Source organism: Podarcis bocagei, assembly GCF_964188305.1.
Source record: "Podarcis bocagei genome assembly, chromosome: 8".
Classification (NCBI taxonomy): Eukaryota; Metazoa; Chordata; class Lepidosauria; order Squamata; family Lacertidae; genus Podarcis; species Podarcis bocagei.
This window is the reverse complement of record NC_138133.1, coordinates 10,411,220-11,389,583: the sequence shown is the minus strand read 5'-3', so window position 1 is coordinate 11,389,583 and position 978,364 is coordinate 10,411,220. Positions and strand designations below refer to the sequence as shown.

The window sequence follows — 978,364 nt, the reverse complement described above, 5'->3', positions numbered from 1 at the left end:
CAACAAGGACAAAGAAAAGTTGTTGTGTAGTGTGCCTGCACCATCGTCTACATACTGCAGCACAAAGCCCTGCAGAGCATTCAGTCAAGGGAGCAGACCTTCTCTTCCCGTAACTGCCTGTTGAGATTTCCATTCCACCTTAAGGAGCAGACATGGATCTGTTGCGGGTCACATGTCTGTTTATATACCAGCACAGTCTGCTGGGAACTTCTGTTGTGTGTATAGCTTTTGCTTTTCTCTGTCTCTCTGAGAAGACAGAGAGACGATGTTTCTTTGTCCTGATTTATGATTAATAACTCCATAGTTGTAGTATGCTTCCACAAACCTCATGCCTATTCTGTGTGTGAGGTTCACTCTGCTGAAACAGTGTACCCTGGGGCTTTGAAGCCCGGGTTGCTGATTTACGTCGGAGCAGAGGCCGACGGCTGGAAGGAGACGACCCAGCTAGGGCTAGCCAGTTGGCCTTGCGACCCTCTGCATGCCGACACTGCCTACATAAGTGTAAGGAAGCTGTGACCCTGTGGCTGTTCACTGGACTACAACTCCCATCATCCCTTGCCACTGGCCGTGTGTTAGCTACAGGGCTGATGGAAGCTGGAGTCCAGCACTATCTGGAGAGCTACAAGTTCCCCACCCCTAGCCTAGAAGCTACTTTTTAGGATGATATCATGTACCATGGAGGTCCTTACCATTCCCAGGGTGAGAGTGGTTGGATACAGTGTGGAAGTGACTCTCCCGTATGCCGCCATGGTTCTGATCTCAACAGTCTGGTAATGGCAAGGGGACCTGCACAGAAAGACGGAATTAACAGTGAATGTGGCCTTTGTGTATTTTAATGTATTATTTTTAGAATCGTTTGTTGCAAAGTGGGTACAAATGTATTACATGGCAAATTGTACGCATTTCTGAACAGGGTTTTTGTTTGTTTTTTAAATAGCATGTATTAGCCCATGCTGTCTGTGACTTGTAGCAATTCTAAAGCTCCCTGTCAGGAAGAAGGACATCTTGGGTTATAAATCCCAATACACCAGAAAGGGAAAAGGGACCACCCAAGGCCCCCCAAAAAACCTATAATTTACTACATTTGTTAAATTGATCAGCATCAGCTGCTTTTATAATGCTGTTTTCCATAAGGGAAGAGGCACTATGGACCACAACTTCATTTTAGGCTAGTAGATACATCATGGGATTTAAATAAGTTGTGTATTGCCTTTGATGATTTTACAGCAGCCTTCGTTCTTAAAGACAGACAACGTTTATGGGACAAACTGCAGCAAACCAATATTAATGAAATGTTACTGGTGTTAATAAGTATTTTGCATTGCGATGCAAATTGATTGCTCAGATTTGTCCCCATCTACTTAATTGAATAGGCTTACACTTCCATGAGGAAAGAAACAACTATGGCAAAGATATTGCTCTCCATATATGTAGGAACTGAGATGAACTGTGTTAAATTATTTGAAGCATTGCCCAAGCTGAAGGTAGATGACACTGATGCTCTCAAACAGCAACGGAGTTATCAGAGATCTGCTTGCAAAGTTGGCAGCAGTGATCCCTGCAAACAACTCGATGGGAGCTGTCATAACCACATTGCAAGACATGGATATTCTCGGTTCTCCCATATCAGAGTTAGAAAATGTCTTAACTTTTGAAACATGTTTATTATGCCTTTCAGAAAAGTCGACAATAGCTGCATAGGAATTACAGTGGTACCTTGGGTTAAGAACTTAATTCATTCTGGAAGTCTGTTCTTAACCTGAAACTGTTCTTAACCTGAGGTATCACTTTAGCTAATGGGGCCTCCCGCCGCCATGTGATTTCTGTTCTCATCCTGAAGCAAAGTTCTTAACCCAAGACCTCCGGAACAAATTTAGTACTTAACCGAGGTACCACTGTACTCCGCAAAGCGGATGATAGCGCCCTATAAATTGTCCAATAACACAGCGTCCCATTTCTTGGGCTGCAATCCAATACCTAGTTAACTGGAAATAAGCCCCCTTGAACTCAATGGGACTAACCTCAGAGCAGACAGCACACACTGATTAAAAAAATATACTCAGGTTCCCAGTTGTTTTCCTAATGCGAGATGATATGAAGTTGCATTTCAACGTATGTTGCCCTGGTTTTTCAGACATTAGTCATGACCAGTGGAAGTTTAAAAAAATCAATGCTGCTTTCAAAACAACTCCCTGCATGTTTCTTCAGCATCCTTCCCATTCACAAATGGATTTTCACTGTTCCTTTACAGGCATGTTTTTCTTTTTTTAAAAGTGGCTACTTCCCATGAGAAACTCTGGCCTCAGCTACCAGGCCATTGCTTTTGAAACCGGTAAGACATCAGAACTGCCTTGCTGGATCAAGCCTAAGGCTTACCTAGTCCTGTTTCCCAAAGTGACTAGCCAAATACCCATGAGCAATAACCCTTTCCAGCTGCCATTTTTCCAGCAATTAATGGCATTCTCCCTCCAATCTTGGATGTAGGATAACAGACACAGAAAGCATTATCCTCTGTTAATTTTGAAGGGGTCTACACTGGTGGCCATAACTATTATTCATGCTTAGGAATTATTTCCAGAGGAAGAATGTAGCAGCTCCTACAAATACAAAGGTTCTTACCGTCTGGGGGAACGGCAGGCTCAGTTTTTGCTGGGATGACAGAAAATATTTTCAAGAGGGAGTGAAGACTAATGTGAGCATTGATTTCTTGATGAGGAAGTCAAGCCAACCCGTTAAAAAAATTGTAAGCTTAAATTATATATATGTAACACTAAAAATGCTCATGTGCCAGGACACATTTACAATGGAAGCTACTCACCCATTTTCTTGGCCTGAAGTGCCATTTTGTTCTGGTTCCATACACTGAATTGACTCTTGCCCAACTTGCAAAGGAGGTCTGGCCATTCTTCTCCACATCTTCAGTGCTTGCTTCTGATTTCATCCAGAGATAGGAATCCAAGCACTCCTCACTTCAATGTCTTACAATACCTGTCAGCACAGGCTTCAAAATAAGCACTTGCTTGGCCGCATATCCCGGTGACTGGGTGTATTTTACTGGAAAAACTTAACAAGTATTAAAATTGCTTCCGCCTCTAACCTCGGCAGACTGTTCCTAACAAGATGCAAAGGTCTCGAAGGAACCTGGTTCATTTACACTGTGGCCTCAGAACCACGAACTGCCCCAGCTTCCTAAGGATAGATGACCTCATAGCTATGCTTTATAAACATGTGAATATATGATGACTGACACGGTGTCAGACCCATTATTTTATCAAGCCTGGTGCTGTTTAAATCTGACTGACAGAAATTCTTCAGGGTCTCGGGCAGAGGCAAGCTGGTGGTGGTTTACTTCTGAGCTCTCCACTTGAGACCCTTTAACTTAAGATACACAGGAGTGAATTGCTCTATTGCTGAGGTTTCAATTTTTTAAAAAAATAAATCATGTCAATTTCTTTTTACAGAAGCAATATAGGAACGACTTTGTTAAGGAGATGTGTTGGTTAAATTTTCAGCAATGCATTAGAAGCTCTCCAAAGAGGCTTTAAGGTTTGCTTAAGCATAAAGGACAGAATGAGATATCAATCTCTGCTACAATTGCTATGCCACTGCTGCCAGCTTGATATCTGATCCACTTATAAGAAGGGTTTCTAAAATGACTGGGCTCACTTTCCTGGGGGAAAAGAAGATTGCACTGGTTTTAACAATTAGTCTGAGAGTTTTTTAGTTGGCCGTGTGTGATTTAGAGAAAAATTGACCCAGCACAGGCTATTTATGGAAAGACATCTAAAACCTTTCCCTCTCTGATTTCAGCACCACACAGGCAAGAGTCAACAAAAAGGCCAATGCCTTAATTTATTTTATCATAGGTAAGCTGCATTTTGCTTCCATGATGGAGCTTAAGGTGGTATACATAAGGTGATCCCCCATCTGAACATTATCCATTAGATAGTGAAATGGTTGAAAATGAAGAAACTGTGCAGGTTACACTAACGGTAAAGGTAAAGGTACCCCTGACCATTAGGTCCAGTCGTGGACGACTCTGGGGTTGCGGCGCTCATCTCGCTCTATAGGCCGAGGGAACCGGCGTTTGTCCGAAGACAGCTTCTGGGTCATGTGGCCAGCATGACTAAACTGCTTCTGGGAAACCAGAGCAGCGCACAGAAACACCGTTTACCTTCCCTATTTATCTACTTGCACTTTGACGTGCTTTCGAACTGCTAGGTGGGCAGGAGCTGGGACTGAGCACACTAGTCCTATTCATTTTCCTCACACGATTGTGCACCACCACACAAAGACTTTCAGTAGTTGAAAAAGTTACCCACTTTTAACAAAGAATCAGACAAATATTGCAAAATAATGAATACAGTAGTACCTCAGCTTACAAACACTTTGGGTTACAGATTCCACTAACCTGGAAGTAGTACCTTGGGTTAAGAACTTTACCTCAGGATGAGAACAGAAATTACACAGCGGTGGCAGCGGGAGGCCCCATTAGCTAAAGTGGTACCTCAGGTTAAGAACGGACCTCCGGAAGGAATTAAGTTCGTAACCAGAGGTACCACTGTACTATACTCTCAGAAAAAACTAAATTTAATGGAACTGGAATCACACAAGTTCCGTGGCACAATAAATCTGATCTCAAGCCACCGCGTTTAACACGCATTATACGTAACAGAGAAGGAAAGTTACAAAGAATTTCAAAAGGTCATCTAAATCAGGGGCCCAGAACCTTTTTCATTCTGAGGGCCACATTCCATTCTGGGGGCCGCACGCCTGTGGAGGACAAGGAGAAAGGCTGTGAAGTGGACAGAGCAATTAATGTGAATTTTACCTTTGTCCAATAGTCCAGTTGACAGGCATTCTCACACCCCTCTTTCTATCCTTAACCTAAGGAAACAAGAGGCATTATCAGAGTTCAGAGACACATTCCAGCTAGGCAAAAACAACCAAGGAAAGTGCAGAGTGGGACAAGCAGGGAATGTGGCTGGGAAGGGCCATGGGAGAGTACTAAGAGTCAAATAGTGAGGTGCAGAGGGCAAAATGCAGCCCCTGAGCCTGACATTTTCCATCCCGACCAAAATGATTTAAAAACAAAAACCCTGCATTGGTTGAGGCTCAGGCACATTTAGAGACAAAACTTCGTTGAGGCCCAGGCTAGAACCACAAATGAAAATGATGTTGAACACAATGGGGGGTGGGGAATAGGCAATTTTAAACAGGAATGTAATTTCCGAGAAGGTAAAGAAGTGAGTCCGTTCTGCCCCAGCCACTTCTGTTCTAGGGAGATGGTTATCTCAAGGAAAACACTAGCGAAGGACAGCAATGTACTCGTGGAAAATAACCTTTTCGTGAGGGAAGGCCAATAGTAAACACATGTTTTTATACAAACCGCTTTAATAATTAAGCTCCAGGTAGACACATAGTTTTCAGAAAAAGAAGTGCTTTTAAAAAAAAGAAGTTCAGAAAACAGGTACTATTCACATATTTCATGAAGTGTAGTCGAAAGTAAATTGCTTAAAGACTGTCTCTGTTAATGCTGAATATCTTGACAGAATAGTCGGCCCCGCAGCTCGCCAGCTGCAGCCACCTGCTGCTCTCCGCTGTCCCTTGCCCAGCGCGGCCCACGCACTTTCTCCAACACAGCTGCTTGACAACAAGAGTGTGGCTTTGGCTGCAAAAAGACAGAAGCTATTAGGGGGGAAGGAAACCCAATTCATCTCTCACAACCACAAAATGTCAAACTCAGCTGGACTTTGTCAATTCCAAACGTCAGCATTTAGCTAATTAGTGCACTCCTTTTCAGCGCTGCCAGCTTGGGGGGGGGGGACTAAACTTGTCACTGCCTGTAGATATTAAAGATGCTGGAGCTATTCTGAGTTCAAGTGGCATTTCTCTGCTTCATCCCATAAATAATTCAAACAGAAATACACCTATTTCCGCTGTAATTTCAGGTCAAACGTTGCCCTTAGCCATGCAAGCTTCTTAACAGAAAGTTCCAAAACACATCACTTAGAAAGTTTAAAGAGAAGCAAGGGTCAGAGAGTACAGGAGCTCAAGGGAAAAGATGCCAAACCATGGGTTGATAGTCAGGGGTGCCTTCGCAAGCCCATGGGTTCACTCCCTCCAGCCTCGTTTCACAAATTACCTTCTTACACTTTTAGGGTGTGGATTCCCCCCCCCCCATTAATTTTCACTTCTAGTTTTCACTAATCATAGTTTACCATGACATCCGCATTGGCAACCTGTCGTTAACTCCTTATTTCCAAACCAAAGTTTATAAACAAACTATGGGTTCACATTATGAGTTCTGGGCAAGACGCTAACCAATAGGCTACCAATATGGTTATCTCAGCAAATTATTATTAACAAAAATCAGGACGGGATGATGCAATTGACCCATAAGTTTGTAGGGGCAATCCTAACCACTGAACTATGATTAGCCGCCGCATCGAAAGGCAAAATCCAGGTGCGCAAACAACTGCAATCAGAAGCACGTGTGGAAAATGTTAATTGCCCAACTAATATTCACATTTCCCAATGCTTTTTGAACTATAGACATGTTCTTCCTCAGAGTAAACAACTCAAATAAAAGCAAATATTAGCTCCAATTCAATCTCCTTCTGTTGGCACCAGAGCAGGTAAACTTGTTCAAGAATTAAGTAGCTACTGCTGACAATTTGCAACACTGAACTCTTAATAAATGTAAAGACTGTTTGGTGAAACAAACAAGACATACAGAAGTCAAGGTATGCCAACGGAACTGTGTAAAGTCTTATCTAGCTACTGTGCTGGCAATAGATGTCCCAGAGGGCTCTGGACTGTGTGAGAGATGTTATGTGGAGCCGGGCAAACCATCTGAAGGGCGAACAGATGCTGCTGGTACACTAGTAAGCCCTTTGGGCCAATCTAGATAAATGGAAAAGTTAATGGCATAGTGAGAGATTCAAACATTCATGGTCTCATGGGGCTTTAACAAGCCAGATCCCAAAAGGCACAGAACTTGAAATCAGCATGGATGTGCCTCCTCTATTCATTGTTCATGCAGTAGTGATACTATAATTCTTATTAAGTATTGCATTATTTTATTTTAAAAAATTATTGTCTGCAAATTGCTTTGAGCACAAATGTGGCAGATTATGTATTATATAAATAAAACTGACTCCAACTATATATTCCTCCCTCCCATCAGATTCCAGCTTTTAAAAATTCACCCTTTATGCATTTCTACATGTCCCATTGAGGTCTTTAAAGTTCAGCTTGCACATGCAAGCACATCAAGTTCTTTGCATCTGATTTGGAAAGGCTTAACCCACTAGGCATATAGCTGCAAACAATTGTAGTAACTGATTCCAGAGCTAAACTGAGTTTTGGTTCCATCTTTTACCTAAGGCTTAGTTGTATCTGAATTGAAATTCAGGTTGCTAGTTCCAAACATGGGTATAATTTTTTTAAAGGGGTGATATGGGGATACATGCACAACAAGAATGGCAAGTGAATTCTATATATGGGCTAAAGCTTCTAATATAAGAGCTACAGTAAGAGACCGGGGCTACAAACCAGGGAGTCCTTGGTTCACAGCTACTTGCCTCCTACCACTCAAATCTGTAATATCGTCAGAATGATGACCCATTTTACAAGGTTACTGAAAGGATTACAACCAGATAATGTAATGTGCAGTGCTCTGAAAGTGCTATATAAAGGCCAAGTATTGCTAGCACACTGCCCCCTTCCAGGGCTGAGAAACGAAATAGGCAGAACAGAGGACATTTGCTGCTATAATTCTGCAACCGACCATGATGATAACAGTGCAGTGAAAGAAGGAGGGAAGGATATTTTTTTCATGCACTACACAGAAGAATTCCACCTGTGCTGTACTGTCTTCCCTCTCACTATAGGAAAATGAACGGAGTGCAAGGATGTACAGGGGAAGCTGATCTCTAGGATCAGCTATGAGTCAAAAAGCATGGACCAGGAATTGCATATGTAACACAGTGACCAAGACCATTGTGATAGTGTATGGCCAGGGTATGGCCTGAATCTAAGCAGATCTGGTTCTGGCCGCAGGACTTGAGGGATGACTGCCTGGGAACTGCAGTGAAAGGCAGGATATATTGATAATAATGATAAAAACATCGCAGGGACCTTTAGCCTTTCACACAGAGAATTTGGTATCATATGACATTCATCTGAAGCTGCTAACAAACCTTTACTGGGCTGAACCAGAATCAAATCAGAACAAGTTTAAGAACCACAGAAATGGTTTGACTCGTTTAATGGCACTCCCAAGAGCAACAGGGTCTGGAAGAGCTCTTGTGCAACACTTTCTGAAATTAAGCAGTTCTTGAAAAAGAAGCAGAGAAAGGACTATAGCAACCATACAAAGACACAAGCATCCACTACATTTTCACCCTGCATCCCCTCCAGTGCACATCTTGCTGCTACGATATCATGGCTCACCACAATTAAAATTCAGCTACTGGCTGGGGGCAAATCTGAAGCAGAGAATTCCCAGCTCACATTTCTAGCAGCTATGCTGCATCAGCTCTATAAATAAGGGTTTCTACAAATGCAGGTCCCTTAAGGCATCATTATAACAGGTGCCAAAGGGGCCTCACAGAACCAGTGCAAGAACCCTCACACAGGCAAATGCTAAGGCATCTGTGAAATAGTGGCTTTCTGTATAGTTGCTTTGAGACACAAGAGGCTTGGGATAGGGTTACCTGTTGTCTGTTTCAGCACATTTGGTCCAGTCCGAAAGTGGCAGCCTCTTGTCGCTTGGTTTCCACTTATACAAGTGAATCTTCCCACTTTCTGTGCCTATTGCAACGATATAGCTATAGAAAAAGGACAGTTCTGTCAGTAATTAAAGCTCATTACCCAGTCAGCAAGCTTGTTTTCTCCTGCTCCAGAGCGTAAGGCCCGAACCACTGGCTTCAAGTTACAAGAAAGGAGATTCTGACTAAACATCAGGAAGAACTTTCTACCAGGAAGAGCGGTTCCACAACGGAATGGTCTCCCTCACCAGACTGTGGACTCTCCTTCCTCGGAGGTTTTTAAGCACAGCTTGGATGGCCATCTGTCAGGGATGCTTTAGTTGTGATTCCTGAATTGCAGGCGGTTGGGCTAGATGACCCTCAGGATTCCTTCCAACTCTCTGAAAGCTGATAATCCCAGCTCAACCACCACATATTGGACATCACATCTAAACTGCACATAAAGGTAAAGGGTCCCCTGACCATTAAGTCCAGTCGTGGCCGACTCTGGGGTTGCGGCGCTCATCTCACTTTATTGGCCGAGGGAGCCGGCATACAGCTTTCGGGTCATGTGGCCAGTGTGACTAAGCCACTTCTGGTGAACCAGAGCAGCACACGGAAATGCCATTTACCTTCCCGCCGGAGCGGTACCTATTGATCTACTTGCACTTTGACGTGCTTTCGAACTGCTAGGTTGGCAGGATCAGGGACCAAGCAACGGGAGCTCACCCCGTCGTGGGGATTCGAACCGCCGACCTTCTGATCAGCAAGTCCTAAGGCTCTGTGGTTTAACCCACAGCGCCACATACAAGCAATTTTTAAGCCTTCCCCCATTTTAAGACTTGTTAATCGAGCCTGTGGATATTACAACGTACATCCTATGTAGAGCAACACCTAGAAGGGGTAGAGGCAGGTAGAACAAGTGACTGTCTGAATAAGAGATAGAAATACAACAAGGCGAATTAAACACAGTCCACAAAAGCCACTAGTAGTGGCTCTGTTTCAGGGAATCAACTGCCACGAACGTTCGGCTTCTGAGCACATGGCTTCTTCTTCAAGGACTCAAGGGCAACATACCTCCCATCAGGAGCAAGCAGATAACTAGCACTAAGGGCCGTGACAGAGTCCCCAACATCCAGGACTGGCGAACAAGGCTGGATCTCACCCGGGTCGTTTTCTTTATTCTCCTCTGCTGAACAACATTCGCCCCAAATAACAACCTATTTCAAGTGAAAGTAGAGTATCAGCCAATGAGACAGTGAGGACTACACACTTGGATCAGGTGGGAGTTTCCACCCCTGCAGTGCTTCTTCCCAATGCTGCGAGAAACTAACTGTTCTCCATGCATGGAAAATGTTTGGGGATGAATTTAGTACGTGAAAGTCCTGTTTTTCTCCCCACCTCTTCCCTTGTTTGGGGTCCAGGTTTGTTGCGAGCCCTCCAAAGAAAAAGACCTATATATGCTATTGAAAAACTGTTAGCCACCCTGAGTTCATGGGAAACAGAAGGCTATAAACCCATATAAATAATAAAACTAACCATAAAGGCAAATCTCTCTCTCTCTCTCTCTCTCTCTCTCTCTCTGTGTGTGTGTGTGTGTGTGACACACAGAACACTACTCTGTGCAGGAGAAGTGATTTCACTCTTCTTCCTGCTAGGCCTAGGCCCATCCTTGAGGTCCAATGACCTCAGAGATTGGCTACTGCAGTTTCAGAAGTGTTCAAAGGCAGAGCTTGTGCTGGTCAAATGTAAAACTGATCACTGTCTTAAAGCTGCAGCAGTCCAGTAAGAAATAATCATATGTTGACTTTTTTGCCATACTGAAAAGTGAAGTGTGGGGGAGCTTCTGGGGGAATCTGAAGTTAGGAGAAAGAAGAAGGCACTCCCAACTTTGCTCACAGCAATTCTGAAATGTTTACAGGGATGATTAAAAATTATAATCCAAGGCAAGTGTTGATGTACTTTATGGAAATTAGTTTTACAGCAGAGGCTTAGGCTCTGGGAAAGCCACTGCTGGTTAGCAAACAGTGTACAAAACACATAGTAAGTTCTACTGCTGTACAAAAAACATTTAGAAGCATGGATTAACTGATAAGGATTATCTGGAAAACCTTCTTTGCCGGGCTGCTCGCCACCAGCAAATAAAGGATATTGCAAAAAAAGAGAAAAGAACCTGTATGGGGGCTTAAGAAAGGATAACAACGAAGGCGATGGAAGGTTTTTTTTCCCCATGTGAAGGTGGGAATTTACAAAATAGCTTATTATAGCCACTGGTACATAAATAAGGCAAGATCTAAAGCTCTTGTTCACTTTGTTAGCAGCAAGGCAAAAGCCACTCTAAGCCAGGACTGCAAAACAGAACCTGACAATACGGGAAGAGGCATAAGAAACAGAGTCGTTACCATAAAAAAAATACTTTTTGCACTTTAAAAATTTGATTATAGACAACCACCGCTCACTTTTCATTCCCAACTACCATGAAATCAGAGTATGTGTAACTACAGTTGCTCACATTTATCTTCTGTTATCCTTGCATCTTTCATCCCTGATCTTCCTCTGCTCTCTCTCCACTGACAAACCTTAGACTATAAGCTCCTTATAACAAGGAACAGTGATTTTCTGTCACTTATACTGTGAAAGCTTTATATATACTGATGGCACTGTACTAAATTATCACAGATGACCACCATATGCACAGATATGAAACTAAAATGATTACCAAGTTCTTAGGATCTGGGCAAGACTCTATGCGTGGCTACACTTCTGTAGGAGCATAGAAAACCCACAATATGTGCTATGGAGAACAGAATTGAGCTTCCAAAGAATTTCATCTCTCTTTCTCTCTCCCCCCATTTTATTCCCACAACGACCCTGTGATGTGGGTTAGGTCAAGAGAGAATGACTGGCACAAGGTGAACAAGTGAGATTCAGTGCAGATTTCTTCCTAGGCTCAGTCCAACACTCTAACCACTACTGCACCTGTTCTTATAATAAATTATTTGAAATAAGGTAATTTATGCCAATTTTTCAATTTGCAGAATCCACAGATAGCATAAATTTCTAATTACTTAGCACATAATTTGGAAAGCCTAGGAATACATTTGATTGATTGATTGATTGATTGATTGATTGATTGATTGATTGACTGATTGAAGTACACACTGCCTGAATTCAGGCTTCATCTTTTTCAAAATAAATGCCTTAAGCAGGTTCCTGCCCCATCATAGTACACAGAATATTGCTATAAGAGATTTCCCACTGCATAAAACTATTTCTAAGCTAACATGCAATATCTTGCTTCAGTCCTATGCTCACTAACAATGAGCATGTTAGAATTAACAGCAGCTGGGTAAATAATATTTTGTGCAAAATTCCTCCTCTGCTTTCTAATACACTCAGCATCTTCCATCTGCATTGAATTAGGACTTTCAGTAAAAGATTGTACCTATATATAAAAAAATAGGTAGTCAAGTTCAGTGCCAAACAAATTTACTGAAGGATGGATTTTTAAAGCATATTAATTTTAATGACACATTCCGCATAAACATACAAGAACATGCTCCTTTGGTTCTTGCCCCAAATAGGAGTGAAGTATTGGTTTTCTTTAAACGTTTCTGTACTTTTTAAACAATTACATGGATGGAACACTGCCTTGGACACACTTTTTAAGGAAGATGGTGGGGTATAAATGCTTTTAATAAATAAAAATTGATTTGTGTGAATTAACTCTGTGAAGCTGGGTAAGGAGCAACTGATTATTTACTTACCTTTTTGTCTCTGCTTCCAGTAATGAAATACTTGCTATCAGGGGTCCAGTCGCAGGACCAAATGATGCGAGTGTGCACAGCCGTGCTTTGATTTGTGTAAGCAAAAAGGCTGAAAGCTGGGTCTGGAATGACAAATATGAAACAGAAAAATGTTGTAATTTATTCCTGCAGGCAGACATTGCCCTAGAAAATGGTGGGGTGAAAGTTTAAAAGGAGGGAACAGTAATCTAGAGTACAGATGGCCAACTGATGGCTGACAAACTGCATCCAGACACATACCCCATTCCTACTTCCTGGTGTTCTGAACACTAAAGGCAGCCCTCTGCATAACTGCAGAAGCTTCTGGGGCAACTCAGTTTGCACTGAAAGATCACCTACTACTCGGTGGGCACCTTTAGCGCCCCCCCAACCCACTAAGGAACCCAGAAACGGGCTCCGAAGTGAAGAGGGGGAAGTGGCGCGGTGCTGTGAGTCGATTGCTTTTTCTGCGGAGCGAAGCCGCACAGCCGTTGCCGGAGAGCGCTGCCTTTTTCCTGGGACAATTTGGCATCGAAAATAACTAACCGTGAGTACTGGAACGCTAAATACCTGGATTTTAAACAAGAATTGGCGAAACAAAAGGAACTTGGGCTCTAAAATTTACCCTAATTTGGTACTGAAACGGAAAGGGCTAAACAGGAAGTCACCCTTCCGTTCTCTTGTAGTTATAACAAAGCAAAGACAACGTAAACTAGAGCCTTAAAAATCACTTTTAAAGGATCGTCTCTCATCATTCAAAAGTTGTGGAACCCCCCTTCGGAAGCAGGAGAAGAAGGGGGACGTTTTACTGAGTTGTTTAAACCTGTGGAAATAAAGTTAAAGTAAAGTAATTTTCCACTGTCCTGACCCTGGAGCAGGGTGCCAGATTTGATGATTGAAGCTCATTGACCAGAAACAAATGCTTTGACAGTTAAAAGGAGGGAAATATTGTGATTCCATTGTTTCCTTTTGTCTTTCAAAAGAACAAATATGGACAAAATATCTTAAAGAAGATACTCTGTTGCTATTGTTTCCAAGGAAAAGGACAATCTGAAGTTTTTCCCCCTAGAGGGGAACTATGAAACTGTAACTAAATCCTGGGAACTTGTGGCTGTTTACTGATTACAACTGTGGGAAAGACTTCTGTGACCTTGCAGGACAATGCCTTCAGAAGCACTGTTGGGTGCTTTCTGTAAAATAAGTGCCCTATTGGATCAGTTAAGTCAGAAGATGGACTTTATGATTAATGCGGCCAGAACCTTCGAACAGGTAGTGGGAAATCATATGGAGCCCACCGAGGAACCAAAACAGGAGCGTGCCATGACAGAACCACTGAAAGAAGAGGACCTTGCTGAATCTGGGACTTTTGGCCCAGCAGGAAAATTAGCCTTTGGATCTTATAAATGAACTTGGAAAAAACCAGATTTGGAAAGATAAAGTTTGGATGGAACTGGAAATGGGGGGTTGGACTGACCCCCCTTTGCAGGGATGGTTGGACTTTCCGAGTCTGGTAATGGGCCATCAGAGGTTTGGAGTTGTTGGGACTTTCAATTTTGGAGGGAATTTAAAACATGTTTTTAAACATCACATGGAGCTTAGTCTGGACTGTGAGAAAAGGGCTGATTTGCTGAAAAGGGTCAAAAACACTATTAAGCTGGAGTTCCCACGAGTGAAAGGAAAATATGAAGAAGAGCTGCGAAAGGGACATGGAAAAGATTTAAAGGCCTCGGATATAAGAGCACCAGGTTAATGTGCCAGACTAATGGGACAAAAAAAAAAAAAGACTGACAATCCCGGGACCGGGGGGAGGGGACGCTGGAAGAAGATTGGATTGCTTTTATTTTATTGTATCTTTTTTATATTATTACTATTAGAAATGTTTTATGAATTTTGGGAAAATGTTGAGATGAAATTACTTGGCTCTTGTAAAAATGTTTAAAGAATCTGGCAAAAAGGTGATGGTTATGAGAAGTTGGCAAAAAATATTTAAGTTTTAAGCTCTAAGGTCGTTTTTATAAGACAAGATGATAATAGAGTAAGGTAACGTAATGATAAAATATTATGAATTATGGAAAGGATTTGCTGTGACAATTATTAATTAAGATACAAGAGATGGGAGGAGGAGGAGGTCATGGAAAGAAGGTAACGGAAATTGGAGAATTTAAAAGTGATGGTTTTGTTTTCTCTTTTTCTTTTTGTGTTTTTGTCTTTTTTCTATTTTTTGTGATGTTGTGTTTTTTTCTGTGTAATTTTAAAAATTTTTGTGTTCCAATAAATATCATTTTTAAAAAAATGAAAGACCATCTACTAAGATTGCTCAGTCAAGGAGACGAGACCTTCCCAAGACAAGCTGCTTGGGCAACTACAATGGCTAGTGAGTTTGGGGGTGGAGGGGTGTCTGCCAACATCCACCAGCTGAAAAACTGATCTACTGCATTCAAATAGCCTTCTTTAGGGAAGATTGGACTTCACCAAACACACATAACCTACAAACCGGTTAAAGAAGTGGCAATCATTTCTAAATCCCACAAGATTGTCAGGAACAGCAGTACTCATATTTGGATGGTTCAATAGAACAGAATACATAATATCCACTTTTCCCAGCACATTTACAAGCTTTCTTTAACAGCCAGTGTTAACTCTCCTGGAATGCCATCCCTTTGCATATGGAATACAAAGATACCATTCTGCAGTCAAATGTTACCGGACCATGTATTTACAGGAGAAATGTCCGACAACATTTTATCAAGAGAGTTGCTACTAAAAAAAGAAGACAGGTTGCTATAGCTTTTACAACTGCTCAGCTTCCTGAGCCCTGCTCAGTCCATAATGGTCAGGAGCAGGGAAACTATTTTGCCATTTCATCAGAGTAGGGCATAAACAGACATACTGTACGTTTGTCCAAAAGTTCCTTTTCCACAAGAAACAGGAAGAAGCAAACAAGACAGCTTCCACCACCCTCATTTGGTTAATAGATTGCCATGAATCAGCAGCCTGAAAGTTTCTGCTGCCCAAACGTTCTCTCCCCTGGAAACTGTATGATGAAGGCCAGATTTGTAAATCAAAATATGAAGAATAAGTTTGCAAAAGGAGATGAAGTTTAAGAAGAAACTAAAAGAGAGTTGCAAAATGGATATCTGTGTGTTCATTCGTAACACACCTTAAAAAGCTGCAACGTTAGTTTTCAGCCAGTGACACCAACTGTTAGCTAGCTTACCTGGTTGCATTGAACTGATGTCATTACACTTCCAAAGTGACCACTGCCTGTCTCTTGAAACTGCTAACAAGAATTTATCGTTGGGGGAGAAGGAAATCTGTGTCACTGTCAGGTTGTGGAAAGGTAAGCTCTGTATCTGCTTCCACGTTGTGGTGCTCCACAAAATAATGGCTGCATGTTCTTTTTTAGAAGCCTGCGAAATGGGGTGGGTGGGGGTGGAGGAGAGAGAATAAATACTGAGAATGAACAAAAGCAGCTTTGAAAAAAACAACCATAAGGGCAGATAACCAATTTACAGAGACATTTGCCGGGTAAGATTGTGTTTAGGATGCTTGATGTCATTATTGCAGTGGTTTTATTGTTGCTCCAGTTGGTGTTATTTATCCACTCTTCTTTTGTATTACCGTTTAAATTGCTTTAATGTTTTTCAATGGTCTTATCATGTCGCACCCTGGGACTGCCTGCCAATGAAGGGTGGCCAAAAAGATTCCTAAATAAAGCCAGCATGATGTAGTAGCAAAAAGCGCTGGAGGAAATAATGAGTCTTAACCCATCTTTTTTGGATGAATAAATATTTACTTTGCAAACTGTCCTTCGGCAGGAATCTTTACTTCACTAGATTCTCTCTTTTTGCTTGCATTACGGAAATGCCAGAAACATTGACCACCGCCACAAGTGGCTGACTCCACTACTATTACAATGCAAGAACTGATTGTATTTCTTACAGTCCTTGGCTTCCAGAAGCTCATGTTCTGCATATGTCGGCCCAGGACACCATTCTACAATAAAATGGCCAGGTTTGCCCCGTCCTTCGAAAAACCTATTTTGATTTTGCTGATTAATCAACATGCCCCATGTACAACAAACAGCCTATATGAGGAATCATCCACTAATTTGCATCTGTGGAGTCTCTCCGCACATTAATTTTAAAAGTATGCATTTGATGTAGTTAAGATACTATCTTCATTTTTTTAAAAAAAGAGGAACAGTTCCACGCAATGAGATCACTCTCCCAAAGCAGCTTTCCTGAACACCAGTTGCTGCCACAGGTTTGTGAAACTCTCTAGCTGGTGGGCCTCTGGTCTGATCCGTCAGGATTCTTTCAGGTGACTCAGGCCACCCAGATCACTGTGATTGACATTTTAGAGCCACTTTTTACTTTTTCTTACCTTACATGCTGAGGCAATCACAGTTTTCGCATTATTGCAGGCAACACAAAAAACTTCATAGCCGTGTCCATACCTAAAATGACAAAGACTCCAAGGTAGTAAAAAGGCAAAGATAGCAAAAAATGTCTGGTGGGCCACAGTTTGTTGCAGTATACACACACCCCACTGGCCTGCGAGCGCTCCAATTGGAGAACAGCCTTTACCAAAGGTGTCATGGGCTTTGAAGACACTCAAACTCAGGACGCAAGGGAGAAACGTGCTAGGAGGAAGGCACGCTTGGCAAATCCGCACCGTGATCAGCTCCCGCCCGGAAGCCAATGTCCCCACTGTGGAAGGACGTGTGGATCCAGAATTGGCCTCCACAGTCACTTATGGACTCATTGTTAAAACCGTGTTTATGGAAGACAATCTTACTTGGCTACAAGTGATCGCCAAAGAAAAGAAGAAGACACACACCCCAGTTCCTATTCATTTCCATATAACTTGGCTATTACTGGTATGGAGGTATCAAAGCTCTGCTGTCTTGCACCCAAAGCAACATTGAGCTAGATAAGATTCAATGCGATCTCAAAGCGAAGGCCCTCCTAAAAGCGTTGGTGTTTGATTCAGAGTGTCCCAAAACATATTCTGGGAACACACACACCTTGCAGCCTCTCCGTTCTTCCTCTCTCCTTCCTGTGCGGTTGCATAGCCAAGTAGTGCCTTCATCATCCAGCTGGAAGGAAAAGCCCTTGCGAGAGGGTCGTCTTCCTTTTCTACATGTAAGGATGTCCGGATGATTAGGAAGCAAGGGTGGAGTGCTTTGCATGCTGACGACCACGGGTTCAATCAGCAGCAAGCTCTCCTGTGACAGACTCCCTTCCTGACACCCTGGAGAGCTGCTGCCAAGCAGTGTAGACAATACTGATTTCGATGGACCAATTATTATTATTATTATTATTATTATTATTATTATTATTATTATTTATACCCCGCCTATCTGGCTGGGTCCCCCCAGCCACTCTGGGCGACTTCCAACAAAACACTAAAATATAATAACCTATTAAACATTAAAAGCTTCCCTAAACAGGGCTGCCTTCAGATGTCTTCTAAAAGTCTGGTAGTTATTTTTCTCTTTGACATCTGGTGGGAGGGCGTTCCACAGGACGGGTGCCACTACTGAGAAGGCCCTCTGCCTGGTTCCCTGTAACTTGGCTTCTCGCAGCAAGGGAACCGCCAGAAGGCCCTCGGCGCTGGACATCAGTGTCCGGGCAGAACGATGGAGGTGGAGACGCTCCTTCAGGTATACTGGACCGAGGCCGTTTAGGGCTTTAAAGGTCAGCACCAACACTGACCAACAACCTGACTTGGCAGAAAGCAGGTTCCTGCAGCTCCTATGCAGGAGCTGCTGCTGCCAATTGATCTCTTATTTGGCCTTGGAAGGAGCACAAATGTGATGTTCAACTAAGAAGCCATATGGGTCAGAAAATGGTGGGCTGGGGAAGACGGAGGGGCAGGTAGGCACCAAGCGGAGAACTGGCAGACTTGACTTAGCATCATAGAACAGTAGAGGGCCTTCTCAGTAGTGGTGCCTGCCCTGTGGAACGCCCTCCCAGCAGATGTCAAGGCAATAAGCAACTATTTGACTTTTAAAAGACACCTGAAGGCAGCCCTGTTTAGGGAAGTTTTTAATGTTTAATGCTGCTTTGTGTTTTTAATATTTGGTTGGAAGCCGCCCAGAGTGGCTGGGGAAACCCAGCCAGATGGGCAGGGTATAAATAATAAATTATTATTATTATTCCCTAATCATTTCTTTATAAATCAGCTATTAGTGGCAGGTCACTTGAAGAGGCCTCAGCAACCACATGGGGTCTATGAAGAACCCACAGCAGAATGGTCTGCAATGCCTTGAGTTATCACCTTTATTCACCCTGCAGGAAGACCAGCCCAATAAATGTGAGGTAAAAAAGCAAACACATTTTGCATGAAGCTAGACACTGCAAGTTTTAGTATGTTGCCTGATTATTCCTGTAATTATTTTAAAGTTCAACCGTTCTATTATTGAACTATAAAATGTAATCTTTGCAATGGAACACTTCAGTAGACTCCTATGCACAATTATCTCCTTAAATATTTATCAAAGTTAAAAATTTATTCTGAAATCTAAAGCCGAGGTGACAGTATTTCACACAGAAATGCAACTGCCAATTGGTCTATTTTTAGCAAGCCGGTTCCTGTTTTTCTTGCTGCTATGGCAACATTAAACCTACATTTTCTATTATTTCACATTGCTTCTTTCAAGATTAATACTGCACAAATACAATTGGGAACCGACAATATTTTCTTTATCTCCTGTCAAAATACATTGCTTTCTACAAAAAGGGGGGGAGAGATGCTGTAGAACTCAGTCTTGGAAAAAGTCTTCCCTAGCAGGTTTGAGGAACTTCATCTTATTAATAGGAAATGCCACGGCCTAAATCATACTCTTCATTGGGCCAGTGATCCTTTTTGCATGCCTTTGAACATTTGAACCTAGACTGGGTTCTGATATAACACAAAGCCAAGCAGAGTTTAGCTAAATCAAAACTTATTTTAATGTCTGTACCCAAACTGTGGTTTGTCTAGGGCCAATAAACCACAGCTTGAAGCTGGTTTGTAAAATGTAACATTTGGAAACAGCTGCTTGCTGTTTCGAAGGACCTCACAAGCCACAGTTTGGGCAATTGATCCACCTCAAAGATCTGCTATACTATGGCGATAGTTCTGAACTTATAAAAAGAGCAGATGGGAAACAAAAGTAGGCAAGCAGATCTTGGATCACAGTTTGTTGTTGTACCTCTCAGAGCTCAAACTATGGCATGAATTCTTAATAATGGTTAGCAGAGACTGGCATTTTAACTTCACACCAGATGTGGAGAACCAGTTCCAGCTCGGTAGGCCTGATCCTTTCATTTCCCCATGCCATGGGCCAACTTTGACAGGTGGGAGGGACCGCTACCTGACATTCACCCAACTTCATAAAAGGGCCACAATACCTCAAGGACCGCTTCTTTCCATATGAACCTACCCAGACCCTGAGATCATCTTCCGAGGCCCTCCTTCGTGTGTCTCCTCCTCGAGAGGTTCAGAGGGTGGCATCATGAGAATGGGCCTTCTCTGCAGTGGCTCCCTGTCTGTGGAATGCTCTCACCAGGGAAGTTCGCCTGGTGCCTTCAATATACACCTTTAGGTGCCAGGCAAAAACGTTCCTTTTTAACCAGGCCTTTGGTTGATCCAATTTACATCCTATGCCCTTTTAAAAAAATTGACGGGGGGGGGGGTTTGGGTTGTTTTTATTTTTATTAGGTATTTTGTGGTTTTATATATTGATTTTATTCTGTGAACCGCCCTGAGACCCTTGGGTATAGGGTGGTATATAAATTCAATAATTAAATAACAAAAGCAGCAAAAATAGGTGATTGCCAAAGGGACTTGTTGTAACCTCCAATCAGCTAATCGGAAGTTACAGTGACCTTGAAGGCACTTCCAGCACCTATCAGCTAATGAGTGGTTCCAGGGAGTCCCCTCTGAAGTTCATTTGTAGGAAACATTTGGATACAAACCATTTCCTGCAAACAGGGTATTTTCTTTTCTTACAGAGAACTCCACTTGCCAAAAACAACAACAACAACAACAACAATTGGGAGCTCACTTAATAGCTACAGCCATACCTGAGCTACACCTGCCATCCCATATGCGCTCAGGTGTGAAGGTTTGCGGGGAACAGCCTCATGGGCCAGACGTTCCCTACCATTTTTTGTTATATATTTTTTCTAAATTAATGTAACTTATTTAAATTATATATAAATTATGTTATTTGTGTGATGGAGAGGAGAAGAGCGTACACACACACATCCCTCCACAAACACGAGTCAAGTTTGATGATGAGGTATATAAGAATTGTCCAAGACAAAGCAGCAAGTCCAGAAACAAGCCAGAATTTGAAAATTTGGGTCTAAAGTTCAATGCATTATTCTGTGGATCAGGCTGCCTCCACACTCATAATTATTATAGTAACATTTTTCTATTTAAACATCAGCAAATGGATCGTGAGACATAATCAGCAATTTTCTCAGTACTGAAGATGTTTCATATCTCTAATCAGATGCAAAGTTACATGAATCAAACATTAGATGAAATAAGACTCCAGATATTTGTTATATTGTATTTAATTGATTTTATGGTTGTTTTTAAGTGTAACTCACACTGGGATCACTGCTCTTAAATGGGGCAGTCTTATAAACGGACTAGGCACACACACACACACACACACACACACACACACACACACACAGATAGTATATGTATCTTGATCCAACAAAACATCTGTTTGGTGTGCTCTTTGCTAAAGTACAGCCTTGGTTAGAGAAATAATTCTCTTTCCTTTAAGAAAAACCTATGATGAGCAAACGACTTCACTGGGGATTCACCAAGCTTATTCAATGTGCGCTGCTGCTACCTGTTCCGCTTGCCATTCTCTCAATAATGAGCTTGCAGCCGAATGTAACAATTGCCCTCTCAGAGCACCTTTAGCCAGCTAGCAAAGAGTCTCTCTCCTGAGTTTATGAGAGTTCACTTCGAAAACCTACTAAGATTACTACAGATTTAAAAGTCCTTCCCTTTAAAAAATAAAAATAAAACCTGCTGCTCCCTTTCCTCCAAATACAATGACAGCACTTATGTGCCTTTAAAAGTTATTGATTTACTAAGTGTTTTCGGTTACTTGGTTATTGGTTACCTATTATACTGACCTTCAACAAAAAAATTTGCAGGCAAGGGTGAGGTGCAGTAACAACCACCCTAGTTAGGCTTAGAGAGAGAAAGGAAATTGGTTCTTACTGTGAATTTCTATTTACTGATTGTGTTGAGAGGACAGTCTCTAGATAGGATGACGTCCTCAGGATCTTGAGCAGAGCGACACATCCCATCTACACCCACAACCAAAAATAAATAACTCTCTCTCATTACAAACGGAAAAGAAGTAGTGAACACTGAGTTCATAAAATAGAGGAACTGTCAAAATGTAGATCCCCATGGCAATCTGCCCACCCCAGGGAGAAACAAGAGTGAATGAGGACCCTCCAAATCCCAGCCAACAGTCCCAGACACTGGTGGGGAGTTAAACAGGGTGGACAACAGAGTGGATAACACAAGAGGAATTGTTTTTATTCCTTTTTTTAACTGTAGAGCAGTTAAAAGTACTGCACTGGAAGCCTTTCCCCCTAAGGAACAAAAGACTCGACCTAACCCATCATGGGGACGCGGGTGGCGCTGTGGTCTAAACCACAGAGCCTAGGACTTGCCGATCAGAAGGTCAGCAGTTTGAATCCCCGCGATGGGGTGAGCTCTCGTTGCTTGGTCCCTGCTCCTGCCAACCTAGCAGTTCAAAGTGCAAGTAGATAAATAGGTACCGCTCCAGCAGGAAGGTAAACCGCATTTCCGTGCGCTGCTCTGGTTTCGCCAGATGCTGGCCACATGACCCGGAAAAACTGTCTGCGGACAAACGTTGGCTCCCTCGGCCAGTAAAGAGAGATGAGCGCTGCAACCCCAGAGTCGTCTGCGACTAGACCTAATGGTCAGGTGTCCCTTTACCCATCATAAGGCAGGGAAGATTTGGAGGGTGGGATGAATTCTCCTCCCCAGAAGAGGCAAAGCTTTCAAGACCCGGCACTTCATGTCCAGAGGGAGAATGTCATCCTGTCTAGAGAACATCCTCCAACATAACTGGGTTTTTGGCTTGGCCACTGAAGGCCATATGGTTGACTGAATGACTGACACCTCGTCACACCGTTCTAAGAAGCAGACTGAGCTACTACCTTCCCTCCACCAAAAACATGCAACAAGCTTCTTCCCCCTGCCCCTGCCCTTAACACTGAGCCAGAGGGAGAGTTTTATGAAACTCTAAAACCCATCCGTGTAAAGCTGGTCATACTGCAGATTTCTAATTGCTTTGTTTTTGCTGTTCACTTGTGGCTACAAAAACTACATCTGGCAGCTGGCAATACATGGCCTACAGGCTGCATTCTGCTTGGTGGGTCACAAGGCGTGCAGGCCTGTGGACAGGGCTCTGGCAAATGGTCTTGGCAAACCATGCAAGGATTTCCCCCCGGCCCTGAGAATATTTCCAGGCTTCCCTGCTCAGATTCAGCAGAAAGCCAAATTGCTTGGAATCACGGTACCTCTGCCACCTCCAGCCTGCCAAGAATGAGAGACTGTGAAAAACTGGCACACTTTGCAAAGAGAGCTGCCACAATTTAAAGCGCCTTTAAGGCAACTGCAGCGAGCAAAGAAAACAGAGGGGAAAACAGCCTCCCTGGGAATTGTTCCAGGACAGCAGACCTCGCTGAATCTAAAGGCAAAAATCTATCTCCTGACCTCTGCTCAAATGCACACATATTTGATGCAACTCAGCAACTCCTTCACTGAACACAGAGCTGCCTCTGGGTTACCCTCTAGCTCCTAAAAGCGCTTGTTTCAGGAGAGCAGCCACTCATTCGTCTATTGTTTGTTTCTCAGTTTCAGGAGGGAGCTATACTCAGGATCAATAAAGCAACTGCTCCATGTTTACCAAGTGATATAGTATAGCAGCTAAAAATGCCATTAGTAAGCCAGAAGGTCACAGGTTCAAGTCTTATCTCAGCCACTAACTCTTAGTAGTTAGGAACCTACACCCTTCGGGAAGCCACTCTCTCTCAGTCTCCGTTCCCATTGCCCAGATTATATTAATAACAGAAACATTTTATAAAAAATCACCACCACTACTACTACTAGGGATGTGGGTGGCCCTGTGGGTTAAACCACAGAGCCTAGGATTGCCAGTCAGAAGGTCAGCAGTTCGAATCCCCGCGACGGGGCGAGCTCCCATTGCTCGGTCCCTGCTCCTGCCAACCTAGCAGTTCGAAAGCACGTCAAAGTGCAAGCAGATAAATAGGTACCGCCCCGGCAGGAAGGTAAACAGTGTTTCCGTGCGCTGCTCTGGTTCGCCAGAAGCGGCTTAGCCATGCTGGCCACATGACCCGGAAGCTGTACGCCGGCTCCCTCAGCCAATAAAGCGAGATGAGCGCCGCAACCCCAGAGTCGGTCACTACTGGACCTAATGGTCAGGGGTCCCTTTACCTTACCTTTACTACTACTACTACTAAATAACAACAGCTGCTTATGGGGTTTTGAAAAGGTTGCGAAGAATTCAACTAAAACTTGCCAAAGCCTAGGCCAGTAGGTCTTCCAGAAGCATCATCCAGCCTTTTTTAAATTCAAATTGACTGTCAAGCAGCTAATTGATAGGGCAGAGTAATTCGCATACTGTAACTTGCCCCAAGCCTTTTGGATGGGATAGGACATAAAATCAAATACATACATAACATATACATTAGATGCTAAACGTTCTTACTAAGTATCTTCAAACCTGGCTAGAGACCCAGGTTCAATCCCCACCCATTCAAGGCTGTTGTGGGAACAAGATAAAAGATGATTTTGCATGCTATTCTGAGCTACCTCAATAAAGAATAGGATGCAAATGTGGTTTTTAATAAATGCCATTCATTCATTTGGCCCACATTTAGCCCAGAACAACTCCAAGTTTAATGAGGAAATGAGGACAACTCGTGGGAAGTTGACTTTAAACAAATGAGTTAAAACCTTTCCCCATATTTTTTCCGTTTATTTCTCATCTGATAAACAAAGCGACTTACAACTTTTGTGTTTCAGGCCATAACGTGTTCTGCAAGAGATGATCTTCTGTGGGAGGTTCTGGAAGATATTAATTGGTTTAGAACCAAGAGGTTTTTTTCCTCATACTGCACCCCTTCCCTTTCATCTGCTCTCTTAATTTACATAACAAAATTCCCAAACACAGCATTTTAACATGTTGCATACCTGTAAGACTACATGGCTGAAAGTAATTTTCATGATACTGACTGGAAGCGTTACTAAGTTTTTCTTCTTCTTCAGTTGTCTGGGCTGCAGTATCTTCAGCTGTAAAAGAGGCATATTTTAGAGTCCGAAAGTAGCATGCCAATCAAAGAATGGTTAACAAAATACTGAACAGAAAAGAACAATTCTGTTTTCATCTTAAATTATCTAAAAGAATATTTGGTCCATAATCCAATTATGTTAGAAAGTTTAGAAAAATTTTACAATGCAAGGTAAACTATTTGGGCCTCATGACACAACTCCTGGCAGGACCTAGAGAAAGCTGAAAGAAACTGGTATGGCGTTCTCCTGAGCTCACCCCATAACTCATCTTCTTGGTCAGCTTTCTACAGACTTTTCTGCCTTATACTTTTCCCAGCTGCAACTCAGCATTTGGCAAAGTAGGCCATCACCTACAGAATTTAGTCTCCAGATGCCATCAAATTTTTGGTTTTGCTTTTGTTAGATACCCCTGCCAATTTGAGCTCCCTCGACCGACTTCTGTAGGAAATGAAGTTTGCAATTTCATAACAATTGCACTAAATTTATTAATCAAGAAGATTTGTTCGAAAAAAGGGAAAGCTTAAAATATACACTCTATTGAATAAGTTTACCCAGCCATCAAGTATGGGTGTGAGCCATGAAGCGTGGCATTCAGAGACTTTAACCAGTGGAATCCGATTAAGTTTTTAGGGAAACGTATGTTACCAGATCTGAACAACACGGGAACATACAGCACCCAAGACTTCCAGTTACATCTCCTGCCATCTTGACACCAACAGCAGGGTGGGCTATGCACTGAAATAACGGCAGTAATTTAACTGCAGAAAATGAATTCTTGAAAGGACTTAGGGACAACAGCTCATGAATTCTGGTATGACACAGCAGACTATGCATAGGCTTTATCACAGTACAGTGGTACTTCGGGTTACATACGCTTCAGGTTACATACGCTTCAGGTTACAGACTCCGCTAACCCAGAAATAGTACCTCGGGTTAAGAACTTTGCTTCAGGATGAGAACAGAAATCATGCTCCAGTGGCATGGCAGCAGCAGGAGGCCCCATTAGCTAAAGTGGTGCTTCAGGTTAAGAACAGTTTCAGGTTAAGAATGGACCTCCGGAACGAATTAAGTACTTAACCCGAGGTACCACTGTACTGGGTAACTGACAAATGTCCTAACAGAAAGAAGTGATATACTGGAATAAGGACTGCAATCTAAAAACCCTATCCACCATGCTTGGGGGGGGGGGCGGTTTGTTGTACAAGATGAAGCAGAGGGCTCCCTCTGCCCAGCCCAAAACAGCTCCGCCAGTCTTTGTCACAAAATGACAGCCGTGTCACACCTCTGACACACCTCCCCGTTCATCTTACCAAACATACAGCCAGGAGGACTTCCGCCAGAGGTAGCCCATTGAAAGCCCCCCAAACAGGGCATTCAGGAGCAGGCAGAGGGGAGCCTAACCAGCCTAGGATCCAGAGCCAGCCCAACTAGTCACTTGACTCCAGGCTAACATAGAGTGGAGCAGTGTTCTGTCTGCTCACCCCATACACCCCCCAGCTTCTACCCCCGTTGGCATGAGTGGTGGGCTTGCAGAAGCAACAGTGGCTACGCCACTCTTGGACCACTGCTGCCTGGACGAAGGTTAGGACTGCTCTTCCAGTGTCATTTTGTTGACAAAATAGCTTCAATCATAATATCTCTTTAGAGACAAGAGCCAGCCAATTCCTGGTTTTTTAAAGCTACCTTACACCCTGTCAGAATATTTGTCCATCTAGCCCAATATTATCTTGTCCTCTGAGTGGCAGAAACTAGTCTCCAATGTCTTAAAACACTTTCCCACCAGCTACTATCTGATCCCAGAAAGGAAATGTTTCCAAATTCCTCCAAATGGCTAGGCTAGACTTAGCAACTTCCCAGAATTCAAACCAAGGCTAAATAAGGACCAGCCACCTAGTGCCTCCCCTCTCATCAATCTAAACAACACAAATCTTTTTAAAAACAACACACACAAACATTTTATTAGTCACATATGAGTATATATGTATATATATATATATATGTGTGTATATATACACACAGGTGTAGATAGATAATGATTTGCAAATCACACAGACAATGCACACCTCTTACCTTGAAAGACAGCCTTATTAGACAGCCCCAAGGCTGGCACAGTAGCTCCTTCTGGAAGATCAATCATTTGCTAAAGAGAAAAAAGAAAAAGTTATGTAGAAGTTAGCTGCATATTTGCTTTCCTTGGGTGGGTGGAGGAGTTACTCATATAAGCTTTGAAATTTCTTGATGGTCCTTCTTTAGTGTACTTTCAGCCTGACCTTTCATGACGTAAAAACTCAAGCTTGGTAATACATAATGCCCTATTCCAATTACTAGGAAAATACCAATCCAAAACTGTTAAAACTTAAAACTACATGCTTCAACTTTATAGGTAAGGTGAAAGTACCAACACAAATTTGGCTCCCCTGTGAGAAAACTACTGTAGTTCCAGGCCTCGTGTCTTTTAGTCTGGATTTCTCAAAGGAGGAACCGTAGTTCAGCTGTAAACAATTCACATAGTGAAGATCTCCGGTTAATGGATTTCCAGTAAGAGAGTTAGGAAGCTCACACACTTTAAAAGAAAGTAAATACACACTTACTCCACTATTTAGTTCCTCCAGAGATATACCAGAAATGCTGCTGAAGTTTTCCATAAAATTCCTGGGTGCAGTAAATACTCGAAGCACCTTCTCATCTGCTCCAGACACAAACTGAAATCGGCCGGTCATCGCTAAACACTGCATGTCATATCCATGGACCTGGGGTCTTGCTATTTCATGCCATGATGCCTAGTAAAGGGACCATTGACATGTAAGTATGTGCCAGTATTGTCAGCTATAGGAAAGAAGCACTGAAAAATTGAGAACATTTAGCCTCAGTCCATTCTAAGTAGTCAGTTTTGCTGAAAATGGACATTCAGCCCATTCCCCAGAAAAAGCATCCTTGCCCTCGACTTAGTCCTCACTGGAAATGCTAGGGATCTCTTTGCATTTATAAGCAATGGAGAAAAGATTGCTGTAATTTTTATCAAGGCTGCAGGGAAGCATCTCTGCCGAAAGTTGAACAGGTATCCCCAAGTTAAGTCTAACTCCCTCCACTTACTGGTTCTAAATTTCTCTTTAATATATTTTATTCCTCTAAAGGAAACAGAACAGAGCAAGGGAATGCTGCATAAACAATGACACAATTAGCAGGAAGTCTGCAAAAAGCAAGATATAATTTTTGAATTGCTCCTTTTAGTGCAAGAACTGGACATTTTTAGACATCCGCAATACTGTAATATCATAGTAGCAAACTAAAGATCAGTGTAAAGCGTAAATGGTTTTTGAGAAATTAGAGACCAGCCATTGTTCCAGTTTCACATTTTGTGACCTATTGACTTACAGATGATTTTGCAAGCTTGTAGAAAAGATTAAATAAATAAATACCTCTGTTTTGTTCTCCCTTTTCCACGGAGCAAAGATTCTTGTAGTTTGGTCAGAACCAACAGAGATGATGAATTCTCCTTCTGGATCCCACATCACATCTTGCACGGCATCGAAATGCCCTGAAATAACCACTTCCGGAGCCCATTCTCTCTATTAAACCAAGACCACTAATATTATATAAAATGTGAACGAGCTATCTGTTAAATATAGAGATATAATATAAATGAATATAAATGAAGCACCCAGCTAAAAAGAAAAGCCTTGGCACTCGGGGGCGGGGGGTGTCAGCAGATCTGCTAACGGCAGCTGATAGTCCGATGAAGGATGAGAGTAAAGTATTACAAGGTTGGGAACCACATTTCCTTGGAGACCAATAATGGACACAGCCAAATGTCTAACTAATCCAGAAGAAAAACTGCCCTGCCTCAATTTTCACAATGACCATCTCAAATTAGAATACCCAATGTTAGGTCTACTCAAAAGCAAACCCCACTAGGTTTTTGAGAAATGAGTATACAAAGGATTATTATATTTACAATAGACCAATATAGCTACTGTTCTGAGAAAGCAAGAAAAGGGCATTCCTTTTGAACTTTAGCAGGCTATTCACAAACACACAGCAGAAGTCTGAGCTGTAAAAAACAGTGGCGGGGGTGGGGAATAATAACACACACCTCATCAATTTATTTTTCTCCAATAAAATATTGCCCCTTCCAATTGTTCTGATGCTACATAGGGGGGGGGGGAGGGGGGGCTTTTAAAAGCCAGGAAAAATAAGGAGGAAACAAACAGGAACCTAGGAACTTAATGGGATTCAAGCCACATAAAATGAAGTCATGGACATATGCATGCCCGCTGGTTACAATGAAGGGCATCTTTGGCCGTGTTTTTATACATTTAAAAATGCTACGTATATTGAAGGCAAGGTGATCCTCTCTTTCAATAGCATTTTACCCGCCCCCCCTCATACCTACTAAGAGCTAGCATGGAAATGGCATGTGCATTTCGCAAGCAGAAGATCTCAGGTTCAGTCCAGTCATCTACAGTTACAGTGGTGCCCCACAAGACGAATGCCTCGCAAGACGGAAAGCCCGCTAGACGAAAGGGTTTTCCGTTTTTGAGCTGCTTCGCAAGACGAATTTCCCTATGGGCTTGCTTCGCAAGACGAAAACGTCTTGTGAGTGTTCCGATTTTTTTCGCTTCCCCCCCACTTTTTCTAAGCCGCTAAGCCGCTAATAGCCTTTTAGACGCTAAGCCGCTAAGCCTTTAATAGCCGCTAAACCGCTAAACCGCTAAGCCGCTAATAGGGTTGCTTAGCAAGACGAAAAAACCGCTAGACGAAGAGACTCACGGAACAGATTATTTTCGTCTTGCGAGGCACCACTGTAAAAGGCTGTGAAAGATTTGTCTGTCGCACAGATCTTGGAAAGATACTTCTGTGGGGTAGACCAGAGTGGGCCAGATGGACTGACCCAGCACAAAGCAATATATATATATATATATATATATATATATATATATATATATATATATATGAATGATATTGATATATGTTTATATATATATGATGTTTACTACCCACAGAGCCCAAAAGGCACACCCCAGTGATCCCATCAGATTTAATCTTGTTTGCTACTAATTGTGGTAGGAAAAAAAGAAAATTAAGAAGATCAATGCTTCAGCTTAAATGAGGTGTTCAGAATAGATATCCAATCTAGTGTATCTTTTGAGCACAAAGCCATGGCTTGCTATACAACAACAGTCCGTGAACATTTTCCTCTCTAGCAACATAAATAAATTCTCTTGCCTTGTTTGCTGAAGTCTGTTTCCAAAGATGCAGCGCTCCGTGGAAAGCATGAGCAAGAATCATTGAGCCATCTGGGCTGAAGTGACAGTCAAAAAACCCCAGAGTATTTCCGCCCACTTCTCCTACTCGGACCTTTTTTGAAAAATTGAACACAAAATACATGAGCCAGCCACCAGTCAATCTGCTCATTGATGGCTAAAGACTTAATCCTAAACAAAATAACAAAATTTCATCTACAGTTTAGAATTACACCCAAAAGAGAAGCTAAAAGAATGCAGTTACAGCAGCATTAATGTGCTATTGATCTTACAAAATTAAGAAGCCATTAGTTCAGGGTCTAGGCACACACCTGTTATATGTACAAACAACACAGAAAAATAGATTCAACCCCCCCCCCCATATTTATCACCAATATATCCTAATTTTAAAAATGGTTTGATATGTTTATTTGCCAAGTTCACAAGCAGTCTGCAATAAAAATAAAACATTCCAAGGTGAAATGATGATTATTGGCTTAGCTGGCTTAAATTCTTTTTTTTAGACAAATTCATAAAAATCAGAATTTATTATCCGTAACAGCTAAATTGAACCTCCATGTACTGGTGCAGGGTACTAGATGCTGGGAACATCTGGTTGTGCCATCAGAGATGCCAAAGGTTTATTAAAAAGAAAAACACCAAGTTTCCAGCATAAGGCAAGTACTTAAGTTTTAGTTCAAATCCATGTGTAGGCAGACAGGCTGGACGGGTTTGAAATGTGTGTGGCCTCTTTGCTGCAAGCACAATCTCCTCCTTTCCCTCATATGCACACAGAAGTCTTTACTGCTTTTAAGAATCAGTTTTTGTGGTTCTAAATACAGCAGAATGTTGCTTGTTTGCTCTTCCACTGAAGGAACAGCCTGCTACAATTACAATACTTTCCACCTGAATTCTTTTTAGGCTTGGATATGACCTCATATTCCCTTTACTTAATTTCTAAAGCCGCGGGGGGGGGGGTGGGCAGGGAAAGCAAGAGAGGAAAACGTATAAAACATGCCTACCTGTTCCAACCACACCCCAGATTCATCATCTGGAGCCCAGAGGATCACAGTTTTGTCCATTGAAGCAGACAACAACCTCATTGGCTGTTCCATCCTGCCATCTACAGTGCAAGGAGAAAATTTACCTTTGCGGAAGATGCTAGCATGCTTTTTTGCGTCTCACATATTGTATTCGGGATAGCAAAGGTAAGATAATTCTACAAAGGCATGCTGCAGAACAAACTGTGTTGGGCTGAAGAGGAGAGAAATGTGTAGTTGCAATTTACAGTATTCCAAAAAGGGTGCAGAGACAAAAGTCTTGTATGTTGGATACTAGGTGCCGTAGTAATTGTCTACCGCCCCTGCTTTAAAAGGGAATGTTTGCAGATGGTTCTGGGTCCATACATTTCAAACTGCACAAATTCAGTTCCAATCACAAGAGAAAACATTACACCCAGAAGTGCCAAGTGTAGTCACTATTTGGAAATGGAGCACTTTGTGAATCATTGGTCGTTAACTGGCGACTCGTGACACATTAAGTGGTAAATCATAGGTTGAGATGAAACTTAAGGCAGGCCGCACTGGCAAAGCAATGGCGATTTTCCAAAAGAATCAGTATTTGTGATTCCAAATGTCACTGAATGTTGCTATTTTCAATAGAAGAAAAGGGAGAGAGAGAAAGACAAATCTGGATGCATATTTTAAAAGGCAAAGAAAAAAGGAGCCCCCTTGTCAGTGTTAGTGGCTCCTTGGTCTGAAAAGGCTGGTGGTCACTGTAATCATTGCAATAATTCAGCAACTGGCAATGTTAGGGCTGGAGCAACCCTAAGGACAGACAATGCAGAATAACCAAAATCCATACCCACACAGAATCAGGACTATAGGAAAAAGTTAATGAGCTACAGGTAGAATCAATATCATTTCCTGCAATTCCCAGCCTCTACTCCACATCACTAGCTGCCACACTGGAATGGGGAAATGCACAACACACAGGTAAGGTATGGGAGAAGTCATTATGGGTGTTCCATTACCCACAGCAATCCAATGTTCTTCGCTATGCCTAGCTGTCCCCCAATTTGCGGCTCACGTACTTCTTACCTTTGGGAAAGGAAGGCTGCCAATGAACAGCAAATACCCAGTTTTCATGTCCAGCTAACACAGAGTCCAGCGTAACAGCAAAAGATGCATCTGAACCTACCACAGAGCAAAAAAGATAATAAAAATCTTCAAAGCTTATATCTATAAAAGAACCAAGGAAATACCCCCACATTTCCGTTCCTGTCATTGATGTGAGGCTTGCATACAGCAGGGGAGGTTCTTCTCAAACCTTACCTTATTTGTCTCTTTTAGCTGCTTTGCAATGGTTGCGGCTGTTTCAAACAGAATGTTACTTTGTGTGCATTTCGTGTGTGTGTGTGTTTAGAAGTATAGCAAACAAACTACAGTTTTGCATGGAAAAGCAAGGACAGTATGGAGTTATGCTATAGGGACACGGGTGGCGCTGTGGATTAAACCACAGAGCCTAGTACTTGCCGATCAGAAGGTCGGCGGTTCGAATCCCCGCAACGGGGTGAGCTCCCGTTGCTTGGTCCCTGCTCCTGCCCACCTAGCAGTTCGAAAGCACGTCAAAGTGCAAGTAGATAAATAGGTACCGCTCTGTGGGTAGTAAACATCCCTGACAGGTTGGTACAGCATCACATCTAAAAATCCTGGGTTCTGAATTCAGGTACGCCTCTCAAATATACACAAAACATAGCATCCTATTGATAATGGAGATATGTGCAAACAAACTCGTTTCCATTCACAAATATGTCTCACTAGACTGAGCTGATGCAATATATTTTTCTGTGCAATTTCTGTACTCTGCTGCTGACTTGGCTATGCAGTAGGAAAGGTTAAATCCCTGCCCAGGAATAGGAACGGATGATGTAACAGGAGTGGGCTGAAGTTTATGAGGTTAGCTGAAACAAAGCACGCAGAAACACCACATCTCTCTTGGCCCTTTTGCTAGTATAGTCATACAGCATGAGTTCAGTGAATTATTCTCAGGAAAGGAGAATCTGAAACTCAAGAATGGCAAACCAGGACTTATGTTCACATGTGGTGGAGGTGTAAATATGTGAAAGAAATTTGGCAAAGGGTGTTTAAGGAGATAACAGAAATCGATGGGTTAAAGCTGACCAAAAGTCCAGAGGTAGCATTATTATCAATTTACGAGGGGGTGGAAGGTTCACAGGCTATGAAGGACTTGCTCAGAGATTTGTTGACAGCTGCACGACTTATTATAGCTAGGAAGTGGATGTATACAGAGTTTATTTAAAAGAACATTGCAAAAATATAAATCTGTTGGCAGGTCTGGATTGACTTTCTGCATGTAATAGAATAATCTTACAAAACTAATGCAACTGAAACAACCTAGAGGAGACAAAGTTTAGTGCGCAGATAAAAAATGTAATCTGGGAACCAAAATGGGGAGACCGGAGGTCATGTTGAATCCAACTAAAATTGTTACATACAACAAGCACCAACTATGGAATGAATGTGGGTTTATTTTTCTTTTTGTTTTCTGTTGAATACTTATGTTACACAGTTTTTAAAACCAATAAAGTATATATTTTTAAAAAAGGAAGTGGAAGGAGCAAGATGAATATAAAGAGGTGTGGGATATAGCTATTAATGATAAATTAATATGTGCTATTAAGGTAAGACGGGGAATATGCAGGAGAAATGATTTTGAGGAGATATGGAAGGTATTTGTAGAATTTGCACTGTTAAAATGGAAAGGGGTCAAACTATCGCAAGAGGTGTTGAAATTTTGGGAGATTGGATATTGACAATGGAATGGTCTTGTGGGTGGGGTGCACATTTTTATTCTTATTTATTATTATTTTGTCAAAATAAAACATAAAATAAAAATAAAAAGAATGGCAAACCTCAGGTTCAACACTTTCATTTAACCCTACTGACAACAATTGCATATTGCCTCAGAAAAAGCAACAGCTATTCATAAAGTAGAGACTCACCATTGTCATTTTTCACGGTGAAAATGTTCTCCTTCAGCCTTATGGTTTCCTCATCTTGGGCTTCCACAAGCAATGAAGTTGCATGCATCTTCCAGATCCTTATCAGACAATCCTGGGAACAGCTTGCCAAGAAGAGATCTCCATCTTTTGCAAAATTAAATAAATGAAAAGCAGGAAGATTTTAAAGATGGGAAGTTCATTGCCCAGGGAAATCAGTATTGCCATGAGCAGGTTGCTAACGAATACCAAAGTAAATACTTTTCTGTAGCGCATGTCAGCACCATTCAGTGTGGAGAAGGATGAACATCACACTGTCATATTAGCTACAATACTGAAGAAATGCCTCACATAATCTAAGGAAAGCTCTGTAGGTTGGAATACCTACCTGAATATAGGATGGAATAGTTTGGCAAAATCATCTGTTTGTGGAAAGATAGTGCTACGTGGTTTCTCGGGGCGGGGGGGCGAGATTCAGTATCTTCTAAGATTCTCTATTTCTAACATGTGCTACACAGAGCAAGGCTGTAAGTTATGGGCAAGGTTACATATATGCTGAGATTCCACGGAGGAGCAGAAAAACCGAAGAGTGTAGAAGTGGGCATAGAATCCAGTTTCCCTAGAACAGAGGTCAGCAAAGTTTTCCACTGGCGGGCCGGATCGCCCGAGCGTGGGAGCATGCGTACAAGCCCGCCGCTCTTTCCCCGCTGGCTTTCAGAGCCATGGCGGGGGGGGGCGGGGGGGCATCTGTGGCTTCCTATTGGCTGCAGGAAATTCCTGCAGCCAATAGGAAGCCGTGGCTGCATCCCGGAAGTCAGTCCCCATGCGGAGAAACCAGCGCAGCACGCCGGTTTAGCTCCTCATGGGGACTGACCGAGCGGGCGGTTTAACGACCCCCTTAGGCCATATCTGGTCCATGGGCCATAGTTTGCTGACCCCTGCCCTAGAACCTCAATTACCATTTTTAAGATGCAAGTGTTGAGGCCTTGATCCTTCTAGGCCAAGCACCTGCATTGGAAGACACAATTGTCCCTCTTTGTTTCAACAAAGGCTGAACTCTAGGAAGCAGGCTACTCCAGACTGAAAGGACCATTCCCTTACTTCATTATCCAAAATGGAATACTTGCCTATTACATTAGAATCATAGAATCATAGAGTTGGAAGAGACCACAAGGGCCATCGAATCCAACCCCCTGCCAAGCAGGATCCTCTGAAATTATCTTTCCCTATTAGCAACATCACCTTCAAAATGTGGAGAAGAAAATTCATGCCAGCAGAATTATAAAAATAAACATCTAAGTATAGTGTTAAAAATTACAGCACTCTCATTATCAAGTTCTGCCATCTTACTTGTTTCTGCACGCTGTCCCGCTGGGTCTCAAATACTATGTTTGCATATATGAAAGGGGGATTAAAACCATCTCAGATGCTTGGCTTTTCCTAGTAATCTTGCTCTATATGGCACATTAGATTATTAAAAATGCCTTGCTGCATGCCCTACCTACCGCAAACTGCCCATTCAATCCCTCTTATCCAGTCTTCATGGCCATGAAGCAGCAAAGTCTTCTGAAACTGAAACAAACCAGTATCCTTATGTAGCACAAATATCTGTATTTTGATGCTCCGCATTACAGCCTGGGGGTTCTCCTGGATTCAGCTTTGTTGCTATGAGCTCAAACAGCACAGGGTGCCTTTTGGCAGCCTCAGCTGGTTTACCGGCGAGGTCAGAGTCAGCCATGCCCTGGTAACCTCTCTCGAATGGATTACTGTAATGCATTATACATCGGGCTTAATTTGAAGATTATTCAGAAGCTTCAGCTGGTACAGAATGTAGCAGCCCAGATCCTGACAGGCAGAGCTTATTTGAGATAGCTCCAATGGCAGCCTCTCCAATCCAAATTTGATTCAAAGTGATCTGGAGACCCGAAGGAGTACCTTCTCAGATAGTTAGCTGAGGGTTTTCTCTCTGTTCCTCTTCATTTAAGATGAAGCAGGAGACAAACACAATGAGGAGCATTTTGAGCTTGTAGGATGCCTTTCCCCAGCAAGGTTGCATTCTTTCAGGTGCCAGGCAAACCCGCAGGCTTTTAAAGCTTGCTGTCTTATACTCATTTACCTGAAAAATAAACTTTATTGAGAAGGGACGTGGGTGGCTCTGTGGTCTAAACCACTGAGCCTAGGGCTTGCCAATCAGAAGGTCGGCAGTTCGAATCCCTGCGACGGGGTGAGCTCCCATTGTTCGGTCCCAGCTCTTGCCCACCTAGCAGTTTGAAAGCACGTCAAAGTGCAAATAGATAAATAGGTACTGCTCTGGCGGGATGGCAAACGGCATTACCGTGCACTGCTCTGGTTCCGCCAGAAGCAGCTTAGTCATGCTGGCCACATGACCCAGAAGCTGTCTGCGGACAAACACCGGCTCCCTCGGCCTATAGAGCGAGATGAGCGCCGCAACCCCAGAGTAGTTTGCGACTAGACCCAACGGTCAGGGGTACCTTTACCTTTAAACTTTATTGAACACATTGGAACTTACTTCTGAGTAAATGTGTATAGGGTTGCACTGTTTGGCATTTAAAAGTATATTTTTGAAGGCATTTTGATATTTTTAATTCTGTAAACCACACTGAAGCCAAATTCAATGAAGGGTGGTGTATAACTAATTGGAATAAATAGGCACATCGGTCACCATGAATTGGCAGGCATGCTGAACAATTCCACACACACAACCTGTCTATGATGAATGCTAGCACAGATGTCAATTATAGAATCATAGAATCATAGAGTTGGAAGAGACCACAAGGGCCATCGAGTCCAACCCCCTGCCAAGCAGGAAACACCATCAGAGCACTCCTGACATATGGTTGTCAAGCCTCTGCTTAAAGACCTCCAAAGAAGGAGACTCCACCACACTCCTTGGCAGCAAATTCCACTGTCGAACAGCTCTTACTGTCAGGAAGTTCTTCCTAATGTTTAGGTGGAATTAACATCAAATGTGAACTGGAAGGAACACCACTAAACCCAAAACACATTATTTGTCTAAGCTCAAAATCCTCCGAATAGAATGGAATATAAACAAATTAAAAGTCATTTTGAAAATTCAATATAAAGGCACACCACAGCAATATTTGTAAACACTTCTCCCATGTATTCAACTTCATTTTTCCTGCCTTCATTTTCTCCCCATACAATCACAGTCACAACAAAACACCTCCAAAATTTCATACTATTCATGGGATAGGAGACAGAAGTAATAGTTACCTGTCCATCCTGCTGCACATATAAATGAATTTTGCAGTCATCCCCACCGCAAGCCAGTACCGGTACTGAAATGGCAAAGCAGTCAATGGAAATTTGCTGTTTCATTATTATTTTTTTAAAGAGAAAAATAAAATGGACACAAGGGAGTACACCACATTTACTAAAGAAGGAAGAGAGAGAGAGAAAGAGAAGGAAGGAGGGAGAGAAGGAGCCTAAGGCTGCAATCCCATGCCAAAGTACCAGGAAGCCAGCACACCTTGAATGCTCTGGGACTTACTTCTAAGGGTGTGTTACACAGTTCCAGGACTATAAAAAAACTCATAATCTGTAGAATATCCAGTGCTGCAGTAATTATAATTTCAAAAATTTCAAAAATAAGGAATTATGCTGCTTTCCACTCTGCTAAAAGTCAAATTACAAAATTTTCTGCCTTCCTGTACTATGCTCCTGCACTAATGTATCTATTTACACTAGGGCAAAGAATGGCTTTTTGGATCTCCATAAACAGCACCGTGAAACACATGCTGAGCCTGGGAGGAAGATAATATATCAGGATTGTCTATGCATCATTCCAGTGTTTTGGAAATCCAACTCCTATGAACAGAATCACTGTTTTATATGCATGCAACCCACATAATCCCAGTACTAAAAGGTACTTTAACACAACAGGTGAATGGCAACTCCTAATTGATCCTGACACAACACCAATAACTTCCCAACATATTCACTTCCACTTTAGCAATTACCTGCTCATCTGCAAAGAGTTAATTTCATAGGTATTTTCTCAAAAAGGATAATGTATAGATATTGACTTATAAATACAATAGAACTTAGAAGCAGACATTCGCTACTAAAGACTTGGGTCAAAGGGAACCTTAAAATGCATCATTCTGACAAGTCTGATAATCCCAAAAGTCAGTATTGATTTTGGCATCAGGCATGGTGGATACAATCACAAGCATCCAGCTGAGCTGAATTTATTTGAATGGGCTCTATCCCAGACCCTGCACCACAATCCATTTGCAGCAAACATGGGGATACTTGGTTGCAACCATAAAGGAGGTACCATTTTCCAATAAAACACACAACATCTGGAGCAGATATCCCTCCTCTCAGTTCCATCCTTCCACCCAGGTAAGGTAAGGGAGGGGTGTGAACAAACCTAAAACTCCTGCATCGCTGAGAGGCCATCATTTAAAGACACACCAAGCAATAAATTGTTTTGTTACCATAACACCATTAATGTGCATGGTGCTTTAACAGAGTAATAGCCAAAAAGGCAGGGGCCTGTCCCAACCTAACATTCAACACATGGGAGACAACAGAGAGAAGGAGGAAGGTGAAAACAAACAGAGGGAGAATATTCAGCGTTTAGGGATAGAATCACAGCTCAGATGACCGACTATGCAATTTTTGCTTGCATTTATTCTCAAAACACTGAATGGAAAACTGAAAGTGGAAAAGTAACATTCACTCTCTCCTTTGATACATTTACCTATAAATGTGGTGCACACAAGAAAAAAAAATTCCTCTAAACATATTGAGCAACATGGCAAAGAAAGCAGTACTGAAATCAAATTAGTGTCAAGTCACACTGGTGTGGGTGGGTGGGAAAATGGGCACTCACAGGAGCAGATATTAGGAGCCCAGTACTGCACTTTTGAAATATACTTTAAAACAAAATGTTTGAGTCAGTATTTGAAATTTGCTGCCATCCATCAACTACATCGACTAAAATGCTTAAGACACCAGTTAAGCATCCCTTTAAATGATTAAACAGTTTCACAGACACACTTACTGTTTCTGTCTGGCAAGAAGGACAAAGAAACATCCATAACAAATCCATTTCCAAATAGCAGTGTCTGAAGACATTTAACTGAGAGGGAGAGAGAGAGAATAGTTTTGCACACCAGCAGTCAACATGACAGACAGCCAATGTAGAACCAAAGAGATAAGCTGCTAATTACAGCTACAAAGAATTAAAACTCACCCAAGATTAACCTAAAGGATTATACATCATAAAAAAATGCAACAGAGAAACTGACTCAGGTATAGAAAAACTGATAAGGAAAGGTTACAGTAGATCAGAATGAAAGAACTCACACTGACCTTGACACATTGAGAGGTGGTTCCTAATCTCAGTGGGACAAAATTCCTCTACTTCTCTTATTATAGGAAACAATTTTAAGGGCTCATGCACTGTGGCATGTAGCAAGGCAAGTGACGTAAAGGTTCAGCATAACACAACATAGCTATCGCCTTTGCCCTTTCTTTGTCAAGATGTATAGCTTGTGGGAATCCCTTGCAGATGACTACAGTGCCTGGAGACAGACAGTCAGGTCATGGACCCACAGCAGTGACTAGAGGAGGAATGACTGCTAGGAGGAGCACAGAGGGAAGAAATGCCATGGTGTATCTGGAGCAGCACAACTGGGCACCTTCATCTGCCCCAGCTGCAACAAAACATGTCTCTCCCATACCTGCCTTTACAGCGACAGCAGGCACTGTAACTTTCCAATCGTTTGACTTCGCTCCCAAAGGCACACTCTTCCATTGTCACCCAGGACAGATGAATGTCGGTAACATCAGATATCAAAAGTATTTAAGGTCTGAGCCTTATTCAGGTGTTCAATATTGAATGTCCTGAATGCTTGAAGGGGCTCTCTAGAACAGTGTTCCCCAACCTTGGGCCTCCAGCTGTTTTTGGACTACAATTCCCATCATCCTTGACCACTGGTCTTGCTAGCGAGGGATGATGGGAGTTGTAGTCCAAAAACAGCTGGAGGCCCAAGGTTGGGGAACACTGCTCTAGAATATACAAGCTAGCCTCTCTCCTAGATGCTGATGCACATACCAGCCATGACTCCTAACTTGACCTGCCTGAAGTGGGGCATTCATGTATGGAGGAACACACACACAAATAGGGCTCCAGGAGGGATCTGGAGTTTTTTTTGTTCAGGCCATGGGTCCAGGATTCCATTTCAATATCAGCTACCCAGATGCCTTGGAAGCTCACAGGTACAGCACGAAAGTAATTGCCATCCCCTATGGCTTATCCTCAATCTCTAGCACTTAAAGGTATATTGTTTCTATTAGCTATCATGCCTAATAATCATTAACAGACCTATTCCCCCAGGAATTTGCACAACATTAATTTGTTCTCCAAGTTGATGAAAGTATGACTATGATTTGTGTTTGTTCAGCATGCCTAATTATAATTGAGAACTTCTGTTCTAACATATCCTGAATACTTTCCTAACTTTGACTAGCCACTGGACTGCCACCTTTCTGCTATTTTAAGTGTTTTTATATCACTCTTCAGTTATATTCATAGCTAGCTTTACAAAAAGAAAACAGACACACCAAAAACTGTTTTTTAAAAATGTATTTTTGCTAGGTAGACAACTGGTGGCTATTCGAAACCAGTGTATTCCAAATGGAAGAAATCCAGATTCTCCTAAAGATATGGATACTTATCACTAAACTTTGCTACATGAATGTGACTTCTTGAAAGAATCTGTTTACAAAGCACAATAGTTACCTTCTGTTCCTTGTTTGGACCAGATTCTCACAGTAGAGTCAGAAGCCGCAGAAGCTAAAAGTATATTTAAATCTCCTGTAGACTCATTCCTCATGTATACAGTATCCAAAGAGCAAACTGCTTCAGAGTGGCCTTCAAGACGAGTGCAGTTCACAAGCTAAACAGAACATTATAAGATTACACAAAGGAAGGACAAGAACCTTGAAGTCCAAATCAAGCTGCCATGCAAAGTGTGCAGTTTTCAGAACTGTCCAACTACGGAAGTGCTAAAAACTGTAACGGAAGTGAAATACAAAAGCTTTAGTTGAGAACATTGGTAAGCAAATTACATTGCTCTCATTTTTGTCCAGGGCATTAGAAAATATGCACTTTATACAACATTCTATTTGTAATAGAATAGAATAGAATAGAATAGAATAGAATAGAATAGAATAGATTCTTTATTGTCATTACACAAGTGCAACATTGTACAAAGTGCAACGAAATTGGATGCCATCCCTTAAAACATCAAAAGCAAAACAACAACAACCAAACAAACCACATTCCAGCCACACCCACACCACACCCATCAAACTCCCAGGTCACACTATCGAGTTACAGCATTCAAAAAGGCCACAGCTCTTGGATAGAAACTGTTTTTCAGTCTATTTGTCTTTGACTTGATGTTTCTATATCTCCTGCCAGAAGGCAGTAGTGCAAACAGACCGTGTCCCGGGTGAGATGAATCATGCAGGATGTTATTTGCTTTCCTAAGACAACGGGAACCGTAATCTATGCTGTTCTGTGTTCTAATAAAAATTAGAACTCTGTTAAGTTCACAAAAAGCAACACCAATGGGTTTTTCCATCCATTTTCTAAATCTACTTTAAATGGCTTGGTATATGACAAAAATAGTAATAATTAAGGTTTAAACTAAATTGAACACAACGGAAAAGCATTCAGGCAGAACAGAAAACAAGTGAAGGGTAATATTGATTAAAATAATTTTATTCCAAATGCTATCAGAAGGGTCATTTAATTTCACCTCCTGTATAGCACAGGGCAAATCCAATTTGTTTTCTGTGGAGTCTTCCAGGTTCCATTTAGTTTAAGCATTTCTTTTTATAAGAGTGTCTAATCTCAATTTTAAAAACTATAAGTACTTGACTATACCAGTTCACTTAGCCTTCTGTTTCACCAGCTAATAACACTTTTACAGTTAAGTACATGAAGTGCTTTGCAATCATTGGGATTGTGGACATACCAGCCGTTTTTCCTGGAATATATCCTCAAAACAGCAGGCACAGCTTACACCTCATCCTAATAGTATTTCCGATTAGGGATCTACTTCTAGGTGCTATTCCAGGCAAGGTGGTACCTCATTAATGAGGTATTTACGTCCACTGCCAGCACATTGCCTCCTTCAGTCTGTAGATAGGCTCAAGATAGTGGAAAGAGAAAAACTTTGGGGTGCCATTTCATATTCAAGCTACTGTCACGAGAACATTCATGGTTGTGGAAGAGATTTGACCTCACTGCCTTCAGATTTGCAAGGAAGCATCCCAGCAATTTGTTTGCTCACAAAGAATTCCTGCATTTCGGCAAAGGAATTTACCATGCCAGGTGGATCAAAAGTTAAGTTTGTTTGTCTACTACAAAGAAACAAGATTCATGTGGATACAACCTTGATTATTCCTCACCCCTCACTTTTACAGAGAACAAAGACTGAGATGTGCACTTGCATCAGAAAGGTGATCCATGGTGATATATGGCTGGATAGAAACTCTCTCAAGCCCTCTTGTAATATCACTGGTTTCTTATTCTATGTTGTCATGAAAAGCTATTTTTTCTTTCTTTCTTTATATAGGTAAATTATAGTGACAAAGGAAATCTCATTCACAATGAAGTAACATTGTAATACTGTATGTCTTCTTTGCTATATCAGGTACTAGGCTCAAGAAGAGAAGAAGAAGAGGAGGAGTTTGGATTTGATATCCTGCTTTATCTCTCACTACCCGAAGGAGTCTCAAAGCGGCTAACATTCTCCTTTCCCTTCCTCCCCCACAACAAACACTCTGTAAGGTGAGTGGGGCTGAGAGACTTCAAAGAAGTATGACTAGCCCAAGGTCACCCAGCAGCTGCATGTGGAGGAGCGGGGAAGCAAACCCGGTTCCCCAGATTACGAGACTACCACTCTTAACCACTACACCACACTGGCTCTCTCTGGTTCAGGAGAGAAGAAGGAATTATCTCATTATAAAGAAAAAGAACACCACAGGTATTGCAAATTTGTGTTGGGTCAAAACGTAGCATTGGTATATCATGATAGAAATTAGAACCTTTGGATCTCCAGATGTTGTTGAACTACAACTCCCATCATCCCTGGCCACTGGCCATACTTACTAGGGCTGATGGGAGTTATAGTCCAGCAACATCTGATATAAATTCTCAGCCTTAAGTATTTCTGGGTGGCACTAATTGTCCAGTCTGTGGCAGGTGCAAAACTTGAAAAGACAGGGCAAATTGGATTGGTGAATTTGTGAAGTGTGTGTAATTAAATATGATACAGTAAACAGGACGGGAGCAAATCTTTTCTTACAAGATGATGTAAGACCTCAGTCTTGGCAGAAGTGGGCAGAGGATGAGGAAAGAAACACCAGCTGCAGCTCACTGCCTGACTTTCAACCCAGAAATCACTATTTAAAGAGCACTGCTGCTGCAGCCCTTTTGCTCAAAGATGCTCACTGGTGTTTTTCCGCAGTCAGTCAGGAGCACAGAGATGAGTGAGCCCAGCAAATCCTCCTCCGTAATCCTCCCTAGTAGCCCTATCAGCCTTAAAGCCTTTGTTTGGACAAGAGGGAAAGACAGACTCCAGCTTGTTTTGCCTGTAGTGTGGCAGAAGCAGAGGAGAAGCACTGCAGAAACTTTTTAAGCAGCATGTGTGGCTCGTTTATGTCAAGCCATAATTTATTTTAAACTATGATTTAATTGGCATGTGAACCAGGCCCCTGAGTTAAACAGAGCTGTGGCATTAAGGCCGAGTACTAGGCATGTATCATGCCTAAATAACCACAATTTCTTCTCTGCTAGGGCAGTGTATTTCTGAGTTTCCTTGTTAAGCACAAAATGTGCCATTGACTGCAAAATTCAGCTTCCTCAGAATCTCTGGTATCATTTTAGTAAAGACATGTTTGCAGGCCTTAATTTAAGTGTGTACTGTAGACAATGGATGACAAAACCTAAGAATCCAGAGAGATAACTAAATACGATTTTCAGTGGGATGGGCTTCCAGAACTGATATACCTTCCAGTCTTCCAAAAGACAGCATGCATGGAAAATGTAACATAATACAAGCACATTTGTTCAATTATGCATAATGTAAACAGGCCACAGAATTCTGTTTTGTTTACAGTGCAATCCAAAGCAAGTTTCCTTGGAAGCAAGTCCCACTTTCCTCAGTGGCACTTACTGCTTAGGAAGTGAATATAGTATTGAAGTCTTAGTATAGATTTCCCCCCTTTACACCAAGTACTACACAACACGTACAATGACAGATCCTTGAACAGATCTCTTTTGCTTTCATTGTGATGCTCTTAAATTTTGAATCCAGATTACTAGCAATGAATTTGTTGCAGTATAGAATTGCTTAGTACAATAGTTAGAGTGGAAAGAATGGAAAGATTCAGAAGTCGTTCTAGGTTTTATTTTTTAAGGGGGGGAATCATGCTTACAATTGTTTTATTCTCACATATCACAATCGCTCTACATACCTTCTCATTTTGTGTTTCCCAAAGAATAAGTAGTTTGTCAGACCCTCCAGAAATTAATTCTGTTTCATAAGCTGTGAAGGGGGAGGAGGGGAGAGGGAGAGAAAGGTTGAACAATGGAAAAATTGAATAATTCTGATTCAAGATGACTTTTGGTTTGTTTCAGTGGCAATTCTTCCCAAAGGTAAAAATCTGCAAATAGATTACTTTTTTAAAAAAGCACACATACACACACACACACACACTGATGTCTGTAATAATAGTTTCAATTTTTTCCTAGGTTCCATCTTTCCAACAGAGGAGCAAGTAGGGACACTTTCAACTCCAGAAACAGACTCTCCTTTACTAGGAATTCACCTGAATTTGTGGTTATCATCAAGTGCCAGTTCTCATGTAATTGTAAATTCTCAGTTCCCTACATTTACATTATACATAACTTTTCATTTTCACAGTGATCCTCATGTTTTTAAGACTATAATCTTTAAAGAACCTCTTTCATTTCAGGAGTGTTTAGCTCTACTCTTTAGCACTCTTTTAAGATGCATTTTTGTTTTGCAAATGGCAATATGTACAACGGAACTAGAACTGTAACATGGTAAAGAGGCCTCACTTTAGACACTGTTATACATTATACTTTGTCCCTTTCCTCCTCAATTTGAAAACTGGGTGCATAGGTTGAGCTGATGTTTTAACCTGAAATACAGAATTGTGTCCTGAACATATTTCAAATTTTCTTGGTATATCTCTATGCTCAAGAGACAATCCCCCCCAACTAAAGTACTCACTTTGTTTGGTCACCTAGGACTACACGGTCTTAAGATATTAAAAATAACATTAAAGACCATTGGCCATGCTAGCAGACAGCTGGACTCCTTGCCCTCTACTGTACAGTTTACTGTATCTTGAAAAAGTATGGGGAAGAATAAACTTCAAATGTAGAACATGCCCACCAGAGGGCACTGCAACAGCAACAGTCATAACCCAGGTAATTCTTCTGGCTACCTAGCAGTGCAGAAAATGCAGATCTATGGCCTGGATTCAAAGAAATACGTAACTATTTCTTTGTATCTAATAAAGTATTGGACTTGCACTTCTCACACATCCTCCATGACATAAAACAAGTCACATCTGAAATGGAGTTTCAAAAACTATGGTTCATAAGGCACAGGAGTCCACTGTTCAAAGGAGGAGCAGGAAGAGTCAAATATCCCACCTGGTGGGTCCAAGCCTGGTGGGCCAAGCATGCTGATGCTCTTTGCACCCTGACTTGTGTAACCAAGCCGGCAGGGCACAACAGTTTTTCCTTTTATCCCCTTCATGCTTCCCATTGTCATGTATTATTGCACAAATAAATTAACTGCATCCCCAAACATATTAATTACAACAATAACAATATAAAACATTTGATAGCCACGTAAAAGTTGCATATATATATATATATATATATATATATATATATATATATATGGTGTGTGGAAAAGAGAGGCAACTGCTGGCCCAGAAGTCCTGGGCAACTTCCCATGTAGCCTGACCATAGCCCCTGACCAATATTAAATGGACAGCCTCTCCCTTTTATAATGTACCTCAGCAACTTTCTAACAACCAACTCTTCTGTGTCTTGGAAAGTACAGGTGAGGTGCACAAAGTCTCGGCTGGTTCAGACGCAATGCCAAACCATGGTTTGGTGCTATGTGAAGAAAGACCCTTGAGCTTCCATGCTCCCCACTTCTCTCTCTAGCACACAGCAATTCTCTGCCTTCCTTTCTTAAGCCCAAACCTGCCAACTACGGTTTTAACCACTGTGGTTTCTGAACATGGTTTTCATGGAAAGCACATACCATAGTTTGTCAATTCAGACAAAGTGACCCAACTACTGGTTGCCTCAAATCGGAAAGGGAGTAAGAGAACTGTGTCATGCAAGGGCAAGTAGGAATACACAAATCCAAAGGTCTCTAAAGACTGATTTACACAGCATTAAGCCTCAGTTTGTCATTGTGAGGTCTCTCAGTTTAAGTGCAATACTGTCCACTCTAGAATTATAGTATCTACTGATTGCATTTCAAACCTGTTTCCAACTCCAACAACCCTATCCTATACATCTAAAATGGATTGTAAGTTTTGAGGTAAAAATATATTATCAGTACTCTGTACCGATCCAGGTGCATATCCATGGCATATATTTTTTTTAAAAAAAACACTCAGTAGAAATAGGCCTCTTACTCCAATTATACTTACATCCATCTTTTCTGCGAATCCACTGAACACAATTAACTCTTCCAGTGTGTCCATTCAGCGTGCCAACTACTTTTCTTCTCTGGAAAAAAAATACACAACCAAAACTGTCTTAAGTCATGAACGCTTGTGGTGGGTTTGAACAGAATTCTGATAAGGAAAAGTTATTTATCCAGAGATGCTCTCAAAGAGACTATTGCAACATTCTTTCAGTAACAGCACTAAAAGGGCAAAATATTTCAGAAGTTTGTTAGAAAAATTTAACCATTCACTAACTGTAGCCAGAATACTCCCCAACTGGCTGACACTAGCAAAGCACAGAAACCATAGGCCATATTCACCAGTGGAAACCCATTATTTGTTAACTAGTTACACCTTTCTATTACAGGGTGGGGTTGATGACTCACACCTGAATCTGAATCCAGGTGAAGCGAGTATTTTGGTAATATGGAGCCCTCAGGGAGGACAAAATTTGGAGTCCCCACACCTTAATTAGTTCTTATTTTCAGAATAATTCATTTTGGTAAAGTTGCTTTTTATGGAACTTCTCGGCGGGTTGAATAAATATAAATTTATCATCATCATCATCATTATTTAGCACCCGTTTTAAGCTGAGCGCCCTGAGCGAGGGCAAATTTTGCCCCCCGCCCCACCCTCAGTATTTATTTCCACAACAATTCCATTCGGCACAGCTACTTTTTATGGATTTTCTCAGTAGCTTTATTAAATAGGCTTTATTTTGATTTTGATTTTATTTTTTTGCGCCTCCAGGGTTTCAAACTTGGGCTGCCTCAGCTGCTGTCGGACTACAACTCCCGCCATCCCTGACCGCCGGCCCTAAAAGCTAAGCATGATGGGAGTTGTAGTCCAACTGCAGCCGGGCCTCCCGCGTTCGAGAACCACCACCCTAGCCGAGCAAGAGCGAGGGGAAAGCCCGCCGCCTCACCTGCGGGTCGTAGAGGACGACCGAGTGGCACGAGCCGAAAGCCACCAGGCCGCCTCTCCCCCAGGAAACCACTCCGGGACCGGCTCGGTTGGCGCAGCAGGCGACATGGCACACTTCGAAGGGCGCCGCCATCTTGTCGCAACCCCTCGCCTTCGCTACGGTAGATGTTTTGCCTCAAAGCGGCCGCCGTAGGAAAGAAGGAAGGCGGGGGAGGCAGCGGGGAGTTGCAGAATTAGTACCAGCTGATGTTGCTGGTTATAAAAAAATGTGCATATATTAGATTAGAATAATAAAGCAAAACAAAAAGCTGGGTAGAGTCCCTAGAAGCTTCCTTTCCTTGCAGAGTTTTAAATGTTTTTTTGTTTGTGTTGGTCTGGCAGAGTTGGAGTGATTTAGAGGAGGGACAGCAAGAGTGTGCAAACTAATATGAGCTGACGTTGCTGGTCTGAAAAAAATACACATATATTAAGATAATAATATGAAATAAAGCAGGGTAAGGTTACTAGAGGCTTCCTTTCCTTGCAGGGTTTTAAATATTTGAGATGAGTATCCCGAAAACAGCAAAAGAAACCAGTTTAAATATCTCATTTCTTTTTTGCTTTTTGGTCTGGCAGAGTTGGAATGATTGGGGGGGGGGGTAGTCTTCATTTTTAAACCTCTCGTGAGAGGCAAAAAAAAACCAACACAGGGAGATGATGATGATGTGATGAAAATACTGCACCGGTTGAATTCCTGTCATTTTTTGTTTTGCTATGCAGTCTTCTGGAAGGTGCAACGGATTTTTCTCCCACGCTCAGAAGTAGGATGGCTAACTTGTAAAGAAGGCTGGGCTCCTCTCTACACCTTTAATAATTGGCATGTGAAATTCCCTTTTCTTGCACAACTTTTAAGGGTGCAGAAGCCTCACTTGAGGGTGCTCTGGTAGGAAAATAATGGACGGGGGATGCTTTTTTGTGAGAAGACAGTCTTGCAGCACCTTTAAAGACTAAAAAAATATGTTACGGCATAAACGTTTGTGGTTATATTACAGATTTGAAAAGAACCTTTGTATGTTGCTCTGCTTTTCTGATTTTTTAATGTTGCACTGTTTTCTATGTACACAATATTTGCCTCACATATTGAGGATTGCAATCGGAGCTGGTGATGGACAGCAACTGAAACCCAGTTTGGTCTTTCCATTCCTCAGGCACAGGCACCAATTTGTGGGAGAGGTTAACTAAGGGTCAGGGCCTCTGCCTTAATGTCCTTATTGTCACTTTCCCCAGTTTCCTGTGCCTCCAGGCCCTCCCTCTTTGTGAATCCATAACTTCTGTGTGTGTGTGCAGGGAGCTAAGCAACAGGCATTGCTTGGCAACACCTTCCATTTGTGCGGAAAGAGTTTGTTGGCTTGACAAGGAGGTAACGTGCTTCGAGTAAATGACTAGCTCCCCATTTAAAAAGGATTCCCAATCCCATTATAAAGTATTGTGCCCATTATTTGTATCTGTTATCTGCCCAAATCAGATACCTTTCTAGAGGACGCTGTGCAAACAGAGTCGCTGTTCTTTTCAACTGGCTGTTCTACTATGGCGTAGCCAGACACAGGATTTCCATAGGTGAGCTTTTTCCTACCTTCTATGCTTCACTTGCTAAATTTAGTCAAGTTTTGTTGCAGGAACAGAAGCAGGGCTAATAAAACTGAAGTCAGAAGCCCTAAACCAGTCAAAGGCAATACAGAATACAGTGGTACCTCGGGTTACGTACGCTTCAGGTTACAGACTCCGCTAACCCAGAAATATTACCTCAGGTTAAGAACTTTGCTTCAGGATGAGAATAGAAATCGTGCAGTGGCGGCACAGCGGCAGTAGGAGGCCCCATTAGCTAAAGTGGTGCTTCAGGTTAAGAACAGTTTCAGATTAAGAACAGACCTCCAGAACGAATTAAGTACTTAACCTGAGGTACCACTGTAGACTGATGTTAAGAACACTGTACCCATGATGCCACATGTGTGATTTCTCACTCCTGTACTTCCCCCCGTGTTGATAAAAACATCTTGCATAGTTTGTTCCCAGATGTATACGTTGCTAACATAGGCTAAAAAGTGGAAGATATTTAAAGTGCTTTGTTATGTGTGAATACATGCAACATTTCTCCTCTTGTGTTTTAAGGAAAAGTTATATACCGTTTTTTGTTTGACAGGCTTACATTTTGTCCTCTTTAGGGTATCACAGGACAGGGGGGCAACTTTTTTTCAGGCATATCAACACTTTAACCTAGTTTCTCAGAGCCAGTGTGGTGTAGTGGTTAAGAGTGGTAGACTCGTAATCTGGTGAACTGGGTTCGCGTCTCCACTCCTCCACATGCAGCTGCTGGGTGACCTTGGGCTAGTCATACTTCTTTTAAGTCTCTCAGCTCCACTCACCTCACAGAGTGTTTGTTGTGGGGGAGGAAGGGAAAGGAGAATGTTAGCCGCTTTGAGACTCCTTAGGGTAGTGATAAAGCGGGATATCAAATCCAAACTCCTCCTCCTCTTCTTCTTCTTCTTCTTCTTCTTCTTCTTCTTCTTCTTCCTGTAAAAAGAAAAAAAATCCAGGTATTTATTTATTTGAGGGCCAGGTAAAGTACTCTTAATTTTCTCACAAATAACAATGCAGCCCCAATTTTAAAAGTCCTATGACTTCTAAGAGATTCTTGGACTGTATCTGGCATGTGTGGAAGGGAGGAAAGTTCTGCCAATAATCTCCACAAATGCCTGTCAAAATAATAGATGGTCCTGTATATCTGAAGGAGCGTCTCCACCCCCATATACCTGAAGGAGCGTGTCCACCCCCATCGTTCAGCCCGGACACTGAGATCCAGCACCGAGGGCCTTCTGGCGGTTCCCTCACTGCGAGAAGTGAGGTTACAGGGAACCAGACAAAGGGCCTTCTTGGTAGTGGCGCCACCCTTCAGATGTGAAGGAAATAAGCAGCTGTCTTCTCTTTAAAAGACATCTGAAGGCAGCCCTGTTTAGGGAAGTTTTTAATATTTAATGCTGTATTGTTTTTAACACTTGATTGGAAGCCGCCCAGAGTGGCTGGGGAAACTCAGCCAGATGGGCGGGGTATAAATAATAAATTATTATTATTATGGTCATCTCTAGGATTTGCAAAAAGAAACTGTATGATGATGATGTCACTGCCATTTCACTCTGGCACATGGGAAGAGTAAAGCCTGTCTTGCTAGAGTTCCTCTCCCCCGTACAGACAGGTGAAGGGAACATCAAGGGATCAGCTCGGTGATATGTGTCCTGTACAAACACACCCTTTGGCTTCCTACAGCCAAGTAAGTATCATCAGTGAAAATAATACAGAACTAATGACAAGCATCTGCTAATTATGGCTGCCTGTAGTACATTAAAACATGTTCTCAAAATCTCATGCTGGCAGGGCACAGATTACCCTCCTGAAATAGAACATGTCAGCTCAGTCAACAAGTTTAGTTTATTGTTAGCTGCATCTGTAACCAAACACTTCTTTCTAAACAATTTCTTGTGTTGGCACTGTGATTTGAAGGATGTCTGCTGCTATTAATTGCAGGGCATTGCAAATCAAGCTTTGGATGCTGAATTTTTTGGCCCTGGTTGTGTCATTAGCCTTGTAACAGGCCAAACCTTGAGAAAGAAGTTATTGCTCGAGTTAGATGATAGTCCTCATATACACTGGATGAAATAAAGAGTTTTATGATGGCACAAATAATTTATAACAAGGAACATCTTGTTCCCGAATGCCACAAATGCTTTATCTCCTGGGGTTTGTGTATCCCAGGCATCTTACTTTGTAATGCAAAGCAATCAATCAGATTACCAGTTCAAATGTGGTCATCTCAAACTGCTTGCTTCTCCCATATAAAGCTATAAGACAACATCATAATAAAAAATCTAAGAGTTGTCATTAGCAGGCCAGTAAAATCTAATGTTAGAGATCAGGCCATGGTTGTAAAATAGGAAATAAAGCAACTTATTGGGAAGTTATTTTTGGTCATCTTTTTCTCTTCCCCCACCCCATGGAATAAAATTTAGGTAACCAGTTAATCAGGACAGAAAACTCCCTATTTTGTGCTTATTTTTCTGATATTGCAGTGTTGTTGTTCTGCGTGTTACAGTTTCTGATTCTTTATTGTATCCACTGAATATGTGAACACTTGTGCATAAAAATAACTTATGACAGCAGAAGGATGTTTAGTCTCTGTTTCCCTGACATGGTTAAAATCTTGCAGTTATTTTTATTGCATGCATTCAACTTTGCAAAGTATTGTATCCCAAGTTTTGCAGATGCTCTGTGACAAAACATCAGCAGTGTAGATGAGCTCAGAAGTAGTCATATGTTCACAATACAGTGCTCTCAGATAGCTGATACAATGCTGTATCTGTTCAGGGTTATTTATAAGCTATTTAGGGCACAATCTACCAAAGCTCAGTAGTTATGACTACACCTCAATTTTCAGTGACAGAATGGGAAATCATTGTGATTAATTAATCACTCGTTGATTCATTAATTTTAATGGAAGTTTTGTTGTGGCTCACTTTTGCTAGTTTGTGAATGTAGTGATTTTGTTTGGAATCTTACGGAGGCTGATGAAATTATACCACTGTATAAAGCCAATAAATAAACTCATGTTGGAATACATGTATCCCCCCCCCCCATTTTATCCCCACAATGCCCCTTCTCCGGTGAGACAGGTGAGGATTTGAACCCAGATCTCTCAGGTCCTGCTTTCGTCACACTAGCCTCTTACATTGCCGTTTGCTTGAATTCCGTTTCAGTATGTCGTATTCCCAGTAAGTGAAAAGAGACATCCCCCCACACCCCATTTCCCCTTATATTTATGTAACACATTCCAAGCTAAAAAGCTGACCATTTTAAAGGGCTCTATTTAGCCCACAGAAGGGCATTTATATTTGGCAGAAACTTTCAAGAGGCAGGCTGAAATGTGACCTTTCCTTTACAGCTTGTTTTTCCTTCTCCAAAATGACAGCCATGTTTATTATTGATTTATTTAGATTTGTAGCCCAAGTATCCTGAACATTCGAGGTGCAGTAATAGTACTGCAATTTCCAAATTAGGAATGTACTAAGCATTGTAACTCAAGCTTAGGGAAGCAAAGTTCTTTAAACACAGGGCATGTGAACCTATCTTTTTAGCATTACACGATTTTTAAATTGTGCAACTTCATTTTCAAATTATACACTTGTCAGCAAACAACAATAAAAAATAAGAACCTGAATTCCTCATAAAACCAAGAGGAGTTTCCCAAAGAGTACTGCTTATAGCCATATATTTTTTAAATCTTGTTGAATGAAAGACACATTTGACCACCTCTCTTGCCAACTGCAACCTGTGAATGTTAGTGCAAGACAGAAAGTGTTAAGGGATGTTTATTTAAAAGTATGCATACCACTTAACAGGTTTAAGTATCAGGTGTAGAACTTGTTCAGAGCCATGGTTTTGGTTTCTGAACATCACCATTTAAAAAAATACCTCAGAGTTTCTTCAATTAGTGTTAGGTGAGAGAGATAATCAGTTTGGTTCATCTTCTTTCAGCTAGTACTAGGAGCAACTGCTAATAGAAGTAAGGAATGGAAAACTAATAATAAAATGCCAAAACCAATATAAAGACATTTTATGGGTGTGTGGTTTTTTTCCATAACAGCCTAACGATGAAGCTGTGCATCATTAAAATAATAATTGAGAAGCCACTAGTGGAGATATTCTTTTAGAACAACATAAGCCAGACAAATCCTGTTGCTCTGCAACCAAGAGACGCCTGCTATCATTCATAATCATATGAATTATATTCATAATCATATTTTCTCAGCATAATGGCAATTCATGTTTCCACTGTGAATGGAAAGGTAAGGGCCCATTAATGTGCAGGCAGCTTGCCACTTTCTTATTCTGGTTTTAGACTGCACTTCTGGCAATCCATTTGTGTAATGCAGTCATGCTTCAGGCAAACCAGAATTTGGAAACAGGAAGAATATAACACTTTTTAAAATGCCAGAGCTTTTAGATTGAAAATACTCAGCACCTGACCGGAAGATCATAGATACTGTGTATTCCTGCGTTGTATGGGATTGGAACAGAAGACTCTCAGGGTCCCTTGCGAATCTACAGGGCTTTGATTCAATGTGGACATAACCAAACTGTAAGGATATCAGGGGGTTACTCGAGAGCAATCAGGCAAATGCCTCCCTGGTCGGCTGTAAAGCCTCGTTATTGGTGCCAAAAACCCTTCACCATGCAGAGCGCCACTATTCCGTGCAGAATCTGTGAGTGGGCGGTCCTTAAGCCTTCCCCAGCAGAGTACAGTGGTGCCTCGCAAGACGAAAAGAATCCGTTCTGTGATTCTCTTTGTCTAGCGGTTTTTTCGTCTTGCGAAGCAAGCCCATTGACGGATTAGCGGATTAGCGCTATTAGCGGCTTATCGGATCAGATGAGAAGCGGATTAGCGGCTTAGAAAAGGGGGGGGGGGGAAGGAAAAAAAACCTGCAGGAACTCGCAAGACAGTTTCGTCTTGCGAAGCAAGCCCATAGGAGATTCGTTTTGCAAAGCACCTCCAAAACGGAAAACTCTTTCGTCTAGCGAGTTTTCCGTCTTGCGAGGCATTCGTCTTGCGGGGCACCACTGTAGTTTCTTGACGCCCAATCTGCGCTTCCTCTCTCGGCGTGGAAGCCTACTGCGCAGGGAGGGCGTGGGTAACGGAGGACCTCTCTCCTCCCGGCTTTGCTCAGGCAAGGAGTCCTGGCACCGCCTCGCCTCCTCCGAGCCCTGCATCTCCTCTCCGCTAGAGGTGAGGCTGACTTCCTCCACTGAGGAGGTGCTGCTTCCCACGATCTTTGGGGGCTTTCTGTAATCCATCCGGCTTTTCCCCTCTCGCCCCTGAGCAGATGGCAGTTCCCTGACATGAACATAGGAAACTGCCTTCTAATGAGTCAAACCATTGGTCTACCTAGCTTCTCAAAAAAATTCCTACCTGAAAACATGAACACAGGCAAGCATCGGTAGCCCTTTTAAAGCTGTAGAAAAATGCTTATACCAGAAGTAGTTAGTGACCCAGGCGATGTTTTGGCACTTAGAAGGGCAGGAAAGAAAATTTTATATGAATACAAATCAATAAAGATTTTGCCGCTCTGCTCATTTGCAGGGGATATGGGAGCAGCCAGGATTGAGAATTTGGATGAAACAGGCCATTTGCATCACACTGTGATCCAGCTCCTTTCCTTTTCTATGAAGTTTGTACATATGTTAAGATAATGCAAGAGACTAAAGTAATGTTTTGCTTCAGGGGAAACATAATTCATGTACAGTAGGAGCCTCCAGTGCAAGGATAACTTTGCTTTTTTATTCTGGCACTGAAAAGTCACTCCCAACCCTGAATAACTGTTTTTTTGTTCAAGCAACATCTTAAAACCTATCTCTTTCTTCAAGCCCTTGCCACATAGCTGGAGAGTTGTTTTTTTAAGTGGTCTAACGATTAGCCTTCTGCAGTTTTTTTAAAATGTTATTGTTGCGTTATTATCATACATTGGTTTTAACTGCTGGGTTAGATTGTCTTTTATGTGATCGTTGTTGGACAATCTGGGCTCCCTTTGGAGGAAGGTTGAGATACCAGAACATATAATCAGAATACAGTGAGTTTTCCATAACTCACTAGCACTAGTGCACCCCCATACTGGCAGAAAATGGTGGGATGTGCTTGAAACAAGAGGACTTTGCCCCCACTTGTATTATAAAAAATCCCACTTTAGCTCATGTAATGCAAAAATCTGCACCACAACATTTATAACCCCAGATCATATAAGCAGGATTGTGAGACTGTGGACCACAGTTCCCAAAACCCCTGGCAATTATGTTTTTTATATATAAAAAAAAATCAGTGTGACCATCTCCTACTTTATTTTTTTTACACAGCTATGTTATTCCTAAATGGGTAATTGTTTACAAAATATTTTGATAAATCTAGAAATCCACATCTCTAATAATAAAGGGTCACATGTATCCTGCACGGAAGACACAGTTGTCAAGTCAGCATGCAATTCCCATTTCACTTATCTACCTATTCTCACGCGTACCCATCTCTAAATCAGTTACTTAACTGAAAATGCTGGTAAGTCAACTGATTTTAATTCTATAAAATACTTTATTCAATTAAAAAAAACCAAAAAACCCTTTGGAAGGCCACCGCAACAAATTACTCTCCGCACTTTGGAAAGCCACTGCTCCAGTAACACGTGTCCCTCGTTCCTCTAGCCTCATGCGATAGGCAAGATAATTCCAAGTGTGTTGTGGTTTCCATCGCTCTGCATTTCTCAAGGCTGCACAGTTCTCCCAACTACACTTTGGACCTTCTCCAACCTGAGGAGTCCTGATGCTTGCCTTACTCCTGGATTCAACTACTGCATGTTCTATAATTACCTTAGTCTTTCCCTCCAGTGGAAGGCTGGAGAGCTCCCAACAAGGATGAGTCCAGGTTCACTTAGATGCTAGACCTGGTGGTGGCATTGATGGAGCCTGAAGTGGAACAGATGGGATATATCATAAAAAGAGGATGGGTCCCTGTGGCGATCACACAGGGTCCCCGGACATTTGACGGTCTATTGACCCTGTGCCACCACTGTGATTGGTTTCTTTGCTGCCACCAACCCGTTTCTCCTCACGGGTACACATGGAGACCAGACAGTTGTTAATATTAACAAATAATCAAGTTTATTTTTATAGGCATGAACAAGCTTATGGTTTCAGTTAATTTTTCTTGTCAGTTTCTTAATCTTAGTTCCTTAAATGTCCTATGCGTTCCTAACAACTTCAAACTGATTATTCCAATCTGACTCCACCTAACAATTCCTCTCACTCCCTCACCACACAACTCGACCAACCCACAGACTTATATCCTCCCTCTTCCTTCTTCAACTCCCCACTCTCAACTAACTTCCACACACTCCAACTCTCACCCTAACTCCTCCTATCAGTTTCCACTGGCCAATCACATCACACTCATTTTAACCCTTTCCTTATGACCCACCTAGGAGGCAAACGCCACAGTCCCTACCCTCTACCTCTACCCAACCCTGTATAAATGAAGCGGCCTTTTACCAAAACAGACTGTCTGTTCATTTGGCCTAGGGACTTGCCTGAGGTCCTCCAGATGTTATTGGTCTGCCAAACACTCATCAGCCCCAGCCAACGTGGCAAAGAGACAGAGATGATGGAGGCTGTCAGCACCTGGAGTGCCACAGGTTAGTCACCCTAGCCCAATAGTGCCTACTCTAACCTATTCTGACTGGTAGTGTCTTAGCAGAAGTCTTTTTCAGCCTTGCTTCCTTGACATCTTTTTAACCACAGGTTGTTGTTGTTGTTGAGTCGTGTCCGACTCTTCATGAACCCATGGACCAGAGCACGCCAGGCACTCCTGTCCTCCACTGCCTCCCGCAGTTTGGTCAAACTCAGGCTGGTAGCTTCGAGAACACTGTCCAACCATCTCGTCCTCTGTTGTCCCCTTTTCCTTGTGCCCTCAATCTTTCCCAACATCTGGGTCTTTTCCAGGGAGTCTTCTCTTCTCATGAGGTGGCCAAAGTATTGGAGTCTCAGCTTCAGGATCTGTCTTTCCAGTGAGCACTCAGGGCTGATTTCCTTAAGAATAGATTAACCACAGGTACTGGGGATTAAATTGGAGCCCTTCTGCACGCAACAGTCACTGATGGTCCCTCCTCAAGAAGGTACTGCAGTAAAACCACTGCCTACACACCCTGCAAACTCTACATAGGGCACAGCCAAATGGACCACTGGTTGCCTCGCAGGCAGGCAGGTAAAGGAGCAAGACCAAGTCAATTTGGCCCCAGTGCAAGTGGAACGCCAACCTGACCTCAGCCATCAGATTTGGCCAGGGGACCAAATGAGAATCACTGCTGTCCTTTTTCCATCCTCTCCATTTGTCAGTACTGTGTTTTGTTTCATTGTGATTATTTTATCTGCTTTTTAATGGGTTTGTTTTCAGGTGTTTTATTATTGCAAGCTGCCCCAAAGACATTTTAGGTGCCAGCTGCTCTCTGGATCACTCCCAAAGGGCACAGGCTATTTTGAGAGCATCAATTAATATTTTTAACCCTGTCTCCTATTTAAAAATTTAATACTGAAACATTTATTTCCTCTCTTTGTTAGCCAGTTGTCCTTCCTGTACATGCTGCTTAATTCCTGTATTTGCATTTGATTTCTTGTTGCTACAAAAAAAAAGGACCTTTTATAGGTAATAATGTCTTAAAACAATGTAAATATTTATGCAGGTGACTTACAGCTGTAACAACAGCGTGAACAAAGCCAATGATTTCAAAGCAGATAAAATAATAAAATGTGCCAGCTGGCGATGTTTAATTGGACTGTGATTCTGTTGCCTTTTTTAAGAAGTTGAGATCCTGAAGCCAGACTTGTAGCTGAACAGATAAATTCCATAGCTGGTCTAATTGCAACCATACCAAAGTTGCACTATTTCCTAGAAAGTATGCATTATGTCTCAATCCACCCTAAATGTCCATTTCAGCATCTTCTACAGCTGTTAACCATGTACATGGCAAGGGGGGAAATAATAAATATAGAAAGGAGAATTCACTGGATTCCAAGATCCAAGTATGGGACAAGTACTTGCAGAACCATAGAACTGTAGAGTTCGACGGGATCATGAGGGTAATCTAGTCCAACCTTGTGCAATGCATGAATCTTTTTTCCAGTGTGGGGCTCAAACCCACAACCCTGAGATTAAGAGTCTCATGCTCTACCAACTGAGCTATGCCAATGAGAGACCCCCTTGCAAAACAACATCAAACCTAGCATTACATAAAATACATCCAACAAACATACAAAATGTAGCTGGCTGTGCATTCCCATAAACAATGCTCTTATGTATTTATCACAGTATCTTGACAAGGATTTCCAGAATTGAAAACAAGGCATTATTCTGTGGAACTGTAGTAAGCTCCCATTTGGATTTTATGAACATACAAAGACATACGTGGAACAGAAACTAGCAAATTTTTGGACTCTATGAATGAACTATTCTATTGGGACTTCCTTTTACTTTGTTGTACTTTATGTGTTGATTATGTGCAAGAGAAATATCTAATACTCTGATAAATACAGAAGAGCAGTGAGAGAGCCCCAGCAGATATTTAAGATCACAAAACATGCAGCAAAGTAAAGCATGAAAAATATGCTTTAAAATGTGCTCTTCTAAGTTCCTTCCAAAGTTCCCCTCTTCCCCTAGCATAGAAAAAGATTACACATTTGTTAAGATAAAAATTGGTTTACTTACAAACTCTTCAAAGGTCAGGTTCATGTGCTTTTCCATACATCAGTCGGAAAACACTAGGAGTAAAACCTAGCTGAGGAACTTTCTTCACTGTAACTAAGCCAAGTCCAGTAATGTTAGCAACCATTCCTCCACGGTAGGTAATGATGAATCTTTCCATCTCTGTGCATATAAAAGTCTTGCCGCTGTGTTCATATATTTAAATAATGTTCAGTGGTCCTTCTGATTGTCCAGCCACTCCGCGATTCCTCCACCACCACTATAAATGCCTTGGCATCTCCCAATAGAAGTTAAGGCTTTTTGAATGTGACATAATGTGGGGGCCCCTCCAGCTCATCTTCATTCTAGAAGAGCACCCCTGTGTGCCACCACTTTCCATCTGAGTCCTTGAAGGCTGCCTGCCACCAGTGACTGGGGTTGAAGGGTGGGCTTAAGCATTAAAGAAATACCTGTGGGCAGTGCTTTTTTCTAGAAGAAGAGGTGCAGGAACCCTAAGTTGTCGAGCTTTTCTTAGGGGGGAGCCAAAGTTATTGAGCTTTAGGGGGACAAACAACGCTTTTGGGGGGTACTGTGGCTGCAAGGGACGTGGGTGGCACTGTGGGTTAAACCACTGTGCCGCTTGGGCTTGCCAATCAAAAGGTCGGCGGTTCGAATCCCTGTGACGGGGTGAGCTCCCGTTGTTCAGTCCCAGCTCCTACCAGCCTAGCAGTTCGAAAGCACACAGTGATAAATAGTTCCTGCTCCGGCAGGAACATAAATGGCATTTCCATGCGCTGCTCTGGTTTCGCCAGAAGCGGCTTAGTCATGCTGGCCACATGACCCGGAAAAAGTGCGGACCAAACGTCGGCTCCCTTGGCCAGTAAAGTGAGATGAGCGCCACAACCCCCCAGTCGTTCATGACTAGATTTAATTGTCAGTGGTCCCTTTACTGCGGCCACATTTCAACATTGCACCTCATTTCAGCCTCAACATCCTCACTGAGGTGTTTTGTGTGAGGGAGGATCTTTATGGTTTTGGGGTATATATGTGTGTGTGTGTGTGTGTGTGTGTGTGTGTGAGAGAGAGAGAGAGAGAGAGAGAGAGAGAGAGAGAGAGAGAGAGGGAATCTGCAAGCATTAAGGTCTCCCCAAGTCTGCTGGTATCTTATTCTCTTGGGTAATTGAATAATTTTTGGCTCCATAAGGATCCTATTAATCCTCCCTTCTGTTGCAGGATAATGGGGCCCTTTGTCCTAATATTTGCTCCTCTTACAATTCAAAGAGAATATAGGCAGTTAAGGGTGTTCTGTTAGAGATTGATGGTAAAGATTAGACCAGGCCTAGGCAAACTGGGCCCTCCAGATGTTTTGGGACTACAACTCCCATCACCCCTAGCTAACCGGGCCAGTGGTCAGGGATGATGGGAGTTGTAGTCCCAAAACATCTGGAGGGCCAAGTTTGCCTATGCTTGGATTAGACCAAGGTCCTCCAACCAGATCTGGTATTCTGTTTCCAATAGAGCAGCCTTTTGGCAGTGCTCACCAGCATATGAAGGTGATGGCCTGCCTGAATTCTCTCTTCCTAGTACTTGGCATAGGGAGATAGAGTACTTGTGTAGATGGAAGTTCCATTTAGAGAAATCTACCACCCACAAGCTTGTCTAAGTACCAAAATTAACAATGTGCTGCGTGAATAGCTGTAATTATATGAAAACTGCTACACATTTTTGCTCCTTAGAAATTGTAATTTCCTGGCTCAATTAGGCGTTCTAACACCGAACTGTCTCTTATATTAAATTTCTTCTGGAGATTTATTTACCACTGTGAACGTTACAGCTCTCAGTCCATCTTTAAGAAAACCTTCTAGAAACTAAGAGCATTCGTAATCTTTTCCAGTGGGAGACAGTACTACTTAGCCAATCTCTGAGAAACTACTGTATTAATACATATATAAACAAGTCAGTTTAAATGGGAGCCAGTTGAATGCAATGCTCTGTTAATCCTCAGCAGGGCTTCACCTAATCGCTGATCAAATATTTAAGGTCCTCTAGTGAACATGCCGTGATCAATGGAACTGACTCCCATCAAGTTAAGTGTGTATAGGATTTCAGCTACACAGAAAACGTAATTATATTTTTTTACCGGGTCAGTTAATGACTGTGTAGTGCAAGTGTGAGAACCTGTGTCCAGCAGACTAATTTCACAGGGAGGAAAAGAAGGAAGGGAAGGTGTTATGTACTGAGTTGAATAGGATCCAAAATGCAGCAGTCTGATTGGTCCTAGAACAATAGGATTCAGAATGCAGCAGTCTGATTGGTCCTAGAACAATGCAGCAGTATGATTGGTCTGCAGGAGCCACCCAATCCAGCTCCAGATGGAAGTGAATCCACAACCTGATTGGCCTACAGGAGCATTCCGGAATTAGCCAATCACGTGCAGCCCATTGTGTAAATAATGTATATAAAGCAGATACTTTGAGGGAACTTTCATTCCTCCTCACCATTATGAGCTGAATAAAGAGCATGAAATCCACTCTTTACTCTGAGTATATTTCAGAAGGGAACAAGAACAGAGGGAGTGATGAAGAGCAGTGTGAAGCAGGGAAGCCCTCTGTAAGGAATCAGTTCAAGAGTGATCTGTGCCTTCCTCCACAGCCCACTGGGAGGGGCATCAAAGAAAAGAAAGGTGCAAGAATGGGTGTTCCCACCCACCACTGGCATGGAAGTTGCACCTCCGATTGCACCTGAGGGAATACAGCCCTCCAAAAATGGTCCCATTCTTGAAATTTAAGCTTTCAAGTTTCTAAACTCTTTTGTTGTGGTGTTGGCGGTGGTTGAGAATGAGAAAACAGAGGTAATTGGGTAGGAAAAAAGAGAGAAAAATATTCCCCAAAAGCTCTAGTTCCAATCAACTATAACATGAGTAGTCTTGGTTGCTTTCTCATAATTTTGGCACCGTTGCGTGTAACTGGTCTTTGAGTATTTGTACAAAACCTTGTCCTTCAGCGTTTTCTTCTTCCCTCGTACTAAAAAACGAGAACTAAAACCTACTGTCTTTTCAATAAGATTCATTACTGTGTATGCTTGTCCTTTACGTGTGGGAGTGTCACTCTTTTACTTTCACATTTTGACGCCATATTTCTTCAAGAAAGCAAACAGCCCCCTGCCAATATTATATGCACTGCATTCTGAGATGTAATGGGAAGAAGAATCCTAAAGCATGCATACAGCGTGAAAATGAGACAGTACATCCTCTCCTTAAATGAACATTCACATAACTTCATGTATTTCACTAGTCTTCAATATCTATGCTTCTCTCACAATTGTACCCCACACTTTTTCCAAAAAGCTCAAATTGGCATACATGGCATTACTCCATTTTATCTTCACATCTGTGCAGAATGTTAACTCGACCAAAGTCACCCCAGGTCAGGACCTGACATATCACGCCTTGGCAGGGCCTACTGCTGACAAAGTTCTAGGGACTCCCTTTTGGGAAAACAAATCTGGCTCATCACTTCTAAGCAATGTAGTTAGGACTACCTACCATTCTAATTTCCCACAATGCCCTGCATCAATGCTATGTAAGATATTTTAATGGTCGTGAGACCCAGTTTCCCAACACTGCTTGCAGAACTGCTACATGTGATTCAGTGGGGGTAACACATTTTAGGGGAAGTGTTCAGTGCCGTACCAAGCAGCTTATCTTTTTGAAATAACAATAATGAATTTAATTAGTTAATTAATTTCGATTTATATCCTGCCCTCCTTCTCAAAGGAGTCCAGGGTGACCAACACAGCAATGGAAAAACTTCTTTTTTTCAAACACACAACTAAAAACAGTTTTAAAAATTATTAAAAAACCAGCTGAAAACATTCCAAAACAGTTTAAAACATTCTTAACTGGTAACAAACCATTTGGCATTCAGCAGAACATATCATGAATTAATCGGGGTGGTCAACTGTTTTAAGATGTGAGGGACTTCCATGCAATGCAATGCAATGCAATGCAACCTGACATTTCTATGGAATTAACTAAAACAACTTTATAAACTGCTTAATATTTGACAATCTCTAGGTGGTGTACAACAGAAAAAACCCCGATATCATTAAAGCAAAAATTCAAACTAAAAGCAACAAAACAGCAATATAAGAGCATCTAAAAACAAATAAAACAGGACTCTGGGCGATTCACTACGTATGTGCAGAATGCTGTATTTTATCATTCTTAACAGTGTTGTGTATGATAGTTTGACAGTAACTAGAGGAGTTTCATCAAGGTTCCTAAAGAAAAAGACAACATTTGAAATATTATCACTCATATAAAATCACCTAATATCAGAGAGTGCAGATGAGTCTCTGAGCACAGCGGAGTCTGCATTCGTTTGTACCAGAGGAGATCTAATCACTAATGAAAAACCATCAGTCTGACCTGGAGACAACAATGATGTCGTCACAGCTAGCAGTGTCTGTGACTTTAATAACGTTGGTGTCTGCAAGCCCTGCCTGAACTGATCTTGATAACAAAAGAGAATGCTTTCTTAACTGACTCCAAAAGCAAATGGAAGAGGAGAGATGGTTTCAAGACAAACCCGCTGCGTTGTGTGCCAGTTGTTTATAGACTGGGTTTCAGGAGTTGTCCATGCTGTGAGATTATAGACACTTTATCAATAAAGGTTGCGGGGCCCTTCTCCTCACTAGAGCCCACAGCCTCTCTCTCAATGGAGTACACCTCTAGGGGTGAAGTCAAACCGCTACCTTGGCAGCACCGAAGTGACCCTAGCCCAAAAGCTTTGCCTAGACAACAAGACCCTCCTTTTGGCCTTGCTGATGTGGTCCAAAGGAAAGCAGAGCAATACCCTTGGCACCAGCTTGGCTTCAGGAATTGCCAGGATGCATACAAGGTGCCATCCAACCATCTTAGGTACTCCACTCTGGATTTGTGTAGGGCTTAATCCATAGCCTTTTCTCCTCCCACAGATGTCCCACAAGGCAGCAGAGGTTTAGGATCAGAGTTTTCCTTCTCCTAGATCTACCTTCCCAGGCTGACAAGCCCCATCAGCCTCCTCTAAAGCACGTGCAGAAACCGGCTTCTTGACTGTTGGACCCACTATTGGTCTCGTCCTTGCAATCCGCCATGGCCTGTCTTCACATGCAGGGGAAGTCCCTAACACACCGAGGGGTTGAGACCCATCAGCTACCCTCACCTGGTTTAGCTGGCCAGTCAAAGCCATATGTGAGAGCTGAGTGCAGGTTAGGGACCAAAGGTGGAAAAACTACCCCAGAAGGAGCATGATGTGTCCCCCAACCAGGGGTTCTACCCCTCCCCAAACACCCCATTACACCCTTAAGGTGTTATTAGTCCCCGAGTAATCAAAGGGACAGAGAAATCATGTGATATACAGGCAGTGTGAAGAGAAGCGCTTTTGCATTCCCCACTTAGCAGAAGTGCCATTTAGGAAGCCTTGCAAGACAATGTGATTATAGGTTTAGCAAGGCATTAAAAGGCAAGCGCTCTTGAAATACCCCCACATTTTGCATCCAAGTGCAGGACTCTCGACTGAAACTTGAAATGGTGTTTCTGCCAGGGAGATAAAATATAACAGACAGAAACAGGTGCTGAGGACCCCTTCACACATGCTTGCATATGTGTGGTGTAGTGGTTAAGAGCGGTAGTCTCGTAATCTGGGGAACCGGGTTCGCGTCTCCGCTCCTCCACATGCAGCTGCTGGGTGACCTTGGGCTAGTCACACTTTTCTGAAGTCTCTCAGCCCCACTCACCTCACAGAGTGTTTGTTGTGGGGGAGGAAGGGAAAGGAGAATGTTAGCCGCTTTGAGACTCCTGAAGTGGAGTGAAAGGCGGGATATCAAATCCAAACTCTTCTTCTTCTTCTTCTTCTTTCACCATTTGATGACTGGCAGCTGAATGTGTGAATGGACTCTGTTCGAAAGCACTGTATAAGAGTTCTAGGCATGCTGTTTGATCTGGTAAAGTTCACTCAGTCCTACAAAGTGACCACAGTGGTCCAGTATCCAAGTGGTGAACTTATGTACCTGTTTGAACTACCTTAGTTATGAGTCCCTGCTTTACTTTTGGTGCAAGCACCCACCTCCTCTCCCAGTGCGACAGTTGTCGCCCTTAAAAAATACCTGACACCACGTAACTTTAAGCATCTCAAGCCATCCTATTCTAACTAGCGGTACTTCGAAATAATTGGCTGTTAGTTTACCAGGCATTTATATCAAAAGTCCTCCCCACCCCAAGTGCCGGGAACAATAAACCCTCTTGAGTCACTTCCCTGCAACAGCTTTCTAGCACACCAAATAAAAATTTAATAGTAGCTGCAGCAGCTGTTATTATTTCAGAACAATTCACCCCCATAAAATGTTCTCGATGGACCTGATCCTAAGGCTGCTGCCCTATGCACACTTACCTGTGAGAAAGGCCCATTGAATAATCAGATCAGATGGGTAATTTTGGGTGCCACCAAGGTTGTTGCTCTGTTAGATGTGGTTGACACGACTGCTTCCAACATCCCTCCCCACTAGTTCGTCTGCTCTGAGCCGCCACTGCATCCTTGCAGTACTATCCAGCAGAGCTGTTCTGTGTCGTTCAACTTTTCTTCATGTTGGGGAGATGTTCAGGAAATCCTGGTCCTGTAGGTAGGGTTGCACTCCACAGAATTAAGGAGGCAGATGGGTATTTAGTGTTCCTATATGACCTGCTGACCTTGCCCTTGGAAGCCCAAGTAGTCCCTGTAACACAAGACACTTTTCACCCTGGTATCATCTTGTTTGGATTACAGTGGTACCTCGGGTTACAGACGCTTCAGGTTACAGACTCCGCTAACCCAGAAATAGTACCTCGGGTTAAGAACTTTACTTCAGGGTGAGAACAGAAATCGCGGCGGTGGCAGCAGCGGGAGGTCCCATTAGCTAAAGTGGTACCTCAGGTTAAGAACAGTTTCAGGTTAAGAACGGACCTCCAGAATGAATTAAGTTATTAACCCGAGGTACCACTGTACTCAATGCTTTATGCTTGCAGCTACCTCTGAAATCTGCCTTGGAAGTCAGCACCTGAATTCCAGACTAGGACAAGGCATAGGGAACACATTTCACCAATTTTTAAAGAACTCCACCAGATACCTGTCCATTTTTAAATACATTTCAAACATCTGGTTTTAAGACCTTTCAAGACCTGAAAGGGAGCCAGTTGTGTGAAAGACCATTGTTTCCCGTTGTGAATCAAGCCTTAGCTATTAAGATTATCCTCAGAGGCCCTTCTTTGCAGCAGTGACTGCAAAGAACTAACAGTAGAGAGCTTTTCCACTTGATAATACCTTTCTACAAAGGTGTACCTGCCACTGACTGACTGTCAATTGTTGTTGTTTTGGTACCTGGTGAAAACTTTTATATTTATCCATTTCATTGAAAATTTACCTGCTCTACTGCTGTCTTCTGTTCTGCTCTGTAGTTTTATTGTACTTTTTTATTGCTTTACTTTTTTATGTTATCTGCTTTGGGAGCCTCACTGGTCAAAAAGAAAAAGAGCAAATATATTCAATGAATGAATGAATCCATGTCACGAACATTAAGATGCCAAATAGCACACAGCCTGCCATTTCAGCGGCTGCATTGATGAGGCTCATGTTGAACTCCTAAGTGTCATACCATGTTATAGGACAGCTATGTTTTTCGAATCAGTCTGTGACAAAAGGCATACAAATGCTCTCTGCATTAAATCAGCACAGGACAGGCCATTGGAGAGGAAATTACTGCAGTATACAGCATGAGGAAAAGAACCAACAGCACTAGGTAGAGGTGCTTTGGCAATTTTCCTTGGTATGAAAACAGGAGTGTCACAAGCAGTGTTCGAAACTCCCATTGTTCTAGGCGCGTTTTGCGACACGGAATTTCATAGCGCGAGCCGTTTCTGAGCTCTGGGTGCAGTACTGTGCCTAAGATTTCAGATTAAAACTGCAGAGTGGAAGAAAAGGGTACCTTTTTCTGCCTCCCCGCTTCCAGCTCCTCTCTAAAGACTGGAGAAGAGACCCTCTTAAGAATATTAGCGGGGGGGGGGAGGCAGGGGAAGCATGGCTTTGTTTTTTGCAGTCTTCAGATGAGGACTAGACGATGTGAAAAATGAATATAGGATTTTAGCTGCAGTTCATTCATTTTCAGCTTTGCATTCTTGTTATTAAAAAAGCATGCCTAGACATTCTGTTGTTGCACCCATAACCTAGGTTTAAGGTGCCATTTAGCTCCTAGTGTTCATTAAACCTAGGTTTAAGGTGCCATTTAGCTCCTACCCTAGGGTATGATACCATTACTCAGAATCCACCACATAGTTCAGGATGATTAAACCCACTAGATTGTGGCCACTATAAACTTAACAAAGAGAACTTGCTGAAAGTAAAAGCTGTTCGAGAGTGGTGGACTCTTCTTCCTTGGAGGTTATTAAGCAGTGTTTGGATGGTAATCTACCATGTATGATTTAGTTGAGATTCCTGCATTTCAGAGGGTTGGGCTAGATGTCCCTTCCAACACTGCAATTCTAGGATTCTACAATTTTACGATTGTGAGGGGGAAACAGGAGAGAGACCCTGTGTGTCACCCAGCTCTCCTTGGAAGAAGTTGGGATAAAAATACTGCATAAGATTTATCTTCCATCTCAATCGTACATACAGAAATAGTCACACTAGTGTTTTTACAGCAAAACTGCAGAGTCCTTGGAGGCTAACAAATGTATGATGGTATTTAATCCACTAATTAAGTGGATTGTAATCCACTTAATTAAATGCATAAAGTGTTAATCCTGAGTTGCAGGTACATGGTTAGAGGGAGGGATTGTAAGAAGTTAGAAGGAAATTAAATGCAGCAAAGTAACAGACACTTATGATCAGTGCTTTTTTCTTTAAAAAAAAATGTTTAGGGGTACTCTCATTTTCCCACTCATATTGAAATACTGCCCCTCAATGAGGCCAAACTTAGATTCACAAAATGTTTTGGGGTATGCATAACCCTACGTACCCCCAGAAAAAAGCACTGCATATTATGATGGACGTAACCCTAAACTACGGAAATTCACAAAGCAGTTGGCTTGATGGCAGACATCCTGGCACTGCTAAATCAAGCAACAATACATAGAAATCCCTTGTGTGACTTCAATCCACAAGTGATAGCATTGGAATTCTTGATGCATTGTTATCAAGCAGGTTTCACTTGACAGCCTCCCTTTGAAGCGGATTTGCTCCAGGATGGCTACTTTTAAGTTTACTGAGTATTCGCCAGATAGATCTGATGAAGTTAAAGACACAAAAACCTCATGACATAACAAATGAGCTCGTTTTTAAGGTGCCACAAGGCTCTTTGCAGTTAGGCACCCATCTAACCCGTGTTAAAAGCTAATGATCTCCACGTCTGACAAGGCAGTTTTGGGTGGATCAAAACTGGCCTTGCCAGATTATATACATTTCCCCCCTTTTTTCCCTCATGGACCAACACGACCGGCTTACTTTGCTTTTGGGGGGGCCCAACGGCAGAAGAAGAAGAAACTGAATGTAATGTTTACACTGCCATCTTGACGACTCGCCAGTGTGCGAACTAAAACTGAAGGGAAAATGAGTAATGGAAGTGCCCCAAAGGGAGAAGAAGCCCTTGCCCGTGGCGACGATTCGCTCGCTCGCGCGCAAATAACCAGCACTACCAGTCGTCGGGATGCGATGACACGCGTGTGTGGCCGAAAACTGGGCGGGCTGGAGGGCGGGGGCACCGGGGCTTTTCGGCTGGAGAGGAGTTATATGCGCTGCGAGGAAGAGGGGGTACCTCCAGCTCGGCGGCTGCCATTTCCCAGGGCAGAAGGCGGGAAGGCGATGAGGAGGAGACAGGGGAGGAGCGCGCCGGAGCCGGAGAGCTCCAGCCGCCGCCGACACCTCCTGCTCCTCCTCTCCCAGGCGGGAGAGCCGACGAGGAGCGAGCTGCGCGGCTCCGGAGCAATGGCCGCGTTCCCCGGCGGCAGCGGAGTGTCGTGGCCGCGCTCGCCGCCCGGCGCGGCTCTCGCCACGGCTTTGGGATGGGAGCCGCTGCCGGGGCTGCAGATCCGCTCGCGCTCCGTGGAGCAGACGCTGGTGCCGCTCGTGGCGCAGGTAGCAAGCTACTCGCGGGCGGGCGGGCGGGCGCTCCGTCCTTTCTGCCGGGATCCCCTCTCGCTGCTTTCCTCCTCAACCCCCCACCCCACCCCCGATCCTGATTTGATACGAATGCAATCCGGAGCCGCTCCGCATCGGGGCCGCCTCCCCCAGGGCGGGCTTTGCGCGCGCAGAAGTCCCCGTTTCTACTTTCGCCCGCTGCTTAGCCATCGCTTTCCTGGGTAGAGTTTTAAGGTGTTGGGGGTTTGGTGGTGGTGTTTTGTTTTTTGGAGGGAGGGTGTTTGCATAAAGCTTGCATAAATGCATGCCTTGCTTGCAAAAACCCTCCCGATTTCCCCCTTTTCCCCTCCCGGCCAAGAAACTGCAAAGAGAGCGATTCGGAACATCGGTTTGTCCGCACGGGAGCCGCTCGGCTAAATCGAGACCCTTTTTTAAAATAAATAAATAAATAAATAAATAAATGAAGGCGCCCCCCCCCCCCTTAACAACATCCGACTGAAAGAGTTTTGTGCTCAGCGGGGGAAACCTTTTGGATTCCCAGCCCGGCCTTTGTTGTGCTTTTTCTTTGTGTTTTCCGCTTTCCTGGGGCCCAGGACTTCGTTAGATCCATCGCTAGCTGTGCAGGACTTTAAAAAAAGAGAGAGTTTCGACTAACTTCCGGAGGATTAGCAGCGGCGTTCAGCGCAGCCTTGCACTTCGTCGCGAAGTTTTTGCACGACCGGTTGTGTATGTGTGTGCTTTAGAGTTAATATTGCATGGCTATGTTACCTTATCCGAGAACGATGTGCAGCACGTATCCCTTGTAGGCTCCCTGCAAGGCTGCAGGGCAGGAATTTCAGCAAGGACAAATGCGGTGCACGAGCCACTTCAGCGCCCAAGTGCTCCACAAATAGTGCCATAGAACTTCCGTAGGTGTATTTACTCCCATGCGCTTTACCGCAATGGCTCCAGATTAAGGAATGCCGTGCTTTATTTTAAGTTAGGACCAAGTTCTTCAACAGAGGAAGGGTGTATGAGCAAGCCGTTACCCCCTACTTAAAACAAGTGCGTCTGAAAAGAGCAAAACTTATTACCGAGTAAAAGTATGCACTAAGAAATTCACTTGCACGATAACAATGGAAAAGGAGGAGGAGCTGTACAAAAGGCATCATCTTGTTCTTGTGCTGTGGAAATGTTCTGTTGAGCACCCTGGTGGGTTGTGTCCAGTGGTATCAACCTTAGAAAACAGCTAGGTCTGCTTACTGCGGACCAATCCCTTTCCTGCTAGTCCACTTGAGCAGGAGAGGATTGTTAAACCGTACCATTAATTTTGTAGAATGTTATGTCTGTGGGTGTGCAGGGAATTTCAAATATCTCACTTTGGCAGCCAGAAAGAGTGGGAAATTGGAGCAAAACAGTAACGGAACCATACTTGGAAACATCATTTTTGACATTCTTTGTGAATGTATTGCTTTTAAAAGCTGTGCACATAAGAGACTGCTGACAACGTTGTAACTAATCAATGCTTAGGAAATGAACAGTATAGGATTGCATTGTACATGGTTTGTTGCGAACAAAGTTACTCAGAGTGATGCTTGCTCTGCTGCTTTGTAAACTGGAGTGTTATCAAGTTCTGCCTAAATTTGCTTAGTTTTGACCATTGGCCATCATGGCTGGGGTCAAAAATATCTGCGGGGCAACCAGTTTGGTAAATACAGGTTTATTGTTTAGAAAAGAAGCCCACTAAGCCCACAAAATTACTAGCCCATATATTTTTTTAACTGTCCTCTCTGCCCATACAAATTCCCGTTACTAATTTGTGGCTCATTACCACGAGAATTACCGTGCCAACTTGCTTTGAAAAGCTACCGTACTTTGCTTGATCATCTGATGGTGAGACTCAATTTCCATAGGCAACCATGCGGCAGGAATATTGGGTGCTATCCAACCAGCCCTTTAGTGCGAATATTTCTGCTTGCACAATGTCATTTCCCTGTGTCCTCTTCCTACATGCACTCTAAATCCTACCCAAATCTGCTCTGGAGGGGGTGGGTGGCAGAAAACCAGAACAGATGTGGGGGCAGTTCCCCTGTGGAAGCCGAAATCCTTGCGCTGACAGAACAAGTCAGTAGAATCCCATCCATTGAAACCATTGACATTGTGCAATGTGGTCTGCAGTGTGAAGTTACAGCCTAGGTTGGTGAGAATGGAGGGAAACAATCCAATAGTTGTGAGGCTGACCTTAAAAAAAAAGGTAGGACAGCTGGAAATAACAGAAACAAAGTATATGCAAAACCCAACTTTAGGAGAGAATCCCTTTAGTCTTGTTTCTAAGTATAGTGGTACCTCAGGTTAGGTACTTAATTCATTCCGGAGTTTTGTACTTAACCTGAAACTGTTCTAAACCTGAAGCACCACTTTAGCTAAACCTGAAGCACCTCCTGCTGCCACCGCACCGCCGGAGCACAATTTCTGTTCTCATCCTGAAGCAAAGTTCTTAATCCGAGGTAATATTTCTGAGTCTGTAACCTGAAGCCTATGTAACCCGAGGTACCACAGTATTACCTTAGTTTGTAAGTTTTAAACAGCTGGAAGCTGTAATTCTAAGTATTTCTGAGTAAATAAGCACAGGATTGAGTTACATGCAAACCTTTCCCAGTAATTCCCATAAAGTTAAAAATAGTTTAAATTGGGGTGGTAAACTTGTGACCCTCTGGAAGTTGTTGGGCTCCTACTTCCCTCAGCCCCAACCATCATGGCTAATGATCAGGGGCGATGAGAATTGCAGTTCAGCAACCTTTTTCCATCCCTGGCTTAAAGTATACACTAGTTAGATGTGTATTGATGCGCAGGCAGCCACTCACAGAATTCCAGACCCAATAATGGGCCAAATAGATCTTTTACCATGCATTGGACCAAAACTTTTTGTTCTGAAAACTTTGGAATACTTAAAGTAAAGGTAAAGGGACCCCTGACCATTCGGTCCAGTTGTGACCGACTCTGGGGTTGTGGCGCTCATCTCGCTTTATTGGCCGAGGGAGCTGGCGTACAGCTTCCAGGTCAAGTGGCCAGCATGACTAAGCCGCTTCTGGTGAACCAGAGCAGCGCACGGAAACGCCATTTACCTTCCTGCCGGAGCGGTACCTATTTATCTGCTTGCACTTTGATGTGCTTTCGAACTGCTAGGTTGGCAGGAGCAGGGACCGAGCAACGGGAGCTCACCCCGTTGCGGGGATTTGAACCGCCGACCTTGTGATCGGCAAGTCCTAGGCTCTGTGGTTTAACCCACAGCGCCACCCACGTCCCTGGAATACTTAGCCAAGATTAAATGAGTAGCATATACAGGTGGCGACCAATTGTTCAGGCGCGTCCAATTGATGTGCGGCAGCCTCCCTGTGGAAATGGGGAGTTGCCTGTACACCATGCTTACTGGCAGCTCAAGTTTGGACTGAACTGAAATGCTCCCTTTCCCTAATGTGCATATCCTCTTTTTTGTCACAACAAAGCCAAATAGGAGTGAGAACAATGCTTCTTGCACATAGTTTGCTATCTTGTGGGGAGGAAATGGTGTCTTGTGACAGTGCGAGACACCGTGCCTATGAACAAATTAGTCTTGTGGCACCCTAAAGACTAACAAATGTATTATGGCATTAGTTTTCATGGACACAAGACCACTTTCTCGATGAGGGCAGCAAATGGAGGTGGCAGTAACAAAAGATGATTGGGGAGTTTTGAAGCTTCATTAATGTTTGGAAAGTTGACCTGGGAATTTTTGACTCTACTTAGAGGTCAGGCACTTTGATGGAGCAGTAGAGTTGTGGGTCTATGAATTTAGTACAGGACCTAAGATGGCTCACAGCATGAATGAAAACAGACACAACTAAACCACACTAATCAATGTAAATATTTTAAAAACTCTATCGGACAATGTTTCTCTGTCCTCCTGTTCCAGCTACTCCATTCTGTTCCACTAGTTGTCATGTTTTTGTCTCCTCCCACTCACTTAACATTTCGTGTCATCGAGTAATTATGGGCTACCTTGAGTCTCTCTGTATTTCTCTTGTGTATTGGTAGTGCAGTTTGGCTACAAAAACATAGAAGAAGACTCTAGTTTGCATTAGTACATAGAGTGGCAAAGCACAGTCTAGAAGCACATACCCGGGAGTTAGTTCCGTTGAACTTAGTTGGATTCACTTCTGAGGAAACGTGCAGCATCAGGTGGTTCTTGCTGAGCTTTATATGGTAGCAATGAATAATATTTATATGAGATTTCGCCTGCTATTGCTATTGATTTTGGTTAGTGTCCTGTTTAAACTGGCTTGATCACATTCATTTCTCTTGGAGGGAAAGTGTTTAAATGCAGGTAGGATGTCTTAAGTGAGTTGTGGTTTGTGGTGCAGTTGTGGCATCCCCAAATCACTTACTCGAGAAAAACCCACAGAAATATGCTTAGTGACTGGGCCAAGAATAGGCAAGAGAGATGATCTGTAGCCGCAATGCAGAATCAACTTTCTCATCATCCCTGGGCTGAACTCTTGTTGGTCCATGTGATATGAAGAGTCAAGCACTTGCCATAGTGAGTCATTTGTAGTTGCCCACAGGAATATATTCTTCCACCTTTCTTACTTAGGGTAGTGTTGTGGCATCAGGAATAGCTTCAGATCTAATGAGACTGTGCAATTTAGGGAGCTGTTGTTGTTGTTTAGTCGTTTAGTCATGTCTGACTCTTTGTGACCCCATGGACCAGAGCACACCAGGCACTCCTGTCTTCCACTGCCTCCCGCAGTTTGGTTAAACTCATGCTGGTAGCTTCGAGAACACTGTCCAACCATCTCATCCTCTGTCGTCCCCTTCTCCTTATGCCCTCAATCTTTCCCAACGTCAGGGTCTTTTCCAGGGAGTCTTCTCTTCTCATGAGGTAGCCAAAGTATTGGAGCCTCAGCTTCACGATCTGTCCTTCCAGTGAGCACTCAGGGCTGATTTCCTACCTCATACCAAACATGGTCCATTTAGCCTAGTATTGTCTGTCCTGACTGATTGCAGCTCCGCAGGGTCCCAGGAAGAGAGAAGATTTTCCATGACCTGCTACTGGATCCTTTTTTAAAACTGATGATTGAACCTGAGAGCCAGTGTGGTGTAGTGGTTAAGAGCGGTAGTCTCGTAATCTGGGGAACCGGGTTCGCGTCTCCGCTCCTCCACATGCATTCCTGGGTGACCTTGGGCCAGTCACACTTCTCTGAAGTCTCTCAGCATCACTCACCTCACAGAGTGTTTGTTGTGGGGGAGGAAGGGAAAGGAGAATGTTAGCCGCTTTGAGACTCCTTAAAAGGGAGTGAAAGCAGGATATCAAATCCAAACTCTTCTTCTTCTTCTTCTGAGACTTTCTGCATGTGAAGCATGGGTTCAAGCACTTAGCTGGGCCCAGTGTCTCCCAGATACCTAGCTGTCTTTGATTGAAGTGGCAAGGCTGACTGCTTTCAGCTCAAAATCTTTCCCCAACTTATTTGTCACTGTTAGATATATAACAGTGTGTAGAATATTTTTCTCCCTCCACATCCAGGTGCTCCTCAATATGTTCAAAATCTACCATTTTCTTACAGAATATGTTGTTAAAGACCTTATGTGCATCCTGGTCCTCTTTTGTCTAAGTTACAGTGTCAGCCCTCCTGCCTGTTATATCTGCTCCTAGATCTTTTCACAATATCACCGTTGTCATATTACTTCCCCTCCGTCTGTTGCTGTGATCCTATCTCGTGCTTTGACTCTTGTTGCTGGCTTTTAATCCTTGGCTGCATCAGCTTCAAGTTTCTAGTCTTACCTTTAAGAATTTCCATTAGTAGATCTCTTCTCCCATCTCCACTTATTCCAAGGTATTTCCTCTGGAAATGACATAACTGCGGGATCTCCATCAAGTTTAGAATATGGTAGAATACGATCTTGGCAATATCAGCTGCCATGGGTACATTAACACAACTTGATTCCTTTGCTGTGGTGATTATTTCTTACAAGCTATAATCAAAATCAGGGCTACAGTGCTAATTTTTCAAGGCATCTACCAGTTTGGGCATGAGAGGTTGAAAGGTCAGATATTCTAGGTGGAAACATTTCCACTAATGTATTTTTCAGTGGAAAGAAAAATCTCATTTCTAAAACTGCATTGTTTCACAGCTTTTATTGGAATATAATTGGATACAGTACCAGTAAGATTGGGCCATTTCAAAGTTGTACTTTAACTTGTTTCAGGTCACTATCCCTAGGAAGCAATTATGCATAGCTCTTTGGGTATGCTAAAATTACTACGTTAATAGCTTTCAGTGCCTTAATGTTATTCCCCCACCCCCAAATTCAAACATTGCAAAGGAAGTATATGCTATTGAGCTGTCATGCATTTGGATATTCTTGGATATAAATATTCCAATAAAAAAAAATTCCAAGCAAAGAATTGAATTGTTTGAATATATTCAAATAATAACTTCCAAGTAATAATTTTCAAGTAAAGCATTGAATTAAATTAGACTAAGTGCACTTTATGAATTTCCTCCCTATAATCAGATATTGCAGTTTAACTACTTTTGATAGGTAGAAGGGCTTTTGAGATCCATATACTGTACCTCATTACAGTGTACTTTTGCGTGTTTACTTACTACATGCATTACAACAAAAACATGCTGTACTGGATCACAGTTATATAGGGTATTCAGAAATGTTAAGATTTAAACATTTCCAGAAAAAACACACCCCACATCACTGGGACTCAGAATCATGTATTCCCACCATGTATAGGAAGTTAAATGTGACCCGAGATACATACATGCAGATGATTTCTGATTTGTTTGATTTTAACTTTCCCTTCTCCCCTTTCGGGAAGTGGAAGGTCTGTGTAAATTAGGCAAAATGCAGAACTGTGCATAGGATCTAGGACAGGGGTAGGCAACCTAAGGCCCATGGGCCACAAGTGGCCCACAGGGGTCGTTTAACCGGCCCCCAAGCTGCCCCCGAACCAAGCCGCCCACTCGGCGAGTCCCTGCGTGCTGCGCTAAACTGGCGCGGCGCGGGGACTCGCTTGCACGGTGCCGGAAATCGCGTCTGCGCATGCTCAGATCCTGAAAACCATGTCTTCGTAGACGCCGGAAATCGCGTCTGCACATGCTCATGTGCACGTGCGATCCAGCCCACAGAAGGATCTCTGCTGGAGTGAACTGACTCAGGCGAGGCAAACCTTGCCGACCCCTGACTAGGAGTTCAGGGTTCAAATCCCTACTTAGACCTGAAGCAGTCACTAACTCCCAGTACCACAAGGTTGTTGTTAGGATAAGAGGGGAGAAAGCCATGTACAGTGGTACCTCGGGTTAAGAACTTAATTCGTTCTGGTGGTCTGTTCTTAACCTGAAACTGTTCTTAACCTGAAGCATCACTTTAGCTAATGGGGCCTCCTGCTGCTGCCACGCCGCCGGAGCACGATTTCTGTTCTCATCCTGAAGCAAAGTTCTTAACCCGAGGTACTATTTCTGGGTTAGCAGAGTCTGTAACCTGAAGCGTATGTAACCCGAGGTACCACTGTATAACCTTGGGCTTCTTGCAGGAGAGGTAGGTTTGAATAAATGCGGTGAAATAAAAGCTCCCATGTTCCTTCCTTCTGGGTGGAAGTTGTTTGCAGTTGAGCCTTGCAGCTGCAATTGCCTAGGATGGGGTTTTATCCCCTGGAAAAGAAAGCATTCTTGCAAGGTGTGGAGCTTCTGTTCACCTTAGGTTCCTACCTTATTGCAACCACAGGAATCCTCTTGTTGTTGATGGAGAGACAATCCCTGTCCCTGGGGGTAGTTTACAATGAACATTCCAAAGTATCAGTTACCCTTTCTAGGTATGCAAGAGCAATGTAGAGCAAGAGGAATGTAGGAGAAACAGGAGATTTTACTGGGATCGGGGAGGGGAGGTTGCCTTGTCAGGTAGGTACAGGTTTTGTTGAGGTTTCTTTTTTCCTGGTATGATACAGTAGAGGAATTTAGCAAGTGGACTTAGCAATAATTGCTTTATTGTTAAAGAACCATACCTGAATCATTCTTTTGTCTGAATGGGGTTATTAGATGAACCAGTAGTTATAAGTAGCATTAATCATGAGTTCGGTAAAACAAAGCTACTACAGAAACACAACAGGACATGAGGTTAAATGCTGGCAGCCTGCTTCTTGCAAAGCGGGGGCGGGGGGGGGGGGAGAAAGGAGGTCTGCAGAACAAGGCCACCTGGAGACACAGCCAAACCGGATACAGAAAAGGAGGCTGCTTCTCACAGCTGATAGTGATGGTGTAAACTGAAGTTTGAAAGCAGATGAGGAGTGTGCATTCCCTTGCTCTCAGTAAATAATATATTATAATAATAATAATAATAATTATTATTATTATTATTATTATTATTATTATTATTATTATTTATTTATTTATTTATTTATACCCCGCCCATCTGGCTGAGTTTCCCCAGCCACTCTGGGCGGCTCCCAATCAAGTGTTAAAAACAGTACAGCGTTAAATATTAAAAACTTCCCTGAACAGGGCTGCCTTCACATGTCTTTTAAAGATAGGATAGCTGCTTATTTCCTTCACATCTGAAGTGAGGGTGTTCCACAGGGTGGGCGCCACTACCGAGAAGGCCCTCTGTCTGGTTCCCTGCAACCTTCTCACAATGAGGGAACCGCCAGAAGGCCCTCGGCGCTGGATCTCAGTGTCCGGGCTGAACAATGGGGGTGGAGACGCTCCTTCAGGTATACAGGACCGAAGCCGTTTAGGGCTTTAAAGGTCAGCACCAACACTTTGAATTGTGCTCGGAAACATACTGGGAGCCAATGCAGATCTCTCAGAACCGGTGTTATGTGGCCCCGGCGGCCACTCCCAGTCACCAGTCTAGCTGCCGCACTCTGGATTAATTGCAGTTTCCGGGTCACCTTCAAAGGTAGCCCCACGTAGAGCGCATTGCAGTAGTCCAAGCGGGAGATAACTAGAGCATGCACCACTCTGGCGAGACAGTCCGTGGGCAGGTAGGGTCTTAACAGTGCTTTGTGCCTGTTTGACTAGGGGATGTTCTAGAAGCAAAGATCACCAGTGTCAATGATTCTTCAACATCAACTTTGTTGGACTGGTCATGTTGTGCGAATGCCTGATTATCGCCTTCCAGAGCAACTACTCTATTCCAAACTTAAAAATGGAAAGCGTAATGCTGGTGGTCAACAAAAGAGGTTCAAAGACCCTCTCAAGGCAAATCTTTAAAAATGTAGTATAAAGACCGACAACTGGGAAACACTGGCCTGTGAATGATTGGAGAAGAGCCTTTACCAAAGGTGTATTGGGTTTTGAAGATGCTTGAACTCAGGACGAAAGGGAGACATGCGCTAAGAGGAAGGCACGCTTGGCAAACCCTCACCTTGATCAACTCCCGCCCAGAAAGCTATGTCCCCACTGTAGAAGGACATGTGGATCCAGAATTGGCCTCCACAGTCACTTACGGACTCACTTTTAAAACCATGTTTATGGAAGACAATCTTACTTGGCTACGAATGATCGCCAAAGAAGAAATAAGAAGATATTGCACGTATTCTAGGGGTTGCCAGCTTGGTGCCTACAGACACATAATTCCCACAGAGGCCTTCCCTTCCTGGCACCCTCAGAGCTTGAAAGATCTGAAGTATTGGTCCTGCTGTTGTTTTTGAGTCAAAGAATATGAGTCCACCACCCAAACACATTCATCATTTGATAAATGCCAAGTTGTGTTATAATGTTTATGAGCAGCCATTGTAAATCAATTCCCACAGATGACTCGTATCTTTCAACTCATCCCAAACATTTTCTCTCACTTTTGATAATCTGGGTAACAGCAAACAGCTCTGTATCTTGAGTGGTTTGATGTTCCCCTTGCTGTGCTCTGCGCTTAGATTAACGGAGCACTTCCTCGATTTTTAACATAGACTTAATCTATCAGGTATGCAGCTAAGTAACAGATTTAACTCTTGGTTATATTAATACCACTTGAAGAACTCTAGACTCGTGAGGCTGTATGAGGAAAGAGACACTTGGTAATAGAATGTCAAGGGTCAGTATACTAAGATGCGGTTAAAAAAGAAGCGTTCAAAATCAGCATTATATATTCAGGGCGTTATTCATTAAAGTGAATGCCCTGGCCCCAAGATTCAGGCTAAATCATGGCAAAGTATGAAGTTTACTTCTGTGTGTGCGCGCAAGCACGAGGGAGAAAGAAAGAGAGACAATTTATGTTAGACTATAAATGATCTGTTAGACGTAGAATTGGAAATTTACATGTGCTATAATTATAAAGATGCCATTGTATTATAAAGATGCAAGCAGACTCTTTACAGTCTGCTTATTTGTTTAAATGGAGTGGTGATTTTCAAATTGCAATGTAGGGAAAAGCGAAATCATTTGGGAGTGGGGTCGTTTCCTCAGTTGGAGGATTAGTAATGGTGGACAAACTTTCTGAATTACAGTTTTGAAACTCTTTTCTTTATGAAATAGTGTGCAACTGCAGGATAGTGTTGAGTGGGTGGAGCTGTGGTCTAAATCACTGAGGTTGGCGGTTTGAATCCCCGTGACGGGGTGAGCTCCCGTTGCTCGGTCCCTGCTCCTGCCAACCTAGCAGTTCGAAAGCACGTCAGTGCAAGTAGATAAATAGGTACCGTTCTGGCGGGAAGGTAAACGGTGTTTCTGTGCACTCTGGTTTCCGTCACAGTGTCCCGTTGCACCAGAAGCGGTTTAGTCATGCTGGCAACATTATCCGGAAAGCTGTCTGTGGACAAACGCCGGCTCCCTCGGCCAGTAAAGCGAGATGAGCGCCGCAACCCCATAGTTGCCTTTGACTGGACTTAACCATCCAGCGGTCCTTTACCTTTTACCTTAGTGTTGAGTACCTTTGATTAGCAGCAAAACACGAGCGGTTGCCAGGAGTTTCTCTGCATTTTGCAGATAAACTGTTCAGAACCTGAGGCAGTCTGAGTACATTTTATGGGAGTTCTGACCCCCCACAGGGGCCTGTAAATGGGAAATACCTGAATTGGGGTTGCATGTTTGGATTGAATATGAAGCACTGGCTGAGCAAAGGGATTGGAGAGCTAATACGGTGTGGTGTGGTGTGTCTTTGGCTGGATTTAAATTTCCAATCCTCCATCATGTTTGTGGGTGACCTCAGCCCAGCCTCCCCCAACCTGCTGCCCTCCAGATGTTTTGAACTACAACTCCCATCAACCCCAGCACACCCATTGTACAGGAGCTGTAGTCCAAAATATCTGAAGGGTACCAGGTTCCAGTAGGCTGCCTTTGCCAGATCACATGCTCTCAGCCTAATCTGAGAATAATTGTGAGAATAAAAGAGGGGACCGTGTGTACCATAATAAATGCCATTTATAAGCAGGTTTTCATGTATAAATATATTTACGCCTTATAAAAAGAAAAGAAAAAATCTTTTTTCTCCCTGGCCTTGTATTTTTCATGAAAGTAACAAAATTTTGTCACAGCCCTGAAATAAATATGTCATTGGAATAGTTTTAGCTTCACTTCATGTGCAGCTGTGTTATGATTTAGACACAGTTGCTGTCGTTTTTTAAGAAAAGGGATATAAAGCAACTTCATGTGTAAACCAGTATCTGAGATCTGGTTGTTCTGAAATTCCCCCTTTTTGAAGACATTACATGATTTAGAGATATCACTGATCTATTCTCAGCTTTTAAAAACGTTTTGTTCCTAGCAGAGCCTGGGTTATTTAGCAGTTGGTCAGAAAACAGGCATTCTAGTTTGGTATCATTTCCTCCTGGGCGCATGTGATAAGCTCTTGTCTGCTGTTCCAGAAATGGGAAGAGCTATGTTCTGTGTCATAATTTTGGCTGAGTGCCTGGAGGGGCAATGAGTGGTCTGCATATGTGAGGTTTAATTCTGTAAACTACCTTAAAGTTGGTTTTATTATTCCCTGGTGAGTAGCGGGAGGCCTGGGCGTGAGAATGTGGAGCAGATGGTTTATTCTGCCTGCCCTGTGTGAAAGAAACATTTCCATCCCCTTTCTCTTGAGTGTATTGCTCTGCTTCTTCAACTTTGGCTGGTAGGAGATTTTCGAAGGATTTGGTTGATTTTGAGAAGCGGCTTTTGCCTCACGGCACAAACACACAATGGCTGAATAAGAGGCCAGAAATTTAGTATCAGTTACCAGGAGGGCATATAAACAAACAAACAAACACGACACTTTTATTTATGTTATGTACTGAGTTGAATAGGATCCAAAATGCAGCAGTCTGATTGGTCCTAGAACAAAAGGATTCAGAATGCAACAGCAGTCTGATTGGTCCAAGAACAATAGGATTCAGAATGCAGCAGTCTGATTGGTCCACAGGAGCCACCCAATCCAGCTCCAGGTGGAAGTGAATCCGCAACCTGATTGGCCTGATCCGCAACCCGGAATTAGCCAATCACGTGGGGCCCATTGTGTAAATAATGTATATAAAGCAGACACTCTGGGGGAACTTCCATTCCTCCTCACCACTATGAGCTGAATAAAGAGCACGAAATCCACTCTCGACTCCAAGTATATTTCAATTTACATGTCATTAGAATGGGAGACTCTTAATTTCAGGGTTCTGGGTTCGAGTCCCACTTTGGACCAAAGATTCCTGCATTCCAGGGAGTTGGACCAAATGACCCTCGTGCTCCCTTCAAACTCTATGATTCTGTGAACCGCAGGTGAAAGTGAACAAACTATACTGTGGACATTCAGTGGAGATACCCATAGGGTCGTAAATCCCAGAGCTTAAAATAGCCAGTTGCTTTGTTTTCCCTTTGCCATGTTTTGGACGCACCAGGGCTCTTCAAGAAAATGCATAATTCTGGGTTTCTTTTAGGATGAAGGTCTTTTGTTATGTGTTGCAGTGGCTGAATCAGGGGGACGGGGACCGGGGGGGGGGAGTTTCTGCTCCTAATTATCATCTTGCCTCCTGAGTTTAATTTTGTCGTTGTCTTTCCCCATTAGCTCTGCAGCTCAAGGCTTTGGCTGGCAACAGACTGTTTAACACACTTGTCAGTTTGAATGTTTCCTTTGGGCTTCCCAGAGTCGTGCTAATTTCGCTCTGTTGGCGGTTCTTAATTGTGTGAGCAGCGGCAGAACAACTGAAGAGTCACCCCTCGAATGTGCTCTCATCTGGCTGATACAGTGATGCACCCGTACAGCAGAATCGTTGCTAATGGTTGTGATAACTAAAAGCACTGATTAGCAAGTTCCATTCATCTCAAAAGAGAATTAGAAGAGTTTCTAATTAGGGTTGAAGTGTTTAGAGCTGGAGGTGAAATGTTTGAAATCAGGATGGGGCAACTTGAGCAACGCTGGCAGTGCAATCCTATATAGTCCTGTACTCAGAAGTAAGTCACGTTTAATTCAGTGGGGCTGTGGGCCTCTTGGGCTTGCCGGTCAGAAGGTCGGCAGTTCGAATCCCCGCAACCGGGTGAGGTCCCGTTGCTCTGTCCCAGCTTCTGCCAACCTAAGCAGTTTGAAAGCACACCAGTGCAAGTAGATAAATAGGCACCACTGTGTCGGGAAGGTAAATGGTGTTTCCATGCGCTCTGGTTTCCGTCATGGTGTTCCGTTGCACCAGAAGCAGTTTAGTCATGCTGGCCACTTGACATGGAAAGCTGTCTGTGGACAAAGCTGGCTCCCTCGGCCTGAAAGTGAGATGAGCGCCGCAACCCCATAGTCGCCTTTGACTGGACTTAGCTGTCCAGGGGTCCTTTACCTTTACTCCCACAGATAAGTGGGCATAGGATTGCAGTCTAAGAGTCCTGTCAGAAATGTATCCTGGGTAGAACCACAATAATGCGCTACTTTTTAGTCCCATAAAATTAATAAGCTGTGCTGTCACTGTCACAAACATTTTGTTTATTACGGTTCTCCCTTCAAGGACCTTGCAGTAGGCTGGTATGGCCTTCCATCTAGGAAGATCTTAAGGCCAGACCTGTTTAACTGCCTTCTAACCATTCTCCAAAACACAAGTATATCTTGTGGACTAGAAACTTCAGTAATTAAAAACCCCCCGATGTTTACATTCCTAGAAATGTTGGACTCCATAAACCACATGCTGCCTGCAGCTATATGAGATCATGCACAGGACGCAGGAGGCGTAAAGATCATTGCAAAAAAACAACCCTGAATTGGTCTGTAACAAATTTTAATAGCTTGCCTACTTGCTCTGAAACAAATGTTAACGTGGCCTAACTAGATATTTGTTGCAAAGAATAAGCGCTTTTTATTTTTTAAAAATAAAACCCATAAAGTTCAGTAGATTTTTTAATTTTTAATTTAATTTTATTTCTTTTGGTCTTTGGCTTATCGCCAAAGAGAATTTCCTCCTTGTCCCTGTGATCTGGGGCAGGGGTATTGAATAACGTGAAGATAAGTTAATTTGTGCCTGCACAGACTTGCCCACGCTTGAGAGGCAACCTAATTATTCTTGCTTGATTTTGGAAAGGTTCATTAAACCTTACCACGAACAAGATATCTCAGGGCAGCTGCTGTTGTATCTGACACCTTCCTGGATTTCTTAAAGCCTTCAGTTCATCTTTATGGTTTCGTGCTTCCTGTGGCGATGGAAGGACACACAGTTCTGTATCCCCATGTCCACTCTGCTGTACAATGTCATAAATGTTTGGTTGCTCCTCTCTCTCCTCTTTCTGTAATGTGAACACCAGCCACCAGCGCATGTCAACATTTGGCCTATTAGCAGTGCCATTCCTCAGCATGTTTACTCAGAGGTCGGCCCATTGAGTTCAGTGAGACTTACTCTCATTAAGAGTAAACCAAGAGCACAATCCATTGGGAAGCAATGCCATTGAAATCAATGGGAACAGAGCAGCACTGAATTCTTGGGCTGCCTCCATACATTTTAGTAGTGTTTGTTCAGGAGAGAAAGCCCGGGAATTGTGCTCTGAAGATCACAGCCTCCTCTCTTTCCTTATTTCTAGAAAGGAATTAGGCTTCCCACAATTTACTTCAGTGTAAGTTCAACCACAGAGCCTACGGCTTGCTGATCAGAAGGTCGGCGGTTCGAATCCCTGCGACGGGGTGAGCTCCCGTTGCTCGGTCCCTGCTCCTGCCAACCTAGCAGTTCAAAAGCACGTCAAAGTGCAAGTAGATAAATAGGTACCACTCAGGCTGGAAGGTAAATGGTGTTTCCGTGCACTGCTCTGATTCGCCAGAAGCGGCTTAGTCATGCTGGCCACATGATCAGGAAGCTGTATGCTGGCTCCCTTGGCCAGTAAAGTGAGATGAGCGCCGCAACCCCAGAGTTGTCCGCGACTGGACCTAATGGTCAGGGGTCCCTTTACCTTTACCTAAGTTCAACCAGCTTTTGTGTGTGTGTAAAATAAAGCCAGCTACATTTACTACAGGGATTGGCAACTATTTTTTGGTCAGTGGGCACCTTTGGAGTTTTGAGAAAGGGCCATTGGTGCGCACACTACATGGGGACATGTGCTCAGAAGAAGCAAGCACGAACTGAACAGGTAAAAAGCAACGTTCATTTGCACAGCAACTGATTGGGTGCAAGGAACCCACTGCAATGAAATCTAATTTACAATTAATATACATTTCAGATTTGCATTCTTCTGACAAGGCAGTGAATCTTTTTGCCATGATTGGGAAGTGGGAGTAGAGCTGCCTGTTGGAGGGAACCATATGTCATGAGCTGGGCCCTGAATTCCTAATGTTTACTGTTCATTTACTCTCCTTTCAACTTCTTCCCTCTTCTGAGATGCTTTGTGAAGTTGTGAATTCAGGACTTACTGCAGGTTTCCTTATGTAGGTAAGGAATCCCAGGTGAAATGTTTTCTGTTGAAAGACACTCCAAGCTAAACATGTGCTTGCAAGTGAATTGTGAAGTCAGGCCAACATGGTGTAATTTGACATAATTCTGTTTACATGTGACGTCCTGGCATGAAACTGAGATGAAGCAAAAGCCTGTGATTTTTAAGGGATTATTTTACTTATTTTTAACTCACTTTAAGCTTGGATTCAGCATTTGGTTATGCACATGTGGTTTTAAGAAGTTGTGTGTTTTTCTAGAACAGTCTATGTAAACTGGTATGCTGCTATTATTATTATTATTATTATTATTATTATTATTATTATTATTATTATTATTATTATTATTATTATAGGTTTGCCAGCAGGCTTCAGCCAAGTAAGCTTAAAGGTAGATCTCGTATTCAGAGGCAGTACACATCTAATTCCCAGATGATGGAGGCAAGACAGGAGTGAGATGAGCCTAAAGAGTGAGATGAGCATCACAACCCCACAGCCGTCCGTGACTGGACCTAACGGTCAGGGGTACCTTTACCTTATGAATGTGAAGGTTCCTGTGAGCTTCAGGAGACTAGTGGTTATCCAAGGATAGCTGATCACATAAACAACATATGAGGTTCTACCACTCTGTTGTCTCCTGCCAAAGAAAGAGGAGATTTATTTAAGAAAAACTTTTGCCTATTAGCGACAGCATGCGTAACAAATAAGCTACTGGAAACAAAACAAAAAAATGACACTGAAACATTGAGATAGAGATTATTAGAAGCCGTTAATTCATAATGAATATTCATCTGGAAATGTGTGAACTTTATTTGGTTTGCACCCATAAATGCTTTGCTTATGCTTTTATATACTGCTGGTTTCTAACACATAAAGTTATTTTAGCTTTTAGGTAATAAACGTAACCCATGGGTGCAAACATAAACAGAGATCAGGTGTTATTCTTGTTGCATTAAGCTAAAATATTGTGTTAGAAGGGTTCCAGTTATAGTTTTAATCCCAGGAGTGTAGCTCATGCAAGGGGTTTTTGTCTAGGAAATTGTGTGATACCTACATGCAGACTGTAGCATACAAGAGTTGTGCAGCCCTCTTTTTCACTGCCTTGGGAAGCCACGATTGCCTACGGCTCCCCAGAGTTTGTGTCACTTGCACACAAAATGTTTACACATTATTTTAATAGGGGAAAGGGGTTGACACATGAAGTAGCCCTTAGTTTTCAGGTGTAAAAAGCCACTGAATTGCTTTAATCACAGTACAGTGAGCTCACGCACATTTAACTTGTGCATATTTAGCTTTACACACTTGGCAAAAAAAATAAAATTAAAAGGGAGGCAGAAAGGGAAGCGGGCACCCGGAAGAAAAGACTTTGGCAATCCCACTCACTGTTGCACCTAATGTGTTTTGACCATACACAATTTTGGTGTGATCCCTGGAACGTAACCCCTGCGTAGGTTGAGGACTTCCTGTGCTTGAAAGACACATCATGTACAGTGGTGCCTCGCAAGACGAAATTAATTCGTTCCGCGAGTTTTTTCATCTAGCGAATTTTTCGTCTTGCGAAGCACGGTGTCGGAAAAGTTTTGGAAAAGCTTCAAAAATCGCCAAAAACCTCAAAAAAGGCTACCACACCGCGTTCTATGAGTTGCTCCTCGAAGTCAAGTCGCAACTGTATTAACGGTGTTAAGAGAAAGGAAACAAACTTGCAAAAAACGCAAGACGTTTTCGTCTTGCGAAGCAAGCCCATAGGGAAATTCGTCTTGCGAAGCAGCTCAAAAACCACAAAACCCTTTCGTCTAGCGGGTTTTCCGTCTTGCGAGGCATTCGTCTTGCGGGGCACCACTGTACATTCTGGAAGAATAGCTATGTTAGGCCCAGTTCATACATTTCCTGGGCCAATGATTCCCTTCACAAGGAGGAATAAGTGTATGTTCTCCCTAATGTCAAATGTCAAGTCTAAGTTGTGAAAACTGTGTGCATGTATGCCAGATCTTTTTTTGGGGGGTGAGGAGACATCATCTGAATTGGGCCTCCATATGGACCATCAACATCATGAATTATATTACTTGTGTTCTAGAGGCATAACTAGGCACCCTTGGCATGGAGCTGTATCAGCACATGCACCTGTTCCTTGTGCCCTTGGCAGTTGCTGGCTCTCTCTTGTCTTCCTTCAAGATTCTTGAGTGCTACTGTGCTTCTTGCGTCCTAAACAATGACCTAAACAACCCCTAGATGTGCCCCTGGTGATGCTGAGCCAACCTGCTACCAGTCAGTATTAGGCCACTTTCTAAGTTCCCAAAACGTTTGTTGTGGCACGGTCTAAAATCTTACTTCATCAAATGATGATGATTAATTTGATTACAGTGGTACCTCGGGTTACATACGTTTCATTGATTACAGTGGTACCTCGGGTTACATACAGACTCTGCTAACCCAGAAATAGTGCTTCAGGTTAAGAACTTTGCTTCAGGATGAGAACAGAAATCGTGCTCTGGCGGCACAGCAGCAGCAAGGAGGCCCCATTAGCTAAAGTGGTGCTTCAAGTTAAGAACAGTTTCAGGTTAAGTACAGACCTCCGGAGTGAATTAAGTACTTAACCCGAGGTACCACTGTACTTAACCACCATTCACCGTAACGTTCTAGGGTGGGTTGCAGTGATTTTAACAATACAATACAGTGGTACCTCTAGATGCGAACGGGATCCGTTCCGGAGCCCCGTTCACATCTAGAAGCAAACGTAACCAGTGACAGCATGTCTGCGCACACGCAAGCAGCGAAACCCGGAAGTTAACGTGCTCTGTTACTTCTGGGTTGCCGCGGAGCGCAACTCAAACACGCTCATCCCGAAGCACATTCAACCTGAGGTATGACTGTATTTAAAAACAGTTTAAAACATCACAGTCACACAGCTAGGGTGCATCCTAAAAAATAAATATCTCTCAGGTAAATATAGTTTTTCTGTTCCTCCCCCCCACTGTCTATTACTGTTTTGAGTTGAGCTTCTCAAGACATGCTGACACACTGTTTAATGTGTAATTTTAACTGATAGATGTTTTTGCTTTCAGATAACCACCCTCATTAACCATAAGGATAAGCCAAAAAAGTCAGACAAGACTTTGAGAGCGGTCCAGCAAGTGGGCCAAGCCGTAAAACTGGCTGTTGGGAGATTTGTCATGGTAGGCGAAGCTATAGCCAATGAAAACCAAGAGCTGAAAGAGGAAATGAAGGTTGCTTGCACTGAAGCAAAGCAAGCAGGTAAGTGGGTATTTATAGAGCATCAGAGGCTTGCCATCATCTCTGCCGTGAGAACCCCAGAAAATGCTTCCTTCTTCCAGCTGCTAAAGATAGCTTGAGAGGTGGTGATTAAAGCCATTGGGTGTTGATTTGGTCTGCAAGGAAGAATTGCAATTTTTTAGTATTTGGAGCAGCGCTCATATCTCCCTATTGGGATTTCTTCTAGCTAGGATGTCTACTTTTTTGCTGAAATTGTACTAACTCCTTCTGTTGATTACTGGCATATAGCCAGTTGGGTAAAGTGAAGCATTAACCTGGAGAAATTGTGGAATGACCCAGCTCCTCAGGAATAATCCTTATGTCATTATGTAAAATAGAGACTGTGGTAATGATTGCGTTGGCTCACTGGAGAATCCTCTGCGGCTTCTGGAAGGAAGTCACAGGTGTCTAGGCACCTAAATTGGGGGTGACTGCATTTTGTACTCTCTAAATGATGATGTAAAAAGGTGGCCAGTCAGAGAGTGAAGCACTAGAGAATAAAAAACTTTGCCAACAGCCCCCCCCCCCCAAATCTTGCCCCAGCTATAAAATGATAACTTGAGACCTCAGCTATAAAATGCCCCAGCTATAAAATGATCACTTGAGACTTCTGCTCACAAAACAGCCTTGCAATAAACACCCCTTCTGATGTTTAAAAAGATAGAAATAGAACATTTTCTTATATTATTATTATGATTATTATTATTACTATTATTATATTGAATTTGTTAGTCACTTAATCTTGCCCAGGGCAACCCAAAGCGACATACAACCAAACAAATAAGCAGACAAAAAACAAAGCTCCACATAAATCAATTAAAACCAAGAGGAAAAAGAAATACATTTAAAACATCCTACCCACAGATAATTACAAGGCCAAGGCCTGGATATAGAGGAAAGCTTTTGCCTGTCATGCTTCCTGGACCTGAGAAAATAATGGAGGAAACCCTAGTTTTATACTTTAAAACAATAGAAAAAGAAGGAGGCGTTATTGAGCCTCCCTTCATCAATAATAAAAACAGAACGGCACCTTATTCTTCCAAACATCCCTTCCCAGGGATTTTCAAACTGATGCAGAATGAAACTTTGCAAAAGGACTAGCTGCTCAGTTCCAGAGTTTTAAAATAGAATTGATGGAAACTGGGAAACAACTAGTTCAGCTCGTAAGAAGAATTTTTATTTTATTTTATTTTTTTACAAACAGGCACTTGGGACTGAAGATATTGCAAAAGTGGTGTTAGAAGTAGAGTTGGTACCTGACAGTACTGTCAAAAAATTGAAAAGAGAGAAGCAAGTAATAAAATACCAACTGTGGGAGGCAGAAAACCTAGTCTTCATCATGACGACAGATGGAAATGAATGATGGGTTGAATTAGAAAACAGAGAAATACCCGGTTTCCCAATATACATGCTTGCATTGTGGAAGGAAAAACTAAGAACATTTCCAATGACTTAAGAGGATTCATCTATCCCCTGGTCTTAAGTGTGGAGAACGAGAAAAGAAAAAAATGTCGCCGTTTGTTTCACCTTTTAAACCCCTTGCTATTCACACAGCTCTCCCGCCCCCAATCCAAACAGGCATTGTGAATATGTCCTTCTGGAAAACAAGGGGTTGTACAGTCTGTGAGACTATACTGCGGTATCTGAATAGGAATACAAAGACAAATTTCAGGGGGGTGCTCTCTGTGACGGCTTAATTATCATCATTCGAGCATTAGAGTGATTTGGGAGTGGGCTGGGAATCATAGGGGATGAGGAGATTTGCATTTCCTTCGGCAGTTATTTGACCCTAGACCTTTAGCGCTGTTGATTTAAGACGGTGTACACTCTTCAATACAGCCGTACCTTGGTTTTCGAACAGCCTAGTTCTCAAACATTTTGGCTTGCAAACAATCAAAACCCAGAAGTGACTGTTCCAGTTTTCGAACGTTCTTTTGGAAGCTGAACGTCCAGTGGGCCTTCCACAGCTTCCGATTGGCTGCAGGAGCTTCCTGCAGCCAATCAGAAGCCGCGCTTTGGAAGTCGAACACTTTGGAAGTTGAACGGACTTCCGGAACGGATTCCGTTCGACTTCCAAGCCACGACTGTACTCAAAATAGCTCTGAATCTGTTTTAATTGCGGTACTTTGCTTAATTTGTAGGTGAGACGATAGCACAGCTTACAGATGTAGCTACCATGGACCATCCAGAATCTGATGGCCAGATAACAATTTTCACGGACAAAACAGGAGTGGTAAAAGCTGCAAGACTGTTGCTTTCTTCAGTGACTAAAGTGTTGGTGTTGGCCGACAGAATAGTTATTAAGCAAATTATAACTTCTAGAAACAAGGTATTCAAGGTTTTCTGAATATGGGCACTTCATGCTTGCGTGACTGAACGAGTTGAGTGAGAATGAGGCTTTGTATAGGACTGATAGCATTCCGTTTTATAGATTTTTCAAAGCTAAATGCTTTAAAATGCTGTTGATTTCAATGGGAGCTAGTTAAATAAATTGGACACAGATGTACAGACGGTGATCATTTTGCGCAGGGGTTCCATTCCTGGTTCCCTCGTGCATTAGCAGAGTGCACTTTATACCTGTATTTAACTCAGATTAGACTGTATCAATTATGTATTAGCCATTTTTTGAGCAATAATAACCACCTCCTTAATATGTAACTGCTACACAGCAAACCACAGAATTGGATTTCTTGGTGCTACAATAGGAATAATTGAACATAAATGACCAGATAGGTTGGGAGTTGAGCTACATGTTGGAATCAAAAGATGAGAGGAGACTTGCAATAGGAATAACTGACTTGAGTTGGGTGGCCAAATAACGTAAGAAAAGATTTCTTGCGTCTAAAATGCAAAACTAAATGTTTCAGAGATATTTTTTTCTCTTTACCAGTGATATTATAGGTATGTCATTGATAGCTTTCTTAAATTTGTTTGGTAGGTCCTTGTAACAATGGAACAGCTAGAAAGAGTGAGCAGTTTTCAGGAATTTGTGCAAATATTCAGTCAGTTTGGAAATGAAATGGTGGAGTTTGCCCATCTAACTGGAGACCGACAAAACGTAAGTATTGCGAGAAAGCCTGTTGCCCTGTGCTTTAAAAAACAGTAAATAAATGAAGTGTATTTAAGCAAAGTACTGCATTTTTCCCCTGCCTGCTTCCATAGGAGAGGAACAGTCATCTGTTCTGCCACATTAAAAACTCACACTTGCTATTTAGTGGCTGTATTTGAATATCCATTTCTCAGCATATGAGCTTTATGTACCTACACACAGCTGTTTCACTGCTCCCTTTATGCTGGAGGGACAACAAGCCAGGAAGCTGCAGTCAACCATGGCTTCCTGTTAGGCCCAAGCTGCCAGCATCCCCGAAAGCCATTAACCATAGTTTGCTGGGTTAGATGTAATGAGAAGCTATAGTTGGCTGCGGTTTCCTGGCTTGCTTCCCCGCTCGCCTGAAGGGAGGAGCGAAGCAGCAGTGTGCGGGTGCAGGTAGTTCATCCATACCTTAGCTTACTACGCGAAGATTTCATCATCTGAACACGGCCATTGAATGTAATAATAATAATTTATTATTTGTTCCCCGCCCATCTGCCTGAGTTTCCCCAGCCACTCTGGGCAGCTTCCAACAAAGATTAAAAATACATCAAAATGTCACAGATTAAAAACTTCCCTGAACAGGGCTGCCATCAGATGTCTTCTAAACCAGTGTTTCCCAACCGGTGTTCCGCGGCACACTAGTGTGCCGTGAGACACCGGCTGGTGTGCCGTGGGAGGGAGGCGGGCGAGTCGGGCGCCTAGGAGAGAACAAAACCAAGTGAGCAGCGCGCGAGAGGGAAGCGACCCGAAAAAGAAGCGCGTTCGGAGTCCGGAGGCACTTTTGGGGCTGCGTACGAAGGGAGGGGGGGCACGGACGGCGGAAGGGGGCGGGGTGCGGTTGCAGAAACCCGCCAATGCTTCCACCTCATTGGGAAAGGGAAGGGGTTGGGCCACCTAAAACTCTCCGCCGGGGCCACATCCTGCCTCCCAGCCCCCTTTCCTCCACCCACGGAGGGAGGGATGTTTTTAACACACACACCCCCCCCCGCTCACAACCCTTTGGTAGCGTTTCTCCAATCTGAGGCGAGCGCCCGCCGACGCCCCCTTCCCCTGCTCAGTCGCGCAAAAACCGAAGTCTCCTCCCTACCCCTTATTCCCTCAAACCCCGTTTCCATAAGGGGGGGGGAATAACCCCTTCCGTCGCGCGCAAAGCCCAGCTCCCTCCGCCCTTCGCGGTCTCCTCAGCACTTCAGCCAGCCGTTTACACTCTCGGAGCCACTGCGCAAAACTCGCTCTCAGAAGCGCGCGCGCGCGGAGAGAAAGAGAGAGGGAAACAAAGTTAACTTGTGGGGAGAGAGAAAGAGCGAGCGGGAGCTAACTTGTGTCCAAAGGCAGATACAAAGTAGCCCCCCCCCCCGCCCCGAAGGCGACCTCTCTTGCTCTGCTCCTCTGGGGTGGGGAAACCAACTCCACCACGCGGAGCAGCCCCGAGGCGGGGAATTTCGCCCCTTCGTAATGGATGCATGTAAATGAGGCGGGCGCAAGGGGTGGGCGCGGAGAGGAACTCGCGCCTCTGAGGCCGCCGCCTCCTTCTCCTCCTCCTCCGCCCCCCCTCAAACCCAGGCGGCGGCGGCGGCAGGAGGCAGCAGCGGCAATAACAGAAGCAGCTGCGCTGACAACAACACGTGTTCGCTCGGGCACCATGGAATTCGAGGAGCTGGGGATTCGGGAGGAGTGCGGCGTGTTCGGGCGCATCGCCTCCGGCCTGTGGCCCACGGAGCTGGACGTGCCCCATGTGATCACGCTGGGGCTAGTGGGGCTGCAGCACAGGTAGGGGACACGGCGGTGGGGGGGGGAGACGGTCTGGGGAAGCGGGGGGAGGGTGGGTTGCTTGCGAGACAGCGGAGGAGGCCGGCATGTCCGGGCAGCAGCAGCAACAGCAGCAGCAGCAACTCCCGGCGACGGCTCCTCCTCCGCCCGCTATCGCCGCCACCAGCACAACAGCCGCCGCCGCCTCAGCTGCCGCCGTCCCTCAGTCCCTCGCTCTGCTGCCTCCTCCCACCCCGGCAAGGGGAAGGGAAAAAACTTTCACTTTTGTGCGTCCCTCCCGGCGTGACGCTGCGCGCTGACGTCACGGGGCGGGGCTTTAATGGTGGTGTGCCGCGAGATTTTTTTCCGGTAAACAGGTGTGCCGTTGCCCAAAAACGTTTGGGAAACACTGTTCTAAACGTTAGGTAGTTGTTTATCTCTTTGACATCTGATGGGAGGGCGTTCCACAGGACAGGTGCCACTACCCAGAAGGCCCTCTGCCTGGTTCCCTGTAACCTCACTTCTCGCAGTGAGGGAATCGCCAGAAGGCCCTCGGCGCTGGACCTCAGCGTCCGGGCAGAACGATGGGGGTGGAGATGCTCCTTCAGGTATACTGGGCCGAGGCTGTTTAGGGCTTTAAAGGTCAACACCAGCACTTTGAATTGTGCTCGGAAACGTGCTGGGAGCCAATGTAGGTCTTTCAAGACCGGTGTTATGTGGTCTTGGCGGCCGCCCCCAGTCACCAGTCTAGCTGCCGCAGTGTAGGCTACTTTGCACAGATGGGCAACGTATTGGGTATCTTAAGGCATAAAGCTCATTAGGAACATTGAGATTTCATTTGGCTGTCATTGGCTGAGAGCTAAGTGCAGCCTTCACAACTGGTGCCCTCTATCTGGGGCTGACGGGAGTTGCGGTTCAAAATATTTGGTGGGCGCCATGTTAGGGAAGCCTGCTAAATGGAACGGTCAGGTTCATAGGCAGTATACCTCTGAATGGCAGGTGGCCGAGACAAATAGTTGGGGAAGGTAGTTTCTGCTTCCATGTCCTGCATGCGTATATCCTAGAGGCATCTGGCTTGATATTTTTAGAAACAGGATGTGGCCTGGATGGACCTGGGATCTGATCTAGCAAGGGGGTTCATACATTCCTACAACCATTTTTGGCAAGGGATATCTGTGTATGAAGTGGACTTCTTTAGAATGAGACAAGCTGGTGAACGGGCCTTGAAATGGAACGAGAGGTGTGAGTCGCCCAGATCAAATAGACATGAATGAAAACAGCTCCAGCGTACTCTAGGCGACCTTAATAAGGAAATCAAACTATTTGTGCTCCAATTACGGAGGGTGACTTTACATAATCAAAGACCCATGTGGGTTTGTTTCCATTATCTGGATTCCATATTTGTCTTTGATTGCTGGTAATAGATCCCACGTGGATTGCTAGTTCACAATAAACAGTGGAAGCCACAACTTGGCAGGATTCCTATATCACGGGATCGGCCTAGCAGCCATTTCCTTCAACCTCCCTGCCTCTTGATCACCTAGTACAGTGGTACCTCGGGTTACATACGCTTCAGGTTACAGACTCCGCTAACCCAGAAATAGTGCTTCAGGCTAAGAACTTTGCTTCAGGATAAGAACAGAAATCGTGCCCCGGTGGCAGCAGGAGGCCCCATTAGCTTCAAGTGGTGCTTCAGGTTAAGAACAGTTTCAGGTTAAGAACGGACCTCCGGAACGAATTAAGTACTTAACCTGAGGTACCACTGTACTCTTATTCCCTACCCTCAAACCCCACAGCATATAGCTTCTCCTGAACCCAAGGTTTGTGTATTTTGTTCGGTCTCTTCTGTATGATTTCCCCCTTCCTGTGTCTTTTCCTTGCCCCATTTCCTGCAAGACACTTACTCCTTCCTTTGGGTCAAGGGCAGCCCATCTTGTTTTTGCCACCTGAGGCAAAACCAGAAGGTTGCCTCCACCCCACCCCCGCAGCCTTGCTTAAACAGGGTCATGTGGCTGTGGTTGCTTCCGGAGAGATCCCATGGAATGCAAAACAAGGCAGACAAATATGTGATGTTTTATATATTTCCTGTGTGAAAGAACATTTATGATTCAATGGAGATTACGCATTTCATGGTAGTTTGGCGATTTATATGGCAAAGGCACACATGCTCAAACTGATACAGCTTCAAAGACAAGACAGTTGAACTGCATCAGTCAATCTTAAAACAGTGAAGACCCAGAAGTCCAAAGGTGTCAGTAACATGTTTGCCTTATTACAGCACATTTTACATTTTGAGTCTTTTGGATTTTATTTATCAGTAGAGTCTATCGTATTATAGGAGGACGTTTTGAGTACAGTGGTACCTCGGGTTAAGTACTTAATTCGTTCTGGAGATCTGTTCTTACCCTGAAACTGTTCTAAACCTGAAGCACCACTTTAGCTAATGGGGCCTCCTGCTGCTGCACAATTTCTGTTCTCATCCTGAAGCAAAGTTCTTAACCCAAGGTGCTATTTCTGGGTTAGCAGAGTCTGTAACCTGAAGCGTATGTAACCTGAAGCGTATGTAACCCAAGGTACCACTGTATTACCTTAATCTATCAGATGCTTTCAGGTGTCAGAGATATGGGATCTATCTCAGATGAGTTAATTTACAGAGTTAAGCTGGTTTAACAGTTATCCTCTCACCACAGATAGCCAAGCCTGTGAGAGGGCTGGGGATCTCTAATACAGGATTAACACTTCACCAGACTACAGTTCTCTGGGTGCTGGGCTGGATAGCCACAACAGTTAATCTACACTAAAAACTATGTAGGTTGATAGTGTAGATATATATGAAGCCTGCAAACAGATAATAGAGTTCAGCTGTAATGTTTAATTCCACCCGAATTTTACAGAAAAGCTGTCCAGATACCTCGTCATTACATAAGGAAGCAGCTAAGCTCTTTGATTGGCTATCCACCAAGAGTGTTTTCATTTTCTTTCCTTAGGATCTGAAAGACGAAAAGAAAAAGGCCAAGATGGCAGCGGCAAGGGCTATTCTCGAGAAATGTACCATGATGCTTCTCACTGCTTCCAAGGTAACTTGTTTACTCATGTGACATTAGCAGAGCAACGACTTTGGGAGCCTTTTTGCTGCAGCAGAGAAGAAATTGACTGAAGCAACACCAGCCAACGCATAGGGAGGCTAGAGGGCTTTCCAAAAGGCAGTGTTGACAAATGCAATGGCTGACTAACTGGTGGGATTGATAAGCAGCCTTGACTGTTTTGCTTGAGGGAAGGAGGCAGAGCATAGAGAGAGTCTTCCCTGCAGCAGAAGCTGATTTAGGGCAGTGCCTCTGGTTCCCCTGTGCCGGGAGCTGAGCTGGGCCGGGGGGCACAGGGTGCCACAAATCTTAAAGGTGTAGTTCACACGCAGAATTGGAGGCGAGAGGCTAGAAGGCACAGAATTTTGGCCTTGCACAGGGCGCTGCTGAAATTTGAAAGGCCAAAGTCTTCCCCTGCCTGCAGACTGCACAGAGACGCCTGGATAATACCTGAAGGAGCGTCTCCACCCCCATCGTTCTGCCCGGACGCTGAGGTCCAGCACCGAGGGCCTTCTGGTGGTTCCCTCATTGCGAGAAGCAAAGCTACAGGGAACCAGGCAGAGGGCCTTCTCGGTAGAGGCGCCCGCCCTGTGGAACGCCCTCCCATCAGATGTCAAAGCGATAAACAACTACCTGACATTCAAAAGACATCTTAAGGCAGCCCTGTTCAGGGAAGTTTTTAATGTGTGACATTTTAGTGTATTTTTGGTCTCTGTGGAAGCCACCCAGAGTGGCTGGGAAACACAGCCAGATGGACGGGGTACAAATAATTCATTATTATTATTATTATTATTATTATTATTATTATTATTATTATCAACCTTTATTTCCAAGACCTGTTTAAGACATCCTGACTGTGAATCAGCACGTGTAAACAAAGGAGCCGTGTTCCACAGGATGAGACTAGCTTTGGAGCAGGTAATAGAGATTGTAACAGACTCTCGACCCAGTGGAGAGAATGAACCAGGCCCAGTGAGCATCTATACTGGCATCAAGGAATTCAAGGTAAGGACAAAATAGTGTGGGGGGTTTTGTTTTTGTTTTGAGAGTGTGGCTTAAATCCCTAGACATGAAAAAAAAATTCTGGGAATCTATTTATAATGAACTAAAAAAAATCTTTAAATATACCTTTATAAAAAAACCCGAAGCCTTTTTGCTGGGGATAATTGGAGAGGAAATCAAAAAGGAAGATCAAACACTCTTTCAGTACGCGACAGTGGCTGCTAGAACTCTAATAGCGCAGAATTGGAAGACACCAAAAATCCCAACTATAAATGAGTGGCAATCCAAATTATTTGATTATTTGTTTGATTATTTAGAATTTGCAAAAATGACACATAAAATAAGAAATCAAAAAGACATAAAGTTTAACAAAGAATGGAATAAATTTATGACATACATGGAAACAGAGGTAAAAAATCTAAAAATTACAGTAGGTATGACGTAACACTTGTGATGTAAAGAGTTTTTTAAGGAAAAGAAACTGCAGATAAAAAATCATATAATATATTCTGAAACCGAGATGAAGGGAAGTCAATTAGTGTTGTGTGTTATTTAGTAAATGTAACCTAATTTGTTGGTATCTTATGTTAGGAGATGTTTTTTCTTTTGTTTTCCTTATTATTTTTCTTTTTTTATGTATTTCTTTTTTGTCTGTATGTGTGATGTATGCTTTTTTGTTTGTTTTAATGTTTGATGTAGCAAAACAAATAAAAATCAATTAAAAAAATCCCTAGACATGAGCAGAAAACCACCTTCTGTATACTTGGATTGAAGGGCGATAGACGTTTCCTTTCCTCCAAGGGAAAACAGGAGGCACTTTCATGGAACCACACCGGTACTAAGGGCCCTTTATATATTAAGGAACTCTATGTGTAGAAGTAAAATGAATGCTGTTCAGTTTCAAATACCAGATAACTGGCAGTAGGTGCCAGAGTTTTGTCTGCCTTTCGTGCAAAAACAATTCAAAAAAATTAACCCAAGAACACTGGTAAGTATTTAAGGTCCCCAACCCTAATCTGCGGGTTGCCATCTGATTGGATTTTATTCTGACCCTGATCTGATTTTAGGATGTATTTTAATTGATTGTCTGATTTTATGTTAATGTGTTATATATTTGATGTTAGCCGCTCTGAGCCTGGTTTCGGCCAGGGAGGGCGGGGTATAAATAAAAATAAAAATTATTATTATTATTACTACCACTACTACTAGTTTCTGCTGTGAATGATATTACTGAAGGTGTTCTGAGTTAATTTAAAGACAAATCCAATTTGAGAGGCTTTTGTACAGTGGTACCTCAGGTTACATACGCTTCAGGTTACAGACTCCGCTAACCCAGAAATAGTGCTTCAGGTTAAGAACTTTGCTTCAGGATGAGAACAGAAATCGTGCTCCGGCGGCACAGCAGCAGCAGGATTTCACTGGTGTTATACACCATCTGTACATCGTTTTCATTATATTTCCTTTAAAGCACTGCAGGCAGTGAAATTTATTTCCTCTTTCCATAATTTCCCCCAATCTTCTAATTGTATATTATGACCAATATCTTAAGCCCAGTACAGTGGTACCTCGGGTTAAGTACTTAATTCGTTCCGGAGGTCCGTTCTTAACCTGAAACTGTTCTTAACCTGAAGCACCACTTTAGCTAATGGGGCCTCCTGCTGCCGCCGTGCCGCCGGAGCATGATTTCTGTTCTTATCCTGAAGCAAAGTTCTTAACCTGAAGCACTATTTCTGGGTTAGCGGAGTCTGTAACCTGAAGCGTATGTAACCTGAAGTGTATGTAATCCGAGATACCACTGTACTTGGTTCACAGCTCTTAACCATTACAGTACACTTGTTAGTCTTCTATGATTTTTTGAGATGTCTTTATGGTTCTCCCCGCCCTGTTTCTCAGAATAAGGTGGAAGGATTGCGGGAGAATCTTTATCTTCTGTCAAAGGAAAATCTCCGGGCAATGCTCCGTGTTGTCCTTGAGCACACAGAGGACTTTACTGATTCTGCTTATACTAGCCACGAGAACAGAGAGCGCATCTTGGAACTGTCCAAGCAAGCAAAGATGGAACTGGAGCAGCTGGTGTCAGCGTGGATGTATGCTGTAAGATTTTTTCTCCCCCCCCCCCCCTAGCATTGCTGATTCATTTACGTTTGCTTCAAAAGAAATACACTTCAAGGGCAATTTGCAGAGAACAGCTTATCTGATAACCCTAATAACATCCCATTACAATATTGCAAACATCATAAGTTAATTATAATCCTTGCCATTGGTTTTTTGAAACGTCGTTTTGTTTAGTTGTGTTTTGCAGTCGTTTACAAACCAGATATAAACACACACTAATAATTGGAGATGCACAGATATACACACACACAACACACACACCTCTCACTGTTGGCTAATGTAGAAAAATACACTTGTATTGGACATATTTATTTGTCCTCTGGAATCTGATTAACCTTTCCATTAACATTGGCTTGGTAGCCCCAACATCTGGTTTGGGAGCACCAGATGTTGCAGCATGGCTAATGCTAAATACCGTATTTTTCGCTCTATAACACGCATCTGACCATAACACGCATGTAGTTTTTAGAGGAGGAAAACGAAGAAAAAATATTCTAAATGAAACAGTGGATGTATGATTTTTATGTTTCATGCTGTGGCCACAGACATGTGATCTGACAGTGAGTTTGGGGTAGCCCAATGCAAAAATCCTGAGGATCCATGTGGATCCGTGCTTTGTAACCACGTTTTAAGTGGGGAGGGAAGGAAAAGAACTCAAGGGACAAGGAGCTTTTCCGCGGGGAGGAGGGAGGGAAAGAGCACTGTTGCTTTAAAGGTATACTTAAGGTATTTGCCCTGTGCCTGGGTTTTTTTTCCCATTTAACAGTTTGCAGCCTTTTCCTTCCGCTCCCTGTTTTGAGGCGGAATAGATTTGAGCAAGTGAGGAGGACTTTGATTGCAGGGGATTCGCCATTAGCTGTGTAAAAGCGCTCCTCCTTGCAGCCTGAACGATAAGCAGCCACCAGCAGCAATAGAATGGAGCACAACAAAGCGGTAGGGGCACTAGGACCCAGACAATGCTCAAATCTATCCTGCCTGAAAACAAGCTGCTCCGTCCCAGCCGATCAGCTGAGACGCGGGGATTTGCGAAGTTTTCCCCTCTCCCTCATGCCCTCCCCAGCCTTTTTTTTTACTTCCTGGTTTTCACTGCGCTGGCTCAGAGCTCGAGGTTGGTTTTATTTTGCTGCAGGTTGCTTAAATTTTATCTTTCCTGCCGTCTCTCTGCAGCCTCATTGCTCTGTTTAGAGAGCGCGCAGACCTTTCCCTCCTCCCGTGTAAGCGGCTGCTGCCGGCTTTGCTGCTATGGCTCTCCTTCCCTCCCTCCTTCCTGGCTCCAGGTCACTTTAAAGAAAGCAAAGTGAGAGCCTCGTAGAGCGTGTAAGTGGCTCCCGCTTTGCCTGACTGACGGCAGCCATGGCTCTGATCCGTGCATTCACTCCTTAACACGCACAGGCATTTTCCCTTACTTTCTCGGAGCAAAAAAGTGCGTGTTTTGGAGCGAAATTTACGGTAGGTGTGAATCTGGCCCCTTGGATGGAGGCCGGATTAAGATGGTTGCGGGCTTTGGTGCAGTTCCCAAAATAGGGCCACTTTCCCCCCAAAGTAAACATAGAATAATGTACCACAAAATAAGACTCGTGGTATCTTGAAGACAAACAAATTTTTATCTTCAGGTTTATGGTACAAACTTTCATGAGCTAAAAATAAATATTGTGAGCATGTACAGTTTTGCATTTAAATTCACATAACTCAGTGTTTTGCTCACTTGGGTCAATATCCAACTCTCGGCCTAACCTGCTTCACCAGTTGTGAAGACACAACAAAAGGTGTAAAATGGCGGCACAATGGGTGCTTGTGTCATAGGCAACAAATTTTGGTTCCTTTAACCAGAGTGATGCATATTTGTACTATAAAGGACCACTATTTTTCTGACTGCCCACCACCACCCCCAGTCTTAATCTGGCCTGCTGGTTGGTTGCTTTAGATCTGTAAGTCCAACTTGTAAAATCGTGTTTGAATTGAGCTTACCCCTAGGTTAGTTTGCACAGGGGGTTGATTCCTCATTGGACTGGGAGTGGGGACTGCGGAACGTAGAGCGATCTTTCATTTTATAAATGTTTTTGTTTACTTTTTACTATTTTACCAATGGACTGTGGGCCACACCTCCAGTAAGTAGACATGGCCTGTTTCTTCCCCAATCTGTCATTTACAGAAACCCTGCAGGATAGGTTTGGATAAGAGAGCAAGTAGCCTAAGGTCACTGATGCACATAATGTCATAGGTTTCCAGGACGCTTACCTTTTATGCTGCACTGACTTACACAACAAACAGAAGGGACGTGGGTGGCGTTGTGGTCTAAACCACTGAGCCTCTTGGGCTTGCCGATCGAAAGGTCGGTGGTTCAAATCCCCACGACGGGGTGAGCTCCCGTTGCTGTCCCAGTTCCTGCCAACCTAGTAGTTCAGAAGAACGCCAGTGCAAGTAGAAAAATTGGTACTGCTATGACAGGAAGGTAAACGGTGTTTCCATGTGCTCTGGTTTCCGTCACAGTGTCCCGTTGTGCCAGAAGCGCTTTAGCCATGCTGGCCACATGACCCAGAAAGCTGTCTGTGAACAAACGCCGGCTCCCTCTTCCTGAAAGGGAGATGAGCGTCGCAACCCCATAGTCACCTTTGACTGGACTTAACCATCCAGGGTTTTACTTTTTTTAAAAAAACACAACAAGCAAGTCACATGGTCAGGACTGGCTAACAAATTCTTGTCTAACAGAAGCAAAGTGGATTGCTCTATATCTTTAATTCTGTGACAGAGAAGCATGCCGGAAAAAGCAGAACATATATAGTCAAACCCTAGTATCATGGAATTGTAGAGTTAGAAGAGACCCAGAGGGTTTAGGGAAGTTTTTAATATTTAATGTTGTATTGTTTTTAACACTCGATTGGAAGCCGCCCAGAGTGGCTGGGGAAACTCAGCCAGATGGGCGGGGTATAAATAATAAATTATTATTATTATTATTATTATTATTATTATTATTATTATTATTATTCAGGAATCCCTGTCCCTGCTTACTCCAAAGAAAAGTCTTCCTTTGTTCAGGGAGCTTAACTTCCAAATCAGTATGCATAGGGCTGTACCTTTTACTTGCAAACCCATGTTTGAATTATGATTATGACGATGAATTGCTTAAACGACCGAATTGCCTAAAAACCCATCCTGCGGGATTGGGAATTGTTTCTCTCCAGCAAAGTCAGAGGAAAAAGGATGTCACGGAAGACCTGGAAGTAGCAATATTAAAAATGTGTCAGTGTATGACCGAGCTTCAGAGAGAAGTAAGTGCAATTCAGTACAATCTGCAGTAAATTTTGGGAGCTTCTTGGGCTTTGATATGTGTAACTTTCTGAAAAACAAATCCTTGGCTCAGCAGATATATAATCATGTGATGGTAGTTCCAACTAATTGAATCTACCACTTGAGCCTTTTTTTATATTGCGAGATATAAGTAGGTAGCCATGTTGGTCTGCTGTAGTCGAAACAAAATTTAAAAAATCCTTCCAGTAGCACCTTAGAGACCAACTAAATTTGTTATTGGTATGAGCTTTCGTTGTGCATGCACACAAAGAAGTATCTGAAGAAGTGTTGCATGCACACGAAAGCTCATACCAATAACAAACTTACCGTATTTTTCGCTCTATAGGACGCACCTTGTTTTAGAGGGGGAGAACAAGAAAAAAAATTCTCCCCCTCTCTGCTCAGCGCACCTTCAGCGAAGCGGCAGGAGAAACGGAGCCCCTTCCATTTCTCCTCCTGCTTGGCTGAAGGGGCGCTGCGCAGCTCTCCCTCTCTGCTGAAGCCAGGAGAGTCTTGCTCTCCTGGCTTCAGCAAAAGGAACCTGAAGCCTGTGGAGCGCAGCGGGAACTCACGCTGTGCTCCACAGGCTTCAGGCGGCTGTCCCTGAAGCCTGGAGAGCTAGAGGGGTCGGTGCGCTTCTGAGGCTTTATGTTGCTATCGCTGAAGCCAAGGAGCCTGCATTCGCTCCATAGGATGCACACACATTTCCCCTTGATTTTTGGAGGGGGAAAAGTGCATCCTAAAGAGCGAAAAATACGGTAGTTGGTCTCTAAGGTGCTACTGGAAGGATTTTTTTTACTTTATATTGTGAGGTTATCTTGAAGTAATTACCTGCAGAGAAGCCTGCTAGCGTGACCTGAATACAAGAACACACATTGCTAAGTAATATTTTAGAATTCGGCCTGTCATGGCTTGGGTTCATTCTTCTTATGTACAGTAATCTATTGCCCAGTCAATGTTCTGGTAGCACCTTGAGCTGTGGCATTATTTAACCTAAGTGCCGGTCAGGGTGTTTCTGGGAGCCCCAGGTAAGCTGCTCTGAGCCCACTTAGGAAGGACAGCTAGACATATGCATGGAAAAATAAGACACATCCGTTTACAGTTAAACACAACTACCAGTAATGGAGGGAAGGTTGGGTTGGAGGTGCTTAACTGACCTGGGAGGTGAGTTGCTGCTGCTGACTGGGAGGGATGGTTCGGTGGGGAAGGCAACTCAGCGCAAGTGCTCTGGTGGAGCCAATCCGTTGTTCCTGTTGTTGTGCAGGCACAACAATGTCCCCAATGCACTGCTGCCTCACCCCTCGGCTTCTGGGGAGCCAGCAACAACTCCGGGAGGTTGGGCAAACATCTCTGCTCCACCACGCTCTGTGAGACTGATCGCAGTTCTTCAATTCTTTTTTTGTGATGAGGAATTGGAAAAAAGAATGATGCGTAATGATGGAAGTTTTGTACATCTCGCCCAGTCTTAATTTGCTCTGAATTGTCCACCACAGGCAATCTGGTGTTGTAACCTACTGCTTTCTTTCTTTCTTTCTTTCTTTCTTTCTTTCTTTCTTTCTTTCTTTCTTTCTTTCTTTCTTTCTTTCTTCTCCTCCCCCCCCAATATATATATATCAAAGCTTCACAGTGCAGCAACATCTGTCGCAGCAGACGTGATAAAATACCATTCTGACCACCTTGTTTTGAAAGCTCTGAAGATCTGCGGGACAGAAGGAAACATAGAAGCAGTTGCAGAACACAGCTGTAAGCTCTCCGAACAGAAAGAACAGTTGATTGAAGTAAGTTGGCGTCATGTTCATGAACATGTTCAAAAATGCTTTAATATTAAGATTTAAAGCGGTCTTGAGTTTTTGTCAGTTTGGGGCACACCTGTGAAATGTGTGCAGGTTCCGACTCCACAAACATGCCCATGCCCACACCCCAGGGTTGGGGCATCAGTTGACTAGGCTGCTAGGCCTTGCAGTACCACGGTTCTCAAGTTTGCCTGTTCTGTGCTTTGCCTGGACTCAGGGATGGGGAAGCACATTAACGTAAAGGTAAAGGGACCCCTGACCATTAGGTCCAGTCGTGGCTGACTCTGGGGTTGCGGCGCTCATCTCGATTTTTGGCCGAGGGAGCTGGTGTACAGCTTCCAGATCATGTGCTAAACCGCTTCTGGCGAACCAGAGCAGCGCACAGAAACGCCGTTTACCTTCCTGCCGGAGCGGTACCTATTTATCTACTTGCACTATGACGTGCTTTCGAACTGCTAGGTTGGCAGGATCAGGGACCGAGCAACGGGAGCTCACCCCATCGCGGGGATTCGAACTGCCGACTTTCTGATCGGCAAGTCCTAGGCTCTGTGGTTTAACCCACAGTGCCACCCGCGTCCCTTCCCTAGCATACATAGCATAGCGTTAAAAAAAAAGTAAGAGGAGCCTGGTATTAGACCAGTGGTTCTCCCCAACTTTTTTCTTTTGGCCACAGCATTAGGCCAGTGGCTCACCTAGTCCACTATTCTGGTCTCACTGTGGCCAAACAGATGCCTTTGGAATGCCTAACAAGCAGGAGTGCAACACGTGTGATTCTGAGCAACTGTCACTCAAAAGCATACACAATCCGACAGCGGGACGTGGGTGGCGCTGTGGTCTAAAACACTGAGCTTCTTGGGCTTGCCGATCCGAAGGTCAGCGGTTCGAATCCCCGCAACGAGGTGAGCTCCTGTCGCTCTGTCCCAGCTCTTGCCCACCTAGCAGTTTGAAAGCACGATAAACTGCAAGTAGATAAATAGGTAGGTACCACTCCGACAGGAAGGTAAACAGTGTTTCCGTGCGCTCCGGTTTCCACCACGGTGTTCCGTTGCGCCAGAAGTGGTTTAGTCCTGCTGGCCACGTGACCCGGAAGCTGTCTGTGGACAAACGCCGGCTCCCTCTGCCTGAAAGCGAGATGAGCGTCGCAACCCCATAGTCGCCTTTGACTGGAGTTAACTGTCCAGGGGTCCTTTACACATTCTGACAGTGGAGGTAGAACGCACTATGCTGGTAGCTGTTGCTGCCTCTTGTAATGCATATCAGAGTTGCAAATCATGTTCTTAGGGCATGTTCCTGGTCCAGATGTGGCTTCCTAGGAGGTACCACCCTTAGAGTTGAAAGGGGAAATCTCATATGGGGTAACAGACCTTGTAGGTGGGTCACCTAAGTTGGGGAGTGGTTTTTTTTAATAAATTCTGCCCCTCTGCCTTGTTCTACAAAGTGCTGCTGTAGTGAAACTAGTTTCTGACCTCAGCCTTGGGACGCGGGTGGCGCTGTGAGTTAAACCACAGAGCCTAGGACTTGCCGATCAGAAGGTCGGCGGTTCGAATTCCCGCGATGAAGTGAGCTCCTGTTGCTCAGTCCCTGCTCCTGCCAACCTAGCAGTTCGAAAGCATGTCAAAGTGCAAGTAGATCAATAGGGACCGCTCCGGCAGGAAGGTAAACGGCGTTTCTGTGCGCTGCTCTGGTTCGCCAGAAGCGGCTTAGTCATGCTGGCCACATGACCCGGAAGCTGTCTGCAGACAAACGCTGGCTCCCTCGGCCTATAGAGCGAGATGAGCGCGCAACCCCAGAGTCGGTCACGACTGGACCTAATGGTCAGGGGTCCCTTTACCTTTACCTTTAAGATTAGCCTTTCGCCTGGCTACCCAGCTGCACATTTGCACCAGCTGAGGCAAAGAGAAAGGGCTAAGGGACCAGAGTTCAGGAGACAAGTGATGGAGGGGCAGGGAAGTCAATCACTCCTCCTCTCCCCTTAGCTTTTAGCCGTTCAACAGAGATCCAGGTTTCCATCAGCAGTTTCTGAATTCTAAAAGCTTTCATTTGGCACCAATGTAATTTTTACGTTGTCTTTCCATAACAATCCCATAATTGGTAGGTGGGTTTTCCTGCTTCCTTTCCTAGATATGTCATTTATTGAGGCATGTCTCCGGAACAGAGCCACTGGAAATTACTTGTCTACATGCAGAAGACACTTTTCACGTGACGGGGCCTCAGGTAGGTGTGATTTTTACCTTGCGGTGTTGAAAGAGATGTTTTCAAGGCAGACGTGTGCTTGCGGCATCTCATTTTGGACACATCCAGCTTTGGAAACAGCACAGCTAGGAGGCATTGAACTGCTGTGCCAGAAGCTTTTGGGTGATGACCACTAGCAACAGCTTAGCCTCTATAGCTGCTACAGATTATTTTTTTCCCTGTATCAAATTGATGAGTTCTGATGTTACCTTTTAATTAGTCCGCCTTTTAATCAGTCATTACACATTCAAGCTGATTTCCTTCATCTAGCAGACAAATTAAATGGATTTATACAGTGGTACCTCTGGTTACGTACTTAATTCGTTCCAGAGGTCTGTTCTTAACCTGAAACTGTTCTTAACCTGAAGCACCACTTTAGCTAATGGGGCCTCCTGCTGCCGCTGCACGAGTTCTGTTCTCATCCTGAAGCAAAGTTCTTAACCTGAGGTAATATTTCTGGGTTAGCGGAGTCTGTAACCTGAAACGTATGTAACCTGAAGCGTATATAACCCGAGGTACCACTGTATTAATGTGCATCAGTATTACTCCCAGTCTACATGGACTTTACAAATGGAGGCCAATTTAATATCTCTCCTCCTATTTCACTATCTCGTAGTTCCTTTCGTAATAGTATGCCATATTTTTAAGTGGCATCCTTTGTGAAGGAGGCTAGCAGTGAGCACTTTTGCAGCTGTGAACAGATTCCGTACCAGTTCTTGGCACTCTGAACTAGTGATGTTAAATTCTCAAGAATAATCCTTTGAAGAATATTCTCAATTAATAAGAATATTAGGGAATTTTCATTTTAAATAGGAGAATATTCATTTTTATGCATTGAAAATGATATAATTTTAATGCACTTCAAACCATTCTAAGGTGATGGCACCAGTAACTGGCATGTTAAGGTTTGGTATAAGGAAACTCAGTAGCTAAATCATATTTTATTCTTCCATTAGAACATGTACGTGTTATAGGACAAGTCAAAAAATATAATTGGCATGTTAAGGTTTGATACAAGTAAATTCAGTAATAGGCTATCTTGTACTTCTAATAGTTCTAACACTTAATAACTGTTTTGGTGACTAAAACACAGCTTGATGAACAAAACTATGTGCATACATATAAAAAAGAAGCCATTAAACTTAAATATATTATCATTATACGATAATATATTTCAGTATGTCAATCTCTGGTAAATGGCACCTTGTACCATTGAATGGCACTGCAAAAACCAGTTACTGGCACTAAATAAAAATATAGAAATGTCAACTGTTTAAATCAAGGCCACTTCATATGCTGTTACACATAATTGTATAGGCCTAGGTACTTTAAGTGTATAAAGCATTAAAGCTACTTTCTGTAAAAAATAAAATAAAATAAATCACACTGTATGGCCAAGGGTATAGAATTGCTGAATAAGATCACACCAAAATAGAAAAAATGCTATTACATGTAGCTGAAACACATACGAATTCAAAAGTTCATCAAATTAAATGAATAGCATTTTTAAAACTAAAAAAAAAAAATGTTTTCTGTAGCTCACATTTCAGAACTGCCAATGGTGAATGACACAATGCCCAGTAATGTAACTGGATTAAAAAAAAATCATTATTCATTACTTAAACTGGCAGTATCACAGCTTGACTTACTGTTCACTAGATTTTTTAAATGTGGGTTGTAAAACTGGTTCTTACATTAGAATTTACAGTTTGTGGAGAATATTCTCACCTCACATCACTACTCTGAACACACGACATCCTTTGCAAAGCATTACACTTTCAGCACTGACCCAATCCCATTTTTATTAATCTAATTTGATTTTGCTGGGGTCAAGTACCGGTGGTATAACCCTTTGGAATCATTTTCTTCAGTGTTACAGTAATTTTGCAGTTAACACCCACAGGGAATTCTCTCCACAGAGAGAAGAAAGAATACCTATCCAAGGCTAGTTCCTGATTCACAGGCTGTAGTTTATTGTAAATATCTGTACTGGACCATAGTGGGAGGCCAGAATTTAGACTTGCTCTGAATAAATGAGGCTACTTTACACCAATCAGACCATTGGCTCATATAGCCTGATACTGCTTTCTATCCAAAGCGTTGGCAAGTTGTCTTTGCTGCAAATCCTCTGTGCTAAATGCTATGTGAATTCCACATTAGATGGATTTCATGAACATCTGAGTAGCAAAATTGCTTTGGGAGAAAAGGGAATGTTAGTTTTAGGATCATTTTTAGTAACCAGTGTTCCACAGGTGCAGTATAGTTTACGTGGAACAACATCTGGGCTCGCATCTGCAATACTGCACATCTGTGATGTGATAAAGCTCTTCTTACAGACGTTCTACCAATTTCGGTGAACCTTTTTTGCCTTTAATATGAATGCATTATGTAAATTAATAATAATCTGTGAAATTGTCGTGATTAATTATATTAAGTGGTTTTTCTCAGTTCGCTCAATTTAAGAAAGCTGTTTGTTCAGAACAGTTTTGCACAATGTGCTCCCGATGAATGCCCTTAGTGTTTGCAAAGCTTTGCCAGGCAAATGCTACAGCGGCCCTTTTTAAATACAAATGAGAGGCTGTTTATTCTTTGCCTCTGGGGGTGGATGCTGATTAGCAATTTCTGGTTACATGGCAAGATCTGCTTTGTTTCCTTCAGATAATTTCTGCTGCAGAAACCCTGACGCTGCATCCTTCCAGCAAGATTGCAAAAGAAAATCTGGATGTGTTCTGCGAAGCCTGGGAGTCACAGCTGACTGACATGTCCTTGCTCTTAAGAGAAATCAGTGATGTGTTTGAAGGAAGACGAGGTGAGAGAGCTGTTCTTAGATGCAGACAACCTACTGTCCTTAAATACAAGCTACCAACTTACAGCACACGCGTATTCTGAGTACTCTGGCTGTTACGCAAGATGGGTTTGAGGATCTAAGTTGAATCCTTTATAAGGTCAACAAAGGACAACTTGGGGCCACTTAACATTTTACGCAGCTCCATAGGTACCCTCGTATTTGCTACGTTGCAAATTGTGAAGCCTGCAGAGCAAATGCGCAGCTCCAAAAGCAGCAGATACATGACATGGAGGTCCAGTTGGCAGAGCTTCTTGGCGTATGTCGACTGAGTGTTTAGAAACACGTAATTTACTATTGCATTTATTAGCCCAGCAAACTTTGGAGTACCCATGATGCTGTGCTAGTGTGAAGTAGTTAAATAATAACTCTAGATAGTCACTCTGAATCAGTCCGGTTTCACCTTTTTAGGGAAATATTGGCTGTGCTAGCACGTAGCGCTAAACCATGGTTTAGTCTTATGAGGACGAGTTGTAGGGAGCCATGGTCTCAACATGCTCCCCGCTCCCCTTGTGTGGCTGAAAGGAGCAGCTTAAAAAGTTTTCATATCTGCTTTAGAGCTTTTTATGATGTCCGTACGTGGGGAGACTGCATTTAGTTTTAGCTATGGTGATGATGATGATGGTATATAAATATGTATGTTCATCTGAAGATTACAGGGTGGTTCATAACGTAAATATACAAAATGATAACACAAAATATATAAAAACAGACCAATAACCCCTCTCCAAGGGCCTGGTTATAGAGAAACATTTTTGCCTGGCACTGAAAGATATGCAATGGTTAGTGTGAGCAAGCCAGCTCTGAACCCATAGCTTATAAAGCTGACTTGCTTTCACTAAACATAGTTAACAAAATTTACGGTTTGGACAGAAGTGGAAACTTCTGGCCTCCTCCTTGCAGCTGCGCCAACAGGGAGTGGGTAGCAGACAAATCTTAGGCTCACTGCAGCTCATGCTCATAATTCTAGCCGTGGTTTGTTGTTCACGTGCAAACCAGGCTAGTGAGTATGATTTTGAGATTGAGCCTTTTGTAAATTCGGGGTTCCTTGAATATTGACAAGGAGCGTTCCATAAGTCTGGTGTGATCATGCTCACAGTTAATGCTTTAAAAGAAGTGAGTTCGAGCTTCGCACCTCAAGGAACCCTATCTCTTTGGATTGGACAACTGAGGAGCCCTTGCTTGTCAGCCTTGGAGCTTCTGCACATTGCATAGGATTCTGGGGGATGTTCCTGGGTGCATTTTCACTTCTTGGGCCTAGCAGTTGCTCCCTGTTAATTGGGGTTATATTGTATGATGTACCCTGCAGTTTCTCCCAAGGCTGCGCTTTGCAAGGAAGGCTTTTAAAGTAGCTTGTCCAACACTGAGGAGCCCTGATAAACCTTTAAAGAGCTCCCGGGTGGTACAGTTTGAAAACCACTATTTTAGAGGGATAAATGTTATACAGTGAGAGTACTTTATAGGTTTTGCTCTTTATGGAGATGCAGCAATACACTTTCAAGCCTTAATTTCAGGAAATGCTTAGTAATACAAAACAATGGAAACATTCATATTTTTTTTGCGAGGGGGTTGTAAAGAGACGCCTTTCTTTCTGTCTGACCTAAACTGTCCAGTGTTCTTGCAAAAGAAACACCCTTTTATTTCTGTACTGTCTGCTCTCATACTTCTCGCTCCACAATGTAGTGAATGTAGCTATTTGATTTTTAAACTGCTATCCTTTCTGCTTGGATGGGATCTCTCTGATGACTCTACGCAACTTTTGGCCTATTTTCTGTGGTGGGTAAGTCACCTGGTATTTGTATGGCATGTAGAAAAGAAACTGTGAAAGAGCAAATCTCTCTCTTAATGTCTTGCCCGAGGCGTTGTTCGGTGTTAATTTATCAAGAGACTTCTCATTTCTAAGCATAATTTTAATTTTCTTCAGATAAGTTTAATTCCAGCTTTTCAGTTTTAGGGAGGGTTTCACCACCACCCCACTGAATTGTGCCACACTTCATTTTATAGAATTGTAGCATTTGATGTATTGATTCAGTTGTGCGTTTTATGGAAAACTCAGGGCAAAGGTTCGATATTAGAGCAAAACCCGACATAAAATGGTAGCTTTTACTGCAGAGTGCCAAAGGGGAAGTCTGTGTTTAGTCTTTTATCCTCCCCAGTTTCCTATTGCATTTCTGCTAGGAGAGCCAAAATCTACAAGTGTCCTAACCAGTGCTTTTTTTCTGGGGGGGAGGAATACCCCTAAACATTTTGTGAATCTTTGTAAGGTAAAGGTAAAGGGACCCCTGACCATTAGGTCCAGTCGTGGCCGACTCTGGGGTTGCAGCGCTCATCTCACTTTATTGGCCGAGGGAGCCGGCGTACAGCTTGCAGGTCATGTGGCCAGCATGACTAAGCCACTTCTGGCGAACCAGAGCAGCGCACAGAAACGCCGTTTACCTTCCTGCTTGAGCGGTACCTATTTATCTACTTGCACTTGATGTGCTTTTGAACTGCTAGGTTGGCAGGAGCTGGGACCGAGCAACGGGAGCTCACCCCGTCGCGGGGATTCAAACCGCTGACCTTCTGATCGGCAAGTCCTACGCTCTGTGGTTTAACCCACAGCGCCAACCGCATCCCTTTTGTGAATCTTTTTACTTTTGTCCATTTACTGTATTTATTTTTCCCGATTTGAACTACAAAATGGTGGTTTTCTTGAGTCAAAATGAGAGTACCCCTAAACATTTTTAAGAAGAAGAAAAAAAAGCACTGGTCCTGACTATCTTGGACTTGTATACCTGTGAAGGTATAGGAACTGTGAAGTGTGGCTGGAAGCAGAAGCCATATAGAAACAGAGTTCACAGCAATGGAGAAGATCCCATTGTAGCTTCTGCTTCAATACTGCATCAGCCTTCACCCATAGTGACATATACAAGTAGACTTCCTCCTAGGTTGCTGTAGGGCAGGATGCCTTAGCAGTTCTGTAGAAGAAGAATTTCAGCAAGCGCAGCTTTTCTGCAGCACTACAGCAGTGGGTTAAACCACAAAGCCTAGGACTTGCCGATCAGAAGGTTGGTGGTTCGAATCCCCGCGACGGGGTGAGCTCCTGTTGTTCAGTCCCTGCTCCTGCCAACCTAGCAGTTCGAAAGCACGTCAAAGTACAAGTAGATAAATAGGTACCAGTCCAGCGGGAAGGTAAACGGCGTCTCTGTGCGCTACTCTGGTTCGCTAGAAGCGGCTTAGTCATGCTGGCCACATGACCTGGAAGCTGTATGTCGGCTCCCTCGGCCTGTAAAGCGAGATGAGCGCCGCAACCCCAGAGTCGATCACGACTGGACCTATTGGTCAGGGGTCCCTTTACCTTTACCTTTACCTTTACAGCTGCAGGACAAGCAGTTGCAGCCTGCCAAAATTATTCCCTTTTTGCAAAGAGCCCTTTTCCAAAGCTCCCAGTCAAGTTCTCTACAGCAGAGCTCTCTTGCATCCTTAGCATAATGATTGACCCTGTCCAGGCAGGAGGACACTTTGATGCCCTGCTTGGAAGTTTGGTTTGAAAGAAGAACTGTGCATTACCCAATCTGGCTGGCTAGTGCTGCAAAACAGCCATTTGTCATGATGCATGCTTTGCTTGCTAACAATGGGATCCTTCTTAAATGGGTATCTATTCCTGTTTGCCCCATGGTGGGCTATTGGATCAAATAGATATTTACAAAAGAAAAAGAAATGGCTTGAGGAATATGAGTGAGTGCTCTTCGGATACGGCATAGTGAACAGGAGATTGTGTTCCTCTTTCACCTGTTTTGTCTCATTTCTATTCCTGAAGTATATTTAAAAGAACCAGAAGCACACTCGAGACAAGCTTCCGTTTTGTCCTTTTGCTGCCTTGGTTCCATCTGTTGGGATCTAACATTGTAGTTCTGAAACTGTTGGAAGTCACATCAAGAAGACTAATCATAGCCTGCAGGCATTGCTAGATGCTTAACACCCCGATGAGCCCTGTCTTTTAGGTGGAAGGAACTATTTCCGACTCATAGAATCAGGTTTCTTTTGGAATTATTGACTCTTCATCAAATCCAGAATAGTGTTTTCCCATGTCGAACGCAATGGCTGCAATCCAGAGAGAGAATTGGTCATGTTGAGGTTCCTCTGAAATCAGTGGGGAAAGTTAATATAGTCATATTTAAGTTTCATTAATTTCAGTCTGAATCTTAATGGACTGAGGCACAAAGTGTAAAGGACAAGGTGTTGTGTCTCCTAACTCTGCAGTGAGCACACACAAGAAAAATGTGACCGGTCAAATACTGCTTCCCATGACTATAGGGACTATTTCATACTTTATGTGTTTTCTGTGGACAGAAACAGTAACAAGCACAATTTTTGCTTAAAATTTGAAGCCGGTCTAAGCATTTGATTTGTCCCAGCTGACTCAGATGCACATTGCCCTAGAACAGGCATGGCCAGACTCAGCCCTCCAGCTGTTTTGGGACTACAATTCCCATCATCCCTGACCACTGGTCCTGTTAGCTAGGGATGGTGGGAAACAGCTGGAGGGCTAAGTTTGGCCATGCCTGCCCTAGAAGAAGAGACTATCAGTTTTCTTTCTAAACCCAAAGCACACCTCTCCAGTTTAGGAGTGAGTAATGCCTAAATGCCCTTAAACTTTCCAATTGGTACAATGTTGTTGCACTTTAAATTATATTGTATGAAATTGCCAATGGAATGTTTGCTATAATTTCATAGCAAACTTAGAAAATATTACATACTATGCAGTTATCTTTTTTTGTGCATTCATGAAATGGCCTAAATTTCGTCCTCCAGGGGAATGGGGAAGAGGGGTAGAAATCTAAACCAATTTGCAACATTTAGACTTTTCCTACCAGAGCAAAGTGATTACTTGGCATTCAAGGAAAAATTCAATTCAAAACTTAAACCTGGGTGTGATTTATGCCCTTCCCCTCTGTATTTGCAGGGTAATATAGAGTCGTGCGTATGTGTCCCCATTTGGCAACACACACAAGTTGTCACATGCTTAAAAGAAAATCCACACAACCAATTTATTATGTAAATATTGAGGGAGGAAAATTAACCTGCAGCACTTCCATCTCGCAAATTCTACAGGGACCTGGTTCAGCCAATCACAGATTATTGTGAATGAGCTGCATGGGACTTTGTCCTGCTCATTCCAACTCCCCACATAACATCTGAGAGATGGAGAGAGAAAGCTTCTGTTCCCACTTTAGGACAAACCACAGTTCTTTGATGTGTATGGGTTGTCAAAGCCAGTTAATGCATACAAACTGCTTTCTAATACCACAACTGGTCCTGGTTTGTTTTAACTAACTGCGGTTAGACCATAGCACACCCTTCTGAGTTTGAAAGTAACAGGGAACGGTGCTTTTCTCCAAAGTGAAAATGGAATATCTCTCTCTCTCTCTGTGTCTCTCCTCTTCTTGCTCCTAGGAAAGGAGGGATTGTATCTGAGGCTCACACAGACTTGGCCACAGTTGATCTTAAAAATGGTTTAGATCCGTGGTCCTCTAGATGATGTTGTAGTCCCACCAGCATGGCCAAAACTCAGTGATGGTTGGAGTTGTTGCTCAACAACATTGCTACCCAACCCTGATTTAGATGATGCTCTGAATTGAGCCTGTCAATTATATATCATGTGGCAGAATTAATAAGTACCACAGGGTAAGGACCTAAATTAGGCTTGCATAGCAAATTTGTCTTGAAAGAATGTAATGTAACACCCTTCCTCTCCCTCTTTATGAATTGTTTGTTTCATGTATCTGTTTATCAGCCAAATTATGTTGTGGCTAGGACCTACAACGTAGCTCTGATTCTTAGTTTAAACTTAGTATGAATAACGTTATCTGGCCTTGTTGGAAGCTGCAGCAAGTCAGCACTAGGAAAAAGCTGGATTCAAACACAGCAGAGGACATAGCACTGCCAAAGTGAAACGCTTTTAAGTCCCATTGACTTCTTAAGGGTGGTTTTCAGCACGTGTCTTAATTTTCCCATTCAGATTAATGGGATTGAATGTGTTTAACCAGGTCAATATGGCTTTTATCTTGAAAGCAGCAGCTGGCATTAGTTTCCAATTCAGCATATTACATTGGGTTGTTGTGGCTTGGTGTTTTTTGTTTTTTTAAAAAAGAACATATTTATGCTCAGTGACAGAGCAAAATATTTCACCCTGTGGATTTATACAACATAAACTTCCTGGGTGTTCTCTGAATTCTTTTATCACAAAATTGAGCCTGCCTTCGCCATTGCTAGAGAACAACAACAACAACCCAATAGTAGCATTCTAGATAACAGGAGGAAACATCCCTTAATTTCTTTGATAATAATTAAAGTTGCAGTTAACACTTCAGTTTGTTCTTGTCAGGAAGATAGCTAAGCCTATATACTAAGTGGACTGAAAGTTTAGCGGGCTAGTCCCCTCCACCTGCCCCTTAATTTACAAACTTCATATTTTTTACGGTAATGTAATTTTTTAAGCTGTCACTTTACAACGTGGGGGATGTGATGGGAAAGGTATGTTTTTGATGTCTGCGAGGCAAACGCTCTCTGCTTTTTGGTGATGGTTAAAGACTGAAGAGCAATCAAAATGTGCTGGACACTTTCTAATAAACCAAGTGTATTTTTACAACGAACTGCTTGGCTCCAATCTGATTTGTGTTTTCTTTCCTTCGTGGAAGAAGCCGGAGTGCCGTGGGCTCTATTTCAGCAGCGACTCCGCAACTCCCTCGGCTGACGCCACCCCTGTTGAAATGTTTCTCAGCTTCCTCCTCTGTCTCAACCACTTCCATCTTTCCACTCTGCTTTCCCTTTGCCAGACATTCTGCCCTTTCCTCATACCATGTTGAGGGACTCTCATCCTTTGATTGACAGTAGCCAGGGGTGAGCGAAGGCACCATGAAGTACTTGGAACACTGAGCTGGACTGATCTTTGGACATCCACAGTGGCCATGCCTCAGCCACCCCCTTGTTGGAAATAACTCACACAAGGATGCAGATATTAGGTTTATGTTATTGGGCAAATTTTGGCCACAACTTTATTGAATTACAGAATGTGAGTGGTATTGGCTTAGGCATTGAGTGGACCCAACTATATTTGACTCCTGCCCTCTGTGCAGGAAGTCCAGTAAGGGTAAACCACCGGTAGGGGGAGCCCTGTCAATGCGAACCAACTCAAGCTCCCCCTGGTGTTCCCGTCGGGGTCGTGTCAAGGCCTTAGCCCCCCAACCGGGCTTCGGACAAGATCAACACCCCTGGATTCCTTTAACGGAAAACCCTTAAGCATGGAGGGGCAGGTGATGGCCACACCTCACCTCCCCCACACAAGGTCAAACAATGCCTAACCGCAACCCTAACAAAGTTGTGGTGATTGCTACGGGGTAGGCGAAAACGAAGTGGCCATTTGCCAAGTGGGAAAATTCCTACCAGGCTCCTCGGACAACCAAGGCGACCAACCGAAGTCATAGCAAGGCCAGTGCTAAGCTGCAAATAGGGAGGGAGGGCGGGTGATTGAGGAAGCAAGCCAAAGAGGAAGTCCTCTGGCTCGCTCCTCCATTTAAACGGACCCGGCCACGCCCCCCGGCCAGCGGGTTGGCTGGCCGGGCTCTGATGTGGCCGGGATCCCCCAGGCAACGAGGGACAAAGTCCCCTGCCCCCGGTAGGGAGTGGGTGGCCATGCGGTCCACCTCAACTCCTCCCCACTGGGAAGTGGAGCAGATCTACCACCTAGTAGAGCAACACCTGAATCGCATGGCCTGGGATATTCTCTCCAGTCTTCTGTACATGGGTTGGTCCAGCAGACCAAATTGCTTTACTTGCTCCATTGCCTGCCCTCCGTTCTGTTGCACAGATGTTGATAGATCATGTCACAGATCTTCCAGATCCTCTCCGTTTTTGTGGGCATGAATGGGCTTTGTGCAGAGGGCTTGCAGCACATGAGATTATCTGTGCCCTGGAAGGGGTGTATGCCAACCCTTCCTCTCTGATAGAGCACCTCCTGGGAAGCATGTCTCAGTCACGATGGTGGCTAAACTTTTAAGGAGTACAGTCGTACCTTGGTTCTCGAATGGAATCCATTACGGAAGTCCATTCGACGGTCGAAAACGAAAGCGCGGCTTCTGATTGGCTGCGGGAGCTTCCGGCACTCAGTCGGAAGCCATGTCAGACGTTCGGCTTCCAAAGAACGTTCGCAAACCGAAACACTTCCTTCCAGGTTTGTGAGCCAAAACGTTCGAGTCACAAGGCGTTTGAGACTGTACAGCATTTCTGGTTCCCAGTATAACTACAGTGGTGCCTCGCAAGACGAAAAGAATCCGTTCTGTGATTCTCTTCGTCTAGTGGTTTTTTCGTCTTGCGAAGCAAGCCCATTGACGGATTAGCGGATTAGCGGCTTTTAGCGGCTTATCTGCTGATCGGATCAGCTGATAAGCGGCTTAGCGGCTTAGAAAAAGGGGGGGGAGAAAAAACCCAGCAGGAACTTGCAAGACGTTGTCGTCTTGCGAAGCAAGCCCATAGGAAATTCGTTTTGCGAAGCACCTCCAAAACGGAAAACTCTTTCGTCTAGCGAGTTTTCCGTCTTGCGAGGCATTCGTCTTGCGGGGCACCACTGTAGCTATTTTACTAGCATGCTAACACAGATTGTGACTCTCCAGATAACGCCACTCCAAATACTCTTTCTTAATCATCTTGGGGGATGCCATTCAGTCGGTTTTGCTAGCAGATCTCTCCATTCGATGACACTCACAGCAGGTCAGATGTTAATTAGATGTGTGTTTAAACTTTTCTGGTTTGAACGCCAAGCTCTTTTGGGCCACCCAGGTGCCATCAGAATCCTCTGAATAATGCTTCCGTGGACATACAACCACCTCACCCCTCCTTGAAAACTACTGATGTAGGGCAGGAAAGACAACTAGCTGAGATTATCAGAAATTACCAGGAGAAAGGCAGACTCCCAACTCATTTCTGCACTTGCTTGTGTGATGTGGGCGTTCTTTTCCCCATGAAATAGTTCCCTCCCTCTCCTTGGGCATTCAGAAAGGTATTAGAAGATTTTAGAAAAGGAAGGGGGCCTACTCAACATGCCAGGTCTACAAAGAATCAAATTTAAGCAGTAGCAGAATTTCCCTTTTATATACTGAAAGCCATGGCAGAATCCGTGAAGAGGAATTGTTAAAGGTAGGTAGCTCTTTTCTTTAAAAAGATTTTTTTTAAAGCCTAAAGAGACGAAAGAAGTAAGTCTGAGGTGTGCATGAAAGCTACATGACAAATCTTAATGTGTTGTTCTTAGGAGAGAAGCGTGTGTACCTGTCGCTGCCCAGGCCGGGGGTAAGTTCACTTTTGTGGGGTTGCTGCATTTACCTTTTTTTCATACAGTGGTGCCTCGCAAGACGAAAAGAATCCGTTCCGCGAGTCTCTTCGTCTTGCGGTTTTTTCGTCTTGCGAAGCAAGCCCATTAGTGCTATTAGCGGCTTAGCGGATCAGCTGATTAGCGGCTTAGCGGATCAGCTGTTAAGCGGCTTAGCGGATCAGCTGATAAGCGGCTTAGCGGCTTAGGATCAGATGATAAGCGGCTTAGCGGCTTGGGAAAAAGGGGGGAGGGGAAAAACCCCGCAGGAACTCGCAAGACATTTTCGTCTTGCGAAGCAAGCCCATAGGAAATTTGTTTTGCGAAGCACCTCCAAAACGGAAAACCCTTTCGTCTAGCAGGTTTTCCGTCTTGCGAGGCATTCGTCTTGCGGGGCACCACTGTACACTAAAAATTAATTTGCTCCATTCCACATACCTCCTCCTTATTTGCCACCATACTCTTAATTTTTAAAAGTCTAGTTTTCTTTTGCCCCCTTACAGAGGGTTGATGAAAACCTCATATAGCCATCCTGGCTATAGAAGGTAGTTTTCTTTGAGGAAGCAGCGGTAACTAAACAAAAAAGAAAGTTGGGTAATCTTCTCAACTGCAGTGCTTTGCCTAAGACGGGGGTCAGCAAACTTTTTCAGCAGGGCGCTGGTCCACTATCCCTCGGACCTTGTAGGGGGCCAGAATATATTTTTTTGGGGGGAAATGAACAAATTCCTATGCCCCACAAATAACCCAGAGATGCATTTTAAATAAAAGCACACATTCTGCTCACGTTCATTCCCGGACCATCTGTGGGCCAGATTTAGAAGGTGATTGGGCCTTAGTTTGCCTACCCATGGCCTAAGACCCCTGTAGTTCAGTTCATGACGTTGCCTACTGAAGTCAGTATGCAATTGCAGGTGATATAGGAGACTGTTTCATAACCTGGAGAACTGCCAATCAAAGTTGAGAGTTTTGTGCTAGCTGCCTAATTTACTCACATATTTAAAAATCTGAAATTTTAGCAACAGCCATGGGTCACTTCTATTGTGTTCAGTGAGCCCATAAGGAAGGGGTTTTAAATAGCAGGAAGTCCATGAAAGGAGAACAGCAGTTGGTTCATTCCAACACTGACCCAACAACATAATCCTTCCTTGAATTCAATCATTTTGAGTCTGGGGTTGGAGGGAAGAGCTTTATTGAAAAAACACACATTCTTGGGAATCCACCTGTTGACTCCATTCCTCATCCCTTTGATGGATTCATAGTAACACTTAAAGCAAATTCCATTCGGTAAACCTTTTCTTCTTCTTTTTTAACAGAAGCATAATGCAAACATGAAAGCCTTAAAGCCAGTCAGGCTTGATAGTGAGGTAAGATACTACTTCTTAATCCACTAGTACAGTTTTTCTGTACAGTAGTTGTGAAGCTGAATGGTGTATTAAGCAAAAAGGAAGTAACTTTTATCACTTGCAGGAGCAAATGAAACTTGGGAAACTAGGCTTAGAACTGCATAAACTGACAGCGCGCGTCGACTCCGAGATGGAGAAGTGGGATGATCCTGAAAACGAGATTGTACGGCATGGGCAAGGCCTGTCTAGCATGGCCTATTCTATGTTCTTATTTACAAGGTAAAAACAAAAGGGTCAGGGAGGGAGGGAGGGAGGGAGGAATATTAAGGAGAGAATGGTTTGAAGAAGAAATCATGGTTTGAAGGAATATTCTGAAGAGAACCAGTTTGAGGAAGCTATTCTTGTTAGCCTTCATCTTTCTGCCCTCCTCTTGCCAGACTTGACACTGTATTTTCCTTGGGGCTGAGACCTCTCTTTGCTCATGTTAATTTGAAGGCTAAACAAGAAATTACACTAAACATGCGGCTGAACGTGAAAATGGCCACTGTATTCCCTTCCCCTCTCCCTTGTATCATTGAGTGAAAGCTCCTAGAACTTGACTCAGATTATAATGTTCTTTTTCTCCACAATGCTGGCAGGCAGGCAGGGAAAGGGGATGGCGGACGTCATAATATTTCACAAGCCCTACTTTGATGCTATAAAGGGACAAAGGGAGCTAAATGCGCCGGTGGTGCCTTTTGCAGCAGATGCATATTCAGCATAGTGCCCTGAAAAGCGCCATCGTGTGCAGTGATTATGCTGTGTAAAAATATATACATTACAGCTTTTTGGTGTTGAGGTATAGCGTGTGCCATCTGGCTGCAGAAACGGCTGCCTAGGACAGAAGCTCTTTAGGGGCATTAATGAAATACCACGCAGTCCTGTCAGGTGGGTCCTAGGATCTTTTGCAATGTTGTAGGGGATGTTGTGGGGCTGCTGAGTTGCATCTAAGATAAGGCTACCAGTTTGTTTTTTTCCAAAGAATCCGGGAACACTTTTTTTTTTCTTTCGAAAAGAGGAAAAAAATTATTTAAAAAATTAAAGAAGTAATATCTTCTCTTCTATAGTCTCCTCTGTCGCGCGGCCTTCCTCTGGGCCTCAGCCTGCTCTCTTGGAGAGCTAGCCACCATGGAGTAGGCTTGGGTCGGGCCTGGGCTCGGCCACATATCCTTGCCCTCCTCCTCAGTGGCAGCAGCGGCAAGGGCACAGCAAGGTCAGGGCTCCCCTCTTTTTCTCCTTCCTCTTTCTCTGTCTCCCTTTTCCTTCTCCTCTCCTCCTTCTCACTGCATCAGCTCTGGGGTTTTTACTGGCCCTGGAGCGCCACTGGGCAGTTGGCCGGGTGGCCGGATACACTCTCCCAGCTCGATTTGGGTCACACGGGGTGTGTGTGTGTTTCAGCGGTTCCTCCAGTTGACGCGCCGGGCGTCCCCGGTTCCCCCTCGGCAGCGGCAGTCTCAGCAGCCCGGAGCCAGCCTGGTAGTGCAGTTGGCTCTGGCTGGCTTCAGGAGCTGCTCGCTGCCGTGACACCCGCCATTTTGCCTCACTCAAAGTCCCCATATGATGTGTCTTGTTTGTTGAACCAATCACGAAGCATTCATTCCCTACTAATAAATTGACAACACTTAAAATATAAATTCCAGGACATTAAATGAAATCCAGGGACATTCCGGGGACGGATTTTGTCCGGGGACAGGTTTATAAAGCCAGGGACTGTCCCTGGGAAACGGAGACGCCTTGTAACCATAATCTAAGAGTTGCCCCCCCCCCTGCAGCATTGAAAGAGATTCCCCCCCCCCCATCCGCACTTGTGTGTACTTGGTTTTGTATCCTGGGGAAGGCGGCCATCAGCAAAGCCTGAGAAGTGTCTAGCTGGCATTTTTAAGGTCACTGTTCTTTCATCTTCTGAACACTAGCAAGACAGGAACAACTTATTTTTTTATTAAAAAAAAACTCATTACACTGGCCTTCCATGTTTCACCCTTAGTTGAAATCTTACTTTGCACCTTCAAGTTAAGTAACCTTGATGTAGTTACAGCAAAGATAGCTCGTTCTCATGTCGCGAGGGATGTTTTGATAAAAAAAAATCCCTGTGCTCCTGTATCTTCAGCCAAAGCGATGCCCAAGTCTGGAGCAGAACCAAGAGATTGAGCTGTTCTCTCATTGGCAGAGCCTTTTCTGGACCACTCAAGCACAGATAGAGAAACTCCAGAAGTTGTCCAACTTGCAGCTCCAATCAGTCCCAGCCAGGAATAGTGAGACTTGCAATCCATCACCTGGAGGAGCACAAGTCGCCCACCTCTGCACAACGTCTTCAGCTTCTCTGCCCCAGCCCTCCAGAGCCCTAATCACAGGGCTTTGTAGATTAAACTGTCTTTAGTGTGTTGGAATTGTTATTATCATTATTATTATTTCTCTCTCTCTCTCTTTTCTTTAGAGGGGAAGGGCTGCTGAAAACCACCCAGGATTTATTTCAGCAGTCAGAGGTAATGAACAACCAAGAGAGAGTTCGCAAACTACTTTCAAGATGCTGTCAGCAAAATGTTTTAATTAATTCCTGGAACAACATGTTAGCAAAAACACCGAGCAATTAAATCATGGGGCTTTTGGGTTGCCTAATGAATATAGCACTTTTTGTCTAGGTTAATATTTTCCCTAAACCTTATTCCTCTTAGGTATCATTTATAGGTGGGGGAAATCTAATAAGTACATTTGTATGTATCTTGAGGGTTTTTTGTTTTTTTTAAAAAGGATTTCCGTATATGTGAACTGTGTATTGATTGTAATTTTGGGAGCGGAGAAGAGAAGTGGGGCTTGCTTCATTCACCCCCAGTTGATTTTTAATCTTTCCTCCCAGTTTTATTCTGGTGGGAGACAGTAAGAATATTGCTGTGTTGCCTCCCATATATATCATTCAAACTGTGGACATGTGATCCTGGATATACCCATGCCTCCGTTTCTCTTTCGGAGCAGGTCTTTTCGAGTCTGCAGGTCAGAATAGGCTACAAGGAAAAGGGAGGGGACTGCAGCCAGCCAGTGGATGTATTATTAAATACACACACACTTACACCAGTGTATTTATTTTAAGTGAGCTGTCTCTCTTAAACAACAGTATTTTAAAGTGTATTCCTTTTGAGCTGCATTTGACTTGTTCAACAGGTTTCCAGGCCTGTTGTTGAGAGTAGGACCTCCCCTCATCTCTTGTGTTGACTGTTTTTTAGGTTTGCATTTAACTTTCCCCCTTCTGTCTTAGGCCTTTGCTGCAGAAGGACTTAAGCTCGCCTCGGCTCTCCTTGCGTTTTCTAATCAGGTACTGTACAAATTCCAAATATGAAAAGAAGTTGCGTTTAAAAATTTATGTTCTTGATGCTTCCATGCCTGGTTTCTAGCCTTTTCCCCTTATATAAATTCCATCGTGTTTAGCTCTCCTATCTTAGAGGCATCTATGTGTTCGTTTCAGCTGGAAGATGATGACAAGCCGTTGGTTCTACAGGAGATTGACAAAATGGTCCCTGCTTATCAGCAGCTTCAGGTAACAGCCAAAACCCCTGTTCAGGGCAAAACTGCAACTTTCACAAAGGTAAGCTTCTAAATAAATTTTAAACACAGTTTTGCCAAATGAACTTGCTCTTTCAATCTTCTCTCTTTTTTGTAGTCGAAGGAAGAAAACCTAGTGTTAGTCATGCCGAGAGTAGACTCAGTGAAATCAGTAAGCCTGCTTTGAGTATGACTAATGTTGAGGATCACACATATTATTTAGCTGTGTGTATTGAATAGAGCAGGCAGAGGTGGTATGGTGCTATTATGTCGCTAAAATTAGCCAGGTCTCAACTTGGGAGGCCATTTTACAATTATACGGTGATGCTTAAAAAAAATCGTAGCCAAACAGGTCTTCTGGAAACAAATGTGGTGCTCCAAAAAGTTTCCTTGCTCCTACAAAGAAATAGGGGTCCCAGATTTTTAAAAAGCAAGGACAAATCTTGTTATGCTATCAGCACCTTGTAGAATGTATGCTCAGGCCTGTTTTAAAAGCATGTCTAATGTAACACAGATACCATGAATTGTCTTCTTTTTAAGCTCACTACAAAGTATTCAGCATATTGCTTGCTTCCCAACCCTAAAGAAAACAAAGATGCCTGTTTTCCTTTCTCAAAAGTAATAATAAATGGTGGGCTGTCTTAAATTTGCGCATTTTTTAAAAGAGAGAGGTTACCTTTTTAAGGACTCTTCCAAAAACAATACAAAAATCACCTTTAAGGCATTGAAAAAATGTAACAGGTTCATTGCTTGAAAGCCAGACAGCTAGTTCTTTGATTAAAGCCTTTCAATCCAATTCAATCCTGCAAGAGAGCAGTTTAAGAGAGTTGGGACCATGCAAGTGTGCTATTGTGTCTTCATGTGATTCTTGTTCCTTTAATTAAGCCTCGTGCAGGAAAACTTCCTACTGGATTGCGCTCGTTATCCTTAAAAGGTGACGGTGGAGGGAAGAAATCGTAGTGGAGTTTGAGCCACTAATAAATGTGTTTGAGAAAAGTGCGAAAGCAATTTTCACAGGTGGCATTTCGTGAACTTTTTTGTGATGCCCAGATTTACTCTGTGTTTAGGTGGACGCGTGCATTCACAAAGCAAAGTATATTCTCGATCTGCTGGCCCACGTTCTTCCGCTTAGCTGCAGGTTACTAAGAAAGGTGAGTGGGCATGCACACATTATCTAAATGTAATAATAATAATAATAATAATTTTTATTTATACCCCGCTCTCCCCAGCCAAGGCCGGGCTCAGAGCGGCTTACAAGCAATAATAAAAACAACTTGAATAATTACAACTTAAAAACAAAATTAAAAGACAATATTAAAATGTAGCCTCATCGCAGGAGGAGGAGAGGAAAAAAGAGAGGGAGGGAATCAGATTGGCTCCAAGCCAAAGGCTAGGCGGAACAACTCTGTCTTACAGGCCCTGCGGAAAGAAATCAGATCCTGCAGGGCCCTGGTCTCATGAGGCAGAGCGTTCCACCAGGCCGGAGCCAGAGTTGAAAAGGCCCTGGCTCTGGTTGAAGCCAATCTAACTTCCTTAGGGCCCGGGACCACTAGGGTGTTGCTATTTATGGACCTTGAGGCTCTCCGTGGGGCATACCAGGAGAGGCGGTCCCGTAGGTATGAGGGTCCTAGGCCGTGAAGGGCTTTAAAGGTCAAAAGCAGCACCTTAAATCTGACCCTGTACTCCACCGGGAGCCAGTGCAGCTGGAAAAGCACTGGGTGAATATGCACCCATGGCAGAGACCCCGTGAGGAGCCTCGCTGCAGCATTCTGCACCCACTGGAGTTTCTGGGACAGCTTCAAGGGCAAAATGAACCCATTTCTGGATGGAGCAACAACTTGTATTTATAAATTACGTTTATTGCAGCACAGAGGAGGAAATGACTATCTTAGAGCCCATCATCCCTGGAGAGAAAATGGCCTGCAGACCGTAGCAAGAGAAAGTGGTGGCCTGGCTGGGAGAGCAGACTCCTTTGGGATAAAATCCTTGGAACAACACGTCGCATACCTCAGTGTTTTGGAGAACAAACCGTTCTAAGGCGCTTTTTGGGAACAAAAAGATTTCCATATGAGAGTTTGTACACTAAGCCTCTCCTAATTGCTTTCTTTTGAGAAAGGTGAAACCAGGATAGAAAAAGCTCTTGTAACCTTTTCACATCTAATAGATGTCATGGTACTTGGCAGTTAACAAAAGCAACACACAGCTTTAAATGGCTGCATATTTTTGTAAAATGAATACGTTTTTTGTTCACTATTAATATATACCGCTATTTTTGTAATCCCGTGCATTTATGAATGTCTTACTCTACAACCCCAAAGATGCTGCTATAGATCTTTATGCACATGAACTGGATAGTCTTTTGATATGCTACATGGAGTGGACGGACAAATACTGGTATTTTGTTGTTTGTTTAACAGTCACCACTAAGGACCCTGGTCTGAAAATAGGTATTGTGGAAGAGTGTTTTTGAAAAGGGAGTAACGGATGGGACTAGAATCTATCCCCGTCCCTCCTAAAGTGACCTGCAAACAGGTTCTGTTGCCACAGGTCCCACTCTTACCTTGAGAGGAGGAAGGGAAAGAGGCAGGCATAGTCTCTTTAGGGGCAAGATTTGGTCCCAAGGTCTCCATGCTGCTGTTTCTTCTGAAAGCATTTGTTAGTTACAAGAAAGCTTTAAGGATAAAAGCCTTCTGAAAACCTCACTATTTTTTTTTAAAGAACACCACCAAATTTACCAACTTACAAAGCTAAAAGTAAAGGTTTTTGTTAGTGCTGATGAAGCCAGCTAGTTAAGAGCTTGTGTTTGTCTTGTTTGTTTTTATAGTACGCTCACACAGTCAGTAAAATTTGTGTCGTATGCTCTAAGCTATTTTATCAGAAATATCTCCCAGGGAGTTTAGTGAGATTTCCCTCCCTAGTGAGTGAGCTTAGGACTGCAGCTTTAAGTGTAAAATTTTATCCCTCAGTTTTAGGTAGCTAACAAAGGTTATATAATTCCACTTGGAAGTAAGTTGTAGCTGTTAAAACCAGTCACTACAAAGAGGGCATTACTTGTTTTGTAGAAACTAAACATTCTTCATTCTTGTTTGAGATGTATATATGTATGTATGTATGTATGTATGTATGTTTGCTGTAGTTATTGAAGTGCTCTGGTCTGAAGTCTTGCTATTATTCAACCCCTATTTAGAGTCCTGCAAACCTGAGAAACTTAGGCAATGACTGATGTGGCTGTGGTTAATTTCTCCTTTTTATTCTCTTACCTTAGGATAAAAATTAGACATTTAATGGCAAAAAGAGAATTCCCAATCTCATTACTCATTACTTTGCACATTACTCTGATGTGCAAAGTATGGAATAAGGGCTTCCCCGCCATCTATTTTCTGTCCTTGTCCCCTGCTTGCCTCTTTTCTTCTGCAACGCCAGTCCTATCCCAAACTCTCAATGGAGGCAAAAAGCTGGTTGTGTAGAAAAGGGGCAAGTGAGGAGAAAGGTTAAGCATCCTTCTCAAATTACCATGTGACTGAAAAGGCCATATTAGCTAGGGAGTGTCTAGTTATTGCATTAGCTCACAGAATCACAGAATCACAGAGTTGGAAGAGACCACAAGGGCCATCGAGTCCAACCCCCTGCCAAGCAGGAAACACCATCAGAGCACTTCTGACATATGGATGTCAAGCCTCTGCTTAAAGATCTCCAAAGAAGGAGACTCCACCACACTCCTTGGCAGCAAATTCCACTGTCGAACAGCTCTTACTGTCAGGAAGTTCTTCCTAATGTTTAGGTGGAATCTTCTTTCTTGTAGTTTGGATGAAAGAACCATCCACAATATTTCGCTCAGGTGTACATTTCAACATTAAACTCTTCCAAATAACAAACTTGTTAATGGTAGATAGATGCCACTCTGTCAAGATTTAGTCTTCACTTCATAAAGTAGAGGGTGAAATGATAAACTATAGGTAAACAAAACTTCTGCTGATACTGGAAACACGGTTGTCTTTTGGCAATTCCCCTTTAAATGCCACAGTCAAAATTAAGTTCTCTTGAAGTTCCACTGATATCACTGGAGATTTAAGTACTAAGTTGACAGTTTGTTAATAAAAGAACCTTCAAAGTGCTTTTTTTTTTTTAAATTGCTTGCTTGCGCTGAAAAAAGAACAAATTCTCAGACCTGTTGCTATTTGAAATTCAAAGCGTTTTTATTCAGTTCTCCTTTCCGCGTTAAGTACGAAAGCAGAGAAGTCACTTTATTGTGGGGTATACTGGAAGCATTCTCGCTCAGTTCATGCGACTGCTAGTAAAATGATGAGTTCTCATTCTGTGCATCTTATCAAGAAATGGAATTAAAGCGTTTTGACAAAACATCTTCGTATTCTTTCCTCGTCAAAAGTCCCCGAGTTATGCTTTTACTTTCTTCAAACTTTGGCAATACAACTGCTATGTACCCATCTGTGGAAGGCTAGAGGGGAAAACATGAGAAGTGAGACAAAAAGTAAGAGAGAATGCAGAAGGAAGAGAAGGGCTAAGAGCTAGCTTAAAATTCTGACCTTGGCTTGCAGCAGAGGTGGACTGTCCAGAATGTTTTCATTCACCTCTATCAATCTCCCTCTTATACAGCTGCAAAGAATTTCCAGTTTAGTAAACTCTCGAATGGTAGAAGCAACGCAAGGTAAACAAAACTCTCTTGCTTACCTATATATGGTATACTCTTCTCCATCTGAGCAGAAAACTCGGCACAAAGGGGAAAGTTCTGTTAGGAACTGAGCACCCTAGGGAGAAACAGAGGTTATACAAATTAAGACTCTGAGAAAAGGAAACTCTGCAATAGCCTGACAGCTTTCATTGCCAGCAGTAAAAGTCCAGGGACCTTGTTTTATTGTTCTGAACAAAAAGCTTCTAAATTAAGCAAGATGCCGTTTCCTTCCTTAATGTGGACAAAACTGATAGGCATTAGATTCTGAATGCCAGGAAACCCATTTTCAGATCCAGGGTCCTTTATGAAACCCATTAGGCTGCCAGTATAAACTTACATCTGTTGTAACCTGACATTAAGCCTTTGGGATGAGGGGGAATGATAGCATGATTTTTGCTGAGGACACCCTTCTCCTTCAGAGAAATGCTTACAGTGGTGCCCAAGTCAATTGACACCAGGATTAGAAATGGGGGGGGGGGAGGGGGGCCGTCTTCTGTGGTCTCTGCAAGCAACTTGTGGTTCGCGGAGACAGTAGACAAAACAGCAATGGATGTGTCTCATTCCTTATACAGTATGCTGCAATCTGGCTCCAGAGATTCAGAGATTTTCACACCCTCTCAAGATAAGCAGAAGACATCATCACACTTCAAGGACAAAGTCTAGCCAGGCCAAAACAAGTGAAGTTGAAACAGAGCAGGACGGGTGGAGGATGTGGTTTGGAGAGGGTTTTGTGAGAAGACAGGGAGGTTTAGAGCATGGGTAGGCAAATTAAGACCCGGGGGCGCGATCCGGCTCAATCGCCTTCTAAATCCGGCCCGCGGACGGTCCGGGAATCAGCGTATTTTTACATGAGTAGAATGTGTCCTTTTATTGAAAATGCATCTCTGGGTTATTTGTGGGGCCTGCCTGGTGTTTTTACATGAGTAGAATGTGTCCTTTTATTTAAAATGCATCTCTGGGTTATTTGTGGGGCATAGGAATTCGTTCATTTTCTTCTTTTTTCCAAAATATAGTCCAGCCCCCACAAGGTCTGAGGGACAGTGGACCGGCCCCCTGCTGGAAAAGTTTGCTCTAGGCTCTAGGCCCTGACTTTGTTTCAGTAAACCTCAACTGGCATTTAGTAACTGGCAGCCTGGCCTCTCCTTAGCGGTAAGGTAACGCCTCAGACTATTCTTGTTTTCCTTCTAGCAAGAATATGGGAGGGAATTCAAGTATGATGGATCATACCGACAGGCAGAGACCCTCTTCTTAATGCAATCTAATCTTCCCTAAGTCAGAAGAGGAAGCAAGCCGCGCAGGTCACTAGGAAAAGGGGGAAGATGGGCTTCTTTCAAACAAAATAGCTTCATAAATACATTTGCCAACAATAGACACATACTATTTTAGTCTATACCATATTAACCCCTCTCTGTAAGTACTGATAACCCCCTTACAGATAACAATATTTTAAAAACTGTTCCTCCTCTAAGTTCAGCAGAATCGGTGTTTTTTTTTTAAAAAAAGAATTATTACTAGACAATCACACTAAAGCCAAGTTAAAAAATGGAATGAGACATACCCGTTTAGACTTCCCAGAAACTTTATTTTGCAGCCTGCTGCAGTTGGCACTGATCTGGTAACTAATCCTCTCAATGGATTTTCCTTTTTGAAGAAGAGGATGAGCCTCTGCGAGAGTGACAACACAGATTCTACAAGAAAAGAGGTTAGAACAATGAACTGCTTGGACTTCTCTAGAGCCAACTGCTAGGGAAATTACTGAATACAGTAAATTATGTTACTTTGGGAAGCCCCGCTTTATTATGGATGAGTTACTTTGACGAAGCCAGAAGCCTTCTCAAAACAGTTTTCCAAAAGTACAAAGAAATAACCAGTACAAAAATTAGGTAGGAAAACATTTTAAAGTTACAGGGTGTATCCAGCTAAATTAAGCTGCAAAAATTCTTATGTGTAGTAAACCTATCGCTTTTGTTCATGAGAGCAAGTTTTTGCCCTAAAAGGCCTCAATCCAGCGCTGGCTGCGAATAAGTAAGTTAATGCACATTTTATTTAAAACAATACAACGTAGATCAATTGCACCATCCCTTAGATGTGCGCCTGACTGCAGCTAATCTCAACTGACTCAATGTTGAGGCAAGAATCTCTTAATAAGTAAGAGCTATTGAGCAAATCCTTTGCTCACTTACTTGGAGTGACCCCCCCCCCCCCGCTGAACACAAAAGCCGTTCCAAGTTAACATGTAAATAAATGGGCTGCAAAAAGGCTTACCTGTTAGAATGCTGCAATATGCAATGGTCCTCACATGGATTACCTTTGACATCTGAGGAGGAGGGAATTAACCATCAAATAAATAACTTTCCAGACAAAAAAAAAACAAACATGCAGAGATGAGGTTGGGTGAAATTTGTTGAAATTATGTAAACACAGTTCTTGGCCCAAGAAGCTGACCGTTTTTGTTTCTTATAGCAGGGGAGGCAACAACAACAAGGAAGTGTGGAAAGGCTAAAGCCTGGTTGAGAGGGGATTAATTGCAAGAAATGCAGTTGCAAACCTTTTGCTTTTAATTTTATAAAACGTATAATTTATTAAAAAATGATTGTTAAAAAACAACAACCTCAAAGCGATTTACCAATGGTAAAACAGTAAAATCAAGAAAAATTCACAACCGAACTTTAAAACATAGAAAAGCTAAAACACTAAAACATTAAAATTACTGCAACCTCGTAAGCATCTGGGTAGACCCAAAAATGAATGCTCTTAGGTGCCAAAAAGTTCTTCAGTTCAATAAGCAGGGAGTTCCAAAGTGTAGGCACTGCCACACTAAAGTTCTTGCAAACACGGAATGGGCATTAGGCGTCTTATATTGTTTTTAATGCTGCAACCTGCCCTGGGATCAGTAACATAATGGGAATCATGGGATCACAATGTAAGTCTTCATTTCAGAGTAAAAGGGATTGGCCTTGGAAGAGGTGGGTCTGGATGAGGCCAGCCCAAGGCTATGTGCTGCTGCAGTTCCAATTACATAAATTACTATTCCAATTAATGGAGTCTCCTTCTTTGGAGGTCTTTAAGCAGAGGCTTGACAACCATATGTCAGGAGTGCTCTGATGGTGTTTCCTGCTTGGCAGGGGGTTGGACTCGATGGCCCTTGTGGTCTCTTCCAACTCTATGATTCTATTCCTATTCACTAAATTTGTTAGCCACTTTCTCTTGCCCGAGGCAACCCAAAATGACTTAGAAAATCAGAGAGTGAGTCAGTTACTACTGGACTAGTGTGCATATGTGTCTATGCATCCTGTAAAGCAGGGATGGGGGACTTTCAGTCCTCCAGATGTTGGGAGTGGAACTCTATCATATGGTGCGGCAGTGCCTGAACTTTGGAACTCCCTGCCTGTTGAGATGGAGCCAGGCATCTTTGCTGCATAGCCTTTTTGCTGCCTGCTTAAAAACTTTAAGGCAATCCTATCCAGATGCTAAAGGACGTGGGTGGCGCTGTGGGTTAAACCACAGAGCCTAGGGCTTGCCGATCAGAAGATCGGCGGTTCGAATCCCCTCGACGGGGTGAGCTTCCATTGCTCAGTCCCTGCTCCTGCCCACCTAGCGGTTCAAAAGCACGTCAAAGTGCAAGTAGATAAATAGGTACCGCTCCAGCAGGAAGGTAAACGGCGTTTCCGTGCGCTGTTCTGGTTCGCCAGAAATGGCTTAGTCATGCTGGCCACATGACCCGGAAGCTGTACGCCGGCTCCCTCGGCCAAGAAAACAAGATGAGTGCCGCAACCCCAGAGTCGGCCACGACTGGACCTAGTGGTCAGGTGTCCCTATACCTTTATCCAGATGCTTAGAGAACTGGGACAATCTTCATGCCGTTTAACTTTTGCCATGTCTTAAAGTAGGGTTTTCCCTGGTTTCATTGCTCTTTCTGTAAACTGCTTTGAGGTTGGGGTTTTTTTTAACAATCAAGTGGCAAACACATTTTATGAAACAACCTACCACCAGTCGCCCCTGTTCCGTATTTGCAAAAGCTTGGTCGTTTAGCCTGGCAAGCACCTACACTTTTGGAACTCCATGCCTATTGAGCTCAAGCAGGCCTGCTTAGAAAAATCCCCGTTTAGGCAAGCCTATGACTTACTGATCAGAAGGTCAGCGGTTCGAATCCCCGCAACAGGGTGAGCTCCCGTTGCTTGATCCCTGCTCCTGCCAACCTAGCAGTTCGAAAGCACACCAAGTGCAAGTAGATAAATAGGTACCACTCTGGTGGGAAGGTAAACAGTGTTTCCGCGTGCTGCTCTGGTTCGCCAGAAGCGGCTTGGTCATGCTGGCCACATGACCCAGCTGTATGCCTGCTCCCTCGGCCAATAAAGCAAGATGAGCGCCACAACCCCAGAGTCTGTCATTACTGGACCTAATGGTCAGGGGACCCTTTACCTTTTACCCAAGATGCTTCAATCAAGGCAGTTTTGATCTATTTTTGTATTTTAACTTTTCCATGCTTTAAAGCAGGGCTTACCATTTTTTCTCGATTTTATCCTTTCGTCTTTTTGCTTTGGAGGGGCTCCCCCCCCCAATCAAGCGGGGTTTCATAAATTTTAAATAAACCCCCCCAGCACCCCTTATAATGTCTGCAAATTCGACCCCCAACCCCCATCTCTGTTGCAAACCCTCCTTCGCGCCGGATCCATATTTTATCTTTTTGCAAACCGCTCTGAGCTTTGTTTGGTGTTTTGTTTTGTTTTTTGCAATCAAGAGGGGTTTCATAAATTTCAAATAAAAATCCCACCACCCCCAACCAGCAGCCCGGAGAAAAGGCCGCTCGGGGAGCCACCGCCCCGAGACAGAGCTTCCGCGGCGCTTCTGCTGTTGCAACTTTACCGGGTTTGTACCAGCGGGTGAAGTAGCGCTCCGTCACGCCGGGCGCCGCAGCCGCCATTGGCAAGAGCGCAAGGGAAACGAATCTGTAGAGTGGTTCACCTTTAGGACCGCGCGGACGTCGCGCGCCGAGGCGGGAGCGGAGGGGGCGGAGCCAAGGGCGGCAACCCGGAACCGCCTCGCGCCCGGGCATCCCCTGGCAGAGATTGGAAAAAAGAATAGATCAGTGCATCCATAAGGAGCTTCCGGGTTCGCATCTGCCAGATTTCCCCACGGAGTTGAATTTTTTTTTTTAATCGGGATTTTAGCGTCGCTGCGGTCAGGCAGAAGCTAGGCCAGACCCAAGCTGGTGCACACTTTTCCTACCCCTATATTTCGCGAGAAATGTTCGTGAGAGGGGAAATAATAAACCTCCGGCAATGCTACATTTTTAACGCCAAATGCAGACCGTTCTGAATTGTGGCCGAGAAATAAATAGCTTACCAACAGCCTTGCAGTGCAGTCCGTTATCCGTCTTGCAGGTTGACAGGTGAGGGCAGTGAGGTTGATTTGCGTTTCTGACTTGGAAATGCAGCAAAGAAACTCCTAGCTCTGATCCCTCCCAGGTTCAGAATTCAGTTGCGTCCAAAACTGCATTGCTCTCCGTTGACTGGCTGGCATACAGGCGCGCTGCATTTTTTAAGTGCTCGAAAACTCAAAAAAAATCACGAAATAAGAATCGAGGCTTGTGAGCAAAAACTTTGCTGCGTCCTTTGCGGGAGGATTGCGGTTGCTGCCCAAATCACAGCAAACACTGCCTGGGTTCACTGGCCGCTTGACTTTTAGTTAAATATTTAAAATTCACATCTCTATCTTCCATCACTCCCTGTGGAACGCCCTCCCACCAGATGTCAAAGAGAACAACAACTAACAGACTTTTAGAAGACATCTGAAGGCAGCCCTGTTTAGGGAAGCTTTTAATGTTTGATGTATTACGGTATTTTAATATTTTTTTGGAAGTCGCCCAAAGTGGCTGGGGAAGCCCAGCCAGATGGGCAGGGTATAAATAATTTTTATTATTTTTATTATTATTATTATTATTATTATTATTATTATTATTATTATTATTATTATTATTATCATCTTTCATCACTCCCTGGCCACATCCCATCAATCAGCCTAACCAACCAAGAGGCAGAGGGTTGTCGAGTTGCCTCCATTCTGTCAAGTGTTTAAACCAGTGGCGGATCCACTATGAAACTAATGAATGAAGCTTAAGTTTCAGGGCCTCTAATCGCAGCGGGGGACCCCCCCCCCAGCGACTTTAGTCCACATTGCTTAAACGTTTTGGGTCTAGTAGACTCAATTTGAGTCGCACAACTCAATTTGCTCTATGTTGTATATATTTCAACAATCCCAACACTTGAGTCAGTAGCACAGATGTTGCAAAGGCATGGTGATCTGTTCTGGAACATAACCCCATTGAAGAAGGCAACTGGTTACCTAGACCTCATTGCTGGTTGTGAAGGGACCTACATTTTGGGGCCTTGAAGCTTGAACTGTCAAGGGGTTTAACCATAAAATTTCCCACATTCTAGTAACTTTCCACAAAGTATTATCACATGCAGAGGTTGGATGGCCACCTATCACGTATGCTTTATTGGAGTTTCTTGTATTGCAGGGGTTGAACTAGATGACACTCGATATCACTTCCAACTCTACAATGTCATGACCAAGATGACGTTTTCCTTTAATTTTTAAGTCTGCTGCATGGTATCGTCCGCATTAAAAGTCAGTGAAGTTCACTTCCCAGCAAATGTGCACAGAAGTACCTATTAGTCTGGGTTTCTCACTGAAGTGCCCCTGCTAAGAATGTGCAAGGATATCCTGTATCCTTCCCCAAGCTGGTGTCCTCCAGATATTCTGACTACAAGTCCCATCAGTTGTCCCATGGACTTTTCAGCGATTATGGGAATTGTAGTTCCAAAAAAAATTATGAACAGCAGCAACTAGTGGGAGGCTTCTCTACACACTTTCCTGATTCATGGGCAAGTTGCAAATCTCTGAACACAGATGTTCCGTGACTCTAGAATCGGACTTCATGCTTAAAAATAAAGAGCAGCTAAGTAGTTTCAGCAACTTTTTTTTTAAAAAAAAATCTATCATGGAATTAAGAGCTCAGACTAATTACTTAACATTCAGCCTCAGTAAGTAAAATATTCACCAGCTTCCAATATTAAGAAAGTACATGGGAGAGCCCTTTCCTGACAAAGCAGGGTGGTGATGCCAGAAGCATTCAGCATGGCATTCTTATTTATTAACTTATGACTTACCTCATTGGGGTGAATCTACATGAAGCATTTGTTCCTGAAAGTATGACAAATTGGAGTTAATGATGCCTCTTGTGTGAAGCTTATTTCTCTTCTGAATCAGTGCTGTCAAATTTCCAGTTCTGAGGATAGGCTTCTAGACGTGACAAAATGTGACTTTAAGCAATAAAATATGTAGGCATGCATACGGAAAATGCTCGTGTATTTTAGTGGTATGCACACTGAGTGTGAATTATAATCACACAACACTAGGCAGTTATGTATTTTCTTTTCTAAAAACCTTGCAAAGATGTAGTATCTCAGCAGAGCTCTTCTGCAAGAAACTCTGAAACCCATCTTTTCTCAAACAGGCAACATGTTACTACCCAAGTTCAATGACTTCCCCCTCCCCCCAAAAAATATTTCTACTTTGACATTTGGCTTTAAAAGGCATTTCCCTGGAATTCTGTCCTAAAATCTCCATGCGTACGACATAGTTGAGCTACATTCTTGTGTAATCAACTGTTTTGCAAGGTTCTCAAAGTTCTGTGTCCCCTTTTTGCTTTAGGAAATTAAATTAAAATATCCTCTTAGGTTTCTCTCCCTGCCCAGGAGCTGGTCTGAAAGGTTGTGTAACTTTGATAGCAGAACTCAGGATGTTACCAGACAGAATGAACACCCCATCAGACTTAAAAAAAAAAGAAAAGAAAAGAGGCAGGAAGGAGATTCTTATGTAAAAGGAGTCTGCCAGTTAGGAAAAATTCCCTTCCTCAAATCCATCATCATACCCCTTCTTTAGATGTTCCCAATGTTGGATGTGCTATATTCAGATAGGAAGTACTGTGCAACTTTTCTTTTTACTCTTCCTGCCACCACACAAGAAGAGTTAGTACTCAAAACTTGACTGAAGCAAGCAGTACTACATGTACAAATTGCTAGCCAGTATGGTAGAGGTTGATTTAAATAGCAACTGTTAGTTGAATGAAGACAGGCTACTAGTTCTATAGATATACACCAATTTCATTATTTTGAACAGAAAACTATTTGACAAAACATTAATCATAGTGGGGTGGGAGCACTCACCTGTTTAAACACACAGGAGCCCTAGCCAGGAAAGAGATTATAGCCCAAGACATAGGAGACACTACCCTTTTCTAGACCAAAACTATCATTTACCTTATAAAAACTATTGCAAAAGCTATTATTGTGCTTATTTCTTCAAATAAATGCTTCGATCCGTTTAATTTTAGATGGTATCCAGTTCAGTAGAAAGGATTGTACTGGACTTGAACAAAGAAATCCTGTATCTAAATTCACAAATATCATCTCAAAAATATTTTTATCAGCTTTACATACACACATAAAATCAAAGTGTTTTGTGCAGCAAAGGCTTTTTTGAGATGGATAAAGGACTGTGAACTAATTTTTTCAAGAGAAAGTGCTAAAATATTGATATTTGAGACTAATGCTCAATAGCTGTAACTTTTTTTACGAGACTGAAGACCATAACAGCATCTATATTGAATATGCCCTTGGCACCTTCCCTGCTTTATCAGTCTAATTGCTCTGCATGTAGAGAAAGCCTGAAAGTAACAATGCTCTGCAGAAGTAACAGGTCTGTTCTATAATACCAATGAAATCTACATCTTCTGAAACTGCTGCTCCGGGTCTGAAACCAATGCCGGGAAACTGGTGAGAAGCAGTTTTTGCCTTATCTTTAGGAGAAACATGTCCATAAGGGCCATTTAACAATGGAATAGGCTGCCTCAGGAGGTGATGAGCTCTGTTTTGCCAGGTGTTTTAAGCACAGGTTGAACATGCCAGGGATACCTCAACTGCATCCTGCACTGAGCAAAGAGTTGGAAAAGATCATCAAGTCCTACTCTAGAATTCTCTAAAAACTGAGACGATCAGCAAAAAAGTAGATTTAAATTAATTGAATCCTAGAGTTGGAAGGAACCACAAGGGTAATTTAGTCCAACCCCCTTCAGTGCAGCAATCTTTTGCCCAATGTGAGGCTCGAACTCAATCATGAGTCTCATGCTCTACTGACTGAGCTATCAACCTAAGTTGATATGATCTATCAACCCAGATCATATGGAACTTTATGAGCAAGGTTGGGCCAGCAACAAAATACATTTTAAGGAGCTTCTCGCCTGAAGCGCACATAAAGGTAAGCTATCCTGGTAAAATATATAGCAAAAGCTAGTATTATAGAATTAGGAGAACTGCTACTCTATCCAAACTATGACATGCGTCTTAGCAGCTGATTTAGGCCTGTGACACTCCTGTTGCACACATGCTTTTCATACCACCAAGCTCTTAAGAATCCAGTTCTCTAGGAAGTGAAAGATGTTCTTTCCAACACTAGTTTCTATTTTAAGCATATGTATGGTGTGAAAAAACAATTCCGATTCAACTATTCACTCTGGCTCATGCACTACTAAACTTAGAACTGTTAAGTGTGCACGCAATACAGTTCAGAGCAGAATTCTACAGTCTCCCCGTACTTGTGCTCTTTTGTCTGTGCAGTTCATTCCTTATAACCTTCCCAATATTGTGAGGCACCTCTGGTAATTGTTTTGTCCCCCACTGGTTTTAGATTTCTGTCAACACTTTCACTTAAATACACAGCATAGCTCTTTTTGAAAATATCGTCACATTCCAATTTTTAAAACTACATGCATTTGTTTGACGTAGAACCTTGACTCGATGTAGATTTGAGGCCTTGAAGTGGGACATTTCACAACTTTTTACTGTAGTGTTAATAATTTTGTGAACATAAACACAAGTGAGCATGTAATTTTAATGGTAAGCCAAATATTTAATCTCTTCTTTAGAAAACTTGTTTACAGTAGCATAATTGGTCATGAATGCTCTGAGTGCTTGTTCCCCCTGCAATAGCAGGAATGAAAATGACAGCTTTTGGTTTTTCTCTATCATATTACATCAAAAGCAATACAACTTCATTTTGGGATCACTTTGTTAACATATACAAGACTAAGACAAAACCTCACATTGCATGCTATTAAGTATCCTTACAATATTAAATAACTTTTCAAAATAGTAAAGAAACACTTCCCTTACAGTTTTAGCTTTGGCTATGTTAGGCAAAGTGTGCTATTTAATATGCCAGTTTCCCCATAGTGCTACATACTATATTGGTAAAGGTACCTTTTTTTAAAACCTTTTTTACATACCATATTCTTGCCATGTATGCAAGCAGTTAATACTACTAAAAAGGCCTAATCAGGAGGCAATTAAGAGGTAAAAAGTGCCCACAGTTAGTTTTCAGTACCATGTCAGTATCAGGAATGTAAAAAGAAAGAAAGAAAGAAAGAAAGAAAGAAAGAAAGAAAGAAAGAAAGAAAGAAAGAAAGATTACAAGTTTATGCTGAACACAATTTTATGCTCAAACACAGAGATAAGTAGCATAATACCAAAACCTAACAAAATCCCAGCATTCTGTAACAGAAAATACCCCCAGCGACTACATCCATGATCACTAGCGTCATTGTGGAGCATTTCAGGCACCTGAATTTAAAAAAGAGAGAGAGAGACATAAACAAAATTAATCTGAATACTATAGAAAGAACATGTTGATGCTGAGCCATTAAGTTGTTCAAGTTGGTAATAATTCCCCTTCTGTGAAGACGAGAGCAGCTATAAAATACTGCAGTATATCCCCAATTTCTAACCTAAGTGCTCTTGTGCAGGGTTCCAGCCAGACAACCATGCTATCTTATGAAGCTCAAACAAGCCATTTTACCCCAATCCACCCTATCCTTCAACATGCCATGGCTCCTGGTGTCCATTGAGCATGCAGAGTCCTCACCGGGCTGTTTGAATGAGGGAGCTGCTGTATTTCTGCAAAGCGTGGGGTTCCCCAAGCATGCTGATAGTTTTCCTCTTGTTTCTCAGTGGACCTGTTTTAAGCTTGCTATTAGGGACAATGAGAGAAGACTGCTATGTCAGCTATAGAAGCAAGCAGACTATGTTCCTTCATGTCGTACTTGTAGCTCTCCTTGGCTGAATTTAAGTAACCACTGCTAGGATGCTGAACTAAATGTACCCTTTGCCTGATGAGGAAAGGCTCTTATATACAGCAATTCAGACGCTGGCATCATCTTTGGTTAAAGTTCTGTTGCTGCAACTATTTCGTACCAGAATGCTAACAATATCCAATGATACTTATATACAGTACTTACCATATCAACAAGGGCCACATACATAAACAGCCCAGCCGTAAGTGCAAAGATCCACATAGATACATTGTCTGCATAGTGGCCAATGAGTATCCCAGTAGCCATTCCAAGATAGGCCAGCATAGCTGAAAGCGCATTATAAAGAACAGCTTGTTTGACAGTCATGCCAGCTTTGAGAAGTACAGCAAAATCTCCTGCCAAGAGACACAAAACATTTTTGGTCATTTGTCAGCATACTAAAAGTCCACCATACTGCTTCATTTCCCCTGATTCCCAAGAAATATTTTTATGCCTTAAAATCTCATTTGCTTTTGTTTTTGTTTTTTAATGTGGTCAAAACTTTTGGAGGACAGGAGCGCCAAGCAATCTTAGCAGCCACAATGAATATCCTGCATATGTATACACACTTGAAATGTATTTGGTTTTTTCCACCACTCTACTGGAAATGGACTGGGACACGCTCATAAAGTTTACATTAAACTGAAATAGTACTATTCAAGAGTCCTCACAATGGCTCTTTATAGTTAGAATTTACTGTGTTTTCAATCAGTGGAAAACTCGTATCATTTCACTATACTTCAATACAACTTAATGTAATTGGTTAAACAACATCAAGAAAAGCTGAGCTAATTTGCATTAAATTGACAATATATTGTCAAAAACCTCCCATTCAGCAATGCATATTGCCATATTAAGTGCACTGCCAACGGTGTGTAAAGTAAGTATTTGCATCATTCAAACCATTTTGTTTCCTTTGTTGGTCTGGAAGCAAGATAGAATTCATTTGCTTGAAACGAAGCAATATTAGATAGCCACGTTTTAGTTGATTGTCGTGCTTTTTAAAAAGAGCACTTTCCTTTGAGCAGTTTATTGTACAGGAGCCCAAGAGGATGGGATATCACTGTTATTCACACATACTATGAAATACCTCAATTTAACTGTGACAGTGATCAATCAATCATAGAAACAATACCCTACCAGTAACCAAAATTGGTTCCCTCTTACCCAGTTCATGTGGTAACTCATGACAAAAGACTGCAACCGAAGTGCTTAAGCCACTAGATAAACCTTCAGTAAAAGCAGCCCCTAGGAGAAGACAAAGAAAATTAAAGAGAAGCAACCTCGCTTGAAGAATGCAGTTACATCCACATATAAATATATGATGACCTAGTTTGCGCTACTGCTAAGCCAAGCCATGACTTAGCTCTGGGTAGCATAGCAACAGCAGAACTGGGAGAGGAGTAAATCAGGGTGATTTTTCCTCCCATGCTCCCTCTAAGCATCTATATCTCACCCTTTGGACTTGCCTCAGGCCATGTCCCCTTGAGTGCTTTTGCCTGGCTGGAATGCATCCTTAAACTGTGATAAGGCTGCTTGCTTGCCTGGATGTAGATGTGTATGTATAAGCCTGTACCTTTCATGTAGCAAGAATGTAGCCCACTGTACAAAGCAGTGTTAGAAACTGAGATATGAAAGCTAGGAGCTAAATGGCACCTTAAACCTAGGTTATGGGTGCAACAACAGTATGTCTAGGCACTCTTTTTTATAACAAGAATACAATGCTGAAAATGAATGAACTGCAGCTAAAATCCTATATTCATTTTTCACATGGTCTAGTTACTTCCCCTGCCCACCCCCCTAATATTCTTAAGAGGGTCTCTTCTTCAGTCTTCAGAGAGTTGTTGGAAGTGGGAAGGCAAAAAAGGTCCTCCTTTCCTTCCACTGTGCAGTTTTAATCTGAAATCTTAGGAAATTCCCTGTCGCGAAAAGCGCCTAGAACAATGGGAGTTTCGAACACCGGTACTAAGTTAAGAGTAGCATCTGTTGCTCTACTCACTTTTGCCCTTGGCTCCATCCACTGTTGGCATGCAGCCTTCAAACCGAAAAAGTTTTCAACTATGGCTGTTATAGAATCTATCATCAGAAAATGGTATGTACTTTTAACCTGGTTCGATTAAAGAAGTTCACTATAAACCTTAACACACTTTGGATCTGCAGTATATCCACCACTGGGTAGGGAATGTACTGTGAGCTTCACACATGACAGGATTTTGAGGAGACTAGTCAGAACAACCATAGATGAGAAGAGCCTTCTAAGCCATCTGGTCCAACCCCCTAGCGTCCAATGTCACTGCCTAAGACAGGCTCAACCTCAGCCCTCCAGATGTTTTGGGACTACAACTCCCATGATCCCTAGCCAGCAGGACCAGTGGTCAGGGATGGTGGGAATTGTAGTCTCAAAACATCTGGAGGGCCGAGGTTGAGGAAGCCTGGCCTAAGACCTCTAGTACTGGAGAGTTCACAACACCTCTAGGTAACTGATCCCCATTATCAAACTGCTCTTTCTGTTAAGAAGTTTCTCCTAATGTCCCACCATTATTTACCCTCCTTTTAAACCCATTAAAAGAAGCCCTGCCTTCTGCAACAGCAGACTACAAGGCTTCTGCCTTTCTACTTTTATACTAATACCAGAAATGAAGAGGTAACAGCACAGAAAAGAATTGGATCGGCCACCAATATGTATGGGACTAATCAAGAAAAAACATCAAGATACACTAACCAATTGCGAGGCCATCACTGAAGTTATGTAGTCCATCACCCATAATTACCATCCAGGCTAGAGTAGCTATACCAGCATCTTTCAGTTCTTCACGTGAGTAGCGCTGGCTATGGCTATGTGGATGATGGTTCTGATGATGATGGTGATGCAAAATGTGATGGTAATCATGGTGATGATGACTGAGATGATCCGACTGTCCTAGGGTGTCATGTAAATGTGAATGGCATTTATTTCTACACCCCCTGGATGCATATTCATGGTCAGCAGGCTCATGGTGAGCTATCATAACTTCTTCTTCTTCTTGTACTACTGGCTTCTGGGAGATGAAGTTCGAAGGCTCTTGTGAATGTGCCCCCAAGTAAGCTTCTGGCCCTTTGTGAAACACAGGAAAAGCAGATTACATTCTCAAAACAAAAAGACCCCACAGAACATTCAGAACACTTTTGCCTACTGCAACATTTTCGGTACTTGAATATCTTACTCATAAAATATTTTATGTCAGAGATGGGAAATCTGTCACCTGTCTTCTCTCTCCTGGTCTTTTGTCACGTAGGTTGGGACTGATAAGAGATGAGTATCCATAAATATCTGGAGTGCCACATATTACCCATTCTAGTTTTAGATATTTCTATTACCGTGGGTCTCGGGAGAGATGTGTAATGCACTTGGTGAAACACATTAATTTCAGATCCATTTTTATAAACATCTTCTGCCAGGCACATTTTCTTGTTGCAATACTTCCCGTATATAGGCTTGTATTAAGAAATTCAAATAATAATAAAAATAATAATTTATTATTTATACCCCACCCAACTGGCTGGGTCCCCCCAGCCACTCTGGGCAGCTTCCAACAAAACACTAAAATACAAGAAATGTGCAACCCTAATGTACAACCTGCCACCTTGCCTTTTCTACAGATCTGAAGGCTGGAAGGTGTGCTGCTTATGACCGCAGAAATAGATTTCAGTTACTATAGGATGAATCCATAAATGAGCCAGGTGAGAAATTTCTCCATACAACCCTGAGCCAAGACACTTTCCATCTTCAAATTACCTTCCCTATTTGGAGCCCAATGAAGTATTTTACTCTACTGGAGTGGACGTGCTGAACAAGATAATATTGCGGGCTTATGCTCGGCTAGCCCCATTTTACATTGACAACAGAATTCATAACATAATTAGACAAGTGAAAATAAGTTCTTGGTCTTATACAAATACTAGGAAAATTATCACTATGAAAAACGCATTTAAACTTGAAACCATTGCTTACCCATTTGCTTCTGCCCCCACCCCATTCCGGGCTCCTATTTAAAAAGTCAACTGATGCAATACTCAGTGTCGCACTATTAACCACACAGAAAAGTGGTTCCTAAATTTCCGAATTGCACAAAAATAGAACGTATAATTAAGAAATAAATGGTAAATTATGCTGGTAAGGCAGTATGAAAGTGCTCTCTTGCAGAAAACCAAGCATAACAGCATTTGAAAACTGGGCTGTTAGAAACAGCTTTAATAGATAACTTAAATAAGCAATTCCACAAGCTGTTCAAACCTTAAGCAGCAGCTACATGTCAGAAGTGAATTGTTATTCTTTCCTGCTTTGAAAAGCAGATAAAGTGAAGTATTATGATTCTAGGCAATGGGATAATGGATTAGTACAAGATACAGTATAAACATCGTCTTGTATCGATGAGAAATTGCTCTTGGATAATAAGATCTCTTCCATACAGTGAACCCTACTAGAAAGGCACATTCTAAGAATGCATATTCATACTGCTCATATAAGCTATAAGTTAGTGTCAACTTTTGTAGCCATTTCCAGAGCATCTTAGATTATATGAATATACTGAAGTACAGTGGTACCTCAGGTGAAGAACTTAATTCGTTCCAGAGGTCCGTTCTTAACCTGAGGTACCACTTTAGATAATGGGGCCTCCTGCTGCTGCCGTGCGATTTCTGTTCACATCCTGAAGCAAAGTTCTTAACCTGAGGTACTATTTCTGGGTTAGCAGAGTCTGTAACCTGAGGTACCATTGTATCAAAAGTAGCAAAAAAGGGTGGTTCATCAGACCAGAAACAATAATCACCTTTTAGCTATATGTGTAGAAAAATGCACAATACACTTAGATACCAATTTGGCTGCATGGAAACACAAAGAAGAACCCATAACATTTTGAATGACAATGCTGTACAACATTTATTAAAACTTACTATCATCTGTGTCTATTTTTTCTTCATTTGTTGAAAGCTGAGAGTCATATTTAGATAGTTGCTTCTTGATTTCTGCTTCATCATCTTCATTTTTTTTCTGAAGAAATACACTAAGTTATTAACATTTTAGGTACACATCTTGAACACTATATATCTCGTAGACTATTATTAATAAAAACATGAAATGGATTAAGAAAATCAGAAGTTGAAATACAGGAAAGAAACTGCACATAAGTGATAAAATTCACAACAAGCAACCCAAGTCATTTTGCTCATTATTAAAAGTTTCAAGTCTAAATGAAACATTTCAACCAATTCTGATTCACTACTTATCCCATCAACTTTTAAACCCTTTCAACACAATTTTATTTTTTAAAACTCTCCCTCCACAGTGCTGCAATTCATCTAAGTGCTTCCTGCTCCCTCACCAAGGACTGCTTATACTGTTCAAGCTTTGTGTAAACCATCCCTTAAGATTTGGACACAGAAAAACTTAAATTCACTTTTCAATACATGATTTCTCTACCTTTTTCTTCTTGTCTTTAAACTGTTTAATTAGTGTGATCAGGTGCTCAACAAGAAACATAAAATATAATCCACCAAGGGCTGTGAGGCCCTTCCACGTAGAATCCAAGTTAGCACTGTCTTCTGCACTTTGAAAAACAAGATGCTTAAAAGTGGGGTCTTTATTGTGTTCCAATAACGGTTTCTCATGATGATGATGATGACTTCCATGAGACTAAAAGTTGGGGGGAAAGAAGGGGGAAAAATTACTTCAGACACCTTTCCATACACAACAACAAGACGTGGGGAGTGGAAGAGTCTGCCAGCATCAGTTTATTTCAAAATCTGGGAGGAGTATCTGCGGCAGCGTTCGAAACTCCCATTGTTCTAGGGAATTTGTGACAGGGAATTTCATTAGTGCTAGCAGTTTCTGAGCCTAAAAATTCAGATTAAAACTGCACAGTGGAAGGAAAAGAGGACCTTTTTCTGCCTCCCCACTTTCAGCCATTCTCTGGAGACTGGAGAAGAGACCCTCTTAAGAATATATGGGGGGTGGGCAGGGGAAGCATGGCTTTGTTTTTTGCAGTCTTCAGATGAGGACTAGACCATTTGAAAAATGAAAGTAAGATTTTAGCTGCAGGTTCATTCATTTTCAGCTTTGTATTCTTGTTATAAAAAAGTGTGCCTAGACATTCCATTGTTGAGCCCATAACCTTGGTTTACGGTGGCATTTAGCTCCTAGCTTTCATATCTCAGTTTCAACAGTTGAACCTATGTCTGATTTGATGAAAAGTGACACTGATTAAAGCCTGGGTTACACATGTGGAAGGCTTGGATCTCAAAGGGGGTAGAGTGGACTGTACCACTTCAGACTAAAAGAAGAGCACCAGTTTCAAATGCTTCCTCCTGTAAAAACAGCTCCCTGCAAATAATAATTGCACATCAGAGGTTCTAGGCTCGTTCATTAGTTTTATTTGCATGGAATGTTCGCATAGAGGAGCATTAAAAAATAAAAAAGCTTACCTTAGTCTGAAGTGGTATGAGGAAGGTTCACAGCTCAGTGACAGAACATGTGCTCTGAATGCAGGTCGCAGCAGCAATCCCTGGCATCTCCAGGTACAGCTGAGAGAGAAGCCTTGTCTGAAACCCCAGAGAGCCACTGCAAGGCAGTGTAAACAGTACCAAGCTAGCTGAACTAACAGTCTGACTCAGTGTAAGGAAGCTTCCTGTTTCCCATATCATAACATCTCATGGTATTATGGCCGTGTTTGCATGCAACACTAAGCCAACTCGTGGCTTAGTGCAAACATGCAGACTCCCAAGAAGCTTGTTGTTTAGCTTCTTAACAACAATCCCAGGTTAAGACAAAACTTGGCTTAGCTGCTGTGCTGCACTGAGCATTCTATCTGTATAATACCAAAGCACTGTGCTACCAGTGTCTCTTCTTATGTTAGCAATGCCAGATCTTCAGATTGCAGTGATGGCCTTGGGTTCTATAGATTTTATACTCAGTTGAAAGAAGGAGGAATTTCAGCTACAGTAGCACAGCTATGGCACAAAAGGATTTGTTTTGGCAGATTTATAGTTGGATCTTATAAACTGCTACAGTAGCAAGCAAACATTTACAGCTGGGCACAAACTGGATTACCAAATCCTACCTGTGGTATCCCCAAAAGCATCCTAGTTCAGGATACTGAACTAGATTTGCCTTCAGTCTGATTCAGCATGGCACTTATTAATTACTCTAATTAACCTAAAAGCATATGTAGTTAATAGCAGAGCTAGAGCAGAGGCAGCATTAGGCAGTGTTGAACAGTATTGGGACAATGGGCAAGTTTCCCCTTCTCCTCACCTGCCATGACCCCAGTGATTATTCTTTCCCACCCGAAGCTGTTAATTTGCATTGGTAGGGAATGATGGCTTTTCACCAGAACCACAGTAGGGTGGCTGTGGTTAAACTCCTTCTTTCTACTTTCTCAGGTCCCCCAGTGCTGCTCCCTTTCAATCCCTATTTATTTACATTTTAGAAAATGCATACATTGCATGCATTCATGAAATTAATGTAATGTTTAGTTTGGCCCTAAGACTGTAAGGAAAAATACACCACAGAGTAGTTTGATGTGGAAACTGAGTTGTTAAATTAAAAACTTTATTATACTGAGGTGTGCCACAAGTAGGATTATTATGGTGCAATTACAGACATTTCCTGATCATATTTACAGTACAGTGGTACCTCTGGTTACGAACTTAATTCATTCCGGAGGTGCATTCTTAAGCTAAAACCGTTCTTATCCTGAGGCTTTTGCCAATGAGGTTTTTCACTGCGTGCGCGCGCGCCTCTGGTGCACAATTTCCATTCACATCCTGGGGCAAAGTTCGCAACCAGGAGCAGCTACTTCCAGGTTACTGGAGCTCGTAACCAGAGGTACCACTGTTATACTATGTCCTAAAGTGACTCATGCCTAGTAAATACAATGAAAAAGAAGATACTTACATGTGGAAGAAGATGTAAAAGAGCATCTCCGCTTAGGGTACCAACTGCTAATGCTACAAGGAAACTTAGAAGGAACTTGAAAAATACACGATTCATAAGAGGGACCAGTATAACACCCAGTAATGAAAGGAAACTGATGATAGAAATGGATATAAATCCACCGATCCAAGCTGAAAAGAAGAAGAAAAAACAGCTTGATTTCTTGAGTAACCAATTTCTTCCACCTTATGTCAGGGAGGGAAGTTTTATTTTGTAAAGCACTCAGTGGGAGGAATAATTTCTATGTAACACAAAAGATTGCATGCTGCATTGTGAACACTAGTTCACCTAAATAAAAACAGGTATTGTGACCCTTGCTTGAGGTTTTCTTGCACTTCAAAACAAAACCACAAAGACTTCAAGATAGCAGAATCATCCAAAACAAATTAGTGTTCAATATTTTGCTTTAAGTAGAGCATCAAAGAAGAGATTAAATAGGAAATGTTTGACTTCACCAACAAACGTACCTACTTGCAATGAATAAGTTTTTGGAGGAGTTTCTGTCTTTTCACTTGTTGCATGAATTACACAATATCTGCCATCAATCTGGTTAACGATAGCAGGGCAAATATAACTAAATTCTATGGCTGTCAATGGAACTCTTGTACTTATTCCATGAGAAAGCATCAGTTTTGAAGCATTGAAGCACTATAAAAGAGACAAACACATTTCAGGAAAATGCATACATAAACGTTGGGAACTTAACTGGAAAGATTCAAGTGCTATACCAAAAAAAGCAAAAAATCACAAACAGGCAAAACGGAACAAAATTTGTCATATATATAGGGTAGTAACAAATGTATTTATAAGCAAAAATTCAAAAGAAATGTGCAACTAATTCTCTGATTTGATTTCCCCATGCCACCACTTAAAAACCCAAAACACACAGCTATCTGCTTTTGAAACAGGTGGGGTTTCTTAAATAATGCACAATATGGCACAGACGCATGCCACCCCTATCAGCCTAAGGAGATGTAGGTTTGACATTTCTATACCAAAAGAACTGGGAACAAAGGAACAAGTTAGGTAGAAATTATTTTGATAGGCCAGCTACAGAGAGGCCAAAGGGTTTCATAACATAGGTTTATTTAATAGCATTCCAATTAAGAACTTATCCAGACAACTTGATTAATGAAGGGAATTTTTATAAGCAGTGGACAGTCATTCAAAAATGTTTTTAATGATGAAGACGAAAACTAAAATCATTGGAATTCTAAAAATATGGCTTGAATTTTAATGTCAACTAAAGGTAACCACATTGGTTGAAAAAAGGAACATATAGTTAAACTAAGCTTTTAAATAGCAACCTACCAGATAGTGAATAAAAATTATTTCAATACAACCAGGTGGAGAAGAGTATTGTAGAAGAGAATAAGTTCTTTTCCCCCTTGTGGCAGATATGTCAAAAATTACTTTAAAATGAACTTTGGACTAATAAAATGTTGAGGCCTGGAAAAATGTGTTTAGTTATTTGCAAGGCTACAATCAAATTCACTACTTTTCCATCCTGTCTGAACGATTAGAAAGCTTGCCTACTCCTCCTTTCAAAAAACGGATGCCACAAAAGTAGATATGACCTGGCCCACTGGAATATGGTATTAGCATACTGGCAGCACACCCATGAGACCCCTGATTGCTGGTACGCTAACAGAAATGCACTTATGGCAAATACATTTAAATAACAGAATGCATGTTTAGAAATGTATTCTACTTTATTGCGAGCCACTATACTGTAGCATCTCTCAATAAAGTAGCCACTATACTGTAGCATAGGAACGCGGGTGGCGCTGTGGGTTAAACCACAGAGCCTAGGACTTGCCGATCAGAAGGTCGGTGGTTCGAATCCCCGCGACAGGGTGAGCTCCCGTTGCTCGGTCCCTGCTCCTGCCAACCTAACAGTTCGAAAGCACGTCAAAGTGCAAGTAGATAAATAGGTACCACTCCAGCAGGAAGGTAAACGGCGTTTCTGTGCGCTGCTCTGGTTAGCCAGAAGCCACTTAGTTATGCTGGCCACATGACCCGGAAGCTGTACGCTGGCTCCCTCGGCCAATAAAGTGAGATGAGCACCACAACCCCAGAGTTGGCCACAACTGGACCTAATGGTCAGGGGTCCCTTTACCTTTATACTGTAGCATAGCAAAACGCTAGGAACAAATAGACTCATCAACCGCAAAGCTGGGGCATGTCAATGTCTCTTAACCTAAGCTACCTTACAAGGTTGCTTTAAGGTTAAAAACAGGAGGGGAAGAACATTTTCTGCTGTTCTGAAGGAGGAGATAAATCTGTAGATAATAAAAAGTGTTAACTTAGAAGTGCCCTGTCCCCAAGGTTTTCAGCAGCCCCAACCCAAATGCCCCATGCAAGGTTCAAGTCAAATCTTAGACTTGAACGGTTTCATAACTCTTGACCCTTATACAGCAATTCTATGAAGTGGAAAAGCAATGTAGAAAATATGCAGCAGGGGGTGGTCGAAAAAGTGCTCATAAAGAATAAGAAATACAACGCTACCAAACATCACAACTTTCCTTTCAATAAAAAACAATCTCCAAGTACCTCTTGTGTAATTTTTCTTATTTTCGAATACATGTAACTTCCTCTTTCTGATTCCCTCACGAAAACAAGCGATTCATTTGTTTTTCCATTTACAAGTGAACTCACATTGCTGCTTTCTAGAACAATGTTAGGATTGGGGCTGGCAAGGCCTATACGTGTAGACTTCAATTCTGCAGTTTCTGAATGCTGTATCAAAGGATCGCCTTCTGTGGTCGTGGTGTAGGTGGATGCAGCTATAGCAACCGTTGTACTCTTGCTATTCACAGAGCCCTCCTGGTGTTCTGTATTCTGTTTGCTAGACAAATCCTTTGCCCAATTATTCAAATGATTTTTGCTTCCACCGACAGGTTCGTCACTAGGGCAACCTATTTTCTCAGAATTTGTACTGAGGGTAACATGATTATGGTGGTGACGGTGGTGCTCATGATCTTGGGAAATTCTTTTCACCTTCTCAATGCCCATACTCCGTAGAAGTTTTCTAAATCCTTCTATAGTCAATGTATTGTTCTCCCCATAACGAGAGAAGAGTTCCTGAAGGTGATGTCTCTGCATAAGCGTGGCCAAATCAACATTGATACCAGCTGCCTTCTCAGGTATAAGGTTCTCTGTAGTTTGTGAAATAGTGGTTGATTCCAAGCCATGGTGGCGAGCTTCAGAAAACAAGTATATGAAAAGAAAAGTCACATAAAGCTTATTCGCCATAGCAGAGTCCTGTAAGGAAAATGACAAAAGAAAGCAGTTAAGTAAACGATTCATGTATCACATACTGCAATTTACTCCAGAGCAATTAAAACAAATATTTCACAGACATTCTGCTAATTTAAAACACTTTTTCTTTCTTAGTGTTAACATTACTTGATATAACATTACTTAATAATATAATATGTAATATTATATGTTTTATTCTATTCTAATAATATAATACAATAATATTTCTTGATTAGAAGTGGAACCTGCAACAATATGTATAGTGAAGTGTTTAGAATTCCTGACAGGCTACCATGCCCTGTTCCAGGATACTCCGTTCAACTCCCCATTTCCTAGGTTTCTGTTTCTCCTATCCCTAAATTGCCACCAGCATTCCACATCCACTGAACATACTCAATTTGCTCACTGTGTTGCTTTTGAAGTCCACCCCCACTTCACTGCATTTCCCCCAGGAAGCACTCAAAATTATATATACCAGGGATGTCCAACTTCCAAGAGACTACTCTACTCACATGATCTACTCACATGATTAAAATCTGGCAGTGATGTACCCCTCGGGGGGGGGGTTCAGGTAAAAGCTGCTGAGCTTTTTTTAGGGAGGAACATCCCTTGTTTGGGGGAGGGGTCAGGTCTAAAAAATGAACACAAGGACTCACCAATAAATCACTAAGGAGACAGTCCATCTTCCGTTCTAGCAATCTAGAGGACGGGGGGCGGGGGCGGGCGCAAGGCCGGATGGAGGAGCCAGCGATCTACCAAAACCTCCCAGGGATCAACCAGTCGATCCCGATTGACCTGTTGGACATCCCTGATATATACTTGCCACCATTAATCTTCAATGCTGTCTAAACAAGTAGGCCTATAAAAGATTTAGGCTCAAGTTGACATCTCCCAGGGAGGAAATTTTAAAGTCATTGGTTCTATGATGCAAGAGGCCTTGTTCAACAACCTCAGAAGTTTAACCTTGTGAGATGAAGCAGAACTTATTGTAGTTGTTGGGAATCTCTGGCCCTCCAAATGTTCAGACTCCAATTCCCATCAGCCTCAGCCAGCATGGTCAGGGATTATGAGAATTATTAACCAACAACCTGGTTCCCTAGCCCTACATTAACAGCAAGGAGGAAGGTCATACTGAAGAAGGCACAGCCAAAAGGGCCCAAGCTATTAAGAGCTTTACAGGTAAGAATTACCACCAGTAATAACATAGTATGTTGCACTAGGAGGGGAAATGTCATTAATTTAAGTTGTGTCTAGACACGTAGAGAAACACTGTTTTGGTTTAGTAGATGTGAAGGAGAAACTATATGGAAAACATGCAAATATTCCTCTTCAAAATCCTGTGTGGCAATATCTTCAGGGAGAATCAAAAAGTCACAAAATAGTAAGCGCCGCTTCCAAGTCATTGAGAATGCTTCACCAGGCTGGATGTTACATAATACAGAGGGCAGGGGCAAGGTGGTGTTGGCCCAGTGCTGAAGCCTTAAGCCAAGGTTTGCATCTAGACTTGATTCAAGACAGACATTGCAGAACTAAAGATGTTGCTGAACTACACCTTCCATCAGTCCCAGCTTGCATGTCCAGTGACCAGCTCTGGATGAGATAGCCAAAGGTTTTCCATCCCTGCCTTATGGCTTCACATAAAAGTTGGGTATTTTTTGTGTGTCCCTCTCTTCCACTCTTCCCCTTATTCCTTGTTGATAAAGATTAACGTGTAATGAAAACCCATTCAAAAATAAAAATCAGACAACAGCTTGTGATTTGTGGGTGAACATTTCTCTCTCTTTGAATTCATCCTTGTTTTTATATTTTTTTAACAGCTTAATAAACATAGTAGATAAAAATACACAGAACAGAATCTTGGGACTCTGCATTATTTGAGCAATATACAATATAACAAACTTCTGATCAATGGTATGATACATTTAAGGAGCTATTTTTTTAAGAAATCATGTATTTGCAAGCAACTTTGCATTCTGTACAGTAGAGGTTTTGTGTGCTTCATCAACAAAGGTTTTGTGTTAAAGGCCTACACTTTCCTTTACCAATAGGATTTGCTCGCTAAGATATGTATCTCCTATTTTGTTTTTTCTCTAAAAGGGGGTTAATAGTAACCAGATCCAAAAATGAGCAATAGAGGGGAGGAGATGGCGGCTTCTTGCGACATGCAACAAAAAGCACACAATGCAGGTAACACAATGGCCTTGCAGCATTCTCACAAGCCTGTGACTCTTTCCGACCAATTCATGCTCATTTATTTTGCGCTCCCACTGAGTTCGGTACGAGATACTGCATTACAGCCGGGAGGATGGCAGTCTGCTCAGAGGATCAGCAAGTCCTTGATTACATAGGTAATTCCCCTTAAACACCAGCAATGGGTGTGCCAGCTCTTTTCCACCTGCTGCTTCAACAGCTTGTTATATCTGGATCTCAGGTGAGCAGCAGACATGACAGGTTACCCCTTAGCAGAAGGGCGGTGATAACATTGTGGGTGGGTTGTGGCTACTGTTTTAGGGGAGTGGGGGTGACACAGCTTAGGAATTATGGCGCTTCAACCCCCCAAGGTATGACCGCACAGGACTCCAGCAAATAATACGTTTCGACAAGCTTCAGCTTGCTTGACACAGAGGTGAGAGAAGCTGCACCTGCAGGAATTCCCCTCCTACACACCTGTAAAAAAGATAATTGTGCTGCCCTTTGTATTTTGCGTAAGAACTGCTTTGCCCAGTTAAGGCCAACTGGTCCAGCCTGACGCCTCAGTGACGTGGGGGTTGGGGAGGGGGTGTCACAATAAGGGCCCCGCCAGCACACAGCCTCCTTTGCCTCCATAGGATCCCGAGGTAGACTGCCTCTGTCAAGAGAGGTTCGTCCACATTTACTCCCACTCGCCATCCTGTGTGGGGAGAGGGCAAGGGAGGGGGGGCGCTGATGGAACGCGGACGACGTCAGAGGACGACCGTTACTGACCGCAACCGCCACTCCGAACGAGCGCGAGCCGGACGCTCTTCACGCGCATGCGCCTTCTCTCGAACAGAGGGGGGGTCGTCTGCCTGAGACCTCCCTCCCGTTTCGTCGCCAAGGAAAACAGAGCGCTGAAGCGGGGGGGGCGAGGGGGGCAACGCAAACAGACACACTTACCGGACACCTTACCGCGAAGCCCCTCGCCAGCCCCTCATGAGCCGCCTTCTATTTTCCTCCCTTCCCAAGTGAGGAGCATCCCAGCGAACCGGCCTTTCGAGCAAGAAGAGGAGCGCGAGAGCCCCCCCGTTTCCCCACCCCTCACCCCCGAAACAGCGAATCAGGCTGCGGGGTTTCTTGTCACGAGGGCTGCCGAGAGCCAATGAGCACTTGCGCGGCCTGCCTCACGCCTCTTCCCCGCCTCAGCTTCGGCCCGGGCCTTTTTACTTAGGAGCGCGGAGCTAGGGGCGGGAGGGAACGAGACAAAAGCGTCTGCACCGGGGCCCACGTGGTTGAGGATGGCGACGGGCCCTTTGCACATGCGTGACCGAGGGAGCCTGTTTAAATGCGGGTGGGGGGGCATAGCTGTCAACTTTCCCCTTTTCTTGTGCGGAATCCTATTCGGAATAAGGGAATTTCCCTTAAAAAAAGGAAAACGTTGACAGCTATGGATGGGGGGGGGGGGGAGGCGGGCGTGTTGCATGTCAGGGCGACCGCCTTCTCTAATGCCTGTTAATGTACAAATTTAATAATTTCTAATAATGATAGTAATAATAGTACAGTGGTACCTCGGGTTAAGAACTTAATTCGTTCTGGAGGTCGGTTCTTAACCTGAAACTGTTCTTAACCTGAGCCACCACTTTAGCTAATGGGGCCTCCTGCTGCCGCTGCGCAATTTCTGTTCTCATCCTGAAGCAAAGTCCTTAACCTGAGGTACTATTTCTGGGTTAGCGGAGTCTGTAACCTGAAGCGTCTGTAACCTGAGGTACCACTGTAATTGGCTCTGTTTGGGCCCCTTGTTCAGTTATTCAGTGGAAATTAAAAGTATACAAACGTTAATGAAAAACCATAACGGAATACATTACAACGCGACACAAAACCTAAATGAGGGGAAATTTTGAGGCATTTTTCAAGCTGAATGCAGTATTTACCAAGAAGCAGGAGGTGCAAGCATCTTTTAATTTTATTGAGCTGCCTTTCCTCTACAGAGCTACAAGATGCACACCTGTGCTTTCATTCTCGTGACAACCCTATTGGGCTTTTCCAAGTTGACTCCATTTTATTTTAAAGGTTGTGTAATCAGGGCCATCTTAAGCATACCTGCCGCTGTAGTGCAAAGATCCCTCCGGCACCCCTGTTTCCCAGAGCTGTTGAACTTTCTTAAGGTGGGGAACCCCAAAGTTGTTGACCTTTTTTAGGAAAGGTTCCCCAGAGTTGTCAACTTTTTTTAGGGAGCTGGCACCACACTTACACATTATCTCTGCTTGGGAAGGAAAAGAAAACAAGAAACATAAGAGCTGGGGTTTGTGGTAGTTCCCTTACTTGAACTGGACAGAATGGTGGTGGAATATTAAAGGAAAACATTAAAGTTTGGGGTTTTTTCCAAAAAAATGTTTTTCTGCAGGTTAAGGCACCGAGAGCTGATTTTTGGTCTATGATAAAATGTTCTTTTTGCACCACAGAACCTTTCAGGGGAGAATTTGCAACAGTTTGGTGCCATTTTTGAGGGAATTGGATAACGTCAGATGTTTGATGAAATTGTGACCCCGCGACAAGGATTTTTTTTGAAAAAAAAATTTCCCGCAGGTTAAGGCACCCAAGGGCTGATTTTTTGGATCTATGATAAAACGTGCTGTTTGTGCTGCCAAGCCTTGCAGGGGAGAATTTCCAAATGTTTGGCACCATTTATGAGTGAATTGGATAATGTCAGATTTTTGTTGAAATTAAGAGGCAAATGACAAAGGGAACTTTTCCCTTTATCTGAAGGGAAGGTGGTAATTTTTATTCAATTTAATTCATTTTACTCAGTACTGTGAGTAAAATTTGGCAATGGCGCCCATCAGAGAGGTGCTGGAACACCAGTGAGTTCCGACTGGAAAAAAGCTGTAATTCTACTTATTTTTACATTTTGCATCCTACCAAGGACCTCAAGGTGGCGCACTTCTCCCTCTCCATATTTTATCCTCACAACCTTCTTTTGAGGTGGATTAGGATGAGAGACTATGGCTGGCCTAAAGTCTGTTAGTGAGCTTCAACACTGAGTGGGGACTTGAACTCTGATATCCCAGGTCCTAGTCTACACTACACAGGCTCTGTCATTTGTAGTTTTAATGTTTCAGTTGGTTTTTTTTTATTATTTGGTTATTAACTGTACTGTGTTTTCTCTAGGTGCGGCAGCTCGGAAACTGGCTCAAACTATGTTTCAATCTTGTCTTCAGAAAAACCACATATAAATGATCCCAGAGCAAGGTATCTTCAGGATAATGAATTCTGTGGGAGGCTCTGTGTGACGAATAACTGAAGAATGCACAGTAAGGAAAAAATATGGCAATGTGTACTTTTCCTGACCCTACTGTGGTCCAGCCTTGTCCTGCTGGCCTCATTGATTCCTCCTGACCCGATCATAAATATTTCCAGATGTTTGCTGCATATCTGCTATACTTTAAAAACCCATCCTCCTATTAAGAACAATGTAATCCCAGAAATGGTAGCGTATCCTTCACAGAGCTACAGTTCCCAACATCCCTAACAAACTGCAGGTCCCAGGATCCTTTGTGGAGGGAGGAGATGTGCTTTAAAGGTATGGTGTTGTCCCCAGCCATTGTCCTCGAATTCCTTCTCTGTTCAACCCATGTTTTCTACTTCCCAGTTCTCTAGCCCTCCCTTGGATGGATTACCTAACTCTACACCTCCCGATTCTAGGTCTGGTTCTCTTTTGTATTGCTTGCTGTGGATAAATTCTGTGCCTTAAGACCTCAGCTCCTGTTCTCCATAGCACTTGACTAACCCTTATTAAGGGGAAGGACTGTAGCTCAATGCTAGACCATCTGCTTTGCATGCAGAAGGTTCAATTGCCACCATCTTGGAAGACACCCCAGTCTGCACACAAGGAGAGCCATTGCCATACTGTATAGACCAGCCATTCTTAACTTTGGATTCCCAGATGTTGTTGAAATACAACTCCCATCATCTGACCACTGGGAATGATGGGAATTGTAGTCTGACAATATCTGGGAACCCAAGGTTGAAAGAGGCAGGTGCGGTCAGTGCTGAGCTAGGTGGACAAATAGCTTGACTCATGATTTCATTGCTCAGTGGCAAATCACATGCATGCAAAATACCTCAAGATCAATATAGTTGTACCTCCATTTACGAACTTAATCCATTCCAGAAGTCCGTTCTTAAACCAAAGCCATTCTTAAACCGAGGCATGCTTTCCCTAATGAGGCCTCCTGCCACCAATGCCCTTCCACCATTTGGCTTCTGTTCGTAGACTGAGGTAAAGTTCGCTAACTGGAACACTACTTCCGGTTTTGCGGAGTTCTTATACCGAATAGTTCGTAAACAGGACTGTTCTTAAACTGAGTTACCACTGTACTGGTATCAGACCCTGGAGAGCTGATACCAGTCAGAGTGGACAGTACTGGGTTAGCAGATGGACAAATAGTCCACAGTTTCCTGTGTTTTGGAATCTGTCTCTCCACTGTCTCTGCTTCTATCTTTGCCATTTCATGATTTCCAGTGGGCTCCGTCTCTCTTCAGTTGCGATACACCTTGGCTCATTCATATTATCCTGATTGCCGTGGCTCCAATACTGACATCCTGAAATAATTTGAAGAGGTGCATGATTTGGTCAACAATAATAACAACTAAAAATAAACAGTAAGACAAGGCTATTTAACACAGTGACTAAAGTAGCCAGGTGCCTTTTATTTTAAATTTAAAATAATTACTTTTCTCACCCACCCTCATATTGGAATCCTACTTATTTCACAGCATCCTATCTGTGCCAAGCTTCACACTTACCTATTTCAGAACATCACCTTAGCTTCACTGAATCTGAACAGAACTTTAGTAAAGGCATTTATGATGTGTTAGTACTCACCAATAATTAGAGACACAAAATATATAACGTGATAGTTTCTGCAGCAGGCTTAATTTGCCTTTTCTTGGAAAGCCTTTCAAAAGTCAGTAGGTGTAATCCAGTAAAGTTAAGCATTTTTAAATCCCATTTATATCCACGGGAGAGTTAAACATATGCTTAGATCTTTCTCATTGCAATAACTGGGTCTTAAAAATGCTTAATTTTGGTCCATTGTTTGTAGCTAGATTTTAGGAGCTTCAATTACACTGATGTAGTATATCGTTTTAAATTCTGGTGATTTGGTTTAGCAAGGCTATGGATAAAACCATCAGAGAAATGGTAATTGATAGCCTTTAACAAAAGCAGCCGTCCAAAGTGAAGGTTTGATACTGGTGTTCCTTTAAAAAACTGTTATTCAGCTGTTTTAAGCCCTAACTTTCAAAGGAATGTGCATTCAAAACTGCTAAAACGCATGGTATCGATTAAAATATAGAAATTTTGTGATCTTGTTCGAGGTGCTGACATCAAACAAGTCTCAACAGGTCTTTTCTCTAACATCTTGGCACAAACTATAGCATAATCATTTACTAACGAAATGAGCCAGTGGAAGGAACAGTTACTAGAATCTTTATTTTCTTTTTTAGCAACTGCAACATGGCACCCCTTAGGAGAAAATAATCAATAGTCACCTCTTCTCTCATCAGTTCCATGACACAAACATTTTTTTTATCCCTATCTATACATTTTTTCCTGGTGTTCTGCCTCATGTGAGGTTTAGCTAGTCAGTTTGAAGCTTAATGAAGTAACTTTGTTATATATATACATATATATATATGCAGGTTTTGGTGTCTTCGGGTGTCTTCCCGTGTAAGAGTTGGGGTGTCTAGGCGACGTTTCGACGAGGTCTCACTCGTCATCTTCAGGCTGGTGCTTTCGGCTTCTTGTTACTAGAACAGAGCAGGATCTCAGTGTTTGAGTTCCTATAAATACTGTTGAGGGGGTGTGGTGTATAGCCTCCAACGTTCTGGGCAGAGAGGAAGTTCCCAGGTTAGTGTGCCTTTTCTTCTTTTGTTCATTAATTACTTGAGGGATATCTTGAGTGATTTCTTGAGTGATATTCTGAGTACCACTTAGGCGGGTCATTAGGTGTGGATTAGTTGCTAAAGCTTTCGTGTCTTGACCTCTTGAGCTTGTGAAGAGTTTTTCTGAGAAGATGGCTGTACTGCACTTAGTTGTGCTCTGGCTTGGCTTCGTGTATAGGGGCGAGCTGTGGTTTTGTGCCCTGTGCCAGCCAGATCTGTGTAGGGATTGCAGGGGGGTGCAGCATCCGGAGGTGCCACTATGGTTTGGCTACTGGATGGTGTCTGTAATTTATCTGTGGAGAGGGTCTGGGTTTGGGTCTGGTGTGGTTGATTGGAGATGGCGTTCTGTGTGCCTCTGGTTCTGGTGTCGGTTTTTGTGGGGAGGGCTAATTTCCAGATGTCTGGCAGGCGGGACGTGTCGTCACGCTTGTTCATGTTATGAGGGTGTTTCTCTATCTCGATGGCTTCCATGATTATTCTCTTGTGGTGATGTTCCATGTTAAAGAGCAATTTGGAATCTGCAAAATTAATTTCGTGTCCTGTTTCTTTCATGTGTTGGTAAAGAGAGGAAGTTTTTTCTTCTTTTTTGACGGCATTCTTGTGTTCTGCGATACGTGCATTTATTCGTCTGTTTGTTTGTCCAATGTACGTGGCTGGGCAGACTTTGCAGGGTATTTCATAGACCCCTTGGTTTTCTAACTGGATTTTATCTTTTGGGTTTCTGAGGATATTGGCTATTTTTTGGTTGGTGCAAAAGGCTGTTTTGATATTGTGTTTATGGAGGATTTTGCTAATTTTATCTGTAGTGCCCTTGATATCAACATCCTCTGCTCCAGCAAACCACCCAGAAGCAATTTACACAAAGAAGAACAGAAAGCACTCACCAACCTGAAGAAAGACAACAACATAATCATTCTCCCAGCAGACAAAGGTAATGCCACTGTTGTGATGAACACATCGGACTACCAAGCAAAACTATCAAATCTACTCCAAGACCCTACCTACCAACCTATAAAAACAGATCCCACCACCTATCTGGAAAAAACCACCAAATCCAAAATAAAAGCCTCTCCTATCAGTGAAGAAATCCAGCTAAGAATCATCCCCAGAGAAAAATCATCCAGATGCCCCAAACTCTACGGTCTCCCCAAGATACACAAAGAAGGAACACCACTCAGACCAATAGTCAGCTCCATAGGCTCACCTCTACAAAATCTCGCTAAATTTCTCGCTAAGCAACTTCAGCCCTATGCAGAATCTATCGCTTCACACGTTACAAACTCCTTCCAGTTCATAGAAACAATAAAGAAGCAAAACCTACATCCCGATGACCTACTTGTGAGCTTCGATGTTGTATCTCTCTTCACACAAGTGCCCATTAATGAAGCCTTGACAGCCATTCAAAACAAATACAATCCCCCCGAATACATCCTGGACCTGACCAACCACTGCCTAACCAACACGTACTTCATCCACAATGGACAAAGATACAAACAGATAGAAGGAGCACCTATGGGATCACCCCTCTCACCGGTCATCGCAAATCTGTACATGGAACACTTTGAAACCAATGCTTTAGACAAGTCAGAACACAAACCCAAACTTTGGCTCAGATATGTTGACGACACCTTTGTAATTTGGCCACACGGGAAGGAAAAACTAGATAGCTTCCTCACACATCTCAACAGCCTACACCCCAAAATACAATTCACTATGGAAATAGAAGCCAACAACCAACTTCCCTTCCTTGACGTCCTAATCTACAAAAAACCTGATGGCTCCCTAGGACACACTATCTACCGGAAAAAAAACACACACCAACCGCTACTTACATGCACAATCACACCACCACCCTGCACAAATAAACTCCGTAGCCAAGACTCTCATCTCCAGAACCAAACGCCTGGCTGACAAAGACCACTTGACAACTGAGTTACAGAATCTCTCAAATGTGTTAATCGCCAACGGATACCAACAAAACAGGGTTACGAAGCTAATCCAAAAAGAAACACCCCCCAAAAACCAAGACACAGAAGAAAACAATGGCATGGCCCTCCTTCCTTATATCAAGGGCACTACAGATAAAATTAGCAAAATCCTCCATAAACACAATATCAAAACAGCCTTTTGCACCAACCAAAAAATAGCCAATATCCTCAGAAACCCAAAAGATAAAATCCAGTTAGAAAACCAAGGGGTCTATGAAATACCCTGCAAAGTCTGCCCAGCCACGTACATTGGACAAACAAACAGACGAATAAATGCACGTATCGCAGAACACAAGAATGCCGTCAAAAAAGAAGAAAAAACTTCCTCTCTTTACCAACACATGAAAGAAACAGGACACGAAATTAATTTTGCAGATTCCAAATTGCTCTTTAACATGGAACATCACCACAAGAGAATAATCATGGAAGCCATCGAGATAGAGAAACACCCTCACAACATGAACAAGCGTGACGACACGTCCCGCCTGCCAGACATCTGGAAATTAGCCCTCCCCACAAAAACCGACACCAGAACCAGAGGCACACAGAACGCCATCTCCAATCAACCACACCAGACCCAAACCCAGACCCTCTCCACAGATAAATTACAGACACCATCCAGTAGCCAAACCATAGTGGCACCTCCGGATGCTGCACCCCCCTGCAATCCCTACACAGATCTGGCTGGCACAGGGCACAAAACCACAGCTCGCCCCTATACACGAAGCCAAGCCAGAGCACAACTAAGTGCAGTACAGCCATCTTCTCAGAAAAACTCTTCACAAGCTCAAGAGGTCAAGACACGAAAGCTTTAGCAACTAATCCACACCTAATGACCCGCCTAAGTGGTACTCAGAATATCACTCAAGAAATCACTCAAGATATCCCTCAAGTAATTAATGAACAAAAGAAGAAAAGGCACACTAACCTGGGAACTTCCTCTCTGCCCAGAACGTTGGAGGCTATACACCACACCCCCTCAACAGTATTTATAGGAACTCAAACACTGAGATCCTGCTCTGTTCTAGTAACAAGAAGCCGAAAGCACCAGCCTGAAGATGACGAGTGAGACCTCGTCGAAACGTCGCCTAGACACCCCAACTCTTACACGGGAAGACACCCGAAGACACCAAAACCTGCATTCCTGTACCCGTGAAAACCTACGAAAGCAAATATCTCACCTCTACGGGGAGGAAACCTTCCAGCTGACAAGAACCTACGAGAAACTAGAAATCCGAAGAGCCACCATCTTATGTGATCTCTTGTTCCTACGCAACTGCCGAGACAACAACTTAATTCCCACATGCTTCCAACTTAAATTCCACTCTAAAACCCCAGCTACCGAAAGGATCCTGAAACGAACTGAACTATCCCTAATCAGAAACGAACTACATAAGAAAAGATACCTACTAAACCAAACCAACAAAGATCTGCTCACTCTTCACCTCAAACTCTGTAACAAAATCCACCCTGCACTCTGGGACAAATGCAAACAACTGGCCGTTTGGAGAGCTGAAACAGAGTCCTCACATAAGACAGACACACACACCAACAAACTCCACAAACTAGAGAAACGCCAGAAGCCCAGCCACCCTCCACAACAACCCATGAAACAAACAGTACATAACATATCAGACAGGATCCTCACCTCAACTGAAACCAAAGTACTCTCCAAAGGTTTCAACTTTGCAGTCGCCCCGAGACGCATCCCCACGGAAAACATCATATGCGGAGTCGAAGCTAGCCTAACCAAAATCAACCCAGATGAAGCCAATAAAATCAGACTTGAAGTCACCAACATCCTCTGCTCCAGCAAACCACCCAGAAGCAATTTACACAAAGAAGAACAGAAAGCACTCACCAACCTGAAGAAAGACAACAACATAATCATTCTCCCAGCAGACAAAGGTAATGCCACTGTTGTGATGAACACATCGGACTACCAAGCAAAACTATCAAATCTACTCCAAGACCCTACCTACCAACCTATAAAAACAGATCCCACCACCTATCTGGAAAAAACCACCAAATCCAAAATAAAAGCCTCTCCTATCAGTGAAGAAATCCAGCTAAGAATCATCCCCAGAGAAAAATCATCCAGATGCCCCAAACTCTACGGTCTCCCCAAGATACACAAAGAAGGAACACCACTCAGACCAATAGTCAGCTCCATAGGCTCACCTCTACAAAATCTCGCTAAATTTCTCGCTAAGCAACTTCAGCCCTATGCAGAATCTATCGCTTCACACGTTACAAACTCCTTCCAGTTCATAGAAACAATAAAGAAGCAAAACCTACATCCCGATGACCTACTTGTGAGCTTCGATGTTGTATCTCTCTTCACACAAGTGCCCATTAATGAAGCCTTGACAGCCATTCAAAACAAATACAATCCCCCCGAATACATCCTGGACCTGACCAACCACTGCCTAACCAACACGTACTTCATCCACAATGGACAAAGATACAAACAGATAGAAGGAGCACCTATGGGATCACCCCTCTCACCGGTCATCGCAAATCTGTACATGGAACACTTTGAAACCAATGCTTTAGACAAGTCAGAACACAAACCCAAACTTTGGCTCAGATATGTTGACGACACCTTTGTAATTTGGCCACACGGGAAGGAAAAACTAGATAGCTTCCTCACACATCTCAACAGCCTACACCCCAAAATACAATTCACTATGGAAATAGAAGCCAACAACCAACTTCCCTTCCTTGACGTCCTAATCTACAAAAAACCTGATGGCTCCCTAGGACACACTATCTACCGGAAAAAAAACACACACCAACCGCTACTTACATGCACAATCACACCACCACCCTGCACAAATAAACTCCGTAGCCAAGACTCTCATCTCCAGAACCAAACGCCTGGCTGACAAAGACCACTTGACAACTGAGTTACAGAATCTCTCAAATGTGTTAATCGCCAACGGATACCAACAAAACAGGGTTACGAAGCTAATCCAAAAAGAAACACCCCCCAAAAACCAAGACACAGAAGAAAACAATGGCATGGCCCTCCTTCCTTATATCAAGGGCACTACAGATAAAATTAGCAAAATCCTCCATAAACACAATATCAAAACAGCCTTTTGCACCAACCAAAAAATAGCCAATATCCTCAGAAACCCAAAAGATAAAATCCAGTTAGAAAACCAAGGGGTCTATGAAATACCCTGCAAAGTCTGCCCAGCCACGTACATTGGACAAACAAACAGACGAATAAATGCACGTATCGCAGAACACAAGAATGCCGTCAAAAAAGAAGAAAAAACTTCCTCTCTTTACCAACACATGAAAGAAACAGGACACGAAATTAATTTTGCAGATTCCAAATTGCTCTTTAACATGGAACATCACCACAAGAGAATAATCATGGAAGCCATCGAGATAGAGAAACACCCTCACAACATGAACAAGCGTGACGACACGTCCCGCCTGCCAGACATCTGGAAATTAGCCCTCCCCACAAAAACCGACACCAGAACCAGAGGCACACAGAACGCCATCTCCAATCAACCACACCAGACCCAAACCCAGACCCTCTCCACAGATAAATTACAGACACCATCCAGTAGCCAAACCATAGTGGCACCTCCGGATGCTGCACCCCCCTGCAATCCCTACACAGATCTGGCTGGCACAGGGCACAAAACCACAGCTCGCCCCTATACACGAAGCCAAGCCAGAGCACAACTAAGTGCAGTACAGCCATCTTCTCAGAAAAACTCTTCACAAGCTCAAGAGGTCAAGACACGAAAGCTTTAGCAACTAATCCACACCTAATGACCCGCCTAAGTGGTACTCAGAATATCACTCAAGAAATCACTCAAGATATCCCTCAAGTAATTAATGAACAAAAGAAGAAAAGGCACACTAACCTGGGAACTTCCTCTCTGCCCAGAACGTTGGAGGCTATACACCACACCCCCTCAACAGTATTTATAGGAACTCAAACACTGAGATCCTGCTCTGTTCTAGTAACAAGAAGCCGAAAGCACCAGCCTGAAGATGACGAGTGAGACCTCGTCGAAACGTCGCCTAGACACCCCAGCTCTTACACGGGAAGACACCCGAAGACACCAAAACCTGCATTCCTGTACCCGTGAAAACCTACGAAAGCAAATATATATATATATATATATATATGCAGGTTTTGGTGTCTTCGGGTGTCTTCCCGTGTAAGAGTTGGGGTGTCTAGGCGACGTTTCGACGAGGTCTCACTCGTCATCTTCAGGCTGGTGCTTTCGGCTTCTTGTTACTGGAACAGAGCAGGATCTCAGTGTTTGAGTTCCTATAAATACTGTTGAGGGGGTGTGGTGTATAGCCACCAACGTTCTGGGCAGAGAGGAAGTTCCCAGGTTAGTGTGCCTTTTCTTCTTTTGTTCATTAATTACTTGAGGGATATCTTGAGTGATTTCTTGAGTGATATTCTGAGTACCACTTAGGAGGGTCATTAGGTGTGGATTAGTTGCTAAAGCTTTCGTGTCTTGACCTCTTGGGCTTGTGAAGAGTTTTTCTGAGAAGATGGCTGTACTGCACTTAGTTAGAGAAGATGGCTGTACTGCACTTAGCCATCTTCTCAGAAAAACTCTTCACAAGCCCAAGAGGTCAAGACACGAAAGCTTTAGCAACTAATCCACACCTAATGACCCTCCTAAGTGGTACTCAGAATATCACTCAAGAAATCACTCAAGATATCCCTCAAGTAATTAATGAACAAAAGAAGAAAAGGCACACTAACCTGGGAACTTCCTCTCTGCCCAGAACGTTGGTGGCTATACACCACACCCCCTCAACAGTATTTATAGGAACTCAAACACTGAGATCCTGCTCTGTTCCAGTAACAAGAAGCCGAAAGCACCAGCCTGAAGATGACGAGTGAGACCTCGTCGAAACGTCGCCTAGACACCCCAACTCTTACACGGGAAGACACCCGAAGACACCAAAACCTGCATTCCTGTACCCGTGAAAATCTACGAAAGCATATATATATATATATATATATATATATGCAGGTTTTGGTGTCTTCGGGTGTCTTCCCGTGTAAGAGTTGGGGTGTCTAGGCGACGTTTCGACGAGGTCTCACTCGTCATCTTCAGGCTGGTGCTTTCGGCTTCTTGTTACTAGAACAGAGCAGGATCTCAGTGTTTGAGTTCCTATAAATACTGTTGAGGGGGTGTGGTGTATAGCCTCCAACGTTCTGGGCAGAGAGGAAGTTCCCAGGTTAGTGTGCCTTTTCTTCTTTTGTTCATTGTTCATTTTGTTCACCAAAACCTGCATTCCTGTACCCGTGAAAATCTACGAAAGCATATATATATATATATATATATATATATATATATATATATATATATATATATATATATATATATGGCTGTGCTGTTTCTCCTCTTCTCTTTCTCCAAAATTTCAGGGCTAATATATCACAGAAACAAAAATGTATCTTTAACACATTATTTAGGGTCATAATATAACCTGAAATTTCCACGCATAGGAATTCAGTGGAAATTGAAGAGTTTGAATTTGTTCTTGAAGAGTTCATCTAACTTATTGGAAGGCATACTTCTTTTTAATATAGTGCCATGCCATTGCCCAAGGGACGCGGGTGGCGCTGTGGGTAAAACCTCAGCGCCTAGGGCTTGCCAATCGCATGGTCGGCAGTTCGAATCCCCGCGGCGGGGTGAGCTCCCGTCTTTCGGTCCCAGCTCCTGCCCACCTAGCAGTTTGAAAGCACGTCAAAGTGCAAGTAGATAAATAGGTACCGCTTTATAGCAGGAAGGTAAACGGTGTTTCCGTGTGCTGTGCTGGTGCTGGCTCGCCAGAGCAGCTTCGTCATGCTGGCCACGTGACCCGGAAGTGTCTGCGGACAGCGCTGGCTCCCGGCCTCTAGAGTGAGATGAGCGCACAACCCTAAAGTCGGACACGACTGGCCCATATGGGCAGGGGTACCTTTACCTTTACTTTTACTATGCCATTGCCAATGCTGTTTATACAGTACTATAGATTATATATCCTGCATTCTTTTGATTTTTCACTTACTTGCCTGGTTTCTGATAATGTATCCTGTATTGCTTCAGTTGGTTTGTGATGTGAATGTAAAGCCCACATTAGACAGAATGCTCATTCACATTATAAATGCCTCTCTCCTACTTTCCCTTTCACATTAATAATAATAATATATGAACATAAATATAGTGGGAGAGGGGTGAAAAAGTGGAAGTGCTCTGTATTCCCTTTTGGTATGAGAAATTCTGACTCACTCATCTTGGCTTTGGGGCTTCCAGCAGTGGCATATAAAGCATGTAGATTTCTCCCTTCTTAAATGTCTCTTTGCAAATATTTTTTCTATGATAATTTGATTATGTATATTTAAAAACAAACAAACCCACTTCTGCTTAGTTGAACTAATCTTTTCCATATACAGTCACCTATCCCCAACCTGTGCATTAGGAAGTTAATGATATTTTCTGGCTTTGTGGCAGGCCAATTTAAAACAACATAAAACTCATTTCATTATTTTTTTTAAAGCAAAAAGACCAAAGAGCTGCTACTTTGGTTGTGGTAGGGAAGGTAAAATGCTGAAGCCCAATCAGGGTCACACTAAAATCCTGGATTTCATCATTACCTTCTGTTTAATTTTTAAAAAAATAATGACCGGTGGTTGCAAATTTGTTTTAAAAAAGGATAAGTTATCACCATTTCCGATAAAGAAATATAGGATACAGCTATGTGATTTACTGTGCTGTGTTGGCATCTGTCTGTCTCAGGGGAGTGCCCCTCTGTTGGAAGGTTGCAGGACATGCTATGGCTGTAGAGACCAATGCGGGAGAGACATGTTTTGTTGCAGCTGAGGCAGATAAAGGCATCCAGATGTACTATGCCATTTCTGCGATCCTCTCAGCAGTTATTTCTCCTCTGGCCACTGCTATGGATACACAACTTGACGGCCTGTCTCCAGACACCGCGGTCGTCTGCAGGGGATTCCCACATGGCAGGGCTGATGTTGACAGCCTTCATGTCACATTTTCAGAGATCTTGGTAAGGCAGAGTTGGTCTGCCAACAGGCCTGGTGCAGAAGCCATAGAGCATGTCCTTGGGAATCCTGCCATCTAGCATTCTGTGGACATGACCAAGCCAGCACTAAGTCAACAATAAAACATGCCAAGAGGGAAAGGATGTGTGATCTATATTTACAAGGTCTAAATAAAAAAGAGACTTACCAATTTTTATTTCAAAAAAGAAGGTAAAAAGTAGCCTTAAGTAAAGGGTAAAGGGACCCTTGACCATTAGGTCCAGTCGTGGCCAACTCTGGGGTTGCGGTGCTCAGCTCGCTTTATTAGCTGAGGGAGCCAGCGTACAGCTTCCGGGTCATGTGGCCAGCATGACTAAGCCACTTCTGGTGAACCAGAGCAGCACATGGAAACACCGTTTACCTTCCCGTCAGAGCGATACCTATTTATCTACTTGCACTTTGATGTGCTTTCGAACTGCTAGGTTGGCAGGAGCAGGGACCAAGCAATGGGAGCTCACCCCGTCGCGGGGATTCGAACCGCCGACCTTCTGATCGGCAAGCCCTAGGCTCTGTGATTTAACCCACAGCGCCACCCGCATCCCTAAATCCAGATACTTTCATAGACCTGTGGTACCTGACACTTCTCCATTATATTTTATAGGCAGCTTTCACCTCTGCCCTGGAGAAGATCTCTTGTGTATGCAGCAAGTGGCTAGGAAGTCTAAATCATTATCATTTTCAGATAGGGTTAGAAGTGTCCCCTATTTGAAACGCATAAGAGCTGTTGTCAGTCACTGTCAACAATGCTGTGCTAGATGGACTCAGTATCAGTATAAGGCAACTACCTATGTACCACATTGTAAGTGTGGCTAACTTTGAAAATGGTCTGGAAACTGCAGTTAGTTCAGGGTAGGGTCACACAATGTTCAACTCAAACTGGACAGTTTGACTGTATGATCTGCATGGTAGACATTAGAAACAATATATACTTGTCATAGTTTGCTAGTTACTTCCAGTAGATTTTTATTTTCTTTTGATGGCTGTTCCCAACATTGCAACACAAATTATTCCATACATTTCCTCTCCACAGCTCATAGCTTCTCTTGGCTTACACATCCTAATTATTAGCACAGACTTTCATAGCGGACAAAACAGGGATTTGATCACCATAACCTAATGGCATTTGTGAATCGTTGGAAACATTATTATTAGCTCTCATAACACAAACATTCTTCATTAATCGTCTACTCTCTCAAACTTCATTATCAGCTGTAATTAGAATAACCTTTATGCTGGTCATGTATTCTGCTTGCAACCTGAGCTGAGTTTTGAACTACTGAACAATCTCCGTTCTTATTTATAATGATGGCCCTACATGAAAATCTGCTCCCCCGCCTATTTTCCCACCGTGCCTTTCTCATGACGGGTAATGAATATTTTAAGTGTTTCATGTATTTCCTCCTCAGTTCTATTAGCTAAGATGCCATGAACAAATTCCTGAGTCCTTAGGATGTGCTATCGGTGTAAGTTCATTATACTTAACGTGTTTCATTCATATCAGGCAACAACAGTGAATGAAGCATATTCATTATAAATATGTTTTCCTTGCTTTTAGCATTTGCCCATAAGACTCTAATTTTATAACATTGCAGTTGCTATTAATAATGCACTTTATACTCACAGCTGTAATTAACTGCAAAGCCCAGGCTTGCTCCATAAATCTGTGTGGCCATCATGAGCAGTGACTCATGCTTGCAACAGGAATGGTTCAGTGTATGATTCTCCAACATTAAAAAAAGAAGGCACACAACAATGGATTAATGATTTGCATTATTTGCCCCTATTTGGCAAAGTATTGACATATGTGCAAAGAGGACAAATGTGAAGACATTTGCTCAGCTTTTATTGAGACATGCTCAATAACAGAAGCACCAATGGTCTGACTTTGCATGAGGTAGCTTCCTATGTTGCTATTGTCATCTGTTTGCTGTGTGTTGCTTCTTTGAAATTCTACAACCCTTCAGGACTGGTGCCACCATTAGGTAGAGTGAGGCAGCTGCCTCAGGCAGCAGATGCAGGATGTTTGGGCAGTGAGCACTGGCAAGATACTGGAGGACAGAATGAAGTGTATGTTGCACAGTCTGTCATATACTCTCTAAGCTAGCCTGCTGTCCATCTTGCCCTCTGTTTCCTAAGCTACTCTGCTGTCCTCAATTACATCAGACGATGCTATCCCATCTCCAGTGTTGAATCTTACTTTAATCCACTTGGAGGCACACCACCTTGTTGTTTGATTCAGGCACCAACATTCCTTGGGTCAACTTTGTCCACTTTTTTCTCCCTCCCTCCTTTTTATTATTTCCTACTCCCCCCCCAAAAAAATATTACTTCATTCATATAGGTAACCACCTCCTTTTTCCCAATTTGGGATTAATTTTTAAACTGCAATAATAAAATTGGGTTTAAAAAGCTTCTGGTGACTTTATTACATACATGAATAATGAAGAGGAAGTCTGTACAATTCCTGCCCTGGACACAAGTCTGTGAAATTCACAAATGAGCCAGATCCTCGCCTTCAGTTAACAGTAGAATAATAAAAAAGGGACACCTAGTCCAAACCCATGAAATACTGAAATATTTTGCCCAATGTGGGGCTCAAACCCACAACTCTGAGATTAAGAGTCAAATGCTCTACCGACTGAGTAGAACTGCAATTCTCCTTTATCGGTCTCTACAGCCACAGCAGGCGCTGTAACTCTCCAATGGGTTCACTTCACCCCCAAAGATGCACTCCTCCATTGTCTCCCAAGACAGACCGATGCCAACACCAGTGCTGTTAGGATAGCATGCAATACCAATGCAGTCCAGTGAAAAAACCAGAAAAGCTTGAGATGGATATGCCCTTCATGCACATAACACCATTTACTAATTTAGGTATGGCTTCTGTATTTTGTGATATGCAAAATGTTTATTCTTATTCTTATTTAAAAACATCCACTTAAAATACAGCAAAATACATACTTTGAAAAACAACAATAAAAGGGGGGAGAGAAGAACCCACAGAACCATGCAGCAGAGCACTGCAAGGTGACCCACCAACCCCTGATCCCTGGAATGTTCCAGGCATACCTGAGCCAGAGAAATTACACGTCCCAAATGTTGCATGACAATAATAAATTCTGCCGCATGACTGATGGGGCCAGTTGTAATAACACCTGCTGAGGAGCCATACGCCTGCAGCATCCTCTTCCCCAGCTTGGAGACGTAGTTGTTGCAACCAGATGATGTGGCACTGGAGATTTGTGATCTCTCAACCCCAGGTGTGGCTGGGGTTTGACAAGGTTCAGCTACCTGTGCAAACTACAGCGGAGGAATAAATGGAGCACTGTACCCGTGGGCAGTAGGGAACTTTTATGGATCACAGCCTTCATCTGCAAAATTACACAGCTGTGATTATTTTTGTCTGTGATTAATATTTCAGACTGGATCATTTTCAAATTAATGTTTCATTATAATTTCTTTTTAAAGAGCTTCTTGCAGCTTGGGAAGAATGTCAGTCTCCAAGGTGAATATTTTAACCATTTTAAGCATGGTCTCTACATTTTCCTTTCCAGCATTTTAATGCCACTGTATTATCACACCAAGGAGGCTTTCCAGATTATGTTCAGGCACTCAACATCTTCAGAGCTCTGCATTCTTTGTACCACCCATTTATAATAGTTAGCAGGAAAATAATAGATCTTGGGCACATTTTCTTTTACAAAATGTAGGGACACCAACTGAATTATTGGGATGAGAATACTGAACAAAGCAAGGTTTCTTTTGCCAGAAGGAGGGAAATGTCACATACATTTCTACATCTTCATCTTTGTTGTTGTTGTTTGCTTTTTTAACATAAGTAATTACTTGTTCCAGTCCAGAACAAATACATATAATGTCCCTATATTTAAGATCAAAAACAAATCCCCTCAAAACACCGCTTCCACACATTTGGAGAGTTGAGAATTAGAAACAGCAATTTAGTCTCCCGTGCTTTCCTCGGATTCTTGTCATAATGACAAGCTTTTCTATTACCGTCATTTTCTTTTCTGGAGAGTTAGGTGCATCTGAAACTACATTTTTGACAGGTTTTCCAAAGAACAGTGAAGACTTAAAGAGTTCCACCCCCCCTGCCCCACAATTCCTTGGAAGGACCGTCATTTACAGTAGCATGAAGCTGTTTGCTTCTTCGTTCTGTAGAACTGCTCATATGCTCTGACAAAGCAATCTTCTTGATCTCAGCTTTCTGTAAAACATTGCATTTCTTCATCCTTTCGGTGTTTTTAAGATTAATCTTTCTGAGACTCTGCTTGTGGCTTTGTCTGATGAGCTTACAGTAGATGTCAGTAATGAAAGTTGCACTCTATTGATACCCTGTTTCTTTGGCATTTGGATCATTAGATGTTGATAACTAATTTGGGGGAGTTGAAGGTTAAAATTGGGGACAGGACATTCATGGGACTGCTTTTGAGTAGTTATTCTAGTTTCTGGTAGAAAGACCACAAAAAGTAATGATGGATGAGAGCTCATGTTACCTGCACTCCCTTCCTTGTATAATCTTCTAGAGTTCCATCTTGTCTCCTCTGTTTTACTTTTAATTTTCTTTGTACCAACCACTGTTGTGTTCTGCCTGGGGCTGATAGAAGTTGTAGTTCAAAACATCTGGAGGTTGGCAATGCTGAAGACTGATTTATACAATAATAACAAATAATATAGTACAGTGGTGCCTCGCAAGACGAAATTAATTCGTTCCGCAATTCTCTTCGTCTTGCGGTTTTTTCGTCTTGCGATGCACGGTTTCCCATAGGAATGCATTGAAAATCAATTAATGCGTTCCTAGGGAAACCGACTTCAGACCAGGTCCGGGGACAGTCTGTCCCCGGACCTCTTCTGAAGGCTGGGGGGGGGGGGGACAAGGGCTTTTCTTCCCACCCCCAGCATTTTAAAAAACCCTGGGACAGCGGAGGACTTCTCCGCTGTGCGGGGCTATCTTAAAATGCTGGCGGGCGGCATTTTAAAATCGCTCCGGACAGCGGAGGACTTCTCCGCTGTCCGGGGCGATTTAAAAGCCCCTGGGAAGGCAGGCAGAGGGGACAAAGACTTTCGCCCCCTCCCCGCCTTCAGAAGGTGTTCCCGCCCCCCGCCCCACTTCGGAACAGCTTTCCGAAGTGGGGCAGCGGGGCCAGGTGTTCCCGCCCCCCCTCCCCACTTCGGAAGAGCTTTCCGAAGTGGGGCGGCGGGGCCAGGTGTTCCCGCCCCCCCTCCCCACTTCGGAAGAGCTTTCCGAAGTGGGGCGGCGGGGCAAGGTGTTCCCGCCCCCCCTCCCCACTTCGGAAGAGCTTTCCGAAGTGGGGCGGCGGGGCCAGGTGTTCCCGCCCCCCCTCCCCACTTCGGAAGAGCTTTCCGAAGTGGGCCGGTGGGGCCAGGTGTTCCCGCCCCCCCTCCCCACTTCGGAAGAGCTTTCCGAAGTGGGGCGGCGGGGCCAGGTGTTCCCGCCCCCCCTCCCCACTTCGGAAGAGCTTTCCGAAGTGGGGCGGCGGGGCCAGGTGTCCCCGCCCCCCCGCCCCACTTCGGAACAGCTTTCTGAAGTGGGGCGGCGGGGCCAGGTGTTCCCGCCCCCCCTCCCCACTTCGGAAGAGCTTTCCGAAGTGGGGCGGCGGGGCCAGGTGTCCCCGCCCCCCCCCCACTTCGGAAGAGCTTTCCGAAGTGGGGCGGCGGGGCCAGGTGTCCCCGCCCCCCGCCCCACTTCGGAACAGCTTTCCGAAGTGGGGCGGCGGGGCCAGGTGTTCCCGCCCCCCCTCCCCACTTCGGAAGAGCTTTCCGAAGTGGGGCGGCGGGGCCAGGTGTTCCCGCCCCCCCGCCCCACTTCGGAACAGCTTTCCGAAGTGGGGCGGCGGGGCCAGGTGTTCCCGCCCCCCCTCCCCACTTCGGAACAGCTTTCCGAAGTGGGGCGGCGGGGCCAGGTGTTCCCGCCCCCCCTCCCCACTTCGGAACAGCTTTCCGAAGTGGGGCGGCGGGGCCAGGTGTTCCCGCCCCCCCTCCCCACTTCGGAAGAGCTTTCCGAAGTGGGGCGGCGGGGGCAGGTGTCCCCGCCCCCCCCGCCCCACTTCGGAACAGCTTTCCGAAGTGGGGCGGTGGGGGCAGGTGTCCCCGCCCCCACTCCCCACTTCGGAACAGCGTTTTAAAATGCTGGGGGTCGGGAGCGAAGCGCTGCCGACCCCCAGCATTTTAAAATCTCCCCGTGTCCCGGGGAGGTTTTAAAATGCTGGGGGTCGGCAGCGCTTCGCTCCCGACCCCCAGCATTTTAAAATCTTCCCAGGACACGGGGAGATTTTAAAATGCTGGGGGTCTGCAGCGCTTCGCTCCCGACCCCCAGCATTTTAAAATCTTCCCAGGACACGGGGAGATTTTAAAATGCTGGGGGTCTGCAGCGCTTCGCTCCCGACCCCCAGCATTTTAAAATCTTCCCAGGACACGGGGAGATTTTAAAATGCTGGGGGTCTGCAGCGCTTCGCTCCCGACCCCCAGCATTTTAAAATCTTCCCAGGACACGGGGAGATTTTAAAATGCTGGGGGTCGGCAGCGAACGCTTCGCTCCCGCCCGCCAGCATTTTAAGATCGCCCGGGGCAGGCGGGGGGGAGGCAGGCGGGGGGGGGAGCAAAGACTTTTGCCCCCCGCCGGCCTTCAGAAGAGGTCCTCTTCTGAAGGCCGGCTGTGGGCGAAAGTCTTTGCTCCTGACCGCCAGCATTTCCCTATGGGCTTTCGTCTTGCGATGCAAGCCCATAGGGAAATTCGTCTTGCGAAGCGCCTCCAAAACAGAAAACCCTTTCGTCTTGCGGGTTTTCCGTCTTGCGAGGCATTCGTCTTGCGGGGTACCACTGTAATTATATTTCATTATAGCAAAATAAATTAATAAAAATAGTCAGTAAAAGCCAGCCTCTTAATGAAGATGGATGGTACTATGGACCAGTGGAAACAGAAGCTCCATCTCTGATATCAGAGGTCTAGGCAACTAATCAGAAGAGTTATTTAGACATTGTTGTGAGCTTAATGGTTCTAAATGCACACTATAAAAGAGGTGTGCTGCATAATTCCTACTTTTGGCTGGACTGTTTTCATAGTATCTATAAAGCTACAATTAAAATCTGAAAGTATAATGTTATATAGCTGGGTACAGATGACTGGAAATCTAAAGTTCAAGTGGTGTTTGTGCATCCCCTATAAAGCACACTCCACTTGTGTGGGGTCCTCTGTATCGTATCACAAGTATATATTGCTCCTTTTAATTTTTCTTCTCTTTAAAGGGTTATGAGGAGTATGATTAATTTTATTGATAAAGTTCTTGACAAGAAGTTTTCTTTGGAATAGTCATGCCTATTTTTCTTGGCAACCTGCACAGCAGATCCTTAAAGTGTCAGAATGTTCTGTGCATTATCCAGTGAAAAAACCCAACTGTTGTAACTATATAAAGATGAAGCATTGCAGTGAATGACTTGATGTCACTGTCAGAGCTAGTTCCCACTGAGCTGAAGGGTGGTGTGAGGTGAGGCAAGCAGAGAGTGGGAGGCAAGGGAAAGTGGTCTATCATCGGCAAGAAATAGCAAGAGCAGAGTTTCAGGCCCACTATAAACATGACAGATAACATTAAAATATAAAGTAAATTGTTGATATCACACTTCATTAACACTGAACAATATCATATTCCAGGACATCAGTGAACATATATGAGACAGGTTAAACAAGTGAATTTATTATTCAGCAAAGAAGGTCTTTTAAATTCCTGAAAACTCAATAAATCTATTATTTCTGACTCTTGGTTTGCTCCACTGGAATAATCTCATTATTACTTTAATGCAGAAGTGCAGGATTTGCATGAAAATTTTGATTGCTTTCTGTGTCGTTGTGACCAAAACAGATAATGATGAAGTATAATTCTTAGTTGTCATTATGACTAATCCTTAATCTCTCATTAATCATAATTTAGTTGGTGCTTAGCTTCTATCTTCAACGTGCAAGCTGCAATTACCTCCGGGCTTATATATATTACAGGCAAGCTAAAGACATGGTAGAGCTCACTACATTAGATCGGCAGTTTTTGTTAAGGTGTTTAGTTACTACTAAGTAGTCATGATATTTTATTATGCTGTCACATTGTCCTTGGAGGTGGGCCCTCTTGAATCTTAAAGCAGGGAGAAGAATCGAGACTGCACATGGAGTCACTACTCAGTTATTTTTCCCTGCAGGTGTGTGCATTTGGGTAAGAGGGACAGTTCAGATATTGCAATAGCCAGCTGCATATGCAAACTGACTCTGCGGAAAAGGATTGTGATTGGGGTGTTGTGATCAGTGATTAAAGTTCTGCCTTTGAGGAGATGTTTGAGACAATCCATACATTCAGTCAGTTCTGGTGCCAGCAGCCAGCTAGGTTGGGCACAGGCTGAGGGTCCCAGTAGCTCAGGAGGATTTGACCTGGTTCTGCCATCACTTACCATACTCCCCAGTGGTCCCCAACAATCATTTTAGTACTGGAAGGGCAGTGCTGCTGCTTCTGAATAGGAGTCAAGCTCACTCCCTTCCATAGTTGCTATCTGCCAATTGAATTTACCCAAAATGTAATGCCCCGGCCCACAGATTTACATTGAGAGTGGCATGGGCAGCTGGCTGCCAAGGGCCTCCTGAAGTCTGGGATTGACTCTGCATGCAATACATGCAATATATGTACAACTTGATGTGTGGCTCTCACTTTACTTTATGTGCAACATGTTACACATGTTCTCAAAACCTGGCTCCATACTTCACTATCTTAGGGTAGCTATTGTGTATAAACACTTGAATAAAAAATAAATTAAAGCCTCATTGGACTGTTATCCTATTCTACTGCAAACTGTTGCTTAGTGTCACCATCTGGTGAGACAGTAATCTTTCTTTCTTTCTTTCTTTCTTTCTTTCTTTCTTTCTTTCTTTCTTTCATCAGAAAGACCAATATATTTTGTCTGCAGTGCTATGCACACTTACCTGTGACTAAGCTCAGTTGAAAATTGTAGGGCAGACTTTGCCAATCTAGTGTTCTCCAGATGTTTTGAACCCCAACTAGTCACAGGCAACATAAACATCTGGAGGGCACCAGGTTGCCAATGCCTGCTGTAGTGCTTATTTCTGAGTAAACATGCAGAGGCTTAAGCTTTATGTCAGCTTATAGAATCAAATAGTCAGCATGCATGCATGATCCAGTCACAACAGCACATCTTACGCATGGCGACAGATGTTCCCAAAGCTATTGCCAGGTCTATCAACATCTGAACCAGAATACAAAAAATAGATTTATGTTTATTGCTGCCCGCCTTGCTGGGGGAAAAGAAGTACTGTACACTTAAAAGTGAACATCTTTAGATGTGGCTTTTGTGTCTGTGGGGTCTTATTTATTGATCTCAGGGGCAAATAGCAAGGGTCTTTGCCCTGTTGGCAGAATGGTGCCTCTGTTTTTTTTTCTATGGAAGGAAAGGAGGGAGGAAATAAAATTGACTGATGTCAGAATTGAGCTGTGGGCAGCTGTCAAGTTGGAACCAGGAGTTGCGCCAGGGGTCAACCAAGAGGTCAGTCTAGGAGTCAGAGCTGAGGGGTCAAGCCAGGAGTCAGCACCAATGACTCAACTGGGAGACAAGTCAAAACTAAGAATGCTCCAAAGTCAGGAAAACAATAGTTGCCTGTGCAGAGTCTCAGCCCAAAATGGAACCCTTTTACAGCCCTTCAGTTTGGTTTGTTAGCTTCCTATATGTCCCATGGTAAATATTTAAGAGTGTAAAGCACAGTGAGCAGAGCTTTGTAACTACATGAACTGTCAGAGTAGAGTTTGCCACAATGAAGGGAATGTAAGTCAGGTAATAGTGGAAGGAGGGAATTATCCACTTAATGGAGAGGGCTTCTTCAATGTTGGAACATCCTCCTCCTGCACATTTGGTCAGTGTGCTACTAGTCATCAGTATATATGAAGATAAGGAGGTTTTCCTGAGAAGCGTGGTGTTTGGGGAGACTAATGAGGCCAGGCCTGAAGGTGATTGGCTTTTTCATAGAGTAGGGTCTCCTGAACGGGATTATGTTTCCCTTCCTTAAGCAGATCTGCTTTTAGAGCTGTGCATTGGGTAAACAGTGGTAAAAAGCATTGGTAGAAGCTGGTAAAGTCAAGGGCTTGACAGCTGGTTTGGTCAGGATCACTGCCATGCCCCGCCAGTTTCCAGGACCAGATGAGGCCTCAGAGGAGGATCCTACTGTTGACTCCATTGTGTCTGGAGCTTAAGCTGAGTCAGTGGAGATGGACAACCCCCCTGAGATTAACATACAGAGGATTACATTTTCAGGGGACCCAGCATGCTCTGGTCCCACCTTCCAGGTTCAGATCCCCCAAAACCATTTGCAGGAGCAGAGATGGCAGCTGATGTGACTAGACCAGAACAGGCACTATGCATTTGGCAGCATGAGTCTTTCCCTGGTCCCTGTTTGACCAGAGGAAGCCAGAAAAAGGAGTCAGAGCCCTGCTGGTGCTCCAGAAAGGGCTTGGGCAGCAGAAACAGCTGTTTGTGCCTAGCCATTTTTGAGGCAGCACCTCACCTAGCAGCTTCCTGTATCTGTACTGGACAGCTCCCTTGCTGTGCTGGAAACATTGCACTTGGACAGCTCCCTAGCCTCACTGGCAAAAGGAGAGTCTAAGCCACGCAGCCATGGTCATGGGACAGTCACTTGGGCTGGGCTTGCTCTCATGATGGCTTTGCACCACTGGTTCATGAAATCCTCTTTTCTTAGGAGCAAAGTAAGGCTCAACACCTTTTGTTTTCACTTCTCTCTCAAGCCTTCCCAAATTAGTCTATTTCATTTCTGCAGGTTTTAATGCTTGCATTTTTATATTTTAATTATATTTTACCATCTGTATTGTTTTCTGTTCTGTGTACTGATCAAGTGTTCTCCGAATGTAGCATAGTTGATAAAATATTAGATATATACATATATATTTTTCAAAACCTCCTTGCCTGTCTGATGCCTGAGAACAGGTGATAGTTTTGGCCTTGATTTGGCATTTGAGTGTGGTGGCAGTGATGTCTGTAGCTTCTAAGGAAGCGCAGATGACTGCTTGGTGATTATTTTCCCAGACGCAGCCATAGATGACTAGGTTGTCAATACATGCAGTGACATAGGCAGAGTGTGGTGCTGGGATATTGTGCACCACTTCTTTGAAGATAGCAGAAACTCTGTGGAGCCCCAAGGATAGAATCTAATCAGGGTGGCAAAGGCAGTCATCTAGATCAGTGGAACATTTCTATAGCCTTTATGTACATCAGATAATTGGCTTTGTTCTGTTATGACCACATGCCCTTCCGTGATTGCCTCCATTTGTTGCAGAGTCCTTTAAACCCAAATAGATTTTTTTTCTTTAAGTAAGTCCAACAGGAGACATTACAAAATACGAGAGACATTACACATACTTCTGTAAAACAAGAAAATCTTTAATAATAATAATAATAAATAAAAAAGTAGAAAGTAAGTCCAGCAGGAAACCTGATCTTGTAAAAAACATTGTAACTCTCCTTCAGCAATGGTAGCACATCTACCCAGCACATCTCCTGACAAAAAGAAAAACCACACAACCCACCATCCCCATCATCTACAAAACATCAGATATTGAATTCTGAATAAAATGCATAATTGAGGTTATTTATGTGAGGCGTATGGTATTGATTTGCATAATTAAAAATGTGAATAGTTCAGTCTTGTAAAAACCAACACTGTATTTAATTTTTACTTTAATAGTCTTCCTATACAAGTACAATGTTTTGCATCAAACACCAATAAAATATTGTTTACAAATTATCTCAATACTGAAGCTTTTGAAAAGCTAAGCAATATTTAAAATGTTCCACTTCCTAAAAAATGTTTGTGCAATTTAGTTTTTGCATAGTATAACATCAGCATAATTTCCCTTGAATAATATCAAATTTTCATTCTTTCTCCCAGTCTGTCTCGTCATACATTCCATTCTGGACTGTAAATCATTTTATTTAATTATGTTTTAAAGAAAAAAATCAATATTTTTATAACACTTTATAATATACAAATGGTTCATAAAACATTATAATATTGTTATTTTAATTATATTTGCAGACCATGATCCCAGGCACAGTTATGCAAGTGTGGCTTTAAAAAAAAACCACACACTCCTGTGTGTGCAGGATTGCAGCTATAAATATTAGATATTACTCACTTCACACAACCTATAATTTGTGTTTAATAAAGCAGTCCAGCCTAATAGCTTGTTGTGCTAAATAATCAATGTTTAGGGCAGGTGAGGATGAAAATAAGTGGATACCAACAGGTAGGAGTGGTGGTGGTGAAGGAGAACCAAGAAGGAGATGGCAATGCCAAATACAAACACCCAACCCAAAGAGATATCCATCCACAAAGATGCGAGGAATCCTTTTATCTGAGCCATACTTTAAAAAAATCACTGTGCTTTATGTTTTTCAAGTGGGAAATATTCTTAATAGGCAATTATAAAATAAATGATACATAAATATTTGAGGCAAGCATGTAATATGTACTGGAAAAGCAACAGGCCTAGCTCCAAGAGTGAAAAGTGAAGTCATGGGTGCATATAATACCAAACACCTTTCAAATTTTGTGAGCTTGCAATAGGTTTGCAAAGCCTTTAAGGACAATAGGTCATAATGTTATGAACAGCCTTGTGATCTCTGGATGACAAATTTGATAATAAATAAAAATAAGTTGGATCTTGTTCTATTGTCCAAGACTGGATTGTGTGTCATACTGAAGTTTCCCCCTATCTGCCTCCACAAAAGCTTGCAATTTATTTAAAAGAAGGGCAAAAAAGACCATTGTTTCACACTGATGCTGCAGTCAGTAAAATTTGTCTTTGGCGCAGCATCATAACAGGAAAGCCATTATAGGCAAAATTTTGGTGTTCTTGGGCAGCTGTCGCCAGCTCGTTTTTCACTGTAAAAAGCTATGACAATGCCCTTTGTTTTGGAGAACACTGAGTTTCATTAGGAGGTCCCTGCTGTGGGTCAGAATTTTGGACATCCTGTTTGTCAGGTGGGCCCCAGTTTCAAAAGTCTTCTCAATTCCTTGATTTTTGTTCAGTTCTGTCAGCTATAGTGGTTTGAAGGGGTTGCAGTGTTGTCTTCCAGTTGTCCTCCTTTTGCTTCGTGAATTGCTTCTCTGTTTCATTGCTAAAAATGGCTAGGAGGGCCTTTGCTATTTCCTTCCCTACCAGTGGGGTCCCTATTGCCATTTTTGGAGCTGCGGAGAGATGCCTGTTAACTGGGTGCACTTCAAGGTCCTTCAGGAAATAATACAAGGTGATATTGTGTTCCTTAGCCCTGTGGTCCCCCCTTGATATCCCACTCATCCCTGGTGTGGTGGATTTTTACAAAAAATGAAGCTACAGACACCCCATTTTTAGCGGGATTGGTTGCAGAGTTCAGAATCAAGCACCTGCCATTATTGCAGGTTAGTTCTTATGCTCTTGACATGCCATGGAAGCACTTAATATGCTATGGAAAATCTGATGTAGCAATTGAACCATTAGCATCAGTAACTTACTATATGCACTCAACATAATTACAGTCAATGCAGATCAGTCGCAATATAGGTTTTATGGCACTTAGGGGGGTGGTTTAAAGTAGTGATAGCCATGCCTGAGCAATTATTGAACTGGGAAAAGAAAGAGAATAATTGGAATGGGAAACTCTCTTCAACATGAAAGTAAGTAATAAGAATTACACCTCAAAACACTGCAGCAGCCAAAAGTGAGGTACCCTAAGCAATTAGTATATGATGGCTTTAAAGATATAATTCTTCATGTCTCTTAACATTTACTCCCTTCCATTGTCTAGCTTGTAGATTTTATGTAGCTGGTGGATGGCTGCCAGAGTCTGCACTTACAAGCAATAAGTAAATACCAGATGAATTATTCAATAAAATATTACAGAAAGAAATGTAATCCTAAAAATACCCTAGTAAGGAGTTTGATAGTATCTATCTCAGAAACTCAGTACAGTGGTACCTTGGGTTACATACGCTTCAGGTTGCATATGCCTCAGGTTACAAACTCCACTAACCCAGAAATAGTGCTTCAGGTTAAGAACTTTGCTTCAGGATGAGAACAGAAATCGTGCTCCAGCGACGCGGCAGCAGCAGGAGGCCCCATTAGCTAAAGTGGTGCTTCAGGTTAAGAACAGTTTCAGGTTAAGTACGGACCTCCGGAACAAATTAAGTACTTAACCCGAGGTACCACTGTACTAATAGGTGCTAGCTATTTTTTACTACCCATACCCTTTGACATTGATTGACAACTCAGTCTACATCTGAAGAATAAAGGCAGAACCCTCCCATCTGGACTACAAGATGCAGCAACCCTTTCTTCCTATCCAAAACGCATTACAAACAAATCCACATCCACTCTCACTCCCTTTGATTTTATGTCGTACAGTGGTGCCTCGCAAGATGAAAAGAATCCGTTCTGTGATTCTCTTCGCCTAGGGGTTTTTTCGTCTTGCGAAGCAAGCCCATTGACGGATTAGCGCTATTAGCAGCTTTTAGCGGCTTTTAGTGGCTTATCGGTTTATCGGATCAGCTGATAAGCGGCTTAGCGGCTTAGAAAAAGGGGGGGAGGAAAAAAACCCGCAGGAACTCGCAAGACATTTTCGTCTTGCGAAGCAAGCCCATAGGAGATTCGTTTTGCAAAGCACCTCCAAAACGGAAAACTCTTTCGTCTAGCGAATTTTCCGTCTTGCAAGGCATTCGTCTTGCAGGGCACCACTGTATTTTTAAAATTATTTTTATTACTACTGCTACAAACCAATCAGCATTCTTATCAAACCAAGACACAATTCGCAAAGGAAGTGTTTTATTCCAATATACCTGACAGAGACTTTTTGCAATAAGGAAAATGCATGGAAAATGTGGGCTAATGCTTGTGTTGATGAAGGGTTGTCTAATCTCCCTGAAGACCAATCAGGTGCATGCTCAAGAAATAGGTCATTTCAAAGTGCCCTTACAATGGAAGACTCCCTCTGTGTGTGTGCATGTGCAGGTGTGCACGGAGCATCAAGCAACGCTGCTGGTTCCTGAGATGGAGAGAGGTCACTTGTGGGGAGCTCAGTGCACTGCAGGCACAGTGGTAGAGCTAATCCAACACTCCTGCTGCTGTGCTTGTACCATGCTGAGCTTCCTGAACGTTTCACCTCTCCAGCTTGGGAACCAGCAGCGACACCTAGCATTGGGAAGGACAGATAACCGCTACTGGTGTACACCCATGCCTCCCCCTGGTAAATAGGTTTTGCAGGGTTTTGTATCGTTGCTAGCACCTGTCCATGCAGGAAATGGAGGCCCATTTTATACTGCCATTTGCACTTTGTGCAGGATACCTGGGAAGATCAGATGCATTGAGGAACCATGGTTTCCTTCTACTTGTGTGATCCTGCATGAGCCTTCGCTCGTATGCTCTGCCTCCATCCCCACCCCAGAAGAAGGAGATGAGCTTTACACTTGACATTCTGCAGTGATTTCCCTGAATCTAGGGGTTCCACTAAAACATAGTTACCTGCAGCAGCCACCCAATGGCTTCTATAAAGACATATTGCAGTCCCACCCCCTTTACTGTTTTACTTGATGTTTCTTATTGGTGAATACTCTGCCACCAATGAACATATTTATTTAAAAAAAGAGGTGAGCTTTTGCTTTTAACCAAACCACAGTTACCCATTACATCTGAACATGTGGTTTCTTTAAATGGTGGTTTGTTGAAACAGGCTAGGATCAAACCACAGTTTAAAGCAAAGTGGGGAATCTTTTTCTCTGTCAGGGGCTGTAATTCCTTCAGCAATAACATACCAGGGGCTGTATGGCCGTGGTGAGCAGGACTGGAGCCCCAAAACAGCATGGCATTCCCCCTTTCTTCTCTTTTTTTCTTTTCCTCCACCCCTTTTCTTTGCTCTCTGCCACCCACTTCCCCCACTTTTCCTTCCTTGCTACCTATACAAAATTTGGCTGAGGGCTGCAGGAGGAAAACCTTCCCATCTCTTCCTTCTTACGACCACACAAGGGGGAGCTCAACCTTGGGGCTTATGCAGGTTCAGGAACTTAGCAGGCATCCATGGTTTCCTGCTATGTCTCAACAGACCCTAGGTCAACCCTTCCTGAGCACTCAGAGTAATTTTCACTTTACACTGGGCTCCCAGCTCCAAGTAGCAGGACTGACACAACTTTTAGTTTTTCTAGCCATCCACTAGAAAACAAGGGACAATGCTGCCCCAGAATCTTCTGTGACATGTAGAGGACTCTGGGACATTAGTGTAAATACCAGAGGATAACCACTCTTTCCATTTATCGTTCCAACTCTTTTGTTTCCATTGCTAGTTAAGGGGGGGCAATGTATGGGCGCTTTGCCCAAAGGCTCCCACAATCATGCCCTAGGTGGTTAATCACCTCTGTAAGTTTTGAAAGGCATTTGCCTATCTGGAAAGATCTGGCAGATGTGTCTCCAGGAGCATCAGTTTGCAAAGGCGCCTAAACACATGGTTTCCATTGTCTTTCAGACACGTGGGTGTCCTTTAAGCATGAACTGAGAATGCAGAAAATCGTCTTTTGCTCCAACGCGTGACACACAGATTCAAGTGCCTTCTTTTTATGAAACCCTGGCCTGAGCCCTTGTGATTGCAAATGTTTTAAATGCAGGAACAAATATAAGTTGTTTCCTTTTGATGAAGTTGCACACAGCATGCCATGTGATGGATTTTGTGGGGAGGAAAGTCGATAATCTAATCTATATGAGCCTGGCAGTAATTACGAGTCACTGGAACATGTAAACAAAATCTGAGAATAGCAGCAGACGTTGCTAGTGTGCCACCGAAAATGTAAAGCATATTGTTATGAGGTTGGGTGAGTGGTGAGGAAGTAGTCTGTATGCCAAGACCCTTCTAACCACTAGATCCAGCAAGTGTTAAAATATAAGCCAGGCTAGCTTTCTGTGCTGATGAGCCATTAAGGGGAACAAGGAAAGGGGCTCCCTCAACTCGCAGATAGTTAAAAGGACAAAGCCAGAGTTGAGACTTGAAAGTTTCAGTGATGTGAGCTAGAGGCTAAGTAGCAAACCGGGAGCCAAGGGAGAGAGAGGGACGTTGGATTTCTGTTTGAATCCAAGGCTGCTGCTATGGGGGAAAGCAAGGCCTTCTTGGGGTGTTAATGCTGTGAACCCCTCCATTGCAGGCTAAGGATGTATATATGTGTAAGTAAACCACATATCCTAAAAGACACCACAGCCAAAGGAAATATAAACCAAATATGAGCCATTCAAAATCCCTGAAATCTCACAGTGCTTGGAGATTGGGGTGGCATGCAACAATATATAATTAAGCCTGTGCTCATGCTACAGGAATCAGTTACCCAAGCCCCACTGAACTCTATGGGGCTTCTAAGTGTCTATATACAGTGGTACCTCGGGTTACATACGCTTCAGGTTACAGACTCCGCTAACCCAGAAATAGTGCTTCAGGTTAAGAACTTGCTTCAGGATGAGAACAGAAATCGTGCTCCGGCGGCGCGGCGGCAGCAGGAGGCCCCATTAGCTAAAGTGGTGCTTCAGGTTAAGAACAGTTTCAGGTTAAGTACAGATCTCCGGAACGAATTAAGTACTTAACCCGAGGTACCACTGTATTACTTTTTTATTAAGGTGTATTTAGCTGGATTCTATGGGACTTCTTTATATATATGTATGTGTATTTATTTACATAGTACTTTTTGTCTATATAATTCTAAGCATCATATCATGGGTTCCCTCAGCAGACCCGCCAAGTGTCCCTATTTTCAAGAGACAGCCCCAGATTTACAGAAGCCATTGTGGCACCTCCCTCTGCTGGCTCACTGGTCACCAGAGTACTAAAAGGCCTGGTGAGCTCCTATGGTTGGATCATTTCCTCTGTGTGGGAGAAAGGAGATGGAAATGTAAGTAGGACTTCTCTCAACATCTGAATACTGTGATGATAGTGAATTCCTTTTGAGCTTTGATGTGTGAATGCCAAAACCATTTTAGGGACAGGAGAGTACTAACTGTGAGCCTCATTTCTCACATTTTTCTCCTTCTTTTCTGGGCTTTCAAGGCTGGGGAAAGTGTTTTCCTGGTTGGGAAGGAGAAATAAGATTTTGCCTCACCCTGAGATCACCCCCTCCACACCCCTCTTTCAGAGGACAGAAAAGGTAAAACCATTCAGCATATAGATGTTGCTTCCATGGTATTATCAGTCCCTAAGGTTTCTTAGGGACGCGGGTGGCGCTGTGGGTAAAACCTCAGTGCCTAGGACTTGCCGATCGTATGGTCGGCAGTTCGAATCTCCGCGGCGGGGTGAGCTCCCATCTTTCGGTCCCAGCTCCTGCCCACCTAGCAGTTCGAAAGCACCCCTAAGTGCAAGTAGATAAATAGGTACCGCTTTATAGCGGGAAGGTAAACGGTGTTTCCGTGTGCTGTGCTGGTGCTGGCTCGCCAGAGCAGCTTCGTCATGCTGGCCACGTGACCTGGAAGTGTCTTCAGACAGCGCTGGCTCCCGCCCTCTTAAGTGAGATGAGCGCACAACCCTAGAGTCGGACACGACTGGCCCATACGGGCAGGGGTACCTTTACCTTTACCTTAAGGTTTCTTAAGAAAGGTCTCTCTGTAACTGTCTGAGGCCTATTTCGAGGTTCTGAAAAATAAAAACATTCCATGTTGCTCTTTGTTCCCCTGTAGGCTCTGCATACTTCCTGCCAGAGGAGGATGGTGGAAGAGGATGGCCCAGGAAAATATGACAGTAATGTCTATTTCCAAGGATATGTTCAGTGTATATAAGATGACATAGTAGTAGAAGACCTGAAGGGAGAGGAGGGGCCTTGAAGTTGCCCATCATCAGTGAGCAGCAGGACAGCAGATTGAGAAGACAGACAGGTCACCTAGTCAAAGTCATCGCTGCTAGGGTGAGAGGTATCCCTGCTATATCTTCCAATAAAAAATTCGGGGGGGGGGGATAGCCAGAGCCAAAGCATGGCAGTAGGGATGATAATTTAGGTAAACTGATTTCCTCTCATGTGCTCCTTTGTAGTAAAATTTCAGGGTAAGGAGCCATGGAACTTCTTGGAACTTGTGGAAGGGCTGTACCTCGGGGGTAGGCAGTCTGATTTACATACAGAAAATGAACTGATGGAGAAGGGATGGGGCAGCTGCCCCTTCTCAAGTGGGCTCCAAGAGGAAGGATGCTCCCTCCTTTCAAATCAGCATAGAAACACAGCTCTCCACCTTTCCGCTGCCAGCTCCCGACAGGCTAATAAGACTTTTTGCAGACTAGTAACTTTTGTGGGTTATTCATAGTGCTGTGTTCGTATTTGGTTCGATTGTCATTTGTGCTGGTGACTCACTTTCCCCATTGCAGGTTGCAATGTAGGCTTGAGACCATCTTTTGACAGATCTGCCTTCATGCTGCCCTTTTCCATCACTACCCTCTTTTTTCTTTTTGTTAAATTTTGTATTGATTTTACATTTTCAAAACAAATTTCCAATATCAATACTAAACATTCATTTTTCAATTCCCCCTCCCTGTTGACTTCCCTCAGCTTCCATTTCTGGTTTATTACATCAAATGATACATTCTGCTGTTTGTATATAATGTTATCACATTGTTATATATATATTTTGTGTGTAAATAAAGTTGTAAATGTTTATTTAAATCCTGCCAACGAGTCCATGTTTTGTTTTATTTTTGTTTCTGCAAATATAGTGTAAAAGGTTCCCATACTACCCTCCTTCTGTCGCTTGACTCCTCGAACATCGGAGGCTGTGAGCGCAACCATGAAACACAGAACCTGAACACAGAGTTTGCCCTCACTACCAACGCTGGCTAGAGCTCAACCACGGAATGAACCTCGCCATTTCCCCAGTGACTGTGTCTCTTTCTCTGGGGTTCAAGGCAGCACATTGGCCCAGCTGCAGCATGCTCTGAGATACAGCACTCATGGTACGGCAACCCTCTGAGAAACAGCTTTTCGGTCGTGAACTTCACCTTACAGCTCAGACTGTCAGGCAGTGGATGGTATATGCTAGGTCAATACTGACCATTGTCTCTCTTCAGCCACACTTGAACAGTTCTTCCTCCAAGACAGCCGCCCTCCTGGAGCACCAGGGACACCAGTCTCACGGTAAGCTCCAGTGAGTGGGAACTAGGGAAGAAGCACAGGCGCCGCCATGGGGGACCAAGGGGCGGAGAGCATGGGACTTCTGATTAAGCCAATTTAAGGCTGATTTTAAAGTGTGTATGCACATTCCAGACTTAAAACTGGTTCATCAGAAATGTTGCCTTCCCATAATACACCAGAATCTGTCAAGCAGAGGGAGCTTTAGGGCTGGGCATCTCTAAAATAATTCTCTGCACCCTCATCCAAACTACAATTCCCAGGGGTCACTGGAATACATAAAACCAATATACTGTATGTTTATGGTGTAGATACGCCCCAAAGGAGAGAGCTGTGTGACTCTAGCACAGAGACTGGTGTCCACCGCAATGTTTCCCTACCCAGCTTTGGCTGGCATGTAAGAGATACGGTTGTACTGACTGACTGCTGGTGTGTGAGAGACGATGGGTATGATGATGGAACATTTGTTGTGCAGACATTCCCTTTCCCTCCTGGCAATCCGATTTCTCCTTTTGGCTAACAGTGTCACTGTTATCCCACACCATTTTCACGATCACTTCTTTCTCTCCTTCTGCTCATACTAATATTTCCCATTGTTTTATAGTTATACCTGGCTGGATATTGGATCGTTGTGTTTTAAACTTAAGATGCAGAAGGCAGAATTTACTGGGATTTCCCCAAACCTTCACTTTTGCCTTCTCTCAGCTTGCATCATCTCCCTTGAGCCTTCTCAGCAAATTTCAAGAGTTTGCCATACTCTTGCCATACATTATGAATGGCTTTCCACAAAGAGTTGTGGGAACTGTAGTGCTACAACTCCCAACACCTTAAAAAACTACAGATTCCATGATTCTTTGGGGAAAGCCATGTGCTTTAAATGTATGGTGTAGATTTACAGGGGACAGGTTCAATCCTTGGGGAAAAGACCCCTGTCTAAAACCTTGAAGAGGCATTGTCGGTCAGTACAATATGGATAGAACTATAATCAACAATTCCTACATTCCTACTGATGCTTTAAAGACTGTCAGTTTTCTTCCTATAATATTTCCAAAATTCTAATGACTCTAACCCTTATTCAAAACCTTGTCTTCTCTCATCTTGATCACTGTGATGTTTTCTTAGCCCTCCTGCAATTTTTTTCTTTGCTATACTGTAAATCAGTGGACTTACATGTATGTACAGCATGCACAGAATTAGAGAGCCCTGCATTTAAAAGCTTCCCAAGTTATTAGTATGTACTGGTAACTGAGAGGATACCTTTGAAACATGACTACTATTGCCTTTGCTGAATTCAAGTATTATCAGTTGCTGCAGTGTTTCTGCTCTTCATTTCTCCTGCTCCTCAATTAAAGTCAGTGGAGGGAGATTAATTAGGACAGGTTCACCAACCCAGTGCACAAGAAGGCTTCAGACTCTGAGGTAAGTTGGCCTGCCTATCTAGAAAGCAAGCTAGGAAGCATAACCTAAGCAATTTCTGTTAAATGAGCAAGGCTGTCTTCTCCTGCCTGTCAGAATGTTTAGCCAATGCATTAAGTCAGCGCTGTGATTGATAAGTGACTTGTTTGGACACCAGGCTACAGGAATTCCTGGGATCTTAACCAGGCCGGATTTATAATGGCGCAATTGAAGTAATTGCACCTGGGCCCATGCCAGCAGGGACCCCCGACTCTGAGCTTTCATTTTTAAAAAGTCAGTCTCTAGCTTCTAGAAAGAAGTTATGTGTCATGGACTGCCCAAGTCAGGATGGCACTGATGGGTGGTTTGCAGAGGACCTTGGGGAGGGCTCCAGCGGGCTGGCTCACAGTGGGGTGATGCCCCATCTGCCCCCATCCACTTTGCAGGAGGCAGTGACATCGACCCCTTCACCTAGGTCCTGAAGGCATGAACAGAGGTGTGAACAGATGGAGCAGGTCCAGTCGCCCAGGCAGAACATTAGCAAGGACTAAAGAACAGAACAGCAGGCTTCGCTAAACTGTGCTGGCCCTTTCCTTTATACCAGGATTGCATGATGGGGCATCAACAGTAGAACAGTGTCCAGATCAAGGGAAGTAATAGTCCCAACTCTATTCTGCCTTGGTCAGACCTCACCTAGAGTACTGTGTCCAGTTCCAAACACCACAATTTAATAAGGATATCGGCAAGCTGGAATGTGTGCAGAGGAGGATGACCAAGATGATCAAGGGTCTAGAAACCAAGCCGTATGAGGAACGATTGAAGGAGCTGGGCATGTTTGATAGAAAGAGTTTGAATTGATAGAAAGAGTTTGAATTGATAGAAAGAGTTGGAGATAATTGGAAGCTCCAAAGCCAGGACAAACTAAAAAGTAAGGTGCGAGATTGGTTACATTATGCTCAAATTCAAGAGGTATTTAAAATGGATAAAAAAGTGGGTTTTCAGTTGGAGAAATCGAAACTGGAGACGGAGTTACTAGAACCAAAGACTAAGGTACTTTCGAGGATGTATGACTTGCTGCTTAAATGGAACACACAGGATGAGACAGTTAAATCTGCTATGATAAAATGGGCACAGGATGTAGGACACAACATTATGTCTGAGGACTGGGAAAGGTTATGGAACACCGGTATGAAATTCACGGCATGTAGTGCCTTGAAAGAGAACATTATGAAAATGGTATACCGGTGGTACATGACCCCAGTCAAGTTGGCTAAAATATATCATCTTTCTGATAATAAGTGTTGGAAATGCAAGGAGGCAGAAGGGACATTCTTTCACCTCTGGTGGACCTGCCCGAAAGTAAAGGCCTTCTGGGAAATGATACATAATGAACTGAAAAAGGTATTTAAATATACCTTTTCTAAGAAACCAGAGGCCTTTCTCCTGGGCATGGTGGACCGGAAGGTGTTAAAGAAGGATAGAACTCTGTTTATGTATGCAACTACAGCAGCAAGGATCCTTATGGCAAAGTTCTGGAAAACACCAGATTTACCCACACTGGAGGACTGGCAGACGCAGCTGATGGACTACATGGAGTTGGCAGAAATGACTGGCAGAATCCGAGATCTGAGCGAAGAAACAATTGAGGAGGACTGGAAAAAATTTAAGGACTATTTGCAAAAATACTATAAGCTGTTTGAATGTTAAGATTTTGCACGACTAAGAAACGTTATGCTTCTGCAATTTATTTAAGTAAATGATAAAGTAAATAATGACGGAAAAATGAGACAAATTAGAAACAAAATATTATGTTTATTAAAAGTTTTGAAACTAAATTACAAACTTCTGAAATTGGTAACATAATAAATTCAAAGGTACAATAAGATATGAAACAAGATAACAAATTGCTGAATTGGCCAGAATAATGAATGCAATGTCGAGAGGATGTGAGGAGGTCCAAAAGAAAATGAATTGTTGATATCTAACTTCTGTTTCTCTTTTCTTTTCTTACTCTTCTTTATATATATATAAAAAAATGTTTCTTGAATGTTGCTATGTAAACAAATCTGTTAACCTATGGAAAGAAACGCAATAAAAAATTTCTTTAAAAAAACAAAACAAAAAAGAACTTTCTGACAGCAAGAGTTGGAACAGACTCCCTTGGAAGATTGTGGAGGTTTTAAAGCAGAGGCTGGATTGCCATCTCTCCTGGAAGTTTTAGCTGAGATTTCTGCACTCCAGGGGGCAGGACTATGATCCTTGGGGTCCCTTCCAGCTCTACAATTCTGGGTTTCTATGTTGTTGTTGGATCAATGTCGTCTTTGCTTGAGTGGCCATATCTCCCCAGCGCTGTTGGGTAACTGCACCTTTGCGAAGATATGTGTGTTGCCTGCTACGCCTTTGAACAGCGTTTTTGCATATGTATCACAGATCTCAGCACTAAAGCTTTTTTTTTGGGGGGGGGGACATCATCTGAGTCCATGTTCTCCCGTGACTGGTAGCCAGGACATTATGAAGCATAACGCAAAGGCAGCTATCTAAGCCAGGGGTCCCAACCTGATGCAAGCAGAGTTTCTGCAGCACAGACCACTTGCTGGACTTCACAGGGCCTCTTGCAACTCTAATTCCTCCACTCCTTTCTGCAACGAAGGGTTTGCCTGGGCAGCTGTGATGGCACAAAGTTGGACAGGAGAAGGAGGATAGATGCCACATCTTTAGGCTTTTCAAGGATGTTGGGAGAAGTTCTGAGGCCATTCCACCTCCTCTGTTTTTGCTGTTCATGGAAGAACTCCCCCCCCCCCAAATCAATTGAGTATTTTTATTATTTTATTATCACTGACCGCGATTCTTCCTTTTCTCAGTACATTTGCAAAAATTAAAATCAAAGAAAGGAAGGACAGCTCTTATTAATGAAGTTGCTCTGAAATGACAAATGATTAACCAGCAGAGGCTGTTACCAAAAGCATGAGTGGAAAGTTGACTAGGCCGTTCCAATGCAGCCTCAACCTCACAAGGTCCCCGGTTGGAAGGGAGGAAAAGCCCCAGAATGGAAAAAGTGCTAACTCTGTTCCCTTCCCCTTTTGCAAGATTTGCACAGCCCATGGAAGAAATATTTGAAAAGAGGGAGGGGGAGCTAAGAAGTGCCATGCCTGTTTGCCTTCCCTTTGCTTTTCTGCCCATGCAAAGGCATATTGAAAAGGATCGGGAGAGAGAAACTTTCTTGTCACTTATATGCTGACCAAGCACTGGATACCGTTTCCATTCAGTTCAACAGCACTTCTCTCTCTCACTAGTTCGTGGGCCCCACTTGGGGTTTCTGGTGAGGACTACCTCTAAGGCACAGAAATTTTGTCTCTCTTCTCATTAATAATAAAAATATTTACAAAGTTTTTAAACACTCAGGGCTATTCCCCCCCCCCCGAAAAGTTGGAAAGCTTAGGTATTTAAGTTGGCAACTGGTTTAAGTTTTTGTTTCTAATTCAATGCAAGGAGCCTCAAAGTAGACTTGTTTACCCCAACCTCTCTTCAGGTGGCAATTCAACAGATGTTTACCTTGAAAGAAGAGCTTGCTAACTTCCAGGGAAACATGCCTAGGGACTAGGCTGCGTGTTTTTTTAACTGTAGCAGTAAAAGGAGTTATTCTGCAGTAGCAATTGGACAAGGTTTGAGGCTTCCCCAGTGTAAAATGTTTGGCTGGTGGCAAAGCACAGATGTAACCCAGGTACAGGGCTCACCCGACAGAAACTGGAAGGCACTTGGTTTGTTTAAAGAAGCTCAGAGGTGGGAGTCCTACAACAGGGAAGAGAACTGACATTTTTTTCTCCAACAACACACACCTCTCCCTGACAATTGGAAAGACACTCAGTCACTTATGCTCTATTGATTGGGATAATGAGGCAAGATGTGGCGTGTCTGTGCATTTACCTCTTGGCTGAATGAAGAGAGACCGGTATCTGTTTTGTGCCTCCTCTAATAAACCATGCAGCAGTGTGGCACAATGGCTGGGGAGCTGAACTTGGATCAAGGAAGTCTTGGTGCAAATCCCAGCTCAGCCACAAATGACATCTGGCGGCCTACCTCACACTCCCCAGAAAACCTTGCCTCTGTCTGAAACTGAATGCTTCTACATTCTGCCTCTCTTCTCCTTCACCACCAGAATCTTACCAACCTGAATCATATTCTGCTATCATACGAAAATCAAGTCTATAGGCCACAAACCAGCACTGAACTCCAGACAAAACAAAACAGCCTTAACCCATCTGAATTGCCTTCTTAATCTGGCCCAGGAATCAGCGTGTTTTTACATGAGTAGAATGTGTACTTTTATTTAAAATGCATCTCTGGGTTATTTGTGGGGCCTGCCTGGTGTTTTTACATGAGTACAATGTGTGCTTTTATTTAAAATGCATCTGTGGGTTATTTGTGGGGCATAGGAATGCGTTGATTCCCCCCCCCCCAAAAAAAAAATAGTCTGGCTCACCACATGGTCTGAGGGACGGTGGACTGGCCCACGGCTGAAAAAGGTTGCTGACCCCTGGTTCAGATCATCTGATTGTGCTAATGTTAGCTCCATGGTACAGCTGTGTGTCCTTTCACTTGAGCCAAGCAGAAACTACCAAAGCAGCCCCCCCCCCCAGGCAAGCAACTTGTTTGCAGGGGTGTACTAGGGGGTCACAAAAAATGCATTTCTCTACGCTAGCTTGGAATGGCTAGGAGCCCACCCATGTACAATTAGATGTGTTCACGGGTGGAGTGCAAAAGGTGTCAAAAAGTTTCTGGTGGTGGGGAGGGACACAAAGACAGAGTGGGGGTGCAGCATCAGCTCCTTGTCAAGGGTGCAAGGGAGCCAAGGGGCATCTCTGCTTGTTTGCCCTGACCTTTTTGCCTCTGCCAAACTTCAGGAGGAGTAAGTTACAGAGCACTCACACCTGAATCCTGAACCTACTTATATGGAAATAGCACATGGCAGGGAGTTCTCCAGGATAGGCTTCCTGCTGAGGGCAATGGGCTTTGCTCCTCGCCCAGAGCTAAGTGGCGTTTCTTCATTGTTGTTGTTTAGTCTTGTCCGACTCTTCATGACCCCATGGACCAGAGCATGCCAGGCACTTCTGTCTTCCGCTGCCTCCCGCAGCTTGGTCAAACTCATGCTGGTAGCTTGGAGAACACTGTCCAACCATCTCGTCCTCTGTCGTCCCCTTCTCCTTGTGCCCTCCATCTTTCCCAACATCAGGGTCTTTTCCAGGGAGTCTTCTCTTCTCATGAGGTGGCCAAAGTATTGGAGCCTCAGCTTCAGGATCTGCCCTTCCAGTGAGCACTCAGGGCTGATTTCCTTCAGAATGGATAGGTTTGATCTTCTTGCAGTCCATGGGACTCTCAAGAGTCTCCTCCAGCACCATAATTCAAAAGCATCAATTCTTCGGGGATCAGCCTTCTGCCTTGGGCGTTTCTTTACTCCCAAGTAAATGAGAGCAGGGGGGGGACAGACAACCAACCAACCAAAAGGGAGGAGGGGGCAAAAGTCTGTGGCAAGCCATCGCTCCCCTTCTCCCCCAGCGCACCCGTGGCGAGCCTGCTTGCTTTCGCGAGGAGAGACTCCTGCTCTCCCCAAGTGTGCCTAAAGACGAGGTGGGAGAGCCGGGCTCCCGATTACCGTCGATGGCTTGAGCGGCGGCGGGTGGGGAGAGATCGTTCTCCCAAGGCGGGCGCGCAGGCGGAGGAGCGCGCCCCGACTCCACGGGGGTGTCGGCGTGGTGGCCGGCGGTCCGGAAGAGGGGGGCGTGGCAGCCCGGCGCCGGACCCCCTATCCTGCCCCGGTCCCGGGGGAGGAGGCTGGCGGCGGCAGCAGCAGCGTCACGTGGCCCCCACTCCCTGCCTCTCCCCCTCCCCTCCTCTCCATCTCCCACCCCCTCCCATCCCTTTGTTGTAGCCGGAGCAGTAGCAGCGGCAGCATCGCCCGCGACGGCAGCAGCAGCGAGCAGCAGCAGCAGCCGCCACCGAAGCGCACAAAGGGGCTCCGGGAAGAGGCAGGGCGCCGGGGAAAAGGAGGAGGAGGGTCGAGCATCAGCAGCCGCGGTTCCGAAGAGCCCAGAGGCGGCCCGGGATGCGGAGGGCTGGTTGGCAGCAGCAAGGCCGGCGGGTCCGCGCTCCTCCGGGCGGCGCCCGCTGATCCCCAGCTGGGCCCTGCGGCAGCGGGCCCCCTCCCCGGCCTCTCGCCAGCCCTCGCCATGGCGGCCCCCGCCCGGCCCCGGGCCTCGCCCGGCTGCTGCAGCGCCGCCGCCATCCTGGCGCTCGCGGTGGCCCTGTGCGCTCTGGCCCCGGCGCGGACGTCCAACCCGCTCTCGCCGGCCGCGCCGGCCGCGGATTGCGCCGCCGGCAAAGGGAAGGCGGGCAGCAACTGCTCAGGTAAGCGCCCAGGACGACGACGCCCCCACCGGCGGGCAAGGCAGGGCGGAGCGGGGCCGCGGCGCTCAGCATCCTTGCTCCCTCGCCACATGGGCTCCTTCACAATACCCGCCGTCTCTCTCTCCCCCCGTGCGCGCCTCGTGCACCTTCCCCTCCCTTGCTCTCCAAGCTCCATCGCCAGCCCCATCTTTGCCTCGCTGTCAGTCGCTCATTTAAAAAACCTTCATGCACCTACATTATTTCCCTTTCTCCTTCTCCCCCCCCCCTCTCACTCAGTCCAATGTTGCGCGCGTGCTTGGTCAGAATGAATTTGGTGGGACTTGTTTCTAAAGAAACGTGCATTGGATCGAAGGCGTCGTGGCGAGGAGCGTGCGCCTCTTTTTCCCCCCCGCGCGCGCTCACTCCCACCTTCGCTTTGCTTCCTTCGCGCTTCTTTTATTTTAGTGAGTTTGTGTTTCTCTCCCGCCCAGTTCTAAGGAAATGGGTCAGGTTAGCCATAGTAGCGCCCAGTGAGGCAGGCAAGTCTGAGAGACCTCTGGAAGGCGAACCAGCCAGTTTTATGGGTAAGCAGGGACTTTTTATTATTTTTATTTTTAAGGTTCCAGGTTTCCTTTCGTTTCAGAGCCTCGAGCTACTCTAGGCTGTGCTTTTAAATACCGGAGTGCCTTAGGCTGCAGACCCCAGGAGCAAGTCTCATTAAATTCAGTATGCCTTGCATGGAATAGAGATATGTGTAGGATTCCTCTGTTAATCTACAAGAGGCTTTTCATCAAATCAGAGAAGTGTAATGTAGTTCTCACCTGCTGGTAAGCATGTTTACTCAGAATACATTCCTCTGAGTTTAGTGGGACTTGAATTATGATAGTTTCCGAAGTTGGAAGATGTGAATTTCAGGCGGGGGGGGGGCACAGGGACTCTCAAGCCCCAGTACCAGTTATTTCAGAAATTGAATGCTGTCTGGTTCCAAATGTGATATGAAAAACACTGGCAGTATAACCGCATGCACATACAAGCACTCTTTCTCTTCTCCTCTTGCACAAATTCTCTATCCTTGTGCATATGTGGTTTCCCATACATATATATTATCACACGTGCATTTCCTTCCTGGTGCAGACACACATGTAGGACTGCTGTGCATACATCCATGCAATGCATCTGATCTCTTCGGTGCACGGTTGAGGTCATGAAGGCGTCCAGCAAATCTGGGAATGAGAGCACTGACCTTGTGTGGGCAGTGAGGAGTCAACAGTTCATGTATCCGGAACTGGTGGCGATAGGGGGTGCCAGTTCATTTCATGCTTCTGGGAACAAAGACCTTGCAGCCCTGGTCTCAGAATGTGTATTTACTTCAGTTGTCACACAAGGAGGGGAATATTTTTTCTTGAAAGTAGGAGCAAAGTGCCAGCCCCAAAATCAGGAGGTAGAATCGGCTCTTTTGTTTCTGTCTCCTGAGTTCAGGCCCATCACCCCAGCTAATGAATGCAACCCATACCTTTCTTTCCCCCCTCCCTTTTGTCACCTCTCTTGCTTAAGAGAATGGTGTGAGAAGCAGAGAATGCAGAGGTGCTCAGGTATCTGTAACCCATTTAGGTAGTCACCTTGCTTTTTGTCTGCTTCTTAGTGTTCCTAAATACAAATCCTAAAATCAAATCTGCCTGTGCTGTGAAGCTGGTCACCAAGAAAAAGGATTGTTGCTGTGAATGCATTAGAATCAAAGAAAATATTATATTTTTAAAAACAATATTAGAGCCATGTCACTTGGTTGCTTTATCCTGTCTTTCCATGTGTTGTGTAAATGTCACAATACTCTCTTTAAAAATGTAAAAAATACCCACCCACCCCCCATAATAGAAATCTAAACAGGAACACTTAGAAAATACATAAGCTTATAACTGGGATTGTGCTTCTAAACTAATATTTTTCTTAAGGATATTTCTGTTTAGTTCCTCCTCCAGACTAGGTATTTTACCTTCCTCAAAGCGTTCAAGCTGTTTCTTCTCCCTTTCTCATCTGAAAAGCATGGATGATTGCTCTGAAATGATTGCCAGTGGAAATTACGTGCAACTGCTAGTGCCAGATTGATGAGAGATTCATGAGAGGTACTTGGTGTCTTCCAAACCCATTGTCTTCCCTGTGAGATGTAGGCAGTTGCCACTTTGTAAGCAGCCTCTGAGCACCTCATCCTATGTGGTCCTTTTTGTACCATAAGCACAGACCACTTTCCAGTGGGGCTTATTCCCTGGCAAGTGTGCTGGGGATCGCAGTCTTAAGGCAGTTTTGTGCTGGGAGTTTCCTTCTTCATTTATATTTAAACATCATTTTATAGTACTTCCAATTTAGAGTACCGTCACTAGATTCTGCCAATATTGATTAGCAAATTTCTCAGAGAGGCACATGACGCAAAAGTCACAATGTAAATTTCATCTTTGTTTGTTCTCTGTTCGCTTGTTGGGTTCTTCATGCTCCAATACCAGACATGTTGGTGGTGTTGGGGAGTAAATCACTGTTCTTCCATCCTTGACTCCTACCCCTTTTGCATTCCCTGAGATGACTGTTTGAGTTTTATGCAAAGAAAGATTAGTAGGTTAATGTGCTACTGCCAAATACCAGCTTACTTGACAGGTACATATTACCACGTTGGGGGGGGGGAGGGAACTCTGTAAGATTCACTTTAGAAAGCTAGCAAACAAATCTAGTTTCCAAAATAAAGTGTAGAACATTAAAGTGATGTCCTTGTATCACAAAATAATAGTGTTCTAAAAGCAAAGAGGTGAAATGACACCATATGAAACATGCAGAGTGATGGGAACCAGTAGAACATGCACAAAAATATAAAATGAAAGCTAGGAGTGGAAAGCAGTGTTGTTTGCTTTTTTCAGGTGAAGATTTTCTTTGGCAAGCTAGGATCTTCAGCCTGCACAATTCCACAGACTCTTCCTTAGATTGAAAGTTACTTCGTTTGACTACAGTTCAGATTTCCAAGCCTAATTAATTCATCTGAATTGTGCCACTGCGTAGATGCTCTTTTCAAGGTTTAAGTGCTGATCTTTTTGTGTGCGGCCTCTACTTCCCCAAACTGATAAACTAGTCTTGTGGGAACCATGTTTCTCATCTTTCCACTTTGCTTCTTCAATGTGTTCCTGCCATGTCATACTGATGCCAATTTACTGCAACTGCTGTTGAGGTTGTCCATGTGCTCCTGAAACACACATTATTACTCATTTTGTATGGGTCTCCCTTCCCTGTACCAGAAATAACCAAATGACAGAATCACATAACCTCACCAGGATTACATAGGTATAACCCACATTGACATTCTTTTCCCGTAAAAGCCAGCCGATGTTGGCACAAGCAGTTCTAATGAGTTCCCTGAGATCCTGTGTAGTTGTTTCATCCGGACATGATTTGGTTTGCTGTGAGATCGAGTCACCAGACAATCCTACCACAATAGTTACATATTAACTGGATCTTTAACAGAAAGAAAATAAGGTAGAAGTTAGCTGTGGAAGCTTCATCCCCTTCCTCTGTCTCTGGGCTTTTGGTTGAATGGGATAGAGTGGTGTTTGTATAGTGGCATAGATCCTAAAATAAGTTTAAAGGAAGTTCATGGAAATAAGATTTTCCATCTATTCCTCCCTGACCCTGTACCCCATCCTACCTTGTTCAGGAGGACACCCCCCCCCCACAGAGGCATGCAGGTTGCTGCAGGGGGAGGAAGGGGACAGGATACTTTAGTCAGATTATCTAAGGACACGAGACCATGTATTCATTTTGAGATAGTTGTTCAGCTCTGTTGCTGCATCCGGGTGGAGATGCTGTACATCAGAACATGGACCTGCCTGCTTTGTTTAGGACAGAGGTGGGAAACCTGTGACCTTTTGTTGTTTAGTGGTTTAGTCGTGTCCGACTCTTTGTGACCCCATGGACCAGAGCACGCCAGGCTCTGTCTTCCACTGCCTCCCACAGTTTGGTCAAACTCATGCTGGTAGCTTCAAGAACACTGTCCAACCATCTTGTCCTCTGTCGTCCCCTTCTCCTTGTGCCCTCAATCTTTCCCAACATCAGGGTCTTTTCCAGGGAGTCTTCTCTTCTCATGAGGTGGCCAAAGTATTGGAGCCTCAGCTTCAGGATCTGTCCTTCCAGTGAGCACTCAGGGCTGATTTCCTTAAGAATGGAGAGGTTTGATCTTCTTGCAGTCCATGGGACTCTCAAGAGTCTCCTCCAATACCATAATTCAAAGGCATCAATTCTTCAGTGATCAGCCTTCTTGATGGTCCAGCTCTCACTTCCATACATCACTACTGGGAAAACCAAAGCTTTAACTATACGGACCTTTGTTGGCAAGGTGATGTCTCTGCTTTTTAAGATGCTGTCTAGGTTTGTCATTGCTTTTCTCCCAAGAAGCAGGCGTCTTTTAATTTTGTGACTGCTGTCACCACCTGCAGTCATCATGGAGCCCACCATCCTCAGCTTAGCATGGCCAATGTTCAGGGATGATGGCAACCTCAGATCACAGGTAGGACCGCACTGTTCCCATCCAAATATAGGAAGCTTTGTTTTGTGCATTGCTTGCGCATCTGGAAGATGAAGTTGGTTTTGCATTTAGCCGCACTCTTCAGCTCAGAGCTACAAGAGTTCCTTCTCCACTGAAACCACCTTTGCTTTTAACAACCCTGCTCTTCTGTCTTTTAGCAGAAGTCAGCCTCTCAGAAATTTAGCAGGTGAAGTTTTTCCCTGCCACTTATTTCCACAAGGAAGAGATTACCCTACAGAATTCCTTCGGGTCGAGCTCCTGTTAAGTTCATGGGGGCACAACTAGTAAACAAAAAGGGGCAATGAGACAGACATAGAAACCCAGCATGGTGACCTGCTTGTAACTAGGTGATTAGTTACCTAGGTGTAACTAGGTGGTATCCTTCATGTGTCCTGAAAAGGAGAGGAAAGTTCTTATTTTCCTAAAGAAATGAGTGATTTGGTGAATCTGCATTCACCTGCACTCATATTAACTTAAGCAAACAAAATTGGCATCTTCTGTAGGGATCATTCAAAAGGACACGGCATCTGTGCTGCTGCTATTTATTTCTTGTGTTAACTGGTACATAAATGAAAATAAGGCACAGGCCCTACCCTCGGGCTTCCCTGCTATAGAAAAGCAATACACAAGGGAAGGAAAAGGAAAAGGTAGAAAAAGAAGGGAGATCTGAACAGAAGAGGAAAGGAATTAATGGTCCTTAACATCCAGTAGGGGGCAGGCCTGTGCCCTTGCTAGGTATGAATTCCCCATCCCTGCTTCAGCTCCCTAGCTGCCCTTCATTCTTTGGCCAGTAACTGAGACCAGTACAACCTTCTCCTCTAGGGGAGCTGACGATTGGGGCAGTTCTTTCTAGCGGAGCAGGGGGCAGATTGGAAAGCAAAATCCCTGCATCTGTTTCTTATCCTGCCAATGGCTGGAGCCAGGCACATTTCCTCCCTTGCTGTGATATTCTTCCTGAGAAGGGAGAGAGCACAACCTTCCTGGGCCTGGTGTGACCTTTCCCTTGTTTCAAAGCTGTCCTGCTTTTAAAGAACTGGTGTTCCTAAAGCAGCTGAAAGGATGTAACAGCTTCAGGTTGCTTTCTGGCTCACCCTGTGCTTTTCAGCCAGACGGCCCTCTTTTTTTCATGCTGGATTGGAGGGGGGGGGGGAGAGAAGTGTCCCCCTACTGTTTTGAGCACACATGAGAGATGTCTTTCTGCCACCAATTCTGTGAGCAGGAGGCAGCTGGTCTCCAAGGAACAATTGAACAGCAAAACTGCAGAAAAGCTGCAAAATGTAGCCTTGGTAGCAGAATTCAGTTTCCTAAGTATCTCAGCTATTGTTCTGTATATATATGCAAACCTCTTCGAGAATCTTGGGTGCCAAAGGAGGGACTAAGTTTTTCCCTCTGCTACTTTTCTAGAAAAAGAGGCACCAGAACTCACAATAAACGCCTCCCTTGTGCTCTTATAATGCCAATTGCACCCACCTGTGAGGTGCCAGAACTGAGTTCTGGTGGATTCTGATTGGGAAAAAAGCCCTGGCTTTTCCCATCTTCAAGTAGAGTCAGTGTTCTGCATAGCTTATTACTCCTCCTTTTGCCTAATGGAAGAAGACTAAATTATGCAAAGTAAGAGTAATCATGGGCATTTAAAAATGCAGATACTTTATACAAGTTGCTGAACAGAGGATTAGCTATGATAACCCCTTGTAACCAAAACGACCAAGAGTCTTGTGGCACCTTAAAATGTAACCAATTTATTCTGGCATAAGCATTTGTGGACTGCTGTTATCCATGAAAATGTATCCCATAATAAGTGGGTTAGTTAATTTTTAATGTGCCACAGATAACTGGAGTTACCTTGGGGCAGATTTTTTAAAAAACCTAAATGCTCAGTTCCAGTACCTCCCCCTCCCCCTGCTGACCAGATGGACTGAGGTGTAAAAAACTCTGTTGGATGCAGTCAGATTATGAGTCCATCTAACCCAGTATTGTCTGCCCTGACTGACTAGCACTAACTCTGTGGCAGAAGCCTTTCCCAGCCACATTAATTGTGAATCTTTTGCTGGCCGAGCCTGGGAATTTCTGAATGCAAAGCCTGTGCCCTTTCAGCTATGAGCCTTACCCAGATTTTCTTGAAAGCCTTTTTTCTTCATTATTTTTTTCCCCTTATAATTGATTTTGTATGCTGTTCTTACATAGTTCATCCAGTGGTTTCCCATCCAAAGGGCTGATTAAGTCCACACCTACTTATCTTCAGCAACATCAGTTGCTCTGAAACCACTTACAAATTCCCTCCCTCCTCGATGGAAGCTACTCTTTGCAGGAAAGAGCCTACCCAATGAACAGTTCAAGGAGCATGTTTATATGGTGGGGGGGGGTGTGCCAGTGGAATGAAGGCGTTCATTTCACTAAACGTTTGTCTTGGGCTTGACAAATGTTCCAGGATGTAAAGAATCATAAAAACCCATTATAACACTTCAGACATCTCTTTCCACCCCCTGCAAATGCATGGAAACAGAAGCAAAAAAGAGGAGACATTCAGCAATGGTGTATTAGTAATGGCGTATGGGAAATAAAAGTAATGAAATAGGTCTCATAATAATGAAATACTAGGGAAGATGGGAAGTAAGGGAATCATGAGCTTTGCTGACAGATGATGCCAGTAATGCAAAGGCAGCATTGATCATCTTAATGGACAAGTAGCCCCAGCTTACTGTCATAGAATGGGCTTCCCTTAGCCTGCACCTGCATTTTCTTGATCATAGACATGCTGGAAAGCATTTATAGTTCAAATGAAATTGCAAACTATTTCTGGGGTTCACGTTTCAGCTGAAAGAGATGTTCTGCTACAAGCAGAGGCTGCCGAACAATTGCAAAATAGCAGGGAAAGGGTGACATTTGCTGGGTAGCACTGACAGGAGAGGGGTGTTTAACTCTTCCCTTCCTCACTGCTTGTCTCTGCAACCCTTTTCCTCCCCCAGCTACTTTGCTGTATGATGCAAGAAATGCATGCCAAGGAACAGCAGCCAGAGGGGATTGTTAAGTGCCTCTCATGCAGTTTGCCTAGTTCTCCATGCAAATTTTCCTCCTTCCCCCTCCTGTTTAGCAGCAAGTGGTATTCTGAGCCTTTCAAAAGACCTCAGAAAAACATGGTAGGCATATAATGGCAACTTGCAGGCTTATAAGAACAACAGGGAGAAAAGGCATGACAGCTTATTTAAAGAGGACAGCTAATCTAAAACAATACAAAGAGTACTTTCAGATATATCTTGCTTGTTGATTAGTAATTTAATCTACAGTGACAACTTTACTCTGTGTCTATTTAGATACTGTATTTCTTTCCTGATCTCATACCTCCTTGACTGCCATAGTTGGATTCAATGTACATTAAAATTAGTTTGTGTCTCAGTAGTCAGAGCAACTATGTGTATGGGGTGTTAGGAGAGGGGAGTACCTCTGGTGGGGGACATGTTGTGCTTCTTCTGGGGTAGTTTGTCCACCTTTGGTCTCCATCCTGTACTCGGCTCCCACCTGTGGCTCCTAGAAGCCATCAACATGTAACAGAAGCCACACCTCGGGAAAGGCTGGCTAAACCAGGTGAGGGTAGCTGATGGCTCTCAAATACTTGGTGAGTTAGGGACTTCTCCTGCATGCAAAGACAGGCTCTGGCAGATTGAGACCAATAGTGGGTCCAACGATCAAGAAGGCAGTTTCTGCACGAGCTGTAGAGGGAAGTGGGGACAGATGGGGCTCATCAACCTGGGAAGGTAGCCCATCTAAGAGAAGGAAAACTTGGATCCTAAGCCTCTGCTGCCTTGCAGCTATACTCATTTGTGAAAAAGGCTTCGGGAGTAAACCCTGTGGAAAAATCTGTACCTGCTGACTTGCAGGACATCTTTGGAAGAAGAAAATGCTAAGGAGTAAATCCTACACAAATCTGGAGTGGAGCCCCTAAGGCAGTTGGATGGCATCTTGTATGCCGCCTTTCAGCAACTCCTGCCAGCAAGCTGGTGCCAAACACATTGCTCTCCTTTGGATTGCATCTGTGAGGCAGGGGTTTGTGGGTTGCCATCTGGGCAGCCCAGGACCTCCATACACCCTGCCCAGGCTTGTGTCCCAGAGAGGTCACTTTGGTGCTGCTAACACAGCAAAAACAATGCGGGAGGCAGCAGTTACAAATTACTGGTCTCTGCAGCCACAGCAGTTGCTGTGATTCTTCAGCGATTTGACTTCACCCCAGGAGGTGCACTCAGTTGTCTCTTAAGACAGATGGATGCCAACAAAAAAGTCAGAGCAACTGAGGACACATTGTGAAGCCATCAAACTACTGGGTGGTTTTGGAGAGTAAATATGTCTGAGCAAAATTTACAGCTCTAGTCTAGGACTGAATGGAAATCCACAATGGGCCAGGTCTGAAAAGCTTTCTTCTGGGCTGTGTCTTATCCTGCAGAGTACAAAACAAGCTCAATGCTTTTTATTCTGGACTAGAGTTTGCCAAGCAAGCATGTTATCACATGTTATCCAAGCAAGTGATCACAAGTTGTTATTAAGTGCAGGGTTTAGGGAAACATCTTAATCAACAATCAAGCAGCTTCATTTGCAAGGAGTCTTCCCTTCAGCTTGAAAACCTTGTCATGCATTAGTATCGGTTGGATTATGTGTGGGAATTATTAATTGGTTGTTATTCTGAAGCGTGTTCATAATTCTGATATGCAGTCTAGACTGAAACAACCAAACAGACTAGCAAAACAGGATAAAATTACGGTAGAATTTGACAGTGTAGAAATTGCAGGCTACCTAGGAAGAGGCTGCTGCTACCAGTACCATATTGGAGCCTTTTCCGTGGAAACTTGGCTACCATTTTTCAGGAATACTAGGTGGGTTTTTGCACTATTATAACACCACCACCTCGTGCAGTGGTGCCTCATTTTCTCCCATCCCATAGGAGTGAATGGAAGCATTCTATAAAATGGGAGAAATTCTTATTGCTGGAGATGCCAGTGTTTGGGGAGAAGATAATGTTTTACCTTCTTTTTACCCTGGTATGTTCCTGATTGTAACCTATTTACTTTGACCCACAGAACTGAGTTAGAGGCACTTGGAAATAAGCTAGCTCCTGTCTGCATATCCAGACCTCTTTCTCTACATGTTCCATTTCGTGTTGTCATGTTAAAGTGTTTTGGAAATAAAAACTAGATGATATATCTGTAACATGATGCCATCCATTATGAACCCAGTGCTTAATATGTTTTTAGTGGGACCTGCTTCTGAAATTCCTAGTAAATTTGCCGTAGCCTCACAAGCTTCATCAGACCAAATAATACTTTATATATCAGTTTTGTATGAGCTTGTCCAAACTGAGCATTAAGTAAATTCAGATCCTGTCATTTTTTATTGGCAGAAATGTAAAAAAAGAAAGAAAAAAAGAAGTGTTTTTCGTTTATCAGTTTTAGATCCCTCCTATAGAATAAGGTTTTCTTGGTCTTATTTGTATCAGTCTGTTGTGTGAACAGGCTTACCATTTGGCTACTGAAATACTTTTACCAGAGCTCTGGTTACATGAGAAACTCCTTAAACAGAATGAGTTAACAGAAGAATAAACCGGATTGTAAAACTATACAAAGCAATAAAAATAAAATAAAATAAAATAAAATAGAGGTTACGCCTCTAGCATGCTTGTCAGGAAACCTAGGGTGTATTCACAGTTAGTGTCTTCAAACAGGAATATGTACTCCAGCAGTAAATTCAGTGCTAAGCTGATTCCAAGTTGGGTAGCTGTATTTCATCTGTTGCAGCAGAAAAACAAAGCATACTATTGCACCTTAAAGACCAACAAATTTATTGTGGCATAAGCTTTCATAAGACTACAACCATCAGAAGTGTTATTCTCAGCTTGGAAGATCTGCACAGGGGCACAAAGAGGAAAATAAAAACAGTGAGGGTAGATGGCTAGGAAATGCTAAAAGTCCATATTATCTCTGATGTTTTCATGCAAAGGTCCGAAGTATACGATATAAGAATGGCGACCCATTCAAAAGAGCAACAATTGTAATACAGTATGCCTTCCTGAATTCTAAGATCCTTCTTGGAGGTCCTGCTCTCCACATGAAGTGAAGCGGGTGGCTGCCAAAGAGAGGGCTTCTCAGTACTGGCACCTCAGCCATGGAACATCCTCTCCAGATGGGTGGACCTTCATGGTCCATCTCTCCATGGACCTTCTCCATGATCCTTTCAGCAACAGTTGGACTTTTAAAAATTCACCTATGCTTCTAAATTGTGTTTTAATTCTGGTTTGTAAATTATTGAATGTTCCCTGTATGCAAGGAATTTTTTTTTCTTTTCTTTTGCTGGCCTAAAAAAGAAAATTATTGTATGGTGTGTTTTTAATATTTTCTTGTAAGCCACCAAGGACATGTTTATTAAGGGGCAGCTATATAAATCTAATTAAGAGTAATGGTGGTGATAAATATTTCTACCAACCATGCTATGCTCATTTAACACCCAGCACAGAATAAAAAATTATGATGAACCCATGCCCCTGATTAAGAACTAAATGCACTGAAAAAATATTTCTGAAGAATGGTAGTTTTACGATCTCATGGTGAAAGAAGTATTGTTACCCTGAGATCATCAGCTGAGTATCCTAGGAGACTGAAATGTTCTCTTGGGGGATTTTCATTTTTGCCGGGTTTTTGGGTCAGATTCGTGTCCACTCCTTTTGTGCAGACTTTTTTTGTCCTATGCAGACAGCGGAAGGGCATTGTTAAGGCATTGAAAGATGACCAGGTGAATGAGCCCATGGTGCTTGGCTTGGCTTGGCTTGACCTCCCCGCACCTGGGGGGCCTGGGAATAGTCCTGGGGGCCAGATAGAGAGGCCTTCTGTTCCTGGCATATTTTAGTTGGAAAATGGGCAAGATGATGATGATGATGATGTTTCTAAGGAGATTCTTGAAGCTGGCTTTCCTCTTTTTAACCATGATAAGCGGTTGACTTTACAGATTATTTTATGCGCAAACAGAAAAGATTTTGTGTGCCTTATTAAGTGCCTGAGATGTTGTGACATGCAACACTGTGTACCTCTTTGATCGGGATTCCTGTCAGCACTGCTGCAAAGAGTAAAAGGCAGCAGTTATGGCGGAAAGGGTTGTGTTTGTGGTTGGGGGGGGGTTAGGAGAGGCTCAACTAAGAGACTCCATTTGAACCCAACTAAGAAGTTTATACACACATGTATGTTTTGTCATTTGAAGACTCATAGTCACTGCAGAAAAAACATAATTGAAACAGAAGTGATGTGAGGTGGTTCGGTCCTGGGCTTATTCCCACATGCAAGTCACCACTTGATAGTAGGGTCATCAGGTGACAAGTGTGTATGTGTGAACCAGACTTAACTCTGGTTAGTAGAATCATTTTTCAGAAATTTAGATTGGGCTCGGGTGTATAAATGAAACAGTTTGCTCAAATCGTAACATTTTTGGGTGCCCTAGGCTGTCTTCAGAACCTACAAAATCTCATGCTGGCTAATGTGATGACTTGCATGTAATCTGAGGGAGAAATCAAGAATGATATTAATATTTTTTATCTTAAGGATGTCAGGTGGAATAACTTTACTCAAAGCCTGAAAGTTATTTCCCCCTAATATATGCATTTTTGTAAATACTGGAGGAACTGCATAACAAGATTTGGTTAAGTGTGGATTTAAATGGATAGCTCTGTCTTCAGTTTGCATATTATTTTGGAAAGTGCAGATCTGACAGAGTCACCTTTAAATGTGAACTGAATTTAATTTCTAATGGAGTATAGCACTGGTGCCTAAATCCCTACATTTAATCAAGCAAAAATAAAGCATTTTGTTTTTAAAAATCTCAAGCACACTGAAAACATCAACAGGTCCTCTGCTTTAAAGGAGAACAAAACATAGTCAGTAGAGCATGAGACTCTTAATCTCAGGGTTTGAGCCCTATGTTGGACAAAAGATTCCTGCATTTCAGGGGGTTGGACTAGATTACCCTTGTCGTCCCTTCCAACTCTACAATTCTAGGATTCTGTGTATTTGTGAACAAGCAGTCTGTTTTGATGCCGAGAGATACTTGTGCCATTTAGACATGGATTGCTTGGGTTTTATTACCACTATTCAGAGCCTTTGTGATGCAAGAAAAGTCTGTATTGTTTCTCAATACTATATTTGGAACCTGCTCTTTGGGCTGGTCACTGTGTCTTTATTGCAGAGGAGCAGTAGGAACTTGCAAGCAGATCATGTCAGTAAATGTATAAAAGCCCAAGAGACACCGGGGGATTTCTCAGGGAGATACTTACCATGTCACGAAGTGAGGCAGAAGAAAGGCTTGTGAAAAGATTTACTTTCTGAGGTTTTCCATCAGTGCTACATAGAGTTACTGCTATATAGAATACATAAATTCTACATTAAAATATTGAGGGAGCTATCCAGATAAATTAGTCTTGTTCTAAATAACACCATTTGTATCCATATGATATAAAGCAGTGACAAACTGGCCTTTATTTAGATATTATAGATGAATAAACCTGTCAGGAGAATAACTTAATTACATATGCCTCCCATGTATACAGAAGTTATAATTTAGTACTTTCGGGTAATTGGAATACAATGTAGAAGAAGCACATTGTGTTTTGAATTACCATTTTAATATTCTTTTTAGAGATTGAACACTATTGTTCAAAAGGTTTTGTTCTCTTTTATTCTCTATTCATCTTGACTTGAATCGGCGGGGGGAAACAGGGTTAGTTACATAAGATGGAAAGTTTGTTACCTTTTTCAGCGAAAAGAACAGCTCCGTCACTGGGATATGTAGCAGACAGAATTTAAAATTGGATTTTTGTATCCATTTTCCTCATAGACATGTCTGTATTATTAAGCAGCAGAGTTGTCAAAGGAGCTTCCAGACTGACCGCTTTTAAGTTGTCACACAAACTTTATTCTTCGTCTTCGTAAAAATCTGTTAATTTGTTGGTCTAAGGCCTGTTCACATGTATGGCATAGAATGGGGTCTGGAGGCACCAGAGACTTGTGAGACTGCTGTTTGTGGATGGAACTGGAGGTAGTTGAGCTGAGATCCTATCTTCACAGCTAGAGAATCCTCTTGGGCCTGAAAATCAGGGGACACCAGTGAGTGCTTCCTGCATGGAATAAAGCCCCCAGATTGGTAATTGCTGCTCGGTCTGGGCAGCGTGTTGAGGGAAGCCACCACGCTATCCTCATCTCCTGCAAGACTACTTGACTGCTTGTCTGCCATGGGAGTCCCAGCCTGCCTTCCATCTTGGTGTGGCTGGTCATCTGCCTACCTGTGGCCTGATACTTGCCAGCCCTAGGGTGCCTAATAGAACCTCAATTACTCCATATTCGGTGTGACATGCAAATGGTTCTTCTCTTTAGGGGAAAAATATCTGTGGAGAAAGAGTGATGTGCCCTTAGAATTTCCACCGAAGTTTACATGGATTAGGAAAAGATTTGAGCCAGGAGTGGGGAGCCTTTCTCAGTCCAGAGTTAGTATTCCTTTATGGGGAACCTTCTGGAGACTTCATGCAGGTGATGACTAGGGCCCTAGGCAAACATGGAAGGAGCAAGAGATATGGGTCTTCCCGTTGTTTGGTAGGTTACATTCCATTTTTTAAAAAATAATATTTATTATTTTTCCAAAAACTTAAGCACTAAAAAGACAATACAATACAACACATCAAATTAACAAAACAAAACAAAACAATAACAATAAAATAAATCAAACAATCTCATTATCCCATCTTTCATTCACTTATTTCCACGACCTCCTCACACCTCCCTTTTTGTATTCCACTTCTGTTAATTATTTCAGCAATTCCTTTCCATCTTCCTCTGTTTTCTATCCTATAATTATCTTAATTCATTCTAACCTTATTTTTCCTTTAATGCTCTATTAACCTATCTGTACTTAATTCCTTATAACATTTCTACTAAAGTCATATAACTTCATTCCAACATTTTTCTAACATTCATTAATTTTACAGTATTTCTGTAAATAGTCTTTAAATTTTTTCCAATCTTCTTCCACCAACTCTTCTCCCTGGTCTCGGATTCTGCCAGTCATTTCCGCCAGTTCCATATAGTCCATCAACTTCACCTGCCATTCTTCCCGGGTGGGTAAATCTTGTGTCTTCTATTCCAGCCACACATAAATTGGAGGTTTCTATCCAACTATCTTTCTATGGACTCAGGCAAGCAAGATGCATTATCACAGTTAAGCAATCCAGTAAGGTAAACACACTTAAGAGCAATGCAGCACAGGACTGGTGAAGGATGTGGTCTGGGGACAGTGGGAGACACCTGAGGGACAAATAGAGAGGCTTGGAAGGACATATCTGTCGCCTCCAAACTTCCTCCAACATGCAGGATCAAAGGTTTGGATTACTCTGTTGGCTTCCTTTAAGAAAACAGAAACAGTAGATTTATAAAGCAAAAACTGAAAACCTTTTTTGATTAGCAAATAAATACTGCTTCTGTCCTTTGGCTCTCTTGTTATACCTCAATTCTATAATTTTTGCTTGCCATTTTATTTTGCTTTGGTCCTAAAAAAATCCAATAATTTGTGTTCACCTGGTGCTTCAGCACGCTCAAAAAGTGCTGTCCGATGTATATCTATTCTATGAGTTCAGTGGGGCTTCCTCCCGGCTTTGTGGATATAGGATTGCAGCCAAAGTGCTTAGCACACATGATCTTGTAATTCTTGCAAGGAATCCATGCCAGTCCTGCATGGTTGGGCAATACCATTATCCCAAACCCCCAATAGTAGTGGTGGTGTGGGAAGCTGAGGAAAACAGATTTGTTCTAAAGCCATCTAATGAATTAATGACAGAAGAAAGATGCAGACGGGGCCATTCTGATTCATAGTTCAGTCTGCTAATCTAGTCACTACTCTTCTTCCAGCTCATATGTGAAACGTCTGCATAATGGGAACCCGTATACCTCCACAATTCTCCGTTCACAGAAAGAGAGGCTCATGGCTCCCTTGATGCAAAAAATGCACTTTAAGCTGTAAGAGCATCTTTATAAATGCCACTGTGCCCATCTGCAGGTTTATCTCTCCTTCTCCCCCCTTATAGATTTCAAGCTTTTCCAGTGCCATTTCTGTCCTTCATCAATTTCCATGTAGCTTTTTTTTTTACCTCTTCAGGAGGTAAATGTCTTTGCCAGTCAATGAGAATATGCTACTTAGCTAATGCTCTTGAAGCGTTACACGTGGGAGACAGCTGAACAAGTAATAATGGCAACGCATCAGACCAGAAGAGAGAGCAAGACCGATGAGCAGGAATAAAGTGAGACTCTGATAATAAGAAAAGGCAGAGAGCTGGTATTGGCGTGAGAGAAGGAGCTGAATATGAAAAGATGCCTCTTGAAAGCCACTTTGAGTTTCTTAAGTTCTAGTTAGTTTCTGGCTTGGGCACCCATTGCTTTAATTAGGGGACGTTCAGAGGACTGACAGTTCCTCTCTCTTGCAGAGCATACTCCATTAGCAGCAGGAAGAATTTCTCCCTCTCTGATAACACAAGAATGGGGAAGCCATTCGATGAGGCTGATTGGGAATCGGTTCAGTACAGGCAACAGGAAGTACTTCATCACGCAATGCGCAATGCACTCGTAGAATTCACCACTTAAAGATGTGTGGTGATGGCCGCTTTGAATAAGGGACTTTCTACTGATTTGTTGAGACCTCTCATATTCTTCTTGAGGGAGTTTCTCTCCCTCCCCTGATTTTATTTTACTGCTTCCAGAGATTTTGCCAGTCTCATTTGCAAGTCTTCTAGATCACTGGAAATCATAAAGGCCAGCAGGTACTCCTATCCGCACTATGAATAAATGCTCCAGGATTTTTGCGTCCAATTGGCATTTGAGTGACTAGAGTGGGGCTATAGTTAGCACCTATCCTGGACACAACCTAGGTAAGGGTGCAAAAGGTGAGCATCAAGTAATAGCTGTCAGAATGAAGCCAACTTGTGTAATGTTTGCTTTTCATACAGAATAGTAGATGAAAAGTTGTTTTTTAAAAGATAATATTTGTAACAATAGCAGGACAAATGTAGGCTTGTATCTAAAGCTGCCCTTGTACAAGTGAAATGGACTTCCACTTCCCTCTCCTCTCCTCTCCCCTGTAGATCCTTCCCTGTGCTCCATTAAATGAGTGGAGCTTCCATCCATAAACACCAAACACTTAACTATTCAAACCAGTGCAGGATCATCTTGCACACTGAACATACAAAACATTACTACATGCAAGGCATATTGATTCATGTACCCTTAGGGAAACCACTTATTGAGGCTTGTACCCAGAAACCAAATAGATGACTGATTATTTATTGGCAAAAATATGGATTGTAGAGGATTCTGACCAGTGCCACCTCTATTTATAGGTTCAATAAAGCTATTCCAAGTTGCATTGCTGCTTTGAGGTTTAGTAGGGACAGCAGATTAGGCCAAGGGATAGTCCTGTGCCAATAGATACATGGATATGTGTCTACTCAGATGCAATTCCTGTTGAGGTCAGTGGCGTTTACTCCCAGGTACATTGGTATAGGATCACAGCCTAAAGTACACAGATACTGCTGTTGTAGGAGGAGAAAAGTGGAGTTATAACATTAGGTTACAGCCAGCTGTCTTTCTGCACAGCAACTTCAGAGGAGAAGCCTCAGCAATAAAAACTTGCAAGTTTCATCAACAGTTCATAAGCCATTCTTAACTCGTGCCAGCTCTTATGTGCGTGGAATTGAGAGGCTGCCTCTGGCATTGAAGTGACTGGTTACGGCACTGCAGACAGATGAGATACATTATAGCGCAAAAGTGCCTGGAGACAGCCATCCAGAGGGCATCAGTCTCTTAGGATGAAGTTCCGATGGCTGGGCGGGAGACTTGAGTAGTCGGGACAGTTGTTGAAGCCTCTGGTGGGTAGGCAGAGTTGTTGATTATTAAGTACACCCCCTCCCCCCCAATTTTGCATGCTCCAGTTAGAGAGACTGCCAAGAAATTTGCAAAACGGAGCGATAAATACCGTAGAAACTTTTATTTTATTTTTAAAAGAAACCTAAGAATTTTCATATATAGTTTAACTTTCATTTGATGCTTTGCTTGTTCTTTCAGAAGAGAAAGAAATGGCCAGCTTTGTGAGAAGTATTTCAGTGCAGAAGTGTTTGTGTATGTGGGTCTATTTCTGCAGGAAATACCAAGCTCTAAGCAATAAAACTCTGAACTGAATTAAGGTACTGGAACATTTGCTAATCCAAGTACATTAGGACATAACAGGAGCCCAGAGGTGTCATTTTTGTTAGTATTCAAAGCATCTTTCAGTAGTACTGATGTTGCTTTTTACAGGCATATTAAGACCTGTGAAAGAGACTTGAAGCTGAGAGGCCAGAATTTTGCTTAAAGTTGACTGGATAAAGGTGATATTGGAGAATGTGCCTTTCTTAAAACCCTTTTATCCACCTGATGTTATGATACTGATCTTGTGGAGAGCTCAGGAGACACACCTTATCCAGTTGGAGAGCTTTGCTAGACACGACAGAGGTAGCCCAGAATGTTTTGTCAGAGGTAGTCCAAGAAAACTGAAATCTCATCCAAAGGTCTTAAGAAAGGGCAATGAACTCCCTCAGAAGATGGTGGACTCCATTTCTTGGAGGTTTTTAAGCAGACATCAGATGCTCACCTGTCACAGAAGCATTACTTGAGATTCCTGCATTGCAGGGGGTTGGACTCGATGACCCTCAGGGCCCCTTCCAACTCTACAGTACTATGATTCTGTGAAATATATAATAATCTACATTGGAAAGCCAGTTACAGGCCTTTTGTTTCGCTCTGTTAGGGTGGCAAACTATGACCAAAAGAAGCAGAACTTGCAGCAACTGTGCCCTCCAAATGTTGTGGACTTAAACTCCCATGAGCGCCAACCAGCAGGTGCTCTTAGGAGTAGGAGTCCCAAACATCTGTAAGGCACCAGGTTGGGAAAGAACGACTTTCAGTATAGAAAATGTGCATATTTTGCAAATTCTTTTTTATTATTTACTTCTTACATAATGTAATCATGTTTCCTTTACAAAGAAAAATCTAACCTGGGTTTTTCCCTGTTAGCATGGCTGTCGATGGTCTTCTAGAAGAAGAAAGAAAGAGGTAGAGGGAAGGAAAACTCCTAGGAGATTTCCAGAGTTTTGGACCATAGTACAATTGGGAAGAAGATTGTGGGTATTGGATAATATTTGGTCATTGAAGGTTCCATAGTCTTATAAGGAGGAAGTTAAAATGACCAGAGACTTTTAACAAGAAAATCCTTCTTTTCCTCTGGTGCTGTTGACCCATAGTACAAGGAAGATTTTTTAAAATGTTTATTTTTTGTCTGTGGGGCGGTAATAGAGCAGTGCATTAGAAGGGCTTGAGATCTAGCAACTTGAGATGTCAGCCTGCATGGAATTTTCTTCAACAGGTAGAACAGGGGGTGTTTTGCCACAGCCTCATGAACATTGTCATTTCAACTTATCCACTATGGTGGTAAACGGAGCTGGGGGAGGGATCTAGAAATCACCTTCACACCCTTCACCCTTAACAGGGCTTTAGCTAGTAAAGTCAATGATGAACTGAAGGTGAAGGTCTGCTCCCCTGGGTACTAGTTTACTGCTTCCGCCACCTCCCACATGGTGGGCATGGCCCAGTAACCAGTTAGCAGATACAGTGGTACCTTGGTTTACAACCATAATCCGTTCTGGAGGTCCTGTTGTAAACCAAAACAGGTTGTAACCCAAGGCGCGCTTTCGCCAATGGGGCCTCCAAAAATAAATAAATAATGGTTTTAATAATAAAAAATGGGTTGTCATCCAAAAAAAGGGACACGCACTTCCGGGTGTGACATGGTTGTAATCCAAAACAGTTGTAATCCAAAACAGTTGCAAACCAAGGTACTAATGTACTTCACACGCCTTTGCTACCAATGGGCTAGGAATGACCCTGGATCCTGTACTTCAGCATGGCATGCTATAATTTCTGCACAGAGTCTGGAAATTCCAACAGGCTTAAGATTTGCTCATTAGCAAGTTAACCATGCTTCTTCAATCCCATTAAAATCAAAGGAACCTTAAGTGCTGCTGATTTAGTGGGGCTTAGGGTCAAACTACACATTACAGTGAATGCACAGCACTCAACAGCATCTTTTTTCTTTTCACTAAATTCAGATGTGGTTGGGGGAGTAGTTGGGACCACAGCTTGCAGGGAGAAGAGGTTTGCCCCTCCCACCCACACCCACCCTGCAAGGCGCAGCCTTGAGGCTGAGGAAAAGGTTCCCTTTGGCACTATCAAGAACTTTCCTCCTAAGCATCATAGCTGTGCGGGAGTGAGGTATTTTCATTCCAATTGTAGCTGGAGAGGAGAAGAAGGAGCTTTCTCTCCCTACAGACTGTACTCTCCATGCCCTCCCCATGCCTGTAATTAAAGAAAAAACGAAGATGTAGCTGTCCATTATACATATAGCATAATATGGAGTTTGGTCCTTTAAGAATGCTTAACTTCTTCCAGATTTAGCTTTCAGTTTTTATCCTACCAGACCATTGCTAAGGTGGCTAATTCATTCTTTAAAATAAGATTATTAGGATTAATAAGAAAATATGAATGCCATTTTCTCTGATTAAGAGGACGAAAATGATACAGTATTATGTTCCAAGATTTACTTTAGCAAAGAAGATATTACTGGCTCTTAGCCAAAATACTTTCCCAAGATAAAAGTCGTCTTGGCTTTACTGGGAGCTACGTGCATGTATTTAAGAATATGAATTGAAGAGTGCAGAGTCTGACATTTATGCCTTGTATTTTCAGAGAAACATCAAGCCAAAATCAAGCCAAATTATTCCCTCTCCGCAGTAGTGAAGGGAATTAAATTGCCTTTCACAGTCTAAGTTGGCAAATGAAGCATTTAGATACGAGCATAAATGAAAAGGCACACCATTTTAAAAAGCATGTCGGAAACAACACATTTTGGTTGCACAGAAATAAGTGATCACACAGTGCATTTCTGGGAAGACATATTTTCCATGTCTTGAGATATTTTTACTCAGAAGCAATGAAGAAGGCAGTGGATGTTGTATTCAACAACTTTTACACATTAAGTAGGTTTAAAGGGGTGTACATTGGGCTTCCTTGCGAGTCTGCCCCCCCCCCCCAAAGTTTGGAAGCCAAGTGTTGACTTCACAGCTAGATAATAGAAATGGAGTCCCACTATGGTAGGGCAACAGTATCATATGCATATATCGACACAGATATTGTCTGTTAAAGTTTGACTCGGGTTCTAATATTATATCCACAAGTGGGAGCAAGCTCTCTAATTTAGTGGGGCTTATTTCTGGATAGGCACGTGCTGGATTGTATTCATAGAGTCTAATCAAATTGAGGAACCTATGAAATCCCTTTTTTTAAAAAAAATCAACCTTCAATTCTACAGATTTTGACAGGTTTTTTTTTCCTTTTTTAGAAATATCCATTCCTTTCCTATAAACATATGTTTCATACAAGCTCAAATATTAAAACAAATTTACATATATCAGAAAACAAAATAAACATTTTCATCAAAATTTTCTGCTTTTTGTATTTTTACTGTTGCTACAATAATTGCTTTTGTTTCTGATGTTTTTTTATCTATTTTATATTTTATGGTTCTCTTTTGCGGGCTATCTTGAAAATCTAGATTAATAATAATAAAATGTGGGAAAATACAATTTTTGGCTAATAAGATACCAATTTTAATTTTCTGTCCAATGTATTTTACTAGAGAATTGAAGGAAGAATGGCTAATTTTTCAAGAAAGAGTCTAGTAGCACTTTAATGATTGTGCATTTATCCAACGAAGTTCTACTCCGTGTAGACCCAATGAAATTAATGGACCTAAGTTAGACATGTCTATTCTTTTTATTAAATTTTTATTAAAGATTTTCTTTGGCTGCAAAGTACGTGCTTTGTCTCTTTTTTCAGGTTGTAGAGTCTTTTCTACAAATCAGTTACATTCGATGTGAGACTTTAGTGTTTGATACAGTATAGGGTTGGGGGGAAAGAGAGGGGGTGAGTTGGTAAAACTTATATTCTTTGACTTAGTGTATGTGTGGGGGTTTTGTGTCAGTGTCATTTGGGTAGGTTCTTTTTCTATTCGTTTATTATTATTTTTTGGCAGTGAGAGAAGTTGAGTGGAGCAAGCCAGGGCATGGTTGGTTGTCTTTATTTGACTGCAGTGATAATTGTTTACGTGTGTTTGGGATGGAGGGTAGAGAGAGATGGTTGGGTCAAGTTAGCCATATTGATTCGTATGCTTTCGGTGAATTCTTGTTGTTGGCCTGTTGGGCTACGTATGTAATAAAGGAGAGCAATAATACGGTGAAGGCATTCTCTTTTATTTGTCCCAGTGTCTGTTTCAGTCTGTTGGTTAGATTTTCCAGTAAGGCTGTTTCCCATACGGTTTGGTACCAGTTCACTCCTGACAGGTTCCCCCAATGCTTCTGGCTGCTGAGAGTAGGTGGGTTATAAGCTCTTTATAATATGAATGGGTGTTATCATTTTGGGAAATGTTCAATAGTTAGGCGTGTCCATTAATTAAAATGGGTCTATTCTGAATAAAACTAAAGCTGGTTAGTACCTTAAACCTCTTTTCGTGACATAGCTACAATCCTATGCACCCTAGGATAAGCTCCGTTGAAGTCCGCAGTGCTCCCTTCTCAATGTGTAGGTCTTGCCAGTAAAGCACATTTAAGTTTCAATGATGTGTCTTCTTTAGTCAGTTGTAATGCAACCTTTAGTTTTTAATTAGAAATGCAAACAATATTACAGACTATTTAATCGGCTAGTCTGGGGAAGGAATCACATCAGTCAGTGAGAAGCACCTTGAGTTTTGTCTGTGACCATAAGAGCTGCAGACTCAAAGAGAGTCTGCTTGTTCCAACGGGTCAATATAAATATGTTAACTGAACAAGTATTATCCTACTGAGAGACTGGCTCAGCTTCCTCTGTCTCTAGACCTAATCAGACTAATCAGACACAAAACCTGAAAGCTCCATTACAGTGGTACCTCGGGATAAGAACTTAATTCGTTCTGGAGGTCCGTTCTTAACCTGAAACTGTTCTTAACCTGAAGCACCACTTTAGCTAATGGGGCCTCCTGCTGCTGCCGGAGCACAATTTCTGTTCTCATCCTGAAGCAAAGTGCTTAACCCGAGGTAATATTTCTGGGTTAGCGGAGTCTGTAACCTGAAGCATATGTAACCTGAGGTACCACTGTATAAGCATAGTGAGCATTGAGTTGAAGCCTTGATGTTCTCTCTGTACTTGAGGGGCAGACATAATACTAGGGCTCTTGTAATTGCAGTTAAGGAAAGGGGAGCAGGCAACCTTGTTGATGTGTCTCTCTCCAGGAGTAGTATATCCCTCTGTCTTACCTTAACCATGGCTAAGGGAGACGTCAGCATACCCTCCAACATTCTTCAGGTATAAATTTGGACATTTCTCACCCCCCAGACCCTCCTTGACCCGTCTCCCATTTTTGCTCCCCCCCCCCCCAGCATTTCCACCACCACTACACCAACGGGGCACAGCACACATACCCTCTACGAAAAGAACCCACCTCTGAATCCTGGTTTTATTTTATTATTTGATAATTTCCAAAAGGAAAACACACACCAATAAATAAATTTTAGAAAGGAGCAAGTGGACACACAAAGCACCCCCCACAAGACTCTTGCACCCCACTCCCTCTCTTTTGTATGTCATTTCCTTTTCTTTTTTGTTTGGCTTGTTTTCTTCTTTTTACATGAGAAGCAAGCATGTTTGATGTACAGTGGTTTTGCTACATATTGTTAAAACATAATATTAATTCAAAAACATTTTTAAAAGAGTTGCTTTCGGGGGGTGTACATGAACCAGACTTTTGAATTACCAGACTTTGGGGAAGCCATAATAGTCTTCATAGCCTTGAATTAGAGGACCTGGGATTCTCCATTCCTTAACTGCATTATATATACGTAACTACATATTATTTTGTCACTAGGGAAATGTGAGAGCATTGTTTTGTAATTGTGGTGTAAAACCTGGTCTTGACTTCCAAATAGTAGCAGTGCTTTCCTCTTTCTGTTTTTGCTTGGATATATTTTTGCCTCATATTTTATTTACTTTTGTGTGTGCGGTTGGCCTAGTTTTCCACTCATTGGAAAATTTCCCAGAACATGCTTTTTGCAAATCTTTGCTGAGGAACTGTCAAACTTTCTCATTGCAAAATGGAATTGACAGACTGGCTGTTTGCTGAGTTTTTGGAATAAAGATGTCAAGCTAACCCTCTGACACCTTGCTAATCAGATGTCCTTCCCTGTTTATCAGTTTTTAGGGTAAAAATGTGAACTAACAATCTGTTTGTGAACACAAAGTAACATTTTTTCTCCAGGTTGTGTACCCGGGGTGACAACACTGGTTTTTACTGAGCACTGGGATGGCAGTCAGGAGGTAAGGCAAGGTGATACAAAAGCAGTTCAGTCTCTGTTTGAGCAACTCATTGTTCAGACTGAGGAGCTGGGGCAGAATCAGCACTTTCATTGGACTGGATGCCCTGTGTGCCTGTTCTGTTTCAGTAGCCACCTGCCATGTTGCTTCTGAAGTACAACAAGAGATTGGGGTAGTGCCCTCCTCTGGTATGCTACCATGTTTGGCACCAAGAGTAGGGCTGTTCCTACAGAGGTTGAGGTCAGATTCTGATAGGCAACATAAAGATAAGTTTGGACAAAGCAAAGTCTTCATCAGCAAGCTCTGGACTCAGCAGGTGGAGCATAACTATACTGCTGCTCAGGATTTTGGAATTATCACTGGTTTTAGGATCCTCACCCAGTAGCAAGGGAGGCTGTTGTTTCAGCAGGGTGCAAATGCCTTCTGAGACTTTATGTGTTTCAACTGAGAAGCTACTTGGGATCTTATAGGTTTGTTGCCATATTGCATAGTCGTTGGCTCTTTCAGCAAGGGGGTGACAAGGATTGCATTGGAAGAGTTCTCTGAATCCAGTGAGTCCAATAAAGCCATGTTTGGTCTGGAAGGCCCTGGTAGTGGGGATGGAGACACCTCATCCAGGTTGTCTTCTGAGCTTGGAGTTGGTGTGAGGATGGAGTCAACAGCTGTGGAAGATCTCCCTCTATGCAGCCTGTTGGAATGGCTTCCAACAGAGGCAAGGATGAGGTGGCAGCAAATGGTAGTTTTGTTTCAACTGAGCTGTTGGCGTGGGCTATACTATCCCACCTCTGGAGCAAAAGAAACAGGTTTTCACCACTCTCACAAGACTACAATGTTTTAGAGAGCTGAGCTAAGAGCAGACCCCAACAAAGACGGTGCAACTCATTTCTGTGTGCCAAAATGTGACTTCCAAGCCATGTTCAGAGGGAGGTCAGGTCCCCTTTTTCCTGTTAGGTGTGGAGTAAGGCTGCTCTTCTTTGTGAGAGCGAATTAGATACGAACCTGCTGCACTCAGGAGCTGTAGCGGCATGTCTTAAACCACTCAGGGGCTGCACTTTATTAATCTCTGAGGAAGATTTTGCCGGGTTCTGCTTTACATACATTTCAAAAGGACCCTGGAGTAGTCTTTGAGGGATTAGCTTGTTAAATTTATCCTTTTTCTTCTTCCTTGTAAATGGAGGCCTTTCCTGCGGAAAGGCAGTTCATGGTAGCCTAATTTTCTGCATTTAAAACACCAGCAGTCACATCATTAGGTATGAGGACTTCTTCAGTGCCTTTCCCTTTGCCTTGTTCTTCCATGGCATCTTCCTTCAAGGCATTTAGGTTCCCTCCCCCTCCCCTCCCTGTACCTTATTAGTAGCAGCTCAAGCACACTTTGAGACAGTGATACTAATTCCCCATCATCTGGTCAGGCTAAAATCTGGCTATCAAATATGTAACTTACCTGCTGGTATAGCTCCCATTGTTAAAGCAACACTGAATCTTACTTATTTTAAATACTTTTATGCCACCCTTCCTTGAAGGTCCCAAGGCAGTTCATGGCAATGCAAAGCAAATTCAATAAAATTAACATCAAAACAAGAATACAACAAGATTGGAAAAACGAGAAGCTGAAAGAACCAAAACTGGGAACCTGCAAAGCTTCATTCCCAGCTGCTCTCCTCACCCCTGGGTTTTCCAGATATGTGTTTGTCACACTATAGGCGTGTTTGCTTGGCTAAGTGGTGGGTGGCTGCTCTTACGCTGGCTGATAGATGAGAGACGAGTGCTCTTTCCCCCTTGACTTCTGCAGTCCAGAGCAACTGACAGTTGAAGCAGAGTGTTCGCCATTATTGATATTTTCTCTTTGAGAAAGAGGGTTTTCCAGATGGTTTGAGGGTCAGAGGGGGAAGTGCATTGGCAACTGACAGGCAACCGTTGTGTTTGAATGTTTTATACATGCAACTTGTGCGTAACATTTCAAATCCTAACAGGCGCTGTCTGTCTCTGTAAGATACGTCTCTGGTTCTCATTAGCCACAGTATTTGGCAGCTTGTCAATTTTTAATGTTTTTATCCTTCAAGTATTCCTTTGAAATAGGGAGACCTATTATCTTGCTTGTATAGGCATGGAACTGAATGGCAGCACATATTCCTGGCCTTCTCTCTTTCTACTTTCCTGCAGCAAGAAATGTGCCTGCTTCTTAAAAGTTACCACCCAGCTTACTTTCCCACCTTGCTTCAATGCTTCTGCTAGCCAATGAACAAACTGAAGTTCATAAGAAGGTGTCTTATTCCAAGTCAGACCGCAGGTCCATGTAGCTCAGGGGTCGGCAACCTAAGGCCCATGGGCTGGTAGCGGCCCACAGGGCTTGTCGACCACTCTTACCAGCGTGGCATGGGGACCGACTTCCGGGTTGATGGTGCCTGTGCGCATGCGAACGGGCGTTCCTCCGACCTGGATGTGCGCCAGAAATAGTGTGCATGCATGCGTGCGGGACGGAGAAGCACCCATGCACATGTGCGCACGCTATTTCTGGTACACGTCTGGGTCGGGGGAGCACCGGAAAGAGCATGTGCTCACGGGCGCTCCTCCGACCCAGAAGATGGATGGTGCATCATCCTATAAGCTTGTAGACCCCTGATCTAGTTGCATATCTCTAGGGTTTCAGCCCTACCTTGAGATGCTCTACCACTGAACTAGGAGTCTTCGCTTAATGTGGGGGCAAAGAGCACATTATCAGGAAATTTGTGCAATAAATCCCCAAATGTATTTTTTTGTTACTTGGCTTAAATGAAAAGCAATATTGGGAAACAATTTCGAGCAAGGAATCAGGCGCGTATCACTTCCCTGCCAGCCATTTTTCCATTTCAAATTAACTCTTTCCCCCCAAGTTGCTCTCCCCTCCCACAGGTTTCAGGTGCACGTTTAAAAATTGTGCTTAAGCCTCTAGAATATGGGGATGGGAACAACTTGGAGCAGATTGGTTTTGAGCAGCAAAATGGCATGCAGGGGGAGAGTTAAGCACTTCCATCATCTATTCCTCTGATAAAAAAAACAAGTTCCCAAAGCTGCTTTTTATTACAAGGGGTGGGGGGCTGTCAAGTGCCTTTTTGCACAACTGACTTTGCTTTAAAAAAGCATAGCACATAATCTATTTAAATCTTCTTTCCTTTTTCAGAACTAAATGTAAAGGAATCGGATGTGAGAGTATGTGATGAATCATCGTGTAAATATGGGGGTGTTTGTAAGGAAGAAGGAGATAGTTTGACGTGTGCATGCCAATTTCTGGTAAGGAATTTTCACCTTTGTTACCTAATATGACCAAAAGTAATGATATCCTCTGAAAAACTGTCAGTTTGAGAGTTTTACTCATGTACCCATTTGTATGATCTGGGACTCAGCCAGTTTGGTAAAGAAAAAGTGTTTTATATGTGTTGTATATGCGATGTAATACTGTGACGACCAGATGGTGCTGTGTCTTTCCCTACTGGATTTCCCTTTATGAGTTTACAATGGGCTTAACTGAAACGCTTCTTTGATGTGTCTAGATCCAGCCCTGGTGTAGCCTGTTCTTCAGAGGCTGAATAGAACAGTTAATGTGCATAACAACTGACTGTTATGCACATTTTCCGGGCCTCATGGAAAATGTGCACATAACCTGCCCATGAAGAGGGAATTGTACACATTTCCTGATCAAATATATAAAACCTTCAAGAGGCCCCAAGGAATGTGCGTATTTCAACAGCATTCTATACATCCACTGGCCAGTAGTGAATTGAGCACAACAGAAGGCAAGAGGAGGGGACACACACACTGAATTTTGGCCTTGCACAGGGTACTGCTGAAATTTGAAAGACCAAAGTCCACCCCTGCTTTGGGCCACAGTGCTAAGAAATATTCTTCATTCCATTAACATCTGGAGAGAAGAAAATACTCTGTGTTCAGGTTTTCATTATATCTTTAAGAAACGATGCAAACGATGCATCTGTAATATTTTGCCCATTTTTAATTCCCTCTTTTGAAATGTGTGGTCGGCAGGGTCCTTTGTTGTTTAATAATAATACTTTCCTTTCCTGAGTGTCTTATTTGTTCACTTTTACTGTTGTATTATTATTAAACAACCATAACACTTTAATTGGGGAGTAAGAGCAATTAAGTGTGGAAACAAAGCAAAAAAACCAAAATACGAAAATTCCAACAATAGCAAACTGCCGCTTGGTATCATATTTATGAACACATTCCATTAGAAAGGAAGAATTCTTTTGCGACTTGTAAACCACCAATGAACAGTATATTTAGATTTTATTTTTTTATTTTTTTTGCAACAGTGCGTTGTGGATAGGCACTTTAATATTAAACAAAAAACTTTCTGGACATTGTTGCCATTCTATTCAGTCCTGTGGCAGCCAGGCTGCCTGCAGCAAGTGTGCTGTGCTTTCTTCATCCTGGGAACATGAAAATACAAATTTCTGCTTGTGCATTTCTGTCTCGCTGCTGTAGCTGCTGCTCCTTGGGCTGCTGTGGTTTGTTTTTGCAGCTGAATGGAATGGGCCTCTGGAAGGAAACCATGAGCCACGAAATCAAACTCTCCGATTGCACCGTTGCCACCCCAGTTGAATACCTGTACACGGGGTTGCGTAAATAATTTCTTTTCCTTGATTTTTCTCTCTCCCTTGCAGTGTCACACAAAATATATTCCTGTTTGTGGTTCAAATGGAGACACTTACCAAAATGAATGCTTTCTCAGGAGAGCTGCTTGCAAGCATCAGAAAGAGATAACGGTGGTGGCTAGAGGGCCTTGTTACTCAGGTGAGTAAACAGCAGTTAATGGGACAGCCTTTCTTATTTCATTTGTTGGATGTTTCAGTGTTTTTCCTAGGACCAGGATTCACTGATCAAGGGCCCACTTCTGTACTGAATTGTCATGTCCAGTCTGGTCCCTCGGCCTCTAGGGGCTAGAGGAACTAGATACAATTTTCAACTGCATGTCAGCACTGGTCAGCTTGAAAGCAGGAGGTCACATAAAATGGCAGCCATCGAGGGATGCTGAACTATTCCTCTGACTGTCATTACCTCTGTTTAGCACTATTCTTAGATGTTTCCTTTCCCCAATATTTTCCTAACTGTTCATTTCTACATTATATTTGATCTTTCACATGAAATGAAAGCCACTTCAGAAAACTAATAGAATATAGTGCGTGTTTAACATGAGTTGCTGATTGATAAGGGTTGCCAGTTTTCTTTGCTGATTGATAAGGGTTGCCAACATTTCATTTCTTTGTTGGTAAAGATTTAATAAGGTCAAAAAGGCACTAAACGAAAAATAGCAATTAAAAATCAATAATAAGGTATCTTAGTCTTAAGTGTCCATTACAGTAGTCTTAAGTCATACATGTTAAAGGAACTACAGTCATAACTCTGGTTAAATATGCTTCGGGTTGAGCGCTTTCAGGTTGCGCTCCGTGGTGACCCGGAAATAACGGAATGCGTTACTTCTGGGTTTCACCGCTTGCGCAGATGCTCAAGATGACGCCACATGCATGCGCAGAAGCAGCAAATCGCAATCCGCGCACACGCAGATGTGCAGACACAGGTTACGTTTGCTTCAGGATGCAAACAGGGATCCAGAACGGATCCCGTTCGTATCCAGAGGTACCACTGTAGATGATTTTATTTAAGAAGCGCATAACCATTCATTCAGAAATACTTACCGTACTTTTCTCTCTATAACACGCAGATTTTTTCTCCTAAAAAGTAAGGGGAAATGTCTGTGCGTGTTATTGAGCGAATGTGTGGTCCCTGGAGCCGACTGGCCCGAGCGCAGGGGCAAAAATCAGGCAAAAATCCAATTGCGGCGCGTCAGGGGGAGGGAGCTCCGTGAGACAGGAAGCTGTTGCTTTCCTGCATTCTGCCTCAGGGTCTTACTGCCCACCCGCTTCTGTTTCGGTTGCTGTTTGCTCAAACGGAACAAAGAGCAGGCAAATCCCCTCCCCTCCAGGCAAGCAGAGAGGAAAGGAAAGGATCGCGTCCTTCCTTCTAATTCCTCTCTGTGCTCCGGTGCTGCCGCGTCCAGGGAAGCATTTTAGGGACTTGCAGGCAGCCGGAAAACATGCAGGTGAGGGGGGGGGGCTGGCTTGGGTGGGTGTGTGGGGGAAAACTTTTGCCTTCCTTTCCTCCCTCCCGTTAAACCCCTCTCCTGCATTCTTGCATTCTTAGCCAGCTGCATTCTTAGCCAGCTGCTTCTCTGCACACCCCTCTCGTGCTCCTTGTCCCTTCTGTGTTTTTCCTTCCCTCCCCACTTAAAACGTGGTTACAAAGCACGGATCCACATGGATCCTCAAGATCTTTCATTGGGTCACCCCAAATTCACCATCAGATCACATTACATGTCCATGGCTACAGCCTGCACCAAAAAAATAACGCACCCACTGTTGCCTGGGGCTGCAATGGTGCAAAAACGTGGTTACAAAGCATGGATCCACATGGATCCTCAGGATCTTTGCATTGGGCTACCCCAAACTCACCATCAGATCACATGTCTGTGGCCACAGCATGAGGCACAAAAATGATACATCCACTGTTTCATTCAGAATTTCCCCCCCTTGTTTTCCTCCTCTAAAAACGATGTGCGTGTTATGGTCAGGTGCATGTTATAGAGCGAAAAATACAGTATTAGGTCATAATGTAAATAAGAACTCTTGAATCTTACATTAAAAATCAACTCAACAATTGCCAGTAATAAACCTACTAAGTTGGCTTATTTCAAGGCATTTTCTGCATTTTTTTCTTTAGTATGTAAACCAGTTATCTAAAGAGTCCTTTTTTAGTTTTAGACTTCTCCCAAAGTCTCTTAAAGTAAGTTATTTCTTACATTAAAATCCTACGGGTGAAATACAATATAGGACAAGGAGTTCCTACATGCACTGCAAGTATTCTCCTTCCTCTCCTCCCTACCTGCAGCCCCTCCAAATCCTATCCAAGGATCTGAGGGGCTGCAGCAGGGAGGAGAGGAGAGGGTAGTCCCATTGCAGAAGAGGAAGCCAGTTTTGCTGGTGGATAGATGTATCGCTCTATGCCATGATTTTCTTTTGTTGGTAGTTGGTATTGGGCCACTAGCAAGCAGACTGCAATCAAGATTTTACCTATTATTTTGCAGCTCTTAATATGATTCACATCACTGAGCTTGCCTAAAAGCAAACAAGATATTCTCTTGGTGATTTACACCCTGTTATCTCTTTTCTATTTTCAAGCACATCTGCCTAGTGCTTTTATTATTTCCTTGCAATGCCGTGCTATCGTCCTTGCACCTCATATTATCTTCATTGCAGGAGAATGCCATGGGAAGTTGATACGTTTTTGTAGCCTTTGAGGAATATAATATAATAAATACAAGATCTTATAAAATATTATTTTGACTTCAGCATCCATTAAATAACTGGGCTCATCTCTGCATATAATGTTGCAGTGCAGAACTAAAATGCCAATCTTGTTTTAAAAACAGCAACAACTATTTTTAATTCCACTTTCAACTTCTTGTGAGTCAGATAATAAAGATTGATTTTTTAAAAAACCCCTTTGAGACTGAGAATCAGCTAATATGCTTTTAAAACTTTGTATTGCGGTAGCAATAGTTTGCATGTCACGGTAAGCACAACACCACAGTCCTGTTTTGATGCTGCACCATTTGTTCTAAGTCAAGGTTTGGTTTAATGTTGTGGCCAAGCTCTTGGCTTACTAAGCATAAGGTGTGGCTAGGAACAGTGTGGTATGGGAGCAAAAGGTGACCTGGCAGAAGCAAAGTGGCGGCAAGCTCCTTTTCATGAGTGTGTCCATTTGCAAGGTACCAGTAAGCCACAGTTTGGCTTACGGTGTGTGCATGCCAGGTAATTGTGTTAGAGGCAATTTTAGGGCAGTGCCCACACTGGGCATGCAGCTGAGCAGGGCACCTTCTCAAAACCTGATAGGCACTTAACAGGCTTTGGGAGGGAGAAAGGAGGACTCTAGGACCTTGCCTCACACCTTCTTCCCAAAGCCCAGTACCTCTTACCTAGCTTTAGGAAGGCGGGTCAAGGACTGGAGACGGTGTCAAATTTTGCCTTTGCCCAGGGTGCCATATCACCAAGGTCTGCCCTGATTGTGTAGACAGTGTCATCATATACCGTATTTTTTGCACCATAACACTCACTTTTTTCCTCCTAGAAAGTAAGGGGAAATGTCTGTGCGTGTTATGGAGGAAATGCCTACGGGTGGCATGCCTACGGATTTTCCTCCTCTAAAAACTACGTGCGTGTTATGGTCGGGTGCGTGTTATAGAGCGAAAAATACGGTAGTTTAGTTGAGTTAGTAAGTGGCTCTGGACTTCGTTTTATCTGGATGAAGGCTTTGTTGCTGTTCTCCTGTAACTGGAAGCAAAGCTCCTATTTCACATTTCTATGCCTTTCATGAATAAAGGTAAATAAACCTTGGAAGAACTCCAAGATCAGAATATCAGCTTTTGCCTTCTCCTGATTTCAGAAATATTGCCCCTTCGTGGATAAGACCAGGGCAGAACCTTCAGAGCTTGGTTGAGAGCCTGAAGGAACTTGGTAGGTTAGTAGAGGAGCCAAGGCAGAATCTGGTGAGCCATGTTTGGAGGCTAGAAGGAGTTTGAATACCACCACTTGAATCAGCAGAATACTGGCTGGCTGACCTACGAATAGCAACAATAGTAATATTGCTAGTAGTAAATAGGTCTTGCGGGGACCTTACTTTCTTATTCCAAGTCCACACCATTCGCTAAGCTGCCTTGTTTTGGTTTAGCCATAGTTGGGGAATATTGAAAGGCTTTTCACTGACAAGATCAGCCATCTTTTAGCCTGGCATATTATGGGCAAACCAGCTATTCACCACATTGGTGGGGCAAAGCAAGTAGGACACCAAGGTGGTTTTTTTGCAAGTTGAGTATCTAGTTACCACCCTTAAATTATTTTAATGCCTAAACATGAATCGGAAAAACGAGTCACTAATGCCCAGGGCTTATTGTAGCTCCTTGTTGTGCTGTTTGGCCATTTCAGTGTTCAGAATGCTTATGATAATGTAGTGTTATATTGCTACATGATATTCATTTTTATTTTTAAACCAGCGAACTTTGTTACACGTTAGTGCAGACCGGTAAAATGTGTGAGCAGCCATGTTGAATATTTAAAATGCTCAGCTTGGGTTGGCTATTGCCCTTTTTGTTTGAAAAACAAAGGGGCTTCCTTGAAGCACACAAGTAAGTCTGCGCAATTTGCAGCTTTCTAGGTTCAAGGTAGCCAACAGGGGGCAACTACTCTATAAACAGCCCCAACCAGCATGGCCAGTGGTCAGGATGACGCCATGTTGCCCATCCCTGACATAAAGTACCAGCTGTTTGTGCAGCTGGTGGAGGAAGCTTAGCAAGCTTTTGTTTTAACATCGCTGATCTGGACTCAGGCAGGCAATGCATTTTCTAGGATATTGGATGGGGTCAGTCCCCAGGGGCACTGTTGGGGCTAAGTAACAGTTAAACGCTGGAGGCTGTGACTATTTGCATCTCTGGCTGCCAGTACAAAATTGTTCCATTGCCTCAGGCAGATCGGCTCAAACAACCTTCTTGGGAAAGTGACCTTTCAGAGGCGGTTTGACTCTGCTTTTAGGGAGGAGAGAGGATGCATTTGTTTTTCATGGGCTTCTGGGATGAGGTAAATTTCAGAAGCACTGATATGTTGAGTGGTTGCAGCAGAAACAACAAAGGGGGTCTGTGAAACTGTAGCATGTTTATTGTGCCATGACATTTCATAAGCTGTGGCTTACTTCATCAAATGCTGAGGAGAAAACTTGCCATTGCAAATGGTAAAAGGTAAAGGTAAAGGGACCCCTGACCGTTAGGTCCAGTCACAGATGACTCTGGGGTTGCGGCGCTCATCTCAAGGGAGCTGGCGTACAGCTTCCGGGTCATGTGGCCAGCATGACAAAGCTGCTTCTGGCAAACCAGAGCAGTGCACGGAAATGCTGTTTACCTTCCCACTGGAGCGGTACCTATTTATCTACTTGCACTTTGATGTGCTTTCAAACTGCTAGGTTGGCAGGAGCTGGGACCGAGCAACAGAAGCTCACCCCATCGCGGGGATTCAAACTGCTGACCTTCTGATCAGCAAGCCCTAGGCTCTGTGATTTAGACCACAGTGCCACCCGTGTCCCTATTGCAAATGGTACACCCTTCCTTTTTCCATCACAGAGCTCAGGGTGGGCACATCCCATGCCCTCAGATCATGTTCTGGGTCAATCCCATCTCTCTCTCTTTTTCTGAAGTGAGGTCTGTTCAGACTTGCAGTAACCTCTTTGTTTTCAGACCCAAGTCTCAAATGCTGAAATGTTCTAAAATACTGTAATCCACCCCCCTTGGATTTTATCTATTTGCAAACCTCTCTGAGGGGTTTTTCTTTAAACAATCAAGCAGTGCATACATTTTATGAAATAAAATAAACAACCAAACTGAGCTAAATTTTGCGCCCGTGTGGTTAGAGGCATGCCAAGGAGTTTGTGCCAATGGATCCTGCAGTTGCTCCAGCTTCACTGGTCTGCTCCACTTCATCATAGATAAGATACTGGGAGTACCTGCCCTCTGTGAATTCTGTGGTTGCTATCCAGTAGTTACAAAATTACTGCACCTAGTTGCACAAACAACCTTAGCATTTCTCCATTCTCACAGCTGAAATAGGTCCTTAGCCATTTTCTCTTACATATCTTATTGGCAAATTAGCAATAAAAGTTAAACTCTTCTGATTTATTTTCATTTCTGTGTGTTTCTGTTAACCACAGTAGCAAATATAATTGCTCCCAGGATTGACTTATGCTAAATTTGTAAAATTAAGCATGCACAGCGGGCATGCAGTTTAATTTTCTAATGGATTTCTGAATCCACACCTTCAGAGAGACCTGTTTATTGGGAAGTACCACCTCTTGGCTCCCTTATTAAACTCTTAAGTTGGAAAAACAAACCAACCAACCTTCGTGCTGTATTTGCATTATTAAGAGCAAACACCATTGCTCTGTGAGATGTCAGGTGTTTGCTAGCTTCTCTCATTCCTTTCATAACACATTTCACTGCAGGGAAGGCAGAGACTCTCAAGGCTACATTTAATTTTGAACTAGTGTCCCTCAATCTGAAGTAATCAAGCCCTTATTATGAATCTTGAGCAGCCGGGGTTTTACAGTCTGTGTTTGTTTATGTAGTGGAAATGCAATTACAACGATATACTGTGTTTGGTGGCAGGGGGAAATAAAGTCAGTGGTGCAATTTAATCTCCTCATCGCTGTTAAGCAGGAAATCCTAGGTACTTTGCCTTTGGAATAATAAAATGGGGTGGGGGGAGTTCCGGATATCAGCTTTCCTGCTTATCGAACCTCCTGGACCATAGCTGAGAGGTTCATACCCAACACCGAACCAGGATCTAAATCTTGCCAATGAGACAGGACCTTTGTTGGCCTCAGCCCAGCAGAGCAGCCCCGATATACAGACACACATGTCCCTTTTGCTAGCAGTGGTAGGGGAGGGTGCCCCACGTGTTCTCAGGACACCATCTGCTCTAAAGTTCAGGCTGCAGTCCGGAAATGAGAGCCCCATATGCGTGCTGAGCTCAGATTCACAGGCATTGCCTATTTCTTTTCAAGATCTGGTCACACTTTACTGGAGTGTTTGCTATGCCTGTGCTCTTGATCCTCACAGGGAGCACCTAAAGTATACAAGAAAGATGTGCATCTCCCATCATGCATGGCCTGTAGAGATAGGTGGTAGCAATTTTAAAAAACCAAAACCTTTTCCTTCTTCTTTGAACGTACCGTAGCCGATAGATGAAAGACCAAGTTGAAATCAGGGCCCAGAAAACAGAGACATTTGGGGCCACAGCCACCATACTGAGTACTTCTACCATTGCTGGACTGGGGGGGGGGTTAAAAGTTTACTCTGCTGCCCACAGACTTGCCGGAGTGGTGTTAAAGTGGGAACCACAAGGACACTTTGCCCGGTTCATCCGAAACCTGGTGCCACCCCCAATGTAGAAGACAGTTGTGACTTCCTAATATGTGCCTTCTGCATTGTCCCTCAGTGTTCAGAGAGGTGTGTTTTCACACATTACTTCCCCCCCCCCCCGAGAGGACCCCAGTGTGTGTGCAGCAGAAAGACTTGCTTCTGTAACCTGTGAACCAGCCTTCCCTCTCTCTTGAGGCAGACATCTCATTGCTGACTTAACCCATATACCTGTAAACTAATATAGTTATCTCTCCTTGGGTGCAGAAACAGTTGTTAGGCATGATAAAGGCAGGGTGTGTAGATGAAGGTCTCTTCACATAATATATTTAAAAGGCATATGTCTACGATTTCCCCCCAAGTACACATCTAGAAAAAGGAACGCAACAAAACACTTTGAAAAGACATATCATACAGGTATGCTTCTCAGAGACTAACCCAGGTACGCTGCTGTGTACTGTGTGAAATGGCCTTGGGTATTATGGGAAGAGCTTACACTTGACCTAACACGGCCTGCACTTCCTGCAACTGAACAGCAAGCTACTGTGCTTTAAGCATTCAGAGTGAATTTTTTGGAACATTTTGCCAAGATTTGCATGAAAGAATGATCAGCTACTGTTTGTATCCTGCCAAGTAACAGTTTAAGGCTCCATTTGAGGCTGCACCGCTCTGGGCAATTAGGTAGCAACCCTCCTGAGGACACTTGTGACTTTAGGCTAATTGCTGGCAGACACAGTGGGCTTTAAACAGGCGGTGGAGATATAAAGACAATGGGAAGAAGACTAAAGTGGTGCAAAGAATCAGGATAAAGGCTAGGCAAAAATATCTTTCATCTGACACCTAGTTTCTGTGTACATAAAATTATCGGTGAGGGGGCATTCCATAAAGTGCTTCCACTAGCCACAATCTGCAGTGGAGCTGACCAAACACAAGTTACATCCTGAGTTAGAACATCATCTTTAACCCACCCGAAAGCATTGTGGACCATGGTAGCCTTTTGATCCTGACTGTGGACAGTTCATTCTCTTTTTAAGGCAAGGCGCTCTAGCTTACAGAGACTTTTATATATGGAAAATGCTTAATTGGACTGTGCAGACACCTTCCCTTCTGCTGTACCCCACACTGGCTTTCTATGTTGTTCTTCTATATGCGTGATAATTTTATATTTAATAATGCTTTTCACCAATTTACTCAGCACAGACCTTAAGCTAACAGGCCTGTAGTTTCTTAGATCTTCCGTAAATCCAAGACTCTCTAAGTACCCTATTTTCCAGGGATGTCCCTGATTTAGAGATGCCATCCCAGTTTCTGATTTGATCCCGGAATGTCCCACTTTTCCTTAGGATGTCCTTGTTTTCACTGGAGAAATGTTGGAGTTCTCCGGCCACCTAGCCAATTGAAGGCAATCTTGTATAGGGGAGGTTTTTTAAAAAATGTTTAATGTTTTATTATGTTTATTACATATGTTGGAAGCTGCCCAGAGTGGGTGGGGCACCCCAGTAAGATATGTAGGGTATAAACAGTAAAATAATCATTATGGAATGAGAAGTCACTATTTTCATCGGAGAAATGTTGGAGGGTATGAAATCCCTTTTTAAAAATACTGTTACATTGACCCCTTTCCAGTCCTCTTCTATAGATGCCATTCCTTGGGACAGGTTAAATATTTTTGTTAGAAGATAAAACGTTTCACATTTGAGTTCTTTAAGAGTTCTTAGGCAGAAACCACCCTCAGCATTTAGGTTGGGGGAGGGGAGGGGTGACAGTATGTCTCTAACGCTTGAGCGTTTAACCCATGGAAATGACGAGTCTCAAACAGTCCCCAGGCTAGCACGATGTAAGGTAACAAAGACAGAAAAAGACAAGCATAAAAACTGCTTTCTAGTCTCCCCATTCCTATTTGATACAACAAGCCTGGTACAAACAAAAGGGGCAGGGGACCCACAGTTTATTTCCCTGTATTTTACTCACTTTTCAAAATGAAAATGAGAAGAATTTAATCTTAAGTAAATCACAAACTGAAGTCATCCCCCATTTTCATTGACTCCCCAAAGAAAAGTTGGAATTGACTCATGTTTGCGTTTGTGGCACTTTGGGTTAATACATACCAGCATTTTCCATTGCGCATCTACCCTGGAGGCATGTTCTGTATTCTGCAATCAATAGTTCTCATTCAAGGTCCTGAGTCTGTTCCCCTCTCACCAGCTCTGCTGTTTTATTTTCATTGTTTTAGAATGAGGAAGAATAGGAGAGGAGGACAGAAGGAAATCACACAGTTTCCAGAAAATTTAGTGCCTTAATACTTAGACCATCATAAGATGACTAAGGTTAAAACCAATTCACCAGACATGTCTAAATCTTGTAATTCTGAAAGGCAAGGCAACGTAGGAAGTGCTTTGTTGTCGTTGTGTGCAGCCAGTTAAGTTGCTTGATGTGAACTGCTCTTCAAATGTAGAACTTTTTATTTTCATGCTGCGTTTTCTGACTCTGTAATGGATTGGCCATGATGTCTCTATTATTCTTTGCAAGAGACTGCCTCATTTTAAAGTCACTGTAAGCAACTCTTTCTTGGCATGCTCTGCCCTGCATTCAGAGGAGGGGAAATTGCAGGGAATGAAGGAGGATCAGGACTGAGAATTTGAGGAAAGGAATATGTGGGAGGAAGGCAGGAAGAAATTCAGCAGGGGAGCTAAGTGATCTGCCATCTCTTCATTGGGTTACATCCATCAAGTCATGGCTGTGGCTCTAAAAGGAGTAAGGAGATTGATGGCCGCCATTATATTGTCCAGTTGGGATTCCCCCACTTATCCCATTATGAGTTAATGCATCCTTCACCACTGATTGGACCATCTTTAAGGTTATATATGTCCTTCTGGGCCATATGTAAGGGCAATCTTCTTCAACCAGATGTTGCTTTCTGTCTTCAGATTTGTCCTTCACCCTAAGTTACAACAATATAGAATTACTATATTAAAACCAGTTAAAACCATTTACAGTCCGAAGAACAGGGTGAGTTTTAAAAATGTTTGGAATCTCAACTCCATCACCCATAGCCAGCATAAAGAGTGACCAAGAATGATGGGAGTTGTACTGCAACAACATCTAAAGGACACCCGACTGGAGAAGGTTGTGTTAGGGAACTGAACTCAGACATACACACATGAAATGAAGTTTCTTATTTGATGGCATTAAATGTACCGTGGCCACACAGAAATGCCTATATACTGTCTCCTTTAGTCTTGTTTGCCTCTTGACCCAATTCCGACATCTTCTGCCGTACCACTTCATACTCCTAAGCCTCTTTTTCCCGGGCTGAGACCTAGGCAAAAAGAGTAGTGTCAGACTCCTTTCTATATGCATTTTGGTTGCTGTCTTCTGTGAGGTGGGTAGATGCAGGGAAATGGGAATGAGCAGCTAGGGTAAGTAAAGGGAGAGACTCTGCCAAAGCAGAAAGGAAGACATTGAAGAACCCCTTGCAGCTTGATTCATGTGGGTAAAGCCAGTGCTGGTTGACCCCTCTTTGCACTTGGCTGATTCAGAAAGCATCCCTATTAAATAATTTGCTGGCCTGGGCTCTAGATCCCTGTAGCTGTTTACATAAGGCTTTGATTGGCAGTCCAAGCAGGCAGAAGAAGTACAGAGTCCGGGGGGTAATTGCCGATGGATACTATGGGCCTCGTGGAATCCAGCACTCAACAACCTGGAGCATCTTGCTCCTGGCCTTTGTGGATCAGGCTGCCGATGGGATTTTTCTCACCAAGAAAACACATTATCATATAGGAGTGGGAACAGAGTAAGAACTGTGAACCTGAAGGGTATTTAGTCACACCAGTTTATCTTCCCTGCCTCCCAGTGCTGCTTGTTATTCCTCTCCATTCAATTGGTCTTGCCCATTCAATACAATCAAGCTGTTTATAAAGGCTTTTAAATAAAGAAAATTAAAATTACAAAATTCAGTCCCAGATAATTCTATTTTTTTCTTTTCAGATAATGGTTCTGGATCAGGAGAAGGGGGTGAGTATTGCTGATATTTTTGTTCTCTTGTGTGAATGCAGGATCCTAGCTGGAAATGTTTACATGTACTGCAGAAAAACACAACTACAGAGATTGCTTTTCCTTGGCAAAAGGTGATTTCTGAAAAGTTTGTGAACAATTCAACCATTTCCTTGAAAAATACAAGTCAGGAGCCTTAACTTTTTTTAAAAAAAGTTATGTCATTCAATAGCCAAAATTAAGCATTGTTCAATGGGAGATTAAGCATCTTCTTAAATTAAATTTCCCATTAAAATCAAAGTTTCATAACTTTTACTGGATTCTGCCGTTTGTTTTTCTATCAGTGATGCACCAATATGTGCACTAAAGCCCCCCCCCCAATTAGGTAGGGTGAGGCAACTGCCTCAGGTGGTACCCACCCAAGGGGCAGCACCCCCGTTCCACCGCCCAGTTAACAGCTGGTTTCCCCAGCCTTTAGGGATAGAGGAGTCAGTGGCAAAGCTCTGTGGAATACCCCTCTCCTGCAAGAGGGGAAGCGTTCTGCCTCTCAGCTTTGCCCGCTGTTGGGTGGGGGGCTTTGCACTGGCTTCTAATGAAGGGAGGAGCCAATGCAAAGCCCTGTTGCCAGGGGGAGGAGGGGGATCTGGAAAAGACACCACCCCACCACAGGGGCAGCAGTGGACATTTTGCCCCTGGTGCAATATATGCACAAATGAGAAAAACCTCAGATATAAATCAGTGTTACCTCTTAACTCTCTATCGCGCTAATGGATGGAATTTCAACTTTTGTTGGATGAGAGAGCAAATTAACTTCTTAGGTTGTTTTGTTTTGGGAGAGCCCACAGCTCAGCGGAATAGTGCATGTGTTGCATGACTTTAATCAGAGTATCTACATTTAAAATGGACCTTGGCTTGCTCAGCTGGGAAAGCTGAGTCCTCAGAGAGCCCCTGCCAGCTATAGAAGACAATAGGCTAGAATGGACTGATACTTCAACTCAGTTTAAGCTGTCAGTTCATATATTTCTAAGGAAGGTATGAATGATTATTGTGTGGAGGGGGTTTCCTGCAGCCGTTTCTTACCTGGATATGTCTTCTTGTTCCTTAAAAACCACAATTAAACAATTTGTGGTCTTTAAACTGCGTGCCTGTAGTATAGGGTATCGTTTTGCTTGTTACAATTTTATGTATTTGGTGTTTTTATATTGTAAACTGCCCCATGACCCTTGGATGAAGGTTTTAGTAGTTTAATAAATCAAACAGCTGAAGTTTTACCTGGGCTTCAATTCTCTACCCCCTTCCTGGGAGTCAGCCCTTACTAAGCTCAGTGGGCCTTACGCTTGACATGTAAACATGTGCTGTTGGCGATCCAAATGGCCTGCAAAACTGCTAATCTTTGTTGATGGGTCCACTCTGTAGTATCTCACTAGCCAGGTGTCATGCTAGTGTTTGCTGTTGTTGTGATCAGGTGAGTGAGTGCCTTGAGCACTGCCTGAGCAGCCACACTGCTGTGGGGTGGATTGCTCCTTTAATTCTTTGCTTTCCATAGTTGATGGCGTGACTAGTGCCTCTGAAATGTTTGTGGAGATAGAAGGTGTAGCACTCTGCTGAAGTGCTTTTTGTCACCTTGGAAGTGACGAGAGTCCCCGAATGCCCAGACTCATCAACTAGGCGCTGGCAGGTTCCTTACCACTACCACATGGGAAGGAATGCCAAAAATCCTCCTCAATATCAGGACAGTTACGTAGAACATGGCTGGAGTACACAGCTAATCTTCTAGCTCTAGGCAAGTGAGGTATGATGGGAGAGAGTGAGCCCCTACTAAACTCTTGTCTCCATGGGACAACATGGGAGTTTTTCTTCTCACTGGCAGTCATTTGATTGGCACTCTTCCCAGCCCTTTAGCCAGGAGTTGTTATCTCCATTCTTACCATAGCTATTTCCAGGCACACTGGTCATGGTAAGGAAGCGTGGGGCAGCACCTCACGTCACTGTGGCAAGAGACCATCTCCTGTGGAGTTAAATCATCAAGATCAGCCCAGCTGGTATTGCCCAGGAACTCTAAAATGCTCCAAAAATTATGGGGCGGGAGGCAGCTTCAAAGCCATATGTTGCAATCCTGAGGAAGGACCAGCCACAAGTAATGTCTAGATTGATCAGACTTAACCAAGACTGCTCACCTCTACTGTAACGTATATTGATCAGACTTAGCCAAGACTGATCACAGCTAACCTATATTGATCAGACTTCTCCCAAACACAGAACAACAAGGAACACAGTGCATTAAATGTTACAGATGACCTCAGAGAATCATCCTAGTCCAATTGCGCATCCCTCCTCCCAGCAGGCTGAAGGAGTGTGCATGATGGGACAGAAGCCTCTTTCACAGCTGCAGGGCTGTTAAGAGAGGATGAATCTCCAGGATGCAACCTGTTCAGTACTTCCTCAGTGGTGTAATGGCTAATTGCCATGCAGTTTCATTTCTTATTCTTTTTGTTTAACACTAACCACAGTGAGTGCTTGTTTACCTAAACAAAGTTTAAATTAGGCACCTTTTTAAAAAAAACAACACACCCATATTTAATTGCGGACAGATGGCAATTGATTAGTCTAGGCTTTCAAGCTAGGGAAATGGCATGCTTGCAATACAGATCGTCATGTTAATTATTATTGAAATAATTTGTTTCAGAGTCCCTCTTTCCAAAATTTGGTTGTTAAAGTATGGTGGTGATTAAAGTCCCTGGCAGATTGCTTTTAGTAATTAATAAATTGATAATCAGTATGCACTATTCAGCTAACTGCCATCTGTCTGTTACGCACAACAGTTGATTGTGGCAGTTACAGGTTGGGATTGGTATAATTCTAAGCATATATGCAAATTTGAAATTGTACCTTTTCCACTGTGTCCGCCACATGAGTTGTATAATTCTATTATTAATTTTTTAAAAATCTAAACCAGTGATACAACTGGCCAGATTTGTACATCACGTTATTTTAGTGTGATGTACATGAGCAGGGGGACACGGGTGGCACTGTGGTCTAAACCACTGAGCCTCTTGGACTTGCCGATCAGAAGGTTGGCAGTTCGAATCCCCGTGACAGGGTGAGCTCCTGTAGTTCAGTCCCTGCTCCTGCCAACCTAGCAGTTCGAAAGCACGTCAAAGTGCAAGTAGATAAATAGGTACCACTCCGGTGGGAAGGTAAACGGTGTTTCCGTGCACTGCTCTGGTTCGCCAGAAGCGGCTTAGTCATGCTGGCCACATGACCCGGATGCTGTCTGCGGACAAACACCGGTCCCTCTGCCAGTAAAGCGAGATGAGCGCCGCAACCCCAGAGCCATCCGCGACTGGACCTAACGGTCAGGGGTCCCTTTACCTTTACCTTTACATGAACAGGAATGAGCCACAGTGCATCTTGGGCTCAGGTGCTTGCTTTTCACTTTCACACTTTGTTTTGTTGTCTCATGTGACAAAAATGTGACTAGTGTTAACTGCTTTTAGTTTCAAGCAAGCTGACTTCCAGTTGTGGATTCTGAAGCTGACTGGCTGAAACTAACCATAGTTAGGGTTAACCGCAATTCTGGATCCAGACAAAACAGCAAACTGTGGTTAACTAAATGTGGAAGCTGTGCCTTGTACTGAATCAGAGCATTGGTCCATATAGCTCAATATTGTCTATATTGACCTGAAATGCCACATTTCCAAGGCAGGGGTCTGGAGATATATCCTGGGACATTCTGCATGCAAAGCTGGTGGTCTACCAGTGAACTGTAGTCTTTCCTCTGTGGCTGTAACAATGAGCTACTGCAAAAGCTTCTGAATTCCTCCTTTTAGATGCTTGAAAGGAGAGAGGACACACACAAGTCTGAGGCTTGCTGCAGCCCATGCACATTCCAGTACAATTTAAACCATTGTTTAGTGTGACATGTGATCACTGCCTCAGAGTATAGGGGAGCTGATTTAGTACAGTGGCCAAGAGTGGCAAATGTGGAAGATGCCAATTCAAAAATGTGCCATTGCCACAAACTCACTTAAGTGACTTCAGACAAGCCACACTTTCAGGTTTGCCAACTTGAGCTCATTGCAGAAAAGGCAGAATATAAATGTTACAAATAAATAACTTAAAAAAAATGTAACATGGGAATAATGACAGTTGCCTACTTTACAAAATTGCTGTAAGTATTGTAAGATAATTTATGTGAAACATTTTGAGCACTCAAAGATGTTTAACAATGGTAGTGATAAATATTTCAAACACTGAAATACCAGTTTTTATCAGTCATGCTTGTGCTGGTGTAAATCTGGCATTTGCAAGGTGCTTTCTGCATAAAGAACTTCTCAGGTGTTTGTGGTTTCATTCAGCACGCCCAAGCTTAGTTCTGTCCTCAACCCCTGGTTTATAAAGCAAAAGCACTTGCTGCTTTTGGATAATAACAACCTGGCATCCATTGCATTCTTGGATATTTGACTGCAGAGGAAAACTTCAGTATAACGATCAATTTGCAGTAATATATGCATGTGAAACATTTCCATTTTGTCATTCGGAACGGCAGCAAATTCAGATATTTAGATTAGGAAGCTACCGTAGAGTAAATTGCATCTGCTGTGTACCAGCATGCAGGTTTTTTTTATCTCCAGTGGCAAAGAGTTTGAGTATACAAATCTTTTAGCTAATGTTGTGAGCTGGTGTAATATAGCGGAAAGAGCAATTGGGTAGAGAGGTGTGGGGTCACCCCCCCAGTTGGGTCATGAGGCTCACCGGGCTGGCTGTGAGCTAGTTGCCATGTCTCAGTCTCATAGGTTACCTTTAAAGGACGAAACAGGATGTCTCCATGCAAGCCGCTTTCAAGGGAAAGTGTCAATAATATGAAAATGTGTTCTCTGTTGTTGTTGTTTTATTTTTATTTAATTAAACAATACTTTGTGTCGACTTGATCTTGCTCTAGAATATGAAGGATCTGGAACTGAAGTTCAAAGAAAACATTCCAAGTGTGGCGTTTGCAAGTATAGGGCTGAGTGTGATGAAGATGCAGAAAATGTTGGGTAAGTGATGATGATGAGGCGGAGGAGGATGTAGACGATGTATTTGTTGTATCCCATCCATCTGACTGCGTTGTCCGAGCCACTCTGGGCAGCTTCCAACATAAAACACAGAAACACAACAACACAACAGAACATCACACATAAGGGGGAAAGTGACTCTTAGCCGGCGGTGTGTTGGGGGAGCCATTTGTAGCTGCATGGCCATACGTCCTTGAGACAACTTGGGGGGGGGAGGGTTCATAGGTCAAAGTGGATGCGGGAAATGGCTGTGTTACTTACCTTTGAATGGTACACTTTATTCCAGCCATGCGAAAGTCAAATGTTCACCTATATTTAGAGAACATATGCTTTCCCACAGTCTATTGAGGCATGCAGCCATTATGGTGGAGCAGCCTCAGCTCTGCATTCTGTGTTTAAAAGCATCCTTAGAAAAGGTTGCAAACTTGCATTTTTCATTCTAAGCAGTATTCTGTAATTAGACTGTCAGAGGTACCACAGCACATTACATTCAGCACAGAAATATACACAACTTTATCACTTCTATTATCTCGGCAGATTTTTTTTCCTTTTGGTGCTATCTTTTAATGTTTATTGGGCTGATTAAGAGAAAGATGTGAATTTTGAGCAGGTGGTTGTCATGAGCTGCACAGCACGGCTGGAAAATTAACATTTGGATAGATTCAAATTAGTACAGTATGTGACATTCCTGCATATAAATATGTGAACAATTCCTGCTGAGAAAATATCTCTAAATTATAATTCATCCCTGTTTCTTTTATTTCATAAATAAATAAATGATAACGTGGGAGAAAGGAAATAACTTCCATCAAGATCCTCCAAAAACACAGAAGAAGCATCTTGATAATGTGTATTTCTTAAAAAAAATCTCCCTTATTATTGTTGGCATCCATCTGTCTTGAGAGACAATGGAGTATACCTCCAGGGGTGAAGTCAAACTTCTGCATTATTAGCATCAAAGTCACTTCCCTGGGGCACAAGCCTGGGCAGTGTATATGGAAGTCCTGGGCTGCCCAGAAGACAAGCACCCCTCTCTCGGACTCATTGATGTGGTCCAAAAGAAAGCAGAGCAATACATTTGGCACCAACTTGGCTGCAGGAGTTGCCAGGAAGAGTTATGCGAGGGGCCATCCAACAGTCTTAGAGATTCCACTCTGGATTTGTGTAGGGTTCACTCATCAGCTTTTTTTGCAAGGCAGCAGAGGCTTAGGATCAGAGCTGTCCTTCTAGATGGGCTACCTTCCCAGGTGGACGAGCCCCATCTGCCCCTCACTTCCCTCTGCAGCACATGCAGAAACCACCATCTTGACCGTTGGACCCACTGTTGGATTGCATTATTTTCAGTATTATGAGAGTGATGATCTGGTTTTCCTAACATTTATTTTGAGTGCAATCCAACAGAACCCTTCCCCTCCAGCTGCATGCCCACATCAACCTGCATAACAATTCCAACCACAGCATGTACCACAACTGGACAGCTGTCCTTCGGCCACACTATGAATTTTGGATTTAGGGATAGCAGAGCTGTGAGTTTTTCCAAGTGGAGTTTGATAATGAAAACAGGAAAGAGAAATCGGGAGAGAAATATTGCCAGCAAATAAAGTAATGTAGCTTTGTCTGCTACCAGTGGCGTGGCTAGTCATTTCAGATCAATAAATTCAGCCTTCCCGACCATAATTCAACCATAACATGTGCCCAGAGGTCAGCTCCTGCTTGTCCTGTTCAAATTGGGGTGGAGAGGGTGCAGTTTGCAGTAGAGAAGCTTTGCTCATTAATTGGTATTTATCTACAACTGTCTCCTGCCAGCTTTGTTTTTCCAAACGTACATAGAGTTACGTTTCAGACATCGGTTTGGAGCTGTAGGGAAGTACTAGTAATTTGTGTGGTTACGCACACATAACTAGGTGCACTTAATCCTACTTCTCCTGATCTAGAGATCTTCAAGCGTAGTTAACAGAAACTTTATTCAAACATTGCCAGCAGTCGTGTAGCTGCTGCTACACAACTCTAATTACATTTGAAGGAACATGTGGATGAGGCTGGTGGTTATGTGGTTATGTGGTTATTTTGGCAGTATAACAACAGCATATGATGCAAGCATGCCATTGACTCCCAACCTTCTGGTCCTTCCAGTGTTCTGCAGAGCAGCATAGGAAGAAACTTACAAATAAGGTCTGAGCATTTTGCTCTTCCCTTACCTGCATTGAATTCTTCCTCCTCGATGGAAGTAGAGGTTTTGGGAGGAGCTATTTCATGACTAGAGCGACACAATCTTTAAATGTGTACAGAAGTGTATCCTAAGAATTAGGTTTCCTAGCAAAGTATTACAGTAAATCAGGTGCTTCCCTGTTTTGCTTTGACACATGTTATTTTCCAGACATGCCCTAAAATTGTCTAAGATATTTGATTTGCTATTTTTCAAGTGCAAGGAGGTTTTTCAAAATATGATTAACATGATCACAGACTGAGCAGATAATGATCTAGATTTTTTAAATCACTGAAACAAATGCCACTTGATATAGACTTGCTAAAGCGTTACCGGAACTTAAGAGCCACTGGGATTTGGTTTGCTTTCTGAATCTATATTTTTAAAAAACCCAGCTGTGCCAAGAACAGTGGCATCACATCTTCCTACCGCTCTCCTGAACACCAATGTAAATATGTTAAGTTTTGTGAGGGTCTCTGGATGTTCTTATGTAGAGTGTTGGCTTGGTTACAGAAGCAAAAAGTGCAATGCCTGACATATACAAAAGCCAAACAAATGGCTCTGCTCCAATGAACTGTGCAAACAATCCCACACGTGAAAGGTCTCTTTGGGCTTTGTGTTTCTCAAACATCAACACACACACACACACCCCAATGTCGGCTAATAAGATCATTCTTGAAAATGAGGAGGCTCGCAAAAGAAGCTTGCGATGTGATATGGCATGGGAGTCTTGTTCAAAGGGTGGTGAAGGGGTGGAATCCAGAAATCCCACTGGATATACCAGAGGGCAGTCATCAATGCATGCATGTTTGTATGTGAACTAGGCCATAGATTTCTCTGGTCATTTGGGAAACGCTCACATATTTTGGGATGCCCCAGAAACCCAAGAATTTGACTCATGCTGGCATCTGTTTAGAGATCCTCTCACATAGCTATTTCCTGCCGAAGGGATGGAAGGGTGCTGTGAGCTTTGATGGTGTTAATCCATTAGGAGGTGAGGGTGTCAAGTTACCAAGACTTCTACCCACAAAACAAGTTGATAAGCGTTGTCAGAGCTAAACATTTCAATATTTGGGGGGGTGCACCCAGTTTGTTAGAACTAGAAGTACCATGTGTGGAATGTAGCTTTCCCCTCTGACTGACAGAGGGCTGTGGGACCTTATCCAGAAATGGTCAACCTGAACTTCAATGACCCTTCAGTAATGAAGCTGAGTGGGTGACCTTCAGTCACCTAATCCCCTTTCAGCTGAATTTACCTTACGAGATTGTTGTGAGGATTAATTAGAAGGATTGACTCTTGTCTCAAACTCCTAGGAGGTTAAGGAAGAGTACAAATGTCACGAATAAATATGTTTCCTGAGAGATATTCTTCTTCTTAAGCTACATGTTTCTCTGCCGAGGTCCATGAAGTCGAGCAATGGACCTTCCTCCATGCTTAGCCAGAGTGACCCCCTGCAAATGGGCATTTGAACAAATTGTGCCACTTTGCTTAGTGACCTGTTGTTTTCAATTACCCTTAAATGACACTGACAGGGTTGAACGCCACAGCTGGAAGCTTGTGACTGGACGTATCCATGGCAACCCTTGGGATGGAACATCACCTCTCTCAAGGCAACTTTGGTTTCCTACTGAGAGGAAGAAGCTAATATTCTAGTCACAAGCCACTGTGGTTTTAGGGTAGCCTGCTGTGAAAATTCCACTTGACACCGTTGCGATATGTGGCTTTTGGTCTTTACAGAGGGAAAGCTACATCTATCAAATCTAGCTCAGGTTTTTTTCTTCAGCACCTGTGTCAGCAACTAATATTTAATTGGAGGGTGGGCAGCTGTCTTTTCAACTGAGCAAGGACTGAATGGCAAGCAAAATTTGACCCACCCACTTATTGACTCCCACAGCAACTCAGACTTCATACAAATCATACATTTAAAGCGCACACATCTAAATTCTGGGAACTTTAGTTTACCCCTCACAGAGCTACAGTTCACAGCATCCTCAACAAACTGTAACTTCCAGGATTCTTTGGCAGGGTGCTTTAAATGTTTGGTGTATATGTAGCCAGTGCTCATTAAACCCATTTCCTCAACATTGAACAGCACCAGAAGATTTGGCAAAACTCTTCCTATAGGGAGGGGTTTGCCAAAGCTACTTTACTCTTCACAGAACTGCCCATTTATTCCTACTCTCGCTGCCTGCAACTTAACCAATTCCTGATCCATAAGTTGCAAATCCTTTGAGAGCAAATATGGATTCTGATGTTACCTTGGAGCAGTATCAGTCCAGACCAATACACTCTACTCTGATAGTTTAGACCAGGGACATTCAGCTGGCTGGCTGCTGGCTAGATATGACCCTAGAGCATTTATCTGGCCTCTACTGACTCTACCAAAAGAATGTTTTCAAGTTAGGTAAGAAATCAGTACTCCATAGCTTGATGTTGCATCTCCCTCTTCAATTATGTATATAATAAATACGCAAACATTCATGTCATTAATGCTTCCCACCCAGGAAAATTCCACTGGAAAAACGGTTATGTCCATGTGGAGATGGCAGTATTGAATCAGTTGTTCATGTTCTTCTAGCCTTCACTGTTTATAAAGATTTGAGGAGTGAGATTATTACCCCTCTACTACTGTCCATACCAGGTCGCTCAACCATTGTTACTTTGTCCTTTCTTCTAGCAGATCAAGATGATCAGGTGACAGCAAAAACTGCAAGGTTTATGGTGGGGGCAATTAGAATAAGATCTATTATTTGATTATTGATGTAAACCTCCCAAATGTATTTTGTATAGTTAAGTTTTTACCTCTGTCTTCAGTACATTTTGTTTTTATTTTATTGCTATGTCTAGTGGCTGATGCAACTAAAGATTCTTCTGACCTGAACCTCCCATCCAGGCGTTCTGAAATTATGTCCCATAGAGAGCAGAAAACTATGTTAAAAAATTGGAAATTTTAATAAATATCTTTAAAAAAGAGAGAGAGAGCAGAAAACTATGTGCTCTGGCGGGTGGTGCTGTGGTCTAAACCACAGAGCCTAGGGCTGGCTGATCAGAAGGTCGGCGGTTCGAATCCCTGTGACGGGGTGAGCTCCCGTAGTTTGGTCCCTGTTCCTGCCTACCTAGCAGTTCAAAAGCACGTCAAAGTGCAAGTAGATAAATAGGTACTCTCCGGTGGGAAGGTAAACGGCCTTCTGGTTCGCCAGCAGTGGCTTAGTCATACTGTCCACATGACCCGGAAGCTGTGGACAAACGCCGGCTCCCTCGGCCTATAGAGCGAGATGAGCGTGCAACCCCAGAGTCGTCCGCAACTGGACCTAATGGTCAGGGGCACCTTTACCTTTTTTTACCTGGCCCCTTCTCTCACTTGGAGGATAAAGGACTGATGTGCTCAGATGTCTTTATAGGAACCCTGTACAATCAGGTCTCACCACTGTGGGGAACACTGTAACTGTGTCCAACCTAATGCAGTTACAGCCCTATTCAGACCTGCCTGCTCAACGTATGAAGGTTGGTGGTGGAGGGGAGGACCATTCAGAGTACCTGAAGGGAGCTCCTGTATGCTCTGCATCCGTGAACCTTCACTGCTAGCTTGTGGTTGGCCTCTGTCATTGATAAGCAATGGTGTGTGCAAAGTCAAACCACCTTCCAGGGGCGCAAGCCTGGACAGTGTGTATGGAGGTCCTGGGCTGCCCAGACAACAAGACCCCCCTTTCGACTTTGCTGATGTGGTCCAAAGGAAAGCAGCGCAATGCGTTTGGCACCAGCTTGGCTCAGGAATTGCTGGAAGGAGGCGTACAAGATGCCATCCAACCATCTTAGAGACTCTGGATTTGTGCAGGGTTTGCTCCTCAACCTTTTCTTCTCCCATAGATGTCCCACAATGCTAGATAATGCCATCTTTATTATGAAGCTGAATACTTCATACTGCCCCTTTAAGATGGTTGAATGGGTCTCAGGTACCTGCCATGATGCAATATACAGTTGTCTTCGGCATTCTTGAGGAGGTGGGGAATGTCATTCTTGAGGAGGTGGGGAATGTCGGAAGTTGTGCAAGGCTAGAGGCACTCTTGACCCCTACGTCAGGATGCTGGATGCATAAGCTTTCTCTTTTGCAACTCTCTGTCCCTTGTGAGATGAAACACTCTGCTGAAAAGCCTTCTAGTGGTTTAGCTGAATGTGATAGGAAATAATCCAGATTGCATGATCCTGTTTTTTCAGAACAGCATAATCAAACCAATGTGACAGGGTTTTGAAAAGCATGAATGAATGCTTTTGTTACTGCAGCTTTCCCCCTGCCCTGCAGCAATAAGTTTATTTATTTATTTTGCTTTAAAAGAACACCACCACCACCACAACTTTTTCCTGACTTATAGGAAGGAACAGAAATTTATACTGTTGTATCTTCTTTGGAATGGTTTTTCAGCAACGACAAGATCTGAGGTGTCCCATAAGGAAAAGCCACTTGGGACTCAAGAAATAGATTCCGTCTACCCTAGATGGAAAAAAAAAATACAAGAGAAAGCTAAATAATAAATAATTGACAATTTGCAGCTTTTTAGTGGCACCTTTTGTCTATTGCCTAGTGATACCCTGACTAGAAAAATGTGGTGCATTTCTTTTTTTTAAAGCTGCATTTTTCAGTCTACATTTAATTATTATGGCTGGTATTCAGCTAAAAAAATAGGGGAGCAGAACAACTTCCACTTGCCTAACGGGACTTCCCCCCCCCACGTCCTACATTGTCCCCAAATCTGCTCTGAATATAACCCCATGATCCAGATGCACTTAGTTCCATTGAAATCAATGGGCAGCAGTTACTTGTGCATGGGCAGAGTGCTGTTGCACTTAGGATCTGCTTGCATGCTTCCCACAGACATCTGATTAGCCACTCTGAGACTAAATGGGCCATTTACTAAATGGACCATTTCTCAGACATTGAAAGATGATAGCACTGATTCCACAGAAGGAATTCATGCGTGCTAAGAGGTTTTTCTGTGTAGTCCCACCCCTCTGGAGCCAGTCCTATTTGCCTCTGAATACCGGCAGTGTTAGAAACTGAAAGAGGAATGTCTAGAGGTACTTTTTAATGACAAGAATACAAAGCTGAAAGTGAATGAACTGCAGCTAAAATCTTACGTTCATTTTTCACATGGTCCAGTCCTCATCTGAAGTGCTTGTACAAAATTTTGGCCTTGCACAGGGCGCCATATTATGGAAGATGACCAAAGTCTGTCCTTGGCACCTGTATAACTTTAGTGCACGACTGATCACCAAAGTGACCCGCAAATTGGCCTTGAAATCACAGGTAGCCTTGTGTTCTAATGTCAGTGCAAACTACTGGACATCTCTAGGAGGATGGCCACAGGAGTGAGAGTGGCTGTGAGTATTATGGGCTACGCTGTTGGGGCCATGGGTTTAAGGGTGCATTTTAGATGCGTTGACTCACTAATATTACTAAATGAAGTATGTGTTTGTGTTAATGGGGACTATGGTTGCCTTTTATACACAGCGTGCAGATACAAGTGTGCCACTTGTACAAAATGCAGAGTGCTGAATTAATCGGTCCTCATCCAAGTTCATGTTTGTGTCAATAGGTGCGTCTGCAACATAGACTGCAGCGGCTACAGTTTTAATCCTGTTTGCGCATCTGACGGAAGTTCCTATAACAACCCATGCTTTGTTCGAGAAGCATCTTGCCTGAGACAAGAACAGATTGATATCAGACACCTTGGACATTGCTCAGGTACTCCAGATTTTATTTTCAGTAGAAAACGATGTCTACCAGCAGACTGAGAAAGGGCAAATTGTACAATCGCTTTTTCACGTCAGAGTTAGAAATAGGGTTCTGAATTAGGGTTTCGCAGAAGCACAGAAAAGATGCGAAGGATTGAGTTGCCTAAGAGCTTCAGTTTTCATCAAACATGTGTGTGTGTGTGTGTGTGTGTGTGTGTGTGTGTGTGCATTTCTGTGCTCTGTATAGCATCTTGTCCCACCCACTGCAGAATAAATTAAAAATGGAGAATATACAGTAGTCTTCAAAAGAAGGGAAATCATGTAAATCTGCTTAAAGTGCAGTTTATATAGTTCACAAACTTGTTTTGGCACAGAATTGTGATAACCCACCCCAATTTTAAGTGCAGAATACACACAATCCTGTTTCCAATAAGTTCTTTTTGCATAATAAATATGATTTGTTGCCCACAGCCAGTGATTTTCAAGACAGACTGGGTTCTGCTGCAAGGATCTAACATTTTTTAGAAAGGCAACATTGCTCTGATTGGGTATTGTCTGTGACACCATTGAGAATGAAGCACATGCTGTTGTGTGAACTTTATTTTTTAACAAAAAGATGTCTTTAGTGGTTCTATGCTCTCCTGCTGTGCAGTTTGAGCACTGGAGCACTCATCCAGCAAAAGCTGCAAAGAGCAGCAAGGCTCCTCCTCTTCCTTTCACATTCCCACAACATTTGCTGGTGGTTCAGGGCTTAGAGGAATATCCAAGGATAAAATGCAGTTGGGTACACTTCAGTGCCCAGACATAAAGGCCCAGTGTTCCACAATGAAAACTGCATTTACTATCAAAATGGCTTAGGAGACTTGGAAAAGAATAGAGGTATGTTCTCACGGGCTAGGGTCCTCCAGGCTATCTGACACAGCCACAAGGTTCCCTCTTCGTGAAAGGAAGATAGGTGGAGGAATTAACAGAGAGAGAGAGATTTAAGATGGTGGAGTTTTTTCAGAGGGTTACATTGCAGAGAAAGCCATGCAGTTTTCTATGTTTCTGGCACGAGTTTATAGCCTGCTTTTGGAGACTGAACATAATCTTGCCCTAATGGCTGTTTCTGCACCTAGGGGATTTGAAAGAACAAAGCTGTGATGCTTGGAAAATGAAGTATTATGGTAATAAGAGGAAGGAGTGCATATGTTGTCCAGGCATCACACCTCATACACTGAGGGTTGATTTAGTTTGGGACTGAGATAAAGTATCACAACTAATCTTAAAATGTGATATCATGACCACATTTGTTCACCACACTTGACTCCCCTTATCTAAGGAGACGTACCAAATCTGTGGAACGTTTTGCTGCTTCCTTTCCCCTTTCTGCATCTCCTGGAGTTCAAAAATTAACCCACATACAATACATAAGGGCAACTCTGGACAATATTGTCTTCTTAAGCTGCATGAAAAATACAGTGTTTCACCACCTACTTGCTGTTCAGTAGCCTTCTCAGGTATCAAAATAATACAACAAAGCAGTAAATATCTTTGGTTCTTTTTATGGTTTTCCTCAAATAGACTCCGACGACACAAGCTTATTGGGGAAAAAGGATGATGGAATGCAGTATCGGCCGGATGTGAAAGGTAGGATTGCCCTTCTGTCTGCAGCGCTAGCAAGGATGCTGGGCTGGATAGGTTGTCGAAGCAGGTTTTTCTCTTGCAGGATGGCAGTTCTCGCAGGTCCTGATGAAGACATGCACATTGCTGTTCTTTAAGTGCAGAGAGAAGCATTTCCTTCCCTCCAGAAAATATTTATTGGAAAGGGCATAGACATCCTTCAATAATTGAGTTAAACCTGTTAAAATAACTTGCCGCCTCCAATCTGTTTCAAAGTAATGCATTTTTGCTTGAACAAATACCATTTTACAAGCACTTCTGATGGCCTTGGCAGTTTTGCACTGTGTGTGATGAGACATTTTGTATAATAAAGCCATTTTTATTTATTCTGGAAAATTTAGCATATAAATAGTCTTAAATGAACTGATGTTGTGTTCCTTTTGCTCCACGAATGGAGTTATGATGTTGTTCTATTGTGCCCAAGCTCTCATGTGTTTCTTATATTAATGCTAAACACTCCCCTGTTATTAAACACAGAAAAGGAAGCTTTCATGTATTGTTCTGAAGGATGACTTATTCCTACAAAATAGATTTCCTGTGTTCTGCACTTCAGATTTAAAGGTGACTTTTAAAGCTGGCAGAAACTAAGGAAAGAAACCATTTCTACAGAAAAGCAATTTCCTCCTTCTGACACTTTCTCTCTCCCCCTTTTATTGTTTATTGGATAAATTTGTGCTAAAGGAAAAGGAAAGAGAGAAAAGCCTCTGGGCTTGTTTGAACTTATCTTTGGGGCAGTGGATGGAGGGACATTTCTGTGTGGACACATCAAAGAATCATTCCAATTTCTGATTAATTGAGCCTGGATTAACTAAATATTACACCTTGTCCATAAACTGAAAGTGTTAGCCTTTACCCAGCCTCTTTGATTTTCCGTCTTTCATCAGAACAGGTAAGGGGCAACTTACCTGTCTTAAGCAATCTAGAATATGCGTTCAACTGTTTTGGGCAGAATGATTAGGTACAATATACAAAAACCAGTATAAATGAAAAATAACTAACATATTGGGACAATAACAGCTACTAGGAGATCCAAAACGTAGAAATACAACAGACACTACCAGATCCACACACCAATTCTACAAGTATGCATTTATCACTGGGACAACAGCACTCTCACTTCAATGCCTATTTCCCCAAGTTCACACAAAAAGGTGGGGCAAAATCGCACACACTCCCCATGCCTGGAATTCCCTGCTCTTACCAGGGAGTGCTCTTAATCTTTCCATCCCTGCTACAAGCCAGTTGAGATTGTGGCCTTTTCCACCGCACCTCCCATTTTTAAGATAGGAGGACCTAATAGATGAGACCAGGATAAAACTGACTGGAGCGCTGTTCTGGTTCTGGTTCTGCAGTTTCTGACTCTCTCTGCTTCCAGGCCGCTTTGGTTTGCCTTTGCCTGCCTTTGCATCTCCTGAGCTAAAAGGCCTTCCTCTTGAAAGATCAGCATTCAGATCCAGTACAAGCTGAAACTTCAGTGGTTTAGCTGCTCTGTAGAACCTGTCAACCTCTCTTTTATCTAGAAGTTTGACCTCCAAGGTCTATTTCGGAGCCTTGGGATGTCTGTAATTCCTGGGAACTTAACTGAAAGGATTTTTTTGCTGGGTTTCTCTTCCATTCTGCTCCAGTTAGCTTCTCCTTGCTCTTTCTGCTTGAGATAGAAACCTTGGAACCTGCGAGGCATTTGCTTGGGGGCGGGGGGCGGAGGAAGTTCACATTGCAGACGCAGACTGTTATGCAAGGTGGGGAGGGGGGATACCTTTCTTAATAAAACCCAAAAAGCAAATCAGGCTGAAAATTGTTTTCCTACCATGTAATTATCATCTGTTGTGCAGGCACTCAGGCCGGGAGGAGGAGGAGGGGACAACAGAGAACGCAAAGTTTCCATCAGCCAGAAAATAGCAACAGTGACCATGAGATCCAGTTGTGGTTTCTGTCTCCGAGGTTTTCAAAATAGTTTGCTAAACTTTAACGGGGTCACAGCAATTGACTTTGGAGTTTGCTGCTTTTTAAGAAGACATGCTAAGGCAACTTTGTAAATAAGTTCACACAAGTTTCTGGCTTGGGAGAACATCTTGCATCCTGCCCACGTCAAACATACTTTCATGAATTATTCTACCTTTTCATTGGTGGAACTTAATAATGATTACAGCAGCGGTAGCCAACCTGGCGCTCTTCATATGTTTGACTCCCGACTTCCATCATCTCCAGCCAGTGCAGCCAATGGTCATGTATGTTTGGAGTTACAGTCCCATCAGGAGGACCCCATGTTAGCTACCTCTGGACTAGTGTTACATCTATATCTGTGGTTTTTGCTAACCATGGTTAGCTTCAAACCACAGTTTGCAACCAATGCCTAGGAATGGGTTTTGCAAACCGTGGTTCAAGCTAGCGACCATTTGGGAAAACACTGCTGCAGATGTAGCACTAATTGCATTTAAGGCCCCAAAATGACAGGAAAGGGGGGATTGGCCTACAAGTGGGGAGAAGGAAGGAAGATAAGTACCTACGCAGTGTTCTTGATCTTCTTATCATGGCTCTATTTGCAGTAGTTTCCACCTGAATTGTAGACAAGATGTAAGAAAGGGAGCCAGCTTCGGGGCAGGATATGTCTGCCTTTTACTGCTTTACCTTTCTTTCTTTCTTTCTTTCTTTCTTTCTTTCTTTCTTTCTTTCTTTCTTTCTTTCTTTCTTTTCCTTCGGCAGGCCTTCTTGCCAAATAAATAAGTTCAATTTTGTTTGCATGTTATTAAAAAGCAGAAGAGAGATTTAGTTTGCATATTATTCAAATATCACAGAGTGTAGAGGGAACAGAAATAGAAATGTTAGGAGTTCCTATATTTTTATCGACATCTGTCTCCCCAGCCAGGATATAGATCAATTTGGTCATGCTTACAGACCCTTCTCCACTTTCTTATTTAGAACTTAACAATTAACAGCAATTCTGGGTCATCTTCAGAGGCCCTTTTCAAAATGTCTCTACTGTCTTGAGGTTAGGCAGGTGGCGACCAGCGTAGGATATTTTGGTGATGGTGTCCTGTTCTTTGAATGCTCCCCCTTGGTGTATGCTCTGCTGTCATTTCAGTACTAGGCAAAGACCTCCTTGTTTTTCCAGCTTTTTTCTCATTACAGAACTGTTGAAATCCTGATTTTTATCTACTATTTCAAGTTTGTATTGTTGTAAGGGATTTTGTGTTCCAGATTTCAGTACATTCATTTTATTTCCTGAGAATTCATGATAACATTGAATAATAGTAGTATGAATTTAATATTACAACATGAGGCAATAATAAAACTGATCATTTTTAAAAGTATTGATTTAAGGGGGATGATTGATATAATTATTTTGTTCCCCCCCTTCTAATTTAAACTTTTTAGACAGGTAAATATTTACCAAGATATTTGCATTGCAAATGAAGTTAAACCATTTGATAAAGTTGACTTCCATCTAAATTGTTTCATTACTGAAGATTTCTCTGCAAGGCAGTCAAATGCCTTTTATGCAGCAATAAATAGAAAAGTGGAAAGGTTGATTATCTTTAGAAGTCTGTAAATAGAAAATTAGGTCTATAACCTAATTCTTATATTCCTATTCTTATAATTATCAGTTTGTACCAGGCACAAGTCTGTTTGATCCATGTTAATGTAATTCTGTATGGTTTGAAGGTGGGAGGGGGGAATTAATATTGCTGTTACACTGATCCAGACTGTATTGTAGAAATCTGTTCAAGAGTATAGCTAACCTAGATGTCATTTTCTGAGTGAACATTTAACATAATTCTAACAGTAAACTATTCTGACTTTATATTATTTTAATACCTGAATCGCATTTAACATTTATTGCTCTGTTGAATTATCAAAAGTCCTTCTTTTGTATTTTAGGGATATTCCTTTGGGGAGAGGGCTCTAAGAAAGGCATTAGTTGTGTGTGTGTGTGTGTGTGTGTGTGTGTGTGTGTGTAAACTGAAACTTTTGTAAACTCTATGCAAAGTCATCTAAGGATATGGCTGTTGTTTATATGGCAGTGGGCACAGATAGAGAATCTTTTGGCTCCGTGAGCCAAATCCTTATCAGGCTAAATTTGACATCCGGGTAGGGCTGCCCACCTTTCAATTGCCTGACATCACGATGATGCCCAGTGACCAGGTGCTTTGAAGTATCACACGCAGCTGATCCTATGGGCATCGACCTTTCCCTTGTCAATGAGCAACTGAGAATACACTTTAAAGCTCCCAATTTTGCATTGGCAGCCACGTGATATCACATATGGCATGAGGTGTGAGGCAGGTGGGTGTTGTCCTGGAGAAACATCCTCATGGGACAGATTTGAACTCCTTATGGACCCCTTTCAGGAGCTATATACTGCTGTGAGTGAAAAAAAGTATTTGTTTGTTGACATCATAGCCTGCTTTTCTGCCAAAAGGTACTCAAGATGGCAAACAACAATAATCCAAGTACAATAATATATATATATATATATATATAAAATAGCAGAGCAATAAAGACCCCCCTCCAAAAAAACCCCAAACCAAAGCAGGCAAAACACCAACGAAATCAGTAAAATTAAGCAGTTTTTAATCTTCTTTCAATTTCTACCATTCTTCTGTTTTTCCGCAAAGATGCAAGTGATCAAAGAGAAGACATCTACATTGGAAACCATATTCCTTGCTCGGAAAGTTTTAGTGGCTACTGCATCCATGGGAAATGTGAATTCATTTATTCTACACAGAAGGCTTCCTGTCGGTAAGTCAATCGACCAGGAAGATTTGGAAATTGGAAATTTGTGCTCAACTCCACAATTAGCGTATAATTTCTTTGTGGCATTCACGATGATCCAAGCAGAAACAGCCATCTCTGAAGTTCCCCCTTTCCGAGTGAGCACAAAATAAATTGGGTTTATGCAAGCCCAGTTTTTGTTCTTCTTGTTTTTATTCTATTCTCTTCTTCTTCTTCTTCTATTAACTATTTATCGACTTGTCACTAGATCCAAATGAGTGTCACATTCTATTAACATGGAATGAATAAATTATAGCAATATTCTCTAAATATAGCTTGCTATACTCTTAACCTCTGTTCTATTCTTGTCTGTTGCTAAGTCCTTTGATTAAAACAAAATGAGAGGGAAAAGTTATAAAGATGGCACAATTCATTTTCATGTTGGTGCAGCTTTCTGTGTATGAGACCGGCATAGGCCTCTGTACAGCTGTTTCTCTGCTCTCCCCACCCTCCACAGCCTGACAAGGCATTGCTAGGCACTAGAAATGGTTGAACACCCTGGTGCTTGCCCCGAAAATCAGTCGGGCCCTTTGAGTGTTCCTTTTGAATGCACGAGGGACCCAACTGATGCCAGCTTTCTGTTGCTTACTGCTCCACCCCCTTCGCTCAAGGAAGCCACTTTGGGGAAGGAAGAACAAAGCTGTAGTGGAGAGTTCTGATGAAGACAGAAGAGGTCCATAGATTGGGCCATCAGTTCCCAGGAGGGATCTGGGGGATGTTTAGATGGACCCAGTGGCAAAAGATGCTACCCAGCATCCCTTGCTCTGATGGAGGAAGTGCCCTCAGATCCTCTCATTGGCTACCTCTTCCCCACAGTGGGAAGAATGTCTCTCTTCCCCTTGTCCTTTTGGAAGACTTTGAACCCCAGCTGTCCAACACCTTCTAACAAAATCAATGTGTGCAACCTTCTTGAGGTGGGTGTACCTGTGTTGCTTCTGCATTTGCGTACTGCCCACCCCTGCTTTAAATTTTCGTCCCACCCCTTCCAGGAACAAGAAATCTTTAGGCACCTTATCTGGGGCAACTTGAGAAGGATCAAGTTGGGAACTGATGGCCCAATCTATGGACCTCTTCTGTCTTCATCAGAACTCTCCACTACAGCTTTGTTCTTCCTTCCCCAAAGTGGCTTCCTTGAGCGAAGGGGGTGGAGCAGTTAGCAAGTGAGGAGGAAAGGGGACAGGAAACAGGGTCCAGCTGAGTCTCCATTCAGATTTCTGCAGCAAAATTGATTCTGCTTTGAAAGGAAAAGAGGAGGAGGGAGGGAGGAGAAATCCTTGTTGTACACACACTGGAGCACGTTTCATTGTGCTCTTCTATTGATCCTCTGTGTCCAGAGCGGTCCTCAAAGCAGTAGTGGGACTGCATTTTATTTCGATAAACTTTAAAATACTCAAATCAAGCTGTTAAGTCCTATGCAATTCAGGCTTAAATTTTTAGCTTAAATGTCAGACCAAAATTTTAACCACATAGAAAGCAATGTTTCCCAGGATTTATTTATTTTTGATAAGGCTGCAGGAGAAGATAATCATGATAATCAGACTGGTATAAAACTGGCGCAAGTAGTGTAGGCACACCCTAAAAAGATTGCCTCCAGCATTTTAAATTGTAATGGTCCACAGTTACCATTTATAACATATAGCTCTGTATCTTAAAATTTATAGATGATCCTTGTGTGCTTTTTCTCATGCTTTTATGAGAATATGTGATTCGTTGCCTTGAGTCTTTCACTGTTGTCTCACAGTTGCAGTTCAGCACTGTCTGTGTAATGGCCTGAACTTTGAATAGACACTTCCTCTAAAAACATTCTCTCTTCTCTTCCAGGTGTGAATCTGGATACACAGGACAGCACTGTGAAAAGACGGACTTTAGCATACTTTATGTTGTCCCGAGTAGGCAAAAACTCACACATGTCCTCATTGCAGCAATAATTGGAGCTGTCCAGATTGCCATTATTGTTGCAATTGTGATGTGCATAACTCGGTAAGTTGCTTGGGGGAAAGTACAATGGGTGCTTTTCACCCTTTTTAGAATTTCATGACTGCCACAGTTGGAATCTTATTGCCGTATCTTTTTATGGCTTTTTATTTTTTTTTAAATCTTTTTATTCAGCTTCCAGTGGGATTTATGGGCCTACAAATTTGATTCTGCAGGATTCAGGTTTGAAAGGTGATGCATTGGATAGTAAAGAAGACTTCAATCTGGGAGCTGCTGTGATGTAGTGGCTAATTCTGTGAGCGAAGAATTAGACTATTCCTGTTCAAATCTCAATCACACACTCACTAGATGGTCTTAGGCAAGACACGGTTCTTTGTGCACACATGCAAATCTGTCACACAGAAGCCATGATACCTTTCAGAATGTTTTGTAAGAATTGCTAAGATAAAGTAATGCTTTGAACTCACAAAAAACTAGGTGTGTCTAGGTAGCATCTCTCTAAGGTATTTGCCACTATGTGTACAAGTGCTGACATCGCATGTAGTGTTTTGGCACTGAATTCTGAGACTGCCAAACATGAAACTTTCTCATTATGGCCCTTCCTTCCAACTCTGTATGTACCACAAAATCTGCTGAAGATCTTTCCACAGCAGGGTGCAATGTTGGCTGCTTCTTTCTGGCTCAGCTCCAGAGATGGATTAGGCACCGCAGAGAGGTAGAGAGGAAATCTTTCCTCTGGGATATGATATTCGTATACATCTCCCCTTGTTCCTGTTATACATGCCATGGCCTAAAATACTTCTACAGGACCATTGCCTATTCATCCACACCCATATCAAAGATGGCATTCTCTGCATTTATGGTCTCTTGGCTTACACTGAACTAGCACCAGTTCTCATGGTGGAGGAACATCTTGTGTTCCTATGTGTCACCAGGAATGTAATGCCAATATGGGGCTGGGGTTCTAAATATAGGCCATTATGTATGATGTCACTTCTTAAAGAATCATTCAAAGCCAAGCCATCGTGTCCACTGCACATGCAATGGTACATGCATGGTAGAAGTGAGGGGGGCATGTCTCCCTTTCATCATGGAGATTGGAGCATTGGGTTGGTCCTATTCATTCACGTAATTTTTGTAACTAGGTCTACGATTTCGACAGTGCTACTTTTATTGGTTCCTCCCAGACCAAGAAAAACTGAAACCCACAAACAAGGTAGCCAACAGGATGATAACTTCTCAAAATAACATTCTGCTCTCGTTACCTCGTAAGGAAATGTCCTGCAGCAAAAGGTCTTGGTGAATTAATCATAAGACTGCTAGATGTTTGGCATTGTTAAGTTTGCAGGATGGGATGGAATATTTTCCCACAGTTGGCTGTATCATGTGCCAGGGCCTGGAAGTGGCAACAAATGGCCCAAGACAGTCTACACCCCCAGTTATTGAAATCAACATAATATCAAGTCAGTAGAAGAGTTGCAGCTAGGCAGAAACACACCCACCCACCCATCATTTAAGATTTGGCTGGAACTTGTAGTTCTTAATACTATATGAGGAGTGGACTGCATTCTGGGAGCAAAGCCAAAATGGGCTAGTATAAAGAAATGAAATGCAGAGAGTTTGGAAAACCTTCGGAAGTGCATACTAGCTGCTGAGTAAAATGGGATAACATCATGCTTGCTGCTGCACTCTGCTGAAATCCTGAGTGCTTTTGCTCTAATGAGGCAGCCTACGAGTCCTGGAGCAAGCAGTGCTGAGTTGCTTTTTCAGAGGATTAGAGGTAAAAGGTTTAGATGTATTTTGCAGCCTGATCATACAGAAGTCAGTAAGTACATGTATTCGATCTTGACATCAAGACTATAACATGAATCCAGAAAGACTCCAGTAATAGTTCCTGTGTAGGTACATCATAGGTAGGTTTTCTCAGACCACGTTTATGAGCCCACTGAAAAGATGCCCCTTAGCCCTAAGTAAACTGCACCTAGGAATACAGCCTTAGTCTGCCATATTTGACTCAGCTTCTCATAGGTTATTGTATTTTAGTGTTTTGTTGGAAGCTGCCCAGAGTGGCTGGGGGGACCCAGCCAGATGGGCGGAGTATAAATAAATTATTATTATTATTATATTATTATTAATATTATTATTATTTATTTATTTCAGCCTTTAGGTTTCTTAATCCGGCACATGTCAGGCACAACATGTCAGCCACATGTCAGGGAGAGAGGATATTTTGTTAAGCTTCTGTGCTGATAATCATGGTTAAAATGTGTTCAGCATGATTCATAGAGGCTCGTTGGCTAAGAAATGCTTGATTTTTTCATCCCTCAAAAGTTTTGTTTGCCCTCATTCTGAATGTCCCCCTCCTGTTTCCCCAGCTGTTAATTTTGGGCTTGGCAGAGTCAGAGGCAAATGGTGCTGCCCACATTAGTCTCTTGAGCCAGAGGGCCAAGGAATTGGTATGCCTTAGCTAGGGCAATATGTGATTTCCAAATAGCCAAGAGACCATTTTAATCTTGGCCCATCAAGCTCAGTGCCATTCTGCTCAGCCACCCTACCATGTGGGTTATTGTGAGAGGGAAAGGGGAACACCCTCTCTTATGTCACCCAGAGTTCCTTAAAGGAAGGGTGGACTAATGGAATAAATATATACGCAACTTCTATCACAGCCAACTTAGGCCATGGCCTTAAGCCTACATCAGACCACAAACGGGTTGTAGCATCTTCTGAGTTAAACGGGATCTGCTTTTTTGTGATCGAGATGAAGGAATTAAGACAGGTTTTCTTGTAGGGGAAGGCAGTCATTTAACCCATTTACGATTGATGTTACAGTGTGCGTATTTTGCCATATTAGCTATGGTACCTTTTGTACTGGAATTTAAAATGTAGGGTGTGATTTGGTTCTGAGAACCTGGGCAGCTGCTGTGGGTTATCACTGTACTAGGCCATATCGAGACCAGATGACAATTTTTCAGTTTCTGTATAAGATTCCTCCCATGTGACTGCAAGAGTCCCTATTTTCCAGGGAGTCCCGGGTTTACAGAAGCCGTCCCAGTTTCTGATTTTATCGCAGAATGTCCTGCTTTTCCTCAGGACGTTCCTGTCCGTCGAAGAAATGTTGGAGGGTATGGCTCCGTGCAGGTGGAAGCAGTCTGCAGTGTACAACTTGAAGCACAAGCTCCCTCTGCTTCAGCCAGTAGTAGTGCCTCTGGTGTGTAAACACTTAGTAGTGCCTCTGGTGTGTAAACCCCAAAGCGACAACACGTGTGGCTTTTGCAGCAGATGTCAATGATGGATGGTGCAGCCTTTAATGTTCTGGAGGCTTTTGTCTGTGAATTAATCGTGAAGTGGTCTTTTAAAATACACTCAGTTAATAAATCATTTCTCTTCCCCCATCCCATCACACCCCACTCCCTCCCTCCCTTCTTTTTCTGCTTCCGGTAACAGGAAATGCCCAAAGAACAACAGAGGACGACGGCAGAAGCAAAATCTAGGCCACTTTACTTCAGATACGTCATCCAGAATGGTTTAGAGCAATTTTTATACCTACAATGCCCATGTGATGTACAATTTTATTATCTTTTTTTAAAAGAATGGAAATATTTATTTCAGAGGCCTTATTTTTGGACATTTTTTTTTAGTGTAGCTCTGTTTTGTTTTATTCCGAAAGCAGCTGACAGCAATGGACTGCTCTAGTAACTTCTCATTTCATGATTTGGAAGATCCGGTAGTTTATTTCCTGTATTGTATCACATGGTTATAATAATAGACTTGTGCTTTACTTACGGAATGTAACATTTTTGGGACCCGAGACATTTCACCAATGGTTGTAGAAAAAGCAAAATGGATCCCATCCTGTTTCTTAGCAAACAAGGCATGACATAAGGGTAAAGATGTTTACAGCGTACTTTTCTTACAAGGAATTAGAAGACACTGTGTTTAAATACCGTAGATATTTAAATGTTTTTGAAAGTTAGTAACTGATTTTTTTAGACACTGCCAAGCGCATGACTTGTGAAGATGTGTACTTGTGTGTAGTTGTTACATATTTATAACGGGTTGAATTCAGACTAATTCAGTTGCACGTAATTCTCATTGAAATCAGTGGAACAAGTTAGTCATAACGATTTCAGTGCAACTAATTTAGTCTAGATCCAGCCCAATATGTATGGACTGGGTCAAAGCACCACCGTCTTCATAAATATTTGACACTTTATTTTTAAATTGTAAAATAATGATGATGATAATAATAATATACATTTCTGAATTTGAAAGCTTGCCCAGTAGAGCAAAGGGCATTTGCCCTGCAGAAACAGGTCTTGGCAGACTTGTGTATTTTTTATTTTTTTTAAGTTATGTTTAATAAGCAAACTCACATGATTGGGATTAAGCCTGTGTTGGTCACTATTTAAACTGCTTTCATACTTATTACAGTTTTCTAAAGAGGATACCTGTTTTCACATCAACAAATAAAATTGTATAGTCTTTGTGATTAAAATGCAAAAAAGGAGGAAAAAAAATTAAATACCATAAAAGATTTGAGCTCTTGTCTAGAATACTTTTCAAGAGCTAAGAATGTGTCTCATTCAAATAAAGTCTGCTGGTTGTAGTTATTATATTAATAGGATGTTAGTAGTTGTTTGGAAGATCCAGAGCTAAAATGTAACTAGGGTGTGTTCCAGCTGTTCAACATGTAGTTTTAGGCTTTCCAATTCTGCATGTAGGATTTAATAATTTGTTCAATAAAAAGGCTTTCAATATTTGAACTGGAAAGAAATGTCAATACAATGTTTTCCCATGATATTTAATCTGCTCTGAGTCTGTTTATTCTTTACTGGAAGGTTTGGAAGATAGTGGCAGCACTTTTTCGTTTCAGTTGTCCAAAGGCCATTGGAAAACATTGAATGCCCTCCCGTCACCTGCACCCAAGAAAAGAGCTTAATTAAAACAAAAGCAACAGTGGATTTTAACAACATGCCAGTTCATTCTTTGGCTTAATTAATAAGTTGCTTAACTATTCCTGGATTAACTCGAGAAAGTTGATTGGTAGAGGTATGTGATTCTTGGAACGTATGTTCCTTCCCCAACTTTGCTTCCTAATTTTAGAGGTTTCGTGTTGCATACAGAAAGCACTTGAACAATCCTGCGAGGCTGTTTTGTGGTTATAAATATTTGACAAGTCTCCTGGGCTGAAGTTTCAGACCCTGCTTTTGAACATCCCCTAAAACCAGCTGTCAAGCAACCTCCTTGCTCCAGTGCCAGAACTGCCCCGCTGGAGTTGGAGCTGCAGCTGCCGCGAGGAGTTTATATTTCAGCTCCTGTAGAGCGATCCGAAGAGGGGAACGGTATGGATCACCGAGAAGCCACCTTGGAGGCGGATAAAATCCACCAGAATCGCCTGCCCAGCGTCCCGGACGACGACGACGAGGAACAAGATGCTGCCTTTACCATTGTCAGAGTCCTGGACAAAGTGGCGACCATTGTGGACAGTGTGCAGGCGAGTCAGAAACGCATTGAAGAGAGGCACAGAGAAATGGAGGATGCCATCAAGACCATTCAGATAGACATTCTGAAGCTCGCTCAGGCCCACAACAACACCAGCTACACAGTCAACAAGCTGCTGGAGAAAACCCGCAAAGTGAGCGCTCGTGTCAAAGAAGTGCGGGCACGTGTCGAGAAGCAGAACGCGAACGTGCAGAAGGTTGAGGCTAAGCAAGAGGAAATGCTGCGGAAAAACAAATTTCGTGTTGTCATTTACCAGGTAAACAGGGTTTGGGGTTTGGTTTTAATTGCAATCGCTTCTGCCACGTTCATCACCGTTTCTGACATCCTTGTTGGTTGTTTAACAAACCAGAGGGAGGTAAAAGCAGCCTTTCCGATATCAAGTGTGTGTGTGATATGCTTTTGATTTATTTAATTTTTAGAAAAATTGATTTCTGCCTCTGAACGTGTTGCAGTATGAATCTGCCAGTGGCAAAGCACTCGGTCTATTATTAGTGTCAAGAGGCTTCTTCGGCAGCCAGCATAAGATTAACTGTAGATCAGCAAGGACTATTTGTTGCCTCTGTGAAAGGCAATCTGGGCAGGCTCTTGGGCATCATGACAGAGTATTCCATGCTTGACTGTCATCCCTGTTATTTTTCCAGAGAATTAACTAGAGTGCTAAACCTCTGAATTTCTCTGCACAAAGTCGTCTTTCCATTAATTGTGCTTTCAAAAAAGCTGATTTATATTTTGCTTACTGGTTGTTGGACCTTATTGTAAGTTGTGATCCCCCCACCTCAGAGATTTACTTCTAAGCTCTTCCTGGGGTGACTCTTTTGCATACCATTCTCAGGATTTCTTTGGAATTGCTGATCTCAAAATGACTTGCCCCAAGAATAGCTTGAAGTGGAAAGGAATGAAAAGTTGTGCTGAATGAAGGTGTTTGATGCATACACAAATATTTCATGTACCAAGTGTGCCCAAATGACTAGTTTTTGCGCTCAGATGGCAGGGGCACAGAAGTGATCTTTCCTGCATCTGCAGTGCTGTGTTTAAGAGAGATTCAGGATCCTCAATAAGGGGACCCAGAATTGAGAATATTTAGCATCTAGCCATTAGAACATCAGTTTTCTTCCTTGTAAAAGCAGCCATTGATGGGAAAATCTAGATTTGCCAGGCTGTTAGGGTTCAGATTGTGAAAAGTGATTGACACTTAAATAATTTCTTTCATGTGAATGGCTTCTTTAAAGATACTTAGTCCCATCGATTTCAGTGGCAGAGTTAAATACTGTGTTAATTCTCTTTCCTTGAAATCAGCAGGACTAAAAAGTGATTAACTTTGACAGGACCAAGCCTGTGGTTACAAAAAAATTCAATGAGGCCTATTTCTAAGGAAATAAGTTTGCAAAGTGCACATATTTGGGTATGAAGGCAAAAAATTCCTTTATCACCCTGTACAACTGCTTCTCCCTATGGATTAAATGGTAGTTCACTATTACACACACACAAAAAAAAAAAATCTTTTGAAATTATCCATTCACATTACAGCTTATTGCAGACTCTAGTCATTTCTACACACACACAAGCTCTGCAAAAACTACAGGTGCTTGGAAATATATTTGTAGAACATTAGGCAAAAAATGAAGTGTGAATTTTCTAGTCTATTAGTAAGTTACTGCTGAACTTATAAAGTTAGTAGCTCTACACCCCCGTGGCATGTCTCTTCTGTGAGGTGCAGAAATCTACTGATGTTCGGAGACCAAGAGCAACCTTTACTATATTAGTACATAGTCAATGTGCAGCATGCTCACTGGACAGGATGGTCTATGTGCCTAGCTATGGCACAGAATCAAGCCTGCTGCATCCCTGCCTTCCGCTAAACTTGGCAACATAACTCTAAAGCATGGGGCACTGATGGGGAGAGCGCTGCATGCTACTTATAGCACACACTAGCTGTGGGTAACTGTCATTTGGTTCAAGCCAACTTCAGAGCATGGGTCCCGAAGCTTGCTTGTTTAAACAAACCATAGTTGACATTAAAGTCCATTAAGGTTTCAGAAGACACACTAGACTGTGGCAGAAGTGAACTCCTTGCAGCTACCCCAGAGCTCTTTGCAGCTACCCTAGAGGAGGAGTGGTGGGCATAACTCAGGTGTTTAAAGAGTTGTGCTGATGATGCCAATGTTGCAGGTTCAATCCCTGTATGGGACAGCTGCAGATTTCTGCATTGCAAGGGGTTGGACTATATGATGGGGCACTATGCAAGTGTGTGGCACATTCTTGACACTAAACTATGGCTTAGTGTCACATGCAAATGAGGCCGGTGTATAATCCTGCTGAGATCTCAGCTGAGATGATCTGGATTCTACCACCTGTGATATTTTTGCAAATATTGGAAATAATCTCAAAATTAGTGGCAGGCAAATCCCCGAGCAGTAGATTGTGCCTGTGGAGAATGAAATGTTCTCTCTAGAAAAAAAAACAGCTGCCTGGCCGGTGGCCAGAAATTTGGGTTGGGCCCATAGCTCAGTTGCCAAGCACATGCTTTGCATAGGAAGATCCCAGGTTAGAGGTCTGGGTTGAAAAGGGTCTCAAGTATCAGGGCTGACTGTGAAAAACCTCCCACCCCCAGATCCTAGGGAGCTATTGCCAGTTAGCGAATAGTAGGCTGTGAACAAGGTGCCAAGTACTTGTTGTTGTTCATCTCCAGCAGTTTTGCCATCGCTGGCCAGAACACCAGAAAGCTGCAGATTTCCCAAGCAATTGCATAGAATTCTGCCTGCACATTTCCCCTTTGATCTCTTTATATAATGTAAAGGGAACAGAGACAATTGGACATTCTGGGAAAGGACTTCAGAAATCCTTGAGACAGAGTCCTTCCCTCCCTTAAATGTACTATATATGTGAGTGAATGGTCTATCTATCTATCTATGCAATTTCTTTACTGCGGTGAGGGATTCTGATAGTGGTTCAGTCACAGCAGGACTTTGGGGCAGATGTTTGGGGGGCCCATGCAGCAGAATGCCACCTAAAGAGCTCCCTTCCCTTAAACCATTACAACCAGTCTAAAATTTCCCAACTTTAAAGTTTTGATCCTATCAAAAGCCAGTGTAAAGTTTCACTTATTCCAAAGGGAAATTTACAGGGCACTCCTATGCGTGTTTACCTGGAACTAGATTCTCCTACTCCTTAGGAAGTCTCGATAGGATTGCACTGTGCATGTTCTGAATTTTCCTCTATATATTTTTTTCTTTGTTTCTACACAGCGACTTGACATCTTTATTCTTTAGTATTCCGTGCAATGGTTAGGACTTTGTTAGTTTCATTTATGTTTTAGAGCATTTTTTAAATAGTATGCACCTAACTGCCATAACGTGTTGATGTGGCAATCGGGTGTTCAGTCACAAATACCAGCCAGAAAGCTGGAATTAGCTGTGTCAACTTGGTTGAGTAGCCAACCAGGTTTTTTGGCTATACAATGTGTGAAATGGCCCTTTGCTATATTTATAACATAACATTTTCCCTCAGTCGTGTTTAGAAAAAATCAAACTACATTGAGAAATCAAATGTCCTTATGTGATTATTGATCAAATGTGATCAGTAATCACAGACTATGCCATGGGATTTATTTTTTTTAGCCAAATGGTTATACAAAGTTTGTGAATGACACCCCATCCGCTCCCTCACAGTCCAAAAGGAGTATCCAGCATTCTCTTTTTACCTCTTAGCTGATGCTGCACCCAGTTCCTGCAATCTATTCAGATGTTTTCCATGCCATCTGCAGCAGGGCAGGGCCCTGGAATGTGCAAAAGTCAACAGGGTGGCGTCCCTGTTTTGCACTGGAGGCCTGGAGTGACTTTAGCATTAGCAAAAAAGGACAGGAGCAAAATCAGTACATGGCATTTACTAAAACTGGGACGGGCACACAGGAATTTTTTGAATAGCTTCTTCCATTGCACACAGCCATAGCTGCCAAGGTGGTCCTTGGAGACCAAAAGGCGGAGTATCAAAAATTTAATAGGAATAATGATGTCCCACCTTTTCCCCTGACAACACTCACGGCAGCTTACAGAGAAAAATAATAGCAGCTAAAAACATTGGAGGAGGGAAGCATTCATTAAAAAACAAATAAACTTTGATAAATTATACACACACACTTATAAAAGTAAAAATTACAAATAATTACAATAAAAGCAGCATGACACCAGCCCTTTCATTAAAAGCAGTCAGTTCCTGTTGGGTCAAGAAAGTCCCTCCTCTACAAGGAGGGAGCTAGTCAAATTTCTGGGAGCAGCCACCAAGAAGGCCCTCTCCCACTTCCCCTGCAAGCATAAATGAAATATTGGTGCTGTGTGTAATATATTCAGTTTAAAAGTAAAGGTAAAGGGACTGCTGACCATTAGGTCCAGTCGTGGCCGACTCTGGGTTTGCGGTGCTCATCTCGCTTTATTGGCCGAGGGAGCCGGTGTACAGCTTCTGGGTCATGTGGCCAGGATGACTAAGCTGCTTCTGGCGAATCAGAGCAGTGCACGGAAATGCCGTTTACCTTCCCGCCGGAGCGGTACCTATTTATTCACTTGCACTTTGACGTGCTTTTGAACTGCTATGTTGGCAGGAGCAGGGACCGAGCAACGGGAGCTCACCCCGTCGCGGGGATTCAAACTGCCAACCTTCTGATCGGCAAGTCCTAGGCTCTGTGGTTTAACCCACAGCGCCACCCGCGTCCCTATATTCAGTTTACTTGATGAATAGATTGTCAGATAAAGCAGTTGCATCAAAATGCCCCACCAGCCTCTGCCTACTTTACCCTTCTAAGGCTTTGCTGCTCTGCTTGCATTTTTGAGCCACTGAACCAACCAGGTGCGATTAGACTTGCTGCTCTGTTGTACTATGTGTGACCTAACCATGGTTTACCAAATGGATCGATTCTTTGGACCGATTCACCTAGCCATGGTTGAGTGTGACAGTGACACTCTTAAATGTCTGTAAGAGACTAACCAGGAATTTGGCTCGTGCCGAAGAGGAGGATAGGAGTTGAAGATGGCAGAAAACATGCGATGCCATTGTCCACTCCTTATCGATCATCAGTGTTATATCTGCCTGGCCCAAGGGAGAAAAATACAAAACAAACCTAATGCCTTTTTTTGGCTGGGGGGCAGGGAGCTAGCATAGGAGGCAGCACAGAAGATAAAACAATGATAATGAACATAGGAAGCTTATACTGAGTCTATTGTCTACACTGGCTGGCTGTGGCTATCCAGGGATTGAATCTGGCATCTTCTGCCTGCCAAGCCCTTCTGAGGTATATTTTGTTTTGGTGCAGCAGTTGCTAAGGAGCTGGCCATCTGGAAGCACCTTTATTCCTTTCCTCCCTCAACAATAAGCCCCTTTTGACACATTGTGCTTTCACTTGCAGGAGGACATTCCGTGCCCATTGTCTCTGTCAGTTATCAAAGACCGAACACAAGGGGAAAACCTAGCAGATGCCTTCTGCCCACCTGACGATCTTTCTTCCGATGAAGAGTATTACATAGAAGAAAGCAAAGCAGCCCGGTTTAAGAAGTCAGGCATGAGACGTATCAACAATATAAAGAAGGCCTTCTCAAGAGAGAACCTCCAGAAGACAAGGCAAAATTTTGGCAAGAGGGTGGACAGGCTCCGAACTAGAATAGTGACACCAGAGAGGAGAGAGCGAATAAGGCAGTCAGGAGAGAGGCTGAGGCAAACTGGGATAAGATTTAAGAAAAATATATCCAATGCAGCACCAACCAAGGAGACCTTCAAGAAGAAGAAGAAACCTAAAGAGCAGGCAGTGGCTGAAGGTCAAGATGGAACCCAAGAGGCTACTGGCGATACAACAACAACAGCTGATAGTGGGGATGCCGAGCCAGTATCTGAAGAAATTTCCTACACAGAGGTAATAACCAAAGTGAAGAAAGACAAAGGTGGTGGATCAAAAGGCCCTTCTCAGGCTGAAGGGAAGATAGTGATTACTCCTGAAAAAATAGTGCTCAAGCAGGAGGCAAAAGAAGACGATGATATCCTTCTATTGGATCTGAAGCAATCTGCCTAAATAGCAAATCCCCGTCTAACTGTAGTAGGGAAGGAGCAATCCCTTTAACTTGGGTAGATGTAGAAGAGCGGTTTTCAAACTTCCTTCAAGTAGCCCTTTCTTCTGAACTGATTTGCCTGCTGATGAAACCTTGGAGAAAACCTTGGCTCTTTGCAGAAGATTCTGGGGCATGTTCAAGAGCACACTCCATTCATTTGGGGTGCCACATGAAACGAGGGCACGTTGCAGGACACACCCAGCACTTCCCCAGCATGATAAATGATGGCAGACAAGCTCTCCTTCAAGAGCTTTGTCCTTGGTCATCACAAATGTTTCTATTGAGAAATCCCTGATAAACTCTCAAGGAACACCACGCCGTCCAGGAACGTAGTTTGGAAACCACTATTTGAGATAGGTGTGTGTTGTTTAAATTACTGGTATGTGAGGAAAATATATCAATATGTATATAGTGTTTTTTGTTTATAAGCAATGGATCATCATCTGATGTAACCCTGTAGAAATGAGGAACTGATCTCCTTTGATGTATATACATAAATGCCGTTTATCTTAACAGGTATTACTAATGGGAGGCATCTTAATGGCATCAGTTCCTTCATTAGTCTTCTGTATCTGTATTTTATGCACAATGACAACCAAACAGTGCAAATCTAATTAAATGACTCATTACTCAGGCAGACTCTTCCACCAAGGGGCAGGGGTGGGAGAAAATGAGTTCAGTAACAGGTACCTTGCTTTTCTTGAAGGCTACAGTTGAACGATTAAATTCTTTTCATCCTAAGCAGAAATGCTAGACGAAGGTTGTTCTGGAAAAGCTGTAGCAAAGTTGGTTGGTTGTTGGACTATAGTCAGAGAGAGCCGTCTGTGGCAATGGAAAGGCTATGAGGAATCTACTAGGGATGCGAAAGGGAATTCAGTGATACTGGCAAGACACTGGAAGAAAGCAGAGGCTTGGTCAAAAACAGTGGCCGCAGGCCTCGTTTTCTCAGGAGGCAACTTTGTGGAGAAATAGCTAAATGGGACCTTCATGTTTGGAGACCTTGGGCACTAGAGCTGGGACAAGCAATCACTAAAGACGGGGGTTGCCCTTGAATGTGGTCTTCCCAGAAACATCTGGCTGATCTCTGTGGGAAACAAAATGTTGGGTTAGATCAAATGTTAGTTCAGCCCACCTTTTGTGTGTGGATTTTATGTGATTCAACTTGGTAGGTAGGTAGGTAGAACAAAGGATTCAGGGAAATAATAGTGAAGTGAAGATTCCTGAAAAAGTATATTGGACTTAAATTCAGAAGTGTGAATATGCCAAACCTACCCATGGCTGTCATTTGCTGTAATATCCCCTGCCGCCTCCACCCCCTAAACATGTATGAAACACCTTGTCATTGTTCTTATTTTCCATTCAAATTTGAATCCCTTTGTCTATCCAGTGGGCACTGAAGCAGCATGGCTCCTTAAACATTTGTGGTTGCTGGATTCCGTACTTCTAAATAAATATATTTACAAAAGGGACTGATTATTTTCGCGTCAAAGCATGTATCCCTATAGACTTTGCCTACCTGCAAAAGATCACCCTTTGGAAATAAGTTCCTTGCTTTTGCCCAGTTTTGTGGTTCCAACATTGACTACACTCCAAGCCTTAAAAAAGACGACAGCAAATCTAAATCGAGCAACAATGTATTGTGTGACCTGTGGTTGCGGCTTTTGTTGTTGCCATGATTGTTGCTAGTTTTTTTGGAGGGGGTCAGTGAGCTATTTAAACTACTGATGCTTTGCCTCTTACTATCAGCAGAGCACCCTTCTCTCTCTCCCTCTTCCCCTAGTTATGGGAGTTTCCTCATTATTCATTTCCCACATACTATAGCTTGTTTGAGTGCTCACTGGAAGGACAGATCGTGAAGCTGAGGCTCCAATACTTGGGCCACCTCATGAGAAGAGAAGACTCCCTGGAAAAGACCCTGATGTTGGGAAAGATGGAGGGCACAAGGAAAAGGGGACGACAGAGGACGAGATGGTTGGACAGTGTTCTCGAAGCTACAAACATGAGTCTGACCAAACTGCGGGAGGCAGTGGAAGACAGAAGTGCCTGGCGTGCTCTGGTCCATGGGGTCACGAAGAGTCGGACACAACTAAACGACTAAACAACAACAATAGCTTGTCTAATATGGGCTAGCAACCTGCCCTTTAAAAACAAAATCTGGGATTCTCAGGACGCAGGAGTCAATGGCCAATATGCTAAGGATTTTTCTGTGCTTGCAAGCGACATATAGTCTTGAACGTCACATCTAGAATATTGTGTACTGTGTTAGCACTTAGCTATAGGACCCAAGGAACAGTGGTTATGAGAGAGTACAGTGGTACCTCGGGTTACAAATGCTTCAGGTTACAGACTCTGCTAACCTGGAAGTAGTACCTCGGGTTATGAACTTTACTTCAGGATGAGAACAGAAATCGTGGCATGGCAGCAGCGGGAGGCCCCATTAGCTAAAGTGGTACCTCAGGTTAAGAACAGTTTCAGGTTAAGAACGGACCTCCAGAACAAATTACGTTCTTAACCAGAGGTATCACTGTAATGCTACACTATGTATTTTGCTGGTGCAACAATTTCAAAGTGGATTAATGTTTCCAGATTGAGATGTGTGACTTCATTGCAATGGAACACACAAGAGAAGGCTGTATAAGGGAGAAAGCCTGCTTCAGATGTACTGTAACTATATTTCCACACATTGTAAAAGACAAAAGTGGTACCAAATGGAAATAATTTATTACTGTTTTAGATGGAACTTGTTGATCTTTCTTTACAAGCTATGCTGACATGCAGGTTTCATTGCCAGCTTAAATTTCGTTAAAGAACCAATATGATCTTAGTCCATGATCTTATTTAACCTGTACTTTGCTCTGCACGATTTACTGTTTATCCCCAACTTGGAACACAGGGATTACCTCTAAAATAAAAAAAGAGGACTGAATTAAAACCTGCTTCTTACGTACATATTCAGACCTACAGAAGAAGACAACATTCCTACTCCTCTGTGGCAAATCGTCCAATGATCAATTTGCAGAGCATTAACTGGAACACAAAGATGGATAATTTTCTTATTTTAAATAAAAATCTCAGCACTGTGATTGAATTTGTCTTGGAAACATTTCATCTGAATTCTGTGGCAGATTTTTAAATTATCCCATTAGAACAGATCTACAGAAATGTCCTTAATAACAAAATAGACCCTGGAACATGTGTATTGTTATCCAAATATGTAACATTAAAAAAACCACCACAATTCCACCCACCAGCCCCTCTTCACAAAAGCAAAGTGTCGTTTCCCCCCTAATGTTGTCTAGTCCTATTGCAAGGACACAGCAGAGACACATGGAATTATGTTTCACCTGACCAACTTTGGCTCTCTTGGTCATGTTCCTCTTCAGCCCAAGCCTATAGGTCTCCTCCATTTCCCTTATTCAGCTGCAGAAGAAACACATGGTGTTTTAATGTCCCCCCCCCCAAATGGAACAGAAATACCCCCCTTCTCTCCCACCCACCCCCAGGCTCTTATGACTTCTCTGTCACAATTAGATGAGTTTGAAACGAGGCTCAAACCCTCCAATACACTTCTGTTTATGCAGCTTTTGAAGCTGGAATGGGGACTAGAACCACCAAAGTAATGTCAGGGAAATTATACAGAAAATACTGCTTGCATGCAGCAGCTTTCTGGTCTAGCAGCAGCAACCCAGCACTAATGGGAGCAAGGATACTGTCTTGACTGCACAACTTGGGTAGGCAGCTGGGGGGCCAAGCTGCTTGCTGATTGTGCATTTGGAGAATTACTCCAACCGGCTTTCACTTTTGCCCAGAGATGCTGAATTCTTTGTGAATTCGTATGTGAACTGACCTGACCTGTGTCTCCAGGACTAACGTATGGATTGGAAATTCAGTTATCTATGCCTCTCCGTCATGCAATCCTTGCTCCAAAAATATAAAAAATGCATTTTAAAATACATCTTTTTTAGATAAAATGCACATTTTCATAGAAAATATGTTTAGGACTGTGCATTTTGTGAGAAAATGTTTCAATGTGCTAATTTAAATATGGATTTTTTGTGTGCAGATTATTTCTTTAAAAATGCAAATTAACATAGAAACAAGATGGAGCAGACTGAAGACATGCAAAGCTGAAATGGACTGAAAACAGACTGATCCATCAATCTCTACTCCTGCCCTTCGCAGAAGCACACTGCAAAGTGGCTTGGGCAACCCAGTCAGATTGGTGGCATATAAATAAAATTATTATTTCAATTAATTAATTATTATTACAAAGCTACAGCCAGCTTGGCAATTGCCATGATCTGTCTTGGAATCCCTCCTGTTTGTCAAATAAATGTCTGGTAGCAAGTGGTCTGCAATTGGTAAATAAGCAAAAGAATGGACGAGGTGAGAATCTGAATCTTGTTTTTAATTCATACTAAGCTTTATCTCTGGATTTTTTAGGCTTTTTAAATAAATTCTTTCCCCAAAGAGAATACACAGCACATAACTACAGCAGTATCTTTGCCACTCTGTTCCACTGCATTGCTTGTCAGCTGCAATATCATTGAAGATTACTCATTGAACATTTGATAAACAGGAGTGCAGACCAGCTCAATTCTGCGGTGGGCATAATCCCATTAAAGATGCCAGATTGTTGACAGGATTGTCACACATCTGAGGGCACATTGTCCCTCAAGAAGGTTCCCTTTAGTCCATCCATCAACCCCAAAAATCACTGTGGCCAAGGAGACAATCACTATTGTTGTTGTTTAGTCAGTCATGTCCGACTCTTCATGACCCCATGGACCAGAGCATGCTAGGCACGCCTGTCTTCCACTGCCTCCTGCAGTTTGGTCAAACTCATGCTGGTAGCTTCGAGAACACTGTCCAACCATCTCGTCCTCTGTCGTCCCCTTCTCCTTGTGCCCTACATCTTTCCCAACATCAGGGTCTTTTCCAGGGAGTCTTCTCATGAGGTGGCCAAATTATTGGAGCCTCAGCTTCAGGATCTGTCCTTCTAGTGAGCACTCAGGGCTGATTTCCTTAAGAATGGAGAGGTTTGATCTTCTTGCAGTCCATGGGACTCTCAAGAGTTTGCAATCACTATTGCTAGCGGTCAAATTCGACTAGTTCTTTGCTGATTTGAGAAGCTCCTCTGCCTGGTCCTGCCAGCAAAAAAACAAACCCATGCCTATCCAGAGGTCAAGCTGTTGACTCATTTAGCAGCAGAAATTTGCTGAGAGGGAGCACAAAAAGATCAACTCAAAAGGGTTGGGGAAAACCATAGTGCTTGAGTTCTACTAAAACCACATTGGGGCTTCATAGTGCCCTTTCTGTCTTGGAAGAGAACCTAAGATAGGCTGGTCAACTTTGGGGGACTCCCACTTCCAACAATGGCAGTATTACTTTTCAAATGGTTTTCATGCACCTTGGCTTGGCTTTAGGATAAGAACCACCCCCATTTCTCAGGAGTCGGCTGGTGGGGTCAGTACCCTAAAACTATCAGTAGATAGTGGTTGCTTAGGAAGTAATGAGAATCAGCTGACCCTGAGTGTGAAAGGCTGGTGTAAGAGCATTTTTTAAAAAAATCTGAAGGACATTATCAAGGGCACTCGATTAAATAGCATTTTATAATTTAAAATAAACCACCCCATTCACTTCTCTAAAGCTGGCACTCAAAGCCGAAAGCTGTCTATCTTCCATGTAAGTAGATTATAGCGAGAATGAAATGTGTATTGTGTGGAACAAAGTGATAAAATTTGGGGCTATTATTTGCTTGAGTCCCCTGCATGGAGCAAACTAGCACATCAAGGAGAGAGCTACAGTGGAAGATTTCCTGCCTGATAAGCATTTACACTCTGAAATGGGGCAATCCAAAATTCTTCAACCTCTGTCCAAACAGATTCTGTGGAAGCAACATCCATAAGCTACTGAAGCGATACACCCCCTGAACCTTTCTCCAGGAATATCTGTAAGAACTAAACGAGTGTCTTAAATCACATGGGTTTTGCCCATGCCAGCATCATGACATGCCTTTTGGCTCATCCACCCAGTTTTTTCTTACAGACGTTGCCAGAGTAAGGTGGGACTAGACCACAGGGTGGCGATTCCTATGCAGAATATCCAGCAAAATAATCTCAACTGAGCCACTGAGCAGCCACGAAATTAAAAGACGCCTGCTTCTTGGGAGAACAGCAATGACAAACCTAGACAGCATCTTAAAAAGCAGAGACATCACCTTGCCAACAAAGGTCTGTATAGTTAAAGCTATGGTTTTCCCAGTAGTGATGTATGGAAGTGAGAGCTGGACCATAAAGAAGGCTGATCGCCGAAGAATTGATGCTTTTGAATTATGGTGCCGGAGGAAACTCTTGAGAGTCCCATGGACTGCAAGAAGATCAAACCAATCCATTCTGAAGGAAATCAGCCCTGAGTGTTCACTGGAAGGATAGATCGTGAAGCTGAGGCTCCAATACTTTGGCCACCTCATGAGAAGAGAAGACTCCCTGGAAAAGACCCTGATGTTGGGAAAGATGGAGGGCACAAGGAGAAGGGGACAACAGAGGATGAGATGGTTGGACAGTGTTCTCGAAGCTACCAGCATGAGTTTGACCAAACTGCGGGAGGCAGTGGAAGACTGGAGTGCCTGGCGTGCTCTGGTCCATGGGGTCACGAAGAGTCGGACACGACTGAACAACTAAACAACAACAAATGCCAAAAATTCCTTGGAGGCAACTCAACTAAATGAGCCATCCTCCTTTAGGCACAAGAAGTTCACTGGTTAGTATGCCAACCCTTTTCCTGTGAGATAAGGGTTTTAGCCATAAATTCACAGGGTTGAGAAGAGAAAACACAGGAAAACATTTTACATGTTAAAAGATACATAAGCAAGTCTTCTTAAAATAGCCATTCCCTTCTAAGAAATTGACTAACTACAGTACCTCTGAAATTCTTCTACTTTTCAAAAGCAATAGACACTTGCTAAGCCTATGACGACAGTGAAGTGATGTGTTTCAAAGCACCCTATTAAGGTCACTTGAGAGGACAAATTTCAAACTGTTCATGGAGTTATCTGGAGCACTGTATGACTTCAACTGTGAAATACGTTATGGACAATCAATAAGTAATTAGAACATCCCTAATGATTGCAACAACCACAACAAGGTTACAAAAATAAACTACAGAAACAACAAACTAATGATAGGGGATGAAGCAACTGCTAGCATAACAGCATTCATTGCATAATAAAAACTTGTGAGCTGTAATATTTATGTGAAATGCTAAAAGTAATTAGCTTTCACATATCCCCATCCCACCCGTTAACTAATATGCAGTACAGTAAATGGATACTGTTCATCTATCCAGATTTTAAAGATCAATGATAACAGGATGGAAAACCTCTGAGGATTTTTTTATTCTAGAGCTACAAAGATGGCTCTGAAAATGATGCAACTATGCATGGTGGAAAATCAACATTGCACCAACCAGCCAGCCACACAAATGCACATGCACACCCAGGGTTACAGCACAGTTCCTGAACCCAGTTGGTTATGTGTTCAAAAATATGCCCAATGCACGTGGAACCTATCCATGCTCTCCATCCCATACAAACCAATTCTGAGAGTTAAGGATTGTGCTAATTGGTCTTATGTACATTACATACCTGGTAAAACATCAGATGTGTCTTGAATCTCCAGTGTGCGGGCACTGAACTATCCTGTCTGCTACCACGCACACGATCTGTGAAATCATGTTGTGATTCAGATGTTCATTTCTAAGCTCTCTTCAGAAAAATTAGTTTATTCTCTTTCTGCGTTACAGGTACCTCGCTGAGAGTAGAAGCTTGCAATCCCATCTCTAACAAAGGTTATATTTGCATTTATTGTTTGAAAAATCTCACCAATATACCAAACAGTTCTAATATCATGCATGGGTAACTTACATACAATACATTTCTTAAACAATCCACAGCAGTGACAAGAGGAGGAATGACCACTGGGAGGAACCCAGAAAGAAGAGATTCTGTGGTGCATCTCAACTGGATGCCTTCATCTGCCCCAGCTGCAACAAAACATGTCTCTCCTGTATTCATCTCTACAGACACAGCAGGCACTGTAACTCTCCAATTGTTTGACATAACCCTTGAAGGCACACTCTTCCAGTCTCCCAAGACGGATGCCAACCTAACTTATGCACAATACATTTTTAAATGTGATAAAGGTTTGATCTAATAAGTAATTTAATATTCTATTTATTTGCATTTCCACCCCCTCTAACAAACCCCCAAAGTCATTAAAAAACACGGTTTTTCTCATGGTGAAATTTCCAGAATTTTCACTTTAAGTAATATTAACAAGACTGCTGGTGCTGTTACCAAGTGCATTTATTTTGCACTCAACAGCTGCTGTATTTAACTCTCAGTTGCTTGATTCTACCTGCACCTGTACAAAATATCTTATTTACAATATTTCAGTTTCGCATTTGGGTCTCCAAAAGAGCCCCCTTCCAATATTGAGTGGAAATATATAGTTATGTTTTTGGTGCAGGAAGTCAGGGAAGTGGAACAGTCATGCTACTGCCCAAGAGGATGGAGGACTGATAATGGGCATGTGTTGATCTGGTGAAGTCAGGAGTTTACCAGAAATTTGAGGAAGAAGCAAAACTCCAGCCACTCCCTGCCTACTAAACGAAATGGGTACTATGCAGCTTATAGGTCGGCAAGTGTATTAGAGAACAAATTTTAGACTTTTATTTTGCCATTTGTAGGGTCCAGTCAATATTGCTTAAGAGCAGAGTATTCTTAGTTGTCAAGTTTTTGCATTCTGATGTCTTCCATTTCCCTACAGCAGCTGGACACGTGTAACTTCAAAGGCTTAAATGATTTATTCTAGTGGATTTCTTCTTTCCTAAAAACTAAGAGCTGGGGTTCAAAACCTTAAAAACAAGACACTCCAAAACAACACTCTAAAAATAAGATTAGATCTTGCTGTACTTGTAAGTGAAGTATTATCTTTTTAAGGTAGACTCAGCTTTCAGCAGCAATTTAAGCCTGGACTCATAAGGGCCAGCCACTTTCAAGTAGTCAAAATTGTGGTTCCTAAATCAAAGGACTTTTATTCAACCAGTGATCTTTAATTAAAATACAATGCTAAACAATTCACAGAGTTGTGGATTAAAATGAATACAGAACCATAGAGACTTGGTAAGGAGACAGAACCTGCTTCCAGTTAGCAGGGTCAATGGTACAAAATATGTAGGCCAGACTCTTATAAAATGGTTCCTGGAAGCCCCATTTCCTCGTTTTCTTTTTTTAAAAACCATCATTATAAAAAGTAGTACAAACTTAGGAGTCTGTTCCTATGTCCAAGAAGCAGCTATTGTATTTACTAGGAGCTATGTGCAAAAAGTATGCCCCTCTGTGTCCCACCCTAATCCCCAGAACAACAAAAAAATATCGTCTCCCAGTTTTCTACATTAAAAAAATATACAAGCATATAATACATTTATTCAATAAAGACACATTTTAGAGATCTATGTAGGAAATAATTTTGCTTACATAATTTTATAAAAGAAAAAAGACAGGATTCAACTGTTTGATTCTATTTCGTATGCAATAAATAGAGCTGGGCAAAAGTCATTAGTCCCAACAAGATTTGCCAAAGTCCCACATTTAATTCCGGAAACAGATGTTATATGAAGTAATATCGGTGTGTTCAGTAAAATTATTAGGAGTAAATGGTGATAACTTCACGGCCTCCTCCTCGTACCAAGAGCACTCTGTTCAAGCCTTCTGTCAAAACTTCCAAGAACTCCATATCTGGATGTCAAAGTAGTCAAGGTTTTAAGACCTGGAATAAAATTGTACCGAAACCTTATGGAGATTATATACTTCCCCTTCTCACACCCAAAGGTGCAAACTGCATCCCTCTCAAGGTATGTGTTAGCAAAACATACTCAGCTTGCTTTGCCTGACTTCATACCTCTAATCAGCGATGATCTCACTGGGCAAATCACTCTCATTCCCAAATTCAACTTCAGTTCCGCATGGGAAAGTAAAATGGGAATTTCTGTTACCTGTTATCAAATGTAAATTGTAGATTTATCCGGAAGCAGGAAGTGTGAGATTTTATCATTATGTAACTGACTTCCCACATTGCTATTGCCGTATCTTTCACTCTATAGGACGCACCCGACCAGAAGACGCACCTTGTTTTAGAGGGGGAGAACAAGAAAAAAAATTCTCTCCCTCTCTGCGCAGCGCCCCTTCAGCGAAGCGGCAGGAGAAGCGGAGCCCCTTCCATTTCTCCTCCCGCTTTGCTGAAGGGGCGCTGCGCAGAGAGGGAAAGCTGTGCAGCGCCTCTCCAGCGAAGCGAAGCCAGGAGAGCAAGAGGGATCGGTGCGCACCAATCCCTCTTGCTCTCCTGGCTTCAGGGATAGCCGCCATTAAGCCTCCGGAGCGCAGTGGGAGCGCTCCTGCTGCGCTTCGGAGGCTTTGCGTTGCTTTCGCTGAAACCATGGAGCCTGCATTTGCTCCATAAGACGCACACACATTTCCCCTTAATTTTTGGAGGGGGAAAGGTGCGTCCTAGAGAGCGAAAAATACGGTAAATCACTTATCTCCCCTGCATAATAGGTCAACTGTCTTTACTTCATACAGTTCTATTCAGTATTTCCCTCATCTGATTCTAATATGGCTAACAGATTTTGGGTGTTGCTGGATGGCTGCTTTGATGCCTAAAGTGCACCAAAAAAGGATACAATTTTCATCCCCATGCCTGTTTTTTGGAGGACCAGGCATGTTCAGTAACACCAGTTGGGCATGTTGTGACTTGTTTAGCACAACTCCATTGAGCTTGACGGCAGTGTGCATCCTTCGCACATTCGACTGGTTCCTACAACATAGCAACAATTAGAGATGGATCAGCCAGCACAATCTTACTGGTAAGTGCAAGGAAAAGGTTACTGTTGCAGCCAAAAAAATCTTAAGCCATACAACATAGCAAATGCTTTAGTAATCAGCAGGTAATGCCAAGACATTTCCTAAAAATAAAACAAAATACTTGAGCACAGTGTCTATGAAGTCTAGTCAACTGTTGGGCTTGTGGACTGGATCTAGCTTTGAAAACAAATATATCTGGCCCTTCTGTAGACCTGCAAAATTTAAATCAGGGAGTGATAAAACATTTTGTTCCAAGTAGCATAGAAATACTATTGTTTTTGCACTTTTTCTAAGTCAAAAGGCTACCAAAGTTAATTTACTCCTTTAAGGCAGTGTTTCCCAACCTTTTTTGGGCAAAGGCACACTTGTTTCATGAAAAAAATCTCGAGGCACACCACCATTACAGCCCCGTGACGTCAGCGCGCAGCGTCACGCCGGGAGGGACATGAATTGCTAGCAAATTACATAATCACCTCCTTGAGGGCTGGCTCATCTTCTCCGAAGGCAGAACCCCATTAATTAACAGCACAGACTCACACCATAGCCAAGACGAGGGGGGAAAACCTCAGTCATGCACAGTCATGCACATGTGGGGGCTAAATGAGGACGAAGACTGGGCAGAGAGCAGGGTTCAAATCACCCCACCTGGCCAGGACAATCCCTGGGTGCTCCCTTGGGCCACTCGCCTGACCCACCTCGCAGGGCTGTTGTTGCGAGGATAACATGGGGAGAACCACGCGCGCCCCCGGGAGCTCCTTGGAGGAGAAAGCGGGCGATGAATGCAATGCACGAAATATATGAGAGGCGACCAGGTTTTGCAGGTGAGGGGCCCCCGCCAGCCTCCGCTTCCAACACCCGGCGCAACGACGCCGAAGTTTCCCCCCGGGCTCGGCTCGGGGAGCAGCGCTGCTCCCCCCCGGCTCCCCTTCGCCCTCCCGGCTCTCTCTGCCGCCCACTGGGGACCCCCCTCACCTGCCAAGTCCGGAGCGCCGGTGGAAGTTGCATGCATGCATGCAGGGCGCCGCGTTGCCATTGCATTGCACTGCACTCCATGCAACGCCTGCACGCATGCATTGCCTTGCACGCCCGCCAAGGGGTCTCCCCGCGGTCCGATGCGTCCCCTCCGGCACGGACGCAGCATTGCAAAAATTAAAAACCCCCGACGCAGCCCTACCTGGGGGGGCAGCCTCCGCCTCCGCCGCTCCGCCTCCGCGGGGATCCCCGGGCTCCATCCTGCCGCCCGATCTCCGCGGGGGCGCAGGCAGGCTGCGCGGGGTCTGCGCGGAAGAGCCCCTGCCCGCCCGGCCACCGCCGCTGCGCTCATTCCATGGCCGGGAGAAGAGCGCTTCAAACAAAACGCCCGGCCCGCCAGGCCACGCTGGGAAACGTAGTTCGCGCACCCCGCGCGGGCGCGGAGCCCAAGGGCGAGGGGACTACGGATCCCGGTAGCCCCTGCGCCGGGGACGGAGGGGGAGAGGCCGGGTGCAGGGATGGAGGGACGGGTGGGCGAGCGAGTGAGTGAGTGGCAGCCGCCAAGCCTTGGCCGAGAGCCAGGAAGGGCCTCCCCAGAGGAGGAGGAGGAGGAGGAGGGAGGCGCAGAGCGGGAGGGAGGGAGGGAACCCCAGGGGTCATCTAGTGACGGCGCCCCAATCAAAAATTTGACTTTAAAAAAAAAAATCGAATTTTTTAATTTTTCCCGCGGCACACCAGGCAACATCTCGCGGCACACTAGTGTGCCGCGGAACAGTGGTTGGGAAACACTGCTTTAAGGGTTCTTTCATCAATGACTTCTTCATTCTTACATTGACACAGAGCAAGGGCAAGAAACCCATTTTTTTCTCAGGGAATCACATTTTCCACCAGGAATAATCTGCTGAGAACTGCCTGGTGGCATAGGAGACTTGCTCCAGCCTGATTATTTTGGTTGCCCTTCTCCGTATTTGTTCTAATTCTGCAACATCCTTTCTAAGGTGTGGTGACTAAAACCGCACACAGCATTCCAGGTATGGTCACAACATAAATTCACATTTCAGTATTGGTAGTTTTATTTCTGATTCCTTTCCGTATAACCCTCAAACTGAATTTTACGTTTTTCTACAGCTGATGCATACTGGGTCAAAATTTTAATTTAGCTATTCCACAGCAGACTCCAACATCCCTATCTTGCCCCAGGCACTGTCAGCTCAGACCCCATTAATGTGTGTGTGGAATTAAGTTTTTTGCCCTGATGTGCAAAAACCAAAACAAGGAAAGGAAGGCTGTGGGCTGCATCTGGCCAAGGAAGAAGCCTCCGTAATATTTTTCTGCAGTGCTCCAACAAAGAGAATTGCCTCTGAAGGTGGAAAACTTTTTCCAAAATGTGTTGGGCATTAACAACATTTTCTTGCCCCAATGTGCAACACTTAAACTGAACTGTATTTGCCACTTTAATATTAATTCTCAGGGGACATGAATGTCACTGGAGAAAGAGAACCAATAAATTAGGCTTAGATTTCTGTACAGTATGTGCCTAATTTTAGACAAATTATATGCTCAGCTGCTCCCGTTAACGTAACACTAAAGTTTTAAAGTACACTGATTGTGAAAATTAAAGGACACAACTTTATAGAACAATAACAGCTGCTACGTTACCTTCGAAAAACTCAAAAGGCAGATGCCATTCTTCTTATGAATGCAGTACAGTGGTGCCTCGCAAGACGAAAAGAATCCGTTCTGTGATTCTCTTCGTCTAGCGGTTTTTTCATCTTGCGAAGCAAGCCCATTGACGGATTAGCGGATTAGCGCTATTAGCGGCTTATCTGCTGATTGGATCAGCTGATAAGCGGCTTAGCGGCTTAGAAAAAGGGGGGGAGGAAAAAAACCAGCAGGAACTCGCAAGACATTGTCGTCTTGCGAAGCAAGCCCATGGGAAATTTGTTTTGTGAAGCACCTCCAAAACGGAAAACTCTTTCGTCTAGCGAGTTTTCCGTCTTGCGGGGCACCACTGTAATGGGCAATACATGCCCTGGAAGATTCTCCAACTGAGGAGTTCCATCACATTTTTCAAGGGTGGCGAGGATACAAAAGTTAACTGTTAGGGTCCTTTTGCCCTTTATTTTTGTTTCTTATTCTTTAAATATAACATGCTTTGGAACAAGCTAGGGTACAAAGCCAATTTCAAGCCATGACTTAGTATCTTTGCTTGTTCTGAAGCTGTTAGCCATAGTTTCCTGGTCCAGAAAACAAGCGTTATCTGGAGTCTTCCTCGTTTGTTTGCTCCTTCATGTCAAAGGAGGGACAAAGAGGTCTCATGGACAGCTGCAAGTCACATTCACCTTGCCTTATTAACCCAAGATATGATCATCTAATTGCAGCACTTGCTCCTGACCTAGAGAATTGTGGGAGCACAAGAGTCCTGCTACATAAATATGTAAGGAGTCAACTGCATAAGCCTAATCATGGGTCTACAGTCATACCTAGGGTTACAGACGCTTCAGGTTGCGTTTTTTCGGTTTACGGACTGCTGAAACCCGGAAGTAACCAGGTTTTGGTGGTCGCGCATGCGCAGAAGCACTAAATTGCACTTTGTGCGTGCACAGAAGCGCCGAATCGTAACCGGTGCATGCGCGGACGCGACGCTGTGGGTTGCAAACGTGCATCCTGCACGGATCACGTTCGCAACCCGAGCGTCCACTGTATATGAAGCAGGTCATGGGTTTCTGTGTGCATGACTGGTGACAGTCTGTGGTCTGGCACACAGCTGGATTTTGTGCATTCAAGAAACCAGATCCACGGGCAGAAAGCTTTCGGCAGGCTGATCACATCTGCTGAATCAAGACACTTAGGTGCCATACAATGATGATGGAGGATGGATATGTAAAAAGACATTTAAAAAAAAAATGTGAGAGAAACATCAGTGCTATGTGTGAAGATTTTTGGAATAAAGAACTGATGACTCACACAGAGGGAAAATCAAAGAACAAAATGACAGGGATATTCAACAAAAAAGAAAAAAAGGCAGAGAGAGCCCTTAGTAATGCTTCAAAGCAGGGGGATGGAAGAAGTCACAGGAGAACAAAAACTTGCATCGCAATCACTTTCATGAGGTTGAATGATCTGCCTCAAAAATGACTCATTTATCCACATTAGTTTCTTTTTATAATCTTATCTGCTGCTATGTCCCCGTCCCCCGTCCCCCGTCCCCCCCGTGGGTGAAGAGTTTGAAGGTATGCAATATTGCACACTATTCTTACAAATTAAGCAACTGAACACAATATAGCCTAACAAACTCATGAGATTAATATCTGCATCTATCTTTCCCACTTCCTAATTATTATTATTTTTTAAATCACCTTTATTGTCATTGTTATAATCTTTGCAATTATGTCAATGTTAGCTTATCCAGAAACTACTATGCATCTGGTTATTGAGATAATTAAGGGGGAAAGTTGCACCCATGGGATTTTGATGAAGGAAATGTCAAATGTTTTATACAGGCAAATGGTGACCTTCATTTTATGAAACACATAATGTGATTTACTCTGAAGAAAAGTAGTAATAAAAAAGGGGCACCTAGCTTAGAAAAAGGAGAAAAGCGTAAAAGGAAAATATGACAGGAAGGATAAGCCATCACATTCACATGCTAAAACATAATGCACAGGCCCAGTGAAGATTCAAAAACAGCTAATTTGGAAGAGACATGCAACAACACTTAAACAATAAAGCACAGAAAGCAGGAATAACAACCTAAATTAAATCAAATTCGACTTACAGATTTCCCCATTCTCTACATGGAAAAGAAACAAATGTGCAAAAATATTACATAGCTATATGGCATATTTTTCTAATATAGCACCTTAAAACACAATATAACTTTATTCATTTCCTAAATATTTTAATCACTAAAAATTAGTATATCTCGTGTGATTTTTAAAAACAAACCACAGCACACATTCCTAAAAGTATGGAAACGTTTAAATTGTCCCCTGTTCATATTGTACAACAGTTCTGCACTGCTCTTAAAGTGGCCCCTCTAATCTTTAAGTGATTTCCTGCAGTGTTAATAGCTCAGGGGCAGACACAGAGATGAAACTATGCAAACAAGCAACTCCTGAGTTTGCACGCTCCCTTTCCAAAATCTTCCTTCATCTGAAAAAGGAATAAATTCTGACTCAACATAATATTGTATTCATCTATACTTGCAGCATTTAAAATGCCTACTTTTAAATTTTCTGTTTCTTTATTTTTTATTTTCAAAGCTTTTTATTAGGGTGCTTTAGTTTTTAGCTTTTACTTTTTGGCTGGTTTTTCCCCCCATGTTAGTTATGGTTTTCAACCCTCTTTTTGTAATCGTTTAATATGGTCTGCAATTTTTTTTGCAGTTGGCTTTTGTGTTAATGTATTTTTCCTCCCCACAACTCCTTGATGGCAGGTGAACATCATATTTGGAAGGGATTGGATATTTTTCAGCTAGAGAGAGGAGAAGCAGAGACTGTAGTGTGGGCTAGCAGCTTCCCACCTCTGGTAGAAACAGTATCTGACCACATCAGCTCTCTTCAAAAGGCAGCAAGCAGTAAAAGACAAAGCTGTATGATCGTAACTGAGCATTCAGGTATACAATAATTCTTGGCCAGATTGAAATGAACCTATTCGGTTTTTGCCATTGCCACGGCATTCTTAAATTGGACAATCAAACGTAAATTAAAGTGGTGTAAATTTTCTTTCTGAGAGATAAGCAACCACAGCAGTAACCTTACAGAAGGCCAAAACAATAACTTCTGAAGCAGATAGGTCAGCAGGGAAGGTTAGCATGGAGACATAGGAACATATTGCAAGTACACAAACATAGGTTGCAATGCTGTAAGACATTTATGTCTTTTGGGGAACAGATTTCTATCACACTATTATTAATCTTCCTAACAAATCACCTGTTCCGCTACCGTGTATGACAATTACAGATGTGAAGTCAGTTACTTTTATTAAAAAGCTCAACCCATTTTCACATTTCTTGCTACAGAAATCTAGCAAATGCTCCACTGTCCTAGTTTATGACAGAAATAATATTTATTGTAGTGTAAATAAGGATGGACCTAAAATTATTTCTTCAAATTACAAAAAGAGGCTATATCAATTCTGCTTTATTTTAAAGGATATCTAAATTGTACAAAAAACATATATCACATTTTTTTCAGATTTGGTGCTAACTTTGTAATGCTTTACATATTAAACTATTACTAATTTTTATGTTCTGAAATTAATGTATAAATGAGGGTTTGGATAGCAAATTTCTAAAAAACGTAATGGGTAGTACTTCAAAGCAACCCATGTACAATAGATGATAAACATAATAAGCCATGTTGTGACACATAACCATGGCTTTTATTTCCATAAAAATAAAACACAACATTGTTGTTGTTTTTTCAATCTGTAGGTGCTGCCAAGTCCTGGCAAAGATTACTAGGATTACATCGCCATCTAGTGGTTGCTGAAACAAAGTGGTTCCCTTCCTTATAGTACCACTGAAATAATGATGTTGCTATGATACCAGGCCACGCAAAGCATAGACGTTTTACAGAAGGAAACATCCGTTTCTAAAGATATTCTGTCTTCTTTTATATTTCACAAAGTTTTCTACAGTTATGGCTCCTGCTTACTCATAAGCCTTCAAACTAAAACTCTGCTCCTGCTGCACTCAAGAGAGCAGAACTGAATATAAGATAGGTAAAGGTAAAGGGACCCCTGACCATTAGGTCCAGTCGTGGCCGACTCTGGGGTTGCGGCGCTCATCTCGCTTTACTGGCCGAGGGAGCCAGCGTACAGCTTCCAGGTCATGTGGCCAGTGGCGTAGCGTGGGTTGTCAGCACCCGGGGCAAGGCAAGTAATTTGCGTCCCCTAACCCGTGGATTTGCGCCCCCTAACCCGTGAATTTGCGCCCCCTAACCCTAACCCCAGATGTTGCGCCCGGTGCGGCCGGCCCCCCCTGCACCCCCCACGCTACGCCACTGCATGTGGCCAGCATGACTAAGCCGCTTCTGGGGAACCAGAGCAGCGCATGGAAACGCCGTTTAACTTCCCACCGGAGCGGTACCTATTTATCTACTTGCACTTTGCCGTGCTTTTGAACTGCTAGGTTGGCAGGAGCTGGGACCGACCAACGGGTGCTCACCCTGTCACGGGGATTCGAACCGCTGACCTTCTGATCAGCAAGCCCTAGGCTCTGTGGTTTAACCCACAGCGCCACCCGCGACCCAGAGAATAATTAGAAGACAATTCTGTTCATGTAAGAGCAAAAGTAGTACTGGGAAGACGGCTAGTAGTGTGTGTATAAAGAAAAATAGAATTACTTATATCTTCAGCATGGGATTTTATGATTTTAAGGCATTTACACCTCCAGAATCTAACTGGCCAATGTATTCTTACTGCTTTCTTCTATGAGCTACCATTTCTAGAATGGTATAAACCCATTCTATTCAATACCATTAAATGTTAGTGTGGGTTTGATCAACGTTATCAGTTTTTAATGCCTTTAAGTATCTACTTACGGTTTCATACTGAAGATATCCTTGTAGCTTGACAGGCAAGCTTCTTTATTTTTATGCTTCTCGGATATAAGCTTTTCTTTCGTCCAGGTCATTTGTATTTTGTCTGGTGTAGCAACAGCAGTGTGAGATTTGACCATTCCTGTTGAGCGGGATGCAGTGTTCCTATCATGGATTAACTGAGCCTGACCAAACACAAACAAGCAATGTAAAGATCAGCATTTTGGCAAGTCAGGGAACTCAAGGCTGGCAGAGGCCTGTAAATACTTTGCTTGCTTGTACATAAAAGCAGTTCATGTTCAGCTTATGAGAGATGCAATGTATTCAAGATGTTTATTCACCAGTTTAATGACAATAGTGGTTGACATTATTAGTTCTAAATGGGGATGGGGGATCATTCTATGACCCATATAGGAGTAGAAATAATGTATTCGACCCTGCAGATACATTTGTCTGTGACAGGATGACTTACATGAAGGCAGCTGCTCATTTTGAAGAATAAAAATATATTTATACACACATATGGTACAGAACACACATTTTCCTGAGAGTTGCACTTCACAGATTGATTCTGTGGCAAAAGTGAACCCCCGTGGAGGCACATTCCAATGTCTCTTGAGCCAAACGTATGCCAACAACCATGTTTTCAATTTCTTTCCTAATGATCTGTAGGATGGAATTTGCCTTTTATTCCCATTCTTTGCTACCTCTTACATAACCAGCTCTTGTTCCAGAAGAGGACCTCTCTTCTTATTGCACGACTGCAGAGTTTACTCAGGTTGGTGAAGTCCCTTGTTAAAAACTATGTCAACCAGATCATCTCTATTTTCTTGTTGACGCTCTCAAAGAACTCTAACACATTAGTAAGACAGGACTCAACCTTACAGAAGCCATGCTAGTTCTGCTTCAGCAAGTCTTGTTCTTCCACATGCTTGGTTATTTTATCTTTAACAATACTTTCCACCAGTTTTGCTGGGACAGGCAAGCTAACCAGCATATAATCTCTAAGATCCTCCCAAGATCCCTTTTCAAAAACTGGTGTTACATTGGCCATTTTACAGTCCCTGGGTATGGGGTCTGACCCAATGGACAAATTACATCTTTTTGTTGGAAGATTACATGATAATATAGCAAGCCACATGCCATTCAATCCTATTTCCATAGATGGCGCTACTGTTCTTTAGACCAGTGTTTCCCAACCTTTTTTGGGCAAAGGCACACTTGTTTGATGAAAAAAATCTCGAGGCACACCACCATTACAGCCCCGTGACGTCAGTGCGCAGCGTCACGCCGGGAGGGACGCACGAAAGTGTAAGTTCCAATTTTTTCCCCTCCCCCTTGCCGGGGAACCTCCAAGCTTTGGGGGGGGGAGGAGGCAGCAAAGCGAGGCAGGAAGGAGAGTGCGGCTTGGCTGGGTGAGCTTTGGCAGGGGCAGGGAATGAGAGCCGCGAGGCGGGCGCTGCGGACGGAGGCGCTGCCCGCCGAGCTCGCAGGCAGCCAGGCAGGCAGACGGCGAGAGCCCCGTGCTGGGCGGCCTCTCCTCGCCGCCGCCGCCCCGCCTCTCGCCGCCCGACTCGCCCGCCTCCCTCCAGGCAACATCTCGCGGCACACTAGTGTGCCGCGGAACAGTGGTTGGGAAACACTGCTTTAGACAGAGCAACATGACAGTAAAGTGTGAAAAAGTTTTGGCTCAAGGAACTTCTGAAACAAAATCTGGCATTTAGGATACTACAAAGCCAGTGCTTTTGATTGCTGAGAGTTTCAGCTCTGGTGTAAAATCTATACCTTTCTAAGCTTAAGTGGTATAAACTTTAAAATTAAAAACTGTCAAAAAATAGCAAGCTCACTGGTTGTAGGAACTGCATCACTTGTCACCAGAAGTCACAGCCACCATCCAAATTGTTCATTAATATCTCACCTCCATATTCATCTTATTACCCGCTATCACAATAGATGGGGAGGGAAGACATTTTAACAGCATCAAAATATTGATATTTAAGTACTATGAAATGTAGCAACATAGCAGGAAACACTGCGCAATAGAATTATTCTCTGCAAAGGCTCTGTATGTCACGTTAGTATCACAGTGCCTGTGAATACAAGTCTGTAACATCCTATATATCGTATGTAACCAGTTCAACCAGAGAGCTTTTTCATTAACGTTTGCATCAATGCACAAAATGCTGAAATGCTATAATTCTGTCACAAAGTCTTAATTACATTACTGAATTATCCTAAAACTAGTTTGAGTTAACATGTATGCATTTTCGCTTATACAGTACTGCTTTTTATATTCCTTAATTTCAATAACCGAGAAACATTCTACTTTTATACTGACAAACTGTTCGTCAAAGAATGCAGAACAGTGCAATGAATAACGAAGTAATAAACACAACAATCTACCACACTAGTGTTAACAACAAACAATTCAGACTTGTTCCAAAGAGGAGATACTATCAGAGGGATAAAGCCAAACAATATCCAATGAAGGTATTAACATTTAGGTTAATGTTTTTATTTTTTTTTAAAAAATACCTCAGGCTTTAGGACACAAATGATAATTACTGACATCAGTTACTGCTGGATTGAAAACATTTAAGATCTGATAAACCATGGGATTTAAATACAACATTTTAAAAGAACAGAAAGGGGTGACATTTACTAAATTCTAATTTTGGATTATTTTGTTATCACTTCAAACACACAACTACACTGAACTTACTAAAGGTGATCTACAAAAGGACATTCCACATTGCTAAGAACTAAAATTAGGACATCCGGGTTTGAACACAAGGAGCCACACTTGAAGTGCCATTTTTAAAATTATAACCGGGCTTAAATGCCATGTATCATGGCATTCTGTAGAACATTAAAGGCAATCATTATTTCTATATGAACAATCAAGATTCAGAAACACAAAATTATTGCTGAAGTCTATTATTAAATCTAAGCAATTTAACAAAATGAGAGAACGGCTACAATTTTGCACACAGCTGAGTGTGATAAAGCTTGAGATTTCTCATAAATACTGGAATTGTGGTAGATTGTGATTAATGATTTGGCTTCTAATATCAAAGATCATGATTTTTTAAAAATAAAGAATCTTATTGTTGTATGTTTCCTGAAAGGAGTGTCTTGAGTGCTAACCTGCATAGCCTTTAAATATTTCTGTTAAATATTGCCTAGACTTGTTTGATTGGTTCAGAGTGACAATTCTGGTGGTCCTATGATTTCTTCATGGAAGAAATCACTGCAATAAATATAACTGCGGAATGCTTATGAATGGATTTATTCCAGGAAAGTTCTGAAAACAACTTTCCAAATTTCTGTCTTTCCTGGAAACTCAGAATTTTGAACATGTGTGTTCTTGTGTGGAGAGCAGTACCACAAGTCTTTCTTTAATGTACATAGCACTGATACCAGATTCAGGGGCTTCCCCTATGAACATAAGACTTGAATACCATATTGTTCAACCAAGTGATTCAACTAAAGATACCGGGGTGGGGGGGAATATTCAGAATGGTCTATTCTGAAAAGCTGAACACTGAAATTTCTATTTTAAAAAACTCATCTGCTTTTATACCGTAGGAATAGTACTCCCTACATATAATAGTATAATTAGTAAGAATTAGAACAGGTTAGTGGTAGTAATTAGTACAGCTATGGTTTACAATGGCACTGTAAGTGTTGTCATGGGAAGGGAACAGTCAGGTGGGTACAATTTCTACCTCTTCCTCCTGAATGTCATTAGGTAGCAGATTGTCTACATCTTGACCAATACATTGTGGGCTAGAGCGGCTCTTCTTTCTGATTGAGCCACGAGACTCATCAGTGATGCTCTGAATCTGGGACAGGAAGGTCACCAGGCACAATCGGAAAAAGCATATCATTAGCTCATAAAATACAATGGCACTAGTTAAACAACAGAAGGAAGCATAGTACATCTAAACAATGGGTACTGCAGTGGGTAACTTATCATGGATTGCAGTGGCAGGTTCCTTACTGCCTCCACCTCCCGTTAAGGGACAGCAAGGATGCTGACCTGAGGCAAGGAGTGCAGTGGTGTTCCTCCCCACCAGATGATGCTTTCTGTGCTTAAGTTAGTTTTCCAATATGAGAGTAAATCTGAAAATCCGAAGACCCTACGGACATAGTGAAAGAGCCAAGGATTTCTTTAAAAAGAAAATTTGTCTGCTACTCCATTGTTAAAAAGTTGAAGAAGCCCGCTAATTAAAATGTTGATATAAGAGATTTGGAAGTCATAGGTTGGGCCTCCACTCTAGATAGAGTAATTCTTGTTTCAAATCGGTGCTGTCCTTTAATGTTTTCAGTTAAAAAAAATATTCTAAAGCGGAGTCTTTTATTAGAACAAAAACTGTATTTTTTTGTATTTTATAAGCATTTCTGATCTTCACCTTCGTAAGCATGTACTTGAGGATTGATTCCTCTTTGATATAAATGGCACTGCTCTTGTAGGTAATAATAATAATAATAATTTTATGATTTATACCCCACCCATCTGGCTGAGCTCATTAATTAGCACCAGAGTTTGGGTTTGCTCATACATTATTTTAATGGTTTTTGAAAATAAGAAAATAAAATGGATTACCTCTCTTTCCCTTTCATTTTTAGAAAGCTGCATTTGCTTTAGCATCTGAGATCTCTGTTCCATCACAAGGGTCTTCTCATACGTAAATGCTGAAATATCATTTTCAAACTGGAAAAATAAATAAATGTTATTTGCAATAAAAAGAAACCATATGCTAGTAGCCCTGATGTTTGGGTCAATCCCCTGAGACTACCCCAAAAGCAATGAAAGAAAGATGATAAAAAATAATATAAAAAATGAAAAAGGAAGCATTAAGTTAAAATTGCAATGAGAAATTGTGCTAATTTTTTATTTAGAATAGATGCAAACTGTCTATGTAGACCCTGATGATTTAACTGCCCCTCAAAATGGGGGAAGGGGGGGGCAACACATTCTTCCACTGTTCTGCTGCAACTTATGTTGCTGAAACATAAAGTTGCACATTTCCTCATTAAAAATATAGAGCTAATATACACTATGAAGATAATGGATTCTTGGACAAATATTAATTGGTTTACATATGCAGTTAAGCCCGCAATTTACGTGCATTTAACTCTTACACATTCAGCATTATGCACCTTGCAATTTTTTTTAAAAAAAGAAGGGGAAGAAAGGGGGTGCAATTCTGGGGAAATGACTTTGGCAAACCCATCTGCCATTGAACCCATTGTGTTTTGTCTATACATGATTGTGGCTTCACATGCGTCCCCCGGAATATAACTCCGAAGTAAGTTGCAGGCTTACTGTAGTCATACTCTCATCCTCTGTCCCCTTTTCAGATGGATATAAACACACATACTCCAACCTTATTCAACTAAATCCTCCAGTAGAGGGAGCTAAAATAGAGGCCAGTTTCCTCTCTGTTGGGACTACAGCCACAAATGATGAAAGTATTAGAGAAAAAAGGGTCCCTCAAGTCTAACTTGCACTGGTTGAAAAGACTGCCCACTCAGCCACAAGTTGGCGACCTATTTGTGCAGTCAGATGTAAACTCTTAAAGTAGCATTCAGATTTCTACCAGGGTGGAAGAAAAAATAAATGGACACGATCAAGTTAGTTTAACTGCAGTGAGACACCTGTTTTAACTTTCCCACTGAAATCACTAGGATGTGAATATGCTTAGCCCTGACTGGATCATAACCTAATCTGGATTGGGAGTGTTTCAAAATTATATTAAGTGTCTTTTTTTTTAAGACACTGATTTAAAACGAAATATGTGCCATGGACAAAACAAAACAGAGTTTGGCTTTTCGTGCTGTCTGAACCCAGGCTCAAGATTTGTCTCCACAAACAAGCTTGATTGGTGAGAGAAGAACAAATCTTGGTTATAGCTCAGGGTTTGTTTGCATGAAACAAACCACAAGCCCAAGGCATACACACACACACACACACACACACACACACACACACACACACACAATTATGTGAGTTGCTTTGGGGCTCACTAAAAGCAGGGGTTTTTTGTTGTTGTTTTTCAAATTACCCGTAGGTATCTTTTCCCACAATGGACATCTTAAATAACGTTCCTCAGCTAAGGATAAACACAAACATTTAATGAAAGCTTAACTGGGTGCATCAAAAACCTTACCATTTCAACAACTTCGACCTCAGCATTAATTCGAAGATGGTACAAAAACATCTGGAGATCCTTTTTCATTTGAATACTATTGTCATCCATTTGAGCTACAGTAAAGATGCGCATTTTACATTTTCTCCAAACCTGTCAGTAGGAGAGAACATTTTTGTTTTACAAATGTGGAAGTGATTTCTCGTAACTTTATAGCTGGCAATGTACTGCTGCTGGTTCTTTACTGTGGTTTTCTGCTGTTAGCACTGCTAACAGTGTAGTACTGCATTCCTGCCTAATGCCCACCTCTCATAAGCTTTCCCCTACCAGAAGAAGTCCAATGTAGCTGGACAAGAGGAAAGTGAGGAAGAAGACAGTGACTTCATGCACATAATATCCAGCCTTTAGAACTTCTCTGTATGCAGATGACTTCAGATGTTGAATCATTAGGCTTACGGAAACACTTCTCAGTAAGAGAAAATCAGGCCTTCTGTTATACTCCAAAGGTTTATGGCACAAAGAGATCCTGCACTGACTATATCTCATGTCCGGGCTACTAGTCGTTTTGTTTATGCAGAACTATCTGGATCCTTTATAGGATTTCACATGCAAAAGTTCCTAGCCTCAAAGAGCTTACAATTAACACTTGTTCATTTAAAAGCAAAGTTTCCCAATGGAAAGAAAGGCTAGTACCTTGTGTTGTCGCAGCAGGAAAGGAAGCAACATCAACATGCCTCCGTCATGAACAATCCACCAAACATCTATGTTGCCCTCACTAAAACGCTCTTGATTCGTAGGGAACGAGTCTATATTTTTGGCAACTAGAAGGGCTTGCTGTGCAGCCGTTGTTTCTCGAACAGTGTCTGGAAAAAGAAACAGGACTGCTGAAAACCACTATTGGTATTTCTAAAAACTTTTATCCTAGTTAGGAACCCAAGAAGCTGCCTTATACCAAGTTTGAACACTGGTCTATTTAGCTCAGGAAGTATTGTCTACAATGACTGGAAGTAGCTTTCCAGCATTTGAAGCAGGAAGATCTCCTAACTCTACCTGGGGTTGATCCTGGAACAGTCTGCAAGCAAAGCAGAATCTGTACCACTGAAGTTTGGTTCTTGTCGTGTTGGACATATTAAAGGTTTAAAAAAAGTTTGAGCTGTATCTGTGCCACAGTGATGCGCAAAGTAATTAAATGTAGATAACCTGTACACTTTCACATTGGGACGTCACACTTTCACATTGACGTCCAACTCCTAAGAGACTGCGATCTACTCACAGAATAGGGAGGAAAGGGAGGAAAGTCTCCTTTTTAGGGGTACAGGGCAAAGTTTATAAGCTTTTTTTGGGGGGGTATAAAGGGGAAAACCAAAAGATCGCTAAGAAGACAGTCAGCCTCACAGTGAAAAAATCCATCTTCCGTTCTAGAGATCATGCAAGAATGGAGGGCGGGGGGCGGGTGCTCTTTCATCGTCACTAAGGAAAGGGAGCCAGCGACCGACCGCGATCTACCAAAACCTCCCAGGGATTTACCAATAGATTGTGATCAACCTGTTGGACATCCCTGGCATAGTACATTTTTTTAATAATTACTTGAGCCAGGGTTGACTGGCTTTTGTATTTTCAGAGGCCCATCCTTCACCCAAGGCACAAGATCATACAGGCATTAAATAGCACGAGGCACAAGAAGAAAACTCTGCAAGACTCCACAGCACAATGGCCATGGAGTCAAACAGAAATCATCCAATGCTATTCTCTGGAAGTGACCCCACAATTAGGAATGGAACACCATAAAACAGTGTGACAGCGCCACTCCAGGAGGACACTAAGGTCAATCTGTGAAATGCTCTTTTCAAAACCTCCATTTCAGGGCACTGTTTCATACTGGAAATTTTGAACATTCAGAGGTCAATCAGATGAATTTTTAGATGAAGTGTTACTATATTGCACGTTGCGAATATGATTTGTATAACTTGTACAGCCACACATACCAACAAAGTTTTTCCAAGAGAAAGGATTATCAGTATGTTTCCAGGACTGAGGCCATGCCATCAAGACAGTGTTATGCTTCATCCCTCCAAGGCCAGCAGATTGAATCAAATGGGAAATTCCATCTCTAACAGTGGATGATACCACAATCTGGCAAAATCCTTTGGTCCTCTCTGCTCCCATTAATGATCGAATATTCTGTAGGGATAAAAGATACATAAATACTTATAAACACTCATAACAGAGTAGTAAAGCATGAAGCATTTCCTAAAATACTGTGGACAGTTCTATTAGGGTTTTTGCATTGTTCAGCTGTAAACATACAGGAAAGGAAACTTAAGCAAGCAGGATTTCCGGCAATAAAATCAGGCTTCTCTCTTGAAATAAGGATTTCCTATTAAGTTATATTTCAGACATTTAAAACGTTATCCACCAAGAAAAGTCACACAATTCTAACCAATTACTATGACTATTAAACTACTCCCAGAAATACCAGTTTGATATTTAACTTTATTAAATAACAAGGTTGAATTAGAGGTAAAGTGTTAAATGAAACACTTAAAGGCCTAAAGTGAGAAAATGAATTACTGAACTAATTATCACCTTTGTTATCTGGAAATTAGATTTACTACTTAAAAGTAAGGTGCAAATCTATCCATTTTCATAAATAAGAGGAGATTGGGAATAATTAGATATGCAATCTTCTTCTGTGATGTGGACTACTAATTACATATAATATGACACTGTATTCAACTAACTCATTTGCCCTAATAAAAACTAGTGCAAGGATTCCAGAGAATACAACAAGAATTTACCCCTTTCTCCCCCAGGGATCCTCAAATCTGCTTTGGAGGGTTGGGGGGTTCGAACCCCCAGAACATATTTAGGGGGAGCATGGGGGAGTGCGGGAGAAGATTTCATTGCGCAAGGAAAATCTGTGCTGATGGAACCTTAACAAGCTTTTGCTTCTAAAGCTAGAAAATCTGTACAGGCCAGAGCTATTCCTCGTTTTAAAGCTATCCTTGGCATGATTTGCATTTATTCTTGAATAATTTTAGCAATATATGTTATATAGATAGGAACCCTGATGCTTCCCAGACAGACTCCCAAGAGAAGCTCACCTGGTACCTTCTTCATGGCTTTTTGGTTATGTTTTTGTTATCTTAAGACACTGGGCTTCTAAGGTGTGGCTGGCCTTACCTCCTCTGTGAGTTAAAAAGCTTTTCTATTATGCTGTCTTTTCTTTTGTTCTTGTATTTAATACTTCATTTCATTTTACTTTTTTTTGGCATTGCTCAGAGAACGTGTTGCTGCACAACCTGTATGTATACAGTGTTTATTCAAATTAAATAAAACTTTTATCTTTCCAGTAGCAAGGGACAATTGTAAAATTGTGTTCAGAATACAATAGAGTAACTGGTTTTTAAATAATCAAACTATTGTGATTAAAAATTCATCTCGGCAACCATTTACAAACCGCTGAGCCATCTCCTTTCGTTTCTGGAATTACTCCAGGCAGACCTCTGAGCTTTAATACCTTGTTAAATATTAAGAGGGTGCTACATTTAAGTAAATGCTGACTTGCACAGGCCAAGAATAAAGCGTTCTGCTTTAAGCACTAAGCCACAAATGATCTTATGTTCATTCTAATTGCACATTGCAGTGCGAAGTCCGATTTCAAGCTCTGTCACTGCACGGAAGGAACTATTTTGAGTCTTCCTGGATACAGTTTTGTTCAAAAACATAATGTTGACTTTTGGTGCTTAATACAAAAAAAAAAGTCAGTCTGCAATCACATAGGAGGTGCATTACAGTAGATGTAAAATAAAGCAAGCCTTTAATTTACACCGCACTTTGAATGAGAAAGCATGGGATACTCACACAAAAATTCTGCTTAAAGGTATTCTTGAAATAATTGGTAAACACAAAATTATATAAAATTATATAAGATCTGAGTCTTTTTCATCCAGTTCTTTATGCAGTTCCTCTTGTCACACTGAATACCCAATGGCACAAGGGCTGGAGGTGGGGCAAGAAGTCATGGAGTTACTTAGACCCAAAGTATGCCTAAAGTACCCAAAGGAGGAATGTCATGGAAGGAAAGCGGCCATAAAATCGTACATTCAAGAGCAACGAACCAATCAATATGAGAGGTGGGTCACTGAGTCACAGCAGTCCTCTGCATTGTACTATCCAACTTCAAAGCTGGCCTGCTTAAATGTCACAGTGCACCCCCAGCATGCAGAAGTTGTTCCCACTGGCTTACTGCTCTAGTTTCACAGGGAGCCTGCACAGCCTCAAACCAGGCAAAAGGAGAATACTTCTAAGTGTAGTGGGGAGCCCCACAGCCAATTGCGTCAGATGTCAGAAGGGCTGAACAAGTGACGCTCAGAATGTGGAGGTTGTGCTTGCAAGAGAACCACAAGAGAATGACGTGACAACACATACGCAGGAGCTAATGCTGTAAACTGTTGAGGAATCAGGAAGGACGGAAAGATAAGAAAGTTGTTAGGCCTCGTGATTAAACCAGTAGAAGCTAGTAGAAGGAAGTATTGCCATATAACTACCCATTTGCTTCCTCTTTGCTTGAAAAGTATATAAATACTGCTGTTTGAAATACTTGGTGTGTGTCACTCCCTCATTTGGGGCAGGGACACAATGTATTACAATGCTTTTAATAAAAATATCCTGCTTGACTGACAACTGGTACCCAGATTCTGTTGGCCGTTCCAGCCAGCCCAGGGTATCAGGCTTGTTTCCCAGACAGCATCTGCTCTTAAAGCTACTAATTAATAAGCAAATGTCTTCCCTGAACCCTACATCCCCATCCTAACCCAAGGAACTATAAGAAGGAATCAGAACTCCAGAGAAAGACAAAATGTGCTCAAAGTTCCTGTTGTAAGGATGTTTCCTTCTCAAAATCCCTCTCCGGGCTGGAGATGGGGAGAATTAATGGAACTACTGGTTTTGCTTGTGGAGTGGCACAAATGTGTTGCAATCTTCCTCCCCACCCCACTCTAGGCATTGTACAGACTACAGAGCATACACAGTTTGCTTAAGTTCTCAGTTTACATCTTCTTTTTCTTGCAGGCTTACGGGTGTGCACCAGTACAAGGTTATAGACTGAAACTACAGTGTAAAAAAGGATCTTGACACAATTGCATCAGGATTCATTTTTATGCTACCGTTTAATCAATGCACATATATGCCAGTGCATATTGGTAACCTGCAAAAAACAAAGATTAAAAACTGTAAAGGGTACCAAAAAGGCAATGTTACCAATTCTAATATTAATTTTAGAATTCCTCCAAGTTAAACCAGAAGCCAGCAGAACAGTACATTTGGCAGAGCAAACCTGCTCTTCCCTAATTTTCTCTTTTGCTTATTAAAGAAAGTCTGTCTTAGACTTACCCTCAAATATTCTATTAAAAAATAGATGGAACTGACAGCAATACAAAAGTCTGGCTACTCAATGCTTGTGTTAACATTAGATTCCCCATTAGTGTACAGCTCTTCCAAAGATAATCTTAGTTCAGGCTGAAGATCTCTATGTGAGCTTTTTAGAGCCAAGCTTACTTTTTGGAAGGACTTAACATTTCAAAAAATGAAACTAATGAAGAAAGAATTAGGACTGCCAAGCCATGTACTAATTACCCATTTCCTAGCGTCTTCATAAAATGAAGTGTAAAGCTCATTACAAAGCTTTGACTTCATAAATTGCTTTTCCTATTATTCTGTTAATTTTACAGATGAAATCTGCAGGATTTCTGACACTTTGGGACTATATTTTGTAGCTATGTATCTCAACAAATATATTTGATGGAACTCTGACCTCAAATCTGATTGCAATCCCACCTTTCCAAATAGCAAGGTGTTAATGACCTCAGTAATGTGGGGCTCTTGATTATCCAACACTAATCCAGGTTAACTGTACTGTGTTTCTCCAACTCTGTAAATCTTTTCGTATTCACCAAAGGAAACAGAAGACCAGTGCTGCTGATGTGAGGGTGTTGGTTTTATTAACTACCTTGTCTCCCCCTCAAAAAAATAATAATATCAGTTATAATAAGCGGCATTTACATGATTCTCTCACACAGCACGCCAACCAATGTAAGGTCATGGTCTTGCATGAACATTATATACAAATATTTATATAAATCACAGAGAATGTAATTCCAATCTATAGTAAATATCAAGTTGTCACTGATAGCATCTTTGTAAAAATCCTTTTGATACATCATTAATTACAATGGATGCCGAGGCCAGAACATTTTAAAATCCCTTGGCTTTGCTTAATAGTTTTAGTCCACATGTTTTTCCTCCCTCCTACTCTCCTCCATTCAGTTTTCAGCACTATGCCTGACTGAGTATTGCACCTTAGTCCGTATTAACTAACTAGCTTCAATCTCTAGCCCATGGTTTTTTTAAAAAGTTAAATCATTTTCACTGCAGCGTTTTCTAGATTTATATCACTAAAGAAATGACATAATATGATCATAAATAATCACATCTGTAGTAATTAGATCCAACAAATGTAAAATTATCTGCCATCATTTAAGTGCACCTAAAGATCCAAAATATTTTGACTACCCTTTCCAACATGCTTAAATAAAGCCAAAATTACAGAATACATTACAGCAGAAAAAATCAGTGCTTTCTAAACCCAAGCTATTCATATTTGCAAATTTTATTACTGCAGCTGTGTTTTAATACATACCTCCTCAGCCCTTTGAGCTTCTGTGAATTTATCCAAGTATATTCCTGGAAGGACAGATCCCACAATGGTCAGTCCCTTCCCAGCTTTCAACTGAGAGGTGAAGGAAAGCAGCCGTGGGTGTTTTACCACCTGCTCTGAATCCAAGTTCAGCAGAACCAAGACTTGTGGCCTAAAGTAATACAGTAAGTAAGTACGGTAAGTAAGTAAGTAAAATAGTAAGTAAGTAAGTAAGTAAGTAAGTAAGTAAGTAAGTAAAATAGCTGATAAAAAAGGGTAAAGCACCCCTGACAGTTAAGTCCAGTTGCAGATGACTCTGGGGTTAGTGAAATATATAATGCAGGATTATGACAACAATGTGTGTGTGCGCGCGCGCGTATGAGAGAGAGAGAGAAGAGAAAACCAGTTCCTGACATTCCATCACAGTCTAGTATGGTGATAACCAAACGTTGATTGACTGCAGCTTTCATAATCCTGGGCCAATGGCTATGCTGACTGAGGCTGATGGGAATTGTGAGTCCAACAATAAATGGAAGTCTACCCCTGCTCTTGAGGGTCCAAGAATACAGGATGGAACTACTTAGACAGCAGCAAGTTTTAATCTCAACAACTAAGGACACCAGGATCAGACTTAGCTCATGTCTGTTTAGAACAGGGGTGCCCAAACCTTTTTCAAAGAGGGTCGGATTTGATGAAGTGAACATGCGTGAGGGCCAACCAAAGTTGTTGAGTTTTTTTTACAATTTTACCCCAAAGTGGTTGAGGCTTTTTTTGGGGGGGGGGATTGAAGTTGCTGAGCTTTTTTTAGGATTTTACCCCCAGGAATTATACTGTCACGGGGGCCGGATTCAATCGACCAACGGGCCAAATTAGGCCCCCGAGACGGACTTTGGACATGTCTGGCTTAGAAGCAAGTTTAAAAACTGAGTTTAATGGAGCTTACTTCCAATTGTTAGGAATAGGATTGCAACTTTAATGGATCTGGATTTATTAAATAGAGTGCATTTAATTTTACCTCCAGTTTTTAGTATGAGGAGGACCCTGTTCAACCCGAAGCAAAGCATAACGAGCAGCATTCAACGACAAACCCCGGATTCCGTCTCCCCACTCTTTTTCAGCTCTTAAAAGAAGAAATAAAAAGGAGAGTCAAAAAAATTGTGTGTTTATGATAATACCTCTATTGCTTCGCTAAACATAAGACAATACACAAAAATATATTGGGTCTAGACTGACACAACTTTGCAATTACAGTTTATTTTAAACAACTATTCTACCCAACTGTAAATCCATGAAAGAATATACTTGAACCACTGCTTTCATGTAGAAGTGTTTGAAACACAGTAAAGGTGAATTCATTTAAATGAAAGCGTATGAGTAAGAGAACTTTTACAAAACACCGGAAATTTAATTTATTTTGGTGGGTTTGGAGTTAGATTACATTGGATGAAAGTAATAAATGAGAAAAATGAATTTTCTATTACTTTGCAGCCAATTTATATCCTCTTTAAGTCCTGGTCTATGTTTTAGTCTTTAGTAGATGATGAAGCAACTGGAATGGATGAACTGGGCTTCCGGATACAAGTGACAAAGACTTACATGACATAATCTGCCAGGAACTTTCATGCCTCACTGAAACAAATGGGGAGTTGCACAAGCACAGAGCATCATGTTCATGTCAAAAAGCTTGACCAGGACACGTTATTGATGTATTGCATCCTGAATCATCCCAATTTGATCCCACTCTAATAACTGTTCCTAGAGGGAGCACCTCTGCATATTCATATTAACTGGTTCCTTTTTCCACTGGTGCCCAGTTTGTGGAATAATTTCCTAGGCGAGCCACGTGCCATGCCAGCATGAGCCCTCCTATACATAATTCGTATATTTTTAAATACGAGTCCAGGTGATGGGGTAGGGCTGGTGAACCCAATGATATATTTATTTATATTTACACAAAATTAAACAGGGTAAAGTAGCATCAACTTCAGTAGCTGGGTCATGTAACTACATATGCTGTCTCCCTATTCTCCTTACTGTAAAATCACAGGAGGACTTTGAAAAGCACACAAGAAATCTGAACATCACTGATTCGTGTATTTCTCAAAGAACAAACTCACATAACAGGGTAGCAGTTAAATGGCATTTATGTAAGGTTATGTAAACAATATCTTTAACTAAACCTCCATGTTTCTAGCCCAGAAAATTGCTGAAAACCCCAACAAGATATGGAAAACACACATACTTTTCCTATAGAAGTTGATGGGAGGTATTCGTTTTTCTGGGTGAGATTTAGTAGAAGTTGTGCAGATATGCAAGGAAGTGCTGGAAGAATGTATCTTTTTAATTTATTGTTTGAGCAACTACACTGAAGGTCAGACAAATGTGTATTCTTACCCTCTATATTCTATGTATTTGTAAATGCATCCTGCTATTAGCATGGCTACCAAAGCATAGTACCAAGAGCAAATGAACATCAAGGCAAGGCACAAACTCATCCCCAAGAATGAGAGAGTCCTAAAAGAAACACATAACACAAGTTGTTAACATTCATGCTGTACAAGTAGATATCTATATATACACAAATACACACACAAACATACGAGTCACCCCAGACGGGGGGGGGGGGGAGAAGAAACAGAAACAGCCAGGTGGGTGGCATATTCCTGCTTTTCCCATTTTCTTGCCCCAATCTCCCTGTACTAAATGAATTATGAAATGTACAATACAACCCACTAGTGTTTCAACAATGTCATATTTCACAGCTTAATTGTAGCCGCCGCATAATAGTCACACTCTATTTTTTCACTCCAAAAATTCACTGTGTAATTGTTGTGTTGTAATTTCTGAGGCTCTGTTAGGCCTCAGGCCCCTTCCTTTCCTTCTCCAGCTGCCACCACCCTTGGTCCCCTCGTACCTCGCTATCTCAGCCATGAGCTCCTAGGCCGCCTGGGCTTGGCTGACTCATAGCAAATGGTCAAGAACAGCCACAGGCTTGCCCTGTGACATGCAAACCACGAAGGAGAAGCAGTGGGTGAACAAAAACCTTCACGGTCTGTCTGCGCCCCCTTTCCTGCCCCCCAGCAGAACCTTCAGGCACCTCCAAGGAAGGAGGAGGGTCTCCAGAAAATGCCATTAAAAATGTGACAATTATGCTATGACAAGAGCTCAATAAATAAATCCAGTTTCTCATTTGCTTCGCTCTGAACATGAATAACTGGCAAAATGTGTGGGGGAAACCCTTTCTAATTTTCTTTACATTCTAATTTGTCCCATGAAATCTATTACTCATGCCTATACTCTGTTTAACAGCAGCTATCTTTGTGTTCTTGTTTGCATTTATCTACCCTCCTGTTCTTCTATAGACTAATAGGAAACAACTGAATAACCAACACAGAAATCCATTTTTCTTTCCATTGTTTCTTATAGGTATTTTGTGTTCTCTTACAGCTTTCTTGCATGCACACACACATACACACGCAACTCAATACAATGTCTACTAAACCGAAAAAGACCATAGCACTATAAAACAAATGCTTGTTTTTCTCCTTCAAAAAATAAATTTGTAAAGAACATGCCGTACCAGTGATAATACTTGAAACGAGGTCTCCAATTTGGTGTACGGAGCAGAGTTTGAACTGCACATGCCAAGTTCACAAACAGATAGCACATAAGGAAAAACCTACAAAAGAAAAATATATTTACAATTGACATGAGTATCACCACCCACTCTAATCTTGGGGACAGAGATAGCTGGAACAGAGATAGTTAGGTTAAAGGAAAAGGAGGAAGAAAAGTGACACAGACAAAGTGATAAAGTTCACTTCTCCTAAGGATACAACGGGCTAGCCTCATAGCCTGTAATCAAGGACTGAGGCAGATGACCCACATAACTGCCTGTGTTGAATTACAGTCGTACCTCGGGTTACAGACGCTTCATCTTGCACGTTTTTGGGTTGTGCACCGCGCCGAACCTGAAGTACCGGAACGGGTTACTACTGGGTTTCGGCAATCGCGCTTTGCGCATGTGCAGACGCAGTGCTACGGGTTGCGAACGTGCCTCCCGCACGGATCATGTTCACAACCTGAGCATCCACTGTATTTCAAAAGCGCAGCGTTGTCCTAAACATACCACAACAACTGGGCTTGGAGGGGTGAAGGAAGTTGTAGCCCTACAACAAATTCCATCTACATCTTGGACCAGGGATGGACAAGCTTTTCTGGGTCGGGGGCATTGCTTTTGGGAAGTGGTTGGAGGCCAGATATAGCAGTGGGCAGGCAAAAGTGGACAGATAACCTCTCTCTCTCTCCTCTCACCTCTTCTCTTCTTTCCTTCCCCTCCATCCATCATCATCATTCTCTCTCTCTCTCTCTCTCTCTCTCTCTCTCTCACACACACACACACACACACACACACACACACACACTCTTTATATACGGCAAGGATAGGAGTTTTTCTTTTTTTGCTTATAGGCCAGAGTCTCGTCTCTCCATTCTTGGAGGGGTAAATTTGACAGGTGGGCAAGGACTTCAAAGCACCGTACATGGCTGTTTGCAAAAGGGCTTTCCAACATTCAGTGGGGAGCAGGGAGCCTACAGATGCTACAAGGGTTGCCTGCATGTGTCCTATAGTAATATAATACACTTTGGTCAGGGAAGAATAGCCCATTACACTTGTCATCAGGCTACTGCTAAAAATGGCCTCACTGTGCCATGCAACATAACATGAAATATCACTTACTCCAGCCTAGTATTTAGCAAGTCATTTGGCAACAATGAATTGATGGAATTTCATGAAGAGAAGCAAGAAAGCTCCCTTCCCCTGCTCCTTTGCCACCCAACCTTATCTGCTAACCATGGAAGACGAAAAGGTCCTTCCTCTGCTTGATGAAAGGCTTTTGGGTTTTTTTATAACTTGCCTGCTAAAAGGCAAAAACTCACTTGAAGAAATGGTACTATGCCATCTCTTGCAATTGCCTGTAACAGCCGGGGAGCACCAGTGAGTCGTCTATGTTTCCATGCAGGCTGCAGTGGCTTCCCTTTTCTCTCTTTTGATGCAGCTACAACCTTCTTCACTTTCTCTTTCCTCTCCCACTGCCTGTTGCAAAATTCTTCTACTTGGCTTCTTATCAAAACTTTTTCCGTTAACTTGTAATCTTTAATTCCCTTGATCTTTTCAAATTACTGTTTTCCGAATGGTTGCATGCTATGTTAACTTCCGTTAAATTCTAAATGCCTTCACTGTTGCACCTTCTTATCAGTTCTTTTCCCTATCTATGTCCCTTTGTTCTCACTTCACCCCTATAGTGCCCTCAAACTCTGTAGCTACAAGATTGCATGCTCTCTTTCCTGACTACCCATTCTACCTTGCAAGTCTCTTACAAGTCACTCAAACTCTCTGCATCAAAATTCGTGTAAGCATCATAAATTAAACAGTAACTGTAATATTACTACTACTACTACTACTTATTATTTCAAAATAAATTACAAAAATATAGGTAAAACCTATATACACATGCTTACATGGAAAGGATTGGAGCTACACTGTCCAGGGAAGCTATGAGAATGCCTATCTCACAAATCAACGCAGTGAGAAGCAAAGCCCATGTTGGTTCTCCATTTGCTTTTCCATGACCAAATACCTTTTAAAAAACAAAAAAGGAGAAAAAATAAACACACAAAGGATTAATGCTTTAATGTATCTGAAATACATACGTTTCAAAAATGCATGGCATGAACTTAATGTAAGTGAATATTACAGGGCTCCATGTAAAGAGTCAAACTATTATTTGTTACACACAAACCTCAAGCACCATAAATCAAATGGAGTTTACTGTTTTTCCCTCAGTTGCATATGTTAGCAGACCACAGTCACAATCCGCACCATACAATTAAAGCATAATGATCCCCCGAAAAAAATTATAGGAACTGTAGTTCACCCCTCACACAGCTACAATTCACAGCACACTTAACAAACCACAGCTGTGGGTGTGACACATCTTAGAAATATTACATCAACTCCCACCTATCACAACAGCAAGGGAAGTGATATATAAATCACTAAAACTGAGAGGCTGGGATTGGGCTACCCAACAGGTTTGGGGGGTTTTTTAAATCAAAATTGTAAAAGCACTGAAAATTTTGAAGGCAAAAACTCACTTGAAGAAATGGTACTATGCCATCTCTTGCAATTGCCTGCAGCAGCCGGGGAGCACCAGTGAGGCTCTGGAGACCAGCACCACATGTGGAAAAGAATGAGCCAATCACAATGACCCACGGAGAGGGCCATGCCAACGTACCAATCACCAGGTTTCCATTAACTGCTTGTCCAAATCTTGCGGAGAAAGATCATATGCAACATTAAACAAGGAAGAAAAGTTAAGTACCGTAACTTATACAAATATCAGTCTGCTTCTCTCCCCCCCCCCCCACCAAAAACAAAAACCAAAAAAAGATTTAGGGCTATGTTATTTGTAGAAAGACATGCACTGGCAACATGGACACGCATGCAGAATGAATAAAAGTGCAACTTAAAGCAGGCAGCAGATATCCATTTCAGATTATCTTGAATTATCTATACCAGCTTCTGCAGTATACACTTCCCAATCTCACATTTTCATCCACTTAAACTGGTATGGACAGGAAGCCTTTGAAATTATGTAGCAAAACCCTCCCACTGTTACGTACTTGTCTCTCAAGACGACTCCTTCTATACAGGCTCCAAAAAGTACTATGCAGGACAAATCTGCAATTAAGACTCAAGGAACTTAAAAGGAACATAAATTGGAAAAGTGGGGAGGGGACAGGAGGTCCACAAGAACACCTAGAAAGCATTAGAACAAGGGTTAGCAAACTTTTTCAGCAGGGGGCCGGTCCACTGTCCCTCAGACCTTGTGGGGGGCCAGACTATATTTTGGGGAAAAATATGAACGAATTCCTATGCCCCACAAATAACCCAGAGATGCATTTTAAATAAAAGGACACATTCTACTCATGTAAAAACACCAGGCAGGCCCCACAAATAACCCAAAGATGCATTTTAAATAAAAGGACACATTCTACTCATGTAAAAACACGCTGATTCCCGGACCGTCCACAGGCCGGATTGAGAAAGCAATTGGGCTGGATCCAGCCCCCGGGCCTTAGTTTGCCTACCCATGCATTAGAAGAACAGCACACATTACTGCACATCCCAAAGAAGCTAAGCACTGATTTCTTTGGGAAAGGTTTTAACTTCCACATTGAATTTGGCAGAGTATTTAAACTTTGACTGTACCATATTCTGTTTCTATACCTAAAATAAATAAAAAAATCAGAATAGAAAAAGGGAGATATTCCCTCCAAAAATTCACGTTTTTGCTTTATTATTTGCTCCATTACAGCTTATTATTTTCATATATCTCTGGTTAAATTTAATGTTATAAAACAAATACTATAATGATTCACATGTTTCCATTTATAATAGTACAAAGCTCTTATATGTATCCACCAATATTAATGCTGCAAATCCCATCGGTTTTATCAATCAGTCAGAATGAGGTGTAGCTTCTAAATAAACTAATACAAGATGTACTATTCCTGGAGAAGTGGCTTATGCTTTCTGCTTAAAGGTTCATCAAATCCCAACAACCCTACTCATACTGAAAATAAAATATTTAGGATTCCCTCATAACCACATTTTACTATCATATGCCAGCCACCTGTGCATTCTCAAAACAAAAACCTAATTAAACAAACCAAGAATATGAAATCTAGACCCCGCAAATTGCATTAAAAGGATACAGATAAATGATGTTGTTAAAATGGCCAGAATTGTTCCAGTTGGAATAGCTTTTTGAGCATCCCGAAGATCCCCTGACCTGTTTGAACCTGCCATAATGCCTAAAATACATACAGAAATAGAAAAAATGGGATGTCATCTAGTTTCTGATTATTCCAGTTATATTAAGTTGATAGATGCAACCTGTCATTAAAGCAACAACCATAACATACTACTACCAGAACAAGCAAAGGACTATCTGGTCCTATCTGGTCAATCACACCTTTAGCAGAGAGCTGGAAAGGGAGAAGGGAATGGAATAACAGCATCAAGACTTGGTGGAGACTATTAAGAAGGTCTGCATATGATGATCCTTCAAGAGTCAAATGTTCCAAAAGTCCTTTCCAACTGCCAGCTCTACAAACAGTCACAGTGGCTGTGTTTGCACATCACATTAAACCAAAACTTAGCACAGATATGCAAATTTGCTGGTTCCCAAGGAGGAAGCTGCAGCTGCTTTGCCTCTCCCTGGGTTTTTTAGAGAAGCAGCTAAGCTAAGGGATGGCTTATCACATAGCCTGAACCTGAGATTGTGGGCAAGGTGTCCTCCTTAACCAAAATCACAAGACACACCTTGCCTATAGCTCATGATTAGGTAGGAGAGCTTAACTATGATCTCAGCTTCAGACAACATGCTGCGCTGCTGCCCCGTGCTGACCTAAAGAGTCTAGGGAGAAACAAAGCAGATGCAAACTCCCATTGGGAGTCAGTGCAGTCATGGTAAGCCATACTCTGACTTACAATGCTGTGAGAACCAGGTCAATGTCAATACACTGGTCATAGTCACATACAATGCTAAACAAAACCATGGCTTAGCCTGAACATTCTGGGGAGAAGCTCATAACTGCTTTGTTCCTTCCCAACCCTTTTAGCTCAGTGCAGCGCACAGCTAAGCCAAGTTTTGGCACAGTGTGCAGTTCAGACCTGGGTTGTGGTTAAGCTCTCTCCTCCTTAACCAAGAGCTGCAGTCAAAGTTTGTTCTTGGCCACATCTTGCAGTGAGCCAAAGGCTCCTATCAATGAGGCTGCTAGACAGAAAAGGGTCTTCTCTGTATAGAAAATTAGTTCAGGCTATGTATTAGGAGAAATACTGTGCTTTTCACATTTTGCTGAGCCTAGAAAGGTTCTGAAGGCTTTTGGACTATTGAGTAAAGGCTGGAAAAGCCATGGGCTACTGAAGAAAAATATGCCTATGGATAGATAATCTTCCTTTATATGTCATTTTATTTTTATTTTCTCAACTTCTTTCTTTCCCTCACTACTTGTTTTCTTTATTTTTAATATCTGGTCTCGGCTACAAAGTGTATAAATATAATATTAATAAAATTATTATTTTTAAAAAGGCAATTAGTTGATGATTAGTTTATTATAGCGGCAAATGTTGCATTTTTATAAATTCATTTTTTTAAAAGAAAAACGTTTTCTATGTATTATGGTTTTCCAATAATAAAAAGAATAATAATAAATAATAAATCCAAAACCAGCAGCAGAAAAGTACTGGCAGAAGCAGAAAATATCTTTTAGTGCAAATATAAATTTAGGATAAAAGAACTATGTTTTGAGAACAATATTTGGTGATACTCAAATACAGAAACTATAATTAGCTGTAGTCAATGTCTCTTTTGTGGACACAGACATATGAACATAATAACGACCTTGTTTGATACATTATACAGCCCAGGCTACATGTTGGAACTGAGAGAAGAATATTTTTTAATCATATTATGAGGCAAAACTACACTGTAGCAAACTTCTGCAAACAAGTCTGCAATCCATTCTGGCAAGGCTAAGAAGCAACCCCTAAAGGCTTGCCAAAATGAATGTTTCTTCACTATTTCACAAGCAAGCTTCACTCCTGAAGAAAAGACATATAAACCAAAAGGTTCAAAACAAAGTCTACCTCTATAGTTTGAAAAAGGTGAAGAAAAGTGTTATGACCATAAAGGAAGGAGCGAAGATGTCAGTACAAAAGTTCAGCTTGTGCTGTACAAGAGACTTCTATGGAAGAGTTCCAGCAATACTTTTCAGCCAATTAGCTAATATCAGGACATGGATGACCTTAGCAAATGTATTATGTCCCAATAGTATTCATTACATGAGAGAACAAGTTCAGACAGCTTCTTCCATTTCTTGCAGGAATCAAAGCAACACAAAGGAAGACAAAGCCCTTATTTTTATAGACATGGAAAGAGATGCCAACAAAATTCCAGTTCATTCTCTGTTTTGGCAGTCATACTAAAATAATATGCTCTATCTCATCTGCAGGACTTGTTCATATTGCGTACCCAAAAATACTTCTCTCACGCCAAAAAACCCTAAATGCTGAATATAAGATTTTTACAGACACACAAATTCTTATTTCTTTGTTCTTACTAAATTAAACGCTTCACTCTGAATTACACATTTGAATTCTGAGTATCTGAACTCAAGGCACTGTGTTACAGTGGTTCCAGTTCTACCTCCAGGACTAAGTCCAGAGAACAGGATTGGGAGAGTGCCCTTCAGCCCCCTGGGGGTTGTGCTGTGTGGTGCTGCAAGGAACAATTCTTTCTCTAATACTACTTAATATCCACATGAAGATTCTGAGAGCACTCATTAGGTGGTTTGGGACCAGGTGTGGTCAGTACACTGATGACACAGCTCTATTTCTCCATGACATCTGAATCACAGGATATTGTGTGGGCCCTGGACTGGTGTCTGAACAACAGATGAGTGAAATGGAACCATTGGTTCCTACCTGAAAGGTAGTTCTTGATGCTGATAGAAGTTCTTCAATCTGAGATTGCAGTATCACCTTGTGATGAAGGCAGGAAATAACAATTTAGGGAAGTAGAATGCTCCCAGCATGCAGTTGCGCCCTCACTAAGCTCTACCAAGTCAGTCTAGGAGGAACAACATTGCCTAAAATGTAGGAAACCCACTTCCTTAAAAAAAAAACTACGAAAAAAATAGTGCTTTAGAATTACCTAAAGCCAGGAAACTATTAATAATAACTACCCATCAGATATGAGCCCAATGGTTCTTTCTATGTTGCTAGTGAAGCTCATCAATCCAGGACATACTAAATGCTCCAGATATAGGGTGGGAAATTGGTAGCAACCAAATTATTTGGCTTCAGGACCCTCTGACCAAATGGTGCTTCAGCTGAAGCATGCCTGCCTGTCTTATAATGTCTACTGAATGAGTTTAGTGGCTGCTCTGCACCTACAGAAAAGGCAGTGGAAGCAGCTGGCGTGCTCGTTGAGTGAGTAGTTATCCTAGCTGGCACAAGCAGTTTCTAAGATTCATTGGCTGGGGAGATACAAACCCTGCTCCATCTAGATGATGTGGGATTAGTTACTTTCTTACCTAAGTAAGAAGAATGAAAGGAGAAAAAAGAATGCCCATTAATCTAAAGCACTGGCTCTACACCCTTTAAGGTCCTGTGGACATCTGTAGAATGCCCCATCAATTCCGCGACGAGGTGAGCTCCCGTAGCTCGGTCCCAGCTCCTGCCCACCTAGCAGTTCGAAAGCACGTCAAGTGCAAGTAGATAAATAGGTACCGCTCCGGCGAGAAGGTAAACGGCGTTTCCGTGCGCTGCTCTGGTTTGCCAGAAGCAGCTTAGTCATGCTGGCCACATGACCCGGAAGCTGCCTGCAGAGAAACGCCGGCTCCCTTGGCCTACAGGGCGAGATGAGCGCCACAACCCCAGAGTCGTCCGCAACTGGACCTAATGGTCAGGGGTACCTTTACCTTTATGAAATGTAGATGCAACTTTCAAGAAAGGTCTCTTGCCTCCATGTAAAATACAGAGGTGCTTTGCAGCAGAGAGGGTGTTTAACTCAGAGCATTCTACTTCCTAAATTGATGTTTCCTGCCTTCAACGCAGACACACAGCTCACTGCATCCAACAGCATCCAAATGTAGCAAAAACCAGCTCCTCCACCTCAGGAGACCTCATTTGTAACAGTCACATCAGTTTGGGCAAAGTCATGCCAAAGTCATCTTTCTGGTTTGCCATCTTGATTCAAAACAGCATCCAGTATCAAAACAAAGATGAAGACTGCTGCCTCCATCTCAGGAGCTCTCATACAAAGTTGGGTGACAATATTTTGAGAGGCATCCACATCAACACAGTTGTGATCTGTTACACCAAATTGGGCAATAGTACCTTCAGAGTCATCCAACTATGTGCAGTTTGGACCTGTAGCACCAAACTGGGCAAAGTCACATGAAACTGGGTGATATTTTCAGCTGCATCTACATCAGCGCAGTTTGAGCCTGTCACACCAAACTGGGCAAAGTCATGTTTTGGTCCACTATCTTAATTCACAATGGCACCTGGCATTCAAATGTCAGTGAAGACCACCCCCACAACCTCAGGAACCCTCACACAGAGTTTAATGATACCAACTCAACAGGTGTCTGAACCCATAGAGAACAGGCGGGCAGACAAATAGACAGACAGACCATTTTCCAAAATATATAGTATTTTTTTTTGTAAACCATTTAGGTTGTTGTTGTTCTTTTAACCAATCAAGCAGTATATACGCTTTGTTAAGTAATGCAGAAATTATGTGAGTAGCGGAACAGAACTGAAGGCCTTAACTGAACAGCCTCACATACCACGGAATCTCTGACCTGGATAGCTCGGTTCAGTTAGGAACCCCAAGGAAAAATTGTTATGTGCCTCTCCTCTTACTCCCATTCCAGGAAGCCATGCAATGTCTTAAGAGCTCCAGGGACCTGAAGGTTCAGCTAACTGCAGCGCCACATAGCATCTGACCCCAAGAAGCCCTGACAATCTGATGCCAAAGACAATCTCTGTCTCCTTTTCTCACACTCCAAGGCACTTCTCTTTCTTATTTCATCTCTGTTCCCTCCTTCCCATTTTTTTTAGTTAACCTCACTGCTGCTAACAGCACACACTTAACTCTCCATATACCAATAAGGCTATACATATCTGTCTAGCATCTCTTGCCACCCATCTGCAGATAAGCTGTCAGTATTAGCTGAATGTTGCTTGCTTAACCACTATTTTTTGTTCTGTAATAATCTCCACATTGCCACAATCTTTCTATTTTGCAATGAAGCAGTACATTCTTTGATTCTCAATTCTTGACTGTTGTCTGATTACCCCATGTGTTAGTAACATTACTGTGTCTAAACTAAATATCTCATTATAAGTGCTGGCAGAAAAGACATTTACATGCACTTTTTTTTTACATGTATGTGCATCTGGGACACATAGAGCTGAGTTAGGCAAATTAAATCCAATATGCAATTCTAATCAATACACAGAGAATCACTTCAGTTGTGTGAGAGAGAAAGGGGGGGGGACTATACCTGTCACAGATGGAAAATAAATTCCTACTAGCATGGTGAAATAGGTCATGATATCCGAATACACATAGTATTTCATTTTCGCATCTGTCTCTTCTAAAACAGGAACTGATGGCTGATCCTGTTTCTCCACAAACGCGAATTTGTCTCCATATACACTCCACAAATTATCTGTGAGGAATAAGAACAAAAGTTTACTCACTCAGGCCAGCTTCTAAACATATACGAACACTAACTCATGCAAATCATTCACTCTTCCTCAAAATATGGTTCTCTTATCGATAAGAAAACCTTATTCGTTTTGACCACTTGAAGTTTCTGGGATATTAATTATCCCAGAATGAAGATGTTTATTAGGCTTATAACAAAAAGTGTGATGAATGTATTCCACATCCTGCTGAAGTCAGCAGTAAAGCATTTGCTAAGTGTAAATGGAACAGGATTTCAAGTCAAGGCAGGGCTGGGGCACACTGGGCTTGAAAAATGTGATATGTAATATAAACAGTTCATTTTCACTTGTAAAACTGGCAACATTGATCTGTATGGCCAATAATTTGTGTTCTTTTTCTTTTCATTTTCATGAGAAAGTGCTTATTATGTGGCACAAATAAATCATTCTGACAAATCTGCATAAAAGTAATGAAATGGACTACAATGGAGAAAAGGTGCTGAGGATACTCCTTGCAAGGATAATAGTTTGTCAAAATAAAAATAATTTTAAAAAATAGACTAATATAAATAAATAAGAATAAAAATGTGCACCCCACCACCAAGACCATACCATTGTAACCATCCAACCTCCCAAAATTTCAACACCTCTTGCAATGGTTTGACCCCCTTCCATTTCAACAGTACAAATTCTACAAACACTTTCCATATCTCCTCAAAATCATTTCTCCTGCATATTCCCCGCCTTACCTTAATGGCACACATTAATTTATCATTAATAGCTATATCCCACACCTCTTTATACCATTCTTCCATTTTATATTCTGCTTGTCCCATCCCCTTTCTAACTATAATCATTCGTGCAGCTGTCAATAAATTTGTGAGCAAGTCCTTCACAGCCTGCTATGAAGGATACTAGTTAGTCTAGTGCCGGAACTGAACTAAGGACCAGTTCATATGCGAAGTGTCATCTGCACATGCACAAGCAACCCTGGCAAACTGGGCAATCGCAACAGTCTGAAGAGAATGTGTTCGGGCAGCAGAAAGTACAAACTGATGCTAAAAAGAGCAGGAGTTAAAAGGCTTCCTTACTATACTCCTATCAGTATAAAACATTTGAGTTACCTACTTTCTGCACGTGTGGTTAAAGGTGCAATTGTCACCTCACAAGATGTAAACTCACCAAGGAAGACTCCGCTTGCGACTCCTGGAATCCCCTGGATTTCTGTGACGTTGTTTAGAATGAAATATTCATCACAGGTGGCATTTAACAGTGGGCTACCGCAGAAATTTTCCCACAGCTTGGTAGTCACTGTCATATTGTTTTCTTCATAATATTTGACACAAGGAAAGTCAGTATCTCTTACTAATGTACGATTTCCAAGCAGGCAAACGCTAGAACACAAAATAAAAATCAATCAAATGCTACATGTGATTTAACAAATTTTTATCATTTGATTTAACCAGTATGTTCAAGCTAGGATAAGTGTAGTTATATAGTAAAGTCAAGAATGCTGCCCCGTTTGGGGAAAATGTATTTTTCCCCTAGCAGAGAATATGCATTTTGAAAAATAAAGACTTTTTAGAAACGTGCATGTTCTCACTTCCACTTTAGTACCTGCCTCTTCATCAGTACATGTGTTCAACAATTAATGAAGTCATGTAAAGAAGCAAGTTAAGTGAGTGATGTCTGGCACAAAATCTACATTTAAGTGCACATGAGTATATTTGCACAGAAGTATTTAGCCTGCCCTTCTAAGGAAAGGCATTTCCTCAGAAGGCTTACAAGTGGTTAAAAATCACAATGTCAAAAAACCACCATCATCAAGAAAAACACAGCAGAGAAAGGAGTAACATATAATAAAACACAACAGGCTGTATCCAACATGGCAGTTCCACTCGCACAACAAATTTCTTCCTCTCCCTCTCCTGTCCCTTCAAGCCCTCCACATACTCACTAACTCTGCTCTGGAGGATTAGGGGATCCTGTGGGGGCACAGGGGCAAGGACAAGAAATGGTAGTCCCATTGTGCGAGCAGAACTCCACTTGTACAGCACTGAGTATAATCCAGTCTTCCGATAAAGGATCGGCTGGCTGGGCCTGCTGCAATAAAAAGTCTTCAACAACTGACAGAAGGCAACTGGAGAGGAAACCACCCCAACTGTCCCCATGATAAGAGCATCGAGCTCTTCCTTTCTCTCAGTCCCTGCCAGGCTCTCCAGATTCAGCTTAGAGTGTCTCCCAGCGACACTAATAAAGGACATATGAATTTGGGAAGGTTCTGATGACTCAGGGGGCTCACTGAGTTCAGGAATTCAAATTTTTGCTTCAATGTCTGAACCAAGTAGATTCCAGATATTTAAAGCATGCTGTAATAATAATCACATATCTAAAAGAACTTATCCTTTACTTACGGAAAGATTGGTGGTTCAAAAGCAGTTTTAATAACCCCAGCATAAATGGCAAAAATTGAAAGAATTACACAAGCCAAAAAGACGAGGGCAAGCTTATTGACGTATTTGACGCCCACAAAAACAACGAGGGCCATCAGAGCAAGGATGCATGTCCCATAAACTCTCATGTTGTTTAACATGGCTTCCTCACCACCTTCAAAAATAGCAGCATTGGGGGAAATGTATTTCTGTAGGGAAAACAAACATCAGACAGCTTTTAGCATGTAATTCCAAGACAGTTAACTTTCAGATCACTTAAATAATCAAAGAACAGCAAGACTGTTACCTCAAAAAGTTAGCTTTTAAAACAAAACTGGGGGAAATTAGTACTTGACAACCATTTCATCATTTGTCGAATTAGGATTTTTCTTTTATTTCAACATGGTTTTAGAAAATAAAACTAGGAAATATAATCTGAAAAATATCCGTGCAAGTTAATCTATTTATTAAGTTTGCATAAAAGTGCTTATAGGCAAAATATCTGTGAAGCAAAAATCATATATCAGGTGTGAGTAACATGTGGCCCTCCGGATGTTGCCGTGACTCCATTCTCCATTAGCCCCAACCAGCATGGCCAACACTCAAGGATGATGGCCAACATCTGGAGAGCCAAAAGCTCACCAAATCTGGTTTAAATTATTCATGCATCACAGCAAACATCATTCTTTAAAAAATGAATTTCTTCTGTGTAAAAGAAGAGGATAACAGCTCTCTTTAAGGTAGTTCTTGCCACCAACAATTTTCATAAATGCATGCATGGTACACAAGTATGTGTGCGCACATGAGATAGCACATATATTGCCCAATTAACTCGGGGAAGTCTTTAAAAAAGTAAATGTTTTTATCTAATAATTAAATATTGCCACCTCAATTTTAATTATTGTTATTAATTTGATTTCTTATCAACCCTTCACCATAAGGTCCCAGAGTACGGTACAAAATAAAAATGCAATATTACGGTCTGTGCCCCTTCATTTCAGACAGTATGTTATTCCATAAATAAAATTCATTATAGACATGTACTTCTCCAAGTCTCTCAGCTCTCTCTTCTCTGATGTTTTTAATAAAAACAGTATTGTAGTTAGTGCTACATTAACGTTATCAGCTTTTTAAACGGCAACTTACCAGTAGAATTTCAATTGTGCCAAGAATATACATAGCCCCTGCAAAAGTTGTGCCCAAGTAAAAACAGATTCCCACAGCTCCACCGAATTCCGGCCCTAATGCTCTTGAGATCATGTAGTATGAGCCACCAGCTGTGAAATTAACATCAATGAAACACACATTAGCACAATATTTAATGCCACAAGAATATTCAAAAGATATTTACACTGCTTCATTTATTCAACCACTAATTTCTGTACAGTATACAAAAATGTCAAACAAACAAATGGCAAACAAACATAACTCAACAATAATATAGTTTTAAGAACGGCCTGATGTAGTAGGAGATGGTGATTTCTCCATCGTGTTCAGGTCCACGACTCATTTGCAGACCACTGAGCGCAGACGTGGATTTCACGCTCTTGTGTGCGTGGCACCATGCATTCACATGTTTATCAGGCAGTGAACAGTGGTTTGGCAAAGGTAACACAACAGGAACAGTAGGTATTGCTGGAGTTACAGAGGGTTGGGACTTCATGGGTCGAACAGATAAAGCCACAAAGATCTAAGTAGGAACTGAAGCAGGAGCCAAAGGCATCAGCGCAGGGAAGAAACTAGAAACTATAACTGGCCGCTCTTTAGGTAAATCATCCAAAAGATTTGAAGTAATATCTGAGGAATCAGGTGAAGCCATGTTTACAAGGAAACAGCGGCAGCAGCTGGGCTATGTGATGAAACAGGCAACAAATGCTTGCATGGATCCTTACTAGTCACTACAGAAAGACTGAGAGGACCAGGCTGAAGCAAAACAGAGGAAGAAAGTGAAGGATCAGGTGGCACAGAAATGGGAAGAGGCTGGGGAAGGAACCTCAAATCCCCAAAATCCATCTTCAGAGAAGACTCCACAAGGACTCAGGGTGCACAAAAACTTCAGGCAGAGCCTCTTCATCACAACTGGTTGAAAAAAGAAAAGGGCAGGAAACTTAACCAAACTCTGGTGGCTCACCTTAAACACAACAGCTTTGGCAACTGCAGTGCCCTCAGCCACAGTATCTGGGATGTAATGGAGGGTGGCAGCTTCACCAGTCCCCTTGTTCCCCCCACGCCAATTGGGCTTGGCACCCACGACTGTAGAGGTTGACACCATCAGAGGAGGGCGGTGCTTATGAGCTGATTTATATGTTGCCTTAAGGGAGCTGATTTATATGTTGCCTTAAGGAAGCCTTCAGCAGCTTCCTCTTGTCCATGGCCCAAGACTTCCACAGAGCTACTGCAGCTGTTGGCCTGGAGCTAATGGAGACCACCAAAAAAATGAAATAAAACAGAGCTGCAGTGATTGCTGAACCAAAGATTTGTGGAAACAGCAGGGGGGGGGGTCCCTTCCAAGTCTACAATTCTATGATTCTATGAAATGCCATGGGCTGGTGCGGCTGATGGCCTGGAGTTCTAGTGAGGCTCAGAAAACGGCAGGCAGGAGAAGAAAGCGTTAAAAATTTGGCTCACACAACCCACAGAACACTACACTGCTTGGATGAGGAAGGGAAAGGACACTTCAACAGGCTATAAAACAAAGGAAGGGGGGAGTTCACTTTAAACTAGGGACAAGGGACAATACAAAGAGGGAGAAGCAGAGTTTAAAGGGCAGAAAATGGTAAGGCACAGCGTACAGCACACACAAGAAAGTGCCCACAATGACACATAATATGCCCAGAAACAAAAGACCAAGGACCACAAATTCACTAGATCCCCCCCCCACGAATAATATTATGAACACAACCTCCCCCCGCAAAAGCAAGCACAGAAGCACACCAACAACAATTGGCAAGCCAGACCACATGAAGGCACTCCTGTATCGGGAAATTTTAAATGCATAATCTTTTACAATGTTTTATGTGTTATAAGCCGCCCAGAGTGGCTGGGGAAACCCAGTTAGATGGGCAGGGTATAAATAATATTATTACTGCACTTATTTTACTTTTGTGATCACCACCTTATGCAGGTAGGTGGGCGGGATAAATAAATAAATGGAGAGCCAGGGAAACCCACTGTTCTCTACTCTCCTTTATTTCCCATCACCACCCATGTACCCAGCAGGTTTTCCTCATTTACTGGGCTTTGGGAAGGGAGCAGGAGGTCTCTGACAGCATCTCAGAGACCTTGTGCCCACTTTTCCAAAGTTCAGTATGCGGTGCCTTCCTTACTGGCCTTTGGGAAGGAGGTGAAAGGGCTCTGGGGACACCCCAGAGGCCAGCAAGGAAGGCGCCTCCTTGCTTACCAGACTGCAACAGATTCCCCATCCTTGATATTGAGATTATCAGAACTCTTATCATTTATTTATAGTTCAAAGCCAGCACTTTGAATTAGAAATAGACTGGCAAGGCAGTGCAGCTGCTTCAGAAAAGGAGTAGCATGATAATGCCAACCTAGCTATCAATCGTTTGGGCCAGCAACATTATGGACCACCCGAAGTTTCTTTAGATTTTATATAATAGCTGAATCCACCAAGGTTTGTTCTTGGCTTACTGAACGTTGCTTGTAGGAGCCAAGCAAACCACAATTCCTGGTTCAGATGCAACACTATGCCAAGGATTACAGTTGCTTTCCTCCATGTGCTATTGAGGAGATGACACACAGCCCAGGTAAAGCAAAGTTAATGGTTTAATGTGAACTTGCCTACTATGACATGAGAACTGGGCCAGTGGAGAGGCCAGGAAGATGCAATGGGTGTTTTTTTGTTTTTAAAAACGCATTCCATCATTCAGACATTAGTATGGTTGCCATAATTCAGTCTCACAAATCTGGGTGTCCTACTATACAAATTATTTTCCAATTATCCAATTAGAAAGGGTTGAGAAAGGGTTAAGCAACCTGCTTCCTGTTGATATCCCACTACAAATCGCCCCAGATGCTTGGATTTTTGATACATTTGTTGCTCCACCCCTTTTTGCCTCCGGCTCCACCAGGCACTGGCATACGTCCCTCAGGTGGTTTTCCAAAAATGCATTTGGCCCTAGGCTGAAATAAATTCCCCATCCCCTCCTTTGTAATAACATGTCATTCTATTTTTTATGCATAGAAACTCCTCGTTACATTCCTCTCTGCATGTAGTCTGGAACTTTATCTCTTTCTTTCTCCCCATCTTAACATGTTTAGTTGGCATTTTTACTTCTAACTTTGATAGCAATGTACACTACACTAGCAATCAACAATGCAGTGCTTTGCATGTCTACTCAGAAGTAAGCCTGAGTGCCATAGGCCTTATTTCCTGCCAAGCGGGTACAGGATTGCGACCTCAGGCTGCTTAGACATTGTACTGTTACTTACTAAAGACCATGCAAGCTTTCCTAAACTTTACTAAATTTTATGCAAACCTCAGTTCTTTCAGAACATCAACCATTGTTTCTCCTTGTTCAATGTACATTAGCGTTGGTGATTAGGAGATTCATGGGGGATAGTGTGATATGTGGTTAGGAAAGGAAAGGAAAGACAGAAAGTGTGCAACTATCTCAGGCATCTGAAAAAGTGGATTAATTTAGAGACTCACAAGAGGAGCCTCTCTCTCCCTGCCCTCCTTACAGAACATGCAACATGAATGACAGAAGCCTGGTTTCTTCTAACTTCAAATGAAGATTCTTACCAAAAAAGATGCTTATTTATAGGTTCTTTCCTTTAAAACTGATGCAACGGCATGTGCTGTTTTATGATATCAAGCAGGTGTGAAACAAAGAGTGACCATTAATAAGCCCCATGCACATTTGCCCCCAGGAATGCAGATAGGAGTGTGTGAAACAAAGGTCAGACACGGACTTTCACGTTATTTGCAATTTCTACTATTTAACCTGTTGCATTCCCTAATGCTCTGTGTCAAAAATAGATTCTTAACAAGGAGACGGAAGAGGGCAAGAGTTTAAGAGTTGACTTGGTATGGTCATGCGATGCAGACCTGCAGGACAGTGCAACATAAGGCTTCTGTAAGCAAGTGAGTGCTGAATTTGGGCTAGAAAAGCAAGTCAGAAAGTGACCAAATGGGGTGAGATAGTGGTGGATTGGGGGGGCTGGGGGAAGTAGGAGGCCTTTCCTCAAATGTAAGGAGTTTCCTGCATACGTGAGGGGGATCCCTCCCTGCATGCAAGAAGCCATACATGCCCCCTTCCTTTTTCCGAGAGTGATACCCTGCACCTAACAGCCAACTTTACTAATACAGGGACCGCATCTAGAAGCAAACAGTATCTGGAACATTGTCTCAGAAGGTAGCAACTAAAAAAGCCTAGATAATCCACTAACAACAAAGGGTTCCTGCTGTGCTCTGCTCTGGCTAATTGGCTAACAGTGCTTAGATTATAAAACAGTAGGTATCAAGTAGCACTAAGGAAGAGATTGGCAAGGCTGTGGCTGGAATAATAACTGCAGCTTCACTGTTCATAAATCAAGGAGAACGAAGGGAACACTGGAGGAGAATTCAAAGGTCAGAAGCAATCCATTATCTGGGAGATTGTTTAATGTTATAAGATTTATTAATTCGTTATGACAGAAAATGTAAGATCACTGGGCATAGGTAACTGCACAGCATAGGATCAGACTGCACATTTAGCACTTTGCCTGTGTTTTAACAGAAATGGCTTGCTTTACAGTCTCATTAAGCAACCCTAAGCACAGATATATGTAGGCAAGTGCCATTGTGCAACTACAGACAGGGCTGCATATCTAATGTTTCCTGCCAGCATAAATGTGAATGCTATTTGGTTGCTATGTATCAATTCAAAGAAAAATAGTACCAGTATCAAATTTCTTATAGTGACAGACAACACACTGTCTGAAAGCACTGCAGAATGCATGTCTACTCAGAAGTAAAAACGAACTTTGGCTGCAGCTCATGGTCAAGGTTAAATTACATTTGTGGGCTGAAATAGGTGCCCCACTTCCGATAAAGTCTCTTGTGTACGCTGTTTCTCCATTTCCACATGCAAATTGGGGAAGAGATACAGAAAGGCTTAGTTAGCTATAATGCTGCTGCCATTGCTGTAAGAGCAGCAAAGATAAGGCTTTTGCAGACACACCTGCATCCCCCCCACCAACTAGTCAGGCGCGGGCAGAATTGCAGGCACCTTGATATAGCCAGTCCTGTTCCATCAGAGTCAGCTGTCCTCAAGAAAGCAGGCAAGAAGAGAGAGACCGGAACGAGCATCATTATGGGAAGAATGCCAGAGCCTTTCCTTGGTACCTACCACGCTGACAGACCTAGGAAATGTATGCCTGTGCCCAGAACAGCAGGAGATACTCTGTTGTCCACTCCTCACATACCCACTTCATCATAGTGAGAGGCATTTCATCTGTATCCCATTATCATTTAGCATGTGCACTAAACATACTTTTAATATATAAGTAAAATTTGTAATTACCTGGAACTACACCATTTGTTGCTATTGCACTCATTGATATTGCAGTTAGCAGAGTCTGCAAAAAAACAAGTGACATTGGAGAATGTTACTAGCAAATTTAAGAAACCACAGCTGACGACAGTTAGTATAGTAAGAGCAGAAGCTCCCAGCACATTGAGGGTGCAGGACCCATGAGTTAAATCTTTATAAAAAGCAAAAGATGTATGCATTCAAGTACAAGACAGCACTAAAACTATTGATCCATATGAAATACCAGTGGCATCTCTTTATTCTTGCATCTTATGTCAGAAATCATGCTTTTGCAATAGTATATAAATTGGTGAAGACACTGTAGTTAAAATGGTTCAAGTGGAGACAAGAACCAAGGCATAAGTTTTACTGGTGGTCACTGACTCAGCACATACTACTCTTCATTTATGTAGCGCTGGTATGAACAAAGGCTCAGACACCGGATTCTTGGTGTAGAAGTGAGAAAGACTAACCATCACCCATGTCTCCTTTTCATCTGCCTACTAATACAGCAAAGAGAAGCTATTTATACATATCTATATCCCATTCTTCCTTTCAAAGTTCAGAGCTGTTTAGGCACTGATGAGGCCCCAACTGCTTGGCATTAACAACATTGCAGCCTTAGATGCCCTCAAATAATACAACAGGCAAAGTTTGAGAATGAGAATGCCTGACAGTTGGTTTCTCTAACAGTTAAGCCCCTCAGAACAGGTGAAGAACAAGCCACTTAAATAGATGTGAATTGATTGGGCTATTTATATATGTGTGTCTGTGTGCTTCCAGTAGTTTTAAAATGGCAAGTGGGAAGGTCCAGCTGCAGGAATGGGAAAGAAAACCACTGTTTGTACCATAAAACCTAAAGCAAAATGTTTTGTGAGTCTACAAGAAAGAAAGGAATATTCATGGGTATTGGTCAGCTGGCTGTATGGCTTTCATCAGTGGAACAGGCAGGGAAACAATTTCATTCAGTCCCCTTCGCTTTGTGCCCCATTATTACTACTACTATGATGGTCTAGAGCGGATTTAGGAAGGATGTGGGGGGGCTGCACTGGAGTGAGGAATAATAAAAAATTGCTTCCCTTCCCATTCCACTGACCAAAACCTTACCATAAGCTGAGTGGCATTCTTGGATACAACCCAATCTTTTCAAAAATGCATTTGGATTTAAGGAACTATTAAACATACTGAATGTTATGCTAGTTTTCCATAACCTAACTAAAACACAAATATAGTATGTATGTTTAATATCATCCTAACAAAAAAACAAAAATCAAACCCATATATCCAAAACACTCTAACAGGACGACATTTCAAGGTTAGAAAGAATTGTTTTCCTCTTTCAGTCATATTCCTTGCCATGATATCAAATCAGAAGATGGAAGAAAGCCAGGTATGGGTCAAAGCTCCAGGGCTGAAACATGTGCAGACTTAAGCCCAAACCACTACAATGACACGGAACCCATGTCTGTTGGCTCTGAACTTCGGAAACAATATCTCACTCGATGAGTTGTTAGGAAATGATGTTGCTATTTAAAGTGAGAGCAGTTGGAAACCAAAGTAAGGGAAACTGTCCAAACTGGTGACCAAGCCAATCAGCTGTTGGGTAAGAGCCTCCCATTTATTTTCACATCCTATTTATTCTCTCATTGAATGTATGACTTCCCCTGAGAATTAAAATCTCTTTCACAGTGTCAGAATCTAAAATGAAATGAAATCAAAAGACTTGGGTGATCCAGAAAGAGTATTGCTTCTCTGATTTAGATGTGGGGTAGGGGCATTGAGACTAATTAAGCCTTAAATTTAATCAGAAGGAAGAGAAACGACTAGTTCCCATCCTCATGATGTTCAATCTGGACAATGGCTTATCTTCCTAATTCATTGGTGACTGTGTTGTGTGCCACAGATAAAACATATTTTTATAAATATATTCTCTTTTTAGGTCCTTACTTGGCACAGCCCTTTTTCCACAAAATAATTCTATTTTTTGAACTGCAACTACACTTGGCTTGCATAATATTTCTGAACTGAAAAAAAGGTTTGTTCATGAGAAATCCTAGCCTAAACAAGTTGCTGCTCTTTTGGCACTAGAGACTGAGATATACAAATAAGGTTAAAAAAGTTGGCCTTCCTAAAAGCTACTTGATGTTGCTTTAGAAGAAGAGGAGGAGTTTGGATTTGATATCCCGCCTTTCTCTCCCTTTAAGGAGTCTCAAAGCGGCTAACATTCTCCTTTCCCTTCCTCCCCCACAACAAACACTCTGTGAGATGAGTGGGGCTGAGAGACTTCAGAGAAGTGTGACTGGCCCAAGGTCACCCAGCAGCTGTGTGTGGAGGAGCGGGGAATCGAACCCGGTTCCCCAGATTACGAGACTACCGCTCTTAACCACTACACCACACTGGCTTTAGCATATCCATAACGCAGCCACTTAGAACATAGCAACAGAAGGACATAAACTCTGTCTATCTTGCACCCAGTCTTGCCTTACATAGCTTGCTCCCCGTAAATGCTTGAATAAAGTTACAAAACGACAATGGAAAATCACTAGAATGCAGAACAGCATTTAAAAATAATAATAATTTTTTTTTTATACCCCGCCTTCCCCAGCCAAGACCGGGCTCAGTGCGGCTAACAACCAATAATAAAAACAAGTTGATTAAAATACAATTTAAAAAAGATTAAAATATAACATTAAAACATTAGGATGCAGCCTCTTCACAGGAGGAGAAAGGAAAAAGAAAGAGGGGGAGGAAATCAAACTTATTCTAAGCCAAAGGCCAGATGGAACAACTCTGTCTTACAGGCCCTGCGGAAAGAAATCAGATCCCGTAGGGCCCTGGTCTCATGAGACAAAGTGTTCCACCAGGCCGGAGCCAGTGTTGAAAAGGCCCTGGCTCTGGCTGAGGCTAATCTAACTTCTTTAGGGACCGGGACCACTAGGGTGTTGCTATTTATGGACCTTAAGGTCCTCTGTGGGGCATACCAGGAGAGGCGGTCCCGTAAGTATGAGGGTCCTAGGCCGTGAAGGGCTTTAAAGGTCAAAACCAGCACCTTAAATCCGACCCTGTACTCCACCGGGAGCCAGTGCAGCTGGAAAAGAACTGGGTGAATATGCTCCCAGGGCAGAGACCCCGTGAGGAGCCTCGCTGCAGCATTCTGCACCCGCTGGAGCTTCTGGGACAGCTTCAAGGGCAGCCCCACGTAGAGCTAAACATAAAAAGTGGAAGTTGTACTTACACCAGAACAGCACATGAATACAATGATGAAAGATTCAAGAACTCCTGCTGTTCCCACAATCCATGTCAGTCTCAGGAATAGGATAACTCCTAAAATGTTCTGTAGACAGGGCAGATACACGCCAATGAAAGTGCCCATACGTGGAGCCTAAAAAACCCACAGAAAACATAATAGTTCGTTAGTATACTTTTTGACCAATGTATCTGGATTAAGCAAGACAGCCTTTTCCCCAAAGAAACAAATTTTCATAAAGGCTAAAAAATCCTCTGAACCGGGATGCAACCAGTAACATCTACACATAGAGAATCACAGAAATATTCAGAAACTCTTTGAGGAGCTTTTATGTTTCTCACACTACAATCTCAGAAATGTATGTCCTATGCCCTAGGAAAGAAGCTTCCACTGCATACAATCAGTTACATGGCTCTCAGTCTTTCACTCAAATGTAGGTATGACCATGATCAGACAAGAACAATAGTGCAAGGCCGTATCTTCTGAGAGTAGTAAACGCAACTGTAACCACAGAAAAGAAGCTATTTTGGGAAGCAAGAAAAATTGGAACTGAAGGATAACAGTTGCCCCACCATAACAAGGAAAGCCGTATTTGGCACAGATCTAGATGCACTCCCTCAGAGTCTTCAACTTCAGCTGGCTCCTGACAGATTTGGATTTTGTCTGGTCTCTCTTCGGTTGCCCCCATTGTGTGAAGAATGTGACAGAGTACTAGCCCCCTTGGATTCCCCTTTAGTATGCTCTGTGGCTATAGGTTGAATAATTCTAGGGCTTACTGATCATGGCCCAAAATTTTGAACAAAATCTCCTATTTTGCAAGGCCCCAGAAAAAGAAATATATCATAGGTGTTACCAGCCACTTGCTCATGGCAACACCTGTTCCTTCAGTTGCCTCTATTGGCATGTTAATATCCATGATCACTGTGTCACTCTTTCCAAACCATGGAAAAGGGGAAGAGGAAAAAGAGATTGTAGTGTGTATTTTGACACTCTCCAAAAGTAAACTTGTTGTATGTATGGCTGATAACTAGCAATATTTTAATTTTTCCTGGATGGAACTGAGTGAAATGAATCATATTTCATTTTATCATTATCGGTAATATTTATTACCTATTTTGTATGACAGACAGCCCACCTCTCCAATGAAGAAGCTCTGCTACCAAGTGTTAATTAAAAGTTTTGGCATTTGTACCTTTATTTCCTTACGTTTGCTATCTTCATCTTCTTCATGTTCTACCACTCCTTGAGTAACATTGGTATAGTTGGCTAGCTTATTAAGAAGGGATGATACCATGGGGTTGCTATCCATTTCTTCCTGTTGGGATTTTGAAAAACTTGTTAAATATCAAGGTCCAATATACAGGAACACATTTCAGAACAAACAGGAAAAAGCATCATATATCTATGCATATTCTCCTGCTACAACCTATTTGCTGTGAAATAATGAGGATTTCAAGGATTCTTTGTTATTATTGCAAAATAAAAGTTGTTAAGTTGTGTACAAAATAAAACCACGGGTCTATTTCTGCTAAGATCCTTCTTAACATGGTTAAACATTCAAATTCAAACTCTCCTAAGTAATTCTGATGATTTTTTGTGAATAGAGTTCATGATTGCAAATTATATTTACTCAAGTTTTACATGAGATAAATGTATTTGCCATGGCAACCTCCCAGCTTTGGTGAGTGCTACTTCCTCCCTCTCCGAATAAGGCAATGACACACAAGTAGGCTTAAAGGTTGCTTAAGGTTGTTCCAATGATACAGTCAAGTTTAAAAGATGTAGAGATACAAGAAGCTAGACAAGTCACTCTGAATGATCATTTGGAAGGCAAGACAAATGGTGTTATATTAGTTAACTGGAGCTATCTGGGATTCCAGAATAAAAACAAAAAGAAGGAGGAAGTCATGCCAGGCTGGGCTGAACATACATATAGAGAGAGATATGATGTGCAAGTGCTTCCACTTACAGTTCAGGCCACTTAGAACATTAGCAAAGTTGGGAGTATTTTTTATTCCAACATGCTAGGATCAACTGTGAAGGACTGAATGAAAAACGGAAATGAGGGAAGGAAAAAGCATGCAGGGTTGAGTTGAAAAGTTCTTTAAGAATGTAAGAATACTGGAACAAGCAAATGGCCCATGTGGTCCAGCAACCTGTTTTCCCAGTACCCAACCAGATGCCTTTCAAGCACAATAGCATTCTCCTCTCCTACAGCTTCCATCAACTAGTATTCGGAAGCACTGCTGCCTTCAACTACGGCAGCAGAGCAGAGCCATCATGGGTAGTAGCCATTGATAGCCGTCTCTTCCATGAATTTATCTAGTCCTCAAAGTCATCTGAGTTGGTGGCCATCACAGTCTCCCATGGAAGCGAGTTCCATAGTTTAACTATGTGCTTTGTGAAGAAGCACTTAACCTGACTGCTAGCTCAGTTCTAATTTCAAACAAGTGAAGCAAATCTTTCAAAATGGTTCTCTGTAAGGTCATTCAGCTTTTTATTCAGAATGCAAATGCTTCATTACAGCTGGCTGATGAGCCTCAATGGAAATATTTGCTACAAATAAAATGAGGATGCATTTTAAATTGCATTTTAACCTGTATTTTAAATTAGTTTTCCCCCCCTCTCTTTTTCCCCTATTATGTTTTTACTATGATTTTATTTTATTGGTGTTAGCCGCCCTGAGCCCAGCTCTGGCTGGGGAGGGCAGGATATAAATAAATTATTATTATTATTATTATTATTATTATTATTATTATTACAAGAAAGAAACTTGAGGGCTGAGTTCAACACTCCCCTGTCTTCTTCTCCCCATGTGGCCTGGAGAAGGCCTTTGCATGCATTTAGTTTCATTTTCTACAAATCCTGGCTTGTCATGTCATACAAACCAGAAATCATAGTTTAAAGCAAACTCTGCTTGGTTAAACAAGCAGCTTATTGACTCGTGGTTTGAAACAACCAAAGTTTGTTTTACACCACAACACAACAAGCCAAGGTTAGTGGAAAGCGAAACTAAACTCATTTTCCCAAACACTGGAGAGGCGGAGTGCAGAAACTCAGGACTTCCCTCAAGCTTATTCCTTGTACAGTAGCAACAAACCATGATTTAGTGTTATATGTCAACATGGTAGTATTAGACTTCATAGAAGTGACAATTTGTGGATCCCTAAGGTTATATATGCAGCTAAGTCCTGAGTAGATTCTCTGAAATTTACAAACCTAAGTTACTCATATTTAACTCAGGTTTATTAACCTCAGTGGGACTATTCTGACCCTGGTCTTACAGAATAGATTGCAAGAAAACACAGCAAGTACTGCTACTTGAATAAAAATACATAAATATAACACGTCATTACTTAGAACTTAGTAACGGGGATTTGGGGAAATAAGTTATCAAAAGTACCTCAAAAAGAGCCATATTTTTCCCTTCATAAATGTTTCCTCTCTCCATGCTGTCATTATTGATAAATGGGCTGCTTTCCCTTGGAATCCCATCACCTACCAGGAAACAATGAATACAAGCAGGGTTATTTTTAAATGTACAAACAAACCAAGCATCAACCTAAAAGTAGTAATAAAAACAATCATAAGAGCAAGATGAATAAAATCACAATAAAGTAACCATCATAATGATAATAAAAAAGCTTTAAAAAGTAGCATAGAATATATGTACAAGGTTCATATTTGTATCAAAAATGCCAAATAATCATGAATGTTGCCGAATAGATCATATTTAATGGGAATACACCAACCATGTTTGGTCATATGCATCATTAGCAGTCCCCAAGCAGAAACAAAGGGGTCCACATCACCCCAGGGACTCATATTTTATGAGTCAGCTTTTTCCAGAAATGACAATAAATATGACTTGTTAAATCCACAGATGCATAGAATAACAAGATGCATCCTTTCACCCTGGAGAGATCACTAGACAAGTGGCAACCAACAGATACAGAATTAATTGTTGAGAGGTTAAGTCAACACTGACACTGTCAGAAATGGATTAAGAGACATAGTTTAGCATCCAAATGACTTGTGTGCCAACAATAATATCAATCTCCATTACAACTTGCTTCCAGAACTTGTGTATAGTTACATACCCACCATGTATGCCGATATGTTATGCTGGTGGGATTGTAAGGTATGAGAAACAAAACCACAGTTATAAGCAGATATATCAAAGCATTTAACTGTAAACACAACTACTCCAGTAAGACCTTTAATTCTGTAACTCTATGTGTGACAGAACAGTATTTGTCTCCAAGTATCTGAATGAAACTTTACAGAATCTGTGGGGATTCAGACCTTGTTTTAATAAATTAAGTGACACTAAAAGTTCATATTACACATAAATCCGCTTTTCCTGGAAGAATAGCCAACTGTCAACACCACTACAATCTGCTAGAGAGGAAAACAATTGAGAAGCTCCCCAAGAACTGAACTTTACAAGTAAAAAATAATGGAAACCTAAGCCCACTTTCATGGTTCTAGTTCCCACACTCAGCAATTTGTTATTCCACACTCCAGTGTCCCCAAACACTAACCAAAGTACACAGTCAGATCACATGAGATGATGTCTATAAACTGCCCACAAAAAACCAAACTTGCAAGGATCTGTACTCTGAACTGCATGAACTCCACACAACTTTAAAGTGCAAAAGGTGCAGAATTCTTCATGTAAAACTTAGTATATGTTCCCAAAAAAATCCAAAGTTGTATGTACGGTATTAAATGGCATACAGAACATGGTATAGATATGCAGTATTTTTGGAATCACACACTTTCATTCTGCTTCATATTCAAACTCCGTTTTCCTCAAGATGCACAATTTCCCTGTGTGCATCACAATTACCGTATTTTTTGCACCATAACACTCACTTTTTTCCTCCTAGAAAGTAAGGGGAAATGTCTGTGCGTGTTATGGAGGGAATGCCTACGGGTAGCATGCCTACGGATTTTCCTCCTCTAAAAACTACATGCGTGTTATGGTCGGGTGCGTGTTATAGAGCGAAAAATATGGTATTTTTTTTACACTCTCCAAACGTTCTTACTTCCCAGTTTTATTTGCAGTAGTTGCTTACATAAAAAATTGTCCTTGTTAGGTGACTATAACTTTCCAGACCAGAATTTAGCATTCAAAAAAACTTTTTTCAAAGCAAATTATCTTAACCATTGCCATCTAATTGTCTTCTGTGACTTTCCACCCTCCTTGTGTCCAGGGTAACTATTTGGCACCTCAATGTTGTTTATGAGAGTAAAAGCAATTGCCATACAATAAAAGAACTCTAACAAATAGCAACTCCTCCCCCAAGTCCAGTTCTTTCATCACTATGACATTTTTTTCTAGTTACAGGTAGGTAGCCATGTTGATCTGCCATAGTCGAAACAAAATTAAAAAAAAAATCCTTCCAGTAGCACCTTAGAGACCAACTAAGTTTGTTATTGGTATGAGCTTTCGTGTGTATGCACACTTCTTCAGATTTTTTTTTCTAGAAATGGTTCTCCAAGAGATCAAGGATTAATGCTCAGATATGGATGAGATCTGAGGGAGTAGTGGGCATGAGAGTAGAAAGTGGATGAGACAAGCCGCCAGCATGTAAAAGGTCAGCAGAGCCTGTGGGGTCCTGATTTTAAGTGATTTATTTTGCGCTAGCAGTTTACTTGCAAAACTTTTATACTCTCCTCCCCACCATGCGTGGTCTCTCTAGTGTAGTTGTATTAGGAAAGCTCTTCTAGACACGATAATGAGCTTCTTTCTGCTTAGTTGCAACAGAAATCATGCTTGCAGACATCCATGAAAACAGGACTTTCAGCACCAGTGTTGTGCATACTTTCAACAAGAACTGGCTCCCTCATAATTCTACCTCATCACAACCTAACAGTATATATTAAAGGGGGATCTTTTCCTCCCCCCCAAAGATATTTATTAAAGTTTTTTTAAAATATAACAATGAAAAAAATAAAAAATAAAAAGAAACAAAATACAACATAAAAACAGTTAAAAAACAATTAATTTTCCATAACATATCTTCCTTACGCTTATTTCCCCAGACCTCCTCATACCTCCCTTCTTTGTATTCCACTTCAATTTGTTAGTTCAGCAAATCCTTACCATTAAACCCTTACCATTAAAGGGGGATCTTTTCCAGCCTGAGAGCCACATGTCACTGGTGGGTGGGTCCAGAAACAAGTGGATGGAGCAACAAATGTACATTTTACCTTTGAGTTCTGTTCATTTTGCATTCTACCAACTCAACTGCACCTCTGAGAGAATGGGTAATGTCATTTCTGATCTCTCCTTTCATTACACATTTAGTGTCCAAAAAAGAACAGAAAAGAAGCCACCCTTCCTTACTCTCCTTATCCTTTGATTCCACTTTTGATCAAACAGGTTTGTAGTCATGAAAGACTTTCAGCCATACAAGCCAAATGTGCCTACCAATTACATATGGCAAGACTTACTCCTAAAGGAAAACAGCAGTACAGTGGTGCCTCACAAGACGAAATTAATCCGTTCCGCGAGTCTCTTCGTCTTGCGGTTTTTTCATCTTGCGAAGCGCGGCTTAGCAGCTATTAGCGGCTTAGCGGCTTTAAGAAAAAGGAAACAAACTTGCAAGAACTCGCAACGTTTCGTCTTGCGAAGCAAGCCCATAGGGAAAGTCGTCTTGCGGAAAGACTCAAAAAACGGAAAACTCTTTCGTCTTGCAAGGCATTCGTCTTGCGAGGTACCACTGTACTTTTTAGACCACTAAAAAAGAAAAAGAAAAGAAGATGAAGAATGAAGCAAAGACCTTTCAACCAGTTTTTCTTTCTAAAAATAGAACAACTACTGCAGGGGGAAAAACCCAAACACGAATGTAAAAACAGCCTAATACATGTTTTACAAACTGTAAAGCAATAAACTGCAAACAAAGCTTTAATAGGTTTGCCCAGACACGTTATATGAGTAGCGCTAGAAACTATCAACATCACAATGAAGATTTAACAATGTAATCAAGCGATACATTTCTGTTTTGAAAAGCAGGCAAGACAAATCTTGTATCTGTTTTGAAGTAGTTATATAGCAGATTAGCCAGATGCTGACTGGCAGAACGCTTTCAAAATAATGAACTTGTTGCATGCCAAAAAGGCAGCACACTTCCACTCTTCTATCCACCAGCTATAACAGGTATCTTTAGAATTCCTTTTTCAGCTAATGTTTACAGACATTACCTGAAGTCAGAGTCACAAAAATATGTTCCAACACCAATGACCACATTCACAGCAGATCTAGATCCAGAACCACACAGCTAATGAGTACTTGACTTATTATTGTTTTTGTTGGTGGTGTTGTTATTGATTATTAAAATTTATATAGCACCCTTCACTCGCAGATCTCAGGCCGGCTCACAACACAAAAATACAACATAAAAGTAGGAAATACACGATAAAAACATAACTACCACTACACACAAAAAATACCCACCACCCCTTGCGCCTCCCACAACCTTTTTTTAAAAGGTGTAAGATGTTTATCAGCCAAAGACCTGGTGGAAGAGGAACATTTTCACATGGCGCCTAAAGGTGTATAATGAAGGTGCCAGGCAAGCCTTCCTTGGGAGAGCATTCCACAAAGGAGGAGCCACCACAGAAAAGGCCTGTTCTCATGTTGCCACCTTCTGGACTGCTTGTGGAGGATGGAAATGAAGGAGGTCCTCAGATGATGATATCAGGGTCTAGGTAGGTTCATATGGAGAGAGGCAGACCTTGAGGTATTGCGGTTCTGAGCCATTTAGGGCTTCATAGGTCAAAATCAGCACTTTGAATTGGGCCCAGAAACTAATTGGCAACCAGTTCAGTTGGACTAGGATCTGTGTAATATGCTCAAACCGTCTTGTTACGGTGAGCAACCTGGCCACCAAATTCTGCACTAGCTGAAGTTTCAAAACCATCTTCAGAGGTACAGATAACATGTTGCAGTAATTCTAAACCTAGGGGTTACCAGACCATAGACAACAGTTGTTAGGCTATCTCTGAACCACTAACAGTGCCTCAGTCTTATCTGACTGAGCTTCAGTTTGTTGGCTCTCATCCACTCCTTTACCGAGGCAAGACAATGGGCCAGCATATCCACTGCCTCACCTGCAAATGTAAAGGAGAAGTAGAGCTGAGTGTCATCAGCATATTGTGACAATGTACTCCAACCCTCCACATGACCCCAACTCAGTGGTTTCATGTAGATTTAGAGGATAAAATTGAACAGTGAGAAACCCCACTGAAGGCTCCACAGGGCTGAAGAACTCTCCCCAAGCATCACTCTCTAGAAATGTCCATCCAAGTAGGACTGGAACCACCATAAAGCAGTGCCACCCACCCACCCACAACTCCGCTGCACAAGGATATCATTGTCAAGGGTATCGAACAATGCTGAGAGTCGAGAAGACTTAACAGGGACACACTATCCCTGTCTTTCTCCTGACAGAGGTCTCTGTATAGAAAGCAGGTACACTCAGTGTGGTGTAGTGGTTAAGAGCAGTAGTCACGTAATCTGGGAAACCGGGTTCGTGTCTCCGCTCCTCCACATGCAGCTGCTGGGTGACCTTGGGCCAGTCACACTTCTGTGAAGTCTCTCAGCACCACTCACCTCACAGAGTGTTTGTTGTGGGGGAGGAAGGGAAAGGAGAATGTTAGCCGCTTTGAGACTCCTGAAGGGGAGTGAAAGACGGGATATCAAATCCAAACTCTTCTTCTTCTTCTTCACAGAAGAAAGCCCTCAACAATCTCAATGAGCTATATATATAATATAGGGAAGAGGTATTTCTTCAGACAGGCAGCATCCAGTCTGTGCAGGGCTTTAAAAGGTCAGAATCAGCATTTCTGCCTGCTTGTCTATACTAGGTACACTTCAGTGTTCGTATTTACGACCTGTATATCTATTTCCTTGATGCTGGAACTCTAAATGGTTTATTTCAGATTCCTAAGAGATACTCCTTCCAAGTAATGACTGGATAGACATATGCGTAGCTTAAGCAAGATTGCCATGTACGGCTATGGGAATGTATGTATAGCTATGGGAAAGGCTTTATTACATGATAAAAATAGTGAAAGGTTAAGGAAATACGCCACCAAATACACAAAAGAATTAAGATGAAATATATCAAACAACTGATAGAATTACTAGGTGCAGTGTCATTAATAATAATAATAATAATAATTTATTATTTATACCTCTCCCATCTGGCTGGGTTTCCCCAAGTGTTAAGTGGAAATAATAAAAACAGTAAAACATCTTAAGGACTGTAACATACATTCTTCAAAAACAAAAGGAGGGTTATCAAGACTTTTTAACTGGATTATTATCCACCTGGCTTGCCTTTAAAAAAGTGATGGTTTCAGGCTCAGATGCCAAGCAAACATGTTCTGAGTTATACATTGCTTGCCTCCTGAGTTCAGTTTGGGTTTTGAAAAGTTCTTGGGCTGCAGAAAATATGAGCAAATATTAAATGCTCTCATTTTATTACCTGAAGTGAAAACTGATTTGAGAATGTTGAGAAACGATTACAAATATGGAACGAGAGGGGCAGAATAGAACACAGGAATGGAGGGGAGGCTAAAGCTGAGAGGCTGGAAATGGAGAAAAGAAGATGGAAGGGGGGAGAGGTCCTCACTTCCTCACAGCCCCCACCCCACTTTATGAAATGTCATAGACAAATACTGAGGCAACTGAGATAGTATGAATTGCTGAATGATGCCATATAAAAAGGAAGCAGTTCTCTGCAAAAAGAGCAACTTGTTTACAGGAACATTTCTAACCTCTGTAATTCACAACAAAGTGAATTAATTTACTAATGTGACCAAATTTATTAGGAAAGTCTTCCATTCTAAAGATAACGCTGAAATTTAGGCCTCATATCTAAGAAAGGGACACGAGTGCTAAAAGAAAAAGTAGTACACACAGCTGAAGCCTTTGCTTGATGTTTTTATTGCAACAACTCCTTCACAGGGTCAGCATTTTATTTACAGTGGAGGTGTTAAAAACAGGTTTACATGAATTCAGTTGCGCAAATTGGATGGGGAGGAGGAAGGTTTGCTAATTTAAATAGGTTAGTAACAATCTATTAACTTTCAACAAAATGATTTTAAACAAATACAATCCTTTGCAAACCAATTTTCCTAGCTTCCTTATCTACAGGCACCTGCAACAAACAGAACAAAAATAAAGAGCATGACTATCCTGTTGACCTCTGAGCCTAATGAGTCTTATCCTTAGGAAGCCTATAAATCTTATTTAAAAAATCCTCTGCATTACACATCCTCAGAAAAGGAAGGATTATTCCTCATTAGCCCATTTGTATTAGTGTGACAAGGTATAGCATATCTCATGTTCAAAACACAACACTTTAGGTGTAAAAGGAAACAAGATTTCTACCTGAAACTTAGTAATGGAACAGTTTAGCAGCCAACAAGCAAACAGGACTTGTCTTCTGAAGCACCTCTTTCACAAACACTAGAGGAGGTCAGAGGAAATTGTGAAACACTTTTAGTGGGACTTAAAGCACACTTAAGAATGCGTTTGACTGTAGCAAAGACAAATAACGTCAGCACCTACAGTAAATACAAAATTGTGAGCTGTAGGCAGTATGAAATAGCAACGTAAGTGCACGTAAAGTAAGACCTGTGATCACAGCAGCTTTTTGGCAGCCGATTATGACCTGTTCTCATACCGTACTAGTTACAGATTTAAAATTTTAATACAGTATACACAAATAGAGATAGTAATACTGATTAGTATTGCTAGCATTATTTGGATTGTGTGCAAGCCTGTTCACCAACTGAAATCTTCCCCACAGGCCTGAAGTAGATAAATAGGTACTGCTCCAGCGGGAAGGTAAACGGAGTTTCCGTGCGCTGCTCTGGTTCGCCAGAAGCGGCTTAGTCATGCTGGCCACATGACCCGGAAGCTGTACGCTGGCTTCCTCGGCCAGTAAAGCGAGATGAGCGCTGCAACCCCAGAGTCGTTCACGACTGGACTTAGCTGTCAGGGGTCCTTTACCTTTATTATATTCTTGCATTGTATATTTTATTGCACTTTGAGGTTTACTGCAGTCTGCCTTGAGCTATTCGGCAAAAGGAAGGGAATAGATATTTTAATTTAATGAACAAGTCTCTAAACCCAACTCTTCCCCATGTCACTGTTTGTCCAACCCCAATGCTGCAGAGTTCTGCCTAAACCTACTGTAACAACCTCAATCAACACATGACAATCTGCAAATGCTAACGAACTCTGAATCATTAAGATTCCTAGACAGTTATGCCAGCTCTGCTATTGTGCGATAAGTATTCCCATCAATAGGAACAAGGAATTTCGGATTACTTAACAGTCTTCTGAACTCCAACGTAGACTTTATTTTTAATCTTGGGTCACTGACACGTTTCTCTGTAAATTCCATCCAACGAAGTCCCTGCTGCTGCCATTTATATTAGTCTCCTGGACTTCTCAGCGATATTCAATACCATCAACAATGATATCTTCCTGAATCACTTATATGGTTTGAGGTCTGGGTCGCACTGTTATCAGTACACAAATTACATACATTTCATTTCCATCTTCAGATCCCAGGGAGGCTGTAGAAGTCTTACATGGGCAATATTGGGATGGAGAAGGCGAAACAAATCAAAATTAAATCCACGTAAGATGGAGGAATTGTGAGTCAGGCCATTGACTGCTCCAGCAGGTGGTTTACAGCTGGTCCTACATGAAGATCCAAGTTCACAGTTTGGGAGTCCTTCTGAATAACATGCTGACAGATGGCATCAACAGCCAGAGGTGGACTTCTTCAGCTTTGCCCTGTGGGTCAGCTGCATCTCTATCTAGAGAAGTCTGGCCTAGCACAGTAACCTTTGCCCTAGTGAAGTCTAGGCTTGACTACTGTAACTTGCTTCATGTGGGGCTGCCTTTAAAGATAGCTCAGAAGCTACAGCAGATAGAAAATGCCACTGCTAGTCCCAACAGATGATAGATGGCCAGATCAAACAAAGCACTCTTATCAGCTGCACTGGTTGCCACTGCACATCTTGGCCCATTTTAAGGTACTGGTTTTAACCTTTGCTTGTCACCAAAAATAATATGAAAGAAAGGGCGTTTTCTGTGGTAGTCCCTGCTCTGGAACTTCCTACCTGTTGACATTTGGAAGTCCTGTACAGTCTAATCTTTTCGTAAAGCTGTTTCAAGTGGCTTTTGGACTGGTAAATTATTCACCTGTGTGGATCTTTTATTGCTAATTTTCTCAGCTATATTTTACAGAACAACTTATCTGAAATGTTCTTTGGGAATGTTAGGGTTGCTATTTTATTCTGTTTCAGTCGATGTATTCTTATTTTACTATGTAAACTGCTTTGGGTGATATTTTTACTTCTAAAGGCAACATATAAATGTTTAAAATAAATAAAATAAAAATAAATATCGCCTATCTCAAGATAAAATAAAGATTACACAAGAATACCTCATCTTGCTACTGGCTAATGACACTTCCAATTCAAATTACATTTCTAAGCCATAGATTGGTATGTAGCCGGCATGCGTTTGTTGGACTACAATTCCCATCATCCCTGACTTCTGGCTATGCTGGCTGGAGTCTATGAGAGAAGGAGCCCCAAACCTGAAAGCCTCCTGGTCTTGTACAGACCTGTAAGATCACTAGGCCTGGGCAATATATCACCCAGGACCCGTATGGAGGCTGCTGAGCACGCTGAGGGAGAAACAAACTAGCCGGCAGAGGGACTCAAGTGGCAGCAGTTTCATCAGCGATATACCGCTGGTGAAACCGCCATCGCACTCTGCCCAGGCAGAGGGAGAAACAAGCTTATACAGCTTGTTCCTTCTTCCACTTCTTTAATCTGCTTGGCTGAGGAGTGCCCTCGCCTCAGCCAAGCAGTTTTATGGAGCCCCTGACCTGCCACTGGCTCACATGAGCAAGTGGTGGGATGGGGGCTCTGTTAAAGTGCTCCCCCTTCCCAGCTGAGAGAGCCCCGACCTCGCTCCTGCTTGCACGAGAGTAGGAGCGGGATCAGGGCAGCACAGCTGAGAAGTGCAAGCCCACCTTTCCCAGATGAGAAAGGCCTGGTGTGCAGAGCCAGAAAGATGGAGCCCATCCTCCCAGTGAAAGGCAGCCAGGCGGTGTAGGGGCTCTTTGATGCTGCTGGCGGTTCCAGAGTTGACCAGCAGCCCCTCGCAAAATGCAGAAAGGGTGGCTTTGCACCCCACGCCTTACGGAATTCAGCAGGTGGGCTGTGTCCTTTCTCCTGGGGTGAATGACACCCCCCCCCCGGAAAGAGGCAGCACACCCGCACGGGCGAAGGCTAAGGCAGTCAAACGCAAGGAGCCTGACAGGCTTGGTCTGTCTTCGGGGAGTGGGGAGCAAGCAGGCAAGGTAGCTTGCCCGCCCACCCGTCATCGAAAGCAGAGGGAGCCTGGCCAAGGTGCCCTGAGTCCCCTGCTGGTTGCGTGCTAGCTCCGCTGGGGGCAGGAGCTCACCTGTCCCCCAGCTGAGCAGCAGGCTTAAGCCAGCTATATTGGCCTCAGACTGCGAGGTGCTGGGGTGAAAACGCCTCAGTTCCCATGGTGAGAGTTGCAGCAGTTTCACCCAGTACCTCGCCAGTTGGTGCTGAGGCAGCTTTTTTCAACATCACTGTTTATCACTACACTGTGATGTTGAAAACCTAACACTGCCCAGCCCTAAGGATCATCTGGGGAAATTTTACTTATCACAGGTTAAAAAGGTAAAGGTAAAGGTAAAAGTACCCCTGCCCGTACGGGCCAGTCTTGCCAGACTCTAGGGTTGTGCGCTCATCTCACTCTATAGGCCGGGAGCCAGCGCTGTCCGCAGACACTTCTAGGTCACGTGGCCAGCGTGACAAGCTGCATCTGGCGAGCCAGCGCAGCACACAGAACGCCGTTTACCTTCCCGCTAGTAAGCGGTCCCTATTTATCTACTTGCACCCGGGGGTGCTTTCGAACTGCTAGGTTGGCAGGCACTGGGACCGAGCGACGGGAGCGCACCCCACTGCGGGGATTCGAACCGCAACCTTTCGATCGGCAAGTCCTAGGTGCTGGGGCTTTTACCCACAGCGCCACCCGGGTCCCTCTATCACAGGTTGGTGATCCAAAAAAGGGCATTTCCCACCATTACCCTTGTGCTGTGGAATTTCCTTCCCTCTGTCCTATGTGAAAGATTGCGCACCAGCTGCTTCAGGTATATTGTAAAAACATATTTTTGTCTAGGCAAAGTAAAGCAGCAACATCTGGAAGGCACCAGTGGTTAGTCACACAACTCACATCTGATATCAATTCAAGAGTTGGAATTCAGAGGCCGTTGTCCCATAATAACCAACAATATCAGTACCCTGACTTAGTCCCAGTTGAAACCAGTGAGACTAAGGCATGCTTTAAAAGTGCAGTATTGAAGCCTAGGAAAATAAAAGTGATAGTTCTGCAGCTAAAAAAAATGAAAGATATGTGGCAATATACACCAAATATTAGTAACCATTGTTTGTATATTGACTTATTGTGCAATATCACCCACTGCTAGGCATATTAAACCTAGGGTTTTAGTGAGGCGACTGTACAAACTCTGCAGAAGGTTGCAAAAATTTCCCAGCTGTTCAAAGCTATTTGGTCTAAAGTGTGAAATCCTATTAAATCAACAAGCCTTTGTCACATCAATAAACTACCATGAAACAGACTGTGAGGATAGAAGCTCCCATGTCTCAGCATATATGCATCACACAGCAAATTGTGTGAAAAGGAAAGGATCAGTGATCCTTCTCTTCAAGTAATTTTCCACGCTGGCAAGGGATGCAAAAACTGCCATGGCTGGTTTGAAATTCATTGATAGTGATGGATCTCAACAGGGGGAACATATTAAAATCTGAAATCAAATAAGCCAGTCTGCTCTGAAAAATATATTGGGTGGCATCCAACTAAACAGTTCCACTAGCATAAAGACTTTTAGCTGTGCAATGCAGCTTCCCCAACCCCTCCTCTCCCAGTGACCCCCTAAATTTGTTCTGGGGATTCCACCAATCCTTTGAAAAAGATTTAAGGGGCATATAGAGGGCACATGGGGAAAGTGCAGACAAGTTCCACTGCACAACTAAAAGTCCTTGCACCAGCAGAACTGTTATGTTGGATATCATCCATTGCTTATATCCTGGCCTCATTCTACAGTAACCAACAGGTTTCAACTTGGAAGACAAACCACTCCATTCCTATAATATTAATTCACATTCTTCCACAACCATTTCCACCCCGACTTGTACTGCTGCCCCTGGATGAATAGCTCGCAACTTTCTGCCCTCTACATCCTTGCTTGCCTATTCTCCTACCCAGACCATGGTCTTCTACATCCACCTCTGTGCCACTCCGCAGGCTGAAAAAAGGAACCCTGCCCAGAAGAATCTGGGGAAATGCTATCAGAGAACCTCAAACCTGTTGGGAGCTCTCACAACCCACCTGGCTCTCTTTATACCAAAGAAATGGGCTGGATGATACTAGGAAGCTATGAGGGGAGAGATGTTCCTAGTTTTCTTAAAAGGCCAGCCAGGATGAGCAGCAATAGGCAGCACACAAGCTCAGACATTAGGCAAGAGAACAGCTTGGATGGAAACTGCCTGTCCATTAAATGATTAACGGAGGGGTGGGGGGGAGGCCGTTGTGGTCTCTCTTTTTGCAAGGTTGTTTTTGAGAACATTGTTTTACGATTGATTATTAAGATCATAATGTTTCTAGTGTTTATTATATCCAAGAAGCATCTTACATAGTTTATGAACTCTTCCAGCACAACTTAATAACAAAGTTGAACCATCCACTTTAGAAGCAATTATAATCTTCTATACTGGTGCTCCTTGAAATATGAAGAATCAGTTTAATTGATTGGCCACTTGCCAGTTCCACCAAGGAAAGCTAAAATTGTCAAGGATTGCTATATTTAACATCTTATTGGATAATCAGCAACAACAGACTTTAATAGCGGCAGATTTGTGTGCTCTTACACCTTTTCTGATGAGAACACAGGAAGTATGTTCAAATAAATGGGAGCAAAACAAGTACTGTGCCACATTAATAAAAATGTGTATAGTTTTATTTTTAAAATAACTAAAAAATTGTCAGGATATATTTATATGTTGGTAACTGAGTAAGCTGGGGGCTAATAATCCTCCATCTTGGTGGATTTCAGTTGTTAGTTACAACTTAAAACACAACTGCATGGAAGCTATTCAGTAAAGGACTTGTGAAGCAACTCCTCATAGTAATTTTCACATTTTTTGACCATGCAAAAACCAACACTTATAGCTATAAGGATTGTACTGTAAATGTGTGTCCCAAACTGTGAATTGTGAGATGGGTTTAAGTGTGTACTGAAAAGACACAATAGTCTTTTCAGATTTTCCCTTGTATACAAGGGCTAAAAAGTTACACAGGAAAGGGACACATGTATAAGCCCTACCCTCAGACCCACCAGGTGCACAGCCTCCTCTTGAGATGTTCACACATCTACGGTCTGCAGGGTTTCAAAATATATTCTTCCAAACATACTTAGAAGCCTTCTTGCAATTGCAAGCATGGTTCAAAGCATAAATCGTTATCATTTCCATAGGAACAAATTATCTTCCCCTAGAAACAATTTAGAAGTGCCTGGAACACCTGTTTGTTTAAACCCAGTCTGTCCTGATCATGTATAAAAACCCTCCCTCTAGTTCATTGCTTGGTTCTTGACATTGCTATGGACCTCTGGTTGGAAGCCTTGGTTGGCCAAGGGGCCAGGTAGGAATTTTTATCCAACTGGCAAATTGGCACCGGCCACTTGGTTTTTCGCCTACCTCGTAGCAAATCGTCACAACTTTTTGGTATTGGCGGTTAGGCATTGGAATATGTTTGTGTATTGAAGGGTAGGGTGTGGCCATCGCCTACCCCTCCACTTTATGGGTATTCCGGTAAAGGAATCCGGCAGTCGTGGATCCTGTCGGATGCCCTTGCTAGTGGCTAGGGCCATGGCATGACCCCCGGTGACATCAGGGGGAGCTTTCAGTTGTATTTGCATCAACAGGCTATTCCCACTGGTGGTTAACCCTTGATAGACTCACCCCTCCCTGAGGGGGTGGAGTCACTTGCTGGGGTTTATCCAATGCCTAAGCCAATACCTCTCACATGCTGTAATCAATAAAGTTGTGGCCTTTTTTAGCCCATTAACCTTATACAATGGTACCTCGGGTTACATACACTTCAGGTTACATACGCTTCAGGTTACAGACTCCGCTAACCCAGAAATATTACCTCAGGTTAAGAACTTTGCTTCAGGATGAAACAGAAATCGTGCTCCGGTGGCGCGGCAGCAGCAGGAGGCCCCATTAGCTAAAGTGGTGCTTCAGTTTACGAACAGTTTCATGTTAAGAACGGACCTCCGGAACGAATTAAGTACTTAACCCGCGGTATCACTGTATACCATGTCCATGTGGTTTTCTTATCCTCAAGCGGGTGGCGGGTCCTTGAATTACAACTCATCACATTCACGGACCCTGTCAATGCAGCTCAGACAGTTACAATGCAATCCTATACAGATCTACTGAGACCCACTGAGATCAATGAAGCTTACTCCCAAGTAAGGAGTACAGAATGCAGCCTAAGTTTTAAGCTGTTACACAGCTGACTGTCAAGATCCATTCTCTTGATCTGGTTAATTCATGTAAGGCTCTCTAGATTAGCATACAAATAGTGCAGGTGAGCTTGATCATAACTGCTAGAGCTTGGCTGCAGTTAAATTACCATGGCTGACCCTGAAAAAATAGCTATTTGGTAGACCACATTTTAAACTGATAGCCATGAATTTAGCCAATCAACTTTGTTAGATACATACTGACATAGTCTGAGTACTGCAAACAATGCAATAGAAATAATCTCTTCAAATACTGCATTGCTGAAGTCATACTTGTACATTAACCTCTCTACTATGCACATCTATACAGAAGATCTTTCAGAGCAATAAACATGTCTCAACATACATATTGGGGCCATGAAAATGTCCTTCAGCAGTCCTAAAAAACATTGCATTCCCCTCCAACTATTTACAACATACCTTGTAATATACTACCGAAAACTAAACTCTAGTGTTGGTACTATAAAGACTATATGATTTTCTTCAGTCCTGTTTTCTGCCTCACAGAGAATCTGTGCATTCCAAATAGTGATGGAGTCAGAACCAACTACTAGAATTTGTATTTTGAAAAATGGAGGGTTTCTTCTTTGTTCTAGTAGCCATGATGCTCCTTCAAATCTGTTTGACGTCTGATAAAACTAATCTAATTCCATCTACATAACCCCATCTGCAACAACCTCAAACTGTTAAAAATTGCAGGCTGCCAGGCATGCTGCCCTTTCCCAGCTACTTATCCACTTTTTGTTCAACATATACTGTAAGGAAGAAATCGGGAGAATTTGAAAGCTTTGTTCTTGGCATTTTGCCATTCTGGTTGGTCTAGTAAAGGTACTGTGGATTGCTCCGTGGATCTTCCTTTTGAAACTAGTAAATCGTTCAAGGGAAGGAACAGTAATAAGTGCATAGTTAATATGACCTTGTAAATCTGAGGTCAGAGAGTAAAGTGCATACTTTGGCACCTTGCCAGTATTCAGAGATTTAAAAGCCTGCCTTAATGTATTGCTATGGGCTTTAGAGCTTAACCTCAGTTGAAAATAAAGTTTTCGGGTATGATTATCTACTTTCTATACAGCTACTGTTATGTTGTCCTTGCAGCAACAGTCTTGGAGCATAATATATCTAACAAGCTCAAGGTTTTGCAGTGCATTTTACGTGATGGTTTTACCAAACCTAAACACAAGCCTCAAACAGGAGTTTCTCTTTGGTTTCTCTTTGAACTTTTCACCCTATAAATAAGAAAACTCAAAACCAAGAAATGTCTAACAAAGGCATCGATGAATCTCAATGCAAGACAAGATCAAGTAGTTGGCAACCTGTTTCCATTATTATAAATGCAGTGTATTGTTTTTTTTAATAACTAAATAACATGACATTATATCATGTATATTGATTAAATTTGATCTTTAATATAAAAAGTTAACCAACCACCTTCATCACAGAGTTTTTTTCAGAACCATCCAATAAGTCACAAAATACTAAGCAAACTTTTGAGTTCTCCAGCATTCTTATTTTGCTGTATGTCAAACAGAGGGGTGAGGCAGCACTGGGAATGATGACGGAGCCCGCAAGTCTGCAATCTGGGATCTTAAGAGTCAAACAAAGCAACAATTCCCCACCACACACATAATCTTCATTTACCTTTCACAACCAGTTCCAAGCAAAGTAACATTAAGATAAATAGACAGGAAGACAAAGGCATGCTGAGGCACACTATTTAAAGAAAGGCAGCACAAATATTTTGATCACTAAATAATCAAAGCTTAAACAGAAAGCTTAGCGTTTTAACCTTCACTTTTTGAATACACATAAGTACCTTTCATCTAGGAAATCTAAACTCAGATGAAACACCTACAGCCCAGGCTAGATGTGATGACAACAGAATCCAGTATTTTAAGGTAGGTCTGATCCAACAGGAGCAAGATGTAAGACCAAAGAAGCACACAGGCTGGGGGGGGGGGGGATAAATCCCACCCCATGACCATACCACCTCCCTCTAGGTGTTTTCTCCCAGTGGAACTGAGCTGGTATGAGAATGAAACTGAAAGAAAGCAGCAGGAGGGGAAGAGCGCTGAGAGAGGAAACTTGCAGACAAGTGAAGGATGGTTGAAGCAGTCTGCAGCCCATGACATGTAGTTTGGGTCTGAGGCTAGAAATTCAGCATTCTAACATCCATAGTTGCAAACTTGGTGCCTCATTCCTGAGGTCAGATCAGTACACTGGTCTAGGCACTGTGCTAACATACAAGTAGAAGTTTTTAAAATGCTCTTGAATTACAAAAAAGGCATATGTTTATAATGCATTTGATCTTCTACGTCTGTGCAAGACTGCTCTTGACAGCTAATTCCCAGGGACTTGTGGGGCTTTCAGTTCCTCATCGCTACTCCAATGGCAGCCCCCATCCCCACTATTTCTACATGACAATCTATTTCTCACACAGTTTGTTAATCTTTTTAGTTTACTGTTGGCTTAATTGTTTTTTAAATATTTTTTAAAAATAGTTTTAACTGTTTTTATTGATAATTTTAATATTTCTTGCAAACCGCTTAGTTGTTTTGTTACAATCAAGCAGTACATAAATTTTGCAAAATAAACAAATAAGGGGCAAGCCCTGTCTCAGTTCTTTGAGTGTAAATTTGCATACATATACAGATGCTCCAGCAGACATTGCGTATGGAGACTTGCAAAAAGCTTTTGACAAGTACCTCACCAAACAATCCCGAGTAAACCTAGCAGTCCTAGAATTGTGGTAACAGAATACTTGGGCCTGATCTAGCAGAGTTTTTACGCTTATATCTGTCAGGAGGGTGGCTCCATGGGCACTGCTCCTCAATGCTGGCTGCTCCTAGCTTAGCCATTAATTCACTACATGGCTTTAGTAAAGCAATTATTCTCGTAGTCTAAACACAGTAATAATAATAACTGGTCTTACGATAGCCTAAACATTGAATGCTTAATAGCAGTAGCAGCTGCACAGCTATGTGGGTGAGCCATGCCCAAACATTCTCCACCTGCAATGGCTCCTGTGTTGAGCGTAAAAGCCTTAAGTCGGGTTTTAAGTGCCTTTGGCCAAAAATGCACAGAAGGAATCCTGATAATGCAAAGTTCCAAATGTGAGGAGGTTTCTAACCACATTCAGTCAAACATGCTGAGAATACCCCTTGACACCTGCTCAATTCAGGAAAGTCAGGGGTGTAGCAGGTGGGCATAACACTGCTTCACGCCAGAAGCTATTAAACTGGTGTACAATAAGATAAAATGTGATAAAATATTAGAAATATGAACTCCAAAAATAATAAAACAATTTCTAAAAACTCTAAAAGCAGTAAAACCATTTCTAGATTGCACAACTGATATTCCATAAATCAACTGGCTCACACTTCAAGGAGAGTCTTCTTATCCAAAAACACATTCAAATGTCAAACCTAAATGTCAAATTGCTAGATGCTTGTCTAATTCCATTTGGTAACTGATTCTAAGGGGTTGGAGATGCAACCCTAAAAGCCTTGTTTCTAGTACAAACTAAGTGCACTCCTGGGGCATATAGTACTGTTAGTACTGCCCTATCCGAGGGGTACACTTGCCAGGTAGGCTGAGGCGGTCCCTTAAATAACCTGGTTCCAAGTTGTTTAGGGCTTAAAATCGTAAAAGCAAATCTTTGATCTGCATCTAGTAGCATATTGGCAGCCAGTGCAGCTCCCACAGCAAATATGTTAAATGGTGTTGACAGAATGCACCAGTCAACAAGCAACTCTCTCTTTTAAAAACTGCAGATCTTCACCAGCTATTGGATCTTACTACTGTACAGTACTTAAAAGCTTTGAAGCTTCTACTTGGACTCAGGCATACCCCAACTTCTCATTTCCCAACTGTTTTGTCAGAATAATGAAAAAGGCATAGCTGATGGCTATGTTTCAATCAGTTCTTACTCAAGTCTCTACAGTGGTGCCCCGCAAGATGAAATTAATTCGTTCCGCAATTTTTGTCGTCTAGCGAATTTTTCGTCTTGCGAAGCACGAAATCCCATAGGAATGCATTGAAAATCAATTAATGCGTTCCTATGGTCAAAAAAAGTCGAAACAAAGCCAAATTTGGTACAACAACAGTTTATTAACTGCTCTTTAAAGTCACACATACTGTAAAGAGCAGTTCAAAAATTGAAGGGAAAATAAATTAACTTTATAAACAAAACATGTCTTTGTTTTTAGACAAAGGAAACAAAGCCGCGAGACGTTTTCGTCTTGCGAAGCAAGCCCATAGGGAAATTTCGTCTTGCGAGGCAAATCGAAAACGGAAAAACCTTTCGTCTAGCGAGTTTTTTGTCTTGCGAGGCATTCGTCTTGCGAGGTACCACTGTATCTCTTATGCTAGATCTGTGAACATAGGAGTGGGCTACCACAATACATTCCAACAGAGAGCCACACGCTGGATCAACTGTCAAGCTGTCTCCTCTAACAGCTGCTATACAAACAGTCCTGGATATCTTAGATTCTTTAGAGAACAATCACACTAACTGCATTCGTTTGTGATGATTCTCTTATTTGGCACAGTTTAAGGAAGCAAGGTTCACAACAGCTTTACAAACATAATAATTTCACTTTGTCTCAAAAATAACTTTTTCACTCGCACTATTTACTATTTGGAAGGTCCAAATATTGCTACACAGTACCAGTAGCACTGGGCAGAACTGAGAGATCCGATTCAAAATCCCAGCTCAGCCACAGACTTGGTGAGTGGACTTAGGCTAACTCCCCCTTCTCATTTTCAGACCATCATTTGCAAATCATTTGAGCAATAATAGCCTGCCACAAATAATTGTTATGAAGAAAAATTAGATCATAGCACATTTTGTAGAAACTCTTTTTTTCTCCTTAAAGCCTGCTACGTACAATTTGCATAGCTGTCAACTTTTCCCTTTACTTGCGAGGAATCCTATTCGGAATAAGGGAATTTCCCTTTAAAAAAGGGAAACGTTGACAGCTATGAATTTGTTAACCTATTACTCCTTTAAGCTGGAGTTCACTGGAGCCATTTCCCCTTATTCAAGAACATTCCTACTTCTGCTCTACATATCAACACATATATTGATTTCTACATGAATTATGATAGGTTAGGTGCTGTGATGTACAAATATATTCCTTTCTTTGGTTCACATTCTTTTCACCAGCCCCGAGCCTTCAAAATCTGAAAAAAACAACTAATACCCTGATCTTTGTAAGAATAACCACAGAACCCAGGTATAATGAGATTATAGGCACATAGAAGTCTTGTTAAGGGTTAAAACTTTCTCATGGGTCAACCAGGGTTCAAACATACCGGAAGGATATCAAATACACATTAGTAAATTGCCTTTTGCCCTTTAATGGCACATTTCAAGCACTGATTACACATTTGACATGAAAAAGTTTATTTATACCACAAATGTGAACCGCATTGGCAACACTCGTATCAAGAGAAAAGTATAACTAGTTTCAGCGATTTAGATGAACTGCTCTGCTACCACTAATATTTTGTACTAGTGTCTATGAGAGCACAGGGATCCTCTGAGTCAGACCAAGGGTCTGTCTAGTAGGATGGGGCAGCATGTCTCCAGCTCTCCATAGCTTCAGGCAACTACCAGTCAAGAACCTTGAAGGCATATTCAGACAAATTCAGACATTGTACTATTGAGTCATGATCACACCCCAATTTTCTAACAATACTGGGCAGGTCAGAATCATTTGGTACAGTACCCACCCCCACATATAATAAGGAACCTTACAATACTCCAAAGGCCTGTTAATTCACCCCTAAGAGAATTAAGCCACTAGAATCCTCATGGAATGAAGCTCTTCAGGTTTCAAATGAAAGGGGGGAATCTGCAGTCTCTTATTTATTCAGCTAAATACACAGACTTGACAGAATAACAGAGCTACAACCTGTGTGAGTGTGTACGGGAATATTAATGGCAAGCTTATAATACTGTTGTCAAAGTGTATTTTGCATGCAAGTCGTAGCTTAAAGTCACACTGATCTAGTGACTACTTTTCTGAGGTATAATTTCACTACTGAAGAAAGCTCTAGCTTTCTTTTACAATTTAACTATATGTTCAAGTTACAGTTTTAAGTATTCTTGAGGTCTGCTACTTTACCTACAAGATCAAACACTGCTTTGTGTGAAGCTACATATGCATTTCGCAACCTGTGTACGGAGGTATATAAAAATTTAGAGAAGTTGAAGCCTTCACAACTAACACAGTTCAGCATAACATAAACTTTCCTAATTACAGCTAGACACTAGAAAGTAAATCATGCCACAACAGACAACAAAGTAATTTATGTACTTAAAGCTGTTCTTTCAAATCACATTCTCTTGAATGCATTTAGCTCTAAGTTTAATTACAAAAAAGTAAATCAGACTAAAACACTACTTAAAAGAACATTTCAGTAGGAATTAGGGGTGTTAAGTCAATGGCGTTTTACTCAAAGTAAACCCACTGAAATTAATAGACCTAACTTAATCACTGATTTCAACTGTTATACTCTGATTAAAACCTAGTTGAAAAGCACCCTAGGATTTTCAGGAATGGATTTATTATGCTATCATAGAGAGAAAGAGAACAGTGAACTGGGTAAAGACCTTATGACCTCGGCTACCTTCTGACCACATATACGTATTAGTTCTTTATAGGGCACTGAAGGTCAACATGGAAGGTGTGTACATGTGAAGCCACCTTAACAACCTTATTAACACAATATATGCACTGAATTTGCAATACATTTCAGAGCACAAAGTACACCAGCAGCACACCAATCTGCAGAAATTAACTGCCGTGGTGATATTAAGCAGTATATAAATATTTATTTATTTTTAAATGTTACTAAAATAGTAAAAACTGCCAACACAGTACCCGATCCTGAACTCTCATTTGCCATATCAGAGGATCATAGAATCAGGACACACAAAATCAACTGTATCTCATGTTTGATTTCTGTCACTAGGAGTAAGACTTTAACAGCCCCGCCACACAAAATTTCTGTGAATTGTTCCTTTTTATTTCAGGATTTTAAATATCTGCTCATCTAGTTATCTATGGCAAGCGGAAATTGCGAGGGAAGGGATGCTTTTGCAAAATGTAAGAAATTTATTTACCTCTCCCCCCTTCTTTTCCCTTTCTGAATGTCAGCATGTAGCAGTGAGCTTATGTAGGAATATGTGTAAGCGGAAAGGCTAGAAGAATACGTATTTAATGGGCTTGTAGTTTCTGAATATTTCTACTTTCAAGGCTGTTTTATACATTTAGCTTTGTATTAAATCTCATACTCCCAAAAGGGCTCCAAACATAGTTCACAAAAAATGTTAGAAACACCCATACTACTTACACTTTGTAATTCGCAGTTAATCACACATGTGAAATTTTGAGAAAAAGCAAACTAAGAACAGTTAAGATCATCACAATACTGAGGAAATAGAGACTCTGTTCCTGAATCTTGTTTTCTTCCCCAATCTGAATAAAGCGACCAGCCATCACTTTTTTTGAACACAACAAATATTTCAATGAAAATCCTGTAAAACTATAGATAGAACAGTGCAGTCCAGTAGTGCATATCCAGTACATAGTCTTTTCCCGTTATTTCATATTTCCTAACAAACCAAATCCAATTTCCCCAAAAATCAGCTTGTAGTCTGGGGAGTATGATCCAGTCTTTCCCCTTCACACACCATAAGAGTCCTCCCATATGCAAGTATCTTAGCCCAGGAAGGCTCCTGATGAGAGACCAGGGAAGAAGGTCAACAGGAGACTGGCTTGTCCCCTTAATTTTACCAATAAAATTTTGTTCTCCCCTGATACTCCTACTTGAACTTACATTAAATATCCAAAGTTAAATGCAGCATGTAGTAAAAGGGACAGCTACCACTAAAGTTCCACCTCAGTCCTTTATTTTCCTGACTCTACAAAGTCATCACCTGAATAAAGGTGCTGCGTCCCCACGATCCTTGAGAATTTACAAGGAGAGCTCAGTGATCTAGTGCATTAATTAATATCAACTGCTCTGATCAATATTGGCCCCAATATCAACGAAGTGTTTAACATTGAATCATTTTCCAGGATTTCAATTTTAATTTATAAAGCAAAAATCAAGAAAGCATTAAGATTATCATTAAAGTGCACTACGAGATGCTTGGTTACTGAAAAAGTTTATCACATGTGTACATTCTGATAGAGCTTTAATTTCCTGAAAACAGGCACTAAAATCCAAATCACTTTTAAAAGTATCTATAAAAAGCATTGTTTACCTAAATTATACTGAAGAGCAAAATGAAAAGTACTTAATCTGCCTTATGTAACAGAGGATTCTAATACTGCATCACTAAAATTAAATGCATTGCCTTACAATGCAGTGCTACTAAACTCCAATACGATGAAATGGATTGAACTGGGGGGAAATAATGCAATGTGGTTAAAAACTCTGGAGAAAACAGTATCTGAATTCTCCGAAGAAGCTTCTATGACTTCTGCTGGCAAGAACAACCAGCAGTTTATAAAACACTTGCTCTTCTCTCTCTCTCTCTTTTCTTTATTAAAGATTAAGACTCACCTGGGCTTGCGCCACCTTCCTCATAATCCCGTTTGTTCATAATCAGGAGTCAACTCTTCAAATGTTAAAAAGTGAAAGAGCAGAAAGCTGACAGTTGCTCTCTCGTTTTGTACAAGACCTCAAATCCTGTCTCTCGATAGTAGTGGATTAATCCTGAAGCAAGTCATCAAAGCTTCATGCAGTTTAAAGTATGCATGTGACACAAAGCCAAGCTGCAGTGCAGCAGCAGCAGCACTCTCCAACAGATTAAGCTGAGAGAGATGTTCATCAGTGATAAATCCCCCACACACAGAAGTAAGGGCAGGGCCTACATCTCTATCATCAAGTGTCGCCAGGTAGAAAGCCTTAAATTACACCTAGAATCGACTTGCTCTTTACAGCAGCAGATGTCTCTGAAGCTATTCCATTACACAAGCCCTCCTTGTGGATATGAAAGCAGAGAGCATCCAATCATTTCGACAGCATGCTATTCATAAACCAATACTTTACGTAGATAAAATATTTAATCCTAAATCCATGGGATTAAAGAGCTAGTAAATGATTTTTAATTTACATTATCTTAGTGGCTCTTAAACTGCAGGGTGGGACCTCTTGGGGAATATGTTTGGATGGAAAGTACCTAGGAGGTAGAAAATCCTGCAGCAATCAGTCAAAGATACTTTCCTCGTAGCAGTAGAGGTTTAGCATTAGTATCAGCATTTTGGTGGCTGTAATCGTGGAAACTGGAGAGGCAGGGAAAACATGGGAGCTACTAGCCACAGCAACCACACTCCCCATACATCTCCTTCCTTGGCTGGGTGTCTTCAGGAGAGTGTCTGAAACTCTGTTCCATTCCTCTAATGCCAGTGTGGGATTAGTCCCTAAATTCACAGATACTCATGCAAACAGTAGTATGAGAATTCTGGCCACTTGCCTCCAGAAGAATCACTGCTGCTGAGTTTGGAGACAGAGGGCTAGTAGAGCGAGGCAAAAATCCTGCACGGCTTTTATGTTTCATTGGGAGCAAGTCCCAATGAACCCAGTGGGACTTTTTCAGAGTAGATATGCATAGGACTACACAGTTAATTTCAGAAGACGATCTGAATGCAAAGAGTTTTTGGAACAGTGCAAGTTCCTTTTTGAAATGATCTGGCAGAGGAAGAGGCAAATGCTATTTGTTGGAATATATTTGTTTTCCATCAAGGCCAATTCACACACTTGTTCTGAAGCACTAGTCCTCACAATTCATATAAGGAGCCATTTGTGACAAAAGGTTGCTCTGTCGGAGAGAAGACCTTCAAGTCTTCTTTGTGATTTGTTAACCTTTTGAAGCATGTCTACATGTCTAATAGCTACCCAGACTTGTTACAGGTTTCATTACTGGTGCATAAAGCCCTGAAAAACTTGAAACCAAGATACCTAGCAAACTGCCTCTCCATTGCAACTCTGATCTTCCTCTCAGATCTTCTAGAACAGCCATGCTGACCATACCACAACTGGTAGAATGCCACCTAATGCCATCTCAAAAATTAGCTTCTCAGTAGTACCACCTACTCTCTAGAACACCCTCCCACACAAGGCAGAAATAGCAGTAAAGTTCAAACATCTCCTGAAGAGCCATCTATTTAAGAAGCCTTTCACTGGTTCATACAATTCATCACACTGTTCTTGTTCTTGTTATTATTGTTATATTTCTTCATTTCATTTCGTTTTGGTTACAATTTTCCGACTTTTATCTTATCTTTTCCAACTTTTAAGTATATTATTGTGTTTTATGTAAACCATTCTAAGCAATGCAGAAATATTATTAATATAAATAATTGTTACCCACATGGGTGGTTGAAACACATGGGAGTTTATTATTTAACACAGATTAATTTAATTTAAAATAAATTAAAACTTTAAACAGATTTTTTTTCGTTAAAAATGGTTATAAAATCACCATGCAATGACTTTATCTTAATGACTGTAAATGACAATTCTGAGGGACACAAAATATAAACCTTTACATGTACAAAAAACCCTTCAAAACAATATAATGAGAAAGCATCAATGTTTCATTTCTGTTAGTTTATCCCTTTGCAGAAGTAAAGAACCCCACTGCTCTAAAATATAGTTCCTACAGGACCCAAAATATTCATGTTTTATGTTTTATCTGACTGAATATCCAAAAGAAACCTAACCAGAAAAAACTAGATAGTGATCAATGCCCCCTTTAACCAAATAAGCAAATAAATTTAAAAAATCATGAAATCAGTAAGACTCAATTCCAAGTAACTATGCTTAGAGCATGTTTCTTTTTATTACTGTTATGGTAAGGGCAGTGCTTTTGTTCTTAAAAAGGTTTAGGAGTACTTTCATTTTGACTCAAGAAAATCACCATTTTATAATTCAAATCAGGAAAAATAAATACAGTAAATGGACAAAAGTAGAAAGATTCACAAAATGTTTAGGGGTATGAGTACCCCCAGAAAAAAGCACTGGGTAAGGGCAAGTTACAACCATCAGTATGAATGTGCATTAACAGTTGTCAGAGCACACGTAACAGATTACCCTAAACTCAAAGTAAATTATTAAAACCAAGTCTGTTCTGTCTTTCTTGCTGCCCAGATAATACACAACTATTTAACTGGCCAATGGCCAATGATGTTATAGGTTCAAACCCCACAAAAACATAAGCAGAACAGTTCCAATTACAATAACATTTTCATGAGAATGGTCCCTAAATTAGTGGTACAGCAAGTGCTCTGTACAGTCCTAAACTCAATCTCCAGAGAAAATATTTTAGACAACAGGAGTAGGAAAGATCTCTGCCAAAGATCATGGAAAGCTAGTCAGAGAAGACTTGAGCTGAGCTAGAAGGACTCTCAGTAGCCAAAGGTTTGAAATGAAATAAGGCAGCTTTCGGTATTTGCTGTTAAATCTAACTTTGTTAGTGAAGGTAATGATGTTTTATTGTGCTAAAGTTATAGCACTGGGGAAGTAACCACGTGCTATCTGTGAAACACCTTTTTCCTGGCTCCTTAATTATCCATATCAGTCTTATTTGAGAATCTACAGCATTTAAAATGCTAACGTTTTAATGAGGGACCATGAAGATTGAAAACAGCATGGGCACTGATCTGTTGAAAGGAGGGGGAAAGTCTGAAGTCCAGCTGGACGGATTTCAGTTTGAAATGTGATATTTCCTGAAACCTATTAGGAAACAGCTTTGTGACTTGCTGGAGACTGCTATTATGCTTGTGGAGCTTGATGTTTGTGAATTTGAACAGGAAAAGATTAAGCGCCCACACTCCTCTCAAAATCACAGCTTCCTCTTTTCAGTTTTGTTTTGTTTTAAGTGGTTTAGTTAAATGCATTTACATGTAGGCTGAGGTCTATCCCAAACTTGGTACCAAACATCCTTTTACTGGAAATGCTAGGATTCATGTCTGGATTTTCCACATATTACCCACTTGTGGCATAAAAATGAAACTGGGTAACAATGCTATAAAGCAATACTAACAACAATGGCTCACCAATGACGATTCAAAATATTTTGATTATATATTTCAAATAATGTTAACACAGCAATTACGTTGGAGAGGGACACATCAAAGTTGACACCACAGATGGCACAACTAGTATGTTAGCTGGGATTTGATTTTTTTCCCATCTGCTATCTAAGCAGCATAGTGTTTGCACATATTCAAGCAATATCAACGAAGCACAAATGTTAGCCTCTGATCACAGAGATTACAATATTAGATATGTTGTCTGCAAATAGCATCATGTTCTGGAAAGTAATCCGCACGTGTCACATCTATTGCCAGCTATGAAACGGTTATGTAAAACACCAGATCTATACTGTGCAACTTGATGGAGAAAGTTTACTAATCTAAAAAGAGAAAATGTCTTGAGAATATGAGCTTTGAAAGCATCTCATTAAACAAGATCTGCATTCATGCAGCAAAATAGGCATGTGCTTATAAATTTGATGTGTTGAACTTGTGTGATATGGTAGCTGAAACAGGTCTGCGTAACTTAGGACACATCATGCCGTATGCAGCATACGACCCATTTATTATGGCCTACGAGGTTCATGGTAATTATATGTGTACTAGAGACTGTGGTTCTGCTCCCTCTACTCACCAACCCCTTCCCCTTGTCACTCCCTCCACATTTCACACCCTAAAGCTTCCCTTCCCAACTGATTTCTGAAACCAATTCTCTTCTATTCCCCACTTTCCACCTTCACCCCATGTCCATGCCTCCTCCTTTTGTGCAACTGCCCCTGTATACAAACCACCCCCATTGTAAACTCCTGCATCCACCACCCACATGGCAACAAGCACACTTTTCACCTTCTGCTCAGTTGTGAAGTCATTGTCACCTCCTATATTCTTCAGACCCTTTCATGCCCCTGCTTTCATCTGCAACCCCATTCCCATGCCTCCTATTCCCTTTTCTGAAACCCCCTTTGCACATTCACTTTTTCCTTCACCCTCCTCCTTACTTTTGTCAACTCTCCCTTGCACACCAACCACCCCCCAATTCCCATGCCTCCTCCTGTCTCCTATTCTGCAGTCTCCTTTGTGCACGTTACCCATGATTATACAGCTATCTTTAAGATGAACAGACTCTTCAGAGCAAGCATGTCAACTAGCTCGTTCAATTAGAAAAGGTTAAATAAAGTGGTTGCATGTTTGCTTATTAATAAAACATATTTTCTAAATTATTACACTGAATCTGGAACTTCATGTTGAAGACAACAAATGGTACCAGAAGTGAAATACATTGCAGCAGTCCAACGCTTGGCAACATTTGACATCCTCTCCACCCACCACTACAGCCCTCATGCTATCTAGTTACTGCTTTCCCAAATTTTGGAAGGAGGTGGGAGGGCTCTAGGACCCTGCCAAAGCCTCACGTGTCCTTCCTAAAGCCCTGTGCCTAGCTTAGCCATCTGTGTGAATGCAGTGTGAGAGTAACAATTTTTGGCCTCCCCCACACACACTGTGCATGTGCGCAAGACGAAGCAGTATGCGGCCCATGGGTTCTATGTTGAAGTACTCTTGCAACCCACTTGGTATGAAAAATTGGGCCATCCTGTACTATAAAATATTTGAGAGATCCACATCCTTTCTCTCTCACACATGAGGCAGCTGAGGTATGGAAGTGGGAGAAGCTTAAAACAAACAGAAAAAAAATTCTTTTTAGTGTTTGTTCCTTCTTGTACGCAAACAATGGCAGAAGTCTGAGTAAAGCAAAGGTGGACAGACACCTAGACAAAAATTGTGGTTTGAGTAAAGCAGTGATGCGAAACAGTGTGGGTTTTAACCAGGAGAAATAGCAGAGGTGGGTATAACAAAGAAGCCAGCACAACAGAGCCTTTTCTAACTCCCTTCTCACTGTATTCAAACCTTATGTTAAACTGTCCCTCTCCTCTCTCAGTATCACACCCTGCTCTCTCTATTCGATTCTCTGCTATTGTTTGAAATCACTACTTTTTGCCTCTCAGATCCTCTCCAACCCTCCTTTATTCAAACCTCTGCTGTTGTTTAAAACCACTATTTCCCCGTAGCCTTCCATCTTCTGCCTGCTCTTCTATGCCCCTCCCTGTGCCATGACTTCATGCTAATCCAGGATTGTGACACAGCACTACGGTGGGGGCTGCACGATGACAGCCGTACATTTTTTACAGATATCTTGCATCTCAAATGCAGGTTTGCTGTCCTAGACAGACAGTAGAAACAACATATTTAACAAGCACACGGCAAGTGGGCTTACATAGCAGGTAGTCTGTATTCAACCCAGTAGGCCAAAGCTTGTGGAAATCTAGCCTAGAGTTCTTGATCAGGGCCATAGAAATCCTCTCTGCTATGAAACTCAGTGGGTGGGCCTTGAATAAGACGCACACACCCTCATCCTAACTTACCTCACAAGCTGTTGCAAGGATAAACAGCTTGCTCTGACCTCCCTAGGAGGAGCCGGGCACAAATGTAGTATTTCAAACTTCAGTACAGATTCTAAGCCTTTAACATCCCTTACATTTTACATAACTTCTATTTCTTTGACTAATATAAAGGTTTATTACCAGTCTGGTTATTTTATGGCAACTTTTGCAATATCCGATCAACATGGATTTAGAAATACCGCAACTTGTAAACCATCAAACCAAACGCAATTTGTAAGCTAGGTGTGATGCTTGCAGCTCACCAGGGACCACCTGTTTTGGTCCAGGGCTGCAAAACAGGGGGTACAATACATGGCTTGCAAGCTATTCGTAACATAGGACAAAATTTCTGTAGGCCTAATTTAAGAGCCACATTTTTAAAAAGATTCACCATTTTATCTTTTTCAGAGCGGTGTAAAAGACAGAAGCAGGTGTTTAACTGAATTAGAGGGTTAGAGGAAACCAGGGCAAGCCCAAGTATTAAGCAAAATGTGAAAGTGGCAGGTTTAAGCCACCATGAAATGGGACAAAATGTCAATTTCATTCATACAATACTGCTACCATTGTAAAAAAACAAAACAAAACAAAAAACCAGCAAAACTATACAAAGTGTCTACATAACAATGAATTTGAAGCACAGCAAAACATTTTAGGCAGTTGAAAAGGTTAGATTAAACAAGGATAATGAAAACAGACGTAGAAGGATGGATTGTAACAAACACTTACATAGCTAACAAACTGAAACCAGGTGTCTTGAAACCCTACTCTTCAGATTTCACAATGCGCCCTTACATTGGGAGTACTGTTTTGATTACACAGCTCAGGCACCAAAATTGCCTTGGACCATTTGGCCTTGTGTGTTCCACGTCCTTCCCAGAGGTTCCTCTTCATCCCATTTTTATTGGCCAGCATCATTCAAAATCCACACCCGCAAGGAAGAAGTTGTTTGTGAAGCCTCGCTAGTGTTTCTGTCTAAACCTCTGGCCTCTGACTGACACCAATCCAGACTTAGCTGCTTATTCCTAATACACACAAATGACTTTCCTTATTGAAAAAGATGAAGGAAATTGTATTTAATAGAACATCTGATGTCAATTATTACCACATCTAAAAGTAGCCTTGCCAGGTAAAATGACTCAGCTGGTAATGTTGGATCCTTTGTACATGAGGTCATTATCCCATTATCTATGTTGTGAACAGGTTATTTCTAGCTGCCTTTGTCAGAATAAAGGTCATAAGCTCTCCAGAATTATGTTCCTCCACTGTCTGAATGCAGATATATGCATTTGTCATTACTATTGTCTTGCAAGTTTTTACGGTTGCTACCTTTATTTACACAGAGGTTTCTATGTATTTAACAGCTGAGTAACTGCAAGAAACCCAACAGCTGACCTTTTAATTCATTGAATAAAGCACGTCAAAGTGCAAGTAGATAAATAGGTACCGCTCTGGCGGGAAGGTAAACGGCGTTTCCGTGCACTGCTCTGGTTTGCCAGAAGCGGCTTAGTCATGCTGGCCACATGACCCGGAAGCTGTACGCCGGCTTCCTTGGCCAATAAAACGAGATGAGCGCCGCAACCCCAGAGTTGGTCACGACTGGACCTAATGGTCAGCGGTCCCTTTACCTTTTAACTGCAAGAAACCCAGCAGGTGACCTTTTAATTCATTAAATCTCCAAATTGGGAGAAGCTGGAGCTATGGGTTAAACCACAGAGCCTAGGACTTGCCGATCAGAAGGTTGGCGGTTCGAATGCCCGCAACAGAGTGAGCTCCCGTTGCTCGGTCCCTGCTCCTACCAACCTAGCAGTTCGAAAGCACGTCAAAGTGCAAGTAGATAAATAAGTACCGCTCCGGCAGGAAGGTAAACAGTGTTTCCATGCGCTGCTCTGGTTCGCCAGAAGCGGCTTAGTCATACTGGCCACATGACCCGGAAGCTCTATGCTGGCTCCCTCGGCCAATAAAGCGAGATGAGCGCTGCAACCCCAGAGTCGGGCATGGCTGGACCTAATGGTCAGGGGTCCCTTACCTTTACCTTACATTTTATGAATTTTTGCATGTTGCTCATTTGTTAAAGGCACAGAAATACTGGCAGTGGGGGGAGTAACAGCTACTCTGCCATGCACCTAAGAATTGTCCTCCTGATTTAAGTTCAAGGTCTGTCTAGCCCAACATTCCAATTAACTGTGGTCAGCCAGATATTACAAGCAGAGCAGAGCATGAAGGAAATGGTCATGCAGTGTCTAAAACTTGTATACAAATCTTACTATTTAGAACTCTGACAGTATGGCGCTATTCCTCATGTCAGTAGGCAAGGAGTTCTGAAGTGTGGGTGATGCAACACTAAAAGATTGGTTTTTTGTTAAGTTTCATTTTTACAAATGCAATAAAAGTACCCTCCTCTTCCCAGACACTTGTCTTTTTACAAATGCAATAAAAGCCAAATAGGTGCATAATGGGTGCAAATCGAGAGTTATAACAGGGCTAGAGTTTCGAGAACTGACTGTATATTTATTAAGTACCCTGTATAGAAGTCAGTACAGAATACCTATGAGGGTGGTCTGACAGGTTTGGAAAAGGTGGAAGGAACAGCTGGTGCTGAACATTTTTCCAGAGCTCATGCAGAACAGCAGACATATTAATTTCTTACGTCTCCACAATGCAGGTTTAAATAAACTCTGTGACTTTGTTCTTGAATCTCAACCACTCCCAAGGGTTATGTTGAAATCCCAAATTAAGGACCATAGAATCTCTAGGCTGACTTGGTACCAAATTGCTAGTTTTATTTGTTGAACACACATCAGGGAACTGGCATTGAAGGACCTTGCCCCTTATGAATTATTGTTGGACTCTGCCACAAAGATAAAACAGAGTCCAGTGTCTAGACAGAATAGTGTGTTAATCTTAATAGATATAAATACAGCAAAAGTCTAAGGCAGATGTGGGAAGCTGATTAGCAGATTACTATTAATGAAGAGGTCTTGACTTCAATGTGGGGGAGATTTCCTTTTAAATGTCCTGACCTTGATGAAAGAGGTAGTACTTTAAATAGTGCAAAAAATAAATAAACTGATATCTTATGCCTACAAATTTAGCCTCACTGTTCACCAAACTGTTGAAGAGGATGTCAAATGTTAGGCTCTGTTCAACAAATGTGGCGGACATGTAGGATAGTGGCTCATTTCTGGGACAACCACTTGTTAAAATAAAAACAATTACAGGACGAAACACCTTTAAATGTCCAGAGCTGGCACTGCTCGATCGTATCACAGGAGATAATACTAACTTATAGTTCAAACCCCTAATAAGTTCCCTTTAATTAGCAGCCAGCCAGGCTCACAGTCATAAAAAAAACTAAAGGAATTTGAGAGAGAACTCTGACAAGTTGCTACAATAGTGTACGGCAAATAGCACATGTGGAAAAGTTGACTAATAAAATAAAACTGGCACAAGGTTTGAAGAATAAAGACTCTCCTGCAACCAATTGGTACAGCTTTTCTGTGTACATGGCTAAAAATGGAAAAGGTGACTCTTCTCCCATTATAAAACATTTGTTTAGCATAACCTGTATGTCCCCTTCTATGCAAACGGTTGTCTGGGATAGGAACTATTTACATTACCTGGATGTTATTTTTGATGTACTGCATCTTCTGGGTTAGGGTTTATTTTGTGTGTAATGATGTTGTTAAATGTTGTGATGCAATAAAGCAAAGTATTTATCATACAGTGGTACCTCGGTCTACAAGCAGCCTAGTTCACGAACTCTTTGGAACACGAACACTTCAAAACCGGGAGAAAGTGTTCTGGTTAGCAAACTTTGTCTGGAATACGAACGTACTCCGTTCAGGGGTGCACTTTCAGTTTGAGTGCCACACTTCAATTGTCCGGCAGTGGAGAAGGGGGTCGTCACAGTGTTTGCCGCAGCCGTGAGGGAGGGAAGTTGCGCACGCGCCAGCTGGTTTTCAGGCACGCAACTCCCCCCATGCCGCTGCAGGAGGAGAGTGTTTCCTGCAACCGCAAGGGAAGCTGCGCACCTGCCAGCCAGCTGGTTTGTGGGAGCACAACTCCCCCCCATGCTGTTGTGAAAGGCACGCGCTCTAGGGAGCATTTCCCACAGCGGGGGGGGGGGGGGGAGAAATCTGTGTGGATCCCAGTTCAGCTACTGATTGATTGATTGTGTGACTGCAGAAATGGATAAAAGACCCCATCCAAACAATGACTATCATCAGTGCAGGTAAGAAAAAATAATTTTAATTTTTATCGTCTACAATACTGTTTTATTTATTTTATAGTACAGTACATTGATTACTGCTTTCATTTTATGGATCAATGGTCTCGTTAGATAGTAAAATTCATGTTAAACTCCTGGTTTAGGAGTTGTTTTTAAAAGTCTGGAACGGATTAATCCATTTTGCATTACTTTCTATAGGAAAGCGTGCCCTGGTTTAAGAACGTTTTGGTTTAAAAACGGACTTCTGGAACGGATTAAGTTCATAAACCAAGGTACCACTGCTGTTGTTGTTTAGTCGTTTAGTTGTGTCCGACTCTTCGTGACCCCATGGACCAGAGCATGCCAGGCACTCCTGTCTTCCACTGCCTCCCGAAGTTTGGTCAAACTCATGCTGGTAGCTTCGAGAACATGGTCCAACCATCTCGTCCTCTGTTGTCCCCTTCTCCTTGTGCCCTCAATCTTTCCCAACATCAGGGTCTTTTCCAGGGAGTCTTCTCTTCTCATGAGGTGGCCAAAGTATTGGAGCCTCAGCTTCAGGATCTGTCCTTCCAGTGAGCAATCAGGGCTGATTTCTTTCAGAATGGATAGGTTTGATCTTCTTGCAGTCCATGGGACTCTCAAGAGTCTACTCCAGCACCATAATTCAAAAGCATCAATTCTTCAGCCATCAGCCTTGCCATGGCGAAGGGGCTTGAATAACTCAGAGAAGCTATGAGCTATGCCGTGCAGGGCCACCCAAGATGGACAGGTCATAGTGGAGAGTTTTGACCAAACGTGATCCACCTGGAGCAGGAACCGGCAAGCCACTCCAGTATCACTGCCAAGAAAACTCCACCACTGTAATAACTTTAAAGTTCTGTACTGACCCGGGGGGGTGTGACTCCCCAAAGTGATGTGTCAAAGCAGCAATACCCTTTTGTGTCACCTACTTTGGGGACAGCCCTACTGCCTGCACGAGAGCTTGTTCTTGTAGCAAGACAAGCTCTGGACCACACCCCCATTCCAGCTGTATTCACTCAGTCAGCAATCAAACAGTACCCCAAACTACAATCAGCACAAACACTCTTACCTGCAGGCAGGTATCTCACTGGACAAACTGATGCAAAAACAAAACAAAACAAAACAAAAAACATACACACTGTCTTGCAGCCTGGCTAGGCAAGCAGACCAGGCAGGGGCCAGAACAAAGCCATCCATCCCTGTTTAGTCCTCTGTAGGTCTGCTCAACACTGCTGCCACTTCTGTTTGGTAACAGGGTCATTTTCTCACCGAACTCTCCAGTCTTCACTTCATGGTTGTAGTACATAGTGAAGATGTACTCTTAAAGGGGCCTCTGTTCTTTACAGAAATTTCTCCACCCTGACCCACTTTCATTGCACAACTGAAAGTGAAAGGGACTATTCTATATTATGATCAGCTTGCAACACTCTACTCATTTTTTTACTGTTTAAAAGGTTTTAAAGCCTGTTGCTAGCTTTTTACAAGTCCTGCTTGAGCAGGTAAGCAAAGGACCTTTTAAAAAAGGCAAGCAAAGTACCTCAGCTGAGACAACCACCTTGTTAAGTTAATTAAGATATGCCACCCATCACCACAATCGCTCCTGACAAATTTATCTTATATTTCTCCCTACAAGCAGCCATTTGGGGGATCCCCCCCATTTCCCTTCTTTTATTTCCTCCTTTCTCAACATTGCAGCACACTGTTCTATATGTCTACTCAGAAGTAACTTCCATTAAGTTTAGTGGAGCTTCCAGCTAGGCCACATTCTGAGCATGTCTAAAAGCCCCAAGTCTTGATTTTAAACTGCAAAGAGAGTGTGTGCTCCAAAAGCTTAGAAGCACTAGCACACTGAGGATGAAGAGAAAATATGAAATGTGATTAGTATACTGAGGCAATGTTAGGAGTAGACTTGACTTCCCTGGAGACATTCCAAAACACTACCCAGCCCCATTTTCTGTAATCCCACCTTTCATTTCCTTTCCTCAGAAGACAAGTGTCTGGGAAGAGGAGGGTACTGGCTGATGATCTTGCAGCTGACCAATAGGAACTGGAATGCTAACTGTGCCGAGGCAGTATCAGTTGTAGGTCGTTGAATTGGCTTTCGGGATATCAGATAGGGAGTACGAAGATGTGGGAAGTGTTTCAATACAAAATCTAAATATCAGTTACAGAATTAAGAGCTAGGGTGGGGAGAGAAAGAATTACCGTATCTTTCCCAGAATAGTAAAGAAAGATTTCTTCTGTACTTTTTCTTATCTATGGAATTAAAAGAGTCTATTGTAAAGACAAATCCTAACCACAAAGACCTTCTGTATGGATTATTATTTTTTTTAAAAAAATTAGCAGTCTCCAAAACTTGAATTATTATCATGTGACACTGCAGAGAATCAAGAATATGCCCTGGAAAAATAGACATTTATTTTAAGATACGGTAAAAACTATGTATCATAAACTGAGCCCTGTAGCAACCTATTCCAGAGCTACTTCCACTAAATTATGTTCTAGCAGAAACTAATTTAAATAATCAAGAAAACAAACATTCAGAATGTTTAACTAGACAAGAAGTTGAGCTATATCTATGTTTAGAATGGGCTGAAAATACATAATTAGAAAAATCACTGAAAATACATAATTAGAAAACTCGAAAGTGCTTGATCTCTTGATTACCACTGGAGTTTATTTCACATCAACAATATGATCACTCAATTGGACAGTGCTGAAAAGAAAACTTTTCCACACTATTGAGCTTACATCTTTGTCCAAAGGTCTTCACTGAAATCACAAACAATTTGATTAACAACTCTAATCAAAGCTGGTTATTCTTTCCAGATTTCACTACAATAAAATACTGCAATCAATTTCTGCTCCTGGTAAGCCTATTGAGGTTTGCCTCTCTGAGTCAATAAAACTGAATGAACTCAGGACCAGTTTAAAAGTTTTCATTGCTAATCAAGGTATTTTTTAATTTAAAAAAGCAATTTAAAATGATAAACAAACCTCAAATTATATAACCAAACCAAAATTATTATCTAGGCAAACACTGTAAATATACTGTACACAGATCAAAATGCCCATCATTTTCAAAAATATATTTTCTAGGATTTATTTGTACTCAGAAATTCAAGAGTTTGCTTTTCTTCACAGTCAAGGTACACTCGAAGAGCATTTACTGAAAGGGTTTAGCATGTTTCCTTTTAAGGTCACAGTAATACAAAGGAATAATCTCATTTCTATATGATCTAAAATATCAATCGGCCCAATCAGCACTCTTCTGCTTTTCAAGTTCCATATTCTTTTAAAAAGAAGATATGTACAATTGTAGCAATACAGAGAATCCTGGACACCACAAACAGCTCTTAAAACAAGGAACAAGTAAACTTACAGGGAACTGAAGTGCTGTGGTATAGGCATGGAGAAAGCTGGGAGTAACAGCCACTGAACAGCCAAAGTGTCAGCTGCACCAAAACCAGAGGTCTTAATCTTAATTCCATGCACTCCAATCTGTATCTTCAGGAGCACTTGATCAGACTAATTGAAAGGGGAAGGAAGTTTGTTATCAAGGCTGCCAAGCTGAGCAATGGGAAATTACCGGTACAGTGGTACCTCTGGATGCGAACGGAATCCGTTCCGGAGCCCCGTTCGCATCCTGAAGCGAATGTAACACGCGTCTGCGCCTGCCACGTTTCACTGCTTCCATGCATGCGTGTGATGTCATTTTGAGCGTCTGCGCATGTGCGAGTGGCAAAACCCAGAAGTAACGCGTTCCGTTACTTCCGGGTTGCCGCGGAGCGCAACTCGAAAACGCTCAACCTGAAGCATATTCATCCCGAGGTATGACTGTAGTCCCTGCACGCAGCCTGCTCCTGGTAGAGGTAGGAAGTGAGTCTAAACGCAAACAAAGAGGGAGTAAGGCAGGAGCATAGGGGCATGAAAGGACAAAGAAGTCTACACAAGTTGTCCAGTCTAAGTAGTAGCTCAAGGTGAGCAGCTGGAACTCATGGGGAGAGTTACAAAATATAAGAAATGGGAAAGTAGTAAAAAGCAGATTGTGTGGTGCCACTTACTCTTAAAGAAGACATTGTTCTTGAGAAATGGAGGAGGAAGAAGGACAAAGCACCAGAACCTCTTTCCTTCTCAAAAGAAGTTGTAGGCAAGTATACAGTAATACACATTGGGCTAAAAATAAATTCAGTGAAGAAAAGGAAGTATTTCTTCACACAACACATAACCAATTAATGCAATCCGCTGCAACAAGATGTCATAGTAACCACTGGCTTAAGCGGCTTTAAAAGTAGTTCCTCATATTCCTAGTTTAGTAGTCTATGAAAGACTACCTGCAGTTCAGAGGCAGCAAGTCTCCAAAAACAAATTGCTGAGGGGCAAAAAATGAAGGCAGAATGGTGCCTGCCTTCATGCACAACCTGTGGGATTCTCAGAAGCATCTAGCTGGCCACTGTTGGAAACAAAATGCTAAACTAGAAGTGCCACTGGTCTGATGTAGCAAGTATATTCTTACATTGATATCTAATCTACAGCATATTATGAGTTCAGATATAGGCAACAACCCTTAAAAAACACTGAACAGTATTTCAAATTATTCACTGACTAATACAGGACAGTCATACTTCACACTTCTAGCCATAGCTTCACAACTCGCATGCAGCCACGAACACCACTCCCAGACTGCAGGGAGATTTGTGGCTAGTCAATAAGCAAAGACAGGTTCTTCACCATTGCCTGTCAATTCCCACTCACTCCTATACTGCAAGAGTGGGATTTTCCAGTACTGTCTACAAGAACTCCACAACATTTTTCTTGAGTGATTACATGCCAATACTACACATGTTTTGGGTTTAAGTTTTTGTTGTTACAATGCAATTTGATTGTAAATACACATAACCAATCGAACTGTAATGATAGTGGCAGAAATCCAGCAGAATTTGAATGAAATCAGTGGGCTTCTTTGATGGATTTGGGGTAATATTTACAGGTATTTATTTATTAGATTTATATACTACAACTCCTCCCAAAGATGACACATTTCTGTGATTAAAAAGCACAATTAAAAATAAAATAAAAACCTATTTAGAACATTGGAATTTTTTAAAAAACCCTAAAAACAATAAAACATCTAAAACTAATTTAAGAACTGATGATCTTAATTACCACAAACCATGTACATATATTTCCTTGTTTCTCAGTCACTGAAATAGCACCCTTCCTTGGTTCTGATGTAAAGGGCTGATTTACACCAGGGGTCACGAACCTAAGACCCATGGGCTGGAAGCGGCCTGTGGAGGTCATTTGACCAGCCAACGAGCTGCCACCAAATTGAGCTACCAGCGCAGCGCCGCATGGGGACTCGCTTCCGCAGTGCTGAAAATTGCATCTGCGCATGTGCAAACGCTGAAAATTGTGTCTGCGCAGATGCAGACGCCAAAAATCACGACTGTGCACATGTAGATGCTGAAAATCGTGTCTGTGCACGTGTAGACGCTGAATATCGTGGGCGCTCATGTGCGCGCGCAATCCGGCCCATGGAGGGATCTGCACGGGACCAATCCGGCCCAAGCAAGATAAAACTTGCTGACCCCTGATTTACACCAACAATTGCATATTTGTATTATTTATTTTTCCCAGCTCTCAATTCTGGGGTTTTCTCTTTCCTTTCAGTATTTAGCATATAGAATTATAATTGCCATTATCATATAACATCCCCCAATACAGATGAAAAGTAATGCCTATTTCTCTTCAACATTTTCAGCACAGAGGTTTGCAAACATCTGCAATTTTGCTTGCAAATGCAGGGCTAATGTTTTCCCCTCTCCTTGCCTGCCTTGCATGTTGCACTTCTTACAATAATGGGATGGGAGCACTCCAACAACTTCTAAAACCCATCACAAAATCTGAGTTGGCATTCCACATATGAGGAAGACTAAAATTAATAAGATTAATTAATAAAACTAAAATTCTGAAGACGAGAAGGGATCTTCCCACTTTCTATCCAACCTTCTTTTTCTTTTTCTTAAGAGACAGTGGTGTGTGGAATTACCAACTTAGGTTTACTGATGTGTTTATTTCTACCTCCACTCCACCCCAGTTCTTTCAGAGGAGTCTCTAAACCTGTAGGTCTGATCCTCCTGCCTTGTATATTTTGTATAATCCTGAGAACATATTCAGATTACAAATATTCTAAACTCCCCCCCCCAAAAAAAAACAATCAAAAACAGAATGGTCCTGATATAAACCAAGCGAAAGCCACAGGTGTCAGGACTGTTCAAAAATGACCTCTATGTGTATTTCACAATCAGGTGATGCCTTTATTAGGGCCAACAAAAATGTCATAAAATAGTATCTTTATATCACTGTAGTTTAAAATTTCATCTATAAATTTTAATTACAGCACTTCACTGCTAGCTAACTAACTTCTGATAGTGGAGAACAGAAAAAATAATGAGCCTAGAACCCACAGGGAGATGGGAATTCTTGCAGGTAGGAAACACAAAAGAAAAAGGAACAAAGACAAGGGGAAAGATAAACAGAGAAAAGATTACAAGGAAGGAAGGAAGAGATATAAAAGACACAAGCAGCAGTGACCTAAACAGAATCTGAGTGAGAATACTGAATAAACAACCAACCACTGATTGTTATCATTGCAAAAAGATCAGACTCTCTCTGATCTGTGCAATTTCCTGTTAACATTGGTGGCATTCTGCAATAGATTCAAAGCCAAACCAGACATGATAGTAACATCTCCATTTGGTTAAACTGGACAATTTTCAGAACAAATGGAGTGCGGGTTGAGGGTGCTAAAATCTCCCCTCACCCTAACTTTCCTTCTCACAATCTGTCTTCTTAGGGGCTTTTCTCCTCCAATACCAGAAGTATGTAAGCTCAAGTAACAGGAATAAAATAAAAGGAAAGAGGCAGGCACTCAAGCTGACAAATCCCATCATACCTTGCGTCTTGTTAGCATGTTGTTCTTTTGCTGTTCTCTTGCTAGACAAGTCATAGGCAAACTCGGCCCTCTAGATGTTTTTGGTACTACAACTCCTATCATCCCTAGCTGACAGGACCAGTGGTCATGGATGATGGGAGTTGTAGTTCCAAAACATCTAGAGCAGCGGTTCTCAACCTGTGAGTCCCCAGATGTTGTTGGACTACAACTCCCATCATCCCTGAGCTCTGGCCTTGCTAGCTAGGGGTGATGGGAGTTGTAGTTCAACAACATCTGGGGACCCACAGGTTGAGAAAGGCTGATCTGGAGGGTCGGGTTTGCCTATGCCTGGGTTTGACACTTCTATAAAGCTCCCTTTCAGTCCCTCTCTCTACCCATTTTTACAACTGTACTATAATGCAAATAATAATTCATCATTAGACAGATACCACCAACAACAGAGAGAGCACAGTGGTGGCAGCAAAAAGACCAGAATGGGACCTGAGCAGAGTTGTGATTTTCAGCAACTGACAACAGTCATTATGCCTGTCCTAAACTTTCAACTTGCAGTGTCACTGGATGACCCTGGGTTCTAGAGTTATAAGAAAGGAAGAAAAACTTCTCTTTCTCCACACATCGTGCATAATTGTATCCACCTATGAAATGTCACTCACCCCCCTTCCCCCCCCCAAACAAAGAAATCACTAATATTGTAATCTTTCCTCACAAGGAAGTTGCTCTAGCCCTTTGATTGTTTTCGTTCCCCTTTTCTAGCTCAACAATTTCTTTTATGAGTTGCAATTATAAGAACTGCAGACAGTATTTCAAGTGTACTCTCACCATATTTTTCCATAATGGCATTATATTTGTGGTTTTATTTTCAATCCTTTTCCTAATGATCCCCAACATAGAATTAGCCTTTTCACAGCTGTAGCATACTGGGTCAACATTTTCATCAAGTTATCCATCATGACCATGACGTCTTGTATCCTGGTCAGTCGCTGCCAGTTCAGACCCCAATAGGGTATTTGTTAAGTTAGGATTTTCTTCTCCAATGTGCATCCCTTCACACTTTCTTACACTGAACTGCGTATGTTATTTTAATAATGCTACAAATTCCTTCGGTGTTCTTCACAATCCCTGACAGAGATGCTGTAAGAATGGTTGAGGTGAATATGAAATCCTTTGATATAAATACTTACAGTGGAATCTTATACATGTTTCCTCAGGATTCCTCAGGGAAGCAGGCATAAGATTGCACCAAGGTATTGTTATATACTCCCCAATTCCCTCAGGAACAGCAATGTCAGTTTTTTAAAAAATACAGTGATACCTTGGTTTACTCCCCAATTCCCTCAGGAACAGCAATGTCAGTTTTTTTAAAAATACAGTGATACCTTGGTTGTCAAACTTAATCTGTTCCAGGAGTCCGTTTGACTCCCAGAAAGGTTAAAAAACCAAGGTGTGGCTTCTGATTGGCTGCAGGAGCTTCCTGCACTCAATCAGAAGCCGCGTCGGATGTTCGCAAATCAAAACACTCACCTCCAGGTTTGCAGCGTTCAGCAGTCGATTTGTTCAACAACAAAGGCGTTTGACTACCAAGGTACCACTGTACTTTGGACGAGTGCACTCTGGCCCCTTCTGGTGTACATAATATTTACAAATATAGAAGCACGGCATATACTGGCAACACAACACTCCAGAAAGACAGCAGAATCACATCAGATCTTCAGAGTGATGCCCTGTATTCACAGGGTGTGGTCAGCAAACTCACATCTCTCTTCTTCTCCCTCTCCAAAACTACCAGCTGCTGTTTGTCACACCCATCTGCCCTCTCCCATCTGCTGGAGGATGCCATCTTATCTAGGTTCCAAGATTATCTCCTTAAAACAGTCAAGAGAATTCTCCCGCTATCTCCTTAAAACAGTCAGGAGAATTCTCCAGCTATCTCTTTATGTTAGGCTCACACTGAAGAATGATCAACCAACCAAACTACAAAGGAATCAGCTGGCAAGCATACCAGAATTATTCACATATACTTCAAGTATGTGTAGTCAAAGTGGAAGCACCAGGGAGGTACTGCTGCAATCTAATGCAATAGGGTGAGTCATATGGTACAATAATTGCCTTCGGCAGATGCCATGCCTAGCTCCATCCCAAATTTTTGTGAACATATTGCCTTTCCACATTACTTCCAGGCCAATTGTTCAAACCACTTCATATCCAATCCTATTCCTCTTATTTTTGTCTGTTCTCTCGCTTTGTCCTTTTGGAGAAAGTTAGATGAATATTTTTTCTAGACTTGCATGGGTGTTTCTTTCAAACTTCTCCACATTTCCCCCTCTTTTCCCCTCAGCTTTTTCTGCACCTATGCTATTCAGTTCCCTTGTCTTCAGGACACCTGTTGATTCCTCTTCAGCTACACTAAGCATCAAACTCAAGCTTTAAAGTACACACTATACTTTAAAGCGCACCCCCTCCCCAGCAATAATTATGGGCACTGCAGTCTGTTGAGGGTTGCTGATCATTGTAAATCTGTGGCAGGTAAACTACAGTGCCCATAATTTTTTTAGGAGGCAATGTGCTTCAAATGTGCTTTTAAAGTATGTGTATGCAGCCTCAGTCATTTGTTCAGGCTGAATTTAAGCATGTAGAAGTATTGGAAATGAAATAGTAGAATGGACTGCACCACTTCACACTAGAATTGGGGAACCACATTTTAAAACTATATAGAAGAAAACTAGCACAGCACAGATGGGACTTTCCCCCTGAAGTGCTAGTTTTCTACTTGCAACGAGTTATTTTTAAATACAGGGAATCGTTCAAAAATTATGAAGTGGTATACCCCTCAAGACCCTACAACCACATTCCACAACATATATACAGTTGTCTGCATAAATGATAGAGTGGAATACATTCTACACAATACTACTTAAGACTGCAGGTGAGGGCCTATTTTGGAACATTCCCACAAGGTTTTCCTCAAAAGTAAAAAGCTCCCTGAAGTAGCATATCAGGGAGAACCCTTTCTGCGTCCAAGCACCAGGCCCGTTTGCAGACCAACTCTATGTTACAAAGATGTCTACAAACGTGACATAAAGGCTGGCAACATTAACCCCACCATGTGGGAATCTCTTGCAGATGACAGCAGTGCCTGCACACAGTTAGGTCGTGTATCCAGAGCAGTAAAGGTAAAGGGACCCCTGACCATTAGGTCCAGTCGTGGCCGACTCTGGGGTTGAGGCGCTCATCTCGCTTTATTGGCCGAGGGAGCCGGCGTACAGCTTCCGGGTCATGTGGCCAGCATGACTAAGAGCAGAAATGACCACTGGGAGGAGCGCAGAGAGAGGAAACGCCATGGTGCACCTGAAGCAGCACAACCGGACGCCTTCATTTGCCCCAGCTGAAACAAAACATGTCTCTCCCTTATCTGTCTCTAGAGCCACAGCAGGTGCTGTAACTCTCCGAATGGTTTAGCTTCACCCCCAAAGGCACACTCCTCCTCCACTGACTTGAGTCAGATGGATCCCATATGTAAATATGTCTTTTACATATGGGAATATTAAAAAACACAGCACCTCTTTCCCACTGCAACCTGACATAGTACACTCCGGAAACATACTGATTTACCTTGTCTATACTCCTAACTACTCCTCCCCGGCCAAAAAAACAAAATTAACTTTGCTTTCTGCTTCCTAACCTTTCCCAACTGTTAACTGATAGTGCTCCCTCTAAAAATTCCCTTAAGAAACCTGCTTATGGAGGTGGAGCTATAAGAAACGGGGCTTCGCTTTCCAGAGAAAATACACAAGACCTTAGCTCGTTTTGACCAAAGCAAGCGCCGGAAACGCCCAGGCTTGGCGAAGCTCCTCCTTGTTTCCATCCGCTGCCAGGAGAGGGAAAGGCCACCTGTGGGACCGGCGAGAGCAAACAATGGGAGTTGCAAATCCCCACGGCGGAACTTTCGCCAGGACAACCTGCCGGGCAGACTCGCAGGTTCCCCGGAGCATTTTTATCTGTGCGAGTTCTCCACAACTTACCTGCATGCACACGTGCTGGGAAATAAAGAATAAAAAATGAACAAAGCCAAGCTTCCCCCCCCCCGCCCCCCACAGTTCCTAGTTTCATTAACTACGAGCCACGAAGTTTTGGGTACTTTCCAAAGTTTTGCAGCGCCAACCCCGCGTTTGGTAGCCTCCCCCCCCCAAAAAAAAAGAAATAATGGATACACTAAACCTGGGTTTGTGGTTGACACCCAGATTCCTACAGTTCCTTCCGGGAGTGTGGGCGAAACCGAAGTTTGCTGCCTCTTCCCCTTCAATCCACCTGCGCCCACAGGAGGTGAAAAATGCCCAAAATGTCCTGAGGGGGGAGGGAAGAGCCCCTTCCCCTGGACATATACACGACCCCCCCTTCATTTCACCTCCTTGTAACACGCATATGCCACCCACACGGGTGGGGGGGATACACAGCAATGAGGACCACACACACATCCCGAGGACCACGCGCGACCACTCGCCTCGGCTCCCGGGCTCCACGCGGCCATTCTCGAAGGGCGCTTCTTGCGGCCGCCCGAGGGTCCCCCTGCCCGGCTCCTCCGCCGCGTGCTCCGGCTGCTGCCCCGCTTGGGCGCCGGGGCCCTCTTCGCCGCCGCCGCCCCCGGGCGCCTCCACGGGCACCACCGTGAAGTTGGTGGGCATGGCAACTCGCTCTCGCCGAGGCTCCCCGGCCGGGTCCTGCCGTGCACGGCCGCCGCCGCCCTCCTTCCCCGCCCACCCGCGTTAGCAGCCGCGGCGGCGGCGGCGGGAAGAGTTTGTGGCTCTTTCCCCCACACCTCCGCCTCTCTTTCCTCGGCCGGCCCCCTCAAGCGCCGGCGCTGCCGTTGCGGCCGCCGGGAGCTCCTCCGCTGCCAGGCAGGAGCCGCGCCTCACGTGAGGGGAGCCTTTGCCTCAGAGGGGAAAGGCGGGAAGAGAGGCGCTTCCCGCCTCAGCTGCTCTTTGTTAAACGCGGCGTCGGCGAGGGGCAGAGGGAGCCCCAACCCCAACACACACACACACGCACAGTCCTGGAGCTTCAATTCAACACCCCTTTACTGGCCCACACACATCCTCTGGCTTGATTCAACACACACACACAGCCCTTTAATTTATTCAACACCCCTACCCCTTCATTTGATTCAACACCTCCCTATACACACCCCTTGATTCAACACCCCCCTACACACGCACGCGCGCAGAGCCCTTGAGCTTCAATTCAACACCCCTTTGCTGGCCCACACACAAAAACACACACCCTCTTGGCTTGATTCAACACACACACAGAGCCCTTGAGTTTATTCAACATCCTCCCTTCATTTGATTCAACACCCCCCTACAAACACACATACCAGTGGCCTAGCGTGGGGGGTGCAGGGGGGGCCGGCCGCACCGGGCGCAACATCTGGGGGTTAGGGTTAGGGGGTGCAAATCCACGGGTTAGGGGGCGCAAATTACTTGCCTTGCCCCGGGTGCTGACAACCCACGCTACGCCACTGACACATACACACCTTGACTTGATTCAACACACACAGACAGCCCTTGAGTTTATTCAACGTCCCCCCTTTATTTGATTCAACACCCCCCATACATACATACAAACACACACACACACACACACACACACACACACACACACACCTTGGCTTGATTCAACACACACACACAGCCCTTGAGTTTATTCCACATCCCCCACCCCTTTATTTGATTAAACACCCCCCTACAAATACACACACACCTTGACTTGATTCAACACCCAGGAGAGCAAGCCCAAGCTTGCTCTGAATGTGAGAGGGTTTTGTATGTGGGGCATCAAAAGCAGCAAAGGATACATGCATTTGGGACCATATGGGGTGCATCTCTCCCCCCTCATTAGAGAATAATAACTGGGACTAGCCGTCAAAAGTCACAGATCAGAGATGCTCATATTTTTCATCGATATAGTAGCTAACGGCAATTATCTCAGGACAGAGATGTTACTGAAGCTAAAGGTGATCTGTAAAACCCAGTGACACAGCATCCTCACAGAAAGTAAGAAGCTGGTAGTAGGTTCTTCATTGTGGCTTTTCTGTGGCTAAGCCCCTCCCCCATGCAGCGCTAGTCACCATGCAATTGTTCCACAGTATTTGCTTGTTTAAGGTTTTTATACGGTGCTTTCTGCCAGATATGACTTCAAAGCTGTTTCCAGACAACAAGGAAATCCGTATCAATAAAATACTTACAGGGCAATTAAAATATCAGCAAGAAAACAGCAATGATAAGCATCAGTTCCATGATACAAATAGAGACTAGAAGCTAACTGTGGCTTTCAAAAGTACAAGAAAGCAAACAGGTTATTTATTATTATTAAATATTAAATTTGTATACCGCTCTATACCCATAAATCTCAGGGCAGCAAAACATAAAGATTATGGAATCCCATAAGCCATAGGAAGGCGACAAATACGGTACCCTTAACATAATAGCACAGTTGTGTGTGACGGCCAGCAAGAAATAATAGTGAGGATCAACTCCACTGCCTTACCAGAGAGTGGAAGGGTTAAAACAGAAGCTAGCAAGTAGCACATAGGTGATAAGACTCAATAGCTTTTAGGGTTGCTGCAACTGAAGATTTATTTATATCTGTTTCTTTCTAAGAGATACAGTCTCAATAACTGAGTGAAGGTCAGATGTCCTGTTACACAGAAAAGTGGGCGGGAGAGTACACAATGAGAGCCATAATCTTTAAACATAAAACAACAGCCCTTCTAAAACTGACTTGGCTGCTGGGACATTTTCAAGTGCTCCAAGTTAAGATAATGATACCAGCAGCAGTTTTTTCATTCGTGGTTTGCACTGTGGAATCTGCACGTGTTGCTCAGAGTTTGATACAGGAATGCTTTATACAACTGCTGCTTCCCAGAAGGCACATAGCGTGAACCTTCAGAACCAATGCTACTCATTTCTCCTCCAGCCAATAAGTTGCTTTTTACAGTCCCAGATGCTTTTGTGTCGAACTTTCTCCCCTCCTTGTTTCTCACTCAATATTCTCCATCTTCTCAGTAACCAGCATCTCTCAGCAGCCTGTCTTTTACTCCAGGTTCAACTCCTACTTGCCACTCATCCTCAGAAGGCTTGCTGCATACATATTCTTCTGCAGCAGTGAGCTTACACACAGAGAGAGCAGGGAAATTAGAGAATGATAGTGGAAATTGTACATAGCCCTTAGGGGTAGAGAGAAGTGGTGTGGCCCCTTTAGTGTACAATTCATTGCTACAAGAGTGGTGGTGAATTGTCATTCTAACTGCATGCCAGCTGTTATCAATGTTGTATGATTTATATTTTGTACACTACCCTGATATAGTAAAGGTAAAGGGACCCCTGATCATTAGGTCCGGTCATAGCCGACTCTGGGGTTGCGGTGCTCATCTCGCTTTATTGGCCGAGGGAGCCGGCGTACAGCTTCCCTGATATAGACAAATGTAAAAATTAAATAAGGTTTGGAAGGATGACAGATGGTGACAGTTGGAGGCAGAGCGGACAGAGCCATGTGAAAGCAGTTGGAAGGGGAATGTGGATGTAAGATATGGGGATAGGTTTGAGAGACAACCTGAATGGTTCTTCTAATAGAAACAGGTGCATCATATCTCTTCCCTGCATCTGTCCCAACCAGTCAGGTAAGGGCACTCACCTCTCGCTTCAAACCTGTCTGGCCAGACTACCATTGAAGTCCAGAAAGGTTTATTTCTTGATGGAAGGTTCAGCTTGTAGCCTGAATCCCACATACTGTTCCCATTTGACTCATTGCAACACCTACACCTAAGGTGATGCAGAGAACAGTTAGACTGGAAAAAGGAGAGCAACTCAGGGCAGAGCCAGCCTGAGATATTTTGCCACACTTTCCAGGCAGCAGCTGCAGGTGACAAGCACGGGACGTGGCAAAAGGAGCGCTTTTTGGGGGCCCAGATTTGCCACCCCTCCCAGCTGTCCCTGGTCTGCTGCCTATCTCAGGGTGTGTTTGGGTTTGGGGAGGAGTTAAATAGATAAAACTGAAATAACTTATACTTTTTAAAATATTCTCAGGGCAGTTCTTTCTGGCATAAAAATCTAGCAGGGAATCTTTTTCTTGCCTCCAACCTCCATATAATTTTAGTAGCAGAGGGTTTATCAGACATTGACTCTTTTACATTTAGATTAACACTGTAATCCCACAAATGTCTACTCAGAGGTAAGCTAGGTACACCAAAGTAAGTGTGTATAGGATGGCAGTATTACCTCTGAGGATGTACAAGGCCTACTGGATATTCTCAAAAACTCTAACAGTGGTGTTATATAGTGCAAACAAGCAAGGAATTCAGGGGGAAGGAGGACTCTCTGTTCCTTGTCATCCCTCTTCCACTCCCATGCAACATTTTTTTAAAGGGCTGTGTATGGTGATATTTATTTTAAAAAGCACTGAAATTTGGAGGGTAAACCCATAGATATGGGAAAATAAAAGGGCATAGGTAAGTAAAAGGGCAGATCCTCTAGCAGCAAAAGAGGACTCTGGGAAGAAGGAGGCATAATTAAGTTTGCGTCACACACAAGTCTTGTTGAGAACAGACTGGGAAGAAGGAACACATTGAGAACCCCCTTACAAAACTTAGTAGAGAGGCTGTCCACAAAATACATATGCAGGCTGTGAACATTATAAATAAATGCTTATCTTAGCGGAGACTGGCAGCAGTCTTAATTAGGGTGCACAAAAAAACCTTGCAGGGTTGTTGGGCTCAGATGTTTTTTTCTGTGCCCCAGTCCCTCCCTGCAATAAACACTTCAGGGACAAAGGGATGGCTCAGCTGTTCTTCATGTTCCTAATGTTGCTTCCCTGCCCCTGCAAGCTGGCTTCTGCTTCTGAAAATTCCAGCAGCATATGTGCAAAATTATTGTGCATGAGGCTTTGGGGGCAAGTAGGGGTTTTGGCCCTAGACTACGGTATTTTTCTGAAAAGTAGCTTCAGGTTTTTGCATCCTGGCTTCGTTTCAGGTTTGGCATCCCCAAAGTTTCTGCATATGAACATCTCCTTAACAAATGGCTCTGGCTAATCAATTATTCTTAAAGGGTGTATTCTTTCAATACTTATTTGGAACAACAGCTCAGCTTTTTTTCTTTTTTTTCAGGAATACATTTCTTTTCAGACTATATCATGATGTTTTAAAGTCTTCTGGTGTTTGTGTGTATATGATGTTTGCAAGTCTACCATATAATTTACCTCTAACTGGTATTTTAGTTTTATGGCAATTCCCTTTTATTGAAGTTAAATGTTACTGTGGTGATCATGTTGGATTGTTGAGCTGGCTTTGTCACTCTTACATTACAGTCACCATTACCATGCAATTCAGCTATATTTAAGTTTTAAATCAAATGTTCTACTCCTCTTAGGACTTGCTGCCAAACCCATAATTGACTGCCCTGAAAGTTCAATGAGTTATAATGACAATATTATCTGCTCGCCTCTTTTAGGGAACAAAAATTATGGTTATTCACTTAACCCTTCTTAAGTCCACCTTCCTGCAAATATAAGAAGTCATAGCAAAACTTTTAGGGAAGAGATTGTAGACAGGCATAATCAAACTGTGCCAGATTAGCATTATCATTTGCTGCAGAAATGCAATAATGAATTGTGGTGATGACACCTATGTGACAGCTAATGTGGATTATTTATTATACTATTTTTAAGATTAGTGTAATCAAGGGAATACCTTAACACATTAATCTTCAGATCATGAGCTGTGACCTGACCTAAGTAGGTCACACAAATGGCACCATGGCCATCTTATAGAGACTGGGAGGGAAAAAGTAAGAGATGTGGAAGATTTAAGAGAAAGCGTCAAAGAGAAGGCATGGAAGATAGATAAATAGTGCAGAGTGAAAGTGGCTAGGGGGTCCACCGAGTTAATTTATATTTCAGTTTGTGCAACATACATTTAAGACTCCCATTCTAGGCACATTTTCCTCCCAAAGTATTGTCTTCTTCATATTCAAGGAACAGAAACTGCACTACATTAACATTGATCATTTAGTGCTCACTGGTGAACTTGTCTATCATTTACATTTGCTTTATTTTAGCAAACCATAGTTCCACAGTTGTTTCTTTCCTCTTTCAGAAATATGTCCTGTAAGTGCTGCTAGTATTTTATGCATGACAAATATACATGAGAGAGACTGGTGAAATTAGCTCCTTAGTCGCCACAATTGGGGAGAATCCATAGGATGCCCTCCAGATGTTTCTTGGGCTACATTTCCCATCAGCACGGCCCAAGGCCAAGGATGACAGGAGCTGTAGTTGAGGAGTATCTGGAGGGCACCATGTTGTCTACTCTTGACCCACAGAATTATAGTTTGCTGAAAGCAGAGGCCATGTAATAAATTAATTAGACTTTCTATAGCAAATTTAGTGTGTTTGAAGCCTTTTACATGCATTAGCATACATACAAATTATATAGGAGACCTTTGATCAGAATTCTCAAGATGTATATTTAAAAGCTATCACAGGGGCTGCTAATTTGCTTGGTCAATGGCGGGTAGTGGGGATAATCTATAATCTATTGTAGATAATCTAAGGAATTTGGGTAGTGTCAAATTCATACATGAAATACAGTTGATTTACAGTAATGTTATTGACAATATGCTAAGTAACAGTTTTTTTTAAATGTTCGGATTCTAAATAGCAAGTCTACCACAATTAACTGAGAACAATTTTGACAGCTGTGTGACTAAAACAATATGCTGTACACTAATAAGAAAATTTATTTTATTATAGTCTTTAATTGGCTAAGCCTTTAATCTTCTCCTTCAGAAGCTTGCTAATCTGTTACTACTTCTGTAGCAGAGACCTATTAAATGAGCTTATTAAAAGTCAGTTCATACATTCAAGGTAGGAGTGCAAGTGACTTTCTGCTTCTGATGTAATATGGCACTCACTAAGTTCCCCCCGGTGTGACCCATGGTTCATCATGTTTTTATATCATTGCTTCTAACAGCAAACTCAAGTGGTGAATGTAGAAAGCAAAAACAGGGCCCTGAGAACAGGAGCCTCTCTATCAGGTTCAGGTTTCCAAAGTACCAAAAATCCTTTTATACCCCCCCCCCCCCTTTTATACCCCACCTGTCCTCAAATAATGGTTCAGAAAGGACTGGGCATGTTTGTGAGTCATTTGGCAAATAAAAACTGAAAAGGAGAGGCAGGAAGAGGTCGGGGTGGCGTGGCTGGCTGAGACCCTGAACACAAGCACTCTTACTAGGACAGAGAATATATGGCAACATTTCATTGCAGAATCCTATTGCTTCTCATTAACTGCATCTAGGGTTGCCACCTTTGGTTGGGCAAAATATGGGACAGGCTGGGCAAAATAATGGATGGGTGGGTGAGGATTGGGGGCACACACACTCTCATGACTCCAAACCCTCTCCCCCCACGCACCTTTGAGGAGTGGGATTCCCCACATTTGGCCTCCCTCACCACCCTGCCCTGTTCTCCCCCACAACTCATGAAGGTGGGCAGGGCCCTGGGGTAGCCGGCTGGCTCCCACGGGTGACTTGAGGCCCAGCTCCAGCCTCTTGCCCATGCTGGCGTTGGAAGAGACTTGAGGAAGGAGGAGGGAGGAGAGGTCAAGTCGGGGTGGCGGAGGGGGCCAAGTGGCGGCAGACCTGCACCTTGCTAGACCAGCAGGTGGCGGCTGCTGAGGAGCACCAGCAAGAGGGAAGGAAGGAGGGGACAAGGGAGAGGAGGTTGAATATGAGCACTCTCCACAGCAATATTTTGTTGCAGGTCCCACTTGTGATAACACTAAACCTTAAACATATTTTGTGTGTTTACAATTACCCTCAGTCAAATTATTTCTAATTCCTAATTCAATGTGAAACAGCAATATATATATGTCCATTATGTTTAGAGTTACTTAACTTATTAATTTAATTATCTTCTATACGCCAGGTGTTCAAGTGCTCATCAAGGAGGTTCTAGGGTAAGCGCTAACTGATTTAATTCAAAGTTAGAGTGTGTTTGCCCAGTCTAGCAATAATCTGACAAAACAGTGTTTGCACTTTGAACACATAGAACCACAACCTCATTAAAGGCAGTAAAAATGTTCCACCCACCTACATGTTAGATAACTGAGAGGTCTCTAAACAGTGGAGGAATTACAATAATGTAGAAGTGGGAAATATGTCGTTCTGAATTCCTTTGGATAAAGGAGTACAGGTTTTCAATTAACAGAGAAAATCTAAAAATTCCTTACAAGTTAGCATGTGTGTCTGCTATGTGACTACAAAAAGTACAAATTGAAGACATCTGAAATGTAAAAACGTGCCTTTGGCATTTGTGATGCTAATGTAAAAGGTAAAGGTACCCCTGCCCGTACGGGCCAGTCTTGACAGACTCTAGGGCTGTGCGCTCATCTCACTCTAGAGGCCGGGAGCCAGCGCTGTCCGCAGACACTTCCGGGTCACGTGGCCAGCGTGACAAGCTGCATTTGGCGAGCCAGCGCAGCACACGGAAACGGCGTTTACCTTCCCGCTGGTAAGCAGTCCCTATTTATCTACTTGCACCCGGGGGTGCTTTCAAACTGCTAGGTTGGCAGGCGCTGGGACCAAACGACGGGAGCGCACCCCGCCGCAGGGATTCGAACTGCCGACCATGAGATCGGCAAGTCCTAGGCACTGAGGTTTTTTTAATTGTTTGTAACATGTTATGCCACCAATCATCCAGGGAGAAGTTATTTGTGTGTAACTTCTCTCAAGAGATGTTTGAGAGGCAAAAGATGCTGGGAGGTAGAATTGTATTTGTGGGGGATAAATGTATATTAACTGGGGCTTTAATTACTTAGTGATACCACAATTCTACCCACCTGAAAATCACATGCTTCCCATAACACCAGGTGTGAAGCAAATATGTATGTGTTTTTAGAGTGTAATGAGAAAAATGTTCTGTGCATGCCTAGGGGAACTCTTATCACTAGGGCCAGCCTGATACATTTTTGGCACCTGAGGGAGACCCCAAAATGATAGCTCCCTTCCTGTCAGGGCAGAAGGGGCAAGGGAAGATCAAGATCAACGTCATGATCTCCTGCCCTTGTGGACCCTGCTGCCTGAGGTGGTCACCTCACCTTGCCTCACAGGTGGGCCAGCTCTGCTTATCACCCATTTTCTATTTCCACATTGAGACAGAACTTGTCCTTGGCTCATTCTGCACTTGTCCCTTTACTTTCTTTTACTGTAGTGAAAAGAAGGGAGTAAGACAAGTTGGGTGTTATGCCCCATTCAGTCCTTTAGCACAGCACAATGCAGTATTGTACTTTTTCTACAATGAGAGATTCTGAGGTTTAAACCTGCTTGAGGATTATGCCCTCTTGGAGGAAAAGGGCTTAATTATGGTTATTCATTTGTAAAAGAAATTTGCATAGACTCAGTGACTTTCTGCTTCTGATGTAATATGGCACTCACTAAGTTTCCCCCGGTGTGACCCATGATTCATCATGTTTTTATATCATTCCTTTTAACAGCAAACTCAAGTGGTGAATGTAAACAGGACTGAAGCGAAAACAGGGCCCTGAGAACAGGAATCAGGTTCAGGGGGATCTCTATCAGGTTCAGGAGGCTCTCTATCAGGTTCAGGGGGATCCTTTTATACCCCACCCCTAAAGGGCACCTGTCCTCAACTAATGGCTCAGGAAGGACTGGGCATGTTTCAGTAGCCACAAAGTGTTGAGAGTCATTTGGCAAAGAGAAACTGAAAAGGAGAGGCAGGAAGAGGTGGGGGTGGCATGTCTGGCTGAGACCCTGAACACAAGCACTCCTATTAGGATGGAGAATATACGGCAACGTTTTATTGCAGAATCCTATTGCTTCTCATTAACTACCTCTAGGGTTGCCACCTTTGGTTGGGCAAAATATGGGACAGGCTGGGCAAAATAAAACTCAGGGACACACTCCATAGACATGTTGCAGTAAGTTTTGTAAGGAATAATTTACAAGCAGTCCAACGCAGAGAAGCAGGGTGCTTCTTTTTCTCCTCCTGGCTACCCTCTTGCTGCCACCCCACCACCACCACCTTCCTAACCACTGGAGGAGGAACGGGGGTGCAGAGGGAGCGCCGCATGCTGTGCCCCCCCTGACATTGGGCGCCACGCCCCCAGAACACGCGGCACACCCCTGTGGGCAGCGTCACGCCCCCAGGGGGCACCAGCCATGCCTCCGCCTGCTCTCCGCCCCCGGTAGCGCAGCATGCATCTTCACCACTGTTCCTAACCATAGCTGTCAACTTTCAGATTTGAAAATAAGGGATCAGCAGCCTCAAAAATAAGGGATCAGCAGCCTCACCTGTCCCGGGGACAGTCTACAGGATATCTAACAATGCGGGATAGCAGCGGGAAGCAGCGGGAAATGGCACTGGAATAAGGGAAGCAAAGAAAGGGAAGGTTGACAGCTATGTTCCTAATCCATTCTTGAGGCAATTTCCCCAAATTAAATAGAGAATACAGTGGTACCTCGGGTTAAGTACTTAATTCGTTCCGGAGGTCCGTTCTTAACCTGAAACTGTTCTTAACCTGAAGCACCACTTTAGCTAATGGGGCCTCCTGCTGCCGCTGCGCTGCTGGAGCACGATTTCTGTTCTCATCATGAAGCAAAGTTCTTAACCTGAAGCACTATTTCTGGGTTAGTGGAGTCTGTAACCTGAAGCGTATGTAACCTGAGGTACCACTGTACAGCCGCAAAATTACTGAGATTTCTTGCCCTTAGTTTTCACTTGCCATTGCTGACATTGGAGTAGGGGAAGCAAACAAGGAGGAAAGGGTCAAGGAAGAGAAGGTTATGAAACAGGCATATGATAATGAGTTCAGTCAATAAAGTGATTCAGAACAAAAACCAGCTCCAGAGCCCTATTGCAGCTATCCCTCTCTGGAAGGGCAACTGGGAGGCTGCTGCTTGCATATTTCCTCTTGCAACTCTGTGTAACATGACTACATATGTACTCTTTTTTTTAATGGAAGCTAGACATGCAGATAGGGGTCCTGGGCCATCTGTAAGGGACCAGGCCCTCACAGGCCACCTTGCAGAAATGTGTCGAGGGCTGGTTATAGTATATCAAATGTGGATGTTGTTGTTGTTTTTTAATGCAGGTCACCTGACCTGACACTGGAGACTGATGGTGTCTTTGTAATATTTGTTTTGTTTACAATTACAGTGGCACAGCATAGTGGAAGCAAACAAGCATTCCTACAGCAAGTAGTAGATCACCAGCAAGGAACTTACATCCCTTTGCAGCTGCACTCAGTGTTCTAAGTTATTCCCAGCTAGAAACTCTTGGCTCCTTCCTTGTTTCTGACAATTCAAACTCCAGCTGGTATGTATGCATGCATGTATTTGCTGTTTCTCTGTCCCCATTCCTCAGCTGGAGGGTTATCACTTTCTATAAGTTCTGAGAGATATCTCATCCCAAAAGCTGGAGACTAATTCCTTAGATATCAGGAGACCATCTCCTGCTCTTGGTTCCCACTGGTGAAATATCCTATAAGCAAATATTCAGCCAAACAAAAAGAACTTCAGCCAGCAGCCATGATACCAACATTATCAACCTCTGCTCTCGGACAGAAAGTTAAATGAGATTAGATGTAGCATGTATACTCCACTTTTCTATTAAAATACTGTACTCAAAGTGGCTTACAACAATAGTTAAGGTATTTGACTACAATGCCCACATTCAGAGTCCTTGCCCAAGACCTGCACTAGGGCTGAGTGATATCTGGTTTTCAACATTGCAGTACAGTATATTACCAGCTAAGGGACGCAGGTGGCGCTGTGGTGTAAACCACTGAGCCTAGGTCTTGCTGATCAGAAGGTTGGTGGTTTGAATCCCCGCAACGGGGTGAGCTCCCGTTGCTCAGTCCCAGCTCATGCCAACCTAGCAGTTTGAAAACATGTCAAAGTACAAGCAGATAAATAGGTACTGCTCCGGGAGGTAGGTAAATGGAGTTTCCTTCCATTTGCCAGATGGGTGGGGTATAAATAAAATTATTATTATTATTATTATTATTATTATTATTATTATTATTATTATTATTATTATTATATCACAATGTCTGAAATAAGGATGGTGCTACTGGAGAGGCATTGGCTAGCTTCAAGGTTTTTCCCACATTGTGATTTTTGCATAGCACACACACACACACACACACACACACACAATTCAAGATATATTGCTAGGTCTAAAATTATGAAAACGATATCACAGTATGGACTTCAAACTAGTTTTGGACAATATATTGCCCAATCCTAACCTGCACTATCTCCACAGAAGTTAGAGTGCAGTTCCTTAAGTTCATCCTTATTCCCCAGGTCTTTAATAAAAAAAAAATACCTGCAGGAATTGATGCATTTTGTCTCTAGTGTACATGCATATAAGGGTATGTGCTTGGAAAACAGTGTCAATATATTATTTTCTATTCCCTTCTCACAACAACATATCTCAAGGCAAATGTTGCTGGATTTTGAAGTTATTCTATGGTAAGTCCTTCAGGTTCCATTATGAGGCTAAACGTTTTACCAAAGATGCTGAAAATGGTGGCAGTAATGAGGATTTCCTACCACAGCAAATACTCCTGATTTTTGCAAGGCAGTCCTATTTTAATGTAAGATTAAATAACTGCTGCTCTGAGGGAAGAACTGGTGGTGAGGGAAGGTGAGGGCAATGTGCTATCTCTGGATTTGTTCTTTCAGTAATGTTTTATGGCAGAGGTTGTGTATAGTTGCACAAAGATAACCATCAGGCTTTGTCTAATTGTTCCCGTACTTGTCAAATAACTGCTTGTAAAGTTTATATAATACCACAAGGTGACTCCTTTGCTGTTAAGCTGCTTGTTGACCTTCCCGTGCCTGTGGCTTCCCACCTAATTTTTATGTTTAACATTCCTCCTCTATCATCCCCATCTCTCCCTCTCCGAGCCACATTGCTCATTTCTAAAAGTCGGTGAATCAGCTTTCCCATCCACCATGAGAAACAAAGTTGTACAAATCTGCTTTTCAAATCCCTCAAGATAGTCCCGAGGACAGGTTGTTCGAATACCAGAAAAAGGCAGAAATGCTTTTCTTGAAGCTGAGCATACTTGCCAAGACTTGACTTAAAGAATCATGGACATTTAACTTGTCCTGAGACATATCTGTGTTAATAACAATCGTGTGACACAAAATGGCTCAACAGAAACTGCTGTAGCAGAACAAAAAGGGGGCTGTGCACAGTCAGTTTCATGAGAAACATATTTAATGTGGATTTGAGGCAAAACTTTCTTAAGGTAGCATACAGCTGTTAGATAAAGCTTTTACAAGCATAAATAGTTCCAGCTGTGGCTGTCTAGTGTTGGTGCCAAAAGCAACAAAATGTGAAACTGAGGAATTGCTAAATATTTTAGGGAAGAATTTAGCAAGGTGTTGAAAAGATGTAGTTTTGAATTATATTTATAGCAATGTTTTTGAACCATATAAACCACCTGATTGCCTCTGACCCTATCTGGCACTCTGTGTGTAATGAAAACATCATGGCAGACAGAATAAAGATGACCCATGATCCTCCAGCAGCCTGAGCTATAATTATTTGTAGAATAGTTGTACATTATTCTACATCATCATTGCCCAGAAAACACAAGGACATCCCTGAAACCTAGCTGACTTTGCAGAGGGGGAGAGTGGAAGGCACAAAAGAAGAAATAAAAAATAAGAAATGCCCTCTCAGTTGTGTGAGAAAATATTTGCCCCAAGTTTCAAATGTTTTGAAAACACTGTTCTTCAAAAAACAGATTAATGTTAGGAATATGGGTTGCTTTAGAACTTCAGCAGACAAGGTTCTTCTTATCACTGCATCTGTATGCCAGGAACAGTTAAACCTGCTGAATGTTTTCAGACAGAACTTTGGGCAGGAAAAAAGTTGGCATTCAAAAACTTAGTCTGCTGGGAATGAAGATGAGTAGTTATGCTCTGAGCATTTTGCATCCTGTTGTGTGATCAACATGCATGCGTAAAACCAAGCCAAAGTACAGGATTTTCAATCATTCTTAATTTGAATTTGTAAAACACGGAAGATTAGCAATAATGACTGAATAAGAAACATCAAACATGCCAGGGGAAAGACGAAGCATAAATTAAAAGGCACGTTCTAAGTAAGTTTAATGCCAGACAGGACAAAGTGTTTTACATGCCCCATTGCTGGCTGTCTGCCCACTTTATGAAATATTTAGATAGGAATCTGAAGGAGTAAAAACTTGTTTAGATCTAGGTAGCTATTAAAGTACCAATTAAAGTCCACAGCACTCTGGCCAGTAAATTTGTGCTAACACAAACAAAAAAATAACAACAGGAACAATGTATAACACTGCATTCTAAAGTAAAATGACATAAAAATATTCAGTGTTGATATATCATGGAAGTGTAGTATTATAATGCAAATAAACAAGCAACAACACAAGTAGATTTACTGTTGTGGTCTCTTTTTTTTTTAAGAGTTACAACAGGGCTATTTTTCAGCTGCAACTCACCAGAACTTATCGTATTTTTCGCCCCATAGGACGCTCCGTCCCATAGGACGCACCTAGTTTTTTGGGGGGGAAATAAAGGAAAAATAATTTCCCTTTATTTCCCCCCCAAAAGCAGGTCGGGGAAACAGAACCAGGTCGAGTAACAGCGGGATGGCGGCACTGCGCCTCCCTGCTGTCCCCCGAGCTTATGGGGCTGGCCGACGTCTGCCCCGCGCGAGGGGCGCTCTGCATCAGGGCGCCCCCCCTGCGGGGCCGGCAGGCTGCTATCCGCAGCGTGGGGAGCCTTGCCGGGAAGTCCGGCAAGGCTCCCCACGCTGCGGATGTCTGCCTGGCGAGGGGGGCGCTCTGCTTCAGGGCACCCCGCCCACCGGGCGGCAGGCTGCTATCCGCAGCGTGGGGAGCCTTGCCGGGAAGTCCGGCAAGGCTCCCCACGCTGCAGATGTCTGCCTGGCGAGGGGGGCGCTCTGCTTCAGGGTGCCCCGCCCGCCGGGCGGCAGGCTGCTATCCGCAGCGTGGGGAGCCTTGCCGGGAAGTCCGGCAAGGCTCCCCACGCTGCGGATGTCTGCCTGGCGAGGGGGGCGCTCTGCTTCAGGGCGCCCCGCCCGCCGGGCGGCAGGCTGCTATCCGCAGCGTGGGGAGCCTTGCCGGGAAGTCCGGCAAGGCTCCCCACGCTGCGGATGTCTGCCTGGCGAGGGGGGCGCTCTGCTTCAGGGCGCCCCGCCCGCCGGGCGGCAGGCTGCTATCCGCAGCGTGGGGAGCCTTGCCGGGAAGTCCGGCAAGGCTCCCCACGCTGCGGATGTCTGCCTGGCGAGGGGGGCGCTCTGCTTCAGGGCGCCCCGCCCGCCGGGCGGCAGGCTGCTATCCGCAGCGTGGGGAGCCTTGCCGGGAAGTCCGGCAAGGCTCCCCACGCTGCGGATGTCTGCCTGGCGAGGGGGGCGCTCTGCTTCAGGGCGCCCCGCCCGCCGGGCGGCAGGCTGCTATCCGCAGCGTGGGGAGCCTTGCCGGGAAGTCCGGCAAGGCTCCCCACGCTGCGGATGTCTGCCTGGCAAGGGGGGCGCTCTGCTTCAGGGCGCCCCGCCCGCCGGGCGGCAGGCTGCTATCCGCAGCGTGGGGAGCCTTGCCGGGAAGTCCGGCAAGGCTCCCCACGCTGCGGATGTCTGCCTGGCGAGGGGGGCGCTCTGCTTCAGGGTGCCCCGCCCGCCAGGCGGCAGGCTGCTATCCGCAGCGTGGGGAGCCTTGCCGGGAAGTCCGGCAAGGCTCCCCACGCTGCGGATGTCTGCCTGGCGAGGGGGGCGCTCTGCTTCAGGGCGCCCCGCCCGCCGGGCGGCAGGCTGCTATCCGCAGCCTAGACATCCCTGCCGGACCTCCCGTAGGGCTGCCTAGGCTGCGGATGTGTTCCTGAAGCCTGGAGAGCGAGAGGGGTCGGTGCGCACCGACCCCTCTCGCTCTCCAAGCTTCAGCAAAAGCCTGCATTCGCCCCATAGGACGCACCCAGATTTCCCCTTCATTTTTGGAGTGGAAAAAGTGCGTCCTATAGGGCGAAAAATACGGTATCTGGTGGGTGCCATTGCCATTAAAGAAGAACAAGGGCGGCATTTGTGGTGAGTTCCAGCACCTCTTTTTCCAGAAAAATAACACTGGTTACAACAAAGGACAGAACAGCATTTACCGGTGTTAAGGCTTACTGAAGCTAAACCTGTCTAGGTCTGTCCTGGTGTAAGGTTGCCAACTTTTTGATCAGCTATAAGGTTGCCAGCCTTTTTCTTGCCAAAAGTCTTGTGTCTGCATGAGAAAGAAATGGGAGAAACTGCATGAGAAACTGAATGGGAGACTGCCTTGGATTAGGGTTAATAATGTAAGGAGGGGGGAATGAATTAGATGTGATGGCTGCTGAAGACCTCTCTCTTTATAATGCAAGGGCCTTATTGAGTAAAAAGAGTGCACAGCCGGGGATGTTGATCTCTTCCTGCCGGTACATTTCTGATAACTGGTCTCACTACTGATTTCAAAGTCCTGATGAGGAAAATGGTGTAGGATCTCATGTTTCGGGAAAGGTACTGACTGTGTGAGGAAACCGTGTAATGGGTGTGCCCTAATGTCAGGAAGCAGCAGGACTCAGGAAAGCTTCAATATTATTTATTGCTGGACAGCAGACCAGCATAACAGCCACACGGGCAAGACTAATGCATTCACAGCATAAAATGTAGTGAGGTTGCCTCCCTCTGCTGCATTTCAAATCACATATGCATGCTGTTGTACAGATCAGAGGGGGCGAGGATGACTTCACCAAATGCACATTACAGTGGTACCTCGGGTTTAAGTACTTAATTCGTTCCGGAGGTCTGTTCTTAACCTGAAACTGTTCTTAACCTGAAGCACCACTTTAGCTAATGGGGCCTCCTGCTGCCGCCGCACCACCAGAGCACGATTTCTGTTCTCATTCTGAAGCAAAGTTCTTAACCTGAAGCACTATTTCTGGGTTAGCGGAGTGTGTAAGCTGAAGCGTATTTAACCTGAAGCGTATGTAACCCGAGGTACCACTGTACATGTCTCATGCTATTTGTTCAGTTGTCATCTGTGCATACACCATTATCTGTGCATGTCCAACGGCTGCCTCAAAGGTACACACCTAAGTCTAACTGCAGAATGAATTTGGCTTAATATTTCCTTTCAGATTGAAGCTGGTTTGATGGAAATGCCTCAGACAGCAGCACTTGTCAAGAAACTATTAGCATAGCTTTTCAACGTGGATTCAAAAACCATCAGTGGGAGAGCACTACAGCCAAAGTAAACTGTAGCATCCACACATGATACCTTTAAAGCACATTTGGAACACATTTCTTTCCCTCAAATAATTATGATTCCAACTAGTTCCCAGTTGACTAAGGAGGGAACCACCCCCAAGGAGGAGAGGGGAGTTTGTATTACATATCAGTTATATCTCTTAAAGAGGGCAAAGGCCCCACACACTACAAAAAGCGAACAGGGAAAGAGTACCACAGATAATGTGATTTGTTCTTCAACCTTTGTCCGCATGCACTTTTTTCTTCTAATATCAGATAGTTCCTCCTCTTTATATATTTAATTAAATGTGCATCTGTGCATTGAAATGTATTAAATGTATGTTCCATCATCCTCTCTAGTTTGGTCCCAGTTCTTGGTACAGTACATCTCCAGTATTTAAGCTGCAGTGCGGAACATACGAAAACAAATCTCACGGCCTAAAGAAGCATACCAAAGCAGGATTTTTTTACTTCTTGCTTTGAACAACACACCTACCCACACCCTTTCACAAAGTGTGTTGGGAGATTTCCAGCTGATACATGAGAAACAAGTCTAACCAATGTCCATAGTTTCATTTCTTCCTTTCTCACCTCTCCCTTGCCTTGTAAACTAAAACAACACAACTGTATCTAAATTAAAAGCGGATTGTGTCTCCCTCATTGCCCTTTCCCCTTGTGTCCCGGACAAGATATCCGCTATAATCCCGTCCCCCTCCCCATAAATTATTACCATGTTAATCTGGTCAAATCTGTTGGATGCTATATAAAACAATTCAAACTTTTTTTCAAGCTCTTGGAAAAAAACACTTCAGGGTAGGAGGCTTTGTGATTGACACAAGGGCTGGGCAATTAGAGGATTGCTGGTGCAAACTGGATTAACAGGTTTTGCCTGAACTAGATTTGGGGAGAAGATTGCAAGTGTGCTCCCAAAAGTCATCAGTGCAGAGCCTTTTTAGCAGGAAGGAAAAGAGGCAATTGGCTCAGGCCCTGCACATAGATCAACACTGACCAACTATATATTCCAGCTGAGGAAGGAAGGAAAAAGCTCCTCAAATGAGCATTAATAGGCTTTGAAGTGTCCTGCAGTGTCCTGCCTGATTGCACTTCTGCCACTGCTAAACTTACATGTATCTGCACACACACTTTATAAGTCACAAATACTTATTTTTGTTCTCCTCCCCCATGCATTGATCCATTTGCACAAACATATAATCCTGAAAAGCTGGCAAATACCCAGGTTCACGGTTTTGAAAAGGGGTCAGTGGCAGGCACAGCCTGACATTTACAGGTGTGGAACAGCTGCAGCTCTTGAAATTTCCTTTTCTGCACAAGAAAAGCCTTCTCCCCTTTGCATCAGGGCTACACCAAGCCAAATGCAGACCAGCTAAGTACCGTGGCCTGCTTTGAGTTCAGGGAGAGCCAAGTGATTTTCCAGTTTGTACTGCCTGCCTGGAACTGGAAAAATGAGGATAGGGCAGTCAAGCAGCTGACAGACCACATTAGGGGGCCTATGGGCTTTGACAGGCTTTTTTTGGGGGGGGCAGGGGTCACAGTCACAATTTTGTAGTGGTATACTGGTAACTCTCCCCATATTAAATTGGAGACTGAGATTGGAGGTCAGTTTGAAATCTAATGTGGGTTGCCCTGGTTGGTGCCTCAACTGTCTTTTTGAGAAAGCAGGCATATGCTCCAGATAGAACTAGCTGTTTAGGTACAGAATGGGCAGAAATTATTTCAAAGGGCAGCATGTGTGGGTCCCTTGCACAAAGGTTAAGGTTTTTAAGAAGAAAATGGGAAGGTTTAAGGCAGGGGTCAGCAAACTTTTTCAGCAGGGGGCCAGTCCACTGTCCCTCAGACCTTGTGGGGGGCCAGACTATATTTTGAAGAGGAAAAAAAGAATGAATTCCTATGCCCCACAAATAACCCAGAGATGCATTTTAAATAAAAGGACACATTCTACTCATGTAAAAACACGCTAATTCCTGGACTGTCCACAGGCTGGATTTAGAAGGCGATTGGGCTGGATCCGGCCCCCGGGCCTTAGTTTGCCTACCCATGGTTTAAGGCCTTTGCTGAGGGAACCCTTACTCTTGCCAGCAGGGGCCAAATCTTTGCAACTTGAGGTGAAAATGTCAGTTTTTGCCTGCCATTGTTTTGCCTGCAATGTTTAGAAGTCACCAGAAACTATTCTGGCATCTGCTCTGAGCTCCAGCAGGGGGAGCTGTACAACGAAAGGCATAAAAACAATGGAAGGCCTAATTTTGTGAGGACAAAATGGCGGCAGGGGCAAAAGGAAAAGAGGAGGAAGAGGATCTGAGGAGGGAGTTGCAACACAGGCCCTCCTCATTGTCCTGTTCTCTCTCTCTCACACACACACAACACAGCGGACACATTGCTCTTGCGAATCCTCCATCTGTACTCCTTTTATTGACACGTGTATTCAGTTCTCCTCTGCTTATTTTCCCCTCAGTGTTGATAGACTGGAAAGAAATGTTAATGGAAGAAGGAAGCTAATTGTGGAAAAAGACAGCCTCCCAGGAGGAGACATGTAGCAGCAACTTTTTAAATTTTTTTTATTGATTTTAACATATAAATTATAAAATGTAGCACAAAACTTATCACTTATGCAATCTTTTTAGACTTCCATCAGCACCTCTGATGATCCACCATTTTAACCACTTCTTATGCATTTCTTAACTTTATATTGGCTTTACATCTCTTAACAAATCATCCTTCCCCTTCTCCAATTTTGCAATACTTCCAATAATACGCCTCACAAAACTTCTTGCAAACCTACAAACGTCGTCTGAGCTTCACAAATACTTTTCAAATAGTCCGTAAATTTACTCCAGTCTTCCGTGAATTTCTGGTCCCGCTGGTTTCGAATCCTTCCTGTTAGTTTATCTAGTTCTGCATAGTCCATTAACTTCATTCTCCATTCTTCAATCGTCGGTAATTCTTCTTGCTTCCATTTTTGGGCCATTAATATTCTTGCTGCTGTTATTGCATATAAAAAGAGCTTACATTCCTTTCTATTTATATCACTTCCCACAATGCCCAGTAAAAATGCTTCTGGTTTCTTTATGAGTGTATATTTCAACGTTTTTTCCATCTCATTATATATCATCTCCCAGAAGCATTTCACCTTTTTACATTCCCACCACATGTGATAAAATGTTCCCTCTTTTTCTTTACATTTCCAACATTTGTTACTGACTTTATACATTTTCGCTAACTTGACAGGTGTTATATACCATCTGTACATCATTTTCATCACATTTTCTTTTAGGGCATTGCATGCAGTAAATTTTAAACCTTCTTTCCATAATTTCACCCAATCACTCAGCTGTATATTATACCCAAAATCTTTGGCCCAGTGAATCATAACCGACTTAACCTCCTCGTCCTTCAAATGCCATTCAAGCAGCAGTTTATACATTTTAGACAAAATTTTAGAATCATTACTTAATATCTCTAATTCAAACTTTGATCCGCTTTCATCAAATCCTTTTTCTTTAGAGTCCTGTTTAAACATTTCATTGACCTGGCGGTAGTGTAGCCAATCATTTACATATTCTTTAATTTCTTCATATGGTTTCATTTTCCAGACATGTAGGAGCAACTTAGTGGGTGTTTTCCCCACCTCCACCCCCCACAAATTAGGAGACCGCTGTGCTTTCTTGTTCTTTTATATTAAATTTGGAGCTTGAAGATATGTTCTGAGAGATTACTCTTCAGTCGCAAAGCCTTATCCTGTACTTTTATGCCCTTCCCTCCCACATGCTTAGGCTCACTTGCCTCAGGCTGTTCAGAGACCAGAAAGGTCTCCAAAGAGGGGTCAGCCTTAAAACAAGTACCGAGGAAAAAGTCGTTCTAAAAAGGACAACTGGTGTGTGTGTAGAAAAGGTTGACGATGAAAATATATGAAAACTGGCTTCGTGTTCCTTTGCGACTCCAAAATATATTCCAAGGGAATTGGCAAAATTGACACATAAACTACGGGACAAGGATAACTGTGACTTTAAAGATGAATGGGAACCTTTTACAAAGTATTGAAAGAAACAACAAACTGAATTGGACTCTTTGGCAGGTTTTGAATAAAAACTCACAAACTTTTTTATTGACAATAACCGGTCATTAAGGATTTATACAGTTTTGTAAGATGCAAAGAATAGCATTTGTAGAGAAACCAGAGACTGGAGCTGAGGGAAGTCAGGGGGGAGGGGAGGGCGGGTCATTTTATGGGGGGGAATGGGGGGGAATCAAGGATGATATGTTTTAAGATAATATGTTTTGTTTAAATTATATATATACACACACACACACACACACACACACACACACAGTGGTGCCGCGCAAGACGAATGCCTCGCAAGACGGAAAACTCGCTAGACGAAAGAGTTTTCCGTTTTGGAGGTGCTTCACAAAACGAATTTCCTATGGGCTTGCTTCGCAAGACGAAAATGTCTTGCGAGTTCCTGTGGGTTTTTTTCCCTCCCCCCCTTTTTCTAAGCCGCTAAGCCGTTTATCATCTGATCTGATCAGCAGATAAGCCGCTAAAAGCCGCTAATAGCGCTAATCCGCTAATCCGTCAATGGGCTTGCAGAACGGATTCTTTTCGTCTTGCGAGGCACCACTGTATATTCCAAGGGAAATTCACTCTCCAATCGCATTGATGATTGGGCATAAAGTTAGTTCCAATAACTTCGTTATAAGTCTGGGCTTGAGGGAAATACTGTTCCAGAACGAGGAGATCTTTATACATGTGGAAGGAAAGCTGATGAAGAAAACCCATAAGCACCATTTCCCCTCACAAACTTATTGCCATTTGAGTAGCTTGTTGTTAAAAAAACAAACAACAACAACAACTAACCAAGGTGTTTGGTGTTTTGTTAAGAGTGCAGTCATAAGTTGGACAGGCAGGGAGCAGGGCCAAACTTTGGTAATATGGTGCCCTGAGGCAGGACAAAATCCCCCCCCCTAAAAAAACCTTTATTATTTCCACAATAATTCCTTTTGGTACAGTTGCTTTTTTATGAATCTTCTCAGTAGGTGCGCATATAAATAATGTTGTTGTTGTTGTTTTGCACCCCTTCAGCTTGGCACCCTGAATATTGGAACTGCCTTGCAATGCCCTAAATCTGATGCTACAGGGTAGCCAGATTAAAAGGTGTGAGGGGATGCTCTTAGCCTCTTTTTTGCCACTTGTATTTATATATACAGTGCCATTTTTCTAGAAAAAGAGGTGTTGGAACTCATGGCAATGGTGCCCACTTGAGAGGTGCTGGAACTGAGTGCTTTTTTACTTAATGTTTAAGGGTACTCTCATTTTGACTCAAGAAAATCACCATTTTATAGTTCAGATCAGGAAAAATAAATACAGTAAATGGACAAAAGTACAAAGATTCACAAAATGTTTAGGGGTATGTGTACCTCTGTATCCCCAGTAAAAAAGCACTGTGTTTTCCCACTCCACTTCCAAATACAGTGGTACCTCGGGTTACATACGCTTCAGGTTACAGACTCCACTAACCCAGAAATAGTACCTCAGGTTAATAACTTTACCTCAGGATGAGAACAAAAATCATGTGGCGGCAATGGGAGGCCCCATTAGCTAAAGTGGTGCTTCAGGTTAAGAACAGTTTCAGGTTAAGGACGGACCTCCGGAACGAATTAAGTACTTAACCCGAGGTACCACTGTACAGTACTATTTTTCTAGAAAAAGGGGTGTTCTGGAGCTCATGGCAATGGTGCCCATCTGAGAGGTGCTGGAACTGAGTGCTTTTTTACTTTAAAAAATGTTTAGGGGTACTCTCATTTTGACTCAAGAAAATCACCATTTTATAGTTCAAATCAGGAAAAATAAATACAGTAAATGGACTAAGGCACAAAATTGACAAAATGTTTAGGGGTATGCGTAGCCCTGTGTACCCCCAGTAAAAAAGCACTGTGCTTTCCCACTCCACTTCCAAATACAGTGGTACCTGGGGTTACATACGCTTCAGGTTACAGACTCCGCTAACCCAGAAATAGTACCCCAGGTTAAGAACTTTACCTCAGGATGAGAACAAAAATCGTGCGGCGGCAATGGGAGGCCCCTTTAGCTAAAGTGGTGCTTCTAGTTAAGAACAGTTTCAGGTTAAGAACAGACCTCCAGAACGAATTGAGTACAGTACTTAACCCGAGGTACCACTGTAAAAGGGATGTGTGTGTGTGTGTGTGTATACACCTACCCACCCACCCACCCCAGCTATAGGTTGGCATAGAGAAAGGGTCAATCCTAAAGCCTCTCTAATGAACTGAGGTTTCTCCCTCCTGCCTTCCAGAAGGCCCCATTTGGGGGCTTAATGGCTGCTACCACCAACAAAAGTACCACCAGTGGTAGTTTCTCTGGAGAAGATTTTGGATGAGTGTGTGAGGGGCTGCAGGATACAAATGTACTGATGTGTTTGTTTGTTTGTTTGCCACGGATGGCTAATGAGAGTTGGCAGTATGAATTCTATAAGAAAATAGAATTGTTGCATGACGCTCTCTCAGATTTAACAAAAGTTGATCTTTTAGTATTCTGGTTAATCAATGCCCCTCTTGTTCTTTTTTATTTAGTAGGAGTAAGTAGAGCTGGGTGCGGAGGGGAGGGGAGGGAAGCAAGACAAGAGCTACAACAAAATGTATATTCTAAATGCCCAGCGAGATGGCCCATCATCTTTTTCATTCACCATCATTAGGCTAGATTGGTTTCCTGGGAGATGTCCCAGTTAAGTGGATTTCCTGATTAAGTGCTTCCCGATTAACTGGAATAGATTGTAAGGACTGTACATAAATATGCCTTGCTTGTGACTCTCTTTGTATTTTGTTGTTAGAAAACGGATGCCCGCTCCACATTATTTCTCTTTCCAAATGGGTATATCTTATTGGTTTCAAAAGCACCATAAAAATGGCATTATTTTCTCTTTCCAAATGGGATATATCTTACTGGTTTCAAAAGTAGCATTGAAATGGCATTATTTTCTATATGACTAGATCTCCCTTTAATAATAATAATAATAATAATAATAATAATAATAATAATAAATCTAGTCATATTTCTGATAATGTTGTTAGGATGGGGTACTTAGTGATTATGAAAAAAAAAATCACAAAAACAGGTTGGATGAAAGGCACACACCCTTTTTTTCAAAACACTTGAGCGCCTACAAAATTTTAGGCTCCAATCCTGTACTTACTGCGGTGTAAGATCCTGTGAAACCTCTGGATTAAACATGCATAGGATTGTGCTATAAGATTTTTAGTCAGAGGTGATGCAATAAAGGTATAATTGCTTGTAAATAGGATGCACTGGTTTTTTTGATCTGTACAGGCCATCCAGTACATTTTGCTGCCTGCAGCGGACGTCATGATGGTGCTGTCCCCATGTACAAAAGGTAACCATACTGGCAATTGAATGTTACTTCAATATTGGTAGTCAAACAGCATCCTCTACTCCTGAAGACAGCAGGCTAGCTTAGGGGGTGCAGGGCACACAACTCTTCCCTCAAATACTGCACCTTTCCCCAGCATTTGCTGCTTGAGGCAGCTGCTTCACTATGTCTAATTGTGGGGCTGGCTCTGGATGCACTGGTTTTGCAGTTCCTGAGATACCACAAAAGCTTGCAATACCTATAAGCCAAATAAGAATCATAGAATCATAGAGTTGGAAGAGACCACAAGGGCCATCGAGTCCAACCCCCTGCCAAGCAGGAAACACCATCAGAGCACTCCTGACATATGGTTGTCAAGCTCAGTGGCGTAGCGTGGGTTGTCAGCACCCGGGGCAAGGCAAGTAATTTGCGCCCCCTAACCCGTGGATTTGCGCCCCCTAACCCGTGGATTTGCACCCCCTAACCCTAACCCCCAGATGTTGCGCCCGGTGCGGCCGGCCCCCCCTGCACCCCCCACGCTACGCCACTGGTCAAGCTTAAAGACCTCCAAAGAAGGAGACTCCATCACACTCCTTGGCAGCAAATTCCACTGTCGAACAGCTCTTACTGTCAGGAAGTTCTTCCTAATGTTTAGGTGGAATCTTCTTTCTTGTAGTTTGGATCCATTGCTCCGTGTCCACTTCTCTGGAGCAGCAGAAAACAACCTTTCTCCCTCCTCTATGTGACATCCTTTTATATATTTGAACATGGCTATCATATCACCCCTTAACCTCCTCTTCTCCAGGCTAAACATGCCCAGCTCCCTTAGCCGTTCCTCATAAGGCATTGTTTCCAGGCCTTTGACCATTTTGGTTGCCCTCCTCTGGACACGTTCCAGTTTGTCAGTCTCCTTCTTGAACTGTGGTGCCCAGAACTGGACACAGTACTCCAGGTGAGGTCTGACCAGAGCAGAATACAGTGGCACTATTACTTCCCTTGATCTAGATGCTATACTCCTATTGATGCAGCCCAGAATTGCATTGGCTTTTTTAGCTGCCGCATCACACTGTTGGCTCATGTCAAGTTTGTGGTCAACCAAGACTCCTAGATCCTTTTCACATGTACTGCTCTCAAGCCAGGTGTCACCCATCTTGAATTTGTGCCTCTCATATTTTTTTTGCCCAAGTGCAATACTTTACATTTCTCCCTGTTAAAATTCATCTTGTTTGTTTTTGCCCAGTTCTCTAATCTGTCAAGGTCGTTTTGAAGTGTGATTCTGTCCTCTGGGGTGTTAGCCACCCCTCCCAGTTTGGTGTCATCTGCAAATTTGATCAGGATGCCCTTGAGTCCAAGTCGTTGATAAAGATGTTGAATAAGACCGGGCCCAAGACAGAACCCTGTGGCACCCCACTAGTCACTCTTCTCCAGGATGAAGAGGAACCATTGATGAGCACCCTTTGGGTTCGGTCAGTCAGCCAGATAGTGGGATGAGTATACATACTACATACCCTCCAACATTTCTCTGATTATGTCCCATTCCATAATAATAATTTTACTATTTATATCCCACACACCTTTACGGGGTTGTCTACTCTGGCTAGCTTCCAACATACATAAAGACATTTTTAAAAATTAAGCATTAAAAAACCCATCCCTATACATAATTGCCTTCAGATGACTCAGGGGTCGGATAACGCCATACCCTCCAACATTTCTCCAATGAAAATGGGGACATTCTAAGTGGGACATTCCGGGATCAAATCAGAAACCGGGATGGCTTCTCTAAATCAGGGACGTCCCTGGAAAATAGGGACACTTGGAGGGTTTGCATACTATGTGCCAGTGCTTGTTGACATGCCACCACTTTCAATATACTCTAAACAAATCATCTGCTATCTGTAGCCTTACGTTTTCTCTGCTCCTGTTTCTAAAGCATTCCAAGGCAGTACAAACCTAGGAGCAAAAGTTATTCTATGATCTCTGTGGCCATATACTGCTTAACTGAAAGATTTATAGTTTTGTTATTGCTGTTTTAAGCAGATTGGCAACACTGAGAACTGGAGGGTAAATAAAACCAAGTTGGCTTGTTTATAGCAAACTGTTTAGAATATTGATATTCACATGCATTTCATGGTGTCCTATCCCTCTTCCCTTTCACTTATGCATATGAATAGAAATATTCTAAACTGTTAATTGCAATCAGCTGTGCACTCATGTCCCGCTTATGGACTTACCACAAGTTTCTGGTAGAACACTGTGAGATCAGGATACTGGACTAGATGGGCCTTTGGCTTGATCCAGCAGGCCTATTCTTATATTCTTATATATTCATTGCAAACTTAAAGTGCTTTCATGCCAATTAACTGCTGTCCTCTCTCTAAGAATCATAGGATTGTAATTTAGTGCAAATTCTTTTTTTCTTTTGATGATGCCTAGATTCAGTCACTCATAGAACTTCAGTTCCTAGGATTGCTTGTTTATTGACTTGTTTGCTTTCTTTTTATATTGGCAGAATTTACATGCTGCCCCATAACAGTGTTCTCTGGGTGGCTTATAGACAATAAAACATTATTTTACAATAATAACCACAGAATTAAAAACAGTAAACTAATTTCAGCATACAGATTTCATCAGCAGAGAGTAAAACAGCACAGAAAAATATACAGCATCCCTAAAAACATACTGTATAGTAGATCTAAAATTCAACTATCTCAAAGGATTCACTATTTAAAAGCCTGGGGCTATCTCTTTTACTACTCTTGCTATCTCTTTTACTACTCTACAGTACATGCAACCACAAACCTGGTCAAAAAGGCCTAGCTGATGAGCAAGATCAGTTTCCAAATCTGCACTAGGAGCCCATTTATAGTGACAAATGTAACCCCTTCCTTCCCATAACTCTGTAAGAAATGGCCTTTAAAGAACACTTATCCTAATTTGTCCATAGTTTGTGGCATCCTTGGTTAACAGAAGACTCCATAGCTCAGAGTCACATGCTTTGGATTCAGTTTTGTGGTGGTTTTTTTATTCAGTTTCAGTTCCAGACACCTCTAGTTCAAAGATCTTGGGTAACAGGGCTGGCAGAAACCTGTGCCTGGGGCTCTGGAGAGCCTACTGCTAGACAAAGCAGATATTGTTAATGATTTGTGCAATTCTGTTTTCATTATGATATTTATCTGTAAGCAGCTTTGAGAGCCTAGTCTGGACATAGACAAGGATATAAATAAGGGATGGACTGTAGCCCAGAACAGAGCACATGATTTGCATGTTTTCAGTCCCTGATATCTCCTGGGTAGGGCACCCATGTTTGAAACCCTGCAGAACCGCTGTCAACCAGTGTGGTAAACAGCGCTGACCAACGATTGGATGCAGTAGTAAGGCAGACATTTTTATTTATTTATGTGACTTCATTATGCCCTCGGGACACAAAAATAAGCATTTATAAATATTTCCAATTGTTTTATTTTGAAATGATTCTTAGAAATGTAAGACGGCTGTCTCACACTGGAGTTCATGTATGGGTTCAGCTTCATTAGAATGCCCTCTTTATCTCCCTGTTTGCGTTAGAAGAGAGAAAACAGAGACTGCAGTTTGCCAGGAGAGGGCGTTCTCATCCTTGCTCCAGCTACAGCCAAGCAGCTTCTGCTTGCTTTTTGTCTGCTGTTCTACTGCCGCACTGGGCATTGCATTGCAGAGCAGCTGTAACACATGCAAAAATCTGCAGTACCATCCAGGCTTCTCCATAGGATGTTCTGAGTGGTTGATGGTAGGATTAAAGAATTTGTGACGGAGGCAGGAATTAAAAACTGTACTCGTAATCCATGTAGAATGAGGAATAACATCTGTCCCTGCAGCGTAATGGGTCAAAGAGGTTCAGCAGAAATATAACAGGATGGGACTTAGAGGGTGTGTTTGGTATAACTTAATAGCAATTAAAAAAATCAATTTGATGATTTTTCAGTTGATCAACATTTTTCAGAAACATTGCCCAGATATATAACCTTGAATATTTATTAATGTTAGGATTTGTGAGCAGAAGAACAGTCAGTAGAGTTAAAACCTGGAAAAAGTATGTGAGTGAGAGAGTATTTTAGGTATGTGTGTAAGAGAGAGAGAGAGAATTGAATTTAAGAAAACAGGTAGGATTAATATGGCATATGCAAGTGGAAGCAACAACTTTTTAGATGTGGCAGCCTTTGGACAAAGTGTTGTACAAGTGTGAAAAGTTACCAGGAGTCTGGTTTTGCCATATTTTTAGAAACATTATTTTGTGGGTCAGTTTATTAATGACACAATGACCTCACATTCACTTGTACCAACATGCAACTGTAGGATGCGTATGGCTATTTCTATTCCGACAATTGCCAGAATATGAGAGATGAGCTCTGTGTGTCTTTTTGGCAGGGAAATCATGGGAAAACGCTTTCCTTTCTTTCCAATGAGAAAATGACATTAAATAAATAAGGAATTCAGGTTGATCAGACAAAAAATGTAAATCAGCCCCCCCCATAGATTCCTTGTAGTGACTGGAATTGTATTGTCTGGAATTGTGTTGATTGAGAGACCAGTGGTTCCTGAATTTATAAAGAGATTTACCCAGAACTTGATCAGACTAATCAACTGATGTAGTTGTTATGCTTCAAGCAATGTATAATTTTATTGTTCAGAACTCTGAACCACTTGACTCTCTTTTTTCCTCGCTGCTTTGGGAGGAAAATAAAATCCAGATGAAATTGTTTGTAATCATTTGGTACTTTTGTTGCAGCTCAACATGAGTATATTCTGAAATAAATAGTTGCATTTGTGAAGGAGAATCATTTTGGTGCAAATATTCTGCCAAACAGCAATAAATCGTTCCTTGTCTCACATCTATAATTTGGAAGCTGTCCACCAGAAAACACTGACTTGCCATACATGAAATACAGTATATGTAAAAAAAGGATGCAATTAGTATCCAGTATAAATTACCATGTTCCATCACACCTGTTTGTATTGATGCAGGGCTTTTTCTAAGTGCTCAAACTAATTTTACCACCATCAGGACAAAATTTCTTAAGTGTCCAAGTAACATCCTGTTTTGCAAAATTTATAAACTGACTTGTGCTTGTGCTACCCTTGTGTTGTAATAAATTAGTAGTTTGAGAAAGTGCTGTTATTTTAGTGGCACTGCTCAATGGATGTTTGCATTTTGCTTTACAAATGAATTCTCTTTGGGTATAATATCAAATACTGAAGCAGTGATGGCATAAAATAGCAAGATTACATGAGATTCCTAGTAAATTGAAGGTTAATCTGTATTCTATAGCATTATGGCTTACGCATGGATCACAACATGACTTAATAAGAAGTGCTTATCTTCATAACCAGGCCATTACTTTAAAATCTATTAAGAACATACTGTCATCTCTAATGATCCAAGAACCAGGAAGGTTAAGAGAATAATGGATCAGCTTAGTTTTGCATTCATATTAATTTACCACTTTGTTGCAAACTCCTGCAGTAATGCTTTCTGAAAAGTGCAATCGTTGGAAAGAAAAACAAACTCCTGGGCTTGAAAACTAGCAATAGTTCTTATGAGCTACATGTTGAGGAAAGATTACTGCATATTTTCAGCTTTCCAACTGCACTTTTGAGAATCATCCCAGCATATATTTTGGCCTCATACAAAAACTGAACTGCTGTATTTTAATATATTTGCTGAACCCATAAAGCGTCAACTTGTGCATAACACCTCCAGACAAATTTCTAAAACTAGGCCAGCTCATAACTCTTTGGTTGCCTTGCCACAAACAATGGAATTGGTGTGATAAGATTTGTTTTAGCATAGTGTTTCTTCTTCTTCTTCTTTTAAGTAGGCTGGTTTTCTGAACACTCATCTTTAAAACCATTCACATATCCAGTGCCTGAGACAAGGTTTTTTCATGCAGGAGCAAATGTCTACAAATTTAAGATCAAATATGGCAACTCTATGAGGTAAGTATGACAAGACAGTTAACCGAAAGCCTTCACTCTTCACAGTATTGAGGAATTGTTCAAATTAAGAAGCAGAAATAAAAGATAGGCTCAGCATCTCAAAAGAACTTAGGTTGAGACTTGTTAAAATCAAAAATTGTATTAGAATATTACAGATACTTTACCTAAAGCTAGTTTATCATAATGACCCAGAGAATAAGCTATAACTTTATCTCTGAACTCACTTAGGTAAGCCATCTGTCACTCTCATCCCTCTGCATATCTGCAATGTGAAGCTAATAACACTGGTCTGCCTTACAGGCTTGTTGTAAGGATAACTGAGAGAAGTTATGTGAAGCAGAGGCAGAGCTAGCTGCTCTGGCACCCGGAGCGACGCACATGCTGTGCACCCAGGGGCGGGGCAAGCCGCCTGCAAGGGTGGGGCGAGCATCCCAGGGGGGTGGCGCAGCGATGTCACCCCCCTCAGGGATGACACCCGGGACGGACCACACCCACCGCACCGCAACCCCTTCCTCCGCCAGTGATGTGAAGCACACTGAACACCCGGCAAATACTGTAACAAGCTGCTGCTGCTATTATTACTATAACTATACTATAAATATCAGAATGTTCTGGATTGACCCTGGTTAATTTGAACAAAACCATTATTTAAATCAGCCAGAGTTCCCCCCAGTGCAGACATAACAAGAAAATTCTGATCACATCCTTGAAGCCACGTTGGAGGAGAAAGGGGAATATATGAGCAGTTAGATATTTAGTCTAAACTACAGTAATTGCAATTGTTTTAAATGCCCATTTGCATTTGATTTCTGCAGTTAAATTCTGTTATGTTTGTTTTACAGTGTTAATATTGATTTTCATGGAAGTATTGTCAATGAAGAACTACAGGTAAGATATGCAGCAGATTTATCTCAGAAAGGGTCATGTGATAGATGTGGAATTTAGACTTTGTCCTCTGCTTTGGGAAAACAGAACTCACTTAAAGTTCAAGTTCCATTCAGATAGCTTTGAACCTCACAGTGAATGCTTGTTTGGGAGTTTCCTGTTTGCTGGGAGGGATACTTGCAAAAAACACGGCTTTGTCTTGTGTAAGAGGGGGTAGTACATTTCCTTATATGGTCCCAATTATGATTTTTCTGTTCTCATGGTATGTTTGTATTGCATTGTACTAAGCTTCATTTCTGACTGGCTTATGGTTCCCTACTGAACTCTTGAAATCCTCCACCACCCCTTTTACCTGGAAGTCCTTGTAAAGCCAAGTCTGCAATATGCCAATCCTACAATAATTTCTTTAAATTATTGTCTTCTTTTTATTAAGCAGTGTATAATGGGCTCAGTGTGTAACTTATGCAGAGTACAGAGATGAAACCGGGAGCATAGAGATGAAACTGGTGCATCAAACTTTTTTTATCCTTTTGCTTGAGCAGAAGAAGATGTAATAAAGTCAACTGCAGAGGAACCTGTGGTTGTGCAAATGTTGTTGGACTCCCAGCTTCCATCAGCTTCAGCCAGCATGGGATAATGGGAGTTGTTGTAGTTCAGCAACACCTGGAAGGTTGAGGATAAGTATCAGGAGATCTAGAAGTTAGCTTGATAAAACTTAATAACAACCTTATCACAAGAACTCTGGCTAGTCCAGACTATTACACTGTGTTTAATATCAGAAATTTGTAAGCACTAATAAAGTATCAGAATTTCCTTCAATTCTTCCAGGATGCTATTCGAGTAATACTTGGAAACCTTAATGATCTATGCCCATTTACTACTGAACACTTGATAATATTTCCATGTATCCTTTTATCAGTGTAAGTTGTCTAAGGAACACGTGTTGACGGTGGGGGTGGCTATAAATCTGTTAATAAAAATAAATAATCATGAGGCTAATCTGGAAAAGGATTTTACACAACCCGTCTGACATATGTAACACAGAAGAGTCTTACTTCACAAAATCGCAAGAGAAACACTTATTGGTGGTAGGCTGCCATTGAATGTGTAGGCAGTGAAATAGACACACATGTGCTTATCAGGGACAGGGATGAAGAAGTGTGCACTAGATACTTTCTGATGGGGAACTGGGACAAGCAGTTGGAAACCAGGAAGCATTTGAATTAGAACAATGTGCATTTGTACTAGGACCTGAACGAATGTGTGCACTAATAAGCTGGTAGTCAGGCAAAAGGGAAACAAGAATAAACAACAACATTAAGAAGCTGAGAAGAGATGAATTATCAGCACTAGTGAAACATTAAAGGGGCATCTAAATGGGAAGGCTTGATAATCAAGCGCAAGCTGGTGAGAATTGGAAAAAGGTTAAACTCGTGCAAGCTGGGTATAATTTTGATTGGAAGTAAGAGTGCAGCATTTTGAAAAGGTAGAAAGCATACTTCTGCTACAATATGAGGTATGCATTTTGAAAATCCTGCTGAATTCCATTTTTGAGCAAATCTCCCAAACATGCAACATCATTTTTCAGTGAAGTGAAAATACTTGTGCAAATAATGAGAGACATTTTTCACATTATTTGCCTATGGTAATTTACTGCAGTAATATGTCAGTTTCCTACATAATATCCAGGTAGTAAACTTCTGTTTATGAAGCAGTTTCCACCCAGCCATCAGTCAGTTGCCTAAAAAATGCCTATTCTCCCTTTTGCCCCTCTAAGCTTTCTCCTATCTGTACCAAAGAATGGCATCTTTGCTCAGAATCACCTTTTCACACTCTCTGCTTTGTTGTTTTTCTGTCTCCTGAGACAGACAGATGCCAACTAACTTACAACTTATATAACCCTTAGATCAAGAATTTGCAACTGGCAGCCCTGGATCAAAAGCAGTTCCCAGAAGTGTTCTATTTGTCCCCCACCTCCTTTTCCAAGCAGAGACAAAAGGAGTGGTGTGGAGACAAAAGGAGTGGTGTGGTTTTTTAACATTGAAGAGTGAGATAAGATATTCATAAGATATGCAGATTCAGTAGACTTATTTTCTTATCCTTAAATTTACCTGTTATCTCTGCTCGAGTGTAGAAAATATTTGGTCTGCAAGTTGTGGTGCTATATCTGTTATCATGCTGCAGTACAGTGGTACCTTGGGTTACAAACACCTCGGGTTACAAACACTTCGGGTTACAGACTCCGCTAACCTGGAAGTAGTACCTCGGATTAACAACTTTGCCCCAGGATGAAAACAGAAATCGCACGCTGGCGGCATGGCGGTAGCGGGAGGCCCCATTAGCTAAAGTGGTACCTCAGGTTAAGAACAGATTCGGGTTAAGAACGGACCTCCAGAACGAATTAAATTTGTAACCAGAGGTACCACTGTACAGCATTGTATCCATAAAGTTTTTTGTGTAAAGCTCCACGGTGCCTCCAATTCTGCAATCAGATACATTAGTGTTTTCTCTTTTCCCTACTAGCTTCTGCACATAACGCTAAGCCAAAGGATAGTTCAGCATGGATGAACAAGTGTACAGGTGCACAGTGAGAAAATCATGGCTGTTTTGCTCCTGCCACCACCACACTATCTAGAGCTAAGCTATTGTTTGGCTTAACCTTAGGTCTCCGCCCAGCCTCATGGTTTGTTTCTCTCAAAACAATCCACAGGCAGTAATGTAAAAACAAACATTGGATGCAGTGCATTTGTCTGGAGCAAGACAAACCATGAAACTGGGTTTAGATGTAACCTTAAGCCCAGACCATGGTTTAACTCTGGGTTGTGGAGTGACAGTAGGACCAGGGAAGAGCGAAGTGATGACAATTTTCTCACCATGCACTAGGATGCTTACTTGTTCACACTAAGCATTTGGCTTTCAGTGGTAGGCAGTAGCATTCCATTCCTGTCTTCCCTGAGGCAAACTGAACCAGGAATGACACCGTAATTTTTGCAACCTTCCTTTTACTCCAGTGTGCTGCTGAACTGTTGAGCCTTAACTGTACCGATCAGATTTAAACCAATGGGAAAAAGTGTCAGACTTGAGATTCATGCGTGGTGATACGTTTCTTGTTCCTTATCCTTACGTCTGCACTGTCTATGTAGAATTAAATCTCTTGAAGCATGGTGCATTGTGGGGTAAGTTCCGAAGTTCAAGAAGGAAGGTTTGAAGTCTAAAGATATATAACATAATTGCCACAAGAAAAACAAACAATTGATTTTGGCTCCAGGATTTCCCTATTTTCCCATGGTGCACAGGTTGGGGTAGTCCCTGACCTTCCTGATGTTGCAATTTATAGGCCTATAAAAACTCTTGATTATCCATGGGTCTGCAAAAACAGATCCAAATCTATTGGCTATGGAGTGTTCACTTTCTCTGGGCATGTGTGTATCAGTCACCTTTTTAATGATAGTAGGGTTAAGATGTTTGAGAGGTTTATCTTTCCTTTTCCTGGAAATTTGCTGTTACACTTTTTGCAAATGTGCAGTTCCATGTACTGGAATGTGTTATATTTTAAGTCTGCCAGTAAATAAGTTACCAATTTGGATTGGCCTATCTTTTATGAAGCATGTTGCATATTTTCAGGTAAAGCAGGATGTAGAGAGGCCTGTAACTCTGTGAGTATTTTCTTTGAAGTTTCAGACAATAAGATGGGAAAAAGTAGAGAGGGATTCATTATGACGGAATTAATACTTTTAAGTTTAAAAAAATGGGGTGGGAGAACAGAACTGCTTCAGCATATGCCTAAACTTGTATTTGTAGCCAGTGCTAGACCTACTCAGAGTAGATCTATGGAAATAAATAGATATGACAAACATAGTTCCATTAAGTTGAATGGGTCTACTCTGCATAGAACTTAGTTGGATAGAACTTTTCATTTGCATGATCTATGTGCTTAAAAGAAACCAGATAAAGTAAATTTTGTTGCACATTGGTGCCTTAGGCTGTAATCCTTTATGCTTATCTGAGAACAAGACCATTGACCTCTATGGCTCCTACTCCCAAATAGACATGCATTGCTTTGCACTGTTGCTGTGGGTTCTGCAGTTCAGCACCCAATAACTCATAACTCCAATGACTTCAATAGGCATTGTTCCTTAGACATATGTGAAATTAGTACAGTGGTACCTCGTGTTACAAATGCTTTGGGTTACAAACTCTGCTAACCAGGAAGTAGTACCTTGAGTTGAGAACTTTGCCCCAGGATAAGATCGGAAATCGCGCGCTGGCGACACGGCGGCAGTGGGAGGCCCCATTAGCGAAAGCGTGCCTCAGGTTAAGAACGGTTTCGGGTTAAGAGCAAACTTCTGGAACGAATTAAGTTCGTAACCCAAGGTACCACTGTACAGGAAAAGGAGCGATTCTAATGTAATGGCCCTGTGAGCACCTCTGGAAAAACTGTTTCCATGTGACCCTGGGGGTGACCCTATCTAGCATTTCCACAGGGACCCTGAAATTCCAGTGCAGTTGCTTTCATATAGATACATCACTGGATTATCCCAAATCATGTGGTTAAATCACTGGTGAACATGCCTTCCACATGAAACATTGTTATATAGTGGCACTTCCTATGGGATCCACAACAACTGAATTACACAACAATTGAATTAAGTGCAGTGACACACTTACCTGGGAATATGGCCTATTGAGCACAGTGGTTGTGCTCAATAGTGTTGGGGAAACGTTTATTCTATCAAAGTCCACACTGAGGTTGTGGGGAGATGAGGGTGGAGAGAGGCATGTGACATAGAAGTATTAATATATTTTTGCTAAAGGACACATTTATTAATACAATATACTATAATATAATGTAATAATAGTATATATTATAATATAATAATATAATACAATAAAGTGCAAACGTGTTTCCAAATGGATTTTTTTGCAGTGTTAGCTTTCTTGAGATGCTATTCCTAAGTTTAAACAAAAACAAGCAAATGTGTTTATATTATATGTTAATACATCTTTTTGCAAGTCTTGTAATAGTGAATAAAATTTATGTTTTTAAATAAATAAATGAATGAATTTGACAATCTGATGCATCCTAATAGGACAACAGTGGAAGTGACCAAAGAGATAAACTGGACACAGAAAGAACCATTAAGTGGAGGAGACTTGAAGACACAGTAGAAATTTCACATCCACGGATATCCAGGGGCAGGTCAGTGAAGATCTTCCCTCCTAAACCCGGCATGAATTCCTCATTCTTACTTTTAAAATGCTTGATGGCACTTCTCAAATGTTGTGCTAAATAGTGTCAGTTGTTTGACAATGTTTTTAAAAAGTTGTCATATGATATACTAAGTACGCACACTTATAAGCATTTACGATTCAGAGGGAAAGTGTTGCACATAAATATAGATTCATTTGCTCTGGTTCAGAGAGGGATAGGGTATGAGTTTTGCTTCGTTTCCTGGTAATATGAAATGGTGATGTCAGTATCTCCTGGTGGCAATTTAACCCGAAAGTTGAATACTCATGTGGTATTTCCAAGCCATAGAAACTGTGAAAACTCAACTTTGCCCTGCTGTGATAAATATCAACAGGTCAACTACAGTATTCAAAAGTGTTACATAATTGCTAAGAGTTATTATGATTACCAGATGGAGAACACATGGAGTATTCACCATGAAACAGATGCAGTATAAACATAGAATTGCCTTGCAAAAACATAGCATACAACCATTCCTAGGAGGAAATGGGTAGGATGGAATTCCACAATAGAGGAGAGGTTTGGATTCCTTGTAAAAAGTACTGTTTGTTAAGTGGCTGTTTAAAGAAAGCACTTCAAAAACTACAATCAATAATTCTTATTTTGTTGCTGCCACAGACCTCAGGCAGTTCACATATGATGCTAAATCAAAATTTAGCACTGCACAAATGAGCCAAAGCAAGCCTTGGACTTGCTAAACCAGTGTGGTGTAGTGGTTAAAGTGTTGGACTAGGACATAGGAGGCCACTCAGCCATGAAGCTCACTAGGTGACCTCAGGCCAGTCACTGCCTCTCAGCCTAACCTACCTCACGGGTGTGGGGATTAAATGAGGAGTGGGGAGAACAATGCACTCCAACTTGAGTTCCTTGGAGTAAATAGTGGGATAGAAATGCAATTAAACAAACAAACAAACAAACAAACAAAACTTTAAAAATGTTTCCTCCTCCCTTCCCATTTCACACACAAGAGGGAGATCTGAAGCATCTGCCTATATTTTTAACCCCTGTGGTGTAATTTGGAGAACTCTGATTAGTCTAAATTCTAGCTAGCTCAAAACAAGCCAGATCAAGCTGTGTTTTTCTTATGCTGGTTTGCTTGCTAACCAGAGTTTAATCTAAAGGAGAGTTCGCCAAGATTAAATGCAATAGGGAACACTTTTCAGATTAAATGATTGGACAGATGGTTCCATTCTCTTCTTCTGGTGTGTACTAGGATTGCAGAGGACAGCAGGAGCACTCAAGTCAGAAACTCTCAGAATTTTATACTGGTAATGCTAAACTGTCTTTTTTTTGGGGGGGAACCTTACACCCACCATCATGCCCATTGAGAGCCACTTGCCCTTCAGGGGCATCCGTCAGTGGCTGCATCCTAGTGGTGGGCCATGGGCTGTGTTGATATGAACTGGCCCACACTGTTTACATGCATTGCCTTCACATCAAAATATTCAGTTTCCCAGCTAAACATATAATAGTAATTTAGTTGAAATATGTAAAATTACATTAAAAATCAAGAAATGCAGCTAATGAAATCAAATAAAGATCAGCAATAAAATGTTAATTCATCACAAATCAGACTGAAACATTGAAAAAATAGAAGTGATTTAAAAAGGGCTCAGCAATAACACCTCTTTTAAAAAACAAATTAATTTTTTGTGCAGCAAAATGATTGCTTTGCAGTGTATGAAACAGATCCACATATAAGTTGTACAATAAAACTGCTTTAAAAAATGTTTTTGAAAACAAACAGGTTGGCACTTAGCAGTTGATCTTTATTTAATTATCATACATATGAGGGGGAAAATATCCTAAAAGTTTTCTTGCTTAATGTTGGCAAAATACTCAATTTATAAAAAGTTGTTCCAAATGGATGTTTAGTCTTTTCTGTTGTTGCAGAATACAAATGAGATACATATTTTATGTTTTACTTTGCAGAAATGTGACTAAAAATACAACCTGTATTCATGACACAGCCAAGCTAGAAGTTGGCTTTGAAAACAAGAGACTTCGGGAAGACGCAGTTTATCCAACTCTGGTATCAAATGTATTTTATTTATTTTTTACATTAGATCGAGATTGAATCTGTTGATATGACTATGTGCAGGAGAATTACCTTCCACCAGAAGCTTTGATAGCAAATATTGCAACACATCATTGATTCCAACCATGGTTTTAGCATGGCATACATGAGGAAGAAAGAAGCCTGGTGGAGTAGCAATGCAGAGTAGGGAAATTGTGGGCAGGAAAAAAGTTAAATACTCTCCTCAAAGTCCACACATCCCAGTTTGAAAATACAAAGCGACTTGCACACATTTGCATGGAAGGGTAGTTAGGTTCTTAATTACATAACACCAAACTTCTAGTTTGAAGGCACAGACGAGTGTGAGCTGGATCAAGTTCTAACCCTCTGACAAAGAAACTTCACATAACTTGTTTTCCATGCATTTGTAACTGATTGTATTTTTGTGAGGATATGAAATATATTTCCTTCTTCTTCCCCTTTTCTTGTGCTTCCCATCTTTAATGTTATATATATTGATTTGTTAAATTGGTATCCCACCATTCCATCACCAAATTGTGAACAAAATATGAAGTAAGAAGCGTAAAAGCAGGGCAACTAAAGCATTTCAATAAAACCACTTTAAGTCAATTGTACCATCTTTACAATGGCCATAAGTGGCCAGCTTATGGATGTTATGCCTGTCTGAATAAAAACATACTTGTCTTCTGGTGGAAGGTCATCAAAAACAGGGCTAGCTGGGTCTCTCTAAGCAAGGTGTTCCAGAATCTGGGAGCAGCCACCAAGAAAGTCACTTGATTTCTTGTGCTCCAGATGTTGGCAGGACATGCCCTGACATGACGTTGTTGACTATAAAAACCTTGGCAGTCATGCATGGGAGACAACTGTCTTTTAGATAATTGGATCTCAAGTAATAAAGGACTTAAAGTAATAAAGGATCATAACAAGCATGTTGAATTTTGCCCAGAAATGGACCAATAGCCAGTGAAGTTCTTGGGAGTTCCTCTAACTAGCAGTACTCTGATCAATACTGTGGCTGCAACATTCTGAATCAGGCTGGAGTTTCTGAACACAATGGCAGCTCCATGTACAGAATGTTACAGTAGTCAAAATTAGATGTAACCCCCCCAGGCATAAGTCTGTGGACAGGGGCACTTTTATTTACCGTAAATCTTTATGAAGTGTGCTATGTCCATAGGTGCTCTAGATGATGATACATTATTTAAAGTTGGGATGTATATTTCCGCGAGTTATTGAGGAATTCAAATTGTATCTTCAGCTGAAAGTTTACAAACAGAAAACAGAAAATCTTGTCCTAGAAGAGCAATGATGCTGGTCTTAGATTAGAATGATTTGAACTTTGAGTCTTAGTATCGACTTTTCAGACTAAACTGATCATAAATTCAGTATAAGCTTCATAGACTACATGTGCCTATGTCCTCTTTTCAATTGCCTGAAACTTATCTTGGTTTATCTCCTACCTTATCACTCTGTTAATCCCACTCTTCCTCTGAGGAACTCTAGGTAGGGTAAATGGGTTTCTTCCCGTTCAGTTTAATCCCTTCCAAATGCTCAAATCCTACACCCGGATAATTACTCTGTCCTTTTATATTTCTGCTTACCTCTGCTCTCAAGATCTTTTGCTGTTTTGCAGCTGTCTCTCCCCCTTACAGTCGTCACTATTTTCTCTTGACTACATATTAATGGCTAGTGCAGTGTAACATAGATAAATCCATGGGGGGGGGGGCTGTGAAATCTCACCCCAACCTGCAGCCCTTCTCCTCTCATGTGAATTCTCCCCATCCATTCTCCATGGCGTTCATTGTGGTTAGCTAATAAATGTTTGTGTAAAATGCAGACTAGAGGGGAGAAAGTTAATTTCACATCAATATTATAGATAGAGATTATAAAATGAATTGGTATAAATTTAAGACATTTATAGATTATGCTAAGTAGCTTTAAAATGGATGATGAAGAATCTAGCAGTCCTGATGCTTTGATTATGCATTTGTTCTTAATTGAAACTATTGTTTCCCACCATAATATGTGACATAGGGTGGGTTGTAAATATGTTAAATAAATATGAAGGGGAAAGGATAAAATATCTAAATTATTTTTGCTCCTCTCCCCCCAGGATCAGCCAGAAGAAATTGAGTGTCAATATTGTGGCTCTGCCACTGTTAACAATGATTATGAAAATAAGAGGTTGTGTAAGTATGAAATTATTACTGTAAAGGTGTGAGCCTATGAAGAGGAATTCACCTGGAAGCTTGGGTTCAAATCATGATGTGAAGGAATTGGGCCTTAGACAAAGGCATCTAGCTTGGAGGTGGGCAGATAAATGTAGATATCAGCATAATAAGAAAAGGATTTGAATGCCAGAGAGAAAGGCAAGAAGGAAGGACTGTATGAGGAGTGTATGAGAGAAAGTGAGATTCAGTTCTAGGGAAAGAGGATCATGTTTTAATCTACTTCATTTTATTATTTTGCTCTATTGGAAAATATACTGGTTTTCTGTAACTTTCCCCTGTAATATCTTTTCCTTAAAACTTTAATATTTTTTTCTGTTCCACTAATTTAGTTATCTTTTTCGTAAGCCCATGTAGTCTCAATTTATTGTAAAGACACTTGCACCTGGAAGCCATAGGTTGCTGTACCTTGAGAAGCTTCAGAGAAACCCCAGAAAAGTGTTTAAGATGACTGAAAAAGGGAAGTAGTAAGCTCAGATGCAAGGGGACTTAGTGGTGTGGCAAGTAGCCATTACATGTGACAGTCATTGAGTTGGTCCCCATTGGTTGTCCTTGGTTGCGTAGGAATCACATCAAGACTTACAGAACAAGATATAGTATAAAAGGGGGGGTATGACAGCTGGTGTAGTGTAGCAGTTATAGTACTGGGCTTGGACTGGGAACACCAAGATTAAAAATCTCAGCTCACTGGGTAGCCTTGGCCTTGGGCAACTCACCTTAAAATTGTGTGATGAAGACCATATCTTGACCTTCCTTGAGTTAAGACAGCAAACAACTGTGACAACTATAAACTGCCTCAGGTTTTCACCAAACTGGTGAAGATTTTTCATGTTATTTATCTCTTGAAATTATTTATGCTCCACTCTTTAGTGTTTCATATATATATCCTCTTTTTGGACTTCCATCAGCATGTCTGATAATTCTCCGTTTTTCTCACTTCTTCCACATTTCTTAATTTAATATTGCACTACCTTATTATTTTATTTTATCTTATTTTTTAAACAATATTTCTACTGTACATTTTCACAGAACTTCCTGAAAGCCACTCTTTAGTGTTTCTATTTTCAGAACAGTTTACAACAAATGACAATACATAATTAAAAGGAAACCACATCCCAATTCACCTAATAAAAAGATTGGAAGGATTAAAAATAGCAGAACAATAAAACAAGTTTTAGAAGAGATTAAAACCCAATTCAAATGATGAGAAGGCGAGAGTAAAAAAAAATTTTTTTTGCCTGGCACTGGAAAGATTGGAAAGTGTTGCAAAGATGTGGTATTGCACCAAAAAAGCCTTATTTCCTATTACCAACTCCACAAATATTCTTTCATGTAGAAAAACACGAGAGATTCAAACTACAAGGTGGTGCACATTAGCGTTGCCACTGTTGATTTTATACTTTCTGAATTGAATTCAGAGTAATTGTTCTCTTTCCCCATATAATTTGTATTTTTTCTTTGCACATAGGGGAATCTGCAGCATATGTCAGGACAAAAAATACAGAGAACACCCCGCAGAAAGGACAAGTTGCAAGTGTACAAAAGAGAGCAGAGGAAAATGTGGAGTTAAAAGCTAAAGGCTTTTTAGAGTTATTGAAAAGGTAATGTAATAACATTAAAGCATCTAGACTTCCTAGCAGGAGCCAGTATAGTATTCACATTGGCTCCAGTAAGGGATTTATGTTAGAGATTAATTTGATCCCTAAAACCTACTGAGGCTATTAATGTAATGACATGTGTTTTGCATGTGTATGATGATGTCTGAAGTTTTGTATTCAGGAGCACAGGAAGCAAATAATCTTTTTGTGTATTGTTTTTTCAAAAGCCTTTCCTCATGTAATTCTAATAAATCGGTAACAAGAATACATTGGGAGGGCAGAACTGTGGGTGAAGAGACCCACAAACACTCTCAATTTTGACAGGATAATAACCATATATACATTCATTGAAAAAAGGGGGTCATTGAGCTGAAACGTTTTGGGACAATTTAAAAAAATGAATACCTGGAACAATTCTTCCTGGAGGCAACTTACTTCCTCCCTTACCTTAGTTGGTTTTCCATGTCATATTCTTAGACAGTGTACCTTGTTATTTGCTTTGTTATTTTTATTGTAAAAGTGAGCTTAAAAATGATTATTTTCTGATGCTAATTCCTCAAAAATTATGTTTTAAAAACCCCTAAAATGTATTGTTGAGGGTTTCAAAAGATATATATATACCAGTAAGACTTCATGCTCCCCAAACGACGTAGCATGGCGGTTAATTTAATTCCTGTATATTAGGGATAAGCGATTGTGTGCTGTTAGCATTGTGTGTGTGTGTGTGTGTATCTCCCATGTTTCTAGAGTGGTGCAATATTGTCTGTCTGCGTGCATGTTGTGAAGAGATGAGGGTGGGGACAGTGATGTGACTTGATAAGCACAGCTTTGAAAGGAATGCAGCACAAATGTTCTAGTGTGTAGGAAGGACTCATCCAGACTTCCTCTTCTCTCACTGGTTTTCCCAGGAAAACCCGATCTTTTCCGCTGAATTGGTGCAAACGTCAATCAGGTTTCCCATGGATTCGCCGTTTGCTCCAGTTCAGCACTAAATAGCATGTTTTCCTTGGGAAAGCAGCAGGGCAACAGGAAAACCACTCGGACCCATACTTTCTAGGTAGTGTGGATGAGCCTTATCACAGGTTTCCTTTCCCCTGGAAAACCCAAGTTGCTGATATTCCACATTGTCAAGCAGTGTTCTCAGTGTGATATCCCTTTCTCCTTCTCCCACCAGCTTTCTGTTCCCACCGATACTACAGCAAATTTTTACTGGAAGCAGTCAGCCCTCCTAAAGCATTATCACCACCAGAAAATTGTTGCTGCCTGTATCTTTTGAATGACATGAATGATTTCTAAAGAACTCAGCTTTCTAACTTAGTGCAATTGTTTTAGAAGTTGAGGGTGTTTAAACCTCTCCTGTATACTTAGTGTCTGAACCCTCATTTCAGCTTTGAGTGCTTATGTTGGTTTTGAAACTTACTCATACATGTATTGCCAGAATTTAAATGGTTAAAGTGAGTATTTGAATTCATAGTTCTTTCTTTTCAAGACACTGTATTTGTGTTTTATTGGAATAAACTATCATAATTTGCAGTTACTAAGACACAGCTCTTCAATATCTTTCAATATTTAAAGTTAAAATGGGTTGCTAAAAATAGAGATAGTGTGTTTTAATTCCCTCAAGTTATACAGAGATCAAGTGTTTTACAAAATTATCTGGTCCTGGTTTAAAGATTGCCAACTGTGGATACTTTAAATGTGTCACCTTCAGCTAATAACAGGATTAATTTCTGATTCTGGCAATCTTTAACTTCTGCACAATGAATACCCTGAGGGTATACTCATATCCACTTCTTTCTCCAAGGTATATGTCATAGGAAAGTAGGATACTGTTTGCACCAAATCCTAGGTGGAATTTCAGATAATTTCCAGACTGGTTGTGGGGAAAGTAATGTTCTGTTTAAATATGGGAACATCAGAAATGTGAGCTGGGCCAGCACTTTTCTACTACAGTACTGTACTTAAATTGGATCTTGTTCAGCTTCTGACTGAGGAGGGATAGGGGGGAAAACATAGTTCAGTTCACAATTTAATGGGAACCTATCTAATTTGCACTTTCTGAAACAATAAATGAACCAACAGTTATCCTTTGAAATTCACACTACTTTGGATTTTGCATTGCAGTTGTCCAAACAATGTGTACATTAGGGGAAATGCATGTCTATGAATACAAAAACTGATTTTTGTGATTACCTTTTTAAAGAAGCAAATTGATTCAGGAATGTGTTGAACCGAACTTAAGATTAGAAAAAAGAGAAACGAAAGAAAAACAAAAATTTACAGATTCATTCATCTCTATGGCTGAGAGCGGCTGTTAGAACCCTTCAGATAGGCCAGAACCCTCATTGCCAGCAGAGCAGTTCCCCCTGCTACTTCTAATGAAATTCAGAGTTCCGTAACGTCTAAATCAAATTGAAGAATCTACCCTTTGGTTTAATTTTTTGGTACCATTTCTTAAACATGTTAAGTATCTCACAAAACTTCATTTCTAATCACCTGTAACACTTTTACCCAAATTGATCTATAGCCCAATATTTTGCTTACTAAGAATAATGAAATATAAGCCTTGTAAAGGCGTCGATGCAGGATGTACAGATACTGGAAGGGGCGGGAGGTCTCAGCAAGCATGATTACTAACAGAGATTGTAGGGAGTTACAGGAACTTGGTTATGGGCTTTGATTTTGCTGGGATAATGTCCTTCACTTTATTGCAAATGATGGTTAGCAGAGGGGTGTGGCAAGGTCTATTTAAACATACTGCTTTATGTACCTTGGAGCAAATTGCCCTGTGAATTGCCATTACTTGTCTTGATCACTTTGATACCACGCAATCACTGCGCTCAGTTGGAGCTTTGGCAGATAAGGCATTAATAAGTCTCTGAGTAACCTTGGTTAATCAAATGACTTGCTGACGCTTCCTTTCTACCCCAAGTCAGCACCATCAAGTTTAGTGTCAAAGGTTCACTATAAAGAGCTGAAGCCAGCAGCCAAGGCTCCCTTTCTTTGGCCGGCCCCAGAACCAGCTACGGATTCTTGAGCAAGGACATCCAAGCACAGAGACATCATGGTAAAACTGCAGCTGCCAAACCCCAACTTGGAACTGAGAATACCTTCCCATGAGGACCTTGAAAACCTTGAGGCTACAGAGGCGGATTCAAGACCCAAATGGGATAATAAGGCACAATACATGCTCACCTGCATAGGGTTTTGTGTAGGCCTGGGCAATGTATGGCGATTCCCCTATCTCTGCCAGAGCCACGGAGGAGGTATGTCTCAGATCACGCAGATGGTGGAGGCAGACATTTATTGAGTGAAAATGCTTGAATGGAGCGGAAAATTGTAATGTTTTTCTCAATCACTATGATTTTCAATGACCAAAAAACCACGCCTAGTTTAGAGAGAACGTGCAAAGCAATCATGTACCCTATCATTTGAGGAAATTGAGAGATTTGCATATGATTGTGCTATATGGTTGCATTTATTTAGAATGAAGTTCTGTTGAGTTCAGTCAGCCAAATGCCTGACTATAACATGCATGGAATTGCAGCAATAATGACAGAGGTACAAATTTCTAAACAAATGGGCATTCTCAGAAAGTTAAGAAAGGCTGACCCAAATTTCTTGTGGTTTCTCATTTGTGTCTGACTGTAAAAGGGAAACAGTCATTAACATTTTAAATACAAACATGAGCTAATTTAAAATTAGGATTAGTCAAGAAATGCTGTGCTTTGTACAAATGATTACTATTGTGAACAACCCAGTTCCCACGGGTGGTGGTGGTTTTATCATTATTATCATTATTAAATTAAGCAGCTTTTTTCACAATTCAGAGGTTTTCCTAACTTTCATGCAATTAAAATAGGTCTAAAATAGTTACCATTGCACCTACCTTGTGTTGTAGTATATTTGGGGGCAATGCTCTGAAATATAAGACTACTTGATGCAGCTAATCACTTTGTAATATTTTAGGACCTGTGCCTTTTCATGCAAGTTTGCTTTTACTGCAGAAGAAAAATTCAGAAAAATAAGATCTACCAATCCACTCACACCCCTCTAAAATTACCTGTCCCTTACCCTGAGCAAAATAACCCTAACCATGTATCAGCAACCATTGCCTACAAAATATTATTCCAGCTACACATACAGACTTGCTCACACTGCAAAAACAAACACAATAGACAAATGACAACAGGGAAAGGGGAGATTTGTATTGTTTATTTCTTTATTATCCTGGCTTTAGCACATTCTAAAAGAGGGAGACACAGTGCCATCTGGGTAAGTCCGAGGCTTCTTGAAAACATATGTCACTGCATTCACTTGGTTAAAGTCCATATCCCACTAAATCTCTTTGTTAATATACTTACTGAATCTCCACCTTGCCAAAGTGCTGATCCACTGTGTATAATGATCTGCTTGACGTCATACAGGCAGGCCAACAATCTGAGAGAGATTCAAACCGCTTCTGACAATTTTCTTTTTTAATTTTAAAAAACAAATTCAGGGATTTCTTTTCACTCCCTCCTTTCACTGCATTTCGGGTGTGTTAATCTTTATCTCAGGAAAGTGTTTATTTAAAAGCCAGTCACACATTCTCACTCACTGAAGGAGGACATGCCAATTTCTAAACTTTCAATACTGTACTCAATGTGTTACATATTTGGCGTACTGATTAACATGGCAATTAAATATTAGTAAGAGAAGCTTGCATTTTGCTCAGACACACATTCCTCATTGTTATAGGAAATCCCCACCCTGCATGCTAGTTCTAGCAGGTAAACATCAGCCTAAGATTGTTTTCAATGTGTGGCTGGAGTGCAGGCCTACATTATGAGATAAACTTTGCCTCATGAACTTCAGCTGTTCAATGTAAAAAAAGTGCCACTTTCAGATTTTTCAGGTAACCACAATGTGCAGTGGCGTAGCGTGGGTTGTCAGCACCCGGGGCAAGGCAAGTAATTTGCGCCCCCTAACCCGTGGATTTGTGCCCCCTAACCCTAGCCCCCAGATGTTGCACCCGGTGCGGCCGGCCCCCTCTGCACCCCCACGCTATGCCACTGACAATGTGTGCTCCAAATTTCAACATAGAGAGTAATGTGAGAGCATCTTAACCATTTGAGAGAATTTACTTCATGTTCCGCTTTCTAAGGTAGAGCTGTACAAATGTTTCAGCATTGGATTAAAACAGTTTAAAAAGCATCACTTTTCTGCACAGGGCTATTAAATGATTTATGGATTCTGTAAGAGAATTCCCCTCTGGAGGGAAATATTCCAGTATATTCAGTTGGTGACTGAACAGAAATGCCGTATGAGATAAATGATTTTGTCAGTGCTATTCTGGATCATTTCTCTCTCTCTTTTGCTCGCTCTTTTGACATGCTGTTTTGCTTAAGAAACAGACAACACACCCAGTGAGTGGGCTATGGGAAAATTTGTGAATCTACTATGCATTTTGGAAAGCTGTTTGCTACGCATTTGGATGCTTCACAGCCAAATTTTGCATGATGGCTTCTGAGTAGGGGTTTTTTTGTGTGTGTGTCTTATGTTTGAATACAATTTGAAACAAGATGGTAGAATGAACCTTTCAAAACTGCACTGATGTTAGCCACCGATTTCAAAACCACACTGAGTTTTGGGTTTCTTGGAATTCCCAAGCAATGCTGGCTATAAAACTACTTTTTAAAGTACTTTTTAAAGAAAAGAGATAATTTTGATGCCCTTTTACTCCAGTCTGTCTGTCCCCCACCCCACAAATGGGTTTGAGTCTTATTTTGTAACTTCTCCCTCAATGTATAGAAGTAAGACTCTCCTGAGAATACCCGAGTTTCATTTTGAAAAAGTAGTCATGTTGATAGTATATTAGAGTGTGGCAACAGATGATGCCTGAAATTCTGCATTAGTGCACTGTTTTTACTTGCTTCCTTAGAAAACCATGTTAAAAAATACATTATTCACAAAAGGATATGCTACAATTGCTCTTGTATCTCATTTTCTGCATTTCTTTACCATTGCATCCTTACCACTTTATCCCAGTTGCCCTTTTGCATTTAAAGAAAAATAAAACAATCGGGAACTGCGGCTCTTTAGTTGCTGTTAGATTTCAATTCCCATCAGCCCCCATGCCCTGGCCCATACGGTCAATTGTCAGGGATGGGGGGAGTTGTTGTCCAGCTGTATCTGAAGGCCACAGGTTCTCCACCCTGGGTATAAAACATACTCATTTTGGATTTTACCCCTGCAGGAGCTTTTATGATCCCTTTCCTCATTTTGCTTGTCCTGGAAGGCATCCCATTGCTCCACCTTGAATTTGCCATTGGACAAAGACTTAGAAGAGGTAGTGTGGGTGTCTGGAGTGCTATCCATCCCGCCCTGAAGGGCGTAGGTAAGTTTTAATGTATTTTAATACTCAGCAACATTTTGGCATTATAAGCATACATATGCTTTCATGCAAAATGTTTTGGTTGGAATCACCATGCCTCAGTCACTCAGATTTTATTGGGGGGTTCCACACACCACTATAATCAATTTGCAACCCTCCAGTCATTTTTCTTGGAGCAGAAAGTCCCGGCTTCTTTTTTGAGAAAAAATGGAAGAGTAGTGCAATCTACATGGTCCTACTTTTCCATTTTCTTTAAGAAATGGACAGTGATTTTGTTGAAGGGGGAAGAGACAAGTCTTTCAATAAAATCCAACAAGCTGTCCTTTATCAGCTATGTGTGTATTATGTATTGGTGAAAAGTAATTTGGACTTTCTTTCTTGACTTGAGACTGAAACTCAGATACACACACTGATGAGGGACCAGTCTGTGGCCTCAGATTGATTTTAACAATTAACACCATACATCCAAAGCCCTCTTATACCACTCAAACAGTCATGGAGAATTCTGGGCACTATGTTTTGTTAAGGGTGTTGGGAATTGTAGCTTTGTGAGGTCAGCACCCTTAAATATATGGAGATTTCTGCTTCCTTCTGTGGATTATTCTTAGAAAACTACAGTGGTACCTCTGGTTACGTACTTAATTCGTTCCGGAGGTCCGTTCTTAACCTGAAACTGTTCTTAACCTGAAGCACCACTTTAGCTAATGGGGCCTCCTGCCGCTGCCGTGCCGCCGCCGTGCGATTTCTGTTCTCATCCTGAAGCAAAGTTCTTAACCCGAGGTACTATTTCTGGGTTAGCGGAGGGTGTAACCTGAAGCGTATGTAACCCGAGGTACCACTGTACTAGATATTTCAGTGTGGAAAGGGACAGGGATACATCTTCAAAATTTTGTTGCACCTGTTAAGGTTTGTTCTGTTGTCAGTTTCATTTCCTCATCATTGTTCCTCAAAATCATTATTATTTTTTTTAAATGCAAAAAGGATCTATCTAAATGCTTTCTCTCTATTCCTACAGGTATAGCAGCAATGATTGTCTCCTTCTTTGTGGGCTTATACTATAATACTATTATTGCTTGGGTGATGTGGTATTTCTTCAACTCATTCCAAGAGCCACTGCCTTGGAGTGAATGCCCACTTGCTGATGAAAACAGAACAGGTACAGATTATGCTTGTAATAGTTAGCAGTCTATCATAAAGAGGCTTCTCTCTGCAAACATAGTATCATAGTATTTTAATATTCTTTTGGAAGCCGCCCAGAGTGGCGGGGTATAAATAATAAAAAATAATAATATTATAATAAACAGCATAAGAAAATACAGTCTTTTACCAACGATCATTTTGAATTAGGGTAATGTTTTAATCTGCTGAGCTGGAGACAACAACAATAGGAAAGCTTCCTCAAGACCATTTTGTAGCGTAAGGCTCAGGGCAGAACGTTATTTTATTTCAGCTATTGCACATATGAAAACCTTGTGTAGGGGCCAGTAAATTAATTGCATTTCTCACTAATATTCGGCTCATTGATTTCATTGGAAAGCAAATGTGTCCTACATAGTTTGGATCTAACCAATAAATACTTTCTATCACCCCACCTCCTGCCTCGTGCTGGCCATTAGGAACAAATATAGGAACATAGGGATTTCCCCATTGGTCCATCTACCTCACCATTGTCTGCACTGACTGGCAATGACTGTCCATGGTTTTAGGTAGGAGTCTCTTCTGATCCTACCTGGAGATGTCAGGGATTGATTGTGGGATGTTCTGCATGCAAAGCAGATGCTCTAGGTCCCTTCCCAAATGGCATCTCCCCATGGTAAGAATAACACTTTAAAAAGTCTTGAACCACCGTTCAGGCAACAATTCCTGCCTTCAGACACCATTCCCTTTCATAGTGTCACCCGAAGCAGGTTATTTCACACTGCTGCATAGCAAGGCCAGCCCTGAGCACAGCTGGTGGGTGCAGAGAAATTCCAGAAGCATCACTATTGCCCAGTGGTAAGATCTAAGTGACTGTCCAAACAGAAGGGCCAAGATCCAGGAAGTTATATTAACTGAGCTATCCTGCACATTATTCTGGCATCAGAACCATTTGGAAATAAGGGTGAGTTATGGTTCCAACTGCCAATGACTTTGAGGAACAGACTTTTCTTAATAATGGGTGCCCATGATCTGAAATTCTCTTCCAAGGGAGGCTTATCGGTTCGACTCACCACTGGCTTTCCTTCGGCTGTTTTGGAAGGCCTGTTGGGTAAGCTATAGTCTTAGCAGGTTGAGCCAAGTGTTGCGTCTTGAATTCTGAAAACCACTATGAGAACGGACGTTAACATTATTTTCAGGGTGTTGTAATCTTTTAGTCTGGCTTAGAAATTGCATGGCATTTTAACTGTTTTGTGAACTGCCCTGGAAATGAATTATGTTTTGGCGACTCAGTAAAGTCTGACTGGTTTAAATAAATCCATGCCTGCTTTCTACCGGCAATCTAGGGTGGCAATGATTATTATACTCAATAAAAAAAGTGATCACCAATTTAAAGTAGCCGATTGGCTGAAACAATCAGTCAAACAAAGGGCTCACCTAGACTTTCTTTTGTGCTGAATCTCTAGGCATAGGTCTGCACTTTTTTTGTTGGGTCCTGCCACTTTCCCCAGGAAAGGGTTTTCCGATTGTTCCAATTCAGAGTTAAATGGGGGAAATGGCAGGGCAAAAGTTTAAAAAGCACTCAGACAGAAAAGCTCATTTTCTACCAGGCTGGTAGAATGGAGGGTTCCTGTGTGCTGCATTTCATGCAATGCCAATGTGTGCTTCTCTCTTTTGTTCTTGAGGGAAGAGGCGTGACCGGTCAAAGGTTGATAGGCAGAGGAGGAAGAAATAGCAACTCCACTCACCCACACCCTGTCATATTTATTTTAAATAAGTCTGCAGGTTTTACTGATTAATTGATTAGAAGAATTGACTCAAAACATCTCAATTGCATAAAGAGGCACCCCAGTTGGGTATGAATTTCACAAGCCACTCTCAGTGTCCTTGTGAAGGTCAGGTGCTTTCTTGCCGATTATAAAACAAAATAAAAAACAAACTTGTGGCATAGGCCACTGAAAGTTTGAAATCGGGCAGTCATCGTCCTTGCTAAGTGTCAGATGCTAGGTTAAGATGTTTCCCCTCCTCCGGAAACCTTTGTTTTAATGCTTCTGTTTCCAATGTTTTAAATTTTGTACATTGTATGTTTTATTTTTACTGTAAAGTGCTCTGAGACAAGCAATGGAAAGCAGGGTATAGATTCTTTAAATGAAACAAATCTGTAAAAGTTATTGTGCACGCTCTGTTGAAATTAATGGGAGATGTGCAAGAGTGCACTGTGGTTTTTCATTATAATGGAGCTTGCACAGAAAAGCTTCCCACTGGATTGTAGCATTGCTTAATAGGACTGTTTCTTTGGTTTCAGGTTACGTGTACGAATGTGCAAAGAGCTCTTCTGTTGATTATTTTTGGTACAGGAAGACATTAAATGTCTCCACCAATATTGACGAGACTGGAACTGTACAGTGGTGGCTGCTGTTATGTTTAGTATGTGCCTGGGGAGTGGTGTACGTGTGCACAATTAGAGGCATTGAAACAACAGGAAAGGTACTTTTGTCTTGTATGAACGAAATCAGAGCTACTTCTTATATTCTGTTTTCCAACCATTTTAGGGATTGCTGCAGCTGCTTTCCCCCAAACTGGGCCCACAGACCTGTCTGTGTGTGTGCTGATTTAAGTGGGGCTTGGGGTGTGTTTAATACCCTGGATGGTATATTTGGGCCAGAAGGGGGCAAAACATTCTCCTTGTTGCCGGCCACTTCTTTCCCAACAGATCCTTCTCCACCCTGTCTCAGCTTTCACTTTATTATTTATTTTATTTACTTGTTATTTTTATCAGTTGTCTCACGCAATGTGCCGCTCGGCTATACAGAGCCCTAATATAAAACAAAGGTTTAAAAACATGCTAAAATATGAGCAGTTCATAATAATGATCAAGCCTAGCAACAACAACATGTATCGGCACCAGTGTACACACAAGCCCCAGAACGACCAAACACAGCACAAGGGGACAAACAGAGGGATGGAAATTCCATGTTTGCCGCAACGTCTATTTTGTGGCATTGTAGGTAAGAGCAGGCCCTTGTCTCAATGTGTGACCTGTAAACTCTAGAGAAATTGAAGCACATAGTGTCATCAGAGGCCGGGTTCAGATGTATTTCTGAATCAGAAAAGTCATTTGTAAATATATGCAGATACAAACCAGATTATTGTAGTGCTTATGCAGTGTGGGTTTCATGTGGTACAGCCTCAATCTGATCTGCTACCATCTAGACAGACTGAGTGATGTGGTTCCTTCCTGAGCTACATAATTCATCTGATCTTCTTGGTTCTTGTTTTAGATGACACCCACATAATGTGGGGTCAGACCCTGCAGAAGTAGCTCCCATAGAACAATTACAGTTTGTACACCTGCAATATTGGCAACAGATAATACATGCAAATATTTATGGTTTTTCTCCCAGTTTCATCCTTTCCATGCCATTTTTCATTGAAACAAATTTACCCCATGCTTTAAATTTTCCTTGGGGGTTTATGTTGTGCCATCAATGCACATGGCGATTTACAGAGTAATGTTAAGTAGTGGGGAAGGCAATTCTCTGCTCTGAAAGTGACAAATAAAAATTTCAACAGTGTGGGAGACAATAGAGCTGTGGATGGGAAGGAATGAAAGAAGTTAGAGTAACAAAAGAGGCGTATTTATGTTGTGTGTATTCAATTGACATATTCCTTCTCCAGGCCGTGTATGTAACATCAACACTTCCTTATGTTGTGCTTACAATTTTCCTGATCCGTGGCTTAACACTGAAAGGATCAACCAGTGGAATTGTATATCTCTTCACGCCTGATGTAAGTATTGATTAGATCCCCACCCACCACCCCAAGTAAACAGAATAACTGAAAGTTTGAAGAGAAATGAGCCATTTGCAGCATCATTTACACTGATTATTTTCTGGACATCATTAAGCCCTCCATGATCAAAGTCATATAGACAGACAGACATGCCACTTTGCTGAGGGAGAGGGGTTGCATAGTAAATGGTAATGCCCTGCCCTCTTCTACCTGTGCAGATGTGTTTAACGTGTTAGCTGAGGCTCCTGCAAATATCACCTGCTGATTCAGCAGTTTCCCAGATGACGCGGGGAGTGGGGGGAATTGTGTTCCACCTTGACACATAAACCCTCAATCTTCCTGGCTCTTCAGTCCGAGCAATGCATCTCTCCAGTTAGGAGCGTGGGAGGTGCCCTATTTCAATGGAAGCATATATCATTTGCACACAGGTAGCAAATGAGGTCCAAGAATGGTTCATAGCCAGTAAGAAGATCGCAAGTAAAAGACGTGGGAAAAGCCTCTTCATCAGACCCTGGAGGACTGCTGGCAGTCAGTGTTGACAGGAAGGATCTAGATAGACAGGGCTAAGGCAGCTTTCTGTTGGAAATCTTTTGCCTGGCTGTCCACACGCATAGCCTTCCTTGCCTTGCCTGTCCATTCTGCACCCTTCCTCCTCCTATGGACAGTTCCTTCAACCTGCCTGCTGGATTATGCACTGAATGCAGGAGTAGGATGGTCCAAGCGGTGGAATTCTCCCATACCACACTTTATATTAAATAAAAAAAATCCTTCCAGTAGCACCTTAAAGACCAACTAAGTTAGTTCTTGGTATGAGCTTTCGTGTGCATGCACACTTCTTCAGATACACTGAAACAGAAGTTGCCAGATCCTTCTATATAGTGAGAAGGTGGGGAGGGGTATTACTCAGAAGGGTGGTGGGAATGAGAGATTGGCAGATAGCTGAGATGAGCCTGTTGACGACTCTTAACGACTGCAATAGGTCTTACAGGAAAAGGCAAGGGGTGAGAAGGTGAAAAATGGCTTAGTCATGTATAATGAGATAAGAATCCAATGTCTTTGTTCAGACCAGGTCTCTCCATGGTTTTAAGTTTGGTAATGAGTTGCAATTCAGCAGCTTCTCTTTCCAGTCTATTTCTGAAATTCCTTTGTAGTAAAACAGCTACTTTGAGATCTTGTATAGAATGTCCTGGGAGATTGAAGTGTTCTCCTACTGGTTTCTCTGTTTTGTGATTCTTGATGTCAGATTTATGTCCGTTTATATTAAATGAACTAGCTCAGAGTCAGCTAGGACATGCCTTTGTTCCATTTTAGCTGTAAAGTTATCCAATTTTTGAAGCTCTTTTGTTCTGTTCCTCAGGTTGCAGAATTGGCTAGCCCAACCACTTGGCTTGATGCTGGAGCTCAAGTATTCTTTTCATTTTCCCTTGCCTTTGGAGGCCTCATCTCATTCTCTAGTTACAATTCAATTCAGTAAGTTGCCAAACCAAATAGAAAAAGTCAATTCAATTTTAGAACACAATTTCACAATTGGTAGTAGTTCATTTCTTGACAGTGACACCCTCCAATCCTATCTCATAAGTATCTTGGAAGGCATATGTTCCTCCTGAGCAAAACAAAAACAAAACAAAAAACAAATGGGAAGAAGAAAACAAGGTAGCTCAAGATCAAGGTCTAGAAAAGTCCTTCCTTCTCCTTTCTTTCATATTGAAGACTGTGTATTACTATTTGTAGCACAATTCTTATCATGCAAGATGTAGGAAACTGAGCAACCAGGGCTCACACACACGTTTCTCTACCTCCCCACCCCTGCACATTTCTACCTCACAACAAATCCCAGAGGTACATAAGCCTGAGAGACAGTGACTGGCCCAAGATCACCCGGTGAGCTTGTTTCTGTGTTTTGGTTTCCAGTAACAACTGTGAAAAGGACGCTCTGACTATCTCTGTGATTAATGGCCTCACATCCATTTATGCAGCTACTGTCATATACTCAATCATTGGATTCAGAGCAACAGAGAGATATGACAATTGCTTTAGCCAGTAAGTTTTTTTTTCTGTTTTCCAATTAAAGCATCCCAGCTCATTGTTCTCTTCCCCCTCCCCAATATGAGTGCCAATTGCACAGACAATTATAGTTCCTGGGGTTTGTGGGATCACTTGTCTTCTCTAATAAGCAAGCAAAACGGGCAGAACTGTCAATGATGTGGGAAAACAGTGGGCATGTGGTTGCCAGAACATTTTCTATGTACAAATAACCCTTGTTGTATCTGGGCAAACAGCTATTTACAAATAGGAGAGAACATGTAAGTTAATTTATTTTAATGTTCTGCCCTCAGCTCTCTTAACTTAGCTAACAACTTTGTCCTTGTGGCACAGGAAATATAGGATTTGGGAGGCATACCCTTCCATATTATTAAGAACTCTGCCTCTAAGGATCTGATATCTTTTTATTTAACTGATGCCTCTATTTTTATTACTGCCTGATAAAGTAGCAAAATACTTTCTATTTTCAATAGAAATTAGGAAGCAGATGGTAAAGTCAGAACTTACTTTTGACCCCACTGTAATGTATCTGCATTCTTTTAAATGTGTTGTTCTGTGAGCATAAAAAAATTATTTACTAATTCATTGTCATAATGATAAAACTTAAGAAATCTGTGTGAAGAGGCATTGACTGAAGAGGCATTGACTGCTTTCCTTTTGCATTTGCAGAAATATCCTCACTCTGACAAATGCATTTGATTTGCCAGAAGGTAATGTAACCCAGGAAAACTTTGAACAAATGCAAGCTTGGCTCAACACGACAGATCCAGCAACCTTTGCAACTCTTACATTTCAGACCTGTGACCTGGAATCATTCTTAAGTGATGTAAGGTGATAACATGGAAGCTAACAAGATTATAATAAAGGACTTTATATCAATAAGCATGAGTCACTTCCATATTACTGGTGAACCATTGATTATGATTTACCACATGTGTCCTGGACCATTGTAAGACCCAAATTATATAAACATAAATGAAAGAGAGAGAGAATTTATTTACCCTCTTGGAAATTATCATAACTGATTTTAGCATATGGCTGCTGTTGCTTGAACAAAAACTTTATTCATTGTAGCTTTTGTGATGATTTTATCTGGTTCTATTCTTGTACTCTTCCTTGGGTGCTTTGGTGGAAGAGCAATTAGTGATAGATTGATAAATGATACGGTCCTATTGGCTTAGGAAGTTGGCTGTAGTTGGTCTAACCTGAGCAACTTAAAGTGTGTTTTAAAATGATCAATAATTGTATGTCTTATTCCATTTCTATTGCTGTTTTCTGCAGGGTGTTGAAGGAACTGGCTTAGCATTTATTGTCTTCACTGAGGCCATCACCAAAATGCCTGCCTCGCCAATATGGTCCATCCTCTTCTTTATCATGCTGTTCTGCTTAGGTTTATCATCTATGTTTGGGAATATAGAGGGTGTTATGGTGCCACTGAACGATCTCAAAATCATACCGAAAAAATGGCCTAAGGAACTTGTTACAGGTTAGTTGGAAAAAAATGGTAGTATAACCAGGGTGTGGCAACAGAGGGATTGCAAAGTGGTCGTCAGAATTCAAGTAGTATATTGCTTCTTTCAAGTTAAATGATGTAATACTTTATTTTCATTGGGTGGAATTCAGTATTGCACTAAGACAATAGTTCAATCAGGAAAAGCATTTCTGCTTGCTAGAAAGAATGTTCTTTCCCTTTCCCCCTGTTCTGTGGGGTCCTCCTGACCCTCCTCAGGAGTTTTGGGTTGGTTGCAGCTGTCGTGGTTCAGAGGACGGCTGGGGAAAGTACCATTGCATCAACAGGCTTTGTTGTGTTGGTTTTTGCTAGCACAACAACTTAGCTGAATCTGACCCAGTATGAATGAAGCATGTTTTAAAGATGATGGTAAAAAGTCAGCAACTTGCTCATGAGTTTTGCCAGCAAGCCAGGCAGAGTGAAATCACTGCAGCTACTCACTGGACCTGTATTTGCAGCCAAACACAGTAAAGCAACCCCTGCTGCTGAATAGTGCTGATGGAGGAGAAGGGAATTGATTGTGAGCATGTAGCTTTGGATAGCAGTCAGCTTTTTTGCTTTTTTTTTTTTTTTGCACAGCAACCCTTTTGAGATGGACCAGTCTCTCTGAGGAGTTCAAACTTTGAATTTCAGAAGCAGTGTCCTTACAAATCTATAACTATTCCTAACTTCCTAAATCTATAATAATAATTGAAGGAGCCATTTCTTTTCTTTTCCCCTTGACTTTAAATCCTCCATAGAGTTCCAAAAACTGAATGGCTTTGTTCGCACATTGCAATCAACCATAAATTGCAACTTTTTTGGTCTGTTTCTGTCTTCCCAGCTACTGTTCAGAGGAAAGAACACACCATTCTTGGCTTAGTGTTATGTCTGAGCCAGGGATCTTGGTTTGTTTCACTCACAGCAAGCCACAACGTGTACTCAATGTTTCTTCTTGGCTTACTGAGCATGCTTTGTTGGAATGAAACAAATCATAGCTCCTGGCTTGGATGTAATACTATGGCAGAAATCAGCTTCTTTCCTACCAGAATGAGCAGAGGGTGGGAGAGACAGTGTGTTTGCAATAAACTGTTAACTTGTTCACCATGATGTGTGAAAACTAGATCAATACATTTTCTTCATGTCTAGCTAATTTGATCCTTGAGGTGTTGCCAATGTTTCTTGTATTATAATATTTATTTAATTTTCTTAGTTAAACTTTCTGCTTCACATTTTATTTTGTTTGATCGTGTTTGCTGTTTCTTTACAGGATTGATTTGTGTGACATCTTTCTTGCTTGCCATTATTTTTGTGCTGAGATCAGGAAACTATTGGTTGGCTCTGTTTGATAATTTTGCTGGTTCCATTCCTTTGCTGATAATTGCTTTCTTCGAGATGTTTTCCGTTGTCTACATATATGGGATAGACAGGTAAGATGTGAAACTTTCTCAAATAGAAAGTGTCTCTGGATTCCTGTCAGCCAAAAATTCTGTAGCTAGATTTGTGCAAGCCACTTATTCTCCCACCCGCCTCTCAAAAGTACAAGGAAAATAATTTTATTTGTTTAACAAAAATTATATACTACTTGATTGTCATAAAATCTCTAAGTGATTTATAAGCCCACCTTACTGGACTGTTTTAAGGATTACAAATATAATGCATACAAAATGCTTTGCATCCTGGACCCTGCCCCATGGTTCTCTTTGCCCTCCACCAAACTCCCATCAAATGTAACAAAAAATATATTTACATTTCCCTGTTTCCCAGCCAAGTTAATCACACCCTTTTGGGTTTGTTATTTCTGGAATGGCTACCTGTCTGGCATTCAGGTATCAGGATGCCAGGAATTAATACTCAGGCAGAGGGGCTGCTGAGTAGCTGAGCTCACGTCTATATGAATTTCTGAAGTTTTCCCAGTGAGCCAGTACATAGATACATTTATCAGTGAATTGTTACATTTGGTATCGTGCAGCAAAGGCCCTTTGAATAGATAGGAAGAAACTGTGATGGGGTGTTTTGTGGGGACAAATCACAAAAGTCACAAAAGCAATTGTGCTGGTTTTGGTAGTGGGCTGCATGTGCATGATATCTGCTGGAGGGGCAACCCCCCCCAACCTATACATAAATTCATGCAACAGTTTGTCTACACTTGATAACCAGCTTCTGAATGTGAGAGCTGATTCCATTGCAAGATATAACTTTTTCGGCAATGCAAGCAGATATGGAAGTTCTGTCAGTTCTGACGTATCTGTAATGCCCTCTTTCCTTATGACAGTTACCAAGTAATGAATATGCATGTGTGAGTTGGCCCTTAATCTGTCCAAAGCAGCTTGGTTTCTCTAAACTTCCTTTCTCTTTATTATCTCAGATTTAATGATGATATTAAGTTCATGATTGGACACAAACCCAATATCTTCTGGCAGGCCACCTGGAGATTTATCAGTCCTCTTATCATGTTGGTTATCTTCCTTTTTTACTTTGTGGTGAAAGTGGGAGAAGAATTACGATACAATGTCTGGGATCCCGAATACGTAAGTACACATGTTCAAAGAAGCACACCCCAAGTTATTTTATGAGTTTCTCTTCACTCACGCTGTGCTCAGCATGCCTTTGATTGCCCAATCCACAGTTTGCTACCCTTCCCACATCCCCACAAGGACTATTTGCTGAATATCTTGTTGGGGCAGATGAAGAAGAACAATTTGTTTTCCCCTTAGGGAAAATAATTTACCTGCTCTAAATTGGCTACTAATTGAAATTAAATGATTGATGCCTGCATTGAATGGGACCTCAGACTGGATATAGACACATTAAAAAAAAGCTTGTAAATTTTCTTGTAAACATAATGTGAAATCACATTGGTGAAAGAACTCCACAGCGCTGTCTGGTGTCACAGTGTTTTAATACACTTTTTCTTTACTAATGTAGCTGAGTTCTCAGTTCCCTTTAGCGGTGCTGGGTATACCAATTTGGCCTTTGCAAAAGCAAAAATATAAGTTTATGGCACTGCTCTTCCTGCACTCCAAGGAGCCTAGCTTAAATGCAGTTCAGGGGGGATGGGTAGATTCATCCCTTTAGGTTTCCATCTTTTCTGCACCATCACCACCTACAACTATCTGAAAGGTGTGTCGTCTTTTCCTCAGGACCTGTTTCCCAAATCAATGTCGATAAAATATCCTGACTGGGTTTATGCTATCATCGTAGTCCTTGCAGGAATACCAAGCCTGTTTATCCCTGGGTTTGCTATCTACAAAGGCATCCAAAGTTTATGCAAGAGGAGAAATCCTGGACGGCAGGATCTTATCAGTGCCGTATCAGAAGCATCAATAAATGGAGAACTGAAGAACAAAGTGTAATTAACTCGCCTTCCTGAGGTGTTACAGGAAGACTTTTCAGTGAGAGATGGTGCAACACTGATGTCTCCCTCTCCTGAGTTCAGGATTAGAGCTGTTAAAAGGTTAGCGGGTCCCAGAGTCTAAATGAGACTAATGCACTTTGAGTGACTCTCCTTACCAGTTGTACTGGATTAGCACGTGGTTAATACAGATGTCTCTTTTATCCAAACATGCACCTGTAATGCTTTGTTTCCTATCTTATGTGTGCCACCATGTTGGACAAATAATGTATTATTAAACAAAATGCTATTCGAGTGAAATATGCATAGTTTTGATTCTTCTTTTTTACTGCTTGTTTTGATTCTGTGTTGAGCTATTTCAATTGCTTTTGTTTGATTTGCTCATTGCAAACAGCTGAAAGTCTGTAAATTTTGATAATAAATCTGATTTGCAATGGGAGTTGAATAATTTCAGTTGCAACTGTATGTTGAACTGAATGCTGAAAATGACAGACATTTGTATGAATGACTCAGCTTGTCACCTGTTCTGCTATTTTGAAGTTATAAAGGGAGGTGGCAGTGGGATGTCATAGCTCAGTAGCAGAACCCATGCTTTGCATCCCAGATTCAATCTCCAGTTTAAAAGATCAGGTGGCAGGATAATGGGAAAGACATCTAGTCACTGCTAGTCAGAGTAGACAATAATGCACTAGATGAGCCAATATTAGCAGCACACAGCAATTTCATCAGTTCTTGGCAGAGCTCTTAAAATGACAGGACTTAGATGTGCTTTCTCTAATTACACAGAAAGAAATGTTGGAGCTGGAAATGTTTGCTAGTTTTCTTTTAAGGTTCAACCTCTGTCTTCCTTAAGTCTTCTATCTTTTACTGCAAAGCCAAATGTAGAATGGGAGAGGCAAGACAAGAAAAGAGGAAGCATAAGGAAAGTAATGCACTCTCTCCAGATTAGTTTCATTCATTACAATTTGCTTAAAGGCATTTTGTCTCCTATAAGCAGATGGAGACAAAGGGTGTTAAGCAATTGTAGCTTGGGTGGGGCGGGGCTAGGGGGGCACAGTTTGCAGGATTTGGGGGAAGTCATGTGCTTTACATGTACTTAATCCAGGGGTTGGCAAGGTTTACCTCGCCTGGGCTGGTTCACTCCAGCGGAGATCCTTCCATGGGCCGGATCGCGTGCGTGTGTAGGTGCGCGTGCCCATGATTTCTGGTGTCTGCACAGATGCGATTTCCGGCACAGAAGTGAGTCCTTGCACCACACTGCGCCTGTTTAGCGCAATGTTTGCAAACTCGCTGAGCAGGAGGCTCAGTTCTGGGGTGGCTTGTGGGCCGGTTATTCTAAGCAGGGATGTTAGCTCTCCCACTGAGAAGGACTGGACTGATATGCAAGGAATTACTAGATACTTAAAGGAAGCCATGAACTGTAAACTGCAAGTCAACAGCAACCCAAAACTACTAGGTTACACTGATGCTGACTCTTGGAAAGTGAGACGTTTCATGCAAGAACCAAACATATTGGGGTGAAATACCTCTATGTGTATGATGTGGTACAAGATGGACTTGTTGAATTGGTGTATTGTCAAACCAAAGAAATGACAGTCACTATTCTGACCAGTCCTCGACCAAGAGACTGTTTTGAGAACCTTTGAGTTAAGATGGGACTCCCAGTGGTTCATTTATTGAGAAGGGGTTTGTGGGATAATCAGTTTCACATAACCAACATGCTTAAGTCTAATTAATGCATGAAGGGGTTAATACCATAGAGTATGCTGTCCTGTCAGGCTTCACTATCTACTTCCCCTCAACTTGGAAGGAACTACGTAATCAAGCCTTTGTTCTCCAGTTTACTTGAGAAGCTCAGCATGTGAAGAGGTTTGAGTTGGTTGCTCCAGCTCAACTGCATGGCTCTCAGCATCCATTCTTGAGGTCCTCTACCAATAATTTAGGAACTTCTGCCGCTTTGTAACTAAAGTGAATATTACTGCCTGTGCAACCTTTTATGAAACACATGAAGCTGACCTTTGAAGAGTGTGTAAGTAAACCATTTTTTTAACTTACCAAACATGTGGTCTTTTTCCTATACTAGGGAAAGAGGGAACCTTTGGGAAAAGTAATACAATTTAGAGTTTGGACTGAAAGGGTTAAATTATATCTTTACTGCTTCCAGGAGGTAAGAATTTTTCTGTTAAATTCAGTGCCTCATCTCAACTCTGTAATTTGTGTGGCTGTAGGTTGCTAGGTTGTTTTATCTGGATTCTTTGGTGTGATGTCGCAGATGGAAGTTCCACCCATTGTTCAGAATACCTCTGCTCCCCCCCCTTTGCTGCTTACATGGTGAGTGAGGAGGTTCTGTTGCCTGGCTGCTACTGATATTGGAGAAATATGTGGTGAAAGGAAAAAGAGGTTGTAAAGATGGCAACTGATCAACCCAAAGGCAGTGTTGAAGAGTATAAAGTAAAGATGGCAACTGATCAACCCGAAAGCAGCTCTAAACACTCCCAAAGGCCCAAATGGGATAGTAAATTCCAGTACCTTTTAAGCTGTTCCGGATTTGTTGTGGGTCTCGGAAATGTGTGGCGTTTTCCATACTTGTGCCAAACCTACGGAGGAGGTAAGAGAAAACCCACCTTTTAATTGATTAGTTGTGTTCAGACTAAACTATGACACACTCCTCTTGTTCTAAAATAATATGTGTTTGGGGTGTGCCACACCCCTCTAATCTCTGGATCCAGCGATTGTTAAAATTTAATCAGTGCTTTTAATTCTTGGAATAGCCCGGCTAGCCTCCCAGTGAGGTGATAGCCTGGGTGGTGAGCCATTAAGGGAGATTAAGGAGCGCTATGTGAGATGTAAAAAAGCCATAGGTGGGAACAGAGGTGGCCTAAAATGGTTCTGCAGAGGCAGCTGCAAATGTACTTAAATGTTGCTACGCTCCACCTGATGGCCTCAGCTGTGGCAGATGATAGCTAGAGGGAGGAGACTGTCACAGGAGCTGTAAAAGGGAGTGGAGTAAGTACTTTTTTTGGTGGGTTGGATAAAAAAATAATAATAATTCCATTTGTATCCTGCTCTTCCTCCTGAATGACAGATGGCTAAGTGCACAGAGCAAAACAACAAGACAGAGAAATTGGGAAAGACATGTCCCTAATTTTTCTGTTAACTTCAATGCCTCACTGCAACTCTTACGATTTGCATGCAGAGCTTAATAGTATTACTGAATGACTTACAACCCAAGCTTTAAGTCTTGTTGCGATTGTTATCCATTGTTACTGATTGATTTGGTTTTACTGCATGGATTTAGTGCCTGAGTGAATCAAGTTGTTTACTTTCTCTGACTAAATGGACATGGATTTTTAAAAGTGTTTGGTTTTTTTTTTATTGGCAAGAAACATGATAAAATAAATAGCCTTGCTTCCAGGCAACCATGACAATAAGAGCCAGGGCAGTGTAGTGGTGGACTCATAATCTGGTGAACCAGGTTTGTTTTTGTTTTTTTAAAATATTTTTTATTAAGTTTCATATTACCAAATTAAACACATCAAACCAATTAATCCAAATTATAACAATACATATCATGTAATCCAATTATTTTCCAAATTATAAATTTTTGTGGGGGATACCCATGCTTCTTGATCGTCAGGAGTCCAATCCTCGAATATTTTTGCTGCTTTCATCTTAAGAATGATATTTCCAGTCCCCTCTTCTCAATCCTTGTCGTTACTCATTTTCCTTTTCATTCACCTCCGAGTTGCTCCGCAAGTGGGTTGAAAAAAACCAGTCATATTTGTGTTTCTGTGTGGGCTTTGCGCTGCTCTCTCGTAAATCACTCTCATCCAATAGTCCAGGCATTTCCGCTCGAGCAAGCAATCGCCATTTTGTCGTTCCGATGAAATGCAGTCTAAAAGCTCGCTCTTTAACTTTCCCTGTTGCATCGTAAATTAGTCTTTTTCCAGGAGGGCTGCCCCTTCCAGATCACAATCTCCTCGAAAATAATAAATCTTCGGCTCGCCCTCCCCAAGACCAAACCTCCTGCAACACAGGTCTCGTATCACATCTCCATTGTAACTGCATCACAAAGAGAGCCCTTCTTCTTTCCAAATCCTTCACAGAGTAAAACCTTTAAGTTCATATTATTCCCACACAATTCATTTTTAGTCCCATTTGCAATTAGTTGCTGTGACGGAGGGAGGGAGGGTTATTAGTTAATCACATAGAGCAAAAAAAATAAAAAGTCGTTCCCCCCCCTTTCAGTTCCGTTGCATTCCATTCCACATACCATGTCTGTAGTACTTTGATGTAATCTTCCGTCTCAGTCTTCTTCATTTCAGTGGTAAAATTGTGAACCAGGTTTGATTCCCCGCTCCTCCACATACAGCTGCTGGGTGAACTTGGGCTAGTCACACTTCTCTGAAGTCTCTCAGCTTCACTCACCTCACAGAGTGTCTGTTGTGGCGGAGGAAGGGAAAAGGAGATTGTTAGCCACTTTGAGACTCCTTAGAGTAGTGATAAAGCCGGATATCAAATCCAAACTCTTCTTTAAAAGTGATGTTTCTGTACTTTATAATAATAATAACAATAATTTATTATTTGTACCCCGCCCATCTGGCTGGGTTTCCCCAGCCACTCTGGACGGCTTCCACAGAAACCAAAAAACACTAAAATACCATACATTAAAATCTTCCCTGAACAGGGCTGCCTTAAGATGTCTTCTGAATGTCAGGTAGTTGTTTATCGTTTTGACATCTGATGGGAGGGCGTTCCACAGGGCGGGCGCCACTACCGAAAAGGCCCTCTGCCTGGTTCCCTGTAGCTTTGCTTCTCGCAATGAGGGAACCGCCAGATGGCCCTCGGCGCTGGACCTCAGTGCCCGGGCAGAACGATGGGGGTGGAGACGCTCCTTCAGGTATACTGGGCCGAGGCCGTTTAGGGCTTTAAAGGTCAGCACCAGCACTTTGAATTGTGCTCGGAAACGTACTGGGAGCCAATGTAGGTCTTTCAAGACCGGTGTTATGTGGTCTCGGCGGCCGCCCCCAGTCACCAGTCTAGCTGCCGCATTCTGGATTAGCTGTAGTTTCCGAGTCACCTTCAAAGGTAGCCCCACATAGAGCACATTGCAGTAGTCCAAGCGGGAGATAACTAGAGCATGCACCACTCTGGCGAGACAGTCCGCGGGCAGGTAGGGTCTCAGCCTGCGTACCAGGTGGAGTTGGTAGACAGCTGCCCTGGATACAGAATTGACCTGCGCCTCCATGGACAGCTGTGAGTCCAAAATGACTCCCAGGCTACGCACCTGGTCCTTCAGGGGCACAGTTACCCCATTCAGTACCAGGGAGTCCTCCACACCAGCCCGCCCCCTGTCCCCCAAGAACAGTACTTCTGTCTTGTCAGGATTCAACTTCAATCCATTAGCCGCCATCCATCCTCCAACCGCCTCCAGGCACTCACACAGGACCTTCACCGCCTTCACTGGTTCTGATTTGAAAGAGAGGTAGAGCTGGGTATCATCTGCATATTGATGGACACCCAGTCCAAACCCCCTGATGATCTCTCCCAGCGGCTTCATATAGATGTTAAAAAGCATGGGGGAGAGGACGGAACCCTGAGGCACCCCACAAGTGAGGGCCCAAGGGTCTGAACACTCATCCCCCACCACCACTTTCTGAACACGGCCCAGGAGGAAGGAGTATAACCACTGTATAACAGTGCCCCCAGCTCCCAACCCCTCTAGACGGTCCAGAAGGATGTTATGGTCGATTGTATCAAAGGCCGCTGAGAGATCCAGCAGAACCAGGAAACAACTCTCACCTTTGTCCCTAGCTCGCCGGAGATCATCAACCAGTGCGACCAAGGCAGTTTCAGTCCCATGATGAGGCCTGAACCCCGATTGGAAGGGATCCAAATGGTCCGCATCCTCCAGGCGTGCCTGGAGTTGTTCAGCAACCACACGCTCAATCACCTTGCCCAAGAATGGAAGATTTGAGACCGGGCGATAGTTGGCCATACTGGCCGGGTCTAAAGATGGTTTTTTAAGAAGCGATTTAATGACCGCCTCTTTCAGTGGATCTGGGAATGTTCCCTCACAGAGGGAAGCATTCACCACCCCGCAGAGCCCATTGCCCAGCCCTTCCCGGCTTGCTTTTATTAGCCAGGATGGGCAAGGATCAAGGAGACAGGTGGTTGGTTTCACGCGTCCAAGCAGCCTGTCCACATCCTCGGGGGTAACGGATTGAAATTGATTCCATGCAACTTGACCAGACAGAGCTCCAGCACTCTCCCGCCCCAGCCCTGCTCCCACGGTGGTATCTAGCTCCTTCCGAATATGAGTGATTTTATCTGCAAAAAACTTTGCAAAATCGTTGCAGGAGATCTTGGGGTCTTTACTTTGACTCTTAACACTGATAAATGATTTTAAGATACATATTATTCCTTGTTGAAAAATGAAGAAATTAGAAACAAGCTACTTTGTCCAAGAGCAACTTCTTTTGCAGCAGCATTCCTCGTTGTAACTTTTTGCCAATCTCTTCTGCTTCTCAAGGAAGGCAGATAATTTAGACATAGACCAAGGGAGCTATGAACACCTGAGCTGACTCTAGCTGATTCCCCTCGAAGTTGATTTAACTTTGGTTTTAGAAAACAACACTACCAAATCAAAAGAGACAAGGCCATTTTGTTCTACCACTATATGACCTTTAGGAATGCTAACGTGGGACAGGGTAAATGATTGGTAGGGGAGGCATAAATACTTTATACTTTCTGAGTTTTTGAAGTATCATATGACAGAATCATAAAAGCATTGTCCAGAATGGATTGTTTTCAGAGATCTCCCCCCCCATTCCAGAATTTTAAAAAATGAATAAAAACAAGCTGAAATGTAACTGCAAAACCAGCCATTTTTTCATGACTTTCACCTTCTAGATCTTCTACAGCAGGACTAATTTTATGCAGTTTAATCCCCACCAATCAGATGTGCTTTCAGTGCATGCCACAGTAAAAAAACAACAACCCGCTAACACTGTTATGAGCTAACTGCTTGGAAATTGTGTTTCTAGGAGCATTCCTGATTCCATACATCACCACGCTTGTGTTGGGAGGCATCCCTGTATTTTTTCTTGAATTAGCTGTAGGGCAACGTGTGAAAAAAGGCACCATTCGACTCTGGTGGCACATCTCACCTTACCTGGGAGGACTAGGTAGGTTTCTGCAATTGCCTTTACTTGTGACTATACAATCTTCTAATCATTGCTCCTTCCTGGAAAACGCATGGGTTACATGAGGCTGTAATAGCAAACCCAGTAGTGGTAGGGTAAAAGGTAAAGGACCAGTCAAAGGCGACTACGGGGTTGCAGTGCTCATCTCGCTTTCAGGCTGAGGGAGCCAGTGTTTGTCCTCAAACAACTTTCTGGGTCATGTGGCCAGCAGGACTAAACCGCTTCTGGTACAACGGAAGACCGTGAAGGAAACCAGAGCGCACAGAAACGCTGCTTACCTTCCCGCCACAGCGATACCTATTTATCTACTTGCACTGGCATGTTTTTGAACAGCTAGGGTGGCAGGAGTTGGGACAGAGCAATGGGAGCTCACCCCGTCACATGGATTTGAACCGCTGACCTTCTTATTGGCAATTCCAAGAGGCACAGTGGTTTAGACCACAGTGCTACCGGCTTACCAGTAGTAGTAAACTAAGGCAGTTTCGTGCTTATCTGTCTGGAACAGGGGTCAGCAAACTTTTTTAGGAGGTGGCTGGTTCAACGCCCCTCAGACCTTGTGGCAGGCCGAACTGTGTGTGTGTGTGCACGCACGCGGTGGAGGGGGGCTTCTCTCTCTCCCCCCTCCCCCAGCCCCTCCCCCTGCTTTCCTACCTCCGCCGCCGCTCTGCCTGTGGTTGGGAGCCAGTGGTGGTGGTGGTGCTTCTCCTTTCTGGGCCAGCTTTCTCAGGCACTAGGTGCGGGGCCAGCAGGTGCACCAAGCTCCAGACAAAGCCCCGTGCCTGTCACATTGCCCACAGTGCAGCCATGGACGGAGAGGCCAGCGGGTGGGTGTCAAGGCTTCAGATTGGCTGGCTGCTGGCACCAATCAAAGCCCAGCTCCCTTCCTCCACGGGGCATGGAGAAGCCAAGAGGAGGGAGGCGCCGCCGCCATGGTGTGTGTGAGGGAGTGGAGTGGAGGGGGAAAGGCACCCAGGAAAAAAAATGCAAAAAAAATGGCACTGCCCGAACAATGAAGCCGATCCAAGCGGCGATTCCAGGACCGTCTGTGGGCCGGATCCAGAGGGCAATCAGGCCTGATCGTTTGCTGACTCCTGGTCTAGAAGATAAACAGAGCCACTGGGGCAGCCTGTCCGATTTCACCACCTGAGGCAAAATGGGAATTGCCCCCCCCCCCAGTTTGTGGTTACCACCACAGCGATAATTATTTATCTATTTGCACTGGCATGCTTTTGAACTGCTACGTTGGCAGGAGCAGGGACAGAGCAACAGGAGCTCACCCCGTCTTAGGGATTTGAACCGCTGACCTTCTGATCGGCAAGCCCAAGAGGCTCAGTGGTTTAGACCACAGCGCTACCCACATCCCAGTAGTGGTAAACTCAGGCAGTTGCATGCCTATGGAAGATAAACAGAGCCACTCGGGCAACCTGTGTGATTTCACCACCTGAGGCAAAATGAGAATTGCCTCCCCCCCGCCCTACTGCTTAGTTTGTTAGCACCAACGTTTAATTCACAGAGCAATATTGTTTTCCAGACTGCCAGAGTTCAGGTAGTAATTGGATTTGATCTTTCCATAGTGTGAATCAGGCTCTTGCAATATTTATGTTAAACAGCAATTGTCTTTGTTCATGCCAGTTCTGCATGTGCTTGTATATTCCACAGGTTACAGTTCACTGGTAGTCTCCTTCCTAGTGAGTGTGTATTATAATATGCTTTTGGCCTGGATTTTGTGGTATTTTATAAACTCTTTCCGAAACCCATTACCTTGGAGTTTCTGCCCAACAGATACCAGCAAAGCAGGTGAGTTCCCAAGTCTCTTGCTGCTTTCTGTTATTAGTATCTGCTTTTCTATGTATCCTTCAACCACTGCATTAAATTGTTTGTCCAACTCTGCCACAGTCAGCAACTGTCAGACCCAGGTGTGTTCCTGCCATGCCTCCTTTGACCCTAGCTACAGATTGGGATAAGCAGAAACCCTACAGGTGCCCATTTTTCTGTGTAGGCTATGCGCACATTATCAGCTGTGTCTGTGTGTCAGGTTGCATTTGTGCACACCAGAGATGGGATGGGGATGAACTGCATGTCAAATGTGGCTTAAGTATTCTTTGTGGGTTGAAGCTGATTTTATGGAAAACACACAAAATAGCAACATTTATCAAGAATTTCTATGCTAGCTCTACATCATTGGTAACGTCTTATGTCTATGGATTCAAAAACCAACAGTGGGAGCACACTATAGAGCCAGAACACAAGCTTGGATGCAATTCTTCCCTTCTATTCTTGCATACAAAAAGCACAGTTGAAGTTGGGGGTAGGGTTCACCCCCCCGCCACCTACCCAGATGCACTGCACTTTAAATTGACATCTTCCCATCCCCAGGCCTGCTCTTCAGGGCAAGACAGCCTAGTTAGGCTGTGTCCTCATGAACATGTGTCTGCAGTTGCACCCCAAATCTTGCAGCTTCCAAAAGGACAAAACGACAGAGAAAGCAGCATCTGTAAAGTTGTACAAAAAGGGAATAGGATATGAACTGAACTAAACACTCGGCAAAGTAATGCAGCAGAGGTAGAATATTTTTTTTTATACCCTGCCCATCTGAATGAAGCAGCAGTGAGTTCACGTTTAAGGCACAGCTTAGTTTAATAATGGTTTAAAGTGCTGTGTAGATGGGGCCAATAGCTTAAAGCAGGTGTGGGGCATCTTCACGCCCTCCAACTCTTATTGCACTACGACTCAGACAAACCCTAGCCATAGGCCATGCTTGCTAGGGCTGATGGGAGTTGTAGTTCAATGACAGCTGGAGGTCCAAAGGTTCCCCACTCCTGGCTTAAAGTTTACTAGTTATGCCAAAGCAAGAGCTTCCTGTGCAGAGAGAACTGATGCCCGAAGAAAGGTCCCCTTCCCTTTCATGGAATAGCTTCAAGAGGATGAGGCACATATCTATTCACCTGGGGTGTGCCTGGTTGCATCCCTAACCCAAATATATGTAGGGCTAGAGAGTTTTGTTCCAGGCTTGGTCTGGAAGAGCTGAGGTGAAGCATCTCCTCTTGATGTCATTCTTTCGGGAAGCCCTGTTTGTTAATCAAGAGGAGGCTATTCCCCAAACTAAACAATACCTCATTCTAGAACTCCAGAAGAGAGGGGTTTATGGTAGGTTCACACTTTCCAACAAAACAAAACAAAACAAAACAAAACAAAACAAAACAAAACAAAACAAAACAAAACAAAACATGGAACGGAGTTTTTTTTAAATGCAGTATACCATCTGCACGCTCTATTGGTACAGAATGGGAAAGAACAACAAAAGGAACTTCTCTTTGCAATCAAATAAATAATATGACATACAGGTTACTCAATATTATTCCAGTGGTGTGTGGAACTTAATGAATCTACAATAGTCTTCCCCAACCTGTTGACCCCCAGATGTTTTGGGTTATGGCTCTCAGAATTCCTGACCATTGGCTGTGCTGGCTGGGGCTGATGGACGTTCTAGTCCAAAACATCTGGATGGCACCATATTAGGAAAGTCTGTTAAGAGCATGGTGCGGATAACACCAAGATTGCAGGTTCGATCTCCGTATGGGACAACTGCATATTCCTGATCGTCAGGATCCTTTCCAACTCTTCTATGATTCCATCAGTTTTGATAATGCCTTCTGTGCTTGTTATTTCAGAACTTATTGAAGAATGTCACAAAAGCACACCTACCAATTATTTCTGGTATAGGTACACTTTAAACATAAGCACGGATATTGGAAACAGTGGCCCAATTCAGTGGTGGCTGGTTTTATGTTTGGCAGCCTGCTGGTTAATTGTGTACATTTCTACAGTACGAGGAATTGAATCGACTGGAAAGGTGAGCAGGGATTATTACCAGACACCTGTATTTCACTGACCTGTCCTTACTGAGGTGGTAAAGCCATCTTTGCACTGCACCACGTGAGACAGAAGGCAGCTCACATGAACGAATGTTCTATCATATTTTTAAAAGGCACCTGCCCATTGAAAACTAATACGTCTGCGAGGAGGCTAGGTTATAATCCATATGCAGGAGGTATTTTTTTTCATGTGTTTGATCAGCAATACGTAAAGCAAATGAGAAACAAAATTATGGATTAATTAGCTATAAAGTGCAACTATGAGGAACACAAGTGTTCCCATTAGACTGCAGGGCTAAAGCACCTTGGGATGGAATAGCAGTTTAGATGGCCTGACTCGGACTGTGTCATAAAATGTCATAATGAACAGTCAGTTCAATAATATATTGCTTCTTTGGGCAAATATGTTGAGCTTTTTGGCTACCATATGCCCTTACATTTTAACTTTTAGACATTATTTTCGGAGAACGAATCCCAGTTATGTCCAGGAAAATCTGGATGTATGGATAAACCCAGCATTCTCTGGTGACTTTATGGACCTAATAAGGACCTACAGTGTTGGTCCTTAAGGTGTCACAAGGTGTTTTCTACCTTTTTTCTCTGCAACATAGAAAAATGCATGCTTGCCTTTTTAATTAGTATCTTACTTCTCATCCAAAGAGTTCAAGCTACTTTCTCTTTCCTCTTGCACACAATCTGCTCACAATCTTTCAGTCAGTTGGACTGGAGAATTGTCTCAAGGTCACCAGTGAGCTTCATGGCCATAGGCACCAACTTAGACAAAATGTTGGGAGGGGGCCCCCACTGCCTGCACTTCCCCCACCTCCCTGCACTTCTGTGGAGCACACCTCCACAGGTTTCCTCAATTCTAGTCTGCCATGTTAACCACTGCTGCACCACACTGGATGTCACCATTATGTGGTGATTTACACACATGCATGAGCTTCTGCATTTCCTCAAACCACCCTAAACAAAAACAGTTTATCACTGAGTTGGATTCAGCTGCAACTGTTCAGTAATTTTGTGTGCACAGTATCTGTTTCATGGTATTGCCTTAACCTCTTCCTGACACTCACTTTTTTCTTCTCTGCTTTGCTCTTCCTCTTAGGCAATATATTTTACAGCCCCATGTTCTTTCCTAATTCTAACATTATTCCTAATTTATGGACTGACTCTCCCAGGAGCTGTTCACGGATTACTCTACTTCATGACTCCTAATGCAAGTATTTATTCAATTGATCCTTGGTGTTCCAGATGATGTACGGAAAGTCTGACTTGGTCTTTTAGAGGTGGCTTTGAACTTTGAACTTTCCTCCATGCTGCTTCTTTGTTTACCACTTAATACTAGTTGGGATCCACACATATTCTGGCAATTGTACTTTGTTAACTCCCTCTGGAATCTATGAAGAACAGAAACTTGTGTAAAAAGTGCCCTTTTCTAAAATTCACGAATATAGGCAACCCTGGGTCAAATCTTATTTTTTGGCAGACAGGGCAGAACTACACTTCATTGTGCAAGCATGGGGTGTCCCAGTTCTGCATTTGACCTGTTATGCGGGGGCGAATGCAGAGATGGAGAGATGCATTTGCAGAGGAAGCCAGTGGGCAGCTACTTAATCCTCCCTATGCCCACCAATTCTTCCCTACAAATGCTCCCCTGGACTGCTTTTTGTTTCTCCGTCTGGCAGGGTCCAAGACTGGAAGATGCGCAAGTGAAGGTAAAAGCACTCTAGTGAGCATTTGTAAGGGACTACCGCCAAACATGGAAAGAGTTAAGCTCTCTCTCCTACACACTGATTCTCCGCCTCCAACTAGCGCCCAGCAGGCAGTTTGTGAAACACTTGTTTGCCAGCATAATGCATTGTTCTGTTCTGAATTTGTTGAATTCAGAAAACACACTAATTTTCCACTTCTTGTCAGGAAGGCCTGTATCAGTGAAATATACACAAGAATTATGAGACTAATAATGTGTTTAGCCCTGAGCTCTCTCTGTCTCTCTCACAGCTCAAGAAGATCAACAATCCACGTGCCTGGCTTGATGCAGCCACCCAGATCTTTTCCTCTCTTTCTTTAGGATTTGGGGGACTCATAGCATATTCAAGCTACAACCCGTCAATGTAGGTATAATCTTGCAGTTTTGTTAGCTTTCGCTCACAATGTGGAGAGGAGCTGTTTGACGCAGTCAAATAAACTTCTATGAGATAGCGCCTCAGTGATCTCTGGAGACAAGACTCAATTCTCATTCAGCCCACACTGGAGCCCAGGAAAAGCGGCTGGCTCTGTTCTTTTGATGTTTCCCTGTGTGAGCAACCCAAAGATGCTCTCTATTGTTCTTTCTGCAATGCCAGTGCTGGGCAAAGTTCAGCTACGTTTGAGATGCAATAATGAGAAGGCGAGTGACTGAGGCGGCTGCATGCTCTCAGTATAACTTATGCCTTAAGGTTCCTGTGAGAATAAAACAGCATAACTTGCTTGTATGCTACCTTGGAATCCTTTGGAGAAAAGTGAGCTCTAAATGTGATAAATGTATAATATCTGGGCCCTCTCCAGTCCCAGAATGATGAGAGATTTCAGGGATACCAGGGCTGGTTTCTGTTGAATGAGATCTGAAGAGTCTTACTGACATTTCTGTATCAAAAGGCTTTAGTTATACAAATATACAGCATCAGCACTCAGATGGATCCTCCTCCCCCAGTAGATTTCTAGAACCCCCAGTGCCATTTCATTGGATCTTCACAGAGGGTTAGTCAGGCCTTGTCTTTTTCAGACTCTGTTCTAGGGCTGCCTGCTTATTTTCTCTTTCCCACACACAAAAATTGAGGACAATTTTTTTTGTAATTATTGGTAGGTTTTAAACATATTTTTTTACATGTTTATAGTTTTCATTCTATCCATGTTTAATTGTATTTCAATGAATTTTTTCTCTCTAGTGGTTCATGTTTTAAAACTGTAAGCTGCTTTGAGTCCTGTCAGCGAATAAAGAAAATAATAATAATAACAATGACAAAACCAACATATTTCAGTAGTGCCTTCAGCTATTTAGTTTCTGCGACAACATGCCATCTGTCAATTGCTTTGTTTTACTGTTCTGGGATTGAAAATATTCAATGAAGAATAGAGTACAAGTACTTCAAATAAAATAATAAATGTATAACATTAGAAGTTACAGACTCGGTGCTGGCCTTTGTAACGTTTAATCGGGTTGTTGTGTACTTGTTTTTCCTAGAAATGACTGTGAAATGGATGCTGTCATGATAGCAGCAATAAACTCTGTGACTTCTTTGTTTGCATCAATCCCAATTTTTTCAATTCTGGGGTTCAAAGCAACAGTGGCCTATGAAGAATGCTTGGAAAGGTGAGCCGTTCAAGTTTCACAGTTAGGAACCAATTTAAGGTGTTGGTCCAAGTTCACAATTTTTGTTTTTCATTGTCTAGAATTTTGTGTCATCCCCCCCCCTTTAAACCAGTTTAGGGGACCCCAGAATTAAAATAAGATTGTAGCATAGAACACAAAGTATACAATCCTGCATGTTCCATGTGCATATTCATTAATTCAGGTATACAGGCAACTTCCTGTTTGTATGGGGGTTGCGTTCCTGGTCCCAGCGCACGTCAGTGGTTGCGCATAAACCCATTCCACCCTGGCCTGCCCCTATTTGAAGCAAATTGCTCTTGTTTTTCTTAGGGACTATGGCAATGCAAATAATTCGTATCATTCCTGACTTTACTGACAGAAATGTTAAATACATCACCAAGGCATTCAGGAAAGACAACATCACTGTAGACAGCAGCGCATTTTGGCTCAGTTATTTGAATGGAACAGATTTCAATAAACTGGCATCTCTCAAACTGGCAAATTGTGATCTCCAGTATTTCCTTGATAAGGTATTGTACTTGCATTGCATGAATGAATGAATGGGGCTTCCTTCTCTGGTCACATTCCATGAAGGCTTTTGCAGCTTCCACTGCATTTTTCTGTAGTTTCTCTGCTGGACCTCTGCCATGCTGCAAGGGGGTCACAGCCCTCGGTCTTCAGCTACCGTTGATGTGATGGCCCAGGCAGGAAATTCTTTCAGAAGAGCTGTGTTTAGCTCTTTGGCTTCATACAACCTGCTGTGTCTCTGGTAAACTAGCTTGTTACTCTACCCATATGTATGAGTGCACAGAGACCACAAGTTGTTTGCCTGGTTATCTCCAAAGAAACACAATCTACCACCCCCACTACAACTACTGTTACTGGGGTGTTCTATGGCCACTTTATTTAGCCACAAATACTTGCACACAGAAGATGGGGCTCAGGGTACCCACCAGAACTCTAGTCCAGCTTGATAAGTTTCCCCTTATAATTCTGCAGAGACACACACAAACCATATCTGTGTCTGCACGTATGAGCACTAAAAGAGCCACAGAAAGCAACCTGTGAGCTTAGGTGGCTGCTTTTATTATTTTATTACCTTTCCTTCACCCTTAGCTCCCAGGGCAAGTGACAACGATTTAAATTGCAACACTAAAAACAGATTACAGCAACTTAATACCATTAAAACATGGTGAGTCCCAAAAATGCACATCTCAGGTGTCAAGGGTCCAGGTCAAGATAAGAACTTGTCATCGGTAATGGCTGTATGTTATTCCAGATGATGGCTAAATGTTGAGTAATACAACATTTTGCCTCTGCATTAGAATAAATGACATTTAGAAATCAATCTGACAGTTTTTACCATTATTTGTGAATATTGCAGAGTGTTTCTGGAACTGGCTTGTCCTTTATTGTGTTCACTGAAATCGTCATTAAGATGCCTGGATCAAACACTTGGGCGATTCTGTTTTTTCTCATGCTGTTCAGTCTTGGTGTATCTTCCATTTTTGGACTCATTCAAAGTATCTTGACGCCTCTCACAGAATCTCACATTGTGTCTAGATACATATGCAAGGAGGTTGTATGTGGTAAGGCATCTTCCTCAAATCCTTTTCTTTGCTGTTAACCATGCTCAAGATTAATATGGTTCATTATTTATATGTACATTATTTCAGCTATTGTAAATAACAGTAGCTTAATACTATCTCTGTATTGCAGATGGGGGCTGAGATAGGGTTCGTGGGCATGACAGTATTTCGATGGAATATCCTGGCTCATTGCTCATTCTCTTAGCTGCTACTGTTGTTTCAAGATACGTTCTTTCCAGATTCATTAACCTCCCCAGGGAGGTTTGGCTGGCACCTTCATTATACATCTTTAAGTGTCAGGCAAATAAAGTTCCTCTTCAACCAGGCCTTGGGAGAGAGAGAGCCAGTGTGGTGTAGTGGTTAAGAGCAGTAGTCTTGTAATCTGGGGAACCGGGTTCGCGCCTCCGCTCCTCCACATGCAGCTGCTGGGTGACCTTGGGCCAGTCACACTTCTTTGAAGTCTCTCAGCCCCACTCACCTCACAGAGTGTTTATTGTGGGGGAGGAAGGGAAAGGAGAATGTTAGCCGCTTTGAGACTCCTTAAAAGGGAGTGAAAGGCGGGATATCAAATCCAAACTCTTCTTCTTCTTCTATGGCCTTTTAAATGTGTTGTGTGAGCGGGGGTGATTGTTTTGTTTTTGTTCTATTTATTTTGTGCTTTTATCCTGTATTTTTATCTTGTGAACTGCCCTGATAGCTCCGAAGGGCACTATATAAATTAATAAACAGTAATAACAACAATAACAATAACCTGGTGAGCAGAAACTGTACAGTCTTAATGATGCCACATTGCACCCATTAACCATTAAAGATAGGTGAGTGGCAAAACTTGGGTGTTTGGCAAGAACGGAACAGACGTGTTGGGATTGATTATAAACGCACATGTAAACACCAATGGTTAGGTTTTCTTTTATTTCATTTGTGTAAATTGACTAATTAATGTTGTTGTCTGTAGGTTTAATATGCCTTACTGCCTTTCTGCTGGGCCTGCTTTTTGCTCTGAGATCAGGAAACTACTGGCTTGAGATGTTTGATGCCTTTGGGGGAACCATGCCTTTGCTAGTCATTGCTTTCTTTGAAGTGATGGGTGTTGCATTTCTTTATGGAATGAAAAGGTATGGCTATGTTTCTTTGTATATGTAGCTGGATAAGCCCTTAGGTGCATAAGCAACTCAAGGCAGATGAACACGTGAGGCTGTATTCATCACTAAGCATTTCTATTGAGAAATGAACACACTATGGAGAAGCTAGGCAATCCACCTACATCTTGTGATGCAAATCAGGATTTTTTAGTGATGGAGTGCCTTGCCCCCCCCCCCCGCCTGCTCCCCCACTTACATGGAAACTAACTCTAATGCTTGAAGAGGGTTTACAAGGTAAACTGGTGTCTAATCTGGACTGCTTCAGACTGCTTTAGTGAGTTGTGTTTCAAAACTGAATACTCATCCATGGGGGGAGCCGTTATGTTTAATATGAGGGGCATTCAGTCTGAAGAGGTACAGTCGCCAACAGCCATTGCTATTTGAAGTGGTATGGCCCAGGACCCAGATTTACCAGTCCCCCCCCCATCATAGGGATCATGAGAACCAAGCCCATTGATAAGCTGGTGAGGTGTGACACTTCCATTTCCGTCCTTTATCCTGTGAAAACAACACTCTAGGCAAGAAACCTTTATTTAGTCTATTTATTTAGAAAAGCATTTCTGTACCGCCAAAAAAAACAACATTGGGGTGATGCGCAACATAAAATACAATTACAAGCAGTACCAATAATTGTGGAAGTGGCTGGCTAAACAAAACATTAAAGAGCAATGAAGATCTGATTTTTAAGCGAAGCAGGGCAGCAAGTGATACCTTTTTATTGTATTTGAAGTATAATCACATGTCTCCCTGCTCAGAAATAAATTCCATTGCATACAGTGGGAATAAGATCCCAGCTAAGGTTTGCAGCCTTATGCATAATTTGGCGATATACACCCCACAAGTTGCAATAGGATAAAAGTTTCCTATCTGTTGTGTCTAATTTATTTGTGCAAACGATCATTTGATTGGGGGGGGGGGGTGCATGTGGCCTACTTAACAGCCCAAGCAACTGCCAGGGAGGATAGATCTCTATTTGAGAGAGTCCTTGATTTGAAAATCCCTCTGGTTTAAAAGATTAGGAACCCTAGGCAGGGAGAGGAGGGGCTTCAAAGTTAACACCTGGAAAGGAGACGGAACAGGCTAGCTGATCAGTCTTCCCCACTATGGAGACATGTAATACATTTCTATTTCAGTCACAAAAATCATTTCTAAATTAGCACATAAACGTTTTACGCAAACGTTTTACGCAAGCCTGAATCCTCTTTTGTTTGCATTTCCCTCTTTTGAGTAATGCTTATGTAGCTGCTCTACTTGTTCAAGTGATGAGCAGGCATGCGGTCAGAGGAGAAACAGAAGTTTAGCTGGCTTCATTTTTAATAAGGTTGCATGCAAGTGAATTGTCCACAGATCACTCACTAAATATATCCATTTCATTAACAGATTCAGTGCAGATGTGGAAAAGATGATAGGAAGACCACTAAAATGCTATTGGAAGGCAATGTGGCTATTTTTCTCGCCAGGGACAATGCTCCTAATTTTTTTCTTCTATGTACTTGTTGAGCCACCATCAAGCTACAATACTTGGAACCCAAATTATGTAAGTTACCTTTATACAAGTCATTACTAGTCTTTCCCTAATTTGCATTCATGGGGGGGGGGGGGATTGAGCTCTCACTCCAATCTTGCTGCTACTCCTGAATCTCAATTCAACTCCTGAATTGATAAAGATGCTCTGCTTAAGCACAGAATTCCTGGGCTATCACCGATGGTTCACTAGGGCTTACAGGGGGTCCTGCAGCTAATTAACCTCACCAGATTTTTAATGCTGGATTTTTTTAGATATGCTGTAAGCCACCCAGAGTGGCCGGGGAAACCCAGTAAGATGGGTGGGGTATAAATAATAGAATTATAAATTATTGAGTATAATCAACTGAGGATGCTTTATGTTGGCCTTTTTATTTAATGTCCTGCCTCTTTTGTTTCAGCCGCACATTTAATAAATGGTTTTACATTTTGATTTTATTACTCTGCTGTAAGCTGCTCTAAGAGCATTCTTGAAGAGCAACTTAAAAGCAGGTTGAATAAACAGACATCCTCTTCACACCAAGCCAAAGATGCCATCAGTCATATACTACAGCCCACCACGGGCTTGACAGTGATCCTGGCTCTTGCCATCTAGGACACCAAGCTAAAACAGGCTTTACAGAACCCTACATGCCTGCTGGGGTGTTTTCTTCTTTGTGGGGCACAGGAGGTGTGTGTCTGCTGTACGTGTAGTGAGCCAGCAAACTTGCGTATGAACCTATTACAAGATGGTATTGCCTGGAGAAAGACAGTTAGGATGTGTATTCACAGTAGTGGACAGAGGAGGAATGACCACTGGGGGTGGGACGCAGAAAGGAGTGCCATAGTGCACCTGTAGCAGCAAACATGCTTTTTCTGTATCGGTCTCTACTGTCACAGTAGGCGCTGTAACTCTCTAATGGTTTGACTTTACCCACAAAGGCACATTCTTCCACTTTCTCCCAAGACAGATGGATGCCATGTGGTTCCTAGTCAACCATGCAGACACTGACCAGTCCCAGATCTGTTCAGCTTCATGAGTTTTCAGATGATCAGCCTTAATGATAAATAACTGTTTGCTATCAAGTCACAGCCTACATAAAAGCAGAGAGATTTTACCATTTGGTGTGACAGGAGTGAGCGTTCATAAAAACAGTGTTTTTTGTTACACACAACACACCACTAGCACAATGGGGCTTTCCCCCCCTCTCCTCCTCCCATGGCATCCCAAAATTTGCTCCAGAGCAGTCACCCCCAAGCTCGGCCCTCCATATGTTTTGGGACTACAGTTCCCATCACCCCTGACCACTCGTCCTGTTATCTAGGAATGATGGGAGTTGTAGTCCCAAAACATCTGGAGGACCGAGTTTGGAGATGCCTGCTCCAGAGGGATTGGGAAATCCCTAGAAGGTATTTAGGAGGTGCACCAGTGGAGAAGAGAACATCCCATCATGTGAGGAGACATCCTTGTGCTGATGAAGCCATAGTCTTAGCCCTACACTGCATGCAACTCAGGAGTCTTCCCTTTCCCTTTTGGAATAATGCCAACCTTTGCTTAGCTCCCACTTTGAAGTATTAACAAGCTGTAATTCCTGTCCTCACTTACCTGGGAGCAACCCATATAACCTGATGGGATTTACTTCTGTGTAAACGCATAGAAGATGATGCTGTTCAGTGTGGCTTTCATGCAATACATTTGTTTCTCCCAAAGGTACATTTTCCTGCAAAAGAGTCAAAAAAGTATCCTCCCTGGGCTGTCATCATCTCTCAGATGCTTGAAACTGTACCATGCTTGATGATCCCTTTTGGAGCCATTTATCAACTTTGGAGAATTGTGTTGAAAAAGAAACTGCTACAAATAATACATCCAGACACCAGCACTGGTAGCACCTGATCTTAACTTTTGTTTCAGCGATCTGCTCACCCTTGTTTTCCCCATCCTATCCTGACCAATAAAAAAACCCACACATGTATCCTCAAATTTAAGGTATTCACTCAGTAAGAATGTAGGGATTTCTACGTAAAACCATTTTCTAAATAAATGCATTTATATATATAACATTTAGGAATGTTCATAATGCATAACACATAAATTACCTAGTAAGTCTTACTATGCCAACCATATAAGGCAGGTCCACATTCTTATACCTATATTGCAGGTGTGGGGGCTGAAACTGAAAGAAGTGCTTTGCCTAAGGCCATTCGGTGCATGAGATTTAGAAAGGGGGAAACTGCTAGGGGCTGATTACAAAATGATGACATTATAAGTGGACACCCTCCAAAACATAATTAGACAGAACATGGTAATTCCACAGTAAGGATCTTTTCAGGCACTACCCTTATGACAGATTGAGATATATAAATAATAACTGGAATTTAGAAGACACAATCCATTAAGTCACAAGTTGTGTTTTCTAAATTGGAGATCTGAGTCTTACCAAGTAAATGGGCTATTACCAAGAAAGATACAACAACTGTTTTTGCTGAAAGGCCATGTGCAGTACAATAATAGTCTTGATTTCTCAGCAAGGTTTAAGGAAAACCACATGGTTCTGGCAGCCACAATTACAAAATAATGTGCTACCGAGTTTTTAAAACAGAAGTCACATTTTTAAAAGCAGTTTACAAGGCTTAGTAAACGGAACACAGAAACTTGCAGCCATAGCTCACTTTTTAGGCAAGATACCAGAATATGCATCTCACCATTGTTGGATTACAGACAAATATATTTCCCCCTGACAGTTCCAGGTTAGGTGAATTTTTTACACGGTAAAAAATAGAACTAAAAATGGAGCATATCCCATTACTTACTTTGCTGATAAAATACTTTGAAAACGTCACTTTGAGCTCATGTATTCATGACACTAAGCGTACTTCCAGGCACCAAATTACTACATTTTTCCTGCTTTGGGATACAGGAGGTTGACTTAGCTATTTATTCCTTTTTCTTTTTTAAAGGAAAAATAAATCGGTTTACCTATAATAGGACCGCATCTATCAATCCAGAATGGCTTTGAAATCTTCATATAGTGGTGGTTCTGTTACTTCCTTCAGGAGCTGTACAGAAGCCGGAGCAACTGTAGTTCACCTGAAAAGATGAATGCTAAAATCAGCCAATCGCTGCTCCGATAGACAAATCATTCCAAACAGGGTTATTGGGTGGTCCACAGGCTGTCTTTTAAAATGAGGGTGGCCATTTTTTGCCAATGCAATGCCTCTGGGCTGCATGGCCCACTGGCCCACCCCATCCCTGCACTCCCAAGGACATTTTGAAACTGCACGTGATGGGGAGCAGGCTTCCTAGCTGCTTCAAGCACCCCCCCTCCTGTGGTTTCCAGTATTTGGAACCAGTGCTGCCTCCCACAGTGGAGGGAGAGCAATAGTCATAACAGCTAGTACCCATCTCCTTCCCCATGAATTATTCTAATCCTCTTTTAAAGCCAACCAACTTAGTGACCATCACTGCCTCCTGGGAGAGAAAGTTTTGTAGTTTGACCATAAACTTGCCCATCTCTAATATATATAAAAAGGAATTATATGGCTATTTAAAAATAGTTCAATGCGCTTGAGACTCTCAAATACGTATAACAGATTAGCTTTTATTGCAAGAACTATGCCCCTCGAAAGTACAAGGGAAACAATTTTATTTGTTTAACAAAAATTATATACTACTTGATTGTCATAAAATCTCTAAGTGATTTATAAGCCCACCTTACTGGACTGTTTTAAGGATTACAAATATAATGCATACAAAATGCTTTGCAGCTCTGACAAGCTCTTTATAAATACTAGGTGCTATTGATTCCAAACAGTAATTTTGAACACAGGTATTACTTAAATGTGACTCATTAGCATTACTGCACTTTGCTTATGGCAGAAACCTCTTTGCATACTGAGAATCATAGAATCATAGAATCATAGAGTTGGAAGAGACCACAAGGGCCATCGAGTCCAACCCCCTGCCAAGCAGGAAACACCATCAGAGCACTCCTGACATATGGTTGTCAAGCCTCTGCTTAAAGACCTCCAAAGTAGGAGACTCCACCACACTCCTTGGCAGCAAATTCCACTGTCGAACAGCTCTTACTGTCAGGAAGTTCTTCCTAATGTTTAGGTGGAATCTTCTTTCTTGTAGTTTGGATCCATTGCTCCGTGTCCGCTTCTCTGAGGGGGCAAGCCAAACCCAAGGCAGCCACCTGACAGGGTTTTCTTATCATGTTGGTTATCTTCTTTTTTTACTTTGTGTTGAAAGTGAGAGAATAACCATACATTGTCTGAGATCCCAAATATGTAAGTACACATATTCAAAGAAACACACCCCAAGTTATTTTATGGGTCTCTCTTCACTCATGCTGTGCTCAGCATGCCTTTGATTGCCCAATCCACAGTTGCAACCTTACCCACAAGGACTATTTGCTGAATATCTTGTTTGGGCAGATGAAGAAAATTTGTTTTCCCCTCAGGGAAAATGAATTAGCTGCTCTAAATTGCTTACTAATTGAAATTAAATGATTGATCACAATCTCTGTTGAGGCTTCTTTTTTCTTCTTTGGCGATCAGTCCATAAACACGGTTTATGTTCTCCATAAACACGGTTTTAACAGTGAGTCCGTAAGTGACTGTGGAGGTCAATTCTGGATCCACACGTCCTTCCACAGTGGGGACACAGGTTTCTGGGCGGGAGTTGATCACGGTGTGGATTTGCCAAGTGTGCCTTTCCCTTAGCATGTTTCCTGCTTTCGTCCTGAGTTCGAGAGTTTTCAAAGCCCATGACACGTTTGGTGATGGTTGTTCTCCAGTTGGAGTGCTCACAGGCCAGTGTTTCCCAGTTGTCAGTTTTTTTACTACATTTGCCTTGAGAGAGTCTTTAAACCTCTTTTGTTGACCACCACCATTACACTTTTCATTTTTAAGTTCAGAATAGAGTAGTTGCTTTGGAAGACGATAATCAGGCATCCACACAACATGAACCGTCCAGTGAAGTTGATGTTGTAGAATCATTGCTTCGACACTGGTGATCTTTGCTTCTTCCAGTACACTGGCATTAGTTCGCCTGTCTTCCTAGGTAATGCATAAATGTTTTCGGAGACACTGTTGATGGAATCTTTCTAGGAGTTGGAGATGGCGTTTATAGGTGGTCCATGTTTTACAAGCGTACAGTAAGGTTGGTAGTACAATAGCTTTCTAAACAAGCACTTTGGTTTCCCTGTGAATGTCCCTGTCCTCAAAGACTCTGCACTTCAATCGGGAGAAAGCTGCATTCGCAGAGCTCAGGCGATGCTGGATTTCAGCATCAATGTCAGCCCTTGTGGAAAGATAACTGCCCAGGTAGGAGAAGTGATCAACATTTTCCAATGTTACACCATTGAGTTGGATTTGTGGCGCTACAGAGGGGTTGTTTTTTGCTTGTTGGTGCAGCACTTTGGTTTTTGGGATGTTGAGTGATAGGCCAAGCTTATCATAAGCTTCTGCGAAGATATTTAGGACGGTTTGGAGGTCATCCTCTGAGCGTGCACATGCTAAGTTGTCATCAGCATACTGAAGCTCTATGATGGAAGTTGTGGTAACCTTACTCTTTGCTTTCAGCCTGCTCAGATTAAAGAGCTTTAATGATTTCTACTCCGGTGTGGAGTTTCCTTCCAATGAAGTGTAGGATCATGACAATGAAAATAATGAATAGAGTTGGGACAATAACACATCCCTGTTTAACACCTGATCCCACTGTGAATGGTTCACTTTGAGAGCCCTTGTTACCGGCGATTGTTGCTGTCATATCATAGAGGAGCCAAATGTTCACAAATTTATCTGGGCAGCCAATTTTCAGAAGGACAGTCCACAGGGTATTACAGTTTACAGTGTCAAAGGCCTTAGTCAGGTCAATAAATACCATACACAGGGGTTGGTTTTGCTCTCTGCATTTTTCCAGCCACAGCTAATAGAGAGATGCCTTTGATAGTTTCCACAATCTGTTTTCTCACCTTTTTAAAAGAGACTGATAATTTTGGCATCCCTAAAGTATACTTGGATCTCCTCTTTCTCCCAGATTTTTCCGATGAGCTTATGAAGTTGTTGTGTAAGGTCAATTCCACCCACTTTGAAGACTTTAGCAGGTATCCCATCAGGTCCGCTGGCTTTGTTGTTTTTCATTTGGTTAATAGCTGTACACAGCTCTCCCAGATCTGGAGAAACTGCAAGCTCATAGTGGGGTGAAATACCACTATGTGTATGATGTGGTACAAGATGGACTTGAATTGCGGTATTGTCAAACCAAAGACATGATAGCTGACATTCTGACCAAGAAACAGTTTTTAGAACCTTTGATGTTATTCCCGGAGGTTCATTTATTGTGCATGCAATTGTTACATTTTCTTGAGAAGGGGTTTGTGGGATAATCAACCTCATATAACCAACATGCTTAAGTCTAATTAATGCATGAAGGGGTTAATACCATAGAGTATGTTGTCCTGACAGGCTTAACTATCTACTTCCCCTCACCTTGGCAGGAACTAATAATCAAGCCTTTGTTCTCCCGTTTACTTGAGAAACTCGGCATGTGAAGAGGTTTGAGTTGGTCGCTCCAGCTCAACTGCATGGCCCACAGCATCCATTCTTGAGTTCCTATACCAATAATTTAGGAGCTTTCGCCGCTTTGTAACTAAGGTGAATATTACTGCCTGAGGAACCTTTTATGAAACACATGAACCTGACCTTTGAGGAGTGTGAAAGTAAACAATTTTTAAACTTACCAAACGTGTGGTCTTTTTCCTATGCTAGGGGAAACTTTGGGAAAGGTAATACAATTTAGAGTTTAGACAGAAAGGGTTAAATTATATCTTCACTGCTTCCAAGAGGTAAGATTTTTTCTGTTAACTTCAGTGCCTCATCTCAACTCTGTAATTTGTGTGGCTGTAGGTTGCTAGGTTGTTATATCTGCATTCTTTGGTGTGATGTCGCAGATGGAAGTTCCATCCATTGTTCAGAATACCTCTGCTGCTGCCCACCCCCCTGCTACTTACTTGGTCAGTTGCCTGGCTTCTAATATTGGAGAAATATGTGGTGAAAGGAAAAAAAGAGGTTGTAAAGATGGCAACTGATAAACCCAAAGGCAGTGTTGAAGAGTTTAAAGTAAAGATGGCAACTGATGAACTTGAAGGCAGCGTTGAAGAGTATAAAGTAAAGAAGGAAACTGATGAACCTGAAGGTGGCGTTGAAGAAGATAAAGCAAAGATGGCAACTGATGAGCCTGAAGGTGGCGTTGAAGAACATAAAGTAAAGATGGCAACTGATGAACCTGAAGGCGGCATGGAAGAATATAATGTAAAGAAGGCAACTGATGAACCTGAAGGCGGCGTTGAAGAGGATAAAGTAAAGAAAGCAACTGATGAACCTGAAGGCGGCGTTGAAGAGGATAAAGTAAAGAAGGCAACTGATGAACCTGAAGGCAGCGTTGAAGAGGATAAAGTAAAGAAGGCAACTGATGAACCTGAAGGCGGCTTTGAAGAGGATAAAGCAAGGAAGGCAACTGATGAACCTGAAGGTGGTGTGGAAGAGGATAAAGTAAAGACGGCAACTGATGAACCTGAAGGCGGCATTGAAGAGGATAAAGCAAAGAAGGCAACTGATGAACCTGAAGGCGGTGTTGAAGAGGATAAAGTAAAGAAAGCAACTGATGAACCTGAAGGCGGCGTTGAAGAGGATAAAGTAAAGAAAGCAACTGATGAACCTGAAGGCGGCGTTGAAGACGATAAAGTAAAGAAGGCAACTGATGAACCTGAAGGCGGCGTTGAAGACGATAAAGTAAAGAAGGCAACTGATGAACCTGAAGGCGGCGTTGAAGAGGATAAAGTAAAGAAGGCAACTGATGAACCTGAAGGCGGCGTTGAAGAGGATAAAGTAAAGAAGGCAACTGATGAACCTGAAGGCGGCGTTGAAGAGGATAAAGTAAAGAAGGCAACTGATAAACCTGAAGGCGGCGTTGAAGAGGATAAAGTAAAGAAGGAAACTGATGAACCTGAAGGCGGCATTGAAGAGGATAAAGCAAAGATGGCAACTGATGAACCTGAAGGCGGCGTTGAAGAGGATAAAGTAAAGAAGGCAACTGATAAACCTGAAGGCGGCGTTGAAGAGGATAAAGTAAAGAAGGAAATTGATGAACCTGAAGGCGGCATTGAAGAGGATAAAGCAAAGATGGCAACTGATGAACCTGAAGGCGGTGTTGAAGAGGATAAAGTAAAGAAAGCAACTGATGAACCTGAAGGCGGCGTTGAAGAGGATAAAGTAAAGAAGGCAACTGATGAACCTGAAGGCGGCGTTGAAGAGTCTAAGGTAAAGAAGGCAACTGATGAACCTGAAGGCGGCGTTGAAGAGTCTAAGGTAAAGAAGGCAACTGATGAACCTGAAGGTGGCGTTGAAGAGTATAAAGTAAAGATGGCAACTGATGAACCTGAAGGCGGCGTTGAAGAGTATCAATTAAAGCCTGCAACTGATGAACCTGAAGGTGGCGTTGAAGAGTATAAAGTAAAGATGGAAACTGATGAATCTGAAGGCAGTGATGAAGAGTACATAAGGCCCAAGTGGGAAAGTAAATTCCAGTACCTTTTAAGCTGTGCTGGATTTGTTGTGGGTCTTGGAAATGTGTGGCGTTTTCCATACTTGTGCCAAACCTATGGAGGAGGTAAGAGAAAACTCACCTTTTAATTGATTAGTTGCATGATTGTTCAGACTAAACTATGACAAGCGCCTATTGTTCTAAAATAATATGTGTTTGGGGTGTGCCACACCCCTCTAATCTCTGGATCCAGCAACTGTTAAAATTTAATCAGTGCTTTTAATTCTTGGAATAGCCAAGCTAGCCTCCCAGTGAGGTGTTAGTCTGGGTTGTGAGCCATTAAGGGAGATTAAGGGGCTCTATGTGAGATGGCAAAAAAAAGCCAGAGCTGGGAACAAAGGTGGCCTAAAATGGCTCTGCAGAGGCAGCTGTAAAGGTACTTAAATGTTGCGACTCTCCACCTGATGGCCTCATCTGTGACAGATGACAGCTAGAAGGAGGAGACTATCACAGGTTCTGTAAAAGGGAGGGGTCCTTTTTCTTTTTGGTTTGAGAAATTCATTGCTAAATAAAACAAAAAATAATGCCATTTACATCCTGCTCTTCCTTCTGATTGACAGATGGCTATGTGCCCAGAGCAAAACAACAAGACAGAGAAATTGGGAAAGATATGTCCCTAATTTTTCTGTTAACTTCAATGCCTCACTGCAACTCTGATTTGCATGCAGCGCTTAATAGTATTACTGAATAACTTACAACCCAAGCTTTAAGTCTTGTTGGAATTGTTATCTATTGTTACTGATTGATTTGGTTTCACTGCAGGGATTAGGGTCTGAGTTATTTACTTTCTCTGACTAAACGGACATGGATTTTTATTTTTATTTAAATTCTATTGGCAAGAAACATGAAAAACAAATAGTCTTGCTTCTAGGCAACTGTGACAATAAGAGTTCTTTAAATGTTTCTGTGCTTTGACTCTGATAAATGATTTTAAAATGTGTATTATTCCTTGTTGAAAAGTGAAGAGATTAGAAACAAGCTACTTTGTCCAAGAGCAACTTCCTTTGCAGCATCATTCCTGGTTGTAACTTTTTGCCAATCTCTTCTTCTTCTCAAGGAAAGCAGATAATTTACACCTGAGAACGTAGACCAAGGGAGATATGAACACCTGAGTTGACTCTAGCTGATTTCCCTCAAAGTTGATTCTCCCCCCCACCCTACATTCCAGATTTTTTTTTAAAAAAATGAAAAAAACTAGCTAAAATGTAAGTGCAAAAACAGCAGCAAGGAACTCTCAATCAATGAAGCAGCATTTTTTTCATTACTTTTACCTTCTACATCTCTCACTGCAGGTCTAATTTATGCAGGTTAATCCCCACCAATTAGATGCACTTTCAATGCATGCCACAGTAAAAAAACACAAAAAACCCTCTAACAATTAGTTGTATATTATTGCCTTTTTGCACAGACCCTAAGCGGGAGGACATGATTAGCTCACTCCACAACACCTCCCTGCCCCTCATATTGTTTGCATGGGGGCGGGGACAGTCCCGATTTGAATCTGAAATCAACATCACAGCTTCCCCAATGGAGGAAGTTAATGATCATTAGCTGTAGAACCCTTGTCCCTTCATGGAAAAATTCTCAAGAGCCACAATGGGGTGCCATAGCAGTTAAGGTAGCACCCCCAGGTTTTCTTACCCCCAGTTTATCACCATATGGGGGGAAAATCCTCTCTCAATCAACTGTTACAGCTTTTTTGCTTTACTTAATAATTATTTTATGTACAACATACTTACCTAACAGATGCTGCTGGTATAAAGATAATGCTAGTAGAAAGTTAGAGGTGGAGGAGGGCATGAGCAGTGGCACAGTGTGTGGAGCCAAGGGGTAGAATTCTGAGGGAACACAACCAGGCACCCCCCCCCAGGCATTGGCTTCCCCACCCTGGTGAAGGATGCAAAGCAGTCCAGGCCCATGGAGCACAGGGAGGGGACAAGGGGCATCCCCAGTGTGGCCTGGCCTGGCCAGACATGCCCCTGCAGGCAGCTGGCACAGCAAGGCCCCACTTGGCTGGAGATGTGCTCTGTCAGTGTCAGGGGCTTGCCTGCACTGGGTGCCAGCAACCCACGCTAAGCCACTGTTATGAGCTAACTGTGCTTGGAAATTGTGTTTCTAGGAGCATTCCTGATTCCATACATCATCGCGTTTCTGTTGGAAGGCACCCCTATATTTTTTCTTGAATTAGCTGTAGGGCAACGCATGAAAAAAGGCAGCATTGAAGTCTGGTGGCACATCTCACCTTACCTGGGAGGACTGGGTAGGTTTCTGCAACTGCCTTTACTTGTGACTATACAATCTTCTAATCATTGCTCCTTCCTGGAAATGCATGGGCTCCATGAGGCTGTAATAGCAAACCCATTAGCAGTAGGGTAAGAGATAAAGGACCCCTGGACAGTTAAGTCCAGTCAAAGGTGACTATGGGGTTGCAGTGCTCATCTCGCTTTCAGGCTGAGGGAGCCCGTGTTTGTCCTCAAACAGCTTTCTGGGTCATGTGGCCAGCAGGACTAAACCGCTTCTGGCGCAACGGAACACTGACAGAAACCAGAGTGCACAGAAACGCCGTTTACCTTCCCGCCACATCTACTTGCACTGGCATGCTTTTGAACTGCTACGTTGGCAGGAGCAGGGACAGAGCAACGGGAGCTCACCCCGTCTTAGGGATTTGAACCGCTGACCTTCTGATTGGCAAGCCCAAGAGGCTCAGTGGTTTAGACCACAGTGCTACCCGCATCCCAGTAGTGGTAAACTCAGGCAGTTGCATGCCTATGGAAGATAAACAGAGCCACTCAGGGGCAACCTGTGTGATTTCACCACCTGAGGCAAAATGGGAATTGCCTTCCTCCCGCCCCACTGCTTAGTTTGTTAGCACCAACATTTAATTCACAGAGCAATATTGTTTTCCAGACTGCCAGAGTTCAGGTAGTAATTGGATTTGATCTTTCCATTGTGTGAATCAGACTCTTGCAATATGTATGTTAAAAAGCAATTTTCTTTGTTCATGCCAAATCTGAGTGTGCTTGTATATATTCCACAGGTTACACTTCTGTGATAGTGTGCTTCCTAGTAGTTCTCTATTACAATATGCTTTTGGCCTGGATTTTGTGGTATTTTATAAACTCTTTCCGAAACCCGTTACCTTGGATTTCCTGCCCAACAGATACCAGCAAACCAGGTGAGTTCCCAAGTCTCTTGCTGCTTTCTGTTATTAGTATCTGCTTTTCTATGTATCCTTCAATCACTGCATTAAATTGTTTGTCCAACTCTGCCACAGTCAGCAACTGTCAGACCCAGGTGTGTTCCTGCCATGCCTCCTTTGGCCCTAGCCACAGATTGGGATAAGCAAGGTCTAGACACAAAGCCCTACAGGTGCCCATTTTTCTGTGTAGGCTATGCACACATTATCAGCTGTGTCTGTGTGTCAGGTTGCATTTGTGCACACCAGAGACGGGATGGGGGTGTTTGTACCCAATGTGCATTACTTGCTTCATTTCCCCTCCCGCTTGCAATCCTGCCATTTACCGTTCATGGTGCTATCATCTGTGCATACGCTGTTACACACCTCAGCTGAACTGCACATCAAATGTGGCTTAAGTATTCTTTTTGGGTTGAAGCTGGTTTGATGGAAAACACACACAATAGCAGCATTTATCAAAAATCTCCAGGCTCGCTCTACATCTTTGGTAATGTTGTATGTCTCTGGATTCAAAATCCACCATTGGGAGCGCACTAGGGCAAGAGTAAATGGTAATGTGTGGATGCAATTCTTCTCTTCTCCTCTTGCATAAAAAAGCACAGATAAGAAGGGGGGGTTAGCTCCCCCTCCTACCCAGATGCACTGCACTTTAAATTGACCTCTCCCCCCCAAGCCCTGCTCTTCAGAGCAAGACTCACCTAGTTAGGCTGTGTCCTCATGAACATGTGTCTGCAGTTGCATCCTGTGACCATACACCCCAAATCTTACAGCTCCAAAAGGACAGAATTACAGAGAAAGCAGCACTTGTAAGTTGTACCAAAAGGGAATAGGATATGAACTGAGAGAAGCACTTGGTAATGCAGCAGAGGTAGAATAATAATAATATTTTTATTTATACCCTGCCCATCTGAAAGAAGCAGCAGTAAGTTCATGTTTAAGGCCTAGCTTGGTTTAATAATGGTTTAAAGTGCTGTGTAGATGGGGCCAATAGCTTAAAGCAGGTGTGGTGGATCTTCACGCCCTCCAACTCTTACTGCACTACGACTCCCACGATCCCTGGCCCTAGGCCATGCTTGCTGGGGCTGATGGGAGTTGTGGTTCAATGACAGCTAGAAGTCCAAAGGTTCCCCACTCCTGGCTAGTTTACTAGTTATGCCAAAGCAAGAGCTTCCTGTGCAGAGAGAACTGATGCCCGAAGAAAGGCCCCCTTCCCTTTCATGGAATAGCTTCAAGAGGATGAGGCACATATCCATTCACCTGGGGCTGTGCCTGGTTGCATCCCTAACACAAATATATGTAGGGCTAGAGAGTTTTGTTCCAGGCTTGGTCTGGAAGAGCTGAGGTGAAGCATCTCCTCTTGATGTCATTCTTTTGGGAAGCCCTGTTTGTCAATCAAGAGGAGGCTATTCCCCAAACTAAACAATACCTCATTCTAGAACTCCAGAGGAGAGGGGTTTATGGTAGGTTCACACTTTCCTTAAAAACAAAACAAAACATGGAATGGAGTTTTTAAAATGTAGTGGCGCTGTGGGTTAAATCACAGAGCCTAGGACTTGCTGATCAGAAGGTAGGCGGTTCAAATCGCCGCGATGCGGTGAGCTCCCGTTGCTCGGTCCCTGCTCCTGCCAACCTAGCAGTTCAAAAGCACATCAAAGTCCAAGTAGATAAATAGGCACCACTCCGGCGGGAAGGTAAACACGTTTCCGTGCACTGATCTGGTTTGCCAGAAGCGGCTTAGTCATGCTGGCCACATGATCCGGAAGCTGTACGCCGGCTCCCTTGGCCAATAAAGCGAGATGAGCGCCGCAACCCCAGAGTCGGCCCCAACTGGACCTAATGGTCAGGGGTCCCTTTACCTTTATACCATCTGCACGCTCAATTGGTACAGAATGGGACAACTGCATATTCCTGACTGTCAGGATCCTTTCCAACTCTTCTATGATTCTATCTGTTTTGATAATGCCTTCTGTGCTTGTTATTTCAGAACTTATTGAAGAATGTAACAAAAGCACACCTACCAATTATTTCTGGTATAGGTACACTTTAAACATAAGCACGGATATTACAAACAGTGGTCCGCTTCAGTGGTGGCTGGTTTTATGTTTGGCAGCCTGCTGGTTACTTGTGTTCATTTGTACAGTACGAGGAATTGAATCAACTGGAAAGGTGAGCAGGGATTATTACCAGACACCTGTATTTCACTGACCTGGTCCTTACTGAGGTGGTAAAGCCATCTTTAGACTGCACCACGTGAGACAGAAGGCAGCTCACATGAACGAATGTTCTATCATATTTTTAAAAGGCACCTGCCCATTGAAAACTAATGAGTCTGGGAGGAAGCTAGGTTAGAATCCATATGCAGGAGGGTTTTTTTTTGCATGTATTTGATCATCTTATTACCTGCCTACAGTCAGAAATGGTACAGTCCAGACAGAAAATAGAATATTATCTATCTTAAGTGCTCATATATTTCATGGTGTTGTCTTCACCTGTTCCTGACACTCACTTTTTTCTTCTCTGCTTTGTTCTTCCTCTTAGGCAGTATATGTTACAACTGCATTTCCTTACCTAATTCTAACATTATTCCTTCTTTATGGAGTGACTCTCCCAGGAGCCTTTCACGGATTAGTGTACTTCATGACTCCTAATGCAAGTATTTATTCAATTGATCCTTGGTGTTCCAGATGATGTACAGAAAATCTGACTTGGTCTTTTAGAGGTGGCTTTGAACTTTTAATAATAATAATAATAATAATAATAATAATAATAATAATAATAATAATAATAATTTATACCCTGCCCATCTGGCTGACTTTCCCCACCCACTCTGCAATACACCATTAAATATAAAAAACTTCCCTAAACAGGGCTGCCTTCAGATGTCTTTTAATGTCTGCTTATTTCCTTCACATCTGAAGGGAGGGCATTCCACAGGGCGGGCGTCACTATCAAAAAGGTCCTCTGTCTGGTTCCTGTAGCCTCACTTCTCGCAATGAGGGAACCGCCAGAAGGCCCTCGGCGCTGGATCTCAGTGTCCGGGCTGAACTTTCCTCCATGCTGCTTCTTTGTTTACCACTTAATACTAGTTGGGATCCACACATATTCTGGCAATTGTACTTTGTTAACTCCCTCTAGAATCTATGAAGAACAGAAACGTGTGTAAAAATGCCCTTTTCTAGAACTTACGAATATAGGCAACCCTGGGTCAAATCTTATTTTTCAGCAGACAGGGCAGAACTACACTTCATTGTGCAAGCATGGGGTGTCCCAGTTCTGTATTTGACTTGTTATGCTGGGGCGAATGCAGAAATGGAGAGATGCATTTGCAGAGGAAGCCAGTGGGCAGGTACTTAATCCTCCCTATGCCCACCAATTCTTCCCTACAAATGCTCCCCTGGGCTGCTTTTTGTTTCTCCGTCTGACAGGGTCCAAGACTGGAAGATGTGCAAGTGAAGGTAAAAGCACTCTAGTGAGCATTTGTAAGGGACTATCGCCAAACATGGAAAGAGTTAAGCGCTCTCTCCTACACACTGATAACAAATTCAGCCCAGCAGGCAGTTTGTGAAACACTTGTTTGCCAGTATAATGCATTGTTCTGTTCTGAATTTGTTGAATTCAGAAAACACACTAATTTTCCACTGCTTGCCAGGAAGGCCTGTATCAGTGAAATATACACAGGAATTATGAGACTAATAATGTTTTTAGCCCTGATATCTCCCTGTCTCTCTCACAGCTCAAGAAGATCAACAATCCACGTGCCTGGCTTGATGCAGCCACCCAGATTTTTTCCTCTCTTTCTTTAGGATGTGGGGGACTCATAGCATATTCAAGCTACAACCCATCAAAGTAGGTATAATCTTGCAGTTTTGTTAGCTTTCGCTCACAATGTGGAGAGGAGTTGTTTGACGCAGTCAAATTGACTTCTATGAGATAGCGCCTCAGTGATCTCTGGAGACAAGACTCAATTCTCATTCAACCCACACTGGAGCCCAGGAAAAGCGGTTGGCTCTGTTCTCTTGATGTCTCCCTGTGTGAGTCCCAAAGATGCCCTTTATTGTTCTTTCTGCAATGTCAGAGTTGGGCAGATGCCCCAGTACACAGGCTGTCGCACACAAGCAGCGGTAGGTTGCATACGCATGTCTTCGTGTGAAGATCTTCACATTGTCTGCAGGAAGGATGGGAGTGAATGTGGAAGTGGGAAAAGTCCAGCTAAGTTTGAGATGCAATACTTTATGATGAATGAGTCCCACTGAAGTCAGCTGCAGAGCCCTGACTTGAGACCCCACAGCCACCCCCTCGTTGGAAATAACTCACACAAGGATACGGATATTAGGTTTATGTTATTGGGCAAATTATGTTATTGGCCACAACTTTATTGAAATTACAGAATGTGAGCAGTATTGGCTTAGGCATTGATTGGACCTGACTATATCTGACTCCTGCCCATTGTGCAGGAAGTCCAGTAAGGGTAAGCCACCGGTAGATGGAGCCCTGTCGATGCGAACCAACTCAAGCTCACCCTGGTGTTCCCGTCGGGGTCATGTCAAGGCCTTAGCCCCCCAGCTGGGCTTCAGACTAGATCAACACCCCCGGGTTCCCTTAATGGAATACCCTTAAGCATGGAGGGGCAGGTGATGGCCACACCTCCCCTCCCCCACACAAGGTCAAACAATGCCTAGCCGCAACCCTAACTACCGTATTTTTCGTCCCATAGGACGCTCCGTCCCATAGGACGCACCCAGTTTTTTGGGGGGGAAACAAAGGAAAAAATTTTACCTTTTATTTTCCCCCCAAAACCAGGTCGGGGAAACCGAACGAGGTTGAGGAACAGCGGGATGATGGCGCTGCGCCTCCCTGCTGTCCCCCGAGCTTGTGGGGCTGGCCGATGTCTGCCCAGCGCGAGGGGCGCTCTGCTTCAGGGTGTCCCTCGCGCCGGGCGGCAGGCTGCTATCCGCATCGTGGGGAGCCCTGCGGGAAACTCCTGCAGGGCTCCCCACGCTGCGGATGTCTGCCCGGCGCGAGGGGCGCTCTGCTTCAGGGCGCCTCTTGCGCCGGGCGGCAAGCTGCTATCCGCAGCGTGGGGAGCCCTGCGGGGAACTCTGCTTCAGGGCGCCCCTCACGCAGGGCAGCAGGCTGCTGGATGTCTTCCCGAAGCGCCGGGCACTCTGCTTTCAGCGTGCCCGGCGCTCCGGGAAGCAGGCTGCTGTTTGCAGCCTAGACAGCCCTGCGGGAACTCTGCGGGCTGCCTAGGCTGCGGATGTCTTCCTGAAGCCTGGAGAGCGAGAGGGGTCGGTGCGCACCGAAAGCCTGCATTCACCCCATAGGACGCACCCAGATTTCCCCTTCATTTTTGGAGGGGAAAAAGTGCGTCTTATATGGCGAAAAATACGGTAAGTAGTGACGATTGCTACGAGGTAGGCGAAAACCAAGTGGCCAGTGCCAATTTGCTAAGTGGAAAAATTCCTACCAGGCCCCTCGGACAACCAAGGCGACCAACCGAAGTCCATAGCAAGGCCATAGCCTAACCTGCAAAATAGGGAGGGAGGGCGGGTGATTGAGGAAGCGAGCCAAAGAGGAAGTCCTCTGGCTCGCTCCTCCGTTTAAACGGCCCGGCCATGCCCCCTGACCAGCGGGGGTTGGCTGGCCGGGCTCTGACATGGCCGGGATCCCCTAGGCAATGGGGGACAAAGTCCCCCGCCCCCGGTGGGGAGTGGGTGGCCACGCGGCCACGCTAGGAAGTGGAGCAGATTTATGATTAATGAGTCCCACTGAAGTCAGCTGCAGAGCCCTGACTTGAGAGTTTTTATTTTTGATCAGAAGGCAAGTGACTGAGGCGGCTGCTTGTTCTCAATATAGCTTTACTCCATAAAGTTCCTGTGAGTATAAAACAGCATCATGCCATCTGTCTACTATTGCTATTTTTTACTGTTCTGGGATTGAAAATATTAAGTGAAGAGTAGATTACAAGTACTTCAAATAAAATAATAAATGTATAACATTAGAAGTTACAGACTCGGTGCTGGCCTTTGTAACATTTAATTGGGTTGCTATGTACTTGTTTTTCCTAGTAATGACTGTGAAATGGATGCTGTCATGATAGCAGGAATAAACTCTTTGACTTCTTTGTTTGCGTCAATCCCAGTTTTTTCAATTCTGGGATTCAAAGCAACAATGGCCTATGAAGAATGTTTGGAAAGGTGAGCCATTCAAGTTTCACAGTTAGGAACCAATTTAAGGTGTTGGTCCAAGCCCTCTGTTCACAATTTGTTTTGTTTTTCATTGTCTAAAATTTAGTGTCATTTCTCTCCCCCCCCCTTTAAACCAGTTTAGGGGACCCCAGAGGGCAGAATTAAAATAAGATTGTAGCATAGAACACAAAGTATACAATCCTGCATGTTCCATGTGCATAATCATTAATTCAGGTATACAGGCAACTTCCTTTTTGTGTGGGGGTTGTGTTCTGCCCTGGCCTGCCCCTATTTGAAGCAAATTGCTGTTGTTTTTCTTAGGGACTGTGGCAATGCAAATAATTCGTACCATTCCTGACTTTACTGACAGAAATGTTAAATACATCACCAAGGCTTTCAGGAACGAAAGCATCACTGTAGACAGCGGCACATTTTGGCTCAGTTACTTGAACGGAACGGATATCAATAAACTTACATCTCTCAACCTGGCAAATTGTGATCTCCAATATTTCCTTGATCAGGTATCGTACTCCATTACAAAATGATCCAGTTGTAAAAGTACAGTATGCACTGATTTTGTAGTCGCCAAAACAATACCACTTTCTGGGGCTATTGCCACAGACACGGCATTAGTTCCTGATGGCATTCATATGCTCTTTTTCTGCCAAGGCACCTATTTTGCGGTTTTTGCCATGACAGGTAGTGCATTGAGTAGGGAGCAGTAGGGTGGCAGAAGTGGGGCTAGGTTGCTCTCCCAGCTTCCCAAAAGTGCACATTGTCATTGCTTATGGAGGAGGACAAGGCGAGGGTGGCTGCTGCGGCAGAGCCAATCCGCTGCTCCTGTTGCAGCATGTGCACCATGCCAACCTCCCTGCCGCCTTGCTCCTCTCCTTCACATCGGCATGTGGTATTTTGGGAAGCCAGGTGAGCAATGCAACCTCACCTGAGAGGAAGCGATGACAGACAACACTGACTGTGTCAACAGCTTTGTTATGAATGAATGGAGCTTCCTTCTCTGGTCACATTCCATGAAGGTTTCTGCAGCTTCCACTGCATTTTTCTGTAGTTTCTCTGCTGGACCTCTGCCATGCTGCAAGGTGGTCACAGCCCTGGCTCTTCAGCTACCTTTGATGTGATGGCCCAGGCAGGAAATTCTTTCAGAAGTGCTGTGTTTAGCTCTTTGGCTTCATACAAGCTGCTCTGTCTCTGGTAAACAAGCTTGTTACTCTGCCCATATGTATGAGTGCACAGAGACCACAAGTTGTTTGCCTGGTTATCTCCGAAGAAACACAATCTACCACCCCCCCTACAACTACTGTTACTGGGGTGTTCCATAGCAACTTTTTTAGCCACAAATACTTGCACACAGAAGATGGGGCTCAGGGTACCCACCAAAACTCTAGTCCAGCTTGAGAAGTTTCCCCTTATAATTCTGCAGAGACACACAGAAACCATACCTGTGTCTGCACGTATGAGCATGAAAAGAACTACAGAAAGCAACCTGTGAGCTTAGGTGGCTGGTTTTTTTATTATTTTATTACCATTCCTTCACCCTTAGATCCCAGGGCAAGTGACAATAATTTAAAATGCAACACTAAAAACAGATTACGGCAACTTAATACCACTGCGCTGCTCTGGTTCACCAGAAGTGGCTTAGTCATGCTGGCCACATGACCCGGAAGCTGTATGCCGGCTCCCTCGGCCAATAAAGCGAGATGAGCTCCGCAACCCCAGAGTCGGCCACGACTGGACCTAATGGTCAGGGGTCCCTTTACCTTTACCTTTATGGTGAGTCCTAAAAATGCACATCTCAGGTGCCGAAGGTCAAGGTCAAAAGGGTTTTTTGTTTCACCCACCCACCCCAATATGAACTTGTCATTGGTAATGGCTGTATGTTATTCCAGATGATGGCTAAATGTTGAGTAATACAACATTTTGCCTCTGCATTAGAATAAATGACACTCAGAAATCAATCTGACAGTTTTTACCATTATTTGTGAATTTTGCAGAGTGTTTCTGGAACCGGCTTGTCCTTTATTGTGTTCACTGAAATCGTCATTAAGATGCCTGGATCAAACACTTGGGCGATTATGTATTTTCTTATGCTGTTCAGTCTTGGTATATCTTCCGTTTTTGGACTCGTTCAAAGTATCTTGACGCCTTTCACAGAATCTCCCATTGTGTCTAGATACATATACAAAGAGGCTATATGTGGTAAGGCATCTTCCTAAAATCCTTTTCTTTGCTGATAACAATGCTCAAGAGTAATACGGTGCTTTACTCGGTTCAAAGTGCTTCACCTACATTATTTCAGCAATCAAAAACAACAACAGCTTAACATTATCTCTGTATTGCAGGTTGGGGCTGAGATAGGGTTCGTGGGCAAGACAGTATTTCGATGGGGGAATATCCTGGCTCATTTCTCAGTCTTATAGTTGCTACTGTTGTTTCAAGATACGTTCTTTCCAGTTTCATTAGCCTCCCCAGGGAGGTTTGGCTGCCACCTTCATTATAAATCTTTAGGTGCCAGGCAAAAAAAGTTCCTCTTCAACCAGATCTTGGGCTAATTCTATGGCCTTTTAAATGTGTTTGTGGGAGCGGGGGTGATTGTTTCATTTCTGTTCTATTTATTTTGTGCTTTTATCCTGTATTTTTATCTTGTGAACTGCCCTGATATCTCTGAAGGGCACTATATAAATTAAATTAATCCAGCTGTGGCTGGAAGGTTACGTGGGAGCCGGTTGAAGTTAAATCCTTCGAAGACAGAGGTCCTCTGGCTGGGGCGGGACGATATGGGATCGAGGGGGCAACTCCTATCTCTTGCGGGGGTGCAATTAGTGTCAGCACCGTCCGTTAAGAGTTTGGGTGTAATCTTCGATACCTCCCTCTCTATGGAGGCGCAGATTACAGCTATAATAATAATAATAATAATTTATTTATACCCTGCCCATCTGGCTGGGCCTCCCCAGCCACTCTGGGTGGCTTCCATAAAAAATAAAAATACAGTAAAATATCACACGTTAAAAACTTCCCTGAACAGGGCCGCCTTAAGATGTCTTCTGAATGTCAGGTAGTTGTTTATCGCTTTGACATCTGCTGGAAGGGCGTTCCACAGGGCGGGCGCCACTACCGAGAAGGCCCTCTGCCTGGTTCCCTGTAGCTTTGCTTCTCGCAATGAGGGAACCGCCAGAAGGCCCTCGGCGCTGGACCTCAGCGTCCGGGCAGAATGATGGGGGTGGAGACGCTCCTTCAGGTATACTGGACCGAGGCCGTTTAGGGCTTTAAAGGTCAGCATCAACACTTTGAATTGTGCTCGGAAACGTACTGGGAGCCAATGTAGGTCTTTCAAGACCGGTGTTATATGGTCTCGGCGGCCGCCCCCAGTCACCAGTCTAGCTGCCGCATTCTGGATTAGTTGTAGTTTCCGAGTCACCTTCAAAGGTAGCCCCACGTAGAGTGCATTGCAGTAGTCCAAGCGGGAGATAACCAGAGCATGCACCACTCTGGCGAGACAGTCTGCAGGCAGATAGGGTCTCAGCCTACGTACCAGATGGAGCTGGTAAACAGCTGCCCTGGACACAGATTTGACCTGTGCCTCCATGGACAGCTGTGAGTCCAAAATGACTCCCAGGCTGCGCACCTGGTCCTTCAGGGGCACAGTTACCCCATTCAGGACCAGGGAATCCTCCACACCTGCCCGCCTCCTGTCCCCCAAAAACAGTACTTCTGTCTTGTCAGGATTCAACCTCAATCTGTTAGCCGCCATCCATCCTCCAACCGCCTCCAGACACTCACGCAGGACCTTCACCGCCTTCACTGGTTCTGATTTAAAAGAGAGGTAGAGCTGGGTATCATCCACATACTGATGAACACCCAGCCCAAACCTCCTGATGATCTCTCCCAGCGGCTGTATGTAAATGTTGAAAAGCATGGGGGAGAGGACAGAACCCTGAGGCACCCCACAAGTGAGAGCCCAGGGGTCTGAACACTCATCCCCCACCACCACTTTCTGAACATGGCCCAGGAGGAAGGAGCAGAACCACTGTATGACAGTGCCCCCAGCTCCCAGCCCCTCTAGATGGTCCAGAAGGATGCTATGGTCAATGGTATCAAACGCCGCTGAGAGATCCAGCAGAACTAGGAAACAGCTCTCACCTTTGTCCCTAGCCCGCGGGAGATCATCAACCAGTGCAACCAAGGCAGTTTCAGTCCCATGATGAGGCCTGAATCCCGACTGGAAGGGATCCAAATGGTCCGCTTCTTCCAGGCGTGCCTGGAGTTGTTCGGCAACCGCTCGCTCAATCACCTTGCCCAGGAATGGAAGATTTGAGACTGGGCGATAGTTGGCCATCGTGGCCGCATCTAAAGATGGTTTTTTAAGAAGCGGTTTAATAACCGCCTCTTTCAGCGGGTCTGGGAAGGCTCCCTCACAGAGGGAGGCATTCACCACCCCACGAAGCCTATCGCCCAGTCCTTCCCGGCTAGCTTTTATAAGCCAGGATGGGCAAGGATCCAGGAGACAGGTGGTTGGTTTCACTCGTCCAAGCAGCCTGTCCACATCCTCGGAGGTAACAGATTGGAATTGATCCCACTCAACTTGACTAGACAGAACTCTAGCACTCTCCCGCCCCGGTCCTGCTCCCACGGTGGAGTCTACTTCTTCCCGAATCTGAGCGATTTTATCTGCAAAAAACTTTGCAAAATCATTGCAGGAGAACATGTGGCCCGTACTGGGCCCCGATGTAGCAGGTGGTTCCGCTAAATTGCGGACCACCTGAAAAAGTCTCCTGCTGCTGTTTTCTGCAGATGCAATAGAGGCGGTGAAGAAATTCTTCTTCGCCGTCGCTATCGTCACTTGGTAGGCTCGACGTTGAGCTCTAACCTGTGTCCGGTCAGATTCGGAATGAGTTATCCGCCACCGGCGCTCTAGCCGTCTCAACGATTGTTTCATTGCCCTCAGATCCGTGGAAAACCACGGGGCTGTCCGGGCTCCATGCAATCGGAGAGGGCACTTCGGAGCCAAACAGTCAATAGCCCTGGTTAACTCCACATTCCAGCGGGCCACCAGGGAATCAGCTGAAAGGCCATCAACATGGGATAAAGCATCCCCTACCACTCTCTGGAAACCATTTGGATCCATTAAGTGGCGGGGGCGGACCATCCGAATTGGTCCCATCTCCCTGCAGAGGGGATGGGTCGCAGAGAAGTCCAGTTGCACCAGGAAGTGATCTGACCATGGCACTTCTTTCGTTTCACAAAGGCGGCATTTTTTCATCTCCGCCAAGCTAAGCAGTTGGCCCCTTATCTCTCTCGCCCTGACCTAGCCACTGTGATCCATGTGACGGTCACCTCCAGACTGGATTATTGTAACTCGCTCTACGTGGGGCTGCCCTTGAGACTGACCCAGAAACTCCAGCAGGTGCAGAATGCCGCGGCGAGACTCCTTATGGGGTCTTCGCTGCGAGATCACATTCATCCGGTACTATACCAGCTGCACTGGCTCCCGGTGGAGTACAGGATCAGGTTTAAGGTGCTGGTTTTAACCTTTAAAGCCCTATACGGCCTAGGACCCTCGTACCTACGGGACCGCCTCTCCTGGTATGCCCCACAGAGAAACCTACGGTCTGCAAATAATAACATCCTCAAGGTCCCAGGCCTCAGAGAGGTTAGGCTGGCCTCAACTAGAGCCAGGGCCTTCTCGGCTGCGGCTCCAATCTGGTGGAATGCTCTGTCACAAGAGACTAGGGCCCTGCGGGACCTGACATCTTTCCGCAGGGCCTGCAAGACAGAGCTGTTCCGCCAGGCCTTTGGTCAGGGCGCAGCCTGACTCCCTCCTCTGGCAACCTGCACAGAATTTTGCTTAATTGATTGCCATCAATTTGATTTTAATTAATTTTTACAATGAAATATTTTTAGATTGTGTGACTATTTGACTGTTTGATTGTTTGATTGTTGTTAGCCGCCCTGAGCCCTGGGTTTCGGCTGGGGAGGGTGGGATATAAATAAAAATTATTATTATTATTATTATTATTTTATTATTAAACAGTAATAACAACAATAACAATAATCTGGTGAGCAGAAACTGTACAGTCTTAATGATGCCACATTGCACCCATTAACCATTAAGGATAGGTGAGTGGCAAAACTTGGGTGTTTGGCATGAACAGAACAGACATGTTGGGATTGATTATAAACGCACATGTAAACACCAATGGTTAGGTTTTCTTTTATTTCATTTGTGTAAATTGACTAATGAATGTTGTTGTCTGTAGGTTTAATATGCCTTACTGCCTTTCTGCTGGGCCTGCTTTTTGCTCTGAGATCAGGAAACTACTGGCTTGAGATGTTTGATGCCTATGCTGGGACCTTGCCTTTGCTCATCATCACTTTCTTTGAACTGATCGGTGTTGTATATATTTATGGAATAAAAAGGTATGGCTATGTTTCTTCGCATATTTATCTGGATAAGCCCTTAGGTGCACAAGCAACTCAAGGCAGATGAACACGTCAGGCTGTATTCATCACTAAGCATTTCTATTGAGAAATGAACACACTATGGAGAAGCTAGGCGGTTCAACAGAACTACTGATTCAGCATAACCCAGTGAAACTTAACTGCAGATTTGTTTAGACAAATTCTGCAATGCCTTAAAATTCTCAGCAAAATTAGCCTAATCCACCTACATCTTGTAATGTAAATCAGGATTTTTTAGTGATGGAGTGCCTTGCCCCCCCCCCCCGGCCTGCTCCCCCACTTACATGGAAACTAACTCTAATGCTTGAAGAGGGTTTACAAGGTAAACTGGTGTCTAATCTGGAGTGCTTCAGACTGCTTTAGTGAGTTGTGTTTCAAAACTGAATACTCATCCATGGGGGGAGCCATTATGTTTAATATGAGGGGCATACAGTCGCCAACAGCCATTGCTGTTTGAAGTGGTATGGCCCAGGACCCAGATTTACCAGCCCCCCCCCATCATAGGGATCATGAGAACCAAGCCCATTGATAAGCTGGTGAGGTGTGACACTTCCATTTCCGTCCTTTATCCTGTGAAAACAACACTCTAGGCAAGAAAGCTTTATTTAGTCTATTTATTTAGAAAAGCATTTTTGTACTGCCAAATAAAACACTGAGGTGATGCACAACATAAAATACAATTACGGTACAAGCAGTACCAATAATTATGGAAGTGGCTGGCTAATCAAAACATTAAAAAGCAATGAAGGCCTGATCTTTAAGAGAGGCAGGAAAGTAAAAAGTGAGGGTGTCTGCCAGATCTCTTACTGGCCTAGGTGCAGCAAGAGATACCTGGTTATTGTATTTGAAGTATAAACCATGTACCCCTGCTTAGAAATAAATTCCATTGCATACAGTGGGAATACGATTCCAGCTAAGGTTTGCAGCCTTATGCATAATTTGGGGATATACACCCCAAAATTTGCAATAAGATAAAGGTTTCCTATCTGTTGTGTTTAATTCATTTGTGTAAAAGATCATTTGATTTTGGAGGGTGCATATGGCCTTCTTAACAGCCCAAGCAGCTGTCAGAGAGGATAGATCTCTATTTGAGGTAGTCCTTGATTTTAAAATCCCTCTGGTTTAAAAGATTAAGAACTCTAGGCAGGGAGAGCAGAGGCCTCAAAGTTTCCCACCAGCAGTTAAAACCTGGAAAGGAGACGGAACAGGCTAGCTGGTCAGTCTTCCCCACTATGGAGACATGTAATACATTTCTATTTCAGTCACAGAAATCATTTCTAAATTAGTACAGAAACATTTTATGCCAGCCTGAAACCTCTTTTGTTTGTGTTTCCCTCTTTTGAGTGATGCTTATGTAGCTGCTCTACTTGTTCCTGCTTTCATCAAGTGATGAGCAGGCATGCTGTCAGAGGAGAAACAGAAGTTTAGCTGGCTTCATTTTTTAATAAGGTTGCATGCAAGTGAATTGTCCACAGATCACTCATTAAATGTATCCATTTCATTAACAGATTCAGTGCAGATGTGAAAGATATGATAGGAAGACCACTAAAAGGCTATTGGAAGGCAACATGGCAATTTTTCTCCCCAGTGATAATGTTCCTAATTTTTTTGTCCTATGTACTAGTTGAGCCACCATCAAAGTACTATACTTGGAACCCAAATTATGTAAGTTACCTTTATACAAGTCATTACTAGTCTTTCCCTAATTTGCATTCATGGGGGGGGGGATTGAGCTCTCACTCCAATCTTGCTGCTATGAACTCCTGAATTGATAAAGATTCTCTGCTTAAGCACAGAATTCCTGGGCTATCACCGATGGTTCACTAGGGCTTACAGGGGGTCCTGCAGCTAATTAACCTCACCAGATTTTTAATGCTGGATTTTTTTAGATATGCTGTAAGCCACCCAGAGTGGCCAGGGAAACCCAGTAAGATGGGCGGGGTATAAATAATAAAATTATTAAGTATAATCAACTGAGGATGCTTTATGTTGGCCTTTTTATTTAATGTCCTGCTACTTTTGTTTCAGCCGGACATTTAATAAATGGTTTTACATTTTGATTTTATTACTCTGCTGTAAGCTGCTCTAAGAGCATTCCTGAAGAGCAACTTAAAAGCAGGTTGAATTAACAGACATCCTCTTCACACCAAGCCTAAAGATGCCATCAGTCATATACTACAGCCCACCAAGGGCTTGACAGTGATCCTGGCTCTTGCCATCTAGGACACCAAGCTAAAACAGGCTTTACAGAACCCTACATGCCTGCTGGGCTGTTTTCTTCTTTGTGGGGCACAGGAGGTGTGTGTCTGCTGTACGTGTAGTGAGCCAGCAAACTTGCGTATGAACCTATTACAAGATGGTATTGCCTGGAGAAAGACAGTCAGGGTGTGTATCCACAGTAGTGGACAGAGGAGGAATGACCGCTGGGGGTGGGACGCAGAAAGGAGTGCCATAGCGCACCTGTAGCAGCAAACATGCTTTTTCTGTATCGGTCTCTACTGTCACAGTAGGCGCTGTAACTCTCTAATGGTTTGACTTTACCCACAAAGGCACACTCTTACACTGACCAGTCCCAGATCTGTTCAGCTTCATGAGTTTTCAGATGATCAGCCTTGATGATAACTGTTTGCTATCACGTCCCAGTCTACATAAAAGCAGAGAGATTTTACCATTTGGTGTGACAGGAGTGAACATTCATAAAAAAATTGTTTTTTTTAGATACAACATGCCACTAGCACAATGGGACTCCCCTCCTCCTCCTCCCATGGCATCCCAAAATTTGCTCCAGAGCAAGCACCCCCAAACTCGGCCCTCCAGATGTTTTGGGACCACAATTCCCAACATCCCTGACGACTGGTCCTGTTAGCTGGGAATGATGGGAGTTGTAGTCCCAAAACATCTGGAGGGCCGAGTTTGGAGATGCCTGCTCCAGAGGGATTGGGAAATCCCTAGAAGGTATTTAGGAGGTGCACCAGTGGAGAAGAGAACATCCCATCATGTGAGGAGACATCCTTGTGCTGCTGAAGCCATAGTCTTAGCCCTACACCGCATGCAACTCAGGAGTCTTCCCTTTCCCTTTTGGAGTGATGCCAACCTTTGCTTAGCTCCCACTTTGAAGTATTAACAAGCTGTAATTCCTGTCTTCACTTACCTGGGAGCAATCCTCATTTAACTTGATGGGATTTGCTTCTGAGTAAACACATAGAAAATTGTGCTGTTTAGTGTGGTTTCATGTCTCCCAACATTCATTTCTCCCAAAGGTATATTTTCCTGCAAAAGAGCAAAAAAAGTATCCTCCCTGGGCTGTCGTCATCTCTATCATGCTGGAAAGTGTACCATGTTTGCTGATCCCTTTCGGAGCCATTTACCAACTTTGGAGAATCGTACTGAAAAGGAAACAGCTACAAATAATACATCCAGACACCAGCACTGGTATCCTTGGTATCACCAGTAGCACCAGTAGCACTGGTATCCCTGGTATCAGCAGTAGCATTGGTATCCCTGGTATCACCAGTAGCACCGGTAGCACTCGTATCCCTGGTATCACCAGTAGCACCGGTAGCACTGGTATCCCTGTTATCACCAGTAGCACTGGTATCCCTGGTATCACCAGTAGCACTGGTATCCCTGGTATCACCAGTAGCACTGGTATCCCTGGTATCCCTGGTATCACCAGTAGCACTGGTATCCCTGGTATCACCAGTAGCACTGGTATCCCTGGTATCACCAGTAGCACCTGATCTTAACTTTTGTTTCAGCAATCTGGTCACCCTTGTTTTCCCCATCCTATCCTGACCATTAAACCCCCCCACACACATGTATCCTCAAATTTAAGGTATTCAATCAGTAAGAATGTAAGGATTTCTATGTAAAACCGTTTTTTCAATAAATGCATCTTTATATATAGCACTCAAGACTGTTCATAATACATAACACATAATTATATTGTAAGTCTTACCACGCCAACCGTATAGGGCAGGTCCACATTCTTATCCCTATATTGCAGGTGTGGGGGCTGAATCTGAAAGAAGTGCTTTGCCTAAGGCCATTCGGTGCATGAGATTTAGAAAGGGGGAAACTGCTAGGGGCTGATTACAAAATGATGACATTATAAGTGGACAGAACATGGTACAGTGGTACCTCTGGTTACAGATGCTTCAGGTTACAGACTCCGCTAACCCAGAAATAGTACCTCGGGTTAAGAACTTTGCTTCAGGATGAGAACAGAAATCGCGCGGCGGCGGTGTGGCGGCAGCGGGAGGCCCCATTAGCTAAATTGGTACCTCAAGTTAAGAACAGTTTCAGGTTAAGAATGGACCTCCAGAACGAATTAAGTTCTTAACCCGAGGTAGCTCTGTAATTCCACGGATCTTTTCAGGCACTACCATTACAATACACACACACACACAAATAATAACTGGAATTTAGAAGGCACAACTCATTAAGTCACAAATTGTATTTTCTAAATTGGAGATCTGAGTCTTTTTAATGATGATTTCCCCTATAGCCAATAGAACATCCCATTTATTTGTAGAAACGTAAACTAGTTTAGACAGAATCAGTACTTTATTTATATCTAACCACCTGAACTCGGCCATGCCATTCATCCTTCATACAGATTGTTCAGATTTACCAAGTGAATGGGCCATTACCAAGAAAGATACAACAACTGTTCTTGCTAAAAGGCCATGTGCAATACAGTAATAGTCTCAAACATGCAAATGATCTGAGGATTACCGAGCAAAGGTTAAGCAGAGCGCCCCACGCTTTGGGCAGATATCCGCAGCCTAGGGAGCCCTGCAGGAGTTCCCGTGACTGGGGGGGTAATTTTTTTTCTTTATTTCCCCCCAAAAAAACTAGGTGCGTCCTATGGGACGGTGCGTCCTATAGGGCAAAAAATACGGTATATAAAACGAAATTATATGGCTCAAATCTGCAACAAGGCTCTCTAAAAATAGTTCAATGCCCTCGAGAATCTCAAATACATGTAACAGATTAGCTTTTATTGCAAGAACTATGCCCCTCAAAAGTACAAGGGAAATAATTTTATTTGTTTAACAAAAATTATATACGGCTTGGTTGTAATAAAATCTCTACATGATTTATAAGCCCAACTTACTGGACTGTTTTAAGGATTACAAATATAATGCATTGCAAAATGCTTTGCAGCTCTGACAAGTTCTTTATAAATACTAGGTGCTATTTACTCCAACAGTAATTTTGAACACGGGTATTAGAGTCACTTAAATGTGACTCATTAGCATGACTGCACTTTGCTTGTGGCAGAGGACTCCTTTGCATACTGAGGCGGCAAGCCAAACCCAAGGCAGCCACCTGACAGGGTTTTCTGGAAGGAGGGCAGTCAGGGTAATCTCTGTACCAGTTGGGTGCAGCAATTGGGCTCACATCAGGCCTGGTGCTATCACATGACACGCAAGGGACCAGGTTGGCCTTCCCTCCATTTGGGGGCTTTCTGCTGACTGCTGTTGCTGGGCGTCCTGCCAACAGCACTTTGCCCATCTAGTGAACAGAAGGGGACGCTTTGCACCAGCAGTGATACTTGTGAAACACAATGGTGGCAGCTGGCTGGCGTAGCTGTCAGAGCCGAATGGAGAGACAACTATGGTGCAAGGGAGAAGAATTGGGGTACAGTGGTGCCCCGCAAGACGAATGCCTTGCAAGACGAAAAACTTGCTAGACGAAAGGGTTTTGCGTTTTTTGAGTTGTTCTGCAAGACGAATTTCCCTATGGGCTTGCTTCGCAAGACGAAACATCTTGCGAGTTCTTGCAAGTTTGTTTGCTTTTTCTTAAAGGCGCTAAGCCGCTAACAGCCGCTAAGCCGTTAATAGCCGCTAAGCCGCTAATAGCCGCTAAGCCGCTAATAGCCGTGCTTCGCAAGACGAAAAAACCGCAAGACGAAGAGATTCGCGGAACGGATTAATTTTGTCTTGCGAGGCACCACTGTATTTTGTTCCCTACAACCCATATATGACACACAAGGCTCCTCTTATTGCCTGTATGGCAATACATACATCTATCTCTTGACGTTTGTGCATGTCAACATCTCTTGTCGCCATGGCATGTGTTTTCAGACCCTGGAAAGTGCTCCTGAGTCTTGAAATCATGCTGTTAAAGCTGGGTTTTGACCTATGGCTCAGTTATGTGTGCATGTGCATCACTTGGTTGGTCTGCACTTGATAACCAGCTTCTGATGTGAGAGGCAATTACATTGCAAGCTCAGAGGCGTAGGAAGGTCAGGTGGTACCTGGTGCAGAAAATTTCTTGTCACCCACCCATTGATATTTTTTTTGCCTGCAAAAATGGTTTTACTTTGGGTTTCCCCATCCACTCTGAGTGAGGGGGTGTCCTAGCTTCATGCAGGGCAGACTGGGGTGTGTGGCTTAGTGAGGGGGGGGGGTGTCCTAGCTTCATGCAGGGGAGATGGGTGTGTTGCTGAGTGAGGGGGTGTCCTGGCTTCATGCAGGGGAGACTGGGGTGTTTGAGTGAGGGGGTGTCCTAGCTTCATGCAGGGAAGACGTGTGTGTGGCTGAGTGAGGGGGTGTCCTAGCTTCATGCAGGGGAGACTGGGATGCTTGACTGAGGGGGGGTGTCCTAGCTTCATGCAGGGGAGACTGGGGTGTGTGACTGAGTGAGGGGGTGTCCTAGCTTCATGCAGGTAAGACTGGGGTGTGTGAGTGAGTGAGGTGTCCTTGCTTCATGCAGGGAAGACGGGGGTGTGTGACTGAGTGAGGGGGTGTCCTTGCTTCATGCAGGGAAGACTGGGGTGTGTGACTGAGTGAGGGGGTGTCCTAGCTTCATGCAGGGGAGACTGGGGTGTGTGGCTGAGGGGGGGTGTCCTAGCTTAATGCAGGGGAGACTGGGGTGTGTGGCTGAGTGAGGGGGTGTCCTAGCTTCATGTAGGGAAGACGGGGGTATGTGGCTGAGTGAGGGGGTGTCCTGGCTTCATGTAGGGAAGACGGGGGTATGTGGCTGAGTGAGGGGGTGTCCTGGCTTCATGTAGGGAAGACGGGGGTATGTGGCTGAGTGAGGGGGTGTCCTAGCTTAATGCAGGGGAGACTGGGGTGTGTGGCTGAGTGAGGGGGTGTCCTAGCTTAATGCAGGGGAGACTGGGGTGTGTGGCTGAGTGAGGGGGTGTCCTGGCTTCATGCAGGGGAGACGGGTGTGTGGCTTAGTGAGGGGGTGTCCTTGCTTCATGCAGGGAAGACTGGGGTGTGTGACTGAGTGAGGGGGTGTCCTTGCTTCATGCAGGGAAGACTGGGGTGTGTGACTGAGTGAGGGGGTGTCCTAGCTTCATGCAGGGGAGACTGGGGTGTGTGGCTGAGTGAGGGGGTGTCCTGGCTTCATGCAGGGGAGACGGGTGTGTGGCTGAGTGAGGGGGTGTCCTGGCTTCATGCAGGGGAGACGGGTGTGTGGCTTAGTGAGGGGGTGTCCTAGCTTCATGCAGGGGAGACGGGTGTGTGGCTTAGTGAGGGGGTGTCCTAGCTTCATGCAGGGGAGACTGGGGTGTGTGACTGAGTGAGGGGGTGTCCTGGCTTCATGTAGGGAAGACGGGGGTATGTGACTGAGTGAGGGGGTGTCCTTGCTTCATGCAGGGAAGACGGGGGTATGTGGCTGAGTGAGGGGGTGTCCTTGCTTCATGCAGGGGAGACTGGGGTGTGTGGCTGAGGGGGGGTGTCCTAGCTTAATGCAGGGGAGACTGGGGTGTGTGGCTGAGTGAGGGGGTGTCCTGGCTTCATGCAGGGGAGACGGGTGTGTGGCTTAGTGAGGGGGTGTCCTAGCTTCATGTAGGGAAGACTGGGGTATGTGGCTGAGTGAGGGGGTGTCCTGGCTTCATGTAGGGAAGACGGGGGTATGTGGCTGAGTGAGGGGGTGTCCTGGCTTCATGTAGGGAAGACGGGGGTATGTGGCTGAGTGAGGGGGTGTCCTAGCTTAATGCAGGGAAGACTGGGGTATGTGGCTGAGTAAGGGGGTGTCCTAGCTTCATGCAGGGGAGACTGGGATGCTTGACTGAGGGGGGGTGTCCTGGCTTCATGCAGGGGAGACTGGGGTGTGTGGCTGAGTGAGGGGGTGTCCTTGCTTCATGCAGGGAAGACTGGGGTGTGTGACTGAGTGAGGGGGTGTCCTAGCTTCATGCAGGGGAGACTGGTGTGTGTGGCTGAGGGGGGGTGTCCTAGCTTAATGCAGGGGAGACTGGGGTGTGTGGCTGAGTGAGGTGGTGTCCTGGCTTCATGCAGGGGAGACTGGGGTGTGTGGCTGAGGGGGGGTGTCCTAGCTTAATGCAGGGGAGACTGGGGTGTGTGGCTGAGGGGGGGTGTCCTAGCTTAATGCAGGGGAGACTGGGGTGTGTGGCTGAGTGAGGGGGTGTCCTAGCTTCATGCAGGGGAGACTGGTGTGTGTGGCTGAGGGGGGGTGTCCTAGCTTAATGCAGGGGAGACTGGGGTGTGTGGCTGAGTGAGGTGGTGTCCTGGCTTCATGCAGGGGAGACTGGTGTGTGTGGCTGAGGGGGGGTGTCCTAGCTTAATGCAGGGGAGACTGGGGTGTGTGGCTGAGGGGGGGTGTCCTAGCTTAATGCAGGGGAGACTGGGGTGTGTGGCTGAGTGAGGGGGTGTCCTAGCTTCATGCAGGGGAGACTGGGGTGTGTGACTGAGTGAGGGGGTGTCCTAGCTTCATGCAGGGGAGACTGGGGTGTGTGGCTGAGGGGGGGTGTCCTAGCTTAATGCAGGGGAGACTGGGGTATGTGGCTGAGTGAGGTGGTGTCCTGGCTTCATGCAGGGGAGACGGGGGTATGTGGCTGAGTGAGGGGGTGTCCTAGCTTCATGCAGGGGAGACTGGGGTATGTGGCTTAGTGAGGGGGTGTCCTGGCTTCATGTAGGGAAGACGGGGGTATGTGGCTGAGTGAGGGGGTGTCCTAGCTTCATGCAGGGGAGACTGGGGTGTTTGACTGAGGGGGGGGTGTCGTAGCTTAATGCAGGGGAGACTGGGGTGTGTGGCTTAGTGAGGGGAGTCCTAGCTTCATGTAGGGGAGACTGGGGGCAAAGGGGAGGCCGGCCTGCTGAGCGCCCAGGGTGGTGCTGAGCTGCTCCTCCCAGCGCTACGCGTGGGCAAAACGGGGTGCCAGCACTGCCAGTGCTCCGCACACTCCACTTTCGGGGGCAGCAGAGGCTTTCCGGGGGGAATTGGGGCCCGAAGGACAGGCAGCGGCCTTAGCAAGCCTCCTCATCAGCCCAGAAAGTTGGCCTATGTGAAGAAAATAAGACTAGGCCGAGTAGATTCGGCCTTGCCTTGCCTTTGCCCCGCCCCGAAACCAGCTGGCCAATCAGCTGTGGGCAGAGGGCGGGGCTAAGGTAGGGCAAGGCCTAATCTACTCGGCCTAGTCTCATTTTCTTCACATAGGCCGACTTTCCAGGACCCGGGAAGCACAGCAGAAGGTAGGGCAGTAGGGCGGTTCATTAAAAACTTTTTTTAAATGCCTGCCCCAAAGGTCTTAATACACTAGGGATTATATAACTATATCTGAAATTTCATGCATATCAGTTAATATCTTGACCCTACACTGAATTGAAATTTCAGCCTTCAGGACATAGGAAAACGGCCAAGTAAACAGCTATTTTCGTGGAGGAGGGTGAAGATATTAACTGATAAGCATGAAGTTTCATATATAGCTATGTAATCCTGAGTGTAGTAAGATAAGACCTTTGGAGGAGGCATTTTTTTTAAAAAAAGGTTTTTATGAACCACCCTAGTAGGGCAGTACAATGGTACCTCAGGTTACATACGCTTCAGGTTGCATATGCTTCGGGTTACATACGCTTCGGGTTACCGACTCCGCTAATCCAGAAATTATTACCTCAGGTTAAGAACTTTGCTTCAGGATGAGAACAGAAATCGTATAGCGGTGGCGCAGCGGCAGCAGGAGGCCCCATTAGCTAAAGTAGTGCTTCAGGTTAAGAACAGACCTCCAGAACGATTTAAGTTCTTAACCTGAGGTACTACTGTAATAGTTCCTTGATAATTTGCCACCCCCCTCCACGATGGCACAGAGGACGGCCCACCCCCACCTTCCTACGCCCCTGCGCAAGCTATAATGTTTTAGGCAATGCAAGCGGATATGGAAGTTCTGTCGGTTCTGCCATATCTGTAATGCCCTCTTTCCATAGCTGTCAACTTTTGGATTTGAAAATAAGGGATCAGTAGCCTCACCTGTCCCGGAGACAGTCTACGGGATATCTAACAATCCGGAATAGCAGCGGGAAACGGTGCTGAAATAAGGGAATTTCCCGCAAAAAAAGGGAAGGTTGACAGCTATGCCTCTTTCCTTATGGCAGTTATCAAGTAATGAATATGCATGTGTGAGTTGGCCCTTAATCTGTCCAAAGCAGTCAGGTTTCTCTAAACTTCCTCTGTCTTTATTATCAGATTTAATGATGATATTAAGTTCATGATTGGACACAAACCCAATATCTTCTGGCAGGCCACCTGGAGATTTATCAGTCCTCTTATCATGTTGGTTATCTTCCTTTTTTACTTTGTGGTGAAAGTGGGAGAAGAATTACGATACATTGTCTGGGATCCCAAATCTGTAAGTACACATGTTCAAAGAAACACACCCCAAGTTATTTTATGGGTTTCTCTTCATGCTCAGCATGCCTTTGATTGCCCAATCTACTTTGGTTTTTTGGATGTTGAGTGATAGGCCAAGCTTTTCATAAGCTTCTGCGAAGATATTTAGGATGGATTGGAGGTCATCCTCTGAGCATGCACACACTAAGTTGTCATCAGCATACTGAAGCTCTATAATGGAAGTTGTGGTAACCTTACTCTTTGCTTTCAGCCTGCTCAGATTAAAGAGCTTTCCATCTGTTTGATATATGATTTCTACTCCGGAGGGGAGTTTTCCTTCAACAAAGTGTAGGATCATGGCAATGGAAATAATGAATAGAGTTGGGACGATAACACAACCCTGTTTAACACCTGATCCCACTGTGAATGGTTCACTTTGAGAGCCCTTGTTACCTGCAGTTGTTGCTGTCATATTATCATGGAGGAACCGAATGATGATCACAAATTTATCTGGGCAGCCAATTTTCAGAAGGACAGTCCACAGGGCATTATGGTTTAGTGTTGAAGGCCTGAGTCAGTTCAATAAACACAATATACGGGGTTAGTTTTGCTCTCCGCATATTTCTTGAAGCTGTCAAGTGGTGAAAATTATGTTCACCGTCCCCCTAGAAGGTCTAAAACCATTTTGGGATTCAGGAAGGGTCACCTCGGATATTATTAAGAGGTGGTTTGCTAAGATCCTTGTAAGGATTTTGCCAGCCACAGCTAATAGAGAGATGTCTTTGATAGTTTCCACAATCCATTCTCTCACCTTTTTTTTAAAGAGATTGATAATTTTGGCATCCCTAAAGTATACTGGGATCTCCTCTCTCTCCCTGATTTTTCCAATGAACTTGTGAAGTTGTTGTGTAGGTTCAATTCCACCTACTTTGAAGACTTCGGCAGGTATCCCATTAGGTCCGCTGGCTTTGTTGTTTTTCATTTGGTTAATAGCTGTACACAACTCTCCCAGATTTGGAGATACTGCAAGCTCATCTTAATTTTTTTTTTTGCAGAATTTGTGAGAGGACCTCAGCAGCTATGGGGGAGTTGCGGTTAAGGAGATTTTGGTAATGTTCTTTCCACTGCAGTGCAATAGCTTTGTTTTTTAGAAGTGTGGAACCATTTGTTGAGTGCAGGGGGCATATGCCATGATTTATTGTGTCGGCTAAGTGCTGGATCTCTTGAGCTTTTTTTATCCACCAGGTGTTTTTTAGTTCTCTGATTCTTCTTTGAACTTCAGCCTTAGCGTTGGCATAGGTTTTTTTTCTTAGTGGCACAGTTTCTATCTCTTTGCCAGATCTGAAAGGCCTTCCTTTGCTTGTCAATAATGTGTTCAATCTCACTGTCATTCTCACTCGTGGTGTTTCTTGGTTTGGTATCCAATAGTTTGTTCACAGGCTTCAATAATGGATGTTTTTAGCTTGGTCCAGTGTTCCTTGATGTCATCAGGGAATTCCAAAAGCAGATGGTTCTTAAGGGTCCTTTGGAAGCAGTCCCGCTTAATAGGATCTTGAAGGACTTGAGTGTTCATTTCCGCCTTGGTTTCCTTCCTTGAATCATATGTTGACGTATAATATTGATAGCCATTGTGGGGCGTATTAATCGGTCGGATCTGTCCAGCATTCGTCATAGCTCTGATAAGGAGTACATTACGGCTATCTTCAGCTTGGATAATTACATAGTCTAAGAGGTGCCATTGGTTTGACCAAGGGTGCCTCCATGATGTTTTAAATTTATTTTTTGTCAAAAGGATGTGTTGGTAATAGCAAGGTTGTGCGCTGCATATATAGTCAAAGGTAAGATTCCGTTCTGGTTGCTGTTGCCAATTCCTTCTTTCCCAATAGTCGAAATCTCGCCCAACTCTTGCATTAAAATCACCCAGGAGGATAATTTTATCCTCCTGAGGCATCCCTGATAGGATGGTATCCCGCAGGGAGTAAAAAATTTCTTTGATGTCTTCATCAGCTTCCAATGTTGGTGCATAAGTGCTTAGAAGTGCCTGTTGGTTTTTGGCGATTTTTTTTTGAAGGGTTGAAAGTTGCTCATTAATGCTGGTAGGGACTTCTGACAGGAGCTTTACAAGATTGTTTTTGATAGCAAAGCCTACTCCATGTATTCCAGTGTTTCCCAACCTTTTTTCGGCAAAGGCACACTTGTTTGATTAAAAAAATCTCGAGGCACACCACCATTACAGCCCCGTGACGTCAGCGCGCAGCGTCACGCCGGGAGGGACGCACGAAAGTGTAACTTTCAATTTTTTCCCCTCCCCCTTGCCGGGGAACCTCCAAGCTTTGGGGGTGGGGGGGGAGGAGGCAGCAAAGCGAGGGACTGAGGGACTCCTCCAATGACAAGGGTTGGGGAAGAAGAGAAAGGGCTATTCCGCTCCAGTCACGGGAGGGGAATATGTACTGGCCCAACTGGTGTGCGGTCTTCGGAAAGCGGGGTGCGGGAAGGAAGCCTAGGCTCGGGGTCCACCGACCTCGGCGGAGAAAGGCAACAACCGGAGCCGATGACGAGCCGGCGCGTGCGTGCAGCGGCTGGCCTCGAGCTCGGGAAGCTGCGCGCGGTGATGTTGACGCGGGGAGCGCGAGAGCTTGGGGCGGGGGGGCGGGAGAGAGAGAGAAAGAGTTGGCAGCACCAGGCGCTGTTACTTATTGCGCTGCGGACGCTGCCAGCAACTGCGGTGGTTGTGCGGCGGCCGCCGCCGCAGAACGTCCTCGTCAGTCAGCTGAGCTGCCTGGTGGCGTAGGGAGCCGAGGGGCGGGGCTTCCTTTCTGAAGGAGCTGAGGGTGGGGGTCCTCCGGCGCCTTCGGCGAAACGGCGCCGGCCCAGAGCGCTTCTAGGAGGCTGCCTTTGTGCGCGACGTAAAGCCCTCTTTCCCTCCCTCCAGCCCCGTGTCACCTGTGGAAAAGGGGGCTGGATCCAGTGACGCAACTCGGAAAACTGTTAGGGAAGCCAGAGCAGGAAAGTGAGTGGGAGGCGGCGTCACCGCTTTAACCCACGTTTCCTTTTTGAAAGAGAAACTTGTTTCCCAACCTTTTTTGGACTCGCCCGCCTCCCTCCAGGCAACATTTCGCGGCACACCAGGCAACATCTCGCGGCACACTAGTGTGCCGCGGAACACCGGTTGGGAAATACTGATGTATTCGATGTTCTTGCTCAGGTGGACCTTTCCAGAAGAATGTGTAGCCTCCTTTTTCTTCCTTCAGGTGTCCCTCACCTGCTCTTTGAGTTTCTTGAAGCGCTGCAATATCGATGTTAAAACATCACAGCTCTCTTCCAATTTTGGCAGTTCTGCCTTCGGGACACTCATTATCAGTGTTATCCGACAGGGTCTGTATATTCCATGTTCCAAAGTTCAATTGTCTTTTATGACCGCTGGGTGGTGATCCCACTGGGCGTAATCCAGTCAAGGATAAAGGGAGACAGACTATGTTTAGAATGCATTTTCTAGCCCCTCCCACTTTTTGGGGGTGAGCAGAATGGATCCTAAGTAGGGCTGCTCAGTCAGTTGCCATCTCATAGCTCGCCCTTGTGGCATTTTCATTTGACTCGTAGGTTCTTGTGAAAAATCACTGTTTTGACATCAAAACAGCTTCAAGTGCTTACACTTTTCACTGCAGTCACGCCTTGTTAGCTTGTATGTGCTATGTCTCGACTGGTAGTGTCTCTTGACATTAAATTCCTTATAAACAGCCACTTGTTTGTCTCTTGGCGTATCAGACAAACACAGTGATTCTGTATTTCAGTGAAGAAATATTCCACTTTCCACCTGTCCTGGAAGCGGTGGTCCTCACTGTCAACTTTCCTTCCCTTATTTACAGTTGCCATTTTAAAAATTGGCCAGAAGGGGATGAGAACATGTGAGCGCAGTGCCAGAGGTTTTGGTCTAAGTGTGTTCGCCCAAGCCCTAATTATACTAAGTGTGTTCATCCGAGCACTAATACACTGTCCAACAAGAATTCGCCCGAGATCTCTTCCAAATGAAGTTACGCTGTAATGACAAGTGAGGTGTTTGGAGGCGGTGTCTTGTAGCCTCATGTAATAAACTTTGATTTTTTTTACAGTGGTACCCCGCAAGACGAACGCCTCGGAAGACGAAAAACTCGCTAGACGAAGGAGTTTTTCATTTTCTTAGCCGCTTCGCAAGATGCATTTCCCTATGGGCTTGCTTCGCAAAACGAAGCTAGCCCCGCAAGCTCCGGGGATAGCGGGGAAGCGCAGCGCGTCTTCCCTGCTGTCCCCGGACCTCTTTTGAAGCAAGGGGTGGCGGGGAGAAGATCGCTTCTCCCCGTTGCCAGCCCCGCAATCTCCGGGGACAGCCCCGCAATCTCCGGGGAAGGACCCGCTGCCCCTTCCCTTGCTTTAAAACAGGTCCGGGGACAGAGGGGAAGGCGCGCGCGCCTTCCCCTCTGTCCCCGGAGATTGCGGGGCAGGCAACGGGGAGAAGCAATCTTCTCCCCGCCGCCCCTTGCTTTAAACAGGTCCTGGCGCTTCCCCTCTGTCCCCAGACGGTCTCCATAGGAACGCATTGATTGATTTTCAATGCATTCCTATGGGAAATCGTGCTTCGCAAGACGAAAAACTTGCAAGAAGAAAAAACTTGCGGAACGAATTAATTTCGTCTTGTGAGGCACCACTGTACTTTTAGCCTTATGCGCCCTTCTGCGCTATTGTCTATTGTCCCCTGTCCTGAATAAAGGTGGCAAGTGCAGGTTCTCCTCAGTTACAGCAAAGATGAATTGCCTGCCCTTGTGACTATGTGTGGTGAAGACACAGCGCAGGGAGAAGGAATGCACCAAATCCCACGAGGTCCATGAGATCGTGAGAACGCAGAGGACGTGCAGTCCCACGGTGTAGAAACATTCAGAGATCCCAAGGGTCCTGAGCGGCGCTCGGGGATTCACTGGGAGCCACAACAGATAGATTTTGCCAAATTACTTGTGGGGCTGTATTAAACCAGAACACGGGTTGCAATTGGCCTGTGGGCCAGTCTTTGGACACGGCTGTCCTAATGGGAAATCATGTTAAGTTTCTAAGTAATGCATGAAGGGGTTAATACCATAGAGTATGCTGTCCTTACAGGCTTAACTATCTACTTCCCCTCACCTTGGAAGGAACTAGTAATCAAGCCTTTGTTCTCCACTTTACTTGAGAAGCTCAGCATGTGAAAAGGTTTGAGTTGGTTGCTCCAGCTCAACTGCATGGCTCTCAGCATCCATTCTTGAGTTCCTCTACCAATAATTTAGGACCTTTCACAGCTTTGTAACTAAGGTGAATATTACTGCCTGAGCAACCTTTTATGAAACACATGAACCGCACCTGAGTGGGTAAGTAAACCATTTTTTCACTTACCAAACATTGTGGCCTTTTTCCTATGCTAGGGGAAGAGGGAACCTTTGGGAAAGGTAATACAATTTAGAGTTTAGATTATTTCTTTACTGCTTTGAAGTAGTAAGATTTTTTTCTGTTAACTTCAGTACCTCATCTCAACTCTGTAATTTGTGTGGCTGTAGGTTGCTAGGTTATTTTATCTGCATTCTTTGGTGTGATGTCGCAGATGGAAGTTCCATCCATTGTTCAGAATTCATCTGCTGCGCCCCCCCCCCCCCCCCGCTACTTACTTGGTTCAGTGAGGAGGTTTAGTTGCCTGGCAGCTGCTAATATTGGAGAACTTTGTGCTGAAAGGGGAGAAAAGATGTTGCAAAGATGGCAACTGATGAACCTGAAGGCGGAGTTGAAGAGTATAAAGTAAAGATGGAAACTGATGAATCTGAAGGCAGCGATGAAGGGTACATAAGGCCCAAGTGGGATAGTAAATTCCAGTACCTTTTAAGCTGTGCTGGATTTGTTGTGGGTCTTGGAAATGTGTGGCGTTTTCCATACTTGTGCCAAACCTACGGAGGAGGTAAGAGAAAACCCACCTTTTCATTGGAGATTAGTTGAGTGATTGTTCAGACTTAAACTACGACAAGCTACTTGTGTTCTAAAATAATGTTATCTGTTTGGGGTGTTTGGCTGTGTTCCAGACCTCTGTAATCTCTGGATCCAGCAACTGTTAAAATTTAATCAATGCTTCTAATTCTTGGAATAGCCAGGCTAGCCTCCCAGTGAGGCGATAGCCTGGGTGGTGAGCCATTAAGGGGCTCTATGTGGCCTGGAGAGCCGCGGGGAGTGCTGTGGGTTAAACCACGGAGCCTAGGACTTGCTGATCAGAAGGTTGGCGGTTCGAATCCCCCCAACAGGGTGAGCTCCCGTTGCACAGTCCCTGCTCCTGCCAACCTAACAGTTCGAAAGCACATCAAAGTACAAGTAGATAAATAGGTACCGCTCCGGTGTTTCCGTGCGCTGCTCTGGTTCGCCAGAAGCGGTTTAGTCATTCTGGCCACATGACCCGGAAGCTGCACGCTGGCTCCCTCGGCCAATAAAGCGAGATGAGCGCCGCAACCCCAGAGTCGGTCACGACTGGACCTAATGGTCAGGGGTCCCTTTACCTTTATGTGGCCTTGAAGTAAAGCAGCAAGCTGGGGAGAAAGTTGGAGCAAAGTTTGGGAGCAATGTTTGATTTCTGTTTGAATACAAAGCTGAAGCCTTTTGGGGTCTTGATGCTGTGAACACCTCTATTATAGGCTCAGGTTGCATATAGGTGTAAATAAACCATATATCCTAAAGAAACCACAGTCTCAGCCTCATTCCCTAAGGAAACATGCAAAATTCACCACATGTGGATTCAAGAGGCTCTCAATTGTATATGCAGCTGCAGCTGCAAAGGTACTTAAATGCAAGAGCAACTTTAGACATAGACCAAAGGAGCTATGAACACCTGAGCTGACTCTAGCTGATTTCTGTCAAAGTTGATTAACTTTAGAAAACAACACTGCCAAATCAAAAGAGACAAAACCATTTTGTTCTACCACTATATGACTTTTAGGAACACTAACATGGAACGAGGTAAATGATTGGTAGGGGAGGCATAAATGCTTTATGCTTTCCCAGTTTTTGAAGTATATGTCAGAATCATAAAAGCATTGTCCAGAATGGATTGTTTGCAGAGAGCTTCTTCCCTCTCACCCCCTCACATATGCCAGAAAAAAAATGAATAAAAACAAACTAAAATGTAACTGTAAAAACAGCAGCTAGGAATCCTCAGATCAATGAAACAATATTTTTTTCCATCACTTTCACCTTCTAGATCTTCCACAGCACCAATTAGATGTGCTTTCAATGCATGCCGCAGTAAAGAAAAGAAAACCCCTCTAACAATTAGTTGTATATTATTGCCTTTTGCACAGATCTAAGCAGGAAGAAGGGACACGGGTAGCACTGTGGGTAAAACCTCAGCGCCTAGGATTTGCCGATCGGATGGTCGGCGGTTCGAATCCCCGTGGTGGGGTGAGCTCCTGTCGTTCGGTCCCAGCTCCTGCCCACCTAGCAGTTCAAAAGCACTCTTAAGTGCAAGTAGATAAATAGGTACCGCTTTATAGCGGGAAGGTAAACGGCGTTTCCGTGTGCTGCTCTGGTGCAGGATTGCCAGAGCAGCTTCGTCACGCTGGCCACGTGACCCGGAAGTGTCTCCGGACAGCGCTGGCCCCCGGCCTCTTAAGCGAGATGGGTGCGCAACCCCAGAGTCAGATATGACTGGCCCGTACGGGCAGGGGTACCTTTACCTTTACCTTTAAGCAGGAAGAACATAATTGGCTGACTCCATGTAAGAGTTAAAACACTGGTTCCTGAGACTTAAAAGTCCTAGGACCCTTTAAAAAGAAATTCTGGGCGAAATTGATGAAGTAGCAAAATTTATTGAAAGGAAAACACCATTGCAAGGGTGGGTGACCAATACAGGCACACCTGGTTCTGGAAAAACACATTTATAAAGTCTCTCATCCGGCCGAAAGTCCCTCCTCCGCCTGCCCACTAGGACGGAGCAGGCAACGTTTACAGCCTACTACGTCTGCCTTATTAACAAATTACCAGCCTACTTCCCCTGTTCATCATTGTACAAATATGGTCAAAGCTCCCTTGCATTTTACCTATTTTACCTATTGACATAAGCAGCTGTCTTAGTAATATTCTGGTTAACCACTATTTGTTCCCAATGCAAGCACAAGCTAGTTTCATATCTGATAAAGCTAAAAGGGCAAACCACAGTTTGCTAATCAGTTGTTCCAGTCCCAGGTGTCAGTGGGTTTCCGTGTCTGGGTCTTAACCACAAGCTATGTGACGTTCCGTGCATTCTGACCACAGGTTTTGCTAAATGTGTATATCTTGGAGCTGTTTGAGGTCACCTATCAGCTACATTCCCAGAAATTTGCAACCCTTATCTGATTCTATGCATCCTAGATTTATCAGGTAGCCAATTTGCAACTCTTCAGATTTTACACACACACTATGGATTGAGGTCTTATATTTAAAAAGCATTACTAAAAGCATCCTTAAAATGAAGATGAAAAAGCAGCCATAGCCCCGGGCACAGAATTCTGAGGGGACACAACCAGCGCCCCCCCCCATGCATTGGCTTCCCCACCCCAGCAAAAGCAGAAAAGCAGTCCAGACCCATGATATGCAGGCAGGGATGGAGGGAGATGGACAAGGGCACCCCAGCACAACCTGGCCTGGCACTCCTCTCTATGGGCATCGGGGGGGGGGATTCACCCTCCAAGGGCTATGGCGGCTTGCTGGGCTTTCCCTTGTATGGTCAGGCAGGTCACGCTATGCCACTGCTATGAGCTAACTGTGCTTGGCTATTGTGTTTCTAGGGGTATTCCTGATTCCATACCTCATCGCGTTTGTGTTGGGAGCCATCCCTGTATTTTTTCTTGAATTAGCTATTGGGCAATGCTTGAAAAAAGGCTGCATTCGACTCTGGTGGCACATCTCTCCTTACCTGGGAGGACTGGGTAGGTTTCTGTAACTGCCTTTACTTGTGATTATACAATCTTCTAATCATTGCTCCTTCCTGGAAATGAATGGGCTCTGTGAGGCTGTAATAGCAAACTCAATCGTAATAAACTCAGGCAGTTGTCTGGAACATAAACAGGGACACTCAGGGGCAGCCTTTCCGATTTCACCACCTGAGGCAAAATGGAAATTGCATCCCCCACCCCACTCAGTTTGTTTAATTCACAGAGCAATGTTCTTTTCCAGACTGCCAGAGTTCAGATAGTCATTGGATTTGATCTTTCATTTGTGCAGATCAGACTCCTGCAGTTGTCTTTGTTCATGCCAATTCTGCGTCTGCTTGCATGTTCCACAGGTTACACTTCTCTGATACTGTCCTTCCTAGTGATTCTCTATTACAATATGCTTTTAGCCTTGGTGTTATGGTATCTTATAAATTCTTTCCGAAACCCGTTACCTTGGAGTTCCTGCCCAACAGATACCAGCAAACCAGGTGAGTTCCCAAGTCTATTGCTGCTTTCTGTTACGGTATTAGTATCCGCTTTTCTATGTATCCTTCAACCACCGCATAAAATTTTTTGGCCAACTCTACTACAGTCGGCAATTGTTAGACCCAGCTTTGTCCCTGCCATGCCTCCTTTGGCCGTAGGGAATAGGATATGAACTGAACTAAACACTTGGTAGAGTAATGCAACAGAGGTAGAATAATAATAATAATATTTTTATTTATACCCTGCCCATCTGAAAGAAGCAGCAGTAAGTTTACATTTAAGGCATAGCTTAGTTTAATAATGGTTTAAAGTGCTGTGTTGATGGGGCCAATAGCTTAAAGCAGGTGTGGTGGATCTTCACGCCCTCCAGCTCTTACTGCACTACGACTCCCACGATCCCTGGCCCTAGGCCATGCTTGCTAGGGCTGATGGGAGTTGTGGTTCAATGACAGCTGGAGGTCCAAAGGTTCCCCACTCCTGGCTAGTTTACTAGTTATGCCAAAGCAAGAGCTTCCTGTGCAGAGAGAACTGATGCCTGAAGAAAGGCCCCATTCCTGCCCCTTCCCCTTCATGGAATAGCTTCAAGAGGATGAGGCACATATCCATTCACCTGGGGCTGTGCCTGGTTGCATCCCTAACACAAATATATGTAGGGCTAGAGAGTTTTGTTCCAGGCTTGGTCTGGAAGAGCTGAGGTGAAGCATCTCCTCTTGATGTCATTCCTTTGGGAAGCCGTTTGTCAATCAAGAGGAGGCTATTCCCCAAACTAAACAATACCTCATTCTAGAACTCCAGAGGAGAGGGGTTTATGGTGGGTTCACATTTTCCTTAAGAACAAAACAAAACATGGAATGGAGTTTTTAAAATACAGTATACCATCTGCACGCTCAATTGGTGCAGAATGGGACAACTGCATATTCCTGATCGTCAGGATCCTTTCCAACTCTTTTACGATTCCATCTGTTTTGATAATGCCTTCTGTGCTTGTTATTCCAGAACTTATTGAAGAATGTCACAAAAGCACACCTACCAATTATTTCTGGTATAGGTACACTTTAAACATAAGCACGGATATTGGAAACAGTGGTCCGCTTCAGTGGTGGCTGGTTTTATGTTTGGCAGCCTGCTGGTTACTTGTGTTCATTTGTACAGTACGAGGAATTGAATCGACTGGAAAGGTGAGCAGGGATTATTACCAGACACCTGTATTTCACTGACCTGGTCCTTACTGGGGTGGTAAAGCCACCTTTGGACTGCACCATGTGAGATAGGAGGCAGCTCACATGAATGAATGTTCTACCATATTTTTTAAAAGGCACCTGCCCATTGAAAACTAATTCGTCTGCGAGGAGGCTAGGTTAGAATCCACATGCAGGAGGTTTTTTTGTGCATGTGTTTGATAATCTTATTACCTGCCTACAGTTAGAAATGGTACAGTCCAGACAGAAGATAAGAGTATTATCTAATATTCTATTTTTAAATTTAGGGGGTGAGGGCCTGCCATTTTGTAGCTGAAATAGCAGTATCCTCGCAGAATAGGCATGGAACTCTCAGCATTAATATCTTGGCTTATGTTTGTGGTATTTCCACTGAATGGTTCCCAATATGTAAAGGAAATGAGGAGGAAAATTGTGGATTAATTAGCTATAAAGCACAACTATGAGGAACACAAAGAGTTCCTACTAGACTACAGGGCTAAAGCACCTTGGGAAAGGAACAGCAGTTTAGATGGCCTGACACGGACTGCGTCATAAAACGTTATAATGAATAGTCAGTTGAATACAGTGGTGCCTCGCAAGACGAAATTAATTCGTTCTGCGAGTTTTTTTTGTCTTGCGAATTTTTCGTCTTGCGAAGCACGGTTTCCCATAGGAATGCATGTATTAACGGTTTTAAGAAAAAGGAAACAAACTTGCAAGACATTTTCGTCTTGCGAAGCAAGCCCATAGGGAAATTCGTCTTGCGAAGCAACTCAAAAAACGAAAAACTCTTTCGTCTTGCGAGTTTTTCGTCTTGCAAGGCATTCGTCTTGCGAGGTACCACTGTAATATATTGCCTGTCTTATGGTGTATTTAACTTTTGAGGTCCACTGTGTGAAACTGCTTCTTCTCCACTGTAGATAAACCATATTTCAAAAAGTTAAGATCCCGACACAAAAAGCTGTTGAGCTTTATTTCTGATTGGGCAGCCATACACCCGATTTCTGAAAAAGCAGTCCAGATGAATCACAGGAAATTCTGGATGTATGGCAGCCCTAGATACATCTAATAAAACAGACTGTAGTTCCTTAAGTTGTCACAAGGTGTTTTCTTCTTTTTTCTGCAACAGACTAAAGGCTGGTTAACACATGCATGCTTGCCTCTTCAATCAATCAATCAATCAATCAATCAATCAGCCCATTAGTATCCTACTTTTCATCCAAAGAGTTCAAGCTACTCTCTCTTTCCTCTTGCACACAATCTGCTCACAATCTTTCAGTCGGTTAGACTGGAGAACTTTCTCAAGAACTGGCTTCATGGCCATAGGCACCAACTTGGACAAAATGTTGGGAGGGGGCCCCCACTGCCTGCACTTCCCCCACCTCCCTGCACTTCTGTGGAGCACACCTCCACAGGTTTCCTCAATTCTAGTCTGCCATGTTAACCACTGCTGCACCACACTGGATGGCACCATTATGTGGTGATTTACACACATGCATGAGCTGCTGTAGCTCAAACATGGCAGATAGAACTTCTACATTTCCTCAAACCACGCTAAACAAAAAGTTTTTCACTGAGTTGGATTTAGCTGCAACTGTTCAGTAATTTTGTGTGCACAGTATCTGTTTCATGGTATTGCCTTAACCTCTTCCTGACACTCACTTTTTTCTTCTCTGTTTTGCTCTTCCTCTTAGGCAATATATTTTACAGCCACATTTCCTTACCTAATTCTAACATTATTCCTAATTTATGGACTGACTCTCCCAGGAGCTGTTCACGGATTACTCTACTTCATGACTCCTAATGCAAGTATTTATTCAATTGATCCTTGGTGTTCCAGATGATGTACGGAAAGTCTGACTTGGTCTTTTAGAGGTGGCTTTGAACTTTCCTCCATGCTGCTTCTTTGTTTACCACTTAATACTAGTTGGGATCCACACATATTCTGGCAATTGTACTTTGTTAACTCCCTCTGGAATCTATGAAGAACAGAAACTTGTGTAAAAAGTGCCCTTTTCTAAAATTCACGAATCTAGGCAACCCTGGGTCAAATCTTATTTTTCAGCAGACAGGGCAGAACTACACTTCATTGTGCAAGCATGGGGTGTCCCAGTTCTGTATTTGAGTTGTTATGCTGAGGCGAATGCAGAGATAGAGAGATGCCTTCGCAGAGGAAGGCAGTGGGCAGCTACTTAATCCTCTCTATGCCCACCAATTCTTCCCTACAAATGCTCCCCTGGACTGCTTCTTGTTTCTCCGTCTGGCAGGGTCCAAGACTGCAAGACACCCGAGTGAAGGTAAAAGCGCTCTAGTGAGCATTTGTAAGGGAGTACCACCAAACATGGAAAGAGTTAAGCGCTCTCTCCTACACACTGATTCTCCCCCTCCAGCAAGCCCCCAGCAGGCAGTTTGTGAAAAACAGGAATTATGAGACTAATGATGTGTTTAGCCCTGAGCTCTCTCTTTCTCTCTCACAGCTCACGAAACTCAACAATCCACGTGCCTGGCTTGATGCAGCCACCCAGATTTTTTCCTCTCTTTCTTTAGGATTTGGGGGACACATAGCATATGCAAGCTACAACCCGTCAAGGTAGGTTTGTTAGCTTTCGCTCACAATGTGGAGGGGAGTTGTTTGACGCAGTCAAATTGACTTCTATGAGATAGCGCCTCAGTGATCTCTGGAGACAAGACTCAATTCATTCAGCCCACACTGGAGCCCAGGAAAAGCGTCTGGCTCGGTTCGATTGATGTTTCCCTTTGTGAATCCCAAAGATGCCCTTTATTGTTCTTTCTGCAATGCCAGTGTTGGGCAGATGCCCCAGTACACAGGCTGTCGCACACAAACAGCGGTAGATTGCATATGCATGTCTGTGTGTGAAGATCTCCACATCATCTGCAGGAAGGATGGGAGTGAAAGTGGAAGTGGGAAAACTTCAGCTAAGTTTGAGATGCAATACTTTATGATGAATGAGTCCCACTGAAGTCAGCTGCAGAGCCCTGACTTGAGAGTTTTTATTTTTGATCAGAAGGCAAGTGACTGAGGCAGCTGCATGTTCTCAATACAGTGGTACCTCTGGTTACGAACTTACCGTATTTTTCGCCCTATAGGACGCACTTTTTCCCCTCCAAAAATGAAGGGGAAATGTGTGTGCGTCCTATGGGACGAATGCAGGCTCCTTGGCTTCAGCGATAGCAACGCGAAGCCTCCGAAGCCTGTGCTCTGGAGGCTTCGCGTCGCTTTCGCTGAAGCCAGGAGTCTGCTCTTTGAGGCTGGCGGTGGGGGAAAGCACAAGCTGGGTCGAAAAGCCCGCAGGAGCCGCACACTCTTTAAAGGGTGTGTGGCTTCTGCGGGCTTTTCTATGAGGTGGGGGAATTCCCCCACCTCGCAGAAAAGCCGGCAAGAGCCGCGCAGCCTTTAAAGGCCGCGCAGCTCTTGGGGGCTTTTCCTCAAGGAGGGAGAAGGGACTGACTGGGTGAGTCAGTCCCTTCTCCCTCCTGTGGGCTTTTGCTGGAGATGGGGAAATTCCCCCACCTCCCGTAAAAGCACACAGAAGCCGCGCGCTCTTTAAAGGGTGCGCGGCTTCTGCTGGCTTTTCTACGGGGGGGGGGGGGATCTGGCAGGCTAAGCTATTCTAACTAGTTTAAAGTCTTCTGCAGTAACCAGCATTCACAGCATTGGAAGAGGGACCCTAGGACTAATTTTGCCTCCCCCCTTCTCCAATTTCATTGAAATGATTGTTCATTGCTTCTTGCATTCCAGTTTGTCAGCCTAAAAAGGGAAAGATGGATTTGAAGCCTCCAGGAAATGGCATTGTTTGAGGGCATACACAAGCTTAAACCGAGAGTATGTCCTGTAAATGGCAAGCTCCATCCATTTATTATTATTATTATACCCTTGATGGGACGCGGGTGGCGCTGTGGGTAAAACCTCAGCGCCTAGGACTTGACGATCGCATGGTCGGCGGTTCGAATCCCCGCAACGGGGTGCACTCCCGTCGTTCGGTCCCAGCGCCTGCCAACCTAGCAGTTCGAAAGCACCCCCGGGTGCAAGCAGATAAATAGGGACCGCTTACCAGCGGGAAGGTAAACGGCGTTCCGTGTGCTGCGCTGGCTCGCCAGATGCAGCTTGTCACGCTGGCCACGTGACCTGGAAGTGTCTGCGGACAGCGCTGGCTCCCGGCCTATTGAGTGAGATGAGCGCACAACCCTAGAGTCTGGCAAGACTGGCCCGTACGGGCAGGGGTACTTTTACCTTTACACCCTTGATGGGGGTTGGAGAGTGTGCACAAAAGATGTTAAGTTGCTCAAAAGCTACAAAGTCAGTCTGCTGGCACAGAGTGGGTCCCTCTTTGAGTGAAAGGCAGCAGAACAAGGGGATTTAGTGGGCTGCCTTAGGTGAGAGATAGGGTTGCAAAGGCCATTTGGTTGTTTAGACTTTTTTTATCTGTTTTTATTCAGGTATTTGGTTAAATTGGAAATACTACCTGTTGTCCTTATTGTGGTTTAAGCTTTACTTGCCTTGTGATGCAGATGGTTTAAATTTGTTGTAATTTACTGGAGCTGATATTAGGCTGACCAGCTGTAATTTTCATATATTGTTATCCCCCATGTCAGTACTGGTCGCTGTCCTCTTCAGATCACCACACAAACGCTTCTTGTTCTTTTATAACTTTTTATTGCATATTAACAAAACAATCTTATACACGGTTCTTAACTATTATTCCTCAGAGTCACTTATTTCAGATACCTTCTGAGCTCTGCTTCTCCGTGACCAGCCACTCTCAAAATGTCAAGTGTGCCCTTCCCTTCGCTTTCCGCTCTTTTTTCTAACCTCCTGGCTAGAGCTGGCTTGTATCTCCCCTCCTCCGAATCTGAGCTAGAACTTAACCTTTGCCTTTCCTGTGAACAGCCGGTCCCTCCCTGTTGTTCCTGTTGCTCTCTTCTATTAGATTCACTGCTCTCCTTCTCCCTTTGGGGAATGCTTTCTCCCTCTGAGAAACTGGACACTTCTAACTCTTCCCTGACACCCCATCCCCGGCTATATCTGCCTATTGCTTTGTTTTACTGTTCTGGGATTGAAAATATTCAGTGAAGAGTAGAGTACAAGTACCTGAAATGTATAACATTAGAAGGAGACAGTGCTGTCCTTCGTGACATTTAATCGGGTTGTTATGTACTTGTTTTTCCTAGAAATGACTGTGAAATGGATGCTGTCATGATAGCAGCAATAAATTCTGTGACTTCTTTGTTTGCATCAATCCCAATTTTTTCAATTCTGGGGTTCAAAGCAACAATGGCCTATGAAGAATGTTTGGAAAGGTGAGCCATTCAAGTTTCACAGTTAGGAACCAATTTAAGGTGTTGGTCCAAGCCCTCTGTTCACAATTTGTTTTGTTTTTAATTGTCTAGAATTTTGTGTCACCCCCCCCCTTTAAAACCAGTTTAGGGGACCCCAGAGGGCAGAATTAAAATAAGATTGTAGCATAGAACACAAAGTATACAATCCTGCATGTTCCATGTGCATATTCATTAATTCAGGTATACAGGCAACTTCCTGTTTGTATGGGGGTTGCGTTCCTGGTCCCAGCACACGTCAGTGGTTGTGCATAAACCCGTTTGGCGCCTGGCCTGCCCCTATTTGAAGCAAATTGCTCTTGTTTTTCTTAGAGACTGCGGCAATGCAAATAATTCGTATCATTCCTGACTTTACTGACAGAAATGTTAAATACATCACCAAGGCATTCAGGAACGACAACATCACTGTAGACAGCAGCGCATTTTGGCTCAGTTATTTGAATGGAACAGATATCAATAAACTGGCATCTCTCAACCTGGCAAATTGTGATCGCCAGAAATTCCTTGATCAGGTATCGTACTCCATTACACAATGATCCAGTTGTAAAAGTACAGTATGCACTGATTTTGTAGTTGCCCAAACAACACCACTTGCTGGGGCTATTGCCACAGACACGGCATTAGTTCCTGATGCCATTCATATGCTCTTTTTCTGCCAAGGCACCTATTTACAGTAAATGGTACAAAATCGTCTCAGACTTCGGCACCTTATGCATGATCTCTGTGAGCTGGGTTTTCTGGCTGCTGCCTTCCCTGATGGCATGCAGGTTTTAAGCAGGTGCATGGATGGTAAGGGCAAGGCTGTGTCTGTTGATAGGAACTGATGGCTATAGGTTCCCTGGCTTGGGCATAATGGTGTCTCCATTACCAGCCATGATGCACCATGGGCTTTTACTGAATAGGATCTGAAGTGATAGGGCTCCCCCAGAGCTTTTGCTGTTTTTGCCACGACAGGTAGTGCATTGAGTAGGGAGCAGTAGGGTGGCACAAGTGGGGCTAGGTTGCCCTCCCAGCTTCCCAACAGTGCACGTTGCCATTGCTTATGGGGGAGGACAAGACAGTGGGGAGCTTGGCGAGGGTGGCTGCTGCGGCAGAGCCAACCCGCTGCTCCTGTTGCAGCACCTGCACCATGCCAACCTCCCTGCCGCCTTGCTCCTCTCCTTCACAGCGGCATGTGGCACAGTGGTACCTCAGGTAACATACGCTTCATGTTACAGACTACGCTAACCCAGAAATAGTACCTCAGGTTAAGAACTTTGCTTCAGGATGAGAACAGAAATCGGGCACCGGCGGCGCGGTGGCAGCAGGAGGCCCCATTAGCTAAAGTGGTGCTTCAGGTTAAGAACAGTTTCAGGTTAAGAACGGACCTCCGGAACGAATTAAGTACGTAACCTGAGGTACCACTGTATTTGGGGAAGCCAGGTGAGCAGTGCAACCTCACCTGAGAGGAAGCAATGACAGACAACACTGACTGTGTCAACAGCTTTGCAATGGTCACATTCCATGAAGGTTTCTGCAGCTTCCACTGCAGTTTTCTGTAGAGTTTCTCTGCTGGACCTCTGCCGTGCTGCAAGGTGGTCACAGCCCTGGCTCTTCAGTTACCGTTGATGTGATGGCCCAGGCAGGAAATTCTTTCAGAAGTGCTGTGTTTAGCTTTTTGGCTTCACACAAGCTGCTCAGTCTCTGGTAAACTAGCTTGTTACTCTACCCAGATGTATGAGTGCACAGAGACCACAGGTTGTTTGCCTGGTTATCGCCAAAGAAACACAATCTACATTCCCCCCACCCCACTATGCTTGCACACAGAAGATGGGCTCGGGGTACCCACCAGAACTCTAGTCCAGCTTGATAAGTTTCCCCTTATAATTCTGCAGAGACAGACAGAAACCACACCTGTGTCTGCACGTATGAGCACTAAAAGAACCACAGAAAGCATCCTGTGAGCTTAGGTGGCTGTTTTTTTTATAATTTTATTACCATTCCTTCACCCTTAGATCCCAGGGCAAGTGACAATAATTTAAAATGCAACACTATAAACAGATTACAGCAACTTAATACCACTAAAACATGGTGAGTCCAAAAAATGAACATCTCAGGTGTCGAAGGTCAAGAGGGTTTTTTTGTTTTCCCCACCCACCCCAGTAAGAACTTGTCATCGGTAATGGCTGTATCTTATTCCAAATAATGGCTACCGTATTTTTCGCCCTATAGGACGCACCTAGGTTTTTTTTGGGGGGGGAATAAAGGGAAAAAAATTATTCCCCCCCCCCAGCCGCAGCTTCAGTGCGCCCTGCACTCCAGGCAGCAGTCTGCTATCTGCAGCGTAGGGAGCCCTGCGGGAAGTCCCGCAGGATCCCCAGGCTTGCTGATAGCTTCCTGAAGCCTGGAGAGCGAGAGGGGTTGGTGCACACCGACCCCTCTCGCTCTCCAAGCTTCAGCAAAAGCCTGCATTCACCCCATAGGACGCACACAGATTTCCCCTTCATTTTTTGGAGGGGAAAAAGTGCGTCCTATAGGGCGAAAAATACGGTAAATGTTGAGTAATACAACATTTTGCCTCTGCATTAGAATAAATAACACTCAGAAATCAATCTGACAGATTTTACCATTATTTGTGAATTTTGCAGAGTGTTTCTGGAACCGGCTTGGCCTTTATTCTGTTCACTGAAATCGTCCTTAAGATGCCTGGATCGAACACTTGGGCGATTCTGTTTTTTCTCATGCTGTTCAGTCTTGGTATATCTTCCATGTTTGGATTTGTTCAAAGTATCTTGACGCCTCTCACAGAATCTCGCATTGTGTCTAGATACATATGCAAGGAGGCTGTATGTGGTAAGGCATCTTCTTCAAATACTTTTCTTGTCAATATCATGCTCAAGATTAATACAGGCAAAAAAAGTCCCTCTTCAACAAGGCCTTGTGCTAATTCTATGGCCTTTTAATTGTGTTTGTGGTGGCCGGGGGGGGGGGGGTGTCTCGTTTTTGTTCGATTTATTTTGTGCTTTTATCCTGTGTTTTTATCTTGTGAAACCGCCCTGAGATCTCTGAAGGGTGGTATATAAATTAACAAATAGTAACAGCAACAATAACAATAATCTGTTGGGCAGAAACTATATAGTTTTAATGATGCCAGATTGCACCCATTAACCGTTAAGGAGGATAGGTGAGCAGCAAAACATGGGTGTTTGGCAAGAATGGAACATCTATAAACACACATCTAAACACCACTGGTTAGGTTTCTTTTTATTTCCTTTCTGTTGAGTGACAAATGTTGTTGTCTGTAGGTTTAATATGCCTTACTGCCTTTCTGCTGGGCCTGGTTTTTACTCTGAGATCAGGAAACTACTGGCTTGAGATGTTTGATGCCTTTGCGGCGACCATGCCTTTGCTCGTCATTGCTTTCTTTGAAGTGATCGGTGTTGTATATATTTATGGAATGAAAAGGTAATGTTTCTTTGCATATGTATCTGGATAAGCCCTTAGGTGCTGGTTGCTGTATTGTAACATCAGCATTACTCCTTATTAACAGTGATAACATTCAAATAACATTTCAATGTCCTTCCTCTAGAATGTCTCAGACAACCCTGTGCAGTAGGCCCACCTAGCGAATTCACTGCAGAAATAAGATCTGAACTGAGGACTTCCTCATTAACAGCTCAGCTCTTGGAGACTCGATTCCCAGCTGCTAATAGCTTTCTGAGCCAAGCCTGATTTATAAATAAGCAATTCTATTAAGAAATGAACACACTATGGAGAAGCTAGGCGGTTCAACAGAACCACTGATTCAGCATAACTCAGTGAAATTTAACTGCAGACTTGTTTAGACAAATTCTGCAATGCCTGAAAATTCTCAGCAAAATTAGCCTACTCCACCTACATCTTGTCATGCAAATCAGGATTTTTTAGTGATGGAGTGCCTCCCCCCCCCCCCGGCCTGCTCTCCCACTTACATGGAAACTAATTCTAATGCTTGAAGAGGGTTTACAAGGTAAACTGGTGTCTAATCTGGAGTGCTTCAGACTGCTTTAGTGAGTTGTGTTTCAAAACTGAATACTCATCCATGGGGGGGAGCCATTATGTTTAATATGAGGGGCATTCAGTCTGAAGAGGTATCGTCGCCAACAGCCATTGCTGTTTGAAGTGGTATGCCCCAGGACCCAGATTTACCAGCACCCCTCATCAGAGGGATCATGAAAACACTGGGGTGATGCACAACATTGACATAAAATACAATTACAAGCAGTACAAATAATTATGGAGGTGGCTAGCTAATCAAAACATTAAAGAGCAACAAAGGCCTGATGGCATAAAGATCTTTAAGAGGAGCAGGAAAGTCAAAAGTGAGGGTGTCTCCCAGATCTCTTCCTGGCCTAGGTGCAGCAAGAGATTATTGTATTTGAAGTATAAACCATGTCCCCCTGCTCAGAAATAAATTCCACTGTATTCTGTGGGACTAAGGTCCCAGCTAAGTGGTGCTGTGGTCTAAACCACTGAGCCTCTTGGGCTTGCCAATCAGAAGGTCGGTGGTTCAAATCCATGCAACGGGGTGAGCTCCCATTGCTCTGTCCCAGCTCCTAGCAACCTAGCACTAGAAGCAGTTAAGTCATGCTGGCCACATGACCTGGAAAGCTGTCTGTGGACAAACACCGGCTCCCCCAGTCTGAAAATGAGATGAGTGCTGCCACCCCATAGTGACCTTTGACTGGACTTAACTGTGCAGTAGCCCTTTACCTTTACGCCCAGATAAGGTTTGCAGCCTTAATTTGATGACTTAAATCCCACAATATGCAATAGGATAAAGGTCTCCTATCTGTTGTGTTTATTTTTCCTTGATTTGAAAATCCCTCTGGTTTAAAAGATTAAGAACTCTAGGCAGGGAGAGCAGAGGCTTCAAAGTTAACACCTGGAAAGGAGACGGAACAGGCTAGCTGGTCAGTCTTCCCCACTATGGAGACATGTAATACATTTCTATTTCAGTCACAGAAATCATTTCTAAATTAGCACATAAATGTTTTACGCCAGCCTGAATCCTCTTTTGTTTGTGTTTCCCTCTTTTGAGTGATGCTTATGTAGCTGCTCTGCTTGTTCCTGCTTTCATCAAGTGATGAGCAGGCATGCGGTCAGAGGACAAACAGAAGTTTAACTGGCTTCATTTTTAATAAGGTTGCATGCAAATGAATTGTCCACAGATCCCTCCCTAAATATATCCATTTCATCAACAGATTCAGTGCAGATGTGGAAGAGATGACAGGAAGACCACTAAAATGCTATTGGAAGGCAACGTGGCAATTTTTCTCCCCAGGGATAATGTTCCTAATTTTTTTGTCCTATATATTTCTTGAGCCACCTGCAAGCTACAATACATGGAACCCAAATTACGTAAGTTACTTTTCTACATGTCATTACTAGTCTTTCCCTAATTTGCATTCATGGGGGGGATTCAGCTCTCCAATCTTGCTGCTATGAACTCCTGAACTGATAAAGATGCTCTGCTTAAGCACAGAATTCCTCTTTAATGGTTTGGTTTTACCTGCAAACTCTCCCTCTGTCTCCCAAGACAGATGGATGCCAACAACAACCTATCACAACAGGGTATCAGCTGCAATTTTTGTATTTACTTATGGAACTCAAGGTCACCTCCATGTGGTTCCTAGCTAGTCAACCATGCAGACACTGACCAGTCCCAGACACAACATGCAGAGGATTGCCACTGGCACAATGGGACTTTCTTCCCCTCTCCTCCTCTCATGGCACCCCAAAATTTGGTCGGGGTGCACAAGGGAAGGAGAGAGGGAGAACATCCCATCATGTGAGGAGACATCCTTGTGCTGATGAAGCCATAGTCTTAGCCCTACACCGCATGCAACTCAGGAGTCTTCCCTTTCCCTTTTGGAGTGATGCCAACCTTTGCTTACCTCCCACTTGGAAGTATTAACCCGCTGTAATTCCTGTCCTCACTTACCTGGGAGCAACCCATATACCGTATTTTTCGTCCCATAGGACGCACCTAGTTTTTTGGGGGGGAAATAAAGGGGAAATTTTTTTCCTTTATTTACCCCCCGAAAGCAGGTCGGGGAAACTGAACCAGGTCGAGGAACAGCAGGATGGCGGCGCTGCACCTCCCTGCTGTCCCCCGAGCTTGTGGAGCTGGCCGATGTCTGCCCGGCGCGAGGGGCGCTCTGCTTCAGGGCGCCTTGCCTGCCGGGTGGCAGGCTGCTATCCGCAGTGTGGGGAACCCTGCGGGGAACTCCTGCAGGGCTCCCCACACTGCGGATGTCTGCCCAGCGCGAGGGGCGCTCTGCTTTCAGGGCGCCCGGCGTTCCGGGAAGCAGGCTGCTATCCGCAGCCTAGACATCCCTGCGGGACCTCCCGTAGGGCTGCCTAGGCTGCGGATGTCTTCCTGAAGCCTGGAGAGCGAGAGGGGTCGGTGCGCACTGACCCCTCTCGCTCTCCAAGCTTCAGCGAAAGCCTGCATTCGCCCCATAGGACGCACCCAGATTTCCCCTTCATTTTTGGAGGGGGAAAAGTGCATCCTATAGGGCGAAAAATACGGTAACCTGATGGGATTTACTTCCGCGTAAATGCATAGAAGATTGTGCTGTTTAATGTGGCTTTCATGCAATACATTTGTTTCTCCCAAAGGTAAATTTTCCTGCAAAAGAGTCAAAAAAGTATCCTCCCTGGGCTGTCGTTATCTCTGAGATGCTTGAAAATGTACCATGCTTGATGATCCCTTTCGGAGCCATTTATCAACTTTGGAGAATTGTGTTGAAAAAGAAACTGCTACGAAAAATACATCCAGATACCAGCACCGGTATCCCTGGTATCACCAGTAGCACCCGATCTTAACTTTTGTTTCAGCGATCTGCTCACCCTTGTTTTCCCCATCCTATCCTGACCATTAAAAACCCCCACACATGTATCCTCAAATTTAAGGTATTCAATCAGTAAGAATGTAAGGATTTCTACATAAAACCATTTTCTAAATAAATGCATCTTTATATATAGCACTCAAGAATGTTCATAATACATAACACGTAATTATCTTGTAAGTCTTACCACGCCAACCGTATAGGGCAGGTCCACATTCTTATCACTATATTGCAGGTGTGGGGGCTGAATCTGAAAGAAGTGCTTTGCCTAAGGCCATCCGGTACATGAGATTTAGAAAGGGGAAAACTGCTAGGGCCTGATGACAAAATGATGACATTATAAGTGGACACCCTCCAAAACATAAGTGGACAGAACATGGTAATTCCACGGTAAGGATCTTTTCAGGCACTACCCTTACGACAGATTGAGATATATAAATAATAACTGGAATTTAGAAGACACAATCCATTAAGTCACAAGTTGTATTTTCTAAATTGGAGATGTGAGTCTTACCAAGTAAATGGGCTATTACCAAGAAAGATACAACTGTTTTGCTGAAAGGCCATGTGCAGTACAATAATAGTCTTGAACATTCAAATAATTTGAGGATTACTTAGCAAGGTTTAAGGAAAACCACATGGTTCTGACAGCCACAATTATAAAATAATGTGCTACCAAGTTTTTAAAACAGAAGTCACATTTTTAAAAGCAGTTTACAAGGCTTAGTGAACAGAACACAGAAACTTGCAGCCATAGATCACTTTTTAGGCAAGGTACCTGAATAGGCATCTCACCATTGTTGCATTACAGACAAATATATTTTCCCCTGACAATTCCAGGTTAGGTGAATTTTTTACATGGTAAAAAATAGAACTAAAAATGGAGCATATCCCATTACTTACTTTGCTGATAAAATACTTTGAAAACGTCACTTTGAGCTCTTGTATTCATGGCACTAAGCGTACTTTCAGGCACCAAATTACTACATTTTTCCTGCTTTGAGATACAGGAGGTTGATTTAGCTATTTATTTATTTTTCTTTTTTAAAGAAAAAATAAAACAGTTTACCTACAATAGGACCGCATCTATCAATCCAGAATGGCTTTGAAATCTTCATATAGTGATGGTTCTGTCACTTCCTTCAGGAGCTGTACAGAAGCTTCTGGAATTTGCCGGAGCAACCGTATTTCACCTGAAAAGATGAATGCTAAAATCAACTAATCGCTGCTCCGATAGACAAATCATTCCAAACAGGGTTATTGGGTGGTCCGCAGGCTGTCTTTTAAAACAAGGGCGACCATTTTTTGCCAATGCAATGCCTCTGGGCTGCATGGCACATTGGCCCACCCCATCCCTGCACTCCCAAGGACATTTTGAAACTGCACGTGATGGGGAGCAGGCTTCCTAGCTGCTTCAAGCACCCCCCTCCTGTGGTTTCCAGTATTTGGAAGAAATGCTGTCTCCTAGAGTGGAGGGAGAACAATAGTCATAACGGCTAGTCCTCCCCCAATGAATCTGTCTAATCCCCTTTTAAAGCCAACCAAGTTGGAGACCATCACTGCCTCCTGGGGGAGAAAGTTTCGTAGTTTGACCATAAACTGGCCCATCTCTAATATATATAAAAAGGAATTATATGGCTCAAATCTGCAACAAGGCTCTTTAAAAATAGTTCAATGCCCTCAAGAATCTCAAATACATATAACAGATTAGCTTTTATTGCTAGCACTATGCCAGTGACTATACAGATAAGATGCCCCAATCAGAGCAGTATCAGCTTGACATAAAATCCACATATCTTTAAGGCACTATAATTGCATCTATAAATATTTCAAATGACTTAGAAGACATTAGGCTTCTCCAGAAAACTTGCAAGTTAGTGCATTCAGCTTCACATTTTAATTTTATTTTTTTAAAGGGGATGGGCATTTGGGGGGTAGGGGTTGTGAAAGACTTTGGCGGTCCCACTCACCTTTGAACCCAATGTGTTTTGACTATACACGATTTATGCGCTATCCCCGAAACATAACGCCCGCCTAAGTTGAGAGTCACCCGTTCTAGCATTTTCCTACCCATCAATATCCTAATTTCTCAAAAGCATCCGTAGTTATTCCCTACTCCCACCCCCGCATTGTCAAGAATAATGATAACAGAAACTAAATTAAAGAGTCACTTCAAGAATAAACTTAACAGTTTTTAGTTGGAAAGGAAAATTAAGGGACATGAACAGCATTTGCATGTCTTGGCATGAAGCGGAGAGGTACTTACATTGTTGGAGTGGTACAAGAAGACATTTGTAAATAACTCTGTGATTTCCTAATTTCACACTGAAGGCACGATAGCAGAGCCATTGCACAGCTTTGTATGTAAGCGGCGCTGAACCACCAGCAGGAGAAAAAGGTATATCTAGGCATAAAGCAAGAAAGAATGACTTAAGCTTGTTTAGTGAAGAGATTTTATATTCTTTTTTTAATAATCAATTTTATTAAGTTTTCAACATATAATACAACAAAAACAAGCAGATTTAATATCTAAAAAAAACAAGAAAAAGAGTAAGAAAAAAGAACAAAAAAGAGTGAAGGAAAAAGAAAACCAAACACACACACAAATTATTCTGTCAACCTTCTATTTTAATCTTCAAAACTGATACCTGCCTCTGGTGAACAATGTCAATGTCTACCTGATCACTGCCATCCGCTCAGTGCCCATCTACTCCCCAGGGGTAGATTCCATCTTTCTCAGCCTCACACCTTAAGAAAAACTACTCTAATCTGTCTCTCACACAGATCCCTTCTCCTCTTCAACATCTCCTTGCCCGCTCTACCACCCTCAAAAAGTAACTTGAATTTGAGGAAGACTTAATTACAGCTATAATTCCCTAGATTCAATTGCTACCATCGTCGGTTAAAAGGACTGAGTAAAAGAGGCGCCAGGCAATTAAAATGTGTGTGTGAGGAAAAAGCACGTCATATCTGTCCTGGTGCCACCCAGATACTGTGGGGACTGTCGCCCGTATTGACCCTGGCCATTGGCCACAATGGCTGGGGTTCATGGGACTTGCAGTCCAACAGTATCTGGAGGACACAGGTTGCGCAAAGGAAGTGGGGCAGCAAACGAGGCTCCTCCCTGCAGCCCAACCAAAACAGCAGCTTGTGAAAACAGGATGAAAGTGTTCAACTGGTCCGCCTTCAATGTCACACTTCTTGTGGGATGCAACATCACTGTTGCAGTCAAGTGTAACATTTCCTGTTTGCCTAGAGGACTTCCTGTCTCGCCTGGTCTGGAGCATCCTCCTCCTGCTTGTGACTAGGTAGATGGGCGTGACCCTGGCAGACCCTACAAAAGGGGCAGTCATGCAGCCATCTTCCCTTTTCTCTCTTGATGCTTTTTTGCTGTCTGCTGGATCTCAGCCAGCAGCACATGGGCTCATTCCCCATGTGGGATGAGCTCACACTTTCTTCTGTAGCTATAAGCTAATGCCTGCCTTCAGGGATCCAACTGTGAACTGAAGGTAAGTAAACTTCTTCTTATTCTTAAAAGAAGACTATTGTGTCATTGTTTTTAAGAGGGAATTAAAGGGGAATTTACCAGCAAAATCCAATCTGGACAAGAAAAGACTAAAATGCTTAACAAGAGATTCTAACGAATCCACCAACTAGCTTCCTGTGATATACAGTGGTGCCTCGCAAGACGAAATTAATTCGTTCCGCGAGTCTTTTCGTCTTGCGATGTTTTTCGTCTTGCAAAGCACGGTCCGTTGCAACTGTGCCTCTTCAAGCGGCTTTAAGAAAAAAGCGAACAAACTCGCAAGACGTTTTCGTCTTGCGAAGCAAGCCTATAGGGAAATTCGTCTAGCGAAGCAACGCAAAAACCGAAAAACCCTTTCGTCTAGCGAGTTTTTCGTCTTGCGAGGCATTCGTCTTGCGGGGCACCACTGTTACAGGTAATGTGCTCTGCCACTAACTCACTAGCCTGAGGAAGGATAATATTTAATCAATATATCCTCTACTACTATCCACAACGTTCCCAGTTTTCTCCTATTACATTCTGCCCCCTGTGGCTATTTAGAGAGGGGTTTAAAAAAGAGAGAGAGAAGGATGCAACATTCAGTGAGATGCTTAATGTCATGTCTAGTTTGGTCCTAAGCAAGAAACGTTAAGTCAGAAGAACGACTCCAGTAAGTAACTGTTCCCCAAGGGCTGCGGTTTTAGTACATTTATTTCACCTACCTGCATTTTTGGCTTTTAGTAGAGAGAAGCAACATGAGGCAGTGTCAGAGATTATCGACAGGAAGAAACTGGGATTATTTCTAACTTGTTGGTTAAAAGGAAGCAGGAGGACACACGCATGAAACCTGGAATTAAAAAAGAAGCAGCTTTCAGTGGTTTAAAACCCACTTAAATATGCACAGAATCTCAGCTCTGTGAAGAATTAAATTCCACTGAATTCAGCAGTAAACGGAGCCTGCGTTTCGTAAGCAGGCTCTGTAAAGAATGAAAACAGGCAGATGTTTGAGAAAAAATACAGTGACACCTTGTTCAGCCTTATACAGCATATTTGTTTCTTTTCAAGAGACCTCTCCATGGTCTGGGGGGCTGTGTACACACCATAAATTTAAAGCACAACTCCCCCCCCAATAATCCTGGGAACTGTAGTACTTTACCCCTCACAGAGCTGCAATTCTCAGCACCCTTAACAGCACCCAGGATTCTTTGGGGAAAACCACATGCTTTAAATTTATAGTGTGCAGGCAGCCTCGAATCTCTGTCCCAGTCCTTGACAGCTGTTGCACAGAAGAGCAAAATGGCGCCGAGATTAAAAACCTAGCCCGGGTGGTTTCCAGTGACACCCAAGCCGTTCCCATTTGGCCTTGACCAAAGTGTATGTTCTGTGCGATAAGAATGTGTTTGCCAGGGGCAGGGGAAACCCTTGCAAGAGGAAAGATGCTTACACTTTACAAAGTCATTAAAAGATAATCAGAACTTCAGAAAGTGAAGACAGGAAGTCTAATGCACAAGGACCAGGCTGAAAGAGAACAGGTCAAAGTCCTGGCAGAGTTCAGCTAGACATAATGCTCCAGAATTATTATTTTTTTAAATGTTAATGAATTACATGCTGAAGAGGCAGAGGCATCGGGGAACAAAGGCACAGATGTTGAGCAAGTGCAGCTAAACACCCTTCGCTTTTGTTTCAGTTCAAGTGAATTTATATCAGATGCTGATCTTCTGTATTACAGTGGTACCTTGGTTCTCAAACCTAATCCGTTCCGGAAGTCCGTTCCAAAATCAAGGCGTGCTTCCCCATAGAAAGTAATGCAAAACGGATTAATCCGTTCCAGACTTTTAAAAACAACCCCTAGAACAGCAATTTAACATGAATTTTACTATCTAACAAGATCACTGATCCATAAAATAAATAAAACTACTGTAGAAGATAAAAATATAAATAATTTTTTTTATTACTTTCACTTATGATAGTCATTGTTTGAATGGGGGGCTTTTATCCATTTCTGCAGTCACACAATCAATCAATCAATCAATCAATCTTTCAATCAGTAGCTGAACTGGGTTCCACAGTCATAAAAACAAATTAACCGAAAAAGCCTCCGAAACAAAAAAAACGTAAAATAGCAAAAACAAAAGGACCAAATATAAGCTCCAAATATCACCTCAGAACACTGCAATCGGAAATGGAAGGCTTTAATTAAATCCCCCCCCCCCCGCAAATTAGCAGCGCAACAGGAAACACGGAAACAGAAGGCTTGAATTACAATGGGGGGACGCAAATTAGCTGCGCAACAGTAAAAACAGAAGCTCAGGACTCAAAACGGAGCATGCTTGGCTTCTGGAAAAAAGTTCAAAAACCGGAACACCCAGCATTTGCAACATTTGGGTTCCAGGCTGTTCATGAACCAAGCTGTTTGAAAACCGAGGTACCACTGTAGTTTTAATCACTGAACATCATCATCAATAATTAGGATATACTGTGATTTTAAAGATAAGAGCTAAAGGCAAGTGGATTGTTTGGAGGAACTTAGAACTGCATTTATAACTGAAATTATAACACTACGTGAAAAACAGATGTTTTGCATTTCCTAGATCTATAGAAGAGTCATCTGAGGCCGAAACATTAAAACAGAGTCAAAAGTTCTGGGTGTTTTTAACATTGTGGGGGTGGGGAGATATATAAAAGCGGTTTAGAAACCCCAGTGCATGGGGACCTTTAAAATGACAAGTCACAGCACAACAAAAGGCAGAAATGGAAGATGAAACATTGCATTTTCTTAACTCACAGCGCCTTCTAGTGGCATTGCATAGTATGACGCTTTGAAAATTATCACATGTACCTGTAGGCTTGCAGCAGAAGGATCTTGAAGATATTAATACAGACAGTCCTGAGGCTATTGATCTAAATTTAGAGAGGAGAAATAATTGGGGTGAGGGGAGGAGTAAAAAAAAAAGTCACCGTTTATGGCTTATTTTTTAAAATATGCATAAAAATTAAATGGATTGCAGTATTTCACATATAATCTAAAGGAACAGGAATTGCACCAGTGTTGGAAGGTTCAGAGTACGCTGCACATTTGGAAATGTTCGGTCTGAAAGGCTTCTCCCATGCATCACAACTATCTTACCTGTAAATCTAAAAATAAACTGTGGCATTTCAGCTGCAGGACTACTAGCAGTTTATTTCTCATGCTCACACCGGCTTTGTTGCTCGAGTTGAAAGAGAGGCTTGACCTGATAGATGTGCAGGCGTAACTGCAATTGGGGAGCAAGGAGATGCAGGGGTGAGAAAGGGAAGAAGAGGCAGAAGTTATGTCGCTTTCTGATGCAACCAGGTTAGATTTCTCCTACTACAGGGATGGTCTGAAGTCAGCTTGCTTAATTTCTCTTTTTGTTGACTACTATACAGTCTCAAGAGACATTCATTTCTGTTATGCAACATGCAGAGAAACATGGATGCCTTCTATTCTGTCAAGCTTTCAAAACTCCACAATCACAGGTCTTTCGGCTTGCCAAAAAAACAAAACAAAGCAGCAGAATTTTAATGACATTACAGAATCTTATCTTTGTTTAAAATACTGCTGCTGGCTTGGACTCATAGCTGTCAACTTACAGATTTGAAAATAAGGGACCAGCAGCCAAAATAAGGGATTTTAGTCAACCAGCTCCTGAGCCAAAGGCAGAAAGCCCAGCCAGCAGCCAAACGAAGCCTCAAGCGGTGGTTCCCACAGCACAGCAACCTGGCAAAGGGGATGCAGCAAGGAAAACCACCGTCACCTCTCCGCTGGGAAGCGCTGAGCAAAGGCGAGTCCCCAGGCAACGCGCACAAAGCATGCAAGCTCCACCCCCCAGTCATTCTTAGACTCCTTATTGGGTGAGCAATGCAGTCAAGCAACACAGTTGGAGTCCCCCTCCTCCCTGCCAGCAGGGAGGGAGGGAGAGGAGCTGCTTCCTTGGAAACCCGGGAAATTTAAGGGACATAATCAATAAGGGACAGCAGTGGGACACAACGCTGGGATAAGGGACTTTCCCACCAAATAAGGGATGGTTGACAGCTATGCTTGGACTAAGAACACGAAAAGTCACCTGCTTTACAAATGCACATTTGGGGAGGAAATATCTAATGCTCTTTAAAAAATAAAACTGCAAATCAGCAACCATTTCCCAACGGGTATAATCAAAAGGGAAGTTTAACCACAAACTATGCATGCTTGCCAACTGAAGAAGCAATACACCCAGTACTTCCAGCCCAACCAACTGGGCCTGGTAAGTTTGTCATTCAGGTTGGTGCAATTCAGGGTAAAAAATAATACGAGGCTGGAAACTTGTTAGAAGGTCACAAGAACAGATCCCAATTCTTTCATTACAGCCCCACCCACCCCACTGATCTCCACAACTTGTGTCCACCGGTCTAAGTGAAGTTAGCCCCCACTGGCTAGTCAACTAAAATAATTTAATCAACAGTAATTGATTAGTCTACACTGATTACAGTATGCTGTCCTAACATGGTAGTAAATATTCTTCTCATTTACCTGGAGTAATCACAATAAACTTCAAGGGTCTGTGTATCAATTAACAATCCACACCATGGCATTACAGTGCGAGCTGGTAATTGTTTGAACGCTGAACATCCCGGGATATCTTTATCAACTGGAAAATTCACTACTGTCTTCCCTGGGTTTATAACAAAGCCATATTCTGGAACGCCCATGGCCAGAGTCCTAAATTAATGAAAATGTGTGGTTAGAAATGTTATTTACACAGTTGCATTTTTACACTGTCTCCTGCAGTCTTGCTTTTGTTCTATGACAGAACACGGCTGGGGGTTTTTAACAGCAAAAATAAGCTGTAAATAATTTAAGTGGATTATTAAGATTGCCCTCTTGCAAGCCTCATTACAATTGTTCATTTTAAGTAGGGCTGTATGCCAAAATATTAGAACTTCTGGACCTACAGTGGTACCTCGGGTTAAGAACTTAATTCGTTCCAGAGGTCTGTTCTTAACCTGAAGCACCACTTTAGCTAATGGGGCCTCCTGCTGCTGCTGCGCTGCCGGACCCCGATTTCTGTTCTCATCCTGAAGCAAAGTTCTTAACCTGAAGCACTATTTCTGGGTTAACAGAGTCTGTAACCTGAAGCGTATGTAACCTGAAGCATATGTAACCCGAGGTACCACTGTATTTCCCTATGCTTTATAAATGATGCCTGTTCATAGGCATGGAGAGAAGGAAGGAGTTCTCAGGGCAAGACCCATATTCAGAAGCCGGGGAAGCAGCTGAGATGTCAACAGGCATGATGAACATACTTCTTCAAGCAAGTCTTCACAAGCCTAAAGTCACACGCACAAAGCCAAGGTTCTCTGGAAATGGAGAAATGAACACCACATCCACTACTTTATTTGCACCTTTGTAGAACAGGAGCATATACATACAAGATCAACTCATCACTAAGAACATGAAAGAGAAACAGCAGAACAAGGGAAGATTTCTTGCCATTCCTTTGTGCAAAGAAGGAGACTCAATTGATCAAACTTCCATACTTTAGGCCATACCTTAAAAATGCCTTTGCTTCTGTCAAATGAGGCGTGGCAAGCAAAAAGTCATCTGTCAATCGCATCAGCACCCTGAAATGTGAAGTTTAAAAACATGTTAAAACAGGCCTGCGTCACCAAAATTAAAATTCACGCTGCGTTAAGTAGGAGTGTTGCTTTTATTACCAGTATTATTGAATCCATTTGGGGGAATGAGTTTGTGGCGTTCCAATTTATTTAAGAGCTGTTCGGCAGTGGAACAGGCTCCCACGAGAGGAATCTCATTTCAACGGAAGTTTTTAAGCAGAGGTTGGGTGGCCACCTGTCATGTATGATCTAGTTGAGATTCCTCCATTTCAGGGGGTTGGACTAGATGACCCTCGGGGTCCCTTCTAACTCTACAATTCTATGGTTCTCTGTATAAGCAGATCTGCTTATTAATTAGCCATTGGGCACAGAACGTGCACCTAGAAGAACATTTTACATTTTTATGAGCACTTTAAACAGGACTCCCCCCGACCTCCTTTCCCATAAGGTTAATCTGAGGATGGATGGAGATAATGAATGATGTGTACAGTGGTACCTCGGGTTACATACTTAATTCGTTCCGGAGGTCCATTCTTAACCTGAAACTGTTCTTAACCAGAAGCACCACTTTAGCTAATGGGGCCTCCTGCTGCTGCCGTGCCTCTGGAGCACGATTTCTGTTCTCATCCTGAAGCAAAGTTCTTAACACGAGGTGCTATTTCTGGGTTAGCGGAGTCTGTAACCTTAAGCGTATGTAACCTGAAGCGTATGTAACCCGAGGTACCACTGTACACTGCTTCTTGGCATTAGCATCAAAGCAGTTTGTGAAGCACCACATACATTACCAAAACGCAACTAAAAACGCTTAAATATAAATTCCAAATCATAAAATATAGAGTAAGAGCATACTTTTTTTTTTAACACGAGGAGAAATCGGGGTACAGTTATACCTTGGAAGTTGAACGGAGCCCATTCCGGAAGTCAGTTCGGCTTCCAAAACGTTCAAAAACCAAATCGCGCCTTCTGATTGGCTGCAGGAAGCTCCTGCAACCAACCGGAAGCCCTGTCCGACGTTCAGGTTCCAAAAGAACGTTCGCAAACTGGAACAATCACTTCTGCGTTTGCGGCATTCGGGAGCCAAAAGGTTTGAGTTCCAGGTACGACTGTAGTCCCACCCGGCAGTTTACTGAGAACTTGGTGGAACTCATGTTTGACGTAAAATGAGTTCACGTTTCCTGTAACGGGTGAAAAACTTACACCACTGGGCAACCAAGTGTCAGGGGCTGGACTGAGGAGGAATGGTCCCCGCCCCCTTCTCCTTAACCTTCCTGACAACAGGAGGACAGTATAGATTTAGAACAGTGGTTGGCAGAAGGACATAGTTCAGAGGCTGCAGAGGGGGAAAGCTGGGAAATATTGGGAGAGGAACAGCAGGAAGAAGAAGAAGCAGCAGGGGAGAGACAGCTGACAAGTGTTTTTGGAGAGCTTTCCTGACCCCCCCCCCCCCGCAGGCCATTGAGGGCAGAAAGCTCAGATCAGCTGGCACAGGGATAACGTAGGATAGAGGAGGGGGTTGGGTTTTACTGGGAGCAATGCCATTTTCTATAGAGAGACCTTTGTCTCGCTGTGATTATTGAATAAACTACCGTATTTTTCGGTCTATAAGATGCACCAGACCACAAGACGCACCTAGTTTTGGAGGAGGAAAAAAAGAATATTCTGAATCTGAGGAAAAAATATATATTCTAAGGAATATTCTGAGGGGAAAAAAATATTCTGAATCTCAGAAGCCAGAGCAGCAAGAGGGATCGCTGCGCATTGAAAGCAGCAATCCCTCTTGCTGTTCTGGCTTCTGTGATAGCTGCGCAGGCTGCATTCGCTCCATAAGACACGCACACATTTCCCCTTACTTTTTTAGGAGGGGGAAAGTGAGTCTTGTAGAGCAAAAAATACGGTAATTGGTAAGACCTCTTCTTGCTTTTATCTGCTTCTTTGCTGCCACTGTGGAAGGGCTAGGATTCCCCAAAGCCTGACACCAAGTCACTATAGGTCACAATCTTTGTGGACTGCTGGTCCAAGGAAATCTACGTCAGATTCCCAGACACTGCCAAAGAACTGCAGTTCCCCGTGTTGCTTGCTAGTTTATACACAATACCCTGGCACAGACCGTTTCCACATTTCAACTTTACCCACTTGCATCGTCGTGCCCTTTCCATCCTTGTTGGTCTTCCCTGGTAGAAGCTTGAACAACTGATGCAGAATATCTATGAACCTTTTTTGAGAACACAGGAGTTTGGGGGGGAACAACTATTATATAGCAGGCTGGGGAATATTACCATACCCATCTCTCTGCACGCCACGCAGCAACTTGTCCTCCATGTCTCCATAGCAGAGGTTGCATAGCAGGGTTGACAAGGTGCAGCCCTGGGGGATTCCACAGCGCTGGGCATAGTACCTAGCAAGTATCAGGGAACAAAAATTCGCCATCACAAATGCTGAAAGCTGACAGCAGGCACGAATGAGATGCTCGTCGCTGCCAGAACGTGGCCAGCCTACGCATGCAATTTGTTTTTTCTTCTAATGCAATTCTTAAAAAATGATGCAATGCATTTTTAAATACAAGGGTGGACTCCATGATTCTTGGCTGGGCCTCAGCCTACCTCATGACTTGCCTCTTCCCTCATCAGCTGACAATTCCCAGCATCTTAGTCAGTGAGGTTACAGGGAACCAGGCAGAGGGCCTTCTCGGTGGTGGCGCCCACCCTGTGGAATGCCTTCCCATCAGATGTCAAGGAAATAAACAACTATCTGACTTTTAGCAGACATCTGAAGGCAGCTCTGTTTAGGGAAGTTTTTTATGTTTGATTGTGTTTTAAATATTCTGTTGGGAGCTGCCCAAAGTAGCTGGAGAAAAATAATAAATTATTATTATTATTAAATACCAGGGCATGCTGGCTCATGAGCCCACCAAACCCTGCAAACAAGGACACCCCTGTGACACCCTCCCCACAAGCAACAGCAGGGCATATTCCCAGCTGCACCTCCGGGCTTGTAACTGAAATCACATATATTGGGACATTCTCCCTGGGCTCTGGAGAGGCTCTCCTTGCGAGCCAGGAGGACTCTCCAGGGTGCTCCCCCAATATACACGATTTTGGTTACAAGCCCGGAGGTGTAGAACAAAATCTCCACGTAAACTTGGGAGTTGCCTGTATTTCAGAAACCGAGTGGAGGCATGGGACGGAAGATCATCGCATTTGAAATATGCTCCCCCATGTTAAAACGAAACAAAACAAAACATACTGCAATAAAACACACAGAGAGAACATTCTGGATTCTCTCTCTGTTAAGGTAAAGGTAAAGGGACCCCTGACCCTTAGGTCCAGTTGTGGCCGACTCTGGGGTTGCGGCGCTCATCTCGCTTTTTTGGCCGAGGGAGTCGGCGTACAGCTTCCGGGTCATGTGGCCAGCAGGACTAAGCTGCTTTTGGCAAACCAGAGCAGCATATGAAAATGCCGTTTACCTTCCTGCTGGAGCAGTACCTATTGATCTACTTGCACTTTGACGTGCTTTCGAACTGCTAGGTTGGCAGGAGCAGGGACCAAGCAACGGGAGCTCACCCCGTCGCGGGGATTCGAACCACCGACCTTCTGATCGGCAAGTCCTAGGCTCTGTGGTTTAACCCACAGCGCCACCCGCGTCCCTCCCTCTCTCTGTTACTAGCTAGTAATTCTCAAGCCCCAGGACCCGTGTAGACTCCAGGAGAGAAATGACAACCAAAATGGCATTGCTCAAAGTGGTGTCCTCAGTCTGGATAGACTGGGCAGGACACATACTTCATGTGTTCCCAGAGTCCCTGTTCCCAGAATCTTCTGTTAGGTGTCTCTCTGGCACTGGGACTAGGAAAGCCCACATCCAAAGGTCCTGCCAGTCACACAGTGCAGAATTAGACAGGTCCACAGATCAATGGTTCATCGCATACAGAAATGAAAAAGTATCTCGCACATTCTGAGGCTGCTCTCAAAGTGCTGCCGGTCACTTCTGTACTTCTCAGCTGTATGGATTCACAATAAAAATACACTCTGCAGAGTCTTATGAAATGCTACATTAGTCTGCATTCAACACGGCACTGAAATGAAAGCATTCAGAGAGGGAGGAAGCATTCAGACAAGACTTTGATCTTTCCTCCTTGTCAGCTTTGATCACTTACGTAACTCTACCCTTCAAACACGCAGTCAGCGCTGTGTATCTTGGCGATAGCTTATTTGTCTAGCACATGCCGCCTGCACCCTCAGATATTCATCCAAGAGCTTTAGAATTTTCCAGCGAATTCCAAAATATTCATGGCTCTTTTGTGCCCAAAGTCAATAGTTTTAGCAAAAATAACTTATCAGCCAAATGGCAAATCCATCATATGCTTCTACAAATACTTCACAGAATCCCTTGTGTCTGAGCAACATATTTGTTAGTCCGACAACAGTCTAACAGACTCAGCAGAGGTCTCCATAAAGGAAGGGATCTGAAAGGAGTCAGGGTCCTGAAAAAACGGTTGCAGGTTAACAAAGCAAGCAGTTGTACTCATTTATTAAGAGCGAGCCATCCCCTGTTCTGATGAGACGCTCTCTTGAGGGCCACCTTGGAGCCACAGTAGTTCTTTGGACCCAACACAGACAATGTGTAGACCACCCGGGCTTGGGGAAGAGATATAAGGCCTGGAACTAGGTTTTGAATGGCAACCGTCAACCCTGGAACATATGAAGTGATAAGAGGAGCAGGCCTGATCGTGTGAAGAGTGCTTAAAAACAACAACAACACGTCATTGGATGACTGTAGTCCACTTATAGAAGTCAGACTCTCATGAGAACAGGAAATACACAAAGGGAAAATGATCTTCTTGAACCCAAACTGGTCTTTGAAGAGACCAACGTCCACCTGATCAATGCAAAGAAAGAGCTTACATGGCTTATCATAATTATGAAAGCAGGGGGAGTCAATTAATTTTGCTGAAAAGATTCTGGCAAACACTTGATTGTTCTTGCAAAATTAATGGATGCCGATTTGAATGAATGCAATTCCCCTTTGGGTACTTAGCTAAACCCATTCCATTAGCTTCTCCATTCTGAAAGCCTCCCATTATTATTTTTTAAGCTTTAAAAGAAATGGATACAGACTAATGCTTAAAACTCCTCTGAAAGATTGGATTTGGAACAGCATTCTTGATTCAGCTTCCAGAGGGATATTAATTATTTTGGCTGCAGCAAATTAAAGAGTATTGTAGCAAATTTATTATGGCACAAGCTTCTGAAAAAGCCGACGAAAGCTTATGCTTTAAAATTTTTAAGTCTTTAAAGAACTACAAGACTCTTCATTGTTTTATTCTGAATTCAGAAATTACCTCAGCCAACTGGCTGCATTCAGAAGCAATGCTGGCTAAAAACCTACAATTTGGTAAAGTAGTCTGTGAACTCAACTTAAAAACTCCTTCCTCCTACCTTGAGCAAGTAAATAAAGCATGGTTTTAGGGTTGTGTCTGAAGCAGTCTTCACAGTTTGTGTCCCACCCCACCCCCCACCAAGAAAACTAAAAATCAGGAAGATAAGGTCTGCTTTTGGTTTACCATTCATGGTTTGCTGGGGTGAGCCATGTGCCACCAGGCTAATACATTTTGGTACCTGAGAAGTTCATGTAACCAATGATAATAAAAGAGACTTTACCTCTTCTCAATTTTCAGAATGCTATGGTGGATCAACTGCAAGAAGAACTCGTAGAGGCTGGATTTGTTTTCCCTCAAAGAGACACCCTGAAAGAAGAAAAAGCAAAAGTAGAAGTTTGAACTTTGTCTACTTTGGCTTATGATATTTGGCCTAATATTAGCATGTTAACACCTATGCCTGCTCTGAGGTCAGGTGTGCTTGTAAAGCATACCCAGAGTAAACAGCTAAGAGCCAAGTGCCAGTGAAGCTGGCACAATACGAACAGAAGACCCAGTTGTAAAACGTTAAGCTTAACAATGAAGGATTTCCCTCAAACAAGGGTGTCTGTCAGCACCATCTACTGGCGGGAAGTGGCAAAGACATGCACTCAAACTGGGAAACTAAAGGGCTAAATTGAGAAGTCACGGAGTGGAATGGATGCAGCAAATTAACGTGGCATTTGATGATGCTCTTCGAAAGGAGAAACATGTGTGGCTCAGTATAGCTGAGCAAACTAAGGCTCCGTACAATTTTCCCTTGGGCGTATTTTAAACAGAGCTTTACAAAATCCCCTCTTTTAAAGCTGCTAACATTGCCCGTTTCAGAATTCTCCCTTGGGCACCAAGATATGGAAAGCTCAGACTGCAGGATTGTGGTAAGAGGGGTTAAAAGTGAAAACTGCACAATGCAAGATCTGAACAACCTCTAAACAGGAACACAAATACTAGCGTCAACCCCAAATGAATAAATCGTCTTGAAGTTAATCTCATCTACAGAAATGGTAAAATGCAGGCTAATAGTACAAACCTATGTATGTTTACTCGGAGGTAAATCCTACTGGATGCGGTGGGTTTAGGATTGCAGTCTAACTGAAGGAGTTATGACTCAGGCAGTCTACTGCTCAAATCTTGCCTCTGCCATGAATTTACTGGCTGTCATGAACTCAGCAGGTATTAAAAGAAACTATGGTTTACTGAACAACTGTGGTTTATTGTAAGGTGAACAAGCCTAAGTGAGTGTTGGGATTGCATGCTTCCCTCGCCCCACCTGTTTGGTGCTGGCAAAGCTACATTTTAGCATGACACCCAAACTTTAAACCATAGTTAAGATTTACTACGATTTGACAAGTTCAGACGGCATAGCAAGAGAAAGTAAAAAAAATGAAGAAGTGTGTTTGTGTGTGTGTAAGAGAGACAACCAATCGTAAGGTTTGCCTATAGGTTGGGACATCAAAACACACCAATGGGGCCTTAGGAAATCCTCTTTCAATCTCAGCCTCCCTAGTTAAACGGAATGGTACACAGAAGCTTACCTGCTCAACTATTACTGCATTCCGCAGTGAGGTGCTCTCTTGAAGATGACACAGAAACTGTTTCATATCAGGCTTAAACTCACTGGAAACAGATACCTGCAAACAACATCCAGACTGAGATATTTTAGATTTTTGAGCTGACCTCCAGCATAGTAAAAATGTCAGGGTTAACAATTACAAGGAGCTGGATTGAGAGAAGAGAATGCGGAAGGAGGCAGGCAGAAGACCACTCTACTTCCTGGCATCCCCCCCCCCCAGCTTCTCCCAAGGGTTCGGGCAAGGGCTGCCCCACATTTCTCCCAGGAGCTGCTGGCATGTGCTCCTCAGATAGATAGATATCTTTATTGTCATTGTCCCTTGCACAACAATGAAACTGAAAAACTACTTAAAACTACCAACAAAAACTACATAAATCTACATAAATCTACATAAATAATTCGTCCTAACAAACCCTGACTCCCCTCCAGGGAGCTCTCAGCCGCAGCGTCTGCACGTGCCGCCATCTTGGAGATGTTCCCATACTTCCTCCCTTCTTTTCTGTGGTAATCAATAAATAAGAACCACGAAGCTCCTGGTGCACTCAGAAGAAACATTACAATTTTAAAATCCTGGACTATTCAGCAGATATGCATTTCCATGGTGTAAAAAAAATTTAAAAGCCTGCAAAAGCTAGGGCACAGCCTCTGTGCCACCAACGATATCACCTGATGCCAGGCTACTTCAAAATCAAGGCAGTGGTCAGCCCAGGAGCCGTCTCAAACGCAGGCACCGCCACCAAGCTAAGAACAGCTGAATTCACCTCTGGAGCAGTGATATGGCTCAACTATTTTGAACAGGGCTCTATAAACCTGCCTGCTTGCGGATCTTGCATGCCCAGCACAAGGATCCTCTTCCAGGTCTGACTTTTGCAGGAGCACGATGCTGAGGTTTTCTACATCCTGCCAAAGCTCAGCATGAGGGGAGGCCCTCTGCCTTCCTCCATAGAGAACTTGGGGGAGGAAAAGTCCTGCTGCTGCAATTCAGCACAAGGCATCAGTGAGGTTCCCTGGAGTAAGCGCCACAAGCAGGAGCGACCATTTTTAGTTAGCAGGCAGGACATTTCAAAATGTGTTGCTTTCTGGCCTTAAGGATGGTATTCGTTGGATTGTCTTTCCATGGAATTATTTACAAAGACGTTACAGAGTTCCCACGGTTGTTATACTTATCAGAGAAAAGAAAATGGGGGTGAGAGAAAGGAAAAAAATCTACCCTACATGTCTCCTGTAGCATATTCTCTTAAGTCCATTTCTGGTCCTCATGATCACTGCATAGCGGCGTATGTTGTAACTGGTCTCTCTCTCCAGAGCAAGGACTTGTGAAATTACTTCTATCAGTTTATTATGGGGAATGGTATCGTAAGCTCCCGTGACATCAGCCTGAAAGAGAGCAGGGTGGGGGGGTGGGGAGAAGAAATTCCATTATTTTAAACTTTCAACCGTGCATCAGATATCACACAAAGCAAGGAAATTGCAACGGGAGGGCATTTGCTAACTAGTACAGATGTATTCTGCAAAGGACAATGACAACATCAGCAATAATGCATTTACAAACAGGATAGGCCACAGACTAAACTTCAGTGCAGGGAAAGGGAACAGAGGGAGAAAGAAAAGACAGGGATGAGGGTAACAGAGGACACACCTATATTCTGCTCAGTAACACATGCTTAGCTTCAACAGGGGATGTGGACTGTAGATTTCAGGAGGGTTTTAATGGAAATTTCAACAAACTAGGGGTGAGCAGCTGAGAGGCAAGAGCCCTGGAACTGGAGTGGGGGATGGATACCTGTAAAACTTCCAAATCCTTGGCTGGAATCTGCACAGAACGGAGAAATTTGCTGGATTCTGCAAAGGCTCCTTGCTGCTGGAGTTTCTCTCTAAACTTTGCTTCGTACATGTTGCAGGTGGAGGACTCGCAGGTGAGAGAAAGCATGTGTGTGTGCATGAGAGACAATGTGATGTGTCCGTGTACGAGAGATAATTTGAGTGTGTTGAAGAGTGGATAAGACTATATATGTCATTCAATGGCAGCCTTTTGGGGGTTGGCACGTTTCGGCAAACCAAAAACCTTCTGTAACGTGACTGGTCTCCGCTGACTCAAGTTAACAACCCCTGAATCGACCTCAGTTCTGCGCAGGGCAAAACTTGGAAGCCTAGTGTGAATTCTATCCCAACCCAAGTATGAAACCAACTCCAGTTACAACTGTCCTTTCTTGAGATATTACAGAGCCCTATCCTTCCTTACAGGTTTGATTACCAGGAGTGAAGAGAAAGAAGTAAACAGCTCAATGCCATCAGTTTTACAAAACTGAGCAACTGGGGCCACAGACCCCAGCTTATGAAATATGAATGCACTGATTCCCAGTGCATGTTTATTCAGACCTACATGCCATTGGGTTCAACAGAGCTTGGTCACAGTACTACAGCCTTAAGCAAAGAAAAATCCTCGGTTCTGTCCACTTTCGAGAAATGGAAAACATCCAGACCCAATGGAGACACTAAGCGTTACCTTCACAAAGTAGAATCTTGGCATTTCAGAGTTTGACTCTAAAACCTTCAAAACAAACTTCTTCCATATTGCGTAAGTATCATCTTTTCCAAACACAGAAGAGCCAAGCAAGATGGGGGTCTTGGTGCTTTCATAACTAAGGACACTAAATAAGTTTTTAAGTTGTTTGTTGAAGTACTGAACCTAGGAGAAAATTTAAGAGAGAGAGAAATTAGGGGGGCATTTCACAAAGGACAAAGCATTCTCATGCATGTCCAAGTTGACTGAACTCTTGGAAGAGAAGGCAACTAGCAGAGGGAGAAAATGAAGAGTTCTTGGGAAGGACGCATGCTGCATTTAAGAAGGATGTAGGAATAGGATTTAGCCTTGTTTAGGGAAGTTTCTAATGACTGATGTTTTAATGTATTTTTAATCTCTTGTTGGAAGCCAACCAAATATAGTGGTGCCTCACAAGACGAAATTAATTCGTTCCGCGAGTTTGTTCGTCTTGCGATTTTTTCATCTTGTGAAGCATGGTGTCGGAAAAGTTTTGGAAAAGCTTCAAAAATCACCAAAGTCTTCAAAAACCTTAAAAAAGACTACCACACCGCATGCTATGAGTTGCTCCTCGAAGTCAAGTCGCAACTGTATTAACGGTTTTAAGAAAAAGGAAACAAACTTGCAAGACGTTTCCGTCTTGTGAAGCAAGCCCATAGGGAAAATCGTCTTGCGAAGCAACTCAAAAAACCAAAAACCCTTTCGTCTTGCGAGTTTTCCGTCTTGCGAGGCATTCGTCTTGCGAGGTACCACTGTATTATTATTATTTGGGGATGGGATTCAGAAGAGGGCTACAAAGATGATAAAGACAACACTTGCTCACTGAATGAACTTCACACTACACAACTGGAAAATAAGAACCTTTTGGTCTCTGCTCTTTCTGCAGAATGCTTCAGCTCCTACAACGTCATTCAGGTTGACCACGGGACGCAGCCCATTCGCTTTGGGGATGAACCGGAGTTTCGATGCCAGGGGGACACACTTTTTCTGCTGCAGAATTTCAATCTCCTCCTTTGATAAGGCACGAAGCTGCACTTTGGCCAGATGACTTCTAAAGTGGAAAGGAACATTATTCTTTTACAACAGACTACAAAGCAGATCACAAAATTCCCCTCGAGTTTTGCTTCCATACAATCAGTGCTATTTTCCAGAAAAAGAGGTGCCGGAACTCACCGTGAGCACCGGCATTGCTCTCCTACAATGGTAATGGCGCCCACTTGAGAAGTGCTGGAACTGAGTTCTGGTGAGTTCTGGCTGGGGGGGGGGGGAAGCCCTGTATGAATTACTCTGTTGAGAACAGAGCAGTTCTCTGCTACTCTGTTGAGAACAGAGCCTGTCATCTGAGTATTCTTTGAAGTGGGTCATTTAGATTCTTTCAACCAACTGGAAATTGGGAAGATGTGTGTCTTTGCTTGTCTTGGTAGCACAGCAAGCCATGTGGTCTAATGTTAATACAGTGGTACCTCTGGTTAAGAACTTAATTCGTTCTGGAGGTCTGTTCTTAACCTGAAACTGTTCTTAACCTGAGGTGCCGCTTTAGCTAATGGGGCCTCCCACTGCCGCCCCCGTGTGATTTCTGTTCTTATCCTGAGGTAAAGTTCTTAAGGTACTACTTCCGGGTTAGCGGAGTCTGTAACCTGAAGCGTTTGTAACCCAAGGTCCCACTGTACAGTGGACCCTCCGGATATTAACTTAATTTATTCCGGGGGTCCATGCGCAACCTGAAAAGTCCGCAAAGAGAGGCGCTGCTTCTGCGCATGCTGCGTTCACAACCCGAAAGTTACGTTACTCAAAGGTAACGTAACCCAAGGTACCACTGTATAGAGGAGAGAAGGGCAAGACTACCCAGGATATCTGGATTTCCACTTTGTCTTCATGAACAATGCTAGGACATAAATCTCATCAGAGAAACTTTGAAGCTCAGGTTCAATTAAAAAAAACCAATGGCTCTGTGTGTGTGTCTGAGACGTGGTCTTGCAATTCAATGGCCCAATGTGCCAGGGGGCATGTCCCCATCTGCGCTTTCAGAGGGTTCTGGAAGGTGCTGTGGGTTGGGTACATTCCCAATGTACACACTAGAGCACATCACACAAGTATGATCCTGGCTCAACCGCAATCCTCACGTGGAGAAGCTGTGTAGGGTGTGCTCGCTCGCACACCTGCGCATCAGTATGAACTTAAGAGACCCTTGCAATATCTCAATATTTCTGGATGATAGCACACCCATTTGGCACATCAGGGGCAGGAATAGCCTGTGACACCTCACACATATGCTCTCAACCTTTTTGGTACGCGTGGTTCATCTGACCTCGCCCACCCCCTCAAAACGGCAACACTCAAATCAGTGAGCTACATTTGAAAGGTTCAGAGTCCTAGACCTCGTCTGCATGACACGTTTAAAGCAGTATCATACTGCTTTAAACAGTTGTTTAAAATAATAATAATATAATAATTTATTATTTATACCCCACCCATCCGGCTGGGTTTCCCCAGCCACTCTGGGTGGCTCCCAACCGAATATTAAAATCACAATACAGCATTAAACTTTAAAAACTTCCCATATTTATGTTGAATATGTAGTTTAACAGTGCAGAGAGTTGTTAGGAGACCGCCTAGCCTCCCTCGCAGAGAGGGACTGACTTTTTAACCCCTCTGGGAACTGTAGCTCTCTGAGGGGAATAGGGATCTCTGAACAACTCCCAGCATAACAAACTACATTTCCCAGGATTTTCTGGGGGAAGCCATGATGGATTAAAGTGGCATAATATAATTAAATGTGCAGTGCAAATAGGACCCTTTTCAAATAGTATCTTCCCAGAGGAAGGTATGGGAGACTGTGCAAAGGGAGCACACATTTCCACCCCCCTTGCGCAGGATACAAATTACGGTGCTTCAAGTGATATATACCTAATGCCAATCCTCTGCAACTTTCTCCAAACAGCCTTTCTGAAGTAAAAAAGCATGTTCTTTTGAAACATAGTCTCCGTGATATAGAAGAAAGATCGCAGCAGTTCTGCAACGAAGGAGTTCATCAGCCAGTACAGAAATTTGGACATCAGATCTTCACGGAAACAGTGTTCGGAGGCAGGAACAAAACGCCTGAGTTCTATAAGCAGAATTGCAGGTTTATTGACGATTAAGTCTAGAAAGAGCTTTCTAAAAAAAGTCGCCACCACAACCAAAGTACAGGCTACCATTTTACAAAGATGGGTTCCTCCCAAATGAAAACACACAGCTAGAAACCCCCACAGACATTTCTGCTGCGGCCACATTATAAGACAGGCACGGCAAGATCTGTCCCCTCTCATACGCACACTTGGCCATGTAGTAGGAATGCCAATTTCTTCCCTTGGAAGCACAGGATCTGGCAAGGGTGGCGGCGCAGACTTGTCTTCTGGGCCACGACACCATTTGAGTATCGCACACACAAAATCACACCATTCGGGCAAGCTTATTGAAATACTTGCAGGCCAGTAAATTCCGCAATGATCACTGCAGATGGTGACAGCAGCCACGGAATTAAAACACGCCTGCTTCTTGGGAGAAAAGCAATGACAAACCTAGACAGCATCTTAAAAAGCAGAGACATCACCTTGCCAATAAAGGTCCGTATAGTAAAAGCTGTGGTTTTCCCAGTAGTGATATATGGAAGTGAGAGCTGGACCATAAAGAAGGCTGATCGCCAAAGAATGGATGTTTTTGAATTATGGTGCTGGAGAAGACTCTTGAGAGTCCCATGGACTGCAAGAAGATCAAACCTCTCCATTCTGAAGGAAATCAGCCCTGAGTGCTCACTGGAAGGACAGATCCTGAAGCTGAGGCTCCAATATTTTGGCCACCTCATGAGAAGAGAAGACTCCCTGGAAAAGACCCTGATGTTGGGAAAGATGGAGGGCACAAGGAGAAGGGGACGACAGAGGACGAGATGGTTGGACAGTGTTCTCGAAGCAACCAGCATGAGTTTGACCAAACTGCGGGAGGCAATGGAAGACAGGAGTGCCTGGCGTGCTCTGGTCCATGGGGTCACGAAGAGTCGGACACAACTAAATGACTAAACAACAACAACAAATTCCGCAGACTTATTTACAAGGCTGAAATCTGCTAGAGAATACCAGCATCCTATTCTGAGTAATTCTGGTTACAGCTGGTCTTGCTAAGAGAGTGCCATCACTATTTCCCCCCACTCCCAACTCTGGAACGCCTTGCCCTTAGAAATTCAGACTGCAGACACTCTGGCAGCAAGTATTCTTGCTGGCTTTCAGATGGCAAGTATAAATAACCCTGTTCTCCCAGGCATTCTCAAAAAACCCCACTCTTTTGTTTTATTATCCTCAAGCTGCTGCTCTATTGCTTGTATTCATTAACTGGGTTGTTTTAAATTACAGACTGTAGAGTTGGAAGGGACTACGAGGGGCCATCTAGTCTAAACCCCTGCAATGCAGGAATCTTTTGCTCAATGTGGGGCTCGAACCCGCAACCCAAAGAGTCAGAGTCTTATGTTCTACCGACTGAGCTATCCAAACCAGGATGCATGCTTAAACTCTCTGCTCACTAACCACAAACTGAACCCAAGCACTGGGAAGATACGATTGATTTCCAACTTCGTAGAATGATGATACTTTTTGCGGCCAAGCTAGCTTTGAGAACAGTGGTTTAGTGGCCTTTTGACAGAGCCTACTTCACTGGGCTCAAGCCTAGCAAAGCATGTGTAACTTGGACAGGAAAGAGTAGTAGATAGGTAGCCGTGTTGGTCTGCCATAGTCAAAATAAAAAAATTCCTTCCAGTAGCACCTTAAAGACCAACTAAGTTAGTTCTTGGTATGAGCTTTCGTGTGCATGCACACTTCTTCAGATACACACAGGACAGGACAGGAAAGGATGTCTCATGGGTTATTTTAGTTCTACTCATCACTTTTTTCCAAAAGGACGTCCCACAAAATGTATCTGAATAAAACAGTATCAACGTATATCTCTCAGATAACAGAATTGTGCTGGGACGCAATGGATGGTTGCCCAACACATTACACTCCTAAGTTACCAACTTCATTTATACACCTTGTGTATTATTGTAGCGATAGCCAGCACTGAGTCCTTCCAGATGGTGCTGCAACTCCCATCAAATCCCTGGTCGTTGACCATGCTTTCTGGGGCTGATGGGGGCTATATTCTAACACCACACAGAAAGCATTATGTAGGTCAGGGACGTCCAACTCCCAATAGACTGCAATCTACTCACACAATAAAAAAAACTTGCAGTGTGATCTATCCAAAGTTGTTGAGCTTTTTTTATGAAGCCAAAGTTCTGGAGTTTTTTTAGGAAAGGCAAAGTTGGGTCGTTTCCCCCCCCCCCTTTTTATAAGGAGATCTCTGAGGGGCCAGAAATCCGCCAGGATCTACCAGGAACATCCCGCGATCTACCTGTTTGACATGCCTGATGTAGGTTATCCCTGCAGGACTGCATTTCGCACTAGGTTGGGAATTATCCTGCTATGTTGACATGAGGAAGGACAGTCTAAAAACAAAGCCACTTTCAGGAGATGCTGCTTTCATCTTAATAACCACAGTCCATACCTTTGGTCAAACGAAGCCAAGCGCAATCGTTGACTCTCATTTTCCACATCAGCTCCCGTAACGAAAACGTGGAAAACTTCCCCAGAGAGATAAACTGCTTTACATTCTTGTAGAAGCGGCATTTGTTATGGTTTGAGCCCCAGAGTACAGCAGGGACCACTCTCTCCAGACAGCCCCTCACAAAAGTGTACACTTGCCAGTGGCTGCTATGTTGCTTAAGGAACACTGTGATGTCAGAACTGGGGGAGACTTGGGGAGCTCGCATTTCAGTTCTTTTTTGATGCAACTCAGCTTTTTCAAAGCTTCTACAGGAAGCACCTGAGAATGGACCCAAAACACCCGATACCCTTCTTGGGCAATTTTCTGTGGCGTTCGCCTGCCATGTCGTTGGCAAGCTTTGACCCTCTCGACAGACGTTTTGCTCGCAACTTCCTGGGCCAATTTTGTCCAACTCCCAAATGGGACAATTATTTCTTAACACTGTTAGGTAAGGACACTTTGTGTGGTTCCGCAACAGTTCCTGGAAGACACCTCTCATCTGCCAGTAACGTTTTGGAAGTCGCTGCTTCTTCCTATTGTAACCTGGAAGACTTGATTCGCCCGGCTGCTTTGGAATCTTGCTGTTCAAAAATATGGCTTCCACAAGCCGCCATCCGCCTGCCGGATAGCCCTTTAAGCGGTTCAGCACAAATGATTTAGGTAGACGCTCTTTCAGCTGCCGGCAAGAATACAAGAGAGAGCGTCTTTCAATCTGCACGGCAGGAGCAGAAATCCTATCAGAAAACTCCTGAGCTGGCTTGGATGTTCTTAGGCCTCTGTCTGTAGCAGCAGCGTTCACAAGCTTTACTGAGCAATAATCAGAAATGCTAGGTTCTACCTTTGGCACCCAAGTGCGAGGTTTTGTTTTGGTACTAGATCCACACAGCGTTTTGCTCTCCGTACTTCGTGCAGGACCACACGAAAAAACCTCTAAATTATCAGGAGCTGTGCAATCCGAGGTTTGTGCTCCAAGTTCACTTCTCTGAGCAACAGGCTTCACGAAAACTATCTGCTCCTCTGAAATTGGACTTACACACCCTCTAGATGCATCCCCACCACCATCCAGAATTATTTGTTTTTTGCTTTCAGTGGGAACTGGGTTTCTTGTTTCTTCTCCCAGCCCCTCGTCCGTCTGCGTGGTTTTCTTTCTCTTAGCGCTAATTTCATAACAGTCCTTCCATTTCCTTTTACGAGGCGGTGCTGTTAAACACAGGCAGTGTTTGGGGCTTGGCTGGTCCTCTAGGTAGTCACTGGACCTTGTAACCAGTTCATTCGCTGTAGGGCTCAGCCTGGCAGCTCTCTGAACCTTCAAAGGCTGCTGGGAGTCACCGCCTACACCTTCGTGTGATCTGCGCCATCTTTGCTTCCTAGAGTTCCCTTTCCCCCCGTTTGCCTTCGCAAGGTATTTCCCACAAAGCTGAAGCCTTCCTCGCAGGTAGCTAGATAAGACGCTGGGTGCCGGCCTGGGATATCTCTGTCTGAAGAACTCAGGAGAGGTTTTTGCGCTTCTTAAATCAAGTTCGTAGATGGGTTGGCCGCAAATTTGGTAACAGCAACTGGGAGGCACGAGCATGAAGAGAGAACAATGTTCCAGTATGTACATCATGACATCATCTCCAACTCTGCTCAGGACTATTTCCCAGAGAACATTATGGCGAATGGTTTCTGTTGTGCTATTACGCTGGTAGCTGCAGATATTTGGCATGCCGGGCAGATGGCGGTTATTCTCGTTCGAGGGTCCGTAGCCAAACGCCAGGACATTCTTTTTCTTCTTTTCACAGATTCTCTGAACGACTCTTGCCACGACATCCTCCTGACTGGAAACCTGCAATGCAGGGGGTGGGGGAAAGCAACATTTTCATTAGCAGGTGCCTGAAAGAGCCAAACAAACTGGGTATTACTGTGTGGTAAAGGCTATGGTTTTCCCAGTAGTGATGTATGGAAGTGAGAGCTGGACCATAAAGAAGGCTGATTGCCAAAGAATGGATGCTTTTGAATTCTGGTGCTGGAGGAGACTCTTGAGAGTCCCATGGACTGCAAGAAGATCAAACCTCTCCATTCTGAAGGAAATCAGCCCTGAGTGCTCACTGGAAGGACAGATCGTGAAGCTGAGGCTCCAATACTTTGGCCACCTCATGAGAAGAGAAGACTCCCTGGAAAAGACCCTGATGTTGGGAAAGATGGAGGGCACAAGGAGAAGGGGATGACAGAGGACGAGATGGTTGGACAGTGTTCTCGAAGCTACCAGCATGAGTTTGACCAAACTGTGGGAGGCAGTTGAAGACAGAAGTGCCTGGCGTGCTCTGGTCCATGGGGTCATGAAGAGTCGGACACGACTAAATGACTAAACAACAACAACAGTTCCGCAAGAGAAAACAGCCCCCCCAAATGCCGCCAAGATGTGACTCGAGCACTCCACCGTGATGCCTGCTTGCACAATTTATACAGAGAAATTACTTAAGCTGAGCCTGCCAAACAGAAACCTGTTGGCATGGACCAGCAACACACAATTCAAAGATATCAAAGGCTGGTTCACACAGACAAATATTTGAAGAAGGGAAGTCACAATCGCTGAAAGTGAAGTGGCTAATATACCTTGAGACTGCGTTCTGTGCAACATAATGCAGGTTGTGAAGCGTATTGTACCCCAAATAAACTTTTTTTGCGGGGAAGAGTTTTTGTTTGCTACTGTGGTACGTATTTTTGTGTTTTCTATATTGCAAACCGCCCTGTGATCTTCAGATGCAAGGCGGTAAAGAAAATTTTAAAATGATGATACTAATGCCGACATGGCCATAGCTAATTGCTACTTCCGAGCATGTGAACATGCCTCCGAAGAGAGGCCTCTTGTAGATTATCAACTGTGTGGGTTGCATGTTCTTTTTCTGCTGGGTCTCCCACAACATCTGCTGCAAGTCCTGGGCCAGATTTAGGTTTGATCAGGCCCTAAGCTACTGAAGGTAACGGGGCCCTTTATATGTCCAGCTGTCCTTTGTCAACAACAAATTGCCGCTGTTTTTTGTGTTGAATATATGCTATATGGTAACTTATGGACCTAATAGGTATCTGAAGCCATTTGCACATAGCAAAATATGTATTTTATCAAGGTAATTGTTGAACTGAACAATTAAGAAGAAGTATATTAATAGTGAAATACAGGCAGGGCCCATTACTTACATCATAGGAGCCTACACAACACAAAACTAAACACTGTTGCTGTATGTAGGTTTTATTTTATTTGTTTTTTTAATCATATTTTGGAAATGTACGTCCAGTTTTTTCCCCTCTTTTAATTTTTTGGGGGCCCCTAAGAGAGTGGGGCCCTAAGCTATAACTTGGCACAAGAGGGACGCGGGTGGCGCTGTGGGTTAAACCGCAGAGCCTAGGGCTTGCTGATCAGAAGGTCGGCGGTTCAAATCCCTGTGACGGGGTGAGCTCCCGTCGCTCGGTCCCTGCTCCTGCCAACCTAGCAGTTCAAAAGCACCTCAAAGTGCAAGTAGATAAATAGGTACCGCTCTGGCGGGAAGGTAAACAGCGTTTCCAATGTGTTGCTCTGGTTCGCCAGAGCATGCTTAGTCATGCTGGCCACATGACCTGGAAGCTGTACGCCGGCTCCCTCGGCCAATAAAGCGAGATGAGCGCCGCAACCCCAGAGTCAGTCATGATTGGACCTAATGGTCAGGGGTCCCTTTACCTTTACCTATATTAATACTGAAATACAGGCGGGGCCCATTACTTACATCATAGGAGCCTACACAACACAACACAAAACAAAACACTGTTGCTGTATGTAGGTTTTATTTTATTTGTTTTTTTATCATGATTTGGAAATGTATGTCCAGTTTTTTTCTCTTTTATTTTTTTTGGGCCCCCCAAGAGAGTGGGGCCCTAAGCTATAGCTTGTTTAGCGTATACGTAAATCCGGCACAAGAGGGACGCTGGGGGCGCTGTGGGTTAAACCTTAGCTTGAAGACCCGCACAGTGCCAGATTTAGGTAAAGGTAAAGGGACCCCTTGGCGCTGTGGGTTAAACCACAGAGCCTAGGGCTTGCTGATCAGAAGGTCGGCGGTTTGAATCCCTGCGATGGGGTGAGCTCCCGTCACTTGGTCCCTGCTCCTGCCAACCTAGCAGTTTGAAAGCATGTCAAAGTGCAAGTAGATAAATAGGTACCACTCTGCTTTATTGGCTGAGGGAACCGGCGTACAGCTTCTGGGTCATGTGGCCAGCATGACTAAGCCGCTTCTGGCGAAACCAGAGCAGCGCACGGAAACGCCATTTACCTTCCCGCCGGAGCGGTTCCTATTTCTCTACTTGCACTTTGACATGCCTTCGAACTGCTAGGTTGGCAGGAGCAGGGATCAAGCGACGGCAGCTCACCCCGTCAGGGGATTCGAACCGCCGACCTTCTGATCGGCAAGTCCTAGGCTCTGTGGTTTAACCCACAGTGCCAAGGGGTCCCTTTACCTTTACCTAAATCTGGCACTGTGCGGGTCTTCAAGCTGAGGCTGCCCTGTTGATTTTAAAAACCTGGTCCCTTTACTTGCTGGCATTATGCATTTCTTGTGCCAGGGCCTGGGAGAGCTTCCTGTGCCCCCCCTCGTCCCCAAGCAAAGAGCCCAGCCCCATCAAGGGGCCAGCTGGTACCACAGCCCAGCCCGTTCTCGGGCCTGGCGGCCTCCCTCCCTCCCTCCTTACCTGCTGAAAGGTGAGCAGCGGAGGAGGAGCCCTGGCCCCGGCCGCCCGTCCCACGAGGCACCGCTCCACCAAGGCGCGGTAGTCTTTGGGGTCGCCGTCTTGCAGCAGAGGCTGAGGCGGGGCTCCCGGGGGAGCGGCCGCCTGCAGGCGCCGGACCAAGGCTTCCAGCGGCAGCAGCTCCGCGTAGCAGCTCCGCAGCAGCGCCCGCACCGCCCGGCAGCGCCGAGGACGCGCCATGAGGGAGCGCGAGGAAGAAGGCGCGAAGCGAGGGGCGGCTCCGCGTGGTCGCCTCGCCCCGCCTCGCCCCTCAAACGCGGGTCGCCAGCTGTGGCTGGACTACAACTCCCATCATCCTCAGGGAAGTTTGAGAAACACCTGCTTTGAGGGCATGGGAAATGCAGGCAAGCCGCGGAAAAGCGCTTTGGCGACGTTGTTTTGCAGCACCGCCCTCCCCCTTGTGATGTGCACTAAGCGGTTTTGTTGCATCTGGCTTTTGTACTGGCTTTGTTTTATTCATTTCTCGATCCTAGTCAGGGCTGGATTTAGGTTTGATGAGGCCCTAAGCTACTGAAGGTAATGGGGCCCTTTATATATCCAGCTGTTCTTTGTCAACAACCAATTGCCGCTGTTTTTGTGTGTTGAATATATGCATTATGGTAACTTGTGGACCTAAAGCCATTTGCACATAACAAATAGGAGCCTACAAAACACTGTTGCTGTATGTAGGTTTTATTTTATTTGCTTTTTATCTTATATTTTGGAAATGTACACAGAGTTTTTTTATATAGTTTTTTTCGGGGCCCCCAAGAGAGCGGGACCCTAAGCTATAGCTTGTTTAGCTTATACATAAATCCGGCACTGACCCAGTACAATATTGGATTTGTTTTATTCATTTCCAACCTTGGCCTTTCCATTTGCCAAGGAAGGTGGGAGACTCTGTTGTGCAGCTGCTCTTTTTTAAAAACAAATTAGTGCTGTGTTTTGCATTATTTTTTTTTAAAGTTAAGGGAAGACATCATAGGGTTGGGACGGACGGACCACGAGGGTCATTTAGCCCAGCTGGTGGCAGAGGACCTTGCAGGCTCTCTCAGAAGTCAACTTCCAATCTTCTAAAGGCAGAATACATCATGATATTAGCATACATCACCTCAGCCTATGCGAAAGGAACAAACTCCCTGGCTCCATCCTCTACTAACTTGCATCATCCATATACTTGCAAGTCATAATTACACTGACGCCAGGGAATTCACAACCTCTTCACAGCAATGACATTGGACAAACACCAGCAAGCAGATTCTTTGGGGTGGCTTTCCCTTTGGTTTGGGGATCAGTGATTCCACTTACCTCCCCCCTCACACCCCCACTGCCTGCTTCCCTCATGTCCAGAAGGCAGAACCTCAATAACAGTTCAGCCTCAACTTTCTCCTACCTCCCAAGCATGGGAAACAGAATGGCATGGAGAAGCAAGATTCTTGATGGCTATGTATGCAGAGGCTGTGTGAGCCTGCAATCCCAATTCACCTAATGAGACAATCCTTCTGTATAGCATCCTGAACTCATTCCAAGGCGGTTATGAACGACAGCAGCATGTGCTTGCAATGTTTCACCATTATTCTTTCAGTAATTCTTTAAAAAATCTTAATTGTAGGTGGGGTGGTGGAGGAATAGCAACTTGCCTAAGGCCACTTCCATACGATACATTTGAAGAACTGTTATACAGTGGTACCTCGGGATGCGAACAGGATACGTTCTGGAGCCCCATTCGAATCCTGAATGGAACGTAAGACGCGACGGCGCATGTCACATTTTGTCACTTCCGCGCATGAGCGTGTCGTCATTTTGAGCGTCTGCACATGTGCGAGCGGCAAAATCCAGAAGTAATGCGTTCCGTTACTTCCGGGTTGCCGCGGAGCGCAACCCGAAAGCGCTCAACCTGAAGCACATTCAACCCGAGGTATGACACCCGCGTCCACTTCTGGATGTGAACGGGGCTCCAGAACGGATCCCATTTGCATCCAGAGGTACCACTGTACCAGTTTAAACAGTCATGGCTCCTCCTTCCCACAAAGAATGCTGGGAACTTTATTTTGTTAAGGGTGCTGAGAGTTGTTAGCAAAGCTTTATTTCCCTCACAGAGCTACAATTCCCCAAGTTTCCCCAGGAAGAGGGATTGTTCACAAGTATGAACATATGCATTTTTTAAATGAAACAGAATGTGAAGAGTACTCTTCAACAACGTAATGAGAACGTCAAGTAGAGACAACAAAAGCATACCCATAAACATTTATTTACATGGAATGAAGGAAACAAATATCATTGACTGGATGGGAGGCTAACCAGGTCTCTCTGAATTGACAGGACACTTTGATGTTCCCAAATACACTCCTCATTCAAGTTTAAAAATAAAACATGTTCATTTAAACCAAACAATGTTTGCACTGCAAATTATTCAGCTAATCACTGATATTCTGTACTTTTAGACACCAAACAGAAAAACAAACATGTGCTATTAATATTTCTGCCAAGAGGTTATTCTTTATAATTTGAAAACAATAAGAAGCTTCTACCAGTTTGAATTTATTGGAAATTTAGATTTATGGTCTACTTCTCCCATCAAGTACTCTTGGGGCCTGTGATTTTTTAGTAAGTGTTTAAATCTTTCCCCGTGAAATCCATGGGAATGAACTCTGACTGCTTTGTGCCCATATTTTAAGTTTACATTCAACTTAGTAGTACAACAATTTTATTAAGTTTACCGTAATTCTGAAAAAACAAAAGTTTTTTTAAAAAAAGAGATTACAAAGGCACTTGTTAGCACTTCAAAATATTACTACTTGCCAGGGAAACCACAGCAAGTAAGGAAGGAATGTTGAAATACAAAGCTACCCAAATGCAGAACTTCAGGGTTTTGGGAACGACTTCAGAAACTTTCAGCATCCAGATAAACTGAAAGCTGAAGACAAAAGGTGCACCTCTTTTAAGGCCCATTCATTTCAATGGGAGAGAATGCCTCCAATGAAAAAATAAGACTGAGAACTAATTGACTGCCAACATCCCCACCTCCCAGTTAAAAATATAAAAATATAGCAAGGGGGGGGGGAAGAGTCCTGAGGAACCAAAACAGATTTTTAAAGTATCCTGACACCCGAAACTATGCAACCTAATGTCGTCTGAGAGAATAAAGCACCAGTGCATCTTTGGATGCTGGAGTGCGGAACGAACATGCATATTCAACCATATTGAATGCAATACCTCTTAGTAATGAAGGTCACCATTAAGCATACTCAAGTCTCATTCAAGTCAATGGGCTTAAGCACACAAAGCGGGGAGCAGGCCCTATGCGCCAATCCATCGGATGGGGTGGGGGGATTAGGCCAACGTGCACACAGCGTCTCAATAAAAATAAAAATCCTAGAGTCCAAATTCCATGGAATTCACTGGAGATTAAAGCTCAAAAAGGACAGGTGGGATTGTAGCTCTACTAAATGTCATGCTGTGATACAAGTGAAGATCCTTTATAAGGCAGCTTCACTTGCATTTTGAACGTGCTCAAAATAAAGTGACTTAGTGACACTATTTGATTAGATCAACACATCCAAATTAAAAAAAATTAAAATGCAAAAGATTAAAACCCTGCAACACCCTCCCCCCCCCCAAGCAATGGCAACTGGAAAGTTCAATTCCTTTTCCAGCAGATTTGCAACAGAATCTCTTTACACTTCCCTTCTGATGTCTCTGTTTTCTATTAGGTGCTTTAAGCAACGTCTTCCCATCTTTATGCTATCTATGTCAATAAAGAAGAAAAAGGCCTAGTTTCCCTGCCGAAATACAATTGGCACAATAGTGTGTCATGCAAGTATGTATTTACATTTTGTTTTTTAAAAAAAGAGGTTTTTGACTACAACATAATGGCTCTCACCCTAGGAACGAAGATCCAGTTTGGAAGGAATGAAGAAATACTAACTCTAGGGTTGAAGGACAACATTTTGCCCACTGTACAAAAAAACCCAAAACAACTGAATACTATTTGTTGCATGTGCTCAGTTGGACTTATGCCAATAAGCCTTTGTTGTTTTAAAAAATGCATTTTAAAAAGTTACAAGCTTTCTGTGTCCAGTGCTGTCTTAGAACTGTTTGGTACATACATGTTAAAGTGCATGCCTTTGTATATTGACAATATTTCAGCAACCATGCCCAATTCTGCTATGATAACATGTTCCACTGTGAGAAGCATAGCTGTCATCTCAATCTAAAAGATGAGATGTTCATGGTGGAGGAGGTGATACAAAACAAGGAGTGCAATCCAGTCAAGCAAACTTTTTTTTAAGTCCACATGATTTCAACGCGTGAGATAAAAATGCACTGAAATCTCTTGCACTGAAATCAGGGTCTTGGATTTGACTGGATCATGCCCAGGGATGGGCCCAATCGAGTACAAAAGCATTTTATTGGACGGTTTGAAGGTCACATACTGGCCTCCTCCCCACTTTTGTTACCCTTTTGTAGTTATTCACAGTATACTTCTATTTCTCACAGGCCTTTAAATGCATACAACCACACTGCCGGATACTGGAGGGTCGAAGACATTAAAGCAGGACAGACACAAATATTTATGCAGAAACTTCCACAGAAATTCAAAATGTTAATCATTTGAGTGAAACCTGGCAGAAATATTGGCAGACTTCTTGAACACAAAAAAACAACAACAGCAAAGATAGATCCAAAGGCAATCAAAACATATTTTGGCAATGCAGATGATATTTTGTCCATGAAGTTCTGTCACAAGCTTTGAAGAATACTCTTTTGCTTTGCTGCTTCTTAAAAGCCAGACAACATTATGCAGCCAGTATCAGTCCAAAGAGACTCCTAGAGTTATCCTAAGTTATTCTTTGTGGGGCTTTCTTTTCGGCTTCTCTTCGTAAGATTCTCCATATTCATTCACTCTGCTCTTATCCACAGGATAAAGCCTTGCAGATAAAAAGAAACAGTTAATATTTCCTTTAAGAAAAGTCTCCACAGGGTCACACTTTTGCCACCTTTAATTGGTAGTTTTTCATGCATCAACGCCAGAATATCCTTCCTTGCAAATACCATCATAATGCTAATTATTACTATTCTTTTCAGCAACAAGGTCTGTCAACGTATGTTGAATGATACTTGTGAAATCCTGATACTACTTTTATATATGGGTTGCCAATTGTTGAGTGGATCTTGCCCTCGTCCTGTTTTCCATACCCTCTGTTGCCCATCTCTATTAGACTGTACACTTGCAGACAGGGATTTCCTTCTACTTTTTTTTACTGCACATAATTGATTTTTGGGGAGACTAAAATGAAAAAATGAAAGCTTCCAGCTTGCAACAGATAACACAGTGGTTCCCAAACTCTTGAACCCAGAGATGGCTTGAAAATTACTGAGAGTCGTGGTGGACCACTTTTAAGATTTCTCTGCCTGTTGTAGCTATTGTAATGTGCTGGAGCTTGGTGCTGTATGATCTTCAGTTGCACTTTTATTACTCTTTTTATTTCTTATGTATCGCATTTCATTGTGCTCCATAAAATTCAAACGGTGAGACAATAAAATACAACGTAACAAATAAAAATAGCCCTTAGAATACTATTAAAATCCATATGAATATTTCATGTGATGGATGTGCAGTTTCCCATCTCCAATCACAAATCCACAGAGAAGCTATGAACCACCTGAATGAAGCTTGAGGATCACCGGTGGTCCCAGACCAGTTTTGGGAACCTCTGCTGTAGTGTGACTAAGAAACAGAAGACATCATAGGTTTATGTGAACAGGGGCAGGTTTGATACTTAATGGCTGGGGTGAGCAGGAAGCATAAGTAGCGCCATGACTATAGCATTTTTACCACATGTAAACATAGTTAAGAGATGGAGAGTATATCCTTCAGGATTCTAAATTCCTCCCAGCTCCTTATCTGTTCTTCAGTATTCCCCTTTAACCAGAATTTGAGGGCCATTTTTCTCAACACAGCTTGATATACAGAACTAAGATCTGCCTTTTTTTGACAAAATGGCAAAACATTAACAAAAAAAAAGTTATAAGAGGAACTCATACCATCTTTGGTAAAGGTAGACCAGGAACACCACGTCATCTCTAAAACATGCCAGCCGATGAGATGTTGGCATTGTGATGATAAATGCAAAAATATCGTCAATGAAAGTGTTGAATGCCTGGAGAAAATAATGCACAAGGTGAACACAGCATACGTAGCAGAACATCAATCAAGTGTTGTTCCCAGCAAACCAAGCTTTCAACCAAATCATCCATTCTTCATCATACAATATTTAAACAGAGTTTCTGAAGCTAAAAAGGTATCTCAGAAATTGGGGGTGTAGCCCACCTCGTCTAGTCTCCCAGTGAACCTTAAAAGAGCAACTCACTGCACATGAACTGAAAACTAGCATGTATTTTTTGTGGTGGGGGTGGGGAGGTAGTCAGAGTCCTGAACTCATCTGCAGAGGCAAGCAGGAGCTCAGTCTACACAGTTTTTTATGACTGGGAACCGGTAATAAAAAGGGCCCTTAAAAATTGTGGGGAGAAACTGGTTAGACAGAGATAAGAACTATAACCCTCAGTAGCAGCTGGAACAGTTTTAATGCTTTTTTTTTTTTTTTTGATATGCAGACCAGGATCTAGACTTCAGGCCTACCTAACTTGTGACCCATCAAGCTAAATGCAGTTTAACAACCACATCTTATACCCCACAAGGGACCACTGACAAATAATAATGTAGTGGTACCTTGAAAGTCGAATGGAATCCATTCCGGAAGTCTGTTCGACTTCCAAAACATTCAGAAACCAAGGCACGGCTTCCGATTAGCTGCAAGACACTTCTGCAGCCAATCGGAAGCCGCGTCGGACGTTCAGGTTCCAAAGAACATTCGCAAACCGGAACACTCATTTCCAGGTTTGCGGCGTTCGGAAGTGAAGACATTCGGCTATAGAAGCGTTCTCAGCATTCCTCTCAACCACATTAAGAGTTTTGCTACATTGTTGGTGCATATTGTCTGGCCATAAACTACTGCTGATTTTCAACTAAATGATATTAACTGAGGGTCAGAACTATAAACCTTAGAACTGTCAAATGAACTTAACTTACTTTGTATGTGAATGCCTTCCAGGGCAGATGTGCAACAGATTTCATCTGGAAGAAACGAAACCACACATTCATATATACTAGCAGTAGTAAAGGAGGCCGGACAAAACAAAAAGATTAAGGTATTTTTTAAAACCTTCAGATTTACCTTATAATTTACAAATAGTTGAGGCAACATAAATAGAAATCCAAAAGCATATACTCCTGTTGGGGAAGAAAACATGAACTAGGTTTAATCATTAAAGAACAAAGCCTTAATGCCCTTAAAGCCTTTTATTTCTACCACATTTACATTATCAGGATACAATGACAACTGGTTAAACTCAGCTAAGAGATGGCAAAGCCCACGTTAAATAATTTTGTGATTCTCAAGGAACTTCTCAAAATGTCAACCACTAAACTGAGTTAACTGGTCTGGGAAATCAGGAAGGTTTAGCTCACATTGTCTAACGGAGGACCCTGTCACCCCGCAAATGAAAACAAGACTACTGGTACCTATCCATTTCTACGCTTGAAATGAAGCTAGGGTAATGTCACAGCTAAGAAATGGAAGGAAAATCCTATTCAGATCTACCCCCTGCAAAACTTTGGGGACCAGGCAAACTTAGGAAAGCTGCCATGTCATCAGGAACAACTCCCTGAAATGGGACAACAGCACTAGCCTACGTTGCAACGTTACTGTAAAAATAGTTGAGATGATACAAACAAAGCACATGGTACACTCTTGGCTGCTTTTGCATGCATGCTTATTTGGATATAAGTCCCAATGAATGCAGCAAGGCTTGCTCCCAAGTAAAAGTGCTCCATCTGTAATTAGCAGCCATTCCGCTTGGCCACAGCAAAGGGAGAGGTTAAGTCAGCCTAATCCACTCCTTGGTTCTTCCTCTCTCAGAACTGTCTCTCACAGTGGCTAATCCACCTGGCTGTTAAACGTTTATGTAACCCGAGAAGGAATTAACACCTTAATTGGCTGGGTTTCCTGTTCCTTGCACATCAACCCCCCCCCCAACGTGTCTGTAAGATCTGTTAGGGACAGTATTATTATTTTGTAATCTTGTACAGTGCCTTGGAAGATTTTAGGCGTTATATAATTGCTACGTATTCTTAGAGCAGACAACCAAAATTTTGTCTTGCTGCTTTCTACTCCAACTGTCAACTACAATCAAGAGGCGTTGCTAGTCCCGGATCTGCTCACTCTTTTTCTATTTATAACAAGCTGCTACAGAGTAATGTGCAAAGCCACCCATGTGTTCCTCTAACAAAGAAAGCTGATGTCCTGTGTCCAGACACTTTGGACATGTCTGCAGGATGAACTGGAGAAACAGAATGGACTACCTAAAGCAAGATATAGTATGAAACCCAAAGTTATACATTCTTTCTGTCGTAAGCTCCTGCTTCTGTTAAGCCAAGTAGTTCAAGGCACCAGCACAGGCATTTGAATAAAAATGATTTTAAGTTAGGTGTGTGGGTAACCCTTTGGCTCTCCAGATGTTGCTGAACTACAACTCCCATCAGGCGCAGCAAGCCAGATGTTATGGGAGTTGTAGTTCAGCACCATCAGGAGGGCCAGAAGTTCTCCATCTCTGTTCTAGGGGAACCAGGGATAGCTGGATGTACTGTACTGCATGTGTAACAGTCACCTTCATGGGGCATATTTCTGGGGGCTCAGCCACTGCTCAATGATGCTGACCCCCCAGCTCTTGCCAGGGCCAGCTCTTGCTGTATAGCACAACTTCAGAACTACTGAACCTATCACATCTGAGCGCTCCCCAATGTAAAGAACACCATGCAGTCAGAGAGTAGCCTCTGGTTCTAGTTAACCCTTCTGCCAGACACCCTACTATACTACTTGGAGGGTGCAACTTTTGTTCTTTTAACTTGAGAAAACATTCAGTTCTGTGATTTCTACCCAGCCCAGCGAGTTTCACCACAGGCGATTATAATGACACAACTTTCCACAAATACTACCGTTTTTAAGAATAACTTCACTCTGCAATCATATTTTTAGAGAACTAGACTTCAACAAAACACATAAAACAGATCCATACTTACCATTGACAAAGCTGTTAATTAACCATGAATACCAGCTATAAGGGGGCGATAAAAAGAATATTTGCATTAAATTAATAAAAACAACATTATCTGCTGTTTTATTTCCTTCCTTCCTTCCAAAAACAAAACAAAACCCACACCAGCACAATACAACCCCTCTTCCCCCGCCTTTCTGTTTCCTCTATGCTTTAACACAGTGTTTCTCAAACTTGGGTCCCCCACTGTTGTTGGACCACAACTCCCATCATCCCTAATGATGAGCTACCTAGGGATGATGGGAGTTGTAGTCCAACAGCAGCTGGGGACCCAAGTTTGAGAACGACTGCTTAACATAAGAAAGCACAGGTGTACATGTAACTCGCATCTCATGCTTATTTTACTTATGCGACCGCAGCTCTCCACCAACTACTGCTTGCCTTCAAGTCATAATCAGAAGCTACACTTTGTGAAGTGGTTTTGTAGCATGCTCCTAATGGCCAAACCATTATTTTGATGCAAGCTCTGAGCCGGAGCACTATAGTACCGTGAGGATCTTCTCATCTCAAACTGGTCAAGCATAAATTCTTTGCTACATTAACTAAAGAGAACTCATAAAACAAGGCAGACATTTAGCCACCAGGATAACATTTCCAAACCATTTGCCTTCTTTGACTTTGCAGTATTATAAGTCATTGGCTCAAGGCTATGCACCAGACATTTTAAGCAGTAATTTCAGGTTTCTGAAATAATTCACAGCACCTTACCTTTTGTATTTGATATTAAGCAATGAATAAATTGCACCTCCAATACACAATGGGTATAGTAAATATGATAAGTATTTCATAGCCTGAAAAAGAAAACATTTTTTGGGTGAACTTTACTCCTATATTACTACCTTTTGTCCATTGAGCTCTAGGTGGAATAAATGGATTTCCCCACTGTTATTTTCACGACTGTATCATACAGGTTAGGCTGAGAGATGGTGGCTGATCGAAGGTTACCTAGGATTGGACACAGGGTTCTGTGGTTCCAAACCACCCACTAAACCACACTGGCTTTCATTACGTTGAAAGTTAATACTTGGAAGTCCATACTAGGAAAGGGCAGAGTCTTCAACAGACGAAATGTCCAGGAGCCATTCCAACTCTTGCCTCTGCCCTCAGTACACAATGGAATTTTGTGACACACACATGAAAATGGATCAGGAGGCAGAACGGTCATTTCTAAAACTCAAAACCATTTTCCCACTAATGTAGCATAGACTTTACACGAACACCCACATTGCAGCTTCAAACTATATTTGCAGAAAGATCAATCCGTACGTGATTCCTTACAGACCTTTCAATTCAACAGCATGTATTAAACCACTAGGGAGTTCAAAATCTGGAGCGCAATGCCATTCGTTTGACAACACTAGTTCTCATTCCTGCCCACCTTTGACCTGTTGTCTCCATTTTTATACAGAGCCTGGCAAGGCTCTATATCAGTTCTTTTCTTACTAAGAAATTCCACAACAACTATTTTCTACTCAGTTTTGGTCTACTACATCATGCATCTGAGAAAGTGGCCCTGAGCCCATGAAAACATATGCTATAAAAAAATAATAACTGTTAAAATGCGACAATACTTTGCTATCCCTCTGGGTATTAAACTAAATGTTATGTTGCAGATTTCTCTTACCTGGGTATCATACTCCTCAGTTTTCTTCTCAGACTCAGAAAATGCACCAAACTGTATAAAATATAGGAACAGAAGCGATCAGGTTGACCATATGCCCTACTGTTTTGATAAGAAGGGCTAATTTTAAAAAATGCAATGGAGAAAGAAGTGCACAAACCACTTTACGTATTTTACGTAGAACAGATGGAAAAGATTTAGGAATGAAATCCAAGGCTGCCATTCAGTGCCCCACAACCTCCCAAAATCTGTTCTGGAGGATTGGGTGATCCCAATCATTGCTAATTCAAAGCAATGCCACCATTGCTAATTCAAAGCAATAACCCCAAGTAGCAGAAACAGGTTAAGGAATCTCATGCTGTGGGCAAGCAGAAGCTTTGAGGGCTGGAATTCAGAGTAGAAAAATGGGCGGGGGGGGGGGGTGGAGTCGGGAGAAATGCTGCTGTTCTGATCCAATCTGGAATTCTCCATTGCAGGCGTCAAGAAAAATAACAGTGCTAGGAGACGTAATCCTAGATCTTTTACATTATACATTGTTTGGACCTTAGTGGCATAGTATGCTATGACTCTGGAAGAAAAAACGGTTCAAATGAAGCAAGACGATTTCTATACAAACAGTTAAAAAGTAATTTACCTTCACTGCTGGCACCAGGCCATTCCATTCAATTGTCATTTTCAATGCCTTCTTCACTTTCCAAAGCTGGAAGGCAAAAACATTACTTTAGTATCTTCACGTATTGTTTTATTAACTAATTTCAGTTTTCACACTGTTAACAGCCGCTGTCAGAAATGAGTCAACGGGCTACAAAGTGGTTAAAATGCCAAATTCATTTTGAATGAAGCTGGTTTTGACCTCCTGAAATATACTGGATGAAATCGGTTTAAATCCACATAAAGCTACTTTGAGGATATGGCTGCCTGGGCTCATATGAAACATGTGTGGCAACTCACCTCAATCACTGCCCCGATACCGGCTGGAATCAGCACCAACAAGCTTGTTTGTTCATCCAACAGGAAAAGAAATATTATCACAGTACTGAAGCATCGCCAAAGCACTGCATGGAAGAAATTCACATGAGGACACTTGTGAGAGTTTTAAAATACTGCATTTCCCGAGTTTAGAGAACCCTACACCCAACTTTACTGAAAAGTGGCATTCATCTGTTTTAATAGTTGCATTCCTACATATAACTGGCTCCAGGTCTACAGAGCCCTAGGCAAAGTATCATCAGGGGCTCTGTCCAGAGACAGCTTGCCAAGCAGAGTGGGCAGCAGAGGAATCGGTGGCAACAGCAGGAGTGGCACAGGAAGGTGAACAGCATGGGAACTGCCATTTCAATCTCCCTGAGAGTGCACAACATCAGAGACACTGAAGACAGATTAAACAGGCATGTTTATAGCCAACTGGTACACCTTTCAGTGCTGAGCGACAAGGGAAAAAAATTCTAAATCAACAGAGCTGCCTAAACTGGGCCAGGCCTTAAAAAAGATTCTTCCTTTTTCCATCAGTGCTGAGAAGAGCAACAGAACCCTTTACAACCCCTTCCCAATGCACTAGAACTCTGGAGGGATGCTATATCGAGGGAACTGTGCAGAGATTAAAATGATAGCAGCCCTTGCTTTAGCCACTTGGCACTTGTTTCAACACCGATAGGCAAGCGGAATAAATGTAACAGGGTCCGGCCACACCAGTAAGGGTAGGCCTTGCTGGGACACCGCATTTCTCCACCTTCGGCTTTGGCAACCATGAAAAGATGGCACAGAAAACTCACACATTCCATACCTGCTTTTGTAGACATGCCAATCATGCTCTTCTTCTTCTTCCAGAAGCTGATGTCATTTTTGAATGCAAGGAAATCAAAGAGAAGCTGCAAATACCAAGATGCCATTAGATTAGAACCAACCAAAAGAGAGCAGCACAATTACGTTTCTACAGTTGGTAAAGTCTTGCAGGCACTACAACTACCAGGCCATGGCATTTTGAGGGCCACAAGTTCCTCATCCCTTGTCTAGATCAGTGTTTCCCAACCACTGTTCCGCGGCACACTAGTGTGCCGCGAGATGTTGCCTGGTGTGCCGCGAGATGTTGCCTGGAGGGAGGCGGGCGAGTCGGGCGGCGAGAGGCGGGGCGGCGGCGGCAAGGGGCGGCCGCCCAGCGCGGGGCTCTCGCTGTCTGCCTGCCTGGCTGCCTGCGAGCTCGGCGGGCAGCGCCTCCGTCCGCAGCGCCCGCCTCGCGGCTCTCATTCCCTGCCCCTGCCAAAGCTCACCCAGCCAAGCCGCGCTCTCCTTCCTGCCTCGCTTTGCTGCCTCCTCCCCCCCCACCCCCAAAGCTTGGAGGTTCCCCGGCAAGGGGGAGGGGGAAAAATTGAAACTTACATTTTCGTGCGTCCCTCCCGGCGTGACGCTGCGCGCTGACGTCACGGGGCTGTAATGGTGGTGTGCCTCGAGATTTTTTTCATCAAACAAGTGTGCCTTTGCCCAAAAAAGGTTGGGAAACACTGGTCTAGATGACCATGTGAGCCCACCTCTGTTTTCAGTTTCTGCCTGGCAATGTCTATCCACTTCCATACTGCAGGAAACAATACAGCGGACCTGCAACTTGCTAGGAGGACCAACAGCTTGAGTTGGTACAGTGGAACCTCGGTTCTTGAATGGCTCCATTATCATACATTTCAGTTCCCGAATGTTCAGGTCTGTGGAACCCAGCACTGGCAACACCTTACAATTAAGAGTGGGCAAACCAATAGAAAACCCTTCCTCATGTCCATCTCCTCTCAAGTAATCAGTCAGAGGTTCTAATGCTACAAAACCCCAGCACACACCACAATGTAGATCAGCTGCTAAAAGCCTGTGATATGAAAAAAAACTCAATTTGCATTACATTTTTTCTTAATCTGTAATTATATTTACAGATGAATCAGGCAAACTAGCTAATTCTGCAAGCTTCTCCCTCCAGTCAGGGTTCTAACCATCTCTCTTAATTAACACTGGCATTCCAAAGCAATTTCCAGAGACTTGGAGGCCAAGACAAATAAACTTATGCAGCCTTGTGAAACATGTCAAATCATTATTAGCTACATTTTCATTCTTCCTTCCTTCCTAAGAAACTCAGGGCATTGTTTTGGTTTCACAACTACCCTGTGAGGTAAGTAAGGTAGGAAGAGAAATCATGCCTGAGGCTGAGATTTGTGACTGTGTGTATTTCAATCTCATATCTAGCATTCTAGCCACCAACCCAGCATCTCTCTATCCCTGTCTTAATTTGAACAGAGCCTCAAACAGAACCAGCACTGTTCTAAATAGGAGCTTGGAGTAAGCCAACAGAATTTCATAATTATTAGATACACTGTCAGACAGCAACGATCAGTGCTTAAATATCCACAATTCACTTACATGGAATGCTGCTACAAAGAATGTCAAAGCAAGAAAATAGAGGTTGGTATCCACAAAAATCCCCTTTACTTCATCAGCATCTTTTTCGGAAAAGCCTAGAAGAATGAAGTGGACAGGACATGGGCTTACAAGCAAGCTGAAGAAGAAGTCCCAAGCATTCTAAATATAGTTCAAATATGAGAAGATCAAACACACACTTTCTCTTCCTTTACATCCTTGGGCAAACAGAATGGAAGCACAATATATATGAATAATTAGACAGGTGTCGTCTATTGATGGAGGACATACAACTCAGCTTATGATTTATGTGCAGATGGCCCTGGTTGAATCTCTGGCAATCTCTAGTTGAAAGAATACAGGTAGCAGGACTGGGAAAGAATTCTGCATGAGATCTTGGGGAGTAAAAAATGCTGGGCTGGATGGGCCAATGGCATGACTCAGTATGAGGCAAATTACTGGGTTATCAACAAGACTTTAGAAAAGCGAAACGTCTGCAAATCATAGGTTTTTATTGGCATTATATTCTGTAATGCACTATACAATGTATTCAACATTGCCCAAAATTCTAGTGTGTGTTAAAAGCTGACTGAAGAGGCACACATACATGGGTCCAACCCACCTCAAACTGAAGAACTATATTGCCTTTGAACCTCATCCATTGTGGACACTTGGTTACATAAAACAAGATCCAAATCACAACATTGCCAATATTCATGCACTGCACACACAATACCTGGGGAGGTTGCAAGGCTGAATACCTTCTCACGAAGGTATTGTTTTACAAACGAAACAAGCATATAGGGAACCAACTGAGGCTTCAACTATTATTCTCAACATCTCTACCACTTTCAGAATTGTTTGTTCACATGCAGTCTGAAGTGGTACACACCAGGAACAGTTTCACCACTACATCAGCCCTGTGTGCATGTGTGAACAAAAGAGACCGGGGGGGGGGGGGAGACGGGACAATTTGGATAGTTCTAGACAAGTGGGGGGGGGGGGGACACCTGCAAATGCTGCTTCACTCCGAGCCCCTGGCCAATAGTCAGGGATGAGGGGAACTGGAGCCCCATCAACACCTCTAGATCCACAAGTTCTCCACTTCTGCTCTAGACTTCAAAATGGTGTCTTTAATCTTGAATGGTATGAATATTACACATCAACAGTAAGCTGGATTTGTGATCATCAATACTATTCTCACAGAAATATTCAACCCACTCCATAAACCCGGTGGAAACTGAAACTTACCGAACTGTAGGAAATTTAAAACTTATTTGCAGAAATATTGTAAAATTTTTGAATGCTGATGACATTGAAATGAATCGCAGGGGTTCTAGCAACAAGGTAAAATGTAAGATTGGATCAATAACAGATAAATTAACAGGAGATGAATTTGCTGAATTAATTTGTAAAAGGGATACAAGAACGGGAGACGTGAGGAAGTCGGGAAAATAAGTTAACTGAAGATGAGAAATTAAGAAAGAGGGAATTTTTGTTTCTTTTTATTATATGTGTTTTTTCTTTTTTCTTTTGTCGTGTTTAATGTTTGTATTTTTGTATTTTGTAATCTGTATTTTGTGATTTTGTATTTTCTGTGTTTGTATTTTTTCTGAATTTTCTTTTATTGTTAAAACTTAATAAAATATTTATATATATATAAAAAAATGAAACTTACCGAACTGCTGCAGGGAGTACACAGCATCTTGCATGTGGATCCAAAACCTCAGTTTCCCCAGGGAAATTTTATCATATGACACTGTAAGGGGAAGTTCTGTTGTAGAACGGTTTATAATCTGCATCGAGTTTGAAAACAAATAAATTAAGAATCACAAGATGAACACCGGCAACTATAAACTAGTTCAAGATTACGCCTTCTAAAAGGGCAACATCATACAGTGAGCTACTTACAAGAAAAAAGAAACATCTTTCTAAAAAAAAATACTGAAGTAGCAACATAACATTACAGATGTAGGGTGATTCTCAATAGTGTCTACATTCCACTCTTCCAGGTTATGCCACATACCACAATAGGTTCAGAGACAGATGGGACTTCCATAAGGTGCAATGTAGCCCTTTAACGCTCTTCCCCGGGAAGCCGAGCCAGGTGGATGTAGTACCAAGCACACTGCAAGTTCCTTGCCTAGAATAAGAGGCCTGCACTCTTCTCCCTTAGTGACATGGAGCTGTTAGAATTCCTGCTCTGTGATTGCAGTCATGGGATTGTTGTCTGTCACATGATGGTGTATGTTTTGACTCCACAGAGTGGGAAGTGACAGAGACAGGATGTTTGTGTTACTGTGTTCCGTGAAGTGGGACTGTTGTCCTTTGTCCTCTCTCTTTGCTGTCTGATGCTAGAGAGAGAGGGAGCCATGTTGCAGTACTCTGTGTGTATTTATATGTAAATAAAGTAGATTAGCCAAAATGCTGAGTTGCTGAGGTCTGTTACGCAAACTGCGCAACCCTAAGTGTGCCGATGTCTGTTGGCATCGGTCGCTGTGATGTTCAGGCTGACGGAAACTTTTGAAGCTCCCGAACGATCAACCAGGAGGGAGAGAACATGCCAGTCGGGCATGTGTCTCTGCCAGGGTCCTACTTGAGTATAGGACGAGCTCCTGACAGGAACTACCCTACGCTTCCCCAGGGTGCATATGCCATCCACTTCAGAGTCAAAGGGCAACAAGTCTGTGTGCCTTAGAAATCAGCAGGCACAGCAGAATTGTGCAAGGGCTACATGTACACAACGCAAAGAGGAGAGAAGGAAAAAGCGAAACGTTCTGTATTGTTCTACGAAGTTCCCATGCTACGTGTTGGAACTGCACAGCTAAAATGGGATGGCAAACCCCATTTTCAACTTACACTGCTGTAGCAGAAACAAAAAATTTTCATTGAGACAAACAATGATAAAAAATGTAAGATGGAATGCTGTAGCTCACCATTAAATCTTTCACTCTGTTGCTCAGCTGATCAATAAACAATATTGGAAGATAATGTACAGTCTTGCCCAACTGAACCCTAAGTTTTAAAACAGATATTGTTATGAATACAAATAATTCTATTTCAATGCAATAAACAAACAAACATTACTTTATGCATCTTAAAGTACAAAGCACATAGTCCAGTATCAGCTAAAATATTTCTGCCTAGAACCTAGATGAATAATCTTTACACCAAGCAAACACTCACTTGTTCAAGTTTTCTCAGAGAGAAATGAAACCCAAGTTCATTTAACATTACAATTTTTAGTCTGGATAACTGTCTGTGGAATTTGGGTGTCTCCTCTACTCAAATGAGCCTTACACAGAACAGTGCCAAGCTAGACAAAACCTCATTTTATGACCCAAGTGTGACGTATCATCTAGATTGCTAACCATGGGGGGGGGGGGAATTATAAGATGAGCAATATCTTGAAGCAATGGAATCTGACTCAAAACTATTTTGGGGTGACACACCAGGGTTGATTTTAACACATGCCTGTAAAAATTTACTTTGTGACAGCAAAGCATAGAATGAGTATCCACATTTTTAGCCCCAACATTTGAGATAGCTTAAGCAAAGGAGTGACGTGGCCAAGGCTACACAGCAAGCTTCATGGCTGAATGGAGAGTTGAACATACATCTTCCTGATCTAAGCCCAAAACACCAGACAGTCACTACTTTATCACGACATGCTTTAGAAAAGCCCCCAACCCATTAAAGTAAGTGCTCAAAGTCTAAGCCATTTGCTAGTTTTGCTCTTAAAATGAGGCCACTGGCACTACAGCTGCAGTAGAGAGTACCGGGATATTGAAAGTAAACATGTAAACCATGGGTAGACAAACTAAGGCCTGGGGGCCGGATCCGGCCCAATCACCTTCTAAATCTGGCCCATGGACGGTCCGGGAATCAGCATGTTTTTACATGAGTAGAATGTGTGCTTTTATTTAAAATGCATCTCTGGGTTATTTGTGGGGCCTGCCTGGTGTTTTTACATGAGTAGAATGTGTGCTTTTATTTAACAATAATAATAATAAACTTTTATTTATATCCGGCCCTCCGTGGCTGAAGTCGGGCTCGGGGCGGCTAACATCAAATATATAACATTGGTATAAAATCAAACAATAATTAAATTACCTCCTAAAAACAGGTCAGAATCAAATTAAAGTCTAATTAGATGGCTTCCCGCAGGGTTAGGGTTGGGAACAGTAAGTGCTCATTAGTAAGTGCTAATCAGGGAAAGAGACACATGTGGAAGACTGAACAAGGCAGAGTGACCTTTAACCTCACATATACAGCCAGAATCCCACTACAAATATATATATATATATATATATATTCATATTCCTTGGAGGTGCCCATGGAGCTGTAGGATCTCAAACTGACCTTGGGAGCCAGTCAAAGTTTGTAGTCATTACCAAACTTATTTTGAAGCAACAGGATCTTATCTCATTTTTAATATAGTTCTTCATGTTACAAAAGAGAAATACATACATAAGAATATAATATGGCGTTACTACCACCCTGAGATCTATGGGCATAGGGTGGAATACAAATTTAACAAATAATAATAATAACAATAAATAAATAAACTACCAAAAACTATCTCCTTTACAGAGACAAACATAACCCAGGCCCCACATTGCAAGGTACAATACAAAATGTGAAAATACAATTAACATAAACATAAGAAGCTATCAAAAGCAGCATCTCATCCATTACCCTGAGCTTCAGAGATCTCTGAAACCCTGTCTGAGGTCAGGGATGAATTCTGACGAGCCCTTGGGAGAACGCAAGATCAGGCAGATCTGCTCTTCCAGCGGATTTGTGTCCGGCACTAAAGGGCCCTTGCACCCACCACCAAACCCAACCACTCTCAACTTCCCAACATTTTATTTGTGAAAATCTTTCTGGATCATAAACTATCAGGGCAGTGTATGATGTTAAAACACTAAAAAGCATTAGATGTAGTAGAAAGGTTGGGCATAGAAAGGCAATTTTAATCTGTTTAAAATGCATCTCTGGGTTATTTGTGGGGCATAGGAATTCGTTCATTCCCCCTGCCCCCCAAAAATATAGTCCATCCCCCCCACAAGGTCTGAGGGACAGTGGACTGGCCCCCTGCTGAAAAAGTTTGCTGACCCCTGATGTAAACAGTGTTAGAAACTAAGATATGAATGGTAGGAGCTAAATGGCACCTTAAACCTAGGTTATGGGTGCAACAACAGAATGTCTAGGTGCACTTTTTTATAACAAGAATACAAAGCTGAAAACGAATGAACTGCAGCTAAAATATTATGTTCTCTTTTCACATGGTCTAGTCCTTCCCTTGCCTACCCCCAAATATTCTTAAGAGAGTCTCTTCTCCAGTATTCAGAGAGTAGCTGGAAGTGGGAAGGCAGAAAAAGGTCTTCCTTTCCTTCCATTCTGCGTTTTAAAACTGAAATCTTAGACACAGTACCGTGCCCAGAGCTCAGAAACTGCTCACACTAATGAAATTCCCTGTCGCAAATTGTGCCTAGAACAATGGGAGTTTCGAACATTTCCTGTATATTTTGGTAGAATTTTGGATTAGCAATTAAAAAAATACTTACATTTTCATGTATCTGTGCACATCAGCAGGGAGAGAGGATCCATCAAAGACAAAGTCTTCTACCATAACATTTAAGGTCAGCCTGGACCTCCAGTGTGAAACAGGCTCATCTAGAGCATAATTCTGCTTTTTCTCTGCTTCAATTTGCTGCTCAATAAAAAGAGACACAAAAGTTATTTCAGAAATCCAGGCTTTTTGGCAGAAATATTACAAAAAAGGTGACAGTATGGTCACGACTGCTTTCAAACTCTAATCTTCTGCTTTTCCATCTTTATGGAGCAGACATTACAATCTAATCTGAATAGTTAAGTAAAGCTTCCATTCCTCTCGCCAAACAAATCTCCTGGTGCCTTCATTACATAACTTTAGGTGCCAGGTGAAAATGTTTCCCTTTAACCATGCCTATTCTGTTGGTTGGCATTTCTTAGTGCAGAAAGTATTGACCTGATGTGTAGCAGGCACATCTTTCCTATTCTAAATAATTCAAGAGGGTTCTGGAAGCTTCTCTGTGTGAAATTAACAAGCAGAAGGTTCATGATATTTGGGTTATACCTTCAGAGAAGCTGAGTACAGCTCTTAAACTGATTCTGTTATCTCTTTCTGTCAAGGTCATGCTAACTATAATAAAAAGGCCAGAAGGAGCCTGGGTCTCACTCTCGTTCTGTCTCTCTTTCCTTCTAGTGTGGTGTTCTGTATATAGTGCTAAGGTTTAGTCTTGATAAGTTATTGTAAATTTAAGCTAGGTCTGCTGCGACTGGATTTCTTATGGACAGGGCCAATCCTGAATGTATTGGATTTGTGACCATTATGCTCATTTGCATTCAGTAGGAGTAAAGCTCTGCTGAATGAAATACAATTGCCTCTGGTCTATTTTTTGGGGGAATCCTGCAACGTGTTTAAGTTTTTACTCTGCTACCTGTACATTGGAATTCTACTCTGGATCAATATATGAGTAGAATACATGACATATACTATGGCCTTTTAAATGTGTTTGTGGGAGGAGGGCTATTGGTTTGTTTTTATTTTATCATGTATTTTGTATTCTCATTTTGAATTTTTATACTGTTAACCACCCTATGATATTTGGATGAAGGGCAGTATAACTATTTGATCAATAATAATAATGACAACAACAATAGCTTCAAAAATAGTGAGCAGAGTAACTAGGGATCTAATTGATTTGCAAGCAGGCACAGAGTTCAAAATGGTGGCTCAGAAATGTAAATCTAATCTATAAATATATACAATAGCAAAAAGCAAAATCACCAAACACCCACCAATCACACAGGATGTAACTACAGACTCAGCATCCAAGCAGGCCACCTCTTATTCAGAAGTCAGATTAACTCACATCACCCTCCCCGGTTGCGCCAATATTTTACCTAGGAGCAAGCCCACAAACCATTGCCCAGCGCGAGTGTCCTCACTCTCATCACACTCTGAAAGCGCAACCCAAAGAGTTCTCGGGGGCTCCACTGGGGTTGATGGGCCATCATGGCAGCCTCGAAACAGATAGGCTTCCCCCATAGAAAACAGCTACGACTGTAGCAAGGGTCTTACTATTTCTCTTTATGGGTGAGCCTAGGTAGCCAAACATTCTGGCTCATTTGGCAGTTATTGACATAAAATGTGCATTATGTACACTAAAACTCACCTGCAAATTCTACTGAAGGGCAAAGGTTTCCTTCTATGGCCAGTAACTGTCACTGCACTGCTTTCAGAGAAATGACTTGAGCATGTGCATTATCTAAGCACGCCCACTAGCAGGTAGAAAATAATTATGAATGTATTTAGTTTAGCAAAGTTTTCATGTGCGCAAGGTACCAACACAATTTTTACTTGGCAAATTATTCACTGGAAATACTGCAAAATGTCAGGAATCTCCAATAACAAAAAAGAAAGCCTCTCACCTGCGTGATAGATTCTCCTGTAAGAAGATTAATTTCTTCTGGTTTAGGGACCATATAAGTAGTCAGAGGGCTTACGATATGCACTTGCTTGCCATCATGCCAAGGCAGAATTCCAGCATGATGGAGAAATATGTAGGCATATAATGTCCCATTATTTCGTGTTTTCTTTGGTACTGAAACGTTAACTGTTCTGAAATTAAAATAAAGACATTAATTATACAAATAAAGTTTATGCTTTTTCTTCGTCATGAGATGCAATCGTTAGCAGTTCTGCCTCAACCAGGACTACTAGCGTTTTAGACACTTAAAGTGAGATACTCTGATACATTTAAAATTTTTAGATTAACTTTTAAATGTCTTTTAGTTGAATGGTGAAGTAACAGATTCATATTTCTGTTTGGAGTCTGACTGATTCCACATTCTTTTATTTTGTTCTAATGAAGCATTTCACATCTCCAGGAATTTTAACTGCCACATTTGATGATAGCACCAAATCTTCCTAAAGGCCATTTATATAGAAGACAAAATTTCCCCAAACAGGATTCTGTTCGCTTGCTGGTCTGCACACCAACCAGAACCCAATCATGGGACAGAAAACACCTCTTCCGTCTGTATGTCGGAACAGTGATAAGGAAGCTCACCTCTATGTTGTGCTTTTGAAGGGAGAAGTCACAGCACTTTCTCCTAAAAAAGCTAATTGGGAGGGGAAAGAAACTGTCCCTACTTTTTCCCATGGAAGTTTGTAGTGGAAGGGGAGGAAGTAAAAGTGGTTTCCTCCCAGTTTTGCTGGGCTTAGTTGGAGGCAGCAGCAAGGCAGAAACTCAACTCATAAGAGAGAAACTACTTCTTAGTTCCCCCCTCCAATCTTCCGTTGAGCAATGCAAGGATTTTTTCCCCTTTCCACTGAGGTTTTGCAGGAGGTGAAAGTAGCAAGTATGTTACCTGCATCTTCTGCAAAGGACCCTTCCTTCCTCAAGTTTTCTGCACACAGCACACACTCAAGGAAACGAAGGGAAGAGGGGCAACCACTTATGATGAATTTTGTTACTAAAGACTTCTGAATACTTACACCTACACCATGAACAAATCCTGCCCAGAAAATCAAAATAGATGGGCTTAGAACTTCAATCTAAGCACACTTATCTGGAGGTAAATCCCATTAATGAAAATTAGACTCACATCCTTCTTTTCAATTAGCATTCTAAAAATGGGCACAAGTCAGACAATTGTAAGCTACCGTATTTTTCGCTCTATAAGACGCACCAGACCACAAGACGCACCTAGTTTTTGGAGGAGGAAAACAAGAAAAATATATATTCTGAATCTCAGAAGCCAGAACAGCAAGAAGGATCGCTGTGCAGTGAAAGCAGCAATCCCTCTTCCTGTTTTGGCTTCTGGGATAGCTGCGCAGCCTGCATTCGCTCCATAAGACGCACACACATTTCCCCTTACTTTTTAGGAGGGAAAAAGTGAGTCTTATAGAGCAAAAAATACGGTACTTTGAAATAATCAGTAAAAGGCAGAATACACATGATTTAAACAAAGGGAGTAAAATAAAACTGTGACTTGGGGCATGATCTAGCCCAGTGGTTCCCAAATATTTCCCTCCATGGACCACTGGAAATCTACTGAGAATTTTGGCAGAGTGCTTGATAATTTCTCTGCCTCTTGTAGCAATTGTAATGCACTGTGCATATGCTGTGTGAATCTATTTTTACAGACGTGCCACAGACCACCTCAACTGCACACCACAAGTGGTCCACCATCCACAAGCTGGGAACCCCTGATCCAGCCGCAGTTCAAAAACTTCGAAGACGCCATCATTTCAATGCTAAACATTACAGCACATGCTTAACTCTTACGCTAAATACATGGGTCTTAAAAGAAAACTGTTCAAATCCATTAATACCTTTCAAACTTGGACTCGACGTCAAAGTTATCCACATTCAAAACCAGATCAATATTATTTTCAGTGCCTATGTTTGATCGCGTGGTCGTGTAAACGCTTAGCTGAAAGAGAAAAGGGACAGTCAATGCTTGCACAAATACTTCCGTCCACCATGTTGCTGTGCTGGGTGCTGATGAAAGTGGAACAGGCTGTGCTCCTGCCACCCCAAGCATTTATTCCCTTTATCTGCTGCCAATCCCCCCACCCCAAACTGAAGGCCAGCATGTTTTCAGCTTGCAACCCACATTGCCTTCGTGACATCTAAAACGCAGACGCCACTTGAAAGGGGCGTATGAGGCTGTCTGTGTCTGGACCATAGAGCTCTGGCTGGGATGCAGAAGGGAGGAAGTGGTCACATGCAGACTATGAAGCTCACTTGCCATGGAAGGTATGACAGCCCCAATGTTCATGAAGACCTTTTTATTTCAGCATTTTTCGTTGCTGACTAAAAATCAGCATCCCCCGCCATAATCTACTTTAACAATTTTATTGCTTTCATTGCTCACTTGTTATTTGTTTCATTAAAGTGATGCAACTCTTCTTGACCATCTCTTTTGGGATTAAAAGTTTGGGGTATGAGTCTTCTAATCTGACCATCATATATTGAACAGAGATAGATTCCCCACCTGTTCCAAGTTTATGAAGCACTGAGCAGGGATGGAAGTTGCCTGCTTCTGTAAACACCGTTTTTGGCCCCCTTTTCTAGTGCAGCTGCTTATGGAACTCCAGTGACCCACGTAGTGGTAGACCCATCAGTGGGTGGTGATGACAATTAAAGAGCATGGTGCTCCTTTCCAAATCTATAACTCTGCAGTCTAGTGCAGAATATACAAATCTGTTTCTTTCCATTCTCCTGCTTGAGACTTTCTGCTCCTGACAGGACAGTAGACTAATAAAACTGACAGGGCACAGAGAGCAGCATTCTACTTTACTGGGGAAACAGAGGAGGAACATACAAAACCTAAGCCTGCCATGTTGCTCATGGTCGTTCCTTCTCTCTCTTTCCCAGCTCCCAAGAGCCCACTACAGTGGAACAAAGTTACACTGTACAAGACTTTACAATGCACTGTAGATGAAAGGTGTTAATATGGTACAAGAAGACACAGACCATCCTTTTGACAGAAAAATACCTCGGGTTAAGTACTTAATTCGTTCCAGAGGTCCGTTCTTAACCTGAAACTGTTCTTAACCTGAAGCACCACTTTAGCTAATGGGGCTTCCCACTGCCGCCGCGCCGCCAGAGCACGATTTCTGTTCTCCTCCTGAAGCAAAGTTCTTAATCTGAAGCACTACTTCTGGGTTAGCGGAGTCTGTAACCTGAAGCATATGTAACCCGAGGCACCACTGTAATAATACTAGGAAATTGGGGTGCAAAGGCCTCATATCATTCTTACGCTGCCTAGGAATTTGAAATAACTCTTTATTAAAAACATAACTGAGAGTGGGTACTTTTATTTTTCAACAACCATAAGCTTAGCATTCATACAGCACTTTACAGAACACTTAAAGCTATTCACATGTATCTCGCTAATCCAGGCATAGGCAAACTCAGCCCTCCAGATGTTTTGGGACTACAACTCCCATCATCCCTGACCACTGGTCCTGTTAGCTAGGGATGATGGGAGTTGTAGTCCTAAAACATCTGGAGGGCCGAGTTTACCTATGCCTGCGCTAATCCTTAGAACTCTGATCAACAGCAACTTTTGCCAAATAAGAACTGAAAAAAGTAGGGTGGCCTTGGGCCAACTAGACTGCTGCTTAGTTGTATTGCCACAAGGCTGGTCAACAGGAAGGGGGTGGCAATCTGGCTCAAGGGTCTCTAGGTACTGATTCCTACACTTTTCAACAATCTTGCATAGTCAGCATCGTCACTCCATTTTGAAGAAGGGCAATGATGCCTGGCAAGAGCAATTTGCTCAAGGTTTTAATTATGAAGGGGGTTGGCAGCAGCAGCACTTCCTGGTTCACAGTGCAACGTCAGTCAAAGGATGGGAAAAAAGAAAGCAGGCAGAAGAGCTTACGTAGCACACCATGCTTCACTGGTCAGTTTGCAGCAGACCACCCAGCACTGTCCATTGGCTGCTCCAAGTTCCTTGCAAAGCATACTGTACCAGATGGGCCTTGGCCTAACCCAGGAAAAAGGGCTTCCTCATAACTTAGCAGAGGTTGGCTATATTAAAATGAGACCCTTGCTCTGAAAGTTCCACATTGGTTGGTTGAGAGTTTACTTACGTGCCGCTTTGCACAATGAGCTTCACCCACCTAAAGTGGCTTACAGCAAATCTTGAGGGGTAGGGAAGAATGCAGAGGCAGTGCAAATATACAATATGCCACAGTACAGATACTGTACGGGAGTGGGGGATTGTGATTAAAGAAGAAAAACCAGATTGTGCAATGCTGAAGTCCGCTCACACACAGCTGTCTATGCCTTTTAGGTGACGTGTCCCTCCCCAACTTGGCACCGAGTGGGTCAGGCGGGGAAGGGAATATGAACTTGCCTCTTAAAAGATTTAAAAAAATAAAAAATCATACGTTCTTCATTGTTGCAAACTGCTGACAGAAATATTTCTGTGATGCATAAACGCTCAAAGCAAACCAACCAACGAGGCCACTTGGGTAGCTCTGTTGGCGCTGAAAACACCACCAAGGTCGCAGGTTCTATCCCCCCTGCCTATTCCTGCATTGGGGGGGTTGGGCTAGATGATCCTCTGGGTCCCTTCCAAATCGACGATTTCTATGAACGAACCGACACCCCCAAATTGATTTCCCTCGGAAAGGAGATGGGAAGGAGAAAGGGGAGAACTTGTGGGGTTTTTATGCTTCCCTCCCACTCCTCTGGATTTCACTCCCCCCCCCCCCGCATGGTTGCAAAAACGCGGTGACACATTTCCATCATACAGTGGCGTATAATTACTCAAATAAATAAACAAACGAACAAACGGACTCCCCCACGCACCTGATTGCTCCTTCACTGTCCCCTCCCCCACCCACTGATTGCCCCCTTCCTCCCCCCACCCATTTATTGCACCCTCCCCCCCGCCCATTCATAGTCCCACTCCCCCATCCCTCCTCCTCTCCCACCTATTTACTGCCCCCTTCCTCCTCCCCCACCCGCCCACTCATTGCCCCACTCCCCCTTCTGTCCCCTCCCCCACCTATTTATTCCCCCTTCCTCCTCCCCCACCCATTCATTGCCCGCACCCCCTTCCCTGTCCCCTCCCCCACCTATTTATTGCCCCTTCCTCCCCCTCCCATTTATCTCCCCTCCCCCACCCATTCATTACTCCACACCCCCTTCCCTGTCCCCTCCCCCGCCTATTTACTGCCCCCTTCCTCCTCCCCCCGCCCATTCATTGCCCCACACCCCCTTCCCTCCCCCGCCTATTTCTTGCCCCCTTCCTCCTCCCCCCGCCCATTCCTTGCCCCCCACCCCCTTCCCTCCCCCGCCTATTTCTTGCCGCCTTCCTCCCCCCCGCCCACTGACTGCCCCCCTCCCTGCCCCCTCCCCCTCGGCGCCTCACCTGCAGCTTGGGCCTCCGCGCCAGGTAAGGCCTGATGCAGCCGTCGTTGGCGTCGTTGCCTCGGGCGGCCGCCAGGCAGGGCCGGGTGTGGACGATGCCGTACATCACCCAGCAGGTGTGCGCCACGTAGACGGCGAACAGCCCCACCGCCAGCCCCGTCAGCGAGCTGCGCCTCGGCAGCATCGCCCCCGAGAAGCGCCGCCGGCATCGACCGCCCGCACCACACGCGGAGGCCCCCCAAGGCAGGCGCCCAGCACCGGGAGCAACGCGGCCGCCGCCGTCGTCGCCGCCCCGGGAAACGGCAGGATCCGGCCCCGGCCCGCTTTCCGCCTCACGCTCGGAGCGCTCGCTCTCTTTCCCCTCAGCGGCGGGAGGCCGGTCGCGCTCCGCCCCGCGGCATGCCGGGAAGTGTAGTCCCGCCCAGGCCGTCGCCGGGTTCCTGTGGGGCGTGGCCTGTCTCGGGCTCCAGCGGGGAGGGCTTTTCGCGCCTTTCCCCTCCGCTCTCGGGATATTGGGGCGGAAGTCGGCGCTGCTGGCCCTTTAAAAACGCATCAAGTAGTATCACTGCAGATGGTGAGAGCACTCAGGACATTAAAATACGCCTGCTTCTTGGGAGAAAAGCAATGACAAACCTAGACAGCATCATAAAAAGCAGAGACATCACCTTGTCCAAAAAAGTCCGTATAGTTAAAGCCATGGTTTTCCCAGTAGTGATGTATGGAAGTGAGAGCTGGACCATAAAGAAGGCTGATCGCCGAAGAATTGATGCTTTTGAATTATGGTGCTGGAGTAGACTCTTGAGAGTCCCATGGACTGCAAGAAGATCAAACCTCTCCATTTTGAAGGAAATCAGCCCTGAGTGCTCACTGGAAGGACAGATCCTGAAGCTGAGACTCCAATACTTTGGCCACCTCATGAGAAGAGAAGACTCCCTGGAAAAGACCCTGATGTTGGGAAAGATGGAGGGCGCAAGGAGAAGGGGATGACAGAGGACGAGATGGTTGCATAGTGTTCTCGAAGCTACCAGCATGAGTTTGACCAAACTGCGGGAGGCAGTGGAAGACAGAAGTGCCTGGCGTGCTCTGGTCCATGGGGTCACGAAGAGTCAGACACGACTAAACAGCAAGAAGTATTAAATGCTCGCCCATGGGGGGGGTGAGAGGATTAGGTCGCACCAGGTGTTATTTCTTCCCTTTCCACCTGTGTGTCTGTGGACAAAGTTACGCCCATGCACATCTTGGCGTCTGATGGAACTGATCTTTCAATGCATGTAGGAAGGCTTGCCTCCGATGCAATTTCCCAGTTACGGGTTCTTGAGTGACTGGAGAGGATTTATATATATATATATTGCATGGGCTGCCAAATCCAGTGACCTTAAAAAATCGATGACATCTCAAACGAGGTTTGCTTGTTTCAAAGCAAGTTTTTAGACTATAAAGACAGGCTTTGATGTGCGCCTGCAGCAATCGTCCAAAAATTCAGTCGCTTGCATAACTTCATTTCCCACTTGGCTATCTCCATCTGTTTAGTTTATATGCAAAGGAAGACTTAGTGTGTAGTGCCACCAGCAAGTTGAAATACTGCTGCTTCTGTTGAAATGAAGACAGGCATCCACAATCCCAATATTCTGGCACCTGTTTTATGGAAGCGTAATGATTTTCCTGTGCACCCCATGTCATCTAAATAAAGTATATTCCTATATAAGTTGGTCACATGGTTATTGCAGTGTTGCTTTTCTGTCCTAATTGTGCAAAACTGCACTGCTCTTCAAATGGCACGCAGTGCTATTGCCATGGTAAAAGTGATCCAGGGATCATTTCTCCTCCAAGAAGTACCCCCTCCCCTATTTAGCAGTTTCTGCTGCAAATTTGGACAGGGTGCATGTGCACTAAAATAAACCAGCAGATTGTGTTGTGATCTTGAGATCAGAAACATACGTCTTCATGATTTAACTTGTGTCTCCCTTTCCCCTTTTATCGTTGATGTGGAACAATGAGAGTACTACCAAATGTATAATAGCACCCCATACATAGGGTGGTAGGCCACTAAATTTTACTCAAAGTAGACCCATTTAAATTAATAAACACAACTAAGTTAGGCCCGTTAATGTCAACTAAGCGATATTCAGAATAGACCAATAGACTACTACCCATTTTCTCATTTTTTGTGTGGCCCACTTAAAAAGACATCCCACTACAACATAAAAAATACTAATGAAAGCCAAATACTTTGCATGGCCCCTGTTCTTTTAATTTTTCTCCATATTAAAAATTCAGCTTACAGAAAGCCAGTCAGAAGGGGGGGGGGACACAAAACCCAAGCAGGCAAAATGAGCAGTGATTCTATAGTGCACAGACAAAATCTTGAAATAAGACACTTTCCTAATGTTTAAAAACAAACACCAGATTTATTTTAAGGAAATCAGCATGTCTCATAACGGTAAACCATTAAAAGCCATTATTATTTTGTTCCTTGGCTTGGTTCAGTTTATAGCACTTTACAATCAGTAACGAAGACACAGAATTCCACTCACTTGACGGTTACAAAAAAGAGATTGCTCAAAGTGAGGTATTTCCTTTAGGAAATTGGTGAATGGTACTGATATCAGGTACAGTCAGACTATATAAACTTGAGACATTGTACAAAAAAGTAACATTCTTTGAAAGATGATTTCAGAAGACAATGAAATGAAACATTTCAGCACTGATAAATGCTTCCACTCCAATCCAGTGCAATGGCTACATGACATCATTGTGTTGATGTAACAGCTGATATACTGTCCTCATCGAAAGCATTTATTTGCTGACGTAACAAATGACTGTAGATCCAGCTAGGCAAAGTATATTCTTGTTTGAACTATGGTTAATCCCATTTATTTTATCATGGAAACAATTGCCTTTGTACATGTACACAACAGAAACTCAAGTGGAAAAGGTACTTCTGTATCAGAAATGTTGGTTCCAGGATTCTTAGCTTAAATCAGTACAATACATCATGCGTAATACGCAAAGATACAGCATTAGAAAACTGCCCCCAGAGTTATTTTATCTCTCTTTAAACACAGAAAAACTTAATTCTGTAGCACTGATTGCCATGGAATGTATATCGCTGATTTTAAGTAAAGTAAAGGTAAAGTTACCCCTGACCGTTAGGTCCAGTCGTGGACGACTCTGGGGTTGCGGCGCTCATCTCGCTCTATAGGCCGATGAGCCGGCATTTGTCCGCAGACAGCTTCCGGGTCATGTGGCCAGCATGACTAAGCCGCTTCTGGCAAACCAGAGCAGTGCACAGAAACACCGTTTACCTTCCCGCCGGAGCGGTACCTATTTATCTACTTGCACTTTGACGTGCTTTCGAACTGCTAGGTTGACAGGAGCAGGGACTGAGCAACGGGAGCTCACCCCATCACTGGGATTCGAAGCGCCAACATTCTGATTGGCAAGCCCAAGAGGCTCAGTGGTTTAGACCACACCGCGGATTTAATTGCTACTAAAGTCAAACGCATTAATTTCCTCATCAAATAGCACAAATAGGATAAAGGTATTGTCATATCAGCAAAGGTTATTGGTCCAATTAGAGTCCCGTTCCCCCCCAACTTTAGGCAGTGGTCCACATTGGATATCACAGTAGCAAAGCAGTCTCCAAACTGACCTGTTCAAGAGACTAGTATTTTTTCTCCAAACTTAATTATGTTAAAAATAATAATATCACAAATGTAGTAATGCTAGACAATATATATAAACAGGACGCTATAGTTTGATTTTGTATTCACAATAATTTTAAAAGGTTTAAAAACATCAAATAATGGTTCAATGTTTTGAAGCCCCCCCCAAATAATTTTTGTCCATAATGGCTATGTAGATATCAGGAGATACAAAAAGATATAGAAAATGACCCCACTGCAACAATCTTGGAGATAGTTTAATAAACTACTGTAACTTTTAAGTTATAAAGTACTTCATACAAAGCTAGTAGATGTGTAGGACCACAAATGTAGTTACCTTAGTCCTTAAATTATGAATTTCAGAGCTTGTTTAAGAGGAGCTAGTTACATATTAAAGTTCTAAGGTATAACAATTATTACTTTAAAACGCTTTTTCTCCCCTAAAAATAATCATAGAAAAAACAGTAGTCGATGTAAACAGAACACAAAAACGTTTCACCAGCTACAGCAATCTGACATCTTAAATGTATCCTATTACTTGTGAAATCTTATCTATACAAGAATATTTGTTCTCCCATTTTTTTAATTAGAAAGTTCAAACTTAATGCTGGCTTATTTATACTTCTGCTCTTCACAAAGTGTACAGATTGATTTTCACAGTATAAGGTGAGATATGTGGAAAATATGTATATTAAGAGCTTTCAAGATTTTTACTCTTACACTTTCATCACCCGAAAGACATTTTTCATGTTTGATAGGAATTAAAAATATACATGTCACTTTTTGAAATGACTTGTAAAGTCAGATATTTTGTTTTCTAGCAGTTTGTCAGCATGGACATGGTTTGATTCAGTTTTGGTCCCAGTTCTACATTAGATGCTTTTAGAAAAACGAAATTATGGCTGTGACTTAAATTTGTTACTTGTTCCCTATGCACAGAAGACTCCCACCCTAACTAATATCATATCACAAACTCTAAATTTCAAAAGCAATTTGTCAGACGGCATGAGGCGGGTAGAAACTGCTGCCTAAGAAACACGAGTCCAGAGGCCACTGGATACAAGTGGAACTAGTAATGAGATTATTTGTATCCTGAACAGTTTCTAAACATCACTTGAGTCCTTTAACCTTTATAGGCTTAAAGATGAGGCCCCATATTTTTATTTTAGCAGAGGTATTTTCCTCCTCATTTTCAGCAACAGTAAAACTGAGAACACAGATGCCTACAGAAAAGGAGGTAGACTTGGAATAAAAGCAGTGTCTGAGAAAAGAGATTCAAGATGGATGCTCCCACAGCCGCCTTACAAACCAGAATATGAGCTCAGGATTCCCCATCACTCTCTAGACTTGGCCCTTGGCCTCAGTGCTGCAATGTGATATTAGAGCCATTAAAGTCAAATAGTCGAGACACTTGGGACGCTTATAGTGGCTTGCTGGTGCCAAAAGCACTGCTGAACTTCATTACCAAATTTTGAAAAGAAAGGTTAGAGAGGGATGACCAGAGACCATGCCGTAGCCACTTCAAAAATGCACTGTGCGTGCTGCTAAAATATCAGTTTATGCACTAAGCCAAGTATTAAAATGTTCCCCACTTCTCTGAATTTTCAAGAGGCGGCAAGGGTATCCTTGTGACGGAATTCTACACAACCTTTCCTCCAGAAATTTCTATCTTATAAAGACTTATAAATGCTACAGAAGATCCATCATTAAAAGTTTCATGCGGGGGTGGTTCATAAGTTCATGTGACCAGGAGGAGCAAAAAATGCCGCACTTCAAGAAAACTTTACCATGTAAAAAGCTCGATGTCAAACCCTTACAAGAGGAGAAAGCTGCTGGACTAAGTATATTTGAAACTCTTAACTAGGAGGCGGGATAGCTTGTTCAGAACACGCATTGGTGCTGATCTATGACAATTCCACTATGGTTCGAATTAATCTTGCATAGACTATTATTGTTCACACCAGAAGTAGTAGTTATTCAGGGGGGCAGAATGTGTAAAAGCCATACAGCTCAGTAGGGGCCTGTAAGAGGTCCATGATGAGGTCCATAGTATTTAGATGTCAGCACCCAAAAGAGGTGTAAATGAAGAAGACATCAATAAAAGGGTTGCAATGAGCTCAGCGGACAGAAAACCTATATTTACATTTTTTTAAAGTACAGTGGTGCCTCGCAAGACAAAAAGAATTCGTTCCGCGAGTCTTTTCATCTTGCGATGTTTTTCGTCTTGCGAAGCTCGGTCCGTCGCAACTGCGCCTCTTCAAGCGGCTTAAAAAAAAAAGTGCAAGAAGTTTTCGTCTTGCGAAGCAAACCCATAGGGAAATTCGTCTAGCAAAGCAACGCAAAACTGAAAAACCCTTTCGTCTAGCGAGTTTTTCGTCTTGCGAGGCATTCGTCTTGCGGGGCACCACTGTACAGAAATATTTTTTTAAAAAACCAATTGAGTTCTTTAGCATGGGAAACATTTCTATTTTTGAACCAGAAACTGCAAGTTCAAAATAGAAGCCAACAGATATTTTAAAAGTTTTATCCTTGCTAATTTGTTTTTAAAGGAAGGAATCAATTTCCTGCAGATTTTATTGATTGACAATGATGAGAAACCACAATGAGAGTCAATGCCTATCAGCTTTGATTGTCTGAAAAGCAACTAGCTTCTAAATCAGAGAGCAAAAGTCAAATCCGAATTTGAAATTCATCCTAGACTGGTTTTGCCCTTTTAGAAATGTTGAGAAACTATTACTTCTCCCTGTTCTGAAGTTCTGAAGTTTGTCGTCACAAACTGCCACTGACACACTTTTATCTGAACATTTATTGCCTTAAGCAGCAAGGCTCTAATTAAATAGCAGGAAGGCAAGAGCAGTGGAAGCAGTTTAATCCTTCCATTTTGTGAGATAATCTTCCCTAAATTTGTTTACCTCAATTGGTTTGATAATGTTCTTAGCAAGAGGCTTGAGTGGGGAAGCATCTGATAATGGATGTGATCTGAAAACCAAAGTGTTCTTACAACAACTATGTTTAATACAGAGAAGTAAAATAGATATTGTCATGTTTTATTAAAAAATGTTGATGCAACATATTTTGCCTTATCCATCTAATTATTTGCCCCTATTGATTTTTCCCCAATCTGAAATAGAAGAATATGTGAGGCACACTGAGATTCCTTTGACAAAGCACACTGGTGATTTCATCAATAAAATCACAGAAAGTTAGGCCTCAAGCTAATTTTGCAGACAGCTGTATTGAACAATTTTACCTTAACTTCCCATATTTGAATGCCTCCGATTCCAGATACAGTGAGTCTTCTGTGCTACTACAAAGCAAAGTAGTAATTTATTAGGACTACCCTTTGATCATGGGGGAAACATAACACATGAAGAAGTGGTCATGTTGTACACTTGTTAGATGGGCTTTTTAAAAAAAATTAAATAAATGATGCTATGCAAACATGATCACTTGTGTCTCAGTTACCATTTCACTATAGCTTTGCATGGAAAGGAGTGTTTTTAAATGTCATCCACACTTGGAAGCTCTTCTGATGCCTCAAAAGGAGCCAATGAATTCTATTCCACTGTTAAACTTGTACCTGCCAAGCTTGGACAGATTAGGACTGCATGACTCCACACAACCTAAACAAAGCTCCAGCTATCTAAGTTTGTGCCCTTTTAAAATAGAAAGCCAAAAACTAAGTTGCAATTAGCACTATGCACATTGGTTCACAAGCTCAGCCCTCCTCCTGGCTCAGGCAAGAGAACTTTTGCCATGCTTAGTTTTGTTTCTACAAATGCTGGCTTGTTGTTATGCTTGAACTGGGAATTGTGCTTTAAAGCCAAGTTAACTTCAAACCATGCTTTATGATGCTAGCTGGCTTAACTTCTCCAGAGTTTCCTTTAAACCATGGCTCTTGGGTCATACATAATGGCGCACCAGAAGTAGAAGTTCTCCCAGCCATGTAAGAGGAAGAGGAAAGGAGAGTGTGTAAGCTTGAGACTTTGCTTAGGCTCGCCCAGGCTCATGCACAAAGTGCTAGACCATGGTTTAAGCATCGCAAGTAAACCTGCTAAATATGTACAGCAGACCCTTGACACACAAAATATTCCAACTTGTAACTTCCCTGCAAAATGCCTATTTTACCATGTCAGCCCCTCACTGTTTAACCCAAAGGCTCTTTCTCTGGGCTCTGCTTAATTTTAGCCAGAGATTACCAGGCATCAGCTTTGAGAGCTTTTGTTCAAAGACAGACATTTGAAGGAATACAGTGATAAAGAGAGCAAGCGTAACCAGATCTCACCCAAGGTGTGAAGGCAACAACCTTCCCGATCAGAATGGGTGGCTCCCAGGCAAGCCCGAGCCTTGGTGCTTTTAAAAACTAAACCAGAGACAAATGAAAAAACCCAACAGCTTAACCAGCAGACCTTTGGAGGAGAAAGCCAAGGGAAGCTAACAGGAGATTTGGGAGGGAGGGAGAAGGAATGAGATAAAGTGTGTTGTTGAAGAATGGAACTGGCAGCTTATTACAGAGTTTTAAACTATGAGCTGGACCTCCGAAAAAACATTGCAGGATGGAATGTTCCTTTTCAGGGTTTCTGCCACCGACACCCTTTCCTAAACTCCATCCCAACCACCCCAATTTTCTGTTCCACCACAAATGCAGAGCATTCTGTAGACAGGAAGGATGCTATATCCTACTTTAGGTTCCTGTTGCTTTTATTCCTGCAACCCTCCCATCTTGTGCTTGGATGGTGCTAATTTGGCTACCTAAGGATCGGCACGTCAGAGAACACTATTAGAAAGGAATCACCCCCCACTCTCAGGGTAGCTGGAATTCTGAGGGTTGTTTTTTTTCTAAAATCTGAAGCTTGTTGCTTTCAGGAGGCAGTCTAACAGTGTTAGAAACTGAGATATGAAAGGTAGGAGCTCAATGGCACCATAAACCTAGGTTATGGGTGCAACAGCGGAATGTCTAGGTGCACTTTATAGTAACAAGAATACAAAGCTGAAAATGAATGAACTGCAGCTAAAATATTATGTTCATTTTTCACATGGTCTAGTCCTTCCCCTGCCCACCTTCCTGATAATCTTAAGAAAGTCTCTTCTCCAGTTTTCAGAGAGTAGCTGGAAATGGGGAGGCAGAAAAAGGTCTTCCTTTCATTCCTCTCTGCAGTTTTAATCTGAAATCTCAGGTGCGTGCGCCCAGAGCTCAGAAACTGCTCGCGCTAATGAAATTCCCTGTCGCAAAATGCGCCTTGGACAATGGGAGTCTCAAGCACTGCAATCTAATCCTACAAATTCAAGAAGTGGGATCTAATGCAACTCACTTGACCCAAATTCACATGAAACACATTGGCTGAGATCGTACAAAGATAAATTTACGCAAATGGTTACACATGCTGTCATATTCCTATATAAATTTGGCAAAGTGGGAGAGACGGGAGAATAGGCATCATTCCAGGGCTAATAGCATAGGGAACCTATTGAAAATAGCCTTCGTCTGCCTTTTTCCTAATCCCATCTTACCCACCTAATTTTCAGATAAAAGATACTACACATTCCAGACTCTATATGGAATTTACCTGTGAAACTTCTAAAGGCATTCCATGAGGAGGATTACAGGGTTGTTTTGTTTTTGTTCTTTACAGCACCTACTTCTCCACATGCCTTGCAAGACCTGGAGATTGCTGAGGTTAAAGCAATTCTTCAGAAGAGGATCAATAGCGAAACGAAACAAAAACAAAACAAAAAAACACCTAACTCGATAACACAACAGCTCCTGGTGTTACTCTATGTAAAAACCTTTATGCTTCTGAAAGTTATGAAAAAAATATCCCCACATTAAAATTCATTTAAATGACAGTAGGCAGTATAAAAATGCTGTTGACACTTAACTTACTGAAGTAGGACTCTATATTATGGTCATTATCCCACAAACAAGCTGAAATGTATCGAAAGCTGTTCCCACTAACAGCAGCTGGACTGAAGTGATCATAACAGCTCTTAACGACAACAAAAGTGTCCTTGGTTCTTTGGTCCCAATTTTGCAATACACCACCCCACCAGCTTCAATAGGGCCATTTGCACAATGTTCAGGCTTTGTATAGGCTCTGTTATCTCTACCCACAATGAATAGGAAAATTAGTCTCTGAATAGAGCAGGCATGTAAATAAACCAGAAGTTTGATATCTCTTCAGAATGAAATTAATCTTTTAAAAATGCGACGACGATGTCTCTATTCTTCATGGTATTGCCATCGAGAGAAGACAAGTATCTGCTCTAGTCATTCACAGGCAAGGGGCATTCTCCCATAGCATTTCATATGGTGCATGTTGTGTATTAGTCAGAAATTACACGGCACAATGGGAGCTTTCACACCGCTAGTGTTTACTTTTAGCATTGTTCAATCACTGCTTTTCTACGTGCAGCATTGCCCCTAGGTTCCTACACTTTAAGGGGTAGAACAGTTAGCTCAATTGGTTAGAGCATGGTGCTGATAACACCAAGGTCGCAGGTTCGATCCCCGTATGGGACAGTTGCATATTCCTGTATTTCAGGGGGTTGGACTAGATGATCCTAAGGGTCACTTCCACCTCTAGAATTCCACGGTTCTATGTTTGTACCCTGCTATGTTCTGTCCACAACTGTGAACATCACAACAGCCTTCTGAGTGGAGTTGTAACAATGGACCTAAACACACAATTTACAAATGCATTAAAATGCTTGAAAGTAAAAGACTGCACCAAAATAAAAGAGTACAAAACGACGACCCATGTTGCTAACATAGCACCAACTGGAAAAGTAACACTGAAGGTGTGCCCACGTGATGTCAAATCTACAGCTCTTGAAATGGATGGTGTTTCAATCTTGTAACTGCTCTGAGATTTATGGAGGAAGGGCGGTATACAAATTTAATAAAATACGATGGTATTCTAAGGCTAGAGATTGCTCTGCTGTTTTGTTCCTTCCCCTCCAAAAGTTGGGATTTTGTGAGCTCCGAAAAGGGAAATGGAATAAGTACAGAAAAGGCAGCACGACCATTTTAATGGCAGGTGCCTGATAAAAAGCGAGTGGGCAAAAAGAGGCAATTCTAGAGTTAACCCTAGTCTGGAAGCACCCAGAGTGGAGGATGAGGAAATATGTGGCAGCTGGATGCGCAGTCAAGCATATGAAAGGCAAGATCAGAGAGTGAGAAGCTTTGTGGGAAATAAGACGGATCAATGAAAAGCCAGGAGATTCTTCCATGACCTGAGAAGATCACAGCTTGGGAAACAGTTCCATCTGGTGGGGAACAGTAGGAGCAAGAACTTCGTAGAAGCAGGCACCTCTAACAATCCTGTTTGCTCTGACCTTTGTTGAAGGAGGACGTGTTCCTTAGAGCTCCCATTCATTTACTCTCCTCAGGATTATAATTCATTGGTTTCTTCTTCCATTCTTCATTATCTTGTCTCTTTATTTCCTCCCCAGCTACCTGTGGCATTCTTTCTATCTTTTCTGGTGCAGTTTAGGTTTTTCTCTCACACAGTTTCTTTCTCCCCTCATCCCTGTTGCAGCTGAATACTTCTCCGGCAATCCCGTCTTTGCTGCAAAATGCAACTTTCTCCCCTTCCCCTGTGGGGGAGAGGAAAAAAGTATGATTTTCAAGCAAAGACAGAGCTCAGGAGAACTCCTGCATTGCCTTTGCTTGCTAAACAATTCTTTCTTCCTCCTCGTTTGTCACTTCCATAATCCCTGCATAAGAATTTTGACAAGTGGGCAGGACACTGTCAATTACGTGACATCATAATGATGCGTGACTGACAGGCGAGAAGTCCTACCCAACTGCCAATGTTGGCTCAGAACAAATAAGATTCCCCACCCATTCAATATTCATTTGCTGCCAAAGAAGGATGGCTAGTCCTGGATGACTTTGCTAGATTTCAAGTTCCAGAACCAGTGGGTCGCTTACAATAAGTTATGGATGCAATCTCTGGCCTCCACCTAAGACTGTATCCAAACACTGTATTTCTTAGTGCCCATAGATTTCAGGAAACATAGCTGCACATCCCCATTCACTGCAATCACAGGAAGTACCTGTAGTTTTCATTTGACCAGAATCATCTTCCATACTGGGCCCTTCCTTTCTACTTGGCTACAGCACTTCAGACCTCCGCACAGAGTATGGTTGCCTTGGTGGCTCACCTCTGCTTCCAGGGCAATCTCCTTATGGGCTGTACCACTCTGACTTGGGCCCTTTGAGACATGGCTTTGACTCCTCCTTGGGTGGAGACCCAGGGATTCCTTGTAAACCTAGGCAAGAATCACCTGTCTCTGATTGGACAGCTGGTCCATCTTGGAATGCTTCTTGAAACCTCCACAGGTATGAGGTTGCTCTCTCTAGACTACATTTTGAAGATCAAGGTTCTGGCCTCTTTCAAAAAGGCAGGTGTAATGTTCTTGGAAGAAGTCCTTAACCTCTGAATGCCCGTGGCTCAAATCACAGTCTGGGCCAAACATCACCACTACCACTTTCAATTAGCACTTCTCTTGTTCCAGTGGGCAACAGCCTATAGCAGACACGATCCTGTGCACATTTCCTTGCTGTCTTCTGCTGGCCATGTGTTGGGTGGACCCTGGATTCAAAAGTACAGGTCTCCCTGCCAGGAGTGGCAATTACGTTGGATGCAAGCCTTCAGTGATAGGGTGTGCAATGCTAGGATTAGTATGTTCAAGTCCACTGGTCGTTGGTGAAAGCGACAATGTGCATCAATTTGCTATCCAGTGCTTTGTGCCCTGCCTTCACCAAGCAGACTTTTCAACCCTAAGGACTTTTCCTGCTGGAAAGCCAGAAGAAAAATGCTGCACTCTCAGACAACATAATTGACATTTGAATAAATGAGATGTAAAAGGAAGCTCACACATTTGAAACTAGACCTGTATAATTTTGGCATGCATGTGTGTTTGCAATGGCAAAGGAAATTAAATGGTGGGCTGATTTGTAGCAAAAGAAAGCTGATTCACTTCCCTGTAGTTTGATGTAGTTTTAGGAGTCCAGAAAGCAGGCAGTACTGCAGTGAGGAGAAGCAAGCAAAAAATCCCCCACTTCTTTGCTCAGCCAGTGTGGTGTAGTGGTAGTGGTTAAGAGCGGTAGTCTTGTAATCTGGTGAACTGGGTTCGATTCCCCGCTCCTCCACATGCAGCTGCTGGGTGACCTTGAGCTAGGCACACTTCTCTGACATCTCTCAGTCTCACTCACCTCACAAGAGTGTTTGTTGTGGGGAAGGAAGGGAAAGGAGATTGTTAGCCGCTTTGAGACTCCTTAGGGTAGTGATAAAGCGGGATAGCAAATCCAAACTCTTCTTCTCGTCTTCTTCAGATAGGGCACAATGCCATTCAGGTTAACTTTTGATCAGGTTTCAATGCTCTGTTAACTTGAGGCTACTTTGATGCAGACCAAGGATTCTGCCATTTTCTGATAACAAAACAAGTTTGCAAACTGGATTGTGGGAGCTGTCTACTTCTCTGAAGTTCCGCTCCTGTCTTTTTTCCCAAGATGGAGCCATTGCCCAACCAATGACCGTTCTCAGGCCATGGAGAATCACCGTTCAGATGAATACCATTTACTGACATAATGGCAAGTCTCATTGAAACTATGTGTGCAACTTCTTGATTTGAGGAGGGAAAAATTATCTTCCAAACCTGTAACAACCTAAATAGTTGCTCAAAATTATGTGATCCCAACAGCATTTTGGAAGCAAGCAGATTCATAGATAAAACGCCTCCAAGTGCATTTGTCCTCTTCTTTTTGATCTCTGTATACATTAAAAGTGGGTTAGAAAGCTGATGTAATACAGTAATTTATACTGTATCTTTTTTTTTTTAATGTCCAGTTTTTAACTGTAGAAAAGCTGTGGACTGCAGGAAAACACATTTTAGAACAATGAGGTTTTGTGACCATTTGAGGCAATACATTGATTTGAAAAGCGTCTTGCAATGAAAAAGTCACTAAGGCAGGGATAGTAAAAAAAATGGAGTGAGATGTTACCAAGCGTTCTTTCTGAAAATGTGTACAACCAAATCTTATGATATCTGTGGGTGATTATGAGGGACTATTTTATTATTATTTATTAAATTTGTATACTTCCCTGTACCCACAGGTCTCAGGGCAGTTCACAAGAACTGATGGCTTTCTGGTGTTAAAAATGGTTTATTTTATGCCTGTTCAGTCTCCATTATGCATTGTGTTGTTTCTGTGCAAAAAGCCAAATCCATTGAAGCTGTTTAAAATATACCTTGTTTAATTATCCCCTGCTAGAAAACCCTAAGTGAAATACAACAGAAAAGGCAGGAATGTGGCCAGGGCTGTGTGTGTTCTGTGTTCATACCCAATAATTAAATAAATTTGAATTTAGGGCAGTATTCAGCATCCTGAGAATTTTAGCTTTCATTTTTTTAAAAATGAACATTTCTGGCCCTTAAGATGTGAAGATAAAAGTGAAAGTATCTGGGCTATGAAATCTCAGCAGCTTTTTATAATGGGAATAATATGACTTTCCAGAGGTCAGGGGCAATTTGTATCCCACCATTCTTCCAAGGAACTCAAGGGTTCCTTCCGGTCCTTTTCATTCTCACAACAACTTTGTGAGGCAGCTGTGGCTGAGAGTGTGACTGGCCCTAGGTAAACTGGTGAGCTTTTTGACTGAGCCAGGATTCAAATTCAGGTCTTCCTGGCGCTAGGCTAACACTCTCAAGTACTACATCACACTGGGCCTCAGTCTCTCTCAAACCTGCCTCATTTATTTACTTGTTTTGGTCATTGCCCACATTCAGGAAAAGCAGAACTATATATAATGTGGAAGATTATCTAGTTTATATAAACCTCGGAATTCAGTTTTCTTTGAATTTATGTTACTTGGTACAGATGTTTTCATGCTTTTAGCACAGAATGCACACAACCCAGGGAACAACCACACCCTTTCAATTTTTAATACTACCATGAACTGAATGGCAAAAAAGTCCTCTTACAAGAAAAATAATTTTAAAAATTCCTTAGTTAAAAATATTTTTGCATACTTTTCTTCCTTTAACTGTTTGCTGAAATGAAAACAAAAGGGCTAAATTGAGCTAGCCTTGTTCAGAAGACCAGTGACCACAGTCAGCAGTAAATAGTTGTGTCTTCACATGAAGAAGGAAAGCGGAACTTGAACCCAAACAATTCCCTAAACAGGAATAACACTAAATCACCGAAGTGCACTTAACACCATAGGAGCTACAGTATTCTTTACACATGCACACTTTGTAGGACACTTTGTACATGGAACTAAACAATGGAATATAAATATGCAAGCATCTTCTTTTTAAGTACACAAATTAAAAGTTCATTTACATTCTTTACTTTCCAAGATGCTGATGGAAAAAACCAAGATCTTCCAAACAGGAAGTCTGAAGATGCTCATTAATGCAGCAAAATCTTCTCTCTCTCTCTGTCTCTCACAAACACACACACACACACACACACACACTTTCCTCTCTGTCTTACACACCCCTCACATACTTCAGATTACATAGTTGTGTGACTATGACGAGCCCAAGACAGGACACGCTCCTCTCACCAGAAGAGGATGCTGGAATTGTTAACATTAATTCAGTTTCTTCTGCAGGTGATTTCTTCTGTCTTCAGTAGTTTCTGGGCTGAAGTCTGTACAGAAACCGTTAGGAGCAGGGCAGCTATCAGTCTCCATTTGATCGGGATATAAATACTCCTCAGCAAAGTTTGGATACACTTCGGCAAACTTGTGGAAATCCTCTAGAAATTAATAAAAGCAAGCATTCATTTTAAGCGTTTAAAATTGACATTTTACTTACAAAATCAAGAAAGACTGCAAGACAATAAAAGTACTAAGTAGATTGCTAGTTACTAAGTCTCCCATGCCAAACTTTAAGAGCATTTTCCAAAGGGTTGGACCCAATGAAATTATATTTAGAGTAGACCCACTGACACAGGATAGTCATTTTCATTAGTTTCAATGGGTTTTCCCTGAGTAACACTAACATTTGCTAACAACTCAAAATGATTTGCAGAACTACACGTTAATATGTTCCTCCCCTCCCCACCTCCTTGAGCTTTAAGCAATGGTTTGTTTGTTTGTTTGTTTGTTTGCGTTGGCCTTTTCTTGACAGGTCGGTTTATTACAATAGGTAAAGGTAAAAGGTAAAGGACCCCTGCACAGTTAAGTCCAGTCAAAACCGACTATGGGGTTGCAGCGCTCATCTCACTTTCAGGTTGAGGGAGCTGGCGTTTGTCCACAGACAGCTTTCCGGGTCATGTGGCCAGAAGGACTAAACTGCTTCTGGTGCAATGGGACACCATGACAGAAGCCAGAGAGCAAGGAAACGCCGTTTACCTTCTTGCCACAGCTGTAGCTATTTATCTACTTGCACTGGTGTGCTTTCAAACTGGCAGGAGCTGGGACAGAGCAATGGGAGCTCACCCTGTCACACAGATTCGAACCACCAACCTTCTGATCGGCAAGCCCAAGAAGCTCAGTGGTTTAGACCACAGTGCCCAACACTTGCAGCATAAGGTCACTGATCATAGAACAGAATGGAACCTTTAGCTACCGGTAACCATAGGATGGACCTCGTTAGTGTGCGCTGCACTAGGCCTGGACTGATCCAAGTTCAAATTTCCATTTGGCTTGGAAGCTCTCTGGATTACTTTGGACCATGCACTATCTCTCAGGGTTGTTGGAGGGATCAAAGGGGTGAAGGGGGTGCCAACCATACAAGGTGGAGGAAAAGGTATAGCACATAAACAAGAAATAATAATGCTCCATATACAGACATTCCAGGAAGCCCATTAATGAACACAGGAAGCTGTTTCATATTGAGCCAGACTATCTAGTACTGACTGGCTTTTCAGGGTTTCTGACAGAGGCATTCCCAGCGCTACCTGGAGATGTTCGGGTTTGAAGCTGGGACTTAAACTCTGAGCTACAGCCCTTCCCATGCAACACAATGGCCAGGAACCTGTCACACTTGCCCCCAGGCAGCTGCTCTTTTCCGTGGGACATGCCCGGCCGCCACACAAAAGTTCCCCATTGTCTGCGTCTTTCTAAAATCATAGCACGGAACTCACCGTATGTAATTTCCCCCCTTTCGTCGACATCTATAGCTCTGAAAAGGTTTGACACATTAAGATCTGAAACCCCCATGGCAGTCTTTAAAATGCAAGTTAAATCTTCTTCTGTTAGAGCTCCAGTTTCTGACTGGTACATCTGTGAAAAAATAAAACGTATGATTTGTTGTTGCAGCAGCAGCAGCAGCAGCAGCAGCAGCAGCAGCAGCAAAGAAACACATTCCCAGGGCCTCTGTTTGACACTTTCCTCCCAGCCAAATAAATCTTCCAACTTCCCTACGCTGATTGATACGCCACCTTTTATTTTCCATTTAGAGTTTGCAAATTTTGCTGAAGCCCAAGAGCAAATACATTTATTGATACAATTTATTAGATACCTTAAAGGTAAAGGGACCCCTGACTGTTAGGTCCAGTCATGGCCGACTCTGGGGTTGCGGCACTCATCTCGCTTTATTGGCCGAGGGAGCAGGCGTACAGCTTCAGGGTCATGTGGCCAGCATGACTAAGTTGCTTCTGGCGAAACAGAGCAGCGCACGGAAACGCCGTTTACCTTCCCGCTGGAGCGGTACCTATTTATCTACTTGCACTTTTGACGTGCTTTCGAACTGCTAGGTTGGCAGGAGCAGGGACCGAGCAACGGGAGCTCACCCCGTCGTGGGGATTCGAATCACCGACCTTCTGATCGGCAAGCCCTAGGCTCTGTGGTTTAACCTACAGTGCCATCCGCGTCCCTATTAGATACCTTAGGGGCTGCCTATTCCTGTACCAGCCTGCCCAATGTCTAAGATCTGGCAGAGACGACATTCACTGTGACCTACCTCTGGTTTATTCAGAAACAGATAAAGAAAGAGAAAAAGGGCCACACTTAGTGGAATAACCTTGCCCTCTGAGGTTTGTTTGGAGCCCCTTCTTGCCAACAGAGGATGCTTTATATTGTAAGCTCTCTTTGGGGTTTTATCTGCTGTTCCTGTTTTTATTTTTAAACTGCTTTGTTTAATATTATTGCTTTTGTGGATGCAGTATTTTAATTGCTGTAAGCTGTTTTGAGTGGTGCAAATGCAGTGCTCGTTTGGGAGGAAGGACGGGATGTAAACTCAATAAACAATAATGATAATAGCAACAACAACAGCCTTCCTGGTATTGCAAAGGTGGGGGATTGGCCTCTAGATAAATCAAGGAGTGTCTCCACCCCCATCGTTCTGGGGTCCAGTGCTGAGGGTCTTCTGGCAGTTCCCTCACTGTGAGAAGCCAAGTTACAGGGAACCAGGGAGAGGGCCTTCTCGGTAGTGGCACCCGCCCTGTGGAACATCCTCCCACCAGATGTCAAAGAAAAGAACAAGTACCAGACTTTTAGAAGACATCTGAAGGCAGCCCTGTTTAGGGAAGCTTTTAATGTTTAACAGACCACTGTATTTTAATACTTTGTTGGAAGCCGCCCATAGTGGCTGAGGAAACACAGCCAGATGGGCGGGGTAGAAATATTTATTATTATTATTATTATTATTATTATTATTATTATTATTATTATTATTATCAAACATGCAATCGCCTCTCCACTAAAAGTACAGTGGTGCCTCGCAAGACGAAATTAATTCGTTCCGCAATTCTCTTCGTCTTGCGGGTTTTTCGTCTTGCGATGCACGGTTTCCCATAGGAATGCATTGAAAATCAATTAATGCGTTCCTAGGGAAACCACCTTCAGGCCAGGTCCGGGGACAGTCTGTCCCCGGACCTCTTCTGAAGGCTGGGGGGGGGGGACAAGGGCTTTTCTTCCCACCCCCAGCATTTTAAAAAACCCTGGGACAGCGGAGGACTTCTCCGCTGTCCGGGGGATCTTAAAATGCTGGCGGGCGGCATTTTAAAATCGCCCCGGACAGCGGAGGACTTCTCCGCTGTCCGGGGCGATTTAAAAGCCCCTGGGAAGGCAGGCAGGGGGGAGCAAAGACTTTCGCCCCCTGCCTGCCTTCAGAAGGTGTTCCCACCCCCCCGCCCGGCTTCGCAGCAGCGCTACGAAGCCCGGCAGCTGGGGCAGCTGTTCCCGCCCCCCTCCCCCCTTCGGAACATCGTTCCGAAGTGGGGCGGCTGGGGCAGCTGTTCCCGCCCCACCTCCCCACTTCGGAACAGCGTTCGGAAGTGGGGCGGATGGGGCAGCTGTTCCCGCCCCACCTCCCCCCTTCGGAACATCGTTCCGAAGTGGGGCGGCTGGGGCAGCTGTTCCCGCCCCCCCTCCCCCCTTCGGAACATCGTTCCGAAGTGGGGCGGCTGGGGCAGATGTTCCCGCCCCCCTCCCCCCTTCGGAACATCGTTCCGAAGTGGGGCGGCTGGGGCAGCTGTTCCCGCCCCACCTCCCCACTTCGGAACAGCGTTCCGAAGTGGGGCGGCTGGGGCAGCTGTTCCCGCCCCACCTCCCCACTTCGGAACATCGTTTTAAAATGCTGGGGGTCGGCAGCGAACGCTCCCGACCCCCAGCATTTTAAAACCTCCCCGGGACAGAGACTTCTCTGCTGTCCCTTGGAGATTTTAAAATGCTGGGGGTCGGCAGCGAACGCTTCGCTCCTGCCCGCCAGCATTTTAAGATCGCCCGGGGCAGGTGGGGGGAAGGCAGGCGGGGGGGAGCAAAGACTTTTGCCCCCCGCCGGCCTTCAGAAGAGGTCCTCTTCTGAAGGCCGGCTGTGGGCGAAAGTCTTTGCTCCCGACCGCCAGCATTTCCCTATGGGCTTTCGTCTTGCGATGCAAGCCCATAGGGAAATTCGTCTTGCGAAGCGCCTCCAAAACAGAAAACCCTTTCGTCTTGCGGGTTTTCCGTCTTGCGAGGCATTCGTCTTGCGGGGTACCACTGTAGTACTCAAGGTAATATAAGGAATTACAGTACATAAAAATACAAAGGCCAACCATGTTACTAAATGCCAGTTAATCCCATTCTCTCAAGGTCTGCTGCAGGAAACTGACTAATCATGCATCATCACTGCAACGGATACAGGAGACTTCATTTGTCACCTAAATTCTGCTGAGGCTGTAATTTGGTGGGCCAGCATAAGGAAACGCAATCCACAGGTGTGATGCCACAATAGAGTTGGGTGCTGGAGGGATAAGAGAGCATCGGGGAGCTCATATGCCCTTGAGTTCTTTTTTTTTTTACTGCCTCTTTTATTCTGTGGGAACTGTTCATTTTGCTAGTTAGGCAATGTATTGTGTATTGCTAGCTGCTTTGGTGGTCCTGGTGGACAGAAAGGCAGGTCATAAATATTTTGAAATAAAAATAAGACCTAGCCACGTCCAGAGCAGGATCACCCCAGATGTGTTTAGGGTAAGGGGTTGCTCATGCAGGAAAAGGTGGTCTTCAGATATACTGAGCTCAGGAAATCCAGCGTTTTCAAAAGGTACACACAAACCTTGGCTTTCACTTACATCACTTGATTTCTCGGTGCTCAATGACTCACAGATGACTATATGAATTAACTTTACTGATAAACATTAAGTTTGAGGTATCATCAAGTGACACTCCCCATTTGTTAGCCCCTCTTTGGCCACAGTTCATAAAATAAAGCATCAATGTACAATAAAACACAATTACCAGAAAGGATGTCTCTGTGGTGTTGTATATGTGATGGCTCACTCACATTTACAAGTTGTCGCTTGATGCTGCTTTCATCAAGTGACGAGCATGCAAGCTACTTTTTTCTTACCCATTTGCCTGTGTAGGCAGCAATTTGCACAGTCTCCTGCTCCTGCTTGCCGATTTAGAAAAAAAACAACACAGGGCACAACAGATTGCTGCTGTGTTTTGCGGGTCAAAATGCATGTGAGTGAATATGGCTACTGTTAGATGCTGACCACTGTACAGAGCTTGTATAAAGCCAGTAATGACCAGGGATGCAGAGAAGTTGTGGTCAATGTAATGAATTGACCTGTTTTGCCCCCGCAAAAAAGGAAAAGGGGGAAAAGGGCTTTGTTTTTAAAAATGGCTTTCAACAAACCGTCTTAATAAAAGCTGCTACTTGCCTTAAAAGCCAGCTGTATCGTTTGCAAGGTTTTGGATGGCCGACAGACTACTGACAAAGCGATTACATATTCTCTTAAGTCAATCAGACCCCCTTCCTTCTGTAAAAAAAGAAAGAAACAAAACTGTATTACCAGTTTCACAGAAAATACCCACTGAAGAAAAGAAAATTCTGAAAAGTACACATAAAAAGAGCTCACATGGAGGTTTCAGCACAAAGATTTCTAAACAAAGAAACTAGTGTTAAAATACCAGCTCGTCTGCAATTAACTAAGGGACTAACTCCTCTGAACTTTTGAAACGTCTTATATTTCTCAGTTGTTTTACAGCAAGGAACTCTTTCTGGCCAGATCTTTCTCTCCCCAACCCCTGGTCGGCAGGTAGCCCACCTGCCAATCACTTGGCATCATAGTGCTATCAGTTAATGTAATCCTTTGAGCCCTTGATTGTCAAAATTTCAAAAAGAACCACAAGGCTTTCAAACAGCCCTTTGTGGGCTTTCAAATAGTTCTCGCATGTGGATGTTTATAGAGAGCTTTTCATATGCCACCCCTTCTCTCCTTCAAACTGCAGAGGTCTGAAGAAGGACAGGGTAGTTCATTGATAAGAACTAATTCAATTGCCATTTTGGTATCCTCTCTTTGATGCAACACTACATTATGCTTGCTATATATGTGTATGTATACAGAAAGCTGTAGTCTAATTTGTAAAATAAGTCATAGTCACCATGCATCCCTTGTGCTACATTTCTCCATGGTAAAAATGATGATCAGCAGCCAATAGGATGCGTAATTTCAGACTACTAATGTTCGCACAGCAGGCAAAAGGCATGCACACAAGATCTGAATTTAGTAATCACTTTTTCGAAACTATTGTTCATAACATAAACAAGTACTTTCTATGTTACAGCTATATTAACCGTACTCACAAATGAAAACTGCATTCCTAACGAAAGAACGCCCAAGGCCTTAATTCAAATAATAAAAGTGGTTATTTAGAAATGTCAAGACTGTCATCTTTCTTACCTCATCAAAAAGTGCAAACATGTTTTCTAATGTGTCAGAAACTGGGACTTCTAGGTATTCCGCAAACTCCTTGAGACTGACCCTTTTGTCTTTCATTCTCTTGGTATTTCCTGAATATGCATCAAGCTCTCTTTCAAGCTTCTCTGGCTTTAATCTAAACATGGGAGGAAAAGAACCAAGGCTGAAACTGTAGACAACCCTCTCTCTTTTTTTCTTACAGGAGTGTTGAGGAGGACAAACCAGGCAGTTTGTAATTTCCTGGCAATCCACTAACAGAAGATAAATGCTAAAAACTTATCCCTGATGTGTGATGTCTTTAGCCTGGTAAAGAGGAGATTGAGAGGAGATATGATAGCTGTCAGGGAACTGCCATCAGAACAGGGGCGGGAAACAGAGGGGCAGTTGTGTTACAGGGAGCCTCCGACATTCTTGCGAAGCAGTTCTTCTTCCGGTGATGAGGAAGAAGTGAAAGGACCAGAGGATGCTGGTAGGAGCCTCAACAACGCTCCTGGCAAATCTGGCCAGGACGGAAGCACGCCCATTCCGTCGCCCACCCTGCACAGAAGTCTAAAGTGCAAAGAGGGAAGGGAAAGGCTGGGCGTAACGAGACTTTTATGCTGGGGGAGGCCCAGGAAACAAGCACTCCCGGATTCTGCTAGTGATTGAGGCAGACATGAACTTCGGGGTTCTGCAATGTTAAATAGTTTCGCACCTAAATAAAACCTGTAAAAGACAGGTCGGAGTCCTGCCTGGTTACTCATGAGCAACCACCTAAGCCATCTGACAATAAAAGGTAAAGGTAAAGGGACCCCTGACCATTAGGTCCAGTCGTGACCGACTCTGGGGTTGCGGTGCTCATCTCGCTTTATTGTCCGAGGGAGCCGACGTACAGCTTCCGGGTCATGTGGCCAGAATGACTAAGCTGCTTCTAGTGAACCAGAGCAGCGCATGGAAATGCCGTTTACCTTCCTGCTGGAGTGGTACCTATTTATCTACTTGCACTTTGACGTGCTTTCAAACATGTTAGGTTGGCAGGAGCAGGGACCGAGCAACATAGAGCAAGTTTGTTTTCTCCTCCTCTAGAGGCTAGGACCCAAACCAATGGATTCAAGTTACAAGAAAGGAAGAACTTCATGACACTAAGAGCTGTTTGACAGTGGAATGATTCCCAAGAGAGGAGTTTGACTCTCCTTCCTTGGAGGTTTTTAAGCAGAGGCTGGATGGCCATCTGTCATAGATGCTTTAGTTGTGATTCCTGCATCGCAGGGGGGTTGGATTAGGTAACCCTCAGCTTCCTTTCCAACTCTACAATTCAATGAATCTACACCTTTTCTTCCTGTGGTGGATCATTCAGACATGGATCTCTTCACTCTTCATTCTGAATGACAGAGTTCCAGGAATTCCGTACCACGCAATCTGAATATACAGTTTTGCTCTAAAACAACGTGGGAGAGCATTCGGATAAATTCAATTTTCAGAAGAGGAAAGTTCTAATGCAATATCCCGAACTGGAAAAAGTGGCTCCCACTTTATATTTGCAGTTATAGAAAAAGTCCTCCTTTAAAAATATCATCATCATCATCATCTCAGATTCTCATCTACCACTGACAACCACCAAGCTTCAAGGCAGTGATGAAGATGGATCTAACAAGGTAAGATTCAATACCATATCAATACTGCATAAACAATGCATCTGTTAAGGATGTGGGGACTTAACAGCTGTAACTTCTTGACATTTTGAAATGTGAGTGAACATGGGAAGTGTCCAATATAACATGTTAAGCTGAAAGGGTTTTTTGTTTGTTTGTTAACTTAATATAAATTTAAGCAATGCGGACTCTGATTTCTGCAAACCACAACCCTGGCATCTAACTTGTGTTGAGGTGAGGGGGAAGTGATATACAGATGGCTCCTCCTTTATGTCTCCACCATAAGTTGTAATATGCTAGGTTCACCCAGGAATACAAATTATGACTTTCCTAATTATCAGAACCACAGTCAACTGAAGCCCGTAATGCTCAACTGAATTAAGTGGCAAGAAGCCTATTATAACTAGATCTTGCACAACACTGGCAGATGTCAAATTTGTTAAGCTTTTGAAACCTCTGTGACTCTGGTCTGCTCCTGCAAGATTGCAAAACATTGCCCCCACAACCTCCCAGATGCTTTACTTTTTTTTTAAATTGCTTTTAACCAATTTGTAAAAATAAAAAAAGTTACATGGAAGAAAAATACGAGACATTGCACATACCTTTGTAAATCAAGAAAATCTATAATTAAAATACTTTTTTTTTTAAAAAAAATTGCTTTTATAAAGTTAGTAAAGGTAAAGGGACCCCTGACCATTAGGTCCAGTTGTGACTGACTCTGGGGTTGCGGCGCTCATCTCGCTTTATTGGCCAAGGGAGCCGGCATACAGCTTCCGGGTCATGTGGCCAGTGTGACTAAGCCGCTTCTGGCGAACCAGAGCAGTGCACGGAAACACCGTTTACCTTCCCGCCGGAGCGGTACCTATTTATCTACTTGCACTTTGGGTGCTTTCGAACTGCTAGGTGAGCAGGAGCTGGGACTGAGCAACAGGAGCTCACTCTGTCGCGGGGATTTGAACCGCCGACCTTCTGATCGGCAAGTCCTAGGCTCTGTGGTTTAACCCACAGAGCCACCCGTGTCCCATTTATAAAGTTACAAAGCAATTAAAACATTCTGTCGTACAGTTCCACACTTTTATCAATCTGCTCACCCAAGGCTTCTCACAAGCTTTGCAAATTCTAAGAGGCAGGTGTCTGAAGGGAGACGAAGTTGTCCTTCAGCCAAAGCTAGCTGGCAATCTTCAAAAGTGTAGTCCGTTACTGGAACCCCCAAAGCCCTTGATGGGGGAAAAAGCAGGAATTTACACAACAGCGTCACACTTTATTGATAACAGCAGCCTTATAAAGCAGACGCAATCTAAACGCCACATTTTGACTATGCCAAAGCTCACGATGTGGTCTGGCAAGTCAAGGAAAGAGTAGCTTTCATCAAGAGTACTTCAAATTTAAAAATAGGGATGAAGAGACAAAGAAAAGGGAGGGTACATTTAAATCTGCCTAAATCCCTTAAACCACTAGACCTTCCCTCCTGCATGTTTCTCAACTGTTTGGTGTACATTTATGTGTGTTTATGCATCTTAAAACCACTATAAAAAACTTTCCCCAGACATGTACCATATTTTTCGCTCTATAAGACTCACTTTTTCCCTCTTATGGGTGTCTTATGGAGCAAATGCAGGCTGCGCACGGCTATCCCAGAAGCCAGAAGACCAAGAGGGATCGCTGCTTTCACTGCACAGCGGTCCCTCTTGTTGTTCTGGGTTCTGAGATTCAGAATATTTTTTTCCTTGTTTTCCTCCTCCAAAAACTAGGTGCGTCTTATGGTCTGGTGCGTCTTGTAGAGCGAAAAATATGGTATTTAAATTGTTCAGTAGCACCTTAGAGACCAAACTAAGTTTGTTATTGGTTTGAGCTTTCATGTGCATGCACACTTCTTCAGATACCTGAAGAATATCTGAAGAAGACATCTGAAGGTATCTGAAGAAGTGTGCATGCACACGAAAGCTCATACCAATAACAAACTTAGTTGGTCTCTAAGGAGCTCCTGGAAGGGATTTTTTAATTTTGTTTCGACTACGGCAGACCAACACGGCTACCTGCCTGTAATTAAAATGCTCAGTTACAGTTATTAGCAGCCAGTGCATTCTGGTGGGCAGTGCATTGGGTATATCTGGGGACCTAGAAGCCAAATCCCTTTAAATTGTTTTCTTGCTACTTCTAAACTGCACCTTAATCTACAACCATAATGTATCTGCTTCGATTTTCAGTTTGCATGATAGGTTTGGTTCCCTAGAAATTCTGGTATTCTTTCCCAGTCAGATATAGAGGATGGTCGCTGGGAATGATGTTGATATTTCACCTCCTGAAAATTGGTCTATGTAGTCCTACACAGATTAGTATCAGCACCAATCCTGTTGATCATCTATATAAAGCCACTCAGAGAGATTGCCCACTGTTTTGGAGTGAGGAACTTTTCCCAAACATCCAGCTACTCTATTGGCCATAAAATCACTGTTTGAAAGTTGTGGGCAGGTAGTTAAGGATTAATAGACTGAAAATGAACCCGGACAAGTCAAAGTTGACACTAGTAGGGATTTGTCAGATCTTAGAAGGAACAGATTTTCTTGTCATTGACGGGGTTGTAATTTCTCCAGCAAAAACAGGTTCAGATTCCAGTCCACACTTGTGATGCAGTCAGCTTTTGTTAGGTTTGATATGATATTTTTTCCTGCAATGTCCACAATGTTAGCACACACATTAAAATAAGTAGAATATTTCGGTACAAACGTCTAAATAAGCAGATACCATCATGGTGCTATTTGGACAGCAGTCCACTTACTGTGCCATGATCCGTCTCACGTTATTTGCATACAGAGATGGGTTTCTCTTTTCTTCTTCAGAGGGTATATACACAGGCAGGAACTGCAAGTAGAAAAAATAGTTTCAGCACAAACGTGTTACTGTATTTCACAGGCAAAAGTATAAACTCACACCAATAATGTTGCTTTTAAGTACAGTACAGCAGACATTTAAAAGTTGGCACAGAAGGTGCCTCTGAATCTCTTTTGGAAGAGTGTTCCACAGGACTGGTGACACAAAAAGCTTGATTTCTTGCTGTTGTCAAATGAGCCTCACCAACTCACCCAAGCCACTCCTGCAGATGATCTCAGTATCAGAGCCGGAATTATAAGGGTTCAGGTGATACCTCAGGTATCCTGGACCCAAAGCTGCTCAGGGCTTTGTAAATCAGTATAAGAAGCTTGGCTCAGTAGCAGATGGGCAGCCATGACATGTTCTCGACCAGAAGCTTGCCCCAGCAATCTGGCTGCTGCATTCTGCACCAGCTGGAGTTTCTGAACCAGACCCAACACCAGCCCCATGTAGAGCACATTACAGTAGCCTAACTCGAGGTTAACAATGCATGGACTTGCGAAGACCAGTGGAAGCACTTGTTCTATTCCCAGGGTTTTTGTTCAGCTGGAAGTCACCAGAACTCAGTCCTGGCACCTCTCAGGTGGGCGCTGTTATGTACGGAAGTTCTCACCCTGGCCCAGCAGGGGGATACTGTAGATAGTTTTCACTCAGGTCCACATATGCAAATAAGGGGTTGAAAGTGACGTTCAGTGATTGGATAGTTACAGAAAGTGCTACTGTTGCGTTGTAGTGGAGCTCTATATAAGCAGGCTGGCTGAACCCTTCAGTTCAGTTCTGTACTGGCCTGTGAATAAACAAGAGCTGTTTCAAGAATCGCTGTGTCGTCTGATATGTTCACCCACAACTTAACAGGCGCCATTGCCATTGTAAGAGAACAGGGGAGGCGTTCATGGCTGAGTTTTGGTACCTCTCTTTCTAGAAAAATAGCACTGGCTATTCCTTATTGCAAAGTGGGGAAACGAAAAAGAAATAAAATGAAGTTAAGCTTTCCTCCTGCAGTACAGGGTTTTTATTTATTGGGGTACTCTTTTGAAGTCATTGTTCAAGAGCTGAACTATTCACACACATTAAAGGATACCGTTAAAATGGGTTGTAGTTTTTTTTAGTTGTCTCAAGTATGAAAGCATAGGATTGCAGACTAAAACATTGGTAACTTTGTACTAACCTCTATTTCCACAAAATTATGAAACTGACATAAAGTAAGCCACAGAATTTTCAACCTGAAAGAGAAATGAAAAGCTCGTTTTAATTTACAAGATTATTAGTTCTGTAATTAACATCACGAATGCATCCTGAGAAAGAGAAATGAAAATGAACTTTGGGTGAGATCCAGCATCGTATAAACTGGCATTTGCTCATGCAATGGGACTTCTCATTCCTTTCCTCCCCCCCCCCCCGCACATCCCAAAATATGCTCTAAGGGTTGGGGGACTCTCTGGAGCAGGGAGTCTGCTGGGGGGGGGGAGTTGGAGGAGCAGGAAGAAAAAGAAGTCCCATTGCACAAATGGATTTATGTTGTGTAAGCAGATGGGCCTCACTCTGTAAAATATGGGAAGTGAACACTACTTGGCAATTAAATATCAAAACTGATGCACAGTAAACTTAAGTACCTTAGCTATGAATGATATTGAAATCAAATATTATTTAACATTATCAAATACTTAATCGATCTGAAATTGTATGAAAAAGCTAAAGAGAAACAAGAAGGCCATTGCTCAAATGTTTCCAAACACTACAGACAAAAGTTATCTATTGGCAGGCTAATCTATTCATTTAAATTAGGAATAGTGTGATTTAGGGTTTGAAGAACTTATTAAACCCTGTTTGATCATAAAAAAGCAATTGTCCAGGAAGATAATCTGACATGTGCCCATTATTTCCCATTATTTAACATACTAGTCCTCCGAAAGAAAAGCAATTAATTAAAGCAATTAGAAATTCAAATAATATGTAGCTGACTTACGCTCCTGGACCCTGCCATGTCCACGTAATTGTATCCTATGCAGCAAAAGAAATGCATTCAAATATTTAAGCAGTCCTACGAAGTTAATAGGCTTCACAAAAACAGCATTACTTTGAAAAATGTGACAGTAGGCTATTTATATTTCATTATCCCTGTAAGGATTTTGTCTACTACGGCATTTGGCAATATGTAAATCATGAAGGGGGGGAAGACATTAAATGAAATGCCGATGAATTTATTGTAGATTCAGGAATTCCTCCAATTTACAACATACTGACAAAGGAATTATCAGTGCCCTCTAGTGATACAGAAGCAGCATTTCAGTTAAAGGAATAACAGGACACAAGCTCACTTTTGCTTTCTCATAGGTAGAACTGAGTTTGTTTACCACAATGAGATACTAGCAAACAAATCTTGAATTATGCAGTAATAGATTGAGAGATTAACAGATCATCTATTAGATGAAAAGATGGGCTGTGTACATATCAAATTTACATCTTTCTAGCTATCATAGGAGTAACTTACTATTTTGGGGGATACTTCATGCTCTCCCGTTTGGGGGGGAAATAAGTCAACCCACGCTGCATTTGTCTTGAAACAAATGTACATATCTTAGAAACAACAAGAGGGCAATCGTTGCCCATGTCACCTCCCAGCTGATTTACTATCATTCTGCTTTTCAAAAAAAAGTTTGAGAATATACTTCAGACAACTACTTAAGGTTCATATATGTATTTGGCATAGGGATGCGGGTGGTGCTGTGGTCTAAACCACTGAGTCTAGGGCTTGCCGATCAGAAGGTCGGCGGTTCAAATCCCTGTGACGGGGTGAGCTCCCATTGCTCGGTCCCTGCTCCTGCCAACCTAGCAGTTTGAAAGCACACCAGTGCAAGTAGATAAATAGGTACTGCTCCAGCGGGAAGGTAAATGGCTTTTCCGTGCGCTGCTCTGGTTCGCCAGAAGCGGCTTAGTCATGCTGGCCACATGACCCGGAAGCTGTACGCCGGCTCCCTCGGCTAATAAAGCGAGATGAGCGCTGCAACCCCACAGTTGTCCGCAACAGGACCTAACGGTCAGGGGTCCTTTAATACCTTTATGTATTTGGCATAAAAGCTTACTCAGAGCTTACCAGTTTGTTTGGATAACGTAAAATCACAGGTTGGACAGGCACTCCAGGAATAAATGCTCCTACAAGATATATGGGATACATATAATTACAATACTTTCTAATTACCACCTATTAATGACACTGTGAGCATTGAAGGTATTGCATGCGCATTTCTGTTATGTAACAGCTGGCTTTTCTGGATGATATGCTCTGAAGTTCCACCTTCCCAAGTAGCCAAAAAAGATGCAACTATAATTTATTTTTAAAGGTTAAGCAACAACTCTCAGCAACATAGTAATTCAAGCATCTAAAGTTAAATAGATTCTGATTATTCCCTGCCCAAATAATAAATAGTCCAAGCTTCTTCCTGCAAGTGAACATAATGTGCCATCTTCAGAGGTTTACTATTATGGTATACCACTGTGACTTATTCCCAGCAGCTTACTTCCTGAAAAACTTTGTATTACATTGGAAGCATTTGTATGATTCATTCAATTTAATTCCAATCCTTTGATAAGCAGGATATTTCATTCCAGGTAAGATGACACAGGAAGAATGGATAGTTAGTCAAAACAACTAATAGCCAGCAATTTTTCAGAAGTACCTAATTGGAAAGAACTCAGGGCTGTCAAATCCTACGCAACTTATATTTATATATTTCCAGGAATTTGACAGAAATAGAAAAAATGTTCCACCACAAGGTTTGACTGCCTTCCCTGATGAAGACAAACATTTTCTTTTTAAACAGGAAAATCTGCCTTGTAACCTCTCTCTCATATTATAAGCCAACAAACAGCAACCAATAATAAGGTGTGTGAAAAGAATCTACATTGTTAATGCTAATTCTTCCACTCCTCTGGAGTGGATGAAGACTCTAGAATCAACTCAAATCTCTAACTAGGAACAAGAAAGGAATGATAACTGAAACATTCAACACTTCTGGTCTTGTTTGTTTGCACCTTCATCCACTACCGAAGATAGCAATAAATCAAAATCTTTCCTGGACACCCAGTTCTTTCCCAACTCTATGGTCAATCTGGGGCCATTTTCACCAACATTTACAAAATTAGATGTCTCCATTTCTGAAAATGTTGAGCTATTGTGCTTTCTAGATTTTGCAGCCTGGCATATGAATCTCTGTAAGCACGATGATGCACTCTGCCAAGGCTCCAGGGAAAGAGGCCTTTGGGATTTTTGTTTGAAGCCCTGAGCAGCAACCTCTCATTCCAACCCTATCTCCCACAGGTACTGATGATAGTAACTATTGTTTACTCATGGACCAGAGGAACCTGTTGAACCAGAAACCCAGGTCAAGGCTTCTTTCACTAAGGGAGCCCGCAAGGTGTTGGTAATTCTTTAAACATTCCTTGCTCTCTCTATCTTGACATCAGGGAAGGTGACACAAACTTGTATAGTGGTACCTAGGGGTTACAAATGCTTCAGGTTACAGATGCTTCAGGTTACAGACTCCGCTAACCCAGAAATAGTATCTCGGGTTAAGAACTTTGCTTCAGGATGAGAACAGAAATCATGCTCCAGCGGCACAGCAGCAGCAGCAGGAGGCCCCATTAGCTAAAGTGGTGCTTCAGGTTGAGAACAGTTTCAGGTTAAGAACGGACCTCCGGAACGAATTAAGTTCTTAACCAGAGGTACCACTGTATTTTCTAGGGGAAATCTCTGAAATGAAGATCTCCTATCAAACATACACACCTGGTCACGGAAAACTGGACTAGACATTTATACAATCTGAAGCAATCTTTTCTAGAAGGCTCTGACAGATTAGCACTAGAAGCTCCATTCTACAAACAGCCAAGCTCCAATACTACTGAATATTAGTAGTACATGCTTAAATGCTATTAGGAAAATATATGTTTGGACTCAGAAAGAAGGTTGTATTCTCCACATGATTCAAATCTTCACTCATGGATTCTTTTACTCATTATTCTGTTGCACAGCTCCCAAGTATGCGTGGATTCGTACATGTGCCATCAACAGGATGATATCCATCTGATTAGAAAACCAGAGGTCATGCAAATACACATATCCTGGGGAAAAGATTGCAAAGTGCTGCACAACACAAGAGCCATACCAATACATAGCCGAGGAAAAGTCCTGGCATCAAATCAGGAATGAAAAGGGCACAAGGTATTACCATAAATCTCTCATTACCCAATATGTTGACTAAACTTTAGAGAATGCAAAATATGGTAAGATAACCTTATCTCCTGCAATTTGTGGTACAAGCAAAACACCCCTACCCTCTGTATTTGGCAAAGAGAATAATTTCCATTTACTATTTCTACAATTCTATGAAATAAAGACCACTGAAGCATGGAAGGAACAATCCAATGATGTCTCTGACTATTACATTAGAAATACAAAAACAACTCGTTCCGATGCCCCTTCACCTACCAAATCAGGGTGCAAAACCATGAGAGTTCCACCTTCTTTTTCTGCAAGGAAGTCTTTCTGAACTTACTTGGAAACATTTTTTGAATTCCATAGGAAACAGTAAGAGAACTGAGCTAATGGCAGTAATCCTCAAAAAAAGAGAGATTATTTTGTTATAGAGAGGTTTTAGGTTTAAACATTCTAGACCACATAATATCCCGAAGGAGCCCTGATGCACACGAGATGAAAGTCAGCAAGTGTCAAGACTGGACAAAATACAGAGAATGATGAACTGACTGAATGTCCTATTTCAGGTTCTTGTTTGTTTGTCCTGAACTAAATAATTAGATTTGAAGATGGAAACACCTTTATTTGCATCCAGCATTTTCCAGAAAATGGTCAACACATGTTTGCAATGATGCACTTTGATTTCCAGACCTGTGTATGAAGAAGGTACTTCAGATGGGTGGGTTTTTTGCACGTACTTGGATTGCAAGTTACGACAGTTAACTCAACGTTCGAACAGACAGACAATCCTAGGTTTCTTGGCATACCAAAGTTTCAGAAAAGGCAAAGGTTGCCCTTATTGGGGGGTGGGAGGACACACCTCTTGTAACATCTGAAGTGGCCATAGGCAATCATGAGCCCCGAATTTCAAAATCTGAAGTTACACTGATGTTACCTAGGTAAAGAAGAATGTACATCATACCTACCAGGCTTGAAGGTAATTAGGCAGGATCGATTAGTGCATGTTCCTTCCGGGAATATCATAATCTTAAAACAGAAACAGAAAAAAACCCCTCTATTACAAGTTATTTTTGTACATCTTCTGCATCTTTAAGTACATTTCAAGCTCAGAATTTAGAAGCATTCAAATTCGCTTAGCTTTAAATGCTGCTAGCGTTTAATAAATAATTCACCACAGGTATCTGATTTCAAGAAGGCATTCAGGTTGCTCCCTAAGGTGTTCTACAAATGGAGTGTGATCTATGAAAGAATGTATGGAACGCAGCCCAGGAATCTTTGAAGCACTCTTCCATTTGGAACTGCAAGCACTGAGGGCCAGACACCCTCTCAATGAGGGAGGTAGAAGTTATAATATAATGTTCCTCCACCCCCCCACCCTTATGTTCATCACAAGGAGGGTAACTCTTTTCTCCTTTAATCACGCATGAAGCAAACGATGACCTCCTCACCCATCGCCTTTTAAATTATGTAGGCTCCAGGACTTCTGGAGCCAGGATAACACCACTTGTTTTCTTTTTCTAAAACACTTTTTATTGAATTTTACTGTTGCATTTGAAAACGTGTAGATACAGGGGGGAAAACAAGTAAGCAAAAAAGAAAAAGAAAGTAACAGGGTTGTGGAATAAAATAAAAACAGCAAAGCAGTACTGTATAACCAAATTCCAACAATACTTCACTAAATATCAGGTGGTATTTAAATACCTGAACCTTAATGAAGAAAGAGAAGCTGGAAGATACCTCCCTGCTCATATATTCAAAGAAGGGGAACTAATCCACATCAAAATTGCCAGATTCAGCTTTTCCCCAGCTTTACATTACTTTAAAGTTCTATGTTCTTACTGTACTTACCATCAGTACTCAATAAAAGTTGAACAATGTTAGCAGTAGGAAACCCTGTTATTTTAAAATCAAGGCACTAAAGTTTCTCACACATAGCAGCAAAGGGTAGAAGGGGGCACCATGGGGTGTTATTCCTTCACCAGCATGGCGCCCACAAAGAAAGAAGAGGTGACGATTAAGATGATTTCCTCTATGGCAGGAGGAAAACTTATCTATACACAGCTTAAGAGATTCCTAAGCAGCAACAAACTCAGCACTGGAAATTCTTAGGAACAGAACTCAACGTTAAAATACCATTACCCAAATTTATGCTGCGGTGACATTTCGGTATTATGTGATTGTTTCTTCTCAAAAGTGCTGTCGCACAATTTGAAAACGCTTCGAAGGGGTAAGCAAATTGCCAAGAGGTGAATTCACTATTCATAAAGGAATTGTTTAGTTGAGGAAAGAAAGGAGAGGTGATTAAGCGGAACGTTATGGATGTTTATATAATCAAAACTCGTCTTGAGAAAGTACTTTCCCCCCTCCCCCATCTTTCATAACTCTATAAGAGAATGACTGACACTAGGCTCAGGACTGAGAAAAGGAAACTGTACTGCTAACAGCTGAGCCTGGAAGAGGGAGATATGTGCAGCCTCTCTCTGGCTGAGCTGACGGTGAGGGAGTTAATCCATACAATCCTTAATGTATCAGGATTGTTTCACATGTCAAACATAATTAAATTAACAGCAAGTCATGTGTTATGTATTGAAGTTCTCACCCTGGGCCAGCAGGGGGATACTGTAGATAGTTATGCAAATAAGGGATCGAAAGTGACGTTCGGTGATTGGATAGTTTTAGAATATTGTTACAGTTACGTTGTACTGGAGCTCTATATAAGCAGGCTGACTGAACCCTTCAGTTCACTTCTGTTCTGGCCTGTGAATAAACAAGAGCTGTTTGAAGAATCACTGTGTCGTCTGATATGTCTACCCACAACTTAACATCATGGATTTTATCCTCCTTGGCAACAACTAGGGGGGGCTGTCACCTTCATGCCTTCTTTGTGAACACCAATAGATGTTTGGCTGTTAGAAACAGAATAATGGATTAAATGAACCATGGTATCACCCAACAAAGGATTTCCCCCCATCTTTTCCGAGATGTGGTACCAATGTTAAATCAAGAGGAACGAACAGCTGGAGGAAAACCTGAAGAATTCGAAAGAATTCAGAACTCAGGTGAATGTTAGCCCCACAAATAGTAGAAACTGAAACCTGAGGAGTGTGTGTCTACTTTTGAACAGAAATAGCATCTCTTTAGGTGGAAATAGATATTCCTTTACAGAAAACAAATACCTTTAAATCACAAGACGTTCTACCAGTACCTGTGGCCATTTGCCATTTGACTGAGCACGCCGTCTTATCTCCTCAACAGTTTTCCTGCGGGAATCCTGATCTGATCGAGATACAAACACGGGTCGAATGTATTTGATTAGAGCTGGAAAGAAACAGAAATGTCCGTATTCCTAAGTATATTCCTTCATTTTTCTTTAGATTAGCATAAGTGTATGACATGCTATATAGAGAAACAATCAATAGTTTTATGAGCAAACACATTTCATAACAAAATATGCCATATTGGGGGGGGGGAGTAACCAGCAGAACACATTAAGAAACATTTTAAAATAAAATATAGCCCTGCATTTATTCAGAAATACAGCCACCCACTTATGAATACTTTAAACTGAAACTGCCCCTTTAAAACACAAACTAAAACTACCTGCCATGCTTTTTCTTATTTCTAAAATTGCCTCAATTAGCTTGATCCTGTTTGAAGGTAGACAGGACAGTTGTTTATTTCTTACAAAAGGGATGGGATATGAGTTTAACACTCGTGTAAAGTTCAAAAAAGAGAGAATCAGAATATCTAATACTGAAACAGCGGTAAGGAATAATAAAATCCATGCAATGCAATACATCACATTTATAACTTTTATAGCCAGTCTAGAACCATTTGGGCCTGCATTTAAAGCCAATCAAATTATTTGTTCCTTTCAGGAAAAGCTCCTAAGAACTGTAACTATCAACACCACTGTCAGTCTTGAAATAATGTGAGGGATTTTTTCAAAGGAGACACTGCTAGACGTCTGCTAGGAAGTCTGCATTTCTAGCTCACTTTCCCTGGGGTCATTGTGAACGCTGCTCATCACCTCAAATGCATATGACAAGCTGCGTGTCATCACCTGAGTGATCTAAATATACATGGTTGTGAGATTACTCTTTCCCCAGCCACATGAATAATCTGACAAGAGCACCTGACTATACTCCTATAGTACCACAGAATCTTGAATTGTGTTGTGCGATTCACACAACTAACAAAAACCAGTTGGCATAAGAGAAGCCCTTGCATTTTAGGTGGAAAGGTTGGGGTTGGAGCAATTCTACCTCTGTCAGATCACTCCTAGCGGTACAAACAGGTTATCCTTAATCACATATCCAACTCCAGATAAGGAAAGTGGTGGGAATGTTGTAGATTTGAGGTTTCAGCCATTTAGAGCTCATTATTAGATACTATGTTAGACAGGTTGGGGATATGCTGAAATTTATTGTTGACGTTTATCACTCAGCAGCAGCAATGCCTTACTGCATTGCAATAGTCTTCATGGAAACTATTGCAAACTTTGGAAAACGCTGGAGGGAAGCTGCTAAATTCTCTTTGGACAGCCTGATCTTTGCCACCTGTTGGAGGGTCCATCTCCCACTCCCAAATAACACTAGTGAAATTATACATGTCACATTTCATAGCACGTGCTCTCCCTGCTTTCAATGATTCCATGCCCCCCAAAGTTTCAAGTGAATTAAATATTCTCTCTCTCTCTCCCTGCCCCCATCAACAGTGGTAAAAAAATCAAGTCCCACAATCTGCCACTGAGCTAAATCTCCAGAAAACTTCCAAGTTTATTTAAGACAGATGACCAGCAGACTAAATTCCTATATTTATGTAGGTCATGTACACATGGTTAAAGGGCTGTGTATGCAACTCCCTCAGAGGTACAGAAAAGCAGCAATAGAATGCCAAAATGTTAACAACAAAAGTAATCCCACTGAATTTTAGGTCTAGAAGAGAGGAAGACCCAGAGTTCACCCAATGCATAACCCTCCACAGTGATATTCTGCAACACAAGCAGAGTAAAGAATGTCTAGCAATCCATTTATAAATGGGCAAAAGCAGGTTAAATACACCCATTTACACACACAGCCAGATTAAAATCATACATATTCATAAATGCAATAGCTACAAGATGAAAAGCACTACAACCAGGCAAAGTGACCAAAAAATCATTTTCTTTTCCCCCTCAACTTATCCATGTTTTCAAAACACAAATGTAAAAAAAATCAAGGAACTAATTATATGCATGTGTGCCCTGATTTTTATTTTTTATTTTTTTGAAGCAGGAGAGGGAAATAAAGAGCAAACAGTTAGTGAGGGACGGGGGTGGGGTGACCTTTTCACTCCATACCCACTCTCTCCCACAGAGGTTTTGCTTTCTTCATTTTAAGATACCACATCATGCTACATAATACACAACGCAATCAGGGGAAAATCTGTGGTTCGTTTTTGCACTTCCTTGTTTTGTAACTACGGAGTTACATTTGTACTAACAAAAACTTTGTAGGCACAGAGTTGTGATGAAAGTTCAACCTTTTGCTATTGAACTCCCTTGGATGCTACTGAAATAAATGTAGGGCTATATCATGTTTAGCCTCCCCCTTTACACTCCTTCTGATATCGAAATAGAAGTGCTGGCTCCTTAAGAAAGAGTTAGTGGGCCATTGTGCATAGTGCGAGAAAGGAGATCTGGCTGGCACCAACTTTGCTACCATTTTGGCACCATGTAGAAACTTTTTTTTATTCTTGCAGACCCATCAGCAACTTTGATGACAAGTGTCATCAACCTGAGCTTTCGTGTGTGTTTTTAATTGTTATTTTACTGAAGTTGCACATTGTTTAACATGTTTTGGCATGTTTCATTGTAAACTGCTTTGAGACTTCTTCAAAGCGTGTGGGCACAAAATTCTCAACTGGATAACCTGGGCAAGTTGCTATCTTTCATTCTGGTTCACCTCACTGTATGACTGCCAAAGATAAAACGGAATAATCGAATGTATGCGAACGCAGTGCTTACTGAAGGAAGGAACATAAAATTAAGAAATGGAAACATTGCGAAAACACCTGGTGGGGTGGCGAAGGGGCATACTGATAGGCACTCTATGTTTAGCTGCTCGTATGCGTGGCCTAGAACCTGGCACAAGCAAAGAGTGCCATGGGTATGTTGTTGAGCGATGTGTCAAGCTGCTGTCATGTAGCACCTTTGTTGAAAGAACTGAACCAGGTTTCAGCTTTGATCCAAGCAACTCAGGAGTGGGTTACCCGAGGGAACGGCTTCTCCCATTTGGATCTGTCTGGCCGTTACGGTCATTACCAGAGGCCCTCCTAGTTTTCTCACAAGCTGCAAATATTCCTCTGCCAACAACCAGGAAGGGGCCCTTTTCTGCGGTGGTTCCCACATTCCAAGAATACCGTATTTTTCGCCCCATAAGACGCACCGGCCCATAAGACGCACCTAGATTTTAGGGGGGGAAATAAAGGAAAAAAAATTTATTTCCCCCCCAGGTGCGCTGCGCTAATCCAGAAGCTTGGGGCAAGCTGAGGTCAGCGCGCCCCAAGCTTCTGCGTGCCGGCAAGCAGTCCGCTGCCGCCCCAAGCCTCCCGCACCCGGCAGGAGGTCCCGCTGGGTGCGCAAGGCTTGGGGCGGCAGCGGACTGCTTGCGCGCACCTAGAAGCTTGGGGCGTGCTGAGCTCAGCACGCCCCAAGCTTCTGCATGCCGGCAAGCAGTCCGCTGCCGCCCCAAGCCTCCCGCACCCGGCAGGAGGTCCCGCCGGGTGCGCGAGGCTTGGGGCGGCAGCGGACTGCTTGCGCGCACCGAGAAGCTTGGGGCGGGCTGAGCTCAGCTGGCCCCAAGCTTCTAGGTGCGCGCAAGCAGTCCGCTGCCGCCCCAAGCCTCGCGCACCCAGCGGGACCTCCTGCCGGGTGCGGGAGGCTTGGGGCGGCAGCGGACTGCTTGCGCGCACCGAGAAGCTTGGGGCCAGCTGAGCTCAGCCCGCCCCAAGCTTCTCGGTGCGCGCAAGCAGTCCGCTGCCGCCCCAAGCCTCGCGCACCCGGTGGGACCTCCTGCCGGGCGCGCGAGGCTTGCAGGCATTCGCCCCATAAGACGCACCCCGATTTCCCCTTCATTTTTGGAGGGGAAAAAGTGCGTCTTATGGGGCGAAAAATACGGTACGTTCCGTTCCAGAAATAAATCGCTGTGGCCCTTATTTGAAAGTAAAGCTTTCTTTGACTTACTTCCCCAAACAGGAATATCTTTGCTTTCTGCTTTCATGACAATGGAGGCCATGGTCATTGTTACAGGTATAGCATCAAAGTACGAGGAATGTGGAGCCAGAGTCAATATTGCTGCTTCAGTGGGCAAGGCCTGCCTGCCCTTCACATTTATCCAGTGGAATCCCCCAGCAAGCCACATGGTCCTCATGATGGCCTTCAGCATGACATCCACAAACCTGAAAATAATAAGACAGCACAAATGCAGACGTGTTAATCCTTTTGAACACGATTAACTACATAAGCTATTTCCAAGGAAACCGGGAAATAAGAGTTTCTTTTTAAAAGCACTTTGCTTCCTTGTTTTCTGATTGTGTTTTAACACAGTTTTGTTATGTCAGGGAGTTCAAATGTAGTCACCGTATTTTTCACTCTATAAGACGCACCAGACCACAAGACGCACCTAGTTTTTGGAGGAGGAAAACAAGAAAAAAATATATTCTGAATCTCAGAAGCCAGAACAGCAAGAGGGATCGCTGCGCAGTGAGAGCAGCAATCCCTCTTGCTGTTCTGGCTTCTGGGATAGCTGCACAGCCTGCATTTGCTCCATAAGATGCACACACAGTTCCCCTTACTTTTTAGGAGGGAAAAAGTGAGTCTTATAGAGCAAAAAATACGGTAAATAGGTTCCAGCTTAACCAGTCCCGTCAGCAACCCCATGGCAGATTTTACTTCATCTTACCCCAAAAGGTCGAAGTGAGCATCACTGCAGAACAGGTACAAACTGTCTCTTTAGAAAGGCAGCCTGTCACCTGTCTATCTTCATCAGTGGAAATCACAGAGGGTGGGCCAAAGCAGGCAAAAACAACAACCCAAAACAAATATATCCACAGAGTGCACTCTCATTTAATAGATGCTCATGCAAAGAGCTGGGTGACTATTTTTCTCTGCTCATTCTCCCCCAGCTAGCTGTAGGATAGTTTATAATTATTAAGCTATCATTTCCAATTATGATGATATCCTAAGATGGGTACGCACTCCAACTATAAAGACAATATTGGTTTTCTATAAACTCAAAAGAGTTTTATCCAAGTTATGTTAGGCCCGTTGAAATCAATGGACCGAAGTTAATTATGTCCATTAATTTTAATGGGCACAATCTGAAATGAACTAACTTTGGATGTACACGCCCAACAATTCAGGCAGAGGAAATTTGTTGTTGCTGTTGCTGTTTATTAAATTTGTATACCACCTTTCATCTGAAGATCACAAAGGATGCATAATAAAAACAAAAAGAAACCAATAACCCCCTTCCATTTAAAAGGACATAGAATGTTAATCAGCCAAAGTTCTGGTTAAAGAGAAATGTTTTCGCCTGGTGCCTAAAGATATAAATTTTAGTATTCTGTGAGCTGTTCTATAACCTCCTTGCTACATTTATTTGTAACTTGGGGCTGCAGTGCCTTCAAGCTTTCCTGCCCCACAAAGCATGGCTTGGGTTAAGAGAAAAGGGAACAACATGCTGTGGAAATGCTTGCAACTTCTTTGGCCACAGCTGAAGAAGTATTTACAAACGCTGTGTGGATATCTCTCCAGGGAATACCGCAACAGGCACCTGTCTTGACGAGACATTTAACCAGTTCCCTTCCCCTTTCAGGTACCGTATTTTTCGCTCTATAAGACGCAGCAGACCACAAGACGCACCTAGTTTTTGGAGGAGGAAAACAAGAAAAAAAATATTCTGAATCTCAGAAGCCAGAACAGCACGAGGGATCGCTGCGCAGTGAAAGCAGCAATCCCTCTTGCTGTTCTGGCTTCTGCGATAGCTGTGCAGCCTGCATTCGCTCCATAAGACGCACACACATTTCCCCTTACCTTTTAGGAGGGAAAAAGTGAGTCTTATAGAGCAAAAAATACGGTACTTTTCTAAGCTGACAAACCATCCCACGGAGAAAACAGGGCACGGTTTTCGATATTGTTGTTTCTCGTGACTATTCATGGGTACAGAAAGACAGCATTGCTCAGCAACTCTCTTGTGTTTTCAACCAATCAGATGTACCCTCCGTTAATCCTGGGATTAACATTGCACAGCACAGCACGTAGAGATAATGGAAAATCTTCCAGAAGAAGAAGCACCCTCAAGATCTTGTAAACACTTCCGGCAACTCATCTTTGGGTACCAAATAAAGCAGTTAAGCAGTTTATGCGAATGGGGATGCAGTGAAAAAGAATCAGGACAGACACTGAACTTAACGCACATCAGCCAGGGGGAATAAACTGTTCACATTCACATTGCACCTATTTAAATCCTGATAGCTGCTCTCTGTAGTGAAAACCAGCTTTGGGGGGGGGGGCAGCTTCAGCACAGAAGCTGTGAGAGAGGCATGAATGATTAACCCTTTTCCCTCCTGCAAAACCTCACCTACCCATTTCTCCTTGCGAGGTTCCAGAAATGTGCTTCGTCTTAAAAATGCTTGCCCAGAAACTCCAGAGGAAGGTTAGGCAGCAGAGAAGGAAAAGGTTGCAAAAAGGTTAACGCTGCCTCCTCCCCCACCAGCTTACTTCTCTGCTTAATGCCAGCACCTCTTCCAAGATGCTTTTCAGTACAGACAGCTGCCACTGGGGGTTAAATATACAAGTGATTCATTGTTAGGGGGAAACGATGTTTTTATTGTGCAATATGTCAGTTTCACCGCTATGAGGAGAAATATATCAAATTAGTAACCCGTGCCAATTTCACTTCTTGAATTACCGTATACTCCAAGTAGATGTTAGCAAACCCAAATGGGCTCAGTGACTTACTTTCGCCACCAGGAGAGGGGTTTTTCTATTTCTCTGTCCACAGGTCCCATGGATGCGATGAATGCAAAAGGCCAGGCCAGCAACATCATGAAAGCAGCAAAAAACAGCCGGATGGGGAACAGGGTCAGCGTCATGAAGGCAATCTGCAAAAATCCAAGGAATTTGGTTCTTTTAATATTGGACTGTAGACACAAGGCAAACAACGTCTGTAAACGTGGTTGCTTTTTGCTGATGATCAGGTAAATCTAACACATTATAACAAAGACGGCAGCCACCAAAACGGTACCTATATGAAGTAGACACTGCTTAAAATTGTGCATGAAACACTCGTTTTCTTACCAAATCTTAAGTAATTGGAAGTAGCAAGAAAATATTGACAGTTCTGGATGTATTCACAATTCTGGTTTAGTAAAAGCCTGTAGTATTCCCCAGGATGATTTAGTTCATGTGTAGGCAAACTAAGGCCCGGGAGCCGGATCAGGCCCAAACAGCTTCTAAATCTGGCCCATGGACGGTCCGGGAATCGGAGTGATTTTACATGAGTAGAATGTGTCCTTTTATTTAAATTCAGCTCTGGGTTATTTGTGGGGCATAGAAATTCGTTCATTTCCCCCAAAAAATATATAGTCCGCCCCCCCACAAGGTCTGAGGGACAGTGGACCGGCCACCTGCTGAAAAAGTTTGCTGACCCCTGATTTAGTTAAGCAGGAATACACAGCCAAACACACATACAACACTCTGCCAAAAGCATTTTTCCAGCTGTGGACTAAAAGAGGAAGCAGGAAGCATCACACAAGAACTCTTCCTCCCTCCCCCCACTCCCATCCCCCCCCCACATTCCAAGAGCTTCAAGACAGGTTGTAAGGGAAAATAAGTTGAAGAAAGAATCTGAAATAACACCTAGATTGAATAGTTATGCAGCCATGCTTTTCACACCTTAGTTTTTATGGCACCCATTCACCCTGACTCTATCCCTGTCCAAACTGGGAATGAAGAAATCCCAGCAAACGCAATTATACTCACAGGGCAATTTCAAGATGGGGTTTGCAATGATTTCAAGATGGGGTTTGTATGTGGGGAAATGAAAAGTTTTTAGAATCAGATAAACCCCACGGTGGTTGGTGCCACAGTCCACACAGAGTTAAGAGCACTGAGAGATTTCCTTTAACGTGGCTGACTTCTGTTGCCTAGCATAGTGATGTTAATAATTGCTTCTTAGAGTAGATCCACTCCAAATTACTAAGGACCCTGATTTCATTCATTTGTACTAGGAATTATCACTTTGCACAGTGCATAGTTAGGGAATTCACTCTCCCAATACACAGTGATGATCACCAAACAGGATGACTTTTAAAAGAGGATTAGACAAAATGCATTTTACTTAACAAAATGCATATACTGCCAAGCTGTAAGTGATTTACAAGAAAAATTAAAAATATCAATAAAAATAAAGATAATTAAAATTAACAGTAAAATAGATGAAAGCACATCAACACCTACAGGTCTCAATAGAATTGACTAAATAAAAACATGTTTTAAGAAGGCATAGACAGTAGTACAACAGAGTCGCCTCCCTGATGTCAATAGACAGGGAGTTCTACAGGGCAGGCCCTGCCACACTAAAATATGGATTTCTTACAACTGTGGAAATATTACATGGCACCTGTTAGAGTTGCCAGTTCTGCAGACTGAAGTGGTTGGGTATGACGTGTATGGGCTAAAGTGATCCCACAAGCTTAAAGGGCTTAAAATTCATGGCTCATAAAGCTATAAATGGCTACTTAGTGATAGTGACTATATTTTACCTGTACTGTCTTTGGTTTGTGCATTGGGGGGCTTTTCTTATGTTCCTAGTCAACATTTATTAGAACTTTTGGTACAGTTGCTGTAAACTCTGAGAAACCCACTGGAGTGACCAAATCTTAATTTTCAATTTCCTGCCAAAAATGCCTTGGTACACAAGGTATTAGTGTGCTTGTAGCTAATACATAGATTGCAAACACATCTAGTTGCACATCTAGTCTGCTCCAATAAGCTTCTGCAAGTTTTTAACAAGCGAAGGCATGCACGGTGATATCCAACGTTAGTCATAGTCCAACAGAAATCTGATATTACAAGCCATTGTAATTTCACCTAATTGCATCGTAAGCTCAAACACAACACAGATGAACTAATGCTTCATTGACCTGGAAAGCTATTTGTCTGCTATCCAGGAAGAAGCCTGAATTTGTTTCTAGCTGAGTAAAAGATTGACAATTTGAGAACACATACGGCAGTAACCCACTATGAACGATCTTAATGAAACGCGGCGTGAACATGGCATCTTTTAAAACTCTGTTATATAATTAATACAAATAGAAAAGCACTGGCTGTTTTCCCATTACAATTCAGTTACCCTTCCTGTCTCTGTCCGTCCCCATATTATTTACATCACAATACTTGGAACTACATGTAGTAAAGAGATTGTAAGCTATTTTTGGCAGTGGAAGGAAAGACTGTATGATGCAGTCATACAAAAGAAGTGAGCTTTAATATCATTTCTAATGATTTCTGCCTATAGATCTGTAGGATTATGCTCTCCGTACCTATGCCACACCAGTAACAACTGCTGGGCTGCAGCCGGGTCAAGTTTTTAAGTAAACAGAATTTTAAAAAGAAAAATAGCTGCATGGAATGAGGAAATGAAAGAAAAGCCACCTCTTGCATTGTGACACATCATGTACTGAGAAACAGCTGTTACATCACTGCATATGTATCAAACAGAATATGAGGACACCAAGCAACTCACAAGTATATCTTGAAGAGGGTGAAGACTACCAGTAGTATGGACAAAGGAAAACTCTGACAGACCAAACCAGACTGCGTCTGGGCAAAAGGATAAATGCACAGACACAGACACAAATCAGACACTTCACAAAACCATAGAGTTGGAAGGGACCCTGTGGGTCATCTAGTCCAACCCCCTGCAATGCAGGAATCTCAACTAAAGCATCCATGAAAGATAGTCATCCAATCTCTGCTTAAAAACCTCCAAGGAAGGAGCGTCAACCACCTCCCAAGGGCATCTGTTCCATATGAAATGTTAATACTCAATAACCAATGGAGGAAACCAACACCATACTCCAAACCTGCCTGGAAACTATGGTGCACTGATGCTGGCCTGGGGAGAAGGCAGGCAAATTGGTGTTCCAGTCTGGATTGCGCATGTTGCCATCTAGTGACTGCAAGATGGAGCAGCTTGGGAGCCAGCAGATCCCAGGCTGCCTCAGCCCCTCCCTGGAAGCCCAAGTTTGCAATTCTCTGCAGATTGCTGCTGGCAAGGATCCTGCTATAGTGCCATTTCCATTCACCTAGTCAGCAGGCAGAACAGGCAGTTCTGTGCTGGCAGAGTGACACCAGATGCTTCTGCCCAATCCAACCCCCTTTAGTGTGGCTGGGGTGTGTGGATGCTGCTGTATTGTAGCCCAAGCCAGTACTGTAGTTTCAGTAATGCTTGATGTAAATCCTGCCAGTCTCTGCCTGAAGGACTGGAGCGAGTGCAGCTGTATCTTAGGCCATTATGGCATCTTCCACACCCCTCCCCTTGGTGCCTGCCAAGGCCCCCTTCCATTATTATTATTTTTTTTTTAAAGGTTTGTGGATTGTCATTGTTGCTTTCTGGGGGTTGTGTGGTTGGGGGTTTTTGTGTGTGCGCTTGCTTCTTGTCTTTTGTTTTGGGAGATGGCTATTTTTGAGGGGGTGGCCTTCTGAGCACCAGCAGCTTTCTTCTGTGCAAACTCGGTACTCTGTTAGTGCCCATTAACAGTTTAAGATTATCAAATGTCCCACAGGCCCTAATGAGTTTGTGGCTCCCGTCCTAGGGGGTAGTTACAATGAATTGTGTTGTGTGCTATGGAAGGCAGCTGGAAGCATACAGGTATGTGTAGCCATCAATATGGTATAAGATTGTGTTTGTGTGCTTATGGAACTAGATTATGATGTCATCACTGATGCAATTCAGGTATCAGAGAAGCAACTGAGGTCAGGAACTAAGGAAAGACTGTTCTAATTCAGCAATGAGTATACCATGGGGCAACACTGAAGCAAGACCACTAACTTGAAGATGCAGACTACCTGCAACTGTGAAACAAAGCAATTAAGCTCAGTAGCTAGATACGCCACTGCTTAGTGTTTCTGATGGTTTATAGCCCAACTCTGCATGGAAAATGTGTGTTTGGGACTTCTACATATATCTGTGGTGGCCAGAATGGCATTTCTGGACTGCAGTTCCTCCAGCAAGTCTGTGGTGTCTTGCAATAACTAGGAACAGTGGTAAAAAGCTGAGCACAGAACTGTACACTCCAGTCGTAAGACTGTTAATACCCAAGACAATAGGCCATTAAAGAACAAACAGAAGAAGATTGCTGGCTGAGGCTCCTGGCACGCATCAAACTATTTTTGTAGCATATTCAGCTGAACGGCTTTACATATGTAGTTGCATAATGATAGCACAATTAATTTTAATATTAACTTCTTCCGATTCAAGGCTGCAAGCTTAGACAAAGTGACAGAAATGCAGTCAACTGTTTTTGAGGCTGCAAGCAGACCACGTATATCTCTAAAGAACATTTGAAGAACATTCTTTCCTTCAAATAATTCTAGGTATTATAGCTTACTCCTCACAGCTACAAATTCCCAGCAACTCCTAGCAAACTACAGAGTCCAGAATTCGGGGGGGGGGGGGGGGGAGAGAGAGAGAGAGAGAGAGAGAGAGAGAGAGAGAGAGAAGTGCTTCAAAGAAATATTGTGTATGCAGCCTTATTCTCTTACAATGGAGGGCACAACATTCATTCACTGCAATAGGAGAAGAGGTAATGCACTGGTGGGTTGATGTAAAGAAATTCACACAAACCAGTTCCCAGATACTAAAAGCCACAGGTGAAGCACCTTACCTTACCAATAATGGCATGTATGTTTACAAACACATTCAACCAGAAAGCAGTTGCAGCTGCACAGGATTAAACTTTACAATTAAGGACCTTGATATGAACTGCCTCGGCAACAAATATGTACTCGGTTCAACACAAGATTGCTTTAAAGAAACATCACACTAACAGTGCAATCCTAACCACATCTATTCCAGTCTAAGTCCGATTTAATTCAATGGGGCTTACTCTTAGATAAGTGAGGTCAGGCCTGCAGCCTTATTCAGATACGCAAGAAAGAATTTAGATTATGAGATACTGATCATTAACAAGAATTATCTGACTAAGCTTTCAGAACTGATTTGGGCTTCAGAATTATGTTACCTGAAACGAACAAGGTCAAGGAATCTGTTAACAAACTCCGTTCGTTTCAATATTTATGCCAGAGAACTACCCGAAGGATCAGTTTGCCTGACTGATTAAGTGGCATTAAAATGCTATCTCAGTTGAACAACAGACAAAACCAGCTATCAAAAGGATGAGGGCATGTAAGCTCTCGCAGGTTAAAAAAGGAACGCAAAACAATTCTACTTTCTCCATGCACACTATCAAAACCACATCATAATAATAATAATTTTATTACGGCCGTAGGCCCATACAGATAAAAACAAGACATAAATAACAGCATGTGCACGTGGGAAAAAACAGCCGCTAAAACACTACTATAACAATAAAATACTATGAGATGGAATGGCATACTACGCCTTAATTAGCTTGTGGTGCACATCATATAATACAACAAAAAATAGAATTTGTATAGCATATATTCTGTAGAAAAGTAACATGGCATGCTGAAGTTATTTATAGCAGCAATAGAAAGTTGTGAAAAATAGGATTACGTCCAGTTGCTTGGAACCAGAAAAATTAATCAACCATCTTCACTCTGAAACAGTAAGTATGTTCTTTAAGATATATGGGACCTGCAGAGAACCTTTAGAACTATCAGCAATATGCCTCAGGTGCTGTATCTAATACTGCAACACAAACCTTTGATTTTTACACTAGAAAACTAAGCCTTTCACCAAAAGTACAGCTTTTTTTCAGTGCAATGAACGAAATTCCCTAAATTCTGAGTACATTTCTTAACAACTTTTGTTTAAAACCACTTAAGTTGTCTAACCGCCTAAATCTTCCTAGACAGCTATGATGCAGTAAAAAAACAGCTTTTTACCAATAATTCCTGCTAATGGAAGAAATACTATAGGTCCTTACTGAGTAAGATTTAATGTCAATGCTTTATTCTGTTAAAAGGTTTTGCACTAGCCCTAACTTTTTGTTGTCATCCCCCCCCCCAAAAAAAGTTTATATTTTTACTTTCTGTCCTTGCCAAGTATTCTTCTGACTGGAGAAATTATTGCTTGTAGGGCATGGGTTATATTCAGGGAGACTTCCTTCTTTACAATTTAAAGTCAGGCGAATGCTCCTACAAAACACTCCCACATTTAATATGTAAACAAGAAAAGATTTACACACATGTATACTAGACCTGCTCTCAGATTCCCAGCATATTATACACATCTATTAACCCTGATCACATTATGTTTTTAGACATGGAATAAACTTCCTGAGTGCAGATTTTAAGTAGTGTACTGTGAAGCAATTCAAAAACAAGAAGTCACCATGCCACTATTAAAACTGGCAGGGAGATACACTTAGAGACTGTAAAATACTTAACAGTCTCTTATTTTAAAAGTGATCTGAGTGATTGCTTCTGCAGCAATAAATGGGTCTTCTTGGAGTAAAATATAAGATCTGGAAATCATTTAAAACTGAAGGTATAGAAATTGCATTCACCCTTTTTTTTACCTTTAAAAAACCAGGCTCATAAAAACTGCACACTAAAACAAAATAGTCCTAAACAGAATCCTATGTTGCAGCAGTTTGAGTAGCACATTGTGAAGGAGCAAGTCATGTAGACTTATCCAGCTTCGCTTGAACTAAGATGGGTTGCCTTTGCTACAGTTGACATAGGGATTGTGCAGTTACGACTATGTGCTGAAGACCATTATGGCGTGCTTTTAGAATTTCCCGCAAGAAACTATTAGTATCCTACCCAGAGCTTGAATGAGAATGAGTCAGGAGAGGCCCAGCCCACTGAACCTTTCGTGGTGGCTTCCTGAGCTACTGTTTTGCTAGAAACCAATGGGAGGAATCGCGAAGAGCACCCTTACCCTTTCCCTTCTTACCTCATTCAAGCAAGCTTTTCTCCCCTTGGACAAGACTTTGGCACCACTCAACTGTACAGCAGGGGTCCTTCCAAAGCACAGTCATCCAATAACGGCTAAGAGCAAGGTTGAATGTACAGGAAGGTGCTCTGTGCGCTTGATCCTCTATGATGCTACTATAGAAGAGGATGAATGTGTTCTTACATTGTCTGGGGGCATCTGGACGACCACTGTTGGAAACAGATGCTAGAGTAGATTAAATTTTCTTGAGCAGGGCTGTTCTTAAATGCTGAAACCACGGCCATAACCTAGATTGCATCTACTGAGACCATGCAGGAGGCAGGGGTAAGAAATGTTATTTGTGCTTTTGACACCGAAGGAAATTGGCCATATCCTGTTTCCTGCTTGGCAAAGCCCATCTTATGAGGGAGGAACCAAAGAATGAAACATTTTATTATGACCCTGCCCATAAAGTCAGGTTCTCAGAGAAGTCAGCAACGGTACCTTACAAAATAGGAAATATCTAACGTTGTACCTTTAATCTCATCCAAAAACAGAAATAGAACCAATTCAAATGATCAGAGGCCAATTGAGCTAACTTTGGTAGTATGCAAGGCCCTGGAATGGATATCAGAGAAAAGATTAATTAATGATGTGGCAGGAAATTGCAAACAGACTGTACTGCAGCATGGGTTCATCACATGTAGAAGGTGCCAAGACTAATTGGATAACTTTGAAAATGGCAGCTGGCTCTCTGGGCAAAATAAATGCCAGATTAATCAGTTTAGGATTCAAATACTTCATGATAAAATTTTTTACCTGCAATGGGAAGAGATATTCATCACTACTAGTACAAAGGGAAAACTGAAGAGAAGTAGGCAGAACACCAACATACTTTGATCTTGTTTTACATGCACCAATAAATGCCAATTGAGTGTGCCTCTGAGAAGAAAATATATGGGGAGACTGAGTTCTTTACATCTGAGGCTGTTATGAGAATGATCTGAAAACTGGGAAATAGAGACATATTGCATTGCACTGGCTGCCAATACATGCTGAGCTAAGTTCAAGATATTACTGTTAGATTTTAAATGACCTAGGACCAGGTTACCTGAAGAATCACTTTGTTCCTTATACACTGGCCAGATCACTGATCACCCAGAGAAACCCTCCTAACTGCTCCACAGTTATCACATAGTTGTTTGGTTTCTATGCAAACTAATGCTTTTAGCCAGGTATCCCCAACCTGCAGCCCTCCAGATGTTTTGGCCTACAACTCCCATGCTCCCTAGCTAACAGGACCAGTAGTCAGAGATGATGAGAATCATAGTTCAAAACATCTGAAGGGCCGAAGGTTGGGGATGCCTGCTTTTAGCATAGTGGCACTCGTACTTTGAAACACTGCTTCTAATGAATTAAGAAAGAATTTTGACATTTTGTTGCCTGCTGAAAAGGTTTCTGTTTCAACAAGTATTTTCAGATAATTAATTTGATCCAGCCTTAATCATTTGTTCTGGATTTTGTAATGTTTTAATGCTTCTATTGAACACCACCACGGTCATTTTATGATTTGGCAGTAGAGAAACAAGTATATTTCTCTCTCAATTTACATGCATCTATGAACTCCTATGTCAATTTTGCACCTGGGAGTATGTATGGGAATCTAAGAAACTGCAATGGGCACCACAAGATACCCATTTAACAGGAAACAACTGGGTGAAACTCAGACCCCCAAAACAGGCAACACATCTACACTCCAAGAACACACAAAATACTGTCAAAAAAGGGCAAGTAAGCCACCCTCCCCCACAAAAAAGACCAGGTAAAGTGTCTTCCAAACAAACAAAGAAAAAGCAGCTGAAATGCAATTCCCTCTCAAAAGATAAAGTAGGCAAACCCACAAAAAAGGAAAGAAGAAGAAGATAATAACGCCAACAACTGCCACAAAACGAACCGAAATGGAAGCAAGGCAACCCAACATGGGGCATTCTGGAAGAAAAGAAGTTAAGAGGATGGATGTGGATGAATGCCTGCACTTTCTTTTCCAGCCAGCTCAGCAGCACCCATGGTAAAAGAAACCAGGAAAACTCATTTTATAAGAACGGGGAGGGGCAGTAGGTCTTGGCCAAGGGACATATCTGAGGGCACCATGGTGCTTAGAGGCACCCCATTACAGATCTAAAGAATATGTTTAAAAAACACCACCTGGTTTTTTTTGGGGGGGGGTGGGGGGCTCATGAACTGGTTTAGTTGGCCATTAAGAGGGAACAAGTGGAACTTGCAACGAAGTGCTGCAATGTATTGCTGCCATCCGTCTGTCTCAGAGACAATGGAGTGTTCCTCTGCGGGTGAAGTCAAACCGCTGCATTAGCAGCACTTAAGCGACCTACTTGGGGCACAAGCCTAGACAGTGTGTATGGAGGTCCTGGGCTGCCCAGATGTCAAGACCCCCTTCTCAGCCTCGCTGGTGTGGTGCAAAGGAAAGCAGAGCAATACATTTGGCACTACCTTGGCCACAAGAGTTTCTGAAAGGTGGTATATAAGACTCCACTCCAGATTTGTGTAGGGTTTGCTCCTTAGCCCCTTCTTCTCCCAAAGATGTCCCACAAGGCAGCCGAGGTTTAGGATCAGAGGTTTCCGTCTCTTAGATGGGCTACCTTCCCAGGCTGACAAGCCCCATCTACCCCTCACTTCGCTCTGCAAGTGCAGAAACCGCCTTCTTGACCACTGGACCCACTACTGGTCTTACCCGCTTAATCTGCCAGAGCTTGTCTTCATATGCAGGGAAGTCCCTAACTCAATGAGGCTTTGAGATCCATCAGCTGCCCTCACCTGGTTTAGCTGGCCAGTCAAAGCTGTTCCCATGGTGTGGCCGCTGTCGCATGCTGACAGCTTCCAGGAGCCACAGCTGAGAGACTAGTGCAGGGTGGGTAACAGGGTGGGGTGGACAAACCACCCCAGAAGGAGCACGATGTGTCCCCCACCAGAGGCACTACCCCTCCATATACCTCTGCAATGTAACATGCAATGTATTCTCACCTCTCACCTGTTAAGGGATGCAGGCAGCCACAACCTCTTCTTGCAGGCAGCCCTTCCCAGTTTTTAATTTAAATTTTATTTATTTAGAAAATTTACGAAGTGCATGTTCAGAAAAAGTGTGAATCCTGAGTGCTGTACATAAAAATCAAGTTATCAATGCAAAAGGCAAAATATAACAAAATCTGAGACATAGTATCTGCTTATTGGGCTTATGGTTGCCCCATACTCTGCTGTTTCAAAATTTTGCTTTGTTTGTTGTTATTTCTTGATACTTTCTGGTCCCCCTAATACTTTCCTTTTGTTTCTCAGCGTCCCTCTGTTGGCTACATTTTGTCAGCACTCAGCAGCTGAACACACTATTTGAGGGAGCGACTATTGTGATACGAAAATCTCTTTTTTAGAAATCATAACCCACATAAATGACTTAACAAATACTCTACCAAGCACAAGTTTTAGGATCTATTATATTCAGTATTTTTCAGAAATATGGAGGATTAGTGGCTGAAGTTTTACAATAGGGGTGAGCTAGAGATTTCAGTAATGTGTGATTTGTTTTTCCCCGTGCACTAGACTCCACACTGTCCACTAATGCATTCTAAATTTACAAATCAAGGCAGCATGCTCGGGATCTCTTATTAGCTAAGGCGTAATGAATCATGTTCGATGAGAAGGAGTAGAGTCTTGCTTAAGCACACAGGATGACCCTAGATCTAGCTATCTAGCATTCTATGCAAGAATTCCAGAAACCAACAGGTACCAGTTAGTGCACCAGAAGGTTGTGAGCATTGCCAACTGCTACGTGTATAGGGTGCAGCAATGAAGCTAAGATGGAAACTTCCAAGTACACTCCACCTAAAATTAAGGAGGTCAACTATTCCACTATAATGTATAGGTTTTAGGAATACTTAACTGTTGCTGGATAATGCCCCATAAGCGATGCCAACGTGCATTTGGAAGCTGGCAATGATTACTTTTCCTGTCTGCTGAGGATTCATCAGCTGGAAACCACAGATGAGAAACATGGTACTTGGGTCTTGGTCACAAGATGACTATGAACCAAAGTGATTCAGCCATGGGAACACAAATAGATCTTTTAAGATGAATAAGATTTGGCAAATGTAGTACTGTACAGAAATCTGAGATAGCCATCCATCTGATACATTCTTATTACACCAACACAAAGAAGGTTCATATCCAGACTAGTTGCCTCTTAACCTGAGTCCAATCTACAGTAACTTTCTCTATGCCTTGGCCACTAGCTTCCATCAACGAACCTGTGTCCAGCTCCACCTCAACCTCTCTCTTCTATACCCTCGCCAAGCCATGGTAGGATTTGGCTGGTGGTAGCTATTAGGTAAGGAGAGACCGTGTTTGAATTTGATCAAACCTCGACTTAATAAGCAAATGTGTGCACAACCTTTGTGCACTTTGAATGAGTGTGGGAGAAGTCAACCATAGCTTATATTGAACTGGGAAACTGGTTAATAGCTTCCAAGGAAGTCAGAATGTAAAAACATGGTTTAAAGTTGTCTTCTAGACCCTGGATTCTCCACTCATGGTTTGCTTGAGAGGAACAAACCGTGAACGCTAGTTTGTATGTAATGCTAAGCCAGCTTCCCAGCTCTCAAAACTGAACAGCCAAGTGGGCTTGACTGAGCAGCATGCACCAGTACAGACTATGGCAGCTGCAAGAAAACTGGCCCCACGTTTGTTTGTTTGTTTGTGTGCGCACACACATACAAAACATACATTCCCAGATAATATAAACACTTTGCAGAGTGGTACATAAATGTGCTTTAATATCAATGATGCACTTCTCCATTTTCTCCTGAGACAGACAGATGCCAACCAAAATCTATTAACCAATTAGTATGCATAACAGTTTAGAAACCACATGAAGTTGCAATGGGAAACTTGGTTTAAACCATGCTTCTTCTTAGTGATTTATATCAATACATCTTGCCTCTATAGATATTCTGAGAATTCCTGTTCTACAATCAGGAAATCAATTCAGTTGAAGACAGGATGGTTTAAAAAACATTATACACAGTAAACAATTAATTAGTTTGCAAAATGCATCTTTCTTAAACATTGGTTAGGCAACTGGGAAGGGGGCAGAAGATGGGGTCCTGATTTCCACTTGTCCCCCCCCCCTCCGTTACTGTGGTCTCATCATTGCATGAAATTTGGGAGAGTGCCCCTAACCCTCAAGAGCAGCTTTTCAGGGGGCTCAGAAGGCTACAGTAGGGGTGGAGATGGGAGAAGGCACTGCTATATGAGTAGAGTTCTGCTTACACTTCTCTAGCGTGGATTATGGTGTAACACAGAAAATATAGTGGTTGGTTTCATGGTGGCCAACCGGATGCCTGTTGGAAACCAAAACTGGGGCATTCACAGAGGTCCGTAAGTTTTTACCTGGCTTATTAGCCAGATATTTTTGTTGCTGCTTGCACCCATGGCCCAGCCCTCCAGCACATGTGGGGGGTGGGGGGAGGCTTCACTCATTTATGTTGTGACTTAGTCTGCTAATTGCCATCCTCTTCTTGCGCTAGTCCAGGAGTGACAAATCTCTGGCCTTCCAGATGTTGCAGAACTACAATTCCCCCTATCCCTGACCATGCAAGCTGGCTGGAGCTGATGGGAGCCTGAGCCCAGCAATATATGGAGGGACACAGGTTAGTCACCTCTTTCCTAGCCCACATGAGAAGTTGTCAGAGCAACTGCCAGAGTGTTCCTACTGGCGACAAACCTTTTAATTTCATGTGTAATTCTTGTTGCCTTCCAGCAGAATTAGAAAAGGGCACACAGAAAGATAAGATTTTGTATCATTCAAGCAAGCAAGTGTTTTTTTTAAAAAAAACAAATCAATGGAAAAAAGCACTAATGAAGGAAGTATAGCCAAGAATCAAGGAAAATGTGAATAGAGGGCTATTGCTCAAGTTTTCTCCATCCGACAATAAACTAAGGAATACTTAAGGAAATTTAAAGCGGGTTAAGATGGGGGGAAGTTGCATTTTCATGCAATACAATGTTAGCGTACAGAATTCACTGCCACAAAAGATCAAAAAATAGTCTATATAGTGCTTTCCAGGTGTCATTCATGGTTATTTCCAAAAAAAGTGGTTGCGCTGTCTGTCTCTCTGTGTGTGTTCAAAACATAGTTAGACATGATTATAAAAGATGCCTGATGCAACATACTACCAAAGTTTAAAAGTGCATCCTCTGGTCAGAGGAAGGCAAATGCCAGAAGCTACGAATGAAGTGATACTGGACAATTCTCTCCTCTCCATGTTCACTTCTGCACTACCATTTTTCATCATTCAGCTGGAAGTGTGGGAAACAGTGCCTAAGAAAAAGTACCAGGTTGCAGGAAAGTTTGCATAGTATAACTGTATGGACTTTGCTGTTCTTTCTGCAAGTGGAGTATGGGTCAAAACAGCAGTCACAACTGGCTTGCAGAAAGTAGGAATCAGTGTGCATAGCACAAACATTGATTAGAAGAGGGGTGAGGAACCCCATGCCAACAAGTCCTTGAGATGCCTAGCAGCTGAGAGGACTGCCAAAATATTGGTCCCATGAGGTGAGAAAAAAGTAAGTTTGGGTGCTATCCTTATGGGGCAAATCTTTTCAGCACTGGTATGCTACTATTGTTCTGGCACAGTAGAATACCATAACTTCTCCTGTGCTCATTTTGGACATTCTATGAACATCTAGTGCTAGGTATTATGGACAGAAGACTAGAATCTAAATGAGGCCAATTTGTTCCAATATAACAAAAACTTTTAAGATCAGATAGGACTATGATTTATGGTGGCTAGATATCATATTTCATTTTAAAGCCGTATATGGCCCAGGGAAGATTCTGATATGGACACCTCAATAAAGCGAGGAGAATTTATCAAACCTCATGTCTCTGTTCTTGGACAGTGCAGGAAAATTAAGGGCACTAAAGTGAGGCAGGGGCTGGACACTAATACAGTCCCTATTACAAACAACAACAACAACAACAACAACAACAACAACACTATTTATACCCTGCCCATCTGGCTGGGTTTCCCCAGCCATTCTGGGTGGCTCCCAACAGAGGTCTAAAAACAGAATAAAACTTCAAACATTAAAGACTTCTGTGAACAGGGCTGCCTTCAGATGTCTTCTAAAAGTAAGATAGTTGTTTATTTCCTTGACACAAATGAGAAGACATGAGATGGTCTTTCTCATCATACAAACAAGGAATAGGAGGTGTGAAGAACACCAGAGCCTCTCTTGAGTCCCAACTCCAGGACTGCTTTTAGACTACTTTGCAATTCTAAGCATGCTTACAAATCAGCTGTGCTGAGAATGAGCCTTATTTCTGAGAACCTTGGTTAGGAGTAGGCTTTAGCAGGCTTCAGCAATTCCCACTTGCCACATTCACTATGACAAAGCATGGTGCTGTCCTGTGGAGACTGTGAGCAGCCAGTCTTCCTCCCAAGGCATGAAGCTGTGGGCAAGGTGGGCGACTGTCTTAGTAACCGCATGACAATCCCTGCCCCACCTCTTCAGCTCCAAAGGTTAGAGGGAGTCTGGGGCTTATTTGGCACCGGCAGCCACATTGCCCAAGATGCCTGAATTGCCTAGTCGCATAGGCAAACTTCCCACCATCTGTCTTTCCCACTCCAGACCAATTAAGGCAGACAAGGAAGGGGTGGATGCCACTGGAAGAAAGCACTCTGGGTACCTTCAAGAAGTAGCCACAACCTAAGGCACTTCCTACCAGCTCTTCCTTGGGAAAAGGCCATGGGAGGCCATGGGAAGCACTTGCCTATAGAGGGGGCAGAGGTGTAACTAGGGGTCGGCGAAACCGGTCCCGATGGGACCCAGGCCCAGGGGGGCTGCAGAAATCACCTGCCACGCTATGGAGCGTACAATGTGCAGTACAGTGGTACCTCGGGTTACATATGCTTCAGGTTACATATGCTTCAGGTTATAGACTCCACTAACCCAGAAATAGTACCTCAGGTTAAGAACTTTGCTTCAGGATGAGAACAGAAATCGTGCAGCGGCGGAATGGCAGCAGCGGGAGGCCCCATTAGCTAAAGTAGTGGTTCAGGTTAAGAACAATTTCAGGTTAAGAAGGGACCTCCAGAATGAATTAAGTACGTAATCAGAGGTACCACTGTATATGTTTGTGGTGATGTGCCGCTGCTGTCATGGCATCATCGAACACAGAAGCTTCCGATCTTTATCACACAAAGGCGTGCAATTTTTTTTATCACCCTTCCTCCTCGCCTCGCCACCCACTCTGGACACTTGGAGTAGTTGTAAAACGTAGTAATTTCTAATACGGCTGTTGTGGTAAAGTGACACCCCCCCCCATATGTGTGTGCCAATACAGCTCCTTGCCAAGGGTGCAAGGAGGACTACGTACAGCGGCGGACCTTGGCGCCTCAAATATCAGTGATGCCCCGTGCCATACCATAATCCGACACACGCCCCTTGTGTTGGACTTCATAGTTGTGGCAACTGCTGTGGCGCCTCACAAGCTCTGCTGTCCAGTGCGACTGATCCACCCTTGATCCCTAGATCCACCCTTGCTAGGTATGCCTGAGAGAGTCGAGGGTGCCAGTTTACTGCAATCTTTTGGCTCTGCCTGGGAGGCCAAGCCAAAAAATAAAAATAAAAATCAGGCCTCAGGGCTTTAGGCACCTGTTGTACTGAGAAGCATCAAGAAGATGGTAAGAGGCTGAAATAAAGCGGAGAGGTGAAGGAAAGGCCTCCTCAGAGGCGCAGCCTGATGATGGAGAGGAGGAGGAGGACTTCAAGACCATTTGCGTTAGCGGTTAGGAGACTAGAACTGGTGCGATTTGGTTGCAGCGTCGCACGCAAAAGCGCCAGCCCCTCATTCCTTCCCCTCCGCCAGGCGCGCAACTCGGCGTCTCCACGCGTTGTGCAATACAACCCCCCTCGTCGCGTGCGTCTCGCGCACACACGAGCGGGTCTTGTCTGGCGGGCGCGCGCGGGAGAAGATATACACACATACATGCTTTATTTGGGGGGGGGGGGTGGAGAGGAAAAGCCGCGCGCGCAGCACTCCCCTATCTATGTCTACGGGCAGCGGTTTCCTTCGCCCCTTTCGCCTCCAGACAGGAGACATGCCCCGCTTAGCGCGCGCGCGCACACCCACCTTGGCTTTCTGCAGGGCGCTGAAGCGCAGGTGGTGCGCGAAGGGGCTCCGTACCGGCGGAGGGGCCGGCCCGGGCGGCTGCTGTGGCTGCTTCTCCTCCCCGCCGCCGCCGCCTCCTCCTCCGTTGCCTCCGCCCGGGGCGCAGCATCCCCGGCCCTTCAGCCTCATGGTGAGGGATGCGAATGGAGGAAAAGCCGAGCGAGAAAATGGGCGCGCTGGGTCAGAAGAGGGAGGGAGGGAGGGGATAACGGAGAGATGAGGAGGAAGGAAGGGATGAGGTGAAGCTGAGGGAAATGCCTCTCCTCTGAAACAAGGAGCCGGGAGCCAGAGGTAAGCAATTTCGGCGCTGCGGTTAATCAACTAGGCCGAGCCGGGCCGGGGCTGGCGAGGGTGTCGGAGCAGCGCTCGGCCGCTTGGTCTCCCTGAGCCGGCAGGGAGGGAAGGAGGCGGGTGCGCGGCTGTGTCAGACGCTGCTGTTGCCGCTGCCGCGCCGAGCTCCCGGCTTCAGCCCCGCCCTCCGGAGCGCGCATGCGTCCTGGGCGCAGTGATGGGGGCGGGGGCGGGAAGCCCCCGGCGCCGCCGCTTGGAGACTCTGAGGGGCGAGTGGGCGCGGGAAGGCAAGGCCTCGGCGAGGCCCAGTGGGCTGCTGTGAGGCGACCTCTGGGCACTCGGTTTCCCTATCCCCCCAGGAAGGCCACCTGCTTGGAATACTGTAACCCCAACAAACTTGGCATTTATGACCTTTGTTAGGATTGCGAGCAGGAGTCAGTGAACTTGTGAACCTTGCAGAGCGATGCTTCACCCACTCTCGTTCTGTGTGTCGATTTCGCCCAGACCTTGGCTTCTCCGTGCAATGGGATGGGATTCAGTGGAATTAGAATGAAAATGGTGGTCAAAACAGCAACTGGTGGCCAAAACAGAAAATAGGCCCTGCAATTTGCTCACAATCCAGAGCTAGTTACCCACAAGTAAATTAGGTAAAGGTAAGGAGACTCTTGAGAGTCCCATGGACTGCAAGAAGATCAAACGTATCCATTCTGAAGGAAATCAGCCCTGAGTGCTCACTGGAAGGACAGATCCTGAAGCTGAGGCTCCAATACTTTGGCCATCTCATGAGAAGAGAAGACTCCCTGGAAAAGACCCTGATGTTGGGAAAGATGGAGGGCACAAGGAGAAGGGGACGACAGAGGACGAGATGGTTGGACAGTGTTCTCGAAGCTACCAACATGAGTTTGACCAAACTGCAGGAGGCAGCGGAAGACAGGAGTGCCTGGCGTGCTCTGGTCCATGGGCTCACGAAGAGTCGGACATGACTAAACAACTAAACAACAACAAAGGGCCGACTCGGGTTGCGGCACTCATCTCGCTTTATTGGCCGAGGGAGCCGGCGTACAGCTTCCGGGTCATGTGGCCAGCATGACTAAGCCGCTTCTGGCGAACCAGAGCAGCACACGGAAATGCCGTTTACCTTCCCGCCGGAGCGGTACCTATTTATCTACTTGCACTTTGATGTGCTTTCGAACTGCTAGGTTGGCAGGAGCTGGGACCGAGCAACGGGAGCTCACCCCATCACGGGGATTCAAATCGCCGACCTTCTGATCGGCAAGCCCTAGGCTCTGTGGTTTAACCCACAGTGTAAATTTGTTGTTGTTGTTGTTGTTTAGTCGTTTAGTCGTGTCCGACTCTTCGTGACCCCATGGACCAGAGCACACCAGGCACTCCTGTCTTCCCGCAGTTTGGTCAAACTCAGGCTGGTAGCTTCGAGAACACTATCCCACCATCTCATCCTCTGTCGTCCCCTTCTCCTTGTGCCCTCCATCTTTCCCAACATCAGGGTCTTTTCCAGGGAGTCTTCTCTTCTCATGAGGTGGCCAAAGTATTGGAGCCTCAGCTTCAGGATCTGTCCTTCCAGTGAGCACTCAGGGCTGATTTCCTTAAGAATGGATAGGTAAATTAGGTAAACTAGTTTATATTTAAATTGGGATTACTCCTGCAAAAGCGTGCACCAAAAGAGGTGGCTGTTTTCCCCAATTCATATTGGAGATATGAATGCCAACCCCAGGAAGGTGGTGGTAGATACTTTGCATTGCTTAATCTAGAGTTGGGAAGAGGTTTGAATTATCGATGCCTTGCCTCAGTAATGGACTGAAAGAAAGTTAACAAACTGAAGCTCAATCCAGTTAAGACAGGCGCTGTTAGTGGGCAGTTCCCTCGACTGGATGGCTGGGAGACAGATAGTCGTGTATCCACAGCAGTGACCAGAGGAGGAATGACCGCTGTAACCATGAAACTGGATGCTTTCACCTGCCCCAGCTGCAACAAAACATGTCTCTCCCATATCAGTCTCAACAACCACAGAAGGCGCTGTAATGGTTTGACTTTACAGTGCATTGACTCTTCCATTGTCTCCTGAGACAGATGGATGCCAGCAATCAATATTCTATATTTATTTATACCATGCCTTGTTGTCTGGTGGCATACATATAAAATGTAACTCTTCCCGAGTTTAGGGTACGGTGGCTGTACGTCCAGATTTTCCTGGACATACTCAAAATAGTGCAGTCGGCAGCAGTGTCTGGGCAGAAATCAGTCAAATATCCGGGAAAATCCAGGGGTATGGCAGCCCATGTAGGCAGTGCCATTTTTATTGTTTTCCCATAAAACTAGCTGGAAAATTGTGGGGTTTTTTGGTTTGTTCCTTTTTTGAGTTTTTGCCCCAAAGCTTTTCTGTCCAGATTTTCACTGTTTGAAATACGGCAATCCTAGTTTAGGGTGAATTGACACATGCGTGGGAATGACATGCAAGTTCCTGAGAGGAATTCAACCTGGAGTGGGGACAGTTTTTCCCTGGTAGAGGGATGTTTTTGTGGGGCAGCACTCAATCTAGCCCTTGCAAGTTTGAGATATTATAGTTCCTCTCAGCACCATGTGATTTCTCTCCATGTGTAGATTACATCTAAAATGTAACCTTAGGTTTAGCCACCCATATATAGTTTGTGCTAGCCTATCTAACATGTTTAAAGACACCGTAGCTTGAAATATTATACTGTAATTTAAAACAAAGATCCTATTAACTGGATAAGTTAAAACGTAACTGGTAGTCAGGCAGTAGCTCTTCTGATATCACCGTGCAGGGCCAGATCATTAGGCTTTTCCCATATCTAATTATTAAGGCCCTTACACAAACAGAAAACTGCATCTGTGCATTCAGATCTTAATTATGATTCAAGAACAGGTGATGGGAACATATGGCACTTGAACCTTGAGAAGCAGAAACTGCACACTTCTGGATGTGAGCACCCTACTCCAGAAGGAAAGTACCACTTACCATAGAGAACAGGGAGTGCTAGAAATCAAAGACAAATCTCCTCGCCTGTGTGTGTACTAGAAACATTTCCTTGTACTCAAACCTACATCAAAGGGAGATTTTTGAGCATGGTGTAGATAGGAATAGCAAAAAACTGCCTATTGAAAATGATAGTTATTATCAATATTTTTTTTTAAAAAAATATTAACAATTTCAACAACAAATTATCAAAACAAATCATCTTCATTATTTCCCCCTCCCCCCTGAGACTTCCCTCAGCTCCTCTCTCTGATTTCTCAACTCATATTATTCTTTGCATATTGTAAAATTGTATACATCCTATCTGTCTACAGTGGTGCCCCGCAAGACGAATGCCTCGCAAGACGGAAAACCCGCTAGACGAAAGGGTTTTCCATTTTTGAGCTGCTTCGCAAGACGATTTTCCCTATGGGCTTGCTTTGCAAGACGAAAACGTCTTGCAAGTGTTCTGATTTTTTTCCGCTCCCCCCCCTTTTTCTAAGCCACTAATAGCCTTTTAGCCGCTAATCTGCTAATCCTTTAAAAGCCGCTAAACCGCTAATAGCGCTAAGCCGCTAAGCCGCTAATAGGGTTGCTTCGCAAGACGAAAAAAACGCTAGACGAAGAGACTTGCGGAACGGATTAATTTCGTCTTGCGAGGCACCACTGTACTGTATTAACCCTCAATAAATTTGTGTATGTTTATTCAAAACCGGCCAAGGAGTCCAGTTCATTTTGTTGTCTTTTTAAATAATTTGTAAAAAGTTCCAATTCTTTAAAGTCACAGTTGTCCTTATCTCACAGTTTGCATGTCAGTTTCGCCAGTTCTGCATAGTTCATCCATTTCTCTTGCCACTGTTCTTTTGTCGGGGTTTCCTCATTCTTCCATTCTTGTGCTATCAAGACTCTTGCTGCTGTTGTAACAGATAGTTATTATCAATATTGTATCATGTTTTGTATTAGTTGTACACTACATTGGAGCCCTATCGGGCAGGAAGGCAATGCATATATTTTAGAAGTACAAAGAAACACAGGGGTTGCAAATGACCACTTCACTCTTCTCCTGCTTTCTGCTAAAGATTATTTGAAGAGCTGCTGCAATTGAAAACCTCACAGGTTATAGAAAATGGAAAGAATGTACAAAGGCCTCCATATTACCCTTAGATCTTGCTTTTCCCATTGCTGTTAGGCACACATTCTGACATTCACTGTCTAATCTTAGGCATGTCTGCATTTCCCCAATTTTATCCTCAACACAATGTTTTGAGTTGCTTTGGCCGAGATATTGTGAATGTGCCTGGGCCTGACAACCATTTCTGTGCGTATTTCAATCCAACCTTCCCAGCCCAGCCCTGCAGGGGTTAGGGACAATGGACACATCTGGAATATTGAGAAGGTTTTGTGGGCACCAGTCACAAATACAGCTGCCATGAAGGTGTGGCATAACACAAAATGATTGCCACATCTATTAACCACAGAAAAAAAAGACAGGTCCTCAAGATGGTGTGGGCATGTTCGCCATCAATGAGAAAGAAGACATCTATATCACCTGCCGTGATGTTCCCTGACAGAGCTCTTTGACCCTCTCCTGAGCAAGAGGGTAAGGGTAAAGGGACCCCTGACCATTAGGTCCAGTCATGGCTGACTCGGGTTGCGGCACTCATCTCGCTTTATTAGCTGAGGGAGCCGGCGTACAGCTTCCGGGTCATGTAGCCACCATGGCTAAGTCGCTTCTGATGAACTAGAGCAGCACACAGAAACACTGTTTACCTTCCCGCCAGAGCGGTGCCTATTTATCTACTTGCACTTTGACGTGCTTTTGAACTGCTAAGTTGGCAGGAGCAGGGACTGAGCAACGGGAGCTCACCCCGTCGCGGGGATTCGAACCACCGACCTTCTGATCGGCAAGCCCTAGGCTCTGTGGTTTAACCCACAGCCCCACCCGCGTCCCAGGGGAAGAGGGTAGGTGGGTGGAAAAAAGAGTCAATTGAAGCCAAGTTGTGTAGCACATGCTAGTGGCTGGAGGGGAATGCAACCCTCCATATTTACAAAATCCATCTTCAGATGTAGAAGCCATCTTCTTCTGGATGTAGATTCCATTCTGAATGTCTGGATTCAGTATTCCCCAAAGCATATAAAAAGCAAAAGGTAGTTAGTGTTGGCATCAGGGGGGAAATCCCCTCCGAACTCCACAGTTGGCTTTATTGGAACCAATCAAAATGCCACGAAAAAGTTGCTGACTTGTTACTTCTATAGAATAGGAGAAAACCAACCAAGCAGGAAACAGGTCTTAAAACAATGTGGTACTAAAAATATTTGCCTGAGTTTAGTATCTAAAATTACTTTGTTACACTTTCTGAGTTTGTACGGTTTTGTTGTTATTTTGCTGCCTGATAATGAAAACTATGTTACCTTGTATGTTTCCATGTTGGTGTTGGTGGCCAGGGCATTGAGAGCTACATTTATGGCTCAACTCTGGACGCCCCAATTCTTTTTGTTATGGCTTATTGCCAAATAATAGTATTACTATCACTGTGATACTAACAACTTACAAATGTACCTCCCAGTGATTCTGCTTATGTACATAAGGCACCCAAATGAATGTGTGAATTAGAATACTTTTGCTGTTGCTTCCCACTCACGAGAGCAAAGACAGCCACAGTAATTGTCTTATTTTCACTGAAAATTCTGTTATCTGCTGATTTCACCATTGTTCATGATATTTCCATGACTGGAATAGAAACTGGTTCCACGCATTCTTAAAATAGCACTATAAAATTGACAATGTGATAATGCTCGCAACTTATGAATGGATTGCTTACAGACGTAGACTTTGTTCAGATAAATGTAACAATATTTGGAATGGGTTTATACAAAATGTAGTAGGCTATTAATATTTACATATGTATAAGGTTAAATCAAACTTTAAAAAGAATGTATGGGTTAGGGCATTTATCGTATTGTGTGTGTGTTCTCTACACATTTTTGTGCCTTTTGTATTTTTCTTCCTTTTTTTCTTTGTCTCACTTTTTTCTTTATAATTGTAAACGTTTCAATAAAATATTACTACCAAAAATAAAATATATATTAAGGAATGGCTGTTACTGCCTCCTCCTCTCAAACATAGTGATGTTACTTAAAACACATGCTTTCCTCTAAAATTGCAGCGGGCCTTTGCTGACAATTTCAGTGAAGTCAATGCTCTTCTGAAAGCACATTTCAGCAAATCAAGTAAATTCCCTTCCAGGTAAATTAAAGGAGAAGAAATGTCAACTTGGAAACTTCTTGATTCTCTCATTCTTTGGTCCTAATAGTCAATCCAGAAAGCTATTTGAAAAAGTAAACACTTAAAGTGGTTAGCACACTTAAATATCCTTTAGTTGCTGTTGCTCCAAGGTGTTCTCAATATGTCTGCCTTTTCTCTGCTGATAAGGAAGTCTGTAAAGATCACTGAAGAACAAAGCACAGTGATTCTGGTCTCGTTTTATTAGCTTCGCAGTTCTTGCTTCTCAGGTCTGCAGTATCTATATGGCTGCAACCCATTCTTGCCAGAAGAAATCAGAAACAATCTGAGAACCAGTTAAAAGGTCACCAAGAAGTAACCAGAAATACAGGTGTGGGACTCATATAGATTTTATCTGCCAAAATCATTGGAGATAAGTGAGATCTGCAAGTCCCGATTTTAAAATTGCTTTGTAAAAAAAAAAGCATTTATATACAGCTTAATGTTTCAGAAATTTCTAATGAATGGAATTTTTTTTAAAAAAGAATTCATTTAATAGAAATACACCATTCCTCCATACTGCCTTCCCCTCCATCATCAGCACCCTCCTCTTTCCATCTTACCTGCAAACACAGTCCTTATGAGATCCAGTCTTAAAAGTAAACAACAAACCATATAACACATAACAATAACTCACAGTTGTCATGGTAAAATCAGATGGGCCAAATATCACGTCAAGATGCCATAAAAGAGGGAAAACAAAGACAGAAAATAATTTCCTTTTTAATTTTATTCACGGATAAATTAATAAAAATAACATTAAAAGTTGATTACTCAATAATTTGAATGAATAAATCATGGGTACCTCAATCCTGCATGCATTCAAGTGTTAATGAGCAGTGATTCTATAAACATGACCTGGACTCTAGAGATCCAGAAGCTCACCTATGTTTTTAAATTTATCTGGATTCCTCAGTCTCACAAGGGCTACATCTTTGCCACCTATTTATCATATTATGGTGCAGGTTTACAACTTCCAATGGCAGAGAAATTTGCATTTAGCAATTGAAACTCCCACAAAAGCCAGGACAGCTTCCAGTTTGTTGGACTACTAACCTCTCTGCGATGAAAGCATTAAGGACTATATTTATTGAAGAAATTATTTCTGTCCTCCAAAATGGCTAACAACTGGACAGATCCAAATTAGGTGTATTAAGAAACCCCCTGGAGCCCCTCGTTTCCAAAAGTCGTTGTTGACAATTGCCCTTTTTCATCTCCCTGTAGTTCTAGCCAATGTCTTTAAGGCACAGGTTTGTACTTTGAATTACATTAGCAATACATTTAACTTGCTTTGAATTGTATAGTAAATGTCTGGCGTGGTGAAACTGCTGTCCGTAACAACAGATTCCTCCTCTGCTCTGCAAACATTCTCCTCCCACAGGATATATATCACATTCATCTGAATATTAAAAAGCTTTTCCACATTCATGGTTTCAATATATCTACTGTTAGTCATCCCAGACCAATTTATTTCAACGGGCCTAATCTGAGTATGACTAACGTTGACTATTCCTCTAATATTTTATTAGGTTGGCTTGATCTAGTCTTAGACAGCCCAATTGGGGTGGCCCAGTGCAAAAGAGAACAGGGCACCTTTAATTTTATGCATGAAGTCCAAATATAAACAAAACGAAAACAAACCTAGTGAGACTTTTATGTGTGTGAAAAGGTGAGACCGCCACATTTACTGAACTCAGTTCAGAAAATCAGTGAGCCCCCATGCACCCACCTATACCTTAACACACACTCTGCAGGGATGCTTTGATTCCTCAATGGCCAGACTATAAATGGAGAGTTGGAGGAGGAGGAGGAAAGAGACCAGAGTCATTGTTTTACTTCAGGTGGATGCAGAGCTCTTGCCCCTTAACTTGTCCCACAAAGATGCTGTCTTCTGCTCAGGCACTTCCCCCCAGTGTTTAGGGTATCAGTTGCTCAAGACTCCTTCGTTTACACTCTTTGTTACCTTGACCACAGACTGTCAGCACATGTTCAGGTAGGTAGACTTTATAGGAATTCTAAGGTCTTAAATACAGAATACAGTGGTACCTCGGGTTACAGAAGCTTCAGGTTACAGATCCGTCAGGTTACAGAAATAGTACCTTGGGTTAAGAACTTTGCTTCAGGATGAGAACAGAAATCGTGTGGCGGCGGCAGGAGGCCCCATGAACAAAAGTGGTACCTCAGGTTAGGAACAGTTTCAGGTTAAGAACGGACCTCCAGAACGAAAGAAGTTCTCAACCTGAGGTACCACTGTAAATGTTGATAATTGCACAAAGTAAATGTACATACCTAAGTATATAAACCACATGTCTCAAATAGTACAGGAGAGCAATCCAAAAACCATCTTGGCTCCCCTAAATACTCTAAAATATTTCCTTTGCCTCCTCAATCCCCCTTGTCTGAGAACAGGTAGGCAGATAGCAATCAGGGGAAGTTCCTGAAGGGATTCCTCTCCTATATCTATGAACCTACTTTGTATTAATTGTCATTGTTTGCCCAGAAGCTCTGCACTGAGGGATGTCTTGACGGGCATCTGGGTTGTCTATGTCTAAGAGACTCTCTTATCAAATGCTAATTCTTTGTGTGAACTGTATCTGGAACTATGTGAAACTTGCTAAATCCCCAGGAATATCACACCTTGGCTTGCCTGAGCCACAGTAACCCCCACCTTATGTGTGATGTAATTTCTGACTGTTTGCAGAGGGGATGTCCTTCTCCATGCCAAAATGCCAACCATTAAAAGAGATGTTTCTTCTTGGTTTGGGGTCTCTCTTGCCTCCTTGCTAGGATGGGTGGGAACAGAAAAATAAAGATCTGCCTTGCTTTCACTGCATCCTGCCTCCATCCATTCATCTCTGACCCATCATGGACTTGGTGGACTCAGTCCCTTGGGGAGCTGGGCAGCAAAAGCCAACCACCCCTATTTTTTTCCTATATCATAGACGTTAAATTCTATAAAACAGAAGACAGAGTCCGTGTTGATCTTGGGGTGTCCCTCCAGACTGAGGTCACACTTACAGAGGTCCTGCACAGTTCCTTGTAGTTCTAAAGAGGCACATCTGACTTTGAAATGCTGGCCATGAAGGCCTCAGAAGAGCCCTGCTGGACCAGGTCAATGGCCCATCTAGTTCTCATAGTGGCCAACAGCATAGTGGCTCATGAGACGCTTGCAATCAGAACCTGAGTGCAACAACACTTTCCCAGCTTGCGATTTCCAGCACATTTTGTGATTCCCAGAAAACATTGCCTGTTGCTTCTTTCCTGGTAGCAGAAGGTTATTTTCTAAGCTAATGCCATCCGCTCATGCCATTTCACAAGTGACTCATATTATTACCCCGAGGGCATTTTGTCTGAGAAAACTAAAGCTGCAAAATTGCTAAAATTGTAGAGGCAGTTTATACAGACGCAATATGGAGTGTTTATACTCAGAAGCCTGACTAGAGACATTAAAGGCCGAACATAAAGGAAGAACACACACATCGGTACTTGCCATAGAAAGAACACACAGGAGTGCATGCATCATGAAAACATACTGAAATAAAAAAAAGGGCTTATATATATAATAAATGTTCATAAATGTACCAACCAAGCATGTACATAGATATGTGGACTACATGTCTGGAGCAGCACAGGAAGACCGCCCTGAAACCATTTTGACTCCCAAACTTACCAAATGTTTCTCTGCAAGGAGGGAGGGGGTGAGGGAACCTTCCCATTGTCTCAGGAATTGGGAAATCACCATCTCAAAGGAATGGCCACACTACCAGGAAAGGCAATCAGATAAGGCATTATCAGATAACCTGACAGACAGGAAAAACAACAACATTCAAATTTCTGTTGTAGACCACCTTTTCTGTGATGTAGGTATGATGTTTGTGGGTGGTGGTCTTGGGTTACACCCCTTCTATGATGTATGTATGATGTATGGAGGGGTGGTCTTGAGCTCCAGGGCAGGGAATTTAAAATGTCTATATAAGGGGAGGCACACCTTGTTTCTGGGACCTCCTCCTTTCCTGCGTGTGAGGGGAGCACCCTGTTGCAACAGATCAATAAAGATCAGGCTTACTAGCTGCTTTGCTTCTCAGTACAGTAGTGCCCCGCAAGACGAATGCCTCGCAAGATGAAAAACTCGCTAGACGAAAGAGTTTTCCGTTTTTTGAGTCGTTCCGCAAGACGAATTTCCCTATGGGTTTGCTTTGCAAGACAAAACGTCTTGCGAGTTCTTGCGAGTTTGTTTCCTTTTTCTTAAAGCCGCTAAGCCGTTAATAGCCGCTAAGCCGCTAAGCGGTTAATAGCCGCTAAGTCTCTAAGCCGCTAATAGCCGCTAAGCCGCTAATAGCCGTGCTTCACAATACGAAAAAACCGCAAGACGAAGAGACTCGCGAAACGGATTAATTTTGTCTTGCAAGGCATCACTGTATTCTCTGGTTTGCCTCTGTTATTTTCTCCTACCAATAGGGAACCCATGTAAGGACTCTATACGGGCTCTTGGATACCCCATAAGGGAAAAAGGGCAGGTTTTGTTTACAACACAGTGGAAAGGTGCAATACAAACCTTGTGGCTGCACCATAGCCCAGTGGTTAATGATGGCAGCCATAGCAGAAGGTGGTAGTGGGGAGGATGATTGGGTCGGACTCCTGTGTCACCCTCTAACTGGCTCAGCAGTTGAGTCCAGCTGCCTGAAGGCTGCCTCAGCTGAGTGGGCTCCCTCACTCAAGCGCCCCCTCACCCTGTATGGTGTAAGGAGTGTGTGTTGGGATGATCTGTAACGTCTTAAAATGTGAAGCCTTAATTGCTGTGCAGAAGAGGAAATTTCAGCAAGTGTATACAAGTAGCCTTCTCCTGCTTTGCATCTGACCCTGGTTACAGGGAGCTTACAGTGTGTTCCCTGTCCCTTGGTATGTTCCTTTAGCTACTAATCACAGATCTGTTTGCTAAGAGACTCTCTTACATAAAACTTCATACTTCTTCTAACCACTTGCACCTTCTTCTTCTTTAAAGTAGCCGGACTCTAGCTGCTAGAGGAACTGACTAGATTGGTAGCTCTTGCGCAAGATTTCCTGAAAACACAAACTTATTTATTTAAGTTTGAAGGTTACAATCCAATGGACACTTTCTTGGAAGTCAGCCCCATTGAAACCAGCAAGGCTTATTGCTGAGCAGACATGCGTAGGAAATGTGTTATGATTGTTCCACAAAATTCTCTGATTGGTTTGAATTATATATCATTAAATGGATTGGCTGCAATGTCACTGTGTTGGTTTTACACAGTTTTTGGTTTTAAGTGACAGGCAGATCCAAGGGCTTCTTGTACATATCTCTAGCAAACAGTCGTATTACTCTTATTACTCCTACCTGATTGAAAGGGACAGTATAGAATGGTTCAGGACTGTGAGACAACTTTTCCTGTTATGCAAGAACAAGCCAAAATTGTTGCTGAACAAGAAGATATTTTTCTGATAAATTTTATTTTTGACCCCTTCTCGAATGAGAGGATCATTTTTGTGTGTGGTAGCCGCTAGCAACCATTTCTCCCCCCAACCCATAATGGCCTGGAACAGTGCTCGGTCTCCGTCATTTTAGGAGATGCAGTTGGTGGCCAGGCTGCCAATACAGTTCCTGCTTAGGACAGGGAGAAAGAAGCGAATTTTCACTGCCTCAGAATTCTGGGAGGCTATTTTTGCTCCCCTTTATCGGCAAACGGAACACATACAGCATCTTAATTATAGGTAAAGGTAAAGGGACCCCTGACCATTAGGTCCAGTCGTGGCCGACTCTGGGGTTGCAGCGCTCATCTCGCTTTATTGGCCGAGGGAGCCGGCGTACAGCTTCCGGGTCATGTGGCCAGCATGACTAAGCCGCTTCTGGCAAACCACATCAGCTCACGGAAACGCCACCTTCGTCGCTTAATTATAGAATATTGTAAAATGATGGAAGATCTCACCTAGAAGGTGAAGGCCACCCCTGAAAATGCCCTGCCCCTAGTGGTTGTCATTGTGCTTCATATGAGTGAACAAACCCAAGCAAGGCTTCAAATGTTGAGTAGAACATGCAGAGAGGAATATATGAAATAAGGTGGTCCTAAATGTACCCAGGGGAAGCGGGTGGCGCTGTGGGTTAAACCACTGAGCCTAGGACTTGCTGATCAGAAGGTCGGCGGTTCGAATCCCCGTGACAGGGTGAGCTCCTGTTGCTCGGTCCCTGCTCCTGCCAACCTAGCAGTTCGAAAGCACGTCAAAGTAAAAGTAGATAAATAGGTACCGCTCCGGCAGGAAGGTAAATGGCATTTCCGTGTGCTGCTCTGGTTCGTCTGAAGAGGCTTAGTCATGCTGGCCACATGACCCGGAAGCTGTACGCTGGCTCCCTCAGCCAATAAAGCAAGATGAGCGCCGCAACCCCAGAGTCGGCCACAACTGGACCTAATGGTCAGGAGTCCCTTTACCTTAAATGTACCCAGGTCTCAAGCTGAATGTACTGCTGTGCCCTAAGTGGATTAAACCATGGGCACCAGAACTTGTTCTCATCTCTCCCATTCTTCCTCCTCCTCCCGCTTTCTCTTTGTCCTCCTTCTTTTTGAATAAATTTTATTAGAGTTTATAAAGAGAGATACAAAACTATTTGGTATTAATATCTTTTTCTTAATTCAACATTAATCTAAATAAAATAAAAACATAATGAAAGAGGAAAAAAGGGAAAGGAGAAGAGAGAGAAAATGAGAGAAAACAATAAGAAAATGAGATAGAAAAGAACATAAAAGATAAAATACAGAAATTAAAGAATTTATGATTCTTCATCTGCCCACTATATTTAAACAATAGTTACTTCATCCACCCCAATATAACACCCAACAAAACCACTTTCTATAAACCAACACTATCTTCAATCCCCAAATGCATATACCATTTCATTATCTTTTTCACACAAAAAGACTATAAGAGTTTTCCAATCTTTAGTAAATGTTTGCTCTTCTTAATTCTTCCAGATTTGTCTCTCTCACTGTCAACATTTAGATCTTATGCTCCCTGAGGAAGAGACCCGTCTTTTTTCCTTGTGGTGCTCTGTGTGCCACCCATATACATTGGTGGTGAAATTGGCCTAAACATAGCTCTCTTCCACCTACATCTCCTGCCCCTGTTTAGAGCTCAACCCTTCTCCTGATTTATTTTTTAATTTCTGACACACCATTCCTGCCCTAAGTCTGAGACCCAAGAAAGTAAGCCACCATCGTTCTGCTTCAGGGTGAGTCACTACTCAACTCTATGAACCAGTCAGGTTGCTGCTATCTTGGAAAATAATTGTGCCAATTAATGTGCATGGACAACTGACTTATGTGGGGTGTGGGTGAAGAAATGTTAAACATCGGTACCACCAGAGCATCCCTGACATGTCCCCTGTCAAAGTGATTCTGTGCAGGAAATACATATGAACCATCTATGTTTAGGGAGCGGTACGTCCCACCAACTGGTACTAAGAGAGAAGGGGAAAATAATCTCTTTCTGCACTATTCATAATTTTGTAAAACCTCTGATAGGTTTACAACATGGCAGAGATTTGCAAAACTGTTTGAAAATTATAGCTATGTACATATATTCACAAGGACGCGGGTGGCGCTGTGGGTTAAACCACAGAGCCTAGGACTTGCCGATCAGAAGGTCGGCAGTTCGAATCCCCGCGACGGGGTGAGCTCCCGTTGCTCAGTCCCAGCTCCTGTGCAGTTCGAAAGCACGTCAAAGTGCAAGTAGATAAATAGGTACCACTCCCGCGGGAAGGTAAACGGCATTTCCGTGCGCTGCTCTGGTTCACCAGAAGTGGCTTAGTTATGCTGGCCACATGACCCGGAAGCTGTACGCCGGCTCCCTCGGCCAATAAAGCGAGATGAGCGCCGCAACCCCAGAGTTATCTGCAACTGGACCTAATGGTCAGGGGTCCCTTTACCTTTACCTTACATATATTCACATGTAGAAGAAAACCCCCCAAAAGACTATTAAGGACAACTTAGTAAACAAATCAGAACATTAATTAGAAAAATGATAGAAATAATGGGAAAAGTACAATGCATACAAGTTTGGAAAGGGTTATTTACGGAATTAGTTTATAAACTTTCAGGATTGCTGGCAATTCTCTTTGGACAATCATGGACAATTGCTAACATAACAGAAGAATGAATGCAAGAAAAAGTAGTATTGATTTTTTAAAAATAAGAATGAGGACACAGGGAGCTTTGCAAATTGCCATCTTCCCCAAATCTAATTTTCCTCGTAATAGAATAAAAGAACAGAAAGCAGAGGAAATGACATGGAACTACCCAGAGTATAATAGGAACACAAACCACAGGCAATATAGGATTCTTAACAAACATTGTCTCATTTCCCCCCCACATGGAAGGCTTAAACAGGGTGAGTCTTTTAAAAGAGGCCCCATGGAACATGTGCACTCTGTATCCACAGGGCCTCTTTTAAAGGACTCACCTTGTATAAGATGGGTAGACCTCAAGAATACGAAGGAGGGCTAGGAATGCCCAGTCTTGGGTTATGCTATGCAGCTTTCTGAATTACGGTAAATCACTGATACTTCTCATTAGAGGCAGTGTGAATATTCCATGGGTACAGATAGAAGGCAACTACACAATACCATCAGTACGTGCTCTGGGCTTCTTGCAGCTCTCTCGTATGGAACTAGGAAAGGAGGCTAACCAATTCTTAAAAGCAACATTGATGGTGGGGTGGAATTCGAACTCAGTACTGGCTCCTAAGCCTTCACCGCTGATGCCTTTGTTAGATCGCTTTCTTCTTTGCTGCCAGATCCTCTTCTGAGATTGCTTTGCCTCTTACAAACAGAAGCCAGTACTGAGCTCCAGTTCCACCCATGCCATCAATGTTGCTTTTAAGAACTGGTGGAACAATGGGCAAATCTTGAGATAAAACATGGATGCACACAATATTAATTGGAAGATTCATTCAGTAATCCATTTAACTCTGGAGGCTTAGCTTATACAGTGGTACCTCAGGTTAAGTACCGGTACTTAATTCATTCCGGAGGTCCGTACTTAACCTGAAACTGTTCTTAACCTGAAGCACCACTTTAGCTAATGGGGCCTCCTGCTGCTGCCCCACCACCAGAACACGATTTCTGTTCTCATTCTGAAGCAAAGTTCTTAACCTGAAGCACCATTTCTGGGTTAGCGAAGTCTGTAACCTGAAGCGTATGTAACCTGAAGCGTATTTAACCTGAGGTGCCACTATACACTTCCAGAGTTAATGCTAAATGCATTACTTCTGGAAAATGAGCCACCATAGTCACTAGACTCATCTACCCATGTACTATCTGAAACCAAAGGGATGTGTCGGTTGCCAGATGTGAAATATCCTGGCATTATTTTCAGCACTCCTACTCCTCTACTTCACCTTCTCTTCAGTTGATCTGGGCATCTAATCAAACTGGCTGCAGCTGAGGACTGGTTGACACATGCCTGTTCGTTGCTTGTTTGGTGAAGCATCAACAGTTGACTTGCCTGTGTGACTGAGTCATTGCAGGTTCATCATAGATATAATTTTTGCAGCTCCCAAGGACTGCTCAGAGTCAATCTGCATGACTGTATGATGTGTAATACTCTTCAACGGAGCCAGCTCACTCATTCGGCCAAGAGCAGTCAAATATAGCATCATCCAGGGATGAGAGGTGAAGCTGGGATGAACAGATTTGCTCCATTTTATTCCATTATTGATCAGTGAGTCGGCTCAACTTCATTATTTTAACTTGCCTTCCTTCAGCTTTAAATGTGGGGTTTCCATTTCCATTCTAATGTTCTTATGCAGTCATACCTTGGTTGCTGAATGCCTTGGAACTTGTACGTTTTGGCTCCCGAACGATCAAAAACTGGAAGTGATTGTTCCGGTTTTCTAATGATTTTTGGAAGCTGAATGTCCGGGGTGGCTTCTGCGGTTTCTGATTGGCTGCAGGACGCTCCTGCAGCCAATTGGAAGCTGTGTCTTGGTTTTTGAACAGTTCCGGAAGTTGAACGGACTCCCTGAACACATTCTGTCCGAGAACCAAGGTACTGCCTTTCAGCAGCCCTCTGAAAGTGGTTCACAAAATAAGTTCTTCATAAAATAAGTTCTTCACAAAAACACACTGAGAGGTAAAATATAAATATCCAAACTAAAAACAATTCATTCCTAAACCCAGTAGTAAAATCGCAACAGCAGTAATCAGCTAAATGTAGGTTGAAACGTTTATGCGGTTGGACCCACTTTCAGTTTCTTCTGACCTCTTTTTTTCTGCTAGGTTTCCAACGTGCACAAAGTTCTGTGCACATAGATGAAAGATGTTGCAGAAAGGTATCTTGATGTGATTGTGGTTACTGTCACATCAGGATTCTTTTTTGTGTTACTTCATCCAAGTGCCCAGGAACTTACTTACATTGGTACCCTAGGGAAAGATGCAAATGAACATTGGGAAATGAAAGCGGAGCAAACTGTACAGCAGTTTGAAATTGTGCAACTGGCTTCAGTACCAAACAACTGGATGTAACAGCAATGTAACACCATTAAAAAAAAAAAAGAGATTAAGAGGGACTCAGGAAATTACAGGCTAGTTAACTTAATGTCTGTTCCTGGAAAACACATTATTAAAGATAAAATTATCAAGCACCTTCACCTTCCTCACCCATCCTACAATCCAGCAGGACCGGGCTGAGAGAGGGAAGGGTGTGCCAGAGCTTTTACTTTTTCAGGACAAAACACAACAGAAGGGTAGGTGCTGCCACCACTCCCTTGTCGGGGGATAGCCCAGAAGAATAACCCAAGGGAGACGGTGTTACCGGCTGCCCCACCCTGCATTGCTTTACCACAATTGCAGGCAGAAATTCAACAGGTTCAGTAGGAGGCTAAGTGGTCAGACTTTGGATTCAGACTTTCCCCACAAAAGGCACACAGGACCAAAATAAGAAAATCCCTTTTTAAGATTTATTTTTTAAAAAAACAAGATTAAACATACTTAAAAGTAGGCACATCTCTTACAGGGTTCAGACAGCAAAATAAAAACATTGTATAGCATCGCTAGCTAAACATACTTACAAAAAAAACGAGAACACAAGAAAAGTTAGAGCAGTTCGTAAAGTTCTCGGCTGAATCTGCATCTCAAGAAGACAGCAGGAATTCTACATCACAAAGGATACGCATATGAATGTAGGAAGGCGACTGTCAGCATGTTGGTAAGCCTGACATGCTGAAGAAGAATTAACACAGCTTCAGAAAAGGTACCGGTAATTTCTGTCTCACTAAACTTTGTAAGTTATTTGAGAGCATAAGAGCCAACTTCTATGGGCTGTGGGGGCTTCAGCCCCCCCCAAATATTTCAGGGGGCTGCCTCCCCCCCAAAAAAGCTGATGGTCATTGCCATTCAAATGGTGTGTGTGCACTGTGTAATGTGATCAAATATGTGGGGCAGGGCTTACCTGGGACCCCTCAATATTTTATTCGAGTTGGCACCCCTGTTTGAGAGTGTCAAGAAGCCTGTTGTCATGGGTTTCACTAACGAGAATTCATTAATGTATGAAACACTATTAAAAAACAACAAAAAATTGCTATCTAAAATATATAACCTTTTGCTAGATCTGGACATGATTGACGATGAAGTGAAAGAGACAATGATTAAATGGGTGCAAGACTTCGGCCATACAATATATTTAGAGCAATGGGAGAAACTTTGGCAGGAAGATATAAGATTTACAGCCTGTAGTACAATAAAAGAAAATTTCATCAAAATGTTCTACAGGTGGCATTTAACACCAGTCAAACTAGCTAAAATCTATAAACTGAAATCCAACCTCTGTTGGAAGTGCAACAAGGAAGCTGGAACAACAATGCATATGTGGTGGAGCTGCACCCCGATTAAGTACTTCTGGGGATAAATACATGAGGAGTTGAAAAAACTGCTTAAAATCCCATTAACGAAAAAACCAGAGGCTTACTTACTTGGCCTATTAACAAAGGAAATACCGAAATAGAAAAAAAAGAATTTTTTTATATGCAACCGCCACAGCTAGGATAGTAATAGCATCTAAATGGAAAGCTAAAGAACTACCTATCAAGGAGGAATGGATTCTCAAATTAAATGAATATTTAAAATTGGCTAAATTAACAGCATCTATACGACAGCAGTCAAATCAAAAACTAAAAAATGAATGGCAATGCTTTGATGACTCTATGATAAAATACTGCTCTAAAAAAGGCATGCTAATATGCTTAGACTAAGAATGTAAATGCATCAAAACAATAATGCAATAAAGAGATATATATGTATATAGAGAAAATAAAAACAACCCGAATGGGTAAAATTGATTCTAGAGAAGACGAGTAGCAGTGGAGGGAAGCTAAACAGGGTGGTGGGTTTATTTTATTTTGTTTATGTTTTTTCTTTTGGGATATTGTATAATGATTTAATGTATAATGATTTAATGTTTCTTTTCTGTTATGTATTATTTCTCTTTCTCTTTTGAATTGTATGATGGAAAATCTAAATAAAATTTAAATAAATGAAAGGAAGAAGAAGTCTGTTGTCATGGAGCCAGCCAGCAATAAATCACACAGAATACAATAAGGTGTTTTGAATGAAAGTTTGTGAAACATGTAAGTTGCCCCTGAGAGTGCATAGACCTTGAGGAAGGCCGGAATACATGGCTTCTGGGTTGCATTCCAAAACAAGATGGCAACCAAAACATAGACTTCCTTCAAAATTCACACACATCTGAAATTTATGATGCTGTTCTCCAACCAAACAATGTTTTAAAAAATGCTCATGTTTTTGCGGAAATGTGCATAAGAACGAATACATTGGTGAAAATACGGTAACCTGCAAAAAAGCATTATGCTAGGAGAAATGGATTGCAAAAATGGGCACATTTTTAGAAAATATTTTTATTAGGCTACTGTAATGCTAAAATAGGGACGCGGGTGGCACTGTGGGTTAAACCACAGAGCCTAGGACTTGCTGATCAGAAGGTCGGCAGTTCGAATCCCCACGATGGGGTGAGCTCCAATTGCTCGGTCCCAGTTCCTGCCAACCTAGCAGTTCGAAAGCACGTCAAAGTGCAAGTAGATAAATAGGTACCGCTCAAGTGGGAAGGTAAACAGCGTTTCCGTGCGCTGCTCTGGTCTGCCAGAAGTGGCTTAGTCATGCTGGCCACATGATCCGGAAGCTGTACGCCGGCTCCCTCAGCCAATAAAGCAAGATGAGTGCTGCAACCCCAGAGGTGGCCACGACTGGACCTAATGGTCAGGGGCCCCTTTACCTTTTAATGCTAAAATGCTGAAGGATTTTCATGAGGATTTGTTCAAAACAAATGAGCAAATTGCTGAATAAATGCAGAGAACATCATTTAAGATTGGAAATATGAGAAACTGAGAGAACTGACTTCAGTCTCATTGCTTTTAATGAGTCTGTTTACCATGTCTGGATCCAACCCTTTGATAAATATATGACTACAGTATTCTTTTTTAAAGTGCTACTTGCGAAAACCTGATTAAAAAGATGGAATGGATGCCTAACTTAGCAGTTTTCACATGACAGATATTCCTGGCTTAGGCCATGAATTTGTATAATGAATTAATTCACTTCTGCACTGGGTGAAATATTCAAATACTATAAAGTGAGTGATTTGTAATATTTTGTAAACATTGCAATAAACAGAGTGAATTTGTCACTTTAACAACAGAAAAAGGTTGTAGATGGATGGCAATATAATTTAATCATTTTTAATGCACACACACACACAGAAATAATCAGACTTGCCCTCTCTGGCCTTTTGAGAAGCAAGAACCAGTGTATCTAATTATCTGAACCCCAAGAACACAAAAGAATAACAAGCAGTGGACTCATAAATCTGTTGGAACAACTCCATGTTTTCTGATTAAACTCTATTCCTGGTGGCGCCCAGCAATCATGTTCGCCCTGTGTTCATAGTAATTGCATGTGTCAAAGCTGAGGCCTTGTGTAAACTGCACCAAATGAATTACAATTTTAATTTAGAGAGAGATAACTGTATTTGCCCCTGCAGGCAGATTGCATCAGGTCACTATTATACAACTGAGTAAGAAAGAGGGGGAAGAGGAGCTCCTTCAGGGCTCTCTAGGTTAATAGTAAGTGGGAAATGTAATGGAGCCCACATCACAAAAGGTTCCCCTCCTTTTAACAAGAGAATAATTTACAAACATGAAATACGCTGCACAAATTGTATGCTCTCTCTGTGTAAGTGTTCCAGATGTACACGCTTTAAAATTCTTCAGTGTAGCTGAGGGTGGCCTAATGAGAAATTAAAGTTGCAAAGAGAATACAGGAACCATTCAAAAGACACGCAGATTCGAATATAATAGCACAGAACGGTTGTTACTGAACTGGTAACAAGCTACTACTCTAAACATTTTTTCATGGGCAACTAGTTGCATGTGACATGTGGTGGCCTTGGTTTTTTTTTATAAAATATTTATTAAATTTTCACAAATTATATAGACAAACACAACAATTCAAACAAACACACATACAAGAAAAAACAAGCATAATTTCAAATCCTTATTTTCTTAAAACTTACTTCCCCGACCTCCTCATACCTTCCCTTTCTGCATTCCAGTTTCAAATATTCAGTTCAGCAAATCCTCACCCTTACTTTTATGTAATTATTAACCTTTCTTTTCTTTTAACTTAATCTTTACAGCTGTAATCCATTTAATTTCTAAAACCACATCATTCTAATACTCATTAATTTTACAATGTTTCTTAAGATAGTTCTTGAATTTCTTCCAGTCTTCTTCCGCCGTCTCTTTTCCCTGGTCTCGGATTCTGCCAGTCATTTCTGCCAATCCCATATAGTCTATCACCTTCATCTGCCATTCTTCCAAGGTGGGTAGATCCTGTGTCTTCCAATACTTTGCGATGAGTATTCTTGCTGCTGTTGTAGCATACATAAAGAATGTTCTGTCTTTCTTTGGCACCAATTGGCCGACAATGCCTAGGAGAAAGGCCTCTGGTTTCTTAAGGAAGGTATATTTAAATACCTTTTTCATTTCATTATATATCATTTCCCAGAAAGCCTTAATCTTTGGGCATGTGACATGTGGTGGCCTTGGACAGGAGGAGGCGCAATGCTACATGTATCAAAAAACCATATCAAACCACCTTGGGCCAAGATGAGCATCACAAAGAAGGTCCAAGCGCACAGTTCAGAGTGAATGTGCATCTGTTTCAGCTGCGCACATATGCACGGTTGCTTGTGCATGCAGAACTGCCTTGGTGGATCGGGGAAATCTATTTCGGATTAAAGTTCTATTGACTTCAGCAGAACAAACTTTCATTCACATAACGATCTTCACTGTTTATTTAATTCTCTTTTGCTTTCAGATACATGCACGCAGCAGTAAAGGACTCATCCACGCAGCGCCATTGCTTTGAATTAATCGTGGAAGCTTTTAAAAAGATTATTCCGTAACACATACAGAAGTCGGGGCAAACATTAACAGAATTAAGCCCATCGCACTCCCTGCTTCAAAGGGATATGAGTTGTGAAGGCCGTGAGGCAGCAGACTGCAAGGGGGAGCTGGATATGAATCTGCTTATAGACCTCAGCGTCAGCCATATTCTTCAGAAGAACGGCAAACGTGTGTTTTGCTCAGGACGGCTTTCAATCTGTTAAGGCTGCTGTGGCCTGGCTTGTGGTTTAAAGTACGATCTATTTTTATTGTTCCATTGTTTTAAAATGCTTTCCATGTATTGATCGTTAGCCAATATTAATTTCATAAAGAATGAATGAACTCACAAGTTGATAAAAATGACACATGAGGCCAGGTCTACACATGTAGAAGGTCTACAGCAGGGCTGGATTTAGGTTTGATGAGGCCCTAAGCTACTGAAGGTAATGGGGCCCTTTATATGTCCAGCTGTCCTTTGTCAACAACAAATTGTCACTGTTTTTGTGTTGAATATACAGTGGTACCTTGGTTTATGAACTTAATCCATTCTGGAAGTCTGTTCTTAAACCGAGGTGTGCTTTCCCTAATGAGGCCTCCTGCCACCAGTGCCCTTCCACCGTTCGGCTTCCGTTCATAAACCAAGGTAAAGTTCGCCAACCAGGACACTATTTCTGGTTTTGCAGAGTTCATAAACCAAATAGTTCGTAAACAGGACTCTTCGTAAACCGAGATACCACTGTATGCTGTATGGTAATTTATGGACCTAATAGGTATCTCAAGCCATTTGCACATGTTGCCATTCAACCAGTCCAGGCAGAATGTAGGCACCCTATATATAGAAATGAGCAAACCAGTGATAGTTTAGGGAGCAGGCTAGCAGGTGGGGCCCATTACTTGCATCATAGGAGCCTACACAACACAAAACACTATTGCTGTATGTAGGTTTTATTTTTTTATATTTTGGAAATGCACATCCAGTTTTTTTCCCTTTAATTTTTTTTGGGGGGGAGCCCCACTCAGACCCTAAGCTATAGCTTGTTTAGGTAAAGGTAAAGGGACCCCTGACCATTAGTGACCGACTCTGGAGTTGTGGTGCTCTTCTCGCTTTATTGGCTGAGGGAGCCGGCGTACAGCTTCTGGGTCATGACTAAGCCGCTTCTGGCGAATTAGAGCAGTGCACAGAAACGCCGTTTACCTTCCCTCCAGAGTGGTACCTATTTATCTGCTTGCACTTTGACGTGCTTTCGAACTGCTAGGTTGGCAGGAGCAGGGACTGAGCAATGGGAGCTCAACCCGTTGCAGGGATTCAAACCGCTAACCTTCTGATCGGCAAGTCCTAGGCTCTGTGGTTTAACCCACAGCGCCACCCGCATCCCTATAGCTTGTTTAGCTTATACATAAATCTATGGCACCTTGTGCCTCCCCAGAGACAAGCAGAAGCTCAGCTTGATATTGGAGTGTTCTTTCTGTCCGTTACTTCTTTTCCGAATCTCCTTTTCCCGTAGCTCCTGCCCTCACTACTCTCGTTCTACACAGCTGCTTCTGGCCTTTGATGTCAGGATAGGGTTGCTCACAGCTGTGCTACAGTTGGCAATCCTAAATGCAAGTAGTAATTTACTACCAGACTGCTGCACTCATTACTTATCTGACCCACCATGCATGGAATCTGATGGTCATCTGGCCTAAAGAATCCCAGGCAAGTCGGTGACGTTACTCCAGATTTACACCGGCAGGCCTGCCAGGGGATTTGGTTCCTTTCTTCTCTAGACTAATCAGATAAACTCCCATCCCTGCTTCATTCTGCTTAATCCTACTTTGTTTCAGGGATATTAAAGAACTTGCTTGCTGCCTATTAATTGCTGCTTTCTAAAGTGTATCAGTCAAGAGAGCTAGGCATCATTCCTCAGAGGCCTACTGGCATATCCCACTTTAATTATGGCTCTTAAGAAGTTAAACAAATATTAGATCCTCTTTCAAAGCCGTTCCAGTGCTTCCACATGATTACATGCCATCGATCTTCCAGTGCTGCTTCTCTGTTTTACATGCCTATTTTCTCTCTCAAATGTATTATTACAGTGTTCCCAGCATCACATTTATGTACAGAACTGTTGATATTGATTGTTTCCTAAATGTGACTGTAACCCAGTGATGAGAGCATTTCTTTAGATTCATTAAATCTAATTTGATTCCCTCCATTTTTTAAACAAGGAAAACATTATTTAAACACAACAGTCTTGCGGCACTTTAAAGATGAACACATTCTTTATAACATAAGCTTTCGTGGCGTAGGATCTCTTTCATAAGATGCATGAAGTTCTTCAGCTGCAGGTATGGATACACTTCGTGCAACTGAGGAAGTGGACTATTTTTTAAAATATTTTATTAAGTTTTATCAATAGAAAAGTTCAGAAAAATACAAAAACAGAAAAATACAAAATTACAAAATACAAAAATACAAACATTAAACACAAAAAAGAAGAAGAAAAAACACATGTAAAAGAAAACAAAACTCCCTCTTTTTTGATTTCTCATCTTTAGTTAACTTATTTTCCTGACTTCCTCACACCTCCCTTTTTTGTATCCCTTTTAAGAATTGGTTCAGCAAATTCATATCCTATTAGTTTATCTATTATCAATCCCATCTTACATTTTACCTTGTTGCTAGAACCCCTTCAATTCATTTCAATGTCATCAGCATTCAAAAATTTTACAATATTTCTGTAAATAAGTTTTAAATTTCCTCCAATCTTCTTCCACCGACTCTTCTCCCTGGTCTCAGATTCTGCCAGTCATTTCCGCCATTTCCATATAGTCTATTAGTTGCATCTGCCATTCTTCCAGAGTGGGTAAGTCTTGTGTCTTCCAATGCTTTGCAATGAGAATTCTTGCTGCTGCTGTAGCGTACATAAAGAAAGTTCTATCCTTCTTTAGCACCGATTGGCCAACTATGCCCAGGAGAAAGGCCTCTGGTTTCTTCAGGAAAGTATATTTAAATAGCTTTTTCATTTCATTATAGATCATCTCCCAGAAAGCCTTAATCCTTGGGCACGTCCACCAAAGGTGAAAGAATGTACCTTCAATTTCTTTACATTTCCAACATTTGTTATCGGGCAAATGATATATTTTTGCAAGCTTGACTGGAGTCATGTACCACCTGTACATCATTTTCATAATATTCTCTCTTAGGGCATTACATGCCGTAAATTTAATCCCGGTGGTCCACAACTTCTCCCAGTCAGCAAACATAATATTATATCCTATATCTTGTGCCCATTTTATCATTGCAGATTTTACTGTTTCTCTGAGGAAGTGGACTCTAATCCAGCCTTGCATTTAAGCACTGGCCTGGTAGCCGTAGGCAAGAAGATGAACTCGCATGCAGGCAAGTGGACGCAGCGCAGAAATCAAGTGGGATATTAGAGAAGATAAGCCCCCCACATCCTGAGCATAGAAATTATGTGGATTGTTGCATGAAGAAAGAAGCACCCCATTCTTCTCCTGACAGCATCTCCCTCCTATAGGTTAGTTGTTTTTGTGTTAGCAGACTAGTAACATTTGTGGGCTTATTTATAAGGCTGCTGTAGTCCATGAAAACTTATGCTATACAGATGTATAATCTGTTGTTAGAATGGTTTACTAAAGATGAGGAAGTGAAAGAAGTTATGATAAAACGGGCTTTAGATTTTGGGTATAATATTGAGTTTGATTCATGGATAAGATTATGGAATGAAAATATGAAATTTACAGCATGTATGGCTTTGAAAGAAAATGTAATGAATATGATGTATAGATTGTATTTGACACCTGTAAAGCTTGCCAAAGTGTATAGAATGAGAGATAAAGCATGCTGGAAATGCAAGATTCAGACGGTGACTTCTATCATATGTGGTGGACTTATGATAAAGTATTTTGGGAGATGATCTACAACGAATTAAAGAAGATGTTTAGATATACTTCCCCCCCCCCAAAAGGAAGCATTTTTGCTAGGTTTGATGGGAAATGAGATTGCAAAGGTGGATCAAAGACTATTTATGTATGCCACAGTCACAGCGAGGACTTTGCTGGCCCAAAAATGGAAATTACAAGAAATACCTACTATTGTGAAGTGGCAGGTGAAGATGATGGACTTTGCAGAGTTCTCCAAAATGACTTGCAGGATCCGAGACCAGGACGATCAGAAATTCCAAAGAGACTGGAGTACGTTTATTGTATATTTGAATGATAATTGCAAAAATCTGAAGACACTAGCAGGATTGAAATAAATCCTGCAATGTGGAAATATAGTAAAGACTTAAATTGCACGAATGAATGTAATATGGGACACCTGTTGAAGGGAAGGAGGGAAGTCGCAAGCTCGGCAGAGCAAAAAGGTTGTTTTGTGTTTGTTATTGTAATGTTGGAAATGTTGTTTAAAGGAAAATTAAAAAAAAATATGGGGGGAAAAGAAAGCTTACGCTATACAGAATTTGTCTTTAAGGTGCAAAAGGACTCTGTTGTTTTTGCCAACACAGGCTAACCTATCCATCTGGAAATTATCGTTTAAAAATAATAAATTAACGCTAACACGATTACTATTATTTTGGAAAGTAAATTTCATATGAGCAAGAAAATTTGGGACAAAGGCTATACCTGATCACTGTTGAATTCAGGAATCTGTGCCTTGCCCGCCCCCGCCCCCCAATAGCCTCATTCTCACCACTTTTTTTTCTTGGTCTCTGTAACAGACTGGCTTTTCTGTAAAAACATATAGGCCTAGTTCTCACTTAGGCTGTGTACACTTGTTGTTGTTGTTTAGTCGTTTAGTCGTGTCCAACTCTTCTTGACCCCATGGACCAGAGCACACCAGGCACTTCTGTCTTCCACTGCCTCCCGCAGTTTGGTCAAACTCATGTTCGTAGCTTAGAGAACACTGTTCAACCATCTCGTCCTCTGTCATCCCCTTCTCCTTGTGCTCTCCATCTTTCCCAACATCAGGGTCTTTTCCAGGGAGTCTTCTCTTCTCATGAGGTGGACAAAGTATTGGAGCCTCAGCTTCAGGATCTGTCCTTCCAGTGAGCACTCAGGGCTGATTTCCTTAAGAATGCATAGGTTTGATCTTCTTGCAGTCCATGGGACTCACCACACCATACATTTAAATCACAGGACTTCCCCCCAAGGATAATGGGAATTGTGGTTTGCTAAGGTTACTGGGAATTTTCGTTCTGGGAGGGATACAGTTTCCAGGCAGCACATTTCATTAGAGTGTTTCTCCTAGGGAGTTTTTTTTTAAAGCAAACATTTATTAATCATAAAGGGCATTTTATTTAGTCATCAAACTAAAGAAACTAAAGCTTAACTAATCTTATTTTTTTACTTAACAACTAAACTTTAGTTTAAAAATACAAACTTAAAAAATGAGAGACAACACCAGATTTTTGCTGCAATGATAACCAAGTGTATACAAAGTTATAGCCAATAATCTTTATCTTTAACTGGATATGTGGGGAAATCTGCAGTCAGAATGACAATTATGTTTGCAAAATAGGCCTATACAGGGGTTAAGACTCACAGAGTTCCTATATTCCTAGAAAAGGCAGATTATAGCCTCTACTTCCTGCGGTGGAAAATAGGACAAAGGATATTAATCTTTTCTCCTTCCTCCTTGCTTCAGTCTCTGTTCCTTTCGACCATATAAAGTAAGCAGACATACATGCCTGGGCTGTGCTCAGAGCTCAAGCTCCATTTTGGAAACTAATTTTGGATTTCATAACTAAGAAGTATTTCTACCTGCATACTACTTTGATAATAATAATAATAATAATAATAATAATAATAATAATAATAATAATAATAATTTATTTATACCCCACCCATCTGGCTGGGTTTCCCCAGCCACTCTGGGCGGCGTCCAACAAAATATTAAAATACAGTGGTCTGTTAAACATTAAAAGCTTCCCTAAACATGATATATTTGCTGCCTGCATTAAAATGTAAGTAAACCTTTTGCTTTTACTAAAACACGTGGTTCATTCTTAGCAAAGGGGACAGAGAGGGGAAAAGTAAAGCAGACAGGGATAAAAAGTGTAATTGCCTAATCTTCCAGTAAGCTGCAAAAATGCATAAGTGTTTTTACTCTGCTAAAAGGGCTTCACAGCTTCTTTACTCTCATATTTCTCCCAAACATGTGGGGCAGGAGGTTTAAATTTTAAATTACAGATTTAATCCTCAATCCATCTCCATCAATATAATGAGCTAACCTAAACTGACCAGAACAAATTAAGGTTTCTTCATCTTTCTGTCCTAGAGAATGAGACCTCACCACATTTGAGCAAAAGATGGTGGACAGAGGAAGAGCCATGAGACAGAGAAAGACTCAAGCAAAAGGCTGGAATGGACCTGCTGATTCTGTCTATGTTGCTTCCAGAGACAGATGCAGTCAGAAGCTGCAGTCCCATTCTAGAGCCATGCCAGCCTTTTTCTTCTGCCTGCATCTCTCTCTGTCTGCTTTCCACCTCCTCCCTTTGTCTCCCTCCAACCCCATTTCCCCATGGGTTGTGACAGCTGAAGGAGCCAGGGTGCTGCTCCATACTCTCTTCTCCTTGCCATGACCTTCCCTTAAAAAACAGCAACATTATGGTATGGCTGGGCATACCCCGTGTGCATGCATGTGTTCCCAGGATTCTTTGGGGAAGTCACATGCTTTGGATGAATGGTGTGTACACAGCCTGAGTGGTAAACCTGCACTTGGGCTGACTCTAATCTTCAACTGGGACCCGCGATGCAACTTTGATGGTGGCAAGGGCACCCAGTACTGTAGGGTAGTCTTGATGGGCTAATGGGATCAAACTGGTGATGGGCCCTTCTGTAGGAAGAACAGAACACTCTGTCCTTCCTAGGCCAAGCCCCAGATGGCTAGTATTATACACACACACACACACACACACACACACATATATGCGCAGGCTGGTCACTTCATGGACGGGCTTACTGGGCTGCACTGTAAATAAAGACAGGAAGCAAGATCTACGCAAAAGATGCCTTAATGATTTATAATATTCAGACGAAAGGTTGCAATGTACAGAACAGAATGCTTCTCTCTAATAGCATGTGGAAATATGAAGGGTGTGATCCCCCAAAGTTTACATTTCACATGCTTTCTGTTTCTTTGGGCTGTAGCCTGCCCCCGCTAAGTCGCCTCAGGAAATGGAGCTCTACAAACGGTTTTAATGAACACGCAAAGAGAGAGAGAGAGAGAAATCCAATCTAGGTCAAATGACATTTGTTTCAGATGCCGTGTTTCTCAGGTTAAATTCTTTAGTAAGCCATTGGTGTTTATTGCACTGCTGAATTGATTGGGTCATGTAGGGCAGCCTGTACAAATAACGGCATCATTCACAAAAGGGACCACAATTTGTTTCAACATGTATTGAACTCCTACCAGTCCTTCAAGCTCTAGTGGAAGAGAAACCGGAGAGATTATCAACCACCCAAAACCTAAACCTCTTCCTGTTTCCTTTCCTATATACCTTAAATAAGCCCTTAGGCTAATATCCACCTGACTGACAGCTTGCCTTGAGTTGTTTGAGCTGTGTGTGTGTGTGTGTGTGTGTGTGTGTGTGTGTAATCAAAACTGTACAGTTATATGTCAATGCTGTATGGGAAATGCTTACACAATACTATTAACCATTTCAAGACAGGGAGTTCATATGCACCTGTCGTTATTTCTATATTAAAAAAGCAAGAGAGCAATAATCTTTTATGCCCCCCAAAACGATCAAACCACCTTTCGTATTTGCCTTGCTAATTCCCAGTGTGCCACTAGGGATCTGTTACAGTGGTACACTGGTTCTGGAGGTCCGTACTTAACCTGAAACTGTTCGTAACTTGAAGCACCACTTTAGCTAATGGGGCCTCCTGCTGCCGCCGCGCTGCCGGAGCACAATTTCTGTTCTCATCCTGAAGCAAAGTTCTTAACCTGAAGCACTATTTCTGAGTTAGCGGAGTCTGTAACCTGAAGCATATGTAACCTGAAGCGTATGTAACCCGAGGTACCACTGTAGTGTGCTTCAGGAAATAAAGCAATGACATTATTCAAAACTCCTGTGAGCCCAAAGTATTGACTTGCAGAAGAGATGCTCTCTGCTGTGTCTCTGCATGAGTCAGTGCTTTGGCCATGCCTCCTTCCAGTCAACATCGGATGGGGACAGGCCATTTTGTGCACCTGATGGGATGACCACCATGCTCTTCAACATCTACTTGAAACCACTGATACTTGGATTGAGGACATTCAGGTAGTTGGGTTGGATTGCCACCAATATACACCTGTCCTCCTAATCAAGGGACAAGTGAGTGTTATCTAAATTAGTACCTTAAGCAGTCATTAGGATGGATGAGGGCCCGTAATCTGAAACTTGATCTGGAAAAGGATGTGGTACTATATTGTTGGTGTGTGGTTTTTCTGCTCAGTTCAGAGGTTTTCATTCTATTCTGGAGGTGGATGCACTTCCTCTAAACAGGATCAGGCTCCCAGTTTCAGGATACTCTCATTCTGACTACAGGCACAGATGGCAATTATAGCTCTGAGCACCTTCCATCAGTTTAGCCTGGCTTCACCCACCTGGGGCACATGCTGGCCGGGGCTGATGGGCATTGTAGTCCAAAACATCTGGAGGGCAACAGGTTAGTGAAGCTCCTATGCCAAGTTTGACCTCACTGGGACAGAGACAACACACTGGGAACTTACTGCAGATATTAGTACGATGTGCTTTTGTATGCGGAGCTGCCTCTGAAAATGATTCAGAGGAAAAGCTAAAGGGTTTGGGGAAATGATACATAATGAAATGAAAAAGATGTTAAAATTGGTTATTCTCCCCCAACCCCAAAGCTTTTCTTTTAGAGATAACAACAACAACAACAACAACAACAACAACAACAACAACAACAACAACAACAATATTTGTACCCCACCCATCTGACTGGGTTGCCCTAGCCATTCTGGGCGCCTGCCAACATACAACAAAACCATAATAAAATATTAAACATTAAAAACTTCCCTATACAGTGGTACCTCAGGTTACATACACTTCAGGTTACATACACTTCAGGTTACAGACTCTGCTAACCCAGAAATAGTGCTTCAGGTTAAGAACTTTACTTCAAGATGAGAACAGAAATCGGGCTCCGGTGGTGCGACGGCAGCAGGAGGCCCCATTAGCTAAAGTGGTGCTTCAGGGTAAGAACAGTTTCAGGTTAAGAACGGACCTCCGGAATGAATTAAGTACTTAACCCGAGGTACCACTGTACAGGGTTACCTTCAAATGTCTTCGGAAGGTTGTATAGTTTCTTATCTCCTTGACATCAGATGGGAGGGCTTTCCACAGGATGGGTGCTACTACCAAGAAGGCCCTTTGCCTGGTTCCCTGTAAACTCACTTTTCACAGAGAGGGAACCTCCAGAAGGCCCTCGGAGCTGGACCTCAGTATCCAGACTGAATGGAGGGGAGATGCTCCTTCAGGATAATACCAAAGGAGTCTCTCCCCCCCCCCGCCCGCCTTTTGTGTGTCCACGTCAAATCTTGCCCCTTTCTAAAATTTATTTACTGGGGTGTGTTTTTCTTTTTATAAATTTGCCAAAGAATAAAATGAAATAAAATTGGAATTAAGATATATTTGTATGGAGGTGGGGGCAGCACTTGCCCTTCTTCTGATAGGAAATGCTCTGCAGGGAGGAGCGGGGACAAAAATGGGGGGTTTGAGAAGGGTCAGTTTGCAGGGCATGAGAAATGTCCCTATTTTCATCTGAAGACTGTTGACGTCTCTCCCAGCTGCTTTTCAGTCCTTCTGAGCTTGCCACAACCACAGGTTGTAAACCTTTGGGTTCAACGAAGAAGGGCATAACCACACGAACATCTTAGTTGTATACCCACAACTGTTGTTGTTGTGTTGATGAGAGAATACTGGTCTTTGCTCAATAGTAAAGGAATAACGATGCAGAGAAGAGGGGAAATCTACTTGTTGAGATCTAGCAGCTTGAGACTTCAACTTGCCTGGAATTTCCCTCACCAGATAAAAGCAGGTGTGTATAAGCTGTTTTCTTTCCAGGTAGCAATCATGCTTTGCTTGACCAGACTGCAACATTACAGTTGGCAATGATCAGAATGACCGACTTGTGCAACACATCCATTTTTTTTCAAACCCTTACCCAAACATTTTAATAGGGAATCTCAAAGATTACTGTTATTTCAGCTGTATTCCAGTCACCTTTAAAGCAGAAAACACTCCCTGCTCTATAAAATGCAGTTAGATTAAATGTTGAAACTTGCAGCCTGTAGTATAATAAAGGGTTGCTGGGGCTTGCAGAACTTTGAAGGATGACAGTTGACAGCTGTCTGCAGTTCCATCAACCAAACACTGCTTTATCTGACAAGAAGCCACGTCCCTTGAGCCTTTTGATAAAGGAGTTTGCAGCATGTTAGAGAGCATCAAATCAGCTGTAGAGAGAAAAGCTCAAGGACTTGGCTCTGATGGGGGGCTTAAGGAGGTTAAGAGGTGATTTGGTTGTTTGTTTATCCTAACAAGGGGAAGCGTTTTATTTATTCTGAGCGCAGAATGCACTTCTAGTTAGCTCAGAATTTGGAACCATTCGGAGCACAGCCAGAGGCAAAAAACAGGTTTTCTAAACTTTGAAATGTATTGGAAGTTGATGTGCAAGCTTAAATTAGCTGAACTGATAGCTTCACAGTGCAGTCCTGTGCATCTTTGCTAAGAAATAAGTCCCACCCACTATGCTCAATGGGTGCTACTCACTAATAAGTGAGTTTAGGAGTGCAGGTTTAGTGAGATTGTAAGACACAAAGGAACACAGAGCCTGTCTTGCTTAATGCCACATCTTAATATCCATTTACCTTGGAGTAAGCCCTCTTGAAATCAGTGGGGCTTTTGAGTAGGCAAGCATGGGCTGTAAGTTAATTTATTTCATAGGCTTTTAGCATGCCCATTTCTGTGCTGGATTGTGGCTTTTATCTTTTGATCTGAAGCCTTTGCAACCACAAAAGAGGTGACATTTCCTAAATTGTTGTAATGAATGCTAGCTTTTGTGTATTAAATTTGTAGGATCTCACACTCTCTCCAGTGGCCTCAGAAATGTCTAAATTGAACTTTCATAGATGTGTGAATTTACTTAAAAATAAGTGGATCAATCCGTTATGAGGGAGATGATCAGCTAGATAACCAATTAACAACTCTACATTGAGACAGTCATGTTAATTCCTGGTATGCCTCTTAGCTGTTAAGACAGTAACTCCCTTATAACTACTAAAATGAACATGGACTACCCATGTGTGGATACGGTAACACTTAGGGCCTGGACTGGGAAATGAGATCTAATGCAGAATATAATATACCTTTTGATGTAGAAAACAATGGAGAACACAAATGTTTCCCGAGTTCCTACAGCTGACCACATGTGGTTGTAAATGTCTAACAGCACAATCCTGCACCTGTCTACTCAGAATTAGGTCCCACTGAGTTCAATAGGGCTTATTCTCAGGTAAACTGTTAAGTTGTGGGTGAACATATCAGACGACACAGCAATTCCTCAAACAGCTCTTGTTTATTCACAGGCCAGAACAGAACTGAACTGAAGGGTTCAGCCAGCCTGCTTATATAGAGCTCCGCTAGAATGCAACAGTAACCATTTTCTGTAACTATCCAATCACTGAACGTCACTTTCAATCCCTTATTTTCATATGTGGACCTGAGTGAAAACTACCGTATCTACAGTATCCCCCTGCTGGCCCAGGGTGAGAACTTCAGGACATAACATAAACGGAGAACAGGGTTATGGACCAATTATGGACCAGTTTAAAAGGTAATCCATGGTTTTAACTTCATGCAGAAACTGGCACTTCAGTCCCCACATCTACAACATTAGCATTTGCCAACATGGTATTAATCCAAATGAACATACAACATTTAACAAGAATTTAAAACAACCCCACCCTCTGAACAAAACAGCACCCACCCAGGTTAAAACCTCATCCCCGTTAAAACCATCGCACCCAGCTCGGTCACCTGAGCTGGCAACGTGCTGTAAATTTAGCTGGCAAAAATGATGGTGTAACTTGCACCAGCTTTCTAAGCACAGGTCCGCTCCCTAAATGTCCCATAATGACACACTTAAAATGTCTGAAATGTTTAGGACCAGATAAAGGCATCCTTCCTCTTTGGCTGGCTTTGCCAGCGGTAGCCCTGCTGTGACAGAGTTTGGATCTGGTGTAATTTTAACTTAACACATGCTTGCTTTTTGATGGCTTCTTGTGTATAGGATTACTCCCTCGGAAATTTCAAACTCTGCGTATGCCAGCAAAGTTATAATATCTGCTACAAAAGCAAGAAAACGTAGGTACCTTATTTAAGACATAGAGACAGTATGTGTGGAGGAACCATAGCCCAGGGGCTAAGTAAATTGGCACATGCAACCAATTAAAAGCATCAGCTTACAGATGCTGGGAAATGCCTTTCTTTGCCTCAGACCCTAGAGAATCATCTAGGCTAGACAACACTGGCCTAACTGGACAAATAACCTGACCTTGCAGAAGGCCTAGGTAGCTATTGTGTGTTTTGTAAATAGAAAGCCAGGGTTGTGGGCAACTTAGTTTTAGTCAGCATTAACCCACTGACATTAACAGACTTAATGCTGCAGGAATTTCAGATATGCCTATCCAAATCCATAGTATTTGCTTGGAAATACTTGGTCAATCAGCTTAGCATAAGTTTTAAAAGTCTGGGGTGTCTGAAAAATGGAGTTTGATAACATTCGTCAGTAGGTGAGAAAAGGGGGAGTTCTTTCGAAATGCCTGAGCAATTTTTGTGGAACATCTTATGGCTGAGTTCAGGAATAGGCTATGCTTATGAACTTCAGATACAACAAACTAAACCCAAAACAAGTGGCATAGGGAGGTTAGAGTTAGAGTTAGGGTTACAGTTAGCAGTGCCCAACCTGGTGACAACAGAATAAATGATGCAAGGAAGGAGCTACAGCCCAAGATAGGAGATGTGGTAAGGGAACACCTAGCTGCCTTAAATGAATTCAAATCCCCAGGGCCTGATGAGCTGGACCCAAGGGTACTAAAGGAGCTTGCACATGTAATATAAGACCTTCTGTCTATAATATTTGAGAATTCGTGGAGGACAGGTGAGGTCCCTGCAAACTGGAGATGGATAAATGTTCCCATCTTCAAAAAGAGGAAAAAAGCATATCCAGTTAACTAGCAACTGGTCGGCTTGACATCCAGGGCCGTATTAAGCATATCCGACACCGTGGTGCAAAGATCCCTCCGGTGCCCCTCCCCCCCGGTTTCCCAGAGTTGTCGACCTTTTTAAGGGGTGGGGACCCCAAAGTTGTTGACCTTTTTTAAGGTCCCCCAGAGTTGTTGACCTGAACTTGGGAATTCAACAAGATTTCACTACAGGGAAGGAGAGGCAAGAGCTGGGGGTGGGGGGAACCTACCCCTTCCTTTACTAGATAAAAAGAGAGAGAGAAAGTGGGAGAGAGGAAAGCAGGAAGGAGAGGGCACCCACCGACGGAGAGGAGAGGAGGGGGGGTGGTCAGGAAGCTGAGCTGGACAGTAATAGCGTCGCTCCTCCCACCCACGCAGTCTTCCCTGATCCCCTCAAAGTGAGTGAGTGGGTGGGTGGGTGCGGTGCGACAGCAGCAGATTATCCTCACTCATGACCACACATGCAGTGTATGGGGTGTGGGTGTGTGCAGCCCACTGCATTTTGCAACGCTACTTAAAGGGAGAAATAAAAGTGCACTTGGGCACAGCTAAGGCCGGGTCGGGGGGGGGGGCGAGCAAAACACCTTGGGCAAACCCCATGAAATAATTCTTTCAGTCAGAGTTCAGCTTGGTCTCCAGAAACGAGCATAGATTGAGTCGCAGGGGCAGCAGCCAAAGCGGCTCTTTCTACCCCTGAGGAGGAGGAGAGTCCTGGAGATACCTGTCAGGAGTAAGCATGGACCAATGGTACGAAATAGTATGGGAAGCAGCCCTACTAGAAAAATTAACCAACAAACTGAAAATGACACGGGGACAAACAGAAGAAGACGCCTTCACCCCGGTATGGCTCCCCTTTTATCACATACACAGCCCAACAGGACAGTGACAATAATCCACCAACAGCATGCAAATCAATATGGCTAACCTGATCCAAAACACACACACACTCCACTCACACACGAAAACAAAGATCACCTCAGCCCATCACCACCAACTAACCCCAACCTCTCTCACCACCAAAGGAACACAAATGAACAGCACGAGCAACGCTGACACCAAACCCTACATACATTAAGCAAAATAGAAACATTGCCACCCGATCCCACCCCCACCCATCTTCCCCCCTCCACCCCTTTTTTTCTCCCCCTAATGTCTCAACAAATGAAACGGATTTGTAAAAATGTTACATGGAAAAAATAGAAGAGACATTACACATACTTCTGTAAAACAATAAAATCTTTAATAATAAAAATAATAAAAAAACACAGAGTCTTTGCAAATGTTTTGGAGTTCCCTTCTCCTCGCTTGCTGGTGGGGAACTTTGACAGAGAGCTGCTGGGAGAGGCTCCAGCTTCCCTGTCGAAACTGTTCCCACCCGCCTCTTTGGGGCTCTCAAGTCAATTCAAGTAACCTTTATTGGCATCACATAAGAACATTCAGAATACATTCAGAATAGATAGGCCAGTGCGATCTCATCACCACCCCAACGGCACAGTCACCCGCCAAAGGGCAGAAGAGGCGAGCAATCAGCCTCATCTCTGTGGGTTTCCAGCAAGGGCAGGATCCTTCAGCGACAAAAAATCAAATAGAGGAACTTAGCTACTGGTTCGGGGCTCTCCTCCCGCGCTCCTGCCTTGCACAGGAGGCTTGGGAGGCAAGCTGCAAGCCCGGGCGTGCAGGGAAAGGGGAGGCCACTGTTAGAGCAGCGCAGCTCCCCCACTCGCTGGGGCGCCCCTGAGAAGGCGGTGCTGTGGTGCAACGCGCCACTAAGCTGTATGAGAAAGACGGCTCTGTTGACATCAATACCAGGAAGGCTCCTGGAACAGGTAATTTGACAGTCGGTCTGTGAGCACTTAGAAAAGGATGCTGTGATTACTAAGACCCAGCATGGGTTTCTCAAAAACACGTCATGCCAGAGGAATCTCATTTCTCTCCCCCCGCCTTTTTGATAGAGTTACAAGTTTGGTGGATCAGGGGAACGCTGTGGACATAGTGTATCTTGATTTCAGTAAGGCTTTTGACAAAGTCCCCCATGATCTTCTTGCAGAGAAGCCGGTAAAGCGTGGGCTGGACAAGGTAACTGCTAGGAAGATTTGTCATTGGTTGACTGACCAAATCCATGGAGTGCTCGCTAATGGCTAACGTCGGATTCTCAAGCCTATATCAGAGGAAACTGGCCACTCTCCAGGCACTCGGCTTGAGATCCTTGTTGACCTCCCCGTCTGCACCTCCCGGCAGGATACAGGCTAGGTCACTATCGGCGATCCTCCTCAAGCGTGAGGAGAACACACCACTCTTCCCTCCTCCCTGCCCCCCACAGGGAGGGGAGAGAGACAGACAGAAATGTTATTACATAGCTTTATTTCTGTCCTTTCAGCAGTACAGAGAAACACGTCTGCCCTCATCAGACTCCAAACAGCAGAGAGATAAACTCCACCCCTGTACTTCCAGTACAGGTCAGATGACACTCTGAGCTAACATCCGGTGCTCAGTACAGTGAATAGACTGTCCCTTTGTTCCCACGGTACAGTCCCAAACATCAACATCCTGTTTTGCTTTACAGCCACCTGCAGCTCGCTCTCGCATTGCTGCTTTTCCGTAACATCCGCATCATCCTGGGAAAAAGTAGCAAGTGGGGTGCCACGGGGTTCTGTCCTGGGCCTGTTGTGGTTCGACATCTTTATAAACGACTTGGATGAAGGAATTGAAGGGAAGTTCATCAAATTTGCAGATGATGCCAAACTGGGAAGGGTAGCTAATGCCGCAGAAGGCAGAATTTGGGTTCAAAATGACCATAACAGATTGGAGAACTGGGCCAAAATGAATGGGTTATTTGCCTGTAGAACTAGACTCTGAGGGCCAAGCAAGACATGGTGTAAAATGCATCTTTGTGTTTAACCTTCAGGTTTAAAAGAAAATGAAAATAGCATCATTTTGGGAGTAGGGTGAGCAGATTATCAAAATTGCCGCATGCACAAGAGGGATGCTTCTTTATGATACAAACAACTTTCATAGGTGGGTTTTCCCCCAGGGCCTTTGGCAGGGAGGAGATTAAATTCCCTCCTCTACCCCTGCTGTGATCCTGAAGCTGAAGGATTCCTGAGATGCAGTTGCTGTCTTTGAAGATCTGGTACAGGATAAGCAGCCGCGCTACTTATAGAAGTGTTTGTTTGCTTCCATTTTAAGGATGGTGGCAGAAATCTCCACAAGTGGACTGAGCTTTGAGCTGGACTCTAGTGCATTTGTTCACTCTCTTTGCAAAAAGGTCTTGCTTGCAGTGACTTTCTGCAGAATTCCCTGAGAGTGTCTTTTTATTTTTAAAACATATTTGTTATGATAAAATTTAGTCAGTTGCTATCATCATCGATGTTTCATCTTAACTGTTTGCTAACTAAGTACTGCTGAAATGTGGTGTTAGCTTTGGTCTCATTGATTTGCTGTTAAGGTGATTATTAGCCGTTAACCACCATTAACATCCATTGTTTAATTGTTGTTTTATTGTTGACCTCTTTATCTTCTCTTTTTTGCTCCCTGTGATTTAGCCCAGTGTTTCCCAACCACTGTTCCGCGGCACACTAGTGTGCCGCGAGATGTTGCCTGGTGTGCCGCGAGATGTTGCCTGGAGGGAGGCGGGCGAGTCGGGCGGCGAGAGGCGGGGCGGCGGCGGCGAGGAGAGGCCGCCCAGCGCTGGGCTCTCGCCGTCTGCCTGCCTGGCTGCCTGCGAGCTCGGCGGGCAGCGCCTCCGTCCGCAGCGCCCGCCTCGCGGCTCTCATTCCCTGCCCCTGCCAAAGCTCACCCAGCCAAGCCGCGCTCTCCTTCCTGCCTCGCTTTGCTGCCTACTCCCCACCCCCACCCCCAAAGCTTGGAGGTTCCCCGGCAGGAAGGAGGGAACTTAATCCTCTCCAAGGGCTGCGGAAAAAAGACATGCAAATGGGGTCTTGCCAGCTCTTCAAGCGCCGCCGGCTTTCTTCGGGAATTACCGCCCGCCGAGCCCGGTAACGCTGACAGGCCGAGCCGCGGGGCTTGGCAGCGCAGCCGGCAGAGTGTGGGAAAGGGCGGCTGCCACGCGCCGGGCAAGGCGAGACTCGATGGGGAGGACACCGGCAGCAGCGCCCCCCCCCCCAGAAACCCGCTCCGGGCAGGTAATTCACAGAGAGTGGACAGAAGGAAGCCTTAAAGGGCTTCAGCCTCCCAGAGTGGTGGGGAATAATAATAATAATAATAATAATAATAATAATAATAATAATAATAATAATAATAATAATAAAATTGACAGGTGGTGTTTTTCTAGGTGAGGGGGTGGGGACTGTAATAACAAAAAAATCAGCTGTATATCAACCGCTGTTTTGCAATGAGGAATTGCAAATAAGAAAGATCAAAAGGAGAATGTTTTTTTTGGGGGGGATTCTCTTCCTCTTCCTCCTCCTCCTCTCGTTCTTGCTCCTCTTCCTGGCAAAAGGGCTGCTGAGACCCCTTCTCTCTTGGGTGCCGGTGGGTGCTGTGACGTTGACGCTGCTGTGGCAAGTGCCTTTACTTAGCAGAGTGCATCTCCCTTTACACAGGAGGGGAGGAAAAAAAATTGAAACTTACACTTTCGTGCGTCCCTCCCGGCGTGACGCTGCGCGCTGACGTCACGGGGCTGTAATGGTGGTGTGCCTCGAGATTTTTTTCATCAAACAAGTGTGCCTTTGCCCAAAAAAGGTTGGGAAACACTGATTTAGCCAAACACACAGAAAGTGCAGCCATTGGGACTTAATGTGAACCTATTATATTTATTAATGTAACCCAAAAATGGACCGTTTGAGTGTTAAAATGTGCAGCTGATGCATATATTTTTGGAATACAGTGGTACCTTGGGTTACATACGCTTCAGGTTACAGACTCCACTAACCCAGAAATAGTACCTTGGGTTAAGAACTTTGCTTCAGGACGAGAACAGAAATCGTGCTCCGGCGGCGCAGCAGCAGCAGGAGGCCCCATTAGCTAAAGTGGTGCTTCAGGTTAAGAACAGTTTCAGGTTAAGAACGGACCTCCGGAATGAATTAAGTACTTAACCCGAGGTACCACTGTAACACTATGACATTATTTATTGCATTATAATAAGCAGTTCGTTTCCCTATCACCCTGTTCATATTTATTACTTTTCTTGATTGATCCATGCAAAAACATTTTTTTTCTTTTTTCTGGAGAAAGTGTTTGGGAAGGGGGCAGAATCATAAGCACATGCCTTGAATCCCATATGAACTCAGTTTTTATTTGTGTGTGTGTGTGTGTCTCTGGTGGGTCACTCATTTTCTTGACTGCTAATAAGAAAAAAAATGACAAACAGCAGCAACTCCAAGGGTGGTGATGGGGTCCTCATCCTCACTTGAACCCTAAGGCAAGGTGCATACTTCAATTGACAATTTCCGGCTCCTTGAGTTTTCAGCCAGTTCCGAAATCATCATAAAAAAGTAAACAATAATGTTTAAAGTTCATAAAGGTAAAGGGACCCCTGACCATTAGGTCCAGTCGTGGCTGACTCTGGGGTTGCGGCGCTCATCTCGCTTTATTGGCCGAGGGAGCTGGCGTACAGCTTCCGGGTCATGTGGCCAGCGTGACTAAGCCACTTCTGGCAAACCAGAGCAGCACACGGAAATGCTGTTTACCTTCCTGCTGGAGCGCTACCTATTTATCTACTTGCACTTTGACGTGCTTTAGAACTGCTAGGTTGGCGGAGCAGGGACCAAGCAACAGGAGCTCACCTTCTGATCGGCAAGTCCTAGGCTCTGTGGTTTAACCCACAGCACCACCCGCGTCCCTAATAACGTTCAAAGAATCATAGAATTGCTGAGTTGGATGGGACACTGAGAGTCATCTAGTCCAACCCCTTGAAATGCAGGAATCTTAACTAAAGCACGCATGACAGATAGCCATCCAAGCTCTGCTTAAAAACCTCCAAAGATGGAGAGCCCACCACCTTGGGAGTCGGTTCCACTGTCAAACAGCTCTTACCACCAGAAAGGTCTTCTGTGATTTTTGAAAAGCTAAAGGACCACCAGATCAGAAAGAGTTAAAAATAGTGATCAATCCCTTGAATCATAATGATGGCATTTTACCATTGTACTGTTGAGAATATATTAACTTATGGTCTCTATGTGCGGTTTGGGAGCTGCACGGTCAGGGAAAAAACAATGCTGTCCAGGGTTGTGCGCACCCCAGAAATTATCTCTTTCAAGCTTCTGCCTTCTGGAAGAAGGTACAGGGTTATTAAGACTAGGACTAGCCGCCTGAGAAACAGCTTCTATCCAAATGAGATTTTGATTTTAAACGCAGTGTAAGGAGTCTCTATGGGAGTATATTGTATTTAAAAATGGGGTATCAGAGTTTTTAGGGGCTAACCAGGTTGGGATAGCAGGCTTGTTGGTTTTTGGAATGTCTTATGTAGATTTTTTCAATTTCGTTGTTCTGTATGGGACAATGACAATAAAGATTATTGTATCGTATCTGCATTGCGACCAACAAAAGAATTACATCACCATTCCATTTACCTTTTTGTACTTCTAAAAATGCAGTAAACATTGCAAAGATACTTTCAGCATCCAATGCAATAGTCCTATCCCTTGAATTTCTCACTACATAGGGAAGCAGAGAAGCATATAATACTCTCTTAGCCCATGGCAAGTAGCAGAATATCAATAGAAATAACAGCAAATGTCATTCTGAAGTGCACTCTTTCTTCTTCTGTGGTTTGATGCACTGTAAATTCTGCATTGTTCTTCACAAACAAAGGGTGGAGCTGTTGCTTTGAGAATTGATTGTAATGCACGTTCTGGTGGAACCAATGCAAAGGACGGACTGAGTAGAGCACATACTGTGGAGCAGAAAGAGAGAGCACAGCTCTGTTGGAAAGCCTTCACAAAAATACAGCCTGCTTTGGGCACGCATCAGCAGTCGATCCCACTGCAAGCCCCTTTACAATCAATGGGAGAAGTGCAAGAACATGAATGCTCTGTTGTGGCAGCCATTCATTGGAACGGTGCTTGGGCTGGAGGACTTCCTGCTAGATTGTGTCTTAGAAGGAGAATGATGTGCCCGGTGGAATATAGAAAAATGTTGAAAACGTTCCCATGATAGCTCCGTGGCGTAGATTCATTTCATGGGTCTGACAAACAGCATTTTAAGAGAATGTCAACACCGGCACTCATCACTGCCTGCAGCTGAATGAACATATATACTGAAGAAGAAAACTCCCCTCAGCAAATAGGACTTAACTTCTTGGCAAATGTGTTCAGGATTGGAAACTTGCAGTATGCTTGCTCAGCAGTAAGTTGCGCTGATGTCTAAGGAGCCTACTTGCAAATAAGGTTGTAACCTTAAATACTCATGTATATAGAAGTAACCAGTGCTATTTTTATTTATTTTTTAGAAAATGAGGTTCTGGAGCTCACCATAAACTTCTCCCTCATTCTCTTAGAATGGCAATGGCACCCACCAGAGAGGTACCAGAGCTGAGCTCCTGTGAGCTCCAGCTGGGGGAAAAATGCCTTAGGAGTAGCTCTCATACTCACCTATATAGGAGTAACTCACAACGTAGAATCCACATTCTGCATTGGATGAGGAACTTACATGAGTTTAGGAGGCTCCTTGCTCCAAAGTTCACCATTCCGTTTCTGAGCAGTGACAGGGAGACAGAGCAAGCACACTCATCCCTATTCCTCCTCCTCATATCTTAAGACTAATGCCTTAATAGGGTCCCCTATCCATTGACCCCGAGATTTCAAGGGTTCTGTACAAGAACTACTTTAAACTTCACCTAAAGCTAATACAGCAGGCTCATTGTATGTTCTTATGAAAATACAGTGCAAAGTGGGTCATTCTTTAAACAAAAAATGGGGATCTTGGGGGATCTTGGCCAAAACGGTTGATAACTTCTTTTAGAAGTTTCTCCTTGGGATAGGTCTTCCATTTTTCACTATGAACGCTCAACATATACAATCTTCAGACAATCATGTCTTCACCCTGTACAAAATGCTAATTGTAACTGGGAGGGAAATTGGATAGCCATTTTAATTGCAGGGAACAGTTTGGTGTGGTCCAATAGTTCATTAAGGCCTGTGTTGCCTTACGAGCAACAATAATGTGTGTATTTCTTTGGCAGGTCTTTTCCTCCACAGCTCATACTAAGTAACAGATTCATTCCCCAAGTTTTGAAGCTAGTAACATTTCTTGATGGAATTGATGTGGGCTTGAAAGTCTTCTTCTCCACTGCGGCACATCTGACATGGACGTAGTTTCAACAAACTGGAAACAGAACAGAAATGAATCCTCAGTGAGGTTATAAGTGAATCCAGGTAGGGAACATAGCTGGACCACCAGTATAACTCTTCTGTGGATTGGTAGGGATGATTTGCACATTTTCTGTTGTGCATGGTGTGTCTAGATCGTTCATCTGCCAGCTTCTTGCACTTTTCTATTATTGTGCTAAAGGTCTCCTCACTAAGTTCCCCATGTTGTTCCAGCATTCTCAGCAACTCTCATATATGTGCTTTCATTTCCATTACATCTCACATCATAGTTTGCAGACTCCAGCATCAAATAATATTTCCTTCTGATTCCAAGAGAAACAGTAAAAGCTGAAATCTGCAATGCACACAACAAGTGGTCCAAAAGCTGTATTTGCCATCATTTCCCTTGATCCAGCTAATTGCATCAGTTGTGAGATGATATATCTGTCCTTTTTTTTTGCAAACACATGGATGTTCTTGTATTTTTGAGTCCACCATGTTCCACATAGCATTGACGTGTTGGATATTAGATGTTGTGTTTGGACAGTCTCATGGAAAAAAGGATGACGGTTTTAATTGTGCCAACTGTACACCACACATCATCTACACTGTTCAGATCATTTACAGTGAGATTAAGTCTATGGGATGAGCCGCAGACAAAGGTTGCCTGAGGATAGAATGCCCTCATTTGTGCTTGAACCCCACCTTGTTTTCTGGCCATAGCTGAACAACCATTGTATCCTCACCCAACTGATTTATTGAAATCTACTCCAAAATCAGAACAAGCAGATAAAATTGTGTTGGCAGTTTAGTCTGAGATTGAAATGAACCCAAGGAATTCCTCACATACCCGTCAGCTTCTTCCACAAATCTTACACCTAAAAGCAGTTTTTCTATGCCAGAAATATCTGCTGTTTCACCTGCTAAATCTGAGAATCTCATGGAGGCATCAGCTTTCAACATTGTCTTTCCTCAAAATTTGGCCACACAACATTATCCACTCGTTCTGCATTCTTGAAGAGGTATACTTTGCATTGTGTGCCCCAATATTTCATCCCCTGCCTCAACGTGAAACTGCAAGAGGTCTATCATTTTACCTGTGGCGTCAATGAAGCACAAGGTCATGTGACTCACACCAAACAATGGTTGATATCACAGAGTAGAGTTTTTGTTGTATTTTCCTCTACAGCTCCTGCATATGACGTCTTCTGTTCAACTGACACTTTTTTCCTGTTCAAGACATAAAGGAAGTTCAAAGCATCGTCCTATGAACTCACCGCTCTCTTGCAGCTTCTTTGAAGTCTTTGTGCTTGATACAACTTTGGTAATGAAGGTCCCTTGTAATTGCAGCGCTACTGGCTGGAGAAATAAAATGCAATAATGGCATACACATCCTTTCAAAGCAGCAGAGAATACTAATCAAGGACAATAGTTAGAAGGCACCACATCTAATGAAGTAGTGTCTTCAGTATACAGTATGTCTGGGGCTCACTTACTCTTCTCTGCTTTTTGAAGCGGCTGTGGGCAACCAGAGCTAAACAAATAGAAACAGCTCTGATTCTTTGCTTTCTCCCTCTTAAAACCTTATACAGACCCTCCAAGTGTTCCTATTTTCCAGGGACAGTCCCAGACTTACAGAACCCTTCCCACTTTCTGAATGGATCCAATAATGTCCCACTTTTCCTTAGGACGTCCCTATTTTCATGGGAGAAATGTTGGAGGATATGGAGTTATGTGACCTCAAAGACAAAGAGGTAAGTAACTATACAACCTGTGCACTGCCCTGAGTCCTGCGGGTATAGAGCGGTATATAAATTCTAACAACAGCAGCAGCAGCAGCAGCAGCAACAACAACCATTAGAAAACTTCTGAAGGCAGCCCTGTATTAGAAAGTTTTTTAAATGTTTTATTATGTTTTCATATAAGTTGGAAGCTGCCTAGAGTGGCTGGGGCAACCCAGTCAGACAGACAGGTGGGGTATATTATTATTATTATTATTATTATTATTATTATTATTATTATTATTATTATTTTATTATTATTATTATTATTATTATTAATGTTGTCCCTATTTTCATTGGAAAAATGTTGTAGGGTATGCTTATACAGAAAAGCTTTGTGCCTTTATCTCAGTCTTCACCCAATCAAATCACTAGTACAGTGGACGCTTGGGTTGCAAACATGATCCGTGCGGGATGCATGTTTGCAACCCGCGGCGTCCGCAACCCGCAGCAGCGCATCTGCACACGCACGGGTTGCGATTCAGTGCAGCTGTGCATGCACAAAGCATGATTTAGCGCTTCTGTGCATGCGTGGTCGCCGAAACCTGGAAGTAACCTGTTCTGGTACTTCCGAGTTTTGGCGGTCCGCAACCCGAAAAAATGCAACCTGAAGCGTCTGTAGCCCAAAGTATGACTGTACTAAGGTTTTGTTTCTGAAGGGAACCTTTTCATCACTTTCAGTTTCTGTTCCACTGGGTTACTTTTGGTTTCTATTCTTCACCACCCCTTTACCTGCCCCTCAAAAGAGGAGGTGTAAGTCCAGCATCACCCCCTAAGCTCATCTCCTGATCATAGAAAGGCACCACAATTCTGTTGGGAGGTGGTTGATGTTGTTTTACAAGCAAGTGAAATAAATAAATAAGGAAATCCTGTTGAATGCCTTTCTGGAATTACAGGATGAGCTTCTGAAACTATGAGAAACAGCTCATGCCTTTTCCGGTTCAGACTGGGCCATTTATCATCTGAGGAGTACCTAGTGAAGAAGGTGGGGAGCACATGCCTAAGTTAGAACACCACCCATTTACATCCCCAGCAAATTCTGGTTGTTATCGTCAGACCCTGCTTGGGGATATAATGGCTCACTTAAACCCTGGGCTCTTCGAGATGAACTTGGGAGCTCTCCCAAGTCCTGCAGCAATGAGCAAGATCCAAAATAGCAGTCCCCAATCAATGTTGTTCTTTTGTAGCCTCTGGAAACATTCCAGGGTGGTGGTGATAGATTTGCTTATATTAATGCTTCCCATTGAGAATGAACTTCCAGGGTTATTTCAAGACATTTTAAAGCATTTCAGCAAATCCTATAAACGTTGTTTTCACTGTCTGCTTTTCCCAAGGAAAAAAATCGTGCCGTTTACAGCCATAGAAAGACTACTGGATTTTTCATTCTTTTAATCTTTGTGGCATGTTGGACAGACCACCAGCAGCTGCTTATCAGCTGGCTGACATCAGGTAAAGAGCCAGCCCTATATGTTTTATTTACATTTTAAAAAATAGGATGTGGAATATCTCAGCAAGTTCCTGAGAGACCCACGAAACGTATACCATGGGTTATAGAAGCACATCTAATTAGATTTGACAGTATAACCTTCCTGTAGCATGCCTAGGGTATCCCCTCAAGAAATAGCTGGTTTCAAGATCAGCATCCTTGAATGCACTTCTGCATAAGGCATTTCTCTCCCCCAACCCCCACAAGTGTTTGGTGTTATTTTTGTAGTGTGTTTGTGTTTGTGTGTGTGTGTAAACCTAGACAGCATCTTAAAAAGCAGAGACATCACCTTGCCAACAAAGGTCCGCATAGTTAAAGGTATAGTTTTCCCAGTAGTGATGTATGGAAGTGAGAGCTGGACCTTAAAGAAGGCTGATTGCCGAAGAATTGATGCTTTTGAATTATGGTGCTGGAGGAGACTCTTGAGAGTCCCATGGACTGCAAGATCAAACCTATCCATTCTGAAGGAAATCAGCCCTGAGTGCTCACTGGAAGGACAGATCCTGAAGCTGAGGCTCCAATACTTTGGCCACCTCATGAGAAGAGAAGACTCCCTGGAAAAGACCCTGATGTTGGGAAAGATGGAGGGCACAAGGAGAAGGGGACAGCAGAGGACAAGATGGTTGGACAGTGTTCTCGAAGCTACCAGCATGAGTTTGACCAAACTGCAGGAGGCAGTGGAAGACAGGAGTGCCTTGCGTGCTCTGGTCCATGGGGTCACGAAGAGTCGGACATGACTAAATGAATAGACATCAACAACAAACCCAAACAAAGAGTGTTGGATTTGACCAGAGGAGCTCCAGGTTCAAATCCCTGCTCTGCCACAAAGCTTGGGCCAGGAAAGTCATTGCAGCCTAACTCACCTTTATGGAGGATTCAAAAAAAGAACCGAAAAGCCTTTTGTGTGCACTTCAGATGACTATAGGCGTCATACAAGGGAGAAAGAGACAAGCCACTCTTCAGTTTGCAAGAGCAGTGTATACATTGGTTGAAAGGTTGGGCTGTCAACGGAAGCAATGGCATGGAAAGCTATCAGCTACAGACTGGTGGGTCCTTTCAGTACAGCAATTTTTATTTTTTTAGTTAAAGCATTTCCTCTCATCTGTTCCAACAGCTCAAAGCAACCAAAATCAGAATAAAACCCTGAGTTTTATATATTTTAAAATACCCATTATTATTTTTTCAGTGACACTAGAGGGGGCTTGGATGAGGCAGGGGTATCTCTCCTCTTACCTCAATCTGACTGTGCTGGGCTCTGTTGTTGCAGTTTCTTGCTTCACCAATCGAAAGCGTGGATGGGCAGATGCAGATATTGTTATGTATTGAAGTTCTCACCCTGGGCCAGCAGGGGGATACTGTAGATAGTCTTCACTCAGGTCCGCATATCCAAATAAGGAATTGAAATTGACATTCAGTGATTGGATAGTTACAGAAAGTTGTTACTGTTGCTTTGTAGTTGAGCTCCATATAAGCAGGTTGGCTGAACCCTTCAGTTCAGTTCTGTTCTGGCCTGTGAATAAACAAGAGCTGTCTGAAGAATCGCAGTGTCGTCTGATATGTTCACCCACAACTTAACACACATGATTTGCTGCAACAATGCAAATATATTAGGCATTCCCAGAACACCCACTGGACCAATCCTGCAAAAGCTGCACCTGTCTTCCCACGAACATAGGAAGCTGCCACATAATGGGCAAAGTTGTTGGCCCATCTACATCTGTTCTGTCTACTGACTAAGGTCTCAAGACACAAGCGTGTTACTTAAGATCATTTTAACTGAATATGCCAGGGATTGAATTTAGGAATTTCTGCATTCGAAGTACGCAGGTTTGACCCATGACATTTTGGCACCTGGGGCGAAATCACAACATGGCAACACCCTCCCCCAACAGGGAAGAAGGGGGAGGGGAGTGAAGATCTACATCAGGAACAAAGGGGCAATGAAAATTTACATTGGGGTCTGCTGCCCCTGTGGATCCTGCTGCCTGAAGTGGTCCCCTCACTTTGTCTCATGGGTGGGCCGGCCCTGAAAGCATGGACCCTGCCCACTGCAGCATCAGCCTAATTACGTATATTAGTAAACCTAGCAAATGCACAATCACTGAATTAGATACATATACAGCCTGATACTTCACTGGCACCAAAGACCAACACTGGAATTCTGCACTTGTGAACTGATTATGGTGGAAGAGCCACAAAACTAGAGAATTGTATGGGGTTGCCTGTGAACTGTGAATTCGTCTGCCCGGGGAGAATCATCCTGAGATGGTCTCTCTGCTAATCATCAATCTCCCTCTGCAAGCAACGTTTCTGTTTAATAGCTGATAGAGCATCTCAGAGGGGACTTCCCTTCCGCCCCCTTTGTTTAAAATGAAATATAATGGACCTGGACTTATCAGTGTCTCTAAATGCATTTTCTGCGCTTTATCCCTGCTAAGGGATTTGGTCTATCCTAGTGAGTACGTGCAGAATGGAATCTGAGCTTGGTATAATTTGATCCATCAATTTAACATTAGATTAATATGCAGAGAGGTCTCTTTTGTGGATTAAAGAAAAAACCCAGAAGGAGAAACACTTATTAATTTAAAATGGACTTGAGAAATGGAATGGAGCTGCTCCTATTAGTATCTGCCATAGAGCTCAGTCGTTGCTTTGAGCATAGACTTGCAACCATTAGGTGGGTATTAAAGCAGATCTACAGTTATCCAGAGAAGAGACAATCTTGACCATCTCCAGGTTTCATGGAAGAATGTAGCCATTCCAAAGTGAGACTTCCCAGGACTTCAGAAAATTTATGGGGAGATGAAACCCATTGCTCCATGTTTACCAGATTTTAGTTGAAAGGTATGCTGGGACACAGCTCATGCTTTCAAAATCACACTGATCAGAATCTTCCAAAGATAGATAGGATATTTAAGCCATGACAGCTCAGGTGTTTTGTTTTTTAAATAAAAACACTGAAAGCAATACAAGGGATATTCAAAAGCTTGAGAGCGGTACTCTTGTATGCTTAGAACTTTGGACTGCTGGCATTTTGTGTCAAGTTATAAAACCGACTTGCTGGTTTTTATGCCTGAGACTGAGGGACACGGGTGGCGCTGTGGGTTAAACCACAGAGCCTAGGACTTGCTGATCAGAAGGTCAGCGGTTCAAATCCCCACGATGGGGTGAGCTCCCGTTGCTTGGTCCCTGCTCCTGCCAACCTAGCAGTTCGAAAGCACGTCAAAGTGCAAGTTGATAAATAGGTACTGCTCCAGCGGGAAGGTAAAAGGCGTTTCCGTGCACTGCTCTGGTTTTCCAGAAGCGGCTTAGTCATGCCGACCACATGAACCGGAAGCTGTATGCTGGCTCCCTCAGCCAATAAAGCGAGATGAGCGCCGCAACCCCAGAGTCGGCCACAACTGGAACTAATGGTCAGGGGTTCCTTTACCCTTTACCTTTATGCCTGAGACCAGTACTTATTTAGACAATGTACAGGACGCTCTAAAGAGGCATAAAAGAAAGGAAAGGAAAAGAAAAGAAAAGAAAAGAAAAGAAAAGAAAAGGGAGAAAGGTTATTGCCCCAAGAAGTTTACAATCTGAATTTTGACAGGGCTGAGGGGAGAGGTGCAACAGAGGGTGATGAGAGGCAAAGGGGACTAAGAGCATGTGCAGTGTGCGTACATAAACTTTGTTTCAGCTGGGGATGGAGACTAAGGAGGTAACTCAAAGCCTGTTTAAAACTTAATCCAACCCATCAGAATCCATCCAACAAATTTTAACCTCATGGCACAGATTCCTCAACTCAAATGTTCACATCCAAGCACATTATAATAATTATTATGGGGTTCACTAGAAGGACAGATCCTGAAGCTGAGACTCCAATGCTTTGGCCACCTCATGAGAAGAGAAGACTCCCTGGAAAAGACCCTGATGTTGGGGAAGATGGAGGGCACAAGGAGAAGGGGACGACAGAGGACGAGATGGTTGGACAGTGTTCTTGAAGCTACCAGCATGAGCTTGGCCAAACTGCGGGAGGCAGTGGAAGACAGAAGTGCCTGGCGTGCTCTGGTCCAGGGGGTCATGAAGAGTTGGACATGACTAAACGACTAAACAACACAACAACAACATTATGGGGCTCAAGAAGACCTTCCATGCTACTTTCTCCCCACTTCTCTCTTTTCGCCAAATGCCACCTTCAACATTCAATGGCTCAGCTACGCTCAGCTGCAGGCTTAACTGATCCAGATCCAAACACAATCTGCTCCACTGCCAATTCCGTAGTGCTTTCCCCCTGCCTGGTGTGGAAGTGACAACTGCCTACAGAAACCAATGAAGAACCTCTGGGTGCAAGTGTTGCTGTGTTTGGGCAGGAGTTTCTTCCACGCCCACCAGAACAGGAAGTAGCAGTACAGAAGGGAGTTCCTGGCCATTCCATGAACTCCCATTTGAAGCACGTTGGCGTCCACAGTCAACAAACATTTAGCACTCTCAAAGCTATGCCACACTGCCTCTGAAATAAGGGGGAAATAAAAACATTAAAAACATTAAGTGTAAAGGCTGGAAGAGAAAAGGCAGAATATGAATATACTGTCGGAGAAGTATGGTTTCTGAGAGATAGTCCTGGCTGTGAAGAGATGGGTCCAGAGTCGTCCCCATATTACCATATTTTTCGCTCTATAGGACGCACCTTGTTTTAGAGGGGGAGAACAAGAAAAAAAATTCTCCCCCTCTCTGCTCAGCGCCCTTTCAGTGAAGCGTCTGGAGAAACGGAGCCCCTTCCATTTCTTCTCCCGCTTCGCTGAAGGGGCGCTGCGCAGCTCTCCCTCTCTGCTGAAGCCAGGAGAGTCTTGCTCTCCCGGCTTCAGCAAAAGGAACCTGAAGCCTTCAGAGCGCAGCGTGAGTTCCCACTGCGTTCCAGGTTCCTTTTGCTGAAGCCAGGAGAGTCTTGCTCTCCTGGCTTTAGGCGGCTATCCCTGAAGCCTGGAGAGTGAGAGGAGTCGCTGTGCACTGACCCCTCTCGCTCTCCAGGCTTCAGCGAAAACAACCTGAAGCCTCCGGAGCATGGAGGGAGCGCTCCCTCTGCGCTTTGGAGGCTTCGCGTTGCTGTCGCTGAAGCCAAGGAGCCTGCATTCACTCCATAGGACGCACACACATTTCCCCTTAATTTTTGGAGGGGAAAAAGTGCGTCCTATAGAGCAAAAAATATGGTACTTTCACTGAGTGAATAGGTTGCGGTGGTATCAGGACATTGATCTGCATTCAGTCTGCATACAGCCTTCGAAATGGAAGCTTGTACTCTGCAGTCTTAAGAGGCTTTTGGACTCTAAATGGGTCTTTTGCTACCTCTGCAGGTATTGTTGTGTATGGAGGCAATTACATGAAACATAACTTCTCCCCACTTTATTCCCTTGCCTTTCCTAATAACCTGTATTTTAATTAAAAACAGCAATTTACAGTGCAGTTCATTTATAACAACATAATCCATGGTAATCGCAACGCAATAAATTTATGTTTTAAGTAAAATTTTAATGCTCCGAGCAGCTGGGTCTCTGAAGTGTGGAAATAGCTAACATTTTTCACTTGGTGCGATGCATCCCGTAGAAAGCCCCAGACTTTAATTACAGAGACACCACAGCCAAGGGATGGAGAATTGAGTGATTATAATAGTAAAATGAGAAATGATTTGTTTGCAACTTGCAGTAAATCTAGAAAATATCTAAATAACATGGAGCGACAATTTGCAATGAGCTGGACAAATACACATAGGTTGATCATTCAGAAAGGTAAACTGCTGAATAAGGTACATGAGAATAATGATGGATTTCATCCCCCAAAAATGTGTAAGACACATCAAATTATAAACTTGCATAGTTGGCCAAATTTTTATGGCTGAGTGTTCTGATTTCCTCTTTATGTATGAAAAAATCAATAACTTTATTCCAGTTGAACCAGAATCCAATTTTATAATTCACATCTGGCTGGTAAAGAACGTAAGAACCGGCTTGCTGAGCCAAACCAAAGGTCCACCTAGAACCCTGTGTCCCAGTCAGATGTTCACTGAAGGGGTCACATTCAATTATTTGTTTCCAACATTTTGTAATTAAAAATACAGTGGTACCTCGGGTTACATACGCTTCAGGTTACATACGTGTAGTGGTTCTAGGGGTTGCTCGTGCGTAAGCAGGTGTCTATCTCCCCGGCTGGGTGCAAACACCTTGCTGGGTTGCCAAAGTGAACCTTTTCTGTCCGGACAGCCACTCACCTGTGGCTGACTCAATCGCTGGCAGAATCCGTCAGTGGGTGTTTCTTAAACTTCTTCCAGCAAAGAAGCTCTTTGACGCCTAGTCTCCTCCTACTCTCTCTGTGCGAAAGCCTTCTGCGCAAGGAGGGCGTAGGCAATGGAGGACCCTTACTCTCCCCGCTGGTCCCAGGCAAGGAGTCATGGGACCGCCTCGCCGCTTCCCCCATCTGCCCCCCTTCTCCACTGGTGCTATGCTGATTCTCTTCCCCAGAAGATGGGCTGCTTCTCCCGATCCCTGGACGCTCTCTGGAATCCCTCTGGCTTTTGCTCTCTCCCTCCGGTACTGATGGCAGTTCCCTGACAATACGCTTCAGGTTACAGACTCTGCTAACCCAGAAATATTACCTCGGGTTAAGAAGTTTGCTTCAGGATGAGAACAGAAATTGTGCTCCGGCGGCGCAGCAGCAGTGGGAGGCCCCATTAGCTAAAGTGGTGCTTCAGGTTAAGAACAGTTTCAGGTTAAGAACAGACCTCCGGAACGAATTAAGTACTTAACCCAAGGTACCACTGTATACTACCTCTATACCCTAAAATGTCATTTTTAGCTAGCATGACTATTACCTACCGATAGCTCATCCACCATGAATTGATCTATTCCTTCTAAAAACACCTTCTGTACTAATGGCTGTCAATGGATTATACAGGGGTCAGCAAACTTTTCCAGCAGGGGGCTGGTCCACTGTCCCTCAGACCTTGTGGGGGGGGGGGCTGGACTATGTTTTGAAAAAAATAATAATGAACGAATTCCTGTGCGCCACAAATAACCCAGAGATGCATTTTAAATAAAAGCACACATTCTAGTCATGTAAAAACATGCTGATTCCCGGACCGTCCGCGGACCGGATTTAGAAGGCGATTGGGCCGGATCCAGCCCCCGGGCCTTAGTTTGCCTACCCTTGGATTAAGATAATCAGATGCTGAACAAGAAGTGATTGTGTACCCTATAGCAAGAAAGTGAAAAAGGATTCATAAATGAGTGCCTGGGCCTGAGCAAAGAGATTTGCAGGAATCTGTACATCATTTTACAGGCTAAGTATCTATGAGAAATGATTTTTTTAAAAAAATTAAAAATTAAAAATTAACCCTTCACCCTGCAGATAAACACATTGGACTTGGGATCTTAATGTGACTAACCAGGAATGTAACAATCAAATATGGGGATTAGAAGCAGATAATCAAACCTGATCACTATATCCAATTAAATAAATGAATATTTGCTCAGTTCTTTCACTGGGCATGTTCCCTTCTCAAGCATTTATTCCATTTAGACATGGATCTATAGAATATGTGATAACAAATATCACAAAGATAACACCTCAGTTCAGTACTGAAACAAAGAGAAGGGAGAGTGATAGAAAGTAAATAGGTGAATGTGAAATAGCTGAGGATGCTATTTCTCTAGAGCAGGACTGGGGAAAACTAGCATAGAATCGTAGAGTTGGAAGGGGTGCTGAGGGTCATCTAGGTCCAACCCCCTGCAATTCAGGAATCTCAACTAAAGCATCCATGGCAGATGGCCATCCATCCTCTGCTTAGAAACCTCCATGGGAAGAAAGTCTATCACGTTCCGAGGGAGCCCATTCCACTGTTGAACAGCTCTTACTGAGAAAGTTCTTCCTGATGTTTAGTCGGAATCTCCTGTCTTGTAACTTGAATCCACTGGTTTGAGTCCTACCCTCCGGAGCAGGAGAAAACAAGCTTGTTCCATCTTCCTTGCGACAGCCCTTTAAATATTTGAATATGGCTATCAATCATCCTCTTATCCAGGCAAACATACCCAAGTCCCTCAACCATTCCTCATAAGGCTTGGTTTCCACACCCTTTATCATCTTGGTCGCCCTCCTCCGTACACATGCCAGCTTATTACTATCCTTCTTAAATTTTGGTGCTCAGAACTGGACACAGTACTCTAGGTGTGGTTTGACCAAGGCAGACTAGAGCGGGACTATTACTTCCCTTTAGCTGGACAATAGACGTCTGTTGATGCAGCCTAGAATAGCATTAGCTTCTCTTTTTCTGTCACCGTGTCACACTGTTGATTCATGTTAAGCTTGTGGTCTACTAAGACCCCCTAGATCAGGCATAGGCAAATTTGTCCCTCCAGATGTTTTGAGACTACAATTCCCATCATCCCTGACCACTGGTCCTGTTAGCTAGGGATGATGGGAGTTGTAGTCTCAAAACATCTGGAGGGCCGAGTTTGCCTATGCCTACCGTAGATCCTTTTCACATGTACTACAGGCAATCCAGATGTCCCCATCTTATATTTGTGCAGCTGATTCTTCCCGCCTAAGTGCAGATCCTTCCATTTTTCCACATTGAAATTCATTTTGTTAGTTTTGGCCCACTTCTCCAATCTGTTATGGTCACTTTGAATCCCAATTTGGTCTTTTGCAGCATTGGCTACCCCTCCCAGTTTGGCTACCCCTCTCAGTGAGCATCTTCTTTCTTCTTTCACAATCCTTTTCTTCCATGGTCTTCTTCTTCTGGCTCTACAGCACAAACACCAACCAATGCGTGTTGATGCTGACTGACCAGCCCACATCAGTCAATCACAGTGTCTAAGAACTCTAAACCTGCAGCCACCAATCAGAGTTGTGCATAAAACTCCTCCTCAACTGTCAGTTAAGGTCCTCCAGTGAAAGTTGAACCAACTTTCCAATGAAAGTTGAAAGCCTGTAGGCTAAAGCTCTCTGCTCTCAGCTGGGCTTTCAGTAAGCCCACAACTTACCCAGGGGGTTATGTTATGGGGATTGTGCCTAAAGCCAAAATTTCGAACAATCAAAACACATGAGGTGCAATGGCGGGTGGGATTGCCAAATACTTTCCCCCAGACACCTGTCCCCTCTCTTCCCCCTTTTATTTTTTTTATTTTTGCCAAGCACATAAAGCTGAATGCACACAAGTTAAATGCATGTAAGTTGCAGGCTTACCATACTGAAACTTAAGCATACATAAGATTTCAGCCTTAAGCACATCCCTGATTTCTTCTTTGAAATCAATGGGTCATCAGTGATTAAATATTTGGCTGGGTGGTGCCAATTACTGTTGTGATATAACCAGCCTGAAATGTCTAGTTCTGCAGCGCGTGGTTTGCTTGAAGCTGACTTTCCTTGGGAGAAGATTGGGGCCTTTCAATATTAGCATGTGCCCTTTATTCAAATGAAAAGATACCGTCTCTGGGAATGCTCCGCTTTTGTGCGTGGGTGGGGGCTGGGTGCAGGGAGAAAGCATTTGGTTCTTTTATATTATTACTCCTTTTTCCATTTTTCCATTTGTCATTGATATATGTGGCGCAAAAGTAAAAAAAATGCAAACATTACATAAAGGCTGAGTAAATATACATTAAGGAGGACTAAGCCATCAAGTGATTTTACTCTTATCTGCATTTGCAGGTTGGTTAGATTCATCAATGTATGTGCAGCCAAACTCCATAATTCAATTCCTTTGGTGGAAGGGGAAAGCAGAGAAGGCAGCTTGGAGGTGACATCCTGTATACTGTACTGTAAAATCTTGCAAAGTTTTTTTTTAAAAAAAACCTATTATTATTTTCAAATATCTGTTTAGCCATTGGGGCAAAGTAGCGGAACTAATTTTAAGGACATTTCCCAAACATTTATTTAGATAAAAGATTGATAACAGTAAAAACTCTAAAACCGGCAGCTAGATAACTAGCTTTTATTAATGACCTGCCATACACCATGGCCGGATAATTAAAGTTTTTTTTTTCCTTTTTACACCCCAAAGGAAGAGAGTGGACAAATTTATTTGATAGTTTGATAACCATGGGACACTGGTTGAAAACTATTGATATAATCAGAGCTCATTCGATTTGTTCGCGACAGACACTCCTATCAGTTAATTTCACCTGTGAATAGTTAATTATTCCCTGGATGCATATGGTTGATCCATTAATAAAATTTGACTATGTCATAGGTATTCCTTTCTTTTGTTGCCCTCATGTGCATTTTTATCTATGGGAATCTCTCCCCTTTTTCTTGCAGTGGAAGACAGATGTTAGTGGTGTGGATATTTCAGCAGGGCCGCATTATAAATGGCATGCACTGGGGATGAGGAACGCTCTCCTCGCCTGAAAACGACTGGGCCTGGGTACATAAAGAAGGCTCCCAAGCATGAATGATAAACATTTTTCATTTGCAAGCCCTGCTTATGGGGCTGCGCTTCCCATTACCTTAAGCGAGGGGAAAGGGGGTCTCATTTTGGCAGAGGCACAAAATACTTTCAAGGCAGGAAGGAACATTCACAGAGACGACCCTTAGCTTCCTGTTTAATTCTACTTTCTCAATCTATATTTGTTAAAATTATTGCACTTAGCTTTGCAGTTGAGAGAACCCCAATGTTGTAAAAAATTGCTTTGGTGTGTGTGTGTGTGTGTGTGTGTGTGTGTGTGTGTGTGTGTATCACATTAATTTGTTGTTGTTGTTTAATTGTTTAGTCATGTCCGACTCTTCGTGACCCCATGGACCAAAGCACGCCAGGCACTCCTGTCTTCCACTGCCTTCCGCAGTTCGGTTAAACTCTTGTTATTAGCTTCGAGAATACTGACCAACCATCTCGTCCTCTGTCGTCCCCTTCTCCTTGTGCCCTCCATCTTTCCCAACCTCAGGGTCTTTTCCAGGGAGTCTTCTCTTCTCATGAGGTGGCCAAAGTATTGGAGCCTCAGCTTCAGGATCTGCCCTTCCAGTGAGCACTCAGGGCTGATTTCCTTAAGAAATCAGTACATTTTCGAGCACAATTCAAAGTGTTGGTGCTGACCTTTGAAGCCCTAAATGGCCTCGGTCCAGTATATCTGAAGGAGCGTCTCCACCCCCTTTGTTCTACCCGGACACTGAGGTCCAGCGCTGAGGGCCTTCTGGCGGTTCCCTCACTGCGAGAAGCCAAATTACAGGGAACCAGGCAGAGGGCCTTCTCAGTAGTGGCACCCGCCCTGTGGAACGCCCTCCCACCAGATGTCAAAGAGAACAACAACTACCAAACTTTCAGAAGACATCTGAAGGCAGCCCTGTTTAGGGAAGCTTTTAATGTTTGATATATTAGTGTATTTTAATATCTGGTTGGCAGCCGCCCAGAGTAGCTGGGGAAGCCCAGCCAGATGGGCGGGGTATAAATAATAATAATAATAATAATAATAATAATTATAATTATTATTATTATTATTATTATTATTATTATTATTATTATTATTATTATTATTATTATTAATATTATTAGTGGATAGGTTTGATCAAGAGTCTCCTCCAGCATCATAATTCATTAACATTAATACCTTGCATTTTCCCCATCAGTGTATATGTGTTTCCCAAGGGCTCATTCATCCAAGCACCGATCAGACATGCTTAGCTTCAGAAAGGTACAAGTACAATGCAACATATTTGTTTAAAATCATTGGTTTTCAAACAAATAAAAAACTGACAATATCCAACAATGCATATCTAGTGATGTCCTATTTGAAGAATTGGACTTTTCCAAATCTGTCATGAAGTGACCTGATCTATACCTCCAGCTGTAAACTAGGACCTAGTTAACCCTTGGTTTTTCCACTTCCCAAATATTACAATTCAGTTGAAATCTTTGGCAGGCTTTGAATAACTCTTGCAATGTTACCAAGACTTTGGATATTTTGGGTGACTATAATTTGGATGAACTAAAATATGCAGTTGATTAAGATATTTAAATGACCCATGGAGGGGAAGAGGGAAGTCATAAGATTCGGAAGAATCTTGTTTTATTTTGAAATTTAATTGTGTTAAATGTGTGATTTATTTTGTAAAGCCAATAATTTTTTTAAAGCAACATGAATCATTCCCAAAATATAATTATGAATGAGCCTCTTACATATGTGCCTTAATAGTGTGCGAGCTTGCTTTTGCTGGGTAATCTGATTTATATTAGGTCTAATTTGAGACAAGCAAGCTCTCATCTCCTCATCAACACAAAGAAGCCTTTCTCTTTTCAGATTTGTCAGAGTTGAAAATCCCTGTTCATGACAATGTCATGGGGAACTGCAGAAGCCTAGCAATCTTCTGGTTGTACATATGTCCATACTACACTGAAATAGTTAAATGTTTCTTTGATTGTCTTTGAATTCTTCCTGCCACACTTGCCATCCTCTCCTGCCACAGCAGTGTGGTGCACCGCACCCTTTGAGAACCACTGCAATAGTAATAATTTAGGATAATAATAATTAATTATTTATACCCCGCCCATCTGGCTGGGTTTCCCCAGGAACTCTGGGTGGCTTCCAACAAAAGATTAAAAATACATTAAAACACCAGTCATTAAAAACTTCCCTAAACTGGGCTGCCTTCAGATGTCTTCTAAAAGTCAGATAGTAGTTTATTTCCTTGACATCTGATGGGAGGGCGTTCCACAGGGCGGGCGCCACCACCGAGAAGGCCCTCTGCCAGGTTCCCTGTAACCTCACGTCTCGCAGTGAGGGAACCGCCAGAAGGCCCTCGGCGCTGGACCTCAGTGGCCAGGCTGAATGATGGGGGTGGAGATGCTCCTTCAGGTATACTGGTCCGAGGCCTAGGTGGTTAGGAAACTGCCGCTGCCAGATCTCTCACTGGCACTACCTGGTTTGTGAGCCCCCAATTATCAGGATGCTGGGTGTGTGATATGTCTGGGTGAGGGGTGATGAATCTGCTGAATCCAAAGTTATTCACTTTCCTAGTTAAATAGCCCAGAGGTGGAGTAGGAAAAATGCTCTCCTTTCTCTCTGGAAGCCTCTCAAAAGAAAACCCTCAGATAATTTCTCAGAATATCTTTTTTCTAAGAAATTTCCAATCAGACCAATAATTCCTCTATATATACCAGGCTTTCCAAATTAAGCATACAATTCCAATATGCCAAACTGCAGGTTTTCTGTGGTTGCTTTCTTTTCTTTTTTTGGTAATTTGTTAATTATGTGCATATTCTACATTTTCTCCGAAGGAGTTCAGGACAGCATTTTATCGCACTTCCCTCCCATCACCCATCCTCAACCCAGCGATGTAGATTTATCAGTCTATTTATTTCAGACTTTTAAACCAGCCCTTAAGCTCCCAGAGTAGAGAATACGTAAAACAAAACAATGCACTGAAAAGGATATTTCACTGGCAATACAATTCTTCATAAAAATCATGAAATGGCAAAACCGCCAGGGACCAGCAGCAATTCCATGCACTTGGCTTCCTCTTCAAGATATTGAGGTTTACCCTCCTTTTCCTGGGATCTTAGCTGGGATTTACCCCACCTCTTCACATTATTTTAAATGATACACAGTCACTCCTAACATATTGAAAGTGGTTATAGGGGGAAAAATGCATTTAAGAGCATGTGCGTTGTTTTAAATCTTAAAATATCAAACCCCTAAAGCTTTGTTAAGTTGGCTTTACACCCCCCCCCCGAAGATTCTGCCTCGTTTTTCTCATTAGAGCCAGGGTGGTGTAGTGGTTAAGAGCGGTGGACTCGTAATCTGGTGAACCGGGTTTGCGTCTCCGCTCCTCCACATGCAGCTCCTGGGTGACCTTGGGCTAGTCACACTTCTCTGCGCAGCCTGCATTCGCTCCATAAGACGCACACACATTTCCCCTTACTTTTTAGGAGGGAAAAAGTGAGTCTTATAGAGCAAAAAATACGGTATATGTAAGACTCCCAGATGCGGCAAGTATCGCTTGCCTCACAACATTGCCTCACAGTTTGTTGGACTTGAGCACTTGAGTGAAATGAATGGTCCACAGACAATGTTTCACCACCATCTATATAGGACTTGGAAATTAATCTCCCAGATGGCAGTACCTTTGAGGTCTCTTCAGGAATTCTTTTGGGCAACCTTGACCCATCGCCATTTTGGTCAGTTCCAAGGACAACCGCCCTTTCTCTGAGTCAATATTTTGGATCACAGGCTGCATATTATTTTCCAGAATTCCTCCTTTTTTGAAGAAATGATCATTAATCATGGGGATCAGTTGGATGCCGTTGGGACGGCTCTAACTTGGAAATTAAACAAGCTATTTATTTAATCCTTTGTTATCAAGGAGTTCTCTGGAATTCCTTTAGCTTGCTTCAGCAGTTCTGTTTTGGTGCTGCCCCCTAGTGGGGAGATTCTTATCATGCCTATACAAAAAGATCTGGAACATACAGGGATGGATAAATTTGGCAGCTTGGATTTCTCATTTTTTAGTTTTTCCCGTCTTTGTTTGTTTTGTCCCACTTCCAAATCAGTTTTCGATTGAAAAATTAAATACACACTTCAATGCACATTTCTCCTAATATGTACATTTTGGTTTATACAACTTTTCATAAGTGAAGCAATTTTCACGAGTATACAGTTAATGCGTTTCTGCACATTGTTTTTGCAACATTCAGAAAAGTAGGAATTTCAAAGGACAGCTGTGTTTCAGCTTCTATTTTTGGTTCAGGAAGAGCAAATTTAGTAAAGGTGATGAACATGGCAGAGGAATAACTAACCTCCTGATCCGTGAACAATCTAAGCGTCTGGGTTTATCGTAAAATATAAGGTCACAATCCTAATATTTGATTCGTGGTCCTGGAAGGGATTAGAACTACGAAAAGGTGCCCTTCTGCTTTGCTCTGCTTGCTAGGGCTATTCTGCCTGTTTCTCCTGGCGGTATCCAATGTGCCCTGAAATGGGGTGTTGAGGATGGGGGCAGAAACAGAGTAGGAGCCAGTGTGGTGTAGTGGTTAAGAGCGGTAGACTCCTAATCTGGGGAACCGGGTTCGCGTCTCCGCTCCTCCACATGCAGCTGCTGGGTGACCTTGGGCCAGTCATGCTTCCTTGAAGTCTCTCAGCCCCACTCACCTCACAGAGTGTTTGTTGTGGGGGAGGAAGGGAAAGGAGAATGTTAGCCGCTTTGAGACTCCTTAAAGGGCGTGAAAGGCGGGATATCAAATCCAAACTCTTCTTCTTCTTCTTCAAGTTTCCACTGAAACCTAAAATCGCCCATTCGAGGCCCCTCAGCTGTGGAAAAAAACTGGTTATGCCTTTCTCCTTGACTGGGCCGATTAGGATTAGGATTGCTCTGCTTGGAATTGACTAACAATGTACCTAATTCTATACATGCCTACTCAATGAAGCCCCAGGAAGCTGAGTGGGACTCCCCCCCCCCCCGCCGCCGCCGCCCAGGTAAGTGGATAATAAAGGACTTTGTTTGTAGCTTTACAATCTTTTAAAATTTTTTACACACGTACAAGGGATGAGAAATGTTAAGTTGTGGGTGAACATATCAGATGACACAGCGATTCTTCCAAGCAGCTCTTTATTTGTAAGCTGGAACAGAACTAAACTGAGGAGCTCAGTCAGCCTGCTTATATAGAGCTCCAGAACAATGTAACTGTTACCATTTTCTAAAACTATCCAATCACTGAACGTCACTTTTCGATCCTTCATTTGCATACAAAACTATCCAATCACTGAACGTCACTTTTCGATCCTTCATTTGCATAACTATCTACAGTATCCCCCTGCTGGCCCAGGGTGAGAACTTCAGTACATAACAAGAAAGGGAGCAGGGAAGAACTGTGAATGAATTTAAGAAAACTGAAAACATTCATCTGGTCTCTCAGAACTCTGAGGTGCATTAATGTTAGTTAGCTGTATTTTAGTTTGGTTCTTTGGATGCTGCTATTTAGCTTTTTGTGGGCTACCTTTATTTTTTTTAATAGGAGGAGGAAAAGAAAGAAAGAAAGAAAGAAAGAAAGAAAGAAAGAAAGGGATTTTAGTAGTAGTGAACTGGCTACACAATACAGCTACGAGGGTGGCACTGTGGTCTGCGACAGGGCGAGCTCCTGTTGCTCTGTCCCAGCTCCTGCCTACCTAGCGGCTTGAAAGCACGCCAGTGCAAGTAGATAAACAGGTACTGCTGCGGCGGGAAGGTAAACGGTGTTTCCATGCGCTCTGGTTTCCATCACAGTGTTCCGTTGTGCCAGAAGCAGCTTAGTCATGCTGGCCACATGACCTGGAAAGTTGTCTGTGGACAAATGCTGGCTCCCTTGGCCTGAAAGCGAGATGAGCGCCACAACCCCATAGTCGCCTTTGACTGGACCTAACCGTCCAGGGGTCCTTTTTTACTTTTTTATTTATTTAACTTTTTAATACATGTATAAGAGGAGGAGGGGGAAAAGTCTACTAATATTAATGGCTTAACAAGATATTAATAATATTAGTGGCGTAACAAGAATAATTGGCCACTGCTTGGTAAAGCTGGGATACTGCTGTGATTTCAGAGCTGAGCTCCTGGACCAGTCAATGGTTTTCCAGATGTATATCCAGTCGTTCCAAAGAGCATTGCCTGCCAGAGGCAATGGAATATATTTTTATTTATATTAAAAAAATTATATACTGCCATATCATTAAATATATTAAAGCAGTTTGCAATAGCATCTCCATTTAATTAAAAACAAAAACAAATAGAATTTTAAAAGCAGAGACCATCAAACTAACTGTTATGTAAAGATGTGTTCTTAAGTGCCTGCTTAAGCCTGTCAAAGAATGTTTTTGATGGGGCTTTACAGGTTGAGACCAAAGGTGCTTGCTGAATCTCTGCTGGCAGAGTATTCTATAGGACTTCTACCAAAAGAATGCTGCAGTCTTGTTCAGTTTCAAATAGGTAACCTATTTCTACATCACTGGCATGGAAATGCAGTAAGCTGCCATCTTTATTTGTTTACTAGAGAATGATGTTCTTCCAAAAAAAACCTCCCTGCCTTCTCAATGGCTGCCATTTATTCACTATTCTAAGAGCAGCATCTCATTCCCCATATCAGGATTGGGGTAAATCGCCTCCCCCTTTAACCTCCCCCTTTAACCACCTAGTGTTGTTGTTTAGTCGTTTAGTCGTGTCCGACTCTTTGTGACCCCATGGACCAGAGCACGCCAGGCACTCCTGTCTTCCACCTAGTAGTCAACATCTATCTTGGTCCCTGCGAGGCTACTCTTTAGTAAAGGAAAAAATACAAGCACAAAAAGACCACACATGGAATTTGCATCACACCTGGTTTGGTCCTTAGGAAGCAGTTTGGAGCACAATTAAAGGACACCAAACCATCAGTTAGGTGGTTTGCTTTATTTCCGCCATTGAATTAACCCATTTATTGTGATCACAGACCGACAGAATGTGATAATATATGTAAAAGAATACAGATAAATAAATTCCCAGAAGCACCAAAAGGCAGCCTTTCCTTTGCCATCGGCTTCCCAGTTTGTGTTCAAGTTAAAAGGAATTTAGCTCCCTTACCAGTAGCATAAATAGAGTCATCAATTAAACAGAAAGATCCTCTAGACTGAGTTATTCATAAAGAGTGGCACAGCCAGCCAAAGTCTTTTGGGTCCCCTCTGCACCAGGGGTGTGGTGCTGGGGTCCAGAAGCTCTTGTAGCGATAGCTTGGATCTGCACAATAAGTGCTTTTAAATGTTGATGGCCAGGAAAGGATCCCTTTTGGCAGAATCCCTGTGGCAAACGTTACATTGATTTTTTTTCCAGGTTGTAAGGGTGGAGCATAGTAACATGCGCTCCAGCCTTAATTGTCTGAAAAATCAATGCTTGATAGAACAGATAGTGCTCTCTCTCCCCCCCCCCATTTTATTCTCTCTGTCTTTTCTCAATCACAGTTAGGTGTTTGTAAATAAAGCACAGAAAACCCATTAAGCATAATAGATTGGTTAAAAAAATAATCACATTGCAAATTAACCCGTGAGATCTTGGTGGTTGGAAGGTGCATGGAAACCTGACTGTAAAGGTGAATTATAGCTGCTGGGGAAGATGAGTGCTCAGCCCAATGTCCCTTTCTACCCTTTCTCTGCCCTCGCTTCCCTTCTCTTGGACCCTGTTTCCTGTCTTTTTTTCTTTTTTTCATCTTTTGGGATCCTTGCCTGTGCCGAGATGCAATTATATTTCCAGAAACTGCTGGTTGTTGTTCACCTTTGAACGCACACGGTCAGTCTAACCCATTTGCTTTCAAGACAAGCACGGCTGTGCCTGTGTTTGCTCCTTTCCGGAGTGCAAGATTCCTTGACTGCTGGCATGCAAATAGGTGTGAGATGACAAGGAGGATTGGGATATTGACTGCTGATGTCACAATGGTACTGATGCATTACAGTGGTACCTTGGGTTAAGTACAGTGGTGCCCCGCAAGACGAATGCCTCGCAAGACGGAAAACTCGCTAGACGAAAGAGTTTTCCGTTTTGGAGGTGCTTCGCAAAACGAATCTCCTATGGGCTTGCTTCGCAAGACGAAAATGTCTTGTGAGTTCCTGCAGGTTTTTCCCCCTTCCCCCCTTTTTCTAAGCCGCTAAGCCGCTTATCAGCTGATCCGATAAGCCGATAAGCCGCTAAAAGCCGCTAAAAGCCGCTAATAGCGCTAATAGCGCTAATCCGCTAATCCGTCAATGGGCTTGCTTCGCAAGACGAAAAAACCGCTAGACAAAGAGAATCACAGAACGGATTCTTTTCGTCTTGCGAGGCACCACTGTACTTAATTCGTTCCAGAGGTCCGTTCTTAACCTGAAACTGTTCTTAACCTGAAGCACCACTTTAGCTAATGGGGCCTCCTGCTGCTGCCGCGCCGCCGGAGCACGATTTCTGTTCTCATCCTGAAGCAAAGTTCTTAACCTGAACCACTATTTCTGGGTTAGCGGAGTCTGTAACCTGAAGCGTATGTAACCTGAAGCGTATGTAACCCGAGGTACCACTGCATTTGGAAAGAGTATAGGAAGATTTGCAGAGATCTGGGACATTTTTCTAGAAATATGCATTTTTAAAAAACGGTTTAGCAGGCATCAGCATGGGATGGCCTTTGGTAAAGCGTGTCCTCCCTCAAAGAGGGCATGTGTTGCGGTGAGACCTGGAGACTGACCTCCTGGTTGTGGGTGGGTAGACTGGACAGCCACAACACCCGATTGGTAGGTCCCTCGTTGCTGGCTTTAATCTGGCCAATGGGGTGCAGTCTAAACAGATCGAGGGACCTATATATACCCAGTCACATAAGCCAGAGCATCCTCTTTTGGCTTGTGCCTTTGGAACACCCGCCCACCTCTCCCTAAATTTAGGGCATTTTGCGATTGACCTTGCTATGCCGTCATGTGTCATCTGTCATTGGGACAGGGGCATGGCAGGAATTTCCCCCACTTGGCGGATTGGCTGTTGCCATTTGGGTTTTGCCTGCTGTGTCGCAAATCGTCACAACTTGTAAGGTTGCAGATAGGCACTGGTTTAGGTGATAGGGATGGGAGAACGGTCTTGCCATCCCTATGTGAAGGGTATTCCGTTAAAGGAATCCAGGGACTCAACTTGGTTTGGTCAACCCCTGTGAGGGGGTTGTGCCCATGCCTGAGTCCAGGGCAGCATCTGGGGAGTGGACATAGTCTGTTCCTGGGCTTTCCATCTACATCAGGTGTTCACCCTTGGCTGACCTATGATAGAGCTCTGGGTCAGCGCTGTCTGCAAGGGTGCAGGGAGCTAGTCGAACCAGAGCCTATGCAAGCACACACTTTCCATAATCAATAAAGTTGTGGCCTAAATTCTGCCAAAACCAAAATTAATATTTGAGTCAAGTGTGAGTTTATTTAGGGGGGAGGTCTCTGGGTCTGAACGCACAACAAACACTGTAAGCAGCTGACCATCATAGGTTGCCATCAGCTTCCTTTGGTACTGCCCAGAATAAAAGCTACTGCCTGACATTTAGGTATCAGTCCTATAGCAACCTTCAGTCCAAGAAGGCTCCCCCCCGGCCATGGAAAAGACTGATGTAAGTGAGCAGGTTGTTAAGAGATTGGGATCTTCCGTTTCTCTACAAGATGTATTAACCTCTGCTGTAACTTCCTGTTCTGGTACAATTCTTCTTTTGATCTATTAGCAGAATATCCATCAAGCCGATATATCGTACTAAAAAGGTGGGGACACATTAATCCTGGCCCTTGTCATTAGGCATTTAAGTGCAACGTTATCCATCCCGCGTGTGTTTTGTCAGACAGCCTTGATTCAGGATACACAGGTTCATTCTCTACTTATCACTCAGGGTAAGTATCATTATCATTCAGCCCACCGCTTCTTGTTCTTGAACTGCAAACCTGACCTAAACACTCAGTATAATCTCCCTGTGTAAAGATAGCAGGAATTTCCTGTGCCTGACGCTTGGGGTCAACTTGCACTCTTAACCAGTTCTCAAGATTGGGGAGGAGAGAGAGAAAGTTTTCAGATTCAAACAGGGTGTCGAAGAAAGCGATGACAGAGACATCTGAACTCCAAAGCCTACCCTAATGGAAAAGTGAGCGGGCCATTAAGAGTAACATTGCCACCGGTCTGAAAGTCACGATATCCTTCAGCGCTGCTGCTATTAGTAAACTGCCTGAAATGCATTTTTCCACAACAGGAAAGTTTTATTTTGGAAACGAAAAATCGCAAAACAATAGAAATCCCATTATCTGGTTTATTGAAAACTCCCAGCCATCTACTTTTGCTGTGACCTCACTGGGTCATTACAAGGGTGTTTTTGCTCATGACAGATTCGCCCCCCCTTTTGCTTTATTTATTTATGTTTCTGCACCATTTTCCCACATGAAACTGCCTTATACTGGATCAGACTATGGTATGGTTACCAGATTTTTTCAATGAATCCGGGGGTACTTTTTTTTTTTTTTGAAGCTGAATAGCAACAGGGAGTCAGTAGTGGGGATGGTGAGGCAAAAGACCCTGGGCCCAAGCATACATGCATATCGTATAAGGGTGCAAAGCCCTTCTTTCACACCCTATGAAACATAAATGCAGCTTTTTTAAAAAAATGGGCAATGGCGCACAGCCTGCCTGTGACTCCCGAGCCTTCCCTGATCTCCTTCCCCTTCCCCCCTTTGTTTTGACAGATCAGGGGAGGCTCGGGAGTCACAGGCGGGCGGCCGTTGCCCAGGAGGGGCCAGCCTGGTAGTGCAGTTGGCTCTGGCTGGCTTCAGGAGCTGCTCGTTGCCATGACACAGGAAAAATGGCGGGTGCCAGGGCAGCGAGCAGCTCCTGAAGCTAGCCAGAACCAACTGCACTAATAGGCTGCCAGAGCTGCAATGGTTAGAATGCACAGCTGATTTTAAAATGGCTCTCAGTCCCATATCGGCAGCATCCATATAAATGTGGATATGTGACACGAGGCAAAACACTTCCTGTGTATCAAGACCTGGGACAGTTACGAATATTATTTATCACTGTGTCATGGCAGAGGTAGCCCAGGGAGGCAGAATCTGGTTTGCGTGGGAAAGTTCAGGGTGGCAGGAGAGGATATATTGTTTATTAATATCCTTCCTAACTTGCACTAGCAAGTTCCTTTACTTAGCAGAGTTTACATTCCCCTTTTTACATGCACAGCAGATAGCTGGTTGCAGGCTCATGTGAGCCTCTCACTATTATACAATTCTGTCTGTCTCAGATTGAATTGTACACTCCTGGTAAGTTCCCTTGAATCCCTCTTAAAAAAATGAAGACGCCACAATCTTATTCAAAGTCAATAAAATAAGTTTACTCACATCAGTTCACAGTTGGATTCCTGAAGGCAGACTTAGTTACAAATATGTACATGTGGATCTACCCCATATGGCGGAATCATCCCAGTGCTTCTGCTAGCTGAGAAGCTAGCTGAGAAGCTAGCAGAGCATTCCTAGCTAAAAAACTGGTCAAATGAAGAAGGAAGTCAAAGAGAGAGAGAGAGTGCTGCGTGACTCATCCTTTCGTTACCTGGACAGGTAAGGTCACACCCACCTCTAGTCACATGCAAAGGAAGGATGCTCCAGCCCAGGAGGAACAGGAAGTTTCGACTGGCTGGACCAAACATCTCCTTGCATGTCCACTCTAGGAAAACAAGGAATGTTGTATTTGACTGCCTCTCATGGATCACATCCTACAGTTTGCATGTGATTGTATGTGTTTTGGGAAGTGGCTGCCATCTTATTTCCTTTCAGGAAGGGAGTCACCCAGCTAGGGCAGCCATTTTCATTGTAAAAAAAGAAAGAAAAGAGGACACGCATCAAACAAAAGATCACAGAGATTTGCACATCCTGCTTTGTACATGTAGATGCAAACTTATACGCTATTATAGAAATGCAACACACCTGGTTAAGAGTGTGTGCTCAGGCACTGTTGAGTGGGAATTTCAAGACCCTTCTGCTCTCCCTTCTAATGGTTATCTTTAAACTGGACTTAGATCAGACAGTCCTTCAGATGCAAGACTGACCCTATGCAAAGTAGGACATGTGACCACCAAGTAAGCAATAGCTAACAGAAAGCTCCTTGAGCCAAGACTCAACATCTGAAAGTTCCCTGATTGGATAACCTGACATTTTTAGGCTCAGCTAGCTATGGAAAGCATAGCTCAATTTAACATGAGACGAGGAATGAAGGTGAGGTTGAAGATAAATGTTAGATGCATATATGCTTGTCACTGCTAAAAATGGAACAATCGACTAGATGGAAGTAACTCTGATCCAGCAAGACAACCCTTACATTCTTGAGGTCTTAGATTCTCGATACAGAAATTGTGTGTGTGTGTGTGTGTGTGTGTGTGTGAATACAGGCATACCACAACACCATTCATGATTCTTATAATGGGTGGCATAGATTTCCTCCCATTAAACTTATAAACATCCCCACAGAGTGTTGGTTGGACTAAGTAAATTTTGTTGGTATAATTCCCTTTAGTCTCATATCAGTAATCTGCACTTGGCAGTTTACGGAACTTTGATGGCTGTACCAAATTTTGTGTTCAATAAAAGATAACACGAGAGATCATTAGAGCAGCTATGTCAGATTAAATGTATTTTCTTGTACAGGAGTGAAGTCCCTTCAGTAACCTTTGCAATTTACTGTAGTCTCACAGAGAACAATATTTTCCCAGCAGACCTCAACACAAAGGGCCATTACAAAATGTGATTCATATTTCATACGTTCAGAAACGTTCCACACAAATTACAAATGGAGGCTTTATTGCAGTATTTATGTTCTGTTACCAACAAGGTATGTATAAGTAATATTATGCATCCCAGGGTGCCTGGCCTACACAGCTTGCATTTATTAGTTACTTATACTTTGCGGTTAAATACCAGGAAACTTATGTTACTTTATCTGGAAGCACACAAAAATGAATCAGCAAAACCCCACCATGATGGTTCTGAGATTTCCTGAACGGATAGGAAAGAAGTAGTCTGCCTAGTCTGCCTCTCAAAACATCTCCCTCTTCTAAGCCTCATTGTGGTCCACATAGGAAGGAATGTTTATTCTTACTCCAGAGTAAGAGTAGGACTTGGTCACTTTCCATGAGCCCATGGTTAGGCTTATCTGCTAATATGGAATGCTGTGGTTACGATGGAGACTATAGGATTGCCAATCCTGAATCCAAATATTCAAGAATCTGACTGGGACTTGGGGACCTTTCTGATCCTGGGGCACAGCATGTTTGGGAGGGAGTGCCAACAGTGCACCCCTATTATTTGGGTGAGGCCATTTTGGGTGCATCTGGAGAGGAGCCCAGCACAAAGCCCATCTATTCATGGTGTATGGCATAATAATAATAATAAAACAGCCAAGGGATGGTGGTGGGGTGCATGTGGAGGAAATGGCCTTGCCTCTTGTATTTCTTTCAGCTGGCCCAAAAGCAACAGTGGAGGGCCAGACCATTTATTTTCTGGCCAGTTAGAATCTCAGGCACAATACCAACTTAATCAGACTGTGTTCTATGGCAATAATATTCAAATTTTCAGCTTTCTATGGGGGAAAACTTTTTCATGTTTACTTTGTCAGTTTGCATTTCTGAGTACAGAAAGTTTTGATCTGATGTGTGGAGATCTTTCCTATTCTACTTAATTCAAGAGGGTTGTGGAAGCTTCTCTGTGTGAAAGAAACTTCAGGATGTTTGGGTTATTCCTTCAGAGAAGCTGAGTACAGCTGGTTTAAACTGGTTCTGTTATCTCTTATTCAAGGTCATGCTGACTATAACAAGAGGTCAGAAGGAGCGTGGGTCTCCCACTTTCTCTTTCTATCTCTTTTCCTTCTGGTGTGGTGTTCTGTATATAGTGTTAAGGATTAGTCATATTCATTACTTTTTTCGAAAAAAATGTTTAGGGGTACTCTCATTTTCCTACACATATTGAAGTACTGCCCCTCAATGAGGCCAAACTTAAATTCACAAAATGTTTAGGGGTATGTGCCCCCCTGTGCCCCACCCAGAAAAAAGCACTGGCCTTATTATAAGTTATTGTAAGTTTAAGTTAAGTCTGCTGCAACTGGATTTCTTATGGACAGTGCCAATCCTGAATGTGCTGGATTTGTGACCATTATGCTCATTTGTCTTCAGTAGCAGAAAAGCTCTGCTGAATGAAATACAATTGCCTCTGGTCTATTTTTTGGGAATCCTGCAATGTGTTAAAGTTGTTATTCTGCATTGGAATCTACTCTGGATCAATACTGAGTAGAATTTCAATGACATACTTGCCTGTGGAGGAACCTCGAAGCTGCTGTCACCACCGAATTCTTGCACACTGCAGAGGATTCTGGGACATGTTGTTGGTTATTTGCAGATTAGTTGGGCTGCAGAAGGCGTTCTGGGGAGACCACACATTCAAGAAATGCAAAAGTAACTTTTGCTTGGTTTAATAACAAATAACAAAAACAAAAACTCCTTTTACACTAAATTACATTATATCAATAAGTGTGACCCATCCACCAGGGTACTGAGAGAGCTACATGCTGCTCTTTATATACTATACCCAACAGCTTAATCAACATAACTTAACAGCACCTGCTATACTGCTTCACAGCTGTAAAACTAGGTCATGTTATTTGCTCTGGCCCTTGAAGACATACGCATCTTGTGGAACAATAATGAAACCTAAAACTTAAAGAAACCATTCAACAGTTGTACAGTACACACTCTAACATGCCCTCGAACATTCCTCAGATGAAAACGGGGACATTTCTCACACACTCCCCTCTGGCCAATTGACGCTCCTTGACCCTCCCATTCCCCACCCCTCTGCAGAGCATGCCCTATCAGAAGTAGGGTGAGTGGCCCCCCACCACCACACCAACAGTACACATGCCCTCCACCATCCTGAGAAAACCCCTGAATCCTGATTTTATTTTACACACACAAAAATGCACACCAATTGTGCTCCACTCTGCTCCCTGTTTCTTTCTGCCCAGGGCAACCCTGTCCAACGCCTGCCTCTCAGAGCTGACGTGTCTCACAGGGCTGGGTCTCCAGGGCTGGGTGCTGTCCAGCAACTGCTACAAGCTTCCCAAGGGGGGTGGCTGGCAGTGGAGCCCATGGAAATGCCATGGAAAGGCAATAAGATGTTCCCTCGGGGAAAGGACTGGCTCATCCTCCTTCTTAAGCTAATCCAGAATGCGGCAGCTAGACTGGTGACTGGGAGCGGCCACCGAGACCACATAACACCGGTCTTGAAAGACCTGCACTGGCTCCCAGTACGTTTCCGAGCACAATTCAAAGTATTGGTGCTGACCTTCAAAGCCCTAAACAGCCTCGGCCCAGTATACCTGAAGGAGCATCTCCACCTCCATCGTTCTGCCCGGACGCTGAGCTCCAGCTCCGAGGGCCTTCTGGTGGTTCCCTCCCTGCGAGAAGCCAAGTTACAGGGAACCAGGCAGAGGGCCTTCTCGGTAGTGGCGCCCGCCCTGTGGAACACCCTCCCACCAGATGTCAAAGAGAAAAACAACTACCTGACATTCAGAAGACATCTGAAGGCAACCCTGTTTAGGGAAGCTTTTAATATTTAATAGATTATTGTATTTTAATATTCTGTTGGAAGCTGCCCAGAGTGGCTGGGGAGACCCGGCCAGATGGGTGGGGTCTAAATAATAAATTATTATTATTATTAGTGGCAGCAGCACCGGTGGGGAAAATGGGGACATTCTGGGATCAAATCAGAAGCCAAGACGGCTTCCATAATTCCAGGACTGTCTCTGGAAAATCGGGAAACTTGGAGGGTATGGGCTAGTCATGTGCATGGCTTCCTGAGCCTCACGATGAATTGCAAGTATACCCAAGAAAACTTCCAAGGACTGCTGCAGTGCCTCAGAAAGGCATTGCCTGAAAGCTGGTGGGCTGTGATAATAATTGGCAAAGCCCCCCTCCCAACAATGAGGTGTGTGTTTTTTAAAAAAAGATATTCATTTAGGTTTCAGTATTCCAAACCGTCTTGGGTAAATTGTGGGTTGTGAACGATGGACAGGGCAAGAATGGAAGTTAAGCAGAGCTGACTCAGTGACAACTGTGATCATATGCTTTCCCTGCAAAGCAATTATAAATTCAGCCAAGCAGACATCTGATGCTGCAATATTAATTTCAGCTCACATTCACCGGTGACTCCTGTCACAGTATTTTTCCTTTATGCAGGTAAATCACCTGTCAAGAACCACAGTGATGCCATCTTTCTCAGGATGAACTCATTAGTGGTACTGAAGAAAGGGAACAACAGACTGTGGCTTTGTGTGTATCTCGACTCGAACACACTTCAGAAACAAAAGTGAAGAATGAACATGTGCAGCAGGAGTCAGGGTCATGCTCACCAGCACCTTAGTGCATCCGTCAGAATTTCTGTGTGGCTTCTATGTGCCTAAACCCCATACACACCTAGTCTCTTGTGATTTGTACTTCTGTTTCCATAGTTCTGATGAACATGCAGGGATTGGAGTCAGAGTCAGAAGGCAAGATCCTGACCCTCCACCAATATAAGCTGCTTTGTCATCTGAATAGGGTAGGCCTGCCATGTTGTTGTTTAGTCATTTAGTAATGTCCGACTCTTCGTGAGCCCATGGACCAGAGCACGCCAGGCACTCCTGTCTTCCACTGCCTCCCGCAGTTTGGTCAAACACATGCTGGTAGCTTCGAGAACACTGTCCAACCATCTTGTCCTCTGTCGTCCCCTTCTCCTTGTGCCCTCACTCTTTCCCAACATCAGGGTCTTTTCCAAGTCATACATTATACCACAGTCTAGCATGGCCTGTGTTTTCTGAATTTATCCCTTGAATGTATTACCTTCCCGCCGGAGCGGTACCTATTTATCTACTTGCACTTTGGCGTGCTTTCGAACTGCTAGGTTGGCAGGAGCAGGGACCCAGCAATGGGAGCTCACCCTGTCGCGGGGATTCGAACCGCCGACCTTCTGATCGGCAAGTCCTAGGCTCTGTGGTTTAGACCACAGCGCCACCTGCGTGTCATGGACATTAAAAGGCGGCTAAAACAAAAATCTGTAAAAATGCAATAGGGCAATCCAAATTCCTCATTAAATTTAACCGAAAAACAATAATCCCAGTCAAAAATAACAACAATAGCAGGGGAGAGCAGCACGCCACAGCTTGTCAGCTATGAGACAAGATCTTTTTAAAGGCTGTTGATGAAAACCTGGGCTTGTTGCTGAATCTCTCCCAGGAAGATGCTTCACTGGCTGGAGCGGCTTCCATGAGACTGCAAAAGGGGAAGCAAAGACCACAGAGGAGAAGGCAATGGAAGAGGCCATGGACAAAGGTACGAGGGGGCAGGGCGAGTGGGGGCAGGGTGAGGAAGGGGTTGGTGGCAGGAAGGGGGAAAGCAGGCGGGCGACAGGATCGGTGGGATGGTGGTGGAGTGCCCCAATTTGCCCTCCTTAAATGTTGGGGGTGGGTATGGCAGCTGCTTCCATTGCCAGGAGTTTCCTCTGTGTCCTACCATGCATCTTTTGTGTATTCTTCTCTTATGCACTTATACCAGGGGTAGGCAACCTAAGGCCCGGGGGCTGGATGTGGCCCAATCGCCTTCTCAATCCGGTCTGTGGATGGTCCGGGAATCAGCGTGTTTTTACATGAGTAGAATGTGTCCTTTTATTTAAAATGCATCTCTGGGTTATTTGTGGGACCTGCCTGGTGTTTTTACATGAGTAGAATGTGTGCTTTTATTTAAAATGCATCTCTGGGTTATTTGTGGGGCCTAGGAATTTGTTCATCCCCCCCCTCAAAATATAGTCTGGTTCCCCACATGGTCTGAGGGGTGGTGGACTGGCCCACGGCTGAAAAAGGTTGCTGACCCCTGACGTATACCATTTGTGAGTGGTTATTTGCTCATATTAGAGGTGATTCATAATGTATGAATGGGCTCAGGAATCCACTAGAAGCACAGGTTTTTATTTTTATTTTGTTTTTACTGTTGTCACATATGAGGCAAGTTGATTAAAAAACCCCTCACCCAATCAAGGCTGCTTTATTTCCTGCCATCACATAACTGCTTCTGAGAACCAGGTACTCAGTCACCTGACCCCAGCTGTAAATGTTAAGAAAAAGAAAATAAGTCAAAGGTCCCTTTTTGGGTGCCTGGTGGGGACGGAGGCAGAAACCTAGTGGTGACAGTAGGAGGGAGAAAGTGACAAGAGCAGCCAGCAGCGAAGTGGAGGAAAGGAAATATGATAGTAACGTGTGTAAGACTAACCATGGCGATTGGGGCTGAGGCTGAAGAGTACCTGGTCCAAGTCCCTGTCAAAAACGGTAGCACATCAGATCTTAAAGCGGTCTCTTCCAGACCGGGGTTTACTGTGGCTGTATTCCACGGACGCAATAAAAGTGCATTCAAGGTAAAGGTAAAGGTACCCCTGACTGTTAGGTCCAGTCACGGACGACTCTGGGGTTGCACACTCATCTCACTCTATAGGCCGAGGGAGCCGGCGTACAGCTTCCGGGTCACGTGGCCAGCATGACTAAGCCGCTTCTGGCGAACCAGAGCAACGCACAGAAACACCGTTTACCTTGCCGCCGGAGCGGTACCTATTTATCTACTTGCACTTTGATGTGCTTTCGAACTGCTAGGTTGGCAGGAGCAGGGACTGAGCAACAGGAGCTCATCCCATCGCAGGGATTCGAACCGCCAACCTTCTGATCAACAAGTCCTAGGCTCTGTGATTTAGACCACAGCACCACCCGCGTCCCTAAAAGCAGTGGCGTAGCGTGGGGGTGCAGGGGGGGGGGCCGGCCGCACCGGGCGCAACATCTGGGGGTTAGGGTTAGGGGGCGCAAATCCATGGGTTAGGGGGCGCAAATTACTTGCCTTGCCCCGGGTGCTGACAACCCACGCTACGCCACTGCTTAAAAGTGCATTAATGGTGGGTTTATTCTGCTTTATTAGTTGTTCTGCAATCTTTCCCCAAGGCTACCAGATTATAGCTGTCCAGAGGGGTTCTAGTTTAGGGACGTTTTTAATGTTTGATATTTTATCACTTTTTTATTATTACTAATAATATTCTGTTGGGAGGTGCCCAGAGTGGGGGTATTATTATTATTATTATTATTATTATTATTATTATTATTATTATTATTATTAATTATTATTATTATTATTATTATTATTATTATTATTATTATTATTATTATTATTATTATTATTATTATTATTATTATTTTAGGTCAATGAAAGTGGGACAACCTGAACCCTAGATATTTGTGGTGAGACAAGTTACAGGATTTCAGCAGGAAGCTATAGGATAGGCACTGACTGGAAATGAAGTGATACAGCCAGCCTCAAACCTTTGCAGGTAAAGGAACATCTGTACACACCTGCATTGCTCAGTAAACCTACTTTTCATCTCCAACAGTCTGGCCAATGAATGCAAAGTCACCAGAATAATCGACAAAAACAAGGCGTTATTTTTTAAAATGTTAATATAATTAATAATACGAATAAATATGCAAAATGAATGCATTTGCTTTTGGTTCCAACAAGCACACAGCAGGCACCTTTAGGCTCTCTCGCTACAGAATTTCTCTGGCTATGGATCTTGGAAATCTACATTAATGTAGCAATAGAGCCTTGTGGCCTGTAATGGATTTCTCATAAATCTGGACTGACCATGAATGTCAAAGCCGTAGGCATGGCATTATGTCCACTATCTACAGTATATCAAGGAAAGATATCACCCCATTTGGGATAATCACGGCAATCATCATCTCCAGCGTGTTAACCGCTCTCGTAATGAATAGCGCTGTTTTAAAAGCTTTAGAAATAAATGGAAGTCTTTTGTTTCCGAGTCCAGGTAAGTGGTGGTTAGCCAACGGTATGTGATACTTCATCACAAAGACATGTGGGAACAGAATGCATGCCAACACGTCTGTCGTGTGCCTCCTGCCAGGCTGAAGCCATTTACTTTGTAGTTCTTGAGTCATTTGAATGGGAATACTTGAGAGTAACTCGCTCAAGGGCTGAAGCTATGGATCGAACCATTCACGAAAACAACTGCTTAGTTAAATATTTATCTTTAACAGCAACTAAGGGATCATGAAGGCAAAACAGTTTTGACTTTCAAAAATTGCTTTCCCTCCACCTCTCTAACCCAACAGACTTTCTTGTAGTGTATCCTTCTTGTAGTGTATACCTGAAGGAGCATCTCCACCCCCATTGCTCTGCTCTGCCTGGACACTAAGGTCCAGCACCAAGGGCCTTCTGGTGGTTCTCTCACTGCGAGAAGCCAAGTTACAGGGAACCAGGCAGAGGGCCTTCTTGGTAGTGGCGCCCGCCCTATGGAACACACTCCCATCAGATGTCAAAGAGATAAACAACTATCTGATGGTTAGAAAACATTTGAAGGCAGCCCTGTTTAGTTTTTAATGACTGATGTTTTATTGTATTTTAATCTTTATTGGAAGCCACCCAGGATGGCTGGGGAAACCCAGCCAGATGGGTGGGGTATAAATAAATTATTATTATTAGTAGTAGTAGTAGTAGTACAGTGGTACCTCTGTTTACATACACTTCAGGTTACAGACTCTGCTTACCCAGAAATAGTACCTCGGGTTAAGAACTTTGCTTCAGGATGAGAACAGAAATTGTGCTCCTGCGGCATGGCGGCAGCAGGAGGCCCCATTAGCTAAAGTAGTGCTTCAGGTTAAGAACAGTTGCAGGTTAAAAACGGACCTCTGGAATGAATTAAGTACTTAACCCGAGGTACCACTGTAGTAGTACAGTCATACCTCGGGTTACAGCTGCTTCAGGTTGCATTTTTTCAGGTTACACACCCGCCAAAACCCAGAAGTACTGGAATGGGTTACTTCTGGGTTTCGCCGCTTGTGCATGCACAGAAGCGCTAAACCGCGCTTTGCGCATGCACAAAAGCACCAAATAGCAACCCCCGCGTGCGCAGATACGGGTTGCGAACGTGCATCTCGCATGGGTCACATTCGCAACCTGAGTGTCCACTGTAGTAGTATCCCTCCTCCTGCTGAATATGTTATGTATTATTATTACTATTTATTATATTTGTATACCGCTGTTTATCCGAAAATCACAGGGTGCTTCACATCAGGAAAATACAAAATGAGAATACAAAATAGATAATAAAACAAAAACAAACCAATGACCCCTCCCCTCTCACGCACATTTAAAAAGCCATAGAATATCAATCAGCCAAACACCTGGGCGAAGAGAAACCTTTTTGCCTGTCGCCTAAAGATATAGAACAGTGTTGCCCGGCGAGCCTTCCTGGGGAGAGCATTCCACAAACGGAGCCACCGCAGAAAAGGCCAGGTCTTGCGTTACAACCTTCAGGAAGGTTGCCCATTGCAGAGATGAACCTCTGGAGGTATGGTGCTGTTCCATCAGTCCACTCAGCTCTGTCAAGAAACTCTGCATCTTGCCCTGTAGCTCGAAGTATGACTTGGGTGGGCTTCAAGTTGCTGTACCTTTTCTCCCAGTGAGGCAACCAGATCCCACTGCCCACATGTGTACTTTTGCATGTTGTAATGGTTGTGGGGCTGCTCGTGCATAAGTTGCCGCCTCTCCTGGCTATGTTGCCTTGTTAAACCTTTCTGTCTGGACAGCCCTTCAATTTGTAGCTGCCTCAGTCGCTAGCAGAATCCGTCAGTGGGCGTTTCTTAAACCTCTTCCAACATTAAAGTTGTTTGACTCCCAGTCTCCTCCTACTCTCCCTGCGCGGAAGTCTTCTGCACAGGGAGGGTGTGGGTAGCGGAGGACCCGTGCTCTCCCCGCTGGTGTCCGGTGAAGAGTCCTGGAGCCCTCTCGCCAATTCCCCCATCTGCCCCCCTTTATCCCTGGTGTAACGTTGATTTGCTTCCCCCTCTGCTGAACTGCCTCTCTCCCTGCTGGGCCCTTCTCCAGCATCATTTGAGAGCCTTCCCTCTGACTCAGGCTCCGATGTCAGTTCCCTGACACATGTTCTCCGACATGAAGACAAACATGGCACAGGTGTTGCAGCTCACTGTAGCAGCTCCCTTCACTCGCCAGGTCTCTTGGTCCTAGGCACATTGTAGGGCCTCCACCCAAACTCCTTCACTAAACACCCTTGCAAACGCCCATTTGTGAGTCCTATTTGCAAGCTCATGTTCAAGAGCTCCCAGAAGCTTCAATGAGCCAAGTTTGACTGCTGCTGGCTGCTAACCCCTCCCTCAGCCCCCTACCCTGAACCACTGTGACTGAGTCCTCTCTTGCCCCCCCCCCAGCTCTCCTGGGTCAGGTGCCTGAGCTTTTGCAGCAGGAGAAAGTCTAGGCCTCACCTTCCTAGGCCAGGTGGAAGAGGCCTGCAAGGTAGGGAGCAGGTGGCCCACGACTCACAACCAATAAAGTATTTGGCCTTCTCAGCAGCAGCAGCTTTTGTAGCACCACCCTCTGCCACACCCTCCCTTAAATAAATGAACATAATAAATACTATCTTGTAATAAGCAATAAAATAAAGATGACTCTGAGCATGTACAGAGCACCTTCCCCTCATGGACTGCAGATGATGTCAGAACTTGCGTTTGGCCGAGCTGCTCCTCCGGTCGAGTCCTCTGACGGTTATTAACGACCTGAGCCTTTGGTGAGACTCCAGGCATGTTCCCTCATTACGCAGTGTCCAAGCAGCAGCGAAGGATGAGAAATATGAGCTACATTGCTAAGAGTTTTATTTCTAACTATGCAGACAGAAAAGAAATATACATCCTCTCTCTGTGGAAGCAGAGCGGCAACTGGTACAAACAGGAAACCAGTAATATCAACATCTGTCTGTCTCCCGTGAGACTTCCAGCAGTCTGGAATCTCTGGAATGTAAACAGAGTCTTGTGACTCCAAGCACTGCACAGTGGCAACAACAGAAACCTAACAGCAGACTGTCCTTACCCTTGAAGAAAGTCACCTCTCTATTTAGATATTGGGGTCTCCCTATGACAACATTCCAGAGCCGCCATCCAAACATCATGTATGAGGATAATACCTTTTGGTGGTGCCCCACTAATCTTTTGACATTACCCAATATTTGACTGTCTGTACCCACAATAAAATAAAGCCAGCATCTTCTCTGCTAACGGTATGCAGGTGCGGAAGTTTGAAATTTATGTGTGTCAGGGAATCACAATTGTGCCCTGTTTCACATTGTACTTACACGTATACAGGCTGCTTCGCAAAGGAGAAATCCAACATTTGAAAGGCGACTGGTGCCAGGCAGGGGTGGGGCAGATCCACGGTTGCACGTTCGTTCCAAACATCAGCCTAGGGCTTTTGTCACAAAGACAAATATCTCCAATATGTATTTGTGCATAGTGAGTGTGCTCTTAATTTGAAAGAAGCTCGTCCCTTCCCCCTTTAAGATCCAACTGGTGTTGTGTTCAGACAACATCAGGTACGTGCAATATTTATTGGTTTTCCATTTGCAACAAAACATATGCAACATTTCTCTTTTATGTTCAAAGGAAATGGGAATAATTACATCTTCCCCTCTCGCTCCACTGCTAACGATTTCCTGAATTGCAACTTGGGTCAATTAGAAGCAAACTTAGCAGAAAGCACACCTCCAATGGACATTGCGAAGTAGCAAGACATTTCCTCATACCCCATTTCCATTTGTAACTTTAGAGTCCTCTGAGTCTACAAAAATCCCTTCCTTTTCCTATATGCAGTAGTCTAAATGAAGTCCAACATAACGCTGCAGATGCAAATTTAATGCCAGTTTGGAAAAAAATATGTGTTTTACTTATAAGTAATTAATCTTTATGCACAAGTTTTTACAATTGTAGGCAGAAATCAAAACTACGTGACTTGTTAATTTTTAATTGAGCAATATTTAGATTCAAAAAGTGCATTAGTCACTTTGACTGTGTTTAATATTTTACAGGATGTTGTTCTGCAAAGAAACAAATCATTGCTAATGAAAAACAATGTGCTGCTTGTAACTACTTACTGTGCCCACTTTTGAAACATACAACCTTTCCCCCCCCTCCTTTAGCTTCTGAACATCACTAGAAGTTCTACCACTTTTATTCATGAAAGATACAAGGGAATGTTGACAATTACAGTATTAATTAAATTATTGTGGTATGGTTAGAGAGACATAAAATTAGTGTGTTCGTTTTATCTTCAGAATTAATTGGAGCAGCAGGTCTTTTAAATAACAAGTTAACTGGGTCAAATCATCATCGGCAGTGTTTGCACGACACAATAAACCATGGGTAGGCAAACTAAGGCCTGGGGGATGGATCCGGCCCAATCGCCTTCTCAATCCGGCCCGTGAATGGTCCAGGAATCAGCGTGTTTTTACATGAGTAGAATGTGTCCTTTTATTTAAAATGCATCTCTGGGTTATTTGTGGGGCATAGGAATTCGTTCATTTCGCCCCCAAAATATAGCCCAGCCCCCCACAAGGTCTGAGGAACAGTGGACCAGCCCCCTGCTGAAAAAGTTTGCTGACCCCTGCATAAACTATAGTTCACACATCAAAGTAAACTGCAGTGAGTGGTTTGCTGTGAATGCACAGAAGGCTACTACTCCGATCCTCACTTCTAACAAGAAAGTAGAGCTGTTTTGATGTTATTTTTAAGAAAGAAAAGCTTTGGATGTCAAGAAGATGCATTCATAGAATCATAGAATCATAGAGTTGGAAGAGACCACAAGGGCCATCGAGTCCAACCCCCTGCCAAGCAGGAAACATTCTGTGCCTGCTACAACTTTATGTGCTTTTCTTGAACTTGCACAGAACACACACCACTTTGAGGGCCAAACTACCTGTGATGGTGTGCGCTTAAGCGTAGGAGCACCCCAATTACGTAGCGAGAAGTGTGAATGAACCATTTTTGCACCCACCGCTTACCTCACCACAGCAAACATCCCCGCCCCAAACATCGCATTTCACCCGGCTATGGTAATTTCACATATTGAAGCTCAGCTCTGAGAGACAGGGGAAACCCAAGACATTTTGATGCCTGAAGCGGAAACAGCAAGCGGTGCCCCATCGTGTCAAGGGTTACATCGTATCTGCCAAGTTATTTTGGAACCTGAGGCAGAAAATTCCACAAGCACCTCTCCCTGGTAGGAGAGATTGTTGTTGTTTAGTCGTTTAGTCGTGTCCGACTCTTCGTGACCCCATGGACCAGAGCACGCCAGGCACTCCTGTCTTCCATTGCCTCCCACAGTTTGGTCAAACTCATGCTGGTAGCTTCGAGAACACTATCCAACCATCTCGTCCTCTGTCGTCCCCTTCTCCTTGTGCCCTCCATCTTTCCCAACCTCAGGGTCTTTTCCAGGGAGTCTTCTCTTCTCATGAGGTGGCCAAAGTATTGGAGCCTCAGCTTCAGGATCTGTCCTTCCAGTGAACACTCAGGGCTGATTTCCTTAAGAATGGACAGGTTTGATCTTCTTGCAGTCCATGGGACTCTCAAGAGTCTCCTCCAGCACCATAATTCAAAAGCATCAATTCTTCAGTGATCCGCCTTCTTTATGGTCCAGCTTTCACTTCCATACATCACGACTGGGAAAACCATAGCTTTAACTATACGGACCTTTGTTGGCAAGGCGATGTCTCTGCTTTTTAAGATGCTGTCTAGGTTTGCCATTGCTTTCCTCCCAAGAGGCAGGCGTCTTTTAATTTCGTGACTGCTGTCACCATCTGCAGTGATCATGGAGCCCAAGAAAGTAAAATCTCTCACTGCCTCCATTTCTTCCCCTTCTATTTGCCAGGAGGTGATGGTAGGAGAGATACAACCATAATATTAAAGAATTATTGCTTTGCTGTCCTTTCATACCATCCAGCAGGGGTGGCGCTGCTGGGAAGGAAGTTTTAGGGAGATAAGTCATGGAGCTGGGATACAGTGTTCTGCACATCCCTTTTAATGTTAGCATTTGACCCCTTTCGTCTCCCCTTTCAGTGTGACTGGAGTAGACCTGCTTTTAAACATGTGGAAATTCTGTCACAGGCACTTCTAGACAGGGGCTGGAACATGGCGGCTGAAATGTGCCTTGGAAAATTAATGCTTTCTGAGGGAGGCTTAATTTGCAAATGGGTTATTGAGATACTGCAAACGAGTCTCCGGCATCAAGGCTTTTTCTTCTTCTTATCTAATTTTCTTCTGTGTGGGAAATTGCAGTCAAATATAAGTAGCAAGCTTAGGGCTAGCTAATGTAGGAAGGGGTTAAGACAAGCTTCCTCAACTTCAGCCCTCCATATGTCCTGAGACTACAATTCCCATCATCCCTGACCACTGGTCCTGCTAGCTAGGGATCATGGGAGTTGTAGGCCAAAAACATATGGGGGGCCGAAGTTGAGGAAGCCTGAGTTAAGAAACTATATTTATTGGAAGTGGGGAAATATATACCCCGGAATTGATGCTGAGGAGCTTGGATTATGTACTTATTCCTCTCAAAAAGAGAAATGGGCAAAACACATGGGGATGCTACACAGCCAAGACTTAAGAACACATTAACAGGAGTTCTGTAATAGTGTACTTTCCTCTACCATTTTTCTCCTGTCTCTTACAGAGGGAGATGGGGGAAAGGCAGTTCAACCATATCCCTTTCAGTCATTTTCCTGCTGAAAATCGCCCATGACAAGCTGTTTTTTCACTCATGATGGGGAAACGTAAGGAGCATATCCTTCCTTCTGCTGAGGATACTTTCCCTCTCTGGTAAGCAGGCCTGAACAAGGGAAGAAATGGCAAGGTACAGTGGTACCTCGGGTTACAGGCACTTCAGGTTACAGATGCTTCAGGTTACAGACTCCACTAACCCAGAAATAGTACCTCATGTTAAGAACTTTGCTTCAGGATGAGAACAGAAATTGTGCGGCGACAACGTGGCAGCAGCAGGAGGCCCCATTAGCTAAAGTGGTACCTCAGGTTAAGAACAGTTTCAGGTTAAGAATGGACCTCCAGAACAAATTAAGTTCTTAACCCGAGGTACCACTGTATTAGGGTTGCAATAAGAGCGAAAAAGAGTACACATTTGCCAACTTCTGCTTTTAACTATGGATCGCTATGATGACTCTACCCATAAAAAAGAGGATGTGTTCTGGAGAAATAGGGCAGATGGTAACCCTGAAGGTATAGGGGTAGTTTATATTCCTCGTCTGCTGTCTTTGTCCATGGAGTTTTCTTGGCAGGGATACTGGAGTGGCTTGCCGGTTCCTCCTCCAGGTGGCTGATCGCCGGTGGTTCCTCCTCCAGAAGGCTGATCGCCGAAGAATTGATGCTTTTGAATTATGATGCTAGAGGAGACTCTTGAGAGTCCCATGGACTGCAAGATCAAACCTATCCATTCTTCAGGAAATCAGCCCTGAGTGCTCACTGGAAGGACAGATCCTGAAGCTGAGGCTCCAATACTTTGGCCACCTCATGAGAAGAGAAGACTCCCTGGAAAAGACCCTGATGTTGGGAAAGATGGAGGGCACAAGGAGAAGGGGACGACAGAGGACGAGATGGTTGGACAGTGTTCTTGAAGCTACCAGCATGAGTTTGGCCAAACTGCAGGAGGCAGTGGAGGACAGAAGTGCCTGGCGTGCTCTGGTCCATGGGGTCACAAAGAGTCAGACACGACTAAACAACAACATATTCCTCATCGGCTTTCGACTCTTGCAGTGCCCTTCAGATAAGAAAGTTAAGTTGAGCTCTTGATATGAACCCTCTTTTCACATAAGGTAAGACTGTGATTGCACATTGCTTATTAGTAATGTTATGGAATAAACAAGATGGCAGTTGCTTAACAGTTATCCAAAACTAATCAGCAGTGGCCTACTCCCACTTCTCATTATACCTGGCATGTATCATAAATGGAAGGAAGGGTGTGGGGTTTTTAATACTAAACGCCATACTAAAGTATACAAATAGCAAACATTAACCAAGAAACATTGCGCCATCTGAAGATTAACTAAGGGAATATTGCTGACCATGCTGGCAGTTAAGACCTTTTCAACCGAGAATAATTTCTCTCTCTCTTGAGACAGAGGTGCAAGATAACCTAATTCTCTTGAGTTGTAGATGGGAGAAGGCCAGACACTCCTTCACAATTTATTACTCGTGATGCTCTCAGAGTCTGCTGTCTACAGGACCACACATTTGCTCATAGAAAGCTCAGGGGAATTGGTGTGTAGAGAAGAAGGTAGAGTTTGATTTAAAACCTTGGCGGCCTCAGGCAGAATCAAATTGGAGGCCCTTGAGCATCTGTAGCCCCCTCCCTAACTCTCTCACCGACCCCCCAACCCCCCACCCCATATGATGAACCGGCAACTTTTAATAAGCTTTGTTTTAACTTTGCACCCTGGCCCTTTTAGCAGGTAACTAATCCCATCTAACATCCCATAAAATTAAGTTTGAAAATGTAGCTTGGGCTGCTTGGCTAAGCAAAGGCTCTCTTCAAGCCATTTTCCGCACCAAGGAATTCAGCGATGAAACAAATTTCTTACAATTCTCTGGATCTGGATGCGATTGTCACCATATTGCCTAGCCTCCGGGATAATACTGGCTGCCACAGCGAGCCATGTACCTGGCGAGAACAAAGTTATTATCATAATCATTCTTATTCATTTCATTTCTATATCACTTTATATTTTTAAGGGGGGGAATCTCAAAGTGGCTTGCAAACTACATTAAATCATCAAATAAAACAATCCGGGGGGGGGGGATTAAGTCAAGTATACATTCAAAGCAACATGATTAACAGGAAACTAAAATATTAATAATTTCAAAATAAAATGTTGCAAGGGAGGTCAACTACAGAATGCACATTTAATGCAGCAAAGTTAACATCATCATCATCATCATCATCATCATCATCATCAACAACAACAACAACCCCTTTATCTTAATCATTTGAAAAGGAAACATTTCTAAAGGCTTTCCCTTTACAACTACAGGGCAGCTTAGTTAGCATTGCTCCCAGAAGAGTATCGTCTCTTTGTCCAATCAGTTCGAGTTCAGGGATGGAACTGTAATTCTCAGCTGTGGTGGTCTGAAGATGATGATTTCAGTTGCCTTACAGTGATGCTTCTCAGATTCACACACAGCAATCTGCGTCATTATCTCCTGGGATAATATCACAAGCAAAGCACTGGCAGAAATGCTCAGGGTCTCTCCTCTGATGGGCACAGAAGGATGGATTCATCTACCACAGCATCTCAGGATGTTTCCACATGGGTGCTAATTGTAGGATGGGTGCTCCTTACGCATCCTACACATCACTGTTGGCATCAAAAAGCCACCCTGTGTGGTCGCCCCATTTCATCCAGATTTAGGGTTTAACATTTCTGCAGGAAATCTGATATGTAAGAACAAAAACAAAAACCTGTTGTCAACGACCCATTTGCAATGTCTCGGCAACTTGGGCACCATTAATTTTCCAAGGTATGCTTGACCCACCACATCAGATGGCTTCTTCTTCTTCTGGCTTCTGGGCCCCCGTTCCTGCTCCCCCCCTGCCATCTTGCTCCTGGTCCCAACGTCTCCAGCCGAGACTTTGATCACCCATGAACTGGACCGTGACATGGCCAGAAGGCTCATGCACTGAGCATGTCAGCCTCTCAGTGGAATTGGGCTTGAGGGCTACAGTCTCTGAGAGCCCAGGCTTGGGAGTCTCAGTTCAGGAGACCAGGTGTCAGGGTCTCTGAGTGTTGGGCTTGGGTTTGGGTTTGGTTCTCTTCCTCAGTGTAGGCCATCAGTTTCCCACCTTCTCGGTCCAGGTTGCAGATGGCGGTCGAGCTCATGAGAGGGAAAAGGCAAGGTAAAAGCCTGAAAAGAAGACAATGTCAGAGAAAAAGGATAAGAGGAGAAATCAAGGGGGAGCAGAGATAGGAAGGAATAAGAACATGAAGAGGAAGAAATTTGAAATGACCACAGAAAGGAATAGGTAATCACTGGAGAGAACAATAAAGATGTGGCACATGTTCAGAAGAATGAGAGAAGAAAAGAAGTTAAGCAACAGAACTGAGTACAGCAATAAGAGGGAACAGGTGGGAAACTGGGAGACCAATAAAGAGAATATTAGCATAATCAAGATGAGAAATAATCAAATCTTTAACTGGAGTCTTACCAGATGAACCTTTGAGATATCGATTTGAGCAGTAGAGGAAGCAGCAAAAGAAGTAATATTGACAATAAACAGCAGTAGAATACCAGTAAAAGATTTTGCAGGAAAGGTGTTAAATTGAGTTTTGTACATTTCAGCTTCCGATTGTGTTGTGACATCTAAGATGAGATTGCTGTTAGTCAGCTAGTACTGTAGTAATATTGCCAAGAATAGAAGAAGCTATCACTGGAGCAGAAAAAAATAAATTTGAATATCATCAGCATAAATATGGTAATTCAAACCAAAGGAGTGAATCAGATGGACAAGCAAAGGAATATTCAAAGGAAATGGGCCTATCAAACAAGGAAAACTGAGAAGAGAGACAAACAGAAACACAAAAGGAGTGAATGGAAAGATAAAGAAACCAAGAAATAACTTGTGTCCTAAAATCCAATGGAAGAGATTTTTCCTGGAGGCAAGCACGTATTCCAGAAGAAATGGACCAACGTAGACACAACTTCAAATATTGAGATAGAGTTTGTGTTGGATGTGGGGTAGGCTGGGAATTTAATGTTTGACAAGAAGTGTAACATTGTCTGAGTTGTGAATGATTTTGGATACAGGTCTGAGAGGTGACAAGGGAAAGACAGAGAGGGTTGTAATAATGTTCTATCTATGGGCCATGTGGTCTTCACATGGGTTCTAGTTTAGCACAAAGTACTAGTCTGGAAATGCAAACATGACCTTAGAAAGCCCTGTGCTTAATAAGCCTTCAGATGTGCCATAGGAATAGTGTCTGTTCTGGGAACATTTTGATTTCTGAAAATGGAGCATTTTATTCTTCAAAGGAAGTGTTTAACTTTCAAAACATAAAAATTAAACACAGATAAAACACAGACACATTGAACTTAAAATAGTAGAGGAAAAAGTTGGAAACCTGGACAATGAGGCATGAAATGAAATATGCTGGATGCTACCACAGAAACAGTCAGAAGCATTAAGCTGAGCTTGAGGGACATCTTTGACAACATAGAAATGAAAGCGGTGATAGGAAAACATGTCAGAGGAAGAGAATAAAGATGCACACACATCGAGTGTGCATGAATTTGATTTGAGTTGTAAAGCCAACTATTTGAAAGTTGAGTTGTGCCAGATCCTGCTCTCACTGCTAATAACCTTTTAATTCCATCGCTAGTGACCAACCAGTGCAGTCTGAAGTGGCAGATTTGTGACCAAATTTTACTGACTGGTAATTCAGGTAATTCAGTTCTCTGCCAAACAGTTTCCTGCTCCTCTATACGCCACTCCCATAAACCCCTGCTAGAAAACTGGCACGCCAAGGTAAAGGCTACACTAGACCCTTCTCCCTGGCATTTAGTTTTCCACACGGAGAAGCATTTCATGGTGAGATACCACCTGCAGTCTGTAGGTGGTGGGGAGGTCGATGTGAACAGGGCCGGCCCAAGACATTTTGCCCCAATATGGTGCCCTTCTCCTATCAGAGAAGAAGTAGGGAGTGAAGATCTACATCAGGAACAAGTGAGGAATAGAAATACCGTCTTTTTCGCTCCATAAGACACACTTTTTTCTTCCTAAAAAGGGGGGATGTCTGTGCGTCTTATGGAGCGAATGCGTGGTCCCTGGAGCTGAATTGCCCAGGGGCAAAAAGCAGATCATGCTCTTTTTTTTGGAAAGAGGGAAGTGGGTGTTGAAACAAAGCCACTGATCGTTTGTCGATTAGGGAGAGAGATAAAGGACACTAGAGATAAAGGAGGCTGCCTGGGAGGGGGGAGGTAAAGACAGCAAACTTGCAAAGGGGGTAAACAGGAAGACTAAAGCAATAAGGAGAGAAATTAGAAGAAACAGAGAAACAAAAAACTGTTCCACTAAGGAAAAGACACTAAGGCAAACAAGAAGGAAGGGAGTGTTGAAAGGAAGCAGATGACTGGTGGGATCGGGAGAGAGATAAGGGACACTAGCGGAGGCCGCCTGGGAGGGGAGAGGCAAAAGCCCATGGATCCTCAGGATTTTTGCATTGGATCACCCCAAATTCACCATCAGATCACATGTCTGTGGCCACAGCAAGAACCACAAAAATCATACATCCACTGTTTCCTTCAAAATATATATATATATTTTTCTCCTCTAAAAACTAGGTGCGTCTTATGGTCAGGTGCATCTTATGGGGCGAAAAATACGGTATACACCAGGATCTGCTGCCTCTGTAGATCCTGATGCCTGAGACAGTCTTCTCACCTTGCCTCACGGGTGGGCCAGCCCTGAAAGGGGGCGTATGAAGGGAGGGTGTGAAATCTGTTCCGTTCCCCAACTTACAACTGCTGTGCTTCCTTGGTTTAAGGAGTTTTCTCTCAACTCAGCTCTAATATGGAAGCAAGACACCTGGGAGTAAACTATGTAGAGACTGGAGTGCAGTAAGAAGGCAGGAGCGTGTTTTCATGTAAAGAACGGACACTCTCTCACACCTTATTTGGAGTAAAAAAGGTAAAGGTACCCCTGACCATTAGGTCCAATCGCGGACGACTCTGGGGTTGCGCGCTCATCTCGCTTTATAGGCCGAGGGAGTCGGTGTTTGTCCATAGACAGCTACCGGGTCATGTGGCCAGCATGACTAAGCCGCTTCTGGCGAACCAGAGCAGCATATGGAAACACCATTTACCTTCCCGCTAGAGCGGTACCTATTTATCTACTTGCACTACGACGTGCTTTCGAACTGCTAGGTGGGCAGGACCTGGGACTGAACAACGGGAGCTCACCCCGTTGCGGGGATTCGAACCGCCGACCTTCTGATCACCAAGCCCTAGGCTCTGTGGTTGAGACCACAGCACCACCCGCGTCCCTTTATTTATTTATTTGGAGTAGGAATGGTAAAATACGTGTGGTTGTTGTGTCTTCTCTAGTTTGGCATGGAGAACTGGAATCCTGTAGGGAAAATGCAGCAGTATTTGTTTAAAGCAAAATTTAAGCTGACTTGGAACCCATGCCCTAAGACCTCCCTCCATCCTTTAGCATGAAGCACCCCAAAAATGGAAGAGGGAGCATGTAAAAGGTCTTCCTTTGCTTCCACAGCTTCTTTATATCAAGGATGCCTTGTCCTCAGCCTTTTCGAATAAGCCAGTACTTATGCAGAGCCACCAAATACGGGATTCCATAGGGATAGAATCCAAGATCTGGGCTTCAGATGTTTGGAACTCTTTCGGCCTATTTAAAGCAAGTGCCACCCTAGTGAGCGAAGTCATGTTCTGTCTGAAGGTTTTCAGAAAGAAGACAAAATTAGGACGCATGATGAAATAAAGTGTTTTCAAGTCACTGAAATGCAGAGTATTCTATAAAAAACAATTAAAAATTAAATGAACGAAATGTGTGCTGCTAACTGAATGCATTACTTCGTTCATCCTGGAGCAGGGAGGATGTTTCTGTTGTGAATGACAAGCTTTTCTTAAAGGGGGAACTGCAGTGGCAAGAGAAAATAGATGCCACGGACTTGTAATCACACTCGTCAGACACAATGTACCATTTCTTCTTTTCTTTGCGGCAGGAACGGTAAGGAAATAGTATACAGTGGGCTCAGCAAATTGTTTTTTGTGACAGAAGTTAATTCTAAACTAAGTATTCCCTGAAACAGGAACAGAGAAAACATTTTTACATGTCTATCATTTGTCCTTAGAGGACACGAAACAAATATGTTTTATAAAGCTTGACACTGGTATTATTCTGCGTGGCCTCCGGCTATGTGCTTTTCTTTCCTGGTTTGTAGAATTGAAGGGGTAAGAAAACAGCTTCGCATTAAGAGGAACACAGTGCACAGGTTAATCATACCATGCAGAAATCAAAATGTTGCCAATGGAAGAATGGAGCATGAACAGCCAGGGAGCAAAGAAAAAAAATAAAATAGAAAGGTGTTGGTGAGGGAAGCTGTGGGATGCTAATATCTCTGTTGCATTTCAGACATACACTTCTCCGTGAATCACTGAAGTGGCTGTATAAGGAAGTTTATTTACTACTGTTGACAACAGAAAACACTTGTAATAATCCCACTGACTGAAAAGTGAATTTCAGCATTTCTTAATCAAGAGATCCACTAACTGGGGCTGGAAGTGAAACTGAAGATGTTTAAGTTTTAAAAAGGAAACCAGTTAAAGGCAGATAATATGTACCGTATTTTTTGCCCTATAGGATGCACTTTTCCCCCTCCAAAAATGAAGGGGAAATCTGTGTGCGTCCTATGGGGCGAATACAGGCTTTCGCTGAAGCTTGGAGAGCGAGAGGGGTCGGTGCGCACCGACCCCTTTCACGCTCCATGCTTCAGAAAGCTATCAGCAAGCCTGGGGAGCCCGCGGGAGTTCCCGTAGGGCTCCCCGCGCTGCGGATAGCAGCCTGCCACCCGGCGCGCGGGGCGCCCTGAAGCAGAGCGCCCCTCGCGCTGGGCATACATCCGCAGCATGGGGAGCCCTGCAGGAGTTCCCCGCAGGGCTCCCCATGCTGCGGATAGCAGCCTGCCGCCCGGCGGGCGAGGCGCCCTGAAGCAGAGCGCCCCTCGCGCCGGGCAGACATCGGCCAGCCCCACAAGCTCGGGGGACAGCAGGGAGGCACAGCACCGCCATCCCGCTGTTCCCTGACCCGATTTTTTTTTTTTTTGGGGGGGGAAATAAAGGAAATTTCCCCCCTTTATTTTCCCCCCAAAAACTAGGTGCATCCTATGGGACGGAGCGTCCTATGGGAGGAAAAAAATGGTAATTTTCACATTATCATCTGCAGCAGTTATAAATCAAGGTTAAACTTAGCTTTCTGTTCAAAATACAGAGAGCAGTATGGTACAGATCTTCTACTGCTTGGGTAGTCATTCATTAGTCAATTAGTCTCGTCACTGCAGCCTTAAAGGTGTCAAAGGTTGAAAATTTGTTCATACAATCTCAGACCTTACTCTGCTAAAAAGATCCCTGCTGGGATTCCCTTCCTATGCTACTCTGCCCTTCTGAACAAATTTAGTATTATCAATATGTGAAGTTCTTGTTTTGAACAGTATTTGTTTATGGAGGTATTTCTATTCTGCCTATTCTGTTCTGCCTTTTTCCAGCAAATGTTTCACGAAACAAAACAACTGAAATATGAGGGAGAAATCTGTTCTGCAGAATGATGGCATGGTCTTCAGTACTCTAGACTTTACTAAGGTTTGTGTATTCTCTGGACTGTCATTTAAATTACCACGCATGTCAAAGTGGGTCTTATCTCCACTGAGCAGGGTAGTATCATTGTCCACCTGGCCTTAGAAATGGTGGATCCTGTCAATACAGCCCAAGAATAAATTCGCTTTTTGTGCCACAGCATCACATTGTCAGTTCATGTTCAGTGTCTTATTCACTATAACACCTAAATAGTTATCTGAAGCTTTTATGGGTGCTGCCTATTACTAGTATCAACCAGTCACTACTGTTGAACCCATGAGTTCTGGACACTTCAAAGCCTCAATCTAAGCCCAAAACAGTTGCACAAAACCATAACACATCTTCATGTGTATAGCCTACATTGCTCAAATCTACTTCAAAATACCTAGTAATCCTTCCACAATCTTCTGAAGTACACCTGTGTGAATGTTGCTTTTTTTGTTGGCATCCATGTGTGTCGAGAAACAATGGAGTATGCCTCTGGGGGTGAAGTCCATCCACTGTGTTAGCAGGACAGAAGTTGTTACGGAAAAGGAGCAATGCGGCAGCGAGCTGCAGCTGGCTGGAAAGCAAAACATGATGGGAATGTTTGGGACTGTACCGTGGGAACAAAGGGACCCTCTATTCACAGTGCTGAGCACCGAATTAGCTCAGAGTGTAATTTGACCTGTACAGGAAGTACAGGAGGTGGAGTTTCTCTCTCTGCTGTTGGAGTTTGAAGAGAGCAGACGCGTTTCTCTGTAATGCTGCAAGGACAGAAATAAAGACATGTAAATACATTTCTGTCTATCTCTTTCCCCTCCCTGGGGGGAGCAGGGAGCAGGGAAGAGTGGTGTGTCCTTCTCACGTTGGGGAGGATCGCCGATCGTGACCTAGCCTGTATCCTGCCGGGAAACGCAGACAGGGAGGTCAACAAGGAGATCAAGCTGGGTGCCTGGAGAGTGACCAGTTTCTCCTGATAAGGCTTGAATTTCCTAACAGAAGTGACCCCCCCAAGGCACAAGTCTGGGCACTGTATATGAAAGTCCTCAGCTGCCCAGATGACAAGACCCCCTTCTTAGCCTTGTTGATGAGGTCCGAAGGAAAGCAGAGCAATACGTCTGGCACCAACTTGACTGCAGGAGTTGTCAGAAGGAGATGTTCAAGGCACTATCCAACTGTCTTAGGGGACTCCACTCCAGATCTATGTAGGGTTTACTCCTTAGTCTTTTCTTCTCCCAAAGATATCTTGCAAGGATGACTTGTGTGATAATCCATAGATTTCAAATGTGAGCTTGAGTTGAGGGTTGATTCCTTAGGCCTCCCTTTGAGTTTGTGAATGAGCTGAGATTTAAGCTGTGGATTTTCTAGTTTGCAGCTAGCTCATGCTCTCAACCATGACAGCTCCATCAACTAGAATTGTAATCGGAGGCTTCAACACTCTGATCCATCACCACTAATTCAGTAATATTATTGAATTGCCTACTAATGGAGTCCCTGGCTTATTTCATTCTTTTTTTTGCCTTCTTTCCTCCTGGAATTTGGAGGAGACCCAAAATTGCATAGCCCTGCCCTGTATACTGTTTCTTTGTCATATTAGAGTATGATGAGCCCAAGAACACATACACGTACAATGAATGCATTTGCTTTCACACTAACCTTGGCAAAATCACAGCAGACTCCTCTCCAGTGTTTGCCCTTCCAATTCACTGGGGAATAAACTACTGCTGCTCCTCTCTGCTTTTGTCCCCAGGTCAAGAAGAAAAGCACAGGTTAGCTCATGCACAGGTGATGCTGAAAAGGGCACTCAGTTATTTTTGTTTAAGAGCACAATCACAGTTGTACTGCATTTCCAAATTATTCATATTATCTCTTTTAATCAAGTATTGGGAGACAACAGTAAATTGCTGTTGAGTAAAGGTAAAGGTAAAGGGACCCCTGACCATTAGGTCCAGTCGTGGCCGACTCTGGGGTTGTGGCGCTCATCTCGCTTTATTGGCTGAGGGTGCCGGCGTACAGCTTCCGGGTCATGTGGCCAGTATGACTAAGCCGCTTCTGGCGAACCAGAGCAGCACACGGAAACGCCATTTACCTTCCCGCTGGAGCTGTTGAGTCTTCTAGGGTAATTTAGCCTAAAACTACTCCTGACTATTCAGACATCATTCCTGCAGTAAAGCGCATGCATTTAGCCAATAAATTATTGTTTCCAAGATGCCACTGCGATATTCTGACCAGAGTTGGGGTAGATTTTTCCTTCTTCTTGAGAACACTTAGTCTGTGCAAATGTTTATACTTTTAAAATACTGTTCCCTGTTTCCAACTTCTTCCTGCTTCCAGGATCAATCACAAATGCGATCCCACCCAATCTAGGATGACATAAGCCCTCTTCACACATTAACCACATGGAGTTCCAGGCATAGAAAGGACCTCAACACTGAAATCTCCAAACCAGTTATCTTGACACGATGGTCGTGTGCAGACCTTTTTTGCCTGATCATTTTTGCGCACAAGACATTCCAGAACTAGATTGAACTATGACATTTGGGGTTTTATTTAATGAGCAATGTTTAAAAAATATGTACCTATTTGTTGCAGAAAATAAAATGTCTTGAGCTTCACCTAGCAGGGAATGAATGCAGTCCAAAAAGATGAGTTCCTGCTTTACCAGATTCAGCTTACTTATTAATAGAAAGGGCTCTGAAGGTAGCAATTTATGAGTGCCTAGGCACAGCTTTGTGTGCAGAAAAGCAGCCTGGTGGGTTAATACATCCACCTATAAATAAAAGCAGTGACAGCTCTCCTGTCAGTACACACTGATGGACGGTTCCTTTTTCTGCCATTATAGCCTTGTGAATGTGGGAAAATTAATTTAAGTGGTAGTTAATTTCTAATGAATTCCATTCAACCGGTTAATATGGTCCCTTGATGTTATGGTAACCTTCATGGATCATTGCATTATGTAAATATATTCTACATATATATATATGAATGTTGAAGAAGAGAAGAAGAGTTTGGATTTGATATCCCGCTTTATCACTACCCGAAGGAGTCTCAAAGCGGCTAACATTCTCCTTTCCCTTCCTCCCCCACAACAAACACTCTGTGAGGTGAGTGGGGCTGAGAGACTTCAGAGAAGTGTGACTGGCCCAAGGTCACCCAGCAGCTGCATGTGGAGGAGCGGAGACGCGAACCCGGTTCCCCAGATTACGAGACTACCGCTCTTAACCACTACACCACACTGGCTCTCTTTGAGTTTTGTCAAACCAGGCACTTATACACACACACACACACACACACACACACACACACACACACACACACACAGAGAGAACTAGGAAAAATTAACTATCACTAGGTTATTTAATATATTTAATAGCTAATTAAACTTCCTTAAAATGGCTCTATGGGGCAAAGTCATTCATCATTAATTCTTGCCACCACTATTCATCTTTCTGCAAAGTGTGTCATTACTTTTACTTGGGGCCCAGTTATAAACTTGCACTCAAAGAACATGTGCAACAGACTCCCTAACAACGTGATTTTACACGTGTTTGTTCAGAGTTACACCAGAGGAAGTGTGCATAGCACTGCAGCCCTAATTTCAACAACTGTGGAACAATCATATGACTCAGCATTTATGAAAGTATTTTGTCTCTTTCCAAAGGGAACACAGCAGACAAGGCATTTGCACAGCTTGTCTCCTTCTTCTACTGGGGATAAATTTATAAAAATAAAATAGAAAAGGAATATGCAGTTATAGGGATACAATAAACAGCTTTGAACTGAGTCAGACCATTGGTAATACTTCTCCAAGGTCTTGGGCAAAGATACCAGGGACTGGCATTGATTTATTGAATTATTTTTCAAATTGTTGTCTTCTTAATCGTTATCACCATATTATTAACACTTAAAATGCTTTGCACACACAAGCTTCCCGCAACATGGCTGGATGGGGCTCATCCAAAACTTCTGGAGGGCAAGAGTTTGGCAAAACTGCTCTAAGTTATGTTGAACTGTTTGGTGCACTGGCACATCTAACCTACGGACATATCAGCTTTATACAGTGGTGCCTCGCAAGACGAAAAGAATCCGTTCTGTGATTCTCTTCGTCTAGCGGTTTTTTCGTCTTGCGAAGCAAGCCCATTGAAGGATTAGCGGATTAGCGCTATTAGCGGCTTATCTGCTGATCGGATCAGCTGATAAGCGGCTTAGCGGCTTAGAAAAAGGGGGGGAGGGAAAAAAAACCTGCAGGAACTCGCAAGACATTGTCGTCTTGCGAAGCAAGCCCATAGGAGATTCGTTTTGCGAAGCACCTCCAAAACGGAAAACTCTTTCGTCTAGCGAGTTTTCCGCCTTGCGAGGCATTCGTCTTGCAGGGCACTACTGTACTAGTTTAAATGCGGCAAGTTTTTTCTTTAAAAATCTGTTGCATTAGTTGCACAGTGTAGCTTAGTTTCGCCGTTATAGTTTTTTCCATGAAGCATCAATGTGTTATGCTAAAACACCCCGAGTCTGCCATGAATAACTGCAGGTTATGCAGCAGAAGCCTATTTGGCAAGAAACCCAAATTTACAAAGGAACAGAGGATGAATCATTACTGAGCTATAGGTAGAGCTGCAGCTCATCTGTAATTGAAGATGGGAGATTTGAAGGCTAATTTGGATACCCTATTTAAGTGTACGTGAGATGCATCTTACTTTGCCTGCTGTTCTCCACCCTGCTTCTTTATAAAACAATACTTTGAGAAAAATTGGTTTGGATCTTGCCACAGATGGGGGCAACTAGTCACCTGCAAAAGCCTGTGGCCCTGGATGTGGGTCTCCAGTTGTGTGTGTGTATGTAGAATATTGTAGGGACACGGGTGGCGCGGTGGGTTAAATCACAGAGCCTAGGACTTGCCAATCAGAAGGTCGGCGGTTCGAATCCCCACAATGGGGTGAGCTCCCATTGCTCGGTCCCAGCTCTTGCCAACCTAGCAGTTCGAAAGCACGTCAAAGTGCAAGTAGATAAATAGGTACCGCTCCAGCGGGAAGGTAAACGGTGTTTCCATGTGCTGCTCTGGTTCACCAGAAGTGGCTTAGTCATACTGGCCACATGACCCGGAAGCTGTATGCCGTCTCCCTCAGCCAATAAAGCGAGATGAGCCCCCAGAGTCAGTCACAACTGGACCTAATGGTCAGAGGTCCCTTTACCTTTACGTAGAATATTAATTCATTTATATGCTATCTTTCCTCCACTGGGCATATATGAGAGCGCCAGTCATTCTTCCCTGCTAGTACTGATCAGATGTAGGCTTGGGTAGCTTTAGTAAGGTTTTGCATCATTTGTCTTCTGACTACAACCTGAGCCCAGCCATCGAATGCACATCCATGTTGGAGCAATTGTATTTTCCATCACTGAGCAACAAGACTACTTCTACATGCATCTAAAAAGCATTGTGCAAAAAGCATGCATTCCCTCCCTAGAAATTATCTTTCTAGTCCTGTTTGATTTTAGCATGCTAAACAAAGGGAAGAAACTAAACCCTTTGCAATGCATAGCAATGGCTGGGGCCAGGTGTCTAGAAAGACGTCATCTGTCAGTTAGCTAACCTCAGTGTATCCCCCGCTGATCCAGTCAGACAGAGCTCCCCAAGCAGTAAGGTTCAGACAGATTTTCCCCTCACCTGTCATTATTAAAAAGACATTGTCCTTACTTCAGCAACTAGAGCGGTGTTTCTTATGCACTCTGCTGCAGTCTAAGCCTTATACTCATTAATATACATAAGCTGCAAGATTCTTTCAGTTGACCTAGTTACATATCCACCTGTTGAAGGGCAGAAAGTTGGAGGGGGGGAAAGCTTTCTTTCTTAACCACCTATTTTATCTGAGTTTCTGCATAATTATACTACACAGGCCAATAAAGACTATCTATTTGTTTCAAGTTTGCAATACATAACATTACAGTGGTACCTCAGGTTAAGAACTTAATTTGTTTTGGAGGTCCATTCTTAACCTGAAACTGTTCTTAACCTGAGGTACCACTTTAGCTAATGGGTCCTCCCGCTGCCGCTGCCCAATTTCTGTTCTCATCCTGAGGTAAAGTTCTTAACCTGAGGTACTGTTTCTGGGTTAGCAGTCTGTAACCTGAAGCATCTGTAACCTGAAGTGTCTGTAACCCGAGGTACCACTGTATAATGGTTTACATTACCGTTTTTAAAGCACTAGCTGCAAAACTGAAAGCTAAAATAAGTTTTGGACAGTTTCTCTTCCAGACTTTGTCTCAAGCTGTTTTTACACACACAAAACCCCAGAGAATTATTCTCTCCTCTCCCCCACCTGCCGGTCATAGTCCCAGATTTCAGAGACTCCCAGTGATATCAGGAGTACAATGAACTCAATACCAGCATGCCTATGAATCATTGAACCATACCTTTCCATTTACTTGGTGGTCAGAATATTGCATTTTAGATACTGATCCTTTCCTGGCACTAATTATCCTTGGTGTGTGGTTTTCCAGGGCACTTACGGGTGTGAGGCACCCAGAAAACTCCTTTCTCCCAGAGCAACTTGGGCTTGGAACGCTAACCATGTTCACAATGGTGTCCCTGGATGCAAGAAATCCAGGGATGTGTGGTCTCTATGGTGCCTTATATCCACTGTAAATACTCTCTGGTACCTGGAAAACTTGTGTTTCCCACTATCGCTTGTTGAATTACAAGCGCCATTATCCCTGACCATTGACCATGCTGGCTGATGGGAAAATAGAAACCTAGAGTGCCACAGGCTAGGCGACCCCCACTTTAAAAGTGACCACCTTTATTACACAAAGAAACAAATACTTCCAACAGGGATTGTAAGTTTAAGCATCACAGAAGTTACTTGTCCAATCTCAACATGTATTTAGAGGCCTTTCAATAGGTCATTACAAATAATAATAATCTTATGATATATTGTACCTTGCTAGATATTTGTCTGTGTATCAGCCTCGTCGCATTTATAGAGCAACGTTAACTTTCACCTATATGAAGCAGAATAGCCAGGTTAAAGTAGTCAAGAGATACAAGATCTAGCTTGACTTTATATAAATCAGTTAGATCAAGTTGTAGATTGCCACAATCTTGGTTGCTTATGGCAAGAATGGACTCCAGACACTAAAGTCATTGACAGTTTCAGAGAACAGTTCTCTTTTTAGATCATTAGGTGTCAAAAACAACTGAGGTTGTAATCCTGTACACACATCCCGAAGCCTGATTAAACATAATGGAAAGTAATTCTAAGTAGATATAATGGAGATTAATTCTGAGTAGACATGCACTCAGATAAGGGGGAAAGGCAAATGAAACAGACTGGTAGCTCTTTGACTCTTGGGCATTTGCAACATCTGCCAGTATGATGGCTGGTTTACTTGCTTTCACCAGCTGAGCCCATGGCCACAATTTAAAGTGCATGCCCAGACTGACTGTGTGGTCAGCTGTCATCCCTGTTCTAACCACAGATACATTACAGTGATACCTTGGGTTAAGTACTTAATTCGATCTGGACGTCTGTTCTTAACCTGAAACTGTTCTTAACCTGAGGTACCACTTTAGCTAATGGGGCCTCCCGCTGCCACCATGCGATTTCTGTTCTCATCCTGAAGCAAAGTTCTTAACCGGAGGTACTATTTCTGGGTTAGCGGAGTCTGTAACCTGAAGCGTATGTAACCCGAGGTACCACTGTATTTTTTAAAAGAGAAACAGAAAGCAGAACGTAAGATTATAATCCTGACATGGCCGATTGTGATGGGGTAGATTAAAAAAAACACCAAGTGAAAACTCTCCTAGCTTTGTCCGATTTTTGTGACCTTTGTTAGGATGTACTGATGTACCTGGGGGGCGCGGGTGGCGCTGTGGGTAAAACCTCAGTGCCTAGGACTTGCTGATCGTATGGTCAGCGGTTCGAATCCCCGCAGCGGGGTGAGCTCCCGTCTTTCGGTCCCAGCTCCTGCCCACCTAGCAGTTCGAAAGCACCCCTAAGTGCAAGTAGATAAATAGGTACCGCTTTATAGCGGGAAGGTAAACGGCGTTTCCGTGTGCTGTGCTGGTGCCGGCTCGCCAGAGCAGCTTCGTCATGCTGGCCACGTGACCCGGAAGTGTCTGCGGACAGCGCTAGCTCCCGGCCTCTAGAGTGAGATAAGCGCACAACCCTAGTGTCGGACACGACTGGCCCGTACGGGCAGGGGTACATTTACCTTTACTGAATTCTTGAAATAAGCATCAATAAGACTTAACTTCAGTATAGGATGGTGACTACTTTATAGTTTGTTGAACTAAGACATCTTTGACACAGTTTAATTATAATTATACTATAATTTCAAAACAGGTTTTGAAGTAAGCAACACTTTTAAGTGATTTTATTCGTCAAAGCTGGTTGGCTTAAAACTGCCATGGCTTACAACCAGACGAGGTTTCCTCTAAAAGACAATGTTTCTTGTATGCAGGATAATCAGAATTGTCCTCTTCAGTGACCAGTGAAGATTTGTGCTCACAAATTTCTTCCATCCGCTAGTAGTCTTACAACTTTCTCTGCTTGTGCCTCGGATGCGTTTTACAGTACACATACAAATGGCCACGCCTGCGGACAATGAAACAGTCCTTGCAACGCCTTCTGAGGACGGCCTTGCACTTTATGCCAGCGACTGGCTGCAAGCTGAGGGGAGGGCAACTGGTGAGAAAGGGCAGCAGATCCACGTGACGTGGTCTGGCGGCAGGTAAGGTCTGCGATGGGCTGGCAGTCTTTGAGCGTCCCACCAGCCAGGAGGAGAATAAGCGGGAGGCTGTGCCGCAGCTCAGGAACCTGGCAGAAGTCACCGAAGCAGCCATCACATTCCGCAAGAGCAAGGAGGCCATTGTGCCCAAGCTTAGGAAAAGAAGGGAGGAATTAAAACATCAACAACACATCCATCAACTAAAAGATGCAATCCAAGTCCTTTGCCCTCTTGCCTGGGAATAAAGTCTCAATGTGGTTTACTTTCGAAGAAAGGACCTTAAGGTCCATATATAGCAACATCCTAGAGGTCCCGGGCCCTAAGGAAGTTATATTAGCCTCAACCAGAGGCTTCTCAACACTGGCTCCGGCCTGGTGGAACACTCTGTCTCATGAGACTGGGGCCCTGAGGGATCTGATTTCTTTCTGCAGGGCCAGTAAGACAGAGTTGTTCTACCTGGCCTCTGGCTTAGAATCAGTTTGATTCCCTCCCCCTCTTTCTTTTTCCTTTCTCCTCCTGTGAAGAGGCTGCATCCTAATGTTTTAATGTTGTATTTTAATCTTTTTTAAATTGTATTTTAATCAACTTGTTTTTATTATTGGCTGTTAGCCGCCCTGAGCCCGGTTTTGGCTGGGGAGGGCGGGGTATAAATAAAAAAATATTATTATTATTAAACGTAAATAGGATTACATATCGTAGAATAGTAGAGTTGGAAGGGACCCCCCCCAGGGGTGGTCTTGTCCAACTCCCTGCAGTGCAGGAATCCTGCCCGCAGCCGTGCCTGGGCGGGCTCGAACCACCAACCTTGACCCCACTGCAGGTAGTATTGCAGCAACGCTGTGCATCCCCAAAGTGGGAGGAAATGAAGCCAAAGGTTCTTCCTCCCCTACACAAAACGCACAGGGTAGAGCTGCAAACCTCACTCGTCGCTTTGCATCTACCTTGGAAAAAGGGCGACCCAGAAACCACTTGGGAGTCCAAACTGGCTGGACTTCACTGCGCGATAACGAAAGGCGAGAGTACACAAGACCCTTCCCGCGCATGCGCAGCCTCCCGCGCCCTCCCCCCCCGCGAACCTGCTGCGCACGCGCGGAGCTCCCTTTCGCCTTCAGCTCCTTCGAAGCCCACAGCGCACGCGCGAACAGGAGCCTCCGCTTTCAGTCAGGCCGGGTAAGAAAAATATTACAGCTTCATTCTCCGTAAAAGCTAATCCAAGAACCCTTTACCCGGGGGCGGAGACGGTCCGCACTACGTACCGGACGAAGAGCAACGCCGCCGGCCTGTAGCCTTCCGGGAAGAGGACGAAAATGACGAAGGAGCACGTGACTCCTTCTCTCCCCGCCCCCTTTACGTCCTTACGTTTCCCTCCGCCTGGCGCGCGCGGGGGGGGGTGTTTACGTCAGACGCTCGCGGGCCTCCAGGGGGCGTGGCTTTGGCTTCGCCGCGCGTGCGCAGTGCGCGTTCTGTGCGTGAGGCGGAGGAGGAGGGGGGTTGTCGCCGACATGGCGGGTCTGTCTGTGTCCTTGGGAGGAGCGTCCCGGGCGGGCTTGGCTTTGGCGAGGGGCGTCGCGGCTCTCCCCTCCCTGCGACCCGCCTTTGGGAGAAGCTACGGCGCGGGGACGTCCCCCACCGGCGAGAAAGTGACGCACACGGGACAGGTGAGTGTTCAGATAGAGTGCCTCGGAGCCTGAAGGCTCCACCCGGCTCCCTTGCAGTGGGTGCTCTGCTGGTGCAGCAACAGCGTTTATAAGCCCCCAGTCCCTGCCTTCTCATTCCAAAGAGGTTTAGGATAAACTTAATTAAATAATAATAATAATAATAATAATAATAATAATAATAATAATAATAATAATAATAATAATTTATTATTTGTACCCCGCCCATCTGACTGGGCTTCCCCAGCCACTCTGGGCGGCTTCCAACAAAATATTAAAATTCAGCAATCCATCAAACATTAAAAGCTTCCCTAAACAGGGCTGCCTTCAGATGCCTTCTAAAAGTCTGGTAGTTGTTTTTCTCTTTGACATCTGGTGGGAGGGCGTTCCACAGGGCGGGCGGTTAAATATATTAAAGTTTTGATTTATTTATGTGTTTATATAATCTTTAAAAATTCAAACAACTAATCGTTCAGCAATTTGGAGATTTACTATTTTCAGTGCTCTCAAAGATGTCATGAACGTCTTTTTTTTTTTAAAGGGTGAAATGTGTCCTTATTATTAACTTTAAAATAAGCTTTTATTTATTTGAAGTATTCGTTGGTTTTGCGCATAATAATAATTATACCCATCTGGTATAAATGGTATACTGCCCTTCACTCGAAGGCCTCAGGGCAGTTCACTGCATCAGAACAAGAAGAAGTCCTGATTTTGACCTATAAAAGTCCTTAAGTGGCTCAGGAAACGCAATACTTCAAGGGCTGCCTCTCCCCAAACAAAAAGAGCCTTTTCTGTAGTGGCTCCCTGCATGTGGGTTGCTCTCCCCAGAGAGGCCCACCTGGCGCCTTCATTGCAGGCGAAAGCATTCCTTTTCAACCAGAGCTTGAACAATCTGGCATTTTAACTGTGTTTGTGGGCAGGGGTCATTGGGGTTTTGTTTCATTTTGTTTTTTTGGTAGGTGTTTTGTTTTTTCATTTTGTATTTTTTTATTCTGTAAACTGCCTTGAGACCTTTGGACATTGAGCAATTTGTAAATTTAATTAATAATAACAAATAAAATAAAAGATACAGAAGCCAAAAAAGGCGTATCTCTCTTTCTCAGGTTGTTGGTTCCTGCAGGAGCTTATGGCATGAATTCCCCCTGTGGCCTAGGCTTTCCTCTCTTGTTTTTGTTATAATTGCTGCTGTATCTATTTTGTAAAATGTATTTTGTTTATAACTATCTTGATCATGCCCTTAAGTGTTAAAACATTTGAAAGCCTCATTTTGTGCAGTGGTAAAATTAACACAGTTGCTTGCATCCACTTTGCTATGCTCTGGATTTAAGAGTTTTTCTTATGGACCGGCATTATTCCCTTTTCTTTGCAGATGCTTGAACATTTCCAGTGGGAAGTCAGAGGTGCTTAACTTTGGTTAGATTAACTTAGTTGCTCTCTAAGGTGCTATTGGGAGGATTTTTAAAATTTAATTTAATTTAATTTATTTTGTTTAGATTGCATCAGTTGTACTTTAACCTTTTTTATTTAGGTGTTCAAGGACTTATATGCCACTCCAGTTTGCAATATTCTCTAGGTGGCTAACAAAGGTAAAACAGCTGTAGAAAAAATGGTTTTTAAAAATAAATACATTTTAATGTTATATAAGCCAGCTAGATGATTTGGCTGGGTAAATGAAAAGACAAGACATGAGAATTAGTGCCAGGCAATTCTTCCTTAAGAGGGCATTCTAATATGGGATGCAGCAGCTAAGAAAGCCCTTTCTCCAGTCACCACCTGCCTGGTTTCAGAAGGTTGGAGGTGTCAAATGAAGGCGATTGCACATTTACTAGCAAGGAAGCCCTACTGAACTCATGCTGCAATCCTGTGCTCTGTTACCTAGATGTAAGCCCTGTTGAACTGAATGGCAATTACTTCTGAGTGTTTGGCTATCAGCAAATGGGTTTAGGAGCCTTCCCCGGGGTTTTGAAATTATCAGCCTCTTGCAACCAAGTGAAAATGCCTGGGTACCAGGATGGGTCCTGACAACTCCACCAGCTGGAAGTGCATGCCTGGGGATCATTGGATCTTAACTGTTTCCACACACATACTACCACATCCTAGAGAATTCTATCAGTTATATTTTATCCTCACAATCAGAATGAATTTCAGAAACCAAAATGCTTTTTCTGTGCAGCAGGAGCAGTGAACAGTGTTATAGGTAGTTGTTGTAGCTTGTCTTCACTTACCCCCACCGCCCTGCTCACAGTTGTGAAGAATATTCCTACTTTATAAATGGTCCGTGTCACCATTAAGAAAAACAGATCAGAATAGGCCAGTATATATATAGACTGTCCCTGGCTAAAGTGACTTTTCTTTTAAGTTCCCAAAGTTCTTAACCTAGTTCAAGGTAGTCATCTGAACTAGCCATAAGTTTAACTCGTAATCAATCAGTCAGTCAGTTCATCATTTGGAAAATTAGATTTTAGAGCCATCTTGCCTCAAAATGGCAACTAGATATTCTGTTTTGGCGAATGCAACTTTGGTTTAAGGAGCCATTTGGCACCTAGCTTATGTATCTTAGTTTCTAGCACTGGCTTCCTGGACATGAAACCATGGGGGGTTTTTTGTATTCTAAAGCGCCCCCCCCCCATTTCTCCACAAAGCTATTTGTATTTTCATAATTAGAATTTTGTAAGAAATATGTTAATTTCACATAACAGCCATGCTCCGTGTTACCAATCAGAAAGTAAAGAAGCATCAGTCTTTTACCAATAACTTGACATGCCCACCTTTGCTGTCATTAGGGGCCCCAATTTTGGGATTAACACTAGATCCTTCAAAAAGCATTAAAAAATACTTTAGAATCATTGGATAAGCAGTACCCTGTATTTTCTTCATTTGTGCCGACAATCAGCTTCCCAAACCCTCTAATTCGCAGGCAAGCCAAAAGGATATGATAAACGTCCGTGGGCGAGTTGGAAAAATGCTCTAGGCAAAGCAGAGAAATGCCAACAAAAAGTCTTGTTTTGAGCTGTAAATTTGGCTTAATCTATGAGAAGGAAGTTGCCAGTGGTAATTAATTTTATGGAAATTTTCATTATCAACTAGAATTGATTCAGCTGAAACACTCTTCCAAATGCAGCACTATTGGATGAAATCCATTGTCCAACAGCGGAACAGACACCATTGATAGAATGGATTTCCCTTCTCCTCTAAACCTCCCTCCCCCAAAAAAAATCTCCATCTGAAGCAGATTTGGGGGAACACAGGAGGCTGTTGAGAGGAGGGGAAATCCTACTGCATTCAACTTTGGATGTAGCTCATTATTCCATAGAAGATAATAAGTGAAGAATCTATCCTATTGAATATATTTCATTTCCCGGCAAATGTTAGACACTCCCCACAATCACCAGCAACATCAAAATGTATGGAAACTTTGTTTCTATACTTATTGTTCCTTATTGTTAATCCCTTTTCAACCACACTGCAAATTCCTTGAGTTTAGAATTCTAAGTCTTCTCCTTGCGCATTTATTATATTCCTATCTTATTTCAGGTTTTTGAGGAAGCTGACTACAGGCGGGCTCGGTTTTCTGGTCGACAGAAAGAGGTAAAATTCATGTTAGGAAGCGTTTGCCTTGATTCTGTGCTTTTACACATTTACTAACACAATGTTCATTGACTTCAGCTGTGAAAGAACAATCCAGCTTAACAGCTTGGACAGTTTCAACTTCCACCAAATTAAAATAGATTTATAGATCTTAAGTCACATACCTCAGCTAAAATCTTTTATTGATTGTGGGAGTGGGTTGAAACTTACTTGGAAACTTTGGAGAACATCCTGATGTTGCTTGGGTGTTTGAAACTTGTAGTTTCTGCACTTAAAGGTAAAGGGACCCCTGACCATTAGGTCCAGTCATGACCGACTCTGGGGTTGCGGCGCTCATCTCGCTTTATTGGCCGAGGGAGCCGGCGTTTGTCCGCGGACAGCTTCCGGGTCATGTGGCCAGCGTGACCAAGCTGCTTCTGGCAAACCAGAGCAGTGCACGGAAACGCCATTTACCTTCCCGCCGGAGTGGTACCTATTTATCTACTTGCACTTTGACGTGCTTTCAAACTGCTAGGTTGGCAGGAGCAGGGACCAAGCAACGGGCGCTCACCCTATCGCAGGGATTTGAACCACCGACCTTCTGATTGGCAAGTCCTAGGCTCTGTGGTTTAACCCATAGCGCCACCCGTTTCTGCACTAAGGCCCGGTTAAATGCAGCATTGAACATGTTGTTTAAAAAAACAAAAAAACAAAACAAAACCCACAAACTCTTACCTGTGTGACATTTGTCCCATAGGTGTCCCATTTTAAAGCAGGGTTCCTTGACTATATGTGAAGTATTAGTGTGGCCAAAGATCCACAGCCCAGACAGCTGCTGTGTTATGTTGATGTTTGAAGCAGTTACACTAAATGCTACATGGATACATGTTTCTTGTATTTGAGGCAACCTGTTTAAATTGGGTCTATTCTGTATACGAAAATAGGGTAATGTTTAGTGTTGCACCTGCATATGGGAAATTGCCCATGCTCTCCTCCCAACTGCAGTGCTCTGGCAAGCCTCTGAGTTGGAAAGGGCGGGGATTTGGGGCAGTGGGAGTGGAGCTTCAGGTGTATATGTGCAAACATCGTTTCTGCTGCAACAGAATCTAAAAGCTGCTGAACATTTTTTAAGGTGACTTCCTTAAAAATGTATGCCAGCTTCCCATTAGTCACTGCTTTTAGCGCTTTTGGCTTTACCTGGCTGTTACAATAATAGCATACCCTTTTACCTGGCTGGTACAATAATAGCATACCCTTTTATTTGTTGCCACGGTGGAAACGATTCTGTAGCAGATGAACTAGATGCTGTGGTAATACAGTGGTACCTTGGTTCCTGAACGGCTTGGCTCCCGAACGGTGCAAACCCGAAAGTAAGTGATTTGGTTTGCAAACACTTTTCGGAAGCCGAACATCCGGGGCAGCTTCCACTTGAGTGCAGGAAGCTCCTGCAGCCAATCAGAAGCCGCACCTTGGTTTTCGAACAGTTTCAGGAGTCGTACGGACTCCGGAACAGATTAAATTCAAGAACCAAGGTTCCACTATACAGTGGTTGACTTGAACAATGGACTTTCTCTTCAGCAGGCACTAGAGCCATTCAGTCTTGGCACTGTTTATGTTTGTATTTCAGATCTGTTTTAAAGTACAGAATCTGGTTGTGTGCATTTATTCACTTGCATGTTTATATTCTGCTTTTTAAGGCAAGTCTTTGCAAAACAGCTTACAGTAATGGAACAAGTAGCTTGTGGCTTAATCATTACTTCTAGGATGCGGCCAGGATCTTACCGCACTGCTGATAATGCAGCAGCCCTGATTGTGGCTAAAAAGTTACACAAAATGTTCATGAGGGCAGGGAGGAGAAGGTTCAAAAGGAACTCTCAGCTCGCCGTAAGTACACCGATGAGGAAGAAGAGACAGGCAATTAGTTCTGCCCTGTTTCAGGCACAGGACTTTGCAGTACCTCTGGTAGCAAAAGCCGCAGCCTGTGTGCCCATGCCACTAAAGCAAATGTATAGTTGGAGCTGTCTGGCACTGAAAATCTTTCCTTCGCTATAATAGGTGAATGAAAGCTTTGCAATCGATTTGATCGCTCAGCAGCCTGTGAGTGAAGTTGAAACCAGAGTGATATCCTGCGATGGTGGCGGCGGAGCTCTGGGACACCCTAAAGTGTATATAAACTTGGTAATGTAATCTAACCTTTCCTTTGTGATCCCATCCACTGTTTTCCATTATTATTATTATTATTATTATTATTATTATTATTATTATTATTAGGAAGTTATGTGTACAAGTGAGACTGACCAGTGTATCTCATCAGCTGTGGGGCAGTCTAGAATAGTGTTTCCCAACCTTTGGTCTCCAGCTGTTTTTGGACTACAGCTCCCATCATCCCTAGCTAGCAAGACCAGTGGTCAAGGATGATGGGAACTATAGTCCGAAAACAGCTGGGGACCAAAGGTTGGGAAACACTGGGATCCTTGGTATATCTACTTTGCTTGTTTCCTGTTGCGAACTGCAACGTTGAGAATTGCCTGCTACAGGGCAGGCCACAATTAAGAGCTGATAGGTTGCATTCAGTTTTATGACTCGCCAGTTGTGCAGGCCTCGTTTAAGGGATAAGTGTTAATGATTCCCTCCGTTGCAATTTTTATGGGTATTTTCAAGGTATAGTTGTGTGTATTCTAAAGATTGTCTTTTCCTGTCCTTCGTTCATTCTCCATGTTGCAGCAACCATTAATGTCAATCTCTCTTCTGATTGTTTCATTTTAATTATTGCTTATTAAAGCAGCTTGCCAGTAAGTTCAGATGTATTCTTGAGTAGATTGCTTCATTTTAATAGCTTATATCTTGTTAGCTGCCTAAGATAGAAGAAGGAAAGGCTTTGCTAATCTGAAGCCTTTGTCAGTTTTTATGGTTTAATTGCATTCTTCAAAATGGGTAGAAGGAAGTGTAGGCAAACAGATAAAAATATTTTGAAATTGATAGTTGAGGGGGCTGAGATGGGCAATTGTTATAGCTGTGCCTCAGTCATATCAGCCCTTTTGTAGAGGAAAAGCAAAATAATTTTAGCTCACATAGAAAACTGTATATTTCAGATGAAGGTGGATTCTTTTCCTAGCTAAACTTTCAGGAGTATTTATTCATCATTGTGATGATTTGAATAAACTTACCCACCCATCCCCATTTGGCAGTCAGATACTTGTTGAATTTGTAAGCATCGAATTATGAAGAGAGGGGCAGTAACTATTAAGATTTGTAACTAAAATGATGTGTGAGTTGCTCATGAAATCCATTTTGTAAAATGCATCCGTACATGCTTAGAAGCTTACTTTTGAGTCAACATGAATAGGATTAAGCTGCATGCCAACCTTCAGAGTAGAACTGCATTTTTTTTTGGGGGGGGGGCGGTATGTGAACAGAATTGTTTTAAATAGAAGTGTTTGCACTAGAGCTATTTTATGTGGACCTGTATTTCCAGCACTAAGGTAAAATTATAATTTTATTCCACCCCATCCCTCAATTTTCCCATTTGCAGGACAAAGATACAAAAACGGGAACATGTGGCTACTGTGGACTCCAGTTTAAGCAGCAGCACCATCACTGAAAATTGTCTTTATTATACTATGTTATAGTATTAAAGATATATTTAAAAGACCATCGTCAGTGATATCTTTTTAAAAATAAAATAAAATCCAGTGTTCTTAGAATGGAATGCCCACAACTATACTGCAAAGTACTTTGTTCTTTCCCAGCTTTCTACATATAGCGTTTATACCTCATAATGTTTTTAACAAAGGATTCTATCAAAACCACCATAAAATCATAGCATGCTTGATGGTGTTGCGTTCATGTATAATTATATAAATGCAAGATAATCTGTTTCAATTTTTACTGGATCCAAATTCTACCCAGGCATCACAGAAAAGTATGTGTATTTGCATGCACAGATACACAATTTCTGTCTAGCAGTGGTGAGGTGATCCCTGGGGAAAGGGAAGAGAACAAATGAGATGATACCCATAACACTTCGAATTTGAAATGTTTCCACAGGGCCAAACAGGTAGGCCACTGCTATCATCTGAACAAGTTCATTAAGGCTGCAATCCTGACCCATTTACTTAAGCCCCATTCAGTTGGACTTCTGAGCAAGCATGATTAGTATTGTGCTGTAAATTGCATATTCCAGATTCTTAAGCTTTTGTTCGTCTTGTGATGCCCCTAGCGGTTTGAATGTAAACCAGTTAAGGTCTGCTTTAAATTTCCAACCTACACACAGCCCTTTCCTGTCGACTTCGGCACCAATGAACTCTTACTCATCTGCCACAGAAATCCTTCAGGGCATAGAGGATTCTGGGGTACATTATAGGTTCACGCCCAGTTTTCTTAAGACACCCAGTCAGGCTTAGCATATATACAACAATCCCCTATGGCTCTTTTTCAGGAGATCTGTTTACCGTCTTATTGAATAACTATTAATGTTCTTTTGGTGTATAGGAACAGACTTTGAAAACCATTGTACTAATGAGTATAGTATACAAATATTTTAAAAAAGCAGTGTTGGCATATTGGTAACTGTGTGTTTGCGGGGGGAGATATTGGTCATAACCTTCCTCTAGAAGAGTTGTTGCAAACAGTTATTGTCCATTCTCTGCTTTGAGGCAAAGGGGATTTTAAATATTTTATAGAATTAGATTTTTTAGAGTACTTTACAGCATTCTTGATTAGCATTGCTGCTCTCTACAATATAACAGAAATAAGAATTTTACCTTAATCTTACCACACCGATCCAAAATCTTACTATTTAAGTTGCATGGTTACAGCATCTGCAATCTAGGAATGATACATGCAGTCACACAGCAACCAATGTTCAGTTTAGCTTCTTGCTGTATATGTGTCGGGGGGAGCTGGCTTTGTATAAACGAGAGAAGTACCATTGTTAGTGGGAAGGGAATTCCCCCAGCAACACAACACTTGGGAGTAAATTCCTCCATCTTAGTACGATTAGTAAATCGCAATAAGGACCTCAGTTCAGATTTTGCATTGCAGTGTGTTCTGAATAGTCCTTCCCTTGTTACAAACATATTGGCAATATACATACCAAGTTTCACTGTTAACAACTTAGTGCTCAGGGGAGATAATATACTAGGGTGTGCCTTACATATTTCCTCTGCCTCTTGGGATCATGTGTAGTGAATGTGTATTTAAACTTGGAACTGTAGATTTGTGTCCTGTACATGCATGCGACATTACATTTAGGTGCTTTAGTGCTCAAAGTTGGTATACAGTGGTACCTCAGGTTAAGTACTTAACTCGTTCTGGAGGTTTGTTCTTAACCTGAAGCACCACTTTAGCTAATGGGGCCTCCTGCTGTCGCGCCGCTGCTGCACCTTATCTGTTCTCATCCTGAAGCAAAGTTCTTAACCCAAGGTAATATTTCTGGGTGAGCAGAGTCTGTAACCTGAAGCGTATGTAACCCGAGGTACCACTGTATTATGTTACCAAAAAATACGTAGTGAGAAAGAATGCGGAATAGGCAAGTTCAGCTAAAAGGCTGGACTCTGGTAGCCTATGACTATAAGCAAGAAAGTGTGTGTGTAAACTGAGGGCTCTTCACTTAGCCAACATAAGGGTAAGTGATGCTAGTTGTGATAGAGTTGTGAATATGGGGAACCAGTTGTCTCTAGTGACCACCTAGAATCATGGAATTGTAGAACTGGAAGGGACCTTGAGGGTTATCTAGTCCAATCCCCTGGAATGCAGGAATCTCAAAGCATCCATGACAGATAGCCATCCAATGTCTGCTTTAAAAACAGTCTACAAAGCTTGGAGCAGATTTTACGGCGATGCCTTACCTTGTGCATCTTTTGTCATTCGATTATAATGTATGAGGCTGCCTTTTAAATAATTTTTTGGAAACTTTGGTTTGTCCAAAATGGGGTTGGCAGGGTGTTAACAATTGGAACATATCATTTTTGATATTGCATCATCATCTATAGTCGTTAGCAGTTTGGAATCAATTCCAAGTGCTGGCCATGATTTTGAAAGCCTCGGATAGTGAAGGACCAATTTTTTAAAACTGCGCATTTTAAAAACAAACATCATCTCTCATCCACTAGATTCCGATGCGAAATACAGCTAAGCCAAGCTATTTAACTGGCTTTTGCTCTTACCGGAAAAACCCTCCATTTTCAGTATGCTTTCCGAGTGCTCCCTGGAAATGCTCTGTTTCCTCCTCTTACGTTCTGTACAACTGTGCTATCCAAGGGCAGGTGTTTTGCAGCTTTGGAGAACTGCCATCCCTGAAGTAGCCCACCACCTGGTTTTCCATCACCTTAGGCAAATTGGCTTTGGGGGCATTTGCACAGTTCTTGGGGGAAATGCTCAAAAAACCTCTCAAGACGTTTGCTTATCTGTTCAGTGAGAAGGTCCTGATAGATTTCGTTCTCACTATGCAGACTTTTTGATGCAAACATTGGCTCAGGACTGAATGGAAGCGGTTCCGTTCATAGCAAGGTTGATGCTAATAATTCTGCAGCAAGCTGTTTATGCATTTCTTAGCCAGGAGTGGCACCTGTATCATTAAGCTTGTTGCTTTCCCACAAGTAGGACATTTCCAACTCGAGACAGGTAACTATTAAGGGCGTCTTTTAATTAGCAAATGACAGTTTTCAGGCCGTTCTATGGCAGATGAATTACAGATGAGATGTTTGCCACCATTAAGGTTAACTATGGCTAAGTCTCATTCAATGCAGTGGTAGAAGCGAGTTACAATGATTATTTAGGCAGAGCCATCTATATACATGGCCTTTGCAAAGAACTAACTTAAGGTTACCAGATTTTTTTCAATGAGTCGGGACACTTCAATTTCAGTGGATTTTGTATGGGGACTGATTTGTAAATCCGGGGACTGTCCCCAGGAAACGGGGACATCTGGTAACCTTGGACTAACTCCAGTTCCATTGTGTTCAGTGCAACTTTGTCACAGCGACTACACTTTTGTGCCACAGCTGCTTAAGTGAGTAGGAACTTTGTTTGCCAACACAGACACAATTCTTTCACTGTGCCTTATTTTCACTCGCTTCAAAGCTGGCTTAGGGAAGGAAAAGATGGCCAGTGTACTGTCTATATATTAAATCAATCTTCTTGTCGGCAATGGAGTGCGTCTCCAAAGGTGAAGTCAAACAGCACTTAAGTGATCCTGGGATGCAAGCTTAGGCAGTGTCACTAGCTTGATGGCAGGAGTTACTGGAAGGTGGCACCCATCCAAGGTGGTGTTCCAACCATCTTAGGGACTCCATTCCAGATTTGTGTAGGGTTTACTCCTTAGCCTTTCCTTCTCCCAAAGTTATCCCACAAGGCAGCGGAGTTTTAGGATCACAGTTTTCCTTCTCCTAGATGGGCTTCCTCTCCAGGTGGATAAGCCCCATCTGCCCCTCACTTCCCTCCACGTGCAGAAACTCTTCTTGAATGTTGGATCCTCTATTGGTCTTGTCCTCTCAATCTGCCAGAGCCTGTCTTTGTGAGCAGAGGAAGTCCCTAACTCACTAAGGGTTTGAGACCCATTGGTTACCTTCACCTGGTTTAGTCAGCCAGTCGAAGCCGTGGTGTGGTTGCTGTTGCATTCTGATAGCTTCTAGGAGCCACAGCTGAGAGCTGAGTGCAGGGTCGAGCCCAAAGGTGGAGAAACTGTTAGATTTCTATTATGCCACTGTGCAGTTTTGGGAGTCACAAGACTCTGTTAACATTCCAGACTGTTGGAAGTCTCACGGGAGACGGGTGTTTATGTTCCTGGTTTCCTGTTCCTGTTGTTTCTCTGTCTCTCACAGAGAGCAGACGCATATTCTTTTCTGTCCTGCGTAGTTAGAAATAAACGTAGCAATGTAGCACACATTTCTGGCTCTTCTGCTGCTGTTTGGGTACTCTGCGTAATGGAAGCGTGCCTGAAGCCTCATTAAAGGCTTAGGTCGTTAATTACCGTCAGAGCAGAGGTCGATGGATTCCGAAGATACGAAGAGGAGGAGAGCCATTACAGCTCAGTCGTACGGAAGCTCTGACAGAAACTACCTCAGAAGGAGCATCTCGTGTCCCCCACCAGATGTACTATCCCCTAGCAGCCCCTGCACCCCCAAAATCAATTAGCTTCACAATAATCTCAGTATTAGGTTTTCATAGTAGTAAAGCCTTTAGAGGAAATCTCTGGTCAGTGGAGGATTTGTGTGTGTGTGTTTTTTTAATTCCCTGAAGCAAATCACTAGGGAAACGTATCTCATAATGGGTCCCAAAGGGATCTCTATTCCTGATTTTTCTCCCTCTCTACAGGAATTATTGCTAAATTCTGACAAGTGGGAAATGGCTAGTTCTGCCACTGCCGCTGCTTATCTCTCTCCTTGAGGGCACCCTAGTTCTAAAAACAACCAAATAGTCACCTGCCACTATTGCAGCACAGCTTTAGTTGTACAATCACAACTCTACTTGTGAAGGTGGTTGGAGGATGGATGGCGGCTAATGGATTGAGGTTGAATCCTGTCAAGACAGAAGTACTGTTCTTGGGGGACAGGGAGGGGGCTGGTGTGGAGGACTCTCTGGTCCTGAATGGGGTAACTGTGCCCCTGAAGGATGTGGTGCGCAGCCTGGGAGTCATTTTGGACTCACAGCTGTCCATGGAAGCGCAGGTCAATTCTGTACCCAGGGCAGCTGTCTACCAGCTCCATCTGGTATGCAGGCTGAGACCCTACCTGCCTGCGGACTGTCTTGCCTTAGTGGTGCATGCTCTAGTTATCTCCTGCTTGGACTACTTCAATGCGCTCTATGTGGGGCTACCTTTGAAGATGACCTGGAAACTACAACTAATCCAGAATGCGGCAGCTAGACTGGTGACTGGGAGTGGCTGCCAGGACCACATAACACTGGTCCTGAGAGATCTGCATTGGCTTCCAGTACGTTTCCGAGCACAATTCAAAGTGTTGGTGCTGACCTTTAAAGCCCTAAACTGCCTTGGTCCTGTATACCTGAAGGAGCGTCTCCACCCCCATTGTTCAGTCTGGACACTGAGGTCCAGTGCTGAGGGCTTTCTGGCGGTTCCCTCATTGCGAGAAGTGAGGTTACAGGGAACCAGGCAGAGGGCCTTCTTGGTAGTGGTGCCCGCCCCATGGAATGCCCTCCCATCAGATGTCGAAGAGATAAACAACTACCTGACATTTAGAAGACATCTGAAGGCAGACCTGTTTAGGGAAGGTTTTAATGACTGATGTTTTATTGTATTTTAATCTTTGTTGGAAGCCACCCAGAGTGGCTGGGGAAACCCAGCCAGATGGGCGGGGTACAAATAATAAATTATTATTGATGTTGTTTTATTATTATTTACTTCCGTGTGGCTTTTCATTGACTTGGGGGGGGGGCAGGGCATAAAGCCATTGGACACTATGACTCAAAATGCAAATACAGCACTATGGAAAACACCAATCCTGGTAATCTCATGTACCACTTACGCTGCAGAAGAGACAACTTCATCCTAGAAGATGAGCCTGGCAAATAATTTTGCCAAGTTTGACTTCACTTGCCAAGTTATAAACGTAAGTGCTCTTATCCTTAACATTCCTAACTTGAAATGACCAAACTATACATTTATGTTAGTAGCACATCACATTATACTAAGTTCAAAATACAATTTATTTTAACATTCTAGAGAACTCGGAAGTGGCCTGATGCCGTTAGTTTAGGAGCCTTCGAAACTGTCTTTTCACAAGCGCATTGAGTGTAGACTGACTTGTGCAGGGCTGATGGAAGTCATTGTGGCAGGAGTGGCTAACCTGTGGCCCTGCAGGTGTTTGAGTCAATCTCCCATCAGCTCCAACCAGTGATCAGGAAATGGGATTATAGAAGCTCCAGTCCGACAACGTCAGAAGGTTAGGCACTCCTGCTATATGGAGCTTGAGATAGAAAATTCAAGCAGTGCTTTCACCTTTTGGTAATTAACATGGGGGCACTATCCACTGGAAAGTCTTTAAAATTCAGGAGAGTTGTATGAGATGTAGTATATATGTCCAGCTTCCCTTTATTTCAAATAAAGATTTCTCCTCCTCCTCCTCCTCCTCCTCCTCCTTCCTTCTTCTTCTTCTTCATTATCTCCTCCTACTCTTCTTCTTCATCTCCTCCTCTTCTCCTTCTCCTCTTCTTCTTCCTCTTCTTCTTCTTCATCATCTTCTCCTACTCTTCTTCTTCATCTCCTCCTCTTCTCCTTCTTCCTCTTCTTTTTCTTCTTCTTCTTCATCATCATCATCTCCTCCTCCTCCTCCTCCTCCTCTTCTTCTATTTATTCGTTGCTTCCCCCCATGAACTCAAAGCGCCTTGAAAAAATTAACAATAAAAACAGCCTAAAATACACAAATAAGATATATAAACAGACACCCCCCCAAAAAAAACAGGTCTAAAGGTTTGCATTGGTAAGAGTGTTTTTGCCTGGTAAGCTGTGGTCCTGTTGCTTGGAGGGGATGGGCACACTCAGCTTCATCTGCAATAGGTCAGGTGCTTAACTCCTCTCACCACCCCCCTGCCCAAATTGGCAAGGGGTCTACCTGAGATGTTGGTACCTTGGTAGGTGCCTGAGCATTTTGACCAGATTGTAAGGAGAGTAGAAGATCTGAGCTCGCCAGTGAGAAGAGGGATCCTTTTCTCGGTGGTGCACCCACCCCAAACAACCATTCCTCACTGGAGAAACAGGTGGTGTGCTGGACCTTTGCCTGCGATGCTAGCACATTTCCAACTTGAGTACTGTATATTAAGCAGCAGTACTTAAATGGAGTAAGACGATGTGGAGGAGCGGAGAGACCACAGAGGGAGAGATGCATTAATCATGGATTCTTCAAACACCTACGTGGATTGCTTGGCACCATAATTTGGGCACCGATGGCTATTGGGAGTTGGCAGTTTTGCACTCCTGCTAACAAGCTTGTAGGAGAAGGGAAGTGAAAAAGGGGGTGGCATGTGGGATAAGAAAGAGATTTCATGGGGGAAATGTTGGCAGATGACATCTAGCATCAACTATTGTGCAACCTCCCAGGAATAACATGTTTGAGCAGATGAGAGAGTTCTCGTGGTGGAATAAATTACCTCCACCAAGAAAACTGCAGATAGGGTAGGATGCCTCTGGAGTGCAAGTGATTGAACCTCTCAAAAACTTTACATGGTGGAACTAACCAAGCAAAGAACTTTTCTGTTGAGGAAGTGGTCGTCCAACCCCCCAAAGCTACTGTGAACCTAGGATAAAGCAATGTGATTGCTGTCTGGTACACTTAGATGTTCATGACTACACGCACAATGGACATATCATCTTGAGCAATTAAGTTCATAACTTTGGTGCAATGAGCAACTTCCCAAAGATGACGGGCTCAAGTGATGACAGATAGCTAGAGCATTCATATTTGATAGGACCTCTTTAGTCATGCTAAACTGAGTTTGATTCCTGAGAGGCTAATCTCTGTGTAACAGTACTAATTTATTAGACATGGTTAGATTTACAATTTCATATTTTTTGTGCCATTATAAGAAACGATAAGGTTTAAACTAATTACATTCCATTGACTCATATTCTCTCCCCCTCTCCACCCCCTTAGAAACCCTGTAAAATTAAAAAAGGGAGTGACAGACACTTTTTGAGCAATTTAATTTTTGTCGAGTTGATGAGATTTTAAAATTGTCATGTCACATGAGAGATGGCCGACAACACTGAGTTCTCTCCTCCCTGAGCTGTGGCTCCAGGACAGATGCAACCCTAAAATGGGTCTTAGCAAACTTATTCTCAGCTGAGTTTGCTTGCTTGTAATTTTCAAGGTAGTGTATTTTATTAATCGTATGAAATATGGATTCCCCTCTCCCCTGAGAAATGTAGCTTCTCAAGTTAGGAAGCTGTGTGAAAGCTTATTTTTAGCACTTAACTGATGATTAAAACATCCTTAGGCAACAAAGTAATCCGGATAAGATTCGCTAGAGATTCAGCAATGTATCAATGACATTGGCAAAGAGATTTTCCCTGGGTTTCATAAGTCAAAAAAGAAATGCAGCACAGATTTTATATTTAGAATTAATATGTCTGACAACATCAAAAAACGAAGATCATGGCCACTGGGCCCATCACCTCCTGGCAAATAGAAGGGGAAGAAATGGAGGCAGTGAGAGATTTTACTTTCTTGGGCTCCATGATCACTGCAGATGGTGACAGCAGTCACGAAGTTAAAAGACGCCTCCTTCTTGGGAGAAAAGCAATGACAAACCTAGACAGCATCTTAAAAAGGAGAGACATTACCTTGCCAACAAAGGTCCGTATAGTTAAAGCTATGGTTTTCCCAGTAGTGATGTATGGAAGTGAGAGCTGGGCCATAAAGAAGGCTGATCGCCGAAGAATTGATGCTTTTGAATTATGGTGCTGGAGGAGACTCTTGAGAGTCCCATGGACTGCAAGAAGACCAAGCCTATCCATTCTTAAGGAAATCAGCCCTGAGTGCTCACTGGAAGGACAGATCCAGAAGCTGAGGCTCCAATACTTTGGCCACCTCATGAGAAGAGAAGACTCCCTGGAAAAGACCCTGATGTTGGGAAAGATAGAGGGCACAAGGAGAAGGGGATGACAGAGGACGAGATGGCTGGACAGTGTTCTCGAAGCTACCAACATGAGTTTGACCAAACTGCGGGAGGCAGTGGAAGACAGGAGTGCCTGGCGTGCTTTGGTCCATGGGGTCACAAAGAGTCGGACACGACTAAATGACTTAACAACAACAACAACAAAGTGTGATGACCACCAATTGATGGGAATGTGTATTGAAGGAAGAGTGGCCACGAAAATGGATTGCAGAGTATCATCTCTGCCCTCGGTGTAACTGCTTGCCAGCCTGACTGATCACTTCCCTCTCCATTTGCCTGCCTGCTGCCAGTCTATGATTGTTCCAGCTTCTCTGCTGACCCTTTTGGGTGATATTCTCAGCTCAGAGACTAGCCTGCAATTGGCCCGGCTGCCCTATTGACTCTTGTGTGGGTCTGTCCAATAACTCCAAACAACTTCCGTCTCCCACCTTGCTGAGACTTGTGCTCTCAGCTCCCCAGATGCCTGGCTCTCTGCCTGAAGTGTTAAGGTTTGGGCCTAAGGAACACAGCTCTCCAGAAGGAGGAAAATCTCAGGGTGAGGGGCAAAAAACAAAGAAGGCTAGTCTATTTCCTCCTAGGTGTATTCCCATGTCTATCAAGGGTCAGGTATCATCAGGATCTGTCCCCTGACATAAGAACGTAGATGTGATCCAGTTGGAGTCTTTGAAAGACCCACCTAGTCCAGCAGCCTCTCCCAACATACAACAACAACAACAACAACAACAACAATAGGCAGCAAGTTATTGTTAGCTGATTTATCTTGCCCAAGGCAACAAAAACAACAACAAAAACCCCCACATAGATTAATTAAAACCAAAGGTTTTTAATCAATGAATAAAGTGAAAGGAAATGAATGAAGATTCTACATCAAATGGTTTTGCTTTTGGAAAAAGCTGGGAAAAGCCTCATTTCAACCTTTCGTTCTTGAAGTGTCCATATTCAGAGAAGTATTGTCCCTGCAGCGCAGGACAGGTCGAGACCATTGCTCACGCCTTGCTCTACTGTCCATTTTATGCAGTAACCTGCGACAAATGTTTGAGCCTCATGCTGAAGGAGAGGTTAAATTGTTCTGCCTCCTGCAGGGTTTCCTTTTTACTGAATAGCTGCAGGCATTGATAGCACGGAGAAAGTAGCAGAATATCTGAGCGACGCCATGAAATCACGTCACCCTCAGGACTTGAGCGGTATTTTTTTGGAACCTTATTAGGCATGTGTGGTTTTGTTTCGCGGTGTCTCCTCCTGTGAACAGATGCCAGTTCTGTGTTTCCATTCGTCTTCTCTGTATGCCAATAAAGCTTGATTGACAGATTGATTGATTGGAACCTTTTGTGTATGTTGGGGATGCCAATTCCTATCAGCCTGAGCCATAGGCGCCGACTCCATGGGGCTTGAGGGGGCTCGAGCCCCCTCAAAAAATTTTTTGGGGGGGCTCAGCCCCCCCAATAATCTCAGGCGGGCGCCCTTCCAGCAGAGCGCCGCCGCCGTCCCCCGCCTCCTCCTTCGCCAGCCAGCCAGCCGCGCGCCCTAATCAGAGAGCCCCGGCCGGAAATCCCGCGAGAACAGGGGAATCCCGACTGGCCACACCTCCCAGCCAGCCAATCGGCTGGCTGGGGGGCGTGGCTTGCCATATTTAGGGCCGGAGCCACTTTATTTGCATATTCATGAGCTTATTTATTATTCATGAGCTTTCCCGGGCCCCCCCAATATTTTTTCTAAGTCCGCGTCCCTGGCCTGAGCCAGAAGGCATAGCAGTCAGGGATGATGGCATATGTAGTTCACCAACATCTGGACAGCTGAGGATGCTCCACCCCTAGTTGATGTGAATTGATGACTGCTGTGATAGGAATTTTATGGTGTTAGATATATGGTAATGTTCATAAGTGTACCAACCAAGCACATGCATAGATCAGCACAGGAAGGCCAACCTGGAACCATTTTGATTCCTAAACTGACCAAATCTTTTCTCTGCAAGGTCAAAATGGAAAAAGCCTCCCCATTGTCTTTTCCTTCACAAATCCTGTCTTAAGGGTATGTCTGTGTTTGAATAGGGTGTGAGCCTGTGACATGGCCCAGGAATTAAGTATTTATAATTACAAAAGACGAGCCAGGCTACCCAGGAAATCCATTCAACTAACCTGCCAGACAGGAGATAAACAACAACAGGAGAAAAACAATATTAACATTTCTGTTTTAGACCGCCTTTTCTGTGATGTAGGAGTGATGTATCTGAGGGGTGGTCTTAGGTTACACCCCTTCTGTGATGTACGTATGATGTTTCTGGGGGTGGTCTTGATTTACAGGGTGGCAATTTCAAAAGTCTTTATAAGGCCTTGCACACCATTTTTCTAGGTCCCTCCTCTCTCCTGCAGGTGAGGGGAGCACCCTGTTGCAACAGATCAATAAAGGCCAAGCCTACAGGCTGCTGTTTTGCTCCAAGTAATCCTGGTTGGTGTCTTTGTTTTTTTGTCCAAGGGAGCCCTCAGATTTTCCCGTTAACAGTGCATATATCAATATATATATCTCCACCCCTCTTGTTTGTCTTCTTTTTTGCTTTTGGTGTGGAAGTTTCTTATTACCTGCAGATAGGCAAACATTCCTCTTTGTCTGAGTTGCAGCGGGTCTTTGGGTTTGTCACTAGCAGGCCTCTTAGCTTGCTGATCCCCACTCATTAAAGTGGTAGCTTATCCTCCTTCAAATGTCTCTGCACATTGTCACCGACACTTATTTGTTCTCCGGCCATCAAAGTGTATTAAAATTAACCGCAGTCATCACATGAGAAGACAATAGCCATACTTAGACACAGAGATAGTTACACACCCTCAGCAGGAAACTTGCAATCAAATTCAAACGAAAGGTCACATTTGCAATAAGTAAAGGAGAAAGTGAGTAATTGGTTAGGGGATCGGCTAATACCTTGAAAAGCAATCTGATGGGCTTGAAACCTTTTAGTTCAGGTAATTAAAATGAAATTCCGTTATGGCCTTCAAAAAGTAAAGGAACGGAGTGTATATTGTAAAATACTAATCTAAAAGGGAACGAAAGTCGGGAGCTTCTATTGTTTTAATTTTCTCTAGAATAAACTGTCAAATGAAATAAGTGCGGCCTTACATTTAAGGAAGCAGAAAGCTCTGGAATTCAGTTAATTAAGGACTAGTTTTTAAGTAGAAGGGGGGGGGATGTTCAATTTGTATAAATTGATTGTAAGGATTTGCTCACCCAGCAAGATCTTTGGGGAAGGAAAGAAATTGAGTTAATTGCAAGGGTCCCTAAATTTCATTTTCAGTTTTTATTGTTTCTACATACACGCACATATGCACACACAACATTTTATTTGTTGGGCAGAATAAATTGGGAAATTCTGTGCAACCACCACTGAACAGCGCCCATTCAATTTAATGGTGCTTGCATAGCAAAACTTGCAGGTGAATTATGCCTATTAGTTGCAACATTTAGTTTTGGCATAATATAAAATAAAACAAAGGAAAATACAAATAACTTTCTCCTCCATAAACAACAAAGAGTTATGTAGCATCTTAAAGAATTATCAAATTTATTGTGGCATAAGCTTTCATGGGGGGATGCGGGTGGAGCTGTGGGTAAAACCTCAGTGCCTAGGACTTGCTGATCGTAAGGTCGGCGGTTCGAATCCCCGCGGCTGGGTGAGCTCCCGTAGTTCGGTCCCAGCTCCTGCCCACCTAGCAGTTCGAAAGCACCCCTAATTGCAAGTAGATAAATAGGTACCGCTTTATAGCGGGAAGGTAAACGGCGTTTCCGTGTGCTGTGCTGGTGCTGGCTTGCCAGTGCAGCTTCGTCACGCTGGCCACGTGACCCGGAAGTGTCTTCGGACGGCACCGGCTCCCGGCCTCTTGAGTGAGATGAGCGCACAACCCTAGAGTCGGTCACGACTGGCCCATATGGGCAGGGGTACCTTTACCTTTAAGCTTTCATGGACTAGAGTTCAATTCATCGGAAGCCTGGGTTGATAGGGAGAAATAACTAGGCAACTAGTTCTGCTCACTTGTGTGTTGAATTTTTCAACTTTTAAATTCCAAAAATGAGGAGTGCTAAGAAGTTGTAACATGACTGGCGAATTCAAAAGATAGTTTGGTTAAGTTGACAGAATATGCACGACTTGCAGACTTAACATATAAGAATAAGAGAACAAGAAGAACATACGTTTAAAAAGACTGGAAAACGTTTATCGAATATATGGAAAATAATTGTGTACAGTTGAAAACACTGGCAGCATTAAAATGAATTCAGCATTAAAGTTTTGATGATTGCAATAATGGAAAACCAATTGGTATAGTTTTTGTAAAGTATAAACTGATTGGTATAGTTTTTGTAAAGTATGCAGGGATTTAAGATATGTAAAATGAACCATTGAAAGAGAAGAAAGGAAGTCATTGACATCTTAAGGATGTAAAATGTTTATTTGAAATTGTAAAACAGAAAATTTAATGAAAATTATATTCTAAAAAAATACAAAAGATAGTTTGGTTAAATTACTATGATTTACTTTTGCTTGTTAAGTTACAGCTAAATGCAAAATTGCATGGAAATCATTTAAAATGATTGCCAAGTACTTGCAGTTAATATTAGATATTAATATCATTTGTTATTTTTATTATTTAGCATTACCTGAAATTTTCAGACGGTAAGACGGAAATAATTTGGTTTTCTGAAAGCAGTTCATGTGCTTCTTCATCAAATGTAGACTTCCTAAGCTAACTAAATGTTGTCCAATCACAGCAATAGCTGCAGATTTGAATTCCTCACACCCCAAAATGTAATTTTAAGGCCCCTTTACTGAAGAAATTTGCAAAAAATAAGTTTCGCCCCCTAGAATGGCATGCCCATTGACTTTTTTGTGTGAAGGCCACTTTTAAAATTAAGGGATGTTGCAAAAGCAGTTTGTAATTCACCTTTCAAAAAAACAAAGAAACGGGGGCAGGAGGGGAGAGTCACAATTCTTGCTGAGTGTGCCTGAGACATTGGACATGCCGCTGCTTTTTGGCTCTCCTTCATAATTTTGGAAAGTTAACTTGTCCCAGGTAGCCCATTCCCTGGTTTATGGTCCTTCTGTCTTATAGATAAATTAGATGAAATTCTGAAATTAATTAAAATCCTATGTAACACAACCTATATTGTTCGCTTAATAATGAGATAACGCTTCCTTTGCGATAAGTTTTGCTACACATTTTATTCTGCTGCTTCTCCTCTCTTTTTTTGGACAAAGTAATTTTCAGTCTTGAATCTCACTTGGGGTGGGGGTGGGGGGGGGTTGTTGCTGGATGCCCTGAGGCAGCTATGGAGGGAATTGCTGGAGAGTCAACACCACCAAATAAAATGCATGCATACTTTTTTCCACATTAAAATGTACATTTTATCATAATAACTAATTATTCTTATTGCTTTACTGCATATTATTACTTGCACTGGACCATAAAACCTAGACTAATAACACTAATTTGTCTTACATTATAGATTGCTCTATTAACTTTAACAAATCGGTTCACCACAGGCACTGATTGATAGGTACATTGTTCCCAGACTCATTTCCTTCCTTATAAACAATTATCCACACCGAATATTGTCTCTCTCTCTCTTTCCATTTTACATTGGCGAAGCAGGGCTCTGCACCTAATTCCTAAAAATTTACACTGACATACATGCTTGCACTGCCTATGGAACATCATGTTGTGTGGCTATGTGCTGGTGTCGCTGTAAGAATGCCCCTAAGCACCCATTTGCTCTGACAGAACAGCTTGGGGTGAAGCTATTTGTCTCGGTCTAGAGCATGGGTAGGCAAACTAAGGCCCGGGGGCCAGATCCGGCCCAATCGCCTTCTCAATCCGGTCCACGGACGGTCCAGGAATCAGCATGTTTTTACATGAGAAGAATGTGTCCTTTTATTTAAAATGCATCTCTGGGTTATTTGTGGGGCATAGGAATTCGTTCATTCCCCCCCCCAAAAAAAATATAGTCCAGCTCCCCACAAGGTCTGAGGGACAGTGGACCGGCCCCCTGCTGAAAAAGTTTGCTGACCCCTGGTCTAGAGCTTGTTCCTACAATCACCAGAACCATATAGTCAAGCTTTTCCAGGCAGGACTGTACCACTTCAGACAACACTTCAGACTCTTCAGACAACAGGTATGTATGGGGTGGTTGTGTGTTCGAATGGTTTACTGAGGAAAACCCCCAACTTTCCTATGTGCAAAAAACTAACACGACAGGAAGAGGGATCCAGCCAAATCTTTTCCTAACAGGCTATTTTTCTATGCAGAGGGATTTCATTCAAATTCAGCCTCCCCCCTTTAGCCTCTGTGGAAGTGATACAGTCCGTTGTGGGGTGGCGAATGAACACTTGATTCTGTTGATAGTATAAACTGCCCCCAAAGCATTATTCTATTACCCCCCCCAAACCCCAGAAGGGCCTTAATGCCCTTTTCTGGTCTCCCATGCAATTCCATGAAATACAGTGGTACCTCAGGTTAAGTACTTAATTCGTTCCGGAGGTCCGTTCTTAACCTGAAACTGTTCTTAGCCTGAAGCACCACTTTAGCTAATGGGGCTTTCTGCTGCCGCTGCGCCGCCGGAGCACAATTTCTGTTCTCATCCTGAAGCAAAGTTCTTAACCTGAGGTACTATTTCTGGGTTAGCGGAGTCTGTAACTTGAAGCGTATGTAACCAGAGGTACCACTGTACAGTTGCTTAGCAGTGCAATCCCATATATGTTTACTCAGAAGTCAGCCAATCAAGTTCAAACTCCTTCAAATAGAGGACTGTCCTCTGTAGAAGTAGGAACCTCTTTGCCCCCCTAACAGAATCAATGATCCCGGTGGTCAGCTGGCCCACTTCTCTTGCTCCATTTGTGGGTTTCGTCTTCACTTACGGACGTTGTCCCTCAGTAGTTTATATTTCCAGAATGTGCTATTTGGTGAGGAGTTTGGGGGAGGCAAGAAGAGGCTTCATTGCACGGTGCGGTCATGTAGCATCCATCTCCATCTCCGCAATGCACAGCTGTGTCTTCTTGAAATCCAATGCAGACTTGCTGTGAAAAGTTCCCTCTCTCTTATGGGTAGTAAGTAAGTACCAGTGTAAGGAGACCTTCTGCTGGGAACCTCCCTGTTGTCTCTGCTACTTGATGAAGCACCTGTTTGGGTGGCAGGTGTCTAGGAACTACCAGGTTTGTCATGCTCACTGAACATGCCCCATGCGCGTACCAGTGTGCCTGATGAGCATAATGTGCTAATTATGTTGATCAGGTCTCACGAGGTGGAGAGGAGTATTGCGGCTTCACAAATGACCAGTCCCCTTTCCCCTGATTTTTTTTCTGCTGCAAACTGCACAGTATTTTGTTAAGCCAGCATGGAGAGCCCTTTAGTCTAGCCATATCTGGGGCATGGGAAACAGATGCCACGAAGGACTGGACATGCAAACGTAATGTCCGTTTCAGCATCTCCCATTCTAGTGCCTTGCAGAGATGCCTTGGGCTACAACTCTCATCATCAGCCTCACCTAGCCCCCGTCAGGGACGATGGGAGTTGTAGTCCAAAACATGTGGAGGGCAGCAAGTTGGGGAAGTCTTCAGGGCAGATATGTATCCTCTCCTAGATGTCTTAGGCTTGAATTCACTCTGTGAATTGGGGCATTCACATGTCGCTGCCTAACCATCAGCTGTCATGAGGCAGGGGTGGGGAACCTGTGACCTTCCAGATGTGATTGAGCTACTCCTCCCATCATCCTTAACCCCTGGCAACACTGGTTGGGGTTGATGGGAGTTGGAATTCAACACCATCTGGCAAGCCTCAAGTTCTCCATCCCAGATGTAAGATGTGAGTGGAGAAACTCTTTGTATGATGGCTCTATGATGTCAAGGGTGGGAAAATTGTAGCTGTCCAGATGTTACGGGCTCCAGCTCCTACCAGCAATAGCCAACATGGCAAAATGGCCAGGAAAGATGGAAGTTGTAATCAAGCAACAGCTGGAAAGTCACAGTTTCTCCATCCCTGCTGTATAGGTAGGGAGAGATGGGAAACTCAGCGCCAGATGCAAATCCCCAAAGCGAAAACAGTTTTCTGTAAACCAGGTCTCATTTTTGGACCGTGGAGAAGGATCGGGAAGACCAGGGTGATAAAAGATGCATGAGAACTCATGTAGCTACACACATTTAGACTTAATTTCAGTTTGTGATTAGCATTAAGTAGGTTTCGAGGACTGATTTGCAGGAAGAAATGGAAATGCTCAATTTACGTGGGCTAAGAAGGAGTCTCATCCCAGGGGGAATCAAGCGGGGGAGGGGGGATGCAATTTAAGTGGTTAGGTAATCTAAATCTGAAATGCACCCATTTTCTTCTGTTAGACCTCGAGATAAAGCTGATGCATAAAACTGATCCATGGAAAGGAAAGGTTAGACTGTTTCTATGTTTTAAAGGGGCCCATCACCATTGTGGAGAAAACATTTTTATTTTTTTTGGTGTTCATTTTCTGTGTTCAGGATTGAGCTGTCAAATTACTCATTTAAATGCCAAAACCAGAGACTGCTGAGTTTTCTGCATGCAATTTGTGATTCTGAGCGGAAGCCTCCTTGAACCAGAGGCTCTCGCATCTATAATTAAAAGGGAAGCGGGTTTGTTGAAAAGACCTATTTTCCGAAGATATAAACATCTTACATTATTTTTCTGGACACACACATTCTTTCTGTTAGAAAAACTATGGGGCTTATGAAGTTGTTGTTTTTTTGCTGTGATTTTATACACAATGGAAGGGTGAGGAAAAGGTCAGTAATAACTCTGCTGTTGCATTTTCGCTGGGAAGAAAAAACCCGGCGTCCTATTGATCAATAATAAAATGGAAAAAGCACAACTATTAGCTTTTAACTTGATCTTCTCTGACCTTTCCCCTGCCATGTTGGCTTTGTTCTTAAATGTTATGCCTGCTGTTTCAAAGGTTTGTCCCGTTTAGTCTTTTATTTAATTAACACATGATCTTCTTTACCAGCTCTAATGTTGAAACAAGAAATTCACTTCCATCCCCTTGTTGAACCATTGTCTGGTTCACACCCTACACTTGATAACAACTGTTACAAATTGTAAGTGTTATGAATGAATAGCTGTGCTTAAAATGGCAGTGGCAGGTGGGTCGTCACAGGACGTTTACACGAAGCAGGACGTGGATGGGAAGCCCAAAAAAACCCTTTGTGCTTCGGACCACTTGTGGTTGGACCTCAATATAAAGCTGGTTATTAGGAGGCATACAAAGTTATCACAATAAATACTTTCGATGGATCCTTTATTCCAGTGGTGTCTGGTGCTCATTGAGCAGAGGGCAGGGAGACCAACAGTAGGTGGCGCCACAGCCAGTGACAGGCAGAGCCAACTGATTCTAGTTTGGGCTCCATCCTACCTGCTGAGTTCTGCAGGGTCAACACTCCCCCAAACTTCCTTTTGTGCTGTGTTTCTAGCCACAGGGCCATGCTTTAAAGCTCTGTGTCCAAGTGTTGTTGTCATCGTCGTCATTTTTGCCCCAGAGCAAACAGCAATCTGCAAGAAACTCAAATTGTTGTTTGTTTCGATTCAGTGTTAAAGGATGGCGGAGCTTACCTAGGCTCCCTTGAGCCCTTGGCAAGGAGTTGCATGACCAGATTCTTCTGCCAAGGCTCCCAGAGGAGCCCAGCCGCCCAAAGCAGCGGAGGAGCAGCCCAGGGAGTGTGCAGATAGGTATGTGGGTTCCTGGCCACTCTGAACCAGAGCAGAGATCCTCAATTTTTGCATCACCCTGAGCCTGCATCCTTGGCGAGGGCCAACCTAACCATCCCCTAGGTATGTCCCTGAAGACTTCGTTTTTCCTGGGTAAAGTGGCGGTGCAAAAGAGAGAGAGAGAGAGAGAGAGAGAGAGAGAGAGAGAGAGAGAGGGAGAGTGCTCGGACATGGAGCTTTATAGTGTGGATGTATGCCTAGAAAGCGCAAGGCAAAAGGTAAGGCTGACAAAAAATGTGCTGCCATCCTCTCCGACTGTAAGTAAGAAGGCAGGTGTTATGTACTGAAGTTCTCACTCTGGGCCAGCAGGGGGATACTGTAGATAGTTATGCAAATAAGGGATCGAAAGTGACATTCAGTGATTGCGCTCAGTGATTGCGCTCAGTGATTCAGCTCAGCTCAGAGGGTGGCCGCATCTGGCTGTGCTCTGATGTCCATCGATCCCACCCTCGTCGCCAGTGTTAAGTTGTGGGTGAACATATCACACGACACAGCGATTCTTCAAACAGCTCTTGTTTATTCAGAGGCCAGAACAGAACTGAACTGAAGGGTTCAGTCAGCCTGCTTATATAGAGCTCCAGTACAACGTAACTGTAACAATTTTCTAAAACTATCCAATCACTGAACGTCACTTTCGATCCCTTATTTGCATAACTATCTACAGTATCCCCCTGCTGGCCCAGAGTGAGAACTTCAGTACATAACAGCAGGTAGATGGGGTCTGGCTGGGGCTGGTGGGGCAGTGCACCATTTGCCCTAATAACCAGCCTCTACTCCCTTCCTTCCCAACCTTGAATATATCCAAGACCTATGGATCCTTCCCTTTCTGCCCTTGAATTTTCATTGCTCCCCTCATTGCCTCTGAAATGGTGCTCCTGTGAAGTAATCTATTCTAGAAATAGGATGAATACATTGCGTGTCCTTGTAGGACTTGTTTTCCATGGACAATTTTGCTTGTACCTTGGGCCACCCAGCTACCTTCATCAGAGCAACCAAAAGACATTTGCTTCCCATCTCAGTGCGACATTTGGGTGTGATTAATATCTCTAGGTCTCAGAAGGGGTGGAATTAAATATTTCCCCTCCCGGGAATTTGCATCTGCTGAGTCTTCTACGCATCATCAAAATGAGACAGTTTCATCACTGCTGAGCAAAGTCAAAGCTGAAAGAGTTATCCAAGCAATGGGGCAAATCATTTGTCTGGCAAACAAACAAACAAACAAAAACCATTGAAATTCAGCAAATTAAAATCATGCCTTTTTACATTTTGTTGTCAGCCTCAAAATTTTCAAAATTGCTGACTTTGGTTCCCCCTGCTATGAAGGGACCTACTACAACATTTATTAAACGCTATTTCACGTCAGTTGCTTACTGCCAAATGCTGGCTGCCTTGGTAAAATTGTTGGATGCCAAAACGCAGGCAACAAACATGGAACATTTATGTGTTTTTTTTATATAAGATTTTTATTGGTTTTACAAAACATTTTTTATAGACACATACAAACAAAACAAACAAACAAACAAACATGTATAATTTCATATCCTTTTTTTTCATAAACCTTGCTTCATCGACTTCCCCAAACCTCCCCTTTCTACATCCCAATTTCCAAAATTATTTCAGCAAATCCTAACACTTAATTTTATCTGATTTATCTCTTATTCTTTTCTTTTACTTAATCTTTTACAGCTGTAAACCCCTCCCCCCCTAAAACCTCGACATTTTAGCTTTCATTAATTTTACAATATTTCTTAAGATAAGATTTAAATTTCTTCCAATCTTCTTCCGCCGTCTCTTTCCCCTGATCACGGATTCTGCCAGTCATTTCAGCCAGTCCCATGTAGTCTATCACCTTCGTTTGCCATTCTTCCAGAGTAGGTAGATCTTGAGTCTTCCAGTGCTTTGCAATAAGTACTCTTGCTGCTGTAGTGGCATACATAAAAAAAATTCTATCTTTCTTTGACACCAATTGGCCGACAATGCCCAAGAGAAGGGCCTCTGGTTTCTTAGGGAAAGTACATTTAAGCACCTTTTTCATTTCGTTATATATCATTTCCCAGAAAGCCTTAATCTTCGGGCACGTCCACCAAAGGTGATAAAAAGTACCTTCAGTTTCTTTGCATTTCCAACACTTATTATCGGGCAAATGGTAGATTTTTGGTAGCTTGACTGGGGTCATGTACCACCTATAGATCATTTTCATAATATTTTCCTTTAAGGCATTACATGCCGTAAATTTTATACCGGTGGTCCACAACTGTTCCCAGTCAGCAAACATAATGTTAAAACATGGAACATTTATGGAATATTCAAACATCCAGGGAATATTTGCTATCTCAAAATTAACAAAAGATTATGGCTTGGATCCAAATATTTTATGAGCACAATTGCTTTCACTTGGGAAGTAGAATTTTATCTCTGTCTGCAGCATCCAAACCCTTGGGGGTGTGGGAGATTGAAATGGCTTGCCTACCACTGTGGCCACAAGGAAAGCCAACAGATGGGGACATGGAATGCTAATGAGACCTGATAATCCAACTCCATATTTCTATTTATGGCCTGCAGACCAAATAAACCAATATAGGCTGAGAAAGTAGATTAGAAATTAAGAACAGAATCCATCTGAAATGATGCTCTTTTCAAGTTTTCTTGATTTCAACAGGAGAATTAAAGAAATGTTTCAAAGCCCCCCCATTGAAATCAATGGTCTTAACAGTACAGTGGTACCTCGGGTTAAGTACTTAATTCGTTCCAGAGGTCCGTACTTAACCTGAAACTGTTCTTAACCTGAAGCACCACTTTAGCTAATGGGGCCTCTTGCTGCCGCTGCACCGCCGGAGCAGGATTTCTGTTCTCATCCTGAAGCAAAGTTCTTAACCTGAAGCTCTACTTCTGGGTTAGCAGAGTCTGTAACATGAAGTGTATGTAACCTGAAGCGTATGTAACTCAAGGTACCACTGTACTTTACTTCGGTTGAATCCCAAGTAAGTAAAAGATTATTAATTGCAATACTTCACAAAAGTATACAAAGTGAGTTTAGAGAAAAATGAATATGAACCATTCTGATGGGTTTACAGTTAGGTGATGCAGCCAAACTTAAGTATTTTTTTTCAGGACCTATTGCATTATATTCATACGTAACTCTCTCCCATTGATATTTGGTGAATCATTCTTCTTGTTTTTATGCATGCAGTGAACATGTTTGAGAAATTAGCCTAGCATCATTATGTGTGTAAAGAATGTATTAAAATGTGACTGTGTGTGTTCTTGATTTTTTAATGGCATGAATAATTGTATCTTTATTAAAATATTACAGCTGTGTCTGGCATTAAATAATCCTTTACACCTTCTCACCTTTTAGCCATAATTACATTTGTGGAGCATATCACCAGACTGTGTGTTTGGCTGAGCAATTCCCATTTTCCCTTTGTTTTTGTTTTCAGACTGAGAGACGTGGTCGGGGTTTCACAATGCCTTGAATATCAACACCATAAAATCCCTTTACCAATCGTAAATGCATAAATGCAATCATGCATACCTTTCTGAGTTATGAGGTGGTTGCACAGTTGGCAGGCTGGCTTGATGCTTTCTTGACAGGTTAGGTTAAAGGATTAAGTCTAGTCTGTCTTCACTTTGCCCTGGTTCTGACACACTCTAAAAAAAGTTACCGGCTGCCCGCGTGCTTCGCCTGACCTCTACATCTCCCTGGAGTGACAACACTTTCCTTTTTGCTCTCCAAAGGTCAAGGCAGATAACTTGTTGAGCCTCCCAGATACTGCCTTATCAGTGGCTTTTCCCTCCTGGCATCACACTTTGAAATAAATGCACAAACTACTGGAAGGAAAGAAAGGGCGAGATCCAGACAGAGTTAGGCACTTTTAAATGCTGCTGGTTTCAGCGGTTGAGAACAGAGCATGTGCTTAACGCTCTCCATGATGTGTTTAAACTGCTGACTCCAAGATAAATGGTCAGGGAAGTTCTCTGCCAAAGCCTCTATTCCAGGTATGTCCAAAGTCCATTTTGGGGGCCTAATCTGGCCCGCTGGTCGGTTCAATCCAGCCCTGTGGCAGTTTATTTCCTGGGGTAAAATCCTAAAAAAACCTCAATGTTATGTACTGAGTTGAATAGGATCCAAAAAGCAGCAGTCTGCGCAAAATACTGGAAGACACAAGATTTGCCCACACTGGAAGAGTGGCAGACGCAATTGATGGACTATATGGAATTGGCTGAAATGACTGGCAGAATCCGAGATTCGGGAGAAGAAACAATGGAGGAGGACTGGAAAAAATTTAAGGACTATTTACAAAAATATTATAAGTTATATGAATGTTAAGAATTTGCATGATTTGGAAAATCTAGCTTCAGCAATAAGATTTGGTGATATGGGAAATTAAGTTATAATTATGAAAGGACTAAAGTTTAAAGTAACACTATATTTATTTCAGGGTAAGAGTAAACTGACAACAAGTATTTTAAACCTAAAATATAATTATTTGGAATTACAAAGGAATGCACGAAACAAGGTAATAATTTGCTGATATTTTTATTGTAAAGAATGCAGGGTGAGGGAGATGTGGGGAAGTCCGGTTGGTTATGAAAAAATGTCTTGGAGATATGGATTTCTTTTTTTCCCTTTCTTCTTCTTTTTTCTGTTATTCCTTTTATATATCTGTCTCTATATCTGTACCTGGGGGAAAAAAGCAATAAAAATATTTTTTTAAAAAAACAAAAAGCAGCAGTCTGATTGGTCCTAGAACAATAGGGTCCAGAATGCAGCAGTTTGATTGGTCCTAGAACAATGCAGCAGTATGATTGGCCCGCAGGAGCCACCCAATCCAGCTCCAGGTGGAAGTGAATCCGCAACCTGATTGGCCTACAGGAGAATCCCAGAATTAGCCAATCATGTGCGACCCACTGTGTAAATAATGTATATAAAGCAGATATTTTGGGGGAACTTTCATTCCTCACTACTATGAGCTGAATAAAGAGCATGAAATCCACACTCGACTCTGAGTATATTTCACTCAACAACTTCAATCCTAAAAAAAGTTCAACAACTTTGGTCGGCCCCCATGGCCCTTCACTACATCAGATCTGGCCCTCTTTGAGAAAAGTTTGGACACCATTACTCTATTCCTACTCACTCTGTGGCAGAAAGGACTGAAGCAGTCTCGGCTTGTCTTGGCTTTTAGGGGAACAGCCTCAGTGTTGCTGGAGAGCCGGACCTTGCTAGATTCAATATATGCAGCAGCCTAGCGTGGTTTGCCGGCACCCAGGGTGTGGGTGGGTGGGTGCATGCTGGGCGATGGCAGAACATGAAGAGTGAATGGAGCCAACTGCTCCAGCCCAGCCCTTGCCGCCAGTGCTGCCAAAGCGACCCCCTCACCCCACTCGAGCCAAGCAGGACCATTCTGTGCCACCTGCCCACCCATTCAGAGATGCTATGTGTTTTTTCCCCAGTAAGCAATTCTTTGTCCCTCTGCAGCCTCCCTGGCTGCTACCCACACATTCCGATGTGCAAAAGCTCCATAGGAGGAGTTGCCTCATGATGTCTTCTCCTACGCAATAATTGAGGTGTGGTCACCTGGGAAGGCTTCAGAATTTGCATCACTGGCAAGTATCCTTTTATTTCATTCTACAAACACCCGTCAGCTGCCTCCATAGTAAGGTAAGCGGATCAAAAACCTTATACCAAACCCAAGAGAATTTCACTGAAGATTTATTTCCCCTTTGATTTCTTTCCTCAGCAACTGAAGCAAAACAAACAAACTAAAAGAGGAAACCTTTTTGACACAGCATGGGTATTACTAGTGGAATTGCATGGGCGGGGCCAATTATGCAAATCTTTCCCACCCAATTGTTGTCATTCCTACCAGCAGGGCAGTGATTGGATGGGAAAGAACCACACAGTTGGTTGGGTTGAGGTATTCGCAGACATCACAGCATTGCCACAGCATGGGGCAGCACCTTTGATGTGGCTGATGGGTTTGTGTGTGTTAAGTTGTGGGTGAACATATCAGACGACACAGCGATTCTTCAACAGCTCTTGTTTATTCACAGGCCAGAACAGAACTGAACTGAAGGGTTCAGCCAGCCTGCTTATATAGAGCTCCAGTACAACGTAACTGTAACAACTTTCTGTAACTATCCAATCGCTGAATGTCCCTTTCGATCCCTTATTTACATATGTGGACCTGAGTAAAAACTATCTACAGTATCCCCCTGCTGGCCCAGGGTGAGAACTTCAGTACATAACAGTGTGAAGTGAAACCAACCCAGGACACGTTTTAACTTTCAGTCTTTTGGTCTTCAACTCCTGAGCAGTTCCCAAGCAGGTCTGAAAGTAAAACAGACACAGGAACACACACTTCTCTCTCTCTCTCTCTCTCTCTCTCTCTCTCTCTCTCTCTCTCGGTACCTGGGTTTTGTTATAAGACAATTTATAGTCAAGTGAGAGCACTTCTCCGAACGCAATGCAAGTATGCTTGCAGCAGCCAAGAGAGCAGATGGCATGGGAGGTGTTGACAAGCTGGAATTCTGCATTCCATATTCTGCCCTGAACAAAGGCAAAGATGACCTACTGGCTTTTAGGATCGGGCATTTTGGTAGCCAATGTGATATTAGCCTAAACATAGTTACTTACCGATCAGACGTTAGCAAAGAGAGGCCATGTGTGGAGCTTTGGAAAGGACCCAAGGTTTCAGAAAACAATGCAATGAATGTCCATGTTTTTGTTACTGCTATAGCAACTTTGATGCTACCTGAGTAGAAAGGAGATGTTCTCAGATATCAGTAGCTGTTAGCCACAATGGCTGCTTCTTACCAGCTCCTGGCTAAAGTAGAATATATAAGAACTTTCAAAATGATAGCCCAAACTATGTAATGCATTAATTATAGAGGAAAAATGAAAGAGGTTCTGTCCATGTCTTTCATTAAATTCACTTGTGGATGGTTTTTGGTTTTTTGTGTGGGGAAAGGCAGGTACTCCTGAGAAACCATCACGTAACATCTGAAATGAGCTGTAGGAAGAGGCAACCTATCCATTATCACCTCTACATAGTGCCCTTGTAACAACAGAACTGACCAGGGAAAATCTTGACGCTAATCTGGAGATTTTCAGATATACTGGATAGATCCGAGAAGACTAAGCAAATACGGTGGCAATGCAAGTGGAAATTTTAGATAAAAAGTGAAGATTACATGCTAATTAGGTTGTGATACTGATCACATCTTTCTTCCCACCAATGGAAGATCTAATACAAGGCTCAATCAATCAAGTTTTAAAGAAAGGAAAATTAATTACTGCTTCTCTACAGTTACTATATGGATGGAAATTAGGTCTTGTTGAACAGGTTTGGTTTTGTTATTTGGATTCAAGACAACTCCTATAAAACATGTTGCTTACGTAAAGCATATGACTCTGTGCCACAAGGTGTTGCTATGTGTTTTTAAAAAGCACTTGGGAATATTCATTCAATTTGGTTAGGAATGTATTTCTTTCAGCCATTGGCTACAACCACTTAGAAGCAGAAAATCAAATCAAAACAACCCCACGCTAAACATAGAAATGGATTAATAAGGAGCATCATTCAGCAGGAAATTCTCCCATGCAAGTCCCATTGAAAGGAACAGCGTGCATTCTTAGTTCATGTGGGGCAACGGTTAAACCCAAGTAGCCTGTTCACATTATCAGTATATGCAGGGAAGGGCCATAGCTCAGTGGTAGAACATGCAAAAGTTCCTGGATCCCATTTCCAGGAATCTCTGGTTAAAAGGATTAGGTGGCATATGATGGTGAAAGACTGCTGGAGACCTGGAGAACTGTTACCATTCAGAAAAGGCCATCATGGGTTAGATCAGGCATCAGGAACTACAACTCAGCAATCTGATGATGGCGCAGAGGGAGAATTTGGTAGCCTCCTGTCCAGATGGGGGGAAAGTAGCAGATCTATGAACTTTATATCTGTCAGTGGGGCAGGATTGGCCCTGCTGTGTCACCTGGTTCCCCCAGAGGATTCTGGGTTGTTGTGTTGCAGTCCCAGCAGGAAACTGTTCTATAATGAATGTTTGCCTTCCATGTTTATCTGTTCACCTAAGCTCCCTGTTGTTGTAATGCCCAACTTCCATTCAGAGTGTTTCAAGATGTGTGCGTATGTGTGTAAGGCAATATCGGATAGCAAAGTAGCACATTTTGGATCGGACTAAATTCAGAAGGATGCATGTATTTTTAATGGACTTAAATGTGACATAAACCAGAGCGCAGCTGTATACTTTGATACATATGGACAGGCGCATACATTTACAAAGCTTGCTTAAGTAGTCTGTTCATCTTCTTCTAGGGTACTCTAAGGATTAAGATGACATGTGGCAAAGGATCTTTTAAGGTAATCACATGAGGCAAACGAAACCAGCAGAAATACATTAGTTTTTGACCGCGAGGTCTACATTCCTCTGAGGCAGGGTGGTGAAAGTTGTCAGGAGAATCCCAAGTGAAACAGGCCTGGAATCCAGTCGTAGCCTCTTTTCACATTTGTTTTGAACAAAAGAGTAAATCATTGATGCTGTATTAATGAGATGCACATATGCGGAAAGTATTTGATGTGTCTGAAAATGTGTTGTTGTTGTTGTTGTTTAGTCGTTTAGTCGTGTCCGACTCTTTGCGACCCCATGGACCAGAGCATGCCAGGCACTCCTGTCTTCCACTGCCTCCCGCAGTTTGGTCAAACTCATGCTGGTAGCTTTGAGAACACTATCCAACCATCTTGTCCTCTGTCGTCCCCTTCTCCTTGTGCCCTCCATCTTTCCCAACATCAGGGTCTTTTCCAGGGAGACTTCTCTTCTCGTGAGGTGGCCAAAGTATTGGAGCTTCACGATCTGTCCTTCCAGTGAGCACTCAGGGCTGATTTCCTTCAGAATGGATAGGTTGGATCTTCTTGCAGTCCATGGGACTCTCAAGAGTCTCCTCCAGCACCATAATTCAAAAGCATCAATGCCTACACTGACATTGAATGCATAGCGAGTGGTCTGGTCAGTGAGTGGGGAAGAAGAGGACAGCAAGATGGGCTGTTTCAAGGAGAATCACACATTGGATTTGAAGCAATGAGAAGCATCTATGCAACTATTTGTCATATGACTGCTCTCTTCTAGAAAGCAGCCCTTTCAGGATTTTCTGCCTTCAGTGGAACTTGACCACAGAGCCTTGCCTGCTGAGAAATGCTTATATATTTGCCAGGGAACCCCTGAACTGCACAGAGGATTCTAGCAAGTATCTTCAGCTCATTTATGGAATGTTAGGTCAGGCCTGTTGGGCTTGCATGAGCTGAAAGTGCACCCTAGGAACACCATAGGATCTACTTAAGGCTCCCCTTCTATCAGGGTTGCATAGCTCAGCACAAGGCAGCGACATCCTCACCAGTCATGCCTTATGACTTTCTGAGTGCCTGGCAACCTCTTATTTTTTGCATTTCCTCTGTAGGCTGCAGAAACAGGAGGCTTGATCACAACCCTGGTGGGCCACATTTATACATAGGTAGTTGGCTGAATTCAGTGTCATGAGCATGTCGTGTAGGCATGCGACAAATACACGCATAGGACTCAGCTATACAACTGCAAATAAAACATTTTAAATGTGTGGTAAAGTGCAATAAAGGTCCGTATAGTTAAAGCTATGGTTTTCCCAGTAGTGATGTACGGAAGTGAGAACTGGACCATAAAGAAGGCGGATCGCCGAAGAATTGATGCTTTTGAATTCTGGTGCTGGAGGAGACTCTTGAGAGTCCCATGGCCTGCAAGAAGATCAAACCTATCCATTCTGAAGGAAATCAGCCCTGAGTGCTCACTGGAAGGACAGATCCTGAAGCTGAGGCTCCAATACTTTGGCCACCTCATGAGAAGAGAAGACTCCCTGAAAAAGACCCTGATGCTGGGAAAGATGGAGGGCACAAGGAGAAGAGGACGACAAAGAACGAGATGGTTGGACAGTGTTCTCGAAGCTACCAGCATGAGTTTGACCCAACTGCGGGAGGCAGTGCAAGACAGGAATACCAGGCATGTTCTCCTCCATGGGGTCATGAAGAGTCAGACATGACTAAATGACTAAACAACATCAAGGTATTTTTCAAAGCTTTTTTTAAAAAAACAACAACAACATTTTCACAGTGTTTTTAATATGTGTGTAGATTCCACCATAGTGAGGATTTTATTAAGTGAGGGCACTGCCCCAAATATTCTCCCCAAAACCCACTTCCTGAAGACCAACTCAAAACCTGGAGGTCTTAACTGGACATTATGCTCTATTTCATAATCTTCCACATTATCCAGTGTGAGAAGGCTATCAGTGTGTTGCACATCACCGCAATCTCATTTCTTATTGTAGGCTGTCAGCTGAAAGGATGGGACAATGTACAGCATGATGCCACTATATCCTACTTTGCCTTTAACTAGATGTTATGAGGAACTACCCTGTGATCTTTGGATGATGGGCGGTATATAAATTTAATAAATAATAATAAAGGAACAGGGGCCAAAAGGCATGGAGTGACAGCAATTCCATATCTCCCAGGTAAGACCTCAAATCTTCCAAAATCTGGCATGTATGAATTTGGTTTCGGAAGTCCCAAAAGGTATAAAGACCCATTTTGCAGATTATTTCAGAAGATGAAGCTGCTGGTTTGTGAGCTAAAATTATTTATCACATTTTTCCCCTTGGCTCCATCCCACATCACCATCCTTTCTGTGTTGTCTCAAACTGAGCAGAATGGAGTCTGTCACTTATTTCCACTCACAGAAATTATACCAATGGAATGGATGCGTTTGTGCAAGAGGTTACAGAATTCAGATTTTATTGGTGCAAGGTTTGGAATGCCTGGGTGCAGGATTCATTTTAAATTTTTTTTAGGTCAGGGTACACATAGCTCTGGGCAGAACCTCGGAGGGAGTGATCTTCAGAGACCTGTCATTATGCGTTCTTCGTGTTTCGTTTCTGTCACTTCCTGGCTGCGGCAATCAAGCCCTTTTCTGCGAGGTTGGAACTAGTTGGGAAAGTATGTCATTTTCTTCATGTTTATGCTTGTAGTACCAGTAATTCCTCCCAGCTGTGTTTTACCAAAACAACAGATAGTATCTCTTGACTAACGTTAAGTGCCTCTAAATCAATAATTCCACAGCATTTCCCATTGTTACCTCCCCTATCGGGAAAAAATGAGCGCTCTAGATGTGCCAGCAGTGGAATGGCAATAGATCTAAACAGAGTTGGTTTTAAGGCGCTTTGAGAACATGGTTAGAGGGTGGCGCAATAAATAAAATAAATACAGAGTGTTGGTGGCAATTTCTCAAGCAAATTTAAGGACACGACCCAGCCAAAGTTAAGCATTTAAGGTTTAATTGATTTCAGTAGGAGATAGGTAAGCAAATGCTTTAATTGTGGATAAGTGTAATCGTAACCAGAGCAGCCAATGATCTTTGAATTCTAGGGCACCGTAAGATGAAACCAACAAACAAGCTCAGATGAAAATAGAGGCTGCTTAGTAAACATCACTGCAAGGACCTGAAACTTGATTAAGATCTGAAACATCTTCATTGGGCTTGATCCAGGCGAAGGTAAACATTCCAGGGCCTCGTTAATTTCTGTACAAACGATTTATTAAAGATGCGCATTGTCCTTCCATTAGAATAAAGGGGTTTTTGAAATGCTGGTGTTGGCAAGATTGTGCCCACTGTAAATTCACAAGGATAGCTTCCTTCGACGGAATTTTTAATAGAGAATTCTTAGCACCTCGCCAAACTACAATTCCCAGGGTTCTTTGGGAAAAGGCCTGTTAAACTAGTTTGTAGTGTAGAGCTGCACATGAACACACACTTTATAGACTGCCTCCCCCCTCAAAATACTGGGAACCGCAGATTGTTAAGGATGCTGGGAATTGTAGTTCTGTGAGGGGTAAGCTGCAGTTCTAGGGATTTTTTTTTGGGGGGGGGAAGTATTGTGTTTTAAATGTGCTTTAAATATACATTGCATATGCAGCATTAATATGCACGTAGAATACAAAGCTGAGGCTTTTGGGATATTTATTTAATGCATGTCTACTAGAGATGCTGCCTAGGTTCCACAATCTTTTTAAAAAATCTTTTTTATTCAGTTTTACACTACACATTTAGATTCAAACATTAGACATAATCATCAATATTTAGGATTCCCTGAATCCTTAGACTTTCCTCCATGGTTTCCATTTTCAATCTTTTTAAACTGCATCATGTATTTTCTCTACTTTGCGTTAAACAATCCATTTTTACCTTCGTTTATAATACATTACAAGTGTTACTCAAATCCTGCCAAAGTTTTTAGTTGTTTACAATGTTCTCTTTGATAATTTGTACATTTCTCCCATTCCTTATTAAAGTTTCTCTCTTCCTGGTTTCTGATTTTCCTGGTCATTTTCGCCATTTTGGCATAGTCCATCATCTTCATCAGCCATTCGTCTCCGGTCGGGACTTTATCTTCTTTCCATCTCTGGGCCCTCCACAGACTATCTTGTATTGATTTACAAAGCCCTGAACAACTTGGGTCCGGCATACCTCAGAAATCTCCAGAACCCTTATGTTTCTGCTCTGATATCACTGAGATCATCTGCAGGAGCATTTTCAGTCATTCCCCGAGTTGGTGAGGCTCATGTGACAACAAGAAGCCGAGTCTTCAGTGTCATCGGCGCTGTCCTGTGGAATAGAGATTTGGGGGCACTTTCTGTTTTAACTTTTAAATTTCTGCTGAAAACATTTCTCTTCTGCCAGGCCTATGCAGGCAATTAAGAGTTTGTTGTTTACAATTTCTTTTTGCTTTTAACTTCTTTAAAACTTTTTTTATGATGACATTGTTTGGTTTTTATGTTTTTGTACTGTTGTAAACCGCTGTGGTATATTTTAGGGTACAGCGATATATAAATATTTTAATAAACAAAAAAAATTATTGATTAAATTCCCAGGTGTTACCCACCTCTTCTCCAAAGTCAGGGGCGTTCTTCCATAGATAACCTAATTCTACCGGCAAATCCAGGTATCTGCTGATTTAAAGCAAAGCACCAACATACCAGATTGTGCTAGTAAAATGACCAGATGCAAGAGGACATTCAACTCTGTACAAAGTTTTGTCATCGATTCAAACCTGATTATGTACTGTCAATTTCTAACCCAGTGGTTTTTGTTTTATGACTTCTTCAGCTGCAGATTGAATGGAAAGTAGTTATAATCTTTGGTCCTTATTACACCACAAGTCAGTCTATCAAACATTGAAGGTCTTGTTGATTCATCGTCGGCCTTTATATTATTATTAACCTTACCTGTAAATGAATCAGTGCATTGCCAAAACTTCAATAGAGGGACCGTTCTGAATGCTGAAGGCCTTGTAAGATAAGCATTGTTTCAGAAAACAAAAGAAAAAGTTTACCATACCATGTCAAATGCAAGCCTATTTTAGTTTTTATTGAGCAGTTGCAAATTGTCTAGAAATTTATATGAAAGGCAATTCATACATTGATGGTGATGATAATAGCCAGGCTAAAACCCGTCTCCCTGTCATCTATATTGCAGATGGGGAGAATGTACAAGCCATCTAGTTTAGTATAGTTGTGGGTGGTTTTTTAAACGATCCGTTTCAGTCAAGTAGTCAGGGAAATAATGTGCTGAATTGTAACATTTTAAATTTTAAATATGAACATTATTTAAGGTGCCAACACAAAAGTGCCTTGTGTTATAACTAGGGCTTTTTAAGGCAATATTACTGTAATCCTATACCCAGTTTCTTGAGAGTAAGCCCCATTGAACTCATGAGGTTTACTATGAATGTGTATACATCAGATTGCGCTGTTTATCTCTTTTGAAATCTGCACGATTAACATCAATATTTCACAGAGAAAACAAATTGTAAAGACACAGTCTCTGGTTCTGCTTCAGAGAAATTAATTGGCAAAACTCCAATTGATTTCAGCTGGAGACCTATTGACCCCTGAAGTGAAATCAATAATTATTTGGCAGCTTAAGGAAATTAAATAAAGTGGTATCACTGAGAGAGAGAAAAAAAAACATTCTCAGCACACAAGACTCTCATCCTCAACCAGAGATGCTGGTCTGGGGGCAGCAGATTTAGTAACTTGTTCCAAATCTGTGTGAATTGTTCATATTTCCTGAGCTCTGTTCACAGAAAATATGTAAAATATGTGTTGGGGTGTGGTTTTACCTTTTTTTTTTTTAAAGGACAGAATTGTGTGCCTGAAACAATCCTACATTCCCTGTCCCAAAATTGTTTTTGAGAATAAGGGGCTTTTCAGGGCAGTGAAGAGAAACTGCGAGCATGCTTTAAAAAATGGATGTGAGAGGCTGTGATGGATGTTGCTGGACTCCAACTCCCATCACCCCAGTCAGCATAGCCAGTGGTCAAGGGTTATGGGATATGTAGTCCAATAATATCTGGAGGGTGACAGAATTCCCCACCCCTGCCCTGCTTCAAAGACACCCAGTAATATGTGTGACGTGAGGTTCTTCAAAACAGTCACTGTGGGACTACAACTGCTTCTAGACTGAGTGAGATTGTTTGAATGTTCCCCTGTATGTGTTAGATATTTTCTTTCTCTGTGAGAGAATGATTTGTTCCAGAAACAGAGAAGAACAGAGGGAAAAGTTTCCAGAAGCAGCAGAAGGCTGAGATGATTTCGTCTATACAAGCACGTTTTCTGTGGGAACTGTTCTTTGGACATGCGCAGTCTGACAGGAAGTACTGGTAACAATGGTTCTGTGTAACTTGTTGTTGTGGGATGTGATACAGTGGTGCCTTGCAAGACGAAAAGAATCCGTTCTGTGATTCTCTTCGTCTAGCGGTTTTTTCGTCTTGCGAAGCAAGCCCATTGAAGGATTAGCGGATTAGCGCTATTAGCGGCTTTTAGCGGCTTATCTGCTGATCGGATCAGCTGATAAGCGGCTTAGCGGCTTAGAAAAGGGGGGGAAGGGAAAAAAACCAGCAGGAACTCACAAGACATTGTCGTCTTGCGAAGCAAGCCCATAGGAAACTCGTTTTGTGAAGCACCTCCAAAACGGAAAACTCTTTCGTCTAGCGAGTTTTCCGTCTTGCGAGGCATTCGTCTTGCGGGGCACCACTGTACATAAGTAGCAGTCAAGTACAACATTCCTTGTTTTCCTAGAGAAGACATGAGGAAGAGTGTTTGGTCCAGCCAGTCAAAAACTTCCTGTTTCCTCCTGGCCTGGAGCATCCTTCCTCTTGCATGTGATGGGTGTGACCTTACCTGCCCAGGTAACAAAAAGGTCAAGGCACGTAGCACACCTGCTTCTTTTTAACTCTTCTCCCTCTTCCTTTCGTTGTGTGAACTGCAGGACTGCTAGCCTGCAGTCACTGGGATTATTCCGCCATATGGGGTAGATCCAAATGTAACTAAGTCTGCCTTCAGGGATCACACTGTGCTCTGCCTGATGTAAGGAAGCTTCTTTTATTTACTTATGAATAAGACTGTGGTGTCTTTATTCTTTTAGGAGGGATTCAAAGGGGTCTTACCAGGAAAATATTAGAACACATTTCAATCTGAACAAGCCAGATTGAATTGCGTATAGTCAGAGGCTTACACAAGCCTGCAGCCAGCTATCTGGTGTGCATGTAAAAGGGGAATGTAAACTCTGATAAGTAAAGGAACTTGCTAGGACAAGTTAGGAAGGATATTAATAAACAATATATCCTCTCCTGCCTCCCTGAACATTCCCACAGTTATAACTTGTTGTAAGTCTCTTGCTTGCATCTTGCGATGAGAGAAGCAGAGATAGAGAGTCTTCAACTCTTTTTGGACTCTCAGCATGCCTTGACCATGGCAGTAGTGAATGTCTGTATATATTTGCTACCAATATGCTTTTATTCCTGTCAAGTAAACCTCGACACTTGACTGAATCTTTATGGCGTCCATAATGAGTGTTTATTGCATACTGTGTGTACCTTCAACCCCAAAGATGTTTCCAAGGAAGGAGCTGTGTTGAGATGTAACTCTGCTGAGTTTGGATACTGGCACACACATGCAGCAAAAGTGATGCTGGACCCAATCCTTCTAAATCATCCATCAGAGGTTGATGGATGGATCCGGCAGTATGTACATAAGGAAACAGATGACAGGGAGAAAGGTTCTTAGCTTAGAATTCTCCCTAATAAGACATTTCCCTCCTGTTGTCATTTTTCTCTATTGGTGAGAGATATGAACCATCACGGGACGTGGGTGGCGCTGTGGGTTAAACCACAGAGCCTAGGACTTGCCAATCAGAAGGTCGGCGGTTCAAATCCCCGTGACGGGGTGAACTCCCGTTCTTTGGTCCCTGCTTCTGCCAACCAAGCAGTTCGAAAGCACGTCAAAGTGCAAGTAGATAAATAGGTAATGCTCCGGCGGGAAGGTAAACGGCATTTCCGTGCGCTGCTCTGGTCCACCAGAAGCAGCTTAGTCATGCTGGCCACGTGACTTGGAAGCTGTACACCAGCTACCTCAGCCAATAAAGCGAGATGAGCACTGCAACCCCAGAGTCAGTCACGACTGGACCTAATGGTCAGGGGTTCCTTTACCTTTACCTATGAACCATCACAGGCCAGCGTTGCCACTGGTACAGTCCAGATACAGTTTTACCACTCTTTCTGTAACCTAGGCCTAAATTACATAGTATAGTTTTACACACACACACACACACACACACACACACACACTGAAAATAAAGTTGCTGTGAAGAAAAATGAAGGACTTATAATGACCATGATTGCACATGTGTTCTGAAGCTCCATATTGAATGATTAAAGGAATGGAAACAAATTGATTTGATGGCATGATGTAAATAAATCTATTGACATCCTGCACATTTTGCTACAGCCATACTGATGTAGCCACTGCCTGGATTGTACAAAAGCTACTTCACAGGTGGTGTAGCCCCAGATTGTAGTGGTGGGGGGCAACTGGGTGGGAGCGGGAATATGGTTCATAGATGACGGACCTCACATCTAAAGACAAAGTTTTTTCATATACTGTTGATAATTAAGTGGGTTCCCCCCCAGAAAATGTTGTGTATTTCCCCATAGATGGAATTTGTAAAAATCCTGATCAGTAATATTGCATGCACACCATCAGATTAGATTGTGAATGTGTTATGTTTATTGTTTTATAGTTATATGGTTTTTGTTGTGTTCCAAAATTCTATGCTGTACACCACCCATTCCGATAATATTTGTATAATTTGTGAAAAAATCATCATTCTGATTGCAACAAACTTTGCCTTCCTGCCAAATGTTGGATTTTTTTTGGTTCTTGTTTGAAGTGCACATCCTGCTTTGGATATGCCATTTTTGACATGCGAGTTTAGATGGTAATGCAATTGTGAATATATTTTCTTTTAATAAATTCCACCCTGCCTTTAGAAATATCCACTTCCAAGCAGCTTACAGTAAAAAAACCAAACCATCAGCAACTTAAAATAATAATAATAATTGAGCATTTTGAACATATCAGGAAGATATGAAGAAATGAAGAAGAAGAAATGAAGGTGATCATTAAAATGTGAAAATCTGAAATGCAGTAACACTAGGCAAAAAGGAACGATATACTCCCAAAAATAATAAACCAAAATAAAATCACTTGGGTAGACTTTGGATCCAATAGGCAGTGCTGAGAACAACTGAAACAAGCTACTAGGACTGGTATTCCTTCTGATGTTTATGAGTTTAGAATCCCTGACATTTCACGCAACAATATGGCGTGGCTTAATACTAAAACACAACCCCAAATATTAGATCCAGTTGGGCACTTTTTCGCTGATTTGAGGCAGTTCTGGGAAAGGATTCCAACACATCCTTGCTCTGGAAGCTCTCAAACTTTAGGTGGACTGGTGGGTTGTTGTTTTTTTTTTGGGTGGGGGTTAGTAAATGTGGAGACTTAATTGCTATGGTGCTGTAGTGGATAGTGAGGACTTGCTCAGATCACTGCCTTGTTGTGAAGTTAACTTAGGCCAGTTGCCTCTCAGCTTCATCTGCCTCACACGGCTGCTGTGAAGAGGAATATAAGCCCCCAAACAGCCCCCCCCCCGCACAATGTTGTGAGGTCCTTTGAAGAAAGGCAGGCTGCAGACTGGTGAAGGAACAAAATTATGTCAGTCTATTCATTCATTTATGTATACAGTTGTACCTCGAGTTAATTAATTCTGGAGGTCCATTCTTAACCTGAAACTGTTCTTAACCTGAGGTACCACTTTAGCTAATGGGGCCTCCTGCTGCCGCTGCACTGCCGCTGTGCAATTTCAGTTCTCATCCTGAAGCAAAGTTCTTAACTCAAGATACTATTTCTGGGTTAGCGAAGTCTGTAACCTGAAGCATCTGTAACCCGAGGTACCACTGCATAGCCTACTGACCTTCATCTAAAGATCACAAGGCAGCTTGGAACCTAAAATGTGTGTGCAGAAGTTCCGCTGAGACCAGTGTGATTCCAAATGACTGTATTTAGGATCCAGTAGTAAAAATGAGGGACGCAGGTGGCGCTGTGGGTTAAACCACAGAGCCTAGGGCTTGCCGATCAGAAGGTCGGCAGTTCGAATCCCCGCAACGGGGTGAGCTCCTGTTTCTCGGTCCCTGCTCCTGCCAACCTAGCAGTTCGAAAGCACGCCAAAGTGCAAGTAGATAAATAGGTACCGCTCCGGCAGGAAGGTAAACTGTGTTTCCGTGCGCTGCTCTGGTTCACCAGAAGCGGCTTAGTCATGCTGGCCACATGACCCGGAAGCTGTACGCCGGCTCCCTCGGCCAATAAAGCGAGATGAGCGCCGCAACCCCAGAGTCGGGCACGACTGGACCTAATGGTCAGGGGTCCCTTTACCTTTAGAAAAAATGCAATGAAGCCCGTGGTACTGCTTTTGAGAAATTGTTTTCAGAACTATTTCGGTATGTGCCCGTGTGCTCTTGCAATGTTAATCCCCTGGTTCTAAAAATATCTCTTGGAACTAAGGGTTGCTTCCAACATCTACTTAACCCATCTTGTTCTTTCCTATCTCAGTGGGTTGACTTTCCCACCACTGATATATGATATGAATGGGCTGAGGTGACTTATGCTGAACCCCACTGTTGAGCCACGAAGCCCAAAACTAGCTCTTTCCCAGCCTTCTGCTCCACCCATGCCATTAAATGTAAGGTGCTGGGGTTTCAGTGTGGCAAGAACATTCTGCTACCACTGAGCTGTGGCCAGACTTCCCATGGTTTTCATATGCTGCTGTGCTGAAAAGGAGCTAATATATTGTTGTTGTTGTTGTTTAGTCATTTAGTTGTGTCCGACTCTTCGTGACCCCATGGACCAGAGCACGCCAGGCACTCCTGTCTTCCACTGCCTCCCACAGTTTGAATAAAAAAATTCCTTCCAGTAGCACCTTAAAGACCAACTAAGTTAGTTCTTGGTATGAGCTTTCGTGTGCATGCACACTTCTTCAGATATAGGTATCTGAAGATTCAGGTATCTGAAGAAGTGTGCATGCACACGAAAGCTCATACCAAGAACTAACTTAGTTGGTCTTTAAGGTGCTACTGGAAGGAATTTTTTTATTTTGACTATGGCAGACCAACACGGCTACCTATCTGTAACTGGTCCCACAGTTTGGTCAGACTCATGTTTGTAGCTTCGAGAACACTGTCCAACCATCTCGTCCTCTGTCGTCCCCTTCTCCTTGTGCCCTCCATCTTTCCCAGCATCAGGGTCTTTTCCAGGGAGTCTTCTCTTCTCATGAGGTGGCCAGGGTATTGGAGCCTCAGCTTCAGGATCTGTCCTTCCAGTGAGCACTCAGGGCTGATTTCCTTCAGAATGGAGAGGTTTGATCTTCTTGCAGTCCATGGGACTCTCAAGAGTCTCCTCCAGCACCATAATTCAAAAGCATCAATTCTTCGGCGATCAGCCTTCTTTATGGTCCAGCTCTCACTTCCATACATCACTACTGGGAAAACCATAGTTTTAACTATACGGACCTTTGTTGGCAAGCTAACATATATTCTACTGCAAACACGTGGGCATGCACACCTTGTACAGCCTGCTTCACTTCCACATACAACTATCTATATATTTATGGGGGGTGGGGGGCAGTGGCGTAGCGTGGGGGGTGCAGGGGGGGCCAGCCGCACCGGGCGCAACATCTGGGGGTTAGGGTTAGGGGGCGCAAATCCACGGGTTGGCGCAAATCCACGGGTTAGGGGGCGCAAATCCAGGGTTAGGGGGCGCAAATTACTTGCCTTGCCCCGGGTGCTGACAACCCACGCTACGCCACTGGTGGGGGGGTCTTATGCCAAGGTTGGGGCTGTTTCAGGCTTCATGAGTAACATTGCCTAGCTCAGATCAGTCAGGGATCTTTCTTCTTTTCGTATTTTGAGAATAAAGGCCTTTTAAAAATGTGCTTTAAAGAAAAGAGGAAGACCAGGCCAAGGGGGGAGGGGAGTAAAATCAGCTGCCCGAGTCGGCCTGAAAATATTTCGTACCATTTCTTTACTAAAATATTTTAAATTGCAAACTGCCTCAGAAGCCTTGGCAGTTTCCTCAATGCCCGGGGGGCGGGCGGGGGGGGGGGGGTAGTTGCCCCCTGATAAAGTAAAACACAGTGGTGCCCCGCAAGACGAAATTAATTCGTTCCGCAAGTTTTGCCGTCTAGCGAATTTTTCGTCTTGCGAATCACGAAATCCCATAGGAATGCATTGAAAATCAATTAATGCGTTCCTATGGTCAAAAAAAGTCCAAACAAAGCCAAATTTGGTACAACAACAGTTTATTAACTGCTCTTTAAAGTCACACATACTGTAAAGAGCAGTTCAAAAATTGAAGGGAAAATAAATTAACTTTATAAACAAAACATGTCTTTGTTTTTAGACAAAGGAAACAAAGTCGCGAGACGTTTTCGTCTTGCGAAACCAGCCCATAGGGAAATTCGTCTTGCGAGGCAAATCGAAAACGGAAAAACCTTTCGTCTAGCGAGTTTTTTGTCTTGCGAGGCATTCGTCTTGCGAGGTACCACTGCAATAGAAATACTTAACTAAGTGGCCAGTCATGTCGGTTCTGCCCCCCCTAACAAAAATCCTGGCTACGCCCATGAATGAAGAGAAACATGAATCAGGACTACAGCATCGGAATCAAAACTTTTAGATGGACAGTTTTGGGAGTGCCAATATTGGGGGCATCACCCCAACAATTCACTGGGACCTCAGTGCTGAAGGGAATGAAAGCAAAGAGTTCATTTACTGGTCCCCATTTATAGGCTATGTGGCCCAATAAAACAGTCTAATCCAGGCATCCCCAAACTCGGCCCTCCAGATGTTTTAGGACTACAACTCCCATCATCCCTAGCTAACAGGACCAATGGTCAGGGATGATGGGAGTTGTAGTCTCAAAACAGCTTCAGGGCTGAGTTTGGGGTCTAATCCTTTCACTTGTTTCCTACAGATCTATCTGGCTTGATTCAGTTTCAAAGCACTGTTGGTCTTTGGCATAGCGAACAAAATTGATAAGGAAAATAAGGGGAAATACTATGTATGCTGTATTTATTTTAGTTGAAAGTCCTGATAATGATCTCTTGACCTACTCACAGATGTAATTGTTTCTTAATGAGTATATGTTTTAGATACTGCAGTGTGGCAGCGGTTTGTTTTTACATTGCTCTACTTGTTTACGTATCTCGCAAAGAATTTCAATAAAAGCATTTACAAAACAACACACCTGCTTGAATGCTTTTTCGTAGCAATCCATGGAATTTACTTCCAGCAGAAATGGGATGCTGGCCGTTCTGTGCACCCGTGTATCTGGTTATTAATATATCTGTGAGGGTTAGGTGAATTAGGATTGTTAAAGAAGATTATTTGGTCCTCAGCAGCAGGTCATTTTTCTCTCTCCCTCTCTCACAGCCTTAGAACCGTTTTGGGGGTGGGAGAGATGTCACTCTACAAAGCTCATTGGCAGCTAGTTCAGGGCTGACCAAAGGGAATACTTCTTCACACAGTGGATATTTAATTTTCTTCTCCTTTTAAGGATTAGAAAAATCTCTGGATAGTGAATCTAAGAACATAAGAAAAGCCCTTCTAGATCAGGCTGAAGACTCAACATGTCCAACATCTTGTTGTCACAGTGGCTAACCAGATACTTATGAGAAGCATGCAAGAAGGACCCATCCAAAACCTGCCAAAAACTATCCATATATCTGACACCTGGATTATTGATAGATATGTACATTCGGGCACAGTTGGGTACCCATATCCCATTGAAATCAGTGGGACTTCAGCATATGACTCTGTCTTGGGCTGTGGCCATTAACTTGAAAGTAAGCTCTCGCTGAAGGGACGCGGGTGGCACTGTGGGTTAAACCACAGAGCCTAGGTCTTGCCGATCAGAAGGTTGGCGGTTCAAATCCCCGCGACGGTGTGAGCTCCTGTTGCTCGGTCCCAGCTCCTGCTAACTTAGCAGTTCGAAAGCACATCAAAGTGCAAGTAGATAAATAGGTACCACTCCAGCGGGAAGGTAAACAGCATTTCTGTGCGCAGCTCTGGTTTGCCAGAAGCGACTTAGTCATGCTGGCCACGTGACCCGGAAGCTGTACGCTGGCTCCCTCGGCCAGTAAAGCGAGATGAGCTCCGCAACCCCAGAGTCGGCTACAGCTGGACCTAATGGTCAGGGGTCCCTTTACCTTTAAGCTCTCACTGTTATCTGGGGCTCCCAAGCATTGTAAGCTTTTCTGCACAAAGTTTCGGATAGTCCAGTTTCTTGTCTTTCCCCGTTGGTCTACAGGGAGAGGAGCTGATGAAGCCCCATGCGCTGGAATCGGTTAAAAAAAAGGAAGGTGAATGATAGACAGACACCAAGCATTTTTTTTCAGAGAGAGATGGGGGTGGGAGCACTATGAGGTGCTCCCCCCAACCACCTTGATGCTTTCTTTAAGCTGCTTTTTCATTAGCAACATAAACACTTGACTGACTGCCGCAAAAGAGCTTTTACTTCATCATAGTGCATAGCTTTTTAATGTTTCATGTTTTATTATGTTCTTATATATGTTGGAAGCCGCCCAGAGTAGCTGGGGCAATCCAGTCAGATGGACAGGGTACAAATAAATTATTATTATTATTATTATTATTATTATTATTATTATTATTATTATTATTATTATTATTATCATTATTATTTACGATTTTTGTACTTAGCTCATTGCTGATAACAGATACCTGTAACTAGTTATAACAGCTACAACCCCTTTTCTTTCTGGTTAATGTACACACATATTTATATTTAAAGATCTGCCTGTATTTGCAAGCCTGCGTGTAAGAGGGACTTCAGACAAATTTGCCCTGAATCGTGGACAGATCCACTCAACCACTTAAACGACACATTTATTAAAGTGACTAAGAAAACAGAGGCATTGGTGACTTAAAGCAGAACAGAAGCGGAAGCGTTTTGCTTTAAGCCTTTCATATCTCTGCTTTCTTCGCCACCGCAACGCGGGCGCTGCAGCCCCTGCCTGGACGTGGCGAGGCGAAAGAGGCAGCGCTCTGCCCCGACTCGCGATTTTGCATGCATGCGTGGGGAAAAGACGAGGCCGAGAAGAAAGGAGCAGGTGACATTAATCGCATGCATGATCTCAGGAGACAATCATTTGAAATCTTAATTGGCTGCCTTTTAAATATCATTTAAGGTCTCGTTTGGCCCGCTTCCCTCTCTCTCTCTCTCTCCAGTTAAGAAGGCGTTGTGTCAAAGCCTATTTGCTTTCCTGGACGGCTCTCTCGCCTCTTAAGTCTCCCCCCCCCCTAAAAAAAGGAGCAAAGACAAGAGAGAAAGAAATAGACCCATCATCAGCCGAGGTTTGCGAGGTCGATAAAGCTTTTAGATTTGAAGATGTTTTCAGGGAGCCCATTTCCTGCGGCTAAGAGTTGTTAATGGAGCTTAAGGAATTATCTTATGACTCCGACCCGGAGAGCCCCCAGTCTCTCTCTCTCTCTCTCTCTCTCTCTCTCTCTCTCTCTCTCTCTCTCTCTCTCTCTCCTTCCCTCCCCCTCGCCTTTTCCCTTTCTCCGGCTCCCTTGTCGAGACTGAAGCTCCAGCCGCCGCCGCCGCCGCCGCTGTCAAAGTCTCTTAATGAAATGTAACGCGCCGCTGATTACAGTTTTATTTGGGCCCTATGTAAAAAGGCCATGTTAATTTCCCCTCCTCTCCGCGGAGGCTGGGAATTTGCCACGGCCCAGTGCGCGACAGAGGCGCTGCCTTGCAAGCCCAGAAATGCCACCCCCCACGCCCTCCCCGCCCCGATTCTTCTCCCCAGTGCCGTGTGTGTGTGTGTGTGTGTGTGTGTGTGTGTGTGTGTGTGTGTGTGTGTGTGTTTAGAGAGAGTCCCCAATTTCCGGTGGCTTTTTCCGCCATCGCCTCCAGGTAGATGCTGGGTGTTGGGGTTTCATTTGTATGTAACGCTGTCGGTATGTACGAGATGTATTGATCCAGGCTCGCTCGAGATTAATTTCTCGCAGAGCCTGATGCCCAGCTTGATGCGGATTTGCTGGGGGCTGGGGGGGGGGAGGGGAGCGCACGGCGCTGGGTGATCTGAACGCAATCCACGAGGAAGTTCTCCTGCGCGGGCACCGCCGCGAGAGAACGGGCAAGCGCAGGATTGCGCGCAAGGCTTGTCCCCCAGAGGATTGCTGCTTGGGAGAAAGTCAGTTTCGCTGGGTCGCAGATCCTGTTCATTTCGACGCGGTTTGCGCAAGAGAACCTCCCCGCGTACACTAGCCCCATTTATTATAAGTTGTTTTATTTACAGGGAGGGCAAAATTAAAAAATATGTATTGTGCCATAGGATTTATTTTGGCTGCGGGGTGTGTGTGTGGATTCCTATCCTCTGCGGCGCTGTGCGGAGAAATTATCCATCCGGAAACCTTGAGCCTTTTCATATTGTTGGTGACGGGGAGGGAAAGTTGTCCTGTTCGTTTCAGAACAGCTTTCACTCTCTTGAAATTCACGGGACTTGAGAAGAGGGCTCCAGCCTCTCTTCACCTATTTGCTCGCATTGTTTTTAAGGATAAAACAATCAAACCCACAAAGCAATAACAGCAAGTCTCTATTTAATCGCCCATTCCAAAATTCCGCGCGTAAAAATAAAGGAACCGGGGAGGAGGGAAGCTATAAAAGTGGCTGAGAAACGTTGGCATCAAATCATATATATTTTTTAAAGAAAGAAAACAAACAAAAAATTCCTGAGATATTTGAAGTTAGCTGATTCTCTCCACCTTTGACGTTTCGAAACTCTTTTTAACGTCCTTATCTATTATTGCCTGGCTGGAGGAGTGCTGGAAAATTAAATGGCTGGGGTTGGTGAGGAGAGAGGAACTAAATATGTCCTGACAAAACACAAAACGCGATTTCTTAATAACAGGAAATAATTCTCGCGGGATGTGTTTCAAAGTCTCACGCGGGCTTACTCTGCGCGGGCCACAGTTTAGCGCGCGGAGGAAGTTGCTTTCCCTCCGTCTCCCCTGCGCACCCACCAGCCCTCCATCTTTTGAGGTCCCTTGCCGGCTTTGCTTTCCCCCCGAACCCAGAGCCGCTGCCCCCCAGCTCCTCACTGCGTCGGACTGCAAAGATGGTGTGCTTTGTCCGCGGGGTCCGTTTCCCTGCAGCCGCCCGCCCAGACGGCATTAAAATTCCTCCTGGCCCAGCCTCTGGCTGCAAAGCCATCTCCCCAGAGGCTCCACTTTTCGCTATTACTGTCAAGTACCCTTGACTCTTTATTTTGTGCCCTTTTTATCTATTACAACTAATTCGAGTTCTTCTGCCCTTTTCAGCTCCAAGACGTGCCTTTCCGTAAGATGCCCCCCTCCCCTCCTTTCTCCCCACTCCATCCTCTCCCCGCCCCGCCCCCCCGGGTGCAAAGCCTTCTCGAAATTGAAGAGGCTGGTTTCTCCCCCCCCTTGCGTTCCCTCCTCTCCCCCTTTTACTGTCAAAATGAAAATTTCACTTCAAATTATCTTGGCTGATGCAACGGGTTTCCTCGGCCCCCCTTCCTTCCTTCCCCTTCTTCTCACACCCCCGCTCTCCCCTCTTTCCTTTCCCCAGGCTGGGGGCCTCCTGTCTCAGCCTTTTGACAGCCCCCATCAGCAGAGAGGTTCACTCATTTCGATAATATCATCCGAGGGAGCGAAAGTCAATATAATGACAGGGGGGAATTTAAGGAGGAGGAAAAAGGGGGGCGGGTAGAGTGCGTGGGGGGAGTTGCAGTCCAATTACAGACGTTTGCAAGGAAAAAAAGAGAGAGAAGGGAAGGGACGGCGGCCACACCAGCAGCACAGTCGCCGCCTTTCCGCTGCCTCGGTCCGAGAGCCTCTCGGTTCAGTTCCAGCCCCAGCGCATCTCCTTCCACCTGGGCGCCCTTTGGCGCACCAAACCCATCCCAGATCCGCCACCCGCTTAAGCCCTAAGCGCTTGTGTTTTTCTTCTCCATTTGACTCCTATCAATAACAGAGGATGTGGCAGTTTCTAATCCCTTCCTGGCGCGATCCGTTGGAGAAATCTAGGGTGCCCTTTCGGATTTATCCTGCACTGCAGGGCCGGAGGTGTTGGTGTTGGATGGTTTTGTTTTGTTCGTTTCTTTGTTTTGGATAGTGAGAAAACAGAACCATCTCCACCGTTTGTACTCAGGAGTATGTTCTGTTGTTGTGTCGCGTGGGACCTGCTCCCAGTAAATGCGCCCTAGCAGAGTATTTGCGCCACCCTCCACCCGTAACGGGGCGTTTTGGAGATCTGTGTTGCGACGGACTGCATTAGGCAGCTCGGCCATAAGAACAAGAAAAATGCACTGGCAGCGCGCGCGCGTTGCCATTTATTCTTGGACACCCCCACCGTACAGAACCGTCGCAAGGTCAAACAGTCAGTTGCCGTGCGCGGCGGAGAGAAGCAAAGGGATTTGCGCCCTTGGCATGCAGAGGCCTATTTAATTGCTCAGAACAAGGTTGCGTAAAAGCACTAGGCGCAGAAGTGAGCTGGCCAGAGACGGGGGTTATATCTGGAGAAAGAATCACATGTGGCCTGGAGGAGGAAGAGGAGGAGGGTGTCCTCTAGAGAAGCCTTAAATGGCGCCGTTGGTTCTAATCTCATCACTTAGACCTAACTGGGCAACTTGTGGATAGGGTGGCATTTGCGCTTAATTTTTATTTTTTTTCTACTTTACATAGGTGTCCATTGGAGCCTGGTTGGGGGGAACAAATCGTTGCCTTTTCACCTTGGCTTTTGGGGACTGAGTGAGGCGATGAAAGACTGGTTTAAAAACAGTTTCTCTCCTCCCATCTCCAACTCCCTCAACCCCTTAAACTTTTCTAGATTGTGGGTACAGATCTCAGGCGAGTTCTGTTGGTGGCTCTCTCCCCGCATCCTGCGGAAAAGTTTACACCCCCGGACTTGCGAAGAGAGGCGAGATCTTCAAAGCCCTGTCTGCCTTCTTCTAGCTAAATGGTAAATCGCCCGAGCCTTCTCCTGAATCGCGCGCGGGGGCGGGCGGGCGGAGGGAGAGAAGCGCTCGCTCTTTCTCTTGGCTGAGCTTCTATTTAATGTCAAAACGGTAAACCATCCGTCCTGAAGTGCTGAAATATTCATAGAGAATCCAACGATTCTCTCTCCCCGTACCAGCGAAGAAGCTTCAAGTTAAAACAGTAGTTTAAATCATCAAATGTTCCATGTGAATCAATTGCTTCGCGCACATTAAAAAAGAAAAGGACCAGCCTTAGTAAATGGGATCTCTACTCCACCGGTGACTTCGCATCCCTATAGCCCAGTTTTTATACAAAGATCCATTCTATACGAGATCCATTCTAACTTTTCACAAAGTTTTAGCATATTAACACACACCCCTTCTAAAAATAAATTAGGCAACTTGATCCACTAACCACTTAATCCACACCAGCTGTATACGTATAGCCTTGCAGTTTCCTGGGGAAACCGAATTCCCTTAAATTCTCGTGCAACTCAATCCTGTGCATGTTTACTCGGAAGCAAGTCTCCCTGGCTTCAGTGAAAAGCAACCCTGCAAAGGTTCTCACCCTTAGTCGGAGAGAAAACAAAGAAACGAACGAACCCCAGTTTAAATCACAGCAGTCCCCGCTTAAGCGGGACTGAGGATCAGAACTGTGCTTTGAAAATTAAGATCTACCGGGTTTGCATACACACATACTGTATATCAGGGTAAAAGAACCTCTTAGGGTGCCTCGCCCCTCCCCCTATTTCAGACCACACGTGATTCTTCTACGCTCGGAATAACTGTTGCAATAGAAACAATTGGACTGGCTTGTGTCTTTTTTGCTTAAAAGACTGTGCCATCTCTGTTTTGATAGCATAGTGGGGCAGTTCAAAAAGAACAGAATAATGGAATCCCCCCCCCCATTTCCTGCCTGCCCTTATGTCCCAGAGCGAGCTTTGGGCCCTCCTTGCGGATGTGGCCTCGCGATTTACTGAACCCGGAACAGGCGCCTGGCCAAAGTGCACCAACGCCTGCAGCTGTCCAAAGGGAAGCGCAGAGAGGGCAGGAGGCTCTGGCCGGCATTCACTGGGTAGGTGCGAGGGAGGATGATCGTTTGATTGAAAAGCCAGGAGAGGATTATTTTGGAGTCCCCCCATTACAAACTAAGATTACAGTCGGACCGGTGAAAATGGACATATACATTTTAAGGCATAATGAGAAGTCGCCAGCCTCTTAGAGATTATCGGTTTCGGCTGCTAGTGATGCAGCTGAACCAGGTAAAGTCAAGGTGGCCGGGTCTCAAGCTGGTTTAAGGTCCAGAACCACATCAGCGCCAAACGCACCGTTGATTTTAGAGGGGGCCGTTTTCCTCTCGTGGGTTCCTACTGAGGTCTTTACCACTCCGGAGTATATCCCGGGTGTCGAAAGGGACGGGCTGCAAACGCACTTGCGCGTGGAAAAGAATGCCACCCAGATGCGCAAGACTTTGATTTCCAAGAGTGCGCTCCGCCCTACACTTATTGACTGGGGAATTCCGTACATCTCCAAGGGACGCGAAATAGACACGCGTCTTCCAACGCGTTTGGGATCCAGGCGTCGAAGCTCCACTTCCAACGCAGGCAACGCAAACAGACCACAAATCATCGGGTACCTCTGAGAGACAGACAATTTATTTGGAGTGAACATACCTTTTCGACATAGCTTATTTGTCAAGTTCAAATTCGGTGTGTGCGCGTGTGCGGGCAATGGTGTCAACTTGGTGGAAGAAGTGCTGTTTTTTGTGTGGGTGAGATGCTAACGATGAGAAGGGGAGGGCGGGGTGGGTGGGTAGGGAAGTTCGAAGAAGAAACTAAAATTGGCATGCCACAAATCATTTTTTTTTGTTTTTTAGAAAAAGGAAAAAAGGGGAGGGGGGAAAACAGAATAGACAAACAACTCCCTCCCCAAGAAGCTGAATTCGGATCTCGCGCCTGGTAAACTTTGCAAGGTAAACGCAGAAGGACGCCTCTATAAACTAGTGGAACGTGCTATGGACTTAAATAACCGTGAAGACATTGATCCCTTAAGGCTGCAGCCAAGTGACAGTTTTTTCGTTCTCTCTCCTTATACCAGCAACTTTTAAAATCCTTGCTCGGTTTTTGCGACGGAAAAAACGTCTCTGGTTTGGAACGGAAACTCTCTCCAAGTCTTTCTCTCTCTGCGTGTGACTCTCCACCTCCCGCCGCTCAGTCCCTCGGGGCCCAGCCTGTCTGCCCCCCCATTCCACCGTCTTGCCTTCCTCCCTCCCCCGGCCTGTCCCAGGGAGGCGGACGGGGCGGGCGTCGGTCGTTAGGAGCAGAACATTTTGCTGCCTGCTTTGGGGAAAGCCAGAAAGTCTTTGCCGGAGTCTTGGGGCGCAGCCAGGCCTGCCAGCTGCCCTTTGAGCACGGCGGTGGCGCCGCCGCCCAGCGAGCGCCCCAGGGCCCCAGTCTCCAAGAGGGAGCCTTTGGTGGTAGCCCAAGACACTGCGGTGCTGCTCAAGGCCTGGTTCAAAGTACTGTGCCGGAAGAGCGGGTCGTGGAACACGCCGTCAACCCAGTTCCTGAGGTTGGTGACGGGGGAATCCTTCGGGTGCCTCTCCAAGACGCCCCCAGCCGTCGGGGCCGGCGCGGCGCTAGAGGCACTGGACGCCCCCTGCTGGCGCTTCAGCATGCACGACGGGTACTCGGCCTGGTTGAGCGAGGTGGCCGTGTGCGCCAGAGACCAAATCCTCGGCTTGCTGGACGCCTCCAGGAGCTGCTGCTGCTGCTGGTAACACGGCTTGGCCTCGCAGCTCCTCTGCCGCGCGCTCAGCAGCTCCGCCGCCTCGCAGCCCTCCGCGCCCGCCGTCGGGTCCTTGAGGCAGCTCTTTGCCCGCTCGAGGGGGCTTTCCAGCGGGGCTGCGCCGGCGCCCAAGGAGGAGGGATCCTTGCAGGCCTCGGTGGCGCACGCTTCCCCCTCCGCGTGGCCGAAAGCCGCAGCCTTCAGCTCGCCCTCGGAGCTCTCCGACTCCAGCGGGTCGTAGTCGTCCAGGTCGCTGAGGCCCAGCTCTTTGTCCTCCTTGCTGGCCGGCTCTGGGGAAAGGAGGGAAAGGAGGGCACGTTACAAACGAGACGGGCAGGGCGCGGCAGGTACATTTGCAATTGAGGTTCGTTCTTGGCTAGTTGAGGTTCCTGCATTGCAGATAACCCACGGGGCTTACGATTCTGTGCAATGGCTTTAAGGCTAGGACTCCTCCACCCATTCTCTGTCTGCGTTTTGCTTCCCCTCTTCACAACAGCTCTGTAGGATGCACGGTTAACAGCAATCCCATTTTATTAAGCGGAACCAGAAATGGCCAGTCACTTGTGTTGGGATATGTATAGGGGGACGTGACCATCTTATATAGGCTGCGCCCCTTTACCTGGCTTGCTGGACACAGTGGGCGTGGCTCTCACAGGGAGGATTTCCTGTAGACCCTGTGAGATCCAACTTCCCCTGTGTGTGCCTTTCTAGCAAGCACGCATTGTGGGTTTGACTGCGTCGTAAAAGTCCCCCAACTTACCCAAGGCAACCCAAGCACTGCATGGCTTCCAAAGGTTTCGAAACCCAAAATGAAATGCCAGTGTTGCGCTCAGGCCTAGCAAAAGAAGCCACGCGCTTTTCTACACGAGGAAGCAAACCTTTTTAAGGTTTTGGTCGGGTGGGAACAGTTCCAAAGCCCAGCAGGCGCACCCCTCATTTGACAGCCCCCTTCCCCTGTCAAAGCAGAGCAGACTCAGAAGGGACACTGGCCGCCTCAAGACATTCTCTCGAAATCTCCAGCGCAGCTCAGCTGCAAATCCAGAAGCCTCTTTATTGCATTAAAGGCAACACACCCATACTTTTTGTCTCCTGGACACCCATCACCCTCCCCGTGTGCCCAGTATCCCAGTGAAGGGCGACAGGGCTAAGATAGCTCCTGCCCTCAGTATAAGGCGAAGAGACTTGGAAGATACCCTCGTGTTTCTCATTCTTCAAGCTCTCCCCTTGACCCTCTCCCTCGTCCTCGTCCTCGTAGGGTCTCTTTTCGTCCGCACACTTGTTCCTGGGGGGCCAGGTCATCTTGTTCTCCTTCTTGAGCCTCCTCCTGGCGTTGGCGAACCAGGTGGAGACCTGCGTGAGGGTCATCTTGGTGATGATGGCCAGCATGATCTTCTCGCCTTTGGTCGGGTAGGGGTTCTTGCGGTGCTCCTGCAGCCAGGCCTTCAGCGTGCTAGTGGTCTCTCGAGTGGCGTTTTTCCTCCGCGTCCCTCCATCCATGGTACCATATCTAGGGCGGGGGGGGGGGGGAAGAGTGTCAGTGAAAATGCAGCGCCAACGAGCCGGAAGAAAGCACCACCCACATGGTCTGATTCACCGACGCAATTCCATTTCCCGCGAGAAAGGGGTCCTGGTATCCAAGGTTCACCTTTAAATATTTTCCCTCTTTCTACAAAACCCAGAACGCGCTGGTCTTACCAGGAAAACGGTTCAACTTGGTTAAGCCAAGAATCTAGAAAAACGGAGCGTTTGGATACACAATTGGTGATCAATAGGACCTTAACCAGCTTGCTATCCTGCCTATACTTACTTGGGAGTAAATCCCCCTTGAAAATGGGGTCACACAGTTAATCTTGGGATTTAGGCTCACCTCGATCATGGATGGAGTCTTTGGGACTTGCCTCGCAAATAACTTACTCGGGGCAAGACCAATGTACACCTGATCTAAATCGGGAGTATAGACAGCCTCAAAACAACGGCACTCGGGCTCCTGAAAAGCGTGCTGCGGATCTTGTACACGCTTACTCTGAAGTGAGTCCCGGTGACTTCTGAGTTTGCACCGGATTGCAGCCTGAAAGCATGTCTACTTCAGAAGCCAAACAGCCGCCCTTGGGAGGCATCCCAAATTCAACTCCTTCAAAATGGATATGCTAGAAAAACAACATATATATATATATATATATATGTGTGTGTGTGTGTGTGTGTGTGTGTGTGTGTGTCTACTCTTGCTCCAGCGCTCTGAGAGAGTCCACCGAAGTAACCTCAGGGCGCAGTTATTAATAAAAATGTTTATTTTATTATTAGTAAATTTCTTTCCTACCCATTCCATATATATATGCTGTACAAGACACTGGGCTATACCTGAATATTTAATGCACACCATCTAAGGAAAGGTCATCGGCACCCAGTGGGCTTAAAAGGTTGGAACAGCGTAAGGAGGATTCTTGGTGTGTGTGTTTTAAAGCAATAACCGCACCAAAGATTTTAAAAAAGATGAAGAAATATAAAATTGTTCGGCACATTTGTAAACGTGGTGGGGGAGTGCCAAAAAGCGGCCCCCAATCTGCCCATGTAATAGTAAAAAGAGAAGCCAGTAGGAGATGAGCGAAGATTTTGGTTCACACGTGCCAAATGATGAGTGAAAGGTCTTGCTCTTGTGAACGAACCATCGCGAGCTCAACAGAGGCAGGACTTCCTGGCACCTTAAACGCCGTGTTGTTCAACGGAACCAATTCATCCTTTTAACAAGGGCTGGATCATTTGAGGTTGGCTACCTCAGGGGCTAAAGAGTCGTCAAAAATAGAAGTCTCGGAAAGAACTTCCCTATCATCTCACAGAGTTTTTCAGCAGAGCCGGTTTCATGCATTCAGATCCCAGTTAATGAAGTGTGCCCTACTCAAGCGGAGAGAAAGGATGCGCGTGCACGTGTGATGTAGCCCGTGGAAGCCAGTCGGGAAGAGGTATTTGTGATTAAATCCATATGGATCTATTGCTGTGATAGCGCAGCTCTTATCGCATAGATCGAGCGCTAAGGCAACCACAGCGCTTTCCTGCTATCCCTGGACAATATCCACCAGCTTATAGGGATGCTATACTTGAAAACGCTAGAGGATAAAACGCCAGTGATAGGAGTAAGTCGCTCGTGTGACTTCGCCTTGCCTTCAAATATATTGTGTTCCGCCAGTGAAGACGTGTCTTCCTTTCTCACTTCGTACCTTGGGCATCAAAGCCCACCATTGGACTTCCGCATGTGCAGAATCAGGCTGTATCCTGGCATACGAGAGCTAATTGAGATCGACTCCGTGAACTCTTTCATCAGGTGTAGGGAAACCTCCCCCCCCACCTGACTACAACTCCCATCAGCTCCAGCAAGCATAGCCACTGACCAGCGATGATGGGAGTTTAGCAACATCTGAAGCAGTGTTTCCCAAAGTTGGGTCCCCAGCTGTTTTTTGGGACTACAATTCCCATCATTCCTGACCATTGAGCCTGCTAGCTAGGGATGATGGGAGTTGTAGTCCCAAAACAGCTGGAGACCTAACTTTGGGAAACGTTGATCTGGAGGACCAAAAGTTCTCCACACCTGATTAAGATCAAGGATGGAGACGAGGCTTTCCCCAACCGGATGACCTATAGTTGTTGTTGAACTACAACTCCCATTATCGAGTTGGCTAGGCTGGCTGACGCTGATGGGAATTGGAGTTCAACAGAGTGGAGGGCCGCAGGCAGATCCGCTTACTCCTTCGTAAAACGTATCGGGTCGAAGTATCGATCTCCATTACTCAATGAGGACTTGCTTCCAAAGAAATATAGCGAGGAGAGGCGGGGTGTCATCCAGATTAAGATCGGGCTGGCAGACGAATGAAAGAGGTCAAAAGGAAAGCTTTTGCATTCGCTGTGGGCTCCTCCAAAACGAATCGGAGATTAGAGGTGTAAAACTAGCTCCGGATCAGTGCAGAAGAACGAAGAACAGGTTCGTTTCGTGCAGACAACACGGAAACATAACTTGTCATTGGCATTTATAGAGATAAAGAACGGACGCCATTAAAGCTCCATTTAAACCCATTTCTTTCTTTCGGGAATGGGCTGGCTTTTAGGCGCCTTGGTTTCTCGCAGGAGTCAATGGGGTCTGAGCCGCTTCAGGGCAGGTTCACACGTGCACGCTACACCGATTCCTCGTGCCTGATTTGGTGAGCAGCCACTGCTGAAAAGCACGCCCGTTCTCAAGGAGGCGCGCTTCGATGCTTGCTTCGGATGTGTTCAGGATCCCGTCTTGCAAGCGCTCGGTTGGTGAGATCAGAGATCATCTGACTCTGATACAAGGGCGGCTTATTCTGGCCACACTCGTTTGCTACTGGTCCTTTGAGAAAAGCACAAGCTGAAGACGTTTCCTGATTAAGAAGCGCAACTAACCTCCTTTCCTCTCTCCACCCCTTGGCCCCCACCGCCTTTTCCTGCCCCTCAATGAATGGCTGATGGTTTGTTTCTTACCTGTCATATTGATACTGACTGAGCGTGTGGTCGTATGGATAGTATGCAGCCGCCTGGGTGATTCCCGCATGCGCAGATCCGCTCCCATCCTTCGAATCAAAGCTGTTCTGGAACATGAAAAGCAAAGGCGTCTTCTTATCAGCGCTCCCCTCCCCCACGGGCAGTGTGTGTGGGGGGGGGCAGGAGGGGAGACACGCGCAAATGGACAAGTTTTTATTTATTTTTGCAATGGAGAAACACACCGAGGAGCAAAAAGTCCTCTAGCACATTTTCAAAGCTAAACAGGATCCGGCTTGATTTCAGATGGGATGGGAGGCCACGTGTTGAGATTCCTGCATCGCGGGGGGTTGGGATAGATGACCCTCGGGGTCCCTTCCGACTCTTCACTTCTGTAATTCTATCAGGGGGGTTAAACCTGGGCTGCAAACTTGGGCACAAGTCCCAATGAACTCAGTACAGCTTACTTCCGAGTAGACTGGCATAGATTGTATTTCAGCAGGTGCGTACATTTCTTCAATTCTTGTATTGCGCTTAATTGGAGAGGAACACGAAATTCCTTGTACTCTTGTCCACTGACTCAGTGTTAGCATCTCTTGGCCCGATTTGATGCACCTTGACTCAGAGGAAACCTTATTTTCCTGCAATGGAATTTACTCACAGGAAAGCTGGTTTAGCCTCTGCAGTCCACTGGAGTCCAGTGCTTTCCTTCATCCGACTAAGAATGGTATTTTATGCACACTGGGCTCCAAGAACAAGCGACTAGGGATAAGCAAGGGTCAAATATCACCTAGAGCAGTGATGTCCAAACTTTTTTTCAAAGAGGGCCAGATTTGATGAAGTGAAGGGCCGTGAAAGCCGACCAAAGGGCCGACCGAAGTTGCTAACCTTTAGGATTGAAGTTGTTGAGCTTTTTTTAGGATTGGAGATATTGAGGTGCGACTCAATAAACACACTTTCCAAAAAAAAAGGGGGGAGAGGGGGGGCAATTGGGACGATGGGACGTGACCTGTTTGCCACACAGGGAAGTATACCAAGAGTTAATTTCTTGACGCAGACATTTTATGCATAATTTTACATTTAAACATTCGGTGAGCAAACTCGAGTTCCTGTTCCAGTGACAACTCCAGACTCGTTTTCTTGGGTCAGTTTCAGTACCCAGACAGAGATCAGCAATGCCACGATGTCTTAGCGTTTATCATTTATCTCTAATTAAGTAGTTGGATCGCAGAGATCAGCAGACAATAGTTTCTCAGAGCTTATTACCGCCTATCTCTAATTACTTAGTTGTAGGCTGATCTTCGTGTTGTTAGACACCTGAATTAGCAACGCCTATGATTGACTGAAGTTTCTCACAGCCCCGATTCATATTCACTTCGGATTACCCCGTGGCACATAGACAGGTTACATAGCCCTTGGCTAAGTAAACAACCCATGGCCTTTTAAACTCTCTGTGGATTATTTTTATTGTTTGGTACTACGTTTTGTGCTTTTATATTGTAAGCCGCCCTGTGCTCCTCGGATGAAAGGCGGCATAGAAATTTAATAAATAAAATAAATAGGAAACATTTTGTGTTTCCTCCAGGTTTGCTTGTACTAGTGATACATCTCTAACTCTATCTACACCTACACACACGTGAGGATGCACAGCACACACACGTTGCTATTAAAAAGTGCATAACTAGAAATTAAGTCCCTCCCGCTTAACTTGATGAGGTTTACTTGCTTCCTTAATGTCCTTAGGGACTGGGTTGAGCTGTGAAGCTTCTAGCTAAGCTGCGACTCTCTCAGTTTGCTGACTTGGAAGAGCAAAAGTCCCTTGGTAATGGGGCAATGGGGTTTCCTTCTTGGCCAGTCAATGCGTTCAGGTGGAAGTCGTGCTCGCTGCGCAGAAGACTTACCAAGGAGTAGAAAGCCGACGCCTCCGTCCCGTAGGTCACGTAGTTGCCATAGCCTTGCGTGTTCGTGTAGGGACTCCCATAGACTCCCAGGGCAGCTGCCGAGTTGAGCTCGTGCCTGGCCGTGGCTAGCAGCCTGCTCTCGTACACGGGGCAATAGACGGGGGTCTGAGCCGAGGCTGCGGCCCCAGAGTCCGTGAGGGTCCTGCCGGTGGTCTCACAGCAAGTGGTCAAGGAGTTGGTGGTCATCAGGAACTAGGACGAGAGAAGACAGGGCAGTGATCTTAGAAGGGGCAGCTGACAGCCATGGCAACCAGCAGGCCGATCTACCAACCAGTTCTAGCGAGGGTCATTTCTGGTCCCAAATCAGTGAGCTTTCACACAACCCACTGACTCCCGTGTCCATTGGTTTTAATGAGCATCTCTTCTTCACGTTAATTAATCCGGAACAACCGCCACCCCCTCTATCCGACCTCACAAAGGGCACAAACTCGGGACAGCGCGATCCATCTGTGTTATCACACAGAAGGGTGGTGAAACGAGCGATGAAACGGTCGTCTGAAACCGCCCAGTCACTTGCAGAATCCTCAGCTCCCAAGATGAAGGGGGGGGCACCCAGGCCGAATAGCGGAAGGGGAAAGCAGTGGAAGGAAGTGGCTGCAATCCTATACACGTTTACCTGGGAGCAAGTCCCATTGTGCTCAATGGGGCAGACTTCTGAATAGACCTGCATGGGATTGCGCCGTTAGTCATCTTAAATAAGTACCTTATATATTATGTTAAACCCAGTGGCTTAACTGGTTTGTGGATCGGGGAGAAATTTAAAGATCGGTTGGGGAGGGGGGGAACCTAGTTCCAGTTCACACTTGTCAACTAAAGAGAAAAAGAGAGAGAGAGAAAATACTTTTCAGTTTTTAATGCATTCTTCCGGCCAGCTAGACCGCTCCCATTAACATTAATACATACATCCGTCTCGGTTCTAGAACACGTTTATTTCCGAGTAAAAGTACTGAGAATGTTAATGAAGTTTAATCCCAGATCCTTCGCGAGAGCTAATTGAACATTTGTTTTAACTGCAGATTCCAACACCCACTTCTGTCCCAGAAGTTCGGTCCTGCTCTCTTTTAAGGGTACGATCCAGAAAGGAGTTGAGCCGAGGCCTCAGCTGATACAGGGCCCCTGACTGCAGCGACCTCGCACCCCACCCAAGTTCCTGGTAAACGAAGTGGCCCGTGAATCTGGCTTGAACCGGCCAGTTGTTGTGGTTGTTGAATCGGCTTCCATCCACCCGCTTACTTCAGAGTAGGTCCGCGGACCAGGGGGAACAAGCTGCTTCCTTCTTATCCCTTGCCCCAGTTCACCTCTTGCCAGTAAGTAAAACCCTCTGAGATCAATGAACACCTGAGATCTTTCCGTCTTCAGCGCGCTGCGGGAGTAATTTGTGGCAGGCTAGCTAGCAACCCTCTGAAACTAGAGACCTTCCAAATCTCAGGACGGGGCTCTCCAACCCAATCCTAAACGATACCCCGCCCCTTGACTCCAATTCAACTCCCCACCCCTCACTGTTAACATTCTCACTCTAGGTCAAGGTCCCTCGATGAATCCAGGACAGGTGGACTTTCTAAACCAGTTCGTGGTTAGAGCACCGCAGCGTTAGGATACCAAGGCGACAGTCTCCCTTTTACCTGGAAGTAAGTGCCATTGGTTTCCAGGGGGGCCTTACCTCCGCGTAAAGATGGCAGTCACTGCTCTTGGGGAAGGAGGGGGGTCATCCCTTCCCCCAGCCCCCAGTTGATCTGAAGCAGATTAGGTCCCTACAAAAGCGCCTCCCAGGAGATGGGAGTTCTCCCGCGCGCCTTCACAGGGGAGGGCAGCGAAAGGAAAGGGCGTAGATGCGATGGGAGTCCGGCAGGACTTACCTGGGGTGCAGACGAGTAGGGGTATCCGAACTGGGGGTAGGACATGGCCACGGGGGGCTCCCAGGCTCCAGGAACAACCAGGAGAGGCGCTGGATCCGCGGGCTCCGCAGGCTGCCTCGCTGCGCCGTGTGGCCCCGAGTGATGGATAATCCGAGCTTCCTAGGGGCTTAGAGGACCAAGCATAAAACCATCTTGAATTCATCTGCCTTGAACCTGAAACTATTTTTTAGTGTGTGTGTGTGTTGGGGGGGGGGAGTTTGTCTTCCCTCCCCCGCACAACACACACACGCACACAACTCGCGATCTTAAAAAGATCTGCCTAGGCAGCGTGGCGCTTCTTCAACACGAACAACATAAAAGGCACGGTTGCTCTGAGGTTTCATGGGGGGGGGGAAATACATATTTTGCCCACACACAGGCAGCGGCGGAGGGAGGGGAAGAGAACCACTCCTAGCTGAAACACACATGTCAAATCAAACATCTGACGTCAAGAAGAAGAAGAAGAAAACAAACCCTACAGAAACTGCCTCTCGCTCGCATATTTGTGTGCACCTTTGTGGTAGACCACGGCCTGGAATTTAAACCAAATACCCAGGATGAAAGTTTGTTTTCAAACGCCTCAGAGCACGCTGGCTGATCGCTATTTCAGGGAGTTCTCCTGCGCTGATAAGGAAAGCGAACCCCAAACGTACAAAATGGCAAGGTCCTGAGTGGTTCATAACTGCATCTCAGATATCAATAGTTTGGAGAGGAGAAATCAGTGTCGTCTCTCTTCCTCCCCCCCCCCCCGAATCACTGAAGGGTGGTCAGCACTTTTAATTAGAAATTAATTAATGAGCAGCTGCCTGCTGCTTCCTCCCACTCCTCCCTGCCCTGCAGTCAATCAGTCCCACTTACAAACGAGGCCGCTGGAAGGGCAGGCGCGCAAGCGAGGCTTTTAAATCAACAGTTGAAACGAGCTCCGGAGCTGACAGTCAAAGCACGTGGAGAAGGACGAAGCCCCGCCACCAAAGTGCATGTTAGGAAAGGGCAAGGAATGGGCATTTGCGCTGAATGGGCATGTTAGGCTTTAACAACTTTTTGGGGTGGGGGGATATGGAAAACCAAAGCGAGGAGGCGCCACAACTTTGAATAAACTTCAGGCCATTGAGTGGCAGGGAGAGAGTGATCTTCAAACTCAGGCCAGATCTGATTTGCAAAGCGAGAGCATCTATCCATACTCAAAACAACAGCGGACATTTATACAGCATTGTGCAATCTTCAAACTACTTCACATGCATTATCTCAGGAATCCTTACAAGAGCAACGCAAAACTGAGTGTTTCCAGGTACTTAAAAAAAAAAATTGGGGCACGGGTCCAAATTCACACTAAAATTGCATATGCTAACTTAAATGTCTATGTGCAGCTATAGACAGCAAAGTCAACTAATTTCTCATCCAAGCCACTCTAGTTAAAAAATCCAGTTAACTGGTACCCATTCCAGATGTGTTCCTCTTTAATTCATTTAACCAGTAGTAAAGTGAATTTCCCAACAGATCCTGCTTCAAATCAATTAAGCGCCCCTTCAATTATCCCATTTCATTGCCTCCAACTCATCTTAAGAGAAAGTCATCTTCAACTGATGTAGTTCCCCAATTTTACACCCTTATACCTCGAATTAATGTCAATTAAGACCAACCCTTTCATTTCCCCCTGAATTTATTATCCACTAGAAACCCCTGGGGGATGGAGAAAAAGATCTGGGATGTGAGATACTTAGGCTCACCACTAGCTACAGCCTGGTCAGTATCCTGGTCTTGCAGTGTAGGACTGATCCTGAGAGGGTGATTGGCCTAAAACCTCTTTCTTAGCAAGTTCATAGGGGAGGGGATTTTCTGGTTCATAGTCTGTTTCCCCCACTACCTGTGCTAAGGTAACTCTCAAACTCTCTCTTAATGGTTTTGATTTTTTGTTCTGTGGGAATATACAAGTTTTCTAGGTAGGTAGAATATGAAAACTAGTTCATATTTTTTTAATCAGGAGACTGACCAAAGAATACCACCCCAACTGTAGTTGTGATATCCTGGAATAAACATGGCTCCCCATATTGTCAAGCACTCTACCCTTCCTCTGGTGTGCCCTCTCTCACATGTCCAATGATCCCCTCAGATCTCTGACAGAGAAACAATAAATCAGCTTTGTCCCACCTGGCTTTCAGTCCTTAATTTAAGCCACATTTTCCTGAGTGGCAGCACAGAAATAGATGAAATAAACGTGGTTCCCTCTCTGTGTCATACAGATTCACTACCTGTGACAGTCCAACTTCCATACAGTTTTATCAAACTGTGCCCCTTTCTTTCAATGTCCAGCTGGTATCCATTAGCTCCCCAGAATCCCAATGTCCCAGAGTCGCTAGTTTATAGTATAACATGAGATCATAGAACAGCACTACCTCTCTTTAAAACAAACTCTGATATTTGACCAGAGATTCTGTTTGAGAGCAGAAGGCAGAACTAGGCCTTTCCTTAGTCCCTCCCTTTTCGCACCTTTGGATTATCTCTGGCCTCTTGTCCAAGATACATTCACAACAAGCCTTTTAAACTTCACATGAATTGGTCAAGAATAGTCATCGCTCCCACTTTTGAACTGGAAGAGAGGGGAGGGAGAAAAATCTACCTTTCCTGAAAGTATGCATAAAGTGTTTTAAGAGGTGGCTAATTTACTATGTGATCTGTGTATACAACTCTTATTTCATTTTATGACTACAAATATAAGACTACATCAGAAAGTCATTTTCTTGGAGACTTATTAAACTGTAGATCGCAGATTTCTGCCAAAGCCTCTTGTTAGACCTTTTTATCCTACTAGGGAAGTTTAAGTGTTTAATGGGAGTGGTGCTTTAAATGTTTAATGAGAATGATATTTGGTCTTTCTTGATTTCTGTCTCTCGTTGTTAGCCCAAGTCGCCAGCACGATCGCTGGAAGGAGCAATGCACATTTCATTGATGTTAGTAGCAAAACGCCAATTAATTTTAATAGAGCTGGAATTTCTGCAATGCTGAAAGGCCCACCCTCGATTCTTCAGGCAAGTCGGGGATCTCTCATTCTCAGTGTGTGATCCTAAACATTTGGATCCTTAAAGACTTTTCTGTAGTCTTCCTTCTAAGTGAACATGTTGGCCTTATCTGGAAAGAGCTAAATGCTCAGTAGGATGGTTTCAGATACTGCCATCAGTAAAGTGGGATTAACAGAATACAATATTCTGGATGAAGGAACAAGGTAAAATCAGAAAGAATTTGGTACTTTAGAAGGTTCACCACAAAGATGAAAACTGCATTCAAAAGGCAAATACGCTGCAAATGAAGTTTTGTTTGAACTCGCTCCCCATTTATGGAAGTCGGTTGCATGGAGAGTCATGGAAGCCCTAGGTGAAACCTATGAAAAGTATAGGACCCTATGCAAACTCTTGAGGGTTTGGCTGGGCTGAAGGTCTCTCTCTTTCTCTCCAGAGGATATTTACCATCTGTCCCATTTAGAGGGTAGTCCAGGATATAAATTCAGCAAAAATGTTTGCTTTGAAGACAGTTCCAGTGTGATTGACTTCCGGCATGTTTATTAATCCTAAAGGATTAATTTACTTATAGTATTACTCTACTTAAATTCTAGTTCTGACCATAAAACAGCAGGGGATATCCAGCAGCAGTCATACTCAGGGTAGATAGAGCCTTAAGTCCAATGACTTCAATGGATCTACAATATTACTGCCATTGGAAATACCCAGGAAATCTATTTTTTGAAAGTAAGTGATTTCAGGGAGATGAGCAAAAAGATTATTTTTAATCATTTTTTTCAAGGTGAGAGTAGACTCTTACCCACCTTAGTAGCTCTTGCTAAATTCAGAGGAGCATTTACTTTGGGTTAAAAGAGAGAAGTTCTTATTAATAAGTTGGCATACCATTACTACTGGTTTCACCAGCCCTATCAGTTCCCTTCACCTTGTCACCTTTATCTAGGCCTCTCCTGGGAAGTCCAGTACATATAATTTTCCTCCAGGATCTTTTGTGTATGTGTTTGTATTGGGGAGCGGGGAGGGGAAGGGATATAGAAAAACCTAAGTCTCTGAAAATCGGGATACTCTGCCTAGAGAGGAACTTGCAGTGGGGAAGTTAGCCAGACCCAGGGCGGGCGAGTTTCTGTGCGTATTTGCGCGCGTGGAGAGGGGAGGGCAGCTGTGGCGGGGGAGGGAGGGATGAAAGGAGTGCAGACTTGCTCGGAGAGCTGCCTGGGTTCAGACATGTGAATAGCCCCAGGGTCACACTCTAATTAATGATGATGTTCCCTTCTTCTCCCCAGCTGGAAGACTTGGTGCCTCCCAGGGACGAATCTGCCCGCTCTGACAGCTCGATTGAGGGTGATGGATGACTATCTGGAGACCGCAGTACACCTAATATAATCATATCTGCTGCGTAATTGCTATAATTTACCGAGGCAAAGCCTTGGCTCTAGGAGGAGCGCGTTAGAAGGCAGGAAAGGAGCTCAGCTGCCCCTTCAAAAGAGAGGGCCACCCTGAACCTAGTTTAAGCGCGTTTACCTGGGAGTAAGAGGCGCAAGGGATGTCTTCAGATTACCTGTGCTAGTTCCCTGGAACTTTGGTGAGACACTGGGCTCATCCATCCTGTCCTTTGATGTGGATAGTATGAGGGAAGGGAAAGTCTGGGAAGGCAGTGATTTTGGGGAGAGCGTCATATGGAATGAATAGAGGTGTTGGAAACTTAACCAGTCACATTAAACGACAGTGCGGACGACCACCCCTTTCCACTCGCATTGTATGTTTACTCAAATGAACAGGCCCTACTTCCAAGGAAGAGCCCAATTCCACGTGTGTGGTTTTTTAAACTTTAAAGCAAGTCCCACTATGGTTCGTCAGGAACTGAGACCAAACTGGGGAGGAAAGAGTTAACACTCTCTTACGCCCCCCCCCAGGCTTCTGCTATCTCTCTCCGCTCCGCCTGCGGCTTTTAAATGAAAATAAATACATCTAGCACATGTCCAAACACAGATGTATCGCGCGCAATATGTGGGGTGTCCCACCCTCTAGTCCGCAAACAGGGTTGTGATCCTGCGCACGCTTGTCACGGAGTCAAGTCCACTTCTGGGAAGCTATGACCAGAGTTGCACTGTAAAGTTTATTTGGGTAGATCGGGAGGTCGCAACACACATGGGTGGAACTTTTGCGGAAGGAGGCATAAGATTGCAGCGGTTGTATAATATTTGCAGGGCGTATAAGCTTATCAGACCCCAGGAATCTCCGGCACGCAGATCACTTAAAGCGGCTGAGCGGTTCATGGCGGCAGCTCCAGTAGTTTAGGGATCGCAGACGCTTTACAAATAAATGCATGGGGGCGGCGGGGGGCTGCTTCAAGGACAGGCTGTGACAATAATTTCTTTCCCCCACCACTGCATTGCTAAAACTGTTTCTCCTCCTCGTAGCCTGCCTGTAGTTGATGAAGGAGCCATCCAACCAGCCAACTGGATGGAGGAACCCTCTTTCAGAAACGAAAGCCAAAGTTTGCAAGTACTTCATGGAGACTGGGGATGGTGGCAGCTGCAGGTCTAGCCAGGCTTACTCAGAAGGCACAACCCCAGTCGATGAAAGTCACTTCTAAGGAAATCAGCTTTAGAGGCCGTGGTCCTAAACAGGATGCAATTCTGTGCTGGTTTACCTGGGAATAAGACTTACCGAAACTCAATGGGACTTACTTCCGAGTAGACCCGCTTTTAAAAAAATAAATAAATGATTGCACGAGGACCATCTCTGAAGATAAAGGGAAACCCGAGAGCCACGCAGCCCATACATTGCAGGTATACAATACCAGGAGGTGGGGGTGGGGGTGTTTACTGCAACACGCAGGCGCGTCGCCCTCCAGGGGACGGGGGCGGGGTGCAGCCTCCCAGATCTCCAAAGGAGTTCAGCGTTAAACGTTGCAATTAGCTGACTGAGGCAGACAACTTTTACAGAGGATGGTGCAATGTTTTTTTCTCCCCCCCCTTCCGCCAAACCGCAACGTTGCAAATCCATCTTCACACACACACACACACACACACACACACACACACACACACACACACACGCCTTTTTCAAATACTCAAACAATTCCACCGGGATCACCCCTCACTGGCAGACGGAGCAAAGAAGTTTCTCGCCCGTTTCTGGATCCATAACATAGCGTCTCCACCATGATCCATGCCATCCTATCCCGCTTCTAGACGAAATTTCCTCCCTGGGACCGTTTGAACTACAATCCTTTATCCACAGTAAACGCAGCAAGTCTAGGATCGCGCTGTTGGTTAGGTGCTCAGTAGAAATCAATGCGTTTTCCCTTTCTAGGGACTTCCATAGCGTTCTACTGCAAAGTCATGGTGGGTTGCTAACTACTCGCCCTCACCCTTGACTTCGGAGTAACAGCACGATCCGTGCTGATTGACTTGGGAATGTATCTAATTAGGTGCAGTGGCGTCCCCTCCCCGCCCCCGGTAAGTATCCATAGGATTGCAACTTTAGGTTTGTATCCTGAAGCACGCTTCCTTGGAAGTTGAGGCGTTGGAATGAACGAGTCTCGTGCCCGAATAAACACGCGCAAGATCGGCAGGACTGGCTTCAACGCGCCTAACAGCAGGGTGCATGGCTCCAGTGCCACACACTCAATCGGAAGTCAGCCCCCCAAGAACAAAGTGGGATCATGATTCCCTCGAGTCCCTGAAACAGTTCTCCCCCATACAGCCTAAGTTCCCCTCTCCTCCAGCAAACACCACGCCAAGCGCTGCCCTGTTTCCAAGCTCCTCATAAGGGAGGTGAGTTTTCTCGCAAACGCCCCATTTTACGAGGAAAGACATTCTGATGAATTTCATTATCTCCCCATTCAGCAGCAAAGCCAGAAACTAACAGTGTCCTAAAGGCAGTCCCTGCATTTAGCAGCGTACCTCGCTCACGAGGAGATCCAGGGACCGGAGTCTGACCGCTATCCTGTGGAAAACAACAACTTTTGCGCATAAGGCAACAAGCTGACTTCTACACGTAACAGGGAGCAGCCAGAGCGACGCCCTTCTTTTGCCAAAGAGACCACCCAGCGCAATTATCATAACACAGCTCCCAAAATCAGAACGAGTGGGTGCTATTTCTTGAAAAACAACAGCAGCAACAGCAACAAATACGCAGCGTAGCAGAGCGAAGTGTGCAGCGTCTTCAGGGTTTAAATCTCTGCAGATTTTTTTTCATCGTTCTTCTCCAAGAAACTAAAGCCAGTGTCTGGTTGGTTTGTTTTTTTAATCCTCCCCAAGAAAACTTGTAAGAAAGAGGAGTGCAGGAGCAGGCCCTAGCAGGTTAGGTAGCTGCTCTGATTGAGGTCGGCAGGAAATTGATCTGGACACGTTTTGAGCAGTTAGAGAGACCATCGGGTTATTTTTGCCCTAAATTTCTCTGCCTGAATGGCCCAAGACTAACCACTTCCTCTGGTTCCGAATTTACAATTTCTTAAGACACCCATGATAAGGAAAGAATCCGCCGCATCTTCGCCCCCAACCCCTATAAACACCCCCCCTCAACCAGCACCCAAAAGGCGACTAATAAACTAAGTTGCACTCCTGCGCATATTAACTTGGAGGCGAATCCCAAATAAAAAGAGTGGGACTTCCTCCCGTAAACACGGTTTGGATCGGGCCAGAAGGCTGTTAAAGAATCTGGAGCCCGCGACCTTGGAAAAACCTTTCCCAACGCTTTGGACTTGGGAGCTAGCGGCGCTTCTCCAGCTTTCCAGTTTGTAAAATGGATGAAAAAGCGTAAACTAGAAAATTGAAGGTATATCCATGCCGGCGACCTCACCAAACCTGACACTGGACTTGAACTAGCCAGAGACCTTCAGAGGGTCTAGGATCAACCAGTGTGTGTGGACAAACTGGTTTTAGACAGGCGACTGGTCAGACCTAACACAGAAGCCCCAGCCCCCTATTTTCACGCAAATATCCGCACGGAGGTTTTTTACCGTTTTATTCTCCCGGCCTGGCTAATAACCAAGGCGAATTTACTCTTGTTACCAACAACAACAAATCAATGGGATTCATTTGCCAATGTGTTTGGCTCCCCCCATTAAATCCCCCCCCTTTCTTCGACTTACAGTAAGGAATCTGTGGCGCTTCTCCAAAAACACCTCCCCAGAGGACCATGTTAGAAGGAAGACCCGCCCAGTTCTTGTCAGCGCCGGAATCTTTGCAGTCGTAGCCCAAAGCTGTGAAACCGGAGATTTTAAAAGTGTGTCGCCGAACATGTGCAGAGTGCCTTGCAGTCACTCCTGAACCATGCACAACAACACGATTGGGATGGGAGGGGGGAGGTGACAGAGTTTTCGGCCTCGATTTCTAATCAGCCCCACTTCTCAGGCTAGAAACTGTGTCTGAAATCCTGTACCCACTTGGCTGCGACTCCGCCGCATTGAACTCCGTGGGACTTCCTACGCAGTAAACAAGTACAGGATTGCACCGACCAGCGCCGAGTTTACAGAAGCGATTTAAAGCAACCCCCCCCCCCGCCAAACAGAGGAACTTTACACCCGCACTTCCTTCATAGGGGTGCCCTCCCCGCGCCTTCACTGTCCTCCAAGCTTGGGCTCCTTTTCCATGTCCACCAAACTTTCTTGGCCAACGCAGCCTCCCTGCCCAAAGTCTCCTAGAGCAACCGACCAAAGTTGCACTCTATGCATGACCGCGAACACCCTTTCCCTTTCCCCATCCCCGCGCCGAGAAGAGAAAAAGCATGTTTGTAAGGCGGCTTTCCTCTCAGCCCTAGGTAAACACTGCCCAAGCCGCATGATGGATCGCCCGTAGTTTCTCTTCCATAGGCAGCCCGAGATTTCCCAGCCGGCTGGCTGCAGAAGGCAGGCTATTGTTGGGGTGCGCGTGGATGGATGGATGGATAGATGGGCGGAAAGGAAGCCGGGGGGGCAAGTGCACCCCCAGCAAGGAAGTGCCTCTCTTTCTTGTTACCTGCAATCACGCCGGGCTGCGCCTAGGATCTCCTGGCGAGAGCTTGTCCATGGCAAAGGGTGGCCGCGTCTTTTCGCCTCGCTCGCAGCGGCTCGCTTTGGAGAGAGCAGCAGCCACAGCAGCGCGCTAATGGAGACATTGCTCAGTGTATGGAATACCTGACTGGAGTCAGCCCGACGAGTGAGTGCCTCCAGTCCCCAGGCGCCACAGTCACTTCACTAACCCCCTGCACCGGAGTGACGTTCGAGTGCAGAGCTGCGCTTACCGCGCGCCTTTTCCTCCTCCTGATTAACACTTTCCAACGCTGCCCTCGCTCGCTTGCTTGCTCGCTCGCTCGCTCGCTGCTGCTGCTGCTGCTACACCGCCCCCCCGCTCGCAACTTGCGCTGCTGGCCGCTGCCTGCGCAGGTGACAGCTCCGCCGGTTCGAGTCCGGAGGGAGGGCAGTCCTCTTGCATCCCTAAGACCAGCAAACGCGCTCTTTAAAAACCAGGCGCCACATTTCTCTAGCTCTTTAGATTGTCTTCCAAGTTCTTCAGAACCGTCGTCGTAGTAGCTATCCCCCTACAACAACCCTGGAAGGTAGGTCGATTACCTGCGGATGGAGGTAGGGGAGGTGTGTGTGGGGGGGAAGCACCGAGGCTTGTCATCAAACACTAGTTGGGGGCTGAGATGAGATCTGAACCCGGGGCTTCCTAGATCACTGCCCACTCTCTTAGCAACTATGCTAGAACTATTGGCTCCTTTCTGCAGCACTTTCATTGTCCAAAGCTATTTCTGACCCATTTCCAGCTTAGCATTCTTTGGGACCCATTTCCACAGTGAGCCACGACTGGGAAAGATGCTCACACCCTGTGCCCCTAGCAACCAAGAAGCTGACAACAATATCAAAATTTGTGAAAATCATTTAGCCTTATAGTGCAATCCCATGCAAATCTATTAGGTCAGTTCCACTGGGATTTGCTCTCAAGTAAATGCCCACTGAATTGCAGCCTTGCAACATAGGCCTAGGTATCTTTACTCAGAAGTAAGCCTCACTGTGTTCAGTGGTGCTTACTTCTAGATACATGTGCCTAGGACTGCAGATTTATAGTGTGATTCTCTATGTTGTCTACTCAGAAGTAAGTCCCACTGAGTTCATGAGATTTACTTCCAGGTAAATTAGCACAGGACTGCACCCTTAATTTTATTCCAACCCTCTGAGCACTGATTTACTTCCTTTCCTCCTAATGGGCAATTAGGTTGGGCCATACAACCCACATCAACCAGTCTGAGGTTGCCAAAGTCCCTTCTCCTAGCACACCAGGTAGATGTGGAATCTGCAATTGCTAAATCTATCCAGAAGGAATCTTTCATTCAGGGTCCAGATCCCACTTACATGGGAAGTTCCTCAGGTTGGGAAGGAACAGGCAGAAAGTTGATTTGACCCAGGAAAGCCTATGCTGAGGAGCAAAAAGAGGGAACACTAAAAACAGATCCACAGGGGCAGGAGGAGGGGACTCTAACTGAGGCCTGGAAATAAAGACCTTATATCTAATGCCTTTATATTGGGAGGAAGATAAGAAATTACCCCTGGGATCTGAATGCTGTTCTTTATTTGTGCTTGGGCGGTTCGCGCGGTTGAAATATAGGTCCCCAACCTGAAACACACTGCGGCCCAGTTGATGCATTCTGTAGAATTAAATGGCAAAGCTCTTCCTGGCCTGTATCACTGCAAAGGAAACTCCATCTTAGGAAGAAAGAACCTCCTTCCAGATTCAAAACAAGCAGACGAGGGAGAAGAATGCAGCCTAGGAGTCTTCCTCAAGCGCACTCACCACTGCTGCCTTTGAAAATTGCAATGCTTAACAAAGTAGTTCAATCCAAAGGGAACGAAAGCTTAGCCCACGTGATTCTGCCTGCTGAAACTATAAACAGGAGTGAAGTATGTGCTGGCTGGCTAATAACAGTTCCCTGATTTTAAGGGGTTTGCCATAATCAAGGCCATGGTTGCCAAAGCCACGTAACAGGGGTGAATTCAACAGAAAGCAAGGCAGCTACAAGCCAAATGACCTTGTGAATGGCTAGCTCTGAATTAATGGCCCTGCTTAACTTTACAGTGGTACCTCAGGTTAAGTACTTAATTCGTTCCGGAGGTCCGTACTTAACCTGAAACTGCTCTTAACCTGAAGACCACTTTAGCTAAAGGGGCCTCCTGCTGCTGCCGCGCCACCGGAGCACAATTTCTGTTCTCATCCTGAAGCAAAGTTCTTAACCGGAAGCACTATTTCTGGGTTAGCGAAGTGTGTAACCTGAAGCTTATGTAACCCGAGGTACCACTGTACTTGAAGGGAGCACTGTTTATTTCAATCACACTCACTTTCGAGAATTCCCAAAGACCGGTCTTTTGCAAGAGGCGGTGCGAGTCTCTTGAAGCAAAACCCACAGAGAATCTTGTGGCACCTTCAAGACTAACACATTGATTATGGGATAAGCTTTCATGGAATCCGGCCCATTTCCCACCCCGCTGGATATATGCACCTGCAACTCAGGATAACACTTCGTGCATATGACGAAGTGGACTGCACTCCACAAAAGCTTATGCCATAATGAATTTACTTTTGAATAAATCGGCTTAGAACGGCCGCCTTTATTGTGGAATTGAGCTTTCGTATCGCTGTAATCCCTGCAACCTGCTAAAGTCTTTAAAGCTGTTGCTGGTGTATACTTCTGAGTAGAAGGGCAAACAACTTTTTACAGGCTGATCCTAAAAACATTTACTTGGAAATAAGCTCTCTGGCCTGCTACAAACCTTATTTCCAAAGATCAAGTTGCTTTGCCTTTCTCGTTGCCTGTTACATTTAAAGGTGGAGGAGCAAGAGAGAAAGTCAGGGATATCAGTTGTTTGGACTGGTGATATTCAGAATTGTAAACTCACTCAAAGGTCTATTACAGTCAGAAGTGTGGACTGGAACTTTTCAAAAGGAAAAAGAAATAGTTACAGTTTGTATAATTGCACATTAGGGTATATGAAATATGAAAAAAGATACTTTATATTTATATAGCACTTTAAGATTTCCAAAGTGCTTCACGGACAAAATCTCTGTAATCCTTACAAGGAATCCTTTAATGTAGGCCAGTAGAATTACAGTATTTCCATATTGCAACATGGGTGAGACTTCACTTCCTTTTCTGCTTGAAGAATGAAGGAGCAGACACTTCATATTTTGAAACTTTAATTCCTGTTCCTGAACTCAGACTTGACATTCTGCAGCCTGTATTCTAGCACCGACCAGTGGCGTAGCGTGGGGGGTGCAGGGGGGCCCCGGCCGCACCGGGCGCAACATCTGGGGGTTAGGGTTAGGGGGCGCAAATCCACGGGTTAGGGGGCACAAATTACTTGCCTTGCCCCGGGTGCTGACAACCCACGCTACGCCACTGGCACCGACATTGGAGTTTAATCACCATCTGCCCACAAGTAAGGCAAACCTCCAAGTTTTCTGCTGAATCAAATCCAGGAGTTTCATTGTGAAATCTGAAGATAAAATGTTAGAAATTCAGAATCAGAAACTTAAACAAGAATCCCAAATGAAAAATTCACACAGTTTACAAAGCTGTATGGTGACAAAGAAGGCTAGCTCTGTTAGCTCATCAATGTTCCTATTTTAAACATAGAAGCCTTGTAACTCGTACAAAATGTGTGTGATGGGGAGGGGAAGAAGGAGGACAGTTCAAGAACAAAAATATCTAGCCCTCAAGTAGTGCAATTGCTTAAACAGCAGGAGTGAAGTCGAGCTTGTTTAGGGCATGAGGAGTAAGTGAGTAAGCCAACCTTCATCTCCCTTGCACCCTCCAGATGTTTTAGACTGCAACTCCCAGCAGCTGCACATCTGGAGTGCATTCAGGTTGGCGAAGGCCGAAATAAGTCATCAAATTTCCATTGCATCTATTTGAGTTCCCTTGTGGTTTTGGTACACTGCTTCTTGCTCATCTCCAAATAGCAAAACATTGAGCCTAATGTACAAGGACCTGCAATGGGGGACGCTTCTTTTTCCTCACGCTGAATTCATGACGTGATGTTGCAAGGACTGAAATACATTAGAAAGCCCTTCAGGGCTTTCAGAGTGAAAGGAAAGTTATTAATTTGAATTCTGGCAGCGCATATATTTAAATATTAACTATTTACCTGGCACTGACCTGCATTTATCCAGACCTGCAGTTGTACAGAACCGTTGCAGAGCTTTTAAAAATGGGAAGAGGGTTAGGGGGAACACAGAGGACTGCCTGTTCCGGCCACTTTCCCAGTGAGACCAGAGCTCGCTTTCTTTAAAGCAGCCATTTGCAAGATTTTGAGATGGAAATTCAGCATATAGATCCTTCAGAAAGTTCTGGGCTGTGTGTTTTTTGAACAGAAAATGCCAGTTCACGCACATGGAATATAACTTAGATTAGAAGCAACCACGTGTGAGAAAAAGCTCGTGGCTTCTTACCTCACTGCAAAGCAACATGGCGAGGGGGCAGTTTGGAGCAGAGAAATGACAGGGGAAAGGGGTGTTCACACATTAAACCTCAAACGGGGTGGAGTAGCTTGGAAAGTGGCAACACAGGAAGGCAGGGCAGGATTAGAACCTGAATCAATGCTCTTTGTTTTATATTGCCCCTGCTTAAACGGTCTCGGTCCAGTATATCTGAAGGAGCGTCTCCACCCCCATCGTTCAGCCCGGACACTGAGGTACAGCACCAAGGGCCTTCTGGCGGTACCCTCACTGCGAGAAGCCAAGTTACAGGGAACCAGGCAGAGGGCCTTCTTGGTAGTGGCGCCCTCCCTGTGGAACGCCCTCCCAGCAGATGTCAAAGAGAACAACAACTACCAGACTTTTAGAAGACATCTGAAGGCAGCCCTGTTTAGGGAAGCTTTTAATGTTTGATGTATTACAGTATTTTAATATTTTTTTGGAAGCCATCCAGAGTGGCTGGGGAAGCCCAGCCAGATGCGCGGGGTATAAATAATAAATTATTATTATTATTATTATTATTATTATTATTATTATTATTATTATTATTATTATTATTGATGCTGCATTTTTCTCAAAGAACTGGCTGCCAAGGTCTATTAGTTATTTATTTATTGCATTTACTTTATATCCCGCCTTTCTCTCCCAGTGAGAAAAGGGCACCTAACCCTTTCCCCTAATCTCTCATTGTTCTTTGGACAAGAAATATGATGCTCAGGGCCTGAAATGGTTGGAATTTTTATTCCAGAATAATTTATATATCCTTCATGGGAGTCATGCAGATGTTTTGAAGGGTTGGTGTACGTATTTGAACAAAAATGGTAGAAGTGCTGTCAACCACATTATAGTGGTTCATCTTTGTGAACACCTGCGAAGTGTTAGAAAGAATAGAAAGAGATCACTTTCCAGTACAGTGGTACCTCGGGTTAAGAACTTAATTCATTCTGGAGGTCTGTTCTTAACCTGAAACTGTTCTTAACCTGAGGTACCACTTTAGCTAATGGGGCCTCCCGCTGCTGCCGCACTGCCGGAGCACAATTTCTGTTCTCATCCTGAAGCAAAGTTCTTAACCCAAGGTACTATTTCTGGGTTAGCGGAGTCTGTAACCTGAGGTACCATTGTATCAGTCACCACAGGTCCTCTAATATAATGCAGAATGTGACTGCAGAAATACAGAGCTTGGTGATATTCAAGAAACACTATATAGTAATCATCTGATGATCTTGCGTCAACTTTTTATGAGCAGATATCCAAATCTTGTTGATGTCTTCCAGCAAATTGTCACAGAACTCAGGCCCTGTTCCATAACTTCTACAATTATAAACTACACACAATTAATACGCCTACGCTGGTTTGACAGTCGGCACAAAGAGGCCTAGAAAGTTCTGGCTAAGACAATTAGGGATTCCTGTAAGATGAATTCATGGAAAACTTGATTACATGTAGGTTGACACTGCAGAAAAACAAGAAAGCTGAATATATGAAACCCCAGTGGCAAGAATTGGGACTAGCAGTAATGGAACAGAGGGAAGACAGATTCTGGGAACTGGTGGCCTGGGGTATTAATTCAGTGAGATCATCACAGGAAGACTCAATTCTTGCCTCTGAGTGGGTTAAATGTTTCTCCAAAATAATTGGTGGTCAATCTGGGCAATCACATGTATCAGCAGTTTGTAAGGATTTCTCAAACCTACCTGAATGGCAACCAGTCTCCCGATTGTTTTCTAAAGAAAGCTCTGTGTAGAATGGGTTGAATTTGGACTTAGTCATACATAGAGTAAACCCACTAAAGTCTGTAGGAATTAAGATAGTCCTCAAGATTGACAATCCCAATTGATTTCAATGGGTCTACTCTAAGGCTGTACAGTGGTACCTCGGGTTAAGTACTTAATTCGTTCCGGAGGTCCGTTCTTAACCTGAAACTGTTCTTAACCTGAAGCACCACTTTAGCTAATGGGGCCTCCCGCTGCCGCAGTGCCGCCGCAGCACGATTTCTGTTCTCATCCTGAAGCAAAGTTCTTAACCTGAAGCACTATTTCTGGGTTAGCGGAGTCTGTAATCTGAAGTGTATGTAACCTGAAGTGAATGTAACCCGAGGTACCACTGTATACACATTGTACCTTTACAGCACATTCAAAACACATTATTTACCTCAGAGAATTCTGGGCACTGTAGTTCACCCTCCCTCAAGTTACAATTCCCAGCAGCCCTTAACAAACTGCAGTGCCCACAACTCATTGAAGGGAAAGAATGTGCTTTAAAGGTTTAGTGTGTACACAGCCTTAGTAATTCTGGGTGAATTACTTTGTTTGGAATGTAACCTGTCATATAAACGAATGAAACTCAGTTATCCAAGTGTGGATCCTTATGTAGCCATAAGATGGTGGGAACTGAACCTGGGACATTAGACGCACAAGCCATGTGCTCTTCAACTGAGTGATGCGGTACATATGGAATTGCCAGGCTGTAGCTCATCCACTGCAACGAGAATTGAGAAATCAATCCATGGAGTCAATGGGATTTCCTCTCAGTATGGCTAAGTATGGATCCATCCTAGTTGCATAGCCTGATGAAAGAAATTCACACCACCACCTCCGCCTTAGCCAGAAGCCCACAACCATCTGCATACTTATTCCTGAATAAACATACATATGGTCAGGCTGCAAGCATTCATTCATTAAAACCAATGTTTTAATGTATTTTTAATCTTTTGTTGGAAGTCACCCAGAGTGGCTGGGGAAACCCAGACTGATGGGCGGGGTATAAATAACGAATTATTATTATTATTATTATTATTATTATTATTATTATTATTATTATTATTAACATTTTAAAGTTTTAAATAGGACTGTTGCCAACACCCTCTTGCTTCTGAATCCAGTGTGAGGCAGGTCATTGTAGGGTGAATTAACATGGCGCCTAGTCAACAGAGTAGAGCAGTTGTGTGTAAGTGAGGAGGTCACTCAGAAAGTGATCCTTGTTGCAGGGATAACATGGGCATGACAAGTCTGCAAGTGTCCTAAAGGTAAAGGTAAAGGTAAAGGACCCCTGGACAGTTAAGTCCCATCATAGGCGACTATGGGGTTGCTGCACCCATCTCACTTTCAGGCCAAGGGAGCTGGCGTTTGTCCACTGACAGCTTTCTGGGTCATGTAACCCGCATAACAAAACCGCTTCTGGCACAACGGGACACTGTGACGGCAGCCAGAGCGCATGGAAATGCCATTTATTTTCCCACACTGGCATGCTTTTGAACTGCTAGGTTGGCAGAAGCTGGGACAGAGAAATGGGAGCTCACCCCATCGTGGGGATTCAAACTGCTGACCTTCTGATCGGCAAGCCCAAGAGCCTCAGTGGTTTAGACCACAGCGCCACCTGCATTCAGCCATTAAAGGTAAAGGTAAAGGGAACCCTGACCAGTCGTGGACGACTCTGGGGTTGTGGTACTCATCTCGCTTTATTGACCGAGGGAGCCGGAGTACAGCTTCCGGGTCATGTGGCCAGCATGACTAAGCCACTTCTGGTGAACCAGAGCAGCACACGGAAACGCCGTTTACCTTCCCGCCGGAGAAGTACCTATTTATCTACTTGCACTTTGACGTGCTTTGAAACTGCTAGGTTAGCAGGAGCTGGGACCGAGCAACGGGAGCTCACCCCATCACGGGGATTCGAACCGCCGACCTTCTGATCGGCAAGTCCTAGGCTCTGTGGTTTAACCCACAGTGCCACCCTACATACATTAAGCAAAATAGAAACATCACCACCCGACCTCACCCTCCCCCATCTTCCCTCCCCCACCCCTTTCCCCCCCCTAATGCTAGGTTGGCAGGAGCAGGGACTGAGCAATGGGAGCTCACCCCGTCGTAGGGATTTGAACCGCCGACCTTCTGATCGCCAAGTCCTAGGCTCTGTGGTTTAACCCACAGTGCCACTCGCATCTCAATTCAGCCATTACACAGAGGCAAACCCAGGTTTGGTGGATGCAGCCAATGAAGAGCTCCCAGATGGCTGGGTGTGCTGGGATATCATGCAAGTTTCCAAACACGTTGCTGCATTTACACTGTACATTTTTAGGCAGTCACTTAACACATCTTAGGTGACATTAAACAGTCCATTCTCCATAAGGGCTCACCATTGGCTTGACCCGAGTTCATTATCTTTAAATGGGGTTGATAGCATGTGAGAGTTAACAAGGTAGTGACAATTATGCTATTATACAATAATTAATGCAACATTTACATTTTCCTGTTAGGAACTGCTTGAATAAAACTGCTAATGATTTAAATTAGCATTTTATAAAGACTTCTATTGAACACTCACAACTATCATTGCTGCAGAATAACACATATATATATATATTTCACTGATTGTAAATACAGAGAGAGAGAGATTGGGAGAGGGAGAGAGAGAGAGAAATGAGGGAAGCACAATTTACTGTAACAAACATTTGTTATTCAAATGTTTCTGACATGGAGTCTAATTGTGTTTGCATATCACTGTCATGTAAATAATATCACTGAACCTCAGCCTAAAATGGTGCTAGGATTCTGGAAAAAAAAGATACACAAAGAGAATGAGACAATTTTGCTTGGCTTGACAAGTCTTTCACATTACCCATATATGTTTTAAGTTAAACCAAAATATAGCCAGGGGCAGACAGGAGTTTCAGCAGTGACCACTGTAATACTGAGTATTTTTAATTACTGTAACAATAAATCACAGAGGAATGTCCTCCAGGAGTGAAATAATTTTCTTTAAAAAAAGAGAAAAGCCCAACATCTTGGAATATTTCTGAAATTCAATTAATTGAAGGCACCAGATAAAAGGTACAAGTTCTTAATGGTTGTAAAGGAACCCTAAGGGATGGAAGCGAGCTCTCAGCTCAACTTCAAAGTGTGACAGAAATACTTACAGTATTACTTTAAAAAGTATTCAGATCAATGAATCAGTTAAAATTACTTATACATTTAAGAGCCTTTTCATTTTCTCTTTTTGAGCTGGAGAGGCAGAAGTGCTCTCATTTCCTGTGATACAAAAAAAAAAAAAAAAAAGTCTGTTGAAACCTGTAAGAGAAATTGTAATTAAAGCCAGCCTTCAGTCAAAAATTGATATTATGGATTTCCAGTTGACACATGATAAAGAGGCCAGGGAAACATAAAAGTGGCTTGATGAGACCTACATTTGCAGGCATTATACTCACATTTCACAGGGTTGTGTAAATACAGTACATATTTCCTGAACCATTTGAGGTGCACCCAGTGTGGGCTTCTCCACTGACATGAGAGCTTCCACTCACCAACGACCATATTGTACCATTCCCCCAACCCACCGTCATGATGTATAATTTCACAAAATGGCACCTTCATGTGTAGAGGCAGCATGCTATGACTACTAGATGCTACATGCAGTGGGGATGAGCTGTTGCTTTCATGTTGGTGAGCTTCCCAGAAGCATCTGGTTGGCTGCTTTTGGAGGCAAGCTGCTAGAGTAGAGAGCCAGTGTGGTGTAGTGGTTAAGAGCTGTAGACTCGTAATCTGGTGAATCAGGTTCGCTTCCCTGCTCCTCCACATGCAACTGCTGGGTGACCTTGGGCTAGTCACACTTCTTTGAAGTCTCTCAGCCCCACACACCTCACAGAGTGTTTGTTGTGGGGGAGGAAGGGAAAGGAGAATGTTAGCCGCTTTGAGACTCCTTAGGGTAGTGATAAAGCGGGATATCAAATCCAAACTCTCCTCCTCCTCCTCCTCCTCCTATTCTTTTTTTTAATTAAAGATTTTCTTGTTTTACAGAAGTATGTGTAATGTCTCTCGTATTTTTCCCATGTAACATTTTTACAAATCAGTTTCATTTGTTGAGACATTAGGGGGGGAAAAGGGGTGGGGGAGGGAAGATGGGTGAGGGTGAGGTCGGGTGGTGATGTTTCTATTTTGCTTAATGTATGTAGGGTGGCACTGTGGGTTAAACCACAGAGCCTAGGACTTGCCGATCAGAAGGTCGGCGGTTCGAATCCCCGTGATGGGGTGAGCTCCCGTTGCTCGGTCCCAGCTCCTGCTAACCTAGCAGTTTCAAAGCACGTCAAAGTGCAGGTAGATAAATAGGTACCGCTCCGGCGGGAAGGCAAATGACATTTCTGTGCGCTGCTCTGGTTCGCCAGAAGCGGCATAGTCATGCTGGCCACATGACCCGGAAGCTGCACGCTGGCTCCCTTGGCCAATAAAGCAAGATGAGCACCGCAACCCCAGAGTCGGCCACGACTGGACCTAATGGTCAGAGGTCCCTTTACCTTTATGTAGGGTTTGGTGTCAGCATTGCTCGTGCTGTTCATTTGTGTTCCTTTGGTGGTGAGAGAGGTTGGGGTTGGCCTAGGGTGTGGTTGTTTGTGATTGGCTGTGGTGATCTTTGTTTTCGTGTGTGAGTGGTGTGTGTGTGTGTTTTGGATCAGGTTAGCCATATTGATTTGTATGCTGTTGGTGGATTATTGTCATTGTCTTGTTGGGCTGTGTATGTGATAAAGGGGAGCCATACCGGGGTAAAGGTGTCTTCTTCTGTTTGTCCCCATGTCAGTTTCAGTTTATTGGTTAATTTTTCTAGTAGGGCTGTTTCCCATACTATTTGGTACCATTGGTCCATGCTTATAGAGTTGATTTCTTGACTTATGAAGGTTGATGGGCTGCTTTGGGGAGGTACGGGGCTGGCCTAAGACATTTTTCTGTCTGCTGTGAAGGACAAGATGGTGTTCCTCCCCAGAAGTAGACTCTGTCTTCGGTACTAGGGATGAGCAGTGTCCTGTACTGTGCTTAAGGGCAGCAGAGAAAACAGGACAAGTTCCATGGCACACACAACTCTTATGTGGGAGATGGATTGAGGATTCAATATGTACATTAAAATTTAAACCTCCCATTCCACGTGTGTGGGAGAAATACAAAAAAGTAAGCACACTGTGAAGCCCTTATAGTTTTTGCAGCTTACAAAAACTTAGGAATTGGGCAGTTATACCCTTTTCCATCACTTTTATTTGTGGTCTATTGACCTTCCTGTCTTCACCCCAGTTGCAGAGAATGAACCACACTTTTTAGTAAGATAAACAAAAATGTTTACTTACATTTCAATGCAGGCAGCAAATACAAGACAGGTAGAAAAACTTCTTAGGTACAAAATAACAAAGTTGGCTTCAGTATAGGCTGTGGGTCATCCTCCCCTAAAGGCTGTGTGTGTTTGAAGCCCCCAGACACATGTCTGATTAGTTTGGAGGCATGGTACAGAGAGGGTCTCCTCAGAGGCAGGAGGAAGTATAAAAGGTTTGTTACAGAATTCCCACTCAGAGTAGGCAGGGGAAGTAAGCACACAGAGCGTCCTCTCTAGGAAGTTTAAGAACTCTGTGTACTAGCCCTGTTCTTGTCTAGCAAAACATGCATTTGTGTTTTGGCTACAAACCCTACAGCTCTGACCTCAAGCTCCTTGGCATAGCTCCCTGCCTGTCTGGTTGCTGCCACCTGAGGCAGCTGCTCTACTCTGCATAATGGTAGGGCCAGTCCTGGGGACACTATTATCCTGGAACAAGGAGGTATTTAGGGACATGGGGAACCGCCTTATACCAAGTCACATGATTGCTCCATTTAGCTCAATATTGTCAACACTGAGCTGGCTATGCCCCTGTCTCCAAGTCAGTCTAAATGAGAAAGTGCTCATTTGCTTGCCCAGTCCCTGAACTTAGGCTGCTCACTTCACAAATAGCTGTGCCCACCCTGCTCTTCAAATAGAAGATACAGGGTGTGTGATGCTTGTTGGATTAATGTCCTAGTTTGGGCTTAGCCACATAACTCAGTTTATGATGTAACCTGACACATGTAGCACTCTGATTTATGCATTAAAGCCTTTGGTGGAAACAATGTCAAGAGTTCCTACTATCCTTTGCCCTGATGTGAAAGCCAGGACAGGTAGTGTATCATAAGACCACATGGTATGTGTATATGTGCATGCCAACCTTTTAACGCTCATGGGCAAATTTGGACTTTTGAGTGAGTTCTGTGGGTGCCACACTTCTTGCAACATCTCTTGCTCCTCTGGACCCTCATCCCACCAGGACAGAAAGGGAAATTGCACACATGCAGGTGTTTCACTTTTCAAGGGATCTGGGTATAAGTTGGATCCAGTGGAATTAATCTGAGCCTTGAAAGGCACATAGAGCTGAAACAGGAAGTGGCAAGGAGCGCCACTCTGCCAACTTCCTCCTAGTAGTTTTCAAGGGAGAAAAAGGTAACCACCGTGCGCCCAAATGGGAGTTCAGAACCTTTGTTGGCACCAGAAGCCTGAGAGAGCACTTTGTGACCTCTGGATACAGTCTCATAGCAGTGTCCCTGGTATGTAGGTTTTTATGTGAAATAGCAATTAAAAAAACAACCCTCTCCTGCAGATTGAAGTGGCAAAATTTCACCAGTTCAACTATTAACATTACAATAAATTATGAAAATGAATTGATTGCTTCATGGCATCATATTCCAACAGCCAGTAACAGAGAACAAGGTCCAATTCTTTTCTCCATGACTGAATACTCCATATAAATGGCTGAGTCCTCATTTGCAACCAGAAGTTCTGTGGTCCAGAAACAAGTTTGCTGTCACCTGTTGTTTGCAGGAACTTGGTATAAAAGAAGAGAGTGGGATGGAAGGAATTGCAACTTGTTGTCAGGAGGATAAGCTATGAACACCTGCTCAGAAGTGCATGCATCCCAGAGAACTCCTTTGAACTAAGAGTTATTATGACACATTTTTGATAACTCTGTGGACTACCTTCCCACCTACTGTGCTGGCAAAGGGGAGCGCTGTGGGTCACTGAGCAATGAGAAAATTCACAGTGGATTACAATCACAAAGTCAACTGTGCTAAGGTGTCTTTTGATGGTTTATTCTCCAGAAACCAGAATAACAATAAGAAAGAAAGTTGATTCCCAACAGACAGTCGAACAGAGCAACGAAAGTTCGTGACAGTGACCTATAAAATATATGGATCACCATCTTGCAAAACAATTTCCTGTATGGAATTGTAATGCAATGTGTATACAAGATGATAAGAATGTGCTCACAATCAAAATATAATGCAAGCCCTGCAGTCGTTTCAGTTTGTAATGCTGTCCAACTTAAAACCTGCTTTTAGGCTGATGGTAATGCAAGTTGTTGACGATGCTGCAAAGAGCTAGTCCGGTATAGTGTCTAAGAGACTGAGCTGCCTTATTATGATTATTCAATAGCACTTCCAGTCTAGAAGCTAACCATCTCCTCAGTGGGAAGCTAATCTAGTTCTTCATTTCAGCTGATGCCCTACCCAAGAGGATTCGGTGGGGAAAAGAAATGGACGCCATCAACAATTCATGCCCTTTGCAATGGTGAGGTGGTCCCAGGATTTTGGCCATTCAATAACCATAGCCCAATGGGAAAATTTATGGAAGATCATTTGGAAATTCACAAATTGTTACACGATTAGAGAGAACTTTCAAAAAATGCAACATCGATGGTATCTAACACCATGGAAACTTTCAAAAATGTATAAAAATGTGTCAAGTAATTGTTGGAGATGCGGAGACTCAGGAACATTATACCATATGTGGTGGATATGTAGGAAAATACAGGTATTCTGGGAGAGTATACATGCAGAACAGCAGCAAGAGTATTGAAATCCCCTCTATACAAGATTGGATCCAAAAGCTGACAGAATATGCCAAATTAGATGGTTTATCAGAAAAAATAAAGAATAAATCAAAACAGGAATTTGTTTCAAAATGGGAGGTTTTCAAAGAATATCTGAAAAATAAATATAGTAGTTTAAATTCTGTTGCAGCATTCAAGGAACTTCAGTAATAGTTGCAAGGTAGATATAAGAAATTAGATTTATTGAGAATAAGTTTAATTATGATAAAAGTGTGTATTGGCAATAAGTAATATGAATTTGAAATATGGAATAGATGGGAGGTTGGGTCTTTAGGGTTAAGACCAATAGATGTTTTATTGTTTGCTAAGAAAATTATGTGTCTATGGTTATTTTTGTAATTTGTGTGTAATTTGGTATTTGTGTTTTTTTCCCTTTTTTCTTGTTGTATAAATAAAAAACTTGTTGTATAAATAAAAAACAAAAAAAACAATTCATGCCCTTTGGAAAGTTGAAAAGTCATACTTTGCCAATATGAATGAAAGGAGGACTTACAAGTCCTTTCAAAACACCAGAAGATACCAACCATTAATGGGGTCCAGCATTGTGTAAGCAACTCAGATTTTATCACATCTGATGGAGGATTTGCTTTCATTACATGGTTCCCTTTATCCAGCTCTTCCTGTTCTTCGAGTTGTACAGTACTGATACCTTTCTCAGTATTTTCAGTTGGGATGTTCTCATGCACTGCCCCAGTCTGTACCAGGATTTTTTCTGTCTCTTTTGCGGCAGACACACTGGGTGCTGCTTGCACAATGTTTGATGAAGTAGTTTCTTGTGTCTGGGATTCACTACTACAGCTGTCTTTTGCTTCTTGATGCTGGTGTGGTTTTCCACAGCTAAACAAACAGAAACAAGACTGCTTCTTTGCTTTTTTCTTCCTCTAGAAGCCTTATCTAGAAAACCCCTATGCCTTTTCTTCAACCTTCAACCATTTAAAACAGTAGCACTACATTCCTGTTTCCCAATTAAAAAATATGTTTACAGTGGTACCTCGGGTTACAGACGCTTCAGGTTACAGACTCCGCTAACCCAGAAATAGTACCTCGGGTTAAGAACTTTGCTTCAGGATGAGAACAGAAATTGTGCAGTGGCGGCGCGGCGGCAGTGGGAGGCCCCATTAGTTAAAGTGTGCTTCAGGTTAAGAACAGTTTCAGGTTAAGAACAGACGTCTGGAATGAATTAAGTTCTTAACCCGAGGTACCACTGTACTACCTATTTTCTCAGAACTGTGTCAGCACTTTTGGCTTCTGTTCTTCTGAGTTACTTTTGGTTTCTGTTCTGAGTCATAAGCACCCCACCTGCCCCTCAAAAAGCAGAGCACTCTAAAACTCCTCACCCGATCATAGAAAGGCACCAGTGCTCCTTTGTTTATATTATCATTGCATTTCCCAGGTTTTCAAAGCTTGTAACATTTGCAGAAGCAACATCATTAGATCCGAACAACCCACATTCATCTGAGCTGCCTGCTGCCCCAGGGAGGTGCAGAGAGGCTGAGCTGGGCAGCTAATATCAATAGGAATAGTCTTAGAGATGACTCTAAACCTCTTGTTAGAATAAAAAACTGTAGAGTTGGAAGGGACCAGGAGGGTTGTCTATTCCAACTGGGGGCAACGCAGGAATCTTTTGCCCAACGCATGGCTCGAACCCACAGTCCTGAGATTTAAGAGTCTCACGCTCGACCAAGTGAGCTATCTAGCATTGCGTCATGACAATACAGACCTGGTTGTGTCTATCTGCGTGCATGAAAAGAAATACACTTCAGATTCCAAGGGGAGCAAGTTCCCCTGCCCCCACAGACAGACGCTCCAGGACCATACTGATCATTGGCCAGCCCTTTGGGGGGTCACATGGGCCAAAAAGTGTCTGGTGTCACCCCACACTCTTCCATGCTCACACATAGGCACTCAGCTCCCCCTCATGAGCTGATCTGTGCAGATCTGCAAAGGAAGGGGGTTTATTGGCTCCTCATTGCTCTTCAGGTGATTAATCTAATGGCTGTTTGTGTGTGTGTGTGATTTGCATCCCCATCAGGATGTTTGGTTGGGAGGAGGAGTTCAGACATCTCTGCCCATGCCAGAAGTGTGTCTACACACTTCTCCCCAGCTTTTTGCTACCATTGCCAAAAACATGATGCTTGGAGGGGGGGAGGAAATAGTTGCTTGAATTGGGCACATCAGGTCCCCAGGCCAAGGGTTAAATACCCTGTACAAACCCCTTTCAGAGCGAAATGTGCCTCCGTTTTTTTTTAGAAGGGTGTCTCTGCTATCAGAATTTTGGGCAACATTGCTGTAGATAGCTACTGGAGACATCAGAAAGGCTTGTTTGTCCTTAATATTGCATATTTCTCACTAAAATTGGCTTTCGTTCCACACATAGACTCCCCTTCTCCCATTTTATTTTTAAAATTCAGAAACCTATGACAAGACAAACAATCAACCAACGAGATATCATTAACATCAGATTTCCCATGCTCTGTTAATAACACTGTAATCCACATTAGCTATAAAAAACCTGTTCCATATTAATTCTTTGCTATTGCACCGACACCTGCATACTTTCATAATGGTCACGATCCATCTCTGTCTTATTCAGCTAATGTCGATTTTATAAATTGCAACACAGGATCACAGCTGTTTAATATTCTTTTGTAATTCTTAGCAGAACTTAACACTGCACTTGGTTTATTTAATTTGTTCCCATAGTTTACACAGCGATCCTTTTCTATCAGGACTCCAGCCGCTTTTCCACATTGTAGCAAAAGCTATTCTGGCTGCTACTGAAAAAAATATCTAACTTACTTCTCCATGCAACACCCCCCCCCCCAATTGCTTAACAACCCTCAATGGATTCTAAGCAGTCTTATTATATGCCGGATCTTACCCTTTGAACATTGTTGCTGTGGTGGTGATTGTTAGGGGAGGGGAAGGAATCCCACTCATTATATTAGCATAAAGTGAGACATCTGTTTGTAGTATTTGAAGGAGGAGCGATGTTTGTAATGCAGAATTACTCTTGCTTGGAGTGGTGTAATTTGTTCCTACACAAACTTCCTTTTTTCCATTCTTTTTTTTTTAAATAAATCTGCTGACTTTAGGAATTGTGGGTTTGCATATGGTGGGTAGACAGAGCTTCACTGGAGATAAATTTGGGGGAATGATAGTGATTCTCATCTCCAAAGGGTAAGGGATATACAATGGTACCTCGGGTTACAGACGCTTCAGGTTACAAACTCCGCTAACCCGGAAGTAGTACCTTGGGTTAAGAACTTTGCTTCAGGATGAGAACAGAAATTGTGCAGCGGCGGCAGCGGGAGGCCCCATTAGCTAAAGTGGTACCGCAGGTTTCAGTTTAAGAACGGACCTCCAGAACGAATTAAGTTCTTAACCCGAGGTACCACTGTATTAATAATCAGGTGGGAGGAGTAAAGGATGGAAGAATGAATGACCAGGATGCAGTTTCCCTTCTGGAAAAGACTTACACCTGCAGGTAAAGTCATATCCCCAATGCCAGCCAACCTTTATTGTAAGGTTCCCATCAAGGCAGCATGAAGGATAACTTCATTATACAACTTATGATGCCTTTATTTCTTTGTCTTGTACCCTTTCTGATTCTGTTTAATCACTTAGCTCTGGTAATTTCTTTGGTATTATATGGAAAACTAGGTTTTTAGCCCACCCAGGCCAAACAGATTTGTATCTACATATGAAGAGAGTGTGTTTTGTGCTCCCAAGTCCTACAATTTGGAGTTCCATTCTGGGTTCCATGCAACTTCTGAAAATTCTTTGGACGGCAGCTTAGAGCATCTGAGAAGTTAAATATATTTATTCCCTCCGCTGTGCTCTGCTTTGCATGTGTTAATATTGAAACGCTACCTGTCACCAGCTTCTCCTGTCACGTCTCCCTGTTGACTTCTCTGGCATTCAACACAGCTTCCTGGGGCCTCGACTAACCCGAGTTATTTCTCATATTGAATTTTGCCACCTCTTTGCCATCCTTCTCCCAAGACCAGTATTGCATGTTTCTGCATATTTTTATCTAATCTCTTAAATGACCTTGATGCAAAAGCTGGCATTATTTTTTTTTAATAACAGGTTTTTCAGTTATTTTGCTCTGATGTAGCTTATTGTTGTAATTTATGTGTTTTAAATTTATACTGTTTCTATCTTTTCTTTGTTATATGTATTCTGCTGCTAGGTGCCTTAAAGGGCTTTGTGAAGCCATGTTGGGTGGGGTATGAATAATAATTTAAAAAAATCAGCAACCTTTTTTATTATAAAAAAGCTAACGCCACTATAATAATAGCGGCAAAGGTGTCTTCACACCTTGCAATCTGTGGTGGTGCTCAACACTCAAATCAAAAGGTCAGTCACCCATAAACCACACATTAAGGTTCTGCCTACACTATCTATTCAAAGCAGCATCATACCACTTTAAACAGTCCTGCTTCCCCCCAAAGCATCCTGGGGACTGTAGTTTGTTAAAGGTGTTGGAGAGCTGTTAGGATCTTTAGTGCCCACACAGAGCTACAATTCCCATCACCATCATCATCATCATTTTACATCTTATAACAATCTAATGCAATACAAAAATGTGATAATAAAACATAACTTTAAAATAGGCAACCTACACCAAAAAGTAACATTCAACAATCATTAGAATATTATTAAATAATAATAACATATAAAAGTTAAACAGAAATCCACTCAACAGTTACAATAAATAATTTCTAAACTATAATCTGTGGTCTAAACCACAGAGCCTAGGGCTTGCCGATCAGAAGGTCGGTGGTTCGAATCGCCGCGATGGGGTGAGCTCCCGTTGCTCTGTCCAGGCTCCTGCCCACCTAGCAGTTTGAAAGCATGTCAAAGTGCAAGTAGATAAATAGGTACTGCTCCGGCAGGAAGGTAAATGGAGTTTCCGTGCGCTGCTCTGGTTTGCCAGAAGCAGCTTAGTCATGCTGGCCACATGACCCGGAAGCTGTACGCCGGCTCCCTCAGCCAGTAAAGCGAGATGAGCGCCGCAACCCCAAAGTCGGCCACAACTGGACTTAATGGTCAGGGGTCCCTTTACCTTTATAATCAATAAAACAATGGCAAGTCACACTACATAAAATAATACAATACAAATTGAGAAGCAGAGACTACAGGGTGGAGCAAGGCAGGTGGAAGGAGGCCTTGCCTGATGGAGTCTCTCCCCTGAGAATGTGAATTGCAGACTCATAGGGGTCTCCTATGAGGGGAGGCAATTCTTCTTGCTGCTAGCAACCAGCAGCAGCTAGTCCCTATGAACTGAAAGGATCAGAATGGGAATGGGGGTGTGTGGTAGGGGACATTTTGTGCTAGTGGTGTTACATATGAGCATACGCAGTTGCCCATTTCAGGCAATGCCTGACCACAACTCCATCTAGACCAATTCTGTCTAATCTGACAGGCAGTGCGGCTCTCTAAACCCAGCTACATACAAGCTTCTTTAGTTAGAGATGTAAACAGGGCTGGATTTTGGTAACAGAGCACCCTGAGCATGGAGAAAATATGGCACCCCCTCCCAAATATTTCTTATTTTCACAATAATTCCTTTGGGTACAGTTGCTTTTATAATGGGCCATCTTAGTAGCGTATGTAAATACATATATTTGTGAAAATAACATGCAAAAGTGAATTGCCTTAGGGAAAGATGCTGTGCAAAAATGTGTTTTGTTAAGGGAATTGCGTACAAAATGGGTGTGTATCAGGAGCAACCAGCACTAAAAGGGTGATGAATTTTCAAGAGGGTGTTGCTTCGAAAAATAGTCTCAAACTGATATGGAAATGTAGAAACCAGAATGGACCCAGGAGTGAACTTTGGTAATATGGAACCCTAAGGTAGGACAAAATCCCCCCCCCCAATTTATTATTCTTCGGCTTCACGATCACTGCAGATGGTGACAGCAGCCACGAAATTGAAAGACACCTGCTTCTTGGGATAAAAGCAATGACAAACCTAGACAGCATCTTAAAAAGCAGAGACATCACCTTGCCAACAAAGGTCTGTATAGTTAAAGCTATGGTTTTCCCCATAGTGATGTATGGAAGTGAGAGCTGGACCATAAAGAAGGCTGATGGCCGAAGAATTGATGCATTTGAATTATGGTGCTGGAGGAGACTCTTGAGAGTCCCATGGACTGCAAGAAGATCAAACCTATCCATTCTGAAGGAAATCAGCCCTGAGTGCTCACTGGAAGGACAGATCGTGAAGCTGAGGCTCCAATACTTGGCCAGCTCATGAGAAGAGGAGACTCCCTGGAAAAGACCCTGATGTTGGGAAAGATGGAGGGCACAAGGAGAAGGGGACAACAGAGGACGAGATGGTTGGATGGTGTTCTTGAAGCTACCAGCATGAGTTTGACCAAACTGCGGGAGGCAGTGGAAGACAGGAGTGCCTGGCGTGCTCTGGTCCATGGGGTCACGAAGAGTTGGACACGACTAAACGACTAAATAACAACAACAACATTTATTATTTTCACAATAATTCCTTTTGACACAGTTAACCTGTATATTTACCCGTATAAATATAGGCTGCTGCTGCTGCTGCTGTTCTTCTTCTTGTTCCTATTACTATTATTTTGCGTCCCCTTGGCCTTGATGCACCCATTCCTGATTGAAGCTCACCATATGATGCAACAACTTTGAGTTTCTCTACCCTCAATTGAGCAGAGGTCAATGGTGTTGAGCGGGACAGGGGGCAATTAACAGTGTGATTAATCTCATATCATCCATTGAATTTCACTGGGCATTACAGAAGAGCAGCGGGGCACTGTGTACAGGGATGCCCTTTTCAGTGGCAGTCTTGCATCTCCAGTAACAGCTAGTTCTGCCATAACAAGGTTACTCTCCCAGAACATTGCGTTCTTCCAGCCATAATTCAGCAAGATAGCAAGGCAGGGTAGATTACAAAATAAAGCAAACACAATTAATTTAATCATTGACTCAGTCGTATAATTCAAGGGCACTCAAGTTTCTGCGAAACGCAGACTTTTCCGATTCGTGCAGTGAAATAAACTCTTAACTCCTAGACACAAAGTAATGAACATTTGTTATTTCTGTATGACACTGCCATGTCTTCCCTTCTTTTTCTACTTTTGTAGCCTACTTTAAAAGAATTCCAAGTGTTTCCACCTTTAATCAAATGAATCTTTCAGAGCTTTAAAAATGATTTTCTGGTGCTTTTATAACTTTAACATCTCCCGTGAAATCTTTAGGGACTGTATAAAATCTAAGTAAAAGTATTCCTAATCCTTTCCTATTATCATCTCTGTTTACTGTGCGGCAGCACCACAGATTTCTGAATTCTAAATACCTTAATTATTTAGCAGTATATCAGAATAATACGTAATAAAAAGAGACAAATCATCATGTTTTTTTCAAGAGGGAGTGCATCATACCTGAGCAAATGACCTGACTTTTCCATTAGAGGCGACGCGCTGAGCCCACAGCTCATGGTGTTCACACTCAAATGAAATGCAGATTTCTTTTTGAACATTTGACAGACATTTAAATATAGAAATGGTTCTGTGGGCCCTTCCAGTAGCTTTGAAAAACCACAATTCAGGCCAAAAAGGACAGCAAAGTTTCATCAATAGATTAGGCTGCAGTCCTAACCCCACTTACCTGGGAGTAAGCCCCATTGAATTCAGGAGAAAGTAGACTTAGTGAGGGTTGTGTTATATAGCTTTAGTTCAAACCCTGTGTTGGCCAGGTGTTTGGGACTACAATTCCCACCAGTCCCATGCTGTCTGGAGCTGATGAGACTTGTAGTCCCAAACATCTGGAGAGTGCAACTGTACTGTACAAGCATTCTTTAGTTTTAGCAATTTATTTAGATTCTGTTTTTTTGCAGTCTTATAATTTGCCGAAGTCTGAATGAGGGACCTCAGGGATATGAGTGCTCCATCAGTGGAGAGCATCTCTTCTCCTGGGGTGGCACCTACACCCCAGAGCAGCCCCGGATTGGCTCCCAGAAAGCTCCATGGGTGAAGCAATTGTGCAGCAATGTTCTTGGGCATAAGCTTGGGATAGCTCAGTCGAGCTCCACGTTGGGCAAAAGATTCCTGCATTGCAGGGTGTTGGACTAGATTACACTCGGGGTCCCTTCCAACTCTAAAATTCTATGATTCTATAGTGCAGACTCCAATACCAGCCTTCTTTGTGTTACTGCTCCCACCAGCAGTCAACTTTGTGGAAAAGGAAACAGGCTGTTGGGGTTTGGGAAATTGCTTGGGCACCATCACATTCTCAAAGATGGCAACAGGAATGTGAGGAATCTCTCTCTCTCTCTCTCTCTCTCTATCATCTATCTATCTCTATCTATCATCTATCTATCTATCTATCTATCATCTATCTATCATCTATCTATCTATCTATCATCTATCTATCTATCATCTATCTATCTATCTATCATCTATCATCTATCTATCTACCTATCTACCTATCTATCTATCTATCTATCTATCTATCTATCATCCATCTATCATCTATCTATCATCTATCTATATCTATCTATATCTATCATCTATCTATCTATCTATCTATCTATCTATCTATCTATCTATCTGTCTATCATCTATATCATCTATCTATCTATCTATCTATCTATCTATCTATCTATCTATCATCTATCTATCTATCTATCTATCATCTATCATCTATCATCTCTCTCTCTCTCTCTCTCTCTCTCTCTCTCTCTCTCTCTTATCTATCTATCATCTATCTATCTATCTATCTATCTATCATCCATCTATCTATCTATCTATCTATCTATCTATCTATCTATCATCTATCTATCTATCTATCTATCTATCTATCTATCTATCTATCATCTATCTATCTATCTGTCATCTATCATCTATCTATCTATCTATCATCTATCTATCTATCTATCTATCTATCTATCTATCTATCTATCTATCTATCTATCATCTATCTATCTATATCTATCATCTATCTATCTATCTATCTATCTATCTATCTATCATCTATCTATCGCTATTATCTACCTACCTACCTACCTATCTATCATCTATCTATCTATCATCTATCTATCTATCTATCTATCTATCTATCTATCTATCTATCTATCTATCTATCTATCTATCTATCGCTATTATCTATCTATCTATCTATCTATCTATCTATCTATCTATCTATCTATCTATCTATCATCTATCTATCTATCATCTATCTATCTATCTATCTATCATCTATCTATCTATCTATCTATCTATCTATCTATCATCTATCTATCTATCTATCTATCTATCTATCTATCTATCTATCTATCATCTATCATCTATCATCTATCATCTATCTATCTATCTATCATCTATCTATCTATCATCTATCTATCTATCTATCTATCTATCTATCTATCTATCATCTATCTATCTATCTATCATCTATCTATCTATCTATCTATCTATCTATCTATCTATCTATCTATTTATTATCTATCATCTGCAGAACTCTTTCTGAATTCAGGGGGGTCTTACCCACCACTAAAGAAAAAAGTGTGCACCAGGTATCAAAAGTCTGAGAAACACTATCTTAGATGAAGAGGTAACTGATTTTGTTTTTTCCTCAGAGCACTCAGAGAAAAAGAGGCCTTCACAAACAAAATTTACAGTGTTCTGAACATTAATGGTCAATAGCATGAAATTATATACAACTACAGCAGAAGGGAAAACAAAATGGAAAGGGAATCTAGGCCTCTCAATCAATATCTGTCCCTGTACATATTTTTTCATGGTTCAATCGCTTTTTGCCTTCTGCTCTTCAACATTCAAGCATTCTGTAGTATTAAAAACAGGTGAATGATTATAACTAAAACCCAAATCCCACTGGGGCCCGGAATAAACCTCCCCATTCAACGTGTTTCTTCAGTGCAGTTAAATGGCATTCGGGGAGCCTGTGGGCATTTTACTTTGAATATAATATTGCTGTTATTCCCAAACCGTGTGCCAGAAATTACTCGCTCTCATGGGACTCATGTTCCCACTTTCAGAAAAGCCTGCCCACTGTATCTCTGCACCATCTACAGTTCTTTTTTGGTCTTTCTTCATAGTCTTCTGAGGCCCATTCTGTCCTCCATTTGCCCACTGAATGTAAGGGTGTCTCTTCTGAAGTGGGCTAGAGATGCAGCATAACTGGCCGCAGAGAAGTCCATCTTGTGTTTTTGCACAGGGGATTGTTCCGTGCTTGCTGTGGCAAGCTCAAGAGAGCCCTGTTTCAGTTTTCCTCTTCCTCTTGCCAATGAGAGTATATGGGTATGCAGGCAGATAGCACAAGGAGCCATCACAGGGAATGGGGATCTTTGATATCCTCTTTCAACCCGTGCTATGCTCTCTACCTATGTACCCTGCAAATTATTTGTGCTCTGAAGTTACTTGCATGGCACATGGAGGCAGGGCTGTATGGGGACTTGGGAGGCATGCACAGATTGTGTTGCCTGTGTGTACCCACAAATTGCCCAGTGGCAAATTGAACAGCTATCCCAACTGCCAAGGCTCTATGACTCCTGTTGGACAATTCCCCATGTGGATGCTGTGCTCATACTCAACTGGAAGAGCCCTGTTGGGATTATCCATTATTATTATTATTATTATTATTATTATTATTATTATTATTATTATACCACCCTATACCCGGAGGTCACAGGGCGGTTCACAGAATAAAATCAAGATATAAAACCACAAAATATCTAATAAAAATAAAAACAACAAGTCAATAGCCACCCGCAAAAAACCCCACATTTTAAAAGGGCATAGGATGTAAATTGGATCAACCAAAGGCCTGGTTAAAAAGGCACATTTTCGCCTGGCGCCTAAGGGTGTATAATGAAGGTGCCAGGCAAACTTCCCAGGGGAAAGCATTCCACAGACGGGGAGCCACTGCAGAGAAGGCCTGTTCTTGTGTTGCCACCCTCCAAACCTCTCGAGAGATAATGAGTTGAATCCACAGTACAATAGTTCCATGTAGGTCCCATAGAAATTAATCTGAAAAGTTTGTTCCAATTTCAGTGAAGCCCCATTCATTTCAGTGGGAACTAAATTCCCTCAATCTGGATCTAGCCCACTGGATATTCTCTAATGAAAATGTTTCTGGATTTCCAGGTAGCTATCCACTCGGCAATCTTGCGTCTTGGGGGCCGAGTCGTGAAGCATCTGGACATTAAAACCTACAGAAGGGATATTTTTAGGCCTGACGGAGTGCACCTTACCACCACAGGAAATGAACACTGATTGGACGACATCAGGCATGGCCTCCTGGAATGGTTGTCGGACTGCTAAGGGTTTTTTCAGATGTAGGTAGTCTTGGCGGTGAGACCGCGATTTTGCGGTCTTGAGTGGCGGTTATAGGCCTTGGGTGGAATCCTTTAGTCTATCTTCCCTAAAGGGGTGTGTGTGTGAAGCGGTGACACATGACCCCCCCATGGTGGCAATCCCAGGGTTCCCCGTTAAAGGGGTTGTGTTGAGGGGAGTCACTGGCCATATGCTCCCCTGTGTTGTGGTGAAATTGGGGGTGTGTGTGTGTGAGCTCTCTGCTTAAACATATGTCTTCCAGAGCCAGCCCAATCCCCAAACAGATTGGATAACCCTGATGTGCCCCAGATCCCCAGCTGGGGACTGGGAGGTATATACGCCCAATGCCTAAGCCAAGGTCTTCCTACATCTGAAAGTTTAATAAAGTTGTGACCAATTTTAATCCCATAACACAGGCATGTCCAAAGTCCGTTTCTGAGGCCTAATCTGGCCCACTGGTTGGTTTAATCCAGCCCCTGTGGCAGTTTATTTACTGGGGTAAAATCCTAAAAAACCCCTCAATAATTGCAATCCTAAAAGAAGCTCCATAACTCCAACTCTAAAAAAGTTCAACATCTCAACTTCAATCCTAAAACAAAGCTCAACAACTTTGGTTGGCCCCCATGGCCCTTCACTTCATCAAATCTGGCCTTCTTTGAAAACAGTTTGGACACCACTGCCATAACACGTTGTCATGAGTCATTATTCCACCTGGGTGTTGCCTGGGGGTCTCCGCCTGGGCGCACAATATTTCACACAATGCCTCCTAGTCTTGGAGACTCTCCCCTGTGACTTTCTTAATGCAGTGTCTTCCAGCAATGAAATAATGCCGGGGGATGGAAATTTTCCAAGAAGAACATCACTTTTGGTGCCTCCAGATTGCCAGTATTTTGCAAGAGGTGTTCAAGGGCATTGTTATGTACTGAGTTGAATAGGATCCAAAATGCAGCAGTCTGATTGGTCCTAGAACAATAGGATCCAAAATGCAGCAGTCTGATTGGTCCTAGAACAATAGGATTCAGAATGCAGCAGGCTGATTGGTCCTAGAACAATGTGGCAGTATGATTGGTCCACAGGAGCCACCCAATCCAGCTCCAGGTGGAAGTGAATCCGCAACCTGATTGGCCTACAGAAGAATCCCGGAATTAGCCAATCACGTGGGGCCCATTGTGTAAATAATGTATATAAGGCAGACATCCTGGGGGAACTTCCATTCCTCCTCACCACTATGAGCTGAATAAAGAGCATGAAATCCACTCTCGACTCTGAGTATATTTCAGGCATCATGGAACTTTAGGTTTGTAGAATTAAAGCACATTGAAGGGGCTCTGTCTCCTTAACACAACAAATCAACTTGAAAAAAGAATCAGGCTTTTTGTAGTTTGGAAGGTGATGGGGGAAATGCATTGAAAAGTGTGGAATGCATAAATGGCTAATGGGAAGATGTGTAAATACCTTGCAGAAAAATCAGGATGGGTGCAGGATGAATATAAGCGCCATACAAGCAAATCAGAATAAATGCTCAGTCAAGACTGGATATGTGGTAGCCTCTGTTTCGTCTGAAGGAGCCCTCCATACTTGTTTATAAAAAAATAAATTGTAATGGCTGAAGATGATGCAAGCAGAAAAATGGTTTATGGAAGAAATGGAAACTTTGAAACACAAAGTCAAGTGTATCAGTGATTTCAATAAGACGACAAATGATGACCTAACTGATGTTATGCTAGGAATAAAATAGAAATATGCTGAGGCTAGGCCAAGCCTGGATGGGAGACAGAAAAGCTTAGAGAAACTATTACAGAATGATAGCTGAACATCATGTTAGCGTGACAGGAGATTCTGAGCACACACAAAGACGTTACAGTGACAGAGTTTTTCAAGGGCTCCTAACAGTTCACTGAAGATGCAATGGCAACCAGTTCCATCCATGCAATAAGCAATGTTTAAAAATAACACCCCTCTTGAGCTGACAATCATCATGGAAGAACAAAGATTTGTGCGGATGAAAGGAAGGAAAAGTTCAGTGATATACAGTGACTGTTCATAGTGAGGTTGACAGGAATTTGTACTTCTGTCCAGACGCTGCTTATTTCACTGTTTCCCAAAATCCTGATAGCTGAGGCTCATTTTCCCCTTGAATTAAAACTGGAGACATATTTTATTATTATTATTTTTAACACCTGAGATGGTTTGCTTTAAGAGCGTGGGAAGACAAAGGTTTACCTGCTTTCTGAGAAACCCACCCTCCTGTGTTCTACATGGGCATTTCATCAGCTACTTATTTTTGCAATTTATATACAGTGGTACCTTGGGTTACATACGCTTCAGGTTACAGACTCCACTAACCCAGGAATAGTACTTCGGGTTAAGAACTTTGCTTCAGGATAAGAACAGAAATTGTGTGGCAGCGGCGGCGGCAGCAGCAGCGGGAGGCCCCATTAACTAAAGTGGTACTTCAGGTTAAGAACAGTTTCAGGTTAAGAACGGACCTCCAGAATGAATTAAGTTCTTAACCCGAGGTACCACTGTATCCCAACTTTTGCATAAGGAAAACAAGATAATAATAAAAACAGGAATGAATAAAGAAGCAGAAGGAAAGGTAAGGATGCTCTGGTAACTCATAATCCTAACATAGCAGGCACTCCATTAAAAACTGGAACTAGTTATCAAACGCCATTAAAAGCCAAAGAACAGGATGAATTTCCTGGCACCCAAAGAACAGGAAAGAAAGAAGCATGATGGGTCCCCCCCATAACTTGGGGTGCTTCCAGGTGACTTGTTACTGAGCATTCATCCTGATTGGATTAGATGATGTGTGTCAAAGCAAAGGTTACCTCATACTTTTCAGTGCATTCTCCCCTCACTTTCCTTATTGCAAAAAGTCCAGAATTCCTCAGCATCGCCTACACTGAAGGGCATCAGTTCTCCAGGGTCTCAGACTTGTGGTCTTTTCCAGCTGCACTTGGAGTTGCCAGGGATTGGACTCTGGGATCTTCTGAATCCAGAGTACATATTCTGGCATTGAGTTATACCTCTCCCACAAATATTTTAGCCATGGACGGGTTTGAATCAGTGAACTCCTGGGTATATGTTTGCTTGCACCTCAGGGTCCCAACTGACCCAGTGCAGACATAGATTTTGTTCTGTGTTTTCTTCCAGTTCCAACTACACATTAATAGTGAGCCAGTGTGGTGTAGTGGTTCAGAGTGGTGGACTCGTAATCTGGTGAACTGGGTTCGATTCCCCGCTCCTCCACATGCAGCTGCTGGGTGACTTTGGGCTAGTCACACTTCTCTGAAGTCTCTCAGCCCCACTCACCTCACAGAGTGTTTGTTGTGGGGGGGGGGGAAGGGAAAGGAGAATGTTAGCCGCTTTGAGACTCCTTAGGGTAGTGATAAAGTGGGATATCAAATCCAAAAAATAAATAAATAGTAGCCCGAGTATAGTTAGCAAATTCACATGCACGAGTAAATGTTGGGGTCATTAGATTCATAGCAAATGTATGTGTTGTAAAGGAGTTATTCTTTTCAGTCATGATTTTACAAAGTAGCATCAGAAAGGGTGGGCAGGAGGGGAGAGGATTGTTTGCCATTGTTTTCCTTACTTTGCCAACACACACTATAAGGTGACAAGTATATTTTTAATCTGAAGAAAGCCACTTAATGTTACAACGCCCATTCATGGAATTAATGTATATTCCCATTGTTGATTTATAATGGCATGTCGGGAACAAACTGCCAGAGGTCCTAACCTGCTTTTTAAATGGAGTTAACAAACGAAATAGAAATACGAAACCGAAAGCGCACACAGCCCTCCACATTAAACTCGCATTTTACCTGTAATTTTGATCCTTTTGGGTTAAAGGAATGTTCAAATGCTTTCACAGTATTTTTTTTTTTTTGATTGAAAGAATTTGTAATTGGATTTCCAAACATGCTGCTTTCATCTTGGGCAGTACAATATGCACTTTGATAATAACACGGCTATGTCATTAGAAAGAAATCCATTTACGAGCTTCGGCATAAAATGAGATACAGAAGGAGACAATAAAATGCTTTCTAACATAATGTACCTTATTTTTCATTGTATTCCATGCCTGCATTATGAATAAGTAATTTTATAAGTGCATCACCAATACGGTTCGCCTGATCAGTGGCTGCTGTCTGTGAGCTGTCAGCTTTCCGTTGCCACCAAAACCGTTCTCACTATCATATGAATATCTAATGAACTTTATGCAACTTTATTACAGATCAGAATCGGGGGCTAGAAACTTTTTTCATGAATTTTAAAGTCATCTGAATGAGAAAAATGGAAACTGTCAATACCAAAAGGAGGAAAAATGTGAACATCTACAAATTGTTGCATTTCCCCATCATCCTGAATTGTTCCCGATTTTCATGTAAGTGTTCATTACGTTTCCATGTATTCACTGCAGCTTTGCTTTTTGTAAGTTGTCTACCTGCCAGTTGTTCTCAGCTTTAGGGATTTTGTCATATGTTTTTCTCTCCAAAGAACAGGAATGTAGGGGGTTGAATCAAGCTAAGACCATCTAGTTCAAGGGTAGCCAAAGTGTTGCCGTCCAGAGGTCTTGGACAATACTTCTCCACATCCCTCTGACCTCACCAACACCTTGCTGTGAAGATCTACTCATAACCCTGGCTTTTTAGAGTTGGTGACTTGTGGAAGTCAGTTGGTAGTTCACCACACCTCAACCAGTGTGATGCAGTCTTCAGAGATTTCCTGCTCCCAGCAGAACAGCTTCTTCCAGAGTCCTCAGTTAAGGGGAAAACTCTGTCGGAACCGAGGGATGAAAAGCCAGCTGGAGTGTCTCCCCTCTCAGCTTTGCCGCTGCAGAGATCCATCAACCTCTGCTCCCTGATGTGCATCTGTAACTCAAGCAGAGCAGGCTTGAGCACACATTACTCAGCAGTGTAAACTTCACAACAGATGAGGCTTGAGGCGCAGACACAGTAATAAACTACGCATTTATTATACATAAATCAGGACAAAAGAAAAACATGGCTTCTCTCCTTTCCATTTTTCTCGGAGAGAGACTGAAAAACAAAAGCATTACAGAGCAGAAGTTCCGCTCACGCCAGCAATCTGTGCTGGAATGTAAACAGACATGTGACATGCAACATCCACATATCTGCAGCAAAGGGTGGAATGGAATCTCCCAACATCCTCCCCCATTACATGTAACCCATGGTGCAGCATTTCAGCCTAACTGCAACCGCTGTACATAAACCTGAAGTTGTTCCCTGATAACAACTTTTGACAACGGATCTGCAGGAATTTCGTTTCCTGGCATGTAGGACACCTGAATAAGTCCTTTCTGGATACATTCCCTTGCACGATGTAATTTTATCTGCAAGTACTTGGTTCTTTGCTTGCAACTCTCTGAAGCTAGCAAAGTCAAACAGGACAGTTGCAACAACCATTCACAATCCAAAAGTGAATATGACATTGCATTGAGTTCAGCTTCACAAGAGCGTAGGCTCACTGTTGTCTGCTTCTTGCATGACCAGTAAAACTGTGCTCTCCCACACAGTTCAAAGTAACAGAGTGTTCATGGTCTCCAGACACAAGACAAAGCTGAAAACTGATGTCTACTTCATAGAGTTATTCTGGTCTTTGAAGTAAAGATATATATGTACAGAGAGATCTGCTAACAACTTCACCATGCTAGCTGTCAGGGACTGGGCAGAGGAGAAATGGTGGAGACAACCTCCTCAGCCTGACCCTTCCAGAGAAGAAGAAGACAGTTCAGAATCACAACAGGGGTTTGAGGGAGGTCACAGCTCAGAGGAAGATGAGGGGAAAAGTTGGGAAATAATGGGAGAGGAGGAGGGGGCTGAGCAGCTGACTGACACGTTATCACTAGAAAGCATTCCAGACCCACCATCTCCCAGAACCAGGAGAAACTTAAAAGTAGGAGAGCAAAGAGCTTGGAGCCAGATGGCTCTAAGCAGCAACTGTAAGGTGTTTGTGTGTGTGTATGTGTGTGCGTGCTGTTGACGAATGAGGAAGTGGGAGAAAAGGGGGGTGGAGAATTACTCAGGACAACACCATTATTCCAAGAGGCTGCATTCTCAAGTCTCTCTCTGTAAATATTGAATAAAAATCAGATGGTAAGGGCTTATCCTTGTCTTATCCGTTCCTGACAACCTGCAGTGGGGGTTGGTTCCTCTGCTGCCTGACACTAACAAATGCACAGCCTCTTCCCCTGACTCTCACAGATTCAGAGTCAGACCCAGATATGCAAACAGGACAGCAGCAGGACAGGCTGTGGACAGGCCATAACAACAGTGCAAGCTATAATGAAAGCAATGCCCTAGAGACTATTATTCTATTATACTACAGTGGTACCTCCAGTTGTGAACAGGATCCGTTCCGGAGGTCTGGCTGTATCTGGAGGAATTCGCAACCAAAGGACTGCTTCTGCGCATGTGCACAGCATGGTTTAGTGCTTCTGTGCATGCGCGCAGGGTGAAACCCGGAAAAATACTTCTGGGTTTGCCACATTCCCATCCCAAAGTTTACGTATCCAGAGGGATACGTACGCGGAGATACGACTGTATTATAAATGGCCTCAGCTCTGTATACCTGAAGCGGCATCTCCACCCCCATCATTCAGCCTAGACACTTAGGTCCAGCACCGAGGGCCTTCTGGCGGTTCCCTCACTGCAAACAGTGAAGCTGCAGGGAACCAGGCAGAGGGCCTTCTCGGTAGTGGCGCCCACCCTGTGGAATACCCTCCCATCAGATGTCAAGGAGATGAGTAACCATATGACTTTCAGAAGGCATCTGAAGGTAGCCCTGTACAGGGAAGTTTTTAATGTTTGTGGTTTTATTGTGTTTTTAATATTTTGCTGGGAGCTGCCCAGAGTGGCTGGGGCAACCCAGTCAGATGGGTGGCTTATCATTATCATTATCATTATCATTATCATTATCATTATCATTATCATTATCATTATCATTATCATTATCATTATCATTATCATTAATATTATTATTCTGCTACAAGTTTGATATGGCCTTTGACTAGAACAATAAAGTCATGACCTGGACTGAGAAAAGAGTATGGCAGAGAGAGAGAGAGGGTGGCCCCAAACTTTTGCCTCTGACCCGACTTACTGATGGCATGTGACTCTCTCCTGCAGGAATGCTGCCCTTAATAGAAAAAATTCTCCCCACCCTTTCCCTGAGCTTTTCATGAGTTGACCAGCCTTTTAATTTCTCAGTTCTGTAGAGGGTGATCTTCTACTTACCATCCCCTTTACTTTGCCTCCCCGGTGCTTGGAGTGCATTGCAAATGGAGAACTCAACCAGACCAGCTTCTGCACTGCGTAGCAGCAGAGTGTTTTTGTTTAAAGCTTTCCCCATTTCTCCCTTCCTCCTTTGCTGGAGTCTGAGCTGCTCTCTCAGCATGGGGGAATTTAATGTCAAAGGTGAAGTTCTTCCAAGGTTAATGCTGATTGGATAGGAACCACTGAAGCTTTGTCTATTACTGCGTTATTCACAGAGGAATATTGCTAAGAAGTGTGCACTGCCGGTGGCATTCTTTTGAAAGCCTGGCTATGCCATTGCTGATCATCTCATCCTGTGGTATGATCCACAGATCATATACTGGATAATAAACATTTATTTTGATGCGTTTTAAGTCTGTTGCAAATTTATTCATTGTTTGCCTGTAATGTTCAGTATTGTCTACACTGATTGGCAGTAGTTTTCCAGGGTTTCAGGCAGGGAATCCCTACAGTTTGGGACCTTCGGCTCTGCCATTGACCCACAAGCTTTCTTTGTAGTATTTGTAATATTTGAAACTGGGATTAGCTGTGAGAAATCAGAATATTGCTTAAGGAGTTATGCACATTAAAAAAAGAAGAATCTGAAGATAATACTGAAATTTTAGGGAAGAGCATGTCAAGTTAAATGATATGTTTCAGGAACAGGGGAAAAAATGAATTTGTTTTTTTGAAGCAGAAATATTCTGAATGTAAGGTGAAGCCTTAGAAACTAGTACACAAAAGGGACAACATTATTCCTCCTATTATGAAAGATGAAAGTGAAGGAAAAGAGGATGGTTAAAATAGCTGCAGGAAACAAAACAACATTTTCTCTTCCGATAAGAAAGTTTATGAGGTTGACTCAGATCCTACAACCCAAAAATGTTTCTGGTTGTAGGCTCAGGTGCAGTGAGTCCACGACTGTTGAAGCCCTCAGTGAGAGAAGTAAATAAAGGCACAGGACAACGAACATGGGTTTGAATAGGCCATAACTTTTACTGATTACAGGTAAGTCATTTTCACAGAATTGCAGAGTTGGAAGAGATGACGAGGTTCATCTTCTGCCCAACATGGGGCTCAAACCCACGACCCTGAATTTTGGAGTCTCAAGCTCTACCGACTCAGCTATCCCAGCCAAAGTTGTAGGCACTGGGCATGTATCCTGAATCAAGCAGCCCAGCTGCTGGTTGATTATTTTGGTCAGGTTGACTCTGGATTAAAGATTACCCTATGACATGCATCAAATTGGGGCAACTATCAAGGCCCACCATTCTGGAGAGGTGCCTATGGCCCATCAGCCTCTGACTGGGTATCTGGCCAGGTACTCCCTTCTGGACCCCTCGCATTGGGGATGGGCTCCCAAGTAGGGATCCAACCCAATGCCTTTTCTGCCACCCAAGCTGGCCCCTTCCTGCTGGCTCACCGCCAAACCACTCACATCTGCAACCAACTCCAAAGGGGGTTGGCAATATTTCACTGTGACGCTAACATATATGAGAGAGTACTGGTGGTGGGGACATGGGTGGTGCTGTGGGTTAAACCACAGAGCCTAGGACTTGCTGATCAGAAGGTCAGCAGTTCGAATCCCCACTATGGGGTGAGCTCCCGTTGCTCGCTCCCTGCTCCTGCCAACCTAGCAGTTCGAAAGCACGTCAAAGTGCAAGTAGATCAATAGGTACTGCTCCAGCGGGAAGGTAAACGGTGTTTCCGTGTACTGCTCTGGTTCGCCAGAAGCGGCTTGGTCCTGCTGGCTACATGACCCGGAAGCTGTATGCCGGCTCCCTCGGCCAATAAAGCGAGATGAGCACCGCAACCCCAGTCGGTCACGACTGGACCTAATGGTCAGGGGTCACTTTACCTTTACCTTACTGGAGGTGAAATAGTTAAACAGGTTGCCCAGTCAGGACCAAGGGGGGTGGAGTCAGTGGGACTATAAAACCAGCTTTGGGAGGGGCAAAGGGAGGAGTTTGTTGGGAGTTGGGTGGTTGGTTGGAGTGGGAGTGAATTGGGCTAGAGTTGTGGGTAGGTTGAGTTAGTGTAATGAAATAGGCTGAGTCAGGAACAGTTAGGGGCTAGGCAGACAAATAAATATTGGAGAGGTGGTTTAGTGAGTGAGAGCAGGTAGTGAAAGTTATAGGACTGGATAGGCAGCCCATGAATGTAATTGACGGATACTGTTTATGAAACCACACGCTTGTTAAACTGCAATAAAGAAACAAAAGTTTATGTTTCCATTTAACCCTGAGTGGACTCAGTATTGTCCCAGGTAGGGCCTGGGTGGTGGCAGCGAGAAATAAAGTGGTGGCACAGGGATCAATAGACAGTGAAACGTCCAGGGACTCTATGTGATCGCCACACTCACAAGCATACCTCATGCTCAGTGGATGAAAAGTGCACCCCGTCTGGTCGGAACAGACTGTCATTGTCAAATGCAATGCCAGGGTGTGGAATTCCCAAACCTCCAAGCACAGCCCTGTTCATCTTCTTCCAAGCCTGGTTGACCCAAGCAGGTTTCACAGTGCCCTTCGAATGCACTCCAACATATCAGACCAAAGTCAGGAAACACGGGTGGGTGGGGAGCAGTATGCTAAGCCTTGAGACCCGCAATTGCTGTAAAAGTGAGGCCAGTGCCCTTCCTGCTGCCCAGATCGCTTTCTCCAAACTCAATAATCAGTGCACAGGGTGGTCCCACACAATCTGTGCTGTAAGCAAAGGCTTCAGGCCATGTCAGCGCATTCTTCTGCAGCTGAACCAGGTGAGATGAGCTTGGGCATCTAGGCTGAGGTGGTGGCTCCAAGGCATTGCCATGACAATGGCCCAGTGCAAGATGCTGCAGCCACAGATCCACATTTCCATGGGGAGGATAATCAGAAGGAATGGGTAAGTTTTGTGACCTTGGGTTGACCCACTGTGAAAGGGATGGGTGGCATAATCAGTGGGGTTAAGCAAGCACGGCCTTCTTCAAAACTGCTGTAAATTGCCACAGACGTGGCTGCTTTATATGTGTGGGTGGCGGACCTGGGTGATGCCTAGGCCACCCAGGTCCGCCAGCCAGGCCGCACCTCCCAGCCTGCCTGCGACTGGCCAATTCAAGGCTCCCAGAGGCCAACATGGCTGCTGGAGGGGTGTTATGTATTCAGTGGTCTGTGTTTGCCTGAGCTTGAGTCTGGACTAAGGGTTCTGAGCCCCTGTGTTCTGATTCGATGCATGATATCCAATCACAGAGCATGTCAGGATTTGGGCCTCTGCCATTGGCCCTTAAATTCTGATTTACGACTCACAGCTTGGAAGTTTAGACAGCCAATCACGTTGGGAGTGGGAGTGGCCCAGGCGTCCAGAAATGTATATAAGCAGTTGTTTTGCCCTTGTTGTCCAGTTATGTAGTTCAATAAAGGTTCTTGCTGTTATCACTGTGTCTTGCCTTGTGGGAACACAATGGCTATGGCCCCCAAATGGCCACAACAGTCAGATTCCCAGGATTACCAGTGAGTGTTTTATAATCATTAGAATATTTCTTGTACTGATACACAGGATACAGAAAAAAACTTTGCATTTCCCCCTGGGCAAAAAATACTTTGCTTTCAATGCTCATAAAAGCAACATTGCTGCTGGCCACAGGTAGGGTGGTGACTGCCACCCACAAGTAATTTATTTAGCAGTATCAATGCCGTAGCAAAACCAGCCTGTAATGTGAAGCCGGCACCTTCACAAACATCATATGAAGGATTTTTAGTAGGAAAGTGGAAATTCTCTACCCAGAAAAACATTTGCTTAATCCTTTTTAACCCCCCCCCAACATATTTCCATTAGGGCACCTGGATCCATAACTTCATGTGATAAAATAAGTGTTATTCATATATGAGTGAACATAGTGTTTCGGTCCTTCTTGTGGGACTTGCCCCTGTTACTAGGGGACGTTTTCCTTTTACTGGAAGTGGTTAAGAAAATCTCAGCAGGCTTTGGTACAATTATCGTGGCCTGTGGTTTCCATCTTCTGCCCTCCTAGCTCTGCAGTTTCTCAACCGGTGGGAATTTAGCAAACTACTTGGAAGGAGTTCAGGTCAATCAGGCATCAAAATCTACCTTCTTCTCACACACTAGACGGTACTGACGCAGTCTGAAAGCTGCACTGTGCCTTTTCACACGGTGTGCTCACTGGGGACAGGAGCACCAGGGTTGGGAAATGGTGTCCAAAAATAAACACCTTTCAGGACTTTCACGGTAGGGCCTCTCTCTCTCTCTCTCTTCTGTCCTGGAAACTGAACACAGTATCTTCTTTCTTCAGCCGCAGCATCTCTGTTAGGATTAGTTGTATGTGGTTATCAGGAAGAATGCAATGCGGTTATGAAGTCCCAGCACACAAGAGAAGGAAAGCACTCACAACCTTGCACACCTCCTTTTTCGTTTTGTGCAGATTAAAAGTACAGATGACGAGCTGGGAAAGAAATACTTCAAACAGAATTTGAATTCAGTGTTCCTGAAATTGGCTGGAATGAAAAGCGCAGGTCACAGAATCATAGAGTTGTAGGTCCGGAAGGGAACATGAGGATCATGTAGTCCAATCCCCTAGAATGCAGGAATAGGTAGCTGTTCCATATGGGGATTGAACCTGCAACCTTGGCGTTATCAGCGCCATGCTCTAACCCACTGCGCTTTCCAGGCTTGTATCCTCCACATGTTCCCTCAAATCTAGCATAACGGGACTTGGGATTCAAATAATGGATTGCATTCTAAGATAAGTTCGCTTAAATTGCCCATCTACTTCTCCCTCTGCAACCACCTGTCTCTCCTCCAGGTGAAGAGGGTCCCTCACAATAGGGTTGCCATACGTCTGGAATTTCTTGGAAATTGCTGGGATTCGGCCATCCGAAACAGTGTCCAGGTGGAAAATGCTGGAATGTCCGGAAAAATAAACAAGGACTTTCACTTTTTGAAATATGGCAACCCTACCACGACTAAGGGACGCGGGTGGTGCTGTGGTCTAAACCACAGAGCCTAGGGCTTGCCGATCAGAAGGTCAGCCGTTCAAATCCCTGCGACAGGGTGAGCTCCCGTTGCTTGGTCCCTGCTCCTGCCCACCGAGCAGTTCAGAAGCACGTCAAAGTGCAAGTAGATAAATAGGTACCGCTCCAGCGGGAAGGTAAACGGCATTTCCATGAGCTGCTCTGGTTCACCAGAAGCGACTTAGTCATGCTGGCCACATGACCCGGAAGCTGTCTGCAGACAAACGCCGGCTCCCTCCTGCTGCCTGAGGTGCTTGCATCACCTTGCCTCTTGGGTGGGCTGGCCCTGTGAAGACTTCACAGGTGGGCCTAAGCGGACCTTAGTTCAGGAGGATCATCCTGAAGGCAGAGACATTACAGGTCAGAGTCTGAAATGAATACAGTGGTACCTCGGGTTACATACGCTTCAGGTTACATACGCTTCAGGTTACAGACTCCGCTAACCCAGAAATAGTGCTTCAGGTTAAGAACTTTGCTTCAGGATGAGAACAGAAATCGTGCTCCGGCGGCACGGCAGCAGCAGGAGGCCCCATTAGCTAAAGTGGTGCTTCAGGTTAAGGACAGTGTCAGGTTAAGTACGGACCTCTGGAATGAATTAAGTACTTAACCCGAGGTACCACTGTACTTCATCTGAAAGAGGCCTGAAGAGGGAAGACAGGCAGCAGGAGACGGAAAAGTTGATTGATGGACATGGATGCTGGAAGACTGGAAAGGACTAGCGGAAGCTGGATAGAGAGCCAGTCGAACAAGTAGAGATACCTAGAGAGATGAAGGAGTCCCACATGCAAGCCTAGTTTTTTGTGCAAAGGTTCAAGCCTGACTGGGGGAATTATTTAATAAACAATAATTAATGTAAGTGATGATGATGATAACAGGCCACATCAGAGGGCAACTAGTGAGCTGTGTAAAAGGTGGTAATTGGGAAGAAAACACTGCCCCTTTTCTTCAGTCCTGAGAGTTCATAGTGAAGTGTACCTGTGTAGTATCACCATCATTTTTATTTTTAAAATTTATATACTCCTCTTCACCTGAAGGTCACAGGGAGGTATACAACATAAAAACCTCAAAATAAAAATACAAAACATAATAATAAAAACCAATACCCCCACCCAGTGCACAAATGAGAAGACACCTAGTTCAACATCCTGGATGATCTGATTGTAATTCACTGCTGTTCTGGATGATATCCTCATTGCTACCACATATTTCCTCAAAGGACCTGTGAAAGCCTTTGATTGAAACTGGCTTTATCCAGCTCTGCAATTCTGGAAACAGTCATTTTTAATTCAAAGGACCAGACCCCAAAATGTGACTACAGTGGTACCTCAGGTTAAGAACTTATTTCGTTCCGGAGTTTGGTTCTTAACCTGAAACTGTTCTTAACCTGAGGTACCACTTTAGCTAATGTGGCCTCCTGCCGCTGCACGATTTCTGTTCTCATCCTGAAGCAAAGTTCTTAACCCGAGGTACTATTTCTGGGTTAGCAGAGTCTGTAACCTGAAGTGTCTGTAACCCGAGGTACCACTGTATTTATTTGGAACGACCTGATAGGTCTTTCTTTCTCTTTAGGTCAGGAATGGCCAAACTTGTCCCGCCAGCTGTTTTGGGACTACAGTTCCCACCATCCCTGACCACTGGTCCTGTTAGCTAGGGATGATGGGAGTTGTAGTCCCAAAACAGCTGGAGGGCCAAGTTTGGCCATGCCTGCTTTAGGTAGGGGAAAAAAAAATCTTTCTGACAGCGGAACAGTCTCCCTTGGGAGAAACTAAATACTTTACATTCATTCATTTCTCCCCACAAAACATTGTTATTTTCTGTAACAGCCTTCCCTAATCTTGTTCCCTGCAGATGTTTTGGACTACATTTGCCATGCTGGTCAGGTCTGATGAGAATTGGGAGGGCACCAAGTTGGGAATGACAGTTCTGTAGTAAATATCAGGCTTGGTCAGTTATGTCCCTTTTGCATTTTACGGAATCTAAAGCCATTTAAACGTTGGGCAAGCAAACCTTAATCCATTCACAATGTTATAAATGATACAATACTGTCTCCCCCGCCCCCTGGTAAAGAAAGAAGAAATCAAGATATCTGTCAAGCCTATTTATACAGAATAGGTAACCCTGGGTCACAGGCAACGCTAATAAAAAAGAATGACAACCCATTTCTTTTAATGACAAGCTGACATATTTATTTTTATTATTCCACAAAGAACTCGCCAGACCCATCTGTCATGGAAAAGCCTCCTTCTTCAGTCTTCGGGAAATTCTCTCACTTTGAGAATTTCAGTTTTGCAGAGGAGGTGCTCAGCTTCCTTGAAATGTCAACATTTAGGGAAGAAAAAGAAAATATTTTAAAGGCTGCATTTTTCTTATCTGTGCTGCTTTTGTTTTCAAAGCTAAGCTGTGGTGTTAATATAGATCAGTGTTTGCTGGACCATGTGTAGGTATACAGATCGGTGGCCTTTGAAATGTGAAGAAGATGGGGGGGAGGGGAGATTCATTGGACGCTTGAGGGAGTTCCTCAGTGAGTAGATCAGCAGCGGTAGACAAGCCCTTGAAAGAAAGGTATCCCAATGCAGATGGTATCCTCTGGTAATGAACAGATCTAGGAGAGTGGGCATCTTTTAGGGCAGCAGTGGGAAGAGGCATCTGTGGCTCTCCAGATATTGCCAGGCTACAATTTATATAAGCTCTGATCAGTTGGCCATGCTGGGTGGGATGGATGGGAGTTGGAATCCAAGGACCCCTGAAGATCCACAGCTACCCTAGGGCACTGTCCTCCAACTGGTGGGTTGGGACCCATCTGTGGGCTGCAGCCAGATCCAAGGTGGGTTGCAACAGGAGCACGACCACCTGTCAGGCTCCCTCCCCCTGTGGCAGTAGATAAGAGATCAAACAAAAGGAATGCCTTACCAGTTAGAACCTTTTATAATCATAGCGGGAGAGCAAAGAACACATCTCTTCGAAATGGCGGTGCTCCCAATTAAGGGATACTCCCCCCTCCGTCCCTATTAATCTGACCACTCCTATGTCTTGTAATCTGAGCTTGTACCCTCTGTGCTTTCTGTTCTGAGGCTTTCTGAGCTCTCCGTGACTTTGGAGAAGGGGGGTGGATGCTATCCAGTGCCTGCGAATCTGTTAACTCTCTCTCTCTTCTAGTGTTTCTTCTGCTAGCTGTTCCCCATCCAGTATTTACCAGCTTCTGCCTTCTGAACTATGCCCCTCTGCAAACCCCTGTTCCAAATCTATGATGTCTTGGGAAGATTCAGGATCGGGATCAGGGGGAAGGGGTGGCTCCCACAATTCTTCCTCAGTGCTGCCCTCCTCAGCACGGATCCCGACACCACTTTGCAAATATATGGTAAAAGATTAAGAAATACATCCCCCAAAGCATGTTTGGGTTGAAAGGGGGTCCTGGGTCTGGGAAGGTTGAAGATACCTGCCCTACGGTATACTTTCAGGATGTGCCCTAGAGCAGCGGGTGCTCGAGGAAGTGATTATTTGTGAATTCTGAGGGTTAATGTGTGCATTGGAATGTAGGTACCCCTCAAATTACTCACGTCTCTGAATTTTGTGATGCAATTCTCTGTTCCAAATGACAGAAAGCTTCACTTACGAATGCGTATTTTGAAATGCGTATCGGAGAGAAAAATACATATTTCTATACAGCATTTCTTTTAAAGTCACAGATGAACGTAGAAATGGGAGGTATGCATTGACGAATCAATGCGTGCATGTTGAAGATCTTTTTATTGTTTTATCACTTGTTGTTTGCCTCCCTGCGCTCCTTTGGCGGGATATAAATTTAATAAATAAATGAAGCGACAGTGACATGGACAGAAATAGATTTAAGACTAGGGTACTTTGCTTTTTTATAATAATTTTAATTAATTTTAACATATAAATTACAATACATACCACAGAACTTCATCACTTATATAAGTTTTTTTTTTGGACTTCCATCAGCACCTCTGATGATCCACCGTTTTGACCACATTTTACGCATTTCTTAAATTCATATTGCCTTTAATTGTTTTAACTAACCATCCTCCCCCTTATCCATTTTTGCAATAATACCTCCTCACAAAACTTCTTGCAAACCTACAAGCATAGTCTGATCATCACAAATACTTTTCAAATAGTCTGTAAATTTATTCCAGTCTTCTGTGAATTTCTGGTCCCGCCGGTTTCAAATCCTTACTGTTAGTTTATCCAATTCTGCATAGTCCATTAGTTTCATCCTCCATTCTTCTTTCGTCGGTAGTTCTTCTTGCTTCCATTTTTGGGCCAATAACAATCTTGTTGCCATTGTTGCATATAAAAACAACTTACATTCCTTTCTATTTATATCACTTCCTACAATGCCCAGTAAGAATGCTTCTGGTTTCTTTATAAATGTATATTTCAACATTTTTTCCCCCATCTCATTATATATCATCTCCCAGAAGCTTTAAGACTAGGGTACTTTCCATTAAGGGCAGAGATTCTTGATCCTCTTTGTGGCTTTTGATACTGTTGACCACCATTGACTGCTTGATCTGAAAGGTGGAATTAGTAAAGAATGCTGCAGCTTGGCTGTTGACAGGAGTGAGACCCTGTCTGCAAAACACACCCCTCCTCAGAGAATTGCACTGCTTGGCCATTGGCTACTGTAGCCTTATTGGAGTTCACCAATTGGGTCTGTGTTGCTCCTGGATAGGAGGAAGGAAGTCAAATAACACCGAGGGTTGGTTCAGAGAAAGAGTTCTTTATTTCTGCTCTCCAGAACAGCAGAAAGCCAGTGTGGTGTAGTGGTTAAGAGCGGTAGTCTCGTAATCTGGGGAACTGGGTTCGCTTCTCTGCTCCTCCACATGCAGCTGCTGGGTGACCTTGGGCCAGTCACACTTCTGTGAAGTCTCTCAGCCCCACTCACCTCACAGAGTGTTTGTTGTGGGGGAGGAAGGGAAAGGAGAATGTTAGCCGCTTTGAGACTCCTGAAGGGGAGTGAAAGGCGGGATATCAAATCCAAACTCTTCTTCTTCTTCAGAAAGGCACCTGCGTGGTGTGTACACAGCAAGTCCAAAGAAATGAGAAATTTCATGCAGTATATATATCCTCCAGGCACCCTCTCCCTCCTTCCCCAGGAATCCAACCACGTCAGCCTATCAACGCAGATTGACATCACAGATGTTCCTGCTCTGGCACTCTTAACCATAAAAGGGATTTCCTTCCTGCACTCCTGACCATAAAAGGATATTCCTGTTCCTACTCTTATCTTGGAGCCAGAGGTCACCATTTCCGAGAACACACTCTGGCGTTGTTCCCAGACTTGGGTCTGTGCGTCTTTGTGGTCAGAACATAAGATAAGGCACAGACGTGTTTTCTCTGTTCTACTGGTACAGTCAGGGTCATCCTTGACGTCACAAACTGATAAAGGAGAGAGCTGTGTTCTTGTTATGCATTTGCTCAACGGCTCAAGTTTATGCATTTTAGCTAAGAAAAAATAGGGATTTTGGTGCAGTTTAAAACTGCCTGCACAGTCAGTTTTGGGTTTGGGAAACCCATTCCTTCACTACCATGTCTGGTTCAAGCTGTTACTATTAGGATATAAAGCCCTGATCAGCTTAGGAGCTGTCTGCTTCTGCAATCGCTTACTCCATATCTGCCAATTCAACTGCTTTGATCTGTGGAGCTGGGACTTTTTCAAGTGCCACATAATACTCATTATTCTGCAGTTGTAAGAAACTGATCTTTGGAACTTCTTGCATATTGAGATCAGGCAGTCACCTTCATTGCATTCTGTTCTGTACCTGCTTAAAACATTTTTGTTTAGGCAAGCCTATCCAGATGTTGATGTGTTTTAGTCTCTTGTTAGTCTCTTGTTAAATCTTATTATTTTCTAAATGTTTTAATTGCTTGTATTAAACTGTTCTTTGTCAATCATTTAAATATTTATTGTAAACCACTTGGAGGTTTTATTACAACCAAGCGGCATATAAATTTTGTTAAATAAAAATAAAATGGCTACTCCTTGATGTAGAATGATTCTCTGCAGGAAGTAAATTTGAAATATATATCATTCAGTTCCTGAGGTCTCTTCTGAATGGTCTTATGAGAAATAATATCCTTCTGTGTATAAAACACCCATGTAAATAAGTGGTTTCCTGGAAGACCAAGAAACCTCCTATAGCATTTAGAAAGTAGCATAAAAATTCTGAGCTGTCAACAGCCGGTGCCGTAAAATGGCTTCATTTCCCTCTGTCTTGAATAAGGACAGAAGATTTTCACTTGCGCTGAAGAAATGTATTTCACCCCCAATCCAAATTACTCCTCACTTTGTAAAATGTAACTGTCACTCTGATAGAGAATGACCTTTTGTAAATGTTGAAGCAATCACGGATGGGAAGTAAAATAGTGACACCTTTGTAAGAAAGACACCTGGCAACTGTCTGTGCCCAAACTGCCGACTTCCTTTTTGTAAAGGGTTTGGGTGGGCATGGCACTGTCATGAAATGGCTATTAATTGGGCGAAGCACCAGTCAAGTATTTGTTCACATATGATGCTCAACATGACCATTGGGGCTGGTGAGAGCTTCAGTTCAAAACATCTGAACAGCACCAGGTTGCGGAGAGCAGATCCAGCCTTTAACTCAAACATACAGTACAGGCGTTGATGCATGGTCATATCCTGACTAGCATGGCAGACATGGCACCCAAAGGGGGGGATCCCAGGAAGGATGTCTATCTGGACTCCTCTATGTTCTGGCCAATGGCCAGGAGGAAGACTACTTGGGCAACTCTGGATGGAGATATCTAATAATAATAATAATAATAATAATAATAATAATAATAATAATAATAATTTATTATTTGTACCCCGCCCATCTGGCTGGGTTTCCCCAGCCACTCTGGGCAGCTTCCATAGAAACCAAAAAACACTAAAATATCATACATTAAAAACTTCCCTGAGGATTAAGTGGAGGAATTCCCAGCTTTCTAGCCCCAGATGTGCATTTTAAAGAATTTTCCAGACCACGTATGTTGGCACAGTTTAGATTTCTGGTTAATAAGTGTTAAAATCATGAAAGAAATCCTCCTAAATGCACTCCTTTTAAAAATTCACACATGACTCTTGTCAAATATATATGTAGTCCTTTGGGGTGAATTTGCCACCACGCTGAAATTCTGCACTTGTTTCATCATCATCATCATCATCATCATCATCATCATCATCATCATCATCATAATTTATACCCTGCCCATCTGGCTGGGTTTCCCCAGCCACTCTGGGCAACTTCCAATAGAATATTAAAAACACAATAAAACACCAGACATTAAAAACTTCCCTAAACAGGGTTGCCTTTAGATGTCTTCTAAAAGTCAGATAGTTGTTGATTTCCTTGACATCTGATGGGAGGGCATTTCACAGGGCGGGTGCCACCACCAAGAAGGCCCTCTGCCTGGTTCTCTGTAACCTCACTTCTCGCAGTGAGGGAAGCACCAGAAGGCCCTTGGAGCTGGACCTGAGTGTCCAGTCCTGATTCTAAAGTGCTATAAAAATGCTACATCATTTATATTATATATATTTATTCTTAACATTTATTTGGAACACCCCTTGGATATGCTTTCCTAGTAGGGCTCCCAAAGAAACTTCAGAATGGACCTTCTGCATGGTCTCACTAAGAGCAACACATGAGAAAGAGACATCTTTCCTCACTTTGCTTTCTACAAGCACCAACAGGAGGCTAGATTTTGTTTTAGAGTTTGTGTGCTTAGCATCCATTGATTTCAATTGGAATGAAGAACTTCTTCATTTGCTTTCAGTGGGTTCCATTCAAAAAAACTTTGACTTAATCGATTGCAGATATGGCTGGTTGTGTAGCCAAGTTGCCAACAATGAAAATAATTGAATCTATAGACTGTTAAAAAGAAAAATCAATTTAGGGGAGAAAAATGGAAAAGTCACCCTGAAATGCTCCAGGTCTCTTGGGTTCTGTTGTGCAATACAAGTCACTTAAGAAATATCTATTTGCTTTGTAGAGAAGTAGGTAATATGGAAGCAGGTCATAATTACATGCAATTAATAGAAATCATGCTGATTTATTTTTTATTTTATTTTTTTGAGGGGGGAATCTTAACATTCTCATTTCTATTTTTTTTCTGAAATGATGCCATTTGTGAAAAACACCCAAACCAAACCAAAAGGAGGTGCTTAATCAAATAATTTGGCTATGTAGATAAATAGAACTTTATCTCAAACTCTTCCCCATGGTCCAACTCTGACAGTCATGAGGGAACATATGCACAGAGACTGTCCTCGTATTCAGATGGGTGTCCCTGTTTTCATGTTCCTGTCCTCAGTAAAACACAGTCTCAATGCTTTCTGGTGAGATGTTTTAAAAGCCCCCCCCCCCCCCTTTTAAGGATGCATGAACTGGACTTCTCCATATTTCAACTCTCTCCTGGGCTTCTAGAAGTTAAGTCTCTTAAGTAACAGGATCAGGGATAACTCTTGAGTCCAGAGTTTTCTGATTCAAATGCATGTACCTGTTGTGGAGGCCTTTTTTGTAGTTCCATCAGTGATTTATTTCTACTGTTTGTTTTCATATTTTTTTGGTTTGACTGTGACCTGCCCTGAGATACTATTTTGAGTTTATTATTTTTTAAAAAATGCAAATCATACCTTCCAAACGCCCTGGAAAAAACAGGACATCCTGTTAATTTGTGCAAGATCTTGGTGGCCATTTTGGGTGCTGCGATCTTGCGCTCTCTCATGAGGTGCTCTTGCCCTGAAAAAAGCCCTTTTTTACAGGGTGAGAGCAAGGCATGGGTTACATCACCAGTTTGATTATGGTTACAACACCAGTGTTGAAACAATGATTCTTCAACATCAGCTTCGTTGGACTGGTCATGTTGTGCGGATGCCTGATGATCGTCTTCCAAAGCAACTATTCTATTCCGAACTTAAAAATGGGAAGCGTAATGCCGGTGGTCAACAAAAGAGGTTCAAAGACTGTCTCAAGGCAAATCTAAAAAAATGTAGTATAAACACTGGCAACTGGGAAACATTGGCCTGCGAGTGCTCCTGTTGGAGAACAGCCTTTACCAAAGGTGTCATGGGCTTTGAAGACACTCAAACTCAGGACACAAGGGAGAAACGTGCTAAGAGGAAGCCACGCTTGGCAAATCCACACCGTGATCAACTCCTGTCCAGAAACCAATGTTCCCACTGTGGAAGGACGTGTGGATCCAGAATTGGCCTCCACAGTCACCTACGGACTCATTGTTAAAACCATGTTTACGGAAGACAATCTTACTCGGCTACGAGTGATCTCCAAAGAAGAAGAAGAATATGGCTCGCCCAGGAGCATGTCCTGGAAGACACGTGTCCTGGTGGATATGGAAGGGAGCATAATTACATGTAGATTCACCCCATCCTACTCTGGCAAGCCACTTCACCTTCTTGCATATCAGGGCTGGTTCTCTAACTCTCTCACACAGAGCAAACATTATACATTTCTTTAGGCGTAACAGGCATTCGGTGGGAAACATGAATTTTGTCCCCATAACTTAGAGCCACCCAGACGTTCTGAGAATACAGAGTTGTCATTTAGCATCTGATTTCCCACCATCTGTTCTGACTCTCTACCAGGATCACCCTGCTTGATATGATGGTGTCTTGAGAGCTACCTGAGCTCTCCTTACATTCATTTGCCCTTCTCAAAATGAAGGCATCGATCTTCTTGCACATTATTCATTACACCCCAAAGGGTTAACAGGATGTTCTTGACATGTACTTAGCTGCACAACATTGCTGTGGGATGTTGAGTAGTGTTGCCCGATGGAGCAGATAAAATTTGTTTTATGACCCCCAAGGAAATTTAAGATGGAGAGAGGACTCATTCAGAAAGAGTCGAAGAACAAGAACAAACCTCAGAACCAGCACTTGGGGGACCGGCCAGGCCTTCCAACTAAGCAACAGATAAAACAACTTGCTCCCCACTTTTTCCTTCTGAAAATCTTGATGGTGTGTATTCTTCAGATATTCTCTGAGCACTTGCCGAATGTTTAGATTATCTGCACGTGAGTCAGTGTTATTTAAACGAAAATATTTGATGCTCAACAGCTAATATTTGACAGAGTGCAATAGTTGGCATGAAATAGCAATTAGAAGTTGGAAATATCTCTTGATTTAGTTGATGGCTAACATGCAGTGGATTTTTTAAATCAGACTCTATTTGATAGTTGACATGTGCTACTATTTGGCATTGGTCAGATTTTGATAATCGGGATGGAATGGTGTTGAGTATTCGACAGTATCTTATAGGTGACTTGAGTGTGGGAGCTTTAGACAAATGACATGCAATGGCTCTGAAGTATTTGACAGCTCAGGAGGCATCCAAGGGATGCCTACAGGAGTAAAGTACTCAATTTGTGAGGGATTTTTTAAAAGTGAAAATTGGAATTTTGGTATATTTAAAATACAGTGGTACCTTGGTTCTCGAATGGCTTAGTAGTCGAACAACTTGGAACCCGACTGCTGCCAACCCGGAAGTGTTCCAGTTTGCGAACTTTTTTCAGAAGTTCCTTGATATGCTTCCGAACTGAGTGTTATGCTTCCATTTTGAGTGCCATGCTGAGGTCTGTCTGTTTTTCCTATTTATTTTGCGTTTTTTGTGGCTTTTTGTTTTGTTTTTGTGACTGTGTGGAACCCAGTTCAGCTACAGATTGATTGATTGTGTGTGTGGGATAAACAGTGGTACCCTGGGTTAAGTACATAATTCATTCCAGAGGTCCGTTCTTAACCTGAAACTGTTCTTAACCTGAAGCACTACTTTAGCTAATGGGGGCCTCCCGCTGCCGCCGCGCCACCAGAACAAGATTTCTGTTCTTATCCTGAAACAAAGTTCTTAACCTGAAACACTATTTCTGGGTTAGCGGAGTCTGTAACCTGAAGCATATGTAACCTGAAGTGTATGTAACCCAGGGTACCACTGTAAAGTTGTCAGTCAAGTCCAACATTCCGAGAAAGGACTAACTGCCTCTATGTGGCAGGCATTTTGTCAGTTGGTTGGTCGGTTGCTGCTAGGAGTGTTAACTGATAACTGCTCAGATGCAGTCATCTCATGACTCACTACTATCTAGTATATAGTTTATCTGTTATGTAACCTAAGTATGCCTTCAGGAACAACTCTGTAAACCTGAATGACTCTGAAAGTAAAGTATAGTGGTACCTTGGGTTACAAACGCTTCAGGTTACAGACTCCGCTAACCCAGAAATAGTACCCCCGGTTAAGAACTTTGCTTCAGGATGAGAACAGAAATCATGCGGCGGCAGCGGGAGGCCCCCATTAGCTAAAGTGGTACCTCAGGTTAAGAACAGTTTCAGGTTAAGAACGGACCTCCGGAACGAATTAAGTTCTTAACCAGAGGTACCACTGTAGTTTATGTTGATATGATTCAGATTCATGTGTGTTTTCTTTAAGAGGGACAGAAAGGGATTATCAACCAGGAAGGTATAATTATTGATAGGACTCAAACGAGTTAGCAACCCGCTTGTCGCTGCATAAACTCAAACGGGATCGTTGAAACTCTGCTAAACTATATAAACGTTCCCACAGTGTGAATGCAGTACATTGATTATTGCTTTCATTTTATGGATCAGTGGTCACATTAGATAGTAAAATTCATGTTAAATTGCTGTTTTAGGGGTTGTTTTTAAAAATCTGGAATGGATTAATCCATTTTGCATTACTTTCTACGGGAAAGTGCGCCTTGGGTTTGGAAAACTTTGGTTTTGGAACGGACTTCCGGGACGGATTAAGTTTGAGAACCAAGGTACCACTGTATTTTCAAATATTCATTTCTGATTCAGACTGGGCTGTTAAATATCTATAACCAGGACAGTTATAGCAACGGCTGCAGCACACTTTTGGCAGGCTGGATCTGTTGCCTCTTCAGCAGCGCCCCCCCCCCATCCTGTCTCTACAGCGGCCTCTGGGTGAATATCTTTATTTTTTTTATAATAATATTTATTAAAGTTTCATAAACAATCAAAAGCTTCAAAATTTAAACATAAAATACAAAAACCAAAAAAGCTACAAAAATGAAAAAATACAAAACACATAGAAATACACAATAAAAAACAGTTAACAGAATAGAAAAAAAGAAAAGAGAAAACACCAAAAAGCAAAACAAAGAAAGAAAATTAATATTTTCATATCTTATACTTCATTCACTAGTTTCTTGACCTCCTCACACACCCCTTTTTATATTCCAATTCAGATATTTAGTTCAGCAAATCCTTACCCTCTATCATTTAGCCTTACTCAGCATCTTAACCTATAGTAAATATATATTTTCCACCATTATCAATCCATATTTACATATTCTTATTAATCTTTTTACCAACACCGCTTGTTTTCAATCCAACATCCCTTTAACATTCATTAATTTTACAGTATTTCTGTAGATAGTCTTTACATTTTTTCCAATATTCTTCCACCGACTCTTCTCCCTGGTCTCGGAACTCCTCGTGTAGATCTTTAGCCCCCCCCCGTTGTACCTGACCGCCTCTCCTGGTCTGCCCTGCAAAGGACCTTAAGGTCCATGAATAATCATAGTTTAGAGGTCCCGGGCCCTAAGGAAGTTAGATTATCCTCCACCAGGGCCAGAGCCTTCTCAGTGATGGCTCCGACCTGGTGGAATGCTCTGTCCCATGAGACCAGGGTCCTGCAGGATTTAACTTCCTTCCGCAGGGCCTGTAAGACAGAGCTATTCCGCCTGGCTTTCAACTTGAACTTAGCCTGATCTTTTATTCCCTTTCCTTCCCTCCCCCTCCCCACTCTGGGATCCCACAGCTAATTCTCCCCTGGTCTCCTCGCTGGCCCAAATAGGACTAATTTAGCCAGCTAGCCCTGGTGATCATCTAATGTTTATTGGATGGATTTGCCTCCAAAATTGATTTTTGAATTCTGAATTTATTGTTATTCACGTTTTATACTGTATTTTATGCTGCTTTTTTGTTGCATCAATTAAGTGTTTTAAATTTGTTGTTAGCTGCCCTGAGCCCGGTTTTCTGAACCGGGAAGGGTGGGGTATAAATAAAAATTTATTATTATTATTATTATTATTATTATTATTATTATTATTATTATTATTTAGATCTTCACCCACCCCTTCTTTATTGGCATGGGATATGTGGGGGTGGTGGCAGCTCCATTTTGTGGTCCGCCTCAGGTGCCAAAATCCGCCATTTTGAGCTCCAGGAGAGTCACCCTGTGTATACTTATTGCTGAGATTCCTGCATTCCAGGGGGTTGGAATAGATGACCATTGGGGTCCCCTCCAACTCTAAGATTCTATGATTCCACAAACACAGGACAGCATAGAAATCAGTGGGATGCTACACACACATACACACACACTTGTACTGTACACACATTTGGATTCTCTCTAAAAAATTAACAAAGCATTCTAATTCCAGAGAAAATGACAAGTGTGGAATCAAATGTCCTATAGCCATATACTGTATTTCACTCAATAGTAGCAACCTAGCCAGATGGACGGGGTATAAATAAAATAGTAGTAGTAGTAGTAATGATGATGATGATAATAATAATAATAATAATAATAATAATAATAATAATAATAATAATAATAATGGCATAAAATAGATCTTTGTTGCTTGAAACTGAATGGTTGGTAACCTGAATTCTTGCAACTGGCACCTATATAGTGGTACCTCGGGTTACATACGCTTCAGGTTACATACGCTTCAGGTTACAGACTCCACTAACCCAGAAATAGTGCTTCAGGTTAAGAACTTTGCTTCAGGATGAGAACAGAAATCGTGCTCTGGCAGCGCAGCGGCAGCAGGAGGCCCCATTAGCTAAAGTGGTGCTTCAGGTTAAGAACAGCTTCAGGTTAAGTACGGACCTCCGGAACAAATTAAGTACTTAACCCGAGGTACCACTGTAATCAGCAGTAATACTTCTAAAGGGTTCCTGTGAGCAACATTGTCCGATTCCGTATATAAAACTCTGAGGGGTTTGTATGTATGTGGGTGTATTTTCTAAAAACATTGCACTGTTTGAGCTGGAGCTTTAGGGCGTGTTCACTAAAAAGTGCATTTGATCTTCCCTTGTTTTTTTGCGTGTGGCATGCATGAATGCTTTAAATGCAGGACAAATTTCAAAAGAGAAATGGAATAGACACAGCACTCAATGTTTATTAGTGTTCAGAGCAAATTTAACACAAATCTGATTTAAGCTTTGTTAAGACACCCTAAGAAGGCAAATTATATTAACAAGCTTGTTCACTTTGGGAAGCTCAGAGTATAATGGACTTGCTTTCCAGCTATCAAGCTGGGAAGAATTTTCCATAGAAGAATAGCCTTTGCATGCCCAGCTGACATACCTTCCTAACACCTGGGTGATGCCTGGGGCCTTTGCCTGATAATTATAGGTCTTTGTTCTTGTTTCTTGACAGTCTCTAATCATGAATTTTAACTGTGATGAGTTTTCTATTACCAATTACCACCCCTGTCATTTTTTCCATCGCAAGGCTCATCGTCTCAAACATTTCTTGTTGCTGCACCAACTTAAGTTTCCCCAACTTGAACAGTAATGGCGCAATCTATCAAGAAATATCTGTGGCCAAGGGTCAAACTACACATGACTAGACCATCTGATGTCTTACCCAAAAAGTCACCATGGAGACTAGAGATTTGGATAGGTGGGATTTAATAAAGGTAAAGGTAAAGGTAAAGGTACCCCTGCCCGTACGGGCCAGTCGTGTCCAACTCTAGGGTTGTGCGCCCATCTCACTTAAGAGGCTGGGGGCCAGCGCTGTCCGGAGATACTTCCGGGTCACGTGGCCAGCGTGACAAAGCTGCTCTGGTGAGCCAGCACCAGCGCAGCGCACGGAAACGCCGTTTACCTTCCCGCTATAAAGCGGTACCTATTTATCTACTTGCACTTAGGGGTGCTTTCGAACTGCTAGGTGGGCAGGAGCTGGGACCAAAAGACAGGAGCTCACTCCGCCGCGGGGATTCGAACCGCCGACCATGCGATCGGCAAGTCCTAGGTGCTGAGGTTTTATCCATAGCGCCACCCGCGTCCCCAATCTCCCCACCAGAGATTTGGATTGGTGGGATTTAATGCTTGCTCCCTAATGCAGATCCACAAAATGTCTATATGTTTTCCTTGATGGAGGTGGGTTGAGGATTAAATCTGCAAATTAACATGAAAACTCCTATCCCATGTGTGTGAGAGAAGTATGAGAGTAAACAGGCTGTGAAGCTCTTTCAGCTGAGTAAGAACACTTTTGCAGCTAGGAATTCGGCAATTTCACCTTTTTATCCCCATTTAGTTGTGGTCTACTAACCTTCCCCTCTTTGTCCACATAGCTAAGATTGAACGACATGTATTATTATTATTATTATTATTATTATTATTATTATTATTATTATTATTATTATCATCATCATCATCATCATCATCATCATCATTATTATTAATATTAATATTAATATTATTAATAGTTTGCTTACATTTCAGTGCAGCCAGAAAATACATCAAACTAGTATGCAGGTAAAAATACTTCTTAGTTACAAAATAAAAAATCGGTTTCCAAAATGGAGTCTGGGATCTGAGGAATGCCCAGGGATGGACATTTGCTCACATCACTGAATTGAAAGAAAAAGAGACAGAGCTCAGGAAGGAAGGAAGTACATAGAATTACAGTGGTGCCCCGCAAGACGAATGCCTCGCAAGACGGAAAACTCGCTAGACGAAAGAGTTTTCCGTTTTGGAGGTGCTTCGCAAAACGAATTTCCTATGGGCTTGCTTCGCAAGACGACAATGTCTTGCGAGTTCCTGCTGGTTTTTTTTTCCTTTCCCCCCTTTTTCTAAGCCGCTAAGCCGCTTATCAGCTGATCCGATCAGCAGATAAGCCGCTAAAAGCCCCTAATAGCGCTAATCCGCGAATCCTTCAATGGGCTTGCTTCGCAAGACGAAAAAACCGCTACACGAAGAGAATCACAGAACGGATTCTTTTCGTCTTGCGAGGCACCACTGTATCTCCTTTGTTAGAAATTCCCTCCAAAGCATTAAGGAAGTGACTTCACACAGTCCCTTCTCTATTGATGCAGGAACCCTATGAGTGTCAGCCCCTCATGTGCCTGTGTGGCAACCATGCCTTTGCCATTTTGACGGAAAGTCCCACATTCCCCCTTTGGGCAATAGCAGCTTGCGGGGCAGTGAGGGGAGCCCATTTCTACTGAAGAAAACAGCTTGTAAGGGTGGGGAGACCTGTGTTGTTGCTAGTTGATACCAGAGGTTTTTAGACCAGTGCTTTTTCCCTGGGGGTACGCAGGGGTACTCATACCCCTAAACATTTTGTGAATCTAACGGGAGAAGAAACTAAAACTACTTTTCTGAGTACAGTGGTACCTTGGGTTAAGTACTTAATTCGTTCCGGAGGTCCGTTCTTAACCTGAAACTGTTCTTAACCTGAAGCACCACTTTAGCTAATGGGGCCTCCCGCTGCTGCCGCGCCACTGGAGCACAATTTCTGTTCTCATTCTGAAGCAAAGTTCTTAACCTGAAGCACTATTTCTGGGTTAGCAAAGTCTGTAACTTGAAGTGTATGTAACCTGAAGCGTATGTAACCCGAGGTACCACTGTACTTTTCAGAAAATAAGATTCCATCATCTCTTATGCCTCTTTTAAACACAGTCAAGAACATCCCAATTTCAACAAGTGAGTGTGAATGTGGTTTCTCTCAGGTGAATTCAATACTGACTCCTATAAGAGCTCTGTTGCATTTAAACACTGTAGCCCACTTAATGTTTATAAAATTGGTAGGCCCTCCTTTGAGTTTGTTTAAGCCTTCAATGTATGTAAGTTCATGGTTTTTGAAAGGACAACATCTGGCGACGGACACCAACAGCAAGCAGAGGAACCGCGAAGATGTTAGTGCACATAACCTCATGCCAATGTGGAAGTTATTGTGAGCTGTCAACTGCGTAATATGAGGTAATGCATGTTCTTGGTACTTTTGTCCGTTTACTGTATTTGTTTTCCCCAAGTTGAACTATAAAATGGTGGTTTTCTTGAATCAAAATGAGAGTACTCCTAAACATTTTTTAAAGAAAAAATGTACTGCTCAAAGGCCACATTCAGTCATGGCAAGCTTCTGGGGACCACATACCAGTGGTAGGTAGGGTAAGATGCAACAAGTGGGTGGAACAATGGATGTGACGCCTCATCTTTGTTCAATAGACTACATTCCCAACCACACCAGTTCAGAGGTTTTGACACATGCATGCCCCACGTCTCTCCATTCAGGGAAACCAGAGGCATTAGCAGAGTTCTCGCAACTCAACAACACAAGGAGAGTGCAGGTCAGCATCTGCAAGGGGTGCGGCTTGCAGAGAACCCCAGGGCCAGACAGACAGGCCATGTGAGCAGCTTTTGGCTCAGGGCCTGAGGTTCTCCCCACACTTGATTTTGACATACCTGTCGTACAATCAAGCTAGAGCTGTGATCTCCTGGAGACTGAGTGATATTGCCAGACAAGAGGACATAGCCCAGGTAAAACCAGGGATGTTCCTAGGGGACCAGATTTATCGGACCATACCAGCCCCCTACCTTGTAGAAATTCACTATGTGGAATACCGTAGACTTCTTACAGCGGCTAGATTAAATGTCCTTGACTCTGCGATATTGTGGGGAAGGTACAGGGGAGTACCATACGCCCAGAGAACCTGTCACTGTGCCATGGGTGTGGTTGAGTCCACCGAACACATTCTCTTGACTTGCCCTTCTTATGCAGAGCTTAGACAAAACTTTATAGACCCACTCCTATGTCAATTTAGCCTCCTGTCTGGAGAAAACCAGGTTTTACACTTGCTGAATAACGTCACTAGAGCTATACCTTCCTTGGTGGCCAAATTTCTTTTTTTAGCTTTTAAGCATCGCAAGACTATAATTGACTGTATTGATATGGGGCTATCTGTTTAACCCATTTTAGTGTTGGCTAAGTTCTAAAATCTTCCTGGAGCTTTTAACTGTGTATTGACAAATGTACTTTTTTCTGACTGACGGTCGAATAAAAAGGTTGATGATGACATACCTGTCACACCTTTCAGGATCAAGTCTTCGTAAGGAAGTACGGAACTAAATAATTAAAAATATAACAAAATATAGCAACACAATTATATGCAGTGAATTATAGAAAATTACTTCGTGGTGTGTGTATGCTGCCTTGTATTGGTGTATCTATGTAAATTTTGTATAGTATGTATATTTCTTTTTTAGTGGTGGTTGAAATGACTGTGATGGTTGTAACAACAAATAAATTCATTCATTTAACAACACAGTATAAAACCAAGTGGTTAAAAACAAGAATACGTCAACATAAAGTCGTTCAAGAGAAGACTAAAGGAACCAAATGAATCTTTGTGGGCTGTTTGGAACAGCCAGAGAAGGGGCTTGAGAGAGATATTTGGGGAGGCAATTCCAGAGATGTAGGCCTACCATGAAAACAGTCCGGTCTCTGGTTGCTGGCAATCGGTTCTTTCTTAACGGCCTCTAAGACCTTTCTGTTGTAGCCTTGATTCAAATTGGGCAATGGTGGAAATGAGGAGAAGAGTGTGTGACTGTATCCATCCCTCTACCATGGAAAGCGACTTGGTAACCTTTGGCTTAGTCACCAATAATGATGGAATGGGACTTAGTCATGGCTGATGTAAATCCCCCTGATTTTGGTGTGAGTTGAGTTGGACTCTCATCCCTTTGGTTGAATTGCGCCCTATGAGTTTCACAGCAATTTTAAAGAAGAAGAAGAGTTTGGATTTGATATCCCGCTTTATCACTACCCGAAGTAGTCTCAAAGCGGCTAACATTCTCCTTTCCCTTCCTCCCCCACAACAAACATTCTGTGAGATGAGTGGGGCTGAGAGACTTCAGAGAAGTGTGACCAGCCCAAGGTCACCCAGCAGCTGCATGTGGAGGAGCGGAGACGTGAACCCGGTTCACCAGATTACGAGTCCACTGCTCTTAACCACTACACCACACTGGCTCTCAGGTGTTCTCCAGTAAAGCTTACCAGGTGTTCTCCAATAAGAACAAGCTTTCCTGATGGATGACCCTTCATTGAAAAACGGCTTGAAAGTAATTTCTAATCTTCTCCCATTCCATTAGTTTGTACAAGGCCACATCTAGACCCACCAGATTTGCCCATTGCCCTGGATAAACAGTGGCGTTATGGCCTCCTCAGAAGACAAGTCAATGTGGGGAACGTTTCCTGATGGCCGAAAGTTTGATAGCCACTGGGCCAGGCTGTAAAACAGATGATAAGTAATGAGAAGAAGAATCTGAAACAAAGATATGAATATAGAATGCTCTATTTTTGTAAAATGGGTTCCCTGGAGAAGATATTTTAAATTGATTGATATGCTGGCTCTTGAATCAGCTGTTGTGACCTTAACTTAAAGCAAGGCCAGGAGGTTTTGCCAAGAAACACAAGGCATATCTCCTGGCTGTACATATTTTAGAAGGAATCACGTATGCATGGTCACACTGAAAATGGGCCTTTTGTGTGAGGCGGTGAGGCATGTAACACCCAGGGGGTAGTGATGCATGAAGGTTGGGTTTTCAGTGTATCACACACAGCGCACTCAGAATGTCTCAGACTGAATGCTTCAACTGCTCAGAGAGCAGAGGTAAGGGGCGCAGCAACAGAGACAAATGGCTTCTCGGTGGCAAGAGGCATTTCCCTAATTGGATGGCATTGTCACAAAGCAAGACAATTAGCTATAGCTAGGCCATGTTTGGTTAATGTAACAGTCCGCCCATACTAGCCCCAAAGGAAGCGATGGCCGTTGAGGTGCCAGGTCGAGCTTATTATTAAAGTTCGTTGAGAAAGGTGCTGAGATGGTGTCTCTTAAGCCTTAAATACTTCAGGATAATACTTTTGCCTATGTAAAGGCTAAGCTGTTATAGCCCTACCAGGTCAGAGGGAAAGCAAAGGTGATTTAGATGGACGGCGCCTCTTGGAACCCTGGGATAAGATCATAGCCTTGAGTGCCTTTCCGTCCACTGCCATGAATGTGTCACCACAATGGACAGGCGTGTTTCAGTAGGTGCAATCCTCATGCAGCAGTTGAGGCCTAATGTAGCTGTGGCCTGAGCGCTGCCATTGTAATTACCCACAATGCCCTGGAGTGACACCATCACAGCTGTCAACTTACAGATTTGAAAATAAGGGACCAGCCGCCTCGAAAATAAGGGATCAGCAGCCACAATAAGGGATTTTAGTCAGCCAGCTGAAATACGAAGTTAAAAGGGACCAGATAATTTTGGAGAGCAGCGCCGGTTTTTAGCCCTTCATTTCCAGAGGTTGCTGCTCAAGACACCAGCTGATGAAACACTGCAATTAAATAACTACAAGCAGCAACCACTTTTCGCTTTCCCCTTCTATGGGTAGCCCTTGGAACACCTGCCCGCACCTGCGCCTCCTCTCTCTGAACTGCTTTCTTTATGGTTGCCCTCGCTCTCCTCTCAAGGCTCCTCAGCAATTCATAGGCCGCGCCAGGCTGCCCATCTCATCTGGGTCCTTCGGCGGCGTAGCTGCAGTATGCCCTAGCAGGAGCGGTGGCGACGGGCAGAAGGGAGGCCCCAGGCAGAGACACTCAGTTTGGCGGCCGCGAGGAGGATAGTGGCGGAAGGGCCCGAGGCTCCCACCAGTCCCGGCAGGGAGGGGCTCCCGGGGGCCGAGGCTGGTGAGAGGAGGCCGAAGGGGGGCAGGCGGGGCAGCCAAGCAACACAGTTGGAGCCTCCCTCCTCCCTGGCCGGCAGGGAGGGAGGGAGAGGAGTTGCTTCCTTTGAAACCTGGGAAATTTAAGGGACTTCATCAATAAGGGACACGGTGCTGGGATAAGGGAGTTTCCCGCCAAATAAGAGACGGTTGACAGCTATGGACACCATGGGGAATTACAATGGCAATCTCCTGGCATTCATCAAAGTAGTAGGCCCACATTTCTCATAGAAATAAAGCAGAGAGGAGGGAAAAAGAGGCTGCCTGCCAACATGGGTGGCTGGGGCTGGCATGGTAGATCCCAACAGCATAAAGGAAGCTCACCAGGTGGACCCCCGAAATTTGCAGCCAATTCTAACATCAAGCAACAAAGCACAGACCTGGAGGTTTTCAAATATAGCCCTGGCAACTCTGGACAGAGTCCATGTTCCTTGAACAGGTCTTGGCACAATTGGCAGGGTTTCTTCTTGCAGTTATGCGATAACCCAATTAATATTGCCACCTGGTGTCTGACCAGTTAGTCATCTATAGTTCGGGCTGCATTACAAGATACTATTTCAAGATGATGCCACTGTTTATATTGTCATCATTGCTATTTCAACGTTATATGCCTCAATACACCATAATCCCACTACCCTGAAATGTCATTGATGTTATTTTTAAAACTACAGTGGTGCCCCGCAAGACGAATGCCTCGCAAGACGAAAAACCCGCTAGACGAAAGGGTTTTGCGGTTTCTGAGCTGCTTCGCAAGACGAATTTCCCTATGGGCTTGCTTCGCAAGACGAAAACATCTTGCGTTTTTTGCAAGTTTGTTTCCTTTTTCTTAACACCCTTAATACAGTTGCGACTTGACTTCGAGGAGCAACTCATAGCCTTTTGTGGTAGCCTTTTGGCGATTTTTGAAGCTTTTCCAAAACTTTTCCGACACCGTGCTTCGCAAGACGAAAAATTCGCTAGACGAAAAAACTCGCGGAATGAATTAATTCCGTCTTGCGAGGCACCACTGTATTTTTGCTTCCTTTGAAATTCTTTGGACGTTACAGCCAAGTGGAAACCCTCAAATTCACCTTGAATTTTCAGTTTAAACAGAATCCAGTGGTAATTCTTCTCTGCAGGATAGGTAGGAGAGCAGAAAGGAATTTTGCACAACTAGATTTTTTTTAGTGGGTTGCCACATTCTGTGGGCTCATTCATCCACATGATGGCCTTGTGGATTCAAAGTTACTTATGCTCAGGTTTATGGATATTCTGGAGGGCGGGGAAGGAGAAATTGAGGAGGGACGACAAGAGCACACACAACAAATATATCCCATCAAGAACTTCCCACTAGTACGGATGGGAAACATCAAGATAGATTTGGGAGTGATAAGTTTTAAAGCGCTCCTTTGTATATGAGAGTGAACAAAAACACACATGGGGGAAAAAACAAACTATCTCTGTAACTTACATATGTATTAAAACCCTGGCACGGACACAACCTGAGGGTTGCTTGGTTGCAAAACCAAAGAAAGAGATAATATTTCAACATGGAATGTTTGTCTCACATGCCTAACATTTGAAAACAAAATTATATTCCAGGTGTGTAATAGAGCTGGCAACATTTTTATGACATTTTGATTAATATTTGGTAGACTCACTGAGGCCAAGTAAAACTGGGTCCTTACTTTGATGAAACATGACGACAATAGAACCAAAGTCTGTCTAGCCTATACATACACATTTGATCAAGTGTATTTAATACAGTCAATGACAACTGATTGTCATATTCCTGTAACCTCCACCATATGTCACTCCTATAGAAGGTATAATATAATTATGGAAAAACGTTGGACATTTGTTTTCACATCAATACATTATTCATCCGCCGCCAGTTTGAAGATGATGATGATGATGACCTTTTCTTGGTTTCTTTGTCATTTTTGGTCCTACTGTTCTTCCCTTTCTTATGTGGTTTAACCTATAATACAAGAAAAGCCAAAAAAAGTGACAAAACAATTTAACATTGGCCTCCATTCCAATCATATTACTAAAAGGACACATACATATACAGTGGTACCTCGGGTTACAGACACTTCAGGTTACAGACTCCGCTAACCCAGAAATATTACCTCGGGTTAAGAACTTTGCTTCAGGATGAGAACAGAAATTGTGCAGCGGTGGCACAGCGGGAGCGGGAGCAGGAGGCCCCATTAGCTAAAGTGGTGCTTCAGGTTAAGAACAGTTTCAGGTTAAGAACGGACCTCTGGAACGAATTAAGTTCTTAAACCGAGGTACCACTGTACTGCTATGTTGTAAAACTGAACAATAGCTTGCTTCAGATCATTATGTTTGGTTTGTAAAGTTCTGATACTGACATCTTGCACTTGGCTTCTTGGCAAAGGGCATCCCATCTAGCAGCTCAAGTTTAGAATTTGGAAATGAGTCAAGGTCTTGCAAAATCTGCTTAGAGACGAACCAGTTAGAATCAAGCAAAAATAAACTTCTAGAGAAGTTGAGGCCTGACAATAGGATCTGCTTTGGAACAGCAGCTTAGATTTCCTAAGGTTTATTTTGATTAGCTAGTAGGAGAGCAACTGCTTCACATGCCTGCTTAGATCTTGTAAACTCAGGACTTGTGGAGGTGCCTGCGAAGGAGAATGTTCAGCAAATCCCAAGGAAGGTGAAATTGACAAGAACAAAGGCAAGTAGACCAGCTTTCAAAGCCCCTGTGAGATAGATGAGGCCGATTTAGTGCAAACTACTCTTTGTGGTCCAACCATTTATTTTGATATTATTTATTTATAATGTTTCTAAATGGCTTTTCTATTAGAAATACATAAAGTGCTGTAGAAAAAAACATATTGTTGCAAGCTTTTGACCACCTTGTCACCATGGACGAGCGGTTGGGGATCTGACAAAAGACTATTAACTTCTCCTAGCTCCGTGTGGGCAATTTACCTGCAGAACCATGCTCCCCTGCAAATGTAATTGTTTTGGGGAAAAGAAGGTATTAATTGCCCACTAAGTATTAAATGAAATCTAGTTTGGTCCTAAGAGTTCACAGCTGGAATTAGCTGGAACTAGGTGTGCAAGCCTTCGGAGAGGGTCTTTGAGACTCTGCAGTCTGCTTATAGGAGTTTGCATGCCTCTGCTTATATAGATGTAAAGAATGCAAATATTACCAAGATACCCTAAATCTCCAGCATGCTCACATATTAAGCCTGCTAGCACTGCACTGCAAGTTTTCATTGCTTGCTAGTGGGGGTCCTTCACAGCTGTATGAAAAAGAAAAAAGAAATGGCTAGCAATTTCAAAAATGGCAACATTTTTAAAAACATGTAAAAAGTATTCTAGAAAGGCAATAAAAATGCACTAAACTAAAATTCATGCTGGAACATTGAATATCATTTTATGCCAACTTCAAAATACAGTGGTACCTCAGGTTATATACGCTTCAGGTTACATACGCTCCAGGTTACAGACTCCGCTAACCCAGAAATAGTACCTTGGGTTAACAACTTTGCTTCAGGATAAGACCAGAAATCGGGCTCCGGCAGCGTGGCGGCAGCAAGGAGGCCCCATTAGCTAAAGTGGTGCTTCAGGTTAAGAACAGTTTCAGGTTAAGAACCGACCTCTGGAACGAATTAAGTACTTAACCCGAGGTACCACTGTACTGTTTAATACTACAGACTATTGCATGTGAGCCATCAAATGCTAACTGCTATTCCATGCCTACTTTCGAATCCTCTCAAATATCGATTGTCAGTAATGAAGCCAGATGATGCCACGTGTCAAGTTAGATACTAAATACCAGCAATCAGAATGTCAAATTAGATCCCAAATATTTTGCAAATAGACAATATTTGGAGACTATTTTACGTTCAGAAATTTGTGTGTGGAGGATTTTGAGAAGAAGTTTTGGAAGCAACCATTTTCCAGCTGTAGAAATGGAAATGCTGTTGTGATGTGCATTGTCTACCACCACTCTCTGCATTGCGCCTTACGGTTCTGCCTAGAAATGTAGAAAAGAACATTGCTACCCATGCCCTAGTAGTGCAAGTCAATAATAATAATAATAATAATAATCATAATAATAATAATAATAATTTATTATTTATACCCCGCCCATCTGGCTGAGTTTCCCCAGCCACTCTGGGCGGCTCCCAATCGAGTGTTAAAAACAATACAGCGTTAAATATTAAAAACTTCCCTAAACAGGGCTGCCTTCAGGTGTCTTTTAAAAATAGGATAGCTGCTTGCTCCTTCAGGTAGCAAGGTCCTGGCGGGAGTGGGAGATATGGAGCTTACATTCCCCTCTGGATGACAGTCAGTCACAAGCATCACACCTAAACTGCCTCAGTTTGACCCGACAGTCTGCCTTCAAAAGGCCCTAGTGAAGTTACCTTGCATTCGTAAAGAGGGTCACGTCCAAGTCGCATCCAGTTGAGGAGCATTATTAGAGGTGTCTAATATGAGCAGTGGCACGAACACACAGACCACAGCCATTCGGATTTCTATAAAATGCCAGCTGGAAATGAGCTTAAAGGGTGGCTTTGTGGGGAAACAAAATAAAAATAAAAAGGGCAAGTCTTGTTTGTGAGAGGAAATTACCACGAGGGGAGAGGAAGAAAAAAAAGGAGACTTATACAGTCAGCAATATATGTTCAAAAATGCAATTTCTGGATTAATAACAAAGACACAGTTCTACTTCAGCGGTTCCTCTAGGACCTGTGCTTTTGACCCACACAGCTTATTGTACCCCATGGCTTTTAGCTGAACGGTGACTTAACGGTGCCTATTTTTTAAAAAATGTGTGATGTCTATTAAAACTAGCTGAAGCTTGTCTCGAGACCCCAGTGGAAATGAAATAGGTGTCTCAGTGGACTGTCCATTGGTTAAATATTAAAGCATCAAACTTTAATATTTAAGAGTGCAGGAAGTGTATTCTCTAAAAGAAATTCCCCAGACTTCATGTTTTAAGTTGGCTCTTTCCTCCCAGCAAAGCCAACAATTTATCCCTTTCACTATAATTAAACAGATAAAAAAGGCGCTTTGAGGCTCTATCTACTGTGAAAGATTCAGGTGCTTCACTGATTATATATATCATTGCTCCAAGGCGCTTATTAATTTGCTTAAAAGTCCACGCATCATTTCACAGATTGTTTTAGCACTTGTAATCTTATCAGCTTATGTCTGAATAAGGCAGACTTGTAAAAAAAAAAGAGGGGGAAAAAAAAGAGTGAAAGATTAAGTCTTCCGGATTGATATACGTTATTAATACAACTTGTCTTCATTTTCAACGAGTTACCATAAAAATGGAGTAACAGAGTGTGGAGAAGGCAGATGGGAGCCATGACAAAAAGGCAGTTATATGGGTGCAAAGGTGAACAATCCATTTCACAGCAAAACTGGGGGGGGGGTTCAGATTTTTTGCTCCCTGTTTTGTATTGGGAAGAGAATTGTCTTCTGGAAAAGCCAGGAATTAGAGGAAAAGGCAAGCAATTGGGAGTCCAGCCGCTGATCAAGTCAGAATGACAAATTCAGCTCTGCAATTTCACATTTGTCACTGATGGCCTTCCATCATAAGATGGTTAGGAACTTGCAGGAGCACTCTATACCTCTGCTCCCTAATGAACTAAATGGGTTTCAACCTGCGTGACAGACAGAGGTGGAGCAAGGTGGGTACGGTCTTCCCCGGGTGTCATCCCTGAGGGGGATGACATTGGTGCAGGCGGCACCCCCCCAGGACACTCCCCACATAGCTGTCAACCTTCCCTTATTTGGTGGGAAACTCCCTTATTCCAGCGCCTTTTCCCGCTGCTATCCCGGATTGTTGATATCCCGTAAATTTCCCGGATTTCAAAGTAGCTCCTCTCCCTACCTGCCGGCCAGGGAGGTTCCTCAACTGCGTTGCTTGGCTGCGCTGCTCACCCAATAAGGAGTCTAAGAACGACTAGGGGGTGGAGCTCGCATGCCTTGTGCCTATCAAATCGGCTGCGTTGCCTGGGGACTCGCCTTTGCTCAGCGCTTCCCAGCGGAGAGGTGACGGTGGTTTTCCTTGCTGCATCCCCTTTGCCGGGTTGCTGCGCTGTGGGAACCACCGCTTGGGGCTTCATTTGGCTGCTGGCTGGGCTTTCTGCCTTTGGGCCTTTGGCACTCTGTGTGTGTGTGTGTGTGTGTGTGTGTTTGTGTGTGTGTGTGTGTGTGTGAGAGAGAGAGAGAGAGAGAGAATGAATGTGTCACTTAAGCTGATAGTAGGAATGTTGTAGCTTCACACACTTACCTTCACATAATGTGTAATTAACTTGGGGAATTTTTTTACCACAGGATGTGGTGAGGTCAGTACTTTAGATTTACAAGGGGATCTGAGAGATGAATGGGAGATACGGTTTGTTAGTGTTAATGGACAGTATTAATGGACCCCTGACCATTAGGTCCAGTCGTGACCAACTCTGGGGTTGTGGCCCTCATCTCGCTTTATTGGCCGAGGGAGCCGGCGTATAGCTTCTGGGTCATGTGGCCAGCATGACTAAGCCGCTTCTGGCGAACCAGAGCAGCGCATAGAAATGCCATTTACCTTCCCACTGGAGCAGTACCTATTTATCTACCTGCACTTTGACATGCTTTCAAACTGCTAGGTTGGCAGGAGCAGGGACCGAGCAACGGGAGCTCACCCTGTCGTGGGGATTTGAACCGCCGACCTTCTGATCGGCAAGTCCTAGGCTCTGTTTAACCCACAGTACCACCCGCGTCCCGTATATATGTGTAGATAAGCCATATATCCTAAAGACGCCATAGCTTGTGCTGTCCCTCATTCAAAAAAGGAAACAACAACTCTGGGTAAGTGTCTGGAATCTTGCACCACTTGGACATTGGGGTTGGAGTGCAACATTACTGAGTGATGGCACTTTGCCCAAAACCTCTAATTCAATATTGTTTGCAGCTGCAAATGTTTTGGAGCGGTCACACTGCCCCGTTTCCAGTTAGTGCCCAACCTGTAACTTCCTGCTGGTCTGGCAGTGCTTTGCAAAGAAGAAGAAAATGCACTCAGTGCATTTGCAGGGAGAAGTGGTGTTCATGCTGCACAGCTTAGGCTACAATCCTGCACACTTGTTGATCTCAGTGGATGTTATATTGGTGCATAGCTGTCAAGTTACAGATTTGAAAATAAGGGATCAGCAGCCAAAATAAAGGATTTTCCAAGCACAGATATGTTCAACTTCTGAGCCCCTCCGGCCAAAGGCAGAAAGCACAGCCAGCAGCCAAATGAAGCCTCAAGCGGTGGTTCCCACAGCACAGCAAGGGAAACCACCGTCACCTCTCCGCTGGGAAGCGCTGAGCAATGGCGAGTCCCCAGGCAACGTGGCCAATTTGATTGGCACAAGGCATGCAAGCTCCACCCCCCAGTTGTTCTTAGACTCCTTATTGGGTGAGCAATGCAGCCAAGCGACCCAGTTGGAGCCTCTCTCCTTCCTGGCCAGCAGGGAGGGAGGGAGAGGAGCTGCTTCCTTTGAAACCTGGGAAATTTAAGGGACATCATCAATAAGGGACAGCAGCGGGACACGGCGCTGGGATAAGGGACTTTCCTGCCAAATAAGGGACGGTTGACAGCTATGTATTAGTGGATGTTATATGTATAGAAATGACACTGCAATTCCTTAAGGCCAAGCTAGGCAGGAAGACTGTGAACTTGATGCTACCACATATCTGAATGGTTGGGTTTTCAGAAGTGCATGGTTTATGCATATTTATAATGGCAGGCTTAAAATATAATGGCCCCAGCAACCTTAATTATTACTAACTTCTTGGTAGGTAAAATGCTTTGCCTCCAGTTCATTAACAGTAAAAAAAGTATAAACAACTATGAGGGGATTAATACTTGAAATGCAGAGTAAAAAGGGGAATAAGTAGCCAAGCTCTTTGCAGCTACTGGTAACTGAGCAGGGATCTTTGCTAATCTTCCATTGTTTTTAGCCTCCGTACTACCAGGAGCTGGCATTACAAGACTCTGTGGAGAAATTCTGCACTGGATGATACATGTAATGAGGTTAAAGAGCTTTGGCTCAGAATACGTGTTGTTAATTGATATCATATGATCAGCCTGAAAGCCACGCAGCGGCTTTGCAAACCCACTGGCCAAACACAGTTGTAAACTAAAATGCTGCTCATTCAGTCTTCGTATAACAACAGGCCACCCCTTTGCAGCTTCACAGTTAAAAACCTAGCCCATATAGTGGTACTTCAGTTGAAGAACAACCCCGTTAACAAACTATTTGGTATATGAACTCTGCAAAACCGGAAGTAGGTGTCCCGGTTTGCGAACTTTACCTTGGTTTACGAACGGAAGCTGAATGGTGGAAGGGCACTGGTGGCAGGAGGCCTCATTAAGGAAAGCACACCTCGGTTTAAGAACGGCTTTGGTTTAAGAACAGACTTCCGGAACGGATTAAGTTCATAAATCGAGGTACCACTGTATAAGCAGCAGGTTGTGTGGTACTTACAAGGGGAGGGGTCAAATGTTTATCTACCTGTCTATCTATTTACCTATCTATCTACCATCTACCTACCATCTATCTATCATCTATCTTTCAAGCAACGGTAACCTACCCCCACAAACAAATAAATTAGATGGCAGGGCTCCCTGCCAAGCCACACAGCACATTTCCTATCCTGAGTACAGTGGTACCTTGGTTCTCAAACGCCTTGGTTCCCAAATGCTGAATACCCGGAAGTAAGTTTTCCAGTTTTCAAACGTTTTTCGGAAGCTGAACATCTGATGCAGTTGTTGGCTATTGTTTCTGGGGTGCCTGCACCAATCAGAAAGCTGTGCCTTGGTTTTCAAACATTTCAGAAGTCAAATGGACTTCTGGAACAGATTAAGTTTGGCGCTTTTGTTTTTGCTATTTATTTTGCGTTTTTGTTTTCGACACTACTGATTGATTGATTGTGTGACTGTGGAAATGGATAAAAGCCCCCTATCCAAACAATGACTATCATCAGTGCAGGTAAGAAAATTTTTTTAAACATTTTTTATCAACTGCAATACTGTCTAATTTATTTTATAGTACAGTACATTGATTATTGCTTTCATGTTATGGATCAATGGTCTCATTAGTAAAATTCTGCTAAATTTCTGTTTTAGGGGTTGTTTTTAAAAGTCTTGAACGGATTAATCCATTTTGCATTACTTTCTATGGGAAAGCGTGCCTTGGTTTTGCAACGCTTTGGTTTTGGAATGGACTTCTGGAACTGATTAAGTTTGAGAACCAAGGTACCACTGTATTGCCATCTCTTCCATTTTTTTTTAAAGGAAGCTCTGTCCCCACTTCGCTTCCCAGGATTCTTATAATATGTTGCAATTTAAGTGTGTGTGTGTTTAACGTTCTAGCTTCTGGCTGCATTCGTACACTGCTACTGAACCTTATGTCGCTCCTCTGAACTCTTCTTGAGTCTACTTATGGTTGCCATAGGTCCTTTGGAATGATTCTCCAGGCAGCAGGGATGGGCAAATATGGCAATTTTGTTTACTCTGTTTCTCATGTTTTCTAGTCTTGTTTGGCTCACTTTGAAATTTTTCAAGAAAATAGTCCTCCAGAATGTCCATCAGTATTTTACTTTGAATTTCAAATAATAATAATAATAATAATAATAATAATAATAATAATAATAATAATAATAATTTATACCCTGCCCATCTGACTGGGTTTCCCCAGCCACTCTGGGTGGCTCCCAGCAGAATATTAAAGGCACGATAAAACAATCAGCATTAAAAACTTCCCTAAACAGGACTGTCTTAAGATGTCGTCTAAAAGTCAGATAGTTGTATATTTCCTTGACATCTGATAGGAGGGCAATCTACAGGGCGGACACCACTGCCAGGAAGGCCCTCTGCCTGGTTCCCTGTAACCTCACTTCTCACAGTGAGGGAACCACCAGAAGGCCCTCAGTGCTGGACCTCAGTGTCTGGGTTGAACAATGGGGGTGGAGACGCTCCTTCAGGTATACAGGACCGAGGCTGTTTAGGGCTTTAAAGGCAGTGGCGTAGCGTGGGGGGTGCGGGGGGGGGGCCGGCCACACCGGGCGCAACACCTGGGGGTTAGGGTTAGGGGGCGCAAATCCACGGGTTAGGGGGCACGAATTACTTGCCTTGCCCCGGGTGCTGACAACCCACGCTACGCCACTGTTTAAAGGTCAACACCAACACTTTGAATTGTGCTCTGAAACGTACTGGGAGCCAATGTACACACTTTGCTATGCAATTGATTTTCTGATATACATCTTTCTACAAAACAATTTCCTGTAGCAACCCTTTCTGTATGTTGTTTATATCATCACACTTTGCCCTTGTACATGCATCTCTGGACACATGATTTGGCCAGAGAACTGCATTGCCAAATTCACAGGAGTGCTCATTTGGGAGGATGGTTGGTTTAGCAGGCCACACTCGCCTTTCCGGCATTCCCTCTGCAGCAATTGCCAGGAAGGCTGCCAATTGCCAGCCTCTTTGGCAGCAAGCCATGAGTGCAATGAGCTTGAGACCAAACCTGTCAGCACTCCTGATTTAGGATTATCAACTTTAACACCAGTAAGAAGTATTAATTTCAACACATTGCCCTAGCAGAGAGGCCCTTTGTTACTTCCGCTGGTAGAAAAGTAAACAACAGTGCTTAACTTTTAATGTTAAGGATTGCTGAGACAATGCGCCCTCAAAAATCAATCCGCACTTACAACAACCCTGTAAAACACAACAGTACTATAGGTGCGGCAGGGAAGGAGAAAATGAAGGTGCTTAGACCACCTGGCGAGATTTGTAGCTGAGCTCAGATTTCAGTGGAGAATTTCCCAGCTCACAGCACGTACAGTACTTTTACAGTGAAACTCTGTCCAGGTTGACTGTGTTTGAAGGAGATCCTTCCTTAGTGAGTTTTTAGGATTGCAGCCTTAAGCACAGCACGACATTCTGTAAAACAGAGGAACTTGAGATGCTGAGTTTTGTGATTGGCTCATCCTACAACTTAAAAACTGGGTATCCAAAGAGGGTGAAAGAGGAGAGTGCAAAATATGGTCTGAAGCTCAACATCAAAAAAACGAAGATCATGGCCACTGGTCCCATCACCTCCTGGCAAATAGAAGGGGAAGAAATGGAAGCAGTGAGAGATTTTACTTTCTTGGGCTCCATGATCACTGCAGATGGTGACAGCAGTCACGAAATTAAAAGACACCTGCTTCTTGGGAGGAAAGCAATGACAAACCTAGGCAGCATCTTAAAAAGCAGAGACATCACTTTGCCAACAAAGGTCCATAAAGTTAAAGCTATGGTTTTCCCAGTAGTGATGTATGGAAGTGAGAGCTGGACCATAAAGAAGGCTGATCGCCAAAGAATTTATGCTTTTGAATTATGGTGCTGGAGGAGACTCTTGAGAGTCCCATGGAATGCAAGAAGATCAAACCTCTCCATTCTGAAGGAAATCAGCCCTGAGTGCTCACTGGATGGACAGATCGTGAAGCTGAGGCTCCAATACTTTGGCCACCTCATGAGAAGAGAAGACTCCCTGGAAAAGACCCTGATGTTGGGAAAGATGGAGGGCACAAGGAGAAGGGGACAACAGAGGACGAGATGGTTGGACAGTGTTCTCCAAGCTACCAGCATGAGTTTGACCAAACTGCAGGAGGCAGTGGAAGACAGAAGTGCCTGGCGTGCTCTGGTCCATGGGGTCATGAAGAGGCGGACACGACTAAACGACTAAACAATAAAAAGGCCAAGGACCGCATTCCTTTCCAGACAACCTTCTGGGGTGAGGGGCATTTGCCAGTGATAGGCAGAGCCACAGCCCAAAGTGGGAGGAGTGATAATTTTGAATGTATAGTGGGCTACTTTCTTCCTGCTCACCCATCCTCTCCTAGATTCCGGTAGGTAGCCGTGTTGGTCTGACACAGTCAATATATATATATATAAATAAAAAAAATTGTCCAGTAGCACCTTAGAGACCAACTAAGTTTGTTCTTGCAATAAGCTTTTATGTGTTTTCTGAAGAAGTGTGCATGCACACAAAAGCTTATACCAAGAACAAACTTAGTTGGTCTCTAAGATGCTACTGGACATTTTTAAATTTTTTAAATTTATATATTCCATCCTGCCCTGTTACCCAAGAAGCATGATGACAGTTCAAGTACACATTCCAACCAGGCAAAAATACTTGTGGAGGCTGCCAAGCAGGGCTGGTAATGGGCATGGCTTGGGAGTGTGTGTGTGTGGCCTGAGGAGGTTGCCTTTGTTAAGGAAACACATCAAGTGCTAGGCGCATATATGACCACAGCAGCCAGAATATTTTATGCAATGAGTTGGAGGCTGCGTACAATTCTTTCCGTATTGATGGTGGGCAAATTATGGGAATAAGCTCTTATGGCAAAACTAGCATACATCAGAATGAGAAAGTAAGCAGAGAAGCGACAAATTTAATTAAAACCGGGTATGCTTCATTGATTATCGCAGAAGCAGATCAGCCTACCCAAATATACAATATTGTTTTTCATTTCTCTAGAATGATCTCTTATAGTGGGCTAGAAAGGAGGAAAACTAAGTAGGCAAGTTTTCCTGCTACTTTAATCATTTCTCTTGGTTCTGTTTCTAAGTTTTGTGAAAACTTTGGGAATATATGGAGTATAATTTTGCATTTATATAATCAAATACATACATAGGGTGCACAGGTCCTTAGGGGGTGTGATTGGTGCTGTTTGGGGTTTAGAGTTATCACCAGTGGTGGACCTTGGCATCTCAAATTTCAGTGGCACCCTGTGCAGTGCCAAAATCCTCTCTCTTGCCTTCCATTGTATGTCATAGTTGTGGCATTTGCTGGGATGTGCAAGAAACTTTGCACTCAGTGTGACTGAATTGGTCGCACTACCCTAGATCCAGCTGGGCTTCTTCTTGATCTACTGCTGTAAATCTGGCCATAAAGGGATATAGTGGTACCTCGGGTTAAGAACTTAATTTGTTCTGGAGGTCTGTTCTTAACCTGAAACTGTTCTTAACCCGAGGCACCACTTTAGCTAATGGGGCCTCCCACTGCTGCGCGATTTCTGTTCTCATCCTGAAGCAAAATTCTTAACCCGAGGTACTATTTCTGGGTTAGCGGAGTCTGTGACCTGAAGCGTCTGTAAGCCAAGGTACCACTGTATTACAAAAACATCATATGTCCTCACATCACAAGGAAAGTGATCCCCAATAACAACAAAACAACAAACTCTAACAAACACCTGAAGTCAGCCCTGTAGAGTTTTTTTTAATAAAAAATATGTTTAATGTTTTAGTATGTTTTGATACATATTGGAAGCCGCCCAGAGTGGCTGGGCCAACCCAGTCAGATGGGTGATGTATAAATAGTAAAATCATCTTCATTATTATTACTTTGGAATAGGACACTCTGATTTTCATCGGAGAAACATCAGAGGGTATGAGAATCTTCTTTCCCCATCTATTCTGTCGTGGGGCAGCTGGCTATTGGAGCAGAGTGGTCTTTCTGGCAGGGATGGGGGAAGTCATATTCCCAGAATCTGCTCCTTCTTTGGTTGATGGATGGTGACCAGTAGTCCCCACCTGATGACGTTCTTCCTGGAAGTCAGGGGTGGGGGTGGGTAACCTCCCAGTGGTCCTTGGTCACCTGGCCAGGGGTGGAGGCCAGAAGGTGCTGCCCTTTGGCTCTGCAGTGGGGGCCTACAAAGTTCACCTGCATATCTGTCCATTTTTGTCAGGGACTGTGCTAAGGACGTGGGTGGCGCTGTGGGTTAAACCACAGAGCCTAGGACTTGCCGATCAGAAGGTCAGCGGTTCGAATTGCCGCGACGGGGTGAGCTCCTGTTGCTCGGTCCCTGCTCCTGCCAACCTAGCAGTTTGAAAGCACGTCAAAGTGCAAGTAGATAAATAGGTACCACTCCAGTGGGAAGGTAAACGGTGTTTCCATGCGCTGCTCTGGTTCGCCAGAAGTGGCTTAGTGATGCCGGCCACATGACCCGGAAGCTGTACACCGGCTCCCTCGGCCAATAAAGCGAGATGAGCGCCGCAACCCCAGAGTTGGTCACGACTGGACCTAATGGTCAGGGGTCCCTTTACCTTTACCTTATGCCAAGGAGGGCTGCACAGATGAGGAATGGTGGGAGCCTCCCCCTTCCCCACTCCTGATGAGGATCCTGAATCTTCCCAGGAGCAGTGGGACAGTATAGATTTAGAACAGTGGTTTGCAGAGGGACATAGTTCAGAAGACCAAAGTTGGGAATAACTGGGTGGTGAACAGTTAGGAGAAGAATATAGGAGAAGAAGAACCAGGAGAGAGAGAGTTAACAGACTCTGGTTTGCTGGAAAGTGTCCAGCCGCTTAGTCCAAGGTCAAGGAGATTAGATAAGGTAGCTGCACAGAAGGCACAGTGGTTGTTAGATCAGGTTGCAAGACAAGGAAGTGATAAGGATGACTCGGGGGAAAGTGGGTGTAAACCTTGATTGGGAGCACCTTTACTCCGAGAAGGGACTTTCGCTGTGATCATTAAAATCTCTTTAAATGATAAGAGACTATTTTTGCTTTGTTCTGCTTATCCACAGCCAAAGGAAGGGAGGGAGCTGCTTCCCTGAAGCCTGACATTTTATTTTTATTTTTTTATAAATATTTTATTCAGTTTTCAGACATAGAATAGAAAGTCACATACCAAACACATAGAATCCCTTCACCAAAGAAATAACAAACAAGAAAACATACAATTACACCAACAAACAATATAAAAAAGAAAAAAAACACAACTGTCTATAACACTTTTTTTGTGTAACTAACTGGACTTCCTCACATCTCCCTACCCTGCATTCTCTGTGATAAAAATAACAGCAATTTATTACCTTGTTTCATTTCTTATTTTATACCTCTCAAATGTTATATTTCTAGACTGCTGAAGCCTGACATTTTATGTGCTGTTATGAGGGATCTTAAGGACATTTCGATTGAACTGGGCTCCCGATCACGAGTGTACATCTTAATAACAATAGGGATGTTTCTTTACCCCTTGGAGGAGGGATATGGCTGTATTGCCATAGCTGCCAACTTTTTCCTTTTCTTGCGAGGAATCCTATTCGGAATAAGGGAATTTCCCTTAAAAAAAGGGATACGTTGACAGCTATGTGTATTGCAACCTGGCATCGACAGCAGCCCTTGTTCTTCATGAAAGCAAAAAGTGATCTCAGTGATAAGGAGCTACCTACCCACCTCAATATATATATATATATTTAAAAGGTAACCACAGATTCATGGTCCAGTTTGGCATGGCACAGTTTTGAGAAGATGACTGGGTGATTAATCACCCCCCCATTGCTTATTGAAAGCGTAATATTTGAACTGGCAATTTTATGGGTCAAGGGGGGCTGCTTTAGAAGATGCACAGATTTCAGTGCCTTGATGCATAGCTACTCAGTTCAAAGAGTGGCAACAGATTTTCTTGACAGTCCCAATTAGCTCATCTGTCCAGTGGCTGTTGCTGTAAAAGTCCTCGACCAAAAGCTTTTGCAGCACCACCTGCTAAACCAGGAGCATGTAAGAACACTTGCCTTTTAAAAACTGTCTGCGTTTCCTGTTCATTTACTGCAGAAGGACATGTGTATGTGTGTTCGCGTGCTGCATTTTTATTTTGTTTTGTTTTGGCCATGACAAATTGCAAACTTGATAAATTACACTTCTAAGCAATCTGATTCTACAGACGGAAATAGGAAAACAAGGGATAGCGCTCTTGGCTGAACATGCCTCTTGCCCTCTAAGGTATAGCATCTCACTTCGGTGGGGGCAGGGTGGGGGTGGAATTATCTCATGTCAATTATTTAATTTTTGCAGAGAGATAAAACAGTTCCTGCCACATTTTAAATTCATTCCAACTGGCCAGAAGCCAATCTTAAAAATCTTCCATGAATGCATTCTTCATCAAGTTCAGAAAGTGTCTGTTCCTTCTGATCTGCACCCCCCAAACAGAACAAGGGTTCGGGCTTGTCTTGAGGTGGGGTTAGAAGCAGTGGCGTAGCGTGGGTTGTCAGCACCCGGGGCAAGGCAAGTAATTTGCACCCCCTAACCCGTGGATTTGTGCCCCCTAACCCTAACCCCCAGATGTTGCGCCCGGTGCGGCCGGCCCCCCCTGCACCCCCCACGCTACGCCACTGGTTAGAAGTAGGTCTTAATTAACTAGGGTTTGCTAGTGACGAACAGTCCTGCAATTTGTCAAGAGAAGAGGGCTTCTAAGCATGTGAAAAGGGCTTTATTTGCCAGGCCTGCACATAACTCTCTGCTTTTTTTAAAAAAAAAAACTACTAAAAAATAATTCCACTTCCTCAGTTAATTACGCAGCTCATGCAAATTTGCATATATTCTGTTCATTTGCATAAGTTATTCAGCTTCTGTTAATCATGGGGTGTGTGTGTGTGAAATGAATTATGCTGGGCACTGAAGCCCCACCTCCTGGTCACTGGAAATCCTCATCAGAGTCCCAGTTTAGCTTTGGAGATTTCACTAGACAAGGCTCACGTGCTTTCCAGCCTATTTTCTCGGATGCAAGTCCTAGGAACTTGCCCTTTAAAAAGGAAAAAAAAAGAAGGAAAGAAAGCTGAGATTCTTTGGCTGCTCAGTTCTGCACTCAGTACCAGATTCTCCGACTCATTTGCACTTACAGTGGTGTGACAGGATGTGTCCTTCGGCATCTCTCTGCTTCACCCTCCGAAGTGGGACCCACAACAAAACATTGCCATGGTATGCTGCTATCCTCAGGCCGCCTTGGCCCCTTCACCCTCCTCTCCCTTAGGATTCTTAATATTTGGTGTGTGTAATTCTGTAGACCTTCCCTCTTTTCATTGAGGCACCGGCTGCTCCCAAGCCATGGCTGTTGGCACTTGCCACCAGAGTTTGCTATTGGAGCAGCGGTTCTCAAATGTTTTCCTTTGGGCCACACTTTCAGAATTTGCTCGTGCCACGCTGAATTTTTTTATTGATAAGAAAACACATACAGTGCTTGATTAATAACATAGAACACAACTACTTTATAATATGATCATGGCACATCCAGAAAGTATAAAACAGGCATGTCCAACAGGTAGATTGTGATCTACCAGTAGATCACTGGACATCTGTGGTAGATCACTGGTAGATCACTGTCCCCCCACCCCAAAGAAGCTCAACAACTTTGGCTCTCACTAAAAAAAGCTTAATAACTTTTCCCTGCACCCCTTGGACTTTTTACAAATTACTTAAAAAGACAACAAAATGAATTGGATTCCTTGGCAGGTTTTGAATAAACATACACAAATTTATTGATTGTTAACATAGCATAGCAGATAGATAATATAAGGATTTATACAATTTTACAGTATGCAGAGAATAATATGTGCTGAAAAATCAGAGAGAGGAGCTGAGGGAAGTCTCGGGGGGGAGGGAGGGCTTGATGGGGAGGTGGGGGGGAAATAATGGATATGATATGTTTTGATATTTTGAAACTTTTAAAAAAATGAACTTCTCCCTCCACCCCTAAAAAACAGGGCTTTCCCTCCTCCCTAAAAAAAAGCTAAACAACTTTGACCTGATCCCCCCAAAAGGGGATAGATCACTGCCAGTTTTTAAGATCACAGTCTCTTGGGAGTTGGCCACCCCTGGTATAAAACAATGCAGCTACATAAGGACATGTATTCTTCCCAGAATAGAATGATAAAAGAGCCTCTTACATGTGTACCTTAAGCATATATACAAGCTCAATGAGAGGTGCCAGCTTGCTTTTGCTGGGTAATCTGATTTATATTAGGTCTAATTTGAAACAAACAAGCTCTCATCTCCTCATCGGCACAAAAAAGCCTTTCTCTTTTCTGATCTTTCATTTGTCAGGGTTGAAAATCCCTGTTCACAACAATATGTCATGGAGAATGGTAGAAGAATAGGCAATGCTCTTGAAGAGAGGCGTGGATACTTTTTCTGGTTGTGCATCCAAAACCAAACTGTTTTTATACTCTATACTGAAATGTTTAAGTGTTTCTTTGCTTGTTCTTGCGTCACACCCTTGGAGAACCACTGTATTAGAGGGACACTAGCATTACTGTCATAATTCTCCACCTAAAGGTACTTATACTTAAACTGTGTCTCGTTCATACTTTGGAAGCAAATAGGTAAGAGAAAAAAGTCTGCTATTGTACAGTATGGTCTTTGTTCTGCATGGACTGGTTTATTTTTGTGCTGGGAAAATGACATTTTGCTCAACCTTTGGCGCCTTATTAAATATTTGAAAAAAAACAAACGAACCCACTGCAATCACCTTTCAGAAACATGTTCCTATATCTCATACACTTATTCTCAGCTGTATATATGTTTAGGACCCCTATTGCATTTTTAAATTACTGTCCTCTACCCTGGGACTTTATGATGAAGGGCAGGTAAGAAATCAAAATAATACTAATATCACTAATAATACCAATAGTGATACTAATAATGTTTATAGTGATAGCAGCAAATATGCATTTTTCATTACTGATAATGAAAATAATGGGTATTTGTTGCATCCCTGTTCAAGGATGCGCCCAGAGCAAGTTCCCACAGTCATGTCTCTGTGCTTTATGATCAGCTGTGCCAATAGTTCCAAGAAGATCAATAGAGTACATCTGACCCTGTTCACCTCTTCTCAGAGATCATTGACCAAGTGACTGGCAGTGGAGCACAAAGCCAATATTACTCAGGTACTTTGTGAATGAATCCACGGAATATTATTAAAGGGGGTACCAAGCTTGTTTTCTCCCGCTCTGGAGGGTAAGACTCGAACCTATGGCTTCAAGTTACAAGAAAGAGATTCCGACTAAACATACGGAAAAACTTTCTGACAGCAAGAGCTGTTCGACAGTGGAACAGTCTCCCATGGGAGGTTGTGAACTCTCCTTCCTTGGAGGTTTTTAAGCAGAGGTTTAGATGACCATCTGTCACGGACGCTTTAGCTGAGATTCCTTTATTGAAGGTGGACTAGATGACGCTTGGGGCCCTTCAAACTCTGATTCTCTGGGTTGCAATGTTCCTTGTTGCCTCAGGATAGAAAGAAAGGTTCCAAACTTAAGCCACTACAACTTGGAGGCACATCAAGCTATTTGCAGCTCATTGGTCATAAATAGAGGCCCACTAGGACCTTTGAGTATGACATGTCCTCCAACAGAGGTGCTGCCCCTCCCTGAACACCTCATACACCCTGTGGTACTTTGTCCATCTTTGGTCCCCATCCTGCACTCAGCTCTCACCTGTAGCTCCTAGAAGCTGTCGGCATGCAACAGTGGGCACACCCTGAGAATTGGCTTTGACTGGCCAGCTAAACCAGGTGAGGGTAGCTGATGGGTCTCAAACCCTCAATGGACTTCCCCTGCATGCAAAGACAGGCTCTGGTGGATGGAGCAGATGAGACCAATAGCGGGTCCAGAGGTCAAGAAAGTGGTTTCTGCAGGTGCTGTAGAGGGAAGTGAGGGGCAGATGAGGCTCGTCAGCCTGGGAAGGGAGCCAATCTAGGAGAAAGAAAACTCTGATTCTAAACCTCAGCTGCCTTGTGGGACATCTCTGGGAGAAGAACTTCCCTAAACAGGGCTGCCTTCAGATGTCTTTTAAAGAGAAGATAGCTGCTTATTTCCTTCACATCTGAAGGGAGGGCGTTCCACAGGGTGGGCGCCACTACCGAGAAGGCCCTCTGTCTGGTTCCCTGTAGCCTCACTTCTCGCAATGAGGGAACCGCCAGAAGGCCCTCGGAGCTGGATCTCAGTGTCCGGGCTGAACAATGGGGGTGGAGACGTTCCTTCAGGTATACAGGCCTCCTTCCAGCAACTCCTGCAGCCAAGCTGGTGCTAAACCTCTTTCTCTGCTTTCCTTTGGACCACATCAGTGAGGCTGAGAGGGAGGTCTTGGGCAGTCCAGGACCTTCATACATATTGCCCAGTCTTGTGCCTCAATTAAGTGCTGAAGGGGTTTGACTTTGCCCCTGGAGGTGCACTCCATTGCTTCTTGAGACAGATGAATGCCAGTGAAGAACCTTTGAGGCCAGTATCATAGCTCAATGGCAGAGTATGTCCTTTACATATAGAGGACACTAGGTCCTACCTCCGGTTAAAAATGACCTGGTAATGGAGTGGTATGGAAAATTTCTGCCTGAGACTCTGGAGAGCTACTAGTCAGAGTCAAGAGTACTGAGCTAGGTGGGCAAAGAGTCTCTGACCTGATATGAGGCAGCTCCCTGCGATAAGTCTCCTGTTATTGCTGCTTTCCCGAAATTGCAAGAACTGAGAGGCTGCCATGTGTGCCGCTGGCTACTGCAGCACATGGCTCTTTGGTCTGGATGGATCAAACAGACTAAGCATGAATTTGTTTTATTATGCTTGTGCCCTTGTCATCTCCTAGTGTGGTCCACATGGTGGCCCTGATATCTGGGCCCTGATCAGGTCTACATCTGCTCAGCTTCAGCCCTGGTTGCTCCCAAGCCGTTCAATTAAGCAGTTGTTATGAGGATGGACTGTGTTGTTGCAACTCTACCTGGAAGGTTTTCTGCCTATATTTCTGGAAAGCGTTCAAAGAACTGTTTTGTTGTTGCTTCCCATTAGAGAAGAATGCTTCTTTTCTCCTGCCAACCTTTTCTGCACACGCGATGAGTTTCAGAAGAGGCTCCAGGTGAAGCGTTTGAGGTGCTGAAAGCCAAAAAACCAAGGACATTTTTCTTTTTCTTTTCAAGAATCACTTCCCATATTTCCTTAGGGATTCCGCTGAACTGAGTACGAGCTTGATTGAAAGGGGGAACCTTTATGCAATATTTGTTTAACATGTCTTTAATATAGTATCGAACATCATACTTTTGAAAGACATTTCAATTGCACTATTAGTTCACACAATGTTTGACTATGAATGATTTGCTGTATAAAGAGACTCTCAGCAGAAAAATGGTTTTTTTTAAAAAAACTTTTTTGCTCGGTAATTTGTAAGAATATGTTATTCATAAGGGGCAAGTTTAACTCGGCAAAACTCATTGTCACCTTTTCCACTCATAGTTTAGCCAACCAGTTCCCAAACCTGGCTTCCTCCAGGTTTTCTCTGGAGCTTGCCAGAGTGACTCATTTTATACAAAACCATCACCTTCTTATTAAATTCTATTTTATTTGTATATTATCAAACTTAGCTACTGTTGTTAAGCTATATGTAAGCAAATACAACCATGAGTTTTTACCCATTACATAATTCTGAGAGAGATGAGAACAAAAACAAATCTAAATGCACAAGACTAGAATATCAGATATTGATACAAAGGTAGCCAATATGGTACCCTTCAGATGTTGGAGCATAACTTCCATCCATCCCAACAGGTGTGGTCAATAGTCAAGGCTGATGGGAGTTGCAGTCCAACCACAGTTGAGGGGAACCACATTGACTACCCATCAAGAGGGTCACTAGTTTATTTTATTTCTTTCATAATTTTTTTTAATACCACTTGATTGTAAAAAAGGAAAGCTGTTTGCTAGAGGTTTGTTTACCAATCAGTTCGTTCTAATAGTTAATATACACCTCCCATCTTTCTAAAATGTTATTTTAGTAGGTGGCCATTATATGGTATAGCTACAGCAGCGACCCACTTCTCATAGTTTATTGAACTACAGTGGTACCTCTGGTTAAGTACTTAATTTGTTCCGGAGGTCTGTTCCTAACCTGAAACTGTTCTTAACCTGAGGTACCACTTTAGCTAATGGGGCCTCCTGCTGCTGCCGTGACACCGCCGTGCGATTTCTGTTCTCATCCTAAAGCAATGTTCTTAACCTGAGGTACTATTTCTGGGTTAGCAGAGTCTGTAACCTGAAGCGTCTATAACCTGAGGTACCACTGTATATTAAGGACAAAAAAGAAGACTGGACCACACTGATAGTTTGTTTAAGAGCAATGTGTTACTTTGTATTTTTTGCCAACATTTATTTTGTAACTATTTTAAGACTGTTTCCAGTAAAGCTTTGAAACTCATTCTTGTGGTGGAGAACAAATTCACCTCTACTCTGCACAAACTCCAGATCAGGGATTCCATCTGTGGCAGCTCTAAGACAGACTAGTTATAGCTGAAGGGACATTCTTTCACCTCTGGTGGACCTGTCCAAAAGTGAAGGCCTTCTGGGAAATGATCTACAATGAGTTAAAAAAGGTATTTAAGTATACCTTTCCCAAGAAACCAGAGGCATTCCTTTTGGGCATTGTTGGCCAGAAAGTGTTAAAGAAGGATAGAACATTTTTTATGTATGCAACAACAGCAGCAAGAATACTTATCGCAAAGCACTGGAAGACACAAGATTTGCCCACACTGGAAGAGTGGCATATGCAATTGATGGACTATATGGAACTGGCCGAAATGACTGGCAGAATCCGTGATTTGGGAGAAGAGACAATGGAGGAGGATTGGAAAAAATTCAAGGACTATTTACAAAAATATTATAAGTTATATGAATGTCAATAATTTGCATGAATCTAAAAATTAAGCTCCAGCAATAAGATTTTGTATATTGGAAATTAAGATATGACTATGAAAGGACTAAAGTTTAAAATAATATTGTGTTTATTTTAGGGCAAAAGTAAATTGATAATAAGTATTTTGAACCCAAAAGAGAATTATTTGAAAGTATTAATAACACATGAAACAAGCTATTAATTTGCTGATATTTTTATTGTAAAGAAAGCAGGGTGAGGGAGACGTGGGGAAGTCCAGTCGGTTACGGAAAAATGTAATGGAAAGTTGGATTTTTTTGTTTTTCTTTTCTTCTTTTTTCATTCGCTATCTGACTTTATATTTATATCTGGAAAAAATCAATAAAAATTTATTTTAAAAAAAAAGACAGACAAGTTATACGGCTCACTTGTCAAACCCTCACACACGATGTCTCTGACTTTTCCAAGCCCCACCTGATTTGGGTGCTGACACGCTTTTGTGAAAATTCAACTGCCTATACCTCTACTACACCCAGATGGTTATGGGGCTCTCTTAGGAAAAGTTGCCCTAAGTACGTTGTTAAACTTGAAGCTGACCCCAGAGGTTGGGTTTTCCTGTTTTTGTTTTGCTGCAACCAATGTCCATGTTTTATTGCAGATCAATCGTGTAGCAAACAGTCACAAATACGTTGAAAATGAAACAAAAGTGGAGAGGGTGCACCTCCACAGGAACATACCTCCACATTTGGTGGGAGTGCCCCAAAATCCAACTATTCTGGAAAACAGCCATGCAAGAAATATGTAAAATAACTAAGCAAGTATTAGACATCACCCCAGAATTGGCCCTACTAAACATCTTCCAAGACAACAATGCCCATTTACACCACAAAGAACTCATAACCCACCTTTCAGCAGCCAGAAACACCATAACCAGACACTGGAGAGACCTGTCAGGAGTAAGCATGGACCAATGGTACCAAATAGTATGGGAAACAGCCCTACTAGAAAAAGTAACCAATAAACTGAAACTGACACGGGGACAAACAGAAGAAGACGCCTTCACCCCGGTTGGCTCCCCTTTATCACATACACAGCCCAACAAAACAACAACAATAATCCACCAACAGTATATAAATCAATATGGCTAACCTGATCCAAAACACCCACCCACCCCACTCACACACGAAAACAAACATCACCACAGCCAATCACAAACAAACAACCACACCCTAGGCCAACCCCAACCTCTCTCACCACCAAAGGAACACAAGTGAACAGCACGAACAACGCTGACACCAAACCCTACATACATTAAGCCTAACAGAAACATCACCACCCGACCCCACCCCACCCATCTTACCCCCCTCCACCCCTTCTTTTTCCCCCCTCCCTAATGTCTCAACAAATGAAACGGATTTGTAAAAATGTTACATGGAAAAAATATGAGAGACATTACACTTACTTCTGTAAAACAAGAAAATCTTTAAGAAAATAAAAAAATAAAAAAATATAAATATGAACAAAAGAAAGAAAGAAAGAAAGAGAGAAAGAAAGAAAATGAAACAAAAGAACAGCAGCCGCCGCCATCCCATCCCATTTGTAATGTCTCATGATAGAAAGTGAGGCAAATTCTAAGGATATTGAAACAGGGCCCTTGTGATCTTAGTGTCACCTCATTGATTGTGCAGATGCGTTAAGTAAAACGGATGAGTTTTGGGGAGGGGGGAGAATGTACCTTGCAGGAATCCATCCTCTTGTTGAATTTGTCTAACATCTTTGTTGATAGTTTAACAGCCAATTTGACATCGGAAACGTCTGTTCACTGCCTTGTTGAACCCTTGTCTAGAAATCTTCCGCTTAAAACCAAAAGACAGACTAAGGGAATTTGAGACTGGCTGGTGATGGAGGAGAAGGAGGTCAGTAGCTGGGAGAAAGAACATTTTCTGCAACTCGCCTTCAGTCAATTTAACTGCAAGACAAACTCAGGGTGATGAGAGCTGTACCAAGTGAGTATGTGCACTGACATGTCACTGAGTGCGTTTCATGATTCATCAGGCACACAGTGATTGATTGGACCTGCAGACTGGCAGAGTCCAGAACACACACACACACACACACACACACACACACACACACACACAGAGAGAGAGAAATAATCTGTGGTTTTTCAGGCACTCTGTGATTGACTGATTGATTGATTGACAGGCTGGCAGCAGCTAGATCCCTCCCTCCCACCTTCCTATGACTCAAAAATATTTGATTGCTGATTTATCATACACAGGTTATTGATTGGCACATTGGCAAAGCTCCAAATTTTATACATCAAAGATTACGTTTTATTATTTGTCAGAAAAGAGACTCCCTCCTCCACCGCTTGATGTGGCCTGCCAGATTTTACTGTTGATGCATGCATGCATTTTCATAATAGAATCGAGCCCTTGTTATACAAGTGTCGGAACAGTGGTTTTTAGACTTACTTCCTTCGGGAAACCTGTTCCAAACTGACTCATCAGCTATGGAATCCTGCCTGCTGCAAAGTATTCTGGTGAACGCCCACCAACCCCGGAAGGCATGGCCAGTGGCCAGGAATCATGGCCACTGGTCCCATCACCTCCTGGCTCCATGATCACTGCAGATGGTGACAGCAAATTAAAAGACGCCTGCTTCTTGGGAGAAAAGCAATGACAAACCTAGACAGCATCTTAAAAAGCAGAGATATCACCTTGCCAACAAAGGTCCATATACTTAAAACTATGGTTTTCCCAGTAGTGATGTATGGAAGTGAGAGCTGGACCATAAAGAAGGCTAATCGCCAAAGAATTGATGCTTTTGAATTATGGTGCTGGAGGAGACTCTAGAGAGTCCCATGGACTGCAAGAAGATCAAACCTATCCATTCTGAAGGAAATCAGCCCTGAGTGCTCACTGGATGGACAGATCCTGAAGCTGAGGCTCCAATACTTTGGCCGCCTCATGAGAAGCGAAGACTCCCTGGAAAAGACCCTGATGTTGGGAAAGATGGAGGGCACAAGGAGAAGGGGACGACAGAGGATGAGATGGTTGGATAGTGTTCTCGAAGCTACCAGCATGAGTTTGACCAAACTGCAGGAGGCAGTGGAAGACAGGAGTGCCTGGTGTGCTCTGGTCCATGGGGTCACGAAGAGTCAGACACGACTAAACAACAACAACAGTTCAGCAATATTTGGAGGGCCACATCTTCCACACACCTGTGTGCAGCTGATTCATTCAGGACACTGACTAACTCTTACAACAGCAGGTTAAAACAGAGATCCTCCAAGGAATCTGTCCACATCTCATCATGGGGCCCTTGAGAAACTTCTGAGAAACCCTGGGATGCAGTTTGAAAGCCATATGCATAAGACTTTGCAGGTTATCAATATTTTCTGGGCATGCCTGCGTTATTAGGCTGTAACACAGTCTCACAATTGGGAATAATGGCCAGTCCGCTGTGTTTATGAAATAGCAATTTCATGCAGGGTACAGCGCCACAAAGCATGTCTTATCTCTGTTCATGTGCAGACTCGCTTCTGAAAACATACCTCTGAAAGATGAGTGGCTAATTATACCAATAAGGACCTACTGCCCCTTGCTCCCTATAAATAGTATCCTACCTTCCCTTTGTTAAAATAATTGTTTACATGCAATTATTCAGTTAAATGCACCCCACTTTAAAACAGATTTTAAAGCAGGCATAGGCAAACTCGGCCCGCCAGATGTTTTGAGACTACAGTTCCCATAATCCCTGACTACTGGTCCTGTTAGCTAGGGATGGTGGGAGTTGTAGTCCCAAAACATCTGGGACACTTTCACATTATTAACCCTATGGTGAAATAATGCAGGTTTGGGTGCCATGCAAGACTACATAATTCTCTCCTTAATGGGCTGAGTACACATGAGTTTGGAAACAAAATGGGGCCACCAAAAAATTAAGGCAGAAACTTCTGTATACTCAGGGGATGCACAAGTATGCAGAAATAAAATTAAAATGTAAATATGGGAATTAAAAGAAAATGATGTTTAGCCTCTGCACTGAAAAAATAAAAAATTGCCGACAGGAACTTGTGAGCTTATAGAAAGCAGCTGAGCCTAGAGAGAAAATGAGGGAAGCTTTAAAGCAGAAGGAGCCAACATGGGACTCAGCTACACAGCTGCAAATAAAACGTTTTGTTTGTTTTAAGTGCAATATACAGTGTGACACTAGATGGCGATGGTGAGCCTTATGGAAAATTCAATGTATTTTTTTTAAAACGCTTAAAAAACAAAGCATTTTCAGAACATTTTTTATATGTGTGTAGATTCTACCATGGTGAACTTCTGAAGCCGCTGGACTACAGCTTCCATCAGCCCCAACCATTATGGCCACTTGTCAGGTGGTTGGCATCCATCTATCTTGGGAGACAATGAAAGAGTGTGCCTTTGGGGGTGAAATCAAACCACTGGATTTAGAGCACCGGCTGTGTCTGTAGAGACCGACACGGGAGAGACAGGCTTCGTTGCAGCTGGGGCAGATGAAGGTGTCCGGTTGTGCTGCTGCACATGCACCACGGCGTTTCTTCTCTCTGTGCTCCTCCCAGTGGTCATTCCTCCTCTGGTCACTGCTCTGGATATGCAACCCAACTGTCTGCCTCCAGGCTCCGCAATTGTCTCCAAGGGATTCCTATACAGCAAAGTTGAAGTTGCCACCCTTCATGACTTGTTTGCAGACATCTTTGTACACAGTGTTTGCCTGCCTGGTCTTTGGGGAGCCTGCCATCTTCCACTCTGTGGAATGGACATGAGCAAGCCAACATAGACGTCGCTGAGACAGGTGTGTGAACATGCTTGGAATGTTGGCTTGGGAGAGCACATACTTGCTTGAAACTCTGCCTGCCATGTGATGCCCAAAATCTTCCTTCCTGATGTGGAAGGCATTGAGGTATCACTCCTGGTGGGTGCAACTTGCCTATGACTCACTTCCATAAAACAGTGTGGTCCACACAGAAGTCTGGGGTGCTAGGCATTGTTGTCCACCAATATCTGGAAGATATCACCTGGTTTAGCCAGCCAGTTAAAGCCGTTTCCCAGTGTGGCTGCTGTTGCATGCTGACAGCTTCTAGAAGCCACAGGTGAGAGCTGAGAGCACAGAAACTAGCCCAGAAGGAGCATGGCGTGTCACCCCCACCAGAGGCACTGTTGTTGTTGTTTAGTTGTTTAGTCGTGTCTGACTCTTCGTGACCCCATGGACCAGAGCACGCCAGGCACTTCTGTCTTCCACTGCCTCCCGCAGTTTGGTCAAACTCATGCTGGTAGCTTCGAGAACACTGTCCAACCATCTCGTCCTTTGTCATCCCCTTCTCCTTGTGCCCTCCATCTTTCCCAACATCAGGGTCTTTTCCAGGGAGTCTTCTCTTCTCACAAGGTGGCCAAAGTATTGGATACTCAGCTTCAGGGTCTGTCCTTCCAGTGAGCACTCAGGGCTGATTTCCTTCAGAATGGATAGGTTTGATCTTCTTGCAGTCCATGGGACTCTCAAGAGTCTCCTCCAGCACCATAATTCAAAAGCATCAATTCTTCGGCGATCAGACTTCTTTATGGTCCAGCTCTTCCATACATCACTACTGGGAAAACCATGGCTTTAACTATATGGACCTTTGTTGGCAAGGCGATGTCTCTACTTTTTAAGATGCTGTCTAGGTTTGTCATTGTCAGGAGGCACTACTCCTTCCCTAACTTCCCATTACACAGAGAGTGATCTCTTCATGACAAAAAAGGAGGCGCATGCAAATCTCCCATCTTTTGTAGCACTTGTATTGCCTGCCTTTGGGCCAAGGAGAAACAGAGCTCTGTTAGCCCTACTGTGAGTAGGTTCTGGCCCCGCACTTGGAAAGACTTGGCCCATTGGTGAATGTTGACATTTCCCACCACATCTAAATATTTAAACAAACCCTGTGAGAAATAAAAAAAATTCCTTCCTGTAGCACCTTAAAGACCAACTAAGATGTATCTGAAGAAGTGTGCATGCACACGAAAGCTTATACCAAGAACTAACTTAGTTGGTCTTTAAGGTGCTACAGGAAGGAATTTTTTTTATTTGGACTATGGCAGACCAACACGGCTACCCATCTGTACCTGTGAGAAATGTTAGAAGAGCCTGTCATTTACCCGTAAATTTTAAAGCCAACTTAGTGGCTTCCATGATGGCTGTCCAAATGAAACCCACATCACCATCATGTACAAGCAGAAGGCAATGTGTCAATGGCAACGTTCATGGCTAGGATTTCTTGACATTTGCCACTGAGGTTCATGTCAACATCTACCAAGTTTCTGGCACCAAACGCTAAAATATAAACGATACTTTTTCTCTCCACAATACCGAGGTCTTTGTTATTGCAGGGCACAAACGAACCTGCTTTAATAGTGAGTTATTGACCCAATAAATGTTACATAGGGAGGAAAAATATATATCCTAGCATGCAACACAGATGTGCACTACTACAGCGGCCCCAATGGGTGCATACAGATGATATTTTACCACGTGGTAAAGTATTGTAATTGCATGATTAAGAGGTAACATGCAAAGATATGCATTTTGAGTGTCCCACCTCACAAGGTTAAAGGAGAACCTGGCACTTGAAGAAGGGTAATAGCCCCACAAAACTAGGGTTCTAAATCACATGTGTAACCAGGATCCCCGCTCCAGTTCTCCTGCCTCCAATGTGTGGGTGGCAGCTGACAGTGCCTGCAGAGCACACCTGACTAGGGCTACAGACAAGTTGCTTACCAAATGATTACTTGTGCATTGTAGAAAGTTTATCCTGATAAATATGGCAGTCAAATATGGAATCAATAGGTGAGGTTCATGTGGTCGAATATTTCACCACAGGTAAATAAACTTTCCTCTGGACGTGTAAAACTGTAGCCCTGTCCCTTAGTGCCCCCCTTGCATGAGTGGGGAAAAGCAGGGTTTGTGGGGTGATGGACACACATTGGCCTCTACCAGACGGCCCACCCCTGAAGCCCTCTATGCATTTGGCCAAACCTCCATCTCCTCCTCCTCCTCCTCGGCTTTTATTGCGCTAGCCATAGGCCATGACATCATTCAGAAAAATAACAAAAGGAAAAACAACAATAACCATAAAGATCATCAGGCATCACACATACAATATAAACCACGGTCACAGCTACTAAGATTGTTTGTTGCATAAAATAGAATAGCAGAAGATTCTCTAGTAAAATGTGCCAAATTAAATATCCAAATCTCCTTTGCAGTTGACCACTATTTTATCTAGTTCTTTCCTCCCGATCTTCTTAGCTGCCAATGCATAGAGTGCTACTTTATAAGTTACAAAGTCATTTGGGTCAAACCTTTGCAGAGGGAGAGTCTCTTATACTTGTGTAGGTTCCCCACATGATCTGATACATCAGGATTCTAAGTCACACAGGGAGCCTCTATGTGTTCAGCAGATGTCCCACGGCAGAAGGTCAGCCTGAAATTGTGGAAGACTCCAGGGCTGGGCTGTGATAGGAACTGCATGAAAAGGAACAAGTGGAGAAGGCTTAATTGGGTTCTAATATAAGGCTCCCCCCCCCCCAACACGCTTGCTTTCTATGTGCAGTAACTTTTGTGTGTGTGTGTGTGGAGCAGCATTAAACCATTTGAACCCTTGGCTGAATTTGGGAAGGGGCTATATTACAATAAAACGGAATCTGCATTCTGAAAAGGCAAGAATGAGGCCTGAATCTTTGTGGGCAGGTGGACAGTTTGCATCCTCAAGTTATTACAATCATGCACTATGAAGAACGCTTAGCATTTCTACAGTGCTTTGGAGTGTGTGGAACAACTTCAGCATGATTATCCCAGGAAACAAACAATATCCCCCAGCCTGGTGACCGCCAGTGTGACCAATAGTCAGAGATGATGGAAGCCATATTCCAAGACATCTAGAGGGCACCAGGTTGGGGAAGCCTGAAGTAAGCGGCCATCACCCTGTAATCTTCAAAGGCTGTTTCACATTTTGGGATATTTTAGGCGTGCAATTAATAATAATAATAATAATAATAATAATAATAATAATAATAATAATATAGAGTGTTCTTAGAAATGGAAAGCATAACCGAGGCAAACCAAAGTTTGCAAATGGGGTATTTCTAGCAGAGAGACAGGAATAGCAGCATTCCCGTTAATTGTACAAACCATGGTTTGCTGTCGTCACATAATGCGCAAATTAATCCTTAAGCGTCAAAAGTGACTGCCTGGGATAAGAATTACACGGAACTGGGCACTCCGGACTTGTGATCCATCCGTTTGGGTGGACTAACGTGGCTTGCAAGGGATGAACAAGGAGCGTCTATGCGTTTCATAAGGGCATGTGCGCACACTTAAAAAGAAATATCGAAAACAACGCTCAAGGGCCAACCACGTGCAGAAGCAGCCTCTCTTTTCCCCGGGTCTCTCCCACAACGACATGCAATTAGTAACAAAATCCAACAGGTGGCACAAAAGTATTTGAATTTTATATTGATCCATCCGGACCCGTCTCTCCCTCCCGCTCCGTTTTGAGCTCTCCAGTTGTCAGCGGCGCTCCAGAGGTGACAGACGGCAGGGCGAGGCTGGGATCCGGCGCGGAGACTTCCCCTGCCTCCCCCGCTTGCTCCCATTCCCAAAAGCTCGGAATCAAAGCGCAGGATTTCGGCTTCCCAGCCGGAGATCCCCCCATTTCCCACCTGAGCTCGACTGCCCGGCCAGCTCTTTAAGGCGCAGCGGGGATGGGAGCCACCGGCGCGCAATGAAGGCGCGGTGGCCAGAGGAGGGCGAAAGCGGGAGCCCCCCGGTAGGCTTTGTTCTAAGGCGGGGAGGCGGGGAAGGAAACGTCCGTTTGCAAGCGGCTTTCTCCAAAGCGAGGACGGCGGAGCTTCAAGGGAAGCGAGCGGGCGAGCAGGGCGAGCGCCCTCCTCGGGCGGCTTAGTGGATGTCACGCCAGGGAACGCGCCTGCTTGGCCATGCTCGCCGCTTCGCCAGGGTTGTTGTTTGGCGCCGGAGGGACTCCCCCTGGAGCTGAATGGAGGTGAACGTGCAGCAAAAGCTGCAGGACTTTGAGGGGTAGTTGCTCTATGCTAGGGAAATGCGCCTCTTCTCTCGAGCTTGCAAGGAAAAGGAGCCTTTTCCAAGCTCCCTCCCAAGCCGCTTTTGAGTGGGGCTGCGGGAGAAGTTGCAAGAGCGCTCCCCGGAGTCGTGCGCCTCTCGAGGAGGAGGCCCTCTGCCCCACCCCGTTCAGTAGGGACCAGCAACCGCCCAGCCTGTCTTGCACAGGGTAAAAAGCCTGTGGAGGAGACAGGTGGGCGCAATAACACAGGGATGGGGAAATCTGTGGCCCTCTCCAGACGCTGGACAGCGGCAGACCTTCTCAAATGTTAGCGGTGCCCTGTGGGGTGCCAAAGTTTGGCGCCCCTCCGCCTCTCACGCTCCATGCTAAATCACAGTAGCAGCTCCCCCCTGACAGCACCCTGAGACTCCGCACCAAGTGTGACCGAACCAGTTTGTTGTTTAGTCGTTTAGTCATGTCCAACTCTTCGTGACCCCATGGACCAGAGCACGCCAGGCACTTCTGTCTTCCACTGCCTCCCACAGTTTGGTCAAACTCATGCTGGTAGCTTCGACAACACTGTCCAACCATCTCGTCCTCTGTCGTCCCCTTCTCCCTGTGCCCTCCATCTTTCCCAACATCAGGGTCTTTTCCAGGGAGTCTTCTCTTCTCATGAGGTGGCCAAAGAATTGGAGCCTCAGCTTCAGGATCTGTCCTTCCAGTGAGCACTCAGGGCTGATTTCCTTCAGAATGGATAGGTTGGATCTTCTTGCAGTCCATGGGACTTTCAAGAGTCTCCTCCAGCGCCATAATTCAAAAGCATCAATTCTTCGGCGATCAGCCTTCTTTATGGTCCAGCTCTCACTTCCACCGAACCAATTGCGCATCCCTAAATCCGCCACTGTGTTGGACTCCACCTGTTGCCAAATAGTCAGGCAAGCTGCAATCCACTTCTTCGGCCTGGGCGAAGCCGAAAAGGATTCGTCGAAGCCTGGGAAAACTCTTCACATCCAGCACAACTGCCAGATCAAGGGGAGGTGTTGCCTTTCTGCAACAGTGCCTGACCTGGTGGTATGTGTCAGTAAAGCCTCTCCTCCTAACAGAGGGGAGGAGTTGTGAGTGGGAGCCTGTTCCCGCGGCCGTAGCGGGGCGTATTCGGCTCCCTGCGTCAATTATACCAGCTGCCGCAACGCACCTGTCAGCCAGCCAATAGGGCTGACTTGCGGGGTGGGGTTTAGCCGCATTCAAGTGGCCGTGGCAGCTCTGTGGCCTCATTCATCAGGTTCAGCGAGGTGGCTCTATTTCAGGCTGATGGCGTTCATTTGTCTGATCATGAAAATAATGTATGGTTCGCTGATATCATCAGAAGCATTAGGGATTTGTTGCAGCTGTGGGGGTATTTGGCAGCGAGCCTCTTTTGGCTCAGGTGGTGGTTAGGCATTGGTATATGCATCGTGTGTTGGAGGGCAGGTTGTGGCCATCACCTACCCCTCCCCTTGCTGGGTATTCCGTTAAAGGAATCCGGCGGTCGTGGAGCCTGTCCAATGCCCACCGTGGCACGACCCCCGGTGACATCAGGGGAAGCTTCCAGTTGTATTTGCATCAACGAGCTCCTCCCACTGGTTGTTATCCTTTGAAGGACTCCTGTTGAGCGGGGTGGAGTCATGTATAGATTGTTTGATCCGATGCCTAAGCCAGTACCCCTCACATGCTGTAACCAATAAAGTTGTGGCCTTCTTTAGCCCATAAACATAAAATACATGTGTCCTTGTGTCTTATTTATCTCTAAGTGGGTCCTCGACTCATAACTATGAACGGTTTTTCAAAGTTTTCTTCTCTTCCTCCATGGCCTCCTTATTTTTATTCAACAGCCTCCACCTCCGAATTGCAGCAGAGACTACTACTGCCCCCCTGGATCCTTCCAGTGCCCCGTGGGGAGCCGAGTATCACCTATTTTGGGAAACATTGACCTAGAGGGATGTTGTCATGTGTCCCTGTTGTTACAAAGGCCTGACTGGCTTCAACTAGAAGTTGGGCATTTGACTTTCAATAGAGAACGGCAATTTTGTGGCGTTCATACAGAGCTCCCGGTCGTCTCACGGATTATTGACCCGTACACCACTAAACCGCTGCCCCTGGTAAAATCACTTCAGTCTCAGTCAGCTTCTAAATTAATAAAGACAAGTGTATTTTATTTCAGACACAAACAAAACTTTTACGGCTTTCCAAACGTTGCTGCTCTTTAATTTCTTAGTCTTATTTTCCTCTCTCTATCTCTTCTACCTCCCCACACTCAAGAACCCACTGCCCTAACTGTCTCTCTATTACCAACTGCCTTTCCCAACCAGCCAACCTACTAAATCCAACCAACTACCCACCCACAACTCCAAACGAACTGGTCTCATGCCAGTCACCCTCTCTATTGACTTTCAGGCATCTCTTGGGCTGTGTACCCACTCCTGTTTACTCAGCGTGCTTCCTGGTTTAGGAAGTGGTGCACACATGCTAACCACAATCCATACCTATCCTGCTCTTCCTTAAGAAAGACTGCATTTTATGGGTTCCCCTCCCACCAGCCAGCTTCAATTGGAATTGAGAAAAAGTACAACCTAGCTGCAATGTTTAGATGGCACTGATATTTTACATGAGCTGGTGGTATATAAATATTTCCATAAATAAAAAGAGGATGCAAAGTGTATCCCACAATAGCAAAGATAAGGTAAAGGGACCCCTGACCATTAGGTCCAGTCGTGACCGACTGTGGGGTTGTGGTACTCATCTCGCTTTATTGGCCGAGGGAGCCAGCGTTTGTCCGAAGACAGCTTCTGGGTCATGTGGCCAGCATGACTAAACTGCTTCTGGCGAACCAGAGCAGCGCATGGAAACGCCGTTTATCTTCCCGCCGGAGCGGTACCTATTTGTTTACTTGCACTTTGACGTGCTTTCGAACTGCTAGGTTGGCAGGAGCAGGGACCGAGCAACGGGAGCTCACCCTGTCGCGGGGATTTGAACCGCCAACCTTCTGATCGGCAAGTCCTAGGCTCTGTGGTTTAACCCACAGCACCACCCACGTCCCTCAATACCAAAGATACTTCTGCACTATCCAGAAAGCTGATTTTTTGTACCATTTCTAGAATAAACAGGAATCAAAGCTTTTTTTAAAAAAGTACTTAAAATTCAAAGCTGAAGATACAAAATTTGCTTCATGATGGTGGGAAGAATTTCATCACAGTACAGTCATAGCTATGTAGGGTTGTGAGAATCTCTGTTGCCCCTTCAGACATTTGAACAGAGCTGGGAGTGGTGGATGAACAGCATTCAATAATGTCCACCAGTGCTTGTAGAATGAAAACTGAATTTACTTCTCAGTTATCTATCTATCTATCATCTATCCTACTGTGTTGGTGAACCATCTGGGTACAAGGCACTTTACATGTTTGACAGGTCCCTGCCCCAAGAGGCTTGCCATCTAAAAATTGACAGAAAGGGTAACTACAGTGAAAGAGGAGGGAAATGAAAGCAATGGGGCAAACAGTGAAATAATATGCTATTATTTCATTTATACATGTACTTTGGTTTAGCTTCTAGGGACGTGGGTGGCGCTGCGGGTTAAACCACAGAGCCTAGGGCTTGCTGATCAGAAGGTCGGCGGTTCGAATCCCCACAACGGGGTGAGCTCCCATTGCTCGGTCCCTACTCCTGCCCACCTAGCAGTTTGAAAGCATGCCAGTGCATGTAGATAAATAGGTACCGCTCCAGCGGGAAGGTAAATGGCATTTCCATGTGCAGCTCTGGTTTGCCAGAAGCGGTTTAGTCATGCTGGCCACATGACTCGGAAGCTGTACGCCGGCTCCCTTGGCCAATAAAGTGAGATGAGCGCCGCAACCCCAGAGTCGGTCTCAACTGGACCTAATGGTCAGGGGTCCCTTTACCTTTACCTTGGTTTAGCTTCAGCAAGGTGTTGGGATTATCGGGATATTCCAGAGTCGGTCTCAACTGGACCTAATGGTCAGGGGTCCCTTTACCTTTACCTTGGTTTAGCTTCAGCAAGGTGTTGGGACTATCGGGATATTGTTTGCTATGGGGCTTTTTCCTTTCAGTCTTTGGGAGATTTTGTACTGTCCCTTAGGAAAGTAAGTTTGAAAGCAGTATGAACTGGCCCTGTGACTAATGGAGGGAGTATTCGTAACATTGTGTCAAAGAAAGGCTCTCCGGAGCAGCACACTTACTAATTTATGGGCTCCGTATCTTTAACATTCTGTAATTAAACCTGATTATAATTAAAGTAATCATAGGCACGTTTCTTAATAAAACCCCAAATTCTAGACTACAATTAGCAAGTGCTCCTAACAAGGGTACAGTGCGCTCAGTTTGATTTACAGCAAATGACTTGGTGTTTCGCAATGTGTCAAATTAGCCGTAACAAAGATGAACTTGATTTAAAATGAAAAAAGGTGCAAAAAATAGTTACACCGAGTGATGCTCTGCTTGTCTGCTGGGGGGAAATGATGGTAAAGAAAGAGTTTTCTCTCACCTGCATCAAAACTGCACAGGGATGGTTACAACTTTGCAGCTTTTTCAGGCAAGAGGAAGGTGTGATATAAAGTCATTTCTGATCACTGCTTGGTCTGGCTCACAGTGGCTATGTCAGATTATGAACTTGGACAATATTTTGGATATCATTTCCAATGAAAAGGATCCTCACTGGTAACTCTTCATAGGAAATGATTATTCTTTGGAGGCTGGATGCCCCAGCATAAAATTCAGTTATGCTTGAGTCATGGTTACAGACTTCCCAAAGGCATCTGGTTAGAGACTATGAGAACAGAATATTGTATTAAATCGGCCTCTGACACAGCAGGACCCTTCTTATGGCCTGAAATCGTGAACATTGCTTTGTAAATTAGGAGTTGTGAATTCTTATTCCATTCTTGGCATATAGAGCCTGTAGTTAATATTTGAAAGAGGTAATGAAGTATATAGTACATAAAGGATTGAATATGTACCAGGAACTCCCCAGTTCAAAACACATCTGAGTATTGCCTTGGTGAATCAGACAAAGGATTCATCCATCGAGAAGTTCTCAAACTTTTTTCCTCTGGGCCACACTTTCAGAACAAAAATTTGCATGCGCTGCACCAAATATTTTTATATATAAATCTTGCTCCCGTTTTGAAAAGGTATCTATCCATATTCTGCAAATGAAAAAAATGTTTTGACACTATACTGTACTATAGTACACTGAAATGTTTAAATGTTCCTATGATCTTGAACCTTCCTGCTACACCCAATGAGAACCACTGACTCCTGACCACCAGTCTTTCTCTAGCAAATGCTTTAGAGAAGCTCAAAAGTAGGGTGGCAGACATCTCTGATCTTTTCCCTCTAACGTTTGGCAATAAGTAACTAACATTCACCCTCAGCTCCCAATTTCCACAAACACTTTAATCACTTAGTAAGAATCCCATGGACTGCAAAAAGATCAAACCTATCCATTTTTAAGGAAATCAGCCCTGAGTGCTCACTGGAAGGACAGATCGTGAAGCTGAGGCTCTAATACTTTGGCCGCCTTATGAGAAGAGAAGACTCCCTGGAAAAGACCCTGATGTTGGGAAAGATGGAGGGCACAAGAAGAAGGGGATGACAGAGGATGAGATGGTTGGACAGTGTTCTCCAAGCTACTAACATGAGTTTGACCAAACTGTGGGAATGTTCAGGGATGCAGGAGAGGATATATTGTTTGATTATAGCCTTTCCAACTTGTGTTACCAAGTTCACAATTTATCAGAGTAACATTCCCCCTTTTAAACTCACAGCGGATGCATTTGCTCAGGCTCGCTAAAGCCTCTATAATAACTGTTCTGGTATTTCCCCCTTATTCCCTCATAAAAGATAAGACATGACACAGTCTTCTATAAAAGTATAAAAATAGTTTACTCACATTCTGTTCACAATCGGATCCCAGAAGGCAGACTTAGCTTAGAAAAGTTACGTACACCTGGAAACTATCTCATAAGGAGACAGTCCCTTTGTCCTCTCTTGGCTGGAGGCCAAGAGAGCATCTTTGGCTAAGCAGATGTTGCTTCTTCGATGCATGTAGTCATAGAGAGAGAGATGGCTGCCCTGCCCTGTGCTTTTGTCATTACCTGCACAGGTGAGGCCACGCCCACCTCTAGTCACATGCAGAGGAAGTCTGTCCCAGCCCAGAAGGAAACAGGAAGTTTACCTGCTGGCTGGACAAACATTCCTCCCCATGTATAAACACGTTCACTCTAGAAATGTTGTACTTGACTGCTCTTGTGCTTCACATCCCACACAAACTGCAGGAGGAAGTGGAAGACAGGAGTGCCTGGCATGCTCTGGTCCATGGGGTCATGAAGAGTCAGACATAACTAAACGACTAAACAACAACAACAACCAGAGTCCTATATACTGTTATTGGCATCACTCTGTATTATTAATAACTTCCCTTTCATTGTAAAATGACAAGGCAATTTATGGAATAAAATCAGTACAGTAAGAACAGAAAATTACTAAAAGCACAGATATCCAGAAGGTCCAATAAGGCTGGTACAACAAAAAAACAACCCAGCGCTTGGAAATAGGCATGTTTTAACTAAGTGGTGGAATACCATGATCACTAGTGCCTGCCATATCTCCAAGGGAAGGATATACCACAGCATGGGGTCCATCCATTTATAAGAACGATAGTAGATCCGTGCAACATAGGGGGGGGGGGGAGTTGGGATCAGCCCTGCTGGCATAGCCCCCAGCTTCCATGCAAACATTCAGATAAAGGATCAAAGCACTCAGAGGCTACGCATGTCCAGCTTTTATGTGCGGAAGCTCTGTGCACAAAGCCTGGTCAACACATGGAGATCAGCACAATCCCGATCCCCTTTGCATGGTGATTATGCACAGCTCAGAACATCTGCACAGAGCTAATATCATAGATACAGGCTAGTTCTAATACAGTATATAGTTCTATATGGTATAGATACAGTTCTATACAGTATATGGAACTATATTCTAAATACAGTGGTACTTCAGGTTACATACGCTTCAGGTTACATACACTTCAGGTTACAGACTCCACTAACCCAGAAATAGTACCTCGGGTTAAGAACTTTGCTTTAGGATGAGAACAGAAATTGTGCTCTGGTGGCGCGGCGGCAGCAGGAGGCCCCATTAGCTTAAGTGGCGCTTCAGGTTAAGAACAGTTTCAGGTTAAGAACGGACCACCAGAACGAATTAAGTACTTAACCCGAGGTACCACTGTATTGCTAAAAAGAAAAGTGCATTTTTGACCATCACATTTGCTTCTTCAACATGGATGGGATTGCTGCCTCTGCTTGAGCAATTTAGTGTTTTTGGTTTTCCTATCATACATGTGGTGGCTGCACTGGGATTCTGTTTCACCTTTCTCCCATACTCCTGTGTCTGCTTCATGTCTTATCCCTACCCCAGGACTAGCGGTGTCACACCATAATGATGGGGATGGAAAAGGAAGCAGAAGATGCTGTTGTCTGCATCTGTGGTCAGGAATGGAAATCAATCAAGCGAATTTGATCACAGCCTTCTTAAGTTTACAAACGATACACATTTAATGAAAGGGAAATTGTGCACGTTTATAGCAGTGTTGGTAGATAGCACATGAATGCCTATGGATCTGGAAAATGCTGGTGGATTTGGGATGGGAAAAGATGGTCCCGACTGAGCAGGGATGCTATACACTTCTCCTTTGAACTTAACTGATGCTGGCTGCTCCTGTAGATTTGGATATCACACATCAGGCTAAAAATAAAAATAATTGCTCTCATTGAAATAGAAATACAGGTGGACTAGTAGTTTAGTTTAGTAGAACTGCAGGCAGAAAACAAGTTTCTTTAACATGTACCGTATTTTTCGCCCTATAGGACGCACTTTTTCCCCTCCAAAAATGAAGGGGAAATCTGGGTGCGTCCTATGGGGCGAATGCAGGCTTTTGCTGAAGCTTGGAGAGCGAGAGGGGTCGGTGCGCACCGACCCCTTTTGCTCTCCAGGCTTCAGGAAGACATCTGCAGCCCAGGCAGCCCTGCGGGAGGTCCCGCAGGGATGTCTAGGCTGCGGATAGCAGCCTGCTGTCCAGCGCGAGGGGTGCCCTGATGCAGAGCGCCCCTCGCGCGGGGCAGACATCGGCCAGCCCCACAAGCTCGGGGGACAGCAGGGAGGCGCAGCGCCGCCACCCCGCTGTTCCTCAACCTGGTTCTGTTTCCCCGACCTGCTTTTTTTTGGGGGGGGAAATAAAGGGAATTTTTTCCCCTTTATTCCCCCCCCAAAAAACTAGGTGCGTCCTATGGGACGGAGCGTCCTATGGGACGAAAAATACGGTATTTTGTACTATCTGTGCTAGGTGCTGCGAAAGGTAAGAATCAATGCATTTCAGATTTGGTACTTATCCAACCATAAAATATTATTAATTGAATGCTGTACAATCTATTGATTTGTTTTTGCCACACCCCACTGGTCAAGCAGGCAAAAATATGAACTCCTACCCTGAACAAAGAGTTATGAGTGGTAGTCAACTAAGTGTACTCAGAGTAGACCCATTGTAGTTAATGGACCTGACATTTGTCTTATTTATCAATTTCAGTGGCTCCACTCTGAGCAAAACTTAGTTGTATGCCGCCCCCTGTTCTGTTTTTAAAATATCTGCCTGAGAGGAAAATGCTGTTTTAAAGCATTTCAGCTTTAACCTGTTCCTTAATCTCTTTTACATAAAACTCCCCCCCCCCCCTAGAACGGTCGTCCTGCTGGCTTGGCAGTATAAAAATGGCCTGTTAAGAACAGTAAAGGGGCCACTGTGTTTCTACAGTTACTCAAACGTGAAGAATGTTGGAAGCTGGAATGAAACCTTTTTTTGTGCGTGGGGAGGGACAGGATGTAAAAACAGGTCCCCCAAATGCCTCAATTTGTTCCAGCTGATTAGGAAAAAACAGAGCAGGTAATGTGACCTGTTTTGTTTTAGAGGAATCATTTTAATGCCATGCCATTTTCTCAGCCTTCCCCTCCACCTCCCCAGAGCAGCCAGTACTAGTGTGGGATTCCGAAAAAGAAAAAGGAAATCAGGGCTGGGCTGGGGAATAGAGATGGCAAAGTAATTTGATGCTGCTGCTGCTGCTGCTCTTGTCTGCTTTGGAAAGAGGCTGTGAAAATGTGGAGGAATGTTTGCGCTGGGTGCGAGCGGATGCCTGAGGTGAGGGGGGAACTGGCGATCCCTTCTTAAAATAAAAGCAAAACACTCTTAACTCGAGAAGGGCTTTTTTATGCTTCCCTGGTGTGAAAATTATTAACAGCTAGCCAAGCAGTCCCCAGCTGGGAAATCAGACTCCTGCTTGGTCTTTTTGATCAGATTAGTGGCTCATACTAAAGGGAGCGGATTCTTAGAGAGTCTCTGTCTGAGTTTATTATGCCAACTCCCCCTTTTGAATTGGCAGCATCTGGCTACCGATTCCAATTCTTTAATTTCCCCCTTTGGTCTGCCATTTCATTATACCGAATACGTCCCCTCCTTCCTCTGTCTTCATCATGGGAAGATGAGGGGAAAAAACATAAGGAGAAGAAAGAAGAGGAAAACGAGGCTCTATTGGCGCTGGCTCCAAATTAAAACTGATGTGTCACGGAAGGGAACGTGGCTGAGCCAACACATATTTTTTCTCAAGTCATGTAACCTGAGCTTTGAGTATGGTTTGTAAGCAGATTAGAAGAGAAGAAGAGTTTGGATTTGATATCCCGCTTTATCACTACCCGAAGGAGTCTCAAAGCGGCTAACATTCTCCTTTCCCTTCCTTCCCCGCAACAAACACTCTGTGAGGTGAGTGAGGCTGAGAGACTTCAAAGAAGTGTGACTAGCCCAAGGTCACCCAGCAGCTGCATGTGGAGGAGCAGGGAAGCGAACCCGGTTCACCAGATTACGAGACTACCGCTCTTAACCACTACACCACACTGGCTCTCATTTACTGGAGCATTTATTAACTGGGCATTTTAAAGAAAAAGAAATTCCTGTTTCTTGCAGTTGCAAAGTTATATATTGTGTTTGTTTGTTTGTTGCATTTATATCCTGCCTTTCCCCAAGGTGGCATACATTCATCTCCTCCGCTCCATTTTATCCTCACAACAACCCAGTGCACTTTCAACTCTAGTTATCTCCTGCTTGGACTACTGCAATGCGCTCTACGTGGGGCTACCTTTGAAGGTGACCCGGAAACTACAACTAATTCAGAATGTGGCAGCCAGACTGGTGACTGGGAGCGGCCGCCGAGACCATATAACACCGGTCTTGAAAGACCTACATTGGCTCCTAGTACACCAAGTGGTGCTTTAGGTTAAGAAAAGTTTCAGGTTAAGAATGGACCTCTGGAACAAATTAAGTACTTAACCTGAGGTACAACTGTATCTCAGGATTGGCATCCCATCTCAGTGCATCCCAGTCCCTTTAGGGTTGAATTAGGAGTGCGTCTTTCACGGGATTCTATTTTCTGGAGAGACTAAGCTTTTGGTATTGGACTTGAGATTCAGTCTGCTTCCTAAGGGAAAGATTTATGGGGAAATGTGGTCGCTGGCAAGGAATGAGCTTCTTTCCGACCTCCTTAGTGTCCCCTTTATCCCACTAAAGAAGCATGCTCTGTTGAAATAAAAGGCCGTGCACTTGGAAAACAACCAGCGCTTTCTCACCTGGTGGTATCTAGCTCTCTACTTTAGTCCTTCCGACTCCCAAGGAAAATCTTTCATATATCTGCTCTGTGGAGGGTGCAGTTTGGCTAGCCAACTGGTAAGGAGAAAGTCCAGCAACCTATTAGATGCTTAGCAACAGTCCCACTTTGGCAGCTCCCAGCAAGCAACAGGAACAGGAAATTGTCAATTTTTTAAAAAATCAAGTCCTTGGTGGGCTGCCATATATGGTGGCCCAAATTAAGCTTTGTAGGTCATAAGCTGTGCATGCTAGACCTGAAAGGGTTGCTTCGCTGTCCCTGTGCTGCTGGCACAGCGGTCAAATTGTGGCCAGTCCTAAGAAGTGAAATTCTTTGGCTTAGGCTATTTGTCAATAATTAATGTTGTGGTGGGAGACATTCAAGGCAGTAGCTTAAGCCTGGCTATTATTTCTGACAAGAAAGGCTTTTTTCCTACAGCGCATATAACTTAACTTATACAGCTGAGGTCTCAGCCTTGAAATTGCAAAGGTTTCTGAGGTGAAGAGAAATTGGCAGCTTCTTAGATGAGAGCAAAGCACCAAACGGCTGTGAAAGCGAAGGGTTTTTTGGTGGGTTTTTTTTACTACTACTATTATTGTTTATATCCTGGGCCAATACTTGCGAAACTCTGCTAGGCTGGAGACAGACAGACGATCGCTGAGCAGGTATTTTGAAGAAAAGGTTGCTGCTGGAGGTGTGTACAGTCATTCCCATTTTGTTTCTGGTAAGCAAGGGGGAGTGAAAGTTTTTGTATCACTTCAGAAGCTGGCAAAACCTGTTTTACCTGAGGTGACAGCGGCTGCCATCAGGTACCTACTCCATATTGATTCGTCTGTCTAGGAACACCTGAATGTGTGACAGAGGCTCTTTGAGCACCTGCAAAGGTTTTTGGGGCACTTTCAATGGCATACAGGGCACAATGGATGTTTGAGGAATTCAGGATTTGTGAATTCTGATATGAGGCAACTTACACACACACCTCATGGAATTGCTCTCCTCCAAGTATAACGCAGGCCTAGCCCCCAAACAGGCATCAAAATGCATTTTAAAATGGGTCTTTTGAGGCCAAATATATTTAGAAATGTATATATTTTTTTAAAAAAACACCACATTTTGAAATACTATGAGAGTGAATACACGTAGAAACTTATAGAAATATTTGGAGGGAAATTACATTCAAAAACACACATTTAAATGACATCACAGGCAAAGAAACCCCTCCAAAAGATGCCATAGAGTTAATGCAGAAACAGGCCTTACGAGAAATGGCCTGTCCACAGGATTGCAGCCTTGATCATTTATATCAAAAGCATTTTGTGCATAGAAGTTGTTTGCAAATGGAAGAGAACTTATTTTCACGCTACGCTGCAAGCCAGAAGAGATTTCCGCTTATCCAAGGAACGACAGCCATTCAAAAGGTGGATTCACTTGGTTTTTGGAAAAAAAAACCCTCCTTAAATTATTTCTGCGTTTCAAATATCAGATGTCATTTTGCAGTGAGGAGCATCAGGATCGTCCTGCTGCCATCTCTCCCCTTTTCAGAGCAATGAATGGAGCCTAGCCGACCCCGTGCTTTTCAGATGCTGATTCAAAGCAAATCTAAAGACACTTTAGGTGTAAAAAACCCCCAAACAAACCCTGAAGGGATATAAATTGTCCTTTTTCTTTTCGCAAGTGAGCTGTAGCACTCCGCAAGGCGATGATAATCATAAATCAAGTGCACATGTGTGAGTGAGCCCACCTACACTTGCACAAACAAATACATTTTGCTCTTAGTGTCAATGCTGAGATCTTTCCAGGGTTATTAATAGTTATGCCAAGTGGCTCCCAGCAATCGAGTGCCTATCACACAAACTGTTTCTTCAGTGGCTGCTGAAAGCCGGGCATGCCTTGGGATTGGTCCAGGCCGCTGAAAGTATGCACTGAAACATGTTGTCCACCAAGGGCTGACCCCCCCCTTTGCTCTTTACATTTCAGGCTCAATTTCGCTGCTGTATAGATCTTACACTAATGAATTTCCAGGGCTTGGCTAGCCTTACGGATGAGTGTGCAGACAGTATTGGGTGAAACTAGAACAACATTATTTTCACTTACCCAGTTAAGGAAACAGTGGTACCTCGGGTTATATTCACTTCAGGTTACATACGCTTCAGGTTACAGACTCCGCTAACCCAGAAATAGTACCTTGGGTTAACAACTTTGCTTCAGGATGAGAACAGAAATCGTGCAGCGGTGGCTCGGCGGCAGCGGAAGGCCCCATTAGCTAAAGTGGTGCTTCAGGTTAAGAACAGTTTCAGGTTAAGAACGGACCTCTGGAACGAATTAAGTATGTAACCAGAGGTACCACTGTACTTTTCTTTGTGGGGAGAAAGACAACAGTTAAAGTACGTATGTAATGCTGTATCATGGAACTGCGGGACTGAAGTGAACTTATCAGAGCGCCATTCCTGGACCTCTAATAGCTTGGGCACAACTCCTCCCCCAATTAAAATTCTTCAGTCTTATACCTCAAAAATATGTGCATAAAAGGAAGAAGCCCCCACCCTGTCAGGATGCTGTCAGTGGCTCCCGGCTGGTAGCCCAGGAAAGTATAAAGACAAGGAAAAGTTTCTTACAGTCCTTTTTTATTTCAAATTATACAGAGAGAGGCTATAGAACCCAGCCTCTTGGATAATGGCATTTTCCCAAGTGATTCACCACCTCCCCTTCTCTCCCACTTTCTCATTCATCATCACCATCATCACCTCCTCTACATGTGCCGCTAAGTGCCCTCTGTCTTTGAGCTCTTTGCTCTCCTACTTTTAAGGCTCGCTGGGTTCTGGGAGATGGTGGGTCTGGATTCCTTTCTAGTGACAACGTTTCAGCCAGCTGCTGCTCCGGCTCTCCCATTATTTTCCAACTTCCCCCCTCACCTGCCTCTGAGCTGTGACCTACCGCAAACCCCTGCTCTAAATCTATACTGTCTTCCTCTTCCTCCTCCCTGGAGGGGGTCAGGATGGGAAGGCGATCTCCACCATTCCTCCTCTTCCCAGTCCCTGATGCACCTGCAATAAGCCTAGCTCTTGTGTTTCAGCTTGACTCCAGTGTGGTGCAGTGGTTAAGAGCGGTAGACTCGTAATCTGGTGAACCGGGTTTGCTTCCCTACTCCTCCACATGCAGCTGCTGGGTGACCTTGGGCTAGTCACACTTCTCTGAAGTCTCCCAGCCTCACTCACCTCACAGAGTGTTTGTTGTGGGGGAGGAAGGGAAAGGAGAATGTTAGCCGCTTTGAGACTCCTTCGGGTAGTGATAAAGCGGGATATCAAATCCAAACTCTTCTTCTTCTACTCCTTGGTTAGTGACATCTACTTAGAAACAAATCTCCTCTTACATTTTCCTGGAAAATGCCATAGTGTTGTTTTTCCAAGGTTTTCTTAATAAAAAAGATAAAAATGACTGAAATTTATGTTCCCCATCCCTGCCAAGCCCCTACCCCTTTTCTCTTCCACTCCTCTCTATATGAAGGCTTGCTAGATTGTAGAGGTGTTTCCAGCTTCTCCTTAACTGCAAACAACCATTTCCTGCATATAAACATAAGAAGAGGCCTATTGGCTCAGATCAAAGGCCTATCGAGTCCAGCATTCTGCTCCCATAGAGACCATCTGGATGCCTATAAGTATCTTACAAGCAGAAAATGAGCAGAAGCTCACTAGTGGCCAGGTTGCCAACCAAGGCAAGATGGTTTGAGCATATAATGCCAATCCTGGCCCAACTCTCAATTAGTTTCTGTTCCCAATCAAAGTGCTATTGTGGACCTATAAAGCTTTAAAGGTCTCAGGACCACAGTACCTCAAGGACTGTCTCTTTCCATATGAACCTACCCAGACCTTGAGATCATCATCTGATGTCCTCCTTTGTGTGTTTTCTCCAGTGACTCCCCATTTGTGGAATGCCCTCCCCAGGGAGGCTCGCTGGGCTCCTTCATTACATGTGTCCAGGGCGGCTGTCTACCAGCTCCATCTGGTATGCAGGCTGAGACCCTACCTGCCTGCGGACTGTCTTGCCAGAGTGGTGCATGCTCTGGTTATCTCTCACTTGGACTACTGCAATGCGCTCTACGTGGGGCTACCTTTGAAGGTGACCCGGAAACTGCAATTAATCCAGAATGTGTCAGCTAGACTGGTGACTGGGACTGGCCGCCAGAACCACATAACACCGGTCCAGAGAGATCTGCATTGGCTCCCAGTATGTTTCCGAGCACAATTCAAAATGTTGGTGCTGACCTTTAAAGCCCTAAACGGCCTCGGTCCTGTATACCTGAAGGAGCGTCTCCACCCCCCCGTCATTCAGCCCGGACACTGAGATCCAGCACCGAGGGCCTTCTGGCAGTTCCCTCATTGCGAGAAGTGAGGCTACAGGGAACCAGACAGAGGGCCTTCTCGGTAGTGGTGCCCGCCCTGTGGAACGCCCTCCCTTCAGATGTCAAGGAAATAAGCAGCTATCTTCTTTTTAAAAGACATCTGAAGGCAGCCCTGTTCAGGGAAGTTTTTAATATTTAATGCTGTATTGTTTTTAACACTTGATTAGAAGCCACCCAGAGTGGCTGGGGAAACTCAGCCAGATGGGCGGGGTATAAATAATAAATTATTATTATTATATATTTATTAAAAATTATTATCTTTATGTGTCAGGCAAAAACATTCCTCCTCTCCCAAGCCTTTGGCTAATTAAACCATCTATGGCCTTTAAAACGCACACACTCCACCTCTGGGGTTATTGTCATTGCTTGTTACTATGTTATGTATATTTGTGTTTTTATATTGTAGAGCATTCAGTGATCCTCAGATGAAGAGTGGTATGAAAATTTAATAAATAAAATAAATGGTGGACTTCAGGAGACAGAAGAGCAACGTCCAGCCACTTCTGATTGATGGGGTCTGTGTGGAGAGGGTAACAACGTTCAGATTTTTGGGCATTGAATTACAAGAGGATCTGTCCTGGAGTGTCAACACAAGGGGGCTTGTGAAGAAGGCGCAGCAGAGACTGTACTTTTTGAGAATACTAAGGAAAAACCATCTTCCGCAGAAACTGCTGCTTGCCTTCTATCACTGTGCCATTGAGAGCGTGCTCACTTATGGCTTATGTGTGTGGTACGGAAGCTGTACTACCCAGGACAGGATGGGGTTGTGCAGGGTTGTTAAGGCAGCAGAGAGCATTGTTGGCTGCCCACTCTCCACCTTAGAGCAGATTTATGCCACAAGGTGCCATAGGAAGGCACTGGACATAGTAAAAGATCCATCACATCCTGGTCACTGTCTCTTCGAGCTCTTGCCGTCGGGACGGAGATACAGGACGATGAAGACAAGAACGAGCCGTCTTAAGAACAGCTTCTTCTCCAGAGCGATCTCGGCCCTGAATGGGAAGCCCGGACTTTGAAAGTCATCTAATCTCCCTTGCTGTATTATACTGTATTGTTTAATTAGTGTTTTTATGGAGCAGTCAAGTAATTTCGTTGTCCCCAAAGGGGGCAATGACAATAAAGATATTATTATTATTATTATTATTATTATTATTATTATTATTATTATTACTACTATTACTATTAAATAATACAAAATAGCAATTTCCTGCTTGTGGTCACCAACCTGCATGGCTTTGAAAGACGATTAGACAAATTCATGGAGGACAAGCTATTTGGGCCTTTAAGTGGAATACAAACAATCAAATAAACAGCAAAACTATCCATGATGGCTGTTTACTACTTCCAGTATTTTTTCTGGATGCCTGTTGCTGGGGAGCAAAGCGAGAATAGTGCTTTTGCACTCCTTTCCTACTTGTGGACTCCCCACAGGAACATGGGTTCACATTTAAAGCCACATTGATTGGATCTTCAGTTTCTAAAATAGTATGAGAAGCGAAACACAGCCATTATTTGAAATTCGCGGCTATCTGAATTTTGTGATGCAGTTTTCCAGTCAAGCAACGTTTACAAAAATGCATGCATTAGGTAAAAAAAATGAACATATTAGTAAAAATGATATAAAATGCATTCTATTAAGATAAATTGATTCCATAAACGTGCAAATTAGTCAAAACAGCATGTAAAAAAAAAAGTGTTGACTAGCAGAAATTTGCACAAAAATGCTGAAGAATTCTCATGAGGATTTCAAAAAAGAAAACCCACAAATTGCTGCAGAAATGGGGAGACTGGGGAAAAATTGAGAAATTGGGAGAACTGAAATTGGCAGATCTTAACATCCCTACTGGTTGGCCACTGTGAGAACAGGATAATGTTAGACCAGATGAGCTTTTAATATGCTCCAGCAGGACCATATTCTTACATTCTTATGGTAGAGTGTCTACTGACTGGAATGAGACTGGAATGAATGAGAGCAGTAAGGCCTACAGAGGTAGAAAGCCAAGTCAGAGTATTATCCACTCTGACTGGAAGTTGTTCTCCAAGGTCTCAGGCACAGACATTTCACACCACCTCTTATCTGATCCTTTAAAACTAAGAGATGTTGCAAACTTAACTTGGCGCATCCTTCCTGCAAAGCAAATGCAACGAACAGATTCCTTAGGGACTATTTCTGCTGTATCTTCAGATCAGGACTGATTTAATGATCCAGTATAAGTGAGAGATATAGGGATGCGGGTTGCGCTGTGGGTTAAACCACAGAGCCTAGGACTTGCCAATCAGAAGGCTGGTGGTTCGAATCCCTGCGACGGGGTGAGCTCCCGTTGTTTGGTCCCAGCTCCTGATAACCTAGCAGTTCAAAAGCACATCAGAGTGCAAGTAGATAAATAGGTACCGCTCCAGTGGGAAGGTAAATGGCGTTTCCGTGCGCTTCTCTGGTTCACCAGAAGTGGCTTAGTCATGCTGGCCACATGACCCGGAAGCTGTCTGCAGACAAACGCCGGCTCCCTCAGCCAATAAAGCAAGATGAGCGCCGCAACCCCAGAGTCGGCCACAACTGGACCTAATGGTCAGGGGTCCCTTTACCTTTATAAGTGAGAGATAGCAGAATGATGTGCTTCTAGAGGAAGCTGATTGGATTGAGGTGAAGTCATGTTGGGGAGGCTACAGCAATAGAACACATGCAAGATTCCTGGTTCAATCCCTGGTATCACCAGTCTTTAAAAAGAAGAGAATGAAAGTATCAGGTCAGGCGGCAGTGTTGTGACGCACCGCTGCAAGTAGCCAATCAGATTTGGCTACACAATTACATCCATTGAGAGTGATGGTAATACCTGTTCAGTCCTGACGAGTAATGTCAGTCAATTGGCAATCACTTAGTGACAGGGGTGCCAACTTTAATAAAATATTGGGGTGGGGGTGGGGCAGGCAAGCTCCGCCCCATATAATCAATCACAAGATGCAGCACACACAAACCAATTGAATGGCAATCCCCATCAACTATTGGGGGGGGGCCCTCTCAAATTTTTATTGGGGGAGTTTGCTCCTATGCTTAGGGAACAGGAAGAAATCACAACTCGAATGTCAACCAATAGGCAAACATTTGTGCAGCCTGTGCCAACAAAACACGGAAAGAGAGAGACACTTTTTTTACACTGCCATAAATATTCTATTTTTTTTAAAAAGGAATGTATTTTGATTTTAGGAACAAGTAACATTAACCAACCTCAGTAGTGGGGTCTGTTTGATATGTCAAGTGATTACTATGGGTCACTGAGTGAATACATGTTGTTTTTTAGATGCACAGCTATGGTTTCTTTGTTGTTTTTTTAAGTGTACAGCTACAATTGTAAAGTGTGATTACAACAAAATATGACTGGAAACATATACATTTTATGGGTATACTTTTCAGAATGCTAGAAACAGCTGTGACACCCTGTTGAGTGTATATTTATGGGCAAACCTCTGTTTGTTACTGCATAAGGTGTGAAAAGATCCTATCCACCAACTTTTGTTGCATGTCTGAGTTAGCAGAGCACTGATTAGAGCTCTGTGGTCCTCAAGATGTTGATGAATATAGCTCTCATCATCAACCAACCAACCAACCAACCAACCAACCAACCAACTAACTAACTAACTACAAGGGCCACAAATTCCTCATCCCTGGTATGGAGGTAATCTCTAGCATCATTCTCAAATGAATATTTTAATTTCAGGGCCATGCTATCTTCCAGAGAAATGTTTCCATTCGTTTCTGAAATTTCCATTAGTTTCAAAAACATCTTTTCCTGGTGAGGTCACTGGAAGTCCATTGAATTATCCACACTGCTGTTGTGCTTGGCACCAAATGCAGGGCTTCCCCCCTCAAGAGTATCCTTAATTTTAGGAACCATTCTAGACCTTGTTTTGATTTTAAACATAGTTCTGGGATCTTAAGAGTTCAGCATCTGCTACCAGAAAACCGAGTTGTATCAGATGTGCTACCAGACCTTGGCAGACTCTCTCATTCACAAGGCAACATTTCCAAACATCTCCAGCTTGTCATCTTTTGTTACATGTTTCCTTTCTTATTGGAAGCCAACATGTTCTGAAAAATCTAGTCTATCTTGGAGATAAAAGATTGGCAAACCAAATGTTCTGCCATGCCCTCAACAAGGACAGGGGAATGGTACTGTTGTCCCTTGTTAATGAAGCTGTTTTGATCAAGATAGACACATGCACACCTCGCTTTAAAAACCCCAGCAAACTGTGGATAAGCGCCTCCAAACTCCATTGAAGAAAAGCACCGAGGAGCTGGCAGCTGGCCCTACCATTAGGCAGAGTGAGGTGGTTGCTTCAGGTAGCTGATTTTAGGTGCCATTGAAGGGCAGCAAATTGCTAGTAATATAAAAACTACTACTACTGCTACTACTCACATACAACATAGGTGCAGTAGGAAACACCAGCAAAACAGAACCCTGGAACAATTTGTTTTGTATATATCATAATCACATTGATTTGCTTTTTTTGAAGTATTTCTATAGTTAGGCACTGTATATAAATGGTCTCACTCATGGTAAACAACAACAACATTTACACCCCACCCATTTGGCTGGGTTTTCCCAGCCACTCTGGGCGGCTTACAGCACATAAAAAATTGTAAAACATTAGACGTTAAAAATTTCCCAATACAGGGTTGCCTTCAGATGCCTTCTAGAAGTCAGATAGTTGTTTATTTCCTTGACATCTGATGGGAGGGCATTCCACAGAACGGGTGCCACTCCCGAGAAGGCCCGCTGTCTGTTTCCCTGTAACTTCACTTCTCACAATGAGGGAACTGCCAGAAGGCCCTTGGAGCTGGACCTCAGGGTCCGGGCAGAACAATGGGGGTGGAGACGCTCCTTCAGGTATACTGGGCCAAGGCCATTTACCGCTTTAAAGTTCAGCACCAACACTTTGAATTGTGCTCAGAAACGTACTGGGAGCCAATCACTGTGCTGTGCCAGTGATGACATTCTGCAGCTCCCTTCTCACTGAGAGATCCATGCCACTTTATGTTTTTATGTATGAAATCGTTTTTCTAAAAGATTTTTTTGGGGTCTGTACTAAAATTGCTGAAGTGTAGTAGTTGTTAAGCGGCTTTGAGATGTTTTGTAGCAAGCGGTTTGCAAATGGACATTATCAGAGTTCAAAGGCACATCAGCCCGGCAATCACATTTGAGGAAGGCGCAAAGCCAGTGGGAGGAATACGCAGGGCAGCAAGGGAGTGGCCAGAAAGTGGCACAGAGGCTGGATAGAGTCAATGGGAAACCCTGTGTATGCGGGCAACCCATTGGTGTGCAGACAATTGTGGCTTGTGAGAACAGTATATTTTCTTGCAGGAGCCGCATTGAAACGAGAGGGAAGGGAGCTGTAGAAGAGCACTCCTGTATGCCTTTCCAAAGTTCTCATTCATTCCACTGGGCTTCAACAGAATAGAACTTCTTCTATCTGCACTACCCAGGGAAGCCCTAGCCATGTGCTTTAAACAGCGGCAGGACAGGAAGTACAGATCAACTCAGGAAGTGCGTTACTCCATCCTCTGAAAACCTCAGCTCTGTGTATTTAATGCATCTTGCAGTTCTGCCTTCTCCCCCTTGAAATGTGGCCCGTAAAGAGATGCTGAAAGTATTATTATGCTGCGGAGACCTCAAATTCTCTATGGCAGTATTTTTCATTAGTTCGCTTCAGCTTGCTTAACCTTTCCTCGTGTAAAACGATTCTTCTGGTTTTCATTTCTGTTTTGTCTTCTATGTCTGTGATTTCTTCTGGTTTTCCTTCAGCTTCTACCACTTAGCTCACTAACCGGGCAATCGTGTAGATATCTACTCAGGTCTATTAAGTTCAATGGAACCTCATCAGTTAAATGTGCATAGGATTGCAGCCTAAATATAGCACATTCACATTCACGTTTTTCTTAAGAATTGTTGGCACGCTTCTTCCACTGAAAGGTTTATTCACCCATGTTCCACTGAAAATGTTGGTGAATCTTATTTTTTGTTTATTCCCCTATGGAACAAGATTTATACACCTCTCAGATTTATACACCTTCTAAGCTGTTTATATGACATGATATAAACTATTTGTAGGGAAATACCCTACAAAAGACTTTAAAACCAGTAGGCATAATAAAATCAAAACAGAGATAATATTGAAAGTATTGAAAACAAACACAGATAATAAGAGATAATAAGATTACATGCCTGGATATTCATGTCTAAACAAGAAAAGTATTTAGCAGGTATCAGAAACAATGAAGGGAGCTGCCTAATATTAATAGACAGGGAGTTAAAAACAACATTGGGGCGCGGGTGGTGCTGTGGTCTAAATCAGAAGGTTGGCAGTTCGAATCCCTGTGACAGGGTGAGCTCCTGTTGCTCGGTCCCAGCTCCTGCCAACCTAGTGGTTTGAAAGCATGTCAAAGTGCAAGTAGATAAAGAGGTACCGCTCTGGTGAGAAGGTAAACGGCGTTTCCGTGCGCTGCTCTGGATCGCCAGAAGCGGCTTAGTCATGCTGGCCACATGACCCGGACAAACTGTCTGCGAACAAACATCCGCTCCCTTGGCCAGTAAAGCGAGATGAGCGCTGCAACCCTAGAGTCGTTTGCAACTGGACTTAACTGTCAGGGATCCTTTATCTTTACTCTGAAGAAGAAGAAGAAGAAGAAGAAGAAGAAGAAGAAGAGGAGGAGGAGGAGGAGTTTGGATTTGATATCCCTCTTCATCACTACCCGAAGGAGTCTCAAAGCGGCTAACATTCTCCTTTCCCTTCCTCCCCCCACAACAAACACTCTGTGAGGTGAGTGGGGCTGAGAGACTTCAAAGAAGTGTGACTAGCCCAAGGTCACACAGCAGCTGCATGTGGAGGAACGGAGACACGAACCCGGTTCACCAGATTACGAGCCTACCGCTCTTAACCACTATACCACACTGGCTCTTTAAAAACAACAACAACTTAAACTCCGTCTAATTCTGAAGTTCAGAACAAATACTGAAGCCATAAGAGTTCTGGTCTGCAAGTCAGCATAGAACCCCTGCCAGAAATATGGTGGGAGTCTCTAGCTCCATGAAAACCGCAATGATGTGAGAAAAGATGTTATTCTTGTTTCAAACCCTACAGATTGTGGACAGAGTGGAATGTTTTGGAAAGTGGCAGAAAGACATTTCTAAGTTTGTCTGGCAGGGCAAAAAGCCCAGAATAAAATTTAAAATTCTAATTGATGCAAAGGAAAGAGGGGGATTTGCCCTGCCGGACTTAAGGTTATATTATGAAGCTGCAGCTTTCTGCTGGATGAAGGATTGGTTACTCTTAGAAAACACTGATGTCCTAGATCTGGAAGGGTTCAATAATGCTTTCGGTTGGCATGCATATTTGTGGTACGACAAGGTAAAAATCCATAAAGTGTTTAAAAACCATATTGTCAGAAAAGCAATATTTATTGTCTGGACGAAGTACAAAGACTTATTAGAAAATAAGACCCCAAGATGGCTATCACCAATGGAGGCTAAGGCCCGGAAAAGACTCAATATGGAGGCCGTATGGCCAAAATATTGGGAAATAATAGAAAAAACTGGAGACAATTGGAGGTTGCAGAGCTTGGAGAAACTAAAGGATAAGGTGCGAGACTGGTTACATTACGCTCAAATTAAAGAGGTTTTTAATTTGGACAAAAAGATAGGATTCCAGGTGGAAAAATCGAAATTAGAAACAGAATTGCTAGAACCAAAGACTAAGGTACTTTCAAGAATGTATAATTTGCTGCTTAAATGGAACACTCAGGATGAGACAGTTAAATCAGCAATGATAAAATGGGCTCAGGATATTGGGTACAACATTATGTTTGAAGACTGGGAAAGGTTATGGACCACCGGTATGAAATTCACGGCATGTAATGCCCTGAAGGAAAATATTATGAAAATGATATACAGGTGGTACATGACCCCAGTCAAACTTGCTAAAATATATCACCTGTCTGATAACAAATGTTGGAAGTGTAAGGAGGCTGAAGGGACATTCTTTCACCTCTGGTGGACCTGTCCAAGAGTGAAGGCCTTCTGGGAAATGATCTATAATGAGTTAAAAAAGGTATTTAAGTATACTTTCCCCAAGAAACCAGAGGCCTTCCTCTTGGGCATTGTCGGCCAGAAAGTGTTAAAGAAGGACAGAATTTTTTTTATGTATGCAACCACAGCAGCAAGAATACTTATTGCAAAGCATTGGAAGACACAAGATTTGCCCACACTGGAAGAGTGGCAGACGCAATTGATGGACTATATGGAACTGGCCGAAATGACTGGCAGAATCCGAGATTTGGGAGAAGAAACAATGGAAGAGGATTGGAAAAAATTTAAAGACTATTTAGAAAAACAATATAAATTGTATGAATGTTAAGAAACTGCACGATCCAGAAAAACATGGTTCCAGTAAATCGCCTGAAAGATTAGAAAATTAAGTGATATGCAAGAAAAGGTCGAAACTTAAAATAATATTATGTTCAACTTAAGTTATAACTAATTGTTAAAATTACTTTAAGATTAGAAGTATAACATTTGAGAGGTATAAAATAAGAATTGAAACAAGGTAATAAATTGCTGGTATTTTTATTATAGAGAATGCAGGGTAGGGAGATGCGAGGAAGTCCAGTTAGTTATACAAAAATGTTATGAACAGTTGTGTTTTTTCTTTTTTCTTTTCCTTCTTTTTCTTTTTTCCCCTCTATATTGTTTGTTGGTTATGTGATTCTATGTTTGAAAATTGAATAAAATATATATTTTTTTAAAAGAAAGTCCATGAATACTTCACTTAAACAACTAGACATTTCAAAAGCCCTGTCCAAGCACATTGAAAATTGCTTGTGCATGAGGGGGATAGCCAGTCTACGTTCATTAGTCCTCCTCCCTCTGTCCACATTGTGAGTGAAGGCCCAAAGAGAGCAATGCACTCTGGTAACAGCAGCATTGCCCCACAGCCAATTAAAGTTGTTTCTATGGCAACATCACTGATGGCAAACAAAGTCAATTCAGAGTGGGGAGAAATGCTCCTTGCATTAGCGTTGCTCTTGCTCCAAACTAGCTCCAGTTGCCTTTAATACCCTCTGACTGGCTCCGCCTGCCGATTGTTACTCAGCAATATCGAAAGCAACACGATGGCCAGAAACAATTACAGTAGAGAAAACTTTATGGAAAAATGCAAAACATCAAAACTATCAAACTGAAGTCTCTGAAAGTCCTTGAATAAGTCAAGAGATCAAGCTTGTAAAGCTTTGTATAATCGGCAAATGTCCAATTCTGATGTCCAACTCTTAACTCTGCTGAACAGTGTTTTTGGATAGCAACTACTGTTTCGTTCAGTTCTTCGTAAGTAGAAAGAGGTGTAATTTCTTCATTAACTGAAAATAAAATATTCCATAAAGTTTTCTGTATTGTACAGTGGTACCTCGGGTTAAGTACTTACCGTATTTTTCGCTCTATAACACGCACCAGGCCATAACACGCACGTAGTTTTTAGAGGAGGAAAACAAGAAAAAAATATATTCTAAATGAAATAGTGGATATATGATTTTTGTGGTTCATGCTGTGGCCACAGACATGTGATCTGACAGTGAGTTTTGAGTAGCCCAATGCAAAAATCCTGAGGATCCATGTGGATCCATGCTTTGTAACCACGGAGGAGGGAAGGAAGGGGAATCATGGATCCTCTGCTCACGACTGCAGCAGATCCCCCCCGCCACCCGCAGGCATTCGCTCCATAACACGCACAGACATTTCCCCTTCCTTTCTAGGAGGAAAAAAGTGAGTGTTATGGTGCAAAAAATACGGTAATTTGTTCCGGAGGTCCGTTCTTAACCTGAAACTGTTCTTAACCTGAAGCACCACTTTAGCTAATGGGGCCTCCTGCTGCCACCGCGCCGCTGGAGCACGATTTCTGTTCTCATCCTGAAGCAAAGTTCTTAACCCGAGGTAATATTTCTGGGTTAGCGGAGTTTGTAAACTGAAACATATGTAACCTGAAGCATATGTAACCTGAGGTACCACTGTAATTATTTCTGGCTACCTTGTTGCTTTCGATATTGCTGAGCCACATTTTGCAACACAGGAGTTGGTTTGTTTATGCACCATTGTTACTAGCAAGTAGAAGGGCTGTTTTCCAAGCCGAAAAATAAAATAAAAATAAAATAAAATGGTTCGGAAGCTGCCCAGGCTGTGATTCACAAAGGTGCGCTATTGCTGCCGCCTGAATGCAAGGTGGTGTGGAAGCTGGGCATTTGAATGTGTGTGTGTGTGTGTGGTGCCATGTCCCTGCAGTGGCCCCACTGGGTGGAAAACCCAATCAAAGTAAGACAGGCACTTTGTGGTGGGGAAAAATATTTGTTCAATGCATCCCCCGTTTTTGCTCAGGCCTTCATTCCTCAATCCCTTGTTATATTTCCTTTTAAGTGGCACAGAAAAGAAGTTTGGAATGCCTTATATTCCCTGATATTGTTTTAACTATCCTCCACTCTATATCTGTCCATGATTTTTGAACCGAAGCTCTTTTTTTTCTGGGGAAGATTATCCAAGATGCATGTACCACCACCACCTAGGGAGGTAACTGCATGGTCACTGCTGATGACCACTAAGTCACCTCCCTCAGGTGAAGACTGAAACATCTTTCTGTTCAGTGGGCAAGAGCAGCTTCACTGCCATGTTGGACTTGCCCACCCATTGCTTGCGATTCTTCACCCTAGCAAACTTTTTATAGATGAAACCAAGGGGGTACAAATGCCCGTTTATTATTTAATAACAGATTATATGAGTATTCTGTATGTGGGAGATGATAAAATATCGCACCTTCGGCTGATAAACATGGCTCGGCACAAATTTTGTCACTACCCTAGCAGAGGAGTTTCTTTTTGTCTTAATATTAGTGTTTGACTCTGTGGGGTCTGACATCTCTATTCTTTTGTCTGACAAATCTGTGCACCGACTTGTAAAAAAAAGAAGAAGAGGAAGAGGAAAATCAATATTGTTTTCCCTGGCACATTCTCTGCAGTTGAGTTGATTTATTATCACAGTTCCCTTTCCCCTCTATTTTTTTTTATCAGTCTGTTTCTATTGCTTTAGGGTTGAGTTCCTGATAATATCACAGGGTAGAAGACACCAAAGAGTTTCTGTGACCTTATCCCCTATGTGATCTTGTCCACTATGATTGTGAACTATAGCTATAAGGTGAACAGTGATTTTATCTGGACTTCATGATCAGATTTATGTTCTGTTTTGTCAGAAACAAGGGCAAAGTAGAGTCATGGATATATTTTTAAAGGAACAATATAAACTCTAGATCTACACCCCCAAAACATTCTTCATAGCTAACATTAATAAACCAAACTAATTTTCCCTAGATTTGTTTAAAAGAGATTTGCATAGGGCTAAGGTGTGGTGTACTTGAAAATGAGAGATGAGTGAGTGAAGTTCAACAAAAGACCTCATTTTGCAGTTATAAGTCATACTGAAGAAAGCGGCCGGGATTGAGATGCTATTTACAAGCTTTGCAAACCAGGTTTCACTGTGATTTCTCAATAATCAAGGTAGATATTGCGTTATGATATCCTTTGCATATTTCTTAGGCTCCTTGAAAATGGGTTCTAGACTTTACAAGCAGTAAAATGTAGAATGGTGTTCCGAATGCACACACACCAACTTTCTACCCCAAATCGCAGTTTTCAAGGCAGATATTGCATTGTAGTGTTCTGTGTCTTTTTAGCTCTCTTGATAGCAAGTGCAAGTGCTGAGACATGCTTTGAACCTGGAATGAAGAACTGTAGGGCAAACAAGCATGCTAACTACTCTCAGTTGGAAATATCAAATTGCAATTATTTATTTTACAGCTTTTCTTGCCCCCTTTAAAACATGTATAGAGTTCAAGCTTCAGACTTAAAATGCAGATTGGTATCCATAATCTCTATACAATGTTAGTAGTATATATAGCACAACTCCTGTCAAATTACAGTGGTACCTTGAGTTACAGACGCTTCAGGTTACAGACGCTTCAGGTTACAGACTCTGCTAACCCAGAAATAGTACCTCGGGCTAAGAACATTGCTTCAGGATGAGAGCAGAAATTGTGCGGCGGCAGTGGGAGGCCCCATTAGCTAAAGTGGTACCTCAGGTTAAGAACAGTTTCAGGTTAAGAATGGACCTCCGGAATGAATTAAGTTCTTAACCCGAGGTACCACTGTACTTAAGTCCCACACCTTTTAGTTTGATTGATGATGCCACCTGAAGTTTCATCACAGAAGTCCCACCATGAAAATGAAATCTAGTGAAGTCACCAGATGTTCTGCTCTGGAAGTCCCACATGTGATCTGCAGTGGACCAGTAGGGTGAGGTTTTAGCCCTCTAAGTCAAAATACAGTGTTAGATTTCCTATTCTGATTGGTCTCTTGTGGAATCACATGTCAGTAGTGGGACCCTATGTCTCTATAGGGCCAATCTGGCACCCTATTGCTTGTAAAAAGGCAAATGTTAGGAGAAATGAACCCCAAAATACATGCACATTTTCATGTGGATTAAAAAAAAAAGTTCATAGACCGATGAGAAAACCAAATTTAAGATTGGAAAAATGAGAAACTGAAATCCACACAGCTGTCCATCACTAGCTGTAAGAGTTGGAGCAGCATATGTCATGTAACAGCTTGGAGACTGAGATACGAAACTGGAAGCTGCAGATGGCCTTCTGCAAAACTGCTCTTTCCCATCTTTAGTCTCTGCTCTCATCTGCAGTATATAGATAAAAATGCTCACCTACCTTATACATTGTCAATGCATCCCTTCAAGGCTTACAACATTATCCATGTGATCTGCTATCTAAAGGGGCTAACTAAAGGTGAAGTATTACTGTAAAGATCGAATAAATAAATAAGTAAATAAATGAGTAAATACTTTTAATGCAACAAGGAAAAGTAGTGATGGAGGTTTTCAAGCCCCACATTTCCCATTTTTCTGGGGGGTGCTCAATCGTATGCAGTACCGGCACGCCATCCCCACCCCCAATGTTAAAAGTGTAAAGGTAAAGGTAAAGGGATCCCTGACCATTAGGTCCAGTCGTGACCGACTCTGGGGTTGCAGCGCTCATCTCGCTTTATTGGCCGAGGGAGCTGGCGTACAGCTTCCGGGTCAGGTGGCCAGCATGACTAAGCCGCTTCTGGCGAACCAGAGCAGCGCACGGAAACACCATTTACCTTACCACCAGAGCGGTACCTATTTATCTACTTGTACTCTGACGTGCTTTCGAACTGCTAGGTTGGCAGGAGCAGGGACCGAGCAACGGGAGCTCACCCTGTCGAAGGGATTCGAACCACCGACCTTCTGATCGGCAAGTCCTAGGCTCTGTGGTTTAACCCACAGTGCCACCCGCGTCCCTATTAAATGTATAGCACTGCCCATTAAGCACTGGTTTTACACACACACACATACTCCATGGTTTGAGAAGATGACTCGACTGGTGAATCTTTTTTTTCTGTTTTTGGTGGGAGAGGTGTAATAAAATACTCTGCAAACAGTTTATCTGATCAATGGAAAATGCATTTACAAATGCTCCAGGTTAATGTGCTGAACATAGTGAAAGAATAAGTTATTGACTCTTGAGGAGTGATGTCAGTTCATGTTTTCCTGATCAATGTAATGTACAAGCATATAAAAAGAATGGCAGGAACTGAATCTTAATTCACTGGGCTCATTTGGATGGTTGCAATGAATAAGATGAGATAAGAATTGCATCCAGCATTCTAGAGGTAGCTAAGCCACAACCTTGCATCCTTGTATTCTTAATAAATGATCTGTCTGTGTGTGTGTGTGTGTGTGTGTGTGTGTGTGTGTGTGTGTGTACACACACACACACACACACACACACACACACACACACAGTGGTGCCTCGCAAGACGAAAAGAATCCGTTCTGTGATTCTCTTCGTCCAGCGGTTTTTTCGTCTTGCAAAGCAAGCCCATTGAAGGATTAGCGGATTAGCGCTATTAGCGGCTTTTAGCGGCTTTTAGCGGCTTTTAGCGGCTTATCTGCTGATCGGATCAGCTGATAAGCGGCTTAGCTTAGGTCTCACTCGTCATCTTCAGGCTGGTGCTTTCGGCTTCTTGTTACTAGAACAGAGCAGGATCTCAGTGTTTGAGTTCCTATAAATACTGTTGAGGGGGTGTGGTGTATAGCCTCCAACGTTCTGGGCAGAGAGGGAGTTCCCAGGTTAGTGTGCCTTTTCTTCTTTTGTTCCTTAATTACTTGAGGGATATCTTGAGTGATTTCTTGAGTGATATTCTGAGTACCACTTAGGAGGGTCATTAGGTGTGGATTAGTTGCTAAAGCTTTCGTGTCTTGACCTCTTGAGCTTGTGAAGAGTTTTTTTGAGAAGATGGCTGTACTGCACTTAGTTGTGCTCTGGCTTGGCTTCGTGTATAGGGGCGAGCTGTGGTTTTGTGCCCTGTGCCAGCCAGATCTGTGTAGGGATTGCAGGGGGGTGCAGCATCCGGAGGTGCCACTATGGTTTGGCTACTGGATGGTGTCTGTACTTTATCTGTGGAGAGGGTCTGGGTTTGGGTCTGGTGTGGTTGATTGGAGATGGCGTTCTGTGTGTCTCTGGTTCTGGTGTCGGTTTTTGTGGGGAGGGCTAATTTCCAGATGTCTGGCAGGCGGGACGTGTCGTCACGCTTGTTCATGTTGTGAGGGTGTTTCTCTATCTCGATGGCTTCCATGATTATTCTCTTGTGGTGATGTTCCATGTTAAAGAGCAATTTGGAATCTGCAAAATTAATTTCGTGTCCTGTTTCTTTCATGTGTTGGTAAAGAGAGGAAGTTTTTTCTTCTTTTTTGACGGCATTCTTGTGTTCTGCGATACGTGCATTTATTCGTCTGTTTGTTTGTCCAATGTACGTGGCTGGGCAGACTTTGCAGGGTATTTCATAGACCCCTTGGTTTTCTAACTGGAAATCCACAATGGACAAAGATATAAACAGATAGAAGGAGCACCTATGGGATCACCCCTCTCACCGGTCATCGCAAATCTGTACATGGAACACTTTGAAACCAATGCTTTAGACAAGTCAGAACACAAACCCAAACTTTGGCTCAGATATGTTGACGACACCTTTGTAATTTGGCCACACGGGAAGGAAAAACTAGATAGCTTCCTCACACATCTCAACAGCCTACACCCCAAAATACAATTCACTATGGAAATAGAAGCCAACAACCAACTTCCCTTCCTTGACGTCCTAATCTACAAAAAACCTGATGGCTCCCTAGGACACACTATCTACCGGAAAAAAACACACACCAACCGCTACTTACATGCACAATCACACCACCACCCTGCACAAATAAACTCCGTAGCCAAGACTCTCATCTCCAGAACCAAACTCCTGGCTGACAAAGACCACTTGACAACTGAGTTACAGAATCTCTCAAATGTGTTAATCGCCAACGGATACCAACAAAACAGGGTTACGAAGCTAATCCAAAAAGAAACACCCCCCAAAAACCAAGACACAGAAGAAAACAATGGCATGGCCCTCCTTCCTTATATCAAGGGCACTACAGATAAAATTAGCAAAATCCTCCATAAACACAATATCAAAACAGCCTTTTGCACCAACCAAAAAATAGCCAATATCCTCAGAAACCCAAAAGATAAAATCCAGTTAGAAAACCAAGGGGTCTATGAAATACCCTGCAAAGTCTGCCCAGCCACGTACATTGGACAAACAAACAGACGAATAAATGCACGTATCGCAGAACACAAGAATGCCGTCAAAAAAGAAGAAAAAACTTCCTCTCTTTACCAACACATGAAAGAAACAGGACACGAAATTAATTTTGCAGATTCCAAATTGCTCTTTAACATGGAACATCACCACAAGAGAATAATCATGGAAGCCATCGAGATAGAGAAACACCCTCACAACATGAACAAGCGTGACGACACGTCCCGCCTGCCAGACATCTGGAAATTAGCCCTCCCCACAAAAACCGACACCAGAACCAGAGACACACAGAACGCCATCTCCAATCAACCACACCAGACCCAAACCCAGACCCTCTCCACAGATAAAGTACAGACACCATCCAGTAGCCAAACCATAGTGGCACCTCCGGATGCTGCACCCCCCTGCAATCCCTACACAGATCTGGCTGGCACAGGGCACAAAACCACAGCTCGCCCCTATACACGAAGCCAAGCCAGAGCACAACTAAGTGCAGTACAGCCATCTTCTCAAAAAAACTCTTCACAAGCTCAAGAGGTCAAGACACGAAAGCTTTAGCAACTAATCCACACCTAATGACCCTCCTAAGTGGTACTCAGAATATCACTCAAGAAATCACTCAAGATATCCCTCAAGTAATTAAGGAACAAAAGAAGAAAAGGCACACTAACCTGGGAACTCCCTCTCTGCCCAGAACGTTGGAGGCTATACACCACACCCCCTCAACAGTATTTATAGGAACTCAAACACTGAGATCCTGCTCTGTTCTAGTAACAAGAAGCCGAAAGCACCAGCCTGAAGATGACGAGTGAGACCTCGTCGAAACGTCGCCTAGACACCCAAACTCTTACACGGGAAGACACCCGAAGACACCAAAACCTGCATTCCTGTACCCGTGAAAATCTACGAAAGCATATATATATATATATATATATATATATATATATGCAGGTTTTGGTGTTTTCGGGTATCTTCCCGTGTAAGAGTTGGGGTGTCTAGGCGACGTTTCGACGAGGTCTCACTCGTCATCTTCAGGCTGGTGCTTTCGGCTTCTTGTTACTAGAACAGAGCAGGATCTCAGTGTTTGAGTTCCTATAAATACTGTTGAGGGGGTGTGGTGTATAGCCTCCAACGTTCTGGGCAGAGAGGAAGTTCCCAGGTTATTGTGCCTTTTCTTCTTTTGTTCATTAATTACTTGAGGGATATCTTGAGTGATTTCTTGAGTGATATTCTGAGTACCACTTAGGAGGGTCATTAGGTGTGGATTAGTTGCTAAAGCTTTCGTGTCTTGACCTCTTGAGCTTGTGAAGAGTTTTTTTGAGTTTTTCTGAGAAGAGTTTTTCTGAGAAGATGGCTGTACTGCACTTAGTTGTGCTCTGGCTTGGCTTCGTGTATAGGGGCGAGCTGTGGTTTTGTGCCCTGTGCCAGCCAGATCTGTGTAGGGATTGCAGGGGGGTGCAGCATCCGGAGGTGCCACTATGGTTTGGCTACTGGATGGTATCTGTAATTTATCTGTGGAGAGGGTCTGGGTTTGGGTCTGGTGTGGTTGATTGGAGATGGCGTTCTGTGTGCCTCTGGTTCTGGTGTCGGTTTTTGTGGGGAGGGCTAATTTCCAGATGTCTGGCAGGCGGGACGTGTCGTCACGCTTGTTCATGTTGTGAGGGTGTTTCTCTATCTCGATGGCTTCCATGATTATTCTCTTGTGGTGATGTTCCATGTTAAAGAGCAATTTGGAATCTGCAAAATTAATTTCGTGTCCTGTTTCTTTCATGTGTTGGTAAAGAGAGGAAGTTTTTTCTTCTTTTTTGACGGCATTCTTGTGTTCTGCGATACGTGCATTTATTCGTCTGTTTGTTTGTCCAATGTACGTGGCTGGGCAGACTTTGCAGGGTATTTCATAGACCCCTTGGTTTTCTAACTGGATTTTATCTTTTGGGTTTCTGAGGATATTGGCTATTTTTTTGGTTGGTGCAAAAGGCTGTTTTGATATTGTGTTTATGGAGGATTTTGCTAATTTTATCTGTGGTGCCCTTGATATAAGGAAGGAGGGCCATGCCATTGTTTTCTTCTGTGTCTTGGTTTTTGGGGGGTGTTTCTTTTTGGATTAGCTTCGTAACCCTGTTTTGCTGGTATCCGTTGGCGATTAACACATTTGAGAGATTCTGTAACTCAGTTGTCAAGTGGTCTTCGTCAGCCAGGCGTTTGGTTCTGGAGATGAGAGTCTTGGCTACGGAGTTTATTTGTGCAGGGTGGTGGTGTGATTGTGCATGTAAGTAGCGGTTGGTGTGTGTTTTTTTTCCGGTAGATAGTGTGTCCTAGGGAGCCATCAGGTTTTTTGTAGATTAGGACGTCAAGGAAGGGAAGTTGGTTGTTGGCTTCTATTTCCATAGTGAATTGTATTTTGGGGTGTAGGCTGTTGAGATGTGTGAGGAAGCTATCTAGTTTTTCCTTCCCGTGTGGCCAAATTACAAAGGTGTCGTCAACATATCTGAGCCAAAGTTTGGGTTTGTGTTCTGACTTGTCTAAAGCATTGGTTTCAAAGTGTTCCATGTACAGATTTGCGATGACCGGTGAGAGGGGTGATCCCATAGGTGCTCCTTCTATCTGTTTGTATCTTTGTCCATTGTGGATGAAGTACGTGTTGGTTAGGCAGTGGTTGGTCAGGTCCAGGATGTATTCGGGGGGATTGTATTTGTTTTGAATGGCTGTCAAGGCTTCATTAATGGGCACTTGTGTGAAGAGAGATACAACATCGAAGCTCACAAGTAGGTCATCGGGATGTAGGTTTTGCTTCTTTATTGTTTCTATGAACTGGAAGGAGTTTGTAACGTGTGAAGCGATAGATTCTGCATAGGGCTGAAGTTGCTTAGCGAGAAATTTAGCGAGATTTTGTAGAGGTGAGCCTATGGAGCTGACTATTGGTCTGAGTGGTGTTCCTTCTTTGTGTATCTTGGGGAGACCGTAGAGTTTGGGGCATCTGGATGATTTTTCTCTGGGGATGATTCTTAGCTGGATTTCTTCACTGATAGGAGAGGCTTTTATTTTGGATTTGGTGGTTTTTTTCCAGATAGGTGGTGGGATCTGTTTTTATAGGTTGGTAGGTAGGGTCTTGGAGTAGATTTGATAGTTTTGCTTGGTAGTCCGATGTGTTCATCACAACAGTGGCATTACCTTTGTCTGCTGGGAGAATGATAATGTTGTTGTCTTTCTTCAGGTTGGTGAGTGCTTTCTGTTCTTCTTTGTGTAAATTGCTTCTGGGTGGTTTGCTGGAGCAGAGGATGTTGGTGACTTCGAGTCTGATTTTATTGGCTTCATCTGGGTTGATTTTGGTTAGGCTAGCTTCGACTCCGCATATGATGTTTTCCGTGGGGATGCGTCTCGGGGCGACTGCAAAGTTGAAGCCTTTGGAGAGTACTTTGGTTTCAGTACTTTGGTTTCCAAAAAATAGCCAATATCCTCAGAAACCCAAAAGATAAAATCCAGTTAGAAAACCAAGGGGTCTATGAAATACCCTGCAAAGTCTGCCCAGCCACGTACATTGGACAAACAAACAGACGAATAAATGCACGTATCGCAGAACACAAGAATGCCGTCAAAAAAGAAGAAAAAACTTCCTCTCTTTACCAACACATGAAAGAAACAGGACACGAAATTAATTTTGCAGATTCCAAATTGCTCTTTAACATGGAACATCACCACAAGAGAATAATCATGGAAGCCATCGAGATAGAGAAACACCCTCACAACATGAACAAGCGTGACGACACGTCCCGCCTGCCAGACATCTGGAAATTAGCCCTCCCCACAAAAACCGACACCAGAACCAGAGGCACACAGAACGCCATCTCCAATCAACCACACCAGACCCAAACCCAGACCCTCTCCACAGATAAATTACAGATACCATCCAGTAGCCAAACCATAGTGGCACCTCCGGATGCTGCACCCCCCTGCAATCCCTACACAGATCTGGCTGGCACAGGGCACAAAACCACAGCTCGCCCCTATACACGAAGCCAAGCCAGAGCACAACTAAGTGCAGTACAGCCATCTTCTCAGAAAAACTCTTCTCAGAAAAACTCAAAAAAACTCTTCACAAGCTCAAGAGGTCAAGACACGAAAGCTTTAGCAACTAATCCACACCTAATGACCCTCCTAAGTGGTACTCAGAATATCACTCAAGAAATCACTCAAGATATCCCTCAAGTAATTAATGAACAAAAGAAGAAAAGGCACAATAACCTGGGAACTTCCTCTCTGCCCAGAACGTTGGAGGCTATACACCACACCCCCTCAACAGTATTTATAGGAACTCAAACACTGAGATCCTGCTCTGTTCTAGTAACAAGAAGCCGAAAGCACCAGCCTGAAGATGACGAGTGAGACCTCGTCGAAACGTCGCCTAGACACCCCAACTCTTACACGGGAAGATACCCGAAAACACCAAAACCTGCATTCCTGTACCCGTGAAAATCTACGAAAGCAATATATATATATATATATATATATATATATATATATATATATATATATATATATATATAAATAAAATGGGCTGTTAAAGGAGCTTTGCCTGCTTATGAATGTAATTCCTTTCAGCACCTTTCCCCCTCTGCAGAAGAGTGAGGAACCTATTAGGATGGTCCGCCCTTAGAGGCTCATGGGTCCAATGGGTTTTTGGATGTCTCTGGGGGATTTCCCAGCTGATATGACAGGCCTCTTGTCAAAGCCCTGGCTGACTTCTGGAACATCCAAATGGCTCTGGCTGTTGACCCAATGGCCTCTGAGTTCCCTCTCCCACTTAGCAGAGCCCATTTGGCTCCCTGGTATACTCCTGAGCTTAGGGTGAGAAAATCAGCTGGAAGATGGCTCAAACACGAGTGGAGGGAAACTCCAGTTGAATGCAATTGAACTCATCATTGAGCCTACCTAGTGGCAGTGAAGGCAGCAAAGAAGGCGTACTTTGCTGCCTCCATTGCATCCTCATCATGTCTTCCGGCAGACCTTTTCCAGGTCGTATGGGGCCTTTTACAGGCTGGCCCAAAGGAGGTGATAGAATCAACAGTAGCTTGACTTGTTTGCAAAGCATTTTGAGGATAAAATCGCTTGCATCCACCAAGACCTTGACTCTGCTGTTATAGCAGATGAATCTCATGGGATGTTCAGAGCATAGTCTAGTCCTGTTGTGTTGGATGAGTTTCACTTGGTAAGACTTGAGGATGTGGACAAGGTGCTTGGATCAGTCAGGGTGACCACTTGCGCTCTAGACCCTTGACCCTCTTTGCTGAAAAAAAATCAGCAGGGAGGGAACAGCTGGCTGGGCCAGGGAGGTGATCAATGCCTCTTTACAAGAGGGGGTGGTCCCTGGCTGCTTGAAGGAGGCAGTGTAAACCCTCCCTGGATTCAGAAAATCTAAGAAATTACCATCCAGTTTCCAATCTCGCCTTCTTGGGCAAGATTCTTGAGGGGTAAAATGGATGTTAGTAGGCAGAGAGCCTTGTTTAATAGTGGCACCCCCTCTACAGAAATTCACCAGACATAACCCACCTCTCTTATTATTTTTATGAAAAGACCTTCCCTTTGTATAGTGCACTGGAGATGTTGGATGGATTTAGATGAGTAGGAGAGGATCTTTAGAAAGTGCAATGACAGAAGCATTCTTCTCTAGAAAGTGTGGGGGAAAGGAGCTTTCGGCATGCATGCCTTGCGACACCCCAGGCTCTCCCCAGATGTAAAGACATTTTTGCACAGTGAGGCCTCCAGATGAGAGAATAGAGGAAAACATAGAATCCATAAACCAGATGGTTTGAGGAGTTGGGATGAAAAGTTTGCCTATCTCCATGATGATTTTCCAAGGGGATATTATAGCTTATATTAATTATTTGAATGAAGTCTTTTTTGGACCTTGCAGTTCAGAAAATGAATTTTTTTGGCATTTGTTTTCAGAGGAATGGGTGGGGTGTGTGTGCTGTATATAACAAAAGAATATTTCAGTGACAGAGATAGGAGGGAATTTGGTATGTGGATAATGTCATAATCTAGTTTCATCACTAGGTGGCACTAGACTTAGTTGTCTGGAGCTTTCTGTGTTAGTTCTGATCTTGTTTAAAGTTCTTGATTTCTATATTCTCTAAGCCTTCCACAACACTTGCTATATACAGAACACAATTACCCATTTCAAGTTTCAACACCAACTACAACCCTCTCATTTTTCAAGATGTCAAACCCACAGTAATAAAACTTGGTGTGTACACTTAGGACTTAATTCTTAGATTGATGTGTGCACAGCATCTTGATTCCCGTAGCCATTTGGAAAGGGACATGGCGAAGGAATGATGTCCAGAACACACCATACTGTAATTTCTGAAGTGAGGCCTCTTTAGCATTAATTCTTAGAAGTACCAGACCGAGTTTCACCCAAACCGGGTTATGTAGCTTCGATTAAACTGCTGGACGTTCACTCAGCATCTGAAGAGTTGTGCTTCAGAATTAAATGCACAGCGAAAGAACAGTATCTGTCTGATTTCCTCAGTCACTGCTCTTTCCCTGTCAGATTCCTGTAGCTTTGATAAAGCTGAAGAACTCACTGGGGAGTGTGTGTGTGTGTGTGTGTGTGTGTGTGTGTGTGTGTGTGTATTTTTTAGAAATGTCAAAGAGAAATATGGAATAAATTATCACAAGGGCATTAAAAGGATTTCATTTCCTTGAGCATACATATGCATTCTGCTGCGACGTGTCCTCTCTGCCTCCTAGTGTAGCCATTGATCCACAGCCTTTATAATGAAGTCTAATAACAACTCTATTACTGCCAGCCTCCTGATTGGCCCAGGCGCCTACAAAATTAGCTACAAAGAAGCCAGCTTGTCAATATTAATTCCACCGCAGAGATTACTTGTTATGGTAGAACAAAGGTGTTCTGGCTCGAGCTGAACAACTTAACTCCTTGTCTCATAAAATTTAAGCTGCTATTGATCGCCTCCTTCCATTGTGCCGAAGGATTAAACCCACACAGGCAATGGTGTGCACGCACACAAGCACACGCACAGAAGACAGACGCGCGCACACAGATGCGGAATCACTCTTCTGCATTCTCCTAAACCACCAGCTGCCCCCTCCCTCCACTCTCCCCCCCCCTCCACTCTCCCTGGCTAAGAATCATTCAGTTGCACGAAGCAAATTAAATCAATGGATTTGCCCTAGCAGATGGGTGCTTTAACAGTCAGTTAGCCTTTAGATAATTGAGGCGTTGACTCTGGAATCATAAAATGGATGGCTCGTTTGTACATTTTACTGAAATAGATCTCGCCGAGGTTAAATAAATGAAATCCCATTTGTCAGGCAGTAATAAATGGCCTCTCCTTCTGCAAACAGCTCTGTTTGGCCTAATAAATACCGGGATGTTACAATGCTCCTCCCTTGATAGGGTTATGGCTTAATGAAATGGTCTTCCCTCTGCTTGTTTTTGCCTCCTCCTGCACCGTGTGATAAGTAGCGAACCATCGAAGCTTGTAATTACAATCTTACAGAGAACCCGGCCAATCTGTATATAAATCTCACCATCCAATTACAAGATGTAATAATTTTGCAGTCAAGCTGGTAATGAGGTCTAATACTCATGCATGTGATAATCCCCCCTGGATGCTGACTCTATCAGATGTTAGCTTTGTAATTATACTGGCAGAAAATCATTATTTCATGTTCAGCAGAAAAATGAGGTTGGTGGGAAGTTAATTTTCTCTATGCTCTGTGAAGCATAGACAAAATTTTAATGATTTAATCATTATGGTTATCCCTTTTGCAATTGACCCGTGTTACTTTGGTAGAAACATTGGCACATTTAAAAGTCCCTGTTACCCGATAAAGCTCACCAGGTATGCAGCTTTTAATGTAAGAATAACAGTATACAATTAAACTATTAACCTTCTTGATAGGGGAAAAAAAAATCCATGCCTTTTCATTATTTACAGATAGGATTCGCTGGCATATTTATGTCCAGATCTCAGTGCAATAAATGACTAATTAAAAGAGTAACATTTTAATTATGACATACACCCTCTCATTTTCTTTGTTTACAGCAGTATTTTAGCAACTCTTTTGTTCTTCTTACCACGCTGCATACACAATCTGGGGTGTGAGGGATGATCTCCCACACAAATATGCTATGTATAATCAGCCCCCTCCCACCAGCAGACTAAATGCTTTTTTTTGTTTGTTCAGGTTTTTATTTCCTCATTTACTTATTTATATTCAGCCTGCTCCAAAGCTTGAAGCTTCTCATGAAACCGGTAAAAACAATGCAAAAATATAAAATATTTTTTAAAAACCTTTTATAGAAAGAATTCAAAGCTCCCTTTGAATTTTGACAATTTGTGGGTGGGGTGTTCCTAGTGTTAAGAAGGTTTCAAGGAACTGTGAGGATGCAAGGTCTTAGGGAAATCTCAGCTCCCATAAATTTTGCATCCATATTTTTGTTGTTGTTTAGTCGTTTAGTCGTGTCCAACTCTTCGTGACCCCATGGACCAGAGCACGCCAGGCACTCCTGTCTTCCACTGCCTCCCGCAGTTTGGTCTCACTCATGTTTGTAGCTTCGAGAACACTGTCCAACCATCTCGTCCTCTGTCGTCCCCTTCTCCTTGTGCCCTCCATCTTCCCCAACATCAGGGTCTTTTCCAGGGAGTCTTCTCTTCTCATGAGGTGGCCAAAGTATTGGAGCCTCAGCTTCAGGATCTGTCCTTCCAGTGAGCACTCAGGGCTGATTTCCTTCAGAATGGATAGGTTGGATCTTCTTGCAGTCCATGGGACTCTCAAGAGTCTCCTCCAGCACCATAATTCAAAAGCATCAATTCTTCGGCGATCAGCCTTCAACCAGTTGCGCACCCCTAAATCCACCACTGTGTTGGACTCCATGGCCTACAAAGAAGTTTGCAGAGGTTTGAGAAGGTCCCTGGAAAAATGCCATCTGCTGGACCCCCCCCCCAAAAAAAAAACACCAGTGGTGCTAGGGTACCAGCGTTTGGCCAGCTCTGAGCATTCACATTGTCACACAGATTGTCATGCACAGTTTTCCATGCTGAGAAGGCAACAGAGATTTGCCCTAGTGATAGGCAACTAGTCTTTCACGTTGATAGGTAAAGGGAGAAGAGAAGAGCTGGTATCCTGAAAAGTAAATCAGGGTTGCTATAGCTTAGTTCAGAAGGGGGAATTTCAGACAGAGCACTGCATCTTCATGGTGAGACACCTGGGGGTTGTTTGCTAGTGGTGACTGGGACCAGGGACAAAAGTGGGTGGAGTCAGAAGCAAGGTGGGTGGAGCAACAGATGCATGTGAAGCACTTTCAGCACTCAAAAGTGGTATATAAATGTTATGTATGATGATGGAAGGGTTTGTGGCATCTGCACAATAAACCTTAACACTTTGTATGCCAGCTATAATTTGGATCAGCGTTCACTTGGTTGATGGATATATTGGTGGAGGAGCTTGGACCCATCTATACATTCCGAGAAAACTGTATAATTCCTAGGAATTATAAGCTTGAAACCTGTCCCATAATTTCTCACACAGAGAAAACTAGTACACCGGAGAGAAGACTATGAAATCATTGCTTTTCTGCAAAGAATTGCAATCTGTGTGACTTTCGTCAGGAGCCATAGGTAGGGTTGCCAGCTGACAATTTCACAAAAAATGCTGGCTGCAGGGTGGGATCAGATGGTGGAGCCAAGGAAAGCAGCACCAGGGACAAATTTGGAAGATTGAGACAGAGACAAGGAGAACCTGGTGGATCCCCACAGAGCCTGGAAGAACCCAATAGACTAGAATCTAGCAGGTCATCAGGGACAAAGTCTGAGGATTACTGCTTTATCACATTATGATTCTGACTACTTTGCAGAGTTCAGCCACATCATCATATAAAACTATCGCTGCTTTGTCAGAATCTACAAAGATACCGTCAGTGCAGTTCCCACTTATAATCTGAAATGCTCCAGCAAGCTAGAGGCAAAAATCTCACCTACCATTCTGTCCTGCCACCAAAGGAATGGCAAGGCACAATCCAGGAATTTCCCCCCATCTCTCTTTTCCTCTCAATGTGACTATCCTTCCTTTAAAAAAATAAAAAAAATAAAATAAAATACTGTGGCTATTACCTTAATACCTCTGCATGAGTAAGGCTATTTAGAGTTGCATAGCAATGCTCCCACTGGGCTTCAAGTCATCTTCTCTCTTCTGCCTTCTCTCATTATAGGGAGCCTTGCTCTGAAACATATTCTTATTCTCTCTTGGGTCCCATCACTACAGTCATGACTGAAATACTTCATCAAGGAAGATTATTCAGTGTGCCCGAAAGTTGGCTAAACTCTGAGTCATTCCTGTCACCCGTGGAAGCTCATTATGCATTTGAATCCCATCCATGGAGAAGGTTTTATTTCTTCTTCTCCTTTCTCTAGTTTGCAAGTCGTGTTGTTCCACAAGAGAGCTGCTGTCTTGGCAGGCCAGCCAAGGAGGGACTCCAAGAAGGAGTTATGTAGATTTGCCTGGCAAAGATCTTTCTCCAGTGAGGCTGAGGCTGATGTTCTGAAGAAGATCCCCCAGTCACCACACTCTTGTACTCCAGTCAATTGAAAACAGAGTTTTTAATTTGTCATTTTGGATCATATTTACTATAGGATGACAGCCAATTGTTTTAATAACTGCTTTGTATTGTGTGTGTTTCGCAGCTTTTACTCATTTTAAAATTTTGTTTTATCATATTTGTCTTACATTTTTGTTGTCTTTTTTTTTTAAAGGAACACCAGGGTAGATTTTTTTTCTTTTAAACAGTCAACACATCTGGGATATTTTTAGTGGAAGTTGGCATAACCCCCTCCAGATGATTGACCTGGACGTGTGTGGGCAAAAGTGTGCTGAGGGTTTGGGTGTGCATATTGGGATCCCATCCTGCTACACATTTTTGCCCCCATGTGTCCAGGGCTGAAGGCCCAAAGAGGGTCGTGGCGAGACCTGGGTGCGGCCTGGCATAATATACTGACAGAGCCCCTGGCTGTGTCTGCAGGCCTGCCCATGAGGTGTCCTGAGGCATTCGTCTCAGGTGGTGGAATCCTGCAGGGCTGTGGCCCCAAGACTACCTCCCCCTCCCCTGCCACCACTACTGAAAAAGTGAGGAGAGGTGGTAGTAGTGGCTTTCAGCAAGATGTTGGAAGATCTTGTGGAACTCCTGAGAGATCTTGCCAGAAGCTACTGGAAACGATGCCTTATGAGGAACGGCTAAGGGAGCTGGGCATGTTTAGCCTGGAAAAGAGGAGGTTAAGGGGTGATATGATAGCCATGTTCAAATATATAAAAGGATGTCACATAGAGGAGGGAGAAAGGTTGTTTTCTGCACGGAGCAATGGATCCAAACTACAAGAAAGAAGATTCCACCTAAACATTAGGAAGAACTTCCTGACAGTAAGAGCTGTTCGACAGTGGAATTTGCTGCCAAGGAGTGTGGTGGAGTCTCCTTCTTTGGAGGTCTTTAAGCAGAGGCTTGACAACCATATGTCAGGAGTGCTCTGATGGTGTTTCCTGCTTGGCAGGGGGTTGGACTCGATGGCCCTTGTGGTCTCTTCCAACTCTGTGATTCTATGATTCTATACTGCCACTGCACGACCCTGGTAAGCAAGGCTTTGGTGGTGGGGCAGTGGTGGGTGGCAGCAGGACTTCCCCATTTTGCCTCAGGTGGCAAAACGGGTTGGGCCACCTCAGTCTGTATAAAAGGTGAGCAATTTATGCAGTGTAGTTTGGCCCACAGTGGCAGCATGTGTCATTAACAAGCGTCCATCATCTTTCATTGTATCAATAACTTCACCAAATGGCCCAGCAGTTTACCTTAATCATACTCTGCCCATCTTCCAAACTAAGAGAAGATACAGAGCTCAAAAATTTATCTAGGTTTTCTTGCTATTCAGGGTGGTTGTATATTAGCAAGGTTAAAGTTAATAACAGCTGGAATACTTATCTCTAAAAAAATATATATTTTTAAAGCATCCTGTATGTATATTTAAAAATAAACCATTTCATAAAATGAAAAGGTGTTTGGTTATTATTTTTTTATGGGCCAGAGTAACTTACATGACAACTTGTTAAATCAATTTTATGTTTCTTTCAGATCTACTATTCAATATTTTTTAAACTGTAGATACCATGGCAACCCCATTTCTCATATGGAATGTATGTTGCCTTAGAGATAAAGAGCTTCTGTGCACACAGGTGGAATAGAGAACAGCATGTAAACTCCACACTCCCCCTAACATTTAAATGTGCACCTCAATCATATTTTTCCTCGCTCATATCCGTTTTTGTGTCAAAAACAAAACTTTTGCACCAGCCAGTGCTTTTTTTGGTATTGTTTTCTGATGAAATGTGTACAGAGAAACATTCCCAACAAACTCTGTTTTATTGCATTCCATTTATTATTTTTAAAAAAACTTAAAGGCATATTGTTCTGGTCTCAAACTAATGGGATGCAAACTCATCTTACCTCAGTCCAAAGGTTTACCTATCAGATACACTTAAGCATCTCCTGTGCATATTAAGTTCCCCATTAATTTAAATGGAAGGAGCTGATCTGTGCATTCATTTATTTTGCACCAGCAGATGGGCTTCCTTGAGTTAAATGTACAAGGAAGATACTCCAGTAAAAAGACTGGGGCTTCCTTGTTGAAACAGAATAGGAGATCGCCAGCGTTAGTCAAACCCAGAGTAGATCCCCTGAAATCAAAGTCCATTGATTCTAATGAGTTTATTCTGAGTCTGACTTATGTACATTGATTTCAATGGGTCTGCTTTGAATATGACTAATGCTAGATATCAGCCAATGACTCTGTTTATATGGGGAGAATATTTGTATAAATAAATATTGGCAAGTTTGGTATCTTGATGGTAGCAATATATATACGCATACATAGGAGTATGTCTCATTGAACTCAGTGGGACTTCTGAGTAGATATGCACAGGCTAGCCTTGTAACATTTCACTTGTTTTGGTTAACGACTGTAGCAGACAAAAATGAAATACGATATTTATTATTTCAAATGTATAACCTACTTTTCCTCCTCGCAGAGAGCTGAGTGCAGTTCACGATAATTTTTTCTTATAATTTATAGAGTGATGTAACGTCTTGCAGACAGCACTTAAACCCGCAGGTTGGAAACTTCGTCAAATTGATACCAGTGCAATCTCGCATAACAACTTTGAAAATACACATGTTTTATTACACGCTCACATAATTGGATGATGTGCAGTTACCACACAACTTTTGTATGTTACATAGTAATACACACACATATCTTACATAGTAACTGCACGTCAACTAAATTTTAGACTTCTAAATTTGCCCGGACACCAACAGAATTATTCATTAGAAACAGAGTGACACATAACAGGGGCTGGAAAAGAATAAAGTAAATCCGTACTGATTGACAAATGCACAAGCAGTGCTGTACGTGCCTTTTTCAACACTTACTTGGAACTGGAGGGCTGTGTATAAGATTTACAAAATAGTACTTTAATGGGGGTTGTATGGGAGTTCTGGAGGGTGGATTTTAGCCATCTTAGTAGCAAGACCCTAGAGAGATAACAGCACCTTCCTCTAACACAGAGACATTCTTTAATTTAGAAATAAAAATTAAAAAATTATTTTGCATAATATTTACAAGTAACATGTAACACAAAACACTTCTGGGATTGTCTCATTTGATTTTATGAGTGGTATCAAGACATTCTGGGAGGGGAACCAAGCAGGGGTCCCTTTGTTCCTCAGCCCCACTTTTAGAGTTGGCGCACCTGGTTCCCATGTATGATTCCAGAGATGAACGCAAAACCTGGAATACCAAGATGGCATAGAGTGATAGTTTTGGTTCTTCCCTCCTTCTGAGCACCACACCCTTGTATCAAAAGTACTTTGGCATGTGGAATACTGGACTCTTGCTGAAATTATGGAACACCAAATTGGGCATGTGAAATGAGTTCCATGTGGACTTCATTGCGTTTGGACCCTGGCCATAGGATGAGCCCTGCTTATAGGAGACACCAGGGAAGTGCCTTTGCACAGACATTGTTTCTAAGCCATAACAGGACACGTCTTCTTAATTGATAATCATATCTATTGATTTATAGGAGACACGTATAGAACAGCAATTTTGTTGTACTGACAAAGCCTTGCTGTCAATAACGGCTGTGACGAATGGCAGAGGCACACCTGTTGGTGATCTGCTCCGCTACATCTCAGTCACTCCCAGTGACTTGAAAATCTGGATTTATCTTTATTTATCGATTATGCATACTTTGAATCACTTATGTTTCTAAACCTATCACAGGCTCAGAAACTGGCAGCTTTCAAGGCTGCAGGCAGTTTGCAAGCTGCACCTGCTGAATTTCAGAAGGTCTAGCTTGCTAGATCAGTCAAATGTCCATCTGGTCCCACAGCCGATTTCCAAAAGTGGCTAGCTATATGCAACCCCACCTTCTCTGGCAACTCGCAAACAGGATATGTGATGGGTGCCCATCTCCTGTTCTTTGTTCTGCGCACCTGGGATTCATCAGTATACAGTGGTACCTCTGGTTACGAACTTAATTCATTCTGGAGGTCTGTTCTTAACCTGAAACTGTTCTTAACCTGAGGTACAACTTTAGCTAATGGGGCCTCCCACCGCTGCTGCACAATTTCTGTTCACATCCTGAAGCAAAGTTCTTAACCCGAGGTATTATTTCTGGGTTAGTGGAGTCTGTAACCTGAAGCGTCTGTAACCTGAGGTACCACTGTACTGAATTTGTACATGGAAGGTCCTTTTTATTTTCCTGGATAGCAGCCACTGACAAACCTGACCCTTTCTATTCCTTTTTCAGATTCCGACTTTATTTCACCTGCATTACCTTTTGCATGATTTCTACGTTCATGAGAGAGGGAAATTTTTCTTGCTTAACTCTTTGGACCACCGCCACAGCCAAATATGTGCAGCCAGCAACAAAATGTCCAGGATTCCGTCCAGTCACCTTTGCCCTCTTTCAGAAAACTCCATTCCATCCCCCCAATTTTCTGCCATCTCTTTCTCCAAAAGTCAGTGAGGATTCCATGACCATTGAGCCTACAGCCCATTAGGTCCAGTTGTGGCCGACTCTGGGGTTGCAGCGCTCATCTCACTTTATTGGCCAAGTGAGCCGGCGTACAGCTTCCGGGTCATGTGGCCAGCATGACTAAGCTGCTTCTGGCAAACCAGAGCAGTGCATGGAAACGCCATTTACCTTCCCGCCGGAGTGGTACCTATTTATCTACTTGCACTTTGACGTGCTTTCGAACTGCTAGGTTGGCAGGGGCAAGGACTGAGCAACGGGAGCTCACCCTGTCGCGGGGATTCGAACCACCGACCTTCTGATCGGCAAGTCAGAAGGTTTAACCCACAGCACCACCACTTTGTGGTTTAACCCACAGCACCACCCGTGTCCCATAGTAAAGTAAAGGTAAAGGGATCCCTGACCATTAGGTCCAGTCGTGGCCGACTCTAGGGTTGGAGCGCTCATCAGCCTACAGTAGTAGGTCCTTATTGGGCTGTTTTGGGTTCTCTCGATTTTGGTTTTTCCACACACACACACACACACACACACACACACACGGCTCCCTCAAGCCTGCTGACACCTCTGTATTGAGCATTTAAGATACCATTTTGTCTATGTAAGGATCTGTGCTTGGAGAATGGATTTGCCATTAGAATTAAGATAACTTTGTGAACGAGGAATGCAATGTCAGGAATTCAACATAGCACTATGGCAATTGTTTCAGCCTTTCAGATTGCCAGATGGAATGATACCCCCTATTCCTATCCTCCATGCTGTTCTGGGGGTTCTCCTAACCCTCCCCCCAGCCAATTTGGGGGGCAGGCTCAGGGTGCACATGGGGAAGAGAGGGGGAGAAGTCCTGTTGCACTAATGGAAGTTCTTGCACAGGCTTCTGCTAGTGGGACCAGCTAGTTAACTCCTGAACAATTTATCTTAAACTAACATTGGGTCTCTGAAGCAAGGAGATAAAATGGGAGCTGAAATAAGTGTTTTTGCCCTGAAACACTTGCCCCTGAAGGAAATCCATTGTCACCAGCAAGGCTTCTCCAGCAAAAGGAATTTGAGAAATGTATCTAGAATTTGTACTATACAGGGGTAATAGCTCCATATTTAGCTCCACCACATGGAATTGCCTTTGTAAAATGTGCACCTCACCATGCCAATAAATCTGCATCGACGGAGCAATAGATCTAAATATTATTTTTGTGCGTCGTAGCCCTGAAAATATTCAAAAAACAAGACATCCACGACACCAAACTCAATATGGAACTATAGATTTATGTACCCCTTGCCCATAATCGTGCCCATGTTTTGTCTCTATTCTTCCAAAACTTTCCTCTGATGGATATTACCCTTTAAATTGAGCCGACGACCTCCGCCCCCGCCCCCCACCTCACAGATGCAATTGGGTTTAGGAAATGAGCATAAAATAGCACTTTCAAAATGTACCAACTCCCATTAACCATCATTTAAATATTGTCAATCAAATCTGTTTGCATCTGGTACTGATGCCATGTGAAATTTATTTACTGAAAACTTTCAGTCACACATGGGGGATTTTACAGATGGTGTCTCTCCTCATTTAATTCTGCTCTCCCCTCCTCCCTGCCCTCCCCCTACATTTCCCTGCCCCTCTGGACACCCAGACTCCAGCTCCAGGTGCCTTCAGCCCCCCTCAATTTGATTCTTTAAAAAATATATAGATCTAATCAGCTGCATGTTAAACAAGAGGAGCTCTTTTATGTGTGCTGTGTTAGGACAAGCTCAGCATCGCTGTAGATCACTAGAATAAACAACTCTGGCTGATTCAATTACAATGCCTTGGCCAAGCCTTTATCTGCTGGTGACATCATTTCAATCAAAATGTAAAATAATACAATCCAATAGATGCAAGGGGAGAGAGATAGGACACAGCCTGCTGCACTTAGTCATTTAATAAAAGAAAAAAACACAAAATAAAAAAATAAAGTGGAAGGGAGCTCCTTCTGACAGGCTTCTAGGACTTCCATTTCCCAAACTCTATTACCTTGTATAATGGTATTCAAAAGAATTGAATGCAGGAAATTGTCTATTACTTTTTATTAGTCGAAGCTGTTATGTAGGATTCAGCCTACTGCGCTGGATTCTCCCCCCCCCCCATTTAATTAACGAAACCATGAAATCTCTCTCTTGGTAGGCAGGCAGGTAGCTAGACATTCACTCCAGAATGGCTGTTTTGACCGGAAGGGTATTTCCTTTTCTTCCTCTGTGAACATTTTCATACTTGAAAAGAAAAGAAAAGGAATTGTTAAGCAGAATGGCGTGCAATGCCTTGTAAAAGGAAGGGGAAATGGAGGCTAATTTTCTTGGTCAACTGACCTGATAGAGCAATTCTATGCTTGTGGGCTGAACTCAGATCTTCTAGTGTGCAATGAAAGCGGTCAAGTGCTTTCAATCAAAATAATAATGGCACGTACTCCAGTTTCCCTTACTTATTTCATTTCTTTCAGACCATTTTCATCCAGCCCTTCCCCTGAATGTGTAGCACTTGGAGCAAGGTGCGCCCATTTAACAACAACAAAATTAAAATAACAACAATCAAATAACAGTTGTTGTTAAATGGAGGCAAAAGCAGCAGCTAAAACAGTCTAAAAAGAAAGAATATGGCCTTAAAAGAAAAAGGGAAATTAAGCTTGGCAGGTCAAATATCAGCCTGATTTTAGAAAAAAGAGTCTGATGGAAAATGTAGAGAGAGGAGGCCAGATGAGCCACTCAAGGTAGGGAGTTTTAAAATTTGGTTGCGGCCACAGATAAGACTCTCCGAAGTGTCTCTCTCAACCAGCACTGCCCTAGCCACCACCAGAAAACAATTAAGAGCCTCAGTGAGTGCATTTCTGCACTGAAGGGGGTTAGACTAGAACTCTACAATTCTATGTCCAAACCACTGAGCCTAGGGCTCGCCGATCAGAACGCCGGCAGTTTGAATCCCCACAACAGGGGTGAGCTCCCGTTGCTCGGTCCCTGCTCCTGCCAACCTAGCAGTTCGAAAGCACGTCAAAGTGCAAGTAGATAAATAGGTACCGCTCCAGCGGGAAGGTAAACGGTGTTTCCGTGCGCTGCTCTGGTTCGCCAGAAGTGGCTTAGTCATGCTGGCCACATGACCCGGAAGCTGTCTGCAGACAAACGCCAGCTCCCTCTGCCTATAGAGTGAGATGAGCGCGCAACGCCAGAGTCGTCCATGACTGGACCTAACGGTCAAGGGTACCTTTACCTTTACCTAAGATAAGGCAAGATCAGGACCTTGGACAAGTATTGGTTCAGGACTGCAGTTAGCAGTGTGCAGTTGATAATGTAACCCAGGAAGTCATAATGGAATCTGTGATGTAGGAATTTAATTAATTTTCTTTTCTTTTTGTAATTTGTATTGATTTTGTATTGTTTTGGTTGTTTTTGCAAAATTAATAAAGCATTAAAAAAAAAAGGACTGCTGTTACCAGTCCTTCAGCGTAGAAAGAAAAAGCAACTGGTCTCAGCAGTGTCTCAGCTGTATACTCTGGAGTCAAGATGAAAGCCCTGGCCCCTGAGTACACTGGGCCCAATTCAAGGGCTGGTGACTTTTTCTGCAGCCATCGGCTTATTTTAGGCAGCGTGGTTTCAAGTTGCAGGGACATTTGAGGGGAAAGCTCCTCACGTCTTTCTTGATCTGCTAAAAAGCATGTGGTCCGGACATTGGAATCTGGTGGCAGAGATGTGTCCTCAGGGGTGAGGATGAGATGGAGAACCCAGTGCCAATGGCTCCGTAAAGGAAAGATGGAGGAATGGCTCCATCTCCTCCTTGGGGCTCGTGTTTTGTGTGTGTGTGTGTGGGGGCGGGGGCGGGGGCGGGGGGCTCTACATTTCAGTATCCTTCTGCTGTGCTGAAGAAGAATTCAACGAAACAGTGGGTATATCCGGAATCACTGTTCACTATGTCTGTTTGCGGACTACTTTGGCAGCGTTGGACGTCATAAAACAAAGCTTTATGGCTTGTTTTCACCAGATAAGAATCACACCCATTTCTTCTTTCAGAGACTTGCACAGTCTACAAAGACTTTCAGAGACTTATAATACTTTCATTTGGTTCTATATTTTCAAGAGAATCCATCAAGAGTGCATATTTTGTGAGATTTATAAGATTTCTGTTTATTTGGTTTTGCAGAGTGTGCATTTCATATATTTCACACTGTTCAAAGTTCTGTATAGATTATATAAAGAGTTTATATTGACATCGCACTGTTGTACTAGGTCATCGTGTTGCCTTGGATATTACTGGTTGTGGGACTCTTCTGGAGTTGGCCCTTCTGGAGTTGGCCCTACTAGAGAGGGAGTGTGTTTTTCTGCATCAATTTGCTCGCCTCTGGGTGTCACTGCTCTTTGAAGTGAGATGGGTGGCTACAGGGGAAAATGCAGTTTCTGATTTGAGAACAGCAGGATGGAACACCTGGTAGACTGAGGAGAAAATTCTAGAGATCATTCTTCTCTGCCTGTACCTCTCTTTGCTGCCACCACTTTTCAGAGGAACTAAGCCAGGAGACACACCAGTGAGCCACTGACCCACCTGAGGGTTCCCACCCTCACAGAGACTGTCTGACACCATCTGGCTGCTAAGCAGAGGTGCCAACTCCTTGGGGCCCTTTGTGCCCCAGCACCCACAAAATTCCCCATGAAGGGGCCTGACACCTACACTACATGGCACCCATAGCCCCAGGCACCTATGGTCACGGGGCCAATTTGCGCTTCCGCTGCTAAATATAAACCTTGCAACTCATTTGAAGGTGGTGACTGGCCCCTAGCTGCTGATGCAGGTCCTGTGAGACAGGATACCAAGAGGACGATAGCTAGAGTAATAATAATAACAACAATAATTTATTATTTATACCTCGCCCATCTGGCTGTGTTTCCCCAGCCACTCTGGACAGCTCCCAACAGAATACAAAAAACACAATAAAACATTAGACATTAAAAATTTCCCAATACAGTGGTGCCTCAGGTTACATACCATTCAGGTTACAGACGCTTCAGGTTACAGACTCCGCTAACCCAGAAATAGTGCTTCAGGTTAACAACTTTGCTTCAGGATGAGAACAGAAATCATGCTCCAGCGGTGCGGTGGCAACAGGAGGCCCCATTAGCTAAAGTGGTGCTTCAGGTTAAGATCAGTTTCAAGTTAAGTACGGACCTCCGGAATGAACTAAGTACTTAACCCGAGGTACCACTGTACAGGGTTGCCTTCAGATGCCTTATAAAAGTCAGATAGTTATTTATTTCCTTGACAACTGATGGGAGGGCATTCTACAGGGCGGGCGCCACTCCCGAGAAGACCCTCTGCCTGGTTCCCTGTAACCTCACTTCTCGCAGTGAGGGAACCACCAGAAGGCCCTTGGAGGTGGACCTCACTGTCCAGGACTGAACAATGGGGGTGGAGACACTCCTTCAGGTATCCTGGGCCGAGGCCGTTTAGGGCTTTAAAGGTCAGCACCAACACTTTGAATTGTGCTTGGAAACATACTGGGAGCCAATGTAGGTCCAACAGCCATTGCTTCTGAGAGTTCTGAGCACTGGGACACCTTGATACCCTCTGCTCAGAGCAGCAGCAGTGGCAGCTGGGGAGAGACCCTTTACTAAGATAGAAAACATTATGTCACATGCCAAGTCAGATCTTTGGTCCATTTAGCTCAGTATTGTCTACACGGATTGGCAGAGGCTCTTCCAGGGTTTTAGGCAGGAGTCTCTCTCAGGGAATGAATCTGGGAACATCGGCATGCCAAGCAGATGCTCTACAACTGAGCCACAGCATTAGGAATCGCACCTTCTTAGTGGCTGCTGTGCTCCCTGCAATGCAAACTGCATTTCATGCGTTTGCTGGGAAATTCAAACGGCCATTAAAATCAGTAGCAGTCACTTCCATGGAAATATTCAAGACTGAAATATAACGCCTCATTTTGATACAGTGGTACCTCGGGTTAAGAACTTAATTCATTCTGGAGGTCCGTTCTTAACCTGAAGCTGTTCTTAACCTGAGGTACCACTTTAGCTAATGGGGCCTCCCGCTGCCGCTGCACCGCCACCGCATGATTTCTGTTTTCATCCTGAAGCAAAATTCTTAACACGAGGTACTATTTCTGGGTTAGTGGAGTAACCTGAAGCGTCTGTAACCTGAAGTGTCTGTAACCTGAGGTACCACTGTACAGCAAATTTGGACCAAAACAGCTTTGTTATAGGATTTGAATGAAAACTTCCTGTCCAATTTCTGCTCTTGCACTGATTATTTTCAAGGTAACAACATCTTTGAAAATGAATGGATAATGATATAATCTGCTCCATCATGTAATCCTGAAATTTTCTTCTGAAATGCAAATTAATTGGTCACACAATTAGGGTTCCGTTCACAGTCCATTCATAGTAGTGTCCATACTAGGTAAGTCCCTCTGTGAACTGTTAGACTCATCCTACTCATGTGTAGGACCCCGGCAGAGACACATGCCTGACTGGCATGTTCTCTCCCTCCTGGTCAGTCGTTCGGGAGCTTCAAAAGCCTCCTCCAGCCCAAACATCTCAGTGACTGATACCAAAAGGCATTAGCATGCTTAGGGATCCTGCAGAGTGTTTGTAGCTTGCGTAACAGAATTTAGTAGCACAGCATTTGGCTAATCTACTTTATTTACATATAATACACTCGGAGCATTCTGACTTAGCTCCTTCCTCTTTCTCATCAGACAGCAAAGAGAAAGGAACAAAGGACAATAGTCCTACATCATGGAACACAGTAACATAAACATCCTGTCTTTGTCACTTCCCCCTCTGTGAAATGAAAACATACACCGTCATGTGATGGACAACAATCCCATGACTGCAAACACGGAGCAAGAATCCTAACAGGAACCAGTACCACTTAGATCACGAGTGCTTAATTCTGCACCAAAGTGGTTCTGTTTTTATTTTTTATGAAATGTTGGAGGGTGTGCTGTGATGGTGACAACAACAACTGAAGCAGCAACAGTGACAACAAACAGGAGCGGCAACAAAATATTGTGGTGCGGGGTGTTGCTGCTCAGGATCCACCAACTCCTTTTTGTTCCCCTTGCCCCACTGTTCCATCCTTAAAACAGCCAGCTAGCATGCGATGGCCAGTGAGCATGTGCAGTCCACATTGAATTGTTTTGGGGATTTCCCTCTCCAGAGATGAGGAGCTCCTCATTTGTTTATTTTTGTACTCTGAAAAAATTGGGGTTTCTCTGAGTCTGCTCATGTGCCTAGAGAGTGATATTCTGGTTACCTAAAAAACCCCCAAACCACTCACATACTGAGTATCAGAAACCAGCCACCGCCATCACAACCAGTGCATGCATTTTGCACTACAATTCTTCACTAAAACACCACAATTTTAGATATGTTGATTTGGAAGGAGCTGCCATTGATTTCAGTGAAACTTGCTTTTTGAGCAAGCGTGATTGGAATTGGTGCCTTATAGTGCAATCCTATACATGCCAACTTAGACGTCGAGATCAATAGGATTCACTCCCCAGTATTGGATTGCAACTTTCGTATTTTTTTTTATCCCATATGGACATGGCAGAAAGTGAAATCAAAAGAGGTAATTATCTTTTCTGAAGCTAAATTGAGCAGAATGATTGGATGATGGGCTTCTTTTAGCGGAACAAAATTCTCCAGGGGGAAAATACAATCAAATCAATTTTATTGGCACTGTTATAAATGATATGACTACTTAATAGGGATAAATGCCAAGAGACAGATTAAGTCAACTGTTTTTTTCCCAAGCTGCTTTTAAACACTAGATGCATAATATTATTTTTCATGTTTGCTGTTCAGTTTGAAATAATATGAGTCACAGAGACATGAACAGCTATTGCAGTTTAATACTGTGTTAAATAACACAGCAATTATGCTACAGTTTTGTTGGTTCTACCTTTCAACGAGAAAAGATACTATTGGGTAGAACACAAAAATTAGTCAAGTTCAAGAGCACAATCCTCACAAAGGTAATGCACCTTTAACTCATTCTTAATGAAAGTATTAAGCAGATGATTCAATTTCTACTGTTGAAATAAATGGAAATGATAAGTGCTGAACTTTGGCTGGATCTTGTCACAATAAAGCCATTCTCTCAGACAAAGTATTCATCATCAGGGTAGGGGGAATCTCAGGCCCAAAGGGATGAGAGTGGCCCTTAAGGACCGTCCTTAAATGTATACAAGTTTATGGGAAGGAGCTAGTTGAGTGGATCGTGACAATGGTGAACCTCTCTCTACAAGAGGATATAGTTCTCTTGTGCCTGGAAGACACTGGTGAGATATCTATTAACCCACACCTAAACTGTGTTATTTCCCGGATTTCCTGGGTGGCGCTGTGGGTTAAACCACAGAGCCTAGGACTTGCCAATCAGAAGGTCGGCGGTTCGAATCCCCGCGACGGGGTGAGCTCCTGTTGCTTGGTCCCAGCTCCTGCCAACCTAGCAGTTCGAAAGCACATCAAAGTGCTAGTAGATAAATACCGTATTTTTCGCCCTATAGGACGCACTTTTTCCCCTCCAAAAATGAAGGGGAAATGTGTGTGCGTCCTATGGGGCGAATGCAGGCTTTCGCTGAAGCCTGGAGAGCGAGAGGCGTCGGTGCGCACCGACCCCTCTCGCTCTCCAGGCTTCAGGAAGCTATCCGCAAGTCTTGTGAGCCCGGCACGAGGTCCCACTTGGCGCGCAAGGCTTGGGGTGGCAGCCTGCAGCCCAAAGCTCGGGGCGCGCTGCAGAGCATGCCCCGTGCTTCGGGCAGATGTCCGCAAGCCTTGCGCGCCCGGCGCGAGGTCCCGCCGGGCACGCAAGGCTTGCGGGCGGCAGCCTGTTCTGGGGCTGGGGTTGGGGGGAGCTCGGGCTTCCCCCCTGGGGGGGAAAAATAATTTTTTCCCCTTTATTCCCCCCCCCAATCTAGGTGCATCCTATGGGCCGGTGCGTCCTATAGGGCGAAAAATACGGTAGGTACCGCTCCGGCAGGAAGGTAAACGGCGTTTACATTCGGTGAGCTGCTCTGGTTCGCCAGAAGCGACTTAGTCATGCTGGCCACATGACCCGGAAGCTGTACGCTGGCTCCCTCGGCCAATAAAGCGAGATGAGTGCCGTAACCCCAGAGTCGGTCACGACTGGACCTAATGGTCAGGGGTCCCTTTACCTTTACCTTAAACTGTGTTATAATTTCTGGCCAGTCTCAGTAACTCCTAATTGTGGGCTTGTATGTGTGGTGGCTCCTGGATGAGGTAGATTATCTAGATCTGTTTCAATCTGGTTTAAGGTGTTGGTTATGGAACAGAGACCGCTTTGAAATCAGATTACACACTTGCAATATCTGGTCAATACTATTGCATGGAAATGTTTTCAGTTTTAACTGCAACTTCCCAGAATGTTTGACCTGGCCTGAAACTGTTGACACAGAGCTTCTTTTGTCGTACTGTACTTGAAATAAGAAAAGCTGTATACCCCCCAAATATCATGGTAGCTGGGGAAAGTATTGCTGAGTGAACTTTTGTTGTTGTTGAATAATTCCTTGTTCCTCAGAATACTGTTTGAATCCCCACTTTAAATAAATCAGACACTCTTAAGTTATCTTGACGATCCCTCTGAATAAACCATTTACTATATATGCACAATCTTGGTTATGCTCTGAAAATGGAAATGAGTTGGATAACCTGTTACACACCACCCATATTTTCACTTGTGATAGGGGGGATGGGAATCAAAGAAGATAAATGTGTGGTAATAGAAATTGAAAAAAGTGGGAAGTTTTGCGCTGCTGAAAGAAATACTGTAGTTAAGTTGCAGAAGAAACTTCAAAGCTTGAAGATAGTTAAAAATATTTATTGTCCAAAAATAAATAAATCCCCGTTCTTCCCCGCATGACGGTTGCACCCAGCTCCTGTTGAGAATATTTTCTCTTCAGCTGTTAGCAGACAGCACCGAGGTCCCTCAATCTCTTTGCAATGTCTCGGTTCAGGTCCAGCAGAGAACCCTGCCCTTTAAGAAACATATTTGATTGCCACTTTATAGTCATTTGTTATCAGATTTTGATTGTTGCGAGCCACTTCTGGATCTGTATTTGGTAGGAAATTGAGCAACACATGCATAGAACGATGTGCTCACCCCCAGGGACAAAGCCTTTGAGCACTGCTCCTGCAAATAAATGAACAAGATTTCTGCAGTGTTCTGATCTGGGCCCAGCCTACATTCTCATTGACTTCCAAGGTTCCGACTATAAGCTAGGGCCATCTTTCCAGAACATCAGATTGCCCCTGGGCATGCCACACTTGGCGTTAGATGCTGAAGAACTTCCCCTAAAGCCTCTTTGAAAAGGAAAGGAAATTACTCACCCTGAATACTTTGTTTTGGTACAAGCATTCAAACCCTTAAGAATGCGGATTCCAAGAGAAAGAGACCAGGATCCGCAAGGTAACAGAAAGGGAATGGGACTCTGTGCTGACCATCAGGCAATTGCTTTTCCCTACTTCCCCCCACCATGACACATACTAACTGCTTTAACTGGCAAATCCAAACTGCCCCTTGCCCAAGATTTCACCCTTCAGTAGTCAACTCCTCCTCCTCCTCACCTAAACTATCCTCGAAGCAGTTCTGCTCAATATATGCTCCTGCTATACTTACCTCCTTCCACAGCAGGTCAGTCTCCAAGGCTGGTACCTGCTGAAGAAGTCAGAGACAGTTCAGTGGCACCCTAATGTTGAATTGGAGACCATAGTTCTGTTCCTTTAAATCTGCAGCTCCACTTGTGGGTTGTGGTTCTGGTTCTGGGAGTATATATGTGCTCTACTAGGTTATATAAATGCTCAGTTAAGCTCTAGAGTCTGTTCCTGAGAGCACTTAGCAAGAGGTCTGAGATCCTCTGAGATCGACACACTCTCTCTCGCCACCAGAGAAGCAATGGGAAGCGGCTATGGTGGCTTCAGGGTTCTGGCGAGATCTCATGGGGCTCTTGCGAGATCTCACGGGAAGCCACAGCCATGTGACTGGTAAGCGAGGCTTTGGTGAGGGTGGCACAGTAATGCCAGGATGTTGGGATGGATTGCCAGAAGAGAAACTGCTTCATTTGAGCCTTTGAATCCACTAAAATAATATTCCGCGTTGATTCAGTGTGCTGAATTGTAGCTGAGGACTGCTTATATTGGTCCCCCAGGGCCATTTATCAGTCTTTTCAATTATCACTGAGATAATTGTTAGTTTGCTGACAGAAGTAGCAACCACAATGCACTTGAGACAACGCCAACATTTTAAACAATCATGGGATTCACCCCTTTTGTTTCTGGGAGAGAGGTAAGCATACATTTAACTTTTACCTCCTTAAAAACAGTTGCTTTGAAGTGCTTGCTTTGGACCATGCACAATTTGAAATGGGGTGTTTAGACAACAACAACAACAACAACAACAACAACAACAACAACAACAACAATAATAATAATAATAATAATAATTTATTATTTATACCCCGCCCATCTGGCTGGGCCTCCCTAGCCACTCTGGGCGGCTTCCATAAAAACCAAAAATACAGTAAAATATTACACGTTAAAAACTTCCCTGAACAGGGCTGCCTTAAGATGTCTTCTGAATGTCAGGTAGTTGTTTATGGCTTTGACATCTGCTGGAAGGGCGTTCCACAGGGCGGGCGCCACTACCGAAAAGGCCCTCTGCCTGGTTCCCTGTAGCTTTGCTTCTCGCAATGAGGGAACCGCCAGAAGGCCCTCGGCGCTGGACCTCAGCGTCCGGGCAGAATGATGGGGGTGGAGACGCTCCTTCAGGTATACTGGACCGAGGCTGTTTAGGGCTTTAAAGGTCAGCACCAACACTTTGAATTGTGCTCGGAAACGTACTGGGAGCCAATGTAGGTCTTTCAAGACCGGTGTTATATGGTCTTGGCGGCCGCCCCCAGTCACCAGTCTAGCTGCCGCATTCTGGATTAGTTGTAGTTTCCGAGTCACCTTCAAAGGTAGCCCCACGTAGAGTGCATTGCAGTAGTCCAAGCGGGAGATAACCAGAGCATGCACCACTCTGGCGAGACAGTCCACAGGCAGATAGGTTCTCAGCCTACGTACCAGATGGAGCTGGTAAACAGCTGCCCTAGACACAGATTTGACCTGTGCCTCCATGGACAGCTGTGAGTCCAAAATGACTCCCAGGCTGCGCACCTGGTCCTTCAGGGGCACAGTTACCCCATTCAGGACCAGGGAATCCTCCACACCTGCCCGCCTCCTGTCCCCCCAAAACAGTACTTCTGTCTTGTCAGGATTCAACCTCAATCTGTTAGCCGCCATCCATCCTCCAACCGCCTCCAGACACTCACACAGGACCTTCACCGCCTTCACTGGTTCTGATTTAAAAGAGAGGTAGAGCTGGGTATCATCCGCATACTGATGAACACCCAGCCCAAACCTCCTGATGATCTCTCCCAGCGGCTGCATGTAAATGTTGAAAAGCATGGGGGAGAGGACAGAACCCTGAGGCACCCCACAAGTGAGAGCCCAGGGGTCTGAACACTCATCCCCCACCACCACTTTCTGAACACGGCCCAGGAGGAAGGAGCGGAACCACTGTATGACAGTGCCCCCAGCTCCCAGCCCCTCAAGACGGTCCAGAAGGATGCTATGGTTGATGGTATCAAACGCCGCTGAGAGATCCAGCAGAACTAGGAAACAGCTCTCACCTTTGTCCCTAGCCCGCCGGAGATCATCAACCACTGCGACCAAGGCAGTTTCAGTCCCTGAGGCCTGAATCCCGACTGGATGGGATCCAAATGGTCCGCTTCTTCCAGGCGTGCCTGGAGTTGTTCGGCAACCGCTCGCTCAATCACCTTGCCCAGGAATGGAAGATTTGAGACTGGGCGATAATTGGCCATCGTGGCCGCATCTAAAGATGGTTTTTTAAGAAGCGGTTTAATAACCGCCTCTTTCAGCGGGTCTGGGAAGGCTCCCTCACAGAGGGAAGCATTCACCACCCCACGAAGCCCATCGCCCAGTCCTTCCCGGCTAGCTTTTATAAGCCAGGATGGGCAAGGATCCAGGAAACAGGTGGTTGGTTTCACTCGTCCAAGCAGCCTGTCCACATCCTCGGAGGTAACAGATTGGAATTGATCCCACTCAACTTGACTAGACAGAACTCTAGCACCCCCCCGCCCCGGTCCTGCTCCCACGGTGGAGTCTACTTCTTCCCGAATCTGAGCGATTTTATCTGCAAAAAAACTTTGCAAAATCATTGCAGGAGAACATGTGGCCCGTACTGGGCCCTGATGTTGCAGGTGGTTCCGCTAAATTGTGAACCACCTGAAAAAGTCTCCTGCTGCTGTTTTCTGCAGATGCAATAGAGGCGGTGAAGAAATTCTTCTTCGCCGTCGCTATCGCCACTTGGTAGGCTCGACGTTGAGCTCTAACCTGTGTCCGGTCAGATTCGGAATGAGTTATCCGCCACCGGCGCTCTAGCCGTCTCAACGATTGTTTCATTGCCCTCAGATCCATGGAAAACCACGGGGCTGTCCGGGCTCCATGCAATCGGAGAGGGCGCTTCAGAGCCAAACAGTCAATAGCCCTGGTTAACTCCACATTCCAGCGGGCCACCAGGGAATCGGCTGAAAGGCCATCGACATGGGATAAAGCATCCCCTACCACTCTCTGGAAACCATTTGGATCCATTAAGTGGCGGGGGCGGACCATCCGAATTGGTCCCACCTCCCTGCAGAGGGGAAGGGTCACGGAGAAGTCCAGTTGCACCAGGAAGTGATCTGACCATGGCACTTCTTTCGTTTCGCTTTTACTTAGTGTCAGATCACCAACATCCATAGAGGTAAACACCAGGTCCAAGGCATGTCCACGGCTATGGGTTGGGCCAGACTTATTCAGGGACAGCCCCATGGAGGCCATGCTTTCCACGAAGTCCCAAGCGGCCCCTTGTAAGGTCGTGTCGGCATGGATGTTAAAATCCCCTAGGACGACCAAGCTAGGTGTCTCCAGGAGAACATCCGCCACGACCTGAAGCAGCTCGGGCAGGGAATCCTTGGTGCAGCGGGGAGGTCGGTACACCAAAAGGAATCCTGTACTGCCCCTATTGCCCAACTTCCAGAACATGCACTCGGAAAACTGGGTCTTCCCAATAGGACGCCTGGTGCAAACTAACGACTTCCTAAAAATCACTGCAACCCCCCCTCCCCGCCCACATGACCTGGGTTGCTGTGCGTAAGTGAAACCTGGTGGACAAGCAGCGGCAAGGACAGGCCCATCTGCTTCATCCAACCAAGTCTCTGTTACACATGCCAGGTCAAGTCCTCCATCCATGATCACGTCATGGATGGCAGTGGTCTTATGAATCATTGACCTGGCATTGCACAGCAACACTTTCAGGTCATGTGGGTATCCCTTGCTGATTCTAGTATCCATCCGGTCAGGACCAGACCCGGAGGCAGGAATAGTCCTCAGACAACGACTAAACCTGCCTCCTCTGTAATGACATGGTCTGGTCTTAGCGTAACTCCTCCTCCTACCCGTGATCACCGAGATCAGTTGTCCCAGTGCATCCCCCCCCCTGTGGAACATGCCCCAGCCATTTTGTGGGCTGGGGCCCACTCCCCGGCAGCCCTGACCCCTCCCCCTAAGAACAAAATAATACCTTAAACAAACAAAAAAAACCAATAAAACAATACAAATAAAAAAGTAAAAATTACAGAAACATAAAAAAATAATAATTCCCCAAGCCCAACCAAACATCCATCCCACCCCCACTTCCGGGGGCGGCGCGAAACTGTAATGGCGGTCCTCTTCGAGCTCTGAAGAGGGGCTCCGCGGAAAAGGGTCGTTCGCTGCGGCATAGCGACGACCCATCAAGATAAACCACGGGTAGAGGGAGCCCGTGGCCGTGGGACTCGGCGGGCACCAGAAGCTGCTCCGAAAACACAGAAGGGACCCCGTAAGGAGACCCGGAGTGAAGGAGGGGTAGCGGTGCTGTGAGTTCATCGCTCTTTCCGCGGAAGCGAAGCCGCGCGGCTGTTACAGATGAGCGCTGATCCTTCTTCCTAAAATCAACGCTAAACTGCAAGCAACATACCCGTGAGTAAAGGGGTTTTAAATTTGGCAGAAGAAATTCGGTAAATTTGGCTGAAAGCGGGAGACGAGAAAAGGGAAGTCCGTCTTCCGACATTGCTGACAAGATCAAAGCAAAGCTTTTAAAAACGGAAGCGTTTGAAACGGGACTGTGGGAAGCTTAAACTTTTTCGTGCTATAAGATCTGCTTATTTTACTGAGCTGAAGGTGGAAATGGACATTGACCAAAAGAAGTAGTAAATGGTGACTTTCCTCCTATCTTTTTTCTCCTTTGGGCTGTCTTTTTTAAAGAGCCAGATTGTCGGGCTGCCAGAGAGAGAGACTGTGTCAAACTGCGGAAACAGTTGCAAAACTTTGCTGAAACGTAACTGTTATACTTGAGCAGAAAAGACTGAATGGGACACTGTTACAAGCACCGTTCATGAAACTTTGTTGATCTATAAAAGGTGCTTTGGGAATCTTTGAGTTTATGAAGGGACTTTTGGACTAATGAATCTACTGTTTTGAAACAATTTGGAACTTTAATGGCGGATTACTTCCTTCTTTGTCTTTGAAACCTGGTGGTACTCCCCCTACAGGGCTTTCGGATTATAAAATCCTGGGAACTGACTTTTGTTTTGAATTCCATCTCACTGGTTGTTTACTTCTGAATTTGCCTTTCCCATGGAACAACAGACAATTTGACCTTGAACATTGACAGATGTGTAATGAGTGGTGCAGGGAGAACAAGAGCATCTAAAGCAAAGGAAACTAAAGAGGCTAAGGAAAAAGAAAAGGAAAGAAGACAATTTGTACAAACAACGTTGACCCAAGGACGCCGTTCGTCAGTTCCAGCTGTACTGGTGACCCATAGAGAACAAGGGGAAACAACTGAGAAGTCCACTGAGGAAGATATGGCAGCAGGTGGGTCAGATACACTATTAAAACAAATATTGGAGCAATTATCAAGTCTAAACCAGAAGGTGGACGACCAGTCTGTGAAGATAGATAAAGCAACTTCCTCGATTCAAAAATTGACTGACCAAGTTTCCCAGCACACGCAAGCCATAGAGAAATTGCAAGGAGCAACAGCGGAAAATCGGGAATTAGCTGGAGAAGCAATCCAGAAAGTGGGAGTTCTACAAAAAGAGGTTGAAGAAATAAAAGGAGAAGTTAGGCCCCTGCACAAACAGGTGGGTGAACAACAAGTCTATCTGTCAATGGTGGAACTGAAAAACCGCGAGAGCAACATCAAATTGAGAGGCATCCCGGAACTCGAGCAAGGAGACTTGATTGGATACTTAACACAGGAATTCTCGAAGTTCTGGGGTTTAAAGGAAGATACAGATTTTAGGATAGTCTCGGCATATAGACTGGGAAGATTGGTAAGGAAAGACAGATCCAGAGACTGTTTGATAATTTTAAGAACAAAGGAAGAGAGAGACAAGATCCTAGGCCTTCATTTCAAAAAAGCAATTGAAATACAAGACAAAAGGGTGGAAATTTACAGAGATATCCCGAGGCAACTGCTGGACCTTAGAGCCACCTATACAGAATTAGCAAAATTGCTGAGACACAACGCAATTCCCTATAGGTGGGAGTTTCCACAGGGATTATCCTTCACCTACAAAGAAAGGAAGGTTAAAATAAGAACACCTGAAGATAACCAAAAGTTCCTTCACGACCACGGAGAAGATCTCCAAAAAGGAGCGGATTGGCTTCCAGGTTTACCAGCACCAATACTGCCCGGAAGTGGGCCAACGCCTACACCCTCGGGATCTGAGAAAAAGGAAGACACCCCATCTTAAGAACATTTTAAATAAAACAGGATGTCTCTGCAGCTACTTAGTTGGAACATAAATGGCGGGAATTCTCCGGAAAAAAGGAGAAGGATATTTCATATCCTAAAAAAAGAACAATTGGATGTAATATGTTTGCAAGAAACACATGTGACTAGGCTCCACAGGAAAGTATTAATCAATAAAAGACTTGGTCAAGAATTTATCTCATCAGATAAAGTTAAAAAAAGAGGTGTTGTAATTTATGCAAAGGAGAACCTGTCGCCAAAATTTTTATTCAAAGATGATCATGGAAGAATTCTCGCAATTGAAATTCAAACACAAGGAGAGAAGATTTTGATATTAGGAATTTATGCGCCAAATGATGGAAAGTCAGAATTCTACAAGAAGCTGCATGAGACAATGATGGACTATTTGGACTATGCTAATATCATTGTGATGGGAGATATGAATGGGGTGGTGTCTACAAATATGGACAAATCCCAAAATCAAAACTTGACAACAGACGGCAGACTCCCTAAAACCTTTTTTGAAATGACAGACAATATGGACTTGATTGACATCTGGAGGACAAGGAACCCCTTGGGTAAAGAAGGAACCTTCTATTCTGAGGCCCACTTGTCATGGACACGAATCGACCAAATTTGGATATCTAGAGGGCTGGCTCCGAAAACGAGAAAAGTGGAAATCTGCCCAAAAACCTGCTCCGACCATAATGCCTTAAAAATGGAACTGAGACTTTTTCCAACTGGATCCTTCAGATGGAGAATGAATGACACCTTGTTAAGAGATCAAGAGATTGTGAAGAAGGCCCAAAAAACATTAAAGGACTACTTTGAAATAAATTTGAATACTACGGTGGAGAAAAGAACAATCTGGGACGCAAGTAAAGCTGTAATGAGAGGGTTTCTGATTCAACAGAATTCGATAAAAAGAAAATATTGGAATGGAAAAAAAGAAAAAATTTTAGAGAAAATAAGTGAAGGAGAGAAAAAGCTGAGAATTAAACCAAAGTCAAAAGAGGTGTTAAGAGAGATCAAATTTCATCAAGCACAATATTCGAAACTGATCAATCAAGAGATTGAGTGGAAAATCAAACAAATGAAGCAGAGATCGTTTGAATCAGCAAATAAATGTGGAAAGTTGCTGGCTTGGCAATTGAAAAAAAGACAAAAGTTAAATACGGTTACAAATTTGGAGATTCAAGGAAAAATAGTTCAGAAACCAGAAGAAATAAGAAAGTGTTTCCACAGATATTTCAAAGAGCTCTACGCACAGGGGCCTCAGAAAGAACCGGAAATGGACCAATTTCTGGAAACAAATGGACTACCTAAAATAAGCCAAGATAAAAGATCAATCCTTAACAGCAAAATAACTCAACAGGAAATTGAAGGTGCCATCCAAAACATGCAGCTGGGCAAATCCCCAGGCCCGGACGGACTCACCTCCAAATATTATAAAACTTTGAAGGATTTCTTGATACAACCGTTGTTGGAGGTTTGTAACCAGATCATGGAGGGGAGAAAGGCACCGGAAACGTGGAAAGAAGCATTCATCACATTGATTCCCAAGTCAGAAAGGGAAAAGACTCAGCTTAAGAACTACCGTCCCATCTCACTCCTGAATGTGGATTACAAAATATTTGCAGACATTTTGGCAAGTAGACTTAAAAATGTATTAAATGAAGTAATTCACAAGGACCAAGCAGGCTTTCTCCCTGGTAGACACATGTCGGACAATACCAGGAACATTATTGATATATTGGAGCTGTTGCGAATTAGAAACACAAGGGCTGCTTTAATCTTTATTGATGCGGAGAAAGCATTTGACAACATTTCTTGGATGTTTATGAAGAAGAACTTGAAAGGGATGGGAGTGGGACAGGGGTTTGAAAATGGATTAGAAGCAATCTATGCAGAACAAAAAGCCAAACTGATAGTGAACAATGTGGTATCGGAGGAACTTCGAATTGAAAAAGGGACACGACAGGGGTGCCCTTTATCCCCTCTGCTATTTATTTCTGTTCTGGAGGTATTGCTGAACATGATTAGGGAGGACCAGTTGGTGCAAGGTATAGTGGTCGGAGCGAAACAATACAAACTGAAAGCTTTCGCAGATGACTTAGTCTTGACATTACAGGAGCCAGAATCTAGCACAAAAAGAGTTTTGGAACTTATCCTGGAGTTTGGTCGGGTGGCGGGATTTAAGTTAAACAAACAAAAAACTAAGGTTTTGGTTAAAAATCTGACACCTACAGAGATAGAGGGGTATCAGAAAGAGACAGAGTTAAGTGTGGTTAAAAAAGTGAAATACCTGGGAGTATCCTTGTCCACTAAAAATTTAAATCTTTTTAAAGATAACTATGAAAAATGTTGGTTGGAAATCAAAAAAGACTTGGATATATGGTCAAGATTGAAACTTACCTTGTCAGGCCGAATCGCAGCTATAAAGATGTGTGTTTTGCCAAAAATGTTATTCTTATTTCAAACCCTTCAGGTCGTGGACAGAATGGAATGCTTTGGAAAATGGCAGAAGGATATCTCTAAGTTTGTCTGGCAGGGCAAAAAGCCCCGAATAAAATTTAAAATACTAACCGACTCAAAAGACAGAGGGGGATTTGCCCTGCCGGACTTAAGGTTGTACTACGAAGCTGCAGCCTTCTGCTGGTTGAAGGATTGGTTTCTGTTGGAAAACACCGATGTCCTAGATCTGGAAGGGTTTGACAATGTGTATGGTTGGCATGCATATTTGTGGTATGACAAGGCGAAGATTCACAAACTGTTTAAAAACCATATTGTCAGAAAATCAATTTTTGCCGTCTGGATGAAGTATAAGGATCTATTAGAAAGTAAGACCCCGAGGTGGTTATCACCTGTGGAAGCTAAGACTTCTAAAAAAAGGCCCAATATGGAGGCCTATTGGCCAAAATATTGGGAACTGATTGAAAGAGTTGGAGATAATTGGAAGCTCCAAAGCCAGGATAAACTAAAAGGTAAGGTGCGAGATTGGTTACATTATGCTCAAATTCAAGAGGTATTCAAAATGGATAAAAAAGTGGGTTTCCAGTTGGAGAAATCGAAACTGGAGACGGAGTTACTAGAACCAAGGACTAAGGTACTTTCAAGAATGTATGACTTGCTGCTTAAATGGAACACACAGGATGAGACAGTTAAATCTGCTATGATTAAATGGGCACAGGATGTAGGACACAACATTATGTCTGAGGACTGGGAAAGGTTATGGAACACCGGTATGAAATTCACGGCATGTAGTGCCCTGAAAGAGAACATTATGAAAATGGTATACCGGTGGTACATGACCCCAGTCAAGCTGGCTAAAATATATCATCTTTCTGATAATAAGTGTTGGAAATGCAAGGAGGCAGAAGGGACATTCTTTCACCTCTGGTGGACCTGCCCGAAAGTAAAGGCCTTTTGGGAAATGATACATAATGAGCTGAAAAAGGTATTCAGATATACCTTTTCTAAGAAACCAGAGGCCTTTCTTCTGGGCATGGTGGACCGGAAGGTGCCAAAGAAGGACAGAACCTTGTTTATGTATGCAACCACAGCAGCTAGGATTCTTATCGCAAAGTTCTGGAAGACACCAGATTTACCCACACTGGAGGACTGGCAGACGCAGCTGATGGACTACATGGAGTTGGCAGAAATGACTGGCAGAATTCGAGATCTGAGCGAAGAAACAATGGAGGAGGACTGGAAAAAATTTAAGGACTATTTGCAAAAATATTATAAGTTGTTTGAATGTTAAGATTGCGCACGATTAAGAAACGTTATGCTTCTGCAATTTATTTAAGTAAATGATAAAGTAAGTATTGATGGAAAAAAACCGAGACAAATTAGAAACAAAATATTATGTTTATTAAGAGTGTTAAAACTAAATTACAAATTTTTGAAATTGGTAACATAATAAATTTAAAGGTATAACAGGATGGGAAACAAGATAACAAATTGCTGAACTGGCTAGAATAATGAATGCAATGCCGGGAGGATGCGAGGAGGTCCAAAAGTGAACTGTTGAAGGACGCTATGAAAGTTTCTTAACTTTTTCTTCTTTTTCTTTACTTTTCTTCATATATAAAAAATGTTTCTTGCATGTTGCTATGTATACAAATCTGTTAACCTATGGAAAGAAACGCAATAAAAAATTTTTATAAAAAAAAAAAAACAAACATCCATCCCACCCCCACCCCCCACATACAAAAAATCCAAATAAATTTTTTAAAAAACATTTTAAAAACACTCTGTGCCCCTCCGGCAATAACAACTGTCCTAGTGAGGCCTGTCAGGCCCCGCCCTGGGCCAGGTGGTAAGTGGCAGGAAGGAGCAGGGCCCTCAGGCACTCACTCAGGGGAGTCTTCCTGGGCAGCAGGCCGCAAGCAGCACGCAGTCCTTATGAGGCTTCAGGCCCCGCCCCAGGCCAGATGGTAAGTGGCAAGAGCAGGGCCCTCAAGCACTCACTCAGGGGAGTCCTCCTGGGCAGCAGGCCGCAAGCAGCACACAGTCCTTATGAGGCTTCAGGCCCCGCCCCAGGCCAGATGGTAAGTGGCAAGAGCAGGGCCCTCAAGCACTCACTCAGGGGAGTCCTCCTGGGCAGCAGGCCGCAAGCAGCACACAGTCCTTATGAGGCTTCAGGCCCCGCCCCAGGCCAGATGGTAAGTGGCAAGAGCAGGGCCCTCAAGCACTCACTCAGGGGAGTCCTCCTGGGCAGCAGGCCGCAAGCAGCACACAGTCCTTATGAGGCTTCAGGCCCCGCCCCAGGCCAGACAAATATCTCTAGTATTGTTTCAAGTATGGGACACACTGAGAGTCTCTCCACTTGGAATAGTTTCCCTAGTCATTTCAGTAGGGAGAGCTGTTCTACAGCGTGTGCCTGTAGACTGTCTCCTTTCCATTGCAATGGGGTGCCTGTTGGGATACTGCCAGGGAGACAAAGTCCATCATGGCCCCACGTCGCCTCCGGATGTCCATCGATCTCCCGTAGACACGCAGTATCAGCAATTAGCGACACGAGCTCCAGAAATAGCTTGCCACATTCCAGGGCTGGTGCACGCTCTTATCAGCAGATAATGCACAGCGGAAGATGCACGCAGGAGAGCATTTTTCATAAATGCCACCTCCATCGTTCTACCCGGACACTGAGATCCAGCACCGAGGGCCTTCTGGCGGTTCCCTCACTGCGAGAAACCAAGTTACAGGGGACCAGGCAGAGGGCCTTCTCGGTAGTGGCGCCTTCCCTGTGGAACACCCTCCCACCAGATGTCAAAGAGAACAACAACTACCAGGCTTTTAGAAGACATCTGAAGGCAGCTCTGTTTTGGGAAGCTTTTAATGTTTGATGTATTATAGTATTTTAATATTCTTTTGGAAGCCGCCCAGAGTGGCTGGGGAAGCCCAGCCAGATGGGCGGGGTATAAATAATAAATTATTATTATTATTATTATTATTATTATTATTATTATTATTATTATTATTATTATTATTATAAGTTTATTCTGCGTTAGTCGGAACAGAGAAAAACATGACTGCCTGCTTCAGCGTTCAGGCACCGAGAGAGAGAGACGAAAGCAATAGAAAACATAAACATCCTGTGAACAGGAAATGCGCAGACTCTGTGACTCACAAAGCCTGCTCCCTTTTAAGGTGGAACGGAAATATCCTAACAGCGCCATCATGCACTGCAGCACCTCATGCCCTTGTAAGCACGTACAGAATACCGATTGCTACTCAGACATTTATGGAGCACTCTGGAGTGTTAAAATCACTTCACACACATACATTATTTCAGCATTGGTTTTAATAATCCTGTAAGGTAGATCAATATTGTTATACCCATAAAGCGGATGGGGGTGGTGGCTGGGGCTGAGAGAGAAAGAAAGAGGATTTCTTAGATTTGGGCTCATGGCCAAGATTTGTGCCAGGGAGAAGCAAAGATCACCAGTGTTGAAGCGATGATTCTTCAATATCTACTTCACTGGACTGGTCATGTTGTGCGGATGCCTGATTATCGTCTTCCAAAGCAACTACTCTATTCCAAATGGAAAGCGTAATGCTGGTGGTCAACAAAAGAGGTTTAAAGACTGTCTCAAGGCAAATTTAAAAAAATGTAGTGTAAACACCAACAATTGGGAAACACTGGCCTTTACCAAAGGTGTCATGGGCTTTGAAGACACTCAAACTCAGGACGTAAGGGAGAAACGTGCTTGGCAAATCCACACCGTGATCAACTCCCATCCAGAAACCAATGTCCCCACTGTGGAAGGATGTGTGGATCCAGAATTGGCCTCCACAGTCACTTATAGACTCATTGTTAAAACCGTGTTTATGGAAGACAATCTTACTTGGCTACGAGTGATTGCCAAAGAAGAAGAAGGTTAGAGCTCAGCTTCTTATGGTTCTATTCAGTTGTGGCTTTGTGGTTGTGGAAAGCTCTTCTGCTTGTTCAAGGCAAGACAACCAGTTTTTATCAGTTCCCTTACCTACTGCAGCCGTCCCTGAAAAACTGTTTCTGAGAGTTGAGCCCCCACTTTGAATACTGTAGCTTGCGGTGCATCAGGGAGAAGAGGCCTCCATTTTCTTGCTGCTCCAAGGACAAAATATTGGTTTTTCTGAACAGACAGGGCTGCAAAAGGCTTGGGTTAATTCTGAGTAACAGTCCGCTTGGCTTTGTCCACCTGGCTTCTGAATTTCTGGCCGGATTCTGAATTTCTGCCAGATTTCTGGACAGCCAATGGCATGGCACTGTGATCACTATACCATGAGTAATACAGAGATAAGAATGAGTTCCAAACCAATATTTTCTTCAGAGAGAGTTAATTTCAAGTTGGTTTTGAACATGGTGTCTTAGATGATTGCACATGACTGCACCATCAGTCTCGTATCTATATTTTTGCATATGGCATTTTACATCATAAAAGTATAAAGTCAGATAACACATAGTTATCTTAGGACAGATTGCTCCTTAAATTATATCATATCAAGTTTGGATAATATTTTGTTGTTGTTTAGTTGTTTAGTCATGTCCGACTCTTCGTGACCCCATGGACCAAAGCACGCCAGATACTCCTGTCTTCCACTGCCTCCCGCAGTTTAGTCAAACTCCTGCTGGTAGCTTCGAGAACACTATCCAACCATCTCGTCCTCTGTGGTCCCCGTCTCCCAACATCAGGGTCTTTTCCAGGGAGTCTTCTCTTCTCATGAGGTGGCCAAAGTACTGGAGTCTCAGCTTCAGGATCTGTCCTTCCAATGAGCACTCAGGGCTGATTTCCTTAAGAATGGATAGGTTTGATCTTCTTGCAGTCCATGGGACTCTCAAGATAATATTAATGGTTTGCAAATTATTATAAGAGATCTGTTATTTTTACCCCACCCCCCTCATATCTGTCCCCTGAAAACAATACAAAGTTTGCATGTTCTTCCTGCTCATGCGTGAGTTTATATATACAGCATTCAAACTAGTAATGGGGTAGGAGAGCTGAATTTAATGCCAATATATTTCACATTTAGCAACCAATGCGCCCATTTGATTTCAGATGGAACATGGGTCAAGGAGTCTAAAAAGGCCAGGGCATGAATTTTCACAGCCCTCTAGTGGCGATGGTTTCTCATTTACCAGAAGTAATGTATTTAGCATTAACTCTGGAAGAGTAAAGTAAAGGTAAAGGTACCCCTGCCCGTACGGGCCAGTCTTGCCAGACTCTAGGGTTGTGTGCCCATCTCACTCAAGAGGCCGGGGGCCAGCGCTGTCCAAAGACACTTCCGGGTCACGTGGCCAGCGTGACATCGCTGCTCTGGTGAACCAGAGCCACACACGGAAACGCCGTTTACCTTCCCGCTTGTAAGCGGTCCCTATTTATCTACTTGCACCCGGGGGTGCTTTCGAACTGCTAGGTTGGCAGGCGCTGGGACTGAACGACGGGAGCGCACCCCGCCGCAGGGATTCGAACCGCCGACCTTTCGATCGGCAAGCCCTAGGTGCTGATGCTTTTACCCACAGCGCCACCTGCGTCCCAACTCTGGAAGAGTATACTAGACCAAAGGCTTATTTTGCAGAACACATCTGCATTTACATTAAAACGTCATAATTTTAAAAAGGATGGCCAAAGGATATCATTTTAATTATTGCATTTGACGTGTGGATAAACGGATGACAATTTGTTGGGGATATCATTGATCATTATTATTTACTTTTAAACTGTTGGATCCCATTTTGCTATACCAATTAGGGGTGGTCAGCTGGTGGTCCTTGGGCCAGATCTGAGCTCTGAAGCAGCTTCATCTGACTCCTGGCCAACCGACCAAATTTTAATCGCAGAGAAAGAGAAAGAAAAAAGTTCCAGATCCACTTGTTAAGGAAAGAAGCAATGTGTCACTAGGTATAATTTCGTGTGTTGTTGTATTGATATCTCATGCACATTTTGGAAAGTTGAGCAACCTCCACCAGCTTCTTGATGGGATCATTCAGGAATTGCATCCGTTCCTCAGTCCTTCCCGACTGATGACCTCATATCACCAGCGTGCCTGAAAATCTCTTACAGTTAGTTGTTGCTGACTGTATAATATTGCTGGACTTCTAGTGAGGGGATGGGTTGCTCCAGACCCTAGACTGGTGGTTGCAGAACAGAGTGGCCCTCAATAATATAGAAGCTGGCCATCCCTAGTTATGAGAATAAATGCAAAGGTGGCTGGGTAATATGAATGAATAAGGAGGGATCAATGTGTTTTCTACTCCTCCTCCTCTTTCTCTCTCCCTCTCCTTCTCTCTTTTCTAAACAAGCTAGGAGTTTTTATAATTCATCACCTGGCTGACAGATGAGTTCTGCTGGAGAATATTAGAAAATGTCTCAAATCTCATATATATGCTAATGGTATGCTGAGAGTGGTTGGTGGTGTGCCGGAGTTTTTAATCTGTCTCGACCAGTGTGGAAAGTGGAGGAGACAAGCCATTGCACTCGACAATTTATGATCAAACAACTGAATTGTAAAGAAAGAAGGACATGCAGAAAGGGAGAGTAATTTTCTGATTTAACAGCGTTGTTACTACAAATAAAGAAATCTTGATTTTGACTGCACTCGACGTTAAATGAGTTTCCTGCACCCTGCTCTGAATTTTTCATTTCCAGATTTGTACGAAGCACCCTGCTTAGATACAAGTGACAGATGAGGCACTGATTGCATATGGAAATCAAATGTGTATAATAAAGCCATCTTCTGTTTATTAAATAAACACATGTAGATGACTTCAGTGGAGAATGCACTGATAATTCCTCATTGTGTTCCAGTTTCTGCAAGTCACAAAGAATCTTATTTAACAACCACAAATGGCTGGATGGAAGCTTTTCTGTTTATTACCTTATAACAAACCAGAGGGCTTAATGTATGGCATTTATAAACATTTTATTTGGATTCTTGATTCCATGCTTTAGCTGTAACATTACTGTAAATCAGTGTTCACGCCATTACGGTTTCAGGAGGATGCCTCATCATATTCATATTTTCCGTACAATATTACATTTTCATTATGGAAATGGCAAAGATTAGCCATGGGGTGACTTCAGTATTACTCAAGGATGTGAATGTATTTGAAATGAAGTTGGAACATTTAGTGCTCTGTGATCTGCAATTACACAATTGCCACATTATGTAACAGGGGGAAATAGACAGAGGCCTTCTCAGTGATGATTTACCAGTGCTTTCCACATGATTTAGAGCAATGCTTTTCAAACTTTATATCCTGACAGAAGGTTCTCCATGTTGACTTATCGGCCAAAGGACCTCAGAAAGTCAGTCATGAAATTCCTGCACAGTGAAGAGGATTCTGGGACATGTCATAGCCATGTCCTGTGGAAAAGCATAAGCCTTTCTGACATTTTTGTGCTGTGAATAAAGTCAGAAGTAAGTCCAATGCTTCTTCCCGGACATCCATTCAGAACAAGGGCAGGAAGCAGTGGCCTCTTTCTGAATTGGCTTTGCTACACTGTCAAATAGCCAATGTTGTAGAAACAATTCAGAGTGAAGGCAGGGATCTCTCAGCACAGATTTTATTCACACAAGCTCCTGGGTGAGCCCTTTTGGCCTCACTCTTAGCCTGTATAAACTAGGAATGCACCAAAGAAAACATCCAACACATATCCCCCGCTCCTCAGCTGTGCAGGGCTGGGAAAGATTAACAGTGATGGGCAGATTGCCTTTCAAGGATGCTTATCCAGCATTAGCGCTCTTCACAATGAAAAACTTCAGAAATGTCCTTGAGAAACCCCACGGTTTCCTGAAATACAGGTTGAAATCTACTGATCCAGACACTTGGCACCAGAGTTTTATTTCAGCTGCAGAATTTAAATCTACTTACTACTAATTATTGACTACTGCTCACTTTCCCCCTCAAGCTAATAGGCTGCTCTGAAGAACAGTGCTGTGAGGTTTCCCCCATAGATATTCCAAGAGATATTTTAAAGCTAGGCCTGCTTCCATCATTTATAATGATGGCCAATCAGAGGGCTGGCTAGAGGTAGAGGTGCTCCTAATGAGTAATTATGAGGTCTCAGATGCAGAATGAGAGTGGAGCAACATCGCCTCTTCCTTGTTTAGGATTCAGAATCCTCTTTGGGTGCCATAGTAACTAGGATGTGCGTGATTGGCAGGCCTCATGCAGCTTTTGGATTGGCTAAATGCAGAAGTTTGGCCTTCGGTGCAACAGTTCTGCTCCTTAATGGTTTTCTGTGCTTAAACTTTTAGCTCTAGCCTTTGACTTTGAGGAACCTTGAGTTGAAGAACATACTCACCCCTTGTTCAATTTGTATACAAATGTCCACAGTGAGTGCCATCTTCCCGGTCTTAGCACAATAGCACCTGATACCACTCTCTGACACCAATAATAAAAAAGAATGGTTCTGAACCTGTGGTAGCAAGGTCTGTAGAGCATGAGACTCTTAATCTCAGAATTGTGGGTTTGAGCCCCACGTTGGGCAAATGATTCCTCTCGTGGTCCCTTCCAATTATGTGATTCTATGAATGGCACTTCAAATTCCTTGCTGGTTTTTTTGTTTTTTGTATTTAGATAAATAGGCCTTGGTAGGAAATCTCCCAAGCCGGAATTAAGATTGCCGGAAGAAATCTCAACTACCTCAGATATGCAGATGACACAACCTTGATGGCAGAAAGTGAGGAAGAATTAAAGAACCTTTTAATGAGGGTGAAAGAGGAGAGCGCAAAATATGGCCTGAAGCTCAACATCAAAAAAAACGAAGATCATGGCCACTGGGCCCATCACCTCCTAGCAAATAGAAGGGGGAATGGAGGCAGTGAGAGATTTTACTTTTTTGGGCTCCATGATAACTGCAGGTGGAGACAGCAGTCACGAAATTAAAAGACGCCTGCTCCTTGGCAGAAAGGCGATGGCAAACCTAGACAGCATCTTAAAAAGCAGAGACATCACCTTGCCAACAAAGGTCCGTATAGTTAAAGCTATGGTTTTCCCAGTAGTGATGTATGGAAGTGAGAGCTGGACCATAAAGAAGGCTGATCGCTGAAGAATTAATGCTTTTGAATTATGGTGCTGGAGGAGACTCTTGAGAGTCCCATGGACTGCAAGAAGATCAAACCTATCCATTCTGAAGGAAATCAGCCCTGAGTGCTCACTGGAAGGACAGATCCTGAAGCTGAGGCTCCAATACTTTGGCCACCTCATGAGAAGAGAAGACTCCATGGAAAAGACCCTGATGTTGGGAAAGATGGAGGGCACAAGGAGAAGGGGACGACAGGGGACGAGATGGTTGGACAGTGTTCTCGAAGCTACCAGCATGAGTTTGACCAAACTGTGGGAGGCAGTAGAAGACAGGAGTGCCTGGCATGCTCTGGTCCATGGGGTCACGAAGAGTCAGACATGACTAAACGACTAAACAACAACAAGGAAACCTCCCACAATCAATAGATATCATTAAGTCCCCCACTCCCAATAAAAACAAAATTTTAGGAATAGCTATTTTATTGCACTCTAGAACATTCCTTTCCAATAATCACAGTGGAACACACTGTACCTTCTGCCCTGCGTCTGGTCAATAAAGTTATCATGTAATTATTACGAACTGGTGTTCAATTATTAATTGCTAGCTCTAGGCCTGTCTGTGGGCTTAAGTACAACATCACAGCTGAAAGTGCTAGCTGAGTTTGTCAGTTGGGTGGGAGCGGGGAAGAGGAATGGAGATAGTGTCAGCATGAATAATTGAGCATTAATAATTTTAGCTGTATTTAGCAATCATTTTCCACACTCATTACTTGGCCAGTGTGCCTGCAGCTCACAAGTTGATTGAGCTCTCCCTATCCCCACAAGAACTCTGAAGAATAAAAATCACATGTGATTGGACTAGGCTGAAGACAGACTAGGGAGTCTTGCAACAGTGCTCTCATTCATTGTCTCCCCCAATACGGGTGAACCCACATTGGGGCTTGATGGTATTTGCATGGTCCATCCTCAGCTGCTAGTTGCTCCAATTAAAATAAATCACCTTCACGGCAAACTTGCCTCTGTCTTCATTTCTCACATAGCGGTTTATGAAGTTTTGAGGCATTGCTTTCTGTCGCCTTGCAGAACTAAGCCCCTTGGTTTTTTGGGAAGTACAGAACATTCGCCAAACAAGTTCCTGAACTGGAAGGTAGCAAATCTGTAAGAATTCAGAAGTTCCTCTGGAGGAGGCGCCTTACTCATGTAGGGACCATTGCTTTATCAGAACGCCTGGTGAGACATAGACATGCAGTCTGGGGCAAAGTAAAATTGGGATGGTTTTGACACAGACTGGTCTCCATTTTTTTATTATATAAATAGGGAGAGTTATATAAATACTCCTCCCATGACTCATTCCTCTTTGTGGTTGGGTTGTATATACTCATCTTAAAATCTTGGCTATGTACGTGCATATCCTTAATTTGTGGCCTATCCTGAATATGCTCCGTGTATGGTTCTGTTATTGTTCGTATGGTTATGTGTTAGTTTGTATATATGTTTATGATAAATCAATAAAAAAATACAACCCCCCCCTCCAAACTGCATGGGTAGAGCAAACCTTATATTTACATTATGCCAGGGCTGGAGAGTTGCTACTGCTCTTCAAGTGGAAGTTACTGTATCCAATGTCTGTTCATCTGAGGAAGGGAAGTGGAAACACATGGAACCAGATTTTTTTTTAAAAAATTGTGTGAATATGGCAGATAACTGTCCAGCATTCAAGGAAACAGCATCATTGTTGACAATAATGTTCTTTAACTGTTACAGGTTGCAATAGTCCATGGGTGGCTGTCACAACCTGCCGTCTTACCAGGGAAATATTTTCTAGAAGATGAGAAGCTTGAGAATTTCAAGATTTGATCCTCCTTTGTGAAATGATTCAGAACTGAACAAGACTTGCCTTTTTGTGGTTATCTGCTCTTGCCTACTGCGCCGACTGATTCAAGATAGCTGGGATCTTCAAGGAAATCTACTAGAGAACATATTTTGTGACACTACTCACATGTATGGAGTACCAACACCGCATGCTTGTCAAGATATGAGTACTGGCACCTCTTTTAAAAATCCCAACAACACCAAAAGAAAAAGAAAAGACTGCACACCAGATATTAGTATCCGGGAGAGCTCCAAGTTTTTGCTTCCACAATTCTGTTTACATTTATTCATTTCTAAATGATCTCTTGCCTTTCTCCTGCTCTTGCCATTTCTTCTCCCAGAATGATCCCACTCACTCCACTTGTAACTTCTGCACTGACAGGAAATTATTACACATCATTACTCTTCGTAAAACACAATTTGCCCAGCCTTCTCAAATTATTCTCCAGAAAATGTGAGGGGGTAATAGAAACTGTCCATTCTATTTACATTTGTCAGTCACTCACACTATTTTCTGCACTGTGCTACGTTTATGCCTCTCCCTTCCCGCCCCCGTTAGAAAAGAAAGGTTCCTTTTAGAGATAACAACAACAGCAGCAACAACAACAACGAGCTTGGGAATGCAGAGTGAACAAACTAGCAAACCCCATCGTCTTTATTCACAGTTTTGTGTTGCCATAAATCAGATCCGTTATTTTATTTAAACTTCATTGCTTTTCATGTCTTGTGCTTTACAGAATAGCATGTGGGAAACAGCTTCGATTTGCAGGTGCGTGTTTGTATTTACTTCTCTGTGTCCATTCCCATTCACTTGCTCACTCACACCTCCATTCACAAAAATATGTCCCTATTCACAATACTTATGTTGGATGCTGGGCACAGCCTGAGGCCCACACCACAGCTGGGGAGTGAGTGGGCACTGCCCAACCCCACACCCTCCAACTTTCCCCCAGTGAAAATGTTGCTGTTGTTTAGTTGTTTAGTCGTGTCCAACTCTTCGTGACCCCATGGAGCAGAGCACGCCAGGCACTACTGTCTTCCACTGCCTCCCGCAGTTTGGTCAAACTCATGCTGGTAGCTTCAAGAACACTATCCAACCATCTCGTCCTCTGTCGTCCCCTTCTCCTTGTGCCCTCCATCTTTCCCAACATCAGGGTCTTTTCCCAGCAGTCTTCTCTTCTCATGAGGTGGCCAAAGTATTGGAGCCTCAGCTTCAGGATCTGTCCTTCCAGTGAGCACTCAGGGCTGATTTCCTTCAGAATGGATAGGCTGGATCTTCTTGCAGTCCATGGGACTCTCAAGAGTCTCCTCCAGCACCATAATTCAAAAGCATCAATTCTTCGGCGATCAGCCTTCTTTATGGTCCAGCTCTCACTTCCATACATCACTACTGGGAAAACCATAGCTTTTACTATACGGACCTTTGTTGGCAAGGTGACCAGTGAAAATAGGGATGTCCTATTCAACAACAACAACAAGAAGCCTGGATGATACCTGGGTCATTGTTGTCATCCTGCATCTGTGAAAGCAGAATGTCCTTTGCCTAGGTAATGGCTTTGGCTGGCAAGTGAAATACCACACTCTAGCATACCCAAATCAGTTGCTCTGTGACATAGAGGAAAGCATGGGCTTCCCCTCCACCTCCCTCACCTGGCTGGTGCACAGGAGAACAATAGCAATAGTTGTTGTTTCTCTGGGAGTTGGAGGAGACAGAGCCTTGCACTGCCCTGTGCTGGACCTTGGGGTTTCTCTGGAAACCTAATGTAGGAGCACAATCTGTTGGGGTGTTAATAGGCACTTGGAATCCCAGAGTCTCTTACCGCTTGGAGATTGGAGTGGCACATAACAGCATTTTCCCCCTGAACTCTGAGAATAGCTCTTGCCTGTCTGAGTGGAGGAGAGGGGTGTATAGTAAGTGAAAAACAAGCCGACTGTAGGAAGGTAAAATTAACACCTGCCCACCACTGAAATCTGAGCCCTGTAACATTGCCCAAGAAGGACTATGGCTGTTCTGAAGTCTCTGCGTCATTACTCCCTTCTCTTGTTGAGTTAACTGCGGTTGAATCCTGACAAGACAGAAGTACTGTTTTGGGGGCACAGGGTGTGTGTGTGTGTGGGGGGAACTCCTGGTCCTGAATGGGGTAACTGTGCCCCTGAAGGACCAGGTGCGCAACCTGAGAGTCATTTTGGACTCACAGCTGTCCATGGAGGCACAGGTCAATTCTGTGTCCAGGGCGGCTGTCTACCAGCTCCATCTGGTACGTAGGCTGCCTGCAGACTGTCTTGCTAGAGTAGTGCATGCTCTAGTTATCTCCCGCTTGGACTACTGCAAGGCGCTCTATGTGGGGCTACCTTTGAAGGTGACCCGGAAACTGCAACTAATCCCGAATGCAGCAACTAGACTGGCAACTGGGAGTGGCCGCTGAGACCATAACACTGGTCCTTAAAGACCTACATTGGCTCCCAGTATGCTTCCGAGCACAATTCAAAGTGTTGGTGTTGACCTTTAAAGCCCTAAACAGCCTTGGCTCAGTATACCTGAAGGACCATCTCCACCCCCATCATTCACTGGTGTTTCCCTCACTGCGAGAAGTGAGGTTACAGGGAACCAGGCAGATGGCATTCTTGGTAGTGGGGTCCTCCCTCCTAGCAGATGTCAGGGAAATAAACAACTATCTGACTTTTAGAAGACATCTGAAGGCAGCCCTGTTCAGAGAAGTTTTTAATGTTTGAAGTTTTATTCTGTTTTTGTCCTCTGACTGGGAAACCCAGTCAGAAGGGCGGGGTATAAATAACAAAATTATTATTATTATTATTATTATTATTATTATTATTATTATTATTATTATTAATTGGGGACATGGGTGACGCTGTGGTCTAAACCACTGAGCCTCTTGGGCTTGCTGATCAGAAGGTCGGCGGTTCGAATCTGCATGACGGAGTGTGCTCCTGTTGCTCTGTCTCATCTCCTGCCAACCTAGCAGTTCGAAAGCATGCCAGTGCAAGTAGATAAATAGGTACCACTGAGGTGGGAAGGTATACGGCATTTTCATGCTCTCTGGTTTCCATCATGGTGTCCCGTTGCACCAGAAGCGGTTTAGTCATGCTGGCCACATGACCTGGAAAGCTGTCTGTGGATAAAAGCCAGCTCCCTCAGCCTGAAAGCGAGATGAGCGCTGCAACCCCATAGTCGCCTTTGACTGGACTTAACTGTCCAGGGGTCCTTTACCTTTTTACCTATTATTGCGTTTTCTTGGTAGTAGAGTTATCATTGGCAGAATCACATTTCCCCCTGCAGACCTGAATGTTTGATGCCTCGTGTGCCTCTCTGCAGCTATAGTATGCATCCCAGAAGATTATCCTAACCTGACTTTGACTTCGGAAATAGATATATAGACGTTTACTTAGCAACTGCAAGCCTCCTTCCATCCTGCCATCTGGAGGGGAAAGCAATGGAACCAAAATTGACTCTGCTCTACTGTAGTCTGGCACTGAAGCAGAATAATCCACGTTCTGAAACCACGGCTCTGCAACTTCCAAGCTTGTAACTTCTGTCCGCCGAAGCAAAATCTGAACAAAATCTGTTGTGTTTCCTAAAATAGAACATTATTCTCCTAATCTAAAATAACATGAATGGCGTCTAAAATAAAAAAGACCACCAAGTAAATGGCCTGTAATAATATGCATGAGAAGACCATAATGGAAATAAGTGCTCATTTACTTCAAAGCAACTTTTTTAAAAAGAAAGCAAACAGAACAGGGCTCTTTCTACCTTTTCACCGTTAGCAAAGTCATATTGTTTGACTTTCATGCACTCTTCTGTCAGATTCATTCTGCCTCAATGGGAGATGGATGATGAATTGGCCACCTCTTGGAGGCGGAGAGGAGGAGATGCTAAGCCTTGGTCTGGGAATTGGCTAAGTACTTCAGCGGAGCTTCAAGCTCTTAATCGCTCTCAGCAAGTTGGCCTCCTTGATTTATAAACTGGGGCAGTGATTAATGATCTTTTAAGTGGACCAGGCAGGCCCAAAGCTTCGCAAATCGGACCACTCAAACATGACGACCACTTGTAAGAGAACGATAACAGCTTTTACATTCACCATATGGTGTATATATATGTGTGTGTGTATGTATGTGTGTACACACCCACACACAAAATAAAACCTATTCTGCTCAGCTAATATCAGCTGGCCAGCATGATGAGATGACTGAACCTCAGTGAATTTCTCATCTGGCAATTGTCCAGACACAGAGTTAGGCCTCACCCGGATAGCTAGGTTGTATCAGGAGAAGCCGTAGGGAGGACCTTGACTTAGAAGTATGTAACTTACAGCAGCATGTAAGAACATTGGTAGTTCCTATTTCTTCACAATGAAAAACAGCCACTTGATTTCAAAACTGCATGATTACAAGCATCGGGGGGAGAAAAATGTCACATTATTAGGATCAGCTGGATCTCACATGGAGGCTTCCTTGGGCGTACAATGGCAGCCTTTGCAATTGATCACTTGAGGCTGTGGCATCGGCCTTTGTGTTGGCAGCATTGCTCTACTCACCAGACAATTTGATCCTCCTCATCTGGCCATAAATGCTTCTGGGTGACATCTGGGTGATGTAGCCCACCTGGCTTAGACAACAGGCCAACAGTGACCTGGAGACGGTGCCAGAGTTTGGCACTGGAAGCTTGCAATGACAAACTTAAAAATTCATCACCCTGAGTCAAGTCCAAACACCGCCAAATTGGGAGCCCAACTTAGAACAAGTTAACCCTGGCAATTTCACTCCTTGCCACCACAGCTATCCCTCCTGATATCTGAAAAACCTTTCTGACCTACAGTGGCTCCTTCAATAAGGACCCTTTTGTTACTTTGTAGGATCTGAAATGCTGATATCATGGCATTCCAAGATTTAGGGAGCTTCCAGGGTACTTTTCCAGGGCACCCGAAACTACAAACCATAGGTATGGTCATGGTCATCATGTAAGCCTACCCTTCTGAAACAAGCCAGGGGACATTTGCCCATTAAATTGCTGGCCTTCCTCTTGCCCCATTTGCCCCTGCTCCCCTGCCAGGATGCCAGGTTTCCTAGCCATTCCTGCCCTTTTATCTGCTGCCTTGCAGCATCCTTGTTCCTTGCTAGTAAGAAACAAGATAATCAGAAAGAGCTCACCACATCACATGCTGTGCTAGATTTTTATTTGCTGGGAGTTTGGGGGGGGGGTTGTTTGTTTTACATATGGGAGCATTCCAAAATATGAACCCCTCCCAGCTGCACTCTGAAGTATGTGGCCCATTCGGTCACCTCCGAACCTCATTCCCATCTGATTCTGCTGCGTGCAGATCTAGATTCCAATGGCTTTGAAAAAGGAGTAGACAAATCCGTGGGGGGTATTAGCAATGATAGATAAATTCAGTCTCTGATTACCAAAAGCTTGAGGCAAAGCAGAAGAACTAACTCCAACTTATTCTGCCAGGAGCATCAGGGGGGGGGGGCGCCTCCCGGCTTGCTATCGCTGCCACCTGAGGGCTGAACTACATGGAACCTTGAATTGATGATCAAGCATGGACAGCTCTTAGTGTGATGGCCTGGGATTCAGACTCAGAGGCTAAACCTGAGGAATCCCAGCCTGCACGGGAGTCCCCGCCTCCAGGGCTGACTGAGCCGGGGCTGGGGCTTGAGCCTGAAGGGTCCTCACCTGTGCTGGATCCTCAGGTGCAGGCACCAGCTGAGTCTGCTCTGGCTCCTGAGGTGATGGAGGACCCATTGCCTGCAGGTGCTCCACTCCCAGCCCCGTCAGGGGAAACTGAGGTTGCCTCTGGGAACCCTCCAGCCTCTCCTGAGCTGCAGAGGCTCAGGGCAGAGAGGCAGAGGGAACTAAGTTCCTGCAGGAGGAGTGCTCGCCTCCAGGCCAGGATAGGCAAGTCACCTGTGGACTGGGGCTGCCCTATGCCCATAGGCGCCGACTCCATGGGGCTTGAGGGGGCTCGAGCCCCCTCAAAAAAATTTTTGGGGGGGCTCAGCCCCCCCATTAATCTCGGGCGGGCGCCCTTCCAGCAGAGCGCCGCCGCCGTCCCCCGCCTCCTCCCCACCTGCTCCTTCGCCAGCCAGCCAGCCGCGCGCCCTAATCGGAGAGCCCCGGCCGTCCCCCGCGAGATTAGGGAATCCCCGGGGGCGGGGGCTCCTGCCTCGCTGCTTCGCAGCACCACCGCCACTGCCAAGGCACTGCCGGAAATCCCGCGAGAACAGGGGAATCCCGACTGGCCACACCTCCCAGCCTTCCAATCGGCTGGCTGGGGGTGTGTGGCTTGCCCTATTTAGGGCCGGAGCCACTTTATTTGCATATTCATGAGCTTATTTATTATTCATGAGCTTTCCCGGGCCCCCCCAATATTTTTTCTAAGTCCGCGTCCCTGCCTATGCCTCGGGGCAGATAAAAGCCAGTCAGCCCCAGTCTCAAGTTGCGGGAGCAATGTTGTTGGTAGCCTGCTCCTGTCCTGCTCTTCTGCTAGAGTTCCTGACCTCACCCGACTCCCTGCCTTGGACCCAGCTTCAGCTTTGATGGACGGCCTCAATACTGCACCCTCAACATTGGACTGGACTCAGACCACGCCTCACAGAAACCCACGGGACCCGCACACTTAGGTTCTTAGGCTTAGCTCCTACAACATATTTAGTTTAATTTAAAGTAGGACTCGATTTCCCGTTTCTCTGACAATGCTGATCTTGAGTTCCTCCTGTGGTTTAGCAGTCAGAAATTCTAACAATCATGAGCTCAACACATATATTACAGCTGTATGTGGATCTTACCTTGAATAACAATTCTGTCTTCTTTGGTCGCAGAGGGAACTGTTTTCCTCGGTGAGCTCTACGAACAACCATTTTTTTCCTATTGGGGAGCCTTTGGAAATTAAGAGAGGGGTCCATCAATGCTATACTTGTCAGGCTGAAGAGAAAGCATTGTGCAGGCTTCATAATTTGCAGCACATTTTTTTTTTAAAAAGATAATGGCTGTGATTGGACAGAGTGATGATAACGAGCACAGGAAAGAGGCGAGCGAGGGCAGTTTGCTGCGAAAGAATCAATAACAGAAAACTAACTTCTGCTAAGATAGGAGAAAACAGCACTCCCTAGAGGAAAATTCCAAAGCGTTTTCATTCTGGACTCCACGCAGGGGAGACCTCCCGCCTATGTGAATGATGAAAAATTGCAGACCTATTTTCTGAAACTCTGTTATAACAAACTGCAAACTGAACCTTTTTGTTTCACCATTTGGTAATATCTTTTCCAGGAGTATTTCCTCCCCCCCACCCTCAAGAGCTTCATAATATATTTTCCAGGAGCTATCGTGAGGAAAAGGAGGTGCTGCAGAAGCAATGAATTATCCGTATACTCTAGTGATCTCAAGATGACATAAAATTCCTTTTTTATAAAATGTTGTAGCTTTGGGCTTATAGGAAACCTAACTTCAAACTGGAATTTGAGGGTGGGGGAGAGAAAAAGAGAGACAAAAGAGAGGGTTTAAAACACAACACTGGTTGGAAACAGACAGTGTTTTCTGAGCAGCGTGGGTGTTAAATATCAGCACTTAATGGTGCCATACATACAGTTATTTGTGTATATCAGTGTTTTTCAACCTTTTTTGGGCAAAGGCACACTTGTTTCATGAAAAAAATCACGAGGCACACCACCATTAGAAAATGTTAAAAAAATTAACTCTGTGCCTATATTGACTATATATAAAGTAATTCTCTTGAATAGGAATCAAATAAACACAAAGAAAGTATTTTATAATTACTTTATTATGAAATAGTAAGTAAACAGAAATATGAAAAATTATAAAATACTTTATTTAGTGCGCAACCTGGGCCTGTTTGGCTGAACACAAAGCTGATATTTTGGCTGGAATCGAAGAAAGACACACACGTAGTTCTTCGTCAACAGCTCTCAGTCTCTCTCTGTATTTAGTTTTTATAGCAATCATGCTTGAAAAGCTCATCTCACACAGATATGTAGTGGAAAATGGGAGCAATGTCAAAATAGCTTTGTTTGCCAGAAGGGGGAACTCCTTGGCAGTATCCAACCAAAAACTGTCCAAAGGTAGATCAGCAAATCTTAGCTTGAAACCACGATTTTGTCTCAGTTCAGTTAGTTCCTCCTGCTCCTGTAAAGTCATGTCCTTTCCACCAACTGATGCTGAGCTATAAGGGTCCCTAACCCAGTCAAGGCATTCAGTGGAGACTGAAGAGAAATAAAATGACAACTTCTCCGGTCCTCCTGGTGACTCGAGTCGCGACGTCTTCTTCTCTCCGCTGCTGCGCATACTGTGCTCGGGCGGGAAGGAAGTCGGAAGATGATGTCCTACTGTGATAGGTCCAGGCTGGAGTCTGGACCAATCACAGCCCGGACATCAGAAAAGTGGAGGGTGTCCCCCTGAGGAGCGCCAATCGGCGCCCCTGCTGGCCGAGGGTGGGGTCAAAAACCCCACCCCATACCCAGGACACAGTCCGGCGCCCACCTAGTGGGCGAAAATTTGATTTATTTTTTTAAAAAATCTTTCGAATTTTTCAATTTCCCCCACGGCACACCAGGCAACATCTCGCGGCACACTAGTGTGCCGCGGAACAGTGGTTGAAAAACACTGGTTAAACACGGTTTGCATGGCTTTTATAGGTATGTATGAAACTTCCTTGGCCAATTTCTTTCATCCTGCTGAAACTATTTTATAAGCTGGGCTCAAAACCTCTCAGTTTTTTCCCTAACCAGAAACCTCCCAACACACCTTGACTTTCGGCTGAATTCACTCAGAACTTTAAAATGCTTTACTCCCATGCCAAAATAAATTTATTGAGGATTAGAGTGCCCAATCACTGATTTTTCTGTTGTGAACAATCCTGGGATCTTTGGATGGAGGGCGGTATACAAATTTAATTAATTATAATAATAATAATAATAGGCACAGGGCAAGATTATCTCCATCAATATAGCATCCTCATACACACAACCTTACATTATTCTCTAGATGTGACTGTCTGCCATTTACTCATGTAGGGAATCTCCCTGCTCCCACTGCATCTGGTGACCCCAGTTGCATCCATACGATACCGTCAAAGCACATTCATCAGGCATCTGCCCCCTCAAAGAATTCTGGGCACTATAGTTTGTCAAGGGTTGCTGGAAACCGAAACCCTGTGAGGGCTAAACTCCGATGTCCAGAATTATTTCAGGGGGTTCATGTGCACTGAATGTGGTTTAAAGATATAGCGCAGGGGTAGGCAACCTAAGGCCTGTGGGCCGGATGCGGCCCAATCGCTTTCTCAATCTGGCCCATGGATGGTCCAGGAATGACCGTGTTTTTACATGAGTAGAATGTGTCCTTTTTTAAAAAATGCAACTCTGGGTTATTTGTGGGGCCTGCCTGGTGTTTTTACATGAGTAGAATGTGTCCTTTTATTTAAAATGCATCTCTGGGTTATTTGTGGGGCATAGGAATTCATTCATCCCCCCCAAAAAAAATATAGTCCGGCCCACCACGTGGTCTGAGGGGCGGTGGACCGGCCCACGGCTGGAAAAGGTTGCTGAGCCCTGATATAGCGTGTTCATAGCCGATGTTTTATTTTTTTTTATAAAAATAATATTTATTACTTTTAAGTCTTACAAAAAGGAGAAAAGAAAAGAAAAAAGAAAAAGAAGAAAAAGAAAAAACAATACAGTACAATATATAAAAAATACACAACACAACATTAACACATTAAACAAAACGAAAGCAAAAACAGTTCAAAAAACACACATCATACCATCTCAATATCCTCTCTTTCATTCCCTTGTTTCATCGACCTCCTCTCACCTCCCTTTTTGTATTCCATTTCTATTAATTATTTCAGCAAATCCTTTCCATCTTTCTCTATTTTCTGTCATATGATTATCTTAACATATTTTAACCTTATTTTCCATTAATACTATAATACTTATTTATGCTTAATTCCTTAAAACATTTCTACTAAAGCCGTATAATTCCCTTCCAACATTTTTCTAACACTCATTAATTTTACATTATTTCCATATATAGATTTTAAACTTTTTCCAATATTCTTCCACCGTCTCTTCTCCCTGGTCTCGGATTCTGCCAGTCATTTCCGTCAATTCCATATAGTCCATCAACCTGGTGATCTTCTGTCCGAGGCTCTTAACTCTTTTCCAAGTCCCTTCTGCCGGTCTTCTTCATATTTATACATGCACTTTACTTTGTCTTCTCCTGATCTTGTTCTTATTTTCCTTCCTTTAATGCTGAAAAGTAGATCTCGGGGAAATTCCCACCTAGCAATGTTTTTATATTCCTTCTCGACAAGTCAGCCAAATCTCCATAGTTAAAACTAAAATTCAAAAGATATTTCCAGTCGTATTTCAAAGTTCCTCCAAGTCTGGCAGTCCCCACAACTCCAGTCTCCTCCTGACCCAAGTCCAGGTCCCAAAGGTCAATAAATCCCTGCATGAAGGGATCTATCCAACTTTCCTTCTCCAGTCCAAGCGGGGCTCCAATCCTCAAAGTCTGACTTTCTCTAAATTCAGTCATAAAAGGCATCAACTTATAGTCATCAAATTGCA

General features: G+C 43.4%; 17 protein-coding genes and 7 long non-coding RNA genes across 70 annotated transcripts; 11 read left to right on the top strand and 13 right to left on the bottom strand.

Moving 5' to 3' along the window:
• Positions 1–3,827: 3,827 nt before the first annotated feature.
• ELP2 (elongator acetyltransferase complex subunit 2) lies at positions 3,828–48,065 on the bottom strand. The gene is given in 23 exon segments (XM_081206254.1): positions 3,828–5,526; positions 5,528–5,671; positions 8,721–8,834; positions 9,831–9,973; positions 12,521–12,642; positions 15,756–15,948; positions 16,925–16,997; positions 24,634–24,691; positions 24,818–24,916; positions 26,987–27,056; positions 27,508–27,696; positions 28,336–28,485; positions 30,143–30,274; positions 31,182–31,282; positions 32,259–32,354; positions 34,184–34,327; positions 35,686–35,752; positions 37,436–37,500; positions 39,234–39,311; positions 40,977–41,133; positions 44,726–44,796; positions 46,958–47,036; positions 47,901–48,065. Coding segments are annotated over 23 exon segments (2,517 nt in total). The 5' UTR covers positions 48,033–48,065; the 3' UTR covers positions 3,828–5,486.
• Positions 48,066–68,800: 20,735 nt separating this feature from the next.
• Positions 68,801–126,603, top strand: CTNNAL1 (catenin alpha like 1). Of its 2 annotated transcripts, none has more exons than XM_081206242.1 (19): positions 68,801–69,340; positions 88,216–88,405; positions 90,565–90,752; positions 91,362–91,481; positions 96,254–96,343; positions 97,184–97,354; positions 99,245–99,445; positions 102,649–102,735; positions 104,374–104,532; positions 106,669–106,761; positions 109,438–109,588; positions 118,911–118,948; positions 120,281–120,331; positions 120,435–120,589; positions 122,784–122,832; positions 123,600–123,656; positions 123,807–123,926; positions 124,951–125,034; positions 125,750–126,603. In XM_081206242.1, the coding sequence occupies exons 1-19, from the start codon at positions 68,816–68,818 to the stop codon at positions 125,918–125,920; spliced, it is 2,700 nt and encodes an 899-aa protein (XP_081062368.1). In that variant the 5' UTR covers positions 68,801–68,815; the 3' UTR covers positions 125,921–126,603. The 2 variants fall into 2 exon arrangements, with proteins under 2 accessions (XP_081062368.1, XP_081062369.1); XM_081206243.1 differs by having other exon boundaries at positions 125,755–125,918.
• Positions 126,604–128,054: 1,451 nt separating this feature from the next.
• ABITRAM (actin binding transcription modulator) lies at positions 128,055–311,903 on the bottom strand. Of its 3 annotated transcripts, none has more exons than XM_081206660.1 (6): positions 311,822–311,903; positions 130,839–130,890; positions 130,132–130,261; positions 128,573–128,649; positions 128,428–128,497; positions 128,055–128,339 (listed from the first exon to the last, which is right to left on the bottom strand). In XM_081206660.1, exons 1-6 carry the CDS (start codon positions 311,886–311,888, stop codon positions 128,211–128,213), a joined length of 525 nt encoding a protein of 174 aa, XP_081062786.1. In that variant the 5' UTR covers positions 311,889–311,903; the 3' UTR covers positions 128,055–128,210. The 3 variants fall into 3 exon arrangements, with proteins under 3 accessions (XP_081062786.1, XP_081062785.1, XP_081062784.1); XM_081206659.1 differs by lacking the exon at positions 311,822–311,903 and adding an exon at positions 239,400–239,481; XM_081206658.1 differs by lacking the exon at positions 311,822–311,903 and adding an exon at positions 133,440–133,588.
• On the bottom strand, positions 138,528–154,285 carry SLC39A6 (solute carrier family 39 member 6). 6 transcript variants are annotated; one of them, XM_081206307.1, is made up of 10 exons: positions 154,133–154,285; positions 150,290–151,000; positions 148,204–148,384; positions 147,698–147,867; positions 145,226–145,438; positions 144,700–144,796; positions 142,490–142,861; positions 140,935–141,015; positions 139,933–140,123; positions 138,528–139,258 (listed from the first exon to the last, which is right to left on the bottom strand). In XM_081206307.1, exons 2-10 carry the CDS (start codon positions 150,989–150,991, stop codon positions 139,106–139,108), a joined length of 2,160 nt encoding a protein of 719 aa, XP_081062433.1. In that variant the 5' UTR covers positions 150,992–151,000; positions 154,133–154,285; the 3' UTR covers positions 138,528–139,105. The 6 variants fall into 6 exon arrangements, with proteins under 6 accessions (XP_081062433.1, XP_081062434.1, XP_081062436.1 ...); XM_081206308.1 differs by having other exon boundaries at positions 154,145–154,274; XM_081206310.1 differs by lacking the exon at positions 154,133–154,285 and adding an exon at positions 153,962–154,049.
• LOC308594082 lies at positions 184,031–186,003 on the bottom strand. Its single transcript, XR_014011301.1, has 2 exons — positions 185,899–186,003; positions 184,031–185,676 (listed from the first exon to the last, which is right to left on the bottom strand). It is a non-coding gene; the product is annotated as an uncharacterized lncRNA (long non-coding RNA).
• Positions 188,201–262,381, top strand: TMEFF1 (transmembrane protein with EGF like and two follistatin like domains 1; the record flags this gene model as incomplete). 2 transcript variants are annotated; one of them, XM_081206552.1, is made up of 10 exons in its annotated part: positions 188,201–188,399; positions 223,375–223,484; positions 224,876–225,005; positions 236,212–236,238; positions 241,160–241,256; positions 249,073–249,221; positions 250,775–250,840; positions 255,490–255,613; positions 257,468–257,626; positions 261,026–262,381. In XM_081206552.1, the coding sequence occupies 10 exons, from the start codon at positions 188,216–188,218 to the stop codon at positions 261,108–261,110; spliced, it is 1,131 nt and encodes a 376-aa protein (XP_081062678.1). In that variant the 3' UTR covers positions 261,111–262,381. The 2 variants fall into 2 exon arrangements, with proteins under 2 accessions (XP_081062678.1, XP_081062679.1); XM_081206553.1 differs by lacking the exon at positions 188,201–188,399 and adding an exon at positions 196,013–196,190.
• Positions 262,827–270,637, top strand: CAVIN4 (caveolae associated protein 4). The gene is made up of 2 exons (XM_081206561.1): positions 262,827–263,339; positions 268,479–270,637. The coding sequence occupies exons 1-2, from the start codon at positions 262,926–262,928 to the stop codon at positions 269,133–269,135; spliced, it is 1,071 nt and encodes a 356-aa protein (XP_081062687.1). The 5' UTR covers positions 262,827–262,925; the 3' UTR covers positions 269,136–270,637.
• On the bottom strand, positions 278,243–374,044 carry SLC12A7 (solute carrier family 12 member 7). Of its 4 annotated transcripts, none has more exons than XM_081206189.1 (25): positions 373,849–374,044; positions 329,387–329,481; positions 327,176–327,298; positions 325,972–326,118; positions 322,728–322,782; positions 317,350–317,480; positions 316,186–316,412; positions 314,954–315,165; positions 313,606–313,773; positions 308,242–308,340; positions 307,147–307,204; positions 306,619–306,793; positions 305,983–306,101; positions 304,043–304,141; positions 302,857–302,976; positions 301,478–301,582; positions 300,466–300,634; positions 295,751–295,946; positions 294,459–294,628; positions 293,787–293,918; positions 292,220–292,327; positions 291,339–291,455; positions 287,614–287,795; positions 279,913–280,046; positions 278,243–278,971 (listed from the first exon to the last, which is right to left on the bottom strand). In XM_081206189.1, exons 1-25 carry the CDS (start codon positions 374,027–374,029, stop codon positions 278,880–278,882), a joined length of 3,414 nt encoding a protein of 1,137 aa, XP_081062315.1. In that variant the 5' UTR covers positions 374,030–374,044; the 3' UTR covers positions 278,243–278,879. The 4 variants fall into 4 exon arrangements, with proteins under 4 accessions (XP_081062315.1, XP_081062316.1, XP_081062318.1 ...); XM_081206190.1 differs by lacking the exon at positions 373,849–374,044 and adding an exon at positions 363,462–363,540; XM_081206192.1 differs by lacking the exon at positions 373,849–374,044 and adding an exon at positions 352,251–352,364.
• On the top strand, positions 359,900–417,596 carry MAJIN (membrane anchored junction protein). Of its 22 annotated transcripts, XM_081206526.1 has the most exons (13): positions 374,119–374,260; positions 381,318–381,348; positions 398,047–398,110; positions 403,939–404,059; positions 404,902–404,947; positions 405,773–405,848; positions 407,995–408,120; positions 408,569–408,600; positions 410,035–410,144; positions 412,128–412,236; positions 414,347–414,422; positions 415,930–416,062; positions 417,234–417,596. In XM_081206526.1, exons 3-13 carry the CDS (start codon positions 398,083–398,085, stop codon positions 417,289–417,291), a joined length of 915 nt encoding a protein of 304 aa, XP_081062652.1. In that variant the 5' UTR covers positions 374,119–374,260; positions 381,318–381,348; positions 398,047–398,082; the 3' UTR covers positions 417,292–417,596. The 22 variants fall into 22 exon arrangements, with proteins under 22 accessions (XP_081062642.1, XP_081062652.1, XP_081062641.1 ...); XM_081206516.1 differs by lacking the exons at positions 374,119–374,260; positions 381,318–381,348 and adding an exon at positions 359,900–359,928; XM_081206515.1 differs by lacking the exons at positions 374,119–374,260; positions 381,318–381,348 and adding an exon at positions 392,282–392,305.
• On the bottom strand, positions 405,346–414,340 carry LOC308594083. The gene is made up of 2 exons (XR_014011302.1): positions 412,913–414,340; positions 405,346–405,607 (listed from the first exon to the last, which is right to left on the bottom strand). It is a non-coding gene; the product is annotated as an uncharacterized lncRNA (long non-coding RNA).
• Positions 417,597–418,650: 1,054 nt separating the features above from the next.
• On the top strand, positions 418,651–434,551 carry SLC6A19 (solute carrier family 6 member 19). Its single transcript, XM_081206386.1, has 12 exons — positions 418,651–419,325; positions 422,298–422,438; positions 423,451–423,591; positions 425,878–426,059; positions 427,251–427,361; positions 428,722–428,834; positions 429,276–429,404; positions 430,077–430,233; positions 430,689–430,893; positions 432,167–432,326; positions 433,265–433,427; positions 434,040–434,551. The coding sequence occupies exons 1-12, from the start codon at positions 419,124–419,126 to the stop codon at positions 434,250–434,252; spliced, it is 1,917 nt and encodes a 638-aa protein (XP_081062512.1). The 5' UTR covers positions 418,651–419,123; the 3' UTR covers positions 434,253–434,551.
• Positions 434,552–436,587: 2,036 nt separating this feature from the next.
• Positions 436,588–454,893, top strand: LOC308593759 (sodium-dependent neutral amino acid transporter B(0)AT3-like). The gene is made up of 12 exons (XM_081206413.1): positions 436,588–436,859; positions 441,298–441,438; positions 443,116–443,253; positions 445,128–445,309; positions 446,440–446,550; positions 447,336–447,448; positions 448,558–448,686; positions 449,066–449,216; positions 450,071–450,275; positions 451,231–451,390; positions 452,798–452,954; positions 454,632–454,893. Exons 1-12 carry the CDS (start codon positions 436,661–436,663, stop codon positions 454,812–454,814), a joined length of 1,869 nt encoding a protein of 622 aa, XP_081062539.1. The 5' UTR covers positions 436,588–436,660; the 3' UTR covers positions 454,815–454,893.
• On the bottom strand, positions 452,344–540,012 carry TERT (telomerase reverse transcriptase; the record flags this gene model as incomplete). Of its 11 annotated transcripts, none has more annotated exons than XR_014011030.1 (19): positions 452,344–452,518; positions 454,527–454,641; positions 455,032–455,094; positions 511,898–512,017; positions 513,091–513,228; positions 515,052–515,176; positions 517,169–517,230; positions 517,457–517,583; positions 518,861–519,049; positions 519,880–519,951; positions 522,227–522,340; positions 525,600–525,685; positions 526,891–526,986; positions 528,144–528,305; positions 529,435–529,617; positions 530,332–530,521; positions 532,378–532,576; positions 535,042–536,905; positions 539,776–540,012. XR_014011030.1 is itself a non-coding variant. In XM_081206165.1 (17 exons), the coding sequence occupies 16 exons, from the start codon at positions 540,010–540,012 to the stop codon at positions 511,914–511,916; spliced, it is 3,948 nt and encodes a 1,315-aa protein (XP_081062291.1). In that variant the 3' UTR covers positions 479,946–480,030; positions 511,894–511,913. The 11 variants fall into 11 exon arrangements, 4 of the variants coding, with proteins under 4 accessions (XP_081062291.1, XP_081062293.1, XP_081062292.1 ...); XR_014011031.1 differs by having other exon boundaries at positions 452,344–452,476; XR_014011032.1 differs by lacking the exon at positions 455,032–455,094 and having other exon boundaries at positions 452,344–452,476.
• LOC308593676 (uncharacterized protein) lies at positions 458,850–481,295 on the top strand. Of its 3 annotated transcripts, XM_081206186.1 has the most exons (13): positions 458,852–460,457; positions 460,506–461,594; positions 463,648–463,788; positions 464,566–464,703; positions 466,709–466,890; positions 467,263–467,373; positions 468,458–468,570; positions 470,793–470,921; positions 471,283–471,433; positions 472,922–473,126; positions 477,185–477,344; positions 478,895–479,051; positions 480,647–481,295. In XM_081206186.1, exons 1-13 carry the CDS (start codon positions 460,004–460,006, stop codon positions 481,124–481,126), a joined length of 3,510 nt encoding a protein of 1,169 aa, XP_081062312.1. In that variant the 5' UTR covers positions 458,852–460,003; the 3' UTR covers positions 481,127–481,295. The 3 variants fall into 3 exon arrangements, with proteins under 3 accessions (XP_081062313.1, XP_081062312.1, XP_081062311.1); XM_081206187.1 differs by having other exon boundaries at positions 458,850–461,594; positions 479,011–479,051; positions 480,647–480,723; XM_081206185.1 differs by having other exon boundaries at positions 458,852–461,594.
• LOC308593928 (sodium-dependent neutral amino acid transporter B(0)AT3-like) lies at positions 493,574–510,962 on the top strand. The gene is made up of 12 exons (XM_081206731.1): positions 493,574–493,917; positions 496,766–496,906; positions 497,263–497,400; positions 498,395–498,576; positions 500,292–500,402; positions 501,075–501,187; positions 503,788–503,916; positions 504,314–504,464; positions 506,580–506,784; positions 507,237–507,396; positions 509,175–509,331; positions 510,595–510,962. Exons 1-12 carry the CDS (start codon positions 493,719–493,721, stop codon positions 510,799–510,801), a joined length of 1,893 nt encoding a protein of 630 aa, XP_081062857.1. The 5' UTR covers positions 493,574–493,718; the 3' UTR covers positions 510,802–510,962.
• Positions 540,013–542,046: 2,034 nt separating the features above from the next.
• Positions 542,047–567,284, bottom strand: CLPTM1L (CLPTM1 like). The gene is made up of 17 exons (XM_081206432.1): positions 566,948–567,284; positions 563,388–563,488; positions 561,479–561,668; positions 559,570–559,715; positions 556,936–557,014; positions 555,678–555,795; positions 554,003–554,097; positions 552,393–552,477; positions 551,561–551,664; positions 551,244–551,309; positions 550,613–550,663; positions 549,697–549,779; positions 548,954–548,988; positions 547,050–547,105; positions 546,905–546,949; positions 545,860–545,975; positions 542,047–544,742 (listed from the first exon to the last, which is right to left on the bottom strand). The coding sequence occupies exons 1-17, from the start codon at positions 567,128–567,130 to the stop codon at positions 544,658–544,660; spliced, it is 1,638 nt and encodes a 545-aa protein (XP_081062558.1). The 5' UTR covers positions 567,131–567,284; the 3' UTR covers positions 542,047–544,657.
• An 8,172-nt stretch (positions 567,285–575,456) lies between these two features.
• Positions 575,457–625,299, bottom strand: LPCAT1 (lysophosphatidylcholine acyltransferase 1). The gene is made up of 14 exons (XM_081206732.1): positions 624,805–625,299; positions 608,474–608,616; positions 605,696–605,910; positions 601,676–601,788; positions 599,436–599,496; positions 596,353–596,411; positions 595,225–595,259; positions 594,427–594,481; positions 593,167–593,249; positions 591,479–591,604; positions 588,739–588,892; positions 587,716–587,814; positions 583,714–583,852; positions 575,457–582,381 (listed from the first exon to the last, which is right to left on the bottom strand). The coding sequence occupies exons 1-14, from the start codon at positions 624,970–624,972 to the stop codon at positions 582,215–582,217; spliced, it is 1,617 nt and encodes a 538-aa protein (XP_081062858.1). The 5' UTR covers positions 624,973–625,299; the 3' UTR covers positions 575,457–582,214.
• Positions 625,300–671,521: 46,222 nt separating this feature from the next.
• Positions 671,522–702,402, top strand: LOC308593921. The gene is made up of 6 exons (XR_014011082.1): positions 671,522–671,629; positions 681,345–681,432; positions 683,256–683,320; positions 698,628–698,729; positions 699,391–699,486; positions 701,387–702,402. It is a non-coding gene; the product is annotated as an uncharacterized lncRNA (long non-coding RNA).
• Positions 702,403–727,571: 25,169 nt separating this feature from the next.
• Positions 727,572–734,993, top strand: NDUFS6 (NADH:ubiquinone oxidoreductase subunit S6). The gene is made up of 4 exons (XM_081206673.1): positions 727,572–727,777; positions 731,309–731,362; positions 733,397–733,519; positions 734,874–734,993. The coding sequence occupies exons 1-4, from the start codon at positions 727,622–727,624 to the stop codon at positions 734,940–734,942; spliced, it is 402 nt and encodes a 133-aa protein (XP_081062799.1). The 5' UTR covers positions 727,572–727,621; the 3' UTR covers positions 734,943–734,993.
• LOC308594022 lies at positions 732,055–733,390 on the bottom strand. Its single transcript, XR_014011233.1, has 2 exons — positions 732,571–733,390; positions 732,055–732,538 (listed from the first exon to the last, which is right to left on the bottom strand). It is a non-coding gene; the product is annotated as an uncharacterized lncRNA (long non-coding RNA).
• A 47,894-nt stretch (positions 734,994–782,887) lies between the features above and the next one.
• IRX4 (iroquois homeobox 4) lies at positions 782,888–801,597 on the bottom strand. Its single transcript, XM_081206465.1, is given in 8 exon segments — positions 782,888–784,166; positions 784,169–784,199; positions 784,201–784,325; positions 785,229–785,542; positions 788,524–788,630; positions 790,422–790,673; positions 792,338–792,503; positions 801,354–801,597. Coding segments are annotated over 7 exon segments (1,479 nt in total). The 5' UTR covers positions 792,383–792,503; positions 801,354–801,597; the 3' UTR covers positions 782,888–783,561.
• Positions 801,598–801,713: 116 nt separating this feature from the next.
• LOC308593975 lies at positions 801,714–842,933 on the top strand. Of its 2 annotated transcripts, XR_014011173.1 has the most exons (4): positions 801,714–801,933; positions 831,130–831,279; positions 835,068–835,177; positions 841,380–842,933. It is a non-coding gene; the product is annotated as an uncharacterized lncRNA (long non-coding RNA). The 2 variants fall into 2 exon arrangements; XR_014011174.1 differs by lacking the exons at positions 835,068–835,177; positions 841,380–842,933 and adding an exon at positions 831,393–833,511.
• A 12,299-nt stretch (positions 842,934–855,232) lies between these two features.
• LOC308594009 lies at positions 855,233–858,119 on the bottom strand. Its single transcript, XR_014011218.1, has 3 exons — positions 857,286–858,119; positions 855,830–856,669; positions 855,233–855,585 (listed from the first exon to the last, which is right to left on the bottom strand). It is a non-coding gene; the product is annotated as an uncharacterized lncRNA (long non-coding RNA).
• Positions 858,120–861,086: 2,967 nt separating this feature from the next.
• LOC308593996 lies at positions 861,087–891,271 on the bottom strand. Its single transcript, XR_014011200.1, has 3 exons — positions 891,144–891,271; positions 889,785–889,947; positions 861,087–861,930 (listed from the first exon to the last, which is right to left on the bottom strand). It is a non-coding gene; the product is annotated as an uncharacterized lncRNA (long non-coding RNA).
• Positions 891,272–978,364: the final 87,093 nt, after the last annotated feature.

Bases quoted from the DNA above. Each gene is read 5' to 3' on its own strand.
- SLC39A6 (XM_081206305.1), bottom strand. From the start codon at position 153,886: ATGGCGAGTGGGAGTAAATGTGGACGAACCTCTCTTGACAGAGGCAGT. The intron at 145,439-147,697 runs GTAAGTATCTTC...CCCAACTTTTAG, and splicing joins TTTTACATCTTCTTCCACAT to TCTCATGGAAGTCATCATCA. The intron at 141,016-142,489 runs GTTAGTGTATCT...GTCTTCTCCTAG, and splicing joins CAGTGATGGCCTCGCAATTG to GGGCTGCTTTTACTGAAGGT.
- NDUFS6 (XM_081206673.1), top strand. From the start codon at position 727,622: ATGGCGGGTCTGTCTGTGTCCTTGGGAGGAGCGTCCCGGGCGGGCTTG. The intron at 727,778-731,308 runs GTGAGTGTTCAG...ATCTTATTTCAG, and splicing joins AAGTGACGCACACGGGACAG to GTTTTTGAGGAAGCTGACTA. The intron at 733,520-734,873 runs GTAATGTAATCT...TCCCATTTGCAG, and splicing joins CTAAAGTGTATATAAACTTG to GACAAAGATACAAAAACGGG.
- LOC308593928 (XM_081206731.1), top strand. From the start codon at position 493,719: ATGGCAACTGATGAACCTGAAGGCGGAGTTGAAGAGTATAAAGTAAAG. The intron at 496,907-497,262 runs GTAGGTTTCTGT...CATGTTCCACAG, and splicing joins TCCTTACCTGGGAGGACTGG to GTTACACTTCTCTGATACTG. The intron at 498,577-500,291 runs GTGAGCAGGGAT...TCTTCCTCTTAG, and splicing joins GAATTGAATCGACTGGAAAG to GCAATATATTTTACAGCCAC.
- SLC6A19 (XM_081206386.1), top strand. From the start codon at position 419,124: ATGGTAAAACTGCAGCTGCCAAACCCCAACTTGGAACTGAGAATACCT. The intron at 427,362-428,721 runs GTAAGTATTGAT...TCTGTTCCTCAG, and splicing joins TATATCTCTTCACGCCTGAT to GTTGCAGAATTGGCTAGCCC. The intron at 432,327-433,264 runs GTAAGATGTGAA...TTATTATCTCAG, and splicing joins TACATATATGGGATAGACAG to ATTTAATGATGATATTAAGT.
- LPCAT1 (XM_081206732.1), bottom strand. From the start codon at position 624,972: ATGAGGCTGAAGGGCCGGGGATGCTGCGCCCCGGGCGGAGGCAACGGA. The intron at 599,497-601,675 runs GTACTGGTAGAA...TTCTGTTTTAAG, and splicing joins CAAATGGCAAATGGCCACAG to ATTATGATATTCCCGGAAGG. The intron at 596,412-599,435 runs GTAGGTATGATG...TATATCTTGTAG, and splicing joins CCTAATTACCTTCAAGCCTG to GAGCATTTATTCCTGGAGTG.
- CAVIN4 (XM_081206561.1), top strand. From the start codon at position 262,926: ATGGATCACCGAGAAGCCACCTTGGAGGCGGATAAAATCCACCAGAAT. The intron at 263,340-268,478 runs GTAAACAGGGTT...TTTCACTTGCAG, and splicing joins TTCGTGTTGTCATTTACCAG to GAGGACATTCCGTGCCCATT.
- LOC308593676 (XM_081206185.1), top strand. From the start codon at position 460,004: ATGGCAACTGATAAACCCAAAGGCAGTGTTGAAGAGTTTAAAGTAAAG. The intron at 471,434-472,921 runs GTATCGTACTCC...TGAATTTTGCAG, and splicing joins TCCAATATTTCCTTGATCAG to AGTGTTTCTGGAACCGGCTT. The intron at 479,052-480,646 runs GTAAGTTACCTT...TTTCTCCCAAAG, and splicing joins ATACTTGGAACCCAAATTAT to GTATATTTTCCTGCAAAAGA.
- MAJIN (XM_081206512.1), top strand. From the start codon at position 395,365: ATGATTGGGCATAAAGTTAGTTCCAATAACTTCGTTATAAGTCTGGGC. The intron at 404,948-405,772 runs GTAAGATATGCA...CAATTCTTCCAG, and splicing joins TTGTCAATGAAGAACTACAG to GATGCTATTCGAGTAATACT. The intron at 408,601-410,034 runs GTGAGTATTTTC...GCATCCTAATAG, and splicing joins GTAGAGAGGCCTGTAACTCT to GACAACAGTGGAAGTGACCA.
- SLC12A7 (XM_081206189.1), bottom strand. From the start codon at position 374,029: ATGCCCACCAACTTCACGGTGGTGCCCGTGGAGGCGCCCGGGGGCGGC. The intron at 316,413-317,349 runs GTAAGTTGCCGT...TTTTCCCTACAG, and splicing joins GCACAATTGAAATTCTACTG to AAATACATTTCCCCCAATGC. The intron at 306,794-307,146 runs GTACGTAACAGT...TTTCTCCGCAAG, and splicing joins GGAGTCGTCTTGAGAGACAA to ATTTGGACAAGCAGTTAATG.
- CLPTM1L (XM_081206432.1), bottom strand. From the start codon at position 567,130: ATGCTGCCGAGGCGCAGCTCGCTGACGGGGCTGGCGGTGGGGCTGTTC. The intron at 551,310-551,560 runs GTGAGTTGCCAC...TTTGCCTTCCAG, and splicing joins GTATCGGGGCAGTGATTGAG to CTTTGGAAAGTGAAGAAGGC. The intron at 548,989-549,696 runs GTAAGGTGCTGT...GCCCCCTTATAG, and splicing joins CTTAATATCAAATACAAAAG to CTGGTATTCATGGTTAATTA.
- CTNNAL1 (XM_081206242.1), top strand. From the start codon at position 68,816: ATGAGTAATGGAAGTGCCCCAAAGGGAGAAGAAGCCCTTGCCCGTGGC. The intron at 106,762-109,437 runs GTAGGTGTGATT...TGTTTCCTTCAG, and splicing joins TTCACGTGACGGGGCCTCAG to ATAATTTCTGCTGCAGAAAC. The intron at 123,657-123,806 runs GTACTGTACAAA...TGTTCGTTTCAG, and splicing joins TCCTTGCGTTTTCTAATCAG to CTGGAAGATGATGACAAGCC.
- LOC308593759 (XM_081206413.1), top strand. From the start codon at position 436,661: ATGGCAACTGATCAACCCAAAGGCAGTGTTGAAGAGTATAAAGTAAAG. The intron at 441,439-443,115 runs GTAGGTTTCTGC...TATATTCCACAG, and splicing joins ACCTTACCTGGGAGGACTAG to GTTACAGTTCACTGGTAGTC. The intron at 452,955-454,631 runs GTAAGTTACCTT...TTTCTCCCAAAG, and splicing joins ATACTTGGAACCCAAATTAT to GTACATTTTCCTGCAAAAGA.
- ABITRAM (XM_081206660.1), bottom strand. From the start codon at position 311,888: ATGACTAAGCTGCTTCTGGCAAACCAGAGCAGCGCACGGAAACGCCGT. The intron at 130,262-130,838 runs GTAAGCCTTTTT...CTTTTCTTGTAG, and splicing joins ATATTGCAGCATTCTAACAG to AATCTGTGTTGTCACTCTCG. The intron at 128,498-128,572 runs GTAAGCAAGAGA...AATTCTTTGCAG, and splicing joins GAAGAGTATACCATATATAG to CTGTATAAGAGGGAGATTGA.